Here is a 1,019,966-nt window from a genome sequence, read left to right on the forward strand (position 1 = left end):
CCATTTTAAACACCATGTTTGAATGATGCCGGTCTATATGGTACAGAGAACAGCTACTAGCATTAAAAATTGTAAAGCATTTATTAAAATGAAAATGTCAACATGGCAACTATCTGAGCAAGGAATCCAAAAGAAAGGTGCAAATACACAATTCCTCTGTCTCTCACTCTGTACATGCCCTAGCGATTCTTACTCTTAAACTCGTTACACTTATTCCAGATCATTGTTCAACCCCAGAAAGCACACTAGAAAGCCCATTTTGGGGGGCCAGCACATCAGACTGTTCTGGAAAACAACTGCCCTACATCAAGGGGCATTCTACTTCATAGTGTATATGTGTGTTCTTGAAGCCATACCCCAAGGCATTATACCTCTCCTCCCCTTCTGTAAAATGATGGTCACTTTACTGCTTCTGTGAACTTCTTCTTGAGACTGATAATATAACCTTTTCTGAAATGCTTTCTCCCCTTCCTTCCCAGAATTCCTCTTCATTAACCTTGTGTGTTTTTCAGTGAGTTTTTTTTGTGTGTTGTACCCCTTATTTCCATTAGTCAAAGTTTTTCCAGTCAAACATCTGACTGGTTTATTTTGAGCATTCTCAAAAGGAACAATCCTTGTAAACATTGTTGGAGATCCCAGTCACCCCCTCTCACAATGTCTCCTTTAAGCTAATTTTTGCCTGCTAATTAGGGGAACACCTATTTGGGTAACAACAGTGTTCTAAAAACTTCCCATAACTTTGGATTCTTTGTTCAAGCTGGCACACCTCCACAAGGCAATGACAGCCTCAGCTAGAGTTCAGGTATAAAGTTCCTTCTGCTTAGATGGAATCAGCCAAACAAGACCTTTCATCCCCATGCTAAAGGTTTTTAAATCTCCATTTACCCACTCTCTATGGGCCTTAGAAGACTTTATTGAAATTATTATTATTGTTTCTTTATTTAATTTAAATACCATCCTTCCATGCCAGCTCAGGTCTTGAAATCATCTCCAGGAAGAGCTCTTATAACACTTTAAACCTTCCAAATCTCTCCATCCTGCTAGGTAAGTGTTAGCTTTGAACTGGAGGTGTGAGCTGGCCATTCCATTATATCCAGTCAGGGAGGATATTAGCATTTCTAAAGGGCTGGCTGAGTGAGGCTGGAGAGCAATCATCCTGACTTCTCCCTTCCTGCCTGTTCTCTGCTAAAAGAGAGGTGAAAAACTTTTTAAAAGGTAAAGGTTTTGTACAGTCCAAATCTCCGAAGTAAAATACATTTCTCTATATCCTTAATATTTGGTGCTGTTTGTATCATTCTCAATCCCTTTCTTCTGCTAGGATCCCATGCCCTGGAATTTGGGTATGTCCAGTTCCATTGTATGATCTCTCTCTCCCCCCCCCCTTGCTGATGCCATGGTGTATTGATGCCAGGACATTGAACCGCTGGGGGGAGAGAACCGTTATTCTGCCATCTTTAATTTTTTGGCTCTTGGATTTTTGTACCTATGCCTTTATTGTATGTTATAAGATGTTTTTAGTATATTGATGTCTGTTATGTTTTATTAATTGTGAACCACCATGAACCAACTATGTTGGGAGTGGCGGTATATGGTTATAAATAAATATAAATACATAAATAAATAGTGAAAGTGAATCACCCTTTATTTGTCTGATCAGACACCATTGAAATTGACTAACTTCATTCAATAATGTCTGTCCAAGTTTTGCAAGCTTTCAAACACTGACATGTATTTATATGTGCCCTAAAAATAGCCTACATTTTTATCCATTTTCAACTTGCACTTGATTCAATCCCAGTCTTATAATATTTTATTATGAGGGAGAAAAGGTTACAACATAATGTAGCTGCTTTTCTATTGCTTTTTTATTCCTGCTGCTATAAAATACCACTTTGTGTATGTCAAAGGACCTATGACACAGGACTGGCAGGGAGGAGAACAGTTATTCCTGAAGAGCTTGTTGACTTCGTCAGGATTTTAGGTGACTTTTATAGAACACCATCACTTCTAGCACCAACAGCCTCATTTTCATTCATTATGTCCACCAAGATAGCCACTGGTAGCACTTGGAAATTGAGGTTAATGGAACTCCTGGAATTTGATGGGATTTATGGTTCTGCTCAATAACCTCTAAGGAGTGTATGGATTCAATGTGGCATGTGTCACAAGGCCAAACACTCATTATAAAAGCATATCAGTGCCTGGTGCTAAGCTATTAAATACAGTAGCATGATTCAGATATCCTCCTGCATAGGAGGGCCATTGCACATAAAGATCTTTGCACTTCTCTGAGGATAAAAACAGAATTTATTCATGATAACACAATATATTAGATTCTGGCATAACAACTCAAATTATTCTTGCTTGCAGAGCAGCCTAAGTAAATGTAATTGGTATGTTCTGGTGCGCATATTGGGGACAGGAAAGAAAATATACCTAAATGTCACATTTTTGTTTGTTTGGACAGCTTCTAACTTTACACTCCCTTGGGCATCAGATATCATTTAAATTCAGGGGCTATCTGGCTTGGTGACTGATTCTCAGTGCTTTCTGTCAAATGTTTGTTCCTCTTTGGCCCCTGCTGTTCAAAGCAGTGATTTTGGAGGACAGACACCTTGCTCCTGGCAGTTTTCTGGCATGCATTTGTTTATTTTCAGTAGATAAATTGCTCCTGATAATGGCTTCAGCCAGAAATGGGCTGTTTTACTAAATGACCATTTTAGCCCAATTCTTTGTGACTGACCAGTATTCAATTCCTGGGGCACAATTCAATGCCTCGCTCATTCACTCACTGCCTCTTTTGTCCAATTCATTCTGCCTGTATTTATGGATAGGTGGCTCCTACTAAGCAAACCCTGCACAGTTTAACATGTCATGTTTAAATGCTTATGCTCTGTTTCAGCACAGTTTCAGTTCTGTAGTATTAGGTTTCTACTTGGTTTCACATTTCTGCAATCCAGACCCTATTGCATTGTTTACTGGATGACACACCCATTGATCATTTTAACCATGCACTCCACTTTGCGATTCAATGATGAACATGGACTATAGATAATCTCTCTAATCTAGATAAATAAATTAAAATAAACTGTAGTGTTAAGTTTATATAGAACTGGAATGAACAGCACATTCTAGAGATTTCATCTTAAATAAATTTATTAGGGAATAAGCCCTAAAGGTAAAGGTATCCCCTGTGCAAGCACCGGGTCATTTCTGACCCTTGGGGTGACGCCCTCCAGCGTTTTCATGGCAGACTCAATACGGGGTGGTTTGCCAGTGCCTTCCCCAGTCATTACCGTTTACCCCCCAGCAAGCTGGGTACTAATTTTACCGACCTTGGAAGGATGGAAGGCTGAGTCAACCTTGAGCCGGCTGCTGGGATCGAACTCCCAGCCTCATGGTCAGAGCTTCAGATAGCATGTCGCTGCCTTACCACTCTGCGCCACAAGAGGAACTGGAATGAACAGCACATTCTAGAGATTTCATCCTAAATAAATTTATTAGGGAATAAGCCCTACTGGATTTAATTGGACTCACTTAGGATCAGTTGGTGCAACAGATTTTGTTTCTTCATGTCTTTTACTTATGGCTTAACATGATTTAATAGTATGGTAATAGCAGTTCCCCAAGAAACATCTAAAGGATTAAGATGTATTCATTCATTCATTCATTCATTCATTCATTCATTCATTTATTGAACTTTTATACCACCACTGCCAGACATGCTGGCATGCAGCGGTTTACAACAAATCATAAAACAATTCCAGGCACCATAAAACCCCCATCATAAGAATTAATCCCCCCAAAATCCTTAAGTCACATAACAATAAAATGGTAGTATTCCTAAAACTCCTCCCCCAACGTTTCAAGCAATTGGCGTCAAAATTGAACATAAACAACTGGCAATGAAACGAGGGGTAGGTGGGTCAGGATAGATATAGTACCTACCCTGAGCTAGGAGGGGGGAAGGCCTGTTCTCATAACCCCATAGCTAAAAACCCGGCCTCAACCAAACACCTGGTGGAAGAGCTCTATCTCACAGGCCCTGCGGAACCCTGAGACCTCTGTCTGGGCCTGCAGCTATTCTGGGAGCTCATTCCACCGAGTAGAGGGCAGGACCAAGAATGCCCTGGACCTGGTCAAGGCCAGGTGCATCTCCCAGGGCCCTGGGACCACCAGCAGATTCATACCTGCAGAGAGAAGAGCCCTGTGAGGGGCATAATGAGGTAAGTGATCCTGCAGGTAGGTAGGACCCAAGCCACATATAGCCTTATACCTTGAACTTGATCTGGAAACAGATTGGCAACCAATGCAGTTCTCTCAGCAACCGCATTCTGTACCAACTGCAATTTCTGGGTCAAAGACAAAGGTAGGCCCTCATAGAGCAAGTTATAGAAGTCTAATTTGGAAGTGACCATTGCATGGATCACTGTGGCCAGGTGTCCCGAGGACAGGTAGGGCACTACTAGCCATGCCTGGTGCAGATGGGAAAATGCCATCTGGGCTACCTTTGTGACCTGATCCTCCACAGATAGTGAGGCTCAAAGATCACCCCCAAATTCCAGGAAAAGGGTGTAGATGTCAGTTGCACACCATCCAGGCATGGGAATCATACTTTCTGATCCTGCCCCCTTCTTCCCAGCCAAAACCTTCATTTTGGAGGCGTTGAGTTTCAGGTGACTCTTTCTGATCCATCCACTGCTTTCAAACAACTGGAAAATGTTTCTGGGGGTAGATCTAGCTGGCCGTCCATTAGGAGATAGAACTGGGTGTCACCCGCATACTGATGACACCCCAGTCCATAATAGGGTTGAGCGCTTCGGTGCCTGAAGCGGCTGGACTCTCTCGGCGTAGCGAGCGCTGCACTGCAGGGGGGAGGGGGGAGGCGCGGGTGTCAGAGCACCGGCGGGTGCACACACGCAGGCATGAAACTCCCTGCCTGTGTGTTTGTGCACCTGCCAGCATGCTGACACCCGTGCCTCCCTCCCCCCACGATGTAGCACTCGCTGCACTAGGAGACACCGGCCACTTCGGGTGCCGAAGCACCCAACCCTAGTCCATAACTCTGGACCAAGTGGGCCAGAGGGTGCATACAGATGTTTAAAAGTGTGGGGGAGAGTATCACCCTCTGTGGCACCCCACATGGGAGTGTAAAGGGTCTGAGAACTTCTCCCCCACCGCAACCCTCTCTGACCTGTTCTCAAGAAAGGAGGCCAGCCATTTCAAGGCCATCCCTCCAATTCCTGTGTTGGCGAGGCAGCAGACGAAGAGCTCATGATCGACCACATCAAAAGCGGCCGAAAGATCTAATAACATGAGAATGGCTGATCCACTTCGGTCCAGTTGGTGCCGGAGGTGATCCATCAGAGCAACCAGTATGTTACAAGTATAGCTCTGTCTTTTACATCCAACAGATCCTGAGGAGTCTATAGAAATCCTGAACCAGTAACTGGAGGAGGCTTGAGGGTAGATGTGGGCTAATAAAAACTAAAGCTTAACCTTGACAAAATGAGTTACTGATAAGCAGTAGGACTTGTTGCATATTCAGAGAGATAAATTGTGTAGAGCAAATTGAGAAATTCCTGAAACCATGACAACTATTTCTTTCCTCAAGAGGAGTGCAATAAAATATGCCAGAGAGTCAGGAGAAACAGGAATTGGGTTTCTGCTGGGAGACAGCACATTTGGGAGACAAAGGATGTTAGCCATCAAATCGAATCAAATCAGGGTATGGAGATATAGGCTACCTGCCAGGTGAACTTACTGGAAGAGTCTGGGGCTTCTTCCATGAGGAACAATATTCCCATCTCCTCTGTTAAGGGACAGTGGGGTGTCTGAGGACGTGTTTGCTCAACTGTAGGTCCTGTATTTAACTTAGCTAGCTTTATGTTTTCCTTTGATCTGTACTCACTTGGCATGACAGCTATTTTCCATGTATGTGGTCTAGTTTAATCTTTAGTAATAAAGCTTCTATGTGGAGCTACTCTTGAAAACTGTTAGGAAACTCCAATTGTTATTGAATGCTGCAGGCAAGATACTGATAATACTGATTCTTTCCAAAATAGAGGTTTTCTTGTCTACAAGTTTGGAATTCTGACAAGAGGGACTGTATGATTACAATCTTAGTTCATAAACGCCAGCTCCCACTTTGTTTCCAGGTTCAATTCAAGGTGATGGTGGTGACCTTGAAAGCCCTGTACAATTTGGAACCGGCATACTTTAAGAACCACCTGCTCCCATACAAACCTACCCAACCCGTGCATTCATATTCCAAGACACTGTTTTGCTTGTTCCCAAATTGTGAGGTTAAGCAGGTGGGCTTCTTTGATCCTTCCACCAAAACTGTGGCACTTATCCTCTGGATGGATTCCCCAATCCCCTTGTGTTGCCATCTCCCACCAGTGCGTAAAATCGTCCTTGTTTCATCTGGCTTTTCTTTAGCATCCCCTCTATCTTGCCCTCTGTTTTAATTTACTTTTTTTGTGTGTGATGTGTTTTATACTGATCTACTCTTAATTCTTAGCTGGCTTGGTGCTCCTAATTGGGCAGAAAGGTGAAATATAAATTTTGTAAATAAATAGATAAATATTGCATAACCATCATTACTCTGTTAAAGGATGGAATATGTTCTTTCCTGACTTCAAAATCCAATTCAGAAACCTCATGAAACAGAATTCTGAATGGATTCCTCATTGGTTATTGTTTCTGGGGCACTGTTTAGTTCTTTCTAGTTCACTTGTTCATGATGCTATGTATAAACATGTAGAGAAATACCCAAGCATAGACAAGAAAAAAAGAAGACATGCTTTGAGAACATCTAATATGTTCTAGGTATTTTTCAATTTGCCAGTTACCGAATAAATATCATTTAAAGGATTTTTCACATTTGCCTTTTCTTGCAGAGTAGTGACATATTATTCAACTTGTGTGGCAACTATTCAACATATTATTCAGCTGCCTTACTTTTGTCCACTCTGCCTGCCACTATGGTTTCATCCAATGTAAGTTCCTCCACTTATTCATTTATAATTTGTTGATTAAAATGAATGATTAAAATGAATGATAAGCTCTAGACTTCACTGCTATAAAGGCAGAAAGGTACTCCCTTATTTCTAATACAGTTGCTTCAAAGTGACACAATGAACTATTTGGGGAAGTTGAACTATCGTGTAACAAATTCAAGCATGCCATACTTGCTGGCAGAGTCAAAATATGTAAAGGAGTGGAACAGCAGGCTGGCTAAAAGAATAAAAACATGAAAGAATCAGATTGTCGCAGATTGTGTGGAAACACAATCGCATTCTGTTCACGCTACCACCCATCTTCCACAGACAGCCTCGCACTTCTAACAGTGGGGCCAGCTGTGGAAGATGGGTGGTGTGTGTGGTGGTGGAGGTGGTGCAGCTAGTGGGGCTCAGCATTGGGCCTGGCCAGCTGCCACCTTCACCAGCCATCTTCTGTGGCTAGCCCCACCACCAGGTGTGCAAGTGGAGGTGGAATGGGCACAGCAGTGGCTGGCCAGGCCTGGCGCTCAGCTCTGCTCGGTCCTCCACCACCACCACCACCACCACAGCCACCAACTGCACATCTACTGGGACACTTCTTGGGGCAGAACAAATTGACATCATGTCCATATTTCCATTTCAGAGAGTAGATGTAGATGTGTCTCCACATCAAAAATAGTTTTATTAAGATGGGAAACAACTTTGTACCGAAAGATAAAGGAGAGAGACCTAACTAAGTGTTGTCTGCAATCATTCTGTCTGTTCAACTGGTGTTCTGGAGACAGGCAGGGATGAAGTATGTTCAAAGGAGCAAGTCTCCCATTGAGCCAATCAAGATACTGGAAGAATAATTTGAAAAAAATAATAACTATGCTAAATACACATCTTTGGTGATGCCCCTTGCAGGATATTACTTTTATGCTTTTGAATCATGCACACTGCAGATCTTTCATATTTTAATACTTACATGCTTATATGTTTTTCGTGAAAGCCAAATCAAATATGTAAGAGACAAAACATACAAGTATGGTCATTGTGCTACCAATATGACCTCCTGCTGTTGAATTATTGATACAGTGGATTGCTAACATGATGTTATGAGTCTCTACTGAAGCTAGAGTTTGGTACAAATTTCTAGGGGTCAGTATCCAAGAAAGTATATTTTTCCATTGGCTTGCTCACTATTTACTTACACCATACCACCGTTCCCATTCTCTCTGGGAGTGGCTGCTTCTCCCTGGGTGTATGGAAGGACAATATTTTTCCTATATCTTACTTCAATGCACCAGGAGAAGAGTCTGCTTCTCCTCAGAAAAAAACAATTGCTACCAAATTAGAAGGAATGAGAGGGCTATTTTGCCATTGTAGATATTTCCCACTGACTGTCCAAACACTGTCACCTTTGGAGTAGAGCAATATAGGGCAGACTGTGGATGATTTGTGGAAGGGGGAGCCTTGGAGCAAGACTCATTGAAGGGTTTAATGAATGGCACCTACACCACTCTTACAACTCTACATAACAGCCATCAGCTTGCCTCAATCTCTATCTTACATCATTTCTTTCCCTTTCCTATAAATAAGGTACAAACTTAAATGGTAGAGGACAGGAAGGGCCTGGAAGATCATTGTCCATGGGGTCGCGATGGGTTGGACACAACTTTGCACCTAACAACAACAACATAAATAAAGATGACACCCCCATTCTCAGATCTCTGCTTTATACATTAACATATTTCACATTTACAATCAAACCGGAGCATATTGCCATTCCAGTTCTGCATGCCTTGGTCTTTCTTTCTCCTCTCCTTCCCACGTGAATGAGGCATAAGAATTCTTGTCAATAAATGTTAAGACATCTTTAAAGGTGTATGATCAGTGAGGAAAGAATTTTTTAAAAAATGCACTGTGAAGCTCAACTTGAACCCTTCAGTCTCCTATAAGCCAAAACATCTTTCTGACATAGGGAGGGGCCAAGCTGTCAGCTGTAAACATACCATGTTCGAAGGGGCTCATTTAGTAGTTATTATGGTTGATTTCTTTTATTCATCTTAAGTGCAGGTTTTCTTCTTTCTGATTTTTTAAACATTTTACAGCTGTAATGTATAAACACATGAAGCTGTCTTATACAGAATCAAACCCTTGATCTATCAAGGTCAGTATTGTCTAACCATAACTTCAGGATCTTTCACATTGCTCGGCACCTGATCCTTTTAACTGGGGACCCTGGGGACTGAAGCTAATGCCTTCTGTTTGCAAAGTAGGTGCTCTGCCATGAGCCACAGCCCCTCCCTCCCCTTCCCCTTCCCCTTCCCCTTCCCCTCCCCACCCCTCCCCTCGAATGGAAGCTTCAGCTCAGCCAGAAAAGTCTTGCCATTTATTTACCTTGAAGCCATAACAATGAAAGATAGAAAATCTGAAGCAGAAACTTGCAGTAGATCTTCCTTTGCAATAACAATGCACACCAAACCTGACAATGTGGAAAGAACAGACAAGAACATATCAACTGAAACTAAGATAAAATGCTTTAGATTGCTTGTGATTTCAGTAGGCCTTTGTGGAGGTGAAACTCAAGCTTTATCAACAATAACAGACAAGAACAATTTAAGCTAATTAATTCAATCGTCTCCACAGCCAGTTATAAATTGTTCAAATGTGCGTGTGTGCGCGCACGCGCGTGTGTCCGGGGGGGGGGATCACTGTGACAGATTAAACTAGGATATTTTTAAAAATCTTTGACAGGGTCTCATATTAACCCCTTAAAAATAATCATTACACACACATATGCGTGCACACACACAAAACCTTTGCAATGCAAGACCTCTTACTACACTGTTTAGCACAAATCTCATTTGATATACTGACACACACATGCAATGCAGAAACACTCTTCAGGGAGCTGTCAGTATTCCAGAATTCTTTGCAGCATGTGCCTGAATGAGCAAGGACATGGCTTTCTAACACAAATGGAAATACAGTAGAATCATCAATTTTCACACTGCAAGTGTTGTGTATGTGGCCAGGTTAACAATCCTATGGAGCACCAAGCACATTTTCCAAGGTATAGTTAGTCATCAACAGGTTCTAATCATAATGCTCCAAGGATCCCCGGTGTGGGATATGATCAGTTTAAACCAATCAATGGGATATGGCCAGTGGCACGAGGCCATGGCCGATCCCTTAGTCCTGTATGTGAATATAAGTTGGGTGATGCAGCGGTAAAAAAGGCAAATGCCATTTTGGGCTGTATCAACAGAGGCATCACATCAAAATCACAAGATGTCATAGTCCCATTGTATACGGCACTGGTCAGACCACACCTGGAGTACTGTGTGCAGTTCTGGAGGCCTCACTTCAAGAAGGACGTAGATGAAATTGAAAGGGTACCGAGGAGAGCGACGAAGATGATCTGGGGCCAAGGGACCAAGCCCTATGAAGATAGGTTGAGGGACTTGGGAATGTTCAGCCTGGAGAAAAGGAGGTTGAGAGGGGACATGATAGCCCTCTTTAAGTATTTGAAAGGTTGTCACTTGGAGGAGGGCAGGATGCTGTTTCTGCTGGCTGCAGAGGAGAGGACACGCAGTAATGGGTTTAAACTTCAAGTACAACGATATAGGCTAGATATCAGGAAAAAGTTTTTCACAGTCAGAGTAGTTCAGCAGTGGAATAGGCTGCCTAAGGAGGTGGTGAGCTCCCCCTCACTGGAAGTCTTCAAGCAAAGGTTGGATACACACTTTTCTTGGATGCTTTAGGATGCTTAGGGCTAATCCTGCATTGAGCAGGGGGTTGGACTAGATGGCCTGTATGGCACCTTCCAACTCTATGATTCTATGATTCTATGGTTTTTCTGGGGAGTTTCTCAGTGCAGTCTTGGTACTACTTTTATCATGTTGTGGCACCAATAAAGATCTGCAATGATTCCAGTGTCTGTGGGTCTTCACCCACAAGATCCACCATGGATCTAACACTGGAAGCGAGGATGGGATCCTGGCACTAGCATGCTGCATTAGTAAGCGTCCTTCAACTGGAATCCCTGCAGATGCAAAGCCCTGCCTTCCAAAGAGGGACAAGCTGCTTCCACAGAGCCATGCTGTCCTAGGAGGCACAAACTGTTGAATTCACCGGTGTGGAACCCCGCTGCCAGGGAGGGACCATCCACCCGCTTTCCGCTTCGTGCCCAACCTCCAGGGAAGGGGCCATTTGACCAACTGAATGTGCTGCTTGGAGAGCAGACTCAGTCCCACAGAAGCAACATGGCCACCAAGGGCTGTCTGGGCCCCTTCAGTCTAAGCCAAACAACCAAGTGGGAAGCTTATATCCAGATTCTGCAGTTCCACTTTCATGGTGACTCGGGCAGCCCCAGCACTGCTGATATGGACATTTTTTTTTAAGTTCCAGCAAGGGCTCCACTGCATAGCCCTACCCATGGCAGCCAATAACGGACTCCTCATCTGACAAAGACTGTCTCTTCAATCGGCCATGTGTCCTCCATGACCACCGTCAGCAACATCCGCTTCAGCATGGAGCCCCAGATGCAGAGCAGGACTGGCTCATCCAAGCAAGGCATCCTCAAGCAAGTCCCTAACGTTCGTTGGGAGACACCCATTGTCACCCCAGAGGGGACATTATGATCTGTGTCGATTACAAATGCACAGTAAACAAGGCGCTCTAACAACACTCGTATCTCCTGAAGCCCCTAGCTGCCAGAAAGGTCTTCACGAAATTGAATCTTGCCCAGGCCTACCAACAGCTGCCTGTGCATAATGCATTGGCTGAGGCTCAAATGTGGCACTTTCAAGGTATGACATCTCCAGTTTGGAGTGAGTTTGTCACCCAGGGTCTTCCAAAACCTTATGAAAGATCTTCCAAAACCTAATGAAAGGAGGTCAAGGCCTGGGTCCACCAGTGCTCAACCTGCTTGGATCGATGGCTGGAAATGCCACAAGGCCCTGTGCAGGCCTGGGAGTTGGCTAGGGACCCCTGATCCAGGCTGCACATTGACTTTTCTGAGCCCTTCCAGGGACACACATACTGGCCATTGTAGACTCATTTTCAAAGTGGCTTGGTCCCTGTATCAGGCATGACCTGTGCCATTGTCTCCGACAATGGGGCTCAAGTCACCTTGTCAGAGTTCAAAGACTTCCTGGAAGAGCATTTGATTCACCACATCACCTCCATGCCTTTCCACCTCTCTACTAACAGGCAAGCAAAATACATGGTCCACACAACCAAGGATACACTCTCCTGTCTTACACAGGAGAATTGGCAGCAGCAGCTCATTCAGTTCCTGGTACACCAACATGTCATGGCAATGTCACCCAACAGGAAGAGCCCCGCAGAGCTGCTTGTGGGCAAGAGGCTCAGGACCCTGCTGGATCACTTGCACCCAGACCATGACATGATCTGAAATTCACACCAATGTGGAATAGAGGCTCACAACTTCCTTCCAGGTGACTCAGCTTATGGCAGTGGTTCTCAACCTTCCTAATGCTGGGACCCGTTAATACAGTTCCTCATGTTGGGGTGACCCCCCCCCATAAAATTATTTTTGTTGCCACGTCATAACTGTAATTTTGCTACAATTATGAATCATAATGTAAATATATGATATGCAGGATATATTTTCATTGTTACAAATTGAACATAAAGTATAGTGATGAATCACAAAAACGATATGTAATTATATACTATGAAATATTTATTTCTAATATTTTCCAGGTTCTGGGAGCAGAAGTTCCCAAAGCTGCCTAGTGCACCCCTCCAACAGCATTTTCCCTTGCCTCGACTGTGGGCCACACCCTTGCCAAGAGCCAGTTAAAGTGGCAAACAAGGATCTGGGAAATCCAGCTTTGGATCTACACACCTCACCGTAGCCTACCTCACAGGGTTGTTGTGTAGATAAAAGGGAGAGGAGAATGCTGTAAGCTGCTTTGGGTCACCACCCAATGGGCAGAAAGGCAAGATATAAAGAAAAAAAGCAAAGCAAGTACCACCTTGGCAATTAAACACAATAATGCAAAGATGCCAAGAGTATAGCTATTGCTCAAGATGCTTTGCAGAAGAAGAGAGGAAATGTGTCAGGTTCAAAGTAGCCAGCAACTCATTGCTTTGAAAACTTAAACATGTGAGAAGGACACACTCCCTTAAGCAATGTGGCATATGTGATTCATCCACTCATGCCCCCACACCCAGGTGACACCATGAAGTTCTTCCCTCCACCTTGGGCAGAGATAACCCACTTTCGAGGTGCTTACTAACTGGAAATTAACACAGGCAGGCTATTTGCACTTCAGAGGGATGTCACCGCCTCGCCTACAGACCATGCAGAGGCAGCCAAAGAGAGGGGGGATGCTTGTGCAGTGGCTGACTTCAGGATGGTGAAGAGGCGGTGGGATCGGGGGCCCCGGGTGCTTACCCAGCAGCAGGGAGGGGTCTGGGCAGGACTCAGAGCTGATGGCCAGATGCAGGGTCAACATACCCCGGCACAGGAGGGCTCCTCTGCAGGCTCCATGGGTTGTCAGCCAGGTGGTAGAAGAGGACAGCTGAGAAGTGGAAGATGCAGAAGACCACGAGGAGGCAGAACACATGTGCACAACAATATGTAGGTGGCCAGTGCCATGGCTCTGCTGGCTCCGCCCGCTGCAGGCTGCCAGCCTCCACCACAGTCACTGCCGCCAGCCACCACCACCATGGGCCGCCACTGCAGTGGCCACCAGCTTGGCAACCCCGCCGAAGGGGACAGGCGATCCCAATTGGGATTGGGACCCCAAGGCTGAGAACCACTGGTTTATGGTCAGAACTATGGGGCCAGCCCCACTTGGGTCCCCACAACTGTCAATCAAGCAACGAGGCCCATCTCCTACCAAGTCAAGATGGCAGATGGGTGCATCCTGTGCAGCCATATGGATAAGGTGTGTCACCGCGAAACCAGACCTGTTTTCATGGATGAGCCACCCCAGGACCCTGACTTGGGCACAAGGTGAGGAAAACATGACTCTGCAAACTTCAGCAGCACAATCAGTGCCACCAGCCCCAGAGCCAGCACCATGCACAGCAGCATCTACTCAGCCTGCTGCTCAAGCTTCACCCACCTCAACTCCATCTCTTGAGCCACATGACACTCTGATACTTGTAGGAATTTATACACCTGCTGTGTAGTGACTCCCTAAGGAGGAGAGGGGTGTTGGAGCACCAAACACATGATCTAAGGTCGGATCAATCACTAAAAAGTTCTAACTGTTGCACTCCAAGGATCCCCATTGTGGAATACAATCAGTTTAAACCAATAAATGGGATCTAGCCAATGGCACAAGGTCACAGCCGATCCCTTAGTCCTGTATGTGAATATAAGTTGGGTTTTTCTGGGGAATTTCTCAATGCGGTCTTGCTACTACCTATATCATGTTCTGGCACCAATAAAGAAAGAGCTGCAATGATACTAGTGTCTATGGTTCTTCACCCACAAGATCCACCATATATCTAACAGCAAGCACATAAAGAGGCAGTTTCCCATTGAACATATCAATATTGGTGAACATATTCATGTTCCTGGGTTAGGAATGTTCCTTGAGGTGGGACTTCAAGAATCTGGGGGAGCAAGAGAAGGACTAAAGGCTGCCTGCCTGCCAGCCCCATGAGACCCAGCACAGCCCCTCCCTCCTTTCCTGCACTCCTTCCTTCCTTCCCTCCTTCCTTCCATGATTTATACTTTTGCCATGTAGCCAGTCCCCAGGAAGGCCACAGTGCAGATCAGCACCCTAGTGCTTGTTGTTTCCTGGGTGTAATGGGCTTTGCCTCTAGCTAAACATATTAATGAGGGAACAGGAACTGTAGGTACAAAATTGATAGTAGAAGCCAAACTGTTTAAAGTCCAAAGAAATCTATGAAAAGTAACCAAACACTAGGTGAGTGGCAACAACATAGCAGACAGTATCTGATTGATCAGTGCAAAGTGGTACACATTGGCATTTACTGCACAGGAGCCATCGTGCCATGCTGCTGCCTGGTTTTTGGATTGGGGCAGGATGCCCTGCCTCTTCCCAGTTCCACACAGGTGAGCATTTGGCCCTCTGCAGCCCAACCACCTGGGATGTGTGCTTCTGCATGGCAGCTGGGGTGGTTTTTACAAAAAAATGCGGTAGTGTGTAACACAATACAGTGTCCTTCAAAAAAATGCAAAGCACAGTGGAGCCTCCTGGGGATTTTTTTCTTCTTCTGGGATGCCGTGCTTGGGCATGGGGGAGGAGAAGCCAGGCCAGACCAGCCTGATTCTTCCTCAGCCGCATGGCCCAGGCCCAACATAGGCCCCGATGAGCCCTGTAGCAAAAAAGGGAACGGTGATTTATCCACATTCCCTTGAATCATAGAATCATAGAGTTGGAAGGCACCTCATGGGTCATCTAGTCCAACCCCCTGCACTGTGCAGGACACTCACCACCCTATCGCTCATCCACTGTAACCTGCCACCCCCTTGAGCCTTCCCAGAATCAGCCTCTCTGTCAGATGGCTATCCAGCCTCATTTAAACATTTCCAAAGATGGAGAACCCACCACCTCCTGAGGAATCCTGTTCCACTGAGAAACTGCTCTGTCAGGAACTACTTCCAGATGTTTAGATGGAATTTCTTTTGAATTAATTTCATCCCATTCATTCTGATCCGTCCCTCTGGGGTAAGAGAGAACAACTCTGCTCCATCCTCGATATGGCAGTCTTTTAAATACTTGAAGACCCCTTGCCATGGGTCAACTGAAGGCCTGAGTTGTGCCAGGCCTGGGACCACCCTGGACCAGCACCAGTGCCATGCAGCAGCAGGAGGAATCTGGCCTGATCTGCAATGAGCAGTGAGTTGGGCCAAATCCCTCATGCAGTAACAGTCATTTAGACTCATGCACTTTAGGCAGATTTCTGATTTTTGTTCTTTCACTTACTTTTTAAAACCCACAGCATGCCCAACTTAAATAAATCCAGGAGAAAGGTAGGCAGCAAAACTGTCTTTACCATTTCTAGTCCTGCCTTCCCTTCCCCTGCTTGAACTATCCCTCCTTAAGCTGATTTGTAAACTGAAGTGAAAGATACAGGAAGCTCATAAAATACAGGAGATTCATATAGTTTCCCACATAAGTAAAAAGCCTCTATGGAGGATGAAAATTAACAGGTTGGAAAAGGTCAAGCTGGCTGTCTTCCATTGAGACCCAGTTGATCCTAGGGCTCCTAAGGATTGGTAGTGGAAAGTGCCATCAAGGCACAGCTGACTGCTTATGGTGACCCTGTAGGGTTTTCAAGGCAAGAGACCTTTGGGGGTGGGGGGTGGGGGTACTGCCTGCCTCAAAATGGTATTTCCCCTATGGCCTACTGCTCAACTTTCTGAGATCAAGAATTTGATAGGTACACTGTGGCCGGGTAAGGCAGGTGGATCTGATTTAGTCCCCCCGGACCTAATTAAAAGAAATGCAGAATGGTGGGCACTGGTATTGGCCAATTTATTCACGATAATTGATAAGACGGGGAAAATTCCAAAGGGTTGGGAGGTGGCAATCATTGTACCCATACATAAAAAAGGGAATCTGAATGACCCAGCCAATTATAGACCGATAAGTCTACTAAGTGTAATAAGCAAATTCTATGCAAAACATCTTCAGTGGAAACTTCGGGATTGGCTGGATCAGAATAATTTTCTGGCAGACGAACAAGGAGGATTTAGAGAAGGTTGTTCAACGCAAGATCACTGTACAATACTTGATCATCTCATAGTTAAATACTCTTCCAGCTCTATGACAACCCTGTATGCAGCTTTTGTTGATTTGAAATCGGCTTTTGACTATGTGTCAAGGGAATTACTATGGGAGAAATTAGATAAGACTAACATAGATGAGTGCTATGTATTTTTGATACGTGCTATGTATGAAAATACTACCATCAGAATTAAGTGTAATGTCCATGGTCATTTGACTAATTCTATTAAAGCACTTAAGGGAGTTAAGCAGGGTTGTTTTTTATCACCCCTACTGTTTAACATCTTTATAAATAATATGGTCGAACATTTTCGGAATAGTGAATTACATCCCCCCCAGATTAGCTAACAAACATATCTCGCTACTGCTTTATGCAGATGACGCTGTCCTGTTATCAAGAACGCCAAATGGAATGAGAAGGGCCTTGGTTCTATTGGGTACTTACTGGTCAATCATTCAAAAACAAAGATTATGGTTTTTGGTAACACGCCTAAAACATATACATGGTGTCTCAATTCATCACCCACAGAACAGGTCAGATTTTACAAATATCTGGGAGTACTATTCCAATCAAATGGCCGTAGAAACTCCTATATATCATATATTTCCTCAAATGCCCAGAGAAGCTCAGGTGCCATTCAGAAATTCTTCTGGCACAAAGATGGGCGTAATGTTCCCACAGCCCTTAAGCTGTTCAAGGCAAAACCTCTAGCACAAATGATGTATGGGGCCCCATTGTGTATAAATGCCAATATTTCCAGCCTAGAAAAGACCCAGGCTAAATTTTTAAGATCCCTGCTCCATGTACCAACCAGCATTTCCAACGCTTCAATCCGGGTGGAAACAGGAATGTATTCTGTCCAGACCAGAATATGGATATGTACATCCATGTACTGGTTAAAATTGCTTTTTTCCACAAAGGGTTTGCTTTACCTAATGATGTCTGAATCATTGGTTGTGCCATGGATATCCACTCTTGAGAAAAAACTTTGCTCATATGGTCTATCCAAACAGTTAATACTGTCTCTGGGTTTCAACCAAGCAAAGGAAATGATAAAACAAAGAATCCTAGATATCCATCGCCAACAAGATTTCAATCAAGTAAAAAAATCCACTTTTTCCAATGCCTCCACTTAATAATTTGAGGCCATTACCTTATTTATCTAATCTTGTTTTCCCAGAACATAGGAGATCATTTACTCTCCTACGATATAACATGCTCCCATCTGCTTTTAGGAAAGGCTTATTCAAAAAAATACCCATCTATGATCGTTTATGCATCTGCCAGGATGAGAGCATTGAGACATCTGAACATGTATTACTCCAATGTAGGCTATACGATCAATTCAGGGGAGAACTTATATCTTCCCTACAGAATAAGCCCAACTCAGAGGCAATCACAGACATGTTGTCAGACAAAAGCACAGAAATAATTTCTGTTGTGGCCAGATTTGCTTGGAGAACTATCAAAACAAGGAAGAGCTGGCAGAAGACCTGACAGAAGAGTTCTGTTTTACAGGCCCTGCAGAACTTTGACAACTCCATCAGGGTCCTCAGCTCTCTCAAGAGCTCATTCCACCAGGTCAGGGCCAGGACCGAAAATACCCTGCCCCGAGTCGAGGACAGGAGAATCTCTCTGGGGCTTGGGACCACTGACAGATTAGTCTCTGCAAGCGAAGACAAGTGGCAGACAAGTAGTCCCTCAGATAGGCAGGGCCCAATCCGCGAATGGACTTAAAGGTCAAAGCCAAAACCTTGGTCTTGATCCGAGCCATAACTGGTAACCAGTGCAGCTGCCTCAGCACAGGCTGGATGTGGGTCCTCCAAGACGGGTCCTCCAAGATTTCTCAGATGGAGTCTGAGAAATTGTCCTTAACTATGTAAACAACTTTGACTTCTGGATCAAACTGCTGACAGGTCGTTTCTATATCTTTCTATCTGTAAGCTCACAGAGTCATTTCAGAGCAATCTTGGAAGTATGAAGAAAATTTTGCCCTATCTCTTCGGAAGTGTTATTGCAGTGGGTTGCTTTTAATTTCACATACTGCTCTGATAAAAATTAAATGCAATTAAGTTTCAAGTTATATTTATTATCTAAGTAATTAATTATGAAGCCCAATTATAAATTGTACAATGGAAGTGATTTACTCAAGCCATAGATTTTCACTTAGGAAAAAAGCCATTTTGGGGGAGCAAAGAGAAATTAACCAAACAAAACTTGAGCTGGTGGTAACAACCTTAAAAACTCTGATGAGATGGAAAGGAAAAAAACACCTACTTATAGCTCTGGTCAGATTTCTTGAAAGGGTAGTGCCCATTTAGTTCCCCTTCCCAGATATTGCTCTGGCTAATTCTTCCAGAAGTACATAATTTCCTTTTCATCCGAACAGGACAACGACTAATCAAGTACATCTCCATATAGAAGAAGAAGAAGAAGAATTGGTTTTTATATGCCACTTTTCTCTACCCAAAGGAGTCTCAAAGCAGCTTACAGGCGTCTTCCGTTTCCTCTCCCCACAATAGACACCCTGTGAGGTGGGTGAGACTGAGAGAGCCCTGATATTACTGCTCAATCAGAACAGTTTTATCAATGCCGTGGCGAGCCCAAGGTCACCCAGCTGGCTGCATGTGGGGGAGTGCAGAATCGACCCCGGCATGCCAGATTAGAAGTCCGCACTCCTAACCACTACACCAAACTGGCTGTCCCAGTTTAGCTGCTAGTTGCATCCATGGCATAGTCAGAATATTTTGTTAACCCAAACAACATATTGTTGTGGTCCTGGCCTCTGAGCTAAGACTCAGTGGTGCAGCATTTGCTTTACATGAGGAAGACCCCAAGATTAAAACTGATATCTCCAGTTTTAAAAGGTTCAGATAATAATGGATGTGAAAGACCTCTGTATGAGGCCCTGAGTATTCACAAAGCACACTTTACTTAGTGCAATTGACTAATGGTCTGACTCAGGGCCATTCTGCACCCCATAAATATAGTGAAATGCTTACCTTATGAAGACGCCATAATTTTGGCATTCTGCACAACATCACCAACCTCCCAAGTCCATCCAACAAACCTCAAGCAACATCCATTATTTTAAAGCGATAGTTGGGGAATCACATAAAGTGGATTCCCCAACCAATGTTGCGCAAGTTATAGGAGCAACCAGCAAACTACATGCTAAAGAAATGTATGGAGGCAAAAAAGCACTATCTCCACCTCCAATGTCCCGCCCTTGCACACGCCTCCCTTTCCCTTCTCCTGGGGAAGGGACTTTTCTTTTCTGTTTTAAGCAAACTGCCTGGAGCAACAACATAGGCATTCAATCATGCAGGCAAAGCAGAAAAAAAAATTCCTCAAAGTTGTCACACAAAGCATTCCTCCCTAAATTCCCCCCCAATCAGGAACGAAATTAATATTTTTAAGATTAGACTCGTGATTCCATAAGGGGTGGCATTATAAAAAGCATTATGCATCTATGATTAGATGATTAGATGCATAGGCATTTCAATGAAGAAGTCTTAGTTTTTAAAAAATTAGCTGGCATCCCTTTAAAGCATGGAGAAAGGGGATTGGCTGCCTGACTTGATTGATAGGCAAAAGAGAGTTGTGTGTAAAGCACATTGCTCTCTTCTGCCATTTCAAGAAGGCATGCGGAGTGTAAGGAGCATGAGAAGGTGGCAAATGAAAGCAAGAGAGCTAGAAGGTGAGGAATGGCCAGAGGTGTGATTATTTTTAGCGCTATGCCATTTCACTGGCGTAATGGTATTTTTTTAAATGTGCAGAATTGTCCTCAGTGTAAGGCATCTTCATGAACATCCCTGTGAATCAGTGACATGAGAAAAAGAAGGGTAATGTGTCTCTATGAATGGGTCATGTTAGGAAATTGCTTTAAGTTCCTATGAGGGATTGACGTGAGCTTCCCCCCTACCTGCAGAGAAGCAATAGCTTGCATCTGTGTAAAAAGAAAGGGTAACATAGACCTGGAAGAGCAGAGAGAGAAACAAAGAACCACTGAGAAGTGTTTGTAAATTAAAACACCTAATCATAGGGTAAAATTTTGTCCATCTGCTCTACCATGTTTTTCTCTCATATGAAGTCTGTTAGGATGGTTTATGAAGTCCCACCATTGGAATAATGCATCCTTAACATTTATGCAGCCCTCTTTTTTTGATCTTAGAACAGATGTTCACATGCAGTCTCATATTATATGCAGTGATTGCAAACAATGAACAAAACTTTTGTATTACTCCCTGGAAAAATGGAGGACAAGAGCAGGAATGTGTTTGTGGGACAACTGGGCCGACAGTTCCCTTAATATCTATCTATCTTGTACTTCATAAAAATCTGTCAGAGGACAGCTCCAGTCAATGTTGCCACTTATAAACAACCCATTGGTGAAAGAATCTCACTTTAGAGAAGGCCATAGACCTTTACAGGAAAAGCCACAATACTTGGATTTTTTTTTTGCAGTAATGGTCCAACACTAGCCACGTTCAGAGGCACCAAGTGTGTCAGATCTGCACAATTCAATTCCAGTCTATTATTGTTGGGGAAAGCCTTGGAGAAAGTGCTTAGCATTTCCTCCACCATTTCAGGTGGAGGAAACATTGTTTGGCTCTTTTAAAGTCAGGATTTTAACCACATTGTGGGAGAGGTTTGCAGTTTTGGGATATTCCTTAGCAAGACCAGAGTACATTCAGCTATCCTCCAACGAGCCTTCTGCCAGACTTCCAACTTGTGTGACTTGGAGAAACATTTCACACTTTGCGCACTGGGTTGGTAGGATAGAGCCAGGATACACCCCATCCAGAATAGACCACAGTTACATTTCCTTTTTCCTAATGGTTGTGTTTAACTGATTGGGACATACACATTATTAAACATAGATTCTCCCTTCCCCCATCAACATAATTGCCTGAAATCAGGGGGAAAATACATGCAAGACATTCTCTCTATACCCCCAACCCCATCCGCAGTACTTGTAGGAATGTGCAAGATCTGCAGTGTGTATAACTGAATATAAAAGGTGTCCTGCAGTGAACAACAGAAGACATGTATATTTAGGCATAGATAGGATAAGGTGACCAGATTTTAAGATTGCTAAAGAGGGACACCATTGACCGGGGGGGGGGGTATTCTATATGGAGCAACAACATTTCTCATAGAACACAAAAATAGTATTGTAATTTTTTTTAATTTCAACAATTAACAATTAAGTTAATTTTTTTTTAGATTGCTGTCGTTGCACATACACAAATACACAAGGCAATAATAAGCAGGCACACTTACAAAATGCACCAGGAAGAAAATTGGGAAGCTTTAGCTTAGGGAAGGGACATACACACACATACAAAGCAATAAGCAGGCACAAAAGGCACCAGGGAGAAAATTAGGAAGGTTAGGCCACAAGCTCCAAAGAGAAGGCATCCAGGGAGGAACTTTAGTATGGCAGCTGAGAAGACAAAGCCCCCCTTCCCTTTCACCTCGTTTGCTTGCTTGCCCCAACCCCTTTCTTTTCCAGCTTGCCCCGCCCGCTTGCTTCCCCGGCTCACCTCGTTTGCTCGCTCGCCTCCAGGCTGAAGTTACACGTGCTGCCCTGCAACTTCCCTTCCCTCACGGGTCCCGCCTGTGAAGAAGGTGGAGTCCAGGCAAGCGTGGTCTGTGTCACGGGGGCGGCGCTTAAGCTTGGCTAAGGCTGGGCGGCCAGGTGACTGAGTGCTCACTTTGCAGCTGGGCGCGGGACTTTCTAAGTACCTGGCGGGACGCGGGAGTATTTTGCCAAAGGCAAAAGAGTACCACGAAAAGCAGCACTAATGGTCACCTTAAGATAGGATAGGAACCTGATGTCTTGATTGGCTCAACAGCAAACTTCCTGCTTTTTAAGCACACCTCCTCCCTGCTGACCTCCAGAACAGCAGTTGAACAGAGGAATGACTGCAGGTAGCCAAACTGGCATTCTTCTACCTGCACCAAGAAAGGCTACTAGTGCCCTACCTGGTCCTGGAATACCTAGCCACAGTGATCCATGTGATGATCATCTCCAGGCTAGACTTCTGTAACTCACTCTATGCTGGCCTGCCCTTATCCTTGACCTGGAAGTTGCAGCTGGTACAAAATGAGACTGCAAGGGTTCACATCATGGAGGTGATGGCCCAGACCATAACTAGGATTGGGATTTAGAACTAGGAACCATCAGTATCCCCTCTCCACCTGCCAGTAGTGGGAGGGGGGAAGTTGATTAGCCAATTTTGCCATCTTAGTTAGTTAGTTAGCTAATAACGTCAAAACTGTAATTGTTGTTTTAATGGACTTTTAATAGGGTTTTAAGATGTTGTAACCCGCCACAAGCCGCAAGGGAGTGGCGGGGAATAAATCGAATAGTAATAGTAATAGTAATAGTAATAATAGTAATAATAATAATAATAATAATAGGCCTTTTAGGGTTGCTGGCCTAACATGTAGTGCCCAATTAGAATGACCACTTGACCAGAAAACCTTTTTATAATTTTTATTCAACTGCAGTAGAATAGAAATATAAGTTGACACAGGTGGGGCTAGTCCACAAAAAAGTACCTGCTCAGAGAACAATTAAACCATTTCCGCATGGAGGGCCAAATCGCAAGTTGTCTCCTTCCTGCAATTGTGGGATAGTAAATTGCACCTTTTTGCCCCTCCATAATGTAAAGCCATCCCGCTTTTTTTTGCCGCCGCGTTGCACCTTTTCCCCTCCTGAGTAGCAGGTGGAAAAAGCAGAAGGGAGAGCAACGTGCTCTTTATTTACAGCTCCTCGGCCTGTCAATCACTGGAGGCAATCAATCCACTCTCAGTGGAGGTTTGGAGTCTTTAAAGTCCCCTCGAGCTCCAAAATTATTTTTTTAATTAATAGATGGGAACGTACGCATTGCAATGCGTCAACACAGCAACACTCAGGCGTTGTTTAGTTAAACCGCATGGATAAAGTTCTCTTTTTCCTTTTGCTGTTCACTGTTTCATCAAGCACACATCCCCGCCCATAACACACACACACACACACCATGCTACCTGTATAAGCCCACCAAGCAGAACGCCTTTTGGTCATTTCCCTTTGTTTCTAGAGAGTGGCCATTTCGGGACCACATTTACAAAGGAGAATCTCCTGATCGCAATGCTGGCTCAGGTGGCATGCATCATGCAACAACTTTTTGCTACCCTAGCTCGGATCAAAGAGGATGCTGCAGTATTGCATTTTAAAGGAGGCTGCTGCTGTGCCCCCAGACAGGAGGACTTGCATTGGTGTGCAGTAGCACACCTACACATAGATTACATGGGGGTGGACTTCAAACCTCTGGGGGGGGGGGGAGAGAATAGCCACCTTGAGCCCTTATGGTGTGTTCATCCAGGAGCAAAATGGCAGCAATCTACCTCAGAGGCTCCAACCTCAAGGGGCATCCATAATTCCCCCCTTTCTTTCTTTGCACATTTGGGAGGACAGGGGTTGCCACGAAAGATGCCAGTGCCATCGAACTGCTCCCCAAAGTTTTAAAGGTGGGGTGTAGGCTTACAGGCAGCCCCATAGTCTCTTCCTGATGTGAGCCCCTTAGTTGTAGGCCACCCCACAGCAGTTCCCAGTTTCTGGCAATTATCCTCCCCTTTCTTGGCATCAGTGGCCACATAAGTAACTGAGAGTAACAGGAGCTGAGACCCTGTCTTTTTGCCCCCCACTGCCTCTTTCTCCCCACCTTTTCAGCTACCATGGCACCCAGGAGAGTGGTAGACCCATCCACCACTCCCCAAGCATCAGAGGGAGAACAGCAGGGGGGATGCCATCTTCTTCCCAGGAAGAGGCAGAGGTTGGGCATGGAATGGAGGTGGAGGAGGATGCCCCTGCTGGCACCCAAGTGACACAAGTTATGTCCCAGCAAGTTCCCAACACGTAGGTTTGTGGCTGGTGGTTTGTGGCTGGTTCCACCATGAGCTGGTCTATAGAGTCTGTGAACCCACATTTGCAACTTTCATCCCCAGTTTCAGGCCAACTACCTGGACAAGCAGTGTGGACATCCTGGCAGGAATTGATGGTCTGCAGGAGAGGACCATGTCTACCTATAAGTGCAATCTGTCTCTGGGGAAAACTCCTGTGCCACTTTGTTCCCAAACCACCTTGGGTGTCCCATCTAACCATTTTCCTCCTGTACATCCTCTGTCCCACAGTGCTTGCCTTAAGTACCCAGGTTGATGCCCTTGAATGGTGGCGGAGGGCAGCATCTCACATAACACAACTCAACAGGAGAGTGGGGATGAGGGACAGTACATAGTTTGTTGTTGGGGTTTTGAGGGTGGGTGGGTAGGTTGGGATTTATTGTCATTTCTTTCTTAATGTTTGTTCTTGGGGATTTTCTTTGGGGGGGGTAGGGTTCACTGTAATGATTTTTTCAAAATAAATACTGTTAAACTTAAACCAGAATTTAAGTTTAAGTTAAGCCTTTTCAGTCCTGGCCCTGACCTAGTGGAAAGAGCTTGTTCTGTCCCACAGCTCGAGGTGACTAGCTATCGACAGAGTCTCCAACACAAGCCAAACTCATTTTAGATCACTTTTATTAGGCATCCCATAGCAGCGGACTTACATGCTGGCTGAGGTCTTCTAATGGGAAGGTGATTCTTTACAAGTTTACAAGTTAGGACTGGTGAAAAAGAGTGCGTGTTCCATCTACTGTGGGTGGCTGAAGACTAACAAAGGAGTTTGGAAAGAGAGAGGAAGGGGCGTTTTCCCGCCTTGGTTGTTAGCCAGGAAATTGGGCTTACCTTCCAATCACATTTGGGGCACAAGGGATAGCGCTAACTTACTACAACTCCCAACATCCTATCTCTTAAAGCGACAGGGGAGAATATCTCCTACTTCTAGCACTCTAGCTAAAAGCTGCCTGGCTGGATAGAACAGAGCTCCCAGAAGAGGTGAGGGTCCTGACGGAGCTCTCGCAGTTCCATTGCATCTGCAAGCCAGAGCTATTCCACCGGGCATTTGGCTGAGGCCAGGGGGAGGACCATTGATTGCCCCCCCCCCCGAACCTCCTAATCTTATAGTGGGAAGTTGCATTCCCAGCCATTGCATGGCTGGGGGATAAGGTGGGAGGGGGAGCTGGCTTAGTTTTTTTGGTTTAAATTATATTCTTATCTGTTGTGAACCACCCTGAGGCAGCATAGTTGTTTCTGTCTTCCAAATAAGACTGTTTTATTCTTTATGCAGCCTGGTGCTTTCCTCTTTCTGCATACTCAAACTCTGCCAACCGTGCTGCCTGGCATCCAGAGACAAAACATTTTGTAACAGCTGGAATCTCCGGATCAAAGACAATGGCAGGCCTCTGAAGCAGCTTAACTAGAAGAACTAACTACAATAGGGATGCCAGTCCCTAGGTGGGACCTGCGGATCCCCTAGAATTATAGCTCATCTTCAGGCTAAAGCGATCAGTTCTCCTGGAGAAAATGGCTGCTTTCAAGAGTGAACTCCATAGCATTATACTCCACTGAGGTCCTTCCCTGCCCCAATCGTGCCCACTACTGACTCTACCCCCAAAATCTCCAGGTATTTCCCAACCCAGAGCTGGCAACCTATACAGAGATAAAGATCTAACATGGTGAGAAGTATGTGAACTTGAGAGAAACCTTGCTCTGTCTAAATTGTTCAGGGACGCAGAAGCCAGCACTCGCTTATACAGAATCATGAAATCTCTTCTCAGGCCTTTCAGTCAGCTATGATTTATGAAAACACTGTGGAAAGAAACATGAAGACAAACAAAATGTTTCTCTTTTCTTACAAGACCTGTTTGGTTGTGTTCATGAGAAAGGTTGTCTGTCACTTTCATATTCTCTTGCCTTTCCCGCTCACTCTAAATCTGAACTCATTTTGAGCTCTCAAAACATGATACCAAGCCACCAGGACAACAAATATTTTAATTATTTTAAAATGACCAAAAATGAAAATTTGGTGGCATTTTGAATTAAGCAAATATTTAATTTATGAGCAATTTTACTTTGCTACCACCCATATCATGCCATTAATGGCACATGATGGAAAACAGGCAGTCAGATGTCATAGGGCGGGACTCATAGATCGATTAATCAGCCCCGAGATTCCTTCCCCCCCCGGCCTCAACCAAAAGCATAGCGGAAGAGCTCCGTCTTACAGGTCCTGCGGAACGTTGATATCTCTGTCAGGGCCCTCAGCTCTTCTCCAAATTGTCCATACAATGAGTATGTTCTTGCAGTCATCTGTACACCACCTGTGGCGCCGCGGGCGCCATGGATTATATAAAAGAGTAAGGGGTTGTGGGGAGGAGTTAGGGCGGGACCAGTCTGGGATAAAAACTCGGAGGGGTCCAATCAGGAGCCACGAAGCGGCTCCTGATTGGGCCCCTCCGAGTGCCACTCGAGGGCCAAGTGGCCAATTGGGAGGCATGCGTAGCGCGCCTCCCTATTGGCCACTTGGCCCACCCTGGACTCGCTGCCCACATCCACCATTTCCCCACTTGCCGCCGAGCTGGATGCATCTCTGGCAGGAGCTGCGCCTCCTCCTGTCGCCAGCGGGCTGCCTTGCCGCCCGCTGACACACTCGCCTGCTGCCCACCCGCCGCCGCTTTCAATTGCCACGCTGGCCCAGTGCCAGCCGCGGCGCCGCCAAAGCCGCGAAGCGCCACCCGACTCCTCAGCCCGCCGCAGAACCTGCCGCCGCCGCCCGAGGCCCGGGAGCTGCCCGGCGGGAATCGCCCCCAGAAGCCGTCGCCACCGCATGAGCCCTGGGAGCCGCCCGGCAGCCTCGCTCCCGTTGCCAGGGTGGGAATCGTCTCCAGAAGCCGCTGCCGCCGCCGCCCCAGCCCCAGGAGCCGCCCAGCGCCCTCGCTCCGTTCCATTGGCTGGGAATCGGCCCCACAAGCCGCTGTCACTGCCGCCCGAGCCCCGGGAGACGCCCACCAGCCTTGCTCCCTTCACCAGCCGGGAATCGGCCCCAGAAGCTGCCGCAGCCGCCGGAGGCCCAGGAGCTGCCCGGCAGCCGCGGCCAGAACACCTACCGGCTCCTCACCGACCTGCAGCAGCCCCAGCTCGACGCCAGGCTCCCGGTGAGTGATCTGGGCCCAGCGGCGCCGCTGCCAGGGCCTCCCTGCCACGACAGGCTAGCGCCCATTGTATTTAAGACATACAATGGGTTTTTTTACTAGTCAGGCATAAAATGGTGGTCAGTTCTGCTGTATCACCAGTGTAAAAGAAAATAAAACATTGCATGTTAATTAAATATACTTCATCATAACTCTGTGTTAATTGCTTCTCTGCCTTTCTTGGTGCTAATCTAATTCCCTTTGGCCTCCAGGTTTAGCCACATGCTAATTGGGTTACTACCTCATTATGAACCAGTGGAGTAATTAATTGCCTCACCTTTAAGCCTTTAACAGACAGTCGGTGAATAAAATTGAGTAGCACACAGAGATTTATCTTCCTGTTTTCAGCATAGACCAGTCCTCCCAAGCTATATTTCATTGAGTTGAAGGCAATTTTACAAGATGGAGCCTAACCATTTCCCATTCACAGACTAAATAATGAAACAAAGATATTTTCTTTATGAAATGGCATAAGCTTTCTCTCTCTTCACAATTTTACCTATCAATTTTTTTTTTCTTGGAGAAATCAAGTCTCACTAATGGCTGCACCCTGAATCCAACTTCTGGTAAATGAAAGGAGTGAATGAAAATTATTTTTCCCAACTTTTCTTGGCAAACTATAGTACTCCCCATAAAGCTACTATTAAAGGTCAGGGAATCTTTGAAAAAAGCATTCTGTCATACAAAGACCGCAGCAAAGCAAGAAACTGGTTGAAATCAGCAATCCATGCTGCAAGCACCAACAATGGAGCAAAAGTTGACCAGGGCTTTCACTTATTGCTCTAGCCCTCCTCTTGGTGCAGCAAAGTATATTGAACCTTTTATGTCATTAAAATATATATAAACTATATATATATAGTTTCTATATATATATATAGTTTATATATATATATATATATATATATATATATATATATATATATATATATATATATATATATATATATATATATAGTTTCTATATATATATAGTTTCTATATATATATAGTTTCTATATATATATATATATATATATATATATATAGTTTCTATATATATATATATATAGTTTCTATATATATATATATATATAGTTTCTATATATATATATATATATATAGTTTCTATATATATATATATAGTTTCTATATATATATATATATAGTTTCTATATATATATATATATAGTTTCTATATATATATATATATATAGTTTCTATATATATATATATATAGTTTCTGTGGGAGTTCCTTCCCCACCCTAGAATTAAGAGTAGTAGTTTCACAACTTCTGATAGCCCCTTCTTAGTTTGTTCAAGTTGTAAAACTTGTTTAGTCCCTCTGAAATGACATAGACAATGAATTAAACTTTCAACTTTTAACAATTGCTGCCAATTGCTGCTGAGCCATCTAGTCCTGGAACCTTCTGGCCTACAGCAATTATTTCCAGAAAGTCTGTCCTGGAAGAGAATCTCACATCTTCTTCAGTGGAGGAGCTATATCCTTGATATGTTCTAATGCTACCTTCCCACATTGGGATTAGAAATCCCCACCTACTGTACCTGCCGAACCATACAGGCATGCCTTGTGCACTGAACCATTTCCCCAGAGTCATTACAAGAATCAATGATATTCTCACTGTGTTTTTAATTCTCAAGAGTGCATACACATGGTCAAGACCAACAGCTATCATAACTGCTGTGGCATATGAGTGTATGTGTGAAACAAGTGGTGATAAGAAAACAACGGTATAACAACCTTGGTATTACCACCAGCGCAAGTGTATTCATCAGTTATCTAAAGTACACACAGCTCTGGCAGTAATCCTACTGATGTGATCTACATACATAAAACTCTAAATTTCTTAATAATGGTTTACATATTGTCTTGGCAATATGCTTTTCTTCTAAAAGCCTTAACCCTAGCTTTAGGCTTGTATTAGTATGTATTGCCTTCATGGTTAATGATATCCAAGATACACTGTTATCTAGGATTTTAAAAAATGGTTTGAGATAGTTTCTGGACCTAAATCAATGCAACATAATCAATACGAAGTAATACAATGTAAGTAGTAAACATAATTAAGAGGATGGGAATGTTACAAGTGCACCAGCTTTCTGTATCGGGCAGATTCCACTGGCATTCTAATCCAATAATAAGGGGAAAACACAACCCGTGTCTTTTTCTTTCTGCTCTGGTATTCGACTGTGAAGATGAAACCTTGCAAAACATTAATAGATCAGATTTATTAATACATGAAAGACCATCAAACAGAATATATTTGATCATTAACAAACAACAGGTAAAAAAAGACAACGATGATGAAATATAAAAGTACTAGAGTGAAAGCCCATTGTAGGCAATACATCAGGCGTTAGAAGGAGATGGAGGGAAAGTAGGAAAAAGAGACAGGTTGGAAGAAAGCAGCAGAAAAAGAGAGATCTAAAGAGAGAGAGAAAGGAGAGGGAAAGAGGAAGAAAGAAAGAGAGAAGAGAGAGGGAAAAGAGAATGACAGCAAGAAACATAGGCAGAAGGAAAGAAAGCTAGAAAGAAAGCAAGAAAGAAAGCAAGAAAGAGAGAGAGAGAGAGAGAGAGAAGGGAAGTGAAACAGAGAAGGAAAGAGGTAGGAAGATAGAGGGAGAACTAGAAACAAACAGTCTGGGGGTGGCAGGGGGATACGTTTCCCCCTCCCCTACCCCCCCCCCCAAGAGTACCGTCGCCTGCGCACGCCACCTCCACTGAATTCTAGCTCTCCTACTGCAAACCAACACAGCTCCTCTGAAACCCTAACAGTCTTTCCAAGTTTAACCGATAAAACAGCAATGGCTTTGTTTTGCTTGTCTTCATTTAAACAAGAGAAGAAGCAGATTGACTTGTGGCCCTACCATGTATTGATCCTTTATAAGGGACAATAGGAAAGCACAAGGCTAATGAAAAATGAAGGGTTTTCTTACAGACCTCCAGTTCTGCAGATCTTATATAAAGTATGTGAGGGAGGGGATAGAAATTGGCTGTCTTGTGGCCTAGCCAGTGCATCATAAAAAAGAGCTACACCTCCCTGAATACCAGAAGGTACTTAAATAAGCCAACCTCACTCTTTGAAAATATACAGATTCTTTTATTGTGTGGTGTGTATAGTGTAGCCAGGAGATCCTAGGGTTGTCTGGCAGCCAGCCAAGAGGCATTTGGAGGTGATTTTACCATTGCCTGCTTCTGGGTGTTGACCCTAGAATTCTTTGGAAGACTCCCATCCAAATATTATTATTATTATTTAATTTATTACCTGCCACTCCCAAGTAGGCTCATGGTGGGTTACAGATGTCCAGTTAAAACCCCCATTAAAACCCTATTAAAATGTACAAAAAATACAAATACAGTAGACCAACAACCCAACAACATGGTGGAAACCCCCACTCTACCCACAACCCCTACTTCTAGAGGGAGGAGGCAGAAGATGTGAATTATTCAAGTTGCAGCTTAACACAAGGGGGGCATCAATCTTACCCCACTGCCACAGCCTCAACTGTAGACCTGGCAGAAGAGCTCCATTTTGCTGGCCCTGTGGAATGCTGGAAGGTCCCGCAGGGCCCGCGGCTCACCCAGGAGCTCATCCCACCAGATCAGGGTGAGGATTGAAAAGGCTTTGGCCCTGGTTGGGGCTGGGAATGACCAATACATTCTCCCCCACAGAGCGTAAGGCCCTGTGGGGGGCAAAGGGCAATAGGCGGTCCCTCAGATATGTGGGTCCCAACCTGTGTAAGGCCTTAAAGGTTAAATCCAAAACCATGAACCGTTTTGGTCCAGACAGCAACTGGCAACCAGTGCAGCTGCCTCAGCACAGGCTGGATGTGGGCCCTCCATGGTGTTCCTGTGAGGACCCTAGCAGCTGGATTTTGTAACAGCTGGAATCTCCAGATCAAGGACAAGGGCAGGCCCACGTAGAGCAAGTTACAGACATCTATTCTGGAGGCGACCATTGCATGGATCACCGTGGCCAGGTGTTTAGGGGACAGGTAGGGCCCTAGTAGCTGAGCTTGGCAAAGATGGTAAAGTGCCTGGCCGGCTACCTTCTTGACCAGAGGCAAAGCTCACACCCAAGTTCTTGGCCTGGGACACGGTCATAAGTTGCATCCCTGCCAGGGTTGGTAATCGCACTTCCTGGCCCGCCCTCCTATCTCCTAGCCACAGGACCTCTGTCTTGATGGGGTTGAGTTTCAGATGACTCTGCTCAAGCCATTCAGCCACTGCTTCCAAACATTCGGCAAATGGTTCCAGGGGGAGTCTGGGTGGCAGTCCATGAGGAAATAGAGCTGGATGTCATCTGCATATTGATGACAGCCCAGCCCAAATCTACATACCAGAAGGCTCATAAAGATTTTAAATAGCATGGGGGAGAGAACTGCACCCTGAAGGACCCCACAAGGGAGTCTATAGGAACACGAGAACTCATTTCCCCCTGCTACCCTCTGGGCCCGGTTATGGAGAAAGGAGCATATCCAGCTCAAAGCTGTGCCCCATATCCCCATCCCGGTGAGCCAGCAGTTCATAGTCAACCACATCAAATGTGACCCAGAGCTGAATGTTATCAGCTGAATGTTATCAGCGTACTGATGACAACTCCACCCAAAACTCTGCACCAGTTGGGGCAGAGGATGTATAAAGATGGTAAACAGTATGGGGGAGAGAACTGAACCCTAAGGGATTCCAAAAGAGAATCTGTAGGAGCGCGAGAACTCATCCCCCATGGCCACCCTCTGGATCCAGTTATGGAGAAAGGAACGTATGAAGCTAAGAATTGTGCCCCATATCCCCATCCCGGTGAGGCAGTGAGCCAGCAGTTCATGGTCAACCACGTCACGTGCGACCCACAGATCTAATAGAACTAGCACAGTCGCTCCGCCTCGATCCAGCTGGCGACGGATATCATCCAACAAGGCGACCAATACCATCTCCCATCCCATGGCCAGACTGATATGGATCGAGCGCTGAAGTTTCTTCCAAGAATGCTAGGAGCTAGTGTGCCACAGCCCTTTCAACTACCTTATCCAGGAATGCTAAATGCGAAACTGGGAGGTAGCTGGCCAGGTCCTGCGGGTCCAGCCATAGATTTTTGAGGAGAGGTTGAAGCACTGCCCATTTCAGCTGCTCAGGGAACTCCCCAGTAGATAGGGAGAGATTGATAATATCCCTGAGCTGACCTCCTATCCATTGGCCTGAGCTGACCTCCTATCCATTGTGGTTGAGGAGCCAAGATGGGCAGAGATCAAGAGGGCAAGTGGTCACCCTGACTGACCCTAGCAATTTGTCCACTTAGGGTAAAGAGGGCCGTCTGAAGCCATCAAACGTCACCTCCAAAGGTGGCCAACAAGCCTCCAATTCATTTGCTGTATTAACCATGGCAGGAAGGTCGTGGCTGATCGACAAGACTTTGTCGGCAAAAAAGCTCCCTAATGCCTCACAGCCAAGTTCTGACTAACATTTTAGTGCCCTCCCCCCCTCGAGGGTGGTAAGACACCGAACTACCCTAAATAATTGGGCCGGGTGAAAGCTTACGGACACGATTTCCATGGCCCAAAAAAAAAAATCACATTTTGCCACTTTCACCGCCATCTCATACGCCCTCATAAGCATGCAATAAGATGTTTTTGCCGCCTGGTCCCGAGTCTTCCGCCACACCTTCTTCTCCTGCAGCACCCCCATATACCAAGGGGCCTGTTTGAGTTGAGGGGGGAGAGGATGTTTAGGGGCAGTCTCGTCTATGGCAGCCATCAGGTAGGACTGTCAGTCCTCCACCATAGCCGCCAATGAGATGCCAGGAGGCATCAGGTCCTGCAAAGAATTCTGGAAACCAAGTGGATTCATAAATCTCCATTGGTGGGCAAAAAATATGCCCGCTGCCCAATTGGGAAGGGGGTGGTATCCTGAGCTGGGCCTGCAGGTCACAGTGGTCGGACCATGGCACAACCAAAGCCACATCCAGAACCACTTCTATCCCACTAGCCAGGGCTGACCCTGCTTAGGATCCAAGGTCTGACAAGATCATGCGTGCCTGAGCTATCCAGATCAGGGTACAATATGAAAAAAATGGTCTTAATTAGGCATTTTAAAATTAGCAGTCTATCAGTAATCATTTGGTCTTGGATACACATGGTAGGTTAATGGTATAAGTGGGCCCCAAGACCTTTTTGGAGAAGGGCAGCCTAGAAATCTAATTAATTAATTAATTATAGGCAGAATAATGTATGGGCAGTTTTTTTTTTCTTCCTGAAACAATGTTAGCTATTCAGAATGTGACTCACCTTGGATAACAAGGAAACTGTCTAGAATCAAAGGGCACACACAAATGAAAAACCGTATGCCTCATATTAAGAAAATCAGGGTGATAAAACTGAACATTGAAGTTTCCAAGTTGGCAACCGCTTTCTCAACATATGAACTATTATTGCCCATCAAGCTTGCAATGAGCAATGGTGGCAAGGCTCATTTTGTTTTGAGCTGCTGTCAGAAAAAAATGACAGGGTTTTTGCCTCATCTGTGAAGGAGCCATTAGTTCAGAAGCCACTTTTGGCGCTGCTACACTGAAGGCAGGCTGCAGGAGAACAATGTGATAAATTTGCCTTTTAGAAAATTAGAGCTGGCATTTTCTCCAGTAATGACTCCTGATTTGTTATCACTTTACCTCCTTTGTTATCACTTTACCTCCTATGTGGGTGGATCCGTAATTGGTTCTCCTCACAATTTCTTTCTTTCTAAAAGAATGCACATATGGGGACTGCCAATCTGATCAGAGCCAGGTGTTTAACCCTTTATCCCTGCTCAAATTCCACATACATACCCCGGCACTGTTTGCCTGTGAGAGAAAAATACAGCTACCTGAATTTCCCCCCCCCCCATGGGGCAAATAGCTGCCTGGGCCTCAAGAGCTTCTTCTCATTTAGGGCTCCCAAAATTGTACCTCCTACAACCACATCATACCAGTAATGAGCTGAGAGAAGAAGCAATCCATGAATGGTAAGAAGACCAACTTCATCATCACTGCAAACTTCAACAAATAACTGTGCCTATGGAGGTAAACATGAGTTTAGAAACACGCACTGCCAGTATGTTCCAGATTCATCCCCCTTTAGATTCATCAGACAGAAAAACACTGATCCTTCTGTGATTAGGAATAGTCATACCATGGGAAGGCAGATCCATGATCTGACATTTCATCAAAGTATTCTTCTGCATCAATGCATTGGCAAAAAGGAAAAGGGATTTAAAAACTAAGCAAAAGGGATTGAAGCCATCTGCACCACAGTAGGAAGGAATTACTCTTCTGCAAGGAAAACCATCTCTTATCTCTATGAGAGTTGGCAGGACTTTGCCAGGTAGAAATTAGGAAAGGGAATACTTGCAAGAGATTCAGGATATGTTATTCTCGCATTCGACAGATTAATACCTATCATCTATTCCCATGTGCCCATATTTATAAAAATCTTACTTGTACTAGTGAGCCAGCTTGATGGCTTCTAATCTGGTGAGCTGGGTTTAATTCCCCACTCCCTCACATACAGCCAGCTGGGTGACCTTGGGCTTGCCACCATGCTGATAAAGCTGTTCTGACCGAGCAGTGATATCAGGGCTCTCTCAGTCTCACCCACCTCATGGGGTGTCTGTGTATTGTATTGTATTGTATTGTATTGTATTGTATTGTATTGTATTGTATTGTATTGTGTCTGTGCTGGGGAGAGGAAAGAGAAGGCAAATATAAGCAGCTTTGAGACTCCTTTTGGTAGCGAAAAGCGGCATATAAGAACCAATTCTTCCAACTGGGAAACAAACTCTGCGAAGCGTCCCCAGTCATGCAACTTTCTGTCCTGCCTGGCTGACAATTTTATTTATCGAATGGTAGAGGAACTCACAAGAGGTTCAGCCATACTAGACTTAATACTGACCAACAGGCAAGAGTTGGTGGATGAGGTGAAGGAGGTGGGGACCCTAGAGGGAAGTGACCATGTCCTCATAGAATTCCTTTTGAGATGGGGAGGCAAGGAAGGTTGTAACCAGATGCGGATGTTGGATTTTCATAGGGCAAACTTTAATAAACTCAGTGACATGATGAGTGTCATACCATGGATGAGAATGCTGGAAGGGAAGGGAGCATGTGAAGGGTGGGCGCTACTCAAAAGAGCTATTGCATGCTCAATCAATGACTATCCCAGAAAGACGAAAACACTGCAGGAGCTCTAAGAAGCCTACTTGGATGAACAGAGAACTTCAAGAGGAACTAAGAAAGAAAAGGGAAATGTTCAGGAAATAGAGGGAAGGACAGAGCTCTATAGAAGAGTACCTACAGGTGACTAGGCACTGTAGATCAATCATCAGAAAGGCCATAGCTGAGAGTGAGCTAAGATTGGCCAGGGAAGCCCATTGTAACAAGAAAAGATTTTTCAGTTATGTGAGGAGCAAATGTAAAGTAAAGGAGGCAGTAGGCCCGCTGTTGGGTGCAGATGGACAAACTCTAATGGAAGATGCAGAGAAAGCAGAAAGGCTTAGTGCCTATTTTACATCTGTTTTTTCCCAAAGGTCAAAGGGTTTAGGCACATCTAGAGATAGCAGTAGCCAAAGGACAGTGTCTGGGTGGCAGGTTGACATGGATAGAGAGGTTGTCGAGAGGCATTTAGCTGCACTGGATGAGTTCAAATCCCCTGGGCCGGATGAAATGCACCCGAGAGTGCTCAAAGAACTTTCCGGAGAACTTGCACAGCCCTTGTCCATCATCTTCGGGACCTCTTTAAGGACCTCTATTGTCAGCTCTGAGAAAAGGAGGTTGAGAGGGGACATGATAGCCCTCTTTAAGTATTTGAAAGGTTGTCACTTGGAGGAGGGCAGGATGCTGTTTCCGTTGACTGCAGAGGAGAGGACACGCAGTAATGGGTTTAAACTACAAGTACAACGATAAGAGCCTCTTGTGGCGCAGAGTGGTAAGGCAGCCGTCTGAAAGCTTTGCCCATAAGGCTGGGAGTTCAATCCCAGCAGCCGGCTCAAGGTTGACTCAGCCTTCCATCCTTCCGAGGTCGGTAAAATGAGTACCCAGCTTGCTGGGGGGTAAACGGTCATGACTGGGGAAGGCACTGGCAAACCACCCCGTATTGAGTCTGCCATGAAAACGCTAGAGGGCGTCACCCCAAGGGTCAGACATGACTCGGTGCTTGCACAGGGGATACCTTTACCTTTACCTTTACAACGATATAGGCTTGATATCAGGAAAAAATTTTTCACAGTCAGAGTAGTTCAGCAGTGGAATAGGCTGCCTAAGGAGGTGGTGATCTCCCCCTCACTGGCAGTCTTCAAGCAAAGGTTGGATACACACTTTTCTTGGATGCTTTAGGATGCTTAGGGCTGATCCTACATAGAGCAGGGAATTGGACTAGATGGCCTGTATGGCCCCTTCCAACTCTATGATTCTATGATTCTATGATTCTTCTAGTGCATAAAAGTTGGCATTCTAGACACTTGTGACTATCACTGTAGATTTCACCTCCTAAGCCGTGTTTTTGAACTGACCCAATCCTTCTTGAGCCTGCCTGTTAGCACGGGTGGCTATATGATCTCTGTCAGGGCCCAGATCTGCTCTGGAAGCTCATTCCACCAGGTGGGGGCCAGGACAGAAGATGGTTGAAGTCAGACATACTTACCTGGTTTCAGGGACCACCAACTGTTTGGAATTTGAAGAGCAAAGTGTTCTTCTGGGGTGTAGATAGAAAAGCAGTTTCTCAGATATGTAGGGTCTGGACTACAAATAGCCTTATGCGTAAGTACCAAAACCTTAAACTTGATCTGAAATTCAACTGGAAGTCAGTGCAGCTACCAGAGCACAGGCCAAATATGAGACCTACAAGATGTTCCTGTGAGGACTCTGGCTGCAGTGTTTTGGACCAGGTGCAAAGCAAAGATAAAGGCAGGTTCACATAAAGCATGTTACAAAAGTCCAATCTAGAGGGGGCCATCACATGGATAACAGTGGCTAGGTCCTCTGGGGCCAGGTAGGCCACTAGTAGTTTGACTTGGCAAAGATGGAAAAATATCAGATAAGGAGGAGTCAAAGATCATGCTCAAGTTCCTGGCTGAGGGTGCAACCAACAGCTGCACCCCATCCTGGAAGGGCAAGCATGCTTTCTCGCCTGATCCTTTCTTATCCAACCACAGTACCTCTGTCTTTGAAAGGGTTTCACTGCTTCCAGACATCTGGCAAAGTTGCCTCTAGGTGAATCCAGACAGCCATCCATCAGGAGGTAGAGTTGGGTGTCATTTGCATGCTGATGACCCCCAAGCCCAATCCCCCAGATTAGCTGAGCCAGAGGGTGCATTAAAATGTTAAACAAGGTTGGGGAGGGAATAGCACCTTATGTTACCCAAATTGCTGGGGAATCATGAATATAGCAAGAGGCTGGGTAACGCAGGATCTTTTACTACCAATTTTTACGGGGTCCTTTCCCGGGAAGAAACCCTTCTTAAATGAGGAAGACAATTAAGCTTACACTCAGGGGATTTATTTGGGTAAAATATTGGGATACATTCAAAACACACACAGAAGCAAACACATACATACACTAAGTTCTACAGGGGGACAAGTTCAAGATACTGCACCTTTCTTGGATCCAAGCAGCCAAAACACAGGGTTCACGACGTCAGGGGTGGACAGGATGCCGGGTGTGGAGGGACAACACAGACACACACAACAGGGGTGGACAGGATGCCGGATGTGTAGGGAACAGCAACACACACACACACACACACAGGGTATGCACAAGGTTTGATATAGTGTTTGAAATTCCCGGGCCTACCCCAGGGACTGCCCACTGGGAGGTCCGTGATTGTTGATTGGTCTCTGATATTATGAGTACCTGATAGGTGGTTTGAACTGTGAGGTCACTAGAGTGGGAGGTGTGGAGTAATCTCATCAAGTAGAACAATACCTTGGCTAGGTGTAATGTGTCGCTAATGGCCCTGTCTTTGTTTTTTTTTATATGGAAGGACTGGGGGAAGACATTTGGGGATAAGAGATGCTGCTAGGCAGAAATTACACTGGGCAAGAGAGACAAAAGAAGTTGCAGTTAGTACCTTGAAGGGAAATTCCGTTCCTGTAGATAGTCTAATGGTCTTTGGCTGGGGGGGGGGTGTGTGTGTGATTTAGATAATGTGCACATTTAGCTCAGTCAGTTGGGCAAGGAAGAAATGTAAGAAATCTAGTGAAGCCCAAACAAGATGGAGACCTGGCCTGGCTTCCTAGGTTTGTTGAGAGGCCCTACTGACTCCATAGCCAGTCTCTGCCAGGCTGGTTTCTGTGTGTGCCACCTGCTCAGAGTCCAGGCATGGGCTTCTGTGCATGAAGGTGTAACACTTATGGCACTCCACAAGGGAGATAGCATTGATATAATTGCATCTCCTCTGTAGCTACCCTCTGGCTGGAACCCCAAAGAAAGAAGATCAGCCATTATTATTTATTATTATTATTATTATATAGCCCGCCACTCCCTTGCGGCTCGTGGCGGGTAACAATATCGCAATTCCCCATTAAAACCCCATAAAACAATAATAACATTGCCAATATTGCCGGCATGGCAAGAATGGCAGCTCAACTCCCCCCCCTCCCTCCCACTACTAGCGGGTGGAGAGGAGGTCCTGATGATGTTTTGCTTCGGGTCCAGAACCCGAGTCCCCGGGGGAGGCATAGATCTATTATCAGCCCCGGCCTCAACCATAAACCTGGCGAAAGAGCTCCGTCTTGCAGGCCCTGCGGAATGTTGAAAGATCCTGCAGGGCCCGCAGCTCTCCCGGGAGCTCATTCCACCAGGTCGGGGCCAGGACCGAAAAGGCCCTGGCCCTGGTCGAGGCCAGGCGTGCTTCCCTAGGGCCGGGAATGACCAACAGGTTTTCACCCGCAGAGCGCAAGGCCCTGCGAGGGGCATAGGGCGATAGGCGGTCCCTCAGGTATGTGGGTCCCAACTCGCGTAAAGCCTTGAAGGTTAGAACCAGAACCTTGAACCGGATCCGGGCAGCAATTGGCAACCAGTGCAGCTGCCTCAGCACTGGCTGGATGTGGGCCCTCCAAGATGTGCCAGTAAGGACCCTAGCAGCTGCGTTTTGCACTAGCTGAAGTTTCCGGATCAAGGACAAGGGAAGGCCCGCGTAGAGCGAGTTACAGAAATCTATTCTGGAGGTGACCGTTGCATGGATCACTGTGGCTAAGTGTTCGGGGGACAGATAGGGCGCTAATAGTCGGGCCTGGCGAAGATGGAAAAACGCCTGGCCCGCTACTTTTTTGACCTGTGCCTCCAAAGTCAGGGAGGCATCAATGGCCACACCCAAGTTCCTGGCCTGGGACGTGATGGTGAGTTGCGTCCCTGCCAGGGTGGGTAAGCGTGCTTCCTGGTCCTGCCCCCTACGTCCCAGCCACAGGACCTCCGTCTTGGAGGGGTTGAGTTTCAGGCGACTCTGCTCGAACCATTCTGTCACTGCTTCCAAACATCTGGCGAATGGTTCCGGGGGGGAGTCCGGGCGGCCGTCCATGAGGAGATAGAGCTGAGTGTCATCAGCGTACTGGTGGCAACCCAGTCCAAAACTCCGTACCAGCTGGGCCAGAGGGCGCATAAAGATGTTGAATAATGTGGGGGAGAGGACCGCACCCTGAGGGACCCCACAAGGGAGTCTATAGGAACGCGAGAACTCATCTCCCACTGCAACCCTCTGGGTCCGGTCCTGGAGAAAGGAGCGTATCCAGCGTAACGCTGTGTCCCGTATCCCCGTGCCGGCAAGGCGGTGGACCAATAGCTCGTGGTCCACGATGTCAAAAGCGGCCGACAGGTCCAGAAGAACCAGCACTGCCGACCCGCCCTTATCCAGCTGGCGACGGAGGTCATCCAACAGGGCGACCAGCACCGTCTCCACCCCGTGGCCAGGTCGAAAGCCAGACTGATATGGATCGAATGCCGAAGTTTCTTCCAAGAATGCCAGGAGCTGGTCTGCCGCGGCCCTTTCAACCATCTTGCCCAGGAACGCCAAGTGCGACACTGGGCGATAGCTGGCAGGGTCCCGCGGATCCAGCGTAGATTTCTTCAGGAGAGGGTGAACCACTGCCCCCTTCAGCTGCTCAGGGAACTCCCCGGACTCCAGGGAGAGGTTGATAATGTCCCTGAGCTGGCCTCCTATCTTCTGGCCGCCTCCTTTGAGGAGCCATGATGGGCAGGGGTCAAGGGGGCAAGTGGTCGCCCTAACTGAGTCTAGCAACTTGTCCACTTCGGATAAAGAGAGCCGTCTGAAGCCATCAAACGTCACCTCCAAAGGCGGCCAACAGGCCTCCAGTTCATTTACTGTATTAACTGTGGCGGGAAGATCGTGGCGGAGAGACGAGATTTTGTCCGCAAAATAGCTCGCAAATGCCTCACGGCCGAGTTCCAATTTGCTATTATTTTGGCGCCCCTCAAGGGCGGTAAGGGATCTAACTACCCTAAATAATTGGGCCGGGCGAGAGCTTGCGGACGCGATTTCCGTGGCAAAAAATTCACGTTTTGCCACTTTCACCGCCATCTCATACGCCCTCATAAGCGTGCGATAAGATGTTCTCGTAGCTTCGTCGCGAGTCTTCCGCCACACTCGCTCCAGTCGTCTCACTTCCCTTTTCTTCTCCCGTAGCTCCCCGGTGTACCAGGCAGCCCGTTTGAGTCGAGGGCAGAGAGGACGTTTAGGGGCGATCTCATCTATAGCAGCTGTCAGGCGGGACTGCCAGTCCGCCACCAAAGCCGCTAGTGAGTCGCCAGGAGGCATCGGGTCCCGCAGAGCATTCCGGAATCCAGTTGGATCCATAAGTCTCCGCGGGCGGGCTAGAATGCGCCCGCCGCCCAACTGGGGGGGGTGGTATCCTGAGCCAGGCCCGCAGGGCATAGTGGTCTGACCACGGCACAGCTAAAGCTGTATCCAGATCCACCTCTATCCCAGCGCCGAAAATCAAGTCGAGTGTGTGGCCGGCGTGATGGGTGGGCCCGGCAACAAATTGCGAAAGCCCTAGTGTCGCCATGGATGACACCAGGTCTCCACCATGGACTGAAGGGGGCGCGTCCGCATGGACGTTGAAGTCGCCCAGGATCAGAAGCCTGGGGTACTGCAACGCAAAAATTGAAGGGCTGTTCCTTGTATCCCGGCATCAGCAAGTGAAAGAGCTAAAAGCTCATGATCAACTATGTTGAATACTGCCATAAAATCAAGTAACGCAAGCACCACCAACCTGCCATGACCCAGCTGTCTATGAAGGTCATCCATCATGGTGACCAGTGCTGTTTTCATCCCATGGCCAGGTCAGAAGCCAGACTGGAATGGACTCAAGACTGAAGTTTCATCAAGATATGCCAGGAGCTGGTCCACAGCAGCCTGTTCGACCACCTTCCCCAGGAATGCTAAGTGTCATATGGAGTGGTAGTTGGCGGGGTCCTGTGGATAAAACTATGGTTTATTCAACAATGGGCAGACCACTGCCTTCTTCAGTCCCTCCAGAAATTTTCCCATCAAGAGGGAGAGATTGATTACTTCCCATAGGGGGCCCCCTATCCTCTCATTGCTTGTTTTAAGAAGTCATAAGAGGCAGGGATCTAATGGGCATGCAGTTGGCCTCATTGAAGCTAGCAACCTATCCACTTCAGTCAGTGTGAGCTGCTTGAAGCTATCAAATACTCTGTCAAAGACAGCCGCTTTTAATTCCCTTACCGTTTCAAGAGTTGGGAGAAGATACCCAATTGCCTATTATTTTTTATTCCTTCCTTTGAGGTAAGAGACTGAACTACCCTAAATAATTGTGCCGGGTATGACCTCATGGACATGATGAAAACAGCATAAAACTTGTTTTACCACCTTCAACACAATATAGCATGGTGCAATGCTGAGAATAATCAACTGAGACCCCGCCATCATGCTCCAGCCATCTCCTGTCAAGCATGGAGGTGACCTTATATGATCTTCTTCTTTGAAGTGGGGTGATTGGCTATGTAGACCTGCATGAGAACAAAATGGTACAATTGGGTGGCAAAGTTAGCTGTGGTGTTGGCAGAAATGATTTCTGAATTTGTTCATTCATAGCAATTGTACACCTAGGGACTTTGTTGGCCTTAAAGATGCCCTGATCTCAAACGTTGTTCGATATCTATAAACAGTGAACACATAAGAGAGGGATGACGGCTTTTAAACAGCCTTGTTGCCAGCTAGTGTTACCTCTCTTTCACCAGAAACTTTGGCCTCTGCTTTCTGAATTTATATTCAGAATTTGTATTCCCTTAATATTAAAGTAATTGTGCAATGAATAACTGGGACAGAAATGAACATCTAGAACCAAAGCAAGATAAAACATTGACTTTGACTCCTGTTCTGCTGCTTCAGACCAACATGACTACCCACCCACTCCAGTTATGCCAGTTTGTGTTATTTTAATTCAACTTCATTTCTCCACGTTTTCAAAGGAAAGTCAACTTCATTCTCCCTCCTTTTCAAAGGAAAGGCCCTTTTATTTCTGTCAGTTGACCTTATCGCTCAGCTATTGGCCCAGGCTTGGGTGGCTTTTATATCCAGACTCTCATTCTCTCTCTGAACTTTAATTCCCTTTGGGATCCCAAGTGCAGCAGAGAAGATGGGAAAGTGACAGGAATCCTTTGGGTGTTCTTCTTCGAAGTTGCTAGGAAGAAATAGCTTGCATCAGGAAACCATCACATCCCCATTCAATGAATGTAATGATTGATTCCTAATGGTGTTTAATGCAACATTCAGCTTGCTCAGTTTGTTAATATTTTCATCTCCACCCCACAGCAATTTCAAAACAGATCCAAGACTTCTCCTCTTCAGGGCAGAGAAATAACCTGACATCTCTAATTAAGCATGATGACAAAATAGGAGGCCTTCTGTATAATTACAGGAGATATACCACCTGCCTCTAATTAAGCTGCCAAAACATTGGTATGGAGTGGAATAAAGAAACATTTTAAAAAATATGTCAAGCTCTGCTCAGTCAGAGCTTGTCCATCTTCACATAATTAACTTTAACAAAAGGGTACATCATCTCCTTCCTGACTGATGGATTATTTAACCTTGTTTCATTTGAAAAACTGCCCAGGAAACCTTGTGTTTGTAAAAGGCTCCATTTCATCCTTTATTTTTGGTGTAGTGGAATGCCTAGAAACCTTCAAACTCAATGGATAGGAGGGCCAGTGTGACAGAATCACTGCCTAGGACTGTGGAGATTAGTTTTCAAATTCCTACTTGGCCATGAACCTGATTTTGGATACTTCCCAAAGCCTAATCAGCCCCAGAGGTCTGAGAGTAAGAATTAAACAGAAGAGTGGGGGGGGGGGGGAGTGAGATAAATATGTAAGCTAGACAGAAGCTTCTGAAAAAATTAAACACTTAAAGAAAACTCTGTGGTGCAGTTTTCTAATATTTTGTGGATTCCCCCTTAAAAACCGCTCGACTCTTGAGAACAACCTGCAGCACATCCGAAAAAGACATGTGCGTTCTCAATACAGCGGTAGCAAGCTTGTCCCTCCCTAATCTCTCACACCCGAGCTTCCGGTGTTGCGATCGCCATTTTTTCCTCCTTAAACCAGCAAAAGCAACGAATAAGCGATGCTTCTTTGGCTGAAATCCCTCCACAAGCAATTGTCTGTAAAGTTTCCAAGCACAATACAGCCCCCTGTTCGACACTGCCCGTAATTTCAGCCAGAAATAACACTGGGGGGAATGATTTTTTTTTTTTACTTTCAGAGCATGTAAATGAGTAAACGCCAGCTCCTAAGCCAGCGAAAAAGGTCTTTCTGATACATCGAATGAACAAATATGCGTTGCTACTGGTGTTTTTGTGTTTTTAAAAAACAGTTTTTAAAGGGAAACACAAACAACAGTTAATTGGCTGCTCTGTTTGATTGACGGCCAGGGGAGGGAGGAAGCACAGAAAAATATCGCCTCCTTTTTTTCGATTTCAGCGAGACCGGAAACTTGTGCATTATGAGAGCAGCACTAGTGGGAGAGCCTTTTTTTTCAGTACAACTGGCTGTGTGCGTTACCGAGACCTGCCGCTTTTGCTTCCAGTGCTTTTCAATAGCGCTCAGACTTAGTGAAATTGCCCATTGTGCGGAATAGCCCCTGGTTTTCCAGAACCTGTGGAGTTTTTGGCTTTCTGAGTTGTTAATATTAACTTATATTTTTACATCAAACAATTCAAAACCATAATGAAATATAGATACAAGCTGTAAGGGAGTGAAGATACAAGTAAGCATGCAGAAATGGGAAAATGGAATGTCTGATCAAGAAAGATCAATACACCATTTGCAAATCAGCATTTGAAAATACGCTTACATTGTAGTATGAACTGCAGAAGCAACATGAATGTAAATAAGATTATAATCGCCCCAGCAATATTAAGCACCCTGGCCTTTGATTGATGGCAGTATTCTCCTGACTGGACTGGACAGCCAGGTTCTTTTCTGCTCTAGGAAATTATTTTTCAGTAGGTAAATTCATATATGCATCAATGCACAACCTCTGTGCAGAGCTGTGCTCTCTGGTGATTTCTCAGACTTCATTCAAATGCCAAACAGGTTTTCTATCAGATGAATTTAGTACAGTCAAAACTGTGCAACTAATGGGTATTGTCACATTAATGCTATTCTCACCAAGGCTGGGTGCAGACTCATTAGCCAGTCAGAAACAGCTTTGCCCTGCTATGAGAGTAGATAGTCCCATGGCAGCTCCTCTTCTAAAAAAGCAATAAATGTTCTATCCATGTGGCGGAGAGAGGTGATAGACTGTTGAGGTGATTCAATAGATTGCACTACTCCATCTGGAAGATACAGAATCTGCCATCCAGTTGCAACCCACTTATGACAACCTCGTAGGGTTTTCTAACCATGTGACTTTTTAACATAGAAATACATTTAAAACATTGATACCCTTGTCTGCGTTCATTCTATTATTTCCACTGCCTTATTCTGCTGTGTGTGTACTCCAGGCCAAAGTAATCTCTAGTTAGGGTTGCCAGCTCCAGACTGTGAAATTACTGGCCATTTGGAGGTGGAGGAACCTCAGTGGGATGCTACCTTCCAAAGTAGCCATTTTCTCCAGAGGAGCTGAACTTTGTAGTCTGGAGGTTAGTTATACTTCCAGGAGAGCTCCAGGCTGCACCAGGAGCTTTAGTAAAAGGCGAAAGATTTATACGATCTGAAGAGAAACCAGAGTGGGAGTGGTATCTGAATGAGGCTCTCCCATACCTGCGAGCTGAAGGCCGGTATTATATGCATAGAATTTTGATTAGAAGAAGAAGAAGAGTTGGTTCTTATATACCGCTTTTCCCTACCTGAAGGAGGCTCAAAGTGGCTTACAGTCGCCTTCCCTTTCCTCTTCCCACAACAGACACCCTGTGAGGTGGGTGAGGTTGAGAGTGCACTGATATTCCTGCTCGGTCAGTGCTGTGGCGAGCTCAAGGTCACCCAACTGGGGGAGTGCAGAGTCAAACCTGGCATGCCAGATTAAAAGTCCGCATTCATAACCACTACACCAAACTGGCTCTCTTTGACTTAGAGACTCTTTGAGTTAGAAACTTTGAGTTAGAAACAACCACTGATGAAAAGTCAACATTGAAAACAGAACAAAATCTAGATTCCTTTCTGGTTGTTTCATTTATCATTAAAATAGAGATTGTACAAATATATTGTTAACTGATTTTGATAGCCTGGGACAGGTTCTCTCTCTTTTCTGTTAGGATATTCATTCAGAATCGCCTGTTTTCTCATGTTGCACCAAGAGCTTAGCAACCCTCTCTCTAGTTCATCAAAGACTATTGTGTATCAGTGAAAAACCACTGCCTAACTTCACAACACAAAATTAGGATAAGAACAACTTTGAAGTAGCTGCAATTAGCACTACAAATATTCTGTCATAAGGATTTATGTAGGTGGATATAAAATTTACAACCAAATTACCAAGCAAACCAAAAATATTTCTTAGACTGCTTTCTGATCTAAATGTAGCATCCTTCAACTATTTTGAAGGTATTTCCTATTTTTAAAGGTTAGCAATCCTGGACATAACCTTCTTACTTTACTACTTTCTGCTTTCTAAACAAAATTCTTTCCCCATTTCACTGAAAAGTGAGGAATTCTCAAGGACTTTGTTACTTCCAAGGGTATTCTTTAGCTTTTAATGGTTTCTTTACCACAAGGAATTGGTGTGCAGTGACAGCTTTTGTGCAAAAAACACTTCTTCCCTTGAGCATGATCCCCATTGTGTCACTTTCCCTTTCCTGTAATGCAGCTCCAATAACACTACAAGTGATTCCCTGTGAAAATCAGATGCCATGTTCAAAATTACAGTAATCTCTCAGCAACCTTGGGCAGTTTTCCATTTATCAGACAAATAAATTATCTCCAGTTCCCTTTTTTCAAATATTAGTTCAGTTGTATTATCAACTTAAATGGACATTCTAAATAAAGGTCAAAGAGCTATAACAAAACAATAACAACACAGTGACCTGTCGGTGGGGAAAGAAGGCTGTACTGGGAAAGAGGAGATGTGGATTCCATTCCCACCCTAGAAAAGCTAAATATGTTTTCTATATGGCACAGCATCAATACTCTAAAAATTCTTTAATAACAATATTAGCAAATACCGTAGATAGATTCATTAAGGTGAGATGATATAGGACAGAAATACACTTGACCTAAACAAAAGATTATAATCAACAGAATTTATCCCACATATCATATGTCACATCTTTCATTTTCTGTTACTAGCCTGCAAGCACGTTGCATCCAGGAATGAAAAAGGCACTAGCGGTGGACGCCTCCAGAGGTGGCCACCGGTGCCCAACCTACCGTAGCAGTTTGTGGTGGGGCCGACAGGTTGGCAGGCAGGAGAAGAGTGTGTGGCAGTTGAGTGGGGCATTGTGCTGCCGGCTGGGGCAATGGCCCCACAGCTGGTTGGGCTGGTATGCATCAGGTGAGTGAGTAGCCCCACTGGCAGGTGGGGCAATGGCTGCGTGGCTGGTCGGCCTGCCGTGGCTGCTGGCGGATGGGTTAATCGGTGGCGAAGGCACGGCACCGCAGGAGCACCCTCTTCGTCAGCCAGGCTGCCTTGCAGCCAGCTTCTGGAGGTGGACCCTCGGTTGGCCCGTACAGGCGGAAGCACAGGCTGTACACCCAGAGGTGTCCCGGACAGCGCTCCGCCCAAAGTGGCTTTTCAGATATATTAGAGCCACCAATGGTTAGGATGGTGTTTTTATAGCCAATCTGAATGTTCTATCACTATGATGTACCCTATTATGATGTCCTAGAATATTGTATTCATATACCAAATGAAAAGACAAATGATACTACAACAGTAAATTAGTAATCAGTAGCACAATATCCTGATTGGTGGCTCAATGGGGAAAGAAGACTGCATTGTGAAAGAGGAGACTGGAGGTTCAGTACCCACTCAAAAAGCTAAGTGTAGTCTTTATAAAGCACAACTTGCATTTAGGCGCCTTGTGAGCAACATTAATTTGGATAGGTAAGGAGCAGCACTAGGATTCCAGTCCAAGCTTTCCGTCTTAATGCTTAACCACACAGCAGCAGGAACACAGAGAAGGCAGACCCCAGTGGAGCCTTTCTAGCCTTCCAATTCATGGCATGCTTCCTCCCTTGCTCCTCACCATGCCATGCATGGATCTCAGTCATAGAGCCCAGTGCTGAAGAATGCTTAATGCAATCTCAAATGGAGTTACACCTAGGATGGCCAGCTCTGAGTTGGGAAGTACCTGGAGACTTTGAGGGTGGAGCCAGGAGTGAGCGGGTGGGGAGGGACCTCAGTGGAATATAATGTGGTGGAGTCCACCTCCAAAACAACCATTTTCTCCAGGAGAACTGATCTCTTCAGTCTAGAGATTTGCTTTAATTGCATTCTAACAGCATTTTGTTGAATTTGTTTCTTTATAAGCTGCCCCAAGTGCTAAACAAATAAGATCCTTAGTCAGAACTGCAGAGGCGTTTGCTCTGAGGAGGATCATTGTTTTCCCAGGACAAAAGTACACACAACTGAGCACACAAAGTGGAGAGATTATATATTATTTGACCAACTGCTAATTACAACAGGGCACTCCCAGCCCAATTCATGTTCTCTCTTCAAAAGACCTAAACTACATTAATTAAGTCTTCCACATTCAGTTTATAAAAGAAATAAATTTAAAGCTAATCTTATCATTGTTATCTGTGCAACATGCCTGTACAATTTTATTACAAAGAATATGACAGCTTTTGCAATGTAATTTGTTGTGCAAAATAAAATAATTTTAAAATATGCCTCCTTGAATGTTGAAGTATATAGAGGGATTCCTTATCCTTCTTCCCTGATCATGATTAATATCTGAAACAATCTGCAGCACTGAAGTCCTTTAATGTATAATTATATAGTTATAATAATTATATAATACATGTTATATAAGATATTTTCTTCAAGCCAGCGTAGGCTTACCAGGTCCTTCCAGGCGACCAGTGGGGGATTGCAGGATAGGGTGGCCAGATCCAGGTTGACAAACTTCTAGAGATTTGAGGAAGAAGCCTGAGGAGACCTCACTGGAATATCATGGAATCCACCCTCCAAAGAACTAAGAAAATTGATTTCTGTAGTCTGTAGATGAGTTGTATTCTAGTACAGTGGTCCCCAACCTTTTTCAGGCTGGGGACCGGTGGCAGCAGGGAGGGCGATTGCCTGGCCGTGCATGCTGTGCATGCGTGACTGAAAACGTGCAATGTGCATGTGCTGCACTTTTGCTCATGTGCAGCACTTTCATGCATGCGCAGCACTTTTGTGCATGCACGGCACTTTCGCACATGCTCACATGCACGAAAGTGCCATGCATGCGCATTAAGGCCGTGTGAGGCGCGAGGCACATGGCGCGAGGCGCGAGGCGTGTGGTGCGTGGTGCATGTGTGTGGCGCATGCGCATGCGCATGGCGCATGCACTGCCCTGCTTCCCTCTCCCCCCTCCCACAATAAGAAGCTTGCCGGGCCATAAGCTTGCGGCCTGGGAAGTTTCTTACTGCAGGGGGGGCGGGGAGAGGGAGCGGCGGCCCGGGCCGCGGCCCGGTGGTTGGGGACCACTATTCTAGTAGATCATCTGGTCCCACCTGGAATCTGGCATCCCTGGGTCAATGGCATGTATTCTACCACTCTCCTAACCAAAGTCTGAAGCTTTCCTGTTCTTCAAGAAGCCTTCCTCCAACTCAAGTGGTTCTTTCTCCCACAGCTCTTCCGGTCTATGGTAGGATACATGCCAACTGCTATGGGCCAGTTACATTTCTCCTACATGCAGAGGCTGACTAGAAGGCCAAAAACAGCCCTGGAAAATATCTGTTTTTATACCCCCCCTTTTCACTACCCAAAGGAGTCCCAGTGTGGCTTACAAACACCTTTCCTTTCCTCTCTTCTCAACATATATAGGTGGGGGTGAGAGAGCTCAGGCAGAATTGCTCTGCCACCTGGTTTCTTCATATGATTGTAGCCTACATGGTCTAGAAAAGGGGTTGCCAAAATGGGCTGGAAGGCGTTCATGGAAATTGTAGTCATGAACATCTGGAGAGCCATAATTTGGCCACCACTGGTCTAGAACAATTCAGGAGGCTGAATGAGTCAGACATAAAACTACAGCTGTGACTTTCACTTCTTAACAAGGGAAAAAATGTTCTGAAATTAGTGGCAGCTGGTTTCCACTGGGGCTACTAAGGCACAGGGTCCCTGCTGCACCAATCTATCTATATCTGCATATCTTCTCAGGTTGTACTTTTGAAACTACATATGCACTCAGGATGGACTCTTGTACACTCAGTTCGTAGACTGCAAATGTACAGTTAATGCATTGACTGATTTAACCTTAATGTACCTATACTAAGGGCCTTTTCGCACAGGGATCTTTGTTGCAAATTGTTTGCGGAATGAAAAATCGCCATTTAAAATAGTGGAATTCGTCGTTATGCATACCTGCCTTTGTAGTGGAATCAGTTGCGTTTTTTAGCGTTTCCCACAGGCTTCCGGTCTCGGCAGAAATCGCTAGAAAGGAAGCGCTATTGCCAAGCTCGTCCCGCCCCTGGCCGTCAAGCAGCCAATGGGCAGCCGTTAGCATGCTCCCAAACAGCCCCTTTCCCTTTAAGAAAGGTTTAAAAAAAAAAAAAACGACCCATAGCAACGAATCTAGGTAGATTCGTTGCTACGGAGAGACCCATCCAGCTGCCTAATGTGAGCTGTCGTTTGATTGTATGATCGTTTGCACGCTGCCTCGAGTGATAAAAAAAAAATCCCCCCCCCCTCTCACGGGCCCGATTTTCGGCTGAATTTATTTGTAAAAAATAAAGGGACTTTATTTCAGCAAACGGGCTTTTCAGTGGTTTGTGCTTAGTGACTAAAGGTGAAGGACTGAAGCCAGGGAAGCCTCTAAACAGAAAGAGGCTCGCCGGTGCGTTTATCCCCGCTCGCTCGGAGAAAAAAAAATGGCGATCGCTTCGCCGGAAGTTTGGAGGAGAGAGCCAGGGGGAGGGACTTTGAAGAACCAGCAACAATGGTAACGCACAGGTCTTTAGCGCTACTGTTGCAGATTGGTTGCAGGAGTGTATCGCTATCCGGAGGGTGAATCCACTTTTCTGGATTCCCCTGAAAGCGCCACAACGAGGCGCTTTTTGCTGATTGGTTTCAGGATTGTTGCAGATTGTCTACGACGTCGTGGGTTATTGCAAATTAGTAGCGTTTCCAAATAGCAACCATTGTGCTACTTTGAAGCCGTGCGAAATGGCCCTAAATAACTACACAGACTAAGCAAACAGAATAACACCAGCAGGCAAGGAAAGCTCCAGACTCAGCAGAACAATGGAACAAAGGCTCTCTTTTCTTTCTTTCCTACCAAGTTGCAAGAAAAAGACTATTTCCAAGCAGGGGGGTGAGGAAGCTGTTCTACCTCAGTCTAGGGCAATTCAAATGATCATTTTCAGCTCCACAGCCCTAATGTCTTTAACCTCCTCCAAAATAAACCCTGGCCAATCACCATCTTCCCTTTCCAAATAGTCTAGCAAGAAGCTTTCCCCATCCATAGGGTTCCCGCCGCCCGCTGGGGGGTGCTGCCAGCAGCAGCTGCGCAGTGCCATGCCAAGGGGGAGACACAGCCATGGTGGCCGCTGGAGAGAGTGGCAGGGCAGCCCCCGAGGCGGCAGCCAGGGAGGAGGACGAGGAGGAGCTGCGGACCGGTACCAACTGATTCACAGACCAATTCACAGTCACTGCACCGGGGGTTGAGGACTGCTGATCTACTTCATGAAATAGAGAACTTCAACCATTTAGTCCTTTGTTGTTGCCTTGGATCCTGTAAGATAATTTGTGGCAACGGAAGGGTCAGTTGCCTGCCTAAAACTATCCTAATTTACCACAGTAGTTCTCTTTTATCGTTAACCCTCTCTTCCTTAGTTGATCTTTCCTTCCTGATTGAGAGGCAAAGAACCTCTGATTCCTCCCAAGGGTTAATGTGTATAGTGACGGACTCATCTCATCTTGCCCGTGTACTGATGACAACTCCGCCCAAAGCTCTGCACCAGTTGGGGCAGAGGACGCATAAAGATGTTAAACAGTGTGGGGGAGAAAACCGAGCCCTAAGGGATCCCACAAGGGAATCTGTAGGAGCGCGAGAACTGCTCCCCCATGGCCACCCTCTGGATCTGGTTATGGAGAAACGAGCATATCCAGCTAAGAATTGTGCCCCATATCCCTGTCCTGGCAAGGCGGTGCACCAGCAGTTCATGGTCGACCACGTCAAATGCAACCAACAGGTCTAACAGAACAAACGCAACCAACCCACCTTGATCCAACTGGCACCAGAGATAATCCATCAGGGCAACCAGCACAGTGTCCACATAGAATCATAGAATCATAGAGTTGGAAATACAGGCCATCTAGTCCAACCCCCTGCTCAACGCAGGACTAGCCCTAAGCATCCTAAAGCATCCAAGAAAAGTGTGTATCCAACCTTTGCTTGAAGACTGCCAGTGAGGGGGAGCTCACCACCTCCTTAGGCAGCCTATTCCACTGCTGAACTACTCTGACTGTGAAAAACTTTTTCCTGATATCTAGCCTATATCGTTGTACTTGAAGTTTAAACCCATTACTGCGTGTCCTCTCCTCTACAGCCAGCAGAAACAGCATCCTGCCCTCCTCCAAGTGACAACCTTTCAAATACTTAAAGAGGGCTATCATGTCCCCTCTCAACCTCCTTTTCTCCAGGCTGAACATTCCCAAGTCCCTCAACCTATCTTCATAGGGCTTGGTCCCTTGGCCCCAGATCATCTTCGTCGCTCTCCTCTGTACCCTTTCAATTTTATCTACGTCCTTCTTGAAGTGAGGCCTCCAGAACTGCACACAGTACTCCAGGTGTGGTCTGACCAGTGCCGTATACAATGGGACTATGACATCTTGTGATTTTGATGTGATGCCCCTGTTGATACAGCCCAAAATGGCATTTGCCTTTTTTACCGCTGCATCACACTGCCTGCTCATGTTTAGTTTACAGTCCACAAGTACCCCAAGGTCTCGTTCACACACAGTGCTACCTAGAAGCGTATCCCCCATCCAGTAGGCATGCTTTTCATTTTTCTGACCCAGATGCAGAACTTTACACTTATCTTTATTAAATTGTATCTTGTTCTCATTTGCCCATTTTTCCATTGTGTTCAGATCTCGTTGAACTCTGTCTCTATCTTCCGGAGTATTTGCCAGTCCTCCCAATTTGGTGTCATCTGCAAACTTGATGAGTAGTCCCTCCACCCCCTTATCTAGATCATTAATAAATATGTTAAAAAGTACCGGGCCAAGCACCGAACCCTGAGGTACCCCGCTACTCACCTCTCTCCAGTCTGATGAAACACCATTGACAACAACTCTTTGAGTGCGGTTCTCTAACCAATTCCCTATCCACCTGACTATCTGAAAATCCAGATTGCAGTCCTTCAACTTATCCATCAGAACATCATGGGGAACCTTGTCAAAAGCTTTACTAAAATCCAAGTAAATGACATCAACCGAATTTCCCCGATCCAGCAAACCTGTTACTTGGTCAAAAAAGGAAACCAGGTTGGTCTGGCAGGACCAACCCGTCCACCCCGTAGCCAAGACGAAAGCCAGACTAATATGGGTTGAGAGCTGAAGTTTCTTCCAGGAACACCAGGAGCTGGTCTGCTGCAGCCCTTTCAACCACTTTACCCAGGAATGCTAAATGTGCAACTAGTTCTTAAGGAGAGGGCCAATCACTGCCTCCTTGAGCAGCTCAGGGAACGGGGAGCAGTTGGTAATGTCCCTGAGCTGATCTCCTATCTGTTCACCACCTCCCTTGTGGAGCCAAAATGGACAGGGATCAAGAGGGCAAGTGGTAGCCCTGACCTTCCCATGTAACCTGTCCACTTAGGTTAAAGAGAGCCATCTGAAGCCATCAAATGTTACCTCCAAAGGCAGCCAACAGGCCTCCAGTTCATTTGCTGTATTAACCATGGCAGGAAGGTCGCAGCGGAGCAACAAGACTTTGTCTGCAAAAAAGCTCACTAATGCCTCACAGCCAAGTTCCAGTTGACTGACATTTTGGCGCCCTTCCTCGAGGATGGTAAGAGACCAAACTACCCTAAATAATTGGCTGGGTGAAAGGTTGTGGACACGATTTCCATGCCACTTTCACCACCACCTCATATGCCCTCATAAGCGTGTGATAAGATGTTCTTGCAGCCTCATCATGAGTCTTCCACCACACTCACTCTAGTCATCTCACTTCCCTCTTCTTCTCCCAAACCTCCCCGGTATACCAGGGTGCCCGTTTGAGTTGAGGGAGGAGAGGACATCTAGGAGCAATCTTGTCTGTAACAATCTTGTCTGCCAATCCTCTACCAGGGCTGCCAACGAGACGCCAGGAGGTATTGGGTCCTGCAGAGCATTCCAGAAACCAATAGGATCCATAAGTCTCTGTGGGTGGGCAAAAATATGCTCACCACCCAACTGGTGAGGGGGTGACTAAGAATTCACTTTATGCATTGATGAAGCACTCTGGTAGAAACTTCTGCTATCTATACAATGTCATAACTTATTTTCCCCCATTGACTACAGAATTTTAGACTCCTCTCTTCCCCTAGAAAATGCCCTTCCTATGACTGTTGGTTCAGAGCAACAACTGACAAAATATGCCAGCCACTCATAATGTTGATGGTTTGTTCCTATTTCAGTAGTTCTGTCAAGAGTAAGTAGAAACATGAATTATAGATGGAATTTCTTGTGAATTATTTTTCATATATGAAATGTCATCTCTGGAGACAGGTCTGTGTATATTTGAACCACCTTCAATTAACCCTGCCTTCAGTTTAACATCTGAGAACAACAACAAAGAGTTACCCTTTAAAACAGTAATATGTTACTTATTTTGGAGAGATGTGTTTTATATGTCATGTCCACTCTGAAAGCCAAAAGTGCCCAAACCACAAGATCACATTACTTGCAACCACAGACCAATCACTCCCGACTGCCCTGTGCAAACAGTCTGTCTCCAACAGTTCTGCAACAAAAAAAGAACACCTTTTCACAAGGAAGATCAAGATAAGAGGCCTTCGCTGGTCAAGGGGCAGTTCTCCTGTGGCGCAGGCAGCAGGGGTGGGCTGAGCTTTCCGCGGCCCATGGGCCGCCTCTCCAAATGCCGCGGATGGGGGCAGGGCCAGGGTGTCCGTCCCCCCTTTGCCCTCCAACACTGTGCTGAACAGGTAAGCTGAGGAAGGGCCCCTTCCCCATTCCCCTTCCCTTAACCATAATCTTTTGGCTGTAATTTGGGTCTCTGTTTAAGAAGTCAGGTTGTTTAAAAGACTGCCATGAACATCATATTAAATTCCTTGCAAAGAGTCATGTAGCACCTTAAAGACTGGATTTATTGGGACATAAGCTTTTGTGAGCCACTTCATCATACGTATGAAGTGTTACGCTCGGTTGGCAGAAGTTTACATACTCCAGCCACTGAGTGAAACATTACATAAATCTTACTGAATGGGCTCTGGCTCACAGAAACGTCTGCCACAATACAGGGCTAACCCTCAGAATGTCTACTCAAAACTGTCCCATGTTATCCAGTGAGATTTATTCCCAGGAATGTGTCCTTATGGTTACAGCGTAAATGTTAGTCTTTAATGTGCCATAAAATCCTTTATTGTTTCAACTGTAAGGTTAAAAGGTACCTATTTGAAATTCAATATCCATAAACCTATGAGTCTGCTTCTGCTTCCCTTTCTAGTTCACACATATATGACCAAGTTTTATTATAATTATAGCGTTATTTAGTCTGTGCATTTTATTCACTTAATTTATAATCCACCTTCTTCTCTGAGACTCAAAGCAGATTCCAGAGTATAAATCAATACAATCAATAGGATGAGACAATTTAATATGTCTCAGATTACAGAAATCTGAAACAACACATAAAATTTGACATGATATGTTAAAAATGCAAGCAATAGTATTATCTATGCATAAAATAGCACAGAGAGAGCAGGATAATACCTACAGCAAACAGATTATACATACTATGCTCAATTATATAGTTTACAGATCTGTTCCCTTTATAAAAGCAGATATAACCTAGACAGCCCAGGTATAGCTAATTTTGTCAAATCTTTTATTCAAGGTGTGAGCTTTCGAGTGCAAGCACTCTTTGAGTCTATGAACTGACCATCATGACAGTGAGAATATATAAGCAAAAATTAATCCTGTTAAATTAGTAAACTGTGTCACAGCATCCAAATACAGCTATGTGGTGACACAGTTTACTAATTTAATAGAATTAACTTTTGCCTTATATTCCCACTGTCATGATGGTCAGTTCATAGTCTGAGGAAGAGTGCTTGCACTCGAAAGCTCACGCCTTGAATAAATCTTTGTTGGTCTTAAAGGTGCAACTGGACTCTGATTTTGTTTTGTTGTGCTGCTTCAAGAAGAAGAAGAAGAAGAGTTGGTTCTTATATGCGGCTTTTCCCTACCCGAAGGAGGCTCAAAGCGGCTTACAGTCGCCTTCCCATTCCTCTCCCCACAACAGACACCCTGTGGAGTGGGTGAGGCTGAGAGAGCTCTGATATCACTGCCCGGTCAGAACAGTTTTATCAGTGCCGTGGCGAGCCCAAGGTCACCCAGCTGGTTGCATGTGGGGGAGCGCAGATTCGAACCTGGCATGCCAGATTAGAAGTCTGCACTCCTAACCACAACATCAAACTGGCTTCAGACCAACACCGCTACCCACTTGAATTTGTCAGATCTTGGAAGCTAAGCAGCATTGGCCTTGGTTAGTATTTGGACCTCTGAACATCTCTTGCTTGGCTGCCAGACAATTCTACAATCATAGGATCTCCTGGCAACACTACACTAGACACATGTCACATGATAAATAAATAAAGCAACTTTCTGACCCATTTTGTTACAATATAGCCCTATTACCTTTATAAGAATGCCCTCCTGAACAATTCTGTTTTATATAGTTTGCAGAATGATGGAATGTACCTGATAATTTCGGGTACATTCAACAAGGTGAGGGCCAGAGAGTGCACAGGGTATTGTTGGATTTGCCCATTTACAGGAGGATACCCAAAGAAAGCCCTACTCAGATGAGCAAATACTTCATGATGGAGCATAGCAAGATAGGCAGGCCTGAATATATGAGGGTCCAAGGCAATGAAAGACCTTGTATGTGGTATCCAATACCCAGTAACTGATGGGGAGCCAATGGAGTGACTTCAGAGTAGATGTAATTGGCATGCTCCACTTAGCTTTTGATACTAACCAAACTGCAGTATTATCTACCAACTGGAAACACCAAGGTGATTTCAAGGACAGAGCTATGTAGAAAACTTAGCCATGGCCTAATGTCAATGTTACCATGAAATGGATCCAGGTGGCCAGTTCAGCCAAGTTAAGGTTGGGGGCCATTTTCTAGGCCAAATAAAATTGGTGTAAAGCCATTTTGGCAGCTGCATTAACTATTAAAAATAAATTTACTTGTACCTCACCTTTCTCCCAAATGGTGACCCAGAGATGTATAGTGTTCTCTACTCCTTCACTTTATCTGCACCACAGCTCTGTCAGGTAGATTAGGCTGAAAGGTCATCCACCAAGTTTCCATGGTATGAATGGTAATTTGATCTTGGGTCTCCCAGCTACTAATCCATTACTTTAGTCTTAACCACCTCACCAAACTGGCTCTTTCTGCTGCTTCACTAGTAGTGCTAGTTGCATGTTTTTGTTTATTTATTTATTGTATTTGCTGACTGCCACTCCCAGACCTTACCAGCTCCTGGTGGTTTACAATTATGGCACTAATTCAGAGTACCAAAATGTGATCGATCTTGCCTCTTCCAGTCAGATAACCAATTTTTGTCCTCAGAAATAAGGAAACTTCCCTTCATCTTAGAATGTTAATGCAGAATTGTGGCTTGGTTGCCACCAGGGTGTCTTTCCTCTGAGCTCAGGCCCTCTTGTGTATTAATCAAGGCATCCTATATCACAATAGAAATAACCACATGAGAGGTATGAGAACTCCCACAATCCTGTCACATGTGCTGGTTTGTCTGGTCTACTGGAATTTTAACCAAACTATATGGGAAGATAAAATGTATGCCTTGAAATCTGACCTCTAGATATAAAAATGCATTTTCACACTTACCACATAGTACGTTAAAGGAGCTTAGCTATTTGTGGGTAAAGAAGTGATGGACATTGAGGTAGGACAAGTTAATAACAGTCACTTGGATTATTCCAATGTATTCTAATAGGGATCTTCTAAAAATAAGGATAGTTATGTGTTTAAGGATAGTTATGTGCTGTCAAGATGTGATCCATCCCCACTTCAGAGGCTTTGTTTTAATATGCTACATCCTTGCCTCTATGATTTGTCCTGGAAACCTGTTTTCATTTAAACTGTGATCTCCCTGGGATGAGTCTCTTCTGTTTTGGAATGCATCTTGCACAATTACTGCCATAACCAGAACAGCACGGGCATTGGATTTATGATCACATCAACATAGAATAATGTGTCTTGAAAGGTTTGTATGGTAGCTATTTGTCTTTGCTCTTTAACACTGCTATTCATTTAAGGCTTAACTAGATTGTGTATAGCACTGTCCAGATTCCCCCATGCTTTTATGGCTCTCATTTAATGTCTTTGTTACCTAATCAACTCTTGGTGCTTCATCATTTCTACCTTGATATTATAAATTCTTTTAAAAGCAATTGCAAGTCACCTAACTTAATCTTACTTGCACTAATAATGTCCAGCAAGGTTACATTTCTACTGTTGACTAAACCCTTCTCCTTTCTTTGTATTTTATCGCCTACATTATCTTACAGTGCTGCACTGTTTGCTGGTTGCCCAGAATGCACTGGTTTTTTTTCCATCCATTTCCAGAATTCCTTGCATACCTGTGCTACAATTGGTCTTCTCTATGGGCCCACAAATTCCTCAATGTATACCTTCTTTATGAAGTTGAAATGCATGGAATTTCCCCATGACCTATTTTGTGTCTCTTATTTTCTTGTGCATCAATTTATTTTGTATATCTCTTTGTTTCCTTACATAAGAGAATTAGGGGCTCACAATAGTTTCAGTATAACATATTCTACCATCTACCACCTCTAGTCCTTCAGCTCCAGGAAAATGAAGTGTCTACTAAAGTTGAAGGTGGTGTCAATAGTTTCATGGACCAGCCAGAAATTAGTGAAAGTGAAGACTCCTCAAAGGAGGAAGGGCCAAGTGTGGCTAACAAACAGCAGTAAAGCAACAGGAGCCCAGTGTGGCTAGCCCTTATCAGCTAGTCAGCTGTTCCCTGACCTGCAATCAAGAGTAGGGGCCTTTACGCACGGGGATCTTTGTTGCAAATTGTTTGCGGAATGAAAAATCGCCATTTAAAATAGTGGAATTCGTCGTTATGCATACCTGCCTTTGTAGTGGAATCAGTTGCGTTTTTTAGCGTTTCCCACAGGCTTCCGGTCTCGGCAGAAATCGCTAGAAAGGAAGCGCTATTGCCAAGCTCGTCCCGCCCCTGGCCGTCAAGCAGCCAATGGGCAGCCGTTAGCATGCTCCCAAACAGCCCCTTTCCCTTTAAGAAAGGTTTTTTAAAAAAAAAACAGACCCATAGCAACGAATCTAGGTAGATTCGTTGCAACGGAGAGACCCATCCAGCTGCCTAATGTGAGCTGTCGTTTGATCGTATGATCGTTGCCACGCTCCCTCGAGTGATAAAAAAAAAATCCCCCCCCTCTCACGGGCCCGATTTTCGGCTGAATTAATGTGTAAAAAATAAAGGGACTTTATTTCAGCAAACGGGCTTTTATGTGGTTTGTGCTTAGTGACTAAAGGTAAAGGACTGAAGCCAGGGAAGCCTCTAAACAGAAAGAGGCTCGCTGGTGCATTTATCCCCGCTCGCTCGGAGAAAAAAAACGGCGATCGCTTCGCTGGAAGTTTGGAGGACAGGCTCAGGAGGAGGGACTTTGAAGAAACCGCAACAATGGTAACGCACAGGTCTTTATCGCTAGTGTTACAGATTGTTTGCAAGAGTGTAGCGCTTTCCGGAGGGTGAATCCACTTTTTGGGATTCCCCTGAAAGCGCTACAACGAAGCGCTTTTTGCTGATCGGTTTCAGGAGTGTTGCAGATTGTCTACGACGTCGTGCGTTAAGGCAAATCAATAGCGTTTCCAATTAGCAACCATTGTGCGATTTTGAAGCCGTGCAAAAAGCCCCTAGATGTGGAGCCATGATCCCTAATCTGGCAGCTAAAGGTCAGCCAGCTGTTCCCACTTCTCCAGGGTTGCCAGAGCCCTTGGAGCATTACAGGAAAAGGTCCAGGCTAGGCTTACATACTAGGCATAGGAGTGCACACCTTGCAGCCAAATGCCAACTGCCAATTGACAATGAATCGTTACAGAAGCCAACTACATGCAATGCCAGCAGCTACAAAGACTCATGAGGGGAACACCTAGGCATGGACACAACATCTTCCTAAATGCTGCTATTGGACGGCTTCTCAACGACCTGCTTTCTGTTTCTGGTTTTGTTCGTTTGGATGTTGTTTCATGTTTGTCTTCTGGACTGTTATCTAACATCAGATCCTCTGTATTCACCCTCCCTGGCTTTGTCCCATTGGTCAGCTGCCGATTCTAGAACCCCCACACCAGAGACCTGCAGCCTGACTCTGGACAAAGATGGAAGATAGCAGCCGCTTTTCCCTCCCTACACAATGAAAGGCATATATGGGTGTATCACTGTTGTCCTTTACCACTTCCTTCTCCCTTTCACACCCACTCACCAACCAATCTACATTTTATCTGTCCCCAATTTTCAACTATATTAAGTATTGAATTTTCATTTGTACCCTGCCTATCTCTGCAATGGGGATACAAAGTCACTTCAATCATTCATTTTATCTTCACAACAACCCTGTGAGACCGTGTGATTAGCCCAAAATCACTCAGTGAGCTTCTTCAGCATGGGAGGATTTGAACTTGGTTCTTCTAGAGCTTAACATGGAACTCTGGCCACTATACAACATCAGCTTTAATGAACTGATGTTGTTGGACATTAGTGAACAGCCAGGCCTGGATGTCTCATGGAAGTCATATGATAACAACTTTTGGTTGCTGCCAGATCTGTGATGAGTTCCTCTTCAATGACCAAAACTGCCCTGGAAAGAGGCCTACCCTCTCCCCTGCCCTTTATTCACAGAAACCAAGTCTAGAATCCCCCTTCAAGGATCACTGCCTTGTTGTGGCAAGGGGGCTTACATAGCTCAGTGAAGCTCTGAGCTATGCCATGCAGGGCCACCCAAGATGGACAGGTCATAGCTGAGAGCTCTGACAAAAGGTGATCCACTGGAGAAGGAAATGGCAAACCACTCCAGTATCTTTGCCATGAAAACTCTATGGACAGTTCCAAAAGGCAAAACGATATGACGTCGGAAGATGAGCCCCTCAGGTCGGAAGGTGTCCAATATGCTACTGGGGATGAGGAGACGGCTAGTACGAGTAGCGCCAGAATGAATGAAGCGACTGGGCCAAAGCCGAAAGGATGCTCAGTTGTGGAGGTAACTGAAGGTGAAAAGACATTCCGATGCTGTAAAGATTTTTATTCCATAGGAACCTGGAACATCAGATCCATGAATCAAGGCAAGCTGGATGTGGTCAAACAAGAGATGACAAGACTGAACATCGACATTTTAGGAATCAGTGAACTCAAATGGACAGGAATGGGTGAATTTAATTCAGATGACCATCAGGTATACTACTGTGGGCAAGCATCTCTCAGAAGAAATGGAGTAGCCATAATCAATAAGAGAGTAGGAAAAGCAGTCTTGGGATACAATCCCCAAAATGACAGAATGATCTCAGTATGAATCCAAGGCAAACCATTCAACACCACAGTAATCCAGGTCTATGCCCCAACCACTGCTGCTGAAGACGATGAAGTTGACCAGTTCTATGAAGTCCTACAACACCTTCTAGAAGCAACGCCAAAAAGTGATGTGCTTATCATCATGGGGGATTGGAATGCTAAAGTAGGAAGCCAAAAGATAACCAGGATAACAGGTAAGTTTGGCCTTGGAGTACAAAATGAAGCAGGGCACAGGCTGATAGAATTTTGTCAAGAGAATACAATGATCATAGCAAACACTCTTTTCCAACAATCCAAGAGACGACTCTACACATGGACATCACCAGACGGTCAACACAGAAATCAGATTGACTAAGTGCTCTGCAGCCAAAGATGGAGAAGTTCTATACAGTCAATAAAAACAAGACCAGGAGCTGATTGTGGTTCAAATCATCAGCTTCTTGTTGCAAAATTTAGGCTTACATTGAAGAAAGTAGGAAAAAACACTACGCCACTCAGGTATGAACTAAATCATATCCCTGACGAATATACAGTATAGGTGACAAATAGATTTAAGGAATTAGATCTGATAGAGTGCCTGAAGAACTAAGGACAGAGGTTCGCAACATTGTACAAGAGGTAGCAACTAAAACCATTCCAAAGAAAAAGAAATGCAAGAAATCAAAATGGCTGTCTGAGGAAGCTTTACAAATAGCTGAGGAGAGAAGGAAAGTGAAAGGCAAGGGAGAAAGATACACCCAACTGAACGCTGAATTCCAGGGAATAGCTAGAATAGATAAGAATGCCTTCTTAAATGACCAGTACAAACAAATAGAAGAAAACAATAGAATGGGGAGGACCAGAGATCTTTTCAAGAAAATTGGAGATATGAAGAGAACATTTCATGCAAAGATGCGTATGATAAAGGACCAAAATGGTAGGGACCTCACAGAAGCAGAAGAGAGGGTCAGGAGCATCTCCACCTGGCTGACCTGAGCAGATACGCAAATCTGCTCGCCGGTCGCCCCAGGAACTGGGAACGGCATCCTGAGGGTCCTACAGATCCGTGGGGAGGTAGGGAAACTGAGCTCTCCGGATCAACAGCGGCGTGTGCTCAAGGTCACGATGGCGCCCTTGTCGCAAACAACTTTCTAAGCTTGAAACGACCAGCTGACCCTACATTCTTCCCAGACCATCTTTTACAAGATTGACAGGAGCGCTGACAGAAACTGAAGTCTACAACAGTAAGGATTGAAAGCTTTCTGGCTTTTCCCTTTCTTCTCCCACAAGCTCTTTCCCCCCCCCCTCCTCAACCAATTTACAAGTGAATTCCCTCTTTCATCGAGTGAGAGACTCCCAGCTAATTATACCCACTAACCAAATAAAGAGAGAGCTTTGAAGTTTTGTTGGAGAAAGTTCAGTGGGGGTAGCTGACTTGATACGGAGATCGACAAACTGATAATTTGGGATCGCTCGTGCTCCCGCGAGACCTCACGAGACTTTCTGTTTATAATTTGTGACTGCCTAGAACTATGGAAAAATTAACTAAGGCACAGCTTTTCCATTTGTTATGCGAAGGAAACTCAAAGATACTGAAAGCAGTCAATAAGCTGGAAAAGGAAATCCTTGGGATTAAGGGGGAGCTTTTGGACGGAGCCGACGGTCTGGAGAGAGCAGCTGACACAGCTCAGCCAATAATAAATCAAACAAAAATTCAATGTTTGGAAGTTAATCAACAGGAGGGCGAGAGAGCTAGGGATGTAAAAACCCAAAGTACCTTTGAAGAACCTGGGAAAACAGATTCAAGGAAGGAAAGTACCGAAAACCTGGAAGTCTATTCAGAGCAGGAAGTGATTTGGATCAGCAAAATAAAAAGAGTCTATTCCAAAGCGACAGCACCCAGGAAGCTATCAGGAGATATTCCTTTGCGACCAGAGGAAGAGATCCAGATTGATAAAGTATACAGAGCCTACTCAAAGGTGACTGTAAGCAAGAATCAAGTAAGAGACTTCTCTGGCCCTGACAGAAGGACAATCAGAAACACTCTACTATGGAAAAAAACACAATTTCATTTTCTGCGACCACCTGAAGGATGAGTTGAACAATGGAGTATTCTCCTGGCTTCCTGTGGGAAAGACAGCAGCAGTAACTTTTAGGACAGGACCAATATATGAAGGGAACTGACTTTATATCATCTAAGACAATAATAGAATATATCCTTATAATAGATTATACTCTCATATGTATCAACAACTACTCTGCTAAGAAAGATGGTAATAACTCCTAGATCAGGATCAATATGTGATGGGAATTGAATATGTATGTCAATATGTATGCTAAAAGAGGATGACAAACTATACTTCATAGGTATTAACAAGACGGCAGTAGTAACTCTTAGGTCAGGGCCAATTTATGAAGGGGACTGACCTTATATCATTTAAGATAATAACAGAATATATTCTTATAACAGATCATATTCTCATATGTATTAACAATCACTTTGCTAAGAAAAATGGTAAAAACTTCTAGATTAGGAATAATATGTGATGGGAACTGAATATGTATGTTAAAAGAGATGGCAAACCATATCAGCTGGCCGCTTTTTTCTTAATTTTTCTCTAAATGCTTTATATAATAATAAATAATAAAATTATATTTAAAAAAAGAAGCAACAGTGAGAACTGGGCGTGGAATCACTGATTGGTTCAAAATTGAGAAAGGAGTTCGGCAAGGCTGTATACTGTAGCCTTGCCTATCTAACTTGTATGCGAAGCGCATCATGAGAAAGGCGGGGTTAGATGAGTCACAAATTGGATTCAAGATTGCAGGGAGAAATATCAACAACCTCAGATATGCAAATGATACCACTCTAATGGCAGAAAGCGAAGAGGAACTAAAGACCCTGTTGATGTGGGCGAAGAAGGAGAGTGCAAAAGTTGGCTTGAAACTCAACATCAAGAAAACAAAGATCATGGCATCTGGCCCACTCAATTCCTCGCAAATAGATGGGGAAGAAATGGAGGTAGTGACAGATTTTATTTTCCTGGGCTCCAAGATCACTGCAGATGGGGACTGCAGCAAAGAAATTAAAAGACGCTTGCTCCTGGGGAGTAAAGCTATGGCAAATCTAGACTGCATCCTAAAAAGCAGAGACATCACCCTGCCAACAAAAGTGCATCTAGTCAAGGCTATGGTATTCCCAGTTGCAATGTATGGCTGTGAAAGTTGGACCATAAGGAAGGCCGAGCATCAAAGAATGGAGGCTTTTGAACTCTGGTGCTGGAGAAGACTCTTGCGAATCCCTTGGACTGCAAGGTGAACAAACCGGTCAGTCCTAGAGGAGATCAGCCCTGCCTGCTCCTTAGAAGGCCAGATCCTGAAGATGAAACTCAAATATTTTGGCCACCTCATGAGAAGGAAGGACTCCCTGGAGAAGAGCCTAATGCTGGGAGTGATTGAGGGCAAAAGAAGAAGGGGACGACAGAGAATGAGGTGGATGGATGGAGTCCCTGAAGTAGTCGGTGCCAACTTAAATGGACTTCGGGGAATGGTAGTGGAAAAGAAGGCCTGGAGGATCATTTTCCATGGGGTCACGATGGGTCTGACACGACTTCGCACCTAACAACAACAACAACAACAACAAAAGTCTAGAATGCTGGCAATAATGTTGTGTGTCCCTACCAACTACCTATTAGGACATTTATTTCATAAAAGTTATAGGCAGTGTCTTTATTATTTTGTATGGTTTTACTATCAAATGTATTTATTTAGGTTTCAGTTTTTTTCAGATTTGTAAAAAAGATCCATCTTGTCAGTTCATGTATCCACAGATGGGGCTATGTAGAGAATTAGATTCATTCATTCATTCATTTGTCAATTTTTATACACTCCCAAGATGGCTCATGGCAGTTCACAAGAGGATTTCCCCACAATAAAATTCTATAACAATCACAAAATCCCCCAGTTAAGATCAAAACAACCCCAGTTACAACCATTCCCTGGCAGTGACCTCTCCTTCCCATCCCAGTCTCAACAGATCTCCTGGAATAAGTAACTCAGGGGCACTATCTCAGAGGGAGCCAAGATATCATATATTTATGGGGATCCCAGAGCTTCCTTGTCTTGTCCACAATCAAAAACCATGTGGAAGAGCTCTGTTTTGCAGGCTCTGCAGAACTGCAAATGTTTTGACGGGGCCTACAAGAGAACATCAAGGTTAAGGAAGTTTGATATAATTCCATTCACATATGCAGTGGAGGTGAAAAATCAGTTTCAACTACTGGACACAACAGGAAGGATGCCTGATGAACTGTGGCAGGAAATTCAATCAACTGTTGTTGAAACAGCAGTTTTCCATATACTGCCAGAAAAAAAGATCAAAATGGTTCCCAAATGAAACTATAAGAATAGCTGAAAGTAGGAAAGCAGCAAAAGCTGCAGGCAACATGGAGGAAGCAAGAATATTAAATGCAGATTGTCAAAGCGATATTCAAAGCAAACAAAACCAATAGGCAAAAAGTTGTATATTCTTAAGATTTATTAAATGCAGTCCTAAATAATTTTGCAACCACTTTCTATTGCTTCTTTAGTGATTGCAATTGTAGTCTATAATGAAAGCAACAACATTGTGTAAAGTAGTAAAATAATACTATTATCTGTAGCCAGTAAAGCACACCCTAACACGTTAAAATAAATTATACACAAAAATCTATCCAGATCCACAGTTAACCTACTTTAATATAACATCACCAGTATTAATTTCTACAGGTACAGGATATCACATTGGCAATAGCTCTTCAGTAAAGCAGTCACTACTTCCAGTGTACCCAACCTGTTTGTCACCCACTTCACATTTAAAGCACACCCTGACAACCCAGGTGTTGGTAATGTACTGCTCAAAATCATACAACAATGCATAGCAACAACCATTGAAAAGAATTACCAGATGTTCAAGCTGGCTTTTGATGGGGGCATGGCACTCGTGATCACATAACAATCCAGCGCTGGATTTTGGAAAAGTCAGGGGACTATCAGAAGGATGTCTACATCTGCTTCATTGACTACAAGAAATATTTTGATTGTGTGAATCAAAACACATTGTGGGAAGCCCTGCAAAATGTGGGGGTACCAGTGCATTTGAATAAACTGATGCAGTCACTCTACTCAAACCAAGAAGCCATTATACATAAATCTTTTGGTCACACTGACTGGTTTAAAATAGAGAAAGGAGTGCACCAAGGTTGTATTATTTCCCTCTTCCTATTTAACTTGTATGCTGAGATCATTATGAGAGAGATTGAATTCAAAGAATCCAGCACTGGAATTAAGATTGCAGGGAGGAATATAAATAATCTTCGGTATGCTGATTACACTACCCTCCTGTCAAAAACTAAGGAAGTCCTAGAACAGCTGGTTACAAAGGTCAATGAAGTAAGTAAGAAAGTTGGCCTTTTCTTAAACACTAAGAAGACAAAAATAATGACCATTGTAAAAACAGACATGCCACAATAACAATTGATGACGAAGAGATCAAACGCATTCAAGAATTCATTTTTCTTATATCATAAATTGATGGGAGTATGGAAATAAAACGTCGAATTGCTTTGGGTCGCTCAGCAATGATGAGCTTTAACCAAACATGGAAAAGCAAGGACAAAAGCTTGACTACCAAATGTAGATTAGTTTCCAATAGCCACTTATGGCTGTGAAAGTTGTACGATGAAAAAATTGGACAAGAGAAGAATTTATTTGAACTCTGGTGTTGGAGAAGGCTTCTGCGGGTTCCATGAACAGCAAAAGTCACAGTACATAAAATCTGATATATCATTGGTAGGCAAAATCATGAAACTCAAACTCACTTACCTTGGCCATATCATGTGATACAACTCAATAGAGAAAGCAATTATGCTAGGATTGGTCAGTGGAAAAAGGAAACCAGGCTGATAGAGGGCACAGTGGTTAGACACAATCTGAATAGACATTGGCCAAAACATGTGGGATCGAGGGGTCATGGCAGCGGCTGTACCATGGGATCACCAAGAGTCAGACATGACTGAATGGCTGACAACAACAACAAATATCTGAATCAGGTCTCACCATAGTCGTCCAGAACAATGGGTCTAGAAATGCACATGTCCACATTTCCTTACTGTCTCGATTTCCTTCCTAGAAGAGAGAGCATGCCACCCTGGGAGTCTCAGCAAATCTGTTCTCTGTCACAGAAAAGCCTGTCTCCCAGTCAATGACATATGGACAAAACAAAGAAAGAACACACACACACACACACAAACACACACATATATATAATTTCCTGTTAGTTCATCCCTCAGAACATTCCCTTAATGCAGAATTGGTTGCCTTCATCCTTCATGAATCATACCAGAAAAGCTTCCGTATTTGTCTTTACATAACACCACTCTAGTTCCTAATGTGCACAATTATGAAAAAATTAACTTTGACAGTATGTTATTTCAAATCATTTGTGTGAAATTAATGTTTATGTAATCTGAATGATATAGTACTTTCAATGGAATATAGCCCACTGCACCTCCCCATACGCACACATACTGTCAAAAACACAAACAAGATTTAATGGCAGTTAATCAAAATGTCAAGTTTTCTGGAGCCTGACTAACAAGGCATTCTTTCTTAGCAGAGTGTTACTCATCCACTCAGAATCTCTGGCACCCTCAGAACTACAGCTTTTACAACAGAATTTGTATTGGTGATCTTGTTTACCGTCTAATGTTTCTAAGGGATCTTTCTTCTGGTGATTCTGGTGATGCTAAGAGTAATGGGCTGAACTCTGTTCTTATTTGCCCCCTTATGACTGAATCATTGTCATGTATCATTTTTCAGTTTCAAATCTATATTTTGACATGTGCTCAGTACATGAACCAATCACAGGAAAAAATTAAGAGGAACTGTAAAGTGTTTGATATGCTGAAAAGGTTGTAGAAATATGAGAATGCCTTTTCTTGACTTACTAACTAATTCAGTTATTAAAGCCACATAGAGTTCGATCAGAAAGATTCTACAGCAGTAATCATCTTTAACCACTCCTGTGGTATTAAATAAAAGGGTAAGGCCACCTGGGGAGGAGTTACGGTGGGCCCTGTCCAGGATAAAAACTCAGAGGGCCCAATCAGGGCCCTCCAAGTGTCCATCCAGGGCCAAGCAGCCAATGGGGAGGCGCACAAAGCGCCTTCCTATTGGCCCCTCACCAGGACAGGCCAAATTCCATTCACCCAGCCCAGTCTGGCTGCCAGTCTGCTCCTGACCAACGCAGGGAGAGGAGGTCAGTAGGGTTGCCAAGGGGGATGAGAACAGAGGCTTGGACAGGCTGCGCCAGCCCTTTTCACCCCAAGGCTGTCCTAACAGTCATGTCCAACTGTAAATTGCCTCAGAACCCTGACAGAGCTGGCAGGAGGCTGCAGAGTGCTCCCCCTCCCCCCTTCAGGCCTGCTGCGAAGGAGCCTCTGAGAGGCCCTGACTGAGGGAAGGAGGCCTTTATAAGAGCAATGCAGGGGAGCCTGAGGGCCTTCCTTTTGAGGGGGGGGGAGACTTTCCCCTTCTGCCAAACAGTTGCCTGACAGGGAGTCCACAGAAAAGCCCCTTCTCACTTAAAATACTGCTCTGCCCGGAGGTTAGACACAGCCAAGCCATGTGTCTTTCTTCTTTGCAACTCTCTGCAGATTTGAGACCACTGCACAGCGTTATTCTGCAGAGGAAACTGGCTCTTTTTTCTCCTGTTTCATCTGTACAACAACCCTATGCAGTAGGCCTCAAGTCTTTCAATTCAACAACAACCTGTATGGGAAGCCTTAAATGTTTCTTCTCTACCACAACCCTGTCCAAAGTAGCCCTTTCTGCCTGGGGAGCTCATCTTTATACTCTGCAGGTGAGCTGTAATTCCAGGAGCTCTCCAGGCCACACCTGTAGGTTGGCTACCCCTGGGTTGGAAATATTCCTGGAGGTTTGGAGGTGGGACTTCAAAATCATACAATGCCTCAGAGTCCAGCCTTCAAATGAGCCATTTTTGCCTGTAGTTGGTAGGGAGTGGTGCAGGAGTGTCCCTCCTGGCCTATGGATTATGGCCAGCCCTTACCAGCAACTGTTTGTATTCTGGGGCTCAGACAGGCAGACCAGCATCAGTCCTGTGAGTCTGGAAAGTGCAGGAAGATCTAAATAAGTATTTACAGCCTGAAACTGTAAATAGAGAACAAGTAAATGTCTGGAGACACATAGTAACTGAAATTACTTATCGGCCTGGCAAATAACCTTGGTCTGGCAAATAAAAAAACAGTATAAAAAACCTTACTAAGGTCAAGACTGCTGTGCACAGAGAGTCTTCCTCTTAGGGTTGCCAGCTTCCCTGTGAGGCTCGCTACCCCACCTCCCTCATGTGGAGTGTGCTATGGGGAAAGAAAGGGAAGACGATTGGAAAATGCTTTGAGACACCTGAGGCCTGCTGGGTCACTGCGGCCCATTCCCTGTTCTCTCAGATCTCTCACAACCCCACATACCTCACAGGTTGACTATTGTGGAGAGACGAATGGAAAAGGTGTTTTTTAAACCCTTTTTGAGACTCCTTTGGGTAGTAAGCAATAGGGTACAAAAATCCGTTCTTCTAAGGAGCAACCATGAAAGAAGCATGTGGGCACATAACATTTTACCAAGAGTGAAAACATGGGAGACAGAAGGAACAGGGTGGACACCTGTGTACTGTGACTACCCCATGTGTATTAGGACAGAGGGGCATTTTGGTGAATGTGGCCTAATTCAAACAAGAAGGGAAATGACGCAGAACTGGGAGGAATTGGTTGCCATGTAATCTTCCCCTAAGAAGAGGCTCCAGTCTGATTTTCCCTTCACATATCTTAGGACATGGCTCTGGAAAGCTCATCTGTAACCACTATGCCAAAATTCCCAAAGGTCAGTCCTCTCCCACACTCAATGAACATTCCACACCACAGGTTCTTGACACCCATATCTCCACACCCATACCCTCATTTGCCACCATGCCACCACAACCTCCCACACAACACACACATTAAACCCCATGCCCTTACAGACTGGACAACTCCTCCCCTTCCTCTTCCCACTGCCAAGCTCTAGCGCCCGTTGTATTCTTGGAGACAACGGGCTTTGCCCCTAGTATTATGATAAGTGGGGAACCTGCAAGGACTTGTGGGGAGCTTCTCATTTCCCCCTCCCCATTATTTCCTCTTCCTTATCGTCTTTCACTTTTTCCTGCCTTCATATCTCCTTCACACCCACCAGTCCACTTATCTTTACTTGCCCCCTCCCCCATATTTAGCTTTCCCCCCTTCCCTGCCCCTGACAATTTATACCCAGAAGAACTATTACTTAGTGATGTGGTGCTGATTACCAGGCTGGGCCCAGTTGCACAGTAGGGGATGTGCAAAGACTTCATTCATTCATTTAATTTGCATATCACCCCTCACTATGATGTTGTGGAACAGTGAGGTGAACCTCAGGTCCATTCCGCACGACTTCAAAGTAGCAGAAGGCTTGCAAATTGTAAACGCTACTAATTTGCAGTTCCGCAAGATGTCGCACACAATCTGCCACACTCCTGAAACAGTCCCGCAAAACGCAATTCGTTGTAGCGCTTAAAGGGAAATCGGGAAAAGTGGATTCACCCTCCAAAAAGCGCTACACTCTTGCAAACAATCTGCAACACTGGCGAAAAAGACCTGTGCGTTCCCATTGTTGCAGTTCCAGCAATGTCCCTCCCCCTGGCTCTCTCCTCCGAACTTCCGGCGAAGCGATCGCCATTTTTTTTTTCTCAGACCGAGCAGAAAGCAACGAACCGGCGAGCCTTCATTCACCCAGCAAGGCTTCTCTGGCTACAGTCCCTCCACAGAAGTGCTTTAAATCAGGGATCCCCAACCCCCGGTCTGCGGACCGGTAGCGGGCCGCAAAGGCCATCATCCCTTTATTTTCAGCCGTAAATCGTGCCCATGCAGGGGGGGATTTTTCTTTTCACTCGGGGGAGTGTGGTAACAATGACTCGCCAGCTCACACACCAGCTGCCAGCTAGATGGGTCTGTTCATTAGGAAGAATCAAGGCATATTCGTTGCAACTTTTTTTTTTTTACTTTTCTTAAAGGGAAAAGGGCTTTCCCGGAGCATGATAACAACCGCCCATTGGCTGTTCATTTGACTGATGGGCAGGGGTGGGACAAAGCACAGGAAAAATTGCTTCCTGTCTAGCAATTTTTGCAAGACTGGAAACCTGTGGGAAACGAATGAAACGCTACTGAATTCCACTAAAAAAGCAGATATGCGTAACATCGAGATTGCACTTTTAAAAATAGCGTTTCCATTTTGTGGGACCAATTGGCAACATTGGTCCTTGTGTGGAAACACCCTCAGTTTCCCCAGCATCATTCTTTCCCTTCTCCTGGCAAATCCAATATCCCCACCCTTCTCTACTCCCTCCTCTCCCTCCCAATCACCACATACCAGCATAACTTTTATCTGTCTTCCATCGTCAGCTTTATTATTTATTACTTTAAATGGTCTCCCATTTTTCCTCCCTCGAAGTATCATTCTTCTCTCTTCCATTTTATCTTTACAATCACCCTATTAACATGGGCAGACTGTCAGTTAAAAAAAAAAACTACAAAAGAGCCCCTCCCCATTCCTCTATGTCCTTCCCCCTCAAAAAAAAAAAAAAAAGGAGAGAAGAAAATGCAGTCTGCCTGGTCCTTCCTCACTTTGCCTAATTTGGGAAGAAGGAAGAAACAGGTAGTCTGCCTAATCAATTGGTAGGTTACTGCTTTCCTCATCCCATGTAAGGAGGTGGTGAGCTCCCCCCCACTGGCAGTCTTCAAGCAAAGTTTGGATACACACATTTCTTGGATGCTTTAGGATGCTTAGGGCTGATCCTGCGTAGAGCAGGGGGTTGGACTAGATGGCCTGCATGGCCCCTTCCAGCTCTATGATTCTATGATTCTATGTAGAGCTCAGGCAGGCCAGGTGCTACCTCCCTCAAATGCTTTCAACAGGGCTGGGCCATGGCATGTGATACTTGATTTGCCCACCTTGCACAGGAACAGAATGACTTAGGTGTCAGGTCTCTCAGAAGAGGTTGGTTCAAGCTGGGCTCTGTCATGCCGGCAAGCATCAAACAAGACAATGACAGTCACAATCTCTTTCAACTGCACCCACCTGACACAGGGCTTGGGTGACCAAGATACTGCCTTCCTTGCCAGCATTTCATGGGGCCAAGATGGGCCAGAGTGGGTTGGTCGCCACTTTCTTGCTTGCCTCTCATGGGCCAAGCTAAGTCACCCTCCTTACATGGGTCTGTGTCCATTGTATAAGGTTTTCCAATTTTTCTGCAAACCTAGGGAATCCCCCAAGTTTGCAGAAGTAACTGTTTTGTTTTCAGTCGGGCCCTGATCTGCAGCTTTAAGTATCTGCATACTTGACAAATAGTTGGCCATACTTGACAAATAGATATAAGATGTTGCTGTTAGAAGTTTTGTTCGATCAGTGCTGATATATCATTGTGCTGAACTTCTGTTTAACTAACACAGACTAAATTATCTAGATTATTATGTAGCTCTCTTTCTAGAAAGAATCCTGTACATATTATTATTTTTTATTATTATTATTATTAGATTTATTTCCCGCCTCTCCCGATAGGCTCGAGGCGGGTCACAACAACTAATCCCATTAAAATTCCCATTAAAACATCACTCTACTAACATGGCGGCTAAAAATCCCATCCCTCCCCCAATTATTAAGAGGTGAAGAGGAAAGGATAGGGGAGTAGCGTACACTCCAACTCCTAGGGGGGGAGCGATGTTCCTGATTTGCTGACCCCAGCCTCAACCATAGACCTGGTGGAAGAGCTCCGTTTTACAAGCCCTGCGGAAAGCTGACAAATCCCGCAGGGCCCGCAGATCACCCGGGAGCTCATTCCACCAGGTAGGGGCCAGGACTGAAAAAGCCCTGGCCCTGGTCGAGGCTAGGCGCGCTTCCTTCGGGCCGGGGACGACCAACAGGTTCTCACCCGCAGAGCGTAAGGCCCTGCGGGGGGCATAGAGCGGTAGGCGGTCCCTCAGGTATGTGGGTCCCAACCCGCGTATGGCCTTGAAAGTTAAAACCAAAACCTTGAACCGGATCCGGGCAGCAATTGGCAGCCAATGCAGCTGCCTCAGCACCGGCTGGATGTGGGCCCTCCAGGATGTTCCAGTGAGGACCCTGGCAGCTGCATTTTGTACCAGCTGTAGTTTCCGGATCAGGGACAAGGGTAGGCCTGCGTAGAGCGAGTTACAGAAATCTATTCTGGAGGTGACTGTCGCATGGATCACTGTGGCCAAGTGGTCAGGGGACAGGTAGGGCGCTAGTAGCCGGGCCTGGCGAAGGTAGAAAAATGCCTGGCCCGCTACTCTCTTGACCTGAGCCTCCATAGTCAGGGAGGCATCAATGGTCACACCCAAATTCCTAGCTTGGGGCACGATGGTAAGTTGCACCCCTGCTAGGGTGGGTAAACGCGCTATCTGTTCCCGCCCCCTTCCCCCCAGCCACAGGACCTCCGTCTTGGAGGGGTTGAGTTTCAGGCAACTCTGCTCGAACCATTCTGTCACTGCTTCCAAACATCTGGCAAATGGTTCCGGGGGGGAGTTCGGGTGACCGTCCATTAGGAGATAGAGCTGGGTGTCATCAGCGTACTGATGGCAACCCAGCCCAAAGCTCCGTACCAGCTGGGCCAGAGGGCGCATTAAGATGTTAAACAATGTGGGGGAGAGGACCGCACCCTGAGGGACCCCCGCAAGGGAGTCTATAGGGCCGCGAGAGCTCTTCCCCCACAGCAACCCTCTGGGACCGGTTCTGGAGGAAGGAGCGTATCCAGCACAAGGCTGTGCCCCGTATCCCCGTACCGGCCAGGCGATGGACCAACAGTTCGTGGTCCACGATGTCAAAGGCCGCCGATAGGTCTAAAAGGACCAACACGGCTGACCCGCCTCTATCCAGCTGGCGACGGAGGTCATCCAGCAGAGCGACCAAAACCGTCTCCACCCCGTGGCCAGGGCGGAAGCCAGACTGATATGGATCGAGTGCTGAAGTTTCCTCCAAGAAAGCCAGGAGCTGGTCCGCTGCCGCCCTCTCCACCACTTTGCCCAGGAACGCTAAATGCGACACTGGGCGGTAGTTAACAGGGTCCAGCGGGTCCAGCGATGGTTTCTTCAGGAGAGGGCGGACCACCGCCTCCTTGAGCCACTCAGGAAACTCTCCCGTACTCAGGGAGGAGTTGATGATGTCTCTGAGCTGGCCTCCTATCTTCTGTCCACCTCCCTTGAGGAGCCAAGAAGGACAGGGGTCGAGGGGGCAGGTGGTCGCCCTGACTGAACCTAGCAACTTGTCCGCTTCAGAAGAAGAGAGCCGCCTGAAGCCATCAAACCTCACTACCAATGGCGGCCAACAGGTCTCCAGTTCATTCACTGTATTAATTGTGGAGGGAAGGTCGCGGCGGAGTGACAAGACTTTATCCGCAAAATAGCTCGCAAATGCCTCGCAGCCGATTTCCAATTCTCTAGTGTTTTGGTGCCCCTCAAGGGCGGTAAGTGATCTAACTATCCTGAATAATTGGGCCGGGCGAGAGCTTGCGGATGCGATTTCCGTGGCAAAAAACTCATGTTTAGCCACTTTCACCGCCATCTCATACGCCCTCATAAGCGTGCGATAAGATGTTCTTGTAGCCTCGTCACGAGTCTTCCGCCACACTCGCTCCAGTCGTCTCACTTCCCTCTTCTTCTCCCGGAGCACCCCCGTGTACCAGGGGGCCCGTTTGAGTCGAGGGCAGAGAGGACATTTAGGGGCGATCTCATCTATGGCGGCCGTCAGGCGGGACTGCCAGTCCCCCACCATGGCCGCAAGTGAGTCGCCAGGAGGCATCGGGTCCCGCAGAGCATTCTGGAAACCGAGCGGATCCATGAGTCTCCGCGGGCGGGCAAAAATACGCCCACCGCCCAACTGGGGAGGGGGTGGCATCTCGAGCCGGGCCCGCAGGGCATAGTGGTCTGACCACGGCACAGCCAAAGCTGTATCCAGATCCACCTCTATCCCGGAGCCAAAAATCAAGTCAAGCGTGTGGCCGGCGTAATGGGTGGGCCCAGCAACAAATTGCGAGAGCCCTAGTGTCGCCATGGATGACACCAGGTCCCCGCCAAGTCCTGAAGAGGGCGCGTCCGCGTGGACGTTGAAGTCACCCAGGATTAGAAGCCTGGGGAACTGCAACGCCCAAGCGGCCGCCGCCTCCAGCAGGCGGGGCAGGGCATCTGGCTGGGCTTTGGGCGGACTATATACTAGCCAGATAGCCAAGCTCTCGACCGAGCCCAACTCAATACCGACATACTCCACCCCACCAATTTCCGGCCCCGGGAGAGCCCTGTAGGAGAGAGCCTCCCGGACCAAGATTGCCACCCCCCCTCCTCTCTTGTGGGTCCGGGATTGGTGAAGAACGGAGTATCCTGCTGGGGCCAGTTCTCTCAAGGCCACCTCCTCTCCATCTCTCAGCCAGGTCTCCGTTATGCACACAAGGTCAGCCTTTGACTCCGCAAAGAAGTGTTGCAGAGTCGCAGCCTTGTTCTTGATCGACCTTGCATTGCACAAGACCAATGTCGGACCCACTTTCCCCTTAGCCTCCACCCTCACATCCCTGGGGATGGGACGGAGGTTAGAAGGGGATCGAGCACACCCAGAGTGCCGGTCGTGTTTCCACGGCCGGGCTCTATACGGGACACCAGTGCTCCCAACCCTTCTCTTGTCCAACCTCCTCCCCCAGCCATAGCGCCCCTGGCCTGTGATTGTCGGGATCCCGGCCCCTCTATATGCTCCCCCCCAACCAGATCTCCCCCTCCATAATTCCTCCCACCTACCCCCCCAAGAGAGGGCACTAATACACCTAAGCTAGGTCCTTCTCCCTACAACTACATCCCACCCTAGCCCGCCCAGCCCGCTTACACTATCCCACCCAACCCCACCTCCCCCCACCCACCAATTCTAGTAGCTAGCGAGAGGGGTCCGATCGCAGGGCGAGATCCCGCCTATCTCAGGGGCTCTCTCTGTCCTCCGGCCAATCCTCTCTACTTAACTGACCTAACCTAATCTCAAGCCTCTCTTGGTGAAGATCTCAAAAATCACCCTTCCATCCACAGTAAGTCACTATTGACAGCAATAAGAAGGAGCAGGTCCAAATGATGTTCTGGCCAGAGCTACTGGGTAGAACCAAAAGGGCAAAGCTAAACCCAGAGACCAAGCTCTGGGAGATATTCCGGTTGCCTCTGGGTGGCAGTCTGGGGACCAAATTCTCCTCTCCTCCAGTCTTGGCTTCGCTCTTAAAGTGAAAGCACCAAAGGCTTTCCCGTCCTCCAGGTCGCACTTCCACCGGTGAGGGATATCCTTAACGACCGCGCAGGGCCCTGGCAAGCCGAACTCCGCCAGGGAGCCTCCTCCCGTTCCCGCGCTGGTCCAAGGACTGAGGCACGACCCGCGACTCTTACAGCAGGCTCCCCAGACTCCAAAATGCTCAGCCGCCGCCGCCGCCGCATTCTGCGCCAGCCAGGAACCAAGCCGGAGCCCAGAGAGACCTGCCGCGAGTAGTTCTTTCGTCGTGTTACCCTCCTCTCCCAGCAAGCGCCGATTTTCCTCTTCTCCCCGCTGCAGCTGGATGGGGGAGGGATACTCTAGGGGCTCCAAGCTTAGGGAAAGGGGCGTGCAGCCCAACAGACGGAGAGAAGATCTTTCGCAGGGCCCCGTACTGTCCTGGGACCCTGTGCTGCAGTCTGGCACTAGCTCGAATCGCCCCCCAAAGCTCACGTAGGTCCCCTTCCCCCAGCACAGCTGACTCACGCTGGGGTGGCCTCCGACGCGAGCTCGGTGATGTAATTGGCGTTTTTGCTAGGCCGCTGTTATCTCCTTCTTTGCGCCGCTACTTCCTTGAGGTTGCTGCCAAACCAACTCTGCAAAAGGGAAGGGGGGGAAAAACTAGCCCCAATCCCCCAAAAATTGCCAGGGGGAGAGTGCCTGGTAGTTTTTCAGGCACTCATAACCAGTGGTGCCGGGTGGAGCTCTAAACTCCTGCATCCGGCACGGCCGCCATGTTTTCCAAATATGAAAACTAACTCACTGCTTTGTAATTTTGGGAAATCCTAACAAAGGTTTTGCCCTGACCTGAACAACCCAGTCTAGCCTAATATCATCAAATATCAGAAGGTAAACAAAGTTGGCCCTGGTTATTATTTGGATGGAAGACCACCCAGGAATTCCAGGGTCACTATGCACAGAAAATCAATGGCAAATCACCTTTGTTAGTCTCTTGCCTTGAGAACCCTTGCCTTTATTATTCTCTTGCTATAAATCAGCTGCAACTTGACAGCACTACACACACACACATAATAAAGTTATCATGATGCTGTTATTTAAGAATTCATCCTTGTTTGTGCAGCCAATCTCAGCCAACCTTCATTTTGTTCAGTCTCCTAATGCAGTGTTCCCCGACTGAGGCCCGGTACTGGGCCATGGAGACCTCAGTACCGGGCCATGGGGGGGGGAGGGAGGTGCCGGCACCCCAGTAGGCATGCCTCCCTTTCGTAGCGTGCGCTCACTCACTCGCACGCTACACAGCTTGTACACAGAAATTCTTTGCAGATGACATTTCTTCCTCCATAGAAATTCAAAAAGTAAGGTACACCGATATGCAATCATACGTCAAAGTCATATGAGACCCCATATGTTTAGACATTGCACATTTTATTTGTTCACATACGTACATCCATGTTAAATACAAATCATGTTTAGATTATACTCAGAAACTGAATGGCAGACAAAAATTTGCATTGCAAAAAGGGATATGCAAACATGCCCTTCTCCATTTATTTCGAATGTATGTTTTTGTTGTGAAACTTCATTTAGCTCATTTTAACTAAAGGTGTTCCTGATTCATCTGTTCCTTTTTTAACCATTTTGTAACCATTTCAGTCATTAATGTTTAAAGTTGTAAAGAAATACAAAAAGGTACAAAATAAAGACTTGTGGGGTGGATTTGCACATAGGACGAATATTGTGCAAGGCAAAGCAATGGGATAGTTAGTAGTATTCTAACTCACCAGTTAATCTTGCTTACTACCCAGTATTTCAGTGCAGCAAGCTTATTTTACTCCAAACCAATGTAAAGTTAGTGCTTAGCCTGAACATTTAACGATAGCTGGGGTCCACCTTAACATGCTCTCCAATTAACAGCTTCATTGAGTTTCTTATCAGTAAAATAGTTTAACAGTTTAAAAAGCAATCTTTTGTGCCTTATCATGGCCATTCAAATGGCATAATTAGTGAAAGAGTGGTTACTATCACCTAGTTAGAGTCTCTGGGACAGAAAAAGACAAAACTATCCTTACTAGTATCGCCCAAAATCTGAACAGTTCACAGATTTGTCTATTATTGGTAGAATGATAAGCATGCTTCTGGGGCAAAATCTATCAACTGAATTAAGATTATGAGATAAGTGGTCCAATGAAATAAGGAAGTTAGGGAAACCATAACTATTCGACATACTACAATACTTAGGAGTCTTGTGGCTTAATTTTAACCCTTAAAAGTCACTTTAAAGAATGAATTTTGTGGCTCCATGAAATCTTTAGTCACAATCATGTCTTGAAGGTACCACACAGTTTCATTTTGTCTGTGATACACCAGACTAGCATGGCTTCCCCTTTGGAATTTGGCACTCAATTGTGACAAACTCATACCTTTTAGGAAGTAGCCAAGCATTGTTGTCTCTAGGACTATATCCACAGATTCATCATAGAATTAAAATATACAAAATACCTTGGTGGCCTTGTTTTACGGAAGATTTTTCTTCATTAAATGACAGATGTATGGGGACATTCCTTGGATTGGTAGAAAGTTGCTAGGTCACTGCATACCATTCCTTTTTTCAATATTTCTCTACAAAAGTGATAGGAAGGTAGTAGAAGTAAACTAACCCCCAAATAGCTTCATGATAAGCATAGCTCATCCTACATGATTGAACCATCAGCATAAAGGAATATTTCTTCTTCTTGTGTCCCTCTATCATTTTTGGAAAAAAGAAGAAGGGACACTAAATGTAATTTCTACTTTGCATCCTAATCCCCTGCCAAGACAAGAGAAACATATGAATTTAAGGCCTTGTGCGGTCTGGGGCCTGCATACATGAGGGACCGCCTCTCCATATATGCTCCCCCTAAGAGTTCTTTGCTCAGCAAATTCCAACCTGCTGACAATGCCCAGCCCCAAAGCGGCATACCTGGTCTCGGCCAGAGCCTTCTTGGCCGTGGCTCCAGCCTAGTGGAATGAGCTGCTGGCAGAGACTCAGGCCCTTATGGAAGTCCTTATGGAAGTTCTGAAGGGTCTACAAAATGGCTTTCTGCCACCAGGCACCAGGCATTCGGGCCACACCACTATCTACATTGGCCCTCTGCCTACACCACATCAGGGGTTCTTGCCCATATTGCTGGCCTCCATCTTGAGCCAGACCACACATAGAACATCATAACTTGCATGCCTGGCTTATTAGGGTATGTTTTGGGATAAAGTGATTATAGTAGGAATTATTGAAACTGTTCTTCTTCTTCTTCTTCTTCTTCTTCTAACAAGAAAATTGGGATATTTTTGGATACTTAAATCCAGTGACAGGAGATGAGAACAGGCAAGACATCTTTCTACAAACCTAAAAAGGGCCCTAGGTTTGGAGAAAAATACTATAACTGAAAAAAAAGTCACAAATGTTAAAAGGATAACTGGTAGCTTAAAAAAAAAAAACAGATTCCCTCAGTGGCTGTTGCTTGGCAACCAATGTAATCCAAGTTTGGCTCTGTCAGTAAAAGGCAGGGAAAAGGGGCACGAGAACTACCATTGTCAACTTCAAGGTGAGGGCTGGAGATCACCTGGAATTAAAAATGCCCCCCAAGTTTCTGAGATCACTAGCCCCCATTAAAATGGCTGCTTTGGAGGCTGCAGTCTATGGCATTATATCCTGCTGAGGTAGCATCCCACCCCGTGCCTCACTGTCCCAAGGTTCCATCCCCAGATTTCCAGGAACTTCTGACATGGACCTGGCAATACTGAGGGGAATTGATCTCTGTAGCTGAGAGATTCCACTGCAATCCACAGAGAACTGTCACTGCTGCTGTAGGAGAGGGGAAGCAGGTGGGTGGCTGGGAGAGCGATGGGGCAGAAAGAACAAGATGAGTTGGTTCTTATATTCCGTTTTTCTCTACCATGAGGTGTATCAAAGCAGGTTACAATTGCCTTCCCTTTCCTCTCCCCACAACAGACACCCTCCCTGTGAGGTGGGTGAGGCTGAGAGAGCCCTGATATCACTGATCAGTCAGAACAGCTTTATCAGTACTGTGGCGAGCCCAAGGTCACCCAGTTGGCTGCATGTGGAGGTGGAGTGGGGAGTCAAACCCGGCTCACCAGATTAGAAGTCAGTCATCCTAACCACTACACCAAGCTGATAGGATGAGGGCAGAAAGAGAAAGGGTGGTGGATGGGGAGGCAGAACACTAGAGTGATGAGGGGCAGAAAGAGGAAGTGACATGACTAGAGGAGAGACAAGAAAAGCATAAGGGAGAAAGATTGTGAGGAGTGGGGGGAGAAAGGAGGAAGCAAAGGTGGGGAGAATGTGATAGCTCCCTCCAAGTCTCTTGTGGGTCCCCACTTGTTATCTAATATTTCCCCAAATGTTGTCTATTTTCAATTCTTTCCTGTCTTTTTCCCTGCATCATTGTGCCCTGTATATGAAAAGGACACCGTCCCCTTTTACATTTCCACTCTGCTTGTTAGCTTCATTGGTAAGTCCTTAATTATTGAAGCCCTTGCAATGATGCTTCATGCTGTGTATTCAGAGTTCCATCATGCATGCCAAACTGGCTGTGGCCTGTCCGGCCAGAGGAACTAAAGTCCCATTCTGTATTATAATGTTCAGCTTCAGTGAATCACATCCCACAAATTCCAGCCAGCAGCAATGTAACAGATTCTTTCCATAGAAACATTGCCACAGAGAATAAGACTTTCAAGCAATGGGAGCCCTCTGAGCTACGGTCTGTATTTCTTATTTTAAAAAGCCAACTGAAGACTTTTGTTGCATGGCCTGAGAAACAGCTAGTTATTTTCATCCTTCTCAACTGTACCATTGTTCATGTCCAGGAAGAAAATAGAAACTGTGCTGTGAAGATGGGATTTATTCCAGATGAGGGATCTTAGCAGCAATGATAAAAACAGGATGCCATCATGAAGTAAACAGGCTGTCCACAGGACTTGTCAATACAGCTGTCATCAACAAATTCTACTTTGTGGAAGGGGACTTCTGTGAAACTCACCCCCGTTATCTTAGGACATGTTGCAATTCAATACTGCACTTCACCTCTAAGGTTAAAAAGTTGTCATCTGTCCAGTATTTTTGCTGTTTTTTTATGTGGAAGAAAGATACACCACAGACATGTTCATTAGTCTGTTAAACTTTTTCTTAAATTATTGGACTATTTTTCCTGAATATTCATATTCTGCAGACTGGAGAATTTCTTGTCATCATACTGAATAACTGAGTACCCTCTCTCATGTAAGAAAAGAAATACTAAGTTTCCAAAGTTTGGAAGGCAAGCTCAGTTGCTGTGATTCTCATGATTACTCCAAAATTTGTCTCAGGATCACAGTGTATCCGCCTATGCAGTCCCTCAATATCTCTATTGATCCTCAGTGCTATCCTTTGTGGCTGAAGATATGACAGGGACCTTTCCAGCACCTCTGGAACTCTGGTAGAGGGTGGGGGAGGCAAGTAAAAATGGCAGCTGCAGAAGTAGCCAAGTATAAAACACCTGGAATTGAGATCATACATAACTCTAATAGCAGCTCTTCAACATTTCTGGCATAAGCTGTTTAATAGAATGCCTTTAAAAATGAACATACTGTTCTAACATATTTTCTTGCATACACACAGTATATGTTCAGCCATTCTATGGTGATTATTATGCTGGGGTGGCAACTGCTGCTGAAGCAATAAAAATATGCAAGTCAGAAGCCTAGCTAGACCCCACACACTTTCTAAAAGCACTTTGTGGGGCCTGCAGGCCCTTGCAGTAAGGGAGCACTGGATTTGTGCAGATAATGGAAATGGACCAGAGGATGGTTCTGTCCACTACACTGGGGGAACAACAACAAATAATGTTGGTATGCCACTGGCCTTGTATAGGAAACAACCCCCCCTCCACACACTCACACACACACCCTGTGCACCAAAGAAGCAAGGAACACTAGAAGGTGCATCTAGGAGACAGTGGAAACTTGATTTTAACTAATTTTTGTGTAGAATAACTTCTACGATGTAGACTGGCAAACAGCATAAGATATGCAATTAAGTTTCATGCTGCCCATTAAACTCCTTGTGAAAGGATGAAGCAATGCAATCTTCTTTGAGTCATCACTCGCTGGAGGGAGAAGGCCTGAAAAGAAAATGGAGGGAGGGAGGTTATGTCTCAAGACAGCATGATCCATATAGGAACAGATAGCTTTTGTTGTTGCTTTTTGTAGCTGACTGTGTATGTAAGAAGCCAGGATTCTGTATTCAGATGAAACAACGAATCATGGTTAATGCACCAATAGGTATCAAATTGATTTAGAAGCCTGGTCTAGCACCACTAATAAATCACAAATTACAATAACTCTTGTCACAACAAGTCTGATTGTTTCTAATGGTCACAAATGTATCTTGTTGCAATGTCTGCATGCTTCTCCTTCCCTTCCATGCAGAGCCCAATTGCAGACAGAGCTCCTACCATTAGGATCCTTGGATCACACTCCAATTTACTGTGATGTCAAAACACAGGTACCTAGCAAATGCTAGTTTGTTTTCTCCAGCAACTGGATTTCTGAATAAGGACTAAACAATGCCTTAGAGTCCTGGTTTGTATTGAGGAAATTAAGTCTGTTATGTTAAACTCTATTTAACATAATGCAAGATCAACTGCAAGAATCAGCAAATAATAAAAGGAAAAACACATGCAATGTGACAAGCACAAAATAATGAATGCGAAGTAAAAGGAGGGACAAAGAAGATACACAAAATTACTGAGATTCATTTGTATATCCCTCATGTCTGTAGACAAAATGCTGAAATGAAGTCCAGTTTACCCAGATGCCTGTATTTGTAAGTCTGCACGGCACAGTTCAAGACTGTTTTGTGAATATTGAATCAAACACCAAGCCAAGATGATTTAACTGAATTATATGAATGTAGAGAGAAGGAAGGAAGGAAGGAAGGAAGGAAGGAAGGAAGGAAGGAAGGAAGGAAGGAAGGAAGGAAGGAAGGAAGGAAGGAAGGAAGGAAGGAAGGAAGGAAGGAAGGAAGGAAGGAAGGAAGGAAGGAAGGAAGGAAGGAACTCTGTTCATCATAAGCAGTAGTTTGGAAAGGCCTCTTGAAAATGAAATCCATCATAAGCAGTAGTTTGCCCATGATACCTGCATGTAAATGTCATGATAAACCAGGGTTTAATGGACCCAAGTTCGAACAGTGGTTTAGGAGATCAAAACACAACACTATAGACAAGTGGCAGAGTTTCAACATGGTAGCATTCCCTTTGCATACACAGTGATGGAATTGCTCCTCCCTTGAAATGAAAGAAGATACAAGCTATGTTGCAAACTTAAATGGACTCCGGGGAATGGTAGAGGACAGGAAGGCCTGGAGGATCATTGTCCATGGGGTCGCGATGGGTCGGACACGACTTCGCACATAACAACAACAACAACAAGCTATGTAGGGCTCCCATGTTTAATTCTGAGCACACATGATGCACTAGACTGTAGTATTCATCCTAAAATACCTTATACAAAAAATGAAATTTGCATTTTACCAAACCGAGAATAAAGTTGCTGCAAATAATTATTGAACTGCAGACGGTTGTTCTTTTTTGAGCCGTATAAACAAAATAAGGGAATGCATATAGACCATTTCCTGGGAAAGAAATTAATTGTCAGATGACTAAGTAATCATGGTGAGCACAATAGTAATTTCACATGTATTTCACAACACACTGCCAAAACATCCCCCAGTGGCGGATTTGCTGTCAAAAAACCTTGATGGAGAAGCATGCTGTGAAGAAGCCTTTGCTTCACAGTTTGGTGCCTGCATTGCAATTAGCACATACTACATCACAAGACTCAGGCACACCAGCACTGGCTTCTGTTCCTCTCTAAATAGGTATCTCTTTCCCTAACACTACAGAGCTCGGCTGCAATGCTTGCTTGATTCAATCTGTACAACTCACGCGGAAGGCAGATCTTATTTCCCAGTAGACAGGTAAGGTACACAAAGCTGTGTCCCATGAATTTCTGTGTCCAACAGATATCTAAAGAAACAGCATTTATGTACAAATAGAAGCCTGTAATACTGGCATTGTACCATATTTAAACCTAGGTAGAAACTATATTATAAAAATGTAGAACACACAATGCTCTAATAGCGTCTAGGAAGAAGACAGCTACTTAGAAGACGAAACAAGCACTGATGTTCCTGAGTCCTGGGGTAAGAGGATGTGCATCCAAATGAGATGGGGCCTGCTTTAGACAAACAGCATGGAGGCTGCAGAAAACCAAGTTCACACAATGAAGCAGAGTTTGTGTACAGCTCATCATGTGGTTTGCAGTAAACCAGAGGTGGCCAAACTGTGGCTTTTCAGATGTCCACGGACTACAATTACCATGAGCCCCTGCCAGAAGGGGCTCATGGTAATTGTAATCGGACATCTGGAGAGCCACAGTTTGGCCACTCCTTCTGTAAGCGATGGTCAGGAATGTTTTGCAGTGGTGAGAAAAAACTTGGATTGTAATGAGGTCATAGAAGATCTAATATCTTTAAAACCAGCCTTGGCACAAAAACAGCTTTTTGTTGCCATATGGACTCATTTTCAATGGTGCATGTTCAAAACTAGCTGCAGAGCAGCTATAATCTCATTATCAATTCATCTCCAGTATCCAGCTAGCAGTTTAAACAAACAAACAAACAAAAAATTGGGCCTGGAAGATGCTCAAGCTTTAGCATAGGAAAATCTTTATAGAAAGTCTTTGTTGCATACACTGATGATATATCCCTGCTGTTCAAACATGTACGGTGCTATGAGATTGGTACTGAGATTAATTTGGGAATCTGATATGCGTACCAACATTCAGTTTCACTATCAAAATCATACATGAAGTTTACACTCACTGCAAAACCAGAAAGCATTTTAAAAGACCATTTTAAAACAAGACTGCAGAATATCAGGGACGGGAAGAATGGATGGATTCAACATTTCAGATAAGTAGGGGTTTACTCAGTGTCTTTTTACCCTCTGTCACTTAGATTACCAAATGGCTCTTCATGGGAGATTAACTGTGCCCTGGGACTAGGCTTCACTGAGCAGACCTGTTTAAACTGTTCTACAAAAAAGCTTGATCATATAGAGGGCATTTCCACACATCTGTAAAAATAGCATTATGCCAGCTGAATGGCAAAACACTAAATATAATTGTGCCTCCCGGCCCCTCCGCACGTTTTTTCTGTCTCGCTCTTCTCTGCAGCCTTTTTGCACTTCTCACCCTCCACACCACCTACTTGAAATGGCGTAAGAGAGTAACATGGTTTATATGCAAATCTCTTCCGCCTGTCAATCAACCCAGGCAGCCAATCCCCTTCATGCTTTAAAGGTCCCGTGATGCCCAACAATTGTTTTTTAAAAATGCATACTTCTCCGTTGCTATGCCTATGCATCTATGCATAGCGCTTTTTGAATGCTACCCCTTCTTGCTTCACAAGTCTTGTTAATTTAAAACATTAATCTTGTTCCTGATTTTTTTTGGGGGGGAGGGGGAGCTTAAGGGAGGCATGCTTTGTGCTACAATGTTTGGAAAAATTCTTTCTGGCATCGCCTGCACACTTGTCCGCCTATTCATTGCTCCATGATTGCAGACATTTTTTAAAAAGACGAGGGGGCGGGACAAGGCAGGAACTTTTCGCATGTTTTAGCCTCCATAAGTTCTCTGCACCGGTTGCCTGCTGGTTGCACTCCATTAGGTAGTGCTACATATGTTGGTGAATCTACTTTTTGGGATTCACCAACTAGTGTTTTAAAATGGAGGATGTAACAGGCCGTTTACTGCCCAGACACTGCATGTTGGCGACGTCATATGGAGGGGATGGAATATAAAAACAATGAAAGGTAAGCATTTCACTATTTTTAATGAGTGCAGAAATCCCCAGAGAGTTGGGCTGAATAAGCAGCATCCAGAAACATGCACACACCCTACATGGGTAGATATCCAAGATAAGCCTGGAGGATACATCAGGACTGTAAATGCAATACCTACGTGAACCATGAAATAACTGTGGCATTACTACAGTCTGATTGAATGTGTATCCAACTACATTTTATGTACTCAGACACATACCCACTTATTAATACATTTTAATGTTCCATCTCAAATCATTACTTTCTAAATATTTCATATTGCTTATTTGCTTTCATATCTAAATGAAACTAAATCTGGATACTCATAGGTCCTAATTTGGATCTTTCTTTTCTTTGTGAACTGAGCTGCAGAGGTTTGAAACTGAAACAGTGAAGCTACATGAGAAATCTGGATACAAGGATTTTCACCCCTTATGTGGAACACATTCCACATAAGGGGTGGGGGGCAGCTGGCACTGAGCACCACTCTCCACCCCACCACTGCTGCCTGCCTTCCAAGGCTGTCCCCGCTCTCCTGAGGGCAGGAGTGGCTGTGGAAGATGGGCAGCATCAGCATCACAGCGGGGCTCATCACAGAGCCTCGTCAGACTCCTGCTTCTCCTGTCCGAGATGAGCAGTGGCAGTGGCAGCACAGCCGCCATCCACTGGCATGCTCCCTGAAGCAGGACAACGGACATCACATCAGTTATCATTTCTGTTACAGGGAGCACGGCAGTAGATATGTTCCACATCAATTACCCAGAATTAAATTATATAAAATAATATGTAAGGGTTGACAGTGACAGGGATGCTCACAGTGCTATCATAATAGTCACTGTTTAGATCTCAGAAATAAGGTAAAGTACATTCCTTTCAGATGACATCTTTTGTATAAAAACATGTAAATGGCTAAAACATGGAACTGTTAAAATTTACACTATAGTATATGCAAATTGACAAACCAAGGCAGAGTCTGTACTTACTTTGTTTATTCCATTGTCAATCCTGTTGAATTCAGATCGCTTTGAACTCAGATCTTCCTCTTCCCCCCCCCTTCCCGATTGAAACAGGAAAGTCTTCTGCACGTGGTTAGGGTAGTTAAGTAGTTAGGGAAGACTCGTGACGAAGCTACAAGGACATCTCATCGCACGCTTATGAAGGCGTATGAGAATGCAGTGAAAGCGGCGAAACGAGACTTCTACACCGCAGAAATCGCGTCCGCAAGCTCTCGCCCAGCACAATTATTTAAGGTAATTAGATCACTTACCGCCCTGGAAGAAGGGCGACAATCGATAAGGGAATTGGAATTGAGCTGTGTGGCATTATCGAGCTATTTTGCGGACAAAGTCCTGTCGCTCCGCCGTGACCTACCTGCCACGATTGATACAGTTAGTGAACTGGAAGCTCCGTGGCCGTCAAGGGGGTTAGTGTTTGATGGCTTCAGGCGGCTCTCTGTAACCGAAGTGGGCAAGTTACTGGGTTCAGTGAGGGCGACCACTTGCCCCTTGGATCCCTGTCCATCCTGGTTGCTCAAATCGGGCGACCAGCGGATAGGAGGCCCCTTGAGAGAGATTGTCAACCTCTCCTTAACATCTGGAGAGTTTCCCAAGGGGCTCAAGGAAGCAGTGGTACGCCCTTTACTGAAAAAGCCATCATTGGACCCGCGGAACCCCGCCAGTTACCGCCCAGTTTCGCATTTGGCGTTTCTGGGTAAGGTGATAGAGCGGGCCACAGCGGACCAACTCCTAGGTTTCTTGGATGAAACTTCGGCCCTCGACCCATACCAGTCTGGCTTCCGCCCTGGCCACGGGGTGGAGACCGTGCTGGTCGCCCTCATGGATGATATCCGGCGCCAGCTGGATCGGGGGGCTCCGCCATTCTCGTGCTTCTAGACCTGTCGGCCGCATTTGATGCTGTCGACCACGAGTTATTGGTACACCGCCTCGCCGGAGCTGGAATAAGGGGGACTGCGCTTCAATGGCTGGTCTCCTTCCTCCAGAACCGGACGCAGAGGGTTGCGATGGGGGAGAGTACGTCGAGCCCTTGTGAGATCCCTTGTGGAGTTCCGCAGGGGGCGATACTCTCTCCCACACTTTTTAACATCTATATGCGCCCTCTAGCCCAGCTGGTCCAGGGCTATGGGCTGGGTTGCCACCAATATGCGGATGACACCCAGCTCTACTTCCTAATGGACGGCCGGCCGGACTCCACCCCGGATACATTTGCCAGCTGTTTGGAAGCGGTAGCTGGATGGCTCAGGCAGAGTCACCTGAAACTCAACCCCTCCAAGACGGAGGTCCTGTGGCTGGGCAGAAGAGGGCAGGACCAGGAAGCGCGCCTCCCATGCCTGAACGGGGTGCCATTAACACCTGCACCAGTTGCCAGGAATTTGGGAGTGACATTTGATGCCTCCCTCTCTATGGAGGCTCAGGTCACCAATGTAGCTCGGACGGCATTTTTCCATCTTCGCCAAGCCCGGCTACTAGCGCCCTACCTGTCCTCGGAACACCTGGCCACAGTGATCCATGCAACGGTCACTTCCAGATTAGACTTCTGTAACTCGCTCTACGCGGGCCTTCCCTTGTCTTTGACTCGGAAGTTACAGCTGGTCCAAAATGCGGCTGCCAGGGTCCTCACTAGAACACCTTTGAGGGCCCACATTCAGCCGGTGCTTCGTCATCTGCACTGGTTACCAGTCTGTTTCCGAATCAGATTCAAGGTATTGGTATTGACCTTTAAGGCTATACGCGGCCTGGGTCCCGTCTACCTGCGGGACCGCTTGGTTGCTTATGCCCCCCGCAGGGCACTCCGCTCTGCGGGTATGAATTTACTGGTTGTCCCGGGCCCACGGGATGTTCGCCTGGCCTCGACCCGGGCCAGGGCCTTTTCAGTCCTGGCCCCAACCTGGTGGAACGAGCTCCCAGAAGAGCTAAGGGCCCTGCAGGATCTATCAGCTTTCCGCAGGGCCTGTAAGACGGAGCTCTTCCGCCAGGCAGATGGTTGAGGCCAGGGCAGCTCTCCCACTAATCCATCAGAGGATCCCCTCCAATATTGAGATCTCTAACACCGAGATCATGGTTAGATTTATTATATTGGTGCCACCCTCTTCTGAACATTATTCTCTCCACCAGGCTGAACTAAGATCAGAATTGTGACCACCGCCGCTATATGTTATGTGATATGTGATATGTAACTTTTAATTGGGGTTTTTATGGGGATTTTATTGTGTTTTAACTATTTATGTTGTAAACCGCCCTGAGACCTATTGGGAGAAGGGCGGTCTAAAAATTAAATAATAATAATAATAATAATAATAATAATAATAATAATAATAATAATAATAATAATAATAATAATAGTTCAGAAGCGGGGGTGGGAGCCAAGCCTCTTTCTTTCTTTTCTTGGAGGGGGTGGGGGAGAGGATTGAAAAAGGCAGAGAAGGGAGAAAAAATCCAGGACTGACAGAAGTTGAGAGAAATTAGGGGCTTCTCCTTTAAGGCAAGTTTGTCACATGACCACCTGTGGCCAATCACAGGTCCTCTACCACAGAGGAGAGCCCAGCCTTTAAATATTGAGGGTTAAAAGCACTCTAAGATATCGCACAATAAAAGTAGGGTCACTCCAGATCAATCCTTGCTGCAGAAGGAAATTTTAAATTGCCCCAAATCCAAACGGAAATCGCATTCTGTGTAGAGGGCAGGGACTGAACCAATCTGGGGTTGGAATAAAAGCTCTGTGCAGTTTACACCCAGGAAAAGTTTTCAAATCCACATATATATTAAAAATCACATTGTTCCTTTTCTTTCTTTGTTTTTCATCTAAGAATGCAGGACTTTTCTAGCTCAGTGTTCTTCTTCCAATAGAAGGCAACCAATTATCTCTGAGAAGACAACAATTCAGATATTAAGGCAAGAGTTCTCATCCTGTTTGTCCCAGCACCTGGTACTGATAAGACCCTGAATATAGATTGGCCATGCCTCATAACTATTGCCAGACCTTTACTTCATAAATCTCTCTTATCTTTTGTCTATCCCAATCCTATGATTGATTGATTCCAAATTCTAGTATTATGAGACGAGGGGTGGGGATCTTGTCCACATTTTTGTGAACTTTTGTATTGGGCCAGGCAATGCTGGCATGGCTTCCCAAACAACAACACATCAGACCATTAACATACAGGCCTGGTTCTCTGCCCAAGGGACCATAGCAAGTGCCCAAAGCAAGGACAACAATGCTGGAACTCAGCTTGCTCTGAACGTGCCAGTTAAAGCCCTCATAGATTTTTTTTCTGATATAAAAAGCTAAAATATATTGATTTTGCCTTCTACTGAAAATACAAGACACGACACTCAGGAATGGCATTAACATGGCCACAGCCTTTATTCCATCCAACTCGTAACAGAAGGTTGGCACAATTTGGGGGACCTAGGAGGAGACCCGCACCCCCACAGCTGTCCGGCTGCACTCAACATGGAGCCCAGTGGTGGAACAAATTCTAACTTTAAAAAAAAAGCATTCTGGACATTTTTTGGGGGAAGGGTGATAAAGGACATAGAATGGTGGGATTAAGGGGCACAATGAAAGCAAAGGTGCAAGCAGGCACCATTTTGCAAAAAAAAAACCCACTTTTTAAAAAAAGGTGAAAGGAGCAAAGCATGATGGGAGGCTGCCTCCATCGCTCTGTTTCTCTCCCTCCCCTCTTTTTTTTCTTTCTTCTCCTGCCTCGCGATTTCTTCTTTCTCCACCCACCCCCTCTGGAATTCTCACGAGCACCTGCCTGCAAGCGGGGCCGTAGAAAGGAAGCGTTCGAACTTCAGATCATCATCACCTTTAAAAAAAAAGCAACCTCTTGGAACCTTTTCCAATAGAATTTTTGAGATGGGCCAGCTCAACTATATTCCAAATATGACTGTATTCTGGATTTAATGCCATTTTTGATGCTATTGGTAATTTGTTACAATTTTCTTCTTAAATATTGCCTAATAATAAAAACAATACAGGTTAGATTGGATTCTGGTGGGCTTCTCTAGTTGGGTTAGAGTGAACTAAGAGAAAGTTAGCGCAGTAGATCTTTCTCCACTTTTTAGCATTGTATAGTGCAGAGGGCTGCAGCTGCAAGGGGCGACTGAAGAAAACCATTTCCATCTAAGGGATTCAAGATTCTCAATAAAAAAATCACAGTAAAAATGCAGAAAGTGCTTGCACCTAAGCTATAGTTTGCAAACTCATTTCAAACCATGGTTTTAAATCATAGCTCAGCTACAGTTAGTGCTAACGACAGGTTTGAACATTGTGGCAAGTTATGGTCAGTAAGGGAGAAGAGAATTATCATGTAAGAAAGCAGCATTCAAAATCCCCCAAGCCATGGGTTGGATGATAATGCAACTTCTGAACTGAGATACAGTATGCGGGTTTAATCGGGTGATTCACAATTAATTTGTGGTACTTTTGGGGTTATTGATTGATGGATACTGTGATTTGGAATTCAATTACACCAGTCACTGAATAGCCACTGGCCATGATCCACAAATCTAGTTAAAGGGACAAATGTTTAATGTTCATAAAATGTTTTTTTCTGAACAGCATTACTCTGTATCACATGATAAGTTTATAGCATTCTCAAAGCAATGACTGATATATAACTTGCATTATCTTAACAGTTGCTCCCTTGCCGGCAGCCTGATGCGTCGGGAGGCGCAAAGTGCCTCCAACGCGTCAGGCCACTGGCCGGAGAGCCCCCGGCAGCCGCGCTGCGCGCGACTGCCAGAGGCTCCCTTGCCTAGCGCCCACTGTATTTTGATTACAGCGGGCTTGATTACTAGTAAATATATATATTATTGTAGATCTGGTCTGTATTTGTACCTTTGTGGCAGATAGATGATGGATCATAGAATCATAGAGTTGGAAGGGGCCATACAGGCCATCTAGTCCAACCCCCTGCTCAACGCAGGATCAGCCCAAGCATCCTAAAGCATCCAAGAAAAGTGTGTATCCAACCTTTGCTTGAAGACTGCCAGTGAGGGGGAGCTCACCACCTCCTTAGGCAGCCTATTCCACTGCTGAACTACTCTGACTGTGAAAAACTTTTTCCTGATATCTAGCCTATATCGTTGTACTTGTAGTTTAAACCCATTACTGCGTGTCCTCTCCTCTGCAGCCAACAGAAACAGCATCCTGCCCTCCTCCAAGTGACAACCTTTCAAATACTTAAAGAGGGCTATCATGTCCCCTCTCAACCTCCTTTTCTCCAGGCTGAACATTCCCAAGTCCCTCAACCTATCTTCATAGGGCTTGGTCCCTTGGCCCCAGATCATCTTCATCGCTCTCCTCTGTACCCTTTCAATTTTATCGACGTCCTTCTTGAAGTGAGGCCTCCAGAACTGCACACAGTACTCCAGGTGTGGTCTGACCAGTGCCGTATACAATGGGACTATGACATCTTGTGATTTTGATGTGATGCCTCTGTTGATACAGCCCAAAAGTGCAGCCTTTGAGTGCGGTTCTCTAACCAATTCCCTATCCACCTAACTATCTGAAAATCCAGATTGCAGTCCTTCAACTTATCCATCAGAACATCATGGGGAACCTTGTCAAAAGCTTTACTAAAATCCAAGTAAATGACATCAACCGAATTTCCCTGATCCAGCAAACCTGTTACTTGGTCAAAAAAGGAAACCAGGTTGGTCTGGCAGGACCTGTTGGAGACAAATCCATGCTGACTTCCTTGGATCACCAAATTGTCCTCCAGATGTTTGCAGATCGCTCCCTTTAATATCTGCTCCATTATCTTCCCCACAACAGAGGTCAGACTCACTGGTCTGTAGTTTCCTGGGTCATCCTTCCTCCCTTTTTTGAAGATCGGAATAACGTTTGCTCTTTTCCAGTCCTCCGGGACATCTCCAGTCCTTAAAAGAGGTTCCGAAGATGATGGACAAGGGCTGTGCAAGTTCTCTGGAAAGTTCTTTGAGTACTCTCGGGTGCATTTCATCCGGACCAGGGGATTTGAACTCATCCAGTGCAACTAAATGCCTCTCGACAACCTCTCTATCCATGTTAACCTGCCACCCAGACACTATCCTTTGGCTACGGCCATCTCTAGATGTGCCTAAACACTTTGACCTGTGGGAAAAAACAGATGTAAAATAGGCACTAAGCCTTTCTGCTTTCTCTGCATCTTTCGTTAGAGTTTGTCCATCCGCACCCAACAGTGGGCCTATTGCCTCCTTTACTTTACGTTTGCTCCTCACATAACTGAAAAATCTTTTCTTGTTACAATGGGCTTTCCTGGCCAATCTTAGCTCACTCTCAGCTTTATCCTTTCTGATGATTGATCTACAGTGCCTAGTAACCTGTAGGTACTCTTCTTTAGAGCTCTGTCCTTCCCTCCATTTCCTGAACATATTCCTTTTCTTTCTTAAGTTCCTCTTGAAGTTCTCTGTTCATCCAAATAGGCTTCTTAGAGCTCCTGCAGTGTTTTCGTCTTTCTGGGATAGTCATTGATTGAGCATGCAATAGCTCTTGTTTGAGTAGCGCCCACCCTTCACATGCTCCCTTCCCTTCCAGCATTCTCGTCCATGGTATGACACTCATCATGTCACTGAGTTTATTAAAGGTTGCCCTATGAAAATCCAACATCCGCATCTGGCTACAACCTTCCTTGGCTCCCCATCTCAAAAGGAATTCTATGAGGACATGGTCACTTCCCCCTAGGGTCCCCACCTCCTTCACCTCATCCACCAACTCTTGCCTGTTGGTCAGTATTAAGTCCAGTATGGCTGAACCTCTTGTGGGCTAGATAGTAGCCTTAATCTTCAGACTAAGGATAGAAATCTTTTAACACCCTCCCCCTTGAGGCTCACCTGGCGAGACACCTTCTTGCTGCCTCACTTCCCAATCCTTGGTTTCTTTCACTGTCTTGAGCTTGTTGGCACAGTGAGAAGGTAGCCATCGGTGGAAGTGGGTCAGGAGACTCGCTGTAGGCACAGCTTTCTTTAAAGCATCAGGCCAATTCCCATCTTTTTACCTATTATCAGCTTTTAAAATGGTCTGCTTGTTTTCTGGATAGTTTTTTTATGCAGCTTATATCTATGTGTTTATATTGGTGTGAATGTAATGTGTCAAGCAGGACTATCATGATGCCAACCTCCAGGTGGGACCTGGAGATCTCAAAGAATTACAACTAATTTCCAGACTTCAGAGATCAGTTCCCCTGGCAAAAACAGCTGCTTTGGAGGGTGGACACTGTGGCATCCTTCCCTGCTGAGGTCTCTCCCCTCCCCAAACCTTCTCCCCTCTCTAAGCTCTCTCCCTCAGGTCTCCAGCACAGAGCTGGCAATCCTAGATGATGCCACAGAAATAAAATCAAACAATACATTATTTAATTAAAGTAATTGCTCTGCAAATGGTCTCTTGATAGCAGGCAACAGAAAATTCCCCAATGCTCCTGATGTTTGAAGTCTAAAAAGGCTTCTCAGAACGCAGCTCCCTTCTCTCGGGACAGCGGATTCACCCAGCCCCCTGGAACGGCGCACAAATGCCTTCCTTCCACCCGGCCAGCTGGAAAGCTCCGGGCGACAGAGCCTTTTTTCTTTTGGCTTGCGCCCCCCTCCTTTTCGGCCAGCCGGGGGGGGGGTTGTCAACGAGTGCACGTTTACAGCGTCCTTTTTGTGTATAAGCGCCTCAGAAGATTTTTGCCAGACGCTTCCCCCAACCGGCAGGGCAGCAGAGGAGGTGGCGAGGCTCCTCCTGCCCTCCACGGCGGTCTGTGCAAGCGCTGCTTCTGCGGGTCACTTGGCACCAGGTGAGGCCACCAGGCTGTCTTGAGCTTCCGTGGTCAACCACCTCGGCGCACCAGGCGCACCTTGCGGCTCTCACCGGCCGGCCGCGGCCTCCCAACTCCGCACGTGCCCTGAGCCGGCTGCACGCTCCGCTTCAGCTCAGCTGCGGGCGAGAGGGAGGGAGGGCGGGCGACCCTTGCTTGATTTGGGGTGCCGATGCCGCGTCCCGTGGCCAGGTGGCGCTCCAACCCGCCCGAGTCTTGCGCTCGCCTTCTCCGGCAGCTGAGGTGCGGCAAGGGGGGGGGGGGGGGGAGGCGACGCCAATAGCGCGGTGAGCGCCACGGGTGCCCCTCTGCTGGGCGGGGGGCTGGAAGAGAGCGCTGAGCTCCCGGGCACCGGGCGCGGCAAGGAGCGTGAAGCTTCTCGCGAGCGGGTCTGCCTCGGATTTAACCCGGTCGGGGACTTATTTCTCCACCGCGATGGCTTGGGCAGCTGGAATACCGGGGGCATAGCTGTGGTGAGTGCCAGATCACACACCTTCTCTCCCTTCCCGCCTCAACCCCCCCCCCCCCCGGCTTCTTTCGCTGTCTTGTGCTTGTGGGCGCCGTGAGCGAGTGACCATCGGTTGAAGCGGATTAGTAGACTCGTCATAGCCACGGCTGTGCCGAACATGCGTCTCATTCCATGGGATGCCGTTTTAAAACTCCGCGTCAGGACTTTCTCGTCTCTCCCCCCCCCCCTCCTCCTCCTCCTCCTCCTCCCTCCTCCTTTTTAAGGGTTGTTGGCAAAAGCGATGCTGCGCATGGTGGATGCACCTTGCGGTGGATGAGCGAGGAGTAGCCATCGGGCTGGGCTGGTGGCTTCTCAGGGGCCGCTGAGTCGGCTGTCGTTAGAGGGGAGGAAGGGAGTTCCCTGCCAACGGCAAACTTTTAATTTAATAATGCACTTGCCCATCGATTGGAGTGGCGGCCGAAGTGGATTAGGGAAAGGGAGCCAATCTCGTTGGGTGGAATTTACGGTGGGGGCTTGGGATGGGCCACCTGAGATTAATGAGGCTGACCTCCTTGCCTGCACTCCGAGAAAGGTGATGGGAATCCTTCCTGACCTGTTTGTGACTGGAAAATCTGTAATGTGCATCGAATTAAGTTAAATCTTAGCGAGAGGGAATCAATCTCCCACTAGGCTTTAAAGCTGCGGAACAGGGCTGCTACTGTTTATTGCTGTGTAGGATGAAAAGTTGTTGAAAAGCTATCCTTTATTTTGACATCATAAGGTAATGCGTTTGGGGGAAACTATAGGTCTGGCACTCAAGGCTGGGAGAGCCTCCTAGTGACCCTTAATTTTGAGATGTGGATCTTCCAGACACCCAGTGGTATGACCTTCTGTGTGTTTACGTTGGAGCAATTTCCCACATTATGATTTACTCCCTGGGAAGTGTGCTGAAGCTTGAAACGTGGGCTACACTTATAAGATAATTGGCTCTACCTGTGATTCTAAAGCACCTGTTTGATGCCCTGAGTTTAATCATGGCTTACAGAAGTAATCCCAGTGAAATTGCAGAGACTTCCAGCCATGTGCTTTGGACAAGTGGGGGCATCAGATTCTTTTGAGTAAAAGAAGCACAACCCTGGAAGCGTTGCTGTGGTCAGACTACTATTATTGTATTTGAAAATCCTAGTTTCCCAGCATTTATAGTTCAGCTTTTGAAACATTTGTTTCCTGCTAAAAGATGGCACTAACAATCTCCATTCAGCAGTGATTTTTGGGAAACAGAATCTGTTTGATCCAGCTGTTGTCAGAAAATACTGGAGAGGAGAAATTCATTTCATGAGTTGTGCTTCCACTGTGGAGGCAACTAAAGATCCGTTTCAAAGGATGACATTTTGCAGGCCTTTAATCTATAGTGGGGAAGTGACAGTCATGAGGTTTGGGGAAGAGTATCTTCGAAATATGCAAGACCTTGGACATGTTCATAAACTCTGGGGCTTTTAGTTATAATCTCAATGTGTATCTTTGCATAAATTTTTTTTTTCAAAATGGATTGTCGAAGATTTGCTGTGTACTGTTCTGTCTAAGATCATGTTAACAATGTGGACATATCTGCAGCAAGTGCCATATACTGTTCTACTAGTTTTTTTCCCTTCTATTCTCTACAAGTCACAACATGCACAATGTGAATGAAGTGGCATTGTGTGATACCAGTGTGGAAATAGGTGCTGAGGCACAAATTTATACTGAGATGGGTTTTTTTTCTTAGTGGGGATTTGTTGGGTTGATGATATCTTATCGTGAGTGGCTGATACATAATTACATATGCACTAGGGGCAAAGCCTGTTGTATTCAGGAATACAGCGGGATCTAGGCAAACCCCCTGGGCAGGCCAGCCAAGGGCTGGAGTGGCCTTGGTAGGGCCAGGGGTGGATGGAGGGAGGGAGACACTGCTGAGCAGCCTTCCCTCCACCCCCATAAGGGCTGCGCAGGCTGGGCTGGGCTTTCCGTATCAGGGGGAGGTGGTGGTGGCAGGCAGGCATTTCTCCCTCCCTGCTATTCCGCAAAGTCTTGATGATGGCTGCGCAGAACTTTTGGGGGCATGGAAAAGGCGGCAGTGGCAGGCAGCATTTCCTCCATCCCCGCCACCATCAAAAACCCTGCCGTGGGCCACACAGGCGGCAGCGGCCAGTCCTTCCTTCCTTCCCACGAGCCCCAAAAGCTCCACTGATGGTGGTGCAGGCCATAGCGGGGCTTTGGGGGCTGGGGGGGGGGAGCCAGCAGTGGCACGTAATCCTACCTCCATCTCCAGCACTCCAAAAAGCCCTGCCTAGGGATGTGCAGGGCATGGTCTCAAAGTGGCTTACAATTTCCTTCCCTTCCTATTCTCACAATAAACACCCTGCCAGTTAAGTGAGGCTGAGACCTCTTCCGCACGACCAATTAGGCTCAGATCACCACTTGTTTGCATGTTTCCTCCCCCCCCTCCCAGTTATGCAGGGAATCGGGCTTCTTCCAGTATGGTCCCAGGCCTATCTCGACTTGCCCCCACAGTTGCCCCGCTACGGGATCCAAGGGCATGGGCCATGCATAAGTGGGAAAAGTTGGGCTGTTCCCAGTTGGCCATCATTGTTCCCATTCCTCTCCCACAACCTACCTCACTTTTTTTTTTTAAGCACACAAGGCGGCTGTGGGATGGGATGGGTGATAGATGCGTGTGGGTCTCTCTGTGCCACCATGCATCTTCCCTCCATTAAATTTTTTTTTTTTAGAAATGCAATAATTATTTCTAAAAAAAAAATTAAATGCTCTGTGACTCTCCTGTGGTTCCACAGCATGGTTCCAGGTTATTGTGGTGGCTCCATAGCACATCTCCGCCTTGCCAATCTGAAGCTGCACTGTAGCGGGAGAGAGGTGGGGAGCATTTTTTTTTAATTAAGTGCATTGCTTATAGGGCAGTGGGCGATCAGGAGCATACACAGACAGCAAAAGGGTCCATCCACTCTCGCAGATATGGGTCTGGTCAGTGCCTAGATGGGAGAGCTCTTAGAAGTTCAGTCTACACAAACTTACATCTCATAGTGGAAGGAAGGCAGGATGGTAAAATGATAAATACTTTTCTGTTGGCAGAGAATTTTTAAAAATGTACTAGATGATTTAGTGGTGCAACACTTTCTAATTTTTTTTTTAACAAATGCTCCCCATGGTTCCACTGCACAGCTCCGCATCACTGACCCAGAGCCCCGCGGCTCCACAGAATAGCTCCACCTTACTGACTCATGCTGCTCCTCCTGCCACCAGACTCTCTCCTCAGTAAGATTCACTGTGGGTTGTGTTAGCAGCAAGAGGGGCTGTAAGTGTCGCTCCATGCTGCATCCTGCTCTCTTTCGCCTTCTCTCCCTCCCAAGCCCCTGGAAGATGGCTTTCATGAGGAGGAAGAGGAGGAGGAGAGCTGAGAAAACAAGTTCAGAAATGCTCAGTTTGTGCCTCAATAATAAAAGAAAAACCACTCTAAAGTGTTGGGGTTCTGTCTCATTGTGAGACAAAAACAGCTCATGTGGAGGACAGATCAACCCAGAGCCAAGCTGTGGAGCCATGAGAGAGCCATGGTGTTATGCCCGCACCTGCCAATCTGGTGCCTGGGGTGCTTCAGAGGCCATGGATCTCCTAGAGCAGTGGTCCCCAACCTGCGGGCCGCTGCCCGGTGTCGGGCCGCGAAGGCCATGGCGCCGGGCCGTGGCTCCCTCTCCCCGCCCCCGGAGTAAAAAACTTCCCAGGCCGCAAGCTTGCGGCCCGGGAAGCTTCTTACTGCGGGAGGGCGGGGGAAAGGGAATCGGGGCCGGGCCGCGCCCGTTCGGGCGCGCCCCGATGTGCGGGCGCGGCTCGCTGGGCGTGGCCCGATGCGTGGGCGTGGCCCGCGTGGGCCGCGCCCCAATGCCCTGCCGGTCCCCAACCTCAGAAAGGTTGGGGACCACTGTCCTAGAGCCACCAGGGGTCATGTCAGTCATAGAACTGGACCTGCCTGTTTCCCCTGAGGGCAAGCAGCCTGGGCCCAGCCAGGCTGAGTTCCCGGGCAGTTCTGCACATTGAAAAAAACATAGCATTACACCAGCAAAATGGCGTAACGCTAAAAAATAACGTGCCTCCGGCCATTCCTCACCTTTTGGCTCTCCTACTTTTGTCTGCCGCCTTCTCATGCTTCTTAGCACGCCGCATGCCTGCTTCAAATGGCAGAGGAGAGCAACATGCTTTACATACAACTCTCCTCTGTCTGTTAATGAAGCCAGACAGCCAATCACCTTTCTCCATGTTTTAAAGGGCCCATGATGGCAGCTATTGTTTTTTTAAGTAACACTTCTCCGTTGAAACACCTATGCATCTATTAATAGATGCATAGTGCTTTTTATAATGTCACCCCTTATGGAATCACGAGTCTGTAATCTTAAAAAAATTAATCTAATTCCCAATTTTGGGGAGAGAGGACTAGGGTTGGGCGCTTCGGCGTCCAAAAGAGCCATTCCCGCAGCCAGCGCCATGGGGCGGGGGGAGGGGAGGCACGGGCACGCTGGTTGCCGCACACACGCAGGCACAGACCTCTTCACCTGTGTGTGTGTGCCAGACGGCGCACCAGCACTCATGCCTCCCCCTCCCCACCATGCCATGGCACTGGCTGCTTTGGGTGGGAATGCCAAAGTGTCCAACCCTAAAGAGGACTTTAGAGAGGCATGTTTTGTGTTTTAACAGGGGGGAATATTCTTTTGCTTTGCCTGCATGGTGATGCCTGCATGCGGGGTCCCACAGGGGGCAATACTCTCCCCCACACTTTTTAACATCTATATGCGCCCTCTAGCCTAGCTGGTCCAGGGCTATGGGCTGGGATGTCACCAATATGCGGATGACACCCAGCTCTACCTCCTAATAGATGGCCGGCCAGACTCCTCTCCAGATACATTCGCCAGTTGTTTGGAAGCAGTGGCTGGATGGCTCAGGAAGAGTCGTCTGAAACTCATCCCCTCCAAGACAGAGGTCCTGTGGCTAGGGAGAAGACGGCAGGACCAGGAACTACACCTCCCATGCCTGGATGGGGTGCAATTAACACCTGCACTGGTTGCCAGGAATTTGGGGGTGACCTTTGATGCCTTCTTTTCAATGGAGGCTCTGGTCACAAAAGTAGCCAGGACGGCTATTTTCCACCTTCGCCAAGCCCGGCTACTAGCGCCCTACCTGTCCTCAGAACACCTGGCCACTGTGATCCATGCAATGGTCACTTCCAAATTAGACTACTGTAACTCTCTCTACGCCGGCCTTGGAGGGCCCATATCCAGCTGGTGCTTCGTGAACTGCACTGGTTATCTGTCTGTTTCTGGGTCAGGTTCAAGGCATTGGTATTAACCTTTAAGGCCATACAAAGCCTGGGTCCTGCCTACCTGTGGGACCACTTGCTTGCTTATGCCCTCCGCAGGGCCCTTCGCTCTGCGGGTATGAATTTACTGGTTATCCTGGGTCCCCGGGACGAATGCCTGGCCTCGACTGAAATGATATTGATACTTTACAACTCCTGGTGGACGAGCTCCCAGAAGAGCTAAGGGCCCTGCCGGAGTTACCAACTTTCCACAGGGCCTGCAAGATGGAGCTCTTCCGCCAGGCATACGGTTGAGGCTGGGGCAGAGCCCTGGGGGAGGGGTTTTCCAACTGGTTCCCAAATTCATCTTGGCCTTGGCTCTCATTACATTAGATTAGATCAAGTGCCCCACCCTGAACAAGGAGGGATTACGAGAGACTATGTTGGCCATTCTGATTTTATTGGGGTTTTATTGTTTTAGAATTTTATGTGTAAACCGCCGCTAGGCTACGACAAGCAGCGGTATAGAAATCGAATAAATAAATAAATAAAATAAATAACACATATTCTTTGCTCCAACCAGTTTGCTTTTTAAAAAACCCATCTCCAGGAGAAGGCAGAGGGAGGCCGGTGTGAGGTGGGTATTGGAGGTAGAGGTAGCTCTACTTTGGTTCCACACATTTCTTTAGTGTGTGGCTTACTGGTTGCTCTCCACTAGCTTGTGATTTTAGTTTGGGAAATCCACTTAATGTGATTCCCCAGCTAGCGCTTTAAAATGTAGGATGTAGCTACCAGTTTGCTACTTGGATGCTGGATGTTGGCTATGTTGTGCAAAACACCAAAAATATGGCGTCTGCATAAGGTGAATATTTCACTATACTTATTGGGTGTGGAATGGCCCCCAGACTTATTATGTTAAACCATTAGACAAGGCAGCTACCAGCCCAGAGGAGGCCCCAGCAAGCTCTGAATGGCAGTGTCAGAGGAGGTGATCTGTCCTGACAGCTGTCAGAAGATCAGCATGTTTGGCAGCTCGCTGTCAGGGTAGATGGGGCCCAGCTGCAGCTCCTTCCTCTGATGAGGATTAGCTCCAGCTGCAGGCTCTCTGGATGAGGGTTGCTTCACCCAGCTTCTGACTATATCAGAAGGACCTTGAGATAAGGCTCTTCTGGGGTCAACGTGTATGGTACCCTGCCTGTCTCCTGAGACTCCCATTCTGGTTTGCCATGGCAAGGCCCCTGCCCCTGTGACTCGAGGCTCTTCAACCTCTGGCTTGTCTGACATTCCTGATTCCTGACTCTTTGACTTGGCTTCAACTCCATTCCTTATTCCAGTTCATGTTTTGCCTTGGTCCCATTCTCTCTAGTTTTGACTTCGCTTCCCACAGAGAACTCTGTCTCTCCCAACCTCCTAGACTGGAGTTGGGACTTTGGGCAAGCACTCTACTCGGCATAACCACCAGGCCATGCAGGTGCAGCCCAGCAGGACAAGACAAGTGGGGAGCACTAACAAAAATTTTGAGGGAAAGAGTTATTGCATAATAATGTAACAATAGTGTTTTAAAAACATTGAAATGCTCCCCATGGCTCTCCCATGGCTCCAAAGCCAAATCCAGGCCTGAAAGAAGTTAGATCATCAGTATCCACCAAAATTACCTGAAGCTATGTAGCCACCACCTGCCTAGCTCCTTGCTCCAGAATAAGCCTAGGATAACAGAAGCTTCACAATCCAGAAAAACTGCGCTGGATAGCAGTGCAATGGTGTGAGATAAATTTCTGCTGGCACCTGGGTTTTGGCCACTGTGTGACACAGAGTATTGGACTGAATGTGCCATTGGCCTGATATAGCATGGCTTCTCTTATGTTCTTATGAGAAGTGGGCTCACTTTGTCATCATTATCATCACACAGTAAGCAGTACAATGTGTTTGGTCCCATTCACTTCGAGTTTTGCTTCATCTGCATGTGGTGTTCTAATGTTCCTTGAATCCAAGTCAATGTTTTATACTGCCCTAGTCTACTCTAGGACTTTATGTGGACAGTAACAGGGAGAAAGGAAGTTGTTGCTATTGCAGTTCCAGGGAGATTTTAAAAACCTGGATTTATTAAATTGTTCTCCTTTTTGAAACTTTTTGCTGCACCTTATTTTGATGCCTAGCATTAAGGAAGCAACATTGTGCTCCTACTGTTTGCTCAACAACTATATTGCTCCAAGCTCCTAAGTAAACTAAGTAAACCAAGGAGCATACCAGAATCTGCAAGAGGGAAGAGGGCGTGCTGGAGTGATCATGTCTATAGTCTGGGTTATCTCAAAATTCATAGACTGAACAGGGCTGTGACAGGAGCACCAGCCTTGTTCTATGGCAGGTGGGGAGCTCTGCAGATGACTCTTCAGGCCAAGGTGGTAAACAACCAATGTTTCCCCTGATCAGGTCTGATTCAGATAGTGATTATAATTTACACACACACACACACACATATATAATTATCTTTTGCACCCTAATCAATATACCTGTCCTTGAATTATATATTCATTTAGTTGGACATTTTTGCAATTTTCAGATGCTTCTCACTTCTGGGACCTAACACATATTGTACCTATTGATATTAATTATAATATTTTCTAATTTAGTAGAGCCCATATTGGGAAGAACGACATCATAGTATAGCATGATCTTGTCCAATCTCAGAAGCTAAACATGGTCGGTACAGACTAAGGCAATGGCAAACTCCCGCTGCTTCTCATTTACCTTGAAAGTCCCTCACTGGAGTTGCCATAAGCCAGTTGCATCTTTGATGATACTTTACACATGCACATACACACACACACTCACTCACTACTTTAGAGACCAACAAGATTTCCAGGGTATAAAACTTCAAGGGTCAAATCTAAGCTAGAGACTGTCTTCTTATGCAGGTTTTCACAATACTAACTGTGGGCCCCACCATACTATATGCTTTACAATCAGAACCCCCGGGTTTACATCGTCTAGGACCACCTGCATAGGTCCTAAGGCTGGAACAGCATAGCTGGGATTGGGACAATAAGAGATTATGCCGCCATCTTATTGTAATTGCTTGTTATGGGTTTGTATGGGTTTATATTGTGATTTTATACCTTGTAAACTGCCACAAGATGGCTATTGTCGAGAGTGGCGGTATAGAAATTGAAACATAAATAAATAAAAATAAATAAATACAGGGTGTTAATCCTGGACGGCTAATTTTTCTACCATTCTCTCATGTTTTGGTTCTGAGACCCAAACACAATCACCTCTAATAATTAAAATATGTATATACCACTTCTCTATCACAACTCTGAGATAGTTCTAGATTAGACTACTGCAAGGCATTGAATATGGGGCTGCCCTTGAAGGGTATTCAGAAGCTAGAGATGATACCCAATGCTACTATGATCCCTATGACTCCCACCATTCTTGTTCCACCTATGTTGGCTCCAAAACATCTTTTGGAACCAACATGCTGGTATTGACTTTTAAAGCTCTATGGCTTGACTCCAACAAACTTTAAGGACCACCTAGACCATATGAACCTAACTGATCACGAAGGTAATTTTCAGCAGCCCTGCTTTTGGTGTTCCTGCCAACTGGGGTTAGATGGGTGTAACCTGAGAAAGGGCATTCTCACTTGTAGCACCAAATTGATAGAATTATCTCTCTGTGGTGGTAATGGAGATTCCAAAGCTGAAAGAAACACTGAAAAAGGCCAGACCCCCATGCCATTCATGTCACCTCATATGGCTGAAGGAGGGCACATGAAAAAGGTCCTGAAATGATTTGCACAATGTCCGGACAGGACTATACACTGGCATCCCATTGATATGCCCTCACAATGATCAAGTACATCAAACACGACAACTGCATGCCTGCATCAAACATAAAGGAGAGACAGAGTGGTGGATCAATTGTGCAATATCACAGCTACTGGCTGCTGAGATTTTATGTAAACCCTGCTCCTGATTTTCAGCCTGAAGTCCTGTGGGAATAGGCAATGTCTAGTGTATAAAGAAGAAGACCTTGCAGGGGGCAGCAAGAAAACTGTTAGATAGGATAGTGAGTTTAGGACCTTCTCTCCTATTAAGTGTCATTCCTTGTCTGTCTCCAGATTGCAATTTCCTGCATCTTCTTGGAAGTCACAGTTCAATCTATCGCAATCTCTCAGCTAGACATGTAGTTAGCTACTATCACTTCCTCTCCTCTGCACTATCAAGTATGGTAATTCCTGAATAAATCTTTATCTACTCCTCAATCACCATGTGCAACCTCACTGTCTTATTCAGTCTGCTAACATGGGTTATGGGCCCAGCCCGCTTCCAGCAACACCTAATGATCACACAACACAGAAAAACTCTGTCTGGCCTGTTCCAACAGTTTCATGTAAGTGTTAAACAGCATGTGGGATAAGAACAGAACATGCTGGAATACTATTACATAACTGCCACAGTGCTAAAGAAAATTTTCCATCTCTTGTCCTAGACAGGTAGGAGAAAACATGAATTCTCCAATACCTCTCCCAGACACATTATCCAAAAGGATCCATGGCTGATGGCAACAAAAGTCATTAAGAGTTCCAGAGACACACTCCACCTAACAACCAGAGCAAAATTAGTTTCTGATTTTAATCCAAGCAAAAAATGTTACTGAAATGGTTCTAAACAATCAGCTAAATCCTAGACTGCTTGAACGGTAATCATCTGTTCAAATACCGTTATCAGAAAGGGGATGTTAGCAACTGCAGTTATTTAGGTTCCTTCAATAATCACTGTATAATTGCCTTCTTAACTGTCCTAGCTATGACTACCTTTCAGGGAAGCATTAGCCACCCTAGGATGTACTTAGAAATGCCTCTTCAGCATTTTTTTAAATAAACCAAGAGTAAAAGCAATAACTTCTAAGCTATTTCCTGAACTACACATTTTGTTTAGATACCTGACAATCTCTTCTTAAGAACACTTTTTCAAGAGGAAATCACAGTGAGTATACCTGATGGGTATTCTGAGGATTTTAAGTCTACTTCCAACATTCCCCAGACTTCCCTTTCTTTACTTAATTGGACATTTTCCCAGGACATGGCAACTTCCTCTGCCTTACCTTCTCCCAATCAGGCAGTACCTTTCTAAACTCGCCTGGATTCTTCTGCTCTTCCCTTTTCTCAAGCATGAGGAAAATGTGTACTTTTAAATTAACGTTGAGTTGAAACCAAACTAATTTCCCAAATTGTACCCTGAACTCTGCTTTGCCTGTGAGGTCTGGCTGTGTGTCCATGCTCTGCTTTGTTTTGTCATACATGGCAAACTCCATGGGCCTCTTTTTCTCATTGTACTCCTTGAATCTATCCCTGAAGTTTTCATAGGCAAGCCCCTCATATCAGTTCTAAACCCTCAATTGTGCAATATCAAAGCTGCCTTTGGGATTACTGGCTGCTGAGATTTGATGTAAACCCTGCTCCTGATTTTCAGCCTGAATTCCTGGCTTGACAATTTGATATGAATCTCTGTTCTCCTCTCTTGTTCTACCTCTGTTTCTCTACCATTTTTTTGAGTAGAGCATGTTACTCAAATGCTTGGTGTTTGGAATATAAGCCTATATCTTGACTAAAACTTTGTCAGTCTTAGTTGCCATTGGAACCCAACTTTGTGCTGCTGCATCAGACCAACACGGCTCCACACCTGAATCTATATTCATGTATATACCATACATAGTAACAAGACAACTGTTCTTACTCCTCACATCTATTGAAAGTACTGAGTAGCGTGTTCTCAGCAATGGTATATCTCCTTATGCCCCCCGCAGGGTACTTCGCTCTGCGGGTAAGAATCTGCTGATGATCCCAGGACCCCGGGAGGCACGCCTGGTCTCGACAAGGGCCAGGGCCTTTTCGGTCCTGGCCCCTACCTGGTGGAACGAGCTCCCTGAAGAGCTGCGGGCCCTGTCGGAGCTCTCTGAGTTCCGCAGAGCCTGCAAAACGGAGCTCTTCCGCCAGGCGTTTGTCTAAGGCCGGGTGATGGCCCGGGGCTAGATTGGACCCCTCTCCCCGGAGGGGGGAGGCCAGTACTAGACTGACCTGGTTCCCCAGATTGTTCCACCCTATGCCCAATTATCCATCCGTTCCCTTCTGCTCATCCAGTGGGCCTGTATGGGAATAGTTTTTTAATCGCCATCATTGTGACTCAGTCATTATTTTAATGGGGTTTTAATGGGGAATTTTAATGGTTAATATATTGTATTTGTTTTAAAACATTGTGAACCGCCGCGAGCCGGTTTCCGAGAGCGGCGGTCATACAAATCAAATAAATAATAATAATAATAATAATATTTTAAGGCTATGTGGGAGACTAATGAACAATGAGCACACATACTGCCATCATATTATCAAGTTTAATGAAGAAAGCCAATAGACAGACACATTAATTATAACATTTGAAAAAATATCAACCAGATGGCTAAACTATTTCATTAGTGAAGTGTTGACAGAGCTTGCACCAAGAGGATAAATGTACATCGCAGTTGGTACAAGAAGTCCAGGAGGTTAAAAAGTTGATGTTTCTGAATCTATAGGACTGTGCCACTGCTTCATCATCTCTTGCTTCCAGGAACCAGTCACTAGTTAAGTGTGGTGTACTGGTCTCTTGCTAGGACCCTTCTAACAAACCCTGCCCTTTATAAGATTCAACTCATTTCTGAAGGAAGGTTGGCTTCCCATCCCTATGATATGGTGAATATGGAGCAAGCTAAATGACATTTCTGTTCAGAACTTAGAAGGCCAACTCTGCTGTCTCCTGAACAAATAGCATTCTCAGAAGTAGCTCCATTCTCCCTAATTACTAGTCTAGGCATTAAATACAATATGAAAGTACATAACACTCCCTCCTATAACTTCTGCAGCTTTTACTCCTTTAGAATTCACTTCATCTATGTTACATTCATTCATTAATTTCACCAGGCATCATTCTACTTTCTTTGCACTCTTTTCCCCTACCTGTACTTAATTGTAAGGATTCGTCTTCTCTCACAAAATACTAGGAGGCATTTTCTTCAGTATATGGGTACTAAGGAGATATATGCTTGCCTGTGCTTTCTACAAAGAGTAACCTTAGCTAATATAATTGCTATAATTCAGGATTACTCAAAGTGTCAACTATTTGCCATGGATTTTCCACACATGTTTAATATTACCATCAGGTCTGCCTCCTGTACCTCAAGTGACATTAACCTTCAGCTACCACTGGAGTTGCATGAAATCCATCATGGCACAAGCAGTTCTTACATGGCTTATGTGTTGAAGAGCAAAGATATAGTAAGACTATAACCCACATAATATTGATTAAGCCCCCATTGCGGTTACACAAATGCAAATAAAACATGTAATGCATTGAAGAGATCCAACCCAATATGGTACATTGACATGAAAAAACAGATCTGACCAAAAATGTTATCTGACAGAATTATCAAATTTGAACAATTTCTAACTTATAATGCTCCTTATAGGACAAGATGCTTAGTTAAGACAAAAATCAACCTTAAACCCAATGCTTATTTCATTTGTTGTTGTTGTTGTTGTTATGTGCGAAGTCGTGTCCGACCCATCGCGACCCCATGGACAATGATCCTCCAGGCCTTGCTGTCCTCTACCATTCCCCGGAGTCCATTTAAGTTTGCACCTACTGCTTCAGTGACTCCATCCAGCCACCTCATTCTCTGTCGTCCCCTTCTTCTTTTGCCCTCAATAGCTCCCAGCTCTTCTCCAGGGAGTCCTTCCTTCTCATGAGGTGGCCAAAGTATTTGAGTTTCATCTTCAGGATCTGGCCTTCTAAAGAGCAGTCAGGGTTGATCTCCTCTAGGACTGACCGGTTTGTTCGCCTTGCAGTCCAAGGGACTCGCAAGAGTCTTCTCCAGCACCAAAGTTCAAAAGCCTCAATTCTTTGACGCTCGGCCTTCCTTATGGTCCAACTCTCGCAGCCATACATTGCAACTGGGAAGACCATAGCCTTGACTAAACGCACTTTTGTTGGCAGGGTGATGTCTCTGCTTTTTAGGATGCTGTCTAGATTTGCCATAGCTTTCCTCCCTAGGAGCAAGCGTCTTTTAATTTCTTTGCTGCAGTCCCCATCTGCAGTGATCTTGGAGCCCAGGAAAATAAAATCTGTCACTATCTCCATTTCTTCCCCATCTATTTGCCAGGAATTGAGAGGGCCGGATGCCATGATCTTTGTTTTCTTGATGTTGAGTTTCAAGCCAACTTTTGCACTCTCCTCCTTCACCCACATCAACAGGCTCTTTAGTTCCTCTTCACTTTCTGCCATTAGAGTGGTATCATCTGCATATCTGAGGTTGTTGATATTTATCCCTGCAATCTTGATCCCAATTTGTGACTCCTCTAATCCCGCATTTCTCATGATGTGCTCTGCATACAAGTTAAATAGGCAAGGCGACAGTATACAGCCTTGCCGAACTCCTTTCTCAATTTTGAACCAGTCAGTGATTCCATGTTCAGTTCTCACTGTTGCTTCTTGACCTACATATAAATTTCTCAAGAGACAAATAAGATGCTCTGGTATTCCCATCTCTTTAAGAACTTGCCACAATTTGTTGTGCTCCACACAATCAAAGGCTTTAGCATAGTCAATGAAGCAGAAGTAGACGTTCTTCTGGTACTCCCTAGCTTTCTCCATGATCCAGCGTATGTTGGCAATTTGATCTCTAGTTCCTCTGCCTCTTCGAAATCCTGCCTGTACTTCTGGAAGTTCTCGTTCCACATATTGCTGGAGCCTAGCTTGTAGGATTTTGAGCATAACTTTGCTAGCATGAGAAATTAGTGCAATGGTGCGGTAGTTTGAACATTCTTTGGCATTGCCCTTCTTTGGGATTGGAATGTAAACTGACCTTTTCCAATCCTGTGGCCATTGTTGAGTTTTCCAAATTTGCTGGCATATTGAGTGTAGCACTTTTACTGCATCGTCCTTTAAGATTTTGAATAGTTCAACTGGAATGCTGTCACCACCACTAGCTTTATTGTTGCTCAGACTTCCTAAGGCCCATTTGACTTCACATTCCAGGATGTCTGGCTCCAGGTCAGTAACTACCCCACTGTGGTCTTCAGGGATGTTAAGCTCGCTCTTGTATAGTTGTTCTGTATAATTTTGCCACCTTTGTTTAATCTCTTCTGCTTCTGTGAGGTCCCTACCATTTTGGTCCTTTATCATACCCAACTTTGCATGAAACATTCTCTTCATATCTCCAATTTTCTTGAAAAGATCTCTGGTCCTCCCCATTCTATTGTTTTCTTCTATTTGTTTGCACTGTTCATTTAAGAAGGCATTCTTATCTCTTCTAGCTTTTCTCTGGAATTCTGCATTCAGTTGGGTGTATCTTTCTCTTTCTCCCTTGCCTTTCACTTCCCTTCTCTCCTTAGCTATTTGTAAAGCTTCCTCAGACAGCCATTTTGATTTCTTGCATTTCTTTTTCTTTGGGATGGTTTTAGTTGCTACCTCTTGTACAATGTTGCGAACCTCCATCCATAGTTCTTCAGGCACTCTGTCTATCAGATCTAATTCCTTAAATCTATTTGTCACCTCTACTGTGTATTCGTCAGGGATATGATTTAGTTCATACCTGAGTGGCCTAGTGCTTTTCCCTACTTTCTTCAATTTAAGCCTAAATTTTGCAACAAGAAGCTCATGATCTGAACCACAATCAGCTCCTGGTCTTGTTTTTATTGACTGGATAGAACTTTTCCATCTTTGGCTGCAGAGCACATAGTCAATCTGATTTCTGTGTTGACCGTCTGGTGATGTCCATGTGTAGAGTCGTCTCTTGGGTTGTTGGAAAAGAGTGTTTGCTATGACCATTGTATTCTCTTGACAAAATTCTACCAGCCTGTGCCCTGCTTCATTTTGTACTCCAAGGCCAAACCTGCCTGTTATCCCGGTTATCTTTTGGCTTCCTACTTTAGCATTCCAATCCCCCATGATGATAAGCACATCATTTTTTGGCGTTGCTTCTAGAAGGTGTTGTAGGGCTTCATAGAACTGATCAACTTCATCCTCTTCAGCAGCAGTGGTTGGGGCATAGACCTGGATCACTGTGATGTTGAATGGTTTGCCTTGGATTCATACTGAGATCATTCTGTCATTTTGGGGATTGTATCCCAAGACTGCTTTTCCTACTCTCTTATTGATTATGAAGGCTACTCCATTTCTTCTGCGAGATTCTTGTCCACAGTAGTATACCTGATGGTCATCTGAATTAAATTCACCCATTCCTGTCCATTTTAGTTCACTGATTCCTAAAATGTCGATGTTCAGTCTTGTCATTTCGTGTTTGACGACGTCCAGCTTACCTTGATTCATGGATCTGACGTTCCAGGTTCCTATGGAATAAAAATCTTTACAGCATCGGACTGTCTTTTCGCCACCAGTTACTTCCACAACTGAGCGTCCTTTCGGCTTTGGCCCAGTCGCTTCATTCATTGTGGCGCTACTCGCACTAGCCGTCTGCTCATCCCCAGTAGCACATTGGACACCTTCCGACCTGAGGGGCTCATCTTCCGGCGTCATCTCGTTATGCCTATTGGAACTGTCCATAGAGTTTTCATGGCAAAGATACTGGAGTGGTTTGCCATTTCCTTCTCCAGTGGATCACCTTTTGTCAGAGCTCTCAGCTATGACCTGTCCGTCTTGGGTGGCCCTGCACGGTATAGCTCATAGCTTCACTGAACTACGCAAGCCCCCTTGCCACAACAAGGCAGCGATCCTTGAAGGGGGGCTTATTTCATTAGTCTTTCCTTATAGTTAACACTTAGCTGTTTAAATATTTGTGCAGACACCACCTGGAGCTGGTCTGGCCTCTGATTCTGGCATTATGAGCCAATGGATGAGGGACTCTAAAGGGAAGCTCAGTCCAGACAAGGCAGAGAAGCTCTTGGTCAATAACAAAACAGTTTGAAGACTTCAGCTCATCTAAAATGCAGCAGCTAGACTAATACTGTCAGGGGCAGGACTCAAGGATCTTATCACCCTGCATTGGCTGCCTATATATTTCCAGGCATAATTAATTGTGGTGGTTCTTAACTTTAAAGTCCTAAATGGCTTGGGGGCAGGGTACTTGAAGGACAGCCTCCTTTCTTATTGTCCAGCCAGCCCATCAGTTAAGATCTACCTCACAAACCCAGTTCTTGGTGTCCCCATCTTCAGAGGTAAGGCAGCTGGCAATCTGAGAAAGAACTTTTCAGTACTCGTATTTAGCTTATGGAATGCTTTCCCCTTTCAGGCTCATTTGGTGCTTGTGCTGCTTTCTTTTAGATGCCAGACCAAGATGTTTCTGTTCACCCAGTCTTTGAAATAAGGGTTTGATCTTTTAATACCGTATTAGTGTGTTTTGGGGTTTGAAATCTGTTATTTAAAGCTGTTTTCATGGTCTGTGACCTCTGTCATTATGCTGTGGATGTAGTTTTAATGCTGGGTTTTAATAACTTGTAACTTTTTTGAAAAAGAAAATTGTAAGCCACCTTGGACAACTTCCTTGGAGGGATGGCAGCAATTCTTTTCTAAATAAATAAACTGAGATGGCATAAAGATCTGCTGCTTGGGACTGGGAAGAGAAAGGCTGCTGGCCTGTAGACTGCCAGGTTTAACTCTGTGCGTATGCTTTTGCTGATATACTATTCCCCCCCATCTGAATTTTGTAATAATGGGTATGAGCAATGGATAATAGGATTTTGAATTATCATACTCTTATCTTACACTATGATTTTAGAAGTTTGTAAACTGCTTTGAATCTTATTTTACAAGAGGAAAAGCAGTGTATAAATATTCTTAATAAATAAATCTGGAATAGTGCATCGATTTTTGCATGCCTGCTGTTTGTAGATAGCTTCTGTAGAGGGTGTTCACCTTTGATGGTATAATAGTACGGGTAAGTTTACTGTCCCCCTAATAACCTAATTCACACCAACAGCATGTCTTTGTCTTAAAGAACATACAATCATAGATTCTTGTTGCAAGATATAGAGTGAGGGTGATCTTCCAGGGTTGCAGCCATCAAACAGGAGCATGTGCTGATGCTACAGGATGCTCTGGGATCCTCCCTGACACTTTGGCAGACTGTGGCTTGACTGGGACAGAGATCAAAATTCTGGTCATCTTTCATGAAGCCTTTTCCATCCCAGAATTTTCTTTGGCACCTGACCTCACATTGTGCATTTATGTGACTCTGACCCTCTGTTTTCTTCTGTGCTTTCTTTTATGCTGACATTTTGAGGTGCTTGCATGGGGTTTTAAGAGACTCGGAGAGCCCATTATTATAAAAAATGAGAACCCCTGTGGGGGCTGTTATGAATGCACTATAACCAGGTACTTTGGAAAGGTCAGACATTGAAATCTCATTACACTGAAGAGCTGTTGGAGCCTTTATCTTTAATATTCTTTCATGCAGTTATCCAGGCAAAATATGCATCCAGTTACCTGGTTGGAAGCAGTGTAAGAAGGTGGGAGGTCACATTAAAAGGGGGAGCCGGCATACCGAGTCACGCTACTTTAAGAATGACATTTGATATTAAATTGGCAACTTGTGGGCCAGGTGCTGCATTTGCTGAAGTAAGAGGGTGACAGGGAGGGATGAAGGGAGGGAAGGTGCAATGGAAAGGCTGGGAAACTCCCTTTTAACACCTACCACTTCTCATTGTTCGGGTTCACTTCTGGCTCTGAAGCTCACTTGGTGGAAAAAGATATTATAAACTGCAGGGATGATATTTACTAAGGAGAATTCATGAGTGGGGCAGAAACTAAATATCCACCTAATATGAAATATTATGTCAACCTCCTGATATCTTCTGCTCTAAGTTTACATGATAGAAGGAATTGTTGGTGGGGATTTTTTTTTACATCAATTTGAACAATGTCACCAGTGAACGCTACAATTTACACCATTTTGTGAGCTTAAAAGGCAGGTTCCAGTCCCAAAGGAGTTTCTAGCATTTCTCAAGATGATGGACAACTATGTTTGGAAGGAAGGTTTATATTACAGATGTGTACTTGGATGTATGTGAGCTGAAAGTAAACAGAAAATTAGTGATTCAGGACCGGCTTAGGGCTATCTGAAATATCCCCAAATACTCCCAGATTCTGGGAGTGACAAAGAAATCTCCCAGAATTTTGGGGATGTTTCAGGTACCAGAAGTCAAAGAGAGAGAGGAAGCGGATCCATCAAACAGCTCGTTGGCAGCATCTCCTTCTCTTTAAATTTTGAACCATAGGAAGATCCAACTTCCAAAATTAGAAGCCAGGTGTACCCCATAGAAAATAATGAACCTTTAACATTTTAAAAGAACTCGAAATGCTAACCAATAGCTGATTGGATAGATCTGGCTTGGGAGGCTGGGTCTATACCCATGTGAAATAAAGTCTGCATCTCTCCCTTGGACGAAATGGCTCCATTATGCCCATAGGATTTTGTATGCCAAGTCTTACCTTATGAAATAATGGTCCTTAACATTTCAAAAGGCGAGAGATGCCAACAAACAGCTGTTTGGCAAGACCAACTTCCTGTGTCTCCCCTCATCTTGCTGCTCTGGGGATAGGAATGGAGGGGAACTGCTAAAATGGTTTCAGATTTTCACACACCTCCCAAAATATTTTTTGGGAAATATCCAACAGTAAAGGGAGTCTCCAAAATTTGTTATAATGAAAAACATCCCTTCTCCAAGTTCAGGTCTATAATTAGTCCAAATTTCTTCTGTGTGCACACATATTTTGTATATTGCAGGGACTCCAGAGGATGCAGGGACTCTTTCCATAGAGCACCGCTGTGAGAGTCAGGCCATCCAGTGAGCAAACTGGACTTTTTGCTTTTGAAATGTAGTCCTTGAACTTGCTCCCATAAGGATGAATGGTTACTCTTCTAAACCTGCCTCTGCTTCTAATGACATTGTGATAACCATCTTCAAGTATTTAAAAGGGTGCCATACAGAGGATGGAGCAGAGTTGTTCTCTCTTGCCCCAGAGGGACAGACCAGAACGAATGGGATGGAATTAATTCAAAAGAAATTCCGTCTAAACATCCGGAAGAAGTTCCTGACAGTTAGAGTGGTTTCTCAGTGAAACAGGCTTCCTCGGGAGGTGGCGGGTTCTTTTTCTTCAGAAATTTTTAAACAGAGGCTGGATAGCCATCTGAAAGAGAGGCTGATTCTGTGAAGGCTCAAGGGGGTGGCAGGTTACAGTGGATGAGCGATTGGGATGTGAGTGTCCTGCATAGTGCAGGGGGTTGGACTAGATGACCCATGAGGTCCCTTCCAACTCTATATTCTATGATTCTATGACTCCCTGAGAATCAAACCTACCCTTACCCCTCTCTGTATATTCCCACACCAGGTGATCTGGGGGAGATTGGGGCCATTTTTAAAACTCCTTTTAGCTAATTGAACAGGCGGTAAATGTTTGAACAAATCTTATGTATTAATATTGTAATGGCAAGCCTAGCATAGAGATGTGCAGGTTCTATTTAAAATTAAGTCCCAGGAAATAAGGTGGGATTAGAAATGTCTGAAAGGAACAAAACTGGTATGTTTTCAGAACAGATGGTGCAAATAAACTTCATGCCAGTGAAGGATTGAATCTGAGGTGTATTCACTCAGGCTTTGCCTCTGTCTAATCCCAGGCTCCATAGTGCCCCTGACGTACAACATTCTGTCCTTGTAAAATAGCATGAAAAGGGTGAGGTTCTGGAGCACACAGAAGGGGGACAGATTTGTGTTGGGCTGGTTGACGGCTAAATTGGCAGTGCATCACATCCTCCCCAACATAAGCACACCCATACAACTGATACACCACACTGTGTGTCAGCCAACTGCCAGTAGACAAATCATGGTTGTTTCAAATTTCTGACATTTAACTAATGTCATTTGTGACTCAGATGTTGCTTTTTCGGCATGGTTTGGTTTTGTTTTGTTTCAGCACATCCCCAATTGTATATAAATAGAGGCTGGCTAAAACTGAAATACAGAAATATCCCGTTGACATTTTTCTCACAATGTTTATGCCTGGCATTCAAGAAGGGGAGGGCTTCCTTGCTGTCATGATAAGGGTTTTCCTTGGTCATTCCATTCACAAGGGCCTCTGTAGCTAAGAGCCCCAAAGCACACGTGAATATTTAGCTCCTTAGCCCAGGAGAAAACAGCATGTTGCATATCCTGATGTTTTTTCTTTTTAAAAATGAAGAGGAGGCTGCGGTCTTGAACAGAGGAATGGTGATGGCAATTGTACTTAATCTTCTCCTTGGCTTCCATTCCCCCCCCCCCCATTTAAAATCCTTTTCTGGGTTATACTTGCAAGGGACACTGCAGTTTGAACAGCCAGGTTGAAAAGCATTACATTTTCTGATAATGTAATCAAAGCATCAGGGATAATACTCTGAGGATATGCTTTTAAAACACAAACCAGGAACATTATGAGTCTCTTTTTGGGACTAATTCTGACTGAGATGGTAATCCTGTATCAAATTTCAGGTGGAAGTTACATGACCGAATGCTCCTCCAGTTTTTTTTTAATAATCCCATATAGATCATTGGGTATCAGGGCAAGGTTTCAAGCCCGTCTCTTTTCCTGCCAGTTTTCTATTTGGAGGTAGCTTTTGTGTATGTGTTTCTCTGCTTGCAGTCTGAAGTGCTACTCTACTATCACCTAACTAAGAGCAGAGACCACAGTTGGGATCTGTTAATTCGTCAAAACTGTCTTTGGATCATTAGGGAGCTCTCCTGGGCGCTGCAGACCTCGAGCCTTTCCCCCAATGCTCGAAGGTTAATCTTGCATTCAGTCTTGTCCAGGTTTAACTCAAAGCCTGGCTAGAACAGGACCTGAAGATAGCAGACTTTGCTGACCTACTGTGATTTGAACTATCAAACCTTTATATGCACACATACAGTTTTATTGTCTCCATCTGGAGTGACTTAACCTTACAACTGATAAACCTTCCATTTTGAGGTATTCAAACAGGCAGCCAGAAGGCTGTTTAATTATTGAAGTGGTGTGTGCTAGACCTTTGCTAGCTGCCTACACAAACAACATTATACTCTGCATGGTAGCATTGTGAGGGGGTTTACAATTTAAGGCAATAAGTACAATTTAAAGTACAGTCCCAGGGGTACTTTCCTGGAAGCAGCCCTGTTGAACGGGCTGGAGCCATGTTAGGATGGCACTATGCTGTTGTTTAATACATGCAACTATATTGTATTAATGAGTTACTCTACTGGCCTGTATAAATATCATGGGGGTCAAAATGGTGTGTGTATGTAGTCAGTGGAATAAATTGATCTCTCCTTCCAGGAATGTGTATATTGGAGGCAGAAAATGGGGCTTAAAATTGAGCCCATAGGAGGGAATGGTCCATTGTGCAGATTTAAGGAAGTGTATGGGTATGGGTACAGTACATCAGAAGATGCTTTATTGTGAATAAGTTAATTGGTTCATATGGTCAAATCAGACTGGAAACAGTTCCCCATGGTTTCAGACAGAGCTCTTACATAAGAGAAGCCATGTTGGATTGGGCCAATGGCCCATTTAGTCCAATATCCTGTGTCATACAGTGACAAAAACCCAGGTTCTTTCAGGAGGTCCACCAGCGGAGCCAGAAGCCCTCCTACTGTTGCCCCTTAAGCACCAAGACTATACAAAGCTATACCTTTTTGTATTTATATCTTTAAAATTTAAGTTAATTTTTATTTGCAAATTATGTATTTTTACTTGTTGTAACCTGCCCTGAGCCCTGAGGAAAGAGAAGGCTAAAAGTTTGTAAATAAATAAGCAAGCAAACAAGCAGTAGTCTGCATACAGCAGATTTCGCACCCATATGTTCTAGTTTCAGTTTGGTTTGTATCATTAAGACCCATAATGCTTCCCTTATGTGAGGCCTTGCATGGAGGCAAAACTGAAGTGAACACTTTCATCTAATTTTTCATTGTCCAATATTGAGCTAGACCTTGTATCAAAAGATCCACTGATTCTAATGAGCTAGTTTTTAGCATTATCTATTCTTTCATTGCCTTCATCATTTCATGGCATTTCACATCCTCCTTGCTTGTGCTACTTCCACAACCCTGATGACTAAAATATTTACCTGACATGTTTATCCACAATCTGATTTTGCTGTGCTTGTTAGGGCACACAAAGAATGTATTTCCTCCACAGAAATGTCCCTTGTACATTTCAAATGCTGATTTTGGACACTGATATCTCTTACAAATATGAAGTGTAACTGTTTTTATCCTTACATTGCATTTACCTTAGTAACATCTTTTAAAAATCACCAGTGAGTCGTGTATGATCAACACTAATTCAGTACCCTTTTCTAAAAAAACATCTGGATTTTTATGTAATTCTGGGAGTCCCCTCAGGTTTGGAGAAAACTATATCCTACCTCTGGTGGGCTACATTACATGGATGTTTTGGTCCACACAGGAAAATAATAACGGTTATGTATGAGGATTTGGTATTTTAGTCATAGTTTTGATGATGATGATTATCTGCCTAGCTAAGCAGCACTTTATTGTGAGATCCACACACTAAAGTCTTTCTGCTGTCATATTCAGCATGATACTTCCTGTGACTGTTATGTTTCAGTTTTACCATTCTTATCATCTAGGGCAGTGGTCCCCAACCTTTTTATCACCGTGGACCACTCAACGCTGGGGACCACTCACTGTGGACCACTCAACACCTTTTACTGAGGCCCAGTGGGGGGGGAGTTTACTCCTCTACTCTCAACCACTGCCCTAACACTCTCTGATCACTATGGTAATGTTTAGACATCTCTTCAAAATAAGATACAGACACGCCACAACAATGAAGTGTGTTGTAAAGGGCTGGGGGGGATGAAGTAAAGGGCCGGGGGGGGGGGAGAAGGCGTCCTTCGGGGCCCATCTCCAATTAGTCGAAGGACCACATGTGGTCTGCGGCCCACAGGTTGGGGATCGCTAATCTAGGGGTCTCATCCTCCCTCAAATGTCTCATCCTTTCTTCTTTGGTTTCCCCTTAACTTTTGAACTGCCTCCCAGAACAGTTGTGTGATGTCATTTCTCTCACTTCTTTCAAGCCCTTCCTCAGATTCACCTTTTTAGTGAAGCCTTCAACCCAGTGCCTTTTGCCTACTTAACCCCCAACCTAAGTACATGTAATTAGCATGAATGCATCTTCTTGTCTTCTTGATCCCTGACCCAACCTCCTTTTTAGTTTTGTTGTGTGAGTTATGTTGATGTTAACATTTCAAGTTTCCTCTGACTAGGTATTGTCACCTTATACTTTGGAATGCATCATGCACACTGATTGCTGCATAAATAAATATTATTAGTATATAGTTGTGTGTTTGAAAAAGCTAACTTGTTATTGCTAATGTCTGCTGACATAAAATGTGAGGGTGTCGTTGCAAAATGGGTTTGGTGTAATATTTTGCAAACATCTCTGTCCCTTACTCCGACATGATTTTGTAAGCCACATTGATATAATAAATGTCAAATTTACAATAGTAAAAAATATTATTCTAATGTTCTGTGATCAGAATAATGGCAGTTGCACTCTAGCAATTTTGAAAGGCAGGGTCAGCTTCCTCCAACAGCACCTACATTTTTACTTACACATACACAGGAGAGTGTATACATTTGAAGGTATTTCAGATTGTTGGGAGAGAGCAGATGTATAACAACTACTGTTCATAAAGTACCATTCAGGAGGAGCAGATGGCACTTGGAAAGTGACAAATGGATTCAGTTTTATTACAATCGGTAAATACTATTATTTAAAAGTCAAATGTTATTGGACATCTTGAGCCTGTGGTATCAAGACTATATTTCTAAATGCATGCTGTGATGGCCCTAACCGCTTTCCTCCCTCAGAAGAAAGTTTTCCCCTCTGTTTTTCTTTCCCTTTACTGACTGAGCTGTTGTAGAAATATGTTTTCTTCTTTGTTGAAGACCTCTGGCTGTCACAACCTGGGAAGGATCAGGAGCCTGTTTTAACTTTAAAAGTTTCTAACTATCTCTGCACTCTTCAGAGCTAATTTTTGACTGGGGAGGGAAATTCTCCTCTCACTAGAAGCCAGTACCCGTTTATCAATGTAGCCCTTGTACGGGCCCCGCAGTTCAAAGGAGGACTTCTTGCAAATGGAAGGCAGCAAAGCCCACCTTCTGCAACATTGCAATGAACAAATCCCTTCAAAGTGTTTAATGAGATGGAATAAAAAAACTGCTCCAAATCTGGCCACCTGACTCGCCTCCTCCCCCTACCATCTCCACTTCTTCTCCACCTCCTTGCCTCAGTCAAAGCTGGTAGGACAGAAGAGTGCCAGATGTATATGCCTAAGCTCTCTGCATGTGCGCTGTCTCTCAAACTCCCTGTCACTCAATTCAGGGCTTTGCCAGTAAGGTGGGCTTTGCAGCCTTCCATTTGCAAGAAATCCTCCTTCCCCCTTCTTTAGGTGCTCCCCTTTTGCCTCAGCAACATCCGAACTTGCAAAACATACAGAACATCCATATATCTAACATGTGTCAAAGCAGAAGCTGCTCCTGCTTCCAAATACAAAAGTGTAGGGACTGAGAGGGAGCCCTGCAGGAATGCATGTTTTCAGCTAACATCCCAGAAGAATCCCAGAGATTCACTTTTGTGATCTTGGGGACGGAGGAATAAATCTACATACACACAGGAGCTGCTGAACACAGCGACCTAACTCCAACTAACACAAACTGAAAGCTAAGCAAAAAGAACTAATTCAGGGGTTCGAGTTCCCCTCCACTCTTAATCACATTCCCGTTAACTCTCTGCTATCCATTGTACTGCATTCACACACGTAGGCACAAAGCACAACAGGAGAAAAGGGAAGGGAATGCTCTCGCAGCAGCATGTGCTGTATTTGATGGCCTCCACCACAGCCTGCCTAGTGACAAGGCAACCCACCCCCAAAGAAACAGACTCCCCCACAAGAAAACCCTTGAAAGAGAATGCCAGAGCTCTTCACCCAAATCTGGAATAGCCACTGAAGGGCAAAACTGAAGGCAGCATGGGGGGGGGGGCGTTGTGGGCAGCTTGGAGCTGCTAGTGTTATCTGAAGCAGAAGGGTTCCCTCTGAGCTGCAGTCAGTAGCTGGCACATGTAAAAGGATCCCTGGGAAAGACTTTAATGCTCTGGAACTGTAATTGCAGTCCTCAAAGAGGATGACAGTCCATGAGTGTACTCAAATTTTAAAAATTAGGTTGTTTTCTTTTTTATGTGAAGTGTTTTCACTTACTAGTAGGTGTTTTCAGCAAAGTGAAAGTATCAGTTGCTTCCAAAGTTCTATCCCTTGGAAGGGCACCCTACTGTTAATTGTTCAGCATAAATAACAGTGCCAGTTGTGGTCTTCTAGGGCCTTGCTGGCTCTGGTACTACAGGCTCCACAAATCCTTAAACCAGGCCTGCTAGAAACTCTATCCTCTTTCTTTGGCCTGAATGGGAGTCTTCACGTACTTTCCAAACTTTCTTGCCAACTTTCCCTCAGTTCTCTTGTCTGTGTTAAACTGTTCACAGTCAGGGCTGAATTCTGAAACTGCCAGTAGTTGTTCTCGCCTAGGGCTGAAATCAGGCTGCATCTCTCCTCAGCATCCAGTTCAGAAATATTTCTCTGCTCAGCTGATGCTAACCAATCAGATCTCTTGGAACAGTTTGTTACTCAAGGCTCCCTGGCTCTGTGAAGAATTAACCCTTCACAGTCCTTTATCTGTTTACACAGCATTTATTTTTAAAATGCAACCTGTAACACATGCATGCAATACTCAGATATAGCAGTACAGATATATGTGACAGTTATACAAAGCAATTCAGTAGATAATTTGCTGTCTGACATGGGAATGTCGGGAAAGAGACTACCAATTCTGCTGTTTGTATGTCAGAAAGCTTTGGCAGCAGCATTGCATAGTTACTTGCTAAGCTCAATGGAGACCAGATGCTCCATGCAAAAAAACAGCTAGTACTTTGACCATTGGGTATCAAAACCTGGAAAATGCTGAGGACATAGTAAACTGGGTGGGGTGGTAGAAAGGGAATGTGAGATTAGGCAGGAAATGGGGGTCAACTAGATAGACTGGCATTATTGGGGGGAAAGGAAGACAGCCTGTAAGAAGACAAGCCTGTTGGACTGATGGCTGAGGAATGAGACAACTATTTGATGGAGTCAGCCAGTATGGCAGTGAATGTACTTCTGCAGCCAGCTGTCAGCTGTTATTCTCTCACTTCCAGTTGAATATGCTCCCTGTTCATCTAGAAGACTTTCTACTTTTCCTGAGATCAATAACCATCGAAGGCTGGTAGCCTAAATGCAAGTGGACAGGCAAGCAAGAACAGGAGATTAAAGCAAAGCTTAGTGTTCAGTGTTCAGACTGAAGTCCAGGTCAAAATCAGCAGTTTTCTAGATCTACCTACGACTCTAAAGGCCCCATAGCACCAGATCCCCTCAGAAGTTGATCTCTGCAGTGCAGTACAGCAAAGAGCAGCTTTTTATCTGGAAGGTCGTTAGGGTGATACAGAGAATAAAGTGCCTGTAATAGTCCCCTAGTGTCTTGCAACAATTTGTGACCCAATAAGCCAAATGAAGTCCATCCTTCATGAATTATTCACTCAAACTAGGGGCAAAGCCCGTTGTATCCAAGAATACAACGGGCGCTAGAGCTTTGCAGTGGGAAGAGGAAGGGGAGGAGTTGTCCAGGCTGTAAGGGCATGGGGTTGAATGTGTGTGTTGTGTGGGAGGTTGTGGTGGCAAATGAGGGCATGGGTGTGGAGTTATGGGTGTCAAGAACCTGTGGTGTGGAATGTTCGTTGAGTGTGGGAGGGGACTGACCTTTGGGAATTGTGGCATAGTGGTTACAGATGAGCTTTCCAGAGCCATGTCCTAAGATATGTGAAGGGAAAATCAGACTGGAGATTCTTCTTAGGGGAAGATTGCATGGCAACCAATTCCTCCCAATTCTGCGTCATTTCCCCTCTTGTGTGAATTAGGCTAGCGATCCCCAACCTGTGGGCCGCGGACCACATGTGATCCTTCGACTAATTGGAGGTGGGCCCCTAAAGATGCCTTCTCATGAGTTAAAATTTCCATGAAAATAAAATGTTCCTTATGTTTATTGTTGTGGCGTGTCTGTATCTTATTTTGAAGGGATGTTTAAACATTACCATAGCGATCAGAGAGCGTTAGGGCAGTGGTTGAGAGTAGAGGAGTAAACTACCCCCCCCCCCACCGGGCCTCAGTAAAAGGCATTGAGTGGTCCCCAGTGATAAAAAGGTTGGGGACCACTGAATTAGGCCACAGACACTGAAATGCCCCCTGCCGTATTACACATGAGGTAGTCACAGTACACAGGTGTCCACCATGTTCCTTATTTTCCATTTTTTCACTGTTGATAAAATGTTATGTGCCCACATGCTTCTTTCATGGTTGCTCCTTAGAAGAACAGATTTTTTTACCCTGTTGTTTACTATCCAAAGGAGTCTCAAAGCGGTTTACAAACACCTTTTCCAATCATCTCCCCACAATAGTCAACCTGTGAATTATGTGGGGCTGTGAGAGGTCTGAGAGAACTGGGAATGGGCTGCAGTGACCCAGCAGGCCTCAGGTATTTCAAAGCATGTTCCAATCGTCTTTCCTTCCTCTCCCCATAGCAGACTCCCGATGAGGGAGGTGGGGTAGAGAGCCTCACAGGGAAGCTGGCAACCCTAAGAGGAAGACTCTCTGTGCACAGCAGTCTTGACCTTAGTAATGTTTTTTTATACTGGTTTTTTATTTGCCAGGCCAAGGTTGGAAAAAGTCAAGTCACATCCATGTGTCTCCAGCCATTTTCTTGTTCACTATTTACAATTTCAGGCTGTAAATATTTATTTAGATCTTCCTGCATTTTCCAAACTCACAGGATTGATGCTGGTCTGCCTGTCTGTGCCCCAGAATACAAACAGTTGCTGGTAAGGGCTGGCCATAGCCCATAGCCCAGGAGAGACAAACCTGCACCACTCCCTCCCAACTACAGGCAAAAACGGCTTCTTTGAAGGCTGGACTCTGAGGCATTGTACAATTTTGAAGTCCCACCTCCAAACCTCCAGGAATATTTCTAACCCAGGGGTAGCCAACCTCCAGGTGGGGCCTGGAGAGCTCCTGGAATTACAGCTCACCTGCAGAGTATAAAGATCAGCTCCCCAGGGAGAAAGGGCTACTTTGTCAGTCCGGGGCCAAGGGGCCAATCCTGGAGTTTTGATCATGGACACAGCCCACCCCAACACCCCTTACTGTTTTATTAAGAGGGAACAGATAATGTGCACACCCACTCAGTTATGGTGCCTTCCTTCAAAATGTTTTACAGACCTTTGACTAACACTAGAACCAGCAATTTTCCCTTCTATCAGCAAATTGCCGAATCATCAGTCCTCACCTCAACTAGACTTGCAATTACAGAAAAGGATAAGTCACTAAAATAATTACCCTTGCTGTGGTATCTTTAAGGGTACATTTTGAAGTCTTAATTTCCATAGTGAAGTCTGAAACATTCATGCCTTCATACTTGCTTCCCATTTAGTATTTTTTAGAAAGCTGAAAATATTCAGTAGACCCCTCACAGGGGTCATGCTTTTTTATAATGACCTGTCAAGCCAGATTTGCAATTTAATTTCCTGAAAGCTGTTTCACTGTATCAGCTTTGAAACGGGGGCACACTTACAAACAATATTCAGGACTATACCTGGCAAATTCCTGTGTGTCTTTAAATTAATTGCTCACAAAAAAAATGCAAGTGTTATTCAGGTATGGAACAAATCTTTACAACGTTGTATTCCGCATATACACTCTCCCTTTGGCTCTCTCATTTCCTTCCATGCCTGTCTGCATACAAGCTAGTTTCCAAAATTCCATTCTGTTAGAGCCAGCTTGGTGTAGTGGTTAGGAGTGCAGACTTCTAATCTGGTGAGCTGGGTTTGATTTCCCATGCAAATGGATGGTCATACTTGATCCTCATAGGGCATAAAGTTTTGACTTGGAACAACACTGTGAAAGAAATAACTGGCCCTTAATCCCTGTTCTGGCTACCAGTGACAGGGTGGAGATCATGCCATGGAGCTGGGTGGTTGGAGCAGAGTTGCCTGAAACTCAACCCCTCCAAGACGGAGGTTCTGCAGCTGGGCAGGAAGATGGCAGATCAGGAAGTGTACCTACCCACCTTGGCCAAGGTGCAGCTTAACATCTCGCCCTTGGCCAGGAACCTGGGGGTGATCCTGGATGCCTCCCTTTCTGTGAAGGCCCAGGTCATGGGAAGATCACAAATGAAACTACTAGTGCTCTACCTGTCATCATATTGCTTAGCCACAGTCATCCATGCAATGGTCACCTCCAGGCTAGACTTCTGTAACTTGCTCTATGTGGGCCTACCCTTGTCCCTGGCCTGGAAATTGCAGCCCGTGCAAAATGCAGCCTGTGCCAGTTGAGGCCCTGATCAGGTTCAAGGTTTTTGTATTAACCTTAGAAGACATCCACAGTTTGGGCCTTTTATATCTGCAGGACCACCTAACTCCTTATGCCCCCCTGCAGGGCACTGTGGGTTCGCCTTCTCAGTTCTAGCTTCTACCTGGTAGAACGAGCTCCTAAGAGAGCTGAAAACCCTGACAGAACTTTCTCAGTTCCACAAGGCCTACAAGACCGAGCTCTTCCGCCAGGTCTTTGGCTGAGGCCAGGGCCCATTGGCTAGCTGGTCCATCAGCCCCCCCCCCCCGGTCCCCCTGGAGCACTGGTTTTATCCGAAATGTCTGTTGAGCGGGGGAAGGTGGGAACTCTGCCACTAGGGGAGGGTTCATAGGGGTTTATACTGTTTTTAGGGGACTTTACATTGGCTTTTATTATTCTTACCCACCACGAGCCACTGCGTGGGAGCAGTGGTATATAAATTGAAACATAAATAAGTAAGTCCAACTTAGATTGAAGTGCTGCATGGTGCACAATTGTTGCTGGAGGGCTGCCAGGCTTCAGCCACTGGACTTCTGCTCACTGGGAATGGTGGACTAATAACTTCATTAGATGGTACTGCAGCTCCAACAGTATCAAAGTGATGGAGATTCAGCAGCTTGCAGTAAGTCTATAATAGCATGCAGCTGTTGCATGACTCCTAGAGACCCGTGCTGGTGTGAGCCACAATGTCGCAGTGCTGAGCTAGCTATCCTCATACCTCTGTTCCCACATGATTCCCTCCAGCCAGGACACTAGTTTCCCTTCCCCATGAAGCATTCAGTAGAAACTGGAAGTCCTCTGTTGAATATTGATCCTGATTAAGAGAGCTATACAAACATGTTCATAGGGCAATGGCTGGTACAAACCACCACAAACATTGGTAGGTTTTTGTCTTTACTATGTTGCATTAGACTTAGCTGAGTGACTGTGGCCATTTTGAAGGCTTTTCTCACTAAAGAAAACAGATGGGAAATCAATTTGGCTATAGCATAGGTTATTGCTTTGAGAACGTATTTTCACATCAGTTACTTTAAAAGGAAAGGCACTTTGCTAATTCATTTAATAACACCTACATAGAGCATTGCTTTCAGCTTGTCATTCAGCAGTTGGTGTCACTCAAAATGACTGCATTCCCCAGACATTGTCTGTTGGACTTGTTGTAATGCCCAAGGCCTTTTATCACTGTTGGCAGCTTTGCTCTGGCTGCACAGTGAATTTCAGTATGACCGTATCCTGCTATGAAAAGAGCTGAACAAATACATTAATGCTTGATACAAACTCTTAAAGCAGTGGTACACATTCTCTGTGAGAACAGCAGTATCAGGGCTGTGACAAACCCAAGGTCGCCCAGCTGGCTGCATGTGGAGGAGTGGGGAATCAAACCCAGCTTGCAAGATTAGAAGCTGCCACTCTTAACCACTGCACCATGCTGGTTCTCATATAGATGTTAAACAGCACTGGGGAAAGAATGGCTCCTTGTGGGACCCCACAATTCAGGACCCTATACTGGGACATACTTTCCCCAACTGCCTCCTTCTGTCCCTGATTTTGGAGAAAAGACTCGCCATTTCAGGGTTGTACCACTGACTTCTATCTTGGCTAGAAATTAGGGACACATTGATAATGTCCTAGAGAGGGCTCCAAATCTCCTCACCATCAGCTTTTACTAGCCATGAGGGCCACAGGTCAAGAGGACATGGACTGCTGCCAGGGCTTTGTCTACTTCTTCCAAAGAGAGTAGACTGAAGTGGTCAAGGGGTCTCTAGTTCACATTTTACATCAAGCCTGGTAGGAAGGACCTGGTGGAGCAACAAGATTTTCTGTGCATAATAGCTCACAAAAGCCACACAGCTGATATCCAATTTCAAACTTTGGAATGATCCTACAGATGTCACATAGTTTTAAACAATTGTGCCGGACATGAGCTCATGGAGGCAATGGCGGCTGCATAGAATTCCTTCTTAGTGGCTTTCATTGCCATGTCATAAGCATTCATAAGTATCTTATAAGATGTTCCTGATGCTTCATCATGCATCTTCCACCAGACTCACTCTAGCCGGCTCAACTCCCGTTTCTGCTTGCATAGCTCTTGGGAAACCAAGGAGCTGGCTTTAGGTGGGAGATGAGAGGGCACTGGGGAGCAATCTTGTCAGTAGCTTAAGAGAGTCAGACATGCCAGTCCTCCACCAGCTCATCGACTGAGATATTAGAGGGTTTCGGGTCCCACAGAGCATTCCAGAATCCAACAGGATCCTTAAGTCTCCTTAAGGGAGGGTCAGTTAAGGTATGCATCTAAAGAATCAGATAATTTAAAAAAATTAAATCTGAAGATTATCTTTTGGTTACAGGACAAAAGTTAAAAATAAAGGAACAGATGTTTACCTAGTCAGGGGTGGGGGGAGATGTACACACATTTTTATAAGGATGTCTTTCCTTCATTCAGTGCTTTTAGACTGGAATTTAGACAGTAATAGTGTTAAAAAATGGAGCCCTTTGCATCAAATCCCCACTGGCTTTCACCTTAAAATAAAAGTACTTTGTATTCAAAGTGTATTTTGCTAGCCGCAGTGGATTATTTGAGATAAGATTTAGTTTCACAGAAAGCCTTTGGTGCAGTCAGGACTTCACATTTCTGCCATTTGATGCAAAATCCTACGTGATGGAAAACTAAAGCAGCTTGTTTCCATGTGTTTCGCTCACTGCTGTTCAAGTGACTTCACTTAATCATCAGACGGTCAGTCTGTAAAAACTGCTGCCCAAGCAAGAAATAGCAAATCACTGTAGTTTGTAATATAACAAGCATTAGTTTGTGTATCCATTATCTCAATAACTCTGCAAATGGCACTCACTTTTGCCCCTTCTCTGGCTTTCCCTTCATAATTTCCAGGTCACTTCCACTCTCTCTACCTTCTTTTCTGCTTAATAGCATTGGTTCCTGCTGATGTGCTAATAACGGTGACTTCTGAAACACAGTCATGCATACTAACTGGAATCCTGGAACCATGTTCAATAACCATCCACTTTAGAACGTGATACAAGCTGTGATGGAGATGTAGAAATCTAATATTGTATCATGCCTGTGGTGCTGAAGTGTCAGGGAAGGACAGAGGTGTGAGAGAGATGGTAAGGGGAGGAAAGCATGCCCCAAGGATGGAAAGGTATGAGGTTTTCCTAGGACTGAATAGGCATATGGAATGGGGGGGGGGTGTCCTAGCAAAAATGTAGTCTGTCTGTAATATTGCTTTTGCTTTAGAACAGTGCTGAGACATATTGGGGTACAGGCATGTAAATATTATTGTGGAGATTGATGATGCAAGTCTGCGTTCATTATTAATGTTGATCCCCATCCTGCTTGCTTAAGTTAGGCTCTGCTAGGCTGAAGTCTTTCCCTTTGAATTGCCAGTGGTATCCTCCTGTCTGTCAGGATCAGAACACTGGCTGATGGTGCAAATCAGGTTGCAGACTGCCTCCTTGTATCTTTTTGCTCACTGTTAACATCACAGCTTAATTCAAATGAACATTTGTGATTTTGGGTTCCCTAGTTCAGTGGTAGTCAACCTGTGGGCCTCCAGATGTCCATGGACTACAATTCCCATGAGCCCCTACCAGCATTTGCTGGCAGGAGCTCATGGGAATTGTAGTCCATGGACATCTGGAAGACCACAGGTTGACTACCCCTGCCCTAGTTAATTGTGCAGAGAAACCATTTGTGACAATGAAAGTTGTGTGCATATTTCGGTCTATACTTTAATTTTGGGGGGAAGACAGTGTATTTGAAAAGTCCTGTTTTAGCAATTGTACCTATATAACACTAGCCCACAATAAAGCAGGACTATGTGTTGGCCAGAATCTGTAATGTTTTTTTCATTTTTATATGTATTTCCTAAATAACTCTTATGTTTTTAATCATTTGGTTATCACCATAACATTATTTTAATTTACACAGCCAATCAGAAGCCCTATTGTGCAAGAGCCTTTCCTGGCCCTGCCCACATTCCAGAAACATTTAGCGGGTGGCATGTGTCCATGGGCACCATGTTGGGAACCCCTGGATTATGCAGCTCAGTAACCCACAAGTTTTTTTTTTAACCATTTACCCATTTAAGTTTTTTCCCATCCTTTCTTCAAGCAGCATATTATCCTTAGTTTTGTCATGTGAGCAGAGTTTCAGGAAGTGATAATGACTTACCCTTACACCACCTAGAGTGTCATGTACCTAAGCAGATATTTGAACTTGGTTTATCATATCTAAGCTAAACGCTTGCTATAGTATGATACTGATCAAAGTTTCTGTTACTATATAAGTTTATATAGCGTATAAAGCTTTTAAGTTAATATAGCTAAAACTAGGATAGGATAGACACCTTGGAATAATGAAGTAGGGGATGCAGACCACTCCACCTGTTCTGCTGTTATCACTTGGAACCACATGAAGAGACTGAGTGGTGGTCGTTTCTCCAAAGCGACAGAGAATTTATCTTGCTCTGAGAATTAAAGGTCGGAGTGTGACACAGACTTACAGAGCCCCGACACAGAACATGCTGAGTAGTGATGCAAAAGGAAATGCCCTTTGAGCATTTAGTCTGTTGCCTTTTACTCCCTTCCATATATCTTCAAACAGTCCCACATATAATTGTCCAGGAGAAAACTTCCATAGCACCTGTAGCTTCAGCATGTTAATTTTGATGCCAGAAATTAAACATATATACAAAATGAAGCTTGTTATTGTTATTAGCCAAAAAGCCCATTGCATGATACTGTTCCATGGAGTGTTCTGAAATGTTTTCTGTAAACTGCCCAGAGCCATAGGGAAGGGCGGTATAAAAATCTAAATAAATAAATAATCAATAAATAAATAAATAAATAAAAATGCAGTGAGCTCTAGCAGCCCCCGGGAGTGAGAGTAGGCATGGGGGGGGGGGGGCAACGTACCTGCACAGTTGGATGGGAGGCGCAGCCTTGGAGGCCGTGGCCACAGAGGTTGGGCAGGCAACAGGATCAGCAGCACATCCACAGCGGCTAGCAAGCCTCTGGCCCCGAGGCCGGCTGACTGCCTCACTGGTAGGCAGGCTGCTGGTGAGTGGCTGGAGCACCAGTGGTCAGTTGGAGGCTCGCTGGGTGCCATGGACGAGGCACAGAGGCTGTCACCTGGCCAAGCTGCGGTGATGCCACCTCCGAGGCCACGGCATGCATCCAGGCGTGCAGCAGCAGCCATCAACAGCCAGGCTTCCCCATGGCAGCTGGACCCAGTGTGGAGGAAGGGCGCAAGCCGCAGAGGTGCCCTCCTCATCGCCCAGGAACCATCTGGGGCAAGGCTGGGTGAGCGGCTCACACACGTCCAGATTGGTTCGCTGGAGCAGCAGCTTGCAAAGGCAGCCGCTGTAGGGGTCAGCCCAATCTGGAAAGCTTGGGCGCATACGGATTGGCCCACTGGAGCAGCAGAAGTCCAGGCTGGACCACGGGATCTGGTCCCGGACAGCAACACTCAGAGCGGCTTGTGGTAGGTTACAAGATCAAAAATAAAAATACGTGCCCCCTCATTCACACTGCACTGCTGAAAATGGCTTAGAGAACTAACTAGAGACTCATTAGGCCTAATGCTTGTAGTACACACCAGCTCTGGATTTGCACTGAGTCTAAGGGTCTGATTATTTGATTATCTCATAGAGGAATACGACAGCAACTTCAGACACCCATCTGTGTACAGCAGCTCCTTCAGGCACTTGATAAACCTGTTGATTTTGTTACTTGCTAGGGACAATAAAAATGACAACCAAGAGTCGGCATGGCTTTCTCAAGACCAAGACATGTCCAACTAACCTTATCTCTTTTTTTTTTTTGAGAAAGTTACTACCTTGCTAGATCAGGGAAATGCTGTGGACATAGTTTACCTTGATTTCAATGAGGCTTTTGATAAGGTTCCACATGATATTCTTATTGACAAAATGCAGTATGGATCCTATTACTGTTAGGTAGATCAATAACTGGTTGACAGATCAGTCAAAGAGTGTTTGTAAATGGTTTGGATGAAGGGATAGAGGGGGTCCTTATTAAATTTGCAGGTGACACTTAATTGACAGGGGTAGTAAACACACCAGAAGACAGAATCAGAATACAAGGTGATCTTGACAGGCTAGAAAAATGGGCTAAAATGAATTTTAATAGTGATAAATGTAAGTTCTTCATTTAGGTAGGAAAAATTATATGCATCACTATAGGATGGGTAAGACTTCTCTTGGCAGTAGTATGTGTGAAAAGGAACTGGAGGTCTTAGTAGACCAGACACTGAACATGAGTCAGCAGTGTGACTCAGTAGCTAAAAAAGTAAATGGGATTTTGGGCTGTATTGAAAGAAGATCATGGGGGGGGGGGATCACTTGGTCATGAAATTGGTGTCACTGTGGGTGGGCAGGTAGTTGTGAGCTCCTGCATTCTGCAGGGGGTTGGACTAGATGACCTTGGAGATCCCTCTATGATTCTATGATTTTATGGTGGTGAGGTGATGTTTGGAATAATGGAGTTAAAGTTTTGCTAGCCTAATGAAACATCATAGCATAAAGATAGCATAGGTTTAGAGTTAGGTATAGGATTAGTGTGAAGAAGTTTGGGCTTTTTTTAGGTCCATAATATTTATCAAGAGCATTCTCTGAAATCCCTTCCCTTGATCCATATTGGCAATTATGTTAGCACTGTAGCTGAATATATAGTCTAGAGAATCTTGTCCTGCATGTGTTTAGTCTTGTTGTGCTACATGTCAGAAAATAGACTCTGATCTCTTTCGTATTAACATGCACAGTGGTTAAATAGTGTTTTTCTCTGACTCTCTACCAAAAGTCCCTACAATTATTCTCAACTTCTCACATCAGTTAATGGTGTTGTTTCTCCTTTAATGGAGCCCCTGGGATTGTGTGAGTACACAGCTCATAAAAATTACATTTACTATGTGTGGAACTGACACTGTTTTTGGAGGCAGAAACTATGTTTTCCTTCAACTCTGCCTTTTGTGTATAGGCATTAGTGCTGGAGGCAGAGCATTTCATGAAAGATTTATGTAAAGCAGGGGCTGTTCTCTGAGGCAGTGAGAGAAGGTTGTGTTGCAGCATGCTAATGCTGACTGGAGCTGAAGGGTTTTGTTTAACGTGCATAATGTAGCGCAGGTTGGCACAACCCAAGGTTTTGTTTCAGAGGTGAAAACGTCTCCCCTCTCTTCCTCCAGTAATCTCATTCACAATGAATCTCATAGAACAGTAGAAAAATGCTGACAATAGTCTGATAGGCTCCCATATATGTGGGCCTCACACTATCCCTGGAGGTGGTGATACCTAGTCATCCATTTGGTATTAAAGTAAAGAACTAGGTCATTCCTACTAGGTTATTCTAGTAACTGAATGCACACAAGCCGTCATGCTTCTTTAGTGCATATCTAACCAGTTTGTTGGGAGTTCGATCCCAGCAGCCGGCTCAAGGTTGACTCAGCCTTCCATCCTTCCGAGGTCGGTAAAATGAGTACCCAGCTTGCTGCTGGGGGGTAAACGGTCATGACTGGGGAAGGCACTGGCAAACCACCCTGTATTGAGTCTGCCATGAAAACGCTAGAGGGCGTCACCCCAAGGGTCAGACATGACTCGGTGCTTGCACAGGGGATACCTTTACCTTTACCTTTTTAACCAGTTTGTTTGTAGACTGCTCCTCTCTAGTAACAGTTTCGGGTGGTTAACAATGTGTAAAAACCGGTCCACATATAGTTAAAACATAATCCGTTAAGAACTAGTTTCCTCATTAAAATATTGAAATGAAATGTTCTGACAGACTCCCTACAGGGGCTTAAACAATCCATGTTTACATTTCATATCCCTAATTCTTCTGGTGGGGAGGTGAAGGGGAGAGGAGGGAAACCCATTCTGATGTAATTGTGTGCCTAATCTCTTATTTATTTAATTTGTATCCACCTCCTGACAATAAAGCAGACAAGGTTTCACATGCAGTGCTTCATTTTTAAAGTGGGGGGAACCTAAACAGAGACAGCTGGGTGTAATAAAAAAACAGAATTCAAGGGAGTCTAAATCGATATATCTGGAGCAGCCCAGTGTTTAAAATAAAAATGTAAATAGCTTTTCCCTGTTGAAGAATATTCATTATTCTCATATGCATACCTTGTCAGAAATTAGAATAGCAAACTGGGAGGATCACATAAGCTGGTAACAGGAGCTAGAATGGAATCCAGTCCAAGCAAAAGGCAAAGCAATGTCAAGCTAACTCATACTAAGGCAGCCAAGTGCAAGAGAAGCAATGTTGAGTACATGACATTAAGCAGTTGGTAACTTCAGTATAAAGGAGTGAGAGCCATTTTAGGAGGGACAAGGATGAGGTCGGAGGGACTAAGAAACATGTGAAGCCAAATCACATGATGTACATCAGGGCCTTGACCTCATACCAGTCAGAGCTTAAGGAGAGGGCATTTCATGGTGGGTGTTGAGAGAGATTGTGCACCAACCCAGCTGCCTTGCAGATACTGTGGGCCACTCAACCTATTTTCAGTTAGATGTTTTCCATTTTGTATATCTGTTGTAGTAGTGGCACTTGTACCACAAGAAGGCTGCTTTAATCTGTATATTGCAGAGAAAGGCAGTCGAAAAGTGTATACAAAAATAATTGCAAAGGAGAGGGCATTTAGATTAGCATGCAACTGGTATGGAGATTGAAAAGAAAGAAGTCTGGCTCAGTAGTGTTGCAGGAAGAGTGTCAAGGTGTTATCTAGGAATCAAGCATAACTAATACTGACTGAAGCTAGTAAAACCACCTTAGATTCCCAGCTCTGTAGGAAGCCTATTCTCAGAACTTGTCACTATCACTTGAAAGTGGACAGCTCCCTACTTTTTTTTTTTTGCTGGACAGCTCCCTCTGTCCAACTCTAGCCCGTGGATGCCAAGTGCCTAGCAAGCTTTCCCTTGCTCTCCTTTAGCTACAGCATCTTGTGCTCTCAATGGCAAATATTGTTGGCTGAGTTAGTCCATTTGAGTGGGTATCAAAAAAGAGCAGTGTAATGCCTCTTATTGAGTTCAACAAAAATCTTACAGAGTGGTGAACAAGTTGTTGAGTTTGGCAGAACTCTTCATTAGGCTGGGCAGTCAAAATTAAAAGATGAAAATAAGACAGATTTTTTTTGTAAATGATGGAAAATCCCCAAGTCTACTGTCTATATCAGTCTTAAAATGGAATGTTGGTTTTAGGTACAAAACAGGATGCATTGTGCACCAAAGGCTACTTGGATAGAGAAGCAAAAAACAACCTTTTGAGAATATAACCATCAGAAGTTAAGTGGAATAGAATACTTGGGCCTCTCATAAGGTAGAGTTTGGGGAAAGTATGGTACATTACATTACCTTTACATTAACAAAGGTAGAGGTTAATTTTAGGTGATGTATTAGGTAAATCATCAGTAAAAACAAAACTGGGTAGTGTGGTATCTAATGTCAGATTGCTATAAACAAAGTACTACCTCTACTAGCTTCATCATCAAGTGATCTTAGACAAGAAAGAGGACACTGACCCTGTTACTAGTCCTCTACTAGTGCTATCATTCATCATCCTCCCATTTCCTGCTGTGTCTAGGGAAGTTTGGGCCCATGATTTACCTTGTGTCCTATTTGTGGGCCTTTGGGGGTGGAGAAGACAACATGCATGCTTGTACATAGATACCTCTGGGACTGTGAACCTCCCTGTTTTCTCCTCCTGCAGCTGTACATGCTGCCATCCTTGATAGCATACTGGGTACTGGCTAATTACACCCTCAGCCAGGAAGCTGAGCTTATGTGATCAGAAGACAGGTACAAAGTCAGAGTCCAGTCTAAGCCGAGGAAGACAGTTCACCAAGGAGAACAGGAAGCGTAGTTAGAGCCGGGCTGGGGTCATTTGTCAGAGGGAGTGCCAAAGACATACCGTGGTCAAGTAGCTGGGAGCAAAGTCGAAAGCTAGACTGGAGTTAAGAGCCTGGAGCAGAGTTAAGGAGCAAGCCAAAGTCAGGAACCAGAAGACAGTTGAGCAGAGCTCCGCCATAGCGAGCTTGGACACAGAGGTGTCTTGGAAGACTGGCAGGGAAAAACATGTGTTGCATCCACAAAGAGGCTTCCCTCAGGCCTCTACTTAAGTTGACCAAGGCTGGGTGGAATGGTCTTCAGGCCAAGGGACTTGCAGCTGGGCCTACTCCTCATCTGCAGAAGGAGCTGCACCAGGACCCCATCTAGACTGACAATGTGCTGACAGCCATGCTGATCTTCCGACAACTGTCAGATTTGTATGCTGTCACCTTTGTTGCTCTTCAGAGAGTCCTCTGGGCTAGATGGGGTCCCATGGCTTCACAGAAGCTGGCATGTAGGACTCAGCAGCTTGGCTGGGACCAGGGTGCTTATTATCTGGAGGATCAGGCTGACCCCGATCCTCATCATGATCTTCTTCGCTCCTCACAGGGTCTCCAAGTGGCAGAAGGAAAGTGCTTGGCCTGGGCAGTGCATCTGGGTTGGCTTCCGCCTCCAGAGCATCCTCTGGGGGCTCAGCCAAAGGTGTAACAGGTGCAGGCATGACACTGGGTGGATCACACAAACCAGTCCAGATTTAAAGGGGCTCACCATACTACCTGAGCCCTGTTCTGCCTCATGGCATGTTTTGCCTCATGGCTTTGCACACACACCTTCCATGTATATTTGTTGCTTATGTGGTATGTGTTTATCATTCATTCATTCATTCATTCATTCATTCATTCATTCATTCATTCATTCATTCATTCATTCATTCATTCATTCTATTTATATACTGCCCTCCCCGGAGGCTCAGGGCGGTTTACATGGAACATAAGAACAGTACATGAAACAGTATATAACATATGGATAACTGTACAATAATATTAATAACTAATAGTTGTAACCATATAACAATATAAACAATATAACAATGCAGCAGTGCAACAGTACAAACAGTTCCAGAGTATTCTGGTGGAGTTCTGAGAGGGAGGGGGGGAGCAGGGGCCTTTCGGTCGCTGTTGATTGTGTCTGGTCTCAACCAAATGCCTGGCAGAAGAGCTCCTTTTTGCAAGCCCTGTGGAACTGTTGAAGCTCCGTCAGGGCCCTGATCTCCTCCGGGAGCACATTCCACCAGGTGGGGGCCAGAACAGAGAAGGCTCTGGCCCTGGTCAAGACCAGGCGGACTTCTTTAGGGCCAGGGACCATTAGCCGGTTGGTAGCGGTGGAGTGCAGAGCTCTTTTGGGGGCATAGGCGGGGAGGCGGTCCCTCGGGTACACTGGGCCCTGACTGCATATGGCGTATCATCAAAGTTGGTTCTCTTGGTATTTGTTATGTTTGCTTGCTCCTTTGTCACAACAGTACTGTTGATATCATCACAGGGCCAGATCCCTTTTGGGGAAAGGCAGCCTGCATGCTCAGTTTCCCCCAAAGTCGGGAGATCCCATTAAGGGATTTGGGGATGAGGATTTAAGGGGCATGCACAGCTTGGGGGCTGTGAAAGCACCCTCATGTTCAGGTGGCAGACAAGACCACACAGTGTCCATCATCCATGTGGATCCCAATATCCTGCCATCCCCTGGTCTACCAATTCCCTCCAGCTGGCAGGCAGAACAGGGGGTTGTATTGACCAGAAGATGGGTTGGCTTGTGCCTGGATCCATTTGCCCTAAGCCGTGCCAAAGCTCTTGCAGCCACTGTAATCAGTAAAGTTGTGGCCTTTATTATTCAGGAAGGTTGTGTGCTGTCTTTTTGCAGTTGGTTTGGGTGGGTCCACAAATGCTAACTTTTCTGCAAAGTAGATGGGAATGAGAGCAAATGAGCAAGATTGTAGGAATATAACAGGATGTGCTGGACTTGCAGTCTTGCAAACTGTGGATGGAAGAAGAGCATTCTACCCTTAGCCTCCAAAATGCAGCTTTATTGTTCTTTGGAATCCTTTGCAGATACTTAATCCTCCTTTAGAAGTATTTCTTGGGAAGCTAGGTGGCTTTCATTCGTCTTTATCTGTGATATATTAGTTCTGCTCCAGCAAACTCAGAGGAAATTTAGCAGATTTATAACAGAGGAGTTAACAGCAGAACTATCTGACCTTGCCAAGGATGTAATCTGTTATGCTTATGACAATTATATACCACTAACTGTATCCATAGTACATAGAATTGAAGAAACCATAGATGAGACAGGCTGTATCCGAAATCTATACTGAAATCATCCCATTTTCTATGTCCCAGTTCTGATACCCTGTGTGATTATTCCTCAGGAGTATTTTCATGTGTGGCCAGTTTCCTTATACTGCAGACAAAGTGATCAAATCAGTCAGTGTGCTAGGTAAGTGATGGGACACATCTCTTTGATTAAAAAAATGAAAGTAACTGAAAACGCTGAAATATAATTTGAAAAATAATCAAAGACAGTGTCTTTGAAATGCACTACTTCTCAGCAATGTAGCCTTCAATACATCAAACAGTAGGACTTCATACCTGGCTGAATCATACCCTCCAACAGTCCAATCTTTCCCACAAACAATGAAATTCAGAATTTTGTCCCTGGCTCCCACTGTTCTGTTACAGTAAGCATGGATGTCATCCAGTGCCATAAACAAGCCTACCTTTGCAGGAAGTTTTCAGAGGCCAACTCCCATATTCTGTGGCCTGGACATGAGGCTGTCACTGTGGATGGCCTTTTGATCCCTTCAAACTCTAATCCTGTAATTCTACAACAAACAGTGAAATATGAAAAGAACAACTAACACCAGGACTTGGCAGACTCTCCAGTGAGCATCAACTTGCAAGTGATAAGGCAACAAAGCTACTTAAAATTCACATCTGTTCTTTTAAAGTTTCAGCTTCAGTGACTTGAAATGAGTATAGCTGTAGGCTTACCATACAAATTTTCTGAAGTACTTCTTTAAAATTTAAATTTAAAGTCATGCTGCATTTAAGTTGTCACTGTTTCTCTTTTTATGCTATCTACTTTGATCTGACTATAATCCAGTGGTTTGTGAGTCCTTTAAAATCTGTGGTGCAGTCCCCCTGGGAAATGGGAGTGGTTGTGCAGCAGTTTGGCTTGGGGTGCCTTGTGCTCTGAGTCTCCTCTCCTCCGGGGGTGGAGGTTCCATCAGCCAGGAGCAGCAGTCAGAGGTGATCCTGGCAGACGGTGCCTTTGTCCTCAGTTTTAGCCATGGGTGCAAATGAACACTGCCTTTCTGCCAAGACAGTTGCTGAATGCCAAGCACCAATTCAGCCTGCTCCTTTCTATCTGAGCCGTGCACCAGAACAAGCCTGCAGCCAGCTATTCTGTATACCCCACCCAAGCCAGGACTGGCAAGCTGCAAGCTGCCTGACAGTCAGTGCTGAGCCCAGTTGCTGAAATCATCCTTGTTTCCTCCCCTTCTACCAAGGCACAAATGGCCTCCCAGGCCATGTTAGTCTGGGAATCTGTCTTCTGATAGAATGGGCACATTGCACGTGTTAGACATATAATTGTTTTTACAACAAACTATGTTTCTGCAGGCTGTGCTCTTTGAACATTTGAAGTTGTCTTAAGATGCATCAAATCACACCAATATAGGATGGGGAAGATTTGTCTTGGCAGTAGTATGTGTGAAAAGGATCTAGGAGTCTTAGTAGACCACACATTGAACATGAGTCAGCAGTGTGACTCGGTGGCTAAAAAGACAAATGGGATTTGGGGTTGTATCAAATGGAGTATCATGTCCAGATCATGGGAGCTGATGGTACCACTTTACTCTACTCTGGATTATCCTCACCTGGAGTACTGTGTTCACTTTTGGGCACCACAGTTGACAAACTGGACAAACTGCTGACAAACTGGAGCATGTCCAGAAGAGGGCAGCAAAGTTGATGAGGGATCTGGAGACCAAGATATATGAAGAAAGGTTGGGAGAGTTTGGTCTGTTTAGCCTGGAGAGGAGACGACTGGGAGGGGATCTGATAACCATATTCAAGTATTTAAAAGGGTGCCATGGAGCAGAGTTGTTCTCTCTTACCCCAGAGGGATGGACCAGAACCAATGGGATGAAATTAATTCAAAAGAAATTCCATCTAAACATCCAGAAGAAGTTCCTGACAGTTAAAGCGTTTTCTCAGTGGAACAGGCTTCCTCATGAGGTGGTGGGTTCTCCATCTTTGGAAATTTTTAAACAGAGGCTAAATAGCCATCTGTTAGAGGCTGATTCTGTGAAGGCTAAAGAGGGTGGCAGGTTAAAGTGGATGAGCGATAGGGTTGGGGTGCCCTGCATAGTGCAGGGGGTTGGACTAGATGACCAATGAGGTCCCTTCCAGCTCTATTATTCTATGAAATCATTGGTTGGTCTAGCTCAGCATAATCTGTTCTCAAGGACAGCTGCTTTCCAGGTTCTTGGGCACAAGATGTTTACCCTGGAGAAGCTAGCAATTGAACCTGGGATGTTCTTTATACACAGATACATGTTTTTTTTCTCCTGCTGTTTTTTTTTTTTTTGTACTGCTTACTAGTTATCATTAATATGCAAACCATTTTCGCAGGCAGGAGACCAGTTTGGAGGAAAGAAGATGCAACTCAATTTGTTAGCATTTAAATGGCCACAGCTTTAATAAGCAACCTCACACAGAGGGTTGGGGCAACAAGGGTATGAGCTTGACCTAGACAGTCCGCTGACTGCACACCACATGCAAACACACAAAAGGAGCCTAAAATATGGGAAATGACCCATATGGAGGGCCAAAGGGCACAAACCTCCTTGGCTACCTCCAGAGTCATCTGGTCGTGAATGAGCTACCCAAGCCTACCCCACCGGGTCTGCTTTTGGCTCATTACCACCACCCTCTTAAGGAGGCCCCACTCACCATGGGGAGGCCAATCGCATACTGGCTTCCCTCAAAACAGGCTCATACTCTTGTGCAAAATACGCCACAGAATGAGGAACAGCTCATTCCCGCCAACCCTCAAACCCCCCACCTTAACCATTTGATTAGAGCCTACCTGATATCATGGAGCCATAAATCCTGCCCCCAGTCAAAGCTGTCAAAGCAATACAATGGACCAATCTGATGGTCGATATCCAGATGCCAGACCACTCAGCCCCCCAAATTAACAATAACTTGTGAAACAGAACAATTAATTTTCGCCTTGGCTCAGTTGATGACTGCTGGACTGTTCACGTTCCTCCATGAACTCCATGGTTCAACATCTCCGACCACATCAGGACAGTACAAGGCGTTCACTGATGTAAAACAAAAAAGTCCTCAGTCATCATGTTGATCAACTGACAACCTGGAACACCGGGGATGTCATTCTCTCTGAGCTGGATGATAGTGTCAGCCAGTACTCCCCAACAATGTACTGCATTTGCCATGATTTCCAACAAGAATTTCCATTTCAAGCCCTGATGGCCACGCCAGGTGTCATGCAGATGGCTTCCCAAATCGAGGTGACATTCCATCTGGAGTTGCTTGGATACAGGCCAGCCCAGTGCACAATATTGTGCCCCAACAAAAACAAGGCACAGCTAATCAACTGTATCTGGGTGCATATAAGATTTCATAATCCGTCCCTCAGAAGCCCCATCCTGGAAGGCCTGCGTAGCTGCACCTATCCTGAAAGAGTGCATACCATAATTCTCAACTTGGCTAACCGGCGTACCGGGCAGATCCTTGAATCAGGCGAACTGGGAATATAAACGGATGTGCCCCTTCCCAAGTGGTCTGTTTTTGACTTGAATAACCATATCATCATGGGTCACCACCCCAGGACTCGGGACCGAGCGTGATGGGGACAAAAATTCCCCACCTCAAAATGCTCCAAAAAAGGCTAAAGTAACTAAAAGCAGTCCCAACTAAGGAAACCTCATAATTGCTAAAACAAACCCCATTCAAGTTGTGCAATAAACCCACCAATAAAGTTTTCATAATTGGGTGCCTAGAATCCTGAACCACAGGGGCTTCCCTTCTCCAGCTTTTTGAGCCCAACGCGCTCCGGGTTCTGAGATGCTAACTGTCATGGCCCCGTTACCAGAGGGTGCCTCTGCACCAATGCCAGAGCCTGTTCTGCCAGATCCCTCAGAGGAGGAAGATGAGCTGGGGCAAAGCAGCAGGATGCCAGTTACAGAGGCAAGCTCTGATAGGGACACACAACCAGGTCCCAGCCAGGCAGACATCATGCCGTCTGCACCAGCAGCACCTCTGCCTGCAGCAACACCCCTTCGCAGTCCAAACTCCTCTGCAGAGCGCAGGAGGGAATGCAGACGAACGGCGTTGACAGCATGCCGTCAAAGTGCTTGGCTGAGAGCAAGGGAGGAAGGTAGATGGGGCCAAGGCGGGGCTGATTCAATGGGCGGAGACTAAGTACAGGTGCAACCACTTAGCCAGTTCAGCCTGCATTTAAGCACGGCAACAGTGCTTCTCAGTGTGGGTGCACCAGCCAACCTGTTACCTTGACCCAGTTCACCTACACCTCAGCGAACCTCTGCCTGACTGATTCCTGGCTTGACGACCCTTGGTACGACGACTGACTACAAATAGGTATTGTGGACATGATTTATGCTTGAATGACTCTCCGGCTTTCGACCTTGGTGTGTTTAAGGACGCTCCCTTTGGTATTCCTTTGAACATTGGCTGTCCAGGCTTCGGATAAGACCTGGACTGGACTTTTGACTACTCTCTGGTATGCACTCTGAACTTGGGTGACTCGGAAAGCGTACATTCCTTTGGACTAACCCTGTGTGTGCCTGGCTAGGGTAGCACACTAACTCTCTAAAAATGCAATTGTAGTCCATTGCAGCTTCATCTCCTGCAAGTTAACATGCTTTTATTATTATTATTATTATTATTATTTTTATTATTATTATTATTATTATTAGATTTATTTCCCGCCTCTCCCGATAGGCTCGAGGCGGGTCACAACAACTAATCCCATTAAAATTCCCATTAAAATATCAATCTACTAACTAACATGGCAGCTAAAAATCCCATCCCTCCCCCAATTATTAAGAGGTGAAGAGGAAAGGATAGGGGAGTAGCGTACACTCCAACTCCTAGGGGGGGAGTAGCGTACACTCCAACTCCTAGGGGGGGAGCGATGTCCCTGATTTGCTGACCCCAGCCTCAACCATAGACCTGGTGGAAGAGCTCCGTTTTACAGGCCCTGCGGAAAGTTGACAAATCCCGCAGGGCCCGCAGATCACCCGGGAGCTCATTCCACCAGGTAGGGGCCAGGACTGAAAAAGCCCTGGCCCTGGTCGAGGCTAGGCGCGCTTCCTTCGGGCCGGGAATGACCAACAGGTTCTCACCCGCAGAGCGTAAGGCCCTGCGGGGGACATAGAGCGGTAGGCGGTCCCTCAGGTATGTGGGTCCCAACCCGCGTATGGCCTTGAAGGTTAAAACCAAAACCTTGAACCGGATCCGGGCAGCAATTGGCAGCCAATGCAGCTGCCTCAGCACCGGCTGGATGTGGGCCCTCCAAGATGTTCCAGTGAGGACCCTAGCGGCTGCATTTTGTACCAGCTGTAGTTTCCGGATCAGGGACAAGGGTAGGCCTGCGTAGAGCGAGTTACAGAAATCTATTCTGGAGGTGACTGTCGCATGGATCACTGTGGCCAAGTGGTCAGAGGACAGGTAGGGCGCTAGTAGCCGGGCCTGGCGAAGGTAGAAAAATGCCTGGCCCGCTACTCTCTTGACCTGAGCCTCCATAGTCAGGGAGGCATCAATGGTCACACCCAAATTCCTAGCTTGGGGCACGATGGTAAGTTGCACCCCTGCTAGGGTGGGTAAACGCGTTACCTGTTCCCACCCCCTTCCCCCCAGCCACAGGACCTCCGTCTTGGAGGGGTTGAGTTTCAGGCGACTCTGTTCGAACCATTCTGTCACCGCTTCCAAACATCTGGCAAATGGTTCCGGGGGGGAGTTCGGGTGACCGTCCATTAGGAGATAGAGCTGGGTGTCATCCGCATACTGAGAATGTGGGAGAAGAATCTTCCTAAATGCCACCCTATCTCAGTGTATGACCCCCCCCCATGATGATCAAATACACAGTGTACCCCTTCAACCAATTGTCAAACGTTCTCTCACAAGTAGCAGAAGCCTTCCGCTTAATTGTGTCCCTCCGACTTCTAGTATCTCCACCTGTATCCTGACCCGAGATCAAAGAAATCTACAAAATAGCCCTCTGGGGCTCTCTCCCAGATTTTGGTCCTCAAGTGAATGCCAGGTGGTGCATCAGATGCCTTATACTTCACTGGAGGTGCCCTGTCTTTCTTAGGGATCCTGGCTTCGTCTAAAAGCCTCTTGGTATCTGATCTGTGGAGGTCCATCCACTTTGAAATCATGGGTACATAAGCACTCTCTATCCAAAACCAGCCCTCCCACCACAGCTGTCCCCTCGTCCCAAGAGGAAGACTCAAGCAATGAAGGGCTGCTGCATACAGACCACCTGTGCTTGTGTCCTTTGGATTTAGAGTGCCTCTTGTGCCGGGGTCCAGGTTTTTTGGCTCGTGCTGAGACTTCAGAAGTGCAGCTTGTACCTTCACTCGATTCCCCAGAGGAGCTGAGCCTTCTCACAGCCCCACCTCCTTTTTGCACCTTTGCCATGTGCTCCACAGCCAGAGTGTAACCCCGCCAAAAGGATCGTGAGAATTTACTACTCAAAGCCTTCCCTTTGGGAACATTTCTCCCACTTTCACAAGAAGCCTGACTATTGTCGCTCTGAGCGTCATCACCATTAGAGCATGACACAGATGAAGCACTGGACACAGGCAACTGCTGCCACCCAGTTCTTAATATGGATAGGAGCCCTGGTCCTGTGCCTGTTTTTGGCCACTGCAAGCCTGTGCTTGCGGGATGTCCATCCCCTCACCCTATCAACTGCCATAGGGGAGCTGTCAATAAACTAAGCCTGCCCTGAAGAACTCCCGGGTGTTGTGGTGCCTTGGGCCTGCAAGCCCCTTCGCCTAGTCAGAGACCTCCCCCTGGCTTCTGTCATCAGGGGGGCCTTGCTGGCTCCTTGCCCTCGCAGCCCCACTATAATGTGCAGGGCTGGCAAAACGTCATCCTTTGGTGCCAGGCCTGCCCCTGTCAAAACTGGCAGGCCTCCCAGCAGAGGCATTGCTAATCCATCCCCACTGATGAGCGCTACCCTGCCTAGGCCATGTGGCAGGCAACGCTGAAGCGCTATCACACTGTTGGGCCTGCCCTCATGAAGAGGCAGTACCATCCCTCCTGGCAGCCGCCCCCTGTGGCCTGGAACTGCCCGTCCCACCATTGCGCCCTGCCTGGGAACACTGCCTAGCCTCCATGACACGCCAAGCTCTTTAAAAAAACAAAAAAACCTGGAGGGGATAACAGAGGCCCTCGCTCCTGGCTGACCTAACCCCAAGCCTCTCACCCATGCTGAGGGGAGGAGGATGGGATCAGCCACAGGCTGTACAGACAGAGGATAAGCACAGCCACACTTTATCTGAAGCCTCCGACCCCATAAAGCCTCTTCGCTCGCCTCAGACTCATCTAAAGCGAACGCAAAGCAAACTGCTCGCTTGCCCACATTCAGGCGAAGAGGCGGGAAGGAGCCAGACAGCATCCTAAAAGGATGCTCCCAGCCCCGCATCCCAAGCCGTGCGCGCTGCCACTGCAGTGTAGCCCCAGAGACCCGTGGCATGGCTGCTCATGTCGCTGCTCATTCATTCTGCCTTCCACCCGCCAAATGGTGGCACAGGTACGTTAATTGTTTTAAATTAAAGAGAATGTCCTTTCCCCATTCTTTACTATTTGGTTTTAATCATGGTTTGATCTCCCTGAGCATCAACAAAGAAATTCTGTCTGTAAAAGCATTCCTGAAATGTAGAAATGAATGATTTTTAAGGTTGCCACTCTGAAGATAAGAGAAAAACCCCTCTAACTTTCAGCACAGCCACATGTCACCATGTACATTACTGTACAAAAGATTACTGTCAGTGAAGCTATAAATCTGTCCCTAGGCTGATGCAGACACTTTATATTCATGAAGTTTCCCATGATCTTTCTAAACACATTATTTTTCTTGTACTTATTCAAGAAGTATGTCCCAAAATACATCTCTCATAATGTTCCTTGGGATTTTACAAAAAAAAAAAAAAAACAACCACTGCACAAACCTTGGCTATCCTTTAAAAAAAGATTTATGCTGTACCTTTTCCTGCTTATTAAAATGTTTCCTGTTATGTACAAGGCTATCAGAATTTATATCTGAAACAAAGAAAATTGAAGGGACTAGGCAGCAATTCTGCCATTTGTTTTGTATGTTTATTTGGAGGACATGAGAAGCATAGTAAAACCGGAAGTGAAACAATGCAATCTTACACACAACCACCTCTTACTTGGGAGAGTTGCACAGGCCATGCTGGGCAAATGCATAACTGTGGCTCTCCTTAGACAAAGTGTTGTATTAAGTAGGCTGGAAATAGGGGAAAAAAACAAGCAGGTGATTCTGCATAATTCAAATGCTCCAGAACCATTAGTTGCCAAAGAGAGATCACTAAAATGCTAGCAACCCTTTAATGGGAATTCTCCAATGCAATAAATTCTTATTACTGGGTTTTCATTAAAGAAGTTTTGTTTCTATGATGGTCATTTGGATAACTAATTAGCAGTAAGGTAAAGGTAAAGGTATCCCCTGTGCAAGCACCGGGTCATTTCTGACCCTTGGGGTGACACCCTCCAGCGTTTTCATGGCAGACTCAATATGGGGTGGTTTGCCAGTGCCTTCCCCAGTCATTACCGTTTAGCCCCCAGCAAGCTGGGTACTCATTTTACCGACCTCGGAAGGATGGAAGGCTGAGTCGACCTTGAGCCGGCTGCTGGGATTGAATTCCCAGCCTCATGGGCAGAGCTTCAGAAAACATTTCTGCTGCCTTACCACTCTGCGCCACAAGAGGCTCTTAGCAGTAGCAACACCTTTAAATGCCAAACATGGTGTGGGGGCACTTGCTCTCCTGCCTCCAGTTTTTCAAGTGATTGTCTCACCTACATCTTCTTCCAATTACCAGATTGACTCTACTTTTTAGATGATTAGGGAGACACGGGTTTCAACAACTTGCCATCAAGTTTCCTTTGGCCCTCATTAACCCTTTCTGCCTCATAACTGAGTTATGAGAGTTAATTCAAGAATGTAAAATCTGAAAAGGAACAAGGACTCAAAATTACAGGATAATGTTTTTCTGAAGAAGGCAGAAGAGTGAATAAAGTATGAGGGGGTCATCTAAGGTGGTCTCTGTGTTGGGTAATGCCTGAAGATTTGGGGGGTGGAGCCTAGGGATGGCAGGTCTTAGGGAGGAGAGGGAACATGAACAGGGTATGATGCCACCCTCCAAACCAGCCATTTTCTCCAAAATTGATCATAGTTATTTGGAGATCAATTATTATAGTGGGAGATCTCCAGGTGCCAGGCCACATCCTAAACTGTGTATTTCTGTCCTGCCCATATATTTTATTATGGACCCTGATACCCATTCTACCCTTAAAAGGGAATAAATAGGACAAGGCCTCTGCTGCTAGAAGGAGGAGCTCTGTTTCCTTCTGGCAATCTGCTGGAGCACCATTTGGCTTGATTTGGCGACCCATTCTTTCCTGTGCCACTGAATATTGAGATGATCTTCCCACTTCGGATATGTATTTCTTTGTTTATGAGATTCAGGGCATCAGTCAGAAAAATAAATCAAGTAAATAGAATTTTGACATCACACTCATAAATACTAAAGTCTGTCTGCATTGATCAGGTAGTTGTTAATACTATTAATTACAATGCAGTTCCATTGACAATAGTGGCATGTTGTCTCACTGCCTCTGGCAGCACTCATGCTGCTGTTGATTGGCCATAAATATTCATGTATTATAAGCAATCCCTTTTCACATTTACTAAGCCTTGAAAAAAGCTAAAGCCTCTTTTACCTTTGTGTACGCACATGCACATAAAGCTCTCAGTGGAGACATGTGCATGGAAATGAACCCTGGTTTGGTACAGGAGATTGATTGCTGCTTAAGTGTCTCTGACATATTCCAGGAAATAGTTTGATTTTTCTTTTACACAGAGACTGGTAACAGGGGCGCTAATAAATGGAAGAGCATCCGAGTGACGCGTTTTGACATGCAACTTTGGACTGAAAGCTCCAAACACCACTTGTTTGCTCTGCAGGTCTTCTCTTCTTCCCAGTCCATATCAATGGTACATGCTTATAAGAATTTTCTAATTATTATTAGTCTTGCAAGTGATAAATTCTTTTCAGTTTATACTCTTGTCTTTGTAAATTCCACTCAGTTGGTCTTTACTGAGTTGAGCATGTCATGTAAATATTAAATGCTGGCAAGGGAATGAATTTCATTATTCCATGATGCTTTGATGCCCCTGGGATTCTTCTTGTTTCAGTAAATTTGCTTCTGATTGATGCTTATACTAAATACTTACAAACATCAGAATTTAGGTGTCTGTTCCAATGACTTCTGTCTTACTAAACAATATTGTGATCTGGCTATCAGAAAGTGTATGATGCCAGAGGAATTGAATAAAATGTATCATACAAACAAGTGTTGGAAATGCAAACAGCAACCAGGAACATTTTATCATACGTGATGGATTTGTAGTATAGCTCAGAAATTAGGGACATTAATACATATTTCCGTGCAAAATATTTTAAATACTAATGTCCAAATGAGACCAGAAGCATTACTGTTGGGCTTAATTGATAATTAATTGGACATTCAACATGGCATTTTGTTTAGGTATATGACGACTGCAAGACTTTTATAAGCCCAGAACTGGAAAATTACAAATCTGACCAGCAATTCCCTGGGAGGAATGTCTCACAGTTGTATGGAGCAAGCAACATATGGAGAGGTGATAGCCTTTGATCTCTCTACCAGCAACACTTTGGTTTCTCTTTGGAAAGTACACTGAATTCATTGGCTGTTTTGACAAAGGATTATCATTGGCTGTATCTGATTGTGACACAGATGTAATAGAACTGATTTTTGCTATATATTCCCTGTCATGTAAGAAGATCATAGTCTGACGAAGGGTGCTTGCACTCACGCCTTGATTAAATTTTTGTTGGTCTTAAAGGTGCTACTGGACTCTGATTTTATTGTGCTACTTCAGACCAACACGGCTACTCATTTAAATCTGCCTACAGTAGAAGACTGAATTGTTAAAATGTTAGAATTGACTGAAATGGCCAAACTCATAGCAATGTTAGAAACAACTGGCAAATTTGCTTATATGGTGCAATGGAAAACTTTTATTGACTTTCTTACAGAAAAGAGAAATGACTGGATGGCATGCGTTTTTGAACATTAAAGAAAGCAAATGTAGATTTGCCTATAATTTGAATAAGATGAAAGAAATTAACAGTATAACTAGGCCAGAATATTTTCCGAAATATTAGAGCCACCAATGGTTAGGATGTAAGTGATGTAAATTACCTATATTTTGTTCTTTATTCTGTAGATTTTTTCTTTTTGTTTTGTAATCTGTGCTAAAATAATAATAATCTATGGATATTTTCACCCCACAACCTCAGGGAACCTTGCCCCCACTTGGGCCCCAAAGAAAGCCTACAAGTCCCGCACACCTGGCAATTTCCAGGGTAACTACTCAGTCCCCAGTCAACTCCACAGGAGGGCTGATGCTGCCAGATCACAGCCATGCCCACACGACAGCTACTCAGGAATACAAGATAGCTGGGCACAGGGGAATCTGTTGGGTGGGTCACTGAAGGATTTTTAGGGGGCAGGAACAAGGAGTTAGGAGTAGAAGAAGAAAAGAATAAAAGTAAGGGAGTGAGAGGCAGTTGGGATTAGACACAGGAGGGCTGAAGACCAGAGGAGGGAGAGAGAGTGAGATGACTGACAGATAGGAGGAAAGGAGAGAAGGAGGAAAGAGAACCTGAGACCTGCAGAGTACCCAAGGAGGGGATGGACCTGTCAGCAAAGGGTCATCACTTTTACCTCCTATCATTCTTGGGTTTCTGTTTAGCTCTAAGCTTAGAGGATGAGTTATCCTTGCTTATTTCCCCTGCCTCATTACATTACAGCAGGGAGTTCTATTTTGTTTTACTTTTTGGAAATAATGTAACTTCAATGCGATGATTTCAAGCAACTTACATTCCTTAAAATTAGCAATTACACCACTTTCCCTTTTGCTGCCTGTAGTTAACTGTGGATGAACTCACTTTAGAACTGAAATGTCATACTATTTTGATTTTTAGCATTGCTGGATTTTAACCCAGAGCATGTGCAGGCTCATTAAATATGCCAAGGCTTTGACAGAGAGAGCTGTTTCTTCTTCCCCATTCCTTCACTGATCCCTTTGTTAGCATGGGGCCCAAACAAAGTTTCTCTGATATCACTTGTAGGGTTAAAAACTGAAATTTCATGACATTGTTAGAGAAGACTATTAACTTTCCAAATTTGTAGTCAATGTGACCTCACTGAAAACATGTCTCCAAACGTAAATAAAATTATCAGTTGCATCCTGAGCATGAAGCAAAACCCATGGAAAAGAAGACTGGTGTTTCAATATTTTCATTCATTGGACTCATATTCCTTACTGAATACTAAAAACAAAAACGATTAACATTTTTCATACCACATTTCTGAAGCTGAATGTTGAATTTGCATCTTAATAATACTGTTAATTAGCCAATTCATATGCTGTTAAATAATCTACAATTACGCATGGTCTGTTTGCAAATTCTTACCTATTCAACTAGACTTTAATTGGCATGCATTAAAACTTTATGGTAAAATATTTTGCTTTGATCCAGCCCAGTTAGCTTTGCAGAATTCCTCAATTGCCACTTGGGTTATTTTGGAAAGACAGTAATGAAATCGGCTTAAAAAAAACTTTATTAGAATGCACATGTAATTATTTCTTCAGATTTACCAGGTGTGGATTTCCAGCTTTGGTTTGGAAAATCCCTGGAAAGCAGGAGACAGCACCTGGTGAGACAAGGGAGCTCAGGAGTGCATGGTATCCTGGTGTCTACCCTCCAAAGCTGCCATGTCCAAAGCTGCCATGGGAATTGATCTCTGTACACAAGAAGTCAATTATAATTCCAGGAGAATTCCAAGCTCCACATTGAGGCTGACAACCCTAGAGAAGGTAAATATAAGAAATCTTGATCAAAGCCTTCTTTCATTCCCTATTGAGAATTGAGAGGTTCATAAAGACCAAATTAGGTGTGCTGCATAGTTCTGTTATTTTTTTTCTGGTGGTTGTTTGGTTGGTGTATTTTTAGGGGGCTGGATGGTATAGCCAACAGAAGATGGGAATGCTTATGTTATTTTTGTTATTACAATAAGAAAACATAAGACCTTTATGGCTGCTTTCCTACTTGCAAGAGCAGAAAGAGCCTTTATGGCTGCTTTCCTACTTGTTTGAGCAGAAAAGCAGCTGGCAAAGAAATAGCTAAACAAACCAGTCCTTTCAGGAACCTCCTTATCCTATGCCATTCAGTGCACTTTTTTTAAAAAGGAAAATTAAAAATTAAAAAACAAAAATTTAAATCATAGAAGTTTACATAAGAAACAGTTTAGTCCCAAGGTCTCTTCCTAACAAGGCCAGTTTTGAAAGTATCAGGGCCTGGAGCACTAAATTGGTCGCACAAATCATGGATAGCGATACTATTTATTTTCAGTATTATGTTTACAGGGATTGTCTTTCATACATCTAGGCCATCAATATAAATTGAATCACTGGTAGTGTTTTAAGATCAAGCAATTCATCTACTCTGCTTCTTTTAATTATTGGTGATGTTAACATAAACACAAAAACAATGTTTAAAATCTGGAGAACAGATTCAAGGTGTAGGAGAATTGTTCCTGGGTGGGACTTTGGTGTTTTATTTAATTGGATAAAAGATTTCCCTTCTCTGATCTATACACTTTCTGCAACTGTCTCCCAAATGTTCCTCCATGATTCATTTTTTCCATTACAAAATTTAGAGACATGCATGAAAGCATTCTGCCAGGGTGACTGCTTTCACTAGTGCTTTATTGATAATTGATTTTAACTTATTACTGTTGGTTTTATATTAGGTGCATTTCAGTAGCAGTAAATATTTATAATTAGAGAATAGCTGGCAGATGCTTTATTTGCTAAATATTTTGTTCCTCTTTAAGATGTATGTGTGCTTCTTGAATTTCTGTACTATATTGAAAACTCAGTAAGTCAACCCGGACTTGCTCATTTATTGCAATCACTGACCTTCATTTGGTTCTGAAATAAGCATATAATACATTCCAACGTGTTCTCAGTATAAGAGGTTTCTAAGAAAATTTAGTTGCAATACAGCTTCTGTGACTTTATTGGAATGAAATCTGGCAGGTGCTGTTTCTGTGCTTTAGTGCTACAGGGATAAAAAAGCTTGCATCTGCCAGCATACCCTCTTCCATGTTTATTCAAGCTGCATAAGCCTGATGACTTTCTATTAAATCAATTCTTTTCCATTTTCTGTAAAATTACAATTACCATAGTCACTATTTCCACACTACAGGCTCTATGCCAGGCTGCAGCTTGGAGTTTGAGCTGGAGCAGGTTGCCCTGTCTCTTCCTGCCCCTGCATGGGGGAGCATTTGGCCTGGTGCACCTCATCCACCCCAGATCTGTGCTCCCACATGGGAGCCAGGGCAGCAAAGTTCCCAGTGCAGAAATGCTTGTGTCTTTAAAAGAACCTCCACTTTTTCACTCACCACTCAACTAACTCTTTCACTTGCCCTCTGTCCCATTTCCTGTGAGCCAAACCTGAACTACTTGAAAATGGGAGAAGATTGAACAGTTTAAGAAGAAGACATAATGGCAGTGCTGTCAAGTTTATTGAAAAATAGATACCAGATTCTGGTGTTTGGCAGTCCTTCATGAAATAATACGTCCAGGTTAATTTTCTCACTAGCAAAAAACTGCATGTTAATTCCCACACATTTAGTTCAGGAAGCAGCATCAGTCAGATTCAGAAAACCTTTATTGGCATAAAAATAAATTTGTCAAAATATAGTGTAATGAGTAAGGTTTACAGATAAGGGTATATAAGATGACAATAATGGTACCCTATTTCAGTGGTCCCCAACCTTTTTATCACCGGGGACCACTCAACGCCTTTTACTGAGGCCCGGTGGGGGGGGTCGTTTACTCCTCTACTCTCAACCACTGCCCTAACGCTCTCTGATTGCTATGGTAATGTTTAAACATCCCTTCAAAATAAGATACAGACACGCCACAACAATGAACATAAGGAACATTATATTTTCATGGAAATTTTAACTCATGACAATGACAAATCAATGGGAACCCTGAGCTTGTTTCTCTGCAACGCGATAGTCCCATCTGGGAGTGATGGGAGACAATGACACCCGAAGTGTGTTGTAAAGGGCCGGGGGGGATGAAGTAAAGGGCCGGGGGGGGAGAAGGCGTCCTTCGGGGCCCACCTCCAATTAGTCGAAGGACCGCTGGTGGTCCGTGGCCCACAGGTTGGGGATCGCTACCCTATTTGATATCAGCAGTCTCCATCAATGGGAGATTTATTCTTAAATTGGCCAGCAAGATTTTAGCTATCCCAAGAATAGTTGGTGGTTCCTTCTCACTCAGCATCATTTTAACAAATTGCTTCTCTTCTATGCAATTGTATTTCAATTTCTTCATATAATCACCTAGGGAATGTTGGCACATCAAAAACTTAGGACAATCGATCAGTAAATGTGGCAGTGTATCCGGAACATTGCATCTGTGCAAAAAAGTTTTTTCATCAAAAAGATGGCCCTAGATTAGTTCAGTGGAAAGATATTTAATCATGCTAAAAGAAAGGCTCTTTTAAGACGCTCATCATTTAATACATATAAATAGGTTGGCATTGATTTGTATAATGAAGGGTTATCCCCAATTGCTAGGTGAACATATCCTATAAAGTTGATGAGCCCATTGACTGGGGATCATGATCTTCTAGTGTTTGCATTATCAGCTTTAGGATGGTTTATTCTTCATAACTGACTAGAGATGAGTTATCTAAAAGTAAAGTTTGTGAAGGATTATCTAATTAAATCCCATGGCAAAATAAGAGTATCCTAGCAAATTTGAGAGTAAAGATTGCAGCTGAGAGTGGAAATTCATTTTTAACTGATATTTCCATTGACCAACCATGCTCTAAATTCTAATGTCTGTTGATCAAGTTGTGAATATATGGTTTGCAATGCAGTTTGAGATGTCTAAAAAGTGCCTGAAAATGGCAGATTGATGGTTTTCTAGTTCACAGTTAATTGTGACGATCCATATTGGGATTCCAAAAAAAATTGGGTGGATTATTTTACCTTCATAGATTTTCATGGCTGCAGCATCAGTCAACTATACTTGTATTTTAACAAAACCATATTAATCAGTGGTACTTAGCCATATGTTTTGACCACTTTTATGTTGTACAAAATGCTGGGCTTTAAAAATAAATAGGCTGTATAGCTCTTTGGATCTTAAACTTTGCAGCCTTTGCCTGACCAACGAAAGGATGTGGATGCTACAGCTTGAGAAAATATCCAAGCGGCAGGACCTTGTCATCATGGGTGACTTCAATTTCCCAGATGTGTGCTGGGAAACAAACTCTGCAAAGCATCCTCTGTCATGCAACTTTCTGACCTGCCTGGCTGACAATTTCATTTATGAAATGGTAAATGAACCCACAAGAGGTTCAGCCATACTGGACAATACTGACCAACAGGCAAGAGTTGTTGGATGAGGTGAAGGAGGTGGGGACCCTAGGGGGTCCCCTAGGGTCCCCTAGTGACCATGTCCTCATAGAATTCCTTTTGAGATAGGGAGGCAAGGAAGCTTGTAGCCAGATGCTGATTTTCGTAGGGCAAACATTAATAAACTCAGAGACATGATGAGTGTCATACCATGGATAAGAATGCTGGAAGGGAAGGGAACATGTGAAGGGTGGACACTACTCAAACAAGAGCTATTGCATGCTCAATCAATGACTATCCCAGAAAGACGAAAACACTGCAGGAGCTCTAAGAAGCCTATTTGGATGAACAGAGAACTTCAAGAGGAACTAAGAAAGAAAAGGGAAATGTTCAGGAAATGGAGGGAAGGACAGAGCTCTAAAGAAGAGTTATTAGGCACTGTAGATCAATAATCAGAAAGGCCAAAGCTGAGAGTGAGCTAAGATTGGCCAGGGAAGCCCACTGTAACAAGAAAAGATTTTTCAGTTATGTGAGGAGCAAACATAAAGTAATGGAGGCAATAGGCCCACTATTGGGTGCAGATGGACAAACTCTAACGGAGGATGCAGAGAAAGCAGAAAGACTCAGCGCCTATTTTACATCAGTTTTTTTCCCACAGGTCAAAGGGTTTAGGCACATCTAGAGATGGCAGTAGCCAAGAGACAGTGTCTGGGTGGCAGGTTGACATGGACAGAGAGGTTGTCGAGAGGCATTTAGCTGCACTGGATGAGTTCAAATCCCCTGGGCCAGATGAAATGCACCCGAGAGTGCTCAAAGAACTTTCCAGAGAACTTGCACAGCCCTTGTCCATCATCTTCGGAACCTCTTTAAGGACTGGAGATGTCCCGGAGGACTGGAAAAGAGCAAACGTTATTCCGATCTTCAAAAAAGGGAGGAAGGATGACCCGGGAAACTACAGACCAGTGAGTCTGACCTCTGTTGTGGGGAAGATAAAGGAGCATATATTAAAGGGAGCGTTCTGCAAACATCTGGAGGACAATTTGGTGATCCAAGGAAGTCAGCATGGATTTGTCTCCAACAGGTTCTGTCAGACCAACCTGGATTCCTTTTTTGACCAAGTAACAGGTTTGCTGGATCGTGGAAATTCGGTTGATGTCATTTACTTGGATTTTAGTAAAGCTTTTGATAAGGTTCCCCATGATGTTCTGATGGATAAATTGAAGGACTTCAATCTGGATTTTCAGATAGTTAGGTGGATAGGGAATTGGTTAGAGAACTGCACTCAAAGAGTTGTTGTCAATGGTGTTTCATCAGACTGGAGGGAGGTAAGTAGCGGAGTACCTCAGGGCTCAGGGCTCGGTCCGGTACTTTTTAACATATTTATTAATGTGCTAGATGAGGGGGTGGAGGGACTACTCATCAAGTTTGCAGATGACACCAAACTGGGAGGACTGGCAAATACTCCAGAAGATAGAGACAGAGTTCAACGAGATCTGAACACAATGGGAAAATGGGCAAAAGAGAACAAGATGCAATTTAATAAAGATAAGTATCTGGGTCAGAAAAATGAAAAGCATGCCAACTGGATGGGGGATACGCTTCTAGGTAACACTGTGTGTAAATGAGATCTTCGGGTACTTGTGGATTGTAAGCTAAATATGAGCAGGCAGTGTGATGCAGCGGTAAAAAAGGCAAATGCCATTTTGGGCTGTATCAACAGGGGCATCACATCAAAATCACAAGAGGTCATAGTCCCATTGTATACGGTAGGGGTAGTCAACCTGTGGTTCTCCAGATGTTCATGGACTACAATTCCCGTTTGCTGGCAGGGGCTCATGGGAATTGTAGTCCATGAACATCTGGAGGACCACAGGTTGACTACGCCTGGTATATGGCACTGGTCAGATCCCACCTGGAGTACTGTGTGCAGTTCTGGAGGCCTCACTTCAAGAAGGACATAGATAAAATTGAAAGGGTACAGAGGAGAGCGACGAGGATGATCTAGGACCAAGGGACCAAACTCTATGAAGATAGGTTGAGGAACTTGGGAATGTTCAGCCTGGAGAAAAGACGGTTGAGAGGGGACATGATAGCCCTCTTTAAGTATTTGAAAGGTTGTCACTTGGAAGAGGGCAGGATGCTGTTCCTGTTGGCTGCAGAGGAAAGGACATGCAGTAATGGGTTTAAACTACAAGTACAACAATATAGGCTAGATATCGGGGGGGAAATTTCACAGAGTAGTTCAGCAGTGGAATAGGCTGCCTAGGGAGGTGGTGAGCTCCCCCTCACTTGCAGTCTTTAAGCAAAGGTTGGATATACACTTTTCTTGGATGCTTTAGGATGCTTAGGGCTGATCCTGCGTTGAGCAGGGGGTTGGACGATGGCCTGTATGGCCCCTTCCAACTCTATGATTCTATGATTCTATTATTCTACTTCACTATTTACCTCATAGCGCGCTTAAAACATGGTTGAAATCTTAATTTTATCTTCATACAGTATACTTATTTTTTAAAATAGGCCCTTTTGATTTACCTAACTCAAGTTCTGATGAAAATAAGCATTAGACTAGCAATTTAGATGCCAAATATTATACTACACAACTTTTCAGAAGGTAGGAGACTCAATGGTGCGAAGTAATGAAGCCCCTTTAAAAGTGGCATCCCTAACACTGGCTACTCAAATTCCACTGGTCTTATTTGCTAAATAATAAAAATACTAGCTAGTGCAAGGAAAAAAACCAGGATATTACTACTGTACAACTGTGATAGTCAAAACTATTTCATCATGTTAGCGTTTCTTCATTTTTTAGACTCACCTTTCAGACTCACCTTTCCAGACTCTGTCTACTCTAGTGATCCTCATGTAGTAATACATTGTGTCCTTTGATTATGCTGTTCATTCAAGCATTCTCAGATTCTGATTGTGACTGACAGGATGACTTTTGTGCAGTTTTACAACTTCACAGGTTGCAAATTGTATGTTTTATGGCTGGCTGAAGAGGAAGCAAAATCTGCCACCAGCTTTAGCATCAAATGCATAATAGCTTTCTAAACACTGTCCTCATATGTTGAAGGGTGATTTAGACAAACGATCTGGACAAGTAGAGTGACTGATAATGACATCCTTTTATTAGTGTACAACATAATGTAATTTGCCATTGACACATATTAAATTATAGGATTGCTATTAAATTCCCTTGGTCAGGCAAAGTCTAAAGACACACCAATTTAATTAATCTGTTGCACTGTGATTGTACCACAGAAGTGACATCTGTAAACCAAGGGGCAAAAGCAGGCAGAATTAGGATTGTGGTGATGGGAGGACTTTTGGCAGATTCTCTTCAAAGGCCATTTCACCCCCAAATGAAGGCATAACTTGGAAAAAATAGTATAAGATTGTACCCATTGGAATCAATGGAAAATCCCCAAATAACTGGATCTTAGGTTGCCATTGCTCAGTAGCAGTGTATCAGTAATAGTAGTAGAAGAAGAGTTGGTTCTCATATGTCGCTTTTCTCTAACAGGAGTCTCAAAGTGGCTTACAATCCCCTTCCCTTTCCTTACCCCACAACAGACACCCTGTGAGGTAGGTGAGGCTGAGAGAGCCCTGATATTACTGCTCGGTCAAATCAGCTTTATCAGTGCAGTGGCCAGCCCAAGGTCACCCAGCTCGTTGCATGTGGGGGAGCGCGGAATCAAACTGGCTCACCAGATTAGAATGTCACACTCCTAACCTCTACACCAAACTGGTTCTCACATATACAACATGTATCAGCAAGAATGTATTCCTGTTAGGGTTGCCAGGATATTTTTTACATTTGAACATGGAGTTAGCCATTTTCTTTCATGTCATTTCCCCAGTCTAAATTGCCCTCACTCAACTCACATTTGCAACATTGGAGAAAACATATAAGTACTTGTATGAGTTCTCCAGAGAAACAACTAACATGTTGCGAGGAAGAGGGTAAGATTAGAGAAAGAGGAGGAAAGGGTCACTGCTTTTCAATACTATTGAAATAATTGATCCAATTTTTGACTCATTGTTCCTTCGTGTTGCCAGTGCTATTAACATATTCTGTGCTATTAACACAGCAACGAATGGTTTTCTGTATCAAATATCTTAAATAGGCAAATTGCTTAAAGAGGTGAAAAGTAGTATATTCATTCTGTTCCAAACTTCTACAAATTGATGTGTGAGACACTGATAACCTCCTAACTACATAATAAACAGATGCCGCTGTTTGGCTCTTGGCAATAATTCACCGTGAGTTTCATGTAATAGAACAGCATTTTATTGAGAGATGGAATAAAAAGCCTCAAAACTGAGTTGTCAGGAAACAGCAAGTCACAATTTATTAAAGGAAACTGAGAAAGAAAATAAAGGATAGGTGTGAAACAGATAGCTGTGCAAGGATGAATCCAGTTAGGAAATATCAGGAATGAAATTAGATCTTTTCACTTCATGTTACCTTGGGGAAAATATGGTGCCAAAATCTTAATAACAGCACTGTGTACCTGGCCCAACGCTGCAAGGGAGAGCAGGAGAAGGTTAAAAGCAAGGCAACATTTTAAACATTTATGACCTCTCCTGATCAAAAGTTAATTCCACCTCCCAGACAAACTTGAGTAATGAGAGGATAATGAGGGACATCCATATCAGTGCAGATTGGTTGCTCTTGTTGATATATCAATCACCAAGTAATATGTTATGATAACTGAAGATGGTTGACACTGTCTGCATTGTCAATTTCTCTCCTGACTTCAAAATGAGAAATATCTTTGGACTGATCCATTCTGTTGTAGATAAACAGATGGGGCCATCTACCCCAAACATTAATTTATTGACCCAAAGCAAAGTTGGTGTTTGAGTTCTTTTGAATAATAGTCATGTTCTTCTCACATATCTACCTTGTATTGTTCTTTTTCTTCTTTATTTATTTACGGTAATTTAGACCAAAATTTTATATGCCCTACTATAGAATAGCAGTTTGTAAAAGGGAGGGTAATACATTAAAGGGTTAAAAATGCATCAACAATAAAACTTAAAACTTCTCCACCATAAAAGCCAACATTTAGAAGCATTAACTGCTGTTGACTATTTTACAAGGATAAAATGAGCCATAAAAGCAATAAAACTAGTAAAGCTGTTAAAATATAAAACAAAAGACAAGATTAAGAGACATGCGATAATATCTACTAACCAAAAAACATAAGAAGTTCTGTGGACCTATTATAGCTATACATGAGTGACCAAATCTTTCCTAATTCTTAAAGCTAGCCACGCAAATTTTGCTACTTTGCTAGTTAGCAGATTATCTGTATCTGATAGCAATATTTGTAGGCGATGCTTTCTCAGGTCGTGAGGGCATTCTATAAGCATTGGTACTAATGCACCTGTGCGAATATTATTATTATTATTATTATTTATTATTTATTATTATTATTAATAGATCTCAGGGTGGTTTACAACATAAATAGTTAAAACACAATAAAATCCCCATAAAACCCCCAATTAACAACAACAAGTCACATATAACATATAGCGGCGGTGGTCACAATTCTGACCTTCATTACCTGAGTTCCCCCCAAGTTCAGCCTGGTGGAGAGAATAATATTCAGAAGAGGGTGGCACCAATACAATAGATCTAACAATGATCTCGATGTTAGAGATCTCAATATTGGATATAGAGATCTCCATATGATTATACAGCTTGCACTCAAATAAGATGTGTTGTGTGTTTTCTACTTGACCCTCATTGCAGATAAAGAGCTGATCCTTGAGAGGGAGTCCATCAAATTTCCCACTCAAGTAAGCAGAAGGTAGGGCATTGTGATGAAGGAGGGTAAAGGATCTCCTGTGCTCAGGATTTACCACTTTTCTTAGATATTGCATCTGGGTGTTCCTGTTTAAGAGATCATTACTAAAAAGTGGGTCCTGAATATTGTTGAGATCATGTTGCCTCTCTACTTCTATCACACTTGTCTTAACAAGGTCTATAGCCTTGTCATAACCCATAGACAAAAACAATTGATATGACAGACCATAGTAGCACAACTTTTTAGTGAGTACAATTTGCCAAGGTACAGTGAATGTCTCTATCACTATTAGACTTGCAAGACTTTGTTGTTGGAAAAGTAGTTTTAGCCAGAATGTAAAGGTAGCTATCCAAAGCCTGGACTGAACGTTGAGCATACCTGTCGCAATCCTAAATGCTACGTTTGAGATGTTGTTTGGTATTGCCAGAATTGCCCTTAGAAATTTAGACTGGACCTTTTCTAGATTGCTCAATCTGCCCGTTATACTAATTGGAGCCCCATATGTTAGCTGAGCAAGAGCCTTAGCCTTGAAGATGTTAATTGCTGCTGGAATGTAGCGGCCTCCTTTCTGCCAGAAGAATTTTTTAATTGCACCGCACTTTTCTGTGCATTTAAAGAGATGTTATTAATATGGGCAGATCTTGAATAGGTTGCCTGGAAAATAACACCAAAATATTTGTATTGTTGGACTTGTTCTATAAGGGCACCATTTAGTCTCCAGATATGAGATTTAGGTCTCTTACCACATACCATGATCTTGGTCTTGTCATGGTTAATTACCAGGCTATTCAATTGACAGTAGGAGTTTAGCGCTCTTAAGGCTCTTCTCAGTCCTATAGGGGTTCTGGCAAATACGGCTAAGTCATCAGCGTATAATAAAAGTGAGATGTGTCTTTCCCCAACTTTTGGTGGGTGGAAATTTGGTTTCTTCAGAGAGTGGCCAATATCGTTTATGAAGAAATTGAAAAGGAGAGGGGCTAAGATACAGCCCTGCTTAAATCCCTTTCCAGAGTTAATTATATTAGTTAGATGACCTTGGGGAGTACACTTAACTCTAAAAGCTGTGTTTTTGTATAAGGTTTTAATTAAGATAAGTAGACGTCTGTCAATGGATGTCCTTTCTAATTTGGCCCATAGCAAATTTCTAGAAATAGAATCAAATGCAGATTTAAAATCAATGAAGGCAATATAAAGGGAGGACACTGTTTTAGATTAATATTTAGCTATCAGGTGGTCAACTGACATACAGTGGCCTAGTGTTGACCTTCCTTTTCTAAAGCCTCCTTGTTCCTCTGTGAGCAGGTTTTCTTCCTCTAGCCAGTCTTGGAATTTCCAACTTAAATGCCTTGCATATCATTTACTTTCAGTACTCAATAAACTTATAGGCCTATAGTTCTGTGGGTCATTCCTGTCACCTTTTTTTTAGATTGGAACCACCACTGCGACCTCCCACCCTTTCAGAGGTCTGCCTGATCTGTCAATTACTGTGAAGAGCTTGGCTAGCACTGGTGTCCACCAATCAATGTTTCTCTTTATTAAATCAGGGGGTACGAGTTCGTAGCCAGGAGCTTTACCTGATTTCAAAGTTCCTATCAGCTTCCTTATTTCTGCCTGGCCAACCTGTGGCCAGTCAGGCAGATTGGCTTCCACTTCAATATCCATTGACTGAGGAATATTCAATTCCAGCACAGAGTATTGTGACCTATAGTGTGCTTCCCATATTTCAGATGGGATTGTTGAGACCATATAAGGTTTTTTTTGGACAATCTGCCACCAATTTCCAAAACTGAGAGGGATCCCTATGAAGGACCGTCTAATTTGCTCCCACGCTTCCAGCATGGATAAGTATAATATTTTTGTATTTTTGTTTTAGTTGTTTGATCTCCATTATTAGAGTCCCCGTAGGGTTAACCCTATAACAATTGTGAAGACCTCTCAGTGTTTTTTGAGGGACCTGCATTCCTGATCAAACCAGATTTTAGAATGGCCATGTGCGTTCTTGCTTGATGCTGATTTTATGCCTCTTAGGGTCTCCTGAAGGCTCTCTACAGGGGTATCAAAGGCACATACGGACATAGAATTTTCATTGCTTAACAGGAACTCTTCTGTCCTGTTAATGAAGGACTGAGAGCCTAACAGATTGCTGATAAATTTATCTGTTTTCATATTCCATTTAACTTTAAAGGTAAAGGTAAAGGTATCCCCTGTGCAAGCACCGGGTCATGTCTGACCCTTGGGGTGATGCCCTCTAGCGTTTTCATGGCAGACTCAATACGGGGTGGTTTGCCAGTGCCTTCCCCAGTCATTACCATTTACCCCCCAGCAAGCTGGGTACTCATTTTACCGACCTCGGAAGGATGGAAGGCTGAGTCAACCTTGAGCCGGCTGCTGGGATCGAACTCCCAACCTCATGGGCAGACAGCTTCAGACAGCATATCGCTGCCTTACCACTCTGCGCCACAAGAGGCTCATAACTTTAGGAATGCAGTTTTCCTCATTAGACATGCCTTCATATCGCTGTAATAAGTGGAGTTGTTTAGTAGGGATGGGACAGCGCACTATAAGTGGAAAATGGTCACTGTCATAGAAAGAGGATACCTCAAATTCTACTGAGCTCTGCATCATGTTTTTAGATATTATTATATAGTCAATGGTACTCATTCTGTCTCCCGACCAGAAGGTAAATTCTGCTGGGTAATCTGTTATTACTGAACCATTCAGAATAATTAGGTCCAATTTATATACCAATTCAAGGTTGACTCAGCCTTCCATCCTTCCGAGGTCGGTAAAATGAATACCCAGCTTGCTGGGGGGTAAACGGTAATGACTGTGGAAGGCACTGGCAAACCACCCCGTATTGAGTCTGCCATGAAAACGCTAGAGGGTGTCACCTCAAGGGTCAGACATGACTCGGTGCTTGCACAGGGGATACCTTTACCTTTACCTTTATATACCAATTGGGCCAGCCTAAGACCTGAGAGGTTGTGCTTACTATCTTTGAAGGAACTTCTATGTAGTGAAGTTAAAATCTCAGAGTCGGGAGTATGTAAGTTGTAGCTAGTGAAAAGAGTATAGTTGTCGCAGCCCATCCTGGCATTACAATCCCCTCCTAATATGAGGAATGCTGATGGGTATTTCATCAAAAGATCCTCTAAATATATCTCAAAGCCCTCCCAGAAGGACTCTATGTGTACTTTACTTCCCCTCGGGGGATGATAGATGTTAACCAGGTGGTAGCATGCATGTTGAAGTGAGATAGCCACAGCCATAGATGACTGCCCATAATTTGGTAGAGCTTCTGATTTAATCATTAGCTGCGTGGACACTAAAATAGCCAACCGCACCTTAGATCTTCCATGGAGAGAGGGTTCTGCTGGGAGATCAAATATTTTATAGCCAGGCAGATATGGTGGTAGCAAAAGTCTCCTGCAGCATAATGATATCAGATTTAGTAAGAAAACCAAGAACTTCCGGGTCACTACTTCTACCAGCCCATCGCCTGGAATTCCATGACACTAATACAAGTTTCTGCATGCCAACATTCCCACCCCCAAGACCTGATTTATCTAGTCAGTCCCAGTTGATCAGATCTAGTTGTCCCTCTGGGTCAGAGTATACGCAGCCATTTCTTGCAGATAATGATGTCTTAACGCTTTTCATAAGATTTTGTTGCTTTTGCTGCGGGTTCCCTATGGGTAGAGATTTTCCATTAATGTCATTATTCTTTTCATTTTGAGGGGGTGTCTTGGAGCTGGAATTTGTGGCTTGTTCTTCCAGCTGTGAACCTTCAATAAGCAGGGATATTCCTTTGGAGCCATTTGGTTTTTCATTCCTCAGGGGTTTCTCAGGTAGAACGTCTGTCTTTTGTCCTGGAACACCGTTTTCCATAGAGGTGGCGTGTGACACTTCCATGTTGATTTCACCATCTGTGGCTTCGAGGAGTTTGTCTCTATGATAAGATAGGCGTGCTGTGATTGCATCCTGTTCTGTCCTGGGCAACTTCCCAAATGAGTGCAGAAGCTCCTCCTCTATTGAGTTGTCCAAATTGATTATCCCCCCTTCACCAGTCTCTGTGGAGCTTTTCAGGTTAGGCTGTTTAGCAGGATTTCGTTTTCGTGAACATCTCTCCCCGGCGCGTGTCTTTAAATTGGTTAGGGCAGTGGTCCCCAACCTGCGGGCCGCGGCCCGGCGCCGGGCCGCAAAGGCCATGGCGCCGGGCCGCGGCTCCCTCTCCCCGCCCCCCGCCGCAGTAAAAAACTTCCCAGGCCGCAAGCTTGCGGCCCGGGAAGCTACTTACTGCGGGAGGGCGGGGAGAGGGAATCAGGGCCGGGCCGCGCCCGTGCAGGCCGCGTCCGCGCGGCCCGCGGGTGCGGCCTGATCCACGGGTGCGGCCCGCGGGCGCGGCCGGGCGCGGCTCGATCCGCGGGCGCGGCCCGATCCGCGGGTGCGGCCTGCAGGCGCGGCCCGCGGGCGCGGCCGGGCACGGCCCGAAGCGTGGGCGTGGCCCGCGCGGGCGCGGGCCCTGCGGGCGCAGCCCGATGCCCTGCCGGTCCCCAGCCTAATAAAGGTTGGGGACCACTGGGTTAGGGGACTAATAACTGTGTTTTTAAATACTCTGTTTGGGAACACCCCCAATTGCTCCAATCTTCCCCTCTGAGCCAAAATTAGTTTGGGAATTGTTGCATTCCTAAAAGTTAACAATACTTTCATAGTTTGGTCTGCTCAAAATCTCTGTAGTATTCAAATCAATAGAGTTTATTGGTTTATTTAAGATAGCACTCAAATGTTTGGTCGCTTTCCAGGTGGGCCCCCAGGATGGTAATTGGCCTCTATACATTTCTCTAAATGGACCATGCAAGGTGGGTTTGAGATAGCTTGCAAAATAAAAAGCAACACAAAGTAAAAAGCGGTCCTCTCTCCTATCCTATTCAACATCATCATGGGCCCTCTCGCACAACTGGTACAGAGGTTTGGGCTGGGTTGTCATCAATATATAGATGACACCCAGCTATTCTTCCTGAAGGATGGCCACCCTGACTCTCCTCCAGAAGCATTAGCCAGCTGCCTGGAAGCAGTGACGAGATGGCTCAAGCAGAGTCGCCTGAAGCTCAATCCTTCAAAGACAGAGGTCCTGTGCCTGGGTAAGAAGGGCCCATGTGAGGAAGCGTATCTGTCTGTTCTGGATGGTGTGCAGCTCTCTATGGCTCACTCCGCCAGGAATCTAGGCGTGATTCTGGACACTTCCCTCACAGTGGAAGCCCAGATCACAAAGGTAGTGTGCCTGGCATTTTACCATCTCCGCCAAGCCAAGCTACTAGCACCTTACCTGACCCCGGAACACCAAGCCACAGTGATGCATGTGACAGTCACCTCTAGACTGGACTTCTGTAACTCGCTGTATGCAGGCCTGGCCTTAGCCTTGACCCAGAAACTACAGCTGGTTCAAAATGCAGCGGCCAGGATCCTCACAGCAACACTGTGGAGATTCCACATACGGCCCATTCTCCACCAGCTGCAGTGGTTGCCAGTTGAATTCCGGATCAGACTAAAGGTTCCGGTAATTACCTTCAAGGCCATACACGGTCAGGGCCCAGTGTATCTGAGGGACCACTTCCCTGCCTATGCCCCCAAAAGAGCTCTGCGCTCCACCGCCACCAACCGGTGAATGGTCCCTGGCCCTAAAGAAGTCCGCCTGGTCTCGACCAGGGCCAGAGCATTCTCTGTCCTGGCCCCCACCTGGTGGAATGAGCTCCCGGAGGAGATCAGGGCCCTGATGGAGCTTAAACAGTTCCGCAGGGCCTGCAAAAAGGACCTCTTCCACCAGGCGGTTGGTTGAGACCAGGCATAACCAACAGCGACTGAAGGGTCCCTGCTCCCCCTCGCCCTCCCAGAACTCCACCAGAGTGCTCTGGACCTGTTTGCACTGTTGCACTGTTTATACTGTTATATTGTTATACTAGGGGCAAAGCCCGTTGTATCCAAGAATACAACGGGCGCTAGAGCTTGACAGTGGGAAGAGGATGGGGAGGAGTTGTCCAGTCTGTAAGGGCATGGGGTTGAATGTGTGTGTTGTGTGGGAGGTTGTGGTGCCGTGGTGGCAAATCAGGGCATGGGTGTGGAGATATGGGTGTCAAGAACCTGTGGTGTGGAATGTTCGTTGATTGTGGGAGAGGACTGACCTTTGGGAATTGTGGCATAGTGGTTATAGATGAGCTTTCCAGAGCCATGTCTTCAGATATGTGAAGGGAAAATCAGACTGGAGACTCTTCTTAAGGGAAGATTACATGGCAACCAATTCCTCCCAGTTCTGCGTCATTTCTGTTGTTTGTATTAGGCCACAGACACCAAAATGCCCCTCTGCTCTAATACACATGGGGTAGTCAAAGTACACAGGTGTCCACCGTGTTCCTTCTCCATTTTTTCACTGTTGATATAATGTTATGTGCCCACATGCTTCTTTCATGATTGCTCCTTAGAAGAAGAACGGATTTTTGTACCCTGTTGTTTACTACCCAAAGGAGTCTCAACATGGTTTACAAGAATCTTTTCCCTTTGTCTCCCCACAATAGTCAACCTGTGAGGGATGTGGGGCTGTGAGAGGTCTGAGAGAACTGGGAATGGGCCGCAATGACCCAGTAGGCTTCAAGTGTCTCAAAGCATTTTCCAATTGTCTTCCCTTCCTCTCCCCATAGCAGACTCCCCATGAGGGAGGTGGGGTAGAGAGCCTCACATGGAAGCTGGCAACCCTAAGAGGAAGACTCTCTGTGCACAGCAGTCTTTACCTTAGTAAGGTTTTTTATACTGTTTTTATTTATTTGCCAGGCCAAGGTTGGAAAAAGTCAAGTCAGTTCCAATGTATCTCCAGCCATTTTCTTGTTCACTATTTACAGTTTCAGGCTGTAAATATTTATTTAGATCTTCCTGCACTTTCCAGACTCACAGGACTGATGCTGGTCTGCCTGTCTGCGCCCCAGAATACAAACAGTTGCTGGTAAGGGCTGGCCATAGCCCATAGCCCAGGAGAGAGAAACCTGCACCACTCCCTCCCAACTGCAGGCAAAAATGGCTTCTTTGAAGGCTGGACTCTGAGGCATTATACAATTCTGAGGTCCCACCTCCAAACCTCCAGGAATATTTCCAACCCAGGGGTAGCCAACCTCCAGGTGGGGCCTGGAGAGCTCCTGGAATTACAGCTCACCTGCAGAGTATAAAGATCAGCTCCCCAGGCAGGAAAGGGCTACTTTGGACAGGGTTGTGGTAAAGAAGAAACATTTAAGGCCTCCCACACAGGTTGTTGTTGAATATAAAGACTTGAGGCCTACTACACAGTGTTGTTGTGCAGATGAAACAGGAGGCAAAAGAAACTCTGCAAAAGCATCCAGTTTCGTCTGCAGAATAATGCTGTGCAGTAGACCTCAAATCTGCAGAGAGTTGCAAAGAAAAAAGACACATGTCTTGGCTGTGTCTAACCCCCAGACAGAGCAGTATTTTCAGTGAGAAGGGGCTTTTCTCTGGCCTCCCTGTCAGCCAACTGTTTGGCAAAAGGAGAATCCCCCCCCTCAAAAGGAATGCCCACCCCCATGCTCTGAGGCTCCCCTGCATTGTTCTCTGAAGGAAAATGCCTCCCTCCCCTCAGTCAGGGCCTGTCAGAGGCTCCTTCGCAGCAAGCCTGAAGGGAGGGAGGGGGAGGGAGGGAGAGCACTCTCCATCCTTCTGCCAGCTCTGTCAGGGTTCTGAGGCAATTTGCAGTTTGCAGTTGGACATGACAGGACAGCCTTGGGGCAAAAAGGGCTGGTGCAGCCTGTCCAAGCCTCAGTTTTCATCCCCCTTGGCAGCCCTACTGACCTCCTCTCCCTGCGGTGGTCAGGAGCAGACTGGCAGCCATGTCTCCTGATTGCCCTGGAACTCTGGTCTGTCCTGGTGAGGGCCCAATAGGAAGGTACTTTGCGCCTTCCTATTGGCCCCTCCGCTTGTCAGTCCAGGTCCAAGGAGCCAATCCAGGAGTTTTGATCCTGGACTCAGCCCACCCCAACCCTTCTTACTGTTTTATTAAGATGGACAGATTGTTACAACTATTAGTTATTAATATTATTGTATAGTTATTCATATGTTATAGATTGTTTGATGTTCTTATGTTCCATGTAAACTGCCCTGAGCCTCTGGGGAGGGCGGTATATAAATATATTAAATAAATAAATAATCCATTTTTAAAAGCATAAGAATAATGAGGCATTAAAAGCAGCATAAAACAGAATTGAAGAGCCTAAAATGATATCTGTAAAATAGTTCTCAGATTAGGAAATAGACTCTAGAAACAGCTAAAAAAAGATGAGACCTCTTCAGTGAATAGGCTGGGGGAAAGGTAAGCACTGGACACGCCTCAAAGGAGCATTCCATGGGAAAGGTGACACTGCTGAATGAGCTGTGACTTTGGCTGCCCCCTGCCTCACAGAAAGCAGGCTTGTAGAAGAGGATATTGGTTGTACATGTGTCATGAAAATAGGCATACAGAGTTATTGTTACATGTCCCTAATGTCCAAAGTCGGAAAAGGTAGGCCTTTTAATTGATTGTCTTGTGAAGCTGCACCCAAGGAAGACTGAAAGTGACAGCCTACAAATCATCACCACAAATGCATTTTTTAACAGTATGTCAAGACTGACCTTTTCTTCTGCAGTCAGTTAATGATATTCATGTGAGAAGGCACTGGAGTCCACACTTTATTTTATAGTCTGTCACTGGGTTTTCCCATGGGTCTTAAACATAGCATTCTTATCTTGTTAAAGAGATAAAAACTTTACACGGTCTGAAAAAGAATCTCATGCTGCCTTTCTGCTTGGCCAGTGTGTTTCTCCTCCTTCATAATAAGAGCCATATTTTCATTTTCATGTGTGTACTTACTGCCCACTATCTCCCTCCTTTTACTCCCCTCCAGGCTTCATATCACCATATGGGACTGGAAAATAATATTCAGAAAGGCTTCTCCCAATTGATTTAATTTTGTTTATACCTCCAGTGAAGACCTGAAGAGGCTTACAAAATTATTCCCTCCTCCTCCATTTTATCATCACAACAGCAAAAATTCTGTGAGGTAGGCTGGGCTTAGCAAGGGTGACAGGTCAAACATTTTCCATGAGCTTCCATGACCGTTCAGGAATTCAAATCTGGCTTTTCTAGATCTTAGTCCAATACTCTTGCCACTGCATACCATGCAGGCTTTGCACAGGTGTCAGATATCTTAGGCTGAAAAAGAATCACTTACCCAAGATTATTCAGCATTTTAATAACTGATTCAGATACAATATGGGTTGAAATCCCCACTCTGTCATTAATTCATTGGGTAACCTTCATTGGGTAACCCTTCGAATCCAAGGCAAACCATTCAACCTCACAGTAATCCAGGTCTATGCCCCAACCACTGCTGCTGAAGAGGATGAAGTTGACCAGTTCTATGAAGCCCTACAACACCTTCTAGAAGCAACGCCAAGAAATGATGTGCTTATGATCATGGGGGATTGGAATGCTAAACTAGGAAGCCAAAAGATAGCCGGGATAACAGGCAAGTTTGGCCTTGGAGTTCAAAATGAAGCAGGCCACAGGCTGGTAGAATTTTGTCAAGAGAATACAATGGTCATAGCAAACACTCTTTTCCAACAACCCAAGAGACGACTCTACACATGGACATCACCAGACGGTCAACACAGATATCAGATTGACTATGTGCTCTGCAGCCAAAGATGGAGAAGTTCTATACAGTCAGTAAAAACAAGACCAGAAGCTGATTGTGGTTCAGATCATCAGCTTCTTGTTGCAAAATTTAGGCTTAAATTGAAGAAAGTAGGGAAAAGCACTAGGCCACTCAGGTATGAACTAAATCATATCCCCGACGAATACACAGTAGAGGTGACAAATAGATTTAAGGAATTAGATATGATAGACAGAGTGCCTGAAGAACTATGTACGGAGTTTTGCAACATTGTACAAGAGGTAGCAACTAAAACCATCCCAAAGAAACAGAAATGCAAGAAATCAAAATGGCTGTCTGAGGAAACTTTACAAATAGCTAAGGAGAGAAGGGAAGTGAAAGGCAAGGGAGAAAGAGAAAGATACACCCAATTGAATACAGAATTCTAGAGAAAAGCTAGAAGAGATAAGAATGCCTTCTTAAATGAACAGCGCAAACAAACAGAAGAAAACAATAGAATGGGGAGGACCAGAGATCTTTTCAAGAAAATTGGAGATATGAAGAGAATGTTTCATGCAAAGATGGGTATGATAAGCGACCAAAATGGTAGGGACCTCACAGAAGCAGAAGAGAAACTTATATGCAGGTCAAGAAGCAACAGTGAGAACTGAATGTGGAATCACTGATTGGTTCAAAATTGACAAAGGACTTGGCAAAGCTGTATACTGTCACCTTGCCTATTTAACTTGCATGCGGAGCACATCATGAGAAAGGCAGAGACATCACCCTGCCAACAAAAGTGTGTTTAGTCAAGGCTAGATCAGGAAGAAATTGAGATAGTGACAGATTTTATTTTCCTGGGCTCCAAGATCACTGCAGATGGGGACTGCAGCAAAGAAATTAAAAGGCGCTTGCTCCTGGGGAGGAAAGCTATGGCAAATCTAGACAGCATCCTAAAAAGCAGAGACATCACCCTACCAACAAAAGTGCGTTTAGTCAAGGCTATGGTATTCCCAGTTGCAGTGTATGGCTGCGAAAGTTGGACCATAAGGAAGGCCGAGCGTCAAAGAATTGAGGCTTTTGAACTCTGGTGCTGGCGAAGACTCTTGCGAGTCCCTTGGACTGCAAGGCGAACAAACCGGTCAGTCCTAGAGGAGATCAGCCCTGCCTGCTCCTTAGAAGGCCAGATCCTGAAGATGAAACTCAAATACTTTGGCCACCTCATGAGAAGGAAGGACTCCTTGGAGAAGAGCCTAATGCTGGGAGCGATCGAGGGCAAAAGAAGAAGGGGGACGACAGAGAATGAGGTGGCTGGATGGAGTCACTGAAGCTGTAGGTGCAAACTTAAATGGACTCCGGGGAATGGTAGAGGACAGGAAGGCCTGGAGGATCATTGTCCATGGGGTTGCGATGGGTCGGACACGACTTCGCACCTAACAACAACAACAACAACAACAACCTTTGGCCAGTTACTCACTCTTTCAGCTTAACCTGACTCACAGGGTTGTTCTGAGGGTAAAGTTTAGGAGAGGAGGCTGAGGTATACCACCATGAGCTCCTTGGAGGCAGGGTGGAATAAAAATATACTAAATGAATAGTATCTAGAGCCCACACCCAGTTTCCTGTGCATTCATATAAGATGATATCAGTTGAAATATTCTTATCCATTGTTGTTCCTAGGGGTTGGGACGTGTCCGGCTGTCCAAGTTAGAATAGGACCAATCAGGGTGCAGCCAGCTTTGCCCTGATTGGCCCTGCCCCTGTAGTTCCTGCCCTCCATCCCTGGACTCTAACAGCAGGTAAGGGGAGAGGCCCTGGGTCGTGGTTTAGGGCTTGGCCTGCTAGGCTGGGCCTGCTGACGAGGGCCTTGCAGCCTGCCGACTGCCTGCTAAGGAGCTCTGTCCCGCCCCACTTGATCTGGCTGCAAGCTGCCGCCCAAAGCGAGGGGCCAGGGGAGCTGGACCCTTTCAAGGCCCGTTCTTAGGAATGGGCTTTGAGGCCAGTAATGAATAAAACATAACATTACTTGACATTCATGCAATGACTCTAGTCTGGATTCTGTTAGCTAGCAAAGCAATATTATATTTTCTCATGGAGAAGATGCATTTACAGGTTTCCATTTGCCTACATGACTGAAACTTGATGGAGGAAGGGGGATGTTCTGTGTGTGAAGGTGACAATCTGTTAGAATTGCATCCTGATGGGACAGAAAGCACACAGATGCAGGAGGAAATTTGTTTTCAGTGGAAATTTGTTTTCAGCACACATATGGAAAACTACAGAAAATTTTTAAGAAATCTGTGCATACCGCTGGTTTATATGTTACATATGATAAAATGATCTCACAATAGATACTGCTTACTTCAAGTATTAGCAATAGGCCATTAGAGACAGCAGATGTATGATAATTTAAATAAAAATATTAAATTAAATACAATGTATATGAAACAGGAAAAGAATAAAAAGTGTAGATATGACTATAGATGATTTTGTTGTAACAAGTAAAAAACCAAAAAACCTAGTCATACCAAGTTCTAGTAGGATTTAATTGTCTAAATTGTTTGTGTTTACCTATCCTTCTAGGCATTTTTCTTTAACATCTGTGCATTTTACTCAGATAAAGTGTTAACACATCTGTATGTCATTAGTTGGGGGAAATTATCAACATGCACAACGTGTTCAAAAAGAACATTTTCAAATCAATTAAAAGATAGACCATTTTCCCATGAGGAGTGCACTAACCTTGTAATAAACATATTTACAAATGTGTTGCATCTTGCAACTCTTAATAAACTGTGGTGTGGTATATGCCATGGTGGCTTTGGAACAAAGGGTTCTTACATGCTGCACATCAGGTAGCCTTGGGAATTACTAAAATGAGATAATGTTACATTGACTATTTAAGTTGCCCTGAATTCCTGAGATAGAGTTTAACATGAATTAGATATGTCAAATGTACCACAGAAAAAGCAAAAGGAGGAGGAGGAGGAGTTGGTTCTTATATGCTGCTTTTCCCTACCCGAAGGAGGCTCAAAGTGGCATACAGTCACCTTCCAATTCCTCTCCCCACAACAGACACCCTGTGAGGTGGGTGAGGCTGAGAGAGCCCTGATATCACTGCTCGGTCAGAACAGTTTTATCAGTGCTGTGGCAAGCTCAAGGTCACCCAGCTGGTTGCATGTGGGGGAGCGCAGAATTGAACCTGTCATGCCAGATTAGAAGTCCGCACTCCTAACCACTACACCGAACTGGCTCTCAACAGATCAACAGCTCCATAATAAATAGGGGTATAACTGAAGGATGATGGTTTTCCTAAGGTCACCAAATGAGTTCCTGGGGTTTTCCTGCTCAGAGTTCATTTGCTTAACCACTGTGCTATACTAAGCCACTTAGGCTGTATGGCCTGTTATTTTGTAACCCCCTACGGTCATTTCAAGAGCTGGCAAAAAAAGTAAATGCCTGCAGAGATACAAACAACTCCTATTGACATTGAATGAAAGCAAATGGTGTCTAAGTTTCATGCACATTCAACATTAATGTTGATTCTATGCCCCCTCAGTTGGTCAATCAATTGGAAATAGCTGCCTTTGAACAAGTAGTGGTTTCTTTTGGGTACAGATATATGCCAACAACTCCAGGCAAAATCCACACATTTGCTAAGCATGCTTTTCAATTTAGATTAAAAATTCAGAAGTGACTTCAAGAATGGGTCACTTTGGTTTATCTTTCAAAAGAAATGTAAAGATGCATTATATATAAAAGTAAAAGTATTCCCTGTGCAAGCACTGAGTCATGTCTGACCCAAGGGGTGACACCCTCCAGCGTTTGCCAGTCCCTTCCCCAGTCATTACCGTTTACCCCCCAGCAAGCTGGGTACTCATTTTACCGACCTCAGAAGGATGGAAGGCCAAGTCAACCTTGAGCCGGCTGCTGGGATCAAACTCCCAACCTCATGGACAGACAGCTTCAGACAGCATTTCTGCCGCTTACCACTCTGCACCACAAGAGGCTCTCTTGTATATAATTTTTTTTGCCAATATCTAGGAACCTTCTGTTCAAGTATGTTTCCATTAGCTAATGCAAATGGGGGGAAGAACTGCAAAAAATAAACTGTGAAACGGGATTCTTTCATATATCACTTTTGAGAGTATATGTTGTTTTTTTAAGAAAACCCTTCTGGCTATGATAGTTCCACATTGTGAGCTTTATCCTTCAGTTTATCCAAACATGTACACTACTGATTATTACTGCCATGGAAACAAAACATCAAGATGGTGGGGAAAGCTGAAAATAGCAAATGGAATTTGGCCATCTTTATGAAACACAGTTGACCAACAGCAGCAATTATTTGAATCGGGAGGGATTCTTATTTAACAGGCATATTGCACTCCCTTTGAAGAAAACTTCCTGCTGTGGCTTCTGTCCTTCTCAGAGCAACACAGATTCAATTACTGTTAACAAATATTTTTCCTTTGAAATTAAGAACAAGCTCCCATAGAGTCTATTTTGGTTTTAATAAGAAGGTTTTGTTGGGGCTGATGATCCACATGTCAGCCAGTACTGGCAATATCTGTGTAGCTTCTTTGTAAAGGGATGTAAACATGTTCTGGTACCAACTGGCATGTATTTTGATTTGTGGCCTCCTGGACATATGGTTGAACCCACATGTGCCCCCCCCCCATTTCTTATGACAAATGGCTGGAGAGACATGAGACAGAACAAAGCCATGGAATGAAAAACAAATGGGACACTAAGATATTGTTTAATCTGTTTAATACTTTTATTAATGTTATTGTTTTTACCAGAAGCTTCTATTGCAATTGTTGTGCACCACCCTGAGACTAACCAGAGTCAACCAATCAGTCTGTTTTTGTGGATAATGCCTGAATTTTGAGAATGTTTGGGTCCAATGTATTGACTTCCTCATGCAAGTTAAATCCTGTTTTTCTATAGTCAGACTTGTGATATGACACATGTTAGTCACTGGTCAAAATTTCAGGGAATAGTGGAGTCACTGTTGTTTGCTAAATGTCACTTCAGAGTCTCTGAATGGCCATTCCATTGTATAATCTTACTTCTCCTCCGCAATGAAAAGCAAGTGTCAACATTATGTTGATTGTAACTTTATGTTCCTTTTAAGCTCTGTGCCACTGAATTGATAGGAGCTACACAAAAAGAAAGTGTGGGAGAAAATATGGAATTTTTTTCTTTCTACTCTTCTCAACCTTTAGAAAATCAACTGTCAAGCCCTTTTCTAACTTTTGCTATTCTTACTATACCTATGTATTGCCATTAGAACTTGACCTAAGGACCCAGATGGACCCAGACAAAGTATGACCTCCTGGCAGTCATAGACTGAATTTAGATACAATAGAAAAACTTGCCATGAATGATGATGTAAGCAACAGCAATGATAAAGTGCTGGACTGGTGGCTGCTGGTGCCACAAGTGACAGCCTACTTCAGGTTTCATAGGAGGCTGGTTAGTGCTGTAACTACACTGTCATCCTGGAAGCTGAGCCCTGTTATGGGAAGGTCCTCCCCACTCTATAACAAGTCCAAGGAACTGGTCCTTCAGCAAGTTTTTTGTTTTTTAATTCCTCACTTGGATCCTTCCACCACAATTTCAGGTTTCTGCTTGTTTGTGAAATCCTTAAATAGCTGCTAATATATTTCCATTAATTTTTTGTTGTTTTAAATGTACAGCTTGCAGAGTAAGACATTATTTGTGTTCTTTGACAGAAGGTGAGTGGGGTGTGAGAAAGAACCTGGTTTAGCAAAGTTTCTCAACTGATTCACACCCAGACTTAAAATAGAAACCCGGGCTCCCAAGCAAACTTCCAGACTATATAGTATCAACCACTTTACCTACAAGTAACAGCTGAAACTTTGGCTTTTTAGTTACAAAGAAGACAAACATATTGTCATTTCAGTCCTGAAATATTTCAGACCTCAGGGAATTCACAACAATCAGAACTCAGCAACTTCCTAACATTTAGAACATATCTAAAGGACTATCTTCTGCATAGAGTTTTCTCCTACCTGTATGAAGATATTTGTAAGAGAATAGAGGTCTAGGGTAGAACAATTTTTAGTAAAGCCAATTTGTTCGGGACCTATTAGGTCATTTGAAGTCGCCCAATGTAGTAGCTTAAGTTCTAGATGTTTGGCGTACATTTTACGGGTGATAGAAGGCTAATAGGACGATAATTTTCTGGAGAGCTAGAACCAACATTTTTGTAAATAGGCACAATGACTGAGTTAAGCCAGGATTCAGAGAATATTCCTGATTGGTCGATAGCTGTAAAAAGGGTACCCAAACTAGATAAACTGCCAATCCCACTTCTTCTATATGCTGATGATACAGTCTTGATTTCCTATTCCAGAATTGGTCTGAAAAGATATCTGAATGCTTTTTATGAATATTGCCAACTTAATGACCTATCAATTAACTTTGAAAAAACCAAAGTGATGGTCTTTGCACAGAAGTGGTCCCCCTTAAACTGGCGTATTGGTGGTCATCAAATTGAGCAGGTCAAATGGTTCAAATATTTAGGAATCACCTTCCAACATAACTTGCACTGGACCAAACATAGAAATAGGATTATTTTGCAGGCTAAATGTTCCACTACCCATTTAAAATGTTTTTCCTTCTTTAAAGGTAATCAGTTTGTCCCAGCTGCCTGTTGTGTGTTTGACTCAAAAATTCTTCCCCAAATTTTATCTGTGGATCTCAGCTTTTAACAAAAACTTGGGAAGGCTATAGTCTGCCTTTTTCCGGCAGATTTGGGGAACTCCAAATTGTGTCCCTTACTCCTCCTTACGTCTCGAAATCAGCCATAATCTTCTCAAAACTAAGGCCTGGATTTCAAATATTGGCTAAAACTGCATTTTAGGGTTCGATCAGATAGTCTATTGGCCTGTTTATTGAGAGACTCTTTTAAATTTAAATGATTCTCTACCATCCTGACTACACTCCAACAAACTGGCATTGACTACGATTACATCTTATCTCTGAATGAATCTTCCATTATGCGCCAAAATTAAACAAAGGTTCCTTGATCAGGAATTCCAAAAAGTCCATCCTACTGTTCCGGCAATTTGCTCTCCCCGTGTTCTTGGTCTCCAAGTGAAGCATGGGATAATGCCGGCTTATTTCTATAACTTGGCAAATCCCCTTTATCGCAGAGCGTTTTCCCTTGCTCAGCTCAACGCCTTTCCATCCAAAGTATTACAAGGGAGATTTGCCAAGATTCCTTTCGAAAATAGACTATGTCCCTGTGAATTAAACACTCCTGACACCATGCAACATATCTTACTGGATTGTCCCTTGTTTATTGTCCAGCGAAGGCGTATTACACCTTTTATATCAAAATAGAGAAACTATTCAAAAGACCTGATCTGCCTATTTTTATTGAGTGATAAGGATGCTAATGTCACTTTTATTATGCCTGAATTTTTGTCTTCAGTTTTTAAACTTAAACTGATTGATGTGTCCTGACTATCTCTGTTCATTTTGCTAATCTGCTTTATGCCAATAAAGGTATTGTGTGTGTGTGTGACTATCTTTTGCATATCCTCATGAATCCCCTATAGCAGTGATCCCCAACCTTTCTGTGGTCGGGGACTGCCTCCGGGGGTGAGAGAGAGCTGATGGAGCAGGCGCCGCACATTCGCGGTAGCTGCGCGCAAATGTGCATGTGCAGTTGCCACGCATGCGTGTTTTTGCCAGCAGGGGGCACTAACATGCACGCACAGAGTTGCCACGCATGCACGTTTTTGCCAGCAGGGGCGGAAACACGCATGCGCAGCAGCTCCGCGCATGCACGTTTGCGTTACCGCCGTGCTGGCAGCCGCACCTGCCTCTTCTCCTCCCACTCGCAGCGAGAAACTAGCTGGGCCGCAAACGAAGCGGCCGCTACGCTCGCGGCCTGGCGAGCTTCTCACTGGGGGCTGCTGGCGGCCCAGTACTGGGCCAACGGACCAGGGGTTGATGACCCCCGCCCTATAGTATTAAGGATAGTACGTTCTGGTTGCTCCCTGATTAAAAGTTGGCCCCCAAGTATCAATGAAAACCTGTGGTTTTATGAGGTTGTTTCTAGCTTATGGAATGGGTTACCCAACGATATGAGGGGAAGTAGGATTGCCAGTATCCAGGTAGATCCTTGAGTTCTCTGGGGATTTCATCTGATCTCTAGACCACAGAGATCAGTTCCCCAAAGAAAATGGCTGCTGGGGGGGCAGATTCTCCAGCCTCAAATCCCCACTGAGTTCCCTTCCCAAACAACACACTCCTAAGGATCCATCCCCAAATCATCTGGAATTTTCCAACCTGGAGTTGGTAACTTTAGAAGGGAATGGTGAAAGCTTCAGGAGGCTCTTTCTGTTTACACTGACAATGTAATCTTTTTTTTTTTTTTGCGTCTTATGTTTTATTAGATTGGCAACGAATTTGGGGGTTCTATCATGATATGATGCTTTAATTACATATTATAAGCCACCTTGAGCCATGGGGGAAGACAGGATAGAAATTATTTAATTAGTTTTTTTTAATGTCATATAAATAACAAGAGTACAAAAATTTGAAAATATGTCTGTGTTGGGATACCTATCAAGAAGGGAAGGGGTTTTCTTCATAGACATATTTTAAACCTGAAAAGCAAATTCCAACAGAAGACATGAAAAAAGGACCAAATCTCCTGCCAAACTTATCATCTCAGGCTTTTTTTGCTTCATTAAGTTTCTGGCAACATTTCCGTTTATGGCTATAGCTTTGATTTAACTTGTCTCCTCATGTTAATATGTTGTTCATCTGTCTTTCCTGTACTGCAGGAAGGCATGCCCCAAACGCTGAGCTCTACCAACATGTTTACTCCCTGTGGCTTCAGCCCTCACAATCTCCATCCATCCAAAGAAGATGATGAAGGAGGGCTGATCTTTCAAGATGGAAACCTTACCTCAGCCTCTCTCGATGCTTTGATCCAGCATCTTATACCTACAGCTGAGTACTACCCTGAGGTAAGGACTTTGTTATTGTAAACTACTGCTTAATTTTGATAAATTGGCTCATTGCTTCATGCAAACTGTGTCCCCCCGTCCCCCCCCCCCCGTATTTTAAACTAACTTTAAAATAACATGAGGTTAAAAGGGTATGCAACACTGATCTGCACCTGAGAGAGTGTCCTACTTGTGATTCTGCTGCATTAGAAGATGATCACAGGACACAAAGTTCTGGTTCCTGGTGATTTAGCCTTAGTTGGGCTATTTTTAAAATAGGGCCACATTCTTAGCTGGCCTAAAGTTTGACAGAAGAGACACACTGTCAAGATGGAACAAGCAATAAAGTAGTTGATCTTCAACAGCTGTTCACATTCTTCTGAGTGGGAGCTGTTCTTTTGCAGAAAAGAGAATCTCAATCTGTGACAGGACATAATTTGTCAGGATATAGCAAACATAGGAATCTTAAAAAGAGACCATACGAATGGCCAAGGGCTGCTCTGCATAGGCTGCTCTTGAAGACAATTTGGAGAATTCAGTTAGTGTTGAATGCAGCTGCTTTGTTGTTGACAGAAACTGGCGCGTTACTGTGATCCTGAAATGTTGTTTCAGAGTTCAATTAAAGGTGTTGGTTTTGACCTTTCAAGCTATTAATGGCCAAGAGCCAGTAAACCTTTGACAGCCTCCTCAGCAGAAGCCTTCAAGAGCACTGTACTCATCACAGCAGGGGCTGTTGGTAGCTTCAATGCCATATGTGTATGTATTAAATGCTATCAAGTCACTTCTAACTTATGGCTACCCTACGAATTAATGACCTCCAGTATCTCCCCTAGTTTAGCGGTCCCCAACCTTCTCCTGGTCGGGGACCGCCTCCGGGGGTGGGGGAGAGCCAGCGGCCCGGCTGCCGCAGTTGCTCATAAACGCGCATGCCCAATTGCTGCGCATGCGCGTTTTGGCCACCAGGTGGCACTAACACGCATGCGCAGGGTTGCCATGCATGCACGTTTTGGCCACCAGGGGGCGCAAACGCGCATGCGCGGCAGTTCCGTGCGTGCGCGTTTGCGTAGCTGCCGCGCTGGCTGCCGCGCCTGCCATGCCGGCTGCCGCGCCGGCCTCTTTCCCGCCCTCTCGCTGCAGGGGGGGGAGGCAGGCGCGGCTGCTGGCGGCCCGGTATGACAGCCTTTGCGGCCCGGGGGTTGGGGACCCCTGCCCTAGTTAACCATCTTGCTTCGGTCTTGCAAACTGAGGGTCATGCTGTTTATGGAGTTAAATTTTCACTTCTTGGGTTTTCTTCATTTCCTGCTGCCAGGAAGGAAGCTTGGGACAGATTTATTTTAACATAAATGTATGTCAACAAGAGCCCACTTCATACTTTAGGTATAGATGGTATCTACCTTTTGCCAAGCTTTATCACAATGACTGAGATGAAGCCAAAGGAAGGGTATACAAATCTTGTATTCCAAGAGCAGCCTGACAAAAAGCAGAGGGGAAATGTTCTTAATATTGCTAGTACTTGCTTCCTAACACTGCAGTTGAATTCACAGTTAAGGGTTCTTAAATTCCACTTACTACAGTTACTCTTACATATGTATAACAAGGTTCAATTACAGCCAGTCTTCAATTGGCTCTTGTTGTCACATCTAGCTGGCAAAAAATGTGTCATAAGTGAGCTGCTGTAACCCTCAGTTCTAAACACTTTTGCCTGGAAATGTCACTGATTTCCAAAAAACATATTTTAAAGAGAGGGAGACTTCAGCCTTAATCCATGGAAACCATAGTTATTTTTTTGAAAGCAACAGGTGCAGTGAGGTAGATACACTCTCCAAGTTAATGCTGCAGAGCCAGTAAATGCAAAGACACATGACATTTCCTTCTGGGCCATGTTGTTAGGTGCGAAGTCGTATCCAACCCATTGCGATCCCATGGACAATGATCCTCCAGGCCTTCCTGTCCTCTACCATTCTCTGGAGTCCATTTAGGTTTGCACTGACTGTTTCAGTGACTCCATCCAGCCACCTCATTCTCTGTCCCCTTTTTCTTTTGCCCTCGATCGCTCCCAGCATTAGGCTCTTCTCCAGGGAGTCCTTCCTTCTCATGAGGTGGCCAAAGTATTTGAGTTTCACCTTCTGGCCCATACGTACTGTAAATTCTTTTCTCTGTGAATGAAACAAGCAAAAAGAATAATCCAATAGTTCCATGGATATGTCAAAATGTTCTAATCTGTTCATGCATCTGATGGTTATGAAGCCAAAGAGTATTCTTTATTTCATGGTTTTTTTTTTTGCATGCTAGGTGTTAAAATGATCATAGTTGTCCATGTTACAGTGTTTTAGTCATTTTGCTCTGATGCAGTTCCATTGGCAGCAGTATCCTGGACTTATCCTCATGGGTGTAATTCAGCAAGAATTATTCAGTTTACTATTTGTATTTGTATTTATACTGATGGATGTGTGACATGTACCTCAATAGTGGAAGTGTTCATGTAAGGGGTTTTGCCTGAGGGCAACAGACTGGGGCAACAGACTGAAACCCCCTCTCCTCCCTTCTGTACACACTAATTATCCCTGGATGGATTGGGTGTGGTAACCCATTGCCATCACCTCTGGTTGCTTGTGGAGTGATCACCCTAAATGAAACTGGAGCCTTCTTTTCTCTCCCCCTTATCCCTAGCAACAATTCCTTCACTATGAGGAGAGCACTGCCTTCGCTAGTAAGCACATCTGAGATACTAAGAACTCCAGCAAAGTTCTGAAACTATTATTGGTGGTATGAAGAGCCAGCTTGGTGTAGTGGTTAGGAGTACTGACTTCTAATCTGGTGAGCTGGGTTTGACTCCCCACTCCTCCTCCACATGCAACCAGCTGGGTGACCTTGGGCTTGCCACCGTACTGATAAAACTGTTCTGACTGAGCAGGAATATCAGGGCTCTCTCAGACTCACCCACCTCACAGGGTGTCTGTTGTGGGGAGAGGAAAGGGAAGGCAACTGTAAGCCATTTTGAGACTCCTTCGGGTATAGAAAAGACGCATATAAGAAACAACTTTTCTTCTTCATCATCTAGTCACAGCTGACTTATGCTGACCCCTAGAGAGGTTTTCAGGGCAAGAGACAGCCAGAGGTGGTTTCCCATTGCCTCTCTCCACGTCACGACCCTGGTATTCCTTTGAGACCTTCCATCCAAATTGCTAACCTGGGCTGAGAACTGGGTTAAAATGGATATTAGATCATCCAGCTTCTGAAATCTGGTGGAAACTGGCTAGCCTCGGTATCGAAGTCAGGGTGAAATTTTCATTAAGTGGCTACAGTCAAGACTGAAGAAAGTAGAAGGTTCAAAATGTAATTAATGAAAGTTAGTTAAAAAGCAATGGAAAGCTCACCTCCATAATCAGGACAAAAGTGATTAGGATTTGCCCAAAGAGTAGCGCAAGGCAATGGAAAGCTCTGTGAAGATGCTCAGAGGCACAGATTGGCTGGTTGGCTTGCAAGGGCAGAGTGAGGGAGAAGCAGCTCTGCACTTGCACTCAGCAGCAGGAAAACCATGGCGTTTGGTTAGAACATTAGACAATACAGGATAACCACAGAAATGCCCCAGAACAAATAAAAGGAAACGATCCCTTATTCACTGACTTGGCTTCACAACCTGGGATGATTCTGACAGGAAAAGAAGGATTAACCCCTCTTCCAGTGTGGGAATCACCATTAAGCGCATGACTGTGAGTCAAATGCCAAGGAGGCTGCTCTGAACATCTGAAAAGCTCATTCAATGAAGGAAATGATCCAGTGGGTCAGGAAAGTCCATGCATTGGAGGAAATAGCCTAATGAATCAGTAGAGTCTGTGGGCCTTGAGATGCATTGCAGCCTCATAGAAAGTGATGCCTACTTTACTGATGGTTATTTGGTGCAAGTGTAATCTCCTTTCTCTGTCAGCAGTGGGCTAGCTAGAAAGTTCCTTTCAGAAATGATGTGGCCTGTTTCCTGCTCTTGTCATCCACTAAGCTTGCCTCTCTCTCTTTCCCAGAAGGCCTATATCTTTACATTCCTGCTCAGCTCACGACTCTTCATTGAACCTCACGAACTTCTCTCGCGCGTTTGCCACAAGTGCATTGAGCAGCAGCAGCTGGATGAACCAGTGCTGGATAAGGTTGGTCACATTGACAGCATGAAGGGTGTCGTCCTGTCTGCAGGGATCTGACAGTGCTAGAATGGATTTGAGAAGGCTTCTGATTTGACTCCCAGCAGTTCTTCCCTTTTGATTCCTTGTCATCTGTGTGCATACACACGGGGGGGGGGGTGCTGATGCTGAGCATTTGGCACAGTCACATTCTAAAAGAACAGTCATTGCCCCAGAGCAAAGCTTTAGGCAAAGCGTGTGGCAGTCAGTTCAGATCCCCTTCTCCTTTTCACTTCTAGCCTGTCTCAGTCTTCCTCCAAGATTTCCTTGTAATTCCTTTCAAGGCTTTGCAGAAGTCTGCAAGGTGCCAGGATTTAAACCACGCACTGTCAAGAGCAGATGTCAGTGCAGCAGCGTGTCTTTCGGTTTTGTTTAATGCATCTCCCCTTTTGCCTTGGGTACTGCTTTGAACTGTTCTAGTTATCATCGTCAACTCCCAGTAGCAGAATGAAGTTGCCCATTAGTCTTCCATGCCTGTGCTGAATAATATTTGTAAAGGTGTGCACCATGATCTGTCTCACCCAACACCTTAGACAAAAATACATCTAGATATATGGCACAACTTTATATAGCCCAATGAGTTGGTGCTGTGTTTAATTTATGACTGTCTAACAAGATCCCATTGTTCTTGCCACTTTTGCTCACCCCATTGCAGCTTAAGAGATGCTGCTGTAGCTTTCAGTAATACCTACATACACACCCCGCTCCACACCAAGTTGTGTTATGTAGGACATAGCACACACTTTGTCAGTTACTTCAGGTACCAATGGAGTGTCTTTTTTTGAAAATGCAGCTGCAAACACATTTTGAGAACTGGGTTAAAATGGATATTAGATCATCCACTGTCCCTGTGATGGTTAGAATGTCAACAGCACATTCCTCATATCTTTTTATTCCTCTTTATGCAAGTGGCCATACAGGAAGAAAGAAGATTCTGTATCTCATCTGACAATACCCATCATTGAAAATTAAGATTGGAATTAAGTGATAATTTACTGAGTGAAAAACAGCCTATGTTTACACTCAGCAAGGTACTAAACTCACATAAAATTCATTAGTTCAGCTGCTGTTTACTAAGCTAAGGAAGACACTGTCACATATTTGGATGTTTTCATTAGTAAGCTGCTAGAACATAAATGTGTTCACTACATTATTGATTTTGAGCGCAGGGCTCCTGAAGGACGTGTATGAACCCAGGACTGATTCTGACTTACTTTGTTTTTTTCCAGTGTGGATCCTGCTGAATCTAGATTGATTTAAATTCAGTCTTCCTCTCCCCCCCCCCATTGAAACAGAAAAGTGTTCTGCACAAGGTTAGGGAGGCTCAGAAGGGGAGGGGAGAGCCAAGCCCAAACAGAGCCTCTTTCTTTCTTTCTTTCTTTCTTTCTTTCTTTCTTTCTTTCTTTCTTTCTTTCTTTCTTTCTTTCTTTCTTTCTTTCTTTCTTTCTTTCTTTCTTTCTTTCTTTCTTTCTTTCTTCCTTCCCTTCCCTTCCCTTCCCTTCCCTTCCCTTCCCTTCCCTTCCCTTCCCTTTTTTTCTTTTCTTTTCTTCTCTTTTCTTGAAGGGGGGAAAGAGGATTGAAGACAACAGAGGAGGGAGAAAAAAAACACAAGGCAAATCTCTACCCACAGAAGTTACTGCTTCTGCAGCTTCTGGGGAGAGAAAATTAGGATTTCCCCTTTAAGAAAAGCTTACAGCCTGGGCAGCCTTGGCCAATCAGGGCTTCTCTACCATGGCAAATGCAACACATGCTTTCTCAATCTGATTCTAAAAATATTGAGAGTTAAAACCACTCTTGGATATCGCAAGGAAAAGGTAGGGTGACTCTGGATCAATCCTGCTTGTTGCAGAGGGAAATTTTAAATTGCCCAAAATCAAAACAGAAATCGCATTCTGTGTAGATGGCAGGGACTGAATCAACCTGGGATTGGAATAAAAGCTCCATGCAGCTTACACCCAGATGACTAGTTAAGAGGGTTCTTGGATGCTCTACTCTGTGTACTTTCACTGGCAGAAGCAAAGTGAAGCAAAGTGTGGTCTTTTCTGTTTTAATACTTAAATTCTGAAACTCCCTCCCTACTAAGACTCACCTGGAGCCAAATTTCCAAGCTTTCAGGTGCCAGATGATAATTAACTTTCCCAGTGCTTTTTAGTAACCTGTATGGAAGTCTTTAGTAGGAGCCTCCTATTTCCCATCCTAAGACTGCCAGACTACACCTGTAGTCGAAATGCCCCACTGCTGATTAGCTGGCTGGTAGGGGAAACTGACCCTGAAAAAGAGGGAGATCCAGCTGACATGCAGCAACATGCGCAATGGGGAGAAGTGGTATAATAATAAAATTATAAATATATACATACATACATAAAATGCCTATGGAAGTGACATCATCATATTGGGGATGTTAGATGACACTCTTGCTATTGAGTAAAATCTCTATGGTAGAAGCCAAACTAACCATAGAGTTTTAGCCCAAAGAGCAGAACATAATTTCCATGTCACATGGTTAATGAGGTAGGCATGTCACTGCACATCAGCTGGGCCTCTTTCCCACACTGGGTAAGTTCTCCCATCACCTGCTGGTTGCCATGAGGGTCTTGGTAATCCTATCCTGTCCACTTTCCATCTGCTGAAGGTTTGGGTATTAGCAATGATGGTTTTGCTTTTCTAGGTTTTATGACTCTTGACCCATACCTTGCCACCTCCATCATGAGTACATTCTAGTACATAATACCTGATTCCAATATGTTTTCCCTTCAAAACTGTCTTCTTCAAAGTGTAATAAAGACATAGGAGGCAGGCAGCCTTCATTATACATGACCTGGCTTTGGAAGAAGGAAAGTGAAAGCACATGTGATGCATTTCCAATTCTTCTTCTCCCCAAGAATCTGTCTTTGGTTTGTGTATATATAATAGTGTAGGGACAGAAAAAGTAACAGGAGAGGAAGTGGAGAGTCCCCCACACATACCACACAAGAAATTTTATAGGTCTTCAATTACTTTCTTATAATCATCATAAACAGCGTGAAAATGGTACACTGAAACCAGCTGTTGAAAAAAAGGTAACGTGGTTATTTCAGTTTTGTTGGAAAAGGAGGAAACTTCTTTGCTTTCTTAGATGATGTGTTCTGTCCATAAGATAAAACAAGGAAACTTCCTGATCTCATCCAGTGTTTTGTTACATGAGAACCCTTTGAAAGGAATGGAGTTATTAGTGGTGCATGTTAAATTTAATGCATTATGTCAGCTGGTACTATATATATGCCACCATTGAATACTTGGCTTGAGGATAAAGTCACTACTGATGGTATGTGCTACCTGGCTGTTCTGAAGTTTTCATTTATCAATTTTGTTTTGCAGGTCCGAATCAGAAAATTTGGACCCAAAATTCTACAGTTATTGACAGAATGGACAGAAACATTTCCATATGACTTTCAAGAGGAGAGAATGATTGGCTGCTTGAAAGATATTATCCACCGGATAGCTCCATGTGATGAGGTGAGGGTAATGGCACTTACTTACATGGTAGTTCAAAGCAGAATTACACCTTTTAAAGTCTATTGAAGTCAACAAACTTAAAAGGGTTAATTCATAGAATTTCACAGGTAATATCAAATGATTTGTCCGTGAATAAGCACTCACAACTAGTCAGATGTTCCCAGGAAGATAATTTTTCAACAGTCTTGCTCCTGTTACCCAGAGTAATTAACATGTGGAATTCACTGCCACAGGAAATGGTGGCAGCTACAAGCATAAGCAGCATCAAGAGAGGATTGAATAAATATATGGAGCAGAAGTTCATGAGTGGCTATTAGCTGCAAGGTATTGATCAGTGCTTCCCAAATGTTTTCAGGCTGTTGCCCCCTTAGCTCCTAGGCAACATCCCTACTGTACCCCCACATACACCCCCACACACGATATACCTCTTTCCTGGTGTTAGGTCTACTGCAAATTCAAAACACAAAATTGCCTACTCTCCTTGTTTGGTTGTTGTGCAGCAGCCATACTTTAGTCTGGGGGAAAATTAATTATTTGTAAAAGTCACTTGTAAAGCCACTTACTGGGAAGAAAAATAAATAGGAAGGAGAAGATGGAGAGAGGGGGGAGAGAAGCAAGCAATGGGAAATCCCATGGTCAGGAGCAAGCAGGAGAAGGTGGAGACTTTGGGGAAGAATTGCCAACCCTGGATTAAGAAATTCCTGGAGATGTGGGCTGGAGCCTAGGGGGGACAAAGTTTGAGGAGGAGGAGAAGGAGCTCAGCAGGAATATGATCCCATCCAGCCCACCTGCTGAAGCTTTTGTTTTCTTCAGAAAGCTAAGGAGGGGTTATCCTGGTCAGCACTGCTATGGGAGACCACCAAGGAAATCCATGGGAGGTAGGTCATGACACCTTGGAACATCTCTCGCTAGGAAAATACAGCACAAAGAGTCAGACTGCTGCCCCCTACTGCCCTCAAATTCCACACTGCACTCTAGTGCCCCAAAATTCCTCCCCTCCCCTCTGGATCTTTCTACCACCCCTTTGGGGGGTATACCACCCACTTTGGGAACCCCTAGTATAGATGGAACACTATGTTTGGGGCAGTGATGCTCTGTATTCTTGATGCTTGGGGAGCAACAGTGGGAGGGCTTCTGAAGTCCTGCCCCTGGTGGTGGACCTCCTGGTGGCACCTGGATTTTGGCCACATTGTGACACAGAATGGTGGACTGGATGGGTCACTGGCCTGATCCAGCATGGCTTTTCTTATGTTCTTATGTGCAGTGTATTGATCCAAGCTTCAGAAAGTTGGTTGATAATTTTTCCAAATAATGAAAATTTTCCTCTATTAAAGGCAGGTGTTTAGTTTTCTGTTAATTCAATAGTCCTTATGCTTTTTTCCCGTCTGATGTCTGATTGGGAATATATGGCTTGGCTGGATTTCCTCAAAGTCAGGGGCAGTTTAGAAACCATACATTAAGAGCCATTTTGAACTTGGCCAAACAAGAAGTTGTTGGAACATGTAAATTGCTGGGCTCTGCATGATTATTGTCAATGCTATTCTACGCAGATTTTCCTCTTTCTAAACCAGTGGCCTTCAGTGAAGGGTGTAACTGTGTTTCGATTTAAGAGTTCTGTCTTAGGTGGATTAGTGTACTCTGCATGAAAAACTCCTGCCCAAGAATACACTAGTATATCCAAGTAGTCCAGCCTTCTTTAAAAGGGCTTTATCTCATACTTTTATCAAGGGAACAGGACTGTAGACTGTACCAATCTCTATGCTATGTATTATCTATTTTTGCATGTATTATCCTATTCTTACTCCATTGTTTTTACTTGTATAATTCCAGTATTACATTAGAAACCAACAGTATTTTCCAGGGTGTAAGCTTTCACGAGTCAAAGCTCACTTTGAATTTATATTGTACCTGTTCATGTTCTCTGTAAACCGCCCTGAGCTGCAAGGGGAGGATGGTATATAAATATAAAAAATATTTATATAAATATAATAAATATATGTCTGATGTTTTGTTTATAATAGTTGAAACTGTTTATAATAGTTGAAATCTTAGTCCTTTTGTATTGCTTATTATATTCTTCATGCTATTAGATTACATTGTTTTATACCATGCTATTCATCTTGAATCTCAGTGACAAAGGCAGACTATAAATTAAATATTTAAAGATTTTTAATGAAGAAATATTCCATGGCTGCATAGGCTTGGAAATCATGTTTTAGTGCTGTGAAATATCAGTTGGGATTTCAGAGGTGGTAAAAAGGAATGAAAAACGTTATCCTCTCTGAACTGTTGGATTATACCAGCCAGTGCCAGCAGCTATATAGAAAAGCATGTCTGCAATTTACGTACCATAATGCAATTTTACTAATAGGAAACAAATGATAAAAGAGATTGGCTTGCCTGAAGACATGCAAATTAATCTATAGCAGGGTAGAACTTGAATTCAGTACACACTTAGCTGTCAAACCCCCACTGTACAGTGTGTCTCAGGCTGATTCCGCATAGGCAGAAAAGGCCAAGACAGCACTCATATGGAAGTGGAGCTAATCTCCACTTTCACATGACACAGCTGCCGGGCAGGCCCTCTCTTGGGCCTGCCACAGATCAGGCCCTCATTTGCCCCAGGCTAAGGGAACACGGAAGAATCTCTGTTCCCTAAGACCACTGTGGGGACAGGGAAGAGCTGGACCTTCCAGGCCTAGCTTCTCCCTGTCCTGCAGTAACCCAGAGGAGGCAAAAAATGCCCTGATTGGCTTCACTGCACCGCAGGGGGGAACAAGGTGTTTTATTTTGCAGGAAGGTCCATGCAATCCCACCTTCCTGCAAAATGACAGACACCCCCCACAGCCCCCCCCCCACATGGCAGAACTTATTTGCCTCCACTGTGTTTCCCAGGGGATCACAGAAAACTGCAGGACATAAAGTGCTGCGGTACCACACTGCTCGTAGCCCTGCACAGCCACTGCCGTGCAGAATGGCCTTCACTGACTCTTGTCAAGCGCTAAAAGAACTTACAACAAAACTTCTATAATAAGAAAGCTTTAATGGAAGTTTACTCTAGTCACTATAACTCAAGAAGTCAAATCTACCCCACAATAGAATTGCAAGCTCTTTTCAATACAATTCTCCCACCCAAAACTTGAATTTCCCAAGGGGAGGGGTGCCCTCTTCCCCAGGTGCCATCCCAGGCATCCTGCCAGAGGTGCTACAATTCGCACGTCCTTGGACTGGCCGGCGCCTAGTGACAAGATACAGTGTTGCTGTTACAAAAAGCAGAGCGAGCGGGCAGGGATCAAAGCACAAACAATTCAGAGAGGGCACTACAAAGCATGATAACATGGGAACAGAGAATAGGCTTGGGTTACATGAAAAGCCAGGAAAAAGAATAGTGAAATACAGTCAAGATGGGGTAACCCCTGTTCATGGACAATTCATGGCAGAGAGCAGGCACTGATCCTGACATTCCTCCAACCCAAAAACAACTTCCCCTCACCCGTTGTCCCTGGGCCTAGGGCACATAGGGGATTCCCGGTGGAACGCACAAAGGAGTCTGGGTGCCTTGATGTCAGAGGCACCAACCCACTCCCTATCCCCCATAGGGAAATCCTTCCATTCAATCAGGTACTGAAGTTTGCCTTTATGCCAACGAGAGTCCAGAATCTTGTCGACCTCGTAGTGGGTGTCCTTGTTGATGAATACAGGCACAGGCGCAGACAAGGGAGGGTGCCAGGCATCCAGAGGCGGGGCACGTTTCAGCAAGCTGGAATGAAAAACGGGGTGTACATTTCTATAAGTCTTTGGCAAGGCAAGTTCCACCGTTACAGCATTTATCAGTCTGGTCACCCGGAAAGGGCCCACAAACTTAGCCCCTAATTTGCAGGAGGGTTGTTGGCACCACAGGTTTTTCGTGGATAAGTATGCCAGGTCCCCCACAGCCCAGGCCGGGTTTGCCACTCGTTTCTTGTCAGCCTGAGCCTTGTAGGCCTGCTTGGCTTCCTCTAAGCACTTCACAATCTCTGGCCAGGCTCTGGAGATTCCACCAGCCCACTTCTGCACATTGGGGGCCTCGGGGGAAGAAATTTCCCAGGTGGGCACAGCTAAGAAGTCCGCCCCATAGATGGCTTTGAATGGGGACATACCAGTCGAAGCATGTACCCCATTGTTATAGGCAAATTCAGCCAACAGGAGTAGGGACACCTAGTCATTTTGTTGATGGTTGATAAAACAGCGGAGGTACTGTTCCAGTATCTGGTTCACCCTCTCAGTTTGCCCATTCGTTTCAGGATGGTAACCAGAGGTGAGGGCCTGCTCCACTCCCAGCAGTCTCAAGAGCTCCCGCCAGAACTTGGCAACGAACTGTGGGCCCCAATCCGTGAGCATTCTACTAGGGATTCCATGTAGCCGGTATACGTGGTTGACAAATAGGGAGGCCAGCTTCACAGCCGAGGGCATCCCTACGCACGGAACAAAATGGGCTTGCTTGGAAAAAGCGTCCACCACCACCCAAATTACACTTTTGCCGTGGCTAAGGGGCAAATCCGTGATAAAGTCCATGGTGACATCTGACCAGGGCCGAGAGGGGGTGGGCAGTGGCTGCAGCAAGCCCTTCTTCTTACCCCCCATTGGCTTGGAATATTTATGGTTTGGAAATCACCTGATATATATTGTTAATTCAAAAGAAATTCCATCTAAATATTAGGAAGAAGTTCCTGACAGTTAGAGCGGTTTCTCAGTGGAACAGGCTTCCTTGGGAGGTGGTGGGTTCTCCATCTTTGGAAATTTTTAAGCAGAGGTTGGATAGCCCATATGACCGAGAGGCTGATTCTGTGAAGGCTTAAGGGGGTGGCAGGCTACAGTGGATGAGCAATAGGGTTGGGGGTGTCCTGCATTGTGCAGGGGGTTGGACTAGGTCCCTTCCAACTCTATTATTCTATGATTCTATGATTCTAATATTTTATCAGGATTTCAATAATCACTTTTACTACTATCTGGAAAACAAAGAAAATTTTCACAAACAGAAAACTTGCAGAGGACATTCTTGGCTCCCGTTTAAAGCAATGGGAACAGAGTTGGATGTTAACAAGTTCTTAGGTTTGAACTGCTTGAGCAGGGCAAATAAGCATATGTGTTTGCCTGTTAATTCTGCTTCCTTCTCTAATAAGATACTTTAATTACATGATTGAAAATGACTGTGCATCTTTTTATCTGGGCTTTCCCCTTCCAAATAACTCCCAACTGATTTTTATTTTTAGCCGCTTAGATTGTTTTCTTCTTTTGAAATCTCATAATTATCTCTCTATCCTTTTTTCTTTTTGTCCTTTTTTAAAGTAGGTAAAGGTATCCCCTGTGCAAGCACCGAGTCATGTCTGACCCTTGGGGTGATGCCCTCTAGCGTTTTCATGGCAGACTCAATACGGGGTGGTTTGCCAGTGCCTTCCCCAGTCATGACCGTTTACCCCCCAGCAGCAAGCTGGGTACTCATTTTACCGACCTCGGAAGGATGGAAGGCTGAGTCAACCTTGAGCCGGCTGCTGGGATCGAACTCCCAACCTCATGAGCAAAGCTTTCAGACGGCTGCCTTACCACTCTGCGCCACAAGAGGCTCATTGTCCTTTTTTAGCCAGATACTAAAGCAAACCTCTTTAACTGCTTGGAGCAATCCTTATCCATTGTTCCTCTTAATATTTGTGAAATAGCCCTGGGGGTGGAGAGTCCTGGCTGTCCGAGATGGAATAGGGCCAATCAGGGTGCGGCATTGGTCCTCCCTCTCCAGCTCCCGCCCTCCTTCCCTGGATGCTAGCCACTTTGCTCTCAGATGCCTGCGAGAGACACACAGAGACACAGAGAGCCCTGCCAAACCGCAAACCACCCCTGATTACCTGCCATGGCTCCTGCTGTGAGGGAGAGAGACAGACAGACAGTGACAAACTGCAAACGAGCCCCAAACTGCAAACAACCCCTGCTTCCCTGCTACCCTTGCTTCCCTGCTATGAAGGAGCCCTGATGGCTCCTGCTGAGAGAGAGAGAGAGAGAGAGAGAGAGATCTGCGCCTGCCGGTGTCCCCTGGGTTCTAGTGCCCAATGCATTCCTGGTTGCAATGGACTCTCTTGCTAGTATGAACATAAAAAGAAAACATCCATGGTGGAGATAGCTGTTAGCCTAAAGAAGCAATTAAACCACAAACGTGATGGGCTTTTAAAAAATGCACCTGTAATTTTGCAACAGATTTTTGCTAGCACCATTATTATCAACACCTTGCCATTAATAATTGAGTAAGGTAGAAAACAAAACATGAACTTTAGTAGAAATATAATGCTAGTTCAGTGCCAACCATGGTTTAAAAGGTGGAGATATAAACATGGGGAGGAACTCTCTGCCATCCTTTGAAAAATGTGATGATAACTGGCCACCTGGAGAAACTGGCGCTGGCCACCTGGAGACACTGGTTGGAAGGGGCAGCTCTCCCTTTCGTTGTATGGATGGACCATAAGAACTTGCAGGCACTCAAGCAGCCCCGCTCGCTTTCCGCCAAGCAAATGAGGTGGGCGGAGTTTTTCTCCCGGTTCAACTTTACTCTCAAACATCTGCCAGGGAAAATGAATTTTTTGGCCGACGCGCTCTTGCGCCTCCCCCAGTATGACAGTAAAAGAGACCCATTGGTGGACACGGTGTTCACGCCCTCCCAACTCAGGCTGATGGTCATGACGCGCAGTAAAGCAAAGGAGGGCGGATCATTCCCAGGGGGTTGGGTCCAGAAATACCATAAATATTTATTTTAGTCAAGAAACTTGTCATCATTAAATAACCTCAAAATGTTACCTGCAATAAAATAGATAGATAGGTTTCATGCCACCTCTTTACTGACACTATGGAACTTACATTGTGGTCAGTGGACTGGGGTTGCATTTGGCAGAGATATTCTACTGACTGGATGCAGAATTGTGATAGAGAGCCATAAAATGGAGGTAAAATTAACCATGCACTCCATATGGTTTCTTTCTTTGGCAAATCAATTAAGGCATATTTTTAACAGGCAAATTTCTGCTGTGTTAAAGTAAGCATATGGTAAGCAGAGGAGTAAGGTAGCTGCTCTGTCCCACTGCAGCCTTCTTTGTCCCTGAAACTGCTTCTGTGTGTCATTGTAACATCAGGTTCTGTGTAAAGGGCAAAGTGGGAGTTTGAGCAAGAGGGTGGATTGGCAAAAATCCTGTTGCCCTCCTCGACAACCAGAAATAACATTTTGTCATAGGACTTGCTGCTGAACCAATGGAACAGCTCCTTAGGACCCCGGTCTTAGAATTGAATAGTTTAGTTGTTCCTGCTACAAAATAAATGACTGTCACTGGTGAACCAGACCATTCTGGATCCAGAAGGGAGAGCATATGGAATGGGCTCTGGAGTACCATGGTACATGGATTAAGGGATGCACTGAGCCAGAAAGGGGGGATATGGCTACCCACCTGAAACTGTCCCATCAGTAAGTTAACACCTTCTCAGCAATAAGATTTCCATGAGTTGTGTGATCCAAGTGGAAATTAAAAAAAATAGCTATGCTTATTCTTCCTTACAGAGATTAATTCATGAAAAATAATATCACAATGTGATGTTGTTTCTAGTGTTCCCTTACCTCCAGTTGCATTTCATTCACTTGTGCATCATAATGGTTTTACTGTTGCTACTGTCTAATATAGTGTTCTTATCCAAATTTCTGCAATTGTAGTCCTAGTACATTGCTTATTAGGTCCCTTTGTATTGATTTTATCAATTCACACTGTGCAATCAACTTTGACTCTCAGTGAGAAAGGCTGACTATTAATAAAATGTATTGCCTTATTAATTTGACTCTAGATACTGGCTATGAATGAAGACTAACATTGGTAGGCAGTTGAAAAGTTGTACTGAAGCCCGTACTGTTTACACTAAAACAGATATTTAAAATTGAAAGCAGCAGAAATATTAATAACTAGGGACAAAGCCCGTTGTCTCCAAGAATACAACGGGCGCTAGAGCTTGGCAGTGGGAAGAGGGAGTTGTCCAGTCTGTAAGGGCATGGGGTGGTCATGTGTGTTGTGTGGGAGGTTGTGGTGGCATGGTGGCAAATGAGGCCATGGGTGTGGAGATATGGGTGTCAAGAACCTATGGTGTGGAATGTTTGTTGAGTGTGGGAGAGGACTGATCTTTGGGAATTTTGGCATAGTGGTTACAGATGAGCTTTCCAGAGCCATGTCCTCAGATATGTGAAGGGAAAATCAGACTGGAGACTCTTCTTAGGGGAAGATTACATGGCAACCAATTCCCCCCAGTTCTGCGTCATTTCCCTTCTTGTGTGAATTAGGCCACATTCACCGAAATGCCCCTCTGCCCTAATACACATAGGGTAGTCACAGTACACAGGTGTCCACCCTGTTCCTTCTGTCTCCCATATTTTCACTGTTGGTAAAATGTTATGTGCCCACATGCTTCTTTCATGGTTGCTCCTTAGAAGAATGGATTTTTGTACCCTATTGCTTACTACCCAAAGGAGTCTCAAAGCGGTTTACAAACACCTTTTCCATTTGTCTCTCCACAATAGTCAACCTGTGAGGTATGTAGGGTTGTGAGAGATCTGAGAGAACTGGGAATGGGCCGCAGTGACCCAGCAGGCCTCAGGTGTCTCAAAGCATTTTCCAATCGTCTTCCCCTTCTCTCCCCATAGCAGACTCCCCATGAGGGAGGTGGGGTAGCGAGCCTCACAGGGAAGCTGGCAACCCTAAGAGGAAGACTGTCTGTGCACAGCAGTCTTGACCTTAGTAAGGTTTTTAATATTGTTTTTTTTTATTTGCCAGGCCAAGGTTATTTGCCAGTTACTATTTCAGTTACGATGTGTCTCCAGACATTTACTTGTTCTCTATTTAGTTTCAGGCTGTAAATATTTATTTAGATCTTCCTGCACTTTCCAGACTCACAGGACTGATGCTGGTCTGCCTGTCTGCGCCCCAGAATACAAACAGTTGCTGATAAGGGCTGGGCATAACCCATAGGCCAGGAGGGACACTCCTGCACCACTCCCTCCCAACTGCAGGCAAAAATGGCTTATTTGAAGGCTGCTCCTTAGAAGAATGGATTTTTGTACCCTGTTGTTTACTACCCAAAGGAGTCTCAACATGGTTTACAAGAATCTTTTCCCTTTGTCTCCCCACAATAGTCAACCTGTGAGGGATGTGGGGCTGTGAGAGGTCTGAGAGAACTTGGAATGGGCCGCAATGACCCAGTAGGCTTCAAGTGTCTCAAAGCATTTTCCAATTGTCTTCCCTTCCTCTCCCCATAGCAGACTCCCCATGAGGGAGGTGGGGTAGAGAGCCTCACATGGAAGCTGGCAACCCTAAGAGGAAGACTCTCTGTGCACAGCAGTCTTTTCCTTAGTAAGGTTTTTTATACTGTTTTTATTTATTTGCCAGGCCAAGGTTGGAAAAAGTCAAGTCAGTTCCAATGTATCTCCAGCCATTTTCTTGTTCACTATTTACAGTTTCAGGCTGTAAATATTTATTTAGATCTTCCTGCACTTTCCAGACTCACAGGACTGATGCTGGTCTGCCTGTCTGCGCCCCAGAATACAAACAGTTGCTGGTAAGGGCTGGCCATAGCCCATAGCCCAGGAGAGAGAAACCTGCACCACTCCCTCCCAACTGCAGGCAAAAATGGCTTCTTTGAAGGCTGGACTCTGAGGCATTGTACGATTTTGAAGTCCCACCTCCAAACCTCCAGGAATATTTCCAACCCAGGGGTAGCCAACCTACAGGTGTGGCCTGGAGAGCTCCTGGAATTACAGCTCACCTGCAGAGTATAAAGATCAGCTCCCCAGGCAGAAAGGGCTACTTTGGACAGGGTTGTGGTACAGAAGAAACATTTAAGGCTTCCCACACAGGTTGTTGTTGAATTGAAAGACTTGAAGCCTACTGCACAGGGTTGTTGTGCAGATGAAACAGGAGACAAAAGAGCCAGCTTCCTCTGCAGAATAATGCTGTGCAGTGGCCTCAAATCTGCAGAGAGTTGCAAAGAAGAAAGACACATGGCTTAGCTGTGTCTAATCCCTGGCCAGAGCAGTATTTTAAGTGAGAAGGGGCTTTTCTGTGGCCTCCCTGCCAGGCAACTGTTTGGCAGAAGGGGAAAGTCCCCCCCCCCCTCAAAAGGAAGGCCCTCAGGTTCTCCTGCGTTGCTCTTGGAAAGGCCTCCCTCCCCTCAGTCAGGGCCTCTCAGAGGCTCCTTCGCAGCAGGCCTGAAGGGAGGGGGAGGGAGCACTCTGCAGCCTCCTGCCAGCTCTGTCAGGGTTCTGAGGCAATTTGCAGTTGGACATGACAGTTAGGACAGCCTTGGGGCGAAAAGGGCTGGCGCAGCCTGTCCAAGCCTCTGTTCTCATCCCCCTTGGCAGCCCTACTGACCTCCTCTCCCTGCGTTGGTCAGGACCAGACTGTCAGCCAGACTGGGCTGGGTGAATGGAATTTTGGTCTGTCCTGGTGAGGGGCCAATAGGAAGGCACTTTGCGCGCCTCCCCATTGGCTGCTTGGCCCTGGATGGACACTCGGAGGGCCCAATCAGGAGCCGCTTCGCAGCTTCTGATTGGGCCCTCTGAGTTTTTATCCTGGACAGGGCCCGCCCTAACTCCTCCCCAGGTGGCCTTACTCTTTTATTTAATAGGACCCTGTCCTATTTAAAAATATTCACTACTACAAGTCATTTGTAATAAGCACATTTTTTGCATCTATTTATTTCAGATTAAGGACAGTGATATGTAGTGGTTAGTAGCAGTAAGTATAGCTTGGTGTAGTGGTTAGGAGCATGAACTTCTAATCTGGTGAGCCGGGTTTGATTCCCCAGTCCCCCACATGCAGCCAGCTGGGTGACCTTGGGCATGCCACAGCCCTGATAAAGCTGTTCTGACTGAGCAGTAATATCAGGACTTCACCTACCTCACCGGGTGCCTGTTGTGGGGAGAAGACAGGGAAGGCAATTGTAAACTGCTTTGAGACTCCTTCAGGTAGAGAAAAGCAGGATATAAGAACCAACTCTTCTTTCTCTTCTTCAACAAGTGCTCCTTGAACAAGATGCTTTTCCGCCATGCAACTCGAAGGATACACCATACAGTGATAGATAGGTTTCATGCCACCTCTTTACTGACACTATGGAACTTACATTGTGGTCAGTGGACTGGGGTTGCATTTGGCAGAGATATTCTACTGACTGGATGCAGAATTGTGATAGAGAGCCATAAAATGGAGGTAAAATTAAGCTGACCAGACATTCTGGAATAATGTGATTTCAGAAACATCAATCTAAACCACTACTAATAATGTTTTCCCCCATTGTTATGTTTGGCAGTTTGCTCATTGGCTTTCCCTTTTTCACTTATTTAGGCATACTGGAAAAAAATGAACCAGCTTCTACAAACCCTGAACCAGAAGCTTGCCACTCTAAACCACGGACAAGAAGGGATAGTCAAGATCAATGCAGCTGTCTCAGACAAGGTGGTTGCTTTTAAAAGTAAACCTCCATCCATTCAAAGAGAAATGTTAAGTGTCTGCAGTGATCCCTATACCTTGGCCCAGCAGTTGACACATGTGGAACTAGTAAGTGGAAAACAAGACTTCTACTTTGCATTGAGTTGTAATGATGTAAAACATCTTTTATCCAAAATTATCAGTGAAAATTCTGTAACATGCTGCAAACATCATCATATAACCAATAGGCCTAGATAAAAATGTCCTGTCTCTTTAACAGCTGAAGCTTCCCATGGCATGCAGGTAAATAACATCATATGGTTCATAACATCCCACAAAGCCTTTATTAAAGGGACAGGACATTGTTTTCGCCAGGTAGTTAGCAACTCTAGTGCCCAGAAGAAGATCACAATTTTAGGTTTTCTCATTCTTTCTATTTATCATTAACCAAATGTTTTGTCTTTTCTATTTCACCTTCCAAAAATAAGGGTAATTAATCCCAAACATAATTTTAAAATAAAGGTATACATCCCTTCCCCTGATCTGGTTAGATCTCAGAAGTACGGTCAAGCACTGGCTAGTAATTGAATGGGAGACCTAAAAGGAATACTAGGGTTGTGACATGCAGGCAAGCAATAGCAAAGAAACTTTGAATGTCTCTTGCCTAGAAAACCCTACGGCAGAGTTGGCCAAACTGTGACTCTCCAGATGTCTATGGACTACAATTATCATGAGACCCTGCCATTGGTAATGATAGTCTGTGGGCATCTGGAGAGCCACAGGTTAGCTATCCTTGCCCTACAGGCTCACTCATTTATTTGTGGCCTGGTGGAACTTTCCATCACCATACATCCCTTAGGTTGTAAAAATATGTTGCTTCAGTAATATTAAGAACTAGTAATCAAGCCCATTGCAGTTCTAAATGCAATGGGCGCTAGCAGTGAGTGTGGGTTTGGGGGGGGGGGAATACCTGCAGTCTTTGGAGGGGGTTTGAAAGGGGAGAAGGGGGCAGGGTAAGGGACACACTCTCAGCCACCCACCCACCCCCTCTCTCAGAACCCCCCCCCGAGAAGCAGCGCCGCGGTCCTCCCTCCCAAGGCCAGTCAGAACCCCAGGTCCACTTACCAACCTTGCGCTGGTCCTGGTTGCTGTTTGCTGGTCTTCGGCCATCGCAGTTCCCAGGAGAAGGCCGGCCGGGCCACCCCCCCACCGGAAGCCGCTCCTGCGTCCGGGGGAAGGCGGGCCCGGCCACCCCCCCACCCGAGGCTCTCTGGAGCCTTCCCCCGGCCTGACGCTGCTTCAGGCCAGCGGCAAAGGAGCAACTGTGAGCCGCGCTGTGCGCGGCTCGCAGTTGCTGGCGGCGGGAATCAGAGGGACCAATCGGCAGGCGCTTCGCGCCTGCCGATTGGTCCCTCTGATTGTCATGAGGAAGGGTCCAATCTGGACCCTTCCTCATCCCGGACACATCCCGCCCCAGAACCTCTTACTGTCTTATTTAGTCCATGGCGCCCGCGGCGCCACGGGCGGTTTACAGATGTTGGGGATAACATTGATAAGAGCTAATCAGTTGACCAGGAGCTTCCTAAAGACCATTTTAATTCTGGTTTTGAATCAGAATGATGTTTTGAACATTATGAACTCAGTAACAGTTTTACTGTGTTATATCTTCTTTTTTATGTTATCTCTTGCAAAAGGAAAGACTGAGTCATATTGGCCCTGAAGAATTTGTTCAGGCATTTGTCCATAAGGATCCTTTGGAAAGCACAAAGGTATGAATTGAAATACGATCTTGTTATGTTCCATGTTCTAGATGAGCATGCTAGGAGTGGACTGTAAGTCAGTGACACACAATGGACATTCTTCCACTGATGCCATTTAGTTATAGGCTTACCAAAGCATCTGTTTTAAAGCTGCATAAAGCTACAGTATATTTGTTGGGCATCAAGATGGTGATAATATAATGATAAATCACCCCACAGAACCATCTTTTATGTTCTTTTTGGATCTGAGATGCTCCCAACATATGCTTTTGAGTGCAAAATTATATATCTGCATACAATAAACCAAGAACTATAGCTTAAACTTGTAGCTAAAGAGTACATATTTTTATATTCTGTACTGTTGTTCCAGAAGGGATCGATTAGCTTTGTGCTTGGAGAAGTTCATGCAGCCACTGCATTAAATTGCAGGCTTGTTAAAGTCAAGGACGATGTGCCCATTAGCATCTGTGGGAGTGAAAATGGTGGGGGATGAATGGGGGACACTATTTCTTCATGTAGTGGCAGCACACAGATAAGTCTTCAAAAGAAATGTCTGGTGTTGAAAAATCTTGTGGTTCATAACATTAATCAAAGTGCACAAGCAAAAAGGCAAAGCATTCTTCAAAGTAAATAGACATTCCTCAAACTGTTGCACCTGTAAAGCTAGTGCACTGCATTTGAAATGACTGAAAGAAGACTGGCTAATGCAACACTGCTACAATAGTTTCAAGTGTCTGGAAAATAGTATTTACTTCCCACACAGTAAAAATATTGTTCTGAATACTTGGGACACAATAAGAGCAAAATGGTGTTTCTTCTTATGAAAAAATCTTAGACTATTATACTTCAGGAGGAGCTAAAAACAAGCCAGATGTTAAACACATTATAAAAACTTGTCAACCAATCTCTAGTAGAATTTAAAACATAAACAAGGAGGTATGTTGGTTCAGTCTATAGTTGAATTAGGGAGCTTGCTAGCTGCCTTGTACATTGACAGCTGTGGTAGATAACTGCTTCTGCTGTTGTGTTCTTCTTTATAGATTACAGCTACCAAATATTTGGAGAAAAAGATGCCCTGTCCCTTTAATATAGGAATAATATAGGAATGTTGTTGTTGTGGTGGTGGTAGTTGTTACATTTCAATTTATTACTGGCCACTCTCAGCTTAGGCCAGCTCACAGTAGTTTACTATTTAAAACCATAAAATACAATAAAACCCTTAGTATACAATAACCTAGAGCCTCTTGTGGCGCAGAGTGGTAAGGCAGCCGTCTGAAAGCTTTGCCCATGAGGCTGGGAGTTCGATCCCAGCAGCCGGCTCAAGGTTGACTCAGCCTTCCATCCTTCCGAGGTCGGTAAAATGAGTACCCAGCTTGCTGGGGGGTAAACGGTAATGACTGGGGAAGGCACTGGCAAACCACCCCATATTGAGTCTGCCATGAAAACGCTGGAGGGCGTCACCCCAAGGGTCAGACATGACTCGGTGCTTGCACAGGGGATACCTTTACCTTTTTATACAATAACCTGGAACCTGGAACGTCAGATCCATGAATCAAGGTAAGCTGGACGTGGTCAAACAAGAAATGACAAGACTGAACATCGACATTTTAGGAATCAGTGAACTAAAATGGACAGGAATGGGTGAATTTAATTCAGATGACCATCAGGTATACTACTGTGGACAAGAATCTCGCAGAAGAAATGGAGTAGCCTTCATAATCAATAAGAGAGTAGGAAAAGCAGTCTTGGGATACAATCCGCAAAATGACAGAATGATCTCAGTTCGAATCCAAGGCAAACCATTCAACATCACAGTGATCCAGGTCTATGCCCTAACCACTGCTGCTGAAGAGGATGAAGTTGATCAGTTCTATGAAGCCCTACAACACCTTCTAGAAGCAACGCCAAAAAATGATGTGCTTATCATCATGGGGGATTGGAATACTAAACTAGGAAGCCAAAAGATAGCCGGGATAACAGGCAAGTTTGGCCTTGGAGTACAAAATGAAGCAGGCCACAGGCTGGTAGAATTTTGTCAAGAGAATACAATGGTCATAGCAAACACTCTTTTCCAACAACCCAAGAGACGACTCTACACATGGACATCACCAGACGGTCAACACAGAAATCAGATTGACTATGTGCTCTGCAGCCAAAGATGGAAAAGTTCTATACAGTCAATAAAAACAAGACCAGGAGCTGATTGTGGTTCAGATCATGAGCTTCTTGTTGCAAAATTTAGGCTTAAATTGAAGAAAGTAGGGAAAAGCACTAGGCCACTCAGGTATGAACCAAATCATATCCCCGACGAATACACAGTAGAGGTGACAAATAGATTTAAGGAATTAGATCTGATAGACAGAGTGCCTGAAGAACTATGGACGGAGGTTCGCGACATTGTACAAGAGGTAGCAACTAAAACCATCCCAAAGAAAAAGAAATGCAAGAAATCAAAATGGCTGTCTGAGGAAGCTTTACAAATAGCTAAGGAGAGAAGGGAAGTGAAAGGCAAGGGAGAAATAGAAAGATACACCCAATTGAATGCAGAATTCCAGAGAAAAGCTAGAAGAGATAAGAATGCCTTCTTAAATGAACAGTGCAAACAAATAGAAGAAAACAATAGAATGGGGAGGACCAGAGATCTTTTCAAGAAAATTGGAGATATGAAGAGAACGTTTCATGTAAAGTTGGGTATGATAAGGAACCAGAATGGTAGGGACCTCACAGAAGCAGAAGAGATTAAACAAAGGTGGCAAAATTATACAGAACAACTATACAAGAGCGAGCTTAACATCCCTGATGACCACAGTGGGGTAATTACTGACCTGGAGCCAGACATCCTGGAATGTGAAGTCAAATGGGCCTTAGGAAGTCTGAGCAACAATAAAGCTAGTGGTGGTGACAGCATTCCAGTTGAACTATTCAAAATCTTAAAGGACGATGCAGTAAAAGTGCTACACTCAATATGCCAGCAAATTTGGAAAACTCAGCAATGGCCACAGGATTGGAAAAGGTCAGTTTACATTCCAATCCCAAAGAAGGGCAATGCCAAAGAATGTTCAAACTACCGCACCATTGCACTAATTTCTCATGCTAGCAAAGTTATGCTCAAAATCCTACAAGCTAGGCTCCAGCAATATGTGGACCGAGAACTTCCAGAAGTACAGGCAGGATTTCGTAGAGGCAGAGGAACTAGAGATCAAATTGCCAACATACACTGGATCATGGAGAAAGCTAGGGAGTACCAGAAGAACGTCTATTTCTGCTTCATTGACTATGCTAAAGCCTTTGATTGTGTGGAGCACAACAAATTGTGGCAAGTTCTTAAAGAGATGGGAATACCAGAGCATCTTATTCGTCTCTTGAGAAATTTATATGCAGGTCAAGAAGCAACAATGAGAACCGAACATGGAACCACTGACTGGTTCAAAATTGAGAAAGGAGTTTGGCAAGGCTGTATACTGTCGCCTTGCCTATTTAACTTGTATGCAGAGCACATCATGAGAAATGCGGGATTAGAGGAGTCACAAATTGGGATCAAGATTGCAGGGAGAAATATCAACAACCTCAGATATGCAGATGATACCACTCTAATGGCAGAAAGTGAAGAGGAACTAAAGAGCCTGTTGATGCGGGTGAAGGAGGAGAGTGCAAAAGTTGGCTTGAAACTCAACATCAAGAAAACAAAGATCATGGCATCCGGCCCTCTCAATTCCTGGCAAATAGATGGGGAAGAAATGGAGATAGTGACAGATTTTATTTTCCTGGGCTCCAAGATCACTGCAGATGGGGACTGCAGCAAAGAAATTAAAAGACGCTTGCTCCTGGGGAGGAAAGCTATGGCAAATCTAGACAGCATCCTAAAAAGCAGAGACATCACCCTGCCAGCAAAAGTGCGTTTAGTCAAGGCTATGGTATTCTCAGTTGCAATGTATGGCTGCGAAAGTTAGACCATAAGGAAGGCCGAGCGTCAAAGAATTGAGGCTTTTGAACTCTGGTGCTGGAGAAGACTCTTGCGAGTCCCTTGGACCGCAAGGCGAACAAACCGGTCAGTCCTAGAGGAGATCAATCCTGACTGCTCTTTAGAAGGCCAGATCCTGAAGATGAAACTCAAATACTTTGGCCACCTCATGAGAAGGAAGGACTCCCTGGAGAAGAGCCTAATGCTGGGAGTGATCAAGGGCAAAAGAAGAAGGGGACGACAGAGAATGAGGTGGCTGGATGGAGTCACTGAAGCAGTAGGTGCAAACTTAAATGGACTCCGGGGAATGGTAGAGGACAGGAAGGCCTGGAGGATCATTGTCCATGGGGTCGCAATGGGTCGGACACGACTTCGCACATAACAACAATACAATAACAGCCACAAACTGACATTTGTTGATTTCATGACCCCCAACCAGCCACCCTGGCTCAACAAACTCCCTCCCCACCTGACATCATGCTTTAAGGTTGGTAGCTACATCTGAGAAAAAGGGGGAACCCAAGAATCTTCTGCACTTCCTTGACCAAATGGTAGAAGAGCTCCATCTTGCAGGCACTGCGGAACTGTGATAGCTCTGACATGGCCCTTTGCTTGTTCAGGAGCTAATTCTACCAGATAAGGGCCAGGACCAAAAAGGCCCTGGCCTTGGCTGAGGCCAGGCTCACTTCACATGGCCAGGTATCACCAATTTATTAGTATCCGCAGAGCAGAGAGCTCCACAGGGGGCATACGGTGATAGACGATCCCTCATATATTTAGGGCCCATACCGCAAATGGCCTTGAAGGTCAAAACCAAAGCCTTGAACTTGATCTGGAACACCACTGGTAACCAGTGCAACTGTTTCAGCACTAACTGAATATCAAAGATGTTCCCTTGTGGATCCTAGCAACTACATTTTGCACCAGTTTCAACTTCTAGGCCAAGGCCAAGGGTAGGCCTGTGTAGAGCGAGAAGTGTATCCTGGAGGTGACCATCACAATAGATCACTGTGGCTAGGTGTTCTGGGGCCAGATAGGGCACTAGTAGCCTTGCTTGGCACAAATGGAAAAACACTGTAGTGGGCTACTGTAGTGATCTGCACCTCTATTGATAAGGAGGCATCAAAGATCACCCCCAGATTTCTGGTAGAGGGCGAGATCTCTCATTGCACCCTGTTATTTACCTCCATGCATATGATGTTTCAGCTGTCCATTTTGATACACTATTACTAGGGCTTCCCCCCCCCCCAACACACACACACACAACCCTGTTTGCAACCCTGATTGTATAGTAGTAGGTCTGTCCATGTGCAGTACAGTTATTGGTGCCAGGCTTTCCTGAGTACATCAGATAGACAGACAAAACTTTATTATGATCATAGACCAGCAAAGTCAGAATTAACAATCACACAATCAGTTACCAAACATAATACAGCTAAAAACATGGATTTGCTCATAATATAAAATGATATAAAACAGCTTAGACCATAAAACTGCTAAAATATAAATTAGATTATATAGGAAATACAGGAAATTATTCTGATCACAGCTCTGTGGGTCAGTTAGGTGTTAGTTATCTTCTGCTGACTTTTCATGGCTGCAGCACAGTACCTGGCAGCATTATGTGATAGAACAGTTTGTGTCTGTGAGCAGTAAGAAGGTATAAAATTGACCTGAACACCCTGGGACTCTATGTAACCAAGGTACAATAAAAATGGAACTTATCATTATAAAACCAACAATGAAGAAGAATGTGTTCCATTGTTTCTATTTGACCAGAACCACAGGGGCACTTCTTTTCACCATAAGGAAGTTTCTTGTATCTCCCTTCAAGTACAGCTGAAGGAAGGGGATTGCAGCGAGCAAAAGTAAAGGCTCTCCAGTGACTAGGTACCTCAAGGTTCACTAAATAAGTCATGGGAGCTGTGACATACCTTTTGCTTTCACTAACAATAAAGGCAGAGTTACTTGCTAAATTATGTTGGCATTCTATATCCACTACTCACTGTTTAACGACCTCTTTAGCCTGGTCATAAGCCATCTTCAACAGAAATTCTGGAGAAAATCCCAAGGCTGCAATTTTTCCTCTCACAGACTGTTTCCATGAAGACTGGAATTCATCCTTCATTATCAGTGAAGCAAAGGCACAAGGAAAACAAGATTCTAAGCCAGTAATTGAGAATGGTTAACCATACTCTAGCCTCCATCTTCATAAGGCCAGTCTCAAGTTGCAAGGTGGCATTAAAGACACATCTTTGGCCTTGGAGGGCTGATCTTAGGAATTTGGATTGTACAGATTCCAATGTTCCAAAGTCGGAATAGGGACCTAGCTCCGTACCATATAAGAATTGTGTTATTAACATCGCTCCAAACAGTTTTAAAACTGCAGGGATATAATGTCCGCCTTTCAACTTAAGGAATCTGAGAATGGTGTTTGCACTTTTTTGTGCATTTCCAGCGACATAAACCCCATGCACTTTCCTGTGGCCAGATGGCTGCAGAACTACTCCCAAATATTTGATGCAGGAAACCCGTTCTATCTTAAATCTATCAATATGCTGGATGTATTTCTTGGTCCTTTTGCCAAATGTCATAATTTTGGTTTTCTGATAGTTAAGTTCTAATTATTATCTCAAAGTGGCTTACAGTCACCTTCCCTTTCCTCTCCCTACAACAGACATCCTTTGAGGTGGGTGAGGCTGAGAGAGCCCTAATATCACTGCTCGGTCAGAACAGCTTTATCTGCGCCGTGGTGAGCTCAAGGTCACCCAGCTGGCTGCATGTGGGGGAGTGCAGAATCGAACTTGGCTTGCGAGATTAGAAGTCCACACTCCTAACCACTACAACAAACTGTAACTTGCATATTAAATAAAACAGCTGTCAATCTAATGAAGAATTCTCCATTTTGTCCCACAATTTGAAACAGGAAATGGAGTCGGAAGCTGCATTGAAATCTATAAAAGTGGCATAGAGGGAAGTTGTATTGTGGGAAGAGTATTTCTCAATAAGTTGATGTAGTACCAGGCACTGACCGATAATACATTGACCCTCTCTGAAGCTAGCTTGTTCCTCTACAAGAATGTTTTCCTGTTCAATCCAGTCCTGAAATTTGGACTGAAGATGCCTTGCATAAACCTTACTGGTTGTGTTGGGGAAGCTAATTGGTTTATAATTAGCAGGATCACTCTTGTCCATTTTTTGTATATTGGGATGACAGTTGCAGGTCACCAGTCTCTAGTTATACAGTCATGGCCATCGATGCAGGTAAAGAGTGAAGCAAGGGGCCCAGAATTCCAAATTGTTTTTAATGATCTCTGCAGGGATTAAGTCTTCCCCTGGAGCTTTTCCTAATCTTAACTGAGCTATTAAACTTTTAATCTCACCCTTAGCTACTGGTGCCCATGTTGGTAAGTTTTCTATTGGTTGGTTAGAACGTTCTCTTTCAACATTGGAATTCATATATAGTTGTTGAAAATGTGACTCCCTGGAAAATGTGACTCCCAAACACCTGGTAGAAGAGCTCCATCTTGCAGGCACTGCAGAACTGTGACAGGCCCTCTGATTGTTCAGGAGCTAATTCCACAAGGTAAGGGCCAGGACCAAAAAGGCCCTGGCCTTGGCCGAGGCCAGGCTTACTTCACATGGCCAGGTATCACCAATTTATTAGTATCCGGGCCAAGAGTAGTCCTGTGAAGAGTGAGTTACAGAAGTCTAGCCTGGAGGTGACCATCACATAGATCACTGTGGCTAGGATCTGTTTTAAGGCAATATTCTCTTGTCCCTCCCACATGGCAGCCATTTTCCCTGCAAGGTGACTGTTTCTTTCCCCCCCCCCCCACAGGGTAGCTTTCTTTAGCATTAGAATAACATTATATTGATATAACATTATAACAATATAGATCCAAGTGCATGTACACTAAAGCTTATACCTTGAATAAAAATTTGTTGGTCTTAGAGGTGTCATTGGACTTGAATGTTGTTCTGCATTCAATATGTGTACAAAGCTCCCTGAATTTCCAGCTATCATTTTAAAAGAAGTCTCTAGGCTCTTCCCTTTTAGAGATATGACATATCTATAACCTAAAATGGTCTACCCACCATAATACTAGTTTTTCCTTGGCCAAGAATAAATCACAGGCCATTTGTCGCTTCCACTTCCAGAAGGACAACCAATACGTGCCTGTGGCTCTTCAGGTTTTTCAAGCCTCCGTGATCCCTCGACTGCTCTTTGGGATTCCTGCATGGATCCAGTCTCTGAATAAAGAAGCCAACTGTATGTCTGCGGCCTTTTACCGCAGAATTTTAGGCTTACCGAATTCGGTAACCTATTTGACTCTATGTGCCGAGCTGGGTCTACATACTATCGAATCACGTGCTTGGATTTTATCCATCAAATACTGACTCCATCTTTTCTTTAGCCCTCCGCCAAATAGTCTCCGTGCACTTATTCTATCTGACCATTATACTTCGAAATGGTCTCAGGCCATTGCCTCTAAAATTAAATCCATAGGCATTGACCTTGATTCTTTAGCTAACTCTGGAGAGGATCATATTTTTCAAACTATCCAAAGAAGAATCCAGGATATTGATCTCCAGATAATTTATGCTGGTGCAGGGTGACCATGCTCCCCACGAGCTTTTGGTCTATCCTATACCCCAAACACTATGGCACACTATTTTTCCAACCTTATAATACCTTCAAACCGCAGAGCGTTTATGTTAGCCAGACTAAACGTATTTCCTTCTGCAATGGTTGAAGGCAGGTATAGGAGAATTCCCCGCAATGAAAGAATTTTCAGGTATTGCCATACAGAACCAGACTCAGTTTGCCATATCATTCTGCGATGTGAGTTGTACAACAACCAACATTCTGACTTGATCTCCCCACTTCTACCCTTCCCTAGTGTCTCAGATGGCAGGGCTCTTGAATCGCTGCTTATCGATAATTGCTCGGAGACCACTGAACGGGTAGCCAAGTTTTTATCTATAGTAATAACCCACGGGGTAAAGAAGTAAACGTCACTGGCTTCATCTTTTTGTATTTGCCTGTTGTAATTTCTTCACAATTTTTTAGACTTTTATTACAGAATCGATTTGTATATTGTTTTATATTGTGAATGCCATTAAAGGTTTTGTATTGTATTGTATTGTGATATGGCATATCTGCACATTGGGCAGGGCTCAAAACTTACTTTTTAAAAAAGTAGACTAGGGCGGGACTGACAGTGAGGCTGGCTGCCTGGGCCAGCATGGTGGAGGGCAGCTGTATCCCCCCCTCCCCGAACCCTCCTTGCAGCCAGGAGAGTGGAGTAGCTGTGGCAGACTGCACCTGGATGGCCCTCCCTGGCTTCCTTATGCCCAGGAGGATGGGAAGGCCAGCAGAGGTGCAGCAGAATGTTTTTAGACAGCTGTCTCCTATTCCCCAGCCTACCTCCTATCAATTCTTTCTCCTCACACCGTCCTAATAAGCAGCATGGAGGAGGAGGAAGACAAGGCAGGGAAAAGCTTCTGATAGACCCTCAGTGAGGGAGTGACATCACCCTATTGAGGGTGTGTCCCCTAGTGAGGGCCAATCAGAGGCCCAGCACATTGTCAGAAGTACCTGATGCTTTTTATGAGATATGATGATGATACTATGAACCAAGCACAAACTCATTTTCAAAGTCAGCTTGGTTTCCTTTTGGGGGTCACTAACAGGTTAACAGCATTTCTCTTGATTTGCTGCCTTACTTTGTCAAAAACAAACAATGAATAAGGAGAACACAGTGAACAAATCAGAATTAACACACTGAGATAACCCAGCTGTCATAACAAATCCAACTTATCACCACAGATTCTTGCAACCAAAAAAGCTGTACGCAGCTTCAGATGGATTTTACTTCACAAATTAATAGGGGTTTCGATGGACTTAAGGATCTTTATGGGTTCTTGCCTTTTGTGGGAAGAGGAAGGGGAAGCAATTATAAGCTGCTTTGAAACTCCTTCAGGTAGTAAAAAGCGGGGTACAAAAACCCAGCTCTTCTTCTCTAAACTGAAAAATCCCAGACTTTTCAGATTTTTCTCAGAGGGGATTCATCTTAGTTGCTTTCCTAATCATCTTGGTTGCGCTCCTCTGTACTTAATTGACAGGCTTCTTTTGTTCCTATCTTTCTACATGTGCAAAGCTAACTGCATATTCAAAAGCTTATGTTTGATTGTGTGTATGTGCTGAGATGCAAGTGCTTGGGGTATCTAGAATTAAGTACTAAATAAAATTGAATCAGGATGAAATAAGGACATGACAGTCAATTTGAGACGGGAAAATGTGCCTTGTGTGTAGCTGAAGTAGATAAATCAACAAAGGTTGGGGAGGAACCATGGAGAACAAAGAAGAAATGTTGAGTGCTATGCCCAATGGCTTTGCGCGCCATATAGCATTAAATGTACTTGATGTGAAAGGGAAAAGCCACTGCAAAGGGAGGATAAGGTACAAGGAGTAATTAATGATCATGCAAGGAAATATGAGATGGAAATGACAGACCACCAGAAAGTAAAATGTGGCCTGAGCAGAATCCAACTGGAAAATATGAATGGTTTTTTCACATAAGTAATATTTCATGAATGGTTACATATATTAGATATTAGGGTGCTGCAGTTGATATGCCTGTTCAATAAGCAAGGTAGTAAAATGTATTTAAGCTAGCCAGGGAGGCACTGAAAGCTTCCCCTTCTGAATAAATCATAATTTCAGTGACTCTTAGAGTGAAATTAATAGCTTTCCTTGCACTCTTGGGAATCCCCTCTTTGTAGTCACAGAACATTGTTATCCTCATTGAGAGCAGAGATGCCGCCTCTGTATGTGGAATTCTAAGTGCATATTGGGCTGCTGATTTATGTCTTTGGCTTTTTCAAACATTTTGAATCATGTATAGCAGAATGTGCCTTGAGCTGCTTAAAGGAAAGATGGGATAAAATGAAACAGAATGACCAGTGGAATCTTCTCACACTAGCCTGAAATATGGGACAGAAGAGTCAGAATCAGGATTAGATTATGGATATTAATACAGTTGTCTCCCTATGTAAACTTGTTTTCATATGCATAGATACAAAATTGTACTTTGAATAGGGAAAAAGAGACTAAAAGAAGGAAGTGAAAAGATGGGAGTATACCTAAATATCAAAAAGACCAAGATTATGAAAATTACTGGCAGTAGCACCAAAGTCACGATTGACAATGAGAACATTGAATGTATTGATGCTTTCATCTTTCTTGGCTCTATGATCACTCACAATGGTGGATGCAGCCATGAAATCAAATGGCGAATAACACTGGGCCGGAACGCAATGTTAAGCATGAACTGAATATTGAAGAGTAAGGATATCAGCCTTAATACAAAATGCTGGCTAGTCAGCGCCATTGTCTTCCCCATAACAAGCTATGGATGCGAAAGCTGGACGCTGAAGAAGGAAGACAGGAGGAAAATAGATGCTTTTGAATTATGGTGTGGGGGACGAATGCTGCGAATACCATGGACAGCCAAAGTTACCAACAAGTCAGTTTTAGAGAGGAGCAAACCAACTAAGTCATTAGAAGGCAAGATATTATGGCTAAAGCTCACTTACTTTGGACACATCATGGAATCAGACTCGTTAGAAAAATCATTAATGCTCGGCATGGTCAGTGGCAAAAGGAAACGTGGTTGCCAAAGGATCCGCTGGCTCAACACGATCAAAGCGATAGAGGTATGACCATGAACAAACTAAAAGAAGTAGTCAGAGACAGAGACAAATGGAGAAAACTTTCCTATAGAATCGCCGAGTGTCAGACATGACTGAACGGATGACATCATCATCATATTTTGAATAGGGATGTTTACATATATGCTTTCAATAGGCTTTGCAAGGGACTGAAAATTCCTCCTCAACCTGCCTCCAATAGTTTGAGAATATTTGCATTGCTTCTGCCTGTTTGCAAACCATATTTTCCAATTTAATATTTAAAGTGTATATGTTTAATTTTTAAAATAAATACATTTGCTATAGCATTGGTATTATATTTTTCATGTCTTTAGCAGGTGTTTCTTTTTTTAAACCACATAGTTCTAGCCAATCAGAGATTGTATAGTGCACCTGATTTTACAGTGACATTTAGTCAGACCTAACCATATGACAATGTTAAGAACAAATGAAGCCAGGTTCATTGTCCTCTATTAGACCTTGGGGAGAAGGGAGGATGTATCCCTATTGCTGAAACAACTAGCCAACTCCCTGTTCTGTCATATAGTATTAATTTTATTGCCTTCCTGTACCATAGTTCAATATGCCATAACAACATGAGCAGAGCTCTGCTAGATCAGACCAGTGGTCCAGAGAGCCAGCTTGGTGTAGAGGTTAGGAGCGCCAAGTTCTAATCTGGCGAGCCAGGTTTGATTCCCCGCTCCTCCAGATGCAGCCAGCAGGGTGACCTTGGGCTCGCCACAGTGCTGATAAAGCTATTCTGACCGAGCAGTAATATTAAGGCTCTCTCAGCCTCACCGACCTCACAGGGTGTCTGTTGTGGGGAGAGGAAAAGGAAGGCAATTGCAAGCTGCTTTGAGACTCCTTCTGTTAGAGAAAATTGGTATATAAGAACCAACTCTTCTTCTTCCATCTAATCCAAAATCTTGTCTCACGCCATAACCAACCAGTTACTCTGGAGAGCCAGCATCAAGACACAGAAGCTGAGGGCTTATGGCACTAGTATCCAGAGGTTTAGTGCTTATGACTGTGGAGGTTCCTTTTAATCACCATTGACTAGTAGCCACCAACAGACCCATTCTCCATGAACCCATCTTAATTTGCTCTTAAAGCCATCTATGCTTGTGGCTATCACTACATCCTCTGGCAGCAGATTTCACATTATGATCACTCACTGTGTAAAAATTATTTTCTTTTGCCTGTTCTGAATCTTTTGCCTATTGACTTCAATGGATGCCCCCAAGTTCTAGTATTTTGTGGGAGGGAGAAAACATTAGCTCTATCTACCTTGCCAAAATTGTGATTAAATTTATAAACCTGTATCATGTAATCTTAGTCCTTTTTTCTAAACTAAAAAGCCCCAGACTCTTCAGCTTTTTTCCATAGGAAAGGTAAACAATTTAAAAATTAGGTTTTTTTTTAAACAAATATGGTTTCCCATATTGCTTTCCTCCCAATATAAAAATGTCATTCCCATTTCCCTTTTACCCATCTTATCCTTAGGATATGCTTAAGGCTTTAATTGGAAATGGTTACATTAATGAAAGAAAGCAACTCTTGATAACCTCTAGTGCAGTGGTCCCCAACCACCAGGCCGTGGCTCCCTCTTCCCGCCCCCCGCCCCCCGCAGTAAGAAACTTCCCAGGCTGCAAGCAAATCGGCCACAAAAGCGGCCGATTAGCTTGTGGCCCGGCAAGCTTCTTTTTTTTGGGGGGAGAGGGAAACAGGGCCGAGCATGCACAATGCGCATGCGTGGCTGAAAACTCACACGCACAACATTTTGTGCATGCGCGGATGTGCCATACATGCGTGTTTTTGGCTGTGCGTGGTGCAAACGCGCATGTGCAGCCACGCATGCACTGCATGCGCGGCCGGGAGATCGCCCTTCCCACAGCAGCTGGTCCGCAGCCTTTTAAAGGTTGCAGACCACTGCTCTAGTGGATGCTAATGGATATTTAAATAAATTCTGAGTTATGGGGCCTCTCTGGAAGATTATGATGGGGATTTTAATGTAGGCACTGGACTAAATTAATTCGGGATGGAGGGAGTTAGAGTTCTGAGTCACATGAAATCTCCTAGTAACCGCCATCTAAAGAGCACACGCTACAAGAATGAATGACATTTTTCTGATGAATGTTGCCATCTGAGTGACTTGTTTCACAGCAGCCATTGATACAGAAATAGGTCAGAGTTAAAGAGATCTGTAGTGAAGGTATTACTCTTTCCAAAACGTGAGGACATGAAGGAAATAATATTTTTAGACAAATATTGTTCAGTACTGTTACTGCACCCCTCTTTCTCCTTAACCAAATCAGAAAATTTGTTTCATGCAAGGCAACACCAAGTGCAATTGCATTTGCTGGACTGTGAAAACTCCTGGAGCCCAAACATGAAAACTAAATGCATATTACATGGAAAGGCGTGCTTGTCATATTCTATTTTTTTCTAGATTCTTCTAGCTCTTTGCATACTGTAATATCCTGGCTCTTCATATCCTAGTGAGTGAGGATTGGAATAAATTGCCTTCTGAGCCATTGAGGTAGGCAAAATGAGGCCGTTCATCATGCACTGATTTGATTTGTAGGAAGCGTCACACTCTATTAAACTCAACACATATGCAGCTTCTCACCCAGTGACATGCACTGCCTCATCAGGTGTGGGTGTGTTCTAGCAAGTATATACTGTTGGTGACAAAAGAATGTTGACAGTTGTCTGATTAATTTTTCTCAAGAGCTAAGCCAAATTTAGTTACATATCATTTTGGATTTTTGTTTTGCAGCCTTGTTTCAGTGAACAAAAGAAGACTAGTAATCTAGAGGCCTACGTAAAATGGTTCAATAGACTGTGCTATCTTGTAGCAACGGAAATTTGCATGGTAAGTGAAAGGTGTGCAGGCATAAGAGACCTTTTGCCCAGTTATAGCCCTTTGATACTTTCACTAATAAACACACCTCATATATCAAATAGTGAACCTGGCCTCTGTGTAGATCAATAGACTTAGAATATGTCTGGGCTTGCTTTGCTCATTATAGGAGAAGGATAGGAAGCTGCTTGCCACCATGTGAACTAGATTGCCAAAGGTAGCAAGTGGACATGTGAAAGAGGGAGGTTGTTAATGGCTGTCCTCTTCCCCACTACTCCCCAGCCAGTAGTGATGAGGAGGGCAGGTGTGCAGTCAGAACAATGAGGGCAGGTGGGCATTTGGACAGAGTGGCAGGGAGGGAGGTGGTCAATTAGGCAGAGCAAGGGGGAGAAGGCAGGATAGATTCCACCTGCCCTATGAGTTTAGTGGGTCCCTGCCAAGAAGTAGGAGCCCCAAGGTAGCAGAGCGATGAAAAGGAGGATTCCCTACTAGTCACTTGGATTATCCATTTATCATCCATATAATTCCTACTGTAGCTCAATCTGTGAAAATTTGAATCCAGAGATTATAGTGATGAACAGATGAGACAGATCTTTCTACAAACCTAAGAAAAGCCACAGGTTAGCAGAAAAATCTGAAATCCAAAAAAAAAGGAAAAAAAGAATGCTGGGAGCTTAAAATACCTCTACCAGTAAGTAGGGGTTGCTAGGAAACCACAGAAGTATTGCCAACTTTGGTTTGTACTGTCATAGAGTGGTGCATGGTCTGCCTCTTGCAGAAGTTCTCTGGCAGAAGTTCTTATGCCATTTGTTATTAAAGATTTCTTTTAAAGCAGCTGGAACTGGCCAGTGTTTGAAATGATTTGCTGAGTAGGTTGTCAATTGATGTGATCTGATAGGTTGTTTAAAACAAGAGTAACAGCACATTTTTAGAACTTCACTTTATCCTTTTTAAAAAAATTAAATCTCTATCACAATGTAATCATTGTGAGTTAAAATCAGATTTCACAACTGCTCAAATAGGTACCTGTTACCATAAATAAATATTGAGAAACACAGCAAGTGCAAAAAAGAACATTCACTAAGAATTTATGGCCAGCTTTTACTTTCTTCTTTTCAAGATGAAGGAAAGAAAAAGATGCAGTGATTGGCATGAAGCCCAGAAAAAGTACAGTAATTGGCATTTTATTGACAGCTAGTTGGATGGTGTATCCAAGGACTCAAGAGTACAGGTTTATATGTCAATGTTGGGTCAGGCTTGAAGGTATAATAGGTGCTGGTAACTCTCCATAATGGGAGCTTGCTTTGGCAAGCTGCTGGTAGTGAGTGTCATTAATCAAACAGCTTCAATGGAAGTTTGTAGCTGGACATTTTCTGAAATCAATTGATTGAGCTGTAGAATAGAGCATCTCCACTGGAGCAGCCTTGACATATCACACAGTTGGGTTTTTTTTTACACTTGTCTTTCATGTCTGTTTTATTTGTCTATTTGCAGCCTGCAAAAAAGAAGCAACGAGCACAAGTGATTGAGTTCTTCATTGATGTCGCTCGAGAGTGCTTTAACATAGGGAATTTTAATTCATTGATGGCAATCATATGTAAGTGTCTTGATGCCATCTCTGTAGGGAATCACACCTGTGGGAAGGCTCTCTCTGTTTCCTTAATGGCCTCCCTCTTTCTTCTTCTTTCTCTCCAGCTGGTATGAACATGAGTCCAGTATCCAGATTAAAGAAGACCTGGTCAAAAGTCAAAACAGCCAAGTTTTTTATTCTTGAGGTATATTATATTTCTGCTTATCATAATTTTTAGCATTTACTTGGGCTACATATTCCTATAAAATGCTGAATGATAAAATGGGCCTTGTGTATCCTACCAAATGCTGGGAAAAGAAATATGCATTAAAAAACAACAGAAAATACCTGACTCACAAAGGAGGTCTGTGTTTTTAGCTCAAGCCATGAAGAACAGAGCTAATAGTGCCATAAAAACTGGATTCTGTCCCTATTTCGACTGAAACAGCAATTCTCAGTGGCCCTCCAAAAAGCCAGTGCTTGGTAATCAGAAATGCTGAATTCTGCCAGTGAGGAAACAGCAGATCAAAGTATCCATTGGTAATTCATCCACAAAGTGGATAACATGCATGTTTGCTTGGTATAAAACTGCAAGATTCATGGTTGATATTGCCTGAATATGTTTGTTTGTTTGTTTGTTTATTTTGGATATTTTTACCGCCCTTCTATACACCTCTGAGCGGTTTACATAGAACATTGTAAAAATAGTTACATAGAACATTATAACAATCTGTCATATAACAATCAACACTATTGCAATCAGGTAAACCATTTCCTTTGAACCTCTTGTGGCATAGAGCGGTAAGGCAGCAGACATGCAGTCTAAAGCTTTGCCCATGAGGCTGGGAGTTCGACCCCAGCCCCCAGCTCAAGGTTGACTCAGCCTTCCATCCTTCCGAGGTCGGTAAAATGAGTACCCAGCTTGCTGGGGGGTAAACGGTAATGACTGGGGAAGGCATTGGCAAACCACCCCATATTGAGTCTGCCAAGAAAACGCTAGAGGGCGTCACCCCAAGGGTCAGATATGACCCAGTGCTTGCACAGGGAATACCTTTACCTTTAAACCATTTCCTTTAGGGGTCTATGAGGTGACATTTTCAAGAACCAAAATTGCAACAGTACTTGTGGCCTTGGATCTAATATTGTCATCATGTTCCCTGGATACTCCTTGTCTTCTCCTGACCAAGGCAGCTAATACCTGAAAATATGAGTATTGTCAGTTTGCTGCTCTGTGTATATATGTTCCTGGCATGATATATTTGTTCTCATTTATAGGCGTCAGGAGATTAGTACTGTAATGAATCGACACTAAAGTGGCCTAATTAAAGCATAATGCTTTTTCTGAATGCACATCCCTGGGTTGTGTCAACAGATATGGTGTGGAAGTTGCATGCTTCCCAAGGGTACAGGAGCCAGATTGACATTGAGACTATAGCATGTGAGTTTAGGAAGTTTAAGCCCACCGCTCCCAACACCATTTTTCTAACATGAAACAGAATGAGCCTTTCTCCCCTCATTGATGAGGAAGCTTAATATATACACATCCAGTAGAACAAATAGTGACTCCCTTACCTCTTATGCATGGCGGCGACCATGCTGGGCCACCACTGTTTTCTTGTGGCAGGGCAGCATACTCCACCACTTCTGTACGAATGGGGGAAGATTTCCCCAGTGGACATGGTCTGCCCCAGATTTCTGTATACACACATGCAGCTGGGACAGAAAGGTTCCACCACACTTGGCGGCAGTGGTGGTGGTTGGGGTTTACTTTCACAAAGCTGGAATTGTGTCACAATGCAATCCCACATTTGTGGAAGGTTTAAAAAATGCCCAGCAGATCCCAATGGGGTGTTTTCTGTCCTTGCTGGGACACCGTAAGTGGGAGAGGAGCTGGGCCTGGAAAGCCTGGCTCTTCCCTGTGTGCACGGGCCTAGCCCGACGTGGCTGCTGATGGCATCTGGTGTGATAAAGGGAAGGGAGAAACATCTGTGTTCCCTTGCCACAGGGCAATGGAGGCCCTAAAGCGGGCCAGAACCAGGAGGGGTCTGGGCGGCCACTGACATTATGCATAAGCAGGGATTAGCCCCACTGCCATGCGAGCACCACCTCAGACTTCCCCCCCACATGCGGAATCAGTCCCTGTGACTTAAGCCTGTTTCCCCTGCACGCTGCAGACTATCAAACTCTGACCAGCATGTGCTTTGGAAATACAAAACACCCATTTCACATGCTTTGATATGACTTGGAGAAACACCTTAAGAAAATATGTCATGCCATTAGGTCCTCAGTCTCTTTCATAAACATTCAAATGTTTAATGTAATTATATGTATTTTTTAAAATGTAATCTACCAGAGTCTCAGCATGAATGACGGACTATAAATGAAGTAAGTAAATTAATAGCCCTGGTGCTCTGAATCTCAGTACTGCACTTAACAGAAAGTATAGTGCTGAAGAGGATTTTTAAAAGCTTTAAGCAGGTATAGCTTATCATAGATAAGACCGACTTGAAGGAAAAGGATCAAACAAGGAAATATTGTTCTCATCAATATATAGTTCTGTACAGAATTTTGATTTTAGCAATTCAGCCCTCTGTTAAGTCTACAGGAAAGATTATTCCCTTCCTGGTAAAGAAGTCTTCTTGAGGGCCATTTCTCTTTGATATGTTGAAAGGGCCTCCTCCTGTCCCCGTGGAGTCCACAGTAATAGGTTTGTTAACCTACTCAATAGCATGACTTCAGTTTACCAATTCAAGGCTTTACTACCATCATCTGTAAAGCTATTATGCTAGAAATGTTGCAGTTTTAGACTTCTAATATTATTCAGTGTTGAGCCTAAAGAGCAACCATCTTGGGTGACTATTATTTGAACAGAAACATTTAGTATTCAGAACAAGTGGTTCTATTTATCTTGCACTGAGCATTGTAGAAATTAGACTCAGATTAAACAAGGAATGTCAATCCCTATTAGATAAACATCATGTGCCCAGTATGAATCAATCAGTGCCCAACAAAAAATTAGATTTGCAGTGATCATCCATTAAAAAAAATGATTATCTGACAGTATCTTTAGATACAACCTTTAAGAACGAAAGGGTTTTATCTGCAATAAGAATCATGGAATCGTCAACCACAGGAGAGACGAGGAAGGGATGAAAGAGCACAGACCCAAAGAAATGCCGAATTGTGTTCTCTCTTTTGTCAGGCTGTCTTTCATGCTGCAAATAAAATCCAGATATTTGCTGCATCATTAACTTGCTCGTGGTCCTATTCCTCTAGCATCAGATGGACCCAACTGGTAACTTTTATAACTACAGAACTGCACTGCGCGGAGCCGCTCATCGGTCCTTGACAGCACATAGCAACAGAGAAAAGGTAGGGAGAATGGCAGTGGCAATAGTGTGTGTGTGTGTGTGTGTGTGCTTTTTCAGAAGACTTGATTGCTCCAATACTGGCAACATTGTGAGAGAGACATTCCATGTGTCCCTATCTTTAGAAGTGAGGTGAGTGGCCACAGGGACACTATGGTCTTGATTGTGGTGCCTGGTCTCCAGGATCCTGTCCCTGCACTTATTTATCTGTTATCTGCTGTTTTTCAGTTTTAGACCCAAAACGAAGGTGTTTTTATTTCCCCTAACATCTGTCAATCATTATTGTGTTTAGCTAGTTCTCTTAATTCTCAACCTTAACTCTTTTAACTGCTGCAATTATTTTAGTCATTTATTGTTATGACTTGCAATCAGTTGACATTTTAGTCTGATATTTGGGATCATGCTGATTTCATTCCTGCTGCACTTTCATTTTGAATCTTATTTTAATGCTGCAGGCCTTCCTTGGACTTGGGTTTCCCACAGAAATATATACATAAATAATGGTGCTGTTTCTATTTTTATGAATCGATTTCAGAACTTTAATTATGATGGAGTCTGAAAGTGGCCTCAATAAATAACACTCAGCCATCTCCAGCCAGTCTGGATCTGGAATGAGACCTATGCTTTGCAATGGGCCTAATAGTATGGCAGAGTTATTTCTCTATTGGAGTGCCCTAGGATATGGACAGTGCTGTTCCACATATTGATAGAGTAGAATGTTGTCTCCACAACCTTTTCATTACTCTTTGAATGTGTACTCTAAAAAAAAAGTGTTTAAAAAATGATGACGAAATATCAGATGCCATGAGGGCAATGGAGGGCTTACATGAACATCAGCTCTCTTGGTTGATATTCCAAATGATACAAAGGGCCTGATTGTGTTGTCTATAATTAATTTTGATAATATTAGGTGCTGTGAAATATAAGCAACATGTACATAACTGAGTCTCTTGCACCTGAAAGTAACACTTTATTTTTTCTTTGTCATTACTGTATATCAAAATCTAAAAGAAAAGAAATAAGCTTTTTTCTAGCTTTGCTAATTTTTCACTGAAGAGTAAAATGTAATTTCATTTGTTATAATATTGGTTTAATAAGAAGTTCTTTATCTGCTATTTAATAGACCTAAATGCTAGTTAAAAGCTGTGTCACAAGGAGACAACTCATGAAGAATAACAGCAAGTGTTTCATTTTCTCTCTGTGTTTCACTCTCTGGTCGATATAAATTGGCTTCTGCTCCTCTTAGTAGGGAATCCCCGGTTACCAATAGCATTGGTTCTGTGTTCTCAGTACTTATAGGTAAAGGTATCCCCTGTGCAAGCACCGAGTCATGTCTGACCCTTGGGGTGATGCCCTCTAGCGTTTTCATGGCAGACTCAATACGGGGTGGTTTGCCGTTTTACCCCCCAGCAGCAAGCTGGGTACTCATTTTACCGACCTCGGAAGGATGGAAGGCTGAGTCAACATTGAGCCGGCTGCTGGGATTGAACTCCCAGCCTCATGGGCAAAGCTTTCAGACGGCTGCCTTACCTCTCTGCGCCACAAGAGGCTCCAGTACTTATACGCAATTTATTAACTCTTAGCCATGTAACCAAATCAGCCAGACATTGATTCAGGATTAGGAGTGTGTCATTTGGCTTGGATAAGCCTGAAAAAACTCAGATCAATGCTGATATGGGTTTTTTTCAGGCTTTGGGAGCCAAATCACAATCCCCGTTAGTTTAAACAGGTCGAATCAGAGAAGCCCAAATGGATTCAGGCTTGTTATGGTTCATTCTACGGATTGAAAAAGACCCCACTGGGGTCTTTCTCTCCAGCAGACTGCATCTGAGGCTGTGGAGAGCTTCCATTTCTCAAACATCTTGCTCCAGATAAAGATTGCCCCAACAGCACTAATCTCTCTCTCACACACCCCACAATCAACATGGTATTGATTGCAAAGAAGCCATATTGAAGTCTCGTCATGATGTGCTGGTCTCAGCATTGTCCAACCCACACCGATCATTTCCCTCTGAACATTGAGCTGCTGGTGTGCGATGAGGTGATGAATAATATAATAAGGAAAAGCAAAGAAATTCATATACAAAGGCCACAGGGGCTGGGATGAGAAGCAAATACTTTTAAGATGCTTGTGCAGCCTGCCCCCTAGGTATAGATAGGCAAGTCTGCTACGCTGTGCTTGATCTCGTTTCTTGTAGAATTCATTCATACTGGTTACATGGCATAGAGAAATATCTCCTTACGACCAAGAGCAACTGAAGGTTAATAGTTAGATGGAAATGTATTTTACAAGGGATAAAGAGTACTTTCTACTTTATCAGAATGCTTAATGCAGTTGTTGCTTGAGAAAGTGTTTATGCATTATACTTAAAATCCCACTGCCCCTACAAAAGCAATTCTCATCTCCAAAAATTTCACCCCTTCCTAAAAATTATGATTTCGCTCACATCAGACAAAATTCAGTGCATTGGAACCAATGTCTGTGTAAAGGGCAATATTATCTTCTGAAGTCTTGTAGCAAAGTTTTTTTGAACTAAATTTATAGTACATTAACACCCTGACTAAAGAAGAAAGAGGTTAATTCATCCACATTCTGTTTGGGAGAGTGATTTGAACATATTTTTTTAAGTAGCTAAACTCAGCATTTGGGTATGAAATTCTGCAGGACACTTATATCCCAATTTCCCCCACTGGCCAGTAATATAGTATAAGTATATATTATACCATGGTGTGGATTTTTTTTTCCAGGCAAGAGAAGGAGATGAATATCTTAAAACTTAATTGACTATCTGATTTGACTTGCAAATTTTCAGCACATTCAAGCAGCCACAGTGACTGCTCACAGTAGACTACAGGTTTAATGTGTCATGCATTCCAATGGACTGTTATCTAAAAGTAACTGTGTGGAGAATTTAATTTAGGGCAATGCAGATGAACAGAAACCATGCAGAAAAGACGAAATGGCATCCTGTTCAGTGCATACAGGCAGTCTGTGTTCTTTGAAGGTTGGCATAAATCTTATCAGGTGTTGATTTATTTTGACTGCTTTTCTTTAAGGATGTATGCCTTGCTTTGCCTTCCTTTCTCCCCTGCTCCAGGAAATCCAAATCAGTCTAAAACAAAAACCAAAAATAAGAAAAATAACACTAAGGCTAATGAAGTAAGGTCAAGCATGAAATATTTGCCTTCTGAATTATTTAAATTGCTTTCCTTTTGGAAGAATACTACATAGCTATAGTGGACAAGCTCCTTGCTTTGGTGTGGGTGATCACCTGCCCCCTTGACCCCTATCCATCCTGGCTCTTCAGATCAGGGGACAGGAGAATAGGAGAACCACTCCAGGAGATTGTCAGCCTCTCCCTTTCTTCTGCGGAGTTGTTGGAGGGTTTAAAGGGGGCCGTGGTGCGTCCGTTGCTGAAAAAGCAATCCCTTCATCCCTGTGTCCCAACTACCGCCCAATCTCACATCTTGCATTTCTGGGGAAGGTGATTGAAAGCGCCATGGCGTATTAGCTCCTAGCATACTTGGATGAAACTTTGGCCCTTGATCCATTCTAGTCAGGCTTCTAGCCTGGCCATAGGGTAGAAGTCCTGTTCACCCTGATAGATTACCTCCATCACCAGCTGGATCAAGGCAGTTCTCATGATCCTCAATCTGTCAGCAGCATTTGATGTTGTCAACCATGAGTTGCTGGTCTACCACCTCAGAGGGTGGAAGTGGGGGGAGGAGCTATCGCATTGTTACCAACTCACCTGCAGAGGTCTGCAGGGCACAGTCCTCTCCCCCACTTTGTTTAACATCTTTGCCCTCTGGCCCAGTTGGTGCAGAGCTTCAGGATGGGTTATGACTACACTGATGACATCACCTGCATCTCTTAATGGATGGCTGCCCTAACTCCCCCCCAGAGTCATTCACCAGATTGTGGAAGAAGTGACACACTGGCTCAAACAAAGTCAGCTGAAACTCAACCCCACAACCCCCCTGCGGTTCAGTAGGAAAGGGCCAGATAAGGAAGCATGTTTACCTAGCCTGGATGGTGTGCAGTTCAGGATGTTGCATGCCGCCAGGAATTTGGGTGTTATCTTGGAGTCCTCCCTTTCTATGGAAACCCAGGTCACTAAAGTAGCCCAGCTGATGTTTTACTATCTCCGCCAAGCAAAGCTACTAGTGCCCTATCTGTCCCAGGATCACCTTGCCAGACTGATCCATGCGACAGTCATCTCCAAACTAGATTTCTGCAACTCACTCTACACAGGCCTGCCCTTGTCTCTGTTCCAGAAATTGCAGCTGGTACAGCTGGTACAAACTGCAGCTGCTAGGGTCCAAAATGGAACACCTTGGAAGGCCCATATCCAGCCTGTGCTTCATTGATTGCCAGTTGAGTACAGGATTAGGCTCAAGGTGCTATTTTTGACCTTTAAGGCCATATGCAGACCAGACCCTGTGAACATGAGGGACCATCTAACTCCCTATGCCCCGCATAGATCCCTGGGCCATGCAAAGTCCACCTGGCCTCATCCATAAATTCCAGGTAAGCTACTCTCTTGTGTATCCCATTTGCTTCCAGCCATCATCATCCGGTTTTACTTGTGTAGCATCCCTTATAGCCCACTCTTCAGGCATAGATACAAGATTTGAAGTCCTGAACCTAGATTTGATGTACATGAAAACAGAGGTGGGAATCACTAATATTCAACCACACTGTAGTCTAGAACTTTGAATAATACTTCTCAGCAGCATCAGGTATGTATTAGACAGTACTGGTGAGAAAATGGCCCCCTGTGGCAGCCAGACTTTTTTTTAATCTGCAAAGTCAAGCAATAATATTCCAAGGAGGCCTTCAGTAACTGCCTGCCAAGACCTGGAATTACCCTGATAGATTCTGAATGTGCACACATAGGTGCTTGGTAAGACTTGCTGATCAGCAGGGTGATAAGATGGTGGGGTCCACCCTAGAAACAACTGCAGTAGATGTTTAAATACTGGAGATTCTGTAATGTTGATGTTCAGTTTATGGTGAGGGATAGCTGCAAGGAGTGAACAGCCACATCGTCCTTTTATGTACCTTCTCACTGAACGGTTGAAGGCTTTCGCAGCCAGAGTCAACTAGCCGTGGTTGGTTTTTCAGGCTATATGGTCTGGTAGTTTTAGCCCCTGGTGTTTTGCCAGTAACTGTGGCTGGCTTCTTCAGAGATAGGATATGGAAAGATGGAAATTTCTCTGTGGCAAAGTATGGAGTGTGTGAACAGTTGCTGGATGTGCCTGGTATTTTACTTACTTTGGGCATCATATTCCTATCTTATCTGGGAGTTTCCCAGGGGTGGACAGGAACTAGGAACCATTTTGCCATGTCCTACCTCTGAAGTTGCCATTCATAGTTATTGGTGAAAAGTCAGGGACTAAAACTACCAGACCACAGCCACATAGCCTGAAAAACCACCAGACCACGGCCACAACAGCCAGTACTTTCTCACTATTGATTCAGAGTACCTTTATTGGCATAAAGTGTGTAGAAACTTTCTCACTATTGAAAAGACAAAATTTGAATCCACTGGCACCTTTGTGATCAATGAAGTTTAATTCAGATGATGAAGTGTTAATGCATACAAAAGCTTATACCTAGAATTGAATTTTGGTGGACTTTAAGGTGTCCCTGAACTCAAATTTTGTTCTATTGCTTCACACCAACATGGCTACCCAACTGAATCTATTTGCTCCCTGTTATGCTTTTTCAGTGCAAATAACTTCATGGTTTGGGGTGTGCGTTTGAACACTTAGAGCGCAACTATCATAAATAACTTGAGAACATACGTTGCCAAAGCATATGACTACTTTATCATCACCCTTTCCCCAGAGCTTTACATTTCCTCAAAGCTATTATACTTTGGCGTGCACTTAAGGTATAGTTTTGTTCCTTTATAGAAAGACCAGAGGATATATTTGAAAGTTATGCCCATGTGACATATTCTTTCTCACTTTAAAAGAAAATATAGCTCCAGAAGGAGAGCTTCACCATCCAGGTGCATCTGCATAAGGCAATCAATGGAGAATTTTTATACCGAACAAGAGCTTTCCATAGGCGGATCACACAAGGCAGATGATATTTCATTGGGATGAATAAGATAAGATACATTTATTTGTATATAGCCATAGGCCTTTACAAAATATAAAATACAAATTTACAAACAGTAAAATAGAATAAAAGGAACTGTATAAAAATATAAAATTTAAGACCAAAAAACTGAAACAGCATACAAAGTGCAAGAGTGTTAAGAGGTTGCCTTAGTGGTTGTAACATTGGCCCTTATTTTCCTTGCAGCCAAGGCAAATAGGGCGGTTTTATATGTTACATCATCAACCTGGTCAGATAAAAGATAGATTATCTTTTCAGCAACGGAGTGAAGGTTAGAACCCCGTAAGGTCTCATTGAGGAATTTGGCTCTGGGTTGGGCATAAAGTAAGCAGTCAAAGATGTAGTGGGGTAAATCCTCCAGAGCTTGTGCACCATGTGTGAGCTCTGCGTAGACAAGGGGCGGGCCGCAGCCCCACTGCTTCCCGCCAAGCAGAACGGGCCGGTCACGCTGAAAAGGCTGGCACCCCTGTCTCGCTGCTGATGCTCGCCACAGCCTCGCTAATGACCCGCTGCGGCTGCGCTGGATACCGCGCGATACTGGATGGTATGTAGAATGAGGTGGGCAGGCATCGGGAGGCCACTATGGGCAGCTATGTCTATCCCAACTGAAGTGCACCCGGCGTATAGGACGACCCCCCCCCCCCACTTGGAGGCATGTTTTTCAGGGGGGGAAAGTAGTCTTGTACGCCAGCAAATACTGTATTTGTTTTTTGGCCTGAAAGTGCATGTTCCAGGTCATAGGGTTATATATCTCGATGGCTTCTAATATAGTACAGCAACTAGAAATTTAGAAAAGCCTAGCTGGATCATATCAGAAGCCCATCTAGTTCCACACAGCAGAAACCGCAAGATCACCATATAAAGCAATTAGGTCAAGGTTTCCCCCAATTTGGCATCCTTGCTTACTGCCTCTGAATGTGGATATTTTCTTTAGCCACTATGGATACTGGCCACTGAGACCTATCCTCCATGAATCTGTATAATCCCCCTTTAAAGCCATCTGTGCATAACTACAACCTTTGAGAGTGAATGCCACAATTTAATTATTCATTGCTTGATTGAGCTTTGTGGAGGGGGTCTTGGCCAATCCCTCCTCATTGTAGTCACTGCCCTCCCCAAAACTATTGCCCAGGAATTCCTGAGATTATATAGACTGCATTGTGTGGGATGCAGTACAAAGAGGGAAGTGGCAGAAGTTGCCCATTATTGCCTGAACTTGAGGAGTAATTTGTGGAGACTGACAGGGGGCTGCAGTGGGAAAGGGGAGTTTGGAAATACTCCTTCCATTAACTATGCTCTGTTCCCAGTGATATAGAACCAATCCTAAACATCTGTTTTACAAACCTAGCTCATTCTGGAGAAAAAAACCTCTTATATAGCATCAGAATTCAAACTCCAGTCGTGGAGAAGCCAACGCAAGAAATCTGGTTTAACTGCAGTTCAGTCAGAAGCCAAACCAGAAAGCTGACATGAAGAACACACACGAACACACAGAGACAGGCAGCCAGGCAGAGAAACAACTGAATAAGGAAACGATACACCATGGAGAAGTTGTGAGAGAAACAGAATTTTCTGAAATCACTTAAAGGGTGTTTGAGACAAGTTGACCATGAATCAGAGCAAAGGAGTGGATTTCTTCCTGGAAAAAATGTGATTAACTGAAAAAGCAAAGCAGGTAGAACTTGTTGCTTAGTCTTTTTTCATATTTTATTTCATTCAGTCCAATATTTGTAGCAGATGTTTTCTTCTCCAAAGGGTAACATGATCTTGTGATTCTCTGGTCTTGTCCTTTTTTCCCACCATAGGAAGCAATGGTGGTCAGATGGGGATGGTCAGATGCTGCAAATTTAGTGCCTCTACCTCAAAACCCCATCCCTCCAGACCACAGAATACAAAAAAAAGGCAAAATTTCCCATTTTTAATGGCCTCATAGGCCCCAATTGATTTGGCCTAATCTGAATAATCTAAATCCCTCCCTATACCAAGTACAAGAAGTACAGGGTTTCCCCCCCTGTGCACATTCCTATAACTCACTGGGATGTACTGAATCAATACAGTAGGAAGGGAATGACAGACATATACAATCTCCTGATCCTACTTCTATGTGCACTTTAAAATGTTGCCACCCTTGCCAGTTGCAAAAACACCAGATTCTTATATCCTACATGCCTTCAAGTGCTGCCTCTAAAACGTCACCCAAATACTTAGTGTTTCTACCTCACAGTTGAAGTAATCGTATTATCCCCCCCCCCCCAGAAAGCTTCATAGAAGGGTAAGGGCAGATGCCAAGAGTTAATCCTCAGCATCTTGAAAATGTGTCATTTCCTTTCATTACATCATTGCACAGTGTCATCATGGTCCAAGTCCACCCATTCACATAGAGCTATTTTTTTCAAGATGGCACCTGAGCATTACTGCTATAATCACACAACACTATCAGCAGGTACCATCTTAGCAGTACCTTTTTTCTCCCTCCCACTGAAAGGACTGCATCGCCTAAGGTGGTACCTGCCACCTGATAGTGTGGTGTGATTATAGCAGTGTTTCATATGTGCCATCTTGAAAGCAGTGATTCTGTGTGGCTGCGTTAAGCTCTTAAAATGCCAGCTTTCATATTCTGCTGTCTAAAGTAACACATTTCACCTCAAGCCTTTGTAGGACTTATTCTTGTTTGAAATGAGCGATGTAAAGTTTGGCATGTATTTGGTGGCTGTGTAATTGTTTCATCACATAGCCAGCTCTCAGCTAAGACCACATTTATCACATGGTCACAAAGTTGTTTGTCCAGTACAATGATAAATGCCAGAAGCAGTAGTTACTTTACCAAATGCAATAAGAAATTCATTTCTGTCCATCCATTTCTCACTCCCTCTCTGCCTTTCAGAAAGCAACCTTCCTGGCAACGGTGAGAAAAAAAATGCTACTACTTGACATGCTGCGATTCTTGAATTAGGGTGAGACATGACAGAACACTGCAGTTAGTATGAACAAACCCTAGTTTGAAATCCCAGTTTTATGCCAACTAATAAACCCCAGTTTGTCAGACACTCTGCATGAAAATGTCACAGCTAACTAATACTCTTCAGCAACCTAGAGTCAAATCAAACTATGATTTATCACAGCGCAGCCTCCATGTAAATCTGTATTATTCGCATGGTGTCTGTGGATAAAATGTCCACTGCCTTGATACCACTTCTGCAACATAAATCCTCCTCTTTCATTCACTTCACTGGAATCTCTGCTCTCTATTGGAACCTTTGCTGTGTTAAAACACAAGAGCTGATTATGCCATACGTTGCTTGTTCAAGTTTAATTGTTAATGTTCACTTAGCCATGTCTGTAGCATCCCATAATGTCATTGTATTCTTTGGCTCTTTCAGAACTTTCTGTGGTTGGTGGAAAACTTAATCTCTTTGCTTATTAAATGTCCCTGTTGCAAAAAAAAAAAAAGATCTTATATTTGCTTAAAAATTAATGCTATGGAAATATTAATAGGTAATCAACAAAACTTTAGCATATACATAATTATTTTGCCAGCCTATGCTGAGAAAATCTGCTCAGTGTACTATTGTTATTCTCTGGGTTTTTAAAGTTATCTTTTGTATCCTGTCACTTCTAGTCCTACCCAGAATTAGTATTGCTTCATTAGAGTAGTATGCTGAAAGCTAATCTCTCTTTTCTTCTTGTGAATGGGTTATTCTATCATGCAGAAAGAACAGAACGGCAAAGATAATAGTTATGTCATTCTCTTCACAGATTGTGATCCCATTCTTCAGCCTACTGATCAAAGACATTTATTTTTTGAATGAAGGATGTGCTAACCGCCTTCCAAATGGACATGTCAACTTTGAAGTAAGCAAAGTGAATATCGGCATCAAGTTCATCTACTGTTTCTCCCCTTGAACTCCAATGTTTACATTTCAGTTGGGGTAACGAAGCCTGCAGCCCCCCAAGATGCTGTTGCTTCAGAAGTCAAATACCAATGTACCTTTTCATAAAATATATCAGTTGAACACATTTTCCAGTCTTCCAAGACCATGTGTGCAATAATGCATGCGAATTTATAGTCACTCTTCCTGACACTGAAGCCGGCTCAAGGGCAGGCAGGATTCAACAAGTCACAAAGAGGCCAAGGGAGAAAACTGCCAGCCTCCCTTGTGCAGGTGTTTGGCATTCATGCATGGGGCTCTTTTGGATCCCTGCCAGAGTTTCTAATTTGAATATTGCCCTTCTGTCCCATTGGAGAGTCAGCAAATGCCATCTCAGAAATAACTAAAGGTAAAGTTTGGAGGAACAGTATTAATTTTATAGAGATTAAGGATTGGTTCATGCAAGAGCATATGAACAGTCTCCATATAAAGACTCCAAAAGCCACTAGCTCTGACAGTTGCTATAGCCAGCCCTGGGGCACTGCTGCAGAAGTCTGCCACTACCATGACCATTGCTTATCTTCCCTGGCAGCTCCTGGCTACTTCTGGCAGCAGAGAGGATTGACAAGGAAGTAATGGGGCTAATTATGTATGTACCAGTTATCTCCGCAGTCAGTTTGCCAACACTTTTAAATCATCCTTTTAAAAATGTTTTTAAAACATTCCCTTTATGTATGTGTTCTGATACTGCATGGTTTGGTTTGGTTTTTGCACTGATTATGCAAGCTAGTTTTAAATTCTACACTGAAAAAATGCAGTCAACACTATGAGGAGGGGACGCCATGCAGTATCAGAAATACAACACTGGCTTTCGCACAGCAAAAACGCTGCCATGTGCAGAAACATCTTTTTGGGCAGACTTTTTGCAAGGTTTCCTGCACAGTGGAATTCGCAGAAGCTCCTCTGTTCCCTCTCTCTGCTGCTCCAAGTTAGACACTTCTGAGTAAGTTGAATAGCTGAGCAGTGATAACATTCTCTTCACAGAGTGCTGTGCAGAAAGAGCAGGGATGGGAATGTCCATTTGGTTTAGCACCTGTTAGAGCCAGAAGCTGCTACAACCAAGCAAGCTTGTTCTCCAGCTCTTGTGTGAATTGGCCCTCAGTAAGGAGATATGGGAAGATAGAAGAAATTGTATGAGGCTATAATCCCTTTACTTAAAGGTCTGTTAGTGGTGTATTTGAGGAGATAAAACTTCCTATGCACACAAGAAATGACAAGACTGAACATCGACATTTTAGGAATCAGTGAACTAAAATGGACAGGAATGGGTGAATTTAATTCAGATGACCATCAGATATACTACTGTGGACAAGAATCTCGCAGAAGAAATGGAGTAGCCTTCATAATCAATAAGAGAGTAGGAAAAGCAGTCTTGGGATACAATCCCCAAAATGACAGAATCATCTCAGTTCGAATCCAAGGCAAACCATTCAACATCACAGTGATCCAGGTCTACGCCCCAACCACTGCTGCTGAAGAGGATGAAGTTGATCAGTTCTATGAAGCCCTACAACACCTTCTAGAAGCAACGCCCAAAAATGATGTGCTTATCATCATGGGGGATTAGAATGCTAAAGTAGGAAGCCAAAAGATAACCGGGATAACAGGCAAGTTTGGCCTTGGAGTACAAAATGAAGCAGGGCACAGGCTGGTAGAATTTTGTCAAGAGAATACAATGGTCATAGCAAACACTCTTTTCCAGCAACCCAAGAGACGACTCTACACATGGACATCACCAGACGGTCAACACAGAAATCAGATTGACTATGTGCTCTGCAGCCAAAGATGGAAATGTTCTATCCAGTCAATAAAAACAAGACCAGGAGCTGATTGTGGTTCAGATCATGAGCTTCTTGTTGCAAAATTTAGGCTTAAATTGAAGAAAGTAGGGAAAAGCACTAGGCCACTCAGGTATGAACTAAATCATATCCCTGACGAATACACAGTGGAGGTGACAAATAGATTTAAGGAATTAGATCTGATAGACAGAGTGCCTGAAGAACTATGGACGGAGGTTCGCAACATTGTACAAGAGGTAGCAACTAAAACCATCCCAAAGAAAAAGAAATGCAAGAAATCAAAATGGCTGTCTGAGGAAGCTTTACAAATAGCTAAGGAGAGAAGGGAAGTGAAAGGCAAGGGAGAAAGAGAAAGATACACCCAATTGAATGCAGAATTCCAGAGAAAAGCTAGAAGAGATAAGAATGCCTTCTTAAATGAACAGTGCAAACAAATAGAAGAAAACAATAGAATGGGGAGGACCAGAGATCTTTTCAAGAAAATTGGAGATATGAAGAGAACGTTTCATGCAAAGATGGGTATGATAAGGGACCAAAATGGTAGGGACCTCACAGAAGCAGAAGAGATCAAACAAAGGTGGCAAAATTATACAGAAGAACTATACAAGAGCGAGCTTAACATCCCTGATGACCACAATGGGGTAGTTACTGACCTGGAGCCAGACATCCTGAAATGTGAAGTCAAATGGGCCTTAGGAAGTCTGAGCAACAATAAAGCTAGTGGTAGTGACAGCATTCCAGTTGAACTATTCAAAATCTTAAAGGACGATGCAGTAAAAGTGCTACACTCAATATGCCAGCAAATTTGGAAAACTCAACAATGGCCACAGGATTGGAAAAGGTCAGTTTACATTCCAATCCCAAAGAAGGGCAATGCCAAAGAATGTTCAAACTACCGCACCATCGCACTAATTTCTCATACTAGCAAAGTTATGCTCAAAATCCTACAAGCTAGGCTCCAGCAATATGTGGACCGAGAACTTCCAGAAGTACAGGCAGGATTTCGAAGAGGCAGAGGAACTAGAGATCAAATTGCCAACATACGCTGGATCATGGAGAAAGCTAGGGAGTACCAAAAGAACGTCTACTTCTGCTTCATTGACTATGCTAAAGCCTTTGATTGTGTGGAGCACAACAAATTGTGGCAAGTTCTTAAAGAGATGGGAATACCAGAGCATCTTATTTGTCTCTTGAGAAATTTATATGCAGGTCAAGAAGCAACAGTGAGAACTGAACATGGAATCACTGACTGGTTCAAAATTGAGAAAGGAGTTCGGCAAGGCTGTATACTGTCGCCTTGCCTATTTAACTTGTATGCAGAGCACATCATGAGAAATGCGGGATTAGAGGAGTCACAAATTGGGATCAAGATTGCAGGGAGAAATATCAACAACCTCAGATATGCAGATGATACCACTCTAATGGCAGAAAGTGAAGAGGAACTAAAGAGCCTGTTGATGCGGGTGAAGGAGGAGAGTGCCAAAGTTGGCTTGAAACTCAACATCAAGAAAACAAAGATCATGGCATCCGGCCCTCTCAATTCCTGGCAAATAGAAGGGGAAGAAATGGAGATAGTGACAGATTTTATTTTCCTGGGCTCCAAGATCACTGCAGATGGGGACTGCAGCAAAGAAATTAAAAGACGCTTGCTCCTGGGGAGGAAAGCTATGGCAAATCTAGACAGCATCCTAAAAAGCAGAGACATCACCCTGCCAACAAAAGTGCGTTTAGTCAAGGCTATGGTCTTCCCAGTTGCAATGTATGGCTGCGAAAGTTGGACCATAAGGAAGGCCGAGCGTCAAAGAATTGAGGCTTTTGAACTCTGGTGCTGGAGAAGACTCTTGCGAGTCCCTTGGACTGCAAGGCGAACAAACCAGTCAGTCCTAGAGGAGATCAGCCCTGACTGCTCTTTAGAAGGCCAGATCCTGAAGATGAAACTCAAATATTTTGGCCACCTCATGAGAAGGAAGGACTCCCTGGAGAAGAGCCTAATGCTGGGAGAGATCGAGGGCAAAAGAAGAAGGGGACGACAGAGAATGAGGTGGATGGATGGAGTCACTGAAGCAGTAGGTGCAAACTTAAATGGACTCCGGGGAATGGTAGAGGACAGGAAGGCCTGGAGGATCATTGTCCATGGGGTCGCGATGGGTCGGACACGACTTCGCACATAACAACAACAACAATGCACACATCAAAAACCAAAGAGTTGTATTTTAAATTCCAAGATGTATTTATATATTAGACACCTTACTAAGTTTAATAGCATCCATGTAAAATCAAAGTCTGACGATCATGCAGATATTTGAGGTCTTGGAGATTGAATCCAAACCATTAGGCTGGATCCAGAGATGCCCTTTTTTCTATTCATGAAGCAAAATACTCTTTTTTTTCAAAAAAGAAGAGCTCCTTCTGTAAGGGAACATTCCAGAAGCAGAACACTTTCTGACTCAGGCCGGCTTTTTTTTTAATGAACTGTGAATTAATATTACCCAGCTTGTCCTCATTATCTTTTTGCATGTCCTAGAGGTGCAGGGAAAGCAGTACACAAAACCATGTCCCTTCTTCCTGACACTTATTATTTCACTATTTATTTATCTATTTGGTTTTTACCATTTTTCCCTCCAGGAGGGCATTTATATAATGGCAATATAGTATAACTAGGGGCCAAGCCCATTGCATTCAGGAATACAATGGATGTTATATTAGAGGAGTGGAGTGGAAGAACTTTGTGGTCAGCCTCCCCCTCCCCCCAGGACCTGGAAAGACTGCAGGTAGCTGTTAGGTAACTCACCGGTAGGGGCAGCTCTCACATGGCAGGGATCTGCAGCCTCCAAGCCTCAGAGAGAAGTGGAAGTAGGAGGGGGTGGTCAGGAGTGGGGGACAGAAGGCGATTGGCTGGCTGCTGGACAGACAGATAAGCCAGTTGAAGGAAGAGGCACTCAGGAGCGGAACAGCCACCTTGAGTGGGTGTTAAGCACTGAATGGCGCTTAAAATGTGAGACACGCTCCTCTTCCAAGGCCTTACCAGAAATATGAAGTGGAACAGATGAAAGGGTTCCAAAAGGTATTTTTATAAAGGAAATTGGAGTGTGAACTATACTACTGTACATCGTATGTATTATTTGTTTGCTGTGTGCATTATCCTGCTCTCACTGCGTTTTTTAAAATACTTATGTCCTACCATTTTCTGCATTGTTTAACCCAGAGGTCCTCAGCCTTTTTCAGCCTGTGTGCACTTCTGGAATTTTGATACAGGGTGGCGGGTCCAGTTACAAAATGGCTCTGAGAGTAGGTCTTCAATATTTCAGGCAGAAACTCTATTTAATGGAATGCCTTTTAAAATTAGATTTCAGGTAGATGTCTGTATTGATCTGAAGCAGCAGAACAAAGTTTTGAGCCCAGTGGCACCTTTAAGACCAACATCGTTTAATTCAAGGAATACGCTTTTGTGTGCTTGCACATGAAAGTTTATATCTTGAATAAAACTTTTTGTGTTTTAAAGACGCCACTGGACTCAAAGCTTATTCTGCCTTCTAAAATGGTTTTAAAATATTTTCTTACATATATCCAAAATAAGTATATGTGTACATGCAAGCTAAGAAACATTTGCAGTATTGGTCATTTTACAGGCATCTAATATCTTTATGCAAAGGGAGGAAAAGCGTCTTTTAAATATCCTTCTCTCTTGAGCCCAGCTATTTTTAACCTGTACTATTACTTATAACAATGCTGGTTGCTGCTGAAGGGTTGATGGGCGCTCAGTGGACATGTGTACAGTAAGTGAGAGATTTTGTCCAGATTTTGATCAACTTCTCCCTGAATTATAAAAACATTAAAATTGGAGAGATCTGACCATTTCAATAGAAGTTCCCGTTCAGTATATTCAGAATTTTCCCTGTGCAGCCCAATCATGCTTAATCAGAATCAAATCCCACAGTGTTTTTAGAATAACGCTCTGCTTTCTGCACAGGTAAGTACATAAAGCCACTATCTGTATTATACCATAAGCATCAAAACTTAAATAGTCCCACGTAGTCACACCCTCTTAATGAAAACACTTGGCTGGCATGAAGAAAAGAGCTGGCAGTTGTGTGTGTATGTGTGTGTGTGTGAAGTGGCATCAAGCTGCAGCTGACTTATGGCAACCCCAGCAAGGGGCCTTCATGGCAAACATGATGTGGAGGTTGTTTGCCATTGTCTTCTTCTCCAAAGTCTTCCTTGATTATCTCTGTTCCAAGTGCTGACTTTATTTAGCTTCTTAAGTCTGCTAAGATAGGGCTAAGATAGGGCTGCTTTCCCTCCCCATCTAATATGATGTAATACTTCATGCTTTCTTTAAGTCTAGTCCTATTACATTGCTTATTAGATGTTTTATCCTGTTGATTTACACTGTGTAAGAATATAAGAACATAAGAAGAGCCCTGCTGAATCACTTGAACATCCTGTTTCACAAAGTGGCCAGCTATTTTCTGTGGAGGGTCAACAATAAAAACAAGAGGCTGAGATCTTCCCCTTATGTTGACTCCTGGCTCTGGGATCCAGAGGGTTAGTGCTTCTGAATATGGAGGTTCCCTTCAGTTGCCATGACTAAGAGCTACTGATAGACCTATCCATGAATCTGCCTAATCCCCTTTTAAAGCTGTTTATTCTTATGGCCATCACTACATCCTCTGACAAAGAATTCCACATTTTAATTACTCTCTGTGTAAAGAACTGTTTTGTTTTTGTCTTTCCTGAATCTGCTGCTCATCAGCTTCTTTGGATGCCTTTGAGTTCTAATAGTTTGGGAAAGAGAGAAACAGTTTCTCTTTGAAACCTCTTTCCAACCCATGTATAATTTTATAAACCTCATTGTGTCTCCCCTTAGCCATCTCTTATCTAAACTTTAACTTTCTGCCTAGCAACCTAATTTTTTTCTTCCAGGACCACACAACTACATTTCCCAATGTCACTGATGCCAAAGTGCACCATGACTGTTGACTTGCTGTTGTCCTATCTAGACTGTGTGTGATGTCTGAACCCTTTGCACCAGTCATGTAAGTCACAATATGGTCAAAATTCCTGTCACAGATCCCACTCTCTCTATTCCTAATGATCAAATCACTCAGTACCAAAAACCCATCTTGTCCAACCCCAGAGGAATTTCCTCGGTCCAAGAGGATATTGGTCCTCTTGGCCCAAGGAAGGATCACACTCCTCCTCCAGCCTTGGGACTCTCAGACTCCACAGCAGCTGTCAGCATAGGAGTGAGACTGTGCTGGTGGGTCCCTGAAGGTATCTTACCCAAACCTCTCTCCCTGCCTTAGCTTCTCCAGGTCAGCAATCCTAGCCTCAGTGAAGCAGACCTGTTCCCTGACAGCTAAAAGCTCTATGCAGTGAGCACACATCCATGTTTTTGTATGAACCTTAGAAATAATTTTAATATATACATTGTCTCTGTACCAGATGTTTTTAAATTTCTTTACAGAAATTCCTGGAACTGGCTAAACAAGTAGGAGAATTTATAACATGGAAACAAGTAGAATGTCCATTTGAACGAGACGATATTATCATCCACTATTTACATACAGCACCGATCTTTACTGAGGATGGTAAGGAATTCCAGTCTATTTTTAACAGTCTGCAGTAGTACACAATAATATTATGCCACCACACTTGATAAAATGTAATTTTCAGACTCAGCCTTCCTACAGATCTATTGTCTACAGACTGCTGTAAGAATGATTCTCTGGGACTTCATCTTTTCCCATAACTTTTCAACCAGGCATCTTGCTTGTAGCAAATCATCTCTCTGGTGTACACAAAGGAATAGGCCTTGTAGCTTTGCCATGAGATGCTGTCAGGAATGTCAGTCATGCTCTAGCTGAAAGCGTTCTGAGCCACACTACTATTCCCCAAAAGTCAACAAGGCCATCTTTCCCCAGTGCAGTTTCTGATGGCTGCAGGCAAGAAAAGCAGAGCCCTAGTCCCAAAAGACAGATATTTACCTTTCAAACTGTGCTTGGAGGGGGAGCAGAAAGCTTTCTGAGTAGCTCTTTCATCAAGCAATTTATCATTCCTATGAAGAGATTAATTTCTGTTTGCCTCTTGTCCTATCAGTCCAAACAAACACATTATACTTCCTGCCATTTCATAATGGGTTGATTCAGTCACATCCCATCATTGTCATAAGGGCTGAATTTGTTGGCTTTGCTTGCACATGCCCATAAGCTTGGCTGATTCTCAATTTGTTTCTGAACTTCTTTACTTTTAAACATCAGCCTCTTCTGCATTAATCATATTAGACAGCAGGGACTTCATTTGCCACACATGGTGATGGTATAGCAAAGAAAATTATTCTTGATTCCCATGAGGAACAACAGTCAAAAATTAAAAATAATTAAAGCAAATACAGTGAGTCTTATAAGAAGGGGACAAGGACATAGTAATTTTGGCACTGTTCATTGTCTTCTGGAATAAGCCAGAATAGGTTATACAGCCCATGTGAAAAGGGCCTTAGATCTGTAGTGTGCATGATTCAAAAACATAAGAAGAAAGCAGATTTTAACAGACTTAAAGGAATGTTGGGGAGAGTCACGTGGTCAGAAAGGATTAAAGAGATGGGAGTCCAAGAGGGCTGGGAGTTTCTTAAAAGTGAAATACTGAAGGCTCAGTCACAAATAATTCCCTTCAGGAGAAAAAATGGAAGGAGCCTAAGGAAGCCAAGGTGGCTCCATAAGCAGCTGTCAAATGATTTGAGGAATAAAGAAGAGTCATTTAGGAAATGGAAGGAAGGCCTCATTACCAAGGATGAGCATAAACAAATAGCCAATGCTTATAGGGAGAGTGTTCGAAAAGCTAAAGGTCAATATGAACTTAGGTTAGCAAGAAGTGCTCAACATAGCAAAAAAGGATTCTTAAGTTATATTTCAAGTAAGAAGGAATGTAGGGACACCGTAGGACCACTGCGAGGACAAGAGATTGAAATTATAACAGATGATGAGGAGAGGTCTGAACTACTTAACTCCTCTTTCTCCTCAGTCTTCTTTTGCGAGGGAAATAGTGCTCAATGTGGCAAAAACGTATCACAATGGGGGGGGGATGCAAATGGCGGCCTAGGATCACTGTGGGGGCAGACCATAAACACCTAGTTTCTTTAAATGAAGTCTTCTGGGCCAGATGAATTGTATCCAAGGGTACTACAGGAACTTTCAGATGTAATCTCTGAACCTCTGTCCATTATTTTTGAAACTTCTTGGAGAACAGGTGAGGTGCCAGATGATTGGAGGTGGGCAAATGTCCCCATCTTCAAGAAAGGGAAAAAGGAGGATCAGGGTAACTATTGACCCATAAGGTTGACATCTGTAGCTGGCCAAATTTTGGAACATATCAAACAGTTGGTCTTCAAGCAGCTGGAACATAGAGCTGTGATTTCTAAGACTCAGCATGAGTTTTGCAAGAACCAATCATGTCGGACCAACCTGATCTCTTTTTTCGAGAAAGTAACTACTTTGCTGGATCAGGGGAATGCTGTGGACATAGTTTCTGGATTTCAGTAAAGCTTTTGATAAGGTTCCACATGATAATCTTGTTGACAAGCTGGTAAAATGTGGTATGGATCCTAATTCTGTCAGGTGGACTGATAACTGGTTGACAGATTGTACCCAAAAGGTACTTGTTAATATTTCAACATCCTCTTGGAAAAGAGTAACAAGTGGAGGGCCCCAGGGATCTGTCCTGGTACCTGTGTTGTTCAACATATTTATAAATGATTTGGATGAGGGATTAGAGGGGGTACTTATTAAATTTGCAGATGATACTAAACTGGGAGGGGTAGCAAACACAAGACAGAATCAGAATACAGGATGATCTTGATAGGCTTGAGATGTGGGCTAAACTGAATAAAATGAAATTCAGTAGTTACAAATGTGGCACACCATTAGAGAACCCCCACCAGGAGACTGGCAGCAGGCAAGACAAAAGGCCTCGGACACAAACAACAAAAAGACAAGGGGTGCCATAATTAAGGGGATGACCAACAAAGATGTTTTGAGAGTCATGCAGATCCAGACAGTTTTTTGTGTCCCAGGCCTTTTGTCTTATAAAAATTAAGAACAATTAGAACAATTGTATATTCATATTTGGAAAACAAACTCTACTCTTTAGTCTCTTTACAGAACGAGATGAACCTCAAGAACTATGCACACTAGATTTATTTATTTATTTATTGTATTTATATACCGCCCTCCCCAAAGGATCATGAAAAGGGGTGTTGGAATATCAAAATCTATAGTGTTTATGATTCAAAAACATCTTTTAATCAGTCTGGTGCTATACTCCTCTTTGCATATCTCTGCCAACATTCCAGATCTTTTGTTCAGCTTGGGATTTTTTCTCATATTAATTTCAGTTCTTTCTCAGAAAGGATGTACACCATATATAAATCATCATGATGGGCGTTCTTCACCAGGCTGTGACAGCACACAAGTGGGTCTCAGTCAGGATCTAGATCTCACAGAGCAACAAACAGTCCCAAAAGGGTGTGCCCATCATTATTTGTTTTTTTAAAAAAAGAACATTAAAATCTGAATATCATCATGTATTTGATGGTTCTCCATGTCCACATTCACTTTGCAGTTGGAAGCCTGCTTCCTCCACATATATCCTTGTTTCTTCATGTTCCTTTTGATTCAACATGAAAGCTCAAAATAAAGGCAGATTATATTAGGAACATTTGTTTTGGTCACCTTTGCATAATAATAGAGAATTCCTAAGGAGAAAAAATGTGGCCTGAAAAATGGGGTAAGGGGGAAAACATTCCCTGCTATTATGGCCCAAGCTTCAATTGTAGAAATCTTAGGCAGAGCTGGTGGACTTTCTGGTCTGTCTCCCTTGCTGCCTGAAACCCCTTTCTCTCCTATTGCTAAAGTAATTTTGCCGGTACAATAGAGTCTGGATTGCCTCTACAGTTCTTATTTTAAAGCACCAGGGGTCACAGGCAATCAAGCCCAATCTGCCTCCACAGTCTTCCCTCAAAATATCCCTTTCCCTATGCTGTTGATCTGCACACAGCACATATGGTGTTACAGGATCAGCTTGTCCTTCACTTAAGCGCAATGGCATCGGTGCTTGCTGCTTTCCTTGCACCAGCTCAACAGAATCTAATATTGGGTACTTAATTCAAAGAAAGAAGATTTGCCAGTTCAATCTTCACTTTAAAAATACATCACTTGGTAAAATGCTAGCTCAAAACAAGCAGAAGTTGTGCATGTTTGTGCTTTTTACTCAACTCATTCTGTGGGTTCACTAGGGGTTGTTACCAAGTAAGCATGCATGGAATTGTAGCATTATTATCTTTTGTTCCTCATTTATCCCTTTAGGATAATGGTGTCATAACCAATATTGTCCCCTCCCCCTTTTCAGGTTTGTATCTGGCTTCCTATGAAAGCGAAAGTCCGGAAAATCAAACTGAAAAGGAAAGGTGGAAAACACTGAGGTATGAATTCATTTATTGAGTCACAGGTTCCCAGCATGGAAAGTTCATGCTATTGGGCATTATATAGATGAGTGGCTATTTTCTTTGTCTCCCCTAGCAACTGCAAACTTAGTTGAACATCACATGCAAGATTTAGGACCAAATTAGTATATTCCATGCAAAGTTTACTTGACTCAGAAAAATCACTTCAGAAGTAGATAATTGGGTTCGAAAAGTAGCCTGTAGAAGGGGCTTACTATAGTTTGATGTGTTTACCCAGCTACATATTACATACAAGGTGGCAGCAACATAGGGTATGTTGTATGCCTGTAAGAAAAGTAATGATACTATATATAGTTGTGCTGGTTGGGATCATTTATTTATTGTATTTATATACCACCCTCCCCTGAGGCTCAGGGCGGTTTACATAAAACACAGAAAACAGTACATGGAACTTAGTTTTTAACAACAACAACAATAATAATAATAATAATACCATTAAATTATAACAGAGGTAACAGAGTATAACGATGCAAACAGGTCCAGAGCAGAACGCATGGGTGCATTTCTGGGAGGGAGGGAGCAGGGGCCCTGTAGATGTTGCTGGTCACCTGGTCTCAACCAAGTGCCTGGTGGAAGAGCTCCCTTTTGCAGGCCCTGCAGAACTGTTTTAGCTCCTTCAGGGGCTCATTCCACCAGGTGGGGGCCAGAAGGCTCTGGCCCTTGTTGAGGCTAGGTGGGCTTCTTTAGGGCCAGGGATAATTAGCCAGTTGGTGGTGGCAGAGCATAAATCTCTTTGAGGGGCATAGGCAGGGAGGCAGTCCCTTAGGTACACTAGGCCCTGACCGCATATGACCTTAAAGGTAATTACCAGAACCTTTAGCCTGATCCAGAATTTAACTGGCAACCACTGTAGTTGATGGGGAATGGGCCGAATGTGGGTCCTCCATGATGTTGCTGTGAGGTCCCTGGCCGCTGTGTTTTGGACCAGCTATAGTTTCCAGATCAAGGCCAAGGGCAGGCCAGCGTAGAGATAGATAAATGAGACCTCTGACAGATCAGGGAACCTTTGTGCGTTGTCATACTTTTGCTAGTGAATATATTAGTATCTTGGCTGGATCACTGGAGTTTACTAGGGTACCATCACACAAGTATGTGAAAGAATCACAAAAATCTAAAGTAAGGGACTTAGTTGTCTAGTTAGAAGGCAGTGCAGGGTGGGTTGGTACTTTTTCACATACACACAATGATATGGAGCTAGGCTACTATGAGGGACTTGGTTCAAGTGTAAGCATGGGATGTTTTGCTATGAAGCACTTGTTCTTGTACTAATATTGAACTTATCCTACAATTAATGTATGGGCAATTACTACCTTTTTAAAACAGTGGCACAATGCTTAAAACATACTAAAGCACAAATATAAGATATTGACAGGTGGCAATCACTGCCAACTTTAATGATGTCCACTTTGTCCATGCCTTTAAGAGGCATGCAGGGAGATGGCTGGAAGATGCCACTCTCTACTGCTTCGGAAGAAATACTGAGATGTGTGATGCATTCAAACAAAGGTACATTGGGGGGGAAACAACAGAAGTGCCTGATTTCATATAAAACTTTGTCAGCTGAGCGTTTTTTATCCTAACTTAGGATAGCTTAGTCATCCCAGCAAGTCATCTTCCCTTGGCTCACTTCTAAAAGTAAGGCTACACTTCTTCAAAAGTTGCCTGGATTTCTTCTTTGCTCTTGTTACTGCTCTGGGTTTGGACACAGTCAATTTCAGTGCAAAATAGAGAAATGCTGTCAAGCTAACTCTGAATAATTCAATACCACATATGTTCTCTCTCTCTCTCTCTCTCTCTCTCTCTCTCCTATTATCATGTTTGTTATTTGCAGGTCTACTATCTTAGGAAAGACTTGAAGATAAAGATCTATGATTGCAGTAGGATAAAATAAATCAGCAAAACTACTTTGCACTACTGATTCCAAAGATGCCTATTTGGGATTTAGGAGATTTTATTTTTGGGTGCGTTTTTGGACTACATGGTTAAAGCGGATTAACCCTCCAGACTTAACAGATGAGTTTTTTTTTAACTGCACGCACAACAATGTTTTTATCAACACTCAACAACAAAAGCCTGGAAGGCTGCTAGACCAGAACCAAGTCCTAAGCACTGTATAGCTTTGTCTCTGAAGAAAGGACAAAGGATAGGAGCTGTGATGCTGCAAACACAAAACAATCTCCATTATAAAGGTACAGGGTGTGTATCTCAGAAGCAGGGTGTTTTGGGCAGTGACACTCCAGCTGCTGTCAAAAGTTAGGTCTACCAAACACAGCATTATTGCTTTCTGAATAAGAAGGAACCGTTTTTTCCTCCTCAGACTTCGGTCTTATTGAACAATATTCTGACAGCAGGAGAAAAGACTTGTACAAAATCACATCTATGTAGAAAACTCATGAAAACCCCTTCCCATTTTTTAAAATACACAGAATCATTTGAGCAGTGAATGCCTGTAATTTCTCCTTCTATCTGGGTGTGAATCATAATTTTTCTCTTAGTACTATTGTTCTGATGAAGCATTTGGTTCTCAATTTGACTAACCTCTGTATGAAGCATGTAGCATAATCTCTAGTTACGTTGACTGATCATCAAGAGCAAGAGGCCTTACCTCATTGACAGTTGATTGAAGATGAACCCATTAAGGGCTTAAACAGGTTAATGTGATTTTTTTTTCATCTAGTCATTTTATCTTCAAGTCTGGTAAAGAATACTTGAAAGGGGGAATGATTAGGATACTAGAGATCTTATTTCTAGTGCATTTGAAGTGAACGTTTTCACTCTTTAAACATGGCACTCTGGAAGATTAGTCAACACACTGTTCCCAAGATGGGTGTCCCATTTTATAATTTTCAATTTTTATGTACTTAATCCATGTTCACTGCTTTCTGACCCTGAGGACAGTAAGTCATGTTATGTCATATTGTGGTGTTTGATGGAAATCAAGATGGTGTTGCATAATATAAATCTTAAGTACTAATTGCTTACCTGTACTTTGATATAGGAAACATAAGTAGTAACATTGACATTCTTAAAAATGTAAATATGAGTTACAAAAGGGATGCCAATACATCATGTGAGCAATTGTAAAAGAACAAAAGGGAATTGTCCAGATCCTTAATATTTGAGGCTTTGTTGCATAGCAGGGTCAGAATTATATTACAAATGTCATTTTACAGGTTATTCAGATGTTGGCCACTTCAGTAATATCCTATGTGCAGAGGGCTTGGTCTCAGAATCACAAGGGCTCTCTGACACATATATATATAAAGATAGGTAAGACTCTGAACACAGTTTTGTGCATAATCACTCATCTTCCACCACTGACCCTCAAAAGGTGGAGGAAAAATAGAATTTGGAGGAATATGTGAACAGACTGTGTCTCATGTTAGTTCTTACATACAATGGCTCAGGGGTTGCAATATGTCCCCCCCCCCCCATCATGTACAGGGTTTAACTATGGCAATCAATGTCTAAAACGGCCCTCAACTGAACAACAAAGCAATCATTAAGATACTGAGTATGTTTGAATAGCAATTTGGTTAGACTGTTGACTTCTGCTTCTGAGTGTATAAGTGAGGTAGTCTGATAAGACTCCCCACGGGGCTGCTCAGAGGCCACTGCTGGTGCTTACTTTGAAAGAGACCATGTTAAACACTGGGATGCAACTCAGTGATTGCATCTATAGGGGCTTGTATTATCACTGTTCAAAAAACTGCTCACACACATACACTCATGTTTCCATTCTATAACAGAATCTTATCTCATCATAGTTACTGCTGACAAAAATATTTCATGTCAGTCTCCCCCTCCCCCCCAAAAAAAACCCTGTTGTGAATTTATTAGGTCATGGAACATTTGCATTCCCCTGACTGCTTAAACCATCTATATCAGTCATTTGTTGCCTAAAAGGACAAAGAACAAAAGCTTTGATAAGCTTCTCTGCCTAGTCACTCAGAATGAGTAGTTATATGCCTGCCTCATGATCAGCTCATAATAAACCACATAGTGAATGTGTGGGTACTTCATAGTTTCTAGGTTGTGCTTCCACTATAATGTGAAATTCAGTAGGTTTGTGAGGTTTCAGTCTCAAAGGGATATGGGCAAGTGACAATGAGGAAATCATTTAATTGTAGGAGACAGTGTGATACTATCTGTAAGAAGTTTTTTTTAATTTAACATTCGAGCATGTGCTTAAGAGTTTCTCTTAACTACTAGCCACGTGAGGTTGTGAGCGTGCCACCTTGGGGACAGCGCCTTCTGCCCTGATGTTGAAGAAAGAGTCAGGTGATGATAGATGAAGGTGCACCCCCTTGAGGTCACCAGGCTTTATTTCAGGGGTTGAGGTGGATGCAAAAGGCAATAAGGAGGATCCTGTCTTCAACCACACTGTCCCCAGAGCTGTCAGACGACTTATCTGAACTGCTCTTGTTGTCTTCCTCCCTCCATCCAGCAACCTTTGTTGCTCTCCTATGCTCCACCATTTCCCCTGCTTCAGTCCTTATTCCCTCCACTGTTAACCTGCTCTCTTGCCTCTTCACTCCTCCACTTCTTACTCACTCTCTGCATAGTCTCCACCTCTATCAACACCCGGTTCGTGCACTTGTCTCTCCCCTGTATCCTCCTCGTCTAGTCCTGCTTCTCCCTCCAATTAGCTCTGGCCAAGGTATATTAACCCCTCCCTCCACCTCAGCATCTTAGATGCCCATTGCTGCTCTCCAAGTGACCATTCAGGAGCAGTGCGCTTGCTGCTAAGCTGCTCTCAAACTCCCCCAGCATCCGGATAGTCTTGACTTCTGCTGCTCCTCGTTGGCTCTGGTGGTGGCAGGTGTGTCATAGGTGAGTAGTGTGGTTGCCAGCCATCTGGATCCCATTCCACCAGGCCACCCCTCACTGTTAGCCTTGTTCAGTGGGGGTGGAAAGACTGCCTCCACTTGCTTTCCTGGTTATAGCATGGAGCTTCAGTATCCCCTCCCTCACAGGCGGGGACTCTTCCGGCCAGGTGGTGGAGAAGACGGCCAGGGTCTTTTCTCTGCTGCTAAGGGTTGTTGGCCTCTTCTGCAGTTTTGGAGGGAGGGCAGTATCCGACCCCTGGATTGAAGATCCAGGAAGATTGTTAGGGCTGGGATGTCCAGACACCACTCCCCCAGCAATTTCAATATTGCTTCTATAGATTTCAAGCAGCAAACAATATATTTATTCATGAATAACTTATCAGAGGCATATGTGTCTTCTCTGAACAGCAGATCCCTTAAAGATGTACATGTTTTGAATTGCCTAGGCTGACATTAGACTGCACAGAAGCGGATGGATGAGCTTGCTTTTAAAAAGTGAACTCTTTTGTTTTCAGCAGTCCATGGTAGATATGTTTGCAGAAGCTGAGCCCAGTTACCAGCCTCTGCACAAGAGCACTCCGAAAAGATAACTCATGCTCTGTGCATCTGCTCTATCTGCGTAAGATGCTGTGTGAAGTAATGCCATTTTTTTGACAGGCTAATTGAAGCATTTGTGTGCCAGTGTTCTACATCTCTAAAGTATACTGTAGTATTTGGCATAGGAGAAGCTTGTCTCATAAGAATTGTTCAACTATTTTAAGGGCATCTTCTTGGAAGATATGATTGTCAGAAGCTGAACCAAAAATATAAGTCCTGGAGCTGTACAATTAGATTTTGCCAGATTTTTTAAAACTGAGTAAGTGGCCTTATTTCAGAGATGTACTGAACATCATTTCTTCCAACACTGATGGCACATGGAAATGAACCTGAGTTCACAATAGTACAAAGAAAATGAAAAAGATTGCCGAGTTTTCCTCATTTTCATTTTCCTTGCTCAAAAGTTCGTTTTGTTGTTGTTGTTATTGTTCTCCATGTGTCTTGCTCCCTCTAATGCTCAATTCAATATCACATAGGTTTATATCTAGCATCTCTCCCTGCAGATTTAAATGGCAGGTTTTTATGCTAGACATAAACCTGTTTGATAGTAAATCAACCATTAGAGTGAGCAAAACACATGCTGAACTCAAAGAAACAGGAACAAAGAAAACAACTCAAAGAAACAGGAACTTACAAGCAAGGAAAATAAGAAAGAGGAAAAGCCCTTCATCTTATAATTTATTATTATACATTTATAATTTAATTTATAGTTCACCACTCCCGTGACCGGCTCGTGGCAGGTAATAGTTTATAAACCCCACAATAAAACCCCATTTCAATACATTTTGGCAGCAGAATAAAAATGTAATTCCCATCCCTACTCAACAGAAGACGTAAAAATACCTCAGGGGTTAATAGGGAGCAACATGATGGTCTTCTTGACTTGGTGGGGAGCCCAGATCTTGACTACCCGAGCCTCAACCAAAGACCTGGTGGAAGAGCCCCATCTTACAGGCCCTGTGGAACTGCACAAGCTTCATCAGGGCCCTCAGCTCTCCCAGTAGCTCATTCCACCAAGTAGGAGCCAGGACTGAAAAGGCCCTGGCCTGGGTTGAGGCCCGGCAAACCTACTTTGGGCCAGGGATCTCCAGCAGATTTGCACCTACAGAGAGAAGAAATACTTCTAAGATAGTATTTAAGGTTCAAATGTATATCTTTAGCCCAGCACAGTTAAGCAAAAGAGTAAAAAGAAATTTGCTGAAATGAAATCCTTCTGTCCCTCTGCTAAACATATCCTATCTGATGTTTAAGGTGTTCCCAGTTCTCATGATATCATCAGTTCATTTGGCAGCCACATGGCCCATGATGGCTTCCGACCTCTTCCCCTAAGTCAGAGCAAGCTCCGATTTTGATGATCAGCAGGCAAAAGGGACCTTTCCTGTGCTTAGCATACCTCTCTGCCCCCCCTCACAGAAAGCTCATTTGTTTCCCAGGGCAATCTAGGAAGAAGAAGTCTCCCCTTCCAAGTACCTGCTTCCTGGATAGGCCAACTAGCATTTGAAAAGAGGTGAGCAAGTGATTAACGTCACCCCTGGTGGGGTAGTATTTCAAACCTAGATTGGACATATTTTTGTATGATTAATTTAGTTAGAATGTTGATTTTGTATAAATTACTTAAATCAATACTCTGAATATTGTTGGCGCAGATTTTGACTGGGAAAATAGAAACCCATGAATGATCTGCTTCTCTCTGCCCCCTGATTGGACAATCATAAGCAATTCTCCAAGGACTGTGAATGAACAGACAATGCAGCTTGGAGTAATAAAAGCAGTAAAGTGGCAATAGTTTCTACTGCATGGAAATAGGATTGTCATTTGATAACAACAACACTGCAGCCAAATTACCAAATTACCACATTAATTGAAGCAGCTCAAAGTACTTGACCTGCTTTGGTGAATATATCCCTTTCCCAGTTACTTGAAAATGGAATTTACCAGAACTTATGTCACAGAAAACAATTCATATACCTAGTTTTCTAGAATATCCAACAATGGCAGCAGGTAAAGAAACAACTAGCGGGCAATTGCTGCAGATTTCCAGTTCTGTTATTTTTTCCAACAGATTTGCATTTGTGACAACTACTTCTGTAGATGCTATGTGTGAGGAACAAAGCAAATGTCTGCTCCAAAAATATAATATGAATATATTATACAAATCCTTTTAGCAAGCATCAACATATATTCTTCTGTGAGCAGCACATAGGGGTATTCAGAAAAAATACATTGCAAATCAGCTGAAAACAATCCCCATAGCAGCCATAGCCCCAGTTCCAAAACAGGCCCAGCTGTGGACTCGCAAAGCCATCCTAAGCAGAGTTACCCCCTTCTAAACCCATGGACTTCCATGGAATAAAAAAAGGGTGTAACCTTATTTGCGATATAACTTTGATCCGGATGTACTGAGAAATTTGCATCTGATAGGAAGTTGTATTTCTACCCACATTGAACTGTATTAGAAATGCACATCTTCAGGAACATTATAGGGTCTACAGTTCATCCTGAGGCACAGGGAATGCAGGTGCACATCTGATACATATCCACATAATTACACCTAGACCGATCTGGATGAAAAGTCTATTATGTGTGTGACTCTCACTTATTGAATTGTGAGACAATACAAGTGTGTCAAATGTATACAGAACAATGATTCAATTTATTCACAAAATATTGGCGGAAGGAAGGTAATTAGTGTGTCACACCATGAAGTTATAAACATTGCATGCATCAGGAATGTGCCAGGCAGGACTTTCATTAGCTCTGTTAGATTTGACAAGTAATCTAAAAATTGAATTGAATGTAGTTTTGTACTGATAAATTTGCTTGAGAAAGCAGCAGCAGCATCCTTTATGGCAGGGGTCCCCAACGTGAGGCCTGCAGGCCACATGCGGCCCCTGACCTCTGTCTGTGCGGCCTTCAATCTGCTTGTCCGCTGCTACTGTTGTTCATCCTGTCCCTTTCTTGCAAAAAAGACAATACAACATAGTTTGTTTTGATCTCCATGGTTCCTTCTGTCAGCCCCCCCTTTCATTCTTATCCTCCATAATAGCATTTTGGCCACTCTAGGTGCTTTGCTAGCCAGCAAAGTTTGGGCACCCATCAACCTTTTCACTCCCCCTCGCCATGAATTACCATGTTGAAGCTATGTATATATATAAGGAAGGTAAATTCGCTGTGTGAATGGGTTCAGAAGATGTCAGGTCTGCTTTTGCAAACAGTGGGAAAAGGACAGCAAAAGGCCTGGTATTTTTGGAAGAAAAAAAAGGATACAAAGTGTTTTGCAAACTGAATATTTCTAGAGACTCCACCCATCATAGCAAGTGACTTCCAAAGTTACTAGTGATGTTGCTGCTGCAAGCAAAAGCATTCTTCCTTCCACAACAAGAGCAGGTTGCTCTGACTTCTGGCCTTGCTGGCAAGCAGTGATGTGTATACAATTAAAAGCCAACTTAACAGCATATTATCTGTTCCAGGTGGAAGACTCCCCTTATTCACTCTTTTTGTTGACTTGCCCTTTTTCTGGAGGGCCCCCAATTTTTAACATATAAAAATTAAAATGTATTAGCAGGTGTATATTTAAATTTCAAGAGACTGTGTTTATTAAGAAATAAATCTCATAGTATTCAATGTACTTAGGACTGCAATTCTACCATCTGGTAGGCCGGATTCACAATCCATTTTTGAAAAATTGTTCTTAGCCTGTGTATATAGCCCAGTGCTTCTGAGATCTGTAGTGGATGGGGGGGGGGTGACAGGAATCTCTTATTTTCTTTGCCATGGTTGAATTGAAAATCCCCAGATAATAGCAGCTAGAGTGGAGTGAATTTAATGAGAAAGGGAGGAGTTAAGCTCCTAAAATTATAAAACGCATATTTTTATTTATTCAAGGAAAACATTCAAACTCTGCAACTGCTGTTCTGCTAAAAACCCTGTAAGATGTCTGCAAAAGGGAGTTCTATTTCAAAGGCCCATTATGCACGGCCGCCGAAACGGCGATTTCGGGTCACATGGAAAACGCGGAGGGTGAAGAAGCGAAGCAAACTGCTTATGCACGGGACGGGACACAACGGCGGTAAAACCCAAGGGCTTTCCGCACTCCTTCAAAATCGCACAATGGTTGCCAATTGAAAACGCTACAGTTTTGCCATTATGCACAACGTCGTAGACAATCTGCCACACACCTGAAACCGATCCGCAAAAAGCGCTTCCTTGTAGCGCTTTCAGGGAAATCCCCAAAAGTGGATTCACCCTCCGGAAAGCGCTACACTCCTGCAACCAATCTGCAACACTAGCAGGAAAGTTCTGTGCGTTACCATTGTTGTGGTTTCTACAAAGTCCCTCCCCCTGGCTCTCTCCTCTGATCTTCTGGCGAAGCGATCGCCATTTTTTTTTCTCCGAGCGAGCGGAGATCAACGCACCGGTGAGCCTCCGTTTAGAGGCTTCCCCAGCTTCAGTCCCTCCCCAGAGCTGTTTAGTCACTAAGCACAAACAACAGAGAAGCCCGTTTGCCGATGTATTTTCCCTTTATTTTTCACACTGTTTTCGGCCGAAAATCGCGCCCGTGAGGGGGGGGATTTTTTTTTTCACTCGGGGGGAGCGTGGCAACAGTGAAACGGCAGCTCAAACACACCTGCCAGCTGGATGGGTCTCTCCATTGCAACAAATCAACGCATATTCGTTGCAACTGGTGTTTTTTTTTTTTTTTAAACCTTCCTTAAAGGGAAAGGGGCTGTTTAGGAGCATGCTAACGGCCGCCCATTGGCTGCTTGACGGCCAGGGGCGGGACGAGCTTGGCAATAGCGCTTCCTTTCTAGCGATTTTTGCCAAGACCGGAAGCCTGTGGGAAACGATGGAAACGCAACTGGATTCCACTACAAAGGCAGGTATGCATAACGACGAATTCCACTATTTTAAATGGCGATTTTTCGTTCAGCAAACAATTTGCTACAAGGATCCCTGTGCGGAAAGCCCCCCAGACTAACCGATTATGCATGCGGCAACCCCAGCGCTGCTTCTGGTTGCGCCCCGGTCACCCAGAAGTTGTGCTTTCTTCTGCGTTTCGCTAAAGCGGCTTTTTCAGCGGCATGCACCGAATCTGTGGCTGGTTGCAGCCGGCACTGTGCGTTATTGGTGATTTTAGTCACCGCCATTCCACCCCGAATGTGCGCTATTCCCCCCATGCATAATGGGCCAAAGAAATGAAAAATTGCAGACGAGCACTGTCTTTAAGGACAAATGGACTACTGAGTACTTTGTTGTTTTAAAGCAGTTTGCCTGATATGTCTAGCAACTGTCTCAGTCTTAAAGAAGTACAGTATTAAAAGGCACTTTGAATCCTGTCACAAGAGCTAGTCGATATCTCAAGGAGAGGTGTAAGTGAACAAGATAAACTCTCTTAAAAATCAATGTTTTGCAGCAAAATAGTTTAATTAAGCATGTTGGAGAGAATCTGTCTACTGTGAGGGCCAGCTATCATGTTGCTAAATGTATTGCTGAGAGTGGTAGACCATTCTCTGATGGTGAATTAAAAAGTGCATGGTTAAAGTAATGGGGGAGATGTGCCCTGAGAAGGAATCTTGTGTTAGTTGCGTCAGTTTACCTGCATCTACAATCACCAAGTGTGTTGAAGAGCTGCATATGTCACTGGTTATCAAGGCAAAAGTTTTATTTTTCTTTGGCATTAGATGAGAACAATGACATTATAGACTCTGCTCAACTACTAATTTTTATCAGGGGGATAGATTCCTACTTCAGAATTACAGAATTGTGTGCACTGCAGAGTCTGAAAAGCACCACAACTGCAGAAAACATTCTTGAAGATGTGTGAATCAGTTGAAAAATCTTGGTCTGACCTGGGATAAATTGAAAAGCATCACAACTGATGGTGCAAGAAATATGGTGGGAAATAAAACTGAAGTACTTGCTAAAATCAATACATATTGAAATTAAACAGTACACTTCCCATGCAATTTCACTGCATCATCCTTCAGCAAGCCTTATAGCAGTAAGTTTCTTCAGTGGAAACGTGTAATGCATACTGTTGTATCCAGCATTAATTACATCAGGCATGGCCTTTCTCACTGCCAGTTTCATAATTTTCTCTCAGAGATAGATGCAGAATATGGGGATGCATTGTACCATGCAGAAGTCAGGTGTCTTAGCGAAGTCCTCAAACATTTTTTCAGTCTTCATTATGAAATTGATGTCTTTCTTGAGGAGGAAGGAAAAGGTCAAGATGCACTTTCTGACCCTGAATGGGTTTTTGATTTGGCTTTCATAACAGATATCACAGAGCATCTGAACATATTGAATCTAAGGTTGCAGGGGAATGGAAAGCTTGTATATCATCTGTATACTGAATTTACAGATTTTGAAGCAAATAGACCAGTGGCCTTACCTGTGAGGGGTCCTTCTCCCCAGAGGTAAAGGAAGACATCTTGGGTGTTTTCAATCCTCAGTTCAGGGAGGCAGGCTCACTTTTTTCCTTTCCACGCCTTCTGAGTGGGCGTGCCTCTCTCTCTCCAGTTCGAGACTTCCATCGCTATCAGGACTTCGCCCAACCAAACGTAAACCCTAAAACACGGAAGGCATAACAGAGAAAGGAACAGAACAGCAAAAACATGCTAACAGGCCAACACAAGAGAACCACATATCACTTGCAACTTCTAGGGGGGGATGAAGATGTCTTCCTTTACCTCTGGGGAGAAGGACCCCTCACAGGTAAGGCCACTCGTCTTTCTCCCCCAGAGGCGGAAGACATCTTGGGACCTCCCCGAGCAGTGTCCCTCAGGGTGGGAAGTTGCTCACAAAGATATAACCTCCTGGAGCACAGCTGTACCGAACACTGCGTCAGCTGAACTAAATCTGTCGATCTTGTAAAGCCTTGTAAAAGTAGACAGTGACGACCAAGTGGCGGCTTTACAAATTTCTTCCACCGGAACATGGTTCAAAGAAGCAGCTGTAGTCGCAGCACTGTGCACCGAATGCGCCACAATGCCCTCTGGAACCTGGACACCTGCAGCTCTATAAGCCTCCACGATGCAATCCTTCAGGCACTTACTGATCGAAGACTTGGACATCCTATTACCCTTGTTTGGGGGCAATGATGGAAATGAAAATCAGTTCCGTCTTTCTGAATTCTGCCGTTCTGATCAAGAAGGCTTTCAAAGCCCTTCTCACATCTAAGGTATGATAAAGCTTCTCCAACCGATGCTTCGGGTCTGGAAAGAACGTAGGCAATTGAATCTCCTGGAGCCTGTGAAAGGTAGAATTGATTTTGGGAATAAAAGCTGGATCCAATCTGAGTGTAACTTTCTCCTTATGAAAGGTGCACAACTTCGGATTGGAAGATAGAGCTCCCAGCTCTCCGATCCTTCTGGCTGAGGTGACTGCCACCAGGAACAGAACCTTCATCCGAAGGAACTTTAGACTTATATCCGCAATCGGTTCAAAAGGCTTCTTTGTCAGAGCATTGAGTACCAGATTAAGCTTCCATGTCGGAAATCTGTGTCTTACTGGAGGTCCCAATAGGGTAAATCCCTTCAGAAACTGGGTTATATGGGGGTGCCGCGACAACCTTCTTCCATCAACCTTGGGGATGACCGTAGCAATCGTTGCCACTTGCCTCCTCAATGTGGCCGCTTTCAAACCTTGATCAATGCCATCCTGCAAAAGGTCCAGAATGTTCCCTACTGAAGGTGAGTACAATGGAACCTTTTTTCTTCTGCACCAACCCTTGAAGACCCTCCAGGTATACTCGTAAATACGGTTAGTAGAAGTCTTTCTTGCAGCCAGCATAGTGTTGGTTACTTTGAGGGTGTATCCCTTATTCACGAAACGTTCCCTCTCAGCCTCCAAGCGACTAAGTGGAACCAGCCAGGATCCGGATGCCAGACAGGGCCCTGTTGTAGCAGATCTGGTACTAGAGGAAGATGAAAGAGGTCTGTGACTGCCAACTGTAGAATGGTGGAAAACCACGGTCTTCTCGGCCAGAACGGTGCCACCATGATCACGTCTGCACTGTGTGCCCTTATCCTTCTTAGAAGATGCGGGATGACCGGTACTGGTGGAAAGGCGAACAGAAGGCCCTATGGCCAAGGAGATGTTAGAGCATCTGTTGCCTCCGCTTGCGGAAGCAGGTAGCGAGAGAAGAAAAGAGGAACTTGGTGATTCAGATGCGACGCGAAAAGATCCACTATCGGGACCCCAAACTTTTGCATGATGCTGCGAAAAATCGATTTCTTTAGAGACCATTCCGCTTCTGAAAGAGTGGACCTGCTCAGCCAGTCCGCTTGACAGTTCTCCACTCCTCTGACATGTTCCGCCCTCAAGGACAAGAGATGTCGCTCTGCAAAACGAAGAACCCTCAAGGCTTCCGTGTGCATCTTGATCAAACGAGAGCCCCCTTGGTGATTTATGTACGCCCTCGTGGCTATGTTGTCCGTTCTCACCAGTACTGGCTTATTCAACAGAGTTCCTTTCAGCTTCGACAACGCCAGATAAACTGCTCTCATCTCTAACATATAGATCGGCAATAGGGCCTTGCCTGAGGACCATACACCTTGCACCAGGTGGCTCCCCGAAGTGGCTCCCCAACCTCGTAAGCTCGCGTCTGTAAAAATCTCCGTCTCCTGTGGCAAAATAAATTGCTTTCCCTTGGAGAGATTCTCCTCGCAGGTCCACCAAAGGAGGCTGTCTTTCACCTTCACCGGAACCTGTAGCATGACCTGTCTCTTATAGACAATGCTCATGTGATGCGGTCTTAAGAACATCTGAAGTTCTCTCACATGAAGTCTGGACTGTATCCAGCCACTGGACTGTATCCAGGCAAGAAATGAACAGTCCCATCAGACTCACCAGGGACATTAGAGGGGAGGAAACGTTGTTGATGACCTGAATGGCTAGGTCCTTTATCTTTTGAATCCTCTTCTCTGTAGTAAACAGTGCCCCCTGCTGCGTGTCTATAATGACCCCCAGATGTTCCATCTTCTGTGACGGGACCAGGGAGCTCTTCTGAAAGTTGACAAGGAAGCCGAACTTCTGCAGAGTCTCCACCACCAAGGTGGTGTTCAATATGGCGGCTTCCCGCAATGGCGACCTTATTAGCAGGTCGTCCAGGTACGGATGGATATGTACCTTGAGCGTTCTCAGGAATACTATGGGGTTCACTAATACCTTGGAGAAAACTCGGGGAGCTGATGCTAGGCCGAATGGTAGGGCCTGAAATTGGTAATGGTGACCCCCTATGCAAAATCTGAGAAATTGCTTGTGTGAGGGATTTATAGGCACGTGAAGATAAGCCTCTTGGAGATCTAATGAAGTGAGATACTCCCCCTGTTGAATAGCTTCCTTGATTGAAAGAAGAGTGTCCATTCTGAATTTTCTTACGTTTACAGCTCGATTGAGGCGTTTCAGATCTAGTATCGCCCTCCAATCGTCGTTTCTTTTGGGCACCGTGAAGAAAATCGAATAGAGATCCCTTTCGATGGTCTGACCGCGGGACTTCCTCTATGGCTCTTATCTTCAGCAAGTGAGCAATGGTCTTTAAAGTCCGCGCTCTTTTGTCTGGACGGGTGCTTAGTGGGGACTTTAGAAATAATTCTGGTGGAGGATGCCGGAACTCTGTTGAGTAGCCTTTCGAAACTACTTCCATCGCCCACTTGTCTTGGACATACTGTGACCAGGTGTATGCGAAGAGTAGTAACCTGCCCCCCACCGGAACACCCGCATAGTCAGTCCTTAGACTGCTTGGGCTCTCTCTCAGACTTCTCAAATAGCTGATTCTTGTAGAACCTCTGTCCGAAGCCACCTCTCCGGGGTTGCTGTCTGGACTGGGACCAGGCCTGTCTCCTATCCTGTCGGTTCCTCGGAAAGGATCCACTGCCACGAAAGGAATAGTTAGAGTAAGGCCTGCGATAGTTTTTCCTAATAAACCTAGGCATTCCCCTTCTTTTCTCCTTTGAGTCAGTTAAGACCTTATCCAGTGACTCTCCAAACAGCTTCTCCACGTGAAACTGATAGGCTGTAACTATAGCCTTTGACCGAACATCTGCCTGCCAGGCTCTAAGCCAAAGCACCCTATGGGCAGCAGAAGCTGAAGCTATAGTACGGGCATTAAAAATAGCAGCATCTAAGGTGGCATCAGCTGCAAAGGATACGCCCTGCAGTATCCTATTGGCACCCTCAAGGAGGCGTTTATCCTTATCTCCTAAAAGCTGAACCGTCTTCCTTGCCTACACACTGGCTGCTCGCATAACAATAGAAGAAACTGAAGAGGCCCTCAGTGCCATTGCTGCCGCCTCATGTGCCTTGCGTAAGGCAAAATCAGCTTTTTTGTTCATAGGATCCTTAACCATTCCTTCTCCATCTTCTGATAGTAATCCAGGCGCTTGCAGAGCCACTACGGCCGCATCCACGACAGGCACCTGTAAAAAACTTTCGGCATAGTCAGGAAGTGCATATAATTTCTTGGCATAGGGTGGGAACCATTTATTGGCCATGGGCTTAACCCACTCTTTTTTAATCTGTCTCTCAAAGTAGTCAGGGAAGGGGAAAATTCTGAGGGAGTAATCCTCTGGGGGAAAGAACTCAGAATTCCCTAAAGGTCTCTTAAGCCTACTGGGGCCCTCCTCTGGGTCCACCAGAGGGTTAGGTTTTAAATCCAGCGCAGCTAGTGTCTTGTCCAGTAAAGAAGAATAATCTTCCATTTTAAAAAAGTGTTTTGAAGGTTCTAGTAATTCAATATCAACCTCCAGTTTCTCATCAGTAAGAAAGGCAGTATCCTGTCTGGAATTAGCATTGGAATAAGAATCAGAAGAATGCTCAGACACCATCTCCCTATGAGGGTAGCTGCGCTTCCTTGCTGCCTTGGTGGGCCAGGACCTTCTTGGATGGGACCTGTCCGAATTATAGTCCCTGGAACGGGGGGAAGGGGAAGGAGATGAATCAGGCCTCCCCTTATTATTATTACCCAAGGCCTTCCAGATAGGGCAGAGTTGGCTAGAAATCGATTTATTAATAGCCTCCAACAACTCAGAAGACAAGAAATCATGCCCAGCGGGCCTTACTGTCCCTTGCGAGGTAGATTCCTTCCCAGCCCTCGAAGCATCCATTTCAGGAGGTTGCTGGGTTCCCTCGCTGCCAGCTGTAAAATGGCCACCGCCATCGCTAGCCGCGTTGGGGGGAACGCGCTCTGCCGACGCCGCGGCAGTCTTCCTGGAGCGTTTTGAAGCGCGTTCTTCCCCCGCTCCGACCAGATGCGGGGCAGTCTTCTCCGATGCGCCCGCCGGCCCAGGGAGCTGAATATTGCCCTCCAGCACATGTGTCGCGACATCCTCCTCAGAGAGAAACTCATCTTCCCGAGAAGCAGCCATTTCTCTCTGTGGGTCTTCCACAGCACGCAGAAAAAGTCAGGGCAGGTCCCAGGGATGAGCGGTAAAAAAACGCAGTCTCCAACAGCCCCTTAAAGGCTAACATTATCAACCCGTGAAGTGCAAGCGAGAGGGCAAAAGAAATTTCAGAAAGAGTCAAGAATAGAGTTAGAATAGGTAGAAATTAGTAGTAGAATTTAGGCCTGCTAGCAGAGCTATGAAAAACATGCTCTCCCTGGTTAAGAGGCAGGAAAGAACTGGAGAGAGAGAGGCACGCCCACTCAGAAGGCGGGGAAAGGAAAAAAGTGAGCCTGCCTCCCTGAACTGAGGACTGAAAACACCCAAGATGTCTTCCGCCTCTGGGGGAGAACTAAACATTTTTTGAAGCAACTTTTCAAACTTCTCATGCTGCAATGGACTACAATTTGAGAAGGATGGGAATTTACAGTTCAGTGTTGAAAGACACATCAAAGCACTGAACCTATTGCAGGTAGAATTTCAAAACAGATTCTCTGATTGCCATAAGCCTGGAAAGGAAATAAGAATGTTTCAGAATCCATTTGAAGTAGCACTAGAAGATGCAAGTAACTTTTTTCAGATGGAACTAATTGATTTGCAAGCCAGTGATCATCTCAGAGACATTTACAAAGAAAATATTCTGTTAAATTTCTATTCTGGTCTACCTGATATATTTATCAACCTAAAGAAATTTGCTGCAGGCATGTTCACAGTCTTTGCCGTCACATGCATGTGTGAACAAATCTTTTCTAAGATGAAAATTGTGAAATTGAAGTGCAGTTCAAGGTGTACAGATGAACATTTACAAGACATTTTAAGAATATCTGTCACAAAATTTGAATTGGACATCAATGCCTTGGCTAATAGAAAACAGCCACAAAAATCGCACTGATTAGGTAAGCATGTGTAGCTAAATAAAAGGATTCCACATTAAAATATTGTTCCAAAACCAGGGAGAGCATTACAGTTAACATTTCTTCATTTACCTTTGAATGTTTACTTTTGATCTAAATAAGTAGGTTAAGAATTTTCTTACATTTTGGTTTAAGATGTGGGCCTCTTTAGGCACTGACCACGCTAATGCGGCCCCCATGTACCAAAAGGTTGGGGACTTCTGCTCTATGGCAAGCCCAGTCTCTCATTATATCAATATCATGTTATATTTTGAATTGCAAAGCTAGTTAATACCTTGTTTAAAACACAAACATTAACCTGCTCAAGACTGTAAACATAAAGGGATTACAATTTGACACAACCTGCTCAGTAATTTATATTTATTTAAAAGACAGACAAAATATATTTGTTAGCAGTGATTCCAATATATTTGCTAATCATATCAAGGTAAAAAGTTATTAAGAGCTAATATAACAGATTACTATAACAGATGTTTCATGTATTGTTTATACGTTTTATGTAAACCACCCAGAGCCTCCAGGGAGGGCGGTATATAAATAGATAAGATAAGATAGATAAGATACATTTATTTGTATATAGCCATAGGCCTTTACAAAATATAAAATACAAATTTACAAACAGTAAAATAGAATAAAAGGAACTGTATAAAAATATAAAATTTAAGACCAAAAAACTGAAACAGCATACAAAGTGCAAGAGTGTTAAGAGGCTGCCTTAGTGGTTGTAACATTGGCCCTTATTTTCCTTGCAGCCAAGGCAAACAGGGCGGTTTTATATGTTACATCATCAACCTGGTCAGATAAAAGATAGATTATCTTTTCAGCAACGGAGTGAAGGTTAGAACCCCGTAAGGTCTCATTGAGGAATTTGGCTCTGGGTTGGGCATAAAGTAAGCAGTCAAAGATGTAGTGGGGTAAATCCTCCAGAGCTTGTGCACCACAAATACAGAAACGCTGGTTTTTTGGCGTACAGCTAAATCGACCCGCCAGTACCTCTGTAGGCATCGTTTCGAATCGAAGTGATGTAAAAGCTACTCTGAGATTATGGTTACTGATTTTCATTAGATAAGAGGATCTACGATGGTCATATTTAAACCGCTTAAACCATGTTGCTGTCTTAATTTCCAAAATTTGCATTCTGTCTAACTGGGCATCACTTTTGAAGATCCAGTCTCTAAGGTGAGAGTTATTAGCTGAAGGATTTAGGAGGTCATCGGGGATGGAGTAGCGTGCAATAAGGCTATTAATGAGGCAATGCCGTGCTGGATCCTTAGATAACATTATATTAAAGGACTGATGACTAAATTTGTTTATGTTGGCTAACCTGAGGTTTTTCCACTGTTTTAAAATTGCCAAATGTACTCGGGCACTAAGAGAAGGCAGACCTGTTTCTGCCCTCATCAAAACAGCCGGAGTTCCCCTAGGTAGGGCTAGAATTCGCCTTAAGAATATATTTTGAACAGATTCTAGCCTAGGTATGAAGTTTTCCTTCCATCCCCAGACCTCTACTCCATACAAAAGATGGGGGATAACCTTGCACTTGTATAATTTGAGGGCTGGATCGATGAGGAAGCCTCCTGTTGTATAATAAAACTTCAGAATAGTGCCCACTAGGCGTGTTGCAGAGGCTCTAATGGTGTCCAGATGAAGTTCCCAATTCAACCTCTCACTAAATGTGATACCCAGATATTTAAATGAGTTGCACTGGCTAACAGAATTTCCAGATATGCTCCAAGAGAACTTTTTGGCCCTTTTTCTAAAGACCATTACTTTTGTCTTATCGTAGTTTATTTTAAGACCTTCTTCTTTACAATAAGCACCAAGTTGTTGTAGTAGTCTTTGCATCCCAATTTTTGTGAGGGAAATTAGGGCCATGTCATCTGCATAGAGTAAAATAGATATTTTTTGACCTCCTAGAATGGGAGAAACAAATTGTGGGCCAGAGAGTCTTTCTACAATGTTGTTAATGAATAAATTAAACAGCAGGGGAGCCAACACACATCCCTGCTTGACGCCCTTGCATGTTGGAATTTTGTTGGTTAGGGAGCCAGAAATTCCCACTCTAATTTGAGCATAAGTGTCAAAGTGCAACTCCCGCAGCAGAAATAGGAGCCGCCTATCAATGTTCAAGTCTGCTAATTTTTGCCATAGGCGCTGCCTGTCTATAGAATCAAAAGCTGCGGCCAAGTCAACGAATGCAACGTACAACACTTTCTTAGGGCCATTTATCCCTGAATAGACCAGTTGCTGAAGTATCTGACATTGGTCAATAGTACTAAAGCCCTTTCTGAATCCAGCTTGATGTGGGTATAAAATATGATTTTCATCTGCCCATTCCTCCAGCTTAATCAGTAAGTACTTACTGTACAGTTTTGCTGCTATGTCTAACAAACTAATAGGCCTATAGTTATTTGGAGCTGATTTGTCCCCTTTTTTGTAAATGGGCACAACAATGCTAAGTTTCCATCCAGGGGGGATTTGGCCTGTATTGTTAATTTGCGAGAAGGTTTTTGCTAATATAGGAGACCACCATGATGGAAAGGCTTTATAAAGATCTGTAGGGATCAGATCTTCCCCTGGGGACTTACCAGATGTCAGTGAGGAGATCAGGCCTTTGATTTCAGCCTCTGAAACTGTGGGCCAAACTGGGAGATCTGTTAGATCAGGAGGGATATGTTGTAAATGTGACATGGCTGTTGGGGGTGAAGCCAAATGGGCTCCAAAGACCTTGCTAAAATGCAGGGCCCAATCTTTAGCTGGTATTTGAGCCTCCAGATGATGGGACCAGGTGTTTAAACTATTGGAGACTAGTGCCCAAAAACGTGAGTCATTTTTCTCAGAAACCGCCCGATCTAATTCTTTCCATAAGGATTTGGCATGTTCGAGCTTTTTTTGTTTAATTAATTTTTTGTATTGTGATCTTAAATACAAAAGTTGGGGCATCCAGAACTCATTAGTATTTCTCCTTGCTTTCCTCATGGTGTGGGTTATATATTTTTTGAGAGTTTTACACTCTTGGTCAAACCAGCCATTATTTGAATATGGTGAAAGTTTGATTGGTCTGTTATTAACAAGAAACGGCTTTAGGAGAGTAGTAATAGCTTCCCAGATTTGGATAGCATCATTATCTGACTGAAGGATAGCATGCCTCAAAGATTCTGTTTCTGAGTTTGCAAAAAATTGGGAGAATTTGGATTGAAGCTGATCAGACCATTTGAGTCTCCTAGAACATGGTATATAAATATAAAAAAATTAATTAAATTAAATTAAATTAAATAATTAGTTACCTAGTTTAGAATTTGTTTAAAATTCAGAGGAGTGATAAGGACCCCAGAAAAGTGCCAATGAATACTTTCACTCTGCTTGAGAACAGAACTGTTGTCATTGAAAACCCTCTCATACTAGTAGAAACAATTATAATGATGAGTGGTTTATGTTATCTAACATACAGAGATACTTCTTTTTGGGAATGAAGTACATCCTTGGACCACAGTTTTTGCGGACATAAATTAAAATTGCCCTAGTTTTTGTTAATGTCCAGTATGATCTGGTGATTGTCCAAGCACTTAAAATATAGCTATTCATGTTGATTTAAAGGCACCCAAATAAAGGATTGTTCTTGCATGTTTTTAAAGTTAAATGATTTTCACCTAGATGGCCCTATGTAGTTTGTGCGGCTTTCCCCTAACAGTTGTTGTAGATTATTTAAGGAAATTCTGGATGATTGGAAGCATATGTTGTTTTGATAAACAAAAAATTTCCTATAATAGATCACTTTCCTTAAAGTGAACTATATTACGAATTAAGGGCCAACACACAACACTTAAGTGTGTGACCCCAGCCACACACTGCTTTCTAACACAGTCTTTCATATTCAGAAATCTGACATTGTTTTGGTGAATTGGTTATTTGAGGGATTTTTTATACATTATGTTCACAGGTTGCATTTAGGATTCCTATCCTGTATGTTCAGTGTTGCACACAAAGGTGATTTGCAGGTTCTCCTCAGTCCTTCCACGTGTAGTACCCACATGCAGTTAAGGCTTTGTTCCTGTGCCATTTTCCTGACTTGAAACAGTTCTAGGGTACAATATTTGGTATGGGAATTGAGGAGGACCTGCAACTCACCTGTCGTTGTTACATAAGACATAGGGTGGGAACTGCTAAGGGCTTTTATAACTGTATTTTATTGTTCTTTTAGGAATGTTTTATTGTAAAACACCATGAGCCGGCTTGGTCCGGGAGTGGTGCTCAATAAAATAAACAGACAAACTCCAGATTCAACCTGCACACTCTGCAATGTGAGGCTGATTATGCATGGGGGAGAAGGGTGGGCCAGCACTCATGACAGTGAGACTAATCCCTGCTTCCACATGAAGTCGCAGCCGACCCGATACCCTCCCATGCCTGGTGTGCTTTACGGCTTTGTTGCCCCATGTTAAGGGAATTCCACATTCCCTAAGCCTCCCTGGCTGCCAAGTTTAAAAGAAGTTTAAAAGAATCTGGAGCTGGCAAAAATTTGGAACAAATCATCAAACAGCCGGTCCTTGAGCAGCTGGAACAGAGAGCAGTGATTTCTTAGACTCAGCACGGGTTTCGCAAGAACAAGTCATGTCAGACAGACCTTATCTCTTTTTTCGAGAAAGTGACTATCTTGCTGGATAAGGGGAATGCTGTGAACATAGTTTATCTGGATTTCAGTAAAACATTTGATAAGGTTCCACATGATATTCTTGTTGACAAGTTGGTAAAATATGATATGGATCCTAATTCTGTCAGGTGGATCAATAACTAGTTGACAGATTGTACCCAAAAGGTACTTGTAAATGGTTCAGCATCCTCTTGAAGAAAAGTGACAAGTGGTGCCCCAGGGATCTGTCCTGGGACCTGTGTTGTTCAACATATTTATAAATGATTTGGGTGAAGGATTAGAGAGGGTACTTATTAAATTTGCAGACAATACTAAACTGGGAGGGGTAGCAAGCACAACAGAAGACAGAATCAGAATACAGGATGACCTTGATCAGCTCAAGAAGTGGGCTAAACTGAATGAAATGAAATTCAATAGGGACAAAGGTAAGGTTCAGCATTTAGGTAGGAAAAACCATATAGTAGGATGTGCAAAAAGGATCTAGGAGTCTTAGTAGATCATACATTGAACATGAGTCAGCAGTATGACTCGGTGGCTAAAAAGGCAAATGGGATTTTGAGTAGCGTGTCCAAATCACAGGAGGTGATGGTACCGCTTTACTCTGCTCTGGTTCAGTTTTAGACACCACAGTTGAAGAGGGATGTAGACAAACTGGAGCATGTCCAGAGAGGGCCAACAAAGATGGTGAGGGGTTTGGAGACCAAGACGTATGATGAATGGTTGGAGGAGCTCGGTCTGTTTAGCCTGGAGAGGAGACGACTGAGAGGGAATCTGATAACCATCTTCAAGTATTTAAAAGGCTGCCATGTAGAAGATGGAGCAGAGTTGTTTGCTCTTGCCCCGGTGGGCAGGGCCAGAACCAGTATGATGAAATTAATGCAAAAGAAATTTCCATCTAAACATCAGGAAGAAGTTTCTGACAGTTAGAGTGGTTTCTGAGTGGAACAGTCTTCCTCAGGAGATGGTGGGTTCTTTTTAAACAGAGGCTGGATAGCCATCTGATGGAGAGGCTGATTCTGTGAAGGTTCAAGGGGGTGGCAGGCTACAGTGGATGAGCGATAGGTATATGCGTGTCCTGCATAGGGCAGGAGGTTGGACTAGACGACCCAGGTGGTTCCTTCCAACTCTTATTCTATGATTCAATGATTACATCTTTAGACCCATTATACAAGAAAACTGCATTTGCAACTTGGAGAGGGGGCACTTTGTGACTAGGTAAAAATGTTGTTTGAAACTTTTCATGCAGCTATTTGCATGTCTGAACAGTTAAGCCATTTTTCCAGTTAAAATAATTGTCTGTTCAGCTGAGCAAGTGGATACAGCAGATAGTTTCAACATCTCCAGTTGCATTTGATGTTTCTTTTGTACACACAACTTTTTACTACTGTAACCTTGGCCATCTTCATAGATTACTGTTGACTGACAATTTAAATTGTAAAAACTTAAATATGACAATTACTTGTATGAGATTACTTGTGGCCTTTTGGTAGTTATGGTATTGTGTTTTTACTTTAAATAAGTAAAATGTGCATTAGAATCCAGGATTGATTCTGCACTTACTTTGTTTATTCCGTTGTGGATCCTGCTGAATCCAGATTGATTCAAACTCGGTCTTCCTCTCCCCCCACTCCCCATTGAAACAGAAAAGTGTTCTGCACATGCTTAGGGAGGCTCAGAAGGGGAGGCGGAAGCCAAGTGCAGCAGGAGCCTCTTTCTTTTCTTGAAGCGGGGAGGGGGGGCAGAAGAGGGAGGGGGAAAAAACATGAGACAAATCTCTACCCACAGAAGTTAGGGCTTCTAGAGCTTAAGTTGAGAGAAAATTAGGGCCTCGCCTTTTAAAAAAGCTTATAGCCTTGGCCAATCAGGGCTTCTCTACCATAGAGTCAGCCCTGGTGAAATAGCTGGAGATCCATATGGTTTCTCATGCTTTCTCAATCCGATTCTCAAAATATTGAGGGTTATTTCCATTCCTAAATATTGCAGGATAAAGTTTAGGATTACTCTGGATCAATCATGCTTGTTACAGAGGAAAAATTTAAATTGGACAAAATCAAAATGGAAAATGGAAATTGCATTCAGTGGAGATGGCAGGGATTGAATCGACCTGGGATTGGAATAAGAGCTCTGTGCAGACTCCACCCAGGTCTACTTTACTGGGATCTCACATTGCATTATGGTGGAAAATTAGTCTCTGGAGTCTGAGTAAAAGGCTGTATTTCATTTTTCTTAATGGTGGTGGGAAGCGCCATCAAGTTGCTGTTGATTTATGATAATTCCATAGGTTTCCAGGATCAGAAACATTCAGGGGTGATTTGCCATTGCCTGCGTCTGTGTAACATCCCTGACTTTCCTAGGTTGTCTCACTTCCAAATACTATACTACTGAGATCTGACAAGATAACTCTAGACTGGGGCACATAGATTTATATTTTATACATGAAGATTAATATCATCTGGACCAACAGGAAATATTTTTTAAAATCTACATTGTGTTAGATTTCTACTATGAGTTTGGGATCACTCATGAACTATGAAAACATTGAAAACAGTCACCTTTAAGATGTTTACTAATATCCTGATTCTGTCTAGTGCTCCTATTAATAATTGCATAAATACCAGTCAAGCCGTTAAATAAAAAAGAGCATTAGCAATTCCCATTATTAAAACAGTAGCAAGACAATAAAAAACAAACCCCAGAACTGTGTTCCACTATAACGTTCTACAAATGCACCTTTATTTATGCACCATCTACTGTAAGTTGGGTCTTCAATAGGAAATTTCAGCAACCGCCTTGCAATAGTCACGCCTTTTGTAGTTAGTTGAGTTTATGCACTGTATTCAATAAAGATCTGCTAAATTTAAATGGTAGTTTCAAATCAAGTTTAACTGGCAGAAGTGTATTCACAAAGTGGAATGAACTGTTGGTAGTTCCTCCTTTTTGGCAATTTGACCAACAGTTGCTCAGAACAGGAGCCTTGTGCAGATTGTCCGTTTCCAACCATAGTCATACACTGACCCACCCTTTAGTCCCAGTTGTGTTCTTAAGATCTGGAAACTCCTAAGTAAGGAGATGTTTGTTTGTAGTTGATAGCAGTACCAGTAGTAATGGCCACAACTACCCTTTCTAAGATCAGAAATATTCAGCATCTATTTCCCCCAGTTGGGAGTTCACTGCAGGATTGTATACCTTGAAGACATATCAAATTTAGATTGCATTGCTGCAGACTAAATTTGACAGATTTCCAAGTAAATGTGCTAAGGATCTGGAGGGAAGAAGAGGACAGGTTTGCAGGAATTGTGAGCATTATCCTATCCTAGATGTGTACATTTCTAGCAACTTTTAATTTAACTCTTAAAAACATATGTTACACTGGCTAGTCACTGAATTTTTCCCTTGAGAAATTTATGTATTATGCTATTTTTGAAAAGCTAGTTTTGAATATTTTCAATGCATCTTGCTTCCCTTTAAGCCAACTTGCATTGCGCAGTACATAGAAAAATCATGTACCATGCATAAAGCATGTTACATTTTTATGAACCAAAAAACAATCACATGCACTTGAAAAACATCATTATTAAAACGTACAGACTCACCATTTTTTGTAATGATGGAACTGAAAGGGCCATGTGTAACCTTCTTGTGCACAAGTGATTTTCTGCCCCTACCATTCCACTGTATTTCCTTGTGCATTCCAAAAAGCTTCAGCTTTGTCACATGGCAAGGGACTTAAGCTGAAACAGGAGAATCTAGCTTCAATACCTTTCCACATGCACATAGAGACACTTTCTGCTTGCGTACAGGAGTCTTGGGATTATTCTCAAAAATGTACTATTACTAATTTTCCTGAGGATGAAGACTTCAAAAACAGAAGTAAAATTGCTGTATAAAGGCTATAAAATATAATGTAGATTCTGCTGGGATCCATATCCATGTATGGGTCTATATGTCTTCAGGGTATGTTGTTTTGACACATTTAAAAACATGTAAATCATGGTTTGGAATTTTTTCTGCTACAAATATTTCAAAAGTTGACAGCATCAGCTACCATGGCTGTATTAGGGGCAGTTTATTTATGCATCAAAATCAAATATTTTTTCCAGAACTGTACGAGATAGATTATACCAGGTCTCAACAAATCTGGGTACCATATCACTAGGGGGTGCCTAGTCCCTTCACCTGACACTTTGTGGCAAGTCTCACCACTGCCAGCACACAACCTGTCACAGCCAACAGGCTGAGAACTGTGCTCCCAAATACAGACTAACCCAGGGGGATTTTCAGCCTAAATTTTCAGGCTGCTCGGAATCCAGAGTGGGACTAAGAATGGCCACTATGACCACTCTTTTTAAACTCCTGCTGAAAAGAGCCAGGGGTGGTATCCAACAACATAGGCGAGTTATAGGCAACATAACATGGTGAGTTATTCAGGCTGCAATCCTAAAACTACTTTCCTGGGAGCAAGACCTCATTGACTAAAATGGTACTTACTTTCAAATAGGCTCATTAAAAGATCAAATTTTAACACCTGGGCATCAGGATCAAACAAAGAGACAACAGCCTAAGGTTTCAAGAGAGAGTAGAACCAGCCTACAGGGATGATAAAGAACTTGGTGGGTGTACCCTTCCTGGGGTGAACTGTTATTTGAGAAACCCTTAAAGCCCAGCCAAGGTGAGGAGATTGGCCCAGGGGAGTTGTGTGGCCCCATTTTATCCTCCCAGTATGCCCCCTGGAAACCTTTCCTTTCCTACTGAGGTCCTTTCACTGAAAGTTCCAGAGAAATTGCTTGAGGGGTAAGAGAGGTGGCCCTGTCTCTTCCACAGTATCAGGCAAAGTGAGCATTCTGTGGGGCAGATTGGCCACTAGGGAAAGTCCCTGTGGGCTGCTGGGTACCTTTCCTAAACCCCAGTGCTCAAGTATAAGCTGTGGTTCAGCCAAATCAGGTGCACAAGCACGGGTGTTGCCTAGTGTGCTACATAAATAATTACTGATTTATTTTATTTGTTAGAGAGAAATCTGTTTCCTAAATTTTGGGGGTGGTCCATGAAATCAATGCTTTGATTATAAGGGGAAGGGGGAAATTGCATGTTTGTATGCTCCCCCACATGGAAAAGTGCTTGAACATACAAAATTAGGATGCCAGGGAGAAAGTTTCTATCTTGTTGTGAGGGAGCATTAAAACACAACCCCCTCCCCATCTTTTGTAGACATGGTATCAAGAAAACAATTCCCACTGTTTCTTAGACCAGAACTTAGAAGTTCTTTACATTCCAAAACTTATCTTGGCCAGGACCCAAAGAGCTACTTTAGGTATACTTAACTTAGTGTGATTGCCTGGAGGATTCCTAAATGTTCTTTCCACACTACTCAACAAGTTCCTGTCATATCAAGACTATATTTCAATTTTAGAGTGGTTTAGTATCTGTCATAAGAGCCTCTTGTGGCGCAGAGTGGTAAGGCAGCCGTCTGAAAGCTTTGCCCATGAGGCTGGGAGTTCGATCCCAGCAGCCGGCTCAAGGTTGACTCAGCCTTCCATCCTTCCGAGGTCGGTAAAATGAGTACCCAGCTTGCTGGGGGGTAAACGGTAATGACTGGGGAAGGCACTGGCAAACCACCCCGTATTGAGTCTGCCATGAAAACGCTGGAAGGCGTCACCCCAAGGGTCAGACATGACTCGGTGCTTGCACAGGGGATACCTTTACCTTTACCTAGTATCTGTCATATCAAGGCTGCTGTTAAAACCAACAAAGAAAAAAATATTGAACCCATACTGCTATAGACATGGAAACTAACTCAATAGTTCTTTAGATCACAGCCTTTATTTCTAAAATTTCACTTACAAAAGTGGGAAATAAATAGACCTGTTTAAAAATAAGTACTGACAAAATAAAGCTGTACAGTCCTGACACCTTAGCAGTTTTTTGAACATGCAAATATTAAAAAAACATTAATAGGTATTTTCCCCCTGTGCCTTTTGTGTATGTTTTTAAATGCATTTCCAGGTCTAAAATTGGAATCCATGTATGATTGCTAATGCAGCTATTTAAAGTTCTCCAAATATTATCAATATTTTGGCTGCAGTGGCAGACTAAACACAAAGGTACTTGAAAAGTGTATCATGTTTTCGTGACTGTACATATTCCTATGAAATGCTAATGCTTACCTTTTCTTTCATTCATATGACCAAACTGAGTGGTCATAAAATAGCTGTTGTTGATGAAGACATCTTATCCTGTGCTCATGTTTCCAGCATTCATATTGTACCCATTTTTTATACAGTTGTGGTGAAGTTGTTCTAAAACTCTTTGTCAGTCATGTACAAGATAATTTCCTTCTGTACAGAATTTGTATGATGAGCCTAATTTATACTGTGTTTTAACAGTTTGCCTGAACTGTCTATTGTTTCTACATTTTGTAATGTGAATGTAATATTTAAAAAATGACATGTGGTTGGTCCAGACCTTGCGCTTTTTCAATACATGTGTGCAGTTCTTCAGAAGGTTTTTATGTGAAGCGTAGAGCAGGTACAGCAAACAAGAAAACATCTTAAAGGCTATTTTTTTAATTGTAAAGCATCAGGTTGCACTGCATATTAACCTGGATTAACTGAAACTTTGTTCACTAGATACATGAAGCCTGTTCACTGACTTAAGTTGGGCATAAAAAATATTAGACTAATTGGGTTGGAACTGTCAGAAAACCTCACAAAGGAAGTTTGTAGGGCAGATCTTTCCTTAGTGACCTGGTGCTTGTCCTTAAAACACTCATTTAGAACTCGGTGGCCTTAATGAATCCCACAGTACTGGAGCTGCAGCGAAGAGGGGAAAGTGAGTAGAAGAAGAGTTGGTTCTTATATGCCACTTTTCCCTACCCAAAGGAGGCTCAACGCGGCTTACAGTCGCCTTCCCATTCCTGTAGGATTGCCTCCCATTCTGGCATCCAGTTCTTTGCACACAGTATATAAAATGTTATCTCCAACTTTTCAGATAAGAAGGCCACTGTATTTTTCTTTACTTCTGTAGGGAACTATACAAACGCTGCTTTTTATATCTCTAGGTAACAACCCCTTTTGAGAATTACCTGCCGTGGGAGAGATATTTTAGTCACATTGCCTTCTTGCTTCAAAAGTCAAAATCTTATGGCTGTAGCACTACTGCCACCTGCTGAGTGGGAAAAATAAGTTATTGCTATTTTAAATCACAGTAATACTTTGATTATTTTCTCGTATTAAGATAAACCAGGATATCATTTAGAGACTGTAAAAAGAAAAAAAAATCCTAGTTTGTGGCCTCACTTTATTGAAAGGCCACTGAAAACTAAGGCCTTTGAAACTAAGTAGTAAAGGATTATATTTCAGTACTAGATTTAAAGCCCGCTGTAGTCCCAATACAGCGGGCACTAGCTTCTTGGGAAAGGAGGAAGTCCGGGGCGTCGGTGACGCTGCAGGCCTGCTCCTTTCCCCAGAATGCAGCTGCGGCCTCAGGTGGGGTGGGGCTGATAAGGCTCCGTTCCAGGGAAAGGCCTCCTTTCCCCGGAACGAAGCTTTCTGCAGCAGCAGCTCCAGCCAAGGCCGCAGCTTCATTCCGGGCCTGCTCCTTTCCCTGGAACAAAGCCGCTGCCTCTGGTGAGGGGGCAAAAAGGCTTCGTTCTGGGGAAAGGGACCCAGGCCGGGAAAGGAGCGGGGCCCCTGCGTCTTCAACACAGCATCCCCACTCCTTTCCCCCAGCGTGAAGGGACCCGGGCCGGAAAAAGAGCAGGGTTGCCGGGTCCCTCTTCCTTTCCGGAGGGCAATGGCAAGCCGGCCGGGCGACTAACTTTCGGGGAAGGCTTCTTCCTTGGAGCGGCGACTCTCCGGCCAGCCCCAGCGAGGCTGGGTCAACCAGCCAATGGGGAGTACGTACGCAAAGCGTGGCTCCCCATTGGCCACTTAGCCCTGGAATGACACTTGGACAGCTTTGCGGCTCCTGATTGGGCCCTCTGAGTTTTTATCCCAGACAGAGCCCACACTTTCTTCTCCCCTTTAGACCTTACTCTTTTATTACTACTGCTCCACAGGAGCAGTTACGGATAATCTATAAATTAAGTTTTGAAAGGAATAGCATAGCTCATAGTTCAAGGGCACAGGATGGATAGCAGTAATTATTCTATATTGTTTCTTTCTGTCCCCAACCAGTGAGTAAAAATGCCTCATTAGTTTTTTTTTAAAGAAACCTTACAAGACTTTAGGTTTGATGGAAAATAGATAAGTTACAGCTCACCTTTCACAAGACCAGATGTTACTAATCAGATACAGTCATGAGAAAAAATACAGCTTTTTGTCACATATAAAATATAAAATAAGAACATAAGAGAAGCCTTGTTGGATCAGACCAGTGGCCCATCTAGTCTAACAGTCTATGACACAGTAGCTGAAACCCAGGCACCACCAGGTCTACCAGTGGGGCGAGAAGTCCGGAAGTCCTCCCACCTGTGACCCGAGGCATAAAGAATACAGAACATCATTGCCCCAGACATAGTATCCCACCTATACCTTGTGGCTAATAGCCACTCATGGATCTCTGCTCCATATTTCTATAATCCCTTCTTGAAACTGTCTATGCTTGTAGCCCCCACCATTTACTGTGGCAGTGAATTCCACATTAATTACTCCTTGGGTGAAGAAGTACGTACTTACTTTTATCTGTTCTAAGCCTATTGCTCATTAATTTAATTGAGTGCTCATGAGTTCTTTTATTGTGAGAAAGGAAGAAATGTACTTCTTTCTCTGCCTTCTCTATCCCATGCATAACTTCGTAAATCTCTGCCATGTCACCCCTCAGTTGTCATTTCTCCAAGCTAAAAAGCCCTAACATCTTTAACTTTTCTTCATAGGAAAGATGTCACACCCCTTTAATCATTTTAGTTGACTTTTTCTGCATCTTTTCCATTACTATAATATTTTTGAAGTATTGTGACCAAAACTATACACTGTGTTCCAAATTAGGTCATAGATTTATATCAGGGCATTAGGATACTGGCTGTTTATTTTCAATCCTCTTACAAATAATCTCCAGCATAGCGTTTGCTTTTTTTAAATTGCAGTCACTGAGTTAACATCTTCATTGAGTTATCTACCATGACTCCAAGATCTCTCTCCTGGTCAGTTACCACCAGTTTGTATATTTGTATTTGTGCATTACTTTGCACTTGCCTATGTTGAAACTTATTTGCCATGTTGACATTTGCTCTCCCACCCCCAAAAGATTGTTCTGGAGTGCCTCGCAGTACTCCCTGGTTCTCACCGCTCTGTACAGCTTAGTGTCATCCACAGACTTGGCCCCTTCACTATTTATTCCCAACTCCAAATCATTAACCAACAAGTTAAAAAGCACTAGACCTAGTATCAAGCCTTTCTGCACCCCACTGTTTACCACTTTCCACTATGAAAACTGCCCATTTATACCCATTATATACTTTCTATTAATTCACCAGTTTTTAATCCACAAGAGGCTCTCTTATTCCATGACTGCTGATTTTACTTAGGAGCTTTTGATGAGGAACTATAAGAAGCTTTCTACTGGGTCACCTTTATCCAAATGTTTAATCAACCATCAAAGAACTCGAAAAGGTTAGTGAGGCAAAATCTTCATGGGACATCTTTGGTTTAATTGCATCATGAGTTTGTAACTGTAAATATCAGTTTTCCAAGAGTTATTTAAACTGAAGGGAGGGGGGCCTGGGAGATTATCACTTCCCATAAAATCACCAATGTTTAAGGGGTTAAAGTGGCAAGGATATTCTAACGGAGCCAGAATATAATATCAACAGCTATTAGTTCTGATAACTAAGCAAAACCTCCACATTCAGAGCAGCCTTGTTAGGGTCAAACAACAAGAAGAGCCCTGCTAGATCAGACCAATGGTTCATCTAGCCCAGCATCCATTCTCACACAGTGACCAACCAGTTCCTCTGGAAAGCCAGCAATAGGGTATAAAAGCCAGGTCCTTCCCTTGATGCTTCCTCCTGGCTCTAGTATTTCAAGCCTTAATGGATTAATGCTTTTGAATGTGGAGGTTCCTCTCAGTCACCATAGTTAGTAGCCATTGATAGATCTATCCTCCATAAATCTGTCTAAACCCCCTTTAATGCTGTTTATTCCTGTGGGCATCACTACATCCTCTGGACCTTTAGGAGATCTCCAAACTAGCCTTGGTTTTCACCATTATGAATAATTTTGGGTCATTTGCAAATTTGGCCAGTACTCACTACTCACCCCCACTTCTAGGGGAAGTCATCAACATTATGCCATATGTTACTGTTTATAGTCAAAGATCTGTGTACCCTGAACACCCTTGACACTCAGCTCAGACACACATACCAGTACTTAGCATCTGTGACTAGGTGATGAAGATCTACCACAAACCTGGAAATAATACTGAGAGCCCAAGTAGAAATGAAAATTAGAACGAAGCCTATAAAGAAGAACTGATTCCAAGGACTGAAGGTCTAACTCAAACAAAAATGTGTGGTAGAGGTAAAAGGGGGAAAATAGTTTACTGATCTTTGGATCCAATAGAGTCCAATACTTATAAAATGGGTCCAGATAGTTTAGCAACAAATAAGCCCAATGGGTAAAGGTAGGGTCATATGCCATGTGCTAGCAAGAGCTCTGCTACCCACAAACAAAACAGATGGTCTTGGAATAGACATTTTTAAAAAATCACACTTTGGAAAACAATTCTGGCTCCAGTAACAGAAAGGTGGTAATTTACAAATGCAGAACAGAGACACAGGAAGCAGTTTGTGTGGCCAAGTGGTTTAGTTCTACAAGAAAATGATAATTTTAGAGTCTGGCCCAAGGGTAAAACTGGAAAGTAAGGGCACAGATACTAACATAGCATTCTATTACGGCAAAAGGCCATCAAGATTTAGATGTAGTAGAATAATTATCTCAACACCCATTTTTGGATGAAGCTTTATCTTTTGATAATCTTCTAGAGTAGGGGTTCCCAAAGTGTATGCGTCCCCTGGGGGCGGTAGAAGGGCAGCCATCTACTGTGGCTGAATTTTCCTACTGAGAGACGTTCCAAGGTGGCTTATCGTTGCCTGCCTCTGGGAAGTAGCAAGCCTGGACTTCCTTGGTGGTCTCTCATCTGAGTGCTGACCACAACAGCTTAAGAAAATGGACAGGATGGGATCATGCTGAGGTCCTTCCCCTCTTCAAATTCTGTCCTTATCAGACTCCTCCACAAAAGTCTCCATCTTTCGAAGATCTGAAAAGCCTTCTCCTCCTTACTCCTGGCCATGGGATTTCCCAATGTTTGCTTCTCTCTGTCTCTCACTCCCCCTCTGTCTTTCTCCCCAGGGAGGACCCAAAATGGCTTTTACAAAGGACTTATATGTGTGTGTGTTTTGCAGACTAAAATATGGCCACTGCACAACAACCAAAAAGGAGTGTAGGCAACATAGTGTGTTTTGAATGTGCAATAGACCTAACACTAGGGGACATTCCGCATGACTTTAATATAGCACTAGTCTTACATTTTGTTTTTGCCACTACGTTCCGTATGACATCGTGAGCAATCTGCAACACTCCTGCAACACTAGCGCCGAAATCGCTTCGTTGTAGTGATTTCCGGGGAATCGGGAAAAGTGGATTCACCCTCAGAAAATCGCTACACTCTTGCCAACAACCTGCAACACTTGCGGGAAAGACCTGTGCGTTCTCAATGTAGCGGTTGCAACAAAGTCCCTCCCCCTGGCTCTCTCCTCCGAACGTCCGGCAAAGCGATCGCCATTTTTTTCCCTCAGAGTGGGGAAAGCAACGAACCAGCAAGGCTTCATTCACCCTGCGAGGCTTCTCCGGCTACAGTCCCTCCACAGAAGTGCTTTAAAGCTCCCCTAAGTCCCCAAGCACAACACAGCCCCCTGTTTGCCAGTTCCCTTTAATTTTGGCCAAAAATCGTGCCCATGTGGGGGAGGGGGGATTTTTTTTCCACTCGGGGGAGAGTGGTAACAATGAATCACCAGCTCAAACACCAGCTAAATGGGTCTCTCTGTTGCAACGAATCAACGCATATTCGTTGCAATGTGTGTGTGTGTGTTTTTTTAAAACTGTGCTTAAAGGGAAAGGCTTTTCGGGAGCAGGATAACAACAGCCCATTGGCTGTTCTGTTTGATTAATGGCCAGGGGCGGGAACAAGCACAGAAAAAAATCGCTTCCTTTCTAGTGATTCCTGCGAGACCGGAAACCTGTGGGGAACGAATTAAACGCTACTGGATTTCATTATAAATGAAGGTATGCGAATGCCGAGATTCCACTATTTAACATAGCGTTTCTGCTTTGTGAAAGCAACTGGCAAAATTGGTTGTGCGGAATGGAAATAGGTGTGTGTTGGTATGGGAGGAGAGGGGGGTCCTAGGGAAGTGGCCTAGGAGCCAAGGGGGCAGCAGCCTGAAAAAGTTTGGGAACAACTGTTCTAGAGTTTGCCAATTTACTTCCAGCTAGCATCACGGAATCAGCTTTGTTTTGTCTCTGTTTTTTCCAGAGTACTGAACTTCTTTGTTCCAAGTACTCCTTACCTATCAAGCTACCAAATTATCCCTAACTGTCCCACAGACTGATTTTCAAACCTTAATTTCCTCCCAAATGAATTTCTGCTTCCATTTCTTAATTTCTTCCAAAATGAATTTCCACTTCCATTATTTCTGTTCAGTTTTCCTTTCAGTCCTGCCTTTCGTTCTCTCTTAATTCTGGGCTCCAACACTGAGTCTAATCTAAGGCATTTCACAGATTGCCGTAGTTCTCAAAGGCTTGCATTGAGTTTATGTAGGCTGGTGAACACAGGTGGCTGCTATTCTGTCATGATAACAATCCCCCCCCCCATTTACACTATGCATGCCAAAACACTTTCCCACAGAACAGACAAGTAGCTACAGATAACACTACTGAACAGCAGAATAACCTGGGAACCAAAGATGGTGGCACAGAGGGAACGGTGGTTACCAGTCACCGGAAAACCAAAGTAAGGGTCCCCAGAAGAAGTAAGAATGTAGTCCAGGGAGAGGGCTACATGACACTAGCACAATGAGCCTCTGTTTCTTACCCATCCTTCATGACACACAGCCAAACCATAGCTGTCTTACTGAATCTTCTTTATAGGACCACACTGGGAGAAGACTCAGAAAGACATGTGATGTTTGTTTCTTTTAAACATTTGCATGCTACCTTTCCACTCAGTTTAGAGCAGGCATTCTCAGCCAGGATTTTATATTTATGCAGAACTGGGAGGAATTGGTTGCCATGTAATCTCCCCCTAAGAAGAATCTCCAGTCTGATTTTTCCCTTCTGTATCTGAAGACATGGCTCTGGAAACCAGGAGGTCTGCTATTTTAGACTTGATTCTCATTAATAAGGAAGAACTGGTGGGTGAGGTGGAAGTAGTGGGCATACTTGGTATTAGTGACCATGTGATTTTGGAATTTTCAATTGTGGGAAAGAAAAAAACCTTTACCTAGTCAGATGTATAGACTGGACTTCAGGAAAGCAGATTTTAACAGGCCTAGAGGTATGTTGAGTAGAGTTCTGTGTTCAGTAAGACTTAAAAAGACTTAAAGAGGGCTGGGAGTTTTTTAAAAGTGAAATACTAAAGGCTCAATCACAAACAATTCCCTAGAGAAGAGAAGATGGAAGGAGTCATTTAGGAAATGGAAGGAAGGTCTTATTACCAAGGAAGAGTATAAACAAATAACCAATAATTGTAGGGAGAGTGTTAGAAAAGCTAAAGCTCAATATGAGCTTAGGCTAGCAAGAAGTGCTCAACATTGCAAAAAAGGCTTCTTTAAGTTATATTTCAAGTAAGAAAAAAAATAGGGACACAGTAGGACCACAGCGAGGACAAGAAAGCGAAATTATAATAGATGAAGAGAGGGCTGAACTGCTTAACTCCTATTTCTCCTCAGTCTTGTACTGTGCGGAAAATAGTGCTAAATGTGGCAAAAACAGAATCAGAATACAAGATGATCTTGATGGCTGGTCTAAACTGAATAAAATGAAATTCAATAGGGACAAATGTAAAGTTCTGCATTTAGGTAGGAAAAACCAAACATACCAATATAGAATGGGGGAGATTTGTCTTGGCAGTAGCATGTGTGAAAAGAATCTAGGATTCTTAGTAGACCATACATTGAACTTGAGTCAGCTGTGTGACTCGGTGGCTAAAAAGGCAAATGGGATTTTGAGCTGTATCAAAGGGAGTGTCGTGTCCAGATCACAGGAGGTGATGATACTGATTTACTCTGCTCTGGTTTGGCCTTACTTGGAATACTGCATTCAGTTTTGAGCACCACAGTTGAAGAGGAATGTAGACAAACTGGAGCGTGTCTAGAGGAAGGCAACAAAGATGGTGAGGAGTTTGGAGACCAAGATGTATGAGGAAAGGTTGGGGGAGCTTGGTCTGTTTAGCCTGGAGAGGAGACGACTGAGAGGGGATCTGATAGCCATCCAAGTATTTAAAAGGGTGCCATATAGAGGATGGAGCAGAGTTGTTCTCTCTTGCCCCAGAGGGATGGACCAGACCCAGTGGGATGAAATTAATGCAAAAGAAATTCCATCTAAACATCCGGAAGACTCAGCCCATGTCCTGCAGAGAAACCCAAGTCAGTGGAACACGTTCTCCTCTTTTGTGAGCAACATAACCATCTCAGAGAACAGGGGGCGAGGAAGATTCACAGTCCTGAAGATTCAATAGTGCCTGATTATCTCATGTATCCTTTAACTTCTTCTGAATCCATTATTCCATTGATACAGAATCTTGGGCCACCTCACCCAATATAACACAACCGTCTTAATTTTCTCTCTCCAATGCAGCCCTTAATAAGAGAAATCTTGACAGCTCACCTGGAGTTCTGAAAGCCAGCGAGGGTTGTTTATTTCCCACAGATTTGACCCAATACGTTTCTTTCCCTTTATATTCCCCCATTTTACAATCCCGGTCTTTTTTGCCTCCAGAAGACCCATGCTGCTCCCACAGTCTAGCCTGCTTCTTCCTCATTCTCCATTCACTCTGATACTCCTGCGTGTCCTCAGATAATGCACATGAAAGTTGATGTCTTGAATAAACCTTTGTTGGTCTTAAAGGTGCCATTGGCCTCAAATTTTGTCGTGCTACTTTAGGCCAACACGGCTACCCGCTTGAAACTCGTAGAGCGGGAAGGGGCGTCTGGGAGCTAGGTTACACGCTACAAACGATCCTAGGGAAAGTGGCTGGTCCCAGTTACTTTTCCTAGTCTGCCAATCCTAAAGAACTGGCTTGCATTCTGACCGCAAGACCGAGCCTAAGATGTGGCACTTGCTGCGCCTAATGGTGCTCCGTTGTTTACCTCCAGGCTCTCGCGCTCCGTCTCCCTTTCCCTCCCAGCCAAACAGCCTGGCCCAGCGTCGGACACGGGGGACAAGGGCTGAGACGCTTCGCAGCCGGCCCTCAAGGGGGCGTGGTTTACAGTCCTGCTTTCGTTCGCCTATAGCTGCTAACCGCCATGCGCCCGTGTGACGTAATCGCGCTGCTCCTGCCAGTCAAGGGGGAAGGGGGGAAAAGAAGCGGAGCCGCCATTTTGTTTGTTTGTATGCAGAAGGAGAAGGCGGTCTTCTTCCTTGATAACCGTCGATGGTAAGTATCGGAGGGCTTCCCTGGTTCTTTGGGGAACGCGGCGGAGTGAGGTCTTTTGTCCGGAGCCCCTGTTGTTCCCAGTCGCCCGGCCTCTGACGTCCTTCCCTGAAGGGGTTCTGCAGAGACTCTGCTGCAGAGGAAGAGGCGAGCTGCAAGCCTGCATCCTCAATGTCCCCACTAACCCTGGTTGGGGTTGCAAACTCCTGCTTAGGAAATATAGAGAGACTTGGCGCCGTAGGAACGCAAGGAGCTGGCGTGGGAAGGGATGTCAAACAGCCTGCCCTCCGAAGCCGCCGTTTCCTGTATAGGGGAACCGAACGCTCTAGTTGGAGATAAATTGGTATCTGACGCGGGAAGCTTTTTATCCTGGAAAGCTTGTACCCGCGATAATCACAGCATTCTAAATATACAGAATGATAATCCATTGCCAGAAAAGCATATCAGTCCCTGGGTTTCAATTTTTGTTAACAAAAACATTGGGGGAATAAAATTAAAGGTTAATGGCAGACACTTTCTCAATTGTGAAAAGAAGTAAATACAAGAAAATTGTTTCTAGCCCCATCCATCTGCATGTTTAGGATGCTGTTTACTGATTTGCTACTAATTTACTTTCTCCTTATATCTGTAATCTTAAAATCCCTGTTCCATGGTTTGAGGAAGTGTGCATGCACACAAAAGCTCATGCCTTGAATAAATTTTTGTTGATCTTATAGGTGCCTTTGGACTCAAATTTTGTTGTGCTACTTCAGGCCAACATGGCTATCCAATTGAATCTGTGATCTGGAGTATAGTTCTGAGTATTCATTAGGACAGCCTCCTTACACTATTGTAGTTAATAATGGTATATATCTCTTTCTCAACAAGTCTTCATGCATACTTATGTCTGTAAACACTTTTCACAGGTGACATATGCATGTTAACTTGGAATCAAGTCATAGTTGTATCGGAAGGGCATGATCTCAAGTAATTTGTATTATATTGCATAATTTATTTTTCTCAATATTTTAATTGCTAAAGCATATTTGTATTTTTTGTGATAGATGAAGCATTTAAAAAGAGCCCACAATTTGGATGAAGAAAGGAATACAAGGAGTCAAAAGCGCAGAAGAAAGTCTTACAGCAGTGAAAGAAATTACAAGCACTATAAATCACATGAAACTGCTGACAGGTAAATGACTCCTTATTAATATATTATTAGATGTTCTGATATTATCTAATTCTAGCCAAATCTTGTGTTGGCTAGAATGGTTGATTATTTGGATTTTTGTTTAAAGGAATGATTGTTAAGCAACTTATAGTTTGTAATGTATATCTCCTGCCTGTTTAGTTCAGCAGACAAATATTTCAAAATTTGACAATTCACAGACAAATTTTTGTTGGGGCTTCCATTGTGTTACCAAATTTGTTTAGCTTCAGTGGGGCTTGGTTTTTTGAAGGGATGACCACTATATTCTGCAATAGGTTGCAAATAGGAGTCTGGCTCTGTGATGGGTTTTGTCTGTGAGTTTTTGATTTCTGTTGTCATTTTAACCTGTTGTTTGTTGCTTTAATCAAGCCTGAAAAGACAGTGTCAATTTAAAATTTAATTTTTGGCCATCCAGTTTTATGGCAATCCTGTAGCATTTTCAAGGTAAGAGATGTTCAGAGTAGGATGGGAACAAACCGGTTCTTGAGCCAAAATTCAGCACAAACTTGGCTGAGCACCACAGGTCCGCAGCTGACTTGTTAGATTTAAATAGCTGGGAGCCATTTCCGCCTAACATCTAATGGGTGCTACCCAAGGGACATTATGATAGGCCAACACAAATAAATTGGTGATCCTTGGCCTAGAAGAAGTATGTCTGGCCTCAACCAGAACCGGGATCTTTTCAGTCCTGGCCCCAACCTGGTGGAATGAGCTCATGGAAGAGCAAAGAACTTGGAACTAGGTCAGTTCCACATGGCCTGTAAGACACTGCTCTTCCACCAGGTATTTAATTGGGGGGCAATGAACAGCAAGGCAACTATAATTAAACATCACTTGGACTCCCTCTATATAAATCCCACTCCAAACTGAAAATTGAGATGCTGTTAAAGAAATACCTTGGCTATACAGCTGGTATGACTGTTCAAAGTTTTGATGTTATATGTAAATTATTATTTATTATATGTATTTTGTATGTTTTATATATGAAACAGTGTTGGAAGCTGCCCCAATGATTGAATCATTAAACCTATCAGTTTTGCTCCCCTCCCCCCTCTTCAAAGTAGGGGGAAGCAAAACAGACCAGAGACCCTGAACCGGAAGATTTAGGTTCATGTCAATCTCTAGTTCAGAGGTGGTTGGCTATTGCCTGCCTCTGTATTGTGACTGTGGTGTCCCACAGAAGTGAGACTGTGCTAGCCTGGCCTAGCCAGATATGGGCTAGTTTTAAATAGCAGTATACAAATTATAGTTTAAAAGTGTCATCTGCTTTTCAGTTGTTATTTCTATAGTATTTACATCCTGGGTTGTTTAATAATAGATTCTGTGAAGCACACACACACTTTCATCATAAGAACATAGGAAGTCTTATAAAAACATTTTGAGGGGGTAAGATAGGCTTTGGGACTTTCATGTATATCTTTACTAGATTTGTTTAAAGATGTATTTACTATATTTCTTTTATTGAGTTAAATAGAACTCTCAAGAAAATGTACACTTTTAAAGTCTGCTGATGAGTATTATAAGACATCTACTCTTATCTTTCACCTTGGCGGGAGATGGGAAAAGTTATAGTCCTGTAACCTTATTTGAATACTGGATAGCAGAATAGCAGTCTTTCAGAACTGGAAGGTGGTTAAATTATTTGTCAACAAAAGGGAAAGTGGCATACAAGAGGTAGGATTATTTTCTTTGTAAGTTTTCAGTGCACTTATAAAACTATACCAAATATTTTGTATAGGGCTCTTTAAAAAACGACTTTGTGCTATGGATATGCTAAGATTTGTTGTCACTCCTGTTAATAGTGGTGTCAGTGAGATTCTCTGTAATTGGATCTGCTGTTCCTTTCTGGCCAGCCCCTAGGCTTCTTGATTAAGGCCTTTCTGGAGTCACCTGTGAGTTGAGCCACCAAAGGAAATGTGTCCTGTTTGAGTTGGGGCACTTTTTTTCCTTGTTTGCTAGATACAGGCGAGTGAAATAGATTTCCCAGACCTTCTTTTACAAATTATCATCAACCTGGTTTAACATACTTTTTGACGTCCATTTAAACAAAACATTTTTAATGCCGTGTTAGTTTTATATGATGAATATATCCAGAGGCTCCCCCCCCCCTAGAAAAAGCAGTTAATTGAATTATTTGATTAGGGGAAAAAACAGTAAATGTACTTAATGTAGTATGAAGGGAGGGTTGTGTGTGAGAGAAATAAATGCTTCCTTGGGATATTTGCAAAAGTTTATTTCAGCTTTGGGAATGCCAAAATTGACAGACACAGTATCCAGTCTTTGTTATTAAGAATGAAACAGTGCATTTATATAAATTGAAGGTTTTCTGCATATTATATTAGAAATTCTTCTAGTGCAAAAACGTTATGTTACTCTTCATTGTTTAGAGTGCTTTTTGGTCATACTGAAGCTTGTCCTATTCACTGGTATCTGTTTTGCTCAATTAAGGACTGCTTCCATGAGTAATTCAGCACATGAGAATTATTGTCATTGGAAGGATTTGGTTTGTGCTTTGAAATGTGACCAGGTGAGATGGAGTGAGAGCTCAGAACAGGTACTGATACTAGGTTAACCTGGTTTAGGTGGTCCCTCTTCCTTAACAGAAGGTACAATTAATTGTTTGTGGCTTTCTGGATCCTGTGACAGAGTAGATATGTACTTCATTTTTGATCTCTCTCAGTATTTGTGCACATTATTTTGATAGTGGTATTCAGTTTTTTACAATGTTGTGTGAATGATATGAATTATTTCTAGGTTAAACAGGAGTCCAAGTCTAAATTTAGTCGGCTTATATTTTGGGTTAGCTAGCTTGCATAACTTACTATTATGTGTTCTGATAAAGTGTGTTGAATGGTGGGAGAATTTAATACATGTATGTATGTATAAAATATAATATGTATAATGTGTTTTCAGTTATTACTTGGATAATAGATCCATGTGTGAGAGAGACCATAATAATCGGACATACATTGAAGAATATCGAAATGACTTCTCCGATGTAGATGACCACAGGAACCATCACAGAGATTATGAAAAGAGCCACGGCCATCATCAGAGCAAATCATCTGGCCGAAGCAAGAGAGGTAGTCATAAAAGAAAGCATAAGAAACATCATCAATCTCATTCGGTACGTGCACTTATATGCTTGGTTAATAAACTTTATTAGAAGTATTGAGTTTCTTTGTGGAATATTAGGATGTATGGGAATTTATAACAAATAATTAAACAGTTGGAGAATGAACTTAGATATTTGAGCACCTTTGTATAGTCAGTGATGATCAGCACATGGGTTTTCACTACTCCTAATTTGTCCAGAACTTTGGAAGCTCAAATCATTGTTAAATTGGGCAGTTATTTCAGCTACAGCTGTTAGAGCTGTAGACAAGCAGTGCTATCCCTTGAGTTAAGTTTTACAGCACAATGAAGTAACTTCCATCCCGAATGACAGGGTAAGTACTTATTTGAATGAAATCAGGATATTAAAATGTCATGTGTTGACTCAGTAGATTAGTTTGCATTAAAAGGTGACAACTTAATTTGTTTTCACTTTGCCAACTAGTAAGGAAACCAGTATGAATTTTCTTTAAGCATGGTCAGTACTAATATGTATAATTTCACTTTAAGATAGTTTGAGGCTCAGTGGTACTTGTATTTTCCAGCAAGGACTTTAGAGTGTGGTTTGCATTTTAAACATACTAAATATTTCATTGTCCTGTGTATGAAATAAAAAGTAGATTGCTTAAAAATTCAGCTGTTGCTATTAATAATTGACAGCAATTATTTTTAACATTTCTACTAGCTATTCAAGGAGCTGTGTCCAAATTGAAACTTGATAAAAGTGGACTCATAAATGCAAGATAGTTTTTAAATGGCAAGTTTTAACATTGAATACTGAAACTGCGGTTGCTATTAAACCAGTATTGAGAGACAAAATTCTGTTGTGTTTTCTGTTGTTTTATCACTATTAAATATTTATCTGAAAATCTGTTCCTTGCCATGTTTTTCTTCTGTAACATAAACTGTGCCCTGTGAATTTCTGGGGACTGAATTTGAAATTGCTCCTGCCAACTGTTCGTGGCCTGGTGTATAACTGAATGCCTGAATATCCCTGCTGAATGAATTGCGTATTCTACTCTGAATTCACTCTGATATATTGATTGGCTGGACGAACTTGGTGCCGTTTCCAGAAGAGCCACCGAAGGAAAAGATCCAGGAATATAGAGGATGATGAGGAGGGTCACCTGATCTATCAAAGTGGAGACGTACTAAGAGCAAGATGTATAGAATATTTTTCAACACTTTCTTTAAAAAAAACTTTCTGCAGAAAAATCAGTTTAGAATAGTATGTTAGAGGAGGATTTGGGAGGGGGGCTAAGGAACCTTCATTGCTCTTTGTGTTTTGTTTTTTCTTTGTATTTTTTTGCATTTCTTTCCCCAACCCTTACACTTAACTATTCCTGTTCAGATTCTAAATAGTAAAGTTTTAAATTAGATTGATAGTTAGATAACAGTTTAATGACAGCTTTCCAATACAATAATACATTCAAAGGCAAGGACTAAGTTAACATTTTTATGACGTATTTTAAGTAGCATTCATTTTTATTCAACTAGTTCAATAACAGCTGTCTTTTTTTTTTAGATGAAATTATTTCTACTTTAGGTGAAGGTGCGTTTGGAAAAGTAGTGGAATGCATTGATCATCAAATGTAAGTATTCTGTATTTTTTTAATTCAAAATAAATTGGCGAACAATGTACGTGTTACTAATCCTCCCATGTTCAAATGAATCATAAGCTTTTACAGTTTGTTTGTTTTTGGACTTATATCCTGCCACTTTCAAGAGACTCGTGGCAATTTACAATTATAAAATCTTATAGACCAATAACCCACTCCCCCGACAAACCCCGCAAGATTGGCAGCCAAATACCCCCCAACATTGCAGGCCCTGTGGAACTGATAGCTCTGTCTCACTCACTTTTATGAGTGAGACTACAGTTGTTTGGATAGATGCTAACTAAAGATAATATGGCTATTAGAAATCATAATGATTGTCTTTTTTATTTTGTTTAAACCATTTTCTTCTTTCTGTTCAATTAGGAATTCAGAAAACTTCAGGCCACAAAATGTAATCAAACAAAAACATAAAAATGCCCCCGCCCGAATTCCATCTACAAAAATCAAACATAGGATCCAAGCCTTTTTAGATAAATGTTAGACTAGGATTTAGTAACTTTTAGATTGTGTTCAAAGCAGAGGGGACAATTACAAATTCACATGACAAAACAACAATTTTATTTCTTGTTTACCTGTTGTTGTTGTTGTTGTTGTTGTTGTTATTATTATTATTATTACATTTTATTTATATCTCCCCCGAAGGCTCGAGGCAGCTCACATAAAAACCCCTCCCTTAAAATCCATAACAATCACATAAAATTACAATAACCAATTAAACAATAACAGCAATAGATGGCAATACTAATCATCGAGTCTCCGCCACCTCAGCTACAGGGAGGTAGAGGAAACTAGTACTCACTCACTACTCCCAGTCACCCAGCTATTTTCATCTCATGTTAACTTAATTGGTATTCAGGAAATAAACGTCACCAGAACAGCTAACATACATTGTAAGTCAGAGGTCCGCAACCTTTTTCAGGTTGCAGACGGCTGCCAAGGGCTGGGGGGAGAGAGCAAGCGCACATTTGTGGACCTGCCACGCACGTGCGTTTGTGTCCGGCGGGGGCGCAAACGCGCATGTGCAATAGTTGCATGCATACGCGACAGGTCCGCAAATGTGCATTTGTGCCAGCGCTGTGCTGGCTGCTGCGCTGGCTGCTGCGCTTCCCTCTCCCCCCCCCCCCCAGCAAGAAGCTTGCTGCTTTGCTTGCGGCCTGGTGAGCTTCTCGCTGCGGGGAGAGGGAGCCGCTGCCGAAGCCCTCACGGTCAGTCACCGGGCTGCAGACCGGAGGTTGGGGACCACTGTTGTAAGGTATTCAGAGACCAGCAGTGCTAATGTAATCATAGCTGCTCCAAGCATAATGTATACTGTAAGACAGCTATTTCAAGCTTAGAGCTACTTCTTGATTTACTATAAGCAGGCTGGGTTTAAGGATTTGTGGGGCCCCTACACCAGGACGAGTGGGGCCCTAGCAGAGCACAGCTGGTGCTATTCTTTTTGCTGCACAAGTAACAGTGGGGCACCCTTCTCAGGGATAGTTTGGAACTCTGTAAGCAAAAAAACATTTACTAGTATTATCCTGAACTCTAAACTTCCTTAGCATAAAAAAGAAACCAGCCTATTTCGTTTTTTATTTGAGTATGCTCAGGGACTGTCATCCTCTTTGAGGGCTTTAATTCCAGTTCCAGAGCATTAATGTAATGCTCTGGACTGTAATGTAACTGCTATGACATGAATATGCTAAGTGGCTTTTGGAATTCTTGGCCTACCCATGTCTGACTTGAAATAAGGTATGGTTAGCAACACTCCCCAAAATATTTTGTAGGACTCTCTTGCTGATTCGAATGAGCAAAACCTGCGAGTTCAGAACTATTCCAGCGCAAAGCATTTTGCAGTTTGGTTTTATGCAAAAAGTTGGACAACTAGCCAACAATATTACTTTAATATACAGTATTTGCTGGTGTATAAGACTACTTTTCCCCCCTGAAAAACATGCCTCCAAGTGGGGGGGTCGTCCTATACGCTGGGTGCACTTCAGTTGGGATAGACATAGCTGCCCATAGTGGCCCATAGTACTGTAATGTAATGTAACAAACTCTATATTTTGAGTGGAGATGTTGGGGGGTTGTCTTATATGCCCAGTCGTCTTATATGTCCAGTTGTCTTATATGCTGGCAAATACGGTAATTGATATATTTTAATTGTATTTGTTTTATGTTGTGATTTATATCCCGCCGCTCTTGGTAAACCGGCTCGCAGCGGGTCATACTAAAACCCCCAAAATACAGTATTAACCCATTAAAAACCCCTATGTTGGTGACAAATCAATCCCATGGCCCTAACTAAAAGCTTAAAACCAGTCACAGGGCGAGCCCAGAGTGCCAACCCCTTCTCCACAGCGATCACCGGCTAGTGGGGGCATTCAGTCTCACACTTCTTCTCTCATCCAGGGGGATATCAGATCTTCCTGGGCTGGCCTCAACCTGGCAGAAGAGCTCCATCTTACAGGCTCTGTGGAATGTCGAAATCTCCTGCAGGGCCTTCTGCTCATCTGGGAGCTCGTTCCCCCAGGTCGGGGCCAGGACCAAAAAGCCCTGGTCCTGGTTGAGGCCAACCAAACTTCCCTGGGGCCGGGAATCACCAGCAAGTTACTGCCTGCAGAGCTCAAAGCCCTGCGGGTGGCTTATTACAAACTTTTATATAATATTGTATCCCACCTAATAATGCTTCATTTTAACTAAGTACAGAGAGTAATAGTTAATAGCAGATGAGAACAGTAACTTATATTTCAGAACTTTAGTTGAGATGCCAGTGAGCATGACCCACAAAGAAGCAGTTAGTTCATCACCTTCCCCTTCTCCAGGCCTAAATGGTAAATTCCCTTCAGAGATATAGCTGCAATTCTGGATCAACTTTTTGATTGGTTTGATGATACAACTTCTAATAGCTGTGCTTGGAATTGTGATATCAGTTTTCTAAGCATTTAATTTTGATAATACTTCCAGGGCAGTCATTAGTTATGGCCTTTTATGTGGAATTCAACTACAACAAACAGATTTTACAGGTATTATTAGAAAGCATATGTCATCAAAAAGCATTAGTCAATGTAGGACTCCATGTGACTAGTATGATATTTAAAAGGGTAGCTAATCAAAGGCTGGAGTTGAATGCAAAACGGCAAGTAACTAATACTTTATTCCATAGGAGAGAGATGCATGTTGCAATAAAAATTGTGAAAAGCGTGGGTAGATATCAAGAAGCTGCTCGTTCAGAAATCCAGGTATTAGAACATTTAAATGCCTTGGATCCTGACAGTACATAGTAAGTATAAATTAGAATAAGAATACTTTGTTATATTATCAAGTGTCTGATTATCTTACACAGTTTTTGTTGCTTGCTTTTCATCAGCCGCTGTGTACAGATGCTGGAATGGTTTGATCATTGTGGTCATGTTTGCATTGTGTTTGAACTACTGGGACTCAGTACCTATGACTTTATTAAAGAAAATAGCTTTTTGCCCTTTCGGATTGAACTTATTAGGAAGATGGCTTATCAGATTTGCCAGTCTATAAACTGTAAGTATATGTAATATTTTTTAAATTCTGCAGAACCAAAGATTTTAGGGAACAGTGTGGATATTAACAGTCTACCATGTTTTTTTTCTTTTTACAGTTCTACATCACAATAAGTTGACTCATACAGATCTGAAACCTGAAAATATTTTATTTGTAGAGTCTGATTATGTAATAAAATACAATGGTAAAATGGTAAGTTCATTAATTTATTACTGGTTCCCTGAAGAATTTATTTGGGCAGTTTTAACTCTGTAGTTTTCTTTTCAAAGCAGAATCCAAACAGCTTACAATATTAACATGCACAGAATTCAAACCCCATCAAATTTCACAGAATACAAGTTACCTAACAGAAATATCAGCCATTAGTAGCAGGGTGGTAATACCTGCCTTTGATGGAAACAGTTTCTTGCTAGGCAGGCACTTCCCTCTTTGCAGTCTTTGTATTTTGTATATCTTTGATGGGCGAACATGCTGCATATAATAATTTTAATCAAATATTTGCCTTGTCAGCGTACATGAGTCATTGAAATGCTACATTTTATTTGAGTCTTTGGGATTCATATGTACTTTGAATGAGTACCTAATAATGGATGGATTAGGCACTGGTTTCAGATTGCCACTCAGTTATGAAGTTCAGTAAGCCTGTTACACTCTCAAGTTAGCCTACCATGTGAGATTTCTGAGAGGGTAGAATGGAGGAGGAGAGAACCTATGCTACCCTGAGCTCTTCAGAAGAAAGGAGAGATGAACATTTTATAGATAGTAAAAGGTAACTGTTTGTTTGTTTATTTATTTGATTTCTATACCGCCTTTCCATATGGCTCAGGGCGGGTTGCATACAACAAATACAACAACAACAATCTAAATAACACATTTTCAGTGATCTTAAACAACTACATAACAGGAAAAGAACTTAGCTAAAGCCCTTAGAGAGGTCAGACTGGTTCACACCATGGAGGGGATGTCTGCAGGGGACCTGTGGTCAGTCTCAGGAAAATGCCTGAGCTCCCTTTTGCAGGCCCTGCAGAATTGGAGTTCGGACAGAAGCCCGATCTCTTCAGAGAGCCCGTTCCACCAGGTGGGGTCCAGGACAGAAAAAGCTCTGACCCTCGTTGAGGACCAATGTACTTCTTTGGGGCCAGGGATCCGCAGCCAGTTGGAGGTGGCGGAGCGTAAAGCTCTAAGGGGTATAGGCAGAGAGACAGTCTCTTAGGTACACTGGGCCCAGACCCCATATGGCCTTGAAGGTAAGAACCAAAACTTTAAGCATGATCTGGAATTCAATTGGGAGCCAGTTGAGTTGTTGAAGTATAGGCCGGATGTGTGATCTCCACGGTGTATTGGTGAGAATCCTGGCCGCGGCATTCTGTACTAGTTGTAGTTTCCGGATCAAGAGTAGGCCTGCATAGACCGTTGCAGAAGTCCAGTCTAGAGGTGACCGCCGCATGGATCACTGTGGCTAGGTGTTCTGGTGCCAAGTAGGGTGCTAGTAGCTTGGATGGCGTAGGTGGTAGAAGGCCAGCCGCACAATCATTTCTCCTCCCCCCCTTTCCTAAGGAATATCTATCTATCTACCATCTTCCCGCTCCTAGCAGAGCGGAAAAAATATTTTGTTAAGGACACCAAAGGTGGGCCTTGTCCGTGATGAGGAAGGGTGCCCATAGGCCCCTTCCTCTGGAATGACAATGGGGGGGCCCAGTCGGCAGGCGCTTTACGCCTCCCAATCCGCCCCCCTGCCTTCTCGCCCGCAGCCGCCGCCATTACTTCCCTCTTCTCCACCAGGCCAGGTCGCCGCCTCGCCCCACTGCCACGGCCTCACCGCCGCCGTACAATGAGACTCTACGCGGCCCCAGGTAGCCGGCGATGTGGGGGGGAGCCACGCCACGCTCTGCCACGCCTGCATCGGGACCGCCGACTCCCGAAACCCGCCCGTGCCACCCCCGCCGACTCCCAGGCTCCGCTCACCCCCCCAACCACGACCGCACTGGCCCCGCCGACTCCCTGCTAGCGCCCGCTGCATTAACACTGCAGTGGGCTTATTTACTAGTATATATATATATACACTATTTTTTCCCTTTTAAAACACTCATGCTGCTTATTGTATCCCTAGTCTGAAAAGTTTGAAAGCTTTCATTACTGTGAAATCCTGTAATCATAGTGATATAGCTGGGGGATTCTCAGAATATCTTTTGGAGGTTAATGCCTTCTATTTGGGCTGCTATTATATCATTTTCTTATTAGAAACAGATGTGCCTGCTACAAACTAAGTTTACCTAAGATAGGGTCAGTGAAAAAGGTATTAAATTTTGCTGGCTCCATGTCCATGAACAATAAAAGTAACAGGTCAGATTTAATAAGCTAAGAACTTGATTTGTTTAGTCTTTAAGTTGAGAGAAGGTCGGTACTGGGGATGTGTTTTTATCATGGATACTAGATATTTGGAAGATTCTGGAAGTGCAGCTGTTGGGGGAGGTTTTAATGTTTTTTGGCTGACATGTATTTTGACTTTGTTACAGAGACAGGATGAGCGTACACTGAAAAATACAGACATTAAAGTTGTCGATTTTGGAAGCGCAACGTATGATAATGAACATCACAGTACTTTGGTGTCAACAAGACACTACAGAGCACCAGAAGTTATATTAGGTTAGTAGAGCTGAAATGGATGTCTTCATTTTTTAAATTTCTAGCAGGGAATGTGATCTTACAAAAAAAGATATTTATTGTTTTTAAATTAGTTAAACGGTGGTAGTTTTGTTCATCAGTGATTCTAAAAGTTCAAAATAAACAAAATGTTTAGGTAATGAGATGAAGATGATTGATAACTCATGAAATTGCAGCCTGAATATATCATTATAAAATAACTTTTATTATGTATTTTATATTTTAGCACTAGGATGGTCCCAGCCTTGTGACGTTTGGAGCATAGGATGCATTCTGATTGAATATTACCTTGGTTTTACAGTGTTTCAGGTGTGTGTATATTGTTTTATTTTGGGACTTCTCCTAAGTCCACTCAGAAGGCAGCGTCTACATTGTGTACAACCTGAACATTTACAGTTGCCATCAAGGACTGCCCCACATTGAGCATGCTACAGTTGTCCAATCTTGAGGTTACAGGAGCATGAATCACTGTAGCTGTATTAACAGGGTTACAAAGAGGGAGACCTTTTAAATGAGATGTAGATAATAGAAAACACTTGGAGTTGTAACACTGATCAGTGTTTAAAACAATACTTGGTTATGGTTTTACTTGTTCAGCTTGATACAATTCAGCCCATGAACAACAGTTCCATTAAAAAAAATCCCAGCAGCACCTCAGTCTTTTCTGACTTAGAATCATAGAATCATAGAGTTGGAAGGGGCCATACAGGCCATCTAGTCCAACCCCCTGCTCAATGCAGGATCAGCCCTAAGCATCCTAAAGCATCCAAGAAAAGTGTGTATCCAACCTTTGCTTGAAGACTTCCAGTGAGGGGGCACTCACCACCTCCTTAGGCAGCCTATTCCACTGCTGAACGACTCTGACTGAGAAAAACTTTTTCCTGATATCTAGCCTATATCGTTGTACTTGAAGTTTAAACCCATTACTGCGTGTCCTTTCCTCTGCAGCCAGCAGAAACAGCATCCTGCCCTCCTCCAAGTGACAACCTTTCAAATACTTAAAGAGGGCTATCATGTCCCCTCTCAACCTCCTTTTCTCCAGGCTGAACATTCCCAAGTCCCTCAACCTATCTTCATAGGGCTTGGTCCCTTGGCCCCAGATCATCTTCGTCGCTCTCCTCTGTACCCTTTCAATTTTATCGATGTCCTTCTTGAAGTGAGGCCTCCAGAACTGCACACAGTACTCCAGGTGTGGTCTGACCAGTGCCGTATACAATGGGACTATGACATCTTGTGATTTTGATGTGATGCCTCTGTTGATACAGCCCAAAATGGCATTTGCCTTTTTTACCGCTGCATCACACTGCCTGCTCATGTTTAGTTTACAATCCACAAGTACCCCAAGGTCTCGTTCACACACAGTGCTACCTAGAAGCGTATCCCCCATCCAGTAGGCATGCTTTTCATTTTTCTGACCCAGATGCAGAACTTTACACTTATCTTTATTAAATTGCATCTTGTTCTCATTTGCCCATTTTTCCATTGTGTTCAGATCTCGTTGAACTCTGTCTCTATCTTCCGGAGTATTTGCCAGTCCTCCCAATTTGGTGTCATCTGCAAACTTGATGAGTAGTCCCTCCACCCCCTCATCTAGATCATTAATAAATATGTTAAAAAGTACCGGGCCGAGCACCGAACCCTGAGGTACCCCGCTACTCACCTCTCTCCAGTCTGATGAAACACCATTGACAACAACTCTTTGAGTGCGGTTCTCTAACCGATTCCCTATCCACCTAACGATCTGAAAATCCAGATTGCAGTCCTTCAACTTATCCATCAGAACATCATGGGGAACCTTGTCAAAAGCTTTACTAAAATCCAAGTAAATGACAAGTAAATCCAAGACTTGAATTATGGTTTGTTATATAAACTACATAAACTTTGCCATCCATATTACCTGTATGTCTAAGTGTTAGAATTCAGGAAAATAGGGGTAAGAAAACATAAATTTGTATATGAGTACCACAACCTGGATGTGACAGGCAGTCACTCCCAGATGATACTATGCTTGAAATCTATATATGGATCTTGCAGCATCCTGCATGGTTTGTTCCTCTTGCGTGCTGCCAAGTATTTTGCCAAGGGAACACCAGAATCCAGAACACCCTGCTTAAAGCCAGAGGGTTCCTCCCACCCTTTTTTTGATTGAAAAAGCCTTTTAGACTACTGTGTATGAAATTTATTGCAGCTTTGATAATATATGAGAGTATATTGCATATTATGATCATGATGATGATTGTTTCTTTTCAGACACATGATAGTAAGGAACACCTGGCAATGATGGAGAGGATACTGGGGCCTTTGCCAGTGGACATGATTAAAAAATCAAGGTGTGTTTTTAATTGTGTAAATAATTCCTTAGTAATCCATTTGGTCAGAAGTTGAAATGTTTGTTATATGTAAATGCAGAAGAACAACAGGAGGCACTATAGCTACCTTAACAGCAGCACAAGGCATTGGTCCCCAATGTGGTGTTTGTGGAGATCATGCATAAAGAGGGGATCAGAATTAGCATGGTGGTGGTGGATGAAGTAAGGAAGAAAATGAGGAAGTCATGACCTTTTTTACATCGCCACTGTGTTTTAAAAATTCTTTTCTTTTGACATGCTTGGCTGTTCCTATGCTCCAAATGGCTCAGTCCCATTAGATCTTGAAAGCTAAGCATGGTTGGCCCTTGCTAGCACTTGGAAGGGTGACTTCCAAGGAATTCCAGGGTCATGACACGGGGCAAGCAATGGCATCCCTTGCCTGGCAGCCAGACAATCTTAGGATCTCCTGACTATTTTACACACATGCCATATGACAGAGAAATAAATAATACCCTGATTTCTTTCGTTTGGACCCAGCACAAGGATTTTTCAAGGTCCATGCAAGAATCCCTGGTCTTCCCAGCCTCCCCCCCTTCCCGGTTTATTCCTAAGGTCACAGGACCCATGTGGAGTAGCACACACGTGTGGCAAGGAAGAAGGAGCAAGCATCTTTGCTAGGGCTTACTAGCTACATAGAACTGTTTGCTACTGAGGTTTAGGGTAACAGTGGATTTCAGAGTCACTAACAAAGAATGCTGTTATAAAATATTTTTAAAATTTGCATGCACTGATTTTTATATCAGAATAAGGTTAAACCTGAAGATGATATAAGATTGGAATTTCTGCCATATGATAGGTTAATATGGTATTGCTATATAATGTACATTTTTTTAAATTAAAAGGATGCAGTTGTCAACATTGTCTTTAAAAAAATTTTTCTAGTTGGACTACAGTTTTGTTGCTGATCATTCAGCTTGATGAAATTTAGGAAGGGAGCTTAATGCTGCCCCTCTGTTTTTTTCCTCTCAGCTTAAGAGTAGCAGTGGGTTTAGAAGAATGTAAATCTGTCTAGGATTGTACTGTTGTTCAATCAGTTTAAAAATGATTTTTAAGATTTCCCCTTGTTTCGTTTAGAATCATAGAGTTGGAAGGGGCCAGACAGGCCATCTAGTCCAACCTCCTGGTCAATGCAGGATCAGCCTAAAGCATCCAGGATATGTATTTGTCCAGCCACTGCTTGAACACCACTGGTGAGGGGGATCTCATCACCTCATTAGACAGCTCTTTAAAAATTGAATTATAGATATTGTTTAGAAGAAGCAGTGCCACTGGATCCTGGTGCTGTCTGTTTTACCTTTCAAGTGTTGTATTTAAGCATACATAGAATATTGATTATTAATAATAATAAACTAAGTAGGTGACAGTCCTGTTTTGAAAGGTAGCAAGTGTAACAGGCAGTTGAGGGGGGGGAGCGGACAGCACTGAATTCTCTTGCTCCTTTTTAACATTACAGCTCCTAGATCCATGGCTGGCAAAGACTGTGTTTTAGTCTTGGATCTAAAAGCTCTAAGCAACAAAAAAAGAAAAAGATTCACAATGGTCAGAGAAGACCGTATGAGGAAAAAGAGGAGGTGATTTTTATATCCCACTTTTACTACCTGGAAGAGTCTCAAAGCAGTTTACAATCACCTTCCTCTCTGCACAGCAGACACCCTGTGAGGTAGGTAGAGCTGAGAGAAACTGCTATGAGAAAAGCTCTGACAGGACTGTGACTAGCCCAAGATCATCCATCTGGCTGCTAACCGGAATATTAATCTGGAATAAACCAGATTAGTGGCTACCATTTGTAACCACGACACCAATATGCCTCTTTTTGAGATAAAGAGATGAGCCATGTATCAAAAACAGAGCAAAAAGTTAATTTAATTTATTTCATACACAGGAAGCGATACTTTTATCATGACCAGTTGGACTGGGATGAACATAGTTCTGCAGGTCGCTATGTTAAAAGACATTGCAAACCATTAAAGGTAATAAGCATTCTTATCTTTTTCCTTTTGATGTTCCTTGCCCAATTGGTGTATGGGGCATCACTGAACACTACTAACATTTCTCAAATAGAAAGGATACAGTCCACGTTTTTAAGAACAATACTTCAAGTGACAACATATCTAATGTTACATTTCGGGTTGAGACAGGAATTGTCACAGTGCAGATCAAAAATGTGGATTGTCATGTTTTTGTACTGATTAAAATTGCTTCCTCCCTCCCAAAGCCTTTATTTATTTATTACTGTTGGATTTGTTTGTCCCTCCATGGCTAGTAGCTCTTAAAAGAAAACTAAGCTCTTAAAATCTTCCACAACAACTGCTTCTGTCTTTGGGTTATGTATGAGCCAAAGCTATGGTTCAGTTGTGAATGCTGGAGGTGGAAAGACAGCATGATTTAAATAGGACCAAAAATTTATTTTTGATGTAACTCCTAATAATTTAGTGCTGATGCCCTACCTTTTCAGTATTACCAACTCATAATATAGAAGAGCTTTTATTTTACTGTGTGAAAATGCTCTCCCATCAACACTTTCAGAGGGAAAAATTTTAAAGATCCTTTACAAGAACATATGTGCATCTGCCAAGATAGAGATGGCAGAACGTATGATATTTGAATGTAAGATTTACAGTCAAATTCGGCAAGAGCTCATGGCTCCCATTAGCCAGAGAACCACCAAACTTATGAAAATACTCTCAGACAGGAACTGTGAGCCAACTCTTAAAGTTGCCAATTTTGCCTGGTTTGCTATTATGATTAGACTAGTGGCAAAGCCTGTTCGTAAGAACGGGCTTTGAAAGGGTCACACCCAGGGTGGCAGCGAGGCTTTTCCAGGCCTTTGGGAAGTGCTCCCTCTCCCCCGACCCCCACCTCGGCCGGATGGCTTCCCAAAGAGCTTGAAAGCACACCCGGGCCCTCAGCAAGGTCTTTGTAAGCCTTTGGGACCTCCCACTTGGTCGGATGGCTCCCCAAAGTACTTGAAAGCACTCTGCAAGGCCTTTCCAGGCCTTTGGGAAGCGCTCCCCCCCCCCCCCGGCTGGGCCTCTTACCTGGGGCCCTGCAAGAGGAGCGACATAGTCACAGACTGGCTGGCTCTAACAGCCAGGCAGTCTGTGAGGCAAGGAGTGAGGGCTTGGTGAGGAAGGGCGGGAGCTGTAGGGGCAGGGGCAATCAGGGTGCAGCTGGCTGCACCCTGATTAGCCCTGGAGAGGCCAGACAGTTGGTCCCCCGAGGCTGTTTGTTTCACAATTATTGTTGTTGTTGTTGTTATGTGCGAAGTCGTGTCCGACCCATCGTGACCCCATGGACAATGATCCTCCAGGCCTTCCTGTCCTCTACCATTCCCCGGAGTCCATTTAAGTTTGCACCTACTGCTTCAGTGACTCCATCCAGCCACCTCATTCTCTGTCGTCCCCTTCTTCTTTTGCCCTCGATCGCTCCCAGCATTAGGCTCTTCTCCAGGGAGTCCTTCCTTCTCATAAGGTGGCCAAAGTATTTGAGTTTCATCTTCAGGATCTGGCCTTCTAAAGAGCAGTCAGGGCTGATCTCCTCTAGGACTGACCGGTTTGTTCGCCTTGCAGTCCAAGGGACTCGCAAGAGTCTTCTCCAGCACCAGAGTTCAAAAGCCTCAATTCTTTGACGCTCAGCCTTCCTTATGGTCCAACTTTCGCAGCCATACATTGCAACTGGGAATACCATAGCCTTGACTAAACGCACTTTTGTTGGCAGGGTGATGTCTCTGCTTTTTAGGATGCTGTCTAGATTTGCCATAGCTTTCCTCCCCAGGAGCAAGCGTCTTTTAATTTCTTTACTGCAGTCCCCATCTGCAGTGATTTTGGAGCCCAGGAAAATAAAATCTGTCACTATCTACATTTCTTCCCCATCTATTTGCCAGGAATTGAGAGGGCTGGATGCCATGATCTTTGTTTTCTTGATGTTGAGTTTCAAGCCAACTTTTGCACTCTCCTCCTTCACCCGCATCAACAGGCTCTTTAGTTCCTCTTCACTTTCTGCCATTAGAGTGGTATCATCTGCATATCTGAGGTTGTTGATATTTCTCCCTGCAATCTTGATCCCAATTTGTGACTCCTCTAATCCTGCATTTCTCATGATGTGCTCTGCATACAAGTTAAATAGGCAAGGCGACAGTATACAGCCTTGCCGCACTCCTTTCTCAATTTTGAACCAGTTAGTGATTCCATGTTCAGTTCTCACTGTTGCTTCCTGACCTGCATATAAATTTCTCAAGAGACAAATAAGATGCTCTGGTATTCCCATCTCTTTAAGAACTTGCCACAATTTGTTGTGCTCCACACAATCAAAGGCTTTAGCATAGTCAATGAAGCAGAAGTAGACATTCTTCTGGTACTCCCTAGCTTTCTCCATGATCCAGCGTATGTTGGCAATTTGATCTCTAGTTCCTCTGCCTCTTCGAAATCCTGCCTGTACTTCTGGAAGTTCTCTGTCCACATATTGCTGGAGCCTAGCTTGTAGGATTTTGAGCATAACTTTGCTAGCATGAGAAATTAGTGCAATGGTGCGGTAGTTTGAACATTCTTTGGCATTGCCCTTCTTTGGGATTGGAATGTAAACTGACCTTTTCCAATCCTGTGGCCATTGTTGAGTTTTCCAAATTTGTTGGCATATTGAGTGTAGCACTTTTACTGCATCGTCCTTTAAGATTTTGAATAGTTCAACTGGAATGCTGTCACCACCACTAGCTTTATTGTTGCTCAGACTTCCTAAGGCCCATTTGACTTCACATTCCAGGATGTCTGGCTCCAGGTCAGTAACTACCCCATTGTGGTCATCAGGGATGTTAAGCTCGCTCTTGTATAGTTGTTCTGTATAATTTTGCCACCTTTGTTTAATCTCTTCTGCTTCTGTGAGGTCCCTACCATTTTGGTCCCTTATCATACCCATCTTTGCATGAAACGTTCTCTTCATATCTCCAATTTTCTTGAAAAGATCTCTGGTCCTCCCCATTCTATTGTTTTCTTCTATTTGTTTGCACTGTTCATTTAAGAAGGCATTCTTATCTCTTCTAGCTTTTCTCTGGAATTCTGCATTCAATTGGGTGTATCTTTCTCTTTCTCCCTTGCCTTTCACTTCCCTTCTCTCCTTAGCTATTTGTAAAGCTTCCTCAGACAGCCATTTTGATTTCTTGCATTTCTTTTCTTTGGGATGGTTTTAGTTGCTCCCTCTTGTACAATGTCGCGAACCTCCGTCCATAGTTCTTCAGGCATTCTGTCTATCAGATCTAATTCCTTAAATCTATTTGTCACCTCTACTGTGTATTCGTTGGGGATATGATTTAGTTCATACCTGAGTGGCCTAGTGCTTTTCCCTACTTTCTTCAATTTAAGCCTAAATTTTGCAACAAGAAGCTCATGATCTGAACCACAATCAGCTCCTGGTCTTGTTTTTATTGACTGGATAGAACTTTTCCATCTTTGGCTGCAGAGCACATAGTCAATCTGATTTCTGTGTTGACCGTCTGGTGATGTCCATGTGTAGAGTCGTCTCTTGGGTTGTTGGAAAAGAGTGTTTGCTATGACCATTGTATTCTCTTGACAAAATTCTACCAGCCTGTGCCCTGCTCCATTTTGTACTCCAAGGCCAAACTTGCCTGTTATCCCGGTTATCTTTTGGCTTCCTACTTTAGCATTCCAATCCCCCATGATGATAAGCACATCATTTTTGGCGTTGCTTCTAGAAGGTGTTGTAAGGCTTCATAGAACTGATCAACTTCATCCTCTTCAGCAGCAGTGGTTGGGGCGTAGACCTGGATCACTGTGATGTTGAATGGTTTGCCTTGGATTCGAACTGAGATCATTCTGTCATTTTGGGGATTGTATCCCAAGACTGCTTTTCCTACTCTCTTATTGATTATGAAGGCTACTCCATTTCTTCTGCGAGATTCTTGTCCACAGTAGTATACCTGATGGTCATCTGAATTAAATTCACCCATTCCTGTCCATTTTAGTTCACTGATTCCTAAAATGTCGATGTTCAGTCTTGTCATTTCTTGTTTGACCACGTCCAGCTTGCCTTGATTCATGGATCTGACGTTCCAGGTTCCTATGGAATAAAAATCTTTACAGCATCGGACTGTCTTTTCGCCACCAGTTACTTCCACAACTGAGCGTCCTTTCGGCTTTGGCCCAGTCGCTTCATTCATTCTGGCGCTACTCGTACTAGCCGTCTGCTCATCCCCAGTAGCATATTGGACACCTTCCGACCTGAGGGGCTCATCTTCCGGCGTCATATCGTTATGCCTATTGGAACTGTCCATAGAGTTTTCATGGCAAAGATACTGGAGTGGTTTGCCATTTCCTTCTCCAGTGGATCACCTTTTGTCAGAGCTCTCAGTTATGACCTGTCAGTCTTGGGTGGCCCTGCACGGTATAGCTCATAGCTTCACTGAACTACGCAAGCCCCCTTGCCACAACAAGGCAGCGATCCTTGAAGGGGGTCACAATTATTAAGAGGCACCAAATGGATAAGATAATCCTGTACTAGCCCCAAAAAGGGAGTTGTATGATTATTATTTTACTACATTGTATTAATCGGCTAACTCTATAATCCTAATTACATAATTTTATTGTCATTACTGTGGTTTTATAGGAAGATTTATTCCATTTGTTTTATTCTAACATAAGCATTAATCCTTATACTGTATATGCTATATGATATTCTGGTTAATGACCATAATGAATGAATTCATTCCTTCAATTCTGTCTCTCTTTTTCCAGAAATTTATGCACTGCCATGATGAAGATCATGAGAATCTTTTTGACCTCATTCGGAGGATGTTAGAATATGATCCAGCCAAGCGAATTATTCTAGATGAAGCCTTAGAACATCCTTTCTTTGATGCCCTTAAAAATTCCTTCAGTTGATCTTATCCTTTGAGGAGATGATTCAGACTGTGTCAGTCAGCAGCTAATGTGAGATTTTCATGTATGCTTGAGACTTTGTAAATTTATTTTGTACAGTTGATTCTGTAAATATGTCGATTTTGTATTTATGCTACGGCTGTTGAACAGTTTCATAACTTTGATCATGGATTGTTGTAAATATTAAAATCATTTTTACAAGTAATTGCTTTTAAAATTTAAGCTGCTACTGATATTTTGCATAAATATTCATACACAAGATTTAAGGTCACCATTATACATCTTGATTGCAAGTGTTTGGGGATTAAATTCAGTATTTAGATTAGGTACATCATTCAGGCTTGGCATTAGGCATATTTCCTTAATGTTATGCTTAAGCAGATTTATTTTAAAAATACAGTATTTTAGAATGCTAAATATTTGACATGAAATATATTTTCAATATTTACTGCCTATTACAGAACATGCTTATCAGCCATTTTATTCATTGGTTTAAATCCTGCAGACCATTTTCAGTGACAAGGGACTGGTGTCCATAGAACAGAACTTCCTCACTTCTACTAAAACTGTAACCTAATCACCCTCAGCCCTGAAATACTGCTCCTAACAGCAATGGGAACCATAGGCCAAGATTCAGAAAAAGACTCAGTGGCCCTGAAAGGAGCTGTTGCATGCTCTCAGAATTGCTGTTCACTCCTTAATTTGGGATATATGTACATCCATGTCAATGTGCGGCATTCTGTTTACCTAATTTTTATTCTGCCTTTGGCTAGGAGCTGAGCTTCCAAGGTAACATGAAGCATACAAGCTATATAAAAGTGTAAATTGTAATGGTATTTGGAGATTACTCCACATAATGGTTCATAATATGTACAATATCAGTCATTTTAAAAGCACAGTGAGATTCCACTGAGGCTGAAGAGGTAGATTTTTTCTCATAAGGTACAATTGTGTTACTATTTATCTAATAAAAATAAAAATCTTATAGCACAATCATTTTAGAAACTGATCATAAAGTGTTATAACTTCTACAGGGCTATATGATGATCTATCTGAATTCAGTTATTTTAAAAAGTCTAATGGTATTTGAGAACACTTGAAGGAAGAGTAACAAATGAAACACATCCATTTTAAAAATTAATGTTAACAGTTAAGAGACTTTTAGTTAATTCTGTAATCATAAATACATTTTATATGGAAGTAAATCCTACTAAAATGGTATGTGGGGGGTGGGGTGAGGTTTATGAAGTTAACGTATTCAGGAAAAACTAATATTTCAAGAACAACCAAAACAATGTAAAAGTTTTGAATTCTCAAAAACTATCAGGTTTATGGTTTCCTTCCTTAAGAACCAGACACAGAGGGTTGCTATAGGGGAGGAGTTATCTGACCCCTTCATACTCCCATGTGTAGTATTGCAAAGGGTAATACTCTTTCCATGCTTTTAACATCTATATATGCCCTCTGGCCCAGTTGGTAGGGGGCTTCGGGCCAGGGTGTCACCAATATGTAGATGATACCCAGTTCTACCTCCTGATGGACGAACAGATGCGTGCCCCTCCCCCAGAAACATCTGCCAGTTTGGAAGCAGTGGCTGCATGGCTCAGGCAGAGTCATCTCAAACTCAACCTGTCTAAGATGGAGGTCCTATGGCTGGGAAGAAGGGGACAGGATCAGGAAGCGCATCTTCCCTGCCTAGAAGGGGTACAACTTACACTTGTGCCAACTTCCAGGAATTTGGGGGTGATCTTTGATGCCTTCCTGTCTATGGAGGCTCTGATCACGAAGGTAGCCCAGTTTTTTTTCCCACCTACACCAAGCAATGCTGTTAGCACCCTACCTGTCTTTGGAATACTTGGCCACAGTGATCTATGCAATGGTCACTTCCAGACTAGACTTCTGTAACTCACTCTATGCAGGCCTTCCCTTGTCGCTGACCTGGAAATTGCAATTGGTACAAAATGCAGCTGCAAGGGTCCTCACTAGGTCATCTTGAAGGGCTCATGTTTAGCTTATGCTGCGGCAGCTGCATTGGTTGCTGGTTAGCTTCCGGATCAAGATCAAAGTTTTGGTTCTAATCATCAAAGCTATATGCAGTCTGGGTTCTGCCTATCTAGGGGACCGCTCATCTCCTTATGCCCCTCACAGGGCTCTGTGCTCTACGGGTATGAATCTGCTGGTTGTCCCGGGACCCTGGGAAGCACGCCTGGCCTCAACCAGGGCCTTTATAGTCCTGGCCCTGACCTGGTGGAATGAGCTCCCAGAAGAGCTGAGGGTTCTGACAGCTTCCTGAGTTCATCAGGGCCTGTAAGACGGAGCCCTTTTGCCAGATGTTTGGTGGACGCCTGGGTAGTAAGATCGAGTTCCACACTTTTGGAGCCTGTAGCTCTCCACCTCCCCCCAGGCCAAACATCGCCTGTGTCATAGAGCAACAGTGACTGCTATTAGAAGGGTTGAGGGTTCACATGGGAAATGTAGATTGCCACCATTGGTTGCATTGGGTTTTTTTATGCTGATTTTTATGTTTTTATGTAAACTAACACAATCCAGCTGGGCTGAGAGCAGGGGTCCAGAAATACAATAATAAATGTTTAAAAGACCTGGGCTGGGGTGAAGACCTTCGTGTCTACTTCCTGTATAGCAGTGGTCCCCAATCTTTTTATCACCGGGGACCAGTCAACGTTTGACAATTTTACTGAGGCCCGGGGGGGGGGGTAGTCTTTTGCCAAGGGACGTTGCCGCATGAGCCCCTGCTCCACTTGCTTTCCCACCGGCACCCCTGAGTTCCCGCTGCCCTCTCGGGGGTGCTGCCAGCAGCAGCTGTGCAGTGCCACGCCGAGGGGGAGCCCCAGCCATGGAGGCTGCTGAAGAGCACTAAAAGTGAGCTGGCAGCAGAGTGGCAGGGCAGCCCCTGAGGCAGCAGCTGGAGAGGACAAGGAGGAGCTGCGGCCTGGTACCGACTGCTCCATGGACCAGTCCCAGTCCGGGGGTTGGGGACTGCTGCTGTATAGGATGTTTTGCTGGTTTTAGTAAAGTTGCTTGCTGGTATTAGGCACTCCTTTACCAAATTTAAAAAGAACTTTGAACCTGTAACACCCCAGTAGTTGATCAAATGTCTCTTACCAGATGGAATCCACACAATGCTGACAGCACTGGAAAAATCCTGCATCACAACCCTGATATTCCTTGGAGGTCTCTCATCCAAATGCTAGCCAGGAGTGACCCTGCTTTGCTTCCAAGATGTAACAAAAATTGGGCTAGCCTGGGCTATCTAGTTTAGGGCATAATCATAATGCTACAAAGTGATGTAAACAATGACATTTCTCAGGACCTTTTTTCTTTCTTCAGCAGCTAAATTCCACCATTCCATAGGTAGACAAGGGTAGCTGTGGTGTTATGTAACAAAAAGTAACACCTTTTCTTGTTTTATACAAGACTGAATGGTCAAATTGCTAATTCAGAGTTGAAGACGAAATGGTCTTTTTTCCATTAGAGGGCACTGTATACCAGTTTGTAAATCAACCCTGTGGAATGAATCCATAAACTTAAACTAATATAATAATTTATTTGTACATTTTCTATTTGTATGTTGCTTTTAATTTTTTTTGTAATGGATCATTATTGCTACCTACAAGTCAGAAACCAGTATAGGGTAAACTAGACCTAGTCAAAACTTACACACAACCAAAACATTAGGAAAATTATAGGGTTAGGAAACAATGTTATTTTCATTCTTTATGTATGGTACGTTCCTTTAACAGTATTTCTCTATGATGAATGATATGGAAGTTACATCATTCTTGCTTTCAGAAGTTATTAGTTTGCTTTCATTCTATTATAACAGCATATATTTTCATTGTTTGGTCAGCATGCAGTTCCACGTACTGTGCAGTTCCATGTACCTTTTGACCACTGAAAGATTTTTCAGGCTTCAAGGTATCATGTCAGCTGGCCATGCCTCCCCCCCCCCCCAAGTAGAAGGAACCTTAGTCAGCAAAGGTTTAAATGGCTGGAGCCCCTCTCCTTCTAACCTCCTCCAGGCTCATCATTGTCCATTTTGGGAGGGAGTGATCAACCTGCCAAAATTAGGGGAAAGTAAGCCAAAAACTGCAGACACAGGATGGGAGGACATTCCCCAGCCATTTTTGAAAGAAACCAGTTCATGGTACCATTGTGGGGCCTTTGTGGTAATGTCTGTGGGAAACCCTGATATAGATTGTAATGCCATATTTAAACTTATAAGAGGGACCAGTGTGCTTTTAATAATGTAATCTTTTATTTCTAAAAATTGTCACTAAAGTTGCTTTTCTAAGTTTAGGGCTATTGGAATCAGATCTGACCACTCTGCTCTTGAGCATAGGAATAAACACAACCTTTTCTGGTGAAGTAGAGGATGATGTGCATAGCATGGTTGAGCATGAATGCCTATGCAGAGTGTTCATGTCCAACACTAGTCCCTGTTCTACAGTGTATTGCATTGCATCTCACATAACTAAGGAGTTAGATTCCAACCTTAGTCCAAAATATCATAGCCTGTTCTTAAAATACTCCTTTTAGGAGATGTATCTAGATGGTCCTTGTGAAATCTCATTTATCTTAATGTAATTTACTTCTGCTTAGCACTGCACTGTTACCTTCAAGGATTTACAAAACAGAACATAAAGAGGCCTTTGCATTTTGTAGAAATAGTAGAGCACCAGCCACCTCAGAAGCTGCATGTGATTTCATCCTATGCTGCTAGAAACCATTTTGGTTACTGGGAAACAAGCACCTTGCTTATTCTTAGCAGCATTCGATTTCTCTCAAGTTAGCCAGAAGCTTTATTATGGTACATTTATTTCCTAACCTTTCTAAATGCTCAACACACTCAGAAACCTCATTGGATCCAATGAATATACTGCTCAGGAAGTGACTTTATGATTTACATTCCCAAGAAGCTCAGAACTTATTCCAATCTAATGAAGTCAGGCCAAACAGTGATAGGACAGACATCCTACCGTGAACTTTGAGGAGCCAAAGCCACTGCATTCTTCCTCAGAAGCAAACCTACTTCCACAGTGGACCTTGCTCCCTGCTAAATCAAATATAAATAAAATAAATAAACATGCCAGGGTCAATAAAATGTCTGCTCACAACTCATACTAGCCACTATTCTACCGGTATCCTTTTCATATCCAACTGTAACCCTACATCCTACCCCTGTTTGTATGAAAGCCAATGTGTGTTCATGTTACGAAACCAGGGAACAGAACATGGATAAATGTGGGGGTTCTATCATGTATATTTACATTCCTCACCGTTTGTACAATTTGTACATTCAGTGCAACTTCTGGACACTGCTAACATATGTGTGGGAAAGGGAAGCCCCCAACTAGTAGAGAAGTAAGGTCTTGGTAACATTCTGCCCCCCTCTTTTAATATGGCAGAAACACAGCCTTAAGGCACACAATTCTCGCCGGGAGACTTTTCCCGGGCAAACAGATTTCTTTTGACCCAAAATGCTTTTCCTGCACCACCTAGTAGTAATTTGGCTGGGAACCTGAGCGAGAATGTAATCCGTAAACCGTCGCTTTCGAAGGGGCTCCAGAGTAATTTGATAGAACTCCAATGGCTGCAACTTAAAAGTCGCCTCCAGCACTTTGCCTTGGAAATAGTCCAGGAAGCTTTAAGTCGCCCGTTATAACCTAAGGGACTGAGGAGCCCGGTGTAAAAAGCAACGGTTCCTTCCGCACCTAGCCACCCACGGCACCGCGTCTCAGACCTTGGAAATGCCCCCTGTTTATTTGGGTCCCGGGCGATTTGCATACTTCGCTCTAGCGTGAGCTAGGAGGAAACGGGAGGGGTTGGGAGAGGCTATCCGTGTAGGAATCCCCGGGGAGGGCCGCAAGCAGGGTCTCCCCTCCCCAGTCCCCGAGTGGTGAGGGAGGAGAGGCCGTCCGTCACCTACCTACCCACCCACCCACCTCCTCCTACCCCCGCCCTGCGCAGCTGGAGGGCCATGCTCGGGAAAGAGGCCACGCTTCCCAAACTTCCTGCCCCACTTTCGCGGCCGCCGGCTGCCAAGAGCTGCTGCTGAGCGAGCGGGACAGGCACAGGGGCCGCCGGGCGCCCGCCACCTCCAGCTCCCCGGGGGAGAAGCGGAGCGCCTGCAGCGCGCGCAATGAGCGAGCCTCGGGAACAGGCGGCGGCGGCTTCGCCCCAAGGCGGCTGCCGCTGTGCCGGGGGCGTCGGCAGGGCCCCCACCGTCCTCTCGCTGCTCTTCTCGCTCCTCGCGGTGAGCGCCTGCTTCTTGCTCAGCGCCAGGACGTCCAAGCTGCAGGGCCGGCTGGTGGCCCTCGAGGGAGAACTGGCCAGCCGCGCTTGGAGCCCCGGAGAACAGCCCCACGCGGAGCCGTGGCTCGCCCTGCTACAGCCTCAGGTGGACAAAGTGTTGCAGGAGGTGAGTGAGGCGGGAGGAGGGCAGAGCGCCGCTCGCTCGGCTTCTCTCCCCCGCCCCTGCTGGAAGCCGGAGCAGACGGGGTTACGGTGGGGGCTGAGGCTCGTCCCAGAGCAACCGCTTCTGATTGGCAGGGCTGAGACCCAGCGCGCGTAAAGGTCAGCTCAAAGAGGCCCGTGGCACCTTCAGCTCCAGGCCGGGGCCGAGATCAGCCGAAAGGCCAGCACGTGCGTCGCCCCTTCAGCCCCAGGAAGGGGACTGCCACCTACTTCGTCTGTAGAGGCTGGGGCTTGGGGACAACAGGCAAACCAGGTTGCCTCTCCTGACCCGTAGCTGCTGCAGGCAGGCAGGCATCTTGCCCCTCTTTGGCTCAGGGCATACGCTGAGCCATGAGAAGGTGGCGTCTTTGAACATGGGCAGAGTGCTTGTATCACTGCAAAGTCAACGTGACTAACTCATACTGTTGGGAGAAGAGCCTCGGTGTTTCTGCTTGTTTTGTGATTGAGGCATTAGTGAGTCAGAATTTTTAAAATATGAAGTACTCTCTATTATGGACTGTTGGACGATAGCTTAGAAAGAGGTGAAATTGTGAAATTAAGATGGTCCCATACTAGTAATCTTATTCTAGATAGCACTTGGAATTTTGTTTTGTTTACTTCATCTATACCCCACCTTCCTCTCCACTGAGACAGAGTGGAATGAAGCAGCTTTCCTTATTTTCTTTTCCTCCATTTTGTCCTCACAACAACCATATGAGGTAGGTAAGGCTGAGAGTGCATGACTGGCCCCAGGTAACTTATTAAGCTTCCATGGCACACATGGGGATTTGAATCAGGGTCTCCAGATCCTCGTTCACTACTATGCCACAGTGGCTCTCAAACCATGAGGTTTGGGAGAAATTGCATTTTGTTTTGCATATTTTCATAAGGCTTGCAGGTTTTTTCTGCACACTGGTTGATCCTTTTGTGATCTCTGAGGACCTGTAGCAGACTTTTGTGGGTAGCCAAAATGTATTTCTTTCCAATGACCACTCTGTCTGCTCAGCTGTATAGTGCTTTTTGTCAAGACCTGATGAATACCTTTTCTTTGGTTCATTTGACCTTTTTTAGCTGTTTGGTGGAGTGGAGCGTGTCATGAACAGAGGTAAAAGTCCCATGTATTGGTCACTTGGCTTCTCAGTGTACAGCTGTACAGTGCTTTCAAAGACATTTCAGATGGTGGGAAGTTGTATATATTTAATGCAAAGTCCATGCAAAACAAGGAAGCACATGTTGTTTCTCGTCATGTTTAAGATGTCTATCCAGTACTTGAAAACTGGATAAGCAATTGCTTAATGTTCAAACAATACCTGGGACAGAACATGACAGCAATACCTAGGTCTTGTTTAAAATTTCACATGCTCTTTTGCTCTAGGAAAAGAGTAGCAAGGAGTTTTATGCTGGACTTCAGGGATACAGATCTTGCAGTGGTTATGCCGTCTTGAAGACCAATCATGTTTTATTCCACCAGAAGCTTTTGTGAACCCATATGTAATGAAGACCTCATCTGGCCAGCTGTGTTACTCTGCTTTATGGCAAAACCTACTGACTACCTTCTAACTGGTTGCATCTGAAGAAATGGACTCTAGCCCACAAAAACTTGTGCTGGGAAAACTCTGGTTAGTCTTTAAGATGCCATTAGACTCCTGGTTATTTCTGCAGCAAAAACAGACCAAGTGCCATCATGAGCACAGTCCCACAATTGAAGTTGATGGGTGCAACTGCATTTGGGTTTGCACTGAACACAGCTACTGTACTGGAATTGCATAGCTAGTGTCACCCATTAAACATGGCCAATTCTTAGTACTGTGTAGCAATCTACTGTACTGCTAATGGCCTCATTCCATTTTCATACAGACTCCTTATCTTTTTGCTGACCTATGATAACTTGAGGTTTTTCCTGGAGGCGTCTCCTGCTTTAAGTAGCAGTATAATAAAGGCTTGGTTAATCTAGCAATACCAGTAACACAATAGTAAAGGTTTGGTTAATTGCATGACCAAGTCCCAGGGACCCATCCAGTTTACTCATCCACTGCCTCCTACTCACTGATGCCCTCTGGCTGCCCCTGGGCTGGGACAGTAGCAGACACAGTCCCAGTGGCTTGCTTGAGCAAGGGCAATAGGGCTCTGACTGGTGCTGGTCAGAAGGCAGTAGCATTAAGAGTGGTCAGCATAGCAGTGGGCTGTGGTCAGGGGGCCAGGTTGTGGTTATAGCCTCCAAGCACTCGGTGGTGTTGCCGTCTCACATTAGAGTAAAACTGGCATGTTTGCTTAATCAGCAAACTCCATTTTTCAGGGATGCTGGTTAACAAAGCTTTTACTGTATATTGGATTTGAGATTTGTATTCAGTATCATTTCAGACCAAGAATAATAACAGCAGGTGAATGGGGAAGTTTGGTAGAGAGCAGTATGCTGATAGAAATAAATCTAAAGCAGGAAACATAGTAGGGAGAGTCCCTTGCCGATTCTGTCTCACAGGAGAGATGAAGAGAGAGGTGTTTATAAGCTGCTTTGGGACCCCTTTGGGTAGTGAAAAGCAGGGTATAAAAACCCAGCTCTTTTTCTTTTTTTGAAAAACCAGTTATGCTGTTGATTGGATAAGAAGGGAAACTGTCATGAAAGAATATCTTTTGAGAATATTTTAGGTAGAAAAAAATTCTGATTAATTAGAAATCCCAAAAGATACATCAGGATTGAGTTTTTGGGTACCAGTACACAGAATCTGCTGCCAGCGTGACTAGCTGCACATTTATAATGTTTATGTACAAAATTCTTGACCTCAAAAGTTATAGTTGTAAAAAAAGTCTTCAATATATTGGAACCAGTAAGGAGGCCCGCTAATACCATGCATGTGCCTTAATGGTGGATGGATTTGAATGAGTTAATGTATGGTTGATAAATGATAGAAAGCACATAAAACTTTTAAAAAACATCTTCTTAAGGGAAGCAAATGGTATAGTGTTGCTTATTAAATATTGCTCCTTGCTTTTTTGATTTGGCTACTTTGTTATTTTTAGTAGTTATGGTGAGGTGCCAAAGAAGGGGGTAGATGTCTGTGAAGAGAGGTCAGTGAAAGCATGCCAGCTGAAAGAAGAGAGCTCTGAAGGAGGCCATTGCAGCATATGGTATACTTCACTCTCACACTGCACAAAATGTCCTCAGTATCTGTTGGTCATAGAGATCTCAAGTGAACCTGCATAGACATATGATTATAGATACAAGCAGCTTGTCATGAGGAGGTGAACATTTCCTCCGGCATGCTCCTCCTCTGTGGCCACTTGGTCCTTACCTTCAAGGAAACTTCTTCAACTGATGTTAGGAAATTTAAAAAATATATATTTTGCATACAAAAACACAGAAGAAACAGGTTGAATAAAAAATGACTCATTTGTCTTTCAGTCTATACTATATATTTGCATTAACTGCCTATATTTCCCTTCACTATATGAAGTGTCATAAATTGCTTTTTGTTTTGCTATGAGAATTTCATTTTTCTCTTATGGTAATACTACCTCATAGTTAATTTACTGCTTTTCTTATCCTGCTGTTTGCCAAGGAGCACAGGTTGATGTATACTGGCCTTCCATTTTACTCTTGCAACAACTCTCTGCTAATTTAGGAGGAGAGTGTGTGACTGACCCAAGGTCACCCAGCAAGTTTCATGCAAAATCCATGGGTTCAAGGAAGCCAGGACCACTGGGAGTTCACTGAGCTCTTTATTGTGATCTCAGCATGATGTTACAAGAGGCAAAACTGACTTGAGACACCTCTGAAAAACCCCACCTTAATATATAGTAGCAAACAATGGATCTTCCTGCCAGTGCATGCTGTTGTCCAGTTTCAATTTAAACTGACAGGATCCTGCAGACCAGCTGTGCATTGGTCAATTACAATGCCAGCTTTGATCCTGCCATGGACCTCAAGCTGTTGGTTCCTTGGCAGAGCCATAAACACAACAATGGGTACTTAGTTGACTAACCCTGGGTCTCTCAGAGCCAAGACCACCAGTCATTTCATCTAGCTCATGGGGGGGGGGGGCAAACTGTGGCTCTCCAGATATCCATGGACTACAGTGGGCCCCTGCCAGCATGGTGCTGCCAGGGGCTCATTGTAGTCCATGGATATCTGGGGAGCCACAGTTTGACCACCCCCAGTTGACAACCCATTGCTTAGATTCTACTGGTTACCAGTAAGGTGCTTTAAACTAGTTCCATATGCTAGGACATTATTCAGGGATTACGAAACAGCGTTGTTTAGCCATGCAAATAGAAGCATCAAACCTGCATTGAAACCACTCCTGTTTAGAGTAGTGCGGAAGGTATACTATCTAGCTGGCTAAAGGAAGTATTTGTCCTCTTGAGGATTTGGTACAGAAATAAATGGTTATGAACTGTTTCTTTTGAAATCACCTTTTTTTGGGGGGGGGGAGAAATGTGGTTGATGAGAAACTGACATGTCATTATACAAATCTCACTCAATTGCAAAAACAACCGTTATTGTTTTGTTATAGTATTTGCATTTGTACCAGAATGGACAGTACAGGTTAAGCTGAACTGACAAGTGTAAATACTGTGGTAAGACGATACAAATAGACTTACAAACTGAAGAAGGGATGTCCCCAGAGAATGCGACTAAGCTTTTGCCATGCAGTTCTAGCAAGAACTGAACTTGGGATGGGATCAGGGGATCAAAATGAGAGATAACCTGAACTGCATTTCTACAGGTTAAGGATAATTCCAGCAGAATAGCCCCCCCCCCCCCCCGGACAGAATATTGAGTAGGCAGAAAAGATGAAACCTTAGTGATTCCTGTTTAAGGTTTCTGCCACCTTCAGCTCTTCCTGAAGGTTACTGCTCCCTGCTGTGCCCCAATATAAAGTGCATTTTGGTTGCCCAGTAAAACATGTAAGGAGAAAGACATTGTAGTGCTTTTCTACCCAGAGGTAAGCATGGAAATAAAGTAGATGCTATTCCTATAATCACTTGGTTTCCCTCCTGTGAACTTCCTATTTTCTTTTGACTGCAAACTTGGGAGCATCAAATGTGTTTTGGGGATTGCATGCATACCTTGGGATTGGATGCATGCCTATGAGTTCACAGTGAGAAATCTGACCCCTCAAGAGTTTCAGTCACAAAGAGGACTTCAGAGAGAAAGGCATAGCTAATATCATGCCTTAAACACAGAGAGAGACACAAGCGTATGACCTAGAAACCACTTCACCCGATGCTTGGAGTAATTACCTCAGTCAGCAGATATATGTTGAGAACACAGATTTTCTTTAAAGGTCAAAATAACATGAAATGTTAATCAGTGCATCTGTTTTGAGAAAGATAGCAGAGATGGAAGCTGCTTTTGGAAGGAATTGAAAGTTTCTTACTGTGACATACGTGCAAACTTTATGAAGTTTACGCAGGAGTAATGAAAACATGATGAGCCACTTTTTGTGCATATGTACCCAAACAGCACTTGATTCTCTGGAGTGGGACACTGAGAAATAATTTACCTGACTGGTTAAGAGTTCCAGTGTACCCAAGCTAGGAGTGTGGAACACGTTATCTGTTGGGGCCAGAAGAAGCTGCATATCGATGGAAGGGCAGCTCCTGCATGCTGGCCAATGCCATCACAAGTCCCTGATGTTTGAATTTTGCAGGGAATTTTATAGTTTTACGGGTGCATTATTCTTGCTCTCCGGGTTGGCTGAACGGCACACACAACATGCACCTTACATCCATTCCTAATTTTGTGTGCTCTTATGAAAGTGACATTTGTTTTTACCTTTACCTTCATGCTCTCTTCCTACTTGTGTTTATTTAAGAGCAAGCTGCCTATTGATGGACATATTGAAGCCCAGAAAAATGCAGGGGGGAGGACGTCTCCCAGTTTTCCAATGGAAAATATGGAGGACTGCTGAAGGGAAAAAAACCTATTTTTTAAAAAGATAATTTCATTGAATTTTTTAAAGAAAAGTTAAAACTTAACAAAAACTAAGACAGAGTAGAAAAAGGACAAGGGGGAGTCAAAGATACAAAGGTGGGGGGAGGGAAAAATTAAAGAAAGCTAACTTTATGATAAATACATATAAAATTATAAATATATCATTCAATAATTACAAAGAAAAAGCTTGATTCAAGTGGGTAGCCGTGTTGGCCTGAAGTAGCACAACAAAATTTGAGTCCAATGGCACCTTGATTGATTGATTGATTGATTTTTATACCGCCGCTCTTCCATTGATTTGTGACGGTTTACACCAGATAAAAACAGCAAAAATACAATATAAAACCTCATAAAACACCCCTTACAGCATGATAGTGAATAGCAAAATAGATGGCGACCTCTCACTCAACTTGTCTAAGACCAACGAACATTTATTCAAGGTGTGAGCTTTCGTGTGTGTATACACTGGCTAGACCAGCCTACCCTGGTTTTGTCGTATCTCAGCAGGTAAGCAGGGTCAGCTCTAGTTAGTATTTGGACAGGAGACCATCAAGGAATTCTATAATTGTTCATCTACTGCTGCTCCTTCGGATGCCTCTGAATGAGCTGCTGTACCTGTGGGTCCTGATAGTCAGCCATGGAGTATGGACTTTGTTTATCCAGCAGTTCCTTCCCCAAGTGCTCACCCAATGCTGGTAGGTGTCCTGCTTTGCCCACCACTGAAATGCATGTTCACTAGCTCTAATTCTGCATGGCAGGGAGCTATCAGATTCCAAGAGTTGTGCTGCTACCTCCTGGAGCCATTAAAGGGCAAGGTGGTCAATAATTGGATGCTGGGGAGAGGCAAGAGAGAAGAGAGGCTCCCATTTTTGAGCGTATACCCTAACTACCATTGTCATATATAAATCCAAAGCATATTGTAGAAGATATTGTCTCTTTCAGAATAAGTGAAATGCCTCTTAAGGTAACATTTTTCCACAGTCAAACATATAGCATGAAAAACTGAGGACTTTCTGAGATATTTGGGGGGGAGCACTGAAAAAGACCATTTTACTTGTCTTTTTTCTAATAAATGGTCCAGGGCTGGCCATACAGTTTTACAAGTACATTATAATAGTGTCCGTTTTATTTTCAGTTCCTTTCTTACTAATACTCAGCATAGAATTTGTCTTTTTGAACAACTGCGGCACAATGGGTAGACACTTTCATTGAGCAATTTACTATGATCTCGGGGTCTCCTTCCCTCTCATTCTCAGCTTCAGATCCCATTAGCATGTACTTGGAGTTAGGATTTTTTTGTTCCACTGTGCGTCACATTTACCTATATCTAACTTCATTTGTCATGTTGTTGCTCATCTGATCTGTAAAGATCCTCTTGGAAATCTTGGTTTTCACTGCCCTGAATAATTTTGTGTCATCTGCAAACTTGGCCAATGCACTGCTCACCCACAATTCCAGTTAGTTTATGACTCAATTAAGTAGCACCAACCCCAATCCCAATCACTGTGGGGCCCCCCACTTCTCTCCATTGAGAAAACTGCCTATTTATTCCTAATATATATGTGCTTCCTTTTTAATCAGCTTTTAGTCCATGAAAGCACCTGTCTTATCCCATGAGGTAACTTGTCAAAAGCCTTTTTTAAAGTCCAAGAATATTATACTTACTGGGTCACTATTATGTGTTACTTGCTCCCCTACACCTCATCCTGAGCCAAATTCTTGTTAGAACTTTTAGTATGGCTTGAAAAATAGTAATGAGGGACTCCCACCTTCCTGCTTTCTGTTTTCGCCTCTGAAGTTGAGGCAATTTCCATGGGTGGCAACTTTTAAAATATGTCAACCCGTTTGCCTAAGTATTCTGTATACGGCTCTGAAGGCATGATAAACATTATAAGCAAACATGAAAACCAAAAGTTCCCTCACAGACTTTGCTATGGAACCATGCAGCTCTTCAATGCAGCAATTCTTCAGATGCTTAGCACCGTTTACATCATAACCACATGGGCAGGATAGCAGTACCTCTGTTTGTTCCATAACAAAAGCTTCAATTCAAAGTGCATAGTTTTCAGGCTATAGTAAAAATGTTAATGAGTGCAGTTTAAAGAAATATTTAGAAGCAAACAAACCAGAATAGCTTCATTCATAATAGCTCTATTGTTTTCTAGCAGCCTTAAAACATTCTAGCTGTTGGGGAACAGCTTTAAGACCTGAGGTATGGGCAGCTGAGCACCAGCTGAACTTTCCTAAGTATTATGGGATTCCTATGTCTGTGTTTTACACATGAAATTAGTGTAAGGATGGATGGACATCCAAATGGAGAAATAGAAGGGGTGGCATGTGGCAGATTCCCCATTAGACCATTTCAAATTCATTTCTCCTCCCCTACCACCTTCAGATTTATCAATATGCCTGGCTGAGGGGAAAGCAGAGTAGGGAACTATTTGAGGTGTGTGTGTGTGTGGGGGGGGCTCTTACATTGCCAATAGGCAATGTAAGAGCTGTACATGAACACCCCACCCCCACATATGGTGATTATATAAATAAAACACAATTGCAACAACACTAGTATAATTAAGCAAACCATGGATTAAGTATTTTGCAAGCAGAGACATAGGCACTATTGTTTAGGACTAAAGGTGCAGTAGATTTGTGGTCTAGGAAAATTCATAAGGAGAAAATTGTGTAGAATTAGAAGCTATTCAGTTTGCATTTAAAAAGTCAGTTTGGGAAGCTGCAAGTGTTAGGCTTAAAGTAGCCTTGAATTTCTGCATGGATGGGAGATCCATTAGAAGGATCAACCCCTGAAGAAAGATGAGTTGAAATGGTTTCCAGAAAGCACTGGGGGATTTTCCATCTGGAATCAAAGCAAAGTGTCACTGTTCAGTGGGTGACTGGAATCAGGAGACCTTGTGAGCGGTGGGTATAGATTCTCTTAAGTTTCTTTGTCCATATCTTCAAGATTATTAAGTGCATTGGTGCTCAGTGGAACTGGGTGCTGTGAAGCAGTTGGGATGGTGGAGGAAGGCTTGTGCTGAATCTGCTGAAAACAAAGAGCTCATCATAGTGCCTACTCTGTGACAATTATAGTGGTGAAAAAAAATATTTCTCAGCCACCATTGTGTCTGTATAGTACTCACCAGCCATGTTTGTTGTGTGAGTTAAGAGGCTTGTATTTAAGCCCGGAAAAGAAAAATAGAGGGTATTCTAGAAACTTCCTGTGATAAATTTGCCAAGTTCAACTTGGACACCATGTTGTCTGCAGAAGTTCTGAATTCTCCTGAGGCTTGTGGATTCATTTCATTTGGCGCAGTTAGAGAATATGGACAGAAAACTTGGAACAATAAGACCTACTTGAGGTTTACTGGACTACTTCTCTTCTTGGTAAATGAGATGGGGGAGGAATGTCTCAAGAATGGCAAATATCATTCTGCGGGAGTTTTTGGCGTTCCACATGCTGTCTGAAGCTGTCTGCCCATGAGGTTGGGAGTTCGATCCCAGCAGCTGGTTCAAGGTTGGCTAAATGGTAATGACTGGGGAAGGCACTGGCAAACCACCCCGTATTGAGTCTGCCATGAAAACACTAGAGGGTGTCATCCCAAGGGTCAGACATGACCCAGTGCTTGCACAGGGGATACCTTTACCTTTATTCAGACTAATGTAACCCACCATGAGTCACTGGGAATGGTGGATAATAATAATAACAACAACAACAACAACACTTCTGATAGAACTGTCAGTTCCTCTGGCTCCTGGATGAGAAAAAACCCTTCTGAAACAAGCAGTTGTAATGGCTTGGGTTACAAATACATTACACCCATCCACTCTGAATCTAAATAATTACAGAATAAAGGGATTACTGTACAGCTTTAAGAGTTTCTGGATGAAATTTATTTCCATGATCCCTTTTGTGTTTGGCTTTCATTGGCTTACAGGTTTCCTTAAGTTTCCATCTTGTCCCCCATACTGTTTCGTCACCCATACTATTAAATCTGGTGGGAAAGCTCTCAATAAACTGTGTAAGGGTGGGGGTTAACAAACTGAAATTAAACCCTGACAAAAGGAAGTGGCTGGGTGTTGAGGATTCCTGACCATAGAATAGTGTGCAACCTGTACTAGTTGAATTAGGGATGTGCACTGAAAAAATGGTATTGGGCTAGAGTGGCAGTTTTGCAAGCAAAGGTCACCCAAATTGCAGGGAACCTGTTCCTGCCTGTCCATCAGAGACCACCAAAGTTTCAAGCAAAGTGACCTAAGAGGTCCAATTCTAGGGGCCCTGGAACAAGGTTTCCTCAGCCATCCTACTTGTCTGCATTGTTTTCCATGGGGAAAAATACCATGCTGTGTCCAGGGCAAAGAAGCCGTCAAAAATACACAAGAGCAACTACTGTCCAAAACCCTGCAAATGTAAACAGAACCAACAAACTTGACAGAACCCGTGTCAACCCATAGAATCCCACCAGATGTATGGGTCACACAGAGTTGCCAACATATAGACCTGCTGGGTAAGAGGTTCCAGGTGGGATGCAGTACCTTCTTGCAGGCTCTGTACCAGCATGCACACTGTTGGAACAATATCAGAATGTCTGGTGCCTGGGTCTAGAAAGAGAGCCCTCTTCCCCTGAAGCATTTGGATAAATGGATCTGGATCAATAGATCCAGACTTGTGTCAGAAAAAAAGTGCTTTGGTAAGCTCATTAAATGGCTTAAGGACCTCATTGTCAAGCGCTCTCTTCCCCCACATGATGCCGACCTTTTCGATCAAATAGATTGGGATGCTCTTCAGCGCCACCAAAGACTCAAACATGTTGCAGGCAGCATTCCAGTGCAGGCAACATTCCAGTCTTTCGACTAAATTTCCCCATACCTGTGAGCCAAAGGCCATATATATATTATTTAAATTCTGCCAAGAAGAATTGATCCTATTGAAGGACTTCAGTAGCAAACATTAAGTTGAAAAACAACCAGTTTTAATCTGGAGGCTGTTTTTGTTGTTCTATTAAAAGAAGATATAAGACATTTTTACATTTACATTTATTGTGAAATTGTTTATTATAGCCTAGGGTAGGTTCTTTCTTCTGTTATTATACTCATTTTGAACCGTCCTTTTTTCGTGGAGCATTCCAGTGAGTGCAGATGCTGCTGATCAGATGATCTTCTAGCATGCCCATGTTTCTTACTCAGGAGACTGCAAGAGAAGACTGTGGCAGTTCTGGAAGGAAATCACTAGTCTCCAATTCAGGATACTCTGCAGAACCCAAAACCAAGACATTCTTTACCACCAGACAAAGTAGGTGTACTGTGCAGTAAATACACTTAAGGCCCCAATGGTCAACCTGTGAAAAGGAAGCTGGAAGGCAGATGAGAACTCACAAGCAGAGACAGCTGGAATCCTGGTCCTGCTTACCTGTCAGTTCGTGGTTACCCCTTCAAACTAAGCCTCTGGAGAGAGGTACTTGTAAGCATTCTGCAGTGAGACATGTTAGCCACTTGCTTTCCACCTTGGGGTTTAGTGCTAATTGCCTTTCCTGTCGCCAAAGATCAGTGCTGTGCACTCTAAGTCCGTATGAGAGAGTACTCTGTCATACCCTGCCTACTGTGCCCTGCCTACTGAATTATAGGTAGTTGTAGCTGATTTTTATGCAGTGCTGAGGGGAGGAAGGTTGTCTGTTTGTGCTGTAACCACCATCCTGTGTTCTCCGTGGGCTTTTGGGAGCAGGCGTATCTGTTATGGGCCACGTGGCCTGTTCTGTTGAACTGATATTTATGCCATGCTTTTTTCTGGCATAACTTTCCACTTCTCTCAGGGAGGGGGGTTTCTGGGCTGGAGTAGCTTAGGAAGCCAAATAACCTAAGGTTGAGGCCATTGTGGCCTAAATAATAAGTGGGTCTTCCTCCTTCTCCTTTCCATGTCTCCCCCCCCTCCCCCGTTTCTGTTTCTTCTTATGGGGCACATATTGGTAGGCAGGAAGGTGGGAAAGGCGGGTAGTATTGGTTTTTATTCTGTTTTTATCTATATTTTATTGTTGTTATATGTAAACTGCACTGAGCCTGCTCTCGGGGATGGGCAGTATAAAACCTGAATAAATAAATACTAAACTCTTGCTGTGCCCCCTGGTCCACTCAGCCCCACATCAGTACAGGGTTTCACAACTGTAACCCATTGGCAGTGAGGCAGCACTAGTCTAAGTGACCACTGTGGTGGCATTGCAATTCTTGCTTGTGAAGTGTACCTCTGAGATACACAGGGGTAGTGGCTAATTGGCTCTCTGGTTGCTTCCACATTCACAGGGTTCTCTCCCTTTGTCAGTTCTTCGAAGCTGTCATAATGATTCCTTCTCCTACAGCAGACCTCTGAGTCCTCATGTTTGGTCCCCCCACCCCTCGCAGGCTATTCCCAAGAATCCTCTGTCCCCCAGAAGCTGCATTTCAGAGGGCATTTTGGGCTGCAATGGGAAGGAGAAGAAGAGGAATTCGCGTTCTGTGAAGGAAAATACTTTCCTTCCATGGAGATTGCCTGCGAATCCCTGCCACAGACCTTTGAACTCATATGGGATAACACATCTAATTTAAATCATATAACAAATCAAAATTAAAGGATTTGGTAAAGCCCAAGGATTGTAAAACTATTCTGAAACGATCAATGGGGCTTAAAAGTACTTAACTTAGGCTGGGCCCGGCCAAATGCCAGTAATAGACTTGCAAATTATATATATGCTCATATGTGGTTCTACAAAAATGTCTTTTTTTTAACAGAAATTGGGTGAAGGATTAGCTAAACTACGCACGGCACGAGAGGCTCCATCTGAGTGCAGGTGCCCACCAGGTATGTAGAAAAATAATATGCTGTTGTTGCAAACTGTATTTTATTTCCAGAAGAAAGTTAATGGATCTGTGACTTACTATTATTTATTAATTCTTGTATTGGCTTTCATTTGCGAATGTAAAGAGTCTTTAACTGTGGAAAGGATGTTTACTGTTAAAGCCGCTTAACAGATGTCTGACACATATGGTAAATGACAAGGAATAGTTGAGATCCTACAATGGTAAATTAATTGTTTATTCGGATTTCTAACATCACTGTGCGTTATTGATATTTTGGGAACTTGCTAGAGTACGTTTCTCGTTTTATTTTTTCAAAAGTAGCCTTTATAGGAGCAGTACCTATGAGACATACTAAGAACTCTGCTAAAATTGTGGTTGACTTTGGAACCGACTTTTGCCTGCTTTGTGTCAAGTCTTTCCCCTAAACATTTAGCTTGCAAACAGCACTCAATAAGTTTTTCATCTGCTCAGTGGTGCTGCCTGGATGGCTGCTGCTAATGCATGGTCCCAATTGGATTGCATATGCCCCAGGGTCATGCGCAGGGCATGCACCGCATAAAAACGTGAAGCAGCCTTATGCTGAATCAAGACCTTGAGTCTGTCAGTGCCAGCGTTGTCTGCTTGCACTGACAGCAGCTCTGCAGGGCCTCAGGTTGGGGATTTTTACAGCGCTTCCCATTGGTTCCTTTTAGCTGGGCTTTCCGTGGATTGGCTGAGGGATCATCTGCATGCAAAAGGTGATTCATATCAAATTAGCCTTTATGGGTGAGGTGGACACTCATGGCAAAGTACTGAGGCCTGGAACCAAAACAATTGAATCAGTCAGGCATAATAATCAAGGCAAAGCATGCAACTTGCCCCTCCTCCAAAAGTGTCATAAATATATAAATATTTATATACCACTTTTATCCTGTATAGCCTAGGGCAGTTAACAGCAAATTTAAAGCAATTTTAAGCAAATCCCCTCTCTTCCCAGTTTGCACCTCCTCTAAAACACGTAAGTATGATAAATAAATAAATATTTTATTTATATGCCTCTTTATACTGTCTAGCTCAGGGTGGTTAAAAACAAAATTTAAAACAATTATTAATAAAATATTTTACACATAAAAGCCATCTCTTATAATTTATCTTATGAGGTAAATTTCTTTTTTTTTAAACTCAGTTTTCCATATGAAAAGCTGATGGATGATGAAAGTAACATGACAGTTTATATGCACAGAATACACGTTTATTTTGATCCATTTTTAAACCTCCAAAAACATCTCTGCTCTTGAGAGGCTGAGGTCCTGCTTATTGACGATATTCTGTATTTTACTCAGTTGTGTTTTGTTAGATCAGATTAATTCATTTGTGTATGGACAAGTTATATAATGTTTGGTTGTTTTTATAACTGTTTTCTTATGTCTGGAACAGCATAGATCATGATATTGGAAGTATCTGGACATTATAGGAATAGGACTGGTGTTTCGGTGTTGGGGTCAAATGTTTCCATATGAACTTCCTTTGTCTTCTACAGGAATCAAAGTCCACCTATGCATCATTAGTTCCATTATTATAGTCTAATGAAAACATTATAGGCTCCAACATTTGGAACTGTAACAAACAAAAAGATTATATGTCGGGATTGTCCTGAATAGAGTGGACATAAAATATTCATATAATTTCTGGCATGGGGGGTGGGGGTGGGGCAGAAAAAAACATTTCATCCTCTTTTAATCTTAGCCCTTAAATTATATATAATAGTTTTAAATATTAGATGTGTAGCTCTTTTAAACATAGCAATGTAATTGCAGTCTGCTTATTTAGCTAACCACTGGCAAATAAGTTGATAGCTGCCTTTATGCTCAAAGTCTAGACTGATTTTCTTGAAAAGAGGCAACATTGGTTGAGACATTAATCTAAAATCCTTACTTGCCTGTCAGTTACGTTTGAAGAAATGGGAGTCTAATTTTTTTTAAATGTACGTTTGGGTCCTTGAAACAAAAAGAATCTTACTTTTTTTCCTCCCTGGAGTTTCTGATTTCAGTCTGGTCATGTAATATTTTGCATTGGCAAGTGTCATAGCAGACAGCCAGTTTGGGTTTTTGGCACAGCAGACATATTTGATATGAAGTGCTAGCATTGTTGGTGGCAGCTCCCGTCCTCAGCAACTGTTTTGGAAATTTGGACTGTCGATTATTCTAGCTTTTTGAGTGAGGCAAGATCATTGTTTGTTTTAAATCTCATTTTTGACCCTGAAATACAGCCACGAACTCTCACGTCCCAGCAGAATGAAAACCAGTGCTATACATCTTTCTTTCTTACAGCAACAGACACTGAAGAGATGGGGAGCAGAGGGCAGGCAAGGAGGTCCTCAGTTTTGAGGGAAATATATGTCATATTGACAGAACTGTGAAGCAGCCAGTCCAGATAGTATTAAGAGGCTGGTATGCTCTGATTTGGGTCGATCTCCTCAGATCTTGGAAGCTAAGCAGAGTTAGCCCTGGTTACTGTTCCGACTAGAAATCACCAAGGAAGGCCAGGGTTGTTATGCAGAGGCAGGCAGTGGCAAACCACCTTTCTCTTGAAAACCCTGCAGGGTTGCCAAAAGTTGGCTGCAACTTGACAGCAACATAAATAAATAACTCTCAATACCCAAATGAGGTAAATTTTCTTGTTACAAGCTGTTCTTCTTTCCAGTCTCTCTAATTGTTTCTTGCACAGTTGACTTGTATGGGGAAGAGAAGAGAGAAGAGAGGCAGAAATATGAAAACAGGAGTGCTCTTTTTTGGTGGTTGTTTTGCCTCTCATTTAAAAAACTTTTTGCTGAGTGGGACCTCTTTGCCTGCCTGTCTTTCTCTGTTCTTCTGCTGTCTGTTATCTCTGAGTTGGCAACTGGGAAGAGAAGATTTGTTCAGGAGCTTCCATACCCATATTTCTCTTTTTAAAGCAAAAAAAAACCCAAAACAAAATCCCCAGGGCAGGGGGGGGGGAGTTAGATTCCAACAACATGCAAACTCAAATTGACATTGTTTGTTTTGTAGATCTTTCTACCAAGCAGAAGAGGAGAAGCACTCTGGAGTTTGAATCTGTCCTTTCTGGAATTCATCCAGAATTAAATCCTTGTTTCCTTGGATCAGGATAGGAGATTAGCAGTTGTGCCCATCATCTGCAGAGCTGCAATTTAGATGTGCTCAAAGGCTTGGGCATGTCCATTGGCATTTTTAATTTCGTTTTTCTCCCTAGGCAGCAAATACCCATGTCATGATACAAATTGCAACTAAAAATCTGCTCAATTTAAAAAAAACCTGTTTTTCCATATGGAGAAGTTACATGTCAAGCAACACAACCCCAGAGTCCTTTTGGGAATTTGGAGCTAGATTGTGGATCTGTGCCCATAGATCTACAAATAATTGTTGGCTATCTACTTCCATTAAAATCAAATCCACGTGATTCCAGTGTTAAGGAAAAAATATATAATATAATCAAACATAAAGGAAACATGAAAAGTCTTATCCATTCTGGTTTTTTTTAAATGGAATAAGGGTACAGTTTTCCACCCAAATCATGCTCAAAATCATCTTATGGGTTTAGACTAACAGGTCACTCAGTGTTATTAGTGGTCACAGTGTGCTCTTACAAATTGAAAAGGGCTTAATCTTTTGAAATTTACTCACAAACAGTTGGTAAAGCATTTGCCATTACTGACCACAAGAGGGAGCTAATATTGTTTCATGAATACTATAGAAACCAAAGGGTTGAAGACCTCTTTTCTAACAGAACAGCTAAGATAGAACCTAGATGCAAAATTTACATTCAAAGAGAAACAGTTTGAAAGTCTAATTAATCATTCACAAGAATGAATCTTTCACTGTTATTCTAGATGGAAGGATTAATATATTTAATTAATGCCTTCAAAGTATGTTAGATTTCTCTTGCAGGCTACAATCAAGATCCAGTGATAATTCAAATGTTTATGTCTTTGTTGTGACCTGTAATTTTCCTAGACTTTTTCTTTCATTCCCTGTATTGCTGGTATTAATTGGTTCTAATGACTGCATTGTTTTCACATAATAGAAGTTTAATAATGTTTGCTATAGCTACCACAAATAAGGGAAATAACTAATATTCTGTACTTCACATGGCCCATTTGACCAATTTTACTTACATTTAGAAGACTTGTCTCATGTGGATGTTTTTTTGCTAAAATCAGTGTAAGCACACTAAATTTATAAAGTGTTTATATTATACAATTCCTTCCAAACAATGCTTTATTCTTTGGCCCGTACGTTGGAAATATTGTTTAGCTTTGACCTGAGGTTGAAAAGTTGTTAGCGAATGCCACAAAAACATGTTCATATGCCACCATCTATGCCATCTAGTGATCTGTGTGTGATATGAGACGACTGTCTTCAGTAAATAAAAACTGTTTTTATTTTTGCAAAGTTGGGATACCAGCCAATGATGCGTGACATTACTGTCCTTGCTGTCTCGGTTCCAATGCAACGTAGGCAGGTGTCTCAACTTTGCCAAAATAAATCCCATGACACCTGATGAAGACAAAAATTTTGTACAATATAGATATAAGCCTGTAACAAATAATCTGGCATTGCTTCAAACATTCTAGGAAAGCTGTGATATTTTTCATTTGATACATCACAGACAGACATTATATTGTGGTTCTTCCAGTAGCTGATGTTTTGATATATTTGTTGGTACTACTAGCAGAATGAATATATATGCCTGCTTCTTCTGCCACAATTCCTCACTGGTTGTTCCATGAAGAAGCATCCAATTCCATCAAGAAACCCCTTTCCCAAACCTGAAGTCCTGGGGAAATAAAGACCCTTGAAGGAGTTTATTGTGAAATGGCTGTGGGTGCTGTTCCATGATTATAAATAAATAAAAAGAGAGAAAACAAGCTTCCATTCATAATTCCCTGTCTCTTCCTAGATTAAAAAGTAATCTTTCCTCCTTAGCATAATTGTTCTGTGCACATAACTGCACTAGGGATGGTCACTGGAACAAATAATTAATTCAAAGCAAACATTTCCCAGTAGTGTATTGGCAATAAATACAATGAAATTATTCTTGTTATGCTGCTTAGTGCTTTATTTCATTACAATTAAAGCCATGTGCAGCCTGAGAAGTTTAAAAAAGAATAATCCTGTTTAGATTTATACTGCTACTCCTTTAACTTGTTTTTGAATTCCAGCCATTATACATAAACCTGATAAGGAAAAACAGTATATAAAAGTGTATCGAATATATTGTAATCAACTGTAATTTTTGTATGAAAAATAGTAGAACAGCTTTGGACTATTGGAAATGCCAGGCAAAAGGCCTCAGTTCTTTTTGGGTCAGGTTGTTAAAATATATTCCTCCTTATTTCTTAATGTGTGTATTATTTTCTCATTGAGCCACATGGGAAGGCGGTAAATAAATGAATGAATGAATTTAAATAAACAAACAAATGCAAATGTTTTTCTTTTGGGCCTGTTTTCATTGCTGGTGTTCTTTCCAGTTTATTTGATGCCATGTTTGTCAAATGTGTACAAAAATTAAAGTGAATGGAACTGTAGCAGGAAAAAATGGTGCAAAGAAATAGAAAGGGCACAAAAGTAGAGGTTCATAAGTTTGATTTGCAAAAGGGAAAAATGAAAACAGGAATACTTGAGACAAAATATTGAACTGTACAGTTTGGTAGCATCCCTCGTGATGGAGAATGAGTTGCTCTTGCTATCTTTGAGTATACTGATTATCTGGGTCCATTTTAATCTGCCTTAAGTACAGAAACGGCCTCAGCCACCCAAATGAACAATCCTTGCTGAAAGGGAGAGAGAAGGGAATGTGTCACTGTTGAGATTCAGGGATCTCTCCATAGCTTTGGCTACTGACACCCATGGTACTTTTCTGACAGCAGAGAAACAGACATTGTGCTTCAGTGGTTCTGGTCCTGTTTGGTGGACTGATATCAGAAGGTGGTGTTGGTTGAGACTGGTAGATGCTCAGACCCCTGCCATTTTATGCAAGGTTCTCTTTTGTGGCCTCTGCTGTTTAACCTCTAAACCAGTGCATGAGATTGTCTGGAAAAGTAGAGTGAGCTGTCATCAACATGCTGATGACATCACCTTTGTTTCTCCTTTTAATTGGAATCAGGTGAATTGGTGGATGTTCATAATTGGAGTGTCATGCTAGGAAGGGAACAGATAAAGGCTGGCAAACCGAAGACATCAAGAAATGCCAGTAAATTATGTTGCCAATTGGGGATTAACCCTGTTCTGGATGGGGTAACATTTCTTTGGAAAGAGCGGGGGGAGCACTAGATCTTTGTTGGCAGATAGAGACCTAAATTTCACTGTGGCATATTCTGGCATATGTGCCCAGTTTCATTTTGATGTAACCTTTCGCTGAAAAGCAAGATTTGATCACAGCTGTACATGCTGTGATCATATCCAGAGTAGATTACTGTGAAGTGCCTTTGGTGGGGATTGGCTATGAAAATGCTACTGCAAATTGATGCTAGGTACTGGGATGCCAGGTCTTGCCAGCAGCTAGGTCTAGCTGCTTCCAGCATGATTCAAAATGCTGGCTAGGACTTTGAAAACCTTAAACAGCTTTCAAGCAGAATTTGCCTGCTCCAATGTAAGGATCCTTTCTCATGGTATGCTCTTAATTGCCCTTGGCATTAGGAAAGTTGTGTGGCTGCCCCTAACTCCTGTTATTTTTAATGGCAGATTCATATTCAGAGTACCTTTATTGGCATAAAGACCCATCGCCGTGACTCTGCAGTAGGATAGCTCGCCCCCTCGTCACGGCAAGGAATGCGGTGTTGTTAGTTAGTTTTAATGGCATTGCTCCTTGAAATGCTGAAGTCTGGGGAACGTTTTATCCTTTCACTCTGCTGGTTGCATAAACTAGTCTTCAGAATGCAGATGCAGCTAATTAACACTCTGTGATAATCAATGTAAAGTCTCCTGTGAATTTTACCAGTATTTAGACACGTAGTCTCCAATGTGATGCCTGTGGGCACCATGCTGCCTCCTTACACCTTTCCTGGCTCCCACCAGCTGTTTTTAGAAAATGATTGGTGGGGCTTTTGGCGACCTTAAATGCAATTGTCACAAGGAATGATAGATAAAGTGTGCTCATGTTTAATCACTCTCCACATAAACATGTGTAGGCTTGGTAACTGATGCAGTCACTTTGCATATGTAGAAGGCTGGTAATAAAAAGATGAACCTGTGCAGTGGTCACATTTTGATCTGTGTTAATTTCATGCATGCCAACAACTGAGATGGGTAGGACCTTCATGGAAAGGTTGATCAGTTTGTCCTTGATGTACTGAATCAGGCTACATAGCCTAAGAGCCATGTTATAGCGCAGTGTATGATATTTTACTCTGTTACACTGGTCCATTATTCTGTCATATCATATACACCATGATAGCCTGATAGTTGATGAAGTTGAAATAATATACACCTGCCAATGCCCAGAATTATAATATTTGTCTCTGAGAGGACAATATAGTCCTGAACAGCCCACTTGCATTTCTGTACATATCCCTGCTAGTGAGTAGTGAACTATTTTGAAAGTATAATTAAGCTGCCACCTGTTGTTGCAAGATCTGTGTCTGTCGCAGACCAACTTTTCTCTGTGACCCAGTGCCAACATTCTGTGCTCACATTAAACTTTGGCAGGGGGCTGACATACAGTGTGCTGGTTTAATTTCACCCTTGCAGCAGATATTCTTGCCTCAAGTATGTTTCAGGATTAAATTCTGGAGCACTGTGATGTCCTTAGCCAAAATACAATAAGGAATCTGGGAGCGTGGCTTTTGCTAACTCAGAATTAAAATATCTTTACAAAAGGCTATATATTTATGGGAAACGTGGCTGCAAAATTGATAGAATACCCGAATCTGCTTTAGAATGATTCTCTGGCTTGGGATACTACAGTAGTGGTTGGGGTAGGACGTGCTGTCAAGTTGCAGCTGACATACGGCGTTAGGATAATCTTCTGTCTTCACAAATATTCTGCCCCGTATATAATGCAGGAGGTTGAGGTTGGTGTGATCTGAATGGTGTAAAATTATTTGGGAGGTTTCTCTTAAATGAGGCCTGCAATACTCTTGCAAGAATTTAATAGCTGAGAATTGGGGGAGGGGCTACAAAACTATAATGGATGAAACAGGAAGCAAGCTGGTCAAAGACATGACTGCTTTTTGAACCAGAAGGTTCATACAATTGTTCTTTGCAGTAACAATTGGAGAAGGTAATGCAAAACTTTTAATAAATAATTACAGTATGGGACTGAACGAACAAAAAGACCAAAGGTGAAAAATCCTATCAAGTTTCAGCCAAATTGTGTCCTTATTAAAATATAGAAAGTGCCTTGGTCAAAGAAATATGTACTTTTTGAACCAGAAAGTTCATGCAGTTATTACATGCAGTAACAACTGGAGAAGGCAGGGTTTATTCTAGTGCAATAAGACACATTTTGTGAAGTAGGAATATAAAATGCTGTAGGAAATCATTTTTTTGTGCTGTTGGCAATATGGGCTTTAAAAAGGAACAAAGCGTTCTTTAAGATGGTTGAGAAAAAAGAAAATTAAGAAAATTAAAAAAGAAAAAAAGAAAAGCTGATTACTGTTACCTCGTAGTTCATAACCATATATTAATAGCATATTATTGGGACCAAATGCTTGTGACTAGTCAAAAGTATTAACTCATATTGAACTTTGAAAATGAAACATTTTATAAATCCAACAGTTATTTAGCAATACAAATGCAGAAAAGGAAACTACACCACCACCACCAATGTACCATGTCAAAATTGTTTTAGCAGGATGCCTAAAGGAAAGTAAGCACCACCTGAGCTTGTTTTTGCCATCTGCAAAGAAGATGCCGCAGAAGTAAATATGGCAGCACCGTATGTCCAAGCTAGCTTTTGGCACTTCTCTAGGAAACCTTAGTTTCCACCAAGCCTGCATATGTTTCCTGGTTTTCCTGCAAGGCGTTCAGTGACATATGTTGTATTCTCTCCCTTCAGAGGCTGAGAGACAGTGACTTGTCTAAGAATAGCAATAATGGTGGGCCTCTCCACCGCTACCTGGAAGTAATGTTGATCCAGTGCAGTGCCTCTCCTCATTTTTCCTGTCAACCCACTGTATGGTCAAGAGGAAGAGGGCTGCTAGCAGGAAGTCTTCTGCTAATCAAGTTCACCTGGCAGCCCTAATTCCTACTATAGTACATGGAAGAAATTAATTTTTGAATTAATTTAGGATAGCCCCCCAAAAGTGAGGAAAATGCACTACAGCACCGACATACCCAATTTGATTTTCATTGCTCTTACTGAAAGTTCAAGCGTGACCTATTTTTGATATGTTTATTTTAATCTGCTAACCTTTTAGTCCAGATGGCTGACAGTTTGAAAACAGCTTACTCAGTTTCGGTCATCTTATCCATGGTTCCTCTTAATATTTTGAAACCGCCTGGGGGGTGGAGCAATTCCGGGGTGTCCAAGTTGGAATAGGGCCAATCAAGGTGTAGCCAGCCTCCTATGGATCACACCCTCCATGCCTGGCTGCTCACCAGGGCCTCAGCGGCGGGCCATGGGTGCCACCCGCAGCCACAAGCAGGGCCCACCTCAGGGGCCACCAATGGAGAGGCACGCATGACACCATCCATGACCCGGCTGCTGTGGCCACTAACGAAGAGGGGCTGCTGGCAACAGCGACCTAACCATGGCAGCAATTGCGGTGACAAGGCGGTGTCCGTGGAGCCCGCGAAGGAAGAGAAGGCAATAGTGGTGGGACTGCTGCCATCACAAGCATTCCCGTGAGCTTGCTGATGCTGCCCGCAGCACCCACTGACAATGTCATCAAAGAGGAAGAGCAGGCGGCCCCACACCAACCGCCTCATTGCACACCACCACGAGGAGCCACCACCACTAGAGGATGTGCTCGCCTCCGCGTGATCATCCGCATCAGAAACCGAGCCTCCACCTCCAACTCCCTGCCTGCACCCGCGGTGAACCTGATCCGCTGCCACCCCCAGCAACTCACCGGGCTCGATGCCACCATCCAGGTACACCTGCGCGTGCCGCCTGCCTGCACCCACCCACCATGCCACCCCGCCCCACCATGGAGGTTGCTGCCAGGCTGGGAGACCTCCAGTGCCCGACCTCCGCCCCCCCTTTAACGCCCACTGCATTTTCACTCCAGCGGGCTTGGATGCTATAATAGATAGAATTTGCATTTTTGCATTAAAGTCTGTAAAATATATGCTAGTGATGATTCTGGGACGGACTGAAGGATGCTGGTGCCCCAAATGTATTGATTTATTTGTATTGCAGGATTGTAAGTATGCCTTATTTTTTTTTTAATCACATATTCAGCTTTCACTAGGATCCATCTGCGCAATTGCCAAGGGCTATCAGGTTGATATACCAAGGGTTGTATTACACCATACTTTGCAAACTAAGCTATTATAGTTTTCCTCTTCTCTCCGGAGGCAAATGAAGAACATCTTATTGTCTTTGGCTAAACTCAGTTTCAGACACCTCCAGTAGTTGAAGAGCACACAATACTATTTCAGAGTCAAGATAAGCAGATAATACTTTACTAGAGGAAATGAGAAGCTGCTGTAGTGTGTGAGATCTTTAATCGCCTGATTCCCTAAGCTAGTATTAGTCCTCTGAAGTTTTAGGCAGAGGTGCTTGCCAGAAATCCTTTTAGTTAGATATACTGGGATGGAACCTGGGCCCTTTTGTATACAGAGCAAATCCTTTGCTGTTGAGCTGTAGCCCCTTCTTTAAGGAAGGGAAATGTGTTGTGAACACACAGCATGTGGTTTTTACTTTCCTCCTCCTTTAAACATTTGCATTTTAACATATATAATTCCCCCCCTTCAAGGATCGCTGCCTTGTTGTGGCAAGGGGGCTTGCGTAGTTCAGTGAAGCTATGAGCTATACCGTGCAGGGTCACCCAAGATGGACAGGTCATAGCTGAGAGCTCTGACAAAAGGTGATCCACTGGAGAAGGAAATGGCAAACCACTCCAGTATCTTTGCCATGAAAACTCTATGGACAGTTCCAATAGGCATAACGATATGACGCCGGAAGATGAGCCCCTCAGGTCGGAAGGTGTCCAATATGCTACTGGGGATGAGCAGACGGCTAGTACGAGTAGCGCCAGAATGAATGAAGCGACTGGGCCAAAGCCGAAAGGACGCTCAGTTGTGGAAGTAACTGGTGGCGAAAAGACAGTCCGATGCTGTAAAGATTTTTATTCCATAGGAACCTGGAACGTCAGATCCATGAATCAAGGCAAGCTGGACGTGGTCAAACAAGAAATGACAAGACTGAACATCGACATTTTAGGAATCAGTGAACTAAAACGGACAGGAATGGGTGAATTTACTTTAGATGACCATCAGGTATACTACTGTGGACAAGAATCTCGCAGAAGAAATGGAGTAGCCTTCATAATCAATAAGAGAGTAGGAAAAGCAGTCTTGGGATACAATCCCCAAAATGACAGAATGATCTCAGTTCGAATCCAAGGCAAACCATTCAACATCACAGTGATCCAGGTCTATGCCCCAACCACTGCTGCTGAAGAGGATGAAGTTGATCAGTTCTATGAAGCCCTACAACACCTTCTAGAAGCAACGCCAAAAAATGATGTGCTTATCATCATGGGGGATTGGAATGCTAAAGTAGGAAGCCAAAAGATAACCGGGATAACAGGCCAGTTTGGCCTTGGAGTACAAAATGAAGCAGGGCACAGGCTGGTAGAATTTTGTCAAGAGAATACAATGGTCATAGCAAACACTCTTTTCCAACAACCCAAGCGACGACTCTACACATGGACATCACCAGACGGTCAACACATAAATCAGATTGACTATGTGCTCTGCAGCCAAAGATGGAAAAGTTCTATCCAGTCAATAAAAACAAGACCAGGAGCTGATTGTGGTTCAGATCATGAGCTTCTTGTTGCAAAATTTAGGCTTAAATTGAAGAAAGTAGGGAAAAGCACTAGGCCACTCAGGTATGAACTAAATCATATCCCCGACGAATACACAGTAGAGGTAACAAATAGATTTAAGGAATTAGATCTGATAGACAGAGTGCCTGAAGAACTATGGACGGAGGTTCGCAGCATTGTACAAGAGGTAGCAACTAAAACCATCCCAAAGAAAAAGAAATGCAAGAAATCAAAATGGCTGTCTGAGGAAGCTTTACAAATAGCTAAGGAGAGAAGGGAAGTGAAAGGCAAGCGAGAAAGAGAAAGATACACCCAATTGAATGCAGAATTCCAGAGAAAAGCTAGAAGAGATAAGAATGCCTTCTTAAATGAACAGTGCAAACAAATAGAAGAAAACAATAGAATGGGGAGGACCAGAGATCTTTTCAAGAAAATTGGAGATATGAAGAGAACGTTTCATGCAAAGTTGGGTATGATAAGGGACCAAAATGGTAGGGACCTCACAGAAGCAGAAGAGATTAAACAAAGGTGGCAAAATTATACAGAACAACTATACAAGAGCGAGCTTAACATCCCTGATGACCACAGTGGGGTAGTTACTGACATGGAGCCAGACATCCTGGAATGTGAAGTCAAATGGGCCTTAGGAAGTCTGAGCAACAATAAAGCTAGTGGTGGTGACAGCATTCCAGTTGAACTATTCAAAGTCTTAAAGGACGATGCAATAAAAGTGCTGCACTCAATATGCCAGCAAATTTGGAAAACTCAGCAATGGCCACAGGATTGGAAAAGGTCAGTTTACATTCCAATCCCAAAGAAGGGCAATGCCAAAGAATGTTCAAACTACCGCACCATTGCACTAATTTCTCATGCTAGCAAAGTTATGCTCAAAATCCTACAAGCTAGGCTCCAGCAATATGTGGACCGAGAACTTCCAGAAGTACAGGCAGGATTTCGAAGAGGCAGAGGAACTAGAGATCAAATTGCCAACATACGCTGGATCATGGAGAAAGCTAGGGAGTACCAGAAGAACGTCTACTTCTGCTTCATTGACTATGCTAAAGCCTTTGATTGTGTGGAGCACAACAAATTGTGGCAAGTTCTTAAAGAGATGGGAATACCAGAGCATCTTATTTGTCTCTTGAGAAATTTATATGCAAGAAGCAACAGTGAGAACTGAACATGGAATCACTGACTGGTTCAAAATTGAGAAAGGAGTTCGGCAAGGCTGTATACTGTCGCCTTGCCTATTTAACTTGTATGCAGAGCACATCATGAGAAATGCGGGATTAGAAGAGTCACAAATTGGGATCAAGATTGCAGGGAGAAATATCAACAACCTCAGATATGCAGATGATACCACTCTAATGGCAGAAAGTGAAGAGGAACTAAAGAGCCTGTTGATGCGGGTGAAGGAGGAGAGTGCAAAGGTTGGCTTGAAACTCAACATCAAGAAAACAAAGATCATGGCATCCGGCCCCCTCAATTCCTGGCAAATAGATGGGGAAGAAATGGAGATAGTGACAAATTTTATTTTCCTGGGCTCCAAGATCACTGCAGATGGGGACTGCAGCAAAGAAATTAAAAGACGCTTGCTCCTGGGGAGGAAAGCTATGGCAAATCTAGACAGCATCCTAAAAAGCAGAGACATCACCCTGCAAACTAAAGTGCGTTTAGTCAAGGCTACGGTCTTCCCAGTTGCAATGTATGGCTGCGAGAGTTGGACCATAAGGAAGGCCGAGCGTCAAAGAATTGAGGCTTTTGAATTCTGGTGCTGGAGAAGACTCTTGCGAGTCCCTTGGACTGCAAGGCGAACAAACCGGTCAGTCCTAGAGGAGATCAACCCTGACTGCTCTTTAGAAGGCCAGATCCTGAAGATGAAACTCAAATACTTTGGCCACCTCATGAGAAGGAAGGACTCCCTGGAGAAGAGCCTAATGCTGGGAGCGATCGAGGGCAAAAGAAGAAGGGGACGACAGAGAATGAGGTGGCTGGATGGAGTCACTGAAGCAGTAGGTGCAAACTTAAATGGACTCCAGGGAATGGTAGAGGACAGGAAGGCCTGGAGGATCATTGTCCATGGGGTTGCAATGGGTCGGACACGACTTCGCACATAACAACAACAACAATATATAATTCCTCTGACAGAGAATCCTCTGTAAGCTGAAGTACTTGAGCTTGAACACATTTTTTGAATAAATGTTTTTCTGTACCTTCTTATTTATTTTTTCGTTCACTTTATATGCCACCCCTCACTGTGATGTCTCGGGGCGGTATACATAGAAACCAGTAAAATAGAACACATCAAACTATATGTATTAGTAAGAACAGAACACATCACAACCGTTATAATAGTCAACTTCAAACATACCCTGGGAGCATTGAACAGTTTGGTAATTGTAACAATTAAGAGAGAGGAAGACCATAAGCTTGGTTACAGTGGAGTGGCAAGTTGCCTGAAAGGGATGAGTCCAGGCTGCAGGGAGGCCTTCCATTGCTGTCTTCAGCCAAAAGTCTGGCAGAAGAGCTCTGTTTTGCAGGCCCTACAGAACTGTTTATCTTCCATTAGGGCCTTGGCCTCACTGGGGAGCTTGTTCCACCAGGTTGGGGCTGTGGTTGAAAGGGCCCTAGGTCTTGGTGAGGCCAGACAGACTTCTTTGGGGCCAGGGATCACCAGTCTGTTAGAGTGAATAGAGCATGTCGCTCTTTGGGGAATATGGACAAGGAGATGGTCCTTGAGGTATGCAGGACTCAGACTGCATATGGCCTTGAAGGTGAGTACCAGCACCTTAAACCTGAGCTGGTACCCAATTGGTAGCCAATGCAGCTGCTGAACATTCTATGACTGTTTCTTGTGTTGAGCTTATTTGGAAAGATTTTCCCTTGATGTGCCTCTAGGACTTCAGGTATTGAAGAAGTATGAATGTGGTCTTGTCACTAAGAGGTCAGCTGATTTCTCACATCGGCATATGTTTTTGCCATAAACTAATGGATTTAGCCCCTTCAAGGATTGCTGCCTTTTCGTGGCAAAGGGGCTTGCGTAGCTCAGTGAAGCTATGAGCTATTCCGTGCAGGGCCACCCAAATGGATGGGTCATAGCAGAGAGCTCTGACAAAAGGTGATCCATTGGAGAAGCAAATGGCAAAGCACTCCAATATCTTTGCCATGAAAACTCTATGGACAGTTCCAAAAGGCAAAACGATATGATGCCAGAAGATGAGCCCCTTATGAGCAGATGAGCAGATGGCTAGTACGAGTAGCACCAGAATGAATGAAGTGACTGGGCCAAAGCCGAAAGGACGCTCAGTTGTGGAGGTAACTGGAGGTGAAAAGACATTCTGATGCTGTAAAGACTTTTATTCCATAGGAACCTGAAACGTCAGATCCATGAATCAAGGCAAGCTGCACGTGGTCAAACGAGATGACAAGACTGAACATCGACATTGTAGGAATCAGTGAACTAAAACAGTCAGGAATGGGTGAATTTAATTCAGATGACCATCAGGTATATTACTGTGGGCAAGAATCTCTCAGAAGAAATGGAGTAGCCTTCAAAATCAATAAGAGAGTAGGAAAAGCAGTCTTGGGATACAATCCCCAAAATGACAGAATGATCTCAGTTCGAATCCAAGGCAAACCATTCAACATCACAGTAATCCAGGACTATGCCCCAACCACTGCTGCTGAAGAGGATGAAGTTGATCAGTTCTATGAAGCCCTACAACACCTTCTAGAAGCAATGCCAAAAAATGATGTGCTTATCATCATGGGGGATTGGAATGCTAAAGTAGGAAGCCAAAAGATAACCGGGATAACAGAGAAGTTTGGCCTTGGAGTACAAAATGAAGCAGGGCACAGGCTGGTAGAATTTTGTCAAGAGAATACAATGGTCATAGCAAACACTCTTTTCCAACAATCCAAGAGACGATTCTACACATGGACAACACCAGATGGTCAACAAAGAATAATTGAATCATAGAATAATAGAGTTGGAAGGGACATCATGGGTAATCTAGTCCAACCCCGTGCGCTATGCAGGACACTCTCAACCCCTATCACTCATCGCTCATCCACTATTACCTGCCACCCCCTTAAGCCTTCAAAGAATCAGCCTCTCTGTCAGATGGCTATCCAGGCTCTGTTTAAAAATTTCCAAAGAATCTACCACTTCCTGATGAAGCCTGTTCCACTGAGAAACAATATTCCTATAGAACAGTGTAGTACATTTAAATATCTTGGAATCACTTCCAGTGAGACCCTAAACTGGAATGCCCACCTTGCAACTATAAAGGCCTCTGGTCTAAAAATCACTGGAGCCATTCTGAGATTTTATTACACCAGGGGAGGGTTTCTAGTTGACCCAGCTCTAAAGCTCTTCGCAGCCAAGGTCATCCTCACGTACTATATGGCATCGACATCTGGGGCTGGAAAGAACAAATAACCAACAGCTTGGAGCCCATTCAGAACTTTTTCTTCAGACCTATCCTGGCTCTTCCAAAAGGGTCTCCTGCAGCCCTGATGAGGGCAGAGCTTGGTTTTCCCTCACTTCGCTATTCTGAAATCTTGGAAGAAAGATGTTACAACTAAATTAGATTATTTAAGCCATCAACATTTTAAGGTCTTATTGAGCAAGGCAGGACTCGGTCTGATTTTTTTAGCTCCATTCTTTCACGCTTTACCATACCAGATGACTTACTGCATACATCAGCCAATATTTCCGATTTACGTGATTGGGTGTTCAAAGCTGATTCAGCTATCACAATCAGCCCCATCACAACCCCATGGACAATGATCCTCCAGGCCTTCCTGTCCTCTACCATTCCCCGGCGTCCATTGAAGTTTGCACCGACTGCTTCAGTGACTTCATCCAGCCACCTCATTCTCTGTCGTCCCCTTGTTCTTTGGCCTTCAATTGCTCCCAGCATTAGGCTCTTCTCCAGGGAGTCCTTCCTTCTCAGGAGGTGGCCAAAGTATTTGAGTTTCATCTTCAGGATCTGGCCTTCTAAGGAGCAGGCAGGGCTGATCTCCTCTAGGACTGACCGGTTTGTTCGCCTTGCAGTCCAAGTGACTCGCAAAAGTCTTCTCCAGCACAAGAGTTCAAAAGCCTCAATTCTTTGACGCTCAGCCTTCCTTATGGTCCAACTTTCACAGTCATACATTGCAACTGGGAAAACTATAGCCTTGACTAGATGCACTTTCGTTGACAGGGTGATGTCTCTGCTTTTTAGGATGCTGTCTAGATTTGCCATAGCTTTCCTCCCCAGGAGCAAGCATCTTTTAATTTCTTTCCTGCAGTCCCCATCTGCAGTTATCTTGAAGCCCAGGAAAATAAAATCTTTCATTACATCTATTTCTTCCCCTTTTTTATATCTCTTCTGCTTCTGTTAGTTCCCACCATTTTGGTCCTTTATCATACCCCTCTTTGCATGAAACGTTCTCTTCATATCTCTCATTTTCTTGAAGAGATCTCTGGTCCTCTCTATTCTATTGTTTTCTTCTATTTGTTTGCACTGTTCATTTAAGAAGGCATTCTTATCTCTTCTAGTTATTCTCTGGAATTCTGCATTCAATTGGGTGTACCTTTCTCTTTCTCCCTTGCCTTTCACTTCCCTTCTCTCCTCAGCTGTTTGTAAAGCTTCTTCAGACAGCCATTTTGATTTCTTGCATTTCTTTTTTTTGGGGATGGTTTTAGTTGCTACCTCTTGTGAAATGTTGCAAACCGTCCATAGTTCTTCAGGCACTCTGTCTATCTAATTCCTTAAATCTATTTGTCACCTCTACTGTATATTCGTCGGGGATATGATTTAGTTGAGTGGCCTCGTGCTTTTCCCTACTTTCTTCAATTTAAGCCTAAATTTTGCAACAAGAAGCTGATGATCTAAACCACTATCAGCTCCTGGTCTTGTTTTTACTGACTGTATAGAACTTTTCCATCTTTGGCTGCAGAGCAAATAGTCAATCTGATTTCTGTGTTGACCGTCTGGTGATGTCCATGTGTAGAGTTGTCTCTTGGGTTGTTGGAAAAGAGTATTTGCTATGACCATTGTATTCTCTTTACAAAATTCTACCAGCCTGTGTCCTGCTTCATTTTGTACTCCAAGGCCAAACTTCTCTGTTATCCCGGTTATCTTTTGGCTTCCTACTTTAGCATTCCAATCCCCCATGATGATAAGCACATCATTCTTTGGCACCCCATGGCATAAAACAATAAAAAAGACCATTCTAGAGCATCATATTTAGTAAATATAACAACGCTGAATCTTGGAATGGCTCTAATATCCTTGCGGTTTGAATGTCATCAGCCATGCTCTATGGGCGATATCTTCGAATACCCACAGCCCAACGCCTGTGTATATGTGAAAATCCATCTGTGGAGGACCTGCCACACTATGTTTTGGCTTGTCCCCTGTACTCCGAACCCAGGGGCAAATTCCTTGCCAAGTTATTACCAAACTCACACCCTATTTCTGATTTTAACAAAGTCACTTATCTGTTATCAAATGTTGACCCCTATATCTCATATAGGGTGGCACCTTTCGCTCTGGCTGCCAAGAAGATCTGAGCTAATGCATTTTTACAGGAGCCTCCAACTTGATACACCATTTTATCCCTTTTATTGTAACTTAGTAGTCCATGTTTACAATTTTATGTACACAATATTGGAGAAATATTGTTTTATTTATATTTGTGCCATATTGTTTTAATTGTGTTTTGTAACGGCCTTTGGCTACATACAATAAATGTTATCGTATCGTATCACTGAGAAACTGCTCTAACTGTCAGGAACTTCTTCCGTATGTTGAGATGGAATTTCCTTTAAATTAATTTCATCCTATTGTTTCTGGTCCGTCCCTCCAGGGCAAGAGAGAACCACTCTGCTCTATCGTCTATATGGCAGCCTTTTAAATACTTGAAGATGGTTATCAAATCCCCTCTCAGCCATCTCCTCTCCAGGCTGAACAGACCAAGGTCCCACAACCTTTCTTCATATGTCTTGGTCTCCAAACCCGTCACCATCTTTGTTGCCCTCCTTTAGACACGCTCCAGTTTGTATACATCCCTCTTCAACTGGGGTGCCCAAAACTGAACACAATACTCCAAGTGAGGCCGAACCAGAGCAGAGTAAAGTGGTACCTCCCGTGATCTGGACATGATACTCCATTTGATACAGCCCCAAATCCCGTTTGTTTTTTTAGCCACCAAGTCACACTGTTGACTCTTGTTCAATGTGTGGTCTACTAAGACTCCTAGATTCTTTTCACACTTGCTATTACCAAGACAAGTCTCCCCCATCCCATATCGGTGTATTTGTTTTTTTCTACCTAAATGCAGAACTTTACATTTGTTCCTATTGAACTTCATTTTATTCAGTTTAGCCCACTTCTCGAGCCTATCAAGATTATCCTGTATTCTGATTCTTTCGTTGGTTGTGCTTGCTACCCCTCCCAGTTTAGTATCGTCTGCAAATTTAATAAGTACCCCCCTAATCCCTCATCCAAATCATTTATAAATATGTTGAACAACACAGGCCCAAGGACAGTTCCCTAGGAACTCCACTTGTCACTCTTCTCCAAGAGGATGCTGAACATCCTTAACAAGTACCCTTTGGTTACGATCTGTCAACCAGTTATCGATTCACCTGACAAAGTAAGAATCCATACTGCATTTTACCAACTTGTCAACAAGAATATCACGTGGAACCTTATCAAATGCTTTACTGAAATCCAGATAAACTATATCCACAGCATTCCCCTGACCCAGCAAGGTAGTCACTTTCTCGAAAAAAGAGATAAGGTTGGTCTGACATGATTTGTTTTTGCGAAACCCGTGCTGAGTCTTAGAAATCACTGCGCTCTGTTCCAGCTGCTCAAGGACTAATTGTTTGATGATTTGCTCCAAAATTTTGCATCTACAGGTGTCAAGCTGACAGGTCAATATTTACCTGGATCCTCTTTTTTCCCTTTCTTGAAGATGGGGACAACATTTGCCTGCCTCCAATCATCTGCCACCTCTCCTGTTCTCCAAGAAGTGTCAAAAATAATTGAAAGAGGTTCAGAGATTACATCTGCAAGTTCTTTTAGTACTCTTGGATGCAGTTCATCTGGCCCAGAAGACTTTGTTACATTTAAAGAAACTAGGTGTTTGTGGACTGCCCCAACAGTGATCCTAGGGCACCATTCATGTCTCCCCTGTTGTGTTATGTTTTGTCCACATTGAGCACCATTTCCCTCACAAGAGAAGACTGAGGAAAAATAGGAATTAAGGAGTTCAGTCATCTCTTCATCATCTGTTATACTTTCTTGTCTTAGCAGTGGTCCTCCAGTGTCCCTATTCTTTTTCTTCCTTGAAATATAACTAAAGAAGCCTTTTTTGTCACGTTTAGCACTTCTTGCTAGCCTAAGCTCATATTGAGCTTTTGCTTTTCTAATCCTGTCCCTACGATTATACTCATCCTTGGTAATAAGGCCTTCTTTCCATTTCCTAAATGATTCTTCTTTATTCCTAAAATTATTTGACAGCTGCTTATGGAGCCACCTTGGCTTCCTTAGGCTACTTCCATCTTTCCTTCTCAAGGGAACTGTTTGTTATTGAGCCTTCAGTATTTCATTTTTAAGAAACTCCCAGCCCTCTTGGACTCCTATCTCTTTGTCTTTCTGACCATGGTACTCTACCCAACATACCTTTAAGTCTGTTAAAATTTGCTTTCCTGAAGTCCAGTCAATACGTACGACTATGTAAAGGTTTTCTATTTCCCACAGGTGAAAATTCCAAAAGCACATGGTCACTACTTCCAAGTGTGCCTACTACTTCCACCTCATCTACCAGTTCTTCCCTAATGATGAGAATCAAATCTAAAATAGCAGAGCCCCTGGTTCCCCTCTCTACTTTCTGGGAAATGAAGCTGTTGGCAAGACAAGTTAAGAATTTAACGGAGTTTGTATTTTTAGCAGAGTGGGTCTTCCAACAGATATCTGGGGACTTGAAGTCACCCATGACCACTGTTTCCCCCCTCTTTGAAAATTGTGTAATTTGGTCTAATAGTATCTTAATCAAGTCCTCTGACTGGCTTGGTGGTCTATAGCAGACCCCCACAATATTACCACTGTCTTTTCCTACTCCTTTTACATTTACCCAAATACATTCAAATGAACTCTCAGTTATCTGTATTTCTTCACAAGTATAAAGATTCTTAACATATATTGCTACACCTCCCCCCTTCTTTTTTTGTCTATCCCTTTTGAATAGATTATACCCCTCAATTCAAGTATTCCAGTTGTGAGTACTATCCCACCAAGTTTCTGTGATTCCTACTAGGTCATAGCCCCCTTCCTCTATTAAGGAGATCAAGAGCTCACAGCCTTGACTCTCCGTGATACAGGAGCGTTTGCCTAATTATACTCAAATATTAACAAGGACGGATTCACTGCCACTGACGAAAGATTGAAAACGGAAAACAAATCTAGAGACCGTTCTGGCAGAGTCGAAGCCTGAATAAATAACATAAGAGACTCTTTATCTTTTAAAGCTTTATTAAGCCACTGGATAGATTCTGTTTTTCTCTTGTCACTAATTTGGAATCGTCCATTTGTTTGTGTAACTACCTGAGCTTCTTCAGTCTTCATGCCACTTTGATTCACCTGAAATGCTTTCAAACAGTCCTACACTTCACTCAATCCTTTGGCTTGTTCCTCCAGCAATGAGCCTACAGCCAAGAGTCCTTTAGCTCTTGCCCTATGGCTCCTTAGGGACTTCTGGTTTGATCCAGAATCCAAGTGTTCTTTGGTTCTTTAGTATTGCATGTGCCAAAGGCGCATGCCTCTGACAAGCAAGAGCCTTTTATAGCACAAAGGCCTACTCAACAGCAGGTGGAGCTAGGAGTCAGCTCCTGAGTCAGTTCCTGAGATAACACTCTCCTTCTCCTAGGTCCTCCAGATGCTGACTATGTGCTCTGCAGCCAAAGATGGAGAAGTTCTATACAGTCTGTAAAAACAAGACCAGGAGCTGATTGTGGTTCGGATCATCAGCTTGTTGTTGCAAAATTTAGGCTTAAATTGAAGAAAGTCGGGAAAAGCACTAGGCCACTCAAATATGAACTAAATTATATCCCTGATGACTATATAGTAGAGGTGACAAATAGATTTAAGGAATTAGATCTGATAGAGTGCCTGAAGAACTATGGACGGTTTGCAACATTTCACAAGAGGTAGCAACTAAAACCATCCCAAAGAAAAAGAAATGCAAGAAATCAAAATGGCTGTCTGAAGAAGCTTTACAAATAGCTGAGGAGAGAAGGGAAGTGAAAGGCAAGGGAGAAAGAGAAAGGTACACCCAATTGAATGCAGAATTCCAGAGAATAACTAGAAGAGATAAGAATACCTTCTTAAATGAACAGTGCAAACAAATAGAAGAAAACAATAGAATAGAGAGGAACAGAGATCTCTTCAAGAAAATGAGAGATATGAAGAGAACATTTCATGCAAAGATGGGTATGATAAAGGACCAAAATGGTAGGGACCTAACATTAGCAGAAGAGATTTAAAAAGGTGGCAAAATTATACAGAAGAACTATACAAGAGCCAGCTTAACATCCCTGATAACAAAGATGGGGTAAACTGAAGCCAGACATCCTGGAATGTGAAGTCAAATGGGCCTTAGGAAATCTGAGCAACCATGAAGCTAGTGGAGGTGACAGCATTCCAGTTGAACTATTCAAAATCTTAAAAGACGATGCAGTAAAAGTGCTACACTCAATATGCCAGCAAATTTGGAAAACTCAACAGTGGCCAAAGAATATTCAAAGTACCGCACCATTGTACTCATTTCTCATACTAGCAAAGTTATGCTCAAAATCCTACAAGTTAGGCTCCAGCAATATGTGGACCGAGAACTTCCAGAAGTACAGGCAGGATTTTGAAGAGGCAGAGGAACTAGATTGCAGGGAGAAATATCAAGATGTGACATCGCAACTAACAAGAATAATGGATTGTAAGAGTTGGCATCTCTATTGTGTAATACTCTACTGTGTTGTCCCTTGGACATGCCTGTAGTTGCTGCCATTTGTATGTACAGCCATGCCATGGATGCTGTAGGAAGGAAGATGGGTCAATATGTGCTACTGAATTATTAGTGTCATTGGAATTTCTGTGTGTTAGATAGCCTTAGCACACAATTCTATCAACAGTTTGTTAATAGGATTTTGTTGACCTAGCCTGTCATATGGCTGGTGGCTAACAGTGTTTTCAAAATTGAACTGTCTCTTAAAAACTGCCAGAAATTGGGATCTTTTTTTCAGTGGTTGAGGTCAGTTTTAAGGTTGGCCTCTAACAGGCCAGGCCTTGATCTACTCCAGGAATCCTGTCAAGTTATGGAGCAGTTGGGAGGACAGATTACAGCCGAGGTCAGCTTGACACACATGGTCAACATGATGTAAAAGAACCCTTTGACAAGGTGGAATTGGACTTTCATCCCTGCTTTGCAGATCTTCCTGTAACGTAAATCCTAGAGGAAGAATAGTCTTTATCGCAATAATTAGTGCTGTTCCCGAAGGTTTTTTTCTATAAAAGTGAGTGATCTATGCAGTTGCATACAATGTAGTATTTTATTTGAATGACTGAATGACTTCAATCATTTAGTCAGAAATTTACAACAAAATTTGGGGGGAAAACCAGCAAAACTTGTAGGTAGATGTAATCCATAACCAGCCAAAATGACCTACTTCAGCTAATATTGCATTGGTTACAATGATGCTAATTCTTGCTTTTATATCAGCACTTACTTCAGATTGTACAATTTGGTGGTTATACATTTCAAAAATTATTAAAATAACTATGTTTTGATTAATGGACATGTTTAGAAGCCTTAATCGACCCTTATTCTCTGGAGTTTAGAAGAAAAGGACAGAAAAGTAAATAATATGAAAGCCCACACACAACAATGTAATCTACTAATTAAAAAAAGATGGTTCTGTGGTCAGTCTTATAACTTCATGACTGTGGTGGAACACAGCATTTTGGGGGCATGACTTCCAATTTGCAAGCTCTTTGAAGGCAGTTAATCCCGTCTGTGGGTGCTAATCCCATTTTGGAAATCTACAAACTCATATTTGTTTCAAATCATCTATAATTTCAGTGATTTTAATGACTTCTGTGATCTTCCTGTTCTGCAGCACTAGAAGCAAAATTTGTCTTATATAATTAAAAAAAATAATTAGAAATGAATACAATACCATTTACAGTTTCTTTTCTACTCCATATACAGGCAGGATGCAGTGACCTTTGGCAACAATGCAATAAATGTAACTCTGACCCTTGAACCATGTACAGGCAGGATGTTTTACATGAACGGTTACTAAACTCTGCAGAATGAGGTCTGCCCTCCTTATTCTGACCTTGGTTGCCTACCAAGCTTGCATTTCTTTCTCCAGCCCCCAGTTTAAAAACTGGATTTCCTCCCACTGCAGTGGTTCATGACACAAATCATCCACATCTGATTAGGATGAGTGTTGGTAATTGACTAAAGAAGTGTGTGATGTGTAGAAAGGAGAATGTGGTGGCTTTTGGAAAGAAAACATCAAGTGAAATATTGTGCTTTATGTAGGCTTGGGGTTTGGCATGATGTAACAGTACTAAGAGAAAACTACAAAACAAACAAAAATAAAATATGTATCAAGTTGCATCGACACTGTAGGTTGAAATTAATCCCATTGATGCTTCAGTTGTTAAAAGTTGGCTGAAACAACATTTTTTGGGACTTTTACAAAACTGAGGAGAAAGGGGTTTCTCAGTTGTGCGCCTGAACCACATGGAAAGAATTGCTGTGAATAAGAATGAAGCGACTCCCAACGCATCTTAAAATTATCCTAGCAAGCTTTTAATAGGGATGTAGGACTTGCCGATCTTTTTTGCTTTTTTGGTTTTTTCAATTTTGTAAGTAGTGAGCCTACTTTTTTTGTTTGTTGTTCATTTGTTTTTAATAGCATTTTAATTATGCGTGATTTGTTTGCTGTCTATAAACAAACTATAAACATCCCAACAGGAATAAGCAACCCCTAGCACACATGCCAAGCAGTGGGGGCATCAGAATATTATTTTGCATGGCTCACATAGCCAGGCTCACGCACTCTCTCTCAGGCCCTTACTGCTGTTGGCTGCGTCTGAGAAAAGCCCTTGTGGAACTTGCCACAGACATTTGTTGTTGTTAGGTGCGAAGTCGTGTCCGACCCATCGCGACCCCATGGACAATGATCCTCCAGGCCTTCCTGTCCTCTACCATTCCCCGGAGTCCATTTAAGTTTGCACCTACTGCTTCAGTGACTCCATCCATCCACCTCATTCTCTGTCGTCCCCTTCTTCTTTTGCCCTCGATCTCTCCCAGCATTAGGCTCTTCTCCAGGGAGTCCTTCCTTCTCATGAGGTGGCCAAAATATTTGAGTTTCATCTTCAGGATCTGGCCTTCTAAAGAGCAGTCAGGGCTGATCTCCTCTAGGACTGACCGGTTTGTTCGCCTTGCAGTCCAAGGGACTCGCAAGAGTCTTCTCCAGCACCAGAGTTCAAAAGCCTCAATTCTTTGACGCTCGGCCTTCCTTATGGTCCAACTTTCGCAGTCATACATTGCAACTGGGAAAACCATAGCCTTGACTTGATGCACTTTTGTTGGCAGGGTGATGTCTCTGCTTTTTAGGATGCTGTCTAGATTTGCCATAGCTTTCCTCCCCAGGAGCAAGCGTCTGTTAATTTCTTTGCTGCAGTCCCCATCTGCAGTGATCTTGGAGCCCAGGAAGATAAAATCTGTCACTACCTCCATTTCTTCCCCATCTATTTGCCAGGAAATGAGAGGGCCGGATGCCATGATCTTTGTTTTCTTGATGTTGAGTTTCAAACCAACTTTTGCACTCTCCTCCTTCACCCGCATCAACAGGCTCTTTAGTTCCTCTTCACTTTCTGCCATTAGAGTGGTATCATCTGCATATCTGAGGTTGTTGATATTTCTCCCTGCAATCTTGATCCCAATTTGTGACTCCTCTAATCCCACATTTCTCATTATGTGCTCTGCATACAAGTTAAATAGGCAAGGCGACAGTATACAGCCTTGCCGAACTCCTTTCTCAATTTTGAACCAGTCAGTGATTCCATGTTCAGTTCTCACTGTTGCTTCTTGACCTGCATATAAATTTCTCAAGAGACAAATAAGATGCTCTGGTATTCCCATCTCTTTAAGAACTTGCCACAATTTGTTGTGCTCCACACAATCAAAGGCTTTAGCATAGTCAATGAAGCAGAAGTAGACGTTCTTCTGGTACTCCCTAGCTTTCTCCATGATCCAGCGTATGTTGGCAATTTGATCTCTAGTTCCTCTGCCTCTTCGAAATCCTGCCTGTACTTCTGGAAGTTCTCGGTCCACATATTGCTGGAGCCTAGCTTGTAGGATTTTGAGCATAACTTTGCTAGCATGAGAAATTAGTGCGATGGTGCGGTAGTTTGAACATTCTTTGGCATTGCCCTTCTTTGGGATTGGAATGTAAACTGACCTTTTCCAATCCTGTGGCCATTGTTGAGTTTTCCAAATTTGCTGGCATATTGAGTGTAGCACTTTTACTGCATCGTCCTTTAAGATTTTGAATAGTTCAACTGGAATGCTGTCACTACCACTAGCTTTATTGTTGCTCAGACTTCCTAAGGCCCATTTGACTTCACATTCCAGGATGTCTGGCTCCAGGTCAGTAACTACCCCATTGTGGTCATCAGGGATGTTAAGCTCGCTCATGTATAGTTCTTCTGTATAATTTTGCCACCTTTGTTTGATCTCTTCTGCTTCTGTGAGGTCCCTACCATTTTGGTCCCTTATCATACCCATCTTTGCATGAAACGTTCTCTTCATATCTCCAATTTTCTTGAAAAGATCTCTGGTCCTCCCCATTCTATTGTTTTCTTCTATTTGTTTGCACTGTTCATTTAAGAAGGCATTCTTATCTCTTCTAGCTTTTCTCTGGAATTCTGCATTCAATTGGGTGTATCTTTCTCTTTCTCCCTTGCCTTTCACTTCCCTTCTCTCCTTAGCTATTTGTAAAGCTTCCTCAGACAGCCATTTTGATTTCTTGCATTTCTTTTTCTTTGGGATGGTTTTAGTTGCTACCTCTTGTACAATGTTGCGAACCTCCATCCATAGTTCTTCAGGCACTCTGTCTATCAGATCTAATTCCTTAAATCTATTTGTCACCTCCACTGTGTATTCGTCAGGGATATGATTTAGTTCATACCTGAGTGGCCTAGTGCTTTTCCCTACTTTCTTCAATTTAAGCCTAAATTTTGCAACAAGAAGTTCATGATCTGAACCACAATCAGCTCCTGGTCTTGTTTTTATTGACTGGATAGAACTTTTCCATCTTTGGCCGCAGAGCACATAGTCAATCTGATTTCTGTGTTGACCGTCTGGTGATGTCCATGTGTAGAGTCGTCTCTTGGGTTGCTGGAAAAGAGTGTTTGCTATGACCATTGTATTCTCTTGACAAAATTCTACCAGCCTGTGCCCTGCTTCATTTTGTACTCCAAGGCCAAACTTGCCTGTTATCCCAGTTATCTTTTGGCTTCCTACTTTAGCATTCCAATCCCCCATGATGATAAGCACATCATTTTTGGGCGTTGCTTCTAGAAGGTGTTGTAGGGCTTCATAGAACTGATCAACTTCATCCTCTTCAGCAGCAGTGGTTGGGGCGTAGACCTGGATCACTGTGATGTTGAATGGTTTGCCTTGGATTCGAACTGAGATCATTCTGTCATTTTGGGGATTGTATCCCAAGACTGCTTTTCCTACTCTCTTATTGATTATGAATGCTACTCCATTTCTTCTGCGAGATTCTTGTCCACAGTAGTATACCTGATGGTCATCTGAATTAAATTCACCCATTCCTGTCCATTTTAGTTCACTGATTCCTAAAATGTCGATGTTCAGTCTTCTCATTTCTTGTTTAACCACGTCCAGCTTGCCTTGATTCATGGATCTGACGTTCCAGGTTCCTATGGAATAAAAATCTTTACAGCATCGGACTGTCTTTTCGCCACCAGTTACTTCCACAACTGAGCGTCCTTTCGGCTTTGGCCCAGCCGCTTCATTCATTCTGGCGCTACTCGTACTAGCCGTCTGCTCATCCCCAGTAGCATATTGGACACCTTCCGACCTGAGGGGCTCATCTTCCAGCGTCATATCGTTATGCCTATTGGAACTGTCCATAGAGTTTTCATGGCAAAGATACTGGAGTGGTTTGCCATTGCCTTCTACAGTGGATCACCTTTTGTCAGAGCTCTCAGCTATGACCTGTCCGTCTTGGGTGGCCCTGCACGGCATAGCTCATAGCTTCACTGAACTACGCAAGCCCCCTTGCTACAACAAGGCAGCGATCCTTGAAGGGGGGCCACAGACATAGAAGATTATTTATTTAACAGACATAGAAGATTATAACTCTGTTTGTGATTATACTAAAAGAGACAGAAAAACCTCCTTAAAAGACCATACTTACCGAATATCTAATGGAATCGTTTATGAAAAATGAACACATCCATTCCCTGAAGCTGGGTAGCCCTGAAAGGGCTGTCTTTATCCTCAAGATCAAACTTCGGGATGCTCACCAATATTCTTTACTTAATCATGCTGCCTCCTAGCTTGGACAGACTCTGCAGGTTGGAATTTATGTTAAAAGACATTTCAACTCGATTAAAATTCAATGCAGAGTATAAAGAAAGAACTCCTGTTTGTCCCAGTAGATCAACTGGCTAGTTCTAATAATTCGGAAGAGTGGGTAGTGCTGCCAGGGTGGCCACATCCCCTGGGGAAAGATCTCTTGCTATCAACTCCTGTTGCAAGCCAAGATTGTGGTAGTTGATAGGAGGGAAAAAAAATGAAAAGTGCCATGGCAGTATGTCACTTCCTGGAGTCACATAACTCTAGAAGTCACTGGAAACTTGATATCTTTACCATAGTTTTTCTGGTGACTTATTGAGAAATCTGATGTCACTTCTGGTTTTTTTCCAGAAGTATTGACATCACCCAAAGACACCCTCCTATGCCCCCCCCCAACTTCCTGGTAGCCAGCTTTTGAGCTAAATTACACCTGATCAAGGAAGTCATTCTTCTAACCTTTAATAAATGGGTGATTTGCTACTGGATTGGATCCGCCTTGCCTCACTTTGACTTTGGAGATAGCACCTTCTCTTCAAACTGAACAGGGAATTGACTGTGAGATTCTCAAGTCTAGAGAAAAATCTGAACAAGAGTTTTTAATACATTTTTTTGGACAGTTTTTCAGATAAATGTTATGTCTCTGCAGAATTGGAATTAATATTTTGCTTGCTAGAAATCTTGTTTTAATGTTTGTGATTTACACAGAACATATTTATATTCAAATTGAGATTGACTTTATGAACAAATTGGGGATATAGCGTTGTACATGTCTTTGCTCCAAAATCTTATCTTTCACTGAAGGTTTGCCTATATTAATAGTGTAGATGTGGGCCTTTTGAAAGTCCACCAGTCCAGATACATTGTGGAACAGAGTGGAGAGCTGAACTCACAGTAAAACCTCATTTTGATGTTCTCATGTGGATTTGGTGGAATAGTTTCCATTGTTTCAAAACACAGCAGTGTGATCCTGCCAGAAAGATTGAGATCTATTCGATGTACTTTTTAAAAAACCACCATCATGTTGTTGCTCCACAAAGAGGACATACATATCTTTAGATAATTTGAACGATTTAACTTTCAGAACTGGAGCACCACTTCACAGAACTGTAGTAAAGCAACACCCTTCCACGCCCTCTCAGGTTCAAAGAAGTTAAGATTTTATTAAAAGGAAATTGTGTAGAGTTTCCAGCTGCTTGTGTGTTTCTGTTTCTAATGGCCAGAATAGTGTGCTAAAACAATACCATGTTTCTTAAGAGAATGTTCCATTATTTTCCATCTTGAATTGCTCCTCATACACTTGCCACATGACTTTTTCTACATGAATGGATCACCAATGAGCAGTTTTCTAACAAGGAAATAGCTATGTGAAGGTAGCAGTATCGAAACATTTCCTCTTGTGATATTTGCTGATCTGAACTGGCCCAGGGGAGCCACACAAGTACTGATAGAGATATCTGATGTTAACCACAGTGGGCCAATAACACTCCCCTGGGGCCATTTCAGATTCAAACCATGGAGCAGGAAGAAGGGTTTCAAACAGTACTCCCTTACATCCTGGTCCTGGCTGAGAATGCTTGGTGTCCTTCAGTTACAGTTACACATGCCCAGTGCTAGTCTGTATCAATGGTCCTATTTCTATTTATCATTTGGTTGAAGGAAAATATTTGGATGACATTTTCATGTTGGAACAGAATTCTAGTCTTTATGTCTGGCTTATGTCAGATTGTATAGCATTAACTTTGCTGGTGTAACTTCAGAAAATAACTTGACTATTCTGATTTTTATATATACTTCTCCCTGAACAGTACAGATGTGTTAGAGATGACTCTGTTTTAAACATCTTCAGAATTGTTTATATTCAGCTTTGCAGGGAAAGGCTTTGCTGCCCCAGGATCCAGCCACTGGTACCAAAACTGTAAGGTGACTTGTGAGTTCTCTCTGAGGAGGTCGTATCATAATAGCCCCAGTGGTTTGCATCAGCTTGTTTATTGACTTGCTAATTTGGTTCTGGGTATCTGATACAAACCAGTTCTATTGTTCTCTCCCTCTGTACTGAAAGATTGAAGGAGAGGCCAAAGGCCACCGTGCTTGCAATAAAACAGCTACTTTAGTTTTGGCAAAAAAGCTGCATTCATTAGGGACTCTTTTGCTTTCATCTCCATCATTGTCAGCTCCATGTGGGTACTATTAATAAACATTGCTTGTTAGGCGACTTTGTGGGGGATGGGCACCTTTTAACTATATATTTGTTAGAACTATTGGTTAGCTAGGCCACATTGTATCTCCATATGTATGTTATACTTAGAAGGGAGTACTGTTACACAAGTTTATTTCATACTATTATTTTCTGGCTTAACAGCTCCTATTACAGCAATTGTGAAGAGGTTATCATTGGAGAAGGCTCTGGCAGTTGCACTTAAGCTACAGTTATGTTCATCTGCCTGTAGTTAATGATTCACAGGTCTTTAAATGATTCTTAATGATTTGTAGGTCTAGAGTGGTGAGCTGTCTATTCATTGCTTTGCAAACAGCATCACTTAGTACTGAATAACACCAAAATATGCATTTTAAGCACTGCTGTGTACTTCCGAGGGGAGTTCAAAGCTCCCTTTGGCAATACAGGAACTCTGGAAAGAGGAACTCATTAGGCCTTATTAGAGAAAAATGAGCAGAAGCAAATGAATGAAAAACAAAGGAGCAGAGAAACCGACCACTGCATTCCTTTTTGCCCCAATGAATAAACTTTTCTTGTCTTTTCTTTTTAAAGTTTTATTCTGGTTTTTGATTTGGCCCAATTATTGTTGACAGTTTGCTTTTATCATGCATTTAGAGTTGTTTTGTTCAAATTGCCCGTGTTTTTTGAGGTTACCACTTTAGAACCCAGGCATTCTTACAACAAAGTCGGTATGCTGCCATTAGCCTCCGGATAACCATGATTTCATTACAGTTGAAGAGATTGTTTGAATATTTTTGAGCTACACATTTCCAGGGAGTTGCATGTTTAAATCAAAATGCGTTTCAAAACTGCCAAACAGGGGAAATGATACATATTGCCTTGAATACTAATTAATTTGTTATCAGTAGCTTCTTAAAAACCTGTCCTGTAATTTTCATGCATTCCAGTTATAAAGCAGTCACTTTCCTCAGAAGTTGTAATTGTAATTTTGATAGTTGGACAGAGAAGACTGGTACTTTGCCACTCCTAAAACAATGCAGGCTAATCAGTGTCCTGTCCTCTGTGGGTACCATGGATACAGGGCCCATGATAACCTACCAACAGTCCTGCGGATTGTGACAAATATTCAGATAACTCACCAGTAGGGTTGCCAACCTCAGGGTGGAAACTGTAGATCTCCCAGAATGACAACTGATCTCCAGACTACAGAGATCAGTTCCCCTGGAGGAAATGGCTGCTTTGAAGGGTGGACTCCATGGCATTATAACCCACAGAGAGTCCATCCCCTCCCCAAACCCAGTCCTCCTCAGGCTCCACCCTCAAATCTCCAACCCGGAGTTGGCAACCCCACCAGTGTTGGCTTGGTGAACAACCCTTGTAATTATATTGAAAGCATCTATCTCCAGCCGTTCTCAGCTTTTTTACCTTTGAGAAACCCCTGAAATATTCTTCAGGCTTCGAAAAACCTCAGAAGTGGCGTGATCATGCAGAATATGATTGGGAAGAATAGCTGTGTACTTGCCCACATGGGGCCTCTTCTGTTCCCACTCTCCCAAGGCCCATCATTGGCCATTTTGGGAGGGGCGGGTGGGTCAACATGACTATATCGCACAATAAATGTTTAACAAATTTAAAAAATAATTAACTCTCACCCACTTAGGAAACCCGTCTAGAGCCATCAACCTCCCCCCACCCCGGGTTTTATGAAACCCTAGTTGCCCGTTTCTTGTATGCGGAGCACATCATGAGAAAGGCGGGGTTAGATGAGTCACAAATTGGGATCAAGTTTGCAGGGAGAAATATCGACAACCTCAGATATGCAGATGATACCACTCTAATTGCAGAAAGCGAAGAGGAACTAAAGAGCCTATTGATGCGGATGAAGGAGGAGAGTGCCAAAGTTGGCTTGAAACTCAACATCAAGAAAACAAAGATCATGGCATCCGGCCCTCTCAATTCCTGGCAAATAGAAGGGGAAGAAATGGAGATAGTGACAGATTTTATTTTCCTGGGCTCCAAGATCACTGCAGTCCATCAAATGCCAGCAAAGCTCACAAAGCTGACCGGGGCATTGTTTGCCCCCTCTGGGCCCAGCTTCCCTGTTCCACCAACAGGGAAGCTGGGCCTGGAAGGCCTGGCTCTTCCCTGTCTACATAGGACTGCCATGGGACAGTCCCTGTTGGCCTCCGCAGTGGGCTAAGGGAACTTGGAAACTTCTGCATTCCCTTAGCCTGGGGCTTCTGGGCCTGATCCACACTAGGCCTGGGAGGGCAGTGGCCTGGCGGCAGCGTCACACAAACATGAGGATTTGCCCAGCTTCCATATGGCTGCCCTTTTGGCCTTTTCCGCCCGTGTGGAATTGGCCAAGAAGCATACCCTGACTTCTTACAGCAGAAAGAAACTCTTGGCATTTTCTCACAGTATATTAGAAGGATGAAAGCAAGCTAATTGGCTTATGCTTTGAAGTTCAACATTAGCTTGGTTCACGAAAGCCAAACGATTACCAGTGTAAGTATTCAGGTCTGTTGAGTCACAGCAAGTTGTCTCTTACTGGAAAACAAGGTATCTGGAACTGTTGACTGGAAATCAGATTTTTAAAGTACTTTTAAACATTTCCAATTTTTACTTAAATACAGGTTCATCACAAGCTACATTAAACAAAAGGCCCAAAATGTTACAAACAGAAGGGGCCAAACAAATCCGCACAGTTTACATAAGACAGAATGATCCAATGAAGCAATATGTTGTTTGCCAAATCTCGTGCTGTAGTAATTCAGTGCTTTAGGGCTTTTGTTTGTCTACTTCAAGAGAAACAGCTCATCCTCTCGTGTGCTGTTTGTCGATGTGGTCTTTAGCTTTTAGAATCTGAGTTTGAGATATGATGGTTCAAAAGTAACTGGAGCAGATGTAGTGCTCTTTGTAATGATCCAGTTAGCTTGTTGCATGCATCAGAGGAAATGTTTACTTGGATAAGTCTACTTACTTTACAAATAAAACATTAGCAGTTCTTATTTTCTTTTTCTGCTCTTTGTTCTGGCTCTTGCTACATTGCAATTAAAAGGAAACTAAAATTAATCCCTAATCCCATTTTTGACCCAGATTCAGAATATTAATGACTTGCAACTTCACTGAAGAGATCTGCAGGTTTTTTTGTTTTTGTTTTTAACATTTTAGTCCCTCAAACCTGAATTGTATAAATTGCTGTTTCGGGGAGTCAGTCCAAAGGTTGAAGCTAAATAGTGCTGCAATTGAATGGTAGCTCTTCATAGATGGAGCATACAAAGAAAGCCTGGGGGTTTTATTAATCCATTTATTGGCGTAATATGTTGGTAATTCTTTTCTATTAATGTTTGTATGCAAAATTACAGAAAATGGAAAAGTTGGAATTTATAAATATTTAGGTGCTATAAATGTTTCATGAATAGCCATAAGGTTAATACTTTGTATGATGCTTTAGATCAGTGGTCCCCAACCCCTGGTCCGGGGACCGGGACCGGTTTGTGGATCAGTCGGTACCGGGCCGTGGCTCCTCCTCGTCCTCCTCCCCAACTGCTGCCTTGGGGGCTGCCTTGCCACTCTGCTGCCGGCTCACCTTTGGTGCTCTCCAGCAGCTGCCATGGCTGAGGCTGCTCCTTGGTGTGGCACTGCGCAGCTGCTGCTGGCAGCGGCCCCCAGCGGGCGGCGGGAAGTCAGGGGCGCAGGCGGGAAAGCAAGTGGAGCAGGGGCTCAGGCAGTGGCAATGTCCCTCGGCAAAAGACTACCCCCCCCCTCGGGCTTCAGTAAAATTGTCAAGTGTTGACCGGTCCCCGGTGATAAAAAGGTTGGGGACCACTGCTTTAGATGATTGTCCTTAACAAAATTTGTGCTATTGTGTATGTTAATCAGCCATTTAAAAATAATGTTTGTTTCTTTGAATTCTGACTTTAATGTAAAGTTTTATATTTGATGACCCAGCGTGTTAGCTTTTCATTTTTAAAAGCTTAACTTTTTCATGTGACCACCCAACTAACTGGGGTGCAGTTAGTGGATTAGTACACTTTTGCAGTGTTCTGCATTCCCCCACCCCCAGAATACTGTACAAAGTGGCATTCGCTGTCAGATCTGATTCTCTTCTTTTGGTCTTATCTTTTTCATAATAACATTATGATTGCTTGCCGGACTTCCAAGCCGGGATCTGTCTAATGTCAGCTACTCAAAACTGTGAAATAAGAAAGTGCTGAGACCACAGCTATCACTCCATCCATAATGTTAAAAATACATGGGCATTGTGCATGGGAATTTGAAACAATATCTCTAGCAGTTGTTTATTTTATCTGCTAATTTTAGATTTCACTGTTATCTTTCCTATCACAAAAGAAGCTGGAGGCAGCTCTCAAAAATAACCAAAATATAATAGCTTGGATCCACCAGAGCATTTCTGTGGATTGAAGTATTTCTCCCTGCAGGGCACAACTTTCTCACCTCTTTCCAGCTGCAGCCCAAAATTAAATTGATGCCTTTCAACTAGGACTGCCTTTGACTTGATGTCTTGCTACATTGATGTCTTGCTACATGATGATGATCCAGACAGTTCTTAAAAATAGAAACATGACAATGGTTAGGATGGATTACTGCATCCCTTTAGTGCCTTTGATTGCTCCAGCTTCTGAATGACTTGTCTATAAGGGTGTGTGTGTGTAAAATTATTACCTGGTAAATGTCTGTGGTTCTTGTAGACAAGTCTCTCTTTCCATTTGGCACAGTCTTAAAAGTCATTATAATTGTGATTATATACTCCCCACCCCCCATTTCTTCATTTTCTGTTGGGAGGTGACAGTTATAGTTTTGCTAGTGATAGTTTTTTGGGACTCACTTTCCCCCTATGACTTTCATACAAATTGGAAATTAAAGGAAAGATCCCACTTCCTAGGAACACTTTTAGTATTCCTTTTTAATCTCAGAAGGTGGAAATTTATCTACTCTGAATTTCCTCATAACTCCTAATTGAAATATGCACTACCATGTGGATTATTTACCTATTTCCACATGAGTTTTTTTCTATAGAAAAATCAGATCTAATATTATCTAGATACTAGAAAATAAGCCCACTGTACTCTAAATACAGCAGGTGCAAGCGGGGCTCGGGAGTATTGAGAGTCAGCTCTCTGGCTGTGCTGGGCCAGGGGCCGGACCCGAGGCCGGGCGTGGGGTGGCATGTGAGCTGGTGGTGGCTCATCCTGCCCCCCCCCATGGTGCGGCCTACCTGGGCCCAAGGCAGCGAGGGCTTGAGTGTAAATGGTGGAGCTTGAGGCAAGGCTGCTGGCTCCTCAACGGGCCTCCGAGTGTCTTCTGGTGGGCCGGCCGGTGGGCGAGGTAGGCCGGCATCCGAGCAGGTCTGTGTGGGGCAGGGCAGGTGGCGGTGCCAATGGCACTGCTGCCGCCACCACCGCATCTTCCTGCGCTGGGTGGCGGTGCGGGCCGCTCCCGGCTGTGCAGGCGGGGGCCGAGGTGTTGCGCAGGCGGCCGCCGCTGCCGCCACCACGTTCTCCTGCGCCGAGTGGAAGCATGGGCCGCTCCCAGCTGTGCGGGCCGGGGCCAAGGTGTGCAGGTGGCCGCGGCTGGAGGCGGTGCCAGTGCCACAGCTGCTGCCACTGTCACAGCTGCTGCCGTTGTCCCGTCCTGGGGGTGCGGCGAGGCAATGACCTGCCCTCTCAAAGGCGAGGGAGGTAATGGCAGTGGCCGGCCGCATGCGGGTGAAGTTGAAGGGGGGCACTTTGCGCCTCCCGATTCGTCAGTCCGGCAGCAAGGGACCAATTGCGAGCCACTTTGCACCTGCCGATTGGGCCCTCCGATTGTCAGTCCGGGGGAAGGGGCCTATCAGCACCCTTCCTCATCCCGGACAGGGCCCGCCATCGGGGCCCTTATTGCTTTATTTAATCCGCTCTGCTAGGAGCGGTTAAAGATCATGCTCATTCTGGGCATAACTGGGAGCTTTCCCCTTTAAAACAGATTACATTTGGCTGTAATTTAGTTTAAAGGCAAAACTGCAGAACACTCGTTTGATGGTGTGGGAGCAGCTTCCTATCCATGAGCCATTTCCTTCTTCCCCCTTTTAGCACTATAAGGGCTTTATTTTCCTTTTTTATAAAGCTGCACTTAGTATTCCAGCATGGCTGGCTAAGGAAAGGGGAAGGATGAGTTTCAAGGCTGTGGGGAGGTAGCATAAGTACAACAGGGGGAAAGGAGGAGTATGGGTTGTGGGGGCAGCAGCAGAAAGTGGTGCAGAAACAGGGGGCTTTCCGCACCGGGATCCTTGTAGCAAATTGTTTGCTGAACGAAAAATCGCCATTTAAAATAGTGGAATTCGTCATTATGCATACCTGCCTTTGTAGTGGAATCCAGTTGCGTTTCCATCGTTTCCCACAGGCTTCCGGTCTCGGCAAAAATTGCTAGAAAGGAAGCACTATTGCCAAGCTCGTCCCGCCCTTGGCTGTCAAGCAGCCAATGGGCGGCCGTTAGCATGCTCCCAAACAGTCCTTTCCCTTTAAGAAAGGTTTTAAAAAAACACACACACACACCCGTTGCAATGAATATGCGTTGCTTCGTTGCAACGGAGAGACCCATCCAAATGGCAGGTGTGTTTGAGCTGCCGTTTCATCGTTGCCACGCTCCCCCCGAGTGAAAAAAAAATCCCCCCCCCTCACGGGCGCGATTTTCGGCCGAAAACAGTGTGAAAAATAAAGGGAAAATAAATCAGCAAACGGGCTTCTCTGTTGTTCGTGCTTAGTGACTGTAAACAGCTCTGGGGAGGGACTGCAGCCGGGGAAGCCTCACTGGCTAAACGGAGGCTCGTCAGTGCGTTGATCTCCGCTCACTCGGAGGAAAAAAAAATGGCGATCGCTTCACCGGAAGATCAGAGGAGAGAGCCAGGGGGAGGGACTTTGTAGAAACCACAACAATGGTAATGCACAGAACTTTCCCGCTAGTGTTGCAGATTGGTTGCAGGAGTGTAGCGCTTTCCGGAGGTGGAATCCACTTTTGGGGATTTCCCTGAAAGCGCTAGAAGGAAGCGCTTTTTTTGCGGATCGGTTTCAGGTGTGTGGCAGATTGTCAACGACGTTGTGCATAACGGCAAATCAGTAGCTTTTTCAATTGGCAACCATTGTGCGATTTTGAAGGAGTGCGGAAAGCCCCCAGGTGTTCATATTTCCCATCCCTGCTCTGCTTGTTGCTGCCACTAATGTTCGTAACAGGGCGCATTATTTCTCCGTTGTGGATGCCTCCTTGGTTCGTTTGACTTGGATATGGGAGAAGCAAGTTCAAATTCACATTCTGCCACAAAACTTCGTGGGTAACCTTGGCCCTTTTACTTGGACTGTTCTCAAATTCAGATGACTGTTGTGAACATATGGGAAATGGGAAATGGAGATCCCTGTATGCTTCTCTTGAAAGAAGGCTGGGCTACAAATGTAGTATACAGCCTACACTGTGAAGGACTGCCTTCCCCCATATATCATCTCTCATGCCTTAAGATCTTAAGAGGCTGTACTTTAGGTACCTTGCCTGCCAGGTGGTTTCTGGAGATAAGGACCTTTTATGAAGTGTCATCCTCCTTGGCCAAGAAAGGTCACTAGCTCAGAATTACGGTTGTGTACTTTGGCCGCTTTGGCAAGCACCAAAGCCCAAGGTGACCAGTACAGAGGGGAGGTGCTTGTGGCCGGAGCATGCAACCCTACTCAGAAATGTTGAACTCATTTGTTACAAGAGCAGGATATGACATTAATGTCATTTTGTTTGGCCGACCATATGTTCCATAAAATGTAGATATCAGCATTGGTACTGAGATAAGAATCTTAGTCTCAGTTTGTTCCAGGAGGATGACAAGATTAAATGGACATAAGGCTGATATTAGAAACCACAAGATATCAAAACCAGTGGGGGAACATTTTAACCTTCTAGGTCATCTAGGGCATTTCCACATGTTAGTAAAAATGGCATGGCAAAGCACATTATATCGCCCCCCCGACCCTCCTCACCTTTTTGCTGTCTCACCTTTGTCTGCCTTCTTTTTGCATGTCTTACCCTTCTCACCTGCTGCTGGAAGAGGTGGAAGACACGCTTTATACATGTCACGCTACTGCCTGTCAATCAATTCAGGCAGCCAATCCCCTTCCTCCATATTCTGACGCAATTTAAAGGTCTTGCGATGCCCGCTAATTTTTTTTAAATCATACTTCTCTATTGCAATGCCTATGCTTAGAATCATAGATTCATAGTGTTTTTGAATGCCACCCCTTATGGGACCATGTAGGCTTGTGCACAAAGGGCCCAATTCGGCCGCTTCGGCTTTGGCACCCATGAAAGTCAATGGCACCATAGATTATAATCGGAATGTTAGCATTCCCGCCTTTCCTGGGGCCTGGGGGGGGGGAGCTTGAGGTACAGCCTCCAAACTTTCAGGGTATCTCCGGGAGGCTCTTCCCTGATTCTCCATTAGATATAATGTAGAGACAGCGGCACCCGCTTTGGAATCCCCTATACACAGACCCCTTGGACCAATCATTTTGAAATATGGAGGGGATTCATGAAAGAGGCTCCCAGATCTGAGGCTCCCTGAAAATCTGGAGACTGTACCTCAAACCCCCACCCCCCAGGCCCTGGGAAAGGCGGGAACACCGACATTCCCATTATAGTCTATGGTGCCACTGACTTCCATGGGTGCTGAAGCAGCCAAGTCCTTTGATAAATTAATATGGCTCCTGATTTTGGGACTTTGGAGAGGCACACTTTGTTAAATTAAATATTATTTTATTTCTGGCATATTATCGTTTATATTATCATCTGCAGGATAAAAAAAAATCATCCAAGACAGAGAGAAAAGATGGTATTAAGAATAACATTTTTTCTTGTAACTATGTAGTATATTTACATTGATCACTTGATTTATATTCATTAAATGTGTTATATAGCTTAATTACAAGAGCCTCTTGTGGCGCAGAGTGGTAAGGCAGCAGACATGCTGACATGGGAGTTCGATCCCAGCAGCCGGCTCAAGGTTGACTCAGCCTTCCATCCTTCCGAGGTCGGTAAAATGAGTACCCAGCTTGCTGGGGGGTAAATGGTAATGACTGGGGAAGGCACTGGCAAACCACCTGTATTGAGTCTGCCATGAAAACACTAGAGGGGTCACCCCAAAGGTCAGATATGACCCGGTGCTTGCACAGGGGATACCTTTACCTTTTTATAGCTTAATTAGAAACTACAGTCATTAAAATATAACAGCAATCAGTATTTCTATGCAGTAAGAAACATTTATTTATAATTTAATTTATGTAGCATCCATTCCCCTTCTTAATGGTTATTTGCAGAAATTGAAACTGCTCCTGTAGTTGTTAAATATTTACTCTTTTGGTTTGCTGTCTATTGATAATTCAAAATTACAAGAATTCTTTTCTTACTTGCAAAAGTATTTGATGTACCAGCCCAATTTCTCCTTTTTAAAAAATATAGCCACTAAATTCTGAAAAGATAACATAAACAATATTAACATTAAATTCTAAAAAAATAACATAAACAATATTAACATTAACAAGGGAAGCTATGCCATGCTGGCTGTTTTGACAAGCTGAATAATTCCTAAAGACAGTTTAAAAGGGTTAATATTATTTTTCTCCCATGATGGCCTTTCCAGCTCAAGTTTTAGCTCTGAATTTTAGCTTCCTTAGGTCAGGCCTTCCGAGAGAGCTCTTGGAAATGATGAAGTAGGTTGTCATTTACTTGCTTAGCCAGCAAAAATGCAAAACGTTCATTTAGAGATAGTTATTCCTATTATTTCTGGTCACTCCTTGAGTGATCTGCAACACTAGGAAAAAAGTAGCCCATTTATTTTCAGGAGCTGCCTAGTCCTGAATTATGCTAGGCCTGAATTCTCTTCACTGGTTGCCTGTTTGCTTCTGTGTCCAGTGTAAGGTGCTGGTGCTCACCTCAAAAGCTGTTCATGACCAGGACAATTCATGGTACCCAAAGGATTACCTGGCCTGGTATGAACCAGTGCAGCAATGACATGCCCCTCACAAGGGTCACCTAATAGTTCCCTCAGTTTTGAGGACATGAAGAGGCATATAGAGTAGCTGTGTTGATCTGAAGCAGCAGAACAAAGTTCCAGTCCAGTGGTTCCTTTAAGACCCAACAAAGTTGGGCTTGGATTTTGAGGACATAATCTGTTATGGCCTCGGCCTTTATTATTGCTGACTGGTATAGTGGACATGGTCTATTATGGCCTAGGCCTTTTCCATTGCTGCTTGGTTAAGAGCAACGGGCTCTAATCTGGAGAACCATTATGATCCCCCACTCCTCTACATTCAGCCAGCTGGGTGACCTTGGGCTAGTCACAGTTCTCTTACAGAGAAGTTTTATCTGAGCTCTTTCAGCCCAACCATTCTCACAGGGTGTTGGTTGTGGAGAGAGAAAGGGAAAGGCATTTGTAAGCCACTTTGGGACTCTTTTTGGTAGTGAAAAGTAGGGTATAAAAAACCAGCTCTTCTTCTCTGTTACTGTAGAACAGCCTCCCAAAAGGGTTGAGACATGCTTTTACTCTACTTTCTGGCAAGGCTTTAAAATGGAGACATATAAAAGAGCTTATGAGGCATCATGAAGACTGTATATGCGGGGTTCCCAAATGGTTGGAGATTTTGGGGGTGGAGCCTATTGTTGCACCAATCTGCGTTGTAAATGACATTGTCATGTTGCGGATAATATTCTATGATGCACCTGAAACTGTGTGGTTTTAATGTGATTTCATGCCACCTCTTCCAGTTGGTATAGGAAGTGGCATCAGATGGGCCCATTATGCACGGCCACCAAAACAGCAATTTCGGGTCACATGGAAAACGTGGAGGGGGAAGAAGCGAAGCAAACTGCTTATGCACGGAACGGGATGCAACGGTGGCAAAACCCAGAGTAACCAATTATGCACGCGGCGACCCGGCACCACTTCTGGTTGCGCTTCAGTCACCTGGAAGCTGCGCTTTCTTCCGCGTTTCGCTAACACAGCTTTTTCGGTGGCATGCACCGATCTGCGGCCGGTTGCAGCCGGCTCCGTGCGTTATCGGTGATTTTAGTCGCCGCCATTCCACCCCGAATGTGTGCTATCCCCCCCGTGCATAATGGGCTATAACTAGCCAAATTTACATGAAAGCAGCCAGAATAGTGAATTTACAATAAAAAGGTAGTTTTATAGCCTGTGGGGAGATGCTCTTTCCCTATGGCCTGTAATAACTTGTGGATCATGGTGCAGTAGAGGGAGGTCAGCATCCTCTCCCACCCAAAGTTTCCCAGTAGATTATTAGAGGTAATAATTGCATAACTTTGACTTCAAACTAAGATTCTGTGTTTGCTTAGTAGTTTCATTCCTACTACAGTATATAGCTTGACATTTTTATAGCAGAGTACAGATGTGAACATTTTCCACTGGTCCTTGGCAGAATTTCAAACCACTGTGTCGAGCAAGAGAAGGCTTCAGACGCTTGGGTGTTGTGCTCTCTTTGTTTGAAGATCAATAGGGTCCTCGTATTCTAATTATTGTTTTTTTTTCTTCAACCCACAAAACTGTATCAAAAGCAATTTAAGAAAATGGTAAAGTTATGGATAAATAAATGAATTGTTAGCAAATGGGGTGTAAGAACAGATTAAAGTAAAGGGGGGTCTTATAACTGCCCAGAGCCGTATGGAAGGGTGGTATAAAAATCTAAAATAAATAAATAATTCATTTCTGTTTTCTCTGTAAATTTATTGCTGCTGATTTAGCAGCATTCAGACATCAAAATACATCATGGTTTGTTTAAGCAAGAGCTTGTTACACAAAACCTGGTTAGTCATGTAAGACAAGGGTTTGTTCATTAGCATAGGGCTAGTTTTCTGGCTAAGCCACCCGTGCAGTTGCTTAGGGTGGCACAAAAAGGAGAATGCTGAAGAAGTTGAGGTGCTTAGCTTGGTACCAGCAATCATTGACATGGAAAATGATTGGCAGCTTGGGGCAATAAAATATCAAAAACAACAACAAGCCTTTAATAGCATATAAAAGTACAATATAAGGAGGGAAAGTACAAAGCAATAAAATATCTGAAACTGTACCTGTACAAAACCCCATTTAGTTTACTGCTTGCCTCCTTTCCCACCTCCAAAGCAGAAAACCTAGATGCTTTCCTAAGTTTGTTGTGGATTGCTTGGTTGCTAGTAAAGCTTGACTGCTATGCAAATATAAAAGTTTGGGTGTTCAGTGAAGCAGCTAAACAGGCAGGAAGATGGAGTTGAAGAATGATGTTCCTTAGCCAAGAAGGCTTCTCCCAGGAAAGCAATTTGATGCTTTTTTTTTGGGGGGGGGGATCCACTCTGAAAAGAGTTTTCAGTTATTGGAATAGCTTGATGTGTTATAAATGGAAATAAAGAGGGGGGAAGCAAGAGATGACAGATGAATTTGAACAAAAATTTTGAGACAATAAGAAAAGACTTGAGAAGAAATGAGTAGTAGTCTTGAGAGAGAGAGAGTTTAAAGTGCTGTCAAGATTAATGGTGATCCCTGCAAGGGACTTTCAAGGCAGATGAGAAGCAGAGGTGTTTTGCCATTGCCGTCCTCTAGAATCTTTGGTGATCTCCCATCCAAGTACCAGTCCTCCATAGGTTTCAGGATCTGACAAGATTGACCTGTAACAGTCTGGATTTCCTCCCAGACATGAGCATAGTGAATGGCAATTTATAGTTATGTACAGGAATTTGTAGGGTTCATGCAGTAAATGAACTATACCATCTCTAGATTTATGCAGTTCCATTAAAAGTTTCTGGTGAAACACTGTAACAACTTAGCAGTAGAACTTTGAGAGGAAGAAATCACTGATTCAAGTTACTGAGATTCATTATCAGAGCTGTCCCAAATGGTGGTCTTTAGTTAGTGACATTCTGGAATGTATGACTATTGATCTAACTCCGTATAAGGAAGTTCCACATTGTTTATCTAGAATAGTTTTAGACAATATATCCATAAGCTTTAATAGAATTTTTGGTTACCAGGACATCATGGCTGGATTCAGATGAACAAAGAAAGCATGAGCACAATTACCTGTGATAGCCAGAATGGGGACTTGATTCAGATGAGGCTAGCTTTGGGCATATAAATCAGGACTAAACTGTAATTTAGACTTGTGCTTTATTGGCGAAAAGAAAGAAAAATTTCTTAAAGCCTTCTGTTCAGACCATATGAAAAACTGCAATTACCTCCCCTTCAGCATGGAAAGAGGGAAAAGGGCTTACTGCCAGAGGTCAACATGATTTGTTCAGTTTCTCATGATGTCTGAATGCAGCTTATATCTCTCCGTACAGAGAAAGAAACAATGGGTAATGGCCATTACTTTAATTCCTTGGGTGGAGATGGATGGAGCTAGCAACAAGTCTCTTTTCATTACTTCTTTTCACAACTGGGAAAGTATCTGCCACTAATCACTATCCTTAACATTTTTATTGCCCCAATGTTTTTGTGAACATCAGTTGGACACAAATTTGCTTTTCTGCATATTTTAGGCATTGTGATGGTGTTTACTAATTTGCTACTAATTTTATTATCCCTTTTCCATTGTCTAAGGAAGTGTGCATGGACACAAAAGCTCATGCCTTGAATAAATCTTTGTTGATTTTTAAATTGCCATTGGACTCAATTTTTGTTGTGCTACTTTAGACCAATACGGCTACCCACTTGAATCTCTTTAATTCCTTGTGAAGTCTGAGAAGCCTTTGTTCAAAAAGGAAGATTGCTAAAATCAGTTCTTGCTCATATCCATTGAATCAAGTATTATCTTTTCATGCAAATTACTCCATGTAACATTAAACAGATGTATTTCTCACCTCCCCCATTTGAATGCTTAGAGCTAACAGTCCCATCGAAGAGCTTAGATCTGTTCACAGGTTGCTCTGTTGGGTTTGTTTGGTTAAGAATACAAATCTAACACATTTGAGGAATATTGTTTAATGTCTTCAGCTCTGAAAAAGATCACATTTCTGGGCCTGTTGGGAATGTTTCCCAACCTTAGTATGGTTCCAAATCTGACCTCTGTGGGTAGCAATTAGTATATACCTCCAGTATTTCTTCCAGATTATTCCCTTTGTTCTCCAAAATTTAAATGCTAACAGTGCAATCCTATCCAGAATTACTGTATTCTAAGCCTATTGATTTCAATAGATTTATCCTAGAACCTCTGCATACATTCTTTTTTTGTTGCAACATTCTTTTTTATACAGATAGATTGGTGGACAGAAAGGATCTTTAGGAGCCATTTGTTTATAGGCTACCAAAACAACTCAGGCTGGAATCTTATTCATGTGAGAGAGACCTGCATATTCTTGCAGAGTTTAAGAGATGAGAATTTGGAGGGCTCAGGTCTACAAAACTATGATAACAATTAGAAAAGGTAATACAAAACTTTTAATAAGTAATTATAGTATGGAACAGAATGAACAGACTCAGAAAACCTTTATTGGCATACAACAGAATGAACAAAAAGGCCAAAGGTGGAAAATCTTGCCATGTTGCAGCCAAATTATGGCCTTATTAAAATGTTGAAAGTGCTTTCAAATCCAAGCTGACTTTAAAATCTCAAGGGGTTTTAAAGGCAAGATAACAGACAAAGGTGGCTTGCCATTGGTTACTTCTGCATAGCACCCCTGGTCTTCCTTGGTGGTGTCTCAACCAAATAGTAACCAAAGCTGACCCTACTTGACTTCTGAGATCTGATGACATTGGACTAGCTGGGTCATCCAGGTCAGAATCTTATTAAATTAGAACCCCTCATTAAAACAGGGTCTAAGAAATTGTTATTTAACAAACATAGAGCTTTCTTACAATACCAGGTTTGTCAGGAATATCTGGAACAGCTTCGCTGTATAATAAAAAGCTAAGGCCTAGGTGGGCGGAGAGTGAGCGGGGCCAGTCCAATCTTGGTCCAAAAATCCCACTTACCCTGGACTTGGGACCAGTAGGATGGCGACACAGCCCACCCCCCAGCCCGGCCTAGGGCAATCTGGCAACATCACCACCAGTCTGCCCCTGACCACTGCATGGAGAGGAGGTAAGAATGGAGGCTTGAACAGGCCATGCCAGCCCTTTTTGCCTCAGGGCTGTCCTAACTGCCACATTCAATAACTTCCCTCACTTTGCCTCAGACCACTGACAGAGCTGGCAGGTGGCTGATGAGTGTGTGCCTCCCCCCTCCATTCAGGCCTGCTGTGAAGGAGGCTCTGACAGCCCCTGACTGAGGGGGGGCAGGTGTTTCTGAGAGCAATGCAGGGGAGTCTGAGGGGGTATTTGTGCTTTCCTTTTAGGGGGGGGGAAGCTTTCCCCTCCTGCCAAACCATTGGCTGACAGGAAGGCCACAGAAAAGTTCCTTCTCACTTAAAATACTACTCTGTCCGGCCTCGCTGCTGAAAGGAAGATGCAGCACAGCCATGTGTATTTCTTCTTTGTGACTCTCTGTTGATTTGAGGCCTACTGCACAGCGTAGTCCTGCAGATGAAACTGGATGCTGTTGCGGAGGTTCTTTTGTGTCCCGTTTCATCTGCGCAACAACCCTGTGCAGTATGCATCAAGACTTTCAACTCAACAACAACCTGTGTGGGAGGCCTTAAATGTTTCTTCTTCATAACAACCCTGTCCAAAGCAGCCCTTTCTGCCTGGGGAGCTGATCTTTATACCCTGCAGATGAGCTGTAATTTCAGGAGGTCTCCAGGCCCCACCTGGAGGTTGGCTACCCCTGGGTTGGAAATATTCCTGGAGATTTGGAGATGGGGCTTCAAAACTGTACAATGCCTCAGAATCCAGCCTCCAAAGTAGCCATTTTTGCCTGCAGAGCTGATCATTATAATCTAGCGATGGGCAGCAATCTAGAGATGATGGTAGAGGGAGTGCTGTGGGTGTGTCCCTCCTGGGCTATGGACTATGGCCAGCCCTTACCAGCAACTTTATGTATTCTTGGGCACAGATAGACAGACAGATCAGCATCAGATCTGTGAGTCTGGAAAGTTCAGGAAGATCTAAATAAAGAATATTTACAGCCTGAAACTGTAAATAGTGAACAAGTAAATGGCTATAGAGACATGGGAACTGAAGTGACTTTTTCCAGCTTGGCCTGGTAAATGAAAAAAAAACAGCTTAAAAAAACCTTACTCCGGTCAAGACTGCTGTGCACAGAGAGACCTCCCCTTAGAGTTGTCAACTTCTAAGTGAGGCTCTCTACCCCACTTTCCTCATGGGGAGCCTGCTATGGGGAGAGGAAGGGAAGGCAATTGGAAACTGCTTTGAGACACCTGAGGCCTGCTGGGTGACTGTGGGCCATTCCCAGTTCTCTCAGACCTCTTACAGCCCCACATCCCTCACAGGTTGTCCTGTGTTTGTAAACCGCTTTGAGACTCCTTTTGATAGTAAACAGCAGGGTACAAGAATCCAGCTCTTCTTTTAAGGAGCAACCGTGAAAGAAGCATGTGGGCACATAACATTTTATTAACAGTGAAAAAACAGAGACAGAAGGAGTAGGGCAGACACCTATAAACTGTGACTACCCCATGTGTAGGGGTAGGGGTACATTTCGGTGTCTGTATGGCCTAATTCACACAAGAAGGCAAATGATGCAGAACTGGGAAGAAACGCCACCTAAGAATAATCTCCAGTCTGATTTTCCCTTCACATAGCTGAAGACATGGGTCTGGAAAGCTCATCTATGCCACAATTCCCAACCACAGGTTCTTGACACCTATCCCTGCACACCATGCCCTCATTTGTCACCATGCCACCACAACCTCCCACAGAACGCACACATTCAACCCCATGCCCTTACAGACTGAACAACTCCTCCCCTTCCTTTTCCCACTGCCAAGCTCTAGCGCCCATTGTATTTCTGGATACAATGTTCACTACTAAGTTGTCTCTTTTCATAACCCAACATTTTGACACATTGAGAAATGCTTTTATAGTGCACTGTTTTGAAATTATGCAAATAGCTTCTATAAAAATAGAAACTATATGAACAGCTCTAAAAACAGATGTTTATGTGAACTGTAGAATATGTTATATATTATGATTTTTAAGCTCCGGTAGATAAATTCCTGGCTTATACTTCTAGAAGAGTTTTTTGTAGGAATGATTTTTGTAACATTTACTACTGTCAGGACAAGAAATTTGATATATAAAGTGGCATAATATGAAGAAGTTACGAGGACATAAATTGGGTCCAGAACAAAATATAAAATGTAACTTACTATATTCCACTGTTAGTGGCCAGAGTCCTCCTCACTTTGAGGAGATGTTTACCTACAATCTGAAATGTATAAATGGATGTCAGTTTCACTTAGACTGAGGTCTGTTTTATAAATCCACTAGAATCAAACCTGTTCATGAGAACGGGCTTTGAAAGCCCCCCCCCCCGCCGTGGCCGCCCAGCAGACACATAGAGGCAGCATTGCCCCCGGGTACGGTGTTCCCCCTCCCCCTTTCCCCTCTCTCCCCCCCTGGCAGCGGCGCGTCCTTTCCCTCGGGCCTAGAAGCACACCTGGGGCCTCTTCAAGGCCAAGGGGAAGGCCTCCTTCTTTACTCACGGTGCCGCTTCCCTGTCACTTTCTGGCCTGTCCTGGTGAGGGCCTAGAAACTTGTCCTGGGCCTATTATGCATGGCTGCTGAAACGGCGGCATGGAGAACGCGGAGGAGGAAGAAGCGAAGCAAATTGCAAACGTATGGGACGGAATGCAACGGCGGCAAAACCCAGAGCAGCCGATTATGCAGCCAATTATGCACGCGGCCAATCTGGAGCCATTTCCGGTTGCGCCCTGGTCGCCCGGGAAGCTCCGCTTTCTTCCGCATTTCACTAACGCAGCTTTTTTGACAGCATAAATTGACTCTGCACCTGGTTGCCGCCTGCGGCGTGCATTATTGGTGATTTTAGCTGCCGCCATTCCACCCCGAATGCAGACCTTCCATTCCGTGCATAATAGGCCCTGGTGAGGGCCTAGAAGCCTCTCTGGCCTGTCCTGCTGAAGGCCTAGATTGTGCCCTCACCCAAATGGCTAGAACAGCTGTCTGTCCTGGTAAGGGGCCAATCGGTGGGCGCTTCATGCCTTCCGATTGGCTCCTCATCCAGACTGATCCCGCCCACTCTCCACCCACTTAGCCCTTAATGAATATGAAGAAGGGAGAGATAGCAGAAATGGAAAATGGATACTCCAGTTGGATGCCATGCTTCCAGGAGCTGCCTGGATTTTAAAGATGAAATCACTTGAGCCTGCAATGACTATAAACCTGTGATTCCTTCTCCCCATTCAAAATAGCAATTCACATTTGCAGGACAATAGAACTCCTAAAGGTGTTACTAATGTCATCAATGCTACAGGCTTTTTGCTGACAAGACTTTTTAAAAAAATTAATAAACAGTAGTAAAGCTCTATTTTCTATATTGCTGAGCACCAAGGGATTCTCTACTGTGTTCAGCCACTGAAAAATTGGAGTCACTTGATCTCATAATATGGGGGAACATGTCGATTGTACAGAATGCATGGTAGAACTCACTGACTGGCATTGGAAGTTGTAATTGTTTGCAATATGTGTGTGTTTGTGAATGCCTGTGAAAATTGGCTGCAACTCTACCATGCTCTGCACAAGCTGCAATTTGTATGCTGGGGGAGTCAAAACAGAAGCTTTTGGAGAGCTATTTTAGTCTTGTGTCACTAAATGAAAAAAAATGGGGTGTATTTTTCCAGTGACCTAGCACAGCTGCATAGTAACACTATTTTCTTCCCCTTTCTTTCACATTAGTGTGGTTTCTTTTTGTAATTCTCTAATTGTATCCTATGCACTGGTTGTGATCTTGGCAGTTTTTTAAAGCCTGTTCTGTGTGGATTGCACACTGTCATCCAAATGAATTGATCCCAAGTGATTTTAAAGTTTGGTGGTTTGCAAAACATCTATATGGCTCAGCTGCCATTTTATGATTATTACTAGAAATTAAGCCCGTTGTAGAAAAAATACAGTGGGCGCTGTTGGATTGGGAGGAGTAGGGAATGGAAGGAAGTTAGAAGAGGGAAGGAGGGATGGGAGTGAGAAAGGAGGGCAAGGGGTGGGTGAAGGGATGGATAGAAGGGAGAAAGAAAGGAAGAGAGAAAGAGAGAAAAACAGGAAAGGCCAAAGACAGCAGGTGAAAGGGAGAGAGAGAGAGAGGAAGGAAGTAGATAGAGAATTAGAGGAAGTCATGAGGGAAGGAAGGAATGAAGAAGGAAGGCAGGAGGGAGGGAGGTAGTTGGGACTGGGAGTGGGGAAGGAGGGGGGTTTCGATGGGTCTGGGGATGAGGGGAGCGGTGAGATGTGTGCTCATCGTGGTTCAGGGGGTGGAGGGGGAAGAGTGTGGGATCGCGAGGCATGGGTGCACAGGGTGGCGGAAGCGGGGCTGAATCACGGGGGGCGATTTAATAGGGGCAGGGGAAGACGGTGATGGGTGGTTGAGAGGAGCCATGGAGGATTGGGGGGAGAACGCGGGAGAGTTTTGGGGGGGTGGGGGGCGGAAGATGGCGAAGGCTCGTTGGGTGGATCTGTGGAGGGGGTAGCGCAGCAGTGAGGGTTGGGGTGGGTGGGCAGGGAGAAGGGTGTATTGGGTGGGAGGCTTCGTGGACAGGTGGGGGTGTAGGGTGGTGGGAAGTTGCGGTGTAGTGGCGGCATTTCGGCGGGCCAGTGCTGGGTGGGGGGCAGAAGAGTGGGCCACGTGTGGGGAGGTGGGCCGCGGCAGACGGGCATTTACCTGGCGAGTCCTGGCATGAAGTTTGGCTTGGGAGGGGCGCAAGGTGCCCCTCCCAGGGTGTAGGCACCACCGGCTTCCTCTTACAGCAGGTCGCCAATGGCAGGCGGCTGGACGCGGTAGTGGTGGTTAGGGCTGTCAGCGTGTCGTGGGGGGAAGCCTCCCCCCATACCTGGGGAAAGTTGGGTGCCTCAGCAGCAGGAAAGAAACAGGGCCACCACGTGTTTGACGTGGCGGCCCTGCTCCTTTCCACCCGGTGAAGCCTTTTAGGGAGCGGGAGCGCAGAGGCGAGGACCTTGCCGGAGCACAGATCCAATGGAGAGCTGCACAAATTGGCCACTTGGCCCCCAAGTGACACTCGGTGGGGCGAATCAGGAGCCGCGAAGCAAATAGAAAGCAAACTAAACACTGAAGAAAGGAAAATCAATGCAAAACAACAAAGAAAACCTGATATACACTGTGTAAGCAAGAGAAAACATCAGTGCATAATAGGCATAATTCCTAGGTATATAATACTATTTTTGCTATACTAATCCTATTGCATTGTATATTTGATATCACAAATGCATTGACTTATACTGAGTAATTCACTTTGAGTTTGGGGGTGGAGCTTGAGTTTAAGTGTGAAAGGCAGGTTATAAATAAAGTAAGATAAATAAACAAATGCAGCATATGAGTGATCTACCCATCCATCCATATCTCCTGACCCAGATAACCCAGTCTAACCCAATTTCATCAGATCTTGGAAACCCTGGCTAGTATTTGGATGGGAAACCACCAAGGAATCCAGGATTATGACTTGGAGGCAGACAAGAGCAAACCAAAGTTTACTGTCTTGAAAAATCTACAGTCATCATAAGTGTGCTATGACTTGATGGCAAAAAACAAGAAATACACATATATGCTTTTGCTGTCTGGAGATTACGGAGAAAGAAACTAATCTGTGTCAATAGTCAATAAAAGGCAATGCCAGTTTTTGATTTATTTATTCACTTATATATGTAAATAATACAAGGGAGGGTCCATGGCTCAGCTGGAAAACACCTGCTTTGCATGCAGAAAATTCCAGGGTCAATATCTACCATCTCCGGTCAAGAGAATTGGGTGATGTAAAAGTCTTCTAACTGAGACTATAGAGCGGTGGTCCCCAACCTTTTTATCACCGGGGACTGATCAACGCTTGACAATTTTACTGAGGCCCTGGGGGGGGAGTAGTCTTTTGCCGAGGGACATCACCGCCGTCTGACCCCTGCTCCACTTGCTTTCCCACTGGTGCCCCTGACTTCCCGCTGCTCACTGGGGGGCACTGCCAGCAGCAGCTGCGCAGTGCCATGCCGAGGGGGAGCCCCAGCCATGGCGGCCGCTGGAGAAGATGAAAGGTGAGCTGGTGGCAGAGTGGCAGGGCAGCCTCTGAGGAGGAGCCACGGACCGGTACCGACTGATCCATGGACTGGGGGTTGGGGACCACTGCATTACTCCATTTTATTCTAACAACAGTTCGATGAACTAGGCAATGCTGAGAGAGAGTTCATGGCCACCCACTGAGTTCCATGGTATATGTATGATGCTGATCTTTCTGTTACTATGAGGAGCTCTGAAAGCTTTTCCAGGCTTCTTCCCTCTATTCCTCATCTGGCTTCTAGAGAGAAGTTGTTAACCTGTGAGGAAGTTTCTGTTTCCAGTGGAAAGAACTTCCAATCAAGAGTGAGACTGATTAGAACTTGGGTCAGGACCTTTGGAGTTGTGACCTTACATAATTGGCAAAACCTATGAGACCTGGCTTTGTAGTCCATATAGACAATACAAACATTTTTCTTAACTTTGCTTATAAAGCGTAGCCGATAAAAAGTCTTCGTCTATTGTTTTGAGAATGTATGAGGAAGCAAATTCCATGAGGAACATACACTTTGTCATGTACTCTTTGTAAAGCAACTGCCTAGTATGGGCAGACAAGAGAGGAGGGAAGAAGGATCCATGAAAAATGTTTAATCTAGATGAAGGTCATTGCATTGCATTTTTAATAACTCTTGTACTGGAAGGGGGACCAGCTACAAATAATCTCTAAGAAAGTAGTTATAATAAAGGAGGGAGGTATTCAAATGGTACATTATAGAATGTGTTAAAATGCATTCCTTCTTATGCAGGAACCACTCATGAAAATTGAGATGGTGAGCTCTCTTGAGTTTTAGGCACCTGAATATTTTAGCCTTTCAAGCACTGGTTCAAGCAGTGACAGCTTTGTTAAGTTCCGTGTGAATATTTTAGGAAATGAAAGACTTACTGGGTTACATCCAACAAACCAGCAGTGAATTATGGAATAGAATTTTCATACCTCCCTGTTGCATTCCTCTGTGTTTTTTAAATGCCCTCCCTTTATTCAGGGAACCCCAGGGAGCACTACCTGCAGTATGGACTTGTACAGGAGGGAGAATCACCTCCATTGTGCACCGACATAATTAGCATTCTTCCTGGAACTATTCAGTGTTTCTTTAAAACCTTTTAGTGGTGCCTAAGATCCTGTAAAAATCTGTGATCAGATCTTGACAGTATATTTGGATGGAAATAGTAGTTGCAAGGTACTTTGAACTGGATCCGTGTCATCGGGGAGGAAGTTTAATTTCGATCTGTTTATGATTTCAACAGCTGAAACAAACCCTTGGGAAGAAAAAAACGAAGGCAAGCATTTATCTCTTGCCCTTCATTTTTCCTTCTAAAGTAATTAACAATGTGGGGGCAGTGATTTCAGTGTTGTGTGCCGAAGTCATGCAGGAGTGGAAGAGTTAAACCCTATCTCCTTCCCGTATAACCATAATCTGAACTGGCAACATGCAGATGTGCATTTTAAAAACTGGAAAACACTGAATATAGATTTTAACCAGGTAGATTAAAAACACAAGTACTCTGTTCCTAAGCACATGAAGCTACCTTCTACTGAATAACACCCTTGGTCCATCAACATTTGGTACTTTCTACTCAGACTGGCAGCAGCTCTCCAGGGGATCAGGTGAAGATCTTACATGCAACCTACTCCCTGATCCGGTTAATGGGATGCCAGTTCTGCATGCCAAGCATGGGACCTTCTGCATGCCAGCAGATGCTCTACCACTGATCCACGGCTCCTGCCCTGCATTGCCCTACAGTGCTGATGCATTATAAACTACTAGCAGTAGAGCCCGCTGTCCAAAAAATACAGAGGGCCCTAGGGGAGGGTTTGCTTCCCCTCCCCCCCATGTAGGGAAACGCTCTCCAGGCCCCGGGGCTTGGGGAGCGTTTTAAGGCGGCAGTGCAGTTTTAAAACATTCTCCGAGCCCCGGGGAAGGCGATCCGCGGCTTCCCCGGGGCTCGGAGCACGTTTTAAGGCAGGAGTGCAGTTTTAAAACGGCCTCCAAGCCCCGGGGAAGGCGATCCGCGCCTTCCCCGGGGCTTGGGGAGCGTTTTAAGGGCTGGGGGCCAGGGAACCTACCTTCGCTCTCGGCGGCCAGCAAAGTAATGGCCGCCGTGGAGCGAAGGAAAGCTCTGGTGGGGGGCGGGGCGGGTTGGGAGGCGCTTCACACCTCCCAATTGGTTGTTGGCCGGGCAAGCAGCCAATCAGCAGCCGCGCTGTGCGCGGCTGCTGATTGGCAGCTTGGGGGTGGACTGACCAGCGGAGGGGCCAATCTGGAGGCGCTTTGCGCCTCCCGATTGGGCCCTCCGCTGGTCAGTCCAGGGGAAGGGGCCTATTGGCACCCTTCCTCATCCCGGCCTTCAGGGCCCTTACTCTTTTATTTAGTCTGTTTTAAGATGGTGTATTCCATTTGGAGCACTAAAACTACTGGTAGAGCTAGTGTCAGAATCAGCCTGTTAAAATATTCTGCAACACAGGATGTTTATTCAGTGATTTCTAGAAGAGAACAACACTTTCCCACAGTGTTTCAGACAGGCCCGGTTGTATCACGGCAGCTAGCAAGTGTGTTCTTTAGATTTGGTATTATTGCCTTTGAAATTTTAGAGATAGTAAATGGTACACATATTTACTTAGAAAATACCAGCAGAATGAGGAATATCTATTTTGTCATTTATTTTCTTAGTGGAAAACTGGATACAAGAAGTCTTGTTCTTGAATTTTTGATGAGAGTTATACTCTTGTAGGATAGGATGGTTCTGTAAAACCCTGCAAGATGCACCATTGCAGCATGTTTAATGGTTATTAGAATTTCTGAAGGACATCTGGTTAATTTTATAAGCTTAGATGAAGATTCTCCAAAATAGCATTCAATATACTCAGGAAGAACTCCGTGCAAATGGTCAGAAGCTCTTAGCTTGTATATGGGTCACTTGTGTGTGTGTGTAAAAAGAATAGATCTTGTTGAGAACTTGTAACCAAAAATGTATGCCTTTCTTTTGTGTATTTCAGTACTGCCTTTACTTATGCCCATGTTTTATAATCATATAAGATATGCATGTTGGAAGCACTTAGTAAAAATATTTACTGATTGTACTGAACTATTACTCCTTAATGTTCTCATGAAAATTGTACAACTGCATCCTGTCACTAAAAAGCAGGATGCAATTTCTCAGGAAAGGTTTTGCAAGATCTGCTCTAAAATTAACTGACATTGCTTATTTTGAGAATACAAATGTATCCTTATTACTAAGATTCAAGGGACAACAGCAAGCATTTCTATAAATAGTAGCTATTTCTCAAGATGCACTTTTAAAAATTCACCCAATTTTCTAAACACCCTCCTCCCCTTCATCTAAGGGCTTGGTGTAGTGGTTAGGAGTGCCTCCACGCTCCCCCACATGCAGCCAACTGGGTGAACTTGGGCTCACCACAGCACTGATAAAGCTGTTCTGATCGAGCAGTGTTATCAGGGCTCTCTCAGCCTCATCCACCTCACAGGTGTCTGCTGTGGGGAGAGGAAAGCCACTTTGAGACTCCTGCTGGTAGAGAAAAGTGGCTTATAAGAACCAACTTCTACTATGTGAATCAGTTTTCTCATGCCTTTCCATAAATGGAGGCATATATTAATATCCATGCCTTCTCACATCTTTACGCCCTCACACTCTTGACTTTGGTTAAGATACAAATTTCCCCACTTACTTGCAGATTTCTTTTTCTGTTTGACACCAAGAGGCCATTATATGCAAAGTTCTGTGAACTTCCAGCATAAACTAGCCTGTGAGTAATCTCTCTGGCGGAAAAATATTGCATTAAAATGCCTGATTCATGCTTTAAAGTTAAGCATTAATTTGGAGTTTAAATCATCTCACTTGGCATGTAACTATCTCTTTAGCTTCAGTTCCTGTTGAGCAATATGAGGAAACTAATTTAACACATTTTATGTGCTAAAGACCCTGTAAAAAAGATAATAGTTGCACAGGAAATGGATTAAGGATTTCTGTATTGCTATCACACTCACACTGGTATAGTACACAGTACTAATTGTGGACATTGAAACTGTCCAGAGGTCTGGAGGGAAAGGCTACTGTCAGTGTTGCATACTTGCAGCTTCGGTTTCATACCTTTTCCCACAGACCAAAGGCCTATAAATTCTGGAAAAGGTGCTTTAGCTTTTTTTGCCAACCTTCACATTTAAGTTCCAGTGGGCTAGCACAATGCCCAGGGATTGGTGCAGGACTGCATCTAGTTTAACTACTTGCTGCATGTGCTAAACACTGTTTGCAGAGTTGCATTTTTCACCTCTACACTGTTGTGATTTTCCTGAAGGGTGTATGACCAAGAGATCTTAATGCAAAAGAAAATACTTAATCTAAAAAAAGAATTGAATTTTTTGAAACTCTGTTTTGTGTTGTACAGTCTATTTATACCAGCTAACGCACCATGTTAGGATTCCATGGAAAAAGTTCATTGTATTATGTGCATGGACATAACTTGGAGAGAACATTAGCTTTGGTGTCCCTGACTGAGATTTAGTTCCATCGGTTTTACTAATCAGTTCTTTCTTTGGTTCAAGCATATGATTCCAGGAAGATGAGCAAGTCAGAATACTATGCTTCCCCGTAAATTTTGGGGCCTAGAAACAATATAATAGTCATCCATGTAGATCTGTGATGCCTGCTACCAGGTATTCCAAATGATACAAAAAGTGGCTTAAACATTATATGCTTTAACCCACGTTTCTGTAGACATGAAGTTGTCAAATATTGAGTAATGGTAAAATAGTACAATAACAATATTTCTGTGAGTTTTTCACGGCTCTGTAATGATCTCAGGATAATGTAATACTTATGATCGTATGCCCCTTATTCATTGTGATTTATTGTGGGATAAATGAAACAAAAACCATATTATTGATGTCTCAGGACTCATTCAAATATTAAATGGTAGGGGACACAAAAGAATTCTTAAGTTTGCCTTTGTGTTTCTGAGTTTGTATGGAAATGGAACTCACAGATATCCCCTGTTGTGAGTCCCGCGCACAGGGCAATTCAAAATAATCCTGAAACATAATCTCACTCCCCATATAAAAATGTTCTCTTAAAATGAGAGAGGCTGAACATGTGTTCCTCTAATGAACTGCCTCATTTGGCTCACTGGTTTTGAGCTGGGAACTTTCATAATAAGACAGGTTTGAATTTATTCTCTGAATTTTTAGCTGGGGCTTGAAGAACTGGTCAATATTTCATCCTGATGAATTATTTGCATAGAAATTTTAGAAAAAATGCCTTCCCAAGCTTCTTTGACTTGTGGATCTATGAATTAAACTTGATAATTTTCAGGACTAAACAGTGCCTGGACGCATATATGAATGACCTGTTTATTTACCAAACATTTGTTTATAGTGTCTTCGGTGTTTATGGCTGTCCTTCGAATATCTTCTAACAGAAATTCATGTGGTTTTTACATTCCCAAAGTCTTTGCACAACACAATATTTTAAATGTTTATTAAGCAGCTAACTGTAAATTAATAGTACTTGAGAGTTTACCACTCACGTTTGCATTGACCATAGATGCTGTAAATTACCCTCACTTGGTTGCGCTACTCGATAAAGACAATGAGGTCATTGCGTTGAGGATCCATTTAAGTTGGTGATGGTTCTTGCAGTCTAAGTATTTTTTTCCTAAGCAAGAGGCTTTTGAGAGAAGATTTGTTGACAGAAAACTTTTAACAGCTTAGATCAACTTTTTGGAAACAGTGAGGGACATGTCTTAACAAACAACCATCATCACAGATAGTGCTACATTATACAGATGTTGATTTACAGTTCTTCCATGTCACATATCCTGTGTACAGTCCTGATAACAAAGTTGGTTAGTAAATTGGATTGCAGTTGTGCCTCAGGCTTCCTGAGAAGAAAAGAGCCTCATGCATGGTTTAGTTAACAAGGTCAATCGCTGCTCTGAAGCAGCATTTGTAGCTTTTTTTAAAAGGCCAGTGCTGATGGAAAGAAATGGCGGTCATTTAAGAAGAGTTCTAAACTGGGCTTGAAAATCTAATAACAAAATATTTAATACAGCTATCTTTCAGTGAAGACAGGAACTATTATTACTGGGCTTGCCATCACAGGGCGAGCTGAAAATCAAACCTCCTTGCAACAGTACTTTTTGTCTATACATCCATAGCCCTAAATGCCTCAGGGGAGGGCGATATATAAATATAATAAATAAATAATATTTTAGAACGTTTCATGCAAAGATGGGTATGATAAAGGACCAAAATGGTAGGGACCTAACAGAAGCAGAAGAGATTTTAAAAAGGTGGCAAAATTATACAAAAGAACTATATAAGAGCAAGCTTAACATCCCTGATAACCATGAGGGGGTAGTCACTGACTTGGAGCCAGACATCCTGGAATGTGAAGTCAAATGGGCTTTAGGAAGTCTGAGCAACAATAAAGCTAATGGAGGTGACAGCATTCCAGTTGAACTATTCAAAATCTTAAAAGATGATGCATTAAAAGGGCTACACTCAATATGCCAGCAAATTTGGAAAACTCAACAGTGGCCACAGGATTGGAAAAAGTCAGTTTACATTCCAATCCTGAAGAAGGGCAACGCCAAAGAATGTTCAAACTACCATACCATTGCACTCATTTCTCATGTTAGCAAAGTTATGCTAAAAATTCTACAAGCTAGGCTGCAGCAATATGTGGAATGAGAACTTCCAGAAGTACAGGCAGGATTTCAAAGAGGCAGAGGAACTAGAGAACAAATTGCGAACATACGCTGGATCTTGGAGAAAGCTAGGGAGTTCCAGAAAAACATCAACTTCTGCTTCATTGACTATGCTAAAGCCTCTGATTGTGTGGAGCACAACAAATTGTGGCAAGTTCTTAAAAAGATGGAAATACCAGAGCATCTTATCTGTCTCTTGAGAAACCTATATGCAGGTCAAGAAGCAACAGTGAGAACCGGGCATGGAATCACTGATTGGTTCAAAATTGAGAAAGGAGTTCGGCAAGGCTGTATACTGTCGCCTTGCCTATTTAACTTGTATGCGGAGCACATCATGAGAAAGGCAGGGTTAGATGAGTCACAAATTGGGATCAAGATTGCAGGGAGAAATATCAACAACCTCAGATATGCAGATGATACCACTCTAATGGCAGAAAGCGAAGAGGAACTAAAGAGCATTTTGATGCGGGTGAAGGAGGAGAGTGCAAAAGTTGGCTTGAAACTCAACATCCAGAAAATGAAGATCATGGCATCTGGCCCTCTCAATTCCTGGCAAATAGATGGGGAAGAAATGGAGGTAATTACAGATTTTATTTTCCTGGGCTCCAAGATCACTGCAGATGGGGACTGCAGCAAAGAAATTAAAAGACCTGGTGAGAAAAGCTATGGCAAATCTAGACAGCATCCTAAAAAGCAGAGACATCACCCTGCCAACGAAATTGCGTCTAGTCAAGGCTATGGTCTTCCCAGTTGCAATGTATGGCTGTGAAAGTTGGACCATAAGGAAGGCTGAACGTCAAAGAATTGAGGCTTTTGAACTCTGGTGCTGGAGAAGACTCTTGTGAGTCCCTTGGACTGCAAGGCGAACAAACCGGTCAGTCCTAGAGGAGATCAGCCCTGCCTGCTCCTTAGAAGGCCAGATCCTGAAGATAAAACTCAAATACTTTGGACACCTCATGAGAAGGACGGACTCCCTGGAGAAGAACCTAATGCTGGGAGTGATTGAGGGCAAAAGAAGAAGGGGACGACAGAGAATGAGGTGGTTGGATGGAGTCACTGAAGCAGTCAGTGCAAACTTAAATGGACTCCGGGGAATGGTAGAGGACAGGAAGGCCTGGAGGATCATTGTCCGTGGGGTCATGATGGGCCAGACACGAATTCGCACCTAACAACAACAATATTTCAGAGATAAGGTAACTCTTCTTTTATGGCATTCTATGGCATGAACCAAACTCTGTTGTCGCAGGTTGAGAGATGATGTCGGGTTTTCCTGGAAAGTGCTTGCAATGCCAAGAAACCTATTGGAAAAAAACCATTTTAACTACAGAGCATTCTGGGTATATCATGTTAAAGGAATTCTGCTTTTGGAAAGATGTTCTCCAAACACTCCTACATTCAGGGTTTTTTATGTCTCAATGGCTTAATCTTTCATCTTTGCATTCATTACAATAATGTAGAAGAAAAATTAGGTTGTATCCTGTCAGCTTTTCTTCTGGCATAAGAGGCGGATTCCTTTTTCCCCTTGAAATGGCAGTGCTGAAGACTGAGGGAGCAAAATTGGATGAGATTATCTCTCCTTCTAGTCTCATAGAAAAGCTAGTGGGATCTAAATTTGAGTTATGCTTTTTCATAACAAATCATTAACATTTTTTCCTGTTTTTCATTTGTGTTTTATAATTATTGGCGTATTTCTGCTGGTGGTTTTACTTTTAGTAATCACCCTTGAAGTTTTTGACATGGTTTTATATCTTCAGTTCTGTAATGAAGTATAATCTTTACAGAACAAATAAAAATTGATATCTTTGTCCTGTGTATTTTATAGTCTCTGGGCATGTGTGCACTGACCTGCAGTCTTGCTTTAAACTATTACATTACAGCGTGTGCCAGCATTGCTCCAGTGTAGAGTGGCCATGTTCCTTGTTCTTTTGGTATCCTTGGTCTTTGTTACACAACAAAACAAAACCAGAGTCCAGTGGCACCTTTAAGACCAACAAAGATTTATTCATGGTGTGAGCTTTTGAGTGCAAACACTCTTCCTCAGTCTCATGCCTTGAATAAATCTTTGTTGATCTTAAAGGTGCCACTGGACTCTGATTTTGTTTTGTTGTGCTGCTTCAGACCAGCACAGCTACTCACTTGAATTGGTCTTTGCTAGTTATTTTGCCATGTTTGTCTACTCTTTCATTACAAAAGATGATCAGGTATGAGCTGAGTCTGTCTTTTATGCATCCTTTTACTTTTTATAGATTCTCTTGCACCATTGTTTGCATGTTTTCTTTTTTTTTCTTTCTTTAAAAAATATACAAATTACATGAAGAATTTCACAAATGAGAAATTATGTAACTCTGTCAAGGTGGTAAGCAATCTAAAATATCCCCTGCTGGAGTTGTCAATTCATTCTCAATCCTGTCTTCCACTGCATTCTAGCACTTCCTCCCTCCTGAGAGGACTATGACTGCATATTCAATACTTGCCATAAAAATCAAGCGACTGCTATCTGATACACTCCACTATTATTTGGAAGCTCACTGAAAAACAGGGTGTTGGGCTGTAGACAGCACAATCATATGGAGAGTTACTGCAGTGCTAGTCTATAGATCTGAAATAACTCTGCGTAGGATTTACCTCTTTGTAGGAAAGATATGCAACTTGGTTGTGCTATAGACCAACCTTTTTGAGACAGATGAAATGTATTCACATTCAGTTTCCAGATTCATAGATTTCACATTCTGTATTACAAACTATCGCATATGAAGTTTGGGTACATTTAATGGAACAAGTAATTCAAATTACAAGTGTAGGTTCTTTTCCTTTAAAAAAATCATAACCTGCCACTGCTATAACTTTGTCATACAACAGGGATTGCTTTCTGCTTGTTCCAAATCATGTGACTTATAATCTAATAAATATTTTAGAATCTCTGAAGGTAGAAATAACTTTAATCCTTATTTTTCTAGTGTAGCTTCTTCTTTTAGGAGTGACTCCAGATGGATGATGAAAAGATGATATGGAATTACCCTTTTTAATGGGGCATCAGTATGATCTGTCAAAGGGATCAAAGGACTCATATTTTCTGAACATCACCATACCTACTTGGTGCATATTTTTGAGAAGACATACCTGGTAGCTCATCTTTCTGTTGTTTTATTTACTAAATATGGAGAATCCTGGGATCTGACATATTTCTCACAAAGATCTTGGTGTTATCCCAGCTCTATCCAGGTTTTGCACAAGATTGTTTTCCAACTTTGAACTTAGTTGACATGAAATTTTCAGGCAGTTATGCGCATCTACATGTTGCCTTGTGACTGACATGGGGCATCATACACACATCTATCTATCTATCTATCTATCTATCTATCTATCTATCTATCTATCTATCTATCTATCTATCTATCTATCTATCTATCTATCTATCTATCTATCTATCTATATCTCACAGATTTATTATCATTATTTATTAGCAGACTTTTGAATATACCTTTCTACACCCTTAAAAATGGGGGTGGGGGCCTTGCCAGTGCACTCTAGACCTGCTGTTCCCACCTACTGAGGAGAAAGCCAGGAAGTGCAGTCATTACTTTGTCCTCCTAGAATGGCTGACACTCCATGTCTGGTCTCACTGTCTTGGGTTAGGGCTTGTATTCATCAACTAAAGCCTAGAAAAGCACCAGGACCTGATGTGATCCCTCCTGAGCTGCTTAAAACCTTCCCAGACTGGTGGGCTCCTCTCTTGGCTGCTCTCTTTACTGTAATTAACAAAACAGGCTTAATGCCTGACTCATGGACAAATGCAATCCTTGTTCCAGTATTTAAAAAGGGTGACCACTCGCTCCCAACCAATTATAGACCCATCAGCCTTCTCTCTATTGTTGGGAAGCTATATGCCAAACTCCTGTCAAATAAACTTACCTTGTGGTTGACTAAGGAAAAGATTTTAGGCCCTGAGCAGGTTGGATTCTGCCAAGGGAAATCCTCCCTTGATCATTGCCCTGATCAGAGCTCAGACAACTGAGAGCACGTGGAGAGAGCTACTGGGGAGAGTTGCTGCTGACCAGGTGAGGCTATTGTTCTGCCTGGGTGAGGTGATTGCTGGGTAACTGTTGGGAGGATTAAAAAGGGCTACTCCTCACCAGAGGCGTGAGCCTTTGGCAAGAGACAAAGGGCTCTTGGCCTGTGGCTCTTAGCCTGGGGTTCTTGGCCGAGCAATTAGAATCAGTAGATTATATCAGTAGATTATATTTCCCTAGTACTTGCACTGCCTAGACATTACAATGGACCTCCAGGACACTCATCCCATCATCTGCAGTGAGTGTGACATGATTGCCTTCCTCCCAGAAGACAAGATGGACTACAGCTGCCCCAAGTGTAAACTGGTAAGACTTTTGGAGGAAAAGATTAGGGGATTAGAAAACAAAATTATTACTCTGACCCAAAGTAAGAAAGGGGAGGAGTTCGTAGTCCAGAGCTCTGCAACATGGAATAAAGAGAATAAAGAGAATACAACCAGTCCTGAAGAGGACAAGGAGGTTGACCACAATAGGGAGCCTCTGCAGGCAGTTCGGAAAAAGACTGAACGGCGAAGGGCGAGACAGTTCTCGGGGCCTTTGGAGCTCCAGAATAGATTTCAGGCCCTTGCAGAGGAGGTGCAAGGGTCAACAAGGGAAGAGGTCCCAAAACAAACTCTAAGACAAAGGGAAGAGGCCACGGGGACAGAAGGAAATGGAGTTGAGAAGAAAAAAAAAAGGAGAGTACTGGTAATTGGAGACTCCCTGCTAAGAGGAATGGATCGCCACGTGGCTGGGCCCGACCCCCTAACCCGAGAGGTGTGTTGCTTGCCAGGGGCGAAAATTAAAGATGTTTCAGAAAGGCTGCCCAAACTCCTCAAATCTACGGATCGCTACCCATTTGTGATGGTCCATGTGGGAACGAATGACATGTCCCTGAATACCATCGCTCCTATTAAAAAAGACTATCAAGATCTGGGGAGGAAGCTCAAGCAAATGGGGGCACAAGTGGTATTCTCTTCAATCTTGCCTGTCAAGGGAAGAGGAATGCGTCGGGAGAGGAAGATAATGGAGGTGAATCACTGGCTGCGTAGTTGGTGCCGGCAGGAGAGATTTGGTTTCTGGGACCATGGGATAGGCTTTCTTGAGGAAGGCCTACTAGCACCTGATGGACTGCACTTATCAAAACTGGGGAAGAATGTGTTTGGCAGGAACCTGGGGAGATTCATCAGGAGAGCTTTAAACTAAAGCCACTAGGGGAAGGAGACGATCAACATAGGGAGTGTATGGAAGGAAAACTATCGGAGGCAGCCCAACCGGCAAGGCCAGCTCATAGGGAACCAAAAGTAAAAGGATTCAGATGTCTTTATACTAACGCCCGAAGCATGGGCAATAAAAAGGAAGAGCTGGAACTTCTCATGCTGATGGAAAGGTATGATCTAGTAGGCATCACAGAAACTTGGTGGAATGATTCTCATGACTGGAATGTAATGGTGGATGGATATGAACTGTTCAGAAAAAACAGAATAGATCGAAGAGGTGGAGGAGTGGCACTGTATGTGAGGAAAGGGCTTACCTGTCAGGAAATTCTAGTGAAGGAGAGCATATCTACAGTGGAAAGCATCTGGGTGAAAATAAGCGAGGGGAAAACAAACAGTGTGGTGGTTGGTGTCTGCTACCGACCGCCTGACCAACAAGAGGATGTGGATGCTGCACTTTGTGAGCAGCTTGAGACAATATCCAAACGGCAGGACCTTGTCATCATGGGTGACTTCAATTTCCCAGATGTGTGCTGGGAAACAAACTCTGCGAAGCGTCCTCAGTCATGCAAGTTTCTGACCTGCCTGGCTGACAATTTCATTTATCAAATGGTAGATGAACCCACAAGAGGTTCAGCCATACTGGACTTAATACTGACCAACAGGCAAGAGTTGGTGGATGAGGTCAAGGAGGTGGGGACCCTAGGGGGAAGTGACCATGTCCTCATAGAATTCCTTTTGAGATGGGGAGCCAAGGAAGCTTGTAGCCAGACGCGGATGTTGGATTTTCGTAGGGCAAACTTTAATAAACTCAGAGACATGATGAATGTCATACCATGGACGAGAATGCTCGAAGGGAAGGGAGCATGTGAAGGGTGGGCGCTACTCAAACAAGAGCTATTGCATGCTCAATCAATGACTATTCCAGAAATACGAAAACACTGCAGGAGCTCTAAGAAGCCTATTTGGATGAACAGAGAACTTCAAGAGGAACTAAGAAAGAAAAGGGAAATGTTCAGGAAATGGAGGGAAGGACAGAGCTCTAAAGAAGAGTACCTACAGGTTACTAGGCACTGTAGATCAATCATCAGAAAGGCCAAAGCTCAGAGTGAGCTAAGATTGGCCAGGGAAGCCCATTGTAACAAGAAAAGATTTTTCAGTTACGTGAGGAGCAAACGTAAAGTAAAGGAGACAGAAGGAAATGGAGAAGGCCCGCTGTTGGGTGCGGATGGACAAACTCTAACGAAAGATGCAGAGAAAGCAGAAAGGCTTAATGCCTATTTTACATCTGTTTTTTCCCACAGGTCAAAGTGTTTAGGCACATCTAGAGATGGCTGTAGCCAAAGGATAGTGTCTGGGTGGCAGGTTAACATGGATAGAGAGGTTGTCGAGAGGCATTTAGCTGCACTGGATGAGTTCAAATCCCCTGGTCCAGATGAAATGCACCCGAGAGTACTCAAAGAACTTTCCAGAGAACTTGCACAGCCCTTGTCCATCATCTTCGGAACCTCTTTAAGGACTGGAGATGTCCCGGAGGACTGGAAAAGAGCAAACGTTATTCCGATCTTCAAAAAAGGGAGGAAGGATGACCCGGGAAACTACAGACCAGTGAGTCTGACCTCTGTTGTGGGGAAGATAATGGAGCAGATATTAAAGGGAGCGATCTGCAAACATCTGGAGGACAATTTGGTGATCCAAGGAAGTCAGCATGGATTTGTCTCCAACAGGTCCTGCCAGACCAACCTAGTTTCCTTTTTTGACCAAGTAACAGGTTTGCTGGATCGGGGAAATTTGGTTGATGTCATTTACTTGGATTTTAGTAAAGCTTTTGACAAGGTTCCCCATGATGTTCTGATGGATAAGTTGAAGGACTGCAATCTGGATTTTCAGATCGTTAGGTGGATAGGGAATCGGTTAGAGAACCGCACTCAAAGAGTTGTTGTCAATGGTGTTTCATCAGACTGGAGAGAGGTGAGTAGCGGGGTACCTCAGGGTTCGGTGCTCGGCCCGGTACTTTTTAACATATTTATTAATGATCTAGATGAGGGGGTGGAGGGACTACTCATCAAGTTTGCAGATGACACCAAATTGGGAGGACTGGCAAATACTCCGGAAGATAGAGACAGAGTTCAATGAGATCGGAACACAATGGAAAAATGGGCAAATGAGAACAAGATGCAATTTAATAAAGATAAGTGTAAAGTTCTGCATCTGGGTCAGAAAAATGAAAAGCATGCCTACTGGATGGGGGATACGCTTCTAGGTAGCACTGTGTGTGAACGAGACCTTGGGGTACTTGTGGATTGTAAACTAAACATGAGCAGGCAGTGTGATGCAGCGGTAAAAAAGGCAAATGCCATTTTGGGCTGTATCAACAGAGGCATCACATCAAAATCACAAGATGTCATAGTCCCATTGTATACGGCACTGGTCAGACCACACCTGGAGTACTGTGTGCAGTTCTGGAGGCCTCACTTCAAGAAGGACATCGATAAAATTGAAAGGGTACAGAGGAGAGCGACGAAGATGATCTGGGGCCAAGGGACCAAGCCCTATGAAGATAGGTTGAGGGACTTGGGAATGTTCAGCCTGGAGAAAAGGAGGTTGAGAGGGGACATGATAGCCCTATTTAAGTATTTGAAAGGTTGTCACTTGGAGGAGGGCAGGATGCTGTTTCTGCTGGCTGCAGAGGAAAGGACACGCAGTAATGGGTTTAAACTTCAAGTACAACGATATAGGCTAGATATCAGGAAAAAGTTTTTCTCAGTCAGAGTCGTTCAGCAGTGGAATAGGCTGCCTAAGGAGGTGGTGAGTGCCGCCTCACTGGAAGTCTTCAAGCAAAGGTTGGATACACACTTTTCTTGGATGCTTTAGGATGCTTAGGGCTAATCCTGCGTTGAGCAGGGGGTTGGACTAGATGGCCTGTATGGCCCCTTCCAACTCTATGATTCTATGATTCTATGATTGCACCATCCTTGCCCACCTTGTCAACAAATATAGTAAGAAAGAGGGTCCAAAGCTCCTTGCAGCTTTTCTGGACCCTAAGGTGGCCTTTGATTCTATCCCTAGAGATCTTCTCTGGGACAAGCTGTTGAAGATGGAGATAGATAAAAGGCTTCTATATCTTATAAGGAAACTCTATTCTTCTACCTGTTGCCAAGTCAAACTCACCCCCCTTGGGAGTCTTACGCCTAAAATACCAATCAACAAAGGGGTAAAACAAGGATGCATTTTGGCTCCCGTCCTATTTAACCTTTTTATGAATGACCTTGCTCTGTCCCTATCCCCCAATTCTGGCCATAGCCCCAAAATTGGTTCCCTTCACCTCCCACTGCTTTTATACGCAGATGATGCGGTAATGCTGTCCCATTCACAAATGGGCTTAAAACGCTTACTGGTTCAATTCTTGGACTTCTGTGAAGTAAACAAACTTGCTCTGAACTTTGAGAAGTCAAAAATTGTGGTTTTTGGAAAGCCATGGAAGCCTCTTAAATGGAATGTAAGAGGTAACAACATTGAACAAGTTAAAAGCTTCAAATAATTGGGAATATTTTTTCACCATAATGCAAATTGGGCTACACAGAGGAAATATGCAATCACATCTGCAAAAACTAGTGCCCTGGCAGTTACACGTTTCTTCTACACCAGTGGTAACCAGTACGTGCCAGCAGCCCTCAAAGTATTCAATGGGAAACTAAGTGCCCAACTGCTCTATGGCATCCCTATTTGGATCAATGCTTTTAACCAAGCAGTTGAAAGTCTCCAATCTGTCTTCCTTCGTAACATCCTTGGGACCCCGAACTGTGTCTCTTACGCAGTCCTATGTCTAGAAACCAGCCAAAGACTATTGGAAACCAGAGCATGGTTGTTAACAATCAAGTTCTGCCTTCGCATTCATTTTAGATCTGACCCCAATAGTCTAATTTCCCTCATGCTATCTGAACATGAGTCATCTACTTGGTTAAGACACATTGAGGGGAAATTAAATCTATAGGGATATCTTTAGACTCCTTGTATCTGGTATCTGAAAAGACTGCATTTAATTCAATTTAATGCAGACTGTTAGACATAGAACTGCAGGAACTTAGTAGTAAAGCTAGAAACGTTTGCTCGCCATTGAGTGTGGGGATCTCACCACGCTCTCAGCCCCTAGCTGCGTACTTCTACCATCTAATCATCCCACAACAGCATAGAGCATTCATGTTAGCAAGAACCAATGCTCTACCTTCTGCTGTGCTATATGGGAGATTTCTACAGATCCCACATTCAGCTAGATTGTGCCCCTGTGGACAATGCTGTATAGAAACAATTACACACGTTTTCTTCCATTGTCCATTTTATTCTTCAATCCGAGCTAAATTTCTTAACTCACTGCTGTGTAAAAGAGAACTGCATGCAGATGAACGTAAGATTTAGTTTCTTTTGACATCCCAGAACCCTGATATAATTGAACCAGTTGCAAAGTTTTTATATCTTGCCATGAGAAATTGTGAATGTATTATGTCTTCCTCTAAAGCAGGGTTAGTCAACCTGTGGTCCTCCAGATGTTCATGGCCTACAATTCCCATGAACCCCTGCCAGCAACCATGAACATCTGGAGGACCACAGGTTGTCTACCCCTGCTCCAAAGCATGATCTTTGCCTTTGTTTTCGCTAGCAGTGGATCCTTTTGCACTTTCCCTTCTTATATTGTACTTTCATATGCTATTAAAGGCTTGTTGTTGTCTTGGGTTAGTGCTGGTGTCCCCATAGGATGTCCTGGAGCAGAGCAGTGAGGTTGCCCCATCCTTCCCCGGCAAGAAGATTCCTTCTACGGTTAGTGGCTTTCAGAGGTCATCGTTTAGGTCATCAATGGCAGGGGCTGCTGCCTTCAGGGTGACTTTCTGCGTGCTGCTCAGCCATGGCGGCTTCCACCTCCTCATCTCCTTCCCAGTCCCTCCAGTTAAGTCTACAGAGAGCCATGCTTGCTTAAACTCTTCCTTGGTGAGTCAGGGCCAGGATACCTTGTCCTTCTTACACACAAAGAGGGTGATGGATCTATCTGAGTGCTTGTTCTGGGAATCCTTGGAAATGGCCCTCTTTTGCCAGCATCCTGGCTGCAGTATTCTTCACCAGCTGAAGTTTCTGAACACTGTTTTAAGTACAACTCCACAAAAAGCACATTTCAGTAATCTAATCTAGATGTTATCATGGCATGGACCACAGAAGCCAGATCTTTTTCGCCCAGGAAAAGCCACAGATAGCTAACTAACCAAAGCTGTTAAACACATTTCCAACTGCTGTTGCCACTTGTTAGGATTAAATTTCAGTTTACTAGTCTGCATTCACTTCAAAAGTGCCTCCAATTGCTGGTTTGGGGTTTATACAACCTTCCAGGCATCCACCAGAGGCACAAGATAGATATGCCATCCATACTTTGGTGATAACTGAGCCCAAGTCTCTGTATGCCTGTATCCAGCAGTTTCACGTTGTTGAGAGCATGGTGGTCAGGCTGGGGCCCCAAAAGCCAAGGCACTGAACAGCATTCCCCCAGCATCACTTCTGAAGCCTACCTTTTTAGTGAGACTGGAATTAAGAAGCATCAGTAATTATCCAGTTCTGAAATACAATTATTATGTTACATACACAATAATGAAAAGGAAAAGCCCTGTAGGTGTTCAGTTGGCTTGTTGTCTATTCACAGTGGAAGGAACTTTTTTCCTCCAAAATAATTACATTCAGTGGAAATGGATGAATATATTCAGTAGTTTCATTCTAGAAAGTTCCAGTGTATGTATTATAGTTGTCTCTTTTTTGACAAAGAAGGCAAAATTCCTACTTATAGAATTATAGAATCATAGAATAATAGAGTTGGAAGGGACCTCATGAGTCATCTGGACGAGAATGCTGGAAGGCAAAGGAGCATGTGAAGGGTGGGCACTACTCAAACAAGAGCTATTGCATGCTCAATCCATGACTATCCCAGAAAGACAAAAACACTGCAGAAGCTCTAAGAAGCCTATTTGGATGAACAGAGAACTTCAAGAGGAACTAAGAAAGAAAAGGGAAATGTTCAGGAAATGGAGGAAAGGACAGAGCTCTAAAGAAGAGTACCTACAGGTTACTAGGCACTGTAGATCAATCATCAGAAAGGCCAAAGCTGAGAGTGAGCTAAGATTGGCCAGGGAAGCCCACTGTAACAAGAAAAGATTTTTCAGTTATGTGAGGAGCAAACGTAAAGTAAAGGAGGCAATAAGCCCACTGTTGGGTGCGGATAAACAAATTCGCACAGAGGATGCAGAGAAAGCAGAAAGGCTCAGCACCTATTTTACATCTGTTTTTTCCCACAGGTCAAAGGGTTTAGGCACATCTAGAGATGGCAGTAGCCAAGAGATAGTGTCTGGGATGCAAGTTGATATGGACAGATAGGTTGTCGAGAGGCATTTAGCTGCACTAGATGAGTTCAAATCCCCTGGGCCGGATGAAATGCACCCGAGAGTGCTCGAAGAACTTTCCAGAGAACTTGCATAACCCTTGTCCATCATCTTCGGTACCTTTTTAAGGACTGGAGATGTCCCGGAGGACTGGAAGAGAGCAAATGCTATTCTGATCTTCAAAAAAGGGAGGAAGGATGACCCAGGAAACTACAGACCAGTGAGTCTGACCTCTGTTGTGGGGAAGATAATAGAGCAGATATTAAAGGGCGCGATCTGCAAACATCTGGAGGACAATTTGGTGATCCAAGGAAGTCAGCATGGATTGGTCTCCAACAGGTCCTGTCAGACCAATCTAGTTTCCTTTTTTGACCAGGTTTTGGTTTGCTGGATCGTGGAAATTCGGTTGATGTCGTTTACTTGGATTTTAGTAAAGCTTTTGATAAGGTTCCCCATGATGTTCTGATGGATAAATTGAAGGACTGCAATCTGGATTTTAGGATAGTTAGGTGGATAGGGAATTGGTTAGAGAACCGCACTCAAAGAGTTGTTGTCAATGGTGTTTCATCAGACTGGAGGGAGGTGAGTAGGGGGTACCTCAGTCCGGTAATTTTTAACATATTTATTAATGATCTAGATCAGTGGCCCCCAACCCGCGGGCAACGGCCCGCGAAGGCCTCGGCGCTGGGCTGCGGCTCCGTCTTCCCTCCCCCCCGAAGTGAGAAGTTCGCCAGGCTGCGAGCAGATTGGCCGCCAAAGTGGCCGATTAGCTCGCGGCCCAGCAAGCTTCTCACTTCGGGAGGGGAGGGAAGAGAAGCTTGCCGAGCCACGAGCTAATCGGCCACTTTAGCGGTCGATTTCCTCTCGACCCGGAGCGGCCAGGAGGCGGCGCAAACGCGCATGTGCGGACTGCCGCACACGAGCGTTTGCGCCCCTGCTGGGCGCAAATGCACAGGTGCGGCAGTCTGCACATGCGCGTTTGCGCTGGGGCTGCCACGCGTGCGCGGGCCCCCGGGCCGCCCTCTCCGCTTACCACTCTGCAGTGGTCCGTGGCAAGCAGAAGCTTGCGGACCGCTGATCTAGATGAGGCGGCGGAGGGACTATTCATCAAGTTTGGAGATGACACCAAATTGGGAGGACTGCCAAATACTCTGGAAGATAGAGACAGAGTTCAACGAGATCTGAACACAATGGAAAAATGGGCAAATGAGAACAAGATGCAATTTAATTTAATGCAAAGATAAGTGTAAAGTTCTGCATCTGGTTCAGAAAAATGAAAAGCATGCCTATTGAATGGGGATATGCTTCTAGGTAACACTGTGTGTGAACGAGACCTTGGGGTACTTGTGGATTGTAAGCTAAACATGAGCAGGCAGTGTGATGCAGCAGTAAAAAAGGCAAATGCCATTTTGGGCTGTATCAACAGGGGCATCACATCAAAATCACAAGATGTCATAGTCCCATTGTATACGGCACTGGTCAGACCACACCTGTGTGCAGTTCTGGAGGCCTCACTTCAAGAAGGACGTATTTAAAATTGAAAGGGTACAGAGGAGAGCGACGAGGATGATCTGGGGCCAAGGGACCAAGCCCTATGAAGATAGGTTGAGGGACTTGGGAATGTTCAGCCTGGAGAAAAGGAGGTTGAGAGGGGACATGATAGCCCTCTTTAAGTATTTGAAAGGTTGTCACTTGGAGGAGGGCAGGAAGCTGTTCCTATTGGCTGCAGACAAAAGGACGCGCAGTAATGGGTTTAAACTACAAGTACAACGATATAGGCTAGATATCAGGAAAAGATTTTTCACAGTCAGAGTAGTTCAGCAGTGGAATAGGCTGCCTAAGGAGGTGGTGAGCCTCCCCTCACTGGCAGTCTTCAAGCAAAGGTTGGATACACACTTTTCTTGGATGCTTTAGGATGCTTTGGGCTGATCCTGCGTTGAGCAAGGAGTTGGACTAGATGGCCTGTATGGCCCCTTCCAACTCTATGATTCTTTGATTCTATTATTCTAGTCCAATCCACTGCACTATGTCTCAATGGCTTAATCTTTCATTTTTGCACTCATTACAATAATGTAGAAGAAAAATTAGGTTGTATCCTGTTAGTTTTTCTTCTGGCATAAGAGGCGTATACCTTTCTCTCAAGACCAATTAAAACATAAGAGAAATCATGTTGGATCACCCCAGTGGCCCATGCAGTACAACACTCTGGCCAAAACCCAGGTGCTATCAGGAGGTCCACTGTGGGGCTAGAATTCCAGAATCCTCCCTCTGTTGCTGCCCCAAGCACCAAGAACACAGAGCATCACTGCCCCAGACATAGTGTTCTATCAATACATTGTGATTAATAGCCACTGATGTCACATGTGTAAGCTGGGCTACATGTGGTAGCTGCTAAGGTAGTGTTTTTAATATGTCCTCTAGAAAATATTCATCCTAGCAGCAATGAACATGGGACACCAGCAGAGAACCTGTTGGCACACATTGCAAGATATTTACAAACATTATACAGGAACAGTGAAGCACTGCCACTTTGAAGAAATTGTCATTGCCTTCTGCAAGCAGATAATAGCATTTCAATGGGGCCTTCAGTAGAGTGGATTCAGCCTTCTTCAAAAGAGCCTTTAATTAGATTCTGCCCCATGGAGGACAGAATTCAGATTCATGAACTAAGAAACATGGCCCTAGAAAAGAAGATGTAGTCCTTAAAAAAAAACATGCTCTGTTGATTACAATTTTTGATATTCCAGTAATGCGGCCTCTACCAAGTTCTTCAGCAAGTAAATGTTTTTTTCTTTATTGGATATCATATCATAATTTCAGCTGCAGCTGGCCAATCACACTTCTGTGGATTTGCGGTGCAATTCTGAAAATAATTTTTCTTATATTTCCTAGATTCAAGTGCAGTAGCATTTTTGGGTATCAGCCTTTGAAAGTCAAAGCTCCCTTCATCAGATAGCTCTGAAATTAGTAATCTTCAGATGAAGGGCTTTGTCCCCTTGCTCACATCTTTCACTTTATTTGGGTAGTGATGATCAGGTGGTTCTGACTAACAGGAAATTGGTCTGGTTCTCATGTGGTTGACATTGTAGGTTGCAGTTTTCTTCTGTTGGGGGGGGAGGTAGATGGCATATTAAAAGCAGCCATTGTTTGATAGACAACATCCTTTCTGTTTCTGTTTGCATTTCATTTGGTTTCACTCAGGATATACATTTCAGGTATGACATGGAAATCAAAATTGAAAAGCACATGTTTTAGCTGTAGTCTGGAAAACAAATCATGGGGTTTACAAGTCTATAAAGTTCAGATGTTTTATGCTACTTTTAAAAACATCTGAAGTCATATATCATGAGTAGTTGCATTTATTTGACATTAAATCTCAATGTCATTTGAAAGTCAATGCTTGAACTTGGGCCTGCAATTTACTTATTAATTGGCTGTGACCAGTAGGAGAGGGGGGATGCTTATGTCATATTGGAACCAAGATCCAATGGCTAAGCAATTTTGTATAATTTTCATGATTTATTGGCATCTTAAAACCTTGGTATAATATTTACTTACAGAAATATTAAATGTCAGTTATTTAAAATGATTTATCACAGGCATGAGAAGTTTTTGCTCCCCCACCCCTCCCATGACTGATTGGAGTTAAACATCTTTTCCTTCTCCCTGTATCTCCAGAGGTAAAGACCGTCTGTTTGAAGCGTCTGGCATTTTCATTGCGTGGTGGTGCTATGTACTTTCCTCCATTTTGGTTAAAATATGAAACTGACTAGTAAATGGGAGAAGTGCTGAAAGTACCCCCTCTGCTATTGTGCTTGGATACACAACTTGTATTAAGTTGTGCACTGTTTTTGCTTGTGTACTGTTATGTGAGAGCCACTAATTGGCATAGTAGTTTAGGCAGTCACTAAAGTAGCAATTTTAAATCACTTCTTTAAAAGATAGGTTGATTTAGCAGAGGTACCACATATTATCAAAATTGGTTTCCTGTTGGGCTCACTGACTCCTGAAAATAATTGCTGAACTAGCATGGTAAATGCTTAAGTTTAATACTGGTATATACAACTTGTGACTCTGGTGTTTTATTGTGTCTTGTCAGTTAATTTGCTTAAAAGCTCTCATGAAATCTAGTTGCATGATGGTGCTGTACTTTTGCAGTTCTTAGCAGGCAGCAGAATGATGTTTTTCTGTCCCCTCATAGGTCACCATGTACAACTGGTGGACTGCATTCAGTTTGGTGGGTCACTAGTGCAGCAGGCCTTGCTACTTATCTATTTTGTGTTGAAGCAAGTCAGTACGTGTAAATTGTGTCCACGTTGTGGAAAGTCTCTAAACTGGGGTGGCCTTGAGTCTGAGGAAGGCAGTATATTATGGCCTTGGGTACATAACCAAGGAATGTTATTAATATATACATACACACACACACACACACACACACACACACACACACACACACATATATATATATATATAAATATATATATATATGTATGTATATTAACTATCAGATACCATTAAAATTGCTCTGGTGGATGCTAATCAATGAGACTTTAATAGATGTTTGGGATTATTAAAACTCTTACTACATGCTGTACTACAGAACCACATTATTATGTCACTGCATATAAAATTTTGATTATCCCTTTCTCTCATCCACTTTAAACTTTATGTAAATCAATGTGAGTATCCATGTTCCCTTTCACGCTGAAGAGCGAACATTATCATAGTCTTATTATAGTGCTGGAAACAGGACTGATAGGAGGTGTTGAGGGGGCTGCCTAATACTTTGCTCTGAGCCCTCTTGGGAGTGCACATATATAAACTAAGTTTTCATTTTAAAGCTTGATGAGAGATTGCAGTCCTCAGAGACAACCCATGCACCACTGGCTTAATTCCAGATGGCTTTGCTAAAAATAAATCTTCAAACTGGAAGTATTTACCTTGATTTTAAACTCAAGTTAGTTAAACTATTTCTTTCTTCCCCTGGAACTCTGAAGTGTTATACCAGAAGGCCTCCTGGGCCATCTTTGTTTTCCTGAAATGCCTTTGAGCCTTATGGAGGTCTGTATTTTGAAGAGAATATCTTTGGCCCATTTACTGTTGGTTTTTAATTTATAAATTGCTTTGAGTCTCTGGAAAACTGTGGCTCACACTGTAACTGAATATATATATATATATATATATATATATATATATATATATATATATATATATACACATATACACATATACACATATACACATATACACATATACACATATACACACACACACACATATATATATATATACTAGAATTAAAGCCCATTTTATCTGCAAATAAAATGGGTGCTAGGCCCCCTGTGCCCGGGGAAGCCAGTGGGGCGAGACCTGGGGCGTTTTGCTGGCCACTGGCAGGTCTCGGGGGTCAGGAGAAGTCCACCGGGCACCCAACCACCCAGCAGTGTCCCGTGGTGTTCTCCCAGCCCCGGGACCATCCTTGCCATGGCGAGGCTAGTGCCGGAGCTGGGAGAAGGGCTGCGGGCGGCCACCCACCCACCCTGAAGGCTTGTGGAGCCTTCTCCTGGTCCCGGGAGCAGGGCGGCGGCTCCACTGGCCAGGCGGACGGCTGGGAAAGCCTTCTCTCGGCCCTCGGAGCAGGCTCGCCATGGTGAGCCTGCTCCAGGGGCCGACAGAAGGCTGTGAGCCCCCCCCCCACACCCAGAAGGCTGGGAAAGCCTTCTTTCGGCCCGCGGAGCAGGCTCGGCATGGTGAGCCTGCTCCAGTGGCCGACAGAAGGCTGTGGGCGTCCCCCCCCCCGCACCCAGAAGGCTGTGAAAGGTTTCTCTCGGCCCTTGGAGAAGGGCGGCAGGGCCCGTTCCACCCGGAAGGCTTGGAAAGCCTTCTCTCGAGCCCTGGTCCGGGGACCGAGAGAAGGCCGGCGGCGCCCCCCCACCCGGAAGGCTGGGAAAGCCTTCTCTCGCCCACTTCGCACCGCTCCCCATTGGCTGCTTGGCCCTGGATGGACACTCGGAGGGCCCAATCAGGAGCTGCTTCGCGGCTCCTGATTGGGCCCTCCGAGTTTTTATCCCAGACAGGGCCTGCCCTAACTCCTCCCCAGGTAGCCTTACCCTTTTATTAAATCCGCTCCACAGGAGCAGTTAAGGATATTTGCGTATGTGTATGTGTGTGTAGACATGCAGTTCCATTATCATCTTCTTATATCTTAAATTATGTATCCACAGTTTCAGTGCTCATGTAACAATCCATTTTCCTTGGCAACCCCCACTCCCCCTGTGAAGATGCAAGAAAACAATATTGAATAACTAGTTTATTCAATTAATCTTTATGCAGAACTATGTGATAGCATTAAATATGTTAACATATTGTCAGGTTGTGTGAGGCAGCCATTGCTTACCGAAAAGACGATGGAATGGCCAATAACCAGGACCATGACTGGGCTTCTTGATATGCTCACACCTGTAAAAGACAGAATTGTTATCCAGTGTAAGCCTTAACAGCCTGTGATCAGTACCCACTGATTTGCTGAATCACATATCCTAGCATTTCCAACCCAGTGGGAGTAGATGCAATTCCAATTCTAAATGAATGAGTCCTAAACTCTCATGGAGGCAGCTGCCAGTATCTGCTGGGTGATGGTCCAAAACTGGCACTGGGTCGGAGGCAGCCCACCTTTATGCTGAAATAGACAACTGGGCTGCAGCTCTGCATTCTCATGAACACATGAGTGGTCTCATAGAGCAAAGGTGGGGATCCCCAGGGGTTTCTAAAACCTTGTCTAACTGTTCTGTTTTGTGTGTCATAATGTGTGCCTTTTCTGTCCACAGCTGCAAATCCAAAACCTGCAGTGAGGCATGGGACACATCCCACCAGGAAGTGTCAATAGTTTGCCTATGCACTAGGTTGCATAAAAGGTTGTCAGTACCACTGCACAAAAAAGATCAGCCCGCTCAGCACTAACACAAGGCACTGGGTGTCCTTGCACCAACAGCCTCATAAACTCAAGTATAAAAGGGCATCATCAATCTTTTTGCATTGGAGTTCACACAACCAACCCTCAAGCATATGCCTAATCCTGAAATCATCTGTGGCATCTCTGTGGCCCTCTGCTTTGGCTGTGAAACCCTCTACCCTTCCACACTGCCGAAAACTGCTGGAGTTGCTCTACTGGCAAAGGTCAGATTTTGCCAACGCAGCATCTTCCCTAAACTCAAGAAACTCTTGACACTGCTTAGTATATATTGCCCATATACCTGGAGCTAAAGCTGCCATCACTGTCCTACAGGCCTCAAACTGCCAAGAGGACACTGTTTATTTGACATTGGCATTAGGGCAACATCCACGCCTGGCTTCGGTTCCCCAAAGTGGTCTACCTGCAACCAAACAAAGTATCAGCAATGCCATTATCCAACCTGGAATATGCCTAGCAAAATATTAAAGTCCAAACTGCCCAAAATGAAGGCCTGCAAAAGCTGCACAGTTGGAAGTCTGCCTGTTAAACTGAACTACATACAGCACTGCTATCATACCTTAATAGCATTACGGAATCCCTTAAAACACTACCACAGACATGCACTTACACCAATGGCCTTGGGAATAGATTCCAAAGCCATGGGTCACTGCAGCATCCACATGCACCTCAAAATTATGCCCCACCAACCAATGTGTTCTCTAAAAGGAAAGATCATTAAATTTTGAAGGAAGTCCAACCAGACATGAATATCTGCCCTGATCTGACCTGTGGCTCTGCTCTTATGAGCACACCTAACACCTCTGGTAGCATTTGCCATTCTATGTAAGAAGGCCCTCCCCAGGGCTGTAATCCTACAGCCAAAATTAAAATGCCCTATCGCTTCCTGCATCTGCTTCAATGAAACCCTGCGACTGTTACATAATTCCCTTAACAGCACTCTAACTTTTCTTAAGGAAACAACAAAGCTCCCTCCTAGCATCTATCCCTAGGCCCAAAAATGTAAGGCATTTCTCAGGGCCCTCAATCTTCTTCAGCAAAAGAAACTACCAATTCATGCACCAATTCCTTAAAATTAGCCGTAAGCTGGGAATCCTGGTTCTCCAAGAGTCTGCCACTCTTTAACCACTACACCACACTAGCTCTCTGAATAATGAAATCTGTTCTACATAGGAATTTAAACAAGTTTTTATTTAGTTATCTGTTCTCTAAATCCTCCTTTAAAAATTAGTAAATAATAAATCTACTAGTAATCAAGCCCGCTGTAATCAAAATACAGCGGGCGCTAGGCTAGGGAGCCCCCGGCAGCCACGCTGTGCACGGCTGGTGGGGGCTCCCTTGCCGGCGGCCTGACGCGTCGGAGGCGCTTCGTGCCTCCCGATGTGTCAGGCGGCCGGCAAGGGAGCAACTGTGAGCGCGGCTCGCAGTTGCTCCCTTTTTGCCAGGGCGGGAATCGGAGAAGCCAATCGGCAGGTGGTTTGCGCCTGCCAATTGGCCCCGCCGATGGTCTGTCCAGAGTAAGGGGCCAATCGGCACCCTTCCTCATCCCGGACAGAGCCCGCCCTAACTTCTCCCCCAAAGCCCTTACGGCTTTATTTAGTCCGCGGTGCCGCGGGCAGGGTTAGGATTATATATTCAGAATAATATATATGTACAGTGTGAACTCACTTCTTCAATAACCTTACAATCATTGGGGAGGAGGGGAGCAGCAGGAAAATTTGAATCACTGACCAAATGGCCACCACTCTTATCTGTACAAGATGGTGACTAATTCTCCTTGCAATATGGTGACTGTGTGCCTAAGGACAGGCTCTTTCAGCCCTGAGCACCTATGGCCATTCCAAAATACCTTCAAATCTTTTTTAAAGGCGTCCAGCACAAAAAGCTCACAAATTGAATCTATCACATCAAATCCAGCTGTCCCTTTAAATAAATACAGAAAAATCCATCTGTCTCTCAATAGATATACAATTAACTAAGCTGATTTTAAAATATGATTAGTTAAACAGCAGGTTTAAACAGCTAAGCCACTGGCAAGCACAGAGCCTCTGGGAAAAGGGGGAAATGGTAGGAAGATCTGGCATGCAAAGCAGAGCCTCTAGCACTTGGCCTGTCACCGCTTTCCCTCCCAATCATCTCTGCTCCTAGCCACCCCTCCCCCGACACCATCCTCGCTGCCTGGTGGAAGTAGGTGTGCAGACAATGCTTTTTAAAGGGGAAATTTAAATCCCCCCATGTATTTTTTAAAATTGTTTTAGATTTTTCTGCAAACCTGGAGGTTTCTCTATGTTAGAAGAAAAAAAGTACTTCCGGCCAGTTTGGGCCCAATCTGCAGATTTAGATAATTGCAGATGAGCCCACATTTGGCTGTTAGACAAGGCGCACACTGGACACTAGCAACCTCGTAACTCCTCCATGTTGTTCAGCTTTCTCAGTGGACCAAGTAAGCTAAATGCAGAGTCGCTGAGGTCTTAGATCACTCAATGTATGTCTGAGGCTTCACTGTCAAGTATTTATAACTCAGAACTCTGGCCAAACTTGCAAATTAAGGGGATTAGGTTGGAAATAAATGATATAATTGTGATCAAACTGTTCTGAATTGGCCTTCCCAGGCTACTAGACTATGTTCATCATGATATTCTTTATTTTAAACACAAGACAAAAATAGAACATGAATACAAAAGAACAAGAGGGACCACACAACTGATGATACATATGAAAAATTACTATATTATATCACTGGGTACATGGCCCCGGGTCGAGGCCAGGTGAACATCCCGTGGCCCCGGGACAACCAGTAAATTCATATCCACAGAGCGGAGTGCCCTGCGGGGGGCATAAGCAACCAAGCAGTCCCGCAGGTAGATGGGACCCAGGCCGCGTATAGCCTTAAAGGTCAATACCAGTACCTTGAATCTGACTCGGAAACAGACTGGTAACCAGTGCAGATGACAAAGCACCTGCTGAATGTGGGCCCTCAAAGGTGTTCTAGTGAGGACCCTGGCAGCCGCATTTTGGACCAGCTGTAACTTCCAAATCAAAGACAAGGGAAGGCCCGCGTAGAGCGAGTTCATAGAATCATAGAATCATAGAGTTGGAAGGGTCCATACAGGCCATCTAGTCCAACCCCCTGTTCAACGCAGGACTAGCCCTAAGCATCCTAAAGCATCCAAGAAAAGTGTGTATCCAACCTTTGCTTGAAAACTTCCACTGAGGGGGAGCTCACCACCTCCTTAGGCAGCCTACTCCACTGCTGAACTACTCTGACTGTGAAAAACTTTTTCCTGATATCTAGCCTATATCGTTGTACTTGAAGTTTAAACCCATTACTGTGTGTCCTCTCGTCTGCAGCCAGCAGAAACAGCATCCTGCCCTCCTCCAAGTGACAACCTTTCAAATACTTAAAGAGGGCTATCATGTCCCCTCTCAACCTCCTTTTCTCCAGGCTGAACATTCCCAAGTCCCTCAACCTATCTTCATAGGGCTTGGTCCCTTGGCCCCAGATCATCTTCGTCGCTCTCCTCTGTACCCTTTCAATTTTATCGACGTCCTTCTTGAAGTGAGGCCTCCAGAACTGCACACAGTACTCCAGGTGTGGTCTGACCAGTGCCGTATACAATGGGACTATGACATCTTGTGATTTTGATGTGATGCCCCTGTTGATACAGCCCAAAATGGCATTTGCCTTTTTTACCGCTGCATCACACTGCCTGCTCATGTTTAGTTTACAGTCCACAAGTACCCCAAGGTCTCGTTCACACACAGTGCTACCTGGAAGCGTATCCCCCATCCAGTAGGCATGCTTTTCATTTTTCTGACCCAGATGCAGAACTTTACACTTATCTTTATTAAATTGCATCTTGTTCTCATTTGCCCATTTTTCCATTGTGTTCAGATCTCGTTGAACTCTGTCTCTATCTTCCGGAGTATTTGCCAGTCCTCCCAATTTGGTGTCATCTGCAAACTTGATGAGTAGTCCCTCCACCCCCTCATCTAGATCATTAATAAATATGTTAAAAAGTACCGGGCCGAGCACCGAGCCCTGAGGTACCCCGCTACTCACCTCTCTCCAGTCTGATGAAACACCATTGACAACAACTCTTTGAGTGCGGTTCTCTAACCGATTCCCTATCCACCTAACGATCTGAAAATCCAGATTGCAGTCCTTCAACTTATCCATCAGAACATCATGGGGAACCTTGTCAAAAGCTTTACTAAAATCCAAGTAAATGACATCAACCGAATTTCCCCGATCCAGCAAACCTGTTACTTGGTCAAAAAAGGAAACCAGGTTGGTCTGGCAGGACCTGTTGGAGACAAATCCATGCTGACTTCCTTGGATCACCAAATTGTCCTCCAGATGTTTGCAGATCGCTCCCTTTAATATCTGCTCCATTATCTTCCCCACAACAGAGGTCAGACTCACTGGTCTGTAGTTTCCCGGGTCATCCTTCCTCCCTTTTTTGAAGATCGGAATAACATTTGCTCTCTTCCAGTCCTCCGGGACATCTCCAGTCCTTAAAGAGGTTCCGAAGATGATGGACAAGGGCTGTGCAAGTTCTCTGGAAAGTTCTTTGAGTACTCTCGGGTGCATTTCATCCGGACCAGGGGATTTGAACTCATCCAGTGCAGCTAAATGCCTCTCGACAACCTCTCTATCCATGTTAACCTGCCACCCAGACACTGTCCTTTGGCTATGGCCATCTCTAGATGTGCCTAAACACTTTGACCTGTGGGAAAAAACAGATGTAAAATAGGCACTAAGCCTTTCTGCTTTCTCTGCATCTTCCGTTAGAGTTTGTCCATCCGCACCCAACAGTGGGCCTATTGCCTCCTTCACTTTACGTTTGCTCCTCACATAGCTGAAAAATCTTTTCTTGTTACAATGGGCTTCCCTGGCCAATCTTAGCTCACCTTCAGCTTTGGCCTTTCTTATGATTGATCTACAGTGTCTAGTAACCTGTAGGTACTCTTCTTTAGAGCTCTGTCCTTCCCTCCATTTCCTGAACATTTCCCTTTTCTTTCTTAGTTCCTCTTGAAGTTCTCTGTTAATCTAAATAGGCTTCTTAGAGCTCCTGCAGTGTTTTCGTCTTTCTGGGATAGTCATTGATTGAGCATGCAATAGCTCCTGTTTGAGTAGCGCCCACCCTTCACATGCTCCCTTCCCTTCCAGCATTCTCGTCCATGGTATGACACTCATCATGTCTCTGAGTTTATTAAAGTTTGCCCTACGGAAATCCAACATCCGCGTCTGGCTACAAGCTTCCTTGGCTCCCCATCTCAAAAGGAATTCTATGAGGACATGGTCACTTCCCCCTAGGGTCCCCACCTCCTTCACCTCATCCACCAACTCTTGCCTGTTGGTCAGTATTAAGTCCAGTATGGCTGAACCTCTTGTGGGTTCATCTACCATTTGATAAATGAAATTGTCAGCCAGGCAGGTCCGAAAGTTACATGACTGAGGACGCTTTGCAGAGTTTGTTTCCCAGCACACATCTGGGAAATTGAAGTCACCCATGATGACAAGGTCCTGCCGCTTGGATATTGTCTCAAGCTGCTCACAAAGTGCAGCATCCACATCCTCTCGTTGGTCAGGCGGTCGGTAGCAGACACCAACCACCACACTGTTTGTTTTCCCCTTGCTTATTTTCACCCAGATGCTTTCCACTGTAGATATGCTCTCCTTCACTAGAATTTCCTGACAGGTATGCCCTTTCCTCACATACAGTGCCACTCCTCCACCTCTTCGATCTATTCTGTTTTTTCTGAACAGTTCATATCCATCCACCATTACATTCCAGTCATGAGAATCATTCCACCAAGTTTCTGTGATGCCTACTAGATCATACCTTTCCATCAGCATGAGAAGTTCCAGCTCTTCCTTTTTATTGCTCATGCTTCGGGCGTTAGTATAAAGACATCTGAATCCTTTTACTTTTGGTTCCCTATGAGCTGGCCTTGCCGGTTGGGCTGCCTCCGATCGTTTTCCTTCCATACACTCCCTATGTTGATCGTCTCCTTCCCCTAGTGGCTTTAGTTTAAAGCTCTCCTGATGAATCTCCCCAGGTTCCTGCCAAACACATTCTTCCCCAGTTTCGATAAGTGCAGTGCATCAGATGCTAGTAGGCCTTCCTCAAGAAAGCCTATCCCATGGTCCCAGAAACCAAATCTCTCCTGCTGGCTCCAACTACGCAGCCAGTGATTCACCTCCATTATCTTCCTCTCCCGACGCATTCCTCTTCCCTTGACAGGCAAGATTGAAGAGAATACCACTTGTGCACCCATTTGCTTGAGCTTCCTCCCCAGATCTTGATAGTCTTTTTTAATAGGAGCGATGGTATTCAGGGACATGTTTTTCGTTCCCACATGGACCATCACAAATGGGTAGTGATCCGTAGATTTGAGGAGTTTGGGCAGCCTTTCTGAAACATCTTTAATTTTCGCCCCTGGCAAGCAACACACCTCTCGGGTTAGAGGGTCGGGCCCAGCCACATGGCGATCCATTCCTCTTAGCAGGGAGTCTCCAATTACCAGTACTCTCCTTTTTTTTTTTCTTCTCAACTCCATTTCCTTCTGTCCCCGTGGCCTCTTCCCTTTGTCTTAGAGTTTGTTTTGGGACCTCTTCCCTTGTTGACCCTTGCACCTCCTCTGCAAGGGCCTGAATATTCTGGAGTTACAGAAGTCTAATCTGGAAGTGACCGTTGCATGGATCACTGTGGCCAGGTGTTCCAAGGACAGGTAGGGTGCTAGTAGCCGGGCTTGGCGAAGATGGAAAAATGCCATCCGAGCTACATTGGTGACCTGAGCCTCCATAGAGAGGGAGGCATCAAATGTCACCCCCAAATTCCTGGCAACTGGTGCAGATGTTAATTGCACCCCGTTCAGGCATGGGAGGCATGCTTCCTGGTCCTGCCCTCTTCTGCCCAGCCACAGGACCTCCGTCTTGGAGGCGTTGAGTTTCAGGCGACTCTGCCTGAGCCATCCAGCTACCGCTTCCAAACAGCTGGCAAATGTATCCGGGGTGGAGTCTGGCTGTCCGTCCATTAGGAAGTAGAGCTGGGTGTCATCCGCATATTGGTGGCATCCCAGCCCATAGCCCCGGACCAGCTGGGCTAGAGGGCGCATATAGATGTTAAAAAGTGTGGGGGAGAGTATCGCCCCCTGCAGAACCCCACAAGGGAGCTCGCAAGGGCTCAACATACTCTCCCCCATCGCAACCCTCTGCGTCCGATTCTGGAGAAAGGAGACCAGCCATTGAAGCGCAGTCCCCCTTATTCCAGCTCCGGTGAGGTGGTGTACCAATAACTCGTGGTCGACCACATCAAATGCGGCCGACAGGTCTAGAAGCACGAGAATGGCGGAGCCGCCCCGATCCAGCTGGCGCCGGATATCATCCATGAGGGCAACCAGCACGGTCTCCACCCCTTGGCCAGGGCAGAAGCCAGACTGGTATGGGTCGAAGGCCGAAGTTTCATCCAAGAAACTTAGGAGTTGGTCTGCCACGGCCCGCTCTATCACCTTACCCAGGAACGCCAAGTGCGAAACTGGGCGGTAACTGGCGGGGTTCCGCGGGTCCAATGATGGCTTTTTCAGTAAAGGGCATACCACTGCTTCCTTGAGCCCCTTGGGAAACTCTCCAGATGTTAAGGAGAGGTTGACAATCTCCCTCAAGGGGCCTCCTATCCGCTGGTCGCCCGATTTGAGCAACCAGGACAGACAGGGATCCAAGGGGCAAGTGGTCGCCCTTACTGAACCCAGTAACTTGTCCACTTCGGTTACAGAGAGCCGCCTGTAACCGAAGTAACCACCTGCATACCTCACAATGACAAATCAAGATTTTTGTTCAGAATCCATTTCCTTATACCTTTATATTGAAAACTTTCTCTTGATGTCCCTATGGATCAATTCTTTCTTAATTAATTAATTATATTTGTATATCGCCCTCCCTTCTGGCTCAGGGTGGTTTTCATATAACAAAGAGAAAGTACATATAACAAAAAGAGGTACAGCACAATTCATAAATTAAAGAAAACAATAATAACAGTGATTTTAACTGGTAATAACAGTGTGTATAACATCTAGTAACTTGCTAACTAACTATGCAGCAGTGATTCCATGGGTAGACCAGTGTGGGATTCAGTATATGGATGGGTTTTTTTGGGGGGGGCCAGTAGATGCTGGGGTTTTGGTTGGCCTCAACCAAATGCCTAACAGAAGTGCTCCATTTTGCAGGCCCTGCAGAACTGTGGAAGTTCAAGCAGGGCCATGATCTCTTCCAGGAACTTGTGCCTCCAGTTGGGGCCAGGACAGGGAAAGCTCTGGCCCTGGTTGAGGTCCAGTGTGCCTTCTTTGGGGCCAGGGATCGCCAGCTAGTTGGAGGTGGAAGAGCATAGAGCTCTTTGGGGGGTATAGGCAGTGAGGCAGTCTCTAGGGCAGTGGTCCCCAACCCCCGGCCCGGGGACCGGTCCCGGTCCGTGGATCAGTCGGTACCAGGCCGTGGATCCACCTTGTCTTCCTCCCTGGCTCCCGCCTCAGGGGCTGCCCTGCCACGCTGCCTCCAGCTCACCTTTGGTGCTCTCCAGCGGCTGCCATGGCTGGGGCTCCCCTTTGGTGTGGCACTGCGCAACTGCTGCTGGCAGCGCCCCCCAGCGGGCGGCAGGAAAGCAAGTGGAGCAAGGGTTCAGGCAGTGGTGATGACATCCCTCAGCAAAAGACTACCCCCCCCCCGGGCCTCAGTACAATTGTCAAGCGTTGACTGGTGATGAAAAGGTTGGGGACCACTGCTCTCGGGTACACTGGACCCAGACTTCATATGGCCTTGAAGCCTGATCTGGAATTAATCCGGCAAACAGTGTAGTTGTTGGAACACAGGCCAAATGTGGGATCTCCATTGTGTTCCTGTGAGAACCCTGGCCACTACATTCTGGACCACCTGTAGTTTCTGGATCAAGGATAAGGGCAGGCCTGTATAGAGTGAGTTGCAGAAGATCAGCCTAGAGGTGACTGTCGCATGGATTACTGTGGCTACGTGTTCTGGGGCCAAGTAAGGCACTAGTAGTTTGACTTGGCGTAGATGGTAGAACACCAGCTGTGCTACTCTTGTGACATGCGCCTCGCTAGAGAGGGAGGCATCAAGGATCACACCCCTGTTCCTGGCAGAGTGAGCTACTGTTGGCTGTACCTGTCCAGGGTGGGCAGTTGTGTTTCCTTGCTTGAACCCTTCCTGCCTAGCTACAGGAACTCCTTGATGGGTTGAGCTTCAGATGACTATGTTTGAGCGACCTCATTACTGCTTCCAGAAATCTGGCTAAGGCTTCTGGGGGATAATCAGAGTGGTCATCCATCAGCAGGAAGATCTGAGTGTCGTCAGCATATTGTCATTTTTTAAAGCGGTTGTGTTTTTCTGCAAGGATTATGCACTGAAAGGCAGAGTTACCATGACAAATAGTGTGTGTGTGTGGGGGGGGCATTCCTCCATTGTGCTAGACACTCATTGGCAGGCCATGGTCAGCTGCAATTTCACATGATCACCACTCTGATACAAGCTACTAGCAGAGCCTTATGGGAATTGTAGTTCATGGACATGGATACCTCAACAAGAAATATCTGTGGGGGCACACAGACTTTTGAAAACACTTCAACCCTTCCCCCTCAGAGTTATGCTGTTCCTTGTAAAGAGTGGATTGAAATGCTTGCAAATGCCTCTGAGGGTATGAATAAATTAGTTTTCTGCTGGTGTAATATTATAGGAGAGGTAGGAGGGTCTGCACTGAACAAGGGGTGTCTCATTGGTGGATGAGGGACTAGAGGTTATCCATTTCCCTCATTGGTGTACAATGGCACAGGGGAGGAGATCACAAACACACTAGCATTTATGAATGCAAAACCAGGCATTTTCATGACCGTTATAAAAGAAGGGTTGTTTTAAATCTAGTTTTAAAAACTGCTCTGAAAAGACGCAGTGGCTGCTTTGAGGGAATGCTGTGCTTAATCAAAAACAGAACTATGGTTTTTCCATGGTGAAACCAAATCCACATGCGGAAATAAAAACACCAACATCTTTTTGGACAGACTTTTTGCGAGGTTTCCTGTCATGTATAATACACCCTTGTGAGAGTAATGCTGTAGAGTTGGTTCTGCAGGTGTTGTCTTGTGGGTTTTATGTTGGTCCTTAGTTTAACTTGCTGGATTTCCAAATTTTCAACTACATCACCTGAATTTGTTGTTTCATGTTTACTTCATGCAGTACTGGCTTATCTATGTAGCACTTGTAGCTTGTATTACAGGCCCCGTGGTTCAAGGGGCCCACCCCTGCCTTGCTGGCAAAGCCCCCGAATTGAGTGACAGGGAGCTTAAGAGAGAGCACACACAGACAGAGCTTACATGTATACATCTGAGGCTTTTCTGCCCCATCCCCATCTTTAGGTACCCCCCTTTCACCTTAGTCCCACAGGAAAGTCTGGTTGCAGGTAAGACTCCAGAAGAATCCCAGAGGTTCACTTTTGTAATCTGGGGAAAGGGGAATAAATCTACATACTCACAGGAGCTGCAGAACACAACTTCTTTATAGCAACCTATAGGAATTGAAAGCTGAGGAAAAAGAACAAATTCAGAGAGTGGCGTTTCTCTCTACTCCTAATCTCTTTGCTGTCCATTTTACTACATTCGCACACACACAGGAACAAAACACAACAGGAACAAAGGGGAGGGGATGCTCTGGCGGCCTCCAATGCAGCCTGCAAAGTGACAAGGCAACCCATCCCCAAAGAAACAGACTCTCCTGCAACAAAACCCTTGAAGGGAATGCCAGCCCCCTCCCCAAATCTGGAATAGCCATTGAATGGCAAAGCTGAAGGCAGTGCAGGGTGGGGGGCTGTGGGCAGTTTGAGCTGCTGGTGTCAGCTGAGGCAGGAGGACAGCCTCTGAACTGCAATGAGTATCTGGCACATGTAAAAGGATTCTTGGGAGAGACATTGATGCTCTGGAACTGGAATCACAACCCTCAAAGAGAATGACAGTCCCCGAGTGTACTCCAATTTAAACATAAGGTTGTTTTTTACTCTAAGGAAGTTTAGAGTTCGGGATAATACTAGTAAATGTTTCCAGCAAAGTAAAGGTATCAGTTGCTTCCAGAGTTCCAAACTATCCCTGGGAAGGGTGCCCGGCTGTTACTTGTGCCACACAAAGAATAGCATCAGCTGTGCTCTGCTAGGGCCCCACTAGCTCTGGTGGTACAGGCCCCCCAAATCCTTAAACTAGGCCTGGCTTTGTGGTACAAAGAAAATGGTTATATTACTGATGGCTGATTAAAAAGAGCCAATGAGAGATGGAATTTTGCTCTTCTGTTAGTGGAGTTATGGCCATAGAACTTTAAATGAAATGAAATAGACAAATAAACAATCTTAACACCGCCTGTGGCGCCGCGGGCGCCACGGACTATATAAAAGGGTAAGGGGTTCTGGGGCGGGATGTGTCCGTGATAAGGAAGGGTCCGGATTGGACCCATCCTCTGGACAGACAATCGGAGGGACCAATCGCGCAGTTGCTCCCTTTTCCGCTGGCCTGACGCATCGGAGGCGCGAAGCGCCTCCGATGCATCAGGTCGGCCGCAAGCCAGCCCCTGGCAGCCGCGCGGAGTGTGGCTGCCAGGGGCTCCCTGCCCGGCGGCCTGACACGGCCAGAGGCGCGAAGCGCCTCTCGCCGCGTCAGGCCGCCGGGCAGGGAGCCCCCGGCAGTCCCGAGACGTCCCGTCCGCACCGGAGGGAAGCAGGGAAGGAGGCATGGCGACTGTGACCCGAAGGCTGGAGGCGGCCCCTGAGAGCATCCTGGCCGTCCCTTCTTCCCACCGCTCGGCTGATCGTCTAGCGTCGCTTTAAACCCCTCTGGCTACTGCAGGCCGAAGGAGACTTGCCCGGGAGTCAACTCCATTAAACCGCCCTCAGGAAGAGCCTGCGCAGCCCCGCTGTGGAGGGGCGTGTGCCTCCACTTCTATTTGGCCTGCAGCGATTCGGCTGGCAGAGTCGGGGAGGAGCCAGCTGCTTCCTGAGGGAATCCCCTCGAGCTGCTTTTGGCGAAGCGGCAAAAGGGAAAGCAAAGTGCTTCTGCAAGCCTCCGGAACTTTTGTGGGAGCTCGCCTCCTTCCCTCCGGAGCAGACGGGACTGCCGAGGGCTCCCTGCCCAGTGCCCTGACCCGTCCGGCCCCGCCGCTGATTGCTTCGCTGCCGACGCCCACAGCCACTTCGGGCGTCGCCAACGGCATGGTAGGCCACGCCGCCGGACTCGCGGGCCCAGCCCGAGCAGCCCTTGCCCGGCCGCGCCCTGCCAGACTCCCCAGCCTCGCTAGCGCCCGCTGCATTAAGCCTGCAGCGGGCTTATTTACTAGTAATAGCATAAAGCTGACAGGAGAGGAAGTATGGAAGATTCTACTAGCAAGGTAATGGCAGTTAAGTAAGTGGCTGAGTATATTTCTTCCTTGCTCTGTAACACCTGAGTTGTGCCAGAGGCAGGAGCTGAAGGACTCTTGAGCTGGGGGTCTTAGCTCACTGGTGGGAGGAAGATCTGCTACCCCTCTTTCTCCTATTTGTTTGTTTCTATTTTTCATTTTAGGATCCCCACTGAGAAAAAAAGTTGGGGGCAAATTAATAATAGATAGCAATTCTTGTACCATCTAAGCAAACACAGAACAGCGGTCGCACTGTAAGTATCTGCCTGATCATCATTCTACCAAAATGTGGGAGAGTACAGCAGAATCAAGATTTAAAATTGAGAACTGGGAGAGCTCAAAAAAGCTTAAACTGGGCATCAAAAAACACAGTTGCTAAAAATGTTGTTTGTTTACTGAAAAACAAGGCCTGGCCTCCACAGTGTAATTGTGGTTCTCCAAAAAGAACTTTCCCATTGGATAACTCAGATGTAAAAGGAATTCAGGGAGATCTCATTCTCCATCTGTTCCTCCTCCCTTGTAGCATGGCATTTGTTAGCAATGCAAAAGGCAGGAGATGACATTTAACAACTGTTGGTTACAAAATCCATTATCTCCATTTGGATATCCTCGAATGTCAGGAGGAAAATAAGTCAAGGTGACCTTGTACCACTACACTTGCTAGATAACTTTATTAGAGCCTGTATGGGTACAAGCTTCCCAAAGCTACTGTGTGTTATGTTACAATAAGCCACAATATCTTATCCTGTAGTTGGAGGCACTGATAAACACATCTAGGCTGGGGACTGTTTACAATAGCTTGATGTGATTATATATAATTATTTTCTTTTTGCATAACACATAGTGCTAAAGGTCAAAGCCTTTCTTGTGCAGTTGAAAATACGCTTTGATATTAAGGCATGCAATTAATCTTATTATTCTAGTAATTCTTTAGTCCATGTTGATATTTTGGCTGAAAATGTCCCAAAATACAGGAGATATCCTTTCTTATCCTTATCCATGGCCCTGCCTCTACACCTCCTGCCCTCCCTCCCTGGACGCTAGCCACGTTCCTCTCAGACACGCCAGAGACAGAGAGAGACACACAGAGCCCTGCCAGACCGAACACGAGCCCTCATTCCCTCCTATCGCTCCTGCTGTGAGGAAAGCAGAGAGAGACACAGAGAGAGCTGCCCTAAGCTGCTGACAGACACAGAGAGAGCTGCCCCTGCTGCAACAGAAGGAGAGACAGACAGACAGAGAGAGCAGCTCCTAACTGCACACCAGCCCTCCTTCCCTCCTACAAACCAGCCCTAATTACCTGCTATGCCTTCTGCTGCGAGGCAGGAGACATGCAGCAAGAGGGGGGGGGGGAGAGAGAGAGAGACAGACAGACAGACAGACAGACAGAAAGAGATCTGCACCTCCCAGTGTCCCCTGGGTCCTAGCGCCCATTACATTCCTGCTTGCAATGGGCTTTCTTGCTAGTTTGGAAATAATTCTGAGCCCCCAATATTAGGTGAGTAATCAGGTGAGTAATTCTTGCATAAGAATTCCTGGGGGCCCCAGATGCACAATTGCATCTGCATAACAAAATGGATGGAGAGGTCATGTTGTGCAGAGTTTATGTGGATTACCTACAACAGATGTAGAATAGAATAGAATTACAGTGTTGGAAGGGGCCATACTAGCTATCTAGTCCAACTCTCTGCTTAATGCAGGATCAGCATAAAGCATCCATGAAGCATTAAATGTACGCTGTAATGTGGAAAAGCATCTAGATGCCCATCTTTATCCATCCTTCATTTACTGGAGCTGCAATCATGAGCCTTGCTGTTGTGAATCAGCCTGCTGACATCTGCATGAATGAGGAAGAGATGGAGGGTTCCCAAAGTGGACAGCATGCCCTGCCGAGTGATGAGTTTTGGGGCAGTAGGGAGCAGCAGGCTGACTCTTCCTGCTGCAGCTGCATTTCCCTAGCAAGTGACATTCCAAAGTGGCTTGCCTTTGCCTGTCTCTGGATAGCAGCGACCCTGGACCTCCTTTGTAGTATCCCATCCCAGTGATGACCAGGGCCTACCATGCTTAGATTCCTGAAGAGAACAGCTTCAGAAGTTGTGCTGGATGGGATCACATTTCTGATGAGCTCCTTCCCCTCCTCAAACTCTGTCCTTCCCAGACTCCATCCCAGATCGGTAAGAATTTCTTAACCTAAGGTTGACAACCCTTCCCCAAAAGTTTCCATATTTGAAAGGCTAGAAAAGCCTTTTCCTGCTTGCTCCTGGCCATGGGATTTTCCATTGCTTGCTTCTCTCTCTTTCTCTCTTTTCCCATCTGCCTTTCTTTTTCTTTCTTTTCCCATCTGTCTTTCTGCACAATGACAGCCCAAAGTGGTTTTTACAAAAGAATTTTACAAATAAACTTATCTGAACATATAAGTACAACAGTAAGAGAGTGCTGGGATGAGTTAGCACTTATCGTCCCAGCTGTCCCATCCCTGATTTTCTGTCTCTTCAATGAAGGGTGTCCCGCTGGTGAGTGGGAACTGGAGGGAGGGCACAGGGCCTGGGACTGTGAGCCTTGTGTGGGTGGGGGGAGAAGGATGGAGGGAAACCCCCCACTAGTCCTCACCTCCACCACAAGCAGCTGTGGGTCACCAGGCCTCAGTGATGCTGCAGGGGCCGTGGGGGGAGAGGGCAAGCCAGTCCCCACCAGTGTTCCCACCGCCTCCCCAAAAATGCTCGCTGAGTGCTTCAGTCCATCGCCCCAGTGAGCATTTTCAGGGAGGTGGGGGGAGGCATGGAGTCCCTGCCTGTACTTCCCGTTGCCACCCCAAAAACACTCAGCAAGCCCTATGGAGGCTTTGGAATCCCTACCAGTGCTTCATCTCCCCTGCCCCCCCCCCCAAATGCTACGGGCTTTTTTGTTAGTGTATATATATTGCTGTACAACAACCAAAAAAGAAGTGTAGGCAATATAGTGTGTTTTCAATTTGCAGTTGACCAGTAAAGTGATATGTGTGGAGGGGGGCACTTAGGGATGTGACCTGGGAGACAAGGGGGCAATAGCCTTAAAAGGTTTGGGAATCGTTGATCTAGATTTAGCACTGGGGCACTGGTTACTACCTGTAAGTCCACTGCAGGTTACTGTCATCTGTCTGACCCCACACAGCTGTTTATCCTGCACAGTAAAAAGATTATTTTTACTGCTCCCTTAAATATGGAGAGGATATATCACTTTTAAAGATGTGTATTGTAGTATTGGTTCAATGTGCTAGGAATTCAGAATGTGCTGGTCTGTTTTAGCATGAAGCAGCTGTAGACTTATTGCACTAAAAGGAGAACTACAGTTCAGTCCATGTAATGGACCTGTTAATGGTTGCATATCAGTTCCCCCCTGTAGTCCTGGTTTCAACCAGGCCGGGAGGCTGGCAAACCACTTCCCTTAATGGCCGAACCTGGGATTGCTCTCCAAGTTAATTAGGCTTTGGCTTTTTGCCATATAAGGCTGTGGAATGTCCGCTGATCTCTTGCTAGGGGTTTCGTATGACCTGACCTATTGGGTGCACACACGCTCCTCAGGAATGTTCTTTGTCTACCTCTGTATAAATAAAGCTGTGCCATGTGCTCGGGGGGCCTTTTTACCGCAACTGCCTGCTTCGTGTGTTCTCTCTGGCCATCAGCCTGCGGGCGGCCCGTAAGGGCCCAATACCCCCCTTCTCCTTCCTTGATATGATGTCTTATGGGAGACTTTGCTATAATGCTCAAATATGGTTAGCTGAGAAAGGTAGAGTTTGATTCATCATCACAATCCAGGGTTCTAAATCAGGAATAAGCTACTGTTTAGAATCCCAAATTGTAGAGAAGAAACAAGGCCCAGTTTGTCCAGGTATCTGCATTTAAACTTCTCAAGAAATTGGGGTTCAATTGAACTTATCTGAAAGGAAGAAATAGTCAGTTGTGTTTTTCATACAGGGAATGGGGGATGTTTATACTTGTGCATTTCTAATGTTTTAAATACTTGTTGCTGATCTTGAGATTGAAATGAAAAAGCTGCTTTTCCCTATATCTTGTGTGTAATTTGTTCCCCAAACTATTTGCTGGATCTTACCATGTTGATGGAAAATATTTGTGCTTTGAAATGCGAATGGCCATCTATTAGGTGACTTTATGTTGATTAAAACTTTTCTGGAAGTGCTTACATAATTGAATTATGTTTAGCTCATATGTTGTGTTTGTTATTCAGTACATCAGTCATGTACTTTTCTAATTCAATTATAGTGCACAAATAATCCTATAAACTCATATTTCAGAAATAATTTGTGGAATTTAAAGAGCATTTAGAGAGTTCCTGAAGACTCTACATGAATTCTAACAGAGAATTTCTAAGAGCTCTTACAATATACTAATTAGAATTTGTGCATGTCAGTCTAGGCTTCTGTAATCATTAAGCATATCTCCGTTTATGACTTAACCTTTTGGAGTAACGGGTCACTCTCAAAGTGATATGCAATTGCCAGTTTCACAAATCACTTTCCCCATTTCCTTAATTTATACATTTTATTAAAGATTATCATTAATAAAATAGAATAAAACAAAGTCCTAGAGTAAAAAGGGAGAAAATAAATTAAAAAAAGGGGGGGGGGGGAAATACAAAACAAAATAATGTTAACTTTCCCCATTTCCATAGCAGTTTTCTTTGTGCTGCTCAGCTAAGTGGTGGAGGGGAGAGCAAAGGAGATAGGGATATTTCTCTTCACAGTGGGAAACGCAGCCTCCCTTTAGCTTGCTTCCTGCTTATCTTGAAGCCAAGAGTGGCTTATATCATTATATTCAGAGACCAAGACTCAAAATAAACAACATTAGTGTTTGGGCTTGCTTTTAATTGCACATGTTCAGCTGCTCACCTTCTATGTTCACATGAGATTTTGTCTTATTTGTTTGTTTTGTTAGGGACCCAATAGGGGCCCAAAGCGGCTTGCACTGGTTCCCTTTCTTCTGTTTTATCTTTGCAACAACCCCATGCGGTAAGTTAGCCTGAGACTGTACGATTGGTCCTAAATCAGCCGATAAGCTTCCATTGTAGAATGGGTTTTTGAACCAGGATCTCCCAGATTCTAGTCCAGCTCTCTAACCACGACACCAAACAAGAGTAAATCCTATTTAGTTCCTGGTGGTTTGTAATATTTTTATTAGTTGGAAATATTACAGTGTTGGAGTAGTCTCCCCTTACTTCTAGGCACAGCTGTGTCCTTCAACAGGTGCAGAAAAGTAACAGTTTTAAATTGTAGGAAGAATATTTATATCTCATAAAGCCCCATGCACACAACTGTGTTGGTATACTCAGACCACTTAACATTGTATGGGGGCCATTGTAGGGGACTTTTGCTTTTATCACTCTGTTTTATGGGTGTTTTTTTTTAATGAGAGCAGCCTGTTAGATTTGGTTTATAACATGGAGCTCATTTAGTTGAATTGTCATAGCAGTGACTTATTTGCTGGCTCTCCAAGGTCAAGCTAGTTCAGACAGGAAGTGTGACTCCAATGTGTCTGCTAGCATATTGTCATAAGAAATGACTTCGGCAGAACAGAAAAGTGTAAGCGTCTGTGTTGTTTTAATGTTAGAAATTTTACTTCAGATAAAGTTAGTTGAATTGTGTGTGCATTGAGGGGGAGAAACTTTATGCCAGAAATATGGCAGTGTTTTTATCCTCACATCAAGTTTTCAGTATCCTTTCTGCATCTGTCCACACTTTGCTTAGGTCCTTTAAGTGAATGTACTTTCAGTGAAGGTTGTAGTGCTGCAGGGTTTCCAAAAAGCTGCCATCATCACCTGGCTTGCCCTTACCTATTTAGACACCCTTCCTTTGAGTATCCCAGGTTCCTACCCAACCTGCTTTAACATTAAAAGAATTTTTAAAATTGCATTATGCTCCATGTATATTAGAATGTGTGAGAGTTAGCCCATTTTTCAGTGTTGAGATTGTGGCTGCTATCAGAAGTAAACAGCCAGACTGGAAGTGACACTGGGCTCCCAATGAGAGGACAAGACTCATCCTTACCATCAAAGCCTGCAAAATGCAGTGGGAGCCCGTAGGAAGGGAATAACAGGCACCACTGAAGAATCTTGGACAGACCCATGGCAGAAATAGTTGTCAGCTCTGGGTTGGGAGATGCCTGAAGAATATGGGGGTGGAAGCTGGGGAGGGAGAGACCATAATGCCATAGAATTCACCTTGCAAAGTGTCTGTTTTCTCCAGGGGGACTGATCTCTGTTATATGGAGATCAGTTATAATCCCAGTTGATCTCTGGACACTTCCTGGAGTCTGGCAGGAGAAGGGCAGACACAGTCAATGTGCTAGCACTCAGTAAAACTCAGACGTGACCTAGGCATGTGTAGAGCCACAGAAACCCAGGGGGCTCAGGTTGTAGTAGTCCAGTGGCCAGCAATGAGGCCAGACGTGGTCCAGCCCAGGAAAAGCCCAATAAGGTGGGCAAGTCACCAGAGTTCCTGTACCAGAGTGAAAGGACAAAGGGCACTTACATAGAGCAGCAGGGCTGAAGGACTGGGTACTCAGATCCCAGAAAAGAGTTCTTATCTGGGAGGAGGGATCTCCATGGGTGGGAAGGCTCAATGGATTGAGGGATTTATGGGGGCATCAACAGCTGTAAAAGAATGGTGTGTATATTGAAGATGAAAAACTCAAGCCCAGAAGGAACCACAGAAGTCCACAGGAGACATCATGACAGAGATCAAAAGTAGATGCTTCAGTACTTCCCTGAAAAGGTTATTTGTGAAAACATATACTCCTTTTCAACTATGTGGGCTGTAATATTTCTCCTATGTGCAGAAACTGTCGTAAAATTGCCAAATGGGGAGGAGGAATGCTTTCTGAAATATTTAATATTAATTAAAAATGAATACTTTTCTCAGCTCTGGTTAGCTCTAGATATAGAAAAGCAGAGATGTGTGGGGTGTAGGTGGGAAGAAAAAAATAGAAAAAGTGGAACAAGAAGATATATCTTTATTTTCTCCCTTCCATTTTTCTAGTAAAAAAAAAACACAAATTTGAGGCAAAATGGAAGAAAACAACTTAAGTAGTTTTCTTAGCATAAATAGTTAAATGCTTCTGAAGATGATATTATAAAATATTATTCATTTATTGTATGACATGCATGTAATGCAGCCAGGAGATTCTAAGGCTGCCTGGCAGCCAGGCAGGAGATGTTTGGAGGTGTTTTGCTATTGCCTGCCCCCATGTCACAGCCCTGGTATTCCTTAGAGATCACCCTTCCAAGTGCTAGCCAGGGCTGACCCTGCTTAACCCTGCTTAGCTTCCAATATCTAGCGGGATCAGGCTTGCCTGGGCTATTCAGGTGGAGTATAAAATATTATATCAGCTACTCTGACATACTGCTATAAATAACACCATAATGGTATGACAAACTATTACTTTCAACTCATTCCAAGCTTTAATTTTTTTTAAAAGAAAGTGAACTCTATCCTTTTTAGTTTTGGAGTGATAAGGAAGAAATTATATATAACATTATTGTGTGGCAATGATGTATAGATTGCCAATTATTTAAAAAATAACTCCACCCCCCAACACAAAAAGTCTCCATCCTCTAGTGATGTGCACATTTGACAATAAAAAACAACTTGGAAAATCATCACTGTGTGGAAGTGGCATAACTCTGGAAACTGCAACAGCTGTAGTGACCAAACAACATTAAATTCAGATCAGGGTTTTTCTATCTGTTACCTTAAGTTTCATTTGGATAGATTCAAATGGGTAGCCGTGTTGGTCTTGCACTCGAAAGCTCACACCTTGAATAAATCTTTGTTGGTCTTAAAGTTGCTACTGGACTCTGATTTTCTTTTCATGTTTGTGCTTCACTTTTAATTTTGCAGTACTAATTTTTTTTTGGGGGGGAGCTCTATAAACAACGGTAAAAATTATCATGAATCAATATAATGTAGCTTTATCAGAAAAAAGATTGGTGTCATTTGTTCAACCAATTTCTGTGTAATAAGTACAGAAACTGGTACCCCCCCCCATGAAATCTGGTGGTAGTGAGTGAGTACTAGTTTCCTCCACCTCCCTGTAGCTGAGGTGGCGGATACTCGATGATTAGTATTGCCATCTATTGCTGTTATTGTTGTTATTGTTTAATTGGTTATTGTAATTTATGTGATTGTTATGGATTTTAAGGGAGGTGTTTTTATGTGAGCCACCTCGAGCCTTTGGGGAAGGCGGGATATAAATAACAACAACAACAACAACAACAACAATAATAATAATAATAATAATAAGTATTGTGTATCCCATACTGTTTTATTTCCTTTGGGAAAACAATGAAGGCCAATGGTTCATATTAATATTTTAGCTGGATATCCATATAGGCTTTAAACCTAAAATGTACATTGGCAATCGTTGATTTTTTTTATTGCAATTCATCTTTCAGAAATCACAGGTGCTCAGAGATTTTCACAGAGGAAGGGATGTGACTAATGCTCTTTCTACTGCTGTTTTGCTTGGCATAAATATTTGATTCCATGATAAATCATCTGTTCTCCTTCAGTGAGGCTGAAGTCATCCAGGCTGGTTAGGTCATTGTTCCTGCTTGCTCAGGTAGGGCATTCAAATGTAAATTTTTTCAGAGGCCGCCTTCCTAAGCGACCTGAGGCTGACTAGCCAGTCTGGATTGCCCTACTGCTGAGGTAGGAAGCATTCGAGCCCTGCTCTTCAGCTTTTCCACCATTAAGGCCTAACTTATTTCCTTTGGACGAATTGCTGGGACAGGAAAGAGAACTCACCCACTGGATTCCAGCTTTGAAGGGAGCTATGTGCTAACTCAGAGCCTTGTTTAGAAGAACGATACTTTACTTTCCATGGCCGGAGTTGCGGTGGCGCAGGATGTACCTCCTTTGTTCCAGGACCCCGGCGCGCCCACGCAGGAGTAGCAAGCGTTGCAGGGCAACTCGGCTCCACACCATTCGCCCAGCCCAAGCAATGGAGTGGCATCAGCGGAACAACTCCCTCGTCCTGTGGTGCGCGAAGACCGGCGCGAAGAGGAAGCGCGCTCCACAGGACGAGGACGGTAGAGCCGCTTCTAAGGATGCTGGCTCCCATGGGAAAAAAGCACCAGATGCCCAGAGGAATGTCGGGGGCGCTGCTCCAGCTGGTGGGGCCAGGCATTCTGGGGCCCTACCCGCCCAACGGTCGGGACCCGGATGGGCAGAGATCAGCCAAGGGGAGCCCAAAACAGCGCAGGAGGCCATCAGGGCCGGCGAGCCCTGTGGGTAAGCCGCAAGCTCCAGGCGGTGCGGGCGCAGGGGGGTCACCTGGAGCCCCGGGCCATAATTCCCCACCCCCAGTGCGACCCGGACATACTGGCTCGGCTGGAGGACTTTGGCTGCAGAGGCGACCGCCATTCCACGATGGCGCCTCCCAGCCACAAGGGCCCAGAGCGCCAGGCCGGGAGAGAGCCCGACACCCGGAAGGCAGGAAGAGGGCAAAGCCGCAGCCCCATGGGCCAGGATAGGTCCAGTAATCATAGGTCTGGTAATCACCGGAACCGAGCCCTATGCGGGCTGAACGGGGGGAAGAATGCCAACAAGAGAACACCGGGGCAGCACTAGATGGGCGGAGGAGGATCCCAGGGAGGAGCGCACGTTCCTAGATTACAGCAAATCTGTTCGCTGGTGCAGATTCAAGGATAGGTACCTCAGGGACAAGGAGCCCAAGCGCTCCAGCAGTCCAGCCACCGTTCCCCCTCGGAGGGCAGGTCTGGCACCTCCGTAGTGGAAACATTGTCAGATCTAGAAGAGGGTGAACTTTCTGGGGAGGGGGAAACCCTAACAGTAGCGGACAATTCTACCCGTCTGTTTCAAGCGGACCACCTGCAGCACCTGCTGCCGAAGGTCATACCTATGTTGAATTACAATATGGAGCATGAGGAGAAGCCCAGATCCAAGGCCTCGGCTAACCTGGATTCTAGGGGCTTCAAGAAGCCCAGACCGGTGGAAACAGTGCACCCCTTCCCGGATAACTTTGATGAGGTCATCAAGACGGAATGGGCATTGCCAACAGGGGGCACAACGCTATCTTCGGTGGCCAGAAAGCTCTACACCTTATCTGACGAAGCCATGGCAGATCTCAAAGTCCCTCTGGTGGATTCTACCTATGGGGGCGGTGCTCACTAAGGATGGAGGAAATGCCCTCAAGGACTCAGTTGATCGTCGCAATGAGCACACCCTGAGGAAGACATTTGATGCTTCGTCTATGGCTATCAGAGCATCGGCGGCACTCTCGAACTTCACCAGGGCCATTGTCATCTGGACAGACGACATGTTGAAGTCATCAGATCTGGCTGCGTCTTCGACTTGCCAAACTATCCTGAATATCAAGAGGGCTGCGGAGTTCACGGCGGATGCCTCTCAAGACGCTATACAGTTCTCAGCCAGAGCACAAGCCGCCAGCATCGCCATCAGGCACAACATCTGGCTCAAACATTGGAAGGTAGACACCATTTCAAAGAGCACTCTATCATCAGCCAAGTTTTCTGGAAGGCTGTTGTTCAGAGAGTCAAATTTGGACCAGGTTCTCGTGGAGACCAAGGACAAGAAAAGAGCCATGCCAGCATCCCACAGCCATAGTAGAGACAGGGATGGAAAACCTAGACAACAAAAGTCCTTTCATTCCTACAGGACTCAGGGCAGAAGTCGGGATCCCCGAGACTTTAGATCCTATTGCACCAACAAGTACCGCACTGCCTTTGCGAACAGACAGCCACAACAATTCCGGCAGCCTAAGGGCCAACAGCCCAGAAAACAGTCCACCTGACTCTGTAGTCGGGGGTCGACTCCATGCATTTCGGGGGGCATGGAGCGGCTCCACATCGGATCGGTGGGTCCTCAATATCATTATGAGGGGCTACCACATAGAGCTCACCGGAAACCCCCTGAATCGTTTAGTTGTGTCACCAATTCCAAAGTCGCCTTGCAAGCGGCTCCAGTTGGCCAAGGCCATACAACATCTGCTCAACATCGGGGCCATCGAGGAGGTCCCAAAGAACCAACGACACACCGATGTACTCTGTCCTCTTCATAGTTCCCGAAAAGTCTGGAGAGTGGCGGGCCATCCTGAATTTCAAGGCACTCAACGTATGGGTCCAAAAACGGAAGTTCCAGATGGAATCACTGCAACACATCCTGCAGACTACAGAGATCAGACATGCTGACATCCTTGGACCTACGAGAAGCCTACCTTCACATACCGATTCATCAGGATTCTTGCCACTATCTCCGGTTCTTTCATGCAGGGTGCCATTATCAATACAAGGCTCTCCCGTTCAGTCTGTCATCGGCCCCTCGCGTTTTCACCAAGGTCATGGTGACGCTGGTGGCACGCTTATGCCAGTGAGGAGTACCTAGACGACCTGCTTCTGAGAGCTGGGAATGCCGAGGACTCACAGCGCATCACTCGTCTGACCAGTCAGTTTCTCGCCGAACACGGTTTTCTGCTCAACAAGGAGAAGAGCCATCTCACCCCGTCACAGGTGTTTCAACACCTGGAAGCCACGCTCTGTACCACGCTCTGTACCACGTCAGCTCAAGTGTTTCTACCTACGGAGAAGCAGACGAGACTAATGCGGCTAACCACGAAGGTTATTGAGGCAAAGCAGACAGACCTCATGAACCTAGCCGCTTTACACAGCCTCATGATATCCACAATAGACATTGTGCCATGGGTACGTTTGAACTACAGACCCCTTCAGTGGGCTCTCCTCCCTTTCCAGAAGGACATCGCCAGACGGAGGTTGAAAAAACTGGTCCTAACACCACGCACTCGCCAAGAACTACACTGGTGGACGCGAGCACACAACCTTCAGTGCAGCACAGATTTCACCCAACCGCCACAGGTAGTGGTGACTACCGATGCAAGTCAGCGGGGTTGGGGGGCCCTTTGCCAGGGAAGGACTACCCAAGGAGGCCCAGCAGAGCATAAACTGGATGGAGCTCCGTGCGGTACCGCCGGACATCATAGACATCATGGTTCAGGCCCGAAGGCCTTCCACCAGACGTATATATAACCACACATGGGCGTTGTTCTGCCATTGGGTGGCCACGTCGAATGCCAATCCAGTTCAGCCCTTGTACAGGGACATTATTTCCTTCCTGAATGACAGCAGAAAGCTGGGCCTCAGGGCAAGTACGCTGAGAAGACAAGTGGCTGCGATCAATGCTACCCTGGGCCTAGACCATCACAGGTCTTTCTCAACAAATGTTTATGTCAGGCGTTTCCTTAAGGGCGCTGCGCAATTGGACCCACCGGTCATCCATCGGTTTCCCACATGGAGTCTTCCGGTCGTCCTACGAGCCCTCACTCTACCACCCTTCGAGCCCATTCGACACGCAGAGCTGAATATTCTGACCTGGAAGGTCGCCTTCCTGGTACCTATAACGTCTGCCAGGCGCGTTTCCGAACCCGCAGCTCTTTCCTTCAGGAGGGAGCTGTGCACATTCGAAAAGGGAGCGGTCACACTGACGACCAACCCAAGTTTCATGCCTAAAGTGCGCTCCACCTTCCATTTGGATCAACCAGTGGTTCTACCATCGTTCTTCCCTAAGCCTTCGAAACCGAGAGACAAGGAGCGTCACACTCTGGATGTCTGCAGGGCGCTCCGGATCTACCTAATGTGAACAGCAGGCTTCTGCTGCTCAGATTCACAGTTTGTGTCATATAGGACCCAGAGCATGGGCAAGAAGGTATCGGCATCAACCGTGGCATGAGGGGTAAGACTGTGCATTAGGAGGGTGTACGTAGCACAACACAAGGTGCCCCCTACAGGGGTCACAGCTCATTAGACGCACTCTGCCGCGACTTCAGCAGTCTTCATTGCCAGAGTATCAATCACGGTTATCTGTCAGGCGGCAACCTGGTCCTCACCTTCTACCTTCGTGAGGCACTACCGCATAGACCAGGCAGCCTCGGACGAGGTGGCTTTCGGCCGACAGGTTCTCCGCAAATGCAACTCGGACCTAAGGTCTTCAGCCCACCCTGAAGAGGTGCTTGGGTACAGCTAACCAGCCTGGATGACTTCAGCCCCACTGAAGGAGAACAAAACAATGGACTCACCTGAAGGTTTCTTCTCTTCAGTGGGGCGAAGTCATCCACATTCCACCCACGGGAAAAGGTGATTGCCAGGTGTGTGGAAATCCTGGTACCAGTTGCATTTGCCACAGAAAATGGCGATTTGGACGCTAGTCCTGACAGAGGACGAAAAGATTATTTACATGTACATATATTTTTGCAGCAGGGCTTGGATAAGACTGGCTAGTCAGGCTCAGGTCGCTCAGGAAGGCGGCCTCTGAAAAAATTTACATTTGAATGCCCTACCTGAGCAAGCAGGAGCAATGACCTAACCAGCCTGGATGACTTTGCCCCACTGAAGAGAAGAAACCTTCAGGTGAGTCCAATGTTTCATTCCTGCTTGAAGATAAGCCCTGGATGATTGTAAAAACCCATAGGTGCTCAATAGCCACAAGAAAAGGCCTATGAAGCCTTTGTCATGATGCTGATGATTAATTTGCTAAGTTCTGCTGGGAGTTAACTAGTCTGTGTTTTGTTATCAAGCTATTCTTGCTTACAACTGGCCTTCATTCTTAGTTAAGAAATAGCATGATAGTAATTAATCTGTAGTACTTGGCCTCCTTGTTAAAATTTAGCATTAATATCAGTCAGTGTTTGGGTTGCCAACCAGGTGAGGCCTGGAGATCTCCTAGCATTTCAGCTGATTTCCAGATTACTGAGGTTGGATCTCCAAGCAAAAATGGCTACTTTGGAGGGTGGACTCCATGGACTCAGAGCTCAGACAACTGAGAGCACGTGGAGAGAGCTACTGGGGAGAGTTGCTGCTGACCAGGTGAGGCTATTGTTCTGCCTGGGTGAGGTGATTGCTGGGTAATTGTTGGGAGGCTTAAAAAGGGCTGCTCCTCGCCAGAGGCGCGAGCCAAAGGGCGAGAGACAAAGGGCTCTTGGCCTGTGGCTCTTAGCCTGGGGTTCTTGGCCAAGCAATTAGAATCAGTAGATTATATCAGTCGATTACATTTCCCTAGTACTTCCACTGCCTAGACATTACAATGGACCTCCAGGACACTCATCCCATCATCTGCAGTGAGTGTGACATGATTGCCTTCCTCCCAGAAGACAAGATGGACTACAGCTGCCCCAAGTGTAAGCTGGTAAGACTTTTGGAGGAAAAGATTAGGGGACTAGAAAACAGAATTATTACTCTGACCCAAAGTAAGAAAGGGGAGGAGTTCATAGTCCAGAGCTCTGCAACTTGGAATAAAGAGAATACAACTAGTCCTGAAGAGGATAAGGAGATTGACTACAATAGGGAGCCTCTGCAGGCAGTTCGGAAAAAGACTGAACGGCGAGGGGTGAGACAGTTCTCGGGGCCTTTGGAGCTCCAGAATAGATTTCAGGCCCTTGCAGAGGAGGTGCAAGGGTCAACAAGGGAAGAGATCCCAAAACAAACTCTAAGACAAAGGGAAGAGGCCACGGGGACAGAAGGAAATGGAGTTGAGAAGAAAAAAAGGAGAGTACTGGTAATTGGAGACTCCCTGCTAAGAGGAATGGATCGCCATGTGGCTGGGCCCGACCCCCTAACCCGAGAGGTGTGTTGCTTGCCAGGGGCGAAAATTAAAGATGTTTCCGAAAGGCTGCCCAAACTCCTCAAATCTACGGATCGCTACCCATTTGTGATGGTCCATGTGGGAACGAATGGCATGTCCCTGAATACCATCGCTCCTATTTAAAAAGTCTATCAAGATCTGGGGAGGAAGCTCAAGCAAATGGGGGCACAAGTGGTATTCTCTTCAATCTTGCCTGTCAAGGGAAGAGGAATGCATCAGGAGAGGAAGATAATGGAGATGAATCACTGGTTGCGTAGTTGGTGCCGGCAGGAGAGATTTGGTTTCTGGGACCATGGGATAGGCTTTCTTAAGGAAGGCCTACTAGCACCTGATGGACTGCACTTATCGAAACTGGGGAAGAATGTGTTTGGCAGGAACCTGGGGAGATTGATCAGGAGAGCTTTAAACTAAAGCCACTAGGGGAAGGAGACGATCAACATAGGGAGTGTATGGAAGGAAAACAATCGGAGGCAGCCCAACCGGCAAGGCCAGCTCATAGGGAACCAAAAGTAAAAGGATTCAGATGTCTTTATACTAACGCCCGAAGCATGGGCAATAAAAAGGAAGAGCTGGAACTTCTCATGCTGATGGAAAGGTATGATCTAGTAGGCATCACAGAAACTTGGTGGAATGATTCTCATGACTAGAATGTAATGGTGGATGGATATGAACTGTTCAGAAAAAACAGAATAGATCGAAGAGGTGGAGGAGTGGCACTGTATGTGAGGAAAGGGCTTACCTGTCAGGAAATTCTAGTGAAGGAGAGCATATCTACAGTGGAAAGCATCTGGGTGAAAATAAGCAAGGGGAAAACAAACAGTGTGGTGGTTGGTGTCTGCTACCGACCGCCTGACCAACGAGAGGATGTGGATGCTGCACTTTGTGAACAGCTTGAGAAAATATCCAAGCGTCAGGACCTTGTCATCATGGGTGACTTCAATTTCCCAGATGTGTGCTGGGAAACAAACTCTGCGAAGCGTCCTCAGTCATGCAAGTTTCTGACCTGCCTGGCTGACAATTTCATTTATCAAATGGTAGATGAACCCACAAGAGGTTCAGCCATACTGGACTTAATACTGACCAACAGGCAAGAGTTGGTGGATGAGGTGAAGGAGGTGGGGACCCTAGGGGGAAGTGACCATGTCCTCATAGAATTCCTTTTGAGATGGGGAGCCAAGGAAGCTTGTAGCCAGACGCGGATGTTGGATTTCCGTAGGGCAAACTTTAATAAACTCAGAGACATGATGAGTGTCATACCATGGACGAGAATGCTGGAAGGGAAGGGAGCATGTGAAGGGTGGGCGCTACTCAAACAAGAGCTATTGCATGCTCAATCAATGACTATCCCAGAAAGACGAAAACACTGCAGGAGCTCTAAGAAGCCTATTTGGATGAACAGAGAACTTCAAGAGGAACTAAGAAAGAAAAGGGAAATGTTCAGGAAATGGAGGGAAGGACAGAGCTCTAAAGAAGAGTACCTTCAGGTTACTAGGCACTGTAGATCAATCATCAGAAAGGCCAAAGCTGAGAGTGAGCTAAGATTGGCCAGGGAAGCCCATTGTAACAAGAAAAGATTTTCCAGTTATGTGAGGAGCAAACGTAAAGTAAAGGAGGCAATAGGCCCACTGTTGGGTGCAGATGGACAAACTCTAACGGAAGATGCAGAGAAAGCAGAAAGGCTTAGTGCCTATTTTACATCTGTTTTTTCCCACAGGTCAAAGTGTTTAGGCACATCTACAGATGGCCGTAGCCAAAGGATAGTGTCTGGGTGGCAGGTTAACATAGATAGAGAGGTTGTTGAGAGGCATTTAGCTGCACTGGATGAGTTCAAATCCCCTGGTCTGGATGAAATGCACCCGAGAGTACTCAAACAACTTTCCAGAGAACTTGCACAGCCCTTGTCCATCATCTTCGGAACCTCTTTAAGGACTGGAGATGTCCCGGAGGACTGGAAAAGAGCAAACGTTATTCCGATCTTCAAAAAAGGGAGGAAGGATGACCCGGGAAACTACAGACCAGTGAGTCTGACCTCTGTTGTGGGGAAGATAATGGAGCAGATATTAAAGGGAGCAATCTGCAAATATCTGGAGGACAATTTGGTGATCCAAGGAAGTCAGCATGGATTTGTCTCCAACAGGTCCTGCCAGACCAACCTAGTTTCCTTTTGAGGAGGTTGAGAGGGGACATGATAGCCCTCTTTAAGTATTTTAAAGGTTGTCACTTGGAGGAGGGCAGGATGCTGTTTCTGCTGGCTGCAGAGGAGAGGACACGCAGTAATGGGTTTAAACTTCAAGTACAACGATATAGGCTAGATATCAGGAAAAAGTTTTTCACAGTCAGAGTAGTTCAGCAGTGGAATAGGCTGCCTAGGAGGTGGTGAGCTCCCCCTCACTGGCAGTCTTCAAACAAAGGTTGGATACACACTTTTCTTGGATGCTTTAGGATGCTTAAGGCTAATCCTGCGTTGAGCAGTGGGTTGGACTAGATGGCCTGTATGGCCCCTTCCAACTCTATGATTCTATGATTCTATGACTCCTACTGCTAAGGGCTGTCCCTTCCCAAACCCTGCCTTCTTCAGGTTCCACCTATTTCCCAACCTGTTTTCAAACAAGAGCACATCAAAATTATACTGTCTTAGGTCCAGTTCTGTTGCAACCATTTTATTGTAGTGATGGATTGTTTTTTTTTTTGAATAATTTCCATAGATGCATATAGCCTCAAAACACTTCATCAGAATAGGTCATCCAGACAATCAGTAATCATGTGGGTGTGGCCTTTGGTTCCAAATAGATCTGATAGAATTATCTTCAAAGAGGCTCTGTGGGTGTAATATTAAGCTGAAACTTTTTCAATTGTATACATCCATTGGAGTAATTCCAACAGTTATTCCATGAGTATACATGGAAATTGGCTCCTAATGAAACACTTCTTTGTATGTTACAATGGCAGTTGTCCAGGTCTATAATGATTCTGAAATGCAATCCATTTTTCAGCCCAATCTCTGTACTATTTAAATTTTTTCAAAATATTTATTATACTTGTACTTCACTCCCACACAGAGCTCCCTGTGGTCTCCGTTTCAAGCAATGCACCAGGTCAACAAATGTCAGATCTTAAGGTGCTTTAAGAATATTCATTGGAGCTAGAACCATTTAACTTTGTAAAACGAAAGAAACACCTTTTCCCCAGGGTTCACAGGCAGTTGCTGACTTTCATGTTTGTGTTCTGCCAACCCCCTGGCACTTCTCTGTCTCATCTTCTGTCACCAGGGTGAGACGTGATCATGCTTATTGCTTCCTGTACCAGCATGAGGTGAGATGCTCATCTCTTTTTTCCTCTAGTCTTCTTGGAAGGGCAGGATCACACCATGCTGGGACACAAATAGAGGTGGCTAGAAAGTTTATCAGACCATCTCAGTGTCAGATGAGTGCTGTCCCTCCATTAAAAAAAAGGACCAGCTGTTCACCTTGTTCCAGGAGCCCTTAGAAATATTGAGAACATCTTCTGCGTCCCTGTCTGCATGAGGAAAAAAGTTGACTCCTTTCCCTCTACTAAGACATCCGTGCATGGCAGGTACTGTGGGAAGAATGTGAGCATGTTGTGTGGGAGGAATGAATGTGAGGAGGGAGGGTCTTCTGCTATATTTTCATCAACAGATGTGGTCATCTGGAAGTGATCCCTCCATGCTAACAGTGTACCAGTGAATGGCATAATTTCTTCATATTGTGCATTCATCTTTAGTTTATTGATTTGAGATTGCTGTTGTGTGCCTGTTCAACAAATTAAGAATGTTTAAATGAGTTGTAGGGCTTTTTCCTGTGGCTTTTACAGCCATGTTCCAGATGTGTAAAAAAAATAGATGAAATAAAACAGATGATGACCTGCTTATTTTTATCTTGGTGCTGTCAATTTGCCTGATCTTGATTGTCAACTTCTGCAGTCCTGCAGTTTACTTGTTTATCTGAGCAAAGGCCAAATCAAACAGCTATAGAATGTGTCTTTAATCTCTAGTGATAAAGAATACCTTTGAGAGGAAATTACAATGTAATGCTGGGGAAAAAAGAATGTCAGAGAGCAGACCCATTATAGCTTTGGTCTCCTTCTCTTAAAATATTTTCCCATAGTACTTTCTCAGGTTTTGTTTTTGAAATAATAACAAGGTATGTAGATATTTTTTTTAATTAGAGAACATTTTAGACATGGAAAATATTATTGATCTCAGCTGAATATGTGTCCTTTGAAATTAAGGTGACTGAAATTCCTGTATAATTGATTTTTAGTGAATTAATTTGGCAGTCTTTACAGGCTCCTCAAGTATGGTTCTTTTTCCATGGAGTAGATCAGGAAGTGCCACAGCCCATCTATTACGTTGTGAGTTGAGTTTTCAAGATGTGATATTGTGAGAGAAAAACTGGGTTAGTTTTGCCTAGTGATGGCATATAGCTAGAAAAGTTTTGGTTGTTCTCCAGCACCTCCCAGAGTCCTGTATGGAGGCTGGACTCAATGGCAGCCCCCTCCCTTGAAGCCCCACCAGACTATGGATATGTCTGGGCCAGATCGGCCAGAAGGCCCCTCCCTAAAGCCCCCTCCCATGAGGCCCAAACTCATCTGGGCCAAGGCGGCTTCTTTTTCCATCTCTAGTGATGAATTTTGAAATCTGGCATCCCTTGCCTCAGCCCTTTGTTATGGAAAACAAGGCTTTTAAGCTTTGGGCTATCAGTGATGTAACATTTTTCTTCATTACATGAGAGGCTACTTATATAGTTTGTGCCATGCTGTTTTGTTGTTTATCTGACTTGTATATTCCACATCCATAGGGGAAACTCAGTATGGCTACTTATACACGGTGACTTTACATAAAAACCTTTTCACTATAGTTTCCACTCATTCAACTATAATATGGAGACAGACTGATGTAGCCCAGTGCCACATATCTTAGTGCGAGACCTGTGCTACTGTAGGTACCAGTGTTGTCAATAGTTTGAATGCAAGGGGGTTTATATATTAATATATTGATTTATTGATTTATTATATTTCTTTACCGCCCTCCTGTAGGCTCAGAGCAGTTTATATAAAACATTATAACCATAATAACAATAATCATAACACTAATAATAAGAACCAATATTGAGTAACAGTATTATAACAATTATAGTATTGCAGTATAACTTTTTAATCAGAACCCATGTGAGGGGGTCAGTTTGGTTCAGGATGTGGAGGTTGTCTATGATGGGGGGGCAGCTGAATGGTGTTAAGTCTGTAAGCCTCAGTTAAATAGCTGGTAAAGTAATACTAACCCATCAAACAGTTGTAACTTAAGGGTAGGATCCCACTTAAAGGTAATTAAAGCTCAAAAGAAGAAATGAGATAGAAAATTTGCTGTAGTGTACACAAACAAACAAAGCAGTAGTTCCAAGCTTTAATGTTGCCTGTCACAATCTTAGATAGGTCATTTCCAACACAGTTAGTCTTTTCATAAATGAGTTATTTCATTCTACTCAGCCTTTTGCCTCAAAGAACCCCTGAGATAGTGGACATTTTTTAAAGAAAGAACATACATATTGAAGTAGTAGAAGACACTAAGTTCTACATATCTTTGAGGGCTGAACCATATGTGATGCTTGGCATGAGTTTGCATGGGGAGGTCCCCTAACCAGATGTCTAGAATTACAGCCAAATATTACTGTCTTTAAAAAAAGTTTGCAGTGATGCTGGGCCCCAGTTTGGCTTGGCATCATATGCTGAGGGAGAGGGGTTTTTAGCCTCATCCTACAGAAATTTTCCAAACTCAAATGACCAGAGGTACTATTGTCTCTTTGTGGTGCTTCATGTGCAATGGATATTGGGGTCATAGGACCCCAACACAGATTTCTGCTAAATGACATATCTTGTTTAAACCAAAAACAGCACGTTGATGAACAAAACTTACCTCCCTCCCTTTACTCCCCAGATATATGTTAAAACAAAAAAAACCTGGTCTTCATTGCAAAAGGTAAAATAGTTATATCCATGTTGTGTAGAAGGTCCCATCAGCAGCTGCCAGAAAGGTGGTTAGATTGGGAGTGGGAGTAAGGAGTTCCCTGTGCTATGCGGCAGTGGATCCTCTATGCCAGTGGTTCTTGGGGGTCGAACAACCCTTTCACAGGGGTTGCAGCAGGGCGAGTAGCTTGGCTGGGGGGGCACCACTGTTGCATCCCCCAAATCATAGGTTTTCTTGGCTTCTCCCCCACCCTTCTGTCCAAGGGGGACCCAAAATGGCCCACATCCCTTTACTGATGTCTCCAAATCAATTTTGTCTGAGGGAGGGTGCCTGCACACAAAAGCTCACGCCTAGAATAAATCTTTGTTGGTCTTAAAGGACTCAATTTTTGTTCTTCCAAATCATTGGTTTTCATTATTTGGTTTGTACCCTGCCCTTCTCTCTAAGGGGATCCCAAAATGACTGACATCGCTCCTCTTCCATTTCATCCACACAACAGCCTTGCAGGGTAGATCGAGATAGAGCATTCGTGTGTCTGGAGCAGTGGAAAAGAGCAAGATTGACATGGTGGGACAGAGCACCCCCCCTCCCCCCAAAAAACCTATTTATATACAATCATGAACAATGGATCTTCACGGCATTGATCAGTTTCAGTTTAATTTCTGTGAAAGAACACTTGCCTAATTTTATGGTTGGGGGTCACCATAACATGAGGAATTGTATTAAAGGGTCATGGCATTAGGAAGGTTGAGAACCACTGATCTATGCCCATAAAATGATGGCCTTCTCCCTCTTCCTTTCTGCAACAAATTCAGCTGATGTTACTAAGTGGAGTTGATTTCACATTGACCACCCAGGATTTGTGTGGGTTCAAGAGCATCCATAAACTCTAAAATTGTAACATTAAAGGACCCCAGAACAGGCTGTTCTAATCTCTTTGCTGTATTGTTGAACAGCATATAGTTTACCATCAACTGGAGGAAGTGTTGCCAAGAAGTCTGAAGAAAAATGTCCTGTGCCTTCAATTTAGGCTTCATGTATGGAAATGGGCAGCTGAAATTATTCATGGTATGAAGGTATAGAAAACCACCTGGTAAATAACATCTCATGAAACATTTTCTTCAGAGACTTGGCAACACTAGTTGGAGGGAGGCATGTGCTACAAACTGATGTGGCTGGCCCTTGCCCAACAAAGGATGAGGATCAAGTGTTACATGGGTAGGAGACATTTCTTCTATGGCCCCTGGAGGATACAACTCATCCAGTCATTGATTTATTTCTTGAACAAATAAACCAGTAAAGATTTAAATTTCTCTCTGTGTGTCATTTGTTCATATAAAAGAATGAAAGTAAAACTTCTCATAAAACCCTGAGGGCTGAGGGGGGAATGCAGTTTATGTAATTTTGAAAGTAAAACAAAGTGGGATGGGAGAAAGGCTAGACTAAATCAATTGCTATTTTTTAATAAGTCTAAATTCACTGAGTGTAATGGGAATGGACCCTTCAAGCTCAATGGGAATATTATATGTTTAATATTATAGGAGAAAGATGATTCCTAATGGGTTGGCAAATTATAGAGTTGACTGATTAGCAGATTCTTCTCTGCAGCGATTACTGTTGCCCACACTGATGCCAAGATTTTCTTCAGATGGGTTTATGCTGATTTAAAAGTACAAAGCCAGTTCTAAAATGAGTTATTGGCATTTTGTGCCTATAAGCAATTCTGTATCAATTCTGAGATAATTCAGCTAACAGAACAGAGATAGTATAAACTGGATTACTGTACCACTACAGCTTGGTATAGTGGTTAAGCGTGGCAGCTTCTAATCTGGCAAGTGGGGTTTGATTCCCTGCGCCTCCACCTGCAGCCAGCTGGGTAACCTTGGACTCGTCACAGTCCTGATAGAGCTGTTTTCACAGAGCAGTAATGCCAGGGCTCTCCCAGCCCCATCTACCTCACAGGGACCATTTATGCACTGGGAACTTCACTGCCCCAGTTCCTTTGCAGGACCAAAAATCGGGGGCAGATGAGGCACACTGGGCCAAATGCTCCCCCGTGTGGGTGGGGCAACTTGCCAAGAGGTGGGGCAACTTGCCACGACTAAAATTCCAGCCTGCAGTCTGGTATGAAACCTCCAGTGCATAAACGGTCAGGGTGTCTGTTGTGGGAAGAGGAAGGGAAGGCAATTTGAGAGTCCTTTGGGTGGTGAAAAGTGGGGTATAAAAAACAACTCTTTATCTGTATTAATTGTAGAAATTTTTCACTACATTTTAACTTGCCATATATGGTAATTTCCAAACTGGAATAAATGGAACAGTACAAATATCACATGTAATAATCTGCACATTTAACTGCTGTATACCTCTCCTTGATAGCTGAACATTCATTGTTGGTATAAATAAATTTTATTCAGATTCTGTGATCACAGAGACTGTTTCAAGTGTGAAACCATGTTGGTTTGAAGTACCAAAACAAAAATTGAGTCCAATAGCACCTTTAAGACCAATAAAGATGTATTAAAAGTGTGAACTTTTGAGTGTATGCAGTCTTCCTCAGACAAAATGGAACAAGGCTTATAAGAGTAAAGTTATAAGGCAGAAGTAAATTAGAATCAAATTAGTGAACTGTGTAATAATATTGAAATTATCCACTATGCTAATTCTTTACTAAGACAGCTAATCAGATACTTTTGTAATTTGTGCATTTATTCCCCTCTCATGGCATAGTTCCCCCCCTTCCCTTTAAAAATATGTGATAGCTATAACTTCCTTGTGCCATTTGAATCAGCCAAACTATGTTATATGTTTCTTTACTGCTACTCCGGGTTCCTTGAAGGATAGATACAGTCTACAATAATAGCTAAGCCCCTATGGGCTGCTGCTGAAGAAGAAGAAGAAGAAGAAGAAGAAGAAGAAGAAGAAGAAGGGTCTACTAATAGACTGGGATCCTACGTGTCATATTTATTAATGTTAAATGGGCAAAATCATTGGTGATGTCCCAGTTATCTATTTATTTTATTTTATTACATTTATATACTGCCCTCCTCTGCAGCTCAGGGAGGTTTATATTGCAACTTGTGGTGTGGTACAAGGAACGTTATAATTTTTGAACATAGAATAATTGGCAACACATAATAATCCTGAACACACATCAAATTGAGAACACAAAACCTCTAATGATAAAGTACATAGCCATAACATTCAGCATTCAATATCATATTCAACAATTAGCTATAATACAGATTCGCTAACTGATGTTTCTGCACTGTGGCTTGGCACAGTTGGAGGTCGGAGGGGTCCCTAAGTTCTGGTAAGCGGGATTGCTTTATTGGCCTGTCCGAAAGCCTGGTGGAAGAGCTCCATTTTGCAGGCCCTGTGGAACTGTTTTAGTTCCAGCAGGGCCCTGTTCACTTCTGGGAGCTCATTCCAGCAGGTGGGGGCCAGGATGGAAAAAGCCATGGCCCTGGTCAAAGCTGAATGAGCCTCCCTGGGGCCAGGGATGGCCAGCATATTGGTACCTGGAGAGCTTAGTGCTCTTTGGGGGACACAGAAGAGGCAGTTCCTCAGATACTCAGGGCCCAGACTGTATATGGCCTTAAGCCTGATCCGGTATTCAACTGGTAACCAGTGCAGCTGTTAAAGCATGGGCTGGATATGAGCCCTCCAAGGTGTTCTCGTGAGAACCCTGGCTGCTGCATTCTGGGCTGAGCTGTATGGGAGGGTGGTATAAAAATCTAAAAAATAAATAGTTCTATTTTCCGGGTCAGGGATAAGGGTAGGTCAATGTGGAATTGTAGAAATCCAGCCTAGAGTTGACCGTTGCATGGATCATAGTGGCTAGGTTTCCGGGGTCCAGGTAGGGTGCTAGTAGCTTAGCTTGACGCAGGTGGAAGAACACTAGCTTTGCTACTCTTGTGATCTGCTCCTCTATGGAGAGGGAGGTGTCAAAGATTACACCTAGGTTCCTGGCTGAGTATGCAACTGATTGTTGTTGTTGTTAGGTGTGAAGTCATGTCCGACCCATCGTGACCCCATGGACAATGATCCTCCAGACCTTCCTGTCCTCTACCATTCCCAGGAGTCCATTTAAGTTTGCACCGACTGGTTCAGTGACTCCATCCAGCCACCTTATTCTCTGTCGTCCCCTTCTTCTTTTGCCCTCAATCGCTCCCAGCATTAGGCTCTTCTCCAGGGAGTCCTTCCTTCTGATGGGGATTGGTGATAGAACCACTCCTTGTGGCACCTCGCATGAGAGTTGCCAGTGATGAGATCAGCAGTCTCCAATTGCGCTCTCTCTGTTGCTTTGTTACATTGTATAATTCTACAGATAATTTTTGGTCAGGGTCAGCTTTTAGGACTGGTAAAATGGTGAGAGTTTGAGGCAAAAAGAATCCCAGATCCCTTCGTGTGACAGCCCTCCTCAATAATCTGGAAAGCATACTGCCCGTTGTGATTACCATTTGCATTGCTACTTCCTTGAGCCTTGGATATTGTACACTTAACTAGCCCTTGTAGTAGGCTTGTGAGAAATATTATCTACCCAGAGCTATTCAGTCTACTTTGTTGTTGATCAGCAGTTTGAATATGGATTCCTTCATTCAGGCCCAGCACTCTAGCCACTCTGCCCCACTGTTACGGGTTATAATTACTGTGTCTGTTATAAGTGTTGGCTCAGATGGGTAGCCATGTTGGTCTTCAGATCTGTAGAAGTGTGTATGTACACAAAAGCTTATACCTTGACTAAAACTTTATTGATTTTAAAAGTGCCACTGACCTAGAATTTTGTTCTATTGTAACTATTATTATTTCTAAAGATGTTCATAAGGCAGAGGCATTCAGAGGTGGCTGTATAGCTGTATACATGCCCATCTAGGGCCACTCACCTTCCTACCTCCTCCAGGCCCATCATTGGCCATTTTGGCAGGGAGGTTAACATGGTCATATCACCCAATAAATGCTTAACAAATTTAAAAAATACAGCTTTAATTAACTCCCATCCATTTGGGAAACCCTTCCTGGGTCATCAAGAAACTTCAGGGTTTCATGAAATCCTGGTTGAGAAAGCCTAGTGTAGCGACTCTGGTATTCCTTTGGATGATACTCTCATCGAACTATAGCTTTTGAAATCTGATGAGATCGAGCTAGCTTGGGCTGTGCAGGTTAAGGCAGTTTGATAGCTAGAGAACTCTATTTAAGAATTCTTTCTAGTTTGATGACAATTCCTTAATAATTTTCTTGGATAATATTGTTTCTGTCAATTAAACAGTGTAACTGGAGAGCTATGCTGCTCCATAGAAATAAAACTGGAGGAAAGTCTTTCAAATATGCATGGCCAATCTTGACTCAGATATTCCATTCTCTTTGGGAGTTCTCATCTGTAGGGAACACTGAGTATTTAAAACTCAAATCTGCCATATGGATCTTAGAAGAAAATGTTGTCCTTTGTTTACTGGTATTATGTAATATGTTCCCTTGGTGGCTTATAGATTTCATCCTGTCTGAGTCCTCAAATGCAGCACATTTATTTGATATTCCAACCATATTCAGGTTTATAAAGAGGATGGGGCCAGGGAAAGGAAATCTAAAATGATCATTTTAAAAAAGGAATTCCTTGCAATCAGTATGTTTGTCTTAAATTTTCTATGCTTCTCAATTTGGAAATGAATATACAATTGTCTCTTTAAATTAAGATACTGTAACACACTGCAGATTGCAGGCAAGTGCTTCAGTTGTTAATTTTACATAGAAATAACAAGTGACAGTCATAAGAAACCCATTATTTCATATTGTGACCTTGAAGTGTCTGAAATGCTCAGGCAATTATATTCATGTGCAGCTCTCTCTCGCTCTCTCTCTCTCTCTCTCTCTCTCTCTCTCTCTCTCTCACACACACACACACACACACACACACACATATATCTGAAAGAAATCTTCCATTTCTGTTGTGCTCAAACAAGGAGTCTAGCTTATTGCTGCTTCTGTTGTGGATACTGTCCATCTCACTTAGTGTATTAACCTCTCTGAATTTTAATTGTGTTCAAGCATGTCTGCATGTGCAGTGTTATCCCTCTCCTTATTACATGGTATGCTGGTAAATGTAAAAGTCAGAAAACAAGGCCAAAAACCCTAACCAAAAATATGTTTCATAACATGGACATTTATTTAATTGTAAATTTTTACATCAGGAATGTTTGAAGTTGCTAAATGGATCAGATAATGCAGAAACAATGTAACAAATAAGAAACAGCATTGTTTGTACATCATGCACGCTCAGGCTTATTAGCCTCCAAGTGGGGCCTGGATCTCCCAGAATTACAACCAATCTCCAGACAATCTCCAGACAACAGACATGTTCCATGGAGAAAATGGCAGCTTTGGAGTATAAACTATGGCATATATCCCAAAGAGATCCTTCTCCTCCCCAAACCATACTCTCCCCAGACTCCCCCCTACACATTTCCCAACCTGTGCAAGCTTGTTCTACTACCTTAACTTGAGATGTTAAAAACCCTGCCAAATAGAAACTCACAGCAGTACAATGGTTTGGATCCCAGTTCCCCTTTATGTGAGATAAGGTTAATCTCTGCTCAAGAAGAGCATTTCAGGGACTACTCGGAGATCCAGTGTGAAGAGGAAGGAGGCAAAAATCAATTCTGTAAGTGGTTAATTGGATCCAAACCCCTGTAATTCTGGTTAGACAATTTTAGGTTTAACTGCCAGTTCATTAATAATTAAGTAATACTCTCAGTTATAGTTTTATGAAACTGGGTTTGCGAAAGGCCACAGGAATGAAACAATGTGAACCTTTTAAAGTAGATAGCTGTGTCAGAGCAGTATCGCAAGTATCCAAAATCTGTGATCGTCGTATCAAGTAAAATATCATGTCTACCTTGCAAACAAGTGGACAAAGGTTGACAGCTCACAATTTTAACTTGTGTGTGTACATTTTTTTAAGTGGCATCCTTTAGCTTCGTAGCCTTAAAACTATTCTATAAAACAACTGTTCTGGGTTTAGAGGGTTAAGAAATTAAGAGAAGATAGGAAAGGAGAAAAATATTTAGTATTTCTACCAGAAAGAAACTTAGAAGAAAGCCTTTTCTCATTGAAAACGGCACGAAAAGAATACCTTTTATTCAACTGACATTGGCTACTGTGCATTGAAGTAAAGAACTTCTGTAGAGATTAGTCCCGGGAAAGCATACATACGATTTCAGCCAGACAGTTTGGGCATAAGTCCATTGAACACAGTGCAATTCTCTTCCAGATAATCAAACTGACTCAGAGAATTACAAGGTCTCTGTTAACTGTGAAATGCACTAAGACTGGTGTCAACACATACCAAAGCAGACCAAAGCAGAAGGCAACTAGTTACTTAAATGAAATAAAATATAGGGGTCCAGTTGAAGATATCACTGGAATAAAGGCTCAACCTGTTCCCTACTTTCATAGTAAATCTTTCACATAGAAGGACGTAACTCTGTTTATGATAGGGTTGCCAGGTCCCTTGGAGCGGCCTGTGGGCAAAGGGACTTACCGGGAGTGGAGAGGAATGCTGGAAATTAATGCAATGTGCCTACGTGACCCAGAAGTAGCATAGGCGTATTGGGATCAGGGAGAGTGATGCTTGGGAAAAAACTCTATGATTATTCTGCCCTATTCTTAACACTTGCTGAGGCAACCATAATTCAAGGGAGAGCTGAAGGGGGAGTCCAAAAGCAAGCCAAAGTCAGGAACCAGGGAAGCAAAGTCCAAAGCCAAAACAAAGTCCAGATACCAGAGGCATAGTCCAAGAAGCCATAGCAGAGGTCAGGAAACTGGAGATCAGTTGGGCAGAGCTTTGCTGAAGCAGGGGTGGGTCAGGAACTGAATACAAGGCAATGGATGGGCTTGTACACAGATTGCACCCACAACTGGAAGCCAATACTGCTTCTTCTTAAATTCTGTTTCCCAAATCCCTGCAGCTGGAGAGGCAGGCATTTGCCTGTTCAATGTTCCGTACCTGGGCTCCATCTAGATTGACAGCAAGCCAAGTCTGACCTCCTTCGCTGCCTTCTGCATTCAGACGAAATGTCTGGGCTGGCTTGTGGTGCTGGTAGGGTTAGGGTTGAGTCTGAGGAAGGCACTAGTCTGTCCTTGTGGCTTGGCCCTGGCTGCTTCATGACATCAGAGCTTAGATCCAGCTGATCACCAGGCTGTTGTACTCAGCTCAGCTCTTCCCCTGGCTTTTCCTGTTCTGTCATCCTGGAAGACAGTAAAGCTGGCTGATCAATGGGACCTGGATCTTGTTGCTGTGGCAACACTTTGGAGGCTAGAGGCAGTGGAGAGGGTGTGACAATTAACTTCTAATCATATTTTGCCCACAAACCAGAGCATCACCCCTAATGTGGCTGCCTCACTTCCTGATCATGTGAGCACATCATGTTAATTTCAGGTGTTTTTCACTTTTGCGTGTGAAGCAATCTCCTTCGCCATGAAACCCAGCAGTAGTGCCAGGTCACTCTAGGAATCACTGGAGATTCTATAGTTAAACTATAGAGCAGCGGTTCTCAACCTAGGGGTCGCGATCCCCGCAGGGGACATTTGGTCTTTCCTGCGGGGTCGCAGCAGTAGCAGTGCCACCACCATGGCATCGGCCTTCTCCGCACTGCCTTAGAGTTCACCAAGGCGGCATGGAGGAGGCCAGCACCATGCTGCTGCTCCGGCCGCTGCCGCCACCTCTCCTGTGATGCTGGCCTCCTTGGCGCTGTCTCAGTAAGGACTGTCGTGTGATGCTGGCCTCGGATGGTAAGCTCCGGCTTTCTCTGCCGCCGCTCCACACCCCCTACAGCAAGAGCGACAACGGCGTCTGTGCATGCACGCTGCCATGTCTGTGCATGTGCACATATGCCACATGAGCACGTGCACACACATAAGCGCGCATGCCACTGTTCCCCCGCTCCTGCTGTAGGGGTCGCTATAAAGTTTTCTGTAATAATTTTAAAAAACATTTTTCTTCTGCCATCCAAAACAGCAGTGTTGGAAAGTACAGTTTCCTGGCAGGAGGTCTCCCACATAGCAGGAGACCTGACAAGCATAGGGCTATCACTTCACCTCCATGTTTTGACCATGCTGTTTTTATGGATCTAGAATGTAAAAAGCTGACTTTTGCAGGCATGGCTGCCCTTCAGTTAACTGCATAAACTTTCTGATTTATAGCATTTGAACTAATATCTCATCATATCTCATCCTAATGTCTCTCTGGCATGATACTTAGATCTGTGACTAGACCAAGAGGTCAACCCAGCCCCAAGCCCACTGATTATTCATTTTAACTAGGACACACCTCTCTTTAGTGCAGTGGGAATAAGCTGATGTGTGGCAATGGCTGAAGGCAAGAGAGAGGAGAAGGCAGAAGGGAAATACTTGAATCGTCTGCTGCTAGTCCTTTTGATAATTTCAACGTTTTAAATTATATATTTACAATTCCTCTTTCCCAGTGGAACCACTACATTCTTTATAGAGGATATCAGAGTTAGCCCTATTGTATCAAGGGTGTGGAAAACACCACCCCCAATCTGTTTTACTAATCAGTATCACCTTTGTCATAATTGAATTCAGTTTTAGATTGTTCTCCCCCAGTTATTTGTGTAACAAGGCAAACAAAGATGGCTTAACCTCTCATAACAGGCTTCCTTCCCCTTCCTCTGTAGTAGAATTTCTATGAGAGAAATAAAGTTGAAATTAATGTTGCTGCATTGGTTGAAGGAAATGAATGAACAGGAAGCAAGAAAAAAGAGGATAGGCAAGAAAGAATAAACTTGTATGTGTGTACAATGAATTGCAGTTATTTACAGCTTGATGTGAATCAGCAGCAGAAGGAAAGGTCAGAGGAAGACTGTGCCTCTTCCCAGTATTGGGTATTGGCCCCAAGGACTAGAGAAGTCAGGTAAAGGCACATTTGTACCTAATTAAAGAAAGCAGGCACTTATAAAAGGCATGTATAAAGTAATTGGTCACCTCTGTCCCCCTAGTCATTGTGTTTCTCTGAAAACAATTACTAAAACATTATTATAGACTGGATAATCTCAGTTCAATATAACTTGTAATGCCTCTGCAGCCACCTAACCAGCCACCCTTGACGTATTTCAGGTCAAGAAAACATTGCAGAGAGGAGGTAAGGTTGCCAGATTGGTGTAGGTTCAAGTTCTGGAATTCCACACTACCTAGGTGTGCATAAACCTCATTTGGGTCAAGAATGCTGCCGCCATCGCAGAGTGCTCCCGGCACTTCTGGCACTGGCGTTGCATGCGTGGGGCTGTTGCATTGGGGCAGCTAGCATATGCTGGGGAGCCCCTCCTCCATGCGCAAGCAGGAAATGGAGGGCCTTTTTGCTCCACTGCAATGGAACGGCAGTGGCCCAGTGTGGCTGCTACCGTGCATAATAGGTCCAAGTGGTGTAAAGCGCATAGGACTTATGGCAACATGGTAGGGTTTACAAGTCAAGAGACATGCAGAGCTGGTTTGCCACTTCCTGTCTCTGTGTAGTGACTCTGGTAGTCTCTCAGACAAAGGCTGAACAGGGTTGACCCTTCTTTGCTTCTGAAATCTGACAAGATCAAGCTAGCCTGGGCCATTTATCCTCTGAGATTTCTTAGTGTTCTCATTTGAGTGTACACTAAGTCAGTGAAAAGGACAGCTATGAAGAGTGGAAAACATTTTTTGCCTTGCTAATTGAAAGCTTCTTCCCAGTTCCTTGGAGTTTCAGGCCCAGATAAGTGGATCCTTGTGTACAGCAATGGGCTGCATGCCCACTTCTGCAAGCAATAATATCCTCTGCTGACCTGCTGGGATGGCCTGGCTTCAATCCTCTTCCCTTCCTCCCATCACTAAATATGCAATCAATGTTGTGGAAGCTGACACAGTGCCAAATCATTTGCTTGGCAATATATACTTGTAGACCCCTGGGATACTGAATGCTGAGGTTCTCCTCCATATCCCATTACGTGCGCACAGGGGAAAATCTTTCAAAATGGCAATCTTTGAACAAAACACTGTTTTATGCACCAACATCCCTTGCTATAGCTGAGGTGACAGAATTTCTCATGTAATCTAGTTACCTTTTAAACCATGTCACTAAAATCGAGAGGTCTAGAAGCCTGTTTATTTAAAAATGAACTTGGATTCCCACCCCCATCCCAAAGTCAACATGTGCAATTTTTATGCAAAGTGCTTTGTCTGTTTGGGTCCCCCCCCCCCTAGAACAATGTACAGCCTTAGCATAGTATTGCTACCTTTTGGAACTTGGCTTAAGCATAAAGACATACTTGTACACAGATAGCATCTTGCATTTCTGAAAACACATGTTGCTCTTAAGTGCCTAAAGCTATTGGAAATATCTCTTATATGCTTCATGGAAATGTTAACTTGTTCCTGTTACTCTAGATAGCTTAAAAATTAAAGAAGCTGCCCCACCCCCCACACTATTAATGTTATTCATTATTAGAAGTGCTTTAAATTTTTGAGCATGCCCTGTTTTGTTGTTTTTGTTTTTGTTTTAACTGGAGATTTGGCTTTGGATTTTACAAAGTGAGATATTTGTTCTTATTTATAATGGCATTTAACATACTCATGTTAATTAATAAAATGTGCTTGTAGTTTTAAATTTAGAGTTTTTAAAAGTTCCTTCTGTAGGTATTTTTAGTATATACTCTATCTTTTCAAGTTTTTTAGAGGTGTTCTGGTAAAAAAGTGTTCAGGCCTTTGATGAAAGGTAAAGTGCAAGGCCGCTGACAGAGTGGCACAGGGGAGACAAAATTCAGGAAGTCCAAGTCAGCCGGAAGGCCCTTGAAGAGGACAACATGTTGCATCTGGCCAACAGTCTTTCTGCTTAATTTTAATGCTGTTCTGGCTGTAACCACTAGGGGAGCAGAGACGTCTGAGCATAGCAAAAGGCACTCTACTATTGGCTAGACTGAAGCAGACTTACAGATCATTGTAAGCCTGTGGGCCAAGCCAGCACTGAAGCAGGACAAGACAACATGCTGATGGCTGATACAGTACTTGCCAGCACCAAGGTCATTTTCTTCAATAGTCTAGCCTTTCTCTCTTCTTTTCCTTGCACCCAGATCAGCAAGATCTTGTAAAATAGTACAAATAGAATCAGAGTCCAGTAGCACCTTTAAGACCAACAAAGATTTATTCAGGGCATGAGCTTTCGAGTGCAAGCACTTAGGGTGTTGCAGCAAGACAAAATAAGCTTTCCCTCTCTTTTCCTTAATTTCTCTTTTCCATACTTTTCTCATTTGTTTCTCTCTCCCTTCGCCTAATTTTTTTTTGTGTGTTCTCCCCCCTTTTCCATTAGGTCTCAATTTCTTGTATTTCTCATCTCTATCCTGCATTGCAGCAGAATGTACTGAACAGTAATAGTACAAAACAAATCTTAGTTAATATTACAAACAGGTGAAATTAATATTTTCTCAGGACCCAACAAAATAGTAAAAGGGTGTTCCCTCTTCCACTCTTTGCATGCATGGTAATGGAACATTAATCTATTAATTACCTTATCATCATCATCACCATCATCATCATCATCACCGTGTTGTTGAAAGTTCTAATACACTTTGTAATGTCATTACAATTAGATTTATAACAAACGTCCTACCCAGTCCCTTTCCCCAGTGGGTACCCAATTGCCTGTCATTTATTTGTTTGTTTGTTTATTTATTTAGCTTTTTATACCGCCCTTCCCTACAGCTCTGGGCGGTTTACAGAAAACCTTTCAGAACATTTACATGGAACAGTATCAGCATCAATATAACAATATAACAACAATAACATACCAACTAGAACTAGAACAGTATTTCGACAACAGTAACTTTGACACACCCTTAGTAGGTTTGACCTCTCGGTCTGGGTGTTTCAGTTCCCTTCATTTGTAGCACTGCAACTTCCATCCGCATTCTGGGATTGGTGGCCATTGTTCAAACATGTAGCATTATCTTCTGAGCTGTGCTTGCCACAAACAGAGACACTTTGCTTTGATTGCAAATAGCCAGATGTGGTGGTTTGTTTCTCCTTTGTTTCAAGCAAACCTTGAGTTCCTTTGGAATGGGAGATTATTATGTCCCTGCTGCCCTTAACATTTTCCAGGCCAAGACTTGGGGTGCCCTAGCCACCTGTTTCTCCCCACTTGAATGCATACAAGCAAAGTTTCTAAGAGCAGTCTTACAAACTTCCAGATTCATGTGAAATCCTTTGGTCTGGATGGAGACAGGAATGATGATAGTGGAGACAAAGGACTCACTTTCCGCTCCCTATTTCTGCCTAAAGTTTATTTTTAAAGTGTGTGACCTTATGCCCTAATTTTAGAGGACAGTTTTCAATCCAGCTGGTTGGTGGCAATTAAATGTAAGATCAAACATCTTGAGTTTTCCTTACATACTCTACTTTCCTTAGGCATAGATTCAGCTTAAAAAAAAAGATCAATCAAAGAATCCAGGATACTGAATGGCAAGTAGACCTTGCCAGTTCACCCACTTTCAGGTCACCACTCTAGCAAAAGATATACGCTTTCTCCTGTGTCATATCTTTTTTACCTTGAAAAGCAATAGCCACAGAAGAGCTTTTACCTTGACAAGGTGCATGGTACTACCCTCTGCAGTAGTGGCTGGGAGCTATAAACAGAACCTCTTCCATGAAAGACTATGCCCATGCAAGTCTGGCCACATAGAAGATCTAGAGCAGTGGTTCCAAAACCTTTTTGGTTTGCCTCCCCCTTGGCTCCCAGGTCACATCCCTAGTGCCCCCCCCCATACACATACACTGAACACGCACTTCTTTCCTGGTGTTAGTCTGGAAAAAATAATCCACTTTGGGTCCTCACTGGGGAGAAAGACACACAGGGAATGAAAGAGAGAGAAAAGCAAGCAATGGAAAATCCCTTGGCTAGGAGCAAGAGAAGGCCTTCCAAAGATGGAGATTTTTGGGGAAATTCTTGGAGCTCTGGGGTGGAGCCTGGGAAGGACAAAGTCTAAAGAGGGGAAGGAGCTCATCAGGAATACAATCCTCTTCAGCCCACCTTCTGAAGCTGTCATTTCCTTCAGGAAGCTAAGCGGTCAGCACTTGGATAGGAGACCACTAAGAAGTCCAGGGTCACTAATACCCAGAGGGAGACAATGGCAAGCCTCTTCGGAATGTCTCTAGCTAGGAAAATGCTGCTGCAGCAGGAAGAGTTGACTGCTACCCTCAAATTTCTCACTGCCCCCCTGGATTTTACCACTGCCCCCCAGGGGGGGGGTCCTGCACACTTAGGAACCCCTAATCTAAAGCATGTTCTTCTGAGCTGCCTGTTTTATGCTAAAGCCCTAATTAGGTTAATCTTCCATCTGGTGACGTTTGGGTCAGGGCAAGTAGCTGTAAACAGTATAGCCATACTTAACAAACTATTGTCTGATGAATCACAAGTAATTACCAACACAGACAATTGTATTAATAGGGTGTGCTTTGTGAACCAAACATTTGGGAATATCGATCTGTATTCTTCTTAAGTCCCATTAAACCGGCCAAGGTTATTTTCCCCCTATTTTCTACATAATTTAGTTTTAGTCCTAACCTTTGTTAAAAATAATTATTCTAAATTTTCCTTACTAATTGCTAATAACTTATTTATCTTTTTGTATGTTAGTGATTAGTTTCTTTTTTATATATTAGTGGTTAGTCAAATTATTAAATATGTTGCTGTACTATTGGTGTTTGCTCTGGTGTTATCTGTTCCACATAATATATTTCTGGTAAAGCCTTGGAGGAGGAGCGTGTCTCATGGCTTAAGTGCCACTCTACATTTAACACCCACTCAGGGTGGCTGTAACACCCTTGAGTGCCTCCTTCTCCAACTGGCTTGCCTGTCTGTCCAGCGGCCAGCCAATAGCCTTCCATCCCCCACCCGCAGTCACCACCTACTCCTTCCACTTCCCTCCGAGGCTCAGAGGTGGCAGATCTCTGCTGCGTGAGAGCTGCTCCTGCCAGTGAATTCCTTTCCTGGGGGCCTACAGCCTTTTCAGGTCCTGGGGAGAGGGAGAGGCAATCCACAGGGCCATTCCATACAACTTAAATGTAGCAGAAGTCTTACCTTTGCTAAACATTTAATGTTCCGCATGACATCGTACACAATCTGCAACACTCCTGCAACACTCCTGCAAAAATCGCTTTGTTGTAGCGCTTTTTGGGAAATCGGGAAAAGTGGATTCCCCCTAAAAAAACCCGCTACACTTCTGAGCACAAACTGCAACACATCAGCAAAAGACATGTGCATTCTCAATGTAGTGGTAGAAAGAATGTCCCTCCCTCGCTCTCACCCCCGAACTTCCGGAGAAGCGGTCGCCATTTTTTTTCCTTAGACAAGATCAGGCTAGTCTGGGCTATTACAGTTTTGTATTTAGTGATGACTTCAGAACAGGGCAACAGTGGATTTTCTCAGTTCTCCTCCATTGTGGTTTTGTTGTTCCATTTATGACTGTAGTTTTACTTTAGTTGTGTTCCAGTAGACAGGAGAAATTTTGGAAGTGCATAATGGATTTCATGCAAGGAAAAAGTTCATCTCTTTGAGGCTATAAATTAATGTTTAAAGAAAGCCAAATACAATATCCATTTTATTTAATTTCTGTTCCCTTTCAATATATATGCAACAGGACAGGTGTTTCAGTTCAATTTTTTTTAACTGCCTTTGAAACGAATCCCTTCAATACAAATGATTGTTTATTTTTTATCTTTTTCAGCACACAAAGGGCTGCATTTAAAGGGGTTTTGTTTCTAAGTTGCAGAAAAGTTGAATTGCCGTCTTCTGCAATACAGAATCAAAAACACTTTTTAAAATAAATATTTTTTGCGCAAAAAGGCTTCCTTTAAAGTTTTTAAATAAGAGCTAGTTTGGATGGTGTTATGTTATAGTTTTTATTTGTGTGTTGCAGAAGCCCTGATTTAAATCCCATTCTGTACTATAGGCCTGTTTTGTCCTTTTCATTACATAAAAGGTTTGTTTTTATTTCATTTATTTAATACATTTTATCCTCTTTTTCCATTATGGTTGCCTGGATAAAAATACCTTGCCCATGAAATAGAGGCTCAGTGTGTGGAAATTGTTAGCTGAAGCTTTTATTGGTGTTGGCAAACCTGCTTTTTGATGTGGAACATCTTCTGGTGCGCCTTCTCAAATAGGTATGAATATGGACGTGATGTCTGTAGTCCCACCCAATAGAGCATGCCAGAAAAGGCCAAGGCAGCACCCCACCACGCTGCTGCCAGAGGACCAGCCAGTGCCTGCAACACCATCCCCAGGGGCCCAGCCAGTGCCTGCTGCGTTGCCCCTGAGGCCAAGGCAGCAGCCATGCAGCTCCTGGGGCCCCCGCCAGCAGCAGCCACCCCACCTCCCAGGGGCCTAGCCAGCGCCTACACCGCCTCCAAGGCCAAGGCAGCGCCCCCCCAGCCAGTGCTTGAGCTGCCTGCGGGGGCAGAGAAAGTGGCAGAGGCAGCCCAAGGGTAAGAAGGTAAACGGGAAGGGAGAGGGGGGGGGAAAGGGAGTTTATGTCTCTGTGTGTTTTTGTTTGGGAGGGAGGTTGGGAAAACAACAGGTAAGGGGGGAAATAGGAGGGGGGAAAGGGAGTGTGTGCTTGTTTGGGAGGGAGATTGAGAAACCAATATGTAAGGGGGGAAATGGGAAGGGGGAAGGGAAGGGAACCTGTGTATGTGTTTGTGAGTGAGGGAGGGGGGAGGAACCAAGGAGGAGGTTGGGAAACCAACTGGGAAGGGGGGAAGGGAAGGGAATTTCTGTGTGTTTGTGTGTGTGTGTGTTTGCAAGGGAGGGAGGGGGCCCTGACCAAGTAGCCCTAGAGCAGGTATGTTCCACATAGCATCTGAGAGTCAGACTGTCCATTGATATTTTCCCAAGAAACACAGATAACATGTGGGGTTTTGTCTTCATTTTTTTTCTAACAAGATATCTTTGAGAAAAGTTAGACTAAGAGAGATTGACTGGTTCACAATTAACCAGTAAGCATCATAGTAAGGGAACCTTTGAACGTAGGATGCTGGCCCAGTCCTTGTCCTAACAGTTTAACCACAACACCACACTGAGTTTCAGTATAGGAATGAAAGTGCTCATATACAAAAGCAACTGTTTGAATGAATGTTAGTCACCTGCACATTTCGATAAACAAGTGGCTTTGTGATGTGTCGAACTGTGGAGTGTAAAGTTTCTCTTAGCTAAATGTGGAAGGCTGATGTTCCTTCCGACATGATTAAAAATGAGGAAACATTGTCTAGCCTGCTACTTACATTTGAGGATATAAATTATGTTCTTTTATAAGGACATTGTGAATATCTTATTTAATCTCTAGGTGTACTTTTTTTTTTTTTAAGAAAATGAGCCAGATAGAAAAAGAGACAGGGTGTGGTGTGATGTTTTGGTACCTGCTGTTAGTGCATTTGATGCCTGCTCTCTTCTTCCCTCCATAGTTCTCAACACTTTACCTCACATGTCTGTAATTATTAGACACCATTGTCCCAAAGTTGCCTTTGTGCAGCTGTTACAGTTTCCTTTTGTTTTATTAATGCATATAAGTGTTGTGAAATTTTAGTGAATCCTGTCATTAATTAAGTGATGTTTCTGAGAAGAATGGTGTCATTTTAAATTATGGAAAATGTCTGAAGTGGGTCGGTTTCCTGTAGCCAAACAATGCCCATTCTGCATTTCCATGATGAAATAACAGATGAGAGCCTGAAGCTACCTAGAAATTCCCAGCAACAAATAAAGGAAGAGCAAGATACCAGCCAAGCCATCATTTAGGTTTACTGTCCTTGCTTGCACACGTGTCATTTGTAATTGTGCTGTCAACAGTCATTACTCATACATCTCATTCATCGTCTTCCCCTGTAGGAAGGCTTCTTCTCATTAGAAACATTTGTCTCTCAAGGTCTTAAGTGACCATGGCTTTTTTCTTGGCCTTCTTCTGAGACTTTACTTGGTGAACCCCAGCATCATAAACTAGTATTTGCAATAGGCATTGATTTATTTACAACAGTTATATCCCACCTTTCTGTGCAACCTGGGCCACTACAGACCACATATGTAAAATTGATCTATTATCTAGCAAGTATATTCATACAATATATTTCAACATGGGAGGACTAATTATAAAATTCTGTATATCTTTACATTTCCAAGTACATTTCCAAGTCTCTTCTAGAACATGTACAGGTGCAAATTTAAAGATTTTTGTTGTTAGAAATTTTGATCAAAGCTGTTGAACATTTGCTCTTTCTGCCTCTTTCTCTCAGCTCCTAATTCTGAGGTCAGAAGAACACTTTGGATGTTGAGACCACCTCTGAGCTATTTATTTTTTTGTTAATATGGAGGGATCATCTTTCCATAATGTATTTAAAGTTTTCTTGCAAGTGAAATAACTAGGAGATGGATATAACTGTGTATAGAAAGAGTATTTTTCCACCTGGAGTCCTTTTCTTGCTTGCTATGCCAACTTGGTGTAGTGATTAAAAGCAGGGATCTCTAATCTGAGGAAGCAGGTTTGACTCCCCACTCCTTCACATGCAGCCAACTGGGTGACCTTGGGCCAGCCACAGTTCTCTCAGAGTTCTCTCAGCTTCACCTCACAGGATGCTGTTGTGGGGAGAGGAAGGGTAGGTGATGGTAGGCCATCGGTACAAAAAAACAGCTCTGCTTTTTAAAATTATTCATGTAATTGATATACTATCCCTCACTACAGTGTTTTCTTCTTTTCAAAATCATGAATAAAATAACTCTGTCAGAATCTGCAAAATAAAGAATTCTCCTAGCTTCTGCCTTCTCAGAGGTGTTGATAGTTCACACAAATCAATGCTGAGGTTGAACTGTGAAAGCCATTTCCACCCCAAATCCAGGCCTGAATCCGTATGAAAACGGGTCTATTTAATCCATCTGCTCCAAAACTGCCTGAAATTCCATGGCTGTCACCTACTTAAGCACCTTACCCCAAATTGGAATGTTGACCAACAGGCAGTAACTGGCTAGGCCCGTGATGTTGTTCTGCCAAGCAATGTCTGCAAGAAAGCTTGTTTCACCGTATAGGATGCCACCTGTCATGCCTCTTTCAGCAGTGGGTTAAAGTAGGGGTAGTCAACCTGTGGTCCTCCAGATGTCCATGGACTACAATTCCCATGAGCCCCTGCCAGCATTTTCTGGCAGGGGCTCATGGGAATTGTAGTCCATGGACATCTGGAGGACCACAGGTTGACTACCCCTTAAAGTATGAGATGTTGGTTTTACTATATGGTTGCACAATTTTTTTCAACTTTGCTAGCAGATTACTTTGTTTTTTAAAAGTGGAGTTATCAAAGTTTGTGGAACACTGGGAATGGATTATCATGTTCAAGTCTCTTCTAGAACGTGTACAGGTCCAAATTTAAAGATTTTTGTTGTTAGAAATTTTGATCAAAGCTGTTGAACGTACAGTTTTACTCTTTTTGATCTGAAATAGCCCTGTTTCATTTTTTGTATACAACATACATTGTTTGTTCACTGGCCTCAGTATTAATTTACATATGGCAATACAATAGATACTAAGCCAGTTGCCCATGAAGCTTAAATAACCTTTAAAAATTCCCTTCACAGGCTATTTGTGCCATTTGTTCACCAGCTGACTGTTCTAAAAGCTGCCAACATCCCCTTTACCATCTACAGTTCCTGCAGTTGCAGTGGGGTGTGGTTCACCTTTATTTGGGTCTGGCTGCATAAAAAGATTTTAACATCAACAAATCTGTGCAAAACACATGGGGAACCGTGTTAGGGTACATGCAGCCATTAGGTTGCATATATTACAGAAAAGAACAAAGAGATGTCTTTCCTACTTATATATTTATTTGTTCATTTAATTTGTAATCTGCCTTTTTCTTTGTGATATACGAACACAAAGTTGGATTTTGATGTGTTCAAAATCAGGTAGCAGTTGAGCAATAATGCCTAGTGAACTTTGAGGTACTCCCTTGACCTTAAAAAAGAGAACATTTCCATTGTTCTTTGAACACTGATAGAATATGCTTGTACTGAAAGCTGCATGAAAGCTGAAAGCACTTTCCCCGTGCCAAAGGAAAGGTCTGTGCTTGATTTCCTCCTTGCCCTGCACCCTCCCACACTATGTTCCCTGAGGTACCCAGGGGTCCTTCTGTCCTCAGAAATAGCTCTGAAAAACATTCAGGGTGCTCTAGGAGTGGGGTCACTATAAGAGCGCTGGCTTAAGCAGCTGTGGTTCATTGGATTTTACCCATCAATTATTTAGGGGGATTAGATAAGACTGAGAAGAATTAAACTCCATTGTTACAGTGCAACAAATATTAGGAAGTATGTGTGATTTCAGAAGTGGCTTCAGTCAGACCATCCTTTAATAAACTACAATACCAGTGGCCAACTGAGTCTGCAGTCAACATGCAAGAAGCATTTTTGTGGGGGTTTTGTTTTGTTTTGTTGTTGAAAAAATACAAAAGTAGAGAAAATTTAAATTATAAGCAGTACCTCAAACTTAAACTTAATTGTACTGTTTAACCATATAAATGCATAATTAATTGCACTGTGCAATGTATTTTGAAATATGAAAAATATAAATGGCTTAGGTTTATATAAGGAAAATTGTGAAAGAGAGTGATGTAAACCACTGAACCCTGTTATCACAGTACATATGTCTTAACTTTTGCTGTTTGAGATATGAGGAGGGGATTGAAAAAAGCAAACAAAACATTTCTACATAACTAGTCTAATACACCCCTTGAAAGATCGCTGCCTTGTCGTGGTGAAGGGGCTTGCGTAGTTCAGTGAAGCTATGAGCTATGCCGTGCAGGGCCACCCAAGACAGACAGGTCATAGCAGAGAGCTCTGACAAAAGGTGATCCACTGGAGAAGGAAATGGCAAACCACTCCAGTATCTTTGCCATGAAAACCCGATGGACAGTTCCAAAAGGCAAAACAATATGACGCCGGAAGATGAGCCCCTCAGGTCGGAAGGTGTCCAATATGCTACTGGGGATGAGCAGACGGCTAGTACGAGTAGCACCAGTATGAATGAAGCGACTGGGCCAAAGCCAAAAGGACATTCAGTTGTGGAGGTAACTGGTGGCAAAAAGACAGTCCAGTGCTGTAAAGACTTTTATTCCATAGGGACCTGGAATGTCAGATCCATGAATCAAGGCAAGCTGGATGTGGTCAAATGAGAGATGACAAGACTGAACATCGACATTTTAGAAATCAGTGAACTCAAATGGACAGGAATGGGTAATTCAGATGACCATCAGGTATACTACTGTGGGCAAGAATCTCTCAGAAGAAATGGAGTAGCCTTTATAATAAATAAAGGAGTAGGTAAAGCAGTATTGGGATATAATCCCCAAAATGACAGAATAATTTCAGTTCAAATCCAAAGCAAACCATTCAACATCACAGTAATCCAGGTCTATGCCCCAACCATTGCTGCTGAAGAGGATGAATTTGACCATGTCTATGAAGCCCTACAACACCTTCTAGAAGCAACGCTCCAACAATATGTGAACCAAGAACTTCCAGAAGTACAGGCAGGATTTCGATGAGGCAGAGGAACTAGAGATCAAAATGCTAACATGTGTTGGATCATAGAGAAAGCTAGGGAGTTCCAGAAAAACATCTACTTCTGCTTCATTGACTATGCTAAAGCCTTTGATTGTGTGGAGCACAAAGGCTTTAGCATAGTCAATTGTGGCAAGTTCTTAAAGAGATGGGAATACCAGAGTATCTTACCTGTGTCTTGAGAAACCTATATGCAGGTCAAGAAGCAACAGTGAGAACCAGGCATGGAATCAGTTGCCAACAAAAGTGCGTCTAGTCAAGGCTATGGTCTTCCTAGTTGCAATGTATGGCTGTGAAAGTTGGACCATAAGGAAGGCTGAGCATCAAAGAATTGAGGCTTTTGAACTCTGGTGCTGGAGAAGACTCTTGCGAGTCCCATGGACTGCAAGGTGAACAAACCAGTCAGCCCTGATTGCTCTTTAGAAGGCCTGAATGCTCTTTAGAAGGCCAGTTCCTGAAGATGAAACTCAAATACTTTTTCCATGGGATCGCAATGGGTTGGACACGACTTCACACCTAACAACAACAACAGTCTAATACAGTCACAATAGGAGTAATAGTGTATTTTGATACCAGTTTAGCTTCAAAATAGTGAAAACATTGAATGATGTGATAGTGTATAATCATTGTACTAATTTTAGCTCAGGGGTAGTCAAACTGCGTCCCTCCAGATGTCTATGGACTACAATTCCCACGAGCCCCTGCCAGCATTTGCTGGCAGGGGCCCATGGGAATTGTAGTCCATAGACATCTAGAAGGCTGCAGTTTGACTACCCCTGCTTTAGCTATTAGTGGATACAAAATTAATTGCAGTTAATTGAAATATCCCTGAAAATTGCTGTATAATATGTTTAGTGTATACATAAGAAATCATTATTTAATGTTGCAGAATATTTTGCATAAAGACATTTTGTTTAAAATTTCCTCTTAAAAATGTATTTTATATAAAGAGGGACATATTTTTATCCCCCAAATCTCTATTTTATATTAGAATTTTTTAAATTACTATGATAAATATAACAACTTGTAAATGAGAACTTTTAAACTCATTATTTACAAATGGTTGTTTTCAAAACTCTCTTCTTTCAGGGAACCCTTTTGACATAAATTACTCTGCTGAAGATCCTGCAAGTATCTGCCATAGAACCCCTGCTCATCGTGGGGGGAGGCACATTTTCTCAGTTCATGTGCTGACCAGATCTTCTGGATCTCATTGTCTAAACATATTAACTGAGAAGATTACCCTAGAAGACTTCTACTAGTCTTGGCAGCACACTGCAAGGGAATGTGTACAGCAGACTCCAGGGAAGCTTGGCTGTTATTATTTATCAACAAGAACCACTTCTACGGTTTGAAAAACAGTAGTAATTAAAAGTGCATGATAACTTGTGAGAGATTACTTAGAATAACATTTTCACATTTACCAACTTCAGGCTTTAAAAACCAAAGAAGAGGAGATCTGCAAAGACCTGTTATAACGCCAACTGTTATCAGTTTGTTGCTGTACAGTGAATGTAAATCTGATGGGTTGGGAGTGGGAAAGGGAGAGGGGGGAGAGAGAGAGGATCCACCTCACTGTCTGAAACGTTTAAAGATGGCAGCCGTTTGCATCAGCCAGGAACCCAAAAGTTGAGCCAACAAAAATTTGAATAAAATACAACTATTTGTTACCTAGTGTGCATAATTAAGATTAAAAACTACATACATTAATATCATTAAAACTTAAATTTAATTTTATAGCAACCAAGAAGATGTTGCACATAAAATTAGTTGAGTCACATTAATTGATACGCATGCTACATCAAAAGAGCCAATGTGTTCCAACCCTGAGGGCCTTCAGTGGTTACAATTATATTACACACACATAAAACATCTTTTCAAGTCCAGGCAGGTAGTATATGAGTCACAAAACTGAAGCCCCAAATAATGGATGGAAGCCAATTTTCCTCAGTTAAGGAACTCATATTCAACAAATGTATTAGGTTAAGAAAGGCCATTCTTTCTTTCCCCTCCTGATAGGATCTGGGGACCCCCTAGAATTACAGCTCATCTCCAGGTGACAGAGATTCATTCCTCTAGAGAAAATGGGCACTTTGGAAGGTGTACTCTATGACATTATAACCCACTGAAGTCCCTCCCCTCTCCAAACCCCACCCTCCTCAGACTCCATCCCTAAAGTCTTCAGACTTTCTCCAACCTGGAGCTGGCAGCCTTAATTCTGTCCCAGGCCAAAGTTAAATTTCCAGTGTGTATTCTCATATGTAAGTCAAAAATTAAGCATATTGCACCGGCCCATCTGCCATATGATTTATATGCAGCACCAAGAACCTGTTTTAATAGGGGTGCAACTGTGAATAATAGTGCAGAAGGTACTAGCTCCATTCGCTGTGCAGAGCATGTCACTGTGTCTGTACTTTATGGACTGTAGCATTTGTATTTAGGAGCCTGGAGCATAAGGAAACTGAGCATGAGCCTCATACATATTTTTTAGGAAGGAATTACCCTAATTCATCTTCCTGTGAAATAGTTATAAAACAATACACTAAAGAATAATGTTGGAAATGGGGTGAACAGAATCCCTTGGTTCTTTGATTGAAAACCACTTAATAAATTATTAGGTTTATGTGTCATTATGAAGCTTTTCATAATGTATTTCTAAATAGCTAGAATAGAGAGGGGGAAAAACCTCTAACATGAAGTCCAAAGTGCCCCATAAATTATCATGCAAAATTCCAAAATTTAGTTTTTCATTGCTCAGATACTAAGTGGGCATGAGGGTGAAGTTGGTAAGGATCTGTGGTCTTTCCCCCATTTTGCTATGTGCTATAGTCACATATAGAACACTGAAAACCTGAACACATCTATCAGCTGGAAAAATAAAGCTGAGACAAAGTTTTCTAGCAGCCTAAACGAATGTATATTTTTTACATTGTACCGAGACAGTCATCTTCCAAATGATGCACATTACTTATTTATGCTAATTGTCTGGATGTTTAATTTAATCTGCAGGATGATTTGTCACGGAGGCATTTTCTTGCCTTCGTGGATTCACAGAGGCCACGCCAACATTTGCTCACATTTGGTTGTACTTAGAAAACACACTTCAATTGCAAGCCAGTCACATCTCCGTTAACCTTTGCAGGACTGGAAAAAAGGATTAATATACAAGTTATTCAGGCATTCGAACAGCTACTCAGTAAACAATGTAAGAAAAACTCGGCAACCACTCATACCCCCCCCCCCAAAAAAAATGTTTAATGAAAAATATAATAGTGATTAAGCTGGGTAGCTACCACACTTACCTGGAATTGTAAACTGACAGCATTCTGAGACTTGATTAACATACTTGATGTAATTTATGTGAGTTTTGTATCCCATGGCATTCTGGAAATGTTTGGATGACTGAATTGCATGGATTTACTACAAATAGGTACCTTCCAAGTCATTTGCATCAGCTCAGATTGAAGGGGAACTGTGGTGTCATAGTGTCCATGATACTCCAGTGAGCCTATATTGTTCAGTCATTCAACCACTCCCAGTGTGTTACAGTTATTAAGAGCAGCAGCTTCTAATCTGGAGAGCTGGGTTTGATTCCTTGCTCCTCCACAGGCAGCCAGCTGGGTGACCTTGGACCAGTCACAGCTGTTCTCACAGCACTTTTTTGTGAGATCTCTCAGTCCCACCTATCTCACAGGGTGTCTGTTGTGGGGAAAGGAAAGGTGTTTGCAAGGTTTAGATACCTTGTTTAAGATAGGTATGTTTATGTTTTTAAGAGACACAGAGAGTGTGCATACAAATCAGCTACCACAAACTTCACATTGAACATTCTTGATGGTTTCAACAGCTGTGATCATTCATGACCACAAGGCTTGGATCTCCTCATCTCAGGACTGCCTGACTTAAGCAACAATTCAAGAGCTTTGCAGTAAAGTGCAGTAGCTGTGGTGGTAGAGCTTTATTTAATTCTGCCTGATGTCCAGTTCTACATTTCTATAGTAGGTGAACGAAATGAATGATACTTGGAGGGGTCATGGATTATGAAATGAATGACATTGGGAGGGGAACTGTAACTCCCGTAAGTCTGTACCAAAATGTGCATGTGCAATATAATATCAATAAAGCAGACTTAAACACCAAACATCAAGATTGTGTAAAGGTAAAGGTGCAAGCACCGAGTCATGTCTGACCCTTGGGGTGATGCACTCTAGCGTTTTCATGGCAGACTCAATACGGGGTGGTTTGCCAGTGCCTTCCCCAGTCATTACCATTTACCCCCCAGCAAGCTGGGTACTCATTTTACCGACCTCAGAAGGATGGAAGGCTGAGTCAACCTTGAGCCGGCTGCTGGGATCGAACTCCCAGCCTCATGGCCAGAGCTTCAGACAGCATGTGTGCTGCCTTACCACCCTGCGCCACAAGAGGCTCGTCAGGATTGTATATAAATGACTAATTTGCTCATGTTCTTTAAAAAACAACAATTAGCTATGAAGGAGTGTGCAGTGAAGATGACTCTGTGGGGAGATAAATGTGCATGCGAGAATGTGCACCTATGAAATGTTGCTGATCATGTGGTACTGTGCTGTTGCAATACATGGGAAGTGATTTGTCATATGTACTTGAACTACTCACTAACAGTCAAACTGCTGTAGAAAGAATCAGCTTTCTTTAGTTGGCAAGCAGAACATGAGCCAAACAAGAGGGTGTTCTATTATCCCTAATAAGAATATGAGTGATAGGATATGGTGTGTGGTCATGGAACAGAATACATTTTGAATGGTGGCAATGGTCAATATTCATAGGGAAATGGCTTTCCAAGAATCTGCTCTCCTACGAACTAGTTACTTAATTTGACATTTCTCATCAGTCAGTATTACTCACTAAGTTTCTTATTAGTCTAGTCAGTCCACTTATTATACAGCATGAAGGAAGACTTTGAGATATTTGCATTCTGCGCTTAGCTGTTACTTGATAAGGATCGATAAAGATTAATTGGATTCCTTATGTAAAATCAGTATTCATACTTGCCATTTAGGCATTTTGTCAAGTGATATATTTCAAAGTGGCAGTCTTCAGTAAAACAAAAGAAGGCAAATAGCCATTGTTTCAGATTAGACTAATTGGATTTGTATGGGAGTTGTGTTGTCTGTAGCCTCTTTTGAAACTACAGATGGCTTGTTAATTCTTGGAAAGAGGAAAAGGGTGTTCTGGTCTCATTTTTTTTTTCTGTGCTATTTCTGTGACATGTTAGATTAGAAATTAATCTTATTACAAAGGCAGTATCCTATTTCAATCCTCATAGATTGTGAATACAAAAGCTACCAGTGGGGCATTATAAATAAATATCGGTTACTACTGAATTCTTTGCCTTGAATACACTTAGAAGATTATAGTAGATATTTAGGAATATTTGGGGACCATGTAATTTTTGTTAAAGACATTAACTTGTGACTTTCAGCACTATTTTCAGCACATGTTGGACACAGAATACAGATGGATCTTTCCCCTTCTGCCCTGTGCTTTGTAAAAATAAGTAAAATGTAAAATCTGCCTTCTCCCACTGATTCATACACTTTTACTACTCTCTAAGGGTGCTATAGATAATCTCAATAAATAACTGGGAAACAGATCAAAGACCTAGCTTTATGTTGCTTCAAGCAGATCGCCTTTATAACAGATATCGTCATACATAACCAAAGAAGACAACCTTTACATTTATTTGGATGGGATGTGCTGTTGAGTGTACTGTTGAGTGCTATATTTGTTTAAGGAAATATCTTTTCTCAGTCCCGAAACATCTTTGAATGAAGTTGAGAATCCTTCACTTCCTGCTGAACTTGATGAATGAGACTGCTGATACTTGCAGCATTTAGTATCAGGGCATCTGTTAATACTGTTGAGTTTCAGATAGTCACTGCTTTTGTAATCCTTTTTGACACCTGAGCAAATAAGAACTTGTTAATTCCATTCTGTTCTGTTAATTCCATTCTGTTATCCTGCTGGGCCTAGCAGTTGGATTGTTTTGTCAAATGACTTAAGTTTGGTGGTCTTTTCAGAATGTTTTCTAGATCCCAGTATGCCAGAGCCATGAATACACAGTGCCCTTTGGTTAGTGTGCAGAAACATATACAGCAAGCCTTGAACATGATTAATGGGCTGGATGTGCCATATTTTATGGGAGAAAGAAAGTGACTTGGCTAGTTTAGCCATGATGTAATGATCACATTTGTAATGATCACATTGTTAAATCTTGTTAACAAGATTTTTCTTATGGTTGTTAACAAAATGCAGATCAGTTTTAATTAAGACTGTATAGCCTTCATGGAAGAGACCATGCAGAGCCACCTTCCTTGCAGTGAACTATTTGCATCTAATGACCTCTTCTAGGTTTACTAGAAGGCTTGTAAAATTGCAGAATTTTAAGCATTGGCATAGCTGTGCCAAGATTGAAAAAGTGCCTTCCTATTAGTTTATTATTGATATCTTAGGTATAATAAGGGGGAAATTAATCCTGTTCCTGAATAAAAGTTACTATGCCATGATCTTCATTTTCTTTATGTTGAGTTTCAAGCCAACTTTTGCACTCTCCTCCTTTCCCACATCAACAGGCTCTTTAGTTCCTCTTTGTTTTCTGCCATTAAAGTGGTATCATCTGCATATCTGAGGTTGTTGATATTTCTCCCTGCAATCTTGAATCCAATTTGTGGCTCATCTAACCCCGTCTTTCTCATGATGTGCTCCGCATACAAGTTAAATAGGCAAGGCGACAGTATACAGCCTTGCCAAACTCCTTTCTCAATTTTGAACCAATCAGTGATTCCATGCCGGGTTCTCACTGTTGCTTCTTGACCTGCATATAGGTTTCTCAAGATACAAATAAGATGCTCTGGTATTCCCATCTCTTTAAGAACGTGCCACAATTTGTTGTGCTCCACACACTCAAAGACTTTAGCATAGTCAATGAAGCAGAAGTAGATGTTCTTCTGGAACTCCCTAGCTTTCTCCACGATCCAGCGTATGTTGGCAATTTGATCTCAGTTCCTCTGCCTCTTCGAAATCCTGCCTGTACTTCTGGAGGTTCAGGTGTAGCAGTGGCTAATAATATATGCTGGGAAATCCCTCACTAAGATCTCAGTTTTACTGGTAACTGTCCAAGTAATTTATGCCAGTGACCATTTCATGTCCTTGGTTTCCCATCGCCTGGAGATAATAATACCTTACTAGGATCTTGTAAGGATTAGTGGAATAATGTACACTAAATTCTTTCTAAGTGCTGAAAACTTAGAATGAAATTGCTTGCTATAACCCAGCAATCTTTAATGGGCAGTTACTTTAGGTGAGGGAGCCAACTTTGAAAGAACTATGCAGTTCCTTGAAGCTAAAACTGTATAAATGCATCCCAAACACTGAGTAATTGCTTTCGACTTTCAGCTCCAAATGAGAAGGAGGGTCAAGCCACAAATGATCCTGGAAGAGAATTGAATTGGGCAATTCTCCATCTGTACTGTTTGGAATGTACGGTCTTCTCAAACTGTTCCCTAATACATATAATTATCTCAGTCAGTTAGTACACAATGGTCAAGATCAGATCAAGATAATTGCAAGTAGAACTGTGTACTGTCTGTGCAATTGTAAATAATTATCTTAACCATTCGTATCAGAAATTTTTCATAAGGGATGAACACTTAGAATCATAGAGTTGGAAGGGGCCATACAGGCCATCTAGTCCAACCCCCTGCTCAACGCAGGATCAGCCCTAAGCATCCTAAAGCATCCAAGAAAAGTGTGTATCCAACCTTTGCTTGAAGACTGCCAGTGAGGGGGAGCTCACCACCTCCTTAGGCAGCCTATTCCACTGCTGAACTACTCTGACTGTGAAATTTTTTCCCTGATATCTAGCCTATATCATTGTACTTGTAGTTTAAACCCATTACTGTGTGTCCTCTCCTCTGCAGCCAACGGAAACAGCATCCTGCCAGGATGAACATTCCTAAGTCCTTCAACCTATCTTCATAGGGCTTGGTCCCTTGGCCCCAGATCATCCTCATCACTCTCCTCTGTACCCATTCAATTTTATCTACGTCCTTCTTGAAGTGAGGCCTCCAGAACTGCACACAATACTCCAGGTGTGGTCTGACCAGTGCCGTATACAATGGGACTATGACATCTTGTGATTTTGATGTGATGCCCTTGTTGATACAGCCCACAATGGCATTCGCCTTTTTTACCGTTGCATCACACTGCCTGCTCATGTTTAGTTTACAATCCACAAGTACCCCAAGGTCTCGTTCACACACAGTGTTACCTAGAATAATCACTTCCTGATTATTATGTCCATTGATTCTGAATAGAAATCCCCATGTAGTTCCCTGATCTTCAGCAACTCTTATGTATTCTTTGACCCCAAACAACATATCTAATTGTGTCAGAGTACAGATGGCAACATTGCCTTTTGGAAAGGTAACAGGTAATGTTGCCATTTGTAGGCCAACATATTTATGGTTCCTATTAACCTTCTTTTGTTCATAGCTTATCAGCAGAAGACACTTTCATCAAGTTGTCTACCGAATATTTTCAGACTGCAACACCTCAAGCAGAGGGAATCTCTAACACAGCGCCACGCTGGCTTTGGAACATCAAAGGAATGTTTCAAGGAAGAATAATAAGAAGAGTTGGTTCTTATATGCCGCTTTTCTCTACCTGAAGGAGTCTCAAAGCAGCTTACAATCTCCTTCCCTTTGCTCTTCCCACAACAGACACCCTGTGAGGTAGATGAGGCTGAGAGAGCCCTGATATTACTGCTAGGTCAGAACAACTTTATCAGTGCAATGGCAAGCCCAAGGTCACCCAGCTGGTTGCATGTGGGGGATCAGGGAATCAAACCCATCTTACCAGATTAGAAGTCAGTGCTCCTAACCACTACACCAAGATGACTCCGTGCCCAAGTATGGAGTGTGTGAACAATTGCTGGCTATTTTATTTACAATGAAATACGAAAAAAGAAAGGTTCACAGTGGAAAATCAACAGAAAAAAACGGGGAACCTTTCCAAGGCAATATGTTTGTGATAATGTATATAATGAATTTCAATACAATTTATTTTACAATTCTTTTATATTTATACCAGAAGGAACAACCATAACGGCCTCTATCTAGATAAATTCTGTTTTCATTGACTTCATCAGTGGTTGAATCCTCCAATCTTCCAAAAACAGTTTGTTGAATCAAAGGTGGCAAAATCCTATTGCCTTTCCTTATATTACTGTTTTAGTATTTTAGTATCAATAGGCCATAGGCTCTCTATGGTACTGTGGGTGGTCATTGACTGGCATTCCCCGCAGTACCCTAGAGAGCCTATGGCCTATTGGTACTAAAATACTAAAACCTGCTTTTTTCTGGCTATTTTATTTACTTCTACAGGGTGTGTGTAATGTGTCACATTCCTATCTTATCTGGGAGTCTCCAGGGGTTGGACTGGAACTAGGTAGTCTGGGTGGAGTTCATTAGGAACTCCATGAGAAAGTGCTTTCCCTGTGTTTAGGCCACACACTGAGAGTTTCCCATCTTGCTGTGTCCTACCTCTAAAGATTCCAACCACAGTTACCAGCAAAAATTAAGGGATGGCCATTAAGGGATGACCATTGGAGGGAAACTGTCTCTTCACAGACACTTCTCAGGCCCAAAGAAGCCTTCGTTTAAAACATATGCATAGTAGTGACTTGCACCAACATGTTTTGCATTAAGGTGTGGGATTGGCTATAATTCTGCTCCAGACGTTATTGCTACATATATTACTTTTACACTAATGTGCTTGACTTTGTGATAGTTGTAACTCACTTTGAAGTCTTGCTTTTGTTTTGACCCTACTTTTCAGATTCTTTCTTGTATATAATGTGTGTAATGCCATTCTTTGTAGTTCTGCTGTTCTTGGCATTGATGCCCATGCAAGTAATACCAAGGTATTCTGTGTCACCTTTGCAGCCCAAGTTGTCTTTGGCTAAAACTGCAATAAACCAGTCCCATTTCTTTACAAACTCTGTTTCCCACTCTAAGCACTAAATAGTATCAGGTAGAAAGTAGATTAATCCGCAGCAGAATAAAAAGCATAACCCAGGATCTGATGAAAGCAAAACATGCATTCATTTTACATTAGATTTAGGGTATAACGATGAACTAGCTTCTCCTTTTGATGCCTCGTCAGAGTATTTTTAAAAATTAACTTTCAGAATATTTCTACATGCAAGCAAGAAATCATGTACTCAAGTTTCCTTGTCATGTAGTAATTCCTTTCCAAAGAACTACCTCTCTCAAATGCCTAAACGTTGGCAGTATATTTCATATGCAAAAATGAGCATGAATCTCGTGGCACTTTAAAGACTAACAGATTTATTGAAGTACAAACTTTCTGCATAATATGCAGCAATCCTTGAGACAGTTTCTGTGACTGCATGTTTACTTTAAGGGTGAAATATCACTATGAGGAGCTCTTTTTCTACAAATATACCATAACATGACTAATTATAAGGGCTACTGGGTGGTTAAGCAGTCGTGTAAAGTTCTCGCACTGTGTGTTGGCTGTAGAATAGTTGAAGAGATACAAGACTCCTGTCTTTGGACTGATCACTTACATTCTTGTTGACATTTCATTACTTCAACAGGAAAGCCACAGCAAGATTATCTTGGTATGCTATCAGCTTCTTGGCTTTGTCAATGGTTCGTTTACTCTTTTATACTTTGTAATTGGTCAGTCAAGAAATCTATTACAAGTTAAAACCAGTATCTCATTACAAAGTGGGATTAGTCTTGATAAAGAAGAGTAAAGTGACACAAAACTGAAAACAGCTGCCATAACACAATTAAGCAAAAAAACAGTTGTTTTCAACTGTTCAGCATGATTAAGTTGAGGGTGAATTCAATTTAGTGAAGCTAGCTTTCTGAGTGTTTGAGTAAGTAATAGGAAAGCAGCCTTTTCTCAGGAATAGTTATATGTTAAGTAGATATTTGTTCCTGTAGTAACTTATTTCATCTCAGGTGTATTTAGGCATTGCATTTTATCTCAGAGCATAGTAATCTTCAATACATAGTCTCCCCTAATATGGTTCTTGGTTCTGTTCTGAAGTCTACTTGAAAATCCTATATGCATCTACATTATATTTATGATGCCCTGATAATCTTAAGAACACTGCAGGATTTAGATGAGTAAATAACTCAGTATTTTAAAAAAATCAGAACCGAGAAACATAGGGTTTTCAAACAGGCCGTAGAACAGAAATGTTTTTTAGTCCTTGAATTCAGTAAATGGTCTTGTGTCATGCTTGCTCCAGCTGCACCCTTGGAACGGGTACCAGAGGGTTTTGTTTGGAAGGGTCACTCAACCTGCTCCTGGAGCCACCAGGAAATACGGCCTCGGACCTACGACAAGCAGTCTGGGCCCTGAGACACAGCCCGTTGTGCCAGCCTATGTGAAGCCCCGGGACAAAACCCCTCCTGTGCTGGGAGACTCACCAGAGGAGCAGCACCACCCACATCAGATCCCCCATGCCCCAGACATTCACTGGACTGGCAGTGATGACAGTAGCAATCTACTTTTACAGCTGTCTGGCAGTGCACTGTCAAGTTGGATGGGGCACAGCTGCAACCCCTTCCTCTGATGAGGATTAGCTCCAGCTGCAGGCCCTCAGGATAAGGGCTGCCACACATGGTTCTGGCTATTTCAGATCTAACCTGGAACAAGTTCCTTCGTGGGGACAACACAAGTTTGACCTCTCCACAGTTAAACTGGGACTTAGGCCCCTTTGATACAGGTTTTTCAAAACCACTTTGGCTTCTGAAGGTAAACAGATTTTGTTGAGGTTTCACACTCTTAAGGATGAAATGTAACAGGTACAAATTGGAGCAAAACAATTTTGGAAAACCCATTTTACAGGTTCATTAACTGGGAGAGGACTCTATTTCGTCCTCAAGAGTATGTGAATCCTTAACAGAAACAGAAACTTCCACACAAGGAAAGGCCACGATCACTTCTTGACAGAATAGGGCCTGGTCTGGGACAGTCACAGGCCTGGCCCGACTCAGGCCCTCAGTTGCCCCACTTTCATGGAATGCGTTCCCTTTTTTGCAACAGGTTACAATGGAGCATATGTTGGGGCTAGGCCATCTGGAAGCAGGAAAATTGGTCCTGCTTTCCCTGCCCTTGCACCCTCCCACCCTCGAGTGTCACTTCCTTCCTCCTCCCCACACAACCTTCCCTGCCCTTAAAAAAAGTGCAGGGTGGGATGGGTGGTAGGCTCTGGTAGGTCTCTCTGTGCTGCCTTGCTCCTTCCCCCGTTATTTGATTTCTTATAAAGTTTTTTTTTTTTAATTTAAGCTCACCACGCCTCTCCCAGAACTCAAGAGCCCAGCCCTGCAGCCTTATTCCATTTGCCCTCTCTTCCCTTGCCACCCTTCTCTCCTGGGGCCTCCATCATTCCCTTGATTCCATTCACCCTTTCTTCCCTTGCAGTGCTCCTCCACCGGAGATCGGAACCACAGTGCAGCCAGAATGCAGGAGAGCAGAAAAAGCTTGCGCTAAGACAGACCGCATGAAGTTGTGGGAGACCCCCAATTTGACTGACTGTGGATCTGCACCAGTGTTTAAAAGTTTAAAAACCTCACCTTGGTTTCTACCCTCCCATGTTCTGGTTCCGCTCTGGTTCCAACCTCCGGTGGACGAGTACAGCAAGGGAAGAGAGGGCAAATGGAATTGGGAAGGCTGCAGAGTTAGGTGCTTCTGGCTGACTTTCCGGCAAGCTCAACAGAGGCAGTAGACAGTCAGGCTGTCTTTGCACAGCCACCACTCGATATTTTCATTCACTGATAGAGGATCATGGCAGGGAAGAGAGGATGAATGCATTTAGGAAAAGGCTGCAGGTCTAGGTCCCTGAGCCCCGGGTTAGGCATGGTGAGCTTTTTATTTAAAAAAATGTAAACACTTATTGCATTTAAATTTTTTTAATTATAATGCAATATCCTTGTTTGTGAAACATCAACAGTAAAGGTTTAAGAAATGGAAGGGAGTGGTCAAGTGACAAAATAGCACTAGAAGGTGATAGGGAGTTTGTGCCTCTATCTATCTATCTATCTATCTATCTACCTACCTACCTACCTACCTACCTACCTACCTACCTACCTACCTACCTACCACTCCCCGACAGGTCTTGTGGCAGTTCACATGATAAAACATTAAAATACAATAAACCCCCCATAATTTACCCTATCATTATCCTTTGTTGTTCCTCTGTATATTTATGAAACAGCCTAGGGGGTGGGATGTGTCTGGCTGTCCAAGTTAGAATAGGGCCAATCAGGGTGCAGTCAGCTTTGCCCTGATTGGCCCTGCCCCTGCAGTTCCCGCCCTCCGTCCCTGGACTCTAGCCTCTTTGCTCTCAGACGCCTCAGTGCCTGGAGCCAGCAGCAGGTAAGGGCAGAGGCCCTGGGCAAAGGCTCGTGGTGGAGGGCCTCCTAACAAGGGCCTCCTGGCCTGTTAGGCTGGGCTTACTCACGAGGGCCTCCCGGACTGCTGACTGCTCATTAAGGACAGCTAAGGAGCTGACTAGCTGACTGCTAAGGAGCTCTGTACCTGCCCTGCTAAGGAGCTGCCCAGCCCCCACCCACCCCACTTGATCCGGCTGCAAGCTGCATACCAAAGCCACCTTAAGCTGCCTGACCGGGGGCCAGGGGAGGGGACGCTTTCAAGGCCTGTTCTTAGGAACGGGCTTTGAAGCTAGTTAAACAATAAAACAACAAGACAGCAATGGACACAACCTCTATATTCAACCTATAAAACCTATAAAACCCACCTTGTTCAGCCAGGGCCATACCCTCTTCCAGTTAAAGTGGGAGCTGGTCTGATGGACCTTGGGGATCCAAGTTGGAATCCTGGGATTCTGTCCTGGCCTCAGCCGTATGCCTGGTGGAAAAGCTCTGTCTTGCAGGCCCTGCAGAAAGCTGCAGGGGGGGGGCATAAGCAACCAAGCGGTCCCGCAGGTAGGCAGGACTCAGGCCGCATATGGCTTTAAAGGTTAAAACCAATGCCTTAAACTTGACCCAGAAACAGACTGGTAACCAGTGCAGATGACAAAGCACCGGCTCAATATGTGCCCTCCAAGATGTCCTAGTGAGGACCCTGGCAACCTTATTTTGTACCTGCTGTAACTTCCGGATCAAAGTCAAGGGCAGGCCTTGTAGAGAGAGTTACAGAAGCCGGCCTTCCATTAGGAAGTAGAACTGGTTGTCACCTGCATATTGGTGGCATCCCAATCCATAGCCCCAGTCCAGCTTGGCTAGAGGGCGCATAAAGGTAAAGGTAAAGGTATCCCCTGTGCAAGCACCGGGTCATTTCTGACCCTTGGGGTGACGCCCTCTAGCGTTTTCATGGCAGACTCAATACGGGGTGGTTTGCCAGTGCCTTCCCCAGTCATGACTGTTTACCCCCCAGCAAGCTGGGTACTCATTTTACCGACCTCGGAAGGATGGAAGGCTGAGTCAACCTTGAGCCGGCTGCTGGGATTGAACTCCCAGCCTTATGGGCAAAGCTTTCAGACGGCTGCCTTACCACTCTGCGCCACAAGAGGCTCTTCAGAGGGCGCATATAGATGTTAAAAAGCATGGGGGAGAGTATTCCCCCTGCAGAACTCCACAAGGGAACTCCTCTCAGCAACCCTCTGTGTATGGTTCCGGAGAAAGGAGACTAGCCATTGGAGCACAGTCCCCCTGATTCCGGTCCTGGTGAGGCGGAGAACCAATAACTTGTGGGCAAACACATCAAATGCAGCCGATAGATCTAAAAACACGAGAATGGCGGTACCGCCAAGGTCCAGCTGGCGCCGGATATCATCCATCAAGGTGACCAGTGCAGTCTCCACCCCATGGCCAGGATGAAAGCCAGACTGGTATGGGTCAAGGACCGAAGTTTCCTCCAAGAATACTAGGGGCCATTCCGTACAACTGCCTATGTAGCCAAATGTAAGTGCTATCATAAAGCGCTACATTTAATAGCGGCAGGTCTTGATAATGCACACATGCGTTCCTGCTGGAAAAAAAGCCTCTCCCAGTAGTGCTGTTTTCGTTACCCACAAGTTTCTGGTCTCGCTGGAATCACAACAAAGGAGGCGATATTTTTTTGTGCTTCTTCCTGCCCCCGGCCATCAATCAAACAGAACAGCCAATGAAATGTTGTGTTCCCGAAAAGCCCCTTTCCCTTTAAAAACGTTTTTTTTTTAATTCAAAAACACCAGTAGCAACGAATATTTGTTCATTTGATGTCTCAGAAAGACCTTTTCTGCTGGTGTAGGAGCTGGCACTTATTCATTTACATGCTCTTCAAGGTAAAAAAAAATCCCCCCCCCCCATGGGTGCAATTTCTGGCCAAAATTACGGGCAGTGTCGAACGGGGGGCTGTATTGTGCTCGAATACATTAAAGACAATTGCAGAAGGGAGCTTTGTTTTACTGTTAAGCACTTCTGAATTGCTTGTGGAGGGACGTCAGCTGAAGAAGCCTCGCTTATTCTTTGCTTTCACTGGTTTAAGGGGGGGGAATGGCGATCGTGTCTCCAGAAGCTCGGGGGCGAGAGCTAGGGAGGGACATTCTTTCTACCGGTATATTGAGAATGCACATGTCTTTTTTTTTTTATGTTTTGCAGGTTGTTCTCAGGAGTGAAGTGTTTTTTAAAGGAGGAATCCACTTTTGACAATTCCCTGAAAAGTGCTACATCGAAGCGCTTTTTGCGGTAGTGTTGCAGACGTGTTGCGGATTGTGTACGACGTCATGCATAATGTTAAAAAAATAGCGTTACACAACAGTTAGACTGGTCTGCCATGGCCCACTCTACCACCTTATCCAGAAACATAAGATGAGAGTCTAGGCAGTAGCTGGCAGAGTCCCACGTGTCCAGAGATGTTTTTGTTTCTTTTTGTAAAGCGTGTACCACTGTTCCTTAAGCCCCTCGGGGAACTCTCAATATGTCAAGGAGAGTTTGATAATCTCCCTCAAGGGGCCTCCTATCTGCTGGTCACAGATTAGCAAGTAAAAAAGAAAAGAACACAGGAAGTCCATCGGCTGTTTCATGTGGCAGATCCAGGGCAAGACAGGAGGTGAAAGGGGCCAAAGGCTCCCTGTGCAGTTGTGGGGGAAAGCAGGGCACCTAGCCCCAGACCAGGCACCAGGCAGCAGCAGCATGGCATAACACCTCCCATGCGGTAGATATCAGCCAGTGTGGTTTAAAGAGTTAGTACAAAAGAGACTTCATGTAGACTCTCCTGTCAGAAACCTATGCCTAATTTGTGGCATAGTGTGAGTCTGATTGTGATAATGTGTATTATAACATGATAGAAGAAATAGATCTGAAGCAGATTTTGTCAGTGCTTCTGAATAAAAGGCCAAGCCCAGCTCTGCTCCACACAATTGACAGTGATGCCAATTTGAATTTATATTTGCTGGATCTGTTGAATTTACTGTAAATAATAATTTCAACCTTATATTCCTCAAATGCATCAGATTATATTGGGTGATTTCAGACTGTTGTTATTATGAGCTGCTCTAAATAGCTAGTAATCAAGCCTTTCAAGTATATCTAAAGGAGACCACATGGTTGTGCTTATTCCTGCACTTAACCTGGGAACAAGCACAAGAAAAGAGAGGGACAGCAGAGCCACATAGTCCTATATTATGCATAGACATCCCCTTCCCCCAAAAAAGAAAGAAGGAAAAATGTATTTTTTTAAAAAAAGAAACTACTCTTCCAGGAATTACAATCTTCACAATAATTTTGTCAAACAATGACTTAGGACTCCTTTTCATGTTAAATTTGTAGTGTGGACACTTGGGCGGCATAGTTATATAGTTGTTGTACGACTGAATTATGAATCAGTACTTTGACCTCTTTGACTCTCAATTTTGACAGATGGGAGTAGACAAATCATTCTTAATTCCCCACCCCTGTCAGCCTCAGTGACCCTTCTCATCTTGTGATGGTGATAATGCTGGAACAGCTGTAATGTTTACAAGGCAACCTAAGGAACAACCAATGATGCGGTATGCAACTCAGCAGTGGAAAGAGGGAATCAGTTGAAAATGCTTCTAACTTTGTGGAACAATCTTTCCACTTAAAGAAGGAAGTGTTGAGATCCAAGTCAATACTGTTTTCATACCCCCCGTGGGGTTTTTAACTTAATGCTTGTATGGTGTCCATGAGGAGGATGCCCTATGTTGAACTGCTGAATTATGGTAGATCTTTGTTTTTATTTATTTATTTAGATTTTTATACCACCCTTCCCTATGGCTCTGGGCGGTTTACATAAAACATTTTGGAACATTTACATAGAACACAATCAATATCAATATAACAATAACAATAACATACCAACTAGAACAACTAGAACAGTATTTCAACCATAACTATGACATTCCCTTGGTAGGTTTGACCTCTAAGTCTGTTGTCTGGATTAACAGAGTGTGCACTGTGAATATCAGTTTGAAGGCTGCTTGTTGTTAGGTGCGAAGTCGTGTTCAACCCATCGCGACCGCCTGGACAATGATCCTCCAGGCCTTCCTGTCCTCTACCATTCCCCGGAGTCCATTTCAGTTTGCACCTACTGCTTCAGTGACTCCATCCAGCCACCTCATTCTCTGTCGTCCCCTTCTTCTTTTGCCCTTAAAAGCTCCCAGCATTAGGCTCTTCTCCAGGGAGTCCTTCCTTCTCATCAGGTGGCCAGAGTATTTGAGTTTCATCTTCAGGATCTGGCCTTCTAAGGAGCAGTCTGGGCTGATCTCCTCTAGGACTGACCGGTTTGTTCGCCTTGCAGTCCAAGGGACTCACAAGAGTCTTCTCCAGCACCAGAGTTCAAAAACCTCAATTATTTGACACTCGGCCTTCCTTATGGTCCAAATTTCACAGCCATACATTGCAACTGAGAATACCATAGCCTTGACTAGACGCACTTTTGTTGGCAGGGTGATGTCTCTGCTTTTTAGGAAGCTGTCTAAATTTGCCATAGCTTTCCTCCCCAGGAGCAAGCGTCTTTTAATTTCTTTGCTCCAGTCCCCATCTGCAGTGATCTTGGAGCCCAGGAAAATAAAATCTGTCACTACCTCCATTTCTTTCCCATCTGTTTGCCAGGAATTTAGAGGGCCGGATGCCATGATCTTCGTTTTCTTGATGTTGAGTTTCAGGCCAACTTTTGCACTCTCTTCCTTTCCCGCATCAACAGGCTCTTTAGTTCCTCTTTGCTTTCTGCCATTAGAGTGGTATCATCTGCATATCTGAGGTTGTTGATATTTCTCCCGGCAATCTAGATCCCAATTTGTGACTCATCTAACCCCGCCTTTCTCATGATGTGCTCCGCATACAAGTTAAATAGGCAAGGTGACAGTATACAGCCTTGCTAAACTCCTTTCTCAATTTTGAACCAATCAGCGATTCCATGCCCGGTTCTCACTGTTGCTTCTTGACTTGCATATAGGTTTCTCAAGAGACAAATAAGATGCTCTGGTATTCCCATCTCTTTAAGAACTTGCCACAATTTGTTGTGCTCCACACAATCAAAGGCTATAGCATAGTCAATGAAGCAGAAGTAGATGTTCTTCTGGAACTCCTTAGGTTTCTCCATGATCCAGCGTATGTTGGCAATTTTATCTCTAGTTCCTCTGCCTCTTTGAAATCCTGCCTGTACTTCTGGAAGTTCTTGGTCCACATATTGCTGGAGCCTAGCTTGTAGGATTTTAAACATAACTTTGCTAGCATGAGAAATGAGTGCAGTGGTGTGGTACTTGGAACATTCTTTGTCCTTGCCCTTCTTTGGGATTGGAATGTAAACTGACCTTTTCCAACCCTGTGGCGATTGTTGAATTTTCCAAATTTTCTGGCATATTGAGCGTATCACTTTTACTGCATCGTCTTTTAAGATTTTTAATAATTCAATTGGAATGCTGTCACCACCACTATCTTTATTGTTGCTCAGACTTCCTAAGGCCCATATGACTTCACATTCCAGGATGTCTGGCTCCAGGTCAGTAACTACCCCATCGTGGTTATTAGGTATGTTAAGCTCGCTCTTGTATACCTCCTCTGTATAATTTTGCCACCTTTTTAAAATCTCTTCTGCTTCTGTGAGGTCCCTACCATTTGGGTCCTTTATCATACCCATCTCTTCATATCTCTAATTTTTTTTGAAGAGATCTCTGGTCCTTCCTATTCTATTGTTTTCTTCTATTTGTTTGCACTGTTCATTTAAGAAGGCGTTCTTATCTCTTCTAGCTATTCCCTGGAATTCTGCATTCAATTTGGTGTACCTTTCTCTTTCTCCCTTGCCTTTCACTTCCCTTCTCTCCTCAGCTATTTGTAAAGCTTCCTCAGACAGCCATTCTGCTTTCTTGCATTTCTTTTTCTTTGGGATGGTTTTAATTTGTACCTCTTGTGCAATGTTGCAAACCTCCGTCCATAGTTCTTCAGGCACTCTGTCTATCAGATCTAATTCCTTAAATCTATTTGTCACCTCTACGGCATATTCGTCGGCGATATGATTTAGTTCATACCTGAGTGGCCTAGTGCTTTTCCCTACTTTCTTCAATTTAAGCCTAAATTTTGCAACAAGAAGCTGATGATCTGAACCACGATCAGCTCCTGGTTTTGTTTTTTTGACTGGATAGAACTTCTCCATCTTTGGCTGCAGAGCACATAGTCAATCTGATTTCTGTGTTGACCGTCTGGTGATTTCCATGTGTAGAGTCGTCTCCTGGATTGTTGGAAGAGAGTGTTTGCTATGACCATTGTATTCTCTTGACAAAATTCTACCAGCCTGTGGCCTGCTTCATTTTGTACTCCAAGCCCAAACTTGCCTGTTATCGCGGCTATCTTTTGGCTTCCTAGTTTAGCATTCCAATCCCCCATGATCATAAGCACATCATTTTTTGGCGTTGCTTCTAGAAGGTGTTGTTGGGCTTCATAGAAGTAGTCAACTTCATCCTCTTCAGCAGCAGTGGTTGGGGCATAGACCTGGATTGCTGTGATGTTGAATGGTTTGCCTTGGATTCGAACTGAGATCATTCTGTCATTTTGGGGATTGTATCCCAAGACTGCTTTTCCTACTCTCTTATTGATTATAAAGGCTACTCCATTTCTTCTGAGAGATTCTTGTCCACAGTAGTATACCTGATGGTCATCTGAATTAAATTCACCCGTTCCTGTCCATTTTAGTTCACTGACTGTCTTTTCACCTCCAATTACGTCCACAACTTAGCATCCTTTCGGCTTGGGCCCAGTCGCTTCATTCATTCTGGCGCTACTCGTACTAGCCGTCTGCTCATCCCCAGTAGCATATTGGACACCTTCCGACCTGAGGGGCTCATCTTCCGGCGTCATATTGTTTTGCCTTTTGGAACTGTCCATAGAGTTTTCATGGCAAAGATACTGGAGTGGTTTGCCGTTTCCTTCTCCAGTGGATCACCTTTTGTCAGAGCTCTCAGCTATGACCTGTCCGTCTTGGGTGGCCCTGCACGGCATAGCTCATAGCTTCACTGAGCTACGCAAGCCCCCTTGCCACGGCAAGGCAGCGATCCTTGAAGGGGGTTGAAGGCTGCTACATACCTTCTAAATATGCCATTGCTTGTCTTTTTTTCAGGACCATCTTTAGAACTGACTCTGTTCTAGCTGCAATAATCATATTTATTGCAGTAATATTTTCTTACTAGCAAGAAAGCCCATTGCAACCAGGAATGCAATGGGCGCTAGGACCCAGGGGACACCAGGAGGTGTTTTTTTTTCTGCTGCGTGGAGCTGTGAAAGGCTCCGACAGGGTTTTTTTGTTTTCTGCTGCTTGGAGCTGGGAAAGGCTCCTACAGGGTTTTGTTTTCTGCTGCTTGGATCTGCGAAAGGCTCCTTCCGGGGTTTTTTTTCTGCTGCTTGGATCTGTGAAAGGCTCCTGCAGGGTTTTTTTTTTCTGCTAGCTCTCGTGGGCGTGCCGGCTTGGAGCTCCTACAGGGGTTTTTTTCCTGCTGCTTGGAGCTGGGAAAGGCTCCTTCAGGGTTTTGTTTTCTGCTGCTTGGATCTGCGAAAGGCTCCTACAGGGTTTATTTTTCTGCTGCTTGGATCTGTGAAAGGCTCCTGCAGGGTTTTTTTTTTCTGCTAGCTCTCGTGGGCGTGCCGGCTTGGAGCTCCTACAGGGAGCTGCTGCTTGGAGCTGGGAAAGGCTCCTTCAGGGTTTTGTTTTCTGCTGCTTGGATCTGCGAAAGGCTCCTACAGGGTTTTTTGTTCTGCTGCTTGGATCTGTGAAAGGCTCCTGCAGGGTTTTTTTTTTCTGCTAGCTCTCGTGGGCGTGCCGGCTTGGAGCTCCTACAGGGGTTTTTTTTCCTGCTGCTTGGAGCTGGGAAAGGCTCCTTCAGGGTTTTGTTTTCTGCTGCTTGGATCTGCGAAAGGCTCCTACAGGGTTTTTTTTTCTGCTGCTTGGAGCTGTGAAAGGCTCCTTCCGGGGTTTTTTTTCTGCTGCTTGGAGCTGTGAAAGGCTCCTGCAGGGTTTTTTTTTTCTGCTAGCTCTCGTCGGCGCGGCGGCTTGGAGCTCCTACAGGGGTTTTTTTTTCTGCTGCCTCTCGTCGGCGCGGCGGCTTGGAGCTCCTACAGGGTTTTTTTTTTCTGCTGCCTCTCGTCGGCGCGGCGGCTTGGAGCTCCTACAGGGGTTTTTTTTTCTGCTGCCTCTCGTCGGCGCGGCGGCTTGGAGCTCCTACAGGGGTTTTTTTTTCTGCTAGCTCTCGTCGGCGCGGCGGCTTGGAGCTCCTACAGGGGTTTTTTTTTCTGCTGCCTCTCGTCGGCGCGGCGGCTTGGAGCTCCTACAGGGGTTTTTTTTTCTGCTGCCTCTCGTCGCGCTAGCGGCGAAAGGCTCCTCCGGGGGTGTTTTTTTTTTTTCTGCAGCTTCTCGGCGGCTGGAGTCTTGAGTTGTGTTTGCGGCAGGGGCTTCCTTGGGGCCGGCCTGACGCGGTGAGAGACGCTTCGCGCCTCTCACCACGTCAGGCCGGGAGCAACTGCGAGCCGCGCTGAGCGCGGCTCGCAGTTGCTGGGGCTGGGAATCGGAGGGACCAATCGGCAGGCGCTTCGCGCCTGCCGTTTGGTCCCTCCGGTTGTCTGTCATGAGGAAGGGTCCAATCCGGACCCTTCCTCATCCCGGACACATCCCGCCCCAGAACCCCTTACTGTTTTATTTAGTCCGTGGCGCCCGCGGCGCCACGGGCGGTGTACAGATATTTAGAGTATTCTTAAAGCCATAAAATATAGATTTCAAAACACTTAAGCCAATTTTTGGCAAATCCAATTAATTGTGAGGGGAAAATGAAATATATCCTCTAGTCATGTAATTAAATTTGTAATAAAGTTTGTTCATATCTCATTTTACATGCTGTTCTGAAGGATGAATGTTTCTTAATTTAATCACTTAGTTTATACACCACCTTACTCTCCTGATGACCCAAAGCAGTTTACATAATTTTCCTCTCCTCCGTGTTATCCTCACAACAATGATGTGATATGGCTTAGTCCAGTGCTGGCGAAGCTATGGCATGTGTCCCAGAGACGGCACTCTCTGTGGGCACATGCACCATCATTCCAGCACAGAGTTTGCCGAGTCAGCCTGCATGATGTCCGGCTTTCCGGCAATCAGAGGATGGAGAGGACTCTTTTCATGTTTTCCCTGGCCCAGGAAGTGATTGGCTTGGGTTGTTCAGCTGGGTTGGCATGTGCAAGCATCAGTTGGAGCGGGAAGGCTGCTTTGAACGGAGCTTGGGGAGAGCAGAGCCGGGCCAAATTCTGCTGGAGACGCCGCACTCTGCTGCTTCCCCTCAACAGAGCAAAGATGAAGAAGAGAGGGAAGGAAAGAAAAGGTGTGGGAAAAATGGGGGGGGGGTATAAAAGCTAAACATAAATGGCCCAACAACAGAGGGGCAAAATGAGGGGAAAGAGAGGTGGAAAGGGTCATAGAAGAAGAAGAGAAGGCGGACAAAAGAAGTGCAGTATCCAGGTTAAATTGCTGTGTTGCCACTTTGTGATAAATAAATGGGTTTTGAGTTGCTATTTGGATACCAGGGCCTATTCTGCACACAATAGATAATGCACTCTCAATGCACTTTAGAAGTAGATTTTCCTGTTCTGCACAGGAAAATCCAGCTGCCAAAGCACATTGAAAGTGCATTATCCTACGTGTGCGGAATGGGCCTAGGTCTCTAAAGGGTTCACCAACACTGGCTTAGTCTAAGAGAAGATGATTACCCCAAGGTCACCAAGAATGTTTCCGTGGCAGACTGGGGACTGAAACCCTCTTCCAGATTCTAGTCAGACACTAACCATTACATCACACTGGCTATATGCGAGATTTATGAACAGAGAACTTTGCTTAGAATGACTCTCCATGCTTTTTTGCTGGTGCTGAATACAGTTCGTTTTCAGGAGAACTTCCTGGATAGCGTGCCACAGTCTCACAGCACAGATTGCTTTGCTTTCCTTCCTCCCACTCCCCCCCACACATTTTCTCCCTGTAATTTTATTTAACTTTAACTTTAACTTTAAAGTCCCTGTAACTGTGGACTTTATTTATCTCATCAGTATTTGATGTGTTTCTAGGAGTTTGCTAGGATTCCTCCCCATCCCTTGAAAAATTATTCCTGAAATTGCATGACCCATTGATTGGAATAAGAGCAATGCAAGAGGAGAGGGATGGAGCAATACAATTGTCTCCTTTTTATTTTCTTAGCAGAGTTCTATACATGATCTGCTCAATGGGAGCAATGACAGACTGATCTCAGTACAGTCCCCAGCACCCCTAACGCATGACGTTTTTTTCCACATTGGTTCTGAGGCACCAGAAATACTCTGTCTGGGGTCAAAACCGACTGCAGGAATGGAGAAGAATGCTGGGAAACTTTGTGTACTGATTTATTCAAAATGTGAGCTTTCGTGTGTGAAAAGTAATAATTAAAAGAGACTATTAATACTAAATTATTAATTAATTAATTAATTATTTTCACAATTGGGAAAGTGCCTGCAATTAATAATTAGCATGGGCAGTTTTTTCGCCAATGTTTTTGTGAACTACAACTGAACTCAAAAGGACTGATTAGCTGTTTTAGCAAAGAATTACCATATGGCATAATTTGGATATGACACTGTTCACTAATTTGCCACTGATTTACCTTTCCCATATATCTGTATTCTCACGATTCTTGTTCCATTTTGTCTGTGAAAGTGTGCCTGCACACAAAAGCTCACGCCTTGAATAAATCTTTGTTGGTCTTAAAGGTGCTCTTGGACTTAATTTTTGTTGTGCTACTTCAGGCCAACACGGCTACCCACTTCAATCTATCTGTGTATTGTTGCTGATTAGTAGTGATCAAATTTCAAATTTTCATATCCATCTTTATAATTTAAGTGTTAATGAAAGAAAAAATAAGTGTTGAGAATTGTTCTTAAACTGAAAATGTTCAGATGTAGGCACCAGAGGAATGCCTTGACTCTGAGCTTGGTGCCAGTTTTCTCTGGTCCCACCCGTCTGGTGCCCACCTGACAGAGTGCTCAGCTTCTCAAAGTTTGATTAAATGAAAGTTTCTTTGGCTGCATTTATATTTTGATAAACACTAAAGGCGGACTGATGTGACTAATCTTCTCTATTGTGCAATAGCTTTGACGTTTCCCACTCTGTGGTGAGATCTGACTGAAAATAGGACAGCTTTCGATTAGTTGAGAGGGGTATTCATTTGAATGTATGGTTGATAGATCATATGCTTAGGAGTAGATTAGTTTAGGTCTTAATGATTCCTGGCTTAGATTATGGCATGTGATGATGATGATGATGATGAATTGTCACTGGCAGATATTTGACTGATAGATGGTGTTTGAGACCTAGCAAAGTCCTTGGAAATTGCAGGTGTATCTTCACAGGCTTCTTGCTGTTTTCTGGAGTTGGGTTGGTATTATTTGTTCACACCCAGAATATCCAGATATTTCCCGAGACTTCTAGGCACTGCTGCAAGGGCTCCAGTGACAAGTGGCATGCGAGTAACTTTCTTCTCAGAGGCAGTCTAATTCTACTCATTTTGATGTCTTCTCTTGCTCTTTTCTATTCTTCTCTCCTCTGGGTTTGCAAAATCAGTGATCCAAACTCTATTTCTCATTTTTGTCTCTCTACTATTGTGGTATCAGGTGCGTTTATGCTCCAGGGATATGTCTGCTTATAATTGGAAGTCCCAAAGAATCTTTGTTTCATCATTCTCCTTTATCTTGTCTGGTTTGTGCTCCCATGAATCTCTGGCTGATGGTAAGCTGTACTTCTTTCAGAGATTCCAGCACAAGATAATTGTGACTCTGTTGTGATGCCCAGGGAATTCACACCATCAGTTTTCTGCTATTCATTTCCATGAGTTTCAGAAAAACATGAAACTCGAAGAACACATGAGGCAGTTCATTCCAGTCTTTCGGTGTTGATGATAGAATTTAATTGCTGTGATGCGGTATGGTTTAGAAGGGAGATGCTGTTGTACAACATGTTTTCTAACAGATTAAAATATTTTTTCTTAACAGATGTCTTATGAGGTTAATTTGGAAGAGCTTCATCTTGTACTTCAATGCTGTTTCTTGCTGTCTTATTTGCAGTGCTTTTTTCAGAAAGCAGTGCCAGTTCCCGGATCTGCTCATCACTATGATGTCAGTTGACCCATTGCCACCAGCAATCATTTTTGGTTTTGCCTGCTTGTTCTGTTGACTGCTAGCGAAACTTTGCTCACAGCTACATTTCTTGCATGGATCTACTCAGTTTTCAGAGTACCCTGTGTTATTCAAGCTTGAAGTGTTGTAAAATGACTGGAATTTTAAAATATTCTAAAAATATTCCTCGGAATCTTTAAATACTTTAAACCCCGCAACCTTTTTTGAACCTGTAGGCACATTTGGAAATCTGACACAGCATGGTGGGAGCCACTGGAAAGTATCTGCTACAAATGGCTGCTGCAGGAAGAGGGGCCAGCCACAGAGGGATTGCCAGAGTGTAGATCCTTGTATTATGGTGGCAGCGGCTGCCAAAGTAGTATTTAAAAAAAAATCTGCACAGCAAATTGAATCTCTAGTAGTCAATCAGAAGCCTTGATGGGCAAAAGCCCTACCTGATCCCACTCACTTCCTAAAAGCACTTGGTAGGCACCAGAAAAGGTATCAGCAGGCATCATGGAACTCACAGGCGTCACATTGGGGACACCTGCTTTAAATATTGGGCACTTCCCAGTTAAACCAAAGATGCATTATGAAGCAGTTAAACAAGAGCGGCAGCCTTTAATCTGGTGAGCTGGGTTTGATTTCCTGCTCCTCGACATGCAGCCAGCTGGGCTTGTCACAACCCTGATAGTGCTGTTCTGACCAAGCAGCCCTGTCAGAGCTCTCTCAACCTCACTTACCTCACAGGGTTTCTGTTTTGTGGAAAGGAAGGGAAGGTGATTGTAAGCTGCTTTTGAGTAATGAAAAGTGGGGCATAAAAACCAATGCTGCTTCTACTCTTACTGTGACATTTTCCCCCTCATACCTGACTCATACCATTCTATATGTGTAGTTTAAAGCCATTACTGCAGGTCCTATCCTCTGCTGCCAACAGGAACCTCTCCCTGCTCTCCTCCGAGTGACAGCCTTTCAAATACTTAAAGAGAGCAATCATGTCTCCTCTCAGTCTCCTCCAGGCTGAAGTTCCCAAGTTTCTCAGTCTTTCCTCATAGGACTTTGTCCCCAGGCCCCGGATCATGTTGATCTCTGATTAGAAGGTAGTGAGTGATGGTAGTGTTAAAAACAGATTTGTATTTGGAGGTTCAGCATATATTTGGCAAGTGTTCCTGAATAAAGCAATACCACATTTTGGTGCTGACAAAGCAAGTATTCTGAGTGGCAGAATGTAGGGATTTGTGTATAGCTGAAAAACAGGTGCAGGAGAAAGTACAGATAAATAGTTTATGTATTATTCTGCAAGTTCTTGCTTTGATTCATAAATAATAGGTTGACTTCCATTGGGGAAAATTCAAGAAAGGTACCAGAAATGCAGATCCTCAATCTGGAGAAGAGTTGTGTTATGTTTTATCTCTAACAGTAATCTGTTAACAATAAATTTCCCTAGAATTGTTTCTATCAAACTGCTAAGAGGAATGAGCTATGTAACTATTTGATTACACTGACCTAGCCAGGGAAAAATCCTTGAGAACATCAGTATTTAGAAATAAATGTTCTTTTGAGCTATTCTGCTTCAAGCCTGAACAGACACTTTGCTGAGTTGCCAGATATTGTTATATGTATATAGATATGTTTATATAGACATGATGATGATGTCATCCATTCAGTCATGTCCGACCCTCGGCAATTCTATAGGAAAGTCTTCGCCATGCGACCCTGTCTCTGACTGCTTCTTTTAGTTGGTTCATGGTCATCCCTGTATCAACTTTGATTGTGTCAAGCCAGTGGATCCTTTGGCGACCACGTTTCCTTTTGCTGCTGACCATGCCGAGCATTTATGATTTTTCTAGCGAGTTTGATCGCATGATGTGTCCAAAGTAAGTGAGCTTTAGCCGTAATATCTTCCCTTCTAATTACATAGTTGGTTTGCTTCTCTCTAAAACTGTCTTGCTGGTAACATATGTTGGTGACTGTTGGACTATGTCTCTTAGCAAGAGCCAGCCACATGCTGTCAGTCAAAGGGTTATACTGTTTGTTTACAGTTGTTGCTTGTGGGGACAGGCAGAGTGGGTCAAGTGGTCTGTTTTAGATATGCAGATTTGTGTTGCTGTGGCCATTACTATGGTGCCCATCTGTCCCGCATCTTGCGGGACAATCACGGGTTCAGAAGAAATGTCCCACGTGCCGGGGCTTTTTTAAAAAGTCCCGCCTGGCCTGGATGCCGCAAGCAGCCTCACAGCCTGGCCTTGGGCGGCAGCACCCAGCAGGACCCACGGTGGGTACATTCCCCGCTGTGGAGCAACAACAATTAGTGGCCGCGATTTAATGCGGCCGCCATTGATGAAGCGGCAGAAGGGCCGATGAGAGTGACTGTGGCTCAGCTGGAACGCACTCAGCTGCAGCCAGCAGTCGCTCTGAGGGGGCGGGGCACCAGCCTATATAAGGCTCAGCATGTCGCCCTCTTGGCTCTCCCCAGTTTGCCTCGCTGCCTGCTAGTTAACAGCGCCCCAGGTAAGGTGAGCCACGAGCAGGAGCCACCACTGCCCCCCTCTGCCACCACCGCTGAGCAGGAGCCACCCCCCCTGCCCGCGCCCTCTCCCGCCACCGCCCTTGGTGTTCCGCTTTAGCTCTCCAATAGTCTGGTCACTTTACCCATTACCTGACTCAGCTTTGTCACATCCACAAGTTTATCCTGAAGAGAAGCTTTCTACTTCCTCCCTTTGTTTGAGAAGAGCTCTGCTTTAGGCAGAGAGTCAGATCCATCTTGAATCTTCACCATGTAATAGCTAAGGTGTAGAGCTACTGAATGAGCTATAGGAAGCTATGCATTTTCTTGTTTCCTCTATCCTGCTTAGCTAGTAAAATTATCTTTTTTATACAGTAAATCTGCCAGGTGTATTTATTTTTTTCCAACAGTGACATAATCAGGTAATAATTATTTTTAAAAAGAGGACATTACTGTTTCTCTGCAGTGATGGTAGTCCTGAGTAAAAAGGACAGCCAAGGACAAGTCTCATGATAATGCAAAGCTCCTATTTTGAGTCAACCAAAATCTATTGTGATTTAAAAATTTCTTTTGAATGTGAGCTGAGCATGCTTTGAAAGGAGCTGATCGTTGGTATCTCACTCCTGTGGACTTGACAAGATGTAAACCCAGCTGGGCCAGAAATAGGTTTCCATGTTACTGCTTTTTGGAAGTAAATTACCTCAAACTCCTACCCTCAAGAAATTGAGTGGCAAGAGAAAAAAAAATGGTTGTGGTATTTTCTTCCTCCTAGATTTGTGGTAATTAGGAGGAAGGAAGAATATTGCCAACTGGCCTCTCGCCCGGCCAGGAAGTTGAGCCTGGAGTTGTGACAGGTAATTTCTGGCAAACATGATAGCTTGTTCTGCTGAGGTTGAGCTACTTGCTGCAGGCTGCTTCCCATTGCTCTGATGGAGTGGGGGTATAAATACCAGGTACTGCACAGGTCATGAAACTGCTGTTTTCCTATTTATTTTTATTTTTTATTTGTGTTTTGATTTATAACCCACCACTCATACATAATGACTCATGGTGGGTAACACCAATCCCCCACAGTAACCCCCCAAACGATCATAAACCCCCCATCAAAACCCATTAAACCCCCCTTGATGGTGACAAGAAGAAACCCCTTCCCTGCTTACAGACTGCACACAGTGGCCTCAGGGGGAACACAAGCCACGTGGGCTGATGACTTGGCTAGCACAGGGCGGCATCCAGATCTTAGCCACTCTGGCCACAATCAAAGACCTGGCAGAAGAGCTCTGTCTTGCAGGCTTTGTGGAACTGGGAAAGTTCCCTCAGGGCTCTCAGCTCTCCTGGGAGCTCATTCTATCAGGTCAGGGCCAAGACCAGGGCCAAAAATGTCCTGGCTCTGGTTGAGGCCAGGCGTACCTCCCTCAGGCCAGGAATATTCAACATATTTGCACCCGCAGAGCAAAGAGCCCTGTGCAGGACATAAGGAGGAAGGCGGTCCCGCAGATGTGCAGTCTAGACCACAGATAGACTTACAAGTTAAAACCAGAATATCGAACCTGATCCGGGCTGCAACCAGCAACCAGTGCAGCTGCCTCACCACAGGCTGGATACGGGCCCTCCAAGATGTTCCTATGAGGACCCTAGCAGCCACATTTTGCACCAGTTGTTATTTCCGGGTCAGAGAAAAGGGCAGGCCAGCATAGAGCGAGTTACAAAAGTCCAGCTTGGAGGTGATCTTTGCATGGATGACTGTAGCCAAGCAATCTGAGGACAGATAGGGCTCTACTAGACTTGCTTAATGTAGATAGTAAAATGTAATGCGGGCTACTCCTGTGACCTGAGCCTCCATTGAAAGAGAGGTATCCAGAATCCCACCCAAGTTTCTGGCCAAGGGCAAGATGTTAAATTGCACTATGGCCAGTGTGAGTAGGTGCACTTACTGATCTGTCACCTTTCTGCTCAGCCACAGGACCTCCATCTTGGAGGGTTTGAATTTCAGGTGACACTGCTCTACACATTCAGCTATGGTGTCCAAACACCTGGCAAATGGTTTTGGGTGCCTGTCCGTCAGGAGACAGAGTTGGGTGTCATCTGCATATTGGTGATAACTCAGCCCATAATTTCGGACCAGTTGGGCCAGAGGATGCATAAAGGTGTTAAACAGTGTAGAGGAGAGAACCACTCCCTGCGGAACCCCACAAGGGAGTTGGTAAGGGTGCAGCGACTCTTTCCAGTTTGGTGTAGTGGTTAGGAATGCAGACTTCTAATCTGGCATGCCAGGTTCGATTCTGCGCTCCCCCAGCTGGTGCCAGAGATCATCCATCAAGATGAGTATCACCATCTCCCCCCTGTGGTTGGGACAGAAGCCTGACTGGTATGGACTGAGTGCCGAAGTTTTCTCTAAGAGTGCCAGGAACTGGTCTGTGGCTGCCCTTTCAACCACCTTGCTCAGAAACTCAAGATGCAAGACTGGGCAGTAGTTGGCTGGGTCCCGCAGATCCAGCGATGATTTCTTTAGCAGAGGCAGACCACCACCCCCTTCGGTGCCTCTGGGAACTCCCAAGTAAACAGGGAGAGCCCGACAATATCATCCAGAGGGCTCCTGTCTGCTGGTTGCTCGTCTTGAACAGCCAGGATGGACATGGATCAATGCCCACCAGTCCTCAGGGGCCTCCATTCCTCTGGGTCTGCTGGCTGCTTCCCTCTTTCCTAAGCTCTCCTCCTTGTGAGGCAGAAGAGAGGAACTGCACTTATAGGAGCATTCTTCTTCTAAGGCGGGCAGCCAGCTGTGGGCTTCTTCTCACAGGATAAAGAAGTGGGGGGAGAGTGAGCCATTTAAACACAGAGAAATGCAAATGGGAGTTTACATTGGGGTTGGTTTTTCTGTTTATCTAACCAACTCAGCTTAACTATCCAACCCATTTTTCTCCCGCTGCTTCATTCTTGCTTTCCCCTTTCTTCTTCTGAGAAATATTCTGAGAAATATTTGTAAGCCTTCCTGAGAAGTTTAAATATTTATTTGCCTGTAAAGTCAGAGGAAGTGGAAAGGGAGGGTGAGAGAGAGATGGAGATATGTGCCACCTTTATCTGGAGAATGAAGAAAGAGATACACAGAAGAGAAAGAACCCTCAGCAAGTTGTGCAGAACAGAATTGAAATCCTGCTTAAAATGGTGATGAGGAAAGGGGCATTCCCAAATGACTCAAAATGGCGGGCACGGGGGGAAACCTGATTGCACACATTTCCACATTGTGCAGCCCCGAATTAGACCCTGTTAGACCCCCGCTTGAATAGATGAAACCTTGTTTTCTGGAAATTCCTTTGCTGTGGTACAAGTGAGGGGACAATTGAGGACTTCTCCTGAAGAAGCAAATTTTAGTGCAGAAACAGATGATAAAGTCAACCCTTTGAAAATGCAAATTCAAACATGAGCCCCTACCTGCATTTGCTGGCAGCGACTCATGGGAATTGTAGTCCATGGACATCTGGAGGGCTGCAGTTTGACTACCCCTGCTCTACAGTAACACTTGTATATCATGAAGCAGTAAATCCAACAACTTATACAAATATAACAGGTACATAATGTGTGGACTATTCATCTGTGTATACTGGTCAACACTTGGAAATTCACAAGAGTGAGATTTTAAGCTCCTTAACCTGTGTGTACTTCTAGGAAGGGTAAGCCATTTTGAGACCTTCAGGTAGAAAAAAGTGGGATACAAAAAACCAGCTTTGTCTTCTTCACATCAGGTGACAGTTATTGATCATTTAAGTGTCCTGTCATGTTCAATACAAGACATCTTGGCACATCTACAATAGAGCTATAACAAAGGACAGCTTCAAGCTAATGAATTTGCCATACTTGATACCTTATCCCTGTATATTTGAAGGGAGCTTTGAGCTACAATGGGAAAAGAAGATGAGAAAGATTCACTCCATTGCCCCTGACTGCACTAAGTGACACCAGTAACTTACATGCCTACATTACATTTTGCTTATCCCCATAGTTAAATTCATTAAAAAAAAAATCTGATGGATACAGTATAAATTTTACAATGTATTAAAACAATGTGCGGAAATCTCTCTTTAAAGCATGTGCCACTGGCCAAGACTACTGAGAAGGGTGGACATTTATTTTGGAATCAAAATTGGCTCTTAAAGAGGTAGATGTCAGACTCTTGAGTGAAGTAAATTTCTCAGATCTTGTGAGACTTGAAGTAGTAATCAGGGGCAATTAAAATGATTTGTCTGATGAATTGATACAGTACTATAGCGCATGAGCCGAGTGATGATGCATCAAACATTAGCAGCTTTGCATCATTGCCATTATGGGCAGAAGATTAAAGCCTAAACCCATGTCCTTTTGTTGAGTAATCTAGGTATTTTTGATTTGTGCTCTGAGATTTTTTTTGCCAGTTTTATTGTTTCCAGCTTTTTTCTTGCTTGCTTGCCAAAGCTATAAAGGCCTATAGCCCTGATCAGTGAAGCTCTGTGTTTATGTTTTATGTGAGTCCAGACATTTTACACAGGCATGCTTTTCTTTTTCTGATGGCATTGTTATACCCTGAATGTCAGCTCCTGCTTGGCTCATAGCCATACATTTCATCCAGAAATAGCACACACTGTTGCTAGGAAGTGGTGAGGAAAAGATGCAGATATAAGAATGTATGCGGAAAGAAACCTGACTCTTTTCCCTCCCCTTTTAAAAATCTAGCAATTGTCAGTGCTGTAACTAAAAGCGAGATAATACAAACAGACAAATGGCTATTATCAAAGTTAATGTCAGTGTTGGGGAAAACATTTATTCTTGTTGGAATGCTGTCCATTATTCAGTGGAGTATATGGTAGTAATTTCTAGTTTGCATTTGTCTCTATGCTTCCCAGACAATTCAGTTATATGTATTGTTTTGACAAAACTCTGCCTCACTTCTCCTTTGGAATAAATCCTGAAAAGTGATATTGGAAGAAAATCCTGATTTTTTTTTGTCCAAGTATTACAGAACGCTGTGATGTGGGCTTTCTGGGGAAACTGGGATCTTGTTTCTCTAGAAAGAGGGACCGCACAGGTCCATATTCCTGAAAAATAAGTGAGATTTCTTGAGCTTTTATGCTGCAGAGGATAAAGAAGTCACTTAAATGTTTAGCAATAGTATGAACAATGTTTCTTAACTTTTAAAAAGGGCATGTTTTCAATTATTTTTGCTCTGTTTCCACAATATACAAGCTAATTGGGATCAAAGCCATTATCCTTAACACAGAATTGTCTTGAACGAAAACCATTGTCATTGCATGTTGTTTAGACCAGTGGTCCCCAACCTTTTTATCATCGGGGACCACTCACTGGGGACCACTCAAAGCCTTTTACTGAGGCCCGGTGGGGGGGGGTAGTTTACTCCTCTACTCTCAACCACTGCCCTAACACTCTCTGATCACTATGGTAATGTTTAAACATCCCTTCAAAATAAGATACAGACACGCCACAACAATGAACATAAGGAACATTTTATTTTCATGGAAATTTTAACTCATGACAATGACAAATCAATGGGAACCCTGAGCTTGTTTCTCTGCAACAAGATAGTCCCATCTAGGAGTGATGGGAGACAATGACACCCGAAGTGTGTTGTAAAGGGCCGGGGGGGATGAATCCGCTGGGATTGCATGAGAGCGCAAAAAACCAACAAAACGCCACAATCACCCCCCTGAGGTACGGCAAAGTGCAGCAGAGCTGAATGAGCATTTCCAGGCCCCTCAGGGCTCCCCCGTTGCTGGAGAGGACCTGTTGGCCCCCGGGGTGGCTAAGGGTACACGGAAAACGTCCACATTCCCTTAACCCTGGCCAATGGCACCTTAAAGCATGCGAGGTCCAGGAGAGGCCCACCCCAGAAGTGACATCATATGGAAGCAGGAATTAGCCATATGACACTGATCCTGGCCTTTTCCACCTGTGCAGTCCAAGTGGTTTGCAGTCACTTCCTCTCCCCACAAGAGACACTGTGAGGTATGTGGGGCTGAGAGAGCTCTGAGAGGTGTGACTAGCGCAAGATCACAGTTGTGTATGCAGCCCTGCTGAGAATTGAGCTTGAGGTCTTAGGCAGGATCGAAAATTAGAGCCTCCAATTGGCTGACAGTCAAACTTTGTTACAGTCATTCAGACCAAGTTATATTAAGTTAATACATAAAAGACCAAAAAATATGGTAATTTAATATAATACAATTTAAAACGGATCATAAAATAGAATGTAAAATTATGCTACTTTAGATGATCAGATTTTTATGGCGGCGGCACAAAACTTAGCCAGCTGAGTTGTCACCTGGGGGGACTCATCACTTAGCAGCCTCTTTGCTCAATCTACATCATGATGTTCTGGCAACTTTTTAAGGAGTGGTTCAATCAAGTTGCTACAAATATCTACATAAGCAGGGCAATGGAACAATATATGCTCTCTTGTATCAATTTCACCACTCCCACAAAAACATTGTCTCAGTGTAAGGGGAATGTTCTTATAGGGACCCTCAACAAGAGCTGAAGGCAAGATGGAGCATCTTGTAAGGGTAATTGCCCTTCTTTGTTTACTTATTACCAGCTGAGACAGATAAGTGGCAGGGGCCAAAACATATCTTGTTTTAACTAAGGCCAAAAAAGTTGGAGCTTTACTCAGGTCCAGTTGATGTCGATTGTCTCGTATCCGTTGCTTAACTAATGATGTAGTTTGATCATGAGCTAATTTGGATAATAAGTGTATGGAGAAGCCCAGACTTTGGATTTCTCTGTGAACAGCCTTAGTCCAAGATGATTGGAAGTTGTCATTCAGGGTTAAAGAAACTATACCCTGTGGGTTATGTATTAATTTCAGCCACATTCCTATTGCTGACAGCAGATTTTGTCTTGGACCATTAGCATTCCTGTTTCCAGACTCACCATGGAGTTGGTTACATGGCATGGAAGTTGGAGGAGTGCCCGAAGGAATTTAGACTGGGCCCTTTCAAGCTTGATAGTATCTGATGTCAGAGCACCCAAAAATGCACCATAAATGAGTTGGGCTAGAGATTTAGCACAGTATCATTTCAGGGCTGCTGGTATAAAGAATCTGCCCTTTGTTCGATAGAATTTCAATATGTTATTTGCTGATCTTTGCCCTAGTTCTGATGTATATGAATAATGGATGCTCTTTTCTCCAGAGGCTTGAATATATACACCTAAATATTTAAATTTGGTTACTTATTCAGTTTTGTGCCCATTTAGCATCCATGTTCTAGATATTGGATGTTTGCCAAATGCCATGGCTTTGGTAGTTAATTTCAAGGTGTTCTTTTTCACAATGTTGGGCAAGTTTTTTGACCAGATGGATAGTTTGTCTAAAAGGTGTTTAGCATAGATTTTACTAGGAACACTAAGTACACTAATTGGTCAATAATTTGTTGGGTCCTTCTGATTTCCTTTTTTATAGAAGGGTACTATAATTGCTGTTTCCCAGTTCTTGGGGATCTGTCCTGTTGTGTTGACATAGGAAAACAAGACTGCCAAAAGTGGATTCCACTGATCTTCATTGTTTTTAATTAGTTCAGTTGGCATACCATCCAGTCCTGGGGCCTTTCTGCACCTCAGCTGCTGGATGAGTGACTTTACTCTGCTATACCCGTTAATAAACATGGACTATAATGGCAATTTGGATCTTTATAGAGACTTTGAAAATATGCTAAGCAGGTATGATGAGAAATATGGACGTCAATCGGAGATCTATCTCTGGAATCAATGAGAGAATTATGTTTATCTTTTACAGCTTGTATGAGGGCTTCCCACAGTTCTTTACTGTATCGGATCTTTTTTCAATATAGAAGTTTTTTGTACTTTTTCTTAAATTCTAGAACTGTGTAAAATGTTTCCCTCCTACAATCTAGTCCTGCCTTAGAATACAGACTAAAGGCTCTAGACAAATCCCCTTTTGCTTTGACACATTCTTTGTCAAACCATGGCTTTCTTGCTTTGTTCATTTTCTTGCCATCTGGGTAAGAATCTTTAAATAGGACAGGTTTTAGCCTGTCCACAAATAAGTCATAAGAAGATCTTGGATTCTTTGAGACATCCACATTTGAAAAGGCCTTACAGATGCTGGACAGATCTTCTGCGGACTCAGAAGATGTTGAAGGCGGATGATAATGCCTCGTGATTTCCTTTTTTCTTCCGAGTCCACATTGAGCAATCCACGGTTCTATACTTTGACAGATCTTCTGCGGCTATGACTTCCTTCAGTTTTAGGTTAAGTTGGTCTGACCACTTAATCTGATACCCGATATGATTTGTTGGAGGAATCTGAATGGGGAGCTCTACTTCAAGGAAACAATGATTACCGGAGGGACATAGTTGCAAAAGAAGTGGGAAATGGTCACCCTCCAAGAAAGGGAGAACCTGAAACCCCCTGACTTGATTAAGAGAGGCTCCCTCGAGCAACATGTACTCAATTGTACTAGCTCTAGTACCGGCCATAAATGTAAATTCACCCAGATAATCATTATTTAGTGATCCATTTAGTATAGGTAAACTTAATTTATAGGCCATGGATGCCAAGCAAGCCCCTACAAAGTTAGAACATGGATCTTTGGATAGGCGGGGAAGGAAACTATAAGCATCCACCTCAGCATGATCGCAGGCTGGTAAATTATACTTGGTGCAGAGCACATCATTATCTAGCCCTATCCAGGAATTGAAGTCCCCTACTACTATAACTTTGGCATCAGGATGTTCCTGGCAAGTCATCTGAATATATTACTCCAGTGCCTGGTAAAAAGCTATGGAGTTGGCTCTCTTATACTGCGGTGGAAAGTATACATTGAAAAACAGTATATTCCGTGAATCCCAACAAATCAGAATAGCCATAGCTAAATGTAAAAGAGGATCTAGTGCTATACATACAGCTCTCAATTGGGTGGAAACCAAAATGCCCAGACCTCCCTTTAGCCTCCCAGAACCAAGACCTGGGGTTGCCTCTAGTTTAAAGGAATTGTAACCATCGAGTTCTAGATCAGCCACAGTCCAAGTCTCTTGCAGAGCTATGATATCATAAGATGAGTGAATAAAGAGAATCTCAGAGTTGCCTGATTGGATCTGCGTCCAACCCACCACATTCCAGGACAGAATTTCTAGTAGTTTGGCCGGGCCTCGGGTGCTGGATGCTCTAGACGTCATGCCATAACATTGTCCTGGAGGGGGCGGAAAGGATCCTCCACAGCTTCTAGTTGGTCAGGATCATCTTCCGGGGGAGCTTGGATGGTGACTGGGGTTGGAAAGAAAGTGTCCTGCCTTCCAATGGGCTGTACATGAGCTGGTTCTCTGCAAGAACTAGTAGATTCATTCAGTAAAGCCACAGCCCGATTGGTCGGCTTGTAACAGGATCCACCATGGATACAACCCGTTTAAACTATGCTTGTATTCAATCACTCACAATCACGGGTTGATCTATTGTCTATCTTGTGTATATATTGGGGGAGGGGGGGTGTTGTTGGATATTTCAGTGAAGTTTTGGTACTACCTTGTATCATATGCTGTCAACAGTAAAGAGCTGCAACCCACAGTTAACAGTCACCTAGCTGACATTTGGAGGAGTGGAGAATCAAACCCAGTTTTCCAGATTAGAAGCCTCTGCTCTTAACCACCACACCATTCTTGTAACAATAGCCCAGTGTAAGTGCCGTTTTCTAGGAATGCCAGCCTCTAAGTGGGACCTGGGGATCCCCCAGAATCAGAGATAATCTCCAGACTACAGAGAGAGTTCCCCTGGAGAAAATGGATGCTTTGGACAGTAGACTCTGGCACTGTTCCCCCCTTAGGTCCTTGTCGTCCTCAAATTCAACTCCCAGATTTCCAGGAGTTTCCGCAACTTGGAATTGGCAACCATTCCCCATCTCCCCATTGCCAGTGCCTTGGTGAAATACGACAATCCTGCAGTTTCTCACAACCTGCTTGTGTACAAAACAGTTGCTTCCTTAATGCTTGGCTATCTTACACTAAAGGTTTATGTATGTTTGATCTTTATATGCTCACTCTTGGTCTCAGCTGGATGGAAAGCCCAGACCAGAGGAATGAATGTTGCATGATTAGTCCTTAATCAAATAGCTCACCAGTGTGTTCTCTCATGGAATGAAATGACATCGTCTTAATATGCTTATGTAGAAATTGTGCTGAATGTTACTTTAAAACAAAGCAGTAAACTCAAAGCCAAATGTTTCATGGTGTGTATGGCATAGCAGAATGCAAACATGTTTCCAAGTAATGAACTTCAAAGTGGACAAAGAAAAAAGGCAAAGGCCCAGACAAATAAAGAAGACAAAACCCTTCAGTAATAATACGGAATATTATTTATTGCTGATAGTTTAGAAAGCCTTTTAAATTATAAACTCAGAGGAGTAAAAGGATTTATAGAAATTTTGTAGCATCATGTTCACTGTATATTTGCATTTTATAATTGTAAACATTATGTGTGTTTAGGTTGTATTAGAAGTTGAGAGTAGCTGTTAATATGTACTTAGGTAAAAACTGATTTTTTTAAATGTAGGTATGCTGCTCAGTTGGTAGCTTTTAGCAGAGTTTGCCAGAAATTCAGACTTTGTTTATATGTTTGCATGCCTTTTGGTGAGCAATCCTCTCAAAAAGTACTGTTGAAATTGAGTTTATATTGAATTATGAGATTTGCTAATATAATTTTTTTCTTTCTTTCTTTGCATGTTTTGAATTACCTTCTCTGACCTCTTGAACTTCTCATGTTCCACGGTTTCTCTAAATACACTTTTATCCAGGTATGTTCAAATATATATTTTTAAATGTGCTTACATTTCTATTTAAGGATTGTATAAAATTATTAGTGAGTTTGGCAATGCTTTCTCTTTCCTGATAATATATATTTTTACATAGAAAATACCTCCTACCCAAATTGGGTTTACCAAACAAATACTCTCCCAGAGATGGGGTATAAACTAAGATATAAGGTGCATGGGATAGGATGGCAGTGGTTCCACTCACTAAATTCTGCTTCATTGAGTCACTGTGATCAGAAGGAAGAATGGCATGTAATTAAATGTATAAAAGGGAGCTTTCAGAAATCTGTTGAGTGATTTTATTCCCCATTCTGGTTTTTGATGAACCAAAAAGATATGAGGATCTGTAGTAGATTCTCTTGAAATATTTGAAAAGAGGAACAGCTCTGGACTGAGGAATTATATCACCATCTAGTACTGTGTCCATTTGATAGATACATTTCCAGAGCTCCTTCATTGAGCTTCCAAACCTATTTAGATCGCCTGGGATAGAGTAATGTGAGACAATACTATTTATATACGCTAGATGGATTCTATCGCTAATGGAAGTGAGCTTTAAGTTTTGACTGCTGACAACATCAGAATTCTTTCGTGTACATTTCAGCCAGTATTTCATGGTGATTAGGTTGACCTGTGCTTTTATGGGTGGTAGTCCCAGTTCAGCCCTCATAAGAGCAACTGGAGATCCTTTAGGAAGTACTAAAATCCTTCTCATAAAGAGGTTCTGGATTTTTTCTAGGTTGTTAATCACTTGCTCATTCCAGCCCCAAATCTCCGCACCATATAATATAGAAGATATTACTTTGCTGCCAAATAATTTAATGGCAGGGTCAACCAAGCAGCCTCCTTTTGAGAAGAATAATTTAACAATAGGCCCCATACTTCTCAGGGTAGCCACTCTCAAACTGGACAGGCGTGCCTTCCATGTTAATGTTTCACTAAACGTTATACCTAGGTATTTATAGGAGCTGCACTATTCTATCCGTGTACCCAGGATACTCCAGGAATATATTTTTGGGCGTTTCCTGAAGACCATCACGTTGGTTTTAAGATAATTTATTGACAGGCCCTGATCTTTGCAGTATAAGCCTAGGTTGTCCAAAAGTCTCTTTAGCCCTATTCTAGTCAGTGATATCAACATCATATCATCAGCATACAGGAGGATGGAAATCTTGGTCTAGGAGATACTGGGTGCCATAAACTGGGGGCCCTCCAACTTTCCTCCCACATCATTAATATATAGGTTGAACAGCAGAGGAGCCATCATACATCCCTGATTTACTCCCTTATTAACAGGGATTTCCTCAGTTAGAGCACCTGAATTCCCTACCTTAATCTTGACCGTGGTGTTTTGGTGGAGTTGTCTCATTAGATACACCAAACATGGATCCAGCTGGAGATTCAGGAGTTTCTGCCAGAGTATGTTCCTGTCCAATGAATCAAAAGCTGCAGCAAGGTCAACAAAAGCCACAAATAATGCCTTTGTTGGACCCTTCATAGCAGTAGCAGCCAAGTGATAGAGTATTTGACAATGTTCAATTGTGGAGTGCTCCTTCTTAAAACCCAACTGTCATGAGCTCAAGATATTGTTATCTTCCACCCAGTTCTCCAATTTCTTCCTCAGATAGCTGCCGTAATAGTTTAGAAGCTACAGGCAGCAGGCTAATTGGTTGATAGTTCTGTAGATCAGGCCTATCACCTTTTTTGAAAATAGGGATTATAATGCTGGAGGTCCATCCTTGGGGAAGTTTGCCAATATCATTGATTTGGGTAAAGAGTCTCGCAGGAACTGGTGCCCACCATTCACTGAAACATTTATAACATTCAGAAGGGATCAAATCCTCCCCAGGCGATTTATTAGAAGGGAGTGCTCTTTTCAATGATTTGAAAACCAGGCATTTTATTCTAATGCAGCTTAGTGTAGTGGTTAGGAGTGCCAACTTCTAATGTAGGTTTGATTCAGGTTTGATTCCCCACTCCCCCAGATGCAGCCAGCTGATACTACAGCACTGATAAAACTGTTCTGACTGAGCAATAATATCAGGGCTCCCTCAGCCTCACCCACCCCACAGGGTGTCTGTTGTGGGGAGAGGAATGGGAAGGCGAATGTAAGCCCCTTTCAGACTCCTTCGGGTAGAGAAAAGCGGCATACGAGAACGTACTCTTCTTCTTGTTGTTGTTGTTTGGTTATTTGATTATTTCTAATTATATTGTGCTGTTGAATTGTTTCACATTTTCTAATTATTGTTATAAGCATTTTGCTGCAAAAATGGTTTTCCTGTCTATGAAATATGGTTCCGAGCAGTAGTTGCCAGGTAGTGGCTCGATCATCAGTGAGTGCTGGAAATGAAGTAGAGCTGATATAAAATTGACGATGGGGAGACAAAACAAATTAGCAGATGGTCTATTACACGTGTTAACATAAATTTAGTTCTGTCAGGGATCCCCTTCCCAAGGCCAAAGATAGATCTGGCACATACCACCTTCAGGCAACTTTACCACCACTACTGGAAAAAGGAGTCTGATGGATCCAGCTAGTCTGACCTGTAGCCAAACTAGTTGAATCTCTGCCAGGTCCCTGTAACATCAAAGCAACTCTGTACCTCAGTTGCAGGATGCTGAAAACCTTCCAAAATACCTCCCTTTGATGATGCCGTGTCAAGTTTTAGCGCATTAATTCTTTTACACTTCTTTTGCTTGATTTTCCAGGAAGATAGCAGCAAAAACAGGAGTCTTGTAGCCCCATTTTTATTCTAGCATAGTGTGATTGATGAAGTAGGTTCTGGTTCACAGAAGGTGATACTAGAACAGAAAACTTACACTTCTTGAGGTGCTGCAGAAGTCCTTTTTATTTTGACTTGACATTGTTTTTTAGCCTTTGAGCTAACACACCTATTGGATTGAGCATGCTGTCCTCTCTGGCATATCTAACGTCAGAAGTATCCTTGGTCAGGGCTGAGAAGCTGCTTGTTCTTTTTCTAGTACTAGATTAAATTTGTGCAGTAGTAGTATGTGAGTTCTTATTCTGGCTTAATTTTGTCAAGATTTCCTCACAAGGAATAGACTTGCCAAGTGTTTCTGCCTGAGAGTCCCATATAAGCTGTGCAGATCTGAATTAGCTTTAACTGGCTTCTATTCTTCTTATTTAAGTCAACTGTTAAGTAATGTTTTATCAGGTCAGAGATCTAATTAACAAATTTAGCATTGAGGCCCGATTAAGCACTGAGAAACGTGAGAACTTTGTATTTACAATTCTTACCATTGTTGAGGCATGTCTTGGGGGTGGGGATAACATAGTGCAGCTTTTCTCAGCCTTTTTACCATTGAGAAACCCCTGAAACATTCTTCAGGTTTTGAGAAGCCCCAGAAGTGGTGCAATCGTGCAGGATATGGTTAGAAAGCATAGCTGTGCATACGCCCACCAGGGACCCCTCCTCACCTCCTCCAGGCCCATCATCAGCCATTTTGGTTGGAGGAGGCAGTTGACATGACTATATATATATAAAAACCCTGGTTAAGAAAGCCTGACATTGTGGTTTAAATTTTATCCTTTTGCACCATAGAAATCACATGTTATCACTACCTTCTGTTATATAAAGGTTAACATCCAGAATCATTAAATGCTAATGTTTTAATGTTATATTTTGACCAGTTATTCTGACTGATTGGTTTTAATTCTCAATGGCAAAACAAATACATATTTACAATATGACATCATTCTGTTATAGTCTGTAGTATCATGGTATCCAAGACATAGTGATTTTGTTCTTGTCTATATAATGTTTTTATACTGTTATTCTTGCTGGTCATGAAAGAAGATGTATGTGTACTCTGTACACTCTTTCCTTCTAAATTTTATCTGTGTTGTACTGTGAACGTAGCCTGTTGGTAGTATGCTGGGTAGGCAATCTCATGTGTCGGGGTGTGTGTGAAGGAGTATGTTGCATTGTAATTCAGTAATTCAAATATATTGTATGTCAGCAAAAGCAAAACTAGTTATGTTCAAAATAATATTTTTGCACAGTCTCTTTATAAAAAATTACTCTAGTCATGTGGTCTTCCTCACTAGCACCCCATTAAATGAAAAGAGAGTTCGCCATTGGGTTTGGAAAGGATTAAGAACTGCACTGCACTTGTTTAGGACTGAGCTTGGCTATTTTTTGCAGAGGAAAAAGCTGTCCTCCTATTGGTGCCTCTAATGCTTCTTCTGGTCCTTAGACCAAACATTTGTAAATGCATACTTAAAACTTCCTCTTAGGTTTAAATACACTTCAGTATTTGCATATGCACAACTTCTTGATAATATACAAAGATATATTATGATCATTATTCACACATACAAAATGTGGAGAGTGACTGGTAGTAATACCCAGATTTGTCATACAGGGCAATATTCTGAGGTAGAAATGCACACCGGGTTTAATCATGAAACCTCTATGAACCTCTAAGCATACCTGTTTAGAAGTGTCCCATGTTATTCCATGGGAATTACTTTCAGGAAAACACTATTAGACCATTTATGCACTGGGAACTTCACTGCCCCATCTCCCATGCAGGAGCACAGATTGGGGGCAATTGAGGTGCACCGGGCCAAATGCTCCCCCATGTGGATGCAGTAAGAGGTGGGGCAACCTGCCACGACTAAAACTACAACCTGCAGCCCAGCATGAAACCTCCAGTGTGTAAACGGTCTTAGGGAGACCTTGAAGGTCTCCACAGCCACGGGTGGCTTTCCTTTCTATTTTGTTGCATCTCAACACATTCCTCAACTATCAGTAATTAACTAAAGTTTGTTTGGAGAAGCCATGCTGGTCTGCAGTAGAACAGCTAGATATTAGTTCAGCAGAACTTAAGAGATCAACAAAATTTAGGGAGATAAAAGATTTTGAGAGTCAAGTCTTCCGTTGTTAGATACCTGACAATGGTATCTGACGAAGGGAGCTTTGACTTTTGAAAGCTTATACCAATCTTGGCCATCTCTAAGGTGCTGCTGGACTGAAATCTAGTTGTTCACAAAAGATCTTTTTACATCTAAAGTCAGATCAAACGTGAGAATGATGTATATGTGTTACGGTTGCAATTTAGTACACGTTTTCTTTAACCCTTGTATTGATTTGGCTACTTAACATTTCACTTGATCAGGAGACCAGATAGAAAGCAGCACATGCTCATATTCTTGCAGCACATATTGAATTACTTTTATTGTCTACATATTTATATTGCTCTCATGCTGCCAAAAAAACAGCTTTTCCTTAAGATCTGGAGCTATAAATCTTCCCAATTATATCTGTATGATTTAATTCCATCATTGCCTTTATAGTTTCGCAAGTCCTGGTTGCAAGACCAAAGGTTCTTTTACATTATTCAAAGTTTGCAAAACACTTTGAAGAAATAATACACTGTGCAAATACATGTGTATTGATAGTTATGCGTGCGTATGATTACTAGAGGCCCTCCACTGAATAAAATTATTCTTTCTGTGCCTAAATTCCAAAGAAACTTGTGGTAGATCATGTGTATGTAACAGGTCAGAATGTGAAACTAATAACACAATTTACAATAAAAAACACATGTCTCTTGCAGAAACTTGATTTTGCTCTGTCCCTTCAAATCATGGTCTGAGGGAATATATGCTTTAAAGGACTGTGGACTTAATTAATATTATTTAATCTGTATGGCAATAAAGTTAATTAATTTCAATGAGGTTTAGTTCTCATTTTTTAAAAATTAGGATAACAACCTAATTGGGATTTCATCCAATTGTCTGTAGCAAAGTTGTGTGAGACAAAATAATGATGGCACTGATGGATATATTTGAGCAGGTGTTTTGCATTTATTCTGACATATACTCCCATGAAGAACTAGTTTATAAATGTCTGAGGGGTGGCCACACTGTGGCTCTCCAGATGTTCATGGACTACAATTCCCATGAGCCCCTTTGGGATGGATCAGGAGGAGCTGGCTGAAACTCAACCCCTCCAAGACGGAGGTCCTTTGGCTGGGCCGAAGGGAGCAGGAACAGGAAGTGCATCTTTCCTGCTTGGACTGGGTGCAACTGTTATCTGTGCCCCATGCCAGGAATTTGGGAGTGATTCTGGATGCCTCACTTTCCATGTCACCAAGGTAGCCCAGATGGTGTTTTTCCATCTACGCCAAGCACAGCTACTAGCCCCCATGCCCCCGGAACACCTGGCCACTGTGATCCATGCAACGTTCACTTCTAGGTTAGACTTCTGTAACTTGCTCTACGCAGGCCTTCTCTTGTCCCTGACCCGGAAGTTATAGCTGGTACAGAACACAGCTGCACAGATCCTCACTAAATCATCTTGGAGGCCCCATGTTCAGCCTCTGCTGAAACAACTGTACTGGTTACTAGTCTTTTTCTGAATCAGGTTCAAGGTTTTGGTTCTAACCTTCACGGCTATACACGGCTTGGGTCCTGCATGCCCCCTGCAGGGAACTTCGCTCTGCGGGTAAGAATCTGCTGATGATCCCAGGGCCCCGGGAGGCACGCCTGGCCTTGACAAGGACCAGGACCTTTTTGGTCCTGGCCCCTACCTAGTGGAATGAGCTCCCTGAAAAGCTACAGGCCCTCTCTGAATTCCTAAGGGCCTGCAAAACGGAGCTCTTCCGCCAGGTGTTTGTCTGAGGCCGGGTAGTGGCCCGGGGTTAAGATCGGGCCCCCTCTCCCCTAGGGATAGAGGCCAGTATTAGACTGGTCCACATTTCCAGATCTACCCTATGTCCAGTTATTCATCTGCCTGCCTTTTTGAACATCCAATGAGCCTGTGTGGGAACAGTTCCAAGTATTGTATTCCCATTGTTATTAGTGAGTTGATTGTCTTATGGGGGTTTTAATGGGGAATTTTAATGTTTCTAATGTATTGATTTGTACATGAAATTTTGTAAACTGCCACGAGCCAGTTCTCCGAGAGCAGTGATCATACAAATCTAAATAATAATAACAACAACAACAACAACAATAAATAGATAAAGCAGCCATGGACACAATGACAAATTAGCAGTTATCCACATTGCAGTTATTAGTTATTGTGAGAATTATGGCTATCAACCTTTTTTAAAAACAATCTCTCTCTTTTTTATTTTTCTGCCCTTATTTCAACAAAAATTTCATTGTCATGTCATTAATTGATGCCAGGAAGATGAGAAACAAAACAAAATTATTTGGGTTATATCCCCCAACAGAAAACATTTTACCTATCTGTTGGGAAGGTGGGAATAACCCAAATAATTTCTCTCTCAAGATGATGCTGGGGTGCAGTGGCATGTTTTACTAGAGCTCTATTTTGAAACCCGGAAGCTTCCTTTTTAATGAACAGGCAAGCAGAAGTCTTTGCAGCTGGGTGTTTTTACCTCTGGTGTCAGAATTTGGTTTTGGCCCTGGACTGCTATCTTGTACTGTTTTATTGTGTGATGTTCATTTTAACTGTGAACTGAGAATTATCAGTGGCTGCTGGGGGTGGGGGGTGCTGTTTTTATCACCAGCATTTCAAGTGCTGTTTGATACTAATTAACTAATTGTCAGCATTCCTTTTGTGGAATTCCCTTTACTTGTCTATAATGGGGGGAAAGAATCATAGAATCACAGAATCATAGAGTTGGAAGGGGCCACACAGGCCATCTAGTCCAACCCCCTGCTCAACGCAGGATCAGCCCAAAGCATCCTAAGAAGAAATGTACAAGGCATATTTCTGACAGCAGTTCACCTACCAACTTGGCTAAACAGCCTCACATTGGGGATCTTTTAATTCTGAAAGGTACATCAGATACTACTCCTTCAACAGCAATTCTTACACCTTTAATTAGGACCAGTCTCGTAAACAAGCCTGCTGAATGTTTGTGAGCAGGACAAAATGCTTGAAGTTTCTTCAAAGGATATACGCCCTTAAATTAAGGTGACCAGATTGTCCCACTTTTGGAGGGACATCTGGGGGCACCTTGCAAATTGTACTTATGTTGAAATTAAAATATATATATTACTATACTATTTTTGCATTTTATGCGTTCTATGAAACTTACCTTAAATTGCACAGCCAGCTGATATGGAGGAGGAACTTCAGATGTCCCATGATTGGTCTCAAGTTAATTTACCCACTTCAGAGGATGTCAGTTCCTTTATAAGTGGGGAATCTTTTAACTCAGAGTGGCAAATGGCCTTTTATTTGAAATCACTTGGTGACCATTGCATACTCGTGGGAGAGACTATATGGCTCTTTTTTATTATTTGGATATAACCCAAATCTTATGCAAATTAGATATTTTCATCACTAATATCAGCTCTCACATCATGTTCCCCATTTCTCTTCAGGCTTCTGGGTGAGAAAATATACATGGGAATCAAGAGATGGCTGCCCTCAGTGAGCCTAAAATCAACCTCAGAGAACTCAAAGATACAAAGACTAAAGAGCCTTTCCTACTCTTTAGTCAGTTCCAGCAGAATGCAGGCCTACTGCTGGATCCGTGTGTGGTAGCTGTGGCCAGGAACGTGTTTTTCCCAGCTTTAACTCATTAGCCAGCTGTAGCCTTTCCTGGGCATACCTTTGTTACATGTACAGTAGATTACTGCAATATTCTGTACATGAAAAATATTCAAAAATTTTGGTTGGTGCAGAATGCTTGAGCCAAGAGTTGGTTGTAGGGAACATATCTCTTCAGTCTTGAGATATCTACACTGGCTCCCAATCTGCTTCCAAGCACAATTATACCTGCAAAGCCATATATGGTTGGAACTAATATATCTGGGCCACTTACTCTCTTATGAAGCTTGGAAGCTAAGTAGAGTAGGCCACAGTTAGTAACTGGATGGGAGACCACTGAAGAAGACAAATGTTGCAATGCAGTTTAAGGCAATGGCAAAACACCTCCATTCAAATTTTGCCTCGAAAACCCTGTGGTCATCATAAGTCAGTTGTGACTTGGCAACACAGAATTGCTTCCCAACCTGGATAAATCAAGCTAGCCAGGATCTCATCAGATCTCAGAAGCTAAGCAGGGTCAGCCCTGGTTGGTATTTGGATGAGACACCACCTAGAGTGACTATGCAGAGGCGGGCAATAGCAAGTCACTTCTGAATGTCTCTTGTCTTGAAAACCCTTTGGGGTCACCATAAGTCAGCTGCGACTTGGAGGCAAAAAGAGTGCTCTTAGCTGTTTTCAATTTGGAGTTTTGCTGGCTTTTATAGTTTTTATGATGATGATGTGATTTTATTTGTGTACTAGGGGCATAGCCCGTTGTATCCTGGAATACAATGGGCACTAGAGCTTGGTGGTGGGAAGAGGAAGGGGAGGAGTTGTCCAGTCTGTAAGGGCATGGGGTTGAATGTGTGTGCTGTATGGGAGGTTGTGGTGGTGTGGTGACAAATGAGGGCATGGGTGTGGAGATATGGGTGTCAAAATCTGTGGTTTGGAATGTTTGTTGAGTGTGGGAGAGGGGGTGGGGGGAAGGTTTTGGCACGGCAACAAGAGCAGGCCTGCTGCATCAGAGATGCGGCTGGCCTGCTCCTGTTGCCCCTCTGAAGTCCGGACCTCGGGGGGGGGGTTGCGGGGAAGGGGTTTTGGAGCTGTCGCAGTGGGGGTCCCGCAAGCACCACTGCAAGCCTCTGCCCCTACCAATGCCCGTGCTAGCGCCCATTGTATTTCTAAATACAATGGGCTTTGCATCTAGTTTATTTATAAAGAGGAAGGTTTGATAGATACTAATCAACAACATGCAAGTTGAAGGTCAAAGAGGGTTACATCCCCATCTACACTTGCTTGTGGAGAATATGGCCATTTGACATCAGTTCCCTTCAACTAAAACAAAGATTCCAGGCAGCCGCTGTGTTTTGGCATAGCTAGGCCTGGCTGTTAAAGGAGCGCCTTTGAAGTTCTCACAATGTGAATATATTGAAGGATAGACACCATGAGCTATTGAAGTTTCAAATGAACAGATGGCCCTTTGGGAACTACTATAAACCACAGTGCAGAGTAGAGCTGATAATAAGGATGCAGTTGCTTTTCATAGAGCCGTAGACCCTTCATTTGGGTTCTTGGCAGTTCTACTTCATGTTGGGTATCCTCTTTCTCACATAGGAACAGGGTTGTCTGTATGTGTTTCCTTAGAGCATAATTTGATGGGGTTGTTATTTCTTCAAGCTGCCAGTTATTATAGCCTGCATTATCTTAACTGCAGCTGAATAAATCACAAAGTGAAATGGTATAAAAATTATTCCAAGTTAAGATTTGGTCCATCTTGATACCTTGTTGGAAGCTGGCCATTGTAACTGCACACACACAAATGCATGCCCTTCGATCTACAACTGTTTTGAGGACATATGCACACTGTGACACAGGAATGACTCTGTCTATGTGCATGCCTTTAAGTCATATCTGTTCCACATAATTCATTTCTGGTAAGGGCTTGGAGGAGGAGCGTGTCTCATGGGTTAAACTTAACACGCCCCTGAATGCCTTCTTCTCCAACCAGCTTGCCTGTCTGTCCAGTGGCCAGCCAATTGCCTTCCATCCCCACCCCTGACCACGCCTTCCCACTTCCCTCAGAGGCTGCAGATCCCTGCCATGTGAGAGCTGCCCCTGCCAGTGAATTCCCTAACAGATGCCTGCAGCCTTTCCAGGTCCTGGGGGTTAGGGAGATGCCATCTGCAGAGTTCTTCCACCCTGCCCTCCCAATCTGGCCCATTGTATTCCTTAATGCATCGGGCTTGGCCCCTAGTGTATTAAGAAAGAGCTGCACATATAAGCTACCTGATGCATACATCAGAATGAAAAACAAAACTTAACCCCATTTGTGTGCTGTTCCCACTTTATTTTTGAATTTTTATACTGCTGGTCTCAGTAAACTGACTCACGGTGGTTCACAATACCACACCTCATTAAATACAACATAACCAAAAAACATCATAAATACAAATCCATAATCCTAAACATTCACAATCAGCAGTCAACAAGGCAGTAACCATACAATATGTATTACTTGACACTTCAAGCCCCCCCCCTAACACCATATAGGTCCCAATCACGACTGGTGATAATGGGATGATGACCAACATCCGGGACCAGTCTAGTACTGGGCCTGGGAAAACCAGGGGGGGACCCAATCTTAATCCCGGGATCTCAGCCTCAACCTAACACCTGGTGGAAGTGCTCTGTTTTGCAGACCCTGTGGAATTCAGAGAGCTCAGTCAGGGCCTGCAGTTTTCCCAGGAGTTAAATGTTTCTTCTGCACAAGAACCTTGTCCACCCTCCAAAGCAGCTGCTTTTGCATGGGGAGCAAACTTTATAGTTTGGAAGTGAGCTGTAATTCCAGAAGGTCTCCAGGCCCCATCTGGATGTTAGCTACCTCTGGGCTGAAAATATTCCTCGAGGTTTGGAAGTGAGGCCTCAGAATGGCCCATTGTTTCAGAGTCCACCCTCCAAAGTAGCCATTTTTGTCTACACAACTGATTTTTATAATTTGGAGATAAGATGTAATTCCAGGAACTCTCTAAGCCTCACTGGATGGTTGGCTACCTCTGGGATGGAATTATTTCCTTGAGGTTTAGAGGTGGGGATTCAAAATGCAATGCCTCAGAGTCCACTCTCCAAAGTGCATTTTTGCCTGCAGAGCTGATCTTTATAGTCTAGGGATGATTGTAGAGACAATGGTAGAGGCTTACAGGCTGAGGTTGGAGTGAAGTGTGTCCAGCCTGGGCTATGGACTCTGGCCAGCCCTTACCAGCCAAAGCATATATTTTTGGGTGCACACAAACAGACCAGCAAGGGTCTTTAGAGTCTGGAAAATGCAGGGAGGTACAAATAAGGAATATTTAGAGCCTGTAACTGTAAATAGCCAAGTAATTGGCTGGAGATACATTGGAATTGAAGTGATCTTGCTCAAGCCTGGCCTGGTAAATAAAAATTAGTATTTGCCCGGTGATGATGATGTCATCTATTGTGTCTAACCCTCGGCGATTCTATAGGAAATTTTTTGCCATATGCTTATGTCTCTGACTGCTTCTTTTACTTGGTTCATGGTCATCCCTGTATCGGCTTTGATCGTGTTGAGCCAGCGGATCCTTTCGTGACCACGTTTCCTTCTGCTGCTGACCATCAAAGGGATAAGTGGCCCAGAATTTCAAGTGGACTTAGCTTTACAGGGAGACTTTTTTGGGGGGGGAACTAGGTGTTCCATTTTTATTAGGCAATGACTTGGCCTTGCGGACAACATCAGACAGTGCAGTTGCCAGCAGTAGGCCTCAGGCTTCAAAAGCCAAGCAATAGACAGTGCTAGCCAAGCGGTGTCTGTGGCCACATGCATTCCTTATAGTGGAATAAACTGTTATTTACCATCCCCAGCTTGAAAATAATTTCGTTTGCTTGTATTACAGCTGATGGGTCTTTACCTGTTGGATTTTTGCCCAGGGAGATGACCTTTAGATTCTAGAGGTGAGCAGTAATTCCAGGAGATCTCCATCCCCCCCCCCCCCCCGGAGGTTGGTCTACATGAATTTGACTTAGGTCAGGACTGCTGTGCACAGAGAAAGATTATGCTTGGGGCAGAATAGCAGGGCTGGTGGCAACAAGACAGTGGGGCTAATCCCCACATACACATGATGTTGCTGCCATCCCAGCCCCTTCCCTGCCCTGTTGGCTGAGGAGACACTGTCTCTGGTGGCCAACCACCCAGCTTCAAAAGTGGTGGCAGACCATGCAGGAACCAGATGAACTCAGATGTTTTCCTGATAATTCAGTCTAGAAGATTTTCTTGCTGATATTGCTGGGGCTCCTGTTGATGCCCTGCTTGACTTTTCAAATGAGGAAATTACCTAGAACATGCTTTCTCAAACAGTGTTTTGATAAACCCTGGGGTTTCTTGGTGGTCCTGAAAGAGTTTCCTGAGTGGGTGGGGGTTAATTGATTTTTTATATTTATATTTTTAAAATTGTTAAAAATTTATCAGGTGAGATGACCATATATGTTCAAGTTGACCCCTCCCCCAAATGGCCAACGATGGGGTGGGAAGGGGAGGGGTCCAGGTAGGCATCTACACAGCTATGCCTCCCAGCTATATTCTGCACGATCACACCACTTCTGTGGTTTCGCAGAGTCTGAAGGATGTTTCAGGTGCTTCTCAATGGTAAAAAGATTGAGAAAGGCTGACCAAGAAGGTTGACATAATTGCTCTTATGTTCTTAAAAAAGCAGGTCCATAGTTTGGACCTATTGCTGAATAAGCAGGTGGTGGCAGTGTCCAGAGGTGCTTTTCACTAACTTTAACTTGTTACCAGCAACAACTTTTCCTGGACAGAAATTCCTGGGAGGATTTTAGGTGCAGGGGCATAGCAGGAGACCCGGTATTCCTAACTGAGGTGCATGCCCTGATAACATGTAAACTACATTATGACAATGCACTCTGCATAGCACTGCACTTAGTAATTGTTTAGAAAAGTGAAGTGGCCTGTTGGTCTCCAATACATCCAGGTTTGCATTTTAGTTGTTTTCCAAGATCCTATTTGGCCTTTCATTGCTGCTCAGTGAGGTCCGGTTTTGCATTTGAAACCCTCTTTTTCATTGCACCTGGTCAAACCATTTTAAAATACATGGAGATTCATCAAGTAATAGCAGAATTCCATCCCCCTAAAACATAGTGATTGCAGCAGACCTCTGCAGAGGATGTCCTTAAGAATATGCTGTTCTAATAGTTCTTCTGCAAAGGCACAGCTGCTCTCTTTTGTGTTCTTTTTTTGTTTGGTGACTAATGGCCTTAGTTCTCGTGTTGGTTCTGCACATACGTGCAAACAGACAACTGTGGTGCACATTGTATGCAGGCTGACATTTGGCTCTAAAAACTTGTTTCAACATCTTTATTCCAGTATACCTAACAACTGCAAAGCATTTAGAGCACTATTCTAAAAGCAGCTAAACATGTGGACATGTGTTTTTTTAATCTAATCACTGAAAGAAGGTTGGCAGGAGTTGTAGAAAAGTGTGCATCAGCCCAGCCTGTAGGAAACTGGTTAAAGCAAGGTATACAAAAGTCCCTTTATTGGCAGTGCAAAAATTTAGTCCAGTCAAAACCTATTTAAATGAGTTTATACTGAAGTAATTCCACATTCGGTCATTCTGTAAGGAAGCAATCCTAAACTCATCTGCTTGGAAACTGGTCATAGGATTGCTGCCCAAGTCTGTTAGTAAGCCCCTCCCTTTAGACTGATCAAGCCTCTCCCCTAAGAAGGATGTTAGTTATACGGAGAAACGGCTTTTAACTTTTTAAAGGCTAAATATGATTAATTAGTTTTTTTATTGCTCTAATGTATTATACTGAATGCTTTAATCTTGTTGTTACCCACCCTGAACCTAATAGGGAAAGCAGGCTATAAAAATAAAATAATAATTCTTATTATAAGCTAGGCAATATAATTTGGTGGGAATTTCTAGAATATGGTAAGAATAAAGCTTGTGACAAGCAGCAGACTTACTGGGCAACAGAGAAGAATTAGGGCCTGATGTAGTATTTAGCAGACATAACTTGTACATGAAGCAGAGGTCCCAAGCATTTTGGGCCTGTGGGCACTTTTGGAACTCTGGCATAGTATAATGTCCGAAGCCACAAATGACTGCTGCAGGATGCAGAACCAACCACAAAACTGCTGCCACAGCTTACCTTCAGTGACATGCTGAAGATCCTTGTGCTGTGGTTATAGTGTTCCTAAAGATCTGTATAGCCAATCTAATATCCAGTGGCAAAACTCCCACTGAGTGGGTGCAGGAAAGGTGTATTTGGGCACCACTTATATAATGCATTTCTTCATTCTGCTGCCAGCTCTGGTTTAGGAAATACCTGGAGATTTTGTGGATGGAGCTGGGAGTGGGCAGGATTTGAGGAGGGGAGAAACTTCAGTGGAGTATAATGCTATGGAGTCAACCCTCCAAAGCAGCCATTTTCTCCAGGCAAACTAATATCTATGGTCTGAAGATGAGTTATGATTCCAGGGGCCATTCCACATGACTTAAATGTAGCAGAACTTACCTTTGGTAAACACTATTAATTCAATGTTCCGCATGACATCATACACAATCTGCAACACTCCTGCAAAAATTGCTTCGTTGTAGCACTTTTCGTGAAATCCAGAAAAGTGGATTCCCACTAAAAAAAGTGCTAGAATCTTGAGAACAACCTGCAACACATCTGAAAAAGACATGTGCGTTCTCAATGTAGCGGTAGAAAGAATGTCCCTCCCTCGCTCTCGCCCTCGAGCTTCCGGAGACGCGATCACCATTTTTTCCCCCTTAGACCGACAAAAGCAATGAACGAGTGAGGCTTCTTCAGCTAAAGTCCCTCCACAAAAGTGCTTAACAGTAAAACAAAGCTCCCTACTGCAAGTGTCTTTAAAGTTCCCAAGCACAATACAGCCCCCTGTTCGACACTGTCCGTAATTTTGGCCATAAATTGCGCCCATGGGGGAGGGTTACTTGAAGAGTGTGTAAACAATTAAGCGCCAGCTCCTATGCCGGCAAAAAAGGTCTTTCTGAGACAAGGTCTTTCTGAGTGAACAAATATTCGTTGTGACTGGTGTGTTTGGGTTTTTAAAAAATAGTTTTTAAAGGGAAAGGGGCTTTTCGGGAGCATGAACACAATAGTTCATTGGCTGTTCTGTTGGATTGAAAGCCAGGAGTGGGAAGAAGCGTGGAAAAATATCGCTTCTTTTGTTGCGATTCCAGCAAGACCGGAAACATGTGAGTAATGAATAGACCACTACTGGGACTTCAATATTCCACTAGGATTAAAGGTATGCAGAATGACACAATTTTACTATTAAATATAGCGTTTCTGCATACTGAAAACATTCAGCAAAATTGGTCCTTGTGCGGAAAGCCCCCAGGAGTCTGTCGGTTAGTCTCACTCAGAGAAAGTACCTACCGTATATACTCACATATAAGCCAAGTTTTTCAGCCCCCTTTTTAAGCTGAAAAAGTCCCCCTCGGCTTATATGCGGGTATTTAAAAAATTCAGCTTCCAGACAAGACAGGAAGGTGGAAGACAAGTATACTTGCCTGAAGAGCAGAAGCAGGAACAAAGGAGACACGCAGCAAGCCCTGGAGGGAAAGAACAGTCTCCCCCTCCCCCTCTCCCAGCCTTAACGAGGCCAGCAGGAGGCCAGCATGTGCAGGAAGCTGCAGGAAGCTCTGAAGCTCTCTGAACAGAGAGCAGAAGGAGGAAACACCCCTAGAGGAAGGCAGGGAAAGTGGGGGTAACAGAACACCCGAGCTAAGAAGAAGGGAAGCAGCACAGAATTGGATATCATAAGGCAAGACAGTTCAGAGGAAAAGAGGGAGGAGGAAGGTAGGATGAAAAAGGGGGGAAATCCTGCCCAAAACAGGGGGGAGGGGAGGAAAGGAGAAAAAAAAACAGTATCCAAACACACCCTCGGCTTATATGCGAGTCAATATGTTTTCCGGCATTTTGGGGTGAAATTAGGTGCCTCGGTTTATATGCGAGTCGGCTTATATGCGAGTATATTCGGTACATGATATAGGCAAGAAACATAATAATACTGATTCCCACAGTCTTTTTAAGTAAAGTGTGTGAGGGATATGTGTTAACTAATGGTTAAAATATTTACTAGATCAAAATACTGTAATGTATAATACATATACCTTTATGTAGAACAGAGATGTAGACAAACTGGAGCGTGTTCAGAGGAGAGCAACAAAGATGGTGAGGGATTTGGAGATCAAGAAGTATGAGGAAAGGTTGGGGGAACTTGGTCTGTTTAGCCTGGAGAGGAGGCGACCGAGAGGGGATCTGATAACCATCTTCAGGTATTTAAAAGGCTGCCATATGGAGGATGGAGCAGAGTTATTCTGTCCTGCCACAGAGGGATGGATCAGAATGAATGGGATGAAATTAATTTAAAAGAAATTCCATCTAAACATCCGGAAGAAGTTTCTGACAGTATCGGGCCGCAGACCGGGGGTTGACGAACCCCAGACTAGATGACCCATTAGATCCCTTCCAACTATGATTCTATATACACATCCATTTATTGTACCGTTCACTGATGTCATGTTGAAGTATTTGTTCACATATTTATGAATCTAGATAATAAACTAGAAAGTATTAGATTGTCCATATAATTAGAGTGCCTCCCATATTCAAGAAGTAATAACACTTGGCATACACAAAAGCACTCTTGTAAGCCCCCTTCATTTATAATAGGACTCCTAGTGGGTTGTGCTGAAGAGGAATGGGTTAGGCTCTTGATTTGCCTACCCTATTCTCTGAAAAAGGGGAGGAAAAATTGGTGACTAGAAATAAGCTAAACAACAAAGGCTTGGTTACATGTTAGTATTTTGATTTTTTGATTCCATGCAGAATGACTATAGGCAATTTTTTATAGTGCATAAAGAATGCAACATTTATTTGCACTCGGAATCATGTGATGATTTTAATTAGAAATGGACTATGTGGCTGATTAAGACTGAGTAGTAATAGCATAAGAATGATTAAGGTTAAATATTTGTGGTAGCTCAGCAGACTTCGTGTTATAATGTATCCTGCTGGTTTTGTAAGTGTTTCAACATGAGTTCCATAGAGACTTGTTTTTCTTTTATGTATAAGATTGTTTATTAGCTCCATTTCAAGTCTTATTATTTTTCTGTTCTTTCACAGTACTGGTTTTCTGACCACTTGTTGAATGTGTACCTCTCTTTATTTATTCCATTTCTTGAAGCAGCCCAAGAACCAGATTTTCATGGCTCACTGGCTCACAATTCTACTCTGTTGCCCTAGCTCTAAGAAGCATCACACTGTAGAGCATAGCAAAGGAGAAAAAGTTTTACTGTAAGATTTCCTGTCCTAAACTAGGTGCCAGGAATGCTCTAAGATTTGTAATTCACAAAGTAAGGGATTTATGGAAGTACTTCATCCTTCCTTGCCTAACCATTCATTATAAAGTTAATTGGTTCCTTCATATGCTCATGGACAGAGTAGCAAATTAAATTTCCTATTAAAGGATGTACTCGAAGAACATTTATAACTGGCATTAATTCTCCCAGTGAACATTCTTGAACAGTTACAAGATTCTTGCTTAAAGATCAATCTTAAAAGCTTAACTAAATTTACAGGTTTGATAAAATCCTCCCCATTTGTACCATTCCATGCAGACAGTTTGTATGACAGACTGATGCTTAGCCTTAAGTCCTAGAAGTTTATGATTTCATTGTGGGAGTTAGAATACTTTCACAATGAGTAAGGACTAAGGTGTTTGGGACATTTTAGCATAGGCCAAAAGATGGAAAGCCAGCATTGGGTTCAATCAAATTCATTAATGATATAGAAACCGAGCTTGGATTTTTCTCCCTCTTTTATAATATTAGGACTCCTATTCATCCAGTGAAATTAATCAACAATATATATAAGAACTAGTAGATAAGCCCGCTGCAGTCTGAAATGTAGCGGGCAGTAGTGGGATGGCCGTGGGGGGTAGGGGGAGGCAATGATGACCAAGGGTAGAGAGGGGTGGAATATTCCCGGCCACCTCCCTTTACACCTCTGGGGTGGAGGGCAGGGAGAACTCGGTCTTGGTGTGCGGCGGCAGCACAGCTATCCCTCGCAGGCCTCTCTGGCATTGGGAGGTGGGGCTTTCATCTGGGTGCACGTGTCCCATGGCCTGCCAGCTGCACGGGCTCCCTGGCGGCTCCATGGTCAGTTCCTGGAGGGCAGCGCAACCACCTCCTTGTCAGCACCATCGGCGGTGCGTCGTACTTGAGCACTGTGGTGATGGTGGCGCAGGCTTCCTGGCAGCCCTGCGGGTGCAGCCATTGGTACCGTGTTCTCCTGGACACCCTCATGGCTGCCTCACAGCCATTGTCACCTCCTCGTGGCTGCTGCAGGATGGGTGGAGTGGCGGGGCACTGCAGACCTGTCTCCCCCGGCAGCCAGGGTTGTATGCGGCCAGGCTAGCGGAGAGGCAAGCCACCTAGGGAGAGCGGTGACTGTAGGGGCTGGACCAATCAGGGTGCAGCCACCAAAGCAAAGTTGGCTACACCCTGATTGGTCTGGATTGGTCTGGATTCGACTCTGGACAACTACAGGTAGCTGGGCATGCTCCACCCACTGGGAAGTTGCGCAGATATATAGATACACCATGGATAAGATGGATAAATTCACAAGATACATGAATGGAAGAAAGATTATCAGGAAAGGGGTTGAACATACAATAAAATAGTCAATATTATGAAGTCTCTGTGTAGATTAATGTTGAGTCCTCATTTGGAGTGCTGTGTACTCTTCTGCTTGCCATATCTCAGAAAGATTTTGCAGAGCTGGAAAATAGTTCAGAGAAGAGTTCAACCCAGATGATTGGTTGAAGCTACTCTAATATGAAGAAAGGCTAAAACATCTGGAGGTTTTTGCATTTAAAACAAAGATTTATGAAATGATGTACTGGATTTTTAAAAAGGGCAAAGATAATTCGTTTTTTCCTTGTTCCATTATGCTCGGGAGTACCCAAAGAAGTTGATGGACAATAGACTCAGGGAGGAAAGAAGGGAGTACTTCTTTACACAATAGGTAATCAAATTGGTGGATTCATTGCTAATGGTCATAGTGATGGCCTTTGCATGTGTCTCTGTGTTAAGTGCCATCAAGTCTCTTCTGACTTATGGCAACCTATCTTTAATACCCCTCTTCGGGTCATGCAAAATAAAGGCCATGATTTCCTTTATTGAGTTAATCCATTTGCCTTGCACCCCACAAAGGACACCGACACAATACGATTTTGGCATTAAACAGGCCACAACTTTACTCCATAAGCATTGGCAGGCATGAGGAAAAATCCCACCATCTTGTGAACTCTCGGCCACAAGGCAGCTACATTTTATCTCCCAGCAGGCATGCCTGGGTCCACCTGGCTCCCAACCGAGCTTCCTGTACCCCCAATGACCTGCTGGTTGTCAGGGAGATGGCAGCATCCTGGGACCTCCTGAGGCACGAACTTCTGCTGGTTCCTCTACCATCTGGAAATGCAATTCTGCCATCCAGGGCTCCCCTCCATAAGTGGGAAGGCCGCCTGGTACTGCTTATCCATGGCCTCATAGGGAGGCCCCTCTAAAGAGCAGGCCAGCACGCAGGCCTGTCCCACTCACAAAGGGATCTTCCCCATGCCACATTCCCGCCACTGAGCTGGGGATTTGAAACCCCCAGCCTCGCGTTCCTGCCAATGCTCACCCCTAACAAGGCATTCCTTACGTCATGAAGCCATAAGTCCATCCCCCATTTGGGGAGATTAACCCCATCCTTACAATATAAAGCTCACAACCTATGTGTAATCCCTAGATTCAGCACACATCTACCTCCGTTCTCTAGCAGAAATCTAGCAACCTCTTTGTTAATTTTTCGCCTATTAAGTTCAACTTTTTGCCAACAGCATCTCTCCAGCATCTTAGACCACCACACATGGACTCCTGGTAACCAATGCATTATTGTCTTGAAATCCTGCTTGATGACATCTATAAGCCTGACAGCTGTCTGTCTGGTCAGGTCATTTTCTCCCAGCTGATCTATTTGAATATCCAGGAGTGACGTGATATAAATCCAATAAATGAATAAAATAAATAAAAATACCAGTCTGCCACACTGCCACATCTAGGTCATTCAGCAGTGAACTCTAGCATATACCCATCCTCCTGGCCCCTGTAATTTAAAAGTAGTCTGCCAGGCCCAAGCTGTTGGTCCACCTGGAACTCACTGTATAGAGCGCTGCCCAATGAACTATGCTATGACAGATAACCAAAACCCTTGGCGTATCCATTTCACAACCTGAAACATGGAACATATTATATTAAAGGACTCAGGTGAATATATTTCTTGTACGCTAAGGAACGCCAACGTCCCACCGCCCAGATTTCCTCAGGTGATATTCCTGCTACTGCTGCTTCTGTTGCCGCCCCAGTCCTAAGGGAATTGGTGCCATATTGTGATGCTGTATGACCTAGTTGTCCCAGTACACAGTGTAAATCTGCCCCAAACTGTTACCGAGATAGGCAAGTTCCATTTTTGTGTATCAGCAATGGACCCAGTACATCAGGGCGTACCACCAGATAGACCACTGTGCTCCAGACAGGGCATGGGCCATCCCTTGCACATGCATACAGCACAACAAATGAACTCCAACCCACCTGATCCATCTTTAAATTGCACAGGCTAGTGTGAAGATTCCTGCCATCGATTTGAACATCCTCCTTTGCTAATACCTGATTCCCAGATCCGTTTCGCGATACAGCCAGCGGCTCACCACATTGGAAGGCACCAATGATAAAGCTGCTAGATATGCATTCATGGTTCTTGGGGATGTTTTATTGCCCCATAAGCAAACCAGGTACTGTGACACCGAGTCCTCAGTTGAGGTCAATGCTTCTAAACTGCCCATTTACCTAATAAAATTGCTATATCCCATGATAGCCGGCCTATAGGTACGCTGTGTTGCCGGAGCTAAGGAATTGTCCCAAGTCAAGCTTCCACAATTCCTCTGGGAACTGATCCAGGAACTGGCTTGCCGCCGGCGCCAGCTGCCAAAACCTGTCCACCTGATGACTGAGCCGAGAAATAGAAAGTTTTTCACAAAGTCTTTAATATCTAAGGATCTCCCCATGAAGACATCCCATACCAGAAGAAAAAACAAACTTGAGGATTGTTCTAGAAGTACAGTGAAAATTGTTACATGTAGATGCAGTTTTGTGGTTTTATTTTACTAATGATATCAATTCAATTATTATTAAGTATTACTGTTGTATTTTAATCAATCATTGTTATGTGTGTCATGAACCCCTGGTTCCTGCCCTGGTTGATTATTTTACAAGTTATTTATTTCCTATTACTCCCGGAACTCCCGCTCCACTCTGGCATCTCAGTCAGGCTCAGGAGCACCACCCCTCCCCTTGCCTCCGCTTGCATTTCAAAGACTCATCCTGCTTCCGGGGCTTCTTGCTATCTCCCTTCAAGGCTGTTTTCTCAGGCTAGGCTAAACAACAGATGACTGAACCACTTTAACACCTTCCCATATCAAAGAACACTCTGATCCTATTTTCCTGTGTGAATGCCCGATTCTCCCCTCAGGCGGTTCTATGGCCCCTTTCCCACGGCCCAGGTATATAAGCCATGCCACCCCCTTCTCCGGTGTCTCCTGTCTGTGAGCATATGCAAAGTATAGACTCTGGATGCTGACTTCCCCAATAAAGACATTTACTTAAAGCTTCACCCTGAAGCCCGAGAGTGATGTCTGTGGAGTGACTTCACTGGGTCTCAACTGCTTGGTTCCTGATAATATGGTATACAATGCTGTACTTACTGGCGCAGAGTGGGAAGGCAGCAGACATGCAGTCTGAAAGCTCTGCCCATGAGACTGGAAGTTCAATCCTAGCAGCCGGCTCAAGGTTGATTCAGCCTTCCATCCTTCCGAGGTCGGTAAAATGAGTACTCAGCTTGCTGGGGGGTAAACGGTAATGACTGGGGAAGGCACTGGCAAACCACCCCGTATTGAGTCTGCCATGAAAACGCTAGAGGGCGTCACCCCAAGGGTCAGACATGACTCGGTGCTTGCACAGGGGATACCTTTACCTTGCTTACTGGGAGAGTGGTATATAAAGTGAAGAAACAAATAAATAAGTGAATTAGGTAGATTTATGGAGGACAAGACTATCAATGGTTACTAGCCATGATGACTAAAGGGAACCTCCAGATTGAACCCTTTAAATACTAGTAGTAAAAGGGGACAGTCCATCCCTAGGAAAATTGCCTAGGGCTTCAGAGGGTGGGTGGCCAGGATCACAAAAAAATTGCAGCCTTTTGGCACCCCTGGATTCAGTACTGCTGGCCAAGCCAGTTGATGACTTGGGGTGGACTTGCTGGGCTTACTAGGTGGCTAGTGGCTTGTATGTTCACCTGGTCAACCAGGCTCCAAGTGTGCAAGCATCTGTTGGCTGGCAGGCAGCTTGGGTGTACCTGCTGAACCACCTGGCTGGCCAGTGGCTCAGAAGGGTGGCTGCTGGGCTTGCAGTCCAGATGGTGGCCTGGGGTACACATGTGGCCACTGAGAACCCCGTTGACAGGGTGACGAGGCCACCTAGGCCAGCTGGGAGAGTACACCATGGTCAGCCTGCCAAGGCATCCAAAGCTCTCCAGCTGGCCTTGCCATCAGTGGAAAGTCTGAAATTTATGCCTTTTAGTTGGTCTTCCAACTGACTGACCGCTATGAGAAACAGAATAATGGACTTAATGGATCAGTGATCTCAACCAACTGGGGTCTTCTTATGTTTAGAGGAAATAGATGTTAGAGTAAAGCTAAGACCCGCTATGCACGGCAACAGCAATGCTGGGCTGCTGCCGGGCTTTGTGCCGAGACAGCATGCCCCCGGTACTTCGCATGTACTCACGGGGGAAGGAATCCTCCAGCATATATGGCTGTCCTGGCATAGCGCATGCACGTGCACAAAACACCAGGGCTGGAAAGCCCGGCATGTTGCCTGAAGGCAGCAGCATCGGGTGGGAAGCAGGGGGGATGGGGGCCCCACCGCACAATGATAGGGAGTGGCATGCCACTCTCCCACCAAGGTGGGGGTGGGGGAGTCCACAGCTGACAGGAGGATATGGTGTCCCTGCAGGACACCATAGGTCAGGGGAAGGGCCGGGCCAAAAGGCTCTGCCGATTATGCATGGCGCTAGCCCGACCCAGCCCCTGCTCGCTCCCGTGGCATCCTAGGGAACATGGAATATTCCACATTCCATTGCCACAGGTTTTCCGGGTAGCTGCGCTAGCCCAGGGCTGGGATGGCAGCAGCGTCATGCATAATCAGGGCTGCCCTGCTGCCGCTGTCCTAGGTTTCCTGCCCTGTGCATAAATGGTCTAAGAGAAACTAATGTTGCCTTTAAGAGGCAACCCCCTTGGAAAGATTCCAGTCCTAGTTAGGCCTATAGTTCAATAGGACATTCTGTACTTTGTATTTTGTACAACCCTTTCACATTATAGGTTTTAGTTTATGTTGGTATCTTCATATCTTCTATATCAGCACTATTTATTATTTAATGCAATACTATTTATTTAGTGAATTTTGCATAACTTAATCATTTATTGTTTGATAGTTCTAGGTAACACTGTGTGTGAACAAGACTTCTAGGTAACACTGTGTATGAATGAGACCTTAGGGTTTTGTGGATTGTAAACTAAACATGAGCAGGCAGGGTGATGCAGCTGAAAAAAAGGCAAATGCCATTTTGGGCTGTATCAACAGGGGCATCACATCAAAATCACAAGATGTCATAGTCCCATTGTATACGGCACTGGTCAGACCACACCTGGAGTACTGTGTGCAGTTCTGGAGGCCTCACTTCAGGAAGGACGTAGATAAAGTTGAAAGGGTACAGAGGAGAGCGACGAAGATGATCTGGGGCCAAGGGACCAAGCCCTATGAAGATAGGTTGAGGGACTTGGGAATGTTCAGCCTGGAGAAAAGGAGGTTGAGAGGGGACATGATAGCCCTCTTTAAGTATTTGAAAAGTTGTCACTTGGAGGAGGGCAGGAGGCTGTTTCCGTTGGCTGCAGAGGAAAGGACGCGCAGTAATGTGTTTAAACTACAAGTACAACGATATAGGCTAGATATCAGGAAAAAATGTTTCACAGTCAGAGTAGTTCAGCAGTGGAATAGGCTGCCTAAGGAGGTGGTGAGCTCCCCTTCACTGGCAGTCTTCAAGCAAAGGTTGGATACACACTTTTCTTGGATGCTTTAGGATGCTTAGGTCTGATCTTGCGTTGAGCAGGGGGTTGGACTAGATGGCCTGTATGGCCCCTTCCAACTCTATGATTCTTTGATTCTGTGAATTCAAGGCATATAAACCTTGTTTTACTGTCATAATTCATTTCTAACTTTTGTTCAAGTGGTGGGTTTTGTTTAAAGGAATCCCATATTTGTTTTAGTTACAACATGTACTTATTTATCTTCAGGCCCAGAATCTGCAAATAGAAAAGGAAAACGTTGAGGCAGTTACTGAAATGTCAGGTTTGAAATGGGCTCATACTTAGTTTGCGAGCACTTCTCCTCTGGTTTCCCTGCCCCTGTAACATGGTGACATGTATCAGTCCATCAAAGAGCTTCCCAGAAAGGTAAACAGCTCCAATATACAAGAACATCTGGCTCTCATAAATTAATGGACCATTTACACAGTTAGGACTGTTTGCATGCAGAAGCAGGCTTTCCTGCTAATGTTGTCATAAGCTTTTGATTCTCCAGGTTCATCCATGAATGTTTTGGCTTGTTCTAGTCAGTTGGCTTTAATTTATTTTACTTTGTCACTCACAAAATGAAGAGGAACCAGGCAGTCATGAATCATGTTTGACATTGCTGCTCTTGTCTTTTGATCCTTTGGGGTTTGGTCTATTTTCTCTCTGAACAGGAAAGTCACGGAAGCATGAAGAGGTGAAGGTTAGGGGCGAAGTTGCTGAATTGTGCTCTCTCCCAAATACAAGCTCCACATGCTTACCCTTTTCCTTATTCCCACAAGAAACTCCTTTCCTCAGTTTTTATGGACCATAATGCTGTCTGCTGTATGCCTTTTCTCACTGAATTAAAAATTGAGAACAAGAACAAATGAGAACAAGCCTTGATGTTGTTAACCTCTTTTTCCTCACTTGAGGAAGTGGTTTTTAACCAGGCTTTTAACCAGGCTTTCAGTGTTCACAGCGAGCAACAAATTGTATTTGTAACAAACTAATGTCTTTGATATTCAAACAATGGTGATAGTTCAATTTCTGTGGTTTTAATGGCGGCAGCATTCAGTACCAGTTGGAATCAAGAGCTTGAATCTATGCTTATGTTTTGGGGCATAGTATGCATTCATCAATATCAACAACCTCAGATATGCAGATGATACCACTCTAATGGCAGAAAGTGAAGAGGAACTAAAGAGCCTGTTGATGCGGGTGAAGGAGGAGAGTGCCAAAGTTGGCTTGAAACTCAACATCAAGAAAACAAAGATCATGGCATCCGGCCCTCTCAATTCCTGGCAAATAGAAGGGGAAGAAATGGAGATAGTGACAGATTTTATTTTCCTGGGCTCCAAGATCACTGCAGATGGGGACTGCAGCAAAGAAATTAAAAGACGCTTGCTCCTGGGGAGGAAAGCTATGGCAAATCTAGACAGCATCCTAAAAAGCAGAGACATCACCCTGCCAACAAAAGTGCGTTTAGTCAAGGCTATGGTCTTCCCAGTTGCAATGTATGGCTGCGAAAGTTGGACCATAAGGAAGGCCGAGCGTCAAAGAATTGAGGCTTTTGAACTCTGGTGCTGGAGAAGTCTCTTGCGAGTCCCTTGGACTGCAAGGCGAACAAACCGGTCAGTCCTAGAGGAGATCAGCCCTGACTGCTCTTTAGAAGGCCAGATCCTGAAGATGAAACTCAAATATTTTGGCCACCTCATGAGAAGGAAGGACTCCCTGGAGAAGAGCCTAATGCTGGGAGAGATCGAGGGCAAAAGAAGAAGGGGACGACAGAGAATGAGGTGGCTGGATGGAGTCACTGAAGCAGTAGGTGCAAACTTAAATGGACTCCGGGGAATGGTAGAGGACAGGAAGGCCTGGAGGATCATTGTCCATGGGGTCGCGATGGGTCGGACACGACTTCGCACATAACAACAACAACAACAATGCATTCATCGAATCATTGAAATCCTAGTTTTGTGTGTGTGGAATAATACCCTCATCAGTTGTTTTTATATCTATAATGTCTGTAAGGAATATTACTCAGTAAGCTACTGGAAGTGATCATTCCTGTCTCATAATATATAAATTACTTCACTTTGTTATTCTGTTAACTCCGTGTGGGACAATCAAGTGAAGTTCTGCATTTTACTTGCAATATCAGCCATACTAGGTTCTCAATTTCTTTTGTCAATAGTCTAGATGTTTCTAATCTTTCATTTTAATGAATGAAAGTTATTTGTTTAAGAAAATATATGCAAGGAATAGGGAAGATTGAAATGATCAGTTTCTATGAATGTTATTGTGCTTCATCCAAGCCAACGTTCAACTAAATCCCAAAGGAATATAAGACAGAAGGCCTTTTTTAAGGTTGATGGGGAATTTTTCTTCACAAGTATTGTTCTAGACAGAAGAAAACCTGTTTTAATAAATCAGCTGAACTTGTGATTAATTGACTATGATTTATTTTATTATGTGACATAATTAACACATTTGGTCTGAAAGGCAGTATTTCTAATTAGTTTAAAACTGGTTTATAATGATTTCCTGATGAACCTTGCAGGGTCTTGTTCTGTGATTCCAACAAATAAGTAAAAGACAAGTTTGAAACTGTGGAAGGAGACTGGAGAAGAATCCTTGAGACCTTATACTTCTCACTCTAGAAAAGCAGCTTTTAATATATGTCCAATAGTGTGAGAAACTCTCAATTTGACATTATTACTGTCTATTGCTATTGCTGTAGGAAAATACAGAATATTATAGAAATATCCTTTTTTATTTCTGGAGGCTAGTGTGGTTAACCAGTTTATAAGGATTAGCACAATCAATATACAAAATTACCCAATAAAATATAAATTACCTGGAAAAGAAATCGCTGAAAGGGATATAAAAATAAGCAGCCACAAATGAATGGATAACTCGAGAAGCCATTTGAATCAAGCTTGTGTATCCAGAAAATATTCAACCATTCCATGGGGTCTAGAAATAAAAACAAAACAACTGATGTATCTAATAAATGGCTGAAGCCCTCTATGCTAGCTGAAGAATGTAGGAAGGGGGGTTAGAGTTTGATAAAGTACATTTAAATCCTCTATAAATTACTTGGCTTGGGGGATAATATAATCATTTCAGCTTAGGTAACATTTGAACATAAATCAATATATCTAATTATCAGTATGATCCCATCCACGGATACATAAATCCAGGGACTGGAGCTATGAACAAGACAGTACACAGAATCCAGAAGGAAACCAGAGTAAGCTGCGGGATGCGCCTAGGTGGTCAGGGAATCCCTATAACATGGGGAAGGGTGAGGTACAGTGGTGGGTAGAGAGTTAGGTTTAGAAGTACATTGAGATATGAATGTGGTTAATCCCCTTATAATCACATTCCCATCGCAAGCAAACCCATTTTTCTTTGCATTTTCAGCATTGACAAGTGTTAACATTAGGAATACTATTATAACATTAGGACACAACCACTGAGGAAAGTAAATTTAAAATGGCAAAATATTTAGAAACCATTTTGGTTGGTCTCTTTGTATATAAAAATAAACCTTATAACACTAATTTTACAATATAGCCTTGGAAAGGTTTGTTTGTCTGTTAGTAATTTATTGGGAAAGGTAATTTTGATGTGGCATGGTTGACTGAGATCAGGGTACAATGAAGTGGTGACTCTTACTCATCCCCAGGATACTCTGTGAACAGGGAGATGGGTTGGAGTGGGTTGGCAATTCTTTTCTGAGATTCTTTCTCCTTTGAATAGCTTCCTGCACCAACATTGCCAGCATTGAACGTGCAGGCTTGGCATGGGATGGCAGGGAGAAGGTGGGAGTCTTGCTTGTTTACCTTCTGCTTAGCTTAACAGATGACTCCATGCTGAAGCTGGCTAAGATGGGGGTAGAGTGGGCCTTGCACTTCCCCAAACTGCTGGTGGAGGGGGGGGGGAGACATCAGTGTCCATGCCAATACTGCCTTCTCTGGGTGCTAGTGGGAGAAGGTGGGAGTGCCTACACTGCCTTCTCTGATGCCTCCCTAGACTTTAAGACTGCCATGGAATCATTGGGACTTTCCTAATGTGGAGCTAATCAGGTGGCAACCCAAGAAAGGGCCTTCTCAGTTGTGGTGTCATAACTTTGGAACTCCCCACCCAGGGAGGTTTATCTGTGTGAGTCTTTCTCAATGTCTTCTACTAGTGGGTGAATACTTTTTTTGTTTTCTCTGTGTCCCAACCATTATTGGCCCTGCTCTATTTCTTGTGTTACATGTGTTTATATGTTTTACTAGAGTAAAAGCCTATTGTAGCTTGAAATACAACGGGCACTAGCATGCCCTGCCAACCAGAGAAAATGCAGAGAGGCCTTGGCAAGCAATCATGAGGAGGGGTGGCAGGCTCCGGTCCCCTGTCGTGGGTCAAGGTGTCCAGCAAGGCTTCGCAGTGGTCTGCGGGGTGAGGCACTGTAGCAAGTAAGAGTGGCGGGGAGGTGGGTACTGGAAATCTTGTGTGAAGGTCAGGTGGGGTGGGGAGCTCCCGTCCTCATGGAGGCCTTTTCGGGCAGCAGGGGAAGGCAGAGGGCAACGCAGGCCAAGGGATATGGCGCAGGGTAGTCTCCCCGACGTCCCCGATCCCCATGAGACCCTTGGTGTAGGTGGCACCAGTGGGTTTGGTGGGTCCCTTCCCCCTCTCTGCAACCCCCAAGTTGGCCACCTCTTGGACCTGCTCTGGAGTGTTCTGTGCGGCGTCAAGGCAGGCTCTTCGGTCACCCACCCCCCAGGCTGGCTCCTGACTCTCACCTCTGTCCCTGGTGATGTCCAGTGACTGAATGTGGGCCACTGGTTTTGCAGGGTTTGTAGAAAGCGGGCCTGAGGGGGGCTGGCCAATCAGAAGGCATACAGTTTGCTGTACATCTTCTGATTGTCCTGGGGCAGACAGACAGGGCCTCAGACAGTCTCCTCCCAGGAGGCTGTTTCCGAAATATTATATGGAGCAAAAGTGTTAAGGATTTACTTATCCTATATACTCGCATACAAGCCTAGTTTTCAGCACCTTTTTTCACACTGAAAAAGCCTTCCTCGGCTTATACGCGGGTATATGCGGTAATTGAAATAAAAGCCTGCTCCAGCCAGCCAATTGTTGCTCTGGCAGTTTGTAGGACATTAACAGTTTGACTGAGGGACTCTGATCTTTTTTTTCTTTTTGCCTTCATGTCATCCTCTTCTTAATCACTTCTTCCAAACTATTATTTTGGTTTCTGTGGGTGAAAAGTAGGCTACAAAACCCAGCAGCTATTCATCCTCTTGACTTTTCTGTATTTGTTGTGGGCGGAGGCTGGATGGGAGAGCCTGTGATGATAGAGTATTCCCCATCCTTGGCTTATATGCAAGTCAATAAGTTTGCCCAGATTTTGTGGTAAAATGAGGTGCCTCAGCTTATATGCGGGTCAGCTTATATGCGGGTATATACGGTATCCAAGTGTTGTATATATTGTTTAAAGATTCATATTTTAAATACTATTTTAATGACTTGATGTTTTAATGCTTGCTGTCTTGCAGGACCCTGTTTGGGTGGAAAGTTAGAATAGAAATGTTTTAAATAAATCTTGCCACACAACTAGCCTAGGCCCAGCATAGAGTTTCCACTCAGAGTGGCAACAGGAGAAAAAAATGTCCATTGACTGACAGAATTACATAATTTTTTCTGAAAACCCAGAGGTCAATTACCCTCATGATCCTGCCCCATCTCTTACTGGTCACCAAACTAGACCTCGGAATCCTCACCCAGCAGCAGGCTGCACGTGACTCCGCCATACCTGGCAATGTTCTTCACAGAACTTTTGCGACTTATCTAGTCTTTTTCCAGGGAGTGAAAGAGGGATAGCTTTGTGCCAGTGTGATGTAGTGGCTAGGTTAGGAACTGAGAGACCAGGTTTGAATCTCTACTTTGCTCTGGAAGTTTGCTGATTGACCTTGGGCCAGTCTCTCTCTCTCTCTCTCTCTCTCTCTCTCTCTCAGCCTAATCTGCCTCACCGGGTTGTTGTGATGTTAAATGGAGGAAATGAGAAGCTGCTTAGGCTCCTCATTAAAGAGAAAGGTGGACATAAGTACAGTAAATGTATAATAAAGCTGAAGATTGGGGAGGTGGCAGATAAAAGAAAGGTTGGTTGGTTAGTAGGAAGGAGAGAAGGAGCCTGGGAGAATGAAGACTAAATGGAACCTCCCAAGGAAGTTGTTATGAGTCTTTAAAACCACTGTGACATTTTCTTAAAATGGCATTTTTGCTAAGCAGACATTTTCAGTGCTGAATTTTGAAACCTTGTCGATAATTATGCTACCCTATATTTTAGAGGCAGACATAACTCCAGTGGTTTTAAAGCTTAATTTTTGCTATTACCTCTGTACTTTTAAAAGTAAACAATACCTCATTTTCTCAGAATAATTGGGCAATCCTATTTGTGTGTAGAGGTTCAGAGAGAGAACATAGCTTTGCTTTTTTAGAAAGACATTTCTTCAGATATGTATCAATTAAATCCACTGCTTATTAGAAACCATATGAGAAATTTGTTTGAGTTACACAAACCACAGGTATCCTGTTGGAATTCATAAAATGACCACATAGCTGAAATCTGATTGGCTAAAGTCACTGTAAAAATCTTTGTTTATCCAAGGCTTGTCTTTTCACTGTTACTAGCTGTAAAACCTTTGCCCAATGCCAAGAGGAATTGGGTTAAAAAAAGAAAAGAAGATAGTCCTTAAATTTATGAGACTACTGGTTCAAATATCATGGTCAACAAAAATACAACCTGAATGTTTTAATGCCATTTCAGGAGTTAACAAATAATTTTAATATTTAGAAATTCATAGGACAGTATACAAAGAGCTGGGCTTTGAATGTTACATGGAAAACAACTTTTGAAACTGAGGGAAGGTTTTAAAACATTTTATATTAAGTGGCAGATGGACATGCTGTTCACTGCCAAAATATCTTAATGAGCATGTTCAAGCTCTTTTACACATGTAAGAATCTTGAGGGATCTTGAGCATTAAAAGATTTTTCAATAGCTAATAAGTATTTGGGGATTCTGTTCTTTGCATGTAACACTCATTAGCAAAAGCAAGAGTCAATATACATAAACATATTTCACTATTTCATTTTATATACATATTTTACCCACAGTTTTAGAGACAGGGATGAAAAGGCATCCATTTTAATTGGGCTTCTAAGAAATACTGATCAATGTAATTTCAAATTTTATCATATTTCTTGGATTGTCACATAATTTATCCATGCTCCCTGCCAATACTTCCAAGGCCAACAGCTGAGAAATGAGAGGGAGGGGTGCTAGCACGTGATGTTATTTCCAGTAAAAAAAACTAGAAGTAAATTAATTCTATCTGGGTGATGCACTAGAATTTCCCCCAAACTCTACGATTCACTCATAGCAATCATAGATGTTCACCCTTATGAGATATACGTTTTGAGGACTGTGGTATTTTATAAGTATGCAAATTTGAAGTTTGTAAGTGTTTTTCAGGCCAAAAAGCCCCAGGGCAAGCAAGAGCAGAAGTTGGTGTGTTTTTAATACAGCCAGTGGCATGTATCAGTCATTTCTTTCAGTTTCCTTTTAAGGAACAGAACAGACCATTTCATAACTAATAAAATGCAGCCAGCATCTTTAAAAAATAACCCATGTAACCTGTGTAATCTATAAAATATAATCTGCCCAGTTATGCATTCATTGAGTAAGAGAATGAATGCGAGTGTGATTGTGAGCCAGGACCTGATCCAATGTGGGCAAGAGGCCCAGGCCAGGAGAGGCTCAGAGGAAATAGGAGCAAAAAACAGGAAGCTGCCCAGACAACCTCCATTTTTGTTATGATGAAAAGTGCCATTGTCAGCCAACAGAGGCACATAGGCCATGGGTAACTATGTGTCAACTATGTTCTAAAATAGCGATCCCCAACCTGTGGGCTACGGACCACATGTGGTTCGTCGACTAATTGGAGGTGGGCTGCGAAGGATGCCTTCTCTCTCCCCCCCCCAACCCTTTACTTCATCCCCCCCGGCCCTTTACAACACACTTCGGGTGTCATTGTCTCCCATCACTCCCAGATGGGACTCTCGTTGCAGAGAAACAAGCTCAGGGTTCCCATTGATTTGTCATTGTCATGAGTTAAAATTTCCATGAAAATAAAATGTTCCTTATGTTCATTGTTGTGGCGTGTCTGTATCTTATTTTGAAGGGATGTTTAAACATTACCATAGTGATCAGAGAGTGTTAGGGCAGTGGTTGAGAGTAGAGGAGTAAACTACCCCCCCTACACCGGACCTCAGTAAAATTGTCAAGCGTTGAGTGGTCCCCGGTGATAAAAAGGTTGGGGACCACTGTTCTAAAACATCCATGAACCAAGGTCACCCCACTAGGTCACAAGACTGAAGCAAGATAATCAAACCATAGGACGTAAATCAATTGGGATCAAGATCGCTAGACATCCTCCAGCCAGGTCTTCAAAGGTGTGGTGACTATGAAGACATTTGAGGCAGGACAGAGATCTCTTCTAATTGATCAGCACCGAAAGGTCAGGCCAGACATTGGGTGAGTGTGGGTGTATGTCTGTGTGAACCCACTGGATGTGTGCTGTATGTCTGTAATCAAGAAAGTTGCAACTGTGTTTTAGAAGCACACCAGCATTCTGTCTCTTTCCTGCTACCTTGGCTCAAAGCAAATCTCAAAGCAAATTAGAGGATCAGGAGGGAGAGCCTGGTCACCTCCCCCTAGTCTCACAACCCTCCCCCAATCCCCGTTAGATTTATATTAAACACCCCCAACATAAATGTATTTAGTTATTTATATTTTAACTTATATACCTCTTCTCTCAAAGACTCACAGCAGTTTACAATAAAAGAATAAAACAACCCAACCCATAAAATCCCCAGTACATTAAAAGATGGCTGTTCTTTGGAGTTAACTCCCCATCTTTTTTTAGGAGTGAGGGTCTTGATCTCACTAATTCTAGGGGAGCCACTGATGGTAACTCTGGGACCTCAGTCCGGTCTCAACCATATGCCTGGCAGAAGAGCTCCATCTTGCAGGCCCTGCAGAAAGCTGATAACGGCAGGGCCCTTAGCTCTTCTAGGAGCTCATTCCACCAGGCTGGGGGCAGGGCCAAAAAGGCCCTGGTTGAGGCCAGGAGACTATCATGGGGGCATCACTTCCAATTTTTACTAGAAGTAATGTGTGCTGGAGTGACACTAGCATACTTGTCACTGCACTCCTCCCCATTCTCTGCTCAGAGAATTGCCAGCTGTGTTTTGCAACCCTGTCTTGTATCCTAAACCAATAAGACTGTTTAGCCTAGGAAGCAACAGCTGCTTTTTTGTGACAACATCCCAAACCTTATCCAAAAGCACTGAAATGTGGAGCCCTACCTTTACTGTGTTCACAGCAAACTGAGGTCTTTCATTACATGAAATTTCCACCAGGATGTAAGTTTAGGATTTCAAGTTTTTGAGCTTTTGCCATCATCTTTGATCCTATTTTTTCACTACAAGATTTTTTTGCTTTTCTTGGTACAAATGGAGGTCATCACTGACCCACCCACTCCTCCTTGCCAATATTCTCAGTTCTCTGTCAATGTTAAATTTTCTTTAGTCAGAGTTAAACTTTTCCCAGTCAGGGTTTAATTCTAACTCAGTCAGTCCTAAACTGAATTCTCAGCAATCAGATCCCAAGTCTTTCTTCTCAATGCTAACCAATCAAATCCCTTTGAGCAACCTGTCACTCGAATACATCTTTGGCTCTGTAAAACATTAACCCTCCACAGTCCCAAGTGGGTAGCCATGTTAGTCTGAAGCAGCAGAACAAATTTAGAGTCCAGTGGCACCTTTAAGAGCAACAAATTTGTATTCAAGATATGGCCTTTTGTGTGCACATGCTTATCTGAGGAAGTTGTGTGCACACAAAAGCCTTGAATAAAAATTTGTTGCTCTTAAAGGTGCCACTGGACTCTAAATTTGTTCTTTACAGTCCTTGACATATTTATGCAACACGTTCCAAATTCTAAAGTACAGTCCATCACAGTAGAGTTATTTTATTTTATCTTTAAGTTCAAGGAAATAAATGTGAAATAATAGTCCAGACATTTGTCAACGCTCCTTGCCTCAGTCTTCTGCAAAAGAGCTTTCAGGTTATTTTTAGAGTGTTTTTGTTGCTAAGACCTTTGTTGAAAGTTTAGTGCAAGGGTAAACAAAGGGTGTGCATTTCAGTGATTAGTACTGACAGATGGAGTTATTCTTCTTGTATACTTCTTAACCTACTTTCTTGCTAAATGGAAAACGACTTCTTGCAAGTAGCATATTATGAATCCATTTACCTCCTCTCAGTTGAAAAGATTAGTTGGTTAGTGGTTGATCAGATTTTTAAAATTTAGTAGATATTCCAAATATATTCCAAGTATTCCAAATATACTCTGCAGCTTAAGAAATTCAATGTCAAAAATCAGCAAGAAAATAAAGTTTTCAATTGTTATTCTTTGTGCCTCCCAGCATTTTCTCTGGAATGAAAAAATGTTAATCTTTGACTAACCAATACCTTTGATTCATTTTAGCATTTCCATGGCAGCTCCAAATGTCCGTTGAAATCCTGGTCCCCAAATTTGGAGGGTTGAGCTGGTATGAAGAGGGGGAGAAAATTGCACTTCTTGGGAGTAAGGATTTTTGTTCACAGAAATGCTAGTGCAGAACCGAGTCATTAATTTCAATAAATATATCTTACGTCACTTCAAGGAAAAATGTATCCTGAAAAATGTGTAACTGTTTAGTAAGGCTTAGGAATTAATTCTAATATAAGCATGGCAAAATGTTTCTATAAATTTAGGAAGTCATTCCTTTGATAGGCTTTGCTGAGGGTCTTTTACAGTGCAGAAAATGCAGGTTTGTTACTCAGTGGAAAGCTGTAGCCAGCCATGGCATCTTCGTGAGTACGTATCGGCATCTGTGTGATGAACATGTTTGTAAATTAATATTTAAATATTAGCCTGTATTGTTAAGAGGGATATGACTGCCATAACACTCTTCATGCGGGAGTACTTTGATTTATGAATGTCTGAGTGTGGGATATATATATATATGATGGAGAAAAATATGTACCTCTAACCCAGCCTCCTACACATGATGCATCATATGATTTCTTTTAGAAAACAATACTGGCTATCCTGTTAATTCAGAGCCCAATTCAAAGGGGCTTTACGCACCGGGATCTTTGTTGCAAATTGGTCACTGAATGAAAAATCGCCATTTAAAATAGTGGAATTCGTCGTTATGCATACCTGCCTTTGTAGTGGAATCCAGTTGCGTTTTGTAGCGTTTCCCACAGCTTCCGGTCTCGGCAGAAAAGGAAGCGCTATTGCCAAGCTCGTCCCGCCCCTGGCCGTCAAGCAGCCAATGGGCAGCCGTTAGCATGCTCCCAAACAGCCCCTTTCCCTTTAAGAAAGGTTTTTTTTTAAAAAAAAAACAGACCCATAGCAACGAATCTAGGTAGATTCGTTGCAACTGAGAGACCCATCCAGCTGCCTAATGTGAGCTGTCGTTTGATCGTATGATTGTTGCCACGCTGCCTCGAGTGATAAAAAAAAAATCCCCCCCCTCTCACGGGCCCGATTTTCGGCTGAATTAATGTGTAAAAAATAAAGGGACTTTATTTCAGCAAACGGGCTTTTATGTGGTTTGTGCTTAGTGACTAAAGGTGAAGGACTGAAGCCAGGGAAGCCTCTAAACAGAAAGAGGCTCGCTGGTGCGTTTATCCCCGCTCGCTCGGAGAAAAAAAAATGGCGATCGCTTCGCCGGAAGTTTGGAGGACAGGCTCAGGAGGAGGGACTTTGAAGAAACCGCAACAATGTTAATGCACAGGTCTTTATCGCTAGTGTTGCAGATTGTTTGCAAGAGTGTAGCGCTTTCCGGAGGGTGAATCCACTTTTTGGGATTCCCCTGAAAGCGCTACAACGAAGCGCTTTTTGCTGATCGGTTTCAGGAGTGTTGCAGATTGTCTACGACGTCGTGCGTTATGGCAAATCAATAGCGTTTCCAATTGGCAACCATTGTGCGATTTTGAAGCCGTGCAAAAAGCCTCAAAGATTTGGCTTTTAAAGCCTGGGACTGAGGGAGGCCTGTCCTCTGTAAAGGGATACTTGTTCTTTCCCATCACCAAGTACCATTCTTTTTTCTCAGAAGTCATTTGGCATTTGTTGTAATCTTCTGGTAAAAGTTTCTGTCTTGGATCTGTTCTGTTGGTTATTGTTTGGCGTAGTTGTATTCTTTGGTTTGATTTTAAGTTGTCATAAAGGTCTTGTTTTTGGATGCTGTTATATAAATAGTGCAATAGATAAAACATATCCTTTTCCAGTCTCCCAGAAGGAGCAGGGAATCCCCCCATCCCCAGGTCCCATGGACAGAGAAAAGTACCATATGCCAACCAACTCTTCTTCTCTAGGAATTGGCACAAACTTTATAGTAGAATCAGAGTTTTTCTGGAAGCAACGTCAATCCTTTGTCAAAACAGCCAATCAATCTCCTAGAATTCAGTGCAAGCAACATATGGGGAGGTGATAGCCTTTGATCTCTAATAGTGGCATTTTGGTTTCTCTTTGTAAAGTACACTGAATTCTAGGGGATTGATTGGCAGTTTTAAGAAAGGATTATCATTGGCTGTATTTGATTGTGACACAGGTGTAACAGAATTGATTTTTGCTATATATTCCCTGTCATGTAAGAAGTCTGATAAAGGGTGCTGGCACTCGAAAGCTCACGCCTTGAATAAATCTTTGTTGGCCTTAAAGGTGCTACTGGACTCTGATTTTACTGATTATGTAAGTATGTGTAGATAAATAAAAGGATTCCACAGTAAAATATTTTTCCAAAATGGATTGCATTGAAGTTAACATTTCTTCATTTACCTTTTGCATTTTGGTTTAAGATGTGGCCCTCTTTAAGCACTGGGTATGGTAATGTGGCCCCCATGTGCCCATGTGGGGGGGGACCCCTGCTGTAGGCCGACCCCTGTTGTTACTTTTCAGTAAATAGAAATAATTTTGTTGTTTTTATTCAAATGGAGTGTTTCAAATATAGTATACACTGGAGTCTTACAGTCAATTACATCTTTATCTCCTTTAGATACATGTACCTGCATTCTTGTTACGAGAAGATATTACTAGTTTTGTACTCTCATGGAAATGGAGAGGTGTATTCTATTTTGGTGGTTTGGACTGTACAAAGCCTTTACTTTGAATTTTAAAAAGGTTTTGTCTCTTAACAGAGAACTTGCAGGAGGGAGGAAGTCAAACCTCAGCTAGTTAGGCTTTTGAAATGCTAATAGACTCCCACTCTGGACACAGTGTTTTGACTAGAAGCTGATACCTAGTAGAGAATATAGGGGTTTGAGTGATCTGAGATAGATGGAATCTTCCTGAGCATTTCAGCAAAAAGCTTCTTCGACCGACACGGTTGGCCAAACAGAGATAATGAAATGTTTGGCACACAGAGAGGGAAGTCTTTCTTTGGCTGATTCCATCTAGAAGGCAGGAGCTCTACACCTGGGCTACTGCGGGCTTCCATTGACATAAGGAGAAGGGCTGCAGACCTGAACCAACACCATGGGGAACTTTTAAAACACTGTAATATTCTAACTTAAAGAGCCTGTCTTAGAATAAGATCTGCAAGGGCAGGTACAGAGTGAGGGTGGCCACCTGCCTAACCTCAGATGGTGAGAACAACTGAATCAGGACCTCTGAAGATGATCCAAGTGAATGAATAGGTTCACATTGGAGAAGACAGTTCTTGGTCCAATGCCTTACAGGGCTTTAAAGGTCAATACTAGCACCTTGAATTGAGTGTGGAAACAAATGGGAAGCTAGTGTAGATGGTTATAAAATATAGTGTAAGGGAAAACATAGATAGAAGGAGGTGGATCTCCTACCTCATTCACTTGTTTATTACAAAGTTATTTCTAATTTTCTGTATTTTTATTGTTGTTAGTTTGTATATTCTTACTAATATGACTATAGTCAAATAAAATTAAAAATTGAAAGAAAAAAAAAAGACTCTGGCTATATGATCCCTACAACCCACTCCAGTCAAAATTCTGGCCACAACATTCTGTACTGACTGTAGCACCCAGACAGTCTTCAAGGGCAGCCCTTCTTACAGGTTTTTCTTCTTTTGAGTTTTTTTAGCGAGCACATTTAAGCTAGAGTAACAAAAATCAGGAAATTAAATCTTGTTCTCAAGCATCTGTAATGAAAAACAGAAATGAAGAAGAAAATAGCGCTGCCAAAAAGTAATGTCTGGCATCACTTATAAACATCACAGTATTTGATATTACGCATATAATATAAATCTTGACATTATTTGTGGTCAGTTTTGCCATGACACAATTTATCATTTTTCAACCAGAAATAAAGGCCACCACTGAGCTGTGTCAGGGCTCTGCTCCCCTGACTTCTCCCTGTCCTCTAACTTTCATGGAGGGGTAGGGGAGGGAGCAGGCAATTTTCCTGAGACCTCTGCTACGAGATGGTAGCTGCTTAACCCAAGAGGCTTTCTGAGCCTTACAAGGGGAAAAAGGCAGGGTGAGCTGAAGCCAGCTGAGACAATGCTGTGACAGCCAGATGCCCAGGGAGGGGAGAGGCTGAGCCCTGAGGCAACAGGAGTGATCTGGCAGACAAATGCAGAAGACAGGCAGTCCCCCAACCCAGAGAAGGGACTGGACACAGCCAGAGACAGCAAACAGAGAAAGGCAATGCTCATAGTGCAGGGAAGGAAGCAAGCCAGAAGCAGCTGAAAGGGCTAAAAGGCAGAGCCCAGCTGATGGAGCAGAGGCCATACCCTCACCAGCCGGAGGGAAGGAAGACAGTGGCTGATAGACTTTAAGTCTTCCTGAATTGCAACTAGGGAATTGGAGAGAGGAATAAAAGAAGGCTCTATTGAGATGTCAGGGTGGCAAAGAATGGGAAGATGGAGAACGAGGGAGAAAGGGAGAGAGAGAAGGAAAGAGCAAAGGTGTTGGAATTGAAGGCTGGGTGATAACAAGCACAAGCTCTGTTGTTATGCCCTTTCTGAACCTCCCAGAACACTCAGATGCTGAGGTCTAGCAGATGAACGCAGCACCCTTTGATAGGCACCCAAGGACTTGTCTGCTGGAATGACCATATAAATCCACTTTGCATCAGTTTTAGCTAACTTGTTACAATAGAATTGGCTTGGTCTTCCTGCTGGAACATCTGCTTGGTGTGTGGGTTAAGTCCTTTGCATCTCCAGTTGATTGGGTGCTAGATTATGTGAAATACAGCTGAGCGTCTCTGAGTAGACAATACCGACCTTGATGGACTAATAACCTCAGGCAGTGTAAGGCAGCTTCATGTGCTCATACAGCTTACAACAGGGGTAGTCAAACTGCGGCCCTCCAGATGTCCATGGACTACAATTCCCATGAGCCCCTGCCAGCATTCGCTGGCAGGGGCTCATGGGAATCGTAGTCCATGGACATCTGGAGGGCCGCAGTTTGACTACCCCTGGCTTACAACATTACAACAATTCAATTATGCTTCCAGAGGCCATGTAAAATAAAAGTGTAAAAACAAATTTACAGTAATGAGTAACAGAAGTATTCTATGTTCATATATTCGTATTTCTGCTACATATTCTGCTATGTATTCTGAACATATTTAATATGTTAATTGGAGGAAGGTATTGCTGTGTTGATGCCTATTGCAGATTAATACACCATGACAATTTGTTTTAAATGTTAAAATGTGATACTTGCTTGTACAAATTAGTGATATGCTTATGGTTTACAAGCCTTAACTTGCTAAAATTAGGCCCACACTTGCTTCAATATTTCTTTTTTAACCATGGTTAAGAAATCGGGAATGCCCAATGAATAAAAGTAGTGAAAGTCTGCCTCTTATAGGTATGTGGAACAGGGCCCTTTGGTCCCTCCCCCCTTAGACAGACAGATGCACACATACACAGAGACGTGTAGACTCCTTCCCCCTTCCCCCGTTACCACTTTTGGCAGGAGGGCTCTCTGTCTTCATGGGCAGTGCCTCAGCCTGCAGTGTTTACACAGGTCATGGCCCCACCCCAAGTAGTGCCTCGGTCCTCAGCATTCACATAGGTTACGGCCTGGCACCCAGCAGCTTCTGGAGCGGCACCTTGGCCCGCAGTGGTCACATGGGTTGCAGCCTGGTTCACGGTGGCTTCATGGGCAACACCTTGGTTTCCACCATTTTCTCAGCTAGCATCTTGACCTCCTCCACTGGCTGCCTCCCTTCATCTTCTGGTGCTCTTCATGGGGTGGGACTACTGACATCATGTCCGTACCCATTTCTGAACCAGGGGTCGCACCAGAAGATGTGTTCCATGTCAATAATGCTAAGCATGGTTGTCTTGACCCTGAATGAAAATATTGACATTCATTCATAGTGCTTTGTTATTGTTAATGTTGAAAAGGAAAAAGGATGTATTTCCATTGAGTGTATGAGCCAGCAGGAACCTCATGATCTCTTAACCATATTTATCATGTGAATGTAATAAAACTTGTGTTTTCCACTAGATGGAACAGAATATTTTCAAAACGTTATGGTACTGCTCAGGCCCAGTTTAAGGGTTTGCGGGGCTCGTAGCACCAGAGCCAGTAGGGCCTTTGCAGAGCACAACTGGCACTGTTTTGTATGTGGCAGAAGTAATAGAGGGGCACCCCGGGGATAATTTGGAACTCTGGAAGCAACTGATACCTTCCCTTTGCTGAAAACATTTACTAATATTAACCTGAACTCTATACTTCCTTAGCATAAAAAAGAAATCCACATTTTAATTTTTTTTAGCATACTCAGGGACTGTCAGACTATTTGAAGGCTGTAATTCCATTTCCAGAGCATTGCTATATCTCCCAGGGATCTTTTCACATGTGCCAGCTACTCACTGCAGGCCAGAAGGTAACCTCCTGCCTCAGCTAACACAAACAGCCCCAAGCTGCCCACAGCCCCCCCCCCACTGCCTTCAGCTTTGTCCTTCAATGGCTAGCCCAGATTTTGAAGGTGGGAGCTCTGGCATTCCCTTCAAGCATTTTCTTGAAGGGGAGCCCGTTTCTTTGGAGATGAGTTGCCTTGTCATTTTTCAAGGCCATTCCACACCAGGATCTATGTGGCAAATTGGTTGCGGGATGAAAAAACGCCATTTTAAATTGTGGAATTCGTCGTTATGCATACCTGGCTTTGTAGTGGAATCCAGTTGCGTTTCTATCGTTTCCCACAGGTTTCTGGTCTTGGCAAAAATCGCTAGCCAGGAAGCGATATTGCCGAGCTCATCCCGCCCCTGGCCGTCAAGCAGCCAATGGGCGGCCGTTATCATGATCCCAAAAAGCCCCTTTCCCTTTAAGGAAATTAAAAAAACAAACAAACACATGTTGCAACGAATCAACGCAGATTTGTTGCAACGGAGAGACCCATCTAGCTAGCAGGTGGTATTTGAGCTGCCATTTCATCGTTGCCACGCTCCCCCTGAATGAAAAAAATTAACCCCCCCCCCGGCCTAGCCGCGATTTTCGGCCGAAAATACAGTGAAAAATAAAGGGAAAATAACCCAGCAGACGGGGCTGTGTGTTGTTTCGTGTGTGGTGACTTAAAACAGCTCTGCAACCAGGGAAGCCTCGCTGGGTAAACAAAGGCTCGCTGGTGCGTTGATCTCCGCTCGCTTGGAGAAAAAAAAATGGTGATCGCTTCGCTGGAAGATCAGAGGAGAGAGCTAGGGGGAGGGACTTTGCAGAAACTGCAACAATGGTAACGCACAGAACTTTCCCGCTAGTGTTGCAGATTGGTTGCAAGAGTGTAGCACTTTCCGGAGGGTGAATCCACTTTTTGGGATTTCCCTGAAAGCGCTACAACGAAGCGCTTTTTGCGGATCGGTTTCAGCAGTGTTGCAGATTGTCGACGACGTTGTGCATAACAGCAAAACAGTAGCGATTTCAATTTGTAACCATTGTGCTATTTTGGATGAGTGCGGAATGGCCCTCAGTCTGTGGTGGAGGCCATCAAATGCAGCACATGCTGCTGCCAGAACCTTCCCTCTTCTCCTGTTGCGCTTTGTGCCTCTGTGAATGTAGTAAAATGGATAGCAAAGAGTTAACTGTAACCTGATTAGGAGTGAATCTCTGGGATTCTTCTGGAGTCGTAGCTGAAACCAGGCTTTTCTGCAATGCTGATGTGAAAGGAGAGCACCTAAAGACGGAGGCTGCAAAGCCCATCTTCTGCAACATTGCAATGAACAAATACATTCAGAGTGTTTAATAGGATGGAATCCAAAAACTACCCCAGGCCTGGCCAGCTGACTCAGCCTCTCACTTGCCGCTGCCACCAACTCCTCCTCAGCAGCTTGACGATCCAGGCAATGAGGATCTGTACCTCAGTTGAAGCCGGTGGGGCAGAAGAGTGCCAGACATATGCCTGTAAGCTCTCTGCATGTGCACTGTCTGGTAAGCTCTCTGCCACTCAATTCAGAGGCATTGCTGGCAAGGCAGGGGTGGGGCCTCTTGAACTGCCAGGCCTGTAGCATGTGCTACAAATGCTACATGGACAAACTGGTAGTGGTACTGCTAGAAGTAGCACCATATAATGTCTGATAAAGCATCAAAGTCTTGTTTAATGGATTTCATTTGAATGTTCATAATAATCTGTAACAGCTTGCACTGTTAAATAAAAAGGTAGGGGGTAAGTGGGTGGAGAGTGGGCAGGGCGTGTCCAAGCTTTAAGCCAATTAGGAGGCGCTTTGCACTTCCCGATTGGCCAATAGTCCGGACAGGGCCTGCCCCAACTGGACTTTGGCCCACCCCCTAATGCCATGACCCTTTAATACAGTTCCTCACATTGTGGTGACATCCAGCCATAAAATTATGCAAGTGTTCTTTCACAGAAATTAAACCGAAACTAACTAATGGCATGAAGATCCATTGTTCATGATTGTTTATAAATTGTTTTTTACCTGGGATTTCTCAGTTCAGTTCTGCCCCTTGTCCCACTGAGCTACAACGCCACCTGGAGCACCTGGCAGGAGACTATGCTGCTCTGGAGGCACTGCTGGAGCAGCTGGCAGCTGAGCATGGGCGCCTGCAGGAGGATTGGCAACAGTGGCACCTCCCCCAGCCAAGCTGCTCACCCTGCTGTGACCCCTGTGTAAAGGTTATTGAAACCCCAAGGGGGTCCTGACCCCCAGGTTGAGAATCACTGGATTAGATCCTTGCTCCCTTCAACTGGAGTGCCCAAAACTGACCACAGTACTCCAAGTGAGGCCGAACCAGAGTAGAGTAAAATGGTACCATTACCTCCTGTGGTCTGGACACAATACTCCATTTGATACAGCCCAAAATTCCATTTGTCTTTTTAGCCACCAAGTCACACTGTTGACTCATGTTCAGTGTGTGGTCTACTAAGACTCCTAGATCACATGTACTACTGCTCCCCCATCCTATATTGGTGTCTATGGTTTTTCCTACCTAAATGCAGAACTTTACATTTGTCCCTATTGAATTTCATTTTATTCAGTTTAGACCAGTTCTCAAGCCTATCAAGATCATCCTGTATTCTGATTCTGTCTTCCACCCCTCCCAATTTAGTATAATCTGCAAATTTAATAAGTATCTCCTCTAGTCCCTCATCCAAATAATTTATAAATATGTTGAACAACACAGACTCAAAGACAGATCCCTGGGGCACTCCACTTGTCACTCTTCTCCAAGAGGATGCTGAACCATTTACCCTTTGGGTATGATCAGTCAACCAGCTATTGATCCACCTGACAGAATTAGGATCCATTCCACATTTTACCAGTTTGTCAACAAGAATATCATGTGGAACCTTATCAAAAGCTTTACTGAAATCCAGATAAACTATGTCCACAGCATTCCCCTGATCCCGTTGACCTGGGGAAGTCAGCACGGATTTGTCTCTAACAGGTCTTGCAAGACCTACCTGGTTTCTTTCTTTGACCGAGTGATTGGCTTATTAGATTGTGAAAACTCAGTGGATATTGTCTACCTAAATTTCTGTAAGGCTTTTGACAAGGTTCCCCATAATGTTCTGATGGGTAAACTGGAGGACTGTAGACTGTATTTTCAGCTGGTTAAGTGGATAGGGAACTGGCTAGAAAACCACACCCGAAGAGTGTTTGTCAATGGTATTTTATCAGAGTGGAGGGAGGTGGGCAGCATATTGCCAGAGGGCTCACTACTGGGTCTGGTACTTTTTAACATTTTTATCAGTGATCTGGATGTGAGTGTGGGAGGATTCCTCATTAAATTTGTGGATGACACCAAACTAGGAGGAGTAGCAAACACTCCAGAAGACAGAGAGTTCAACAAGATCTGAACATGCTAGAAAAGTGGGCAAATGAGAACAAGATGCAACTCAATAAGGAGAAGTGTAGAGTTCTGCCTCTGGGTCACAAAAATGAGAAGCATGCATACTGGATGGGAGATACACTTCTGGGTAGCAGCATGTGTGAACAAGATCTTGGAGTACTTGTGGACTATAAGCTAAATATGAGCAGACAGTGTGATGTGGTGGTAAAGAAGGCAAATGCAGTCTTGGGTTGTGTCAAAAGAGGCATCACATCAAAATCACAAGATGTCATAGTCCCACTGTATACCACATTGAGAGGGTTCCAAGGAGAGTGACAAGAATGATCCGAGGCCTGGGGTCAAAGCCCTATGAAGAAACACTAAGGGACTTGGAAATGTTCAGCCTGGAAAAGAGGAGGGTGAGAGGGGACATGATTGCGGTCTTTAAGTATTTGAAAGGTTGCCATTTAACGGGCAGAGAATGTTTCCTGTTGGCAGCAGAAGATAGGACCTGCAGTAATGGGCTTGAACTATGCACAGAACGATATCAGCTAGATATCGGGGGCAGGGGATTCACAGTCAAAGTAGTTCAGCAGTGGAATCAACTGCCTAAGAAGGCAGTGTGCCCCCCTCACTGGCAGTCTTCAAACAATGGCTGGACAGAAACTTATCCTGGATGCTTCAGGCTGATCTTGCATTGAGCAGGGGGTTGGATTTTAGATGAAAAGACAGTATATAAAAGCTTTCAATAAATAAATAAATTCAGATTAGAGGAGAGAGAAAACAAACCAAAGGGGATGTAGTCTGAAAGATAAAATAACAGGAAATACATTCAATCAGATAAAAAGGCAAATAGTTTCTGAGAAATGACATGTGAAGTGAGATATTTGCACTGGAAAAAAAATCTGTAGGAATGAAAATGAAGTTCCATTCCTGAATCCATGAAACATTACAGTCTACAGTGGAGAGGCTTTGGCCAAATGAATAAAATATCAAGGATCGCTGCCTTGTCGTGGCGAAGGGGCTTGCGTAGCTCAGTGAAGCTATGAGCTATGCCGTGGAGGGCCACCCAAGACGGACAGATCATAGCAGAGAGCTCTGACAAAAGGTGATCCACTGGAGAAGGAAATGGCAAACCACTCCAGTATCTTTGCCATGAAAACTCTATGGACAGTTCTAATAGGCATAACGATATGACGCCGGAAGATGAGCCCCTCAGGTCGGAAGGTGTCCAATATGCTACTGGGGATGAGCAGACGGCTAGTACGAGTAGCGCCAGAATGAATGAAGCGGCTGGGCCAAAGCCGAAAGGACGCTCAGTTGTGGAAGTAACTGGTGGCGAAAAGACAGTCCAATGCTGTAAAGATTTTTATTCCATAGGAACCTGGAACGTCAGATCCATGAATCAAGGCAAGCTGGACGTGGTCAAACAAGAAATGACAAGACTGAACATCGACATTTTAGGAATCAGTTAACTAAAATGGACAGGAATTGGTGAATTTAATTCAGATGACCATCAGGTATACTACTGTGGGCAAGAATCTCTCAGAAGAAATGGAGTAGCCTTAATAATCAATAAGAGAGTAGGAAAGCAGTCTTGGGATACAATCCCCAAAATGATAGAATGATCTCAGTTCGAATCCAAGGCAAACCATTCAACATCACAGTAATCCAGGTCTATGCCCCAACCACTGCTGCTGAAGAGGATGAAGTTGACCATGTCTATGAAGCCCTACAACACCTTCTAGAAGCAACGCCAAAAAATGATATGCTTATCATCATTGGAATGCTAAAGTATGAAGCAGGGCACAGGCTGGTAGAATTTTGTCAAGAGAATACAATGGTCATAGCAAACACCCTTTTCCAACAACCCAAGAGACGACTCTACACATGGACATCACCAGACGGTCAACACAGAAATCAGATTGACTATTTGCTCTGCAGCCAAAGATGGAGAAGTTCTATAGAGTCAGTAAAAACTAGACCAGGATCCGATGGTGGTTCAGATCATCAGCTTCTTGTTGCAAAATTTAGTCTTAAATTGAAGAAAGTAGGGAAAAGCACTAGGCCACTCAGGTATGAACTAAATCATATCCCTGACGAATATACAGTAGAGGTGACAAATAGATTTAAGGAATTAGATCTGATAGACAGGGTGCCTGAAGAGCTATGGACAGAGGTTCGAAACATTGTACAAGAGGTAGCAACTAAAACCATCGCAAAGAAAAAGAAATGCAAGAAGGCAAAATGGCTGTCTGAGGAAGCTTTACAAACAGCTAAGGAGAGAAGGGAAGTGAAAGGCAAGGGAGAAAGAGAAAGATACACCCAATTGAATGCAGAATTCCGGAGAAAAGCTAGAAGAGATAAGAATGCCTTCTTAAATGAACAGTGCAAACAAATAGAAGAGAACAATAGAATGGGGAGGACCAGAGATCTCTTCGAGAAAATTGGAAATATGAAGAGAACGTTTCATGCAGAGATGGGTATGTTAAAGGACCAAAATGGTAGGGACCTCACAGAAGCAGAAGAGATTTTAAAAAGGTGGCAAAATTATACAGAGGAACTATACAAGAGCGAGCTTAACATCCCTGATAACCACGATGAGGTAGTTACTGACCTGGAGCCAGACATCCTGGAATGTGAATTCAAATGGGCCTTAGGAAGTCTGAGCAACAATAAAGATAGTGGTGGTGACAGCATTCCAGTTGAACTATTCAAAATCTTAAAAGACGATGCAATAAAAGTGCTACACTCAATATGCCAGCAAATTTGGAAAACTCAACAGTGGCCACAGGATTGGAAAAGGTCAGTTTATATTCCAATCCCAAAGAAGGGCAATGCCAAAGAATGTTCAAAGTACCGCACCATTGCACTCATTTCTCATGCTAGTTATGCTCAAAATCCTACAAGCTGGGCTCCAGCAATATGTGGACCGGGAACTTCCAGAAGTATAGGCAGGATTTCGATGAGGCAGAGGAACTAGAGATCAAATTGCCAACATATGCTGGATCATGGAGAAAGCTAGGGAGTTCCAGAAGAACATCTACTTCTGCTTCATTGACTATGCTAAAGCCTTTGACTGTGTGGAGCACAACAAACTGTGGCAAGTTCTTAAAGAGATGGGAATACCAGAGATGGGGAATAAATGGAGGTAGTGACAGATTTTATTTTCCTGGGCTCCAAGATCACTGCAGATGGGGACTGCAGCAAAGAAATTAAAAGACGCTTGCTCCTGGGAAGGAAAGTTATGGCAAATCTAGACAGCATCCTAAAATGCAGAGACATCACCCTGCCAACAAAAGTGTGTTTAGTCAAGGCTATGGTATTCCCAATTGCGATGTATGGCTGTGAAAGTTGGACCATAAGGAAGGCTGAGCATCAAAGAATTGAGGCTTTTGAACTCTGGTACTGGAGAAGACTCTTGCAAGTCCCTTGGGCTGCAAGGCGAACAAACCGGTCAGTCCTAGAGGAGATCAGCCCTGACTGCTCCTTAGAAGGCCACATCCTGAAGATGAAACTCAAATACTTTGGCCACCTGATGAGAAGGAAGGACTCCCTGGAGAAGAGCCTAATGCTGGGAGTGATCGAGGGCAAAAGAAGAAGGGGACGACTGAGAATGAGGTGGCTGGATGGAGTCAATGAAGCAGTTGGTACAAATTTAAATTGACTCCGGGGAATGGTAGAGGACAGGAAGGCCTAGAGGATCATTGTCCATGGGGTCGCGATGGGTCGGACACGACTTCGCACATAACAACAACAACAATAACAAAGTTCATCCAGGACTTGCTCAGCTATGTAGCTTTGGGTATTCTTATGTCATGATGCTAAATTATAAACAGGCACTTGTTCACAATGCCATTTCTTATGTATTTATTATCTTCATATGCTTTGTGTACAAAGAACAATATTGTCATAAAGCTCTTCTACATTTCTTCTTGAAGTGAGAACATGGTGAGCCACATCTATGGGTTACTCCAAGGATATTTTTGAAGCAACTGTCGCAATTATTTAATATTAATTATTATGTAGCATAGCTAATTTTAGAAGCATGGATAAGTGGAAGACGACTTTCTCTGTTGCATGTATGCTCCAGCTCTGTGTGGTTTCTTAAATGATCTCATTGCAGCCTTCCAAGGACATTCACTTTTTGCTTTATATGCCTGTAGTCCCGAAGTGGGAGGATCTAGACACATTTCAGTGTGGAAAAGTGTTGTGAACTGTTGCCAGTGAAAACAAAACACACTTGCCTCATATAATATTGGAGGAGGCACTTAGATTATATGTATGGATCTGATGCCTGTGGTCCATGGGATTGCAACTAATAGGATGGCACAATCCAGGAAAATTTAAACACATATAAAAAGGTAAAGGTAAAGGTATCCCCTGTGCAAGCACCGAGTCATGTCTGACCCTTGGGGTGACGCCCTCCAGCATTTTCATGGCAGACTCAATACGGGGTGGTTTGCCAGTGCCTTCCCCAGTCATTACCGTTTACCCCCCAGTAAGCTGGGTACTCATTTTACCGACCTCGGAAGGATGGAAGGCTGAGTCAACCTTGAGCCGGCTGCTGGGATTGAACCCCCAGCCTCATGGGCAAAGCTTTCAGACAGCTGCCTTACCACTCTGCGCCACAAGAGGCTCATAAACACATATGGATCCTACCAAAGTCAGCCAAACAATATTTACAGGTGAACTTGCATTCATTTTGGTACAGCTTTGCACATTTACTTATTAATGGATTTTGTCTAGAGTCTATTTAAAGAGATTGCCATATTAACTCTGCATCAGTTGCTGTTGTTATACTTTTGTAGGAAAAATCTGAATTGTTACTAACAAAAAAGCATGTTTAGGCACGTCTAGAGATGGCTGTAGCCAAAGGACAGTGTCTGGGTGGCAGGTTAACATGGATAAAGAGGTTGTCGAGAGGCATTTAGCTGCACTGGATGAGTTCAAATCCCCTGGTCCAGATGAAATGCACCCGAGAGTACTCAAAGAACTTTCCAGAGAACTTGCACAGCCCTTGTCCATCATCTTCGGAACCTCTTTAAGGACTGGAGATGTCCCGGAGGACTGGAAAAGAGCAAACGTTATTCCAATCTTCAAAAAAGGGAGGAAGGATGACCCGGGAAACTACAGACCAGTGAGTCTGACCTCTGTTGTGGGGAAGATAATGGAGCAGATATTAAAGGGAGCGATCTGCAAACATCTGGAGGACAATTTGGTGATCCAAGGAAGTCAGCATGGATTTGTCTCCAACAGGTCCTGCCAGACCAACCTAGTTTCCTTTTTTGACCAAGTAACAGGTTTGCTGGATCGGGGAAATTTGGTTGATGTCATTTACTTGGATTTTAGTAAAGCTTTTGACAAGGTTCCCCATGATGTTCTGATGGATAAGTTGAAGGACTGCAATCTGGATTTTCAGATAGTTAAGTGGATAGGGAATTGGTTAGAGAACCGCACTCAAAGAGTTGTTGTCAATGGTGTTTCATCAGACTGGAGAGAGGTGAGTAGCGGGGTACCTCAGGGTTCGGTGCTCGGCCCGGTACTTTTTAACATATTTATTAATGATCTAGATGAGGGGGTGGAGGGACTACTCATCAAGTTTGCAGATGACACCAAATTGGGAGGACTGGCAAATACTCCGGAAGATAGAGACAGAGTTCAACGAGATCTGAACACAATGGAAAAATGGGCAAATGAGAACAAGATGCAATTCAATAAAGATAAGTGTAAAGTTCTGCATCTGGGTCAGAAAAATGAAAAGCATGCCTACTGGATGGGGGATACGCTTCTAGGTAACACTGTGTGTGAACGAGACCTTGGTGTACTTGTGGATTGTAAACTAAACATGAGCAGGCAGTGTGATGCAGCGGTAAAAAAGGCAAATGCCATTTTGGGCTGTATCAACAGAGGCATCACATCAAAATCACAAGATGTCATAGTTCCATTGTATACGGCACTGGTCAGACCACACCTGGAGTACTGTGTGCAGTTCTGGAGGCCTCACTTCAAGAAGGACATCGATAAAATTGAAAGGGTACAGAGGAGAGCGACGAAGATGATCTGGGGCCAAGTGACCAAGCCCTATGAAGACAGGTTGAGGGACTTGGGAATGTTCAGCCTGGAGAAAAGGAGGTTGAGAGGGGACATGATAGCCCTCTTTAAGTATTTGAAAGGTTGTCACTTGGAGGAGGGCAGGATGCTGTTTCTGCTGGCTGCAGAGGAAAGGACACGCAGTAATGGGTTTAAACTTCAAGTACAACGATATAGGCTAGATATCAGGAAAAAGTTTTTCACAGTCAGAGTAGTTCAGCAGTGGAATAGGCTGCCTAAGGAGGTGGTGAGCGCCCCCTCACTGGAAATCTTCAAGCAAAGGTTGGATACACACTTTTCTTGGATGCTTTAGGATGCTTAGGGTTAATCCTGCGTTGAGCAGGGGGTTGGACTAGATGGCCTGTATGGCCCCTTCCAACTCTATGATTCTATGATTCTATGATTCTATGATTCACTTCCTATGTAAGGCAAGATCTGTTTAAACTTTTAGACTCTGTACCATTTAGATCAATTGAATTTAGATAGATTGGAGGTTGATAGATGAATTTTGATAACCTGGAGATAAATTGATATCACTGGCAATTAGCATTATAATCCAAAATCTGTGCAAACCATGTTACAGAATGATGTGTGTGTGTGTTGTGTGTGTATGTATATATATATATTTTCAGTGTATTGTATATATTCAACAGTCTCAACTTTTACCTCTTGAACTAGGTAATGTTTGAATTACTTTTAAATGTTCTGGAATGTGATATAGTGAAATTGACATTGTGGGGATTATGTCCTTACCACTGCAATTGTTTCTGTATGTTTTTATGGATAATTTAAACCAGCTGAAGTTGGGTGGAAGGTTTAAAGCATCCCTGTAAATTCTGCCTTATCCCTCAAGAGGAGACCTGGTGTTCTACTGTATATCTACTGCTTGGGAAGCAATGGCACTTACATTATTGGACTTTAAAAAACTGTAAGTATTTGTACATTTCGGCATCATACCTCAAAGACTGAAATGTAAAAACAAAAAGGGATTGTAAATAGTCCAAACCCTTTATTATGTTTAATAATTAAAAACTTGTTAGTCCTTTTAAGGATCATGGCTGTTGAAACATGCAAATTACTGGGCTCCAGTGACCAACCAAAACATGGTATTTTATCTTAAACTTTGGCCATTTTGCCATGTTAATCTTGTTCTGTTTTGTACATGGGTAATCATATTCATGCACCTGTCCATTCAGGGACGGCAGCTTGTGTGGGCCAAAGAGACAGAATTCCACTGAAAGCTCTTGGCACGTCCTCTAAGAAAACAAGTAATAACAAAAAGTATATTGCTGTGAAATTCAGTTCCTAAACTAGACAGAGATTCTGTAACTCTTGGCACTTCTAGCATGTCTTATAAATTAAAACCAGGACTGCTAGTCTGCTACATGGCAGCAAATTGAGCACTAATGTATTGCTGGACTGCGGTATCTAGTGTATCATATTCATGAGAATTTTCACTTTCGTTCAATTAAAAATACAATTAAAAAAATTAAGTGTTTACTACCTTAAGAGTTAAATTAAGAGTTTACTGGAAAATGTCTTCAGGGCAGAAATGTTGTTATGGGTGAGATGGGGTTGCAACCCAGCTTTCTGTCTATTGCCCATTTGCCTCACTCCCTAGCAAATACAAGCTAGAAGATTTATCATACACAATTAAGGGTAAATGTTCTGATATATATTTTCTAGAACTAATTGTTAGTAATGAACAGAATACTTTTAATACTTATAAAATTGTATCCAATCTTACTAATTCTCTCATCTGTTTGATGGCATGAGTTGTTCTATCCCCTAAAATGTTTGTATTCAAGACATTAGTTGCCACAAGATGGCCACTAGTTTAAACTGATTTAAAATGGGGGTCTCTCAGTGGCTGTTAGTCATCATCACAGTGTATAATTCTCAGTTTCAGTTATGAGGGGATGAGGAACAATGGCAGAGAGAGCCTGTGGGTTTCTCTGATGCATCTTGTTGGCCACTGTATGCAATACAATGCCAGGCTAGTGGCAATCAGATCCAGTTGGGCTCTTCTTAGGGTGCTCAGAGTTCTGTGACAAGCAAAGAGATTTAAATCCATGTTGTTTCATAGCCCAACAATATCCCATTTAACTGAGTGCTTCACAAAGGACTGTACAGCTGCTTAACGTCATGCTGAACTGCAACATACTTTTCTACAAGAATGCAAATTCACAATTGCGTTTCCAGTTTTCCATTAGGAATTACAAAGACAACATTAGGCTTGCAGGGCCCTTTTTTACCAGATCCCAGGGATCTAGCGACTGGCATTAATCATGAGACATAGATCAAGGGTGGATGTACCTGGCCTACCCAGATCTAGCCAGCCCACTGCTTTAGATTAATTTTTTCAAAAGCATTGTAACTTATCAAATTTAAATAAACCCCTGCGGGGAGGGGGGAATCTTCCCTTTAGCTGCTATGACAGTGAACATGAAAAGAACTCAATAAAGTTAAAGGTTAACATAAGAAAGTCGCTATATTAATAATAATTTATATTGTACAAATAATATACATGTTGCTTTACAAGGTACAGGAAGGCAGGTCTGCCCCAAGGAGCTCTCAGTTTAAGCAGAACAACAAAGAGGCAGGAGGAATGGGAATGAATTCCAGCTCATTCCAATTTTACATATTTAGTGGGGAAGGAAGGACATCTGTGAAAGACTTACTGTAAATGGTAGGTTTGAGAAAGTAGCGAAAGGCAGCATCATTCTAATGTTCTTGGTCTCAGCTTCACCACATGCTCACATCTGGTCTCCTTTCCAGCTGGGAGACACTAGGGCTGGGAGCTTGGTATTAAAGCCAGTAGACTTCCTTTTCAAATAATCTTGGATGATCAGTCCAGCTATCAATTGGAAAATGAAAAAGGATGAACTTAAAGACAACTGGGATTAAAACAAACACAAATGGGATGGAATTTGAGGAAACTTACTATGACCAGCTTTGGTACTGAGGCGGTTCACTCCTGACTGCTGTTTTCTGCTGGCACCGCAAATGCTAGGCAGGCTGAACCCTTCTAAAGACAAGTTCAAGCCCGACATGCCAGTCCTGCTATGGCAAGCTGTTGCTGCTGCCCGGAGCCTCAGTAACTGGACCTGAAATCTGTCTTTCAGTATTTTGTATGGGCAATGAACACACAAGCTCAAATTTCCTGAGAGGGTAGAGAGGAATGTGCCTTGCACAGACAAGGAGCAGGACCTAATTTGGGCATTGTGCTTTTGTGAGATTAGAAAGTTCTATCTGGAGAAACAAAGCCTGAGAACATCAGTAAAGGCAATGAGCATAGGCAGATAAGAACTCCCAATGGCTCCTGAGACAGGAATTGTTACCAGAAACAGACCTGTCTCCTGAATGTATGAAGTGGGAATTAGCAATTCTAGGAGACAAATAAGCAATGTGAGAAGTGGTAACGAGTGAGAGACTCCGCCTATGTATACAAAGAGAGTATCTGGTCAGAAATCTTGGTCAGAGGCCATTCTAAATATTAATAAAAATAATTTTATGGGAAAACAAATAAAAATGCTTCCGAACAATATACATAAACTTTAATCTAAATCAACAATACATATGAAAGTAAAGGGATGATCAGGTGTGATAGAGGAATTAGATTTTTGGTCATTAAGAAGAATATTTACGATACCATGCAGAGGGCGGGATTCTAGATCAGTAGCCTGCCAATAAGCTGGGAGAGTCAAACATGAGAACAGAAATGACTTGTCTCTGCTCTCTTTTTATAATGAATTTTGTACCTTGAGGGCTAGGATCAGGGCACGAAAGCCGTAAGACAGTGGTTCTCAACCTTCCTAATGCCTCGACCAGTTAATACAGCACCTCATGTTGTGGGGATTCCCAACCATTAAATTATTTTCATTGCTACTTCATAACTGTAATTTTGCTACTGTTATGAATCATAATGTAAATATCTGATATGTAGGATGTATTATAATTGTTACAAATTGAACATAATTAAAGTACAGTGATTAATAACAAAAGCAATATGTAATTTCACATTGACTATTAATCCTAAATTTCCTTCTGGTGTCTCCTGTTTGGTAATGCAGGTCTGAGCAACAGTAAATATGAGACAAAAGTGTCAGAATTTGGGACTCTGTGATTCTGCTATTATTTTATGCCCCATGTGCAAGATGTAGGCACCATGTTTGAGGGGCCATAAAAGTCAGCTCCACACATACTGACTTTTGTTCCAGGCATCAGCATAATAGCTCCCTTTATAGGAGGCAGACCACTGCTGACCTGGAAATGATATTTATGGTGACCCAACAACCATTCTGAGTTGCAAACCTGTTTAAACCCAAGTTCTTTTTTTTTTATAATAATAATTTTATTGTTTATTATTATATAAAGCATTTACAGAGAAGTTGTAAAGAAAAAGCGACCAGTTGATATGGTTTGCCATCTCTTTTAACATAGATATTTAGTTCCCATCACATATTATTCCTAATCTAGAAGTTTTTACCATTTTTCTTAGCCAAGTGATTGTTAATACATATGAGAGTATGATCTGTTATAGGAATACATTCTGTTATTATCTTAAATGATATTAGGTCAGTCTCCTTCATAAATTGGCCCTGACCCAAGAATTACTACTGTCGTCTTGTTAATGCCTATAAAATATGGTTTGTCATCCTCTTTTAGCATACATATTAACATACATATTCAATTCCCATCGCATATTAATCCTGATCTAGGAGTTATTACCATCTTTCTTAACAAAGTAGTTGTTGATACATAGGAGGGTATAATCTATTATAAGGATATATTCTATTATTGTCTTAAATGATATAAAGTCAGTTCCCTTCATATATTGGACCTGTCCTAAAGGTTACTGCTGCTATTTTTCCCACAGGAAGCCAGGAGAATACTCCATTGTTCAGCTCATCTTTCAGGTGGTCGCAGAAAATGAAATTGTGTTTTTTTCCATAGTAGAGTATTTCTGATTGTCCTTCTGTCAGGGCCAAAGAAATCTCTTACTTGATTCTTGCTTGTAATCGCCTTTGAGGGGGCTCTGAATCCTTTGTCAATCTGGATCTCTTCCTCTGGTCGCACAGAAATATCTCCTGATAGCTTCCTAGTTGCTGTCGCTTTTGAATAGACTCTTTTTATTTTGCTGATCCAAGTCATTTCCTGCTCTGAATAGACTTCCAGGTTTTCGGTACTTTGCTTCCTTGAATCTGTTTTCCCAGGTTCTTTAAAGGTACTTTGGGTTTTTACATCTCTGGCACTCTCTCCCTCCAGTTGATTAACTTCCAGACATTGAAGTTTCACTTGATTTACTGTTAGCTGAGCTACGTCATCAGCTGGTCTAAACCCAAGTTCTTGATTTGTATTTTCCCCCATTGACCAGGATGAGGGCAGAATGTTTGATTAAATACGAACAAATACATAAGGCTTGCCTGATCTCATCAGAACCCAGAAGGCCAGCAGGATTGATCCAAAGCCAGGGAATGGCAAAACACCTCTGAACATTTCTTGCCCTGAAAATACTACTGCAGGGTTGCCATGAGTCTGCTGTGATTGGGGGGGGGGGGGATGTGGAATACTCTCCATGACTGTTTACGCACCGGGAACTTGACTGCCCCAGCTCCCATACAGGAGCACAAATCAAGGGTGAATGAGTTGCACCGGGCCAAATGCTCCCCCATGTGGGTGCAGGAAGAGGTGAGGCAACCTGCCACGACTAAAACTCCAGCCTGCAACCTGGCATGAAACCTCCAGTGCATAAATAGTCCATGAAAGCACATTCCACACAGAAAGACTTGCAGCTGCATACCAGAACCCAAATTCTTTGTATTTTCCCCCAGTAAGGACAGTAAGTTTGATTGCATAGGAACAAATACTCAGGGTTTCCATGAGTGAAAGCTGGGGTACAAAAAACAAAAAATGGTGGGATACAACAAAGCTTGATATTTCAGTTACATTACATTGGATACATTTATAAAAACTTACTGTTTTTAGGAGTTGTTGGCCAAGATGATGTTTTGGAAAACTATTTGTGCTTTGCACCCTGCCTCTGTCAGTCCTCACTAATGGGGGTCGTCAACCGATACCGGGCTGCGAAGGCCTCAGTAACGGGCCACTGGCAGCCACGCCTGCCTCTCTCCCCCACAGTGAGAAGCTCATGAGGCCGGCTAGCTTCTTGCTGCGAGAAGGGGGGAAGAGGCAGGCATGGATGCTGGCATGCCGGTGGACACAAACGCACATGCGCGGAGCTGTCGCACATGCACGTTAGCGCCCCCTGGTGGTGAAAACGCGCATGCGCAGCAGCTCCATGCATGCACGTTTTCACCACCAGGGGCACTAACACGCATGTGCGGCGCCCGGGTCGTCAGTTCTTCCCCACCCCCGGAGGCGGCCCTCAACCATAAAATGGTTGGGGAGTGCTGCTCACTAACATGCTGGTGCAGTCACAAAAGACTCCACTGGAGCCTCTGTGCCTGCATGTGGCTGAGTGGAACTGAGGACTTCTCTGGGGAAACCTGGACAGGCTATTGCTTCCTGGGGTCTCTCTTACAGTGCCCCTGCCCTTCTCCCCCCTCCCAGCCTTCCCTTCCCTCTGTGGCTCCCAACAGTGGCATGGAGGAGGCCAGCGCCATTGCGCCTGCACTGCTGCTGCCCTCCCCCCCCAGCTTTTCCTTCTCTCCATAGCTCCCGACAGTGTGCAAAGGAACCCAGCGCCATTGAGCCAGCACCCCCGCCATCCTCCCCCCCCCAACATTGCCTTCCCTCCGTGGGGCCTGACAGCAACACAGAGGAGGCCAGGAGGCCAGCACCATGGCACTGCTGCCGCGGCATCCAACACTCCCACGACCCCTGTGAATGGTTTGATCGACCGTACTTGGGGTCAGCACCTCAAGGTTGAGAACTGCTGCCCTAAGACAAAGCACAATAAAGGGCATACTTGGGGGCTTTTTGCATGCCTTCAAAATCGCACAATGGTTGCCAATTGGAAACGCTATTGATTTGCCATAACGCACGACGTCGTAGACAATTTGCCACACACCTGAAACCAATCTGCAAAAAGCGCTTCCTTGTAGCGCTTTCAGGGGAATCCCAAAAAGTGGATTCACCCTCCGGAAAGCGCTACACTCTTGCAACCAATCTGCAACACTAGCGATAAAGACCTGTGCATTAACATTGTTGCGGTTTCTTCAAAGTCCCTCCTCCTGAGCCTGTCCTCCAAACTTCCGGCGAAGCGATCGCCATTTTTTTTCTCCGAGCGAGCGGGGATAAACGCACCAGCGAGCCTCTTTCTGTTTAGAGGCTTTCCTGGCTTCAGTCCTTCACCTTTAGTCACTAAGCACAAACCACAGAAAAGCCCGTTTGCTGATGTATTTTCCCATTAAGTTTTACACATTCATTCAGCCGAAAATCGGGCCCGTGAGAGGGGGGGGATTTTTTTTTTCACTCGAGGCAGCGTGGCAACGATCATACGATCAAACGACAGCTCAAACACATTAGGCAGCTGGATGGGTCTCTCCGTTGCAACGAATCTACACAGATTCGTTACAATGGGTCTGTTTTTTAAAAAAAAAAACCTTTCTTAAAGGGAAAGGGGCTGTTTGGGAGCATGCTAATGGCTGCCCATTGGCTGCTTGACGGCCAGGGGCGGGACGAGCTTGGCAATAGCGCTTCCTTTCTAGCGATTTCTGCCGAGACCGGAAGCTGTGGGAAACGCTACAAAACGCAACTGGATTCCACTACAAAGGCAGGTATGCATAACGACGAATTCCACTATTTTAAATGGCGATTTTTCATTCAGTGACCAATTTGCAACAAAGATCCCGGTGCGTAAAGCCCCTTGGAGTGTATCTGAACTATCAACAGCCTACTCAGGTTGATCCCATACTTGATGTTCTGTTACAGCAGGATAAATATTGAAATGTTTTAAGACACAAAGTTCATCGTGAATAAGCCAAATACTCATACAGTAGTTTCTCAGCCTACAGGATGAATTCTACCTGCTGATCTGTGCGGCCGTGTTAGAGTTTCCAGCCTCTATGTTGGACCTAGAGATCTCCCAATATTACAGCTCTTTTCCAGACAATAGAGATCAGTTTCCTTGACAAAAACAAAAACACAAAAACAGGCTGCTTTGGAGAGTTAGTCTGGCATTGTGCTCCGCTGAGGGTCCCTCCCCAAACCCCATCCTCCCCTGGCTCTACCCCCAAAATCTTCAGGCATTTTCCAACCCAGAGCTGGCAACCCGAGGCTAGGTTGGTAAGCTCATACACAGCATTTCAGGCTCCACATGATAAGAACTTTTTTTCTGGGAATCCTCTTTCATAACTTTGTCTCCTATAGCTGTATTTATACAGTGAGCGATACCATGGTGTGTGAAACAATTCTCTCTGTATCGTTTGCTACATGATTTTATTGCTTTTGGAGACTATGTAATTGTGATTTGAAAGGTTGTTTTAATAGGAGGTCATTTTAGATGATTTCACTGTTCTTCACAACAACTATTGTGATTGGGGAATAAAATTCTTAATGATGTGTTTAATAAATCAAATGACAACTATATTTCCTTAAAATATATTTTAAAAGCATTTGTTTTATAGCTACAATGGAAATAGATGTAAACAAGAGCAACTTGGCCAAATTGTAGCTTTGGTATCATTTACATGTTCTGCTTCAAATGAATACAGATGAAAGCCTGAAGTTGCCACCTGTGCTTGCTTGCTGACTGATTTTTGTCAGAGCATCACTGAAATAATGTTCACCAAATTAATTTCAGACTTCCAATTACAGTTTATTGACGTAAACATAATGTCTCCATTTGGAAATAGCCTAAAACAAAACATAGAGTTTTGTGAGTAAAATGTGGGTAATACGTATAATGATGATAGGGGTGGGGGGCTTATAAATGTATGGCAAGCATCAAATGAAACTTGGTGTGCGGAAAGATCTAGCACTCTGTCTGCACCATTGTCTTGGGAAGGTTAAAACCAAGGCATGGTGATGAAGATTACATTAGTTTTTTGTCCCCAGTTTCTAATAGTCAGTGCTGAATATAGGAAATGATCTTACTTTCAGGTAGGCCCTATTGGTCAAGATTAGTACAGTCAGAATGAGTGGCATCAACTGTTCAGGGTCTCTTTCATGTCACCTACAATATGGTTCTTTTAACTCTAGGTGTCAAGGATTGATTATTTACATGCAAAGCAGATGCTCTGCTTCTGCATTCAGGAGTTAGGATTTAACCCACCATTAGAGCTATACTTTTGTTTAAAAAAATTAAGGCCATTTTGTCATGATATTCAGAATAACGGACGAGACATAAAAATAGATTCACAAAACAAATATTCCTCACCAGTTCAATTCTTTAAGTAAACAGTATGTTCTAAAAGAGAAAGACTTAAAAATCTATTTTTAATCTTTTAATTGGTTAACTGAGTTTTGCCACTTTGAGAGAAAAGTTCTCTGCCTGCATTTTTGCACTCTGTTTATAAATTTATAAACTTCTGTTAATGTACATCATCTTTTTCTAAATTAAAAAGTCCCTTATTAGGTAGGGTGGGGTGGGTGTAACAAAGGACCCATTTCCTTCAACATCAAAATGTTCATGGGCAAAGCAGCTTCTTCCCTTAAACTTGTATACTTATGTATAGTGCATGATGATCATATGAAAGCATATGCATCTTTCTGATGAGAGGGAAGAGCAAGGGCAAGTCTGTCCCTCTGCCTCCTCCATACCACATGTTACATGCATGATACTGTCCTTGGAAACCTTCAGAAGGTGCTAAGAGGGTATTTTATGTGGTGTAACATTTAATGGCATGTTGGCAGCAGACATTCTATTAGGATGAGGGTGAATTGGGATTTTATTGAGGTATATATTTTTTAATAAATGAAGAGGAGGGCTCTCGAAATGTTTGGTCACCTTTTAGTACTTAAGACATCAGTGATGATTTTAATGTTGCTATGGGATTCTTTACTGAAAAACGAGGCGTTTTTGTCTTTCTAATTGTAAATTGATTCCATAGACTTGAAGACAAGGCAAGCTGAAACAGACATATCTGCTTTTGTTTAACAAATCAGTTACACTTCCAAAATATCTACTTATGCCAAAGTGACTTAATGCTCCAGCCTCATAAATTGTTGTTCTAGAAATAGTCAATGCAGTTCTAAATCCATTGAAGTCAGTGGTTTTAGATGGGTTATAAACTGTATAGGATTGTACTGTGTGTGTACAGTAGTACTGTCCAAACAAGACTCCAAAAGATACTACTTTTTGCCTTTTGCTTAGATGACACAAGTGTTATATATTTCCCATGATCTGGAAAATCAAGACTTAAGCTTCTTCTTGTAAATACCCCAAAGCTTGTAAAGGTGATGGAGAACGTTATTTTGCTAGGTGTAAAAAATGGGGAAAGCATGATAAAGTGCCATTGTAGTTTTATACACCCACACCTTTAAGAAAAAATCCCTTTCTACTACTCAGAGATGCCTCCATTTAAGAGTTAAGGTGCTAGTACTTTTTAAACACTTTCCACAATGGAGATTTTGCGCTGGGTTGCCCTGCCATTTCCTGCTCCTGCACGGGCGAACATTTGGCCTGGTGCACCTCATCCACTCTGGATTTCTGCTCCTGTGTGGGAGCCAGGGCAGTGAAATCCCCAGTGGAGAAATGGTTTTATTCTGAAGTTGTGATTTTTTTTAACAAAAGGAGCTTCAAACAATAGGAAAAATATAGTATGCCATTAACATTCCACAAACCATTGTCTCAGTAAAATCAGTAAAACCACCATTGAGCACTGTTTGCTGTCATAGTTACAGACAAATATCCAGATACATTATGCAGAACTCATTGAGAATGGCTTCTGTGTGATTACCAAGTAATGGCAGCCGTCACTAATAGCACTCCTCTGACATATGCATTTTCCTGGAGGAGGCTGATATGGACATGCATTGTTTCTGCATAGTATGTACTATGGGCCCAAATTAGCCCAATATCATCAGATCTCAGAAGCTAAGTAGGGTCCGCCTGGACTTGTATTTGGATGGGAGACCACCAAGGAATACTGGGGTCCTAACACAGAGGCAGGCAATGGCAAATTATCTCTGAATGTCTCATGCCTTGAAGACCCTATGGCAGTCTTTCTCAACTTTTTATTGTTGAGAACCCCCTGACACTTTCTTCAGGTTTCAAGAAACCCCACAAGAATATGGTTGGGAAGCATAATTGTGTGCACGGCCACCCAGGGGCCTTTCCCTTCTCATGCACTCCAGACCTATCATTGGCCATTTTGGTAGAGGGCAGGTTGTCATAACCAAATATGGTCATATCACCCAATAAATGTTTAGAATCATAGAATCATAGAATCATGGAAGGGGCCATACAGGCTATCTAGTCCAACCCCCTGCTCAACGCAGGATCAGCCCTAAGCATCCTAAAGCATCCAAGAAAAGTGTGTATCCAACCTTTGCTTGAAGACTGCCAGTGAGGGGGAGCTCACCACCTCCTTAGGCAGCCACTGCTGAACTACTCTGACTGTGAAAATGTTTTTCCTGATATCTAGCCTATATCGTTGTACTTGAAGTTTAAACCCATTACTGCGTGTCCTCTCCTCTGCAGCCAGCAGAAACAGCATCCTGCCCTCCTCCAAGTGACAACCTTTCAAATACTTACAGAGGGCTATCATGTCCCCTCTCAACCTCCTTTTCTCGAGGCTGAACATTCCCAAGTCCCTCAACCTATCTTCATAGGGCTTGGTCCCTTGGCCCCAGATCATCTTCGTCGCTCTCCTCTGTACCTTTTCAATTTTATCTACGTCCTTCTTGAAGTGAGGCCTCCAGAACTGCACACAGTACTCCAAGTGTGGTCTGACCAGTGCCGTATACAATGGGACTATGACATCTTGTGATTTTGATGTGATGCCCCTGTTGATACAGCCCAAAATGGCATTTGCCTTTTTTATCGCTGCATCACACTGCCTGCTCATGTTTAGTTTACAATCCACAAGTACCCCAAGGTCTCGTTCACACACAGTGTTACCTAGGAGCGTATCCCCCATCCAGTAGGCATGCTTTGCATTTTTCTGACCCAGATGCAGAACTTTACACTTATCTTTATTAAATTGCATCTTGTTCTCATTTGCCCATTTTTCCATTGTGTTCAGATCTCGTTGAACTTTGTCTGTATCTTCCAGAGTATTTGCCAGTCCTCCCAATTTGGTGTCATCTGCAAACTTGATGAGTAGTCCCTCCACCCCGTCATCTAGATCATTAATAAATATGTTAAAAAGTACCGGGCCGAGCACCGAGCCCTGAGGTACCCTGCTACTCACCTCTCTCCAGTCTGATGAAACACCATTGACAACAACTCTTTGAGTGTGGTTCTCTAACCAATTCCCTATCCACTTAACTATCTGAAAATCCAGATTGCAGTCCTTCAACTTATCCATCAGAACATCATGGGGAACCTTGTCAAAAGCTTTACTAAAATCCAAGTAAATGGCATCAACCGAATTTCCCCGGTCCAGCAAACCTGTTACTTGGTCAAAAAAGGAAACCAGGTTGGTCTGGCAGGACCTGTTGGAGACAAATCCATGCTGACTTCCTTGGATCACCAAATTGTCCTCCAGATTTTTGCAGATCACTCCCTTTAATATCTCCTCCATTATCTTCCCCAAAACAGAGGTCAGACTCACTGGTCTGTAGTTTCCCGGGTCATCCTTCCTCCCTTTTTTGAAGATCGGAATAACGTTTGCTCTCTTCCAGTCCTCCGGGACATCTCCAGTCCTTAAAGAGGTCCCAAAGATGATGGACAAGGGCTGTGCAAGTTCTCTGGAAAGTTCTTTGAGCACTCTCGGGTGCATATCATCCAGACCAGGGGATTTGAACTCATCCAGTGCAGCTAAATGCCTCTCGACAACCTCTCTATCCATGTTAACTTGCCACCCAGACACTATCCTTTGGCTACGGCCATCTCTAGATGTGCCTAAACCCTTTGACCTGTGGGAAAAAACAGATGTAAAATAGGCACTAAGCCTTTCTGCTTTCTCTGCATTCTCCGTTAGAGTTTGTCCATCCGCACCCAACAGTGGGCCTATTGCCTCCTTTACTTTACGTTTGCTCCTCACATAACTGAAAAATCTTTTCTTGTTACAATGGGCTTCCCTGGTCAATCTTAGCTCACTCTCAGCTTTGGCCTTTCTGATGATTGATCTACAGTGCCTAGTAACCTGTAGGTACTCTTCTTTAGAGCTCTGTCCTTCCCTCCATTTCCTGAACATTTTCCTTTTCTTTCTTAGTTCCTCTTGAAGTTCTCTGTTCATCCAAATAGGCTTCTTAGAGCTCCTGCAGTGTTTTCGTCTTTCTGGGATAGTCATTGATTGAGCATGCAATAGCTCTTGTTTGAGTAGCGCCCACCCTTCACATGCTCCCTTCCCTTCCAGCATTCTTGTCCATGGTATGACACTCATCATGTCTCTGAGTTTATTAAAGTTTGCCCTAAGAAAATCCAACATCCGCGTCTGGCTACAAGCTTCCTTGGCTCCCCATCTCAAAAGGAATTCTATGAGGACATGGTCACTTCCCCCTAGGGTCCCCACCTCCTTCACCTCATCCACCAACTCTTGCCTGTTGGTCAGTATTAAGTCCAGTATGGCTGAACCTCTTGTGGGTTCATCTACCATTTGATAAATGAAATTGTCAGCCAGGCAGGTCAGAAACTTGCATGACTGAGGACGCTTTGCAGAGTTTGTTTCCCAGCATACATCTGGGAAATTGAAGTCACCCATGATGACAAGGTCCTGCCGCTTGGATATTTTCTCAAGCTGCTCACAAAGTGCAGCATCCACATCCTCTCGTTGGTCAGGCGGTCGGTAGCAGACACCAACCACCACACTGTTTGTTTTCCCCTTGCTTATTTTCGCCCAGATGCTTTCCACTGTAGATATGCTCTCCTTCACTAGAATTTCCTGACAGGTAAGCCCTTTCCTCACATACAGTGCCACTCCTCCACCTCTTCGATCTATTCTGTTTTTTCTGAACAGTTCATATCCATCCACCATTACATTCCAGTCATGAGAATCATTCCACCAAGTTTCTGTGATGCCTACTAGATCATACCTTTCCATCAGCATGACAAATTTAACAAATTGAAAAAAAATATAAAAAATTAATTAACTCCCACCCATTTGGGAAACCCTTCTACGGCCATCAAGAACTTAGAGTTTCACAAAACCCTGGTTGAGAAGGCCTGTCCTATGGTGCCATGTTAAGTTAATTGTAACTTGACAGCAACCAACAACATATGTAGGAAGGAGAGAGAGGCACTTCATATTCCACCTACAGTGGGTGAGTAATCACAAGCTCAATCTGTAGGGAGCTATTTGGCTTTGGCCTCAGGCTTAAAGGGGGCCTCAGATTTAGATACTGGTTAGTTATGGCAATTATTAAGTTCTGCAGCTGTCTTTCAGTCTTATTCCTGTGAACCAAAATGTGACATTCTTTTAGCTTATTCTTAGTATATGGCTATGGACCTTAAAGCCAGAAAGTGGCCTGGGCTCCTCCAGAGCTCTGAGAAGGTGTGAGTAGTCTGTGTGTGATAAGTTTACTTGCCTTGTTGGGAAGACATTGCATAAAGACTGATTGATCCTATAGACCGCCGCTCCCAGGCCAGCTGGCTCACGGTGGCTCACAACAGTACATGAAACAATATAATAATTAAAATTCTCCCACTCAACCTCCCATTTCAGACACACCAACTAAATCCAAACCCTCCCCCTGCCTCTGCAGTGCCCAGGTCCAACAATTTGGGAGAGGTAAGGGGTGGGTTGATCTTCATTACCATTCCCCTCCCCCAGGCTGGCCTCAACCAAGCATGGAAGAGTTCCATCTTGCAGGCTCTGTGGAACTGGTTCAGCTCCTGCAGGGCCCTCAGCTCTTCTGGGAGCTCATTTCAGCAGCCAGGACCAGGCAAACTGCATATGGCCCAGGGATCTCCAACCAATGACACCCCACAGAGTGCAATGACCTGCAGGGTACATAGGGAGTAAGACGGTCCTGCAGATACATTGGGCCCAGAGATGTATATTTTTCTACCAAGTTTAATGTTGTGTGCCTCCTATGGGTCCAGGCAAATTGAATTCATTTGCACATTAAGTTTAGCTTGTGGTTGAGTTCAAACAGGACTGCTTGTTTGATTCTGTTCTCCCTTCTCCTGAAATATAGCAGAGCTGCGGTGTGAATGTTAGCAAACCTTTACGTAACACTGATTGGCCAAACATGGAACTTTAGGCCATTTTGCATTCAGCTCATTAAACTCACATGCTGCTTTCATTAAACCAGAGGAGCATTATTTTTTTTCAATTAGGGTGGGGATGGAGAGATGGGATAAAACTAGAGCCAAAATTAGTCATTGTAGAATTGAAGCTTGCTTTTCATTTGTTTGTAATTAAGGGTGGTTTTTTCAGGTTTAAAAAGACAGGTTGTGTTTTAAGAGAGGATTTCACAAGAGGGAAACAGTTGGTGTGCTTTTACCATATCTCAGGCCAGCATACCTCTTAAATGCTTGCACCTTCAATCTTTAGGTTACTTTTGTGTTTGTTGGTAAAACTAAAGTCCTGTAGATCCATCATGAGATCACTTCTGTGAGCCCATGTTATTCATATTTGGCACATAAAGTCCTCAAGAAGTTACTAGCCTTAGATTGCACTGGAGCACACAACCTGACCTGAGAATTTTTGGCATCCTAGACTTTGGGAGCTAAGCAGGGTCAGTCCTGGTTAGTACTTGTATGGCAGACCACCAAGAAAGTACAGGATTGCTGCACAAAGCGTAACGTTGCTTTGGGGTTGCCATAGGTCAGCTGCAGTTTGATGGCAGAATTTTAAAAAGACCTTGGTGTCGTCTTCTTCAGTGTCTTTCAGTGGTGTTAAAAGATGAAGGAATGATTTAAAATTCTTGCAGGAGATAGCCTGAAATCTTGAGAACAGTTTATAAGTGGCAGGATGTAAACTTTTGTGAACCACTGCTCACTTCAGATAACTGAAGAAGTGAGCAGTGACTCACAAAAGTGCATGCCCTGCTACTTAAAAAAAATATTTAAGGTTCTGCTGGGTTCTGGTTCTTTTCTACTGCTACAGACAAACACAGCTACCCATCTTGATCTGTCTGTGGTAGAAGTCATTATTGTGTAGTTCCAAAATCTTATTATTGTGAAATTTTGTATATTGTATTCCCCTTATAAATACTTAGGTATAAATAGTAGGCAAACACCCCTGTTAAAGTTACAGTTTACCCCTCATGTTGCAGTCTTTATGCTAATGTCATATACTTAGGCCTTTCCTATTGGTTCCTAGCTTTCTTCTTCCCATTTAAAAAATTTATGAAGTGTGTGATGAAGGCTACCTTAGCCTAATAAGAATGATAAAGTAAAACTGAACACACTATGGTATACTTTAGTTGGTGAGGATAATAAATCTTTCATGGTGATTTTACTGGAGTACACTATTAGAGGTATTCTTCTGTATGTTAAATTGATAAATAATCTTAACTGAGATCTTAACCTAATTTGGCATTAATGAAGAAAATCTGAAATTGAGAAAACATCTGATTAAAAATTTAACCCCAGCCCTCAGAGATTAAATAAAAGTATTCAGTTGCCATGCCCTGCCTCAGAGTGTTATTTTATTTTGCTTTTTACTTACCGGGCCAGTTTTAGATCTTGGATAATAGGATACCTTTCTGTTTCCTGTCCTGCATGTAGTTTCCCTATCATGATGGATTATATTATTTTTATAAGGACTAAGAGAGTGTTTCATAAGATCTCTAATGACCATGGTTAACCCATTTGATGCAGTTCATAACTAGAATACAAGAAAACAGATTGCTGCCTGTGTTTTAAATTGGATCTGGCAATATTTTTCCAGAGGCATGGAACATTTGTCCATGGGATCATGGAGACGCCCATTGGTAGGAAACACATTGGAATGATGGGTGTAAGGAAAAACGACAGCTTCATAGCTGAGAGGCAGGAAACGGGAAGGAGTGAATGTAAAGAACCCCCTGCTCTTCCCAACCCCCCCCTTTTTGGCATCAAATAAAACAATGTCTCATATGGCACTTGATGAGCATATATTGTCTCAGCACCACCCAGGGTGGGTCTGGTTCTTATTGCATGCATGCATGCAACACCAAAGCAGTTTGGAGAGGAGCGAAGGTCTCAGAGTGCACTCAGAACCTTTAACTGAAATTATTTATCTGTGCCCAGGCTAATAGGAAATAAATGCACACTGTACAGTGGAAACAGTACATTTGGGGAATGTTATTTTCTATCTTTAAAAAAAATCTTCCCTATGTTTCTATAGCCAGATGCTATTTTGGGTATTCCCATACCCTGTTTTCTTCTTGTACCCAGCAGTGTATTATGGTAGATCTAGCTTATTTACTTTTGCTGTTCCATGTCATCTTTAAGTGTTAATATAAATTACTATGGTGTGGACTTTATTTTCTGAGGAATTGTTCTGACTTAGTTTTTTATATTTTGTTGTTGTTAAAGGGAAAGAATATTTCTGAACCAATAAACAATTCTCAGGAAATGGTCCTGGGAAATTAACCTTGGTCTGTTGCAAGGGACTGTTCACCCAGGGACATCACTTGGTTTGTGCTTCCCTGTAAGCATTGTATGACCTCCTGACCATGCTTGCGATTTTGAGTACCAGCCCTGGGATTTACAATGAGAATTCTATAGCATATAAAAACGTTTTTCATTGTTTGGAGAGAAGGGGGGGGGGATTAGATCCTGTAAACCTACATTCATGTAAATTGTCAAATGTAGCAATGTAGTAATAGGAATTCAGAAATTTATAAACTATCGGTCTTAGTCTGTTTACTTGGTGACTTGAAGTAGTTTTGTGCTTAGGGATTTATATTTCTGTTTGCAGTTCCAAATATCTTAAAGATACCAAAGCAGCCCAAGTTTTAATGATGAGGATTAAGTAGTTAAGCAAATATTCTAGGAAGACTTTTGGAACTTAAAACATGTTTATCACATCACAGCATATAATAAAAATAATTTGTCTTGAGCTTCTTCCCTGAAGAGGGAGCTGTGTTGTGTCTGGTGGTGCAACAGAGGAATTTTATTTATTTATTTTATTTATTTATATTTATATTTTTATACCGCCCTTCCCTACGGCTCTGGGCAGTTTATATAAAACATTTTTGAACATTCACATCGAACACTATCAAAATCAAAATGAATAGTGGAAGGACCACAGTAGTGGGTCATGTCAGCCAAACTCCTTGTTGCGTCTGAAATGTCTCATGCAGTTGAACCATACCTTTTTATTTATTCAAGAAATGATTGGCCTTACCACAGTCAATGAACATACTACAATAAAATTCAGAAAACAGAAACAGCAATTCACAAACCCACTCCAGAAACTCAGGCCACTTCAGAAACTGTACAGCCTTGTAACTCTTAAAGACTCATTAGCAGAAACCAGCAGTGCCAACTACAGATATGCAAAAATATATATCAGTTTGCCCCCCTGTGGTTCAAGTCTATTGTATTGGAATACGCACGATCTGCAGTGTGCATAATTGAGAAGAATATAAAGGGTGTTCTGTCGGGGACATTGGAAGAGGTGTATATATTTAGCATGAAAAGGACAGGAACTTCCTAATAATTTTCAAATTATCTCCTCCATTCAGCTCATTTGGAGACTTCCTGATTTTTGAGCATACTTCCTCTTGCTTCCCTCCAGAACAGTTATTGATCAGAATACTGATATGGTATCCAGGTTTGGGATTTTGGGGAACATTTTTTTTCTGGTTCAATAGACTCATGAACGGGGGAAAAGATTTTAAAAAGGCAACTGGCTTGGCTTCTCCGGGGGGTTGGGGCTGAATATTCCCAAATAAAATCCAGCTTTTATTTGGGTAAGCTGTATTGGTAAGCCAATCAGATCAGAGAATCTTCTAGCAGTTTCAATAATACCCCAAAAGTACTGCTAGAGTATTTTTGGGATGTTTTTTCAGCTCAGTTAAGCCAAGTGCACACCCCCAGTTCCAACAAAAGAAACCTCCCAAGGCCAAAACGGTCAAAAATCACTTGGCCACTGGCTGCTAGAACAGAACTCCAGGGCAATGTTCTATGGAACTTAACCAGAACAGGTAGGTATGTACTTAACTCTAGTAAACTATTCCATAGGACAAGGGGCCACAGGAAGGAAACTGTTGCTCTTAGACTGGGGCAGGTAATCCGGGATGGTGGCAGCAAGGCAGCCCTGACTGCACATGGCACTGCCGCCATCCCAGCTCTGGCCCGGCACAGCTCCCCGGAAGCCCTGTGGTAAGGGAACGCAGAATCTTTCGCATTCCCTGGGATGCTGCAGGCACCAGCAGGGGCAAGGTCAGGCCAGCGCCATGCATAATTGGTAGAGCCAGGACTTTGGGCATAACACCAGCAACACCTATAACCACCCCTTTCCCATTAGTGTGCTGTGCTGTGGCAAAAGGTTCTGCAAGATGAAAATGCCAATTGTAGCCGCCCTCCCAGGCCCCCCCCCCAATACAAATACTACACAGATGCCAAGCCTTTGGGCTCGGCTCTTCCCCCAACCCCCTTGAACAGTCTTTTTCTCAAAGTATTTGTGTATATTGCACTTATCTTGCTTTTTTAAAAAACACATTATGAGTCAACTATTATCCAAGCCCGCTGCAGTTTAAATGTGGCGGGCGCTAGCGGCAGGGAGTGTGCTGGGGGGGGGCTGGTCGGCAGGCAGGCCATTGGAGCCTTGGAGAGTAATCTCGGCTCGGTGGGCAGGTCCCTGGGGCGAAGTTGGCGGTGCGGGGGGGGGCATCAGCCACAGTGCTTGCGGCTGGGGGCAGGTCCTGGGAAGCGGCGAGCTTACCGGAAGGTGACACAGGGTCTCAGCATTGTTTCACTTGGTGGGCACTGTGTCGGGCGGCGGGCAGTATGCTTGCCACCGGGGTGCTTCTCTCACCGGTGCCTTGCACTTGTTAGAGGTGGGCATGGAGTGCATCACCAGTGCCTTGTAGGAGGACTTCCCGCCATGGTGTGGGCACCGCTGTGGGGCCATCTTCATAAGTGGTGGCAACGTGCAGCTGGCGCACAGCACCAGTGCGGGCTGTCCAGCGGGTGTGGCATAGGCTCTCCAGCGGTGCAGGTCGCAGTGTGGAGTGGGTGAGTGTCACACTTGCCTCATTAGGCAGGCGCCTCTACATTGAGGCTTGCGAAGTGGTGAGCAGCCAGGCAGGGAGGGCGGGAGCTGTACGGGCCATGCCAATGGCCCTATTTCACCTAGAGCACCCCAGACTCGCTCCACCCCCTGGCCTGTTTCACAAATATTAAGAGGAACCATGGATAAAATGTGCATTGGATGTTGTACATCCTACATTTCCTAAATATGGAATTCAGCATTCTGGGAACATTGGTATTAATCTTTTTAAAAGTATCTTTATGGACCTTAAGGTTATAGTGAGAAATCTTGGAGGAAGGGTGGATGAGGAGAACTTTCTGTATTCAGAAAGTACGGCTCTGGTACCATGCAAGGTATTCTGCCCCATTCTTTAACCAGCAGGAGCAAATATGCAAAATAAGAATATGTGCATCTTGACTGTGAGCCACCAGCACCACAAGTGAGTGGGGGTAGTCATAGCCAATAGGATTGCCAACCCCTGCTTGGGAAACTGATGGAGATTTAGGGACAGAGCCTAGGAAGGTGAAGTTTGGGGAGGGAAGTCAGCAGGGTTGTGATGCCACAGAGCCGACCCTCCAAAGTAGCTATTTCCTCCAGAGGAACTGCTCTGGGTGGTGTGGAAGTAAGTTGTAACCTTGGGAGAACTCCATCCTGCAGGTTGGCAACCCTTATTGGCTGGTGACTGTCATGCACTGCAATTTATTATATCCCTCCTAACAGCTGGAAAATTATGATGCTAACAACACTGTGCTCATAGAATCTGTACATACCATTAGTTATACTGCTTTCTCTGATCTGATACCCATGCTTGGCTTCAGTTTAAAGAAAAGTTTCTTTTAACTGGGAAGTGTCCTTCTATTTACTGGGGGGGGGGGTCCTCCAAGAGATACCAACTCCGCTGCTGCAACTTTAGACAATTTGTGCTAAAATTGGCCTTGACAGCATGACCCCAGTTAGGATTTGAAGAAGGTGATTTGTTTGGTTTTGGTTCGTTGCTGGGGAAAATTCTCCACTATCCAATTCAATGGCAAATTTTATACCAGTGCTGCATGTGTGGCTCAGAAAAGAATACCAATGGGATTTAGAGCTACATTTTAAAGTATTTTACATTGCAGGTCTGTTTCTTTTAAATAGTGAAACCAACCTCCTTTGAAGATGACACAGCAGTATTGTATTCCTTAAGCAAATATGTTAATACATTCCATGTTTTAGGTTTTTGCTATGAGATCATGGAGGGGCTGTTTTGCTCACAGTCATTTACCCTCTCTCATGTTTCAAATATTGTACATTCCATTGTGTTACGTGTCCTGTAACCACTTGGAAAATCCTGTGTTGACTGCAGTAAATGAGAAGAGATGTTTTGCTATTAACAGCAAGGTCAGTGAAAGGAGCAACCTTTGCAGATGCATGAGATACAAATCCCGCACATACACTCTCTTCATGCGTAATGTAACCTTTCCCCTAATTATGGGTGAAATCTAGATATACATTAACTCACACATAATTTAAAATTGAAATGATTTTTACCTGTCAATGCATTACTGAGGTCTACACCTTGTTTTTTGAAAAAGAGAGAATTGTTCTATGCACATATGTATGTATTGCTTTCTCTTGACTTGCAAGCTAAATCCCTTTATTATGTTTATGTATAATAACAATAAACATAGAGCACAATTCTTGCAGCCTTCTATAATATTCAGCCCAAGTATCAAATTCTGGCTTTTGAATATAAAAATAAGTTCTGAAATACAGAAAGGCACACAATGCATCTTTAAACGTCCCACGGCGCCGTGGGCGCCGCGGACTAAATAAAAGAGTAAGGGCGGGCTCTGTCCGGAATAAAAACTTGGAGGAGCGAATCAGGAGCCGCGAAGCGCGCCTCCCTGTTGGACACTTGGCCCATCTCCCGGCTGCCGCGCCACATATTCCATTCCTCCTGAGCAGCCATCCTGCACGGATGCCTGCCAGGGAGGACCCTCGCCCCATTTCGCTCGCCTTTGGGGACATGGCTTCCCCTCCAATGACCGAATGCCCTTCCCCGCCAACCGCCCGTTAGCGTCCTCCGCCTGCCCACCCTGCGATGAACCCACCCTTCCCACCGCCACCCCGGACGCCCCTCGACCTGACCTCGACCACGGTCCCTGACGTCCTGCCATCCCTGCCGCTATGCCCACACTTTCTCCCCACGCCGCGCCTGTCCCCGAGCTTGGCCGCCGCCAACGCACCCACGCCCCCCACTCGCCACCCTTACCCGCTTTCCCTCCTCCGACACTTCGCAGTCCCCACTGTGGCCCGGACGCCACCATGGCCGCGCAGACAATGAGGGAGAACACGAGCAGCCGCACACGCGCCAAAATGGGTGCCGCCACGAGGACAACAACGAGCCGGCCCATCATGCCGGGGCCTCCATTCGCCCGTCCTCCTGCCGCCAGATGCCACAACGAAGACACCGCCGCGCCGCCGCCCGCACACCAAGATCACCGCTCCCTCGGGTATGCCTGACGCTGCCCTCGACGCTATCCTCCCTTTCCCTGCCTTGCCTCTCCTCTTTCTCGCTGACTTCGTGCTGCTGGTACAGGGCCGCTTCCACAGACCCCTACCAGCACCCCACTTAACGCCGCGCTGCCTCCTAGCGCCCATTGTATTCACAGTACAATGGGGTTTATTCCTAGTTTTTAAAATAAGATGGGACATAGCAGGCCCATGTTATATCCAATTCCTGAAAATAGTATATGTAAAGTACAACTAATGTATTTTGTGAAGTACAACTAGTTGTATTTTGGAAGTACAACTAATGTATCTTCTACAGATTTCTGCTCCATATGTCTAGCATACAAAATCTTGGCTACCTTGAATTTAAAAAAATAGTGTCGATTCTTTCCTTTCTTATCAGGTGGAATCTTTTTATGAACAGATAAAAAAAACCTAGTTGCAAAATTCACACTGGATGTAATAAAATTAAACAGCTTTTCCCCTGTGGTGCCTTTTAAAATGTCTCTATCTGTAAGTAATCTTGTGTATGTAGTAATTCAAATTTAAAATCACAATCCAGCCACTTAGCCACTGATTTGCATAGTTTTAGAACCAAGCTTGATGAAATAATGCATGTTTCTTTGGGTTAGTTTGCCTTATTCTTGCTCCACCTCCTTTCCCTTCCTCTTTTCCCCTTCACCTAGCAGTTATTGTGTCGCAGGCCTGAGATGCCAGCCCATAAGTCAACGGAAAGAGGATTTCTTTTCCCCTTCCCTGGCTCCTTTTTGCTTCTGATGCCTCCAAGGTGCTGGGAAAGGTGGGAAAAGAGCAATTTTCTTGTGGCGCAGTGGTAAGCTGCAGAACGGCTCTCTGAAAGCTCTGCCCATGAGGTTGGGAGTTCGATCCCAGCAGCCAGCTCAAGGTTGACTCAGCCTTCCATCCTTCCGTGGTCGGTAAAATGAGTATCCAGCTTGCTGGGGGGTAAAACAGTAATGACTGGGAAAGGCACTGGCAAACCACCCCGTATTGAGTCTGCCATGAAAACGCTAGAGGGCGTCACCCCAAGGGTCAGACATGACTCGGTGCCTGCACAGGGGATACCTTTACCTTGTTTTCTGGGTTGGTCTAGTTGGCCTGCTGCTACCTCCATGTCACAGTATATGCTGAGAGGGAAGAGGGGGAGAAGTAAAAATGTTCCCCTTTGTTATGGTGATGAAAACAAGTGGCAGAATGAAGCAGAAAAGTGAATAAATGTACATCAGTCCATTCACAGGAAGCATAATGCTGGACTAAATATTCATTCAGTGTGATTTATCAAGGCTACTCTTACCTGCTATTGTTCATTCTTATGTGTGTGTGTGTGAGAGAGAGATGATTTATCATATATGTAATGATTAAAACTTATGTACTACTAGTGTTCTCCCTCTTACTTTGGGAGGCAAGACTATTATTTTTAATCCAAAGAGACTGTTTATTGTTAGTTTATTACCTTTGGACAATTGCCTTTATTGAGCCAATGAATAGTGGGAAATGAGATTATTTGGGAAGAGTGATTTTGCAAGATATAGTGACAAGGCTTGAATTTCTGGTAACCTTTTCACTATGTACATCTATTTTAGGCATAACCTCAGCATATAGTATTTGATAGGTATTGGAGGAGTGTTTATTTTATGCTGCATGTAAAAAAAAAATCAGCAATATTTCTGCAGCGCAAATACATACATTTCTAGAAATCTGCAGTATACACAGATTTAAGGAAACTGATTTCTATCACATGAAATGCCCAGGAAGGCACAGATGTATAATGAATATGATTATGATGAAGTTAGCCATTCAGTCAAGTCAGACTCCTGGCGATCCTATGGCACAACTGCTGGCTCAATGTCCAGTCCTGCACTACTTCTTTTAGTTGTGTCATGTTCTGACCAGTGTGCATTTTGATCATATCTAACCACCGTGTTCTCACATGAATAAATCTTTGTTGGTCTTAAAGGTGCTACTAGACTCTGATTTTGTTGCACCGTGTTCTTTGTCGGCCTGGTTCCCTTTTTCCACTGACCAATCCTAGCATAATCGCTTTCTCCAATAAGTTGGATCGCATGATATGGCCAAACTAAGTGAGCCGGAGTTTGATGATTTTGCCTACCAGTGATAGATTTATTATTTTATGCACTGCAGTATTTCCCTGTTTGTGACTTTTGCTGTCCATGGAATCTGCAGAAGCCTTCTCCAACACTGGTGTTCAAATGAATTGATTTTTCTCTTGTCTGGTTTTTTCATTGTCCAACTTTCACAACCACAAGTGGCTTTTGGAAATATGATAGATCTAACTAATCTCCATTTGGTTGTCAGGCTTATGTCCTTGCTTTTCCATGTTCAGTTCAAGTTTGTCGTTACTGAGCAACCCAGAGCAATCCAGCATTTTATTTCCATACTGTTTTTATCTTTTCTGCATTAGATAGATTCAGTATTAAGTGGTGTGTTTTTTTCTCAATTACTTGGATTGGTCAGAAGTCCTATGAATTTTTTAAAAGAGCATTACATGTTGAGTAGAGTATATTACAGGCAAATGTATGGAAAATGAATGGGCACGTATTAGAGGAGAAACTCTTAGATTCCTAGTATGTTCAGGCATGGGATTAACTATTTTTTTCTCAATAGCCCTATAAAGTTGTTTATGAGTGATTGTCCCATGAATGCCGTATGTGCTTCATTGCCCAAAATGGGTTTCAAACCCAGTATCTTTAGTCCACGTCCAAAAATTTTACCATAATACAACAATACATTTGTTCTTAATTGGTTCAACTGGATGCCAAACGCATTCAAGAATATAAAGCCATAAAATAAGCAGTTACTTCTTATTAGAAAAGCTTGCAAGTAACTGTGGTTTAAAGATGTGTGTTTGTGTCTGTGTGTGTAAGAAATGTGTGTTATTCAGAACCGGCTCTAAAAATTTTATATCGCAAATCATTGCTATTTGGGGTTTCTAGGCTAAGCAGTAGTTGACCTTGCTGAGTCTATTTCCTGTTTAGATACTACCAAATATCAGTTGGAAAGTGACTGGAAAAGATATCCCAGACTGGCAAAATATTTGATTAGTGCTTCATTGATCACATAATTCTTTTATGAGGAGAGCTGTTTCCTCCTGTAAGATGGGACAAGAATAAATGGCCCCTATGAGGATGAGAGGTCACAATCTGGTATTCAGAGGAAAAAATTGTTAGAGGTGGTGGCTGTCCAGACAATTTAAGAACTCCCCAATACTTCAAAGGACAAACAACTGGGGTGTTCAGGCCATCAGGTCACTTCCTGTAAGTTTGTCAGAGAAGTATTCAGAGAAATTCACAATCTAAAGATTAATGGTTTACCCAAGGTATTATGATCGCGCAGTTATTTTTCTCTTTAAAATATGTGATAGGAAAGAGAATGATTTTTAGAAGCACTTACTATTCCTACTCATAACTTGCTGAATTATTTCTTGTGTTATGTAATTGCTTCAGTACAGTAAAAGACTGAGCTGTTTACCGAATGAATTCTTTACAGCTCATTAGTTTGCTGATTGATTTCCCCCTTTTAAATTGAGCGGCAATTTGATTTTTATCAACACAGTCAGCTGTTACTTTAACTCCTTTTTATCAGGTAATTGATTTGGCATTCATAGGGATAGATTCTAGACAAATAAACATTCACCCTGTTTTAGTCAAGAGCCAGAATTACTACTTCTGGTGAAATAGACTCTGGCCCCCAGAAGCTTTTCCTATCAGTGTGTGAGATACCATAAGATTCTTGATTGCTTCCACTGAGGAATTGTGAGAGAACAATCACCTGGAATCAGAATTAAAATTATAATTATAAAATTAAAATTATCCTGTTAATCTCCTATAATGCTTGTCCCCAGACTATGAGACCTTAGGTATTTAAGAATGCGTGTCACTTGGTACAATATAACTGAACTCATGGTCACTGGTAAGTGATCACGATTTGATGGGACTTCCTCTGCAGAGGGCAGACAAATATCTTCTGAGGATACCCCTCAGAGGTTGAGGTAACGTGCTAGGCAAGTCAGTTACTAGGAATATAGAGAGCAGAGTGTGTGGCAGATGTTTTAATTGCATGGTAACTTGCCTCCATGGAACAAAGGCCGTGGACATCAGGTACTGTCTCATTAGAATGGTGGATGATGCTGAAAAGGAGTCAGCAACGGAAGAGCACATTGGCACCAGTGACATCGGGGAAACTGTAGCCCTGTGGCTTTTGACAAGGTACCTCATGGGATAAGATGGGTCCTTGTTTGAACAAAAGGAAGCAGAGAGTAGGAATAAATGGGCAGTTCTCTCAGCAGGGGAAAGTAATCCATGGGGTATCAAAAGGATTAGTACTGGAGCTGGTGCTATTTAATTTTTTCCATAAGTGATCTGGAACTAGGAGTGAGCAGTGTGCTGCTCAATTTTGTAGATGACAAAATTATTCAGGTGAAAAACAAAGCTGACTGTTAAGAGCTTCAGCAGAATATCCACAAATGAGATGAATGGGCAACAATCAAGCAAGCAAGCAAGCAAGCAAATACCTTTATTGGCATAATCATAATAATAATAAAACATGTATACAAAAGACAAGGTGGTTCAGATCCCAGGTCACTTGGAGAAAATCCCATGAAGGAATTTTGCAATGCCTTCGGTTATTTGAGGGTTATGATCCGATAAGAGAAAGTGCACTATTGTTGCAGGACTGTGAGTCTTGCTTGCTCACAAGAGGTAATAGGTATCGTTCTCTGAGATGGTTATGTTGCTCACAAAAGAGGAGAACGTGTTCCACTGACTCAGGTTTCTTTGCAGGACATGGGCAGAGTCTGTCGGTATATTGGATTTTAGCATACCGACCTTTAGTCACTGCTGTTGGTAGGAGGTTCAGCCTTGCTAACATAAAAAATCGCTTCAAGGAAGGCGATTTTAAAGATGTAAAGTACTCCAGAATCCTTCTTGCTGGGGGATAGATTTCAAAAAAGATGGGAGAGCATGTTCTACGTGCTTCAGTGATAGTGTTCTGATAGTCAATATCCAGGATTCATTGCCTGATGATATTGTAAGCTTGGTTCTCTTCAAGGTTTTCTAAAAGCTCAATAGACAGGCCTATAGACTTTAGTTTGTTGTTAATCTTCATGAACCAGGGTGATATAAATTTATCAGGCAGCATAAGGTAGACAAGACTCCCAGCTTGGGCTCTAAAATTCAGGCGGAGCCAGTATTTAAAGATATGGAGCCAGGCTAGATTGGCCAGTTGGGTAACGCCAAGTATATTGTGAGGGCAGAAATGCATTTGGGGAGGCCCAATAAATGGCGAAGGAAGGAGGATTGCAGCCTCTCTACTTCTGCAGGAAGGTCTATGCCCCATACTGGTATACCATAGAAGAGTTTTGAAATCAGCATGGTTTGAAAGATCTTGATAGCAGCAGGGAGGTTTTGACCTCCCTTAATAAAATAGAATCTCGCTATTGCATTTGCCTTGAAATTTGTGCAGGTTGATATTTGGTTCCAATGTAGGGCCCATTTCAGAGAGTGGTGAAAATGGACTCCTAAATATTTAAAGTGGTGCACTTGCTCGATGGAATGTTCATTTATTTTCCACTTGGTGAGATTCCTGGATTTGGAAAATACAACTATTTTAGATTTGGTGAAGTTGATCCGGAGTTGATTTTGATTGCAATAGTTTGAGAAGACTTGGGGAAGGGTTTTTAAGCTAACCTTGGTACAAGAGGACCTCATCATCCACGTACAGCAGGAGCGGGACTGGAGAGGTTCCCAGCATTGGAGCGTGGAGCGTTGTATACATGTTTTATTATTATTATTAGTGGAGCATTGTATACATGTTTTATTATTATTATTCCTGTGAAATTTTCAGCCAGGTCAGATACATATAGGTTGAATAGATGTGGGGCTAAAACGCAGCCCTGTTTAACACCTTTATTGGCAGGTATTCTGTCAGAAAGCTTCCCATCCCAAGGATTGCGGATTCGGCAGCCAGTATTTGTGTGAAGGTTACGAATAAGATACAAAAGCCTAGAGTCCATTCCCATATCAGATAGTTTTTTCCATAATCGAGTTCAGGGGACGGAGTCGAAAGCGGCTTGCAGATCGAGAAAGGCGGTATGGAGCTTGCCCAGTTTGGCACGGGTGTATTTTGCCGTTAGATGATAGAGGGTCAGGGCATGATTGAAAGTGGACTTTCCCATCATAAAGCCAAACTGTTCTGGCCCCACCTTGGTAGCTGACCACTCCACTAATTTGGATCTAAGATGGCTGGCACAGATTTTTCCAGGGACAGAAAGGAGGCTGATAGGTCTGTAGATGGCTGAGAGGTTTGGGTCACCTTTTTTGAAAATTGGGATGACTACCGTTTCTTTCCAGGAGGCAGGAATGGGACTGCTGGAATTTATTTTGGTAAAAGAGAAACAAAGAGAGGGGCCCAGTAGGCAGATTTTTGAAAGATTTCTGGTGAAAGACCATCAGGGCCAGGCGCCTTACCAAGTCAGAGTTTGGAAATGAGTTTTCTGATTTCATTTTCTTCAACAGAGGTCCAATGGGGAGACCCGGATATCAACAATTCTTCATTCCCATCAGGTGGCAGGTTGGAGTCATAGAAAACTTTGGAAAAATGATCAACCCAAGATTCCATATTAATGGTGGGGTTTGGAGCAGATCGGGTGCCACTGAGGCCCTGGCCCACGAGTTGCCAGAACAGCCGATTGTCTCAAAATTGGAGAGACCATGTGAGGTTATCCCAGGCCTTGGATAGGGCTAGTTGTTTTTGGAGTTAATCAGGCTGTAAAATTTCTTTCTGGTTTCGAAATATTTAGTGAGCCCTTCAGGTGTGTTTATATGTTTACTATAATGAAACAATTTCCTCAGCTTTTGTTTCTTAATCCTGCAGTGATTACCAAACCAGCAGTATGTAGAGTCAGTGGGGTGTGGTTTATAGCAGGAAGACCTGTTCAGGCACAGTTCAGCTGATCGAGTAGCAAGGGTTGAGTAGTTTAGAAGAGCGTCATTGATGGGCCAGTTTGGTGTAGTGGTTAGGAGTGCGGACTTCTAATCTGGCATGCCGGGTTCGATTCTGTGCTCCCCCACATGCAGCCAGCTGGGTGCCCTTGGGCTCACCACAGCACTGATAGAGCTATTCTGACCAAGCAGTGATATCAGGGCTCTCTCAGCCTCACCCACCTCACAGGGTGTCTGTTGTGGGGAGAGGAAAGGGAAGGTGACTGTAAGCCGCTTTGAGCCTCCTTCGGGTAGAGAAAAGCGGCATATAAGAACCAACTTCTTCTTCTTCTATTGGCTGCTACCATGGACTGACGAAGCGCAAGGGAGGCATTTTTGTCAAGGAAGTCATGAACTCGCTCCTCAGATTTGGTAATCTGTAAGAGATAATCTGTTTGGCTGTAGCATGAGTGGACAGAGGTTCAGGGCAGTTGGGCTTCTTAAGATTAAGGTTAGTGGGAGATGGTCACTCTCCGTGCGTACGCCAACCCGAAAATTGATGATATTTCCTTTCAGGGTAGAGGGAATGATAATATAATCGATGACACTTGCCCCACGTCTTGACCTGAACGTGAACTCACCCAACATGTCTCCTATGCTATGTCCATTTAATAGAATTTTATTTGCAGGGAGACAAAGACCAATCAAATGGTGTACTGCTTTATTTAGCTCTTTGTCCTTGGAAGCTCGGGAGAAAGAGAAGGTATCTGAGCAGACTTCATCTGGGTTTAAACTAATGTACTTACATAGGTCCATGTCGTTTGTGCCCAGTCTTGCGTTGAAATCTCCACCAATTATTGTGGGTGCTGTGGGAAATTTTTGTTCAAGAGTTGTTATATAGTTTGATAGGTGGGTCCAGTTGTCCTCTAGTTGGGACGGCTCATCTGTGGGGGACATGTAAACGTTTACCAAAATAATTGAAGCTTTCACTGCCTCAAGGTAGGTGGCCTGAGCGAGAGGAGCACAGCTATCCAAACTTATAGGGGATAGGCAAAGAGAGTTTGAGATGAAGGTGCAGATACTCACTTTGGGGCAACCTATTTTGTTTGATCTGTGAACAGGAGAAGGGAAAATCATGTATCCAGGAAGAGAAATGTCCTCGCACATCCAAGTTTCTTGGAGCATAATCACCTCGAAGCTTGAAAGGAAGGATCTAAAATCAGGATCTGATATGTTTCGTTTCCAGCCAGATATATTCCAGGACAGTAAGTTTAAGGATGGCTTGTTGAGAGGAGATCTTGTACCACTAATTGATCCAGGACTGAATGGTGGTCATGGAAAATGCTGCCATTCCTTGGAATGGTATTTGATTTAAGCTTATGATAGCAGGAGGGGTTTCCCAGAGAGTTTGATGATGCAGAGGATTGCAAGTTTGGAATGTCCTCATCCTCATAGGTTATTTTGGAAGGTGACGTTGAGGACTGATGGTCAGAAATAATCCATGGTGAGTCCTTATACAGTATCTGTTTTGTATAGAGGTTGTTCCTGAGTTCGTTTAACAGCTTGTCTAGTTGTAGATAATTATTAGTTTGAGTTGTACTTGGAGATGATGAGGAAAGGGGCGGGGTCTCCACAGTTGCCTCTGGTGTTTGTTGTCCTTTGGGTATCTGAGAATTCCTGAGAGGGACAGATTCTTGCGTTGTTGGTGTATTGTCTACTTTTGTCCCACCCCCTGTCTGGGGAGGCAGTTTAGGAGCTGTAGGTGACAGCTAAGCAGAATCAATTCTGATAAGACAAGGGGTCAAGCTTTGGGCTTTATTTTGGAGATCTGGAGGACTTGGCAGATTTTCTCCCAGTAAGGTTATCTCAGGCTCCTGAGATTGCTGCTTGGCATTTGTAGGTAGCTGTGATAAGGAGTTGTCTCGAGGTTCCTTGTCAGCAGACACTCATGTTCCCCTAAGGGTCATGGAGTTTGACCTGTCTTTAGTGGGACTTGATGGGAGGTTCCTTCTGTATGCCAGTGCATGCAAATTTGTGTCTGTAAAAGCTCGGTGTTTATGGATGTTGAAAGATGCTAAGTAATGACTTTTGGCCCAGAGAATGTCTGGGATTTCTGATTTATAGAAGGTGAGCAAAACCTTTATTTTCCGGGGATCTTTCGTTAAGTATTCGAGGCCCTTTAAGTCAATAGAGGTTCTATATCTCTTTGTGAGTTGACCGCAGTGATTATCTGGGGTCTATTTTCCCATCTTCCTCTATTCCAGGGATAGTTGTCAATTTCCAAAACAATTTTATTCTTTTCATATTTGTAGTTATAGTTCCTGAAAATTGGGTAATGAGGCTATAGCTGATGTTGACGACCCCTGCACGTACACCTGTGTCTTATTTGAATTAGACTGGGGATCCATGCTTTGGATATGGTGGTCCATTTGGTTTAGTTGTGATAAAATCTCGTTGGATTATGAAAATAAAATTTTGATTGTTTCTCCCATTATGATAGCCATATTTGCTAATAAAGACCATTGTTTGACTTGTGCGTTGGCTTCTGTTGTTTGCTTTTTGCAACTCCAAGAATGACCATTTTTGGGGGGAGGGTCTGAGGGGGAGGCTGAGGGGACTGCATTCTCGTGGCCATTCGGGTCCCCCAGATTGTTAGAAGAGAAATCCCACTCTGATTCATTTAAGCCCGATTGCCATCTGGGCAGATGTTGTGAGAGGGATGTTGCTTGTGGTGTTGAAAAATTGGTCTCCTGAGGGAGCTGTTTTGTAGAGGGCTGCAAACTTACGGAAGCCTTTGGAGCCCCTGAGAGGACCTTTGAGGAGGAGCTTGGTGGGTCAGACACTGGCTGGTAAGTCTCAAGTTCTAATGGACACTGAGTCTGAGCTCTAGTTGGAGTTAGAGCAGGGATTAAAATTTCGTTCTGTATTGGCTGGAATAGGAGCTCTTTAATGCATGGCTGTTTGAAGGCTTTTTAGCCTGCTTCTAAAGCCTCCCCTGAGTGTTTTTTTCTTTTTCCCCATTTGTGTAAATAATACTCAATGAGAAGGAGGGTGTAAGTCCTCTGATAATTTAGCAAGGTTAATTTGGCGAGCCCTGATGGTTTGACACGAAGAAAAAATTATTTTCCTTTTCCGAGGCTCTACAGCTGTGTCCTATCAGTTGTATACCGGCCAACCCCACTTACAAGCTGTGAGCCTAGTAATTATGGAAAGGAAAGCAGTCTTCAGGGAGGATGACTACAAAAACGATCCAATGGGAGAAGTTAAAAATTTATCAAGGTAAATCTTTTAAAATAGTGTTCCTGAGAAAAACTTGAATCAAGCACCCAGAGCATCTCAGTTGTTCTAGCTGCTAAAGGAGTGAGATTCAGAGGGGGAGGGTTCCTCAATTACCAGCATCTCTCCGTGTGGTTTAAATAAACAATTACAGCTCTCACTCCCACTCTTTCCTAAATGTGGGTCTAATAGATAATACAACCGGAACCGGAAAAAGCCAACGAATCTGAATGGGCAACATGTGGCAAATAAATTTCAGTGTGCATGAGTGTAAGGTGAAGCTTGCTAATGGGTCTGAACTTGCTGAGCCTGAAAAGGAAAAAAATACTTTGGTTTTTTAAGGGTGTGCACAAACCAATATTTTCCAGCTAGGGTCTGTTCCCCTCCCCTAAAAAAAAAATCCATATTTCTGAAAAATCCCAGATCCCAATACTGGTATGATATTTGGATCCAGGATTTTTTGGAAATACCAAATTGGGGGGGGAGGTCGAATAAACCTGAGGGGAAAAAAAATACCCATTTTTTTAAAAACCGCACTGCAGGAGAAGCTGGCCCCTAAATCTACATACTGCAAACCTGACCGAGAGCTCTCAGTTCCTGCTGCCATGCCAATAAATTCAGCTGCAAGAAGAGCCAGCCCCAGTCAAGGAGGTGACAGCTCCTGCCACACCATCTGATCTTCAGTATAGGTGAATAAGTTTTATTTGGGCTCAGCCATACCTATAGCCAATCAGATTCTCTGATCTGTATTATGCTAAAATAATCCCCCCCCCCCAAAATACCCTTGGTATTTTCCAGGCATTTTTCACCTTGATTTATGCCAAATACACACCCCTAGTTCATAGTGGATAACTCACAGCAGTAGGGGAAAGGCAAATTCTGTACTGGAAATTATTATGAAAGGGACTGAAAATAAGTCAGTGTTATAATATCTGTATGGGGAAGGCATTGGCAAACCACCCTGTATTAAGTCTGCCATGAAAACACTAGAGGGTGTCACCCCAAGGGTCAGACATTACCCGGTGCTTGCACAGGGGATACCTTTACCTTTATAATATCTGTAACCGCTCTGTGGGAGCGGTAGAAATAATTCAGTAAGGTTGATGTGGGAGGAGAATGGGGCGGGCCAAGTGCATGATAAAAACTTGGGGAGCCAATTGGGAGCCACAAAGCGGCTCCCAATTGCCTCCCCCCGAATGTCAGTCAGGAGCGTGCAGCTCCCAATTTGCCCCTTGGCCCATCCCGGATTTGGCCAACCGGGTGAGCCCACGCCATTGGGAGAGGAGCAGCGCCGCCTCTGCTTCTTCCCCGGCCCCGAAGCTGGTGTCTCAGGTGGGAGAAAGCCGGGGGGGGGGAGGCTTCAGGGGTGGGAAAGAAGCAGGGCCAGCAGGTCGGAGATGTGCTAGCCCTGCTTCTTTCCCGGCCCTGAGGCCAGGAGGTCACGTGGGAGCGGTGTCGGGGGGGGGGAAACCGTCGGGGGCAGGGGCGAGGCTTCAGGGGCAGGAAACAGGCAGCCTCAGGTGGGAGGGCGGCGGGGGCGGCCACACCGCCCCTGCTTCTTTCCCGAGGCCAGGGCCTCAGGTGGGAGGGGGGCAGCGTACACAGCTTTGCTACGGGGAATTGGGAAGGAACCCTGCGCCAAGGCCAGGGTCCTGTGGAGCAGCAGAGGGCGGGGCCAGCTGGGTGGCCTGGGGCCCTGCCAGGAGGGCAGCTAGTGCCCAATGTATTTTGCATACAGCGGGCTTAATTTCTAGTCTCTTTATAAATCTATGGTGTGGCCTCTGAGCCATACGGGTAGGCAGTATATAAATTAAATAATAATAATTATTATTATTTGTCATGCAACTTGCAGTTCCGATGATTGTATCTCAAAATAGGGTAATAGAGCTAGAAAATTAAAGAAGAGGGCCATTGAGATGATTAAGTATTTAACCACCTTTCGCTGTACAGTATTTGACATTTCAGAGTAGGAAAGTTTGCCAAGAGGAGACATGATAGAGGTTTATAAAATTGTGTATTGGACACAAAGAGTGGACACAAAGAACGTTTTCTCCCTCTCCCTAATAATAAAATTGGGGGGGGGGGCATCCAGTGAACTGATGAGTAGTACATTCAAGACTGTACTTGAAGGAAATAATAACAAGTGATTAAAATTTACATGGTTTTGTCAGAGGATGTAATGTGGCTACAGGCATAGATTCATGGAAGATAGGTCTGTCAGTGGCTACCAGCTATATGACAAAAGGGACTCTCCACATTCAAAGTTAGTCAAAGTTCCAGGGCCAGGAGGCAACATCAGAAGAAAACATTGGCTTTTATGCCCTGTTGTTGCCTCTTTGGTTTGCCATTGTGTGGATATGATGCTGGACTGGAAGCACTACTGGCCTGATCCAGCAGAATTGTCTTACATTCCTGATCTCAATTCTCTCTGCAATCCCATTCTTTGCTCTTTTATAGATTTATTTTGTTGGTCACACAATTTCATTGTTGTACTCTAGCAAAAAAACCCAAACAAAACCCTATACTTATATGCTACTTCCTCATTATGATCTTATATTTCTTCCTTACATCACAGCCTTAAATGGCCTGTTTAAATATTTCCTGAACTTTCCTCCTGAAAAAAACCAAATTGGATAAGAGCCTGTTCTGCAAAAGGCTTAAAAATGGCACTGGCATCACAATGTGCTGGGATATGTTCAACTATATTACCATGCCACTCTCGTAGAAAATACTGGACTGCACCAAGTATGTAGCAACATCATCTGAATTATGTGTAATAAATGCATGGATGAATATTGGTACTTCCAGACAGAACAATTAATGTGGAAATGACCTCAACATCATATTTAAACATGTTTCAGCCATATGCCATCTGTTCTTCCTTGTTTCTATAATACTCACATTATCTTCTCAGAGACTCCATTGTTCCATATTTAGAAGGCATCACATGTCATGGTTCTACTGGTGGTCCAAATGGTCATTCTTGACATGTGTTTCTGGGTGAGTTTTAATGTGTCTGGATTATAGATGAAACACATTTTGATACTGGCACCAACATTAGGAAGGATTTCCTCTTTTTCTCTTGTTTAAACCTAGACATTTGCTTGGGATATAACACAGAGAAACAAAACTGGCAGTTTGTGCACTACTTTTCTTCTGTGGCTTTATAGCAGTAGATATATTTTTCTGTGTATGCTTACAGGCAGGAGAATGGCTTGTAGAGAGATGTTTTGAAGGGAGAGAAACTGCCTTTATCCTTTCTAGTTCCATACATAGGCTTGGTGATGTTGGAGCCCAAGTAGAATTTCAGGGGCTGCTGGTATGAGCACAGTTGTAAAAGGGCATATCTGTATCTTCTTACAATTTGCTGAGATGTGGATGAATGCATTCAAGAGTATCTCCATGCAATCTTGATCTACAATACTAAGCTCTGAATGCACCATTTGTACTCTGCTCAGTGTAGTTGTTATAGAATATTACTCAAAATATTACAGTATTAGTATCAACAGAGGCATCACATCAAAATTACAAGATGTCATAGTCCCACTGTATACTGCATTTAGACACCATCTGGAATATTGTGTGCAGTTCTGGAGGCCTCACCTCAAAAAGGTCATTGACAAAATTGAGGGGGTCCAGAGGAGAGTGACAAGAATGATCCAGGTCCTGGTGGCCGAGCCCTATGAAGAAAGGCTGAGGGTCTTGGGAATGTACATGTTCAGGCTGGAGAAGAGAACATAGAGAGGGGACATGATTGGTCTCTTTTAGTATTTGAAAGGCTGTCACTTGGATGAGAGCAGAGAATGGCATCAGTGGACAGGACCCGCAGTAATGGGTTTAAACTATGTGTGGAATGATATCGGCCTAGATATCAGTAAAAAAAATTTCACAGTCAGAGTAGTTCAGCTGCCTAAGGACCTGGTGAGCTCCCTCTCACTGGCAGTCTTCAAGCAGCAGCTGGACAGATACTTATCCTGCATGCTTTAGGCTGATCCTAATTTGAGCAGGGGGTTGGACTAGACTGCCTATGTGGCCCCTTCCAACTCTATGATTCTATTATTCTAGCTGTATACTTGATATTCCCAAATATACCTGGTACAGCAACAAGGGGGACTTGTAGTTAATTTCTTGCATGCAACTGTATGAATACATATTGCTTTCCAAGCATACTGTAATTAATTCTTTGTAGTCCCCATATCTAATTAACTATTAGAGGAATCCTTCATATAATTGCTCCAGTAAAAGCTCATGGAGTTATGCTACTGTGCCCGTGAGTGTACTAATTCTACACAAATCCTTGTATTCCATAATTTGATCCAGTTGTTGCTACAAACATTGGTAGAGTTCAGACACTTTTTCAAGCCATAGTTTAGGGATGGATACAAACTGTGAACTTGTGTGTTTTTTTATATCCTCTTTTAAATGCCATCCCTATCAACTTCCATTTTAGTACTAAACACAGTTTGCCACTATGTCAAAAAAACAAACTATGGACTTGCCCTCCAAATCCACTTGTGTTTCTGGTTTTAAATGAGAGTACTAAACATAATTTGCAAATCTGGACCTTGTGATAAACTGTGTTTTGTGCAAAGATGAATGTTGAAAGAGAAGGTACATAGGAGGCAGATAAGAGGGCCAGCCCATAGATCAGTTACAGTGCTACAAATGAAGCTGTTTTTAGATATCTGGTTTACATGTTATTTGCATCTTGTGCAAGTCAGTTATGTGAATTAGTTATTAGCTCTTGATCTTACCTATTAAGCACTTCATTTATATATTCTAAAAGTACAATTAAAGGATCCAGTTAAGAGTTCATACCCTGCTATTTCTTTGATAATGATAATTACTTCCTTCCAAAAATACATAACTTTTCTGCATACCCATGTAAATAAAAACCATCTGCTTGAGAACTGCCACATTTCTAGCACTTGTCCTGATAAATGGCTTTTCTCAGTTTTACTAGAGTTCCGTAAATCTTGAATGCAATATTAAAACACATTTAAACAATCTTCCATACATAAAAAAACACATGGTCAACATTATAGATTCTCTGGGTTGAATTCTATGCCATTCCAGCATAAGAGGATGTCATAAACAGTTTTTTATGCCTCCCCCTTTCCCTTGAGGAAAGAAATCAAATGAAACCTCTCCTCTCTTCCCTGTTCTGGCAATGGGCTTTACTTCCGCCAAACTCCTGCCTTTATTGCATCACTTTGTATTTACATAGGTCCATCAGCCCTCAGCATAATAATTTCAAGCATCTCTAGTTGCTGCTAGGAGAAAAGGGAGACAAGGAAAAAAAGCCCTTTAAAAATCCTGATGCTAATTCTGCCCACTGTGCATCACTTACATATTTTACAATGAACTGAACTGTATACTAGATTCTGGCTACCATGTGTCCCTAAAGATATGTGATCTGGAAACTGATTCCATATGTAGTTACAGGTTAATTCAATAAATGATGGGAGATTGCTCTTCATTGCTGTTTTCAGGATGTAATTTTCAGACACTTAAAAAGCAGTCTAGTTCAGGGCTTAATCCCAGGAAAGTGTCCTTTAGACTGCTCTGCAAATTCCTTATTGACATAGTGGTTACAATGCTGGATGAGGACCTGGGACATTTAAGTTTATAATACTAGCTCTGTCATGGACCCGTGTTGGGTGACCTTGGGCCCATCACACACATATCCAGCCTAACCTATCTCATGGGGTTGGGGGGTGAGAAAAAAATGGAGGAGAATGTTGTAAACTACTTTGGATCTCCATTGAGGAGTCTGAACTAAGTAAATAAATAAAATGACTTTCCCCTTCAAATTATGGGTACTTATATTTTCTTGCTTTTATCAATATATCTAATTCTCAAGATGACCCAATTTATGAATACTTAAATCTCTAGATTGGAACCATGAACAGACAAGACAGGTTTTCCTACAAACCTATATTCCCCATGTTTGCAGAAACAATCTGAAATCTGATAATAATAGTAGCAGAGCCAGTAGTTCTAAGAAATGAATGCCTTCAGTGACCATTAAAAGTCAACCATGACACTATTGTCAGCCTTCTAACCTTGGGTTTCTGTCATTAAAAGGCAGAGGAATGGGGAGATAAGAAAACGGGGAAAGGTGGCCAGAAAGTGGGAAAGTTGAAACAGTGAAATACATGAAAAAGTGAGGGGCTCTTTACAGATTCCCCACCAGCATACAGCTGAGATGAAGTTTTCCCTAGTTGAGGGAAGGGAAGAGAGAAAGCTAAACATGGAGAGGCAGGCTGGTGGATGGGAAGGAGACAGAGAAGCAAGTGGTGAAGCTATGGGAAGTGAAGTGAAAGAGGAAATTGTTGGGGAGGGGAAATAAGCCCTTGCAGTTCCCCTGCTTCTCAATATATCCATTTTCAAGTTGGTCCCATATGTGAACGCTTAAATACAGAGACTGAAACCAAGAATGGATAAGACAGATCTTTCTACAAACCTGAGAAAAATATCAGGTTTGCAGAAAAATATGAAAGGAGGGAGGGAGCAAAACAGTAGAACAGCCTTTTTCAACCTTTGGACTGTAGAGTAACCACAGGAAAAATTTGCAGACTGAGGAAACCCTGAATTGATGTAAGCTGCCAATGCCTCTCTCCTATGCCCCCATAAGTGACATGTCACCCCCTCTGTCTTTCTCCAACCTACCTACCCAGAGTAAAAAAATCCGAAACAACCACCAACCCCAAGAAGACTCACCCAGCTGGAGAGTGGCAGCCCGTTCTGCCTGCTGCTGGGACTGAAATGCCATGCTGCAGTGGGGGCAGGAGCTAGGCCCCAGTTCCCACCCACTCACTCCTAAGCTCTGAGGCAGCCTCTTTCCCTCCAACCCACCCAGAGTAAAATAAAGAATAATCCCCCACATCCAACCAACCTCAAGAGAATTCACCATGCTTGACTCCAGCTGCTACTAAAAGGTCAACCATGATAGAAGAGCCAACCTATTCACAAACTGCGTAGGGAAATGGTGCAGTGGGGTATTAAAACACTTCAAAATAATAATGCCCTCAGTGGCATTCCCCTTTAGGGACAACTTGTCAAGGTCAGGCCTAGCAGCAACCAATAGGTGACTCACTACCCCATGACTTGCATGACTCACCCAGGCTCAGTGACAATCACTTGGTGACTTACTGCTATGTGGCAACCATTGCTGCATTAAAGCCAGTGTGATGTAAGAGTATCAGACTAGGGATACCCAGATACAAATCCCCAGTCTGTCATGAATGGGTAACCTTAGCTAGTCATTCATACTCAGTACCCTCTCTAATTTACAGAGTTGTTATTAGGATAAAATGGAGGCCAAAGATTATACAGGTTGTTTTGAGAAAATGAGGATAAAAATGAATAAGTACTAAATATAACAGGATGGGGGCAGATAAAAAGATTGGTTGGTGGATAGGAAGGAGAGAAGGAAGCAGTGAAAGGTGAGGAAGGTTGCTGGGTGGAAGGAAAAAGGAAATAGTAGGGAGGGAGTATACAGGGGGGCAGTAAGGTACATCAAGTCCTTCTAGATTGCCCACTGTAACTGAGCTTGACCCAGCAGTGTGGGCCTGTGTTCAGCACTGCTCAACTGGGCAATAGCTTTCACATGTAGAGGTTACCAGCAGGAGGAAAGCAAGAAAAGTTGAAGATGGGAATGAAGTAAAAATAGGCTGAGTAGTATGTGGGAAGTAAAGAAAGAAACTGGAAAAGGAGAGAGATTGTGGGGCTTTCGAAAAAGGGAAAGAGGAAAAAAGTGAAGGAGGTCCTTGCATGTCGCCTGCTTGTTTTATATAAATTATTTGTGTGTATAATCTACATATTATAACTTTGTTATGGTATGTTTTTTCATATTTTTGTGTTTTATTCTTGTAAAACACGGTGCAAAATCTGTATTATCCAACGTTGTCAGAAACCAGTTTCCATTTCACTTAAAGTACTGTGACAGATAGGGAAGAATGTTTTGTGGCCTTACTTTCATCTTATTAAGACTAGTGTTTTAAAGCTTAGCAGTGTGATAGAAATTATTATCAGATTTTTACTTAGTATTTTTACTTACATAAAATGTACAAGAGTTTTGTTACTTCATACATAGAAAATAAACAAAAGATTTATGATCAACCCTAATTCATTTTTTTATTAGTGTGAGTTGATTGGTCCCACTGAGACTTCCATGTCTAGCTAAAGTAAAGACAACATTTAGAACAGTTTCACAGCAGGGAAGCTTGCTTTAAAAGCTGTTTCAAAAGCTTCAAGCTGGGTAGCTTGCTAGTCTACAAACCCATTATTAAAGGAGCCGAATAGTAATGACTTTTCCCATGATCTAAAGTAAATACACCCAAGATAATATTGGAGGTGATGTATACTAGATGAGAAAGTCAGTGTGGTGATATGGGAGGAAAAATTAGTGACCGCCTGACTCTCACGAAGTATGTGAAACACATACCTGCTTAAGGACTCCTTGGTCCCCCCCTTCTCAGAAACACACAAACTCCTCGCCCCCCCTTACTTATCACTTGCCTGAATTCTTCCCTGATCCTGGTCCTTCCCCCTCCCTCTTACTCAGACTCAGACACACACACACACACACACAAACTCCCCCCCCCATTCCTCCTGCCCTCATCACCCGTTCCTCTCACTGCCCTCCCTCCTGGTCCCTCCCCCTTTCTCTAACACACACTCAAACTCCTTTCTCCCTCCCATCTGACCCCACCCAGACTCCATCCTTCCTCCCACCACCCCTCAGACTCCCTTCCACCTCCCTCCTGCCTCTTCCATGACTCTCTCTTCCCTCCCCCCTCCTCACCTCCACAGCGGCTGTGGCCCGGGTAGCCTCTGCACTGCTCTGCAACTGCCTAGGCCTTGGGCAGGGATGGTGCTTGCCCACTTGGCCTCCATACCGCCTCCCAACTGCTTAGACCTTGGGCAGGGGAGGTGCTGGCCCACCTGGCTTCTGCACTGCCCCTCAACTGCCCAGGCCTCGGGTGGGGGTGGGTGGGCCAGGTGGCTGCTGTGCCATCCCACAACTTCCCAGGCTTCGGGCAGGGGCGGCAATGGGCCACGTGGCTGCTGCACCACCCCAGAACTGCCCAGGCCTCCTCAGGAAGTACTCTGGTGGCCCAGCCTCCTCCTTGCACTTCCTCGGCCTCCTCGGGCAGTGTGGCAGTGTCCCAGCTATGGCCCGCGCTCCCCTAGCTGGCCACCTGCCGTGTCACCCCACAGCTGCCCCAGGCTCTTCTGCTGTGCTCCCTGGGGCGGGTCTATTGACATCTGGTTCAGCTGATGCACTAGAAGATGTGTTCCACATCAATAACTGCCTAAGAAGTGTAAGAAGATAAACCTTCCATTGCACTTCTAAACAACAATAGTTCAATATATTTCTGGAGAGATCCAGAAACTATCTCCAATCAAATCAGAGTGGCCTTTCTGAGTTTTGTGTGGCTTTTCAAAACTCTCTTAAGTTCCTAATATACTGGCTTGTATCAATGAGGTGTTCTAGAAAGAAGCTTGTATCAGTTTTCATTAATGGAGGTGAATTACAAACTGAACAAGCTGAAAAGTGCTCTTCTAAAATGAAAGCTAAGTTGACATTTAAAGGGGCAAAAGCCATTCCTTAAGAATGATCTAACACAAGCCCTTTAGAAACATGAGCTAGAAGAGCTTTCTCCCTTGTCTGTGAATAAACAAACTTTGTTAATAAATGTAATGTATTTCTTAGCTGCCTGTACATTGGTGAAACAGCAAGCACATTTGCAGCTACTCAAAGAGTCATTAAACTTTAAGCTTATCCTCCTTACCATCCTGTACTTTTGACAGGGAATCATTCAGTCTCTGCCATTCAATGATACTCAGTTCCACTGTAGGAAATCTTCCTTTGACTCTACAGTTTGTGGCAAGAAGAATGCACTTCCAGTGCCATAGAGTATTTGTTGATGAATGCATCTTTTCCCTAGAGGTCAGACTGGTCTATCACTGCCACCATCTTTGGAACATCTGGGAGTGATTCCTTATCTCTGTCTCACTGCTCACACAACCTTTTTCCAATATACCTGCATAGCCATTCTATTTCATTGGGGGAAGTCATCGAAGGATGGTTATCTGGGTGATCAAAGACTGGCCTTCAAGCTTAGGATAGCCCTTCTCTCAGGTAGAAGGCTTGTGGCTTCCTCCACTCATTTCCAAAACAACACCAGAAATAATACCTTCACTCTAATAACAATGGAAGGAAAATATGCTGCCTCAAAGAGCAAGAAGGACGGCTCTGAGATCGAGGAAATGGATTAATCTGTGATTAAATACATGTCACCACAGAACAAAATAAGAAGCTACTGGAAACAAGAGTTCAAGAAATCTGCATTACTCGGGTTTTATTATCTACCAAAAAAAATGCTCAGGACGCATAAACTAGACTTCAGGAAAGTAGATTTTAACATACTTAAAGGTATGTTGGGTAGAGTCCCATAGTCAGAAAGACTTAAAGAGATGGGAGTCCAAGAGGGTTGAGAGTTTCTTAAAAGTGGGCTAGGAATTCCTTAAAAGTGAAATACTGAAGGCACAATGACAAAGAATTCCTTTGAGAAGAAAAGATGGAAGGAGCCAAAGGAAGCCAAGGTGGCTTCATAAGCAGCTGTCAAATGATTTGAGGAATAAAGGTAAAGGCTGTGCAAGCACCGAGTCATGTCTGACCCTTGGGGTGACGCCCTCCAGTGTTTTCATGGCAGACTCAATACGGGGTGGTTTGCCAGTGCCTTCCCCAGTCATTACTGTTTACCCCCCAGCAAGCTGGGTACTCATTTTACTGACCTCGGAAGGATGGAAGGCTGAGTCAACCTTGAGCCGGCTGCTGGGATCGAACTCCCAGCCTCATGGGCAAAGCTTTCAGACGACTGCCTTACCACTCTGCGCCACAAGAGGCTCTGCGCCACAAGAGGCTCGATTTGAGGAATAAAAAGAGTCATTTAGGAAAACAAAGACCTTATTACCAGGGATGAGTATAAACAAATAACCAATGATCGTAGGGAGAGTGTTAAAAAAGCTAAAGCTCAATATGAGACTAGGCTAGTAAGAAGTGCTCAACATAGCAAAAAAGGCGCCTTTAGTTATATTTCAAGTAAGAAAAAGAATAGGGACCCTGCAGGACCACTGCGAGGACAAGAAAGTGAAATTATAATGATGATTTGGGTGATTGGGGGGGTAATTATTAAATTTCCAGACAATACTAAACTAGGGGGGGGGGTAGCAAACACAACAGAAGACAGAATCAGAATACAGGATGATCTTGATAGGCTCGAGAACTGAGCTAAACTAAATAAAATGAAATTCAATAGGGACAAATGTAAAGTTCTAGATTTAGGTAGGAAATACCATTTACACCAGTGGCTCTCAACCTAGGGGTCACGACCCCATTTGGGGTCACCTGGCTCTTTGTGGGGTCCCCCTTGTTGGTTGCCGCCGCAGCAGTGGCCAGTGGCCAGGGGTGGACAGCAGCGGTGACCAGGGAAACGGCGGCTGGGGGTGGGCAGCGGCAGCCAGGGGTGGCGAAGGGGCAGTGGTGGCAGGTGGCAGGCGGCAGCAGGCAGCGGCAGTGGCAGCAAAGCAGCACCAAAAGAAATCAGTATTTTGCCAACAGTAGCACTGGGAAGCACATATTTGCTGTGGTCAGTACTTCTGGAAGAACTTCATATGTTGGCAAGTTCAGTATTTGTACTTTACATGCTAGCAAAGTGACAATTTATAAAAGTGGCTGAGCTGACAGAATTGGAAGCCAGATGTTCATCCATCCAGTTGACTCATATTTCACAAGTGTACTGTAGTTGCTTTCCCCTACGAAGCTGTGGTAACAGAGTGCTCCATATAATGATCCATCAAATTCATTAGGGAATTCAAGGCTAACTTGTGTACAGAGAAACAAAGGTGGGGCCTATAAAACCAATTTGCATTTAGTTGTTTAGTTTTACAAGCAAGTTATTGAGACTAGTTTTATACATTTCCTGTCATATACATCTCAGTAAAAGCATATTTACCATTTAGTTTATTCATTCATATATTTCAGAGCATCTACATTACACAAAAGAACCATTTTAGAACCATGAAACTAAAAAGAAACTGTTTGAAATTTCTATCTGGAAATGTAATATTATGGCCGTTTTTGCCCCAGTTGTGTGCACATTTATCCCCTGTGATTTGGCTTTTGGGTGGGTCTTTTTAAATCCTGCTAGAGTCCTCTTCAATGAAATATTAATTTTTATCCATGAGATTCACCCTTCTATCACAAGTCAAAAGGCAACTTTTTTGTTTCTGTTTGTCTTTTCTAATGATATTATCATCCCACCTCCGTTCCATGGGACTTTTGAGTGGTATTCAAGAAATTATTATTATTATTTATTATTATTGTTGTTGTTGTTGTTGTTATAGATTTATTTCCCGCCTCTCCCGATAGGCTCGAGGCGGGTCACAACAACTAACCCCATTAAAATTCCCATTAAAACATCAATCTACTAACATGACGGCTAAAAATCCCATTCCTCCCCCAATTCTCAAAGAGGTGAAGAGGAAAGGATAGGGGAGTGAAGTCATGAACTTCACAAAAATTGTGATTGGCATTCAAACTTACTCTGTTCAAAATGCCCACTTCTGCCAAGTTAAGCTTCTCTTTTTATTGCTGCGAATATTGGCATGCCAGTGGCATTGTGAGCAGTTTTGTGACTTAACTGTGGTGGCACAATATATCCCAAAATTACATAACATGTTGGCTAAGAAAATCATGATCAGTTTCATCCCTGACCAAGTTTTTCTCAATGACTAAACCCTTGCTTGGTTTCACTGTGCTAGCCTCTCCCAGAACAGTCATAAGCATATATTGGAAGTAAGGCCCATTGAGTAGTTCTGAGTAGGATTCTAACTACACCTGTTTAGGATTGCTCTTATCTTTAAACTGCCCGTGGTGCCGCGGGCGCCACGGACTAAATAAATCGGTAAGCGCTTCTAAGGCGGGATGTGTCCGTGATGAGGAAGGGTCCGGGTTGGACCCTTCCTCAGGACAGACACTCGGAGGGACCAATCGGCAGGCGCGAAGCGCCTGCTGATTGGTCCCTGCGAGTCCCAGCCCGAGCAACTGCGAGCCGCGCACAGCCCGGCTCGCAGTTGCTCCCGGCCTGACGCGGCGAGAGGCGCAAAGCGCCTCGCGCCACGTCAGGCCACTACCCGAGGGAGCCCCCGGCGGCCGCGCGGAGCCCAAACCCAAACAAAAGCCAGCGTTCCCACGTCCGCGCCTGCTGCACGCTCTGTCCAAGCAGCGCCCTCTGCTAAGGGAGGTACGGGCAACCGCGAACCTTTCCTTGGCAGCTTCAAGTTCCCGCATTGCACATGTGCAGACCCTTTGAGGGAAGGAGCCGATTTGAAGGGTTTGCACATGCCCAGAAGACTCGGGTTACCTTTCCCCCGAGAGCTGCCGTCGCCGCCGCCACTGGCTGAGGCGGCGCGAACTTCGCCGGCCGCGGCCACCCGTTCCTCCTCGGGGCTGGTTGCCATGCCTACCCCGTGCTGCCCCGCGTGAGCCAGCCCGCCTGCCCAGGCGGTGGCGGCGGCGGCGCGGTCCCCATGCCTGCGCTTCCCAGCTCGCTCCCCCCCATCGGCGACTGCTCCGAGGCTGGGCGCAGTTGGCGGCTGCCCCAAACAAAGGGATCCTGCTCGGCGCGGGGGAGGCGAGCGGGCCCGCGGGGGGACGCCGGAGGCTTGGCTTGCAGCTAGCGGCGGTGGCGGGCCGGGAGATGGAAGATGGACGGAGACGGCGGCGGGGTCAGCGGATGCGGTCGCCCCCTTCGCGCCTGGCCGCGAAACACGAGCCGTAAACCTTACGTAAACCGACGGCTCTCCGCGGCGGCTCCCTCCCTGTGGCGTCGTGTGTAAGCGGCGGAGGCAGGGAGGGCCCGGCAGCCGCGCTCCGCGGCAGGGAGGGCCCGGCAGCCCCCCCACCATCTGCCGCGGGACACAACAAACTGTGAGTGCCTAGCGCCTGCTGTCTCCCTTATACAGCGGGCTATATTTCTAGTCATGTATTAAATTGAAAGAGTGCTGTTCTGGATCTGTTTGCCAAGGAATGGGAAATGAAATTGACCAGGCCATGGAAATCTCTACCTTCAGAAAATACAGAAATGAACCAACACTCTCCAAAGAAGGTGAGAGGGTTATCTCTAAGAGAGTGACATCCTGTTTTGTAAGTTGACCAGCATTCCACTTGAGTAGAGGTTTTAGGGATGGAAACATGCGTAGCAAAAATATTATATGAAAACATGTCCAACTTATTTCCAGTAAGGCTTATTTACAAGCATTTGCCATAGGGGTCAGGTTTACATCTGTACATCACTCACTGTGAAAACTATGCTTTATGTTCTTAAAGAATATAAGAAAACCAAGACAGGGAGGAGAGGTGGCAGCGGCAGATGGTGGGGGGGGGGGGGCATATGAAAGCAGCATGAGAATATATATGCTCATTTATATTTTTTACACAATCAAAAACATGTGCAAACTGTTCAAATGCAATTGGACAGTTTGTCAAACATCTGACTGTGCTGATCTCCACATGCAAACAGTTTGTGAACGAAACCATCAGGCATTTGAGAATTACAATACAAAATTATGTATTATTCCACCTTTGGTTCTCCATTCCAAATCTGACCATGTTTTTTGTATCTCACCAGGACTTTATTTGTTGGTTTGTTTTTCCTACTTGTGTCACCTCCTATTTATCAGCTGTTTTTATGTTGCTTTCCCAGGACTTTCAGTGGCTTGGAATTTAAACTGTATAAATACAGGATCACTCATGAAGCAGACTTTTCTATCTTACCCAACCAATCAACCAGTGCATTTGTTGGTATTCCCTGAAATACAGATCTTGGGAGTCATTTGACCTAAAAAAAGTGTTTAGTGCAGCTTTGAAGTCTTCAGTGAAAGGATAAAACAGCAGACATACCCAATCTTGTATGTACACAAATGCAACTAGTTCAAGAAGAAAAAGAAGAGTAGGTTCTTATATACCGCTTTTTCTTTACCCAAAGGAGGCTCAAAGCAGCTTAGAGTCGCCTTCCCTTTCCTCTCCCCACAACAGACACCCTGTGAGGTGGGTAAGGCTGAGAGAGCCCTGCAGAAGCAGAAGAGGAGTTAAGATCCAAACCATTTTCTCTTAAAGACGTAACTGAACTGAATCTGTAGACTTTTCAGACTGTTGTGTGGCATCAGTTAGACTTCCTATGAGCATGTCTTTCTTAGCTGCTGCGTAACTATGGCAGATTTCTAATGCCAACATCAGATTTCTGGGTCATTTTAAGCCATTGGTGTGAGCATATGAAATATGTCACCCTTGTTGCTATTCTTTCTGATTTCACTGAAGATTCAGATTCACCTTGCCTGTCCACTGTGGAAACACTGTATTGCAATATTCCAACTTCTGTGGAGTTATTAACATACAAACAACATACATTTGCATAGTTCTGCAGGTGTACATGCTGGGAAGCTATGGAGAATCATATGGATGTGCTACAAAATACATGTAAAGTGTAAGTTGTACCCTAGTGCAGAAGCCTTATGCAGGAGACAACATCTTGGGGTGGCTTTTGTTTGGAGGGGGGGTGTTAGTATTTGGAGGTTTTATGCATTAAGACAACAAAGGTCTAATGCTGCATTTAAACATATTTTCTTTGTCTTTGGTGAGAAAAATCAGTGCATTTGATAGTGGGTTCTTTGATACATGGGGAAACTGATTAATTCTTAGAAAACAGTACAGAAAGTTCATTCACCAAAATGTCTAATTCTATGATGATATACACACAAAAATGATCCTTGGATTCTTAAGATTTTAACCTTATGCTTATTTGGGGGGATATCATTCAGACCCAGGCTTGTTTATGCCTACCTTTGACCTCAGTGATGGTAATTCTATTATTTTTATGTAGACTTCAGCATCTGTTTTCTGTTTGTCCAGGATAAGCATGATGACACCCCAGTGGACACTCGTCTAGAGCATAGATGATGGCAGGATTTTTGTTTGAGGGGTGGCATTTGGCACATTCCAAATCAGAGTTCTGATTTGAGGATGTCTGTGTCATTTGGAGATGATTTACATAGTCCCTTTTGCCTTAAGGGATTTGCCTGTTCTCAATATTGTATTTGGCTTCCAAAAACAGTTCCATCCTAGCTAATTAAGCACACTGCATGGTTTTTAGGCATGTTTAAGAAAACAAATGCAGTAAAGTGGTGTTTTAGTTCCAAACTGCTGTATTGAATTTGTTTGTGGAAATTGTGGAGCAAAACCTCCTTTAGCAAAAATGTCGGAAAGTAGAAAGGAATGCAGAGAGGAAAAGGTAGATGTCATTTGAATCACACCTGAAAAACAGGTTTAGTGTTCCTAACTGTGCATGGTTTTATGCATAATGGTGCATTTATCATCCATGAAAAACTAAATGCGGTTCAAAAAGATGAAAAGGTTGACTGGGTTTTCTCTTTGAACCTTGATTGTTTTCCCTTCAGCTATTAAATCATGAAATAAAATCTGTTCACATGCACTAGATTGGTTTCTGTAGATATGTTCTTCTAACAGATTTTCTTCTAGAAGTAGGAATTCTGGTATTAAAGAAAGGTGCCATCAATTACTATTAGTCACCATGCCTAAACGGAAGCAGTAGCCCTCTGAATACCAAAGTTAGGACAGGGCGGCAACATGGGGAAATTTTGGCCTCCATGCAAGGATGGGTGCAAGGATGTATATGTGCAGACAGACACAGTTAAAACAATCCAACTGGTAAGAAGCTCCAAGTACATCCAAGTTTGGTCAGATAAGGCAGGCTAAAGCACATGAGAAATCAGTTCTCCTAACTTCAAATTCTGGGCAGAAGTTGCTTTAACAGGATTGACTGGCTGGAGGCATGTGATACTGTTCCACTTTTACTGACGTAGAGCAACCAACATTTGCATGGACGGGCAGAACAATCCTGTGGTCATGGCACAACTGTGCCATCACTAGCCACTCCCTAAGGGGAAATTTGCACAGTGTCCAGAAAGGAAAAGAAAGTTCATAGCCAGTGTTGGCAGGTGCTGCCGCATTGGTACCTGTGGCAGTTCTGCTCCAGTGGACTGTCCTGGTATTCTTGCTATGTTGGGGTAGGCAGAACAAATAAAAATAACCAGTTGAGAGGGCTGAGCCAAGTGGACTCCACTGGCAGGGGCAGAGAGGGGTAGCTAATAGAGGCAATGCTCCATTCCTGAAGCACAGCCATCCTTAAAGAGACCTCCTGTCAGCAGCCCAAGCCTTCAGTCAACTGGAAGAGAATTGTCCTCTATGCCTCCTACAGGCACCTCAAGTTCTTGCTGTGAACACAGAGTGCAGAGGGTCCCTGTGGGCTGTGATGGACATGACCATGGGTGAACAGATGCCTTCTGCTCACTGGTTGCTCCACCGTCCAGCAGAGTGCACACATTCACGAGCATTCAAGAGCATTCACATGCCAACCCCTAGTTCACCTCTACTGGAGGAGGAGCAGGAGGGGGGCTGGTGGAGTTGGAGGCAGAAGGATTCTTGACAGATCTCCCAGGAACTTCTCACTGTGCCCCCTGGCCCTCACCCACACCTCAATGTCAAGAATCCCTTCCAGATGCTGAGCAGCCTCTGTCTCAGATGCCATCAAGCCCCTCCATCCATGGCTGAACCCTGACAAAAGCTTCTAATTACTTATGGTACTTTCTAGTGACATTGCCCACATAGAGGAAAAGGTAGGCAGAATGGGCTGTGCTGGATGTGGGCCTCAAGTCCTGGGTCCATGCAAAGATCCAGGACCCCCTCCCACAGGCCGCCAAAAATCGTGACACCAGTTTAAGGGGGAGCCACCCTGCCACTTTCACCCCTCCTTTTTCCACTGTACAGCAGTGCAGTGTACTGCCAAGGATATTGATGCCACTCTGTGCATTGACTGCATCTCGGTCAATAGGCCCAGCATCATGAAGACTGCCATTTCCATGCACCTCCTTGACGTCAGGTCATGTAGGTGATCCATAACATCAGTTTCAAACATGAGGGAACACAGAGCTAGAAACAGATGAAAGACATAGCAGACAGTCGGTGGAAGCACCTAGGTAGCAATTGATGCCAAGGCATGTCAGCCACTCATCCAGGGGGACTCCTTACCCTCCTCAGCTGCCAGCCTGGGTGCCTGGCGAGCCTGGTTAACACTCTCACTCAGCTCCATCACCTCCTAAATGCCAGTGTGGGGCTGTGGCTCTTGCCAAGAAGTTCCAGTGGTGTTGTAAGAGCAATCTTTCTGTGAAGAAGGGGGCAAAACAATGGTGGAGTAGCACTCCCCAGCTGTTGAGTTTCAGTCCACATCTGTTGTGGCTACAGCTGCATCCTTGGCTTTCCTTGCTAACCTGGAAGGGTGGTTCCACAACAGCATCCCCACCCTGTGAGTGATCTGTGGGGAGGAAGGAAATTCATCAGAACACAGCACAGACCACAGATGGTAGTATGTTACAACACCATAGCCTCCTGCGATTATGGGGGGTATCACCACTTACCTAACAGCCTCCACTCCAGGCAGACTGCCATTTGTAAGGCATGCCTTTGACCATGAGGACCTGGAAGCATTTTCAAGCAGAGCACCTCTACTTGGACAGTATGCCCAAAGGCAGATACCAGCAATGCACCAGAAGGCTCAGTGCTGGGACGTGATGAAACTGCTCCTGGCAATGGCCTGGATAACATTTGTATGTTCCACCATCAACTTGTACAGCTTTGCCTTTTTGACCTCAATCCAGTTTGACTGACTCTGGCTGTTGCTGCCACCAGATGTAACAGGTGCCATTATAACTGTACACAGGAGAATACGGAGGTGACTCAACCTATTGTGAGAATACAATTTGCCCTTTCCTGTCCCATTCTAATACTTCAGCCATGGCCATGAGCTGACTGGAGAGGGCTACAGATGGCAAGCACTGAGCCACTCAGAGAAGGGTAGGTGCTGTTGGAGTGGGGGTCAGGGGCCCCATCCAGTGCCACAGGAACAGTCACCTTCCTTTAGAATAGAGTTGGAAGGGGCCTCCTACGTCATCTAGTCCAACCCCCCTGCACTATGCAGGACACTCACAACCCTATCGCTCATCCACTGTAACCTGCCACCCCCTTGAACCTTCATAGAATCAGCCTCTCCGTCAGATAGCTATCCAGCGTCAGTTTAAAAAATGTCCAAAGATGGGGAATCCACCACCTCCCGAGGAAGCCTGTTCCATTGAGAAACCGCTCTGTCAGGAACTTCTTCTGGATGTTTAGATGGAATTTCTTTTGCATTAATTTCATCCCATTCATTCTGGCCCGTCCCTCCAGTACGAGAAAACAACCCTGCTCCATCCTCTGTATGACAACCATTTAAATCCACTCAGTCGTCTCTTCTCCAGGCTAAACAAACTAAGCTCCTCCAATCTTTCCTCATACTTCTTGGTCTCCAAACCTCTCACCATCTTTGTTGCCTTCTTCTGGACACACTCCAGTTTGTCTACATCCCTCTTCAACTGGGGTGCTCAAAGCTTAACACAGTACTCCAAGTGAGGCCAAACCAGAGCAAAGCAGTACTACTGCCAAGACAAGTCTCCCCCATTCTATATTGGTGTATTTGGTTTTTCCTATCTAAATGCAGAACTTTACATTTGTCCCTATTGAATTTCATTTTATTCAGTTTAGACCAGTTCTCGAGCCTATCAAGATCATCCTGTATTCTGATTCTGTCTTCAGTTGTGTTTGCTACCCCTCCCAGTTTAGTATCTTCTGCAAATTTAATAAGTACCCCTCTAATCCCTCATCCAAGTCATTTATAAATATGTTGAACAACACAGGCCCAAGACAGATCCTTGGGGTACTCCACTTGTCACCCTTCTCCAAGAGGATGCTGAACTATTGACAAGAACCCTTTGGTTATGATCTGTCAACCAGTTATCAATCCAACTGATAACCAGTTATCATTCCAATTTGTCAACAAGAATATCATGTCTAACCTTATCAGAAGTTTTGCTGAAATCCAGATAAACTATATCTACAGCATTCCCCTGATCCAGCAAAGTAGTCACTCTCTCGAAAAAAGAGATAAAGTTGGTCTGACATGACTTGTTTTTGTGAAACCCATGCTGAGTCTTAGAAATCACAATTCTCTGTTGCAACTGCTCAAGGATCGAGTGTTTGATGATTTGTTCCAAAATTTCCCAGCTACAGATGTCAAGCTGACGGGTCAGTAGTTACCCAGATCATGCTTTTTCCCTTTCTTGAAGATGGGGACAACATTTGCTAACTCACCTTTGGGTGAGTTGTCGACTGGCTGTGGTGTGTTTCAGTACTGACTTCTTGCTTGAAGTACCAGTTTCAATGGTTTTTTCCCCAAATCTCTGAAAAGTCATCTTTCTGCTACCCAGATGTTTGATACTAATGACTATTACATTACAATGTTACAATGTTAATGTTTTACATACTGGCCATATTTAACCTGATAGAAGTCTGATGTGTGGTCTGTGATAATTGGCATGAAGCTAGGTACACTAACGTTTAGAAGAAACATCAAAAAGAAAAAAGAAAGAACATTTGCTGCTGTAGTAATTATGTTAAGTAAAAATATATATGTATAGTTGCAACAATATGTCTGAGCACATCAGGAACTCAGGCTAAAAGCAAAGAGTAAGACAATATGTTCTTTCTCCATCCAAGTCCTGAAATATAATTTGTGCTTGTTGATCTTATTGATTCTTAAAGGTAAAGGTAAAGGTAAAGGTATCCCCTGTGCAAGCACTGGGTCATGTCTGACCCTTGGGGTGACGCCTTCTAGCGTTTTCTTGGCAGACTCAATACGGGGTGGTTTGCCAGTGCCTTCCCCAGTCATTACCGTTTACCCCCCAGTAAGTTGGGTGCTCATTTTACCGACCTCGGAAGGATGGAAGGCTAAGTCAACCTTGAGCCGGCTGCTGGGATTGAACTCCCAGCCTCATGAGCAGAGCTTTCAGACTGTATGTCTGCTGCCTTACCACTCTGTGCCACAAGAGGCTCTATTGATTCTTAACTCCCCTGTATTAATGTTGGTGCTTCTTTTTAAAAATCATTTCATTATTTCTCTAGCCTGCCAATATGCCTGTGCCTCCATCTATCTATAGTTGTTAGTCACCTCCTTCTATACTTGACCATCTTCAGAAGTGTCCTATCCAGTTTTGGCATAATAGAGGCAGGTAGAGGATTAATTTATGCCCTACATTTTAGAGTAGTGGATTTGGGAAAGTTTTTTTTTTCACCTGGAAAGTGAAAAGCAGGAAGGCATAGTGAAAAGGGGTTAGCAAGGAAAGATGCTGCAGCCCATGGACATGTTGTTCCTTGGTAGATGAGCATCCTTTTGCAAATTGCAGGCACTACAGCCTTAAGGCCCCCATAGGTATTGTTTTTAAATGTTTCTTGTGCTTCCTTGTAGTGAATTTCCACTCATACTATAATCTCTGTTAATGCTTGCTAGGTAACACAGGTGTTGCCAAGCTGCAAATTCTGGGCTAGATCCTACAAAATACATACATTATTAGCAAAGGCAGTTATTGCTCCAAGAATCCCCTGAACCTATCCCATAAGCTGGCACTAGGGGTTGAAGTATCATGAGGCATTGAGGGAACGCAATGAGAAGAGTGAATTAGGCAAAACGATTTCTCTCCCATCTTGTGTGAATGGAAAACTTATTCTGCTGCATTTCCTATACCAGTTGAAAAGGGAGATGGAAGCCATTGTTCCCGGTTTTCTGAGTTCCCTATGCCTTGAGTCATGTTGTACAGGAATCTTAACTCCCAGCATCAGGTTTCTGGAAGCTGCTGTGGGAAAAGCAAGGTGGGGCAAAGATTTTCTTCTAGCATTTTCTGCTCACATTTTATTGGATCCAACTTTCTGTTCCCCTGCCTCATATCAGTGGCATTCCACTGATGGTGAAATTGAATGACCATGCATTGTGTGTTGGAGACAATAGATGAGCAATGGAGGAGATATTTTAAAAAAATGGAAAGGCATTAGTAAATTCCTCAGCCCTCTCTGGTCTTCTGTTTTCTATCACAGTCTTCCAAAACTGCTTTGCTTTGCTTTTGTGCTTTCTCACACACAGCCAGACTCACTCATTTATCGATGCAAACCAGTCCTCATCTCAGAAGCTTTCATGTGCAAAGCTTTCTGCATATGAAGAATCAAGACAGGAGTCCAGGGGCAAGAAGACCTTTGAAGCTTGAGGTATATGCGTGTTCCATGTTGGCACAATAATAACATTTTAGGAGAAAAGACTGGGGAAAAATAAGCGCTTAACCAGGCAAGTACCGCAATTATCTGAGATACAGAACAAAGAAATGGAAAACTGGGAAGAGTACAAGTACTGTTGGATCAGAACAGTTTGCTCATGATAATCCAGTTAAAAACCTTATATATTTGGACCATCCCAGTTATTGTCATGACCTCCCCTACTCTGACCAGGTTTGGGAAAAGATTCCTCAGATATTAGCCAGGAGGAGCCAGAACCACATTGAGAGATTTACCACTGGATCCCTTTCAAACCCAGAGCTCCTGGATCCTGAGGCCTCCATTGAAAGTATAGATCCAGACAGTGCTGTGAATATGCCAGACTCCAGAGCAGCCAGTCCACAGACCTAACCTTGGACTACCAGTCTCCCAAGTTCTCTTCCCACCAGCCAAAGACACAGACGGTGAAGAAGCAGCTCATCAGTGAGGAAGTGCCAGGCAGGCAGTCCATGGTCTAGCTAATGACCCAATTAACTTCCAAAAAACACACAGTGCTTTGCAGGATTGGTGCTTAATGAAGCCCTGGCCAGATGACATTCAGGAACAGATGGGGCCTCTAGCCCTCCTGGATATTTAAGCACTGGCTAAACATAGACCTTTGGGTCCAGCCAGTTCATAAGGCTAGGTTACGATAACATTTATTGTATTTAGCCAAAGGCCATTACAAACATAATTAAAAACAATATGGTACAAATACGGATAAGGCTAGGTTGCTGTTGTGCTAGCTGCCAGTCTGCCCCCAGCTGAGTCAGTTTTAAGCCCTTGTTGTTGGAGCCAGAACAGCTACATTGTTGTAAAGGTAGTGTCCAACTGAAAGTGACTTTGGAGAAGACTAGCTAGCAAGAAGGCAAGTTGGCCTTAAATGGGAATGGGAAAGCTGAAACCTTGAAGAAAGGCTACAGTGGGGGAAATAAAATCATATGTTTCCTGTTCTGAAGAGAAGGGTTGGTAAAGTTTAAATATAGTTAGATGAAATGACAGGGCTAGGTGGGATCACTGAATTGCTTAAGTGGCATGCTGATTAGAACCTGTTTGATAATTGGTAAGTGGTGGCCTGATGGTCTCCCCAAATGGAAAATGTTGTATTGTGAAGGAGCTCTGGGACCTTAGGTTATTACACTGAAAACTTGGCAGTAGCCCACAGTTAATTCTCTATCAGTTCTGGAAATTGCTTGCAGAAACAGAGTCACTGAATTCAGAGTATAATTTTGGATGTTGGGGTTTCCTCTAAGTTTGATCAACTTTTCTGTCTCATAGAATACAGGCTTGAGGGGGTTAGGTCTTATGACCCTAACTACAAAATATAAGCACCAGTTTAGTGTTACATATCTAAAGACCTAAATGAGTAGAATCTAAATGCTGTTATATGAGAGTTTTTTTTTTTAATTCTGCATATGCAGTCTTTTTTAATTAAAAAGAGATCTCTCAGAGATTTTATTTCCTGATAGTATTTGAAACCAGGATAAGAGAGATGGGGGAAGTTCTCAAGACTGGCTATGACCAAAAACAGTTTTTAAAACATAAAATATCTTTGTGCGTGTATGTGAAGTAGTATCGGAATTTGTAAAAATATGTGTGCATCCCAGTCCGAAGGCAAATATTGGCAATTCATAGAGAATGAAAGTAAAGTCATATGTAATCTGATATTATGTTTGAATGGAATGGTCATGCAGCTGAAAAACTGAAATCAGTTTAGTATTTAAAAAAAACAGGTTTGGAGAAATCCAGCAAAGTTTTATTAGTGGAAAAAGGATGGCTTTGGATTGCTTACAACCAATTGGATGCTTTGTCTCAAATAGCATTTGTTAGGATGGAAATTGCTGAGGTCATCGTTATAGTTCACTAAAATTGGAGTTAGACTGACAAAGAGGGAGTATCCATGAAACCAATATGAGTGCATTACTACCATGTCCCTGTGGCTGAATATTCTTTGGCCATGGCACAATTGCCTTAAAAAAGCCAAACTATATAAATAATTGCTTTTTTGTATTTTTACGTGTATAATGGTATATTATATGCTTTACTAGTTGAAGCTAGTGTACATGTACATAGTTATACTTATATTTAGTACACTGGCAACCCACTGAAAAGCTTGCTGAAAAGGGACATTGTTCCTCCACATACTTTGTGTCCTGCTTCTTCCTTCCGCATGGCAGAGCCATGGGGCCAGAAGGCTAGAGTGAAAGCTGAGAACCATCATGTGCAGGACTAATCCTAGGCTGTGATTTCCTAAAAACAAATCATCATATGGAAATAACCACAAATCAGATCAATCACAGTTTACTGTCAGGGATGCCCTGGGATTTATTGGGTATGGGGAGAATTATTGAGCAGCTGTGGTTTACCTCCAAGTTCAAGCTGATGAGTAGTAGTAGTAGACTGGAAAGGCTCTCTTCTCTCCAGCCTTTTCCCTACTAATTTGAACACTTATGGCAACTTCTCAAACATATGATCACTTGGCATCATTTCAAAATAATCTGTGCCATTGCTAATTGGCAGTTATGCTTGGCGAGAACCATTTAAAATGTAATACTATAACACATAGGGAAGATAACCACATGGAAATAATTTTCACATCTCTGTATTTTGGAATGTGACATTTTGAAGTGAAAGTAGTCTACTCACTCACCTGTGTCTGGGTGGAGACCCAACAGTAGGCCTGTCTAATTCTCAGCTAGACCCTATTATGCAGCTCCATGCATCCCTACACTTAAGGCTTTATAGTCAATACAGAGAAGAGCGGGGGAAAGTTGGAGCTTAATTGCTGGCCTCCACCCGATCTGGCGTATCCAAAAGCTGCTTCTCACAATACAAGGAATTCTCTAATTTGGGTATCCAGGTATGAAAGTTACATGTGGTTTCTGAAGAGCTGTTTTCTTTATACCCTGCTTTTCACTACCTGAACAAGTCCCAAAGCAGCTTAACAACACTTTTCCCCTCCTTTCCCCTCAATAGACACCCTGTGAGGTGGGGCTGGATACATGTGGAAGAGGAGTAGGGAATGAAACCTGGTTCTCCAGATTAGAATCTGCCGCTCCTAACCACTACCCCATTGGCTCATATTTATGTCCTAACAGTTTGGTCTTTAGTATAGCTTATTATGATTTAAAAGTAGAACAGAATCCCCAGTGAGCTTGGAAGTGCAAGGTATCTGCAGTACTGCTTCCAAGCATTTTTATTTCACTTCCAAATACAGGAGGGGAATGAAGATGCCATCTTGAAGCTCACAATCTACTGCATTAGCAAGTTATTTGTTTCAGTGCTGACTTAAGTGCCTGTCATTAAGTTTCACCCAAGTGATGTGATGATGTGATGATTGTTCAGAAACAGCTGGTGGGATTGAAAGGGCTTGGAAATGCCATAGCTACATAGCATTTATAAGGTGCCTTTCATCTTAAAGCACTCTACAAATTGCGTAGGTTCAGATTAGTGGCTCACTACTAAAATGTAGTGGCAGGGAGAGGAGATGAACAAATGGAGCAGGTGTTGACACTAGTACATATTACTTCAGTGTGACAACAAAGAACAAAAATGCTATCTAGTAGAAAGTACGGGAAGGCTTTAAGAAGTATTGGATAACTGATTCACATTAGAATTCAAGTATCATGGACCATTATTCCATTCAGTTAGCAGAATGTTCATTGATATGCCTGTTTCCAAAACCATCCTAGGGCCATGCTAAATGTGATGTTGGATCTAGGTGTGCTGCTCTAAGTACATATTCTGCCACTTCATGTCTACACAAAGGCCTGTATATGCAGTTTCTTGATTTGCACAAATTGTCATCCCATTGATTAGATGGCTCATACTCTGGTCTTTGCATTAATTTAAGGTTGTGAGGGAGAAATGCCTGCACCATTCTTCTGCTGTGTGACACTTGTTGCTGCCTATTAAATGTCAGTGCATGTCAAATACCTACAGCATACCCATACTGTCTTCTGAAGCAGACTTAAGTCCGGAGAAATTCTACTTCAGCTCATTTCAAGTATTGGAAAAACTCAGATTTATCTTATATTGTTGCATGTTCCAGATGGATTTATTTGCATAGAAAGGCAAACAGATATAATTTAATGGGTCCAGGACATCCAGGAAGCCAGCTTGAGTCTGCCATTACCATGATACCATTTTTGTGTGTATGTGTGTGTGAGCATTCTCCCCCAGAGGTGGAAGACATCTTCGAGTGTTTTTCACCCTTCTCTTTAGGGAGGCAGGTTCGCTTTTTTCCCTTCCACATCGGCTTCTTGCCCCAGTTCTTTCCTGTTTCACAAACAGGGAGGTTAGGCTTTTCGGAGCGCTGACAGCAATTAGTATTTACTGTTCTTACTGTTCTATTCTTTCCTATCCTCCCTTTGTTCTCTCTCCCTTCCTTCCAATTTCTAAGGAGTTAAAAAAAATTTCTCCCTTTCGAAGAGTGAGTCTGCAGCAACCCACTGTGATTGAGACCTCCCTGCAGCGTTAACTGCCACAGTGGAGGACTAGAGAATGGACTGTTTTCTCTTGGAGGAGGATCCATCGTCCTTGCTTGTGGAAGGCAGCTAGGAGTTCCCTGGGCTGGCGGACGAACCAGCTACGGCTGTTTCTCATCTGGTCGGAGCATGTCGGGGCGAACGCAAAAATTTCCTTTTCTGTGTTCATGTTTGTGAAATGCATAACCCTGTGCAGAGTTACTCCTTTCTAAGCCCATTGACTTCAAAGGCGGACGCAGCTCACTTTCTTCTCTGTGCACAACACTGATGGGAACTGAGCATGTGCAGATTAGATCTGGAGACACTTATAGCTCTTAACTGGCTCTACCCACTAAGGCTACCATCTAATAACACACTCAGAGGGAGCAGAAAAGCATCTCCCAGTTTGCTCTTTTTCCACTTTGAAGCATTGTATATCCCCTCCCATTCCCTCCACTGCTGTCCTGTTGAGGACAGAGCTGTCAGTAGGTGTCTTGAAATCATTAGCATGCCCCCCCCCAATTAACAGGGGGCAGTGGGGTATTCTGGACCCTCCCCAGTCAATTCCCAGTGCCAAAGTCATGTCAGTCAGCCAAGATCTGAAGGGGGCAAGAGGAAAGGAGGGGTAGGGGTGGCAGCTTGGAAGGCTTCTTGGAAGGGACTTCCCAACCAGCATAAAACCAGGCTTGGCTTCGTTCATTCCTGTGGCAGCTTAGCACTAGAAACTTCTCCAATGTGATCTGTACAGTCAGTTGTCATCAATATGCTTGCAACAATTGTCCCTTTAAACACCATAAGTGACAGGTATGCCAGTGTCCTTCCAGTACAAAATATTGTTGTAGAATCTACCAGCCAATGGCACTTTGATCAACAAATAATGACGATATCTAATTGAACACCAACCTGAGTCTAGTTACAAAAGGAACAGCTAGAGAAATGATGAGGGGGAGATGGGCTCATAAATATTATAGAGATCTTTATGAAACCATCTCCCCCTCATTAATAAACTATTATAGTTTATTAATCAAAAATCAACCATAATAGCTGTGCTAATGATAAAGCAGCATATTTCAAATTAAAGATAAGCAGAGTGCTTTCATGCAGTTACCATTTTTGACAATATTGCAGCCAGCTTTGTCCAAGAGATTGCTTGCAATTCAGACTGCAGGAGAACAGTCGTATCTATTGTGTGCTAGTATTAATTGTTCTGGAATTAACCCACTCATTAAGCTTCCAGTGTAATTGTTTTGTGCCTGCAACTGTTTCAGATACCTTAAAAACTGGCTTGTACCTGCATGATTAGGGTTTAAGTACTTGACTATACATTACATCTATTGCCTCAAAAGTAGCCAAGTGGAAGCCAGACTGGCTGCTGAGAGTTTCGAACTCTCCTGGACACAGTCTACAGTCTGCCTTTGTCCATCTGCTGTTGATCTCCGCTGATCTTATGTCTCTGTTCAAAGCTAATTGGCTTTAGGTGGTAGTGAGGAGAAGGGAACAATTAGTCACAAAAGAAGTAGTAAGATGAGCACAGAGAAACAATGGATGAAGAAAATGTAATGTTTGTTTGTGATTCCTGACAGCCTGCTGTCCTTATCTACTATGGAGTTTCAAAACTGTCAAAAGCTGGAGCTTAGTCTACACATGACTACATCTGGCATAGTCATTGTTAATTTAACTAGTCTGTAAGTAACCCTGTTTTGCTTCACAGAGTAGACATCTGTTTCTCATGTTCCTCAGAAATGTATTTTCAGATCATACTGGTACAAGCTCTGTGCACAGTTATTATCGCAGCAGAAAGATATTTGATGAAACTGAGTTTATTTATACAAGTTAGTGTGAATCTGAAATACACCGGTTGCCATTCAAAGCAGGGGGATCACTGTTTCAGAAAAGGAACCTCTTGGCATCCTGTTAGTTACTTGTTGATGATATTGGAAGAAGAGCTGGTTTTTAATACTCCACTATTTACTACCCAATGAGGTCTCAGAACCCCTTACAATCGCCTTCCTCTCCTCTCCCCACAAGTCACTCTAGGAGGTAGGTGGGACTGAGATAGCTCTGACACAACTGTTGTGTGAGAACAGCTCTAACAGGACTGTGACTAGTTCAAGGTCACCCAGATGGCTGCATGTGAAGGAGTGGGAAATCAAGCCCAGCTCTCGTGAACTGAACCAAATTGCAAAGTTCACATCTGAAATAAGCGTATCTAGTGAGTTTGGTTCTCCTTTCCCCCAGCCTCTGAGAGCCACCCTTCAAATTTCCATACTGTGCTCTTTCTCCCCTTTTAAGAGGACCTACCAGTGAATGACTAACCTGACCATGAAGAGAGATCGGTAGAGGGTGGGGTGTAGTATTGTTATGGTTTTATGACGATTTTTATTGATGTACTAGGAGTAAGAGCCTCTTGTGGCGCAGAGTGGTAAGGCAGCAGTCTGAAAGCTTTGCCCATGAGGCTGGGAGTTCAATCCCAGCAGCCGGCTCAAGGTTGACTCAGCCTTCCATCCTTCCGAGGTCGGTAAAATGAGTACCCAGCTTGCTGGGGGGTAAACAGTAATGACTGGGGAAGGCACTGGCAAACCACCCCGTATTGAGTCTGCCATGAAAACGCTGGAGGGCGCCACCCCAAGGGTCAGACTTGACCTGGTGCTTGCACAGGGGATACCTTTACCTTTACTAGGAGCAAAGCCCATTGTACCCCAGAATACAACAGGTACTAGGAACTCCGAAGTGGGAGGGAGGGAGGTAAAGGAGGGGGAAGGAAGGAGGGGGGAAGAAAAGCAGAGAGAAAGAGAAAAAAGGCAGAATGACATGTAGAACAAAACAAACAGAAAGAAGGAAGGAAGGGAAAGAGAAAGAGAGCAGAAGGGAATAAGGAAGAAATGAAGGGAGACCCTCCCCATCCAACTGTTGGTAGGGCATCCCAGTCTCTCCCCCCCCCCCCCTTGAACCGTGCAGCTTTGCCGAGGCCTAGCGAGGCCATGGTAGGGCTGCTTGAAGTGTGTGGGGGGACTGGTGGGAACTTCCTCCCCCCCACTAACTCGGTTGGGCCCCGTTGAGAAGGTCACAGCGGAGCTGCGTAGGGCAGGGGGAGTGCCTTCCTTTCCCCCTTGATGTGGGCAGGGCCCACTGAGGGCTGGCAACACCATGGTGGGGCTGCTTGGGGCACAGTGGAACACTGACAAAGAGGCCATGGAGAGATGGGCAGTCTTGGGGTTCAGGCCTTCCTCCCCCTCAACTCCATGTCACTGGCTGGCTCACCATCTGGAATCTGGCCAGTAGAGCAGGCTGGCTTGTCTTCCTGGTGAAAGACGTTGGAGGGGGATTGGCCCATGGACCAGAAACAGAGGCCGGACTGGCCCCCAAATTGCCCAGCGAAGGCTTTCTGCCCCTGGCCGCCGCTGGGACAGGAGGTTGGTGGGGCTGGCCGGGGGGGGGGAGGGAGTTCCCTGCCCCGAAAATGCCCAACAAGGCTTGCGCAGGCCACAGAAAGTGTTTTCAGGTCAAGACAGAGGGCTGGCAGGAGGGCTGCCAGGGGGGGGTAGGATTCCCGACAGCCCTCCACCCTGCGCCAAAAACACCCACTAAGGTGAGAATTTTGGGGGCAGGCCAGAGGGCTGATTGGGAGGGCTGCCAGGAGGAGGAACATGGCTCCCTTCTGCCAGCCTTCTGCCCTGCCATGAAAGTTACCTGCCATGGCATGTGCAAACCTTGGCGGGGGCGGGTTCAGCCTGGGAGGGAGTCCTGGAGGGAAATCCATGCCTCCCCCATGCATCCAAAATACCCGCCAACGCTTGGATAGGCTTTGGTATGCATTTTTGGTGGAGGCCTGGCTGGAGGGCTGCGGGGGTGGAGGGAGGACAGGCCATGGCAGCGCCTGTTGCATTTAAAAATGCAACGGGCTTTAAATCTAGTAAATAAATAAAAACTATGTGGTCCAGTTCACAGAATGACTGGCACGTCACATCTTCTACCTACACATTCTAGAAACCTGGGATACACATCCTGGAGTGCTAGATGTCTGTAAACCTTCTTTAGCCCTTTCAGATCAGTAACCATGCCACTCATACAGACAGTGTGCTGTGTTATCCTTCTGAATTACCTGCATAGTGCAGGGGGCTTGACTAGATGACCCTGGAGGTTCCTTCCAACTCTATGGTTCTGTGATCAGAATGATAAGAGTGACTGGATCTTTCCTGTCACTAAGATTTTGATGTATAATCGAAGTACAATATTGAAACAGCATTGAGTAGAGAGATATAATCCAGGCAAACAATGGGGATCAATATACAAGCCCTCCTAAACAAATAAAAATAAAAATCCTATTGAATTTACATATGTTGGAAACACCATTCACTTCAAAGTGTTCTGATTTGTTCTTGATGTAACACTTCTGATCTTTGACCCTCACAATTGTATAATCTAATTATAGCTGCTATAATTGGCTGAAATCCAGTGGCATTTCTCACAGTATGCTCCTTCCATGCTTAAGTGGAGTTAGAAAATCATAACCACAGAATCCTTCTGAGAGCACGGACAAATAACCTGTAGTATTAGTGATGTGTCATCTTAGACATATAATATCCTTTCACTTCCACTACTTAGATTTTTTTTTAATCATGAAGATCTTCCTCATTATTCCTATTTCTTTCAGCTGCAAATACCTGAAACAGCAGAATCGATGAGATAAGTAATGTGTAGCAGGTTTTGATTTCTTTGGTGGATACATAAGTTTTATGTTAACCAGGCTGATAAATTTTGCAGAATATTGTAGCTCATAGGAATCACATGTTTGTCAAATACCTCCTGGAGCATTTTCTGATTTCTCTCTGACTCCAGTTCATACAAAAAATTCATTATTCATTTAAATGTTTCCCACAGTAAGCTAGAATGAATCATTTCCCAGCATGGCAGAGATGAAAAGGAGATAAGACATTCATTTGGCAGTTACATGTCTATGTTAATGCTTTTACTGAAGCCTTTAAATTGGGGAAGGAATCTTTTATCTCTCAGATGTCTGTTATACTGTGAAACCTTTTTGATTTTCCTAAGCTCTTCTTAGAAAAGAGAATGGCAAAGAGAGTGGAATTCTATAGGTGGCTGGGTAGGTTATGCATCTCTTCTGGAGCAAAAGCTCACTCACATTTTCTTAATGTTCAATATGCCTTTCTTCTTTTCTTTTCAAGGAAACAAAATGACACTAGTTGCTTTAATTGTGGTTCATGTCCATAAAGCGTCTCCATGTACCTGTTGGGTTGAAATACCTGTACCTTGAGGCTTACTGAAGTTGCAATATGTGGCTAAGTAATCCAAGTAATAGGCATCTAGAAACATAACAGTTGCTTTAGTAGATTGAGAAAAAAGTCATTTGTGTTTAGCAGTGATGCCAAAGCATTGCTGGATAAGATAATAAATTGTATATTTTGTTGGTAAAGAACAAATTTATTCCCAGGCCTCCAGTAAATAAAGAGTAAGGAACTTCCAAGTGAGGGCTGAAGATCAACTCCCCTGGAAGAAAATGGCAGCTTTGAAGGGTGGATTGTATTTATACCTTGTGGGGTCCCTCCTATCCCTAAACCCTGCCTACCACATCCTCTGTGGCCCAAATTTCCAGGAATTTCCCATTCCAGAGTTGGCAGTCCTGCTCAGGACCAAATTTGACATGGTGGGGCAGTCATTTTCATTTGTTAAAATCGCTGCCAAGTTCACACATAGAATCAGGTAAAGGTAAAGGTAAAGGTATCCCCTGTGCAAGCACCGGGTCATGTCTGACCCTTGGGGTGACGCCCTCTAGCGTTTTCATGGCAGACTCAATACAGGGTGGTTTGCCAGTGCCTTCCCCAGTCATTACCGTTTACCCCCCAGCAGCAAGCTGGGTACTCATTTTACCGACCTCGGAAGGATGGAAGGCTGAGTCAACCTTGAGCCAGCTGCTGGGATTGAACTCCCAACCTCATGGGCAAAGCTTTCAGGCGGCTGCCTTACCACTCTGCACCACAAGAGGCTCGTAGGGAATCAGGTAGGGAGAGCTAATTTTAATATCAGAGGGGAGCACACATTGCCACAACTCCACACAATTTTCTTCCAACCCAGCGTCAGTACTAGGTTAGAGAAAACTCAAGATTACAAACTAGTTCACATGTTCCTTAAAGTAGTTTTAGAAATGAGTTTGAGAAACAGGTGTTTGTTCTATATTTTAACTAACGGGATGATTACATCAAATTGAAAATGATATATTAAAAACAATATGTTGGAACAAGGTGGAATTTATTATGCAGTAAAGAATGTGTGAAGATGAACTTCCCAGTGGCCACTCTAATAGTCTTGATTGTGATCATTGAGAGACAAGGTGAGCTGTGGATTGGACATCATCCCAAACTTTTTGTTGCTTTCAGTGGCTTTGTGTAGGTAAAGGCTATGCCTCCACTGATAGTGAGTGATCACCCAGTGATTCATGCTAACTCTCATTTGAAATGGTCAGTGACCAACCAGGCTACAACGATGCTTCCTGCCTCTTTGGGGAAACAAGGCTACGATTTAGGGAGCCAGAATCCCTGTTTCATTGGTTCTTTCAGGATTTCTATCATCAATAATCCTACGCTACAAAGTAGAGTGCCTGACTCACCCCTGAGGGAAGGAGTGATGAATTAAGGCTCCAGCCAAATTTAAAAATGAAATAATGGAAGGATACAAGACACAAGATTTGAGTGGCTGCCTCCCCTGCTGTTGCTTAAACTGTTAATTTCCATCAGCTGACATCATTCAGGTTTGACAATTGCTTTAGCCCCACAAGCAAGTGTCACAGTTGCTTTGAGCAGCATGATGTGCATAGAAATTAGCATGCTACACCTTCCCCTTGTTTTTGTGCAAAGTTGACAAAGCAAAGCCAGAGTTTACTAGCAAGCACAGAACATATAAGTTATCACAGTTTACTAATGTAACAAGATTGACTTCTGCTTATATATTCCCACTGTCATGATGGTCAGTTCATAGTCTGACGAAGAGCGCTTGAACTCGAAAGCTCACGCCCTGAATAAATCTTTGTTGGTCTTAAAGGTGCTACTGGACTCTGATTTTATTAAGTTAACTAATGGGAGTTCTGTCCCAATAAATGTTTTCAAAGTTGTCATGTATTTTATACTAGTATTTTCTTTGTCAAATACTAAAAAATTGCCAGATCCTTAAAAAAATAATATTGGCTGTTTTTTTAGGAGCTGACACTTCATGACCTCTCCTTTAATTGTAAAAAAAAATGTGTTGCTAAGATAGAATGGAAATATCTGAAAAACTTCATCGCATGGTTTTGACTTTTATATTTGCAGATTTGTACTTATTTCAGTTGCACATTTTTTTGCTTAACAAAATGCTTGGTATATAAGCAAGCTCATAGTTTCAGTACTGTTAACAAAAAAAAGAATTATTTCTTCCTTAATTCCCAGATATTTAAAAAAGAAATTAATGTTTAACATGTGGTTATTTTTACTTGTTTTGCTATTTTAAATTAATACACATACCTGTAAAAAATAAAAATATTGAATCCCGATATATTCCATAACCGGCATGTGTGTGTGCCTGAGTGTGTGTGTGTGTTCCACTCTGTCACCGTGTAATATTTTGACTGGGGGGAGAAATGGGAGCTTCCTTTCACTTAAATGGCACTTGAGACATTTTTATATTCCAAATTTAACAACATATTTTATTCAGCAGAGGGCAAAGGTCAGATGAAATCAGTATTAAAATTCCTGAGGTAACTCAATATAGAAAACTCTGAGGAAAAATCAGTACATACAGACTTTAAGTCTTATATTTCAGGCTCATGAGAGCTTCTCATGCTATTCAGAGTTACTTAAGATCTTTATGTTGAGAGGCTTTTGTTCCAGTATTTTCCCCCAAACACCAGTAAACTTTCCTTGAGTATTCTCTGACTCCTGGTTTCCAGAAGGCTGGTACACTTTTTCCAGTATCCAAACCCCTTCTCTTGAAACATCAGTACTTGTCTTGAGTTTTTAACTGACTTTTAAGGTCTCCAAAGGCAGTTTCTAACCACACCAGGGATCCCCTCTTCAGCACTTAACTCCCTGTTTTACTAGGTGGGGAAATTCTCTTCTTAATAGAAGAACTAACTCCTTCCTTTGGCCCAAATGTGAGTGTCCATCTAACTACCCATTTGTCCTTGCCAACTTTTCCCCAATTCTCCTGTCTGTGACAAACTGTTCTCAGTCAGGGCTAAATTCTGAAACTGTCAGTACTCAACACATCTTAGCTAGGGCTGAAATCAGATTCAACTGAGTCCAGGCAGAAATCTTATTTATTTTATTTATTTATTTATTATTATTTATTATATATTTATATCTGACTGACTCTCTCCTCAGCATGAAGCTCTGGAGCCTTTCTATGTTCAGCTGATGTTACCTAATCAGATTCCTTGGAGCAGCCTGCCATTCAATGCTCTCTATTTCAGTGAAGAATTAACCCTTCACAGTCCTTCAGCTGGGGGTTAAGTAAACTAGGATTTTAATGCCTATAGCAGTGCATTTGGGCAAACTGAGAAATCCAGGACTCAGTCATAGGAAGAATTGCTCAGAATCATTCAAAATGTCAGGAATGATAAAAGAAGACAGCTCCATTGCTTGCCCATCATATACCACAGGAACAAAATTAGACTCTGTGTCTGAGGGACACAGTTTAGTTGATTAAAATCAGCCAACTGGTTTTTAAATTCAAGGATAATTGATTGAGAAATGAAGAGGAAAAATAAATTTTAATTACCTGTAAATGAAATAAAATATAGCTAAGTACATATACTGGCTCTTTTCATAGTGGTAATTATTTTGTTTCAGGGTGCAAAGTACAAATAAGTTAGCTTCTGATATGGATACTTCTCAACAGAATAGGCGTCCATGCAAACATACTCATTTCCAATTCAGATATAGTTCTGCCATGACAAAGTTGGTTTGGTTCTTTACAGCTCCTTTTGATTTCTCCGTAACAAAGCATATGGACTGCAATATCATGAGCTGCTGAGAGATAGTAGAAAGTGCTACTGATTTCAGACTGGGCAAAGGACAGGTGTTTAGTATTTTGAGATTAAGGCAGTGTTAGAACTAATCTTGGGATGTCCAACTGAGACCCACAAGGTCATGTCTTCTACTTTTATTACAGAAGAACATATAAAGATGCCTTCTGTCCAGTCTCTATTTCATTATTATCCCATTCTTCCTTTAAACTTATACATGCTTCTCCCCTACACATTTTATGCTGTAAACCAGGGGTGTTAACATCTGTCCTGTCCAGGGTTCTTATCCAGCCTGCCAGTAACTGGTGTGAGGGAGGGAAAGTAGGGGTCTGCTTAGGGAAGGAAGTGGGCACACATAGTGAGGTGTGTGTGGTTGAAGCCGGCAAGAAGTAGAAAGGAAATGGCTAGGAGTGGGGCTAAGAGGTTAACATAAAATGCGGGGGGGGGGGGGACAGCAGCGAGGACAAAGGAAGAGGAAGCATGGAAGTTTTCCTGCCCAGCATCTTCCAACTGCATTTCAGTGAGGACTGGTGAAGCCATTAGGTGGGAGGGGGTGTGGAGCCAAGTAGATGGCACTGCCACCACTGCACCTATCAGCTTCCCATTTTTCCCAAGGCAACCATGGGGGGCTGGCAAGAGCAGATGCACAGAGCAACGGGTTGCCAGTGAATGGACAAGGGTGGTAGCAGAAGGAGGAGGAGGAAGTAGCAGAAGAGGAACATGTGGATTGGGAGACAACTGGGCTGTCTTATGTGTCCCAACATTGGAAGCAAGTGGTAGAATGAGGGAGAAAGGGGACCCCCACACAGTTGAACAGCTGCAGAGCCGGCAGAAAGAGTGTCAGGGTGGGTGGGGGACCTCCCATCTCCCTATACTTGTTCTCAGCCCATGGGGGGAAAGGGGTCATGGAAATTTTTGAAAATGGTCTCACTGTCAGGCCTACCCCTCAGCCCAGGATTGTCTGTGGGAAATGCAAGAAGGATGGGGGGATTTGGGAGAGCCAGATTCAGACCTTCTTCCTCCTCCTGGTCCTGCCGTCTGGGTCACCCAGGACCAGGTGCTCAGCCTGGCCCACCTCACAGGATTATTGTTGTGGGGAATGGGGCAGTCCAGGGGGGAATCCAATGTGACTCCTTGAGATCTTCAGAGGTAGGACAGAGGAGGAGAGGAAACAAAGAGCAAGAGACAAATCATAGCTGTGTCTGGGCGTATGAGGGGGATTGCTGAAAAGCTACCTTATTTACTAGCAAGGAAGATGAGTCATCTCCTAAAAGTGGTTTGCATAGATAAAATTAACTAAGTTGTATGGAAGTTTGAGGTTAGCACTCCGCCCCCTTTATGGTATCATTGGGGGGTGGGGAAATTAGTCATCCATATGATTAAATACATTTATTGGGGCTTTTGTGGATTCCCCAGTAAATCAATTGCTTTCACTGGTAGGAATCAATTGCTTTTGTTTGTATTTTGAGTAAGAAATAATATTGTTAGTTGGGTTTGCCTATGTCCTTTATAAAGTTTATATCTCCAGTAACTGACATTACATTTTATCGCACAATGGCCTAGCCTGATAAAGTGACATTTATGTCATGTCAGATACGGCACTTGCAAGAAATAGTTTGGCACGTCGGCTCTAAACCCCATTGGTAAGAGAGGTTAGTGTAAGAGAACGTGATTGGAATAAGATCACCCAGCAAGCTTTGTGACATTGTAAGATCTGAACATGGGTTCCCACATCTTCGGCTGACACTCTAAGCTCTGCATATAGTTGCCATGCTTCCTCTCCCTCCAGCCAGGGTCCCTGTAAAAATCAATCTATCCCTCATAACACATAGTGCATAATTTTGCAAGGCATGGTTGTTCCAATGTCTGCGAACTGAGTAGGGTGCTTAAGTTCCAGTGCTTCAACTGTAGAAGCATGTTGTTGTTTTGAATTCTGTAGAGAAGTTTGCTGTTAGATCTCTACATGTGGCACTGTATAAATCGTATGCTAATTACTGGTCAGAAAACTGCTTAATGTTGCAATGATTTATTGTTGATTTGTCCTGTATATAAATTAATGTCATACTAAGTATCTTTCTGACCTGTAATTAGCGCACAGTCTTAGGGGCACCTACCATAGAAATCTCTTTGACGTATGATTCAGTGCAAGTACATAAGAATGTAAGATGCTACACTTGATCTTAGCCAAAAAGCCGAGAAGCGATGTAAGATGAGCCTGCTGGTTCGGACCTGTGACCCATCTAGCTGAAGATGTGCTTTCACAGAACAGCCACTCAGCAAACAGAGCATAGAAGCTGAGGCCTTCCCTTGATGCTATGTCATGGCACTGGTATTCAGAGATTTGCCACCTCTGTTTATGGAGGCCGGCGTGAATCTATCTATGTTAATGGCCATTCCAACCTCCATCAGCAGTTAATGCAAAAATTTAATTACTTGTTGTGTAATGAAATGTTTCCTTTAGTCTGTTCTGAATCTATTTCCCAACAAAGAGAGCCCACTAGTTTTATGGGAGAGCACGAAAAAGTGTGTCTATATTTCCTGCCACATACCGTTTTGTAAACATTTACTATGTCTTCCTTTCACCATCTTCTCTGTAGACAGAACAGTCAAAGACTTTCCAAGGTGCTCCAAACTCTCAATGATCTTGGTTGCCATCTTTCTTTCTTTTTTTCTGTCTCTACAGCATCTTAATGATCGATCATGCACGGGCTGGAACGCCTGAGATGGCAGCGACAGGGCTTTGGGGAAAATTATCAATTGTGCCTGATGTTAGTGCTGAGCCCTGGCCCAACCCAGGCCCTCAAAAGGCCCATGTTAAGGACATGCAGAGTCTTCCATGTTCCCTGGTCTGCTGCGGGCGCCGGCAAGGGCTAGGTCAGGCTAGCCCAGTGCATAATCAGAGGTCTGGCTCCTCCCCTGACCTACGGCATCTCTGCAGGGATGCCTCTCATCCCTGCCAGCTCTGCGGCTCCACGGAGGTGACAGGGGTATTCCCCACCATGGTGGGAGAGCAGCATGCTGCTCCCCACCCATGCCCCTGCTTCCCACTGCCACCACAGAGCGGTCCTGGCGCTCCCTATACTTCCGGCACCCACCACATTGCGTGTGCAGGGGCATTGCATCAGGGTGGCCAGCGTATGCCAGGGGAGCCCCTCCCCCATGCACACACAACAGAAGGGTGGCAGCCAGGTGTGGCTGTCACAGTGCATAGTAGATCAATGAGATACAGCAATCAAAACTACTCAGAGTATTCCAAATGAGGCCACACTATGCAAGGGCATTAGAATAGTGACTTTTTCTTTTTCTTGGTTTTAAGTTTCACATGCTACATCCTGTGTTAGTGCTACATATCAGATCACTATATTCTGCATGGTATTGGGATTTTTTGATACCGCTGCTTAGTATTTTCTCACTGAAGATTTGAGGGGTATGTGTGTTTTGATTTTTTTAAATGAATAAACTTGTAAACCTTCTAGTAGCAGTGTGTTCTGCTCAGCATGTGGTGGTAAGACTCCCATCCTACAGCTGTACTGTTTTTGAAATGCTGTATTATTTCAATCACACACTGGAAGAAAGCAGCACCCATTCAGGAGAGGTATGCTGAGCTGTCAGGCTTCAGACAGGAGATTAGAACATAGGATTAGAAATGATGCAGGTGCTCAGACAACATTTCAAATCTGACAGAGGCAAAAGTTCAGAGTCTAGACTGCTGGTGCCCATGGACATGGAAAGAGTCCAATATGATCGTCACTCTCAGAGAGCTGATCTTACTGAGTGCTAGTTATTTGAGTCTATAGGGTAGTTTAGCAAATGTCAAGTTAGGACTTCCAGTTGCATTGTCAAACAAGTGAGAATAAAATAAGTCTTACTGATTGATTAAACCTTGAAAAGGCCCACCACACCTGATGTGGCACATACATCTCATGGTACCTTGAACCCTTGTGCGCAGGAATAGGACTGACTTAGAGGTAAAAATGGATAAATGTCTAATGAGAGGCCACTAGGATATTTTGCCTGTCTTTGTGATAACCACCACTTCTGCCTTACCTTCTACAGTTTGTAGCTATGGATATAAATACCTCTGCTAACTGAATGTTCATGCATCTGAAGAATGTTCTCTCACAAATACTTCTGAAACAATAAAGTTGTTAGACCTTTAAGGTGTCAAAGGAGATTTTTGTTATTTAGTTCCGCTAAAGCGATGGCAGAAGTTATTCCTACACCTGAGCTGGTGCATCATACAGTTGTTGAGGAGGAAGATGTCTTCATTTAGTTCTTCCTAAAATAATGGCCAACACCTAGTGCGATTAAAATGGTTGATACCACACTACAAAAGAGGTGATAGTCAAAATTACCAATGAAAAATATTGTCCCTGAAGTAGGAAACCCCACTGCATTCTTGCAGCTAAGTGTATGCAGTATGAGTAGATCCCTGGTGATGGAAAAGGAGGGAAGGAATGCTTTCATCTGTCCCATCCCAATTGTAGCTTCCTAGTCCATGTGATTGTTACTTATGCAAGTTTCAAAACCCCAGGAAAAAACTTTGCCAGGGTTGGAAATGACTGCTGAGAGGAGGGAAGGCCAGGAAGAGCGGCAACTATCAGGGGCTTTACGCACCGGGATCTTTGTTGCAAATTGGTCACTGAATGAAAAATCGCCATTTAAAGTAGTGGAATTCGTCGTTATGCATACCTGCCTTTGTGGTGGAATCCAGTTGCGTTTTGTAGCGTTTCCCACAGGCTTCCGGTCTCGGCAGAAATCGCTAGAAAGGAAGCGCTATTGCCGAGCTGTCCCGCCCCTGGCCGTCAAGCAGCCAATGGGCAGCCGTTAGCATGCTCCCAAACAGCCCCTTTCCCTTTGTTGTTGTTGTTGTTATGTGCAAAGTCGTGTCCGACCCATCGCGACCCCGTGGACAATGATCCTCCAGGCCTTCCTGTCCTCTACCATTCCCTGGAGTCCTTTTAAGTTTGCACCTACTGCTTCAGTGACTCCATCCATCCACCTCATTCTCTGTCGTCCCCTTCTTCTTTTGCCCTCGATCACTCCCAGCATTAGGCTCTTCTCCAGGGAGTCCTTCCTTCTCATGAGGTGGCCAAAGTATTTGAGTTTCATCTTCAGGATCTGGCCTTCTAAAGAGCAGTCAGGGCTGATCTCCTCCAGGACTGACCGGTTTGTTCGCCTTGCAGTCCAAGGGACTCGCAAGAGTCTTCTCCAGCACCAGAGTTCAAAAGCCTCAATTCTTTGACGCTCGGCCTTCCTTATGGTCCAACTTTCGCAGCCATACATTGCAACTGGGAATACCATAGCCTTGACTAAACGCACTTTTGTTGGTAGGCTGATGTCTCTGCTTTTTAGGATGCTGTCTAGATTTGCCATAGCTTTCCTCCCTAGGAGCAAGCGTCTTTTAATTTCTTTGCTGCAGTCCCCATCTGCAGTGATCTTGGAGCCGAGGAAAATAAAATCTGTCACTATCTCCATTTCTTCCCCATCTATTTGCCAGGAATTGAGAGGGCCGGCTGCCGGCTGCCGGCTTTGTTTTCTTGATGTTGACCTTTCCCTTTAAGAAAGGTTTAAAAAAAAAAAACAGACCCATAGCAACGAATCTGGGTAGATTCGTTGCAACGGAGAGACCCATCCAGCTGCCTGGTGTGTTTGAGCTGTCGTTTGATCGTTTGATCGTTGCCACGCTGCCTCCGAGTGAAAAAAAAAAAATCCCCCCTCTCACGGGCCCGATTTTCGGCTGAATGAATGTGTAAAAATTAATGGGAAAATACATCAGCAAACGGGCTTTTCTGTGGTTTGTGCTTAGTGACTAAAGGGGAAGGACTGAAGCCAGGGAAGCCTCTAAACAGAAAGAGGCTCGCTGGTGCGTTTATCACCGCTCGCTCGGAGAAAAAAAAATGGCGATCGTTTCGCCGGAAGATCAGAGAAGAGAGCCAGGGGGAGGGACTTTGTAGAAACCGCAACAATGTTAACGCACAGGTCTTTTTCGCTAGTGTTGCAGATTGGTTGCAGGAGTGTATCGCTTTCCGGAGGGTGAATCCACTTTTGGGGATTTCCCTGAAAGCGCTACAAGGAAGCGCTTTTTGCAGATTGGTTTCAGGTGTGTGGCAGATTGTCGACGACGTCGTGCGTTATGGCAAATCAATAGCGTTTTCAATTAGCAACCATTGTGCGATTTTGAAGGCGTGCAAAAAGCCCCTCAGTATATTCCACTGTTGGATTGTGGGATGCTTGTAAGTGTCAGGAATCAGGCTGAGCCCAGCCTGTGGAGTCCCAAGTGAAAGTCCCCACGATGGCCACAGGTGGTGCCTCGGGTTGGTCACGGTACCAGAAGTGTAATTTGCAGTTTGGGTGGGAGAACACGAGGCGTTTCTCGTCCCAGTCGATCTCGGGGCGGTGGAGGTCCATCCAGTCCATGCCGAGCAGGATGGAGAAGCCCGCAACGGGGGCGATGGTGAGCGAGAGGTGCTCCCAGTGAGGGCCCAGGTTTAGGGCGAGGGCGTTGGTGGCGTGGCGGATGGCCCCCCCTCCCACCGGGGCTCCGTCCACTTGTCGCATGATGAACGGTTTGGCCAGGTCTTCTAGCCTCGCACCCAGAGCTTGCGCAAATCCCGGGGTCACTAGGGACATGGAGCATCCGGAGTCCACGCATACCTGGACCTCAACCCGGGTGTCGGCTTCTTCGTTGATTAATACCGCCGGGAGGAGGATGGGGGGTAGGACTCGTCTTGGGGGCGCCGGTGTGCCGACTGGGAGGGTCTGCCGAGGGGCGCCCGGCAAGACGGACCGTCCTCGTTTCCCGAACTGTCCGACTGGGAGGACTCGGGCTGGCCTGGGAAGAAAGCTCCACGTCTGTCGAGGAGGTGGCCGGGGCGAGGAGTGCCCTGGGCCCCCCCTGCTTGCTGGCTGGTTTGTCCGACGGGCTCTGGCGGTTGGAGGTCGGGCGGGGCTTGCTTCTGTCTTGTTGGGGGGAGGACTTAGCTTTTGCCAAACGCGTTGGGCAGACCGAGGCGAAGTGCCCCTTCCCCCCGCATTCGTGGCAGAGTCCCAGTTGCTTACGTCTCTCACGGTCGGGCGCCGGCGCTGCGGTGGGCAGGGCGGCAATCGGTTTGGGGGCCACCGGGGCCCTGTCGGTTCACGAGGTGCGCAGCAGACGAGCCGCCTCCTGGCGGCGGTGGTAGGCCCGATAATCTGCGAGGTTCGCCTCGATCACCCCCGCGGCGTCGATCCATTGCTGGAGGTCCCTGTCCTCTGGTGGCCCCCGGTTGAAGACCCCGTCCGCCACGGGGCGATCCAAGCCGTCTACGAAGGCAGTGATGATCTGGGTGTCATTCATGGTGGTAATCCGGGCCGTGATGGCGCAGAAGTCAATCACATAGTCCATCAGGGGCCTTCCCCGCTGCTTCAGTTCGGCCAGTGCCTTTGTCGCTTTCCGTTCACGGAAAGGGTCCCTGAAGGCGTCCCGGAGGGCGGCCCTGAAGGATTCTAAGGAGGTAGCTGCCTCTGTACCCCTCTCGTACTGGGTGATCCACCATTCCATGGCCTTGCCCTCCAGGTTGCAGCCCAGAGTGCGGACTAAGTCGGCCTCGTCCATGAAAGAGTCCCCCCACTCCGCCAAGAAACCATCCACCATAATCAAAAAGTAGGTGAGTCTCTCCGAAGAGCCATCGAACTTCACCTTGAATTTCCGGCCGCCCAGATGGTCGTGGCGTCCCCCGCGGGCGGCAGCGTCGTCCGGCTGTCGCGGGGGCGGTTGTCGGGCCGGTGAAGGCGGAGGGGCGGCTGGTGGTTGATGTTGAGGTTGGTGGGGCCGGGTGTCCACGGTGAGTGGGGCATAGGCCCCCCGCCTCGGGGCTGCGGGGCGGTCCCACTCCCATCCTCGGTGGTCTCCCCGGGGCGCAGGGGGCATCTCTGGGGGAGTGGGAGTCCGCGTCGGGGGTTCCCCCCATGGGCCTGATAGAAACGTGCCGGGGTCCGGGGTCCCCGACCGGGAACGTGATGGTGAGGTTTCTCTCCTCGGGCGGCGGGGTTCGTGGCGTGGGGGCGGCTCGCTGAAGACTGTGATCCGGTCGGGCCCCGGCCAGGGCTCGGGTTCGGTGTCTACATCGTCCTCCTCCAGCCAGGTCATCGTGCCGCCCGGGCGCGAGTAGGCCAGTTGTTTGGGGGGGCAAACGTGGAGAGGAGGCCCGTGGCAGCGGCCCCCCCCAGGGACTCGAGAGTTCCGTACCCGAGCGAAGGGGTGCTGTGATGCTTGGGCCTGGCAACGGGGCCCGCAGGGGGGCGAATAGCAACTCGGGTGGCCGGGGCAGTAGAATCGCCTGGCAGGGATGCTGGCAAGGAAGATCGGCCCTTCCTCCCCTTCTCGGAGACGAGGTGGGCGTTCCAGAGTTCGCGGTAGGTTTCGGCTTGGCGTAGGGCCTCGGTCTCGGCCCGGCGAAGGGCTTCGATTTCTCGGCGTTGGTCCCCCACGCGTAGCATCAGATCCTCGAGTTCTTCGGCAGGAACAAGGTGTTGGCGTCCTTCTCGGGTGAAATCGACTCCCACTTGACGGCCCATTTCGACCAGCCGGTCCGCATCTCCTGGGTCTTCGGGGGCTCCCTCGTCCTCGTCCGGGGTAGAGGGAGGAGGTGATTTCCCCGTCGCACTCGCAGTATCCTTCGCTGGGCTCAGGCATGGTGTGGTCCGGTGGTCTCCGGCGTCAGGAGGGGTGGTCAAATGTACCGTGGTCGCGCCGTCCTCCGCCCGTTCCTCGATGGGGACGTGGATGATCAGGCGCTGGCGGCCCCCGTCCAGGGACTGCTCCACGATGTCTAACCCTGAGTCCTCCGGGGCTGCCGCGGCCATGGGTAGCGAGGTGCACCAACGGATGGATTAACAGGGAGAAGTGGTTATTATCAATTTGTCAGGAATCAGGCTGAGCCCAGCCTGTGGAGTCCCAAGTGAAAGCGCATCAAGAATCCAACAGTCGGTTGCAGATTCCAAAGTAGAGCTTTATTAGACAAAGTCCACAGTAAGCTAAAGCATGCCAAGATCTTCCTAAGCAAAGATCTTGATAATAACAAAGTACATAGGGGACAGGTAGGGTAGATATAGGGCTCACCAAATAAGGGAGGGGGACCCAGAGGGTTTCGGCGGGAGAGTGGGTACAGGTGACAAATGGGCTCTGTTCCCAGGCTGCCAGATGGCCCGGAGCCTTATCGGGAGGTTGGCACATTGTTGAGACTTTGCTGTCTCCGCAAGGACACTTACAGTAAGCTTGATACATTTGTTGGGGCTCCTCACCCGCTGGGAAAGGAAGGGAGTGAAGTTCTCAGAAGACAGGTTTATTGCTTTATGGCCTTGGCCAGCAGCGGCCGGAGAAGGCATGAAAGTGTGAGAATATGCAGGGTCGGCGGGGAGCAAGATGGCATGAAACCGGGGGGTTCATGACACTAAGCCCTTTTAGATCTATCTGACCAGTCTGTCCTATGCAGAAGACTGTAATCCAGATCCCATACTACCTACCAGATCAAATTGCTTGGTCAGAGATGAAGTTTGTTTTATTATTAAGAGTAGTTTTTTTTTTAAGTTTTAAAAACTTTTTTTGCTAAATGTAGTTCAGCTTGCTAAATCAAATTGTATATCACATTCAGTTTGTGATACTGAAAGCCAAGTTACTGCCTATACAGCTTTTTGTGTGGATGGATCATGTGAAGATCGTTCATTTGCAGTTAAGGGAGATGATCTTGGTGCACAAATTCATAAGTAGCTCTCTTAGGCAAACCAGTTTCAGCCTATGTACAAAATATTCTTGGTAGGTTCCCATATAGTTATGATGAAAAACATTTTGATCGCCCAGGAATTATCAAGTTAAATGCACATTGATTTACTCAAGGTATTGGGCAATATAAAGAGGAATTACATGACTCTTTTATTATTATATATGCTAGTGTCCAAGCCTGCTGCATTCAAAATGCAGTGGGCGCTAGCAGCAGGAAGTAGGGGCAGGAAGCAGGCTGCTGGAGACGGCGAAATTCTCCTGGCCCCTCAACCAGCACCGAGGAGAGAGGGTGGCAGGGCAGGGTCACATCAGCCTTGGTAGTAGCGGGCACGCTTGGGCTGCGGGTGGCTGCCAGCGTACCCGCAAGGCTGGTGTTGGCGGTGGGCCCTATGAGGGGTTCCTGCAGGCGCAGCTACCAGAGTTGAGGCGGCAGCACGGGCTCAGGCGGGTGTCACAGGGCAACGCTGGGCACATCCACAGCCGGCACAGCCACCTCATGGCTGCAGCTGGCGACGTGGCAGGTGCTGAGCTGGCTTCTTCTCCTGGTCCTCGGCGGACACTATATGTGGCAGTGGCTCATGGGATAATTGCTGCCGTGGGATAATTGCTGCCGTGGGATAATTGCTGCCACCTCCTCATGGGTGGCGTCTGGGTGCGGCGCCAGCGCCTCATGGGTGCACTTCCCACAATGGTGTGCTCACTGTCGCCGCCAACCTCTCCTCATAAGTGGCTGCCACAGGCAGCTCATTGATGGCGGCATGGCTGCCTTTTCAGCGGTGCTTTGGCAGGCGGATCCTCCTTGCTGCCACCCCAGCAGCCAGCTAGGTTGAGCATTGAAGTGTCACAGAGGCACTGGCTCCGTCAGGCAGGTGGGTTGGCAGAGCGGTGAACGGCTGGACACGGAGGGCGTGAACTGTAGGGGTCATATTGGCCCATATTGCAGCTTGGACACCATCACTCCACCCCCTGGACAGTTTCCAAAATATTAAGAGGAACCATGGATAAGATAAGAAAGAGCCGTATAGGTTACATACAGTAATTTCTTTAGCTTCAGTGAAAACAGGAGCTAGTGGAAGTTAAAATCAACAAATAATTGGCTGCATAGAGATGCTTGTAGCCCAACATTTGTATGTAAAAGAGAAAAGAATGCTAAATGAACCAAGGCAAAAGGGAAATGTCTGCAGTAAGCAAGCACTGTCATTCTGCAGTGGCGTGACAATGAGAACTGATTAACTCCAGAGATGAAGGTGGCTGTTTGTCACTGTCCATCTTTCTTACTGTGGACAGTAAATGAAGGTGGCTGTTTGTCACTGTCCATCTTTCTTACTGTGGACAAAGCTTTCTCTTTCCTTTGAACGCTGCTTTTTCAGTGGGGTTATGAATGGTCAAAAGAACGGCAGTACACGTGGAAGCCTGCAGAATCAAATATATTCTGAGTAATTTTTCATGTGAAGTTTAACTTACTTTGTAGCTATTTGTGGGGCTGAGGGGGAAGGTGTAGCAGAATAATAAATACAAAGTCATTGTGATGTTACCCTAATTGGCATACATGTGAAGGGCCCTCAACATGCAAAGCAAACCATTGTATTTTGGAATAAAGTTTGAGTCCAGTGGCACTTTAAGACCAACAAAGTTTTATTCAAGGTACCACTGGACTGTTCTGATGCTTCCGATGAATACAGCTATCTCTGAATCATTGTACTTTGGGTACTTCAGTACTTGAGAACTAGCCTGTAGTAGTAGTTGTTGTTGTTAGGTGCGAAGTCGTGTCCGACCCATTGCGACCCCATGGACAATGATCCTCCAGGGCTTCCTGTCCTCTACCATTCCCAGAGTCCATTTAAGCTCGCACCGACTGCTTCAGTGACTCTATCCAGCCACCTCATTCTCTGTCGTCCCCTTCTTCTTTTGCCCTCGATCGCTCCCAGCATTAGGCTCTTCTCCTTCCTTCTCATGAGGTGGCCAAAGTATTTGGGTTTCATCTTCAGGATCTGGCCTTCTAAAGAGCAGTCAGGGCTGATCTCCTCTAGGACTGACCCGTTTGTTCGCCTTGCAGTCCAAGGGACTCGTAAGAGTCTTCTCCAGCACCAGAGTTCAAAAGCCTCAATTCTTTGACGCTCGGCCTTCCTTATGGTCCAACTTTCGCAACCATACATTGCAACTGGGAATACCATAGCCTTAACTAAATGCACTTTTGTTGGTAGGGTGATGTCTCTGCTTTTTAGGATACTGTCTAGATTTGCCATAGTTTCCTCCCCAGGAGCAAGCGTCTTTTAATTTCTTTGCTGCAGTCCCCATCTGCAGTGATCTTGGAGCCCTGGAAAATAAAATCTGTCACTATCTCTATTTCTTCCCTATTTTCCCTGTCTTCCCCCTGTAGTAGACATCTGCATCTTTTGGAGACTGAGAACTGACAATTGCTCCTATCCTGCTATATGAAACCCTGACTTACCAGTATATTTTTCAGTGTGGCCAAATCTGAGGATACTTAAATCAATGGGTTGGGGCAACATTGAGGGAGATTTTTCTCCAAATTTAACAGACAACTATGTCCTGGATTCCTCCTCCTCTCCTGCGACTGAGATGGCCTCACTGGAAGTATGTGGACTGGCCAGGCAAAACTGCAGCACCTCCAATACCACTCAGACAGCCAGTAGGCAGCAGTGTTGAAGGGAGATGGATAGGCAAGCAGGAAGCAGATCCTGTGTTGCCCCATCCTCCTCCTGCCCCCTGAAACTGTCACTGAGTTGGTCAGTCAGAAAACTGGATAGGAGGATGGTTGGGAAGGTCTTCTTTCTTCTGCTTTTTATCCTTTAGCTAGTGATGGCGATTGGTGGAGCAGGTTGTCCTCTCAGCCAATACGCTGCTGTAGGTGTCACTGGATTTTTTTCCTTGCTTATAATATGTTTCCACTCTTGGTGATTAGTTTTGGCCATATGGATAGCCAATCACTGGTTTATAAGGTCTTCCTCGATTTCTTTAAGCCATATTTTCTTTGGTGCCAGTCATTGGATCTTCCATTCAGTTGGTCATTCTCGCCAGAGGAGTTTATGAGGCAGTCTACTGGTGTTCATTCTGCAGATATGGCCAAACCATTGCAGTCTGCACTTCGGGTTTGTTCTTTAATTTGCAGCTCGTTGTCACATTTTGTCCAAATCGTCTCATTTTGTTTATGATCACATAGAGAGAGACACCCAGAATCTGCCGCAGGAATCACTTTTGTAAGGTCTTGAGTTTGTTCGTGTCAGATTTTCGTAAAGTCCTTGTTTCTGATCCATATAGGAGGATTGGCAGGATTAGTGTCTGGAGGAGACAAATTTTGGTCTTGAGAGAGATGTTTGTCTTCTTCCACAGGCACCATTTGAGTGTGGCAAGGTAAGATGAAGACAAAATGGAAAGCAATTTAGATCCACATTGTGGAGAAAAGCAAAATATAAATTTAGTAAATAAATAATATAGTGGTACATTGGGGCAGATGAAAGGTAGGTGGGTGGGTGTGAAGGAGAGAAGGAAGCAAGGAAAGAGGATGATATTGGTACTGACAGGTGAGGAGAAAGAGGTACAGGAGAATGTGAAGTGCCCTTCCCAAGTACTTAAATTCATGGGTTGTGACTATGTGGACAGAAAGGATATCTTTCTACAAACTTGGGAGGTCCTCCTAGGTTTGTGGAAAAATCTGAAAATGAAAGAAAGGAAAGGAAGCTAGGAAGGTAACTGAGAAGACAGGTGCTCAGTGAGGAAGAGACCCAAGACTGATTGAGAAAGGGGACAGTGGAGAGGAAACAAAGGGAGGAATGGAATGTCCTTCCCCCTGCAAATTCTTGTGGGCCCCTGCTTGTTTTTTTTTAATCTACACATCCATCTTTCCACTTTTCTGTTCCTTACCACTACCCCACATCATCTTGTTATCATTCTTCATGCCTTACCATCTTTTCACTTCACCTTTTTTGTAAAGGTTTGGATTTTAAATGTTTTTTTTTTAATTTGACCAGAAGTAGCATATTGTATAGCTTGACCAGAGTGGTCTCTACACCACTCTTGGCCTTCTTAAATGAACAACATGGAAGCAGGATTTTAGAAGTATCCAATAAAGAAGCTTATAAACATTGCTGTGCTCATTAAGTTGACATCAGTTGTCAACTGCTGGGCGTAACCATGATCAACCAAGCTTTTATTCACAAATTTAAAATATCAGTCTTCACAACTTTAGGATTCTCATAGTGAAGATGAAAGAACCACATATCTGTAGCTAGTTTCCCTCAGAAACTGGACTTTCCTTCCAAAAGTGTTCACAGTCCCCGTTCACAAAAGACAGACTCTGAGACCAATATGGTCTCCTGAGAAAGGATTGTCTGCCTACTTCTAGAATCTAGGAGCAAACTGGAAGGGCTAGAGAGAACCCCTTATAGGCGGGATTTCGCCCCTAGAGCGTAGCTCCTGCCTCGCCAGCTGCTAGTTAGATTAGGGTGGACAGGAGGGGAGGGCCGGGTGGGGGTAGCACTAGGGAAGGTCGGGCTAGGATGGGTTAGTGCAGCTAAGCGGGGGGGGGGAGAAGTATGCAGGAGGTTAGTAGTTTGTTCTCTCTGGGGTGCGGGAACATGGAGAGAGAGGTCCAAATAAGGGGGGGACTTGCACTAGGGTCGGGATTCCAACGATCACTGGCCAGGGGCGCTATGGCTGGGGGAGGAGGTTGGACAAGAGAAGGGGTGGGAGCACTGGTGTCCCATATAGGACCCGGCCGTGGAGACACGGCTGGCGCCCTGGGTGTGCTCGATCCCCTTCTAACCTCCGTCACATCCCCAGGAATGTGAGGGTGGAGGCTAGGGTAAAGGGTCCAACATTGGTCTTGTGCAATGCAAGGTCGATTAAGAACAAGGCCTCGACTCTGCAACACTTCATCGCGGAGTCGAAGGCGGACCTTGCTTGCGTGACCGAGACCTGGGTGAGGGAAGGCGAGTCAGCAGCCCTGAAAGAAGTAGCCCCACCAGGATACTCGGTCCTTCACAAATCTCGGACCCACAAGAGGGGAGGGGAGGTGGCAATTGTGGTCCGGGAGGTCCTCACCTGCAGGGCTCTCCTGGCGCCAGAAATCAGTGGAGTGGAGTGTGTCGGTATTGGATGGGACTCGGTCGAGAGTGTGGCTATCTAGTTGGTATACCGTCCACCCAACGCGTCGCCAGATGTCCTGCCCCGCCTGCTGGAGGCGGCCGCCACCTGGGTGTTGCAGTACCCCAGGCTTCTGATCCTGGGCGACTTCAACGTCCATGCAGACGTGCCCCCTTCAGTCCAGGGCGGAGACCTGGTGTCATCCATGGCAACACTGGGACTTTCACAAATTGTTGCTGGGCCCACCCATCACGCCGGCCACACACTCGACTTGATTTTCGGCGCTGGGATAGAGGTGGATCTGGATACAGCTCTAGCTGTGCCGTGGTCAGACCACTATGCCCTGCGGGCCCGGCTCAGGATACCACCCCCCCCAGTTGGGCGGCAGGCGCATTCTAGCCTGCCCGCGGAGACTTATGGATCCAATTGGATTCCGGAATGCTCTGTGGGACCCGATGCCTCCTGGCGACTCACTAGCGGCTTTGGTGGCGGACTGGCAGTCCCGCCTGACAGCTGCTATAGATGAGATCGCCCCTAAACGTCCTCTCTGCCCTCGACTCAAACGGGCTCCCTGGTACACCGGGGAGCTACGGGAGAAGAAAAGGGAAGTGAGATGACTGGAGCGAGTGTGGCGGAAGACTCGCGACGAAGCTGCGAGAACATCTTATCGCACATTTATGAGGGCGTATGAGATGGCGGTGAAAGTGGCAACACATGAATTTTTTGCCACGGAAATCGCGTCCGCAAGCTCTCACCCAGCCCAATTATTTAGGGTAGTTAGATCCCTTACCGCCCTTGAGGGGCGCCAAAATAATAGCAAATTGGAATTCGGCCGTGAGGCATTTGCGAGCTATTTTGTGGACAAAATCTCGTCTCTCCGCTGCGATCTTCCCGCCACAGTTAATACAATAAACGAACTGGAGGCCTGTTGGCCGCCTTTGGAGGTGATGTTTGATGGCTTCAGACGGCTCTCTTTATCCGAAGTGGACAAGTTGCTAGGCTCAGTTAGGGCGACTACTTGCCCCCTTGACCCCTGTCCATCATGGCTCCTCAAAGAAGGCAGCCAGAAGATAGGAGGCCAGCTCAGGGACATTATCAACCTCTCCCTGGAGTCCAGGGAGTTCCCTGAGCAGCTGAAGGGGGCAGTGGTTCACCCTCTCCTGAAGAAATCTACGCTGGATCCGCGTGACCCCGCCAGCTATCGCCCAGTGTCGCACTTGGCGTTCCTGGGCAAGATGGTTGAACGGGCCGCGGCAGACCAGCTCCTGGTATTCTTGGAAGAAACTTCGGCACTCGATCCATATCAATCTGGCTTTCGACCTGGCCACGGGGTGGAGACGGTGCTGGTCGCCCTGTTGGATGACCTCCGTCGCCAGCTGGATAAGGGTGGGTCGGCAGTGCTGGTTTTTCTGGACCTGTCGGCCGCTTTCGACATCGTGGACCACGAGCTGTTGGTCCACCGCCTTGCTGTCACGGGGATACGGGGCACAGCATTACGCTGGATATGCTCCTTTCTCCAGGACCGGACCCAGAGGATTGCAGTGGGGGATGAATTATCGCGTTCCTATAGACTCCCTTGTGGGGTCCCTCAGGGCGCGGTCCTCTCCCCCACATTATTCGACATCTTTATGCGTCCTCTGGCCCAGCTGGTACGGAGTTTTGGACTGGGTTGCCACCAGTACACTGATGACACCCAGCTCTATCTCCTCATGGACGGCCACCCGGACTCCCCCCCGGAACCATTCGCTAGATGTTTGGAAGCAGTGACAGAATGGTTCGAGCAGAGTCGCCTGAAACTCAACCCCTCCAAGACCGAGGTCCTGTGGCTGGGACGTAGGGGGCAGGACCAGGAAGCGCGCTTACCCACCCTGGCAGGGATGCAACTTACCATCACGTCCCAGGCCAGGAACTTGGGTGTGACCATTGACGCCTCCCTGACTTTGGAGACGCAGGTCAAAAAAGTGGCGGGCCAGGCATTTTTCCACCTTCGCCAGGCCCAACTACTAGTGCCCTACTTGTCCCCCGAACACTTAGCCACAGTGATCCATGCAACGGTCACCTCTACAATAGATTTCTGTAACTCGCTCTACGCGGGCCTTCCCTTGTCCTTGATCCGGAAACTTCAGCTAGTGCAAAACGCAGCTGCTAGGGTCCTCACTGGCACACCTTGGAGGGCCCACATCCAGCCAGTGCTGAGGCAGCTGCACTGGTTGCCAATTGCTGCCCGGATCCGGTTCAAGGTTCTGGTTCTAACCTTCAAGGCTTTACATGAGTTGGGACCCACATACCTGAGGGACCGCTTATCGCCCTATGCCCCTCGCAGGGCCTTGCGCTCTGCGGGTGAAAATCTGTGGGTTGTTCCCAGCCCTAGGGAAGCACGCCTGGCCTCGACCAGGGCCAGGGCCTTTTCAGTCCTGGCCCCGACCTGGTGGAATGAGCTCCCGGGAGAGCTGCGGGCCCTGCGGGATCTTTCAACGTTCCGCAGGGCCTGCAAGACGGAGCTCTTCCACCAGGTTTATGGTTGAGGCTGGGGCTGATAATCTATGCCCCCCCCGGGGACTCGGTTTCCGGACCCGAAGCAAAACATCATCAGGACCTCCTCTCCACCCGCTAGTAGTGGGAGGGAGGGGGGGAAGTTGAGCTGCTGTTCTTGCCATGCCGGTAATATTGGCAATGTTATTATTGTTTTTATGGGGTTTTAATGGGGATTTGTGATATTGATATTGTTATTGTTGTGGCGGGATATAAATCTAATAATAATAATAATAATAATTTTAGCTAGATTCTGAGACATCCAGAGGCTCCTGAGAAAGATTCTCTCCCACCTAACCCTATCTGGTATAACAATGTAATTGATTTTTTTCCTCTCACTCTTGCTTGGCCCTGATTGGCTGCCAGCTGCTCTGCAAGCACAGTAAACAGTTATAGATGGGATTGGTGACTGACCGAATGGGGCAGGACCATTACCTGTTCATTACACTCTCTCCTTTCTCTTCCCTTAAAATAATTAAAATACAAAAAATGGTTGTGCCCTGATGTGATACAAATCAAATCTGTAAATATTATAATTCTTCTAGTGGTAGAATATTTTTTTGACATCTGGCTTTCACACGGTTTTATTGTCTAATGCACCACAGTTTTCTTTGTTGCTGTGAATTTTAAGGAAGTACAAATTGGGCTACCACAGAAATGGGTGTGCCTGTAAAATATTAATTTCTTTTGTACACAGTTGGAACAAAATATACCATTTTTTTATTGGCTTTATATGTGAGAAATTCATGCTCCATATTTTAAGCTCAAGTCAACCTATTGTGAATGGGATAGAGTTGAGTGAGATGGTATGCCACCCAAGTAGTGACATCACTGGGCATTTTCCCTTTTAATTTTCTTCATTGTCTTTTGACCATTTTATTCCAGGAATTTTTGGCCTGTGTCTTTGGCATCTGACCTACAGTAGAATACTTGCAATAGCCTACTGTGACCTGAAATGAAAAAAAAACTCTCACTTTATTTATTTAGCTACATACAGAAAACTGTTCCGCAAATTTAGTCTTTACAAGTGGGGGCTTGCCTTGTGGAGTCAAGATAGGGCTCTCTTCCCCTCCCCTGTCATTGCTGCCAGGGTCAGAGCATGACCCGTCAGGCCTGAAGCAGGTGTACTGTGCCCAGAGCTACTCCAGGCCTTCACAGCAGCCACAGCCAGGCCTAGAACAAAAGACAGGATCGGTGTAAGGCGTGTCAATAAAAAAAACTCTAAAATCAAATCAAAGTATCTGAGTCTTTAATGAAAAAGAATGAAGTCAGAACGGGACCCAGAGCAGCACTAGGCTGCCACTACTGGGCCTGGAGTGGTCCCTGTTGCTGGCAAACCTAGAACAGCTCCCAGACACCACTGCCACCAGCACAGGGCACGAGAGGTAGATAGGACATTTCTTTGGGATGGGTTTAACAAACCATTGATTTTTGGTTATGCTAAGATTTTTCTGCAAAGCTTGGGGAGTATCCGAAGTTAGAAAACTATTCTGTCACTGTGGCCTGATCCATGAATTTAAGAATTTACAAATGGGCCCATTCTTAACTATTAAAATATAAAATTTGGTTTAAGCCTTTTTTATTTCCAGTAGCAACAGAGAACTATTGATTTATCATTTGGTTTAAAGCACTTGTGTAGCATTTGAAAACTATACATCAGGCTCTTTCTCAGTGTTTCATTTTACGTATAAAAACAGTCCAGTTCCTTTGTGTTTCCTTATAACTGTTGCATATCAAATCTTTTTTCTTTTTGTGGAAGTCTTCTTGAACTTTCTCTGCCTTCCTGAATACTGTTTTTTTTCCCCCCCTGGAGCACTCCTCACTTCATGATTCCATTGCTGAAAACTACTCTTGTATATTAAAATATCATGAAAGAATCTAGAGGACAGGGCTCCTTTAATAGCTTGTGTAAAGAAGAGATTATCAGAAGGTAGACCAGTCTTGGGTGGGATTGGCTGGTAGGAAAAGCTGCACATAATACTTATCTCCAGCCTATGCAAGATTAAAAATACAGGAGCCCTGATCATTATTAAATCTGGCAAACCTTTGATCTGAGTTTTTTAAAAAAACACATATGTCTGAGCTGGTCTTGGATACTTTAACTTTCTCCCTTTTTGACATATTTATGCATATTAAGATACATTACATGATAGTTTTAGATCCATAAGTAATTTGTGACAGCACAGATGTACTATAACACATTTGGCTCTGAACAAAGCTACTATATAAAATGAGTTACATTATCCACATCTCTGATCACTCTTTAACAGATAATTAAATAGACAAGAGTTAGCAAAGAACCCGTATCTAGAACATAGTCTGTGATAATCACAGTGAAAGCAGAGAGCTTTTTAAAAATTAAAACCATTTAACCCTGACTGAGGTTTAGTAGTGTATGTACTATGTTAAAAATAGTAATTCTTTGTGGTTTTTCCTGCACTGTAGCCATCTTCACAGAGGACACAATATTGAGTCGTAAGCAAAACTATATTTTAGCTGTTCTTTAAAAATATATACATTAAATTTGTAAATAATTAGCATCCGTTGTAAAATAGATTGATAAAGAAAAAAATCTTTTAAAATATTAGATTCAAGCGGGTAGCCGTGTTGGTCTGAAGTAGGAAAACAAAAATTGAGTCCAATATGATCAACAAAGGAACACCTTTATGATCAACAAAAATTTATTCAAGGTGTGAGCTTTTGTGTGTATGCACTCTTTCTCAGACAAAATGGAACAATGATCATAAGAGTACAGATATAAGGCAAAAGTAAATTAGTGTCAAATTAGTAAACTGTGTCATAATGTCTAAATTATGCAGTATGGTAATCCTTTGCTAAAACGGCTAATCAGTCCTTTTGAGTTCCAGTTTTAGTTCCAGTTGTAGTTCACAAAAACATTGGAGAAATAAAAATGTCAAGGTCAGTAATTAGTGTCTGACACTTTCCCAGTTGTGAAAAGAAATAATTAAAAGAGACTGGTTGCTTGCCCCATCCATCTCCACTCAAGCATGGAAGCATCCTCATGAGTGACACGGTGCTCAGTTTGTTATTTTATCCTGAGACCAGAGAGTTAGATTGTGAATTACATTACTTACTACTTGCATCATATTACAGTCACATTGTCCCAAATAAAATAAAAAGAAGATCGGATTGTAAGGAATGTGGATATAAGAGTTGAATGAGATCAGCATATGTAGTGAGATTAAAAACTCTTTGTCCTTGTTCATTCCAGGGTATTCCATTGCTTTGAATGTTGTGATAACTTACATTTCTACAATCTACCTTTCTAATCTGCAATAAAACAGCTACTTTGAGGTCCCTTATTGAATATCCTAGAAGGTTGAGGTGTTTCCCTATAGGTTTTTCAGTCCTGTGATTATTTATGTCAAACTTGTGTCCATTGATTCTTTGATGGAGGGTTTGACTTGTTTGCCCTATGTAGAGAACAGAGGGCATTGTTGGAATTTAATTGTTGTGGTTGATGAATTGTTTGAGATTGGAGGGGTTGTCTGTCCACAAGAAAGGTTTTTCCCCCAGTACTTGGGAAAGAGAACTGTCGTTGTAGCCATTTCCGGTGAATCCAAAAAAGTGGATTCACCCTCAGAAAATCGCTACACTCCTGCCAACAACCTGCAACACTAGTGAAAAAGACCTGTGTGTTCTCAATGTTGCGGTTGCAACAAAGTCCCTCCCCCTGGCTCTCTCCTCTGAACTTCCGGCGAAGCGATCACCATTTTTTTTCCTCGGAGCGAGCGGGGAAAGCAACGAACCAGTGAGGCTTGATTCACCCTGTGAGGCTTCTCTGGCTACAGTCTCTCCACAGAAGCGCTTTAAAGTTCCCCTAAGTCCCCAAGCACAACACAGCCCCCTGTTTGCCAGTTCCCTTTAATTTCGGCCAAAAATCGCACCCGTGCGGAGGGGGATTTTTTTTTCACTCGGGGGAGTGTGATAACTATGACTCACCAGCTCACATGCCGGCTAGATGGGTCTCTTCGTTAGGAAGAATCAAGGCATATTCGTTGAAAAGCATGTGTTTTTTTTAAACCTGTGCTTAAAGGGAAAGGGGCTTTTCTGGAGCATGATAACAACCGCCCATTGGGTGTTCATTTGATTGACAGCCAGGGGCGGGAACAAGCACAGAAAAAAACGCTTCCTTTATAGCGATTTTTGCGAGACCGGAAACCTGTGGGGAACGAATGAAATGCTACTGGATTCCACTACAACTGCAGGTATGCGGAACGCCGAGATTCTACTATTTTAAATTCCATTATTGATTTCTGAAAGCAATTGGCAACATTGGTCCTTGTGTGGAATGGGCCCAAATATTTTCCTCTTTTAAAAAATCAGCACAAAACAAGAGAGGTGAGCTTGAAATGGCTGGCCCAAAGGTTTCCGAACAGTTGGCCACCATGCAGATGACACATCTGACTATAGATATTTGAGTGAGTTATTTCAAACTGCTTTGAATTGTTGTTGGTGATGATTTTACACTAGAATGGTACTTACATTATTTGAAGATCAGTGAAAGTTATTCCACTTTCTTATTAAGACTTTGTAAAACAATTAAATAGATATTTATTGGTTGGGAGCAAATAATTTATACCAAAAAAAGCACTAGAGTTGGCAGAAGTATTCAATATCTTTTTCAGTTGCCTGGATGTCCCATTAAGAAAGAGAGGGCCAGCGACACAGAATAAATATTTTGGCATTACACTTAAAATTTCCATTAATATCCCTGCTAGCTGATTAGCTGAAATGCTTTTCCCCCTTTTCTTTTGTGGAATAGATTATGTTAATGGTCAACTATGGGTGACACTGTTGTGAACACTGTGGTGGAATCAGACTGCTCTGATCTGCAGACCCTGTTCCACCCTGCCTTCCCAACACCCGGAGAGGCTTTTCTTTCTCTCTTGGGTAACTTACTACCACCATATGTCGTTTGTATGAATATCCTGCTGGGAGGGTCAGGACTCTGAGCTTCCCATCCAAGTTGTAAGGCTTTGCCTCTGTGTCTCTTGCTGCCCAGCAACTTCACCACGGGGACTGTTTACTTGTGCATTCCCAATGTAATAGCCACTTGCCAACTGGCAGTCTGCCCTCTGGTGCGCCGGGGCTTTTTGCACGCCTTCAAAATAGCACAATGGTTGCCAATTGAAAACGCTACTGATTTGCTGTTTTGCACAATGTCGTCGACAATCTGCCACACATCTGAAACCAATCTGCAAAAAGCGCTTCCTTGTAGCGCTTTCAGGGGAATCCCCAAAAGTGGATTCACCCTCCGGAAAGCGGTACACTCCTGCAACCAATCTGCAACACTAGCGAAAAAGACCTGTGCGTTAACATTGTTGCGGTTTCTTCAAAGTCCCTCCTCCTGAGCCTGTCCTCCAAACTTCCGGCGAACTGTTCGCCATTGTTTTTTCTCCGAGCGAGCGGGGATAACGCACCAGCGAGCCTCTTTCAGTTTAGAGGCTTCCCCGGCTTCAGTCCCTCCCCTTCAGTCACTAAGCACACACATTTCACACAGTCATTCAGCCGAAAATCGGGCCCGTGAGAGGGGGGGGAGGGGGGGATTTTTTTTTCCACTCGGAGGCAGCGTGGCCACGATCAAATGACAGCTCAAACAGAGGCATCCCCGGCTTCAGTCCCTCCCCTTCAGTCACTAAGCACACACATTTTACACAGTCATTCAGCCGAAAATCGGGCCCGTGAGAGGGGGGGGATGGGGGATTTTTTTTTCCCACTCGGAGGCAGCATGGCCATGATCAAATGACAGTTCAAACAGAGGCTTCCCCGGCTTCAGTCCCTCCCCTTCAGTCACTAAGCACACACATTTTACACAGTCATTCAGCCGAAAATCGGGCCCGTGAGAGGGGGGGGAGGGGGGATTTTTTTTTCCACTCGGAGGCAGCGTGTTAACGATCAAACGATCAAACGACAGCTCAAACACACCAGGCAGCTGGATGGGTCTCTCCGTTGCAACGAATCTACACAGATTCGTTACAATGGGTGTTTTTTTTTTTTTTTAACCTTTCTTAAAGGGAAAGGGGCTGTTTGGGAGCATGCTAACGGCTGCCCATTGGCTGCTTGACGGCCAGGGGTGGGATGAGCTCGGCAATAGCGCTTCCTTTCTAGCGATTTCTGCTGAGACCGGAAGCCTGTGGGAAACGCTACAAAACGCAACTGGATTCCACTACAAAGATTGAGATTCTTCCTGGAGCCTTTCTTGTCTAGTCCTCATAAAAAAGCTCTACTTATCTGTTCCTTGCTTGAACAAGGGGGAGAGCTTGACCCAGTTATTATCTCTTCTGCTAGATCTATTAGCATTTGTATAAAGGTGGGCTGAGGTAATTCTGGAAAGCAACTGAACTGACATTTCTTCCTGTGTATTCTCTGACTTCTAAAACTCAGAGTGGAGGTTTTACTCAATCCAAAAATCCAAAGAAAAAATGCATTTCTTCACAAGCACAGAACCATTGTGGAGTAAGAATCAAAAGAGGAACCATCTGTCCATTATTCTTAAATGTGCTAAAGGTTTATAATGCAATTATAAGCAAGGTTCCATTTTTCCAAACTCACTGAAGTCTATAGACTTAGATATGTATCTCTGTTATCTCTATTTGCCTTTTTCAACCTTTTTTAAAAATATTTTTTATTTATTTTTATTGTATATAAAGCGCTTACAAGAAGATGAAAGGGGAAAAAAACAACCAGCTAGCAAAATAATAGTTGATACATGTGAGAGTATAGTCTGTTATTATCTTAAAAAGTACCTATTCAGTTCCCATCACATGTTAGTCCTAACCTAAAAGTTACTGCTGTCTTTCTTAGCAAAGTAATTGTTAATACATATGAGAATATAATCTGTTATTATCTTAAGTAATATATAGTCAGTTCCCATCGTATGTTGGCTCTATCCTAAAAGTTGCTGCTGTCTTTCCCAAGAAAGACCAGGGGCCATTCCGCACTCGTTCAAAATAGCACAAGGGTTACAAATTGAAATCGCTACTGTTTTGCTGTTATGCACAACGTCATTGACAATCTGCAACACTCCTGAAACCGATCCGCAAAAAGCGCTTCGTTGTAGTGCTTTCAGGGAAATCCCAAAAAGTGAATTCACCCTCCGGAAAGCGCTACACTCTTGCAACCAATCTGCAACACTAGCGGGAAAGTTCTGTGCGTTACCATTGTTGCGGTTTCTGCAAAGTCCCTCCCCCTAGCTCTCTCCTCTGATCGCCATTTTTTTTCTCGGAGCGAGCAGAGATCAACGCACCAGCGAGCCTCTGTTTACCCAGCGAGGCTTCCCTGGCTGCAGTCCCTCCCCAGAGCTGTTTTAAGTCACCAAGCACGAAACAACACACAGCCCCATTTGCTGGTTTATTTTCCCTTTATTTTTCACTGTATTTTCGGCCGAAAATCGCGCCCATGCGGGGGGGGTTTCACTCGGGGGGAGCGTGGCAACAATGAAACGGCAGCCCAAACACCACCTGCTAGCTAGATGGGTCTCTCCGTTGTAACGAATCAACGCAGATTCGTTGCAACGTGTGTGTGTGTGTTTTTAAAAACCTTCCTTAAAGGGAAAGGGGCTTTTTGGGATCATGATAATGGCCGCCCATTGGCTGCTTGATGGCCAGGGGTGGGACAAAGCTCGGCAATATCGCTTCCCGGCTAGTGATTTTTGCCAAGACTGGAAACCTGTGGGAAACGATAGAAACGCAACTGGATTCCACTACAAAGGCAGGTATGCATAACGACAAATTCCACTATTTAAAATGGTGTTTTTTCGTTCCACAACCAATTTGCCATATAGATCTTGGTGCGGAATGGCCCCAGGTAATTGCTCCACTATTTGTCACTTTCTTCAGGTGGTCGCAAAAGATGGAATTGTGCTCTTTTCCATGATGTATCTGCTGGCAGGTCTTGGAATATTTGTGCTTCTTGATCCACCAAATTCAACAGCGTCGCCTGAAGCTTTTTGAGAAGAGTATTTCTTGCAGCATTACTGTCAGAGCCCACAAAGATGTCTCTTGGTTGCTTCTTGCGTGCGGTCACCTTTGAGTAGACTCTGTATACTTTGTCAATCTGTATACTTTGTCAACCTCCTCTGAGTAGTCTTCCAGGTTTTCGGTGATTTCCTTCCTTAGGTCTGTTTTCCCAAATTCTTCCGAGACGCCTTTGATTTTTACGCTCCTAGCTTTAGATTCTACTTCCAGGGCTTCGGGTTTATCTTCTACCACTCTTTCCCGCTCCTGTTGATTAACTTCCATACATTGGATTCTCGTTTGGTGTGTTGCCAGCTGAGTTGTGTTTTTATCAGCTGTTTTTTTCAAACCGTCGATTCTGTCTGAGAGCTCTTTCTTGGTATCTTGTATTTCCTTTTCAAACTTTTTGACTACTTTCAGTATCTCTGAGTTGTCTTTGTATAACAAATGAAACATCTGTGCATTCGTTAAATATTCCATTGCCATAAACAGTCACAGATCACAGACAGCGCGTCTCGCGAGAGTTCGGGCGATCAGAAATTATCAGTTAGTCGATCTCCGTATTCTGTCAACATCACTCGCTGAGCTCTCCTTAACAAATTCTTAAACTCTTTATTTTGTTTGTTTTAACAAGTGTATTTAGCTGGATTGCCTCGCGTCCAAAGAAAGAATTCCCTTGTAAATTGGTTAGGGGGGAAGAAGGGGGGCAGTGCCTGGCTTTAAGAAAGAAGAAAGCAAACAGAAAACTCACAGTCTTTGCATTGTTAATTCATCAGACTTCGGCTCTTAAGCTGGGAAGAGATAATCTGGGAAGAATGCAGGATTTTATGTGGCTGGTCGTTTCAAGCTTGGAAAATTGTTTATGACAAGGACGCCATTATGGCCTTGAGCACAGGCAGCAGTGATCCAGAGAACTTAGTATCTGTGGATCTGTAGGACCCTCAGGATGCCATTCCCGGTCCCTGGGGCGACCAGCGAGCGAGATTTGCGCATCCCGCTCAGGTCAGCCAGGTGCTTCTGCTCCTGGTTCTCTGCTTGGCTCGAGAGCTCCTTACAGAACGGGCTAGCACAGTGTCATCTTCAGTTGCCTTTTTCAACCTTTTGACCTTGGAGGAACCCTTGAATTATTTTTCAGGCTTGGAGAAACCCCAGAAGTGGTGACATTCCCCTTCAGAGAAATGGGCATAGAAGTAAGATGCAGGAGCCAGCCAATAGATCATTTACTATTTCCACTATGGAGAAAGAGACTAGGCCTGTAGAGTGGGCTCCAGTGATGTCAATGGTCATCCAAACTTATTGGAAAGGCTGCATAATCTCTGGGGAGCCCTTGTATAAACCAAGGGTTCCCTAGAACCCTGGTTGGGAATCCCCGTGTCAATGGACTTAAAAGTATGTCTATTATCTCTATTATAACTGTATGTAAGCTTACTTTTTAAACTGTTATAGCATCATTTTGATTTCTCTTGTTACTGAGATGAAATTAATTCCTAGCGAATACAGTGCAACAAAGGAACACTGCCCTGCCCTTATGCAACAGATATATAGATCCATAGGAATAACGTGTCTAAGTGCCTAAGCTATTCTAGGATGTAGGTTTTGCAGTAATTTGATTTATTTTGTAAAGTAATGCCACGTTTCTCCAGAGGTTATATTTCTAAAACACTTATATTTACAACTGGATAATGGAAATTGGCAAGCTATATGGCAGAGGGTGTTAGAAATAAAGGAATGCAGTCTGTTTCTGTTGCCAAGAAAAAGGGATCTTGTTGGAAATGTTTCAGGAAGAGGATTAAATCTTCTTGCTTTCTAGGCCAAAGTTAGACTAATTGGCAAAGGCAGAATTAGATGGTGTCAGATATAAAGGTTTATTTCAAAGGGTAGTGAGTCGGCATGGACATGTTGCTGAAGGAATATTCAATGAGTAGATAAAGTTATGTGCAGTATTAAGGTAAATAAATAAGACAACATTTTTTTTAAAAAACTGAAATATACATTTGTGATGCTCATTAAGTATTATAGTAACAAAGGAATTTGGTTGATGGATGGCTTAGGAGAAATATTCTATGTTTTAATTATGAAATTCGCCAGATACTCTCTGCGCAATGCAGATTTGTTTGTATTCATTTTTTATTAAAGGAAATGGATTTCCCATGTATATACTTACAGCAGAACAAAACGTTCATTGATATTTGGCAAAGGTGTAACTGTTCTTGGACAGTTGACATGCTCACTGATATCCATCACATATTGCTGTCATTTATTCAATACAGTTTCTTCAGCATAAATTAAAGGTTGGTTATTCATATTGCCTCATATGTGAAGAAATGCTGTTTGGCTCCGATTAAACTTAATGGATGTCATTCTTAAAGATCAGGAAATCTGTTTTTTGAAAGTGTTCAGGATATCATTCCTATGTTAGCAGTTCCTCTTTTTTTCCCCATTTACTTATTTGGTAATGTATCCATTTTACATGATTTAGTCTTATGATCATCCCACAATACATTTATCTATCTATCTATCTATCTATCTATCTATCTATCTATCTATCTATCTATCTATCTATCTATCTATCTATCTATCTATCTATCTATCTATCTATCTATCTATCTATCTATCTATCTATTTATTTATTTTTCTGTTTATTTATTTGGATTTTAATACCACCCATTCTTTACAGCTCTGGGTGGTAACTGTGACATGGCTAGTTGTCAAACACATTCAAGGGAAAAAACAGTACAATGGTGATACAGTGATTCTTGCCAAATTCTCTTAGGTTTATAATTATCACTTACTACCTTTCTGTATCTTTTTTCATAATGGGTCTAATTAAACTCAAGTGACATCTCTGATGTGTTTTCAAAGTAGCACAAGGTAGCATGGAATTGTCTTATCTGTTCAGAGGCCAGCTAGAAATATAGCCCATTGCAGTTCGAAATGCAATGGGTGCTAGCAGTGAGAGTGGGTATGGGGGGGGGGACTACCTGCAGTCTTTCGGCGGCGGCGAGCGGCTGGCGAGCGGCTGCCTGTCTTGCAGGAGTCCTGGGGTTGCGGCGGCGGCGGCGTCCTGACGCGGAGCGGCTTGCGAGCGGCCGGCGAGCGGCTGCTTGTCTTGTTGGAGTCCTGGGGTTGCGGCGGCGGTCTGACGCGGCAGCGGTCTGACGCGGTCTCACCGGGTCAGTCCGCCGGGCAGGGAGCCCCCGGCAGCCGCGCTCCGCGCGACTGCCGGGGGTTCCCTCAGGTGGTGGCCTGATGCGGCGAGAGGCGCTTTGCGCCTCTCACCGCGTCAGGCCGGGAGCAACTGGATCCATACAACTGTGCGCTTCCCCTTTTGTACTTCAGCCCAGGAGTAGTCAACCTGTGGTCCTCCAGATGCCCATGGACTACAATTCCCATGAGCCCCTGCCAGCAGATGCCATGAACATCTGGAGGACCACAGGTTGACTACCCCTGCTTCAGCCCACTGTACCCCTTGAGAAGTTGATCCCAGGGAACACCATGGGATAGTCCTGGGAGAACTGGCAGAAATATCTTTCTTGTGCAAGTTGAAGTACTGTTTTATTCATGTCATTCAAGAGTGGTTTTTCAACCCATGGTATTTATGTGTGTTTTGTTTTTAGAAAGGACAGTTTATTTCGGTAATATATTTTATTGCAGATTGCAGATGGTGGGAAGTAAGTAATGTAAATGAATTTTAACTGAGGTTTTTAATACATTTGTATTCAGTATGAATAACTGCTCTATGTGTGAAGCATTACTGCATCTAAATTGTACTTACAACAGCATTATAATAGTACAGTCATACCGATTCATTGTGCAAATGACAAGAAAATTGTTGCTGAGACAATACAGACTCCCATTCCTTTTTCTATGTCAGAATCAGAATCACAGAATCACAGATAGCTGGAAGAGACCCCAAAGAGCCATCCAGTCCAGCTCCCCATCTTCTTGGGGACTTAAAAAACACCCATTCCTGACAGGTGCACATTTAGTCTCCTCCTAAAAACTTCCAATGAAGGAGACTCCACCACCCACTGAGGCAGCATACTCTATATGTAAACTGCCCGCACCTTCAGAAAATGTTTTCTAATATTTAACTGGAACGTCCTTTCCCATAATTTCAATCCATTGCTCCTAGTCCTTGTCTCTAAAGATGCAGTAAATGAGTTGGACCTCTCATCAACATGTCTACGTTTTACAGTATTAAACACAGCTATCCTATCACCCCTTGCCCTTCTCTTCGCCAAGCTACACATACCCATCTCTTTCAGCCTCTCCTCGTAAAGCACGGATTCCAACCCCTCAACCCTCCTAGTTGCCCTTCTCTGAACACATTCTGACTTCTCAAACAAGTCCAGCAATTAAGTTTTTATTTATGGCAGCGGTGTGTGTTTTGGATAATCAAAACTATAGTAGTCTAAAAACATTACATTCTGTCAAGTGTCTATATTATTTAAGTTTTCTGTTACAATCAATGGGCTTCTCTATAATGCGGTGGTCCCCAACCACTGGGCCGTGGCTCCCTCTCCTCGCCCCCTCCAGTAAGAAACTTCCCAGGCCGCAAGCAAATCGGCCGCAAAAGCGGCCGATTAGCTTGCGGCCCGGCAAGCTTCTTTTTGTGGGGGGGAGGGAGAGGGAAGCAGGGCCGCACATGCCCGTTTACACCATGCGTGGCCGCAAATGTGCATGGGCGGCCGTGCAACACATGTGCGTTTGCGGCCACGCATGGTGCATTGCGCATGTGCGGCTGGGCGATCGTCCTCCCCGCCGTCACCAGTCCGCAGCCTCAAGAAGGTTGTGGACCACTGCTACAATGCATCCACAAATTATAGCAGATGCTATTGAGCTTGTGTGAATTAGGACTGTGAAATACCACTCATATGCATTGTCAAAACAAAGCTGAAAATGTGTTGCTGTTTTTCAAGCTTTGCTCCTATAATTCATATGTGGGACACCGCATTTGTATAAAACAACTTATGACTGAATTTTCTGCTAATATTAACTGCCATAATGTATAATATAGAGGTTGTGGGAAACTATTGGCTATCTTTAGCTCAGTAACAACTTGATGTCCTGAACAGAGATATTATATTTGTGCGACTGGTGATAATATAGCGTACAAATATAATATCTCTGGTTATGACAACTAATTGTTATTCTACTAAAGACTGGTAATGCTGTACCACAATCTCTATAATACATAGGATTTAAGCGCATGCTAGGTTAATCATCCAGTCTCCTCTAAAAAAGGTTAGTTCATATCAGATTATCTTATCTTTGAATTCAAATATCAGATGAAGCATGGCCCAAGAAGATATCTGCTATCAATTATAAGGCTGTTTTCTGTTACACCAGACATAGAAGCAGTTGTCAGAAATTCAAGCTGTGTTGCTTTGATAGCAGCTACTTGACCGTAGAGGCAGCTGTTGTAGATGGGCAAATAACTTTAGTCTGTATTATTAAATGAAGTCATTCATGACAGAAAGATAGTAGGGGGATTCATGTATTAATTTGGGTGTTGCTGATTCAAAAGATTCAGCTGTGCTTTGTTGATTTAAAAAAAATTGCTTTTAACTAGTAGTCTGTTTGCCACAAAAGTGTTTGATTTCCACTATGGTTCTATGCCTATTGGTAATTTAAAAAAATATGTTACAGATTTTTTTGGGGGGGGCAGATTCAGCTATTTAAAAAAAAACAGGTCACTACAAAATAATTTTTGAATCTACAAAGAGTACAGAGTCTCTATCAAACAATGATTACTGTAGTATTCTAACATTTACACAGGATTTGGGAAGACTTCAGTTTTTATTTATTAACCCAGTGCATGCATTCAAAATATTCATATTGGATACCTTCTCCTCACAGAATGGTTAACTAATTAATAAACTGTTATATCTTCCTTAGAGGGTTAAAGGTTCCATAACTGGTCCATAACGGAGAGCCAAACTAGCTCTTTAATCTCTTATTAAATGGAATGTGTCACATTGAAGAATCAGGTGATAATCTGATAAGAAATGAAAACCTGAAAAGGGGGTTCTTTTTTTTTTTTTTATAATGATTTATTTTTATTTTCATAAAGATAGAAATATAATCATCATTTGAGAATATACGACCCCACATTGACTCCACAGTGATATAAACTTTTGCCCAAAACTCTAAGAGCCATGAGTCTAAGAGCCATCCACATTTCCACTACATTAAAAAAAAAAGGCCTGTTTAGATATACAAAAGAAAAGTTATTATTAATCAACTTACTTGAGAGATCGTAGACCTCACATTAACTGCTTGATACAATCTAAGAGCTATCCTAGCAGATATTTCTAGGTTTGAGTTAGATGCTTAACATTAAACATTTCTTATAGCACAGTATGAGTTTTGGCCCTGTATCAATACCCTGATGAAGGGAGAGGAAAGTAGGGCTTTGCCTTAAAGATGTACAAAGAAAAAAAATTACAAAAGGATTTCATAATTTCTCCTTATCCTTAATACAGATACATCTACAAACCATTTATACTTGACCCATTCTAAGAGCCATCCTGACAGGTATAAGTTGAGAGCTTTGCATTTTCTACAGATCAATATGAGCTTTGGCCCTATAACAATACACCAATAAAAAAAATAATAATAAGGGGGGAAAGCCCCATTTTATATTTCCAACGCTAACGATTATATTACCTATATGCCTACTAAGAAAAAGAAACAAGAGAGAAAAAAGGCACTGCTTCCCCTTTTTCATAAAAATAGCAATGTAGGATACAGTATATGTTGTTAATACAGAGAATAGTAAGATTTCCAGGTTTAGATTAAATGCTTAACATTAAACATAGAACAATATAAGCTTTCAGTCTTCTATAGCTTCTCCTTATCCTTGGTTCTGATACATCTACAAAACAATTTATGCTTGACCCATTCTAAGAACCATCCTGACAGATATATTTTCAGATTTAAGTTGAAAGCTTAACATTAAACATTTTCTACAAGTCAGTGTAGGCTTTAGTCCTAGGACAATACCCTAATAGAAGAAAGAAAAAATAAGGGGGGGGAACCCCATTTTACATTTTCAGGACTAATGATTATATTACCTATATGCCTACAAAAGAAAAGAGACAAAAAAAAACAAGAGAGAAAGAGACACTGCTTCCCCTTTTTCATAAAAATGGAAATATAGAATACAGTATAACATTAAACATAAAACAATATGAGCTTTCGGTCTTCTTAAGGGGGTCTCATCTCGAGGCTTGCTACATCTTGTCGTTCCCGTAAAATTATATTCTGTCCCATTGGCCTTTGGCGTAGAAAGTGCAGTTGTACTCTTTCCCGCAGAATATGCATCGATAAATCTTGAGGCCGTTGCACCTCCTGGACTCCAGTATCAATACAATTTTCCCCCCAGAGAGATCCTTTAAATCGGTTACTTTCACTGCAGATCCATATTTCTTTTGATTGATTTTTGTACACTGTTGCTTTGAGATGGCTGTATGTCTTTTTAAAAAGGGTGTCCTTATCTGGGCTGCAGAACTCCGGCATCCCATTTTCCGTCTCCAGAATTTCAGATTTCTCTTCTACTGTTGGTTTTCCACCTTGTTTAGAGCTGTCATCAGCCACTGTTATTGATCCATTATTCCTGTTAAAGACGTCTTCCTTGGCATCTTGGATCTCCTTGAAGATATGAATTTCAGATTTCTCTTCTGCTGTTGGTTTTCCACCTTGTTTAAAGCTGTCATCAGTCACTGTTATGGATCCATCATTCCTATTGAAGACTTCTTCCTTGCCATCTTGGACCTTCTTGGAGATATTTTTGATCAATCCATCTAAAAATACTTTGTAATCTTGGGTTTGTATCTCTATTAGATGAGCCAATCTTTTTAACATAGACATGATTTTGACTTTAAAAAAAACTGGCCCCAAACAATTTTACAAGTGGCCAGTAGAGGTCCTCTGTTTTATCCTCTAATGTTCCGGCACAGGCATGTGACGTATTGAAGGCAGAGATTCTCGTGCTGGCACAGAGTTCTCGTGAGATTTTCCCATTCACAGCTTATCTTATCTTCGAAAACCAAAACAATTACAATAAGAGCTTTTGCCAATTAATTCGAGTTGATTTGAGTCCTTCTTCTGCTTAGTTAGGAGAATTAGCCTGCCTCTTAACGAGGTGGCTTCGGGCAGAGCAGAGTAAGAGGAGGGGGGAAACAAAGGGCTTTGATGCAGGAAGAGAGACGGAGAAAAAAAAAAGCGAGAGATACTTGCAGTAAATGATGTTTTGGAACTCAGCCGATGTCCTCCCCTCAGTTCAAAGCGTTCATTTGTGGTAAATCATCATGTAGGGTTGAAGCAGATACTTTAAGATTAAAGAAAGAAAAGAAAGTCCGAGGTAGAAAATGGCAGTCGTCCTCTGGACCTGGAACGCTGACAGCCTATAATCCAGGGAGATATACTCCCTAAAGGATTGGAGATGGCCCCAAGAACTTCCTGGGTAGAAAAGTGAGGTGGGGTTTGCGTACCCCTCCTCTTTTCTGCCAATTGCTTGCACAATTGACCCCTGTCAGGCTTCAGAGATAGCAGAGCAGATGCCCTGCCACCCTCTCAGGACGACATCTTTAGCCACACACCTGAAAAGGGGGTTCTGATAACTCATGAATGACAGGGAAAGTGTTTCCAGGGGTCTTAAAAAGCCTAGGTACTGATATTTCATAGACTCCAGGGAACCTTTGTAAAAATCTTGACGTAGTCCCTCCTCAGGACAACTCAGTAAGCGAGAACAAAACCTGGCCATATTGCTCACTAGAAAATACATAGATTGGGTTTTGATCATATGAGCAGTACTTGGAGGAGGTGGATTTCTAATAGAAATCCTAATAATTATTAATTTGTAGCACTTGAGTGTATAAGCCAGTTTGGTGTAGTGGTTAGGAGTGCGGACTTCTAATCTGGCATGCCGGGTTCGATTCTGCACTCCTTCACATGCAACCAGCTGGGTGACCTTGGGCTCCCCACGGCACTGATAAAACTGTTCTGACCGAGCAGTGATATCAGGGCTCTCTCAGCCTCACCCACCCCACAGGGTGTCTGTTGTGGGGAGAGGAATGGGAAGGCGACTGTAAGCCGCTTTGAGCCTCCTTCGGGTAGGGAAAAGCGGCATATAAGAACCAACTCTTCTTCTTCTAAGGAAATTGGATTCATAGGCCACCAGTTCACATAAAAGATTTCTTTATGTATGGAGATGCCCAAAAACTCTTAAAAATGAAGTTGATATGGCTTGATATTCTGGTCCTGAGAATTCTTCTTTTGTATTAAGGGGTATTTGTCATTCAAATGCATAAATACAGTTCATTAGAGGACTTTGACATAGTTTGAACATATGCTTGATTTTTCTATAGTTTGATTCTTCCATTTTGTTCCATTGATATCTGCTTGAATGCTGCTGAAAACAATTCTTTGTACCCTTTGTGTCTCTTATTTATTTTGAAACAGATTGTTGTGTTTTTGTTTTAAATTCAGAAATGCCGTTGCCCTGATTTGTGAGAATCAAAATAATTGGCTGGTATGCTAGCTGTATTTTACTGCCATTTTGATTTTTATTGATCTCTTACGGGGTCTGTTGTGGGGAGGGTGTCTGTTGTGGGGAGAGGAATGGGAAGGCGACTGTAAGCCGCTTTGAGCCTCCTTCGGGTAGAGAAAAGCGGCATATAAGAACCAACTCTTCTTCTTCTTCTTCTTCTTCTACGTTCCATTATCACTAGTTCAACCATTCAGTTAGCTCACCTGTCAGAATGGCAGCTGACCTGATCTTGTGCTTACACAGACACACACTTATGACTATTGATGCCATGTACAAGGGAGCTGGATACCATTCCACTTCCCCTGTAATAGAGAAAGTAGTCATGAACATCCTATCAGTCTTTCTTCATTATACTCTTCAAGCTGAATGGGGTAATGCATGTGGCAGCAATCCTGCTAGCAGCCCTAGCTGTGTAACAAATTCTCTTTAAAAGAGTAATGTAAGCAGTAGATTTCTAATAGTATATATGCACCTATGCAATTTAAGTTGCTTAGGATCCCTCTTTTGGGAGTCAGCTAGAAATCTGGAACAAAAATGTGTCAAGTCAATTTTATTGTTGAAGTCAGTGGTTCTCAGACTTTTTGTGGCAACCCAGAAGTGAGATGCCACTCTGCTGCAGGTGGATTGCAAAGCAAGGAAGGAGGAGAGACAAAGTGAACTTGAACAGGAGAGTCAAGAAATTCAAACTTGCCTCTGCCAGATGGCTATAAGTATGGTCTGTTGCCTAGTAACGCTGTATATTTATAAATACTAAACATGAAAAATAGATGACATATTGGCTTATTGATAATTGATGTGAGATTCTATATATAAGTGATTGATGGTATGAGTTCCAGAAGTCCTTGTAAAACCCTCTCCTATGAACTTAGTTGGTAGCCCTAAGCTAGCAACATTCAGCCACTGCTGCTACTTATTTGCTGAATGGAAACAATACAAGTGCAACACAGGAGTTGTTGCAACAGTTACACTAAAAGAAGAGCTGGAAGTTTTTTCGTACCCCATTTTTTAGTACCTGAAGGAGTCTCAAAACAGCTTACTCTTCCACTCTGAGAGAACTGTTTCTGCAGGAACATCTCTAAGAGAATTGTGATTGACCCAAGTTACCTAGCTGGCTGCATGTGGAGGAATGGGGAATCGAACCTGATTCTCCAGGTTAGAAGCTGCCACTCTGAACCACTACACCAATGCTCTCGGTCATCTAGTAGTCATATACATTACACAGAAGTTCTTTTCCAGGTTCATCTGCTTGTTCATTAGAATTTGAGATCTGTAGCCAATTGAATTGTCTAAAACGGGGAAACAACTGTTCAACTAATGTTTGTCATCAGTTTGAACTTTCTTAAATGCAATGAAAATTGAAGAACTGATATTTGAACATCACAAGTAGAAGCATAAAAGCTAGTGTGTAGTGGAGCTTTCTTGTGTGTATTCGTTGCTCAGAATGTTTCATCCTGGATTTTGTTCCGTGATCAAGAATAAATGAGCATGCCACTTAGACACAAATGCAGCTTTTGAGTTTGGGCCAGAATTCCTTTTACAGTAGAAGCTCTTACGTGTAATGAAAGCCAAACAGCTGCTCGTAGCTAAGCTTTGACTAAGCAATCTAATGCAATTGCCCTGATCCCCAGTTTGAAATGAATGACTGCTGTGCCAAGGACTGTGTGCCAGCTTACCTGGTCCCAATTTGGGAGAACAAAGCACATTGGGACATTATTACAGTGGGTCACGGGATTAATGTTTTTCTTTTATTTCAGTGTAACATAAGTCTTGATAGGAGGAGCAAAAACATTTTTCACTCCCTTGTCTCTATGCTTCTTTATAACCATAACAATGGGTGGGAAAATCAATTGAAAGACATTGCTTCTGTCCTCTCAATTGATGCTAGGGGCTGCAAAATGTTGTAAAAGAACAACATGCAATCTTGGCTAATGATTTACTTCTGAATGGTCCATTAATAGGAATGATGGCTTGGGCCTTTAAACATTCTGTGTGTGTGTGTGTTGTAAATTACATGCAGTTTCTTTGAATTTTAGTCAGTAAAAGTAAATTAAAACTATAAATGTTTCTGACTCCAAATCTGCCTGGGACAGATTAAAGAAATTCTGGATTACCCTAGGTTAAGTAAGAGATGGGTGATGGTTACTATTAATAATAGTTTCCTCGTCATATATTGTAAACTAATTGCAAAAGTAGTAGGGAACTCATTCAAGCCATATTGATACTTAAAGAACTGTAAGCAGAGCTCTAGTCTCAGAACATGTATTTCCTGCCTTTCTCATTGTCTTCACATTGTTCAACCCAAAAAGCGATTGAAATTAGTCAGAATTTGAGATACAGTGCAAGTGGCTCCTGCTCAAGTTATTTTAAATTTTAAAAATTTAAATTTTAAAAAATGCACAGCATCTCCTTGCTCAAGCAGAAGTAACTTCTTATACAACCGTAGTTCTCAACCTGGGGGCCGGGACCTCTTTGGAGGAAGAACCCAGGAAAAACCCAGTTTATATACAATTATGAAAAATGGAGCTTCACACCATTGGTCAGTTTCGGTTTAATTTCTGTGAAAGAACACCTGCATAATTTTATGGTTGGGGGTCACCACAACATGAGGAACTCTATTAAAGGGTTGCAGCATTAGGAAGGTTGAGAACCACTGTTATACAAGGTCACCTATGCATCCAACCCATAGATATCAAATGTAGATATCGAATGAGAGCCAGCTTGTGGACCTCTAATCTGGTGAGCTGGGCTTGATTCCACATTCCCCACATGAAGCCAGCTGGATGACCTTGGTCTCGCCACAGGACTGATAAAGTTGTTCTGACTGAGCAGTAATATCAGGGCTCTCTCAGCCTCACCCACCTCACAGGGTGTCTGTTGTGGGGAGAGGAAAGGGAAGGAGACTGTAAGATGCTTTGATACTCCTTCAGGTAGAGAAAAGTGGCATATAAGAACCAACTCATCCTCTTCTATTTTAAAAATGGTAAAAAAGATTATTTGGCTGGAACGCAATCACATCTTATGGTGTAGGTGTGTGTGATTCCAAATCGGGCCATACAGTGAGAGCTAAAGGATCAGCAAAATTGAGCTGGAGACAGATGGAAGGACTTTTCTACAAACTTGAAGGAAATCCCAAGTTTGCAGAAAATCTGGTATCTTTTTTAAAATCTCCAAAATAATAGAAACAATGCCTGTGCTTAAACAGTCCCGAATCAGACCCGTCAAAGTCAGTATAGTTTATTCAGACTGGCATAGCTCTTCATGGCCTCTTTCACATCACCTTCTACCTGATCTTTTAACTGGAGGCCCTGGGGATTGACCTGGAATATTGCTATAAATACTGTTACAAGAGAGAGTTTGCTACACATACATTTGAAATTCTGTTTAGTTATTGGGTGGAGCAACATTAACACCCTAAATTAATTCCAACTTTACCCTCCAAAAGTTGTTTTTAAAGGTACTTTAGTGTGTGTGCGTGTGTTGTAATATTGCATCAAAAATGTACAGTCCAGTATGCTTGAAGTGGTGGGCAGCATGGGATAGCTCGATTTCCTCAGCTAAGGAAAGCTAAGCAGTACTTGGATGAGAGAGTCCCAAGGAAGACTCTGTAGAGGAGGACAATGGCAAGCCACCTCTGCTTGCACTTGCCTTGAAAGTCTCTTGCTGGGGTTGCCATAAGCTGGTTGTGACTTGACCTTATTTCCATACACAGGTATCCCAGGAGAGATCTTTAAAAATGTACATGCTCACGGAAACTCTGCAACTGCCTCTTCAGTGCATCTCACAACATTCCCAGAGCGTCCGTAATCTTTAGGAATAGCTGGGCAGGGCATGTTAATAGATTGCAGTGAAAATGGAGGGGCCCAAAAGATCTATTCTGCTTCTTTTGTTCAAGCCCAATGACTGAACAAATTGCCACATTATTATTTTGTTGTATAGCATAAAGTTTATTAGGATTTCAAAGAAGAACATTATTTGAAAGTGCAATCATGTTAAGCTTAAAATTGTGCAAGATATATATATTTGCAGTGAGAGATACTATCTTTAACCGCTCCACGGGAGTGGTATAAATAAAACAGTAAGGGCCCTTGGGGTGAGCCCTGTCTGGGATGGGGAAGGGTGCCCACTGGCCCCTTTCCCCGGATTGACTTGCGCCTGCTGATTGGGCCCTCCGCTTGTCAGTCCGGCACCAAGGGCCCAATCGTGAGCTGTGCGCAGCTCTTTCCCAGCCCCGAAGCTAGCGCCTCAGGTGCGAGGGGCCCAGAAAGAGGCTTTGGGGCTGGGGAAAATGCCCTGCCTCTTTCCTGGCCCCGAAGCTTATTTCCAGGCCCCTCCCACCCGAGGCGCCGGCTTCAGGGCTAGGAAAGAGGCAGAGCCGGTGCGTCAGAGACGTCAGAGACGTGCCGGCCCTGCCTCTTCCCTGGCCCCAAAGCCCCCAGCTCTGGTGGGAGGGGGCGGGAAAAAGGCAGGGGGCAGGAGGGTTTTGGGGGCAGCAGGGAAGCGGCCGCAGGGAGGGGAGGCGGGGGATTCCTTTCCCTGCCGCCCTTCTAGCACCCGCTGTATTGCAGCGACAGTGGGCTTAAATTCCAGTTTATAATAACAGTGCAACATTTTGTTTTGTGTTACTGTGCCAACTATTTTGTTATTTGTTAGGTTGCATATTTATTCTGCAGAGATTTTTTCTTCAATTCCATTTGCTCACTATTTGAAGAGAGGCATTTCCATGTCATTTTTATTAGAAAACTAGCTCAGTTCTCGGATATCTTAGTCTAGTTTGATGAGCTGTCTTGGATAAAGAATTGGCAGCAACTCTGAATTTTCACTCAGTCACATAATGTATTTCTGTAATCTTGTGTCCGTGCTTTCTAGAGGAGAAACAACCAATTTTCAAAGAACCTACAAAATAAAGGAGATTATTGCATACACATTTAGCACTGACTGTATTGTTAAAAAAATTTCAGGGCTTTATTGTATTGTAAGATTTACTACAACTGAAGTATTATAAGGGGATAAAATGGATTTCTCTTGTGGTCAGTCTGCATGATATTAAGTTATTGTTCATAACTATTTATAATAGGAGGAATATGTTCTTTGTTCAGAGATGTCTCATGAATCAATATTTTACTTACAAAGATCTGCTAAAAATAGTTTGATGACCTTTGGTCAAACACTTTGTATCTGGAGTTGCCAGTCTCTTCCAAATTGGTTTATTCTTAGCACGGCTCAGCCATTTGGATATCTTTTAGAAAAGTAGATCAATAAGCAGTGGACTTTCTGAACAGCTGTCATAGTCCAAGTGTCCATCAATCAATTTTCTATAATATCACAATGTAGAAAAAATATGTATAATTTTCTTACGGTTTCCCAAAGCAGGCATCAAGCCTGGTCTCAAGATATACCTAGCAGTAGTAGCGTTGATCCCACAACAAGTAATCTAGGAATATATTGAGTAATATTAATTTCCTTTAGCCCATGGAATTTTGTCTCTATCACATGAGGATTGCATTTTCTTCTTCTTCTTTTGTAATTTTGAATAACAAATGTGTTTTACAAGAACATGGTTTAAACTTGGCCCCAAATCCTGGCAGGGAGCTGGAACTAATTGGGTGTAAATCAGGATATTTCTATACAAATGTAAGCTAATCTCTGGAGTTTAAAGGATGTTGAAAAATTGGTTTCTTTTCCAGAAACAAAAAGAAGGCTTACTAAAATAGCAGTGTCATCAATGCCCAAGGCTGAGAATTGCAAATATTATTTGTATTCTCACCCTCCCCTTTTGGATCACACTTTGGAAGAGAGTGAAAGAACCAGGCTGGCTGACCCAAACTTTGGCCTCCCTTTTCTCTTATTTTGCCCTTCTCCTACAGTGCCAGCAGAGACATTAGCACACAACACACTTGCTTGGAGGGTGAGTGTCTAGATTAGCGATCCCCAACCTGTGGGCTGCGGAACACATGTGGTCCGTCGACTAATTGGAGGTGGGCCGCGAAGGACGCCTTCTCCCCCCCCCCGGCCCTTTACTTCATCCCCCCCCCAGCCCTTTACAACACACTTCGGGTGTCCTTGTCTCCCATCACTCCCAGATGGGACTATCTCATTGCAGAGAAACAAGCTCAGGGTTCCCATTGATTTGTCATTGTCATGAGTTAAAATTTCCATGAAAATAAAATGTTCCTTATGTTCATTGTTGTGGCATGTCTGTATCTTATTTTGAAGGGATGTTTAAACATTACCATAGCGATCAGAGAGCATTAGGGCAGTGGTTGAAAGTAGAGGAGTAAACTACCCCCCTCCCACCGGGCCTCAGTAAAAGGCGTTGAGTGGTCCCCGGCGTTGAGTGGTCCCCGGTGATAAAAAGGTTGGGGACCACTGGTCTAGATGACTACAGGAATCTTCTGTTAGGATGTTATATCTTCCTTTCACTTACTTCCTTTGTAAAAGCATTCCTCTTACATTGGGTGCTTTATGCCCATGCTTTTTCTTGCGGAAACAGCAAGAGGTTAGAGCTGGAGGAATGCAGTCTGCAAAAGGAGGACAGTACTGTGCAAATGGAAAGGTGGTACAAGATCAAAGCCACCATGCCTGAACAATTAGGCAGATTCTGCAGGGCTGATAATAAGATGAGAGAAGTACAGGGCCAAGCTGGCTGCTTTGAGGCACAGTCAGGAACTTAGTTCCCTCTCTTGGTTTCGTACCACACGGTACTCTCTTTCCATGGCCATCTTGATTGGTGTTTCTGTGGTGTTCCTCAGACTGGTACTTTTAGTTGGATTAGGTTAAAAATAGGAGTAAATGCCAGGTTAATTTACTCTGATCACGTGATTACTATTCCTTGTTGCTATGAATAGCCTAAGTGGCAGCGCAGTGCTGGTATGAGTAATCACATGATTCAAATGTTCATGTAATCGAAGCTTCCATTTTCTACTGATGCCATGTGGGGCCTGTCCACACTCTGCCAGATTAGTTCACAACCTTTACACAGTTGGAATTCAAAGTAGGATTTTTCATTATTGTCTTTTTTATCACTGAGAGATGGTATTTTGAAGAATTAAAGTGATGAGCTAGAAACTGAACACGCACACAATTGAGAGAAAATAAGATTCAGTTGCTGCCCAGGCTTAAATCTATTGTGGTTTGACTACCATAGGAGAAATCTGTATCCCATGTTTTTAATGATTGCTGTCTACTTTACCTTTTTTGTGTGCATTCCATTATTGTAAGCTACTTTGAGTATTTATTTTTTAAGTAGAAAGCCAAGATAGAAATATTCCAATACATAAAATATGATCAAGTTTCTCGTGACTTGCATTTGACAGTTCTTTCTAAACAGTAGAACATACACAAGAATGCATATGCGGGCAAAGTCTATTAGTATTGCTTAATCTACAGGCTGCTAGTAGTTTTCCTTGTAATTGCAAAAATAATTTCCAGAATCATGTTTCAGTTGTGTGTTAAAGCAGTATGCCACTTACTCTAAGGAAATTAATGTGATTTGTGGAGAATCATTGATGTCTCACTACCTAAAAGGGTACCTGCTGAACACATTAAACAAGATTTAATATCAAAAGGAGGACATGGCGGGAGGGGGGGGGTTGAAATTGATCTGAGGAGTTTTTAAAGTATGTTGAAATGATAATTAGGGATGGGAATGAACCGGCATACAAAGCAAAATCTGTGCTGAACTTGGGCCGGTCCAGGAAGCAAATGTTCAGCAAAGCTCATGCTCTCCGGATGTTCCCCGAACTTCAAGGGTGGTTTGAGAAATGGAAACATCTCCTGAAAAACCTGATGTCAACTGCAGCAAAGTCCCAGGCAATAAACTTTGGGTGTAGAATTCTCTCCATTTTAGGAAATATGAATCGAGGCCCTCCAAAGCCTGACAGGCACTGCTGGCTGCCAATTAGAGAATGCCCATTCAGCTCTATGGGATCTGAAAACTATAGGAGTGGATGGGGCCTTGCATTCCTTTGTTGGGAGTTTGCAGTCAGTAGGAGAGGATCAATATTGCGTTGATCAGATTTAGCTTTGCTGGGCAAGGTAGGAGGGATTGCTTTGCTCTGAGCTTTTTGTGTGCCATGGCACCAAATATTGAGCAGTGGGGCTTTACATGTTGGTTCCTCTGAAGAGGACCTGGGTTTCTAACCCTCCCATCCTTTTGTCAATCAACTTTTTTGGCAGAGTATGGTGTGTTTGGTGGGCCAGGACTTTATGTGTCACACCCAGTCTGGGGCTTGGCTTGGCTTCTGCTGAGGCATATCTCTGTTATTTCTGGTTCTCTTTGCTGGGGACTTTGGGTGTTTGTGGGTCAGGACTCAGTACTGACTCAGTATAGTTTCTGAGGTCTGATGAGATAAGGCTGAGGTAGTCTTTAGGGCCATAATATTTACCAATCTAGAAGTTTACAAGTATTGATTAAAATGCCCTTGGATTCATAAAAATATTTCTGTAGCGCTTACCCCAGAATAGCTGGAACTTTGAACTAGTGACCTGTATTTATCATATGTGTTACCATTATGTATTTATATACATACTGTGTGTTGGATCCCAGTTCTAGCATAAAGACACCAGGCAGGGAAATCAGAATTTTCTGCCTTCTCCTTTCTCTCAGCAGCCCCTTGTGCCCCCATAAAGCTTCTGCTGAGAGACCAGGTGCTTTGCACCGGGGCGGGGGGAGCTGCAGAATAGGACAGGCATGGAAATCCTCTTCCAAGTATTCTTACCATTTACAGGAGTCAGCATACCAACTAATATACTCCTGTCCCAAATATTCAAGTAAAGTAGACTAACTTCAAATACAAGAAAGATCAAAATAAAGAACCCATGAATCACAGCTTGTGGTTCATACCACTATTGCTTGATTTATTAAGAAGAAAGCTGGTGTGGTATCTCTTACATTTTAGGTACTATCTTCTCTGGTTGCTTTAAGATATACCCTATATCAGCGGTCCAGAACCTTTCCGTGGCTGCGAACCTCTGCCACGGGGTGGAGGGAGAGGGCGCAAAACTACCATACATGCACTGGATGCAAACGTGCATGCGCAGCAAGTATGTGCATGCGTGTTTGTGCCGCCGGCATGCTGGTGGCCACAGCTCCCTCTCCCCGCCCCCCCCCCCGCAGCGAGAAGCTCGTCAGGCATCGGCCACCTAAGCAGCCGATTAGCTTGCGGTCCGGCAAGCTTCTTGCTTTGGGATGGGGGGTAAGAAGGAGCCACGGCCACCAGCATGCCGGCAGCGCATGTGTGGAGTTGCCGCACGTGCGTGTTTGCGTCCGGCAGGGCATGTCGGCGGCCGCGCTTCACTCTCCCCCCCCCCCCCGAAGCAAGGAGCTTGCCGGGCCTGGCGAGCTTCTCACTGTGGGGGTGGGTGGAGAGAGGGAGCCGCGCCCCAGTGCTGAGGCCTTCACGGCCCGGGGGTTGGGGACCACTGCCCTATATCACAGCTGTACTGAAACATAGATGAACACATGTTATGTGGGATTACAGAAATTGTCTGTGGTAGGATTCTACATGGTGTGTTTCTTTTATTGGTTGGCAATTTCCTTCTGATGTGTATGGTCTAGCTTCATCCGAAGTATAATCTCTGCACCATACATAGTAAGCATAACAGACTCCCTTGGAACTCCTATGGCACCTTCTTTGACTTGTGTGCCACTGAATATAGCATTTATCATATAGCTGTGAGGTTTTATGCAAAATCTTGACTATCATATTATTGCTGTTACTAGAGGCATTCAGGAATACATCAGGCTCTAGATTCGGGTGGGTGGGGTGGAAGAACTCTGCCTCCCCCCAGGTCCTGGAAAGGCTGCAGGCTGGAGGCCCCAGGTGGGGAACTCACTGGCAGGAGCAACTCTCACACAGCAGGGAACTGCAGACTCTAAAAGGGGAAGGAGGAGGGGGGTGATCAGGGGTAGGAGACAGAAGGTGATTGGCTGGCCGCTGGAGAGACAGGAAAGCTGGTTGGAGGAGGAGGCACTTAGGGGTGGGACAGCCACCCTGAGTGGATGTTAACCGCTGAGTGGTACTTAAGCCATGAGACCAGCTCCTCTTCCAAGCCCTTACCAGAAATGTTAAGTGGAACATAGTGTGCCTTGTACTAGATTTAGCTTTTTGCATCACATTTGTCTTCCCAACTGATATTGTGGTACACATATTGCTGCCATACTGTTTATGCGAAGGAAAATGGTATCAAGTGCAAGAAATTGGTTCATTTTGGCAACTAAGACTGGCACTCATCCTAGCTTGTATGAAATCACACAGCTGGGGAAAAGCATTTGTTCTTATAGGATCTTAATTTGTCCAGCCAGTGGTAAAGCTGAGCCCAGGACTCTTTGATTAATATTGATTCTTCTGTAACAGTTAAACATTTTGCTTCTGCTGTCAACATGTGCATGCGCACACAAACACACACAAACATAAGAACTTCACTCCACATATCATTACAGCTGTGAACATCAAGTATAATGTAATTTCATGTAGTATTGTTTGTTGAGGCAATTTCTTCTCATATACATCAGTTTCATCTAGAGAAGAAGCAAAGGAGCTGGTTTTTGGTACCCTACTTTTCTTTACCCTAAGGAGTGTCAAAGCAGCTTACCATTGCCTACCTTTCCTCTCCCAACTGGAGACACACTGTGAGGTAGGTGAGACCGAGAGAGTTCAGAGAGCTGTGATTGGCCCAAGGTCCCCCAGCTGGCTATGTGGAGGAATGGGGAAACTCAGGGGCTTTTTGCACGCCTTCAAAATAGCACAATGGTTGCCAATTGAAAACGCTACTGATTTGCTGTTTTGCACAACGTCGTCGACAATCTGCCACACACCTGAAACCAATCTGCAAAAAGCGCTTCCTTGTAGCGCTTTCAGGGAAATCCCCAAAAGTGGATTCACCCTCCGGAAAGCGATACACTCCTGCAACCAATCTGCAACACTAGCAAAAAAGACCTGTGCGTTAACATTGTTGCGGTTTCTTCAAAGTCCCTCCTCCTGAGCCTGTCCTCCAAACTTCTGGCGAACTGTTCGCCCTTTTTTTTTTTTCTCCGAGCGAGCGGGGATAACACACCAGCGAGCCTCTTTCAGAGGCTTCCCTGGCTTCAGTCCCTCCCCTTCAGACACTAAGCACACACATTTTACACATTCATTCAGCCGAAAATCGGGCCCGTGAGAGGGGGGGGAGGGGGGGATTTTTTTTTTCACTCGGAGGCAGCGTGGCAACGATCAAATGACAGCTCAAACAGAGGCTTCCCCGGCTTCAGTCCCTCCCCTTCAGTCACTAAGCACACACATTTTACACATTCATTCAGCCGAAAATCGGGCCCATGAGAGGGGGGGGAGGGGGATTTTTTTTTTCACTCGGAGGCAGCGTGGCAACGATCAAATGACAGCTCAAACAGAGGCTTCCCCGGCTTCAGTCCCTCCCCTTCAGTCACTAAGCACACACATTTTACACATTCATTCAGCCGAAAATCGGGCCCGTGAGAGGGGGGGGAGGGGGGGATTTTTTTTTTCACTCGGAGGCAGCGTGGCAACGATCAAATGACAGCTCAAACAGAGGCTTCCCCGGCTTCAGTCCCTCCCCTTCAGTCACTAAGCACACTTCAGTCACTAAGCACACTACTAAGCAGTCACTTTATTTTTTACACAGTCATTCAGCCGAAAATCGGGCCCGTGAGAGGGGGGGGGGTTTCACTCGGAGGCAGCGTGGCAACGATCAAACGACAGCTCAAACACCCCAGGCAGCTGGATGGGTCTCTCCGTTGCAACGAATCTACACAGATTCGTTACAATGGGTGTTTTTTTTTTTTTTTAAACCTTTCTTAAAGGGAAAGGGGCTGTTTGGGAGCATGCTAACGGCTGCCCATTGGCTGCTTGACGGCCAGGGGCGGGATGAGCTCGGCAATAGCACTTCCTTTCTAGCGATTTCTGCCGAGACTGGAAGCCTGTGGGAAACGCTACAAAACGCAACTGGATTTCACTACAAAGGCAGGTATGCATAACGACGAATTCCACTATTTTAAATGGTGATTTTTCATTCAGTGACCAATTTGCTACAAAGATCCCGGTGCGGAAAGCCCCTCAGTTCTCCAGATTAGAAGCCACCGTTCTCAGCCACTACACCAAGCTGACTTGCCACATGAAAACCAGCACTGCTTCCTTTGGTGTTTTTTGTCTCAGAAATCTGCATTTCTGCTACATATTTTCATTGGTTAACGTGCATGGTGCTTCAGCAGCAACTAAATCCATCTTGCCAGTCTACATGGAAGATGAGGCAGCTGATACTAAACAGCAGAGTTTTTCTAAGCCCTATTTGGTCATTCCACCCCTCCCCCCACATTACCTATTTGCTCTGTCATTACCTGTTGTCATCCATTGGGTGTAATGGTACAATAGTGCTAATATTATTTTTAGTACAACAGGGTGCTTAGATTTGTGGGATGATCCGGTGTTTATTGCTTAAGAAATCCCACAGTATACAGTGTCTTTTACTTTTTTTAAAAAATTGAAGAGTTAGTACCATCACCTAAGGTTTGCTGCTGTGAAGTAAGTTCAGAAGAGGAATTTGACCCTTTGGTTATCTGATAGTTATAAACATAAGTAGCCTAATAGGTGATATATCTGTTATTTTGCTGAAGCTCTAATTGCTTTAGGATGAGCCTGACTTCTTTTTCTGGTGATCTGTTTACACACATGTGTTGGATTGCAAGTGCATGTTAAATATATTGTACTTTTTGTAGCCAGTGACTAATGTAATAGGTAATAAATCTAATTTTGTCTACTTGCATGTTAGAATATAATAACTTCCCCATGCTGTACTTTTTGAATAGAGTATTTGGCTTTATACCATCAATGTGTTTGTGAGGTTGAGCCAGCAATAATGCCTAAAATGTTTCATTTGCCTCAGCCCTTGGCTTTATTTAACTCTATTGAACTATAACTGTATTGCCAGAATAACACCTTATTTACACTAAAGAACAATTAAATTTTGGCTTCTTATTAATGCTGCTGAAGTGCAATTCTAGGAATTGTTTATTGGGAAAAGGAGTGACAACAATTCTTGTCAAGTACTAGCGACTTTCATAGATCTTTGGAAAGAAGAGGAGGAGGAGAAGGATGATCTTATATGCCACTTTTCTCTGCCCGAAAGAGTCCCAAAGTGGCTTACAATCAACTTTCCTTTCCTCTCCCCACAACAGACACCCTGTGAGATTGGTGAGGCCCTGATATTACTGCTTGGTCAGAACAGCTTTAACAGTGCTGTGGCGAACACAAGGTCACCCAGCTGGCTTCATGTAGGGGAGTGGGGAATCAAACCCAGCTCGCCAGATTAGAAGTTTGCACTCCTAACTCCTACACCAAGCTGGCTTCTAGAAATGTGTTTTATAGTCATAGTGTAAACATGGCACCGATGACATAAGTTTAATAGCTCCATCAAAACAATTGCTGGTTTCTCCACTTTACTATATTTCAGGCATGTGAAAGTGCATCCTTTGCCTCCCTAACTGTAGGATCAACATGTTGTGCTGGTGAAAGCATTGGACTATGACTAGGGTGGATGAACCCAGTCCAAATTCCTGCTGCACTATTTATTAAACATTTGTATCCTGCCTTTCCTCATAATTCAAGGCAGCTTACATAATAGTTAATAATAATAATAATGCAATAAAAGTTAAAACATTTCAAAAATAGCAAACACCAAATATCTCCCCCCTCTACCCCTTAAAAGATGCCTGCTATTCAACTCCCCCTCAAAAGCAGTGGGAAACAAGCAGGCCTTGCAACTCTTCCTCAAGATTTCCAAGGAGGAGAACCTCCCTAGACAAATATGGCTGCCTGATTACTGCAGTTGGTGCACAGGTTTGGATTCAATTACTGAAAACCAGCTAGATCTATGAGGATCATTTATTAGTTGGGATGGGATAGTAGACTTCCTGGCTAAGATCTAAAATATATTTGTAAGCAATATTTAAATGATATGAGCCGGACTTTGGTCTCCACAATATTTTGACCCAGTTCAGCACAGATGGAAAAATACAAAATGCATTTAGGGGCACCCAGTATTTGACAAAAGAAAGAAGCTTGGGCACCCTCAGTATTATTAAGGGCCTTAATCTAAACAGTATATCAAACATTATTTGGGACATAATTTTGACCTTGAAGATCTTAATGGCTGCAAGAATGAACTGATTGCCTCTGAGGAAGAAGAACTGTCTAATTTGGACAGCCGAGCCACTAACCATTTAGTGTTCTGTTTCTGTGTGTTGCCTAGTTGAGGTTATGGGTGAAGTGAATGCCTAATAATTTAAAGGATTTAACTTGCTCAATTCTATGGTTACCTGTCCTCCAATTCAAAGGATGTCAGGTTGATCAGTAGCATGTTATCCCAACAGTAAAAGTAGAATGCCTTTAAGTACCTTTGAATATCAACTCTTGTACATGAGAGTATGGTTGTATCATTGGCATATAACGGAAGTGGAACCACCTGTGTGCCCAATTTAGGAGGATGGCCATTTATGGATTTAAGGTTTTGCATTAAATCATATAGGAATAAGTTAAAGAGATATGGAGCCAGGACACAGCCTTGTTTAATGCCTTTAGACCTGGTAATTTTAGGTGTAAGATGACCCTCAGTTGTATATTTAACTTGGCATATGATGTTGGCATGAATTCCCAACTTATTCCATAATAGATCCATTGAAATTGTATTGAACACACTTTTTAAAGCAATAAAGGCAGCATAAAGTTGCCTCCTACCCAAATTCAAATATTGGTCTGCTAAAAAGAACAAGTTGAAACAACAGTCTAAAGTAGATTTCCCTTTAGAAAAACCAGTCAGTTCAGGGCCGAGAACATGATTTAAATGCATCTAATCAATGAGGCGGTGTTCAGGATATTTGGCGCACAACTTACCTTTAATGGACAAAAGACTAATTGGGTGAAAATGTGTGTGCTTGGGAAATTGTTGAATTTAACCAGGAATCTACCATAATTCCAAATAGATTTACAACAGTAAAGAGATTGGCTAATGGTTCAGCCCCACCAGTCAGCACATCTTTAAACCGCTCCAGTGGAGCAGTCTAAATAAAACAGTAAGGGCTAAAGGGGAGGAGAAAGGGGCGGGCCGAGTCCATGATAAAAACTCGGAGGAGCCAATCAGGAGCCGCAAAGTGGCTCCTGATTGGCCCCTCCGAGTGTCACTCCAGGGCTACTTGGCCCGTCCTTGGCCTGCTGTTCTGTCCTCCCTGCTCTTCTGGCCACGCCGAACCCGCTGGGGGCCGGGGTGATGCCAGAAACACCCGCCACATGGGGGGCCCCCACCCCCCAGAAAGCCTTCGCCCCGTAAACACTTCCCCGGGGGACGGGCCCTAGCGCCCATTTTATTTTTAAATAAAATGGGCTTTCCCCCTAGTATTTAAAATATTTCAGCAAGAAGACCATCTAGTTTGGGGCCTTTGCCCAGTTTTAGCTCTGAGATTAGTTCTGCAATTTCCTCTGGGTTAACAGAAGGCCAATTAGGAATGATGCAAGGCATGATGTCATTCACCCTGACCCGGGGAGGGGGGGTGTTAGGATCTCCAAAAATTGCAGTAAAATAGTTAACCCAAAGCTGGGAAGTAATAGAACTATCCAAAGGAGTGGTCCTGTTCCCTAGATGACCTGAAATTACTTTCCAAAAATCTTGGTTGTTTTAAAATGTTACGGTGAGTGCTAAATGGTCCCATTTACCCTGAAAATAAAGTTTCTTCTCCTCAGGAATAAATGAATGGCATAATTTTTGCACTCTACCTAATCCTTCAAATTGTTTGTATCCCCTGAATGTATAAATTCCTTAAATAAATCCCTTAGTTTTCTTTTTCCTCCCTGGAGCAATCTTTGTGGAATCATGAGGAATGTTCAGTTTCTGAAGTGGCTAAAGGCTTGGCATTGCCTCACTGGATGACATTATTTTAGAATTAACTGATATAGCTTCCTCCTAAGAACAAGTCTTACTAAGAGCAGATCTAAGTTGCTTGGCAGGAGGGCAGGCTTTTCCCGCAATGAAGACGCGACCAAGGTTATTGGAATAAAATAGGCCACAGCTTTTATTACATCTCACATTGGAGCGTTGGCGCAGGCAGGAGGAGGGATCCAGATTAATCTGGTCAGCCGACCAGATTATGCATGGTCCCAGATGGCGCCCTGGGGTCAAGCCTAGGCATTGGCCTGGAGCATGATTCCCCTTGCCATCTGGAACCCCAATCAGGGAAGATGGCTTTTTAGGGGATCCAATGGGCGTAAGCCTCTGGCTGTCTCCCAAAGCCATCTGGCAATGCGAGCTTGCCCATCCAGCCGGATGGGCGCCCTGCTCGCATACGCGCCGTCTCTTATGGAGACCCCAATGTGGAGGGCTACTGATACGCAGACCAGTCTCCCCCAAATGGACCCTCCCCTGCCGAACCGCCAGCTGTGACGAACTTTAACAGTAAACCGAACAATAACAAATTGTAACACAACATCACAATAGGGAGGGAGGGAGGGAAGCTTCCCGCAGCGCCGCCAGGAGGAAAGAGGCCGAGCACCTGCTCGCAGCCTCTTTTAAAGGCATCCGAGATGCCTCCTCCTTCCCCCGCCCCCACGGGGAGCGAGCAGAACGACGAGCCCTAACAAGGCTCGCCGGGAGAGCACGCTGGCAGCCGAGTGCCTCCTGCCCCACCCCCACGATGGAGCGCAGCTCAGCGAGCCTCATTAAGAGGCTCAGCAGGAGAGCGCTCAGCCACGCGTCTCCGGAGCGGGCTCGCGCCTCCGCGGCAGCAACCTGGAGCCTCTGGTGAGTCACGGCTCCGATTGCTTGGCAGGAGGGCAGGCTTTTCCCGCAATGAAGACGCGACCAAGGTTATTGGAATAAAATAGGCCACAGCTTTTATTACATCTCACATTGGAGCGTTGGCGCAGGCAGGAGGAGGGATCCAGATTAATCTGGTCAGCCGACCAGATTATGCATGGTCCCAGATGGCGCCCTGGGGTCAAGCCTAGGCATTGGCCTGGAGCATGATTCCCCTTGCCATCTGGAACCCCAATCAGGGAAGATGGCTTTTTAGGGGATCCAATGGGCGTAAGCCTCTGGCTGTCTCCCAAAGCCATCTGGCAATGCGAGCTTGCCCATCCAGCCGGATGGGCGCCCTGCTCGCATACGCGCCGTCTCTTATGGAGACCCCAATGTGGAGGGCTACTGATACGCAGACCAGTCTCCCCCAAATGGACCCTCCCCTGCCGAACCGCCACAGAACAAGGCAAAATTCGCCTTGTTCCCGCCAACACTCCTAAAGCTGTAGCCATTGCCTTAACGTATCGCGCACTCCATGAAGCCAGAGATCACATCCCCAATTAGATAAGTGCACACCGTCTTCTCGATACAATGCCTGTACCTGGTAAGATATGTCAGGATGGCGTATGACTATAGCCCCCCAACCACCAACTATTTTGGCAACTGCCTTACAGACTTTGCGCCTAGCCAGGTCAACTTTGCTAGGATCAATGGCACCTCTCCATTCTCTGCGCTCCAAGAATTCGGACCAAAAAATCTGGGCCCCTGGAAGACGAAAGCGTAATGTTAGCAGGTCATCATAAATCATTCGAACTAATTGCAGTCCTTTTGTACTTGTCAAGTCATTTTCTCCTAAATGTATAACAACTGCGGACGGAGGTCCAGAGTCAAAAACTTCTCTTGCCACGACGGTGAGTAAAGATGACCATTTTAGACCACGATGACCTGACCAGATGATATCAGCATGTTGACCGAGGCCCAGATCCTTGTCCCATCCAGACATGGAGGCGTAACGTCCCGCCCAATAAACGATGCTGTGCCCAACGATCAGTATTCGATGTACCCTTGCAAACAAAACTGAAAAATACAGGTATTAGTAACCACTTTCAGGGCGCACATACACTTTGTAGGAAGAAGACCTCCACCGGCCCAGAGCCATAATTTGCTCTGGTGATGCCCCAGTATTGAAAGCATGTGTTGCAGCACCGATGCGAAAGGAATGAATGCTGAACTGCGATGGTTCTAAACCCAAGCGGACTAAACAGATCCGTAAGATGGCTGTGAACTGATAACGAGAAAAACAAGTTCCATCAGCATGGATCAGCAAAATACCTGGCAAGCCTGGCCGGACTTGAAGAAAGTCCTGCATACTCTGAATCGGGCAGAGCAAATGTGTTGAAAATGGGGACAGGAGTACATAAGAGCCTTTTCCCCTCTGGTCTGTTTTTGATCTACGTAAATGAATTTTCATTTCTTGACCAGATAGAAATACATCTTCTATATTAAGAGCTGGTGATTTCCAAGATGATCGTGATGCTGCCAAAATCTCGCTGCTACGAAAAGCCCCAAAGAAGGCCAAAGTGAATGCTGCCCGTGTTAACAATACCTCATAATGGGAAAAACATACAAACTGCAATTCCTCCAACAGATCTTTTAGGATTGACAATGTTAAGGGCCTTCTGGAATCCTGGGTGCAAGGTGCCATCCTCTTCCACCCATCAATTGCCCTCCTGGCTAGAAACGAGACACCTGGGTCCCAAAAGCCATAGGCTTTACTGTAAAATGACAATCCTGAAAGATGAACCCGCATGGACTTTGGAGACAAACCTAAAGTGTGTAAATGTGCTAAGTAGCGCAAAACAATGGGCTCATCCACCGGCATGGGTGGCGCATGACCCACTGAGTCAGCAAATCTGTAAAAGGAAGTAACCGCCCTCTCATAAGCTCGTTGCGTCGAGGCAGCTATGGATCCCATCACCCCTTGCAGGATTAGTCGGTGCCAAGGTTCCATAGCTCTTCCGGGAAGGCCTCTGATTCTCTGCTCGCTTCTGGTGCCAAATGATGAAATTTCTCGACCTGCATTCGAGATAAAGCATCGGCCAATTCATTGCAGACTCCTGGTACATGTCTGGCAGTAAAGCGGATGTTAGACTGGAGACAGATGAGAACAAAACGGCGAACTAACCTCATGACTCTTTCAGAGTGGGATGTCTGTTTATTAACAATGCGCACAACCGACTGGTTGTCGCACCAGAACAAAACTGACCTGTTTTCAAATGATTCACGCCACACAGTTACTGCCACCAATAATGGAAAAAATTCAAGGAACGTTAAGTCCCTCAGCAGGCTATCGCTCCAAAATTGTGGCCAACGATGTGCACACCAACGATTCTTATAAAAAAAACCCCCAAAACCTAAACTCCCGGCAGCGTCTGACTGCACTTGCAGTTCACTGCCCGGTTGAAGCGGCGACTGCCAGATCGAAACCCCATTAAAATTTTTCAAAAACTCTTGCCATACTGCCAAATCCGCTTTTATTCCTTTAGTGATTCTGATGTGATGATGTGGGGCTTTTATTCCAGCCGTTGCCCTAGCCAGCCGTGCGCAAAAGGCCCTCCCCGGGTTCACCACTTTGCAAGCAAAGTTTAAGTGGCCCAGTAAGGATTGTAACTCCCGTAACGTGCACTTATGTCTGCCGACAATTAAATTTATGAAATCCTGCAGGGCTTCAAGTTTTTCAACGGGTAGGCGTGAAGTCCCCACCACAGAATCCAGCTGGATTCCCAGATATGTAAGGCTAGTTGTGGGACCCTCTGTCTTACCTTGGGCTAATGGAACTCCCAGTTCAGCTGCCAAAACCTGAAATGCTGACAAGCGCGCTGCGCAAACAGGCGAGTCAGCTGGGCCAGCAAAAAAAAAAGTCATCTAGGTAGTGCGTCACCTGATGAAAATCCCCTTTCTTTTTGACTGCCCATTCAAGGAAGGTGCTAAAGGATTCGAAGGCTGCACAAGCCACCGAGCACCCCATGGGCATGGCTTTATCTACGTACCATTTTTCTTCAAATTTAAACCCCAATAAATCGAAATCGTTGGGATGGACCGGAAGCAGACGAAATGCTGACTGAATGTCGCATTTTGCCATTAGCGCCCCCTGACCGCAAGAGCGAACTATGTTCACAGCATGGTCAAAAGGTGCATATTTTACCGAGCAGAGTTCTGGGGCGATTGCATCATTAACTGATGCACCCTTTGGGTAAGACAGATGATGTATTAGGCGAAATTCGCCTGGTGCCTTCTTTGGCACTACCCCCAAAGGAGACACTCGTAAGTTGGGCAGTGGGGGGGATGAAAAGGGGCCAGCAATCCTACCTGCAGCGCTTTCTTTTTTAATTTTTTCTAAAACTATATCGGGCATCTCTCTGGCAGATTTTAGGTTGGGGCTAACTGTAGCAATACGTGAACCAGTAAACGGGATCCTAAAACCTTTGGAAAAACTTGAGGCCAAATAATCAGCTGCCTCCCTATTAGGATAATCCTTTAACATAGCTAACAATGCTTCAAGCTTAACTGGTGTAGGGGCCAAGCTACTTAAGGTCCCTGCTGGTTTAAGCTTCTTTGCCAGTAAAAGCGGATCCTCTGTTGCCCGATCCAGCCTCCTTTTTTGAGGAGGGCCTATATCCTCGAAAGGACTGCACGTAGCCACCCGACCTCTTACATGCCGACTTGGCATGCTGACCACCACAAAGTTCACAAACGTGCTCAAATCGACATTGTTTTCTTTTGCAACCTTTTCTGTTGAAGTCCCAGCAAATATAAAAATTGGAAGTCCTGCTGCTCGGGGCTTTTTTAGCAGCTTCTTGCTGCTGTTTTATCCCATAACCTACCTTTACTAGCCATGTGGCCTGGTGGATGATGTCCCACCTAGTCATGGAATTATGCGAAGCCAGCTCACGAAACCTTTGATCGTAAGCTAAGGCCGCATCGTCTCCCGCATATTCTCTTGCCTCTAAAACATGCGAAAGATGTCTACAGAGGTGCCAACCCCTCTCAGGGTAGGCTGCCGTGATTAATGTCATGTATTCGGTATACCCCCGTATCCAATTATAAAATGTGCGTTCGCAGGCATTGGATCCTTTCTTTCTTTTTATAGAGCGCCCACCTGTATTGCCTTCCACATCATCAATTCTTACGAACTGAAACATGTCTACATAAAACCCTTCTAATGCTCTTTCCCTTATCTTTCGGGAAAGATGTAGCCCTGGAGGGTCATCAGCTGCATTGTATGTGCTTGGAGGATTACGGATACCCCCAGTAATCCTTTCCTTTTTAACAAGCCGTTTTGCGTCCATGCGACGAGTATATAACCATGGTGGCAACCCGGGGACGTAAGCCCCTTCAATCCAATACCACCCTTCATTCCTCGAATCCCCTTCATCCCCAGTTGACGACTCACCAGATGAGTGGCAATGTGAAGAGCATGATCTCCGGTGTCCACAGCCCCGACGCCGCTTCTTTGAGGGCGCTGCTACCTGTGCTTCGTCCTCAATAAGTTCCTCCCCAGATGCACTCCTATCAGAATTGCTTGCATCGTCCTGATCTGGAGACACTTCTTGTGACCCAGTGGAACCTGTGAGCTGTGCAACAGCTTTGGAATACCCTTGCCAGAACAAAGCTGAACCACCTGCGGATTGTCCATCATCCGCCAAGTCAGGACCACCCTCCACAGTACTCACCGTACCCTGATTTGCTCCCCGACGTGCTGTCCGGGCGTTCTGCCTACCCGCAGAGCCAGCCTGACCGGAACCTCCGGAGGATGAGCCCCTGGTCCCTGCAGCACCATTCGTTCTGGACCTTGTTTGGTTCCTGCCCAAATTCAACCTTAGAGATGGCACATTATTTGCAGCAGCAACCATGTTGGGACTTTGCCTGGCAGTGCGTCGATCCCCAAGCCCTTGACGAAGTCCACGATTATTTTTGGTTATTTTACTCCCCCTTACCTTCACCTGGGATGCTCCATTACCATTGCCCCCCCTAGAACTGTTCGCTGTGGGGGATACTATGCCAGCCCGTCGTGCAAAGCCTCGTGTCCCAGCAGACGGAGTGCTATTAATCACAGGCATGCCTGTCTCCTGGCTGACTGGACTGCTGTCAGCCGCATTGGCCCTACGAGCACGACCCCCAGAAGCCTCTCTGCGCCTGCCAGATGCAGACTCTGAGGCCTGGGTCCCCCTTTGTTCATTCTGGGTCACCCGTGGACTTTTGGGCTGGTGACTACTTCTGGTGCCTGCTCCATGTGGGTTTGAGGTGCCTGCCCTAGGGCCTGATCCAGCACCCGCCACAGCAGCCGAGCTGCGCCTTCTGGTTGGGGCCATGCCTCCAATCCACTTACTGCCGGCGCTTATCTGCTCCTAAACTCTTTCCTCCCCCCGAGCGCACGTGTCCGATTGATTATTATTATTATTATCAGGTATAGACTGTATAAATGCAAATCAACTAATTAAAAAAAAATTTTTTTTTAATTTATTTTTTATTTTTTAATTTTTATTATAATATATTAATTTATTTGCCAATCAATTACGATTTCCTAATGAATTTCTATTCCGGGAGAGTTATCACCCTCTCCCCAATCCCAATTAGGGCTCCAACGGCCGCAATTCAAAGTGCGCACTCGGGGCTAGGCCAAGCCTACCTCAATTTTCACGACGCTGGAGGGAACAAGCTTCCCGCAGCGCCGCCAGGAGGAAAGAGGCCGAGCACGTGCTCGCAGCCTCTTTTAAAGGCATCCGAGATGCCTCCTCCTTCCCCCGCCCCCACGGGGAGCGAGCAGAACGACGAGCCCTAACAAGGCTCGCCGGGAGAGCACGCTGGCAGCCGAGTGCCTCCTGCCCCACCCCCACGATGGAGCGCAGCTCAGCGAGCCTCATTAAGAGGCTCAGCAGGAGAGCGCTCAGCCACGCGTCTCCGGAGCGGGCTCGCGCCTCCGCGGCAGCAACCTGGAGCCTCTGGTGAGTCACGGCTCCGATTATCATTAAAGGTGAGTTAAAAAGGAAACCATCTTAAACTTTTCATAATATTATCAGTATTATGCCAAAAGTGGGGGGATTCAATAGTTCTCATCTCCTGTTTGTGTTGGAGTGTCACTGGTAGAGACAAGTGATCACTTTTGACACGGGTAAAAGGTAAAGGTAAAGGTATCCCCTGTGCAAGCACCGAGTCATGTCTGACCCTTGGGGTGACGCCCTCTAGCGTTTTCATGGCAGACTCAATACGGGGTGGTTTGCCAGTGCCTTCCCCAGTCATGACCGTTTACCCCCCAGCAAGCTGGGTACTCATTTTACCGACCTCGGAAGGATGGAAGGCTGAGTCAACCTTGAGCCGGTTGTTGGGATTGAACTCCCAGCCTTATGGGCAAAGCTTTCAGACGGCTGCCTTACCACTCTGCACCACAAGAGGCTCTTTGACACGGGTACCTATGGCAAAAGAGCAAATGTCAGAAAACAAATTTTGGGAGCATAAGCAATAATCAGTTACACTGCTGCCACGAGTTGAGTTGAAAGAAAATTAGTTGGCAGATGTAAAGTGCACTGTTTAAGATTATAACATTATGGACAATACAAAATTCAGATAACCTAATACCATCTTTATTCAGATTATTATCCTTGGAGATACAAAATGCAGATAGAACTTCATCATCCTAGCCCAATTGAGAGATTACATTCTGATTATTAGCACCTGCTCAGGCGTTAAGATTACCCAAAATCAACATTTGAGCTAACAGAAATTGTTTAGAAATGGAAAATATAAATCCAGACAATTTGCATTCAAGACTGCCACATCACCTGTGGGCAGAAGATATAGATTTACCAGGATTAGGTGCAGAGCAGACAGGGAGATTGAGACTGCTAAAGCTGGGCAGGGGAGGGCAGGAATCAATTGGAGTAGTCTCACCACATAAACAGGACTTAACCAATATTGCCAGACTGGCCCTGTGTTGACCTTTAGGAGATATTTTAAAAGCTGATAGGTTAAAACCTTTAAATCCCTTAATGCTCACAGAGTTTTCTAGCCATATTTCTTGCAATAAAATACAGTCAAAGGTTCCTAGGAAGTTAATAAAATCAATAACCAAGGATTTGTTCTTCCACCCTCAGTGTTCCAAGAAACAATACAAAGATCCTGAAAAGATGATAGAGGTATTGGAGATAGTCAATCTATTTCAAAAACTGGATCAAGCAGCTTGTTGTTGTCTTTGAAAATCTAGCCATTATATGATGGAACTCCCAGGGAAGATGAACATAAAGCTTCTATCTCCATGTTTAAGTCATTCAGCACCTTGAATTGAACACAGAAACAGACTGGCAGCCAATTTAGCATTTCAAAATAAGCAACACACGTTCCCAGCTGCTAGCCCCTGACAGTTGCTGGGCGGTTACATTCTGGACCAGTTTGTCTTCACGGGCACCCCCTCGTAGAGTGCATTGCAGTAATCCAGTGGTTAGGTTACAGAAGCATGGATACGTGTGGCCAAATCAGCTGAGTCTAGGTAACAAGAGTTGGTGATGCAGCTGATAAAAGGCAATCCTGGCTACCATGCCAACCTGCTTTTCAAACAACAGGGTCCATGAGCATCCCCAAATTCTTAACCTGCTCTGAAAAAGCAAAAATCACTGTGAATTCAGTGAATTCAGTCTCTCTAGACAGGGTTTTTGAACCTTTTACTGTTGAGAAACCCCTGAAACATTCTTCAGGCTTTGAGAAACTCCAGATATGATGTAATCAGGCCACACCTTCCTGCTATTCCCACAGACATCACATGTTTACAGTGCGCATGGCATTGTTAATAAAATAAAACACTTGTTAAATAAGAAGCTAGTTTCATTTTTGTGTGCCGTTTGCTAAACAGCAAACCTTGCCTAAACAAAACAAGGCAGCATTCATCTCAGTTGTTATAAAGCCCACCATGCAAAGCAGCAATTATCCTCAGGGGCAATCATCTGTGTTATCTGGAGATCACTTATAACTTTGGGAGATATCCAGGCACCAGCAGGAGGTTGGCAATCCAGCAAGATTGGAGAATATATTTTCAGGGTCAGAAATGGCTTCCTGGGCAATGGGAAACCTGGAAAGAAATGAATCCTTGCACCGGATCCAGGTGTATTAGCTCTCAGCTAGGGCTGCCAACCTCCAGGTGGGACATGGGGATGACCTGAAACTACAGCTCATCTCCAGACTACAGAGATCAGTTTCCCTAAAGAAAATGGCTGTTTTCGACACACCCTGACGTTGTACCCCTAAGTGCCATACCCAAATCTCCAGGAGTTTCCCAACTTGAATATGGCAACCCTTACCTCCAGAAGACAGACTAAAATTGGCAACGTGGTGGGGGGATAGCAGTGCCAGATTCAGACTGGGAAACTCTTGAGATTTGGGAATGAAACTTGGTGAAAACAGGGATCGCAGTGGGGTACAATACCATTTAGGATCTCCTTCCTCAAAACATCCAAAACGCCCACTGGCAAAGCAGCAAAGGCCTCCTCAACTCCCCTCCCCGCCCCCGCCCCCTGCAAAGTGACCAAAAGGCCAACCGGCAAAGCAGTAAAGGCCTACTCGACAAACATACCCCGTTTAAGAGTACGTTTTTAAAAAAAACCCTACCTTTGGAATCCAGTCGCTCCATGTGTGACGAGCCTCAAACATATAGGATGCATTTTGCCGAGGACCCTCCACTTCCCACACCCTCCAAGCCAAGCTCTTGCCGTTTTGTGACAGAGGGCAGGATAGCATGACCATATATGGTCATCTCACAGCACATCTGAAACAGCTTTGCTGTATAATAAAAATCTTAAGACCTAGGTGAGCAGAGCATGGGCGGGGCCAGTCCGATATTTGTACCAATCGGAAGGCACAAAGTGCCTCCTGATTAGTCCAAAGATCAGACTGGCCCCACTCCCCCTAGACTTGGGACCAATAGAACAGAGACTTGGCCGCATCAGCCCTTTTCACCCCAGGGCTGTCCGAACTGTCACATCCAACAACTTTCCTCACTTTGCCTCAGACCACTGACAGAACTGGCAGGTGGCTGGTGAGTGTGGTCCCCCCACTCTTCAGCCCTGCTATGAAGGAGCCTCAGACAGCCCTTGACTGAGTGGAGAGAGGTATTTCCAAGAGCAACACAGGGGAGTCTGAAGGCATGGGTGTGGGCATTCCTTTTGATGGGGAGAGATTTCCCCTTCTGCCAAACAGTTGGCTGACAGGGAGGCCACAGAAAAGCCCCTTCTCATTTAAAATACTGCTGTGGCTGGAGAAAGAAACAGCCAAGCAACTCTGTAGATTTGAGGCCTACTACACAGGGTTGTTGTGCAGGTCAAACTGGATGCTATTGCAGAGGTTCTTCTGCCTCCTGTTTCATTTGCACAATAACTCTGTGCAGTACGCCTCAAGTTTTCAACTCCAGAACAACCTGCATGGGAGGCCTTAGATGTTTCTTCTCCACAACAACCCTGTCCAAACTCCAAAGAAGCCGTTTCTGCCTGGGAAGCTGATCTTCATAGATGAGCTGTAATTCCAAGAGCACTCCAGGCCCCACCCTGGAGGTTAGCTACCCCTGGGTTGGAAATATTTCTGGAGGTTTGGAGGTGTTGTTGTTGTTGTTGTTGTTAGGTGCAAACTCGTGTCCGACCCATCACAACCCCATGGCCAATGATCCTCCAGTCCTTCCTGTCCTCTACCATTCCCCGGAGTCCATTTAAGTCTGTACCTACTGCTTCAGTGACTCCATCCAGCCACCTCATTCTCTGTTGTCCCCTTCTTCTTGTGCCCTCAATCGCTCCCAGCATTAGGCTCTTCTCCAGGGAGTCCTTCCTTCTCATGAGGTTACCAAAGTATTTGAGTTTCATCTTCAGGATCTGGCCTTCTAAGGAGCAGTTGGAGCTGATCTCCTCTAGGACTGACCGGTTTGTTCGCCTTGCAGTCCAAGGGACTCGCAAAAGTCTTCTCCAGCACCAGAGTTCAAAAGCCTCAATTCTTTGACGTTTGGCCTTCCATATGGTCCAACTTTCACAGCCATACATTGCAACTGGGAATACCATAGCCTTGACTTAACGCACTTTTGTTGGCAGGGTGATGTCTCTGCTTTTTAGGATGCTGTCTAAATTTACCATAGCTTTCCTCCCCAGGAGCAAGCGTCTTTTAATTTCTTTGCTGCAGTCCCCATCTGCAGTGATCTTGGAGCCCAGGAAAATAAAATTTGTCACTACCTCCATTTCTTCCCCATCTATTTGCCAGGAATCGAGAGGGCCGGATGCCATGATCTTCGTTTTCTTGATGTTGACTTTCAAGCAAGTTTTTGCACTCTCCTCCTTCACCTGCATCAACAGGCTCTTTAGTTCCTCTTTGCTTTCTGCCATTATAGTGGTATCATCTGCATATCTGAGGTTGTTGATATTTCTCTCGGCAATCTTGATCCCAATTTGTGACTCATCTAACCCTGCCTTTCTCATGATGTGCTCCGCATACAAGTTAACTAGGCAAGGTGACAGTATACAGCCTTGCTAAACTCCTTTCTCAATTTTGAGCCAATCAGTGATTCCATGCCCGGTTCTCACTCTTGCTTCTTGACTTGCATATAGGTTTCTCAAGAGACAGATAAGATGCTCTGGTATTCCCATCTCTTTAAGAACTTGCCACAATTTGTTGTGCTGCACACAATCAAAGGCAGAAGTAGATTTTCTTCTGGAACTCCCTAGCTTTCTCCATGATCCATCATATGTTGGCAATTTGATCTCTAATTCCTCTGCCTCTTCAAAATCCTGCCTGTACTTCTGGAAGTTCTCGGTCCACATATTGCTGGAGCCTAGCTTGTAGGATTTTGAGCAAAACTTTGCTAGCATGAGAAATGAGTGCAATGGTGCGGTAGTTTGAACATTCTTTGGCATTGCCCTTCTTTGGGATTGGAATGTAAACTGACCTTTTCCAATCCTGTGGCCACTGTTGAGTTTTCCAAATTTGCTGGCATATTGAGTGTAGCACTTTTACTGCATCGTCTTTTAAGATTTTGAATAGTTCAATTGGAATGCTGACACCACCACTAGCTTTATTGTTGCTCAGACTTCCTAAGGCCCATTTGACTTCACATTCCGGGTTGTCTGGCTCCAGGTCAGTAACTACCCCATCGTGGTTATCAGGGATGTTAAGCTCTCTCTTGTATAGTTCCTCTGTATAATTTTGCCACCTTTTTAAAATCTCTTCTGCTTCTGTGAGGTCCCTACCATTTTGGTCCTTTATCATACCCATCTTTGCATGAAACGTTCTCTTCATATCTCCAGTTTTCTTGAAAAGATCTCTGGACCTCCCCATTCTATTGTTTTCTTCTATTTGTTTGCACTGTTCATTGAAGAAAGCATTCGTATCTCTTCTAGCTTTTCTCTGGAATTCTGCATTCAATTGGGTGTGCCTTTCTTTTTCTCCCTTTCACTTCCCTTCTCTCCTCAGCTATTTGTAAATCTTCCTCAGACAGCCATTTTGCTTTCTTGCATTTCTTTGGTCAACTTCATCTTCTTCAGCAGTAGTGGTTGGGACATAGACCTGGATTACTGTGATATTGATTGGTTTGCCTTGGATTCGCACTGAGATCATTCTGTTATTTTAGGGACTGTATCCCAAGACTGCTTTTCCTACTCCCTTACTGGTTATGAAGGCTACTCCATTTCTTCTGCGAGATTCTTGTCCACAGTAGTATACCTGATGGTCATCTGAATTAAATTCACCAATTTCTGTCCATTTTAGTTCACTGATTCCTAAAATGTCATACAATGCCTCAGAGTCCGGCATCCAAAGTAGCCATTTTTGCCTGCAGAGGAGATCATTATAATCTAGTGATGAGCAGTGATCTAGAGACAATGGTAAAGGCTCGCAGACTGCGGTTGGAGTGGAGTGGTGTAGATGTGTCCCTCCTGGCTTTGGCCAGCCCTTACCAGCAACTGTTTGTATTTTGGGATGCAGACAGAGAGATCAGTATCAGTCCTGCGAGTCTGGAAAGTGCAAGAAGATCTAAATAAAGAAACTGTAAATAATGAACAAGTAAATGGCTGGAGAGACATGGGAACTGAAGTGACTTTTTTCAAGTGGAGTTATACAGGAATGTAAATTGTGAGACTTTGGGGGAACTTAGGTGATCCACTTTTATTAGGCAACAACATGGTCTTGCAGACAACAACAGGGACTGCAGTTGCCAGCAGTAGGCCTCAGGCTTCAGAAGGGCAGGCATCACCAACCAAGCAAGGGGATTTTGGGGCCACGCCCATTCCTTTTGAAGGGATGCATGTAAGGGGAAAGAGCTTTCCCTTCAGCCTTAACCTCCTGGAGATGAGCTGTACTTCTAGAACAGTGGTCTGCAACCTTTTTTATGTTGTGGCCCGCTGCCAAGGGGTGGGGGAAGTAGGCGATCCCAGCCCTGCACAAATGTGCGTGCATGTTTGCACCCAGTGGGGGGTGCAAACGTGCACACGCAGCAGTCTTGCACATGCACGCATGCGTTGGACTGCCACATGTGCACGTTTGTGCCCCACCGGCGCAAATGCACATGCGCAGCAGTTCCGCGCATGTGCGTTTGCTGACTGTGTGCCGGAGAGGAAGGGAAGGTGATTAGAAACTGCAGTGAGACACCTGAGGCCTGCTGGGTGACTGTGAGCCATTCCCAGTTCTCTCAGACCTCTCACAGCCCCACATCCGTCACATGTTGTCTATTGTGGGGAGACGAAGGGAAAAGTGTTTGTAAACCACGTTGAGACTCTTTTCGGTAGTAAACAGCAAGGAACAAAAATCCAGGCATGATGGTTCCCAGTCTTAAAAGTGTATCAGTCCGTGTTTGTCAGAAAGATTCATTTGCTGTTTAATTATTCCAGTGAGCTGGAGAAACCCTTCATAGGATTGTACTGCAAGTAATGTAGCACTTATTATTTTATTATATAAATAATATCTTGTGGTACATTCATTTATATCAATTGCTAACAAAACAGGGTTGACATGGAGGTGCCTATAGCATGTGTTTGTTTTATGAGTAAATACCTGCTATGACCAACATTATAAAGCATGAAAAAGTATAAAAACATATGCATATGTTTTACATTTGAAAGAGACTTTCTTTTTTTTTTCAGAATAGCTTTTCTTTTTTTTAACTTTTACTAAAGAATCTATCCAAAAGCATATGTTCAAAATAGAAATCTGGCCTAGAAGCATTGTTTCCTCCTTTATACATATGGGAGCATAAACCACAGCCAAAAATAAGCATTCTCTTATAGAACAATCTGTATGTCCATATACATGCATGCTTTCAAAAATCTAAAACCAATTCACATGTTATGCCGAAAATAGGGGGATATGCCATGGAATGAAAATCTCTGTGGCTTGTTCTGATGGCAGAAAGAAGCAGCATTATTTAAGAGGTCTATAGAGACAGAGATGCCAAGAGATAGCCTGGGGGTTAAAAATTATGGGGATCTAGGTCACACTGGGATCCCAAGGAGCAAGGCATGGTGATGTGGTGCATAGTAACAGGCATTCTGTTCTAATGAAGCATGTTACTCTGAATGAAAGGGCGCTGGTGGTCCATGTCAAATCTTACAGAGTGTTTCACAGAAGCACTGTATAAAGGATGTGAGAATAGCAAGTCCCTTTATATATAACACATTGTTTATTTGTTTACCAGATGTATATCCCACCTTTCATTCCAATCTAGGCTACAAAGGCAGCTAAAGTTTTAAAATAGAGCAATATAAAAGGACATCAGAAAATGAGTTAAAAATAAAACTTATGCTGGCGCACACACACGCACGCATTTCATAAAATAAATATTCCACCCTTACAAGGGCTACCAAAGCAGCTAACAATGTAAAACATAGATGATCATTTAAAACATGCTTGATAAAATCAGCCTCCCTCCAAAACATATATAATTACAACAATTTTTAAAAGAGTTTTAAAAGAAAGTTAAAATACATACATGGTTAGGAAGAAGAGATCATTGAGGGAATGCCAAATAAAACAGATAAACCATCACCTACTGGCAGAAGACAACAACAGAAAAGGACAGACAAATCTCCCTGGGGAGCGCATTCCAAAGAAACAGAAATTAAAAACAGGAGGCAAAAAGTCACTATTGAAGAAATGCTAGGTGAAGCAAGAAAGTTTTTGCATGCTGGTAGAAGACAGTGATAGAATGGGATGAAGAAGAGGGAGATAAATAGTCCTGGTACCACAACCAAAAAGGCCCCACTTGTAATGAAAATGTGTTTGCACTTAATTTAGTGTAACAGATGTTCATCACCTTGCCTTCTGTGCAGTCACCTCCCTTCCTCCAACCCTGCTGTGCTCACAGTCTGTACCTTATGGCCTTCAAAGGTCGCTTAGAGCAGCGGTCCCCAACCTTTCTGAGGTCAGGGACCGCCTCCGGGGGTGAGGGGAGAGCCGACGGCCCGGGTGCCGTGTGCATGCGCAGTTGCTGCGCATCCACGTTTTTGCCACCAGAGGGTGCAAACGCGCATGCGCGGCAACTGCGTGCATGCGAGTTTGCGTTGCCGGCGTGCCGGCAGCCACACCTGTCTCTTCCCTTCCTTCTCGCTGTGGGGGGGGCAGGCAGGCGCAGCTGCCGGCGGTCCGGTACCGTGGCCTATGCGGCCCGGTACCGTGGCCTTCGCGGCCCGGTACTGGGCCGCAGACCGGGGGTTGATGACCCCCGGCTTAGAAGAACTGAGGCTTCATCCCCCCCTCACATGATGTGAAGGTGGTAACAGCCAGTTGAAGATGAGTGCTTAGATGAGACTGCCCTGTGTATATGCAGGTTTCAAACACCGGTTACAAGTAAATATGAGGGTAAGTCAAAAAAGTATTGCTACTACTGTTGCAGTTTATATATGCACAGGTTTATTCCAATAAAAAGATCTTTAAACTTGTCCTCTATGATCAGTGGATGACTGCAGACAAGTTATCTCAGTAATATACTTGTCTTCGTCTTGTTAGTGTGCCTTCAAAAAACCTGAAAATTGAATTTGTGGGTAAAAGGCCAGAAAAGTTGCACCAAAGTAATTTTCCCTATTACGGCAATGCACCTGCTCGTTCTTCATGGGTAGGTAGCAAGGGCTGTACTACAAGAATTGCATTGGGAAGCTTTACCCCATCCACCCTACAGCCCTGATCTTGTACCTTCAGACTTCTTTTTGTTATGATATGAGTCCTTCAAGGATGCTAAAACTGTGGATTTACCACAGAATTCTTCAGAGAAGGGTTAAAGCAAGCTTTCTCAACCAGGGTTTTGTGAAACCTTGGGTTTTTTTGACAGTAATGGAAGGATTTCCCAAGTAGGTTGGAGTTAATTATTTTTAATATATTTTAAAAATGTGTTAAACATTTATCATGTGAGATGACCATATATGGTCATGTTGACCCACCTCCCCTCCCTAAATGGCCAATGATGGGCTTGGAGGGGTGAGAAGGGGAGGGGCCCCAGGTGAGCATGTACACAGCTATGCTTTCTGATCACGATCACACCACTTCTGGGGTTTCTTGAAGCCTGAAGAATGCTTCAAGGGTTTCTCAATGGTACAAAAGTTGAGAAAGGCTGGGTTAGAGAGATGGAAACACCACCCTCAGAATGTTATAGATTAAGGATATGGGGAAAAAAGTTTTTCCAGGTTTGGGTCAAATCAAGCCTGATCCAGCTTTCATTGAATCCATTAATCCCAACTTCAGAATCAGTATTCAGGTTGATCTTGATTTGGGTAAGATGAATTTTTCCCAAATTGGCTGCCTGACCAACAGCTGATGTGACAAGCAGCTTCCCTACACATAGCAATGGATAAACAATACCTTTCTAAAGAACATTGGCCTGAGCAATGAGTGAACCCCCTTCAAAGTAGTAATCTGTAAACACAACAGAAGAACGCTAGTTTAGGCTACTTGAAAATGTGAGTATGCAATCCCTTGGGTATCCTTATCCTCTCTAGCAATCCAGTGTATTTTACTTGTAGTAAACTTTGATCAGCATTCAAAGCTACATCAGAAAGTCTGAAAGAAATTATGAGGCCTCTTACAAAGATAGTTTGCATAGAGAATTCTGACTTTGATCTGAACCTGTTACTGAGTTCAACCTCTGCTTTCCTTCACTGTCCATCCATAAAACAGAAATAGTTACAGTCAAATAGTAAAATGCCATTCCAGATGTTTCTGGAACATGTAATGACGTATCAGGATGAGCTAAAAGAGAGACGTGCATCCAACTTCTTGTCTGTACTGTATCCCTTGCATAGCTCTCTACCCCATCACTTTGTGTCTGCTTGGCCTCAGGTCTCCACCCAACTTACAGCATGGCAATCAGGGCTGCACAGAGGGCCATTCAAATGACCCGTGGGCAGGATGGATCCTGCATGTTAAACAATGGCATTAAACATCCCCACTGTTTGAATTGTGGATCCACTTTCCTGCACACGCAACACACATGGCAGGTTCCCCCACATTTTTCTTGCATCATCGCTCATGGCTACTGTTTCCACATAACCCTATCCCATGCTACCTAAGAGTTTTTCATGGTATTTTTTTTAGCGTTATAACTAATCATCTACCTTCTAACTCTGATGAATCCCGATGCTTTATTTAGAAAAAAAGTTTCTCCTCCTTTTGATTCCAAGAGAAGGCTGTGATGAAAAGGACTAGAAATTTACTTGTAAAAAGAAACCCAGTAATTTAGAAGAACTAATAGATAGATTGTTATAACATCATAATGCTATAGAGAAGCAATATGTCAATTACTGATTTTTTTCTTAAAGTTCACCCTCCAGTAGAAGAGGGAAATGACAGCTATAAAGAGTCAGAGGCAAGGGAAATGGTGCAAGTATGAATGGGACCTGCAAAAATGTGTCTTCTCCTACACGTGGCATACAAATACACTTTGACTACAGTCTTTCAAAAAAGATAATACTAAACAACGTTGGGGAAAGATGGCAGTAATGAATGGGAAAGCAAAAGAGATGATCCAAGGATGACATGTTGGTGCTCCCTGCCCCCACCCCAAAAGCCTTTCTGCTTTGAACTTAAACCCATTTGAAAACAGGCTGCTTTATGTCAAGACCAGGAGTGGACAGAAGGTCACTCAGGAGTGACCAGTGATTCTCTATGCTATAAATCGTAGCTCTCCACTCCTCCTATACTTCTAGAACCATGATTTTATCATGTTCTATACCAGCCTTTCTCAACATTTTTTACCATTGAGAACCCCCTAAAACATTTTTCAGATTCAAGAAACCCCAGAAGTGGTGCAATCGTACACAATATGGTTGGGAAGCATAGCTGTGTAGATGCCCAACTGGGGACCCCTCCCCTTCTCACCTCCTAAAGGCCCATCCTTGCCTATTTGTTAGGAGGTGGGTTGACATGATCATATATGGTCATATCACCTGGTAAATGTTTTTTAAAAATAAAAAATATGATGATGATGCTATCCGTTCAGTAGTGTCCAACCCTTGGCGATTCTATAGGAAAGTCTTCGCCATGCGTCCCTGTCTCTGACTGCTTCTTTTAGTTGGTTTATGGTCATCCCTGTATCGGCTTTGATCGTGTCAAGCCAGTGGATCCTTCAGCGACCACGTTTACTTTTGCTGCTGACCATGCCGAGCATTAATGATTTTTCTAGCGAATTTGATCCCATGATGTATCCAAAGTAAGTGAGCTTTAGCCGTAATAGCTTCCCTTCTAATGACATAGTTGGTTTACTCCTCTCTAAAACTGTCTTGTTGGTTAACTTTGGCTGTCCATGGTATCCGCAGCAATCATCTCCAACACCATAATTCAAAAGCATCTATTCTCCTCCTGTCTTCCTTCTTCAGGGTCCAGCTTTCGCATCCATAGGTTGTTATGGGGAAGACAACGGCGTTGACTAGCTAGCACTTTGTATTAAGGCTGATTAAAAATATATTAAAAATTAACTCCCATTCATTCAGGAAACCCTTCCAGCAAGGAAACCCAGAGTTTCATGAAATTCAGGTTGAGAAAGCCTGGTCTAGACAGCAGGAGTAATGCATTTGTTGGTCATAGGGTGACCAGTAGAGACGTTCGGGGATCAAATGACCCCTTTTGTATATGAGAGAGCATATAGGAGCTAAGTAAAGGGTGGGTGCTGCTGGGATTCAGGTGTGTGCTTTTGTGTAGCCGACTCAGAGAGGGGGAAGTGAATCCAGCATTGGGTGAGGTCTTGCATGCTAGTTCTGTGGTGAGATGGGGTAGGGTGAATGACTCTCAGCTACCTGTTTTACTCTGGCCCTGAGATTGGGTTAGGATGTGTTTATCTTTGTTAACTTTAAGAGTGCTGGAGTAGAGATGAAAAGCATTTGGGGGTTGAGCCTGGCACAACTTGGCCTCGACTCCTTTGCCACAATTTCAGTTGTATGAAGATTAGAATGATCTTAGGAGGAGAGGGACTGCTTAGGGTTTTTAGTTAAACAGAAGCTGTCTTTTTCATGATACTAGATTAGCTGCAGAGTCACATGAATAGCTGAGGGAAAAATCACTGATCTCTGACCACAGTATTCACCTTCTGTCAAATAGGACAAATAGCATATGTACATTGCCCTCAATAGGTGTCTTGTGTCTATAAAATGAGGACAATGCTTTTGCACAGAGAATCTGTTCTTAAGAATTCTCTGGCATTGATTCACAGAATTGCCTCAGGGTATTCACTTACTGCTATATTTTAGTGTTCCTCAACTATAAATTGAGAATACATAGCATGCTGGGATGGTGTTCAAGACAGCTGTGAAAAGAGACAATTTATACTTTAATTTTGCCACATGTGAAGAGGTTGAAAACATGTTTGAAGTTAACAGCAAGTAATGACATTTTCATATTATGTGTGGTGAGGATCTGAATCATCTTGTGGGCCTGAGAAAATTATTGTCTGGGTAGCTCTTGGGGGTCTTGATGGCAACCTTGTATGTGAGGGGAAAAGTATGTTTAATCATTTGTGGTGCTATACAAGGAAGTAAATGTGGTATTTTTAAAGGTACAAGATGGGCATTTACTGAATAGTAAGCTAGCTAGGTCTTTTTTTAAAAAAAGCATAGAGGCTAGATGTTGGTCGAGTAATTAAAACTAATATAGTTTCTGTCTTTGGATAATTGATGTAATCTGACCTTGGTATAAAAGTGTTATAGAATAACTAGGGGCAAAGCCCGTTGTATCCAGGAATACAATGGGCACTAGAGCTTGGTGGTGGGAAGAGAAAGGGGAGTTGTCCACTCTGTGTGTGTTGTGTGGAAGGTTGTGGTAGCATGGTGACAAATGAGGACATGGGTGTGGAGAGATTTCCCTACTTGTCCCCCTGTCCTAATACACATGGGGTAGTCACAATACATAGGTGTCCGGCCTGCTCCTTCTGTCTCTGTGGATAAAATGTTATGTGCCCACATGCTTCTTTCATGGTTGCTCCTTAGAAGAAGAAGAGCTGGATTTTTTTACCTTGCTGTTTACTACCCAAAGAAGTCTCGAAGTGATTTACAAACACCTTTTCCCTTCATCTCCCCATAATAGACAACCTGTGAGAGATGTGGGGCTGTGAGAGATCTGAGAGAACTGAGAATGGCCCACAGTCACCCAGCAGGCCTCAGGTGTCTCAAAGCAGTTTCCAGTAGTCTTTCCTTTCTCTCCCTATAGCAGACTCCACGTGAGGGAGGTGGGGTAGAGAGCCTCACTTTGAAGACGGCAACCCTAAGAGGAGGTCTCTCTGTGCCCAGCAGTCACAGCAAAACCTTAGTCAGGCTTATGCACACCTAGGTAGTGTGGAATTCCAGAACATGAACCTACATCAATCTGGCAACCTTACCTCCCCTCTGCTCTGCCATGTTTTCTTGACCTGAAATAGGTCAGACGGTGCTAGGTAGCTGTGGGGGCATTACACACTTTTGAGGCTCCACTTCCAGACCTCCAAGGAATATGTTCAGACCAGGGACAGCCAACCTCCAGGTGGGGCCTGGAGATCTCCTAGAATTGCTGCTCATCTCCAGACTATAAAGATCAGCTCCCCAGGCAAAAATGGCTGCTTTAGAGGCGTGAGTGTGTAGCATTCTCACTGAGGTTTAGGGATGCCAGCCTCCAGTTGGGGCCTGAGAATCCACTAGAAGTACAGCTCATCTCCAGGAAGTTAGGCTGAAGGGAAAGCTCTCCCCCCTCACATGAATCCCTTCAAAAGGGATTGGTTGCTTGGCTAGTGATGCCTAAGGCCTTCTGAAGCTTGAGGCCTACCGCTGGCAACTGCAGTCCCGGTTGTTGTTCACAAGGCCAAGTCGCTGCCTAATAAAAGTGGATCACCTAGTTTCCCCCTAAGTCTCACTGTCTACTTTCCTGTAAAGCTAACTCCACTTGAAATTCAAAAGAACCTTTGCAGCAGCATCCAGTTTTGTCTGTGCAGTAGGCCTCAGATCTGCAGAGAGTTGTTTGGCTGTTTCTTTTTTTAGTATTTTAAGTGAGAAGGGACTTTTCTGTCAGCCAACCTTTTGGAGGAGGGAAAAGCTTTCCCTCCCAAAGGAAAGCACAAGTACCACCACAGATTCTCCTGTGTTGATTTTGAAAAGCATCGCCTCCCTCCCCTCAGTCAGGGGCTGTCAGAGGCTCCTTCACAGCAGGCCTGAAGGGAGCAAGGAGGGAACGCACTCATCAGCCACTTGCCAGCTCTGCCAGTGGTCTTAGGCAAAGTGAGTGAAGTTATTGTATGTGACAGGGCAGTCTTGCTGTGAAAAGGGCTGGCGCGGCCTGTCCAAGCCTCCGTTCTCACCCCCCTCGGCAGCCCTACCGATCTCCTCTCCCTGCAGTGGTCAGGGGCAGACTGGCAGAGATGTTGCCAGATTGCCCCTGGCCGGGCTGGTCCGCGGGCTGTATTTCCTCCCTACTGGTCCCAAGTCCAGAGGTGTGGAGCTAGTCCAATCTTTGTGCTTTCCGATTGATCCAAAGTTTGGACTAGCCCCGCCCACTCTCTGCCCAACTAGGCCTTAGTCTTTAATTATACAGCGAAGCAGTTCCAGATGCGGCTCCTAAATGTATGTGGTCTGGGCCCAGTGTACCCGAGGGACTTCCTTTCTGCCTACACTCCTCAAGGATCCCTGCGCTTCACCACCTCCAACTGGCTGGTGATCCCTGGCCTCAGGAGAGGGTGATATATAAATGTAATAAATAAATAAGTAGATAACAAATATGTGCAAAACTGACACAATAACTTTTTTTAAAAAATCATGTTTTAATTTAACCATAGATTAGAACAGTGGTTCTCAACCTTGGGGTCACCAGGTCCCTTCCGTGGGGTCACCAGGTTGGTGGCTGCAGTGGTGGCGGCAGCAGTAGCAGGCGATGGGTGGTGGTGGCAGCCAGCAGCAGCAAAGCCATGTCACTGACCGCTTCCCAATTGGTGTGCGCCTGGGGGGGCTTGTCTGATGCGCCTGCTGTTCCCCACCTCCCTGCGAAGCCCCATGTGGAACCAACCTCAGGAGGGTCCCAGCTGCCTGGCAGGTAGGCATGCAGAGAAGAGGAGCCCAAATTGCCTGGTTGAGCGGCCAAGAAGAGCTGGTGAGGCAGCTTGTGACACCTATCCGCCACCTTCCCCCCTCGCCCACTGGCGCTGGCCTCGCCCTCTCTGACAGCCGGGAGCTCTGCGGGTAGCAGAAGGAGGTGAGAGAGACCATGCAGCCTGTGCAAGCTGCTGCGGCATCTCCTTTCTTTGCCACTCCCCTCTGGGGAAACTGACCGACATGTGTCAAAGTCACCCCAGCAGCTCCACAGTATTCCTGTAAGGCCAAGCATACCTGAAAGGACTGAAGACTGGGCCAGTCCTGATGGCTGCCAGTCCCCTGTCCTGCTCTCCAACAGCAAGGACACACCAGAGGGACTCATGGCCCAAGGCAGGTGACCTGTGATCACCACCCATGGAGAAGGCAACAGGACATCAGGCAATGTGTGCGGGCAGACATTATTCTGCGGCAGCTGCATGGTCTGGACCCCCACCCCTGCATCACCAAGCCCTGCTCCACATTGCCAAGGTGCACCATGTGTCACTGAGCCCTGCCCACCCACCTGAAGCACCTAATAATTTGGTGTATATTTATAGAATATGAGTGTCACTTATTTCGAGTGATTTTGTCCCATTATTTAAGGCTGATTTTACAATTTCACTTTCCTTCAGACCGTGGTATAAAAAGATTTATATGCTCTCCTTCTCTTCAGTGGGGACTTGAACTGATTTACATCATTCTCCTCTCCTCCATTTTATCCTCATAACAACCCTATGAGGTAGTTTAGGATAAGGATATGTAACTGGTCCAGGGTCACCCAGCAGGCTTCCATGACAGGGAAGAGATTTGAACCTCGAATTCTCAGATCCTCATTGAACATTTTATCCACTAGACTAGGCTTTCTGAACCAGGGTTTCATGAAACCCTTGGGTTTCTTGACAGCCCTGGAAGAGTTTCCCAAATAGGTAGAAGTTAATTAATTTTATATAATTTTTAAATTTGTTTAACATTTATTGAATGATATGACCATATATGGTCATGTTGACTTCCTCTCTCCTAAAATGGCCTCTAATGGACCTGGAGGTGGTGGGAAGGGGAGGGGCCCTGGGTGGGCATGTGCACAGCTATGCTTCCCAACCATATTCTGCATGATTGCACCGAGTCTGGGGTTTCTTGAAGCCTGAAGAATGTTTCAGGGGTTTCTCAATGGTAAAAAAGTTGAGAAATCCCAGTTATTATCAGCAATGATAATAACTGGGATCAGTAGTATAGTCCAAATGAGGAAATGTGCCTTCTTTTTGCCTCTCTCTGATATCTTTCGTACAATGGATTAGGCTGTGATCACCACTTGTTTGGACATGGGTCTAAATCCTGCTTTTGTATGGGCCTAACTCCAGCCCTCGGTTGCCCCGCAGCAAGGGAACACAGAGATATCTACATTCCCTTTTTTTGCTGTGGGATGTGTTTATCGGGGCTGAGCCATGCTTAAGGGGGAAAACTCAGGCCATCCCCAGTTGGGCATTGCTCCTACCCTCCCCCCACGATCATCATTTCCATCATCTATGCTTGCAGCCTTAAAAAAAAAAAGATGTCTGATTCCAAAGTAATGAAATATCAACCCCCACCCCACTCACCACTCCGTTTGGTCGGCACCTTTGCTTCTTTCCTGGTTTTAGTGAGATTGGGGACAGTCTGCATGTGAGGGGGGGGAATGGCACAATAAAAAAGCCCACAATTTTTTATCCCCTTGTTTGTATTGTAACAATTTAAAAAAAACAGTTGTATTGTAACAATTAAAAAATATATTTTGGACATGGAGGGACTTAGTTTTCGCCACGTGACAGTGATTGACAAGTAAAACAAACGGTGGGAAGTTTTGACTTTCTGTCCTTCAGCTATCCTGTGTCTTCACAATCCAGGGGGGAAACGGGAGAGCAGGGCAAGGGCTCCCTGTGCCGTTGTCAGGAAAGATCAGGAGAGCCACAGCAAAAAACCAAGGAGCAGCATGGCAAAATGGCTGGATGAGTCCTCCATGCAGAAGAGGTCTCTCTGCTTTCTTTTTGCCCCTCTTTTTGCTCATCTCGTTAGCCACTCCGAGACTGAAGTGAGGGGTGGGATATTAATTTGATAATAAAATAAATAAATATATGATTCTGTAATTTGCATGTTTCTACACATACACGTGTACACAGAGAGGAGATGTGTGCTTGAGTGCTAAAGAAAAGGAGTCTATAATCTAGAACCAAATGCGTAAAAAAATTAATGACGGGCAGTTCAGGAAAGTATGAGACGTTACTGGTGTTTTTTAGAGTGGGGTTTATTATGCTAAAAGGCTACATGAATAGACCCGCCTTAGGATAGGAAACTCTTGGCATATATATTTGTATAACATTTGCAAAATAGCATGACATGAAGTTTGTTGCCTGGCACCAGTACTGTTGGCACAAGCCAGTTTTCCCAGTGGCAGAATTGTGCAAAATTGACTGCAGAAGAAAGGCGCTTTCCCTGCAACAGAACCCATCCTTTTATGAGTGATGTTTGGATACTCCAGAAGAATTGAATGAAAATGGAGCATAAAACTGGCAATAAAGCAATTGTCAAGAAAGGCTGTTTGTATCTTTCTGCAGCTACTGTGAGGGCAGGGCAGTTGTAATTAGGCATGAAGCTACATGACTGGAGTTACAGAGCCTTATGCATGGTTAAGTAGCCAGTAAACTATGGTGTTAAATTCTAGTTGAATAAGGTCTACTGCTAGTGGTAAAAAGGAAACACAAAATATCTCCTTTCTTAAGGGGGAGTGCTTGAAAAGCTGATATTGCTTCCTGTTTGTCATACAGTTAATTAAGAAGTTCTGGGTTTAAAGCTTATCTACTTTAATCATTTTGCTAGAAGCACACAAAAAAAAATCAAGGAAGGGTTTCAGTTTGTTCTTAACGCTGAATTCTGAAACATAAATTTTAACAGTTGACTTCAAAACCTGCTCTACCCCACTGTGGTTCAGTCTAATTCTGATTCCTCTCTCCTTAATGTCAGTACCGTAAAAACAAAGATTATTTCCCCCTCTGTAGCCCTTTGAACTATCCCATATCATCCTGGGAGTCCTCTATTTACATTTTTATGAAAGAAGTTTTTGGAGGGCAGGACAAATACAAAGCATAAAGCAGTGCACTCCTAAACATCTTGTCACATTCCAGCCAAACAAACTTTTTCCCAGCGGGTGGGTTGTGAGCTCAAGTTCCGCAAGAAGAGAAGAACAGAACATGAAACATAGCCCTGTCTGTTGATACGGAACACTGAAAAACTGCCTTCTGGTATTGAGGTAAAAAGTTCAGGGAGCAGTGGCACTTAGCCCAGCTGAGGTTGACACTGCAGTGGCTTCCTGTTCATCACTGGATGGGTGGTAAGCAAGGCACTAGAATGAGCACTGTGTGAACACTCACAGGGTTCAGTATAAAGAATGTGAAAAACAGACCCCATTCTATTTTGACCTCTTTTGCCATGCTTCGCCCTCATAGACCTCATTGCGGCCAGTCAGGACCTCTTTGGACTTTCACATAAAACCAGTGCAAGTGCAGAAAGAAAGTAAAATTGAGAGTGGGCTTTGATCTACCTCTTGTGATCTTCTCCACCAAGTATGCAGGCTGTATGCCAGCCTTTCCTTAGATTTCTCTGTCCTTTATATGCCAGCTGTTTCCTTTCTGCTGCAAACTTGAGACTTGCAGATGATGGAGAAGCAGGTTGCAGCCAATGTTTAGTCTACAATGTATATCAGTAAACTACCCAGTTAAAGATGGCCTCACTCTTTTCTGATCTCTTGAAAATAGATACAAGTTGGCGCTTGGGTGTGGATATGAAATGTCAAGTGTTCTGCTCTTTCAAACTACCTTCATTGTGATATCTCAGCAGTCAAGAGAGATATTGCTTTGTATATTGTATGCAAACAAGTGTGGGAGTTAACACTGCGGTGCGTACTTGATCATTTCCTAGAGAGGGCCTCCTATCCTCTCATTGCTCAATTTGAGGAGCCATGAGGGCAGGGATCCAAACCCTACGGGGTTGTTATAATCAGCTGTGACTTGACAGCACTTTCCACCACCACTCTCCTCAAAGAGGTTTGTGCTTAGAAAACTATATACACTCTAGGTTGGTAGCAAGACAACTTCCTGGCCTCCGAATCCTCCTGTCTCCAGCCATATTTGCGTCTAATGCACGTATGGCCACTTTTAGAAAAAAATCTATGACAAGTAAAATCTTTCTGAAATTTGGTCTGATCCAAACCAGCCCACCCATCTCACTCCCATGGCCTTATTTGTTTTAAGCAACCAGCCGTTGCTTTGTATGAAAATCCCTGTGAGAGAGACTGAAGCAACTGATTATTTCAACCTCTGTCTTTCTCTATTTAAAATAGATGTCTATCATATGGCTTCACTTACAAGAAGGGAGTCTTTCTGTGCTTCATCCAAATGTCTTTTAACTGGCAGTAGAAAAAGGAGATGTTTGGGGTTATCTCCCCTCCCCCTCCATTTTGATACTGCATTTCTGTCAGAACTTAAGTGCTCTCTCAAGTCTTGCATTCTTTTAAATCTCTCTTCCCCTCCCCCGGCCCAAATTTAGACAGATTAATAGGGTCCACACAAAATTTAACAGAAACACTCTTAAAATTTAATGAGAAAAAAACATAGCATTTCAATAACTCCACTTTTAAAAAATAAAATCAATCAATGAGTTTGTGTCATGATCATATGAGCAACTGTGCTGATTCAGCAACTCATGGGATCAAGTGAGTGAATCTTTGGCGGGTAATCCCAGCTAAAGTGCTGACACAACAGTAACCACTGGGTGGTGCAATTCAAATTGACACAGTACTTAAAAAAATCAGTCTGGAGCACATATGTGTACCCTTTCGTATAAGTCAATCTGTAGCACAGTTAAGATTTAGAAGAGAGAGAGGAAGAATGCTATATGTTCACTGCCCTCTTCCATAGGCTGTTGTAACACAAAGTGTAATTTGTCATCCTTGTAGGGCAATCCTAAAAACATTTTCCTGGGAGGAAGCCCCATTGACTAGATCTGAGTGGGATTCTGAGTTGACCTGCTTAGGATGGCACTGCAAAATACTTGAGTGGGAGGGTTTCCTAGAATTTATGAGAATGTTTTCTCTTTTGGCCTCTACATATGCAACGTCCCTTGGTGCGTGATGTAGTTTAGTGCAAGTAGACTTTATCACCGGTGCTGTTTCTTGAAGCGACACTTCTAGATCTTATATATGTAAAAAGACAATATTTTTTGCAATTTAATATTTATTTCAACAATGAAATTGAATAAACAGGTTCAGAAGAGTAAAAAAACAAAACCATATATTTGAATCCGAAATGGAACTAGAGCAATTCTGCAGGGGCCACAAAAGGGAGCTCCTCTGTCAGGCATTTGGTTAAGGTCGGCCTGAACCAATCAGCTTCCATTAGCCCCCAAGCCATGAAAACCACCACCAATTCGTCCAATCCATTGGGCCATCAATATGCTGTAGTTTGAATTACTGTTCTCACCATTGTTCTACTGTTCTATTTGTCATCACTGTATTGTTAATGTTTATAACTACTGAGTTATCTGTACTGTTCCCTGTTCTGCTATGTTTTATGTAAATAAATAAATAAATAAATAATAAAATATAGCATTACATGTAGAAAGTGAAAGAAACATGAATATAATGTAAGGTGACCAGATTTTAAGATTGCTAAAGAGGGACACCATTGATGGGGGGAGGGGGTTCTATATGGAGCAACAAAGTTTCTCATAGAATGCAAAAATAGTATTGTAATTTGTTTTAATTTCAACAATTAACAATTAAGTACAATTAACAAATATAAAACATTTTAAAAACTTGTATAGTATTATTTTATTTTTTGGCATATTTCTCAAGTGAATTTTTTTTTTTAGATTGCTTAAAAGGTGCTTTGTGAGATGAAGGGCAGATGGCAGCGATAATGTGACATTTATGGTGATGGACAGGGTAGATGGCATCCCAAAGACTGGCACAGCATGGGAAAGATGCACTTTGCTGGGTAGAGAGCATAGTTTACAACCCAAAGGAAAAAACATGCCATCTCTTTGATGTGTTAACATCCCTCAGTTGACTGTCCTGCTTCTGGCAGGCTTGAACTCTAGCTCCTAGTGCCCCATTGGCCAGTGCCCTATCAGTCCATGTGGGAGGGGGATTAAAAAGGGGAGCTGTTCCTTTGTTTGGGGTTCAGAGAGACAGACAGACAAAAAAAGGAAGTCCAGTGTGAATGATGGAGGAGGATGGTGCTTGTAAATACAGTCCTGGTTCACTATGCAACACTAGTTCACTAGTTCACTATGCAACAGTCAGCCTCCCTCTGAGGCTGCACCAGATGTTGAAGGATTGTAAGGTAACTAACAAGTGACCTTCCTTCCTTCCATTTCTTTTTATTTTGCTTAGCCCTACCTGGAACTGTCTTGTTGTTAGTTTCAGTGAGTTTGTGCCTTGTCGTTACTACAGTTATTCAGCGGAGGAGCCTTGCACATTCCTTGCCCCTGGGCTTGGCTGCCTGACAGCACTATTGTAAGATCCCTCTTGGGTATAAGATCCCCTTCTGGTTAATGCCAGGTGAGAGGGGTAGTTAACTCAGGGGCACTGGAGATATGAGAGCCCCAGAGTAAAATTTTGCCTCCAGCATGCCAGTGAGGGGAAGGATCAAGGATCAAGGTCTTTCCTTCCAAGGTAGTGAAATGTAGTTACTTAAATGTTAGTGCTAGAGCCAGATATTGCAATGATGATGAACGTCCTTGTTCCCTCAATTTGCCAGGGCATGTGAATTGAGAGAAAAGGGAGCTTTTCACCTTTTGGTAATTAAGGATAGAAACTGTCTAAACAATTTGTTCTTTCACATAGTTTCATAAGCCTGCATCTCCTGGTTTCAATAAGAATCCTGGCAATGCTTCTGTCATCTTTGCTTCAGAGAAGATATTGTCTAAATAAAGTAAAATGAATGGCAATTCAATGAAATCTCTATAGTGAACTGTTGTATAGAATTGGCATTGGGGCATTGGGTTTTGTTCACCTAAACTTCATAGTTTTTGCTAGCACTGGGATAGAATATGTTCATATCTGTTGACAGGGCTGACTTTATTCCATGTTGACCTTCTGATCTGTTTCTTTGAATAGCTTGTTAGGGCACAAGAAAGTTCTTACACTTTAAAAAAAAATAAGAACCCAAAGTAGCTTGCATTTAGGCCAGTTTTACACCATGGCTAGCCATTTCCCATGGAGGACCAAGCAAACAGGGCATAAAAGCTAAGCCCCCCCCCCCATGTTTCCTCCCAATGCTGGAATTTAGAGCTTCACTCCCTCTAGATGTGGAAGTTCCCCTCAGATATCCTGGTTAGCAGCTATTGATGAACCTATCCTTATGAATCTATCTAATCTATTGGCCACCATTACATCTTCTGGCAGCAAATTCCACAATTAAATTAGTTCAGTGAATTCGTATTTCTTCATATCTGTCAAATCTGTTGATTATTGACTTTACCAGGTTACTCTGAGTTTTAGTGTTATGAAAGAGAGAGAAATAGTGAAACAAGTCATGACATGAACAAGTCAGATAGGACACTAATTGCAAAGCTATGCGTAAGTTGTTTCAGGTTTCTTGAAAGACAAATGGTTGGGAGAGAAGTTAAATAAATGAATAAATCTTTTGTTTCTGCAGGTCCACCAGGAAGGCGAGGAAAACCTGGACGACGAGGAGAACCAGGTGAACCCTCCATGCCTTATGAAATGAAATTGTTAAACTGCATACTCAAATTCTGATATGAAATCTGTCTAATGTCCTTCAAAAAGTAATATTACCATTCATAATAGATCACATTTTAATTTGGAACTGTCCTTCATTCACTCCCCTTCATGGGTTAACATGTTACTTCTTCTGTACTATCAGTATAGTAAATCTTCATTTGCTGGACATTAACTCGTGTAGACCAAGTATGCAAGAGTCACAGGACCGGATTCCTTTCTTTGTTGAGATGAAGACGGAAGCATTTCTGAGGCCACACCTCCATGTCTTTTCTATGGTACTGTGGGATGCATACAGATCAGATAATGGGGACAGATGGAGACATTAGACCATTAAGCCCAAAGACTAAAGTGCTCCACAGTTCTGTACATGAGGTAGGCAGGTTAATCAGAGCTAGTTTTTCCCTAGGAATCCAGGAGTTAAACCTAGAGTTAATTCAATGTTAAAATTTATTTTATTGTATTTATTTTTTAATTTATGTACAACCCTTCCTCAAGGGCTCGGGGTGGCTCACAACATCATTATCATTATCATTATCATTATCATTATCATTATCATTATCATTATCATTATCATTATCATTATCATTATCATTATCATTATCATAACATAAAACAATGATTAAAACATTCAATATTTAAAGCAAACAGATTCCATTAAAAACAATCAAAGGACTCACCACTGCCTCTGCAGTAGGAGGAAGGGGAGTTAAAGTACTTTGTTATTAACCACTGAATGGAGTACAGATGTTTGTCATTTGCATAGGGAGGCCAGCTTATGTGTGGTATTTGTAGGCCTCAACCATAGGTCCATTGGAACAGCTCTGTCTTATAGGCCTGTGGAACTACCGTATATACTCGCATATAAGCCGAGGCACTTAATTTTACCACAAAATCTGGGCAAACTTATTGACTCGCATATAAGCCGAGGGTGGGAAATGCAGCAGGCTACTGGTAAATTTACAGGGTGGCCTAAGTGCTTAATCCATGCTCAATCATCACAGGCTTTCCCATCCAGCCTCCCTCCCAGCAAATACAGAAAAGTCAAGAGGATGAATAGCTGCTGGTTTTTGTACCCTGCTTTTCACTAACCAAAGGAGTCTCAAAGCGGCTTACTATTGCCTTCTCTTCCTCTCTTGATTCCAGACATCCTGAGAGAGCACTGATAGAGCTGCTCTGTGAGGACAGCTCTGGCAGGAGAACCGAACAGTGCCCCCCAGGCCAGCAAACCAAGCAGAACAATAGTACCCAGAGTTGGCAACCTACTACAACAAGTACAACAGCTACCAAACTGGGGGCTACAGTGCCTCCCAGAACAAAACACTGAAAGAAAGAACTGTAAAACTGAAAACTGAAAGAAAGAACTGTAAAAATCAACTTTTAAAAGAAACACACCCCCAAGAAGAAAAGGCAAATAATGCTTCCCCTCAGATAAAAGAAGAAACACTGAAAAAACAGTATATCCCAAAGCACCCCCAAGAGCCACCCCACACACAGAAACCAAAAGAATAGTTTGGAACGAATGATTAGGAAAAGAAGGGGAAAAAATATCAGAATCCCTCAGTCAAAACCATTGATGTCGTACAAGCTGCCAGAGTAAGCTTTCAAGATCTTTGCAGAAGGCAAAGGTTAGCTGGGAGCAATTAGCTCACTTGCAAAGAGCTTAGGTTGCAAATGCAATGCTGCGCTTGGCTGGCTGAGGGCAAGCTATTAATCAGTTACCCACATATAAGCCAAGGTGGTCTTTTTAAGTGCTAAAAACTGTGCTGGAAAACTCAGCTTATATGCAAGTATATACGCTATTTTAAATCCCACAGGGCCCTGATTTCACTCAGGAAAGCATTCTATCCGGCTGAAAAAGCCCTGATTCTGGTTGAGGCCAGTTTGACTTCTTTGTGGCTGGGGATCTTGAGCATATCTGCGTGATCATACATTGCTTTTTCTGGGCCATTGAAGTTATACTGCAAATCAGTTCATACACATAGAGACTAATTCTGGTTAACTTTTGTGCTTGCAGTCTTAGAACACAGAAAGCCAAAGTGATTTATAATCAGTACTAGTATCAAAGCCCATTTAAAAAATGACCTTTGAAAGGGGGGCGGCAGGCAGGAGGGTGTGAGAAGATGGCCGCGGACTCCCTTTGGCCTGCAAAGAAGGCTAAAGGGAGTGGAAAGCCCCCCTCCACCGGCAGCGACAGGTCTTTACGGCTTGCAGGGAGACTGCAAACTCCCCCCCCCGGCTTCCTCCAAGCAGGAACATACCTGTGGGCCGCAAATCCCGGTTGCTGTCTCTCCTCATGGGTGTCAATGGAGGCTACAGCCACAAGGCTTCTAGCAGGCAAGGAGGGAGGGTGGGAGCTGGAGGGGGAGGGCCAATCATGGTGGACCTGGACAGACAGGGCCCCGGACAATCTCCTCCCAGGAGGCTGTTTCCCAAATATATAAGGGAGCGAAATAGCATTAAGAATTTTCTATGCGTAAAGGGAGGAGCTGATATAGTATAGTGGTGTCAGGAACCAAGCAGTTGAGACCCGGCGAACTCACACCAAAGACATCATTATCTGGGTCCAAGATGAAGCTTTAAGTAAAAGTCTTGATTTGGAACGTCAGCATCTAGAGTCTGCACTTTGCATATGCTCACAGACAGAATCTTTGACAGAGACACCGGAGAACGGGGTGCCTTAGCATTTATACCAGGGCCATGGGAAAAGGGGAATAAACTGCTTGGGGTGAGAACCAGGCATTCACACAGGAAAACAGGATCAGAGAAACCTTTGCTATGGAGAAGGTGCTGAAGCGCTTCTCACATCTGTTATTTTGCCTAGCTGAGAAGAACAACCTTGAAAAGGAAGATAAGAGATCCGCAGGCGGAATGAGCCTTTGAAATGCATAGCTGAGGCAAGGGGAGGGGGGATAGCACTCCTAGGCTCGAGCGAGATGCCAGAGCAGGGCAGGATTAGTGGGGCAGGAACCAGGGGTTCATAACAAGTGGCTAGTATGTTGGGCTAGGATCTGAAAGACCCAACATGAAGCTCTCTGGGTGATCCTGGATATTGGTTCTCTTTCAGCTTCACTTCCCCTCAGAGGGTTGTTGGGAGGACAAGGTGGAGGAGGGGAGAACCATGTAGAAAGGGTACACAGAGTATAAGATACTATTTCTGTTATTGTTGGATTTAGACCCTTGTATAACCTATGATGTATATTTATTTGCTTTGGCTACAAGACAAATCAGAGATATCAGTTTTCCAACGTTGAATTGACAGTTTCTAGTCCTGTCTATTCCTTAACATTACAAATCAAAGATTTTATAAGAATGGTGATTCCATGCTAATATCAAACTGGGAAAAGTTACCATTTAAATATAGCCTTTACTGACTTGAATAATATGGTTTATGATAACAATCCATCTCAATGTCCTACTTCTCATAAGTTTCATTCTACAGCTTTGTTTTCTTTCAGTTTTTTTCTAGACTTCTGGGAAAAGTGTGGGGAATAAAGATTACATAGGAAAAGTGTGGAAGCATTAAATACAAGCGTCATGTAATTTATTAACTTAATAACGTATTCCACCTTAAGTGAACATGACAAGAAGAAATGGAATTATGAAGCATTAATTTGAGTTAACTTTGTCTATTAGAATTTCTTTTTACTGGCAAGGGACAACTACGTAACAGTTGTGTTTGGTGAAGATGTCTCAGTGCTGCATATTTGCAGCAGGTAGTGATAGTGATTTGCTCTTTTGAAGTTGAGATAAAACATACATTAAAACATGTACGCACAGAGACACTAATATTTTAAGCAAAATGTAGGCTCAGTGCTGTCCTGTGCTGGACCTGCTTTAATCTGTAATGCAGCCTAACCAAATAGCAGATTGCCCTTGGTGTACTAGTTTTGGCCTAAATGCAAAATGGTCTTGGCTTAAAATTTGTTATTGTAGATAGCATAGTTTTGAAACTTTACCTCACATAAACTTTTTTTCCTTTGCCACAGCAGATAAATTAAAATATATTTTTGTTTGCCTTGTGTGATAGCATCCTTCCCTAGAAGCTCATGTGGTTAGAACTTCACAGTCTCTAAACAAATGTGGTTAGTGAGCCAGAAGACTTAGCAGTAGATTGGCTTACATGAGAGAGCTTTGTTTGGAAACCAAATGTAGCTAGCACATTGAAAGCTTTTAAAAACATACTTATATATAGTGAGGCCTTCAATACAACCAGGCTGTTTTTCCAGCCTGGCAGAGATATGGATATACTCACCGGGAACTGACTGGGCCATTGTTGTCTTGGTGCAAATCAGCTCACACTTTCTGATGAAACAGATGCTATGGAATAAGCAACAGTTTGGTAGGTTCAATGATTTTTTTTTGGGGGGGGGATTCGCTTATCTTCTAACTACAAAGCCAGACAACAAGGCAAATGATAAGAGCAGAAAGAATAGAAAGAAGAGCAGGGCAAATGATTTGGAATGAAGCAATTGTCACTTATCAGGTGCTAAGCATTTCATTCTCAAAAGAATGTCTCCCTCCCCCTTCCTCATCTCATCTCTTCTTACTGTCAGGGTCAGGAAAGATAAGGGGGTTGTAACACATGAAAGGGTGGCATAAAGGAGCTTTCTGGCTCCTGCTTTTAGCACAGCTGCTTTCTGAGATACTGAAGAGCTGATAAGTCTTGCTACAGCTGTCCCTGTCTCAAAGGGATTTGACCTTCCCAGTTCTTGCTCTCAGACATTGGCAGCCTCTTGCCATTGCCAATAATCATGTCTAAGCAGCCGTGTGATTATTGCCTGCTCTGGGTAGAGGCTCATCTATTAGACTTTAAACTCTCAGTAGGCTGGTTCACATCCCACTTGTTGGTCACAAACAGGGAGCTAATCATTTGGTGAACTGTTCCAGTGCATTTGAATGAGTTGTCCTCATTGTTATTACTATTTGTAGCATCCTGCATGGGATTCTTTACAATTCGCCCCTCACTTTGTACCTCAGTGAACATACAGATATTCAGGGAAATCCCAAAAAGTGGATTCACCCTCTGGAAAGCGCTACACTCCTGCAACCAATCTGCAACACTAGCGGAAAAGTTCTGTGCATTACCATTGTTGCGGTTTCTGCAAAGTCCCTCCTCCTGGCTCTCTCCTCTGATCTTCCGGCGAAGCGATCGCCATTTTTTTTTCTCCGAGCAAGCAGAGATCAACGCACCGGCAAGCCTTCGTTTACCCAGTGAGGCTTCCCCGGCTGCAGTCCCTCTGTTTAAAGTTACCAAGCACAAGCATCGCAGAGGCCCGTTTGCTGGTTTATTTTCACTTTATTTTTCACACTGTTTTCGGCCGAAAATCGCGCCCGTGAGAGGGGGGTTTCACTCGGGGGGAGCATGGCAACAATGAAACGGCAGCTCAGACATCACCTGCTAGCTGGATGGGTCTCTCTGTTGCAACGAATCAACGCATATTCGTTGCAACGTGTGTGTGTGTGTGTGGTTTTTTTAAAAACCTTCCTTAAAGGGAAAGGGGCTGTTTGGGAGCATGATAACCGCCGCCCATTGGCTGCTTGACGGCCAGGGGCGGGACACAGCTCAGCAATAGCGCTTCCTTTCTAGCGATTTTTGCCGAGACCGGAACCCTGTGGGAAACGATAGAAATGCAACTGGATTCCACTACAAAGGCAGGTATGCGTTACGCCGAATTCCACTATTTAAAATGGCGATTTTTCGTTCAGCAAACTATTTGCTACATGGATGTGCGGAATGGCCCCGGAATGGCCCCTAATTTCTGAAATTTTGAAAAAGCTTCCAGGAGGAAGGCAGTGATTTTGATTCATACTTGAATATAGGGAGAGGGTTGTCAAACCCCTCATTTCTGCATCATTTTTGGAACTCCTGTATTGTTTTAATCAACACAGTAGTTTAGGTCCTTTTGCCTACCAATTTACTGTCACTCAAAGAAAAAGGCAGGATGCTAAAAGAAATTAAACAAAATTGAAAAAAAAGTATACACAGTGGATAAATACTGTTCTCTCTTCACCATCATAGCAACAACATGAAATGTGCATTAGTTTGTATTCCCGTGGATAATTTACCAGAACATTAAAACTGATTCAATTTGGGAAGCATATGTAACAATAAAACACAACTTTCTGTACAGGATAATTTTATAATATTTTGGCCCATAAAATAATTATGTGGAAGGAATGAAAGTGTGAAAATGAATGACATTAATAATTTATTTTTTTCCTTAAAGAAATTAAAGCATAGCCAGCATGGTTAAGAGTGGCAGACTTTAATCTGGGGAACTGGGTTTGGTTCCCTACTCCTGCACAAGCAGCCAGCTGAGGGACCTTGGGCTAGTCACAGTTCTCTTAGAGCTTTTCTTGCAGATCTCTTAGAGCTTTTCTTGCAGAGCAGTTCTCTCCGATTTCTCTCAGCCCCACCTACCGAACAGAATGTCTGATGTCTGGAGAGAAGGGAAAGGTGTTTGTAAGCCGCTTTGGGACTCTTTTGGCTAGTGAAAAGTAGAGTATAAAAACCAGCTCTTCTTCCATTCAAAATGTATTTACTAATATGTTATGCAATACTAATACCTCTGTCAGAGAAGTAAGCACAATTTAAGTGAACAAAGACTGTGCCGGCCTATTTGCTAAGATGAGAAGACCCCCTGTTGCCCTGCAGTCTCCCTCTTTCAGTAGCTGCAGAGAGAGCATGAAGAAAGTGCCTGCAGTATGATCCTTTCATTTTACTTAGGGCACCCGGGAAAACAAGAGGCTGTCCTGTTTGCTTCATTCCAAGGAATCCTGCGTAAAGTGAAAGAACTAGGATTGCTGCCCTCATCTCACAAAGGACAGTAAAGGAAATGGGTTATTTTTCTGTATTGATGCATGGTTTTTGAAAGGGGGGGTTAAAGCTTTTTGTTCTCTGAGGCTCCTGCAGACAGCGAAAGAATGATCCCATTCTATCCTGGCCCCTGCAATAGACAAGGGAAGACCACAGGTCTAATAGCTCCCCCTGGAATATTTGTTCAGCCTGCTACCAGAAGAAAGGAAGCAACTGGCGCAACTTTTCTCAATACAGGATATCAACTTCAAATCCTTTCAACAGAATCCAGTGGAGGGAGGCAATGCCTTATTTTTCCACTGAGGGAATAGAAGTGAAGTTCCTAGATGGCAGGTGTGTTAGTTGATGCATGTTTCTGCTCAGCCTTCTCCTTGAGATAGCGATGAAATCTAGCTCATGGTTAACCTAATTGAGACATCTTTTTCTTTGCCCCCCAAAACTGTTGGAGTCAATTTATGTCCTCATGTCCCCAGAGGATGAAAGAGGCAAACGAATAAGATTAGGGAGCTGTCCAGCGAACAAATATATCCTAGGTTGGTCTTGGTTCAAGAATTCAGCAGGGGAGCTGTCCACAAGATTAGTGGGGACTAAAGAGAGGGGCAATTTTTATATTGCACCAGTGACTTTCAGGCATCATATGAGCAGTTTATAGTATTCCTGGCTGCTCCACCTTCCTGATGCATCAGTGAAGGTCTGCTCCCAAAGCATTTTCTTCTGAATCCAATCCGAGAAGCAATGACATACTGCCAAGGAGGTGCTAGTTTATGTATAGTTGTTATTCATTGGTGTTCAATGGGGCCATAGTGCCTGGGGTTGACAAGGTGATTGTGTGAAGTTCTGGTAGCAAAAGTAAAGCCAGGAATCTGTCAACAAATACATCCCAGAGCCCTGGGATTCAAGAGGATCCAAATGCACTCCATAGCTCACTAGGGCTTGCCATGCCTTCCTAGGCCCACGGTGCATCAGCGTCATCAGTATATTATTTTCTGAGGAACCAGCAGACCATGGAAACCAAACATAATGGCATGCCATTTTCTTCCTCCATTATCTTTCACATTTTATTTATTTACTAGATTTAATGCCCGTTGTACTTGTAAATACTATGGGTGCTAGCATGGGGGGAGGTTGGAGACAGGCAAGCAGAAAGACAGAGAGAAAGAAAGACCAGAAGAAAGAGAGAAAGGAAGACAGATAGAAAGAAATCATGCAGGCAGGCAGGCAGGCAGGCAGGCAGGCAGAAAGAAAAAGAAAGAAAGAAAGAAAGAAAGAAAGAAAGAAAGAAAGAAAGAGAGAGAGAGAGAGAGAGAGAGAGAGAGAGAGAGAGAGAGAGAGAGAGAGAGAGAGAGAGAGAGAGAGAGAAAGAAAGAAAGAAAGAAAGAAAGAAAGAAAGAAAGAAAGAAAGAAAGAAAGAAAGAAAGAAAGAAAGAAAGAAAGAAAGAAAGTCCCACCTGTAAGTTCAAAGTGTGAATGCAATGCTGCATGGTAACACCGTGAATGGCAGCAACAGATAACAGGTGCCCTCTAGTACCAAGGAATCCTCACCCCTACTCTCCAGAACAAAATGTCCAATGAGGAGTGTGGCCTTTAGTGATGCCGAATGGCTAGCACCCACCACCCCAATCAAAGCAAGGCAGACATATAGGGCAGCAGGGCAATCAAATGCTCGGCAGGATCAAGTAACAAACCAGAGAGTCTGACCCCACGCCATAAGCACAATCAAGTGAGCTTGAGACCGACGCACAACTGGGTCGTAAGATTTCTCTGCCATCTGCTGGGTGGCCCTTGGACAGCTGGCGGCCTCTACCCTCCAGTGCCTGGGTCTAAGGATGGGGCTGCAGTTGATTCTAACAGAGGCAGGAGTTCCCTTCTGCCCCCCCCCAACAGGGTTGTCAACACCCAGGTGGGGCCAGGAGTTCTCCCATAACTGCAACAGCCCTCTGGGCAAGAGAGATCAGGTCCCCTGGTTAAAAGGGTTTAGGTGGGGGGACGCACAGACTCGCGCACCTCAGGGGTCATCCCGCCCACAAACTGGGCATTCCCCACATGTCAGCCCCGCAGGCCAAAAAGAAGCAGGCTAGGAAGTTGCCCCATGGGAGTTTCCCACCATGGAAAATCCCTTCCCCCCCCCCGGCTGCTGAGGGTTTGGTGGGCTTAATGCGCTACAGCAGAGACCCGCCAAGGATTCCCTGTACTCTCCATGAGAAGCTTCAGCTAGGCCACACTCAGCAGCACCCTGTACTGCTCAATGGGGCTCCTTGAGAGCAGCTCTGCTCAGGGCTGGGGCAGAAATGTGGGGGGATTCCTGCTGCCCCTTGGATAGTCAGCGGCCACAAACCACCAGTTCGGGGGTCTGGTAGGGGAGAAAACACCAGAAGCACCTTGACCGTATGAGATATGCAATATAAATCATCCAGAGGACGTGTAAATCACAGGCCAGTTCTCACCCTTCTCCCTCTGTGACATAGCCTGCAATCCCAAGTGAGTGTTTGCGGGTGGCATGGCTATGGGTCCGTCTCACCCACTTAGTGCTCAACATGCTTGACGCAGAGTGGTGGCGGCCCATGGGCATGGCTGCCAGGGTGTTGGGGTTGCCGTCTTTGACTCTCAGCGGTGTGCAGCTCCAGGCATGGGGAGGCTCTTCTGTGGGTGGATGTTGTTGGGTGGTGGGCTGGGAGGTGGCCCTGGCTTGTCAGTGGGTGGCGGGGGCGGGGGCAGGCGTGTGATGGTGGCATGTCCGTGTGTAAAGTGATGTGCGGGCAGCCAGCTTGGCCTGTGCAGTGCGGGCGGCAGACGCGGTCCACAATAGCAGGCTGTCTGTTAGAGCGGAGGAATATTGATGAGGCACTTGAACTGGCAGGCATGCGTGTGTGGGTGCGTGTGTGTGCAGGGTGGCGTGGCAGTTAGCAGCCGGTGATGGAGGGCGGGAGCTGTAGGGCCCAGGCCAGTCCTATTAGCCCTATTCCAATTTGGACACCCTGGATCACTCCACCCCCAAGGGTGGAGTATTAAGAGGAACCATGGATAAGATAGTCTACCTTTTCACTTTTCAGTGGAAATGATCAGACAACCATTTGAGGCAAACAAATTTTACGTTGAGGTAATATGGAGTACATGAGCCTCTTGTGGCGCAGAGTGGTAGTCTGCCAAGAAAACGCTAGAGGGCGTCACCCCAAGGGTCAGACATGACTCGGTGCTTGCACAGGGGATACCTTTACCTTTACCTTTAATATGGAGTACAGTCTTGTCTCTTATGTATCAAACTTGTTTAAAGCATTTCACAAAGGAAAAAATGCTGGCTAAGATAGCTCTTGACATGGAAAATTATTTCCAAGATATTAAATTAAAAATCCATTCTGGCTGAGACAGCTCTTTAGGAAAAAATATTTCCAAAATATTAAGACAGAAATCAAATCAAGCAGCTTCTGGATAAAGCCACTTTCAACCTGAATCTTCATCAGGAATATTTAATATTTCCTGTTTTATTTTTCCAAAGTTACAGTATCTCTCAAGATGTAGCTATTGAAAACAGTAACACCCGGATCATCAATAATAGAACAGAAATCCGACTTAAGTACAAACATATCATCACCTCTGCTTATGGATACTTTAAAGAATAAATGCAGTTTTAACAGGCAGATAGGCTTACGTACTTGAATTGGAAAGGAACTATAAAAAGATTTCGGCACAAAGTATTCATATGTATATATATATATATAATATAAAACAGTATTTTAGTTAAAAAAATAACAACAAATACAGAAATAAAACAATAAAACCATAATAATATTGCATGTCAATAGATCAACCACCACCCCTAAACCTTACAGAAGTAGTAAATTTTATTTGCCAAAGGGATATTTGAGAAGGGGGGGTTATGCACCTTCTTTGTCAATCCATCCAAAAGAACAAGAACCACAATTGAGAAAGACTAGGTTCTAGCCATTTGGGGCTGAAATTGATAGACAATGTCAGCAGAACATTGTCACCTGGGTTTGCTGGGCATAGTTTAATTACTTTGGTAATGGGACCTAGATAACCCAGGCAAGCCCAATCTCGTAAAATCTCAGAAGCTAAGATGGGTCAACCCTGGCTAGCAATAGGAAGAGAGATCTCCAAGGAATACCAGGGTTGTGGCACACAGTCAGGCAATGGCAAACCACCTCCGAACATCTTACCTGGCTGCCAGACAATCTTAGGATCTTCTGGCTATGTTACATACACACCATACAATATATAAATAAATATTTGTAATGGGAGAGGTGGTTTTTCATAGATTCCAAATTATAAACAGCTTTATAGATAAGAAATGACACTTTGAATTGCTCCAGCTGCCTTGAGCAAGACCCTGGAGAAGAAGCAAACAAATTCCCTAACCAATAAACTGGAAACTGATTAAGTTGTTTCAGGATGGGCTGATTACCCAACATCAGCCATAAGGCAGCCATTTGTAACAGAATTTTTAAAGTTGCCCAAGGACAGTCCCATATGGAATGGAGCAGCATGGAAGTTTCAAAAATAATAGGTCAGTATAGCCAGATTAAGGTAAAGGTATCACCTGTGCAAGCACCAGGTCATGTCTGACCCTTGGGGTGACGCCCTCTAGCATTTTCATGGCAGACTCAATACGGGGTGGTTTGCCAGTGCCTTCCCCAGTCATTACCGTTTACCCCCCAGCAAGCTGGGTACTCATTTTACCGACCTCGGAAGGATGGAAGGCTGAGTCAGCCTTGAGCTGGCTGCTGGTATTGAACTCCCAGCCTCATGGACAGAGCTTCAGACTACAAGTCTGCTGCCTTACCACTCTGCGCCACAAGAGGCTCTTGTGATAGCCAGATTAGCTGAGTCTAAAACAGTGGTTCTCAACCTAGGGGTCGCGACGCCTTTTGGGGTTGCCTGGCCCCTTCTTCTGGGTCCCCAGGTTAGTTGCCGCTTGCACCGCAGCGGGCGCAAGCAGTGGCGACTGGCGGCGGGGGTGGGGCAGTGGTAGGCAGCAGCGGTGGGGCAGTGACCTGTGGTGGCAGGACAGCAGCAGCAGGGCAGCGACCTGTGGCAGTAGTGTAGTGGCAGACAGCCATTGGAATTGCTGCCTCCACACTGCCCAACTGTTGTTCACATGCGCGCACCTGTGCGTACACACTCGCATGCGCACGCTCCCCCGTGTGCGTGCGCATGCCACCACCGCAGTTGAGGGCGCAGCACTGGAGCAGTTGAGAGCCGCTGGTCTAAAAGAACAGCCTTTGAACCAGATCAAATGACAGCAAGTTCTATGGCAAAAATTGAATCTGTGCAAAATTGGGTCCAAAATTGGTCTATACATTTCATAGTAAACTCAATCTCTTCCAGAATATGAGCATTCCATACTAGCATCCCTTCCATTTTGTCTGGATTTAGTTTTATTATTTATTTATTTAGATTTTTATACCACACTTCCATGTAGCTCTGGGCAGTTTACATATAACATCATGGGTTAATTACAGTATTTGCTGGCGTATAAGACTACTTTCCCCCCCTGAAAAACATGCCTCCAAGTGGGGGGTCGTCCTATACGCCGGGTGCACTTCAGTTGGGATAGACATAGCTGCCCATAGTGGCCCATAGTACTGTAATGTAATGTAACAAACTCTATATTTTGAGTGGAAATGTTGGTGGGTCGTTTTATACGCCCAGTCATCTTATACGCTGGCAAATACGGTACATAGAACACTGCAACAAATATAACAATTATAGCAATCATAACATAACATGTTAACCAGAACAATATTTAAACAGGAACAGGAACATTGATACAGCTTTGGGTTGGTCAGATTCTTCGGTTATGAGAGGGGGTGTCTGGGGGGCAGTGGGTGTTTTTGGGCTGGTCAGCCTCAAGCAAATGCTGGTAGAAGAGCTCCCTATTGCAGGCCCTGCGAAATTGTGGGAGTTCAGACAGGGCCCTGATCTCTTCAGGGAGTACGTTCCACCAGGGGGGGGCCAGGACTGAGAAGGCTCTGGCCCTTGTTGCGGTCTGATGTGCTTCTCTGGGGCCAGGGATCCGCAGCCAGTTGGAGGTGGCAGAGCATAAGGCTCTTTTGGGGATATAGGCAGGAGGCGGTCTCTCAGATACACTGGGTCCATATCTCATATGGTCTTAAAGGTGATTACCAAAACCTTAAGCTTAATCCAGAATTCAACTGGGAGCCAGCAGAGTTGTTGGAGTATAGGCCATGGAGTATTTGTGAGAATCCTGGCCGTGGCGTTCTGCACCAGCTACAGTTTCCGGAACAAGGATAAGGGTAGGCCTGCATAGAGTGAATTACAGAAGTCCAGTCTAGAGGTGAACATCACATGGATCACTGTGGCTAGGTGTTCCGGGGCCAAGCAGGGTGCTAGTAGCTTGGCTTGGCGGAGGTGGTGAAATGCCAGCAGCCCTGCCTTTGTGACCTGGGCTTCCATTGTAAGGGAAACATCCAGGATCATGCCCAGGTTCCTGGTGGAGTGAGCCATTATGGGTTACACTCCGTCCAGGGTGAACAAGCGTGCTTCCTCCCATGGTCCCTTCCTGCCCAGCCACAGGACCTCCGTCTTTGCAGAGTTGAGCTACAGACGACTCTGCTTGAGCCATTTCATCACTGCTTTCAGGCAGCTGGCTAATACTTCTGAGGGAGAGTCAGGGCGGGCATCCATCAGGAGGAAGAGCTGGATGTCATCTGCATATTGGTGGCAACCCAGCCCAAATCTCTGCACCAGCTGAGCAAGAGGGCACATGAAGATATTAAATAGGATAGGAGAAAGGACTGTTCCTTGTGGGACTCCACATGTGAGCTGGTGACAGGGAGATACTCTCCTATTGCTACTCTCTATCTGTGACCTTACCCATTTCCTCATACAGCAGTGATTCAGAAGATGCGTCAGGGTGGCTTTATGTAGTGGTGCGTTTTAAATGACTTGTTTTTATGAATTGTTTAATATTGATCAAGTTTCTAACTTTGTATAATTCTACTGTGAGCCACCTCTCACAGATCTCTTGGAAGATGGTATTTTCTAAAATAAATGCTAAGTTAGATATAGAAATACTAGTAATCAAGCCCGCTGTAATGAAAATACAGCGGGCACTAGGCTAGGGAGCCCCCGGCAGCCGCGCACAGCGCGGCTGGAGGGGTCTCCCTGGCCGGCGGCCTGACGTGGCGAGAGGCGCTTTGCGCCTCTCACCGCATCAGGCCGCCGGCGAGGGAGCAACTGGCTCGCAGTTGCTCCCTTTACGCCAGGGCGGGAATCGGAGAGGCCAATCGGCAGCCGCTTTGCGCCTGCCGATTGGCCCCGTCGATGGTCTGTCCAGAGGAAGGGGCCAATCGGCACCCTTCCTCATCCTGGACAGAGCCCGCCCTAACTCCTCCCCCTAAGCCCTTACGGCTTTATTTAGTCCGTGGCGCCTGCGGCACCGCGGGCGGGGTTAGGATAGAGCTGAGTGCCATCAGCAAAACTCTGGATGATCTCATTCAATAGCCTGTTGTATTCTAAGGACACATTTATCCTTCTATAAGAGATCCTACTTATCAAACCAACAACTTCCTTCAGAATTTCTTATTATATCCCTTTCCCTCGATGAAAATGCCATTCTGAACCATTTACACATTCTGCAAAATAAATAAAACTGAGTATATAATCTTTCAATTGTCTGATGTTGATGCCTACCTTACCAATAGAGTTGCACTGTTTGTTCTCGCCATTAGGAAAATTAGGTCCAAATTGTGCAATCAGGATTAAAACCCTAATCATTATGGTTCCTTTTTATCTGTGTAACTTTTTATTACTGTGTTGGAACTCAATTGACAACTTTTAAACTCCTTGTGATCTTATCAGTTTGATGTCTTGATTTTAACTGATTTTGTATAGAACAGTCAATTTGTTTGAAATGGCCAATGGCTGACTAATAAACTGGATCTGAATCTGCTTTTGAAGGTATTTCTTTCATGGTGAATACAGATAGAAGCTGCAAGTATTGTTAGTTAGTTGATTCTACACGACCCATTCTATATATTTCTGGTAGTAATTTGGTTGCTTCATTTAATGGATGGCACATGTCTTACAAGAGCAGACAGTGTAAAGTGTGCCTCATGATATTGGCTGGTAAACTGCAGAGTTCTCTTTGTAGATGGGCTTTATGGGGTAGCTTCTTCTGAAATAGTTGGCTCTTGATAATCAATTTGTTTACAATGAAACTAAAAGAAGCTTGAAATGGCTATTTGGATTTGCAGTGTGTATAGATGAAGGTGACATACTGTGCTCAACTTTGCTAGCAACCATTTAATAGTATATTTTGGAAAGCATATCAAAGGTTCTCCAGTTAGCTCAATAACACCAAATTTATCTGAAAAACCACCTGAACATCATAGACAACCTTTCCTTTCTATGTACTGCTGCAAAGGAGTGCTTTATGTCTTTAGGGCTTATTTTCTATTCAATTTACAACTATGAAGCCCAAAGCTCCAAGTAAACTGAGCATGTCCCTAAAGATGGAAAAGATTCCTGTGCTCCCAGTGGAAAGTCCATAGCAACCAGGGTCTCAGATCTAGTCCACTGTAGAAAATGGTTAGTTTTTTTTAAAGGAATTAATGAAGCTGAGGAAATGAGAAATATAGAGAAATCTGGTTATAGAAGAAGAGTTGGTTCTTATATGCCACATTTCTCTACCAGGAGTCTCAAAATGGCTTACAATCACCTTCCCCTTCCTCTTTTTATTTTTTAATTATTTATTAGACTTGTTACTTGCCGAGGCTCAAGGTGAGTTACAGCATAAAACCCCCAATAAAACCATACAGTTAAAATCCATAAAACCCCAAATTCACAATAATACACAAAATAAAACAATACGATGCGGCAAAAACTCCAATAATGTCTATATAATTACCCCAGATAACCCATTCTAGAGGGGTGATGGGTGATGGAAAACAGAGGGTGCTGATTACATTTTGCTACTGCTGTCACGCTGCTATAAGGGGGGGCAGATCTTCCTTGTGGCCCAGTCTCATCCAACGACCTGGCGGAAGAGCTCCGTTTTACAGGCCCTGCGGAACGCTGTAAGCTCCCGCAAGGCCTGTAGCTCCTCCGGGAGCCCCTTCCACCAGGTCGGGGCCTGGACTGAAAAGGCTCAGGCCCTAGTTGAGGCCAGGCGTGCTTCTCTGGGGCCGGGAATGACCAATAAGTTCGAACATGCAGAGCATAAGGCCCCCCTTATAGCAGAGTGTAAGGTCCCCACAACAGACACCCTGTGATGTACATGAGGCTGAGAGAGCCCTGATATTATTTCTCAGTCAGAACAGCCCAAGTTCACCCAGCTGGTTGCATGTAGGGGAGCACAGAATCAAACCCATCTTGCCATAATTTTGGTCTGAATGACCATAAATAAATATTGATTGATTGACCCATCTTGCCAGATTAGACGTCTGCGCCCCTAACCACTACACCAAGCTGGTGAAGGGCAAAATCGTAAGGCAACATAAGACATGGTGATTTAGGAAGACTAATTGAAAATTAAAGGGGCAGAAAAAAGGGGACAGTATCAACAGGATGATCCAGAGAATAGAACTGGAGGATATTGGTGAATATAGAGATGAGTGTTTGAGAAAAAAGGTAGGAAAAACACAGTGAAGTATTTAGAGGTGAGGATCAGGATGGAAGAGATGTTTGGGTAAGAAGCCATAGACATGATACAGGAGGATGAGAGATGGGCATCATCACTTAGAAGTCAACATTCTTAGGATTGCAGTCTGTGGTTGGCCACATGTGGTTCCTGTTTAGTAAGTTTACTAAAGATTAGGTGACCACATGGGAAGACACTCATCTCCAGTATCCAAACCATGATATGGCAAATTTTACCATCTCTCTACTTCCTTGAATTTAAGTTCATTTACAGGTTTGTCCTGTATTCTTCAAACTGCGTCAGTCTGGTCTCCTTGATTGTTAGCACCTTCAGGCATGGATAACAATGACGTGTGTGTGTGTGTGTGTGTGTGTGAACAGTAGCTGGAGGTAAGAAACTGGTCCAAGGACACAGGCTTACACCTGGAGGGCCAGTTGATCCAGAAAGCTTCCCTTCCCAGCCTACTGCTCAAGTATGCTGAGAGGACAGCTGCTCCACCTGCTCTGGGATCAGTATGTGGGACTCCTATAGCCAGGATTAACTGGGCCCAGAATCCTGTGAAGGATTACATCCATCAAGATCTGGCCTAGGTGGTGGAACATGAGCTGCCAGCCAGGCACTGCCACTTCACTGAGCTGTCTCAGCACAACCTTCTGCCTCCACCACTCCTTGGAGGAGGCAGATTCTGGAGGGCTTGTAGACTGAGTCTTGCACTAGTGCTTAGATGCCCCATGACCTGGACGGACAGAGTGAAGTTCTGGTGGAGAAGCTCCTTTTGCAGACTACTCAGGAGCAAGACTTGGAGCAGATGAACCAGAATTTCCTGGTTTCCACCAAGCCAGGGCCTGCAAGACAGAGCTCTTCCGCCAGGCAAACGGTTGAGGCTGCGGTGGTACTCTTGGTGTTACCATCTGAGGATCTCGCAGTAGTGGCTAGTTAAGTTCCTGCTCCTAGAGAAAAATGTGAAAAAGGAAGATCTGTTGACCCGTTGCTGAATGGGAGGGGGGGGGGATGTAAATTATTATTATCACCATCTGTTGTTTTATTTAATGGGTTTTATAGGTTTTAATGTATTTTATTTTAATGATTGTAAACCGCCATGAGACACAGAGTGGTGGTATATAAATATAATTATAAATAAATAAATGTCTCAGGCTCCTCAGAAGATTCCATGACAGAGTCCAGAGCCAGCTCAGTGGGGGTAATGACATGGTGAGTGGTAAAAATAATCACCTTACATGGCACAGTAGTACAGGATCAGTTTTCCCTGTGGATACATATGCTCAGTAGGAAGTTGACAAACCACATAATACGTCTACTTAATATAAATGGCATACAGAAATTTAAGATTAACAGTATTTATTCAGAAACCCTAATTGTTTCCAGTACTGTTGTTATTTTGACAAGTTTTAACAAAATTTTTCCAGTACACAGTGATCAGAAGATGACTGCCGTTTATGTTGCAGAAGGCAAATGAGAAGCATAATGTAATGCATTTGGGGTTGCTGTTTTAATTAAACCATGTGACCATTGTCGGAATTATTATTCCTGGTGAGTTAGCAGAGCGCCCAAGGCATACAATGCAGTGGAGTTTATCTAGTCTTTATGTGCCAGTAAAAATCAAAATAACAGAAAGAGCCAGTTTGGCATACTGGTTAGGAGTGCGGACTTCTAATCTGGCATGCCGGGTTTGATTCTGCGCTCCCCCACATGCAACCAGCTGGGTGACCTTGGGCTCGCCACGGCACTGATAAAGCTATTCTGACCAAGCAGTGATATCAGGGCTCTCTCAGCCTCACCCACTTCACAGGGTGTCTATTGTGGGGAGAGGAAAGGGAAGGCAAATGTAAGCCACTTTGAGCCTCCTTCGGGTAGAGAAAAGCATCATGTAAGAAACTATTCTTCTTCCTCTTCTTTATCTTTGTATACTAATATTAGACCTTTATTGTAGGAAACTCCATTTCTAGACAGGATAGTGTAGAGATAGCATTCTAATCCAATCTGACTAACTAGGATGGATGGAAATGCAGAAAAATATGTCCTGGCCTCACAAGGCATAGTGCCAAGATGGAGAGATCTGGCAGAGTATGGTGAGAAGCTATCAAAAGCAGAAGGAAATTTCCTTGAGAGTAGCAATTTATACATCAGCAAATAAAGAAACACAACTCATCTCTGTAAAAGGAAATGGTAGGCAGTCTCTGAGCTAGTTGCCTCAAATTTCAACATTTTTTTATTTATTATCCTTAACACTTGCAGTGTTAATATTTTTGCAGAGGCCTCCTGGGCGGAGCCTGTCCGGCCTTTGCTGCCCATCCCCTGGAACTTAATGGGCCAGTCAGGATGTACACAGCTTATCTGAGCCCTCAGATAGGCAGGACCCAGGCCGCATATAGCCTTAAAGGTTAAAATCAAAACCTTGAACTTGATCCAGAAATATACTGGTAACCAGTGCAGTTGAAGCAGCACAGGCTGTTCTAGTGGGGACCCTTGCAGCTGCGTTTTGTAGCAGCTGTAATTTCTGTGTTAGGGACAAGGGCAGTCCCATTGAAAGGGAGGCATTAAGAATCGCACCCAAATTCCTGGCTGTGGGTGCAGGTGTTAATTGCACCCTGTCCAGGCATGGGATACGTGCTGCCGAATCCTTCCCACTCAGCCACATTACCTTCATCTTGGAAGAGTTGAACTTCAGGTGACTCTGCCTGAGCCATCCAGCCACTGCTTCCAAACAGCTGGCAAATGTATCCAGTGGGGAGTCTGGCTGGCCATCCAGCAGAAGATAGAGCTCTGGATGTCATCCGCATATTGATGACATCTCAGCCCAAAGCCCTGGACCAGCTGGGCTAGAGGGCACGTATAGATGTTAAAGAGTGTGGGGGAGAGAATTGCTCCCTGAGTAACCCCACATGGGAGCACCACGGGGGCTGACCATTCCTCTCCCACTGCAACCCTCTGCGTCCAGTTCTGTAGAAAGGAGACCCTGATCCTGAACATGGCAAGAAGGTGGGCCAACAACTCATGATCAACCATGTCAAACGCGGCTGACAGATCGAGCAAAACAAGAATGGCCAAACCGCCCCAATCCAGCTAGCGCCAGATATCATCTACTAGAGTGACCAGCACAGTCTGCAGCCCATGGCCAGGACAGAAGCCAGACTGGTATGGGTCGAGGGCTGAAGCTTCCTCCAAAAATGCTAGGAGCTGGTTTGCCATGGCCCGCTCCATCACCTTACCCAGAAACACAAAATGTGATACCGGTCGGTAATTGGCGGGGTCCTGTGGATCCAGAGATGGTTTCTTCAAGGGAGAGAGAACCACCACCTCCTTAAGCGCTTTAGGGAACTCTCCCATTGTAAGGGAGAGGTTCACAATGTCCCTCAAAGGGCCTCCTGTCTGCCTGTTGCTCAATTTGAGCAGCCAGTATGGGCAGGGATCCAGAAGGCAAGTAGTCACCCTCACTGAGCCCAGCAGTTTGTCTCCTTCATATAGTGAGAGCCACCTGAAGCCATCAAAAACCATATCTTCCAATGGCCATGGAGCCTCCAGTTCACAAACTGTATCAACCGTGGTGGGAAGGTCCTGGCAAAGAGACAGGGCTTTGCGAAAAAGCTCAATAAAGCCTCATAGCTCAAATCCAATTCCCACACATTTTGGCGCCTGTCATTTAGGGCGGTAAGAGATCTAATTGTTCTAAATAATTGTGCTGGGCGAGGTAGGGGAGACATACTTCCTCTTCCAGCCCATTCTACCCTTGCCACAGTACCTGTCTTCAAGGGGTTAAGTTTCAGGCAGCTCTGCCAGAGCATCATGACTCTTCCTCCCTGATAGCAACCCCGCTGTCTCCAACCTTGAAGAAAGGAAATCTGCATTGTAAGGCTGCCCTCTGTATTCCCACACCAGCAAGGCAGTGAGCCAGAAGGTCACGATCAACTATGTCAAATGCTGCCATGAGATCTAATAACACAAGCAGCAGGGACCTGCCTTGGTCCACCTGCCTCCAGACATCATTCATGAGGGTGACCAAAACTGTTCCCACCCTGTGTCCAGCCAGAAACCAGAGTGGAATGGATCCGGGACTGATGCTTCTGCTAGCTATGCTTGCTGTTGATCGATGTCCATTTGCTCAACCATATTACCCAGAAATGCTAAATGTGAGACTGGACAATGCGATCTAAGTGTCCTTTCAACCTGTCTACTCTAAAGTACCATCCTATACTTCACATGTGATATTTTTGGTATGTATATGTTTGTGTAATGCTTGATATTTGAATTGGCTTCATTTCTATTTTAAATGCAATTTGGTTACGTGAATCGTTGAGCCACAGCCAGTATACTCTTCATAAACACTCAATCTGAAAACAAAGAAACATGTAGGGCCATTTCGCACGGCTTCAAAATAGCACAATGGTTGCTAATTGAAAACGCTACTAATTTGCCTTAACGCACAACGTCGCAGACAATCTGCAACACTCCTGAAACCAATCAGCAAAAAGCGCTTCGTTGTAGCGCTTTCAGGGGAATCCAGAAAAGTGGATTCACCCTCCGGATAGCGATACACTCCTGCAACCAATCTGCAACAATAGCGCTAAAGACCTGTGCGTTACCATTGTTGCGGGTTCTTCAAAGTCCCTCCTCCTGAGCCTGTCCTCCAAACTTCCGGCGAAGCGATCGCCATTTTTTTTTCTCCGAGCGAGCGGGGATAAACGCACCAGCGAGCCTCTTTCTGTTTAGAGGCTTCCCTGGCTTCAGTCCTTCACCTTTAGTCACTAAGCACAAACCACATAAAAGCCCGTTTGCTGAAATAAAGTCCCTTTATTTTTTACACATTAATTCAGCCGAAAATCGGGCCCGTGAGAGGGGGGGGGATTTTTTTTTTATCACTCGAGGCAGCGTGCCAACGATCACACAATCAAATGACAGCTCACATTAGGCAGCTGGATGGGTCTCTCCGTTGCAACGAATCTACCTAGATTCGTTGCTATGGGTCTGTTTTTTTTTTAAAAAAACCTTTCTTAAAGGGAAAGGGGCTGTTTGGGAGCATGCTAACGGCTGCCCATTGGCTGCTTGACGGCCAGGGGCGGGACGAGCTTGGCAATAGCGCTTCCTTTCTAGCGATTTCTGCCGAGACCGGAAGCCTGTGGGAAATGCTAAAAAACGCAACTGATTCCACTACAAAGGCAGGTATGCATAACGACGAATTCCACTATTTTAAATGGCGATTTTTCATTCCGCAATTTGCAACAAAGATCCCCGTGCGAAAAGGCCCGTAGTCTCTTCAGATGATACTCCTTTAGCAGGTTCACATTATGAGAATGTCACAATGTGAAGTAATCTTAAATGAGGAAGATTAAGGATAGCAGGGAATCCACTGGGGAAAATGCCAGTTCTGCTTACCAGAGCAGAGTCCTAGCATGCTTACAAGCAGATACTTCAAAACACAATTTCCAGTAACATATTTCAACCTTAATATACACCTAAAGCTACCTCAGGACTTACCAACTCACTTCTTAGTCCTTGTGCCTGAGACAGAGGCCTTGGAACGTTGAATGTTTGTTTGTTATGCTAAAGAGATATTTATTTAAATGCTGACACTGCGCCAAGTCATTGTGAGCTTTATAGTGAGTCCTTCTGTTTTGCTCACTGTAATTCTTTGGTTCCTCTCCTTTTTTCTTCGGATTGTTTATCCAAGACCTTCTTTCCTGTGAATGCAAAGTTAAGCCTATTTAAGTGTTAGCAGATCACAGTTCCAAGGCTATAAACATTTTGGAAAGAATGCTCTCCTCCTCTGACTCCCCATCCCCACCTCTCAATTTGCAGATCTCCCAACAGGACAAGGTCCTATGCAAGTTTGTGGGAGCTGGCAATAAAAATAACAAGGAAGATGTCCCATTTTAAACATGTTTCAGATTATTTTACCATAAATATGTCTCATGGCCCCTGCATGAGTGTCTGTTTTAGTCATAATAAAAATTAAGCTTTGAGAATGGAAGAATAATGCCTGACTCTGATTCTAGTCATGTCAGTTGGGTACTGTCGCAAAAGCAAAGGTGGTTCAGTAGAAAGAAAACAGTAATCATTACACTAGTTCTGTGGAGTCCGAAGTGCAGTCCTAAGCAGAGTTATACCCTTCTAAATCCAGTGGAGTCAATGGGCTTAGAAAAGTGCAACTCTTCTGTGAGAATGTTGGTTTCCCCAAGAGGAGTCGTATAGCTACATGATGCATTTGAAATGAGAACTTCTAAATATAGTATGTAGCATGATCCAGGGCTAGTCCATCTACTCTAAAATCCTCCAGATATAGAGGTCCTTTGAACACAACTACATAGAAGAAATAATATACCAGCTAGTACAACTATCTGTTACCGTGATTATCTGTAAGGACATAGAAGGTGAAATATTTCAGTCTTGGCTCCCCTTGAGTTACCAAGAGAGAAGATATTTCAAGGTAGCGATGCTGGTCTGTAGGAGAAGAGCTAGATTTAAGTCCAGTCACAGCTTAAATTTCCATGGTATAAGTTTTCAACAGTCAAGGCTCCCTTAACGTCAAATGAGCCTGCCCTGGACAACTCCCCACAGAAAATGTCCTCTGATAGGTTGCATTGGATAAATGCATTGGACAACTGCGTGGTGATACTGAGGTGCTGAGTTTTAACACTGCGATTTATTTATTGTTTTTAAGATTCTTAATATCTGTGTTTTATTGATGTGAATGTATGTTGTACACTGCCCTGAGCCACATGTGAGGGCGGTATATAAATTAAATACTTCATAATAATAACTAGCATTTGATGGAAGGAGCTTTACTCTCAAAAGCTTATACCTTGAAGATCATGATGGTCTTTAAAGTGATACTACTAGATTCTAACTCTTCTAAGAAAGCAAGAACTATGATAAAGATTGCAAGTGGCAAAGCTACTGTATGAACCATAGTTATTTGGTAGCAGTACTATTTAAGCAGTTGAACACCTGTCAAAGGTATGTTGTCCCTCACTGCCCCTTGTAGGAATTCAAGGGGGAAAATACACAGAATTCCAAATGTCAAGCAGTTTAAAAATATTGTTCCCAAACAAGATAACAGTGGGTTATAACCGGCAGAGAAGCTTGTGGATTGAGTGGGAAGAGCAAATATTTTTCTCCCTTTTACTTCTCTCTCTGTTATCTATCATGGAAATTGGGTGAAATCTCTGTTCTTCCTTCTGCTGACAGCTCCACCAAGTCCTTCTGCAAGCCTTTCTGTGGGATCCAGTCCTGTTAGCAATGATCCTGTTAGCTATGCCAGCGCTCACATCCGAGAACATACATTTCCCAAGGGCACATTGCCAGGAAACAGGCTAATTCTCTCAAAGCACTGGCATTCTCCTTTCAAACAAGGACAGTACGTGAGAATTTTCAATATGTGTCCCTTCTCTCTTCCAGAGGCCCAGTGATGATACTTTTGCCAAAGGTTCCCAAGATTCCTGGGATCATTGTTTTCTTTATTTGTTCACAGCAGAAAATATTTTATTGCAGTATCCAGGGGGGGGGGGGATTCAGGAACTCAGAAGTGATACAGATTTTTCCTAAAGGAAGACAACTTATGTATGTTAATGAACTGAGAATTAGCTTGTGACCATTTGCAAAATACTGTTTGGAAATACAGGGCTTGTCTAAGAACTAATTAGGCCTTTGGGCTATATTTTGTTCCGTATAGAGGTTGTTTTCATTAGGGAACAGGAACTGAATGTGTGATACAATGCATCTCAGTTAATTATGCTGGCCAACAGCCTAGTAACAACCAGTGCAAATGTAGCGGGCTGATAGAAATTGTGAGATTTTAGAGTTGGATGTTTTATTGACCTTGCAGTTGAAGACTTCTAAAATACTGGATTCATTTACTGGATTTTTGTCCTTCACTAGACTATACACAATACATTAGGACTTTTGAACAATTCTGGCCAATCATGAGTGATAAAAAATCCCACTTGGAAGAAATGAAAGATCCTTTTGAGCTAGTTATACTAAGGACTCCAAAGTAAGGAACTTTTCTGAGAACCCAGATATTGTCCACTTTGACTAGAATATTTCTTTATTTCTTCGCTAAAGCACTAATGTGTCTATTGAATTAAGCAAGTAGCACCTTCATCTTGTAGTTCAATAACTAATGCAATTTTGTGGCACGTAGATGTGCTCTGTTGGACAACCTGGTTATATTAATGAACTGTTTCTGCTTGCATCCAGTCCCTGGGAAGGAAAGCATCATTCTGCAGTTCTGTTCCGTGCCAGGAAACCTTTCATTCCAACATTCAGTCTTCAGTTTAGGCTGGCAATATCATGTTGGTGTCTGAGTTCCAGACTCAATGAGTCTCAGAAGACAGAAGGAATCATCCCAGTTCCATATTGCCCCTCTCCAACTGTGCCAGTGCTGCACAGCCCTATAGCACCACTGTGACGTGTCAATATGAAAGCATTAATAAAATACTAAATAGGTGGGGCTGGATTCTGGCACAACCACATTGCCTTGAGTTGTGGCCTTGTGTCCATACTGAACTTTTTCAGCAGAAGCGCAATATGAAGCCAATGGATTCCTTGATCTGTCTATAATTATTATTCCAGCACTTTAGATTGATACCTTGTCTCCGCTGACATTAAAATAGGATTTAAAGTAGGTTTAGTGCTTGAAGATGCTTGCATAAACAAACAAAAGCATGTTTCTAATTTTAAATTGTTTTTCAAGGCGTTCAGTTTTTCTTTAATTTTTCCCACATTTCCCCCTATTTAATCCTTCTGGTTTTGATCACATAGGAAATGGAGCATGAAGACACTAAAAAGAAAAGAGTGTAAAAATGTCTCTTGTAAATAGGGGTGAAACATGGATTCCATTAGGCTAGTCAGACCAAATGCTCACCTCTGGTTCTGGGGTCTCTGTGGGACTAGAGTATGAAGAGCCTGAGTAGGAAAGCAAACTCTTTGTGTGTGAAGTGCCATCAGCTTGCAACCAACTTATGGCAACCCCAGCAAGGGCCTTTCAAGGCAAGTGAGAACCAGAGGTGGTTTGCCATCACCTTCCTTGAAGGTCTCCCATCCAAATACTAACCAGGGTTGACCCTGCTTATTTTCCAAGATCTGATAAGATCAGGCTGTACCATGCCGTCTTCCTTCCCAAACAAACAGTACAGAAACAATAATTTCCTTCCATGATCTTTGACTGATGGCCAGCTTAAATATAGAAGAGAGAAGAGGTGTAAGATAAAGATTTCCCTGGCTTGAACCACTTCAGATTGTGAATGGAAGCTCATACATTCTCTATGTTGAAAACCACTCTGTATATGTAAAGACGGCATATGAAGGAGAGGGCTGTGCTGAAATCTTTCTTTCTTACATGCTAACTTCATTGTAATTCAAACATTTGTTCCTCCACCTGTACTCTGATGTGATACAGACTAGAAAACACTATTGATGTTTGTGAAACTTCAATGAGAAGAGCTGAGGATTATGCGATACTGTAACATTATTGAAGCTAAACAGGAATGGATTTGATTGGCCTTTGATAAAGTGATTACTGGGAACCTAAACCACTCTGAGTTTTTTAGAAGAAGAACAGGCTACAAGATGAATAAAAATAAAACAGAATCTTGGGGATTTGCCTTCTGTCAGTTCAATGTAAATTTTATTAAAGCCCCGGGTATTGATTTCATGATTTATTGAAATCTAATGTAGATTGGTGGCCTCCTTATTTACATATATCAGTCAGATGGCCCAAATTCCTCATGATTGGAACCTTGCCACCATAGTGCCTATTTTTTAAAGCAAGCCAAGGGGATCTAGCTAATTATAGAACCGTAATCTGTAACCTGTGAATCCATCCCCTTGGATTGTTATGTATGAAACAGACCCTGGATTGTAGCCAGACCTTGCATTGTTGCTTATGGTACCAGACCCCTGGACTATTAGTGGTCATTGCATTGAACCAGTATATGCTTTAGATATCTCAGTGTGATTTTGCACCTATTAGACTTGAAGCTGACTTCACTCGAAGGAGTACAACAGCTGTATTGAGATTCTATTAAAACAAGGGAGGCAGCTATATTCCCACTGCTAACAAATTATATTTGGCCAAATCTGTGAAGTAACCTATATATGGTGCTCAGTTAGGCCCTTATAGCAGATATACTTCTCTGGGGGAAATACAGTCAGTCTTCCTGAGAGCTCTTTTTACTGCCCCCAAATGTACTGCTATTGTGGTTCACTGTCAGGAGGCTGATCTGGTGAAAGCCAGGGCCTGGCTCTCATTTATTACTGATAAATTTCATTTTCAACCAGTAGGGCTTTTCTCCTGTTGGTCAACCCTCATTCCTCTTGATGTACAGAGATAATTAACAAACTTCTTGCTCTTGGATTAGCTCCAGATTCCTCACTGGAAATGGGTCTCAAGAGAACAAAAATATGGTTCATCAGCAACTTGAGGATATTGAGCTGCAGAATGAGATGGCTCTCCAGCCAAAGCCCTATAAGTCAATTAAAGATTTGGGTGGGTTTTTTCTGCCACACCATAGTTGACATCGATTACATTTTCTAAATTTCAGTGGGCCTTCTCTAGGGCTCACTTTAATGCTTTTCCATCAACTTGAACGAAGGAATCAAGGAATGTGAATTTTACTGACAAGGCTAAGTAGATATTGGGAGAATAAGAGATGCAGGGATATGTTTGTTTTAGTATCCAGAGCAGGAATGTACAAAAAAGAAACCCACATTTTTTGGGGTTCAGATAAATTGTACCTTAACATATTAATATTCCCAATGGTATTCAGATTCAGTAAATATTCAGGAGTGTTGAATTTCTTCAACATCATTATAGCCTATGGCGACCATTATAGTCAATGGTTTCCATATGATTTTGGAGCTTGGGTGGGCTGTTTTTTGAGGTAGAGGCACCAAATTTTCAGCATAGCGTGCCATGTAGTAAGTATCCTTGAGAAGCCTCCCGGTATACCATGTATTGAAAATGCCAGTAGAATGCAAGTTTGAGTGGAAAATTAACTGGGAAGGATTGGGACTGGTCAGCTTTAAAGTGCCTTAGTATAGTATATATGAATCTTCTGACTTCAGCTTCATTATTTTTGCAATGGCCACGAGATCATCTTCACCTCTGTTTTTGTATTGATTCAGCTTTATGTTGTAGTCATATCATCTTACAGTTTTATTTGTTTCAGGTAGGTGTTTTCAGGGGTTCCGATTTGTAAACTCAGCTTCCCATCTTTAACCCTCCCCCCGCTCCGGAGGAGCGGGAGGAATAAAGGAGTAAGGGCAAGTGGGGAGGAGTTAGGGCGGGCCCTGTCCGGGATAAAAACTCGGAGGGTCCAATCAGGAGCCGCGAAGCGGCTCCTGATTGGGCCCTCCGAGTGTCACTCGAGGGCCAAGCAGCCAATGGGGAGCCGCGCAAAGCGCGGCTCCCCATTGGCTGCTTGGCCCAGCCTCGCCTGGGCCGGCCGGGGAGTTGCCGCTCAGAGGAAGAAGCCTTCCCCAGCGGTAAGTCCTCCGGCCGGCTTCCCCTCGCCCAGGGAGCCTTCTGCCGGGCCCTGGGGCAGGCTCACCTGCCCTTGGGCCCGCCAGAAGGACACAAAGCCCACTCCCAAAGTCCCGAGCCTTCTGCCGGGCCCTGGGGCAGCCGAGCCTGCCCCTGGGCCCGGCAGTAGGCCGCAAAGCCCGCCGCCCCCGTCCCGAGCCTTCTGCCGGGCCCTGGGGCAGCCTAGCCTGCCCCTGGGCCCGGCAGTAGGCCGCAAAGCCCGCCGCCCCCGTCCCGAGCCTTCTGCCGGGCCCTGGGGCAGCCTAGCCTGCCCCTGGGCCCGGCAGTAGGCCTCAAAGCCCGCCGCCCCCGTCCCGAGCCTTCTGCCGGGCCCTGGGGCAGCCTAGCCTGCCCCTGGGCCCGGCAGTAGGCCGCAAAGCCCGCCGCCCCCGTCCCGAGCCTTCTGCCGGGCCCTGGGGCAGCCTAGCCTGCTCCTGGGCCCGGCAGTAGGCCGCAAAGCCCGCCGCCCCCGTCCCGAGCCTTCTGCCGGGCCCTGGGGCAGCCTAGCCTGCTCCTGGGCCCGGCAGTAGGCCTCAAAGCCCGCCGCCCCCGTCCCGAGCCTTCTGCCGGGCCCTGGGGCAGCCTAGCCTGCTCCTGGGCCCGGCAGTAGGCCTCAAAGCCCGCCGCCCCCGTCCCGAGCCTTCTGCCGGGCCCTGGGGCAGCCTAGCCTGCTCCTGGGCCGGGCAGTAGGCCTCAAAGCCCGCCGCCCCCGTCCCGAGCCTTCTGCCGGGCCCTGGGGCAGCCTAGCCTGCCCCTGGGCCCAGCAGAAGGTCCCAAGGCCACCTACCTTACTCTGTTCCTCCCTTCCTCCCAGCATTCCCTTTCTCCTTCCCTTCCTCCCAGCATTCCCTTTCTTCCTCCCAGCATTCCCTTTCTCCTTCCCTTCCTCCCAGCATTCCTTTTGTTTTTCCCTTTCTCCCTTCTTCCCTCTCTTCCATCTGCCTCTTTCTGGCTACCTGTTTCTCTCCCTCTTCTTCTGTCTCTATCTTCCTCCCTTTCTTTCTGTCTTTCTGTCTCTCTTTCTCCTTTTCCTCCTTCCTTCACCCCATCCCTCCACCCATCCATCATGCTAGGGCCCGCTGTATTTTGCCCACAGCGGGCTTAATATCTAGTATTTAATAAAGCCACATGAAACACTACAGTGTGCCTTAAATAATCCTTCCATTTCTGAAATACCGGCATGCCATGCAGTTCATCATTTGGAGGTGGACGGGGCTTTTACTTGTAACTTCAGAAGGGTTTTTTGTTATACAGAAATATAGGCCTCTCTTATTAATACTAAACATATTGCATTTTGTTTTTCAGGTCCTCCAGTAAGTACCATGGACATTGCTCTTGGTCTTGAGTCAACAAAGTTAAGGCATTTATTTCCTTTTTTGTATCATTTTGTCAGAACAGCACTTTTGGTAGAGGTGTGCCTAGAACACAAATTGGTACCAGATGCTGCTTTTCCGTCAGAATATAGACAAACAGTTAAAGAGAATGATGCTTATTTTTCTGCCTAGTGCAGTCATCTTACATATAGTAAAAATATATATTTCTTTTCTTCTTACAAAATCGAGTTTATTGTAAGGCTCAACTTAAAAAAAAATATGCATGTGGTGCTGGTATTGTTTATTGCAAATTTTACTTGCTCCCAACAACTATTGTGCTAGAAGAATAATTAATAGTGTTGCTGGCTATATAGACTTGTGCATGTCTAGGAGAATGTGTGGTTATTCAGTAAGCAGAAAACAGAACTTAAGCGAGTCTGTCTTGAACCCAGCCTAGGAAGTGTGTTTTCAAGGCGTAGTCATCTAAATCCCAGCTCCACTTGCCCTCATCTTTTTACTAAGATAGATATTCACAAAAATAGATCATATACATAGCAGATATAAAATAAAACATAGCTCAACCTACTTAGTTGTTAGTTCATTTTTCTACTCTTTCTACTCTTTCCCCTATCCTGGTCTCCTATAGAATTACTGGAGGGGAGACCAGTAGCTTAACAAAGTGTTATTTTGGGGCATGAGGACTCTAGGGCAATTTGTTTGTATAAGCATTTCTGCAGAGCTTTTATTCCACAGGAGGACACAAATCTTCTCACAGAATAAACAGAAAAAAGGCCAAATAGGATAATTAGGCAGGGCCTAGTCACCGGTGACATGATATTGTCAGCCACATGCTGAAGTCACTTCCTATGAAAAAAAAGAAAAGGAGAAATAAACTTAACCCAAAGAAATTTTGAATCAAGAACCAAAAAGGTTAAAAATACAAATATGCAGGCTAATAATACAATAGCAACACATAGAAAGTTTAAAATATTCAAATATGCAAAAATTCATGTATTTATTACCAGGTGAATAAAAACAATTTCAGGCCTAAATAATAGCCTCATATTTATAGATTAAATCATTAAATCATGTCCAATAAGGATTATATGACCCAACGTGTTTTGACCTGGTGGCCTTCATCAGTCAAGCATACATAGTGTATCATACACAAAAGCTCCAGACATAAAACAATTAAATATTTTCCAAACAAAAAGGACCTTGTAGAGGTTGTACACATATTGACTGAAAAACAGGGCAGGCCTCTTTTTAAAATAACTATCACCCCTGGTTAAGTATGCATGTGTTATAAGATGATAACTCTACAATGTACATTTATTTCAAGGTAAATATAAATTAATTCTCAAGTGTAGTATGGAGCCATTAATGTGTATTAGTATGCAAAAGGGGCATTTTGCTCTTTGTTACCCATGTACCCAGAAGTGATATCAGCATGTTGCCAGAGAGTACCAATTGCTGTGGCATTTTGGCAAAACTGCATGATTGAACGATTTTGCAGGGATTGTAAAACAGAGTTGTTCTGCCAGGCCTATGGTTGAGGCACAATTGAAATAATATCAGTGAGTAGGGACACTGCTGGTATCTCCCCACCATTTGGTGCCTCAACTCCCCACTGACCTCCTTGGCCAGTTGAGCAGTGGCAAATAACTGCCAACTGAGGTCAGGATATCCCCCATCCCCAGCAGGGGGCTGACAAGCCTGGAGACAAATGTCACGAGCCCTCTGGGGAACCACTAGGCTGAAAATACCTCAGTAAAGATAGGGAACAGCAGCTCAGTCCAGAGTCATACTCAGCTGGCAGAAACATTCCCAAAGTTCCTCCCCTGCAAGTGGGAAAGGAGAGAGAGTGAGAGTATACCTTGCCTGCTTGCCTTTCCAGCAACATCCTAATAGCAAAGTTTGTTGTTTTTGTTGTTATTTCTATACCACCCTTCCCCATATGGGCTCAGGCCACCTGACAGCACTAAAATAACATACACAATAATATATATTACAAGAGAAAAAAAATCCAATAAAAACCCAAGACTAAAATACAGTTTAAAACTCCATCCCCACCCCCTTACTCTCTTTGACCGTTTACGCACTGGAAACTTCACTGCTCCAGCTCCCACGCAGAAGCACAAATCGGGGGCAGATGAGGTGCACTGGGCCAATGCTCCCCCGTTGTGGATGCAGGAAGAGGTGGGGCAACCTGCCAGAACTAAAACTCTAGCCTGCAGCCCGGCATGAAACCTCCAGTGCGTAAACGGTCTTTGCTCCCTCTTGTTGATTGGTGATAACACTGGAGATAACACAAAGCTAAGTTAGAGGAGAATGGGGAGAGACCCATAAAGCTTCGAACAGCCCTGGTCTCAGCCATAGACATGGTGGAAGACTGCCATTTTACAGGCCCTGAAGAACTTTGATAGCTCCATCAGGACCAGATCTCAGCTGACATCTCATTTCACTAGGGCAGAGTCTGCACTTACTTTGCTTATTCCATTGTCAGTCCTGTTGAATTCAGATCGCTTTGAACTCGAGTCTTCCTCTCCCCCCCTCCCCATTGAGGGTTAGGGTAGTTCAGAAGGGCGGTGAGGCAAATGGAGACTCTTTCTTTTCTTGAAGGGGGGAGAGGATCCAAGAAGTCAGAGGAGGAAGGAAAAAATCCTTTCTTTTCTTGAAGGGGGGGGGAGGATCGAAGAAGGCAGAAAAACCTACAGAACTTGAGAGAAATTAGGGCTTCTCTTTTAAGGCAAGTTTGTCACATGACCACCTGTAGCCAATCACGGGTTCTGTACCACGGAGGAGAGCCCAGATTCAAAACAATGCGATTTTTAAATATATTGAGGCTTAAAAGCACTCTAAGATATTGCACAATAAAGGTAGGGTCACTCCAGATCAATCCTTCTTGCTGCAGAAGGAAAATTTAAATTGCCCCAAATCAAAACAGAAATCACATTCTGTGTAGAGGGCAGGGACTGAATCGACCTGGGATTGGAATAAAAGCTCCATACAGTTTACACCCAGGTTTAAACCTCTTTCCATCTCCTCCTGCCCAACAGTCCCTTCTTTGCCTTCTGTTGCTAACTTGCTCTTCTTGATGGGATATAAAAGAGGTCCAATGTAAATTAGGAGCTAGACTCCAAGAGATCTTTAGAGAAACATGTAGGAGTTATATAGCACCATCTACCTAAATAACAAGTTCATCTTTGTCATTTCATCTGTAATGTCCCTTCAAATTAAGACACTTCCCCTCAAACACCTGAGCTATTCAAATTCAAATCCCAAGAAAAGGTTAGATTTGTTTGTGGTATTTCAGAACTTGATACTGAAATAAAAATTTGTCAGACATTCCTGTCACACACACATACACACACACAAACACACACACATGACTGTTTTCAAGGTTATCCTGTCACTTCCTTCCTAGCATTTGTGTGTACATATGAATGAACAAAATTTAGCTTAGCATCCTCAAGGCTCAGAGAAAAATGCTGCAATGTGATGTGAAAAATACAGAGGACAGCGACCTAAAAAACCAACTCTTATTTGGTCATCAGCAAAAACATCCTTAAGCATCAAATAATATGCATTTTACTCTAATTGGGGTTCTCTTTGGAGCTTCATCTATTCAAAGGGCACTATTCTGAGAAGTACTTTGCTGCTGTATCATGAAGATTAGGTTTATATGCAGAAGCCTCTGTCCAAACACTTTAAAAGGGAAACCTACCAAAATTATAAAATTGATTAATGAGGAGGGGATTAAAAATGGAAACATTTTTAATTTACCTATAGATCACTGTTACAAATGCAAAGTCAGTGATAGCGGTTATTAGAAATAATATAAATAGGGCGACTTCAATGGAGGCAGATGTAATTGTTGCCAGCCTCAGAGCTTTTGCCCTTTAAATTTACGCAGTGGTATAGGATAGCATATGGGCTGGATAGCATTTCCATTCCACACTTAACGTTTTGGTTGGAATTTCTGGGACTGAATATGCAACATGTGTTTCTAGCGCTCATGAGATTAAAAAATTGGCTTGCAGCTTGATTAACTTATGCATGGTAATTTTTTTTAAATCACAGAGATAATCGCTGCTGTCGCTCGCTGTACTTCACCTGATTGTAACTCAAAATATTACTTTATTGGTTGTCGTTTTGCAATTGCTGACACATGTGAATTGCCCTGTTATCTATCCACCTGGAGCTATGAATAAGTTAAAAAGGGGCTCTGCTTAGTTACATTAGATTACAGGCATGCTATCAGTTGCAGGATCAGGTCCTTACATTTTCTCCACTTCATGCTTTTTTACTCTCAGTTTTTGAGTTTCTGGTCCAGATTTGTTTTTTCTTCTTTTTTTCTTACTTTCTTCTTTTTTGGGGGTGGGGGGTGGGGGTGGGGACTCCAATCAGTTTCATGGGATATTGCTGTTCTGCTATGGAGTTGCAAAGAAGCCTTTTCAACTTAGATAACACTTTCATTTCCTTTCATATAGGAAATTTACATATTTTATGTGCAAAGCATGTTTTCCTCCTAAGCTTTCAAACTGTATACTTTACTGCAACTCTGAGAAAGTTCTTTTTAGCTCTGAATGCTGCCCCCAAACCCAGAAAACACAATATTATTTTATCTGGACAGCAGCACTACATTTGTGTCTATTCGTTTCTTCTGTTGGCCACCCCAACCCTGCTTTCCTCACCCCTTTAGTCATAAGGAATGGATTACTGCCTGTGCCTCATAGCATCCCGTTGTGCTTCACATTTCTGTGCCACCAGGTCTGCTTTGTTCTGGTATTCTACTTTTCGGTTGTCGTGAAATGGATTACGTATTAAACATTAAATTTTGTGGTACTGTGGGATGACCAACCGTTCTGTCTGTGGAATGTGTACTGTTCAAATGTGCTTCAAAAGAATTAGTTACAGAGGATATTAAAATCACATGCTGGGTAGGTAATTCCTGCAACCTGAAGGATTCACTTACCATACACTTGTAATTTACCACTAACCGTATCAAATATTATAAAGCCCTCCATATGGCAGGGTAGAAACTGTGGAGGCACACTGACATAGAAGAATTATGCAAAACAGTTCATTCTTAGTCCAGTGTTCTTTTTTGCATCTGTCCCATGGCCAATATAAGTGGGTATGCCTACTGAGCTGTAGATCCATAATGTCAGATGTACCGCCCCAATGAAAGTAGTGGTAGTATCTTAACTCTCAGTTTACAGATGGCCTGCACATTGAATTTATTTTTACCATTTCTTAAACCACTCTCCTTTTGAGGTGTTCTTGTGATCTGAAGGATACTCATTCCAGTGAGGGAGTTACTGCAAAGAAATGGCCATTTATAAATGGCTTCTTGCCCTAGGGTTTAAAAAAATTGGGAGCCCAGCCCTGATCTGACCCTCTGATGATGAGCTGTCACTATTTTGCAATTTTGTTTTGAGATGGATGGGTGCATGCATGTGGGAAGAATCTAAATGAGAAAAAAATGCTCCATTTCAAAAAGTAGAATCCTTCTGTTTTGCAACAGGCAGGACCTCATAATCGGAGGAGTTTGAATTTCTGAAGATTAACATACTCCCTCATTCAGTGACCCAAAGAATAATTAAATACTTCTCAAAAGAATGCCCATAAAAATAAATGACTATTGACATGTTCCCCTTTCAGTCCATTTCATTACTTTCTCAGCAGCTGTAACAGAAATAAGATGGGAGTTTAGAGCACAAAGTTCACTGAAATAAATGTGGGCTGCCTACTATGCTTTACCGTATGTAGGGTTGCCAACTCCAGGTTGTGAAATTCCTGAAATTGTGGGAGTGGAACCTGGGGGAGGCAGGGTTTGAGGAATAGAGGGAGCTCAGCGGGGTATAATGCCATAGAGTCCATCCAGATCAGGCGTTTTCTTCAGAGGAACTGATCTCTGTCATCTGATGTCCTGTTTTAATACCAGCAGATCTGTAGACCTTACCTGGAGATTGGCAACCCTATCAGTATGTGAAGGCTGTACTGTTGAATCTGCCACTGCGGTAACCTTTCCATCTTATGTGTGTATCAAAAAATAATTGGGCAGCAAAGAAATTGCCATATTTGCCAGTCTATGGCAAAGTATTGGGTAAAGGGGCCAAAGTCACTTTCCCTGATCCCACAAAGTATTCTTCTCCTCCATGATTACTCATTTGTCATTCTGCTTGTTGTACAAGAAAAGGAAAAATGGTCAATTACAGTGATCAAACCAGTAAATAGGAGTGTGGAAAGATTAAGTAAAACAAAGAAATACTACAAATATATTTAATATTTTAACTCTAGGATTCAGTAATGTGTATTCTAAAATGAAAGCTAATCTCATGGGATCAAGGTGACCTAAATAGAATGATAAATGATGGACCACAAAGTCATATGGGATTATACTGCAGGATATGGGAGAGAGAACAGAGACTTATAGACCGTTTACACACTGGGAACTTCACTGCCCCAGCTCCTGTGCAGAAGCACAAATCAGGGGCAGATGAGGTGTACCAGGCCAAATGCTCCCCCATGTGGATGGAGGAAGAGGTGGGACAACCTGCCACTACTAAAATTCCAGCCTGCAGCATGACATGAAACCTCCAGAGCGTAAACGGTCATAGTAGTACACATGAAGTCAAGAAATAACGTCCCTGGAACTTAAATATGTCTTAAATATGTCAACTTTCCCTCTTAGTTGTGGGGAAAACCCTTTTAAAAAGCTGATGGTAGAAGGCTGATGTGGTTTTGTAGACAGCGCTGCATTTAAGCTTAGGAGAGCTCAATTTAAATCTCTGCCTATCCATGAAGATCATGGGTGGATCTGAACTTCTCAGCCTAACCTCTTTCACAGAGTTGTTTCATTATGGTACAATGATATCCACATTTACAGAACCTGCTATGAACTACTGTCCTTGATCTCTCTTGCTGCTAGGGGGAGGGGAGCATGTGGAGACACCTGGCATCTTTATATTGACTGTAATGTCTTGCTGCTGTTAATGCAAATGATTGATGTTATTGTTTTCCTTATTTAATATCACAGGGGCAGTCAGGACGAGATGGTTACCCGGTAACTTTGCCTTTATTTTGCAATCTTTCTCTCCAACATATCTCATCCTTGCCTTCTTTTTCGCTTTCTCTGTCTCTTGCTCATAATAGCAAAAAGGGTTTTAATCTTAAAATGTGGAAGAGATGTTGAACATGTGTAAGTCTCCTCTAGAATAAGTGCCTGAGCAAGTAACATACCTGGTTACAGTGTGGGTGTCCACCCAGAATTCCAGGTAAACTTTACCATGTGTAGCTTTGAGGGAATTTATCAGGAGTAGAACAAACTATGCAATTCCTTGCTTACATGAGGGCTATATATGTCCATTATAGTTCCGAGACATATTCAAGGCCCCTGAAGGGATTTGTTTTAGGGAGACCTATCTTGAGCAGGTTCCTGTCAAAGATGTCTTAGTGTTTGTTTGATTGCAAACAAAGACAGCAAGAACTGCCAGTGTACTCTCTTACACTCACAGAAAGGCTTACAGTTAGTAGTGACCTGCTGATTGTTAAATGTAGCAAATGGTCCATAACTTATTTGGATGTTAACATTTTGCAGTGGTTCCTTCCTTTAGATATTTTGCGTAAATGCTAGAGTTGGGATCTGCTTCCCAGAAGATCAGTTCATGTTACCTATTTCCTGTGTGTTGTCCAGAAATATACCCTTGAGACTGTGCAGCAACTCCAGTTTCCCATAAAATATGATTCTCCCCCCCCAGCATATCCATTGTTTTTGTAATTTCTGTGTGAGAGGCACTGTACAATTGTCATGGGCACCTATTAGAAGGTGCTGCAGTGGAATAGTGAAGAATGACACGTTCCTTTCCCAATGCATATGTCAGTTTTTACTTTCCTTGTTTACTTTTATTTGATAATGTGTTAATGATTAGAAGCTGAGAAGTCCATCACTCTAGTATGTCAGGGAGGGGGAAGTGAACACCAGCAAGGCTACTTCCTGTCCCCAAAACCCTGGTTGAGAAAGCCTACTATAGAACTCCATTTACAGTTACAGTTATCACAAAGCTCTCTCTGCCTCCTCTACCATGCAGCCCCCTCTGTCTGTTGTAGGGAGAGGAAGGGTAGGTGATTGTAAGCTGCTTTGATACTCCTTTTGGTAGTAAAAAAGCAGGGTACCAAGAAACAGCTCTTCCTCTTCATTACTCTTTAAAGGGATAGACAAAAAGGAAAGGTGCCCCTCTCTACTTGTTCCCAACTTGGGTCTGTTCCCCACTTGGGTCTGTCAAACTGGAATTTTGTCACAAATCAGTGTGACCATTTAGCAAACGATAAAACAGATAAGCAAGTCCTTGGGATATGAGCAGGGAAGGTTCTTCTGGAATAGCTTCTTCCAACTTTCTGTATCTTAGATACCTACTGAATGTAAGGGGAGCTGCCTTGAAAACAGAAGGGCAACAACAGTAGTGGAAGTAGCCGGTATGTACATTCTAGGAGAAGCTAAAGTCACCCCTCTGCAAGTCAAAAAAAAAGGGGGGGGGCACTCGCATAAAAATCTAAGCAGCTTTACAAGCACTAAGAATTTAATTTATTAAAGATTAAGGAATCAGAGTTTGTTCTAAATGTTAGGCCTAAATACTAAGAATCCTTATTTATGAATGAGCACTGGTCTTGGATATACTGCCCATTAAAATCTTGAAATATGCTTATTTCTTGCAATCCCTTGCTCTATGCTTCGACACAGACCCCCACAAACAGGAAATGCCCTAAATCCTATAATTACATGCCATTACTTGATAATACATTTATAATCTGCTCTTAGTAAAGAAAACAATGCAAGACTCCTTGGCAAGACTCAGATCATTTTCCCTGGAATGTTGCCTTGGTGCTTTGTGGCCAGAGTTAAGAGACTGTTTTAAAATGCCCTGGTTCTAGTTTGGTTCTGGATATTAATACAAAACCTTCCCACCGCTATCACCACCATAACCTGGAAAAACAACAACAACAGTCATCTTCCTTCTAGGCTTTTAAATAAAATTCTATAGGCAGTTTGCCTATAAACACTTACTCCCTTGTAATATAAGTACAGTTTTGTTATGGTATAAAAAGATGAAGCTCATCCTTATCCATGGTTCCTCTATATATTTGTAAAACAACCTGTGGGGTGGAACGTCTCTGGCTGTCCAAGTTGGAATAGGGCCAATCAGGGTGCAGCCAGCTGTATCGCCCAATGGATGGCCGGATGCCTGGCTGGCTGGCTGGACTCCCCCCCCCCCCCAATGCATGCAGTGAAATAAAAAGTAGGCCAGTGTGGAATGGGCTAGCAATTCCACCAGCATAATCTGCTCCACGAGCTGCACTTGGCATGCCCATAATGCTACCAATGAGCTGCCTACTCGGTGCCTTTGGCCTTGATGCTGTCGTGATCCTACCTCAATGAACATATATTGGCTTCAGATAACAGTAAAGATACAAGAAGTAGCATTTTTATGGTAACAAGACTAAAACTGTGCATTCTAAGTGCACAGCGGCCTTACAAGAAGAAAGGAATTTGATCAAATCAAAAGCAGATTCTAGTGTCTTATGTTGAGTAAGAGCAGCTGATGGTCTTTGCCAAACCCAGCTGTTTAGGCAGACTGGTCTCATTAGTTAACCTTTCACTGTGAAATGGTCAGAGTTGTCAGGAACTGGGAAATGGGTCTGTGATGCACATTCACTTTTCAGTATTTGTGATTCATATTTAAATGACATGCATCTTCTTTATCCTCAAGATGTGTCTCATCAGAAAACTGAATATTTTTCTCTCAGTATCAGGACACCTCCTAGTGAAATTTTTGTGTGAAATTTGGGGGACACTTATAGAGGGGGTCAGTTCAGCTGTTTGCCTCAAGAAAGTCAAAATGTAACATGGGTGTTTTGGATTCTGTTTAACATATATGCTGTACAGGATTTCACTGGATAAGTGACAGAAGCTTCCCTAATGTTTTCAAGAAGAATATTTTGGAAAATGAAATGTTCATTGTAGTGTGTATGGATGTCTGCTGATGTCTTACATTGAGATCACATTCTGTTTTGTGTTACTTGTGTACCAAGCAGAAGCAAACTATATAATCCCAGATATCCTCAGGAAATCAAAACAGAGCTACATTTTCGTTTCAAGAGCAGTACAAGTTCCAGAATTTCTTTTTGAATTGTTTATCTCCCTTATTCTGGGATTTCTCTAGTATAGTATAGTATTACTACTGGAATGTGATATAAATTTCATATGACTTCAACTTCCTTTGGGAGAGGCATCAAGTCACTGACTTATAGTGATGCTGTAGGGCAGCTTTTCTCAACCTTTTGACCATGGAGGCATGACTGAATTTTTTTTCAGGCTTTGAGGCATGCCAGAAGTGCTGGCAGCTGGCCATGTCTGCCTGCCACACCAAGAAGTGATGTCACTCAGGTGGAACCATTGCTTCATTAGCATGTTTTCTGCCACAGATGAATCACAATGGAATAGGAAACCTGGGATCACCAGTCCATGTGAATCCCATTGATAAGTAGCTTAATTGTCAAGATGGGCTTTTTGGGAGTTGCAGAAGGCACCTCTCAATGTCGCCCAAGGCCCGGACAGACACTGGGCTGCAGAAGGCCCCTCTCCCTGCCACTCTAGGCCCAGAGCTCACAGAAAGCCCCTCTGCCACCCCCTGAGTTAAAACAAAATCCCCAAAAGACACTCCCAAAGTAACCACTCCCAATCCCAAGGAAGGACTTACATTGCTCAACTCCAGCTGCCACCGGCACAGATGAACAAGGTGGTAGGAGCCTTGGCTGGCAAAGATTTGAACAGCCACTCCCCTTCTGAGTACCTCCAGGCCCATCATTGGCCACTTTGGGAGGGGGGGGGACAGTATGACCTGCCCATATAAGGGAAGCTTTTTAAAATTAAAACAATTTTTTTTTGAAAATCACAATATGTCCCACTAGTGTGCCCTAGCACACTGGATGAGAATTCCTGCTGTAGGGTTTTTAAGGCAAGAGACATGCAGAAGTGGTTTGCCATCTCCCTGCTTCCACATCATAACCCTGGTGGTCCTTGGAGGTCTCCCATCCAAAAACTAGCCAGAGTAGACCCTTCCTAGCTTCAAAGATTGTTTCCGGCTCTACAGGCAAAGCTAGGGTTTCCAGTCCTGTCTTCAGGCTCTACCTGGATGTTGGCAACCCTAACACAAAGCTGGTAAGTGCAAGGACCAAGGCCTCTGTGGCAGCCACTTTGCAGAATTCACTTGCTAATGAATTTACTGGTCAGAAACATTTTTTAAATAACCAACGTCTTTTAAGTTTCTAGTGAGTTGGGGGTCAATGGGTTGACTTACTTAATATCTAATGTCTTCTTTTGAATTTTACTTTTTGATAGGCATGTTGTTGTTGTTAGGTGCAAAGTTGTGTCCGACCCATCGCGACCCCATGGACAATGATCCTCCAGGCCTTCCTGTTCTCTACCATTCCCCGGAGTCCATTTAAGTTCACACTACTGCTTCAGTGACTCCATCCAGCCACCTCATTCTCTGTCATCCCCTTCTTCTTTTGCCCTCGATCACTCCCAGCATTAGGCTCTTCTCCAGGGAGTCCTTCCTTCTCATGAGGTGGCCAAAGTATTTGAGTTTCATCTTCAGGATCTGGCCTTCTAAGGAGCAATCCGGGCTGATCTCCTCTAGGACTGACCAGTTTGTTCGCCTTGCAGTCCAAGGGACTCGCAAGAGTTTCAAGGGACTCCAGCACCAGAGTTCAAAAGCCTCAATTCTTTGACGCTCGGCCTTCCTTATGGTCCAACTTTCGCAGCCATACATTGCAACTGGGAATACCATAGCCTTGACTAAACGCACTTTTGTTGGCAGGGTGATGTCTCTGCTTTTTAGGATGCTGTCTAGATTTGCCATAGCTTTCCTCTCCAGGAGCAAGCGTCTTTTAATTTCTTTGCTGCAGTCCCCATCTGCAGTGATCTTGGAGCCCAGGAAAATAAAATCTGTCACTATCTCCATTTCTTCCCCATCTATTTCCCAGGAATTGAGAGGGCCAGATGCCATGATCTTTGTTTTCTTGATGTTGAGTTTCAAGCCAACTTTTGCACTCTCCTCCTTCACCTGCATCTACAGGCTCTTTAATTCCTCTTCACTTTCTGCCATTAGAGTGGTATCATATGCATATCTGAGGTTGTTGATATTTCTTTGATAGGCATACTTTTAATTATTTATTTTACATTATATTTAACATTGCCATTCCGCACGAGTTCAAAGTAGCAGAAGGCTTACAAATTGTAAACGCTACTAATTTGCCGTTCCACATGACGTCGCACACAATCTGCAACAGTCCTGCTACACTAGCACTAAAATCGCTTAGTTGTAGTGATTTCCGGTGAATCCAGAAAAGTGGATTCACCCTCAGAAAATCACTACACTCCTGGCAGCAACCTGCAACACTAGCAAAAAAGACCTGTGCGTTCTCAATGTAGCTGCTGCAATGAAGTCCCTCCCCCTGGCTCTCTCCTCCGAACTTCTGGCAAAGCGATCACCATTTTTTTTTTCCTTGGAGCGAGCAGGGAAAGCAACGAACCAGCAAGGCTTCATTCACCAAGTGAAGCTTCTACGGCTACAGTCCCTCCACAGAAGTGCTTTAAAGCTCCCCTAAGTCCCCAAGCACAACACAGCCCCCTGTGTGTGGGGGGGATTTTTTTTTCACTCGGGGGAGCGTGGTAACGATTAATCGCCAGCTCACACGCCAGCTAGATGGGTCTCTCCGTTGCAATGAATCAACGCATATTCGTTGCAACGTGTGTGTGCTTTTTTTAAAAAAAACCTGTGCTTAAAGGGAAAGCGGCTTTTCTGGAGCATGATAACAACTGCCCATTGGCTGCTCGTTTGATTGACGGCCAGGGGCAGGAACAAGCACAGAAAAAATCGCTTCCTTTCTAGCGATTCCTGCAAGTGGAAATCTGTGGGGAACGAATGAAACGCCAATGGATTCCACTACAAATACAGGTATGCGGAACGCCGAGATTCCACTATTTAAAATAGCGTTTCCGCTTTGTGGAACCAATTGGCAACATTGGTCCTTGTGCGGAAAGGCCCTAAGTATTTATTTTACATTGAGAGAGCCAGCTTGTTATAGTGGTTAGGTGTGCGGATTTCTAATCTGGCGAGCCTGGTTTGATTCCCTGCTCCCCCACATGCTGGGTGACTTTGGCCTCGTCACAGCACTGATAAAGCTGTTCTCAGGGCTCTCTCAGCCCTCACCTACCTCACAGGATGTCTGTTGTGGGGAGAGGAAAGGGAAGGTAACTGTAAGCCACTTTGAGACTCCTTCAGGTAGAGAAAAGCGGCATATAAGAACCAAATTTCTTCTTGATTTTCATTTGAGATGCACTGCTTTGAGGCCAGATGACTGAAAAATATATTTGAAAACTAAGCAGATGCAAATAATAAAGGAAAACATAATTCTTTTGTAAATCTTTTGCTTAACTTGTGCTTATTTTGTTATACAGCTGATCAGCTCGTGGTAATGGCTTGCAGGACCCTCAGTTTAGAAAGGAATTAATGGAAATTGACTGCATTGCCATGAGCAGGTTCCTTGAAATACCAAAGCCCAATAATCACTTAATAAACTTTGAACTACTCTTTCATGTGGTTAGTAAAGAAATACTTCCAAATGTCAATCCTGAATCTACTGACCCTCAGTTTCAGTGAGCAATTGAGTATATGATATATGAGAGGAAAAATACCTTCTTTGAGTTTTCTCTACATAACTTGATGGCATATAACTTCATACCTTGCATATTCATCACTTAATCACATTTTTTACTAAACAAAAAGCCCCAGACACTTTAGTTTCTGAGTCAATCACGCTAGTCTTTTCTTCCATCATCGACAGTATTTGCTCACTAGTTGGTTCTTCAGAATCCAGCAGGCAACATTCCTCTTCCGCATTTCACACACACAAAAAAAGTGCTGATGTGATTGATTTACCATGTAATTCTACTGTAGCATTGCCCCTTATATGAACTGCTACCACAGAAGTAATAAAAGAGGGTCTTGACTTTCATTTATTATATCTGCCCCACTTTCTCTGATGTATTTCTCCTATCCCTCACCCTCAGCAAAAACTGCCAAACTTCAAGGGAAAGCTTTGTCATTCTCATCAGTATTTTTATTAAAGAAGTCAAAATATTAATTTTGTTAACCAGCAGTAATGCTCATATTGTTTTGAATGGGAAATGCCCTGTTGAAAACACAGGCACAAGCCCCACTTCTTCCTTGCCTTTTCACTGCCTTGTCATCTGCTCTCTCATGCCCACCCACTTGAAATTAATTGCAGGTATACAAAAAAAAATTCCTTTTTTGTCACTGTCTATGGATTAGAATATGCATAAGTAATATAAAACAGAGCTACTGATACTACAGCATTGACAAAAACAGTGATTTGGGGGGTTGCTCCCCTAGATTGTCTTTCTGGGGCCTAGATATCTTTATTTTCTAGCCTCTTAGTCTTTATTCCCCCCTTCAAGGATCACTGCCTTGCCGTGGCAAGGGGGCGTGTGTAGCTCAGTGAAGCTATGAGCTATGCCATGCAGGGCCACCCAAGACGGACAGGTCATAGCTGAGAGCTCTGACAAAAGGTGATCCACTGGAGAAGGAAATGACAAACCACTCCAGTATCTTTGCCATGAAAACTCTATGGACAGTTCCAAAAGGCAAAACGTTATGACGCCGGAAGATGAGCCCCTCAGGTCGGAAGGTGTCCAATATGCTATTGGGGATGAGCAGACGGCTAGTACGAGTAGTGCCAGAATGAATGAAGTGACTGGGCCAAAGCCGAAAGGACGCTCAGTTGTGGAAGTAACTAGTGGCGAAAAGACAGTCCGATGCTGTAAGATTTTTATTCCATAGGAACCTGGAACGTCAGATCCATGAATCAAGGCAAGCTGGACGTGGTTAAACAAGAGATGACAAGACTGAACATCGATATTTTAGGAATCAGTGAACGCAAATGGACAGGAATGGGTGAATTTAATTCAGATGACCATCAGGTATACTACTGTGGACAAGAATCTTGCATAATCATAATCAATAAGAGAGTAGGAAAAGCAGTCTTGGGATACAATCCCGAAAATGACGGAATGATCTCAGTTCGAATCCAAGGCAAACCATTCAATATCACAGTAATCCAGGTCTATGCCCCAACCACTGCTGCTGAAAAGGATGAAGTTGACCAGTTCTATGAAGCCTTACAACACCTTCTAGAAGCAATGCCAAAAAATGATGCGCTTGTCATCATGGGGGATTGGAATGCTAAAGTAGGAAGCCAAAAGATAACCGGGATAACAGACAAGTTTGGCCTTGGAATACAAAAAAATCACAGCCTGAGGGGGGCACATTTCTCTTACTGACATGGCCTCAACTATAGACCTATACATTCCAACTATAACCGGGAAAGCAGGCAAGTTTGGCCTTGGAGTACAAAATGAAGCAGGGCACAGGCTGGTAGAATTTTGTCAAGAGAATACAATGGTCATAGCAAACACTCTTTTCCAACAACCCAAGAGACGACTCTACACATGGACATCACCAGACGGTCAACACAGAAATCAGATTGACTATGTGCTCTGCAGCCAAAGATGGAGAAGTTCTATACAGTCAGTAACAAGACCAGGAGCTGATTGTGGTTCAGATCATCAGCTTCTTCTTGCAAAATTTAGGCTTAAATTGAAGAAAGTAGGGAAAAGCACTAGGCCACTCAGGTATGGACTAAATAATATCCCCGACGAATATACAGTAGAGGTGACAAATAGATTTAAGGAATTAGATCTGATAGAGTGCCTGAAGAACTATGGATGGAGGTTAACAACATTGTACAAGAGGTAGCAACTAAAACCATCCCAAAGAAAAAGAAATGCAAGAAATCAAAATGGCTGTCTGAGGAAGCTTTACAAATAGCTAAGGAGAGAAGGAAAGTGAAAGGCAAGGGAGAAAGAGAAAGATACACCCAACTGAATGCAGAATTCTAGAGAAAAGCTAGAAGAGATAAGAATGCCTTCTTAAATGAACAGTGCAAACAAATAGAAGAAAACAATAGAATGGGGAGGACCAGAGATCTTTTCAAGAAAATTGGAGATATGAAGATAACGTTTCATGCAAAGCTGGGTATGATAAGGGACCAAAATGGTAGGGACCTCACAGAAGCAGAAGAGATTTTAAAAAGATGGCAATATATACAGAAGAACTATACAAGAGCGAGCTTAACATCCCTGATAACCACAAAAGGGTAGTTACTGACCTGGAGCCAGACATCCTGGAATGTGAAGTCAAATGGGCCTTAGGAAGTTTGAGCAACAATAAAGCTAGAGGTGGTGACAGCATTCCAGTTGAACTATTCAAAATCTTAAAAGATGATGCAGTAAAGTGCTACACTCAATATTCCAGAAAATTTGGAAAACTCAACAATGGCCACAGGATTGGAAAAGGTCAGTTTACATTCCAATCCCAAAGAAGGGCAATGCCAAAGAATGTTCAAACTACTGTACCATTGCACTCATTTCTCATGCTAGCAAAGTTATGCTCAAAATTTTACAAGCTAAGCTCCAGCAATATGTGGACCAAGAACGTCCAGAAGTACAGGCAGTATTTTGAAGAGGCAGAGGATCTAGAGATCAAATTGCCAACATACCCTGGATCATGGACAAAGCTAGGGAGTTCCAGAAGAACATCTACTTCTGCTTCATTGACTATGCTAAAGCCTTTGATTGTGTGGAGCACAACAAATTGTGGCAAGTTCTTAAAGAGATGGGAATACCAGAGCATCTTATTTGTCTCTTGAGAAACTTATATGCAGGTCAAGAAACATCAATGAGAACTGAACATGGAATCACTGATTGGTTCAAAATTGAGAAACGAGTTTAGCAAGGCTGTATACTGTTGCCTTGCCTATTTAACTTGTATGCGGAGCACATCATGAGAAAGTCGGGATTAGAGGAGTCACAAATTGGGATCAAGATTGCAGGGAGAAATATCAATAACCTCAGATATGCAGATGATACCACTCTAATGGCAGAAAGTGAAGAGGAACTAAAGAGCCTGTAGATGCGGGTGAAGGAGGAGAGTGCAAAAGTTGGCTTGAAACTCAACATCAAGAAAACAAAGATCATGGCATCCGGCCCTCTCAATTCCTGGCAAATAGATGGGGAAGAAATGGAGATAGTAACAGATTTTATTTTCCTTGGCTCCAAGATCACTGCAGATGGGGACTGCAGCAAAGAAATTAAAAGATGCTTGCTCCTGGGGAGGAAAGCTATGGCAAATCTAGACAGCATCCTAAAAAGCAGAGACGTCACCCTGCCAACAAAAGTGCGTTAAGTCAAGGCTATGGTATTCCCAGTTGCAATGTCTGGCTGCGAAAGTTGGACTGTAAGGATAGCTGAGCGTCCAAGAATTGAGGCTTTTGAACTCTGGCGCTGGAGAAGATTCTTACGAGTCCCTTGGACTGCAAGGCGAACAAACCGGTCAGTCCTAGAGGAGATCAGCCCTGACTGCTCCTTAGAAGGCTAGATAACAGCCTTGCGGGGTAGAGCGTTCTTCTGTCTGGAGCAGCAGAAAAGAGCGATATCGGCATGGTTGGACAAGAGGCAGAACTGAACTGAGAAGCCCTGGGAAAAACCCAATTTATATACAATCATGAACAATAGATCTTCATGCCATTGGTCAGTTTCAGTTTGATTTCTGTGAAAGAACACTGGCATAATTTTATATTTGGGGGTCACTGCAACATGTGGAACTGTATTAAAGGGTCGTGGCATTAGGAAGGTTGAGAACCGTAGATTTACAGGATTCATGTTACGTATGAGCTTCCAAAGATGGTGGCTCAGAACCCTGAGTCTACTTAACACTAAAACTCCAGCAGGGAAGAGAAGTTCCCAATCACGAGGAAATGTGTTCTGCTAATTCTGCTAGTTTCCGGTCTGTCTGTATCATTGCAAACAGCCATAGTGTCAGACGTTGCAAGGACTCACAACAAGCTTCTTTGAATAGAAAGCATTTATTGAGAGATACTTCATACACCTAGACTGGAGAAGTCAAATCTGCCTGAGGACAGATTTGCTTCTCCTTATCAATACAGTTCTCCCGCCCAAAACTTGAAAGTTCCCAAGGGAGGGGAGGAAGGAAGTGGAGACAGTTACCATAAAACACAGTGCTACTTTTCACATGTCCTTGGCTGTCTCTGGGCCCAGATAAGATGTTATGGTTACAAAATGCAGGCCCAACCAAAGGGCTTCAAAGGAAAGAACATTCACAGCTTCTAGAGATAATAGCTACATCAACATAGTTTCGGTTTCAAGCAAGCATGCATAATATATGGGCCTGGGGCCCCTAGGCACAGAGCTACAAAGATCAATCTTACTGTCATGGAGAAACTCAGGCTAATTCATGGCAGGATTTTCTAACAATCCTGACACATAGAAGAGATGCTGTGGAGCTGAGCTGAGCATATATATAGCATTCTGATCCTGTAGAGCATGATGGGAACTTTGTTTTTGGCAGCCAGCTATGCCTCTTAAACTTTGGAGGGCTCCTATTGGTGTTTACAAGGCTGGCGAATTCAGCTCCCCTTTTGCCTTGGAGTTTTGTAAACAGTTTAATTGAATGGAGACTGTCTGGAAATGTAATCACTCAGAAATCAGCACAAAGAGCCCTAAAGTTCATGAAATATTTGTGCCAGGCACCCTTCCACAAACATCACTTCACAATCCAGCCAAAATTTGTGACGAACTTTACTTTGTGAGCCTGTTCATACCCATACATATTAATGAGGAAAATAAGTATTACATTCACTTATCTACCTTCATAATATACTGAGGTCGGTAAAATGAGTACCCAGCTTGCTGGGGGGTAAACGGTAATGACTGGGGAAGGCACTGGCAAAGCACCCCGTATTGAGTCTGCCATGAAAACGCTAGAGGGCGTCACCCCAAGGGTCAGACATCACTCGGTGCTTGCACAGGGGATACCTTTACCTTTAATATACTGAATGGGAAGGACAGTGCTGGGGTGATGGCCTAGCAACATTCAAAGCAGAGGTATAGTCTTCTAATCCATTGGTCCGCAACCTTTCTGTGGCTGCGGACCGCTGTCATGGGGTGGGGGGAGAGGGCGACTTGGGGCCCTGCGCATGCGCGGCAGCCCGGCGCAAACGCGCATGTGCGGACTTGCCGCACATGCGTGTTTGCGTGCAGTGGGGGTGCAAACGCACACGCGCGACGGTGCTGTGTATGCATGCATGCGCAAAACTGCCGCGTGTGCGCATTTGCGGTCCCGCCGGACGCAAACGTGAATGCATGGCAAGTCCGCACATGCGCGTTTGAGCTGCCAGCATGCCGCCAGCCGCGGCTCCCTCTCCCCGCCTCTCCAGGCCGTGAGCAAATCAGCCGCCGAAGTGTCCGATTAGCTTGCGGCCCGGCAAGCTTCTCTCCCCCCCCCCTCCCGGAGCAAGAAGCTTGCCGGGCTACAAGCTAATCGGCTGCTTCGGCAGCCAATTTGCTCGCGACCTGGCAAGCTTCTCGCTGTGGGGGGGCAGGGAGAGGGAGCCGCAGCCCGGCGCTGAGCCCTTCGCAGCCCGGCATTGGGCCGCAGCCTGGGGGTTGGGGTCCACTGTTCTAATCCACTTCAATAGACACTCTGCTTCGGGTGTCATTGGAAGTCTCCTGCCATTTCTTTAGTACTTTTGCCCTTCTGCTCCCTGTTCCTGACATGTGGAACTTCAGAAATTCCTGCTGGCCCTTCTCAGTTGTTTTGCCAGCTGGTCCTTCTCAGTTGTTTTGTGATCTTTTCTCCCTTGGAAGCTGAACCCAGGGAATAGGGCATGGGAAAGGGAAGCGAGATGCCATTTGACAAACTTTGTTATCACCCAAATGCAGGCAAGGGCACTGCTGTTGTTTCAACAATTAGCAGTCAACAATGAAACAATAACGAATTGTCTTTCCTGTGGGCTTTGTCAGCTGAACCTGGCTGTTCCCAGTGCCACTACTGGTAAAAATATGGAGCCCAGCAAAGACACAGAGCTGTTGTTTTTCCAATTAAAATTGTTCAATCTTTTATAGCGACTGAGCAAGGTGATCTTTTTATTGTACTCTTTTTTTTCTTTTCCCTTTTTTATTTATTTATTTATTTATTTATTTATTTTTGCCGCTTTAGTTATTATTCACATACTTAACAGAAAAGAGATTTCGTTTGTAAATTGTGGTTAGGCTGGAATTACTTTATCTGTGGTGCAGTGTGCTGAACATTTACATATTCTGTGATAGAAAAACTTTTCAGTGTTGTCAGAGCCATGTTTAGGGATAAACAAGGTAAGCTACAATTTACTTTCATGGTAAAAAACACCCCCCATGTCTACATCCCAGCTTGGTAACAAACTTATTCAAAGGGTCGGCACTAGAAATACTAGCTGTAATTGATGTTGCTATAGTTAAATATTGTTTTTAAATGTATTATTATTTTAATTATATATATATATATATATATATATATATATATATATATATATATATATATATATATATATATATATATATATATATATATATATATATATAATTCAATTTATTTTAATTATATTATTGTTTATTGAAGTTGTACACTGCCCTGAGCCAACCAATCGGGAGGGTGGTTTAAAAATTGAGTGAGTATATATAAGAAAAAACAAAATGTTCATTCGTGTTTATCTTTTCATTGTCTTTCCTGGGAGAATAATTATTTTTATCATATGGGGCCACTCAGACTGCTGCAGGTTAGAGACATAATCCAGACCTGATTTCACTGGGTGCTGAATCACAATCATGTCAGTCTGGGGTCATGTATTTTATAAGAACAAGCCACATAACAAAATATTTTGTGGGTGCATGTCTCCATTTTCCCAAGTACAGGACATTTCCAAGAGCAGTGACTAAATGGTCTGCTGCTTTGTGAGGAGCGAATGCTTGACACAACTGTTACTGTTATGGCTTCTGTTTATCGGCAAATACCCATGGATAGCAAGTAAGCACCCAGACAGGGAGATCTACACTATAACACAACATCAGTTCTTGAAAAGTGGACCACATACACACAGGAAAGGTGACTGCCCTGTTCTCATGACCGAACAACATACTGTTTCCATTAGAGTTTGCCGTCACATATGTAAAGCAGTTTTGAGTGGAAAGAGGGCTGAGATTTTTTAAACATTATATATAACAACAACAAGCCTTTAATAGCATATAAAAGTACAATATAAGGAGGGAAAGTGCAAAAGGATCCACTGCTAGTGAGAACAAATGCAAAGATCATGCTTTAGACGTAATACATTCACAATTTCTCTTGGCAAGATGTAAAAACTTTGCTACTGGTTCAATTATATCGGGGTTCTGGGATGTCAAAAGAAACATTATATATATATAATGCAAGTCCCGAGATGTGTCTCCAGTGCCGCCTTGCGACTTGAGACTGGCCTTATGAAGGTGGAGGCAAGAGTATGGTTAAACATTCTCAATTACTGGCTTAAAATCTCTTTTTTTCCCCTGTGGATTAGCTTCCTTGATAATGAAGGATGACTTCCAGTCTTCATGGAAACAATCGGTGAGGGGGAAAATCGCAGCTTTGGGATTTTCTCTAGAATTTCTGGTTCGGATGGCCTATGACCAAGCTAAAGAGGTTATCAAACAGCGAGTAGTGGATATAGAACGCCAACATGATCTAACGAATACCTCTGCCTTCATTGTTAGTGAAGGCTACAGGTATGTCACAGCTCCCTTGGCCTATTTAAAGAATCTTGAGGTGCCTAGCCACCGGAGGGCCTTCACTTTAGCTCGTTGCAATGCCCTTCCCTCAGCTGTACTTGAAGGGAGATACAAGAAAACTCCCTATAGTAAAAGGAAGTGCCCCTGTGGTTCTGGTCAGATAGAAACATTGGAACATATCCTTTTGTATTGTCAGTTTTATGATGACATACGTTCCATATTTATCACACCATGGTTACATAGAGTCCCTGGGTCCTCAGGACAATTTTATATCTCCCTGCTGCTCACAGACACAAATTGTTCCATCACATATAGTGTCGCCAGGTTTTGTGCTGCAGCCATGAAAAGGCGGTGGAAGTTGACTAAAACTTAACAGACCCTGAGAGCATTTAGAACAATTTCCTATATTTCCATTTAATTCTAATTTATATTTTAGCAGACTCATAGTCTAAGTGTTTAACATAATGCTATTTTATGAGTAAAACTGTGTTTTAGCCATATTATTTATGTAACTATGAAATTGTTTTGATTTTGCTGGTCTATGACCATAATAAAGAATACTACTACTACTACTATATATAAATTCAATGTATAGACCGCCATTCTCGGCGCGGCTGGCTCGTGGCAGTTTACAATAATGTGTACAATCAACATTAAAATCCAGCACAATTTATGCAATTAATACACTTGAAACCATACAATTGATGACAGTGGCAGTCAACTCCCCTGTGGACCCTTTTCTGCTGATAGTCATTGTGTCCTGCTGGATGTCACCAGCGAAGTTAGCCTGAGAGAGCTACAGATCACAAAAGGGAGGAACGCGGTCTTACTCCCCAGTCTCTCCATCCTGGCCTCAACCAAATGCCTGGTGGAAGAGCTCCATCTTGCCGACCCTGTGGGACCCAGATAGCTCGGTCAGGGCCCTTAGCTCTTCCAGGAGCTCATTCCACCAGGTAGGGGCCAGGTCCAAAAAAGTCCTGGCCCTGGTTGAGGCCAGGTGCACTTTCCAGAGACCCAGGACAACTAGCAAATTCATACCTACAGAGCGGAGACCCCTGCGGGAGGGGGGCATAAGGAGATAAGCAGTCCCACAGATAGGTAGGACCCAGGCTGCGTACAGCCTTAAAGGTAAAAAACAGAACCTTGAACTTGATCCAGAAGGTAACCGGCAACCAATGCAGCTGCCACAGCATCGGCTGAATATGGGCCCTCTATGTTGACCTGGTGAGGACCCTTGCAGCCACATTCTGTACCAGTTGCAGTTTCCGGGTCAGATAGGGTAGGCCCACATAGAATGAGTCACAGAAGTCTAGTCTGGAAGTGACCGTTGCATGGATCACTGTGGCCAGGTGTTCCAAGGACAGGTAGGGCACTAGTAGCCATGCTTGGTGCAGATGGAAAAATGTTGTTTGGGCTACCTTCTTGATCTGAGCCTCCATAGACAGGGAGGCATCAAATATCACCCCCAAATTCCTAGCCACTGGTACAGGTGTAAGTTGTACCCCGTCCAGGCAGGGGAACCGTGCTTTCAAATACTGATCCCTTCTGCCCAGCCACAGGACCTCCATCTTGGAGTGGTTTAGACGAATCTGCGTGAGCCATCAAGCCACTGCTTCCTAACAACTGGCGAATGTTTCCAGAGGGAAGTCCAGCTGGCCAGTCATCAGGAGATAGAGCTGGGTGTCATCCACATATTGGTGACATCTCAGTTCAAAGCCCTGGACCAGCTGGGCCAGAGAGTGCATATAGATGTTAAAAGATATTTTTTGCTCTGATGGTTTTTCTTTTAAATAAATGCTGTGTTTGTTAGTTAGTTTTCATGTGCTTCTTTGTTTAGCTTTTGGGGCTTTGTGTTTTGTTTTGTATTTTGTTTTTCAATTTGTTTTACAACTGGAAATGGGAGATCTGCAGAAAGCTTGGAAGAGAAAACAGCAACAAACCGTGTTTCCTCTTATAACTATATTTATGAGAACGGCATTTGTCAGACAGAATAAACTCATTCCCTCCTATCCTGTCTCCTAACTTATTGCCAAATGCATCAAGTGTTTTTGTCTTGCAAAGTTCTTGCAACTGCTAGGAAGGAAAAAGTGTTTTCCTTGTGTCTTGTGTCCCTGGATCCTCTTGGGACTCACCGAGAAACGCTTTGAATCAATCTAATGGCCTGATTGGATTTTAATTACAGGGAATGGGGTTAGAAGGTTACTGACCTTGGTTGCTCCTCTGCATCCCCTAGAGAATAAAAACCAAAAACCATTTGAGTTTAATTTACTGCTTTCTGGCATCCCTGCATGCACTGGTGACCTCTAGACACTGTCTTTGTGTCTAAATGTCTGTCAAGACAGTCCTTCAAGAACTGAACTTATGTCATGCACAATTAAGAAATACTTGGAATCAGAGTACCATTGTGGTGTGGTAAAAGAGAGAGGCGATTAAGTTTACTTGTGCAACAAAGTTAAATCGTTATTGAGGAATCTGGAACATTATAGAATCTGGTACTTGGGGCATTTAAATGTAGGTTGCTAGCAAACAGTAAAGGATTTCCAGTCTGAGGGAAGACCAATGAAACTGGATACCAGATTTAAAGGGAAAGAGAAATAGTTGGCTAGTAGTTAATTGTGTTGGGCAACCCTTGCTGCTACCCCCTTAGGCTGAAATCCTAGAAGGATTTTTGTCAACACTGCACAACTTTCTCGTCTCCCCCTGCCTGTGCAGTCCCAAGTGCTCTTAAAATGTTGCTTGTGAGAGGGAAGAGAACACCAGGAACAGCAACAGCAGGAAATTCATAGATGGAACTGGTGGAAATCTCTCCTTCATTCACTGGAAATGTTCAGCAGTATTCCGACCTTGGTGTAAGTGGTCTTGGGCTGTAACTATTTGTATATCACTGTGGTCAGACTGCACCTGGAGTACTGTGGGTAGTTCTGGAGGCCTCAATTCAAAAAGGACATGGACAAAATTGAGAGGGTGCAGAGGAGAGCAATGGAGATTATTTGGGCTTTACAGAAGCGCACGTGTAGTTTTAATTTTCAGAAATCCTGAAAACCTATGTGCTTTCAGTATATGAAGTTATAGATATCATCAAATGATTAATTTCAGTAATTCCAAGTTTCTCTAAAATTTAGTCAGGTTCACCATGCACCTGATTCACTTATAGATACATCACTATTACTGTGTACACATTAGAAATCTATTATTAAGGAGTCTATGTTTTAGAAAGACAGGATTTCTTATAGCAATAGAATAAAGGGGTGTGAGAACCCCTTCCCCTCCTTGTATAGTTTCATAATCCTCAGATTGGGTAGAGCAGGAAGTTAACAGTTGTATATGTTAATCAGGAACATGGTTTCAGGACTGAGTCTATATTTATTAGTACTTAAGACAACTAAAACATACATATAAGTTCCTTTCACATCTCTTGAAGAGTGTGCTATATTTAGTATGGGGTTCCAATATAATGCATATTGCCTGCTTTCTTTAAAAAAAAATTAGGATAAGAAAAAAATATTCCAAACATATTTATTTGTACAGTTTTTTGCATTCCACAATGCAGAACTGCCACTGAAAAAGAGAGAGCCCTCTCTTTGATTGATCAAACCATCTGCAGGGAGGGTTGAACCAGGGCTGATTCTGCACTTACATTATTTTTTTCCAGTGTGGATCTTGCTGAATTCAGATCAATTTGAATCCGGTCTTCCTCTCCCCCCCCCCCCCCACCATTGAAACAGATAAGTGTTCTGCACTAGTTAGGGAAGCTCAGAAGGGGAGGGGAGAACCAAGCCCAGACGGAGCTTCTTTCTTTCTTTCTTTCTTTCTTTCTTTCTTTCTTTCTTTCTTTCTTTCTTTCTTTCTTTCTTTCTTTCTTTCTTTCTTTCTTTCTTTCTTTCTTTCTTTCTTTCTTCCTTTCTTCCTTTCTTTCTTTCTTTCTTTCTTTCTTTCTTTCTTTCTTTCTTTCTTTCTTTCTTTCTTTCTTCCTTCCTTCCTTCCTTCCTTTCTTCCTCCCTTCCCTTCCCTTCCCTTCCCTTCTTTTCCCTTCCTTTCCTTTCCTTTCCTTGAATGGGGGGGGGGTGTTAAGACAACAGAGAAGGAAAAAAAACATGAGGCAAATCTCTATCCACAGAAGTGAGGGATTCTGCAGCTTCTACAGAAAGAAAATTAGGGCTTCCTCTTTAAGAAAAGCTTAAAAGCTTGGCAGGCTTGGCCAATCAGAACTGCTCTACCACGGAGTCAGCTGGCCAATCAGAACTGCTCTATTATGGAGTCAGCTGGCCAATCAGTGCTTCTCTACCACGGAGTGAGTGCTTTCTCAGGCTTTCTCAATTCTATTCTTCCAATATCGAGGATTAAAAGCACTCCTGGATATTACGAAGAAATGGCAGGGTGACTCTGGATCAATCATGTTTGTTGCAGAGGGAAATTTTAAATTGCCCAAAATCAAAATGGAAATCGCATTCTGTGTAGACGACAGGGACTGAATCGACCTGGGATTGGAATAAAAGCTTCGTGCAGTTTACCCCCAGGAAAAGGCCTTGGGAAGATCTGGTGTACGGGAGAGTCTCATAACTTTATCCACTGTTCTCACATGTTTATGGTATATTATAGCAGCACTTGAAATTTATATCCTGAATAAAACTTTGTTGGCCTTACAGGTGCCACTGGACTCAAACTTTTTTTTCCAGAATTATGTATTATGCATAATTATGCATGTATTATGCATAATTATGCAGAATTATGTATTATGCATAAATATGTATTATTTGACCCTAGATAGACTTGGAGACCGGTATACCCCCTCCACCGAAAATATTTAAAGAGCCATAACCTGTTTTGAATGTTCCAGCTCAATGTCAAAGAATCAATCCACATTACACTGGAAACATAAGACAAAACTTGCTGTTAATGGACAGCATATTCCATTCCCTCAAACGAACTGTCTTAATATTAAGTCTTTCTTGTAGTGATTGCTCAACTACAGATTATTTAGCTCTGGTCTGAACATAATGAATTCTGCGCTCTCTCAGCATTTTGCTTAATATGGAACTGGTTTGTATGATTAGTTAATCTGCCAGTGCAGCACCCACCAGGGCTACGGATCTTTGTTGTGTTACCTGAACATACATAATTGGTTTGTTCATTTAAATTAAACCTTAGTCCAGGACAAAAATCACTGGACGAATTCCTATAATTTAGACTCTTGAGCAGCTTCACATGAGATTCTCTTCATAGCTACAGCACTCACATTCAGAAGGTTCAATATAGGACTCAGCAAAGCATTCTGCTTGTAAGCACAGAAGGACACTGTGCAATTTGTACATTGGGCATTTATGGGGACTGTCAGGTCTGTGCACATATAACCTTTCTTCTCTGCTCAGTAAATATTGCTAGAATACAGGTGTGTAAGTATGAAGCAAGTGGGACTCCATGGGTGCTACACTCATGGGAGCCTCAACACATAATAAGCTTTAAAGGCACATTCTGTTGGTTAAGGGTTTTGTGGGCGGAGAATGGGCAGGGCCGGTCCAGGTGAGGGCCCAATTGGAAGGCGCAAAGCGCCTTCCGATTGAGCCCTCACCAGACAAGCCAGAGATCTAGCCAGTCCCTTCTAAGGAGCAACCATGAAAGAAGCATGTGGGCACATAACATTTTATCAATAGTGAAAAAATGCAGACAGAAGTAGCAGGGTGGACATCTGTGTACTGTGACTACCCCATGTGTATTAGGGCAGGGGGACATTTCGGTGTCTGTGGCCGAAATCACACAAGAAGGGAAATGATGCAGAACTGAGAGGAATTGGTTTCCATGTAATCTCCCCCTAAGAAGAGTGTCCAGTCTGATTTTTCCTTCACATATCTGAAGACATGGCTCTGGAAAGCTCATCTGTAACCACTATGCCATAATTCCCAGAGGTCAGTCCTCTCCCACACTCAATGAACATTCCAAACCACAAGTTCTTGACACCCATCCCTCCACATCCATGCACTCATTAGTCACCACACCACTACAACCTCCCTCACAACACACACATTCAACCCCATGCCCTTACAGACTGAACAACTTCTCCCCTTCCTTTTCCCACCGCCAAGCTCTAGCGCCCGTGGTATTCCTGGATACAACGGGCTTTGCCTCTAGTATTCCATAAGCTAGGTAAATTCTTATGGGATTTACAGGGATCTTCAGAATCTGAAGGGAACACTATTTTACACAGAGAGTGATTCAAATGTGGAATTCACTGCCAAAAGATGTAGTGATGGCTACAGGAATAAAGAGCTTTAAAAGGGGATTAGATTCCTGGAGGATAAGTGTATCAATGGCTACTGGCCATGGTGTTTTAGAGAGGCCTCTGAGTCATAATTGGTAGGGTCCCATGGATCTGAATATGGCTTCTTCAGCAGAAGACAAACTACTGCTTCCTTTGGGCTCTGTGGGAACATCCTTGATGTTAGAGATGCAGCAAGTGGCAGAGCAGAGGTAGAATGGACTTCTATTGCTGGCTGTTATGTTCTGGTAGCTTGTTGATACCCACCCTTACCTCATTTAACCTCCTACCATCTTGAAGGATCCACGTTGATCTATTTGCGTAAAGAGGTACCAGTCAGCATGAACAAAAGTGACAAGGATCCTGTCTATATTTGGAGGTTCTTTTGCAGGCCCTACACACCTACTGAGTATCTAGGCAGATTGTAGCTCCAGTTTAAGGTTTGTGAATATCAGTACATGCTTGAAATCCCAGTGATATAAGACAAAACTTAGATAACTGAGGTATTTTCCTAATTTGAGACAACATTATTCATACTGAATATAATGGCATAAGAAACTGCCTTGAACCAAAGTGTGTTTTTATCCCTTGCTTATTTTTTTTCCTAGACACAATGGTGCCCTCTAGTGTTTTGCTGGCTATAGATAGCAATTTTTTTCTGCAAACCACTGTTTATTGCAAGAAAAGATAGCAAAGATAGCGACAGAAGAGATGTAAAGCAGATGCAGAAAGCAGAGCAACAGGAATACTAAAATGAGTGAAGCAGTGGGCCGGCACCACCTTCTTCCACGGATAACCATTGTGGCTATGTTGCTAAACCTCCAGGGGTAAGGAGCGGTAAACTGGTTAAGAAATGCAGGAAACAGATTTTCTTGGAAAGAGAACAAAACATGAAGGGCATATGGCTAAAACAGTTTCAGGCAAACGTGGGTAGTTGGCCACTTCTTGTTTATCCTAGTACAGTTTTTTAAAATGGTTTTCAAAGTAATGTGGGACAGAGTTTTAGAACGGTGTATTTTAAGGCTAGGGGGGGACTTTAAACAAGAAAAAACATTGAAAACCCATTGCACACAGAAACAAAGTATTTAAAATGTTTAGTTAGCACAAGTTGATCAAGGACTTTTGAATCCAAAGTTTAAGATATGCCAGGATCCCCCCAAACCTCTATTCATTGAGCTCCAAATTGCCTCTGTGACATAACAGAAACAACAAAGGTGATGGCAGCCATAGAATCTTGGCACTGTAGCCCACCAAGCCTTGTTGCCACGTTAGAGCCAATCAGCCAGCAGCAGGAGGACGAGCAGAATATGCAGAGAGCACAGGCACAGTAGAGAGCTGCACCCAACTATCATTCATTGGGCAAAACCTCCTTTGATGGGAAATTTGAAATGAACACTCTGCAAGCCCAGAACATTTCAGTGGAAGAAGGATAATGGGTTTTTTTTATGGGGGTGGGTTGTCATTTTGTTTGTTTGTTTTTGCACTAAAAGTTCTATGAAATAGCTTTTTCTTTGCATTGAATCAAATGCTTTTAAAGATAAGGTTTCACACACCCAAACACAGTATTAATTTTTTCTGTCAAATAAATATGGTAATTCAGGGTATTTGGGACATTAGAAGAACGAGGTTCTTATATGCCGCTTTTCTCTACCCAAAGGAGCCTCTTACATTCGCCTTCTCTTTCCTCTCTCCACAACAGACACCCTGTGAGGTGGATGAGGCTGAGAGAGCCCTAATATTACTGCTCAGTCAGAACAGCTTTATCAATTCTGTGATGAGCCCAAGATCACCCAGCTGGCTGTATGTGGGGGAGCAGTGAATCAAATCCAGCTCGCCAGAGAAGTCCACATTCCTAACCACTACACCAAGCTGGCTCTCATTTGGCGGATTATTGAAAAAAATTGAAACTTGAAATAAGTGAAATGTAGACCTGAGAACAGGGAAGTCAATGAAGACACTGACTGGCTTAGAGCAATCTACCTGAGAAATTAGAATTTTCCAGGTTGCAGCAGGCAAACTATCGAGGGTTGGGATTTATTCACAGGAGAGAGTATTGGCACCCGTCTCAGGAATTAGTACCTGATTTGATTTGTTATAAACCAAAGACAAACCTTTTGAGTTTATTTTAGTTGTCAGTTTATAGGAAATGTCCATCCCTGTTGAGTGCTATGAAGCCTTGGTGGCACATGGTTTCCTTACTTGACTGCCTTTCTATTACACTTGTCTTCTGGGGTTTCCTCCCTCTAAGGATCTCTGGGATGTACCCAAGGTGAGCTTTTGTTGACAAGGAGAGCTTTTCCACTAGCCTTTGTTTTGTTTTGTTCCTGATGTTCCGTAAATGGTCACTGTTCCATATTGTACACAAGGCAAAGCAGTTGTAGAGAAGACGTTTAGGTGTATGGCGGACCCTCAGTTGGAGTGGGCGGGCAGATTTTCAACACGGTTTTTGACTGCAGCCTGGTATGTTGTCTCTGCCATGCACGCTAAAGCTATGTTTGAGTCAAGTTAACGATAAACTTCATGATGCCTGCTTTTGTTTCTTTCTGTTAAACCATATTCCATGTTTGTGTATGTGTGTGTTGCCTTTTTTTTTCCAAACCAGCTTCAGTACCTAACATTTGTTTTGCTGTTTCCCACTGGCATTTTAAGAACAAACACTGACACATTTGCATTTGGAAACAATAGGAATGAGAACCCAGCACATTGTTTTTGTGTTTGCCAAAATGTTAGCATGTGTAGGGCCAATATGTGCATTACCCTCACAGTAAGTGTCATATACTGTCTGCTCTGCAAGTAGTTCAACTCAAGTCAACAGAGCCAAAGGAGTAATAAATTACTCAGGTTCAGGCTAGAGCAGAATCTGGTCTGTGTTTTCTACTCTCCACATAGTTTTGTTCTCCTTGATTTAATGGCTTATTAGAAGGTCCTCAGACATGGTCTCGTTAATTTTGATTTTATGTGCTGCCCAGTCTTAAGTCAAGTTGCTGGTGGGCATTTATCCTCATAAAACCGCAACAGCAGTACCTATATATTTGAAAGGAGAGCGGGTTAAAGGGAAAGCTAAGATGGGGATAGTTTCTGATGCTTATATTAGCACTGTAGACAGCTGCATCTGGAAGGGAGTAAAAAAAAGGGAAAATGAAAACCAGATGCAAGAGCAAATCGGAGAAATAGACCTTTTTTTTCCAGCTAACCCTTAAATACAGCCAGATCTTCCCATTATGTAGCCATTCATTGGTTCAAATTATTTATGGGGGGAAACAAGCAGTGATGGTCTGATTATATGAGCTGTACCAGTAAAACACACCGTGCTTTGGGACTGGGCAATATAAGAGGCAAAACGATGTGCCCTTTTGATCAGTTGGTCCCATCTCTTGAGGTACAATCAGCCAGGATGTTAGAGATGAGGTGAACTGAAGTTTATGGTGCATCCAGAGAACTGATAATTAGAAAAAAGAAAAGAGCTGAAGATGGGAGAACCTTTGCTGGATGCATTCAGGGCTACAGCTGCTATAAGCAAAAGTCTTCTCTTTAAAGGGATCTTCCATTTTTTATGCTTTCATCTATAGCCATGAAAGCACTCCAGACACGTATCATTATGTGTTACCACTTTGGAAGTTCAGTTAGGCTTTGTAGTTTCAAAACAATCTTGAACTTTTTGTGGAATAGTAAGGGAGTTAGTTGTGTTTCTTCTTTCTTGGTTAGATTATGATGGAAGGTCAGAGGGAGCCGCTTCCTTAGAGATGAATAGGAGTCATCGTCATCTTTTTCAAAAGTTGCTTTGAGTCAATATCCAAGCTCTCTAAGACTGTTTATGCACTGGAGGTTTCATGCCGGGCTGTAGGCTGGAGTTTTAGTCGTGGCAGGTTGCCACCCACAAGGGAGAGCATTTGATCTGGTGTACCTCATCCACCCCCGATTTGTGCTGCTACATGAGAGCTGGGGCAATGAAGTTCCCAGTGCGTAAACAGTCTAAGACACGATATTTTTCTACCATGCATAAGAAGAACAAATAACACTTCAGCTGAAAAACTTCAATAATTCAGAAAAGAAATTTATCTCTTTTTTGCTTGTTTTTCTGGGGAAATATGGGTTTAAATGCCTCTGTAACATCCCAGGTAAGCAGCTGAAAGGACTGATTAGCATGCAGCCTCCAAACACGTCAACCATCTCAACCACTCACCACTTTCCTTTATTTTAATTTTATTTATTTCTTAGATTTTTAGCCCACCACTTTCTGGGGACTCCTTGCTACTGATGATTTGCTCTGCTACTGGTAGAGGCAGCTGGCCAATTGCTCTGCTACTGGTAGAGGCAGCTGGCTACTGGTAGAGGCAGCTGGCCAATTAATGGGTTGAACAGGTAGAAACCCTCTTCCTGTTTTCTCTTTTCACACCTTCTTTGGTGCCACAAATATTGTTTCTGTATCCTGTGAGCAGCACACTGGGGAATGTAGTCCTAAGAGTGCCTGAAAGCTCCACATCAGGGAAGATGGCATTTCTAAGAGTACAAGTTAGTAGTCTGGGTGCTACTGAAATAACATCCAAAGGACTAGAGGTAGACTGGGCATTGAGAGGGATGTTCTCTATTCCATTGCTCACTCGTCAGTTGGCTGGCTGGTTGCTTGCCTAGTAGCCACTGTCAGAACAAGCAGCAGGCAAAAGGTATTGAACTCAAATTCGAGAAACAGAGAGGACTTTTCTGGCTCACAATGTACATATAAGCTAGTGAAGCACATTATAAGCCACCAAAGCTACTATTCTGAGCCAGGAAATATGAATTTTGGTAGCATCTCTAGAGGAAGACCCAGTTAGCCTGCTAGTTCCAGATTGGAACCTCATACCACTAGAAATCATACAGTATTTATTTCCGTGCAAGACTAATTTCCCCCACCCCTTTGACATGCCATTAAAAGAGGGGTGGCTTGTCATATATTTGCATACAAGATATAGTTATCTCCAGTTATGTGTTTGTTTGTTGTATTTCTTAGCTGCTGCTCCCAGGCCTGCCTGCTCAAGGCGATTTACAACAGTGGTTTATAAAATAAAATACAGTAAAACCTTAACTCTTCCCCTCCCCCCCCCCACACACACCCTCACCATTTCAGTTCCATCATTTCATCTCCTGGCTGCTGTCTCCAGGGTGATGTTCCAGTCCAGCACTCAGAGGAGGGGCAGGATCTTCCAATCCACCTGGCCTCAATGAAATGGGTGGGGGAAGAGCTCTGTCTTGCATGCCTTGTGGAACTTTGACAGCTCCATCACGTCCCTCAGCTCCAGCCTATTAGCAGTCGCAGAGCATGGGGAGTTAGTCAAGTACATTGGGCCTGGACCGCGAATTAGTGTGTATGTATATATAATATTTTTATAGGAGCTGTCTTACATTAAGGGCAGTCTTCCTTTTGAGTAAGTGCAGTATTTGTTTTCATGTCAACATGCTCTCCTCATGAGAATTAAGAGGCATCAGGAAATGAGGGTGTGTCACAGAATGGAAGTTAAGAAGCTAAACAAATAAATGGGTGCATGTAGTACAAACTTTTTTATAGACAGGAGCACTGCTAGAAAATAGTGGAAAATATGTGACAGAAAAAGAAAGTTGACTCCTATTGTTTATGAGATTTCCTTGCTGTATGGCCAACTTTTTATTGTCCTACATGGGTGGTACGATTTTGGTTATTGTAGTTTGTAATTTTGGTTTTGAAAAGTTTTATCCCTCATGCTTGTCACGCACATCACAAGAAAAAGCTGGTAAGCTACAGTGAGAAAATAAACACAGAAGCAAGTCACTGTATATGAGTAACTCCGCTTGATGAACGCATACCTGCAACCTTTTGTTTCCAGGAGATATAGGCATCTTCCATCAAGGCTACACTTATGTTACTGTTTTGTCAGCACTTTCATCAGGAGGATTTGAGAGTATTGCTTAAATCTAGTTCTTTCAAGTAGACCTTCAATTTCAGTCAGATTTTTACCCGTAAAATGGACGGCCACCGTAACTCCCCCCCCTCCCCCCAGTTACATTTGCCAGTTGTTTGGAAGCCATTGCTGAATGGTTAGAAAAAAACTGTCACTATCTCCATTTCTTCCCATCTATTTGCCAGGAATTGCGAGGGCCGGATGCCATGATCTTTGTTTTCTTGATGTTTAGTTTCAAGCAAACTTTTGCACTCTCCTCCTTCACCCGCATCAACAGGCTCTTTAGTTCTTCTTCACTTTCTGCCATTAGAGTGGTATCATCTGCATATCTGAGGTTATTGATATTTCTCCCTACAATCTTGATCCCAATTTGTGACTTCTCTAATCCCGCCTTTCTCATGATGTGCTCCGCATACAAGTTAAATAGGCAAGGTGACAGTATACAGCCTTGCCGAACTCCTTTCTCAATTTTGAACCAATCAGTGATTCCATGTTCAGTTCTCACTGTTGCTTCTTGACCTGCATATAAGTTTTTCAAGAGACAAATAAGATGCTCTGGTATTCCCATCTCTTTAAGAACTTGCCACAATTTGTTGTGCTCCACACAATCAAAGGCTTTAGCATAGTCAATGAAGCAGAAGTAGATGTTCTTCTGGAACTCCCTAGCTTTCTCCATGATCCAGCGTATGTTGGCAATTTGATCTCTAGATCCTCTGCCTCTTCGAAATCCTGCCTGTACTTCTGGAAGTTCTCGGTCCACATATTGCTGGAGCCTAGCTTGTAAAATTTTGAGCATAACTTTGCTAGCATGAGAAATGAGTGCAATGGTATAGTAGTTTGAACATTCTTTGGCATTGCCCTTCTTTGGGATTGGAATGTAAACTGACCTTTTCCAATCCTGTGGCCATTGTTGAGTTTTCCAAATTTTCTGGAATATTGAGTGTAGCACTTTACTGCATCATCTTTTAAGATTTTGAATAGTTCAACTGGAATGCTGTCACCACCACTAGCTTTATTGTTGCTCAGACTTCGCCCATTTGACTTCACATTCCAGGATGTCTGGCTCCAGGTCAGTAACTACCCCATTGTGGTTGTCAGGGATGTTAAGATCGCTCTTGTATAGTTCTTCTGTATATTTTTGCCACCTTTTTAAAATCTCTTCTGCTTCTGTAAGGTCTCTACCATTTTGGTCCCTTATCATACCCATCTTTGCATGAAACGTTCTCTTCATATCTCCAGTTTTCTTGAAAAGATCTCTGGTCCTCCCCATTCTATTGTTTTCTTCTATTTGTTTCCAATGTTCATTTAAGAAGGCATTCTTATCTCTTCTAGCTTTTCTCTGGAAGTCTGCATTCAGTTGGGTGTATCTTTCTCTTTCTCCCTTGCCTTTCACTTCCCTTCTCTCCTTAGCTATTTGTAAAGCTTCCTCAGATAGCCATTTTGATTTCTTGCATTTCTTTTTCTTTGGGATGGTTTTAGTTGCTACCTCTTGTACAATGTTGCAAACCTCCGTCCATAGTTCTTCAAGCACTCTGTCTATTAGATCTAATTCCTTAAATCTGTTTGTCACCTCTACTGTATATTCGTCGGGGATATTATTTAGTCCATACCTGAATGGCCTAGTGCTTTCCCCTACTTTCTTCAATTTAAGCCTAAATTTTGCAGTAAGAAGCTGATGATCTGAACCACAATCAGCTCCTGGTCTTGTTGTTACTGACTGTATAGAACCTCTCCATCTTTGGCTGCAGAGCACATAGTCAATCTGATTTCTGTGTTGACCGTCTGATGATGTCCATGTGTAGAGTCGTCTCTTGGGTTGTTGGAAAAGAGTGTTTGCTATGACCATTGTATTCTCTTGACAAAATTCTACCAGCCTGTGCCCTGCTTCATTTTGTACTCCAAGGCCAAACTTGCCTGCTATTCCGGTTATAGTTGGAATGTATAGGTCTATAGTTGAGGCCATGTCAGTAAGAGAAATGTGCCCCCCTCAGGCTGTGATATACAGCCTCTAGCGCACTCTTGTTAGATGACTGCGAGAGGTAGGAGGGACCTTGCCATCTTGGTACTTTGGGAGTTAATGCTGTTTTAGGGGTTTTATGGGATTTTCTGGGTATATATATATATAATGTATAATACATATATATAATACATATATATATGTATAATACATATATATAACAGCTTGGAGTCTTAGGAGCAAGGTGGACTATAAATGTATATAATCTTTAACCGCTCCCGCGGATCAGATAAAATAAAAGAGTAAGGGCTCAAAAGGCGGGCCCTGTCTGGGATGAGGAAGGGTGCCGATTGGCCCCTTCCCCCAGACTTCGCGGCCCTCCGATTGTCAGTCCAGCGGCAAGGGACCAATAGCGAGCCGCATACAGTGCGGCTCACGATTGGTCCCTTGCCACCGGACTGACAAATTGGGAGGCGCAAAGCGCCATCCGATCTGCCCCCTCGAACGTCCGCCGCCTTCGCCCGAACTCCATTTCTTCACTCGCTGCCGAGACGAGCACCGGCCCCCCAGGCGACAGGCCGCGCCAGTGCGAATACGTGCCCCCGACAGCCGGCAATCACGACTCTCGCCGGCGAAGCCGCCGGGGAACTGGTGGCGCCCACTCAATGCCGAGGCTGCCTCCACCGCTGGGGCTGTAGCCAACACGCGCTTCGGCCCCACCGCGAGCTGCTCGCTGCCATTTTGTGCCTCATCACGAAGACAAGCTGAGAGGCGGCGGCGGCAACTGGCAGCACCAACTAACACGGGGAACACGCCGTGGAAAGACGCGGCGCAGCAAGACCCGGCACCGGACGCCCACCAGCCACGCCACCGACAATGGACCGCCGCCCATCCAAGGTACTTTGATCCCTACAACTCTGACCTGCCTCCCTCCATCTTTTCTGTGCCAGGCCCCCCTCCCTTCCCCCAGGATTCCATGGCTGAGCACCATTACCCGGCCAAAGAGCAGCAAGGATTGGCGAGTTCTTGGGGCAGCCCGTCTCCATCAGGCTATCACGGGCAGGTGACCTGGGCAGAGGAGAAGCCAGGCAAGGTTCCTTCGCTAGGCAGGCGGTGTGGCATGGGAAGCCACCCCTGTTGAACTTCTGCCTGCGAGTTGCTGCGGTAGGGATTCAAGACGCACCGGAAAGGGTCTGACGGCCGCTAGTGCCCGCTGTATTTCAAGTGCAGCGGGCTTTATTACTAGTAATAATACTAATACTAATGCTAATAATAATAATAGGCTTTTTATATCTAAAAATTGACTGGATAGTGTCTAGATCACCACTGGCGTGATATCAAAGGAGACATTTACCATCCCCTCCCTTGTGCCTATGAAATGCCTCACATTTTCCAAGAAGTGAGGGTTTGGAATTTCTTTTGTCTTGCTTTCCTTTGTTGTATGTAATGATCGGAGAAGGTCCCCCCACCCCACCCCAGGAGAGCTAATGCTTTAAATACAGGACCACAAGAAAGACACACTTTCTCTGTTATAGTGCCCTGCAGTGTAAACAACTATATATTCTAGGTTTGGGTTTTTTGGAGGGGTTTGTTGAATGCGTAATCATGCATCTGTTCCCTGTTTTGAAAAAGAGAATAATGAAACTTTCCCCGTACAATATAGGATCCACATGAAAACATTTATTGTGTAGTGAATCTTCCCAACTACTTGATCGGAGCAATTATCCTGCCAAAAGTTCAAGACTGGTGCTTGAGCAATGTGGGTACTAGAGGAGGAGGCACTACCATTGCTCCTATTATATTATCCACCCAAAGCGGTGTTCTTACAGTTGTGACTTCACTAGAGAATCGTGTCCTTACTTGTTTTAATCATAGTTTTATTTGATGATTGGTAGCTGTGTTTTTGTAGCCAGCAAATACTACCCAGCACATTACAGTCAATATTTCTTTGCTTTCACTATTTATTGACTTTTTATAGACCCCATATCTTTCAGTGAATCAATGGAGATTATTTATAAGCTATTAAAATGGTAATTGGAAAGGGCTAAACTTCTGAAAGTTGTGATCTGGTACATTGGCTTGAATCCCCTGGAATGTTTCTGTGAAAAGAAGAATTTTTGGTTGGGGAATTCCAAAATGGAATTTTGGATTGTAGTGAAAAGGTACATGTGAGAAAGTTATGCTCCATAGCTGGAAATCCTTCTGGGTGGGAAACCGTTCTAATACATCCAAGGAAGCCTTTGGTAGCTCCCAAAGTATATTTAAATTAATAATCTTATATGTCTCCAGAACACCTGATACTAGGTAAAGGGCAATTTAAATAGATGCTATTAATGTCAGTACACTCCAGGATGCATATATTAAATGCAAAGAGCCTGTGACATGAAATGGATGGAAACTTGAATTCAAATCCATGTTTAGCCATGAAACTAAATGACATTGGTCACTCTCCTGGTTTTCCCTACCTGAGAGGGTCCTAGTGACAATAAGATAAGGGAATACAATTATTTTTTTAAAAGAGTTTCCTAGTTGTTAAAAATGGCATCAGTTGTAAGCCTTTTTAAAAAACACAAACGTAATAAAATTCACTTATTTGTTAGAAATAAACTTTTCACTGTGTGTATTCTCTTTCAGGAATGTATGTACACATATCTACTTAGGGTCATCCAACACTTCTCAGCATTTCATGTTGGTGGGTGGTAGCTAACTGAGCAGGTGAAAGGACCTAAAATAGGAAAGGGGATTTGATCTTGATTACTCAATGTAAGTGCTTTGCACTGCAAAAAGAATTAATTGGATAGCAGCTTTTAGCTGTCAACTGCAACTTAAAAAAAAAGTTGAAATGATCCGTTAGGAATTCTACTTTGCATAGATTACTAAACACAGGAAAGCCCATGTAAAACCTTGTAAATGTGCCAGGAATGCAGCTGGTCTGATCTGCAAGAAATAAAGAAACTGTTACAAAGGACAAATCCCTGGAAAGCCCTCCTCCTAAATGCTAACCACTTGTTACACCCAACCCCCTCACATGTACATGAGTACCTAATCTCTGTGAAAGCATGCAAATATCAGCAGCAATACCATAGTAAGCTGCTCCCAAGGGAGCCATTAGAAGTCAGTCAAAGCTTGACAGCCTGAAAAGTCAATGAATTATCAGCACATGTGTGATTATCACTCCATCATAACAATGTAAGATAATGCCCTCAGGAACATTCTGACAGGCCTGTCTACATAGGACCTGGTTGTCCTGCAGCACCATGGGTCATTTGGCATAAAAGTAGCACATTTGGTACAAAAAGTAGGACAGAACATCTGGCTTACTGTTCAAGGTTTTGTTTGGGTTTTTTTGTTTGTTTGTTTCTGGGGAAATGATATGTTTTATCTTCTGCAAATGGTGTCCAGCTGAAGAATTCTGTTAATATATGGGTAGTATCACCATTATTTGCAGCGTTTTTATTTATATTTCAATGCCTGACCCTTTTCATACACGAACGGACCAACAATTAACTACAGTTTCCCTAAGTGAGAACATTTACCCCTGTAGATTTAAGATGATGCTGAGGCAAGAAATGTGGACAATTCTTAAAGGGATGTGGACCTGAATGTGGACAATTCTTAAAGGGATATCCTGGTATATATAGGTGGAGATCCCATAGTTATCCACCTCTTGCTGGGTCTCCAACTAAATTCAGGAGACCTCAAATTAGGATAATAGCAGCGAGAAGGAAGTACATGATTTCATTCTTGCGTTTCTTTGTCAATGGAAAGATCAAAAGTATTGCTTCTTTTCTCCTCCATACACACTTGGAGAGGGAGGGAAGAGAAACAATCTTTTTTGCAATGGGGCATTCAGAACCATTATACATGGGGCAGGAAAGCCAGGCTGCTGGCAACAGGGCAACGGGGCTAATCCTTGCTTGCATACAATTTTGCCGCTATCCTGGTTGCCTCCCAGTCCTGTCCTGAATCAGGGCCTCAGATGGCCCCCAGTAAGGGAATACTTCTGTGTAACCTGTGTTACCACGGCCATCATCAGTGGCCCTGCCAGGGCAGCCCCATGCACAAGGGAATACCCAGCCCTTTGAGCCCGGCTCCTCCCCCAGCTTACGGTGCCCCTATAGGGACTCCAAATGCCTCAGTCTGAACAGCAGAGCTGAACAGGGCGTGTCCCCACCCCCATGATGCTGTGATAGTGGCATGCCACTATCCTGACATTGTGCAGTGGGGCCCCCACTCTCCCCTCGCTGCCGCTGCTGCATAGCACAGTGGACCCTTCCAGCCCCTACATTGTGTGTGCACATGCACAACATCAGGGCAGTCTACTTATGCTGAGGGATTCCTACCCCTGTGCGTTCCTAGGATGCGGCAGGGCATGCTGTCCCATCACTAGGAAATGGCAACAGCCTGGCACAGCCTCTGCCGTGCATAAACGATCATCGGAAGTTGAGAGAAGGGAAGAGAAGACAATCTCCTGCTCCTCCTCTATTTGCAATGAAAGATCAGGAACGCAGAAGCAAGTTTCTTCCTTTAAACCAGTGGTCCCCAACCCCCAGTCTGGGGACCAGTACCAGTCGTGGATCAGTCGGTACCAGGCCGCAGCACCTTTTCGTCCTCCTCCCTGGCTGCTGCCTCTGGGGCTGCCCTGCCACTCTGCCACCGGCTCACCTTTGGTGCTCTCCGGCGGCCACCATGGCTGGGGCTCTCCCTCAGTGTGGCAATCCGTTGCTGCTGCTAGCAGCATCACCCAGTGGGTGGTGGGAAATCAGGGGCAACGATGGGAAAGCAAGTGGAGCAGGGGCTCAGGCACAGTGGCGATGTCCCTCGACAAAAGACTACTCCCCCCCCCCGGCCTCAGTAAAATTGTCAAGCATTGCCCAGTCCCCAGTGATAAAAAGGTTGGGGACCACTGCTTTAAACCCTTTCTTCCAGCACTACTTTTGGCTAGACTTGAACAATTCTGAAGATGCTACCTTCTCTCTCTCTCTCTCTCTCTCTCTCTCTCTCTCTCTCTCTCTCTCTCTCTCTCTCTCTCTCTCTTAACGTTTCCACAAGCCAATAACCTTTCTATCAGCTCTGAGAGGACTGGGGTGGGGAGCATGATATTCACAGAGAGTACAATGAGAGGACAAGGAGTCATAAATGAATATTCAATCAGCAGGCCTCTCAGCATTTAAAGAAGTGCCTGAGATAGGTAGAACTTCTTCAGGGACCATGTCTAGTATCTTCAGCTAAAATTGCTTCATTCATTACGCATCTAATATGTGCCTGGATCGTGTATGCTAAAAACATAACATATAGTGCTTAGAAATATGGGCTTGTTATAGTTTGAGCTTAGGGAGCTGTCAGCTAGTTGCTGCTTCCTGCAATGTTTACTGGCATTAGAAGACTCATGGCTTACATGATGAATATAGGTACTGATACACCCCAGGTATGCTCTTCACTGTGCAAGGAGGGAAAGTAGCTGCAAACCTCCATCTTTATTTCTGGTTCACTATAATCAAGACAGATCAGGCCCATACATGGCTACCCATAACATTTTGTGTGACAGAAATGGGTCAACTGGCAGGCTCTATGTGAAGTCAGGTCTCAGCAAGACATCTCCTGGCTCTTACAAGGGCAATGCAATTATTTGCACAAAGAGGGCTAGGCAGGATGTTCTTCCCCACCTGAGCACGACTTGAACAAAGGAACGAGAACAGTGGCAGATCTTGTTAACTGTCCTTAATGTCTCTTCCTGGTGAAGTCATCCTTCTAGTAGCTTCCTTCTGTCTTTGATTACTGACACATCAAAATCTCATTAACCGAGGATCCTCTACACCTCGATTCCCCGCCCCCAACCAGAATGCAGATGGTCCACTCCCCAAAGTCTTTCCGTAGGGACCCCTAATGACCCATTAGAGTTTCTTTATCAAAATCTAGTTCACCCATTAACAAGCCTCCATTTCTTTGACATTGTCTTCCTGATAACATCAAGGCTTTGTTTTCCTGCTCTGCACCTAGCCCTGAAGGTACAAATTTGCTATAAAAAAAGAGCAGAGAGAAGCATTCTCCATTCTTGTGTCTAAAGGTAAAGGTATCCCCTGTGCAAGCACCGAGTCATGTCTGACCCTTGGGGTGACGCCCTCTAGCGTTTTCATGGCAGACTCAATACGGGGTGGTTTGCCAGTGCCTTCCCCAGTCATGACCGTTTACCCCCCAGCAAGCTGGGTACTCATTTTACCGACCTCGGAAGGATGGAAGGCTGAGTCAACCTTGAGCCGGCTGCTGGGATTGAACTCCCAGCCTTATGGGCAAAGCTTTCAGACGGCTGCCTTACCACTCTGCGCCACAAGAGGCCCTTTTCTTGTGTCTAGCTCTACTTTATTCAAGGGGCCTGCTGCTTCTGGAACTTCCACCTCGGTGTGTCAGATGGTAAATATGCTTTTATTGACCCAAAACTCTAAATCTCAAGCTCAAGTTTATTTATACAGTGACAGACCAGGATGCAGATAAAACTTTAAAACTTTTAGACAATATAAAAATTAAAAATTTCAATAACGTTAGATTAAAGGACATGGTAATGTTGGTTATAAGTTAATGTGGCCAGATAACCCTCTTTTGGCGGGACTGTCCCGACTTCAAAGGCTTTGTGCCTTTGAATCCCACGGCATTTCTAAAATGTCCTGCCTGCCCTGGCCTCTTCCCCCCCACTGTAGGTAGCGGTCGGCTGGCCAGCTGAGCGAGGTGGGCATGCAGGCCAGCAGCAGCAGCCACCTTGGTCACAGAACCTGATGGAGCCGGCCCCAGACGCTCGCACCCCCATTGCCAGGCGCCCTTTCCCCATGCCCCTTCCTCACACTCAAAAGCTGGCCCCACCTCTCGCCTAGCTCCAGGCCAGGGGATGCACGCAGCCCTCCTCCCCCTCCCTCCACCATCCCCCACACAGTGGCGCGGCGAAGTCCGCTCTGCCGGTGGCAGCACATACAGCCGCGGCTAGAGGCCATGCGCTCTGAGCACACTTTGCATCCCTGCTGGCCTCTCCCAGCTCCTGTAGCATGGCGGCACCCTCCGTTCCCCCCCCCCCGTCTCCGAGAGCAGCTGAGTCCGGAGCTGAGGTGAGGGGGTGGGAGGCAGGAGTGAGCATGCTCACGGACTCGGCCGCCAGCACTTCCGGTCGCCTCCGGGGCTCTGGGTGGAGGTGTCAGGAGCAGAGGCGCAACAGCGGTGCTGGGAAAGGCAGGGGGAGGCGGCCCAGTGGGGCCTGCACAGTGGCCGCATGGCATGCCCAGGGCGGGCAGGCACCGGAGTGACAGCTTGCTTGCCACATCAAGGTCAGGAGCCAAAATTTGCTGCTGCCGCCGCTGCAACAATCAGAGCAGCCTAGCCTGAGGGGAGAGGTTGCAAGACAACCACGAGAGAGAGCACAAGAGAAGGAGCCTCACTGAGGTTTATGATCGACGAGTTGCAATCACCACCCCTTCTCCTCTTCAGCGGTGCACATGCGTGTGGTGTTAGCGATGCAGTAGAATCCATGTGGTGGGTGGGGAGAGGAGGGACCTGAAGGCGTTGCTGAGCCTCGGCCCACATGAGCACAGCGGGAGTGCTCCCCATTGAAAGGTCCTTGAGGAGGGGAGGCTCTTCCCTGCTTATGGCGGAGTGTAATGTCCCCAAACCCATTTCCTGCCCCTGAGGGGGAAGGAGGGCCTGCCGCTACTTCCCCCATTTCTGCTGTTGAGGGGGAGGGAGAGGGGGGGAGGTCCACCGCCACCTTGGAGGGCAGTAGCCCCCTCTGCCTCCGTCGCCGCCACCCCCGTCCCCGTCCCCGTCCTGCTTTCCCTCCCTCAAATTTTGGTTACTTTATTATAAGTATTGGTCTTTCTGGCAGACTTGAATCATGAGGGTGCAGAATTTTGCTATGAAACTTGAGACTTTTGATCTTTGAGTAATTCTTTGGACCAATCTGCCTCTGTTTGGTATGGCTTCCTGTCCAGAAGTGGCTGGATAAGCTTGCTGCGGGCTGTGGAATACAAAGCACAGTGGAAGAAGATGTGTTCCATTGTTCCTATATCTCTTAATAGGCAGGTGCACAATCTCTCTGACATTGAAGTTCTTTATATCTACCCTCCAGAAATGCTGTAGGAATGGCCAAGCATCTTGCTAGTGTAAAGAGTCTCCTATATTTATTAATATCAATTGATAAGAAATAGGCAACTGGTTTTGATGTGTGTCTCATAGCTGGCAATTAAATGCTGGACCGTTTGCTATGTCCATTTGCCTTTCAGCGTCTTCTGTTTTTTGTCTGAGGACTTGCTTAGCCTGATTTTCACCCAGTCTAAGTCAGTCACTTGGGGAGAACCTCTGGCATGTAAGTTTAGTCTCGGTAGCTTTAAGCCAACTAGATTTAAACAGGTCTTGAAGAATCAAAGGAAGGCGCTCTTGAGCTCAGAGGTTTATTTTGAGCCAATAATATAGGGATCTAGGACAGACCCTTGTCTTGACTCTTAACATGCCAGTTTGGAGTCCTATCAGGGCATTCGAGACACACCTGAAGCTTGGAAGAGTACCCTTAGCTACTTGAACTTTTGAACCTGTCCAAGCCTTTAGCCATTAAGCTTGAACAGATCCTGGGTTTTGGAGGTTTTCCGAAGGTCCTTATTTTGATCTTTTGCTGATTTATTATTAGTTGTTCTTTAGTACTGATCTAAACATTTTAGGGCTCTTCTCATTCCATTTGATGTTCTAGGTAGGATTATTGTGTCACCAGCGTAAAAGCAGACTGATAGATGACAGTTGGCTAACTTTGGCGGGTAGCATTTGATTTTATGCAACTAATTATCTGTAAACCGCTCCGCGGGAGCGGTAGGAATAAAGCCCTAAGGGCTTAATGGGCAGAGAAAGGGGTGGGGCGAGTCCGTGATAAAAACTCGAGAGGGGCCAATCAGGAGCTGCAAAGTGGCTCCTGATTGGCCCCTCTACCCACAGCTTCCTTGTTGAGGCGAAGCGCCTCCCGACCCTTCCAACCCCCCTTCACCTCCCGACCCTTCCCCCTCTTTGCCTTCCCCATGGAGCCACAAAGCGCCTTCCAACCCCACCTTCGCCCCTCCCTGGCTTCCCTGCGGAGCCGCAAACTGCTTCCAACCCCCTTTTCCCCTCCAACCCCCCTTTCCCCTCCCCTGCCCATCATCCTTTTAAACACCCCTCAACCCCCCCTCACCTCCGCGACCCATCTAACAGCAACAATGCAGCCACTGTGCAAACAAATCGTGCGCTACGTCCATTTCCCAGCTACCGTGCACCGCCAGGACTCACCAACCCTCCAACTCTATCCCTCCCCTACTCCCAGACTATCCCAGCACAAGCCCCACCTTCCAACACGGAAACAAGCCAACCCCTCACTTCCACGGCCAATCCCTTCCACACACGCCTGCAGTTTGAACCAGCCTGTCTCCACCTGAGTATGCAGCCCCACCAATCCAAGCCATTCATCTCTGGGAGGAGTGCACGCACAAAGGAAGGGCTGGGAGACACAACACTAATTAGAGGGCGGGATGCTTGCATGGCTGCACGGATAGCAGGATGGAGCCAACAAACGGAGCCAACAAATGCACACCCACACACAGGGGGCACGCCCCCCTACTCACCGGTAAGCCCCAATCACACTTCTATTATGCTTCCCCTCCAACCCCCCACCCTAATGCCACTCCCCACATGACCGCCTCCACTCCCCACCCACATACCACTGATAACTCCACGCTGTATCCCTTCGCCATCCATGAACATCTCAAGGGGCGGGGGCAAGAGACAGAAGCTGAGAGGGTTCAGGCCACACAGGAAGGCTGGAGTGCAGCCGCGATGAGTGCGGTGGGAGACGGCAAGCATTTACATGAAGGGAGAGATCGCTGGATGCGGGGGAATTAAGGCACCTTGAGACAGAGCCAGGAGAGACATAGAACCTTAGAGAGACAGCAAGACACACAAGCACACTGAACACTGGGAGCACAGGACGGAAGCAGGGAGGCAACGAGCTAAGGCAGCAAGGTGAGAAAAAAGGAAGGACACAGGGAGGGAATGGAGGAGGGAATTAAGGAGGGAGGGAGGGAGGGTAGGGGGGGAACCAGGGAGGGAGGGAAGGAAGGGGGGAAATGAAGCAAGGAGGGAAGGAAGAAGGGAGGGCAGGAAGGGAACGAGGGAAGGAAGGGGGGAAATGAAGGAATAGGAGAGGAAGGAGGAAGGGAAGGAGGGAACCCAGGAGGGGAGGAATCTGGGAGGGACGGACGGACGGACGGACGGACGGACGGACGGACGGAAGGAAGGAAGGAAGGAAGGAAGGAAGGAAGGAAGGAAGGAAGGAAGGAAGGAACACCCAGCCCCTAAGTACACTCAGTAATCCACCCTTTCTTGCGCCTGTTGTATTTAAACATACAATGGGCTTTGATTCTAGTGTGGTTTATAAAACTCTAAACCCCTATCACACCTGATCATCCCTTTATTTTCTCTGTATGGCTGATCCAGGTATATTATATGTATGTTGTTAGCAACCAGTTTTTTTCAATAAAATTCCTTTTGATTAATGTTTGGAACTGCCTTTGTCTAAGGTTTCTTGCTATATACTTTTTCATACACACAGGTGAAATAAGCCACTTCTGACCTCCACTTGCATTGCTTAATCATGTCCTAGAATTGCTAGTTCCCCCATCATATATTCAGGAGACAGGTCTATTTCCAGTTACAGTATGCCATTTCTTGAGAGGAGAATATCAGGATTTTATTTCTTTCACAGGAGAAATTTAAGTGGTTGGCAGCAGCAACCAACCATGATACTTGTGGGCTTTCTATCTGGTTTTGTGTTAATGTTCAAACATTGTTTTTTAACACGCATGAATGTCTAGAATCTGTTCAAGGGGAGGACCATCTGTTTTGGTTACCTATAATTCTCTATTATTACTCAACTACCGTGTTTCCCCGAAAATAAGACACTGTCTTGTATTTATTTTTCCTCAAGAAGACACACTATGGCTTATTTTCAGGGGGTGTCTTATTGGTATTTAGAAAAGTCAATGCCATCAACAAAGGTGTTTGTGTGAAGTGAGAAAGACCCACAGACTGTTGCTGGTCTGTGCTGGGGAGCAGCAGCGAGACTGGTGTTTGTGCGGGGTGAGAGCGACTGGGGCGGCCAGCGCTGTGGTGTAGAGGGGCGGAGTGCTGATGCTGGCAGTGCGCCAGCTGGTGACCGCCTACACAGAGCTCTGCGCCCGCAGGCGGACGCCAGCTGGCATGCTGGTGCCAGCTCTGTCCCTCCCACCAGGAAAACAACCCCCAAAAAGGCCAGGGGAGGTAAGTGGGTGCATGGCAGGGGAAGCGGGTGCACAGCAGGAGAAGGGGGGAGAAAAGCAAGGTGGGGGTGGAAATGTGCTGGGTATGCTCAGGGCTGGCGTCCAGGAGAATGCCTGGCTGGCTGCAGGCGCCCAAGTCTTCCGCCGAGCATCAGCTGGCATTTTGCTGCCAGGCGTCCCTAGTTACAAAAATGCCCTCCTCGCCACCTTGCCTCTCCTGCTTTGGCTGCTGGGAGCAAGCTGCGATTAATGCCGCTGCGCCAAGGAGGAGGTGGCACGTGCTGGAATGTGCCGCACGGGAGGGAGGGTAGGGGGCTCTTCCCTTTGTCTCCGCTTGGCTGGGCTTTTCTGCCCCCTCCTTTGAAGAGAGGAAAGAGAAACACCCCTAAGTCAGGGCAGATTCCCAGCCCAGCACCCTGGTGCCCCCCCAGCCCTATCACAGACTATTGCTAGTTGGTGCTGGGGGAGAGAGACCTGCAGCCACAGCTTTACTTCTATGGCATATATTGTGCAAACACTTAGAAATCCTGCTATGGCTTATTTTATGGGTATGTCTTATTTTCAGGGAAACACAGTAGTAATAAAGTCTGTAATGCAGTTGTTCTGTGTTCTGTGATGCAGTGGTTGCTACCTCATGGCTTGATATGGGTTTAGTGCCTCTCTTAGCTCTATGGCCCTTGCTGTCTCACCCAGTTCCTTTTGGTAGCTCACCACCCTCTTTCAATCTCTCTGTATATACACATACCCACCCTGAACCATGCAATAGCCACCAACTAACACTTGGAACAAGTGGGAACTGCAGGCTTACAATGTCTCATCACACACACATTATGGAGACCAGTGTGGATCCATATTCCCAATTATGTGTGATGTGTATCAGGCATAAATGGTCTGAAGCTTTCCCTCCATTCCTGTGCACTTAGTGACTGATATATGTTGGAGAACATTGTGACTGATATATGTTGGAGAAGGAGATGTCACCTTTTCTCCTTGCACCATTATCTCAGTTTTCAGTGGTTTGGGACAGTTTACTATTTGACTTGTTGGGGAAATGCATGTATTCAGGCCAAATAGTACTTTGGATTGTTTTAGTTTAGAAAAATAGAGATGGGGGTGAGACTAAACTGTCTTCATCCTGAGTGCCAAACAGGGCAATGCACACACAGGAATGGAGGACAACCTGTGAATCATGTGTATTAAACAAGAAAGGCGAAAGACCCCAGACCCAAACTGTGTGCTCTATAACATTTGAAGAGTCTTCTACTCTTCCTAGAACTGAGGAGGGGGAAGGGAGTACTGTGTCAGAAGAGAGAGATAAGCCAAGTAGTAATTTAGGTTCTGGCAAATTTCAAACAAAGATACTAAACAGCTTTTACTCAAGCAGTATGATCAGTATTCAGGAATTCACTAAAAGTTAAGCACTTTTAATCCCAGAAGTTTAAGTCAGATAGGTAAGCGTGTACTTGAATAGCTCCCACTGAAAACAGTAACAGATACGTAACTTTATTGTGTTCCCTAAATAAATAAATAAATGCTTTCTTTTTGTTATTCTGATTCATTTAGTGTTCTCTTCATGTCAACGAAATGATGGGGGAAAGGCGGGTGAGGGAACCCAGCTCATGCCCTTGATATCACTCACCTCTTCTCACACTTCCACCTTCCCTCCTCTATATATCATCTACACATTTCAGGTTTTTATGCTTACATAGGTGAGTTATAAAGATGCCAGATGTTTAAAAAGTTCCTTTTCTGTAGTGTTTTTTTTTTGTATGTGTGTTTCAAGGCCAAACTAGGTGTTACAGCATCTACAGATCAGATGCATGGATTCCACTGTCATTTTTAAGATGAATTTGGCCATTTTAAAATGTTGTAAGGACTGAATCTTGATGGGGCCACAGTGTGGCAAGACCAGGTTAAAGTATTAACCTGAGAAGCATGAGTGATAGAGAATTCTACAACTGAGGATGTCAGGAACGGCAGTTAAGAATGATGGTTGAGTATGAAGGAGAGTTAAGAAGAATGAGAGGATCAAGAAGTATCCTGAATTACGGAAGTAGCATGAGTGGCCCCTTGCTGAGGGAAGTAGTTCCTAGTAAAGGGGGGATGATCCCTATCAAGTAGATATTGGAACTTGTGTGAATGTTCCTGCCTTTACCAAGTATCTCTGAGACAAAGCAGAGACTGCCAAGAAAGCTCTCTTATCAGGTTTAAAGACATGTCTGTGTAACTATAAACTAAACAAGTAACTAAACAGTTACTTGTTTGTGACAAACTATCTATTGTTTATATTTATGCAAGTTTTCTTTGTGTTGCTTGTTCGCCTTCTAAATCCTAAACCTGAGACCCGTTTCCCCCTCAAAAGTGAAATAATACAGTTTGTTAATTTTGAATTATCATCCTGTGTGCTATTATCAGATAAAGAAAGGATTTTAGTCCATCCCTCAGTTTCCTAGGCGGGTCAGCATATATCTACATATAGGTGGGACAGGTGGAAAAACAAAAAAGAAAGAAGGGCTGTTTAGCAAAGAAAAACATAAAGGGAACCAAAGAGGAAATGTTATACCTGGCAATTTTGATTGCCTCCCCAAAAGAAGGCTGAAAATAATATGTGGCATATGCTCTTGCCGCACAAGTTACTAGTTGTTACTGTAATTTGCTTAGAAATGTAAGTTCCCCCCCTTTTTTATGGAATGCTGAAGGGGGGGGGGGCTAGTCTTTGAGTAAATACTGTATTAAGATGTTTCTTCCTTAGGACAGTGAACCCTTATTCATTTCCCTTAAAAAAATTTGATGTGTTGCACATCCTTTGGTTAGGATTTTTAAAGCGCCTTGTATTTCATGAGGATTTATTTATTTAGAAATTACTGTGCCACCTCTCCAAGTCCAGATGGCTTGTTTGAAGATTGGTACTCTATCTGTGAAGGGCAGGCTTATGCCCAACTCTTCCTGCACGAAAGTGCATATGTTGTCTGTTTTTAAGACAAGTTTACAAAGTAGTTGGCGAGCTAGCCAATAAATTTTCCCTGCTTGAGTCAGAAAGGGAGATGTGACATTTGTATATTTCTCCTAAATATACAGTACATTTTGCCAAATCTTGTCACGAAAAACAATCTTATTCAAGTCTGTTACCAAAGTCTATTATTAATAGACAAATATAAATAACAGAAATGGAGCAAAGAGGAAAAATTAGAACAGCATTGAACTTGAGTACAAGTGGTTCCCTTAAGCCAGGTTATTAGGAACGAAATGTTGGCAAAATGCATTGCTGTGGAGGGGTTACATAAAAGGGGTAGTTGTTCTGCTGTTCATACTTCTAAAAAAATGGCTAGACTAGCTTTCAGTGCCAGGCCTGAAAAATAAAGGAGCACACAAAAACAATTAGGCAGGAAAGAGAACAACCTTTGGAAAAAGCTAAAATTTGATGCGGACAACATCTGTCACTTCTCACTAAGTAACATGAGAAGTGGTAGAATAAGGGGGTGGGAGGTTCCAGTTCATCCCCTTGGTGCACCTGAAAGACTTACACAATTGTATTGGCTCCAGTTTATTTTTACTAAACTAGACTAACATGCCTATTCCTCAAGAAATAGTCCCATTACCATTGTGTGCCATAAAAATAAAAATTCCCTTCACACAATGATGTTCCCACAGAACTATTGTAATGATCTGAATCCAGTAACGGCTGGGAGTGGATTGTATTTTCACAGGTACAAAGCACTCCATGTTGTGCGCCCTGAAAATCCAATACGTGTGCAGCAGAAGCACAGTCTTGAAGGAAAGTGTGAGGACTGTGACACAGTCTTGAGGGAAAGTGTGAGGACAAATGAAAAATATATGTCAATTTATTGTGCCATAAAGTAAGTGGGCAGAATGGCCTTAAATGGAAAATAAGGAAGATGGCCGTGGCTAAGCAAACATACTGGCTGTCAAAAAGACATTCCCAACCAACTCTTTGTTGTCTGAGCCAAAAGACTGCTTTGGATCTTCATGCTGGCTAAAGGCATAGCCTTGCAGATCCCCCTGCTTTTGATATGATTCACTGCCCAAGTCACAGGGCTGACACGCCTTCCTCTGGGAGTTGGCAGCTCTATGTTTAGAGTAGTCCTCCTCTTTCTGTCAAAGCTCATGACAGTATCTTCAGATCACAGAACCATATGGCATGACGTAATGTAATCTTTCCCCTTAATACATCTTGATTGTACTATTATTTAGGAATGACAATGCCCATAATTTAAATATCCAGAATGCATGCCTCTTCAAGTTAGTAAAGTTCTCATAAGCATGTTCTACCGTTTGTTTCAGTTTCTCTTTTATTGTTCTCCTTTTCTTTTATGCCAGCAATCATGAGAGAGAAAATTATCTCAACAGACCTCAGATAACTACTTCTCCAGGAAATACCTCATCAAAAAGAAAAATTGAAAATTCTTATATTCACAACCTATAAAGAAATAGTCCAAATTGTGTAAAGGAAAATCACAACAGTGATTTATGAGTAAGAGTGTGTGTGTGTGTGTGTTTTGTCCAAAGCTGAGAAGGTAATAGGTGGCCCCTTGATTAAGGCGACCATATTTTAAGATTGGTAAAGAGGGACACCATTGACCAGGGGTTGCCATCCTCCAGGTGAGGCCTGAAATTCTGGAATCACCACTCAAGCCTGCACAGCTTGGAGACACCGGGGGGTTGCCAACCTCCAGGTAGGGACTGGAGATTTCAAGGGGTGACAAGTGACCTCCAGTTTTATTTCTGATATATGTCTTTGTGAACTACAAGTGGGTTTAAGGGGTCTGATTGGCTGATTTGGCAGGGAGTTATCATGTGGCTGTGTTTGGATGCTGTGATACAGTTTACTAATGTAACAGGATTAACTTTTACATCTATTCCTACTGTTATGATGGTCAGTTCATAGTCTGATGAAGAGTGCTTGCATTTGAAAGCTCACGCCTTGAATAAATCTTTGTTGCCCTTAAAGGTGCTACTGGACTCTGATTTTATTATTCTTATTCTTATTAGGGTGTGAAGCAAAGGGCAATAATAAGAAGAGAAGGGTTGGTTATGCTGCTTTTCTCTCCCAGAAGGAGTCTCAAATTTACCTTGCATGCTTTTCTTGTAAAATTTTATTTCAGCTAATATATTGGGGAAGGGAATCTAGTGTCAAAGTAATAAGCAAGAGAGCTTTGTCATGGTGAAATGTCAGGGGCCATATGTTATTCTGGATTATATTATCATTTGTCATTTCTTCTTTTGTAGATCTCTCAATCTGATAATTAAATTTTACTGGATACTTAATAGAAGTGTACAGTTGCAAATTTATTTCCATAATCTTGCATTTACAGGTAGTTTAAGAACTAGGCTTTTGTGAAAACCAATTATAACATTAGTTTTGTGTATATGTAGTAATGAACATTCCACATCTGTAAAACATAATTTGGGCAAGTGTAAAAATTCTGTTAAGGAGTCCTGCGTATTTAAAGTTTGTATATTATTTTGTCATGTGCACTCTCACTCTGCACTAAAGCATTTCTTGTTAGAGAAGGTCCAGATACCAACATTTACCTTACAAAGCTCCAGGATACAAGGCTTTCCTTGCTGCCGCGTCCACAGAGCTGAGGGGAAACAAAGGCTGCGGCTTCCCCCTCAGAGACTCCCCACGAGCCTGCACTCTTTCACTCAAGGCCAAGCCCCTCGCTTGGGCTGATCCTGCGTTGAGCAGGGGGTTGGAATAGATGGCCTGTATGGCCCCTTCCAACTCTATGATTCTATAATTCTAACGGCGGCTGCCATTGGTTGGGAGGCGAAACAACTCCTCCCCTCCCTGCTCTGGGCATCTTCCAGGGAGAGCGTGGCAGCTGCTACACGCACTTTGCAGTGTGCAGCTGTGTTACTGAGGCCCCTCCTGCCCGATTGACTTGAGGGACAGTGAGGACTGGGGCGGCACCTCCACAGCGGGCGCTTCTGGGCCAGCCTCAGGGAGGCCGCGGGAAGGAGGGATGGAAGCGGTGACATCACGGCTGGCCTCCCTGCCTCCTCCTCCGTTTGAGGAACAGCAGGACTTCTGGAGAGTCCAGCACGATGCGGGACTTTTCAGAAGGAGGTGGGGTTGTTCCGCCATTATCGGGATGCCTGGTCCCTATATCCTTGATGCATCTACACAGAAGACTGGCTTGGATTCAAAAGTGCCTTTCTGGCTGATTATGCACGTGTGGAAAAGGCCGAGAAGGAGCTCATATAGAAGTGGGGCTAATCCCCGCTTCCACATGATGCCAACGCCAGGCCAGCACCCTCCCAGGGCCGCCATGAATCAAGCCCACGTTTGCCCCACCTGAAGGAAATGCAGAAGAACTTACATTCACTTTCTTAAAAGGGGGGGCCAACAGGGCCTGTCCAGCAGCAGTCCCATGTGGACAGGGAAGAGACAGGCCTGGAAAGCCCAGCGCCTCCCTATCATACGGTGACCCAGAGGGGGCAAGAAATGCCCTGGTCAGTTTTGCCTTCCCGCAAAATAAAGCAAAAAAAAAAAAAAACCACACACCCCCCCCCAGACACACACACACAGCGGAAGCTGTCTGCCACCACTGTATTTCCCAGGGGAACATAGTATAGGCAAGAATAAAGCTCCACAACACCACACCACACAACTGGCAGCCCAACGCAGCCACCACCGTGCAGAATGGGCCTCTGTGAGCAGTTTTACCCTGCAAGCTGCATGCTTCTATGCCAGGCCCCATGGGTTGTCAGACCCACTAGAGCATGTTTTAGAAAGCACTTGGAGATGCCAATGAAGGGGGAAACAAAAGAAAATCCATTTGCTGTGCTGCATGTTCTGCTGGAAAACTGTGAATGTGGATTTTCTTCCTTGACCCTTTTGAGGTATAATTATGACTAATTTGCCCTGCTTTCCAGTGATAGTTACTGATCAGTATGAAAATTTGGACAGTATTATAATACAGACTAGAACCCCTGTAATCATAATTTTGCCATTATAATGTACATTGTAAACAAAAAAAATTATAACGTACATTATAACGGTACCCAAACCAGTCTTGGATTTGGTGACAATGATAATTGCTATGTTTAAACACACACTTAAGTGAAGTGTGGTCAAAACCTCATTTATATAGTGCTATGCAGAACCTTCTGGTTTCCCAAAACCACCCTATTTCTTAAAATAATTTTTGCTACCAATTGGGATTTGTCATATAATTATTACAGCATGGGTGATGTGCGTAATAAGAAGCAAATGTGCTTAGTGTAGAAGCAAACAATGCTATATTCCATCTGGCTGCAAGAATAATGGTTCAGTGACAAGAAATGACTTTATTCAGAACTACACTGTGTGTATATTGATGCTGGGTATGTCCAACATCTGGCAAATGTATATTTCCTGCTAAGGACCAATGGCTCAAATTCTCTTTTGCATGCAGTTAGATGTTAACATTTTTTATTCATCCCCGGATTCTGCATGAAAATGCAATCTTGCAGCATCAGGGAATGAGGTTGGAAGCTGAGTTGAATATGCCATCCTTGCTGGGCAGTCTAGCAATAGTATGGACCAAACTTTTCTTAATATTTCTGAATGTAACTGCAAGAGCTGGTACTTTCATCAAGATCCCCTTCAACATGATATAATTTACATTTGAAAAATAAGTCTTTATATTCTATACAGCTTGTTGCTTTGTAAAGTGGACTGAAAACTGTGGCAAACTGAATTTCCTGAAGTGGAGTAATTGATCCCTTAAGAACATGCATGATGTCAGGATTATTTCGGAATGGAGGGGGTGGGGAATAAATAAACCACAGCTGCATGTCAGGTGTACAAACCTGAACTTGCTGCCCCATAACATGTGGAATAACCATTCAGAGAATATCCATGAATAAGCCATTATATTAGCACTTTGATGCAGCATATGTGCCCTTGGGTGTGTTTATTGCACATCAGGTCATGAAACCTCAGGAGATCAGTATCTAAGGCGAGGTCTCCAACTCCACCCAGAAGCCAGACATGGCTTTGCCTCATCTAGTAATAGGCGTTCTTCTTGTTGCCCACACTACAGTTCTAAAGAATAGCCATGTCCTACGTGATGTTTCTCTTCTTTGTGTGCTATATCAAGAAACTTGTGCACAGGCCAGAAAGTTTGCACTGGATACCTATATTTGGATGGCAGTGAGAAGTTAGCAGCAGCGGGTTGGTGCTGCATTGTGGGGGAAACAAGGTTCCCTGTGTAGCTAACCTTACATGAGGTGCAGTAGAGATAAACTACAGCAATGGTTAGGAGAGAAAATAAGAGCTAAGATTTCATTGGTGCTAGACAGAATTCTTCCCTGTATACTTTGCCACCTATAGCTATGCCCAGGAACAGCCCTGGGTGCAAGGTGTGGGTCTGGCAGTGGGAGGGAGGAACAGGAAAAATGAGGTTTTGAACCAAAACCATTATTCACTGTGATTATTAAACTACTTAATAGCTTATTATTAAACACAGCTAGATAACTAATGTATTTAACATCACTAGTGTTACTGGGCAGTGTCTCTTTCCACAGGTAGAAATATGCAGATAGTAGATCTCTGTGATAAACCCTTTAGCTGACTCTCACCTGTCTTGTCTTCCTCATTTTTAAAGGAAGTTAAAAATACAAAGTCCCAATGTCATGTTTTGACTGCTCTACCTTGCTATGAGTCATTTGAATTTTGAGTGATGATGTTCCTTTATGATGAGTACAGTAATGCCTGTGTTTGTTTCCTGGGTACTCTGCTTTTGTTCATCATAGCAAACTCTTCAATTAATTTCCCCTTGAATTTTATATAAAAGTACTTCAGAATGTACACTTTGTTCTTAAATTAGTAGTCCAAAATCTGAGATTCTATTGGTGGTTACTTTACATTTATACCAATACAAATGAAAACTGAATTTGTCACAGTGCATTTATAGAGACTTAGAGGCAGACATGACATGTGCAGAACACATAGCAACTAATTATGGTAGATCACCTGCCACTTTGGTTCATGTCTTGCTCACTAGTTGGAGCAGAGATCTGGTTGTCTGGCAAGACACATGGATGAGTCTAAGAAAGATCTGGAAGTGTTGCATAGAATCATAGAATCATAGAATCATAGAATCATAGAGTTGGAAGGGGCCATACAGGCCATCTAGTCCAACCCCCTGCTCAACGCAGGATCAGCCCTAAGCATCCTAAAGCATCCAAGAAAAGTGTGTATCCAACCTTTGCTTGAAGACTGCCAGTGAGGGGGAGCTCACCACCTCCTTAGGCAGCCTATTCCACTGCTGAACTACTCTGACTGTGAAAAACTTTTTCCTGATATCTAGCCTATATCGTTGTACTTGAAGTTTAAACCCATTACTGCGTGTCCTCTCCTCTGCAGCCAACAGAAACAGCATCCTGCCCTCCTCCAAGTGACAACCTTTCAAATACTTAAAGAGGGCTATCATGTCCCCGCTCAACCTCCTTTTCTCCAAGCTGAACATTCCCAAGTCCCTCAACCTATCTTCATAGGGCTTGGTCCCTTGGCCCCAGATCATCTTCGTCGCTCTCCTCTGTACCCTTTCAATTTTATCTACGTCCTTCTTGAAGTGAGGCCTCCAGAACTGCAAACAGTACTCCAAGTGTGGTCTGACCAGTGCCGTATACAATGGGACTATGACATCTTGTGATTTTGATGTGATGCCTCTGTTGATACAGCCCAAAATGGCATTTGCCTTTTTTACCGCTGCATCACACTGCCTGCTCATGTTTAGTTTACAATCCACAAGTACCCCAAGGTCTCGTTCACACACAGTGTTACCTAGAAGCGTATCCCCCATCCAGTAGGCATGCTTTTCATTTTTCTGACCCAGATGCAGAACTTTACACTTATCTTTATTAAATTGCATCTTGTTCTCATTTGCCCATTTTTCCATTGTGTTCAGATCTCGTTGAACTCTGTCTCTATCTTCCGGAGTATTTGCCAGTCCTCCCAATTTGGTGTCATCTGCAAACTTGATGAGTAGTCCCTCCACCCACTCATCTAGATCATTAATAAATATGTTAAAAAGTACCGGGCCAAGCACCGAGCCCTGAGGTACCCCGCTACCCTGAGGTACCCCGCTACTCACCTCTCTCCAGTCTGATGAAACACCATTGACAACAACTCTTTGAGTGCGGTTCTCTAACCAATTCCCTATCCACCTGACTATCTGAAAATTCAGATTGCAGTCCTTCAATTTATCCATCAGAACATCATGGGGAACCTTGTCAAAAGCTTTACTAAAATCCAAGTAAATGACATCAACCGAATTTCCCCGATCCAGCAAACCTGTTACTTGGTCAAAAAAGGAAACCAGGTTGGTCTGGCAGGACCTGTTGGAGACAAATCCATGCTGACTTCCTTGGAGCATCTTTGCTCTGCTGAAATAGCTCCCACTGATCAGTTCTTCAGCGGCAGCTGACCCCTAAATACTTGCTGACCACAGCTGGTGGGTGATGCCTGGGTGGGGTAGTACAGAAAGCTACATGGCTAAGACAGCAAACAGTTAAAACCACATTGGAAGGGTGGAGTCCTTTGATGACAGGAAGAACAGGGAGCCTGGCTGGACCTGCACCAATTCTGGTCAGGCCTATGAAAAGCATTAATGAAGACACACAGAACTGAAGCTGAAAGAGTGAGGTTTGAGGAGTAATTACCATGTGGGGCTGTGAGCTTCAGTGAGGAATGGGAGAGGGCAAACCCCCTCTTTCTTCTTCTATCAGCAAAACTCCTTTGGAGTGCAGAAAGGATAATATTAACACATTTTCCCTGAAGCACTCTTGACCCTATATGGCTGCTACTCCATGTTTAGGGTTGCCAACCTCTAGGTGGGACCCATAGATCTCCTGAAATTACAGACTGTAAAGATCATTTCTCATGGTGAAAATGGCTGCTTTGGAGTGTGGACTATGGCTTTATATGCCAATAAAGTCCAAATCCTGCTCTCCCCAGGCTCAATCCCAAAATTTACTGGCTTCTCTATCAAAACGCTATTTAACTCTAGTTAACCCATTTTACATATGTGTGATTTATTATGCTGCCCATTGTACCCCTCATTTTTGTTAATTATGTGGCACTTGGAAATCTAGTTTAAAATTTGTGTGTGTGTATAATAGTTTCAACTAGTTTCAAAGCCCATTTATAAAAATGGGCTTTGAAGGGGGAGAAGGCAGAAGGGGAAGGGAGACACTCGGGCGCACCCACCCGCCCATCCCGATCTCTCACAGCCCCCCCTCGAACGTGGTTTCCGCAGGCACGCAAAGCAAGGGGAGGCAGAACCCGCGGGCCACTCACCGGCGTCGTTATGGTCGTCGTTGGGGACAGCGCGGCCATGGAGCTGTGGGCGGCAGTAGGCCGTGGCAGGCTGCATCGGCGGGCGATTTGGGGCATCGGGTGGTGTCCTCTCCCCGCACATAGGCGAGGGGAGGTGGAATTGTGGAGGCGGTGGGCCTGGCATAGAAGCGGCGCAGCTGTAGGGGGGGCCGGCGTGGCGATGGGGAGGGCAAAATCACATGCACGGGAGGCCGCGCATGCATGGTAGAGGGGTGGGCCAGGGCTGGGGCGGGGGAAGGGCAACCAGGCATGCACGGGAGTCCGCGCATGCCTGGTTCAGTATAGCACTGTGGCAGCGGCCGCGTGGGCTGTGCAGCCTAGCCACGGCACTAGAGGAAGGGCAGGAAAGGGCCTGGGATGCAGAGGACGGGGGAAAGGTAAGGAGCTGTGGGGCAAGCGGCATTCTGGTGGGGAAAGGGATGGGCCGAGATGGCGGTGGGGCGTTGGCTGTCATGGCGTGGCAGCGGCATCTGGGGGTCTAGGGTGCGAGGGGGTTATGTAGCAGCTGGTGGGTGCGTGCACGTGTGTGTGTGTGGGTGCATGTGTGTTGTGCTGGGAGTGGTGGCGGCATGGAAAGGGGCCTGGGGGGCAAGGGGGGTTATCGAGGGGTGGGTGGGTGCGTGCATGTGTGTGTGTGGGTGCGTGTGTGTTTTGTTGGGAGCAGCAGCATCGTGGGAAGAGGCTTGAGGGGGAGGGGGGTAGTTGGCGGTGGGTGGGAGCATTTGGAGGGGCGGGGAAGGAGCGTTTGGGGGGGCGGGGAAGGAGCAGGGACGCTGTGTCTTCAACGCGGCATCCCTGCTCCTGTCCCTACAGCGAGGGGAAGGAGCCGGGAGGACTCATGTTGGAAGGCTGCTTGTCCTTCTGCGCAGCAAGTCCCCATTGACTGCTTGGCCCTTGAGTGGCACTTTGCAGCTCCTGATTCGCCCCTCTGAGTTTTTATCACAGACAGGGCCCGCCCTAACTCCTCCCCATTATCCCTTAGGGCTTTATTTTATCCGCTCTGCTGGAGCGGTTAAAGATGTTGTAATCCATCCTGAACCTTTGGGGAATTACAGAATAGAAGTACAGAAATATCCAGGAGTTTTGCAACCCAGATTTGGCAACCCTGTCCACATGGGAACCCAGAAAGCAACTCTCCCAGGCTCAGAGATGGTTGCTGGGAAGAAGGAAAATGGGAAAGATCTATGATCAAAATCACCTTCCTCTAACCGATCTCTGTATCCAATCCAGTGGCTGTTCCCTTAACTCATGTTCAATCCATAAATATTGGGGATACCAATATAAGAACTGTTGATTAGGAGATCACAGTGTTCCTCAAAGAAAGGCAGGATGGCAACAGCATGAATGAAAGCTTATGTGTATATTTGTATATGAGCATCTGCAGAGGAGGGTACAATGGATCAAAGATATGTGAGGGTCATAGGGTTCAACAAAAAGCCAGGATGCACTCTAATCTAGCACTGGATAAAAGAGTTCATGAAATGATAGGTAACATGGTTTCTTGTACAGTTCATTTGAAATATTTAGTGTTGATCTCTGTCAGAGAGAAGAACCTGGTTTACATATATCATTGGACTGACACCATGCCTGTCTTTATGTGCCTGTGAAGATATTACTTGCCATTCCCTACTTTTAAGACCTTCTAAGCAAGTTATAAATCCCAATATGTTGTATGGTTTTTATTCAATATGTGTCCCATTTTTTAAAAATAGGTTCAGCTTGCTGTTTGGATTCAAATGTTTATGATCTTCCATGTGCAAAAAATAGTTACAGAGTGTGACTTATAGCCCTGTTTTTAATGATATTATACAAGAATCATTATTTTAAAGTTAGTATATTCTAGAGACCTGCAAATTGTACTTTTCTTCTCTGTTAGAAAATCTCTGTAATGAGGTATCCAAAGTATATGTGTATGGATTGTGGATACTGGGTATCTCAGCTTTACTTTTCCCAGGGCACCATTGTGAGAGTAAAATAGGAGGAGGGATGCAACCAGGAGTGCTGCCTTTTGCTTTCTGGATGAAGGATGGGATAAAAAGCTAATAGAAAGTAGTGATTTGAAGTACAAGTCAAAAACTTCATGAAGCAATTTCATGATGTGCATCCTATGTTTTTAAAAATGGTTAAGTGCCCATGTTTGTTGTGACTTTGGGCCACAGATTCCAATGTCAAGGAATTAAAGGGCCTCCACACAGTGCTTGTGACCATACACTGGGCATAAGCCCAGTAAAGTGACTAAGAAACAAGTCTTAGCTACATGTTTCGTAATGCATCTCTACAAAATAAGCTTTTAAGTGGTTAACATGTGAGCTAAATTAACCAGAAGAGACAGGCTACCAAAATTCCAAACACTAGCTGCTCTCCTAAATCTGATCATGAGATCGCTGAACCTTCATGTCTCTGGAGACTCAGTGCAAGATCTGCCTCCATCTGCCTTGCAGATGGATGATATGGGTCTGAAACAACAAGGAGAGCCTGAACTTGTTTGTTTAGGGATTTATACCCCGCCCCTCCCACAGGCTGGTTCAGGGCGGCTTCCATCATTTAAAAATCACCTACATAGCTATGTGGTACAATTTATCTATAAATTAACATTAAATTAATACATGAAAGCTTAAAACCATTAAAACCTTTAACATTGATCATACCAATTGATTTATCAACATACATTACTGCCTTCAATATATATATTTTGGGGGGGGTGTATCTGTATAGAGGGACCCAATTGGTGTTTCATCTCAACTCATCCTTGAAGGAATGATGGCAGTGAATAAGACCTCTCACCCAATATTGTTCTGTTTAAGAATGATTTCTCCTCATTCAATTTTACCATACAGCATGGCAGTATGGGAAATTGGTGAAGCAATTGCCAAGGTCCATTCCGCACAGCGTTAATATAGCTGAAGTCTTACCATTGTGTAATGCTATTTTTTTAACGATGTAGCACTTTTCGGGGAATCGTCAAAAGTGGATTCCCCCTAAAAAAAAAGGCTTCACTCCTGAGAACTGCCTGCAACACATCCGAAAAAGACATGTGTGTTCTCAAAATAGCAGTAGAAAGAATGTCCCTCTCGCCTCCTAGCTTCCGAAGACATGATCACCATTTTTTCCCCCTTAAACCCTTGAAAGCAATGAATAAGCAAGGCTTCTCTGGTTGAAGTCCCTCCACAAGCAATTCAGATGTGATTAACAGTAAAACAAAGCTCCCTTCTGCAATTGTCTTTAAAGTTTCTGAGCACAATACAGCCCCCTGTTCGACACTGCCTGTAATTTCAGCCAGAAATTGCACCCGGGGGGATTTTTTTTTTTTTACTTGAAGAGTGTGTAAACGATTAAATGCCAGCTCCTATGCCAGCGGAAAAGGTCTTGAGACATTGAATGAACAAATATTCATTGCTACTGGTGTTTTCGGGTTTTTAAAAAACAGTTTTTAAAGGGAAAAGGCCTTTCGGGAGCATGAACACAACATTTAATTGGCTGTTCTGTTTGATTGACAGCCGGGGGTGGGGAGAAGCGTGGAAAAATATCGCCTCCTTTGTTGCAATTCCGGCGAGACTGGAAACTTGTGGGTAACAAAAACAGCGTTGGTGGGAAAGCCCTTTTTGCGGTAGGAACGGCTGTGTGCATTATCAAGACCTGCCGCTATTAATTCTAGCTCTTTACAATAGCGCTTACTTTTGGCTACATAGGTGGTTGTGTGGAATGGACCCAAATGTTTGCCTATGTACTCAGTGGTGGAATTATTTCTACTGCCCACCCCTTCCATTTTTTGCTGCCCATATGCAGTCATTCACTCAGGATCCAATCATGGGCTGTCACCAACAGATGATTGAAACTTTATTTTGATATTTTATGACAGTTCTATACAAGGTTTTTTAAAATAGTTATTCCCTGGGGTGCTGAGAGGTGAATGCACATAAGTAGACATGCTACAGAGTCAGACCACCTTTATTGGCATACAATAGTGGATATGCTACATTAGTATCATCTGTGTAGTGGATATACTACATAAACATCCCAAATAAATAATAAATTACATTATTTATACAAAAAACTTGCCTTGGCATTTATATTTAAATGAATATATTTTCAATCCAGTAAAACATATGTGTATTTAGGAGTATGTCCCACTGACTATTTGAACGCTGTTTCAAATGAGCATGTATAGGATCACATTTCTTGTAACAATACTTGAGGTTCATGTCGTCATCCTATAAATATCCATAAATGGTTATGGCTTAATTACAACTATGCAAAATATAGTTTTACTGCATGCAAGAGAATGAGCCCTTTTCTGGATGCAGGACAGTTTTGCATATTGCTACGAAATTACCAAAAGTACTTTGTGGAAATTAGTTATAATTAAAGACATTCCAGAAGCCATTTGAAAAACAATACAATGCAGCAAATCATGTCTCTATTCAGGGCATCTTCTATGAAGGCTGTGTTGGTTTGTTATTTCATCGTGCAAATAGGTGGCCAGTACAAACAGTTTTGCAACCATTCTTATTTTTTCCTGTCACCTAACTCACAAAGCTGCTAGTTTTCCTGCTTGTAGAGGATAGGTCATATGGTTTGTTTTTTAATCTGTTTAGAATATTCTCTTTTATTTAGTGGCTCTTTGTAGGTGGACACTGTTCTCTTTTCAAATGCTTTTACTTAAAAAAAAAACCACACACACAGTTTGGGAATAGTTCTAAGCAGTAGAGGAGATCTGACTAAGCATGCGCTTCTCCTGCTTTTGCTGCTATTTCTCTTGATGCTGTAGATGTCAGCGGGCTGCCACTTGCTACCATCTTTTTCCTCCTTCCAAATCAATAATTTTGTTACTACCTATGAGACTCTTTTAAAATGTGTCATATGTCATAATGTCAGTGTTTATTTCATCATACTTGTAAAAAAACACCTTTAACTTTGCTGTTGTATCAGGTTGCCATATCAGAGTCCCAGAAATCTGGGTAACAAATTATTTATATGAAAATCTGTAGAAGGGTTTTATCTGTGTATCAGCCAAGGAAATAAAGATATGAAGGAAGAAGCCACAGAAAAGCTTCCTCACTGACCATTTAAAAATGCACAGAAAGCATTATAGAATTATTCTCTCCTTCATCTTTCTGTGATAACTTCTCTCAGTTGTCTTCGAGAGACCAAATCTCACTCTCACTTAAGGAGCAGGAAAGGCCTTTCAATACCCATTTTATAATATAACAATGTGATGTCAAAGGTAAATAGTTCAGAATATTAGGAAAAGTACTAACAAGGTAATATGAGTGATGGTGGGACTAAGGGTCCCATTCCAGTTTTCAGAATGAGGACAGTACAGGAAAGAATACAAATTGCAACAGTAGCACAATAACTTTATTATGGCCAGTTAAAAGATACACTGGAGTGAGCTAGCTTTGAACTTCTCAGAGTGTTTCCTTAACCTGGATCTTTTTTTTTAAATATAGGAAAAGTAGATTTAAAGCCAGTTGTAGCTGTAAATACAACAGGTGCTAGCAGAAAGACATAAAGACAGACAGAAAGGCAGCCAGAAAAACGGACAGAGAGAAAGAATGACAGAAAGACAGAGAGAAAGAATGTCAGACAGAATGACAGAAAGACAGAGAGAAAGAGTGACAGAAAGATAGACAGACAGACAGACAGAAATAGAATAAGACAGAAAGAAAGAGGCAGATATAAAGTAAGAAAGAAAGACAGACAGAAATAGAGAATGACGGGCAGAAAGAGAGACAGAAAGAGAAAGACAGTAAGACAGACAGAGAGGCAGACAGAAAGGCAGAGAAAAACAGACAAGCAGGCAGAAAGACAGACAGACAGACAGACAGACAGACAGAAAGAAAGAAAGGAAAGAAAGAAAGAAAGAAAGAAAGAAAGAAAGAAAGAAAGAAAGAAAGAAAGAAAGAAAGAAAGAAAGAAAGAAAGAAAGAAAGAAAGAAAGAAAGAAAGCCCCCCCCCCAGTCTCCCGAAGGACCTACCTAGAGTCACAAATATTTTAAATTGACAGGGAAAGCTGGAGGGGGGAGGAAGGAGACCTCCCCAAGGATCTAAAATTGTGCCATTTTAAAATGACAGGGAAGGCTGGGGGGGTTGAGGAGGGAGGCCTCCCTCCTCCCCCCCCCCCCCCGGCCTTCCCTGTCTATTTAAAATAGTTGCAACTCTAGGTCGGTCCTTGGGGAGGCCTTCCTCCCCCCCCCCCAGCCTTCCCTGGCACTTTAAAATGGCACCATGGCCTAGACCCAGCTCCTGGCCCCGGACTTACCTGTGGTGCTGTCACCGGCCAGGGGCAAACTAGCAACAATGCCACCAGATTGTCCATGGCCAGGCTGGGTGGATGGGCCCTGTCAGACTTTGGACCAATGTCTGAGGCAGGGCCCAATCACCACGCCCAGTCTCCACCCACCCACACCTTAAGCTGTTATTTTAACAGCAAAGCACTGTTAAAGATATGTTGCTGGCTCAGGACATGATAGAAGCAATATGTATCCAGGGCAAGCTGAAGAATTTGGGATGCCCCAGTCTAGGTCACGCAGTCTGCCACACACACCCCTCAGTAGGGAGTTGGGAATATAGTACTCCACTGGAGTGTGGAGAGAAGTTTATGTCCACCTGCCTTATCCTTGTTCCACCATAAGGAACACTTCCATGGTGAAAAGCTACCATTTGCTTCCTTGCCCCCACTTTCCCCCTCACTGTCCACTATAGTCAGACAAGCCACTGTAGAGGGAAGGAGGAAGAGGGCTTTCCTTGAGCCAAAACTTCTTCTGCTCCCCACCCCTCATCATCTTTGTTGCCCTCCTCTGGACATGCTCCAGTTTGTCTATATCCCTCTTCAACAGTGGTGCCCCAAACTGAACATAATACTCCAAGTGAGGCCGAGAAGGAAGGAGGGCTGTCTAGTGAAAGGGCTGGCCTGGTATATGTCTTCTGGACATAGTGATTCAGGAAATTAACTTGTATCATACACAAATTATTTCAGGTACTTAGGAAAGGATTTCATATGCTTTGGGGAAAAGGCTCCATTTCAGTGGTAGAAAATGTTTTCATATGCAGAAAATGGGGGCCTCCAGGGCCTATTGTGGACATCATCGTCTTTTCATTTTCTCTACGTCTTCGGTCGTAGGTGGGAATAGGGTTGTGTCCCCCATGTTCTGAGTTTTTAAAGTCTTTTAATTGGGGAGTTTTATTGGGTTTTTAAGACTATGTTACCCACCACGAGCTCACTGGGGAGTAGCGGGATATCTTTAATGGCTCCTGCGGAGCGGATTAAATAATAGAGTAAGGGCCCTGACGGCGGGCCCTGTCCGGGATGAGGAAGGGTGCCCATTGGCCCCTTCCCCTTGACTGTCAGTCGAGCTCCAAACTGGCTGATGATTGGAGGTTTCCCTGGCAAACACCAATCGGGAGGCGCAAAGCACCTCCCGACCCACTCCATCCCCCACGAGGACAAACCTTCCCCTCATGGCGGCCATTTCTCTGCTGGCCGCTGAGAGGGGAGGTAGGCCCGTGGCTCCCCATCCCTTCCCCCAACTGCGGGAGCAAAAAGTCTCCGGCCCTGCAGAAGCCTTTCCCGGTGCGGGGGGAAAGAAAAAGCCTTCTGCAGGGTCAGGGACGGTGCTGGGCGGCTCTGCGAGCGGCCCAGTGCCCTCCCTGCTCCGCAGAAGCCTTTGCCGGTGGGGGGGGGGGAGAAAAAGCCTTCTGCGGGGCCGGGGATGGCACTAGGGTTGTGCGATTCGGCCGCCGAAGCGGCCGTTCCATCCGGGCGCGGCCAGCGCCGCGCCGCGGGGGGGGGAGGGCGGTGCCGGCAGCAGTGTGACAGCGGGCGCAACCACGCAGGCGCGGAACTCCGCGCCTGCGTGGTTGCGCCCGCTGTCACTCCGCTGCCGGCACCGCCCTCCCCCCCGCGGCACGGCGCTGGCCGCGCCCGGATGGAACGGCTGCTTCGGCGGCCGAATCGCACAACCCTAGATGGCACTGGGCGGCTCGCAGAGCCTACCAGCATCGTCCCCGGCCCCGAGCAAGTCTTTGCCGCTGGGGGGCTGCAGGGGAAAGGCTTCTGACGCCTCCCCACCCTTAAGCCCTTCCCAGGGACTGGGGAGAATGACTACTGTCACTCTCCCCAGCCCCTGGGAAGGGCTTTCTCCCCCCCCCCCCCAGCCTTAAGCTCTTTCCAGGGACCAGGGAGAACAATCGCTGGCTTGCAGAAACTGCGGTCGCTCTCCCGGCCCCTGGCAAGGGCTTTCTCCACCCCCCCCCCAGCCTTGAGCCCTTCCCAGGGACCGGGGGACCTGTTGCTCTCCCCAGCCCCTGGGAAGGGCTTTCTCCGCCCTACCCCCCCCAGCCTACAGTCCTTCTCAGGGGGCAGGGAGCGCGCGTCCAAACCTCTGGGAAGGCCTTTCTCCGCCCCACCACAGCCTAAAGCCCTTCCCAAGGGCCGGGGATCACACTCCCGCCTACCTCGGAACGGCTTCAGCCTGTGGCCGGCGGGAGCCCTTCCCAGCCACCCAGCTACCACTGACAGGGTGGTTGAGAACAGCTAGCACCCGCTGTATTAATATTACAGCAGGCTTAATTACTAGTAAATTAATAAGTAAGTAAGTCAGTAAGTAAGTAAGTAAGTAAGTAAATAAATAAATAAATAAATAAATAAATAAATAAATAAATAAGGTTTTCAATTCAATCCCTAGCATCTCCAATTAAAGGAGCAGGTTTAGGGAAGGACCTTTCTATGCTGGAGAATCTAGAGAATATCTTATGCTGCCCTAGCTGGCCACACCCGGTAGCAGCTGCCTCAGTGAGGCCTGGGCGGCCAGCCCAGACAGAGATAAGGTACAGTCCAAGTCACCGGGAGCTGATAAGAACAATGTAGAGCCAGGCAAAGAGTAGTCAAACAGTCCGAAGGTCAAAGTCCAGAAAGTCCGAGAGTTCACCAAGCCAAATCACTTTACCGAAATCCGTCGTCAGGTCCGAAGCCAGAGGGTCAAGGTTTACACAGCAAGGCACGATAGCAGAGCAGGTCCAGGGGGGTAGTCGCATAAATTGCTTCCACGCTAGCTATCTGTTTCGGTCTCCCTAAATGCAGCCCATCTAACAAGCTGCACCTGCATGATGACTCACCCCTCCTCTCCCGGCGTGAGTCCAGCTGAACCCCATCGCCTCTGACAGTTCGCCTGGAATCTCTGACTCCTTCTTCGTTCTGCCAGCCCCACCCTGTGGCTCTGTCTTAAATGTACAGCCACGTCCTCTGTGTTCGATCCCTCCTCCTGCGAAGGTCTGTTCTCTGTCAGCTGCCAGGAACATCCCTCCCCCGGGTCCAGCTCATTCCTCAGATCTGGCTGGGCTGTTGACCCTGGTTGCTCCGGCAACCCCGGGGAGTCGGGAGGCAGCAGCGGGGGTGTGACATATCTATTTGTTGTACATTGATCCAGATTTTGCTCCAATTAACTGGAGCAAAATCTGGATAAATGTAAAGCAATTTCAAATATTTCTACGTATTGAGAAAAAGTAGCAAGGTAAGATTGAAAGAGCAGAGAGTTTTCTCTTTTGCTGATTCAAATATATGAAATGACACAAAAGTGACTTTTGCAGGGCTGAACTACATGTTCAGATCCTTGATCAAGTATCCCAATATATTTGAACTAGTAAGCAAGCCCGCTGCAGGGGAATGCAGCGGGCGCTAGGTGCTTACTTGAGTCGTCGTCGGCTGCAGCGGCGGTGGGCTGGTCGGCGGCAGGCTGGTCGGCAGCGGCAGGCTGGTCGTCGTCGGCAATCTTCCGGCGGCGGTGATCTTCCGGCGGCGGCAGGCTGACGCAGCGAGAGGCGCTTCGCGCCTCTCGCCGCGTCAGCCCGCCAGGCAGGGAACCCCCGGCAGCCGCACTTCGCGCTACTGCCGGGGGCTCCCTCGGGCGGCGGGCTGACGCGGCGAGAGGCGCTGCGCGCCTCTCGCCGCGTCAGCTTGCCAGGCAGGGAACCCCCGGCAGCCGTGCTTCGCGCGACTGTCGGGGGCTCCCTGGGTCGGCGGCCTGACGCGGCGAGAGGCGCAGAGCACCTCTCGCCGCGTCAGGCCGGGGGGAACTGCGAGCCGCGCTTCGCGCGGCTCGCAGTTGCTGGAGCTGGTAATCGGAGGGACCAATCGGCAGGCGCTTCGCGCCTGCCGATTGGTCCCTCCGATTGTCTGTCGTGAGGAAGGGTCCAATCCGGACCCTTCCTCATCACGGACAAAGCCCACCTCAAGGGGGCTTAACGAATTATATAGTCCGTGGCGCCCATGGCGCCATGGGCGGTTTAAAGATATTAAAGAGCAGGCTTGGGGACCCCAGATTTGGACTAGGCTGAGGAAATAACTTTCTCACCTGCACCATTTTCTTGACAGAAAAATTGCAGTTAATCCCTGAAGGCAAATATAAGGTACTTTACCTGTCTTTTTCTCTAGCACTACAATAGGAATTGGGTGGCAGAGTTTTTCACTAGAAAATAATCAGGGGAAGTAGCATACCCTCAACCTCACAGCACCCTAGCTCTGATTCAGAAGTACCTTATGGATGTTCTTTAAAGTCAAGAAATACATCAGGAAATTTGATAGAGGATAGCAGATTGTCAGTATAATGCATTTAGTTCATAAAACCCCAGCAAGAAAGTTATGGAAAGTTATTTCCCTGAAATAACAAGTCATCCCAAGTACATAAAAGAACATTAAATAATCGAATCACAGAATAATAGAGTTGGAAGGGATCTCCTGGGTAATCTAGTCCAACCTCCTGCACTATGCAGGACACTCACAACCCTGTTGCTAATCCACTGTAACCTGCCCCCCCCCCTTGAACCTTCACAGAATCAGCCTCTCTGGCAGATGGCTATCCAGCCTCTGTTTAAAAATTTCCAAAGATGGAGAACCCACCACCTCCTGAGGAAGCCTGTTCCACTGAGAAACCGGTCTAACTGTCAGGAAGTTCTTCCGGATGTTTAGATGGAATTTTTTAAAATTAATTTCATCCCATTGGTTCTGGTCCATCCCTCCAGGACAAGAGAGAACAACTCTGCTCCATCTTCTACATGGCAGCCCTTTAAATACGAAGATAGTTATCAGATCCCCTCTCAGTTGTCTCCTCTCCAGGCTAAGTTCCCCCAACCTTTCTTCATTTGACTTGGTCTCCAAACCCCTCACCATCTTTGTTGCCTTCCTCTGGACATGCTCCAGTTTGTCTACATCCCTCTTCAACTGTGGTGCCTAAAACTGAACACAGTACTCCAAGTGAGGCTGAACCAGAGCAGAGTAAAGCGGTACCATCACCTCCCGTGATTTCTACATGATACTCTGTTTGATACAGACCAAAATCCCATTTGCCTTTCTAGCCACTGAGTCACACTGCTGACTCATGTTCAATGTATGGTCTACTAAAACTCCTAGGTCCTTTTCACACATGCTAGTGCCAAGACAAGTCTCCCCCATCCTATATTGGTGTATATCAGTGGTTCTCAACTTGGGGTCAGAACCCCTTTGGGTGTTGAACGACCCTTTCACAGGGGGGGAGCACTGCCACCGTTGCTGATCCTTCCACAGGGGCCCAGGCTCGGCTGCCAGTTGCTCCAGCAGTGCCCCCAGCACAGTGCAGTCTCCCGCCAGGCACTCTAGGTGGCGGTGCAGCTTGGCGGGACAAGAGACAGAACTGAACTGAGAAACCCCGGAACAAAAACAATTTATATACAATCATGAACAATGGATCCTCACGCCATTGGTTAGTTTTGGTTTTATTTCTATGAAATAACACTTGCATATTTTTATGGTTGGGGGTCACCTCAACATGAGGAACTGTATTAAAGGGTCGTGGCATTAGGAAGGTTGAGAACCACTGGTGTATATGCTTTTTCCTACCTAAATGCAGAACTTTACATTTGTCCCTATTGAATTCATTTCATTTAGTTTAGCCCACCTCTCAAGCCTATCAAGATCATCCTGTATTCTGATTCTGTCTTCTGTTGTGTTTGCTACCCCTCCCAGTTTAGTATCATCTGCAAATTTAATAAGTACCCCCTCTAATCCCTCATCCAAATCATTTATAAATATGTTATTATTATTATTATTCTTTATTAGATTTGTTAATCACCTCTCCCCGGAGGCTCAAGGCAACTTACAGTATATATATTGAACAACACAGGCGTCTCACTGTAGTGTTCTCAATTACAGTACATACAGAGAAGCCTCCAAGTTTGTGCTAGAATTCCCTCCTCCCCTTTTCCCCAATAAATCTCTCTGATTGCTGCTCAACCTTTTGGCTAATATCAAGTATAGTGTCTCTTCTCTGATTGATTTAGATCTATCCCTCATTGCCCATATAACTTGTGTTGAAATCCAATTGCCTGGGCAACTTTCCTCCATAAACATCACCCATCCTGCCTAGCATATAGTACATGAATCATAAAAATCACATCGTTGGAAAATAGATGTAAAAATCATCTATTCTATTCAACATTGAAAGTAAGTCCATAACCCTTGCTAATAATCATATCTCTGCTGTTCTATATCATAACATTATTTCTTATTTGGCAGTAACTGATCATATTCCTTTGGGGCACACGCCTTTTAAAAATTGCTGTTCATAGTTAACAAATGAGTCAGAAGCCAGTCTTCCTAGTTCATACCTTAAGAATCAGAAATAGGAAATACAGTGACCACCCCCTGGGGTGCTGAAGAACAGGGAGCTGAAACTGTTCACCACAATAACCTTCACAGTTGTCCATATGGCCGGCAGAGAAATAGGGTGGTATCAGGTATACCCTTCTTCTGGAGGTCACTGTGTAGATCCTTATAGTCTTAACCAAGATAATTGTGCAGAATAATGCCCCCTCAATGCACTGTAGCATTCACAAGTAAACGTTAAAGAATAACTAAAGGTTAGTCAAAACAAAGAAAAGTGTGGTAAGGAGAGATCAATGTTAATGTATTCTAACTGAACTTCATACTTTCCCGTTTCTTCTGTAACTTTTAAATTCCAGATTTCAATTTAAAATGGAGGCTGAAAGTCTAGGCTGGTTGTGAATCATAGGTGCCATGCATATCTTCTTGACTCCTGTTAATGTTCAGATTTCTGGGAAATATGGCAACCTTGCATTTTACCTCTGTTGATAATTAATCTTTTAAAAATTAATTAGTATATGTTATATGGGGCAGTATGCAAATGAAGAGTATCAATTTTTTGCATAACAAGGTCAAACACTTTAAAAAAATGAAATATTACAAGTGGATGGAGGAGTATGCTCAGTAAACAACCAATTTCCAAATAAGATCCAATATAAACACATTTGGCTTGTTTTCTTGCATAGTCAGATTTTTGTCCAATAAATGTGCATTTTTCCATTTGAAGTGCTCAGCCTTCATGTCAACTTTCTAGCTTTACTTCTTTTTTGAAGACATGGTGTTTCCCCATTATTCAGAACTACAATAAACTGTTTCCTTCATTCATCTGTTTTATTATTGTGTGAGATGGATTTACAGGAGCATCACAAATACCTAATGTGATTTGATTAGTAATAGATGACGCAACTTCCTCCATCCTCTGCCACCTTAATTTTGTTCCCCTGTCTACTGAATTCTTATGCATTTCAATCCTCATGGAGGAACATTAAATTGTTTGTTGATTTTGCAAACACCAACTGTGGATCTGTTATGCAGCTTTTATGTTATGTGATGATTTCCCTGCCACACTTCTCTTCTGAAGTTATCTTCTAAGAAAGCTTTTAAAAAGATGGAGGCAACTGTCCCCTACAAAAAGTCTCTTTCTACCCCTGCCTGTCACCTGAAGATGGGGTATTGTACTATTGAGCTTGGAAAGGATTTTCAGGACTGTCGTGTAAAGTCTAAAATGCCACTGGGGATCACCACCACTGATGATTATATGGAATGGTCTTCAGGGTAAGTCAGGATTGATTGAGATCCAAGTTATTATCCTTTTTTAATCTACTCTTTTTTTGTTTTAGGGCCCCCTTGGTTTGGATGGCAAACCAGTAAGTAATGTTCTAAGTAACAAAAATATGGATCAACTAAAAAGTGTACTTATTGAGATTGTCAGAAAATGATGATGAAAAGTTGTTGCTGTGCAGTTGTGTAATTTCCACCAATAAGTTACTTCAATATGAACCTATTAATGTGGTTTACGTGTATCTTGAGAATCTTGCTGTTAAGTTCTCCCTTGATCTTACATTTAACAGCATGCAAGCAAACAACTCTGTACCCACAGAAACCCTACTAGTGTAAGTGAAAGTCCCTTCATTTAAAAAACATGTTGACATTGTGAAGTAATAAATGAAATAGTAAAGTAATAAACAGGTATCCTATTTATTCAAGCACTAGGTCCCTTGGGTATCTGTGCTGTTTTCAAATGGCATTTCTTTCCATGCTCAGAAAAGAAAACTGTTTGAAATATTTTAATGCCAGTTGCAAAAAAAAAAAATTGTGTAGAAATCATTTCAACTGGAAGTTGTTCATAGATTGTGAAGAAATACATTTTTAATTCTGAGAGAATAGGCGGGAAGGGGGAAGTCAGTTGAATTGCTTCACAGCTTCACCTCAGCTACCCTTTTAGGAATGCTAATAGGTTTAGTATCAGACAATGAAATGGTCAAGCTTCCCTCCATCACCAAAGGAGGGGACTGGTGAAATTAAGTACTAGAAAGACTTCTGGAAGCAACTCCTAGAGACTTCAGGAAAAGCTTCTTTGACCTGGCCTGACTTGGTCAGTGGGAGTAAAGAGGAGGCTCTTTTGTGCTAATTCCACCAAGGCAAACACAACATTTAACTGAGGTCTTTGCCATGTGCTAATCTACAAACCTGAAAGAGACTTTATGGTAATGGAAACTCAACATCTGGTAACTTTCTAAGCTAAGGAGCCTGCCTTATAGTTAACATCTGCTAGGGCATGTAGTGAGGGATGCAGAAATTGTGTTTTAGAAGAGGAAGAGCTGGTTCTTATATGCCACTTTTCTCTACCAAAAGGAGTCTCAAAGCGGCATACAATCCCTTCCCTTCCTTCTCCCTGCAACAAACACCCTGTGAGTTAGATGAGGCTGAGAGGGCCCTGATATCACAGCTTGGTCAGAACAGCGTTATGAGCTCTGTGGCATGCCCACCCAGCTGGTTGCATGTGGAGAAGCATGGAATCAAACCCAGCTTGCCAGATTAGAAGTCTGCACTCCTAACCACTACAACAACTTGACTGTCCCTTTAACCCTTTTTTAAATCCCTTGCTTAGTCTGATGCTGTGCTAAGAGTACGCTAGTGAACATTTTCTTTTTACTAAATGTTTCATAATTTTTTGATACCGATAATGGTTCTGTGTACTACATAGACCTCGACCAACTTGGTCACACTATTTAAAAAGTGCCTGGAGTAATGTGAAGGGCAGTCAGTTGGCTAATGGTGACCAAAGACCGTTTACTCACTGGGAACTTCACTGCCCCAGCTTCTGTGCAGGAGCACAAATTGGGGATGGATGAGGTGCACCAGGCCAAATGCTCCCCCGTGTGGGTGCAGGAAGAGGTGGGCCAACCTGCCATGACTAAAACTATAGCCTGCAGCCCAGCTTGAAACCTCCAGTGAGTAAACGGTCCTAGTAGGGCACAAAACAGTAAGTTGTTCCAGATGCTGGAAAGCAGGAAACACAAAATCAAGGTCTTAGAACCTTAAAGTTAAGCTGAGAGCCCTGGCCTTCCACGTGGACAATTCCTACAAAAGCCAGATGGTGGCAGCTGAGCAGGAAGAATGACAAGCCACTCCAGGTATTAGGAAAACTGTTGAGGGCACGATGGATAGGGCCTACAGATCAAAGTAGGATTTTTCAGACAATGTGTACGTAGTATATAAACAGACATCTTTAATCTGCTCCTGCGGAGCGGATTAAATAAAAGAGTAAGGGCTGTTGGGGAGGAGTTAGGGCGGGCTCTGTCCGGGATAAAAACTCGGAGGAGCGAATCAGGAGCCGCAAAGCGGCTCCTGATTCGCTCCTCCGAGTGGCACTCCAGGGCCAAGTGTCCAATTGGGAGGCGCGTGATTGGACACTTGGCCCATCTCCTGAACGCCGCGCCACAAACTTCACTCCTCCCGAGCCGCCATCCTGCCCGGATGGCCGCCAGGGAAGAGGCTCGCCCCACGCCGCTCACCTCAGGGAAAATTCCTTCCCCTGCAGCAAGCAACTGCCCTTCCCCAACGGCCCGCTTCTCCCCCTTGCGGCCCTCTTGCTTATCGTCGCCACAGCCGTGGAGAACAGCCACCATGCTCGCCGCCCTTCCTCAGACCTTCGCCGCAGCTGCGGCCCCCAGCTAGCATAATCCCCACTTCCGCCGTCCGCAGCCCTCTACCCGCCCTTCGGAGCCGCTGCCACGCCCAGGGACTGCCATCGATGCTTCCACGCTGACACTGGCCTCCCCGCTCTTCATCACCACCCCCGCAACCAGCCACCAAGCTCTGAGATGGCCACCGACACGACGACATCTCCGCCAAGCTGCTCCGCGCCAAGCCGCGCCTCCATAGATCACTGCTCGGCCTCTCCATTGCGCCGCAGCAAAGCCGCGCAGCACAAAATGGCCACCCCATCCCCTCCTCGTGTCCTTCACGACGCAGGTTTCCTCGCCAAGGTCAGTGCCATCCCACTAGACCGCCCCAGCCCCACTGCGCCACCACCTCGGCCCATGCCCATGTTCAGGCTCCGTCCCCGCCCACACACAACCTTTGACGAGTCGCCGGGGGGTGGGAGAGAGAGCCCCTCTAGCGCCCATTTTATTGCTATATAAAATGGGCTTTGATTCTAGTTCTGCTTATATTTTCAGTGTTTTGTATAATGAAAAGCAAGTCTTCTGGACTTGTTTTGCGCAGGAGATAGAACTGTGGTAATATATACCAAAGTCTCCATTTGGGTAATTTAAAAAGTCAAGAATTGGAGATTTTCAGCATGTTGCCATAGTGAATCCATTTCCATCTCCTAACTCCTTCAATTACTGTAGGAAGAAATGTTTCACAGACAACACTTCAGCAAACTGAATTCTATGGAAGTGAGTTTTGTTTTAAATCCACCCCCCACCTCACCCCCACCCCACCCGGAATGTACACATAAAATGTTATACTTAGACTTTAAAAAATTGGTCTTACAGGTACCACTGGACTCAGACTTTGTTCTGTTGATTCAGACCAAAATGACTACCCACTTGAATCTAATTATAACCTAGTTAAACTACCTAGAGTTGTCAAACTCCAGGTGGGACCTGAAATTACATCCATTCTCCAGTCCGCAAATATAAGTTTCCTCTGAGAAAATGCCTTATTTGGAGAGTAATTTCTGCAACATCATACCTCACTGACGTCACTTCCCTTCAAAAAACCCATCCTCTTTAGGTTTCATTCCCAAATCTCCAGGAATTTCCCAACTTGGAGTTGGCACTTCTACTGCTCACTGAGGTAGTAGTAAATGATAACAGATGCTAAGTTTATAGTAGATTTGCACATGAGAGTTTTTGTTTCTTGTTATTAATTCAAAAAGGAACCTTTTTAGTGAACTGTTTCTTTTTTTTCTTTCATAATACTATTTTGTTATTATTTCCCATACGTTTGAATGGAACATACACACACACACTTTTCTCATGTCTGTACTTTCATGGTTGTCCATCCAAATTTGGAGCAAACTCAAGGATGTTGTACTATTTCCCAAGGATACCCACACAGTCAACTTTCAGAAAGATAGAATTAAGAGAAAAATTCCAGTGACACAAACAGCATTGCAGCCACTTAACTTGAAGAACAGCAGTACAGAAAAAAGGTTGACTGATAAGGCCAGGGCATTTGGTGGAACCAGGCATCTGGGCTGACAGGAAGCAGGAGGATGAGGACTTTAAGGTAGAGTTGCTTGGGGGGGGGAGGAATAAGAGTAGCAGGCAAGTAGGAGAGTGCAAACTGCAAGGAGAAATTTGGCACGGCAGGCATTGGGAGGAGAGAGGGTAGTAAAGCCCCTTCCCCATATCCTTTAGGATTAGAATGCTTCATACAAGTTCACATTCCAAGTGGCTCCATCTTGCAGTCACACCCAAAGCATTCCCTCCCCTCTCCCTGAGGAACATTGTACTCTCTTGATATAGTGGTTAGGAGTGTGGACTTCTAATCTGGCATGCCGGGTTCGATTCTGCGCTCCCCCACATGCAGCCAGCTGGGTGACCTTGGGCTCGCCATGGCACTGATAAAGCTGTTCTGACCGAGCAGTAATATCAGGGCTCTCTCAGCTTTACCTACCTCACAGGGTGTCTGTTGTGAGGAGAGGAAAAGGAAGGTGATTGTAAGTCACTTTGAGCCTCCTTTAGGTAGAGAAAAACGGCATATAAGAACCAACTGTTCTTCTTCTTCTACTACTATGTCCTTGTTAGGAAAATGCTGGCTGCATAGGGTTGCCAGGTAATCAGCAAGGGGTGGGCTGGGAGACAGGCAGGAAAACTAGGCCTAGACCTGCATAGCCAACAGCATTACTTCTAGCAAGCACCTGAGCTGACATCATCACACTGCTAATGATGCAGGGAGCTCTAATATTTGGGAAAACCTCTGTGGTAGAAGGCATAATGTGTTTGCTCAAATACCAGTGTCCTTGTGTCACAGGCAAAATGATGATATGACTTCCAGTATGCACCAGAAGTAACAATGACATGTTGCTGGCAGCACAGACTTAAGCCTAGTTTTTCTGCCTGTAAGACCCCCACATCCAGACAGCTGAGAGGAAGAAACTATCATAAAGAAAGAAACCAGAACAAAATGAAAGGAAATCATGGGGATGTTTCAATATAAGCTGTTTAGATGGGGAATTTGTTTTCTTTTCATATTGTTTACAATAATTTCAAAACACCCCATTTTTGTAATTATTATAACTAATAATAGTGAAATTTTGTTTTGATTAACACTAGAGAGGAAGTTGTGGCCAAAACGATAGGTTAATGAACTGTGAGTTTATTGTTTTCTTGTTAAATTCTTCAGGGGCCTCCAGGACCAAAAGGGGATAAGGTAAGATTATCAGAAAACTGCCTTTAAATTCCTTATGAGTTTTGTTAATAGATATTCTTGCAGGGGAAGTCACATTCTTCCTTCATATTGTCTTCTATGTGGCTTTTGTGCCATCTTGTCTTGGATTTCCAAAAGGTTTCTAAATCAGGGCCAACAATACAATGGTGAACAAAATCAAGAGGAAAACCCTTCTCCAGAAAGAGACAACGAAAAAAAGTCCTCTCAAAGACTGCTTTTATTTGGGACCCCTCCCACCTCAACTTCTCAGTGTAGTCAGTGAATACCACATAGTGTGGTATAACATTTGCCCCTACTTTATTGTTCTTGAATCACAGTTTGCAAATTTGCAAATTACTGGTTTGCAGTGCTTTTTGTTCCAGAGAATATTACAATGTTTTATGTCCTTATACTACATTTCCACAGTGTTTTACACACACATACACACCTTCTTTGTTGTAAATAAACTATTCTGATTCCACCTCAAAGAATTATTATTTCACTTGGAACAATGTGTAAAATGTACAGGAAGCATGTGAAGACTAAGAGACTGTTCTGATTCTAGCTTAAGGAGCTGTGAGTCTGTGTGTGTGAGAGAAAAAGAGGTTTTGTCTATATGTAAAGGATATAGACTCATTGTGGTTTAGTAGAATTTGGGGCTTGAACTGAGGAAACCAGAATTCAAATTCTGCGCAGCCACAAGTCTCATGGGATTACTCTGAGCCAATCCCTTGTTCTTGGCCTAACTTGTCCAGGAATCCAAACCTGAATAACATAGGTTTCTAGAGCTGGTATGCACAAGAAAACCAGTCTTTGTTAAAATATATGTAAAGTTTATTAGATCACAACAAATTGTGGGAAGCCCTGCAAAATCTGGGGTGCTCATGCACTTTATCAAACTGATGCAGTCACTCTATGCAAACCAAGAAGCCACTATACAGACACCATTTGGTGACACTGACTGGTTCAAAATAGTGAAATTGATGGGACTGGTGATTGCAGTATGGAAAAAACTGTCGAATTACTCTGGGTCGCTCAGCAACAACAAGCTTGAACTGAACATGGAAAAGTGAGGACATAAGCCTGACTACTGAATGTACTTAGATCTGTCATCTTTCCAATAGCCACTTATGGTTGTGAAAGTTGGATGATGAAAAAATTGGACAATAGAAGCATTGATTCATTTGAACTCTGGTGTTGGAGAAGGTTCCATGGACAGCAAAAGTCATGAAAAAGAAAATACCACAGCACATAAAGCCTGATCTATCACTGGTAGGCAAAATCACTAAACTCCGGCTCACTTAATTTGGCCACATTATGCAATCCAGCTCAGTAGAGAAAGCAATTATGCTAGGATTGGTCAGTGGAAAAAGGAAACCAGGCTGACAAAGAATACGGTAGTTAGATATTAGCAAAATGAAAAAGCGGTGCAAGATCAAAAATCGTAGTGGTAGTTGTGCCATAGGATCACCAAGATTTGGACTGAATGGCTAACATCATCATGATTAGAATAATTCTCAAAATACAAGTTTATCTATTTGCAACACACAATTCTAAAATCATGCAACAAAGAAAACAAGAAAAACTATCTTAATTAACATATTTGGGAGTTGTATTAGATGCCACAATCTTGAAGTCATGAAATTGAAGGCCTTAGCTCAAGCATTCTCTGCACTGTTGTCCATTTTCAAATAAGCAGATCATAGTCGGGGTATTTATCAGAATCCAAGCTAGTCTGGTTTTTGCAGTTCTTAGCCCACATAATTTTCTGACTTACTGAGGTCAGGTAATGATAATTAGCCAATCAGGATGGGTTCTTGCTGGAACCCTCCAGAAAATTGCCTCATCGCTCCTGACCCATTCCCATCCTGTGGCTCACAGGTTCTCATGATGAGCCAATTATCTCATTCCTTACTCTGGCCTTGAAGATGATAAGAGGCCTGTAGGCCAAGAAGCCTAATTAATAACACCTGCAAGATGGAATGAGTCCTTTATCAGGCACATTAACCCAATGGGAGAAATCAGGGGTTCTCTGCCTCACATTACCTCACAGGTATCTTTGAGAGTAAAACAGATGATAGAACAGTATATTAATTCATTTTTCCCTATTAAAAAAATCTGTAATGGATAGATTTTTCCCCATCCAAGAGATACTAGAAATGATATATGGACAGTAACAAAAGGAAATGTTTCTTTTTATGTTTTATAGGGTGATCAAGGGGACATTGGCCCACGGGTAAGCACTATTAATACTTAAGAACATTTCTGAAGTCTGAGATTTGACTGTGATATAGTATTTATACTATGGTATATAGCAGTGATGGTGAACCTTTTAGAGACCAAGTGCCTAAACTGCAACCCAAAACCCACTTATTTATCACAAAGTGCCAACATGGCAATTCTACCTGAATATTGCCCTTCTTCTATGACACTTTAACCATCTCTATCCCCTCAATTCATCCCTTTGTTGTTCGGCCATTTAGTTTTAGGTCTTGTCCCCCTCCCTTTTTCCCACACCTTTCCCTTCCCTTTCTTCCTTCTTTGCCTTTGCTCCATTGAGGGGAGGTGGCAAGGCCAGGCGTGCATGCATGCAGTGGTGTGTAGCTTCTCCAGCAGAGTCTGGCCCGACTCTGCTGTCCTCAGGCTCCGTTCGGCACAGCCTTCCTGCTCCCGCTGATGCTTGCAGACACCAGCCCAACTGACCGATCCGAGCCAGCCAATCACTTCCCGGGCCAGGGGGCATGTGGGAAGAGCCCTCCCCCTCCTCTAGGCATCGGGAAGCTGGACCTTGTGCAGGCTGACTCAGTGAGCTCTGTGCTGGGTTGATGGTGCGTATGTCCACAGAGAAGGCTCTTAATGCCACTTCTGGCACATGTGCCATAGCTTCATAGCTACTGGTATGTAGTATAGAAGCAGATAAAGTTAAAATATGTAGTTTATAACTTGATCATTGTCACGCTTTCCTTCAGGCTTATATTGTAAAAATATTGTCAGTAGAAAAAAAAATCTGTTATTTAACAATCCCCCATCTCATCCCCCTGTGAAGTTGAATTAATCCATATTGACCTCTGGCTACTCTCTATTGTTTGATCACACTTGGTGGGAGGCAGGGCCTGCCTTTTAGAGGGATTTATAAAACTGCAAAGAAGAGCCTGTAGTGCTGTAAGTAATCATCATCATGAGATGAAAATACAGTGTCTTAAATATTTAGTGTGTATTTGAAAATCCCAGCCTAAACTGAAACAATCATCAGCTGGATGAAATGTTAAAAGGAAGAGAAAGAACATGAAATAACCCCAAAAGTGATTGCGCACTTGTTTCATCTTTTCTTGATCTATATCCATAGGATTGCCTCATTTGACTATAAAAGTCAGAATTTAATCAAGCTTTGTTAAAGTAGTTACAGTCTAGCATATGGATATCTTACTTCCAGTGACTCGTTCTCATTGAGCTTAATTTTACGGAGTGGGACAGAATCCAGTACAAACAATATGTGTGCCCTCATGAGAACATATGCTTTCATTGAACTGAAAAAGATACACTTTTGTTTGTAGGCAAAGAATAATTCTTTTCCTTCCCACCTCCTTCCCATGCCCAGATTTGTAATCAGTTTTATTAAGTGTCTTGTGTATGCTTGTATGAGAAACTGAGCACTGAGAGAAATATATTTCCTGATATAAAAAAAATAATCATAACTGAGGTGTTTTGGCAATTATTTTGATTTTTTTAAGCATCTTAACAGCCGTGAAGTTACAGATCAGAAGTAGGCTGATAAATAAGCCTCCATTATAACAGGTCTGTTCTTTACAGTCTTTAACAAACCCTAGTGTGTGGGAATGTGACTGAGCAAAGTTAGCTAGCAGACTGCCAATTTAGAACTATAAGAATCTTGGATTTCATTTTAAAGTAAGTTTCAAATATGGTTGTCAGCCCTCCAGGTGGTGTGTGGAGATCTCCAGCTATTACAGCTGATCTCCAGATGACAGAGATCAGTTCATTTGGAGACATTTGGAAGGTGGACCTTATGGTATTGTATGCCATTGAAGTTGTCCTCTTCCCCAAACTCCCAGGTATTTTCCAACCGAGAGCTGGCAACCCTAGTTTCAAACCTTCATTTGCAAAAAAAAAAAAAGGGGGGGGGGGAATTAAAAATTATTTTCAAAGTTTGTATTTTGTGATAAGGCTATGTTAAGAATTCTGTATATATCATAAACTTAATAGATACCAAGTGAAATAGCTGGAATTTTGCATGTTTCTGAATTTCTCAATAATATGGTAGCCCGCATGCAGAAATTAATACAGAAGAAATTGGGCCCAGATTCATTGTGTTTAACAGAAAAGATATAATTATTACATTCTGTTGCTCAGATTGCATTCCAGTATCCTTTTACTTTATCATTCAAAGAATTGTATACTAGAAGCATCTTCATGCCTTGGTCATTATAGACAACCTTGTGCTAATTTATGAAGAAAATCTGATCAATATAAAATCATGAAACAAGTTTATACCTGGAAAAACACTAGCAAAAAGTTGTTTAGTAGCTGTTGGTGCAAGATCTAGCATTGTGTCTTGGCAGCACCATAGCCATACATTAAACATAAACTATTCTAAGGCAATTTACTCAAAAACTGTCATATGTTTTAACAAAAAGGAAAACATTTGCAAGCAGTTCCCAGATGTTACCAGTTACACATAAAAGCAACCTGCATTTAGAAGTGTTCATGTTATAAAATACATTCATGCCTCAGTGTTTTGTATCCCTAGGGAAAGCCTAATTCTGGCCTCTCAGCAGGACTGTGAAGTAATCAGATTATGGTGCTAACAGTTTGATTCTCTCTCACACATACAAGTACAAAATAAAATGTTTCTAGATGTTTAGGACATTGCTTTGGCTTCCCAGTCCTTCTGTTCTCCCAATTTCTGGGACATTCTTTCCTTTGACACCATCTGTCCTGAATTATTATTTCCCTTACTTGGGCAGTGTCTTTTCTTTGGCCTCATAGTACAGTTTATTTCCTAAAAGTATCCCATGGCTTTACATGGAAGGATGTGTTATTGTAGATTTCATTCTCTGGTGACAATAATGGAAGAATGATTAGAGGCTGTTAATGAATCAAAAAAGAACAATTTTTCTAAATGATTCAGTTTTCTGACAGAATATCCCTGTATAATTTACCTATGAACTATACTAACTTCTGCAGAACTTTATTATTTCAGGGGTTGATTTGGCCTGTGTAACCTCTGACAGAAAAGCACTGAAACGATATATTTCCCCCCTCAATATGGCAATTTTATAAATTTCCCCAGATTTCCTCCCGATTTTAAACCAAAACAATCACAGTTGTATCAGATACATCATACGTTTGACCAGCCTACTGGCACACAAGTCCCAGTGTGAGAATTGCAAAAAGTTTGAGTTCATGAATTGCCAAGGAGGCAAATGTGAAGGGTAAAAAGAGGTCTACGTTTTAAACATAAATGTGGGGTATAAAAGAGCCTTGCTTGATCATGCCAAGAGTTCATTTTGTGGAACATCTTTTATCCAACTGTGGCAAGCCAAATATTTCTGGAAAACCTTACAAGCTGGGCGTGAATGCAAAAGCCATTCCCTCCCTCATCCCATAGTTTCACCCTAGCAACTGTATTTGAAGACATGCTGCCTCTGAACATGGAATTTGTTTTTATGCTGAAATTGGATAAGACTTTTTATGAGACAGAATTCTGGGTTGAAACATTCATCATTTACAGTGAATGGTTTTCTGTGGAGAAAAGTTTATGGAACTCTGTCAAGTGTTAGCATTTATCTTGTACCTGATATAGTTTTTACTGAGTTTGAAAAATGATGTCTCTCCCAAAAAAGGATAAAAAATGAGATCAGCTGCATAATAAATATACTATACATGATTTTTGACAGTTGCTGTAGTATACGTAATAAAAAATACAAGTAATAGGAAAAATGTGCAATATGGATATAAAATCTAACAGTAATTAGTTTCTTCTTAGCTATTTACAAAGTGAAATTAAAATGAATGTAATATTTCTGTTGGGTTCCTTTTGTTTAACTGGCACTATAATGTAGCTGATACTCATGTATTTCCAAAAGTCAGCAATATATGTTGCCCTACTGTGACTGATCCCTTATCCCAGTCCTTTGGACCAGTAGAATATAAATATTTTCAATGTTAAGGTAAAGGAAGCAATTAACCTGATTGTGTTAGCACATTTGCTTAGAACAATATTCTAGCTATGAAAAAAAATGTCCTCTTTGTTGACAACGCTGGTAGAAGTAGGATGTGAAGAGATGCACAGCTCTATCCCTCACCAACCACTTTCTAAAAGACTTTTCCTGTGTATGTTTATTCAGAGGTCAGTCCCAGTTTATTCATTGGGGCTTATTCAAGGTAAGTATTTTTAGGAGTGCAGCCTTGATAGAGATGGATCTGGATGCAGCTTTGGCTGTGCCGTGGTCAGACCATTATGCTCTGTGGGCTCGACTCAAGATCCCACCCCCTCCCCAGTTGGGCGGTGGGCGTATTTTAGCCCACCCACGGAGACTTATGGATCCAATTGGCTTCCGGAATCCTCTGAGGGACCCAGTGCCTCCTGGTGACTCACTGGCGGCCATGGTGGAGGACTGGCAGTCCCACCTAATGGCCGCTATAGATGAAATTGCTCCTAAACGTCCTCTCTGCCCTCGACTCCGTGAGAGGAAAAGGGAGGTGAGACAACTAGAGCGAGTGTGGAGGAAGACTCATGACGAAGCTACAAGAACATCTTATCGCACGCTTATAAGGGCGTATGAGATGGCGGTGAAAGTGGCAACATTTTTTGCCACAGAATTCGCATCTGCAAGCTCTCGCCTAGCCCAATTATTTAGTGTAGTTAGGTCACTCACCGCCCTTGAAAGGCGCCAAAATGTTAGTCAACTGGAATTTGGCTGTGAGGCATTAGCAAGCTATTTTGCGGATAAAGACTTGTCGCTCTGCCGTGACCTTCCGGCCACAATTAATACAGTTAATGAACTGGAGACCCGCTGGCCACCTTTGGTAGTGAGGTTTGGTGGCTTTAGGCAGCTCTCTTCTTCTGAAGTGGACAAGTTGTTGGGGTCGGTCAGGGCGACCAGCTGCCCCCTTGATCCCTGCCCCTCTTGGCTCCTCAAAGGAGGGGGCCAGGAGATAGGAGGCCAACTCAGGGACATCATCAACCTCTCCCTGGAGTCCGGGGAATTCCCTGAGTGGCTCAAGGAGGCGGTGGTTCGCCCTCTCCTGAAAAAATCTATGCTGGACCCATGGGACCCTGCCAGCTACCACCCAGTGTCGCATTTAGTGTTCCTGGGCAAGGTGCTGGACAGGGCTACGGTGGACCAGCTCCTTGCTTTCTTGGAGGAAACTTTGGCACTCAATCCATATCAGTCTGGCTTCCATCCTGGCCACAGGGTGCAGTCGGTGTTGGTTGCCCTATTGGATGGTCTCCGTCGCCAGCTGGATAGAGGCGAGTCAGACGTTTTGGTTCTTTTGGACCTATCGTCGGCTTTTGACATCGTGGATCATGACTTGCTGGTCTGCTGCCTTGTCAGCACGGGGGTAGGGGGCACAGCCTTGCGCTGGATATTCTCCTTTCTCCAGAATTGGACTCAAAGGGTAGCAGTTGGGGAGGACTTCTCGCGCCCTTATAAACTCCCTTGTGGGGTCCCACAGGGGGTGGTTCTCTCCCCTAGATTGCTTAACATCTTCATGCGCCCTCTGGCACAGCTGGTGTGGAGTTATAGACTGGGTTGCCATCAGTACACTGATGACACCCAGCTCTATCTCCTTATGGACGGCCGCCTGGACTCCCCCCCAGAACCATTTGCCAGATGTTTGGAAGCAGTGTCTGAATGGTTTAAGCAGAGTTGCCTGAAATTCAACCCCTCCAAGATGGAGGTCCTGTGGCTGGGAAGTAGGGGGCAGGATCAGGAAGCACGCTTACCCACCGTGGCAGGAGTGCAACTTACCATTGCGCCCCAAGCCAGGAATTTGGGGGTGACCATTGATGCCTCCCTGACTATGGAGCCACAGGTCAAAAGAGTAGCAGGCCAGACATTTTTCCATCTTCACCAGGCCCGGCTACTAGATTACTGTAACTCGCTTTACGCGGGCAGGCTTACCCTTGTCCTTAGTCCGGAAACTTCAGCTAGTGCAGAATGCAGCTGCTAGGGTCCTTACTGTGACACCTTGGAGGGCCCACATCCAGCTTGTGCTGAGGCAGCTGCACTGGTTGCCCATTGCTACCCGGATTCAGTTCAAGGTGTTGGTTTTAACCTTTAAGGCTATACGCGGGTTGGGCCCCACATACCTGTGGGACCGCCTACCACCCTATGTTCCCCGCAGGGCCTTACACTCTGTGGGGGAAAACCTATTGGTTGTTCCCGGCCCCAGGGAGGCGTGCCTAGCCTCGACCAGGGCCAGGGCCTTTTCGGTCCTGGCCCCTACCTGGTGAAATGAGCTCCCGGGTGAGCTGTGGGCCCTGCGAGATTTGACATCTTTCCGCAGGGCCTCCAAAACGGAGCTCTTCCGCCGGGTTTATGGTTGAGGCTGGGACCAGCGGAGGAGATCGGCTGCCCCCCCCCCCTCCGGCGAAGGGAAGTTGTGGGCCTTTGGATATCAGGCTGCCCCATGCTTTCAACACCTCTAGTTGGGATGGGGAAGTAGGTTGGGAGATTGCCCATCATGTTATACATTTTTAAGTCTTTTAATGGGTGTGTTTTAATGGGGTTTTAAGATTATGTTACCCGCCATGAGCCCATTGGGGCTGTCCTGCCTTAGCCCTGACTAATGTTTCCCCTTTTAACATGTGCTACTACTCTGACGTTGCTGGCAGTTAATATCAAACAAGATCTGCAGTAGTGAGAGGCTAGTCTGTCCTTCAGCTGAGATTTGAGTCATTCATGCATTCAAGCAAATCATTCTATGTTTAATTTAACGACACTTGCCCCAGGACAACAGTTAGATGAAGAGGCTGAAAAACATCTGTGTGAGATATGCTAAATGCAACTTGGGAATCAACAGACCTCCTCAATTAAAGCAATTGACATTCTGTTGTGTCATAAACTAAACTGTTCGATCCTTTATCAAAACCAAAGAGAAATGCTTCTGGTTCCACTTCTGTGTTTCTTGTCCACATTTCTCACCGATCAGCTTCTATATCAGAATCAAAATTATTTGATTCCAGAACTACAGAGAAATTTAGGATTTGATCCTTGTAGGCATTTTTAGGAGATATTTTTAGCATATTCATTTTTGTTTCTAAGATGATACAAAAAAAAACACCTGCACCTATATACCATCAATTGTATATATATTTTCAATACATTAAAAAGAGGTTTCTTGGGCTCTTATAAATGTCTTCTATCTGAAAGAGTTGATTGTTAAGGCAGCCAAGCTTAAGGTTCTTTCTTAAGTTTCTCACAGCAATTGAAGACACCTTGATTACTAAAAAAGTATAAAATAGAACATTTATAATTCAACATCTCTGTTCAAAACGGAAACACAAAATATACCCTCCTCCCAAGAAAAACATTCTCCAGTTAATAGCAGCCAGCTGAAATTTAGCTGTGTAGTCTTCCAAAAAGGAAGTCTTTCCCAGTGGTGCAACTGATACAAGCATTTGGCTATCAAATTATGTCTCTTGAAGTAAAATTATGTTGTTATCCCTTTGAGATTGCTATCACTATGAATTAATGGAATGAATAAGAAGGGCTTGTGTTATTTATTTTTGCAGCTGATGAACTAATGAATAAATGTTTGGTCTCATACCACCCCATATGGCATCTAGTGAAGAATGTATTTTAAAGTGATTTTTGTTGCTGTTTCTTGGTTATTCCCCCAAAATACCAGTTCTTCACTACTGGAAACCCTCTGTTAAGTAATGCTGAATGAACTTTTGAAATTTACTCTATCATAACATTTCTCCTGACCTCTTTGTCTTTCCTGCCACACATTGACTAGATGGCTTTTCCTCGCCTTAGTCATGGATTTCTCTCTGATCAGCCTATTTTTAGCCGACGAATCCTTAAGGTAGAATTGATTATAGACCTGTGGTTTGCTGTGTTTTCTTGTGAGGTTTTCCTTTTTTACTGTTCTAATTTATGTTCTAATAACGTCTCTTTCGTTTCTGTCATTTTATTCTCCCGGTGGTTTTTTAAATCCCTTTTACGGTCTAATAATACCTCTTAACAAATGTAATTAATAAAGAAAGTGGACTACGTAGCAGGACTACGTGGTATCAGAATTGTTTATTTGTTGTTCAATAGTTGCCACTATATTACAAGAAAGGAAAAACAAATCCTTATATGGATAAGCATCACACAATTTTAAACAGTGATCTGGCTGATCTTACATATAAGTAGAATTGCCAACCTCCAGGTAGTACCTGGGGAGTTCCTATAATAGTTGATCCACAGGTGACCCCAATCTGTTCCCATGGAGAAAATGCCTGTTTTGAGAGTGGACTCTATGGCATTATACCCTGCTGAAGTCCCTCATCTTCCCACACCCTTCCCTGCCTGGGCTCCACCCCCAAAACCTCCAGATATTTCCTAACCCAGAGCTTGAAACCACATTCATACAGCTTAATGCAATCATGTTTAGAGTATACAGGACTTGCTTCCACCAAAGCATACATACTCTGCCAACACTTGTTATGAGCACAATTCAGCCTCAGTGAATGTCACAATTCACCTTTGGGGAGGGCAGTATATAAATGTGAATGAATGAATGAATGAATGAATGAATGAATGAATGAATGAATGAATGAATGAATGGATGGATGGATGGATGGATGGATGGATGGATGGATGGATGGATGGATGGATGGATGGATGGATGGATGGATGAATAAATAAATAAATAAATAAATAAATAAATATGTGAAATACTTTTGGTTGCTGACCAGAATTGCTTATATACATATAAACATAGATCTATACATAGACCAAGGCACTGCATTTTAAATCCCAAGTCCTATTTTTGGTCCATGATTGAACTTCATCAGGGATAAGCTTTCTGTAAGAAAATGTGGAGAAGGGATATATTTAGTGAGTCCTGACTAGACAAATCTTTATTTCCTGACTAGACAAATCTTTTCTTGGTCACAGTAATTGAATTTTGAAAATTAGAATTTGAAAATTGGTCAAGATCTTGCTTTCTGGTGTATTGGATAAACCCATGTTGGAAAGCAGCTGTGATTTTGAAATGTTTAATTTTCAGGGTCATTACAGTTTTAGTATGCCAACTGCAAATAATAATGGCAAACTGCAAAATAATTAATAAGAAAATAGGAACCAGTTCTGTCACAGTTATTCAGTAAGGCAATTTCTGAACTGGAACTTTCCATGGATGTCAAGCGTAGCCTCATATAGTTATGGTTCTGATTCATGGTAGGATGACATTAAATACAAGTCTGTCACTGTGGACATCCTGTCCAGATGTTATAAAGGATTTTATGGTCTAGTGGGGGGGGAGTTAATGCCATCTCCGTATGCTGAAATGATCTTTCCTTCAGTGCTTGGGTTCTTAAATTTCACAACAGATTATATTCCATGTGACAATAATGATAATTGGTAGCCGGTGTCATTCAAATGATATATCTCAGAGATATGGTGTCAGTCTTCTGTTCATTTTAGCAAGCCCCTTTTCTAGTTAAATTATCAGCAGGACATATATAACTAGGGACAAAATCAGTTGTATCCAAGAATACAACGGGCGCTAGAGCTTGGCAGTGGGAAGAGGAAGGGGAGGAGTTGTCCACTCTCTAAGGGCATGGGATTGAATGTGTGTGTTCTGTGAGAGGTTGTGGTGGCATGCTGGCAAATGAGGGCATGGGTGTGGAAATATCGGTGTCAAGAACCTGTGGTTTGGAATGTTCACTGAGTGTGGGAGAGGACTGACCTTTGGGAATTGTGACATAGTGGTTACAGATGAGCTTTCCAGAGCCATGTCTTCAGATATGTGAAGGGAAAATCAGATTGGAGACTCTTCTTAGGGGAAGACAACCAATTCCTTCCAGTTCTGCGTCATTTCCCTTCATGTGTGAATTAGGCCACAGACACCAAAATGTCCCCCTGCCGTAATACACATGGGGTAGTCACAGTACACAGGAGTCCTCTCTGTTTCTTCTTCTCCATTTTTCACTGTTGATAAAATGTTATGTGCCCACATGCTTCTTTCATGATTGCTCCTTAGAAGAAGAACGAATTTTTGTACCCTCTCTCAAAGTGGTTTACAAACACCTTTTCCCTTCTTCTCCCCACAATAGTCAACCTGTGAGGGATGTGGGGCTGTGAGAGATCTGAGAGAAATGGGAATTGGCAGCAGTGACTCAGCAGGCCTCAGGTGTCTCAAAGCATTTTCCAATCGTCTTCCCTTCCTCTCCCCATAGCAGACTCCCCATGAGGGAGGTGGGTTAGAGAGCCTCACGTGGAAGCTGGCAACCCTAAGAGGAGGTCTCTCTCTGCATAGCAGTCTTGACATTAGTAAGGTTTTTTTTATATACAAGTTTTTTTTATTTTCATAAAGATAGAAATATAGAAGGCAATACGAGTTATTAATACAAAGAACAGTAAAATATAGAATATAATCATCATTTGAAAATGTACGACCCCACATTAACTACACAATGATATAAACACAATGATATAAACCACATTTCCACTACATTTAAAAAAGATGTACAAAAAAAAATTACAAGAGGATTTCATAGCTTCTCCTTATCCTTAATATAGATACCTCTACAAAACAATTTATACTTGACCCATTCTGAGAGCCGTCCTGACATGTATATTTTCAGATTTAAGTTGAGAGCTTAACATTAAACATTTTCTACAGATCAGTGTGAGCTTTGGCCCTATAACAATACACTAATAAAGAAAAAATAAAAAATAAGGGGGGGAAACCCCGTTTGATATTTCCAACACTAACGATTATATTACCTATATGCCTACAAAAGAAAAGAAACAATAGAGAGAAAAAACACTGCTTCCCCTTTTTCATAAAAATAGAAATATAGAATACAGTATAAGTTATTAATACAGAGAATAGTAAGTTTCCATGTTTAGGTTAAATGCTTAACATTAAACATAGAACAATATGAGCTTTCGGTCTTCTTAAGGGGGTCTCATCTCGAGGCTTGCTACATCTTGTCGTTCCCGTAGACTTATATTCTGTCCCATTGGCCTTTGGCGTAGAAAGTGCAGTTGTACTCTTTCCCGCAGAATATGCATCGATAAATCTTGAGGCCGTTGCACCTCCTGGACTCCAGTATCAATACAGTTTTTTTCCCAAAGAGCTCCTTTAAATCGGTTACTTTCACTACAGATCCATATATCTTTTGATTGATTTTTGTACACTGTTGCTTTGAGATGGCTGTATGTCTTTTTAAAAAGGGTGTCCTTATCTGGGCTGCAGAACTCCAACATCCCCTTTTCCGTCTCCAGAATTTCAGATTTCTCTTCTACTGTTGGTTTTCCACCTTGTTTAGAGCTGTCATCAGCCACTGTTATTGATCCATCATTCCTGTTGGAGACTTCTTCCTTGCTGTCTTGGATCTCCTTGAAAATATTTTTGAGCAATCCTTCTGTAAATGCTTTCAAATCTTGGGTTTGTTTCTCTATTAGATGAGCCAATCTTTTTAACATAGACATGTTTTTGGCTTGAAAATCAACAACCAGCCTCAGACAATTTTACAAGTGGCCAGTAGAGGTCCTCTGTTTTATCCTCTGACGTTCTGGCACAGGCATATGGCGTATTGAAGTCAGTAAGGCAGATATTCTCATGCTGGAACAGAGTTCTCGTGAGATCTTCCCATTAACAGCTCTTTTATCTCCAAAAACCAAAACAATTGCAGTAAGAGCTTTTGCCAATTAATTTGAGTTGATTTGAGTCCTTCTTCTGCTTAGTTAGGAGAATTAGCCTGCCTCATAATGAGGTGGCTTCGGGCAGAGCAGAGTAAAAGGAGGGGGGGAACAAAGGAAGAGAGACGGAGAAAAAAAACCCGAGAGATACTTGCAGTAAATGATGTTTTGGAACTCAACCGATGTCCTCCCCTCAGTTCACAACATTCATTTGCAGTAAATCGTCGTGTAGGGTTGAAGCAGATGCTTTAAGATTAAAGAGAGAAAAGAGAGTCCGAGATAGAATATGGCAGTCGTCGTCTGGACCTGAAACGCTGACAGCCTATAATCCAGGGAGATATACTCCCTAAAGGATTGGAGACGGCCCCAAGAGCTTCCTGGGTAGAAAGATGAGGTGGGGTTTGCGTACCCCTCCTCTTTTCTGCCAATTGCTTGGGCGATTGACCCCTGTCAGGCTTCAGAGATAGCAGAGCAGATGCCCTGCAACCCTCTCAGAACGACATCTTAGCCGGAAGTCGACATTAGTAAGGTTTTTATACTGGTTTTTTATTTGTCAGGCCAAGGTTGAAGAAAGTCATTACAGTTCCCATGTCTCTCCAGCCATTTACTTGTTCACTATTTACAGTTTCAGGCTGTAAATATCTATTTAGATCTTTCTGCACTTTCCAGACACACAAGACTGATGCTGGTCTGCCTGTCTGTGCTCCAGAATACAAACAGTTGCTGGTAAGGGCTGGTCACAACCCATAGTCCAGAAGGGACACACCTGCACCACTCCCTCCCAACTGCAAGCAAAAATGGCTGCTTTGAAGGCTGGACTCTGAGGCATTGTACGATTTTGAAGTCCCACCTCCAAACCTTCAGGAATATTTTCAACCCAGGAGTAGCCAACCTGCAGGTAGGGCCTGGAGATCTCCTGGAATTACAGCTCACCTGCAGAGTATAAATATCAGTTCCCCAGGCAGAAAGGGCTACTTTGGACAGGGTTGTGGTAGAGAAGAAACATTTAAGGCCTCCCACACAGGTTGTTGTTGAATTGAAAGACTTGAGGCCTACTTCACAGGGTTGTTGTGCAGATGAAACAGGAGACAAAAGAACCAGTTTTGTCTGCAGAATAGCACTGTGCAGTAGGCCTCAAATCTGCAGAGGTTGCAAAGAAGAAAGACACATGACTTGGCTGTGTCTAACCCCCGGCCAGAGCAGTATTTAAAGTGAGAAGGGGCTTTTCTGTGGCCTCCCTGTCAGCCAACTGTTTGACAGAAGGGCAATGTTCCCCACCCTCAGAAGGAATGCCCCCAGGATCCCCTGCGTTGCTCTTGGAAATACCTCCCTCCCCATGGAACGTTAGGGCGAAAAGGGCTGGCGCAGCCTGTCCAAACCTCTGTTCTCATTCCCCTAGGCAGCCCTGCTGACCTCCTCTCCCTGCGGTGGTCAGGAGCAGTGTGGCAGCAATGTCTCCTGATTGCCCTGGAACTCTGGTCTGCCCTAGTGAGGGCCCAATAGGAAGGTGCTTTGCGCCTTCCTATTGGCCCCTCCGCTTGTCAGTCCAGGGCCAAGGGGCCAATCCAGGAGTTTTGATCCCGGACTTAGCCCACCCCAACCCTTCTTACTGTTTTATTAAGAGGGACAGATGGTAGCCATTGTGGAGATGCTGTGAACAGGATTTTGAACATTTAAACAATAATGGATACTTGTATTAGAGAATTTTAATTTCCACATAAGGAGTAGTTACCCATCCTGTGTTGGAATCTGCCTTGGATACTAATTGAAATTTCAAATTGCTTTGTCATTTGAGGACAAGAGACTGCCCTTTGCAGAAAACAAAAATTAAAAATCCTCTCTGAACATACACACTTGTCAGCACATTACTCTGGATCAGGGGTAGTCAAACTGCGGCCCTCCAGATGTCCATGGACTACAATTCCCATGAGCCCCTGCCAGAAAATGCTGGCAGGGGCTCATGGGAATTGTAGTCCATGGACATCTGGAGGGCCACAGTTTGACTACCCCCGCTCTGGATTGTACCTATTGTGTGCCTTATGGGTTGGATCCAGTTTGGCAGTGGAATGTGCTAACGGTTGAAATTTTCTTGGCCTCCACCCCCCGGCCAAGTCATTTCTGATCCCAAGCAAGTTTTATTTTAGGTGCCATGGGATTTGCATCGCATAATAACCATATGGCTCAGGAAGCTGGAGTGGGAAGGAAGGAGGAGAGGGAATTGCTCCCTTCTGCCTCTTCTATAAGGGAAATCTCCACTGACAATAGAAGAAAGGAGTGATTTCATCACCTTCCCTCTCCCTTTAGCAGCATTCTTAACCCATTTGGCTGTTACTCCACACACGTGCCAGGACCCCAGGAATAAACTAAACTGGGATCAGAAATGGCTCTGGAGAGAGGGGAAATCAGGGAAGATCAGTGATACTTTCATGGTCCTTAAGTAGGATCCATCACCATGAGTGCATTTAATATGAATCCATCATTACACTTGTCTTGATTCCTTTGTAATTTCTCTGGATTTTGCCAGTAACCTACTGTGAACATGATATCAGATTTATGCTAGCAATTCAATCAACTGTGTATTCCTGATATAAAATCTAGTCCCATTACATTAAAGACGTTGCTTTATATTTTCTACATACACTGCATTACAATCTATCTTCTCTCTTAATAAAACAGTAAGGACGGTTGGGGTGGGCTGAGTCCGTGATCAAAACTCTCGGATTAGCCCTTGGCCTCGGACTGACAAGCGGAGGGGCCAATCAGAAGGTGCTTAATGCCTTCCAATTGGGCCCTCACCAGGACAGACCAGAGTTCCATTCACCCAGCCCAATCAGGGGCAATCTAATGACATCGCTGCCAGTGCTCCTGACCACCGCTGGGAGAGAAGGTCAGTAGGGTTGCCAAGGGGCTTGGGAACACAGGCTGTACCAGCCCTTTTCGCCCCAAGGCTGTCCTTACTGTCATGTCCAACTGTGAATTGCCTCAGAACCCTGACAGAGCTGGCAGGAGGCTGGAGAGTGCATTCCCTCCCCCTCCCTTCAGGCCTGCTACAAAGGAGCCTCTGACACGCCCTGACTGAGGGGAGGGAGGCCTTTCCAAGAGCAACACAAGGGAGCCTGAGGGCATTCCTTTTTTGGGGGGGAGGGGAATTTCCCCTTCTGCCAAACTTGGTTGACAGGGAGGCCACAGAAAAGCCCCTTCTCACTTTAAATACTGCTCTGGACAGGGGTTAGACATAGCCAAGCCATGTGTCTTTCTTTGCAACTCTCTGCAGATTTGAGGCCACTGCACAGCATTAGTCTGCAGATGAAAATGGATGCTGTTGCAGAGGTTCTTTTGTCTCCTGTTTCATCTGCACAACAACCCTGTGCAGTAGGCCTCAAGTCTTTCAATTCAACAACAACCTGTGTGGGAGGCCTTAGATGTTTCTTCTCTACCACAACCCTGTCCAAAGTAGCCCTTTCTGCCTGGGGAGCTGATCTTTATACCCTGAATATGAGCTGTAATTCCAGGAGCTCTCCAGGCCCTACCTGCAGGTTGGGTACCCCTGGGTTGGAAATATTCCTGGATGCTAGGAGGTGGGACTTCAAAATCGTACAATGCCTCAGAGTCCAGCCTTCAAAGCAGCCATTTTTGCCTGCAGTTGGGAGGGAGTGGTGCAGGTCCCTCCTGGGCTATGGGCTATGGCCAGCCCTTACCAGCAACTGTAGGTATTCTGGGGTGCAGGCAGGCAGACCAGCTATCAGTCCTGTGCATCTGGAAAGTGCAGGAAGATCTGAATAAATATTTACAGCCTGAAACTGTAAATAGTGAACAAGTAAATGGCTGGAGAGACATGGGAACTGTAATGACTTTCTTCAACCTTGGCCTGGCAAATCAAAAACCAGTATTAAAAACCTTACTTAGGTAAAGACTGCTGTGCAGAGAGAGACTCCCTCTTTGGGTTGCCAGCTTCCCCGTGAGGCTCTCTACCCCACCTCCCTTATGGGGAGTCCGCTATGGGGAGAGGAAGGGAAGACGATTGGAAAATGCTTTGAGACCCCTGAGGCCTGCTGAGTCACTGCTGCCCATTCCCAGTTCTCACAGACCTCTCACAGCCCCACATCCCTCACAGGTTGTCTATTGTGGGGAGACGAAGGGAAAAGGTGTTTGTTAACCTCTTTGAGGCTCCTTTGGGTAGTAAACAACAGAGTACAAAAATCCAGTTCTTCTTCTAAAGGAGCAACCATGAAAGAAGTATTTGGGTACATAACATTTTATCAACAATGAAAAAATGGAGACAGAAAGAACAGGATGGACACCTGTGTACTGTGACTACCCCATGTATATTAGGGCAGGGGGACATCCTTCAGTGCCACACAAGAAGGGAAATGACGCAGAACTGGAAGCAATTGGTTGCCATGGAATCTCCCCCTAAGAAGAGTCTTCAGTCTGATTTTCCCTTCACATATCTGAAGACATGGCTCTGGAAAGCTCATCTGTAACCACTATGCCAAAATTCCCAAAGGTCAGTCCTCTCCCATAACAAACATTCCCAACCACAGGTTCTTTATGCCCATATCTTCATACCCATGCCCTTATTTGCTACCATACAACACACATTCAACCCCATGCCCTTACAGCCTGGACAACTCCTCCCCTTCCTCTTCCCACTGCCAAGCTCTAGTGCCCATTGTATTCTTGGATACAACGTGCTTTGCCCCTAGTCTTGTTAATATTTCATCAGGTATGTCTGGCCCTTGTAGGATTTAAATAGGCTTGAAGATACATGAGCAGCTATAAACAGTTCTCAATTTCATTCAATTTTAAGTACCAAATCATTTGGAAATTCTAAATTCATGGCCTTAAGATAAGCAGGTTATTAATTCAATAAACAAATGGATCTTACAAATGCTAGATTTCACTGAGATATCATATTAAAATGAACTAATGTGCTTATTGAGGCTCAGCACATATGGATATTTGGAAATTCACTAAAGTATCCAGTTTTACAAAGGTTGAACTTTTCCTATTTGTTGAATTGATTCTGTATTACCATTCAGTATCTTAAGGCAGGTTTCTATTGAATCTAGAGAGCAGGATTATTTGTGGATAGAAAGTTCTGTAAATTTAAAAGCCATAGAGAGACAATGTGGACAGTATTTCTATTCCATGCTTTCTCATAGTAGTGCTGCGGAATTTTAACATGAGTCCTTATATATTTCTTTTTTCTGTTTCTCACTGGAAGAGGGAAGACTTTTCAACGACCTGTGGTAACTTTGTGGACCTAGAGCACTACAGTCCAGTGTCTCTGGACAATATCAGAAGAATACACTGTGCCTTACCACTCTGTACCATGCACACATTAAAATTGGGCACTGATGGGTTAAAAATGCTAACCACCATGTGTGCTGTCAGATAATTAAGTCCAGAATAATGAAAACATGTACTTAGTAAGACTTCATACTACATAAACATGGGTCAGTTTACAACTTGAATCTTTTATTATTATCCTCAAAACGCACCAATTCCGTTGCCATGTCTCCTGCTATTTTCTTCATTGTGCTGATCAGAGTGTTTGCAGCTACAGTTTATCATTGGCGACTTTGTTTTTTGGGTTTTTTTTTACAATATGTTGTTTTGTCTAAACTTCTTATAGGGGGATCAAGGTAAAGATGGCGCTGCTGGCCCCCCAGGTCCTCCTGGACAGCCAGGTGCAAGAGGGCCCCCTGGAGACACAGGAAAAGATGGCCCAAGGGGACCCCAAGGCCTCCCTGTAAGGAGCAGTCAATAGCAAAAGGAGCTGTTGTAAACTAATATGCATGTGTAGCAAGGAGGATTATTCTCCTCATGATGTATTTCAGAAAATAATCACCAGAGTACTCTTTTTTATTGGAAGAATGGCAGATTATTGATCAAGAGCTAATGAGGAAAGATGATTGAGGTAGAGTGTTTCATCTAAATTTGTTCTAAGAGATCAAGGTGTTTTTTATTTATCGTACGGCATGTATGTAGTACAGCCAGGAGACCTAGGATTATCTAGCAGGCAGGCAAGATGCATTCAGAGGTTGTTTGCTATGGCCTGCCTCTGTGTCATGGCCCTCATTTTCCTTGTAGGTCTTCCATCCAAGTACTAGCCAGGGTCAACTCTGTTTAGCTTCTGTGGCCTGACAAGTTCAGGTTTGCCTGGACTATCCAGGTTAGGGCATGAAGGTAGTGCTGGTGGCTCACCTGTGTTAGTATAAACCCAAGTATAAGCCCAAGTATACAATGTATAGAGAACAATAGCTTCATGTATTAGTTAGTTAATGAATAACACTAATCTACATCTCCAGTCTCCGTAGCATTTTTATAGTTCTTTTCTTAAAACTTCTGTTCATCTCTGTTGAGTTTTAGATTTGTTTTGGAACATGGATTTTAGAAACTCATTCTTTGTCCATGATTAAATTATTGAATTTGTATTTTTCTAGGGTGAGACAGGAGAAACTGGAGAAGCAGGTATTAAGGTCAGTAAACAGTCCTTGATATTAAATCTAGCTCTAATTAATTCATTTTCACATGCTAAGCATGGAATTATTGCCCAGTCTAGCTCAGGTGTCTGAACCATTTCTGCTTTGGATTTGCTCTGGGCCTGCCTGCTTATAATAAGGGCCATTTTACACATTAAAAAAAAAGCCTTACACCAGCGCAATGGTGTAACGCTAAATATAAATGCACCTCCTGGAATTCCCCACCTGCTGGCTCCTCTGGTACCATCTCACGCTTCCTGGCATTTTGCACACCTGCTTGAAATTCTTGAAGAGGTGAATGTGCTATACACACTCTTCTCTTCCCTCTGTCAATTAAGACAGGCAGCCAATCACCTTTCTTCCTCATTTAAAGGGACCACGATCCCAGCTAATTTTTTAAAATAGAAGTTCTCCATTTAAATGCCTATGCATGTATGCCACCCCTCTTGGAATCCTGAGCGTTGAGACTGTTAATTCCCCCCCCCCTGATTTCTTGGGGTTTGCGGGACATGCTTTTAGTATAAACTGGTGATGAAAAGGGTTTTTTTTCTCTGCCTGGGTGATTGTGTGCCTATTCGTTGCCCCAGACAGTTTTTAAAAAAATAGAAAGCCCTGCTCTGGGTGAAGAGAGAGGGAGGAGGGCTCAAGGGTGGGCACTGGAGCTGGAGATCTTGCTGCTTTGGTAACGCACGTGTCTTTTGCTCCTGGCTTGCTGGCTGCTGTCATTATGATAGCGCTACTTGGCACGGGCTTTCCCTGCAAGTGCTATAAAATGGTAGATGTAGCAGCTGTTTTGCAGATGTTATGCTGGATGTTCATGATGTCATGCAAAATACCAAAAAAATCGCATTTACAAATAGTAAGGATTTCACTTTTTTTAACGAGTGCGGAATGGTCCCCAATTGTTCTTTCTGTTGCCTCTGGTTTCATTTGTTAATCACTACCACAAAATACAGTATCACTATATGTGTTAAATTAAAAACTGGACAACAGTTGCCAGACTTACAACATTGTCCAGGATGCTAGTAGGCTTTGATGAGCCAGCTTTCTACACTGCACCATTAGATTCTCTGTCATTAGAAGGTGAGTCTATTTTCTCAAAGCTCTTCCATGTACTTGTATTGCTGCTTGTTTCATACATTTTTACTTTGGTATAACTCTAATATGTATTCTCAATGATAAGATTTCTACATTCCCACGACAATATCAGTAGTAATATGAATGCCGTATCTTCTTGAGACATTAGATGTAGGCCTATCTGACTTCTTCTCAAATCCATCCCTCCAGGGCAAGAGAGAACAACTCTGCTCCATCTTCTGCATGGCAGCCCTTTAAATACTTGAAGATAGTTATCAGATCCCCTCTCAGTTGTCTCCTCTCCAGGCTAAACAGACCAAGTTCCCCCAACCTTTCTTCATTTGACTTGGTCTCCAAACCCCTCACCATCTTTGTTGCCTTCCTCTGGACATGCTCCAGTTTCTCTACATCTTTCTTCCATAGTCATGCCCAAAACTGAACACAGTACTCAAAGTGAGGACTTACTAGAGCAGAGTAAAGTGGTAACATTACCTCATATGATCTGGACACTATACTTCTTTTAATACAGCCCAAAATACTGTTTGCCCTTTTTAGCTGCTGAGTCACACTGCTGGCTCATGTTAATGTCTGGTCTACTACCAGATCCTTTTCACACATACTACTGCCAAGACAAGTATTGCCCTTCCTATAGTGATGCATATGATTTTTCCTACCTAAATGAAGAACTTTACATTTATCACTATTGAAATTCATTTTAGCCCAGTTTCCTAGCCTGATTCTGTCTTCTGGAGTGTTTGCTACCCCTCTCAGTTTAGTGTCATCTGCAAATGTAATAAGCACCCCCTCTATCCCTTCATCCAAATCATTTATAAAATAGCAGAAAAGCCCATTAAAATCAGAGTCCAGTAGCACCTTTAAGACCAACAAAGATTTAATCAAGGCGTGAGCTTTCGAGTGCAAGCACCCTTCGTCAGACTATGTTCTTACATGACAGGGAATATATAGCCCATTGTATCCCCGAATAAGCAGGTGCTAGGCCACAAACACCATGCCCTGGGCAGGCCAGCCAAGGCCTAGAGAGGCCTTGGTGGGCCTTTTCAATGTGAGGAGAAGGTGCTGGGGGGGGGGGCAGTCCGTTCCCCCACTGCCTCCACCAAAAGGCCAGCTGTGACCGGCGGAGGCCTTGGGCCTTTTCAGGGTAGGGGGGAGGCACTGGCAGGCAGTCTGTTCTCCCCTGCCACCCCAGCAGCTCTACCAAGGCCTGGCAATGCCATGGCTGGAGCTGCTCGAATTTCTAGTCTAGGAGAGCTGAGACTTCTGTGAAGCACTGGCTGTGAGCTTGCTGATGTAATGGTTGCAAGGGCAGTTTTCTGCTTTAGGAGTCTGAAGTTAGACTAAAACTGGAATCTCATACAAGTGTAAAGAGGCCCCTGCACTTGTAACCCCCATATCCTTAACACTATTTTGCTCCCTTATATATTTTGGGAAACAGCCTCCTGGGAGGAGACTGTCCGGTGCCCTGTCCATCCAGGACCATCCTGATTGTCCCTCTAGCTCCCTCCCTCCCTCCTTGCCTGCTAGAAGCCTTGTGGCTGCGGCCTCCATTGTCGCCCACGAGGAGAGAGGCAGCGAAAGGGCTTTGTGACCTGCAGGTACACTCCTGTTGGGAGGGAGTGAGGGAGGAGTTTGGAGCCTCCCTACGGGCCACAAAGCCCTGTCGCCACCGATAGGGGGGAATTTCCACTCCCTTTTGCAGGCCAAAGGGAGCCACGGTCACCCCCTCACGCCCTCCTGCCCGCCACCCCTTTCAAAGCCCATTTTTAAAATGGGCTTTGATACTAGTTATGAAAATAACACAATGCCACTACTATGGGTTTTCTCTTCGCTTGTATCTGTACATATGCAGAACTTTTTGTTTCTTATTGCTGAATTTTATTCTGCTGTAATCAACTGAGAGGTGCAGCTTTGCATTTCTCCGACTAGGGGTTTTCTGGATTTGAGACATATACTGTTTAATCTTCATCTATTTTACAAGTAAACATCTTGCACTGGATCAGATTTATCTATGACTCTTACAGAATGCTGCAGTATACAATTTAATAATTCAGTTTTAGTAGTAGCTTTGCATGAGTTGTGGGTTTTTCAAATATCTTCTCATCCATAGCCACTTATTTTTTAATTACTAATCCTGCTTTTCAGTATACATCTTAAAATGGGTTCACTTAATGTCAGTGGCAAGAATGACAACTATATCTAACCATCATCAGTATTATAAGATATTTTGAATCATTTTGCATTAAATCCAGCCAGTAAAAATAGCAGCGTTTGTATTCTAAATGTATTCCTTAATCCATGTATCCAGAGCAGTTGTATTAATTTCTGGGGAAATAACCTGAAATAAATGCTTGACAACTGCAATCTGTATGATTTAATTAGTGCATATCTTCAAAATACAACCTGCTGTCATTTTCAATTAAACCCTTAAAGCAGGTGAAAATTACATAGGTTTACTGGAACATTGGAAAAGATGTATTAAATGTCAGCTAGAACTAATATTTGCTCTTTGATTAAGTAAAAAGTATATTGGAATATATATTTTCCTGCTGTTTAGACATCTCATGTAGTGTTTCTTTTATTTACTTTTAAGGGCGAACCTGGTATACCCAGGGGGAACGTCAGTTATTAATTCTCACACATCAGTACAAAGAGTTTTTAACCCTTACTACGTACTAATCTTGGAATATTATATAAAGCAAATTGCCAATTGCTTCCAATAGAACTACATAGGTAGCGAAGTACTTCCTAGAGCAAATAAGTAAGAAGTGCATGACCATTTTCAAGCTGCCTTTGTATTCCATTTTAGGAACCATTTGCTAATGGTTTTTTTCCTGTTATTTCAGACAGACCTGTTTTATTAAGTATCTGCTAACAGAACTTATATCTGTACATTCAAACCCAGATATGTTGGGTCAGCAAAACGTGGTTGAGCCACTTTTGAGGGAAACTGCTTTCTTCCTAAATCTACCTCTTCATTACACTTCTGAATCAGTGTGGCATGCTGTTTAAAATGTCCATAACACCTCTTATAATACTGTTTTCCCTTCACCATTTTTTGTTGCATAATATTCCTTGGTGTTTTTTTTCCTTCTAATTTGAGCACTGTAGCACTAAACCCATTCTTTATTGCTATATTGCTATACTGAAGTGCTATATTGGTTTAGAATTATAGTGCTCAACTTAGAACATTTTTTAAAACCCTCCAAGGAAGATTGTGCAGCAAAAAAGGGTGGAAGGGGAAAGTGGCACTATTTGAAATGACCATATCACTTCAGAGGTGGCTCATTAACAGAAGGAAATTCACTGTGTGAAACTCCCATCCATATATCGCTTTACTCAAAATCCAGCCTACAATGAATAACATCCAGTTTAGAACAGTAATGTGCAAATCTTCTGTGTCTATGTATGTTAAATAAATAAAGTAATATCATTAGATTTGTAGAAAAACATCTTCCAGATTATTGTTTGCTTGTTATACTAGCAAAATTTGTTGTCTGTTTATTTTTGTAATTAGTATTTTGAATTGCATTTTCACTTAATTATGTTAAACTTTTATATTGTGTTCATTTTTGTCAAAATTATTATTATTTTTAAAGCATATGTGAGCTCATAATATAATGTCCACATGGACTTCACATAAATCTAAATAAATCTAAATAAATAAAATAAATGCACACAGAGCCAACAGCGTAGGAGTTTTTTCTCCATGCTGGAATTGCAGATTATTAGAAAATTCTTTGAATGTACAACATGGCTGAACATAGCAGTTTCAATGAAATCAGACCGTACTGCACTACCTAGTGGTAAAAGATCACTTTACAGAGAAATGGTTCTTGCAACACTGATTATGTTGCGTACCAGTTTAATTGATGTTTGCTTCTGAAAACAGTAGCTGTTCTCCAGGTCTGCATAGTTATCCATTCAGTGATTGTCTTCTTTTTATATGTTGATGATATTGATATTGTTGATACTGATTAAAATGTGTCAAGATATTTAACTTTTGTATTATTAATAGATTGTGTGACTTTTAAGTATGGTAGACTCAGATACTCACTGGCTTAAATTAGTCAGATCAGTTAATCATGCTTTATACTGGGAAAACTAGATACAATATCCCACAGCCACCAAGTGCACTGCATTTGTGTCTAAGTATGGCAAAATTTGTTTCATTTTAAAAGATGTGAAATTACCCCCTCAAAAAAGTAGTGTGATGTTAAGTCCTAGAAAAGTTTCAAAATGAGATTATTTTTCCAAGTATCACTGCATTCATAAAACACACTAAAATGGCAATTTGTAATGTTTCCTCCCACATTAGAATAATCATGAGTGTTAAAAATGTTCTTGTTTTATACTTTCCTGCATGTTTGAATATTAGATAATATTAATCCTGCAAAAGGTATGATAATAAAATCATACCTACATGTATTAGAGAAGTTACAAATTCACACAGCCTATAAACTGGAAGTGCTACATGTACAAAGAGGAAGCAGGCATTCATATAACTCCCACTATGTACACATGACATACAGCATCTATATTTGATTGAACAATAGCCCTATTCCCATTATTCTTCCACCCCATTGTCGAGATAGAAGGATCACAGCATTTGTATTTGTTGAATGGGAATGTGTGTGGGCCACAAAAAGTAGTTAAATATCAAATTGCTCTGCATTCTGCTTGAAATATTTCAAGTACATATGTGCTGTTTCTCAAAGAAACTAAAATTATTCAATTGAAATGTATCAGGTCCAAGGCATAGCACCTGTGAGAGCTTAGCAGTGCCATCCTAAGAAGTGGACACCATTCAAAGTCCATTAAAGTCAGTGGGCTTGTGTGTGTCAACATGACTTCTGAATTATAGTGACCTTATGAATTCATGACCTCCAAAGCATCCTATTGTTAACTGCTGTGCTCAGGTCTTGCAAACCGAGGCCTTCAGCTTTCTGCTTAGGCTGCCATTGCAAACCAATAAATGTTCATATTTTGTAGCACCTTTTTGAGGTCTTGTCTCCATGATGTAAGCAAAATCCAATCTGGAACATTGCTAGTTATGGCCCCCATTTCCCAGCAGCCATTTGCAAGACTACAGAGAAGAAATAAAAATTCAGCAGCCATTCTCATGTGAGTCATTGTTACAAACCACTGATTATATCCATGGATATACTGGATGAAACATTTATCATTCCTTACTATTGTGTCCCCAGGGCTGTTCCACATGGAGTAGTTTGCTGAAATATGACATGGCCCTGCAAGAAGTGAATCTAAGTGCCATATTTCCCCAAGGCAGCTGAGTGTATACAGATGGATGAGTGGTTTTTTGGACTATGTTAGCTAGTTAAAGATCTTGGTGCCTTAATGGACCTTGTAAAGGCCACCAAGTATTTGTGGCTGAGATGGAAGGCACTTTATGACTAACACATATTGCTCAATCGGAACCACACACAACATATGGCTACAAGATTTCATAAACATATTAAATTTTATTGCATTCCACTGACAAGGAACAAAATCCCCTTGATGTAGGTACATGGCAAACAAAGCAGCACTGAGCTCACTTATCAGATATTTAGCTCTCATTTGAATAATAATGTCTCAGTTTCTGACTTAGGGCCAGTTTGACTTTTTTGGGGGTGGATGGGTGCTGGGCCTTAGCAAATATAATACACCTTTGTATTTCAGTGTCCCCAATGTATGTTCTGTTTCATCAGGGTGATGCTGGAATTCCAGGAGAACCAGGGATTCAAGGTCTAAAGGTTCACTTCACTTATTTGATTTTTTAATTTTTTTACATAGTTATAATCCATGCATGGTTTTTGTCAATGAGTGAAAGACAAAGATTTAATATGACATAATTCAGAAAACAGAATAGCTCCACAGAACTGTGGCATACGGTGTTCAGTAGAGTCTAAATACATGTGGTGATATTACACAAAGTGCTCTTAATTTGGGGGGAATTGGCAGAGTGAAAGGGAGGTAACCAGAATCTTGTCCTGGTTGTATACGGGAGTTCAGTTCCTTAGGGGGAACCCTGAAACAAACAGGCATAATTTGTTTCCAAAAAAGGATTTTGTATTTTATTAGAAAGCATACAGAGAAAAACATACACACACACAAACTAAGTTCTACAGGGGGAAAGGTTAGCTAAATAGGCAAATAGAAAATATACTGCATCTGTCTTAGGTGAGTCCAAGAAAAGAAAGAGATGGAGTTGATGATATCAAGTGTGGAAAGCAATGCCGAGTTTGGAGAGAGCAACAAATATACACTGAGCAGAGGCCAGGTTCCGAAAAATAAAGGATTTTAAATTCCTGGGATATGATACAAAATTTCATCGTCCATCATGTTGTGGCATCCCCACATTGGGACTGAGCACGTGCAGGCCTGCCGCTTGGAACCTCCCCTAGCTAAAGCTCCGAAAGAGAGCACCTACCACCTGCACATGTGCAGATTTTCGCGTCAGTTGGGTCATCTGACTACAGGGTGGAGCACCCACCCTCCTCAGTTCTCTTTTTGCCACTGCAATTAGGGGGCTTCCTAGTTTGAGCTCCATCATTTGCCACTTCTTCAGCTGTGTCTTCTAAGGCAGTCTTTAAAAAACTGTGGACAGTGTGGCACTAAAATGCCTATGACTGTTGAACATGACCATTGTTTAAATTGTCTTGGAGAGGCTCACACTGTCGGCATGTGTGATGTGTGCCAGAGGTTTACTCTAAAGGCTCGCTGTGATAGAGAAGCCAGGCTCAAAGCAGCTCTTTGGGAGAAGGCCCTCAGCTGTTCCTCCCACTAAGACCATCAGAACTTACCCCTTTGAGGTTGGTTACAAAGAGCTCCTCAGTTCCGAGGTCAAGCTCTCTCTCGGTTGGATCAGGTACAGCTTTGGCTGGCACCACACCTAAGCACTCCTAAGACACCTGAATCTTCAGCATCTGAGGCCCCAGTCTGACTGGCTGCACTTGCTGCTGTCTCAGCTGAGTCACGGCATTGAAAATACCTCCTAAGAAGTCCCACAAGTCTAAACATAGGGACAAACTTTGGTCACCTTACTTATCCTCTGCAGACGCACTTCAGTATGGGAACAACTTTATAGGATCCCTCCATTGTGGGAGACAATCATCAGTAGTGTGCTTTGGATTTTGAGGAGGAAAGCTCTGAGGTGGCTCCAATCCAACATCATGCAGCCCCTCCACTTACCTGGAGACCTGTGGACTGTGCTCCAGTAAGCTACTCCCCAGTGTATGTCAGTCAATCAGACTGTGCCACTGAGGAAGACGAGAGCGATCCTTCCTTGGATTTTCCTTACAGCGTCTTAGCTATGGGTCTGTAAGGCTCTATACTTGACCTCCTATGTAGCGATCCATAGGCCTCATAGGAGGTTTCTTTGCTTCCACCAGGACGAATTCATCTATCAGTATACGGTCCTCCCCTTTGTGTTGGCAACTGCTCCATGAGTCTTTACAAAATGTATGGCTGTAGTGGTCACCTTTCTTAAAATCCAGAGTCTGACAGTGTGTGACTGGCTCCTAGTAGCAGATTTACCTGAAAAAACTAGTTTCCCAGATTCACTTCACCTGTCACTCTCCAATCAGTTGAGGTTGGTTGTGAGTAGGGAAAAATCTTGCCTGGAATAATCTCAGAGCGTGGAGTTTATTGGCTTCTTGCTCAACTCTCAGTGGGGCTCAGCTTTCCTACCTGCCTCTAGAGTAGGTCCATTTCAGTCTTTCATCCATTCCATGCAACAGAAACGCTATCAACCCATATGGGATATTCAGTGGTTATTAGGATTGATGGCCACAGCTATAGTTGTGGTATCCTATGCTAGATGGCACATGAGGGACTTCCAGATCTGGTTTGTTCAGAGATTTAACCCCTTCAGATATAGCCCCTATCACCGTTTCTCAGTTCCTAGCTTAGTCCTCCGTTCCTTGGACTGGTGGTTGGTTGGGCACAATCTTTTGCAGAGAAGTCCATTTGGCCTTTGGACCTTAGAGGTAAATTTGATCAAATATGCCTCCCTAGGTTAGGGAGCCTATTGTGGGGGTACTTCAGCCCAGGGACGCTGGTCTCCTTCAGAGGCTTCTTTGCATATCAACTTGCTAGAGTTTATTGGCTGTTCGCCTGGCCTTAACAACTTTGTCAGATACTTTATTGAACCAGAAGATCCTCCTGCCAACAACACCTTGCCATGTTTTATATAACCAAGCAAAGTGGGACTAACTTCTTCGGACTTTGTCAGGTGGCGTTGAGAGTTTGGCAGGTGTTGCTTAAAATCTCTGCAGATTTACAGGACATTCACATTGCAGGTTTACTGAACAGGAGAGCCAACAGGCTGAGCAGGATTTTCACTCAGACTTACCAGTGGTTTCTGAACAATGAGCTCCTGTCCAAGCTCTTTGCCCAATGGGGTTCCCCTCGGGTCAATCTCTTCACCAGGCAATGGTCTTTGAAGGCTCCCGCTATTTGTCCCTCAGGAGAAGTGGTCCCAGATTCACTAGGGGATGCATTCCAGTTGGCCTGGACAAGAGCCCTCTTCTCCCCCCACTCCCGCTAATTCCTAAGGTTTTGGTGAAGATGATCGCAGATATGTCGGATGTGATCCTAATCGCCCCCCACTGACCTTGCCAACCATGGTTTTCTCAGCTTATGGCCTTAGCAAATGGCCTTTTCATTCAATTCCCACAGGATCTGTCCCTTCTTATTGTAGTGTCCCTGAGGTGCCCGGACCTCAGCCACCTCCATCTCATGGTGTGGTGGATTTGCCCTCAGAGTGAACTTCCCCAGGAAATGATAGAGGTACTGGTGCAGTCTCGGAGAAAATCTACTAGAAGTAGTAATGGCCACATGTACTGTTTCAAGCAGTGGTGCCAGGGACAAAATCTATTCCCCTTTAGCTACCCTATCCAAGAAATTTTGCAATACCTCTGGGAATTGGCTAATTCTGGGCTCTCAGTCCTGTTAGAACTCACTTAGCTGCTCTGGCAGCTTACAATGTTGAGGTTCAGGGGGCATCGGTTTTTGCTCACAAACTCCGAGCATTTTGTTAAGGGCTTAACCAATACCCCCCCCCCCCAAAAATGCCCTCTGGTTCCACAGTGGTCTTTAGAAGTGGTTCTCCAAGCCCTGATGAAGCCCCCCTTTGAGCCTTTGGCTTTGACCCTTTAGCATTTTTGTCTATGAAAATGGCCCTTTTAGTGGGAAATATGTCAGCCAGGAGAGTGAAGGAACTGGCTCCCTTCCACATGGATCATCCTTACCTAAAGGTGTTCCCTTCACATATAGTCCTTCATTCAGATTCGGAGTTCCTATCCAAGGTGATGTCCCAGTTTCATTTATCAAAGGAGGTAGTCCTCCCAGTGTTCTTCCTTAACCCTCAATCCCTGAGAGAAAAATCACTGCACACACTTGACGTGAAAAGAGCCATTCTTTATTATATGGATAGGACCAAAGAGTTAAGGAAATCTACCTTGTTGTTTGTGTGCTATTGGCATCCCCATTGTGGGCACAGAGCTTCGTCACAGTCTATCTCTTGATGGCTAGTGTCTACAATCTGTGAGGCTTATAGGGCATCTTCACTGGCTTGTCCACTGCACTTGAAAGCCCAGGCATCAGCTACATTCCTGAGGAATGTCCTGCTCCAGATCTGCAGAGCTGCAACACAGTTGAGAGAAAGTACTTTCTTTAGGCATTATGACTTGAAGACCAGAGTTGATGCATATTTTGGAACAGATGTCCTACACTCCTTGTTTTCCTGTTTCCCCCTTCCCCGTAAGGTTAAGCTTGCTAAGGTCCCAATATGGGGATGCATAACTAGATGGATGATGAAAACAGAGTTGCTTGCCTGTAACTGTTCATCAATGTCTTGGGTACAGATACACATTCCCTCCAGCCTGCCCCGCTGAGTCCTGGTTTGTTGGACTGCAGGCATTCCCCTCTCAGTGGTGACAGAAACTGAGGAGGATGAGCACTTCACCCTATAATCAGAAGACCCAACTGGCAGGAAAACACTCACATGCATGGATGTGTGGGCGTCCTCTTTTGGAGCTCAAGCTAGGGAAGGTTCCAAGCAGCAGGCCCACACGTGGCGCAGTCCCAATGTGTGTGGCACACAAGAGATCAATGAACAATAGTTACAGATAAGCCCCTCTGTTTTCTTTGTAATTTGTGATACTTACAGGGAGAACAAGGAAATGCTGGGCCAAAGGGAGAAAAAGGTACAGATGGGCTTCCAGGGCCACCTGTAAGTATCCATGGAACACGATATTTTGAATAGTAAAAGAAACTGCAAGTTTTTCTTTAACCTTTTTCCTGAACCTTTTCTAATTGCTACAGGGAGAACAAGGAAGTATTGGCCCAAAAGGAGAGAAAGGCGCCGATGGGCTTTCAGGACTACCAGTAAGTATCTTGCAGACCAAAGTTAAGACTAGAAATGCTGAAACTCCTTGAACCTCTTTCCTTGAACCTTTTCAACTGTCACAGGGAAAACAAGGAAGCACTGGCCCAAAGGGAGAGGAAGGCAAATTTGGGCTTCCAGGGCCCCAGGTAGGTATCACACTCTGCAGTACTAACAATAGTAAAATCCTGCTGGAATATTTCTTGGACTTCTTTCATTAAAATGTCACTACAGGGAGAACCTCTTGTGGCGCAGAGTGGTAAGGCAGCTGTCTGTAAGCTTTGCCCATGAGGCTGGGAGTTCAACCCCAGCAGCCGGCTCAAGGTTGACTCAGCCTTCCATCCTTCCGAGGTCGGTAAAATGAGTACCCAGCTTGCTGGCTGGTAAACGGTAATGACTGGGGAAGGCACTGGCAAACCACCCCATATTGAGTCTGCCATGAAAACGCTGGAGGGCGTCACCTCAAGGGTCAGACATGACTCGGTGCTTGCACAGGGGATACCTTTACAGGGAGAACAAGGAAGTATTGGCCCAAAGGGAGAGAGAGACATAGATGGGCTTCCAGGGCCACAGGTAGGTATTGTACTTACTACTACTAACACTAGTAAAATCCCTGCTTAGGAACTTTCTTTGAAGTTCTTTCATTAAACCTCTTTTAACTGCTGTAGGGAGAACAAGGAAGTGTTGGCCCAAAGGGGGAGAAAGGCATTGATGGTATTCCAGGGTCACAGGTAGGTATTGTACTTACCAGTACTGTGTGTGTTTCTTAAGTACCATCAGCTTGCTTCTATCTTATGGTTACTGTATAAATTAATGTCCTCCAAGATGTCCTGTCATTAACAGCCTTGCTCAGGTCTTACAAACTGAAGGCCATGGCTTCCTTTATAGAGTCAATCCATCTCATGTTGCCTCTGACTTTCCCTAGTATTATTGTCTTTTCCAGTGTCTCTTGTCTTCTCTTAATTTGTCCAAAGGCACAATTTCCTCAGTTTAGTTGTTTTTGTTTCTAGGGAATGTTCAGGCATGATTTTCCCTAGAAAAAATTGTTTTTCGTGGTGGTCCACAGTATCCATAAAACTCTCCTCCAACCTCACATTTCAAAGAATCAACCGTCTTCCTGGCAGCATTCTATATTGTCCAGCTTTCAAACTGATACATAGTAATGGGTAATACTATGGCACAAATTAACTTGACCGCCAGCAATATATCACTTAAGAATCTTTCCTAGCTCTTTTAAGGCTGAACTTCCCAGGCTAATTCTCCTTCTGATATCTTGGATGCTGTCTGGTTGATTATTTTGGTTGATTATAGAGCTCAGAAATAGCACATGTATAAAATTTTCAGTTTCTTCATCATGAATCTTAAAGTTCTGTAATCCCCTTCCCCAGTAATCATTCCTTGATGGTCAGTTGTAATCTTGCTTTGCCAGTTTCTGCTCTCACCTTTTTCATTGTCATTTATTTTGTTTATTTATTTTACTTGTTGTATTTATATTAAAGTGACCAGAATTAACTGTCCGAAAGGTGGGACGCGCCATTGCGACGATGGCGGCAGCGGCCCCACCCAACCCCCATCCCTATGCTGCACATGAACCCATGCTGCACCATCCATGTAGGTAATATTCTCTCCCGTCCCAGTCCCAGGTGACAGAATACTGGGGATGGTGCCTGTGCCTGAGGAAAACATGGGTGCCTGTACTCACCTGACAGTAGCCCGTGGAAGACCAGTAAACTTGGGGCACTGGAAAGGGGATTCTGTCAACTGGGACGGGATTTGGAAGGAGGGTAGCTATAGCAGGAGGTTCAGGGATGGCATATGGGCTCCTCCACTGGCCTGCCATCATTGCAGGGAGAACACTTTCTAAGAGAGATCAGGCAGGAGGCCTGGGGAATGGTTCGGGAGAGCCAGCAGCTCCTAAGACAGACCTTGGCTAGAGGTCTCCCCAGTTTGTCCATTCTTCTGGAAACAAAGAGGGAGTGACTGGCAGAATATTTCTACACAGCTTGGGTACCTCTGGCTCCCACCTGCACTATTTTTGGGGGTACATTAACTAAGGTTCACTAAAATTGACAGACATTTGAATCTATCACAGAGTTTTTTTAAAAGGAAACTTTAAAGCCTAGCAGTATTGACGGCAGGAGAAACACTAAAATTTCAACAAGATGGCCACAATACACTGAATGCAGCTGGGAGTATCTCTCCTTACAGTTTCAAAAAACACACTCTGCCTGAAATTGACCAATTAGGAGAGACCAACCATATGGCACACACACACACAAAATCAGTGCTGCAACATTCACTTTTTCTCATGGAGCAGAACACATACTCCACGATTCCCAAGAGACAATCCAATGTGCAAAGAAGGTGCAGAGTTCAGGCACAGGATTCATATTAAAAGAACACCAACGGAAATTCAGTGATAATCAGCAGTAAACTGTGAATGCAGAAAGGGCTGCAGACTAGGATGAAGATCAGACCTAAGATCCACTAGAGATTATGTATTTTTCTATGGTTATGGTACTATAAAGTGGGCAAGTTGTAAACAAGAAATTGTTGCACATTCAGAAGTTGTCAAGCCACACTATTGACTGATTGAGAAAATGACAGTACACCACTGCCAAGAGACAAATGCCAAGGCCTGCAGGACAACCTGAATATTGTGTACCTCAACCGGTGTGTTGAAGTGAGAGATCCAGCATGCAAGACTTTTGGCAGGAGGAGGGGGACTATATCACTCCAAGTGTGTATAGGTGTTATCTCCTTGAATGAGATGCCTCTCTTTATCTTAACCTAAGAGCTGTCCTTTGATCCAGCTTTGTCCTCTGACTCATTCCACATGGCCTTCCATGGAGACACATGCCTCTGCAGGTCCCTCTTGTAGATACAATGCCCTCCTACAATGCCCTGTAGATATAATGCCCACACACATGATGCCAAACAAGCAGGCCATTTGTGATATGGAAAGTACTCCTTAGATTAGACTTCATTCTCTTCTTTTGATTGCACCCTGAATATGAACTGGATCTACTTTAATGAATATCAGTTTATTTTTATTTATTTTTTTGCAATATACTTCTTGAGAGGTTTAGTTACTACATTCAATTGCATACTTCTATGACTGGGCAAAACCTTACTATATTAACCAAATATCCCAATAGTTTCAAGTCTTCACTATCTTCTGCCAGTAATGTGATGTCTTCTGCATATTTCTAAATGTTAATGTTACTTTGACCAATTTTCATTAGAGGAAGAGTTGGTTTTTATATCCCACTTTTCACTACCTGAAAGTGGCTTACAATCACCTTCCCTTCCTCTCCCTGCAACAGACACTCTGTGAGGTAAATGGAGTTGAGAGACCTCTGACAGGACTGTTCTGTCATAACAGCTCTATCAGGATTGTGATTGGCCTACACTCACCCAGCTGGCTGCGTGTGGAGGAGTGGGGCGTGAAACCCAGTTTACCAGATTAGAGGCTGCTGCTCTTATTTATTTATTTAATATTTATTTATTTATTTATTCTTTACAGCTCTTTACATTCTTTAACCACTACAGCAAGCTGGTTCTTTCCACCTTTATCTAAATGTAATCTGGCTTCTTATGATACACTCTGTATATGGACTGTAGAGATAGGGAGATAAAATACATCCTTGTCTGACTTCTTTGCCAATTGGAAATCAATCTGTTTTGTCTAACATATTTTGTCTAACAGCCTCTTGTCTGAAGTACAGATTGCTTATGAAAAATATCAGATGCTGTCTTTTAAAACTTACCATAGCTTTCACAATCCACACAGTTAAAAGCATTGCTGTAATCTATGAAACACAAGCTGATTTTCTTCTGAAATGCTCTCATATGCTCCAGAAACCAATGTAAATTTGCAACCTAAATTCTCTAGAGCCTCTTCCTTTTCTTAACATCTGACATTTCTCATTCTGTATATAGTAACAATCTTTGTTGTAAGATGTTGAGCATCACTTTACTTGTGTGAGAAATTAATGTTGCTGCAGTCTTTGGCATCTCCTTTTTGAAAATTGGAATGTAAATTGAGTGTTTTGAGTATTTGAGCCACTGCTTTGTTGTCTACATTTGTTGGCCCAATCATGTTAATATTTTGATGTCAGTTTCAGTGACTTAGAATAGCTTTATTGATATTCTATCTACTCTTGGTGATATGCTTCTCCTAATTGCTTTCAGTACAGCTTTCACTTCATTTTCTAGAACTGTAGGTTCTTCTTCAAAAGATTCTTCTTGTTAGTACTAGTACTAAAATCCCTATTTAGAATCACTTTGAACTTTTTTGCTTAAACTTCTTTTAACTGGTAAATGGGGAAAGGAAGAATTGGACCAAAGGAGGAGAAAGGCATAAATGGACTTTCAGGGCCACAGGTAGGTATTGTACTCATCAGTACTAAGAATAAGAAGATTCCTGCTTAGGAACTTTCCTTGAACTACTTTCATTAAATGTGCAGGCAGCTTAATCTGCCTACTTTCTTTATAAAGGATCGGGGGAACAAAAAGCCATAAAATGGGCCCAGTCACAAGTCTGTGAATTTTTTATTACTGAGTTCCTTTTTCTCATTTTTTATTATTTTATTATTTAATTGATTTATATCCTGTCCCTCATTCAGGATCTTAGGCTGGCTAACAGCATAATTAAAATATAACATAGATACATTAATACTATTTTTAAAATGTAAGTATACACAATCAATAAAACTAGGATTAATAAACCCCCATAATCATGGATCAACCCAGTACTTGTCAGGGCAGTTCCCACTGAATGATGAAAAGTGGAGTGTGTATGTAGGGGAAGGCCCATTGTTGCTTATTTATGTCTACTCTGGTCTCAACCAAAGGCCTGGTAGAAGAGCTCCATTTTACAGGCCCTGTGGAGCTGAGTTCCAACAGGGTCCTCATCTCACTTGAGAGCTCATTCCGCCAGGCCTGGTGCACTTCTTTGGGGTCAGGGATCACAAGCCTGTTGCTGTTGACTGAGTGAAATGCCCTTCAAGAGATATATTTGAGTAGGCAGTTCTTAAGACACGCTGGACCTGGACCGCATATAGACTTAAAGGTTGATACCAGCAACTTAAACCTGATCAAGAATTCAGTTGTGAGCCAACACAGCTACTGAAGTACTGGTATTTCGTGAGTCCTCCGTGGTGTTCAAGTGAGGACTCCAGCAGCTGCATTCTGGACCAGATGCAGTTTCTGGAACAAGGATAAGGGAAGTCCTGCATAGAGTCAGTTACAGTAATTCAGCACAGAGGTGACTGTTGCATGGATAACAGTGGCCAGGTAGGGTGCTAGTATCTTAGCTTGGGGAAGATAATAAAATGTCAGTGGTGCTACCCTCACAACCTGAAACTACAAGGTCACGGAGGCATCTAAAATCACTCCTAGGCTCTTGCCCGATTGAGCAGATAAAAGCTGCATACTGCCCAGGCTGGGAAGATGCACTTCCTTATTTGGACCTTTCTCATCCAGCCAGAGAACCTCCATCTTTGAGGGATTAAGCTTCAGGTGACTTCGCTGTACCCACTCCACTATGGCATCTAGGCATCTGGCCAAAGAATCCAGGGGGTTACCCAGCCGGCTGTCCATCAGGAGATACAGCTGAGTGACATCTATATATTGGTGACATCCAGGCCTGAAACTCCAAGTCAGTTTGCTGAGGAGGTGCATCAAGATGTTAAATAATGTTGGGGAGAGAATTACACCTTGCAGAACTCCACATTGGAGTTCGCACTGGAGCAACTGGTTCTCCCCAACTGCCGCCCTTGGAAAAAGGAGAGCAGCCACTGTAAGGCTGTCCCCATATCCATGCATTCTCTAACCACCTTTCTCTTGCCCCTTTTCTTTCTTATTTTCCTCCTGTCCTACTGAATGTCAGTGGGGACAGAGACACTGGACAGAAAATCTGATTGAAACATAGGCTATAATCTCGTTTCACAGCATCCTTGTTATGCTGATAAGCAGTTAGTCTAATTAAAGTCTGGAAATCCTTGATTTTCTCAAACCACTGCTGGCCTGGACTCAAACTGAAGTCCAATGCCTAGCAAAAGTTAATCTTGTAGCAGTTATTAGCTTCAATGTAATAATTCTAAGGGCCATTCTGCACAAGGACCAATGTTGCCAATTGGTTTCACAAAGCGGAAACGCTATTTTAAATAGTGGCATCTCGGCGTTCCGCATACCTTCATTTGTAGTGGAATCCAGTAGCGTTTCATTCGTTCCCCACAGGTTTCTGGTCTCACAGGAATCACTAGAAAGGAAGCAATATTTTTCTGTGCTTGTTCCTGCCCCGCCAATGGGCGGTTGTTATCATGCTCCCGAAAAGCCCCTTTCCCCTTAAGCACAGGTTTTAAAAAACACACGTTGCAACGAATATGCGTTGATTCGTTGCAACGGAGAGACCTGGAGAGACCCATCTAGCTGGCGTGTGAGCTGGCGATTCATCATTACCACGCTCCCCTGAGTGGAAAAAAAATCCCCTCCCCCGCATGGGCGCGATTTTTGGGCGAAATTAAAGGGAACTGGTGAACAGGGGGCTGTGTTGTGCTTGAGGACTTAGGGGATCTTTAAAGCACTTCTGTGGAGGGACTGTAGCTGGAGAAGCCTCGCTGGGTGAATCAAGCCTCACTGGTTTGTTGCTTTCCCCGCTCCGAGGGGAAAAAATCGCAATCGCTTTGCCGGATGTTCGGAGGAGAGAGCCAGGGGGAGGGACTTTGTTGCAACCGCTATATTGAGAACGCACAAGTCTTTTTCGCTAGTGTTGCAGGTTGTTGGCCAGAGTGTAGCGATTTTCTGAGGGTGAATCCACTTTTCCCGATTTCCCGGAAATTGCTACACAAAAGCGATTTTGGCACTAGTGTTGCAGGGGTGTTGCAGATTGCTCACGACATCATGCGGAACGTAGTTTTAGTGGCGAAAACAAAATGTAAGACTAGTGCTATATTAAAGTCGTGCAGAATGGCCCTAAATTTCTTAGGAATCATAGCAACATAGTTCTGACTTGAATGGAATTGGCAAAGCAGTTCTGATTCTTCCCCATATATCACCTATTACAAATCCCAAAACATAATTTAGGTGTATTTTAAGAGTTTAATATTTGTTGTCTCACACGGAGGACTCACCCAGGCATTATGCTTTGCTGCCCCTTGTTTTTTTTGTTTGTTTTTTTTGCCACAGACCTGCTCTCCCAATCTTTTCTATGGACCACAAAAGGAGCCTTTGTCTCACTCTCCTCTGTTTGCCCCCAGGATTTGTGTACACAAGGGATAGCCGGGGGAGGGGGGGACAGGAAGTCAAAACTTCCCACCATTTGTTTTACACATCAATCATTAACACATGATGAAAACTCCCCAGTCCCCTTCCAGCACCATTTGAATGCCCTCCTCCAAGTTCGAAATAATTTTTTAAATAAAATTTATCATGATTGCATTGTAATGCAAAACCATTACAATGCAAAAAAGGGGATAACAAAGTGGACTGTTTGATCATGCCATTCCACACACACAAACACACACACGCACATATGCAGACTGTCCCCGATCTCACTTAAACCAAGAAAAAGTAGAAAGAAGGAAAGGTGCTGCTCAAATATGGTGGCAGGTGAGGGAAGTTGCTATTTCATTACTTTGGAATCACATTGTAATGGATCGGATATGTTTTTTTTTTAAGGTTGCAAGGGTAGCTAACAGAAGTGATGCTCAGTGGGGAGGGTGGGAACAATGCCCGACTGGGAACGTTCCTTTGCTGCAGGGCAACTGAGGGCCTGAGTCGGGCCAAGCTTGGGACTGCCCTGGACCGGTCCCAATTCTGTGCAAAAGTGGGAATTAGCCCTGTGCGCAAACAACAGGTGATTGCAGCCTAATCCGTCATGCAGAAGACGTTACAGCAATACGCTCCAGTATAATAGTGAATTAAGAAACCAGTCCAAAAATTGAGATATCAGAATTGCCAGCTGTGTTCAAAACTTCCTGGGGTTTTGTGGATAGAGCCTGGAGAGATCAGAGTTTAGGGAGGAGAGGGAACTCAGTGGGGTATAATGCTGGAGAGTGCACTTCCAAGGGTGCCATTTTCATCCAGGAAACTGATAGCTGAAGTCAGTTGTAATTCCAGGAGATCTCCAGGCCCCACAGGGAGTCTGGCAACCCTAAACATTCCCAAGGAAAGATCACAGTGCCACATAGGACCAGGGCAGCATGCCTTGCTGACTGTGCAGCAGAACCAGGTAAGGACAGCATCAGCCAACAACCCATCATTTACTGAATATGCAAATTGCAGAATCTTCTTCTAGAAACCATTTTGAAAAATGTCTCTTTTTTCTGGAAGGGATGAAAAACCTCACTTTTTCATATTAAATTAATCTGGGTTATACTTATACATTTGTTTTTTTGGATTTGCACTTCACTGGTGTGTAGACATTTATGAATTTTATTTAATTTTATTTTCAGTAGTTTGATTGCATGGAACATTGGTGTATAAATGTTTTATGTGTTCACTCATATTATTTTGCAAGACTTGCATACCACAAATATTGAAAACAATTAAATCATGAAATCATAAATCAAGAGCAGCAGCACAACAATAAGCAACATAAAAATAGTTTGCCTCTCATAATCCAGTATCAAATGTTCAAGTGAAAAGTACAGTCATAACCTGCTCCTATGAGGAGCCAATAAGGAGGGACAAGCAGACATTATGTACCAGCAAGTTCTACAACACTGGGGCAAGCATTAAGAAGATTGTCATCTCGCCAACCTTCCTTCTACCTGAGATGGCCTTACTGGCAGATCATAGTGAGTGAGAAGATTCATAAAGAAATAGATGTTTTCCATGCACATTGAACCCAAATTATTTAGGGCTTTAAAGATCAAAAACAGCATCTTTAATTGTGTCTGTGGATCATGGAATCATAGAGTTGGAAGAGGCCACACAAGCCATTTAGCCCAGCCCCCTGCTCAACGCAGGATCAGCCTAAAGCATCCAGGATAAGTATCTGTCCAGCCGCTGCTTGAAGACTGTCAGTGAGGGGGAGCTCATCACCTCCTTAGGCAGCCAATTCCACTGCTGAACTAAAACTGTGAATTATTTTTCCTGATATCAAGCTGGTATCATTCTACACATAGTCTAAACCCACTACTATAGGTCCTATCCTCTGCTGCCAACAGGAACCTTTCCCTGCCCTTCCTGTAAGTGACAACCTCTCAAATACTTAAAGACAGCAATCATGCAGTGTGTAAGTAAGCAGTGCAGTTCAGATTCAGAGTACCTTTATTGGGATAAATTGGCAGTGCAGTTAATGGAATAGAGGTGTAATATGCTCACACCTCAACAGATAGCAGCATCCTGAACCATTTGAAATGTCTGGGTACTCGTTAAGGGCAGCCTCACAAAGACATTATTCTAGCAGCCTAACTGACCTTCTTTATGGACTCTGCAGTCATACAGATGGATTCTGCACAGAAGCAGTCTTGGAATATGCTTGAACTCCACCCAAGAATAGGTGAACTCTGAAACGATTTCAGAGGCAGTATCAATGATGAAGTCAACCAACACCAGTACAAAATAGATGGAAGAATAACCCTTCAAATAATATCTGTCTGTTTGATTAGACTTAGTTTGAATTGCTTGCCACTTGTTGACTTTCACATTCATTTCCCGTAACTTCTCAGAATATTAGGAGTCACTTTATTCCCCCATGCTTGCAGATATTAGGAATATGCATAAATAAATGCATTAAATCAAGTTCCTCTTGGATGTCCTTTGTGAGAAGGGATTAAGAATGATGCTGAAAGTTTATATTGTATGCAACATAAGCAGTAGGATCTCAGCACACCCTTGGCCGGCACCATAAATCCAGCTTCATAACTAAATCGATAGATTAGCATGCTGGCAAACTGAACTGTTTTTCAAGCTATTACTCTTCCTGACTCAGCACACAGCCTGTCATGTGCTTTGTTAATCTTCCTCAGTGAATGAGAAACTGGAGATCATGGCAGCTAAACAGGAATCAGCAAGACAGATACCCTGAACCACTATTCAGTTCCCTAGCATACTTGTTAATGACTTCTGTTATGAAGACAGAAAGATCCAGCTATGAACACCCATTGTGTTTTACATTTGTTTTCATGCTAGGATGCAACATTTTAGTACTGATTCCATTATTGCTCATGAGCCTTAGCCGAGAGAAATATAGCAAAAAGGGGGGAAAGCTTCATTATTATTATATTTATTATTATTATTTATTATTGTTATATTTATATACTGCCCTCCCCGAGGGTTCAGGGCGGTTTACAGAAAACAGGAAAATATACAGATAAGGCTTTGTTTATGTAAAGCCATTTTAACCAATTTGCTATTTTTTAATCTTCATGCCCCAGTTATGTAAAAATGGGTGGGGGGTTGTGAGTGCATGAGACTGTCCTCCAATGTTCTCCTTTCAAAATGTGAGGATAATCTTGATATGTAATGCTGATGTGCCAGACTGTCATTGAATTGTTGCCTTTCTTGTGAAGTGGTGGAGTTTCTAATATTTGCCATTTGAAAGTGGCTTGGCTATTTAGTAATATGCTGTCTGTAATGTTAGAAGGATCCCAACTGTCTGCAGGAGATTTTAGTGCCTTGTATCGGATTTGGCTGATGCAGCTGCATTGTTTGATGTCTTTAAATGGTGCTACTGCTTGTGTAGAGCTCCTGAAGTCACACTGCATATTGATATTATTGTCACTGAATTAATAAATATTGCTTGTTTTCAGGGGGGACCTGGTGAAAGGGGAGCAGATGGACACATTGGGCCAAGGGTATGGATATTTCATCCTTTAACTCAGTCCTTACGGAACTTTATTAGTTTTATGTCATTAGGATGGTGCTAAGCAAACTGTATGCTTTGTTATACAGGGAAGACAGCAGTAGATATCATTGGATAACCTTTTGAACATTTGCTGTCAGTCCAGCTCAAGGGCCAGTCATATAGATATTCAGTAGGAAATTATTTCACAGGAAAGAAAGAAAGAAAGAAAGAAAGAAAGAAAGAAAGAAAGAAAGAAAGAAAGAAAGAAAGAAAGAAAGAAAGAAAGAAAGAAAGAAAGAAAGAAAGAAAGAAAGAAAGAAAGAAAATATAGATGGGGATAGAAGATACTGGTGATGGTGTCAAGTGTCAAATCACAGCTGCCTTGGCAACCCCATAGGGATTTCAAAGCAAGAGACATTCAGAGGTAGTTCACTGTTGCCTTCCTCAGCATAGTGGTCCTGGACTTCCTTCTAAATATTAACCAGGGCCAGCCTTACTTAACTTCTGAGACCTGAGAAGATCAGGCTAGCCTGGGCCATCCAGGGCAAGGGGGGATGGATATTAGTAATGGCTATTTGACAGGCTGTTGAAAATCCTTAATGGCAGTTTATGTGACTAATCATTGTCTTCCATACTGATGTGCTTTCAAATGTTTGTACACCAAGACTCTTTTCATACTAAAGGAGTAGCTCTCAAATCACATGTCTTTGTGTACTTCCAGTGATTTCAGTGGGAGTAGTCTACAGCAGTGTTGATGTTATATGGCTTTTCCTGCAATGGGTGATGATGATGATATTAATAATTTGATTGGTAATCAAAACACTGAACTATTTCAGTGCTGCATTAAAATTTATTTGGCTTCCTAAAAGCATACGGAAAATAGTAATTTTTGTCATTCACTTTGGTGTTATTGATTAACTTCTTTGTGGTTCTTTTTTGTCTTGTTTTGCTTTGCCCCTCTTTCACAGGGCCCTCCAGGCATGAAAGGAGAACAGGGTGATACTGTAGTAATTGACTATGATGGCAGAATCTTGGAAGCTCTCAAGGTAACTTCTATGCTATAATGCAGCAGTCCGCAACCTTTCTGTGGCCACGGACCGCTGTGACGGGGTGGGGGGACAGGGCGACCGGGGCCCCGCTCACGCGCGGCAGCCCTGGCGCAAACGCGCATGCGCGGACTTGCCACACATCCGGCGGGGCGCAAATGCACACGCACGGCAGTGCCGCACATGCGTACATGCCCAGACTTGCAGCGCATGCGTGTTTGTGCCCCCACAGGATGCAAACGCACATGTGCGGCAAGTCTGGGCATGCGCGTTTGCACCACCGGCATGCCGGCAGCCGCGGCTCCCTCTCCCCGCCCCTCCAGGCCGCGAGCAAATCGGCCGCTGAAACAGCCAATTAGCTCGCGGCCCAGCAAGCTTCTCTCCCCCCTCCCTCCCGAAGCAAGAAGCTTGCTCAGCCGCAAGCTAATCGGACGCTTTGCTCGCGGCCTGGTGAGCTTCTTGCTGCGGGGGGGGGGGGCGGGAAGAGGGAGCTGCGGCCCGGCGCCAAGGCCTTCGCACCCCAGCACCGGGCCGCAACCCGGGGGTTGGAGACCACTGCTATAATGTAAAAGTACCACTCCTGATGGAGTGAAATGATTAGCCAGTTTTGTATATAGTCAACTGGGTGGCGAGAGGGGGGGAGGTTTGCTCTGGCACAAATAATCTATTTGCATATATAAAAAGGAACTGCATCTTTATGTGACAGTCATATAACTAGTGAGGAAGGCTGCTGTTCACTTGTCAGCAGTGAAGGACAATCAATGGCAAAGGACCATAAAATAAAAAAAGATGAAGATAGAATAGCAGTACAGGGGAAGTGCCTGGTGGTTCTGTAATGAAATGAGGTTCAAATGTTCTGTATTCTGTACTATCTGAACCAGACTAGTGCTGTTGTTCTTCTGGTGCTATGTCTCCATATCTTGATCCCTGTGCTGGTTCTGTATGAGTGAAAACTAGTGAATAACAGCCACAAAACTCTTCAGTGTTTATCGCATTGACAGCAAAACAGTCTCAAGCAGCAGCTGCAGGTAACAGCTAGAACAGCGGCAGGCAAATTTAGAGATGTCTTTCAAGGGAGCATCAGGTATGGTTCAGTTATGGCTGCCTGTATTTATACACAGTGACGTGTATTACATGGACAAACAGCTCCTCCAAGTGACTCAGAAGTGAAATTATCAGGTAGTTACTTCAGGCTATGGATGGATGGAGATTATCAAGAAATTGATAGCAGTATGAATGGGCAGACATTCAACCACATTTTCTGCAAAAATGATTGACTAAATGGTATTATTCTTTTTCTGTTGAGAAAAGATCATATCTAAGCTTCTCATTTTAGCTAATGTCAAAATAGTTGAGCAGTATAAATTTTCAGTTCCAGATGCAATTGAAAACCACCCTAATTGTTTTATAACAGGCTGCAGGGAAATTCAAATTGACGGTAATTGCGGTATGCCAGATGCCTGCTTGAATTGGTTTGTCGGAATGGCCTAGCATGTAGCTTGGATGTTTTGGATTTCTGGATGTGAGATGTTTAGAAAGTTTTGCCAAACATTTGGTTTTTATTAATGAAATAATGACTGATAATTCCTGAGCCCGTATCCTTTGCAACGTGACTGATGTATGTCAAGCGTACCAATGATCAAACTACGAATGTGTTACTTGCTTTGTTATACAGTTCCTCTGGTTTATTAAATCTCAAAATAGATGCTACAATTATTTGTTTTCTTTGTAAACTCATTGGCCATGATTTGAGCACATGCTTAATTCGTCCACTGAAATCAGTGAGAGACAGATTATGCCTACCGCTGTTACCTTGGGATAATGGCGCTACCAAGGAGTATTCCCTCAGTGCTGTGCCTTGAATGTCTGTTATGGAAGACAGTAGCCATACATTTTCAATTTGGGACTTCAGACAAGAATTGGGTTATGTGCCATTGTATTATTCTTGGTTTGCAAATCATACGTTGTTTTTTTTTTTAACAATTAGAACCTAGCTACCCACACCTTTCATCATGTGAAAAGAAGCCAAGTGAGCCAGGTTCTTATTGGTGTGCATTTTCACAGCTTCCCCCAAGACAGGTGGAGAAAACTGGGGGAGATCATAAAGAAACTGGCTGCTTCTCTCCATTGTTTAGATGGGATTATTTTATTGCTTCTTAGTACTTAATTGTCTCTGCTCCCCCCACCCCGCCCCGCCCAACTCTCCAAGTGGCATTGTCTTTGTGTTTAAATACTTCAATGTTTGATCATTGGAAGATGAAATGATCCATTGTTATTTCAGAAGTTTAATCTAGCCTTTCAACAGCACACACAACTTATTTTCCTTTGTTATAGGGGCCACCAGGTCCTCAAGGGCCACCAGGTCCTCAGGGTTCCCCAGGACCAAAGGTTGGATTTCATTCTCATTACACAAAATACATTTTGCTCTGTACCATCTAATGCATGTGATGGCACTGCAGTTAGTTCATGTGCAAATTTTTTGTTGATAGTATTTGTTCTTGAGGAATCATGGTAATCAGAGCTGTGAGTAGTGAATTTAAAGTTTCAAAAAGCAACAGGCAAATTATTAGATTCTAAAATATTGCTGTCATTAAAACGTCTTGTTTCTTATTGTAACTTCTTCAGTAGCATGAACTGAGTTTTCTCAGTTAAGTAGTTTTAATTTTCAAGCAATGATAACTCTAGATGCCCTTGGGGGTTCAACAAAGAGGCCATATTTCATCATGAAGAAGCAAGAATATTTAAGTCTAGCAAAAAAAAATCATGTATGGAACACTGTTTTTATAATTCCCTGCACACCACTGTTCAGAATTCAGAAGAAGAACTTAATGTCATTTAGTCTAATTTATTTGGAATTTGGAATGAATATTATAATGAGCTATTATATTTGTATACGTTCATAGTATTTTCTTTGGAATAACTCAAATTCAAAACAGAATTAAGCCCTTCCAAACCCATTACCTTTAATGGTCTTAGAATCGCATAACTTTATTTAACATTGTACTGGCAAATTGCATTGCTGTTAAAATACCTTAAGCATGGGGTTGCCAAACTGTGGGTCTCCAGATGTCCATGGGAATTGCAGTCCACAGTTTGTCCATCCCTGCAGCTGCTTATGTGGTTTGAACTATTGATGGTGATTGAGATATTTAACACAGGAATGTGAATTTTGTTAGGCTGCTTTTGGGTTTACTTATCATACTAATGTATTCTTTATATTTTTTCCTTAGGGGGAGCTTGGGTTGCCTGGTCCACCTGGTGTTGATGGTGAGAAGGTATATTTATTTTATTTTTAAATGATGTGGATGAAGTTTTATAACAGGAAATTATTTCTAGAGAATTACTGAAGTTGTATAAAGCATGTTGTCCGTAATAGCAAGAAGGAACATATTAACAATTTTGCAAATATTTTCTTCGACTCAGCTTCTCTCTTACTCTGTTCCATTTTACATCATTCTTGTCATTTAGTTTAAATTCATGTGGCAAGATTTGTATCATACCATGTTCACATGAATAGTCTGAATTTAAATCCAAACTTGTCTTCCTTTGTAGAAGTTTCCACATTTATGTGTACTTACTAAATAAAAGTGCCTAGGCCACGGAAAACAATTCATGGAGAATTAAATGAGAGAGCACATTTGACCAAAAGCTGGATGGGGGCGGGGGTAGAACTCTTTGCATCGCCATCTTTTAATGTTTAATGTTTTAAGGATTTTTTTAGGGGTTATACCAGTTTTTAGTGTTGTATTGTGAACTGCCACAAGTTGGATTGAGAGTGGTGGCATGCAAATTTATTTATGAATAAATAAAATAAATTATTCTGAGCCTCCAGGGAGGGCAGTATATAAATATAATTAATTAATTAACAAAATTTATAACCCACCTTTCTACCAACATCATGGCCTCAAAGATGGCTAACAAATTAACAATCTGTACATATAAATAAAATGGTAAGAGGGTGTTGGGAGGAGTTGGGACTCACCTACCTGATTGGTAGGCTGTCCTGGCTGTCCCATCCCTGATTGGTCATCCACTCAACAAACAGTCAGTCAGGAGAGATGTCAAGCCCGTGGCCACATCCCCCTCCAACTTCTTCCATCTGGAAGAAGTGCCAGCCCAGTAGGCGGTAACTGGGAGGGGGGACATAGGGCCTGGGACTGAGGGCCTGGTGGGATGGGCGAAGAAGGGAGGGAGCCCATGCCAGCCCTTACTCCTGCCCTGAGAAGCCCCAGCCATGGCCTTGCCAGGCCTCAGCAGCACTGCTGTGGGGGAGAGGGTGAGCCAGTCCCCACCAGCGTTCCCGCTATCCCGAGCTGCTCCGGCCAGGGCCTTGCCAGGCCTTGGCTGGGCTGCCCTGGGTGGGGGGAGGAATGAATAGGGTCTTTGCCACCACTCCCCCCTACCCCCACAAAGGCCTGCCGAGGCCTCTCAAGGAGGGGGAGGATCTGAGTCCCCTCCACCATTCCCTCCTGCCCTCCTGGAGGGGTATTGGTGGGCCTTTTGGGGGTGGGGGAAATAACAGGGTTCCCACCAGGCCCCCCGCCCCACCCCAGAAAGGCCCACCAATACCTCTTCAGGCCTTGACTGTCCTGCCTGGAGTGGGGGGGGGGGTAGTGGCCATTGTATTTTTAGATACAATGGGATTTTTTGCTAGTCCTTAGCCATGGTTCCTCTATATTTTTGTGAAAAAGCCTGAGGGGGGGGTGGAATGTGTCCAGCTGTCCAAGTTGGAATAGGGCCAATCAGGGTGAAGCCAGCAAGGCTCTCAGACATGCCTCAGTGCCTGGATCCAGCAGCAGGTAAGGGGAGAGGGCCCTGGGCAAAGGGTCGTGATGGAGGGCTTGCTAACGACGGCCTCTTGGCCTGCTAAGCAGGACCTGCTAATGAGGGCCTCCCGGCCTGCTAGGCTGGCCCTGCTAGGCTGGGCCTGCTAACGAGGGCCTCCCGGCCTGCTGACTGACTGCTAAGGAGCTCTGTCCCAGGCCAGCTAACGAGCTGGCCAGCCCCCGCCCACCCCACATGATCCGGCAGCTGCGGCCCAAAGCCACTGTAAGCTACCTGGCCAGGGGCCAAGGGAGGGGCCCTTTTAAGGCCCGTTCTTAGGAACAGGGTTTGAAAGTATATATATATAAATAATAAAACACATCTTTAAAACCAACCAAAATACAACATCAAAAAATTTGAAACCTAGCTAAAATGCACATAGAAAAGCATAAAAGCAACCATTAATACATAGGGCAAGAAAGTGGGAACATCATTGAAAGAATGCTTGATGAATCAGAAAAGTCATCACCTGTTGGCAGAAGGCAATAACAGAAGGGGATGAGTCAGGAAGAGAAGGGGTGACAGGGAGAAATGTTCTTGGGCTCTGGCCACAGGCTCCAGGAAATAAGCAGGAGTAGATGCCCCAGCTGTGGCAAGGCAGGAACCCAGAGAGGAGCAATTCAAAATATTTTGTACATTTTTGTTGTTGTTATGTGCGAAGTCGTGTCCGACCCATCGCGACCCCATGGACAATGATCCTCCAGGCCTTCCTGTCCTCTACCATTTCCCGGAGTCCATTTAAGTTTGCACCTACTGCTTCAGTGACTTGTACATTTTTATAATCAATAAATAAAAATTATTTAACAACATTGCTGTGTGCAGGATAAGTGTACACATATCAGAGTCACCCTGACCATCGAAATTTATATTATATCTATTTGTGACTGAAGACTTCATGCCTCACAGACTTTTTAATTAAATTGCCATATTCATTTGATCTATTATAATCAGTCTAGGATTGTAAGATACAGCGAAGTTTAATTTACTGTCAGGAATCAGGGCTGAAACTGAAGTCTCACCCTATAAATCTCTTTTGCTTAAATTTCAGGGTCCTAAAGGGTCAAAAGGAGACCAAGGAAGCCCTGGGCCAACTGGACAGAAAGGAGAGATAGGAGAAGTTGGCATGACTGGTTTACCGGTATTTTTTAAATATATATCTTTATGTAAATCCTGATTTCCACCAGTGTATATTATTATAGATACAAAAGCTTATTTAAACCAGTGACTATGCAAAATGCTTGAGGCGGAAAGCAGTATGGGATGTTGGCCCTAACAGCCTCAGTCTCTATCAAAGTGTCTAGCATTAGTGCAGCACTTTCTGGTATCCTGAAAAATGTGGGATTCTTATCAGACTTGATAAAGTTGTCTCACAAGTTCCAGCCAGAAAGCTTCCTGGATTCCTAAGGAGCCTCCCTGCTGGAAATTTCCGAGGGGGCAGGGCAGGCTTTGAGTATTAAAGAGGACAGCAAACATGATGAGAAGCTGCCCTGGGAAAGCCACTCCCCTCCAGGCCTCAGTACTTTTTGCACGCAATCAGGTGAGCGCCAGCTGCTGAACCCTCAGAGCGTTATACCCAAATAGAATTCTGCCCTGCCTATGTTCCCTCTTCATTTACACGTTAAACTGGGAACACACAATGAATTGTGTGCAACATACAGAGTTATATTTAATATGAACCCTCTTCACCCTCAGGTTGGATCCAGAAACCACTCTACCAGTTTCCCCCATGGACAATTTACTGTCAATATACTAACTTGCTATTTGGTTCTTTCTTATTTTACAATCTTATGATTGGTTTAAAGTGGTCATACTTAGAATTGGCTCAGGTTTGTTTTATTAAGTGGAAGAGTTCTTTAGCACTCCGGGTTTCTAACACTTCACAGTATCCCAGTGACTTCTTTAGGCACTTGACAAAACGACTTTTAATACATTGGTGGACTTAGGTTTCTAGATATGGCATTTCCAAAGCAAGAGAAAGTGGGGAGGTTTTTGTACCCTACTTTTTACTACCCCAAAGAATCTCTAAATGGCTTACAATTTCCATCCCATCCTCTCCCCACAACAGACACCCTAGGAGGTAAGTGAGGCTGAGACTGCTCTGAGAGAACTATGACTGGCCCAAGGTCACCCAGCTGGCTTTATATGGAGGAGTGGAGAATCAAATGTGGTTCTCCAGATTAGTGGCTACTGCTCTTAACCACTACACCAAGCCTACTGGGGAGGAATATATACAGATTATTAGTTAAGATATTGAGATAACAGCCTTGCCGTTATTGCACCTATTGCCTGCTCTTTCACAATATTAACAGATCCTTTTAAAGCAGCGGTTCTCAACCTTTTCTTTGCCACAACCCCAACTTTGGCGCTGAAGCTCAGAGGGGACCCAGCCTGAGGAGCTGTCAGCTAGTGCTACGAGGGCACTTCCGCCCCCCCCCCCCAATTGTGGCCTCGGGCAGCCCCCCGCAGGAAGTGACTGGAGGGGGGCAAAGGCCCTACTGGCCACCATCTCCGCAATCACCACCTGCCTCCACACGCCGCTGCCCGCTGCCTGCCGCTGCTGCGGTGGTGGGCAACCTGGCAACCCCGGGGAAGGAGCCAGGCAACCCCAAATGGGGTCCCGACCCCAAGGTTGAGAACTACTGTTTTAAAGCAAAGAATCACCACTTAAGATCCTCAATTACACATGTGGCCAACTGAACATTTTTATGGGCTGGAAAATGCCCTAGTCTTATCTGCAAGGCTGTATTATCAAATCGTTATTCTCGTTTATAGAAACTTTTAAAGAAGGAAACCGCCCAAATGTTTATGTACAGTAAGTACTGTGTTGCCTTGACTTGGCTTCTGAAAAGCTCTCGTACTAAATACTTCCCCAGTTCTTTTGTTACAGATTTAAAGAGTGGTTTGAAAGGCCTAATTTCTGAAAGACTGAATGCACACGCAGAATGTTGCCCTATTAGAGTGACAGTGATGAGAGAAAAAAACATAATTAAAAGTGTATCTACTCTTTTGTTTAAATTTTAGGGTCCTAAAGGAATAAAAGGAGACCAAGGAAGCCCTGGGTTAATGGGACAAAAAGGAGAGATAGGAGAAATGGGCTTGTCTGGTCCACCGGTATGTCTGCCTTCAATACAGATGCATAATTATGGTTATTCCATGACTGTTACTGATTTCTTTCATGCTAGAAAACATTAATTTTTACAAGTGTATACTATGTGGCAGGGGATTTTGAACTTTGTCTCAGTGACCCGCTCTGAAGAGGTTACAGAAGCTTCCTTTACTTGCAAATAAGGCCTCAAAAGGCTTTGCTTGTTCTTCCACATGGACTTGGAAGCCATTCAAAGACCATTTACACACTGGAGGTTTCATGGCAGGCTGCAGGCTGGAGTTTTAGTCATGGCAGGTTGCGCCACCTCTTCCTGCACCCACACGGGGGAGCATTTGGCCCGGTGTGCCTAACCCGTCCCCCATTTGTGCTCCTGCATGGGAGCTGGGACAGTGAAGTTCCCAGTGCATAAACGGTCAAAGGAAAGAAGTGGAAGCGGAGGCCCATCAGCCCACAGCATAGTTTCAGGAGCATAGGGAAGGCCGATGGACACCGGCAAAAATGGTGGTATGTCATCTGGCATTGCTATATAGCAGGGGTAAAAATGAACTGGGAGGGGTGGGTTCCAGTGAAGAGACAAATATAGAATAGTACAGACGCACTGGAAAACCAATATGGCAATAAAAAATATCCAAATTGGACTTATATAAAGTCGTCTCTCTTCAGTTTCAGTTATTCTTTAATTCTTGTTTCATACAAGTTGTATGAAACAAGAATTAAAGAATAACTGAAACTGAAGAGAGACGACTCTATATAAGTCCAATTTGGATATTTTTTATTGCCATATTGGTTTTTCAGTGCGTCTGTACTATTCTATATAGCAGGGGTAGTCAAACTGCGCCCTCCAGATGTCCATGGACTACAATTCCCATGAGCCCCTGCCAGCGAATGCTCATGGGAATTGTAGTCCATGGACATCTGGAGGGCTGCAGTTTTATTACCCCTGCTATATAGGGTGATGACAAACATAACTATACAAGAGAACCATACAAACATAACCATTCAACATAACCATACAAGAGAACCAAGCTGAAGTCCGGTGGCAGCTTTAAGATCAATGGAAGTTTTGTGCAAAGTATAAGCTTCTGTGTGTAGGTACCCTTTGCCAGAGACAGGGCCACTGGACTCCATCTTTATTCGGCTGCTTCAGACCAACGAGGCTACCCACCTGAATCTAGGCGTCTTTTAATAGCTTGTACACATAAGGATGCCTTAATTATCAGGCAGCCATGATCTACATCCACAGCTGAGTGCCCATAATGGTTTGTCTTCAGATTAGGGTTGCCAGCTCTGGTTGGGAAATGCCTGTGGATTTGGGGTATAAAGCCAGGAGAGGACAGCGTTTGAGGAGAGGTGGGATCCCAATGGGTTCTGATGCCATTGAATCCAGCATCCAAAGCACCCGTTGTCTTCAGGGGAACTGATCTCTCTAATCTGAAGATCAGTTGTAATTCTGGAAAACTGCCAAGCCCTTCCCGCAAGCTGGCAACCCTCCTTCAGATCCTTTCAAGTATACAGCTAGTCAGATAACTTCTGCTAGGTAATTTATGCATTGTTTAATGTGTTATGTTTAAATACTTATGCTTAATTTCAGCAATCTTTCAGCTCTGCATTGAATTTCTGTTTTCAAATTTCTGCAATCCAAACCCCTATTGCGTTATTTGTTGGCTGTCCCAGCTGATGGTTGTATTGACTTACACTGTGTAATAAAGAGAGATGTACATAATATAAATAGTGTGGTGCTTTTCAGGAGATAAGGTAATGATCGGCTGGGGAAGATTTGTTGGATTATTTCCACCAAAGTTTTTTTCAGTTATCTGTGTGTACATCTCACCACAAGAAATGGCTCTCATGCCACTAATGGTGTGCATCAATCAGTAATTTTATCTGCAATGGCTAAGGCCATGCCATGGTCAGATCACCATGCCCTGAAGGCTCTGCTAAGGCTGCCACCTCCTCCTCAAGTTGACCGTTGAGCAGATTTCAGCTTGCCCACAGAGACCTATGGATCTGACTGGATTCCTGAATGCTCTGTGGGACCCAGTGCCTCCTGGCACTTCTCTAAATGGTCTGGTCAGTGACTGGCATGACAGAATGCTGACCCCCATTGATGAGATAGCTCCCTGATGTCCTCTCCACACCCGTCTAAAGCGGGTTTCTTGGTACAGTGAGGCACTTTGTCATTTAAAAAAAAAACGGGAACTGAGATATTAGAGTGATTTTAGAGGAAGACTCGTGACGAAGCTTTGAGAACATCTTATAGAATACAGTTGAGATCCTATGAGATGGTGGCAAAGTCAGTAAAATGCAACTTTTACTCGACTAGTATCGTGTCTGCTCACGCCCAGCACAATTATTTAGAATAGTTCGATCTCTCACCGCTCTGGAAGAAGGATGCCAAAACACTAGTCAATTGGATATCAGCTGTGAGGCATTTGCAAGTCACTTTGCAGACAAAATCTAGACAGTCTGCCATGACCTTCCTCCAACCTTAGTTATAGAAAGTGAACTAGAGGCTCTTTGTCTGTCTTTGGAGAGAACACTGAGTAAGTTCAAATGACTCACACTGACTAAAGTGGACAAGATGCTAAAGGCAATGAAGCCAACTACATGCACTCTAGACCCGTGCCCGTCAAAGACATTGGATATAAGAATAGTGCCCCCCCCCCTCTGGAGATAGGGGCACAAGTGGTATTCTCTTCAATCTTGCCTGTCAAGGGAAGAGGAATGCGTCGGGAGAGGAAGATAATGGAGGTGAATCACTGGCTGCGTAGTTGGAGCCAGCAGGAGAGATTTGGTTTCTGGGACCATGGGATAGGCTTTCTTGAGGAAGGCCTACTAGCACCTGATGGACTGCACTTATCAAAACTGGGGAAGAATGTGTTTGGCAGGAACCTGGGGAGATTCATCAGGAGAGCTTTAAACTAAAGCCACTAGGGGAAGGAGACGATCAACATAGGGAGTGTATGGAAGGAAAACGATCGGAGGCAGCCCAACCGGCAAGGCCAGCTCATAGGGAACCAAAAGTAAAAGGATTCAGATGTCTTTATACTAATGCCCGAAGCATGGGCAATAAAAAGGAAGAGCTGGAACTTCTCATGCTGATGGAAAGGTATGATCTAGTAGGCATCACAGAAACTTGGTGGAATGATTCTCATGACTGGAATGTAATGGTGGATGGATATGAACTGTTCAGAAAAAACAGAATAGATCGAAGAGGTGGAGGAGTGGCACTGTATGTGATGAAAGGGCTTACCTGTCAGGAAATTCTAGTGAAGGAGAGCATATCTACAGTGGAAAGCATCTGGGTGAAAATAAGCGAGGGGAAAACAAACAGTGTGGTGGTTGGTGTCTGCTACCGACCGCCTGACCAACGAGAGGATGTGGATGTTGCACTTTGTGAGCAGCTTGAGAAAATATCCAAGCGGCAGGACCTTGTCATCATGGGTGACTTCAATTTCCCAGATGTGTGCAGGGAAACAAACTCTGCAAAGCGTCCTCAGTCATGCAAGTTTCTGACCTGCCTGGCTGACAATTTCATTTATCAAATGGTAGATGAACCCACAAGAGGTTCAGCCATACTGGACTTAATACTGACCAACAGGCAAGAGTTGGTGGATGAGGTGAAGGAGGTGGGGACCCTAGGGGGAAGTGACCATGTCCTCATAGAATTCCTTTTGAGATGGGGAGCCAAGGAAGCTTGTAGCCAGACGCTGATGTTGGATTTTCGTAGGGCAAACTTTAATAAACTCAGAGGCATGATGAGTGTCATACCATGGACGAGAATGCTGGAAGGAAAGGGAGCATGTGAAGGGTGGGCGCTACTCAAACAAGAGCTATTGCATGCTCAATCAATGACTATCCCAGAAAGACGAAAACACTGCAGGAGCTCTAAGAAGCCTATTTGGATGAACAGAGAACTTCAAGAGGAACTAGGAAAGAAAAGGAAAATGATCAGGAAATGGAGGGAAGGACAGAGCTCTAAAGAAGAGTACCTACAGGTTACTAGGCACTGTAGATCAATCATAAGAAAGGCCAAAGCTGAGAGTGAGCTAAGATTGGCCAGGGAAGCCCATTGTAACAAGAAAAGATTTTTCAGTTATGTGAGGAGCAAACGTAAAGTAAAGGAGGCAATAGGCCCACTGTTGAGTGCAGATGGACAAACTCTAATGGAAGATGCAGAGAAAGCAGAAAAGCTTAGTGCCTATTTTACATCTGTTTTTTCCCCACAGGTCAAAGTGTTTAGGCACATCTAGAGATGGCCATAGCCAAAGGACAGTGTCTGGGTGGCAGGTTAACATGAATAGAGAGGTTGTCGAGAGGCATTTAGCTGCACTGAATGAGTTCAAATCCCCTGGTCCGGATAAAATGCACCCGAGAGTACTCAAAGAACTTTCCAGAGAACTTGCACAGCCCTTGTCCATCATCTTCGGAACCTCTTTAAGGACTGGAGATGTCCCGGAGGACTGGAAGAGAGCAAATGTTATTCCGATCTTCAAAAAAGGGAGGAAGGATGACCCGGGAAACTACAGACCAGTGAGTCTGATCTCTGTTGTGGGGAAGATAATAGAGCAGATATTAAAGGGAGCGATCTGCAAACATCTGGAGGACAATTTGGTGATCCAAGGAAGTCAGCATGGATTTGTCTCCAACAGGTCCTGCCAGACCAACCTGGTTTCCTTTTTTGACCAAGTAACAGGTTTGCTGGATCGGGGAAATTCGGTTGATGTCATTTACTTGGATTTTAGTAAAGCTTTTGACAAGGTTCCCCATGATGTTCTGATGGATAAGTTGAAGGACTGCAATCTGGATTTTCAGATAGTCAGGTGGATAGGGAATTGGTTAGAGAACCGCACTCAAAGAGTTGTTGTCAATACTGTTTCTTCAGACTGGAGAGAGGTGAGTAGCGGGGTACCTCAGGGCTCGGTGCTTGGCCCGGTACTTTTTAACATATTTATTAATGATCTAGATGAGGGGGTGGAGGGACTACTCATCAAGTTTGCAGATGACACCAAATTGGGAGGACTGGCAAATACTCCGGAAGATAGAGACAGAGTTCAATGAGATCTGAACACAATGGAAAAATGGGCAAATGAGAACAAGATGCAATTTAATAAAGATAAGTGTAAAGTTCTGCATCTGGGTCAAAAAAATGAAGAGCATGCCTACTGGATGGGGGATACGCTTCTAGGTAACACTGTGTGTGAACGAGACCTTGGGGTACTTGTGGATTGTAAACTAAACATGAGCAGGCAGTGTGATGCAGCGGTAAAAAAGGCAAATGCCATTTTAGGCTGTATCAACAGAGGCATTACATCAAAATCACAAGATGTCATAGTCCCATTGTATACGGCACTGGTCAGACCACACTTGGAGTACTGTGTGCAGTTCTGGAGGCCTCACTTCAAGAAGGACGTAGATAAAATTGAAAGGGTACAGAGGAGAGCAACGAAGATGATCTGGGGCCAAGGGACCAAGCCCTATGAAGATAGGTTGAGGGACTTGGGAATGTTCAGCCTGGAGAAAAGGAGGTTGAGAGGGGACATGATAGCCCTCTTTAAGTATTTGAAAGGTTGTCACTTGGAGGAGGGCAGGATGCTGTTTCTGTTGGCTGCAGAGGAGAGGACACGCAGTAATGGGTTTAAACTTCAAGTACAACGATGTAGGCTAGATATCAGGAAAAAAAAATTCACAGTCAGAGTAGTTCAGCAGTGGAATAGGCTGCTTAAGGAGGTGGTGAGCTCCCCCTCACTGGAAGTCTTCAAGCAAAGGTTGGATACACACTTTTCTTGGATGCTTTAGGATGCTTAGGGCTAATTCCGTGTTGAGCAGGGGGTTGGACTAGATGGCCTGTATGGCCCCCTCCAACTCTATAATTCTATGATTCTATAATCAACCTCTCCCTATCAATGGGAGAATTCCCATAAGGTCTAAAAGAGGCAGTGGTTCGCCCGTTGCACAAAAGACCATCTCTGGACCCACAAGAGCCTAACAATAATCGCCCCATCTCACACCTAGTGTTTCTGGGAAAGGGCGTGAAAGGGCTGTCACAGACCAACTGACAGCATTCTTGGAGAAAGCTTCAGTCTTAGACCCATCACAGTCAGTTTCCAGCCTGGCCATGGGGTAGAAACAGTGCTAGCCATCCTGACAGATGATCTCCATCACCAGTTGGACCGGGGTGGGTCAGCGCTGCTCTTATTATTAGACCTCTCAGCAGTATTTGACACAGTAGATCACGAGCTCCTAACTCACCACCTAGCCGTTGCCGGAATTCACGGGACTGCCCTTCAGTGGCTGACCTCCAGGATCACGGAGAGAGCTTGCTTGTGGAGTCCCTCATGGAGCGTTTTTCTCTCCAATCCAAACCATGATCCGGAAACTACAGCTGGTCCAGAATGCAGCAGGCAGAGTCCTCACAGCAACACCTCAGAGGTTCCACATCTGTCCCATTCTCCAACAACTATGCTGGCTTCCAGTCAAATTCTGGATCAGACTTGAGGTTCTGGTAATTACCTTCAAGGCCATACTCAGTCAAGGCCCAGTGTACCTGAGGAACCACCTCCCAGCCTGCACCCCTCAGAGAGCTTTATGTTATACCACTTGCAACTGCCTGGTGATCCCTGGTCCCAAGGAAGCTCACTTGACCTCAACCAGGGCCAGGGCTTTCTCTGTCCTGGCCCCCACCTGGTGAAACAAGATCCCAGAAGAGATCAGGACCCTAAAAGATATATAACAATTCCGCAGGGCCTGCAAAAGGGAGCTCTTTACCAGATTTTCAGTTGAGGACCACTTGCTCCAATTTCATCCACTGGGCCCCCAAGTCTTCCTCCCATGAAACTGAAACTAATGCCTGTACTGACTATTCATGGGTCCGTCAACACGTTTTAGTTATGAATTAATTGTTCTGCTGTTTTCCATTTACTGTTCCTTTGTTCTTTGATTAATGATTAATGACTTCTCTGTATTGTTCCTGTTCTTATGTTCCATATAAATTGCCTTGAGCCTCCAGGGAGAGAGTGGTATGTAAATGTAATTAACAAATAATAAATAAATGTAGAAGAAGAAGAATTGGTTCTTATATGCCACTTTTCTCTACCTGAAGGAGTCTCAAAGCGGCTTACAGTCGCCTTCCCTTTCTTCTCCCCACAACAGTGAGGCTGAGACAGCTGATATCACTGCTCGGTCAGAACAGCTTTATCAGTGCCGTGGTGAGCCCAAGGTCACCCAGCTGGCTGCATGTGGGGGAGTGCAGAATCGAACCCGGCTTGCCAGATTAGAGGTCCACACTCCTAACTACTACACCAAACTTGGTCTCAGTTTGGACATAACAAACACATTGCATCTGGTCACTAATAGTTCTCCAAACTGACACACTGGAATATTTTGCAGGCAGAATCTTCCATTATGGAGGAAATAAGTGGCATTCGACTTCCCAGTGTCTAGCATAAAATCAGACCCAAGAGCAGTTCAGTCTTGCATAGGAAATTCCCACTAAAAATGGGGGAAGAATAAGACAGGGAACTGTTTGTGTTTGCATCTTCATTCTGCATTCATAACTCTCATTCTTTCTTTTTTACTATCTAGGGGATTGATGGGCCAAAAGGAGAACCTGGTGCACCCCGTGAACCAGATATTGTAAGTTTGCAACTCTTGAAGGTCAAATCAGTACAAAAAGTTGACAAGGGTACACAGACACCTTTATGTGAAACAGATTTTCTGGTCTTCAGTTAAGGTATCTGCATTGTAGAAGAAGCTTATGCCTTTTGCAATGGAATTTATATTTGGGTCCAGTTCAGTCCAGCACTCCATTAGTGGAAGGTGCTCTTAGATGTGGGGTTTTTTGCTGTGTCTTGCCTACTTCACACTGAGGCCTTTCCAAGCCTGGAAAACCCGAAAATCTTGTTTGGCTCTAGTTTACGCTGGATATTTGTTCATTAATGTATGGTAAAGACATGGTTTTATTTTGTGTTAATCTAAATAGGAACATTATGTATTTACTTGACTTACAGTGCTTATCTACTATCTAGACCTAAATAGGGGTGCAGGACAAAATGTACTACCTTTCAGCACAGCGCTCCAAGTCATGATCTAACGTGAGCGTTGCATAGATGGCAGGCAATTCAAGTTTCAGAGGAGCCTTTTTTTTTTAGCACTGTGGCCAAGCTCCAATATATAGTTTCTAAGTTTTTATTTATTCTTCACCTGATTATGGCCTGTATTAGCAACCATATTTTTAAGTTTCATTTGATCCAGTAGCAGACTAGGCTTTTTAAGTCTTTGGTAACTCTTTCCAAGAAAACAAGATATCCATTTTGCACTTTGTGACCATACCATGAATTGAATTTAAATCATGTTTTCTAGATATTTTTGATTTTATAATTTCTGACTCTAGTAAATGACATTTGTTGAACATATTGGGCATTATCCAATCCATTGTGGGTACAGTGCCCTTATGTAGAGGATCCCCATATGTTTAGTGAAAGCGTGCTCTCTTCCCTTCTTCCACATAAAATTTCCACATAGATAGCATGAAAAGATGTTGCTGGGGGCTGGGCCCATGTGTACATCCTGTATTCCCATTCAGTGCCTTCTTTGAATCACACTCACTTGGAACAAGGCGAGTGGGAGGTCTGAATGGAGCTATGGGAGGTGTGCGAATGTTCAAACTACCGCACCATTGCACTCATTTCTCATGCTAGCAAAGTTATGCTCAAAATCCTACAAGCTAGGCTCCAGCAATATGTGGACCAAGAACTTCCAGAAGTACAGGCAGGATTTCGAAGAGGCAGAGTAACTAGAGATCAAATTGCCAACATACACTGGATCATGGAGAAAGCTAGGGAGTTCCAGAAGAACATCTACTTCTGCTTCATTGACTATGCTAAAGCTTTTGATTGTGTGGAGCACAACAAATTGTGGCAAGTTCTTAAGGAGATGGGAATACCAGAGCATCTTATATGTCTCTTGAGATACCTATATGCAGGTCAAGAAGCAACACTGAGAATTGAACATGGAATCACTGATTGGTTCAAAATTGAAAAAGGAGTTCGGCAAGGCTGTATGCTGTCGCCTTGCCTATTTAACTTGTATGCAGAGCACATCATGAGAAAGGCGGGATTAGAAGAGTCACAAATTGGGATCAAGATTGCAGGGAGAAATATCAACAACCTCAGATATGCAGATGATACCACTCTAATGGCAGAAAGTGAAGAGGAACTAAAGAGCCTGTTGATGCGGGTGAAGGAGGAGAGTGCAAAAGTTGGCTTGAAACTCAACATCAAGAAAACGAAGATCATGGCATCGGGCCCTCTCAATTCCTGGCAAATAGATGGGGAAGAAATGGAGATAGTGACAGATTTTATTTTCCTGGGCTCCAAGATCACTGCAGATGGGGACTGCAGCAAAGAAATTAAAAGACGCTTGCTCCTGGGGAGGAAAGCTATGGCAAATCTAGACAGCATCTTAAAAAGCAGAGACATCACCCTGCCAACAAAAGTTCGTTTAGTGGGTATTAGTGGGTATTCCCACTTGCAATGTATGGCTGTGAAAGTTGGACCATAAGGAAGGCCGAACGTCAAAGAACTGAGGCTTTTGAACTCTGGTGCTGGAGAAGAGTCTTGCGAGTCCCTTGGACTGCAAGGCGAACAAACCGATCAGTCCTAGAGGAGATCAGCCCGGACTGCTCCTTAGAAGGCCAGATCCTGAAGATGAAACTCAAATACTTTGGCCACCTCATGAGAAGGAAGGACTCCCTGGAGAAGAGCCTAATGCTGGGAGCGATCGAGGGCAAAAGGAGAAGGGGACGACAGAGAATGAGGTGGCTGGATGGAGTCACTGAAGCAGTCGGTGCAAACTTAAATGGACTCTGGGGAATGGTAGAGGACAGGAATGCCTGGAGGATCATTGTCCATGGGGTCGCGATGGGTCGGACACGACTTCGCACCTAACAACAACAACAATGGGAGGTGTGCACAACCCTCCTGTTCCCATTGTCATGATGCCTCTTTGGCCTGTTCATTGGATCCCCAGGAATCCATTGTAGATGGCTGTTGTGCCTGAAATGAAATGGATCATGCCCATCATTATGCAACTGGAACTCTTTAAAGAGATCTTTTAAAAAAAATTTCTCTCCTCTATTAATCTGATGGTTGTTTTCATGTAAGAAAATTTCACATTTTTTATCTATAGCCTGTATTATGTCATAATGTTTTAATATGTAATATAATTCATAGGTGCAGGTCATAGCTGAACCAGGACCTCCAGGACTACCAGGTCAACCGGGCCCTATGGTAAGTCTTATGAAAACTGTCTTAAAACTTTGAATGGGGCTGTGTTATTTGCTAAGTAAGGAACCATGTATCACTGCTCAGGGAGGCAAATTCCATTTCTACTTATGTATGAGAATTCATATTTAATGAAAATTATTGAAGTGGTGTAATGAAAGCATGGCATGAGTTCAATTAATGTTTCTATATTTTTCTGTTTTATTACTTCTCTGTTGTTGGAAAACCAATTTGCTGGCTGAGGCGCTGGAGGCTAAAAACAATATGTTTCCCATGTTTTAATGAAAATCACTCCATAGAATCATATAGGTCATCTAGTCCAACCGCTACACTATGCAGGATACTCACAACCCTATTGCTCATAATACTCTGCTTGATACAGCTCAAAATCCCATTTGGCTTTTTAGCCACTGAGTCACACTGCTGACTCATGTTCAATATATGGTCTACTAAAACTCCTAGATCCTTTTTGCACATACTACTGCCATGACCAGTCTTCCCCATCCTATATTGGTGTCTATGGTTTTTCCTACCTAAATGCAGAACTTTACATTTGTCCCTATTGAATTTCATTTTATTCATTTTGACCAGTTTTCAAGCCTATCAAGATCATCCTGTATTATGATTCTGTCTTCAGTTGTGTTTGCTACCCCTCCCAGTTTAGTATCGTCTGCAAATTTAATAAGTATCCCCTCTAATCCCTCATCCAAGTCATTTATAAATATGTTGAACACAGGCCCCAGGAAAGATCTTTGGGGCACTCCACTTGTCACTCTTTTCCAAGAGGATGCTGAACCATTTACAAGTACCTTTTGGATATGATCAGTCAATCAGTTATTGATCCACCTGACAGAATTAGGATCCATACCGCATTTTACCAGTTTGTCAACAAGAACATCTTATGGAACCTTATAAAAAGCTTTACTGAAATCCAGATAAACTATGTCCACAGCATTCCCCTGGCAGTCACTTTCTCGAAAAAAGAGATAAGGTTGATCTGACATGACTTGTTCTTGCAAAACCCGTGCTGATGATCCTTGAGATCATTCCAGAGGGTAGCTGTTGTTCTTCAGCAGAAGAGCTACATTAAAGTTTAGCAACACCCAAGAGGCTAACAAAATTTTGGAGGCATAAGATCTTAAGAGTTAGTCAGATACTAGTAAAGAGTACCTTTTAGGTCTTTAAGGTGCTACTGGAATTGAATGTAGGTCTTCTTGAGATGGGTAAACTTGTTAACAGAATGTACAACTAAAAGTACAGATACTATATTGCAGATGTGTGATGGCTGTTGCACTTAGAAGGACAATGTCTGGAACTTCTCAGTGTCTGTCATCTCAGTTTTTGCCCGCTTCATTTATGGGACAGCAAGATTGATCCTGCTGTATATCCATAAGAGCTTTTCTTCTAATATATTTAGCTGTTAGATGAATTAGTTATGTGGAAAGAGATAAAATAACTGGGGGCTTTTTTAAGTACTGAAAATTGGAAGCAACAGCTGATGTCACAGACCAGAACTTTCCTACCTCCCCAGTCCATTAGGAGAGCATTTTAGATGGCATGCTACAAAAGAAGCCCTTGAACCTAAGGGAACCCTTAGGATCAGCATGAGGGTACTGCAGTTGGACTGGGGGGGGGGGGTAGGGGAATCCGTTAATTTCACTGTTTGGCTCAAATGCTATCTTAGACACAATACAGAATGCATCATACAAACTTTAACCAAGAAGAGATTGCTAGCCTTGCTTGGAGTATTATATCTTAGTGATCACAAAGATTTTTTTCAAAGGGTATGGCTGGATATTTAAAGGGAGAAAGGGGAGGGAAGAGTATAGTCTACTGTTTTAGATTAATCTATTCATCTGTAAGAGGCTGGGTTTGTTTTTCTAATGACTCCTGTGCCTTAAAGGAAGGCAAACAAATACACTCTATTGTGAGGTACATCATTTGAAATTTGGTAATTTTTTAAATTACCTTTATTGGCATAATAACAGAACAGAACATGTATATAAAAGACAAAGCAATTCAGATCCCAGATCACTTGCAGAAAATCCCATGGAGGAATTTTGTAATGCCTTCGGGTTACTTGAGGTTTGTGATCCAGTAAAAGAGAGTGCACTATTGTTGAGGGGCCGTGGATTTTGCTCATCCGCATGAGAGGATATATGTAACATTCTGTAAGATGGTTGTGTTTCTCACAGAGGAGGAGAACGTGCTCCACTCACTCAGGTTTTTTGGCGGGACATGGGCAGAGTCTGTCGGCATATCAGATTTTAGCATATCGACCTCTCGTCACTGCCGTTGGTAGAATGTTTAGCCTTGCTAGCATAAAAATCGCTTCAGAGAAGATGATTTTAAAGATGTAAAGTACTCCGGGATCCTTCTTGCTTGGGGATAGATATCAAAAAAGATGGGAGAGCATGTTCTGCATGCTCCGGCAATAGTGGTCTAATAGTCAATATCCAAGATTCGTTGCCGGATGGTGTTGTAAACTTGGTTCTCTTCAAGGTTTTCCAAAAGTTCAATAAAGACTGATGTTTGATGTTAATCTTCACGAGCCAAGATGATAGAAACTTATCAGACAACATAAGATAGACGAAGCTCCCAGCTTGGGCTTTAAAGTTCAGACGGAGCCAGTATTTAAAGATACGGAGCCAGGCTAGAGAGGCCAATTCGGTGACACCAGTCTCCAAGTATATTGTGGAGGCAGAAATGCATTTGGGGAGACCCAGGGCCATTCCGCACCAGGATCTATGTGGCAAATTGGTTGCGGGACGAAAAAACGCCATTTTAAATAGTGGAATTCGTTGTTATGCATACCTGGCTTTGTAGTGGAATCCAGTTGCGTTTCTATCGTTTTCCACAGGTTTCCGGTCTCTGCAAAAATCGCTAGCCAGGAAGCGATATTGCCGAGCTCGTCCTGCCCCTGGCCGTCAAGCAGCCAATGGGCGCCCGTTATCATGATCCCAAAAAGCCCCTTTCCCCTTAAGGAAGTTTTAAAAAAAACACGTTGCAACGAATCTGCGTTGATTCGTTGCAACAGAGAGACCCATCTAGGTAGCAGGTGGTGTTTGAGCTGCCATTTCATCGTTGCCACGCTCCCCCTGAGTGAAAAAAAAATAACCCCCCCGCCGGCACGGGCGCAATTTTCGGCCGAAAATACAGTAAAAAATAAAGGGAAAATAAACCAGCAAACGGGGCTGTGTGTTGTTTCGTGCTTAGTGACTTAAAACAGCTCTGCAGCCAGGGAAGCATCGCTGGGTAAACGAAGGCTCGCCGGTGCGTTTATCTCCGCTCACTCGGAGAAAAATAAATGGTGTTCGCTTCGCCGGAAGATCAGAGCAGAGAGCTAGGGGGCGGGACTTTGCAGAAACCGCAACAATGGTAACGCACAGAACTTTTTCGCTAGTGTTGCTGATTGGTTGCAAGAGTGTAGCGCTTTCCGGAGGGTGAATCCACTTTTTGGGATTTCCCTGAAAGCGCTACAACGAAGCACTTTTTGCGGATCGGTTTCAGGAGTGCTGCAGATTGTCAACGACGTTGTGCATAATGGCAAAACTGTAGCGATTTCAATTGTGCTATTTTGGATGAGTGCGGAATGGCCCCTAATCATCGATGAGAGAAGGCAGATTGCAGCCTCTCTACTCCTGCAGGGAGGTCTATACCCTATACTGGTATGCCATAGAAAAGTTTTGGGATCAGCATAGTTTGAAAAATCTTAATAGCGGCAGGGAGGTTTTGGCCTCACTTAGAGAAGTAAAATCTTGCTATTGCATTTGCCTTGAGATTTGTGCAGGTTAATGTTTGGTTCCAATGTAGGGTCCATTTCAAAGTGTGGTGGAAATGGACTCCTAAGTATTTAAAATGGTGCACTTGCTTGATGAAATGTTCATTTATTTTCCGCTTGGTGAGCTTTCCGGATTTAGAAAATACAACTATTTTAGATTTGGTGAAGTTGATCCGGAGCTGATTTTGATTACAATAGCTTGAGAAAGCTTGAAGAAGGGTTTTTAGGCCAACCTTAGTACAAGAGAGGAGGACCGCATCGTACGCGTACAAAAAGAGAGGGACCGGAAAGCTTCCCAGCGTTGGGACGTGGCAACGGATTCCTGTAAAATTTTCAGCCGTGACTTCTTCAGGTGGTAAATTTGGTAATTACATACCTTAGATTTTGTGAGACAATTTGAGTATAAAAGATCAGGTATAAAATGTAGATTATGTACTACCATACTTGAAAGTCCCATTATAAATGAAGCATTGTCTCTCTTTAGGGACCTAAAGGAATACAAGGACATAAGGTAAGTACCTGATACAAGAATGCCCTGTAATATTTGAAAACTAGTCCACAAACTTTGTGTCTTAATAGGCAAAGAAACACCACCACATAAATTTTGATACTATGGAGATGATCAAGGAGTTATTTCTCTATTCCTCCTGTCCTTCTATATTTTTCATGATGAGGTTACAAATATTGACCCTGTGGCAGATGTAGAAAACTTGTGAAAAGTATGTTTGACCTTGCATAGACTTGGCAGAATGCACTGTACTGCCCCATGCCAGATTTTCCCTTCTTTCATTCTTTATGCCCTCCATAACTGGGAAGGAAGGGTGGCTTCCTGAAAACAGGGCTTTTGCTGAAAGTGCATGGAGATTGTCCAGACCAGGTATGCATTTATGAAAGCCTGTGTTGTGTTTGTAGACTTGCTGAGGACCAAGCTTGAGGTCCAAGGCAGATTAAGGGTTTACAGTGTGATTGACCAATGCACAGCTAGATCCCATCTATCAGATCCAGTCAGTTTAAACTGAAACTGACCAATAGTGCACACTAGTGGGAAGATCCATTGTTTGCCTGTGTATATAATTTGGGGGTTTGAGGTGGATGGGTTTGGTTCAGTTCTTAGTTCTACTTGTATCATGCTGGGGTCCTATTACAGAGCTCAAATCACTACTGGTGTCCATGTCCACCTCTGAACCCATGGATTTAACCCCCTGCTTTTCACAACTTCCTCCTTTCACTGTTTCAGCTATAAGAAGGCAGCCATTAAAAGCATAGCTTACGCTTAATTTACTTCCAAATAAATTTATTTAATATTGGCCTCCAAGGATTATGATTATATTGATAAAAGAGTTCAAGGAATTGCAAAGCTATTGATGCTTTGTGGCCTCCGTTCCACTGTACCCTTGCCGGAACATCTGATGCAGTTGCATCTGTGGAGAATTCATACGGTCATTTCCCCAGAGGATTAATTAGTGAAGACAAACTTTAATAAGAAGGGCAGTAAAGGCATACTAATTTCAAACGCCTTGTTCTAGGATGCAGTTGTAATAGGGATTGCAATGAGCATTTCTGGGGAAGATACTTAAAAATACTGTTGCAGACCAGTTGTCAGCTTCAGTCTTAGACCCATCCCAGTCAGGTTTCTGGCCTGGCCATGGAGTAGAAACAGTGCTAGTCGGACTGGAGTGGGTCGGGGGTGGGTCGGCGCTCCTTGTGCGACTAGACCACTCAGCAGTGTTTAACACAGTCAACCATGAGCTCACTGCTTTGCCATTCCTGGGATACAGGGGACAGCCCTTCAGTGTTGGATCTCCTTTCTAAAGGATCAAGGACAGAGGGTAGCTATTGGAGAGAAATCATTGAGCCACCACCAGCTTGTTTGTGGAGTCCCTGAGAGCAGTTCTCTCTCCAACCCTGTTCAACATCTGCATGCACTCTTTTGCACAACTGGTGCGGAAGTTCAGGCTGGGATGTCACCCAATGTGCTGATGACACTCAGCTCTTCCTCCTGATGGCCGCCCTGATTCTCCCCCAGAAATAATAGGCAGCTGCCTAGAAGCAGTGATGAGGTGGCTCAAGCAGAGTCACCTGAAGTTCAACCCTTCAAAAACGGGGGTCCTATGGCTAAACAAGAAGAGTCCAAGCAAGGAAGGATGCCTACCCAACCTGGACAGAGTGCAGCTATCAGTGGCTCACGCCACCAGGAACCTGGGTATGATCCTTGATGTCTCCCTCTCAATAGAGGCACAAGCCATGAGAGTAGCATGGATGGCATTCTACCACCTTCGCCAAGCCAAACTACTAGCGTCTTACTTTGCCCCAGAACACCTAGCCCCAGTGATCCATGCAACAGTCACCTCTAGACTGGACTTCTGCAACTTGGTCTACACAGGCCTGCCATTAATCTGGAAACTACAGCTGGTCCAGAATGCAGCGGCCAGGATCCTCATAGCAGCACTATGGAGGTCCCACATTCGGATCATTATTCAACAACTGCGCTGGTTACCAGTCGAATTCCAGATCAGACTTAAGGTTCTGGTAATCATCTTTAAAGTCATACATGGTCTGGGCCCAGTGTACCTGAGGGACCGCCTCTTTGCCTACACCCCTCAAAAAACTTCATCCTCCAACTGGCTGGTGATCTCTGGCCCCAAGGAAGCTCACTTTACCTCATCCAGGGCCAGAGCTTTCTCTGTCCTGGCCCCCATCTGGTGGAATGAGCTTCAAGAGGAGATCAGGGCCCTAGTGGAACTAGAATAATTCCACAGTGTCTGCAAAAGGGAGCTCTTCCGCCAGGCATTTGGTTGAGGTCGACTGGAACACCTTCTACTGGGTCCCCAGGCCTACCTCCTATGAAATTCAACACCTGAACCGACCAACCCTAGGTCCATCAATATGCTGCAGTTATGAATTTATTGTTCTCACTATTGTTTCATTGTTCTACTGTACTATTGTTATTTTACTGCTATTTATGGTTACTGATTTTTTTTATTGTTCCTGTTCCACTATGTTTCATGTGAACTGCCCTGAGCCTCAGGGGAATGGGGTATATAAATGTAATAAATAGGGAGGAAATGGCAGTGGTTGCATTGACGGATAACCTCTGGAGACAGCTGGGATACATGGGACAGCCCTTCAACAGCTGATCTCTTTTCTGCAAAGTCACGGACAGAGGGTAACTATTGGTGAGATGCAAGTACTCTGATACCGCCTCCAGTGTGGGTTACTACAAAGTGCTGTTCTCTCCCAGCCTTGTTTATATGGCCTCTTTTTCAACTGGTCCAGAGGTTCGGGCTCAGGTATCACCAATATGTGGACGACACCCAGCCCTGCCTCCTGATGGATGACCACCCAGATTCACCCCAAGACAACTTTGCCAGATGCCTGGAAGCAGTGACAGAGTGGCTCAGGTTGAATCACCTGAAACTCAACCCTTCTATTATTATTATTATTATTATTATTTAGTTTTTAGACCGCCCTTCTCCCAATAGGTCTCAGGGCGGTTTACAACATAAATAGTTAAAACACAATAAAATCCCCATAAAAACCCCAATTAAAAGTTACATATAACATATCACATAACATATAGCGGCGGTGGTCACAATTCTGATCTTAGTTCAGCCTGGTGGAGAGAATAATGTTCAGAAGAGGGTGGCACCAATACAATACATCTAACCATGATCTCGGTGTTAGAGATCTCAATATTGGAGGGGATCCTCTGATGGATTAGTGGGAGAGCTGCCCTGGCCTCAACCATATGCCTGGCGGAAGAGCTCCGTCTTACAGGCCCTGCGGAAAGCTGGTAGATCCTGCAGGGCCCTTAGCTCTTCTGGGAGCTCGTTCCACCAGGTTGGGGCCAGGACTGAAAAGGCCCTGGCCCGGGTCGAGGCCAGGCGAACATCCCGTGGGCCCGGGACAACCAGTAAATTCATACCCGCAGAGCGGAGTGCCCTGCGGGGGGCATAAGCAACCAAGCGGTCCCGCAGGTAGACGGGACCTAAGCAAGGAAGGGACTTCTAAGCAAGGAAGGGACCAAGCAAGGAAGCACATTTGCCCAGGCTGGATGGAGTGCAACTTTTGGTTGCAAGCTCAACCGGAAACCTGGGCATGATCTTTGACACCTCCCTATATATGGAGGTGCAGATTACCCAAGTAGCATGGCTGGCATTCTACCACCTCTGCCAAGACAAGCTATTAGCTCCCTACTTGGTTCTGAACACCTAGCAACAGTCATCATGCAACAGTCAGCTTTAGGTTAGACTTCTGTAACTCTCTCTATTCAAGCCTACTCTTATCTTTGCTGTGGAAACTACAACTAGCAGCTACCAGGGTCCTCACAGAAACACCATAGAGGGCACATATTTGACCTGTGCTTCGGCAGCTGCATTGGTTACCAGTTGGATGCCAAACCAGGTTTAAGGTATTGTTTTTTACCTATAAGGCCAATTGCAGTCTGGGGGCCGTGAATCTAAGACACCCCCTTTCTAGTTATACCCCCAGGAGAACACTGTGCTCCACAAACACCAAAGAGGTATCTGGCTTCAACCAGGGCCAATACATTTTCTGTCTAGCTCTACCTGAGGGAACGAGTTCCCTGAACACATCTGGGCCCTAACGAAACTGGCACAGTTTCACAGGGCCTGCAAGGCAGAACTCTTCGGCCAGGCCAGTGAAACAAAAACATTGACTGGGCCCTCCCCACTAGAAACAGCCTCCCTGAATACACTCTAGTTGCAGAAGAACTCTCATTAACTGGGATGCTGATGCTGCTAGTTGGTACTAAGACCCAATACTTAAACTGTTGCTGCTAAACAAATGTTAATTTGTTTTAATTGAATTAATGAACTGTTTTAAACTATTAAAATAAATATCTATACTGTACACTGCCCTGAGCCGGTCCGCTGGGAGGGCAGTATAGAAATTAAATAAATAATAAGATAGTGTATCCTCTGAAGTGATAGCATGTTCTTTGGGGCCTTACATTTTTTCCATTGTCAGAAAGGCACCTTAACAGTTCAATCCCAACCCAAATTACACCGTTCTAACTCCACTAAAGTCCATGGCCTGTATGTGAGCTTTTAGTCATGTGCAGCTTTATTTAATTTATTCTTTAATTAGTCAGAAAGCAGGTGATCCAACAATGAAAATTACATGATAGGGAGAAAACCTGTTATGTATCTTTCTTCACCTGCAGGGTACAGATGGGGCAAAAGGTGCAAAGGGTGAAAGTGGCCACAAGGGTGAAAAAGGTGTCCCTGGGCCACAGGTGAGTAGCCTGAGCTCTTTTTAAAATCTGCAGCCTCCATCAGCCTCCTTGTTTCATCAGTTCACATCCTTCAGCAGCAGTAGTCCACATAATAAGTTACCTGTCTCTGTAGGGTCCTGCTGGTTCCCATGGACTTATTGGTTTGCCCGGCACAAAAGGAGAGAAGGTAAGAACAGAATGAAAGATAAATTGACAAACATATTTATCAGGAACAAGGTTCCTCTCCAGCTGGATGATGATGATGTTAGCCATTCAGTCGAATCTGGCTCCTGGTGATCCTGTGGCACAACTGCTGCCACAATTTCCGATCTTGTACCGCTTATTTTAGTTGTGTAATGGCTGTTGTCCACTTCTATCATATCTAACCACCACATTCTTTGTCAGCCTGGTTTCCTTCTTCCACTGACCAGTCCTAGCATAATTGCTTTCTCTATTGAGTTGGATCACATGATATGGCCAAAGTAAGTCAGCCAGAGTGTTTTGATTTTGCCTACCTGTGCTGGATCAGGCTTTATGCGCTGTAGTATTTTCTTGTTCATGACTTTTGCCATCCATGGAACCCGCAGAAGCCTTCTCCAACACCAGTGTTCAAACAAATTGATTCTTTACTTGTCTGATTTTTTCATCATCCAACTTTCACAACCGTGAGTGGCTACTGGAAATATGATAGATCTAACTAATCTACATTTGGTTTTCAGGCCTTATGCCCTTGCTTTTCCATGTTCAGTTGAAGCTTATTGAAATCCTATGGTTTTCATACCAAAATTCTATAGTAAAGCTCTCAAATGATTTTCACAACTGGACCTACCTATTAAGTCAAAGTAGTTTGTATAGTACCTACTATTTGAAAGCATAGCATCTTAAGATAGCAAGTTTTTGAGCTGCAAAAAAAATGTTTTCCAGCAGAACATTATGTTTAACAGATTTTTAATTTTTATTTTAACATTTTGGCAACTGGAGAGAGTCAGATCAAAAGAACTGCTGGTCCTTTTTGTGTTGCTGTTTGTTGTTTTATTAAATATCTTTGGGATACTTTTTTCAAAGCTCATTAATATCTGCTGGAGAGCCAGCTTGGCTTAGTGGATAGGAGCATGGACTTCTAATCTGGTGAGCCGAGTTTGATTCCGTACTTCCCCACATGCAACCAGCTGGGTGACCTTGGGCTCACCACAACACTGATAAAGCTGTTCTGACCGAGCAGTAATTTCAGGGCTCTCTCAGCCTCACCCACCTCACAGGGTGTGTGTTGTGAGGAAAGGGAAGGTGACTGTAAGCCGCTTTGAGACTCGTTTGGGCAGAGAAAAGCTGCATATAAGAACCAACTCTTCTTCTTCTAAGCCTTTTCCTGCTGTATTGCTGCAAGAATAATTTGGTTTAGCTTTAGCTTTGCTTTTTTCTCCCCAATAAAACTTTCTATGTGATCCTCTTTAACATATCTGAGTCTACAAAGTTAATTCTATAACTTTGTTTTAAATAATAAAAATTAGACTTGGTCTGTACATGTAGCAAAACAAAATGGTAAAGTTCCAAGGTGGCAGAACGACGCACTGGGAATTTCACTGCCCCAGGAGCACAAATCAGGGACGGATGAGTATTTGCTGGCATATAAGATGACTTTTCCCCCCTGAAATACATGCCTCCAAGTGGGGGGGGGGGTCGTCCTATATGCCGGGTGCACTTCAATTGGGAGAGACATAGCCGCCCATAGTGGCCTCCCGATGCCCACCCACCTCATTCTACATACCATCCAGGATCGCGCGGTATCCAGCACGGCCGCAGCGGGTCATTAGCGTGGCTACGACAAGCATCAGCAGCGAGACAGGGGTGCCAGCCTTTTCAGTGTGACCGGCCCATTCTGCTCGGTGGGAAGCAGCGGCACTCCAGCCCGCCCCTTGTCTACGCAGAGCTCGCACTTGCGCACTAGTGCCGGTCATAGGAAGATGCAGGGGCGGGCCGGATATATAACAAACTGTATTTTGAGTGGAAATGTTGGGGGGGGGGGTCGTCTTATACACCCAGTTGTCTTATACCCCGGCAAATACAGTAATACATTTCTAAATGCAGGGAGTTTTGATGTGGGAAGCATTCCCACCTGTGGCATGCAGTGGTACAGTCCATTTGATTTCCTGAGGAAGCTACTATCTGTTCTTTGTATAGTAGTCATATCTGTTTATTGTGTGTCAATAAATCGATACAGGTAGTTTGCTTGTTCATTACATAATTCTTTATTTAATATAGATAGGAAAATGTTTTTTTAATATGAGTGTTATCCAAATGCAGCATACAAAGATCACAGTATAGCCAAAGTTAAGCATTTTATAATATCTATTGTTTAAAGGAAGACAGGTATTTGCTTAACTCTCACATAGTGCTAAAGTGTCTTGCCTTTGTCTTTTATCTAGAATGACATGCCAGAATTCAACAAAATATTATTATGGCCTTACAATTAACATTGTGTCCAACTCTTCTCTCATTCCCTTTTCTTAAATGACTCCAGGGAAAGCCAGGGGAACCAGGATTGGATGTAAGTACTTATTTGAATGCATCAATAATGGGATTTTGATAAAAAGTAAAAAAAAAAAAATGAAGGGGAGTTCTTAGAGAGCCCTTGTCAGGGTCCTCTCTCAGGATACACCAAGCATCCTGGTTGTATGCCACCCAGTGGCATACTGAGGAATTTCAGTATATTCTTGCGATTAAGTTTCCTTTCCTCCTGAGAATATCTCATTCTGTGTTAGTAATGATACGTTTCCTGAAAACCTGATCTCCCCCTTGCCTTTGATTACCAGAACTATTTGGAACAAAACCTGCAGATCTTTTGCCCATGTTTGATGTTGCTTTTATAGGGCTTCCCAGGTCTAAGAGGAGAAAAAGGAGAAAAGAGTGAAAGAGGAGAGAAGGTCAGTACTGCTTCTAGTAAACTGAACTTTAAAATAAAACCCTTCCTTTAATTTATATATTAATATATATACATCTAGAGCTTTCTTCAATATAAATGATGATCTTAATCAAAACATTGTTAGATCCTATCAGATAATTTATCCTGATCTATTTTAATAATGCTGGAAATATATAGACAGTATTTTTGACTAAGCCTCATATCCTTTTGCTTTAGTCAATGAATCTGAAGACTTTAATGTTTCTAACAGAACTAGTCTAAGTGTATAGAAACTGTATGTGATTATCATTTCAGAGTTTGGGGACAGGGAAATTGAATTTTTGAATGTGCTGCCTGCAAAAAAAAATGAAATAAAATTAAAATTTCTATGATCGTGGAAAACTATCTTGTCAGAAAAAGTTAATCATAGCCTTTTCCCTGTAATTTTAGTTCTCTACATATGGGAAGATATTTATATGAGGAAGCTTTCAAATGTGGTAATACTCCACCACCTTCAGCAGTCTGAATTCAGGCATGAACACAGCAAATACACATGATTTTCATGTTGAAATCAGGTCATGGACAGCTTTAGAGTTGGAAAACAGCTGGTTGTGATTCAGATCCTCTTTCTGGCTCAAGCCTATTAACAGTTTAAGTTGCAGTTGTGTGTGTATGCATTTGGATGTTTGTACAGTTACCAGAAAAGGGAGGTGAGGAGAAATTACCTACAGAGAACATCATGGATGTGTGCGTAGATTTGTGTAGCTTTTTTGAAGGCTAAACGATAGCACCCATTGTGCATAGATCCAGATTACATACTGCACTGATGGCATTAGGAGGGAAGGATTATGAGTGTTTGTGCCCTCCCATAAAATATATGGAAACCTACAGTTATCAGATGCCCTCTTTTTTTGTGTCCATCCTCTTGGGGGCTTTTCTTTTTAATGACAAAAATATCCTCTTTTGGGCATTGGAAGGTTAGGAATATTCCTTGTTAGTAGCAGTTATCCCAGCTTAAATAGTAAAAAGGTAAAGGTAAAGGTATCCCCTGTGCAAGCACCGAGTCATGTCTGACCCTTGGGGTGACGCCCTCTAGCGTTTTCATGGCAGACTCAATACGGGGAGGTTTGCCAGTGCCTTCCCCAGTCATTACCGTTTGCCCCCCAGCAAGCTGGGTCCTCATTTTACCAACCTCGGAAGGATGGAAGGCTGAGTCAACCTTGAGCCGGCTGCTGGGATTGAACTCCCAGCCTCATGGGCAGAGCTTTCAGACTGCATGTCTGCTACCTTACCACTCAGCGCCACAAGAGGCTCTTTGCTTAAATAGTAGGGGCATTTAAAATGAGATTTGACATAGTGATTACTTGTCTGCAGTGGTCCATTGGGAAATATGTCTTTTTTTTTGCTCTTCAAAATATGGTAACCCTAGAAGAGCCTGTTCTGGTTTGTGAACAAAGGTCTCAACACTAAGTAGTGTGAGGTGACAGACTGAGTAAAATTTTGGACTGTGTCTCTGGATTATATCACTTGCATTGTGGGTGGTAATATTTTTGCTGTTTGCTTTTTGTAACCCTCTATGCATAAACTATTTTCCCTGGAGGCTCAAGGCTGATTACAGCATTTAAAAGCATACAATTTAAATGCATTTCAGGGAGAAAAGTTTAATATAGTGTGATAATTTAGAAGAGAAGAAGATTTAATACTTGCAGGGAGCTTTTTTTCTTGTGGGAGCAATCAAAATAGGAACCCAATGCATTCTGAAGTGACATAAACCTACTGCTGCAGGATGAAAGGACATGTAATATATAAGGGAAAGAGGAGTGAGCTTGGTGCCCTTTAGAAATGCTGAGAGTTCTGTTTCTATATTGATATCTGTCTCCTAGCAGGCCTGCAAACTGAATAGTGCTGTTTCAGTCTTGACCTTCCATGCTTGCTCTGATGCTCTTTGTACATATTCCATGTGGCTTCAACTCCATCCTATCACATCATCATTCTCTATAATAAACAGGAGTCTGTGACTCCTAATTAGGCAACTAGGCTGCTGTGTTGATTATGTACATCCATGGATACACTTAAGGCCCTTCTGATTAATAGTCAGATTTAAGCATAGATGTAAACCTTCCTCATTCTGTTCATGTGTGATATAATGGATAAGCAAGCGTGATATATTAGACTAGCTTCAAAGCCCGTTCCTAAGAAAGAGCCCCCTCCACTTGAAAGAGTCCCCTCCCCTGGCCCCTGGCCAGGCAGCTTAAGGTGGCTTTGGGCTGCAGCTCACAGCTGGATCAAGTGGGGTAGGCAGGGGCTGGGCACCTCATTAGCAGGGCCGAGACAGCAGGCAGTCAGCAGGCTGGAAGGCCCTTGTCAGCAGGCCCAGCCTAGCAGGCCAGGAGGCTCTCGTTAGGAGGCCATCCACCACGACCCTTTGCCCAGGGCCCTCTCCCCTTACCTGCTGCTGGCTCCAGGCACTGAGGCATCTGAGAGCAAAGAGGCTAGAGTCCAGGGATGAAGGGCGGGAGCTGCAGGGGCAGGGCCAATCAGGGCAAAGCTGGCTGCACCCTGATTGGCCCCATTCAAACTTGGACAGCTGGACACTTCCCACCTCCTAGGCTGTTTCATAAATATATAGAGGAACAACAATGGATAAGGATAGGCAAACATGATATGTTGGATAACGAAATTTTCTAAGTCACAGAATATAAAATGGTGACACATGATGATGGTTGAATGTCAGGACATAACAACTGCAGTTTTCTCTTATGCAAATATTTTGGAGCATCAGGACTTTGTTTTTCTTTTGTATCAACAGGGTGAGAGAGGACTGCCAGGCAGAAAAGGAGCAAAGGGACAAAAAGGAGAACCGGGCCCTCCTGGACTGGATCAGCCTTGTCCAGTGGTATGAATTTTATATTATTGAAGGGTATTTAAATTTGCTTAAAAATAGATTCAAGTAAGTAGCCCTGTCGGTATGAAGCAGCAGAATAAAGTTTGAACCCAGCAGCATTAAAATATATTTAAAGAATAGTTCAGCTGCTTTTGACAAGTGCTTTGGTGTGTTAAAAATTTTTTTCTAAAGTCAGGCTATTTTGTTCTGTTGATAGTCACAGTTAATATTAATAGGCTGTTTTTACTGACATTATGACGCTCGAGAGTATCTTTGTTGAGATGCTCTTCCCATTATGTTTAAAGATAGACACAAATGTTGGAAAGGCACCTGAGAGCAATCAAAGAGGGGAGCAACAAAAGCAGACATGGCCAGCCACTCGGAATAATAACTGAATGCACGGGGGAGGGGGCTGACTGGCCCTTGAACTTAGCAGGCAAGTTCCCAGGGAGCCACTGGCAGCCAGGAGCCAGCAGAGCCACAGGGACCGTTCAGCAACTCAGCCATGGGCCACTGCAACAGGAGCAGCAGGAGCAGACTCAGCCAAGGGGTGCCAGTTGGCTCAGTTCAGAATTCCAGAATTCCAGTCCATCTCAATGCAGTACGAAAAAGAACAGGATAAATTCAGAAAGATGCTTCAGTCTTCAGACTGATCTCTTAAATATGTGTTTTACTTGGGAGGGGAACTTGGTTGATAACTATAGAAAAAACAGAGTAGGTAGTTGATTAGGACCATGTAAGGCAAGTGGTTGCATTATCCTGTGTAATTATATCAGATGTAAGAACTAGCAAGTACTAGATTCTATTTAAAAAGAGTATGGACACCCAAAAGGTTTTATTTTAAAAAATAATATTCTGCTGTATTTATGTGGATTTGGTGACTCAAACCTATCGCTTAAGTATTAGGATGAAATAAATCGCAGTTTAGGTTGGATCCCCCCCCCCCCGTTGCTTATTGTAAGCAGTTATTTTTATTTGGTAACGTACAGTTATAAAACTTCACCCCAAAATACTCATACAACAAATATAGAGAATTTTTATTCTATTTAGACAATGGTAGGGCACATATTTTTCTTTCATCAATTATTTCTCTGCTGCTTAGTATACATGATCAGAGAATGCACAAAAATTTAATGCTGTATTTTCTGATCTGACTGTAACCTCCGGCAAGCCAGCCTGTCTGGAAGTGGTGGGCAATAAATGTAAACAGCTAGTTAGTTGGTTAGTTGGTAGGTTAGTTAGCTAGCTAGTTAGTTAGTTAGTAAGTAAGTAAGTGAAAGAAAGAAAGAAAGAAAGAAAGAAAGAAAGAAAGAAAGAAAGAAAGAAAGAAAGAAAGACTTACCCTTTTAATTTGGTCAGCTGTTGGATTTAAAATATTTTTGTCTGATACATTATAATTGCTGTTCATGCTGTGTTGGTTTCAACAGGTTCCTATGAACCACGAATGTAAAGTGTCTGTGAAATGAATTAGCCCCTTCTTCTTGCAACCTCCTGTATGCTCAAAAATGAAACAGGGTGGTGAGAGTGGATAGGGCTCTGCAGCTTGATGAGAATCATCAAATCAGTCTTTTCCCCTGTTGAGCAAGCTTTTCCATGAGGGAGGGTATGATTTCTGCTGATCCCCCTCCTTCTTGCTCAACCTACTGCACTGTATCCTTCCTCTGTTCCTGAGGGTTCTCCAACCCTCTAGAGAAGACTTTTGGGAGGAAGAACAGACTGAAGATGGAAAGGGGAGAACTGTGAATACCTTCTATTTCTATTTTGTAGGATCCAACCACACAGAAGCAATTTCCCCCAAAAAATTAGTTCACTTAATTTGCTGCTTTTACATTTTAATCCCCCTTAAGAACTCAACAATGGCCACAGGATTGGAAAAGGTCAGATCATGACATCCGGCCTTCTCAATTCCTGGCAAATACATGGGGAAAATATTGAGGTAATGACAGATTTTATTTTCCTGGGCTCCAAGATCACTGCAGATGGGGACTGCACCAAAGAAATTAAAAGACGCTTGCTCCTGGGGAGGAAAGCTATGGCAAATCTAGACAGCATCCTAAAAAGCAGAGACATCACCCTGCCAACAAAAGTGCGTTTAGTCAAGGCTATGGTATTCCCAGTTGCAATGTATGGCTGCGAAAGTTGGACCATAAGGAAGGCCGAGCGTCAAAGAATTGAGGCTTTTGAACTCTGGTGCTGGAGAAGACTCTTGCGAGTCCCTTGGACTGCAAGGCAAACAAACCAGTCAGTCCTATAGGAGATCAGCCCTGACTGCTCCTTAGAAGGCCAGATCCTGAAGATGAAACTCAAATACTTTGGCCACCTCATGAGAAGGAAGGACTCCCTGGAGAAGAGCCTAATGCTGGGAGTGATTGAGGACAAAAGAAGAAGGGGACGACAGAGAATGAGGTGGCTGGATGGAGTCACTGAAGCAGTAGGTGCAAACTTAAATGGACTCTTGGGAATGGTAGAGGACAGGAAGGCCTGGAGGATCATGGGGTCGCAATGGGTCGGACACGACTTCGCACCTAACAACAACAACAAAGAACATATTGTGGGCCTAAAATAATATAAAGTCATGCTCCCCTCACATTCTGCACACACATTTATAATTCAAACTGATTTTGAACACTATTTGTTTGGGCTTTATGTTTCCTTTTGTGGGAGGGAGGGTAAAAATTCTCATTTTAGTAGAATATTTAGCAGATGTCTATTTTGGTGTGTTTCTCTGCAACCATGATGACATGAAACTTGTTCTGAAAAAACATTGCTAGATTGTTTATGAGTGGCTATATTCAGGGATCTGGGGCAGGATCGTGGCCACACAGATCTAAAGGGGATTCACAGATGACAACATAGGTTTAATAGGTATATAATTTTTATAGCTCAATTTTTGTGTATTATTAGATCACCCCAGAGAGCCTGTGACTCTTTCATGCTTTATTCATTTTGTCTAGTAGTTGTTTTTGTGTTCTCTGTGGTGGTGAAGTTGGTGGGAAAGCCCATGAGAATTATGTGAGTAAGAGACTATTGTCCTGATATTTAAATAAGGATAGAAACTGCCATCAAGTTGCACCTGACTTATGGTGGCCCTGTAGTGTTTTCAAGGCAAGAGATGAGCCTGCCCCTGCATAGCAACCTGGACTTCCATGGTGGTCTCCCATACAAATACTAACCAGAACCAACCCTGATTCACTTCCAGGATCTGATGAGATCATCCCAGCCTCTGCCATCCACGTTGGGGTGGCATCTAAATACTTTGCAGAAATCTCCTAAGTGAGTTAGATTTTAAAAAATCTCCAGAATGCAGTAAAACAATCAAGTTGGTCTTTCTTCAGGCTACAGAACAGCCTTCTGTAGAGACCACTATTTCTTTTCCAAAACTATATATAACCAATGTAAAGATGCATTGAGCAGAACCCACAAGCCAGGAATGGTAACTGTTCACTAAACATCCTGTTTTTGCTGCCTGCCTGGACATTGAAAAAAAATGGAAGGAAAGTTCTCAAGAATAACAATACTTGGTTGGTGAATAATAATACTTGGCAGGTATATCAATACTTGGCTGGTGAATTAGGTTTGTGTTTGCAGGTCACAGACTGTGTAGGTTCAGCCTATGTTCTCTAATATTGAATGGATGTTCTAACTTGGATAGGCCAGGTAATCCCAATCCCATGAGATCTTGGAAGTCAAGCAAGGCTGCTATTGACTGGTTTTTGGATGGGAGACCTCCAAGGATTTGGGTGATAGTTCCTCCAAAGAACACTATGGGTCATGGCAGTGGCAAGACTAGAGGCAGGCACTGGTAAACCACCTCTGAAAGTCCCTTGCTGGTTGCTCGACAATCCTTGGATCTCCTGGCTGCACTACACATACCGTATGATAATAAATATTGAATGGATGGACAGGACACCCTGGAAATCTCCCACCTCATATCTCATTTTAGAATGTCAGCATCTGAGACACAGGAGCAATTTTCTTTTCGCTTTACTTCTTTACAGCTGCTACAGAAAAGAAGAAGCTCTATTAATTTCCATCCACCAGGTTAAGCAGGTACTTACTAGGAAGGTGCAGCATGTTTAACGACACAAGAAGACATTTGTGTTTTTGACCTGGCATGATAAGAGACCTGAATTCTAACCGCTAATCTTTTTTTTAAAGTTTAGCTTAGGAGAAAATAGCCAGCTTAAGATAGGAAGAATTTTCTTCTAGATTGCTGTATACGTGTCCCCAAATCCCAGAGGTTTCTGCAGAAAGATTTCCTTGCCATCGTTCTGTTTCTCCTTTCCTCTCCTGTTAACTTTTCTGTGTATTTTTCCATTCTCAATTAACAGTTCATTTTTAAAGGAGAACCAGGTTTACCAGAACTGGATGGTGTGAATATGCTCTGCCCTTTGGTACGGTATCTCCTATCTTTCTTTCCTTTCTTGCATGGCTTCTTCTGCTTTGGCTTCATCCTGACTTTGGGAAGTTCAGATCCCTTTTGGTCTGGATCATTTTCCAGTAGTTCCCTTTTCTGTCTTCTCTATAAACTGTTGAGATCTACAGATTGTCAAAAGAGCAAAATTACTGTGACAGAACACATCAAGTGGTTATTTGACCTCCGAAAGACCAAGAATATTAGAGCAAGATATTGATCCTAGGCTGTGTTTTCTCAAGCCAAAGTAAACCAGCAGTGCATACTTCATACCATTCAAAGTAGAAGCTAAATAATGAAATAAACGTATTTGTGCATTTCATTTTTAAAGCATTAGAGGACCACCTGACCATCAGGATACAGTTTCTATTTTAACACTGGGATGGGGCTTAGAGCAATATGATATCACACTTTTTAAATCTAAAAATGGCAAGGTTCAATCCCTGAACAATTCAGTTAAGAGTGTCTTACGTTGCAGTGCTTCTGTCCTGTGACACTAGTCATAGTGGCCTAAAAAGACACATGGCTTGGCTGTGTAGAAGGCAGCTTCATCTGTCAATGTGATGGACTCTTTAGATCTCTTTGTATTCAGGGCTTCGGTGGCAGTAGCATCCCTAGCATATTTGATACCTGCAGTGGGTCATTTTTTTACACCTCCCCTTCTCTACATTACAACAATTTATTTTATTGAATTGCGCATGCCTCCATTCCTGCCCACACTACCTGGTGTCCCAGCTCCCCTCCATTGTCCCAAATCATAGATGCATCCAGGAGATGCTGACTGCTCACATTCTCCTTGATTTCATCCAACTCCCTTTTTACTTTCTGATCAGGCAAATTTGAGGGACCTGTCCCCAGAATCTGTCACCTGATGGGAGGGGCCATGGAGCCTGGAGCCTACTCGATTGCCCCAGGCTACTGCAGCACACATGGCCCTCACCTCTTTGGGCAGTGTACTCCATTGGCCCAGGAAAACTCTGGCAGTGTGTTGGCTCCACTTTGTCCTGGTTGCTTGTGTGTTCCAGTCTATCACCTTCACTCTCAGCAAGTCTCTTAATACAGACTGTGCCTAGCTATCTGAGCTTCGGAAAAATAAGATGTCTGTTAAATTGCAGGACTACTCTGTTCGGCAGTTCAACATTTCACAGCCACTTCAGTTTTATAAATAGTTAAATTGCTCATTTGTGAGACAGTACATAATTTTGGGGGAAGAAATTGAAGTTTAATAGTAAAAGACTGAAGACTGCTTTTAACAGTACTAATAAACTTCTGGTGGACAATAGATAGACCTCCTTCCTTCAGTTCTAGGGTGTGATTCCACCCTCTTATTGCCTGCACCTGGGGTGGACTGCTCCCACCATCTCGCCTTTGGGACACTGCTGCTCTCTGGCTCTATCCCACTATCGAAGTCATGCCAGGCCAGAGTAGCCAACTGGAACCTTGTAAGCCTGGCAATATTAAGTAATACAAAACAGAAGTCCAGTGGTACCTTAAGGAATAAGAAACATTTATTCCAGTATGAACTTTCTGAAGGAGCAGTTGTCTCATGAAAACTCATACTAAAATAAATACATGGTGTTGGTCTTTAAGTTGCTGCTGGACTTGTTTTAAATTGGACTTTAGTTTTGCTTTTGTTTTGCTACAGCAGACTAACTGGGCTACCCACTAGAAATTCTGAACAGTTCCAAGAGCAGCAGGCACATGAAGCTGTTTTATACTCAGACAGGCCATTGGTCCATCAGAGTCGATATTAATATGACTGGCAGTGACTGTCTGGGATCTCAAACAGAGGTTTTTTGCATCACCTGCAACCTGATTCCTTTAGGAGGAGACACCAGAAATTGAGTCTGGAATTATCTGAGAGCAAAGCAGATGCCCTCTAAAAGCCACCCCACAGAATGCAAAGAAATTCTGAAGGGAGCTTTTTGGACATAGCGATGAGCACAGTGTCTTTGAAGAGTGGCCAGAGTGTGATTCCAGGCAGACTTTTAGTTGAGAGGTATATATATCCAACAAGGATAGGCATACTAAGATACATTGATAAACACATTCAGTTATAGGTTTAGACTCAAATAATTTTTCTTAGTAGTCGCTTTTTGTGCCCTCCCCCCTTTCTTCTTTCTGGGTCCCTGAATGAGCCCTGGCTCATGTGTGCCTATTTCGTAACCACAAACCCCATGTATGCTTTGGTCCTGAAAAGTGTGATTGTTTGGAGTGATCCTGCATGGTCCACCGGTGAGCTGCCATTCTGGCAGCTTCAGAGCTTAGCTAGCAGTCAAAGCAATGTTTCTTCAAAGCATTAGAATATCAGCCCTTGAAAAGGCCTAAGCCATTTTCATAGCTTAGTGGTTTTCATTTTCCTTCACTTCAGAGAAGCCTTTTTGCATCATCTGCTGAGAGACCCTATGTAGAGGACGCTTCTGTGTTACACAGAAGTCTGTAGTTAGAACACTTAGCAGCTATTAGTGGAAAATTTACTCTGAATCCATCCAATGTGTGTTTAAAGGAGTTACCAATATACAATATATAATGACTAGCATGACGATTTTTACAGCAAATTTTAGACTAAACTCTACTGTCATGCTCTTCATCGTGCCTGACACAGTTCCTAGGGTTTTCCCTACTTCCAAAGCACATAAAGTGTCATGGAATGGTGAAGAAAATGTGTTACACGGGGCCTCATTTAACTAGTTATAGTTCCAGTAATGTTTTGTGTTCTGGATTCGATTGTCTATAAAGTGCTAAATGTTGAGATCGAATTTAACTTGAATTTAACATTCATCAACTACTTCAGCTTGACCTAATCATTGCCTTATGAAACACACTTTGGGGTAAATCATCTGAGTGGCTTCAGAAAGTGCATATTGAATTAAAGGCAACTCCCCCTGTGTATGTGCGTTTCAAGTGCATAGCCATGATAGCCTGAAGCAGCACAGCAAAAATTGAGTCCAATAGCACCTTTAGGACCCACAAAAATTTATTCGGGGTGTGAGCTTTCGAGTACATGCACTGTTCCCCAGATTAAATGGAACAAGGATCATAAGTGTGCAGTTATGAGGCAAAAGTAAATCAGTGGCAAATTAGTAAACTATGTCATAATGTCCAAATTGTACAGTAAGTTAAATCTTTCCTAAAACATCTAATCAGTCCTTTTGAGTTCAGCTGTAGTTTACAAAAAACATCGGAGAAATAAAACTGTCAATGTTAGTCATTAATGGCAGACACTTTGCTAGTTGTAAAAAGAAATAATTAAAAGTGACTAGTTGCTTGCCCCATCCGCACTCAGCATGTTATTTTGGCCTGAGACCAGAGAGTTAGATTCTGAATTACATGTGTATGTGTGTGATATACCAAAGGCTGGTTCATATGTCTTGTGATTTTGGTAGCCATGGTCATATTAGTTGATCCCATGTGCTAGCCTTTTCCCCCAATATTTCCTTCCCTAGCAGGAAATATTGCTTACTCAAAAGAAATACCTAGAAGAAAAGTGGAGAATAAATACAGTAAATAAATGAAGTGCTATCCATAAACTATGGCCATAGGAGACTAGTATGAATGGTGTACCTAGGCTGGGTCATGAAGACTAGCTATCCTATCCATCATCACTGTACTTTCCACTTTAGCTCAGCCTTTCTCAGCTTTTTTTACAGTTGAGAAACCCCTGAAACAATCTTCAAAAAAACCCAGAAGTAGCACGATCATGCTGAACATGGTTGGAAAGCATAGCTGCGTACTCTCCCACCTAGGGCCCCTCCCTTTCCTGCCCCCTCCAGGCCCATCATTGGCCATTTTGGGACCATATATGGTCATATCACCCAATAAATGTTTAACAAATATAAATAATATATTTAAAATAATTAATTACTACCCATTCAGGAAATCCTTCCAGGGTTGTCAAGAAACCCCAAGGTTTCACAAAATCCTGGTTGAGAAAGCCTGATATAGCTTCTGAATGAAGCTCAGAGATCCTCTTAGGCCCATTATGCACAGCCGCCAAAACGGCGATTTCAGGTCACATGGAAAACGCGGAGGGGGAATACGCGAAGCAAACTGCTTATGCATGGGATGGGACGCAACGGCAGCAAAACCCAGAGTAACCGATTATGCATGCAGTGACCCCGGCACCGCTTCTGGTTGCGCCCCGGTCGCCTGGAAGCTCAGTTTTTTTTCGTGTTTCGCTAATGCGGCTTTTTTGGCGGCATGCACCGAATCTGCGGCCAGTTGCAGCCAGCGCCGTGCGTTATCGGTGATTTTAGGCGACGCCATTCCACCCCGAATGGGAACCTTCCCCTCCGTGCATAATGGGCCTTAGAGATCAACTAAAAGAATGGGGTATATTATAACAACAACAATATCAACAACTTTATTTTTATAACTTGCCCTTCCTGTCTGGCAAGTAACAGCAGAATTTATACAAGTAACTTTACATCGATAGACAATTTTAAATGTTTTAAATTAAATTATTAAATCACCTTCTTAACTGTATAGAGGAAGCCTGATTTTGTTGGGCGAGTTGGTGTTATTGTGGATGGTGCTTTTGCTTTTTTGTGGCTAGGGAAGCCAGTGTTTTCTCAGTAGTAATTTCCTGGACTCAACCATAGGCCTGGTGGACCAGCACTGTCTTGCATCCCTATGGAACTGTTGAAGGTCCTGGAGGGCCCTGATCTCATCGGGGATAGTGTTCCACCAGGTTGGAGCCAGGACTGAAAAGGCCCTGGCTCTGGTTGAAGCGAGTTTTACTTCTTTTTGGCCACGGACCCTGAGAAATTATTGTTCGCTAGAGCTCTTTTGAGAGTATAGCTGAAGAGGTGGTCTGGTAAGTACAGGGGTCCCAGACTATTTAGAAGAAAAAGAAAAGTTGGTTCTTATATGCCACTTTTCTCTACCTGAAGGAGTCTGAAAGTGGCTTACAGTCACCTTTCCTTTCCTCTCCCCACAACAGACACCCTGTAAGGTAAGTGAGGCTGAGAGAGTCCTGAGAGAGCCCTGATATTACTGCTCGGTCAGAACAGCTTTATCAGTGCCATGGCGAGCCCAAGGTTATCCAGCTGGCTGCATGTGGAAGAGTGGGGAATCAAACCTGGCTCACCAGATTAGAAGTCTGAGCTGCTAACCACTTACCAAGCTGGCTTTAAAGGTTTGCAGCAAAATCTTGAACCTGATCCACTCTGATCTGGAGCAACTGCAGTTGGGAAAGCATTTGTGTAAAATGGGCTTTCCATTTAGTCCTAATAAGGACTCATGCTGCTTTGTTCTGGATCAGCTGGAGCTTCTTGATCAACTTCAAGGGCAGCCCTGTGTAGAACGAGTTACAGAAGTCTAGTTTAGAGGTAACTATTGCATGAATCACAGTGACTAGGTCGGTTTCCGATAGGTACAGTGCAAATTGTCGTACCTGGCAAAGATGATAGAAAGCCCGGCAGGTAACTTTTGTGATCTGGGACTCCATAGATAGGGAAGTGTCTAGGTTCATATCCAGACTTCTGACAATGGTTGTCAGTGTTAAACAGATCCCCAGATTAATCTTTTCATCAAAATGCTACTACTTTACGAACCAAAGTCTAGAATTTGGCAGGCTGTTTTAGACTTTAAAAGGTGTTGTTAGTAAACTCTGGTACTTACTTGATTCTGTGAAATACACATATTTAATATAATTTTTTCAGTTGTATGTATCCAGTTTTACACAAGCTATGGATCTTGTAAGTTCAGCACCAAAGAATGTGGTGGGTTTTTCTGTATAACATAATTTAAATATCTTCCAGTAACTTACAAATTGGTTCATTATTTTTTGTAGGGACCAGATGGATTACCAGTACCAGGATGTTGGCACAAGGTATGTATTTGGGCTATTTTCATGCTGAAAAGAATAAAAATAGCAGGAATAACAACAGTATTCTTCCAGGTCTTCCAATATAACAGCTTAAGAATCCAGCATATCCAATTTTCTTATCTTTATATTATAATCTTTTGTGATCTTATAACAGATTTCAGGTTAGTACAGCTTAGGATGGGTCTACACAAGATGTCAGCAGATCCACATCTCTGAGCACTGGCTGCTGCACACAGCAGGAAATGTAAAGAAGTGGGAACGATTCCTAAGAATGAAGCAACAGATGGGAGAGAATTCTGCTTTGTGCCCCCCTATCCCCACTTACTTTATATTCAGCCAGATATTATGACTTCAGCACTGAAATTTTTCATTTCTAAACATCTGGGGAACTTTGGGGAAAAGGGAATCTTTGGAATGCAAAATACCCCCATTTATCATTTTAAGCCTTGTGTTTGATGTCATATTCCCACTGTGTTCTGCCCCTATATACACACATACACACACATTTCCCAGAAGGTACCAAATGTTGAGACTAGAAAAGGAACAAGAAAAAATATTCAAAAAAAACACCTCAACTAAAAAAACCAAACGCCAGGAAATTTTAAAAGATTAACAAAACAATGTGTGTCCTTAAAACTGCTAATGGACTAAATATATTCAGCTGAAGAATAAATCATTTTCTAATGCCAGGCTTGCTTGCTTCTAACAGTGTGGTCCCAGCCAGTTATCCATATTATGACATCATAATATCACCTAACCAATCAGACTAAGCTTTGTGACTTGAGGGCAAATGAAAGCTCTGATTTTCCTCACTATGAATTGGAGGAGACACACATACACATACGTGTGTTTCAACAGAACAAATCAGGGGAAAATGGACTGGTGGCCTGAGAAATTTTGTGTTTAAGAAACTCCTGTTTCTTAAAAATTGGACCTCTGTGTATGTTCATCCATGGTGTTCTGCAGGGTGTCAAAGCAACATATACAAAGAAGGGCAATACATTGAGATGTGCTTGTGTACCTAGACCTCATAGAAGGGACAACTGTATAAAAATGATTGGAGGATTGTGAAAGCCCTATTTAAAACAAACCACCTAGTTTGATTATGCCAATCTGAAGAAATATTATTGAAGGTAATGCAGTACAAGAAAGCCACAATAATGATCAGTTGTGCTACTGAAGAGTTACAAACAGTCAAGCTATAGCATGAACAGAATCTGACTTTTGTGGATCCTATAAACATCTCATACAAATCTTCAAGGTGATTTGAATAGCAAGCATGTTAACAGAGTGGAACTGTTTCACAGTATATCAGGATGAGATGCATGCTATGCCTGTCTTTTAAAACATGTTTGTGTTCTTTTTCAGTGATCCTACAACCATGAACTCTGTAAATAATAGTGTATTATATTTTGACCTTTTCTAATTTTTATACAAAAAAAGAGAAAAGTCACAAAAACAATAAGTCTTCGACAGTAATATATTGATTTTTTTATATATTGGACGCTGTCCCACATGGATTTGAAGAGATAAACATTTCTGGGACCCATAGGACATGCCTACACACCACCTGGAGTTTTATAACTGGACATGCTGAAGTAATTGAGAATGCATGTTGTTCGCTGCTAATGCTACTGTGTGGACTAACAGCACTGAGAAAATTTGCCTCGTGTGCCTTATTGCATGGAGAAGGGACTTTTTCTCTTCTAATCTTTGGCTTTCAACGATGCGATTCTGTTCCACATAGACGCAGATGCAAAAGGAGGAGAAAACAAAAAAGAAAAAAAAGACACAGCCCTAGAAATGAGACAAACTGTGGCCTCTGGATGAGTGCAGGAGGAACTTCTAACCTGCAAAGATCACACAAGTCTGCCTACTCATGCTGCTACAAGCCTCCCATCTTGGCACACTATGATTGACTCAACTGTCTGTGGATGTTTCTCCTATGAAGAAACTGTATCTCTAGGAGAGGGAAACCTCAGCCAAGCTTTCTACAATTTGAGACTAAAGGTTGAAAGATTCTTCTGCAGAACACCCCCAGAGGTGGAAAACTTCGGAGTGCCTCACTTGCCAAACAACTTTTTCCAGCAAAGGAAACTCTGTATTATTAATCTCCATTTACAGGTTAGGGCATAGCACACATTTTGCTTAAAGCTCTTCCGGCTATGAGTTGACAGTTCCTATTTGCAAACATGGAAGGCGTTCCTGTATGAAGTGCAGTTCTTCATTCCCTGAATGTGTCAGGCTTGCTCCATCAATTCTGAGCAACTAGATCCCCATTTTTATCTCTCTTCCTTACTGCCATAGTAATACCTCATACCTAAAATAGTTTGCCTAGGAGTATTTGAATTTATTTTATATGCATGTCCCAAGTATGGTAAAATTAGCAGTTTACAAAATAGCACTGGTGATTCAGTTGGTTATGGAAAGTGCTTCAGTTCTCCAGAGCAAATGTGCATTTTTCCCCAACCTACCCATAATGCAATGGTGGTTCCTTCAGCAAAATATGACAACCTGCACTCATACTTAAAACACCCACATACATACATCTAGTCCAGCCCAAATCTGATGTGTAAATTGGGGGACTGCTCTATTATCTCTCAAAAAGGCAGCTAGTTCCAATGGCTTATGAGTGTGAAGGAGGCAGGATGGTTACATGGAGACACTGTCCTGAATATGGGCTATAATTGGCCTAGCTATCATTGAGTTCCATCCTACTCATTCCAACAATTTGAGCAAATTCATAAGCAGCCTCTGTTGAACAGGCTCATTTGTAATGAGATGGCAATTTCATTTCATATGGAATTGCCCTGTTTTCCTCAGTGACTTGATTTATCTTTATAATATTGTACACTCCTAGAACAAGTGGGCTTTTCCAGTTATGGTACACACCCTCACTTTTTACGGATTTCTTCTGGCTTCAAACTCTGGTATTAATTTATTCAGCTCCCATTAAATGTAGAAGAGCCATCACCTTAACAAGTGTTCTACTGTGGAAGCCATGTCAACCAGTCTGCTTTGGACTACCCACGGAGTAGATACAGGGCTGATTATTTGAGCTATATACAGGAATGTATATGACTGGGGATGGGGAGGTCTTAGGAAAGGTTCAGTATCCAACAGTCATATCTTTTACCGTTTTATTCTGCCTGTGAGGAGCTCTGAGCGGGGCATAGTTTTCACCTCCATTTTATCCACACAGCCGTACTGTGAAGCAGATTAAGAGTGACAGTCCCAAGTCAACACATGAGGTTCACAGCTGAGTGGGAATTCAGTTAAGGTCTCCCAGGTTCTAGGTTACTCTTACCCCATAGGACACTAGCTCATATGACAGAACTGCTACAGAACATGCTTTAGTGTATCTTACTTGTATAAGAGTGAAAAGGAGCTTTATTGAAAGCAGAATTGCTAACGTTCAAAGTGAACCAATGATTTTAACAGCTACAGGACGCAGAAAAAATTCAGCACAGTCTGCATGTTGCATAACTGCAATAGGAGTCATATATTCTGAAACCTTCTCTGACAGCTGTTAAAAGCTCTCATTGACTGTTTACGCACTGGGAACTTCACTGCCCCAGCTCCCATGCAGGAGCACAAATCAGGGGACGGGTAGGGTGCACCGGGCCAATGCTCCCCCGTGTGGGTGCAGGAAGAGGTGGGCCAGCCTGCCACGACTAAAACTCCAGCCTGCAGTCCAGCATGAAATCTCCAGTGTGTACATGGTCATTGAGTTAGAAACCACCAACTATAGCTCAGGAGCTGCAAAACTGACTGAACAAAATTAACTAACCAGTTTGTGCTGTAACATCAATGGAGCATTTGAATCCTTTGACCTCTGAACCAAGATCTTTTAGCAATTTTATGATGAATGCCCATATTTACAAGAACCAATGTGTATATCATGGTTTGAACAAAACCTAAGATGTTTGGGGATGGACCTAATTGGTGCTAATTGGCTTCATCCTCTTTCTGTTTTAAACACTCTTTCCCCCAGAGGAGGATTTAAGCATATTCCAAAACATTGGTTTGCATTACTGGCCAGTGCTCATTTCTGTAGGGATGACATGGTGCTTTCATTGAGTGTGGGTCAAAAAGAGTTCTGAATTGCTGTCTTGCGACTCTTTAGCAATAACATATACAATTTGTATTCCTAATGCTGGTTAAAACCTTATAGATAAAGTGCTATCAATGCTTTAATCGGTGTACAAATCTTCATGGCAGAAGATGCAGGCTACACAAAGAAAAACTGAGTTTATAAAGCTAGCACTGCTTCCTTGGTCAACAATTTTGAGTTATATAAAATAGCTTTATTTTACTTTTGAGGTGTATGTGATACTATTTTGCTTTATGATATTAAACTTGTATAAATGAACATAAATTTCACTGATTTCAGAAAGACAAATTAAATACATTTTTGTCAAAAGAAATGCTTTTAACTTTCTGTACAAGAGACAATCTTTCAAGGCTTCCTTGAAAGTCAATGTGCAAGTAACTTTTCTATAGACCTTTGAAAGAACAGGACCATTAAAACTTGTTAGTCCACAGATTGCTAAAGTGACTTGTCTTCCTCTGCAGCATGCAGCTTCCTCCAGTCTTATTTTCTAGCAAACTCCCCCTCCAGTCTTCAGTGTGAACTCTTATACTTAATATTCAGTGCCATTCTGTCTGGGGTTAATAATGGTGTGAAAGCTGTGGAGCAGACTATGGTATGCTTGATTGCGAGGTACACACACACACATTTACTGCATCCATGGTTACCCTTCACAATGTTAGCCAGAAGATGCACATGCTCTTGAATTTTTGAGAGAGTTCCTTTTCTCAAAAGTTGTCACCCTGAAATCTGTCAATTATTATTTAAATTTCCCCATCTTCCCATTAGAAACAACTTCTGCCAAATTCTTGCACAGCTTTTTTTAACTTGGAGGAGCTTAGAAACTAACTTACTAGCTTTGCAAGGGCAACGACTAGGAGGAAAAACTCTGAAAAATCATATATATCTTAATAACTGCTTATGAAATTTAGTCTCATCTCAACGGTCCTGGGGTTAATATAATCTAAAGGTGTTTTTTTTAAGAAACAAAGCCAAATGTCTCTCTATCAGGAACAGTGTTTTTAGCTGCCAGTCACAGTGCCACAAAGATTAATCCAGAATAAAGATTTCCAAGTGCCTCGTTATTACTAAACTGTCCTTTATGAAGCATTCATTAAAAACACACTGCTGGCAAGCTAGTAAATTCTGTTTTATCTGGCTTTTCTGTAATTTTAGTCCTTTATTTTTCCCATGGTCTGCATTAAAGAATTTCTTCACCTCTAGATATCCCTAGTGTGTCAGTATTACTCTGGGCCATTGTTCCTAATAATGCAACTCCATTTTTATCATTCCCATTCTCCAAGGAGCTTGAAAATGATTTCAAATGATGCAATCGGGCATCTAATTTTATTATTGCACTAACCCTGTAAGGGTGATTAGGAAGACGGATAAGTCAATTTCCCAAGATAGCCCTCTAAATTTGGTCTGTGAACAGCTTTTCCGACCTTCAAATACAAGACATCACATGCTGTGGTCTGTACAACGGAGTGCATTCATTGTTTATATTCCTCAGCAGTGGTGTCCTGTGTGAGATGTTAGAGAACACTATGTGTGAACTACTTCTGCCTAGAGGTGGACAGGCTGTATTCTTAGCAGCTTTTATTTTTACCCTTCTGTATTTGTTATAGATTCAAAGGTTAATTTAATTCATAAGGTAAATTACTTGGAGATGTCAGTTAAAGCTACTGTATGCATTTGAATGCTAGCTGAAGAATGCTGCCCACAAAATGACCCCATGCTAGCCATTTTTAAGTTGTTTATCATAGTGGCTGTCTAGTGGCTGGGGACTTGGGGGAAATGCCCTGTATGTAAGGGTGGTTTTGCTACCACACATCACCACTGAATAAGAAGCACTGAATATGATTATAAAGATATGATAATTTCCAGAGGGTGCCTCTTCGTTTGCATCACTCTAATCTTGTGGTGCCTTTGTGGCTAGCATTTATTGTGGCATATACTTTTATGGTCTAGAACTAGCAAGTAGATCAAGGGTGGCCACACTATGGCTTTCCACATGTTTACTGACTACAATCACCATGAGCCCCTGCCAGCTGGGACTCATGGTAATTGTAGTCCATAGATATCTGGGGAACCAGTTTGGCTACCCCTGAATTCTAGACCCTTATCTACTGAGCCTAGCAATATGTAACTGTAATGAACTTGCTCTATTCTTCCAGTCTGTACCCCCTTCCCCTTTTTGTTGTTTCCTTATGTCAAATTTTAGACCAGAAGCCCTATAGGTCAGGAATCTAATTTTGTGTGCTGAGAAAAGTACCACGCACATTTATGGCAGTACTGAAACAGTTTTTCTTTTAAATTATGCTACAAGGCACCACAAGACTTTTGTTGATTTTTAAAACAATTATTAATCCAGAGATTGTTTTATACGTTTGAGAACACTGTTTATGGTCAAAGTATGTAGGATGTAAACTATATTTAAGAAGACTTCATTTTACAACACTTAAAATTGTTCTTAATTTGGGTGAAAACCAAGAACAGCCAGCAACTAAAATATTCACCTTCATTTTTCCACTACTCAGTTTCATGGTTTTAATTTTTAAAGAAAAACTTCACTGTCTTGTTTGATCACTGTCTTTTTTTTTTTTTTTGGTAACACATCACTCATTATGGCGATTAGTTTCTACAGGATGCCTTATTGTAATCATGAGGAAATACTGCCAGCATTCAATTCTAACCTAATTTAGTATGCATTTTACATGGGCTGTAAAGAAGTTAGAAAAATACATAACTATAATTGGAATGTGTCTTATCAATCTTATCACTGCAGGTGCCTACCAATTACATAGAAACCAAACATATTCAAACGTTATACAGTGATATTTTGCTGATTCTGTCTCACAGATACCATGGTTCTCCAGCTCTGGTCAATTACAGCAAGTTTTATAGAAGGTCACCTTGAGAAGGCACTGAAATATGGTGGGTCAGTGGTTTAAAACACATCCCTTCTGTAACCTGGTAGCAAATTCTCTTGCCACAAGTACTGCTGCTGCTATACCATTTTCACCTCTGCTTTGGTCGCTGAGTAACCTGTAGTATCTTTCAGTGTCCTGTATTTAGCCCAGAAGACACCAATTACTGATCTCTGTTCCGGAATACAGCATGTCAGCATGTGGTCTAGTATATACTGTACTCCATAACTGCAGTTATCAATGAAGTTAATTACCTACAACTTGTATTTTATATTAAATAAAATGCTGACATATTCAAGAAATATATAGAAGATGTGTAAATGTGGAGACGGGAAAGACTGACAGATTCATATTTAGCTAAGTTGGAGACTGATCCTACAGGCTTTCTTTTCATGCCTATTCACTGGGTAGTATACTGAGAAGAGATAAAGGGGCTTGCAAGTGTGTGTTTCTTATGAAGAATTTTTGAATGTATTTAAATGCTTATCTGAAAAACACTTCTGAACATCAGTAAAATGCATAGCTTTGCTTTCAAAGTTAGAACAGAATATTGTATCCAATGACTGTGTTCAGCTCTTACTGATTACATCTTCCTGTTAACATTTTTAACTTGTATATATGCCAGAACAAGTGTTATATTAAGTTGTAATATGAGGAAACAACTTTTTTAAAAAATGAAGGCATTAATACAGTATTATACATTAAGAACTGAAATTACACATTTACTGTTTTGTAAATTTACAACAGACACTGACAGTGTTCCCAAGCATTGTTTTGTGCAGTAATCCACATTAAGAGTTGGTATCTGGACACTTCAAAAATAAACATCTTCTTACGCAAATTATTTTTACTATGATCTGTATATCAAACCAACACTGACCTTAAGATGGGTGGATTTATTATTTCTGATTAGCAAAATTATACCATTGTGATAACTAGAACTATAGTTTTCAAACCACTTCCTTGGAAATATTCCCATCATAAAACACTGGATGTACTGTATGCTTTCTTAATATGAAATAAATGGGCTGATCATGTGCATATTTATTCTGAAGTCGGTCCCACTGTGATTGCTGGAGATTAATCTCAAGCAAAATTGCCATGCTGGAACCTGAGCTGACAAAGGGCAACAAGGATGAATGCAAAACTGCAGTTTCTCAGATTAACAGCCCAGTGAGCAAATGCGTAGTCTCTGGGTCACTAGCTGTAGTCAGGGTAATGGGTAGAATGCTGGACATCATGAAGATTTTAAAACTCCGGAAAGCTGGGTAGATACTACATGATAGCCAGACTTCAGGTGGGGCCTGGCGATGAATTACATTTGATCTCCAGACCACAGAGAAAATGGCTGCTTTGGAGGGTGAGCTCTCTGGCATTAGACCTTGCTGAGGTCTCTCCTCCCTAAACTCTGCCCTCCCCAGGCTCTACTCCTCCCCCAATCTCCCAAGTATTTTCCAACCTTGAGTAGACAACCCTACTTTAGATATAAGCATCACATTTCTGGGGAGAACCAAATGTTTGATTTTATACGTGCAGATGCAGACAGTAATATCACAAATGCATTTTCTCTTACTACTTGGTGGTCTGGGGGGGGGGGTGTTCTGTCCTGGAGGTTGGATTCAACCAATGAACTTACAAACAACACATGAAGTAGAAATTGCCAATTCTCTGAACCGGTGCTCTTTTTGTATCAATTCCATTCTGGTTTTTCTCTATTGAACCCCAGAACCCAGCAGGCCCAAGCAGGCCTCCTGCTTTGTCCTGACAGGAAAGAATGAAACTCCATATTCAAAGAGAAGCTTTATGACCATAAGATGCTTGGAACCACAGTAACAACTGATACCACCATACTCTATTTGAAAGCTTTTCTGAAGTCATGAACCTGGTGTTCTTGAAAGTTAGTTTTATCTTTTAGTTTGGGATACCGACCTACACCCAGGACCCACCAAATGCTTTCACAAAGAGGACAGGTCTAGGTGAGACTTTTGCCCAACCCAACAGGCTTTCTGATTGGCTGTCCAGATTTAAAGGCATCTTGTTAAGCAGAAATTCTACCTGAAATGTTGAAGAGGTATTTGCTGTCTGACTTTTTGTGCTTGGCTTTGCTTCCTGTGGCAGCTAGTTTATGATATGCCCATCCCTCTGTTAGAATTCCAAAGATGCCACAGGTTGAGGTCTTGCTTTAGTAGATCCAATTCTTTATCGCTTTCTAACTCATCCATAAAAGATAGATTCCCATGTGGCTTGCCACCCAGGCTGTTTACTGGGCCAGGCTAAGCGGGTTCTTATCTAAACTCGCTTCTTCCCGTTTAAAAGATGTGAGAAAACCCGCATCTATTAAAAGGCGCCCTGTTTTCATTCTGGAAAACGTAGCGACTTGATAAAAGAACGAAACCCCGGAGACACACATACAAGACGGGAGCACGTACCATTTTTGTGACCCAACCCGCCACCCACCCACCCCCTGTGGTTCTTACAAATGCAGAAATTCAACAGGTGAAGCTTTTTCTGGGCCTAAGGGTGCGTTATGCTCCGACTCTAGACAGCCCCCGCAGGAAAGTTCCGCGGCTTTACTCCGATGTCCGTGAGCTTCCTCCTAGAAAAGCAGCCCTGGAGGCCTCCCGCGGCCCGAAGCTCAGGCGGGCCCAGCACAACCCCAGAGACAGCTCTGGCAGCACTGACGAAGACTCTAGCGCCGCCTCTTTCCTCCCGCCCGGGCTTCCTTTCCCGGTCGGAGAAGCCATGAAGGCCGAGCCCCGCCGCCGCCTGGAGACCCTGGCTCTGAGGAAGCAGCTCATCGGGTAGGTGCCGCGGCTAAAGGATCTGCCAGGCTTCCGCGGCTCGCGGGGTTGCTGCGCGGGCGAGCGAAGGGCAAAGAAGGGCTCGTGCACACATGCCGCAGAAGGACGGGATCCAACGAGCTGTACCACTTCAGCGTGGAGGCGCGGGGGAAATCCTCTGCAGATCCACTTCAGAGAAGGCTCTCAAGCCACTGAGGGGGAATGATTGAAGCAGGGAGATCTTTTGAAAATACAACCCCGCACCTACAGGCTGGTGTGGACCATATTACCAGGCCGGAACTGTCATGTCTCATTGCCACCTCAGTCTGTCCGGTGCTTGTTCAGGCCGCCGCATAAGGTAGAAGAGATGGGTTTTATGTGCCGCTTTTCTCTGCCAGGAGGCTCAAAGCGGCTTACAATTGCCTCTCCCCATAACAGACACCCTGTAAGCAGGTGGGGCTGAGAGTGCCATGATATTACAAGTAGAGAATTATGTGGTAGAATGGGCCGCTGGGGAGGAATTATATTTTTCATATCCTTAAGGTGACCAGATTTTAACATTGGTAAAGTGGGACACCATTGACTGGGGTGATTAAAAATTTGGTCAATATGGAGCAACAAAAATTTTCATAGAATGCATAGAACACAAACATAGTATTGTAATATATATATTTTAATTTCAACGTAAGTACAATTTGCCAGGTGCCCCCAGATGTCCCTCCAAAAATGGGACAATCTGGTCACCTTACATATCCACCTACCCTGAAGAAGCCCAGCACAGAAGACAATGACTCTAGGTACAGAGCCAACTTATTAGGTGCAGTGCCTATGCCCCAAGATACTTTGGAAGACCCACAGAAATGTTTTTATTTATTTATTTTTAATCAGGAAGGGGGAAATGAAATGTTCAGGACCTATGGAAATTAATTTTTGCCTAAAACAGAAAAAAATATAAAAACACATTTAGAGTTACATCCAAAATCATTTTTAATGTTGATATTATGGTGGGTGGGTTCCATGAAAGCAAAAGTGCCAAGGGCCCTCAAAAGTCACGATGTGGCCCTACCTAGGTAATACATTTTGGTTTGATATGCTAATCCTTAATTTGCAGGGAGTTTTTATGTGAGGGAATATTTCAAAATGTGAGTTTCCCACCTGAAGTGGTATCACCTGTTCTTCCACTGTATTGGACCATGTCTCTCAGCAGTCCACCTAGTCAAAATCCTGGGTTACAGATGACCTTTGGGTCAAGGGGCAGGGAAAACTTGGAGCCATTCTGCACCAATTAAAAAAGTGAAATGCTCACCTTATGCAGATGCCGTATTTTTGGCGTTTTGCACAACATCAGCAACATCCAGCATCCAAGCAGCAAACCGGTAGCTACATTCTCCATTTTAAAGCGCTAGGTGGGGAACTGCATAAAGTGGATTCCCCAAACTATGTAGTGCGAGCTAGAGGAGAGCAACCAGCAAACCACACGCCAAGGAAATGTGTAGAGCCAAAGTATCACTATCTCTGCCTCCAGTGCCTGCCCTCGCACCCGCCTCCCACTCCCTTCTCCCCAGGGACAGGTTTTGCTTTTGTTTTTTGAAGCAAACTACCTGGAACAATGAATAGACATTAAATCGTGCAGGCAAAGCAAAAAAAAAAAAAAAAATTCCCCCATGTTAAAACTCAAAGCATGCCTAATTCCCCCCCCCCCCAAAAAAATCAGGCTCATTATTCCAAATGGGGTGGCATTAAAAATGCACTATGCATCTATGATCAGATGCATAGGTGTCTCAATGGAGAAGTTTTACTTAGTTAACATTGCAGGCCCCTTTAAAACATGAAGAAAAGTGATTGGCTGCCTGGCTTGATTGACAGGCAGAGGAGAGTCGCATGTAAAGTACGTTGCTCTCCGCCATTTCAAGCAGGCATGCAGAGTGCTAAGAAGCATGAGAAGGTGGCAGATGAAAGCAAGAGAGCCACAAGGTGAGGAATGGCTGAAGGAACATTCTTTTTTAGTGTTACACAATTTCGCTGGCGTAACACTATTGTTTTCAACGTGTAGAAGTGCCCTTGAATTGCAAAGAATTAAAAGAGACTTGTTAGTTGCTCGCAACTAGATGCATGTATGTAATGTAACTCTCTGGTCTTGACAGAAAAACAAACACAGCAGAATTTGTCACTTATGGGGATGCCATTTTCTCCAGGGGAGCAGATCTCAATTGCCTGGAGAGCTCTAATTCCAGGACATCCCCAGGCCCCACATGGAGGCTGGCATCCCTATATCCCCATAGAATCATAGAGTTGGAAGGGACCTCCAGTGTGTGGAGATGGATGGGACTAGCAACAGGTCTCTTTTAATTACTTCTTTCCACAACTGGCATTAATCAGTACCTTTACGTTTTTATATACCCCATGTTTTTTGTGAACTACAACTGAACCCAAAGGATAAATTTTGTTATTTTAGCAGTCTTCGTCATCGTGCTGCATATTTGTTGTGACACTGTCTACTAATTTAGTCTCTCCTTATATCTGTACTTTTATTATTTTTGTCCCATCATCTGAGGAAGTGTGCCTGCACAAAAAGCTCACACCTTGAATAAATCTGTTGGCTTTAGAGATGCCATTGGACTCAAATTTTTTTGTGCTGCTTCAAACCAATACATCTATTCACATGAATCTGTGAGGAGGAAAGGTCATCCATCTGCATTCAGATAAAGCCCATAACTGGTCTTTTGCCCTTAAAATGATAAATACTAGAAAACTGTCTCTTACAGTGTAAACCTGAAAAAAAATTATGCCCTCCTGAACATACTAATTTCCTTGGGACTGTGCACTATGGGACTACACTGCCATCACGATAGAAAATAATGAATGTTTAAAAGCCACAGACAAGGCTTTTTTCTAGCAACCTTAGTTTTGGGAATGAACAAACTGGGAACTTGTTATCACATCCTGGTCATTTTGTTTCTTTCCATATGAGTGAGGATTGGGATTAAAGGTGGGCAACTCGCTCTCTCCAAATATACATAAAGATGGGAGAACGTTGAAGATACAAAACGAGCCACATTTATTATTTATTTACTGCATTTATATCCTGCTTCTCCACAGAGGGGATCAAAGCCAACTTGGATCATTTTCTCCATTTTATCTTGACAACTCTGTGAGACATATTAGGCTGAGAGTATGTGATCATCCCAAAGTCAATCAGTGAGATTTCAAAGCAGAGCTGGGATTTGAATCTGGGTCTTTCACATCCCATTCTGTTATTTATAGTTGATCTTTCTCACTGAGAATCACAGTGGATTAGATTGTGCAACAGCCACTGAGGGTATTCAATATAAACAAAAGGTTGGGACATCCAGTAAACAATGGAATAGAATTTGGACAGTAGACATTAGAAAACAAGCAGAAATGTGAAACACCGTTGAAACAATACATAAGCATTAACATGACCCATCAAACAGCCAGTCCTGAGTGAATCATGTAGGCTGCAGGGTATCAAGTTACCTGGTAAGGTAAAGGTAAAGGTAAAGGTATCCCCTGTGCAAGCACCGAGTCATGTCTGACCCTTGGGGTGACGCCCTCTAGCGTTTTCATGGCAGACTCAATACGGGGTGGTTTGCCAGTGCCTTCCCCAGTCATGACCGTTTACCCCCCAGCAAGCTGGGTACTCATTTTACCGACCTCGGAAGGATGGAAGGCTGAGTCAACCTTGAGCCGGCTGCTGGGATTGAACTCCCAGCCTTATGGGCAAAGCTTTCAGACGGCTGCCTTACCACTCTGCGCCACAAGAGGCTCTTGAAAGTTACCTGGTAGTTGCCCAAAATACGTTCTTCCTCAAAAGCAGCCCTCTAGAGAGAAACCAAGGCTTTAAGACTTGAAATACTATTATGGATGCCTAGCAACAGCCACTGAGGGTATTCATTTCTTAAAGCTTATAGGTGCACAGGATTTCAGCTTTTTCTACAAATCTGGGATGATTTTCAGGTTTACAGAAAGATCTTCCCTGTCTATCCATGGCCTTAATCTCTAGATTTAAGTATTCTGAGATTGGGCTTTGTTGAGTATTAGATATACTGACGAAGGCCCATTATGCATGGCTGCCGAAACAGCGATTTCGGGTCACATGGAAAACGCGGAGGGGGAAGACGCGACACACACCGGTTATGCACGGGGCGGGGCGCAATGGCGGCAAAACCCAGAGTAACCGATTATGCACGCGGCAATCCCGGCGCCGCTTCTGGTTGCACCCCGGTCACCCGGAAGCTGCGCTTTCTTCCGCGTTCCGCGAACGTGGCTTTTTCGGCGGCATCTCCATCTTCATTTTGCCCTCCTTTTTTCTTCTTGGCAACCTCTCCCTGGGAAAAGTCTGATCAGTGTCAGGATATAACGGGATAAAGCTGGCAACAATAAGATTTTATCAGTGGCACTTTGCCTTTGGAATGCCCTTCCCCTTGAAACTTGCCTGATACCCCATTGCCTGATACCCCATCCTTTATGCATCAGCCAAACCAAATTTCATGCCAGCAGGATGTTTTAAGGCATTTGGTGTTAGAGCTTAATTTCTCAATATGTAGCTGAGTGTGTGCAGGGAGGCCAATCTAGGATGCTCTGTGGGCCTCAACCACAATTCCCTATGGAATTATTTCAGATCTCACAGGATTCTGCTCTCACTTGGGAGGTTGTTCTACCAGGCTGGAGCCAGGGCCAAAAAAGCCCTGGTTCTGGTTGAGGCTGCCTTTCTCTCTGGAACCAGGATTTTCAGCATGTGTTGTTAGCTGTAGTAGAGGCTCCTGGGGAGGAGGGCATAGGGGAGGAGGCAGCCCTGTTGAAATATACTGATGTGTGTTTTCAGATCGGTACTTAATTTCTACAAATGTCTGGGTTTTCTTTTTCTTTCAGATCTTCCTGCAGGCTTTTTTTCCCAGAAGACCCAGTGAAAATTACCAGAGCAAGGGGCCAGTATATGTATGATGAAAAAGGAAACAAGTACCTTGATTGTATAAATAATGTTGCTCACGGCAAGTGTGAAATTAATTTCTCATTAAGTCCCAACTTTATGTTGGCATCAGAGAAATGGGGCAAGGCCCTGTGTTTAACTTTGCCCCTTTTCACCACTTTCCTGCTGAATATCATTCCATGTCCCTCAGCTTTGATTCTCTATGAGGTTTGAAATATTTGCCTTTATAGACCGCACCTAAGCACATCCTTTGGTCTGACACCATGCGACACCGTAATCAGCAGTGTCAGCAGCTAATGCCTTTGGAACAGAATTAAAGATCTTGGTAAAGAAAGGTTATCTCTCATACCTAACATACTTATCAGCTGATTTGAAGTGTAGCAAGGAAGCTATTAAATTGCTTTTCCTGATGCCTTCATACTGTAAATAACTGAGCACATGCATCAAGCCACATCTTCTTCAATTAGCACAAGGAGACCCTATCCTCATAATTTTGCAGGACTGAGCTGAATTAGTCAGACTTTAAAACAGCATAAATTGTTAAATATATTGTATCCCTTTTGAGTGGACACTGAAATAGGCTTTTCCTCATCTACCTTCATTATCTTGCAGTTGGTCATTGTCATCCTGATGTAATCCGTGCAGCACATCAACAAAACCAGGTGTTAAATACAAACTCTCGGTATCTACATGACAATTTGGTAGATTACGCACAAAGACTTTCTGATATATTGCCAGAAACGCTGTGCACTTTCTATTTTTTGAATTCTGGGTAAGTGCCTAATATAGAACAAATAAGGCAGCATGTTTATTACCTTCTCATCTGGACTTATATTGATACCGAGACAGTAATATTAAGTGTAGTCACTTGAGTCAAAATGACAATGGCGTTTAGTATGATTTCATTCCGAATAACAGCACATTGGATCGGACTGCTGTTTTATGTAGCTGAAATACTAAAAAGTTGACTTTTGGGACCAGTTGTGATGCTTGAATTATACATACCTCTTTCTGTACCATGTTGCACCTACACACCCATGTAGGCTGTGTACTAGGAAAAGCTGCCCAGTATTGTTTGGTTTTGATGCCCAGTATTTGTTTCCACTTGATATTTCAACCAGAACAGAACATTTTGAATATATACCATTTATGAATACTAGTATTCTCACATATTCTGGTCTCAGGCTAATATTTTCCAGTTATAATGTATCAAACAGTTTGTAACAGTGAAATGTTTCATTATAGAACTGTGTGAATTGGCTAGGACAAAACGGTAATGTTTACTCAGCAATTCCCCTTTGTACATACTTTTATTTGCCCGCTTGCAAATCCAGGGTCTGACTGCTCAGTTCTGTGAACTGTAGCCACAAAATAGCTATGCTAGAAATCATTCTTTGGCTGTACATGTTGAATGAAAATGATGAAACTTTCAACTGTAGATCAGAAGCCAACGATCTTGCCCTGAGACTGGCCCGGCAATACACAAAGCATGAGGATGTTATTGTAATAGATCAGTAAGTATATAAATCATTTTCAATTCACTTGATTTTAATTATAAAACAAGAACATTTTTATAAACTTACTAGGGGCAAAGCCCGTTGTCTCCAAGAATACAACGGGCACTAGAGCTTGGCAGTGGGAAGAGGAAGGGGAGGAGTTGTCCAGTCTTTAAGGGCATGGGGTTGTCATGTGTGTTGTGTGGGAGGTTGTGGTGGCATGGTGGCAAATGAGGGCATGGGTGTGGATATATGGGTGTCAAGAACCTGTGGTATGGAATGTTCATTGATTGTGGGAGAGGACTGACCTTTGGGAAATGTGGCATAGTGGTTACAGATGAGCTTTCCAGAGCCATGTCTTCAGATATGTGAAGGGAAAATCAGACTGGAGACTCTTCTTAGGGGAAGATTACATGGCAACCAATTCCTCCCAGTTCGGCGTCATTTCCCTTCTTGTGTGAATTAGGCCACATTCACCAAAATGCCCCTCTGCCCTAATACACATGGGGTAGTCACAGTACACAGGTGTCCACCCTGTTCCTTCTTCTCCATTTTTTCACTGTTGGTAAAATGTTATGTGCCCACCTGCTTCTTTCATGGTTGCTCCTTAGAAGAACGGATTTTTGTACCCTATTGCTTACTACCCAAAGGAGTCTCAAAGCAGTTTACAAATACCTTTTCCATTTGTCTCTTCACAATAGTCAACCTGTGAGGTATGTAGGGTTGTGAGAGATCTGAGAGAACTGGGAATGGGCCGCAGTGAACCAGCAGGCCTCAGGTGTCTCAAAGCATTTTCCAATTGTCTTCCCCTTCTCTCCCCATGAGGGAGGTGGAGTAGTGAGCCTCACAGGGAAGCTGGCAACCCGAAGAGGAAGACTGTCTGTGCACAGCAGTCTTGACCTTAGTAAGGTTTTTAATACTGTTTTTTTTTAATTTGCCAGGCCAAGGTTATTTGCCAGTTACTATTTCAGTGACGATGTGTCTCCAGACATTTACTTGTTCTCTATTTAGTTTCAGGCTGTAAATATTTATTGAGATCTTCCTGCACTTTCCAGACTCACAGGACTGATGCTGGTCTGCCTGTCTGCACCCCAGAATACAAACAGTTGCTGATAAGGGCTGGCCATAACCCATAGGCCAGGAGGGACACTCCTGCACCACTCCCTACCAACTGCAGGCAAAAATGGCTCATTTGAAGGCTGGACTCTGAGGCATTGTATGATTTTGAAGTCCCACCTCCAAACCTCTAGGAATATTTCCAACCCAGGGATAGCCAACCTACAGGTGTGGCCTGGAGAGCTCCTGGAATTACAGCTCACCTGCAGAGTATAAAGATCAGCTCCCCAGGCAGAAAGGGCTACTTTGGACAGGGTTGTGGTAGAGAAGAAACATTTAAGGCTTCCCACACAGGTTGTTGTTGAATTGAAAGACTTGAGGCCTACTGCACAGGGTTGTTGTGCAGATGAAACAGGAGACAAAAGAGCCAGCTTCCTCTGCAGAATAACGCTGTGCAGTGGCCTCAAATCTGCAGAGTTGCAAAGAAGAAAGACACATGGCTTGGCTGTGTCTAACCCCCAGCCAGAGCAGTATTTTAAGTGAGAAGGGGCTTTTCTGTGGCCTCCCTGTCAGGCAACTGTTTGGCAGAAGGGGAAAGTCCCCCCCCCCTCAAAAGGAAGGCCCTCAGGCTCCCCTGCGTTGCTCTTGGAAAGGCCTCCCTCCCCTCAGTCAGGGCCTGTCAGAGGCTCCTTCCCAGCAGGCCTGAAGGGAGGGAGAGGGAGCACTCTGCAGCCTCCAGCCAGCTCTGTCAGGGTTCTGAGGCAATTTGCAGTTGGACATGACAGTTAGGACAGCCTTGGGGCGAAAAGGGCTGGAGCAGCCTCTGTTCTCATCCTCCTTGGTAGCCCTACTGACCTCCTCTCCCTTTGGTGGTCAGGAGCAGACTGGCAGCCAGACTGGGCTGGGTGAATGGAATTTTGGTCTGTTCTGGTGAGGGGCCAATAGGAAGGCACTTTGTGCGCCTCCCCATTGGCTGCTTGGCCTGGATAGACACTTGGAGGGCCCAATCAGGAGCCGCTTTGCGGCTCCTGATTGGGCCCTCTGAGTTTTTATCCTGGACAGGGCCCGCCCTAACTCCTCCCCAGGTGGCCTTACTCTTTTATTTAATAGGACCCTGTCCTATTTAAAGATAATGGCACAGCTACCCATTGTTACTCTTGTATTCTGCGCTGGAAAAGTTTGGTTATCACAATTCAGAGATTCTTAAAAGCTCATTGTTCACATAGGCATTTGTTACTGGGCTCAATTTAAGGAATTGGCTAATGTATACAAAGCCTTACATGGCCTTGGTCCCTCATATCTGCAGGACTGGCTTTTCCTCTATACTTCATCACAACAGCTTTGCTTATGTTGGCAGGAGCCTCTAAAGGTGCCAACCTGTTGTTGTTATGTGCGAAGTCGTGTCCGACCCATCGCGACCCCATGGACAATGATCCTCCAGGCCTTCCTGTCCTCTACCATTCCCCGGAGTCCATTTAAGTTTGCACCTACTGCTTCAGTGACTCCATCCAGCCACCTCATTATCTGTCATCCCCTTCTTCCTTTGCCCTCGATCGCTCCCAGCATTAGGCTCTTCTTCCTTCTCATGAGATTGCCAAAGTATTTGAGTTTCATCTTCAGGATCTGGCCTTCTAAAGAGCAGTCAGGGCTGATCTCCTCTAGGACTGACCGGTTTGTTCGCCTTGCAGTCCAAGGGACTCGCAAGAGTCTTCTCCAGCAGCAGAGTTCAAAAGCCTCAATTCTTTGACGCTCGGCCTTCCTTGTGGTCCAACTTTCGCAGCCATACATTGCAACTGGGAAGACCATAGCCTTGACTAAACGCACTTTTGGACTAAACGCACTTTTGAAAGGTGCCAACCTACAAATGGGCAAAATCAATAACTGTCCATGCAGTGTCTTTCTGTGTTGTGGCTCCCACCTTGTGGAACAGCCTGTCCAGGGGCAGGACAAATCCACGGTTTTCTGCAAACTATGCAAAACTGAATTATTCAGTTTTGTACAGGGTTGCACTGTACAAAATGGTATTACAAACTTCCTTGGATACTGGATTAGGGACTGTGGTCTATACTTCAATGTACAATTTAATGTAAGTAGGATCTTATTATGTAATTTTTGTAATGCTTAATGTGCGATATTAACACTCATGTTTCAATTATTCTTCTGGTGGTTCCAGACTTTTGCAATCCCTATGCTTCATTTCTTGAATGTTCCATAATGCTGACTGTGTTGACGCACCACACAATCCACCTTGAGTCCCCTGAGAAAGGCGGACTACAACTAATATAAATAAATAGCCTTGTTCAGTCATTACATTTGACCATGCGCTACCCAGGATTCTTCTGTTATGATCACGCTATATCCTGCACATTCACCCAAAGTAGCTCATAACAATACATAATTCCATATTAAAAGTGTATAAAACATAACCCCATCCCCCTCACACCCTGACAAGACAGCACATAGAGGAAACTAGATATCAAAGGCCAGGTATGATATGCATATTCCATCTTCCAGAAAATTCCAGACAGTTTCTCCCAGACAGGGAATCCCAGACAGTTTCTCACACATGCTGCCCTGGTGTTGTATATCCTGCTTAACTTGAAGGCTGGTAATACACTGGATCTAAGTGTAGTGTTCTAGACTCCACTGCATGTTGTCACTAAGGTGTAGTGCAGACTACCTTACAGGAAATCATACAACACTCTTTATTAAAATCAGCACCGATCTTGTGCTGCTTGATTAAATTGTTCCTAATTTAAACTGATGGTTCAGCTTGTTTTTACAAAGAAAGCCACTGAAAGAATGCCTAACCATGCAATGGTCACTTCAAGATCAAACTTCTGTAACCTGCTGTACACAGGGCCTGCCCTTGTCCCTGACAAGGGACATTACAGTTGTTGCAAAATGCAGCTGCTAGGGTTCTCATGGGAACATCTTGGAGAGCTCACATCAAGCCTGTGCTGAACCAGCTGCACTGGCTGCTAGTGGAATTCCAGATCAGGCTCAAGGTTCTGGCTTTGATTTTTAAGGCGATAAGAGAGCTGGGTCTAGCGTACCTGAGGGATCACTTATCTCCCTATATCTCTCAGAGCTCTCCGCTCTACAAATTTCAACAGGTTGGTGATCCCTGGCCCACGTGAGGTTCACCTGGCCTCGACTAGAGCCCTTTCTGTCCTGGCCCCTACCTGGTGGAATGAGCTCCTGGAAGAGCTGAGGGCCCTGCTGGAACTACCACAGTTCATTGGGGCCTGCAAGATTGAGCTCTTTCTCCAGGCATTTGGTTGAGGCCAGGGCAGGGAAGATCTATATGACACCTACTCCAAAAGTAACCAACCCAAACATTCAAAAATTCTGAATACATCCAAAAACATGTATTAAAACATCTAGCCACTGCCACCATATTTATGGTAACATGGGATGGGGGCCAAACTGGTTGGGTCCAAATGGGGTTGTTTGGGGTGGGTTCAGTTTTACTGTTGGGGAAATCTTATTCTGTTTTATTTTTATGCTGTAAACCACCGCGAGCCGGCTGGCCCAGGAGTTGGAGCCAACAAGTTAAATAAATAAAAAACCTGAATAGCTGTTCCAATTTGTCACTCTGTGTTAGCACTAGCGAATTAACCATGTAGCTCTGCTGATTGTTTGTTTGTTTTTTAAGTGCTTATCATGGACATCTGACATCCTTGATTGACATAAGTCCATATAAATTCAGAAATCTAGACGGCCAAAAGGAATGGGTCCATGTGGTATGCAGATGAGTCTACAAAACATTGACCTTTTCAATTAAATTTTTATAAAAACTCAATAGGTCTCAATAACAAATTACCCTTTCTTTGGATAGGTTCCTCTTCCTGATACATATCGAGGATTGTTCAGAGAAGATCACAACGATCCAGCTGCAGCATACGCCAATGAAGTGAAAAAAATAATTGATCAAGGACACAGAAAAAGCAGGAAGGTAGAATAAAGGAGACGTTTGAGTCACTTGTTTAAACAGTTATAAAAATAGGGGGTTTTTTTAGTCAAGTCCAGTGATACATACAACTCTTAATACAGTAAGAGAACTAGAGGCTCCTTGGCCATCCCAAGGGGTGTGTGAATTTAATCACTTCAAGTGCCTATTGCAGGTTGCTAGCATCAATAACGCTCACCACGTGTTCTCTAGATTTCTGCCCTTCATGGCTCCTTCATGGCTGAGACAGTGGGATGCCAACTTCAAGAGATAATAAATCCATCCCCGACATAAGGGACTTTCCAGGGGGGGGGAGGTGGAAGGAGCTAGTGAGGCATCTTCTATTGAAGAAACCATTGCTAAGATCTGCGGGAGCTGCTAGCTACTGCCCAAACTTGTACTTAGTATTTCTGGGGAAGATGGCAGAGTGGGCAGCTGCGGATCAACAGCTGGAATTCCTGGATGAAGCATTCCAATCTGGCTTCTGACCTGACCATAGGGTGGATACTGCACCGGTAGCCCTAGGACAGAGGGTGGCTGTTGGGGAGAACCAATCACACTGAAACCAACTCTAGTGTGGAGTTCCACAAGGTGTGATTCTCTCCCCGTTATTCAATATGCGTCCCCTTGCCCAACTGGTTCACAGCTTTGGGCTTGGGTGTCACCAATATGTGGATGACATCCAGCTCTTATCTCCTAATGGATGTATGGCCAGGCACCTCCCTGGATTCTTTAGCCAGATGCCTGGAGGTCGTGGCACACAGGTTCCAGCAGAATTGCCTGATGTTCAGTCCCTTGAAGATGGAGGTCCTCTGGCTGGGTGAGAAAGGACCAGACCAGGAACCGCATCTTCCCGGCCTGGCTGGTGTGCAGCTCTCAGCTACTAAACTGGGCAAGAGTCTGGGAGTGAGTCTTGATGCCTCCCTAACTATTAAGGTCATGAGTAGCCTAGCTGGCGCTTTACCACCTTCATCAAGGTAAGCTCCTAGCACCCTATCTGGCCCCAGACCACCTGGCCACTATGATCCATGTGATTTGTTACCTCTAGACTGGATTACTGTAACTTTCTGTACATGGACCGTCCTTCATCTCTCCTCTTGAAATTGCAACTGGTTCAGAATGCAGCTGCTAGGTCCTCACTAAAACATATGAAAGACCCATATGACGCTAATTCTTCAACAGCTTCATTGCTTTCTGGCTGAATTCTGGATTAGGTTTGTGGTATTGATATTAACCTTGAAGGCTATATGCAGTCTGGGTCCAGCATATCTTAGGGACCGCCTGGATATATCCCCAAAGGTCTTTACGCTCAGCCAATGTCAACAGGCTGGTGATCCTTGGCCCCCAATATGTATGTCTGGCCTCAGCCAGGGCCCTTTTTGATCCTAGGCCCAGCTTGGTGGGATGAGTGCCTGAGTGAGATCAGAGCCATATAGGAGCTCCAGCAGTTCCACAGGGCCTGTAAAATGGAGCTCTTCAACCAAGTCTTTGTTGTATTTAATTATACTGTTAACTGCCTCAAGATGTTGGGTGAGGGGCGGGATACTACTACTACTACTAAATAATATGACAAATATATTTCATCCCAGTAAAGTAAGTGTGATGTGTGGTCAGAAAGGCAGCCTTGGTACAAATTGTTCTTCTCAGTCCATATCCTGTTGTCTGCTCAGTAAGAGATATTTATGAACAGTAGCATGTAGGCATGTAGCTTACTCCTGACAACATTTCTGGAAAAGAAACTTAGCAACAGCTATTTCTCAAATATGGTTCAGTTTTAAGCAACTGGAATGTAAATTTATCCTTCTACAGCTAGCTTCACTATTGTTACAAATACTTAACTTTTCAGTTTGCAGCATTTTTTGCTGAATCTTTACCAAGTGTTGCTGGACAGATCATTCCACCGCCAGGTTATTTCCAGAAGGTGGCAGAGTAAGTAGTACTTCCAAGCTAAACATTACTTGTACTTACCTCATTTGATCTAAACTGTTACTTGTTTGGATATTAAGACTGCTGTATCCTTCTTGGTCTTTTGCTGCTGGTAATAAGGAACATGACTTAGACAACTCTGACATAACATCAAAGCCCCATTTGATTTTAGTGGAAGAATTAACTATGTATTTGGTATGCTCCCATGAATTGCCTGGATAAAGCTTGGGGGGGGGGTACGTATGTGAGTTATGTGCCATTAAATTGCTTTGAAATTCTGATAACCCTATGCATTACTGACCTCTACAATGTTTTATCATTATCAGTCTTGCTCTGATCTTGAAAACTGACCACCATGGCTTCCTTTGAGTCATTCCATGCACATACACATTTGTCTGAGTTTAATGGCTTAATGTATTAATGAGTAATAACATTTAAAAACATGCAGTGATAATAACTCTGAACACCTATATGCATTTCAGTGACTTCTGGCTCTCTTGATAGGCACATACACAAGGCAGGAGGTGTGTTCATTGCTGATGAAATTCAAGTTGGCTTTGGGAGAGTTGGTAAACATTTTTGGGCATTTCAACTTCAGGAAAATTTTATCCCTGATATTGTCACTATGGGAAAACCAACTGGCAATGGACATCCTGTCTCCTGTGTAGCAACAACTAAGGACATTGCAGAGGCATTTTCAGCAACAGGCGTGGAATATTTTAACACGGTAAAGAGTTACCAATACTTGTGCTAAATATGGATGTTAGCCTTACTGAGGGATATTGTTTAATGCAGCTCCACTTACAACATGCATATTGGACAACTTGAAAAATACTACTGTGCTTCTGTAACTACATTAAATTCTGACAGCACTTTTTTATAACATCAGTTAAAAATTAAATGGCGAAAGTTCTCCCCCCCCCCTTTTTTTTCTTCCCACTCCTGGGGTCTCAGTTTGGAGGAAATCCTGTGTCCTGTGCAATAGGTATAGCAGTTTTGGATGTCATTGAAAAGGAGCAGCTTCAAGCCCATGCTCTTCAAGTGGGAAGCTTCCTCATGGAACTACTCCATCAGCAAAAAGAAAAACATCCTCTAATTGGTGATGTCAGGTATCAATTATTTTATTTCACTGGATTGGTTCTAGTGGTCCATAGGCCATGGATCATCTTTATTTTCTCTTTACACTCATACCTTTCAACCTTAGGAAAATTATTTCCCTTTGTCAGGAAATCCTAAGAATAAACAGCCCTTAGCTGCTCCCTCAGACATCAGTTTCCTGGATCCAACCCCCTAACTTGTGAGGAAATTAAGAATTATGAGAACTGCTTCCATAAAGTACCTCTTCTATCAATCTTTAAAATAAGTTTCAAGATGTAAAGTGGAGATTGGAGAGCTATAAACATGTTAAATTAAGAACTACTAAGTAGCTCATGATGGTTTACAAAATTAAATGCATTTTAGGATTTTCTATTTGCAAAGTATCCTTTGTTTAGAATCCATCCTTCTCCCTAAAGCACCTTATATTGCTCTTGCCTTGCTTCCATTTTATCTTCATAACAATCCAGTAAGTTAGTGATGCAGAGAAGGGGGAAGAGAGGGAGAGAAAAGTGGGGATTTTACACTGGATGAGTAAATGAAGATTTTATAAACTATCTTGATTCCTGATAGCTGCCAACTTATTGATTTTCCTCTCTTTGAAGGGGTGCTGGATTGTTCATTGGAGTAGATTTGGTACAAGACCAAACAGAAAGATCACCTGCTACCCAAAAAGCTGAGTTTATAACAAAAAGGTATTTTTCCAGTCACACAGTTGAATTCATACTGCAAACCATATCTTCAAATACCTTTGAATAGAAATAACTGGTGGTATAAGTATTTTGAAGATTGTAGTGATATATTTGTGTGGGATGGCAGTAGAGGGAAGTTTCTTTCTCTTCCTTTTCCCTCATCCTTCCAACATATTCCTACAGAGCACTCCCTTCCTTATGTACAGCAGCACAGTATTTCACAGACACCAGTAACATTTGCTCAAAAGAAATGTAGGTGCATTAACAGCTGAGTGGCTGTGGAAACAGAACTCTTGCAGAGGATGAGGTTGAGGCCCTGGCCTCTCAGCGACCTGTTTTTTAGGCTTTTTGTAAAGTTTCTCCTTCCTTTTAGCTGTGCAGTGGGGTTTAGGTGTTTTGTCTGGAATTGTTGGGTTCCATGAGTTCTGTGTAGACTAGCTGGTAATAACAGCTGCTCCAGCAGTAAATCATCCAGAGAGTAACTACCAGACTTAAACTATTGTGTACAGAACTTGTGGGGGGAGCTGCATTTCTCAAAATTCTGTACCAAGGTTCTTATGACCACATGTAGTTTTGCTAAATAAATAAAAACTAGTCGCGTTATTGCCACAGTACAGGGACACAACGTTCAGCCTGGTGAGTCTTTGCAAATTAGATTCTTTCTTTGCAAAATCTATTACCCGAATGTATCTGATCTTCAAGCAAGTAACACCACCTAGGTTTTAGAAAGTGATAACACACAGACAATAGCTGAATAGACTGAACATTCAGCAGGAATAATGGTCCTAATACTTTGTCATTTTCAATCATTTCCTAAATTCTAGGTTGAAGGAAGAATTCATTATACTGAGCACTGATGGCCCAGGAAGGAACGTGCTTAAATTCAAGCCCCCATTGTGTTTTAATAAAAAAGATGCACAGCTTGTTGTGGACAAGCTTGATAAGATATTAACAGGTAAGGAAAAATGTCCATAGAATGAAAAAGGATGTTTGATCTGTAAATATACATAATTTATAAAGATCTTTAGCCATTCACTCTCAGTTCTGTTTGTTGACACTCAAAGAGTAAGAAATGTGGCTGAGCAGGCAGACTCAAACGCACTTCAGGAATGAGCGCAGCCTTGAAACTGCAGGCTACCTTACACCTACAGCATGCTTTCATACAACCCCTTCATGCATCAGGGGTGAAGGAAGAACCAGTCATATGTACACACTGTATCCACCGTACAAAATCCAAGTATCAAGGAGATAGACTACTGCTCAGTTGCAGAATACCTGCTTCACATGCAGATGACTCCTGGTTAAACCCATAATATCTAGGGGCTGTTATCAAAGATTTTTCTCAATCCAAGCTAATGCCTGTCAGAGCAGACAGTATGGAGCTATATAGATCAATGGTTGACTCAGTATAAAAAGCTTAATCTGCAAAAGCCTAAAAGCATTTTTGTTACTATGATTTTATTTACAGTATACGATACGATGATATAATTTGATACACAGGTGCTGTCATACAAACTGAACCATCTCCATACCCTACAGGTTCTGATAGTTGTGTGAGAAGCATCTATATATATCTCCCCCTCCTATTCCTAAGGGATGCAAACTCACAGCAGCTTAACTGTAAGACACTGATCTGGCTACGCTTACTTGTAAGCAAGGCATAAATGTGTAATGAAGTAGGTCAGGCTAAAAAGTTCAAAGCATCAACATTAGCCATTCTTAGTAAAGAAGAGACTAGATAATCTCTTATGGGAATAAGAGTTTCATTGCTGGGCGATATACAAGCTGAATAATAATAATAATAATATATTGAAGCTTTTGAGATAATTAACAGCAGCATTTATATTGACTGTTCTGCAGAATTAGAGATGGGAAATGCCTAGAGCCATTCAGTTCCTTCCCTTCAAATGGTAAGCATTTCGTCTGTATCAGAATTCAACTACAAACTGACAAATCAAAATAGAAAAATGAAGTTCAGAGTGATACAAAATTAGGCTCAAGCTTTTAATTTAACCAATTATGTTCTCACAACAATCTATAGCAGCATATTAGAACACTGTTATAGAAAGCTTTAAAATGTGAATGTTTAATATATATTCATTCTTTTTCTTACAGATAAAAGATGCTGAATTCTACTATACTTTAATTATAGCCTAAGAAGATGTAAAGCTTCTACATTTGTTTAATCTAATTATGAAATTGGCATCACTATTTAGTTAGAATGCTAGTGATACAGGTTTTAAGCTCTTCAAGCATTATCTGCTAGCTCAACTTCTTAGCATAGTTGCGATGCAATCAACCATAATTTGTAAGGAACTATACTTGTAACTGTTACATCAGTACTGTTCACTATTACCTGTATGTTCTTGCTGGCTAAATACAATTTAGCAATGCAAGTAGCAGCTCATAATTTGATTTGTGTCAGTAATTTAAGTAATCTAAAGGAACAATAGATTTCTTTTCAGTTTTAAAGTAGCTAGCATCTTTTCTTGGTTTTCTGGCAGACAGGGGAAGTTTTCACTAACAGCAACTAGATATACATAGAAAGTATATTCAGCTTTTATTTTTCATTCAAGAACAGGGAGATACCACTGTTGACATTTGAGTAACAACCAGATTTGGCTGTGTCAATTTTTCAGAATTCTGACAAAGGCACACTACTTTGACACAAATGGCAAACCCTCACAGGCTCCTCCCACTCCCTTATAGGTAAGATAAAGAGCAAGCTACATTACATTTGCAGCAGCCCTCTACATTAGCTACAAGCTTTAGATTCTTGCATTTAATAGTGTGCACTTTAAATACAGCAGTGTTGAGGCTCAGCACAATATGATGTGCTATTTTAAAATTACTTTTTAATGTCAGGAAGAATACTAGATTTCAACTATTTCATACTGCAAAGCCAAGTAATCCTATTATTACCCATTATTTTTTTAGAATCACTGTCAGCATGAAGGCTGTTCATGAAAGACTCGGACACATAAACATTGAAAAACCAACTTTTCAGGCAACACATTTTAAAGTTATTTCAAGCATTAAGTGCAGAATCCTTGACTATAGTTAATACATTTTCAGTAAACACATATAAGAAAGCCCTCAATCAGCAAATTATTTTAATTTGAGAGTGGCTTCAGATACAACTCATGCACTACATAGATATTCCAAGGCTTTTCTGTATGAACAGTGCTGAACATGTTTCCAGTGGCACAGTTAAACTGATACAAAAAGTAGACTCTGATGAGCAGTGATTATGGTGACATTGCCCTAAGTGTGTAAAATACAGCCTTGGACCCTACACTAAAGGTCCAAGAAATCTACCTACACTCAAGCAGCATAACTTCCTAAACAAGCCAATCACTCACAACTGATGGTATAGAAATCTATTCATTTTCCTTAAAGCCTTAACATTAAACATCCACTGGAATTCTCTGCATCCTTTACTTATTTTTGTATGAGCCCCCCCCCCCCTTTGAGCCTATTCTAATTAACTTTTGCTGTCAGTCGTCAATTGTAGGGTTAGGGCACACTCTAAATTCAAATGTATATGCTAGAAACCAAAATTTCCACTAAACTTCCACAACTCTGTCACTGATCTGTAACTGGTTAGCTCGAATAATGGCACACAGCACTGGATTATGCTTTTTTATTCAAAAGCTAGGATAGCATCAATATCCATGTCATGGTGATCAGAACACATGTAAAATACCTTACAATACATTAGATTCCAAAAAGGTACCAAAAAGTACAGTAAAATTAACACTTCCATTACAGGAAATGTATGACACAAAACCAATACAAAATAAAAAGGTGGAAAGTGACACTGGTTCCCTAAGATGCATCTTATTCTGTACAACTGGAATAACATAGTTCATAGTTAACTCCAAGGCAGTCCCTAGAAACAGAGCTGCAGCTTTAAGCAGACCCTCAAAATCAGTTTCAATCTAACCTATCCATAAAATCATTAATCTTCAGCAAGGCTGAAATTTACACACCACACCGTCTAAACAACTATTATCTGTAAATATTAAACAAAGACATTTCCAGGGAGCTCTTCTGATACACATAACAGGCCATAGAAATTTATTGTAAAGTTAAATTTGGTACATAATTGTAATGTCCATCTACAGCATTGAGTACAAAACCTATGCAGCAGTCCTGCATTACAGCATGCCACTGCATACCTGAATACCTTTGATCAATATGGCTTGTAGTTATTCTGATGACCACGTCTTGGAGCCTTTCCATAATTTGAACTGCCCTGACCTGTGAACAAGAGATTAAATGAATTAAACTGCTAATTAGTTATGCTTACATATGCCCAATACAGTTCACTTTACTTACTGTAATCATAGCCCAGTCCATATCCAAAATACCCATATCCTGAATAATCATAGCCTCCATAGCCACCATAACCTTGCTGATAGCCGTATCCTTGACTCCCATAACCCTGGTTCCAGTAATTGCCATAACTTTGATTCCAATTTTGACTTTGAGCTATAGAAGGGAAAACCATCCACAAAATCCCATTTTAGTATATAAGTTTGTTTTAGAATGTGTCCATACTTAAGTAGTGTGTGCAATACTCACCTCTTCTTCCGCCTCTTCCTCTGCCACCCCCAGAACCAAACTGCTGCTGTTGATATACTTCTTTAGGCTGGGCTACCTTTATCTCACACTGAAAAATAAAGGAGTTTTAAGAACATCATACAGTATTAAAATTAACAATATAAGCAGCTTTCAAGATTTGTAAACAGCAGAGAGAAATTTTAGTACAAATACGCACCAACTTACAAAAAAATTGAATCTAACACAGTACTAGGATCCTTGACCAGTAGCATCTTCTACTACCTTCTGAAATGCACCTCTCCATTCAGAGCAACTATGATGAACTAATCATCATAGCAAAGCCTATCATACAAAGTATTCTGAAGACCCTTACTCTAGTCCCCTTAATCATCAGTGCATTATCTTACTCAACAGTTGTATGTTAAAGTTCACAGAGACTTAGTTCTGTAACTTGAATAAGAGAGTGTTTGTGGTGGGAGAATTTAATGTTATTCAAGATTTAAAATCTTAACGCTATCATTGCACACTACAGTAATCAAGGTGAACATTACTGAATTTTGGGATCTTTCATCCTTACCATAAGTTCCTCTTTATAATTCTGAAAGGACCATCAGGGTGGCCCTGTGGTGGGTGGTGTCCGGACCCTGTCCGAGACACTGGAAGCACCAGGCAAGCCAGCTCTTCTGCTCCAGCAGGTCCCAGGCTCTGGAGCGCTCGCCTCCATGAGCCGAGTGCGAACTGCTCGCCCAGCCTCACAGGTTCCTGGCTGGATTGGAGACTGCTTCAACAGCTCGCCCCCTTCCTGAGTCCCCAGCCCCGCCACCAACCGCCAGCTCCGGAGGTGCACGGCCAGTGGATGGGGGGGGGGGCTTTCTGACACTGCTTGACCCGTGAAGGGCTCTCGCAGCATCACAGACGCAAGAGCCTTTCGCAGCCCAACCAGCAGCTCCCGAGGAGCGCCGCCGGAGGAGGGGGCTTTCCCTCCCCACTTGGCCCGTGAAGGGCTCTTGCCGTGGCAAGAGCCCTTCGCGGCCCAGCCACCGCAGCCTCCAGACGTGCCCCGCTGGCCTTCCAAGGCCCATTTTTTAAAATGGGCGTCTCTCCTAATAATATATAAAAGCAAGAATACTTTACCTGAGTCTACATTCTTCCAATTATATTTTCAAATATAAGCAATTAAGTCTAAAGACTAGATAAACTTATTGTTATTAATTCATACCTTACTACCACTGACATTGTGGAATTTTTTCTCCAAAATCTTCTTGACTGGATCTTCTTCTTTAAAAGTGATAAACACAAAGCCTCTTCTTTTATTCGTCTTTGGATCCATTGGAAGTTCAATTGCTTCAATCTGATAAAACAGCAATGATGAAGGTTCAACTGGATAAATCCACTGTATAACAAAAGCCTCTCCTATACAACAGGCACTTTTTAAGAAAGTCAAATTCTGCTCTAAAATTTCTGAATCTACTAGCAACAAGGCTTTCCTGATTGATTCTTTTATGTAACTGGCTAGTGCTGTATGAAATTGTAACAGAATGTTCGTTTTTTTGTAAGCTGGCTAGTCAATCCATTCTCCCTCAGCTTCTATTCCTCAAAGCTTTATTGATGAGTATAAGTTACTGGGAAGACTGTTTTCAAAATCACTATTCCTGTTGCGCTAGAAGGTATTAATTCGTAAGAAACTGAAATACTGTTATCCAAAGAAGGGCATGAGCCAAAGTTACAGAAGAGATAGGCAGCTTGTGCTCAATTCACACAATACTTTCATTTAATAGGACTGATCTCCCCCATATTCCTCTCTACGGACTGTCTCTTTCTAGTCCTGGAAAGATGATTCCTGGATCCATATGTATCAACATCCTGATAGGATGGCTGCAGCAAGGACTGAAAGATGCTGTTACTCTCCCTCTTCCAAAAGATATGCAGGGAACATCTACATACATTTTACTGGAGTTGCCTGGATATAAGCCTGTACCTTTCGTTAAGCTACCTTGAAGTTAAACTCTTAGTTCATAAATTAAGTATTATAAAATTTAAGACTGACCTATAGATAAGAAGCCCTACAAAAAAGGGGGGATTCTGTGGCATTTTTACAGGGAAAAAATCTTATGAAATGTTTTCTTGTTCATTAATAATGCTTTTACAAACAAGGTGGTCATACTCTAGACCAGGCTTTTTTCAACCAGGGTTTCATGTTATGTTTTTCTTTAATTTGTTAATTTTTATTGGGCGATATGACCATGTATGGTCATGTCCACCCACTCCCCACCAGTATAGTACACAACTATATTTCCCAGCCATATTCTGCACAATCACATCACTTCTGGGGTTCCTTGAAGCCTGAAGAATGTTTCAGGGACTTCTCAATGGTATAAAAGTTAAGAAAGGCTGCTATACACATAGATAATCCTTACATTCATGATTCATTTTTGTACCTAGGATACCTGATCATTCCATTGCTTTTCAACTGTTGCAAATTTCAGTTGTCTTTTTGACCTGCCTTGTATTTGACCTTTTCGCCTCTCCCTCAAACTACTATGACACATATACTTCAGACTGGATAACAAGTAGCTTATTGTCCCACCTTGCTAGAGGGAGAAAAAGTTCAGAAGGAACTAGGGCGGAAATTACACCAAAGCCTCAGAAGGAAAACTCTGAAACTTCCAGTGGGAAATGAGCTCTCTCCAAGACAGCAAAAATTAAGGAATGTGTCTTAAAAGTAGCGATCCCCAACCTGTGGGCCGCAGACCACATGTGGTCCTTCGACTAATTGGAGGTGGGCCCCGAAGGACGCCTTCTCCCGCCCCCCCGGCCCTTTACAATACACTTCGGGTCTCATTGTCTCCCATCACTCCCAGATGGGACTATCTCGTTGCAGAGAAACAAGCTCAGGATTCCCATTGATTTGTCATTGTCATGAGTTAAAATTTCCATGAAAATAAAATGTTCCTTATGTTCATTGTTGTGGCGTTTCTGTATCTTATTTTGAAGGGATGTTTAAACATTACCATAGCGATCAGAGAGCATTAGGGCAGTGGTTGAGAGCAGAGGAGAAAACTACCCCCACCCCACCGGGCCTCAGTAAAAGGCGTTGAGTGGTCCCCCGGTGAGTGGTCCCCGGTGATAAAAAGGTTGGGGACCACTGTCTTAAAGCACTAAAGGGTGCATCAGCTTGCAGTTTTCTCTCAAGCATTAGGTCTATATACTTGATGCATTTTATGTGGTTAAAGTAGTCAAGTGAGTTTTGGTTTGATAGGACAGTAAGTATGGCATATATTTCAATTTCCCCCAAAATTTCACTCACCATGGCATTAAAATTTCTGGAAATTTTATATTTATTTGTTTATTTATTATTTAAATTTATATACCACCGTTCCCAATTGGGCTCACAGCGGTTCACATAATAAAAGAATAAAAACACAGTAAAACCCATATAACCCCGTAATTACAATTTCTAAAGGTGACAAGACGGCAAGCGAAAAAACTAAACTCACCTTCTCAACCAGCCAGAGCCAGCCATCTGACTGACTTATTGGTGAGAGTGGGGAGCTAGATCTATTTATTAACAGATGGACAGAAGGACATGGGGGATCCCTGATTGAATAGCGGGTCCCGCCTTGACCTCAACCGTATGCCTGGTGGAAGAACTCTGTCTTGCAGTTCCTGTGGAAAGTTGACAATTCCGACATGGCCCTTAGCTCTTCCGGGAGCTCATTCCACCAGGTTGGGGCCAGGACCGAAAAGGCCCTGACCCGGGTTGAAGCCAGGCGAGCGTCCCGAGGGCCCGGGACCAGTAAGTTCATACCCACAGAGCGAAGAGCCCTGCGGGGAGCATAAGCAACCAAGCAGTCCCGCAGGTAAACAGCACCCAGACTGCATATAGACTTAAAGGTCAAAACCAAGACCTTGAACTTGATCTGGAAACAAACTGGTAACCAGTGCAGATGTCGAAGCACCGGCTAAATATGGGCCCTCCATGATGTTCCAGTGAGGACCCTGGCAGCCGCATTTTGTACCAGCTGTAACTTCCGGATCAAAGACAAGGGCAGGCCTGCATAGAGCGAGTTACAGTAGTCTTATCTGGAAGTGACCGTTGCATGGATCACTGTGTTCAAGTGGTCCAAGGACAGGTGGGGCGCTAGTAGCCTAGCTTGGCGAAGATGGAAAAATGCCGTCCAGGCTACTTTTGTGACCTGAGCCTCTACACCCACCTCTCCAAAATCTCCAAAATATTCTCTGATTTTATCTTCTGTTGCTTCAGGGTTAAGTCCACCAACAAATATTTTCTTCACGGGATCCTTCTTCATCGCCATTGCCTTTTTAGGATCAATCACACGTCCATCTAATTTATGCTCTTTCTGTTCCAAAACCTAAAAAATATAATTTAATAAGTCAGGATGAAATTAGCAGAATGTACAGGGATAATAAGAATTTAGTTTTTTAACCCTTCAAGCTTACTTTGTCAACACTTGCAGCCTCTTTAAAAAGAATAAACCCAAAACCTCTTGATCTTCCTGTATTGGGGTCCATCTTTATAGTGCAGTCAGTCACTTCACCAAATTTTGTGAAGTAGTCTTTCAAGTCTTTCTTGCTTGTATCCCAGCTGAGGCCACCAACAAACATTTTCCTGAAATAAGGGTATTAACACAGCAACAGTCATCACCAACAATATGTTATTACAAATCAGCAGTTGCTCTCCTATCCATTTCCTTAAGACTTGTACCTTTATTGCAAATTGCAAATACTTCATAATACACAAATCACCATTAAAAAAACTGACATATGCATGGTATTCTATCAATAGAAGCTCAATTTAAATATCAGTTCTCTACAATTAAAACTCTCACAAGACTGCAATCAAGAAATTATGTATGAACTGGTATTTTTAAATCTGTTAGGAAGCACTACTTTGGGTAAATCATCCTAACACTTTAAATTAAAAAGTTCTTATTTTATTATCTGGGACATTCTTCCTTCTTGCTCAAGAATTTAGGCCTACTATACTGACTGGGGTATTTTACCCCTACTTGCTGCAAACCCCGACTTAAGGCAGGCTGAGTCTTGACACCAACCAACCAATATGAATTATGAAAAATGAGTTTTATACTTCAGGGGTTGGGACACCTTTTTTTGGGGGGGGGAGTACATCAAGATAGAGCGTTTGTCTGTCTGGAGCAGCAGTAAAGAGCGAGATGGGCATGGTGGGACAAGAGGCAGAACTGAACTAAGAAACCCTGGGGAAAAAGCAATTTATATACAATCATGAGCAATGGATCTTCACGCCATTGGTCAATTTTGGTTTAATTTCTGTGAAAGCACACTCGCATAATTTCATAGTTGGGGGTCACCATAACATGAGGAACTGTATTAAAAGGTCGTGGCAACTGTATTAAAAGGTTGAGAAGCATTGAGATACACCAAAGATACAACCTGTCCTACGAAAATAAAGCAGCTCAATCCTTAATCCTATGAGTTAGACATATTAATAATTTTAATTAAATAATGAACACCTCAATACAGAACATGAATTAACCATGCAATTTCCTTTGCTACTTATTACACATTATTTCCCACCCAATCTAAATCTTTTTAATCCATGTATTCAGCATAACATTACCCAATATTCCAGAAGATTACCATTTCAGTTTGTTTTAACAAGGTTAATAGTCCAGTAGACCTATATTCTAGCAAAAGCCATTGTGATTTACTCCAAAACTGTTTACTTCCAAATGTCAAAACAAATTTTAAAAACTGTATAGCTTTATGAAGTTATTGAGTGATGAGTGATTATAAACTGTATCCACTGACCCCTTTACACACAGTGACCATTTGTGGTTTTTCATTTATGTTACATGCAATTTGAAAAGGGTTCTCACAAGTGTTATAGGGTCTGAAGCAATGGCAACAATAAAGGGAAATTTTAGTTATTGCAGTTGAGTAAATGGAGTCCACAATGATGAGACACCTATTTGGTTATGGCAGCATGAAAATCCTGGAGCAGCACACTTTGCATGTAAGTAGCAAGTCACATGGCCCCAGGTCAGGGTTAAGTTTGACTGCCTTTGTAAAGACGCTTCAATTAAAACATCACAAGGGTCAAGAAAAATCAGACAGAATTAATCAAGTTCTGGTGCCAACAAGACCAGCAAGACGACACCTCAGCCACTCTTCATCAATATTGGATGTCAACTTAAATTCCAAATACCAGTGCATCTAAGGCAAATTCACATTTTTGCATCCAATCAACCAATGCTACTATTTATACGGTATTCTATCGTTACTGTATAATCTACGTACGTTAAAGAGGGCGTTAGTGTCAAGCAGAAACGACTCTGTAAATTACTGACCCCCCCCCCCGCCCACAAAGGCGGCCCAAGAAATAAAAGTTATTTTCAAGGTTTCCTAAAATGCTTCGAAGATTAAGCCGTGACTATACGGCGGGAACCCAACACGGGGGAGGGCGGATCTGCCATTTCAGGAGGGAAAAGGTGGACGATTCTCCCGCCCTCACCACCATCGCCGCCGCCACATGGCGGCAACAAAAGGCAGCTCCAGAACAAAGGAGGTGGTCCCGCCGCCGTAGTGGCGGCTCAGGCCCCGCTCATTGTCTGCTTCAGCCGCGCCAGCAGGGCCACGCAGCTGCGCCACAGCCGCCCTTTGTCGGAGCCCGCAGCGCCGCAGAGCGGAAGCGGCCTCGGGCCTACCCCTCCGCTGCCAGCACGTTGCTCGCCCGCATGGCGCCGGGGAGGGGGAGGGGGAGGGGGAGGGAGGCCCGCCGCTTCGCACTCACCCCGCGTCCTCCTCGTTCTTGCTGGCGTTGATCTGGTCGCCCTCGGCCCCGTTCTGGCTGCCGGTGGCCTCCGCCGGAGCGGCCGACTGCCCCTCCTCTCCGCCGTCCCCTGCCTCGGCCGCCGCCGCCGCCGCCTCCTCTTCTTCCTCCTCCTCCTCCTCCTCCTCCGCCACGGCCGCCACCACTTCTTCCTCCTCCTCCTCCTCTTCCATCTGCTGCTGCTGCTGCTGCTCCTCGTCACCGCCACATGCGGAGCCCTCCACCGCTTCCGCTTCGTGCCCGTTCTGAGTGGCGCCAAACTGATGCTCCACCTCGGCCATCGTGCCTGCCCGAAGACCGCGCGCCGCTGCTGAGTCTACCTGCGCGAGGGACACAACGGAAGCCCCCCCCCACGCACACGTCACTGAGGCCTAGCAAGGGAACGAGAAGCCCGGCCCGCCCTCCGCAGGCCCGGCCCGCCTCGCGATCTCCGCCCCTCCCGTCCGACGGACCGGCCCTCGAGAGCCTCCGGTACTCACGTTAACTGCCGCTCCGGTTGCGATCCCAGGCCCGCCGGAATCCTGTTCCCAAAATGCCGTCCGGATCTGCTCCCTGTCACTTCGATGTCGTCAGCAGCCGGTGCTCCTCCCTTCTCTCCCGCGCGGTTTTTGCCTCAGAGACAGAGAGACGCGGCACTCCGGCGCACTCCGAACGGGGAACGCGCGGCCTCGTGTGGCCTGCTTTTATAGTTTTCTCGGGGTCGCGCGGTCACCTTGCAACAAGCCTCCTGCTTATTGGAGAACGGGAGATGTCACTCATGTGCAAGCGCATTTCCTATTTGCCCACGAGCGCTTTGTCCGCCTCTCTGCTCTACTGCAAGGGGTGGCTGAGAGGCCTGTGTCTACTCCCGGGAGCGGAGAAATAGGATCCATGAAGGCCGCGAAGCTGAGAACAGTTTTCTCAGACATGAGCGGCGGCGTTCCCGCAAGACAGATGTTCTGCGCGGGCCGGGACATTCACTTGCATAAAAACCCAGTCTAAAAAAACTTGGCTCTTGTAGCACTTGAAAGACCAAGGGACCTTTTTGTGGATGAATAGCAGGATCAGCGTAAATATAAAAACCACAACACGCCATAAAAGTATCATTAAAACAGTACGTAAAATAAGGTGTCTGCCATATAATTCGGACGTTACAGGATTTATGGGCAGTTCTCGGATGGCACAAAGGTATTTAGAGGAAGATGGAATATAAACAATGGAGGCAAAAGTTCATAAACTGCAGAAAAAACTCAAGTATATACAGAGTAATGGCAATAACATAAACTAAAATTGGGAGCAGCCAAATGTAATAAAATTTTATAAGAAATCAGCAATTTCATCATTTGGTTTGCCAATTCAGTCAAGATTGTCGAGTTAATGTGTGCTTTCATAATTTGTATTTGTAATCCTATTTATATGTCTATATAGTGGTCTGCCCTTGAAGACAAACCTGGAAGTCACAACTGATTCACAACCCACAGAATCTGACAAGCACACATCTTGCATATTATAAAACAACTATAAGTCAGCTATCTATGACTTGACACAAACACAGTTTTCTTCCAAGTTCAATATGATTTGCTGGCTATAACTTTTAAAGCCCTTTATGGTTATAACTTGTATAGCCATAATTCACCCATATGTCCCCATGCATTTTGCAGCTGCATCAACCAGTGCAGGAATAAGCAGTAAGGCACTGGGACCCCAATATGGTACATCTAATTATTCCATTGTAATAAACAGACTTGGAGGGAGTCTTCAATCTTCAGTTAATTAATAAGTAGAATTCTTAATCCCAACACATTTTGATCCATAGCTTTATCAAGGGACATAAAATTCTTTAAAACATACAAAAATATAATGATTGTTCAAAAAAAACTGCATAACAAGAATATACTTAAAAAATAACATGAATACATGCTCAAATTCTTTTCAACTGGAAGCTTAAACAGAACAATCTCAACAAAGAACCTAAAGCAAAATAAATCATAGGAAAAATTATGATTACATAGCTGAATATAAACCTCTGTATTATACTCTGTATTTTACTCTGCTCTGGTTTGGCCTCACTTGGAGTACTGTGTTCAGTTTTGGCCACCACACTTGAAGAGGGATGTAGACAAACGAGTGTGAGGAGGGCAACAAAGATGGTGAAGGGTTTGGAGACCAAGACGTATGAGGAAAGGTTGGGGAAACTTGGTCTGTTTAGCCTGGAGAGGAGACAACTGAGAGGGGATTTGATAACCATCTTCAAGTATTCAAAAGGCTGTCATATCGAGGATGGAGCAGAATTGTTCTCTCTTGCTGCAGAGAGGCAAACCAGAATCAATGGGATGTAATTAATGCAAAAGAAATTCCATCTTAGCATCAGGAAGAAGTTCCTGACTGAGCGGTTTCTCAGTGGAACAGGCTTCCTCAGGAGGTGGTGGGTTCTCCATCTTTGGAAATTTTAAAACAGAGACTGGATAGCCATCTGACGGACGGGCTGATTCTGTGAAGGTTCAAGGGGGTGGCAGGTTAAAGTGGATGAGCAATTGGGTTGTGAGTGTCCTACACCAGGGGTAGTGAACCTGTGGTCCTCCAGATGTTCACGGACTACAATTCCCATGAGCCCCATACCAGTGTTTGCTGGCAGGGGCTCATAGAAATTGTAGTCCATGAATATCTGGAGGACCACAGGTTCACTACCCCTGTCCAACACAGTACAAGGAGTTGAACTAGATGACCCAGGAGGTCCCTCCCAACTCTATGATTCTATGAAAAGAAAAATCTACCTGGTATATATGGCTTTTAACCTGAATACCATTACAGCTAGCCACTGTAAAATGATATTAAGTTTTTATAAAGGACAAACGGTTTTAAAAGCTTTTAATGCAGTTTGCAGGTATATAGTGGTGGATTTATTATTGTTGTTATTATTAACTAGAAATAAAGCCCATTTTATGTCTGAATAAAATGGGCGCTAGGAGCCTGTCTTCTCTCGGCGCCGGGAGCGGCCTCGCCGCGGCGAGGCCGTTCCTGGGGCCAAGAGAAGGCCAGCTCCCGCCCCGCCTCCCTTCCCGAAGCCCAAAACGGCGTGCTCTCGCCCCAGGAGCGGCAAGGCCGCTCCCGGCGGCGAGAGAAGGCCAGCTGCCACCCCCCCCCCACCGTCCCCGAAGGGCAAAACGGCAAGGACGGCTGCGGCGTTGTTGGGGCCGCAGAAGCCTCCGTCCCCCTTCCCCCCCCCACGGAGCAGCCTACCATCGGGCGTCTGTGGCGGTGGCGGCTCCTCAGCAGGTGGGCGGCCATGTTGCGGCAATGTTGGGGGCGGAGTGTGGGGGTGGAGTCCGGGGCGGGCCAAGTGGCACTCGGAGAGGGCCCTCTCCGAGTTTTTATCCCGGACGGGTCCCGCCCTAATTCCTCCCCCAGAGCCCTTACTCCTTTATTTATTCCGCAGCGCACCACACCGCAGGGCGGGCTTAAAGATTATTAATAAAAACAACTTTATTATTATAGCCTGCTTTTCCTGGTTGGCTTGGGGCAGGTAACAACAGGACATATACAATTAACTTTGATAAACAGTTCCCAAATGTTTCCAAGTATATTGATTATATTATATTTATTTATATTATTAAACTTCCTTCTTAAGTTCTATTTTGTGAGTTGGTGTTTTTGCGGATGGTGTATTTTGTTTTGTGGGTAGAAAGACCAGCATTTTTCTGGTGTTTATTGCTGGACCTCAACTGTAGGCTGGGCAGAACAGCTCTGTCTTGGTCCTCCTGAACTGTTTAAGGTCCTATGAGGGCCCTTATCTCATCAGGGACAGTGCTCCACCAGGTTGGAGCCAGGACCAAAAAGGCCCTGGCTCTGGTCAAGGCCAGTTTTATTTCTTTTAGGCCAAGGATCCTAAGCAATTGCTGGTCTCTAGAACGTATTGCGTTTGGGGGGATACAGCAGAAGAGGCAGTCCCATAACTATAGGAATCCGAGACCATATAGGGCTTTAAAGGTTAGCACCAAAACCTTGAATCCGCTCTGGTGTCCAATCTGGAGCATGTGCAATTGGAGGAGCACTGGTGTAATGTGGACAGCCCTGTGCAGGGCAAATTACAGAAGTCTAGTCTGGAGGTGACCATTGTGTGGATCACAGTGGCTAGGTTGGTTGCCGATAGATACAGTGCAACTTATCATACTTGGTGAAGATGGTAGGCAATATTGCAGGCAATATTTGTGATTTGGGCCACTATAGATAGGGTGGTGTCCAGGATCACACCCAGACTTCTAATGGTGGTTGTAGGTGTTAGACAAATCCTGTCTAGCACAGGGAGTTGCATTGTACCTGCTTCAGCATGCTGGACAGCCAGTGCACCTCCATTTTTGCTGGATTTAATTTCAGACAACTCTTCTTGAACTAGTTCCACCATAGCTTCTAAGTATTTGGCCTAAGAGCCAGGGCATGTTAATGGTAGTTTACTTTGTATGTTTCAATCTTAGAATGATTAATCACTTGACCTAGAAGAGAATGATGGTATAAAGAAATTATCAACAGTGACCTTTTGTTGAGTAGCAATGGGTATTAGAAGGTTGAAATAGTCTGAATGGTATTTGAATGTGTGTGTGATATATATATCATTAAGACTGGTTGGTATATAACTATATAGAGAGAGTGTGTGTTATAGTTACATAGTTCCATTGCCTCCTGAGGCAATGGCTCCTGCCTACAGTTTAGGGAAGCCAGCCTGTGTCTTCTCTGAGGGGGAGCGCCCACCCTACCACCACCACAACTGCCACTTCCCCCCTTATAGACCCTGGAGTACACTGACCACTAGACCGTCCCTCCCTCCTGTCCACCTGACATGGAGGCCGCCGGCACCTGCCTCTACACCACCTCCCGCCAACTCTGAGGCATGACTGCAGGATGAGAAAAGCTCAACGCCCCCTGCCTAAACCGCAGACAGGGGAGGGCTGAGGGGAACGCCAGGAAGAGGGGTGGGCCCCCGAGAATTACAGTTCCAAACTATAGAGATCTGTTCCCCTAGAGAAAATGGATGTTTTGAAGGGTGAATTCTCTGGTACTGTGATTGGGGATGCCAGTCTCCAGGTAGGACCTGGGGATCCCCTAGAATTACAGTTCCAGACTAAAGAGATCTGTTCCCCTAGAGAAAATGGATGTTGTGAAGGGTGAACTCTTTGGTACTGTAATTGGTGGTGCCAGCCTGCTACCTAGTCCTCCTTGGCACAGTCCCGTCAGGCAACTGTGGGCTGGGCTGCTCTTGGTGTTTGTTTCCTTGCTTGTGACTGATGTAAGGTGACCAAATTGTCCCGCTTTTGGAGGGACATCTGGGGGTACCTGGCAAATTGTACTTATGTTGAAATTAAAAAATATATATTACAATACTATTTTTGCATTCTATGCGTTCAATTAAACTTTTTGTTGCTCCATATAGACCACATTTTTAATCAAGAACCCCCCGGGTCAATGGTGTCCCACTTTGCCAATGTTAAAATCTGGTCACCTTAGACTGATGGGGCTCACAGACAGATGAGAGAAGCTAGGATTTCTGTTCCATGCTGCCCAGAACACTGCTGGAGACCCAGCCCTTCCTGCAGGCTGGTCTGCCCAATTTCCTTCTATTACAGAGGATAGAGAAGAACACATCCTGTGCTTGCCTTGGGAACTTGCTGGCATAATGTGGGGAATGACCCATGGCTTAGTGGTAAATGAGGAAGTCTGTCTCAAGATTATTTTGGGGTGCATCCTTGCCCCAGTGTCCTCCTAGTTGTTCTAGGGCAGGGGTGACCAAACTGTGGTTCTCCAGATGTCCGTGGACTACAATTCCCATGAGCCCCTGCCAACAGTTAAAGAATGGCGGCCTCTAACCTAGAGAGCTCTCTTAGCTCCACCTCCCTCACAGGATGTCTGATATGAGGAGAGGAAGGCCTTCCCCACCTCTCCATCCACCTCCCCCCAAAAACCAACCCACCTCCCACTTACACACACACACCCCTCCCAAAACCTTCCCTAACCAAGCTCCCCTGCAACACTGCTAACACGGCCAGGCCCTGGCCCTCTTTCTCCAACAAAATGCTGCCATGGCCTCCAAGATGGTCACCTTGGCAGCCACACACTGCCCTGCCCTTCTGTCCCCCTCTCTGCAAAAGCCCTCCCCACCACCCTCTGCCACCCAGCTCCCTCAAAGCCAGCAACCATTCCCCATTCAACCTTCCCTACTATATTTTCTTGCACGTTCTTCACACCGCCAAGCCCTAGCGCCTGTTGCATTCCTGCATACAATGGGCTTTACCCCTAGTATATAGTATATATAAAATCACATTGGAGAATTGATCGAGTGTGCTTACTGATGGTATGATTGTTATTATTAGACCCCATAATACTCTCTGTAGATATGGGATTGCATTTAGATTTTTTGCATACCCCAGTCCTGGGGTTAATAATAGGTAGCCTGTTGTTTCTGTAAGTAGCTATTTTATGTTCGTTATCAACAATTACATCTGTTGTAAATGATCACTCTGCTCTTTCAAATGTGAGTTGTGCATAGAAATTGCCATCTTTCATGTTTCATTTTTTTTGCCTTATTGCGGATAATTTTTTCCTGTGTATCCTTGTACATATCATATTTATTTTATTTATTTATATCATTATGTCCCCCTAACAGCTCAGGGAGGTATACAACATTAGTCCATTTTATTTTATACAACAATAAAACATGAATGTTAATAACATTTTAAAACATTAAGCATATCATATCATTTCTTTGTCAGTAATAATTCTCTGTGGTAGTTATCCAGGGGAGGCCCCTATTGATGTTAGCAAAGCTTCAGAAACTCCAACTGGTCCAGAATGCAGCTGCACGAGTCTTTAGGGGGCCTCAGTGGAGGGCACATATAACGCCTGTGCTCTCTCAGCTGCACTGGCTCCAGATTGGAGACCAATTTAGATTCAAGGTTTTGGTCATGACCGCTAAAGCCCTAAATGGCCTGGGACCATCATACCTTCAGGACCACCTCTCACTGTATGTCCCCCAAAGATCCAGTGAGCAAAATTTGCTCAAGATCCCTGGCCCCAAGAATATAAGATTGGCCCTGGATTGGTGGAACGCTCTTCCAAACGAGATCAGAGATAAAATTCACCTTCTCTCCCAATAATAAGATCCAGACAACTGACAATTGTAATATGTTTTATTTGTTATTTATATTCTTATTTTATTTATATACTGCCCTCCCAAAAGGCTCAGGGAGGTTTACATAAAACGTCATGAGTATACATTGAAATCTAGTGGTAGTAACATAACAGTGGTTTCAAAATTGAACATAACAGATTATAACAAAATATGATAACAGATTCAAAGTGTGATAACAACTCTCAACTTTTAACATGAACCCATGGGGGGTCAGCATGGCTCAGATCATGGAGGGGGATGTTTGGGGCACTAACAGATGTTGTTGAGTCAGCTGACCTCAACCAAATGCCTGGTAGATGAGCTCCCTTTTACATGACCTTGGGAATTGTGGGAGTTCAGGCAGGGCCCTGATCTCTTCAGGGAGCTCGTTCCACCAGGTGGGGGTCCGGACTGAGAAGGCTCAGGCCCTGGTTGAGGTCTTTGGGGCCAGGGATCACCAGCCAGTTCACGGTGGCAGAGCGTAGGGCTCTTTGGCGGGTATAGGCAGAGAGATGGTCTCTCAGGTATAGTGGGCCCAGACTGCATATGGCCTTGAAGTTGGTTACCAAAACCTTAAGCCTGATCTGGAATTCAGCAGAGTTGTTGAGCTAGCAGAGTTGTTGAACTGCAGGATAGATGTGGGATCTCCACAGTGTATTTGTGAAGATGCTGGCTTCAGCATTCTGGATCCGTTGCAATTTCCGGATCAAGGTTAAGGGAAAGCCTGTGTACGCTAAGTTGCAGAAGTCTAGTCTAGAGGTGACCGTTGCGTAGATCACTGTGACTAGGTGTTCTGGGGCCAATTATGGCGCTAGCAGTTTGGTTGGCGCAGGTGGTAAAAGGTCTCCCACACTATTCTCGTGACCTGTTCCTCTACGGAGACGGCGGCATCAAAGATTACACTCAGGTTTCTGGCGGAGTGAGCTACCAATAGATGCACTCTGTCCAGGTTGGGGAAGCGTGCTTCCTCGCTCGGTCCCTTCCTAACTAGTCACAGGACCTTCATCTTTGAAAGGTTGAGGTTCAGACAACTCTGTTTGAGCTCGTCACTGCTTCCAGGCATCTGGCTAAGGATTCTGGGGGAGAATCAGGGCGGTCATCCATCAGGAGGAAGAGCTGGGTGTCATCTATGTATTGGTGGCTCCCCAGCCCAAACTTCCGCACAAGCTGAGCAAGAGGACACATGAAGTTGTTAAATTAGATAGGAGGACTGCTTCCTGTGGGACAACCGAGGCCAGCACATTCAGTTTCTGGAATTGACCGTGCAGGGAGTACTCTGGAGGAGAAATCCTCATGGGTTAGGATTGCCACCCCTCTCCCCCCCAGCCCTGCGGTCCGCAACTGATGGTGGATGGGTCCTTCTTCGTAGCTAGCTTTCAGGTATACACTCTACTGAATTTACCATGACTACTTTTTGTTGATCTTTAAGGAGTTAGTAGACTTGAATTTTGTGAATACTAAGATTTCAGAGACTGAATTGCACAGACATCTGATGGTTGATCTTGGCAGGCAGATTGTATGGTTGTGTTACATTGGAAGAAGAAGAAGAAGAAGAGTTGGTTCTTATATGCCGCTTTTCCCTACCCGAAGGAGGCTCAAAGCGGCTTACAGTCGCCTTCCCATTCCTCTCCTATTGAGCAGCTATTGTGCTATCATTACACCAGTGAAGCAGCCATATTCATAATATACCATAAAGCAAAATAAACTAATAAAAAGAGGCAGCAGGGCAGCAGTTCTTATCAATATATCCACAGTTTTGTTGGCAACCCTTCTATCACCCACCAACCATGATGGTATGTGCTGAAAATATCTCCATGTTTTGAAAGAGCCAATAAACAGGCAATGGACAGAAGCAATGGCATAACATCCCAGAACCTGATCTATACCTTCTTCCAGAAACAAAATGCACAAACATGCTACCCCAGGATAACTGTTTCTATAGCACCTCCAGCTAAAGAACCTTGGATAGGAAAGCTAGGGAAAATGTTTGTGAAAGAACTGTGTGCCATCTTTCCAACATGCAATTGTTGGTAAGTCATAACTAAATATATCTGCTGGCCTCAGGTCTTCAGCAGTAGTATCCGTTGCATGCCTGCAGGATAACAGGCTATCTAGAAGTAGAGGTAATTTTTCCTGAGACCCTCCTTGAGAGGTTGTCGTTCACCTTGTTTGTTAAGATATGTATGTATTTATTCCATGAGGTTTTTGAGCAGGTAACCTCATTCTTCTGTCACCACTGCTGATGGGTCAAACAATTTTATTTGCAATTTTTAGGCAGTGAGGATGCATATTACATTGACTCTTGTCTTTCATCTATAACATCTGACCTGTTATGAGCTACTGAAGGAATTTTCATTTTTCCTTACACCTCCCTCTAAAGTGCACTGAAAGCAAGAACTGCTGCTGAGTTTTTCTTCATTTGTGATACCCTGCTTTCTTAAAAGCATATGTGAAGTGTTTGGTTGACACAGTCCTGAGGCTAGCAAGAGTTTTGAATTGCAGTGTGTCACCAATTCAATTTCCTAACAAATAACATATGGTGTCAATACTTTGAAAAGGACTAATATTTTAATGACTATCCCACTTTAGTTTCAGAGCAAGTAATAATTAAAAGACACAGATCGCAGTTCATATAAGTTAAGTGCACAGAAAGGGCAAAAGAAGCATACTTTTAAAATGTTTTTGCTACACAAGCTCCAAATGCATAAGTGAAAGAATTATAGTTCAGTTTTAAAAGCCTCGTGGTTTCAAATGTTAATATACAGCAGAAACAATTTATTTGCAATATTATGTATTATTTATTACTAGTAAATAAGCCCGCTGCAGGCAAAATGCAGCGAGCGCTAGCAGAGCGCGCGAAGAGGGCGGCGGGGCTGTGCGGCCCTGCCTGGCAAGGGCGGGGGCGTCCTGTGGGCCTGGTGCCTACCTGGGGTGGCGTCGCAGGAGCTGAGCGGCTGGTGCTCCGTGGGACAGAGCAGAGCTTGCGGCGGCGGTCCCCAAGGTTCCTTTGGCAGCGGCTGCTGGCTGGTTGCGCCGGGGGGGGTGAAGTGTTGGCGGCAGCGGCAGGCGGCGGCCCGGCAGAAGCCGGGAGAACGGCGGGGCTGGGCGGGAGCGGCTTCTTGGCCCCTGAGTGGCCCTCTCCGAGTTTTTATCCCGGATGGGTCCCGCCCTAACTCCTCCCACAGAGCCCTTACTCTTTTATTTATTCCGCGCCACGGGGCGGGGTTTAAAGATAGTAGGCCATTCAAATTCCTTGTGAGAGTAGTGAAGTGAAGACATTCTAAATAAAATGCTATACCCACCTGGCAAGCAGATATCACACAGGATGTGATCTGTAAAGAAGAAGAAGAAGAGCTGGTTCTTATATGCCACTTTTCTCTACCCGAAGGAGTCTCAAAGTGGCTTACATTTGCTTTCCCTTTCCTCTCCCCACAACAGACACCCTGTGAGGTAGGTGAGGCTGAGAGAGCCCTGATATTACTGCTCAGTCAGAACAGCTTTATCAGCACTGTGGTGAGGCCAAGGTCACCTAGCTGGCTGCATGTGGGGGAGCAGAGAATCAAACTCGGATCGCAAGATTAGAAGACTCCACTCTTAACCCCTACACGAAGTTGGAAAGCTGTGGTATAACTTTCTAAATAAACGAACACCATTTTTGTCCCCATTCATTCCACTTATCCTTATACTTCATAGGCCATAACCAGCCTGCCTGAAATCAATCCTTATTGCACAGTTGCATCCCTTGAAGAGACTCTGCCTCTACGGTACAGCATTTGCCTTGCATGCACAAAGTTCAGTGTTCAGTCCTCAGGAACTCCAGTTCAAATGATTACATAGAAGGTGGTGTGAAAGCCCTCAGCTTGAGACCACAGAGTTGTTGCCAGCCAGAGTACACAACACTGATTTTGATAGGGAAGGGAAAACAACCCAGTTTGTCTTCACAGCACCACCCCAATCCACATCAAATGTCTCCCCAGCAGCTACTTAGGTTTTTAAAAGCACATTCGTGAATCTCTCCTATGTCATGTCTAGTTTTGCAACAACTGAAAATTTACTCCTTTTTTCCATAAGAAATTGTTTCCTGTGAGCCCATCCGCTTCTGAAACTCAGAAAATATAGAGATATATAACCAAGAAGGAAGCAAAGCCAATGAACTTTGGGAACAGAAAGAATACTTCAAGGAAAAAATCTCTATGTATCTGAAAAAGTGTGCATGCACATGAATGCTTATACCCAGAATTTAACTTGGTTGGTCTAAAAGGTACCGCTGGATTCAAACTTTGTTCCGTTGCTTCAGATCAACACAGCTACACACCTGAATCTATCTTCAAGGAAAAATTGTGTGTGGTCATAGTACCAGAATGGATTGTGTAGAGCCTGTCATTGTATATGAGCCATGTTTGTTCTGCTGTATTGCCTATCAGTTGCAGTGTGCAGGCTCATGGTAACAATCACCTTCTACTGTTGTAGAACAATAGCCTTCTGCTATTGTAACTGAGGTGGCTTCATTTGTACAAAGGTGATCGACTTCATGATGATCCCACAGATGCTGCAGTAGTGACCACTTTTTGTTTCCATTCTAGTAACCAATGATTCCAATGGACGTCTATGGAAAGAAGTAGGTACACTTTATTATTGTGACCAGCATTTTGTTTTTACATTCAGACTATTTATCCTGGTTGAGAAGCTCTCCATTTTAATTAAACTATGATTGAGGCCACAATCCAAAGTTTGCTTACTGAGAAGTAAATCCACATGAAGCCAACAATGCTGGCTTCTGGGTAAACATAATTCAGACTATTCTATGCATTTATGCATTCATGGACTGTGTGGATACCAGGTTAGTTTTGAAACATAATTTACGGATGCCTAGGGGATCATAGTACAGACACATCGCAGCCACTCCCTGTTTCTATAAGCCACAAGAAGTAGTTATGTATGTAGGGGTTGGCTGGACCCATGCCACTAGAGGAATCCTCACTTTAGCAAAGAAATACAAATTATATATATTTCATCCATTGTGTAATTTATGTTGCAGTTAAACTAACAACCAGATTATAGTGATGCTTAAGAGTCAGCCCCACTGAATTCAGTGGAACTTACTCCCAAGTAGGTGTGCATCTACAGTATAAGTGTAGTTTTATTTTGAAACAAAATTTTAAAAAACCAATATTAACACAAGTCCTAGAATGAAGCAACATTAAAACAGAAGATTTACTGGGCCCCAACCTTTTGGCAGCCATTTTGTGATAGCACTCACTATCCTTTCAAAAAATTTGAAAGTGCCAGCTACAAAATTCTCTATGTTTCTGCCCTGGGAGTGCCATGCACAGTAGTCCTGAAAGAAGATAAACGTATACTGAAATGTTTCATACCTTCCAATCCAATTTATTGCTAAACTAGCAAGAAAGCCCATTGCAAGCAGGAATGCAATCGGCACTGGGACCCAGGGGACACCGGGAGGTGTAGATCTCTCTCTCTCTCTCTCTCTCTCTCTCTCTCTCTCTCTCTGTGTGTCTTCATGTGCCTCCCAGCAGGAGGCAGAGCAGGTAATCAGGGCTGGTGTGCAGTTTGGGGCAGCTCTGTCTGTCTCACTCTCCCTCCATTGCAGCAGGGGCAGCTCCCTCTGTGTCTCTATCAGCAGCTTGGAGCAGCTCTCTTTGTGTGACTCTCCGCCTCCCTCACAGCAGGAGCGAGAGGTGGGTGTTCGGTCTGGCAAGGCTCTGTGTGTCTCCCTCTGTCTCTGGCGCGTCTGAGAGGAATGTGGCTAGTGATGAGATAGGGCTAACCTGAATCATCCAGGTCAGTTATTCTGCCTCTCTCCTCTTTAAAATTTTTTTTCCATTATTTGGCACCTGTGAACATAACACCTATGAATCATACTAAAAATATTCTGGTAAGAATTAATGCTGAGGGAATAGTGCCATTTATTAGGCTCAAAATTGCATCTCCCAGGATGTACCACACAGCACTGTAGGTTACTCTTCTCTTACAACTACTCTCCCTCCATTTCTCTATAGCAGGCTTTGTCAATCAGGGTTTTGTGAAGCCCTGGAGTTTGATGATCCTGGAAGGATTTCCGAAATTGGTGGGAATTAATTTTAATATAATTTTTAAGTTTTTAATATAATTTTTAAGCCCTGGAGTTTGATGATCCTGGAAGGATTTCCGAAATTGGTGGGAATTAATTTTAATATAATTTTTAAGTTTTGTTAAACATTTATTAGGTGATGTGAACATTTATGGTCGCTGACTCACCCACCCCCTCCCAAAATGGTTAATGATGGGCCATGTTCTGCACCACTGTGCCACTTCTGGGGTTTCTTTTTTATTAATAATTTGTAAACAATATGCAAGATCTGTGCTTGATTCAAGTGCAAATCAGGAATATCCTACAGGAGGGCATCAGGAGATGTGTATTTAGCATAGTTAGAATAGAAACTTCCTGATATATTTCAAATAATCTCCAGTGTCGTGATTGGCTCATTTGGAGACTTCCCGATCAGTCTGTTGGCATACTTGGCATACTTGCCAACAGACTGAGTGAATGCAGAACAATTAAACAGTTAGTTAGAACTGTCTTCTTTCACTTTTTAAAATATAACTATTTTATTCTTTTAAGCAGTTTGCTGCTTTACTCGCCTTTGCACTTTTAAACTCCGCCAACAGATTCTATTCCTTCATCGTGGCGATACAATATGATACTGTTCACATTACAGGGCAGAATCCAGAATAAAAGTTTAGGGGTAGCACATGCCGCAAAGCATAATGAAAACTCTTTAATATTTTTCTTTGAAAAGCAGAACTGCATACCAACCCAACCCCGCCCAACAAACACTTAATCCACAAGGCTTTTTTCAGAGCCAGCAGCCAGACATGAAGGAAACAACACGCTGCAACAGAAATGTGGTAGCAAAAAGATACCCAGCAAAACACTTACATACACGTTGCGGCTGTAGAACACGGACGGATAGCCGCCTCCCCTACCTCTTGTTCGGCTAGCGGAGCTCAGCGGACCTTCCCGGCTGCCGTAGGTGACCGGCCTTGATCAGGGCTTCTCTGGTCGCCTAGCAACGGCGCGGGTTTGAGAAGGCCGAGTTCGCAGGTAAGCGGAGCCCATTTCGCGCGGAAACTGCCGCACAGAAGGAAACTTTTTAACGGAGTGAGGTCAGGCTGATGCACGGCTTGTTGGCTGGGGCAAGCTGAACAGAGGGAAGGGCCATTTACTGCCGCTAGACGATCCTTAATCTCATTCTCAGGACGAGCAGACCTAGGCAGAGAAGAAGCAAGGGGCGAGATTGCAGGAGTGGGGACCCTTGCCCCCACTGAGCCCCCTCTCCTCCCCACCCACCCCGGGAATTCTCCAAGGTGGAGTTGGCAACTCGAAACACAGGTGGGCCAGCACAACTGGGTACTACCATGTATTTCTTCATCAGCCCTCCTGCACCCAGCTAGCAGAAGCTGAAGCAGGGCACTTCCTTCCCAGCCGCAGCAAGGGGAGTGGGCTCTGAAACGGGCAGCCCACCAGGATTTTTCCCAGCAAAAGTCAATGGCTAATTCACCCATGTGGGCAAAACTGCCCATTGTGTGATAAGGCCTGTGGGCACAACTAAGAAATGAAGCCCCTGACAAATACAAAATAGAACCGTGCAGTGAGCACACATAGAATTGTCTTGCGCAACAACTGCCAGCGGTCAGAGGTTCTGTGGAGACAGAAAGCATCAGGAGACATTTTTATAAGCTCTGAGAGGACAGGGCTCATTGGTTGGCCCCTGCCTGTGGTATGGCTATTGAAAGCACAGAAGTGTGGTTTAGTTAAGGCTGCAATCTGAGAAATAATTCCCTGAGAACAATGATATCTCCTGTCCAGATTTACTCAAATCTAACTACAGGGTGTACTGGTTAGTATTAGACTACATGAGAGCCAGTGTGGTGGAGTGGTTTAGACTTTAGAGCAGTGGACTCTAATATGAAGAGCTGGGTTTGATTCCCCATCTTCCACATGCAAACAAATTTCACCCACTCAAATCATACTTAATTAATTTGACCTATGTTTAACTATTACCCAAGTAAATTATCCATCCTGCCACACAGTACAAAAACCCCAATACAATGTAAAATATGCCAACAACTCCTCTATCCACCCAAATCAGGAAGTTAAACAACTCTGAGATATCAAAAAAGATTATGTGAGCCAACCTACATAGGGGGGAAAGCATATAGAGAAAAACAATAATAACAAACCAAATCCCCACAAAGAAAGACAAATCTACAAGAGGAAAACAAACGCACTAACTCAAGTTTCTTCTGTTTAGGTTTTTTGACTCAAGTTCCTGTTGTTAAGAATATTACATATTCAAAAGAAGATTCTATTATATTGTACTGTTTTCATGATAGTTCCAGTGTAAACCACCCCGAGCCATAGGCGAGGAAAGTATATAAATATAATAAAATAAATACGCTTCTCAGGAGGTGGTGGGTTCTCCATATTTGGACATTTTTAAACAGAGGCTGGATAGCCATCTGGCAGAGAGGCTGATTCTGTGAAGGCTTAAGGGGGTGGCAGGTTACAATGCATAGGGTTGTGAGTGTCCTGCATAGTGCAGAGAGTTGGACTAGATGACCCATGAGGTCCCTTCCAACTCTTATTCTATGATTCTAATAAATGCAGCCAGCTGCCCCCTTGAGCCATCCACAGTTCTTACAGAGCTCTCTCAGCCCTACCTACCTCCCAAAGATGACTGTTGTGGAGAGAAGAAGGGAAAGTGATTGTAAGCCGTTTTGAGACTCCTTCAGACAGTGAAAAGTGAGGGTATAAAAACCACCTCCACCTTCTAAATCTGGGAGACCCAGGTTTAAATCCTCATTCTGCTGTGAAAACTCTTTGGGTTATCTTGGGCCAGTCATTCTCTCTGTTGTCATAAACCACATCACAAGATTGTTGTTATACATATAAAAGAAAGAGGGGAGAACGGTGTGGTAATCTGCTTTCTATATTGGGAAGGGGAAGTGGAGCTTAACTAAATAAATACAATAATGAATTGAAATTAATAAAGTTAGACTGGAGTACCTTTGCATAGGTTTTGGATTGTGTTCATACAGATTGATCAACATGCTAATATCAGAATAATTATGAAAATTAATATCCTTTCAGCTAAATGCTTTGTAAATCTAATGGGGATAATATTTATTTACTTACTTACCCAGTTACTTATCTACCATCTTCCCTGAGGCTCAGGGTGGTTTACATAAAACAGGGAACAATACAGGTATCTCAGAAGTTGTAACAATAATACAGTGGTAACAATTAGAAAATACAATAGAATGGTAGAACATTGGAGAGAACATTAACCACCGTTGCATACCAACGTCCTTGTGGGTTGGATGGATCAGCAGTGGTTTCCATAGGAGGGAGGCTCAGGGACCATTGGGAAGTGTTTGGTTCAGGTCTACCTCAACCAAATCTCAGGAAAATAAGAGGACTTTGATTTGAATCTTTTAAGGAAGAATGCAGACGTTAATGCCCCCTCCTCAGATTTATGTTGAAAGAACTCTGGCAATCATTAAGCCAGATATCATCCACAAAGAAGATGAAATAGAAGATATCATTCTCAGATCAGGATTCACTATTGTACAGGTAATGTGAAAATAAATTCTTGAATACTCAACAGGAATTTGTAGTCTTATTGCAACTAATAACTCATACACTGAAGAGGCTTTGCTTCAGTATAAATATGGTATCATTGCAACTAGCTTTCCTGTCTAGACCGTTTTTATAACCCCTGTCTTTCAATATGTATTTGCAGGCAGAATATTTCTGGAAAGTTTTATGTTTCTTGCCCACTCACATACAAACCCAGGGCAATTTTTGAAACCTAATGCAAATTTACAATCAACAATATTTTATTGATCTGTTTTAATGTTTAAGACATTGAATGACAAACAAAAAGAGAATGATAAATGTATACATATTGTCTGCCAGTTATGTTTAAAGAAAACTTCCCTGAAGAGTGCTGTACAACATTTTTTGATAGAGTAAAAACATTTTTCCCTTGTAGCAATACTAAAAATAAAAATTTAAACGTGAACATCAGTTAGGATTTATTGTAAAGCATCAGTTTCATACCATCATAAAAATGTTCTTAATATGTTGGCAAATATGTTGCCGGCAGAGACCTTCAGTAATGCTCTAAGGCAGGGGTAGTCAAACTGCAGCCCTCCAGATGTTCATGGACTACAATTCCCATGAGCCCCTGCCAGCGAACACCATCTGGAGGGCCGCAGTTTGACTACCCCTGCTCTAAGGGGAGCCAGATTGATTGTTAATTAGTCCTAGAGGCATTGGGGGCTGGTAGGCATGGAGAGACCCCATTGTGGGAGATCTGGGCCTTGCACCCCCCCAGGGGGGGAGAGGAATTAGTTTCATCTGTATTAGTTAGGTTAAGGTGGGTGGGTTGGTTGGTTAGTGAGGAGGGTTAGTATAGAGCTTAAGGCTAGATAGTTAGGTTGGGGGGATGGTTGCAGCCCTCAGAGGGAGTGCTTGAAGGAGGGGCCTAGGAGTGGTCTGGGATCTCAATTATTATGGGCCAAGGAAGGTATAGTGTGGGGAGGAGGCTTGACAAGAGGATGGGGAGACATTCAGGTCCAGTAGGCCCCCGGCCATGCAATTCTCAATTCCAGGGGCCTGGACACACTCAACAACTTTCTAACCTCTGCCCCATCGTCAGACAAATGAGGGAGGAGGCTAGGGTGGAGCTGACACTGGTCTTGTGCAATGCCAGGTGAATTAACAACAAATCCTCTGCCCTGCAATCCTGTTTTGCAGGGCAGGGGGCAGACCTGACTTGCGTGACTGGATTTCAGTGTCCATGATGATTTGCTGTCCTCTGGGTCAACATTGGACCTGGTGTCGACCCATGGTGACACTGGGGTTCTCTCAATTTGTTACTGGACCCACTCATCAGGCCAGCCACGCACTTGATTTGATCTTCAGTGCTGGGGTAAAGATGGATCTGACAACGGTTGACCCCCTGTCCCATGGTTGGACCACTACTCCCCGGGGGCCCAGCTCAGGATACTCTTCTTCCCTGTGTGTGCAGTGGGCATATTTCAACCCACCCACAGAGACTTAGGATCCAATCAGTTTCCTGAATGCTCTGTGGGACCCACTGCCTCCTGGCAACTCATTGGCTGCACTAGTGGAGGACTGGCAGTCCTGCTTGTCTGCCATCAAAAAGATCACTTCTCGGTGCCCTATACTTCCTTGCCTCAAACTAGCTCCATGGTATACTGGGGAGCTACAGGAGAGGAAGAGGGAAGTGAGATAACTAGAACGAGTGTGGAGGAAGACTCACGACAAAACTGCAAGTACACCTTATCGCACTCTTATGAAGGTATGTGAGATTGCGTTGAAGGTGACTAAATGTGAGCTTATCATGTCTACGAGCTCTCACCCAGCCCAATTATATAGGGTAGTTAGGTGTTTTACCTCCCTCCAGAAAGGGCACCAAAACACTTGTCAGTTGGACCATGGCTGTGAGGCATTAGCAAGCTTTTTTGCGGACAAAGTCTTGTCGCTCTGTTGGGACCTTCCTGCCATGCTTAATACAGAAAGGGAACTGAGGTCCCTTGGCCCCCTTGGGGGGATGTTTGATGGCTTCAGACAGCTGTCTGAATCTGAAGTGAACAAGTTACTAGGGTTGGGGAGGGTGACCACTTGCCCCCTGGATCCCTGCCCGTCATGGTTGCTCAAATTGGGTGAGCAACAGACAGGAGGCCTCAGGAAGCTATTGTCAATCTCTCCCTGGCTACCTGGGAGTTCTCAGAGGAGCTGAAGGAAGCGGTGGTTCATCCCTTACTGAAAAAACCATCATTGGATCCACAGGACCCAGCCAGCTACTGTCCAGTCTTGCATCTTGTGTTTCTGGGTAACGTAGTTAAAAGAGCCACAATGGACCAGCTCCTGGTATACTTGGAGGAATGTTCAGTGCTTGACCTATAACAACAGGCTTCCGTCTTGGCCACAGGGTGGAGACAGTGCTGGTCGCCTTGACGGATGATCTCCGGCGCTAGCTGGATTGGGTGGGTTGGCAGTCTTCATAACGCTCAATCTGTCAGTTGCATTTGACATGGTCGACATGAGTTATTGGCCCACTGCCTTGCTGGGGCTGGGATTCAGGGGACAACTCTTCAGTGGCTGTGCTCTACTCTCCAGAACCAGACACAGAGGGTGACAGTAGGGGAGGAGTTTCAAACGCCTATCAACTCCCTTATGGATTTCCATAGGGAGCAATACTTTCGCCTACTTTGTTTAACACCTTTATGTGCCATGTAGACCAGCTGGATTGAAGTTATGGTTTGTCACCAATCTGCAGGTGACACCCAACTCTATTTCCTGCTGGACTTCCACATGGACATCTCCCCGGATACATTTGCCAGATGTTTGAAACCTGAAGCTGGGTTTGAAATTCAACCCCTCCAAAACAGAGGTCATGTAGCTGGGCAGAAAGGGGGCAGATCAGGAAGCACGTCTGCCTACCTTGGCTGGGGTGCAACTTAACACCTTGCCCTCAGCTAGAAATCTGGGTGTGATCTTGGATGCTTCCCATTCAATGGAGGCCCAGGTCACAAGAGTAGCCTGCATGGCGTTTTACCATCTTTGTGAGGCTACAAGCGCCCTACTTGTCCTCGGACTGCTTGGCTAAAGTGATCCATGCAGCTGTCACCTCCAGATTGGATTTCTGTAACTCGCTCTACAGAGGCCTACCCTTGTCCTTGACCTGGAAATTGCAACTGGTGCAGAATGCAGCTGCTAGGGTCCTCACAGGCACATCTTGGAGGGCCCATATCCACCCAGTGCTGAGGCAGCTGCATTGGTTGCAGTTTGCAGTCTGGATCAAGTTCAGGGTTTTGGTACTAACCTTTAAGGCCATCCCCAGCTTGGTCCCCGCTTATCTGAGGGACCGCTTGTCTCTTTTTCCTCTTGCAGGGCTATTCACTCTGCAGGTGCTAATCTGTTGGAGATCTCTGGCCCCAGAGAAGTTTGCCTGACCTCAAGCCAGACCAGGGTCTCAGCCCTGGCCCAGACCTGCTGGAATGAGCTCCTGGGTGAGCTGAAGGCCGTGATAGAGCTGGCAGAGTTCCGTAGGGCCTGTAAGATGGAGCTCTTCTGCCGGGTCTTTGGTTGAGGCCAGAGCAAGTGAGATCAGAGGCCCCTTCTCAGTCTGGGCTAGTCCAATAGTCTGCACCAGGCAAATCACCCCATAACAGGTGGCAGGCTGCCGGACTGGGTTGTGGGGAAGGTTATTATTCGCCACCAGTCTTGTTTGATATACTGGATTTTATTGTGGGTTTTATAGGGGATTTTATCTGACCTTTGTTACCCACCACAAGCCGTTCTTGGAGTAGCGAGCTATAAGTCTTACAAATAAATAGCTGCTTCCTAACATTGCTAGATCAGAGATCTTCCTTCATTCTTTAAAAATGTCAATTCATTTCTGGAGAAGTAAGCCCACTGCGTCAATAATGAACAAACTGTTGTAGCTGACCACTAGATGCCACTATGGTATAGCTGTGGCCATCTTTTTAAAATGTAACTCAGTGCAAGCAAGTATATCCTTTTGATCTTAGAAATTGTCCCTTTCAACAAATGTATTTCAGTTGTTAAAGTGCTAGCACTGGTAATATAAAGTTGCCTATTTTATAAGGAAGTAATCAAAATCCACGGTAAAGAAGATTATGTAATACCTCTCTATTGCCCCTCTTCCTGTGATGTGAGACAAAGACAAGGGATAGAGTTGTACGTCTTCTGTTTATGGATAGCATTAAACTCCCTACCTCCTGGCAAGTTTATTCTGATATAGGTCTGATTCACACATGAAGCCACTTGGTATGGCATCTGCTTAAAAATACAAACACACTGAGACTGTGAAACAACTCCCCAAACAGTTGCAGCTGAGATCACCAAGTTCTGACAAATCCCTAAAAATAGGAATTGGCAGCAATGCAGTGAATATTGTCACAGGTAGATAAGAAACCACTTAACATCTTTCTGTATAGAGTAGTAGTATGTATGGATTAGACTCTATAACACGATCAGGATTGAACCATACAAGAGTGTCTTCTGGGGTAGGATAATCAATTGGCCATCATTTCTCTTGACCTAGAATGTCATGTCTTACATTGATGTTACCAGCACTTCTTGATGAACACTGTCAAAGATCCAGAGATGTCTAACGGCATCAACTGCAGAACAAAGTTTGAGTTCAGTGGCACCTTTAAGACCAACAAAATTTAATTCTGATTACAAGCTTCCATGCACACACACTCCCACCGAACTCTAGGTGGAGATTGTTGACCAATAACTCAGTGCAATTAGTGCAGGGGTGGCCAGACTGTGCCTCTCCAGATGTCCTTGGACTACAATTACCACAAGCTCCTGCCAGCACTCATGGTAATTGTAGTTCATGGACATGTGGACTGTTTGGCCACCCCTGAATTAGTGCCTTGTGTATGCTAAAACAACACAAACAGGTCTAGACCCCTAAATAATACCCAGGTATGCCTGGAGCCTTACTTGCACAACAGTCCTTTTCCAGAAAGAAGAACCTTACAGGAAGATAGATAGTAGCAAATACATCTAGTGGAGAACTATAAGCATGAACTGAATTGTTGTATTTTCAGATTGTCCAAAAGATTCTGACTTTCCCTATCCAGAGTAATAATAGGTCTAAAACATGAAATCCACAGTGTCGTTTTGCTACTGTAAATTTTGTTTTAAATATTGGACAGTAGCTACTACTGGACAGTGGGCAGTATCCTAACACTCCATGTATTGAATGTCTGGTTTAGCTGCATTTGAGAGTTGTGGGGCCTCACAAAATAGATCTACTGGTTAGGAGAGGGAACTGTAGGAAAGAAGACACAGAAATCTGCTTGCTCTCCCACTGTACTGTTCCTTGCCCCTCCTCAATACAGCCCATCAACCCTCACAGCTGTGCCTCTACATGGGTCCTGGAACCCCAGTAATGATCATTTCAGGATTTGAAAATAATTAACAGAAAAGAAAAAACATGTGGGAACGCTCAGTTTGCCCTCTGGACATGGTAGGATACTGCCCCCTGTATCTAGCAGAATGAATTTTTTGTTGAGCAAACATTTACACTGATTATGTAATGTCATATGTTTGTGAAACAGTAGAACAGTGGACTGAAGTTACTTTTTTCTGTCTTTCTTTCTTTCTTTCTTTCTTTCTTTCTTTCTTTCTTTCTTTCTTTCTTTATTTCTTTATTTCTTTATTTCTTTATTTATTTTTGTAGAAACGAAAGCTCCAACTAAGTCCTGAGCAGTGTAGCAATTTCTACGTAGAACAGTATGGGAAAATGTTTTTTCCTAACTTAACAGCATACATGAGTTCTGGGCCTTTAACTGCAATGGTTCTTGCTCGTCATCGTGCTATCTCATACTGGAAGGAGCTGCTTGGACCAGCAAATACTGTAATAGCTAAGGAAAACTATCCTGATAGGTAACCTACTACATTCACAATATTTTCATTTTTTTAAACACCCTAATATGAAAGAGTTATCAATGAAGTTAATGGCAGTAATGATTTCAGTGTTGCAACCTTTATAGTGAAATTTGGGGGAAAGGCTGTGAGAGCAATTAGAAATAATTTATGAAGAGCCTTCTTTACATTTTCATTGAATACAATTAAAATTGATCAGCAAAAAATTGATCAGCTGTTTCCTCTGCCTGTGCTATTTCTACCATATAGTACTTGCGTATAGATTGGTTGTTCATGCAGAAGGGATGGGATTCTGTTTGGGACAGGACAGTATGGCCTTATGTTGCCTGTCAGTTTGATATGCTGTTCAGAATCAAGTACCAAGCAAGTTAATTGAGGTTAAGAGCTGCATCTCTGAGTAATTATGATAACACATATTTCCATTGCATCAGTTTAAGAGCAATCTATGGGACAGATGACCTGAGGAATGCACTTCATGGCAGTTCTAGCTTTTCCTCAGCTGAAAGGGAAATCCGGTTCATGTTTCCTGAAGGTATGAAATTTCTGTCTAGAATTTACACCACACTGATATACGCTATTTCCCTCTCTTTTCAAATATAGTCAATTTTCTCTAGGCTTTTTTTACAATACCTTCCCTGAAGCCTATGGATCATTTGCCTAGGATATTTCCTCCTTTTTTATTACTCATTACCACAATAAGTGGGGCTAATAAAGGCTGGTGTAATTAATTCAAGGATTGCTGTTACTTTAATTTCTCTAAGGTTTATTGTGGCAAGAGCTTTCATAGATGAATAAAATGCACTATTTATTATATTTAGATGTGTGTGCTGCTTCAGCTAGTTAGATGTGCTCATGAAAAGGTTCATAACACACAAAAAAACTATTGTGTGGAAATTTTTGATGCCCTAGAACAGGGGTAGTCAACCTGTGGTCCTCCAGATGTCCATGGACTACAATTCCCATGAGCCCCAGCCAGCAAATGCTAGCAGGGGCTCATGGGAATTGTAGTCCATGGACATCTGGAGGACCACAAGTTGACTACCCCTGCCCTAGAAGATCAAAGGATAATCACATTTGTTTGCAGATGGAGGGGCCACATGGAAGTGTAATGCTCCACTGAAGTATAAAATGTTACGTATGCAGTTGAACAAGTCCTTTGGTTAGGAATATCTTTGCTGCTATTCTGTAAGCATAGAGTTTATATGTGTTTGACGTATTTATAGTTCAGGCCATGCTTAAACTTGCCTCAGATGATAGCACAAGTCATGTGATGTAGCTGACACTGGCCAATCCCCTGTAGATAACATATTTTCTCTTTTGTATAATGTGTATGTTATATGTTAAGCTTTCCCTTTGATACAAGTTCTCCTGAGATCACATTAAATCAGTATAGCTGTGTATCACCAGTATGCTAAAAAAATTCTGATTCTGTTATTTCTTTTAACCTTTGCAGACAATAAAAATACCCAGATTTTATCCATGTGGTTCATGATACCTAGGGTTTAGTGCAAACATAATAATGTCTCATTTCCACATATTATATTGTGGAATGGGAGAACTTTGCTACCTCAGTGATAGTTATACTATTGTCTGTAGATTTTGTTTGTCTGACAACTATGCTAGGTGAATATCTGCCACTGGTTTGGGGGGGGAAAAGGATAGTCAGCAAGTCCAAATAAAGATTTGTGGAATGACTACATAGTATGCCAAAAAGGTAACCATGATATAACATTTCTGTAATCCTAGTCCAATTACATTGCTTATCATATGTCACATTGGCTGCATTGACTTACATGCCATCCGTCTTAGACTAAAATCAGTGACTAGAATAAAGTAGATTTTTTAAAAATGAAAGCAAAACTAATTATTTTTCTAGAGGTACAGTGTGTGACCACATAGCCCCTGATAGTATAATGTTTTTAGTAATTTGGGTTTTTTTTAATTACACAAGAACACATGGCTTATTTGAGTGGTTGAGGAGGCAGCTGTGTTTCTTACCACTCCTAATATTGTTCAATAAATGCTCATGTTAACTTTTGCAGTCAGCAGTGAAGTAGGGGAAGAAACAGATTTTCTCCAAAGCATTGTTCTTTATGTTCAGTGTAAAATATCGACATAAAAGCATACAGGCTTTTAGAGTTTCTACCTAAAACTTCTAGAGGTCAGGACTGAGTCCTGGTCTTAAGCTATGTACAGAATATATGATATATGAACCAGAAAATAATGTAGTTATTAATTTGGACATCTCAGACCCTACTTGAAAGCGGGATTTGAATGGTAAAATCAAGGAAATATTCAGATAACCTGTTATCTTCAGATTTAGGAATAACAATCTATGCATGGTAAGGAAGGATAATGTTAAACTTGGTATCTACTCTTAGTCTTACTTCATGAAGAAAGAGATATTTCTGAGGAAAGGTACCTAGATCTTGTACAACGAATAGTAGACTTTTTACTGTAGACTTGGGCTACAACGATCAGAATGATTAAAACATATTGAGAGACTAAAAATGGTCCTCCAGTTAACCAGACAGAATTTTAAAGTAGTATTTTGACTTAAGTACTTATCAAAATTGTGTATGGCAAATGACATCTAGGAAGCATTCCTACCCTCTTGTAGTAGAGTGCTTCTTTTGTAATGATGTCTGCTGTAGCATGTGTGCATTATGTAAAAACATAGCAAATACACATTGTTGTTTAGAACTGTTGTTTTTCTCATATTCAAGTGTTTGTATTTTTGACTACAAGCCTATATGGTAAGATTTCTTTATTCAGGCAAAAACCATGCTATAAACGGATTCTCTGAAAAGGGTGAGCCCTAGTCGCTCATTAGCAACTAGTGTTTAATTAGATCTTGTTTCAAATGTAGCAAGATAATTTAGAGATGATTTGTGTCTCAAAGGTTTTCATAATATGATAATTCTGCAGACAATGAATTGCACATAGATTAACTCAACAAAGTGAAATTAGGAGCTACTCAGCATATTTCTCTACAGTACTCTGTATCTCAAAACAAAGATTTAAATTGATGATGATGTTAGCCATTCAGTTGAGTCTGACTCTTGGTGATCCTATGACACAACTACCGCCATGATTTCTGATCTTCCACTGCTTCTTTTAGTTGTGTAATGTTCTGGCCGGTATCCAGTTTGATTGTATCTAACACTGCATACTTCATTGGCCTAGTTTCCTCTTTCCACTGACCTATCTGAGAATAATTGCTTTCTCCGATGAGTTGAATCTCATGATATGGACGAAGTAAGTGAGCCACAGTTTTGTGATTTTGCCTACTAGTGATAGATCAGGCTTTATGCACTGTAATATTTCCTTGTTTGTGACTTTTGCCATCCATGGAACCCACAGAAGTCTACTCTGACATTAGTCTTCAAACGAATCAATTCTTCATTATCTGCTCTTAATTATAAGGAAACAAAACATAAAGCATTAGAAGGCAATTCATTTATTTGAATAGTTTGAATTGAAACATATGTTTAATTATTTTATAGTGATTATTGAACCGATCCCAGTTGGACAAGCGGCCAAGGATTACCTGACCTGCTATGTCACTCCTACACTGCTAAAAGGACTTACAGCATTGTGTAAGAGGAAACCAGCAGATCCTTTTGTATGTATTACAATGACTGATAGTATTCAGCACTAGGGTTCTACTCTTAATATGAAGGCACACTTGATATGAGTGTAGCCTGGTTGCCTGTTAAGAATAGCTGTTATTGTATGAGAAATAGAAAATGACAGATAAGAGCAGTATTCCTCTATTTGCATATTAAATGTATCTCTGCCAAGCCAAAATACCCATAATCAATTAACCTTTGTGTATCAATAGCAGTCTAGACTGATTGCCTTCTTCCCCATCACTTTCTCAGACAATCCTGCAGTCCTAAACAGAGTTACACCCTTCGGAGTTTATTTGTATTAGTGGGTTTAGAAGGGTATAACTCTTTAGTATCACACTAATGGGTTGTTTTAGGAACAGTTTCCCATTAAAATAGTTGAAGACACTGAAATTATTCAAGAGAAGTTGGTATATAGGCACTTTTGTCAGTATTTTCATACGTAGGAATGAAGATGACTTTGAATGATATACTGTGTTTATATGCAAATGTAATTAGATATAACTTGTTTATGTTTTAATTTTTATTCTTTAGACTTGGCTGGCTGATTGGTTAATTGAACATAATCCCAACACTCCTCGGCTGCGACATAATGTGATTGTGGAGGAGCCTTAAAGAGGAAAATTTATTGGAAAATGGTTAATTTGCAAAAAGTACCTCTCAGTTAAAGATATTTCACTACATACTGTCTCTTGCATTGTTTACTAATATTAACATGAAATAAATATTAATTTTAAAATCCTCAATACACTGAAGAATAATTCTTTGTGAAGCACAGGCTAAAATAGCAATAACTGTGCTTGGTGCTTAAACTAATAGTCACTTATTACAAGTAGTAAATGGTAAAATAGCATCAGAGATTAGAACAACATTTGAAGCTAGATTCAGATGGGTAGCTATATTGGCCTGAAGCAGAAGAACAAAGAGACCAACATAGATTTATTCATGGTATAAGCTTTTGTGTACACACACACACATACAGACACACACTTCCTAAGATACAATGAGGTATACAGTGTAGCTGAGGAAATGTGCATGCACATGAAAGCTTATAACTTGAATCAAATTGTTGGTCTCAAAGTCGCCACTGGACTTAAACTATATTATCCAGAATTGTGTTGCTGGTTTACATTTGCCTGTGAATATATTTATTATATTTTATTTCCAAGATTTATAGCCTATTTTTATGCCCTGATCAGGCCCACTATGGCAGCAAACAAATTAAAAACATAAGGAAAAAAACATTTAAAAAGTCATTAAAATCAAACAGAAGCACACCATTAAAACACTTGAAAGCAAGCTAAAATACACAAACATATATAAAAAGGTTGAAACATGAGTCAGGAAAGAGAGATAACTTAAAAATAAATGCAAATGAAGAAAAATAAGTCCTCACCCAATGATACAAGATGGCAACAGAAGGGACAAGCAAGTGTCCTTGAGGACAAAGTTCCAGAATTTGGTTCCAAGTATCCAAATTTTTCATTATCCTATTTCTAATGACACATTTATAATAATGTATTATTTATGCAATATAGTTTTGAAGCAGCATATGTTATCAGAACCAAAGAAATTTTATCTTATGTCTATGCTCAACATAGTGTTTTAATATTTTGAGATGCGAGGTCTTAGTATTCAGCTATGCAAAACAGAATGCAAAGGGAAAAATACAAAAATAAAAGTATTTAGCAAAAGTTTTTATGACAGACACTTTTTACAATGATGTGCTAAATTTTGATTGCAGTCCTAAAGACATTTTCCTGGGACTCATTGAATAACACAGGACTTGCTTTAAATAGATCAACTGAGATTGATTCCTAATTAATATGTTACTTTCTGACTTTTTAAAATTGTAAAATTACCATTTTCTTAGGGTTAGGGTTGTTATTGACACTTCTATTGACATATTGTTATTGACACTTCTATCAGAAAACACCAAAATGGCTGAGTTCTGGTAAGAACAGGAACCACAGAAGTTTCAGCTGAACTGTACAGGCTATATTTAAATAAATAAGATGGTGCTACTGGGGCTTTGTTCAAATTCTGTTCTGTAATAAATTTTGTGGCATTCTTTTCCAAGAATTTCTGTAGCTGTAGAATAAGTATGGTCAGCATAATGAAGGGAAAACTATGCCTGATAAAATTCTTAAAGTCATCTTCTCTAGGCATGGATCTAGTTACTGTATCTGTTAGACCAGGGGTAGTCAGCCTGTGGTCCTTCAGATGTCCATGGACTACAATTCCCATGAGCCCCTGCCAGCGTTTGCTGGTAGGGGCTCATGGGAATCTGGAGGACCACAGGTTGACTACCCCTGTGTTAGACTACAGTTCAATATCTTCATATGTTCTGTATCCTCCAAGGAGCTCACCATGGTGCACATGGTTCTAAGTATGAACAAGCCAGATCAGAAAATTTCATTTCTCACTTAAGATTCTCAGTTAAATCCCTGGAGAAAGATTTAGACCTTTGACTCATTTAACAGTACCTATTCCCTCACTCCTAATAACACAGCCAATAATCTTGATCACCTTTTAGAGATTAGGATCCCAAAGTAGCTGACATGAAAGGAGTGGACTAAGAACATCAACTTGGTTGCTTTCCAAGCCAACATTTGAACTGCTGATCCTATCTACCAACAGATACAGAAGAACTTGCTGTTCTGAACATCTTCATTCTAGTGATGAGTGCAGACATCAGAAGTGAGAAAATAAGCTGTAAAGGGGTATTCCTCAAATAGAACATGGGAATGGTTTGTCTGCCTGTTAGGCTTTGCTTCTGTTTCTACTTAAGTTTCTCAAAAATATCAGAAATAAAATGCACAAACAATAAATGACTATATATGAAAGAATGAATGTGTGCATTGAGTGAGTGGGGGAAATTTAGTGTTATAAATTTTACCTGAGACTTTTTGCATCTCAGAGGAGTAGAAAAAGTACAAGAAAGAAGAACATAATCAAGGAAATGATGTCTTCTCATCTTCAAAAAGTCTCAATGCTACACCTAAAGCCTGTAATGCAGTTATGTAGAGTGTTTTCTCAGTTTCATGCAAAATTAACTCTGTGCTACTGGCTCTATCCCAGAAATTCCACCAAATATCTAGCCCCCTGGAGACCCAAATATGTCAAGAAACATGATTGATAAGTATTGTGTCCAAGAGAATGGAACCCAACCAAATTGCTGTGGTACCACCCCCTGCTAGTTGAAGATGGAGTGACACTATCATCAACTCAGGGGGGAGTCTCTTGTTGCTCTTCCCAGCATTGTGGCAGTAGTTAATGGCAAGGGGGGAGGGCAAAAACTTGCAGACAAAGGGGCTATGACGCTGCTTATAATGATAATATTAAAGGATTGAGAATTTATCCTGTTTTCCTACATGGATTTCCTCTTTGCAGAATGGTGATATTTTAAACAATCAGTTTTTTTAAAGATCTGAGTAGAAGTGTGGTTTCACTGGCGGTCACATTGAGCATAAAAGAAAACAGGAGGCTAAAATGTGTTCTAAACATGACATTGGTGGGCAAAAAGAACTGACCTATGTGATCTTTCACTTACCCAGCACTTCATTTGTACCAAGTTTTCACCTTCTTTGCATGCAAATGTGTCATGCCAGAGATCCAAATTTTGAATGGCATGTTAATATTCTATGTACAGGAACATTAGAAACACAGCAGCATAAACAGCATGTTAAGAACGTACAAGATCACAGAGGAAAGGGTATTTTTACCTGCAAGCTCCACAGTTAAATCAGCCTTAAGTGGTTCATATTATAGCTTTTATTAGTTGTAGTGTTTGACTTGCTACCTTCAGTTATAAATTGGTCATATCAAAGGCCTGAACCATTTGAATCCGATCACTTTTTGAACAGATATAAGCACTTATTGGTCCCCCTGCCCCCTTTTAACTCCTCTTTTGAGCCAGCTTGGTGGTTAGGACTGTGGATTTCTACTCTGGCATGCTGGGTTTAATTCTGTGGTCCTCCACATGCTGCCAACTGTGTGACCTTGGGCTCGCCACAGCACTAATAAAGCTGTTTAGACCGAACAGTAATTTCAGGGCTCTTAAACCTCACCTACCTCACAGGATGTCTGTTATGGGGAGAGGAAAGGGAAGGTAACTGTAAGCCGCTTTGAGACTCCTTCAGGTAGAGAAAAGTGGCATATAAGAACCAACTCTTCTTCTTTTCAGATTGCCATATTCTCTATTTGAACATTAGTTAGCGGTAAGCTAAAGAAGAACAAAGGGCTTGGTGTATGCCACTGCCACTATTGGTGTTTAGGTATATGACAGTGCTTTGAAAAGTCCTTCAAAAGGCATATACATTAATGAAACTTTTCTCTGTGACTTTGTTTCAACAATTGGTAAAGTTTTGTTTCAGTAATCAATATAAAATTAATTAAAATTAATGTCATAAATGCGTAGTTCCAAAAAAAAGATATGCAGCTGAAATAAGGTTGTCCTCTCCCCTAGCTCCCACCCCTTTTGCATAGCTTTTGAGCCTTTTTGACAAGAGAACCAGCTTGGTATAGTGGTTAGGAGTGTGGACTTCTAATCTGGTGAGCCGGGTTTGATTCCCCGTTCCCCCACATGCAGTCAGCTGGGTGACCCTGGGCTTGCCACAGCACTGATAAAGCTGTTCTGACCGAGCAGTGATATCAGGGCTCTCTCAGCCTCACCCACCTCACAGGGTGTCTGTTGTGAGGAGAGGAAAGGGAAGGCGAATGTAAGCTGCTTTGAGACTCCTTCGGGTAGAGAAAAGTGGCATATAAAACAGAACTCTTCTTCATACATTTAGCAGGGAAGTTTTTCCTGGCATGCATACAGAATGAGAGGAAAGCTTCCCCTGCTCAAATTATTTCTACTGTTAAAACTGTGAAAGGCTAAAGAGCCCTGCCAGAAAAACAGCTGGCCATTCTAGACTGAACATTTAAAGTGAGAGTCTTTCAATAAAGGAGAGGAAGACCCGTGTGGGAAAATAGCAAAGCAATAAGAGAAAACTATCCAGATGAATGGTATCTGTATTCGAATAAAAATTCCCAGTTACCATAACATTGGAATGCTACTGGCATAGAGGAAATTCAGTCATCTCCTTTTAGAGAAAGACAGAAAACTTCTTGTTTGAATTGTGATATTCAGGAACATACTTCCTTTGTCGGACGAAAGTTACTTTTGTGAGTGTTTCTTCTAAGCATGGGTGGTGGTGGTGGTTGTATATGTTGTGCAAATAAATAAGTAAATGTCAACCCTGTCTTTATATGGGCTCCCTGACATTTTTTTCCTTCCTTAGGTGTTGTAAAAACCTTTCCTTGCTGGGTGGTATTTGTTTGGAGAGAACAAATTACAACAACATTTGAATGCATATTGTTTCTCAGTTAGGATCTCTTTACTCTGTTATGTGGGAAAATTCCAAAGAGTCTTTAGCATATGCATGTGGATAAATTTGCCAGTCTGCACCATAAAACATTTTACTGTGCAGCCCACATAAAGCAGTCATTGCAGGAAAGCCACCAGGATTAACACATCCTCACAATCACCAACTATTTTTGTAATGCCTCACTTAGCAAATTAACTGTGAAAAAGACATAGCCCTGGAAAAAAAACTGCTTAAGTGCACCAGGCATCTTTCGGCTCTCAGTAGCACCTGTTCGTAATTTAATTTGCTAAAAACTAATCTGGACAGTTTATGAAGATCTAGTCATTAGACATGTGTTTTATGTGGTGAACTGCACTTACTTCCTTGCTTTAATGTCTAGTTCCATTGCCAGACTGACTCTTGAGTTACTTAGCATGTCTTCAGTTTCCACTGAAATTTACTTAACTCAGGTGTGTAGACATGCTGGATATCATTCTGTGGTTAAGTTATTTACATAAAGATCCTCTGTCAGGCCTACTCTATTTAAAAACTATTTATGCTCCAAAATCTAACAGTCCCAAGGAGAATAAATCAGTGTTATTTATTCTGGAGTAGAACAAACTATGATTGCGCCACATTCAGATTTGATTTGATGAATATCTTACTCGGTTTTGGATCTGATTAGAAATAAAAATTGGGACAATGTCAAACTTGACAAACTGACAACTCTGACTTATTTCTCTGTGCCTTAACAATAATAGAAAAGAAAATTTAACTTCTTTCTGAACTAATTTCCATACTCCGTTGAGTGTTCCGCTCTGACATATAAATATGATGTACATGCTGTACTTAAGCAATAAACAATAATATTGCATTATTTGTAGGGATAATAATGTTTACATAGCAGGACTCACTGAGACTGAATGTCCAACCTGGACTGCATCACTAGGTAAAGTGCCTAGAATTTGCCGCTTCATTCAGCCCAATCCTAGCCATGCTTATTTTCTGCATAATTTACTCCCATATAAGTGTGCATGGGTTCTCTTCAACATCTAGAGTTAGACTTCAGAAGGTCAGTGATAAAAATCAGGATCATTTTTCAATCCTCTTCATTTTGCTGTATTTTTAAGAAACCCCAATCCTCATTTGGATTGGGTACCTTTAGGAACAGCTTCGGAAGGATATACTGTCATGTCTGTAATTAATTATAGGATTGCCTTCCAAAGATTTTCCTTTTTTGGACTTTGCTAGAACATTTGCAGAAAATGTACTGCACATCCTCAAGAATATCTAGTAGCAGGTTATGGAAACTGCACTGTAATGATATGCTGGACAAGTTGCATTGATAAAGTGATAGGGACTGTGACCTAACACTGTAAGTATGCTCTAGACCAGGTAGTTTCTACATCACTTAATGTATCGTGTTTAAAAGTTCACGCTTTTAGTTTCAGCTCCATTTGAGGCTTCTGTTTTCATTTTCATGTTGTTGTTGTTGTTAGGTGCGAAGTTGTGTCCGACCCATCGCGACCCCATGGACAATGATCTTCCAGGCCTTCCTGTCCTCTATCATTCCCAGGAATCCATTTAAGCTTGCACCGACTGCTTCAGTGACTCCATCCAGCCACCCATTCCCTGTCATCCCCTTCTTCTTTTGCCCTCAGTCGCTCCCAGGGTTAGGCTCTTCTCCAGGGAGTCCTTCCTTCTCATGAGGTGGCCAAAGTATTTGAGTTTCATCTTCAGGATCTGGCCTTCTAAGGAGCAGGCAGGGCTGATCTCCTCTAGGACTGACTGGTTTGTTCGCCTTGCAGTCCAAGGGACTCGCAAGAGTCTTCTCCAGCACCAGAGTTCAAAAGCCTCAATTCTTTGACGCTCGGCCTTCCTTATGGTCCAACTTTCGCAGCCATACATTGCAACTGGGAAGACCATAGCCTTGACTAGATGCACTTTTGTTGGCAGGGTGATGTAATCCCTCCCAATTCCATTGTATTGATCGTTGTTGGTTGTACTTGATTTGCAGTATGTAATCTGCCTGGAGCTTCAGTGAGAAAGGTGGGCTATAAATGAGTAATAACTGAATAAAATCAGAGTCCAGTGGCACCTTTAAGACCAACAAAGATTTATCCAAGGTACAAGCTTTTGAGTGCAAGCACTCTTCGTCAGACTAAGGACTGACGAATAACTGATAAGGCATTAAATATCACTGGTATCCATCTTTGTAAGAATTCTCTCTTAAATCTGCTTTGAAGTTATAGGCTTTAGGACAGATCTCTTCCCAAACTTCTGTTGAAATGTTTGTTTTTAAATCTCTATTTCATTTACTCCAAAAACTGGATATTCTGTAACACCGTAAAATGTATATATCATAACAATCGGAACATTTGAGATATTACCTTCCATCAACAATTCCAAAACAAATCAATACCTGACGGTTAATGTTTTCCTTGCAATGAGATAACAGACTTAAATTATATCTCCCAATCTGAAAATATTGAAATAAAGTGGCTTTTGTTTAAAATTATTAACAATGGGAAAACCTTCAAAATTCCTATGCACAAAGTTCCTTTCAAAGGCACAGGAGCAAATTTAATAAAAAATTGTTACCCTGTTCCCTAGTGGCTCCTTAGTTGTCAAGTTTCTTTTCTTGGTCACTGCATACTAGATAGCTGCTGCCTCCATTTCCTAATAAACTATTTGTTATTAGAGTTACATGGTATGTACAAGGGTAAGTAAAAAAGTATTGCTACTAAGCTTCCTGTTCATACATGCATGGGTTTATTGCAAACCAAACATGTTTAAACATGTCTCTGAAAAATTGGAAGGTTCTCCCAGACCAATTATGCATGGACCACGAAAGGCAGGCTGGGGCCTGCATGCCAGCGGGACTAATCCCTACTTACGCATGATGCCAGCACCATCCAGACACCCTCTTACGTTAGGGCCTCTGATGGCCCGCAGCAAGGGAACACAGATTCTTCTGCATTCCCTGTCTTGCTGCGGTGGCCATCAGAGGCCTGGCAAGGGCAGGCCCATGCACAAGGGAAGAGCCAAGTCTTTCAGGCCCGGCTCCTCCTCCTCACAATGTTCCTGCAGGGACACAAGACTCCCCATTCGGCTTTGCGGTGCTGTGGACCCAAATGGCATTTCTACACCTCCCCACAATGGTGTGATAGTGGCATGCCATGGAACCCCCATGCTCCCACGCCCCCCTGCTGCCACTGCCACTGTGAGGCACAGCAGACCCTTCCCACCCCAGAGTTGTTCATGCACATGCACAACTCCAGGGCGAACCATGTGTGCTGGGGGTTTTCATCCCCCGTGCATACACATGAAGCGGTGGGGTGTGCTGCCTCGCCACTAGGAATCAGAGGCGGCCCACTGTGGCCGCCACCGTGCATAATCAGTCCCAGTAATAAATTTGTCTTAGTCTTGTCAGGTGCCTTTAAATAATTGATAGTGGCGTAGGTGAGAGAAAAGGCAGGAAATCTGTGCCCAGGATTTTTTTCCCATCCTGACAATGCGCCTGCTCATTCATTGAAGGCAGCAAAGGCTGTATTATGAGAATTTCGTTGGGAATCTTGCCCCATCCACCCTTCAGCCTTTTTTTGTTCCAAGAATTCCAAGAACATTTAAAAGGAACATGATTTGAGTCCATCGAAGATGCAAAAACTGCCATTTTGACATGGTATAAATTGAAGAGCACAGAATTCTTTGCAGAATGGTTAGAGAGATGAAAACATCCCCTTCTGAAGTATATGAAGGTAGATAGAAGATATATCAAGAACAATAGCTTCCCATTTTGGTTTTTGTGTTTAATAAAGCTTTCTATGATTTTGTAGTAGTATTTGATTTACCCTCATATTTCCACAGGGGTATTCCTGTAAAATCTGTGAAATTGACAGACTGGGTTTTGACCATTCATGGCTTTGTGTTGCAAAAAGTGAACAGGCACCTATCATGCTGGCTTGGAATGGTGGTTATCAAAGCCTGGGGAAAAGGAAATCTCATTGAGTTTCCTATACATTTACATGATGGCTTATCATACTGCTAACTAGGGTTATGCAATTAGAATGAGTGTGATAGTTTTCAAGTAATCTGAACATATTGCTGTATCTGACCAACCTGTTTCTGCACTCTGGATGTCAGCTCAGCACAATCAGCAATCCACTTGCCAGAATGTACTGCAAAGAATAAAGTAGCTAAGAAAATCTGGAAATATCATTCATAGAAGTTGGTAACAATTACTTGGCTGGTGCAAGTTACTCTTAACAAGTTCCTACAAATCATAAATTCAGAGGAACAACCATGATTAAAGAAACAAATCATGGTTTAATATAATGCCTGTCCTATTGCTAAAGCTAACCTATTGTTTTGCACTGCAACTTTAATTCTACTATTGAATGTCCCATCCTGTTGATAGTATTGACTCTCATTCTGTGTAATCTGCTTTGAGTCCGAATGAGAAAGGTAGCCTGTAAATAAGTATTTCCACTAAGTATTTGGGATGCTACATGTTCAGAACTGACTCCAGTGGGACAACATTCCATCCACAATGCCACACTGTGGCCTAAAATAAAAGCCCCTACTCCTCTCTCTGTTCTCAAGGGAACTTATATACATTAAGTATTCAGACTGTTTTGTGAATTGAGTGGGATTGAATCTTTTTCCGTTCTTTTATTCCAAATGTTCAACCTTTTAATGTGATACAATTGTAAACATTTTCCTCATGTTTCAGGAGAAAAAAAATACTTGGAGCTTATTAGAAAGAAACTATTCATCAACAAATTAATTCACAATTAATATTAAGTCTCCTGCTGACAACTTACAAGGTGGCTTTTCATTTTCTTTTTGTTGACTATCGCCTACAAGTTCTGATTTAAATGATAGGGCAATTCAATGGCTTTGGGGCTGCAAGTTAAATGATACCATCTGCCATCCATACATCCTGTTCCTGTCTCAGGCCCATTATTTCTACTGATCTGCCTGGCTGGAACCTGGAACCTAAACACTTCCTTTTTCACACTTAAAGGCAGGTGAAAGCACCACAGTAACATTAATGTATTGTTCATCCTCCCTATCTAAATGCATACATTTCTTAAATACTGGTGCCTGATCATTTTTATGCCTGAGGAGAGGATTTTTATATACCAAAGTGTGGTAATTTGGCTGTCCAAATCACTAGCAAAAACTATGCAAGCTTGAAGTAGGGTTTCCAGACCCTCCAGTGGGAGTCCACTGTTGCCAGGCCCTGCTCCCAGCTGCAAATCAATGGTCAGTGGGAGGCCAGTAGAAAGAAGAAGGCCTAGGCCACATTGCTGGAATCACACAGGAAGTGATGCCATCACACCATGGACTTCCAGGTGACTGGTATTTGGACATATGATCTATGGTAGAAGCTGATTTTACCATTAAAAAGTTACTACATGCCCACATGGACTTGCAGGGGGCTTCCCTCACTTTTCCTTTTTGTTTCCTAGCAATCTTACATAGGTTTCCTCCTTTTCCTGCTTCCTTTTTACCTTCCCATCCACCAGTCAACATATCTTTATCTCCCCATTGTCTTCAGCTTTATCTCCAGAAAAACTATGGTCGGGTTGTATAGTGCTGTCCATGGTATCCAGGTGAGTCATACAAGTTAAGTGGCATTAAGTTAATGGTTGCTGCAAGACTTGGCCCTAACTGCGTCCTCTCCCAGAGGTCACAGCATCCCTGAAAAGGACCTTGCTCCCTCTCTGTGCCTTTTACAGACAGAAACAAAGTTGTGAAGCCTGGCAATACTGTAGTGGTTGCCTAGAAACTCCCACAATGGTCACTGAAGAGGGCATTTATTTCTGTAAAGTAGAAATGCTGCTTATATCATTTTATTTTGTTTACTTAAGATTTCAGAATTTTTTTGCAAACCTGAGACTTTTTGTTAGATCTCTAGAAAGATATGTCTTATCTGTTAATGGCTCCAGTCTCCAGATTTAGGTGTCCACAGATTTGGTCACATCATGAATTTGATAGAATGATATTATTTGTCAGCTTCAGCAACCTTTTTGGACTCAAAGTGTAGGCTTTCTAAGAGTTACACTAGAATTCTGCTTTATGACATGTCACATTTCTGCAGAAAATTATGGGTCCATGTGGTTTAAGCGGATATTTACTCTTCTGCTCCCTACACTGATTATCACTTTTTCCTGTCCCTGTGTAAATTTTACCTTAATGAGCAAGAAAAACCAAAACAAAATCACTGCCCTTCTGTTACCCACTGCCTCTGCTCATTTTCTCATCCAGGCCTTGCTTTTGTTTCTGGTTCCATGCTCATTCTAGCTCTTTGTCCCCTCCCCACCACCAGTCACACTGCCTGTTTCTTTGTCAATAATTAGGTTACCTAACTGAATATATTGGCTTTCACCACTTATCCATGGGTGTGTGGTTGATCTGGGCTCCTAATTTTCTTTTGGTTACTTTGAGAATCCCAGGCAACAAAGATAACTGTCCCCAGCTGCCATTCTGTGTTGCTTGCCCAGCTTTGATACATGGCAGAAAAGAAACCATCTAAATAGTCATTAAGACTCACTCCTAACTTTGTAATGTTAAGGAAGATTTTTGCAAGCTGAAAGGAGCCTCTCACTTCTGTTTCTAAGGCCTCAAGGAATGGATGTGATCCATGGCTTTTTCCTAATTTAGTTGTGGTGTGACCGGTTAGTTAAGATGCATATGAAAAGGTCACTTATTCTCTTCAAGAGACTAGATGTCAGCTTGAGTGATGGAGAGTCTTTGCATTGGGAGCCATAATATTCACTTCATACAATTGTCAACCCCATGTGAAAATGCAGGAAATGCATAGCATAAAAGTACTTTCTTTTGCCCTTATACCAGGGTAGTAAAAAGGAAAAAAGGAAGTCTATTCCTGATAGGTCATTGCTATCAAGAAGTAAATTTAGAATGCATAGAGCAGGATGCTTGCAAACTGGCAACAGACAGTGTTTCCCTGGTTAAATCATGGATTGACAATAAAATGTTGTTCTATTGATCATCGGATGGTACATAACAGTCAACTAGATCACAGGAGGGGTGGGGGGAAATGAAACAAATCATGTCATACCTTTTAGTGTGGACAGCCTAAACATTCTCCAAGTCTTAGAGGTCTACAGAACCCAATGCAGCTGTTTACAACATTTTCCTGCTTCACAGGAGAAAAAGATACTGGGCAATTTGCATTCAGCTGCCCAGAATTCTTATGCAAATAGTGACTGCAATATTCTATGTTTTCTTACAAAGATCACATTCCTGTTCAATGGCTCATGCAGGACCTATTCATGCAATCACTTCCCCTAATATTATAAATCTTTCGTGTACTCTAAACCTTCTGTTCACACCACTGGGTTAAAAACAGAGTGTCTGAAAATTAACCTGGACAATATCCAGGAGGGCTGCTGAAAATGCTAGGTGTGTAGACCTTTGTCTGTTGTAGTCAGTCACACTCTCACTCTCTATTGCCTCCTCCACTTGGTCAATATGAAGTCTGGCTCTTTAGATCTCATTCTTGAAGATATGCTTCAGTCACTGACATCCAGTAACTTTGGATATTGTGGACTCACAATATGGACTCTGAGGCTTGGCGCAAGAACTCCTGTAGACCTGGGTATATCAGGCACAGGCTGGATGGTGACCTTTTGTTTTTTTTTCAAATAAAGAATGCTGATCCAGCAGGACTGATCCTTATTATGCCTCATTATTTTGTGTAGAAAGAGTTTATGGACAACATGATAGGTTAGCCTCCAGCTCTGCCTCTTTAACTACCCTTCACAGCTTATGTCCACAATTTGCCTTTCTCCATAGTTAGACCCAGCAAACTCTTCGTATGACCAGAGACAGCTTTGATGCATGAGGAGGACTGCTAGTGTCACTTGACAGCTCTTTACTGCAAAAGAAGTTTCGTGTGTTTCTCCAAGGAAATGTGTAAAACAGGATCTAGGAGCTAAAAATGTTTAGCTCTGTAGATACACATTTTAGCAGCACTATGATATGATTTTAGCAGTACTATGATATCACAGAGCTGCTCGATATATCTTATTTGTATATTGAAGGCATTTGAGGAAATCCTGTTCTAATATTTAAGTAGAGAATGGAAACAAAAAGATAATTGAAGTATTTCTTTATAGCAATGATGGTAAAACAGGGTTTTATTATTATGGATAATGCAGACAGACTTGGAAAATCAAACAATAGCATAAGAGGAAGATCTGACTGAGTATAGATATCTAGTGGGGCAATTATTGTGTTTAGAGTGATTAGTCTGAAGGAAGTATACTGCTGCCTCATAGTATACAAATATGCATGAGGAATTAAATAAATGCACAAGGTGTTTTGTGTGCACCCATTAACTCTCTGTGCAGTAGTCTAGGGTGCTGTGTGAGTTAGGTAATATATCTTTAACCGCTCCTAGCAGAGTGGATAAAATAATTCGTTAAGGTCACCAAAGGTGGGCCCTGTCGGTGATGAGGAAGGGTGCCCATAGGCCCCTTCCCCTGGATTGACAACCGGAGGGCCCAATCAGCAGGCGCGAAGCGGCAAGGGACTGACTAATCGGCAAAGCGCCTCCCGATCCGCCCCCTCTCCTCCTTGCCCACGGCCGCCCGCCACCATTACTTGCATTGCTTCCGCCAGGGCAAGTCGCCGCCGCCGCCTGCCAACAACGCTCGACATGGCCCCAGCTCGCCCGCGACACAGGGGAGGGGCAACGAGCCGCGCTGCGCCACACCCACATCACCTCCACCAGGGCAGGTCACCACCTCGCCGCTACGCTGCAGCCTCTCCTACTCGCCGCCGCCTCGCGACAAAGCTCAACACGCCCCCAGGTCGCCTACGCTGCGGGGGGGGCAACGAGCCGCGCCACGCCCGCATTGGCCCCACCGACTCCCAGGGCCTGGACAAGCCGCCCCGCCCCACGGCCGCACCGGCCCTGCTTACTCTGAATCCCCGCCACCGCTGTGCATGTAGGATCCTGTATTAGTTTTCAACCTGGGATCTGTGCTATTGCAGAGGCAAGAGGCACAGTTGCTCCATCAACGATAGGCAGGGTCTACTTGTGAAGATGTTGCTGTGCTAGCACACCCGCATTGGCCCCGCCAACTCCCAGGGCCCGCACAAGCCACGTCGCGCCGCCCCACGGCCGCACTGGCCCCTCTGACTCTGAAGCCCCGCTAGCGCCCGCTGCATTAAAACTGCAGCGGGCTTATTCACTAGTATATATATATTTTTAAGGCAAGTACAAGTTTAACTTTTATTGAAACAGATGGCAATCATCTAGGCACCAGCAATTGTCAACTTCTATACCAGGCTCAATACTGATTGACATCTGCTTGACAATCTCTGACACACTGTATAAACCAATAAGATGCTTATGAATATGCATCCAAGTCATGGAACCTTCCTTGGTGTAGTGGATAGGAGCGCTGTGTTCTATCCTGGCGATCTGGGTTTGATTCCCCGCTCCCCCACATGCAGCCAGCTGGGTGACCTTGGGCTTGCCACGGCACTGATAAAGCTGTTCTGACTGAGCAGTGATATCAGGGCCCTCTCAGCCTCACCCACCTCACAAGGTGTCTGTTGTGGGGAGAGGAAAGGGAAGGCGATTGTAAGCTGCTTTGAGACTCCTTCGGGTAGAGAAAAGCGGCACATAAGAACCAACTCTTCTTCGTCTTCTTTCTGTGTAGTGATTTGCAAAGTCTTGGTTGACATATAGGCAGGTTTTTTTCTTTCACACTCTGGTCAGATCAATGCAGACTTTCTCAAGTGATTTCACATTATGACTTGTCAAGGTAATTCTGATTTACTGAAATCCTACTTCCTGTTCTACAGGTGTTTTGACAGTAGCCATAAATGCCATGGCCATCTGGAAGCCTTCTTGCATGACTTCTTCCTGGCTGCAGTGAGGCCCAAGGAAAAGTGGTGAGTCGGGATAGCATAACACCACCCAGATACGAGCGTATTCAGAGAAAGAAAGCCAGGTCATTTATTAATGCTTTTAATGACCAAAATATACATTTATTCTTTCCATATCCAAAGCCACCACTACACATTTCATGACAAAAACCTTTATCTAATGTAAATTCAGGAGGAAAAGTTAATTACTTGACTTGATTATTTCTTCTGTGGTAGGTTCAGTTGCCAAGGTTGGATATAACCCATAGTATCCTAGAATTGAAGAAGTGTCATGGAATCCTTGCAGAAGATTCTTGGTTTCTAATGCTTCTTAGCCCAGGTGATGGGGCACAACTATTTGTACCATGTGCCGAAACAATGTGTTGTTGTAAAGAGGAAGCACCATTCCATAGGATTGTGCATGGCGGCATCTGAATCAGCCGTTCCAACCCTACGCAGCAGGCGCCGCGCCATGGAGGGGAGGGGAGGCGCGGGCGCCAAGTTATGCACCGGCACTCGCGCCTCCATTCCCCCCCCCCCACGGTGCTGGCTGCGGCTGCCTGGAACGGCTGATTCAAACACTGCCGCGCACAACCCTAAGATGGTGATATTCATCTTCAGTTGAGAGGCATCTGTTCCAACAACCTGCTTTTTGTACAGATATATTTTTTATTCAAAGAAATGAGAGCAGCAAACTTCTGAGATTGACTGCCTGAGAGATTAATTAAAATGGGTAGCCATGCTGGTCTGAAGCAGCAGAACAAATTTAGAGTCCAGTGGCACCTTAAAGACCAACAAAATCTTATTCAAGGTGTGAGCTTTTGTGTGCACACAAACGCTCATAAATTGAATAAAACCTTGTTGGTCTTAAAGGTACCACTGGACTCTAAATTTCTTCTGACTGAGAGATTGTGACTCACCTGTTATAGGGAGCTTCATGGGTGAGGTGGGTTTCCCATATCCAAACAAAATACTGTAGCCAGTGACAGCCTCCCAGTCTCTTAAGGTAGAATGACTGTTTATGCACTGGAGGTTTCATGCCGGGCTGCAGGCTGGAGTTTTAGTCATGGCAGGTTGCCCCACCTCTTCCTGCACCCACATAGGGGAGCATTTGGCCTGGTGCACCTCACCCGCCCCAGATTTGTGCTTCTGCACAGAAGTTGGGGCAGTGAAGTTCCCAGTGCATAAACGGTCAATGAGAGATTTCAAGGAACATGGTGATTTGTTCTTAGATTTCCCTCAGCTATTGGAATAAATGTATTGTATTATAATAAATTTATTATAAAATATAATGAATGTATGTATTTACTTTATGTATACCCCACTTTTTTCTCCAATGGAGACCCAAAATGGTTCATAATGTTCACTTCTTAATTTTATCCTCATAAAACGCCTGTGAGGTAGGCTAGTTTGAGAGTGTGTGACTGGTCCAATATCTCCCAGCATGCTTCTGTGGCAGAGTGGAGATTTGAGCCTGGGTCTCACCGATCCTGATCCAGGATTTTAGCCACGGCACCACAGTGGCTCTCATGACATCATGCAGCTGTGAATTTTCCTGCACCACATCTTTAACTGTCTACAGCATACATAGGCAAAAAGCTTCACCACTTATGACCTATTGTACCTCAAGTTACACTATACACTGTCAGGGAAAAGGGAGAGCAAACCACTGGCTGAGCTTTGAGGTTCCTATTCTGTCTAGATTCATCCTTAATTATGGAACACAATGCTGAGGAAGCAAGTCAGTCATCACTTTTCAGGATTGGACTTCTGTACTCTGACCAGTAAGAGCCTCTTGTGGCGCAGAGTGGTAAGGCAGCCGCCTGAAAGCTCTGCCCGTGAGGCTGGGAGTTCAATCCCAGCAGCCGGCTCAAGGTTGACTCAGCCTTCCATCCTTCCGAGGTCAGTAAAATGAGTACCCAGCTTGCTGGGGGGTAAACGGTAATGACTGGGGAAGGCACTGGCAAACCACCCCGTATTGAGTCTGCCATGAAAACGCTAGAGGGCGTCACCCCAAGGGTCAGACATGACTCGGTGCTTGCACAGGGGATACCTTTACCTTTACCTTTACTCTGACCAGAATGTCTCTTCTTGCCTATTTGCTTGCAATATCTCCTGCCTTCCAGCATACAGGACTGTATTTTAAAGGACTCTAGTTAAAAAAAAATTTTTTTCAATGGGAACTGATCGCTATAGCCTAGAGATCAATTATAATTTGTAAAGGTTGTCAACCCTAAATGTTTCATTGGAAACTCCCATTACTAAATTAAATTTGCTGCTTCTGCCAGAAATGCCAAACCACATAAAGAAACTATTGTACATTTATAGATGTTAATCTGTATAGTTACATATTTGACATTTGCTTCCTGGCTAACACTGAAGCCTAACAAGGAAATTTTTAAAAGGCATCCAGGTGGCAGGAAAACTAGCTGGGCTGACTCACGTGCAATCCGGTGGCAGTTTTGCATTGGAGCCACATGGTAGATGCAGGACATGCTGGAGCCAGCAACAGTGTGCATTCATTTGACCCTTGATGATCAGGAAAACTTTCAAATCTGAAAGGAATCTGATAGCCAAAGGGAAAGAATTTGAGAACCATGCAGATTGGCTCAGCTGTTTGTTCTTGGGCACATGTATCATCAGCCAAATATTCATCAAGTTAATGGCTAATAAACTCTAATAGGAAAAAATAACTGAATTCTTTTTTTTGGGGGGAGGGGTGTAATCTGCCGGTTGAGATAGGAAAACAAGAAACTGATCCCAGGCTTAGATTGAGAATACACATTGAAGCAAGAAGCCAGGATGGCTGCAGCCAACGTCTCCCCTTGCCCTCCCAGGCATGCATGACATCAGGTTGTTTATAGGCCTCCGCAGCAGGGAGTCCACAGACACATTCGCAACTGCCTCCCAGTTTTCACTCATGCTCTCTAGTTCAAAGGGCTCATGTGATTTGTTAGAATAAAGAATTTTGCAACGTGCTGATATTTAGCACATCAAACAATCTGAGTTTGCTCTGTTTAAAGAACATTTCCCAATAGACAAATTAAAGGGACAAGAAAAATTTACTTTACCAGCTCCAGGTTTGCAGCTCAGTATTTTGCCCCTCTTACTCCTCTAGGAAGAGACTCCTCTGCTGCCCTGCGCAAGCAGCCAGGCTTCACCTATCCACCAAGCATTCCTTTGATTTGGACCTTTTAAGTACTCAGCTACAGGCTGCTGAAACAGAGACACTTTCTGCTCCAGCACATGCTTCACCCCAACCCACAGCTACTGTTCCATTCCCATTTAAACTCAGAAGTATACGAGAGAGAGAGCATATGCAGAAGGGACATGCCCTTAACCACCGCTTGATACAGCTTTGAAAAATGAAATGGTTACTGACTGTACTATCAGCTTATTGTAAAACTGAGTCCAGAACAAACTCCAGCTTGACTTGGCATATAATCAATTCAAAGCAACAGAAACAGCATTAAATTTTATTTTGCTTTGAAGCACACTCATCCGGATATGGAGAATTAAAGTTGCTCCTTTTTATCTGTTACAAATGCCTTTGCAAACAGCACACCTAAAATGCACATGTATGAAGTATATAAATATTGTTCATAAATCCAGGAGCAAAGTATTGTCAAAACAATGCCTTAATTGTCACTGAGATAGTTGTCATATCACCGCTTGTGAAGGCTTGGATGACTTAATGCTTCTATACACCAATTCTCCTTAGAGGAATGGAGACTCCTGCTGTCTAGCATCTCGGTTTCTGTGTTAACTTAAAATTTTAAAAAATGAAACACTTTTATTTTGCATTCAGTCATGTAAGTCCCCAAATATATGCTTATTACCTATGTGAGAACAAGGTCTATGGTTCTGAACACTCTTCACATCAAAAAGTGCATGTTTCACATAATATATACACATACATATATTTACAGTTCATGAATGGGTCGCACTACCAAAGACTGTTTCTTACATTTCTCACAATTAGAACTTACACATTTATTTCTTCTATGGCCTGTGTAGTGTAGCCAGGAGATCTGATGGTTGTCTGGCAGCCAGGCAAGGGATGTCTGGAGGCAGTTTGTCATTTCTTGTTTCCACATTACACCCCCTAATGTTCCTTGGAGGAACTACCACCCAAATCCTTGGAGGTCTCCCATCCAAATACTAGCCAGGGGCAGCCCTGCTTAGCTTCTCACAGGACTGGGTTTGTTTGGGCTATCCAGGTCAGGGCTATGAGTTATAGAAATCATGGCACTCAAAATTGGGATAAATTTCAAAGGATGCATTCCAGATTACTAACAGCTCTTTTCACACACACACCCCGCCCCCCCGAGCTGAGTCAATACCTCCTCTCATTGTTTGGAGAGGACCTCATGGATCTAGATTTCTAAATGGGTGAATGGGGGTTGAACTCTAATCATCCCACTTTTGATACATTTCGCTTATTGAAAGTGCAGAGATCATTCATTGTTTTGGATCCCAGGCAACCTACTGCCCTAGTGGTCAGCAGGTGCATAAGTCTCTGTGCACCGGTTCACATGTTTGGCTTACTCTGCACACAATCAGCTGTGTCACTGTAATCACATGAAAGAATGTTAGTGTGAAACAGATTGTACACTTGAGAAAACTGGCAGCCATTGCATTTTCTCCCCATTTGCCTGAGGAATACCTGTGATCATATCTGATATAAACCCAGGTCACATGGATGATTCCCTGTAAGACTGCAAGTACCCTTGTAGCTACAGCGGCTTATAAAATAGGACACTGGACTTTTAACCTGGCATTGATACCTGACTTGTTGCCATTTGCAAGAAATAAATTACTAGGGGAGAAATTGCTTACAAGCAACTACAAAAGCTTCAGAAGTAAACTCTAAGGCCACCAAACTACCTCATCCAAATTATTAGCAGTTTGTATCAGAAGCACAGGAAAATAGAACATATGTCCAGAACAAAGAAAGAAAAGGACTTGGATAGGTCTGATGCTGGTGAAGACCATTCCAAGAAAAATGTCTTTATACTTTGAGATCTGATGATCAGTTAACAAACCCAACAAACTGAAAAGGCAGGAATCTGGAGCAGTCTGTTGGGAGACAGTCATAGCTAGCGGGCAAGGAGCGGCTGCTTTATCTGCCATGTCCCCTGTTCCATCGCCGAGAGTTACTGGCAGAGAGGCTTTCTCGTCTGGAGCAATAATGTTTAGTGACCAATTGTCTGCACTGTTCACATTTCACTGTGCAACACCAGTGAAATTTGCAGTTGCAGCTGGTGACAAGTTCTGTCCTTTTGGCTTCTGTTTTAAGGCCACACTCAGTGCAGAGCCTCCTGCAACTCCTCTTCTCCCACTGGGACAAGTTCTTACCACTTTGCAAGCATTCTCGTCCCTCAGTGCCATGGAGGCCCAAACTGATGTTTCTGGTGCAGTAGTCAGGAGAGTCCTCCAGGAAGACAAGTTCACCGGCTAATAGAGTGCTGAAGGTCCCTGTTATGGCCCCACGACTCTCTGCACTGTTTCCAACTCTCATCCTTCTCTTGTCTGCCTCCATCTTCTGAGCCTTGTTATATTTCACCTTCAGGTAATTTCCAATCTCTCGAAAGCCCGCAAGCTGGAGCCAGCAAGTTTGAAGGCTGCAGCTCCCAGATACCCCATGGCACTTGCAAGTTTTTTTCATTGTTGCCTTCACAGCCTTGAGTGAGATATAGAAGAGCAATAAGGGAATCATAGTACCAAACAATTCTGAGTTAGCCTGCATAGGATGCTGCTTAGCTTACAAATCCAATGACTGACTGAAAACTGAAAAACACGTGTCTTCAGCAAGATCAGCATGAAGCTTCTGACACCGCTTGGTCCATATTACTGTTCAAAGCAAAATGAACAAGGCTACACTATTAAGTACATTTAAGTTTTCTTTCACTGAAGAAGAGTTGGTTTTTATACCCAGCGTTTCTCTACTGTAAGGCGTTTGTAAGCATTCCTTCCTCTCCCTACAAGAGGCACCTTGTGAGGTAGATGGGACTGAGAGAGCGCTGAGAGAACTATGACTGACCCATCATCACCCATCAGGCTTCATGTGGAGGAGGAGTGGGGAATCAAACCCAGTTTGCCAAATTAGAGTCCACTACTCTTAACTACTTCACCACGCTGGCTCTCTCTCACTGAATTCAAAGCAGTATGCATGCACCATGTGAACCATTTCATTCTCAGAATTCACCAATTAATTTCCACAACATAGATTCTCACACACAGAATCGGCTGAAAGGAAGGTCATCTAATGGCACTGCTGGCTGATTTGCAAATTGAACTGAAGGTCATCACTGTGGTTTAGATCCAGCGCTAGCCTCTACACTGTCTCCTATTGGCAGAAGCAAAAATGATTCATGAGACACCAGGATAGCTCTCAGGCAACATCCCTTCAACTGAAGATGAAAGTGAAAGCAGATCAAATGGATGGTTGGCCACAAGAACACTGATTTCTCCTCAGCTTTCCCTCTCCATCCTTTGAGTCTAAAGACAAAGCTTAATGTGACCCTGAGAACCTTACAATGTCATAACATCAGCTGAATATCCAAGAACTGAAACTCAAATAAAAATGCTTATCAGAATGTAAATGCAATTCACGGTCCAGTAATGAACAGAGCCTGATGGATGGAAGATCTGGGCTGAAGTCTCTACCTGAGGATGATTAGATTTCCATGGCCCCCACCCCTAGGAAAATGGGAATGCTGCTGGAAGGATTTAAGGATTCACCATCATAACATACTGAAGAGACAGTGAATAATACATTAAAATCTCCCAACCATATGCGAGTAGGAGAGGAGATACAGACAAGACCATTAGGATAACAGCCATCCTTGCATTTACTCCAGACAGGTTGTTAGAGAGGGTGCTGGAGGAGAAGTGAAGTGACCTGCTTAGCAAATATGTTTCAGTACCTACATTTCCAAGTATAAGGGAAGCCTTCCAAATGGAAGCATACAGCCTGATTCTCAGAACCAATCCCTTGTTCTCGTGGGATTTACTTCCAGATAATGAGCAGTTTTGCTGTTGGACTTTTCAGCTCAGTAAACATTTAAGCACCAGCAAGCCTCTCTTTTTTGGGAATGTACGGGATATCTGCCTTTGATATGCATTTTCATTACTCAGTGAAGAACAAATCTACTAAACATAATTGGTTAAATTTGTGTTCTGGCATGTGTAAGCATGGTTTCTTAGCTGTACAACAGAATGCACAAATCAAAATTCTTAATGATTTTCACAAAATTCTTGTTTTCAGTCTGACAACATGATGGGGCTTGTCCAAAGACCCTTACTGAATTATCTTCGTAAGGGCTCGTTACGAAGCCCATTAACAGGGCTCGTTAACAGGTTTGTCTACTATCGTATTAAAATACATCGATTTTAGCCACAGGCTAATGTAGTTGGTAATCATGCTGCTAGCAAAGGTGATGCACTTATAATACGTCAGTTCATTTACTGTCTACTTTTCTTTTTGCCCCAGAATCAAAATTACATTTTAAATTAAGAATCAAAACTAGTGCATAGAAATAGATTCAAGCGGGTAGCCATGTTAGTTTGAAGTAGCAGAACAAAATTTGAGTCCAATTTGAGAGCACTATCCCTTCAAATGCCACGTTTAGCATCTGATTTGCTTTTAAAAGTAGAGGGCAAATTGATAAGTCACTAACTCACCATTAGGCCCTGTGAAAGAAACTCTGCACATTCCTTCTGGCTTACCAGCCTCTGCTTACCTAGTCAGCCCATGCAGCAAATGAAATAATTTGGAGAGCTCTACAGAACTGCACCTTAAAGGCTGTGCTCCTCTAAGGAAGGATGTTCGACATGAAAAACACATGTTTGGCTTACCTGCCTTCCAGCCTCATTATTGTGCAAATTCATTAATGCTCTGGCATCATGGCCTGTCTCCAAAGCATCCACAAAGTGTTTAGAAATTTTCTCGCCGAAATCAGCATTGTCACTGCAGCCTCCCCAAACCCAGCCTTTCCCACCTGTGAAAAAGACAGTTTTTAAAAACAGGATTTGCAAGTAGTTCTGCGTGGATTTGGATACAACCAGACATTGCCAAAAGGAATAAATCCTGGACTGGCAGGGAAGGGAGTATGTGCCAGTGATGGATTGGAGGGAGATTAAAGGGCTGAAGTTCTATTATTGTTAAGAGTACATTCAGTTCTCCGGGTCAAACTGTGCCTTATGAGGTTGGGAAGGCAGACTGACAACAAGAAGTGAATGGCAGAATCACACTTTCCATATTATCTGTGGCTTCAAAGGGTGAAGCCTCTGACCTAGTCCTCTTCCCCTACCTAGCAGGTGTGGGTGTAATTGACATTAGGGAATCCTCTTTCCCAGTTTATTCCTGCCTTCACCTCCCCCACAGCCCTTTGTTATCTACCTGAAGCTAGACTTTAGACTGTAAAGTCCTCAGGGCAGGGAGCTGTCTTTTTGTGCCTTTTAAACCACTGTGCACATCAATGGATTTGCTTAGAATATCTGTTTATTGAGAGTCACAAGGGTGTAGTGGCTGGAATCTCAGGCTGCAGAGATACAGACTTCAGATCTCTTTTCTGCCACAAAATGTACTAAGTCAGCCACTCAATATTATCTTCACCCACACCCCACATAGCTGGTGTGGCAATGAAGCAGGGGGAGGGGACCAGATACACTGCCCTGAGCTCCATATGGAAAGGACCCCACCCCGCTCCATACACACACAATCAGGGAGAAGGTGGGAAGTTCCTTTGTTTTTAAATGTAAACTTTATTATTTTAAAATGTTAAAATGTTTTCATTACTGACTTCTATGTATTGGAAGCCGCCCTGACCCCTCAAGAAAGGGTGGCATATAAATTTGAAATATAAATTAAAAAAATAAATTAAGCAGGGAAGGAATTCAAGTGACACTGATGCCCCTCTTCCACAGCAGAGCATATCCCCAAGAAAGCCCAGACTCACCTGCATGCCCATTTCTTGAATCATCACAACCACAATTCTCAAAATCTCCCATGCTGCAGTTCCTGGTGAGAGTGTACATGACCCCAGCTGAGCTGATGGCATGAACAAAAGAAGTCTCCCTGGTAGCTGTAGATGGAGAAAAGAGGAGTATCAGGAGACTGAAGCCCTTCATCACATCTATTCCTCACAGTGTTCTCCTGCTTGAGTTCCATAATGGCTGAGAAGATAGTTTTGTAAAAGCCAGTGGTTCACATGAGAAATGGCTGCAAGGTGTTAGGACATGAAATCATGGGCTGAAAGTGAAAATCGAGTGAGAAAGCAAAAGCACAAAGCTTCATTCTCTGTTTTCCAGGCTCATATGCTAATATATGGAAAGTGTGAAACAAAATATTGTGCTTAGATTATATTTAGATCCATTTTTACTTCCTGCAAATTAAGTGATATGTATATCACAACCAATAAAGTATCACAGGGGTGGAGGAGTTCCCTGTATTCATTTCCTCTAGACCATGTGCTGCTTTATACATCTCTGTCATGCTTCCCACTGCCCTGCCATCTATACTCTCTAAGCTAAGACTCTCTGCTGTGAGTGTTCTAACCTGTTGATCCTAAAGCTTGTTCTTCTCTGAACTTTTCCTGGCTCTACAGCTCTTTTACAGCTCTATTGCAACTTGTGTATTGATTCATAGCACTATATTATTACAGCACTTTTTAGTTCCTGCACAACACATATCAGTATCAACATTATTATAGAATATATACACATCAAGAAATTACCATTCACATACACTCAATACCCCCTCCCCCCCAAAAAAAAAGAATCTCTTGGACACAGAAGATCATAATCACATCAATTTTTCAGATGAAAATGTTAACATTCAAAAAAATTTCTTGGGAACCTGTGGGTGATCCTTGATGCTGATATACATCGAGGACAGAGAGCACGTCTGCAAGGTTCAAGTTAATGTGGAAATACCATCCTATGCTCTCATAAGCTTTTCCCTAATTGCAGATGCCTCACTTTGCAAACCATCTAGGGCAGATTTTTAATAGAAAAACAACAAGAATACATAAAGACTAGTAGGTAAAATGCATTCTGAACAGGTTAAAGAAGTATTATAATCTCTCACTTCATATTCCAAGATTTACTCCCAGTGCAGATGTCACAAGCTGGATGTTGTACTAGTGCATTGCTTTATTAGGAATTGCTCTCAACTTAACCCTGATGTACCTGCCAATAGGAAAATTCATTTTTAAATCCACTTACCACTTCGAAGTCTGTTGTGAGTGGACAGTTGCAGGGCGCTCTCTGGGCAGTTCCAGCGCTCCCAAGTAAACTGGTGCTTACACTCTTCGATCCCACTGTGGGCACCAATTGACACACTGGTAGAATATGTCAAATATGCCTTTAAAAGATCAAACAAGTATCCATTTACTCTTAGGCCTCCAAAACACCTTTGAGCCACCATTTATATTCTGTCTCCCTGCATGCTGCAAAAGCAGCCAAAGCCCCATAAACACCTCGCTGGATATAGTTACTCATTAAAGTTGGCTATTTAAATGTACAATGTGCAAGGAGGAAAATTACCTTGGGTCCTGTCATCAGAAAGTTACTCACTGACCTAAAAAAGTGAAAAGAAAGAATAAAACACCTCACTAAAGAGCACTTGAAAAGTACTATTTAGGTACCCTGGTGGTAATGAGGCTTAGAGTCTTACCAGGCACAAGTGTTGGCAATAACACTGCATATCCCCACAGTAGCAAAGAAGATAAAGGTGCCTCTCTTCATCGTAAAAACTATTTCCTGCTAGTTGGCCTAAAAGCTTTGGTCCCCATATACCAAGCGGCTGTTCTGAATGAAGATAATTCAGTTCCTTCCCTATCTATGCCAGAAGAGACATGCTAGCTACAGGAAAAGTTGCAGTTGTCTCCGTTATTTATAAGGTGAACTCCTGAATTGCAGACGTCCTCATTCATTTGCTGCCCAATGACTCTATGTGATAAAGGAGCTCCTGACCCAATGGCTGACAAGATAGCAAAAGGAAAGGCCTGATTCTGCACTTCAAAAGGCAGGGAGCAGGCTACCCATCTGAATCCCTGTAATGAGCTTGATGAAGAGCAAACTTGCCTAACAATAGACAACTTTGAATTCTATTCAGAGAGTGAAGATGCTCTTGCTTTCTCCTGAGGGGGTGGGGGGAGGAGTCTTTTATCTGGGTCTCTCCCTCTCTATTTCTTCTTTCTTATCCCCCCCCTCAGTGAACAGTCATTTTTATATGGTGTGTGTGTTTCTCATTCAATGGCCTCTACTAAAATACTCCAGAGTGTTTTGAAGATTATGTCTTGCAGCATTTAACCTGAATTGTAAAGACATTTCTGCTAGGCTAAAATAAATAAGAAGTGGTGCCCTCAGATTTAACAATATAACTCTGGTCTTTGGGCATGCCACTGGCAGACCAAACTTTCCCCAATGAATCCCGTCTTGTGAGACATCTGATACAAACCTAGGGACCCTACTAGAAAACTTGGCAGTTCTCATCACCACAGCTCATTGCTAATTTTAACTGAGGTGGAAGGTTGTGAGGAGCCACAAAGGAAAGCATTGCAAAAGATTCTTGCAGACTGAAAGAGAAAGGCATTTCCTCAGGGGAAGAAAGAAGGTGTTTTCATTTTATTGTGGATTCAAAATAAAGCTGCAAGATGTTTTGATTGGGGAGGGCACATCAAGTTATAATCATTTAAACAAACAAATGTGGTGAAGTCAGTGGAATTTCTCAAGCTCAAGCAAGAAGCCAACTGGGCCTAGGAAGCTAATAGTGCAATAACATTTATTCTGACGTTGTCAGAGGACACTTTGCCTAATGACCATGAGAAAATTCTAATGGGGGGGGGGGGTGGGAGGTGAAGAAATAGATTTTAGTGTATACCTTGGGACACAAGATTCAGCAAAGACTGACACATTAAAGTTTTAAATGGGGGAAGGTGTATTTAGTTTTGTTTTATAGCTTACAATAACCTTGGTAGTGTTCTAAAAGCAGGATGAACAGTCATCTTTTGAAAAGCAAATGCATTTGTTCTTTTGGTATACCTACATAGCTGATGCATAACAAGTATGCATGGTTGTTCTGAAATACAGGCTTACATTCAGATGTATGAGCAGCAAGGAAAATATACTTAGCCTTGTTCTGCTTGCACAAGCAGTAGTTCAAACAAACAGAGACCATCAGTATAATTTTCAATGAAATAAAAATGTACCTGTGGAACAACTGAACATACAATTGATGAGCAGCATGATGTATTTTTATCAGAAGAAATTCTTCTCACTTCCTCTTGTGCAGATGCAAAAGACTGTAGGGAGGGATCCAGCAACTTAGTGCAGACAGATCGCAAGGGACAACCTTTGGCTATCCCTTATACATGCACAGGTGGAAACCTTCTGTGGGGTACAACCCCATGTTCAAGTCTGATGGGGCATGCTCTCTGGTAAGTGAAACAGTTCTGTGTGGCAACTGTGTTTGAAAAACGGGATGGGAGGTAGCCAGCTTTCCCTTTCCATCTTTCAATGATCATGCAATCCAATCCCATGCATGTTTGCTCAAAAGCAAGCCCTATGGAATTCACTTGGGTTTACTGTCAAGTAAGTGTCCATAGGACTTAGAAGACCCACTGGATTTATTGTGATGCACTTCTGATGTGTGCTACGGATTGGAAATGTACAGAAACATCTTATCTGTGTTTACACAAAACTAACACTGATTTCAGTGGAAACTTATTACTTCTTGGGATTGAAACTATGCAGCCTGATAACATTTGTGGCCTTTGGGAGCTTAAACCTGAGTAAGTGGGTATTGGATTGCAGGAGTTTATTGTGACAAAACTATTTATTTAAAATCATTTGCTCTGCCATGCAGAATGAATGTTATGCAAGATAAGACCTTTTGGCTTGAATATTCCTGTGCTCTATTTGCTGGGTTGCTATCTATCATTCCAATATAACCATTAGGAATATCTGCCCTGATCTTAAGTAAGGTGACCAGATTTTAACATTGGTAAAACGGGACACCATTGACCGGGGGGGGGGGGTCTTGATTAAAAATTTGGTCTATATGGAGCAACAAAAAGTTTCATAGAACGCATAGAACGCGAACATAGTACTGTAATATATATATTTTTAATTTCAACATAAGTACAGTTTGCCAGGTGACCCCAGATGTCCCTCCAAAAGTGGGACAATCTGGTCACCTTAATCTTAAGGTTCCTGGCACCTACCTTACTGTCCTTTAGTTGCCAGGCCAAAACTTTTCTTTTTTATCCTGGCTTTTAACTAAGGTGTTTTTACCCTTTTCCAGCTATTTTATACTCTGCAAATTGTTTTATGTTCACCTAGCAGATAAGCCCGTTGTATGGCAAATAGCCCCCCCCCCAGCAGTGGCAGCACAAAGAGTGCGCAGGTGGCCGCAGAATGCCAGGGGGAGGAAGGAAGTGGCCATTCCCCCCTCCCTCTCCAGTGCCCTCCAGAGCTCCACATGGCAGCACGGAGTCAGCCACAGAGCTTTGGGAGGGGGGTAGGTGGCGGCCATTTCTCCCTCCCATGGCATGATGCCCCAGAACCTTGTAAAGTGGTGCCAAGGCATCTTTGGGAGCAGGGGGAGGCGACAGCCATTCCCCCCAATGTCCCTGCCATCCTCCAGAGCGCTGCGGAGTGGCGCAGAGGCAGCCACGGAACTTTTGGAGTGGGAGGAGTCAGTGGCCATTCCCCCCTCCCTCCTTGGCAACTTGCAGAGTCCAACAGAGCGCTGGCCAGGCTGGTGGGCAGTGCTGCCGCCATCTGGCCTGTGTTCATGGCGGGTGGCTCTGCATGTTTGGGGTTAGGGACGGTCGGGTCCTGAGCAGGCAGAGGCACCACTGTGTGAACACAGCGTGAAGCTCGCTGTGCACTGCCGCCACCTTGTCTAGCACAGCCTTGGTGGCTGGGTCAGTGTGTCCTGCAGCCCGGGTGAAGACGGGCCCTCAGGGCCGGAGCGGCCAGGCATGGTGCCCGCGGCCAGTGCTGGGGTGGAGCAGCAGAGAGTTGGAGATGCGCTGGCTCTGGGAGCCAGGTGCGTGTGTGAAGTGAGGGGTGAGTAAGGGAAGGTGGGAGCTGTAGGGGCTGGGCCAATCAGGATGCGGCCAGCTTTGCTGGCCACACTCTGATTCACCCTATTCCAATTCGGACACTCCGGACAAGCTCCACTCCCGGCCAATTTCACAAATATTAAGAGGAACCAAGACTAAGGATTACTATTTTAGGTTGTTTTTATGTCAATGGCTTGTCTTTAATACTGATATCTAAAGTTGTTATTGTTTTTATCTGTGAGTCCATTTGGGCTGGTCTGGAGAAGTAGCGTATAACTTCCCTCAATAATACAAATAATAAATAAAAGCCTTCCTTCATATAGCATAGTAGGCAATTTTCCTTTCCCCATGTATTTGCTCTGTACATTTGGGAAGCACATGATTATTTCCATTTGATGCATGAGTTTAAGTGACTTAAGTATGCTGCCAAGGCACTCACAAATACACAGTCTTTCTTAGAAGGCACCATTCCTCATAACATAGAACTAAGGAGGACTTATTCCCTTGCTTGTAAAGCATTGTAAGAACAAAACAGCAATTTATTATGGCAGCCATTTTCATATTGTAGAACAAGTTATGCAGGCCCAGGCCCAAGGCTCCTTTCCTCTCCAAGTCATTCCAGAAGGTAGTCATATTAGTGAACTAGTTAGTTTTGTGGACTCTTCAGAGAGGAAGAGGTCTGTAGTCCACAACAGTTTATGTTGAAATAAAACTGTGTTGCTCATCAAGGAGCCACAAGACTCCTGTTTATTTTCCCTCTGAATGGTAATTCTCCCTTGACTCCAAGTTTATTAGCAAGTGATAGAAGGAACTTATCATCACCCAAGATCATCTGAAAGGGAAACTTGGAGCCAGTCTGGCAAAGCTTCAAACAAACATTTGCAATCAAAGGATTAAACTGTGGGTTGGTGAGAATGTAATGAATGCAAGATGCCCCTTAATGAGCACAGAGCTTTCTGCAGCAACCATATTCCAGTAGGAAGGCAAAATTCTGCCCAGAGTCATTCTCATAACTATTAATGTCTGGGGAAGATAACTGTCCTTCTTGGCATACACAAAAGGACTTCATCAGTGTATAATAATGCAATATAATATTTATAATAATGTAAAGACATAAATGGGAATCAGCAAAATATTGTTGTCAGTCTATGGTATGTAATCTAGGCCCTTAGCACTTAAATGTTACAAAAGACTGGTCTCTCCACTGTGAATAATAGCAGAATAGCCACCAGTTAGGGTTATTTTCAATAGCTAACAGCTAAACAAAATCTTCTTCGAAAAGGCTTTCCAGGGTAGAATAATAAATTCCTAATGCTGCCCATACAGGGCTTAAACAATCTCCCCAGCTCAGTTCTGGAACGTCAGAAAGCATAAGCTCAATTGCACTCCAGGCTTATTTGATTTGTAGTATCATACGGCACCTTCCCTTACTGTTTTGATGGTAGGGTTAAGAAATAAATAGGAGCATTGTTGCCAAATATAATTGTCTAAATGATATTTGTTATTATATATGTTCTGTAATTTTAATTACAGGCCTCATTAGGGTTGCCAACTCCAGGTTTGAAAATACTTAGAGATTTCAAGGGTGGAGCCTGAATAGGGTAGAGTTTGGGGAGGGGGAAATTCAATGGGGTATAGTACCATTGAGCCTACCTTTGAGAAATTAGCCACTTTCTCCAGGTGATCTGATTTCTCTTACCTGGAGATACATTTTAGACCCAAGAGATCTCCAGCTACCACCTGGAGGTTGGTAACCCTTTGTAGCTACGTTTTCCATTGATGTTGGCATTTTTACAGGAGATTTCTATAACAGACATGCATTTCTTCAGTATGTGTTGGGGAACTATGGTTTCAGTTATTTGCTCTTAGGTACACACTCACAGATATCTGATAGCACCCACTACTCTTCACACAGTCTATGCTAACCTTGAGGGAAAGTACAGCGTTCCCTGAAGACTACATACAGATATCCCAGTTACCTAAAGCCTGTTCAGTTTCACAAGGGTCCATTGGATAGTTATGAAACTAGGCTGTGGGGTGGCTTGTTCTTGCTAGCAATTAGAATTACCAGTGTATTTTTTTTCCCTAGCAGCATTCCTCTGCTTTCTACATGAGGGAGGCCTGCAACAGGTGCCATTCTTCCCAGTATGAGATGCAGTGATTGGCAATGCTTAAGTTCTCAAATTTCTCAAAGTGCTGCTGAAGGCATTTGTGCCCTATCAGGGGGAACAAATGGTGGGAGTCCCTTGAAGAAGCTGTCATGCTAAAGCCTATGCATGCTATTCTTGTTGTAGTAAATTCCATGCGATTTCTTTATGAGTAAACAAGTTTATGTGTAAACCAGAATCAAACATTAGCTTGGATATAGACTGCAGTGGTTCTCAACCTGGGGGTTGGGACCCCTTTGGGTGCCTGCATACGAAAGCTCATGCCTTGAATAAATCTTTGTTGGACTCAATCTTTGCTCTTCCATATCATTGTTTTTTATTCCTCAATTCATACCCCGCTCTTCTCTCCAGGGATCCCAAAGTGGCCGACATTGTTCCTCTTCCATTTCATCCACACAACAGCCTTGCAGGGTATATCGAGATAGAGCGTTCGTCTGTCTGGAGTAGCAAAAAAGAGCGGAATCGGCATGGTAGGACAAGAGGCAGAACTGAACGGAGAAGCCCTGGGAAAAACCCAATTTATATACAATCATGAACAATGGATCTTCACGCCATTGGTCAGTTTCGGTTTAATTTCTGTGCAAAAACACTTGCATAATTTTATGGTTGGGGGTCCCCACAACATGATGAACTGCATTAAAGGGTCACGGCATTAGGAAGGTTGAGAACCACTGATATACAGCTAGTAAGCTTCAGTAGTAGGAGAGGTGATCACATATGTTCAGGCATATAGCACTGTGACAGTGGGAAAACCCTGCCTGAAAGCCGTATTACAAGTGAGCCACATGAAGAGCAAGTTTGATAAATTGTACTTTGCATGTGACACTTTCCAAATCCCCTTCCTGTTGTGGCATCAAATCCTGCATTGTGGGGTTTCACAATAAAAATCCACCTGGGTAATTAAAAAGATTGGCTCTTCCTTGAAGCACATAACAAGGCCTGCTTTTATTGTGTTCATCTGCATGGCTCTCAGTGGGAGGCCAGAATACATCCCCTATGTGTGATGCCATATACTTTATTTGTATACAGAAACTCACAACTTGAGGGAAGTTGGGTATTGGCTGACTCATTTCCCTGCAGCAGTTTGTTCTCCACATTAACCCCTTGTAGGGATATGTGACCAGGACAGATTCTCTCTGTAATGTTCAGGAAGAATTTGTAATCCTTCCACAAAAAAATGACTCTTATTGTACTCAGCATAAACCATCCCATCTAGTTCCCAGACCTGACTAGGCCTTAAGAAGTTCAGCTTGCCACACATCTGAAACATTCTGACTTTTAAGTCCTTTCTTCCTTGGTATAACGGAAACAGTATTAGCCCATATGGGGAAATCTAAAATTCTGGATATATTTTACCTGGATATTAACAGAAGTATGGTTCATGTTAAGCCTAGTTCTGAGTGTGAGATTCAGCAAAACCAAAGAATTATATAAGGGTCCCAGATAAAGCAAAATTATATATATATGCAAATAGAAGGAGATCACAGCAACAGGGCTGAAATACAGATTTCCATCCCAGCAAGGCTGGCACAGGTCTTAAATAACTTTCCTTTCTTGTTACTTTGCAATTCACACATTACCATCAGGCTATAAATCACTTGATTGGCTAAGTTCTCAGGGCAATTGTTCTGGCCATCCTAATGGGCAGAACCACAAAACAAAATCAGGATCCAGAGTTACCTTTCTTACAAGAAGATATTTTTATAGACTGTTAGATTCATCCCAACGTTGGCCTCTTGAGAGATTCCTAAACCAGCAACATTTCATCCTTTCAAAAGATTTTACTAAGTCTAATGTTATGGTCCAACATAACATAGTGTTCTTCCTTACAGACACAGTCTATACAAACATATTTTCAATTTTATTGTACAGAAATTGTATGTTTGCTTGGTGTAGTGGTTAGGAGTGCGGACTTTTAATCTGGTGAGCCAGGTTTGAATCTGCGGTCCCCCACATGCAACCAGCTGGGTGGCCTTGGGCTTGCCACAGCACTGAGAAAACTGCTCTGACCAAGCAGTAATATCAGGGCTCTCTCAGCCTCACCCACCTCACAGGGAGCCTGTCGTGGGGAGAGGAATGGGAAGGCGATTGTAAGCTGCTTTGAGACTCCTTTGGGTAGAGAAAAGCGGCATATAATAACCAACTCTTCTTCTTCTTCATCATCATCATACCACATAAAAGGGAACTTATGATCAAGGATGGCTTATCTGTTAACCAGCATGCCCTGCGGTCCGAGGGATAAGCCCAGCTTATGAAATCGGACTGCCTTTTTTCTATTGGTGGAATCTCCCCCATTCAGGGCCAATTGTGGCTCTTGCTTAGGGTTCCATAACCCCTTTTCCTTTCAGGTCTGCTATGAAGGAAGCCTCTAACAGCCCCTGACTGCGTTGAAGAATTTGTTTCTCTGTCTATCTGAGCTGCACTGAGGGGAAACTGTTACTGCCACTCTTCTGAGAGCAGTGCAGGAGTATCTGGGGGTGTGCATGTGCATTCCTTTTGAAGAAAGGGGCAGAGCTTTCCTCTTCAACTTAATGATTGGCAACCCCAGGGTTGGAAGTATTCCTTGAGATTTGGAAGTGGGGCCCCAAATGGTAGAATCCATCATAGTCCATCCTCCAAAACAGCCATTTTCACTTGGGAAGCTGATTTGTATAGTCTGGAAACGAGCAGCAATGGGATAGACAAAGGGCGGCCTGCAGGCTGAGTTGGGGCCTGAGTGGAGTGGCTATGTCCTGCCTGGGTAATGGGATCTGAGAGCAACAGTTTTCTAGAGCTGTTTGTATTTTTATGTGCAATGGACTTTATTGCTAGTATAATACTTACCATGTAAATATCAAAATACCTCAGTAAAATAATAATTATTAAAAAGAGCTGCACAAATCATATGAGAGAACTGGGGTCCTACCTGCACATGACAGCCTTTAAGTGTGTCATGGTTGAGAGACCTCCAAGCTTGACTATGACTTAGACAGTCATACTTCAGGTATAAGAGATGAATTTCCAAGCATGGGGGATAATTGCATGGGGGTGGGGAGTCAGATTGAGTTAGCCTCTTTGCTATTTATCCCATTATCATGTGGGGCTACATGTTCTTTTTCCTTATAGGAGAAAACTGCTTTCCAAACAGCCCAGTCCAGCCCAGAGTATGAAATTTACAATGGGTTCCCAAGAGTTTCACATGTGCAGAACAACTTTTAAAACTATACTACTACTCTTAAAGCACATCAACCTATGCTACAATTCTTAAAAGCACATCTAAAAAGCACATCCAAACACTTAAATGAAATATTTTTAACATGAGACTTTAGTATTAAAAAATGTAATATTAAATGGCCTCCTCTAAATGAAATCCATACACTTTACCCCCCACTATCGCCAATTACAGTTCTTCCCCTAGTTATTACAAGCCTCATTTCAACTCTGTTTCTACATGGTCTGCACTAATTACTCTATGATTCTTGTATGTCAGGGAGCCAGGTTTGGGTATATTCACAACCATGTATATCTTCTTTGGCTCAGACTACAAAATGTAGCAAGACCAGCAGCCACCTTAACTGCATGGATGTGGAAGAACTATGTCTCATTTTTTTGGCTTCTTGTTACACACAGAAAACTGCAGCAATAACTCTTTCCACTTGGTGTGGTGGTTAAGAATGGAGGCTTTTAATCTGGTGGCGAGCCAGGTTTTATGGTCTGCTCCTCCAAATGCAGCCAGCTGAGTGACCTTGTGTTAGTCACAGTTCTGATAATACTGTTCTCACAGACCAGTCCTGTCAGTGCTCTCTCAGCCTCACCCACCTCACAGGGAATCTGTTGTGGGGAAAGGAAAGGAAGGCGATTATAAGCCACTTTGCGACTCCTTCGGGTAGTGAAAAGCAAGGTATAAAAACTAACTGTTCTTCTTCTTAACAGAGACACCCATCCCCACCCTGGGAAGAGGTAACAATTGAGACACAAGGTGGAAGGCCCTGGATGCCAGCAAAGGCACAGAGAGGCACAGAGTTTATTTGTTTTCTTTACTGATCTACCGTATTTGCCGGCGTATAAGACGACTGGGCGTATAAACGACCCCCCAACATTTCCACTCAAAATACAGTACTATGGGCCACTATGGGCAACTATGTCTATCCCAACTGAAGTGCACCTGGCGTATAAGATGACCCCCCCCCCCCACTTGGAGGCATGTTTTTCAGGGGGGGAAAGTAGTCTTATACGCCAGCAAATACTGTAATTCTTCTTGATTAGTAAAGTTTGTCTCCGCCCTTTGACAGAATAATCCTTACAGGGGCCTAATCTGGTCTGGAACCTAACATCCCGTCCTCTCCCTTAACTGCAGGAGTGGATTTTCAGGGAATATTTTTTTTGCTTTCATTTCCCATTCTGGATCCCATAAAGCAAGGAGACTAGCTAGGTTTGACCACTTCTTGTGAGGCAGGTGTGTCCCCATTTATCTCGCAGCAGGACTTCCAGAAAAAAATATAATTGTCCTCTGTGTGGTTCCTGATAGATCTAAAGACTGTTCCCACCCTGCTCCCTTTTGGGCTCAGTCTTCTGTTGGAGTTCCAGAATGTGCACAGCTCCCCACTTGGGGCAAAGGAGAGCAATTAGTGAGGCACTTTCTATTGAACTGAAAAGTTTCCTCAGGCAGAAAAATAGAATCTGAGAAAGGTGGGACTTTTTGGGGAGAATGAGATTTATGGTGAGAAATCTGTCTTTTACATGTTTATCTTGCTCTTTGTCAAAGGAGCTCAGAATGGCACATGAAGTTCTCCCTTTCTCTGAGAGATTATGACTGGCCCAACAACCCCTGTTATTTTTATTATTTATTTATTTATTGACTGACTGACTTATTTACTTTGTAACCCACATTTCACCCCAGTAGGTACCCAAAGCAGCTTGTACCATTCTCCTCACCTCCATTTTATCCTCACAGCTCTGTAAAGTAGGTTAAGCTGAGAGACTATGATTGGTCCAAGGTCGCCCCGTGTGCTTCTGTAGCACAAGTGGGACTTCCAGATACGAATCCAACCCTCTTAGCACCACATTGGCTGTCTTTATGATCTGAGTAGGGGTAGGGATTTTAACCCTGGTCTTGAAAGAACCCTTTAAATGATGAAAGCTCAACAGATAGTGTTGCAGCTGACCGGCTCCTGAGAAGTTTTCAGAGTATCCATCTAGGCCTTCATATGCTTGTTGTTACACAGAAACAAAAATAATTGTGTTTTCCTCACAATTAAAAAATACTTTAAATAGGTTTTTGTATCCTCAAATGTCTATTTGGCTTAGTGACAATACATATGACCAGCCTTGTTATCCTGGCAACCTTTGGGAAATAATATATGCTGTCCCTGAACATGTATTCTGTGTAAATGTTATCTACAGGAATTTGAACCTTTGGGCTGAAGCTTTGGGGATAGAATGAAACTCTGTGATAAGATGTATCTAGTATGCAAATTAAATTATGTTAACATTCATCATCCTGGGGCCTCTGAGGGGTATTGGTCTGTAGTCCAGGTCAGATAGACAACAGCCTCAGGACATGGCTAAGACCCAGAATAGTCTAGGTCAGGCCTGATTAAGGGCATTCCCAGATGTTTTTCCCACATGAAAATGTTTTCTCTAGTTCCTTCCTTCAAGCTATATTGTCTCCTCACTCTAGTCTCTCTCTTTCCATCTCCTTCAAAGGAAAAATGAGCATCCTTTCACTTCCATGGAAGATTGTAATCAGCAGGTATGTGGCTTGCAGATAAAAACAGCTTAACATCTGGGTATGTTGTTCTGTAATGCAGACACCAGGAACATCCTGGAGAAATTCTAAGAAGGAAATTATATAATATCTACCAAATTTCTCCTGTAGTTTGGGGAGTATTAACCTATGTTGGTTTCCTAGCCATTTACTCTTGGCACCTTTTCACATCACCCCCCATAAACATTTATAATATTGCTAGTTTCCATCCATAACAACTGGTGTGAAACTCCATCATGTCCTATTTTGTTGCAAGTAGAGATGTGTGGTTCAAATCACTATAAGGAAAGGGGACAAGAAATGAAAATCAATGGGAAAGGATTGCATAAGTGCAGGGAGGAGCTCTGCTGGTGTTTTCTACAGTCCTTGAGTATGTAGATATGAAAAAGATGGGAGAATTCCTAAAGGATACGTGTGTCAATGATTATCAGTTTATAGTAAAACAGCATATCAAAGGGGTCAAAAGCAAGTTTTATAAAGTTCTACTATGTTTGAAACCTGTACATGATGAGAACAAGCATGGTGTTGTGCTAGGATCTGAGCAACATAGGATTGATTTCTCACTCTGCCATAGAAATTGCTGAGCAACCTTGGGCCAGTCAGCTTAACCTACTTCCCGGGGGTGTTGTGAGGATAAATGGAGGAGTGGTAAATGTTATGTCACTTTGGGCCTGCACTGGGGAGAACAGTGGGTAAGGAAATAAACAGATATTCTAATTTCAGACTAATCTCAACAGATGAGTAGTTTTTTTATTTAGAAATGTCAAGGCTATACAAATAAATTGATACATAAGAGACTGCTTTACACATTACCAATCAAGATTAATTTAAACATGTGTTTCCAGGAATAGAATTTCTATTTCTATTTCCAGAAACAGAATGGGTCCCTGGCCCCAAAGAAGCACACCTGGCCTCAACCCGGGACAGGGCCTTTTCGGTCCTGGTCCTGACCTGGTGGAATGAGTTCCCAGGAGAGCTGACAGCCCTAATGGAGCTATTGGAGTTCTGTGGAGACTGCACAATGGAGAACTTCTGCCAGGTCCTTGGTTGAGGTCAGAGCCAGGAGAAATGGGGGACCCTCCACAGGTTACACAATAATATCCAGTATACCACACCCTTGCGGGGTGGTGGTGATGGATGGTTGCAGGGATGTGGGGACGGATATATCACAAATCTTGTTTTACCCTCTTTTTGGAAATGGAAGCAGAAGAATTAATGTAGCACTTTTGTATCATGATGCAGCAGGGAATGATTTGCCTCTTGAAATAAATCAGTATGATGAGAGATGGGATCAGCAACTCCCATTTCACACATTATGGCCACAGCAGAACTTGCCACTGTTTTCACTCTTGCTGCTGCTTCTGTGTGATGTTGGGACCAGTTGTCTTAACGCCAGAGGGAAAGAAGATTGCTGCTGACACCTTTTATGAAACATTTCCTAGATTGTGTTATCTCTGCAGGAAGAGAACTAATCTTAATGTGACTGACTCACAGTAAGAATCTAACAGTGCCTTCCTAAAAAGAATTATGGGTTTGTCCATTTAAGATGGCTCTATTAAATAGTTAGTGTAAACATGAGTGATTATGAATATTGGAAGTTGCATAAGCCTGCCCCGCCCACAGGCAGCTCTTTGCCTGCAACCATGCAGAGCAGTAGAAGCAAAAACAATAGTATCAAAAACAGTGACATTGGCAGTGTTGCTGTGTCACTTCTTGGAAAACCCTGGAAGTGGCACCGGGTAACTCTAGGAATTACCGGAGATACCACTGACATCCCACTCCCCCCATTTCCTTGCACCCAACCCTCCTACCAGTTGCCAACCTTCCTACTTGGAGACCCAATAGTGCTGCCAGGAGTAAGCCTGGCAGTCTTGGGAAAGGTTGGGGGCAGGCCAAGGTGTCACTCATCGTAGTGATGTTACTTCTAGGTGAAGACTCAAAAGTGACATCAGCAGTTAAGTGACCCAATCTCACTTCCAATTTTTTCTGCTGCCGCCACATTAAGTGGTGGTAGGAGGGACAAGCATGGGACCACCCTGAGCTAGCATAATTCAGAGATACACAAGTGTAGGGCCCTGCCAATACCATTTAAGGTTGTCAACTCCAGCCTGGTATCTTCCTGGATATTCAGGGCTATACCTGGGGAGGTGAAATTTGGGGAAGCAGTCCTCTGAAGCGGCCAATTCATTCAGGGGAGTTGATTTCTATAGTAGAGAGATCAGAATTTTGGGAGAATCCTAGGCCCCAGCTGGATTTTGGTAGCCCTAATAACATTACAGGTTTTCACCTCTCTGTCCTCATGTGGTACACACTTAAAAAAACACGTCAGAACTTAAGCTAGATGGAACTGTAGAGAAAAGGCACTTCATAACAAAATGGAGCACTTTGCATGAATAGCCACAGATGAAGACAGAAGATATATATATAGAGAGAGAGTTTTATATATATATATATATATATAGATAGATAGATAGATAGATAGATAGATAGATAGATAGAGAGACAGAGAGAGAGAGACAGAGAGAGAGAGACAGAGAGAGACAGAGAGAGAGAGAGTTAATATTGTTCTACGCATAACCACAACAGCTATTCTACTTTTGGAGATGCAAGGACAAAGCATGCAACACAGGTAATCAAGGGAGGGCTGCCAAGCCTGTACATCCATTGCCTTCATGCCCAGTGCAACTCTTAGGCTCATTCAAATCTGCAGAGAGTTGCAAAGAAGAAAGACACATGGCTTGGCTGTGTCTAACCCCCAGCCAGAGCAGTATTTTAAGTGAGAAGAGGCTTTTCTGTGGCCTCCCTGTCAGCCAACTCTTTGGCAGAAGGGGAAAGTTCTCCCCCCCTCAAAAGGAATGCCCTCAGGCTCCCCTGCATTGCTCTTGGAAACACCTCCCTCCCCTCAGTCAGGGCCTGTCAGAGGCTCCTTCACAGCAGGCCTGAAGGGAGGGGGGGGGGGGAAGGGAGAGCACTCTGCAGCCTCCTGCCAACTCTGTCAGGGTTCTGAGGCAATTTACAGTTGGACATGACAGTTAGGACATTGTTGTACATTACTGGCTCGTTCCCAGTGAATTGGTTGGATGGTACAAAATTTCAGGTTTGCTTGGAATGTTTTGCAAAATTGTCTTGTAGCTAGCCACGTGCAGGACTTTTTCAACCAGGGACCTCATACCTGCTATGCCTGTGTTATTATGCCATTCTCTGCAGGCTTTTGTCCCTGGTAGTTACAGCTAGTTTTGATATCAGAGCCAGTAAAATATTCCAAATGCCCCATTGGTATGTTTTCCGTTATATGCCCTTAAGGGCATGTTTAGGGGGATTCTCTGCACTGTGTGAGTTCTGGTCCTGCTTCTTCCTTCTATATTGCTGCTGATTAAATTGTTGCCAGCTAAAAGGTGTGCTTTACTTTCTTCCCCAGTTTCCCTACTGATGGGATCCAATCCTAACCACTTGTATATCCCACAGTGATCTTTTTATCCCTAGTGAGGTATGGGAGGATTAAGAAATTACCTTGGTGGATGTTCTATTGTATTTTCTCTTGTTACTGCCCAAACCTAATCAATTTCTTAGCAGGTGTCATACTTTCTCTTGCCAAATTACTGTGAAGTGTCTGGGTAATATGGCTGGAATGTCCATCTTTTCCTTTCTGTGTACCTAACAGTCAAAAGGCAATGTGTTTGTAGAACGAGATTTGAACAAGCATCTCACAGAAGCACAGTTGTTCAAAGATTCTTGCAGGGCACACCACAGTTCTCCTGAGCGTGTGGTGATTGCTTTGTTTCCTTTCTTCTTTTTCTTCTTCTGTTCTCTGAGTGGGTGAGGGCAGAGTAAGGCTAAGTATACTGGCAAGCATCAGTTGGTTGCTTCCACATATAGCTGCCATGGGGTATTTTCGGCATCCTGTTCCATGACTGGTAGATGAGGGAAGCATCGCTCTGGACTCCAGAGACACTACGGTGTTCTTGAATCTTTGAAGCTGTATTTTCCTTCCCCTTTTCTCTGTAAAGAGAGCACAGGGTAACAAATAGCAGCATCACATCAAGGTCAGCAGCATGCTAGCATGTGGTTTATTTTATTTATTTATATTAGGATTTGTAACCCACCTCTCCCAGCAGGCTGGCTCGGGGTGGCTTTCATCATTTTAAAACTGCCTACATAGCTATCTGTAAACCGTTCCCGCAGGAGCGGTAGGAATAAAGGAGTAAGGGCTAAGTGGGCAGAGAAAGGGGCGGGGCGAGTCCGGGATAAAAATTCGAAGGGACTAATCGGAAGCCACGAAGCGCGCAGTTCCCGATTGGCCTCTTGGCCCATCCCGGACTCGGAGGAAAGAGTCTTGCCTGGGCGAGAGGCTTCGCCGCCAAGAAAGGAGGCTTCAGCGCTGGGCTCAGAGCAGGCCTGCCGCATCTGGGATGCACCAGGCCTCCTCCGAGCCCGGCGCTGAAGCTGTGGCCTCGGGGGGGGGCAGTGGGGGAAGTTTCAGCCTGGAATGCGCCGGGGCTGATCCGAGCCCAGCACTGAAGCTGCGCCATCGGGCGGATGGGGCTGGCCAGGGGCGGCTTCAGCACTGGGCTCGGAGCAGCCCCGGTGCCTCCCCTGCCCAGCCCCCTCCCCGATGCCGCAGCTTCAGCGCCGGGCTTGGAGCAGCCACTCCGAGCCCCACGCTGAAGCCAACAGATGGGGTGAGGGGGTGGCCAGGGAAGGCATCAGTCCGGGGCTCCAAGCCCTGTGCTAAAGCCAGCAATCAGGGGGGGGGAGGTGGCTGGGGGAGGCTTCAGCCCCACTCTGAAGCCAGGGGCTGGGGGGGAGGTGGCTGGGACCCTCCCACATCCACCCACTGCCTTCTAGCGCCCGCTGTATTTTTGTATACAGCGGGCTTAAATTCTAATGTGGTATAATTTTTCTGTGAATTAACAGTAAAACCACTAAAACCTGTAACATTTTATTTATTTAGATTTTTATACAGCCTTCCCTACAGCTCTAGGCGGTTTACATAAAACATTTTGAAATTTACCTAGAACACTCTCAAAATCAATATAACAATATAACAATAGCATACCAACTAGAACAGTATTTTAACAATAACTTTGACACTCCCTCAGTAGGTTCGGTCCCTCAGTCTGGGGGGGGGACCTGCAGATTTTATGGGTCAGTCGGCCTCACCAAATGCCTGGTGGAAAAGCTCCCTTTTGCAGGCTCTGCGGAATTGTGGAAGTTCTGGCAGGGCCCTGATCTCTTTGGGGAGCTCATTCCACCAGGTGGGGGCCAGGACTGAAAAGGCCCTGACCCTTGTTGAGGTCTGACGTGCCTCTTTAGGGCCAGGGATCCACGGTTGGAAGTGGCAGAGTGTAGCACTCTTCTGGGGGTATAGGCAGGGAGGCGGTCTCTCAGATACACTGGCCCCAGACCGCGTATGGCCTTAAAGGTGATTACCAAAACCTTAAGCTTAATCCGGAATTCAACTGGGAGCCAACCGAGTTCTTGGAGTACCGGCCGGATATGAGATCTCCATGATGTCTTAGTGAGAATCTTGGCTGCAGCGTTCTGCACCGGTTGTAGTACCCGGATCAAGGATAAGGGTAGGCCTGCGTAGAGCGAGTTGCAGAAGTCCAGTCTAGAGGTGACCATCGCATGGATCACTGTGGCTAGGTGCTCTGGTTCCAGGTAGGGCGCTAGTAGTTTGGCTTGGCGGAGGTGGTAAAATGCCAGCCGTGCTACCTTTGTGACCTGGGCTTCCATTGTAAGGGAAGCATCCAGGATCACCCCCAGGTTCCTGGCGGAGTGAGTCGCTAGGAGCTGCACACCGTCCAGTGTGGACAGTGTGGGCAGGCGCGCTTCCTCCCATGGACCCTTCCTACCTAACCACAGGACCTCCGTCTTTGCAGGGTTGAGCTTCAGACGATTCTACTTGATCCATTTTGTCACTGCTTCCAGGCATCTAGCTAAAGATGCTGGGGGGGGGGGGGAGTCAGGGCAGTCATCCATCAGGAGGAAGAGCTGGGTGTCATCTGCGTATTGGTGGCAACCCAGCCCAAACCTCTGCACCAGCTGAGCAAGAGGGCGCATGAAGATATTAAATAGGGTAGGAGAGAGGACTGCCCCTTGTTGGACTCCACATGTGAGCTGGTGATAGATAGATACTCTGTCTCCTATTGCTACCCTCTGTCTGCAACTCTGGAAGACTGAGCAGCCCAAATCCTGGAATGTTTATTTATTTATATTATTTACAGATGGTGCTGAGGCAGCTGCATTGTCAACCAGTTGAATACTAGACCAGGTTCAAGGTTTTGGTGCTGACCTTTAAGGCCATATGAGGTCTGGATCCAGTGAACCTCAGAGACCGCTTTTCTCCCTATGTGCCCCCACAGGGCTCTCTGCTCTGCGGGTTTGAATAAGTTGGTAGTCCTGGGCCCATGGTAAGTTTGCTTGGCCCTTGCCTCTGCCTGGTGGAATGAGCTCCCAGAAGAGCTATGAGCCCTGGTGGAGCTGTTATGGTTCCGTAGGGCCTGTAAGACAGAGCTCTTCCACCAAGCTTTTGGTTGAGGCCAGGCTGATAGAAGATCCTGCCCAATAAACCATCATTTCTGGAGAGAACTTGTAGACTGGGAGAGGTTGTTGGGGAAGATTCAGATATGGCAGTTAGGGATGGGATTGTGTGTTTTTATGTTTAACTGTTTTATTGTATCTTTTACTGTTGTTAGCTGTTGCTAGCTGGCTGGCTGAGAGCAGCGGCCTAAAAGTATAACAAAACATAACAAAAGAACATAATATATAATCTGTCCTTTTCACTGGGACTCAAGGCAGATTATCCAGAATGAATCAATACAATCAACAGTATAGAAGGATAAGCTATGCCGGTTAACTAGTTCATTTTACTACAAAGTGTACACGGTTAACAGCATTTGGGATCCTTAAAATTTGGGTTGTGCCTTCTGGACCCATTACAGAATTCTTTGGCATCAGATAGGGCCCCAGAATCTGCAAGGAAACAAAACATCCTAGAACTGAATATTCAATAGATTTTCCTTATTTCTATTTCCAGCCAGAAATTTTGGAACAGTTTTATATGATGATGGCTAAGTACCCTCTGGTGGAATGCCTCAGTATAGCAAATAAAATGTCAATTCTCACTAATCTTGGGGAGGTGGGCAGCAACAGGCTGTAGCATATAAAATATGCTAAATTATGTAGGATAGTAAAGATGGAGAAAACTTGTGTGTGTGTGTGTGTATATAAAAGGCTGTGCTTTTTTATTTATTTACCATGAGGGATGGGTATGAAAAATCTGTAGATGAACTTGAGATATTTATTTATTTATTTACTTAAATTTTTATACTGCCCTCCCATGTGGCTCGGGGGGGGGGGTGTCCATGAAATGTTGTGGAGTATTACACAGAATATCAAAACATATATAATAGTTATAACATAACACATCAATAACAGTTCCAACAGTGATTCTAAGATTAATAGAATTACAGGAGGTTCAACTGAACAATACTAACAGGAACAACAACTTTAACAAGAACCCCTAGGGAGGTCACATTGGTTCAGGTCATGGAGTGGAGTGACTGAGGGGGGAGAAGCAAATATTGATGGGTCGGTCAGCCTCAAGCAAATGACTGGTGGAGGAGCTCCCTTCTGCAGGCCCTGCAGATTTGTGGGAGTTTGGGCAGGGCCCTGATCTCTTCAGGGAGTTCATTCCACCAAGTGGGGGCCAGGACAGAGAAAGCTCTGGCCCTTGTTAAGGTCCAACAAGCTTCTTTGGGGCCAGGAATCACCAGCCAGTTGGCAGCAGTACAGCACAGGGCTCTTTTGGGGGTATGGGCAGAGAGGCGGTCTCTCAGGTACACTGGGCCCAGACTGTGTATGATCTTGAAGGTACCTTAAACCTAATCCAGAATTTGATTGGGAACCAGCTGAGTTGTTGAAGTACAGGCTGGATGTGGGATCTCCATGATGTATTAGTGAGAATCCTGGCCACAGCCTTCTGAACCAGTTGCAGTTTCTGGATTAAGGATAAGGGTGGGCCTGCGTACAACAACTTGCAGAAGTCCAGTCTAGAGGTGTCCGTTGCATGGATCACTGCGGCTAGGTGTTCTATGGCCAAGTAGGGCGCTGGTAGCTTGGCTTGGTGTAGGTGGTAGAAGTATCAGAAAACAGGCCATCATTTTCCATGTAGAGTCAACTTCAGAGCCTCAGGCTGGAGTCTTTCACATCAATTTCTACTTGATCCTATTGAACCTGGGAATGTCCAGTTAGTGGCTAATGGTCTGCCTCAGTATAGGACATGTTCATGTTTTGAAATACAGACTACTCTATAAACTGGCAGAAGGTTGTGACTCGATGCTGACATTTCCTGTTCGTTTTCCTAAAGTGAAGCTTTCTTGTGAATGTGTGGATAGATTAACATTTAAACATATCTTGTGAGACAATGCATTTCTGAATATTATATGAACTTGACAAGATTAGTTAGTACTTATAAAAATATCAGCTTGGTAAATCCATAACTGAGGATTTCTGGTTAATGATCATATAAATTAACATTTAGCCCATTTTCTCACAATTCATCATATGATTATTTATTTTCCTGTGATATTCCCTTTTCCCACAATCCATCATATAATTATTTTCACAAGACTGCTGACAGGTAAATGTGGATTGTTGTTGTTAGATGTTAGACCCATCGCAACACCCTGAACAATGATCCTCCAGGCGTTCCTGTCCTCTACCATTCCTCAAAGTCCATTTAAGTTTGCACCAACTGCTTCAGTGACTCCATCCAACCACCTCATTCTCTGTCATCCCCTTCTTCTTTTGCCCTCAATTGCTCTGGTTTTTTCGCCTTGCAGTCCAAGGGACTCGCAAGAGTCTTCTCCAGCACCGGAGTTTGAAAGCCTCAATTCTTTGACGCTTGGCCTTCCTTATGGTCCAACTTTCACAGCCATACATTGCAACTGGAGACCATAGCCTTGACTAGACGCACTTTCGTTGGCAGGGTGATGTCTCTGCTTTTTAGGATGCTGTCTAGATTTGCTATGACCATTGTATTCTCTTGACAAAATTCTATCAGCCTGTGCCCTGCTTCATTTTGTACTCTAAGGCCAAACTTGCCTGTTATCCCAGTTATCTTTTGGCTTTCTACTTTAGCATTCCAATCCCCCATGATGATAAGCACATCAGTTTTGGGCGTTGCTTCTAGAAGGTGTTGTAGGGCTTCATAGAATTGGTCAACTTCATCCTCTTCAGCAGCAGTGGTTGGGGCATAGACCTGGATTACTGTGATGTTGAATGGTTTGCCTTGGATTCGAACTGAGATCATTCTGTCATTTTGGGGATTGTATCCCAAGACTGCTTTTCCTATTCTCTTATTGATTATGAAAGCTACTCCATTTCTTCTGAGAGATTCTTGCCCACAGTAGTATACTTGATGGTCATCTGAATTAAATTCACCTATTCCTGTCCATTTTAGTTCACTGATTCCTAAAATGTCGATGTTCAGTCTTGTCATCTCTTGTTTAACCACGTCCAGCTTGCCTTGATTCATGTGGAATCGGACTGTCTTTTCGCCACCAGTTCCCTGTACAACTGAACGTCCTTTCGGCTTCAGCCTAACTGCTTCATTCATTCTGGCGCTACTCGTACTAGCCGTCTGCTCATCCCCAGTAGCATATTGGACACCTTCCGACCTGAGGGGCTCATCTTCCGGCGTCATATCGTTTTGCCTTTTGGAGCTGTCCATAGAGTTTTCATGGCAAAGATACTGGAGTGGGGGGCTTCCTTGTGGAGTTCCACAGGGCTCGGTGCTCTCCCCCATGCTTTTTAACATCTTTATGTGCCCTCTGGCCCAGCTGGTCAGGGGATATGGCTTGGGCTGCCATCAGTACGCTGATGACACCCAGCTATATCTCCTGATGGCCGGCCGGCCGGATTCCCCCCCCGGATTAATTTGCCAGATGTTTGGAAGCCATGGCTGGATGGCTCAAACAGAGCCGCTTGAAACTCAACCCTGGCAAGACGGAGGTCCTGTGGTTTGGGGGGAAGGGAGCAGATCAGGAAGCGCGACTACTCACCTTGGCCGGGACGCAACTCACCTTCACGTCCCAAGCCAGGAATCTGGGTGTGACCTTGGATGCCTCATTAACATTGGCGGCCCAGGTCAAGAAGGTAGCAGCCCAGACTTTCTTCCATCTTCGCCAGGCCCAGCTATCAGCGCCCTACCTGTCTCCTGACCACCTGGCCACAGTGATCCATGTGACGGTCACCTCCAGAATAGATTTCTGTAACTCGCTCTAGGCGGGCCTACCCTTGCGCCTGATTCGGAAATTGCAGCTGATGCAAAATGCAGCTGCTAGGGTCCTCACAAGAACATCTTGGAGGACCCACATCCAGCCGGTGCTGAGGCAGCTGCATTGGTTACCAGTTGCTAGCCGGATCAGGTTCAAGGTTTTGGTTTTAACCTTTTAAGGCCCTCCGTGGTCTGGGACCCACATACTTGAGAGAATGCCTGATGCCCTATGCCCCCCGCAGGGCATTACGCTCCGCGGGGACTAACTTGTTTGTGGTTCCCGGCCCCCGGGAGGCGTGTCTGGCCTCGACCAGGGACAGGGCCATTTCGGCCCTGGCCCCTACCTGGTGGAATGAGCTCCCGGAAGAGCTGCGGGCCCTGCGGGATTTACCAGCTTTCCGCAGGGCCTGAAAAACGGAGCTCTTCCTTTCAGACTATCCCTGGTCTCTTCCTTGGGTAATGTCGCCATGTTGGGTTGGTTGATGTGTTTATGTACTAAGATGGTTCTTATTTATTAGGGGTTTTTATCGAGGGGTTTTATATGCTGTTACCTGCCATGAGGCCTAGGGGAGTGGTGGGCTATAAATCCAAATAATAATAATAATAATAATAATAATAATAATAATAATAATAATAATAATATAGGGGGCTCTGCCATGCACCATCCTCACATGCAGGGGCGCCAGCACTTCCCCTCCTCCTGTTGCCTGGAGGAGGTGCAGGGGAGTGGAAAGCAGTAGCCTGTTTCGGTGCCATGCTGACTTGTACGTAAGCCAGCCTGGCTCTGCTTCCTTTCCCCAGTCTGGCTGCAGGAGTAGGTTTGTGATCCATTCAATCCCGCACTAGACCTTTGGCCCTGGTCGCAGGGCTGGGTTGGGGTGGGCTGGGGTCTTTGCTGCCTTCTCCCCTCCTTCTGGCCCTGACTCGGTTGCCAACCATCTTCTTCAGGACAACTGATCTCTGTTATCTGGAGATCTGTTGTGATTCTGGAAGATCTCCACTTGCCACCTGGAATCTGATGTCAAATGCCTCCCAATAAGCCCTTTTACCTGGGGAACTGCACTCTGCAGTCTGGAGAGAAGCCGTCATTTTGGGGTATCCCACGGTCCCCCCTGGAATCAGATTGGTTCAAAATTGAGAAAGGAGTTTGGCAAGGCTGAAATCGTTGCTGTTCTTGTTGTAGTGGTTAGGAGTGCGGACTTCTAATCTGGCGAGCTGGGTTTGATTTCGCGCTCCCCCACATGCAGCCAGCTGGGTGACCCTGGGCTCGCACAGCACTGATAAAGCTGTTCTGATTGAGCAGTGATATCAGGGCTCTCTCAGCCTCACCCACCTCACAGGGCGTCTGTTGTGGGAAGAGGAAAGGGAAGGCAACTGTAAGCCGCTTTGAGATTCCTTCAGGTACAGAAAAGCAGCATATAAGAACCAACTCTTCTTCTTCTTAATTGTGAACATACACAATACAAACAGCACCAAGGCCTCACTCTGCTAAAAAAAAACAAAACAAGACCCCAACATATATACACTGTGAGAACAATGGGGCTGGCTTGGGCGGCAAGCCATTGACACAGACTCCTTGATTGATTCAAATTGATTGCTGTCCCAGTGACTGCAATGGTTAGAGTCCAGGTGTACCCGATCCTAACTTGGACCATGTGTTCGGTCCTCTGTAGTAGCGATCCCCAACCTGTGGGCCACAGACCACATGTGGTCCGTCGACTAACTGGAGGTGGGCCGTGAAGGACGCCATCTCTGCCCCCCCCCCCCAGCCCTTTACAATACACTTCGGGTGTCATTGTCTCCCATCACTCCCAGATGGGACTATCTCGTTGCAGAGAAACAAGCTCAGGGTTCCCATTGATTTGTCATTGTCATGAGTTAAATTTCCATGAAAATAAAATGTTCCTTATGTTCATTGTTGTGGCGTGTCTGTATCTTATTTTGAAGGGATGTTTAAACATTACCATAGCGATCAGAGAGCGTTAGGGCAGTGGTTGAGAGTAGAGGAGTAAACTACCCCCCCCCACCGGGCCTCAGTAAAATTGTCAAGCGTTGAGTGGTCCCCGGTGATAAAAAGGTTGGGGACCACTGCTCTGTAGAATTGTCCACATACAAAATATGTGCCTTTTAAAATCCCTTTTGAAAAACAACATTATTATATGAGCAGTTTAGGGTCGGTATGCTTACTGGCTGCTGTTATTAGACTTTCATTTTCACAGCCAGTGAAATACAAATCGTTATTAAATTCTAGAAGAATGGCCAAGTTGATCTGATGCAACGGATGTAACTGAGGCAGCTTAATTATACCGAGGCAGCTGAAAGTCTAGCAAGAGCTTTTTGCAAGCAATTGCCTATTCATTAGATGCTGTGAGACACAAAGTTCAGAAGAGGGCAGCACTAAACAACCTTTAAGTGATTTTACCTTTCCACTGTTCTCTATGTGTTCTATTTATAACAGGAGATCTTTGGTTTTGAATTCAGTTATATAAGAGCCTTTGGAAAATCTAGTAAAAGAAATCATTCACAGTGTTGGTTTTATTATGACATCATAATCTCAGTGAGCAAGGTTTACATTCACCAGAAATAATATAATTAGCTAATTTAAACTATTACAGCTGCATACAATTATAAAGGCAAATTCATAATTACTTTAAAACTACTGTTATGCCTGCAGTATCCTGGACCTCTTGTTTCCTATTTATTTATGAGGCATATTAAGGAAATATCAGAACATACCAGAGCATCTTATTTGCCCCTTGAGAAACTTATATGCAGGTCAAGAAGCAACAGTGAGAACTGAACATGGAATCACTGATTGGTTCAAAATATTACAAGCTAGGCTCCAGCAATATGTGGACCGAGAACTTCTAGAAGTACAAGCAGGATTTCGAAGAGGCAGAGGGACTAGAGATCAAGTTGCCAACATACGCTGGATCATGGAGAAAGCTAGGGAGTTCCAGAAGAACATCTACTTCTGCTTCATTGACTATGCTAAAGCTGGAGCACAACAAATTGTGGCAAGTTCTTAAAGAGATGGGAAGTTCTGTGGCAAATTCTTAAAGAGATGGGAATACCAGAGCATCTTATTTGTCTCTTGAGAAACTTATATGCAGGTCAAGAAGCAACAGTGAGAACTGAACATGGAATCACTGATTGGTTCAAAATTGAGAAAGGAGTTCAGCAAGGCTGTATACTGTTGCCTTGCATATTTAACTTGTATGCGGAGCACATCATGAGAAAGGCGGATTAGAGAAGTCACAAATTGGGATCAAGATTGGAGGGAGAAATATCAACAACCTCAGATATACAGATGATACCACTCTAATGGCAGAAAGTGAAGAGGAACTAAAGAGCCTGTTGATGCGGGTGAAGGAGGAGAGTGCAAAAGTTGGCTTGAAACTCAACATCAAGAAAACAAAGATCATGGCATCCAGCCCTCTCAATTCCTGGGAAATAGATGGGGAAGAAATGGAGATAGTGACAGATTTTGTTTTCCTGGGCTCCAAGATCACTGCAGATGGGGACTGCAGCAAAGAAATTAAAAGACGCTTGCTCCTGGGGAGGAAAGCTATGGCAAATCTAGACAGCATCCTAAAAAGCAGAGACATCACCCTGCCAACAAAAGTGCGTTTAGTCAAGGCTATGGTATTTCCAGTTGCAATGTATGGCTGCGAAAGTTGGACCATAAGGAAGGCCGAGTGTCAAAGAATTGAGGCTTTTGAACTCTGGTGCTGGAGAAGACTCTTGCGAGTCCCTTGGACCGCAAGGCAAACAAACCGGTCAGTCCTAGACGAGATCAGCCCAGACTGCTCCTTAGAAGGCCAGATCCTGAAGATGAAACTCAAATACTTTGGCCACCTCATGAGAAGGAAGGACTCCCTGGAGAAGAGCCTAATGCTGGGAGCGATCGAGGGCAAAAGAAGAAGGGGATAGCAGAGAATGAGGTGGCTGGATGGAGTCACTGAAGCAGTTGGTGCAACCTTAAATAGACTCCGGGGAATGGTAGAGGACAGGAAGGCATGGAGGATCATTGTCCATGGGGTTGCGATGGGTCGGACACGACTTCGCACGTAACAACAAAATTAAGGAAAACAGCAGTTGTATACAGACATAGCATGAGAGTCACTTTCTTTAGTAGACAATGGATTCCCCTCCTCCTGGTTTCAGTTTTTTCCCTTTTTGTTCTTATCAAATGTCTCAATTTCTGTAAAATCTGGTTTGTCAATTACTTTGATAGAGCACTGTTACAAAGAACACAGGGAATACTTGAAAATTATTAAAGCTTTGAAAAACAGCAACAAAGTATATCATTGTATTTATTAACAAGATATCAGACTAATTATCTCTTTTAGTTAAAAAGAACAAGGAGTGAATGAAGATTTATCAGTATTTTGTCTTAAAGGAAACTTTAACTTTGGGGGACAATTTTTAAAAAATTATACGAAAAGCAGTGTTTATGTATGCAAACTTCTGCAGGCATGGCCAATTATTTACTAAAATAACTTGCAACTAATGATTTGTTTCAATCCTATTAGAGTGTATTGTTCAAAACTAGATTGAAATACCCGTTTCCTTTAACAAACATAAAGCCCAGATTATGTTTCTATTTTAGCTACTATTAACTGTGATTAACAATAGAAAGACATGTGTGGATTGCTTTGTTCCCTCTCACTGCCTTCACCACACTTCATGCAAAATGATTTTGATTAGACCAATATTTCAGCATTATGTACCTTTATTATTATCTCATCTTCCTTGTGCTAATTGCTGATGATTCTCTGCCATAGAAGCAAAAAGCCAAATGCTTCCAAGGTAATGATTTCAACCAGGAATGTATTTGGCCCAATAGAATACGCTGACTCTGGAAAAGCTATAGTTTTATTTCCTTTTGCATTAAGAGGACAGAAGAAAGCCCTAAATCTGCACCTGTCCTACTTCTCTCTCCTCAGCTGCTTTTTGACTGTTTGAGCCAGCATGGGTTTGAAAAAGTCACATGAATCTTTCTCTTTGTCTCTTCCCACTGCAATTAACATTGGTAAGTCTGCAGTAAGTGCAGTTCAGCAAGTAACAGATTCAGGACAGGATGGGCGCAACTGGGGGTGGGGACAGAATAGGAACATCAACTGGTAGTTATATTTTTTAAAAAGCCCTCCAAGAACCGTAAAAGAAAAGCAACATTTCTCTCTTGATTTCTCTATTTGTTGAGCCTCTATCCTACCTATGAAGCAACTACTCAAGAGAAACTGTTTACCTCAGGATGGAATTTTTTGCCCAAAAAACTTCTGAAGAAGATGATAACTAAACCATTGTTGCAGGGGGAAAATATCTTCCAGTTTGGGCAGAGTAGGTAGCTGAACAGCATTGTCAGTATTTCTTGGATGACACAGCTGCTCTTAACTTATTTTAGTGTGGTTTCAGGCCTAATTTTGGGACTGAGGCAGCTTTACAATTCTGAGTAGAGATGTCAACTGACTCAAGAAGGCTGGTACCCTGATGGACAATCTCACTTCCATATAGAAAGAACAAATCAGTCCTCTTGGTTTTACTTGCTTGTTACCTTTGATATAATCATTCTCTCTTCAACATCATGCCATGCTGCTCTCGGACTGCCCAGCCAAGCCCACCATCACCACAGAAGGCCACTCCCAGACCGCCCGACCCCATCATTGCTGCAGGAGGCAGGAGGGGGAAGGGTCAATCACAGGCAGACTGGCCAAAATTGATCCATGGGGGGGGGATTTGGCAGGGACATTAATCTACAAAAATCAAAGTATTGTGGGGGAAGGGGAGCCAACCAAAATCAAAGTATTGGGTGGAAGGGGTGGACTAATCAACCTAAATCGATCCATGGGGGGGAGGGGGAAGGGTGGATCTGACAGGGACATTCATCTATTAAAAAAACCAATGTATTATGAGGGCAGGGGGGATTAATCAACCAAAATCAACATATTGGGGAGAAGGGAACATGTCAAAAAAATTAAGTGGGAAAACTCTAATGGCCAAAATTAATTGGGAAAGGGAATAATCAACTAATATCAGTATATGCTGGAAAGAAGGAAGAGGGAGGGAGAGGAGAAAAACAGGTGGGAAATCTCACCCAGTAACAGGAAACAGGGAGGGGGGAGGGACAAGAGAGGGGAAGAAAGGGAAAAAAGGGGAAAGAGAAACCTGGTCCAAAAAGGGGGAAGAGGGAGGAAGAAAGGAGAAAAGAAAAAGAGAGAATCTTCCCAATAATGAGAAAGGGAGGGGAGGGGAGGGGAGGGGAGGGGAGGGGAGGAGAGGAGAGGAGAGGAGAGGAGAGGAGAGGAGAGGAGAGGAGAGGAGAGGAGAGGAGAGGAGAGGAGAGGAGAGGAGAGGAGAGGAGAGGAGAGGAGAGGAGAGGAGAGGAGAGGAGAGGAGAGGAGAGGAGAGACCTAGAAAATAAATAGTACTGTGTCAAATAAGGAGGGAGAGAGGAAGAAAATAAAAGAACCTTGTCAAACAACGAAAAAAAAGAGAAGGAGGAGGCAAAGAAAGAAAAGAAAAAACACCTTGGCCAATTACCCCCCCCCAAAAAAAAATTAATTATTACAAACTGATTAACCCAGCCCAAAACAGCTAACTACCAAGTGATTGACCCAGCCAGCCCAATCCAACCACCCCAATTTATCCAATCTAGTACCCTTCCTCCAACCCCAATTTATCCAATCTAGTACCCTTCCTCCAACCCAACCCAGAACTCTCCCAACAACTGTAACCCCTATCCAACCAAACCCATAATTCTCCATTCCCCCAACAATCCTGGATCCAACCTGCCCTCCCTAAAAAAACCCAAAGCAACTACCACCACACAGCCACACAGATACTAATCCAATCCTATAATGAAATCTGACCAAATAAACACCTCCTCCCTAAGGAACCAATAGATAATGTACAGGGCACACTAACAAACAAATTCCAGACAGGGTAGCCCTGAGATGTCACAGCAGATAATCGGGGCCATCCCTCTGGAATCAAACACCCAAACCTAATATGGAACTACCAAACCCAAATCTAACAACCCCAAGTAACTTAAGCAAGAAACCAGGGTTTAAGATCCCTCGAGAATAAACAATTGAAAACCCCAAGAGAGAGTCCGTTATGGTAAACAGAAACAAAACACCAGACATGGATGGCCCTCAGTCACCAGGCACAGTTAAGGGATAAGTAACAACAAGGGGGGACACAAGGAAGTCAGGGATTCCAATAATTAGGGGAAGAGACAGAGACAGTAGTGGGAGGATGTTGGACAAAAAAAGGGACTTGAGATACGATCATGCTCAAATCCCTGCTAATCTCCGACCCATCTCTTGGGCCACTAGGGTGAAGGCAAAGGTGAACAACCCACCTCTGACACTGATGCTGTGCAATGCCAGATCAATTAACAACAAAACCTTCACTCTGTAAGCCTATTTTGCAGAGCACGGGATAGACCTAGAGTGTGTAACGAAAACCTGGACCAGGGATGGTGAAACAGTCGCCTTTAAAGAACTAGCCCCTGCTGGGTTTTCCATCCACCATCAGTTGCAGACCGGGGGGGGGGGGGGGAGTGGCTATCCTGATCTGTGATAACATCGCCTTCAGGGCTCTTCCTGCACCAACAATCCTGGGAATTTAATGTGTTGGCTTGGGTGGGGCACAACCAAGAGTGTGGCCATCTGGCTGATGTACTGTGTGCCCAATGCACCTCCAGATGTCCTGCCCACCCTGCTAGAGGCAGTTGCTGCCTGTATGTTACAATTCCCTAGAGTACTAATTTTGGGGGGCTTTAATGTCCATGCAGAGCTGCCATCCTCTGGAAATGGGCTGGATCTAGTGTCAGCCATGGCAAAACTAGGGCTCCTGCAATTTGTTTCTGGCCCTACCCATCAAGCAGGCCACACCCTGGACCACATTTTCAGAGCAGGATTGCGTGTGGATCTGCTCATGGCTAATGCCGTGCCATGGTTAGACCACTATGTTCTGAAAACCTGGCTAAGGCTGCAACTTCCCCCTCGGTTGGGCGTTGAGCAAATTTCAGCTCACCTGCAGAGACTTATGGATCCAATTGGAATCCTGAATGCTCTGCAGGACTCCTGGCACTTCTCTCAGTGGCGGGAATGACAAAATGCTAGCCTCCATCAATGAGCTAGCTCCCAGACGTCCTTGCTGCTCCTGTATCAAATGGTATATCGAGGAGCTCCGCAGGAAGAAACAAGAACTGAGTCAACTAGAGCAAGTTTGGAGGAAGACTCGTGATGAAGAATTGAGGACATATTATAGAATGCAGATGAAAGCCAATGAGATAGCAGCGAAGTCAATTAAACACAACTTTTACTCAGCATGCATTGCATCTGTGCAATGGCCTGGCCATGGGGTGGAAACAGTGTTAGTCACCCTCACGGATGACCTCTGCCACGACTGAGGCGGGTCAGCACTGCTTGTACTATTAAATCTGTCTGCAGCATTTGAAACAGTAGATCATGAGCTCCTAGCTCACCACCTTGCCAACACTGGGATATGGGGGACAGCTCTCAAATGGCTGATCTCCTTCCTCCGGGGTCATGGACAGGGGCTAGGAGAGAGAGTATCCAACCACCATAAGCTCATATGTGGAGTCCCACAAGGTGCAGTCCTCTCTCCTATTTTATTTAACATATATTCATGTGCCCTCTTGCTCAGCTGGTGTGGAGGCTTGGGCTGGGTTGCCACCAATATGTAGATGACACCCAGCTCTTCTTCCTGATGGATGACCGCCCAGATTCTCCCCCAGAATCCTTAGCCACATGCCTGGAAGCAGTGATTGAGTGGCTCAACCAGTGCCCTCTGAAGCTCAGCCCTTCAAAGATGGAGGTCCTGTGGCTGGTTGGAAGGGACCAAGCAAGAAAGTGTGCTTACCCAACCTGGATGGACTGCGTCTAGCAGTAGCCCACTCTGCCAGAAACTTGTGTATGATCCTCGACACCTCCCTCTCCATGGAGGCACACATCACAAGAGTAGTGCAGCAGGCTTTCTGCTACCTACATCACGCCAAGCTACTAGTGCCCTACTTGGCACTAGAACATCTTGCCATAGTGATCCAGGTGATGGTTACCTCTAGATTGGACTTGTTCTACGCAGGCCTACCCTTATCCTTGATCCAGGAACTACAACTGGTTCAGAACAATGCGGCCAAGATTCTCATCAATACACCATGGAGATTCCACATCCGGCCTATACTTCAACAACTTAGCTGGCTCCCAACTGAAGTTTGGATTGGGCTTAAGGTTTTTGTTCTTACCTTTAAGGCCATATGTGGTCTCAGTGCAGTTTACCTGAGAGACCGTCTCCCTGCCTATACCCCCAAAGAGCACTGCGCTCTGCGACCACCAACCGGCTGGTGATCCCTGGCCCCAAAGAAGTACGTCACTCCTCAACAACGGCCAGAGCTCTCTCCATCCTGGGCCCCACCTGGTGGAACGAGCTCCCTGAAGAGATCAGGGCCCAGCCTGTACTTCCACAATTCTATAGGGCCTGCAAAAGGGAGTGCCTCCACCAGGCATTTGCTTGAGTTCGACTGTCCCAACAACATCCACTGTTTGTTTCCCCCCACCTCAGACACCCACTCCATAACCTGAACCAGCCTGACCTCCCTGGGGTTCTGTCAAAGTTGTCGTTCTATTTAGTATTGTTTGCCAAAGCAACTGAAATTCTGTTAAACTGGAACCATTGTTGGAGTTTTCTTGATGTGTTATTTTATTACTGTGTTATATGTTTAGACTGTTCTATGTATTACCCCTGCAATGTTTTATGTGAACCACCCTGAGCCATATGGGAGGGTGGTATAAAAATTTAAATAATAATAATAATAATAATAATAATAATAATAATAATAATAATAATAATATGTTTAGAAGTTAAGTGTGAGGGGATACGACACCCTAACATTTCAAGCTTTCTTGGTTGAATGAACTCCAAGAGCTCTCATTAGGGATACCGGATCAACTATTTGAGGTTTATCCTGTGAAACACCATAAAGTTCTGTTCTTTCCTTGATACTATATAACAGTGATCCCCAACCCCCGGTCTGCAGACTGGGACCGGTCCGTAGATCAGTTGGTACCGGGCCGCTGCTCCTCCTCATCCTCCTCCCCGGCTGCTGCCTCGGGGACTGCCCTGCCACCCTGCCGCCGGCTCACCTTTGATGTTCTCCAGTGGCCGCCATGGCTGGGGCTCCCCCTTGGCATGGCATTGTGCAACTGCTGCTAGCAGTACCCCCCTGCAGGTGGCAGGAAGTCAGGGGCACCGCCAGGAAAGCAAGCGGAGCAGGGGCTCAGGCAGTGGTGACGATGTCCTTCGGCAAAAGACTACCCCCTCCTGGGCCTCAGTAAAATTGTTAAGCATTGATTGGGGGGACCACTGCTATATAATATCAAAGTCTGCTGAACAAAATTATCAGCAGTTTCGGCATTGGGTGCCATCATTCTGCTGATGATATTCAGCTCAATATTTCTTCTGTTTGTGAAAGCACTAAGGATGGTTAATTTGTCCCTGAACTGAAGCAATTTACCTTATCTGCTAAGAAGCTGGCTCAAAGCGCCTGACAAAAATAGCCTCTAAAATAAAAACTGTCAAGGAAGGAATAGAAAAATTCTACTTGCTAATTATTACAAACAATAAAAAACAACCCCACTTCCATAACAAATATTATTGATTTATTGATGTGGAACACATCTTCTAGAGTGCACCCTAAAACAGATGTGTATACAGATGTGATGTCCGTAGTCCTGCCACAAGGAGTGCACTAGAAGAGGCAGGGGGTGGCTGGTGGAGGAGGCCGAGGCTGTGGCTGACGTGGCAGCTGTGCTGTTTCCGCAGGTCCAGGTTGCTGCTTTGAAGCCTTTTTGAGTGGAGGCAGAAGCCACACAGCCTTTGCAGGCACACGAGGTGGCCACAAAGCCTCCATGGATGGAGGCAGCAGCCATGCAGCCTCCACAGGCCAAGGAGGTGGTTGTGAAGCCTCTGTGGGCAGAGGCAGCGGCTGCACTATCCCTGTGGGCCTGGGAGATGCAGCAGCAGGCCCATCCAGCGCCAGGAAGTGAATGGTAAGGTGGAAATTGGGGGAAAGGAGTTTGCTTGCTTGTTTGTTTGTCTGTTTGTGTGTGTGTGTGTCTGAGATAGGTGAAGAGACTAGGGAGGGGGTCAGGGAAGCAAGAGGTAAGGGTGATGAAGGCAGGATGGAATGGGGAGGAGAGAGAGAGAGAGAGAGAGAGAGAAATTGTAGGTGTGTGTGTGTGTGAGAGAGAGAAGGAGGGTGGTACCCAGGAGCCCAGAACAGGTATATGTTCCACATACATTGTGAGGGCTGTTGCTTTTTTTTTTTTTTTTTTAGTAATTTATATTCCTCCTCCTATTCCAAACACCTCAAGGTACTGTACTTTACTTTTTATGCTCCCCCATTCTATCAATACCCTGTGAAGTGGGTTAGGCTGAAAGGGTGACTTGGCACACAGTCATTTAATGAGTTTAATAGGGAAGTGGAGGTTTGATCTTGTGTCTCCCAGGTCCTAGTTCCACTCTAGTCACTTGTCTCCACTGGCTCAGAAGTAAGTCAAAGAAAATCCTCTAGAACAAAACTTCTTTTTATGTTTTCCCCTAAAGACCAGTAGAGGTGCTCTTCTGACTTTGTTTGATCAGCAGTTCTGGAAGAGTGGTTTGCAACATATAGATGTAAATCTTTAAGTGCATAAATTACAGATCCAATATAGCAAAAATATAAAATGTAAGATTAAGAATGGCAGCAGAAAAATGTGATTAAAGGCAGCAATAAATATTAAAACTACAGCAACTATAAAACCAGTAGTCAACAGTAAAGTCAGTAGATAAAAACTCAACAGTGAATGTTAAAGAAATCAGTCCATGAAAGTAAAATACCCAATATCCCTTAGAATATGGTCACGTAAAAAGAAAGTTGGAAAGCTAGGAGCAATATACATAAAATGATTTGGAAAGATGATGTAGAAAGCTAAAACCAGGTTTGATTTATATATGGTCTCTAGCCATAAAGAGCTGTGTCCATCCTCATAGGAATACCTGAACATATTGTCAGAACCAGTCTGTAGTGATGGGCTACTTAATGGATTAACTGCCTTTCATACCCTCCCCTCCCACAAAGCTGTATTTCTCTCATTTTCATTAAGCTGATTACCACTGGCTGCTGCTTTTTACTTCAATAAACCTTATCATTCACCCCCCTCCCGCATGTTGTATGGTTTATGAGCCTAACAATTTGCAGAAGGATAGTGAATTCTTAGGAGCACATTCCCTCTCTGCAGCAAAAGCAGCTAGAGAAGATTCTACAGGGAAAGGTTATATAAGACTTTCTCAGCCAGAGTTTCATGAATGGGTGTGAGTTAGTTAATTTTTAATATATTTTTTAAAAATGTTAAACTTTTATTGGATGATATGACCATATATAGTCATGTTGACCTGCCCCCTCCCCCCAATAGCAAATGATGGGCCTGGAGGGGGTGGGAAGGGGCCCCAGGTGGGCATATAAAGAACTATGCTTCTCAACCGGATTCATCGCACCACTACTAGGAGTTTTCAAAACCTGAAGAATGTTTCAAGGGGATCTCATGGGTAAAAAAGTTGAGAAAGGCTGGGTTGGATGGAAAGTGGAGTTAAAATGTTGTTGTAGAAATTCTGTAGTTGTAGAGTTTTCAAATCTTTATAGGCATTTGAGAATTATAGAAGCTTTTGCTTTAATTTCTGCATCATTACTAGTGAGAGGCTTTTATTTCTGTGTTTTCCTAAACACTTCAGTATTTTTCCTTTTGAGTTCTTTTGAACAGTGGTCCCCAACATTTTTATCACCGGGGACCGGTCAACGATTGAGTTTTACTGAGGCCCGGGGTGGGGGGTAGTCTTTTTCTGAGGGATGTCATCACCGCCACCTCAGCCCCTGCTCCACTTGCTTTCCTGCCGGCACCCCTGACTTCCCGCCACCCACTGGAGTGCGCTGCCAGCAGCAGCTGCGCAGTGCCATGCCGAGGGGGAGCCCCAGCCATGGCGGCTGCTGGAGAGCACCAAAGATGAGCTGGCGGCAGAGTGGCAGGGCAGCCCCCGAGGCAGCAGCTGGAGAGGAGGATGGGGAGGAGCAGCGGCCCGGTACTGACCAATCTACAGACCGGTCCCGGTCTCTGGACCGGGGGTTGGGGACGGCTGCCTTTGAACATTCCTGGTTTTCTTGATGGCTGGTACCTTCTACCAGTAATGCAATCTCCCTTCTGTAGAAACACCAGTTTCTCTTTAATCCCTGATGTGTCAAGACAGGTATCTTTTCCAGACTAGGGAAATTCTTATACCTTATTTCCCATTTTGACTGGACAGGGATTTTTCTTCTCTCTCTAGTAGAGATCTTCCCTTTCCTTTTGCCTCATTAGGAGCCTCAATTCACTACCCAGTTCTGTTAAACATTATTCCCAATTCATTTGTCTGTATAGAACTGCTTTCAGCTTAGGCTGTACCCAGATAATTTAGTCAGAGCTATGTTTTCTAACAAAATTTTCTTCAAAATATATACTTTAACAGCTAAGACTTAGACTACTTGTCTCTTGATGCAGGTCTCAGGCAGGAAACCCCAATTCCCTAAGCATACAGCTCTCATATAATTTTTCTCACATCTGTTGCTAGCCAGTCAGAGCACTTGAAGCAGCCTGTCACTCAAGCTTTCTGGTTCCTTGATATTCCAGCACTTTGAGAGGCTTATTTTTAAAGAGCTGTCTGTCACACACGTGGACTATAGAACTCCCCCCATAGAAATGTTTACCTGGTACCATTTCTGGTATCCTTTAGGGATCAACCAAAGTTTATTCTGTTTGCCTGGCTTTTGGGGACTGTTTATGAATGGTGGATATTGCTAGACTGCTTACCTCTTTGCAGTTTTATTTGCAAAGTAACCTTATATTTGCAAAGTTGCTGCTACTACTTAAGCTGGTATGTATGCCAGAGCACTGATTGTTATGATTCCATGGTTCAGCCAATTATTTTAAGTCATATAATTGTGCTGATAAATATATACAAATGCTTTGGCTGAATTAAAGTGGGAGACTATCCATTAGCAGAAATGGGAAGAAAAAAGTTCTGAAAGGCATAACTAGAATAGACTATTATGACAAAAAGGTAGCCATTTAGTGAATAGCAACATCCAAAAGAAAAAAAAGTGTGACATCTTAATAAAAATAACACTAAATGAGAAGAACACTATCAGTCATTTTAATCTGATACACTCCGCAGAATAAAGAAGGCCATACTCATTCTCTTGATGGATTTAGGAACAACTGATAGTGATCCTACACAATACTGTGTTAATTTATCCTTTTAAAAAATCACATTAGGCTTACCAGGATCCTGAGTGGCAGTAAGTGACAGGAAATGGAAAGGATAGTTAATTTTATATGTAACAAGTAAAAAAGATCAGAAAGGAATATGCACCTAGGTGAACCAGGTGGCTACTATTTCTTCAGGGAAAATATAGGGGGCAAAGTCCCTTAAAATTTGATTCTAATAGCACCTTTAAAAGCAACAAACCCAGATGCCAACTTTGCTGCCACATACACTCCAATAACTGGACCTAACAACATCACCTACACCATCAAAGGCAAAGGAATTAAAAAAAAAAAGAACTACACAAAATTACCCCCACAGACTCAGGAAGAAATCCTTTCAGACACACCAAAGGAATGCCAACCAGGTACCTTTTATCTTCTACCCCAAATCCACAAACCTGGCAACCCAGGGTGCCCAATTGCCTCAGGCATAAACACTATCACAACAGGGGTGATATGGACTCTAAGCACCCTATGCCATCAATGCTACTAGTTATGTTTGCAACACCACAGACTTTCTGAGGAAAATACAATCTTTGAACAACCTTCCAGAGAATACCATTTTAGCCACCATGGATGTAGAGTCCCTGTATACCAACATCCCACACAAAGGTGGATTATAGGTAATTAGGAATACAATTTCAAACACCACAACTGACTCAGCTGTCAAACTGTGCCATTTTGTTCTCACCCATAACCACTTCAGATTTGGTGATAACTTATTCCTTCAGTTCAATGGTACAGCCATGGACACTCACATGGCCCCTCAGTATGCCAACATCTTCATGGCTGACATGGAGCAACACTTCCTAAATGCTCATCCACTCATACCTCTTTTTACCTGTGATTCATTGATGACATTTTTATAATCTGGACACATGGTAAAGAAGCACTGGTTACTTTCCAACAGGCATACCATGACTTTCTCCCCACCATTCACCTGACAATTAACCAAACTACACAAGAAAAACACTTTCTAGACACTACTGTAAAAATAAACAATGGATGCCTAGAAACCACCCAAAACCTACTGACCAACAAACATGCCTGCATGCCTTTAGCTACCATCCTAAACATACCACACAATCCATTGTATATAACCAGGATCTACGTTTACAACTGCATCTGCTCCAATCCCACAGACAGAGATTCATACCTGAAGGATCTAGAACTAACCTTCTTGGAACTAAAGTACCCACCCAATGAGGATTAACAAAGCCAGAAGGGTATCAAAAGAAAACCTGTTGGAAGACAGATCTAAAAGATACAATAACAGACCACTAATGTTTACATATAGTTCTCAATTCAAAACAGTTCAGCACATCATCAGTGACTTACAAACTCTACTGGATAATGACAGTTCTCTTTCCCACTTACTAGGGGTCAAATCTTTTACTGCACACAGAGAATTTCCCCGATCTCACTCCTCACTCACAACAATGCAACATCTAATTTGAACATGGACACTGGTACCAGAGCTTGCAACAAACCCAAATGCCAACTTTGCTACCACATACACTCTAATAACACAATTACAGAACCTAACAACATAACTTAAACTATCAAAGGCTAACATTGTATACACCATGAAATGCCAACAATGCCCCTCTGTTCTCTACATCAAGTCAAACCCTCTGCCAAAGAATTAATGGACCCAAGTCTGATATCAAAAATCACAGTACTGAAAAACCTGTAGGGGAACACTTCCAACTTTCCAGGACATTCAATAAAGGACCTCAAAGTAGCTTTATTGCAAAGGAACTTCAAGAACAGACTAGAAAGAGAGATTGCAGATAAGCAAGTTATTGCAACACTCAAAACAATGGAATACTCAAGGACATAGGTTTCTTATCTCACTACGTATGCTAATCTCATTCAACACTTATATCCACATTCCTTACAATCCCTCTTTTAAAATTTTATTTGGGACAATGTGACTAATGTGATATTAGTAATATGTGATGTAATTTCAAATCTAACTCTCTGGTCTCAAGACAATATAACTTGATAGCACAGCTTGTCACTTGTGGGGATGCTTCCATAGTTGGGTGGAGACGGTTGGGGCAAGCAACTAGTCTCAATTATTTCTTTTCACAACAGGAAAAGTGCCTGCCATTAATTACTAACCCTGACATTTTTATTTCTCCAATGTTTTTGTGAACTACAACTGAACTCAAAAAGACTGATTAGCTGTTTTAGCAAATTTTATTTATTTATTTATTTATTTATCATACTTCTATACCGCCCTCCCCGGAGGCTCAGGGCGGTTTACATTATAACAGAGAACAATACATAAAACAGTCTGTAGAACATGTATAACTGATAACTAATAATTGTAACCAAATAACAACACAGTATAATAGTAAACAATATAGTAATACAAACAGGTCCAGGGCTTATTGATGGGATTCTGAGGTGGGGGGGAGCAGGGGCCCTTGGTCGCTGATTGATTACGTCTGGTCTCGGCCAAATGCCTGGTGGAGGAGCTCCTTTTTGCAGGCCCTGCGGAACTGTTTAAGCTCCGTCAGGGCCCTGATCTCCTCTGGGAGCTCGTTCCACCAGGTAGGGGCCAGGACAGAGAATGCTCTGGCCCTGGTCGAGACCAGGCGGACTTCTTTAGGGCCAGGGATCCTTAGCTGATTGGAGGCAGTAGAGCGCAGAGCTCTTTTGGGGGCATAGGCGGGGAGGCGGTCCCTCAGGTACACTGGGCCCTGACCGCGTATGGCCTTGAAGGTAATTACCAGAACCTTTAGTCTGATCCGGAATTCAACTGGTAACCATTGCAGCTGATGGAGAATAGGCCGGATATGAGACCTCCACGGTGTTGCTGTGAGGATCCTGGCTGCTGCATTTTGAACTAGTTGTAGTTTCCGGGTCAGGGCTAAGGGCAGGCCTGCGTAGAGCGAGTTACAAAAGTCCAGTCTAGAGGTGACCGTCGCATGGATCACTGTGGCTAGGTGTTCCGGGGCCAGGTAGGGCGCTAGTAGTTTGGCTTGGCGGAGATGGTAAAATGCCAGCCGCGCTACCTTTGTGATCTGGGCCTCCATTGTGAGGGAGGCGTCCAGAATCACGCCTAGATTCCTGGCGGAGTGAGCCGTAGAGAGCTGCACGCCATCCAGAGTGGGCAGGCGCGCTTCCTCGCAAGGACCCTTCCTACCTAGCCACAGGACCTCCGTCTTTGAAGGATTGAGCTTCAGGCGACTCTGCTTGAGCCATCTCGTCACTGCTTCCAGGCAGCTGGCTAATGCTTCTGGGGGAGAGTCAGGGCGGCCATCCATCAGGAGGAAGAGCTGGGTGTCATCTGCATATTGATGGCAACCCAGCGCGAACTTCCGTACCAGTTGTGCGAGAGGGCGCATGAAGATGTTGAATAGGATAGGAGAGAGAACCGCTCCCTGTGGGACTCCACAAGTAAGTTGCTGGCGGTCTGATGTTTTCTCTCCTATTGCAACCCTCTGTCCACGATCCTGGAGGAAGGAGATCAGCCATTGAAGGGCTGTCCCTCGTATTCCAGCATCGATGAGGCGGCGAGCTAAAAGCTCATGATCGACTGTGTCGAACGCTGCTGAGAGGTCTAATAATATCAGCAGTGCCGACCCGCCTCGATCCAACTGGCGACGGAGGTCGTCCGTCAGGGCGACTAGCGCTGTCTCTACCCCATGGCCAGGCCGGAAGCCTGACTGGGATGGGTCTAGGACCGAAGCTTCTTCCAGGTATTCCATCAGTTGGTTTGCGACTGCCCTTTCTATCATCTTGCCCAGAAACGCTAAGTGCGAAACGGGCCTGTAGTTGTTAGGCTCTTGTGGGTTTAGAGATGTTTTTTTCAACAGTGGACGTACCACAGCCTCTTTCAAACCCTCCGGGAATTCTCCTGTTGTAAGAGATAGGTTGATTATCTCCCGGAGGGGGCCCTTTATCTTTATGCTAGCTGTTTTTAGGAGCCAGGATGGGCAAGGATCTAGTGGGCATGTAGTTGGTCTTGTTGTCGCTAGAATCCTGTCCACTTCGGTCAGCGTGAGTCGTCTGAAGTTACTCATAGTTTTCTCCAAAGACAGCCAAGGGGCCTCTAGTTCACTTTTTGTATCTAAGGTTGGAGGGAGGTCGTGGCGGAGTGTCAAGATTTTGTCCGCAAAATGACTCGCAAATGCCTCACAGCTGATGTCCAATTGGTTACTGTTTTGCTGCCCTTCAATCAGGGCAGTGAGGGATCGAACTACCTTAAACAATTGAGCTGGGCGTGAGTCTGCAGATGCGATGGTAGCCGAGTAAAAATTGCGTTTTACTGACTTCACCGCCATCTCATAGGCTTTCATCTGCATTCTATAAGATGTTCTTGAGGCTTCGTCACGAGTCTTCCTCCAAACTCGCTCTAGCCGTCTCAGTTCCCGTTTCTTGTCGCGAAGCTCCTCGGTGTACCAGGGGGCTCGCTTGAGACGGGGCCGGAGAGGGCGTCGGGGAGCTATCTCATCAATGGCAGTCAGCAGTCTGTTATGCCAGTCACTGACCAGGCCATTGAGAGAAGTGCCGGGAGGCATTGGTTCCCGCAGAGCATTCAGGAATCCTATTGGGTCCATAAGTCTCCGCGGGCGAGCTAAAATTTGCTCGGCGCCCAACTGAGGAGGTGGTGGGAGCCTTAGCCGAGCCTTTAGAGCATAGTGGTCTGACCATGGCACGGCTGTTGTTGTGACCAGATCCACATCCAAACCTGCACCGAAAATAAGATCCAGGGTGTGACCTGCTTGATGGGTGGGGCCAACAACAAATTGCGAGAGTCCTAGTGTTGCCATGGATGACACTAGGTCCTGTCCAGTTCTAGAGGACAGTAGCTCAGCATGGACGTTAAAGTCCCCCAGGACTAATAGACTGGAGAATTGTAGCGTCCAGGCCGCCACCGCCTCTAGTAGGGCAGGCAGGGCATCTGGCGGTGCAGTGGGCGCGCGGTATACTAGCCAGATGGCCACGCTCTCGGTTGATCCCCATCCGAGGCCAACACATTCAATGCCTGGTATTGACGGCGCAGGAAGAGTTCTAAAGGAGAAAGCCTCTCGGGTTAGGATTGCCACCCCTCCTCCCCGCCCCGCTGTCCGGGACTGGTGGAGGACAGAAAACCCAGCAGGGGCTAGATCTTTGAGGGCAACTGTTTCCCCCTCCCTGGTCCAGGTTTCTGTCACGCACGCCAGGTCCGCTCTTTGCTCTGCAAAGTAGTTTTGCAGCGTAGAGGTTTTGTTGTTTATTGACCTGGCGTTACACAGCACCAGTGTCAGAGGCGGGTTGTTTACCTTTGCCTCCACCCTAGTGTCACGAGGGATGGGGCGGAGTCTGGAGGGGGCTCGAGTATGGTTGGTTTTAGGCCCCCTTGGTTTGATGTATCTCCGCCATCCGCTGTCCCTGCCTTTGCCCCTTATTATTGGGATCCCTGACCCTATCAAGGCCCCTGCTTTTTCTCCTTCCTCAGTTTTGTTAGGCATTATGAGCTCTATGGACACTGTTGGTTCAATTCTTAGTTCTATCGTTTGGCTGGGGTTGATTGTTGAACCCCGGTTCTATCTTTGTGTATGTGAGTTTGTGTATCTGTGGGAGGTTGGCCCTGATCACTAATTACAGCCTCTCAGGGCTTTCCAGTTCCACTTGTGTGTAGTTATGTGCTGGGTGTAGGGTGTGCGTCGTTGTGGGTGCCTGGAGGGGTGGTCCCGATCGCCTGTTGTGGCACCTCAGGGTTGCCCAGTCCAGGGGTGTGTGATGTATGAGTGGCCTGAGTGTTATTTCATGTTGGATTGTAATTGGAAGTTGTGGATTGGGTGGTGGCTAGTTGGCAGTTTGGGTTGTTTGGTGAGTGGAGGGTAAGTTGATGGGTTGGTTGGATTAATTACTTCGGCTGGGTTCAAGTAACTTGATTTTTTGGAATTTAATTGTTTTGGGTGGGTTGGGGTAGAGTTTAGATTGTTGGGTGGGGTTAGGGTTTTTTTTGGGGGGGGGTTCGGTATTGGGTTGGTGTAGATTAATTGATAGTAGTTGATTGTATATGGTGGGTGGATGGGCAGGTGTTAATTTAGTGCGAAATCAATCAGGATTAGTTGATTGTATTGGTTTGGGTAGATCTGTTGGTGGCAATTTGTTGTTTTGGCTGGGTGGGGTGTTGATTAATTTGGTTTGGTTGGGTAGATGGGTGAGATGGGAGGAGAAGTTAATTTGATTTGGAGTCTGTTCGGTGTGGGTTGGTAGTTGGTGAAAGGAATTCTTCTTATTTCTCTCCTGTCTCTCTCTTCCCTCTTTTTTCTTTTCCCCCCTCCCCCCTTGGTTTTCTCTTCTTTCCCCCCCTCTTTCCTCGTTTTCTCCTTCTTCCCCCCTCCCCTCTTTTTTGGTCCTTCTTCCCCTCTTCCTTCCTTTCCCCTTCTTTCCCCTCCCCTCTCCCCCCTTTTTTCCCTGTCTCCCCCCCTCCCCTCTTTTCTGTGCATAACACAATGTTCCAACCTAATTCTATTCGCCGTTGCTGGTGGTTTGGCCGGTGTCTTCTTTTTTGCTCTCTCTGTCCTCTCCCCTTCCTTCCCCCCCTCTGTTTTCTGTTTGCAGTTCCCCCCCCCCCGCTATATTATCTATTTGTTCCCGCTCAATTTCTGACAGTTGTTTAGTGTCCCTTCCCCCTTCTTGGGTGGGGTAGCCTTCCCCCCTCTGGGCACAGATCAATTAAATCATTTATAATTAAATAGTTAAATCAGTTATCAGCTTACTCCCTTCAATTCCCTTCCCTTGCTTTGTTGTTAGGTTGGTTCTCACTTTCTCTTCTCTATCTTTTCCAGTCTTTCTGTTCCCTCTTCCTTGTTGTTAGACAGCTTTTCTCTCTTCTTTGTTTTTGGGCAGATCCTCCCCCCCCCCCCACACGTTTTCATTCCTTTCTCGAACCCGCCTTATTATTGCTCTTGGTTATTTCCCTCCCCTTCTCTTTCTATGTTGCTATATTCCCGCTTTAATTTATAACCGTTAGGGGCTCCCGCTTTTTTTCCCCTTTTTTTTTTGGAGAGCCTCCAGTCCCGCAGTCTGTTTAACCCCCCCCCCCCAGTTGCTCTCAGTCAATTTTGATAATTAGTTTTTTCCCCAGTTAATTTCAACAGATCCCAATTTCCCCAATCATTTTTATAAGATAGTCTTTTCCTCCCCCCCAATTACATTATTAAACTTTTCCTCCCTCCAATTAGTGTCATCAGATCAGTTCCCTCTCCAATCAATTTATCAATCAAACCCCCCCCCCCCAATCACTTTTGAACAGTTCAGTTCCCTTCTACTCTATTTGATGTCTTTTCCAATTTAACTGGGCCGGAGCTCTGGGCCTCTGTTGGCTGGATGCTACGGTCTCTGTGGGTTGCTGGTCGCGGAGTGGGGCGGTTTCCAGTTGGATGGATCCGCGGCGATCTCCGAAGAAGTGGTGGGCTTGGGAGGACGGAGAAGCCGGTGGGCTGGGAATGGTGGTGGCTCCGGTGGGCTGGGCGGGCTGGGAGTTCCTTCGGCGGTGGTGCGCAAGAAAGCCGAGGTGAGCCGAGCCTGGACGGGCTGGGATGGAGCCTTGGGTGAGCCGAGCCGGGCGGTGCGAGGTGGGCTGAGGAGGAGCCGGGGAGCTGGGCGTGGGGCCAGGGGCGCGAGGCGGGCCGAGGAGGCGCGAGGGTGCGTAGTGTGCTGGGAAGGCGCGAGGGCACGAGGTAGGCCGAGGAGGAGCCGGGGAGCTGGGCCGAGCTGGGAGCTGGGCGGAGGGGTGCGCCTCCTCAGCACAGTTCCTGGTGGGCTGGTGCTCCGTCGGGCTGGTGCTCCGTCGGTGACAGACTCATGCAGCCTCGTGTGTCTCCCCGGTGGGCCTGTCAGCAGCGGCCCGTTGGTGTCAGCTCCTGGGGTGGCGGTGGCGGCAGCCTCCAGCGCTATTCTTGGTGTCTTGAGCCTGCGGCTCCCTGCTCTTTGGGTGTGGGTCGTCTGGCTGCCTCGGCTCTCTGCTCTTAAATTTGCCTTGTGATTTCTTCTTCAGTTTTTTCTGATTTGATCTTGTTGGATTTGTTTGTAGTTGCCGCTGTTCTTTTCGTTTGAATCCGTTTGTGATTTTGATTTTTTCAATTCTAAGGCTTTACTCCTTATTCTTTTTCTTATTTCTTGCTTCGTTCCAGGTTCCTTAGATGTTGTTTTAGGGTTTTGGTTTTTTTTTCCAGATTTGGTTGTTTTGAGTAGGGGTTTATTTTTGGCGGCCTAGGTGTTTTGTGGGAGCAGCCTGCCTATGCGACTGTCCCGGCCGCCATGTTGGGTTTGTGTTAAAATTACCATACTGCATAATTTGGATATTATGACACTGTTTACTAATTTGCCACTAATTTACTTTTGCCTCATAACTGCACTGTTATGATTCTTGTTCCTTTTTGTCTGAGGTAGAGTGCATGCACTCGAAAGCTCATGCTTTGAATAAATCTTTGTGGGTCTTAAGGGTGCTATTGGAATAAAATTTTGTTGTGCTACTTAAGACCAACATGGCTACCCACTTGAAAGTCCTTTAAGGAATACAGTGAAGATTTTAGAAGGATAAAAGAATAAATAAAAGCATTTTCAGTTCACCCAATAAGCTGACAGAAGTAATTTTATAATCAGTGCTGTCTTGAAATAACACACCCACCCAACTGAAAAAGCAGTCATATGCTATTTAAAACTGCTATGGCATATTTTCTGTTTCTATGGGCAGAAACCCTAATATTTAAGATTTCACAGGAAAAACAAATCCTTAAAAAAATCCAAATGACAAGTGATCAAATGTCATCACCCAATTCATATAGAAAATAAAAAGGCACTGCTTTTCTTTGGGCACAACTGAGCTCATGGCACGCCTGGGTTTATTGTTGGTTTGCTTCATGAGATTTCTGCACGGCAACTAGGAAAACAGAAAAGAACATCTTCCAAGAAAATAATCTTATTCCTTTCTGTGTCTTTTGTTCTGTTTTGTTGCCAGTAAAAATATCTCATCTTGGGAACAGAAAGTGGTTCCCAGATCAGAAGACAATGAGCCAGGGGCGTGTGGAAAAGGCAGCATGTGGGTCATGTTGCTCCATGTGGCTGACCTTTGTCCCCTAGTTCCTGTTCTTGCCACTACCAATTTGGATTTGCTTGAGTTAAAACTGTGGAGCCT

General features: G+C 43.8%; 7 protein-coding genes, 4 long non-coding RNA genes and 1 pseudogene across 47 annotated transcripts; 5 read left to right on the forward strand and 7 right to left on the reverse strand.

Annotated features, from left to right (window-relative positions):
- The first annotated feature begins 96,679 nt into the window (after nt 1–96,679).
- On the forward strand, nt 96,680–245,620 carry RASGEF1C (RasGEF domain family member 1C). 10 transcript variants are annotated; one of them, XM_077326698.1, is made up of 15 exons: nt 96,680–96,861; nt 148,753–148,886; nt 179,717–179,902; nt 183,901–184,023; nt 187,411–187,548; nt 198,939–199,151; nt 200,717–200,791; nt 215,239–215,334; nt 216,817–216,919; nt 217,018–217,097; nt 220,169–220,264; nt 230,150–230,245; nt 237,589–237,712; nt 241,524–241,596; nt 243,470–245,620. In XM_077326698.1, the coding sequence occupies exons 2-15, from the start codon at nt 148,809–148,811 to the stop codon at nt 243,492–243,494; spliced, it is 1,506 nt and encodes a 501-aa protein (XP_077182813.1). In that variant the 5' UTR covers nt 96,680–96,861; nt 148,753–148,808; the 3' UTR covers nt 243,495–245,620. The 10 variants fall into 10 exon arrangements, 8 of the variants coding, with proteins under 8 accessions (XP_077182813.1, XP_077182810.1, XP_077182811.1 ...); XM_077326695.1 differs by lacking the exon at nt 148,753–148,886 and adding an exon at nt 151,596–151,820; XM_077326696.1 differs by lacking the exon at nt 148,753–148,886 and adding an exon at nt 151,596–151,820 and having other exon boundaries at nt 183,904–184,023.
- A 996-nt stretch (nt 245,621–246,616) lies between these two features.
- Nucleotides 246,617–545,735, reverse strand: LOC143832380 (uncharacterized). 2 transcript variants are annotated; one of them, XR_013229232.1, is made up of 6 exons: nt 545,538–545,718; nt 545,275–545,450; nt 397,057–397,118; nt 267,607–267,744; nt 247,908–248,166; nt 246,617–246,723 (listed from the first exon to the last, which is right to left on the reverse strand). It is a non-coding gene; the product is annotated as an uncharacterized LOC143832380 (long non-coding RNA). The 2 variants fall into 2 exon arrangements; XR_013229231.1 differs by lacking the exons at nt 246,617–246,723; nt 247,908–248,166; nt 267,607–267,744; nt 397,057–397,118 and adding exons at nt 515,440–516,375; nt 518,978–519,096 and having other exon boundaries at nt 545,538–545,735.
- Nucleotides 279,523–302,009, forward strand: CLK4 (CDC like kinase 4). 4 transcript variants are annotated; one of them, XR_013229227.1, is made up of 14 exons: nt 279,523–279,658; nt 280,699–280,826; nt 283,758–283,971; nt 285,032–285,122; nt 285,484–285,550; nt 288,723–288,839; nt 288,927–289,093; nt 289,191–289,285; nt 291,610–291,739; nt 291,984–292,066; nt 294,008–294,087; nt 295,201–295,316; nt 296,009–296,096; nt 300,870–300,887. XR_013229227.1 is itself a non-coding variant. In XM_077326677.1 (13 exons), exons 1-13 carry the CDS (start codon nt 279,656–279,658, stop codon nt 301,014–301,016), a joined length of 1,410 nt encoding a protein of 469 aa, XP_077182792.1. In that variant the 5' UTR covers nt 279,523–279,655; the 3' UTR covers nt 301,017–302,009. The 4 variants fall into 4 exon arrangements, 3 of the variants coding, with proteins under 3 accessions (XP_077182792.1, XP_077182793.1, XP_077182794.1); XM_077326677.1 differs by lacking the exon at nt 295,201–295,316 and having other exon boundaries at nt 300,870–302,009; XM_077326678.1 differs by lacking the exons at nt 295,201–295,316; nt 296,009–296,096; nt 300,870–300,887 and adding an exon at nt 295,580–296,002.
- On the forward strand, nt 306,798–894,023 carry COL23A1 (collagen type XXIII alpha 1 chain). 13 transcript variants are annotated; one of them, XM_077326681.1, is made up of 33 exons: nt 306,807–307,452; nt 320,176–320,245; nt 692,313–692,357; nt 721,679–721,726; nt 728,730–728,758; nt 794,253–794,279; nt 799,276–799,302; nt 801,509–801,535; nt 809,287–809,355; nt 818,827–818,943; nt 819,638–819,673; nt 826,480–826,524; nt 830,943–831,005; nt 831,098–831,160; nt 831,245–831,307; nt 831,827–831,889; nt 841,922–841,966; nt 842,925–843,002; nt 844,417–844,440; nt 845,337–845,390; nt 846,233–846,277; nt 848,875–848,964; nt 850,848–850,937; nt 858,517–858,567; nt 861,165–861,221; nt 865,481–865,507; nt 870,182–870,253; nt 870,366–870,419; nt 872,751–872,777; nt 873,100–873,153; nt 875,941–876,027; nt 886,224–886,262; nt 888,007–894,023. In XM_077326681.1, the coding sequence occupies exons 1-33, from the start codon at nt 307,174–307,176 to the stop codon at nt 888,058–888,060; spliced, it is 2,019 nt and encodes a 672-aa protein (XP_077182796.1). In that variant the 5' UTR covers nt 306,807–307,173; the 3' UTR covers nt 888,061–894,023. The 13 variants fall into 13 exon arrangements, with proteins under 13 accessions (XP_077182802.1, XP_077182804.1, XP_077182796.1 ...); XM_077326683.1 differs by having other exon boundaries at nt 306,809–307,452; nt 887,628–894,023; XM_077326684.1 differs by lacking the exon at nt 831,245–831,307 and having other exon boundaries at nt 306,809–307,452.
- LOC143834582 (U2 spliceosomal RNA) lies at nt 613,360–613,520 on the reverse strand (annotated as a pseudogene).
- Nucleotides 691,559–714,525, reverse strand: LOC143832382 (uncharacterized). The gene is made up of 3 exons (XR_013229234.1): nt 714,328–714,525; nt 696,651–696,715; nt 691,559–692,676 (listed from the first exon to the last, which is right to left on the reverse strand). It is a non-coding gene; the product is annotated as an uncharacterized LOC143832382 (long non-coding RNA).
- LOC143832381 (uncharacterized) lies at nt 879,984–887,059 on the reverse strand. The gene is made up of 2 exons (XR_013229233.1): nt 886,585–887,059; nt 879,984–880,554 (listed from the first exon to the last, which is right to left on the reverse strand). It is a non-coding gene; the product is annotated as an uncharacterized LOC143832381 (long non-coding RNA).
- A 1,804-nt stretch (nt 894,024–895,827) lies between the features above and the next one.
- PHYKPL (5-phosphohydroxy-L-lysine phospho-lyase) lies at nt 895,828–913,637 on the forward strand. 4 transcript variants are annotated; one of them, XM_077326703.1, is made up of 14 exons: nt 895,828–896,080; nt 897,926–898,033; nt 900,953–901,071; nt 901,623–901,782; nt 902,450–902,524; nt 907,221–907,308; nt 907,404–907,520; nt 909,361–909,443; nt 909,945–910,167; nt 910,395–910,549; nt 911,141–911,230; nt 912,052–912,182; nt 913,088–913,137; nt 913,343–913,637. In XM_077326703.1, the coding sequence occupies exons 1-13, from the start codon at nt 896,022–896,024 to the stop codon at nt 913,108–913,110; spliced, it is 1,431 nt and encodes a 476-aa protein (XP_077182818.1). In that variant the 5' UTR covers nt 895,828–896,021; the 3' UTR covers nt 913,111–913,137; nt 913,343–913,637. The 4 variants fall into 4 exon arrangements, with proteins under 4 accessions (XP_077182818.1, XP_077182819.1, XP_077182821.1 ...); XM_077326706.1 differs by having other exon boundaries at nt 895,988–896,080; nt 897,973–898,033; nt 913,088–913,637; XM_077326707.1 differs by having other exon boundaries at nt 895,992–896,080; nt 897,976–898,033; nt 913,088–913,637.
- Nucleotides 913,638–914,855: 1,218 nt separating this feature from the next.
- Nucleotides 914,856–923,307, reverse strand: HNRNPAB (heterogeneous nuclear ribonucleoprotein A/B). 3 transcript variants are annotated; one of them, XM_077326708.1, is made up of 8 exons: nt 923,105–923,307; nt 922,587–922,945; nt 920,255–920,423; nt 920,008–920,166; nt 917,013–917,144; nt 915,815–915,902; nt 915,569–915,721; nt 914,856–915,490 (listed from the first exon to the last, which is right to left on the reverse strand). In XM_077326708.1, the coding sequence occupies exons 2-8, from the start codon at nt 922,904–922,906 to the stop codon at nt 915,423–915,425; spliced, it is 1,089 nt and encodes a 362-aa protein (XP_077182823.1). In that variant the 5' UTR covers nt 922,907–922,945; nt 923,105–923,307; the 3' UTR covers nt 914,856–915,422. The 3 variants fall into 3 exon arrangements, with proteins under 3 accessions (XP_077182823.1, XP_077182824.1, XP_077182825.1); XM_077326709.1 differs by having other exon boundaries at nt 922,587–922,941; nt 923,105–923,299; XM_077326710.1 differs by lacking the exon at nt 915,569–915,721.
- Nucleotides 923,308–929,598: 6,291 nt separating this feature from the next.
- LOC143832384 (uncharacterized) lies at nt 929,599–936,809 on the reverse strand. 2 transcript variants are annotated; one of them, XR_013229236.1, is made up of 4 exons: nt 936,704–936,809; nt 934,219–934,369; nt 932,690–933,095; nt 929,607–930,930 (listed from the first exon to the last, which is right to left on the reverse strand). It is a non-coding gene; the product is annotated as an uncharacterized LOC143832384 (long non-coding RNA). The 2 variants fall into 2 exon arrangements; XR_013229235.1 differs by having other exon boundaries at nt 929,599–933,095.
- Nucleotides 936,696–949,664, forward strand: NME5 (NME/NM23 family member 5). Of its 6 annotated transcripts, none has more exons than XM_077326711.1 (6): nt 936,696–936,868; nt 939,267–939,400; nt 945,081–945,286; nt 945,718–945,818; nt 948,793–948,911; nt 949,453–949,664. In XM_077326711.1, exons 2-6 carry the CDS (start codon nt 939,272–939,274, stop codon nt 949,531–949,533), a joined length of 636 nt encoding a protein of 211 aa, XP_077182826.1. In that variant the 5' UTR covers nt 936,696–936,868; nt 939,267–939,271; the 3' UTR covers nt 949,534–949,664. The 6 variants fall into 6 exon arrangements, with proteins under 6 accessions (XP_077182826.1, XP_077182831.1, XP_077182828.1 ...); XM_077326716.1 differs by having other exon boundaries at nt 948,793–948,885; XM_077326713.1 differs by having other exon boundaries at nt 936,804–936,868; nt 939,271–939,400.
- A 14,601-nt stretch (nt 949,665–964,265) lies between these two features.
- Nucleotides 964,266–975,276, reverse strand: WNT8A (Wnt family member 8A). The gene is made up of 6 exons (XM_077326718.1): nt 974,860–975,276; nt 974,730–974,763; nt 974,409–974,547; nt 973,142–973,267; nt 972,039–972,181; nt 964,266–969,861 (listed from the first exon to the last, which is right to left on the reverse strand). The coding sequence occupies exons 1-6, from the start codon at nt 974,928–974,930 to the stop codon at nt 969,301–969,303; spliced, it is 1,074 nt and encodes a 357-aa protein (XP_077182833.1). The 5' UTR covers nt 974,931–975,276; the 3' UTR covers nt 964,266–969,300.
- Between the last annotated feature and the right edge of the window lie 44,690 nt (nt 975,277–1,019,966).

The sequence above is a fragment of the Paroedura picta genome, chromosome 3, assembly GCF_049243985.1.
Source record: "Paroedura picta isolate Pp20150507F chromosome 3, Ppicta_v3.0, whole genome shotgun sequence".
Lineage (NCBI taxonomy): Eukaryota > Metazoa > Chordata > Lepidosauria > Squamata > Gekkonidae > Paroedura > Paroedura picta.

Bases quoted from the DNA above. Each gene is read 5' to 3' on its own strand.
- RASGEF1C (XM_077326695.1), top strand. From the start codon at position 151,686: ATGGTATCCTGGTGTCTACCCTCCAAAGCTGCCATGTCCAAAGCTGCC. The intron at 215,335-216,816 runs GTAAGTGAAAGG...GTCTATTTGCAG, and splicing joins TAGCAACGGAAATTTGCATG to CCTGCAAAAAAGAAGCAACG. The intron at 217,098-220,168 runs GTATATTATATT...CTATTCCTCTAG, and splicing joins CCAAGTTTTTTATTCTTGAG to CATCAGATGGACCCAACTGG.
- CLK4 (XM_077326677.1), top strand. The intron at 283,972-285,031 runs GTACGTGCACTT...TGCCGTTTCCAG, and splicing joins AACATCATCAATCTCATTCG to AAGAGCCACCGAAGGAAAAG. The intron at 291,740-291,983 runs GTTAGTAGAGCT...TTTATATTTTAG, and splicing joins AGCACCAGAAGTTATATTAG to CACTAGGATGGTCCCAGCCT.
- COL23A1 (XM_077326681.1), top strand. From the start codon at position 307,174: ATGAGCGAGCCTCGGGAACAGGCGGCGGCGGCTTCGCCCCAAGGCGGC. The intron at 307,453-320,175 runs GTGAGTGAGGCG...TTTTTTTAACAG, and splicing joins TGGACAAAGTGTTGCAGGAG to AAATTGGGTGAAGGATTAGC. The intron at 843,003-844,416 runs GTAACTTCTATG...GTTTTATAACAG, and splicing joins GAATCTTGGAAGCTCTCAAG to GCTGCAGGGAAATTCAAATT.
- PHYKPL (XM_077326703.1), top strand. From the start codon at position 896,022: ATGAAGGCCGAGCCCCGCCGCCGCCTGGAGACCCTGGCTCTGAGGAAG. The intron at 902,525-907,220 runs GTAAGTATATAA...TTGTTTTTTAAG, and splicing joins GATGTTATTGTAATAGATCA to TGCTTATCATGGACATCTGA. The intron at 907,309-907,403 runs GTATGCAGATGA...TTCTTTGGATAG, and splicing joins AAAAGGAATGGGTCCATGTG to GTTCCTCTTCCTGATACATA.
- HNRNPAB (XM_077326708.1), bottom strand. From the start codon at position 922,906: ATGGCCGAGGTGGAGCATCAGTTTGGCGCCACTCAGAACGGGCACGAA. The intron at 915,903-917,012 runs GTATGAATTAAT...TTTATTTTTCAG, and splicing joins ACAATGTCAGTGGTAGTAAG to TGTGAGATAAAGGTAGCCCA. The intron at 915,491-915,568 runs GTAAGTAAAGTG...TCTTGTTCACAG, and splicing joins TGGACTGGGCTATGATTACA to GTCAGGGCAGTTCAAATTAT.
- NME5 (XM_077326711.1), top strand. From the start codon at position 939,272: ATGCAGACGTTAATGCCCCCTCCTCAGATTTATGTTGAAAGAACTCTG. The intron at 939,401-945,080 runs GTAATGTGAAAA...TTATTTTTGTAG, and splicing joins CAGGATTCACTATTGTACAG to AAACGAAAGCTCCAACTAAG. The intron at 945,819-948,792 runs GTATGAAATTTC...ATTATTTTATAG, and splicing joins CCGGTTCATGTTTCCTGAAG to TGATTATTGAACCGATCCCA.
- WNT8A (XM_077326718.1), bottom strand. From the start codon at position 974,930: ATGAAGAGAGGCACCTTTATCTTCTTTGCTACTGTGGGGATATGCAGT. The intron at 974,764-974,859 runs GTAAGACTCTAA...TCACTTTTTTAG, and splicing joins ATTGCCAACACTTGTGCCTG to GTCAGTGAGTAACTTTCTGA. The intron at 969,862-972,038 runs GTAAGCCAAACA...ATCTCACTCAAG, and splicing joins ATAATGAGGCTGGAAGGCAG to GCTGTGAAGGCAACAATGAA.